Here is a 1,061,918-nt window from a genome sequence, read left to right on the forward strand (position 1 = left end):
TAGTGCAATGCAAACTGCCATTCAGTTTTTTTGATTTATGTTCTTTCTGCATTAATTTAACTTTCACATATAAAAGTTGCCAGCGCTTTGAAAAACAATACAAGGCAGCAGTAACATTTAGCTCTGAAAATAAATGGGCCACATTTTCTCAGAAGAATATGCTATACATTTCAAAGAAATGCATAACTATGTTTATAACTGGGGACACTTAAAAAAAATAAAAGAAAAAATAGCAAATATACAATTATTTAATTCCACATAGAAAAACAACTATCATGAGCTAGATATGCTGGTCCGATTTAGTTTTAAATGTCGGAAAAACTTTATATATCACTCTTTTATGCATGTCATAGAACACAAGAAATGGAGCCCTCGCTCTACTTGTGATCGTTAAATGACAAAATAATTACCTGGTAGACATGCATCTCAACAAAGATAAATACGCAAAACGCAAAGATCACAACTTGTACAGGCCAGATACCGTTTACCATTCAGCTTCCCCAATAGCTTTGGAGAAGACATAATCCTTTCCTCCAAAGCTCATTACACCATCTTTCAAGTAAAACTTCCATTTGTTTTTACTTCGATGAATCTAAAACAAACGAAAACATATTACATAATACTACCAGCCACAGGACTGATGAAACACAGAGAAATTACCATTCATCTATTGCAAAATTGTGGAAAGTGTTTCCATATACCCTGGTAAATCAATCTATTTGGGTGGTAGCTAGAGCACCTAACTGCAATCTACTGGGGGCGTCAGAGCTTTGGTCATACACAGTTTGAGTATGCATGTATAATATTTAACCCCTTAGCTGCTGCCGTCTTGCCACCCCTAGTGTTAAGCTCTTTTTTGATGTACTTTGCACGTAAGCCTTTATATTTTTTCCCCCCACAAAGGGCATACGCGTCAAATTTGCATCCCTTTTTCGCCTCATACTCATACTGGTGGTTTTAAAAGTACCAAGGGATTGTGGGTTTACCTGGAGGGAAGAGAGGACAAAAGCACAAATATAGCTAAATTATGAGTTGGGGGGGTGGGGAGGGGGGGGGGGGGGGGGTGACAGAGTGGTGCAAGAAGGTTTTTGACTTTTCTTGTCCTAAAAACTGAATATATTAAAGTTTGCAGTGCTAGGATCACTACTCAGCTTTCAGAAACAAGCAGGTCTATGAAACTACATAACAGTTGCAACAGTTCTTGCAAGTGATAGTCCAATTTTTTTTTTATATTTGCATTTTGTGGTAAAAAAAAACAGGTGTGAAGCCCAAAGGTGAACCAAGAAAGCTATGCATTTCTGAAAATTAAAGACTATCCTGAATTCAGCAAGGGGTGACCTTTGTACCTAGGTCATAGCTTCCCCAAATAAACTATTTGTTGAACTGAAAAAATAACAGAAAAAATAGAAAGAAATGGCTGGCAATATTTTTCATCTACAATGTTTTGCTCTGATGGCCAGTTTACAAAAGAAATATATGGTACGTTCGTCAGATTCTTTTGGTTGCAATGAAGCATGTTTTTTCGTACATATATACACAACTACCCAGAGCCAATAACTGAGCTGCAGCTTATAATGATATTTAATTTTATACTGACGCACATCAATTTATAAGGTAAAAGGAAATGTTCTGGCGAGAGGAGTAGCAGCAGTATTTCGGTCCGGGCTCGTCTAACACACAGAGAAACATACCTAACCCAGACATTTAATAAAATCCAGACACCGAGGGGAGTCCAGGGTGGTTTGAATTGTGTGGCTCCCACAATGCCCTGCAAACATCATACTTCACTAATTTATATGAGGAAAACTTTCAGAATCTATCAGGATACATACAATTCCTACTACCCAGCATTTCCACGCTTTTCCGGATAAAAATGATGCCCCCTCTTGATACCCCATATGTAAAATAAAATTAAAAAAATAGGGGTGAGTACAAAGCACCATTTTGTCTAGGGGAAATACCAAAAACTGTGGGTAGAAACAATAGAGGCTGAAACACCAAGATGCAATTGGCGAAACAGATTGCCATTAGAAAGGCAATTTTGAGAGTCAAAATATCAAGGCAACAACTGTAAATACAGACACGCCATATGGAAGGTCAGAACCAAATTTAAGCACTCCAGAAAACATTTATAGCAAACCTTTCAAGGACTGAGCCAATGGGGGTGGTCTGCACATGAAGGCAAATATTGCAATCAAGTACGCTTTCAATGATGAGCGCTACAATCTTACTAGTACTACATCTTACAAGCAAGGCTCAAATCTATCTAAACCAACATCAAAAGACAAACTCCCCATGTGCTCAGCATAAACAGAAGTGGTGGCCAGTTTCGGAGCTCTAAGAATGACATCCATCACCTCCAAAGGAAGATTGGAAAAGCTGCAATTGGCACCGTTCAATCAAAATAAATGGAAGACTGGGGTGGAGGACCCAATCATCATGTTGTGAAAGCAGATATGCCCTCATTGGGAGAGGAAGAGAAGTCTGAGGCAATGAGCATCAGTCATGTGCAATCCTTGCACACTTTCTGCAGCAAACTCGAGAAGACCAAACAGAATGGAAAAGTAGCCCTTTAACCAACTCAAGTGAAAGGCTTTACCTAGACCACAAAGTGGTAAGAAGGGTATGGCACAGAAGAGAAGGCTTTATTTTGAGAATTGTGGCAAACAGGCCAATGCTGGGCTAGAGTTACTATCCATAAACCCGTCACACAAGGCATGTGCCCTCACACACAATGTACCTACCAAGTAAACTTCCACTTGAAAAATGTATTTCAAAGCTGACTGTCACAAGCACAAGGAATCCCAGCATATAGACAAGTTGTCTGAAATGAACTGGGAGTAACTTGCCTTCACCAGCCAGCCATTTAAATATTGGAATTCATGGACTCCCAATCTTCTGATTAAGGATGTCATCACCCCCCACACTTCGGGGCAAACTGATTCTGCTTGAACCCCACTAAGAAGTTGAGGTAAAGCTTGAGAGCCTGGAGGACAGGGATGTGATAGGCGCCCTTGAGATCAAAGAATAACATAATGTGTGGCATATTCAATCCAAGCAGATGAGATTCAGATACAGCATTGTGACCTTATGTTGGCAAACAAAGAGATCCAGGAACCATAAATCCAGAATGGGCCTGGACTTTGTTCTTCTTAGGTAAAAGGATGTAGAGGGAGTAATATCCTGTACACATCTCCTCCAGGGGCACCACTTCACTAACTACATTCAGCAACAAGACCAGGACTTCCACCTCAAAGATCATGGGACCATCTGAAGAATACTTCCTGGCATGTTCAGCAGGAGTGACTACAAAGAGGAGGGCATAGCACTAGGAGATTTGGCTGAAGCAGTCTGTGGGAATGGACTCTTAGAGCACCAGAATCTGAGCGACATTTCTCCAGGGGGAAGCGGATAGTGGATGGAGGGTAAATCAGAAGAGCTCTGCGCTAGCATGGCCAGCAGAACAGTAAGTGGGAGCTGGTGCTGCTGCCAACCCCTTTGATCCACTCATCTCACAAACGGACAGGAAGAACTGCTGCAGATTCTGCATCTGTTGGGAAGGTTTGTCTGTCCCGATATGTTTGGTCTCCTGAAAGCAGTAGAAGTGCTAAAGAAACAGACCAACTCTAGGTAGCGCAAAGATGTGTGGTTCCTCCAAAAGTACTCGAAAAAGAGGTATCTGTGTTATCAACAAACAGGTTCTCGCAATCAAAGGGACTATCCATCAACGTAGTCTGGATATCTACACAAAATCCTGTCAAACACATTCAGGAGAACCTGCGCTGTCAGTATTGTTGCAAAACAGAGCACCCAAGTGTCAACCAAGTCTAGTCCACATTTCATCCTTTGTAACTAACAAATTCAAAGAATGGACCCTTCAAATGTTCTGGGAGGCAAATAAAAAGCCAGTTTCACCATCCCCTGCAAGGTGTGGCCATAGGTGGCACTGTCAATACGTAAGGCTATTCTGTCCCAGGCAAATACTTTCCGGCCCATGGAGTCAAGACGTTTAGACTATCAGTTTGGAGTGGTGGTAAGGAAGATTTTCAGGTTGAATTTTGTCAGGGATGCTTGAGTCACCCAGTTTTACAGAGAAGAGTGAGACAACTAGAACATCAGTTTGGACAGTGCAGATTTGTGGTGCGGGGCAACATACCTATGAACAACAAAGACTGCAAAATCCAGATGCTACTATGAGTTTCTAAGCCGGAAAAATACTTTTTCCATGCAAGAACCAGCTCTAGCTAGGCATGGTTGAAGGGCAAAAGAGGTTGCGGGCCTCCCCAGACAGATTTCCTTGAGCATTCTGGGTTTGGGCTCAGGGGTTGTAGGGAACAATTTTAGCACCCCATGCACTATAAACACCAAGAATGCAAATGATAAAATGTTCTCTGACAACTTAAAGGATAGGAAATATCCCGTTCAGGGTGCCTGTCTGAAATCAACTAACATGTAAAGAAGGGAAACTCAAAATTCTGAATATGAAGTACATCTGAATGAAATAATTAGAGTTCTTCTATGAATGCAAATTCTGGGTTATCGGCATAGGATCAGCAAGAAGCTGGCCATTGAAGGTTGCTTTGAACTTTTCCCTAGCCCCTGGAAATGCCTCCTCTACTTTTGAGGTTTGGGCTGTCGTGCCAAGAGCATCAATGGAGACAACACTGAGAAAGACAAAATGCCGCGCAAGCCAATGTCTTAGACAGAGGTGGCTTCCGTAGACGTGGTTCTGAGGCTATGATTGATGAAGGCACAGAATCAGGTGGCACTATGGTAAGAGTCACCAGAATAACCGTGCCCGAAGGTTACTGCACAGCCTTAAGATATGGAAGGGGATTATTGGGAGGAGGGGCATTATTGAAGAGGTCCAAGATGGCCTAATAAAAACCTGCATATGGAGCCAGAAATATCGGGCAAAGCATCTACAAATGCGGAAACTGCACAGAGGAAGATTTCAGCAACAGGGAAATACGCGGATGACTCTCTGAACAATCTTGTGAGTGGGACCCTTTCTTTGATGAGGTAGAAAAAAAAATATTTTTCCTATGTTGTTTCATCTTTTTATGATAAGAGAACTCTTTAGAGAGCTACTCTGTACCAGGTGATTTAAATGAGGGAGAGAAAGACGACCATTTTTGGGTCTTCTTAGGGTACCAGGCCAGGAACAATTTGAATTTCAAGAGAGTGCGATCATGCCATAGGCACCATATGCACGTCGTCTAAGGTGGACATGGAAATCTGACTGCAACATTAAAAGGGCTTGGACCCAAACACATTAGTGGGTGACATTTGATTTAGGTAGCTGAACAAGCAAAACTGGAAAATGTATTAGCTGGGTAAATACCGCAAAAAACCTTCAGACCTACACTAGTAAAGCATGGAAAAACAGAAACTGAAGCCACTGCACCTGTGTAATCACTTCCAGGGCTGCAATCTACGTGTTGTGGCACAATCTAGTGGTGCTGGAGAACTACCACGAGTTTGGCACCTTGGGATATATAGAAAGTAAAGACTCTGTGATAAGAAGTATCCATCAAAAAAATTTCCAATGTTTCTGAAAGTTGTGAAACAGGCTGTCTTAGCAGATCAAACCTTTTGTTGATGTTTTTGAAAAAACACGTACACACACTTTCTCGCACAACACTTTTTTAGGAAAACAATGTTCACAGAATTTCCTGACTATCTGGGGTCCCTCTATGGTAAATCACAAGCCACTGGTACCCCAATAATCTCGAACACTTGGGGGAGGGTACACAAATATGGCCTGGATATTTTTTGTGGAAAACATTGCAAGTTTTAACTACAACCTGCCCCAAATGTTCATTAAAAAACGTTTCTGCAATGGGGTTGGAGGAATCAATAAGCCTCAGCACTGAAGGGGTTAATTACATTGTAAACCTACCTTGCGGTCATTGTAATGTGGCCAGTGATGGCATTGTAGGCTTTTGCTTAGTTGAAATGTTAGTATAAATAGTTTTGATATAGTTCATTCTGGATAGAATCAAAGATCTCAAAGATGATCTTTCATGTGCATTATCAAGAAATAGCAGTCTATTTTGCTACAGATTTAGAATACAATTATGAGTCTATGTCATGTTTATCTATGAGCAAAGTAAACCTAGAGATTTACGTTGATCCTTTTTCACTTGTCTTCATCAGGTATTTTCACATTTTAACAACGAAGTGGTCTCACTGTACTCAGAAGTATTGTACTATTATTATTATTTTCTGACATGACACACGCATAAGCTTACAGATTCCAAATTGTTATGGTTTGTTGCCTTAATTGAGTTTTTCTTATTTAACTGAAGAAATAAGTATAAACAAGGTTGCACCCATACACCACTGACAAGAACTCAATGTTTTACAAATTAATATCCAACATGATCTCATCTGGCAGACGATGCTTTGGAGACAATTATGAGCCAACATTGAGTCACCCCTCCCAAAAAGCAGTATTAGCCGAGTGTCAGCTGCATATGTCTGAAATCTAGTAAGTATGCCAAGAATTAAAATAACGGGAGAGTATAATTCAACAGCAAGAGAGGATAATCTACGGTGGAACCTTCACAACCACATCATTCAATTTCTGGCCAGTCTTATAGGCACATCTGCACTACCAACAACATCTCCTGATGAATCTGTGTTTTTATAAAGGCAGAACCTACATAATGGCCCATTTCCAAACCTGAGCTACTTATAAATGGACATAGAAATAATTTTACCTGATGTTACCAGTATTTACTTACAGTCATACCTAAAAATGTTGACTAACCTTTTTGTTTGGACTCTTTGAAGTGCTCACTCGTTGGGTCAAGGAGAAGACAATTCTGATCTGATCAACTGTCACAAACTCATTGGTTCTTTTTTTTTAAACACAATAATTTTTCATTTTATTCATCAGGTATTTACACAACTAAGCAGTTTAACTGGACTCAGAGCTATTGTACTATTATGACTATGTCATACGCATTGTTGCTCGTCGCTTAATAAAAATTGACCTTTTGCAAACTCAAACTTAACGGTCTGATTACAATTACTATTTGTTGATAACAAAATTAGTAATGGAGTAAATATAGCATTTTCTTCCATACCCCTCCGGCACCCCCGTGATGCAGGAAACCATAATTTATGATTTCCTGTAATTAACCAAACGTTTTTCAAATGAATCCATAGGAAACCGTGTTTATCTCAACACATCTTCAACTTTTAGATTGGGAATTAGCCATTTGACCATAGCAGACTTCTGTTTAAGTGCAGCAGTTCATGCAGGCTTCTGTTGCTTGGATATCAGAATTTCATGTTCTATACGTATCCCAGCTTTTGGCTGCTATTTTTAAGTGTAGATGAACTTTAACATTTGTAAAGTATAGACTCATCCTAAGCAACCAAAATGGGCATTTGTCTAGTCATTGCAGATATAAAACAATGTTTTTATTAAATTCAAGGAAGCAGATATTATATGCCCTTTCTATTCTGAGTTCCCATCAGCAATCCTCAAAACAGGAGTCTATGATGTACAAAGAATAAAGACCTGCGATCCCAATATACTGGGATACAATCCTGACAGAAACACACTCAATTTTAGGCAATGTAATACCTAGAAAAGCTAGAATGAATACTAATGGAATGGTCACATAAGCAAGACATACCAGTCACGCTCACTTGGAGAAGGTCAGAAAGCACATATTACTGACAGTGAAACAATTGGGGTTGGCATGATGAGGCTAAATGCAGGCCCCATGAAAAGCAGAATGGTATTGAAATTCCATTATATCGGGACTAATAAGAAGGCAACTATTTGAATATTGATACACAAGATGTGACTTTTGCAAATTGGGCACCCTTAATTAACTACATGGCAAGTTAAATAATAGAAGCTATGCGTTCAAGTTGAAGGATTTGAGAATGACTGAAGGGGAGCCACGCATGCAAATAGTCGAGGTTTGAAAAGCCTGGAAACTACGGCTTACAAGAATTGTGGTGGCACAGAAAACGTACTCTCCTAAAAATATATTAAATGAACAAATAGGTATGAGTAGTTACCCTGCTTCACTCTTTTGAAAAATCGATACCAAGAAATACAAAGAATGTGCAGCTCTATCCAATCCTTCACCCAAAAGCTTGATTCTCTCTCCCGCACTTTGAGCACTTACGTGGAACCCCTTATTTATTTTCTCATACGCTCTAACATTTTGTAGCAGTGTGTTTTGAAGACACACTGCCCTATCTCCGGGTTTCTTAACCTGACAACAACCCACTAATTTCTCAAACTCTCAGACATTTGTCATGGATGTCCTATCGCGATCACAATTCACTGAAAATGGATTTCTTGCTGAATTCTCTTCTGCTGAGTTCCTTTCTAGCTCAACATTGGCTAATTGGTTCAACTTGCTGGATTTTAAACAAACTATTACTGAATGTAGAAAATTCATGTTTAACAAACATCTTAATCTTCAATGACAAATGACTAAAAAAATCACAATTTGAACTAAAACTCCTTTAAGAGGTTCAATCTTTTTCACTCTTTTTTTAGTTTAAAACAGTTGTTCAATATCTAGTCTAGGCTGTGGCAGTTCTCTACTTATTGGTATTCTGAAAACATACACTCTACACTCAAAGTGACCCTGAACACGCCAGCTAGGCTGCTTTCAGATATCAAATGCTCGATTATGTCTTCCCAACTATTATCACCCTTCAATGACTACCCAATGAAGTTAGGTTTAAAAATGTCACGCTCTAAAAATAGAACTTTTTACACTGAGGCTCAAGCTACCTCAGGCAAAATAGGATTATTTCAGAATGTTTTTGTTCCCTTCCTAGCTCACAAATTCATTTACTGGAATGACCACTCTTTTAGTTAACTGTTGAATTATTTTATTTGCTTTTCTGAACTGCATATAAATCACAAATGGTGTTTCGGTAAATTAATTTCAAAGGTTTATGTATTGTTTTGGAAAGATTATTATTAATCCTCCTCTAAAGAATGTTACTTGATAAAGTTACTTTATAAAGTACTCAACATTCCACGCTACATAAAAATAAATAAATATGGAATGTCAAAATCAGTTGATAGCCAGTCTGATTACTGCTTTCATGTACATCTTGCATAACGCTAATAATGTTCCTAATTAAAAAGCATTCACAAAATTCTTCATAAATTGGCCACATGTTAACTACATATGTAGCTAAAACTGGCGACATGGTACCAAAACAGATTAATTTTTTTTTAACATCTATTAGTCCTACATAACGATTCACACCGACTGGAATGATGTAGTAATTTGGGAACAAAAGCCTCAGGCTTACATTCCAGCCTATCTCTCTCCTACTCGAGGCTCATATAACCTGCCATCTATGCTTATTCATCGAAGAGTCAGGCTTCTTGGACCTAGCTCAAGCGGGGTTTCGACTAGTACACTCTAAAGAAGCAGTGATCATGTTTTTCGTCGATGACATGCGGAAAGAAGTAGACAATGGCAATACTCAAGCCTTGGTACTATTGAACCTGTCTGAGGCCTTTGACACGGTCGACCATATTAACTTGGCTGAAAGGGTTAGGGTCGCAGGTCTTTAGGACTCTCCACTGAACTGGCTTATCTCCTTTCTGAGAGATAGATCTCAATAAGTCAGGCTACCCCCTTTCTCTTCTACAGAGATGCAACTGAATTGTGGGGTTCCTCAAGGTTCCTCGCTGTCTCCCACTCTTCAACATACTATATTCGCCCCTTTATTAATGCCCTCAAAAAAAAGGAAATCAATTTTTTTGACATGCGACTGCTTTTCACGATTTACAATAGCCCCACGTCTTGACAGCAATTTCAGGACACTATGCTGCTCATCCAGGATTGGATGAACAGAAGCCACCTGAAGTTGAGCTCCGATAAAATTGAGACAATCATCACAAAAAGTAAGATGGATCATTGAACCCCTCGTTCTGGCCTAGCGAGATGGGTTTCCCCAGCACCCAAAAACTTTGTAAAAAGCTTGAGCGTTATTATCGATGAGGAACTATCCTTAAAGTAGCTTCTGCCAGCTCCGACCCATAAAAAAAGATTTAAAAAATCCTCACTAGGGAGGCTTTGACCCAAGTAATTATAGCTTTAGTCATGCCCAGAATTGGCTATGCCAACTCGCTCTACCTGGGTCTTCCCAAAGTCCTCTTACACAAGCTCCAGCTAATCCAAAATCAGGCCACCCGGCTGATATACAATCTGCCCAAACACGGCCACATCTCCCAGGTGACTATGGACCTTCATTGGTAGCCAGTCGCATAGAGAACTAGGTTTAAAGCTTGTTGTATGGTCTTTAAGGCCCTTTACTTGAATCACCCGGCATTTGTGAAATCTCGGATCATAAAATACTGCCCCACAAGAGCACTAAGATCTAGCCACCTTCACTTTCTGGTGATCCCCTCTTGTAAAAAACAAAGGATCGGAGGGCATAGGTTCGCCGTTATCGCATCTAAAATATGGAATAGCCTAACCCTGGACCTCAGTTCCATTTCTGATCTTGGTAGATTTAGGAAACTCTTGAAGACATGGCTTTTCAGACTGGCTTACCAATACGTGGGGATGAATGCCAATCAGTTACCTAACGCCAAGAGACTGCCTGGTGAATGTGCCCTTTAGAAATGGACAGTAACATAACATAACATGTATTAGGTCTCCCCGGATCGGAAGTGAGCAAAATAACTCCTTTTCATGTCATCTGATAATAACCTTGCTGGCAGTTTGCCACATAGAGTTCCCTTGTAAAGAAAAGATGTGCATAATTCAGCATCTTTAATCAATGAAGAATACTTAGATAAGAAAAAGAGAGGAGGCAGGCAGTGGAAAATGACTTGGATTAACTGCAAGTCTCACCCTGAACTATCTGTCTCATCAGCAATATACATCATCATCCCTGGCAGACATCATGGCCCCTAAACTTTTTAAGAGCAATACATTGCCTAGCAACAATGATTGTTGTTTATTGTGCAGTTAATTAAAACCTTTACAATCATTCAATACATTTTTTTTAAACATTAGTGACTTAAAATTGATCGTTGCTAAAACACAATAAAACTTTGATAAAATGTAACTCAAGGGTAGTTTTGAGCAGCAAAGAACGGAATATCGGGTAGGCTAGGAATATAGATTAAAGTGCGGTATGCAAGGAAGCAGTTGTTATTTCTACAGGATTCTTGTAAAAAGTCATTAGTGTTCTACTTGTCTTGCGACAGATAGAGATACTGATTACAGACTCTGCTTGCTCAGGTTTAACTATGTAGTAAAGCGGTATATGCATAAATCCTTGGGGAGCTAGAGAGAGCAGAGAGCTGGGCAGCTGTGACTGTAAACTTGCTATGGAGTAAAACAAAGGAGCAGTGCGTACCTTGAGAGGCAGCGTATGGTGCACAGCTGCGTTAGTCTGGTGCCTAACAGCGATTTTGAATAGAGGGGCAGAGCTGGAAAGGATGCCAGGTGTTAAACAGCGAATGTTGCTTCTACAAGATATTAGTGAGGGGCATCCATGTTCCACCTAACTTGCTACAGGGGAAAGTGCTATGTGCTAAAAGTGCTGTTTCATGAGAATCTTACTGTAGGGTAGGAAACAGTGCCTTCGTTGGAGATTGTTGGATGCTGAGGGCAAGTATATATGTAGAGACTTGCAATAGAGGTATGCATTATGGGGCTTTGGGTATTTAGAAAGCATTGTTTGGTCAGTGTGAAAAGGGGGGTTAGCGAGGGCGTCCTGCCCTGTGCAAGACCTTAATAGTACATGATGTACCAATCTTAACATTACTGAAGTTCCCATTTACGGCAGCAGCACAGGCAGCGTCTTATGAGAATTGGAACAAGGTACCATGGTGCGTTCAGCTGTGGTGCGGACTGCAGACTGTGTGGCCTGCCTTTTTATCATCGTTTCTGTGGCGAATAAGTATTTTACCAGACAACAGCTTAGTTGGGTGTCCTCGCCAGAGAAGGATGCTAACACTGCTTGTCTGCAAGTTCGAATGGATTTCTTATTGAAGAGAGGTCTTAGCAAGATCCGTGGTTCCTGTGTTAGGGCCTTGCATATAGCCAATAGGTGCACTATATCCTCCTCCCCCTCCCCGCAGAGTCGGCAGATTGCTGGCTTCGGGGGACGTAGCCAGGGCGGCATGTGGTGTGCTGATGGTAGTATGCCTAGGCAGTGTTTCAGGAATTTCTCTTTTGTTGCTGAGAAGCTGTTGAGAAGATAGGCTTGTGGTGATGCCTTGCTGTAGGCCTGCAAGGTAAACCATCCGTGAGTGCGCTCTGTCAGGCAGGCGTTGTCCTGTATGAGTGATTCCTTTTTGATGATGTTATTTACAATTTTTTTAAAGCTGGCGATGATCGCTGGTGCCTCCCAGAGTTCCTGCAGTCTCAGTTGGTTAAGTGAGCTGTCCAAATAACGTCGGGCCGGGTATGCCCCCTTAGTTCTTTCCACAGATGCATGTTTAGTGAGTCAGATAGACCCCTTTTGATTTTAAACCAGCTTTTAATAAATGCCCCTTTGCGGGCGAGCTCTTGCCTTTGTAGCCCAAACTCCAGCCTTAGTTGTGCGGGAGATGTATATCCTGGTAGCCCAAAAATCATTCAAATTGCTCTTGTAATTGTACAATCCAGAGTTTCTGCATCTCTTCCTCTCATAGCTTCACTTCCGTAGCTGATTGATGGTATAATTTTCGCCTGGATCACCCTGATTAAAGGAAGAAAATTTGGGCCAGAGATGTTATTATTGAGGTTTCTTAGTGCCACAGCGGTTGATAATCCCCCTTTTTTATAGCCTCAAGTTGAGCTGTATACTTTCCTTTGTCATGAATAATGATTCCCAGGTACTTGTATTTTTGTGCAGCTTCCAGTTTACATAACGCCAAGTGCCAGTGAGGTTGTATTTTTTTTTGCTCCAGTTCACACAGAGTTTTAGGTTTTTCTTTTTTGATGCTGAGTTTATTCTCCTCCGAATACCGAGATGTAGTATCAAGCAGACGCTGTAAACACACTGGTGTTTGGCATATGAGCACCAAGTTGTCCACATAAAATAGGTTGGACAGTTGAAAGCCGCCTATTTTGGGAGTGTGCGAGTTGTTACCATTGAGGGAAGTTGAAAGCTCTGCCATGAAAAGATTAAAAAGCAGCGGGGCGAGCATGCAGCCTTGCTTTAATCCAGTGGTGGTAGGGATCTTTTTTGTTAGGTGGTCTCCAGTGCCCAGTTTTACTTGCACCTAGGTGTTACTGTGCAAGAGGACTAGCGGTTTTAGTAGTAGCGATATAATAGTCAGCTTTTTAAGTTTTTGCCACAATAAGTTCCTATTTATATGATTGAACGCTGAGCTGTAGTTGAGGAAACCGATATAATTGCTGTTTTGGGGGTCTTCACCGCTTGTGTTTGTTTTGGGGGAGTTGCTTCTTTTTGCTTATATCACCTCTTCCTGGGGCAAGTGTTCTGAAGGTTCCTGTTCGCAATCTGTCCCGTCGCCCACCTGGGTTGTAGTGTCAAGGGGATCCCCATTAAGGTTTTTCCCCCTTCCTGGCACATGACCCTGCAAGGAGATGGTACTTGAGTTAGCTTTTGGGATTGCCCCTTTCTCATCAGCTTCCTTTGTTGTTTAGATGTAAGCGAGCTGTTTGGTGAAAGGTTCGTTCCGAGGAGTCTGCTGTTGGGAGGCGTGTTACGCCTTCAGGACATTGGCGAGGTTTTCGGTAATCCTTGCCTTGATTGGTTTTCTTCCTCTGATCTTGTTGGGACCAAGTCCTCATCGGGCACGCTGGTCTCTGGTTTCTGCTCCGTGATGTCCTGGGGTACATCCTCAGTTATCAGTTATGGTTGTTGCTCGGCCATTCTCATTGTGCCTAGTTCTTTTGGTGTTGATTTCTGTGACACAGCGTCTCTTATATCGATAGGAGGTTGTCCATTACCGTTGGGAGAGTTGCCAGCTTATCTACTATGGTTACGCAGGTGCAGCTAGCCTCTACCATTTGTGTCTTTGCTTGTGCTCTTCTGATCAGATTACTGAGATCTGCAAGTTTGTCGTCGATATTTGCGACAAAGATTGAGAGAGAATTGAGAACTGACAATTGGATGTCCATCTTGTCAGACTGGTATTGCATGGCGTTTACTGACATTTGCATTGTGTGTAGCAAAGTGGTCCAAATGTCTTCTTTTTCTTGCGATTTGGAGTGGTTTGTGTTAATCCTTGGTGAGCGGTTTCTTCGTTGGGGTTCAACTTGGGGCGCGCGAGAGTATGAGGCAACCAATTCCTTCCATTCCTCTGGTGTGAGGTAGGATGATTCAGGTTCTGTTTCCTGCATTGTTGAGGTGTGTTGCCATTGTGTTTTGTGCATTAGTTCAGCTTGCGCAATGCCTGCATGCAATTGGCTGTGGCTGCCACGTGGCTGTTCCTGAGTTGGTAGGCTCTGCCTTCCCAGTGATATCTGAGCGGTGGGCTCAGTTTCTCCCGCCACCGTTTGGGTTCACGTGTGCCTGGGGTCATTGTTCCCCGTTGTTGTCATCGTTGGCTTTGGCCCTGATGGAAGTAAGGGGGAGATTTGCTTTGCCTTATTAAGGTCATTTCTTCGGTTTTCCATTTTCGTTGCCTTTTCCTTTTGTTGTTAGTAGAGTTCGGGAGTGCCTGGTTCTTCCCTTAGAGTAGTGTTTTTATTGTTGTTGGTGTTATTTTTAGCAAGGTTTCCATTTTCTTGTTCTTGATGTTCATGGTGTTTCGGCCCCTCTTTTCCCGAGTTGCGTGGTGCCCAATTGGTCGAGGTTCCTTCCTTGTTGCCACTGAGGGGGTTGTGTCTGTTAGTGTTTTGGTTCGCTTCCTATTCCATGGCCTCTATGATGCTGTTGGTCTGGACTTGGCCATCTATCTCCCTTGCGTTGATTTTTTTGATGTTTTTGTGGGTGGCGTTTTTGTTGGTGTTGTTGTCTTTCAATATCAGCTCCGTTTGGGCCTGTTTGACCTTGTTTGTTCCTTCATGTGCCTTGTCCCCCTGCTCCTTGGCCCCTTTGTGCTTCTTATCTTCTGTGCTTGCTTCGCGTGATCCTGTTACAAGTAGCATATCCCTGCCGTTCGGAAGCCCCTTGGCATTTGGCTGTTGTCATGCAGTATGAAGTATTTTGATAGGCTGAAGAGGAGTGGAGTATATTTTCGGTTGGTAACCTTTGGTCTTGATGGCCCTGATGGTTGCGTTACTTGTATTGACAATCGGCTGTGCAAACAGGCTGCTGAGAAGTGGGGAGATCAGAGGGGCTCTCCTCTTCCATTGTCGCCTGTTCTTCTGTGCTTTCTAGGCTTTGGCTGCTGTCTTGCCTTCCCTGATCTCATTGTAGCGGTGTAAGTGTTGTAGGTGCCCCAGACCAGTTTCCTCCCCTCTTTTTCCTTGGCTTGGTCCTTGCTCCTTAGCAAAAATTACGATGGCCTGGTGATTAGTGCCTTGCCGTTCCTCCTTCCCCCTTTCTCCTTTGAGAAGCTCAGTATTCTAGGTTGCAAGGTTGAGCTGGAACTGGAACTGGACTGGAACTGAGCTGGAGCTGAAGTTGGGGGGGATGGAATGGTGGGTGGATGGAGGGTAGACGAGTTTGCTGCAGCGCGGATTGTCATGCTGTGCGTGCTGCACGTCCGGTGCCTTGAGGTGCGTCTTGAGGTGCCTTGAGATGCTGTGGTTGTTGCACTAGGCTGGAGCTCTGCTGCCCCCTCTGCACTAGGGCTCACACCACTGCGCTAAGCCCCGTGTGCTGTCTCTTCCCCCCGCATGCCCCCCCTGTGATTCTGCTCCTTCACGTTCCCCAAGCTCTTCTGATCTCCGCCGTTGCACCACTAGAGGTTTCAGGGCAGTACCACAGCAAGGTGCAGAGGCCAGGTAAGCTGACTGGGGAAAGCACAGAAGAGCAGTTGCAGGAGTACGGGTTGGGCTGAGAGGCCAGGGGAGACCAAAATGAGCGGCGCGGGCAAGTGAAGACGAGGAAAGTACATTGAGGAGGGGGCAAGCCTGTTTACTACACCCGCTTTTGCCTGCTTGAACTCCTCTGCCCTCCGCTGCAGGCGACTAACCACCACCAAACCAAGCCACAGGCAGCAAGTCACAGCAACCACAACCCGCAAACGGCCCCCGGAGCGTGTTTACTTGGCTTACCGGGCCGTTTCTTGCCGTCCTCGCGTTGTGGGCATTGATGGAAAAGAAGCAGCGGTGGTGGCAACAGCGGAGGGGTCGTGGTGGCAGCAGGCAAGCTGCGGAGCTGTGCGGTGACGCGGTGTGAGGCCGGTTTGCTAGGACACTGGGACCGGGACGCCGGAGTTCAGCGTGGTCGGAGCTCCGTGCGGCTGCAGGCTCCCAACCGCAGCTGACCGGAAGCGTCGGAAGTCTCCAGCAGTAGCAACAATGAGACATTCGATGACTCTCTGATCTTATCTAAAGTATAGTCACAGTTTAATCTGTTTCATTAGAGGGTACATTATATTTATCCAGCTACCATTCCCTGCAAAAATCTGGGTGTAAACTCATTGTGACAGGTTCAAACGCCAGCACGTCCACTCAGCATTTCATGCTGCTGAGGCCAATAAAATGAGTACCATGGAGTTAAAGATCTGTTATTGCAGTTCAAGGCTGAATGTGTACTTCCAAATACATGTTATGTTATCATGGGTGGCCTATGAAAAAAGATAAATACCTGCATTTGTATGTACAAAATAAACTCAAAGAAACATGTTATCCATTGGTTGATTAAGATCACTGACTAAAAGCTAAAAGAAAACTGCACTGAGTGCAAGGATGGATTGAGTGCTGGGGTCCTAACTACTGTAAGCAAAGGTGGGCTGGGTCAGTTTTGAAAAACTACAAACCAAAGGACCTAAATATTTTGAAACTACTGATCTACTAAAAAAACGGGGAGACCAGCGTTTGTGTCCAAAAGAATAAAAGTGTAGTTGAAACATTCACAAGCTACACAATTTCATTGCTTCATCTAACCTGGAGAAACTTATCTTGAGTTTTGGGAAAGTTCCCCAGGTATGATCCCAGACAAAGGAGGATCGACGGCCATCATCCTCTTGGACTTCAGTGCCGCATTCGACACTTAACTACGACATCCTGATCCACAGATTGAGGAATGTTGGTCTATCGGGTAGTGTCATCACCTGGCTACAGTCCTTCCTCAAGGACAGGAGCTTTCAAGTACTTGAAGGGGATAACTCGTCGGATCAAATCCCACTTTGCTGCAGCGTCCCTCAGGGCTCATTCCTGAGCGAGACGTTGTTTAATGTCTACATGAGCCCACTGGCACAGATTGTCCTCCCCTTTTGGATAGACATTGTTACATACGCCGATGATACCCAATTAGTGTTGCCCTAAACCACCCAGGATCCACCTCGTCCAGTCGAGGCCTCTGCCTGGAGAGAGTCGCCAAATGGATGGAGCTCTCCTTCCTCAAACTAAATGGAGATAAAACAGAGCTTATGATGCTGGGCAACTCACCCATCTCTGGCATCGGCCTAGCTTGGCCAAGCTCTCTCGGCTCGCCACACACACACAAAAATCAGATCAAAAGTCTAGGCATATGGCTAGATCAGTCACTCAACTTTTGATCATCAGGAAGCTAAACTGGTACTTCGAACTAATGATCGTACGAATGGGCCTAATATAGCCGTGGGAACTTTTCCCCTCTTAAGACTCCAGAATATTATCTGGAGACCTTACTACACTCAATGGCTCTACTTTTTTAATCTCAGATATCTGAAATCTTGACAATATACAAACAAAAAAACACAGATTGCCGTAGCTTCTCAAGTGGGGAGCAGAACAATAACAACCGAATCTCTATACAGATTTCGATTTGGTGCAGGGATTTACCTAGGATCCATGTTCATCCACCTCTGAGCTTATAGCACTTACTCTTGGCCTTCTTTAAAAGTGAGAACTACTAGCCGGAATCTAGGTCGCATGTGAGGTCGGGATTTATCCAGACACTTTTACTGGGACAGATTTTGGGCAGAGCTCAGGAATCCTTATAGATCTGAGAATCTTATACATTACCAGGCCTTGCACTGGTCGCCAAAATTCCATAGGAGCCCTGATGAAGTTCTCCTTCGGAGAACGAAACGTGTTGGCTGGAACCTAAAGCTTTTTTGATACTGATTGAAAAATAAAGAAACTTAAGTAAACACTTATCTCTATAATCTGGACTTTGTTATTACACGCACGCCCATCAAATCGTAGTCTAAGGACCTGGAGCACAGAGGCATCAATAGACGGCTGATGCCAGGGCTTGTTGCGCGGGATTTGTATACATATCAGAACTGGCATGAGGTGCAAAAATTCAACCGTATTTTCTCTTGTTCTTGAGCCAAACTGATAGTGTCCTGCTATGGCATCCTGTGGAAGCTCCGTAAAGTCCTTCCGCTCCTCCCTTTTTCAGCAAGAAGACTCATGATCCAGGCTTTAATCCTCTTTCACCTCGACTATGGAAATGCTCAGTATTTAGGAGCTCCTAGGGCTACCACAATTAAACTGCAAGTCATCTAGAATTGTGCAGCACGGATGCTTTTTATGACTCCCAGCAGCCACTCCGAAATGCCTGCTCTGAAAACCTTGCACTTTGTCAGCAGCATTTTAAATAGCCTCACACTGAATCCTGTTAAATGGGCTGCAACAGATATGCATTTGTGAGCATGTACTGATATAGGTCAAATCTTTTCTAAAACCTACAAAACAGACAGTTCAATTGCCACCCTTCCACAGCAAGTTTAGAGACCAAGGATGTGGAGTTCTTAAAGCTCCACTCTTAGCTTCACAGTTTTCAATGTGTATGAGGCACCACTGGTAAATTTGATTGCACCTTATCGATATTAATTTTATGCCTATGCAGATGACACCCAGATTGTCCTAAATCTGGATGGCAAGCAGGATTCGTTGCAGGAGCAATTCATAACATACCTACTTGTGGTGGTAAGCTGGATGAACACCAACTTAGACAAAATTGAGGTTTATGGGTTTGGAAGTCCCTCTTACCCTTCTTGGTAGTCTGAATCTCTGAGCACATGTCCTAATCTAGCTGGCAATGCTTGAAATCTGGGATTCATTTTTGACCCTATGATGTCCTGTTCCTAATGCTATTAGCACTTGATTTATTATATCTTATTTTTCTATCCCCCATGCCTGATTTACATCGTAAATTATGCTCCGCTTGGCGCCATGCTCTATTTTTGCTCCTTTTTTAGCTGTAACTAATTGCACCCTGGTTCCCCTTACTCTTAGGCCTCATCAGTTCTCAATCTCGCATCCTTAACCCCAGCCACCCACAGTGTCCCTCTTTTTCCATGTTTTCGTTTTTAGAAACACGAAGATTACTTCTACATACAACCAAGCTTCGGTAAGCAACCATCCTATCTCATAGACTTCCTACATTCTCTCTGCTTTTTGCTTTTCCCTTTTTCATTTCCATGTTTGATGTTTCAAATGTTTAAACTATAATTACTACATTCGACAATGTTTATATGTTTATATCTTTCTATAAGAATGCTTCTAAGCTGACGTACCTGCACATATATACATATGCATATAATGATGAATCCACTTTCATATATAGAATTTGTATATATATTCCTATTACGCGGACGCCTTTGCAACTGTACCCATTTACCTCTGTTGGCTCTACGCACATGGTCTCATTGTGATTACCACAGTTTTCCTTTCACTCAAAATGTCTATATTGCTTTGGAATTGTAACAGCTTACTTCTGTTTGCCTTATACTCGTGATTATCACAGATTATCCTCTGTTACTATATATTCATCTAACACATCTATGTTAACTTCTCCCTCCCCATCCCCTCACTATCCCTTTTCATATTTTGTTTCTATTTCTCTCGTCCTTCACTTTTCCATTTCTCTCCCACCATGCCCCGCCCCCTTCCGTCTTCACCCGGTCATCTATACTTGGCTTCCATCACGTAACTCTCTGACTTTTTAACGACCAATCGTCCACTAATAACTATCCTATGACCTCTTATTCTATGACCTCCACACTTTCTATATCTCCTTTGATACTGTCATCACCCTTAATCGCCCTCCATTCTAACTTTCAACTGATTAGCCTTGAAAAAGCCCACGGTCAATGGACCACTAGGGCGAAACACGTGTTGGCTATCTTTCAATAGTCTGTTTCTCATCTTCACGAAAAAAGTCTAATAAAAACAAAGCACGAATAACATAAGAAGACGCTTGACTATTTATCCGGACGCATTTTGACATATTAAGAGGGCACAATCCTCCATCCCTCTATATAACTGCTTTAGTAATTAAACTGTAGCAGTGATCCCTGCACGAGCTAAACCCAGGCCCTCGTGTGCAGCTAGAATCAATCCCAATCTGCGATCAGTGTTTGGTATTACTCTATTCCCCATTCCTGGAACCTTAGCCTATGGAATGTTTTGTGCCTCTAACTGGGAGAAGTACTTGAACAGAAAGCCTTTTGGTAGTGATGAACTGTTGCGTGTGGCATTGACAGCTATCATGGATGTTCCGTCTATTCTTGTACTAGAGCGAGTTATTGCAGCCAAGGCAGCAGTGCGTACTGTTGAATTGGTGGCTTCGTCCACGAATGAATTCCCATCAACGTAAACACCAACATGCTGATGACTCAATGTGTGGATAACATGAGCCCGTGGCGGGCCTTCTTTCAGCTTTGCATCTGTTCCCAAAGCATCTTGTGCTTGAGTGTGCAACCTTTGGAATCCCTAACTCCATTCTGGCCCCAATAATGTATGTAATTGTTGAAGCACTTGACACAGTAAAATGAATCACACACAAGTGTGGGGAATTCATGATCTGTAATTTCTAATGGCTGTATCAGAGCTTTTGTTCCGCCAGCTGTGCCATACTGGCCCCTAGGGACTGAGTGTGTGTTTTCCCAGGAAGGAACATTCAATCCTGCATGCGCTCTTTTACAATTGCGCATACCGCCGAATATTGGTGTTTAGTTCGTACATCCGTCTGGGCAGAACGATCGGTATAAATAATACATTCATATCGATCTAGAGCCATTATTTAATTCGGTAGAGGATATTCTTGTTCGCACTGCAAGAATGCTTGTGTTTGCAATGTAGAGTCAAATCTGTAATCTACATCTGTTGCAGAGAGAGTTAGCAAGTTACTTACCTTCAATAACTCTTTATATGGTAAAAACTCTACCTAGACACAGATTCCTTACCTTGGAATTATCCCCAGGCATCAGACTGAATGCTAATTGTTTTGGTGAGCAGTAGCCCTGCCCACCTGGTAGGTGCCATCGTAAGGAATCTGCGGCTAGATAGAATCTGGACCAGATACGGCATTACCGAAGATAAATAACTTGTTCATCTGATAGAGACTTCTAGGCGCAGATTCCTTACCTTAGAATAGACACCCAAGCAATACCTCTCCAGAGATGATTTTGAAAAATGTTTTACACTAGAAAAACCTTCAGGACTGAATGAGCAAAGTGCCCGTACTGGCAGACCTGACTGTCCAGGCAGTAATGCTTTGTGAACGTGGGTAGAGAAGCCCATAGTTACTGCCTGGCAGATATAGAGGTCCAGGTACTACACGTGCGAATGCAGTGGTCGCAGCCTTCGTTCTGGTGGAATGAGCATGCAAACCCCCAGGGGTTGCTTCTTCGCCTATGAGTAGCAGATCCAAATACAGAGTAGACCCATCGGGATATTGTCCGTTTCTGCACGGCCTTTTCCTTTTTCGCTCCGACATAGCCCACAAAGAGTTGGTCGTTCACCCAAAACTCTTTCATGCAGTTAATGTAGAACAACAATGCCCTTTTTGGGTCCAGTTAATGAAGGCAAGTAAGCTCTACTGCGAAGATTCGGCTTGTCTGTGTAAATGTTCAGTTACCGAGGCTGGGATGACAAAGCCTGAAGCTCACGGACCCTCCAGGCAGATGTTATTGCCAACAAAGAAGGCCATATTAATGGTAAGGAGCCGGAGAGGACAGTTGTGCAATGCTTCAAAGGGAGTGCACATGGGAAACGTTAGGACTAGATACAGGTCCCACTGAGGCATGATGAAGGGCAAAGAACCTATTTACAACCTGAAAAATAGGAGCAGAAAGAGGGTCAACCAGTTTACCGGCCCACCGAGCCAAAAACTTGCCCCAATGGCAGGCTTATACAATCTGGGTGGAGGTACAACTGGCTGCCAAGATAATACTGTAGACTTCAGGCGGAAGGTCAAAAGCTGTTAAATGCTGCCACTTACTCTCCAAGCATGAAGGTGGAGTGTTCACATATTTGGGTGGAGAACCCTCCCCTGCTGCTGTGACAGACGATCCTCCCAAAGGGGCAGCCTGATCAGAGGACCAAAGACCATGCTCATCAGCTCGGGATACCAAACTCTCCAAGCCAAGTCAGGAGCCACAAGGATGACCTGGGCCCGGTCATTCCTGATTTTCTTAAGAACTCTGGGCTAGAGAGGTATGGGCAGAAAGGTGTACAGGAGGCCTGTACTCAACTTGAGATGAAAAGCTTATCCGAGTGAGAAGCGCCTAGTAAACTCCAGCATGCAGAACTGCTGACATTGCGCTTTCTCTATGGTGGCGTACAGATCTAACCAAGGCTCTCCTAATGCAGAAAGAGACCTTGCACCACCTCCTGATGCATTTGTGATCCACTAAGCATCTTTAGCTGAGTTTGTCTGCCGTGGTGGAGCTCCAGAAGGTTGGTGTGGAGTTCAGATATTGTCGGAGACCTGAGGCCTCTGAACTCTACCTCTCCCAGATGGCCGCCCCATCCCAGGAGTGACACATCTGTCACCACAGTTAGATCTGGTTGGGGAAGGGAGAGGGGACTACAGCTGACCCTATTGCGGTTTGTTAACCACTACTGCATATCTTTTGCAGTTCCCTCTGAGATCTGGACCATGTCGGCGAGAGGCCCACTGGCGCTTCAGGTCCCACTGCACAGCCCACATATTACAGCGGGCATGTAACACAAGTAGGATGTAGGGGGGCCATGAGTCCCAGCAGCCTCAGAGTCAGTCTCACCAAAATCCAAAAGGAGCATCAGAGGGGGTGTCAGGTGTGATCTCAGCACATTGATCATGAACCCTAGCAAGTGCAGGAAGTCCGCAGTAGTCTGGAGGTGGGAGATGACAGCCTGGGGCGAGCCTGCCTTTTCCAGACAGTCATCGAGATAGGGGGAAGACTGGCACCCCTCATCTCCGTTGAAGAGCTACAATAACCCCCAATACCAGAGGGGTATTAGTAAGGCCAAAAGGGAGTAGGGTGAACTGAAGGTGCTCATGGCCTACCGTGAACCACAGGTAACGTCAGTGGTCAGGCAGGACAGGAGTGTGGAAGTATGTGTCCTGCAGGTCCAGCGCTACCATTCAGTCTCCCGGTTTCAGGGCAGAGAGGACTTGAGTGAGCGTGAACATTTTGAACGTCTTCTTGAGAAAGAAATTGAAAGGGAGCTGGTCTAGGATAGGACGAAGGACTTCGTCCTTGTTGGGCACCAGAAAGTAGCGTGAATAACAACCATGACCTACTTCAGGCGCCAGCACCCTATCTATGGCTCCCTTGGCCAAGAAAGCCAATGGGTGGCATAGGTGGAGGGGAGGTCACAAAAGGGAGGGAGTAGCCCCTTCAGAAAAACCGGCAGAACCCGGTTATTGACCTTCAGTAGGCAGGTGATGGCTTTTCCTGCCTCCCACTGGGTGCCCATGATGGTAAAAGGACAAACTAAAGGGGTTTGGAGGCCACAGCTGCCAGGGGATGGGGGGTGGGTGGGGTGCCCCGACCTCTGTCTGCCCGACCCACAGGGTTTGTAGGTACTGTATTCTCAGCCTCACAGAGGCTGGGAAGCTTGCGCATCATGGTGGCTGGGCAGGGAAATAGGCGTCAGGAAGCCTCTTTCGTGGCAACAAAAAGGGAGAAAGGCAGACTGGGGTTGGCGAGGGACCATGGAAAAACTCAAGGACCTGAACTGAGCCCTGCTGTCCTTAAAGCGCTCCAGCGTTGAGTCTGCCTTTTCTTCAAAGAGTTCGGAGTCATCAAAGGGCCTGTCCATATGCAACGCTTCGATATTCCTGGAAAAGCCAGTTGTTCTCAGCCAGGCATGACACTGTTATGTTTCATACAGGTGCCCGATATAGGCTCAGGTAGTAATCAGGCCTTTCACCTATATTTACCCAGACATTACACTGCATAACAGTTCTTAGTACTGACCATTTACCTAGTTTCGGTACCGCTTAAATGACATGGGATTTTACCTGAAAACTAGCCTCATTTATTATGCATGAGGATTCTTGGAATCTCAGCAAGATTACCATCTCCTGCATAATAAGTTTGTACATGGGTCATTCCTTCCGTCATCCTAAATCCAACATGACACAAGATAGATCCCATTAGAGTACCACTTCGGGTATATAAATACCATATCTTTAATGAGACGGGTGAGGAGAAAAGGGGCTTCCATGCTGGCACACAGACGCTAGACGCTAAGGTTCCTGCACGCAGACACTCCAGCCCACAGTGGTCTGACATCCCTCGCGGGTTGTCCATCTCAAGACCAAGACAGCGTTACACAGTCTCTCACTTCAGGTAATGGGGTTGACTTTATCCTAGAGGGATTCTTGGCGCCACACCTACATATATGCTAGGTACACTTGGGTACAGCTAGTTAGGGCCTCATCGTAAGAGTGCGCACTATTACTGTCATGTATCTTTTTATCTGTCTATATTCATTGGTTTAGCACTATGATAAAAATCTACCATCCTTTTACTCTGTTGGTGCTTATAATCATTTATATCGGTTTCTGTCTTTTGGTTGTTTCAGCACACCTCTTTTACACTAGAATGACACTGGTTCAATAAATGCTTATTGAAACCGTCCCCACCGTTTGTTCTGTGTATCTCTGAGACAAAGTGAGCACGAGTGACTGAGCGAAAAGTACTGTACAGTTTCCAAGATCCCTGATGGGACAGAGTTGTCATGTTCGATAGTTGACAAGAACTGTTATCTCCTTGGTAAGAAGGAGATTACAGTGGCACTGTGAGCTAGCTGGTACACAGGCAAACATTCCCAGTGGGGGTGTCTAGAATCAGTCTGGACACCAATCCCACAGTCTATGTTACCTAAACATGCAGATCCTATATAGGTTTATAGGAACTTCACAACAACTGTAAGGCCAACGACAATGAAACCACTCTGCCCAGCAAGTCAGTCCTGTCCAGCCCACTTAGGATCATGAACTTTGCTGCATCTTTTCCGTCTGCAACAGCTTGGAAAAGTGTGGCCCGGGTCTCATCCGGGACCATGTGAAGCATCTGCACCACTGAATTCCACATTGCGTGGGAGTAACAGCCCAAAAGGCACACAGTGTTCACAGGCCACAGTGCCAAGCTGGTGGAAGAAAACATTTTCTTTCCTAAGGTGTCCAGCCTCTTGGATTCTCTATCTGGGGAAGTGGTAGGGAATGCGCCAGGATTTACACGGGAGATGGAAGCTTAGACCACCAAGCTCTCCAGGGTGGGGTGTTGCATGTCCTGTTCACAGGAGCCCACGTGCAGGGTTTGGCTCAAGTCCCGAGCAGGACCTACGTGAGGGCTTCATTAAATGGAAGAGCAGTTCCACTGGAGTCACCCCCAGCTGAAGGACCTCTGTCAAAACATTAGTCAAGACTGCCACTATGGGTAAGCTAAGGTACTGGACCTCCGCCACTCTTCTCAACACCATAGCAAAAGAGGCTCCCTTCTCTGTAGTCACGGTAGGAGGAGAGACCATGACTGTATCTGGAGAGGTGTTCAGTCCGCTGGCATCTTCCAAATCCTCAAACCAGCACATTAGAGTCTAGGGGATGGTATTCTGCAGGATCCAATGCCCCCTCCCATTCCTCCCCGAGTCCCAGCCTATAGGAATAGGGGTAGGGATCCAGCCTGGAAGGCATGACTCCAGTCTGCGTAGGACGACGACCCTCCGCCTCCTTGTGAGAGTTGGGGATGAGAACGGAGACATGCCAATGGAGGGTGCCAGGAGTGTCAGCATTAAGACAGGCACAGGGAAAGTCGAAGTAGTACGACCAGCACCGGTCTCGATCCATCTGTGGATCCAAGGTGCCTGACTGGTTCTGGGGGATGGTACTGCCGGGGGAGAACAAGTAGGGGCCCTTCCCAAACCGATGGGGCAGAATGGGCACCCCAATATGAGGTGAGGTGCAAGGCAGCATAGAACTCAAGGAGCTGGGCTGGGGTCTCCCCAGCTGAAGAAAACTCAGGGAGGAACAGTAGAGAGCAGGCTCAACCGCAAAGCCAAGCCTTGAATGACGACGCTCCTTCGTCTCATAGAATGACTTAAACAGACGGGGCAAAGGCAAAGATTTATTCGACTTCCTGCTTTACTTCTTTGATGGCGATGAGGATCTTGAGCTCCGCAACCATCCTCTTGGCTGGGATAGAGACTGCCACAGCAAGGCACATTGAGTGGTAAGGAGCTTGAGGAAGCGCTCTTTCAAGGCCTTGGGATGCATGGCATGGCATTTGACAAGTCTTTGCATGGTGGTGGCACTTAAGGCACCAGAGGCAAACACGGTGTGGGTGTTCCACTGACATCTGCCTGTGACAGGTGCCACAGGACTTGAACCCGGCCTTCCTAGCTGGCATCCTAGGTACACCAGGAGGAGATCCTCAAACAAAAAGTCGAAAAAGGTCAGTCAAAAAATGACGGAGTAGCTCTCTCTGAATCTGTGCAGAAAGAATAAAACTGATGTCAGTGTGCTGGAATGACACGTATACAGGCACTGAGCACCTCACTTCCGGCACAGACGACTGTGGCACGCGGAGCCGAATTAAAAGATTTTCCAATCCAGTCTGATGCCTGGGGATAATTCTAACGTAAGTAATCTGCAGCTAGAAGTCTCTTTCAGATTAACAAGGCACATAATAAGTCAGCTCCATCTACATTTTGACATTAAGACGCATATGTATCAAAAACGTTTATCAAATTTTGCGATTCCCTATTGTGCGAGGGCCTTTTAGGATGATACATCCCAAAAGGCTTTTTCCCATTCGCAAACGGGCCGATTCTCGAACGAGAAAAAGGCTCTATACATATGCCCCTAAGTCTCCATCTCTGAAAAAAATAAGCTTACACTGAAAGGGGACAAATTGTAATGGCTGCGCTCATTAAATAAACAAAAAACACGTGAGCCCACAGAGAGGTCAGCCATAATAATATCAATATATCTGCGTGTGCTCTGGGAACTGCATACTTTCAAATAGAGATAAAGAAAAGCTAACAGAAGGCTGGCATAACACGACAGTGTTAACACTACTTCCTTAACAAAATGGCGCCTGTAGCACAGATGCTTAGCCGATATGTTTAAGGCACGCCTAAGGAAAGCCCGTCTGCAGCCAGACTGTGCCATGCGTCAGGACATGGGCTCCATGAGGAGAATTTAATAAGGTATTAGCCTCTTAGTTGTCTTTCCTTCTCCACATCTTTAATTTGCCTGCTGCCCCGGATACTGCAAGGTCCCCCCACCTTTACTGAAGGTTCCTTTAGATGCAGAGAGTTCCACTTTTCCTGCTTACCACACATGCTCCCCTGGTAACACTACTTCTACATCTGCTTACCCTACTAAGTGTCATCTTTACTAAAGCAAAATAACTGTTATACCTCTCTATCAAGACAAAATCCCATCTTTAAACTTTTTCCATCTCCAAATACAAAATGTAAGTTTGGGACCTATTCCACTCCAAGTCTCCAGACCTTCGTTTGATTTCTGTAACCTGGCCAAACGTAGCCTTCAACCCTGACATAGCTAAAGGCACCACCGCTGGCTATGAAACACTTAGATTGTATCCAACATCTAAAATTGGCAGGGAAGAACAAGTTACTTACCTTCGGTAACGCTTTTTCTGGTGGATACAGTATCTGCCTGTGGATTCCTCACCTTGTGAATATCCCCTGCGCCAGCAACATTCGGAAACTTTTGTAGCAGTCCACGCCGATGGGGTCGAAGATGACGTCACAGAGGCCCGGCTCCGCTCGCGACTCCACTGACGTCACCGGCTCCATAAGAAGACCTCGTCGGCGTGATGACGTCAGTTCCGCCCCTTTTTTCCGTGCCTTCGAGGCACACGGACGGACTGACAGCAATATGTACATAAACAGTATACACAGTACACAATATGCATATCAACACACACAGTGTGGAAAAGAAACATCAAAGCACTAGAAATAACCCAATGTCCCTGACAGTCATAAATACATTTGAAAACATCAATAGAATTACCGTCAGAGTCACTGGAATAGAAGGATGGACAACGGGGAGGCGGGTGGGTCAGTGAGGAATCCACAGGCAGATACTGTATCCACCAGAAAAAGCGTTACCGAGGGTAAGTAACTTGTTCTTCTGATGGATACATCTGCCAGTGGATTCCTCACCTTGTGAATAGATTCCACAGCAGTCCCCACTCCCGGAGGAGGGTGTCCATCCCCCTATACCAGAAAATCCTGAAGGACGGAACGGGCAAAATGTCCGTCCCTCCTCACCTCAGAATCTAAACAATAATGTTTTGCAAAGGTGTGAAGGGAGGCCCAAGTTGCCGCCCTACAAATGTCCTCCACAGGAACACCCCTAGACAAAGCAGAGGTAGAAGACTTTGCTCTAGTGGAATGAGCTCTTAAACCCTCCGGAGGCTCCTTACCAGCTAGGGAGTAGCAGATCTTGATGCATAGCACAATCCATCTTGAAAGGGTGCGCTTGTGCACCGCACGACCCTTTCTGCAGCCAGCAAAGCCCACAAAGAGCTGGTCATCAATCCTGTAGTCCTTAGTCCTGTCCAGGTAAAAGCTCACCGCCCTCTTAGGGTCCAAGCGGTGAAGTCTCTCCTCCTCCTTGGAAGGGTGAGGGGGAGGATAAAAGGTAGGAAGGGTAATGGACTGCCCCAGATGGAAGGGAGTTACCACCTTAGGCAAAAACGCAGCCCTGGTCCGGAGAACCATTCGTTCAGCGTGCACAGTCAAGAATGGGGGTTTTGAACTAAGAGCTTGAAGCTCACTTACTCTCCTTGCCGAAGTGATAGCAACGAGGAAAACCGTCTTAAAAGACAACAGCCTCAAGGGACACTTATGTAAGGGCTCGAAAGGAGAACCCATAAGATAAGTCAGTACAAGGTTTAAGTCCCACTGAGGTACAATAAAGGGAGTAGGAGGAAATTTATTCGTAAGGCCCTTGAGAAACCTAAGCACAATAGGTGATTTAAATAAGGACGGCTGATCCGGCAGGCATAGGAAAGCCGACAAAGCAGATAAATATCCCTTTACAGTAGCCACAGCAAAGCCTTGCTGAGCAAGAGAAAGAGCAAACTGCAGAATGTTAGACAAACGAGCCTTCAAGGGATCAATCGACCTCTCTCCACACCAGAGAACGAACTTAGACCACCTATAGGAGTATATGGATTTGGTGGAGTGTCGCCTGGCCGATAAAATAACATCCACCACATCAGGCGGGAGAGAGAAAGAATTCAGGTTGCCCCGTTCAATCTCCAGGCATGAAGGTGTAAGCTCTGGAGGTGGGGGTGTAGAACCTGCCCCTCCGACTGCGAGAGGAGGTCTGCCCTCAGAGGGAGACGGAGCGGAGGGCACGAGGAGAGGTGGAGAAGATCTGTGTACCACACCCTTCTTGGCCAATCCGGGGCGATCAATATAACTTGGGCCCGGTCTTGGCGAATCTTCCTCAGAACCCGAGGAATCAAGGGTATGGGAGGAAACGCGTAAAGGAGTCGTGAGCCCCAACTCAACTGAAACGCGTCCCCCAACGCCCCCTGCATCGGATACTGGAGACTGCAGAATGACAGGCAGTGCGCGTTCTCGAAAGTGGCAAACAGATCCACCCGAGGAGTTCCCCACGTCCGAAAGACGTGACGAACTACCTCCGGATGGAGCCTCCACTCGTGGTCGGCGGAGAACTGCCGACTGAGACTGTCCGCACGCACGTTCAGCACCCCGGCCAGATGATTTGCCATCAGACAAATCTGATGGTCCTGAGCCCAGGACCAAAGACGCAGGGCCTCTCTGCATAGACAAAGAGACCCCACTCCTCCCTGCTTGTTTATATACCACATCGCGGTAGTGTTGTCCGTCAGGACCTGAACAGACTGACCGCGAAGGGAAGGGAGGAAGGCCTTGAGCGCCAAGCGTATCGCCCGTAACTCCAGAAGGTTGATGTGAAGCAACCTTTCCTCTGGAGACCAAAGACCCTTGATCTCCAGATCCCCCAGATGCGCACCCCACCCTAAGGTGGATGCATCCGTTACCACTGTGGTCACCGATGGAGGTAGATGAAAGGGCCTTCCTTGAGACAGATTGCCCTCCACGCTCCACCAAGATAGATCCGCTGCAGCTTCTCTGGAGATCCTCACAGACTCCCTGAGATCCCCTTTGTGCTGATACCACTGCTTGCGGAGGCACCACTGGAGCGCCCTCATGTGCCAGCGTGCATGGTTGACCAACAGTATGCAGGAAGCGAACAGACCGAGCAGGCGAAGGACCTTCAGAACTGGAACAACCGCTCCGCTGAAAAACAAAGGAACCATTTCCTGTATGTCGAGAATCCTTTGAGGAGGAGGGAATGCTCGACACACAGTAGTGTCCAGTACCGCCCCTATGAACAGGTTGCGCTGAGAGGGCACCAGGTGAGATTTGGGCACGTTGATCGAAAAACCCAATCTGTACAACAGCCGAGTTGTATCCTGCAGATGACACAGCACCTTCTCCGACGACTCCGCCTTGATCAGCCAGTCGTCCAAATAAGGGAAAACCGAAATTCCCGATCTTCTGAGATGGGCTGCCACCACTGCCATCACCTTTGTGAAGACTCGAGGTGCCGAAGTAAGACCAAACGGGAGGACCGCAAACTGATAATGTTGCGACCCTACCGTGAAACGGAGATACTTCCTGTGCGACTTCAGAATGGGGATGTGAAAATACGCATCCTGCAAGTCGAGCGACACCATCCAGTCCTCCTGATTCAGCGCCTGAAGAACCTGCGCAAGGGTGAGCATCTTGAACTTTTCCTGTTTCAGGTAAAAGTTCAGGATTCTGAGGTCTAGTATCGGACGCAATCTGCCGTCCTTCTTCGGGATCAGAAAATACCGGGAGTAGCATCCCTGACCCCTCTCCTGCTCCGGAACCACCTCTATCGCACCTTTCTGAAACAACTTCAGGACTTCTTCCTGCAAGAGAAGACGGTGGTCCTCCGAGCAAGCACCCTGGCAAGGGGGGTAAATTGGAGGGAATTCCCGAAAGGGAAGGGCGTACCCATTTTCTACAAGATCCAGAACCCAGAGATCTGTAGTTACAGACTCCCAATCTTGCAGAAAATGGGTAAGCCGGCCCCCCACAGGACCAGCATGATCCGGAATGTCGAATCTAGGGCTGTTTTGCGGTGGTGGGAGGGGCTGAGGAAGAGGAAGAGGAGGAGGAGAGTTGACGGCCACGTGAGCGACCTCTAAGTCTTCCTCTATATCCCTTGGAGCTTTGCTGCTGCTGCTGCTGCTGCTGCTGGGCTGGTCTATAAGAACGAAAACTCGCCCTTCCAAAACCTCTGTACCTCTTGAAAGTACCTCTCGGCTGGGATTGAAGGCCCAACGACCTAGCCGTAGCCTTACTCTCTTTGAAGCGCTCGAGAGCAGCATCAGCCTTCTTCCCGAACAGACCAGACCCATCAAAAGGTAAGTCCAACAAGGTCGACTGGACATCCGAAGAAAATTCGGAGGACTTAAGCCATGCACCCCTCCTGGTGGCAACTGAAGACCCCATGACCCTGGCAACTGAGTCTGCTGTATCCAAGCCACTCTGTATAACCTGGCGAGCAGCCGCCTGGGCATCCGACAGTACTTCACTGAAGCCTGCCCTATCCTCCTCCGACAGCTTCGGTGCCAACTTTTTAGCTGAATCCATAAGCGCATGGATATAGCGCCCCAATAAACAAGTCGCATTAGAAGACTTTAATGCCATACTGGCTGAAGAAAAGACTTTCTTGGCTGATTGGTCTACCTTCTTGGCCTCTCTGTCCCCTGGGACCTGAGGAAACGCACCTTTTGAACGTCCAGAACAAGCAGCCTGAACGACCAGACTTTCAGGTGAAGGGTGTGATGACAAAAACTCAGGATCCCCCGGAGCCACCCTATATCTCCTTGCAACCACCTTGGACACCGCAGGAGCCGAAAAAGGCTTGCGCCACACATCCAACACAGGCTCCAATATTGCTTCATTAAAAGGCAACAGCGGCTCTGACACCGCAGTTGGAGAGTGCAACACCTCAGTCAAGATATTGGACTTGAACTCAACAGATGGCAATTGAAGGTCCAACAACTCTGCAGCCTTTCTGATTACAGCATGATAAGGTGCCGCGTCTTTAGAAGGTTCATCTGAAGGAGGAGTGATCTCCCACTCCGGAGACAAATCCAACCCACTTGCCTCCTTCAACTCGTCAAACACCTCATCGGATTCGACCAATTCTCCCTCTTCAGCCTCATCCATAAGATAGCGCCTCTCCTCCAGCACTCTCTGCGCCTCCCTCCTGGAACGGATCCGCACCTGCGGCGTCGGCGGCGCCGTGATCGAATCCGACGGCGCCGGCAGAGGCGTCGAACGCGGATCAGCTGGAGCAGCCGGCGTCGAACGAGGTCGAGTCGGCGCCGGTGAAGAGGGAAGCGGCGTCGATGTCTTCGGCGCCGGCATCTGCCAAGACGGCGTCGCTGGGAAGAAAGGCATAAACGGTGCTTGAGGATAAACCTGCGGCACTCCCAGATTAAAAGCCATCGGACCCATCGGACCCATAGGTGCACCAGAGGAATACATGGCCCGTGAGAACACCCCATACATCGCATTGAGATAATGCGAGGGGTCCTGACCTGGATTAGGGAATGCCGGATACTGGTCAGGTAACACCGGACTCGGGCCTGCCGGCGCCGACGGTGGAACTTGCGGCGTCACAGACTCACCCGGAGCCTGATCATCCTCATCCTGGGCCGGAGTCGGAGACGGAGCCGAAGGACCTGCAGGACCTGGAGAAGCCATCGGCGCCGGAGAGGACGCCGGCACCGGCGAATCAGCCGGAGCCGGAGAAAACACAGGAGAAGGAGCAAGAGGTGAAGCCGGGACAGGAGAAGGAGACACTGACTCCCTTCGACGCCGAGCAGGTGATTTAGACTTCGACGTCGAGGCCTTATGATGAGACGAATGCCTCCTTTTCTTCTTATGTTTCTTGCTCTTTGAAGCATGTCCCGAAGTCGACTTGGAAGCCGACCTCGACCTGGATCTTCTTCTACCTCTTTTCTCCTTTCTCTTCATCCGGGCGATAAAGAGCTTTGCCTCTCTTTCCTTAAGAGCCTTCGAGCTCATCTTCCTGCAACACGAACATCCTTCAACATCGTGGTCCGATGACAAACACCAAACGCAGTCGTCATGCGGGTCAGTGATGGACATGTGTTTGCCACATTCATGGCAAGGCTTGAAACCAGACTTCCTTGCCGACATTCTCGAAGAAAGACAGAGAAACTTCGGAATAAACACAAAGTAACAGGTAAAGCTACCAGTAACGATTCCCGAAATCCGTTGGCGTCGTCGGCGCGGAAAAAAGGGAACTGACGTCATCACGCCGACGAGGTCTTCTTATGGAGCCGGTGACGTCAGTGGAGTCGCGAGCAGAGCCGTGCCTCTGTGACGTCATCTTCGACCCCATCGGCGTGGACTGCTACAAAAGTTTCCGAATGTTGCTGGCGCAGGGGATATTGACAAGGTGAGGAATCCACTGGCAGATGTATCCATCAGAAATCACATTATTCTTTCGTTCCAAGATAAGGGGGAAACATCCTTATGTCTCACTGTTCTGATCAGCTTGAGCTCTTGAAATTTTGTCTCAAAGTGACCCTCGTTTCAGTTTGTATGGCACCCGGATATATAGGCCATCTTGACCTCTAAAAGACTTCAGCCACAAGTTTTTGGATACTACTGCCCCTCTAATAATTAAATATTAAAATGTCCTATTACTAGGCGATTATAAATACCACCTAGAAGATACCTTTAATAATAATTATAATGATACAATACTACTACTTGATAACCTTAATAACAGTCAGCCTCTCCCAAATGGTCTCCTCTCCACTCACCAAGTTGACCAGATATTCAAATCTATTTTTACAAATGATATGAAGCTTTAGGCTGATATCTCACTACAGATAGTGTGGACTGATCACTTTCTTATTTCTTTTTCTACACCTCTCCGTCATGCCTCATAGCACCCCTCCTAGTCACCCAAGATCAAACACAGATCCTGGAAACTGATATCTAAAGAAAGACTTGAAGTTGTACTCAAGAACTTTCTCCCAAACCACTAACTTAACTTCTACAGCTGCCACTGGTTTTAGACATTGCATTACTAATGCCCTTAACTCCACTACCCCTCTATAAGGGTTTTCCTCTGCACACTAAACTATTTCCACAAAATGGTGCCTTAAGAGAAATTCAAGTGCCACTGCAAATACTTGGAAAGAGTTTGTAGACACTTATGCCAGATCAGACTACATACACACCTGCTCTTAATAATTACCACAGGCAAATTTGACGAGCTCGCCAGGATTTCCTGGTCAATTTTATCGACTGCAGCCCTAATTCAGCCCATGAAACATGCAGCATTATCAAGAATTTCATCCAACTGACTACGTGATCTCAATTGATTCCTGCCCCTTAGGATATCTGTAATGCTCTATCCAGATTTTGTTACGAGAAAATAAGCTCTATCTATTCCAATTTTTCTATTTTTTTTTTTGATAAGCAAATTTTTATTTCTTTATAGAAAGCAAAGTCAAGGATGACCTACAACAATTCGTTGAACTTGGCATCAAGAAAACCAGTCATAAAAGCATTGACAAGCCATTGCAAAAGATGCGGGATATACCCCCCTTCCCCAGACACCCCAACATCACCTGAGCCTCGGGCGGGCTATGGGCTGGCAACCTGGAGTCCAGAGGGACATGGGCCTGGATCGCATGACGCAGCTGAAGGTACTTATAAAATTGCGAAGAGTGCAAAGAGAAGCGGGTCTGAAGCTCCTGGAAGGAACACATATGGCTCCCCCGCCAGACATCCCCCAAGCTGGAGATCCAGAGTAGGTCCCACCGTCGAAATCCTTCAAGCCCCGCCACCTCCCGCAACCAAGTCCCGTGCCAAAGTGGTGTGAGCAACGTCATCCTTCCCAACCAGCGGGTATGCCGCAAGGCGGCGCGCCACGCCAGAAAGGGGGCCCGCACAACATCCGGAAGCGACCGGGAAACCGTCGCCCCATAGAGCATGTTTTGGATAGAGGAGAACCCGGTAAGCTACACCTCGAGCCTGTAGGCCGGATCCTCCCACCCAGCCGAAAACCAGTCGTGAATCACCAGCAGCTGGGTGGCCAAATAATACAGGTGAAGATTGGTCATGCTCAGGCCTCCGTCGTACGAGGGGACCCGGCAGCGATCTAAGGCCAACCGGGGCCTGCCACCGCCCCCAAAGGAATTTAGTAGCCATCTTATCCAGGTCCCGGAACCACGGGCGTGGAAAGGGGCACGGAGTGTTTTGTAACATGTATAAGAACTTGGGGAGGATCATCATCTTATAGAGGGCGACCCTCCCCAACGGGTTCAACGGGAGCGACTGCCATCGAATCAGATCTGATCTGGTCTTGTTGACCACAGGGGCCACATTGAGGGCCCAACAGAGTTCCGGAAGGAGGGTGACCCAGATCCCCAGGTATTTAAATGAGAGCCGCCGGAGGGGAATGTCAGATTGCCAGTCGAAACACTCCCTCGACGGGTGCAGCGGGACCAGCACGGATTTCTTGGGGTTCAGATGAAGACCAGACGCGTGACCAAACCGACGGAGAACCCCACGGACCCGGGGCCCTGAGATCGCCGGATCAGAAAGATAGAGAAGGACATCGTCTGCGTAGAGGGCAATTTTGTCAGGGATCATACCGGGCCACTCCCACCCACGGATAATGGGATCTGACCGGATCAGCACAGCCAGTGGCTCCATGGCCAGAGCGAAAAGGAGCGGCGAGAGCGGGCAGCCCTGTCGCGTCCCCCGACCAATGGGAAACGGGCGGGATAGAGCCCCATTGACCAACACACGGGCACGCGGACTCGCATACAGGACACCGACCATCGCGGGGAACCGGGGGCCGAAGCCCATTCACTCCAAGATATCACCCAAGTAGGCCCACCCCACCGAATTAAAGGCTTTTTCAAAGTCGACCAGCAGAAGGGCCAGATAGGGGGAAAGGCGCCCTCGGTGTGCCAGGGCAAGGTGCAAGCGCCGCAGGCAGTGTCTAGTCCCCCGGTCGGGCATAAATCCACATGGTCCGGGTGGACCAGGGAGGCAAGAGACGGGCGTAACCGCTGCGCAAGAATCGTGGCATAGATCTTGAGTTCGGTATTAATGAGGGATATCGGACGGTAGTCCGAGCAGGACTGGGACGGGGGCTGCATCTTGGGAAGGACAACTATGGTAGCTGTGTCCGTTTCAGGCAGGAACAGGCCCTTCTCCACCACCTCTGCAAACAGGTCCCGAAGCCTCGGGGCCAGGGTCTCACGATAGTGAGCATAGTATTCCTGTGGGAATCCATCCGGTCCCGGGGTCTTCCCGGGCGCCAGGCGGCTAATCGCCTCCTCAATTTCCTGCAGCGTAATGGGCAATTCAAGGGACTCACAACTCTCCTGTCCCAGCCGCCCGAGCATCGTCCCGTCCGCCCCCAGCAACTCCGCAAGGGAGATCTCAGACGCCCGGGGTCGGTATAACTGGGAGTAGTAGTCAGCAAAAGTTTGGGCCATTGCCACCGAGACCGTGTGGGTCTCGCCCGCAGGATCTGTATTGGCAGGAATGATCCTGCCCGCCCGGGGGTAGGTGGCCCGCCGGTGGAGGAGTGTACCATTCTTATCTCCTCATCCATAGACCCGGGCCACTGAGGATCGCCACAGAGTCTTTGCCGCCTCCAGAGAGTGTAGGCGATCTCTTCCCGTAGAAAAGCCAGGCGGCGCGCCCGGGTGGCATCCTCCAACACCCCCTGATTTCGCTCGAGCTCCAAAGCTTGGGCTTCGCAAGCCGCGAGTCGTTGGGTTTGTATACGTTGCTGCAATTGCACATGCCCCTTAGAAGCCCCCCTAATAGTCGCCTTGCCTGCCTCCTAAAGGATGGCAGAGGAGGAGACGGAACCCGCATTATGAGAATAATACTCGGCGATCTCGCCACCGACCACTTTCTGAAAGGCTTTGTCATGAAGGAACCAAGCGTTCAGACGCCACAACAGGCGGGCAGAAACGGGAGGCGGGCCAAGAGCAAGCAGCACCGGTGAATGGTCCGAGAGGCCTCTCGGGAGGATGCGTGCATCCTGCACCCCCGCGCATTCGGTGGACGGAACGAAAAGGAGATCGATCCGGGCATGGGAGTGGTGTGACGCCGACGTGTGGGTGTATTGACAGGTCTGTGGGTGCCAAACCCTCCAGACATCACACAGGCCTTGAGATTCCGCCCAGTTCGACAGCTGCTTCGCGCAAGCGGCGGGGGTGATGGAGATCGGTCCCGTCGAGTCCAGGTGGGGCGCGTAAACGGCATTGAAGTCTCCTCCTAGGACGAGTGAGCCCGCCGGGAGCATCGGGAGGAAGCCCGCGGCGTAAGAGAGGACCGACGGTAAGAGGGTTGGTGCCGCATAAAGGGACAGCAAGGTCGCCCCTCGAGAGTACCACAAACCGCCACCACCATGCCCTGGGGGTCCAAGTGCACCTGGGCCAAGACGAAGGGAAAGGACCTGCGGAGCAAGATTGCCACCCCCCGGGATCCCCTCGCAAAACCGGAGTGCCACACTCTATCATAGCCATAACGGGTGAGAAAGGGACATTTATTGCCGAGAAGATGGGTCTCCTGGAGAAGGAGCACATCAATCTCCGCACGTTGTGCATATTTAAGGACCGCCATGCGTTTGAAGCGATCTAACAGACCGTTGACATTCCAGGACAGTACGCGCATGGCGGCCTTAGGAACGGGCGGATCAGCCATGGTCTTGAACAGGAGAAAGGGTCAATGAAGGCGCGGCTGCGCGAGCTCCCGGAGAGGAGGGACAGCGGGACAGCAGGACATTGAGCAGGAGAGCAGGTCAAAGGTTACATGATGCCTTGGAACAACAACAAAGAGGGAGTCACCCCCCACCAACAAAACCCTCCCTAGGAGGAAGAAACACCCCCAAACCAACCCCAACCCCCCACCCCCCACCCTATACTTCGAGAACAGAAGCATCTGTCGTCCTAATGAAATGGAACAACCACCAAGCTAAAACGCTCGGGCTTGAGCACTAGTGGACCCCTGAGACAGCAGAAAACAAGCCTGATTCATCCGCCCTGGCCGAGAGCAACGAGCACACCAGCCCAATCCCGATTACCAGCAACCCGGAGGGGACACTCCCCCCCCCCAACCAAACACAGACAGCAGAAGAATGTCAAATGGTCGGGCTGCGAGAAAGGTCCGAGGTGTCCATAAGCACGGCAGGCCGGGCCGCGAAATCCGTCAGCTGGGGCGACCCGGCCCGCCAGCCGCGGAACTGGCGGGTGCAGCCGAAGAGACAGAAGAGGCCCTCGACCCCCGGCACGGCCGCCCCCTGGAGCGCGTGATGACCATCTCTCCTGCTGTGCGCTCCCGGGGCAGCGTGCGGCGCCGCCGGCGGGTCCTCGATGACCGGGGCATTCCCCTCCCCCCCCGCCCGCCCACAGGTGATCCGCGACCAGAGCGGTGCAAGGAGTGCTCCTCTGTTAGCCAGGACCAGGCCGCTCGTGGCGTGTCGAAAAATAGTGTCTTGTTTTGGAAGACGACCCAGGGGCAGGCCGGGAACTGCAGCTGGTACTGAAGGCCCAGGGAGCGCAACTTCTGTTTCACCTCCGTATAGGATCTTCGCAGTTCCTGGACTTCACGAGTGTAGTCCGGGAAGACCATGATCGTATGATTTTGGTATTTGAGGGTGTCCGTGAGCCGGGCCTCGCGAAGAATGGCATCTCTGTCCCGGAAATTGAGGATGAAGGGCCGGGGGGGGGGGGGGGGGGGGGCCCGGGGGGCCTGGGGCCAGGGAGCGGTGGGCCCTCTCCACCACGAACGAGGCAGACAGGCTGTCCACCGGCATCCAGGATCGGAACCATCGTTCCATAAAGTCGTCTGCACGGCCCGATTCGACCCCCCTCCGGGAATCCCACCAGGCGCAGGTTGCTGCGCCGGGCGCGGTTTTCTGCATCTTTGACCCGACGGTGTAGTTCCTTGGAGTGAGTGGTCAGTTCTCGGACTTGGTCTTGCAGTTGACGGATATCATCCTCCGCAGTGGATATTCTGGATTCAGCCTCCGAGATGCGGGCGGTAGCATTCCGCAAGTCTTGCCGGAGGAGAGCGACATCTACCTTGACTTCTCCCACCATGCCCTCCAGAGAGGCGCGGGACGAATGTATGGCCTGCAGGATGGCCGCAAGGTCGGCAGCGGGGGCCGGGGCCGGCTCGCCGGTAGGGCCTGACCCCCTCTCGGAGGTTGTGAATTGGTCCATCTTGGTTTGGGTAGCTACGGGCGTCTGTTTGGCTGTCTTGTCTTTACTCATGGCGAGGACACCCTGGGCGCGGAGGTCGGTGGGGCCGGACAGCGGGCAGGGAATGCACCTCTAGGACGTCCACGGGTGCTGGCGAGGCGAAGTGTGGGCAGAAGGAGGCACAGTCAGGGCACCCCGTGTAGGGAGAAGGCCTGGCCCCTCCAGACCCCCAGCACGATCCTCCGCGGGCCCCCCAACAGGGCAGCCAGTTTCCTCCCGGAGCTCAGCGCCACAGCAGCGCCCACGGCCTTCCCCGGGCAAGGCGAGGCTCCACAACTCAGTTCAGGGCCCCGGGCCGATACAACACCCGCCGACTCCCTCGCAGGCGACAGAACTCCAAGGCCCCGATGAATGTTCGTCCGCGCGCCAGTGACCCCTCTCCGGGAGCCTCCCGCCAGCCCGGTCGGTATCCAACTTCACAGGGGGCGGCAACACAATTCGGACCCCTTCCCCAAGGGTCTCGATCACTGCATCTCCAGCAAGGCCAACCGCGGAGCACTGGGGGGAGGGGGGGGGGATGGGGGGGAAAGGCCACATACCTCCCCCAACCGCCGGTCCGCGGCCCGAACCCAGAAGGGGACCCCACGCCACCGGATCACCCAGGCAGCCTCAGCCAGATGGGTCCAGCGCCAGCACCGCAGACAGGAGGAGGAGGGGGGGGCCCGATCCCCGGCCGCCGACACCCGGCCCGATGGGGGGGGGGGGGGGTCTCCCCACTGCACCCGGCCCCACAGCAGCCCCGACAGGCTCCAGCGATATCTCCCCCGCAGCCACACTCACCGCCTGCTCCACCGCATAGTCTCTCCTCCGGGGGTCAGCCTCACGCGTCCTGGGCCCCCACGAGCCGCCACTAGACCGGAGTCCCGTCTCTCCGCCCACTTCAGGGCCCGCAGCGGCCGTGTGCCCGTCTTCTCCCCGCCGCCAGCAGGATCTGGCCTACGCCCCTCGTGGGCGCCGCGGGCTCAATTTGGAGTCTGCCCGCGCCACAACTTCACTCCCGCTGCCCTCCGCCTCCACTCTAGCTCCGGGGCATCTACTGCAGCCCCTCGGGGACAACGGCCCCCCAGGTCCGGGCCCGGGACAGCAGGACAGCTCCGCCAGTCGCAGCGCCCGGATCGGGTCGGCCAGGGCGGTTCAGCGCGGATCCAGAGGGATTAGTGGGGTACGGCGCTGAGAGCACCACGGAAAGGCGGCCATGCCGGTCAGGCGCCACCTAGCGCTCTCCAATTTTTCTATTTAACTATTGATTGGCAATCTACCCTTCACAGACACACCCTCTGGCATCTCACAGGGTAACACTTTAGCCAAAATGGCCCTTGTAATGACGAATATGTTTGTGCTAATATGCCCTCTATCATATCTGGATAATCTCTGGATAATGCATGCCCTTACTTTATTTTTTCTTTCTGCCAGAGTACTTTGCACTCCTCTAAATTCACTCACCACTTCTAATTTACCAGATGTATGGAAACACACCAATTTTCGCCCTTCTGTCAAAAAATTCCTCTGCTGATCCTCTGACACTTGCAAACTATAGACCGATATCCCTGCTGCCTTTTTCTGGGTAAGCTGCTGGAAAACATATCAACACACAGCTTACTACCTATTTAGACTTGCATCATTTTCTTGATTACTCTCAATCCAGTTTTAGAGCCTCCCATATTACCAAGGCGGCACTATTAACTTCTATGGTTGATATCCACAGAATCTTGGAACACATCCTATTCTCACATGATATCTTACTTAAACACATGAACACGCTTAAAATCTGGCTAGATGCCTTGAAATGATTCAAGTCTTTACTGCCTAATAGATCTTCAAGTTTTGTACTCTCCCCTTACCACTTGGTACTTGTCGGACTCCTTGAGAAATGCCTCAGGGTTCCTGAGTCCACCTTTTCTCAACATCTACATGACACTCCCCCAAAACTCTCCCCTTCCCCCGGCCTGCTGCAAGTAATTACATTACAGGGAAGTATGTCAGGAGTCAATACATTGCAGGAAGTACATCAGTTCTCCTTCGGCTTCAACATAGTTTCCTATATAGACAGCACACAGTAAATAGTCTCCATTATAGAGAGAAAATCTTTGAAAATCTTAAAACCTGGTTGCTTTTATCTTACTAAATTCACTTCTGCCCCATCCATGCTCCATTTTAAGTTAGGTAATTTTCTGTTGAGCCAGTATACCCTAGTGGAGGTAAGTGGAAAAAATAGCATAGCATCAATCATTAGTTCCTTGTAATCAGTCAAAGCCATGGTAATTGTACAAAGGGCAAACGAATTTCAGTGCAAGAGATCAATCGGAGCCTTGAGATCAGAGCTCAAGTTTCATTTCATTCGTTCCCATAAACTCATACCTGAATCTATAAGGACACATCCTTTTCAGCTGTTCCAGCTCCAAAGTGGAGTTCTCTTCATCTGGGCCTCCACAGTCAAGCCATGCTGCTTCAATCCAGAAAATGGTAAAAATTCATTTTATGAAACAATAACCGTCATCAGCTAGGCTAAATGAGAAGGGTATGAGGCGGGGTGTCCCGTGCTCACTAGGCCACTGCATTCAAGCAAGCCTGACTGATGTGGGGTGACACCCTGAAACCAGGTCCAGGATGCTTGTTTTCCAGTCCAGGAAGAACATGGGCTGGCAGTTCGGGCTGAAATGTTACTGTGGGGAGAAGGGTCAAGACTCATTTGCATATTACTGGGTCCAAACTGGGGTGGCATGATAAGAAAGAAAACTATGGATTAAACCCAGATCTGAGACTGGGGGTTAATGACAATGATCAGCATCCATCCATCATCTTTTTGTATGTCAGTCGCTCTAAGTGGGAAGGTTATGACAGGACGCGAGTCCCGTGCTCACTATGGCACTGGATTCAAGCTAGCTTGGCTGATGAGGGGGTGATACCCTGAAACTGGTCCCATGATGCTTGTTTTCCGGTCCAGGAAGGACCTGACCTGGCAGTTCAGGCTGGATTGGTCCCATGGGGAGCAGGGTCAAGACTGATTTGTTTATGGCTGGGTCCAAATTGGGGTGGCATGATGAGCAAAAAAACGATGGATTTAACTGTGACTTGGGGTGAATGTTTGACAATGATCAGCATTCCGTCCATCCTTTTGTATAGTAACAGCCGCTCTAAGTGAGAAGGGTATGCTAGGACGTGGGTTCCATGCTCACTATGCCACTGGATTCAAGCTAGCCTGGCTGATGAGGGGGTGATAACCGAAACTGGTCCCATGATGCCTGTTTTCCGAGCCAGGGAGGACACGGCCTAGCAGTTTTGGCTGGACTGTTCACTGGGTCAAGGCTGATTTGCATGTGGCTGGGTCCAAACTGGGGTGGCATGGTGAGCAAAAAAACGATGGATTTAACTCCGATCTGTGATGGGTGGTGAACGTTTGACAATGTTCAGGATTCCATCCATCATCTTTTTGTGTTGCAATATTCACCCTAAGTGGGAAGGGTATGCCCAGATATGTGTCCTGTGCTCACTATGCCACTGGATTCAAGCTAGCCGGTATGATACCCCGAAACGAGGCCCAGGATTCTTGTTTTCCGGTCCAGGGAGGACCTGGCCTGGCAGTTCGAGCTTGACTGTTCCCATGGGGAGCAGGTCAAGAATGATTTGCAAATCGCTGGGTACAAACTGGGGTAGCATGGTGAGCAGACAAAAAAACATGGAATTAACCCAGATCTGTGACTGGCGGTGAAGGTTTGACAATATTTAACATTCAGCCCATCATCTTTTTGTGTTGTAATATACATAAATCTAGTTAGACATTCATACAATAAATGAAAATGTATAAAAAATTCATCAAATGCTAATCATCCAAAACTTATATTCATATATGTTTTAAATATTATATATGTATACACCCACGCAGTGAGTAAGAGATCGTGTCCATTTATATCTTTAGAGTGTAATCTTCTCCACAACCTCTAATGTGTAGTTTGTGGCACTAAAATAATATGCTTTGGTTTGTAATGTTAAAATCTGCTACTTCTGAGCATAATTTCAGATGGGTTGTAAAGAACGTGAACGGTTATGGTGCAGGAAAATACAACCAGACAATATATAATCACAATGCTTCTTGTGCTACATAGCAACTCTTTCTAAAGGACAACAAAAAAGAATATTATATTTCATTGTGATATGCTGACTTTTCTGACCAGTAACAGTACAACGTCTTGCTTAAAAATTTAAAATAACCGTAATATACCTTGTCATACTGACATACAATAACATTGTCTGTATCGAACATGTCAGGTACTTCTTGCTCACTAACATCATCTCCAGAGTTTAAAGGATCCTAAAATATAAAATCCATATAGAAACAGTAACTAAAAAGCAGACACAATCTTATACAATAGTGAAACTCAAAATAATAACATTATAGGCAATTATCATACAGTCAGAGTATGCATTTATACCTTAAAGCAATCCAAGAATAGTCTTAGGAACACTAAATTGAACAACAAATCCCAATCAGAAAAATTACTTCACTCTTATAACAGACATTCCAATGTTGCTAATTATGTACTTTACATATTCAACTAGGATACATAATGACTTTCCCCAGTAAAAGTTAAGTTAGCATATTTGAACTTCTCCCATTTACAATGTGATCATCAGTTGGATGTACCTCCCTCATTGTCCAAGTGAAGTGTTTACCAAGCACTCTCAATATTCAACTAAGGGTCATTACAAGAGATTCAATTGATTTTGGTATCCAGATTATACTGTTAAACTGAGTGGATTACTGAGGTACTGACCTCATTAGCCCTGAAAGCTGCGCTCCTGACACGTTGTGAGTAACCCACCAAGTTGTGTGGGATTTGTTTTAACCAAAAGTGCTTAGGCCAACAATGAATGAACAATTTCGTCAAAACTGCTGTATGTTGTGTTGCGGGTCATTACATTGCAAGTAAGTACATCAGGAGTCAAACCATTGCAGTCGTAAATCAGGAGTCACTACATCAGGAGTGTCTTTACATCACAGCTTTTGCAGGTAAGTTCATACTCATTACTTTAGACATTACACACACAGGTGGCAATACTGCCAGTGTAGTTATGGGTACGTCAGAGTTTCCAAAGCAAAGTATTTTTTTATTTTCCTAATAACTTTGATGTTGTTGGACAATTCTGCACGGACGTCTTCAATAAAAAAGCTCAACCATTTGGAGTTTGGTATGGAAAGTTTAACAAAGAACAGTCAATGTGGAGCCAAAAAAGGGTTGTGAAATTTCCCATTTTAACTCCCACAGGATTATTTGCTCCTCAATACAGAAAATAATGGCTCAACAGAATTACACCAACCTTAGTATGAAAGTGAGGGAAATGCCTTTGCTTGGTTGGTGTAAATAAATTCAGCAGTTCGAGGTAGTAGCTTTCAAAGATTATTTCGGTCTCGACATACAAAAGGTTAAATTAGAGCGATATATTGACCGGTAATCCAGAGAGGTCTGAAACCAGGTTTAGGAGACCTCCTGAGAAACCAAAATAAAAAATATATTCAAACTTGATTGAACAAGGAAGATTTTGCTACTGACATTCATTTCGGGTCAGGAAATCCAAAGCCGGGTTTGTGGAATCCAGGTTTTCTGAATGGCTGGCCGCAACAGAGATAAATCTGAAAAATACATTGCAAAGAGCTAGAAGGGGGCAGGAGAATCATTGCCTGACACTGGATCAGATTAGGATTCCCAAAGAGAATCCCTCGTGCTTCCCCCCCCCCCCCCCCCAGCAAAACATTTAATAAAAGTATATCTTGTCACTGGTTCACTGACCAAGAGCAAGATTCAGGGGTTCCAATGCGGGCCCTGAGTTCCACAAAATCTAGCCACAGATTCTTCCTTGAACCTGTGGTAAAAGATCCTTTTCCCTTGTTGGACCTCCAATGGGGTTTGTGGACCCTGATATAGGACGCAAACCCCAATTTCACAGGGAGGCCCATTAAAGGATCATTACCCTGCTACGGTTCGTAGGAGAAAATACAATTATAAATAATATGAAAAAGGAGGCCAAAGGCTGTGCGTAGCAGTGATCTGGCTATAGGGCTTGGCCTTGGGGCCAACCTTCACTGGGCCCAACCAAAGGTGCAGCGCAGTGGAGATTGAATACCTGCAGAATCTTGAGAGCAAGATTACAAGGACCAATTCTTCTGGCTAGCACAGGATAGTGCACAGCAGAGGCTGACAGTCCGCTCACAGAAAGTTGGGCGCAGGGACCAGGATTTAGCCCAGGCTCTGTGATTAGACTTGAAGGGAGTGTTCAATCTGATGAGAATAATGAGAGGGAACAAATGAATATTCATCAGGAAGGACAGGCCTTCCAAATCAAATTAACTGCCAGAATAAAGCATCTGGTTGGTCATGAATGTATTTTCATTAAGGGTGCTGAATGAAGATCTACTGTAGAAAACGCATTGGATCCTCCACCTCTAAATGAAGTTAGGAAAGGTGGAAGAATAGAACATTCACCAATTTTCGTCAAATATATTGTTACCACCCAACTCTGATCCCCTTAGTCTTTTAGAAGTGCAGCACAAGTGAGACATTTTAAAGGTGTCAGAGGGCAAAATGATAAACATGTCTACACAACAAGGTTTGAGGCTCCACAGTTACAGTACATGTTTTGTGGTATAAAATTACAACCAACTAATCCCCTAAGCAGTGTCCAATACAAGAGACAAGCAGTTACAAAGATCCTTAGCAAATACATCATACAAGGGCACTCAGCAAAAGCCAAACAGGGGAACTCTGTAAATTCATTAGCAGTAACCCACATAGTAGGATTGCAAACTCAACAATCGAAAGGGTGTTTCTAACATAGATGAATATTGATACCTCCTAGATACCAGCAAGCTATCCAAACATTTACTCAGAGGTATGAAATAACTGCATACATTTCCGATGAACCTCTAGACTGTTCAAACAATTCCACATCGTTCAGCTGCTGTCACCTTTGTGATGAAATACAACACCAACAGAAGTTTAAAAAGCAGGAAAGAAGTGTTAAGTGTGACACTGTGAAGTTGACTAGCTAATTCACACAAAAGCAAATACAACTTTTTAAGTTATTTTCAATGGGTTCAAATGATACGGTCACCTTAATGGTTTACTATTGTTTTGTTCATAATATCTCTAGCTTAAATCTGAAAAACAGTTTCCACGAATCTTTCGGCTAAACAGCACATTCCAGGTGAAAGTCTTAAGATCATATTGTCTGCAGACTAATTGCATGAAAGCACATGTAGCCCCTCCTTTACAGGCACTTAACTGGAGAAAGTATCCAAAAGTGCCTTAGTTCAGGTGGAGTATGCTTATACGCCGGATAAATGGTCTGCTGCATGCAGTTTAGGAATGGAAACTGCAAAATGGTATCAGTCAGTGGTGGTCATAGATGCCAGTTGGTCAACATCACTCCAGACAAAAGTGGTCTGTAGACTACAAACCTTTGCTGTTTGAAAAGACTAACACAAGATGTAACTGGTATCCAAGTTGCTCAAGTCTGTTCAGATGAGGAGCTGTGAGGGAGGAAATCTTGTTTTTTCTCAAATGAAGTTAAATTATCAACTTGAGAACAAAGGTAGGGTTTAATATGACTGGTCATGAGTAACCCTACCTATGGTACTGAATGACAGGGATGCAGCCTCACTATTGCCACAGACTTAAGTTATACTTGCCAGGAGAGGAGTTTCATATCCCTGGTGGTGTTAAACTGGAGCATCAAACTTGCTAGAACCAAGCTGAGGTCTCAGGAATAGTGGTGCATCCGACAAAATGAAACAGCTACATTTGCCCACTCAGAGGAGGTCATTAGCAATGGGAAATGCTTCATCGGACTGGAGTTAGGCCTTGTGGTTGTTAACTTGCACATCCTTCAGGAAAAAACTTAAGACACACTTATTCAGAAAGTCAACACTCCCAGCCTAAATTGGAGTTGGCAGATGGTATTGAGGTGACAGTGTGTTGGTATGTTTGTGGTTTTTCTGTTGAGCGCTTACAGACCGGCGGTGATAGGCGCTATATAACAACCTTATAACATAACATCTCATTTAACCAGCTCCCTGTAAAACTTTATGACATTGTCCAATGAGCAAATAAGAGGGTTAATCTCATTAACCAAACACCTCAATTAGTCTTAGGTTGTCCTCTGGTAGAAGTCTACCTGCCTGTTGCCAGAAGATCTAGGTTGTGTGAGGAGAGGCCAAAATGGTGGACGGCTAGCTCTTCAGGAAAGAGGAACAAGTTTGAAATGTTTGCTGCTTTCAATGACTGGACACCACTCCTATGAAGGGGGCTCCTGTGTTTATTTGAAGTAGATGGAGAAACAATAAGAAACAAACCTGGTGGTGAAAAGGTAGGGCTGTTTCCCATTTTTAAACAGCGGATTCAAATAAAATCCATATAGTTCACTTTTCACTCCTTAGGATTTCAAAACTAGATGGAAAGCCCCTTGCATGAAAAACAATTTGATTTAGCTCTAGCAGGTTTATGTGGATGGACACTTCTTATCTGTCCCACAAAGCACTGATTAGGAGCTCTGTGCAGGGAACTCCCCACAGATAGTGTAGAAAACTTTGAACTGAAACAGTACCAATTGAGAGCCAATTATCCCAAAATCAATACTTTGAAGAGTCAGTAAGTAATGACTGAAAGAAAAAAAACAGCTGTAGGCATCGTATTGAAGGAAAAGAGCAAGAGTCCACCATCCAACAGCTGACAGCAAAGATGGATGAACTGTAACTTGACTGAACTAGCTGTCCAGGAACTAATCATAGTGCTCTGCCAGGAAGAGATGCATGAAATGCATGTACAGCTTGGCATGGGGAACTTCCCCATTACTGGACACTTGTCTCAAAACACCGTGATGATAGTGGTTCAAACTAAGGCTGATGGCCATAATAAGAATACTCTTAGAGAGGGTAACAAAGAATTTAGTTTAGAGCAAACACAAGATGCAACAGGATCTTGATGGCCATCATTTGACTGGGGATTACGGTCTCCCTTAACCTAGATTACAAGAGCCAGTCATCCATGAGTGGTAGGAAGATACCTTATGTAGATCATCATCCAACAGAGTAAGGATACTAGTAAAAATCAGGAGTTTACACAGTTAGCTCCTTGGTTTCCCAGCATGAACTGGGGGTACTTTGTGTTTTAATAGTCACGATCTGTGGTCCGCACCCACCTCTAGGCAAGCCCTTGTGCACGATAGTCTGAACTGCTGCGGCAGCCAGGACCTTGTTGTTACAGAGTTTCCGGAGACCAACTATTTTGATGTTTCAGAACTATCATTTGATTTTCTTCCACATCTTGTTAAACCACACAAGGAACAGAAAGACTCCTCATCACATGAAAGACTTACATATTTTCGCCTAATGCAAGTAGTGTATAAGGTAGCAATAAAGACTGGGAAAGTGACAGCTTACGGACAAGGTGAACTTTGTAATTCAAAATAATTTTTGTTATATTGCAATTTTATGACCAAAGTATCTCAAATGTACATTTAAATTAGGGAATATGTTCTCATAAAACAGAAAATAGGTATCTATGGTGGAAGAAAAATGAACGTTGTGAATGTTTTTTTCATTTGTTTCATGGATAATATTTGTGTTTCTGTTATTATGATATTCATGGCACTATCAAAATATAAAGAGTCCTAAACACAGATATATTGTGATGGCATTCCATGTGCAATAGAAAGTATCAGACGCTGTAGCAAAGATTGATAGGAGATTAAAGATTTGTGCTTGTCTTTAGATGTGAGAGCTTTACAAGTGCCCACTAGCTCCGAGACAGTGATATTCAGTCTCTGTTTTCTCACTTATCCCATTTCCTTGGGCCTACTGCTGACAAACATATTATCGTGGGTATAGTTTACTGCAGATATAAAGAGGTGTGGAATAATGTATCGCTACTGCTACATATGGTCAACAAGGTTTGTGCTTTTTGACAGAGGGATTGTCAGACTTTCTATCCAGGGCCCACAAACATTCAAAACACATTAGCAGGTGTTCCTACTAATGGGGTCCTAAGGACAGGGACTGTGATGGAATGCTGGTCTCACAAAGCCTTCATAACTCTCCATGCAGGCTTGTTGGATGAGCCGTGAAGGCATAGCTCAAGGGATGAGGTGAGCACTGCATCTACATATAGTGCAACACTATGATCAGTTGCAATGTCTACCTAGAGGTGCATGGCCACAACACTTTAACCACTACTCAATAATATATAAATATATTTACTGCACAAATGAAAATTTACTTGAAAGAAAGTACACAACAAAAGAAAAAAAACAATACATGCAAAAAATATAGTAATAAAACTGTGGTCTCTGAACTGTACATGGTCAATAAATGATCATGAAAAGCACAATGATGCAGTTACTGCACCTTTAATGCGGGTTAAGTTAACTCTGCAAAAGATAAAGGAATCACGAGCCACAGACTGATCGAAACACTGGTAGGTGAGTACTTTGCAATTTAAAATTTAGTTATTTTGTTATGAGTTGGTAATATCTACACTCTTAAACACTAATGTTTGTGAAAACCATAAATAATACATCATCAAAGCAAAAGCAATCTCAAATAACAAATACTGTGCCTGGTAACACCATAAAGAAGAGACAGTGGGCTTGACTTAGGGTTTGGCGGATGGGTACTCTGTCACAATTATCACTCATATGCAGCCCACCTTATTCAAGTTTGTTAGGATATAATGCACTTGTAATAAGACCTAATGCATTTGCATATGGTAGACAAGACATGCATCACATTTGTGACCGAGTACCTGTCAACCAAATTCTAAATGTGGCCTACTGTAAGTTCAAAGCATGCCTTTACGGACTCCAAGAATTGCTGCCTAAATGCACATTTCAGTAGTATTGGTGTCAGTCATCGAAATGGGGATATCTTACTTCCTACGGGCTCCAAAAGCTGCAAGTAAGTGGTTCCTCACTTAGGAGGCAAGGACACAAATTTCAGTGATAACTAGGAGCACATCACTCTCTGAGCCACAGAAAAAGTTGCAAGCCCAAAAGCACAGAGCTTCCTTCACGTCACTTTAGATCTGACTAGGTAAGCACTTGGCCTCTCAGAAAAGCAGCAGAGTCCAACAAAGAACGAAACAACAAAAGCTTAAACAGTGAGAGAGTTTGCTCACCAGGCAGGCCCTCCATTCAGCTCACCTGCATTTGTAACAGTTTATTTATTGGGCAGTCTGTCACGTAGTTTCCACCCTAGGGTAGGATCTGCGCATTTGTGGACATCATAACTGTTGGGATGGTAGAATACTGATTCCTTGCACCCCCTCAGGATATCCAATGAAATGTACTGAAGAACACATAGGTAGTGCATTTCATGTAGTATGGTGCAAAATTGTGTAAGACTATAAGGGAATTGTATACGTTTGGCTGTGAACAGGTTATGTTAATAGTCAATAACCCAAAACACAGGGTTTAGATCTGGAAGTGTTTTGGAATATTCTTCTAATAGGCTTTCCCTTTTATCATCATAGGTTGCCGCAGTAACGACAGATCACGGATAGTCTAAATCAACAAAAATAATTCCCAAAAAGAAGCAATAGAGTGCAGTTGGGCATATACTTATAAACAAACAAAAGTGGTGGCTATACGTTAGTTGTTGCTCAGCTATAATTTTAAACAGTCTGTAATGCAGTTTTTATATACAAGGGTTATTCAGTAAAAAGAAGGTGATTTCATGGTAGTATGCAGTCTGCCATCTAGAGTTTCTAAGCTAGCCTAAGACCACATCCTAGCTTGGCCAAATGGAGTGCTGGAGTGGACTGGTGCGCGGCGCAAGAACGGGCTCTCTACCAGGCGAGGGGCTGTCTTAAGAAGTATCGTAGGGTCTGGGGGAAATGGCTGGGCAATGTATTATGATCATGCTGTTCGGGGGGGAGGCGGGGGGAGTGCTCGGGGGGTGGGGGAGGAGAAGGAGTAGACTTGGGCTGTGTGGTTGTACGCTGGTGGTTCGACAGGCTCACTGTGGTTTTTTCTGTTGTATCAATCAAAACAATAAAACTTGTTTATCAAAATTTTTTTTTACAGAAACACACTCACTGGATGATGTCATCAGTGAGGTCATCAGTGATGTCACTGACCAGGTCATGAGTGATGTAATATGTGACGTCATCAGCAGTGCATTGCGGGGGCGCGAGTTATAGTTAGCTGAACTAACTATAACAGGGGAATTTCTAGGGTTTTGTACGAGGGAAATGTCCAGCTAACTATAGCGCCCCTGAAACCTATGTTTTTTTCAGTGAATATATATATATATATACAAGGCTTGGATGCCTGGCTCAAAATGCCGCTGCTCCAGAACGAAGGGCGCGTCATCCGTGCGGATCAACCAGGCAAAATCCGTTATAAATCAGTATACAATAAAGTTTGCCACCATTTTGAACAAAAGAGAGCCATGTCACGTGATTAGAACTACCAACATAGTGTATTAGACAACAGACTAGTAGTTTTACATTTATAAGCAATCAAATGGACTGTTAGACCGCATATAAAACTGCAAATGTAATAAAATACATTACCCCTGCTTCACATATAGTTAAATCTCACATATTATGAGTAACTAATGAAATGAAAGCAGACGATATTATTACCCAATGCACAATCCTCGATCATGGTTATGGACCATGTCCTGCATATCGGGTAAAAGCTACCATTCACAATTAGTATATAGCCCCAGTGGGCTTAACAGTAGAAGCGGACAACTAACAGACAATCTGCATATTTGGTTCTATGTGACACCTCTAGTGAGCTCCACCCAATGTGAAAAATAATGATCATACCATACCAAAAACATTTTGATATGAAAAATGGTTAAAAACATTCAGAAAGGGAAGAAGCTAGCATTCATTAAAACATTTATAAAGGTGTATGGAGATCCTCCTCAACGTTCAAACCAGCAGGTGTTTTACAGTTTAATTTAATTATGTATGAGGATTCCAATCCCCTCAGCTGTTTCTCCCGGTTACCTCCTCTCTTATTGAGCCTCACTGCATCAATTACATAATAAGACAGCCCGGTTATATTTTTCTGATGATGTCGTTCAAAGTGTCGTGCGACAGGATAGGATTTGTCCCCATTTTTGATGGCTCTTAAATGTTGTAACACACGCTTGTGCACAGGTAAAATCATGCTGCCCTTAAGCCACAAGGGCACTGTAACACGTAGACAGCATGATCTGTTTTACATGTATAATGCCCTCTGATCTTAAATTCTTTATTGGACAAACCAATTGTGTACATCGCAGTGTTAATGCCATGCACACAAGCTTTACACTTCGTGCATTTCACAAAACCTTCCTTTTTTACTAACCACATTGTTGCTGCTGTCTTAGTAGGAGGAGTTTTCAATACATTGCTAACCAGCATTTGTTTAAAGCTTTTGGCTCGTCTAAATGTTAGTTGCAGTCTTCTTTGGACAATTTTGCTTAATGTTGAGTCACTGCGCACTAAATGCCAATGTTTGGCCAGGATTGCATCTTGACCTCACAGACACCTGAGCAGGACTCCATCTTGCTCCTACAGACACCTGCACAAAACTGCATCTTACCCTCACAGACACCAGTACAGAACTGCATCTTGCTCACAAACATTTGCATACATTCTGAATCTTGCCCAGAGACACGCGGTGAACTCCACGCTTTTCACGGGCACCCTATTCTAAAAAACCAGCCCCTCTCCTCACGATCACATAATTCACATAGGTCGTACCCTGGCACACCACTGGATCTGGATATCGAAACTTTTATTTTCTGAACGGATTTACACCATTTAAAAAAAGGGCCCTTTCTGAACCAGGCACTAACTTTTTGCCAAATTTGGTGTAGTTACGTTCAGCAGTTCAAGCTGTAGCCGAGTCTAAAGTTTCCTATGGGAAATTCATTTTTCGACCTCTTTTTTATGTCTCGCCTACACAGCGCATGAGCTCCATAGGAAAGAGACCCAGCTTTCCCATAGTAATCGGCACAGCTTTCCCTGCAAAAATGTGCAAGCGTTGCATTGCTTCCAATGGCAACGCGTGCACATCTGGCGATTCACTTGCAGGAGCGAGCAGCTGGTGCCATATGTTAACAATTTTCGCGCCTTGCCGCTCGCTGCCGCAAGGGAATCGCGCAGGCCCCCTCCTCTCTCCCCTCCCCTCCCCTCTCCCCCTGCTGCCGCACAAGTCGCGCGCGCTTGTCTTGTTTTGCTTGTGCCATTGTAATGGCAACCAGCGCGTGTGAAGTCTGCAGTCTGCAGCTCTGACTAATACGCGAGCCCTAAAAAACATGGCTAAATAGGTTGGTGATTGTCGAACAGCTCCGAGGTGTTTGTTTTTCACCGACCGTCACCTGCTGCTCTTGAGTTTTGTTTTCACTTGTAGCGCCTCCGAGGTTGTTAGTTAACGTTGCAGAGTCGTCGTTTCACAATCTGAAGCGTCGATCGGGTTCAGCGCTCTCTGTTCAGTGACTCGTACGTCCTCCACATCCCGTGCAAGGCAACTGCATTTATCTGGCTCTGCTCTGCTCCGCTCAGGGCTGGTTGCACGATGGCCCCCGTCTGCCAGTAAGCATTCGTGCACACTACGCCCGTTAGTCGCAGGTCTTTGGCCCCCCCCCCCAGCGCCTCAATGGCACTGCAGTGCCTGCCTCATGCTTGAGAATTTACTGTCCGACTCCTCTCATTTTCACACCTCAGTTCTGCCAACATTCCAGCTCAGATCTCTCCTTCTCACGCCTCTCTCCGATCTACTTTTCTGCCTCCCTTCCCTCTCCATCCTTTCTATATCCTGAAGACAATAACTTCAGCAGAGGGGCCTCCCAACTACATTCGCATGTGTGCGGCTTTCCTGGATAATCACTTAGTGCAGATACCCGTCGTCCCCTCAAACATGCCGACAAAGCTCTGACAACTCCAGCCCGTCGGTCCCCACTGACCTCGGGCCTGTCACGAGCTCCCTGCCGCTGCCCACAACCCATGCCTGTAAAGAGACCGGCACCTATCCAGTCCTTTGTGAAAGCATCTGCCATCACTATCATTCTACTCCACACCACCCCGAGCGGCGGCGGCAGCAGCAGCAGGTACTCCCATCCTGTGCAAGATGATAGAATTTACAGCCAAGGTATAGATGACACTGTGTCCCTTGGGTAGTTTACAGGGTCTCAACCAGTCCCACTGGAGATGGAAGGATCCCTCCGCCCTACACTTTACATAAAAATTAAGACTGTTAACTTTGTGGAAACGCGTATACCGTGTGCACACCAGAATGGAAACAACAGGGATAAAATAAAGATTATTAAAGCACAACGCTTCGATGGGGCGGCCTGTTCAAGCCTCGCTTATTGTGACCCATTTGCAAACTGTCCTTGTTTCAAGATATTTAAGTGGTGATAATAGCGCCATTCTTGGACCGCAACTCCTAATGGGACCGGTCTGTCGCACGCGATGGAAACTGATGGAGATGTCTATTATTGGTATTCTTGTTGTTAAAATTTCCCTGGATATGTACATCATGTAATGAATAATGAATAGATGGCCGGGCGCAGCCTCTCTTGTGGTACACGAGTGCACACCGACTGACTTGCGAGCGGATCAACAGTGAGCACTTTAAACATGATTGTGTTTACCCGGCATTCTTAGAGAATTTTTTAGTGAATTTTCTGGATTCAAAGAACTCACAGCTATACCTGGCGCACGGCACCACTGGTAATGCTTTTCCCAGCTGTGGGGAGAGGGGGTTGCAAGGGAAAAATGCAAAAAAAAGGGATATTGTGAGATGCTAGGACACCCTTAAATGTGGCGAATTAGAGTAAAGGCACGGCGGAAGAGACGTACAAAAATGAAGAAACTATGCTAATAAAACAAGCATTTGCAATGCAATAGGTCTCGCATTTACGCGAGTTTGAGCTATTGGCATTGTAAATAACAATCACTTATTTAGGTTTTGGTTTTTAAAACATAAATAAAAGGGATTGTCATTTACAATGCCAATAGCTTAAACTCGCGTAAATGCGAGACCTTTTGCATTGCAAATGCTTGTTTTTAATTTCTCAGGAACTACTGAACGGATTTACACCATTTAACCAAAAGGGCTCTTTCTGAACCAAGGGGTACCTTTTTGCCAAATATGGTGTAATTCTGTTCAGCAGTTCGGGCTGTAGCCGTGTCTAAAGTTTCCTATGGAAAATAACATGGAGAAAACACGTTTTGGGACCCCCCTTTTTTCTTGGCCCCCGCTTGGCGAATCACCCCAATAGGATAGGAGCTGACTGGAGCCGGCCACAAGTTTTGAAAATTTCGTGAAAATTTGTCAACCAGCGCCAAAGTTATTGGGAAAACAAAAAACGCTTTTCCTATGGAAACTAGGTCCTAACTATAACTATCTACTGGCGACCGCCATTAGATAATGTGTTCGTATATATATATTCACTGAAAAAACCATAGGTTTCACACACGTTATAGTTAGGAATTAGCATTTAAAAAACCTTGCAAATTCACTTAAAAAACCATAGGTTTCACACATGTTATAGTTAGGTGGACATTTCACTCGTAAAAAACCAATGAAATTCCTCCGTTATAGTTAGTTGAGATAACTAACTCGAGCGCCCGCAATCCTCTGCTCATGACGTCACATATTACATCACTCATGATGTGGTCAGTGGCATCACTCATGACATCACTGATGACATCATCCTTGTGATAGAGTGGCGGTCGCGCGAGTTATAGTTATCTCAACTAACTATAACGGGGGAATTTCATTGGTTTTTTACGAGTGAAATGTCCTCCTAACTATAACATGTGTGAAACCTATGTTTTTTTCAGTGAATTTGTACGTTTTTTTAAATGCTAAGTTATGTATTTATTATTATATTTTTTATATATTTATTTTACAATAAACTACGTCTTAAAAAAAAAAAAAAAAAAATTATGGTTTTTCACCGTGCGCGCATCCAGCGTTTTTTTAAAAAAAAAATTAAAATGTTTTTTTCTGCCTTCGGGGTCCTTCAGGGACCCCCTGACAAAGGCTAGGGGGTCAGGAACTCTCTACCCTGCCCCCTTTTCACGTTCGCCACCTTCCTTTTTCACTGTCGCACTCAAAACAAACAAAATGGCGGCCGACACTTCCTGATTTCGACCGATTCGAACGTTGACTGACATGTAACCACCAATCAGAATTACGCTCGCGCACGTTAGAGTGCGCGCATATAGATATTTATGTACTTTAACTGCAATTTTCTCAGGAACTACTCAACAGATTGACTCCATATATGCAAAAGGCACATCCCTGACCTGAGGACTACTCTCTTTGCCAAATTTCAAGTAATTCTGTTCAGCCATTCGGGCTGTACCTTCGACTAAAGGTCCTATGGGAAAATGCATGGGGAAAACGCGTTTTGGGACCCCCCCCTTTTTTCTCGGCCCCCGCTTGACAAATCCCCCCCGAGACTTTCAGGGTAGGAGCTGAGCGGAGCGCCCCATTAGTTTTGAAAATTTTGCGAGGATTCGTCAACCGGCGCCAAAGTTATTCAAAATAGAATTTTGAGATTTCACGGAGGAAACACGGTCCTAACTATAACTATCTACTGGCGACCGCCAGTAGATAATATACAACAACAGAGACAGTGATGCATACATTCACATAGTTTAGTAACTAATCCATGCATTAAGTGAGACACTTTATTACTTTTAATTACTCACTTAAACAATCAGACAGCTACTAAATCCTCCATCCAGACAGTTATTTATCCACTCAATCTTCAATACAGATCGGTATATATATAATACATATTTAAATTATAAAGTAAACCACATTCACTAGATGATGTCATCAGTGATGTCATCGGTGATGTCATTTAAGATGTCATCAGGGATGTCCTCAGTGATGAATGATGTAATATGTGACATCATCAGCAGTGCATTGCGGGCGCGCGAGTTATAGTTAGCAGAACTAACTATAACGGAGGAATTTCTATGGTTTTGTACGAGTGAAATGTCCAGCTAACTATAACACCCCTGAAACCTATGTTTTTTCTCAGTGAATTTCAAAGCTTTTTAAAATGCTAATTTCTAACTTTAACGTCTCTGAAACCTATGGTTTTTTCAGTGAATTTCAAAGGTTTTTTAAATGCTAATTTTTAAGTGTATTAGTAGTTATACCTATTTTTTTGTACTGATTTTCTAGAGTTTTTAAACGGTTTATTTATAAATATTTTATTAATTAAATAACATTATATATTTTTCTGAAAATTGCAACAAAAAAACTGAAATATTGTTTAATTTTTTTGTTTTATTTTATTATATTTATATTATTTTCTTTAAAAAAAAAATTGCAATTTTTTTTCGGAGTCGCGCACCCAAAGCGTACACATTACGATGGGTGCGTGGATTCTAGCCGCCATTTTAGAAACGTCGTGAAGGACCCGCGTACCGTGTGCGACGGCTGCGTGTTTTTTAATTACATCATATACATTTAATGTTACGTGAAGTGCACGATTGGTATTTCGACCAGTCCGTGACTCCTGCTTCCGCGCATTCGCGACACATGTGCATTACGGTACGAGACGCTTGCGCGGTGGCAGGTCCCGTGTGACGTCATGTACGTGCTGGGGCGCGCTGAGTGCGTGACTCCCGCAAAATTTTTAATGTTCTAAAATGATATGTATGTGTGTTTAATATACATATTAGGGCAAGAGACTATCTAAGATATTCAAAAAAATAATATATTTGTAATTATAATAAACTTATATTATTTTTAAATATATTTTCGCGAAGTCTCGTCGGGTGCGTGCTTCGTGAGCGCAGAGTGCGCGGATCCCATGTGACCTAAAAAAAAAAAGATTTCATTGGGTCATTTCCCACTGTAACTATTGAAGGACCCCACCCATTTTAATCATTCTTGTTGGAGCATCTTTAGAGAGACATCTCTTTTCCTACAAGAACCCTTTTTGCTTGTTTTTTTTGGTGTTTTTCAAAAAATATCAAACAAAATGGCATCCGGACAGCAGCAGGAGGAAGTATCTTCTAAAGAAGAATTCTTGCAGGAGGCACCACGTCCACAGAGGCCGGAATCTGTTGTGTGGAAATTCTTCACTTTTCCACCTGGAGAGAAGAAAGTAAATGCGAGAAAGGTGACGTGGAAAATTTGTGACCGAGTCCTGTCAAGAGGCAGTGAAAAAAAATCCTCTTGTGGCACTGCTTCTATGTACAAGCATCTCCGGACCACACATCCTCTCAATCTTGCTCGGGAGGAAATAAGGCAAGCTGCTTTGAACCCCTCACCTGCTGTGGCAAGTACATCTGGAGCATCCTCAGGAACACCTGCAATGGATATTAGGCCAGAATTCGCCTTTCTCGAGCAACACTGCGTGAAGTGTAAGAAACTTATATGTTTCGGTGAGCAGTCGGTGGATGCAGTTTGTGCTGCGCAACTCAACCATCGTTGTTATTTTTTTTGTTTTTGGAATGATAAGTAATTCCAAATGTTTCCTGTTTTATTCGTTCTTTTTTTTTGTTCCTTTTTGATAAAAAAAAAATACAAAATTGTTCAGAAATATAAAAGAAAAAAGAAGAAAAAAACCTTATCTGGTTAAAGAAAGAACTATAATTGCAAGGTAATGTGTGAAAGTTTGGTTGAATACATGTATACAGCATGATTGCCTGAAAGAATGCATTAGTAGTGTATGGTGAATTTATCGGTGAAGATTTATGAGGAAGTACTGCAGCGTGACACTGCAAGCTCTTTAGCTGCACTGCACTGTGGCACTTCCGAAGCACAGGGTTGTGACATATGTACATGAATATGTTGCAACTCTGACGATGTCATTAGTGGTGTAATATGTGACGTCATCAGCAGTGCAGTCCAAAAAGCTGGCGGCCATATTGGCCTGGTCACAATGTGAAAATTCAGGAATTGATACAATAAAGAAAAGAAAATAAGTGTTAATATGCACACAATGTCATTTCAGCATATCTTGCCCCGTGACCGCCATACCTGTATGTTCGTCAACGTGACTTATTCATAATAAACATACTTAGAATTTCAAACATCAAAATAAACAATGGACTACACATTACTTTAAAGTGAAAGGCTATCGGCCATCTTATTCTGGGCATGTTGCGCATTATAATGGTTCTTTCACAAAAGAAAAGGAAAAAGGGGTGTTAATATACACACACTATCCCTAAATTAAGTTCTAGCGATTATAGTTCCATTCCATTCACAGCTCATTAGAGATGCCGCCAGTGATGTAACTGACTATGTCTTGAATGATGTAATGTCTGAGGTCATTAGCAGTACATTGCGGGGGCATAAGATATAGTTAGCTCAGGTAACTAGAACTGCTGAATTTCACTGGTTGTGTATGAGTGAAATCTGAGTCTAACTATACCATCCCCGTAATCTTTGTTTTTTTCAGCAAATGTCTAGTTTTTTTTTTTTAACGTTAAGTAAGATGCATATCACAATGGATGGTGGGGGGTTGGAAGCAGAGCCTGGTATTGTGCTGCCCCCACCCAAGCTTGCTGCTCCTGCCTTCCATCCTCCTGGCCATCCATTGTCAAGTCCATGTCCCTGCTACCTTATTACAGCCCTGTGTGGCCGTTGTTCTGCCACTGGCCTTCCCGCCTTCTCTGAACAGTTAGCTTGCTGCCCCATCCACCTCCTCCCTATCCTCTTTTGTCTGAATCCATGGACTAGCCTCCACAATCCATGGATGCATGGTCTGATGTGCTGCCACTGCCCTCCATTTAGCATGATGTACCAGTCCACTCCTCCTGCCCTCCATTGCCCAAATTCCATGCCCCATCATTGACCACCTTAGTAGCCTCTGTGCTTAGCTTGCTGCCCCTATTCTCCTTCCCCCTGCCCTCTGATGTCTTTCTGCATGCCCCTGCTCCATCCTTTTCGCCCACCATGTTCCATGGACCTGCCACTCCTATCTTCACTGAGTGTTCTGTTGAGCTGCCACTCCCCTCCCACCTGCCTAGCATTGTCAGATGACTGTAACCTGTCCCTGCCACCTCCACCCTACCTGTCCACATTCCATGCCCCATCCCCTTCTTCCTCCTGTCCTCTCCATTGTCCATTTTACTGCCACACCCTTCAGCCCTCCCTGGTCTGTTGTGCTGTAACTGCTCCTCCTGCCTGCCCCGTGTGGTCTGTTGTGATGCCCCTTCCCCTGAACTCTCTTGTCTGTGCCCAGGCCCTGACCCTCCCTTCTATCCTCCATGGTCCTTTGTGCATGCCCCTGCACCCTCCTTCTTGCCCATCATAGCCATTGTGCTGCCACTAACCCTCTGGCTTGCAATGAATGGTCTTCTGTGCTGCCACGGCCCCTCCCACCTTCCCTGTGTAGTCAGATGGCTGCCCTGACCCCCTCCCACCTTCCCTCAATGGTCTGGGTGTATGCCATCTTAGTCTCACTGTTGCTCTCCATGGTGTCTTGCTTCTAGTGCCCATCCTGCCTGACCTCCATGGTCATCTTGCTGCTCCTGCCCTGCCCCCTTGCCCCCAGCCCTCTATTTCCATGTGCAGACCTCTATTCCCTCCCTCCTGACTTGTCTATTCCATTGTAATGCCCCTGATCCGTCCCTCCTGCCCTTTATGGTCTGTTATGCTGCAGATTTCTCTCCTGTCTGTCCATTATGGTCAGCTAGCTACCATTGCCTCTTTCCCCTCTGTTCTCTGTTGTCCATGTGCATGGTCCTGTCCCCTCCCTATTGCTTTCTATGGGTTGTTGTGCTGCACTCCCATCCCGCATGCCCTGTGTGGTGTATTGTGCTGCTGCAAACCCTTATGCCTGCCCTGTAGGGTCAGTTTGGTGCACCTCTCCATGTCCCTCCTGTCCTCTGTTATCCGAGTCCATGTCCCTACCCCAATTCCTCCTACCTTCCATGATCCAATGTACCATACTTGCTAACATTTTGAACTTGGTAAGAGGGAGATTTTGAAAAAAAACTGGGGTATTAATTTTCCCCTTTGAGTTACATTGATAAAGAGGAGACTGTAGACAGGAGACAGACCAAATAAAGCCCATTTGAGCTTTAAAACATTGGACGTTTCCTGGCTGAATCGGGTCTGTTGGCATGTATGGTTGTACTACCACTGCCTCTTCCTTCTGCCCACAATGGTCTATTATATTGCCACAGCCTCTCTTGCCAGTCCTGTATTTTTGGTTTGTTGCCCCTGTCCCCCTTTCCAGTGCCCTCCATAGTCTATTGTGCTGCCACTGCCCTTCCTGCCTGCCCAGTGTGGTCAAATTGTTGCCTCTGCACCCTCCTACCTGCCTTCAATTTCCAGAGTCCGTGTCCCTGGCCTCTGCCTCTCAACAGTATCTTAAAGAACAACTAGATTGCTAACATTCTATATTTATTACAAAAGTGTGGAACGCCTGACGTCAACTTGATGCAATCAAAGCTGAAATACCTAGAAATTACATCTATGAGAGGGTCTTATTTGCATCAAAATTATGCTTAGTGCTCTAAAAAACTAAAATGAGGACATATTTTCTGAGTTTTCAAATAGCGACAAAGCACTTTTAAATTATTTGTTATCTTTATGTTTTTTTATCCAGTTGACCACTTGATTAAATGTTGCACTTAGGGGAGAGGATGTGGTGTTAATTCCAGAGCTGCAGACTTTGCAACTGGGGAACCAGGTTGGAGTTTCTGCTGCAGCTCGACATTCTGTGATTCTGGTCAAATCACTTAATCTCCCCATGTCTACAACCAAAATGAATTTGTTCTTGTGTGATGTAACCAATGCTCATGTAAAGCACTCCAATACCTGACAAGTCTGCACTATATAAAACTGCAAAAACACAAAAAATAAAAAGTGTTTTGCACACTTCTGTCATTGGGCTACATGTGGGCTACATCTGGGTGATATTGGTGCTGCATTTGGGCTCTTTTGTCTCTGGTGGCCATCTTGGGAGATTTATTTGTTATGAAGTGTCCTAATTTCCTCATTTACTGCAGTCTCCTCAGTAGGAAATGCTTTCAGTTTTTTACTTTGATTCCATCAAGACTGTATTCAGATATGTCACACATTTCGCATAAATTCTGAACGTTAGCACTCTAGTTGCTCATTAGATCACTGTAGTAAAGCTACTGCTCACCAGGGAAGTCTGCTGCTGGTATTGAAAGTGCATGTTTCAGTTTGCATGAATTTTTTAATGAAAAAGAAGAGGATTTGAGAAGTCACTCAAAATGTGCCCTAAATTTTCTTTCTGCAGCACTAATCATACTTTCTATGGCAAAATGAACCCACTCATTGTGTTCCTTTTTAAATTAAATGTTTTAAGTGTTACCACTTTATTTCAATCAAAATGGCGTCAGATATGCAATACGTTTGTCATAAGTAGGACTGTTAGCGCTGTAGTTGTTCTTTAGAACACTCTGGGAAGCTGCAGTAGAACACAAAGGAATCAACTGACAGTCTCTGCCCTTGTTGGATGTACATGTTTTACTGAGAATGTCAGACTTCATTCTCACATGACTGAGAAAGATAATGTGAATTTACAGAAAATATGCTCTCAGTTTAGCTTATAGATCAACTTCCAAACCTCTGTGGAAAAAGCATGAGAAAATAGTTTTCGCTCAAACATGATTCATGATATCCCAGCAGAAGGCTTTTTCACATGGTAAAATCACCTTAGAACACACCACAATTCCTAAAATGAGTATGGTACCATCAACAAATGATTTATAATGTAAGTAAAGTCTTAAAACCTTCTATTATCTGCAATGCTTTTTAATGAGGTGCTATCATGTATATTGGTCCCAAGATGGCTGCCAACACTTTTTGGATGAAGTGCTGACAGCCAATCAGATCTCACGATGAGATGTGTGCGTAGGCTCCGCCCAGATATATATGTGATTTTACTTTTGATTTTCTCAGGAACTACTGAACGGATTTACACCATTTAACTATAAGGCATGACTGTGAACCAAGGGCTACCTTTTTGCCAAATTTGGTGTAATTCCGTTCAGCAGTTCGGGCTGTAGCTGCGACTAAAGGTTCCTATGGAAAACTGCATGGAAAAAACACGTTTTGGGACCCCACTTTTTTCTCGGTCCCCGCTTGACGAATCACCCCAAGACTTTCAGGATAGGAGCGGACCGGAGCTGGCCAAAAGTTTTGAAAATTTCGCAAAGATTCGTCAACCGGCGCCAAAGTTATTGGGAATAGAATGTTGCAGATTTCCTATGGAAAATAGGTCCTAACTATAAATACCTACTGGCGACCCCAGTAGGTAATTATATATATATACATACACACACACACATATACACATATAAAAGCACACACACACACACATATATATATACATGCACACATACAGACATATATATACACACACACACACACATACATATATATATACACACACATATATACACACACACACATGCACAAGTTACTACTTGTGTAACGATATATCTGTAAGAGACATTAGTTAGTGATAGATTCTTTACCTTAGAATATCCCCAGGCGTCAGATTGGATCCGGAAAGTTTTGCTAGCAGTAGTCCTGCGTGTCAGTAGGTGGCGTCATGCGGCTCCGTGTCCGTCGCTGGCGTCATAAGCGCCGAGATGACTTCACGGAGACTACTTAAGCGCCACCCATGCGCGCGGACGTCAGTTCTGTACACGACTATCCGCGCCAGGAACGCAGAGCCATGCAAGAAACTGACCACTGGTGCCAAGAAACTAGGGCCCTGAAGGGGATGACCTTAACCCTAGAAATCAGTTTGCAGAACGGGGAGGATGGGTGGGACGGTAAGGAATCTATCACTAACTAATGTCTCTTACAGATGTATTGTTACACAGGTAGTAACTTGTGCATCTGAAAGAGACACGTTAGTGATAGTTTCCTTACCTTAGAATAGATACCCCAGCAATACCAACCCCGGTGGTGGGTCTGCGAAAAGATTACAGCCGAAAGTCACGGAGAACAGAATGGCCAAAGAAGCTGTCTCTCCGGAACGGACTGCCAAGGCAGTAATGCTTGGTGAACGTGTACAGCGAAGTCCACGTAGCTGCCTGACAAATGTCCTGCAAGGGGACACCATGTCCCAAGGCAGTAGTGGCTGCCGTTGCCCTGGTAGAATGGGCATGCAGCCCCACAACAGGCTCCTTTTTAGCCAACGAGTAACAGGCCTTGATGCAGAGAACAACCCAACGAGAGATGGTCCGCTTGTGCACAGCCCTACCTCTTTTGACGCCCACATAGCCAACAAAGAGCTGGTCATCCACCAGGAACTGTTGTGTGCGCTGCAGGTAGAACGACAGCGCACGTTTTGGGTCCAGACAGTGTAGCCTCTCTTCCTCTTTTGAAGGAGGCGGAAAGAAGGTGGGCAAAGTGATGGTCTGTTTGATGTGGAAGGGCGTAAAAACCTTTGGCAAGAACGAAGGACGGGTCCTTAAAACCACCTTGTCCGGATGAACAGAAAGGAAAGGAGGTTTGGAAGAAAGAGCTTGGAGCTCACTCACTGTTCTGGCAGAGGTGATAGCTACCAGGAAGGCTGTCTTGAAAGTGAGAAGACGCAAAGGACAGGTATGAAGGGGCTCGAAGGGAGCGCACATCAGATATGTCAAAACAAGGTTTAGAGCGTGCAGAAGTCGTTATCGCTACGAGACAGTGCCATAGGACGCTATGTGTCTTATCAAAGGACGAAGCCAGATCCTAGGAACCTTAATACCCGCAAACTACTCATTAAAAAAACGACAACGGAGACTGATATATAGGAGAAATTATCAATGAGTTAACATCTATGGCACGTCGGTAAGAGCACTAGAAGTAACATACCACAAGGTGGCGCCATGAACAAAAAGGACTGCGCCGCCTGAGCCAAAATGAGCATACTTGTAGAGACCAATCTACATCGTATGTTACTACGAAATTAAGGAACTACAATCCATTGGGAGGAGTTCACAACTATTAGGACCCTCGAGCATATTGGCAGACTGGCAACAAAGCCAACCAAGAAACCACTTTTTTGAGAAAGATGTTCAATTGTATGCCAGTATAGCGGACTAGTGTGCCTTAGAAAATTTCCCCACTGAGGACTTACAGACCTTTTTTCCCCACTCCTACCCGTTATAAATTGTAAAATAACAGGTCCAGAAGAAGATGGTGTAGAAATGTATCGATGCCATTGAAACGTGCGTTGACTAGCAAGAGTAAGACACCCCAGCTATCAGCACAGCAAACGAGGGTTGATGTTATCACCCAGATTCTTTTTCATCTGTGCATGTAGTGTTGTTCAGGGGAGTTGAGTGTGAGAGTCATGTATGCAAGGTTGTGGTTGTGAATTAGCAAGAGGTGAGATATGTGTGGGGGTATGTTGATTGATTTTTGTACATAGTTTGGATTTCTAAGATGTTGTTATAGTGATGACAATAGCTGAACAATGAAGATAAAATATTGTGATATCAAGTGTAATAAGTTATATATTTTTTATAACGTGAAATATTAGATAAAGTAAAATCAAAAAAGTAATAAATGAAATAAAAAGGATTATCTGGTCTGTGTGGAAAATTATGTTTGGATGCCCAAATTTTAGAGGTTTGAGGAGCCATTAGCTAAAGAAATATAAGTCTAGAGGGTTTATCTTGCATACAGTTTTGAAACAAGGTTTAAGTCCCATTGAGGCATTATGAACGGTACGGGAGGAAACGTGTGCGTAATGCCTTTTAGGAAACTGTTAACAACCGGGGACTTTAAAATAGAAGGCTGATCTGGAAGCCTTAAAAAGGCGTAGATGGCCAAAAGATAACCTTTGATAGTGCCCAGAGCAGAGCCCTGCTGGGCCAAAGAAGGAACAGAAGAACTTCAGAAAGAGGGGCAGAAAGGGGATCCACGGTCTTAGCTGTGCACCATGCCACAAACTTGTTCCACCTGCAGGCATATACCGTCTCAGTGAAGGGATGCCTGGCTGCTAGAATCACATCACAGACGGGAGGAAGATCGTAAGCTGTAAACTGTCGCCGCTCAATCTCCACGCATGGAGGTGGAGGCTGGGCAGGTTCGGGTGGAGGACCGTTCCCTGCCGCTGCGACAGAAGATCCTCCCGAAGAGGAAGTCGGATAGGGGGATCGATAGCCATGCTGAGTAGTTTGGGATACCAGTACCTTCGTGCCCAATCCGGAGCCACAAGGATGACTTGGGCCCGATCCCGCCGAATCTTCTTCAACACTCTGGGCAGAAGTGGTATAGGCGGAAAGGCGTACAATAGACCGTAACTCCACTCGCAACGAAAAAACGTCGCAGAGCGAGTGCCACCTTGGAAGTTTCCAACACGCAGAACTGAAGACATTGCGCTTTCTCTTCGGTGGCGAATAGATCGAGCCAAGGCTCTCCCCACTGCTGAAAGAGACCTTGCAACACATCCGAGCTCAGACGCCATTAGTGATCCATCAAGCACCGGCGGCTGAGTTTGTCCGCCCTGGCGTTCAGAGAACCTGTCAGGTGTTGAACCATCAAGGTGATGCCTTGATGTTCCAGCCATGTCCAGAGGTGCAGAGCCTTATGACATAGGGTCCAGGACCCCTCCCCGCCCTGTTTGTTGCAATACCACATGGCAGTGGTGTTGTCCGTGAACACCTGCACCACACTTCCCCGGACAGAGGGAATGAATGCCTTCAGTGCAAGTCGGATCGGCCGAAGCATCAACAGATTGATATGGCCTCTGATCTCCGCCTCTCCCAAATGGCCTCCCCATCCCAGGAGGGATGCATCCATCACCACTGTGTGCTCCGGTTGGGGAAGGGAGAGGGATCTGCCATGGACCCAATCGCGATTCGTGAGCCAGCACTGAAATTGCCGTGCAGTGCCCTCTGAGATCTGGACATGATCGGACAGGTTGCCCTGATGCTGCGCCCACTGGAACTTCAGGTCCCACTGCAGAGCCCGCATATGCCATCGGACATGTGTCACCAGCAGGATGCAGGAGGCCATCAGGCCCAGAAGCCGGAGGGTCATCCTGACTGAAACCCGGGACAGAGGCTGAAAGATCGGAATCATAGCCTGAATATCCCAGACTCGCTGATCGGGAGGATAAACCCGAAACAGCGTCGAATCCAGAACCGCTCCGATGAAGGGGAGCTTCTGAGAGGGACTCAGTTGCGACTTCGGCGCGTTGATGGAGGACCCCAGTAAATGCAGGAGGACAGCCGTAGTCTGAAGGTGGTTTACTACTGCCTGGGCGAGCCCGCCTTCAATAACCAGTCATCGAGGTAAGGGAAGACTGACCCCCCTGACCTGCACAGATGAGCTGCGACCACTGCCATCACTTTAGTGAACACCCGAGGGGCACTGGTAAGGCCGAAGGGGAGCACAGCTAACTGAAAATGCTCCTGACCTACCGTGAACCGCAGGTAACGCCGGTAGGCCTGCAGGACGGGGATATGAAAATATGCATCCTGCAAGTCCAATGCTACCATCCAGTCTCCAATGTCGAGGGCAGTCAGGACCTGAGTCAGCATCTTGAACTTTTCCTTCCGGAGGAAGCAATTGATGTTCCAGAGGTCCAGGATGGGGCGCAGGCCCCCTTTGTCCTTCTTGGGGACCAGAAAGTAGTGGGAAAAACAACCACTCCCTACTTCCGGCCCAGGAAAGCACTCGATGGCCCCCTTGGCCAAGAGGGCCGTTACTTCCTGCTGGAGAAGTACCAAGTGATCCCCCGACATGCGGTGACACCGAGGTGGCATGGCTGGAGGGGAGGACTGAAAGGGAAGGGAGGAAACCCTGTGGATGATCTGCAACACCCACTTGTCTGATGTAATATCGCGCCAGTGGAGGAGGTGGTGGCGGATCCTGCCACCCACCGGCGTGGGTTGAGCCACAAAGCTCAGATTAGGAAGGTTTGGAGGTAGAAGCAGTGGGGACGGAGGCAGACCGACCCCCATGCTGATTCCCAGACCCGCCCCTGCGGAAGCCACGTCCGGGCTACGGCTGGTTCCGCATAGGCTTGCTGAAGGAACGTGCCTGGGCGTCTCTGCCGTGGCCACGAAAGGAACGAAAACCAGGAGTGGCCATGGCTCGCGAGTCCTTAAAATGCTCCAGTGCACTGTTGGCCTTATCGCCAAACAGGGCAGTGCCATCAAAGGGCATGTCCATGAGCGAGCTCTGGACATCGGGCGAGAACCCGGTAGATCGCAACCAGGCGTGGTGCCACAGCACCACAGTCGTAGAAATAGCTCTACCCAGTGAGTCTGCGGTGTCCAAACCACACCAAATGGCCAACTTAGCCGCATCTTACCCTCAGCAACAGCTTGGGACAGCACAGCGTGGATGTCCTCAGGACACTGAGGTAACACCTGCGCAACTGTATCCCACACCGTGTGGGAATAGCGGCCTAATAAGCAGGCGGTGTTCACTGACCGCAGCCCTAAGCTGGCCGAAAAGAACAACCTCTTACCAAACTGCTACATCTTCTTAGACTCCTTATCCGGCGGGGCCATAGGAAAGGCACTCTGGGACGTCGAGGCTTGGATGACCAGGCTCTCAGGCGTAGGATGTGTGGTCAGAAAGGCGGGGTCGCCATGCACAGGGCGATGATGCCTGGCGACATTCTTATCAACAGGGGCTGGCCGCGACCAAGTGCCCAACAAGACGTCAGTGAGGGCGTCATTAAAGGGGAGCAGAGGCTCCGACCAAGTGGACGCAGTCTAGAGCACCTCAGTGAGGAGATTAGTTTTGAGGGCCACCGTAGGAAGATCGAGGTTGAGGACCTCAGCTGCCCGACAGAGCACCATCGTGTAGGAGGTACCCTCCTTCATGGTAGGCGGGGGAGAGGCAAACCTCGGGTCAGAAGAGACGTCGAGGTCGCCGGCGTCCTCCAAGCAGTCCACCCAGTCCTGCTCGGAGTCACACTGACGGGCAAGAGGGTCCTCGGACCCCTTCCAGTCGTCCTCCACCTCTGTTGCATGGGGAACAGACCGCGGCGGCAGAGCTGGAGCTGGAGAAGGAACATACGCGTCGGAATCGGCGCCGGCCGGGTCCGAGCCGGCGCCACATCCCAATTTGGATCCCAGGCAGGAACAAAACGGTCCTGGAACCGGGGCAAGGGCGGGACAAACGACACCCACTACGGCACCGAATGTAGAGCCGAGGGTGGCGCCAGGGCCAGAGACGGCAGCGCTGGACCTTGTAGCGCCAGGGTCGGAGGCAACGGCGCAGGATCCTGTGGCACCGAAGCTGGATCCGCCGGCGGCACCGCCGGCCTCACAGGATCCGGACACGGGACCGTGTGGCCGAAGGCGCGCCGGCAAGAGCCCGAAGCCTAAAAAGGTGGTCCATAATGGCAAGAAATTCTTGCACCTGTTCGGGAGTCGCCGACGGACCCTGGTAAGGGACTCCCAGGCTCCAAAGGTGCCGCAGGGGTAGAACCCCTGTCCCCCTCGTCCGCATCCGAGGACCAACGGGGGATGTCGGAGAGCGAACTCGCTTCTTCAACTTCTTTTTATGTCGTTGCTTACCTGAATCTGAAGACTTGGAGCCCGAGGAGCGATGATTGCGGCCCCGCGAACGTTCTTGGGAACGGTCCCTGGAACGGCGCTGGGACGAGCACCGGACCTCCAGCAGCTTCCGGCGCCGCTCCCTCAAGGCCTTCGGGCCATGGCCCGGCAGGACCGGGAGTCGTGGTCGATCTCCAGGCAGTAGAGGCAAACATCGTGGGGGTCCGCCACCGACATATTGCACTGGCAGGCCCCACAAGACTTAAATCCAGGCATCCCTACGTGCACCAAGGAGAAAAGGAGACAAAAAGTCTCAAAAAGGGTAGCCAAAAAGTGGCTAAGGTACGTGCTCTAACTGGATCTGCGCTTGCTGGTGCGGAAAAAGAAAGAACTGATGTCAGCATGCATGGGTGGCGCCTAAGTAGTCTCCGTGACATCATCTCCGCGCTTACGACGTCAGCGACGGACGCGGAGTTGCACGACACCAACTACTGACGCGCAGGGGTACTGCTAGCAAAACTTTCCAGATCCAGTCTGACGCCTGGGGATATTCTAAGGTAAGGAATCTATCACTAACATGTCTCTTTCAGATATATACACACACACACATATATATATATATATCTCCACAATCTTGTTTTGCCCGAGTTCCCCCAACAGACAGGTCCACAACATGTTTTTTTCTAGCTTCAGTGCGGTTTATTGCATAGATGTCAGCAGTTTCTTCGACAGCAAGTGCCCAGCTAAATATACATATAAATATACACGATCTGCAATTCACAATTTCTGCTTTCTCAACATCGAAAATGCCACTGTTTGTTTTATTGAAAAACCAAATACAGCTGGTTAAAGAAATTGAGCCAGCACTGGAGTGCAGTCAAATAGATTTTCACATATCTAAAGACCACTGAAATAGGACTAAACTTTCCTACCTCCTCATGAATATACACACATACAAAGACTAGTTTTTTGTGTTGAAATGTATAAACTTAGGTTTGTGCTTAAATAAGCAGGTGAACAAACAACGGATTTTTAATTTAGATTGTTACTGTTGGATCTGCAGCTTCTCAGCCTTGGGGCCATCCTTTGCGAATTCCCGCAGTTCCCAGGGCCCATAAGATGCTGTATGAAGTCCAAAGCTGTGGGTTAGAAATCTTGTTCACATGGGTATTCTACCTCTTGTAGGCCTGAAGAGCAAGTTGCTGCTCCTTCTTTCTTCAAACAGCAATCACATGCCCAAGGGTTTCTAGCTGCCATTTAAATTGACTCTGCAGCTAGTCCACTCAAAGGATTTTGTTCTCTTTTCTTCTCTTTCCAGCATGACCTTTCCTCGCTTGGTTTTATCCTGACTTTCCCAATCCATTATGTATTCCATGATGTGGTGTTTGATGTCATTTACATTTCTGTAGTCTAGCTGGAGGGTGCATCGCAACAAAGGAGCCTTCTTCCACTTGTTTCCATGCGATCACCACTTGCTGATCCAAACTCTTTGCTCTTGAGATTTCCTTGTCTGGATTCCTGACTCCTGGTCATTAGTAAGTAGGTTTCTTACGTGTTTGGCTTTCTCATCCTGAGAAGGTGGCTGCTCTTCAAGGGCACTTGCCTACCACATATTCCAGTGTGCGGTGACATTGTGGCATCTGTAAACAGGCACCCTTACCTCGGACAGCGGAAGACCCAGACCTGGATGCTATCCACTCCAGGTTTTGTGATCTGCCTGCCATCAGCCACTCAACATCAAAGTATTCTAGAGATAAAGCCGGTTTGAAGGAGCTTTTGGATGGCCTGGTGGTTTATTATGCCTTCCGATCTGGACAATTTTCCTCGGACTGATCCAAATTGAGATAATTGATTTGTTCCTTGACAGGTGCAGCTCCAGCCTGGGCAACTCCTCGTGTTGTCACTGAAGATCGTTGCCATAATAATTATGCCACTGTTTTGTCAAAGTTCAAGAAGATATTTGCAAGATCAGATTGTGAGGTCTATGTCAAGGACACCTGGTGTGAAATCTCTCATTTAGTTAGAGCATGCTTCTGAAACCACATAGGTGGAACACACTTAGAGGACTTAATTCCAGAGATGGTTAAAGACAGAGTTAAAGGATAAGCTAACCAAGGATCTCGGGGCATCTTCTTTTTCTGAACCTCTGGAAAGAGTTCTCCTGATTGAACACAGACTTGAGGAGAAGGAAAAACAAATAAGCGGTGGACGTTTACTTCTACTACTCCTTCCAAAATCTTTAGTCATACTGAGCCAGTCACTGAACCAGATGTTCCTTTTTCAGAGGTGCCTGATGGGTCGATGAAGATCAGATCTGCTAGAAGTCCTTTGTCTAACACCGGAAGTGAATCAAGGTAAGGGTGAAGATACAAGGGTAGCCTGAGTCACCATTGCGTGAGTCCTAGAAATATGCTGCAGAATTGTACTGTTTAACCCTCCAAGCCACAAGGAAAGCAACTTCCACCCTTTGAGATGGAGAAAGGGGCAGGAGATTCCAATCTCCGTAAAGTTTCCAGTACCTCCAGTAGATCTTATTCATGCTTGTTTGTAGAATTGATCCTTCAAGTCCATTCGGATCTAGCGGTCTCTGTTACTGCCCTATTGGATTCTGAAGCCTCCAGCATGTATATGGATTTGAGTTGTGCCCAGAGACTTCCAATTTTCAATCAGCACAAATTCAAATCTGGATCAGTCGGAAACTATAGACGGGTCGCATTTAATTTCATGTCTTGCAATGTATAACTGTTACTCTCTTAGTGCCTTTGGGCAATCATATGAAGATGGTTAATTTTGATACAATCAAGTCTTTTAACTATGCCATATTGCTTAGGCCTTGGGTGGAATAACACAATCCCTATAGAAATTGGGAGACCAGAGGCCTATCACTATCATCACAGTTCTGAAGAGATAACTGTTCTTTGAATGGGAGTTATTGGGCTCCCGTGGTACAAAAACGTTCTGAAGATCAGTATCAAGCTACAATTGGTCAGATTTTGTCACATTTTTGCTACTCTGATGAAGGGGAATATAACTAAAGGATTTTAAGGGATTCCAAAGGGCGAAGAGTCACCCAAAACTCTTTTCGTAGGCACCCAGATCCGTCCAAGAAATTTACTGTGGTAACTAATCCCTCTAATTTTGCTGTGGCAGCAGTTCGGCTGCAGCTCCAGGAAGAGGACAATCTGGAGTATCCCATCTTTTATCTCTCCCATGTCTTGAACTTCTATGAACAAAGGTGTTCCATTTGGAAACATGACCTCTTGGCCTTTAATCATGCCGGTATGGACTGGCACCATCTTTTAATGAGAGCAGTTGAACGTTTTGAGGTCCAAGTGCTCCCATTAAAAGATGCCATTACACATATTCCTGGCAATTCAGAACATTCTTAATGATGCCTTGTCTAGACAGGACATTATGGTTGAGGGTTCTGAGACACCTGTCCTTTTACTCCCTGACAAAGTTGTCTGTCTGGCAAGGTCCTTCTTACAGCATTTGAGGGATGCTCATGCTGAGATCTCTCTGGCAGAACTTGATGCTCTGCAGAGTCAAGAGCCCTTGGACTACCACCAGAATGTATGTTTTTTCCAGCATGTCTTGTTGATCCCAGCTAAGACTCTTTAAATGATGTTCTGCAACTGTGTTATGACTCTCCAGTAGGCTACAGTGGAGTTAAATCAACGTTAGAACTTGTCGTGCTGGCCAAAAATCAGAACCTCTGATCCCCAGCTCACCAATTAAAAATAGATTGGACACAGAGACAAATATAGATCTAATACTAGAGTAACTAAACTCTCTCCACAACCTGACCATATCGACAAAGACCAATATTCTACAATAAGAAATGAAATGGCTCAGGAAAGAGCTTCAGAGCATAACCTCTGGAGAAGATGAGGTAGAATTCAGAGTTAGCAAAGTAGAAGACCAAACTTCTTCACTCTAAAAGAAATCCACTACCACTGAGAAATAAATCACACTCCTTGAAAAAGAGATCACAAACCACGAAGACAGGAACTGAAGGGAAAATCTCAGAATCTTTGGCCTTCCCAAAAATGCTGAGAAAAATTACAATGCTTGTGTGTCCTTTCCAGAAACCTAGATACCTCAAGCTTGAAAAATAGATTTCAAGGTCTTTGAAATCGAAAGGGCTTATAGAGTACCAACCAGAGTATTGCACCACTTAAAAACACCTCAACAAATGATTATCAGACCACTACGCCATGGACATGCAGAAAAGGTCTTGGCCAAAATAAGGGCAGTGAAATTTGCCATATTGAAAGGTCACAGAATTGGGATATCGCAAGAATACGAGAAAGAAACAGTAAACTGCAGGAAGAGATTCCTAGAACAAAGGAACAAGATGAAAGCAATTAATATTTCCTTCTCCTTTGAATTCCCATCAAAAATGAAAATCACAAGTGATGGGAAAACGTCATACTTCGGCAAACCAGCCGATCTGGAAGCCTTTTTGGACAATATAACCAAAACAGATATAGTCATATAAGGATCCCTTAATCTACCCTTTGCATGCCTTTTTCTTAAAGTCTTGTACTGTCATACTAACAGGCAGAAATATTTTAAAATCACCTACTAATTGGCAACAACACCCAACTAACCACCATAGCCAATAAGCCATATTGATTCCTAATAGTCTTATCAGCCCTAATAGACATCGTACCCTTCATGGTTCCCGATACTAATAACCTACTACACCCCAATATAAGTAACCAATTCAACCATAACGAACATGCCTTATTAACTAACATGCATTGTCAATATAACTTTAACAAACTCTAACGAATCATGCCATCGTACTGTTTCGGACACATATTTCGAGATCAATCGACATCACAAATTAATTTGTAATACTCTCCTCTCAGGAAAACCATTAGGAACCACTCACCTAAACACTAACTATACACAGTCGGACTAATATCTTTGTCACCGCTACCGAATTAATGTACAATGTATGATGAATGATATGCTAGACTGAAGATACATCTCTAGTACTGTACTATTACACAGAGATACAATGGAAGTAATACATTGGAAGTTACTACAATATTATGCTCAGCTTTATCTCATTATAGCGTTAGACTGATATACCGATAGACTAATAGACTGTTATACTGAGATACTGACGTGTTTTTTCATTGGCATACACCGCTGGGATCTGTTGAATAAACTATTACACAATGTTATATCACATCATCATAAACTTGCCTGCTTGCTGTTCTGCATGACAAGTCATACTAATCATACAAGTCATACTTTATACCATGGTATGGTATATAGAGCCATAACATGTCGCACTAATACCATAGTATGGAATAAGCCATTAGGCATGCTTTGCTACTGTTTCTATACAATGTTATTGATATGTTAATGCCATATCACTGACAAGCCTACATCGCATTAAAAAGTTTTATTCCAGCGATATATCACCAATCAGCCTGTTAAGCAACTGAAATGCAATGAAATTCCACTGGGATTTATAATTCAGCTAATGTTGATGATTAATGATAATGTCAAGGTTATCAATTCTTCCTCCATCCATTATAGTTCAACTTCCATCACCTGCAAGAAGTTACACTCTATACACAGTGCCGTCTGCTTTCTCCTCACGGCATCGCCACCCTACTTTTCTCATGAGCTACATGTGTCCTGGCCTCCAGGAGCCTCCACTGCCCCATCTATTCACAGAAGGCAAAGGTCCGAGTAGGATGAGGGATCTATGGTTGTTCTTTTTCTTTTCTTCTCACTCTACCACCCTGGACTCCCCTGCCAAGTCTACCATTATAAATCCCTTAACACTGAGCAGCTCCATTTCATACAGACACTTCCACATCTCACCACATCTCTCTTGTGATCACACCACTATCAGCACGATGACAAGTGACACTGTAGGCTCTCATAACAGAACTTGCATGAAATTTCACTCACTTCCCCTACCAATACGGTCCCCATACACAAATATCGAGTAATAAAGCTAGATGTCAAAAATATCAACATCCTATATTTATAATGGCAAGTATAAAAATATAGATGTAAAAAATATTGATGTACAAAATATCGATTTTTTTATGCATGTAAAAAAAAAAATGTTAAATATATTAAATAATAAAATTCACTTAGACATTTTTTGGATTTAATATGCATTTTAACAAATATAAGAACATTTTAATTTAAAAAAATGTAAACATACATATCATACAACCTGTCAGTGGGGGGGTGGAGGAGCAGATGTTTGCAGTGGTGGAGGTTGTGCTCCTTGGGGCGATAAGGGGGCCCGGCTGGTGAACGAGTGGTCCCCGACCCTGTTTATCACAGACTGGATCCTTGAAGATACAGCACGGTTTCTCTGGCACAGAGCCTCTGTGGCTTGGAGTGTACTGGCTTGCCCCGCCAGCCGCTCAATCGCAGTTGGGGCAGAAGACTTCCTAGGGACACCGAGGCTGCCTGGATGAGAGGATAGACTGCTAGTGGCCCCACTTGGTAATGACAAGATGGCCAACGGGTAAGAGCTCCGGCCGGGAGCTCCCGGCTAGGGATCGCCTTTTGGTGTAAATCCCCTGAAATCTTCCCCTACATCTACCCTTTCTACATACCTGGGGTCTTGTCTTTGTTCAGCGGTTCTTGCCTCTCTGGTCTCCCTCATTTGAACGGAGGACTCCCATGTAACTATGACCGATGTTACTGGTAGCGGATTCTGACCAACATGGCCAACTATAGAGGAGATTGGCTCTGGTTCACTACCTCGGCCGTCAACTACCCAGCCGGACATCGGGCACAGTGCTCATCCTCTCTCCGCTGGTTCTCCTTTCTTCCTTTGCCTCCCGGTGACCTCCTGTGGGTCTGCCAATTGCTTGTTCACTGTATTGTTGACCATGGCCCCGCCGATTGACTCTTCCTTTCTGGACCTTGGCTTTGCTGTGATTCACGGACTGCCTGCGGCGCCTCACTGGGACTGCTGCTAGGATGCGTGGCCGCCCGCCTTCCTTTTGGGTACCGAGACGCAGTTGCCTCCCATCCCGCAGCTCAGCAGCAAAGAATTAGGCGAGAATGCGATGAGGAGATCTGGCTTTCGCCTGCGGGCCAGTCCGTTGCTGTTGCTGCCTGGCTTCCCGCTGGCACCTAGTCCGGGGGCTTCAACAGAGTTGTGTGGTTCGTGTCTTTCGCTGTCAGAGCCACCCCAAGAGTGCCGCGAAGCGACTGTTCGGATCTCTGAGTTGGTTTCCCTCGGCCGCATTGAAGCGCCCGCCTGAGCTCCATGGCCGCCTTTCCCCTTCCCTCGTCTTCCTTGTTATGACTGGACTGCCGATGCGTTGTGGGTGTTCAACGGCCTTCTGACTTCCTTCACTATAGATCTGGGAGCTGCCCCCACTCAACCCAACTCGTGGGGTAGGTTTTTTTCCTTTATGTTTTTTTTGGTGTTTTTAACCCGATTTTACCTGCAATTGTCGCCATTTTTGTTTGCGAGGTACCTGGGGTCTTTGAAGCTGAAACCTACATCTTACGGTCTCATCATTCCCCCTCATGCATGTGATCAGCGCCTTGTTTCACCTTACTGACTATTGCCTGTGATCGGATCTTCCCCTACCCCTCTCTCTCTTCACCATCTACGCTCTCATATTCTCGTTTTTCTATTCCTTCTAACGTCCTAGTAACTGATGTAAATTGTTTCTGATGTAACCTTGTAAAAATATGTAACTCATGTAAAGCGCTCTGATACCTCAGGATCTAGCCAGCGCTACATAAAACTTATCAAACAAATAAAATAAAAAAGAACATTTTAATTTAAAAAAATGTAACCATACATATATAAAACATAATATATATTTACTTTAAAACAAATTAACTATTAATTGTAATTAATTTTTAAATTTTATAAATATATAAAAATTTACACACACACACATATATATATATATGTGGCTGCCCCCCATTGCTGAGAGATATGCTGGGCTACGAGACTGGGACTTGGTCCGCAGCTGGGCTGGTGACCACGATCACAACTAAAGTCTTGCGGTGTCTCACACACTCTATGCTGCTTGGACCCAGGGGCTGCGGACATCGCTGTGGGCTAGCCCCTTGAACGATAGTACAGAATTCGCCTGCCACTGCATATGACCATCTGTATCTTCTCTGAGTGATTTCTGGTATAGAGACAGAGCTTGACAGTCTACTCCTCAGCACAGGACTTCGTTAGGAGTGCTGCACTGCAGTTAGTCCCCTAATTGCAGAAGCAGTCAGGCCAGGCCCTAGTGCACCTTGCTGTCAGGGACTGACTTGGGCTGGTGTGTCTGCTGTGGGGGAGCTCTCATTCCAGGGTCCCTGGCTGCCCCTCCTAGCTACGAGCGGTGCCAGAGCAGAACTTCTTGTGCCGCCCCTGGGAGAAACATAAGGGAGCCTGGCGGGTCATGCCCACTGAAGACTTAAGCATAGTCTCCTGGATATAGGTTGGAAGGGTGATCTAGTCATGTCTAAAAATAACGATTTTGGTGCAGCAGCCAAACAGGCACTATGGATCAGTTAAACAATATTGGTGCAGGGGTTACAGATTTGACAGAGGCTCCTGGGCCAGGTTCTGATGACGCAGAACTGTTAGCGGCCATCACACAATCCCGCGAGATACTAGATGCCAAAATAGGAGTGGTTGGAACTGATGTTGCCCTGCTGCACCAGGACCTCCGAAAGGCAGTGGGTCATATCACAGAGGTGGAGACCAGGGTATTGGGTGTTGTGGATTTGGTGACAACCCTTCAGAAGAAAGTCACCCGTCGTAACAACTTGCTTTTTGTAGGCTTCAGTGTGGGTTGTGAAGGCTCCTCTAAGGATAAGTCTTTAACACAATGGCTTGGATCAGTGTTGCCTGCCGACAGCCTTTCATACTGCTTTGTGGTGGAGAGAGCCCACAGAGCCTTGGTGAAAAAACTCCCTCGAGGTGCAAGTCCAAGACGGGTAGCAAAAATCTTGGACTATTTAGAAAGAGATGCAATACTCAAGCACGCTCGGAGCCAAGAAAAGATCATGTTTGAATCACGCCACAGCATGATATTTCCGGACAACACAGATGGTTCAACAACAACTGTAATGATTCATCATAGCGAAACAAAAACGAAGGGACCGCAAGATTCAATATATGTTGTTATATACCCTGTTGGCCTGCGGATGATCTTCAATTACCACACCCTTTTCTTTGACGGATGAGACTGTTTCGCTTTAACCCCACACTCCTCCACGGATAGACTCAGACTCATCCCTGAGTGACAAATGCAATCGTCCTGCAAAGTCCACCGTTAGGCGTCGTAATAGGTCCTGCTCATCCTGGAGAAATCCACGCCGTGATGATTAACACTGAAAGTTGATTGTTTGATAGCCTCCATGTATGCCTTGTTGAATTTCAACTGAATAGCTACTTTCCGCTGCACATGAGTGGCCGATCTCTTACATACTCCTGTAATGTTGCCAATAGTTTTTAGACTACACCTCTAGAGGAACACGGTTTAAGTTTCTTTGGAGAAAATGTTTTCTTGTGAAAGGGACATGGGGATCCATCGGCGGCACCTCCCCCCAGATCTCTGTGGGGGTTCAGGATGGCATCTTCTGCTACAGATACTTCTTGTTCATTGAAGTTTAGGCGTGGAGGGTAGAAGGTTTTCTTTTGTGTCATGTTTCTGTACAGCCCTATCACTCACACCTTACAAGATTCATTTGCAGGGCCCCCGGGTATACGATACTGATACCAATGACAGAAAAGTCCCTGAAGGCCCTACAAAGCATATCCGGGTCCTTACTTGGACCATCAGAGGAGTTCTCAACAAAATTAAGTGCAGTGCTGTTTTGAAGCAGGCCAAAAGGCTAGGAGCAGACATGTTCCTTCTACAGGAAACACACCTCTTGGGGCCAAGGTTCCATGCCTGGCTCAATATGGGTATACACAAATATTTCACCCAGGAGTCACAAGGGGATCACGTGGAACAGGTATCCTAATTTATCGTAGGGTCCCCTTCAAGTCCAATAGTGTGGGTTGATACCTAAGGCAGATATACAATACTGACTGGTACATTGTACGGGGAACAACTAACACTAGGCAGTATATAAGCCCCCACTCCCATCCATTGGGGAAAAACGTTGAAGATCTGGTCATTAGCCTGTGGATAGAATTGCTGGGAGGTTTCTCTGGTATGGGTGAGGTCTGAAATGATGTCCTCCACTTAGAGATTGATAGATGGCGTACCAGAGAAGGTGGGGTGGAGGCACAGGGGTCCAAGTTGCTTTCCCTGGTGTCCGCACTAGGTTGGACTGATGCATGAAGGGCATATAATCCTTCTGAACCGGACTACACATAATAGTCAACGGTCCATGGATCCTTTTCTAGGTTGGACTATCTGTTGGTCCCTACTGGATATATGAACAGAGTCTCAGGCTTAGACATCCTGCTGCGGTCTGATCACTCGCCAGTGTCCCTTGAGCTCCATGTGGGCCTGAGATGCCCTCCATTTTGTTGGTGTATGTTGCCCAAGCACTTGCAGAACCCATCATATAAGGCGCTCCTTCACTCTTCCATCATGGAATACTTTTCCATCAATGCAGACACAGCGCCCTCCAAGATAATATTATGTGAAGTACTTAAACTGACACTTCGGGGAATTAACATTAGACTCTGCGCTGGCAAACATAAGCATAGAACGCGTGAGCTTGTGCAACTTGAGGCTCAGATGCATAAGTTGGAAGAGGACAGCCAAGGTCGGGAGTGTGATGTAGTGCGACGCCAACTGAGCTTAATCCAACAGCTGTACTAACAGAGGTTCCTTGAGGAGGCTAAACAAGTTTGGCAGACTGCACAGAGCCGCATATATCAGTGGGGTGATAAATCTAGTAAAATGCTGCACAGACTGCCAGGCAGCTAATGCGGTCTGTCCGGTGCCGGTGTTGCTTGACGCTCAGAGTGAGCTACTGTCGGGACCCTGGGAGGTTGCTCAGAATTGTGCTGCATAATGTGGGTAGTTATACGTTTGTAGGGACATGGTTGACACTGACCAAATCCTTCAATTTGGTAACATCCTGCCCCGAGGTCTCTCTCAGATGCCATTCGTGCGCAGCTCTACAAAAAGATTACCTTGGAGGAGTTAGCCATGGCCCTGGAGGAGCGGTGGCCTGGTAGGCCCCCGGGCCTCACAGCTTTTCTAGTGAATTTCTCAAAGCCTATATGCCAGAACTGGGGAATCATTTTTTGGGAGTGATTCACACAGCATTAAAGGACACATAGCTCCCACCAGACTGACGGCAAACGGAGATAGTTCTCTTTCTCAAACCTGGGTACCCACTTGAAGATCACTCCTCCTACCAGCCGATTTCTCTACTCAATTTTGACGTGAAACTTTTCGCTAAAACCCTGGCCAACAGATTAATGAAGTATATGTCTGATTTGGTTCATCCTGATCAGGCAGGATTTATGCCCCATATGGCCATACACTATTTTATTCGACAAGTTTATAATGCACTTGCCATGGGGGACCGTTTGAAGAACCCTGCTGCTGTGCTGCTTGCTGACATAGATAAAATGTTTGATTCGGTTGGCTGGGAGTACCTGTTTGCTTTTCTTCGGAGCATCAATCTTGGCCCGCGGTCTCTTTCTTATGTCCGACTTCTTTACAAAGACTTAACAGCCTCAGTTTGTTTCACTGGTGTGGTTTCGGGCCCTAAGATCCTTAGGGGCACTCGTCAGGGATGCCCACTGTCCCCCCTGCTCTTTGCTCATGGCGTGGAACCGCTAGCAGTCTGGGTGATGGTTGATACCTAGGTGCAAGGCTTTGAGTGGTCCATGGAGATGTCGTACAAGATAGCTTTGTATGCAGACGATGTTCTGTTCTTTATTACAGACGCAAAGACTTCTGGTCCTCACATCCTGCAGATTATGCAGATCTTTGATGAGACCTCTGGACCTAGTGGGCGGGTCCGCTAGCGGTGTGGTGTGGTATTGGGGTTAACATTGGCTACAACTGGGTTTAAGCAGAGGGGTGTTTAGCTCTCCAGACCCTGACATGTACTGGATCCAAAATCTGACCCCAATGTTATCACGCATTAAATCAAAGTGGTGGTGAAGGCCTGTCCCCGCTGCTCAGCTTCCTCTTTAACCGCATCGCTGCTCATGACGGAACCACTCCGTCATGAGCCACGGGCGCCGTGTGCTCATGACAGAGTGGTTCCGTCATGCTGCGGCCGTTGGCGGCCGCTCTGCCCACGCGGCGCTGATTCCTCGCCTGTGCGGGCGATTAGCGCGAGTGGGCGGAGTCGTGACGGAACCACTCCGTCATGAACACAGCTCGCCCGTGACTCATGACGGCGTGGTTCCGTCATGAGCATGGCGGCATCTCGCTGCCCCCAAACCCCCCCAGCGCCGCGGCGGAATTCGTGCCGCGGCGAAGGGGTTAATGGGAGGGAACTGGGTTCCCTTCCCCTGCCGACTCAAGTTATCATACTTACAGGGAGGAGGTCCCTCCAGCAGATGGGGTGGCGGGGGAGACTGACTCAGAGTACACCTCTGTGAGAGGTTAGCTTTCTTTGCCAGGTGGCCTTGCTGAGTGGGTTCTAAAAGTGGGCTGACATAGGGATTTCCACACTGGGAGACATTATGGGGGGGGCATGGTATTAACATTGTTTCAGGAGCTGCAGAATGACTATCAATTACACTGTAGCCAGTTTTATAGATACCTGCAGATGCGCCATGCCATAGCACACTACCTACAAGACCTTCAAGACCTGCCAGAGATCAACCAGTCAGAGGACAAACTGTTAATAGGTGATTTGGGCACTCATAAGACAACACAAATTCACCAACCATTGATCACATATAGTACCACCACACTGCCTGCCTTTCGGGAGGCATTGCAGGGAGACATAGCTACTATTGATGAGGATGACTGGACAGACGCCCCGCATGGAGCGGCAATCTCATCCCGTCTTAGCCTAATTCAGTTAAAATATCTCCACAGAGCATATTACACTAGATATCGATTATGGCGCATGGGTGTCATCGAATCCGCCTTGAACCTTCGCTACGGGGTTGAGGAGGGCACGTTCCTTCATACTGTATGGAGTTGTGTGGTTTCGACATGCTTCTGGCAAGTGGGTGACATCTTGTCTTGGAGAAGTTTTTTCCTGGGAAGTCCCATTAGACCTGAAACTACTCTTGGTTCATAGCACTGAGGGAATAGGAGGTAACCGAAGTCCTCACATTAGCGAAAAGGGATATCGCCAGACTGTGGAAGGCCACCACATTGCTCTGGGTGGGGGCCTTGAAGAGAAGGATGGATCACTGCATGGGGTTGATGATGGCAGTGTTTTAGGCAAGAGGATGACGGCAAAAATATCCAAACTTCAGTGGGAAATTTGCTGGAAAGAAGTATCTGTGCCAGTTCCTTTACCCTGTTGGGAGATTGTAATTTTTATTTAGAGGCCCCGGCTGACCCTGATACAGCGACTCTTTTGAAATTTATGGAAAGTGCTGATCTTGATCAACGGGTTGTTGACCCTACCCACATTGCAGGGCATACCCTAGATGGGATGTTTTCTAATAACCCGCAACTTTCGTTTACTGGCCTGCTTCCCCTGGTCTGACCATGTTGCAGTATGCTTTGAGTTGGCATTTCCTAGTCAACATGAGATGAGGAAATTAGCAAAGAAGCATGTGACATTTAGAGCATGGAATAAAATTGAGGCTAAAGAGCTAGAAAATCTATTGAACGCTACCTCTCCTCACTTATCAATAGATATAGAAGAGGCAACCACCCAATACTCTAACTGGCTTGAGGCAGCCGGTAACAAGCTAGCGCCTGAAAAAGTTCTATACTCTAATAGAGTACGGCCCTCTGCTCCTTGGTATGGACAGGAATTAAAAGATCTTAAACTGAAGTGTAAACTATTAGAGAGGAAGTGGAAAAAGGGATACAAAGCCTTAGAGAAAGAGGCATATAGACTAAACCTAGTAGCCTATAAACACCTTCTCTGAGCAGCTAAGAAAACTTTTTTTTGCCAATCGAATAAACTCCGCTATAAATTCAGCTAAAGAACTTTTTAAAATAGTAATCAGCCTGGCATACCCTGGCACTCCCAGTATCCCCTCGAGCCAGGAGCTCTGCAACAAAATAGCTAGATTCTCCTATAGTAAGGTGGAGGCTATTTTCGCCACATTTAATGGCCCTACAACAGATGGGAAATTAGATGCCGGAGAGAGGTACAAATTACGATCAGGCTCCCATTTTAGTTTTGATAATTTCGCACTTTACTTATCAGTGAGACTTATAAGTTATTGATGTCTACTAAATCAGGCTCTCCTTACGATCCATGACCAGTGTTAGCTTTAAAACTAGCCTCAGAACCGATTACGATATCGTTGACCACGATCATAAATGCCATGTTCAAGGAAGGACATTTCCCCATAGCCTGTAAATCCGCATCAATTTTGCCTCTACTTAAGAAACCCAACCTGGACCCGAAGGATCCTAATAACTTTCGACCTATCTCGCGCATCCCTCTGCCAGCTAAACTGGCCGAGAAAAGTATGAACACACAACTTACTACATACTTACGGGAAGCTCAAGTACTAGATTCAACCCAATACGGGTTCAGAGCAAGTCCGCTCTGTTAAAATCCACAGAGGAAATTAGGACCGCACTAGATCAGGGAGGCAAGGCCGCAATGACCATGCTGGACTTGTCCGCGGCCTTCGACACGGTCCATCATGATTTGTTGATGGACCGGTTGTGGGAATGTGGAGTACAAGGCAAAGCATGGGAACTCCTGAAGTCCTTCCTTTCGGACAGAAAGCAGACAGTGTCTCTTGGCACATTTTGTTCTAAACCGTTTTCTCTGCCATGCGGGGTGCCGCAAGGCTCCTCTCTTAGTCCAACACTATTTAATGTATACGTGTCCTCACTTGCCCCTCTTATCAGGTCATTTGGATTCGATTTGACATCCTACGCAGATGACTCTCAGATTGTGGTGTCTCTGCTACCAGGGCAAGAGAGGGGGACAGAACTACAATTTCACGATTGTATGGATGCAGTGGGTATATGGATGTCCCAGAACTGCTTAAAACTCAACTCAAGCAAGATGGAGGTCATTTTGTTTGGCAATGATCCCAAGTTCTGGACTCCAAGTTGGTGGCCAGCTTCGCTGGGCTTACTTCCTATCCCCTCCAGGAAAGTAAAGAACCTGGGAGTTTTGATTGACGATAGGCTTCAGTTTGAAGACCAAGTCAACTCAGTTGTCTCGGCTACCACATTTGCCCTAAGAACCTGTAAGAAAATTCTACAGTACCTTCCCAAGGAAAATCAACGCACAGTAGTGACCACATTGACTATGACAAGGCTGGACTATTGTAACAGCCTTTACCTTAATATCCAAGAGCGTCTGCTGCATAGACTACAACTTCTACAGAACTCGGCCGCCAGACTGCTTACAGGGACACCTAAGTTTGCCTTTGTTTCTGGCAACATTAGAAGACTCCACTGGCTGCCTATTAAGAAACGGGTGCAGTTTAAGTCACTTTGCACCGTTTTTAAAGCTCTTCACAAGACTGGCCCAGAACAACTGAAGCAGCAGTTTCAGTGGTATGTTCCAAATAGACCATTGCGATCCCTAGGAGCTAAATTGGTAGCAGTTCCAACCTTCAGAAAAACCGGCTGGGGAGGCAGGAGTATTCGGGTGGGGGCAGCCAAAGCTTGGAATGCCCTCCCGTTTCAGCTTCGAAATAGTATGGATCTCATGGCTTATAGGAAAGCCTTAAAAGCCTGGATGTTTATTGTGTAACATGCGGCTTTTTTGGTGAGCTCTTTGGGAGGTTCTTTGTAGACAGCGCCAGGACACCTTCGGGTAAAAGTTTGCGCTTTAGAAATATTATAACATAACAAAGATTTAGCAATGGTGGGCCAATTACTGAGGTACATCCCTGGCCTTGGTTCCCACCAACTTGAAGCTGAAATACAACATTTTGGTGCCAGGACTAGAGAATTTGCCGGGGGGTCCTGTGCTTTATTTGAATGATGATTTTATTGCCAACTGTAGGGTGTGTGTGTGTGTGTGGGGCGGGGGGACCAAATTTGCAAGTTGTAGTGTTTCCATTTTTTATGGGAATTTGCATTATAATTTCTCATTTCTGTATTAAGGCCGAACCAGCCTCGATATTTTGCTAAAACCCAATAAAATTAGATGTGGAAAAAGAAAAAGCAGGACTACGTCACAGATCATCACCATGACACTGATAGCAGATGGCTTAGTTCGAAAGTTAATAATAACATTTCAACCTTCTATATAGTCAATATATATGCCCCCACAGCTGACTCGCAATTCCGGCCCATTACGAAATGCTAAATAGCCTTTTCATATGTACAAAGGCCCGAAATCAGTTGCAATTTGCGATTTCTACCTGATAGAAATCGCAAATTGTGACCGCAATTTAGGAATCGGAAATAGGGATTACCTATGTGCGATTCCGAAAGCACATGTACAAAGCACTTCCTAAATGCGAATTGGGTATTAAGGAAATTACATTACCATCGACTCAAAACCAATTGTAACCATGTGCGAAATAAAAAAAAATTGCATTTAAAAATCAATTTTTTAATGTGACATGAAGCGCACATATGCCCCAAGGGGATGTGTGCACTTACATTACAATTTGCAGTTTGTAGAGTGCATATTGTGGTAGATAAACACTCAAACAAAAACACAAAGCCTGGTTGTGTAGTGGTGAAGAGTACCCCCTACATCAATCCATATGCTTCGTATATAGAGCTTATAAAGCACGGGGGGATTCATACATCAAAACAAGAAGATGATGTAATCATAGGTCTAATATGTCACAACTGGCAGACAAGGCCTAATACATAGACAGCTACTTTCCTCAATGACATATGGAGAAAAGGCTAAAACGAGATAATTAAGTATACGCTCTCCCATAGGGACTGGGACCCCTGTGTTGGGATACCTAACTACAGATATAGACCAATATAGACCACAACGTTGCCCCCTAGCTCTGAGAATTGGACATGACCATCTCATGAGAACAAGCAGTTGGATATCATCGGGTATCCACCCATAAACTAGGCAAAGAATCATAATAATCAAGCCAGAAATGTTTAAGAATCTGAAGAAAGTGCTTCCAGTGACCCGAAATTACACTCACCTATCCGTCGGTACTGCTGGCCACAGAGAGCCTGCTGCCGGAGGTGAGTTGTAGACCCAGGACCACGCTTATAAATACCCTCTCGATATTCTGTAAATCAGTAAATCCGTTCCCGGTGATGTCGAAATCAGCGCATGCGCCCTGGTCATGGCTGTTAAAGCGCATGCGCTAGGCTCAAGACGCTACATTGCGTCGCGCGCTGAATTGCAGCCCGCCCTCGGACACTACCAAGGTCGCGCATGTCCAGCACCCAAGGTCAATGGTGCACATGCGCGAGCCTGGAGATGCTATACGGCGCAAGTGCGCTGGGTATTAGCACGCCCTCGGACACCGCCACGAAGTGCTAGATGGAAAAAATGAGATGCGTGCTCGCCCCTCCGACCAATCCCGGTTTAGTCACTCCATGGTGAAAGAGTGTGATCATGTGTGAAATCAAAAAAGGAGAGGGAGGAGGTATCAGACCATATTGCAATTGCAAAAAAGCGGGGCAAAGGAGGAAAAAGCGTTTTAACAATTTCTATCACCAACGTGGACATCAAGATAAAACACATAAGCCCTCCAATGGTGAACACTTCAACCACTCAACCCGGAGACTGTGCACACATCCATAGGGCCTAACCTCTATAGGGCGTATATACACAACTAATCTAAAAGGGAACTGTCAGGAAAGGCTCTGAGAGTATAAATGATTTCTAACACTTTAGTAAAGAAACGCGCAGCCAACCCATGCTAAAAAACTTGCAACAGGAAACTACTAGGTAGTCTCGTATATACAGATATCTATTGTGGGTAAGAGTAGAACCCTGCGCTTAGTGTCAAGATGTTAGAAAAACACCAAAGTGGACATATTTGCGCACTGGGTTAAGACCACTCATAGAGAAGCCCAAGGAATATCGTCATTAAGACCAGACTGATGGGTATCAAGTTTGTAGACCCAACGCTGTTCCTTCTTGAATAAAAAGGCTGAAATGTCTGTCATGTGTGCAGGAATGAATGGATGTTCTAACACAGTCCACTTAAGATCCTGTGTAGTGTGACCGGCCGTCACGAAATGTTGGGTCAGTTTGGTGGAGATCTTCTTACAACGGATAGTACTGTTGTGTTCCAGAATCCGTGTCTTGACTTTTCGTGTCGTCATTCCAACGTACCGGAGTAAGCAGGGACAGGTGATTAAGTAGATTAAGTTGCTACTATTGCAGTTTGTGTGGTCAGTCAGGATCCATGGTCTTGATGTGCCAATGTCAATTTCAGTAGTGTATGCAGTCTGTGCACATGCAATGCAGCTACCATAGGGAAAATGACCGCGTACAGCTGGTAAACCCCACTGTGTGTCCTGATGGTGCCTACTGTTCTCACGTGGACGAGTGTGTATGAGTCTATCCCTGATGTTGGTGCTTCTCTTAAAGGCAAAGAGAGGACGCGGTAGAGGTGTCGTCCCAATATTAAGTATCTTCCAGTTGTTCAATATACATTTTTTGATCTGGTTCGAAAAACAACAAAACGTGTTAACACACGCGAGTCTGTTCGTTGCCTCTTTAGGGCTGTTTGGTTCAAGCAATGCCGCCCTGTTGTTATTCGCCGCACGCTTCAAAGATTGTTTAACCAATCTCTTGGGATAGTGTCTGGTGACAAGCTGATTAGACAGTACCTTGGCATGTTCATGATATTTGTCCATTGTCGAACAGTTCCTCCTAATGCGTAAAAATTGTCCGAAAGGCAAATTCTGACGCAAAGCTTTGGGATGAAAACTGTTGAATAACAAGAGAGAATTTCTCGCCATGGGTTTCTTGTAAAGCTCGGTACCAAGGACTCCAGCAACTGGAAAGATCAAAACATCCAAGAAGGGTAAACCTACTTTACTGAACTCACAAGTAAACCTCAGATAGGCATTGCGGGTGTTTAACCAACCCTGAAACTCGTTAATGGAAGACTCTGACCCCGTCCATATGACGAACACATCGTCAATATACCGTCTCCAACAACGTATGTGGTGTCTGTATGGATTGAGATTACCCAGAACATACTCTTGTTCAAAACCATGAACATAGAGGTTCGCTAGACTAGGGGCGAACACACTGCCCATTGAAGTACCGGACACCTGCACGAACAACTGTTCCTCGAATCTGAAAAAGTTCTCCTTCATGGCAATCCGGGCACAGTTCATGATGAAGGATACTGGGGTAATGGAGTCAGGAGCCTTCTCAAGAAGTAAGGCCTCAATCTTAGATAGGGTCTCATCCTGGGGGATGCAGGTATATAGCGATTCCACGTCAAACGAGACAAGGAACTCGCTGCTGACATCAAATTCGGCAGTCTCGATCAAATTGAGGATGTCTTTGGTTCTTTAAGATAGGTGGGCATATCTAAGACAAAAGGGTGTAAAAAATGATCCACAAAGGTGGACAGGGGTTCAAGCAGAGATCCCAAACCAGAAATGATGGGACGTCCCGGAGGGGGTCTCTGAGCCTTATGTACCTTTGGTAGTGTATAAAAATAGGGTACAACTGGGTGGATTTTAATGAGAAAACCAGCTTCAAGTCCCATGATCCAGCCATTAGATAGTCCTTCCTCCACCATGGTTTTGATCTCTAATTCTAATCTTTTGGTGGGATCTTCCCGTAGGGGTTTGTAGAAATTGGTGTTACCCAACTGCTTGAGGCATTCAGAGCGATATGCTGAGGAGTCCATTATTACAATGGCTCCGCCCTTATCGGCTGGTTTGATTGTGATCATATCGTCTCTCGTCAAAGACTGCATAGCACATCGTTCTCTCTTGTTCAGATTCTGATACTGTCTGGTATTGCTGGTACAAAGTGTAGAAAACTGGCTTAATACAGCCTTCTCAAAGGTGAGAACCTGAGATGGAACTTGGTTGGGAAGAGGGTTAAACGTAGATTTGTTCCTCAAGCCCGTATTAGTTTCAATATCGTCACTGTAATCAGAGGGCTTGTCCCTGAAGAAGAAATCAAGGCGAATCTTACGAAAGAACTGCGCCAGTTCCTGTCTAATCTGGAAGGTGTCACCATGGAAAGTAGGAACAAATCCCAAGCCTTTGTTAAGGAGAGCGTGTTCATCATCGCTAAGGGAACGACTACTGAGATTGATCACTATGTCGTTTGATAACTCGGGCCGGCTTGCGCTTCCGTCACACTCCTGGTGGAGTGTGCGGTGGGTTGTCGTCCCAGTGTACGTGAGATCTCCAATTTCGACGTTTTCCCCTTGACCTGTTTCGGCCAATTTCTTGAATCAATCTCTCCACAGGCTAACATCAACACAGGTTAAATGGAGACATTCTTTTATTGTACGGTTCACCCTTTCCAACAACCCATTCGTTTTGGGACAGTATACAGATATTTTATAGTGACAGACATGTCTGGCAAAAACTGCTTTAAATCTTCTGAAGTAAACTGTACCACATTGTCTGTTCCTAAGGTACCAGGGAACATTTTACACATAAAAGTTGCTCTGCAAAAAGTTGATCAACACGCTGGTGTAAATGTGGGTTAATAACTGGGTTACTACTTAGAGGGAATTCAAGTCAACTGTTACAAGTATATTACAAGTATATATTGTTCAAACCAGTCTGATTAATTGACCCTATAATGTCAAGAGCCAACTTATCCTACAGTCTCACCGGAACATCCACAGGGGAAGGAGGAGCATTTAATGAAGTCATTACAAAATCCATTCCAGGAAACCAATATAGTGCTCTAGGTTTACCCTTTTTTTTTTTTCCAAAGTTTTATATAGCGCGAACTTGACCCGAATCGGGTATCAGTGCGCTTTACATAGCACCAGTTACGTTACATGAGGACACATTCATTTTTGTTAGGCACGGGGAGATTGAGTGATTTGCCCAGAATCACAGGATGTTCTGTGTCATTGCCGAGACTCGAACCCAGTTCCCCAGATTTGAGGTCCACCGCCCTAGCCGTTAGGCCAACTCCTTAAGTTAGGATCCTACCTACGAGACTGTCATCTACTAAATTCACAATCATGCTCCAGTTCCCTTTATGGTACTATCTTGCATCCTCTAAACACATAACCATCAACCATACTGAACTCATTGTGTTCTTCCCAAAAAAACACACTAGCTCTTAAGTTACTTCCCACATTGGAGTGGCCACTAGTGCACAATTTCACTTTTATTTGTGCCATGATATCACCCTTCTTCATACAAACTTCCTATTTATCTTTTACAATGGCTGGTATGCTGATAATGAAGGCTGGAGCCTCCAAACCACTACCTTGATCTACTTTGTTGTTTTAAGGGCTTGCAAGACAAGCAATCAACTGCTAAATTGCAATTGCCTAGCACATATTCCACTTTGAATTCATAATCTTACAAACCTGGCATCCATCTTACAACATGGGGTGTGGTGCGTTCAGCTCCTTTACTGGTGAATATGAACATAAGTGGATGATGAGACAGTCTCAAATGCAGACCCCGGCCAGAGCTTCTCTTTTTTAACAGAGTAGTTCTATTCAGATTCCTGTAGGGAGCGGAATGCAAATGTCACAACCAAGCTATATTCAACTGATGAGCCCTAATAAGGGCAAAACCAGTCTTGGGTTGCTTGTGTTCCGGTTCAAGCAGGACATGGCCTGGCAGTTCAGGATGGTCTGTAGCTATTGGAGCAGCGTCAAGACTAATTTAAATATGGTTACTAAACTGAAATGGCATGGTGTGCAAAATAACAATGGTCTGGGATGCGGCCTGAGTAATTACCAATGGCTGAGATTAAGCAAAGCATTCCATTTAACACTTTTTATATACATCACTGCAATGCCCTAAGGGGGTCCAGCACACATCATGCCACTGGAACCAAGCTGAACCTGACTGATGAGCATTAATAAAGGTGAAATCGGTCTTGGGCTGCTTGTGTTCCGAGGCAAGACCTGGTCTGGCAGTTCAGGATGGACATTTCCTATTGGAGCAGGGTCAAGACTGATTTGCATATGGCTGGATCCAAACTGAGGTGGCAAGGAGAGCAAAATAATGATGGCCTGGGACGCGGCCTGACTTATTACCAGTGGTTGAGATCGATTCAAGCATTCCATCCATAACATTTTTGTATATTTTAGTTTTAAATAAAGATACAAATCAAGAAAAGTAAAAAATCCTGAAGTTTTGGGCTCTTCTTGTGGGTGTCCAAGGAGCACGACTGAGAGATGATCTTTTTTGTCAGTAGGATCTGCCATATCCATGCCAATGGATTCTGCTGGATGTATATCCTTGGTCACATCCACACCCTCCCAGGGGTTAATATTGTCAGCTTTGACCTGCATATTGGTTGAAACCTCCCCTGTACACCTGGGATCTTCCAGAGCCACGAAAAGTGGCTAGTCCGAGATGTCAACACTGCAGAGTCCTAAGGGCTTTTGCAGTGTCTGTTTTAATATTTTCCAAGTCAAAATCCACAGAGTGAGTCCATCAAATGGCTTGTCAAAGATCTTTCCTTGCATATAGACCAACTGCTTCTGCCAGCATCCGGAAACCTGCACTGGATTCATCCACTTCCGCATTGCCAATAAATGCAGATCTTTGTGCTCCATCTTTGACAGTTTCCTTGGCAAGTTCTTTCTTGTCTTCAGGGATCAGATTGATACAGACACCAAGCTCCTAATTCTTCAGCCCAAATTATCTATCCGTCAGGAGGCACAGATGATGGCATGAATGGGTTCTTAGATCTGTGTTGGGATGCTCATATATATTAACAGAATACGTCCTAGGATAGCAAGTATGGCAGTTTTGGGCAAATGTGGGCCCTTGTACTTCTTTCCAAATGGGCACCACTGCAGAAACCATAGGCAGCGTTATCAATTTTAGGCCTACTGGTCAAAAAATGTCAAGTATGGGTTTTGATCTTGTAGCTTTGAGTGGCTGTTCCTTGATGTCTTAAAGGAATCATTGCTCTGCCAAAAATATTGGGAGAGTAATTCTTTTACCACCTTTTCCATCAAAATAATAAAGCAGGCTATGGAGTCCAGAGGGACTTCTGCATAAACAGGTGTACTGTCACCCTCCTTAGGTTACATATAGTCATGCATTTCTTCCCCTCTTTTGTGGTCTCCCATCGGGGGTTCAACCTCTTCTTCCAAATTCAAACACTGTTTGAAATCAAATGGGTCTACGTTCCTTATGCCCATGGGTTTTGGAGAAACCAGTGGGTGGGCACCAGCTTTTGAGATGTGTCCAGTAGCAGAGGAGGTGGAGGAGGTGGAGGAGGCAGAGGTGGCAGTTGCAGAGGAGGCATGGATGAAGCCAACAATGAGGCAGAAATTTGTTGCCCGACACAGTGTTGAGGAAGAACCTTTAAAAGGGGTCCATGGACTGGTGCAATGATTTTATAAACATACCGGGCACATGCAGGACTTCTGGTTCCTTATACTACCAATGCAGTCCATAACACTGAGGATAGTTGAGGGTGTGGCTTGACCGCCAAACATGGCAGACGAGGGATAAGTGAGCTTCTAGACCCCACGATCATCCGGCTAAATCATAGGGGTTTGAAGGTCTCCAATCGCTTGCAACATACACAATCATCCTTGGCAGACCCCGGTGGGTCATCCTCCTGAAGAATTGGATAGGAGGGTGCTGCCTAGCACCAGGGAGCTATCGCTACAGGGAATACCACGTGACCTGAAAACTCACACCCTGTGGTGGTTGCGCAGGGGGGTCCACCCTTTAGGATTACTTCGCCAGCATCAAAGGCAAGGGGTGCCCATCTTTGCTTGGATACGAATGAGTGTTGAGAAGGGACACTGCTGTACCGGCCTGGACAGTGGCTTCGGCATCAGAGGATGTGGTGCCTACGACCCAGCCCTCTCCTCTTTTCTCCACCAGCTGGTAGCAGACACACAGGATGGGCCTTCCTCGGGCTCCCACCCTGGGTGCTGCTGTGCAGGGGGAAATCCCGCGGATACTAATGAGACAGTGTTCCAGATGCGACCCCCTCCCCATTAATGAGTGCTGGGAGCCCTCATATCTACTGCCTGGTCTGGCCCACCCCCCTCTATTGAACACCTGTGGAGGCCTTGATTTCTGATGCCCTGACTCAGTGGTGCAGACTCTTGGAGAGTGTCTGGCAGAGAGATATACAAGCTAGCTGCCCGGCATAATCAGCAATTGGGAGGCCTGAGCTGCGGCCACAGGAAGCATGGGTGAGGTTGCCTCTCCAGGTCCACAGAGGAGCTGGGTCAAAGTACACTGAGCAACTCTTGATACCTTCTAAAACTGTACTGCTTAGAGCATCAGGCAATCTCCAGTGGTCCTTACAAAGAACCTCGGGAATACCGGTGCTCCAGCTCTAGCTCTCAAAAACGTTGTCACACCGGAATAATGGATTGACTCATATGACTCTGGCTCCGCCGGTTGGGTTCTGAAAATCTGACATTTATCGTGTCATCTGACTAGCATTGAGCAGCATATACTACCCACGCTAGCCCGAGCTGTTTGGTGCACACCGCGTGTGCGGAAAAACAAGGGAGAGCGATATTTTGAGAAGGAGACGTCGTGCCATGCAGCACGGCTGGGCCGGGAACTCGAGGCCGTGCGCATTTTCTGATCACCGCAGTGAAAGTGCTCCGTGACCCCCTTGCCCATCAGAACACGTGGCGACAGCTGCGGGCCGGGGTGAGAAGGTGTGGCTCGCAGCATAACAAATACTATCGGCGATTTGGCGGCCAAATGTGGAAGCGAGTCCCTGCGGGCTGCGCCAGCTACGTGATACCGCAGATAAGGCATGTTGCCGAGCAGAGATAGAGGAACTGGGAGGCCGAACCGCGGTGTGACGTAGGAACACGACGATGGTGAGGCGAGTCTGGCTGCCTACACGCTGCTGCGCTAGTGCCGAGAACAGCAGCCAAACTAACTGACGACTGACTGCCCGGGGCACTGCAAAGCAAAGGCGATAACTAAGTGGCGAGGCATGGCGGTGTGGCCCTGGGGGTGGAGAGTGTGGTGAAGGCCGTGCCGCTGGGCAGCTGGGACTCTACGCAGCTATAAAGGTAGGCCTGGCAAGAAAGAGGAGTGGACTTCGACGAGGATACACGCAACAAGGTAATCCGGGGCAGTTGAAAGCAGAGTGCATATAGTTGCTGTGGTGTGCATAATGTCAGGAATCAACTTAGACAGCACCCACACTGGGAGTGGGATCCTCAGGATAAGTCACTATGAAGTAGGACTTTGCTCATTGTGTGGAACTGGGGATCAAAGGACAGTGGCATTAACGACAATTGCTGGCGAGGTACATAAGCGCACATGCTGCTGGTAAACTATGCTTGCTAAGGTGGTGTGGGGGCCACAGTGCAGCCACAAATACAGTTGCCTGATAAACCCCAGTGACTAGTGACGCCTGCCCTCCCATCCAGTACTGTCAATGTGATAGAATGAGATTAAAAGGTGCCGGACAACTGGGCTTGCAGCGCCCGTTATCCTTGGCGCATATTAAGAGAAATTGCAGCACCCGGACAGCTGTTCTGCCCTCTCTGGCCCTGTGAGTCGCCATAATGGCCAAGGATAAGCACCCTGGCCTATCCTCCAAGCAATGTACTATGGACAAGTTTGAACGGGCTGCGGCCTTGGGACCATCGTTGGGAGGTTCAGGGACCCAAATGCCAGATAACACGACTCTTCTGGCGGCGATCACACAGTCGCGGGAAACATTCCAAGATAGATCCGGTGGGCGCAGATGTCGTGTTGCTTCGACAGGATCTCTGCAATACGGTGCAGCGGATTATGGCGGCAGAATTCCGCATATCAGATGTGGAAGACACTATGGGCATGCTGACTTAGAAGGTGTCTACCCTTGAATCTCTTACACGGGGTCTGGAAACGCGGGTTGAGGATGCAGAGGGGCGTGCCCGTCGCAATAATCTTTGCTTTATTGGATTCCCGGAAGGCTGTGAAGGAAAGGATGCAGTGGATTTCCTCACCATGTGGCTCAGGAGCTGGCTCACACCTGAATCACTTTCTCCAGGTTTCGTCCTGAAGCGCATTCACTGTGTGTTGCTGCAGAAAACGCCCCCGGGCACCCGCCCCATCGTCACCTGTCTTCTTAACTACAGGGACATGGATGTCATTCTTCAACAGGTGAGGGCGCGGGACACCCTTCTTTATGACTCACAGCGCATCATATTCCCCGATTATACCAGACTCGTTCAGCAGCGCAGGCCGTCCTTTCTGGAGGCGAAGGCCCGCCTTCGGGGCCTTAAACTCCTGTACTCCCTGCTCTACCCGGCCCGACTACGATTGATATATGAAGCGCGCACCCATTTCTTTGAGTCCCCGGAGGATGTATTTCAGTGGCTTGAGGAGAGGGTCCGGCTTAAGCCCCACACTCCACCACGGATTGACTCAGACTCATCATCTAGTGGTCCAGAGCGTGGCCCTCTAGGAGAGGGTGGTGGACGACGATGTTGATCTAAGAAGAGATCCAAGACTCGCAGTAAGTCCACTAAGAGACTCCCTGACGATCAACCAGAACTGTCAGTGTCCTGAATAATATAGCTCCGAGAACTGTGATAATGTATGCTCTATGTCATTTACGAGATATTTCTATTGCAGGCTTCCCTTCTCTTACGAGTCTCTGACCATTTGTTTTTTTTTCTCTATGGGCAGGAGACTTGTGCAGGGGATCCAATGGCTGCTCCTGGCTGTTAGCCCCTGTTGGGTTTCTGGCCTGGACCATGCCGCGACAGATACTTCTATCTTTAGGGGTTGGGAATTTTATGCGGGTTTGTTATTGCTTTTTATTAATTTCACTATGCTCTCTACCATGTGTGACCTTGGAGTTGTCATTGCCATTCACTTCGCTCTTCCTGTGCCTCTGCGTTATTGCCAGCCATGCCACCGAAGTTAGATAGGGGTGGAAGTAGGGAGCTCAGAGTCCTTAGTTGGAACATAAATGGCCTGCTTGATAAGATCAAGAGAGGAGTGGTGGTGCGCCAAGCTAAGCGCCATAGGGCAGGCATTCTCCTTCTCCAAGAGACTCATTTAGCGGGAACCAAGACATCTTGCTTGGGGATGTTTGGCTTCACACATAATCATTACACGGGATTTACTAGGGGTTCCTGGGGGGTTGTGATTCTTATTCACCACTGTGTCCCCTTTGTTCATCATAAGATGTGGTCGGACCCCCAGGGTAGATTTGCCGTGATGAATGGGAGTCTTTATGGGGAACCAATTGTTCTGGGCATTATCCATGCCCCCCCAATCGTGGTCCTTTGTCGAAAAACTGACAACACTCTGGACTGACCTCCCGTCGGGGTTGACCCTGGTTGGTGGAGATTGCACCTATGTTCTCTCTCCGTCGCAAGATAGGTGGCGTGTCACGGCTCGTATGACAGGGACCCAGGATTCCAAACTATTACCACTGGTGCAGGGATTGGGATGGATTGCCTCCTGGAAAACCTCGAGCCCCACTACTTTTGCATACACATTTTTATCCGGCGCACACAAGTCCTTCTCACGGATAGACTACCTTTTTCTCTCACGGGCACATACCCATAGATTGCTCTCAGTTGATATTCCCCTTCGGGGTTTATCGGATCACTCACTGATTTCCCTTCTCCTGTCTCTAGATCCCAGGCACTCCCAGTTTCTGTGGCAATTGTCACCGTGGCTGCTACGAGACGCTGAATATAGAGCATATATCCATAAATCTCTTGCAGACTACCTCTCCTTAAATACGGCCTTGGTAGCCTCTCCTAATATTATATGGGAGGCGTTGAAACCTACTCTCAGGGGGGGATATATTGCCTTCTGTACGGCATGGCGCCGACAGCGGCGCGACAAATTAATGAGACTTGAGGCCCAGTTAATCGACTTGGAACGTGCGAGTAGGGGCTCAGAGGGAAGCGTTGCGCGGAGACACCTGGTGACTATACAGCAGACATACGGAACTCCTCGACGAAGCCCGTTTGTACTGGCTCGCCGCTCGTAGCCGGGTGTACCAGTGGGGAGAGGAGTGCCTTGATGCATCATCTATGTCAGCAGACACTGCACCCTCAGACGCTTCCATGTATATGTGGCTCTGATAAGACTGCTCTTACAGACCCATCTGCTATTGCGGATTGTTTCGCCACTTATTTTGCAGATTTATATGCCCCCCCACGAGGTTATGCCGACGGAACTTGTCCAGAAATGTATAGATGACTTCCCTCCTCGGGCCCTATCCGATGAGGTGCGAGACACACAAGATGCTCCTGTGTCATTAGAGGAACTGCTGACTGTACTGCTCAGCATGCGAGCAGGTAAGGCTTCCCCTGCGAATTGTTTCAGAAACACCATCCGCTATGCCTAAAACCGTACTTAGCAGCTCTTGAGGCTTCTGTAGAGAGCGGTAGTCTTCCTCCTGACTGGCAACATGCCGAAATTGTTGTCTTCTTGAAGACTTGACGGCCCCTGGAACAATTCTCATCCTACCGCCCGATCGCTTTACTCAATGTAGAGGCAAAGCTTTTGGCCAAGGTGATTGCCAATCGCTTAATCCTACACATCACAGACCTGCTTCATCCAGTCGAGGCAGGCTGTAAGCCGGGTCGTGCCACACTCGGGTGCCCGCCGCGCTCCTTCTGGCGGACATGAATAAAGCCTTTGACTCCCTTAGCTGGACTTCTCTTTTTGCCCAGCTTAGCCGTCTAAATATTGGGCCCAGGCTACTGAAGCTTATTTGCCTACTGTATACAGATATAACGGCTTCGGTTATGGTGGCTGACTCTGCTTCTAGACACTTTCCTAATAGACGGGGGACACGCCAGGGCTATCCACTCTACCCATATCTTCTCGCGATCGCCATGGAGCCACTGGCAGCCTGGATTCGAGTGGACGCCCAGATACGCGCTTATGAATGGGCACCGGGAATTTCCGATCGCATAGCACTGTATGCAGATGATGTTTTATTTTTTCTCAAAAATCTTGACTGGACTGGCCCACGTCTCCTTCTCATTATGCAAATATTTGGCGAGACCATGGGCTTTTATATGAATCTAGGGGAAAACATTTCTGTGGCCGCTGCGGGCGGGGATCGGCTTGGCGGCTGGTCGGAGGAAGTGTTTGTGGTTCCAGATGGCTTCAAATACTTGGGGGTCTTCCTCTCGGCATCCCAGACTGTGGCATGGTACAAAAACCTCTCCCCCCTGTGGGTACAGGTAAGCGACCAGATGCATGTATGGTCCCATATGCCCTTGTCTCTTTTTGGCAGATCAACTAGATTTGAAATGGTTTCCCTACCTCACCTTCTTTATCAATTACAGAATCACCCTTACTCGAGCAAGCAGACATGTTTCCGTCAATTGAACGCTATTCTTGCCTGTTTTCTTTGGGGGTGGGCGGGGGGGTGCATTGCAAGTTGCACTGAGGACCTGCTTCCAATCTACCTATTCCAGTGGTGTGGCTACTCCGGACGTTCATGCATACTACTTGGCCTCGCACCTCCTAGTCCTTAACGAATGGTGGTATGGTGATCGTGGGGACCCGGCGTAGGCTGCAGAACGTTGGCTGCTGGGAGATACTGCCTTACACATGGCGCTTTATTCGGCGGCGCTGTTGAAAGAGCTACCACCGTCGTCATCTTCAAGATCTGGAAGTCTGCGCTCCGCCAGATGGGTTGGTGGGGGGAGATTCACCAGGGAAACTCCGTAATGGGATGATGGGCAACTACCAGAGCTGGCACGACTGCCTGGCTTTCGGGGCTGGGGGGGCCATTGGAATAAACACAGTGGGGGCGGTTATGCGTGGCTGTACCCTCAAGTCCTTCCTTGATATGCAAACAGAATATGATATGCCCCACACAGAATTCTGCCGCAACTTACAATTCAGACATGCCTTTACCCCTTTTATATCCCACCTTATGGAGTTACCTGAATTTAACTCTGTTGAGGCTAAAGTTTTTTATGGGGAGTCGGGGGCCCATAAGATCACCAAAATATACCGTACGATCATCAACAATACACCTACCACCCTGAATAGACCCAGTGAGGTAATGCAGCAAGATTTGGGCCACTTAGAGGAAGATGACTGGGTGGAGGCTCTGGAGTCCCCGCATAGTGCGGTTATCGCTGCCCGCCTGCGCCTTATCCAATTTAAATATCTCCATAGAGCTTACTACACAAAACACAGGTTGTGGCGTGCTGGGCTTATTGCATTTCCTTATTGTCTACACTGTGGGTCAACGGAGGGTACCTTCCTACATACTGTGTAGTCCTACCCTACCCTGTCGAGGTTCTGGAGGTGAGTGTCTACATGCCTGTCCGAAGTATTGGGGTGGGATGTTTCCTTCTACCCGAAGCTGGTCATGCTCCATATTACAGAGGACCTGGGTGACAACAGGTACAAACTTCACCTTTTATTTTTAGGCCTTACGTTGGCAAAAAGGGACATTGCCAGAGCCTGGAAGGATGAATTCCCGCCTTAGCTTGGGGTAAGGAAAAAGGGATTGGACTTCTGTATGGGCCTGGAAATCCCTGTCTTTGAAGGGAGGGGATGCCCTAGGAAACATTATGAGATCTGGAAGAGGTGGGCCGACTATAGAGGTCTATATCTAGAGCCTCCCCCCGCCTGATATCGCAGACTTATTGCTGTAAATCCAGCGCACTGGATTAAGTGTTATATACATGCTAGATGTGATTCTAGGTAGCACTGACTCGCCAGATATATGCGACAATTCTCTCTGTTTGGCCGACGCAACGTAGCACAGTTCATTTTTCTTTTGTCGTTATTATTTTTCTTTGTGAATAATTCTCTGTGTGACCATTCTCATTCTCATGCTGAAAATGTTGATATCCCTCTTTGTTATCACCTACGTGTATTATGGGTGCCATGTGAGGCATTCCTTTTGCCTTGGCTGTCAACAATAAAATGTTGTTGTGGGAAAAAAAAGTGCCAGACAATAGATCTAATATACAGCTAACACCTGCTGCGGAGGAGAGTACATTGTGGGTAGATATTGCAGTACATAAAATAGAACTGTACTGGGAGCCAACTGCCTACGCACATAATAGGAAAGGTGGATAACACCCATCAAAGCTCACCTTCGAAACAAGAGGCTCAGCTAAACAACCCCCAGAACCAGGTGCGGATGGGGGGGCAGCGTATTGGGACAATGGAGGCGAGTGTCATAGAAGCAACTCTCCTAGCCATGCAGAATAGCCTGCAATCTATAGATGTAAGATAGATACGCTAAATATACGTATTGATAACATGGCAGCAAAACTTGACAAACAGGCTACAATATTGTAGAGATGCAGCAGAGGATATCGAAAGTTGAGGATGAGTAGCAAACTGTAAGTTCGAAAAGCTTGAACATGGAGTGCGTCTTAGCAGTCATCCAGGCTCAGAAGCGTGCTCCCACCATAACAACTTTTGAGTAATTAGGGTGCCAGAATCCAAAAATACGGGAAAAATGGAAACCTACATTGAAACTATGTTACCGACGGTATTTGGTCCCAAGAATTTATCACAGATACTGGTGGTGGAGCAGGTGCACCATGCACTCGTGGTGCAGCCTCTGCCGGGAGCACCATCACGCCCGTTAATAGCAAAAGTATTGAATTATAGAGATAGGGATGTAGTACTCCGAATGGCCAGAGAAAAAGGAGAAATACAATACCAGGGGAACCAGATCGCCTTTTACCCTGACTTCACAGTTGCGGTACAATCAGCAAGGAGAGAGTTCTTGGCAGGCAAATGACAGTTACAAAAAGCAAACATATCATATACCATGCTATACCCGGCACGCCTGTGGGTTGAGTATAAAGGCCAACAAAAGATCTTCATGATGCCTAAAGCGGCCAAGGAATACCTAAAGACACTCTCGCCTAGCAGAAAAGTTCGAAACACTGCGGACACAGACTAAGAAGAAATATGATAGCCATGACTGTACATGCTGCCTCATTTGGAGCAGCGCGAGACATCTGGAGGATATCTGGAGAGGGGATCTTAACACATACTTCGACCCAGGGATGGATCGATCGGCGGATACAGAGAGGCGTGGGAAACAGGCAGCCAAGGTGATCAGGGGCGTGATGGAGGAATATGGCCTGGTGGATGCCTGGAAATTAAGACACCTTACACAGAAGGAAGGCACATTTGTGTCTTCTGTTCACAGCACGTGGTTCATATTGAACTACTTGCTCACGTCTACGGAGGTGTGCCAGTGGATAAAGGAGGTTCGGCACTTACCCAAAATGCTATTGGACCATGCACTGGTACTTTTGAGACTGAAGATGCAGAGTGTGACCCCTGCGTCTTTCACTTAGTGCTTTCGCCCGGCAGCATTATTAGATGCAGCCTTTAAAGAAGAGCTACGTAGTGCGATAATTGAATACTTTGTTTTAAATACAGGCTCTGTTTATAGCAAGTGCATTCTGTGGGAAGCTTTTAGAGTCACAATACGTGGTAAATGTATTAGCACACAGACAGGTACTAAAAACCATACGGACACAGCTAAAAACACTGAGGATAAACTAAATGCCCTGGAGAGAGAGTACGAACGGCAACCGACAGCGGGGACCCTGGCTTCTATTAGGGAACAGCTGACAGAATTTGAGATGCTAGCAGAACAAGAGGCACAATTTCTGACTAAGAGACACATTGCACAGGCATATGGTGAAGGTGGGAGACCGGGACATAGCCTCCCAAAAAAACTGCAATCCCACAGGGGCATAGATTCTGTGGTCCAATTAGTGGATCCTGCAACAATATGGCCAATAGGTGAGGAGCTACGGCCGGGAGCTCTCGGCCAGGGATTGCCGTTATGGCTCAAATCCCCAATTTTCCACCCCTCCTGGTCTATTTTACTCAACAGGTGGTCGCTCTTATACAGCGGTCTCCGTCTCTCCTTTTTCTCCCGTTTCAGGACTCTTGAACGTCGGATGAAATCAGGATCACTACTTGAACCGGCGGAGTCGAGCAACATCGCTGATGCCCAGTGGAGCTGAATTGACAGCTATAGGGGAGATTGGATCCGGCACACCGCCATGGCCGTCACCTACCCAGCCGGACACCAGACATAGGTCTCGTCGTTTCTCTGCTGGTTGTCTCCTTCCTCCCTGTCCTCCGACAAATCGTTGATGGTCGGCTGTCGAAGGAACCAGTCACGGCTGTGTTTATCCGTCGTGGAGTTCCCTGGACGGCTGGTTAGGAGCTGGGACGAGGTTCACCCCTCTAGATCCTCCCCCGGCCTTTCCGGGCGCGACTGCAGCTTCTTGCCCTACTGCCTGCACTCCAGCTTTGCCTCCTGTTGGACATCTGGGACCCGCAAGTCCTTTCCAGGTACGGGGGTGCAGTGGTGGTGAGCTTTCACGGCACTGCGGTTCGACACCCCCCCCCCCCCCCCCCAGGAGTACGCTGCTGCCTCCCTTTCTTCAAGACTGCTCCCAACTCCCAGCAGACTTCCCCGGACCTTCGACGTGCGGATCGTCAACACCGATGCCCCCGCGGTCCAGAGGCTGTGTATGCATACGGTCGACATTCTACAGCCTTCCGCCATCCTTTCGCTATGTGGCTGCATCCCCCCAACAACTCTACTCAATTGAAGTCAGCTCTCTTGTTTTTTGGGTTTTTTTTTACTTTTGTGCATCCCGCCATTTTGGTGATGGTTTCCGTCGATACCCACGACTGGATACGCCATCTTGCTGTCCTTTGTCCGTTCCTTCTTCCTGCTGGATTCCTCCTGGTGACCCTCGAACATTTTCCTTTTTTTTGCTGGACTGCCTTTACTCCATCTGACCCTCAGGTTTCCCTTCTCTCCTCTCACCCATCTCAGACTCCTATTCTTGTCCACCTTTACCTTCTCTGCCCCTTATGTTTTGCCATTTACTTTGTAATCACTGTATAACTAATGTTTCAATTATTGTACCTTGCAATTCGCTGTTCCATATGTAAACCGCTCTGAAACCTCAGGGTCTAGCCAGTGCTATATAAAACTCACCAAATAAATAAATAAAGTGGATGACGAGGACACCGCACACTACTCTAATGCAGACATATTAGAGACGTTCCAAAAATTCTATGCAAAACTATATGAGGCAAAGCCCTCGGCATCGCAGAACGAGTTGGAGCAATACTTGGGAGAGGTGGCATTGGCATAGCTTTCACCAGGCCAGAGAGAATACTTAGCACAACCAGTGACAGTAGACAAAGTTAAAGATGCTATTCGCGCTCTACCGAATAGTAAGGCCACCGGCATAGATGGTATTACTGGGGAATTCTATAAGGAACATATTGATTTGAAAGCCCCACAGCTCCATGCAGCATTTGAGGAGACATATCTCAGGTGCATACTACCTCCATCATTGTGGGAGGCAATGACAGTGGCATTGCTAATACCAGATAAGGCCCCAGAAAGGTGCGAGTCCTACAGGCCATTGCCTTTACTTATTACAGATACCAAGATTTTGGGCAAAGTAATTGCGATGCGCCTACAACCCCTAGTACTCCAATTGGTGCTGCTTGACCAGTCAGGCTTCGTACCTGCTAGATCAACTACATATACACTCTGTTGATCACGCTAGCATGGGCGGGAAAGAACCTGAGAATTAGCTGGGAGGTTCTCACCCTACCGTACAGAGATGAAGGGTTTTTCACCCCAGAGTTTAAACTGTACTATCTGTGTGCAGAGGCACAACGCATGAGTTCATACCACATGTGGCGATCAAACATGATGATGCTGCCCCGGTACCACTCAAGGCTATTTTACCGCATAAACGTAGTGAGATTCATTGCACTGAAATAAACACCCTACATACAACGTCTCTGGCATGGCATGGATTAGCTAGGCGAGCAGAGAAGGGATTGATCTTTAACCAGGCGATGCCTCTCTTACAGCACCCAGACATAACAGTGACACAGGAAAATAGATTGCTCCGGTGGCTGCGGAAGGCAGGCCTGCATACTATGGGGGATTTGTATAAGAATGGTAGCTTTCTGACATTGACAAATGCAAAGGCATCGCGGGATAACACCCCAATATCGGCCTTTCTCTATTACTGCCTCCGAGCAGCTGTAAGAGCGCATAATCCATATTTTCCCGGAGAAGCTCCTACCCTCATAGCACTACAGGTGCTGATCACTAGAACGCCACATCAGAACCTCATCACCATAATATATGCTGCTGCACAGAAAGACGCAACACCGGCTGGCGGGAAGGCAAGAGTGAAATGGAACACAGGATTGGTACTGTCTATAGGGGTAGAAGATTGGAAATATTGCTGTGAACAATTAGCTACATTGACATCAAATTGTAATTTATGAATAATATAGTTTACATTTCAAATGTACTATATCCCTAGGCAACTGTATAAATATGGGCTAAGGGGTTAATCTAACTGTTCAGATGTGGAGCCCTGGAGGCAGATTTTATGCATCTGGCATGGGGCTGCCCGCGGGTAAAGCAATTCTGGGTGCGAGTCACAAAAACTTTTTCTGAAATGGTTAAAATGCGAGTGATGTGTGAACCGACTATTTGCCTGCTGGAATTACTAAAAGACTTCAGGGCACTGAAGAACAAGTTACTTACCTTCGGTAACGCTTTTTCTGGTGGATACAGTATCTGCCTGTGGATTCCTCACCTTGTGAATATCCCCTGCGCCAGCAACATTCGGAAACTTTTGTAGCTCTCCACGCCGACGAGGACGAGGTCACAGAAGCACAGCTCCGCACACGGCTCCACTGACGTCACTGGATCCATAAGAGGACCTCGTCGGCGTGATGTCAGTTCCGCCCTTTTTTCTGTGCCTTCGAGGCACACAGACGGACCGACAACAATATATATACAGTATACACAGTACATAATATACAAACCAACACACACAGTGTGAAGACAATGCAGAAAAGCAAAAGAAATAACACACTTCCTTTGTCAGTAAAAAATAGATTTGACACATCACTATTGTAGGTATACAAGGGTGGACAACGGAGAGGCGGGTGGGTCAGTGAGGAATCCACAGGCAGATACTGTATCCACCAGAAAAAGCGTTACCGAAGGTAAGTAACTTGTTCTTCTGATGGATACATCTGCCAGTTGATTCCTCACCTTGTGAAAAGATTCCCACAGCAGTCCCACTCCCGGAGGAGGGTGTCCACCCTTCTATACCAGAAAGTCCTGAAGGACGGAACGAGCAAAGTGACCGTCCCTCCTCACCTCGGAATCCAAGCAGTAATGCTTCGCGAAAGTGTGGAGGGAGGCCCAAGTTGCTGCCCTACAAATGTCCTCCACAGAAACACCTCTAGATAAGGCAGATGTAGAAGACTTTGCCCTGGTAGAATGAGCCCTTATACCCTCTGGAGGTTCCTTAACGGCCAAAGAGTAACATATCTTGATGCACAAGACAATCCATCTGGAAAGGGTGCACTTGTGCACCGCTATGCTTTCCTGCAGCCAACAAAGCCCACAAAGAGCTGGTCGTCCACTCGAAAGTCCTAAGTCCTATCGAAGTAAAAGCTCACCGCCCTCTTAGGGTCCAAGCGGTGAAGCCGCTTCTCCTCCTTGGAAGGGTGAGGGGGAGGATAGAAGGTAGGAAGGGTAATGGACTGCCCCAGATGGAAAGGAGTTACCACCTTAGGCAGAAAAGCAGCCCTGGTCCTGAGTACCATTCTTTCAGCATGAATGGTCAAAAACGGGGGTTTTGAACTCAGAGCTTGAAGCTCACTTACCCTCCTTGCCGAGGTAATGGCAATGAGAAAAACTGTTTTGAAAGACAATAGCCTTAAGGGACACTTGAGCAAGGGCTCAAAGGGAGAAACCATCAAGTAAGTTAAGACAAGATTTAAGTCCCATTGAGGCACAATAAATGGAGAGGGTGGAAATTTGTTGGTCAAGTCCTTAATGAACCGTAATACAATAGGTGACTTAAACAAGGACGGCTGATCCGGCAACCTCAGGAATGTCGCCAAAGCCGATAAATAACCCTTCACAGTAGCTACAGCAAAGCCCTGCTGAGCAAGAGAGAGAGCAAACTGAAGGATGTTGGATAAACGAGCCCTCAAAGGGTCAATAGACTTCTCTCCGCACCAAAGGACAAATTTAGACCACCTATAGGAATAGATAAGACTTGGTGGGATGACGTCTGGTAGACAAAATTACATCTTCCACGTCAGGCGGGTGAGGAAAAGAATTCAGGTTGCCCCGTTCAATCTCCAGGCATGAAGGTGTAAGCTTTGGAGGTGGGGGTGTACAACCTGCTCTTCCGACTGCGAGAGGAGGTCTGCCCTGAGAGGGAGACAGAGCGGAGGGCACGAGGAGAGGTGGAGAAGATCTGTATACCACACCCTTCTTGGCCACTTCGGAGCGATCAATATGACTTGGGCCCGGTCTTGGCAAACTTTCCTCAGAACCAGAGGAATCAAGGGTATGGGAGGAAACGCGTAAAGGAGATGCGAGTCCCATCTCAACTGAAACGCATCCCCCAAAGCTCCCTGCATCGGATACTGGAGACTGCAGAATGACGGGCAGTGAGCATTCTCGTGAGTGGCAAATAGGTCCACCCGAGGAATTCCCCACGTCCTAAAGACGTGACGAACCACCTCCGGATGGAACCTCCACTCATGGTCGGCAGAGAACTGCCGACTAGGACTGTCTGCAAGCACGTTCAGAACTCCGGCCAGATGATTTACCATCAGAAATCTGATGATCCTGAACCCAGGACCAGAAACGCAGAGCCTCTCTGCTGAGACAATGCGAAAATGCGACCCCGCTCCTCCATGCTTGTTGACATACCACATCGTGGAAGTGTTGTCCGTCAGGACTTGAACCGACTGACCGCGTAGGGAAGGGAGGAAAGCCTTGAGTGCCCAACGTATTGCTCGCAACTCCAAAAGGTTGATGTGAAGCAACCTTTCCTCTGGAGACCAAAGACCTTTGATCTCCAGATCCCCCAGATGCGCACCCAACCCTAAAGTGGATGCATCCGTTATTACTGTGGCCACAGATGGAGGTAGATGGAAGGGCTTTCCTTGAGACAGATTGCCCTCCACACTCCACCAAGACAGATCCGCTGCAGCTTCTCTGGAGATCCTCACAGACTCCCTGAAATCTCCTTTGTGCTGATACCACTGCCTGCGGAGGCACCACTGGAGCGCCCTCATGTGCCAGCGTGCATGGTTGACGAACAAAATGCAGGAGGCAAACAGACCGAGCAGACGAAGGACCTTCAGGACTGGAATGACCGCGCCATTGTAAAACAAAGGCATAATTTCCTGTATGTCGAGAATCCTTTGTTGAGGTGGGAATGCTCGACACACAGTAGTGTCCAGTACCGCCCCTATGAACAGGTTGCGCTGAGAGGGCACCAGGTGAGATTTGGGCACGTTTATCGAGAAACCCAATTGGTACAACAGCTGAGTTGTAACCTGCAGATGATGACACCTTCTCTGGCGACTCCGCTTTGATCAGCCAGTCGTCCAGATAGGGGAAGACTGTAATCCCCGACCATCTAAAATGGGCTGCCACCATTGCCATCACCTTGGTGAAGACTCGAGGTGCAGTAGTAAGACCAAACGGGAGGACAGCAAACTGATAATGTTGCGACCCTACCATAAAACGGAGATACTTCCTGTGCGACTTCAGGATGGGGATGTGGAAACACGCATCCTGCAAGTCGATCGACACCATCCAGTCCTCTTTTTGCAGCGCTTGAAGAACCTGCTCAAGGGTGAGCATCTTGAACTTCTCCTGCTACAGAATTAAGGTTCAAGATCCTGAGGTCCAGGATTGGACGCAGCCTGCCATCCTTCTTCGGAATCAGGAAATACCGGGAGTAGCATCTCTGACAGGTTTCTTGCTCTGGAACCACCTCTATCGCACCTTTTTTTAGCAATGAAAGGACTTCCTCCTGCAGGAGAAGAAGGTGGTCCTCCGATCAAGCACCTTGGCAAGGAGGGTAATTCGGAGGGAATTCCCGAAAGGGAAGAGCATACCCATTCTCTACAAGATCTAGAACCCAACGGTCTGTAGTGACCGATTCCCAATCTTGTAGAAAATGGGTAAGCCGACCCACCACAGGACCAGCATGATCCAGAATGGTGGATGTAGGGCTGCTTTGCAGTGGTAGGAGGGAGGGAAGAAGAGGAGGAGGAGGAGGAGAGCTGACTACCTCGAGCACGACCTCTGTTCCTGCCCCTGTAGCTCTTATACAGGGTATTTTGCTGCTGCTGAGGCTGCCTGTAGGTCCGAAAGGACGACCTCCCAAAACCTCTGTACCTCCTATAAGAGGAACCTCTAGGCTGTGCCTGCAGGCCCAGAGACTTGGCCGTGGCTTTGCTGTCCTTGAACCTTTCCAAGGCTGCATCCGCCTTTTTCCCGAACAATCCAGAACCATCAAAAGGCAGGTCCAGAAGCGTTGCCTGCACATCAGGGGAGAACGCTGAAGATTTAAGCCAAGCACTCCTTGTGGCGACCGTGGAGCCCATGATCCGGGCAACAGAGTCCGCAGTGTCCAAGCCGTTCTGGATAACCTGACGTACAGCCGCCTGAGTGTCCGACAGGACTTCATTAAAATTCTGCCTGTCCTCCTCAGATAACTTAGGAGCCAGCTGTTTAGTAGAATCCATGAGAGCGTGGATATAACAGCCCAAGAGACAGATGAATTTGTTGACTTTAAGGCCATACTAGCCAAGGAGAACACCTTCTTGGCCGAGCTTATTCGAGTCCCTATCACTAGGAACCTGTGGAAAGGCTCCAGAAGACTTCTTTGAGCAGGCAGCCTGAACCACCAGACTTTCAGGAGAAGGATGGGAAGTAAGAAAGTCAGGGTCTCCTGGAGACGCCCTGTACCTTCTAGCAACAGACTTAGATACTGCCGGAGCCAAAAAGGGCTTACGCCAAACCTCCATGACTGGCTCAGTGATGGCATCATTAAATGGCAGTAAAGGCTCTACCATGGTGGAGGGAGAATGCAGAACCTCAGTCAGGATGTTGGGTTTAAACTCAGCAGTAGGGAGCTGTAAGTCCAAAAGCTCTGCTGCTTTCCTTATGACCGTGTGGTAAGGAGCCACATCTTTAGAGGGAGCATCAGTAGGAGGAGTAAGCTCCCATTCCGGTGACAAATCAAGGCCACTTGCTTCTTTAAGTTCCTCAAACAAGTCATCTGACTCCATGAGCTCACCCTCTTCCATTTCTTCCACCAGGTACCTTTGCTCCTCTAAAATTCTCTGTGCTTCTCGCCTGGATCTAACCCTCAGAACCGGCGTCGGCGGCGCTGCACACGACTCAGACGGAGCCGGAGCCAAACACGGATCCAGGTCGAGCTGGAGCCGGAGAAGATGGGAGTGGCGTCGACGTCCTCGGCGCCGGGAAATGCCAAGACGGCGTCGCTGGAAAGAATGGTATAAATGGAGCCTGAGGGACCCCCAGATTAAAGGCCATGGGAGCCATGGGACCCGAAGGCGCTCCAGAGGGGTACATCGCTCTCGAAAAGATGCCATACATAGCATTTAAATAATGCGATGGGTCTTGCCCCGGGACAGGAAAGGGGGGGGGGGGGAGGCTCAGATTGAGGCATTACTGGACTCGGGCCAATTGGCACCGACGGTGGAGCCAATGGAGCCGAAGACTCATCAGGAGCCGGAGCCTCTTCCACCGGAGCCGGAGAATGTGTCGGCGTTGGTGATGGAGCCGGAGCCGGACAGCGCTCCGGAGAAGCCGCAGGCGAAGTCGGGCAAACAGGAGAAGCCGGATTTGACACAGAAGGAGAGGGAGACACATAGTCCTTACGACGTCGAGGAGCAGGTTAAGTCATCTCGGAGCCGTCTCCTTATCCGAACAGCACCGAGAGCCGTGCCTCCTCTTCTTTTTATGTTTCTTCGACTTCAAAGCATGACCCGACGTCGACTTCGAGCCTGACCTCAACCTGGACCTCGATCTTGAGTGCCTTCGACCTCTCTTCTCCTTCCTCATTTTCGCTATAAATAGCTTAGCTTCTCTTTCTTTTAAGGCCTTTGGATTCATCTTGCGGCAGATGGAGCATCCCTCAACATCATGATCCGACGACAGGCACCAGACACAATCCTCGTGTGGATCCGTAATGGACATGTGTTTACCACACTCTCTGCACGGCTTGAATCCTGACTTCTTCGTTGACATCTTGAAAAATAAACAAGAAGAAAGCAGAAACACCAACAGAAACACAAAGTAACCAGTAAAGCTACGGAGAGTCCCAGAAAACGGTTAGCGTCGACGGCGCGGAAAAAAGGGAACTGACGGCATCACGCCAACGAGGTCCTCTTATGGATCCAGTGACGTCAACGGAGCTGCGTGCGGTGCCGTGCTTCTATGACGTCGTCCTCGTCGGCGTGGAGAGCTACAAAAGTTTCCGAATGTTGCTGGCGCAGGGGATATTCACAAGGTGAGGAACCCACTGGCAGATGTATCCATCAGAATAAGAAATGACTGTCTGTGAGCTCATTACTTGCAAAACGTAGAGCGGCACTGCATTGGGGATGTAAATCCAAGCCAACAAAGGTGGCATGGTTGGCCGATATGGCACATTGCAAGAAACAACTTGAACTATATGCTGAGGAACAGCCACTTACCGCTAGACCAAAGGAGTATGGGACCACTGATGGCTTATTTGCAATCAAGCAGTGGAAATGGCGGGTAATGAAGAAGGTAGTAAAGTGACAGCAGACAAAATATGTAAGCTGTCTAACAACATTAACTGCACTAAATGTGTGTGCTATCTAACGTGAGGCATATATATATTCCCACTGATTTCTGTTTTGCTATCTGGAGAAAGAGGAGGAAAACTAAGAAGTGAATGTGGACACACTTTGTAATAGCAAGGATATTGTGTGGGTATTGTTGGTATATGTTATATGTTAATTGTATGTATATTTTGTACATTAAGCTATATTAAAAAAGTAAATACAAAAATATATTTATGCACCTCATACCGATAATTCGCTTTCTGGTCCCAATAAACGACTATTCTTACAGGCTGGTTCAACGCCTGTGGGTAATTGGAGAACACTTTTGCTTATTCCCAAGTGGAGTTTGAAGGTTTCAATGCTAGATGTAGCAGCATTCCACAAGACACTGCTCGATCACATTGACACATTCTTCCAGAAAAATTCGGGAACTTCCTCCTCTTCCTCTCTGACAGAATGGGAAACTTTTAAAGTCATTACGAGGGCGTTATGCATAAAAACCACAGAGGGCTTTTGTAGAGTTTTCACTTGGGACATTCTAAAAGCCAAAGCATTCCTATTGGGGCTCAAACAGGTTGTGATTCAGTCACCTGATAAAATAAATGATCTGCGGGAGGCGCGCACAACCTACTCTGACACAGTAGAATTGCTTCATTGACATAACTATGCCATTTTCTGGCCTGGAGCCCATAACGAAGAAGACGCATCTAGTCACCTACTGGCAAGACTTGTTAACCCCTGCCCGACCGATTTCACTAGCTTACCATCACTTTCCGAGCTGGAGGCACGGCTCACACCCAGCCGACCGTTAATACTGGCTTTTGTCTATATAGTACAATGACTTATATGTCACCCCATCACCACTATCCAACAATTTATTTGGTCATTTTTTTTTGCTCATCTCCTCCTTCCCAGTTTATAGCAGGTGGCCTGACCGTACAATTTGCCCCCATCCTGGCACCCAAAGGAGCAACATGATACAATGCCATTTAGTCCATAGGTGTGTTTCCCCGACTCTTGTTGCTGCAGTCAATCTCTACTATACTGAAGCCACATAAAGAACCAAAAGACCTGGTGTTGTACTGCCCAGTATCAATCTTAAACACGGACTATAAGATCTTAACTAAATTACTTGCATGTCTCCTATTATTGGAACTGCCAGGTATAATTCATGAAGACCAGGCAGGTTTGTACTGGGACACAACACCTCTAAACTTACAAAGACACTGGCATATTAAGAATGAGTCAGCAACTCAATTCTCCAATGCAGTCTGTATTGAATTGGATCTAGAGAAAGCCTCTGACTCCCTACACTGGGTCTATATGTATAAAGTTCTACTTTTTTCGGTATAGACCCCTACTGGAGGAAATGGATTCAAATGTTATACACATCCCCTATGGCTCAGGTAAAGACCCGGAAATGCATCTCAGATTTGTGGCTCACGTGCAGAGGCACCCGAAAGGGTTGCCCCCTTTCACAGTTGCTGTTTGCCATGGAATCCTTGGCAGCCTGTCTATGCCTACTTGGGGAATGCCAATCCAGGGCATTACTCATGCAGTTTTCTTATACAAAGATGACCTCCTTTTATATGCCTGTGATACAGACATTGACTTATCCGAGTTCCCAGATGTCTTCTCTGAATTTCCGTCCCTATCAGGCTTCTGGGTGAACTGGACTAAATCCAGGATTTTTCCTCTACAGCAAATAGGAAGACCTCCTCTCCATTCACTGTTGGACCCTAGGGTGAATACGGTTAAAACCGGTTATGTTACGGTATTTAGGTATCAACACTTTCCATACCCACATAGAGTGGGGCGACTGAAACCTAGGCAAAGCGATACAAATGCTCCGGAATCAAATCGCTTTCTGGTCATCTTACTCCAATTCTTTTATTACTTCATTAACCTTCCTCTTCTTATCCCAAGGTTCTCCTTTAAAAAAAATTGGATTCATCTTTGATAACATTGCTACGTGACAAGGCTCTAGAAGGTGAACTTTAGGGACTGTCTCTTGAACTATCTCCTATTCTCCTCCACTCGTCTGGATTCTCAGGCTACCGGTCTACTTCACATAGCAGTTGCCTGCCTGCCCAGGACTAACAGACTGACTGGTACAGCATCAATCTTTGCTCCTGCCAACCCCCTGCTAAGCCTACCTACTACGGTAGGACTCTTGAAACTGGGGCGCCTCTGACTCTAGCATGGTGCTGGACTCTACCTCCGGAGACCTATTAAATTATGGGAAGATAATGGCCTTTCAAAAGTAAGCAGTGTGTTGCAAACTCACAGCCAGACAATTTCTCACATATGAACATATTATACACTCCTTTTCCACTCTTTTTCATACCCAACAACAAATATCCTCAACACACGAAGTATACCAAACACTTCATATAGCAGGTACTTGGTAAAAATTGGTAAGGGGTATTTCTGCAACAGACTGACAGATCTCGGGTACTTCTCAGAACCAAATAGGAGACTGAACTGGCTAGACCATTTCATTAAACAAAAAATGGGTAAAGGTATTGGAATACCCTGAAAGTATCCAGAGGGGCCATGTGAGAAGCTGGCCTGGTATATCCTGTCCACTACTTATAGTGGGGCACCTTGTACCAGTCCAAACAACCCCTTATTGATGGTAGGTTAAAGACAACCTGTATTGAAAGCTATCCTAGTGGTAGCTATGGAGAGTAGCCCTTCAGGTTAAGTCTTGAAGGAATGTAAAGCAACTTGTTTTACCAGTCTATAATCTCTTGAATGACCAAATGAAAGGAAACCACACCAGGTATATATATAAAATATATGTATTTATTTCTAAACACACCCCACTAAGTCTCTTTATGAGGCTAGAGGTCTAAACACATAAGTTACACCTCAAATAGTACAGTAAAATAGCACAAATACACGTTAGGCCCTAGGGGCGAGCCAAACCATATACTAAAATAGTGGTATAAGAACCACAACTTGACTAGACACAAGGCCTAGAGCCTGCAGAATCGCTGGAACCCCAAGAAACGACCCAAGGTAGTGACACAGGGAACCCACGGGGGCCGTGTTCAGTGTGAGAACACAACGGCGAGCTCCCGTAAGCTTCTATGGGGAAAGTCGCAGTTAGATTTTTTAAAGATTAGGGACACTTAGAAATGAGTCAGGACCAAACCCTTTTGGACTTAGGAAGTTCTAGGGTCAACACCCATGGGAGCACCGGAGTATTCGAGTTACCTCACCCAGGGAAGCCGGGTGCATAGGTGTCAAATGGTGTCGGGTCGCGTCGTCGTTTTCAATGGGAGCTGTCAAAGGAATGCTGCTGCCGGGAAGATGCGTAGTCTGGATCGAAGTCAAGAAGAACCTGAAAGCAGATGGGACAGAGTCTGGGTCACTAGCCAGTGACCAGGAGCACGATAGGCGAATGCCCACCGATGTCGGGTGATTTCAGGTGAAAAAGGTGAAGCTTGACTCTTCAGCCACGAGGACCAGGAGGCGTAGAGGACGACCAGGAGCTGGATTCGAGCTGTCCCACGAAGGATGTCGAGTGCTGCAGCGTCGGTGCCCGGATTGGACACAACAAGCCTTGGCAACAGCAACCCACGCAGAAAGGAGAAAGATGCTTCGGTGCAGACCAGCCAGGTCTGAGAGACTCACCACTTGGTAGGGAGTCAGGGCACGTCTGGAGCAACCAGGGAAGCCCAAGGAAAATCAAAGTTACCTTCACAGGGACCCACCAGTTGACGGACCAGGGATTGCAAAGGGACCTCGAGAGGAATCCCAAAATGGAGGCCCACGGGTCACTCGGGGTGACTAGGCCGACAATCTTCGGTGGATTCTCTCCTCGAGGTGGGGGCTACAAGTAACAAGTAAAGGACTTCCAGGGACGTCGAGAAGTCAATGCACTTGCAAAAGTGCACTGTGACCAGGAGTTCCGGTTCCACGTTACTCACGAGTGCTGCGGTTCTCAGCTTTGCTGGGGACTCAGGAGGGCCTCTGAGGAGTCTGGAAATCCTCTTCCTGTGTTGCAAAGTCTTCGACGTCCGGTGGGAGCTTCGGGGATGCAGACAGGCAATTGTTTCATTGGTGCCTGCCAAGCAGGGGAGTCACTCCTTGACCCCAAGGGAGATTTGTTCAGTCCTCTAGTCTTTAGTAGAGTGTCAAAGTTTCAGGATTCAGCTTCAGAGTTTCATCCAGGGATATCTAAAGTCCTGTTGCCAGAGGTTCCTTACTTATACCCAAGGAAGGAGTTGGACTAACTCTAGGGACCCACCTATGGGAGGGTTTGGAAAGAGGGGTGGCTACACCAATTTCCTTTGTCCAGTTTCGCACCAGAGCAGGGGCTGGAAGCCCCTGAACCGGTTTGAGCTGAACTATGCACAGGGACACCAAATGTGCCCCCAGTGCATGACTCAAAGCACTCAGAGTGCTCCCACCCAGCCCCAATACACATAAGCCTGTCTGGGAGTTGGTTACACCACCCTGTGACAGGAAACCTATTGTCCAGGCCTCCCTTGCCAGAGTTTCGGTCAGCAGCAGGAGGCCAGACCCGTGTCTGTGGCTGCAGCATCCATTTTGTGATGCCAGGGTACCGGGTATACCGATGCTGTCATGTCTCTCCCTCTAGAAGGGTGGGATCATATTCTCACATCAGGAATTGATGTGGGGGTATGATTCCAAGGTGTATGACACCAAACCCAACATGTTTCCATGCAGCCAGTCCTAAGTTAGCAATAGCCATATAATGCACTTAAGAGTATATGGTTAGGCTGCACTACTGACAACCCCGGAGAAGAGATTTCGAAGGTTGCAGAGGGGCTCAGCTCATGCCTGGACACCCTCTCACATATAACCAAGCACCCTGCCTTCTGGATTGATAAGACCTGGCGTAGGGGTGACTGATAGGTTTCTATGTGCAGTGATAGGTGAGATATAGTGAACCTATATCTCAGTAAGGGGTGCATGCACCACCTTATCCAGGCTGTAGTAGCAGACCTGTGGTGTCATTTTGGAGAGTTTTCCAGGGGTGGCATAATACATGCTTCAGCCCCTGGTAGGCCCCTGGGGTACCTATACCCTAGGTACATAGTATACCATATACTAGGGACTTATAAGGGCTCCTCAGAATCCAATCTGTGATGTACCTAGTGTACATGGAATCAATTTAGAGCAGAAGCAGCTAGGCTGGGGTCCTGAATAGCAGGGCCCCAGCCAGACTAAAATCGAAAAACAGTGAAACACCAGCAAAAAGTGGGGGTAACCATGTGAAGCAGACCCTACTCTCCTACAGGCCCGATTTAAATTAATTCAATTTAATATTCTAAACCAAGTCTAGCTCACCCCGACCCAGATCAATAAAATATTCCCTGGCTCAGGCGCAGAGTTCCCCCCCCATGTTCTCTCCTGGATGCAGGTCTTCTCCATATGGTAAGGTCAAGCCCTTTTTTATTGACCTATTGGTCTTGAATATTACAATTATTGTCCAACACAACTTACTTTCCCATGCTTAATTCTCCTAATAGGGTGTTTTGGAACTGTTTCCTCGCCCCCACATGGAGAGGCCTGCACTAAGGATTCTAGCTCTAGCCCTACTTTTGGCAATACTCTGGAATCATCCATCTGCCCCCTCCTAGGCATCCTGGGCATGACCTGTGGCCTCATGGAGCCAAGCGGAGAGCAACTTACTTCATAAACAAGAGCGAGCGGGTCCTGAGAAAATATGTTATTGCCCAGACATGGAAAAGTTCAAATGAGACAAAATATCTACCCACCATGATACACCCCCTGACTAACATGTACATATTTGCGCACACACAAAGTAGATTGGTCTAGACCTCCATTGGACGAGTTGGGGCCAAGACGCTGTGTGGGTCCCTGCTAAATATTGTAAAGATTATGCACCTTATATTGATGTATCCTTGGACTGAGCGTGAACACAGACAGAAAGGAAGGGAGTGGGTGGGGAGGGTTTGCTATCAAGTTTAAATGTGTATTTAATCTGTTAGCGTTTAGGAAGAAAATTGTACATGGAGACCATTATGATGTTATTTTTCACGCCTTCTACCGATGCAAAGATCCATACAACTATGCATAAGAGCACACAGAAGGCCAACGTAGAATGGAATAGAATCCATTTAAAGAAGGCTGACTGCTACTACTACATCTGGCAGAAGTGACAGCATGAGCAGATTGAGGGCAAGTGGAGGTTAATACATTTTACGGAGAGCAGTGCACTCAAAGCAGAGTGAAGGAGCAGAGAGATGCAGACTGATGGAGACATAATAATCCTGCACACTGTGTATTGCAAAGTTGGGACGTTAGCACCTATGTGCATGTATGACATTTCTTTAGCATGAACCCAGAAGAGTCAAGTCTGCAACTCATTCCTAAACTGGGGCAAGTATTGTGGCAGTCCTGATAGCTACAGGATGTTATTCCGGAGTCCCGGGGGCATTAGCAGTCACAGGATACAATTCTTCCTTTTAACACGGTGAGATAGAAATGCTCCTTTTGTGGAACATACACAAGAAAAGGGAGTAAAGCAGTCGAAGGGAGCTGAAACAGACAAGCAAGCCACTGACGAGTAAGTGACAGACCCAAAACCAACTGTGGGTATGTATTGGATATAAATGAAGGCTTAATTTACTCATATGATGTTATACTGTTATCTACCCAATACAATAATTAAACAAAATAGAAAATGAACGAGTTAGAGAAAAGAGAAGGCCTCAATGGCAAAAAGGAGCAAAAAACAATCTAAAAGGTTACAAAATGCGATAATATTGGAAGATGGTTGATCAAAGAAAGAAAACTGGAAGCTAGGAGAAAATAAATGTTGAAATAACACAAACATAGGTTGCATAAAACTCTGGTACCAAAAATCAAGTTTAAAGGCAACCACTTAACCTAATAAAATAAAAAAAAAAGAAGCAAACCAAGATGCATTATAGAAAAATATCAGTAACTATTTGAAACATCACATCAGCACACCAGCTTCTCCAAATCGAAAATGTCCACTTATTTTACCCTTAACTGTTATTCATAGCAAAAGGCAACAGACATATTTATATTTTTCTTTCCTATGGAAGTTCCACTAGGACATACCCTTTTCAAAGAGGTGCCAAAAACAAGAATGTAGTAAATAGGTCACAAGGGTAAATCAAAATGATTTGAAATGGTTGCCCTTTACCTCTTCAATTGCATCTATCTGGTCATCTTCATCATCGCTGCTGTTACTTGTGGAATCGTCATTTGAAACGCTGTCTCCCTCAAGAGCTTTTAAATCCTCTGTATCAATGATGCCGAGAAACTCATTCTCTTCCATGTCCCTTACTGTTCCAATTTCCTCATCAGAAGACGTATCTCCTGCCCCATCTATTTGGATAATGTCAAATGTATTCTGACCATGCATCTTTCCTCCAACAGAAGGAACCTAAGTAGACACAACAGAATATTCGGAGAGTCGTGATTACTTTTACAAAATCAATCGAGTACCTGTGACATTTCACCATCTATGTGAACACAAATATACATGTATTCCCTGACACAAAGATATCAAATTAAAGCCTGAGTTATGGTTTTAGCCGATACCCATAAAATCAATAAAATTCAGCAGTTTGGTTCTTGGCTAAAACCAAAACTTGCTTCGCTCAATTGCATTTTGAATGACACCATACAACATCATTGAGGAAATCATAACTGACCAGTTGATTGCAATATTTCTGGAACAGCACTTACATGTGTGTTTGAATCATATCTTGAGCCACCAGTCAAATGTCATCAAAAGTGACATAGATGGCATAACGTATGCCCTCAATCATATCACTGCTGATATCAATGCTCGTTGCTAGACTGTTTAAAAAATTTTTTTTTCAAAGAATTGTAATTATTAATCATTAGATCGAGGTTCTGCTCTGCTTTTTTGAGGTGACAAATACATTTTGAGAGCCAGTATGTTACAACTGGGGTTTACTTGATTTATCTGTCTTAACTGCATATTAAGGTTGAAATTCTATGTCAGGACCGGAGGCGAGGATTATGCTTTACTTTCTCCACTTTAACAAGCAGCCATTTTAAAGAACTGGTAAAACTAACATTCCCATGAACCATAGGGAACGGAATAGAGTTTTGAACAGTAGAGTTATAAGTCCATGTACCGAGTGTCCACGGGAATCCACCAATCACAGGGTCTCCGACACCTCATAGTCCTCGGTCAGCCTCTACTCCCCTCTTTCTTCGCTGCTTGCAGCCAGATAAGTGCCTTCCTTTTCTCTTAGAGCATGTTTTATATTTTTCTTGGGTTTGAATCTGTTATTGAAACTGTTTATGGTACTGTTATCTATCACAGATAGTTGGATGGTAATTTCGTTCTCCTGACTGTATATTGGCATAATTATCCTGTGGTATTGCCTTCACTGTTGTGTCACTGAGATTTTCACTGACACAGGCGTTCGCACGAACGCTCTAGCGGTTCTTCCCTTTCACCGCTGCGCGTTTGTCTGAAGGTCTTTTCTTCGGTTTGTTCCTGACTGACTTTGTTTTTCCAAGGGCACCCACTACTGGAGCAGCTTGTTTACGGCCGTGGGAGCTTCATCTCCCTAATGGCCGCTACTGGTGCTGGCTTGCGGTCCGCTCCTCCGGCCGCTAGGGGGAGCCTGTGTGCCCTCGTCCCGCAGCACGCGCTCTAACGGCATTTTGCGCATTCCATAGCCGACGAGCATCGCCGCAGTGGAGCCTTGATCTGCCTCTTACGCCCACTTGGTCTGTACTCTGCCATTAGGCAGGAATTTCTGTTTTGTGCACGCCCCTTCTCACGCCCGTATTACTGGGTCAGTAGTCTGCCATTAGGCAGCTGGGATTGCTTTCAAGGGGTCAGTATTACACCTTTTTCTCTACGCTCCTAGGGAGTCTGTTACGTGGAATTTTAGGATTCCAGAGGCCCATTTCTGAGGGGGACTACCCGTTAATACTCTCCTTGCACCTGGGCTGTTGGGTCCTGGGCTATTGCCCTAGTTAAACGCAAGCTCTGCTTGCCCAAAGTGTAGGCTGACACCCAGCCCCCATATCTAGCCTACCGGTCTCTTGAATTGCCCACTTACCAGGTGACGGGTTTATTCTGCCTGGTGTCATGGATTCCTATCTGGAAGCTTACCAGGATGATCAGTGGGAGGAGGAGCCCCTTAATGCCCTACCTTGGGATGATTCCTTCTACGACGCAGCGGACAATTCCATCCACACTGCGGTCGCGAAGGAAATGGCGCCGTTAGAGGATCGCCTGACTCGTAAAATTGATAAGGCTTGTGAGCTTTTGGCCAAAGCTGCACAGTTTGCGCCAAACCCTACACCAGGGGATGCCATGACTGATGCTCAGCCACCACCTTCTAAGCGGCCCAAGACTCGGGTGTTGACGATGATGCTTTCATTTGCCTTAAGAAGGCATTCCTGGCCAGTTCTCAGCCTCCTACAACCCCTGCTGTAGCAATACCGGCAGATGATCAGGACGGTGTGGATGGTCAAGGGGATGCAGATGATGACGCCGGCGCTTCTCGCCCATGGCGCCCTGCTCGCCCGACCCCGTCTCTGGTGACCAAAGCCTATATGCCAATATGTTAGACCCTGATTACATCCTACACCCTCGGTCATCGGACTGGGCCCCTTCAGAAAAGGTAGCCCAATATGTGGCCAGCCGTAATCGGTGACCTTTGGAGCAGAGGGCTCTTAACTGCCTCCGGGCGGAGTGCCCTCGCCCATCACTGGAGGGGAAAGTAGCGGCCACCCCAGATATAGATCCCCGCATGGCCACCTTCTAACAGAAGTTTGTGAAAGATCCTTAAAAGGGTATAGACCGGTCTTGGCGGATGCATTGGGCCCTGCCACTAAACTGTTGGACAAGGCAGAGGAGGCAAAATCCTCAGGTTCCCTTATTTCCCCTGATCACCTCTACTCTTGGGCGCATAGGGTTGTGGTTTTCCTCGGAAATGCTAACTGCGCCCTGTCTACTGAGCGGCGGAGGTCCCTCCTCATTAAGAATGACCCCAAGCTTGGGCAACTCGCCGACTCTGAAGCGGGCCCGGTCGCCCAGAGCGGCCTGTCTGGGGAACCTTTCATCAGGGAGTTGGGGCGGTTTGTCAACACGTTTACGTCGTTAGACAAAGCCCAGTCTTTGATTAAGAGAGTGTTTCACCCTCGGGTTTTCCACGGGGCCCGGACGAGGTAGGGACGCTCGTCCGGCCACCCTTATAACAACAGGGGACAAAGCTCCAACCAAGGCCGTTACCAAGACCAAGCGAGATTTGAGAACTTCTACCCAACAAGAGGCCGACCTGGCAAAGGTCGAGGCGGCAGAGGCAGTGGAGCCTCCAACTCTTCCGGTGAGTGTTCTCCCTTCTTTCTGTCTAAGAGTGGGGGGCGTCTGGTTAGTTTTTTCCCGGCTTGGACTTCCATCACAGGGGATGCCTGGGTGTTGCAGACGGTACAGGTGTTCCACATCGAGTTCCAAGGGAATCCGTTGCAGACAGTCCGCCCGAGGCCCCTCTGTTTTTCGACGGCAGACGCCACTTTGGTAGATCTCGAGGTGAGCTCCCTCTTAGAAAAAAGGGGCTATCGCGGAAACCTGCCCACATCCCAGAGGGTTTATCAGCAACCTCTTCCTGGTGGACAAGTCAGATGGGGGCCAACGGCCTGTAATCAATCTTCGGGAATTCAACGAGTGGCTTTTGTATCGCCACTTCAAGATGGAAGGGATCCATCTTCTCCGCGATATTTTTCGTCCCAACGAATGGATGGCACGTCTTGACCTCAAAGACGCCTACTTGGCAATTCCCATTTTTCCGCCTCACAGGCGTTTCCTTCAGTTTTTTGGAAGGGACAAGGCCTTCGAGTTCACCACTCTTCCGTTCGGCCTGTCGTCCGGCCGGTCATGGAGCGCCTTCGGGTATCGGGAGTTCGCCTCATCGTCTACCTCGACGATATCCTGATGGCACAGTGCCCCAGAACCTTGGCGGCTCAGCTCCAGTCAGCGGTAAACCTTCTGCAAGGTTTGGGATTCGTGATCAACTAAACAAAATCTACCTTGGTGCCTGCGCAGGTCATCTTTTTGGGTTTCCTGATCGACTCGGCAGCATCCTCCCTTAGCTTTCCCTCCTGCAAACTGACGAAGATTCGTCACGAGATTCGGAGGACTCTGACTCAATCACAAACCTCCCTCAGACAATTGGCGTGCATGGTCGGCCTGCTCTCTGCATCCATCAAAGCCATCTTCCCGGGCCCCTTGCACTACCGGGCCCTCCAGCACCTCAAGGCAATGCATCTTCGCCATGGCCTTTCTTACTCGCAAAAAGTTCCGCTGTCCGAGGATGCTAGGGAAGAACTTCGGTGCTGACTTGCCAACATGGAGGCTTGGAACGGGAGAGCGATCTTTGGATCCACGCCGGACATTGTTATCGAATCCGACGCCAGCAGATCCGGCTGGGGCGTGAGGTGTGGAGAGTTCACCACGGGCAGTGTGTGGTCTTCTCGAGAACAACAGCATCATATCAACTGTCTGGAGCTCTTAGCGGGCTCTTTTGCGATCCTGTGCTGGACCAGAGACTCGATTCGATCCTGTGTCCTCCTCAAGATGGACAACGTATCGGCGGTCCGCTACATAAACCATCTGGGCGGCACGAGATCGAAGGCCCTCTCGGACTTAGCGGCGCACCTTTGGCAATACTGCCTGGACCACCAGGTCTCTGTCACAGCGGAGTACCTTCCCGGACAGGAAAATCAGGTGGCAGACTTCCACTCTTGCCATCTTCACGATGGGAGTCTTTGGAAGCTGCACCCAGGGGTGTTCTCGGATCTTCAGAGCGTCTGGGGCCCCTTCTCGGCGGATCTGTTCGCCTCCCGCCTCGATCACCAGCTTCCCCGCTTCCTCAGCTGGAAACCGGATCCCTTGGCAGAAAAGACGGATGCATTTCTGCAGGACTGGCGGAACGAAGCAGGCTACATCTTTCCCCCGTTCGCCATGATAACAAGAGTCTCAGCCCAAGTTTGCCGACAAGGAGCGACCTTGGTGCTGGGCACCCCAGTTTGGAGGTCGCATGTGTGGTTTCCAGTTCTGCTGGAACTTTCTTGGGATTCTCCAATCCCACTCCACGGCTTTCCAGCCCTCCTGCTCAATCCGGACAAGGATCCTCACCCGCTCATTCTGCAGGGCTTCCTGGCCTTGATGGCATGGAGGATTATCGGGGACGTTGAGCGGTCCCAGGCCTTTCGGGAGCAGCTGAGAAATTCATGTCCAAGGCCTGGGCCATCAGTACAACTAAGCGGTATCGGTCCACTTGGAGAAGGTGGTACCGTTGGTGTTTGCGACGGGGTTTCAATCCTGTGGCAACGGATGTGACTGTCGTTCTAAATTTTCTGGCTGGCCTGGCGGAAGAAGGTTTCGCTTATCGCACGGTCAATACCTTTTGTATGGCGATCTCGGCAGGACATGCCATGGTGGACGTCTCCCCAGTGGGGAAGCATCCTCTGGTTTGTAGGTTGTTACGAGGCATTCGCCTTTCCTTACCACCGGAACCGAGGTACGCTGCCCTTTGTGATGTAAATCAAGTCCTGAACTTGTTCCTGTCCTGGCAGCGAATAGATTCCTTTCCCACAAGGAGCTTTCGGCGAAGTAAGCCATGCACCTTTGCCTGGTCTCCTGCAGGCGAGTGTCGGGCGCTGGACATGTCTGGGAGAATTTTTTCCCCTTTGGGGGTTACGTTCACAATCCATAGGCTGACTATATCAGGCACGAGGACTATTTCCTACCCTGCCTTCCCAGATTCTCCTAAGCTGTGTGTGGTAGCTTGCCTGAAGGCGTATGAGGAAATGTCGGAGGAATTCCACCCTCCGGGTGAGCGGCAGCTGCTTATTGCCTGTAAGAAGCCTCACAAAGCTGTTTCTTCCCCAACAATAGCCCACTGGTGATGCAAGAAGCGGGCATCGACCTCCAGGTTTCTGGCACCTACTCGGCTAGAGGGGCAATGGCCTCGAAAGCGTTTACCCTGGGAGCTCGTCTGGAAGACATTCTGAATGCTGCAGATTGGTCTTCAGACTCTACTTTCAAGCGGTTTTATTTCAAACTGGTGATTGATATGACTCACTTGGTGGTGAGTAAACTTTAAACAAGCATAATCCTCGCCCCCGGTCCTGACATATAATGAAAAAATTTCTAGCTAGCGTTAACGGAAAGTTACAATTCTATTAAGGACTCGGAGGCGAGGATTATTCCACCCAGGGTACACCTATGTGTAACTGCCCACCCTTGTATCAGGGTAAGTAAAGTGAATCATACTTGGTTTTGTACCAGTTGTAGTTTGTGCTGTAATTTACCTTTGTCATTCCCCCTATAGGGCTAATCCTTAGCCACGGCGGTTGCATAATTATATTTCTTACTTCCTGCAGGGGACTCCAACAAACAGGATTCCTGAGGGGTTCAGGCTCGCTGTTCAAGAGCATCAAAAGAGGGGGAGTAGAGGCTGACAGAGGACTATGAGATGTCGGAGGCCCTGTGATTGGTGGATTCCCGTGGACACTCTACTGTACATGGACTTCTTACTCTACTGTTCAAAACTGTATTCCATTCCCTATGGTTCATGGGAAGGTTAGTTTTACCAGTTCTTTAAAATGGCTCCTTGTTAATACAGTGGAGAAAGTAAAGCACAATCCTCGCCTCCGAGTTCTTAATAGAATTGAAACTTTCCGTTACGCTAGCTAGGGCATTTTTCATTCTACTTTGGTTTTTGAAGATTTTTTTTGGTTTTGTTTTTAAAGGCAGCATAATCATTTTGATTAAATATGAAGAATCATTTAGAATAATGTTTGTTTTAGCTTTTAGATGGCTATGCTATTGTGAAATAGAGCGGGATTCCCTCTTTCTAAATCTCAGTGGTTGCAGATTTTGGTTGTTTTTTACCTTTCAAATTGTAATTTATATGTCCTTTGTATACTAATGACATCTTTTTTATAATAGGCTATTCATCCCATTTAGGGTTTTTTTTAGGGTCTCTTAGAAGTCTGTTAATATTGTATTGATGAGTTTTTTTTTAATGTTTCTTTTATTTTTGGGGGGCACACAGTGAAACAGGATATAAGATACTTAAGGTACCTTTACACTGTTAAAATTATATAGATTCTGAGACAGGAGCATTTTAAAATTAGTGGAGTAACGAGTGAGGGAAACACTTTGCTGAGATATAGAGACACAGAAAAAAACAATTATTTAGATTATGTCCTTCACTTATTGGCTAGTTTTTCTACACTTAGACTTGATTAACAGCTTACGTTATTATCTCACTATTAAACTCCAATGCTCCCTCTAAAAAGCATATGTACGAACAAATACACATATAATCTACATATATATATCGATAAACATACACACATGATTTATAGGCTATCCATGGCAAATTTAGTTACATTTAGGTGAAAAGTAGATAGGTTTAGTTATTTGTAAACATGGTAGAGAGATGATATAGGTACGAGGGTAGGTTTGCTAAGTATGGCAGGCATGACAGGCTAGGTATGGGAGGAAATTTAGACATGATAGGTTATGTATAGTAGGACAGAATGGTAGGCACGTAAGTTATCCAAGGCTGGTTAAAGAGGGTATTTTTGGTAGGTGGGATAAGAATATATGGTAGATGGTAAGATATGGTAGCTATGAAAGGTGTGGCAGGTTGGTGTGTTAACTGATCTAGAATAGCTCGATATGGTAGTTTATGTATGGTAGGTTAGGTAAGTAAGCATGATATGACAGGAATGTGACTTATATTTAAATGCTTACATGATTAAAGCATTTTCTAGACTTCTTATTTAAAAATGATAGGATTCTTAATGAGAAGCAGTTTTTCTTGCGTACAGATAAGTGGTTTGTTATATTTGATGTTTTTTTATTTTTTATTACAATGCACAACATAAAATGTAAAAAAAATGTTACTGTCAAAGAAACAAACATGGCTTATTAATACAGGATACAGGCAGGATGCTTTACCTTACAACTAATATGGCTCATAAAAATGCCCCCTTTACTACACAGACGGCTTGGGCAGAGTTAAGCTGTTCCCTCAGTGAAAAGGAGAATGAAGACTAAAGTTACATTACAAGAATAAGTTACTGGCTTGAAACTACAGTGCTGATATATTTCATAGATTAACATGCTTGAATTATTCCCCAACATGGAGATAAAGAGGCATGGGAAATTTACAACAAGAGGGTCAACTTTCCATAGACATACATGGAAAAACATATGCTTTAGTATCCATCACCTCACTAGAAATAGTCCACAATTCAACAACTGATCTTCACTAACCCAGACGACATCATACATTAGATTGTTATTAGCACATATGTGAAAGGATAAATACTGAAAGCCTTTGACATGGGAGGAGGGAAGGTCATATTTGAACCCATGTAAATTTAGAAAAAGGCTGGACAACTGTAGTTACATTTAAGCAACGTTTTTCTTCACCAGCTCTGTTCTCATAGGAAAAGCTTTGACATGAGAGAAAGCAATAACAGATGCTTTCCCCTTTGCAATGACCTATTTGGAAAAATGCTGACCCTTCGTGGAGTTTCTTAGGCAGTTAACCTAGATGACTATGTTAATGAAGATAAAACGTTAAACACTGTTGAATATCCAATGAATTAATAATTCTCTCTCTGTTGAAGGATATTGAAAATATTATCTAAGAATTACAAGTCTGCTCATATGAACATTTGCTGGCTCTTTGTGATGGTTTCTGGATTAGTTCCCAGATTAACGCCATCCTTTTGGAAAGTGAAACATGGTATTGGTTAGGGAATGCCTGGCTCTCACTTACTCTCTTATCCGAAAATAGGACGAGTAATAGTGCTTTTTTCCATGTAACACATTTGTCAGTCCAATTGCTGGATTAGAAGGATAGTTTATCAAATGCGCAAAGACCTTGTTAATTTCCCTTGCTGGTAGTGGTAGCCACAGAGGTAGAAAAGTTATGCAAAATTATCCAACAAAGTGGTTTGGTTAATCTAGAGTACAGCAGATTACTGTAGAGGCCAGCAGTGGAATCGGAGGAACACCTGATTTTAGACATGACCACCAAATGGGCATGTTTCAGTTTAGATTTTTCTAACATCAAAAGGTAAGGAAGTACCTCATTCGGGGTGCAGACCTTTGACGAGATACCAGGTGCAAATAGACATTCAACCAGATAGGTTTTAATTTTGAAGGTTGTTCTGGGGAAATGCAGGACACAACATTCAGTAGGACTATCCAGACGGGAGGTTTCAGGAGACTTAATGTCAACTGGAGACATCCAGATTTGAAAAATCTGTCCATTCTTTTTAGACAGAAGATTTTTATGACTGCCCATGTGAATACAGGGAGCTTCTAGCAGATGAAGAACATTGATGAATCAATACAAGAGAGGCAGCCGCCATGGGCACAAGGATCACTTCGAACAATTCCCTCTTGATCTTCCTGATCACTCATGAGATAAGGTGAAGTACCAGATACGTATGTATAGATCTTTGACCAGGACTTCAAAAGTGACTACCCCATCACTCCTGGGGTAGATTGCTCCTCTGATGGAAGTTCATGTCCACCAGTTTTTGATTCTGCTCCCATCGGTGTTCTGACATTCTGCTGGACTGATGTGTCCATTAATGGTCTGCTCCTGGAAAAGGCTATGCTTTTAGAGAAAAACATTGATTGGTGGCACAGTTCTAACGTTACCAATATTCCTCTTAGAGAGAACTGGTGACTTAATACTTCCTGCTTGTTTATGTTAACAAAAGCTGTTGTATTGTCTCTCAGTACAAGCACCACAGAATATTTTCATAATGGGAGTAAAGATTGAACAGCTGAGAGTTCCAGGGTGAATATGTGAAAAAAAATTCTCTCATTGACAAATATACTCTGGCTTCCAGGCCTTGCAGAGGAGTCTCTTCCATCAAAGATGTCATAAAATGAGTTAGTTAAAAGGCAGAGTTGGACATGGCCCTTCTAAGGGTAACTACCCTAAAACTGTTCCAACACCCCCCTCCACCCCTGGGAAATCTTTAAAGATGCAGGGGGAGGGGGGTGGTAGGCTGAAGGCTGGGGGGTACATATGGATGTTCCCTGCCCAGGAAGTGAGAAACGCCCCACGTGGGGCTTCCTCTGCCTTGGAGTTCGACTCTTTCCATGGGATATACCCAGGGTGTTGCTGATCCTCTTGTGTGGCCTCCGGGTACTGTCCTGCGAGCGCCCTTCCTACCTGTGTTGGGAAGTGGCCCTGACTCAATGTTCTGAAACACAGGCTCGACCTTCGCATACCGGTGTGTGCTCTTTGGCAGCTTTCATGATTAAACTTATGAGCCACCAGCCAGGGCAGGCTGCCGTATGTGCGCACTCACACCTTAGGTGGGCGTCATTGTGTGTGCTACCTGCCATCGCAGGCTAGTGCATGGACACTGGCACACGTATTAGTTAAACCTGTGTCCAGTCTGCCACTGCAGACATGGTCGGGCGCACTTGTAACCCTGATGCTGGGGACTGTGTGTCCAACCTGCCACTGAAGGTCAGTGTGCGCATTAGCACATATGCACCCACATAGTGAGGAATACCGGTGTGTGTTTTTACTACCTATGAGGCTGACTCTTCCCATAAATTAACACGGGGAAGTGGTTTACATTACTTCAAGCTGCAATAGTGGATTGCAGTGGAGCAGCCTCATGATGTTTCCTATCAATGGATTCGCCATGCCAACCCTTTTCCAATGGGAAAGGGGGTTTTGACGTAACTCACTTAGAAATGCTAGTTATAGAATATGGGCATTTCTATGCTCTACGAGTCTTGTGTGCTGTGATGCCTGGCTCCAGTGGAAACCAGGGGTCGGTAAGCACATCTGTGCATTCTCTAAGTGACAGGCATAAACCATGGGAATGCCATGAGAACTGCAAACCTCTGCCATTTGAGAGCCGAATGGGATGGATTGGAGAGAGAGGTTCCGACACTTAGCCTCTAGGTGCCGGATCACAGCCCCACTAAAGATTAAGATCTGCAGTCCATGGCCCCATGGCAGACTGGTCTACAATTTAGGGAAGACATCTGCGGTTCACAGGGAAACCTCTTGAACCACCCTTACTTCAAAGATATCACAGTATAACTACAGCTGCCATACTTCAGCAAGAGGTGAGATATGCTAGCAGGGATGCGGGCCCAGAAAACCAAGACTGCATGGTGCACATTGCCAGACGACTCTGTTATGCAAATGGAGTGTAACTGCTCTTGAAAGAAACTGCGTGCCAATTCTGAACAGTGGCTGGCCTGGGCCAAAGACCTGTGAAGCGTGGTGCCCTGAAGTGTGCTCTCCAAGGGCCCCTCTGCGGGCTTCCTAATCTCCCGGAGATCTCAGGGACATCAAAGATCTCCCAAAAGGGAGCTACACTACCTGTGACATCTGGAGAGTAGTGTCCTCTCAAGTGCTCACATTAGCTATGGAATCCCATCGGGTAGGACGGGGTGAGCGTGGAATTAAGACTTGTGTCTGGAGACCTTGTTGTCTAGTGCGGAGCCCCAGAAATCTTTCCCTCATCTAAGGCGTGTTTTTCCTGCACCGCAGGAACCCAGACACTCATAAGTGTCTAGTTGGTGGTGAGAGGATTCACCAGTTGTGGGATCCCACGTGCACCTTTCCTCGATTGAGCCACAGTTCTCTCCTGCGACACGCCGACTGTATGCCCACTGCAAGCAGTGTCCGATTCACAGGGTGCGACCCTCAGAGGTGGGGTGTACCTGTGGTAGTGCCTCATTCTATCTCATGTCGTTCTACTGAACTTGCGTCTGTGTGTGTGATCGGATTGGTCGGGTGCACCTGTATCCTCGTACACCGGATATGGTGCCTTATTTCCAGGTAAGTACTGAATTTGCAACTCTTCATTGTGTGCGACCGGAATTGCCTAGTGCAACCCATCTCAACATGCACCAGTCATTGTGCATCCAGAGAGGTACGGAAATTTGTAATTATGAAATTTGTGTTGGATACTGAAGTATCTGGTGCAACTCCTACCAACGCACACCAGACGCTGTGCCCGGATTGACTGGGCACACCACTAATTATCCAATCGAGAGGCTCCCCTGTGTTACTCCCCATTCATCGGTTGTTCCATTTTTCACCCTCATCGTGGCAGACCAACTTCCCTCTCTACACCTGACCCCTCCCGAAGACATCTTGGCTCCAGGTAGTAGCTAGAGAGATTCACTGGGTTGAAGGAACGCTTTTGAGACAGTTTGGAAGCGGGTCAAGAGACTGCATGACTACTGTGTTTTGAGGCCTGTGGATGAACTTCCAAGTGGCTGCCAAACTCCACTTGTTAACGTCTACCTTCTGATTAAACCTTGCTGCATATCACCACCTGCTTCCCGAGGACCCAGACTAAGTGTGACTTTGGTCGCGTGAATTGGTGGTCCATGTATTAAATTACTTTAAAGGTAAGCAACCTAGTCGAAATCCCACATAGAGACTTTTTGCCACAGGTGGTGTTATAAGATCATAAAAGGGATGAAACTTAGGAAAAGACTTGAAACCTCAGTGATTAGACGCCCCACAGCTCTGTTTATGACATACCATTCCTCCACAAAAGCCCAGTACTTAACTTTCACAATGACTATCTTTTTTGTTGATCTACACCAAAATTGAACATGGAGTAACCAAGTAATCCGCTTGGCACCACTTAAATTTAGAACTTCTTTCAATGATAAACAGTATTCTTACAACTATGGGGTGGTCCATAATCGCAGCCAGTAGATCAATGGTTTTATTACGGCCACATCTTCAATTCTCCGTTAAACTTTCAGAGCGTGGGTAATAGACCGGGACAAAGACTGTTTATCAAATCGGAGTAAGGATTTGGATTTATGACAAAGATAGGTAACTTTTTTCAAGTTGGAGATCCCAGCCCAGGGTTTCTGTTAGCCTTACTCCGAGGTAGTCAAACTTGGTCACCCTCTGAACAGATTTTCCCGCTATCTTCACTGGTCTTGTTTTACCCTTGTTCTCAAAATGCCATGTACTTGGTTTTTATCCACATTTAATTACAGGCCCCTGATCTCACAAAATGCCAAGATTTTGTCAATTATTTTCTGGTGTCTCATTGCGGTCCTGGAAATAAGTAGAGTCGTCAGCGAACAGCAGAATTGGTGTCTTCTTACCATTTAGCAAAGGAGAATCATTTTCACAATCCTGAAGAAGTTTGTTGACTACCTCATTTAAATAGAGGGAGAACAATGTAGGTGCGAGCATGCAACCTTGGAGTACCCTGGGCTGAATAGGAATCTTGATCTTGATAGTTAATTTGCCGGATCTCCCCCACCTAACCTGCGCATAGTTACCCTTGTGCAACCTCGCAAGCAAATTTACAAGAGAAGCTTGGGCTTCCATCCCTAATAAAAACTTGCCATAGCGTTTTCCGGGGCACGAGATCTAATGCAGCTCGAAGGTCGACAAAAGATACGGACAATTTTTGCTTATTTAATGGTATGCATTTCCCAATGAGTAAAATAAACCTAAATACCTAATCGCATGTGCTAGTTCTAGTGCGAAATTCTGCTTGGTAGGATGACAGGATCTCGTTGTCATCGATCCAAGTTAGCAATTTGTGAAAGACTTGTCTGACAAATATTTTGTGCATGTTATCTATTAGACTACTCGGTCTATAGTTTGATGACACCTTTCTTGCATATAGTTATTATTTCCACCACTCTCCAGGTTTCTGGTATTTCTCCCCCAACAGCATTAGACAAGAGATTTATATAGGGAGCCCAAACTAAGTGGTCTGACTTGTACAAGTCACCCGGTATCTTATCAGGCCCAGGGGCTTTCACGGTTTTCATTCTGTCAATGGTTCTAAGAGTATCGTCAAGGCTAAAGAGGGGTCCTCCATTGCCATTACCACTCCATGCCTCAACAGATTCACAATTGGACATACTATTAGTCCCACCCGCAGGGATGATAACTTTCTTCTTAACATAGAGCGTGTTGAAAAGGTCAACCACTTCTTGGGTTAAATAAAATAATCGGGTGTTGTGACACAGTCCAGGCTCCTATGTGCTATAATTTACCAGAAAGTGCGGTTGTCCTTACATTTGGCAGCAACCAGTAGATCCTGCCAGGTCTTATCGACCCAGTCACGCTTGGCCTTTGCTAGGGCTATTTTATACCTGTAACGTGCTTTAACCCTCCTGAATAGCCAGTCTTAAAATAAGTTTTTCCTGTTTACACTCCTGATTATACCAGGAACATTTCGTCCCCTCAATGGGTTTCTTCTTGGAGAATTGTGATAAAAATACATCTTTCAACTCCTCGAAAAAACCTCCATGGGCTGTTAATATTAGATCAGGTGAGGAAGTAGCTGTATTAATATCGGAAAAGTAACGCACACACACTTCATAGATCTTGGCTTGACGTTTAATATCTTTCTGGATCTTAGGCCAGGAAACTCTTCTGATATTGCTAGCCACTAGTGGTTCTTGGTAGTTGAGCGGCTACCAGACAAACCCCTGTTAAGGGGGGTACCTTCCAAGGAAAGAAGGAGGGGATTGTGGTCACTGTCTAACTGAACTGTGATCATCATATCAATCACCAGTGGCAACAATCTGACATCCAGCAGGATATAGGCGATGACACTAATACTAGGGACTCTCTTGAAGGTGGTCTGCCTGTCAAGGTCTGAACGTGTCCTGCCATTTCCTTCCCCTTAGATTCCTCCCCACAACCAGGGAAATAAGCTGGAAGGCTGCATTGGTGTTAAGTGAGCCTCCTGCTTTGCTCGTTAGGTTAGGAACGTCCCAAAACTCGTCTTCATCCTCAATTAGAGGGTTGAATAACAGGGAAGGTTCAAGCGTGGTATTAAAGTCCCTAGCGTCCAGCAACCTAGTCTGTGTCTGGTACGTACCTTCCAGATCATTCAGCATAGATAATGTGGGCGAGTCGTTCCCTGAGGAAACAGACCTAACAGACATTAAAGATAGTTAAAACTAGCCCCGACAAGAAAAAAGTCTGAATCCCCATTAGGTCCCGTGAAATGTTTTGCAGCTGTTTATGGGCGCATGTGATAGAATTTTTCACAAAAATTGGTAGACCACCACTTGCCCTCCATGTGATCCTTGGGGCTAATGCCTTGATGCTGTATGTGGTATAACCACTGATGAATACCCTATCAGTAGCCCAGGTCTTCTGGAAGATACAGATATCATTATCGTTAATAAATGTAAGCAACCCGGGGTCAGAGAGTTAATGGTAAATCCCAGCCAACTTCCAAGATATGATAGACAAACTTGAATTCAAAGAAAGATTTTCTACTTTGGTACTAGAAAGGCCTCTACCTCATGTTTGTCCACAACAGCACAAATAAATTCAGTAGTGCTTGATCCCCACTTAGGGTTGTTTGGAACAGAGTCAATAGTAGCTTCAGTAGCAAAGGCACAGACCCCTTAATAGATAGATTGTGCGTATTGAGGATCCCATATTGAGCGAGTGTCCATAGCTACAAATGTTATCTTGGATATTAGCGTTCTCCATGACTGGAGGAGTAACTGCAACCACTCGATTAGCATTAAGGCAGGTTGTTCCCAAACAGTTACCAAATTTGTATTCAACAGCTGGGGTATTCACATCATTATATGGAATTAAAACACTTGTGGAACTAAGCCTGGCTGGATCCTCAAATATTGTATGAATCGAAAGGGATGCAGCTCTGGAAGGTACCTAAAGTTAGTCCACATCCCTCAGGGGTGATGTCTGCCTTCCTCCTCGTGGGACGCCAATGGGCCAATTTGCTTCCCGAGCTGCAGTATTTAAACTGTATACTTGAATTATTGGGTGGGCAGCACCTAGCATCAAGGGCAACCAGATTATCCCCCATCCTCGCATCTCTCAGTGTCAGCTCGATCACATCATGGAGTGAATTTGTGGTTGGACACCTCCGTGCACTAAGAATGTCTTCTCCGATCACAGAGCGACAACCCCTGATATACCTAATCCAGTGAGTTACCTTGTTGATGAGGGAATCCTCCGACTCATGCCTATCAAATAAGGAATGGAGTTCTGGGACATTGACCACTGAGATTCTATTCACAGCAGAATTATATCTTCCATTTTACCTCCTGTTTTGATATATGGTAGACATGTCACATCGTCCCCCCTTCGCCCCCCTCAGGACTCCAGGTCACACTGTCGGATAAATAATGTAATGGCCTGACAAAGTTTTGAAGTGCAAGATTATATTTGGACAAAGAACCACACTGGTCAGAGAGATAAATCTATTTGCAGGCATTTTACGGGCAGAATAGAAATTATTAGGATGGAGTTGGTGTTTTTTGGACCACGGACATACCAACCGGAGATGGTAGTGGAGGCGGTGGGGGTAACTGGCCAACAACCTGCACAGAAGGTTCCCTTGTATTTGCACTTTTAGTCCACTGGAGTTGCTTTACTATTGTTAACAACTGACAGATAGATACATTATCACTGGAGCCCTATAGTTCTTCATCCATTTTATCAGAGTACTAATAGACAGAGACAAGGGTAACAGAATTTTGACCAATAGTTACGCAATGCATCAACCTAAATTGGAACCTTATTAACATGATATTTATAACCATTACTCAGAATAAGATTTCAGTGGGATTGATTAATAATCTGGAGGTAGGTGGAGCATCTACCAAGAAGTTCATTACGGAATAAAAACCACAGCGATGTCCATTCTAGCTGGTGGTCTGAGGGAATGGTTGCACTAGAAGATCCTACAGCACAGCATATACAAGATGGCTTTTCCTTCAGACTTATGATTCAAAGCAGTAATGCCCAACGAATGTGTGACCAGAAGTCCACATTCCTGCTAAGGATACGTTTGAAATAGGCACAGCTCTGGATAAGGCTGAAGAAACTGCTTGTACCCTGATGGAATAGGCTCCTTCTGGTGGTTCCTTTTTTGCCTGGGCATTGCAGATCTTAATGCACAGTACAATCCATATGGTCAAATTTCTCTTCTGAACAGCCTTGACGTTTTTTGGTACACAATAGCTAGGACGAGCTGGACATCTAAACAATCCAGCCTCTCCTCTTCCTCGGTAGAAAGAGACATAAGTTAAAATGTAGGGAAGGCAATGAAGACTGGACAATGTGGAATGGGTCACCACCTTGGAGAGATTTTCTTGAAGAAGGATGTGAATAGAGCTCGGACAAAGCCAGCAGCTTGCTCAGGCACAGAGTAAATGTGACTGCAAACAAGAAAAAAAAATTCATACTCAGACACAACTGGCAGGTATGCATGGGCTCACACCGAGCTTACATTAGAAACAAAGGTCTAGCTGAGGCATAATGAATTATTATTGAATTATGATGAATTGTTATTGAATTATTAATTATGTTCTCCACATAAGAAAACTAGAGACATCTGGGGACATATACAGTGAAGGGTGTCCAGTAGGCATATAAAGATTGAAAAAGCCTAAACACAACCTTTAATTGTGCCAAGTGCATAACATTTTTTGCATTCTGTCAATCAATTGTTCTTTTTGCATTTGTCACCCCGAGTGGGATGGGTATGCCCAGACGTTGGTCCTGTGCTCTCTATGCCACTGGAGTCAAGCTATCCTGACTGATGAGGGGTTAAACCCCGAAACCGGTCCTAGGATGCTGGTTTACATTCCAGGGAGGACCTGGCCTGGCAATTCGGGCTGGACTGTTCGCATTGGGCGCAGGGTCAAGACTGATTTGCATATGGCTGGGTCCAAACTGGAATGGCATGGTGAGCAAAAAAAATATTGCTTTAAGCCCAGATCGCTGTACTGGGCCAAATGTATGACAGTTCTGCATTCTGTCCATCAATTGTTCTTTTTGCAAGTGCATAGCACTGTGGCGCTAACGAAAGTAAGACATCCGACAGATAAAATACCAGGGGACTGACTGATCGCCACATGCACCAAGAAACAAAGTGGATCCACTTTCGAGCACAGACAGGTTTTATAGGGGGGCACCACCTACTAAGTTAGATGGAAATAACTCACATGGCCCAGCTTTATCTCCAGGCATGAAGGTGCAGGTTGGAGAGCAGGATATGCCCACCTCGACTGTGAGAGAAGGTCCACGCTGAGAGGGAGGAGAAGAGGAGGACACAAAGAGAGGTATAACTAGTCTGCATAGTTATCAGCTTGTTAGAATCGGAATCAGAAGAGTCATGGTGAAGCTTCCTCATCACCGAGGAATCAGAGGTGCAGAAGGGAATGCATAGTGAAGAAAAAAATCATAGGTGAAATGGACCACATCTCCCAGGACTCCTTGCAGCAGAAACTGGAAAATGGTTAACAGCAAGCAATGTATTATTTTCTGGTGGCAAAGAGGTAACCTCCAGTTGCAGATGTCAGCAGTGGTAGGCAAGATAACGCTGACTCAGGATGTTGGCACCCATATTCAAGCAGCCTTCTTAATGGTTTCCCACTAACTAGACTCCGTGAACCTCAGCCCAAACACAGTTTCAGTACTTCATACCACTGATGATGAGCTTCTTTGTCCTGTTGTTAACATATCACATCACTGTTCAGTTGTACAGATCGACTGCAGATGATGGTTAAGTGTCTTTAGTTCCAATCGTGGTTCGAGCAGGTTGATGATAGCCCCACCTTCTTCACTGATAAGAGGCTTCTGATTTCCACATCCTAAAGGTGTGCCCCCCACCCCTAAGTGGAGGAATCCGTCACCACCACTGTGGCTGATGCTGGTGGAAGGTAGAAGGGCATCCCACAATTGTGATGCTCCCCTATGACTACCACTAAAGATTTGTTGCTGCTTCCAGAGCGATTCTAATGCAGTCTGTCAAAGAGTCATCCCAATGATGGAACCTCAAACGAGGACAGCACCACTAGAGGGCAGGAATGTGCCAATGTGTGTGAGAAACCATAAGGATGCAAGAAATCCAATAGATATAATAGGTGAAGAACTGACAGGAATAGAATGAGAGCCCCCTCACGAAACATAGGAATCAGACATGAACGGCATGAGTCCTCTGAAAAGTTGGGAAGGATCTGAGAGATGTGTTGTTTAAATCTGCATGCAGGCACAGAGGATGCTGCGAGAGCTCCCAGTGAAATTTGGGCAAGTTGATGGATTATTCCAAGCTGAACAGTAGGGTCACTGTAACAACAGATAGTCCAACGTTAGCTGTGGCTAATCAGTCTTTAGCACCCAATCATGAAGGTACAGAAATACTGACATTGCTGTCCTGAATGGATGTGCAGTGATGGCGGCATCACTTTGCTGAAGATATGAGCTGCCCATGACAAGCCGAACAGAAGCAATGCATTTTTGGAGTGGGTGGAACCTTCTAAAAGCACAGATATCTCCTGTGCAACTGTAGGATAAGAACATGAAAGTATGCGTTCTGCAAGTTGAAGGATACCATTCAGTCTAATAGTTGCAGAGAAAGAACAAGCTCCACAGCACCTTTTTAGATTGTACTCGTCAATCTGGAAGGACAAGACAGGAGAAATGGATGTGGAAGCTGTTGCAAAGGGAGGGCAAACCCTATTTCTACGATCTGCAGGATCTTTTGGTCTTCAAATGTGAGACACCCTCCCTTCAAGAGGAAATGTGCTCCCTTGATCGGAAAGTGAATTATCTCACAGAGTGGGTCAGGAGAGGAGGATTAGTTTGTGCTGATCCTGTCTGCTCCTGGAACCACCTCAACCAGTTTAGTTGCTAAGTTGGCTGGTAGTGTGTTGGGGAAAGGGCAGACCTCTGGTATAGCCACAAAATCTACAATACTCTATAAAACTGACAGGCAGGGAAGTGAATTTCAGGGAACACTTCAGCAAAGTTGTTCCAAATTCAGTAACGATAGGTAGGCACAAGAGTCTGTTATTTTCCACAAGGCATGGGTGTATCTGGAAAAATGACAGGTAGTATTTGTGGACCTGAGAGCCAGACTCCCAAAGGGAAAACTTTTCTTCTCCTTTGTTTCTATTGCCTGCAGAATCTGTGTTTAAATAAAGTTTACTGCCTCAATGATATCGTCATCCTGGTCGAGGAGGTGCAGCATCTCTATGTGATTGGAGTCCATGACAAAGATGTAGCCCATGAGATGGAAGTTGAGACTTCTCTCTGCAATGGGTCTCCTCTACTAATCTCTGTGCCTGTCTCCTTGAGCAAATGAGAATGACTTTTGTTTTTAGGGTGGGCTCCAAAGCCAGTGTAGGTGGAGGAGCAACTGTCACAGCCTACGACACAGGCACAGCGCTGGCTGGGGCTGGTCGTGTGCCCCGAGGAGGTCATCTGTGGTCAACTGTCACCAGGGAAGAGCCCACCAGCAGTAATCAAGTTGGGGGGAACCAAACTGTAAATCAAGGGAGAGGATGTAGCCTGACGGCTAGAGTGGACGACCGTGAAGCTGGGGAACCAGGTTCACGTCTCAGCAAGGGACGCTCAGCATCCTGCAATTCTGGGAAAATAACTTAATCTCCCCGTGCCTAACAAAATGAATGTGTCCTTGTATAACGCAAATGGTGCTGGTGTAAAGCACTCTGAAACCTTCGGTCAAGTTTGCGCTATATTTAACTCAGAGACAAAAAAGGAACTATGGAAAGGTCCCAATATGGCTTGGGTGAATGCAATGAACTGTACGGGCTGCGGTTTGGCACCAAAAACTCTGGATAAACTGAAGAAAAGGTGTGACTGGGGTTGCCTGCACCAACATCTGCACTGAAGACAATTCAGTCATTCAAAGTGGGAGCAGTGCAGAGACCTAACGAAGGAATGGGATTGGTGCAAGAGTATAGATGTTTCACTTCTACCCACTTCTTTTACTATCTCTTCTTCTTCAATAACTTTGAGGAAGGGAAAACTTGGGAGTTCAAGCAGGTTCTGGAGCATAACAGATGCTGAGCCTGACATTCAACCTTCCACTCGTTTATGGCTTTTACATGCATGAGGCCACATTGGTCCCCAAGCACTACAGATAGACTTCGTGAGGGTCCAAAATGGGCATCTGTTAACAGCAAGAGCAACAGGATTCGAAGCATAACTTTTAGTTTGCAATATCCTGTCTAACATTGCTAAAAATATGAGTTTTTGTAGAAAATGTACTACATGGATTCGATTTAGATCTTCGTCGATGGGCATGGAATAAAAGGAACTGAGGTCAGGGCGTGGCAACGGCATCTGTTGCCCAGATGGAGTCACGTGCCACCTTCTGGCTCAGGAAAGCCAATGCAAATTTCTAGATCCAGCCACGCACCTGGGAACATTCGAAAGGTGAGGACTTAGCAGTCAGAAGTATGCATCATAAATGTTTCTATATTAACCGCTGTCAGATAAGGGACCCTTATAATCTTCATAAGAATACTGCCAACAGAGGATTGCAGTTGGATATTTCGCTTGTTTGCAATTCTGATCCTTTGTTAACAGAAATCTTGGACGATAAAGAGAGGTAATCCTGTCAATGTGATACACAGCTATACTTGGTACGGACTAGGGACATACGAAAGAAGAAATCAGGGGAATAGGTAGCAGTAACAAAAGACAAAAAAATTGCTTGCCAAGACCCACTGATGCATCTACTACCCTTGCATAAGTAAAAGGTAATTAAAAGAGATGTATAAAGCAGAAACATATCAGTATAAAAAACTAATTTTGCTTCAGCTTCTTAAACAGATTGCATTTAAAGGACTATGCAATTGGGGTACTGGGTGTAACACCTGTTCAAGCAGCAACGACAATCCTAGTCCGAGTAGGTCACCAGAAAACCCCAAATTTAACCTGTGCTCACCCTATAGTAGCTTGGCACAGAGCAGTCAGATTTACCCTACAGGCAATGTGTAAAGTATTTTAACAACACTTCAAACAGTAAAAACCCCACACAAAAAAGATCCCACGCCAGGTTAGAAACATTTATCTGAACTGAATAAATTAAACAAGTCCAAAACGACAAAAATCCAAGTAGTAGAAATGTAGATATTGGCTTTTAAAGTTTTTCAGTAAAATACTGCCAAAAAGTGTAAACCGCCAACTGTGAATATCTGTCGTGCTGGGCCGGGATAAAGTCACAAGTTCAGGTCTACCTCAATGGAGCCTGGGCCGACTACTGGGACCCCGTTAGGCCTGCTGGACAAAAGAACAGCTATACTGTATGTTAAAGAAGTCCCAGAAGAAGGAGGGCTGACCTAACTGGAATGGAATTATTCAGTTACAATCAACATTCTGAAGGGAATCGCCCAAAATCAGACTAGGCAAATACGATGAGGTCATTATCGAGAGAGCGAGCAAATACGATGAGGTCATTTATCGAGAGAGCGAGCAAATACGATGAGGTCATTATCGAGAGAGCGAGCAAATACAATGAAGGAGCGAGAGAGAGAGAGAGAGAGAAAGAGCGCGAGAGAGAGAGATGTCATTCATGATGTGAGTCATGGAAATGTATTGCTTTTGTCTGGAAAACGTCTTCTAAAGAATACTTATGGATATAGATTTCCAATCTATTGTGAAAAAACCTCTATTTCATAGGTGATGGGAGCATGGTCAATTTAGGCAATCACAAATGCTTGGGTAAACTAGACAAACTAGACCATTTCCCTCTTCAAATTTTAAGCTTACCGCGAGGGTTTCAAGAAAAGCAGCGCTAGCTTTATAAGAGTGACAAATATCTGTAAAGATTGAAATTGCTGAACACACACTTAACATTTATATAAAAAATGAATATTTTTCAAAAGCACAGCACAAATTATCTAATTCACCACACACTGTAATAATTTCTGGATGTCACAAAAATTAATTGTTTAAACTGAACTAACTCACGTCTGTAGCACGTGTAATATAACAATTGCAACATCATTTCATCTGTTTAACTCTCAAACAGCCACTTCGCTCAGTCGCCCATTGCCTTCTGTCAGCTGCTGGTTCTCGCTTCTGCTGCTTTTCCGCTCCTTTCACCTAATGCCTTGTTCTTTCAGTCCTCTACTCTCCATCCTCTGCGTGCCTCTTTAGTTTATCTGTTTGCCTCTTTGGTTGGTCTCTTTGCCTTTTTGAATGTCTGTATGGCTGTCTATTCTATCTGTTTGCCTCGTTACATTTTTAGGTCTCGCCTGACCCAGCGCATGCGCTGGTCGGCCATACCTTTTTGCGAGGGCTCAAAAAATGCTACCATGGCCGGCCTAGAGCTACAGCGCATGTGCGCGGGCGCACACTTAGGAGCAGAGGCAGGCAAACTTCGTCATGCTCATTAAGCGCCCGCGATCACTTTCACTTTCGCCAGTGATCACTTTTGCGGCGCCCCTACGATGTTCTCGTTCAAAGAACAACAAACATCAAAGAACATGTTGTTGTGTTAATGCTTTGCTGCGCCCGTTTGACTTACAATGTGCTTTCTCTTTCCACAAACTCGATGTTTGTGTTCCCTTATTTTGAGATGCTTTTAGTATTACTGTTTTGTGACTTAAAGAACATTAAGGAAATGTTACTGTGAAACTGGACAACGTTCACAGTGTTTATTTCTGATTGCAGCGGGTACTTCATGTCCGTTGCACCATTCAGGGAGTCCTTTCGTTGGCGCTTTCATGAGGACATGATGAGGAAGCTGGAAACTTTTGGCACATTCTCTTTAAAAGCATAGCATGTTGGCGACTGGTTAATCGATTAGACCTATGAAGCGCTTTAGATCTCAAAGCGCTATGGTGGGTGCAGCAGTTACAACTCATGAAATATGGAGTGCAACTCACAAGGAGGGGGCAGGTTTGAGTGCACATTGGCTGCAATTGAACTCTTAAGATGATGGGCTGTGTGTATCCATTATCAGCACCCAGTCTTCCCTAAGTGATCTTGTTTGTTTTGTTGTTGTGTTAATGCTTTGCTGCGCCCGTTTGACTTACAACGTGCTTTCTCATTCCACAAACTCGATGTTTGTGTTCCTTTATTTTGAGATGCTTTTAGTATTACTGTCACACATACAACTACAACCACACCCACAAACACACCCACACCCAACCACACACACAACCACACAGACAACCACACAGACAACCACACAGACAACCACACAGAACCACACAGTCACATACACACACACCGCACATACACACACACCGCACATACACACACACCGCACATACACACAACCGCACCCACACACAACCGCACCCACACACACACAACACCCACAACCACACACCCAACCACAACCACACACACAACCACCCCACACACAACCACACACACAACCACAACACACACACAACCACACACCCAACCACACAACCACACACACACATCACACAAACAACCACACACACACCCACACACCCACCCACACACACCCACACCCACACATCCACAACCACACAACCGCACCCACACACAACCATACACACAACGACACCCAACCGCACACACACACACAACCACACCCAAACCCACACACACACACACACACACACACACACACACACAACCACACCAACCATTGGCATAGCCAATAGGTCTCGCCTTTGGGACCTTATACGTGTTTAGCCACGCAACAGTTGATGTGGTTGCACCAAGGATATTGTGCTGCATAACTAAATACTTAGAACGTCCCAAAAGCGAGACCTATTGGCTATGCCAATGCTTGTTACCTTTTTGCCTCTTGACTATCTGTTTGCCTGCTTGCCTCTTTGGTTGTCTGCATGGCTCTTAATTTGGTCTGCTAGCCCGTTAATGCGGTCCATTTGCCTCTTTTAGTATATCGTTTGTCTTCCATTTTCTGCAACTGGTTCATGTTGCTTTTCCTGCTCTTCCCCACCCTCGCGCTCCCCAGCTGCCGATCCCGACTTACTTCCCACCTCCCACTAGCCCTGCCCACCACCACCCAATGCCCGTCCCAACTCCCAGGATCTACTTAACAGAAGCCGCAAAGCTGCCAGCACACCACAGGCAAGCCTGTTTAAACCTGTCTGCATCTAGAACTCGCCCAGCACCAGGACCACTTGCTTCCGGCCCACCCACAGGTACGATGCTGCAGTTCTCCATGCCCTGAACACCGGACGCTCCAGCAAAAACTGCTGCCATGCCGCTACACACTCTTTGATACAAATGTTGTCCTGCGCCAAATGCACACCTGCATGACCACCATCACAAAGCAAAGCACCCTGTATACCATTCACCACACCAGAAGCAACCCACTGACTCCACTGCATACTCAACACGCGCTCTATTCCACAGAGTTGTGGGACCTCATCGCCACCCTTGCATCCGATTTAGTCTTCCTCACCGAGACCAGGCTCAACCCTACATCCAACCATAACATTGCCACAGTGATTCCTGATTGAGAATAAATCATTCACCAGCACCGCACCAACAAGCCGGGAGGAGGAGCAGCCATCATCCACAAAGAGACCATACAGTGCATTACTACCACCGACAATACCAGCACCTAAACTTCAAGCTTCACACACATGGCAAAACAACCATCAGAGGCACCCTGGTATACTGACTCCTGGGCCCGCGCTCCAGCTTCCGGAAGCACCATTGCATACTTCATTGAGCCCCTTGCCCTGGATTCCAAGTACTAAATCTTCCTCAGGTACCTTAACTTCCACCTTGAAGAACCCACCTCCTTGACAGTAGGAGCAGCCTTGAACTGACCCAAATCATCCACTACCCCATGCACATCTCAGGACACACCCTGGACCCCATCTTTACTGCCATCAACTGCATCATACAGCCTCGTCACAGAACTCACATTGACCGACCACTCCATTGTCCACTTCAGCTTTTCCAGTGCCACCCCAAGATGGCAAGTGCCCCCCATTGCAGCTGGAGCAAAATTTCAGAGATAGCTGGACGGATGCCCTCAACATCTTTAATCCAGCTGCCGCAACCAACCTGGAATAGGAAATTAAGTACTTCAACGCCTAGATCACCAACTGCGGCAACAGCTTCGCCTCCATCAAGAGCAACAATCACAGAAGATCCTCAATGGCCAGCTGGTGCACCCATGAACTCAGAATAGCGAAACACGACAACAACCAGCTAGAAAGGAAACGGCACGCATGCAATGACACGCCCAACAGGGCAGCCTTCAAGACCTCCCTCAAGCTCGACCACCACCCGCTCAGGGAAAGAAAGCTTTAATCCCTAGCCGCCAGCATTGAAATAAGCACCTACAACAGCAAGGGACTTTTCAACATTGTTAAGGAGTTCTCTAACCTGGCTGCAAGCGAAAACAACATTACACCCTCACAAGAGCTGTGCAACAACCTCAACGACTTCTTTCACAACAAAATTGCAACCATATATAGAAACTTCGAACCCCAACCTATACCCACGGGCTTCCTTGAGCGATACGCCCTCACCACAACTGACACAATCCACTGATTGACCACCTGGAACCAGCATTCCACCCAGGACACCATCTCCTTCATGAAATCCATACACTGTGGAGCTCCCAAAGACACAGGCCTGCACCATATCTTCAATCCCAGAAACCAAAGGATCGGCCAGAGACTCACCACCCTGCTCAACACCTCAACCACTGCAACATCTCCTGATGCCTGGAAACACAAGCTGAAGTGAGACCACAGCTCAAAAAACCCTTCACAGACTCCAGCAAACTAAAAAACTATCGGCCTATCTCCTTGCTCCCAATTCCCTGCCAATGTACAGGAAAGGACTATCAATAGGCAACTCGCAACACACCTTGAGCAGTAACAGCTACGCTACCCCTCCCAATCAGGATTCTACAGCAATCACAGCACCAAGACCTCCCTGATTGCAGCCGACATCCAAACCCTTCACGATTGAGGAGAATCAGCAGCTATGATCCTCCTTGACCGTTCTTCAACCTTCAACACCATATCCTAGCACAAGCTAATCGAATGCTCCACTACATCAGCATACAAGGAGATGCACTCAGGTGGATCACCCCCTTCCTCACCGGAAGAACACAGAGGGTGTATCACCTTTCACACCACCAAAACAAGGATATCGTCTGCGGTGTCCCCCAAAGCTCATCTCTCAGCCCTACCCTCTTCAACTTATAAATGACCTGACTGCCCAACATCATCCGATCCCACAGTCTCAACATAATATCCTATGCAGACAATACACAAATAATACTCTCCCTCACCGATGACCCTACCACCACCAAGACGAACTTCCACAAGCGTCGCCAACTGGATGAAGAACAACTGCCTGAATCTAAACAGACAAGACGGATCTACTGATCTACTTCCACAACAACAGCAACCCCTGGGATGACTCCGGGTGGCCCTCAGACCTGGGACCCGCATCCACCAACCCAACCAGGAACCTCAGAATCATCATTGGTAACAAACTCACCATGAATCAGAGATCAATGTTGTTTCCTCTACCTGCTTTATTTCTCTATGCATTTCAATCAATCAATCAATCAGTGACACTTATAAAGCGCGCTACATACCCGTAGGGTCTCAAGGCGCGGGGGGGGGGGGTGCAGCTACTGCTCGAACAGCCAGGTCTTCAGCTTCTTCCTGAAGGAGAGGTGGTCTTGGGTCAGGCGCAGGTCGGTCGGGAGGGAGTTCCAGGTCTTGGCGGCCAGGTAGGAGAAGGACCTTCCTCCTGTAGTCGCTCTTCGGATGCGGGGGACGGCGGCGAGGGCGTGGTTGGCTGATCGGAGGTGGCGTTTGGGAGCGTAGAAGTTGACTCGGCTGTTGAGGTAGCTCGGGCCTTGGTCGTGTAGGGCTTTGTGTGCGTGGGTGAGGAGGCGGAAGGTGATTCTTTTGTTGACGGGGAGCCAGTGAAGGTCTCTCAGATGTCCGGAGATGTGGCTGGTTCGTGGGATGTCGAGGATGAGTCTGGCTGAGGCGTTCTGGATCCGCTGGAGTCTCTTCTGGAGCTTGGCGGTGGTACCGGCGTAGAGGGCGTTGCCGTAGTCCAGTCGGCTGGTGACGAGGGCCTGGGTGACGGTCTTCCTGGTCTCGGTGGGGATCCACCAGAAGATCTTCCGTAGCATGCGTAGGATGTTGAAGCACGCCGAGGAGACGTTGTTGACTTGCCTGGTCATGGAGAGGGAGGGGTCCAGGATGAAGCCCAGGTTGCGTGCATGGTCTGTCGGTTTGGGTGCGGTGCCCAGGGCGGGAGGCCACCAGGAGTCGTCCCAGGCGGAGGGTGAGGAGCCCAGGATGAGGACCTCCGTCTTGTCCGAGTTCAGTTTCAGGCGGCTGGTCGTCATCCACTCGGCTACCTCTTTCATCCCTTCGTGCAGGTTGGCTCTGGCGGCGGCGGGGTCGTTGGTCAGGGAGAGGATCAGCTGGGTGTCGTCGGCGTAGGAGATTATGCTGAGGTTGTGTTTGCGTACGATGGCCGCGAGGGGGCTCATGTAGACGTTGAAGAGGGTGGGGCTCAGAGATGATCCTTGGGGGACGCCGCAGATGACTTCGGAGGCCTCTGACTTGTACGGTGGTAGGCGGACTCTCTGTGTTCTTCCGTCGAGGAAGGAGACGATCCATTCCAGCGCCTTGTCCTGGATTCCGATGTTGCTGAGGCGCCGTACTAGGGTGCGGTGGCAGACCGTGTCGAATGCCGCGGAGAGGTCTAGGAGGATTTCTGCACACAAGACGCCCCGTGACACAGGCCCTTGTCACCAGCTGACTGCACTATGGCAACACTCCCTTCATAGGAAGCGATGCACATCTCTTACAGAGACTTCAAACCATACAGAACGCCACAGCCAGAAACATCCTTGACCTCCCCAGGTGAATCCAAATTCACACTCCACCTCAGGATCCACTGGCTCCCCATACAGAAGAGATGCCACTTAAAGCTGCTGATCCACACACACAAGGCTCTATGCAATCAAGGACCCACCATCATCAACCACCACCTGAACTTCAACCGTCAAGAAGATTACGTTCCACCTCATTAACACTTGCCCACACTACCCGCATCCACCGAAGTAGAAATGCAGGACAGTTCTTCTCCCACATCACTGCACAGACCTGGAACAGGCTCCTCATAAAGCTTGGGATAATCACCTCACTTACGGAATTCAGAAGGCAAGTGTCTAGATACACTATCAGGTGATTAGCAGCGCTTTATAAATCCTGATTGATTTATTTTGAAATAACTGTTAAAAAAAAAAAAAGAAAGAAAAAAAACTTTTAATCGAATGAGACTGAATGAAGACTAAAACATATTTAAAATAATGACATGAAGTTAACAGGTACATTCACCAACCCTGGACTGGATGAAGACATTGCTAACCTTAAAGGAAAAGTTACTTACCTTCAGTAACGCTATATCTGGTAGAGACACAGTCTAGCTGCAGATTCCTTAAGTTAGAATTTCCCCAGGCACCAGTCTGAATCCGGAGATTTTTCAGCAGTACCTCTGTGCGCCGGGGGACAGCATTGTACGGCTCCGTAGTGACGTCTATGGATATGACGTCAGTGGAGCCATACAAGTCCCCTCCGTCACGCGGACGTCAGTGTTCTACTGTGAATCTTTTCTGCACCAGAACGAGGAGCCACTACTAAAACTGGATGTGGAAACAGTGGACCAAAAAAGCTCAAAAAATCTTTGAAACAATAATAATAAACAAATGGTATGAAAATACCAGACTTGGATTTTAGACAGAAAAAAACAATAAAGCAAAACTGAACACAGGGACAGAAGAAAGTTTGCCCCCTAGTGAATAACCCATATTAGGGAAGAGACCATATCCTCAATGAATCAATCATTAATGGTAATGAATGGTACGGTAATATGTCAACATAACCTGCAACAACATTAAACTGTTTGTTAACCTCTTCCATGCGCAGGACGGCCGGGAGCGGTCACGTGTCACGGTGGACGTGTGCGCACGACGGCTCCCGGCCGTCCGAAACCCCACCCACTAATAAAATCGCCCGCATGGCGCGGGAATTCCCCGCCCATGGAAGGGGTTAATTCACACCATTACATGATCTATTGACAGTACCAATGTCAAGGTGAAATACTACCAAGAAAGTTTTCGTAGAAAGAACAAGGAGATTAGACTGCTCACACTGATTGAAATAGTGATCACTGGCATTAAAAGCCAGCATTGAAAGGGTATAACCCCTACCTCAAAAGACCTTTGCAGAGTGGGGTGGTTGAGCGAGGCGGATGAGCGGGGCATTAAGGAATCTGCAGCTAAATGGTGTCTCTACCAGACATGGCGTTACCAAAGGTAAGTAACTTTTCCATCTGGTAGAGACATCTAGCCGCAGATTCCTTAACTCAGAATTAAATACCATAGCTATACCCCACTGGAGGAGAGTCTGCAAACTAATCCCACAAAAGTTCTCAAAGAGAACTAGCCCGTCAACTAATGACTGACCAAGCGTAGGTGGGAATAGTAAAGCAAGAGATTGGCTCTTAAGAGAATCAATGACCTCTGTCTTAGAGCAGTATATAAATAAAAGTAACAAAGAATTTCCTGTCAGAAGACAGACATGTATCCTTTAAAAAGGGGAAAGAAGACTGAATGACCTAAAGGGGTCAAATGCATGAAGAAGTCATAAAATCTATATTGTTTCTGGCAATAAAGAATCAAAAGTAGAACTGTCGTGCTGGAATCCTAATAGGAGCTGCAGAACCCATCTCCAGAAGGGAAGGGAAGATGGACAAAATCCCCTTGTCATGATTAATGTAGTGTGTACAATGTGTAGCATCCACAGTCAATGCCACAAAAGATGTGTGTATATATACATAAATATACATACATACACACATATACACACATATATACACATATATACACACATACATACATAAACACACATATATACATACATACATACATATATATATATATATATATATATATATATACACTCCTTTGAAGAAAACCAACTTGAAAATCTCCTGTGAGATGAAATACCAGCATTTGTAAAGCGCACAGTTACCTCCGGATACGTGTCCCAGTGCTGTGGGCCGTCAGGAAGGTTTAGCGAGCTATTGCCCAGAGTCACTTAGTCACATGGTGCGGGGCTAACCTGCCGCCGGCACCGGGGATCAAACCGTGATCCCAAGTCAGGCACCCTGGCCGCTGTGCCACCCAAGACTAAATGGTAGGAGTATGCAAAGTATGTGCATCAACAGCACACATGCCTAAAACATATATGGAAATGTATCGCCAGATACTCCTATGGGCCCATCCACTCACAGAATTCTACTGGCCAAAGATTAACTGCTAAAACGCAAGGCCTATAAAACTTGCTCACTTCCAGCATTAAAGTCAGAGAGAGGAACACATCTTTGAGTCCAATGAGATTCTCTCTTTTTTTTATATTAAAACATGTAAATATGTGAAACACATGGATGATATAGAACAAAGGAGCACATAAAAGTGCAGTTCAAAATATAGTTACAGCCCTGTCAACAACAGGCGCACATGACATCTGTGATACAAAACAATATAAAAAAAAGACAGCATCACATATTCACATGTATATATCCGTATATCAACATATATATCCATCTCTGAAATAAGACATGTGGTAAAAATTACACCGCCCCAAGAAAAAAAGGGGGAAAGGAACTAACCACCCCCACAACAGTATAAGTGATTTAGAATAAGAAAATTGCCGTCTGGCAATAGGAATAATTAAAAACAAGAAGTATCAGTCATGAATCCTCCATAAGTGAGAAATGCTGAAAGACAGAAGTACATCCCTTCTAGAAGATAGAGAATGTAGATCAGACAGAACTACATAAATGAAGAACATTCAAAAAATAGATTGCAAAACTGGATGGATGAATGCACCGCACTTGTGATAACTTTGGGACAAGTTGGACCAATCGCAATCCTTTGGCCGCCAATAAACCACACCACAACGTGAAGCATGGATAGGTATTGCCTGTCTTTGAGGATAATAAACATGTCTTTATTAGACACTATTCTTTACCCTAAAAGAAGAACTCCCAAACAAATAGCATCCAACAAATGCAAAATGTAAACTCTGAACTAGAGCAACTTTCCAACTTGCTTAACTTCTTCATAGTTCTGATGCACCTAAAATAAACACTTAGTATACTAAAGAACTGAAAACATATCACACGAACGCCACCAGTTTGGAAAAACTGTGGAAGTGTGAAAATGCAACAGAACCCTGTGAAAGGTTATCACAAGAATAAAATAGAGCTCGTAGCTCACTACAATGGTACTTAAAAAAACAACACCAAGCCCAAGGATGACACAGCTTTATAACAGAGAGATCATATAGGAGAGAAATGCGCTACAAAGGTAGTACTCCTAAAGAGCTATACAATAGCAAACCAATACTCCACATCGAGTAATTCACATACCGGTAAAAGGGCTATGATCTCCTCAAACTTTATCAGAGTTAATGGAAAATAAAAGTAAACCAGCTACCCAGCTGCAAAAACATCCTGGAATTAATCACTCAAACCCGGAGACTAATACTCTCATTATAAGTCAAAAGTAGTGCTTACACTCCAACGCTACTAATTCAATGAAGGCTATAACAAAGGGACCACGGCAGAGGACACTATCGAATAAATTAAACGACCTGATGAGGTCCAATCAAAAGGCAAGTTCTTTAGACTCTCCCGAACATTCTCGGGGACACTGGAATCACGCAACCAAGCGTGCCTCCTCAGAGCTATATATCTAGCCTTAGGTCTACCTACGGAATCCGTTGTGCCCATCGCCGACCTGATGGTGAATTTGGCCATTTCACGACCATCCTGAATTAGCTAAAAGAGTTCAACTCTAGGTCATTCAGGAAGAGAAGAAAGTAGTCAGTCGACAGAATCCCATAGGGCAAAAGAAGCCCTTCCAAACACACAGGATGAGTTTATAGATCTTAAGGCCAAACTAGTGTACGCAAACAAATGTCGGCCACACATCGCCAACCATCGAGTAACAGAGGAGCTTCCAAATTGAGCGAAGTTGAAGCCGCCTGCACAACAAGCCCTCTAGCCTTAGGGTGTTGAAAAAGAAAATAGGGTCATCTGCAGCAGGCCGATGACGGTGGGCAATGGCACGCTCAACAGAGACTCCTGATGTTGGCCTTGCCCATGCCAAAAAGAATGTCAAATAGCAACTCTACGAAAGGAAGCAAAGGCTCAACCCCAGTGCCTCCTTGATGGAAGCCGGGTCTAGTGGCTTAGTGGACTAATGCATCCACTCTAGGGGCCCGTGTTCGACTTCATGGTCACAGGTTTAAATCCCGGCGGGTCCACTCAGCCTTTCATCAATCTGAGGTCGATAAAAAGAGTACAATTGAGTTGGGTAACAATAAACATATGTGATATGTGAGCTATAACAAATACACATGTTATGTTATGGAGCAAATCCAACAAGGGGTCAGAGGGCAGAGTCGCCACAGGAAGCTGCAACTTTAACATTTCAGCAGCCCTATTAATGACCCCAGCAAATGCCGCACGAGCCTCTGTCGCTATTCTAGGAGGTGAAAGTAAATTGTAGGTAGGGAACGATTGAAGACTAACATCCCCCAAAAAGCCAAAAAACCTCCTGTCTGAGACTGGCCAAGAGCTCAACCCCACCAGTATCCTCAGACTCTTCCTGCAACACTGGGGAAATGGCAACCACAGCGGACCCATCCTCAATTTGTAGAGAAGATGGCGCAGAAGCCTCAGTGGCAATAAACGTCGTCTCCGGCGTGGACCGTCGTTGAGACGGCATTGTATCGACTTCCATCACTAAGGGTGTCTCCACAGAACAGCGACGAGACATCGACATAGCGACGTCAACCACTAAGGGTGTCTTCGGCGTCACACAGCTTTGAGGTGGTGACAAGTCCCCCTCTGAGGACGCCACCAACATCAGAACAGGAAGCCGCACCAGGCTGATTCCCAACATCGTAGCAACTCCTGGTGGCAAACAAGCCAGCGAACTTCCAATCAGAGTCCCTTCCACCTCTGTGAGGCCCGAAGGTGCACCAGGGAGAGGTGTTGACCCAAAAAAGGCATGTAAAGCTTAGAAATATACTTCCATTTGGGCCGTAGTCATTCCCTCACCAGGATATGGCAGAAAACTGGGAGTCGACTCCTGCACAACTGCCTCCGGTAAGGACCAGGAGGAACTGGCACCAGCGTCCCAGCTTCGCGAGGCCGAAAACCTTGTGACTTTGATCCCTTCCGATGGGATTTACCTGATTTCGACAAGCGACGACCACGAGAACGGGTCTGCGACCTGCCCTGAGCAAGAGCCTCAGAAACGGATGGATTTCGGCGCTGCTTAGACTCCAAATGGGACAGCCAAGACGACAGTAACTTCATCCAACATTCCCCTAATGACTTGGGTTCAACCACTTACAGGCGGCGTCCAAGCATCACATACAAATAGTATGCGGATCCATTACTGACATATGCCGCGTACAGGTCTCTCACGTTTTAAAGCCCGAAGGCATCAGCACACTGTTCCAGACGCGAAAGGCGCCAAGAAGGCCCAAAAACCAAAGGGGTCTGAGGAACTGCTTTTCCTGGATCCACGTATCACCGCGGAAAAGAAGAAAACTGACGTTGGTGTGCCGGACGGGACTTATATGGCTCCACTGACGTCATATCCATAGACGCGGTCACTACAGAGCCGTACAATGTCGTCCCCGGGCCTGCAGAGATACTGCTGAAAAATCTCTGGATCCAGACTGGCGCCTGGGGAAATTCTAAGTTAAGGAATCTGCGGCTAGATGTCTCTATTAGATAGGCACAAAGTAAAATCTGCTTGTACAGCAAACAGAGTTTTAAGTGTTAGCTCCTGGCAAAGTGGAAATATGCAAACCTTAACATAGTGTTCCCTCATCCTCCAGGTCAATGATACACAGAACTACTTACACGAGGTATTCTCACGCATTATCGACTTTCTGTGAGTGTGCACCTCAGTCTCTAGAGATGTGTTACTGAATGAAGTGTTTGTCCCCTCTCTAAAAGATGCGTTTTTTGCTGACCTTCCCAGGGCCAGTTGCAGGACTTTTTTCCCATCAGAGAGCAATTGAGCTCTCAAGATTCAACTCAGTTTGCATACTTCATAACTAGCCTGGCTATTGAATGATTTAATGTTCCCTCTGGAGACTTGCTAGTACATCATGTTTCATCAATTGATCTTACTTAAATCGATATTACTGTAGTGTCTCATCAAAGCATGTCCATATTCACCTATGCCTTCTACAACATCGGAATTCTTTCACATAGGTGAATACAAGAAAATGGCATCTTTTGATTGTTTTTTATTTTAACCATACACCTACACAAGTGCATCACAGTCATTTAGAATACTCTTTCAGTACAAGATTACAGTGTTTCACAGAGTGCCTCACTAAGTGTGCTTCAACCTGCTTATTGTTTGAGCTACTTATTCATTCCTGTAAACATTTTTCTTTCTGTAATGTGTATTGTTCTTCTCTTCATTGTCTTATATATATAGGTGGTCTTCCTTTTTCAGTCTTGAAAAAGCCCTAGGTTCACTCATTTTTATAGGGTGAAACACATGTTGGTGAAAACCTCAAACTAGTTTATTTTAAAGGACTGTCTGCACATCTTGGCACAATAAGCATTGATTGACTTGTATATATTATAGACACCAAACAATACATTTGCATATTTAAAATTGGATACAAAACAATGCATCTTTGCATTATGATTTAGATTTGAACTTCTTGAGGAATTAAATTCAGTATCAACTTGTAATATTTACATCTTGCCTGTCCCTCAAAATATGCATATACACCCTCAATTGGTGACCGGTTAGTATCTATGCCCAGTCGGGCCAGAATTGAACAATTAACCTTGAAGATCCAATCCTTGTACCAACCTCTGACGTCATCTGGAAATCATTTATGGATCTATATTCTTAAGACTTATACCGCCTCTGTTATTCTAGGCAGTGTTGATTTAATAGTCCTAAAGAGGGTGGAGGTTTCACCTTATTTTCCTCCAAATGGGCCTTGAATATCAGTACCATAAGAAACTAATAATCAAATGTTGTAATGAGGTTACTGTTGACCTATTTCCTTCCTTTCTTCATATTGCATTTTGTCTGTCTTATATTTTAAAAATCAATAATTTTCAAACAGTTTTTGTAAAAATATTCTGCACTAAAAGAAATTAAGAATGTGGAGAGAAAATGTAACATATTAGGTGGAAAATAGAGAGATGCAACAGAGGAGATCCTGTTAACAAAAAACAGGTAATAAGGAGTCTTATGTTGGGGACTAGTGGTAGGGGTGGGGCTAGCTGCATTGCGATATACCTATACACTTGGACCTTTCTTTTTATGCATCTTTTTCAAAATGGTAATTCCTCTTTTGATGTGGAGGGGTACCCAACCAGTCAGGCTAGAGGGCGACCTATGTGAAACAGAACAAAGTAAATATTATGAGGTTGGGTGTTGAAAAACATAGATGCACAGGTAGAAGGATGCAACATAATACCAATAAACTAAAATACTTCATGCCAGATCAATATATTCAAGAATAGGCATAAGATAACAAAAATGCACTTCAATAAATATAGGTATCTTGTTCAGGCACATACCAATTACATTTGATGAGCATCACGTTTCACAAAGCCTGTTAGCACCATATTCACGTATTAGCCATACCTCTTCTGCTGGCAGAGATGAGATGGTTTGCCTGATCAGAGATCCACTTTCACCTACTACTATCAACTGAACAGTGTTATCAGGCACTTCATTTAAGTGCTCTTGGAGGGATTCACGTGGATTACTTATACCATTAATTTCCGGTTCAGTTTCACCACCCAAAGATAATTCAGGTAGTTTAGACAGTGCTGGGTGGGCATTCAAAAGACTTGGTTCTTTCAAAGCACAATTCTCTTTGCCAAGATTCACATTCATTGGATTATGTTGCTTAAAACCAGGATATTGGTGTTTGAGTTGATCAACTGCTGAATTTTCCAAAATACGGTCATTTGCTATGTCTTTCTGCGGCTGAAACTGTAGGTCATTAGCTAAGCGGTGGAAAGGTTCCTGTTGCTGTGGCTTTTTTGGCCCAAGTTCAGAAGTAGAATTTGGCTGTGTAACAGTAGTCTGAAAAGATGATGCTCCCAGATGTTGAAATAATTGCTGGTGCTGGAGAATTCTTGGACCTCCTGCAGTTTGGGTCACCATTACTGGCACATTTACTTTATACATGTGTCCTAAAACGAAAACAATTACAGCTGAAAACATAAAACAACTCATTTCAAACAAAGGCAATTAAATCAAACGTAATTGATAAAGACAATTTTGTAAAGGTATTTGAGAAGCTGCACTGCAAAAGATTACTTTCCAGAGTCTTTCAAATAGGGCCTAACAATGTGATCATGAGAGGCTCTAACTCGAATCCTGACAATGCATAAGCAATGCCAGTAGTTACAAAAATAATAGAATGACTATGTCGGATAAATGATTAAGCTGAAAAAGTGATCACTGATCGCACTTTGCAGATGTAAAATAGTGCCTATGCATTGCAATCAATGAATTCACAAGGAGAGAGACTGATAGACAAAACAATAAACATCAAGTGTTTGGAAACAGCTAGAACCGGCTCCAACTAGACAATCTACTCATCTGGAGGAGTAGGCAGAGGAGTAGGTAGGAAAGTGATGCAAACAGGTAACAACCTGCAGGCTACAAGAGTCACCATCAAGGTAAATTGCTCATTCTCCAAAATATGAGCTCATAACTTCTGGGTAGATTTCACAGCAAATGTAAATTGTAAATGTAAATTTGATACTTGTATAGCGCACTACTCACCCGCAAGGGTCTCAAGGTGCTTGTACGAATACCGTTGTGGAACCCATCCTGGCTTTCCCTGTGAGGTGTCCACTCCTGGGCACCGCCAAGGTGGAGGCCAGGCATCCTTAGCGTTGTGGGGGCCGTTGTGGAGATTAAGCAAGCTATTGCCCAGAGTTGCAGAGTGGGACTCCATGATTGGAATAGGCACCGAGGCGAGAATTATCAGGTCCGTGGAATTTTTTTAGCCCAAGACCCGCCGAGGTGGGGAATTGAACCCTGGTCCCGGGCTAGACCTCTGCATCAGGGTCTGCCGCTCTAATCATTGAGCCAAACTTCTCGCAACAGAGCAGAACAAATGGTGTAAAAGAAAGGGAGTATCAGGCTGATGTACCACCACCTAAAAAGTTCAAGACTGTAGACTTATCTTCTTCTTTCTTCTGAAAATAGATATAAAAAGCACTGGTACTTTGAAAAAGAGGTGTCCTAGAGCAAATGGAAATTAGGACTGTTGAAAAAACCAGGTTTTCAAGTATTTAGTTAATGCAGAGTTTAAGAAGAGAGGTAGAGAATGCCACAGCTTGGCAGTGCAATACTGGAAGGAGTGGCCCTCGATTCAGCTTCTCCCAAGCTTCAGTACCTGTAGATATATAGAGCCAGAGGAGTTCATAGCACATGCTGGCCTATAAAGGCAAGACTTTACTGGATAGATAATTCGGACCAATGCCCTTCATGGCTTTGTAGACCAGGCACAGAGCTTTGAAAGAGCATGTCTGATCGGTGTGCGAGGCCTGGAAACACGACCGAAGCGACCAGCAAGGCAAGAACACCCACGAATCAGGCCCACGATCAGCTCACACTGGCGGACACACCTTGCTGCACTGCACATAGGCTAAGACGGGAACCACTTGGCCAGGTGTGAGCGCGGTGAGCAACCCGCACCGGTTTAGGTACCAACACCGCCAGGTAGAGATACTTGAACAGACCGGGACAATTCCAACATGCACTGCACAACTGGACGGTAAGCGTGCAGAGCAGTAACGGGCTCCCAGGCACGATAGCCGCAGTCGCAGCTTGGCCCTGAGCATCTCAGGAGCGCGCCGAGCTGCAGCACAGAACGCAATCAGGAAACACCCGGGACGAGCTGCGCTGTGCTGATAGCGAAACGGACATAAATGGTAGGAGGCTGTGACCGCCACTGTGGAGAAGGGCCCTGCTCATGCCCGTTGAAGTAAGGCACAATCAAAAGGAGCACATTCCCAGTGAAAGATCCTAAATCTCCACTGCGCAAACTGCCCAACAGCGCCGACCATACGAAGCCCAGTGTACCCCACGCTTTGGGAGACCATATGAACACATAAGCGCCAATACAGGCTACATATACTGCTCGATAAGTCCTGCAGCTCACTAAATGCGTAGGGCGTCTGCACAGAGAGCGGGTTGAAGCGTACTGGACGGACCCAAAGTGCCCACTGCGACTCAAAATCGACATCACGTGGGCTCTATCCTCAACACCTGAAAATTTGGGAGAAGCCTTGGGTAATTTACATTGCAGAGACATGGGAAAAACAGACAGAACCCAATCTAAACTAAACTTCGAGCAGATGAAGAAGACAGCGGAAAACAGCACGGATGACCTGCACGCTACCCAAACAACCATGCCAGCAACAAGCGCTGAAAACACTGCAGATGTTCAATCCATTTTCTCGACAATTCAAGCCACCTTATCTAACATTGACGGCAAAATAGACTCTTTGACCTACTGAGTAGACCGCATGTCCAAGCGCCTAAACAGACACACAGAAAGGATAGTCATGGCGGAGCGCCGTATCTCAGATGCGGAGGATGTACAACACCAAATGGAAACTAAACAAGAGAAAATAGACAAAACTTTAACAGCATTAATGGCGAAGTCAGAGGATTTGGAAGCGAGATCTCGCCGTAATAATCTCCGATTCATGGGAATAGTGGAGACAATGAACACAGGAAACATGGAACGCTACATTGAGATCACACTCTTGGATAAAGAAACTTTATCCAAAGTTTTCATCATTGAAAGGGAGGACAGATCCCTCGCTCCACCACCAACACCGGGCGCTAGGCCATGACCGGTCATTGCGAAACTCCTGAATTATAGGGACCGAGATGCGGCACTTCGCAAGGCCCGTTAATTAGGCAGCCTGAAACACAAAAGGATGTAAATTTCTATCTACCCGGATTTCACGCCGCAAGTCCAAGAGGCGAGAAAGAAATTCATGGCAGTAAAAAAGAAATTACGCGAAGCGAACAAAACATCCCATATGCAATGATCTACCCAGCCTGACTGCGGGTGACGGATGGTGGCAAGAGTGTAGTCTACAATGAGCCTAAGGAGGTGCTCAAATACTTGCAACAGAAAGTATCCCAGTGTGTGCGCGCAGGAGATCACCAAGAGGCGATCCAGAAGACTAGGCGGGCACCTCGGACGTTGAATGACATTGCATGCCCTATCTGAACTATTTGAAGATGTTGAGACAGCGAACAATGGCCTCTTCAGTCGAATAACAAATGGTCACAGATAAGTGCTAATTGCGTCACCATGATTCATTGGTTTGAATAGAACTGTAAGGTGTAGTAGACATATGGCTAGTAAAGGCGCCTGGACACTAAAGTTGTCCTTGATATAGAAAACGGGCCGATTGCACTTTGAAAATAGCAGGATAAGATGATTGTGTTATTATTTATACTTAGACAGGTGACCCACCAGTTGTCGACAACACCGGAGATACCGACTGGCAGCTCCCGCCAACCTGTGTGCACCACAAAGTATTAAAGTGTTGTTAATGGATGTGTGGGGGGGACTGGAACAAGTTTTTGGGGATTGTGTTCGCTGTAATTGGGATGGCGAAGTGGAACGGAGAAGGGAGGGATGAAAGTTCAAGAAAAATGGTCGGAGACGAGATGACAGAAAACACACACACAATACAGAAAATACACCGTTCAGCCACCATCTTGCGCATCTAATACCTAATAGAAATGAATAACAGACCACAACCCACCAGAACCTTGACACTCATGACAGGGAATGTACGAGGCCTGAAAAACCCGCAGAAAATCCATAGTCTTTGCATACTTTGATCGTCAAAGTGGACGTAGTCTGCATTCAGGAGACACACCTCACTGAAACCACAGTGTAGAATAGGCACGCGGTGGGCAACGTATAGAATAGCGCCCTCCTACTCTACATACGCTAGAGGAGTAATACTTCTTATTAAGCGCGGCACACCATTTACTCTTATACACTCAATAAGGGATGACCAAGGCAGCTATGTTATAATTCAGGGAAACTTCGGTGGAACAGCCCTAACCATTGTTACCACATATGGCCCAAACACGGACGACCTCTCCTTTTTTGTCCAAATATGGGCTAAATTACATACTTTTATCACCGATGGCGCTACTCTGGGGGGGGAGACTTTAACACATGTCTAGACCCATCCATGGACAGGTCCACATGCACCAACAGGTACGGGAAACAGTCCACAGGGCGCTAAGGGAAGGTATTGAGGAATGCGCAATGTCAGACATAAGGCGAATGCGTCATCCAGGACAGAGAGAGGGTACTTGCATATCTACTACCCACAACACATGGTCCAGAATTGATTTCTGAATAGCCACAAATTATGTACGCACATGGACAACATCAATAGCACACATGCCCAAAACCTTATCGGACCATGCACCGGTTCGACTAGAACTAGCAATCCCCACGCACACTCCGAGACAGTACACGTGGCGTCTACAGCAAGGTGCAATGCTAGAACAGGTGTTTAGAGTTGAACTGCGGCAAGCCACTACAGACTTTTTTGACAGAAATGTAGGCTCAGTGGACAGTGCCAGGATGCTTTGGGAAGCTTTCAAAGTAACTATCCTGGGATTTTGCATAGGCAAACATGCAGGTATACTGAAAGACATCCATAGACAGCTGTCTATGGTTGAACAGGATATCAAACAATTAGAAACAGAATACTCGAACACTCTAGACTCCAAGATAGTGGCGGAAATCAGACAAAAAATAGACACATATCATGAGTTTGCAGAGGACGAGACCAAATAGCTCATGAAGGCACACGGCACAAATATGGGGAAGGGGGCTGCCCGGAAAAATCGCGTTCCAGTAGGATACGCCCCGCACAAATAGGGCCCTACATTACGCTGATATAAGATGCGCAGGCTGCACCTAAATATGACACCCCTTCCATTATAGGTCGCTTCTTGGAATATTATGCACATTTGTACTCCGCTGAGTCAAATACGTCCACAACTGAGATTAATAAATATTTAGAAAATATTGCCTTAGAATGGCTATCCGACAAACATCATGAATACTTTAGTCATCACATTACTGAGAATGAAATAAAAGAAGCAATAAACTCTCTCCCAAATACTAAAGCCCCTGGTATGGATGGGTCACCCAGGGAATTTTATAAAGAATACAAAGACTTACTAATCCCACACTTTGCTGCAATGTATGAAGAGGCATATGAAGAAGGCAGGTTGATGGCTTCATTACAAGAGGCACTGCTGATTACCCTTCTTAAACCGGACAAAGATCCTGTAAAATGCGAATCATACCGCCCACTATCGTTAATAAATATAGATGCCAAAATACTGGCAAAAAGTATTGCACTGAGGCTGCAACCCTTGATGAGGAACCTGGTACTACTGGATCAAGCGGGATTTATACCGACAAGATCCGCAACGCAAAACCTGAGAACCATATTCGCCATGTTTCATCAGGTAAATCCCGAGTTGCCGGCTGCTGCGGCCCTACTGAACGCAGCAAAGGCTTTTGACGCTGTAGAATGGCCATATATGTTTGCACTGCTTAAGATAGGGCTTCCTGGGCCATTCTTGAGCTGGATAACGTTATTATACACAGAGCCATGTGCAAGATTAAGAGCGAACAGCACCACATCTGAACCTATTAATCTACACCGTGGGACGAGACAAGGGTGTCCACTGTCACCACGTTTATTTACGCTTGCACTGGAACCACTAGCATGTAAGATAAGGCAAAAACATGGAGACACCGCAATACAGTTCCAGCTCCGACCAGTCAGTATATCGATGTATGCTGATTACATGGTCCTTTCCACAAGATACCCAGACGCTAATTTAAACAAACTTATCAGAGAATATATCAAATTCGAACACTATTCAGGACTCTGTATAATCTGGGACAAATCTGTGGTAATACCGCTCACCCCAGGCACAACGATACCAACATTAGACTACCCACTGCAATGGCAGGAGGACCCGGTGAAGTATTTGGGCATCTGGATACACCGCGATCTTGAACTTGTGATCCGTGAAAATTATGGTAGAGCCATGTCGAAGCTAGAAGAACAGATAGATAGGTGTATTAAACTACCGCTGTCACTAGCCGACAGGATCGCAATACATAAAATGGTGGTATTGCCTAGATTCCTTTACCTATTCATGAATATACTGATATGGATTACACACTCACTGTTAGCTAAACTGCACAGCGCCATGCTTAAGCTAACGTGGGCAGGTACACAGGCAAGAGTAGGATGGAAGGAACTGACCAGACCATACATTCAGGGGGGCTTCGGAGCACCAGATTTGCAGCTATACTATCACTGCACGCAGGCGCAGCACGCCCACTACTGGTTGAACCCACATGGTCATGTACCGCACATAGCAGTAGAACACGAGCGAGTACATCCGACCCCTTTAGTCACCTTTATATCGGAACCGAGACAGAGTACCCCGAGAGCTGAAATACACTCAGTTAACTGCACCTCGAAAGCGTGGCACACGCTGGCGACATGGGCGCATAAACTTCCGACATACGCACCGGCGCTGCCCATGCATCACCATCCACGAAGAACAGTGATGCAGGAACGGAAGATGTCATAGTTGCTGGGGGAGATGCGCCTCGGTAACATGGGAGATGTTTTCCCAATTGGTCAATTTGTCTCACAAACTGACGCATCCCTTAGTGCACAGCTCACACCTTTAAAGATATTCGTGTACTTACGCCTGCAGTCGGCAGTGAAGGACCACTACCCCACATTCCCAGATGAACCACCGACACACAATGCGCTTCAGATCCTACTAACAGCACTGACGCGCCAGCGTTTAGTTACACGACTATACAAGGCAGCTCAATATGAGCAATTTAGAGAACAAGATAAACCTCTAAAGAGATGGGAGGAGACACTTGGCAGCACCATTGACAAAAAGGACTGGGAGTACAGCTGCGCACAGATGCAAATGCTCACACCCAATTGCAACCTGCGCATTATACATTTCAAATTTCTATATCGAGTATATTCTACACCGGTGCAGTTGCATAAATATGGTTTACGCACAGATGACAGGTGCCACAGATGCAGCGCGTCGGGTGCAGATTTTTTACACATGGCATGGGCATGCCCTAGGCTCCAACCATATTGGCAAGAAGTGACTAATACACTTACTCTCCTGCTGGCGGAACAGGTACCCAACGCGCCTCTGGTATGTCTGTTATGCATTTTAAGGACCCAACTAGCTCGCAGACGTAAACTGCTGGAGGTGGCATTACTTCTGGCCAAGAGACGCATAGCTATGCACTGGGGGAGCAGACTCACACCAAAGTGTAAAGACTGGGTTACAGACATGACATACTGCAAGGAGACGCTGGAAACATATGCAGAGGAACTACCACAAGCCTCCCGGCCCAGGGACTTCTGGGACCCACGTGTGGAATATCTCAGCTTCACACAAACGGATGATTGAATATACACTATAATAGGGACAAGTAATATACAATGTATGAGATACTATACTCTAATAAGTTAAGGAAGTTAGAGTTGAATGGACCGAATGCAGCAGAATGTAAATACTGTGGCCTAGATCTGCCAATGATGTAACAAGGACAAAGTATTAAGATGTAACGTGTACAAATGAACACTCAAAAATTTAAAGAATGCTGTTAAACGTGTCATTATGGTTTTGAAAAGCACGGATACTGTAGAGACTTGTGTGCGTAATGTGGGAATCTGTGTTCCTTAACTGACCAAATAAATACATTTTTAAAAAAAAGAAAAACTTTTTACTACAGAGCTTAAGAGTGGGAAGGGGTCCCAGATCCTTAGGACACCAATGTGAGCACCAATTGGGACAGTTTTCCCAATTCAGATGAACAAGTGGGTATTCATCCGTTTCACTACTGCCCTCATGCATGCAGAAAACAGCTTTGAGTTTCTCCCAGATGTAAACAACAATCACTGTGGCTAAACAGACATTAAACAATGTTGGACTAAGTGATGAACCCTGAGGTACGCCGCAGGAGAAAATAAAATTGCCAGTTTTAAATGGCATTAAAAAGACACAATTGGATCTTTCTTATAATAAAGGTTTAATCTAGTCCAGAGATGGGTCAAATACTCCAATAGTCATTAGCTGCTGAATAAGTACTGAATGTGAAACCATGTCAAAAGTTGCAAGGCAGAACAACCAACCCAGTAAAAGATGCCTCAAAAGTCCTCAACTATAGCGAGAAAAACTTTCTCCTGACATATGGGCTTACCACATGTTGGTCCCACATTTGGGGGGGGGGGGGGGGGGGTGAATTTCCCATTGGAGGCGATTGCAGCCCCCCCCAGGAGAAAACACGCATGTCCCAAAACATATAAAAGAGCTGGAAGGCCCTGAAGGAATGGGTTGACCCCCTTTGACCCCCACCCTCTTTTTGTGTGTTTATTTAATAGATATGTTTTGCACTTGTGGGGCGATGGCGCCCCATGGGAAAAAAAATTTATAAAAAAAACAAAAGCCACATTACACACATGGCAACAATTATACTGCATAATTTGCCTTTTCTTGCTGCATAATGTAGTCAACCTTGTTGCATAACTGGATGCTCTCCCGCAGCATAATTACAGTGACCATGTTGATAGCACTGTGTATTTTACCATGTAGGACGCCTGCTCACAAAGTTGCACATGTTAGTAAGTTAATGTTCGTAGGTAGATTTTTGGCATTGGGATATTAGTTTTATACTGGCAAAGGCCCAGCAGCTCCAACAACTATAACGTTTTTCTCACTCTCGATAACTTTATTTTGGCCTCCAGGGCCATAAAAGTACAGATAAAAAGAGCTAAAACATACATAAATGAATAAAAATTAACCAAATTCATATTTTCGTACAATTCAAATATATATACAACCCATATATTTACAATAGTGAAACTAACATTTTAAGACTAGAATTAAATCAAGGAATGTTATCGACAAGAAACCTTTGGATATGTGGAGTTCATAAAAGAAGTAACTATTTCCATAAAAAGTTTCTTCGTTTTAACCACATACCATTTAAAAAGCGGGAGACTGCAAAGACAATCGGAGGGTATGTGTCATATGTTAGAACTCTAATAGCATTTGCACAATCTCTAAAACCCAAGTTCCTACAAATTGGTTTCACCCAACAATTTCGTAGTTGCTGGTAAGCTGGACAAAAGAAAGACATGTTTTTCATTTTCCATCAGACGGCAACAAGCCGGACAAACTGTGTTCTTACTCGGGTCCCATTTACAGGTAAATGACCTAAGTGGGAGACATCCCATTCTAAACTGCATATACAGTTTTCTAGCTAGAGCAGGAAATATCACATCAAGGAATTCCTCCTTCCTGTACTCTCCTTTTATTTGAAGAAACTGAGAAGACAATCTACCCACTGCTGGATTAGCATGTAATGCCGTAAGATTATAAAGCCTATAATAACGAACCATATTTGCCCTGGACAGAGCCAAGCAGGCAACCTCTGGCGTTTTCCATAGTTCCGGAAGACCGATCTTATGACAAAGATCCTTAATGTGGGTTAACCAGAATATTTTCTTATTTTTGATTACTGCCAATACCTCCTTAAATTCCTCTCGGTAGGTAACCAACTCTGGAACCGACCACAGTCTTCTCCAGTAGGTCAGTGGCCGTAAAGCCACCTCTTCTTCCACTGGCAGCAAGCCAAGGTCAAGCCTAAGGGGAACCAGAGGAGTACTAACTGGCAAGCCAATCAAATTTCTTATGAAGGTGTTCAACTCTACTTAAGCTTGTCAACTTACAATGTCCCCATAGTTCCGCACCATATAAAGATGCTGCTCTAACTTGTGTTTTGTAAATTTCTACCACCGTGGCAGCAGGTTTATAGACAGAGGCTCTATGTAATTTTGTTATTCCCCCAGCAGTCTGCGTTAATTTTAGTGCCGACTCGGCAACCTGAGAATCCCACCCCAGTTGTTCTTCCAATATAATGCCCAGGTATTCAAACTTCTTCACTCTCTCCAGAGGAATACCGTTTAGTATAGGGTTAGGGCATCTCTGTCTAGGGGGTTAAGGATCATAAACTTGGTCTTTACAAGATTAATCTCTAAGCCACTCTTCTCGCAAAAGTCTGCAAAGCCATCTAGGATCCGTTGGATACCCGCCGGTGTTCGGGACAAAAGAAGAGTGTCGTCCGCGTACGTCAGTGCGGGTACCTTACCTGTGACCAATTTGAGCGTCAATATCTTTTATACCCAGTAAAAACTTAATTAGCCCATTTATGTATAAACAAAAGTGTGGGAGCTAGCACACATCCCTGGCGTACTCCTCTTAATACAGGGAATCGTACCGACAGTTCTCCCTGCATCCCACATCTCACCTGGGCAAAATTTCCTGTGTGAAGTCTTCGCAACACTACCAACAGGTAAAGGGGCATACCAAGTTCCTCAAGAACTCTCCATAATGTCTCTCTGGGAACCAGGTCGAAAGCCGACCTCGATCCACAAAAATGAGGTAGAGGCTGCCACCCTCCACACTCACGGTTTTCCAATAAAGTACCTGTAGTCGAAAGATCTGGTCAATAGTTGACGTGCCGGATCTAAAACCAGCTTGTAAATTGCTCAAAATCTTGTTTTCCTCCTCCCAGGCTTGAATTCTTTCCAGGACTATACGACCCAATACTTTTTGGGCTATGTCTATTAGGCTAATTGGCCTGTAATTCATGGGTTGCAAAGGGCAACCTTTTTTGAAAATGGCACTATTTCCGCCCCCCGCCAAGTCTCTGGCGGGTCCGTCCCCATTAAAATAGAATTGTACAGGACACACAAATATGGTGCCCATATTTTTGGTTCAGAACGAAACAGGTCGCCTGGGATCTTATCGAGCCCGGGTGCTTTATTTGATTTTAATTTGATAATGGCAGATTCCACTTCTTCTATCGTTATCTCTAGGGACTCTCTCCAGCAATACTCTTGGGGGAGGTGCAGAGACATGGAATCGACATCACCATTCCCCGGTTGTTCATATAGCTTACAATAGTGATCTTCCCATACTGCTGGAGCTATACTAGGGGTTATTACAATCTCATTCTCCCTTCTGCCATTGCTAAAAATAGCCCAAAAGGATTTGAAGTCTTTGTATTGTAGGGCTCTTCTAAGTTCTTCCCACTTTTCGAGCTCCCAAGACTTTCTTTCCCTCTCTATCGTGTTCTTATACTGACCCCGGAGTATCTTAATCCTAACGTTGTCCCTCACCTTGACTGCTTGGATCAGTTCACTTTTCTTATTGCGACAGATTACACTATACCAGGGGTGACTCTGTACTATTTTATCCCTATACCTCCTTTTTGGATACAACACCTCAAGCAAATTTGCAACTAGCTGATTATGGATTTCCACCGGCCTTTGATTTGGCTCAGTTATACAACCCTTGGATCCCTCCTCGGCCATATCGCTAAGATACGGCAGGACTTCTTCATAAATATGCGTCATCTTGCTAGGAGAACCAAGTATATGTGGCCATTTTACTCTCCGTCTGTTGTTGTGGAGAGTAAGTAATTGTGAATTAGGGTTTGGTTCTGCTACATAGTTAGACAAACCCCAACTCCCTGGTTTTAGTGCCATAACCAAAGCGTTATGGTCACTATCGGTCCGCTCTACAACCCTGAAATCCAGTATCTTTTCCCAGGATCTAGTCTCAATCATGATATAATCAATGATTGAAGTATGACCTTCTCTATTGAAGGTTGCAGAGCCGGGTCTATCCGAGTCTGTTCTCCCATTGCAGGACCTCATGGCTGACGCAAGGGTAAAGGAAAGTATTTGTAGAACCAGCGGGCTCCATGCTTTTACCGGTGCAATCATAGGTTCCGAATGTTCCAGTGTTGATTCTCCCCATCTGGAGCATCAAGACTTAGATTGTTTAAGCGTTCATATTGGCAATTGAAGTCACCCCCTATTATTATAGCAAACTCAGGGTCAAGCGTCAATAGGTATTCACCTAACTGGGTAATAACCTTAGACTCTTGGCCACTCTGTGTAGATCTTGAGTAAATATTTATGAGGGCTAGATGTTTTCCCCTAGGCAAATTTAGTAAAACACATTGAATGTCACATGAGTTTGTAGATAACTGCTTTGCCGTAATTCCCAGGTGCATAGTGACCCAAATACTTAGTCCACCGGATGGTCTTCCTCTACCCCTGGTTACTGCAGCAATGTTATATGTAGCGAAACCTACCCTATAACTATTATCCATGGCCCAGGTCTCCTGTAGAAAGCATATATCGTGTTTATCCATAAACAGACCCCAGTCTTCACATATCAATTTGTTTTTTATGCCTGCCACATTCCAGGATAGAATATTGATCCTCCCACATTTCTCCCGAACACCGACTCCTGTACTTCTCCCGCCATCTCCTGGTCCTAATGGGCGATCAGCCTCTTGTTGGTTCTCCTCCCTACCACTCTCACTACTAGCTCCATCACACGTTTGATGTCTTTCGCCAACCCCACCTATTTCATCCTTCTCAATAACACCTTTTGCTGTTAATTTCAGTGGCACTACACCCCTGATATAAGGACATCCCCCCTCCTTGCCTACTTTATCAAAAAACCCATGAATGGGCATTTTACGTTTCAACGCATCATCATCCGCCTTAGCATTTGAAACACCCCCACTAGCCTCTACCACAAGTGGGGGCCTTATAATCTCAGGCCGTCAATCAACTAAGTCTAAAGCACTAAATCTATTCCTATGATGAAACATCTCGAGCGTAGGGAAACAATGTTGGGGTCCATTTCGGTCAGTACCTCCCTCAAAATAATTACCTCTAACATATTCATTCCCTACCCAGGTTAGTCTGTCCCTTAGCGGTGCAAGATAAGCTTTATTTGCAACATCAGGGTAAAAGTAGGTAAGTGGAAGGGACTTTATTACCGTGTCTAAATTACCTGTGTTCATTGAACAAATATACTTAACCACTCTAATGTCCCCAAAATTTATCACAACACAATCACCCTGTATATCTTTTGCCCTACACCCCACCCAGTCTACTCGTCTAGCAAATAGAATTTTACTTGAATCCTGGTAGGGGAGGGGTGTATTGTGATTTGGCCAGTGGATACACTTGTTTTTGAGTTCCCTGTAACTCTCTAAGAGCCCTAGCTTCAAGGTGGGTACCCCAGTTAGGACCACCACATAGGGGATAGACTCAAGGGGCAAGTCCAAACAAGGCAAAACAGGCTTATTTGTATCTACATCCCTTGTCCTATTTACCTGAGTGGGCACTGAATTGGAACCACCCACCCTGTAATCCCCCCCCCCCCCCCACCCTCCTCTGTTATTTGTATAGCAGGGGCGCTTTGCCGAGCTGTATCAACCGTAGCTATAGAATTATTCACAAGAGCTGGTTGTGCCGGCGTAAGTATGGCTGTGTTCCTAACTGTGGAGATCGTACACTGTGCATCTCCATTTGTTTGGGCTGATGGTCCCTGCCCCTTGCACTTTCCATCTACCACCCTAGTAACATTCCCACCCTCTGACATTGAGCATAACTGTTCCAGCTTGGTAAGTCTATGCTCAATGCAATCCAGTCTAGCATAGATGGGGAGGCAAGTTGCTGTAAAAAGATGTTCCATTTTATCCCAGAAATCACCCCTATACTCTAAGGGTATCGAATCATCGGGGGTTTGTTTATCAGGCAAGTCTTCAGATGTTAGGTGCATACCACCCATACCGTACGTGCAGTTCTTCTTTGAATTAGCACGTTTTGGAGCTTTTGTTTTACTATTTAGCAAAATAGTACCTCCTCGTTTTCTTTTAACTGCCGGGTTCCCTGCCCGGACATCCCCTAAATTAGGACCTTCAATTGACCGAATTGATAGCCCCGATCTTGTAGTGCCGGGACTCTGTAGAAGTGGAAGAGGCAAAGGGTCTAGTGCAGTGGTTACCATAATGTCCAGTGAACCGTTCAGCAATCCGGTAGCCACCGGCAAGTGATATCCAGCTGCTGCTAGGTCCACTTGAGTACTGTCCTTCATAGTTTGATCTACAAGGGGTTCTGCCAGATCAATAGTCCGGGAGACAGGTGTTTTGGCCATATCCAGCCTACCCAGCGACAACCGTTTGTCAAAAGTCGGCTCCAAAGACAACCTTTTTTCTGTTATTTCAATCTCTCTTTGGAGCAATGATGATGCCCTTATTATGAAGTTGTCTAGAGTCCCCACCACACCACCTCCAGCTGATAATTTCTTCCCCCTCTCACAACCTGTAGCAGCCATTGCCATTCTATCAGTGATCCTACCGTCCTTTTATCGAGGGAGGCCCCGTCTCGTCCTCAGTCGTTCTCGGACGGGCTCAGACGGGCCCGCCCTTGGCCCAGGCTTCGCCCGGCACGACCCGCACGCGATCCCTCGACTCGGGGGCTAAGCGCAATTTGAAGCGCCTCCTTGTGCGTGATTGGCGTGGGCGGCTTTTTGCCGCTAGGGAGCCTGGGAGGTGTAGTCCTCCTCTCTGCGACCGCAGGCGTTTGAAGTGTGGCGGCGGGAGGGCAGCAGAGCAAGCTAGACGACCAGCGTCTGGAACAGACCAGCAGGTAAGATGAGAAGTTCCCCAAACAAGTCTTCCAACGACACCAAGTTTTTCATAAGCCATGCCAAAAGTATGTTGGGGTATTGAGTATGTGGCATGGTGAAGTAATTCTGGGTCTTTTTTTGCAATTTCTATTGTTGTCTTTGGAGAACCTACAGCTTCAGAGAACCAGATAAGTAATTGTGTTTATATAATATTGCACACATCTCACACGCACACACCCACTGACTAAATTAAACCAATACTTCTGCCTTCTATGTAGGACAGTGTTTAAGATGGAAGGCTTGTAAGTCAGCAGAGATGAAGCCTCAGTGGATGACTGCGACCCAGGCCCTAACTCGGTTCATGATGATGGCAGTCGTGCTGTCCCTTCACAAGCACACTATGTGCAGCAGAGTGTCCATACCAAGGTAGACCAACCCAAAGAGCGGGCATGTGTGGGGGCAAGCACAGACTGAGTGCTCTCTTGGCAGCCCTCCAATTTAGTTCAGCCCCAAATTCTGCCGCTCACTGGGGATGCAGGATGTAAAGTGGATACAACCGATTTTTTGCCAATTGACTAGGTCCATCTCTTTTCAGACGTGGACTTCTTTGAGCAATTGGTGCAGCAAATACATTTGCTTGCCTAACAAGTTCTGAGGGAGCATGAAGGCACACTAGGGCTTCATTCTAGGGCACCCTAGTGGACTCCCACTTGAGGAGTTGAAGATATTTTTGGGCCTTTTGCTCAAAATGGGGTTTGTGCACTAACCAAGCTTGTAGTCCTACTGGTCTGCTCGCACAGCTTGGGTAACACCCATCTTTGCACTATACATGAGCAGAGATGGTTTTTTGCTATTGCAGTGTATGCTGCATTTCAATGACAACTCTGCAGCAATGCCCTGGGACCATCCATACCATGACAGGTTTTTCAAATGTTGGCCTGTTGTGGAGCATTTATCTGCCAGGTTTCCAGAGATATATACTCCTGGACAGAATACAGTGATTGAGGAGTCCTTGGTGGCTGCTGTTCCCAGAGCTCTGCGTCACATTACAACAAACTGATAACAGTCAAGTTCTCTAACAGGCGTGAGGTGCATGTGTTCATGATAAGATCACTTCCTCCCTCACGGTTTGGGTTCAGATTGCCAAAGTTCAGAAGCCCATGTTTATACTTGATTACAACAAGTACATGGAGGTGTCCAGTGTGGTGTAACTTGCATTGATTTTGTTCACTTTCCCATAATGGCGTACAAAAGTTGAAAGTGCGTACATGGCTAACATTACTCATTTATTTGGAAATTTCTGTAATCTGTTGAAATTCACAAAGAACCAAGTATTCCCAGGTCTACACATAAAAACTGAACCCAATTTTTGTGGATGGCACTCGCACGCACAATCGGAAAATGCTAAAAACACACAGACACATCTATATTCATGCAGTGAAAACTGAACCTTTTTTTGCAATGTGGGTAGCTATGGATACTTGGCCCTAGCTCAGCCAGAACCTAGGCAAACCTACACATTTTTTAAAACTAGACAGTCAAGGGAGTCCAGGGGAGCATAACTTGTGTGGCTCTCATCAGATAATTTTACCCAGAAACCCTTGCAAATGTCAAACTTTAATAAGAAACATATTTCACTCCCATTTCTGTGACGGAAAGATGTGGAATCTGCGGGGAACCACAGGTTTCTTACTACCCCAAGTTCCCACATGTCTCCCAATAATACCGGTACCTCACTTGTGTGGATGGGCCAAAAAGCAACACCACAAATGGCATTAAATCACTACATTGAGAAATAAGGAATCAGGTAGCTGCTGTATTTGGGGCCTTGCTGTGGCGCCTCCCATGCAAACCTACAAAACACAGACATTTTTTAAAACTAGACAACCAGAGGAGTCTAGGGTGGTGTGCCTTACGTGGCTCCCACAAGCTTTTCTGACCCACAATCCTCTGCAATCCTTAAACTCTGCCTGATTCATGCATTTCCCCTCCATTTCTGTAATGGAAACTTCCAGAATTGGCAGGAACCTACAATATTCTTACCACTCCGCATTACCCCATTTGTGCAGATATAAACGCACTCCACGTGTTGTGGCTAGGCCTAGTGCCTGCTCAAAGCAAGGTCAATAGGAGCCCTCACCAGAGGGATCCCATTGACCTTGGATTATCACTGTCCGAGTGGCCCATGAGGTGATGTGGCAATGCTTAACCAGACTCCTCAGTGTGCTGCAGCAGCGACTGCTGGACTTTCTTCTCCACAGGACTGAGGTTCAGTGATGGGCCACACTATGGCCGTAAAAACCCCAAAGCACTCCTTCCTCCACTTCTTCATCTACCGCTGCAGCCATAGGGAGCATGGTCTAACCCCTGGACCCATCTGCCTCTAGGACAAACTAGCTGTAGAAACCTCCTGTGTCTCAGTAGAGGCAAACCAACTCTGTGGCAGTGGATCTAGGTCTCCTCCAACACTACCAAAAGAAACGCAGAGGTACTGCTAAGAAACATCTTCCACCTGGGGGTTCAAATGTAAGGAGTCTGCAGCTAGATGTCTTGATCGAATTTATTATTCAGGTGGAAAGCCGACACCGTCATCGTTCTTCTCTCTGGGACGTGCCTGCCCGGCGGCTCCCAATGGCTGGTGGTGGCTAGGCTGCTTCACTATAAGGATAGGGCTGCTGTCCTATGGGCAGCCTGGCAAGTGACCCCCCCTCCCCCCAATAGAAGTGGATCAAACAGTACTGGTGTTCCTGAACCATACCCTCGCAATCCAGTTGCAGCACTCCTTCTTCCTGAGGGTCAAAGGTATACTCTGTGAACTGGACCTTCAATACTCATTGCTCATTCCTGCAAAACGTACAATTATCCACAACCTAAAGACTTACTTCTTCAGCCTGGGATTGGACTGATCATCACTATGGCCTAAGCTGCATCATATGCCCTGAATTGATGCCCCAGAGTTCTGGTCAGTGCCAGCCCACTACACAGCTCAGGTGCGGCACAGAGGGAAAGCTGGGCACATTCTGAACACAGTGTTGCCCTGGCCGTTGCAGCATACTTCCGAGCCCCGACTCCTCCTACTGATGCAGATCGTCACAGTAAGTCAAGCATGGAAGAGATGCTCCATCTTTTTCGCTTGTCACCATACCTTGGGGGTCACTTAACAACCCAGGAGCCCTTTAAATGGGAACAATCTACTGGCCAACACTCCTAAGATGCGCTTCATGTCCGGGAATGTATGAAGGATGTACACAGTACATAAATGTTATTCTATCTACTCCTACATAAAGCAACAGAGTGTGCTGATACAATAGTAGCAGAAACTGCTACATATCAGAAACACTGGTGCGTTTCCTTCTTCTCCACTGACTTCTCAGCTTATGCCAGGAGTGTCCTGGTCTGGGTGAGGGCGGGAGTGGTCTTTCAAGCACTGCACACAGCCACTGGACAGGGTTGACACATTCGCTTTAGTGGAGAGGCGCCTAGATGGAACCCTGGTACTCTTCTAACAACAAGTTATCTCATTTTGCAGGCAATCCGTCTTTGGAGGTGACTAACTGCATCCTCCCCTCTACCACAGGCCCGAGCATCTTTTGCTCGTTGACTATCATGCTAGTCACTCAATGTCCGGAGGCAACTAAATCCAAATGCTCTGGTTTATTCCCATTACTCCACACAACTTATACGTCCGGCTGAACAGCATTGTATGCTCCAACAGCACTGTGTCCCTTGCTGCCAATATAGCTTGCCTTGGCAGTATGATCTCGGGCCATAATGTCAAAATTGCAGACCTCAGATGGGGCAGACCTCATTCACTGATCCAAACATGGTAATTCCAATGCGAGACATTTGATGATCCGTTTTTTTGTGCCACCCTTTCTGAACATATTTCCCAGTGCCAGGACACGGCTTCATCCCGAGCCACTGAAAAATCCCTTGTAAAGCAACAATAAGATTTGCTACCATGCATGGAGGGACTGGTCAAAATGACTGCTACCTGCAACAAACACACCAACCTAATGGAGTGGCTGAGATGCCTGAACCATGCTGCATTCACTGTGAGGTCTCACACGGAGGGAGGAAAAGTGCGCAGACTTCTTGCCTGGCTCATGAAACAGGATGCTCAAATGGCTCCAGTTCACCCTAGACAATCATGAGGCCACACTAGATGCCTTCTAGACTCACTACTCTAATCCATATTAATCTTTCCACAAATAATCCGCAGGCACGATTGAATATTTCCTGACCCCCTCACACTACCGCACATATTTGTCTACCAACGGGTCAACCTGAAGAGCACAATTACTGAGCAAGAAATTAAAGCTGCCATCCAAGATGTGACCATGGGTAAGCCCCATGGCACAGATGGGATCCCCCCCTAGAATATTATAAAAACCTTTGATGAGCAATTGGTCCCCTGGCTGACGGCACTCTACAGATGTTGTCCTATATGTTGCTACACAGGCATACTTCCACTGTCCCTTTGAGAAGCCCTCTGGTCTCGATCTCGAAGCCTTATTGCGTTCCCACAAGCTGTTGTCCTATAGGCCGCTAGCTTATAAAATACTAAGGTAAATACTTGCGGACATATTTTGTGAATACTCCCTGGCCTTATACACCCTGACCAGAATGGTATAATTCTGAAATGCAGCACCTTCTGCAATATCTGTCATCTACTGTACATCATGGACCAGGCATTACCTCAATTCCCACACTCTGCCTGTCCGGTGCTGGACCTGGAGAAAGCTTTTGACACATTAGATTGGGACTATCTATTTCAGGTCCTTGCTGGTATGGGAGTGGGCAGGTGCTTATAAGCCCTAACCTGGCTAATATGTATGAGTCCACATTGGCAAACTGATGTCTGCTCCGTTTTCTGTCCACTGGGGCACATGGCAGGGCTGCCCTTAATCTCCATTACTCTTCACTGTTGAAAAGTTGCCCCTTGCTATACGACTTAGAATGGAAGCTGCAACATGCGATTTCCCTCTGGCCGGTACTGTTCATGCCGCCTCCTATTATGCAGAAGACATGCTCCTCTACCCCAGAGATATCTGCACCTGATAACGCTCTATTGGCTTAGCACTGCAAAATTTCGAAGATGTGGCAGGATTTCTCCTTAGTTGGGGAAAGTCATGTATCAATCCCTTCAGATGCGGTACAGAACCTCCTCTTGCAATCAATAAATCTTGTCAAACAAGTAGAGGAAAAAGGGGGGCTTAACAATAATAAACTATCTTATTATTATTGCAGGTCCAGCATACATGCCCATCAATCAGTGAAAACAAAGAGGTATGCAGTTCCTAAAGTTAACGCAATGTGTGTTAGAATCTCTAAAGGTACCAGGGTGATACTGTGAAATTGATGAAATGGGCAGGAGTGGAGGTTACTCCTTCTGGAAAAGAAGACCCTCACACACCCAACAAGCGGGTGTCTTGCTTCATCATCGGGTCTTTGCTCCTTATCGGGCCGGCGGTGCAATGCCCGATCAGGCACCCAATGGGGCCTTCCTATCGGAGATCTTTATTTCCAACGCCGATGAGTGAGGTGTGTGGGGGGGGGGGGGAAAGTTAGTTATAAGAATTGGTGTAGGTGCATGTGAGGTGGAAGATAAGTGTACTAAAACAGGGGTAGGTGATCCACTTCAAACAATTTTAATAAAGCATGGTCACCATCCTGATTAAAATCAAAATAATCCGCACATCTCTCACCTTTAGGTGTGTGAGTAAACGTGCTAAAAGGATCAAAGGGTCGACATGTTTCTTGCCTTGTATTATATTAAATGGCAATTCTTCAGGACCAATAAACAAAAATATACGGCTACCTGCACCTTTTTGGTGGTGGCCACAACCTCTAAGAGGTATTAATGGTGGACACACGTACAGCACCCTAAAAATGTGTGGTACCGTGAGTAAAGAGAACACACAACCTGCGGAAGAAAAAGAAAGTTACAAATAAAAGCATTATCATAAAAACCAATCCGAGGCATCAGGTTAACTAAAGACAATAGGTGATGTCAAAATTTAAACCGTGACATGCGTCGATTGTGAGCAATTGTTTGTTGGACTTACTCATGGCTATCAGCAGTAAATTAATTATAGACCAACTCAAAGACCAACCCAAGAAAGGCTGCGTCAAATTATCAAGAGTAGTATCGCATGAACTCACCCTCATAGGCTGTGTAGAATATGAGGCCAGGGTAGGAGAGCACTAAATTTTAGTGTCCTAGAATGAGGAGGGTAGATAAACATCAGACAAATGAGAAAAATAAAGAACAACCATTGTAAGTTATTGAAACCTATGTAGCATTAGGCCTCATGATATATTTGGGCACAGAGGAAAACAATCTGTAACTGAGCCCCACGAGGGCAAAAAGTAACTCGAGTGGTAGAAAACGCAACATCACAGGGAGTCAGTATGCATATGTCTGTGACGATACAGTAAATGACGCATTGCCAGCATAAAACCAGTCATACTGGACGTCAGCACATTCATATGGCAGAGAAAAATATATGCGATCAGGTCTTTGAGGCATTAAGTTAACATACAGACCTAACGCATACGAATCACGTGTACGAGCAGCCTCTGTTGGTCAGAGCTCCGTAGATTATAGATCGGTTATGCGGGTACATCCTGATGGTAGGAGAGATATAAAAGGCTCAATACTCACAATTCCGTATTGGAGGAACTACCGTGTACCTAGAACCTCGCCAGCCACTGCAGTCTGGTGTTTGTACGCCCGACTCGCTCCTGGTAATGAGAGCAGGTCGGCGTGCAGCGCGAGTGCGTGGGAGGCGGGGACATCCGGTGGAGGGAGGCGTGTCCCCGCAGCAACCACTAGGCCGCTAACCTCAATGGATGTGAGTCGGGAGGGACGCGTGCGTGGTAGTTATGGTAACTCGTGCGCGGGGAGATCAACCCTGTTGCTCGAGTGATGATAAAAGTACCGGCAATCTGTTAGTATTGAGGCAAACGACTCGCAGAGGGCTCCCATGGTAAAATGAATATAATCAGTATTTCCATGAACTGACAATCAATGTGAGGCGCACTAGAACAAATTCAGCGACTCTGCTTATTAATGTGGGGTGCAAGTTTACTTAATACAGCTAGAGTTATAGGAGGCAGTAAACTTAATCAAGTAAGCATGCTCCACGGAATATCCTCGTTGAGGCCAGTTGCGTCAGCAGCCAATCTTAGGACCCAACGTTGTTCAAGTCTAAAGAGGGCTTTTTTCGACATGTGGGGGTGGGATTCTAAGACCACCCATTGGAATGAGGTGGGAGCATGTCGTTCCAGGTGATAATGGGACGTCATTTTGGTGTTTGTTTTGGCGTATCTGAAGCTACTTTTATGTTCCAGCATGCGTATTTGACTGCACGAGTGGTCATGCCTATATATGGTAAACCACATGGACATGTCATCATATAGATGCAGTTAGATGAGTTACAATTGGTGTGTTTGCAGATACTCCAAGTCAAGCCATTAGGAAATACCAATTCTTTACTGATGCGTGTCTGGGGACACATGGAACATGCCCCACAGGGGTAATGACCCTTAACTGGAGGCAAGTCCCACAACATTCTTTGAGACCTAATGGTTGGTTTCTTAGGTCTGGTATGTATTAGTAAATCCTTCAGATTACTAGTGCGTTTGAATGCGAACCTGGGAATTTCTAAATCCAAGTCTCCAGTATTCAGAATCCCCCAGTGTTTTTTGATGATGGCCTTGATCCTATTGGAATCAGGGGTAAAAGTGGTGACACATGTTATGGATCGATCAGGTTCCTTGATGTTAATATCTAACAGACTCTCTCTGTTATTGTTTCTTGCTCGTTTTCGAGCTCGTGACACTAATTGTGTGGGATAGTCTCGCTTGATCAGATCATTCATAAGAGTCGCGGACTCTTTCTGGTAGTCTGTCACAGAACTGCAATTCCTTCTGATACGCAAAAATTGTCCAAAGGGGAAATTTTCCCTCAACGACTTTGGATGATAACTGCTGAATAAGAGGAGGCTATTCCTATCTGTAGGTTTACGGTACAGACTCGTAGAGATCTTGTCTCCTTCAAGTCGGATAAGTAAATCCAGGAAGGGAACTTCTGTGTCAGAGATAGTATGGGTAAATCTCAAATAGGGATTTAAGGTGTTGATCCAAGTACAAAATTCTGTACATTTCGTGTAGTCTCCTCTCCACAGGATCAGGATGTCATCAATAAATCTTTTCCAGAGCAGTACATTCGCCGAGTAGGGGTTGGTGGAATGGTGGATTGCCCTAGTTTCGAAAGCTGACATGTACATACATGCTAGGCGCGAATGTACTGCCCATAGAAGTACCTTGGGTTTGATGGTACAATTGTGTGTTATACTCAAAGACGTTTTGAGTCAGGGCAAGGCTAGCGCATTCCATTATGAATGGTACAGGTGTAGTGGAAATACGCTCACTGCTACTCAGCGCAGCCTCGATGACCTGGAGGGTGGCTTGTTGGGGTATGTTGGTATATAACGCCTCAACATCCAATGTCAGCAAAAGGTTTATCTCCTGTGGGTGTTGAATACCCTCCAGAAGACGGAGAACGTCAGTGGTGTCTCGAATGTACGAAGGAGTAGTTCTGACCAGGGGCTGGATGAAGTGGTCAACAAACTGCGATAAAGGTTCCAGAATGGATCCTATGCCTGACACGATAGGTCGTCCAGGTACTGGGGATGTCCCTTTATGAATTTTATGAAGGCAATAGAAGAAGGGGATCACTGGTTCCTTAGCTATGAGGAAGTTTGCTTCTTTCTTAGAGATCCAACCTTCTAACTCAGCCGTGGAGACCATAGAGCCTATAGTCCATACTCCTTGTGGGCGTGAAGGTTGATGGTCTATGGAGCCCTGAGTCATCGCCACTAGGCGGCGGATGATCTTGAAAGAGCACCTTTAGCCTAATCTTGCGGAATAAATTCTGGACCTCACAAGTGTCACGAAATCTGTCTGTCTTGGGTGTAGGGACGTAACCCAGGCCTTTCTGGAGCACTCTTTCTTCCACAGGAGTGAGAACTCTAGTGGATAGATTGATCATCAATCTCTTGTCCCTGGTTTGGCTCCTGGTTTCCACTGTTCTGGGAGGTTGTTCCTGCCATTGCACTCTTTTTTGTTGTCGCCCTCTTCTGCGCCCTCTTCCTCTGCCCCAGCCTCTGTCTAAAAAAGGTTGTTCAGCCCTAGGTGGGAAGAAGGGCGGGGGAGGGCCTTGATGATACATAGGATATTGCCAGAAGGGGGGTCCCTGAAAAGGAGGCATGTTGAATGCCGGATAGCCTGGTGGCTGGAAAGGTCTCGTTTTCCTATTGTTGTTGTTCCAACTCCCTGTGCTAGATTCACTGTTAGTAGAGGAGCTTCGTCTGGAAGGCCCTGAACTCTCATCTGACGAGTAACTAGTTACTGTAGAGGTATAGTCTGCTTTAAGATAGGGATATACCTTTTCTGTCGAAAACTTCTTAATGTCTTTTTGAAGTTTAGATATTTTTTGCTTCATAAGGTCTTCCCTATTCTCGGCAAGCTCAGCATTGATTTCTGCTAGTTTAGTCTTGTATACAGTTGTTTGGATGATGACTTTGATAGCACCCTCCGCTGTTTGGATCTTGATTAACAAGGCATCCGCTATAAATCTTGGCCAGGTCTCTTGGGAGGAACATGCATTCTCATATTTGGGCATCCGATTTTTTGCAACTATACTTGGCTTTTATGAAAGTAACCTGGCTCTAGCGCACACTGCTCTATGCACCCAGATTCAGTTTTGCAAAACTGCTCTGCTTGCAACATCTGTAAAGATAGCACTGTCCAAAATGGTAATGCTTCCAAGTTTACTCTATTACTTTGCAAATGTCTCTGTTGTTCCCCCACGATAGTTCTTTTGTGAGCTTGGCAGCATGCTTGGAGACCTGATTCAGGGAACTGGCTGTTGCCGTGTCGCACTTCATAAACCTAGGCTACCGATAGGTCATGGTGGGCTAGGGGCTCCACCCTTTGAACAATATTATCTAGCATCTCAACTCCAATGGCTTGCTGGCTCCTCCTTAGAGGACACAGGTTGGGACAAAGGAGTGATTAACCGTGGAGAAATCCTACAATTTCTCCTGCCCTGCACTAGTTTGGGCCCTGAGCCTCCCAGGCCGGTTGAAATGATCAAACATTGCATTAACCAAGTTTTCCAACTCACACGTACCACACGCCACACAAATATCACTCTGGGGTCTGCCCAGTGGCAATGGTTTCTCAACACACATGGCACTGGCATATACACAGTGTGTCTAGTCTAGAAGACCTATTCATGGATGGTCAATTTCTCACCTTTGACCAGCACATTACAGAACATGGTATTCCACCAGGTCAATGTTTATTATAAACATCTCCAGCGGGCATGCAACACCATGTGGGCTTTCAGCCGAGATGGACCACCAACACATGCAGTGATACAGAGACTGCATGTGATGGAACTTGGAGTAAATTTACTTGTACAAAGCCCGGAGGGAGCACACCCTCACCCGGCTTCCAATAACCTGGAAAAACGAACTTGGGAGGGGACTAGAGTGGTGTTGGAATATCCTCACTTGGTGTCAAGATATGACAGTTTACAAAATATAAGATTCTCTGTCATTCATAGGGATCATCTGACTCAAGTTAGACTGAACCGTATATACCCGAAAGCACAGCTCTCTAGCCCTACCTCTCACTCAGAAGATGCTGACCTGCATCACATTCTATGGGAGTGTTCCTCATTGAATGGCTACTGGTAAGCGGTCCTATAAATGATATCATCCAACATGAAAGGCTTGACTTGGGAAACTGCAGCTCTTAGAATTTACAGGCACTCTAAAAGAAATCGAGTGAGGGCCCGATTTGTGGATCATGCACTGCTCTTGGCCAAGAGGGCAACCACTTTACAGTATCGGGCGCAATTACCATGATGGCTATGTCCCAGTGTTGTGTATTAGTTCGCTATGCAGAGGCTGAAAGTACAGCAATCCAGAGAGGAATCAAGAGGTCAACTCTAGCACCCCATTTCAATAGAACGGGATGCTATGTTGATATAGCTTTAAGTCCTCATACAAGATGACAACCTCTTACCCTAGGCTACAGAGGTAAGTCCCAAGCCCCCCCCCCCTCCACCTTAGTCATTCCGCACTCTCAACATAGTGAAGCCACACTCCCACATTAGGGGTCCTGGATCTATTGCCATATCGCCACAGACTACTCACCCCCATAAATGTCTCATTATATCACGTATTGCAACAAATAGACTGACCCGGCCCTCTTCGATCCACGTAAACACTATCCAACCTTTAAACCTTACGCTCGTACAGCCCCCGTTCATGTTTTACCAGTTTACACTACGAGATAATACTTAAAATTGGGCAGGACATTAACCCCCTGTTGAAAAGCGAAAGTATTATGTGGCATAGCAGGGATGCCTTACCATGTAATACTAGCAGAAAACACAAAGATGGACACCAGGTACTCTCTCAGTACACCTTCACTCCTGGTAGATTGGCAAAGAGCAGACAGTACTTAGAGGAGCATGTGTTAAGCATTTCCCATCACCAACATGGACAATAAGTAATTGACATAACTCAAGAGAAATCTGACACCAATTTATAAAAATAGCACTGATTTATATATACTTTTAGACACCAAAATGAAATAAATACATACAGTATAACCTGTGTAATCAATTTTAAATCATTAAATAAATCAGTACTTTGCAATGTGAAAATATTAACGTTGCGGTTAACAGGAAAAACACATAAATGCAATCACTTACTTAGAGAGTGAGTTCAACAGAACCCACTTAGAGTTAAGGTCTTGTGAGTCCCCAGACCAGTTCACAACAGCTAGCACAATTTTACCTGGCTCTGGAGAGAGGGATGGAGAGTTGCACTTTAGCTGTCAAACAGAGCTGTCAATTAGGCTTGCGGTATTTGAAAGGTTACCTTGGCAAAAAGGTACTTGTGGGGCAAGTGGAGCACAGCCCTATGGAAACAAAGCAAGGAGCTCGCCCTGGACCAGGAGTCTCCAGGCAGATTCGATCTACACTCATGGGACTCAGGTGCAGAGGTGCTCTTGGCTATTCATAGAGCTGAACCGGATCCGCGGCCAGAAGAGCAGGCAGGCACGCCAAGAGAGGGCAAAAGCAAATGCAAGATCTTTATGATGGAGCCACAGGGTTGGCTTGTCGTTTGTGCAGGTGAATCTCTTCTATTGAAATGTCGAGTAAAGCAGGTTGTAGTCAGACTGACCACCAACAAGCCTTGGTTCCTGCAAGCACTCTGGTCGAGGAAATCTTTATCCAAAGGACCAAGGGAACGCTATAGAAAGCTGAGCCTTGCTGAGGGTCAGGACTACAGTTCCTAAAAGCCACTTGCCCAAAGACTTTGAACAGCCACGATGGGTGGCTCGGGGAACAGGACTTCAAATTCATGGACTTTGCGGTTTGTGCCTGTCGACTGCAGGGGACTAGTACCTCTAGCCCAAGGGAGTTCTTGTGAAGATTTTAGATGGCGGAGGGGTTTACCTTCCTTTCGGAACTGATCTCAGGTCCTAGGTGAGTCATAGTCCAGGGCATGCAGGGTGACTGTCACAGGTGCAGTAATTCACCCCTTCCCTTTTGTCCTTTCGCTCTTGTGCAGACACGGGTCTCTTCTTGCTTCACGTTAAATCTAGGGCTCTGGTGTATGGGATGCACCTGTACAACTCAGCGGAAGCACCCTAGCGGTGTGGTCACCCTTGTGGCGGTGGACACCACCTGCATAGCAAATTTCCTGCCTGCGAAAACAGTGTCTGGGGCAGAGGGAGGCTGTGTTTTCAAGTGGGGGATAAATTCCTTTCTCCAGTGGCAGTCTAATAACTAGCCATCCTGTGTGGGAGGAGGTGTCACCTCCTGTTCACACAGGTCTCTGTCTCCGGCCTCTGAGAGTTGCACACACTCCTCAGCATGAGGTCAGACTTCTGTCTTGGCGACAAAGCTTTGAAACGCCTGTAAAGGCACAAGAACACTGGGTTAACGTGATGAACACCATCTACAGTGCCACCTAGGTACAGGCTGGTTAAACCTCAACACCACCATCGTATGGAGGGTTAAAAAGTGCAGTGTTAGACACCAAACACGAAAGAAACGGTCAGGCCCACATGCCAGTCAATGTTTAGAATGATACCAGAGGACAATATATGCTTGCAAATATATTCCCCCACATATAGTATAAAGCACCCTGCCTCCTGGGCTATAGGAGGCCTGCCGAAGGGATGACTGACATATTAAATGTAGCGAGGTGACCCTGTCACACATGGTGTGTGCAGGGTCAAACTCAAGCAGGCATGCTGCTCATACAGGGCTGACACGGCAGACCTGAGACTTCGGATTTACCCCGGTCACTCAGGATGGCACAATAAGTCCTGCAGCCCTGGTACCCCTTTTACATCCCTGCCTTGGGTAGCACTGGTACCATATACTGGGGCCTTACAGGGGTGTAAAAGTACTTGCCATTTGGGTGTACCATTTCACATTTACAATTTAAGGGAAAGAGCACTGGCTCTGGGCCTGGTTAGCAGGGCCCAGCACACTTTCTGATCAATTACTATAGCATCTAGCAGTTAAAATGAAGGCAAAAAAAAAAAAATGGGGGGGAGGGGGGGGGGGGGGGGGAAAGCATCTGCAAGCAGGCCAGTTTACTACACCACGTCACATGTTTTTCAATCCTACACAATAATATTATGATTCAGGACAACTTGTACTACAACAATGTTTTGCTACTCCAAGCATAACCCGATCCTTTACTGTTTATGTACACAACTAAACTGTTGAAAAATGCTCAATAAAAAAAATAAAAAAAGCCATAGCTCTGGTCTCTCATAAAAAGTCCAGTGGGGCTAGCACTGGTCACCTTCTGGGTGCAGATGGGTTTTTGCCTTTTGACATGCCATCGTCTTGCCTGCTGTGTGCGCTCATATCAGACTGCTTTACGCGGCTGCACATGCTCTGATGGAACAAAAATTAGCCCACAGTGATACAACACTGTGCGGGAAGCAGATACCATGATAGGAGGAGCCTCCCTCTCAGCACAACTGTTACATAATACCCAAACTAGTAAAAACTGTAAAGTGCGGAGTGCTCACGTAATGCTTGCAGAATACATTTTGGATGGCCCACGATACTGCCCTGAATTCTTCCCTGATATTCACATGCATGGAGAATATCAAAGATGCTTGGGTCAAACGGACAGCACAACATTTGATGGAAAGAGTCTTCTTTGCAAAGAGCAGACATGTGAAATCTAGCACTTAGAAATGAAGGCAGCTTTTTCTGTGCATATGGCCACTGTATTTAATGCAAACCTGCTCAGAAAAAAAACATAGCAAAATACATATGAGCACACCTATTAAGCTGTTTTATGTAAACAAGAAATTACCTCCTTCCCAAGGATTGTGAATTTATGCAAAAGACAAGACAAGGGGGATTTACCTCCTCCAAGACCAATTCAGTCAATACCTTTGTAATGAAGGGGGAAAGAGCCCTAAGCAAATTTATCAGAAGTTCCTGTAGAACTCAAAAGATACTTAAATGACCCACTGCTGTCATATTTTTCCACACACTCCCAGTGATATGCTGTCTACCAACCGCATCCCCATTCAAATGGTGCAGGTTACAAATGATGCACTGGCTTAGTAAGTGAGCTATAAGAGCTAAAGTTGGTAGGTGAAAAAAACGCTGTCAATAATACTATTAACTCAGGGAAGAACACACTGACTAACAATATACGCAGTACCAGAAAACAATTATGCCTGATAGCTTGTGAGAAGTGACTAGAGGTTGAAATACTAGAAGAGAAATGAACCACTATATTGTAAAGAGTAGCAAAATCATTCAATTGCCTTAAACGCAATGGAAACTCTTTGTTTGTGATATTTTATCCCTGCAAGGCTCAAGGCCATGTTTAGGGTGCTCAGAACTTTGCTGTAGTGTGTGTGTGTGTGTGAAGCAAATGGATCATACATACATTGGTGGTGGTTAAGCTCCCACATACAAAACTACTGAGAAGAAATACTGTCCTAGAAAAAGTAGATAATAGGTGTCAACTTCCAAAGGATCCTCGGGGTGTATTCATGAGACAATATCATTTATTCCCCATCTACAGTGTTAAGTATATTAAAAAAGCACATCCCATTAGCTGAATGGCTAAGTATATTCCATATGTAGATTTCACAGCCGGCCCTCAATGAATGAGCTAAATTTTATATGGCGCACAAACACCCCGTTTGGGTGTCCAGGCACTGGCAGAGTCACCAGTTCAAACTGAATAGCACCTTCAAGAGTTTGTGAAATTTCAACAGGTTCGGTTTGCAGTGGATGGGCAGAGACAGACTACTCCAGCATTCTGCAGTAATAAACGCAAAGACTCAACTGTTTGAGAACTATATATTTATTCTGGGAAGGATGACAGATTGGGGAATTACTAGAACAACGGGGTCTAAAGGGCGTGTGTCTCATCAAAAGAGAAGTAAGGTAGGTATTGCAGGAGGGGTCCTGAAGCACTCTGTGATAGAAACAGGAGGGCCTTGAAAATGGCCCGCTTGCAAATGCGAAACCAATCCAGAGCTTAGAGCAGAGGGGTACTTTGGGAGGAGCTACTGAAACAGAAGATGTTTGTGTAAAACAACATCCGGAAGGCTGATGAACAGCGAATTGCAGAAATTAAGCCTGTTGATAGCTAGTGGCTGGATCAGAGTTTATTTGGAAGACGTGGAACGGTAGGGAATTAATTTCCTGATAACATATAACAAGGAAAAAACTGGTGGACAACATTTTGTTCAAAAGAGCTTTGAAAGTTAGCCTCAGGTCAAATATGATGGGTATGTTGCAAACAGAAGGAGATGGGGAAGGGTCAAGTACCCAAAGAGGACAGTCACCTGTTGGAGGAGCAGGCTGAAAAGTTTCAAAAGACAAGAAACTCAGTATATAAAAGACAAGAACCTCAGTCTTATCAAAATATAAAAAGCAAATTGAGCTACATCTGATTTGCCAGTGCCCAATGGCAGTTTTTGAACCGAACTTGGAGAGAAATGGATGCTCCTTGCAATTTCAGTTTAATTTGCGTCATCCATGTATGCAAAAAACGTAAAGTCCAAATGAAGCCATGAGCTTGGCCAGGGGAGCCATGTAAAAGCTGAAGAGTGCTGGGCTCAGAGAGTAGAGCAGAGGGGTGCCAAAGTGTATGGTTATTGTAATCAGAACGATACTGAACCAGAGAATCTACTGGAGTGCGACCGGAAAGAAATGCAGTGAACCAGTTGACAACTGTTCCTGCAATGTTGAGTTCCAACAATCTTTGCAGCAGGTAGCCAGAGACAGTATTGAATGCTGCTAACAAATCAAGGGATTAAGCACTGCTGATCCTCCTTTATCAAGGGTCATTATAATGTCTTTTGAGGGGGTTCTAAATACTGTCTCAGTGCTGAAGTTCGAAAGGAAGACAGATTGGTGGGAATATAAAAGAGAATTATCTTCAATGAAAGTGGACATTTGGAGGTGAAAACATCTTTCGGTGACTTTAGCATTGAGCAGGACAAGAGATAAAACGGTAGTTGGCTAAGACTGCCGGATCAAGTGAAGTTTTTGTTGAAAAGGACAATTACAGCAGTTATCCATGTAGCCGGGACAGAGCCGGAGAATGAAAAAAGGTCAACATTGGAGGTCATAAGGGAAGCCGTACTAGAAGCGAGGCGAACCTGAAGAAAACACCTGAGGATGTGCTAATAGGACCTCCTGTGACACCGTTGCAAAAGATCAGAAAGTGGAGAGATTAGTGGGAAAGGGCCGTAAACCCACAAGCTGCGGTAGATGGGGCTGGCTCCACCGAGGGAATGAGGACGCAAGTTTCAGTATTTTGTCTTGAAAGGAGTCTGAGAGAACTTCTGCGAGGATGGTGTGAAGATATTCAAACAAGAAGGTGGTTGAAGATATCCAACACTTATTTATTAAGGACGGTAGAAGAAAGAATGTGATTGTGATAGTACTGAGCAAGAGTAGTTTGAATAAGATTTTTCTAAAAATACAATAACTTTGTAGGCAGTACGGTCTTCCAAAGTTTGAGTGACACCACTAGCACTCCAGTTCCTTGCAGCGTTTGGCAAAGATCACATTTTCCAGACACTATGGTGCCAAAAGAAGGCAAGGACAGATGACAAGACCAGGTTTTGAGCTGAAGTTAAGTACCCAAGCAGCAGTAGCCCAAGCCTCGTAAGCCTTCGAAAAGTAATCAATACTGTATAATAGAGGCAGATTTATCCTTTCGAGAATCATCAAGAAATTGGGGACATTGAGATTAGGTCATGGTCAACAGTAAAGTGTTGGTTAGAACAGTGAATGTCTTTTAGGTTGGAATAAATGAAAGAGAATGAAAAAGATGACTTTGTTGTCAGACCACAGTAACACCAGTGTGTAGATTGTCTTGATCAGCGTGACATGAGTATAAATACTGTCGAGCATGTGCTTCACATTATGAGTGGGGCCTTGAACAAGTTGGGACAAATTTACCAAGAGCAGATGATGCGGGATTCAGAAGTCATGTTGTCCTTTGGGGCATCTGCATGGATGGTAAAATTGCCAAGGTTAAAATAACTGGCAGATAGGCAGGCAGTAAAAATACATTCGCGAATAGACAAGAAAAAAAAGCCTTTCTCAATGCAGACGGCCTACATATCAAAGGAGGTTCACTGGAAAAGTGGGAATTGAGTGAAATGTTTAAAGAAAAACTCTGCTTCAGCTATTGGAAAGGTGGCCCAAAAGGTGTACTTTTAAGGTCAACTGGGACCCCCACCTCCAATGTGACCAGGGCAATTAATAAACAATATGTTATAGCCCAGGGGAATAACAAGAACGAAGTCAGGGAAGAGAACTATCCGAGCCAGTTGTCGGTGATAAACGCTTGGTCCAGGTTCTGGTCTGATATAACGTTCCTCATTTCTACAGAGACCTAGTGTTAATGTGAACACAGAAGAGGCTGAGGTCTATCGATTCAGGATAGGGGCAGAAATATATGAAGAGTGAGACCAAATGGGAAGTAAAGCAGTAGCGCCTGGAACTGGGGCAAGAGAAGCTGAACACAAGAGTAGATGTGATAAGGAAGGCTAGGGCACAGACAAAGACCCTGGAAGATGCTTGTAGTTGAGTAACTTTACAGGAATAGAAAGACTGTCAAGGTGAGCCTCTCTAACCAAGGAGGCTAGAGAGTTATGTAAAGAAAGGATAAGATTGCAACTTACTTACTGCCAGAAACTAGCATTATGGCAACACCTGTGACCAGACAAGGCGCACACAGGCTTTGCTTTTGGCACGCCCGCAGCACATTTGGGCTGCAGTCATCATTAAATTACCCAGGGACTTACCTGCATATCGCGGAAGCACCAAAAGCAAGATCACGCCTTTCCAAAATGGAAAAACAACAGTTGATGGACAGAATGCATAACAATGTCATACATTCACCCCAGTACAGAGATCTGGGCCTAAATCCATCGTTTTTTTGCTCACCATGCCGTTCCAGTTTGAACCCAGCCATACGCAAATCAGTCTTGACCCTGTGCCTCATGGGAACAGTCCAGCCCGAACTGCCAAGCCTGGTCCTCCCTGGACTGGAAACAAGCATCCTAGGACCGGTTTCGGGGTTTCACCCCTCTTCAGCCAGGTTAGCTTGATTCCAGTGGCATGGAGAGCACGGGACTCACGTCTGAGCATACCCGTCCCACTCGGGGTGACAAATGCAAAAACAACAGTTGATGGACAGAATGCAGAACAATGTCATACATTCACCCCAGTACAGAGATCTGGGCCTAAATCCATCATTTTTTGCTCACCATGCCGTTCCAGTTTGAACCCAGCCATATGCAAATCAGTCTTGACCCTGTGCCTCATGGGAACGGTCCAGCCGGAACTGCCAAACCAGTCCTCCATGGACTGGAAACAAAATGGAGGTCTGGCGAGGGACCACACAGTCCAGGAAAGATGGTGTCAGTGGAGTAAAGCTCTCTCTGCAAGATACAGACTGGATGGTGTAAAGTGCAGGTGTATGCAAGCTAAGGAACAATTTAAAGCAGTTGCTAGTGGAGTTTGAAACACCTTAGTTACCACAGTTAAATCACTCTAAAATACACAGAGTCCTCAATGAGATGGACAAAAGTATGGCTCATATATGCTATGAAGCGACTCTCAGCACTGATCTGCGGCAGAATGATTATTTTTGATAAAATGTGGCTCGCCTTTAAAACATATGTGAAAATGAGTGATTGAGAGCAGGTGGGTCCCCTTCTAATTTCAAACATTTATTAAGAAAAGCAGACTCGGAGGCATTGCCCTCCTCAAAAGAGAGTGATAATGGTAATACCTACCCCCCCCCATTATGCCTATAATTAATGAGGCTTTTAAATGTACATATATTAGTAGTCAACACTGTGTTCCTTTCCATTTGAAAACCTAATTTAATTTGAAAATTCTGTTGTATTAATGCACAATTAATTGAAGTTAGACACAAGCAACTGAGCTTAAAAAGAAGGTGGGTATGCTGTCACTAAGTTTTCTGGGTACTTCCCTATTCCATCATAAACAGAAGTGCAAATGTTAGTAAGTTAATATTCATGCGTCAGAATGAGAGAGGATCTAAAAATCTGTGATCCAGTTCTAAGATCCAGGTAGGATACAAATTAATTCAGTATAAACACCCATGGTAGAGTTTAACAATTAACTTTAGTTCTCCATTTTAGGAATAACTCTCTCTTGGACATTCATAAACAGAACAGAGCAAAAATCGTAACTCAACCTTGGAAGAAATGGCCTAGGGGTAAAGAAGGAAGCATAAAACAAAAAGGCTGTGCAGGGATGCCTACGCCACTAGGGTATCTGTATCTGAGTCACACATTCTATAAAGTAATTCTTAGCAAAAGTATGCACGGAACATCAAGTGAAATCCTGTGTGGTATAGTGGCTGCCTTCCCTCTAGTAGCGAGATGCCTGGGTTCACCTGGCAAAGATCTTTTATCATCTGATAGTAGGTTATGGTGCAAGTGACCATCCATAAATCTATGGATTGCCTAAGGAAACAATTTCTCTCATAATGCTTTCTAGTAGTGAAGTTCTGGCACAAGCCAAGAACTCTAAGCTTTCTGCGGAGAGGACTATGTGGAAAATCCAACTCCTCAGAAATCATGCACTCAATTTTTACAAGGCGAGGAAGGCGTACTGCCCTCCCCCTCTCTCTAGTGATAGGTGATCTTGGGGGTGGCAAATGTGTTGGGACTGAATTGGAGCAGCTCTGAGAATCAGACTAAATGAGGCCACGCTACATCCATCAAGATAAATGAGCATAAAAGGCTATCTTGAATCTCTGGAAACCTCTCAGTATCAGAGTAATCGGGAGGACACATGTAGAAACAACCTAATTCCATACAGAATATGACAAAACCCAAAAGAGAAGGCCATATCCAGGAAGCAAACATATCACACCTTCTGGTTACATCATTTTCAGGGATGTTGACGCAAGAGGACTAAGGTTAAGAACTTCCCCGAGAATATTTAACTAATGAAATGACTGGTAATTCCTGTGTAATGCAATGCAAGTTGGAGACCAGCAGGAACATACAATGCTGCAATGCCCATTCCCCAAGATCATTTTTTTAAAAAAAACATAGATGGGAATGTTTTTGGACACTGACAAGGGCAACTGTATTCTTTGTGTTGATCATCAGCACCATTGATCTCAAAGTCAGCAGCCCACCACTCAAAGCTCAGATCCAGTGATGACTTCGAAAGATCATCCAGGAAGTAAACCCAGTGGTGAACCAGACAGAGTTGCAGGGAAACATGTTGAGGTTGGTATAGTGTACAACCTCTATGCAGACTTTGTTGTCCCTGAAGCCTCTGGAACCAACAGCTGCGCCAGTCCCAGTGGATGACAACCGATTCACTGCTTGGGAGACTTTTGTCACCCTATCTAGAGGAGTTAAGAACTCTGCAAGACTGGAGTGAAGAATCATCCTTATGAACTAAATCAATCAAAGAGGCTTTTGGGTTATTCGCAGAGAGCCCAAGTATTAATAAAGGCACTCGTATCATAGCCCTTACTCTATATTATCTTTTAAAGCTGTCTGATGACACCTGTACAGACCTACATGTCTTCTGCTATTGCAGAATGTGCATCACTAGGGCCATGGTCTGTGAGAAAAGTTCAAGGGGCAGTATTGAGACTGAAAAGCAGTTTGTATGCCTTGGTAAAGCTAGTTTGTCAAGGTGAACCAGAATAACTTTCTGTTATCCTCTCCCAGATAAGTAAATAGAAAACAGATTATAAAGAACCACTGAGTATAGCTATTTATTGGTTTTTACTGATGCCATTACTGAGCTTATGTAAGCATCTTTGTCATAGTAGACTTGATTAAGGCAATACACTTTATGCCGGAATCTTCAAACAGCTCCGGCACAGACTCCAGACCCATACTCACCTGCCCACTTAGCACATGCATCTCACCACACCTCAGAGAGCTTCACTGGCGCCCCATAGGCAGGTAAGCGAAGCACCTAGCATGTGCATAAAAAGTACCACACAGCAGTGCACTAGTCTATCTAAAGAACTGCATACACTTTCAGCAGCCAACAAGATACCTATGACCAACCACACTCTCACTCGCACACACACCACAAAACCATAACTCGAGGTTCCTAATTTTCTTACATCGCACCTAAAATCCGGAAGAACCTCCCTCAACACATCAGAGCCTCCTCCTTTATTCTTGAATTATGCAACAAGCGGAACACCTGGCTCCTAACTCTGCAGGACCTAGTCCCTACACACCTGCTCAAGTACCTGGATACCCTCATGGGTAATTGCAAGGCGGCACACATCCACATAACATAAAATCTTGATCTCTTTGTCCATACAGGGAACTAGTGGGAATAATATCCTGGCTCCATTGTGGAGCAATTACTGCCTTTAAAAGGGAAAGTCTGTCTGTCCAGTGCCCAAGGTCTTGAGTTAATCAATGATGCAATGGCAGAAAGAGGCCACAATTCTCTTTCATCACTGTTAGCACTCATGAAGCTGTGGTTATGAGTCCAGCAGTAAATGTGAAGTCTTGCCACTATGGAGCAGAGTGGGCCTCATCAGGTAGTGCAGAAGAGGACCAGTGATCCGAAGGAACAAATTTGAATTCTTTTGAGCCTGGGACAGAAGTCATATTCTTAAAATATGCCTCCTATTTCACGGTCTGTTCCCTGATGAAGGTAAAGCCCCAGCTGGATTAGTAGAGTGATAGAATTGGGGGTCTCTAGTTGGCAGTAGCCTGCACGTTGTCCAAGTAGGGACCCTTTCTTCTAGTCAGGCTAAACGAGTTACATCCTCTAGATAATCCATGCTCACCACCTTGGTAGCTTCGCACGAGCAGACAGGCTTATCCCAATGTGAAAAGTATTTGTACCCAAACACACAGTAACACAGTGAAAACACAACAAATGACACCACACCAGTTTAGAAAAATAAAGTACTTATCTAAACCAAGCAAGACCAAAACAAAAAAAAATCAAACGTACATGTATATCAGAATATCACTTTTAAAAGGTTTCAAGCAATTCTGTCCACAGAAATCTATTGATCCTTGATTTTACACAATGTACCTTTAGATGAGGAGTCAAAATTCACAAGGCCAAACAGCCGCAGAGAAGGGAAGAGTCTAAACACACAGCTATGCGTCGGTTCAAGAGTCGTCTGGGAGGCCATGTAGATCTGCTGCATGCAGGAGAAGTGTTGCATCGAATCCGGACTGTAAGGGGAAGTGATGCGTCGATTCTAAGACAATTACGGTCTACGGGTGATGCCTTGGTAAATTTGCCACACAGGTGAGCTGGAGGTTGACGCAGTGGCAGCAAAACAGACACTGCGTTGATTTCCTTCAGCCACGGTGCCACAATGCGTTAATTCTTTCATTCACACAGTAGGGCTGGTGTCGGTTCAGTAATCCCAGAATTTGAAGGTCGGTGCACTGGACTCGGCGTGCAGCGGATTTTTCAGCTGCTGACAGGTGCTGCATTGATTCTTTGATAGCACAGCGGCGGTGCATGGAAATTCTTTCCGCACAGTGGCGCTGTGTCGGAAAACCAGGAGCTGGAAGAGAGATACGTTCATTTTCAGGTTTCTTTAGTTCTTTGCAGCAGAAACAACCTCCAAGGGACCAGAACTTGAGTTGGCACCACCTGGCAGGTCAGAACTCCCAGCAATGAAGTTCAAGGACGCTTCAGGTGACGTCTTTGCGTCTCTGAGACTTCAGAACAGGAGGCAATCTCTACATCAAGCTCTTGGAGATCTTTTTCAAGCAGGATACCACAGCAGGGAAAGCGTTCAGTCCTTCCCTCTGCCCACAGACAGAAGCAGCAACTGCAGGCCAATCCAACAAAGCAACACACAGCATAGGGGCAGTACTCCTCTTGGCAGCTCTTCTTGGCACGGTAGTCTTAGTTCCAGAAGTGATCTAAAGTTCTGGGGTTTAGGTCCAATACTTATACCCCATTTTCTCTTTGTAGTCTTTGCTTCCAAAATCTCTGAGCTCAGTAAAAACAGTTCTGTCCTCCCTGGTCCAGCTGCACTACAGGAGGTGGGGACAGCATTGTGCAGGGCAGACACAGACTATTCAGGTGCTACAGTTCTTCTAAGTACCTCGCATCAGGCGTTAGACTAACGCCTTTAAGTGTGGTGCTCTGCATCACAGCACTGAAATGCATTGTCACGCATATGCATAGTATCTCAGCAGCCTCACTGAAGCAATGCCTAACTATATCATGGAGAGAGTGGCAGCTGGCGGCGTGCCGCCCAAGACTGCACGTGCTGTTCCCGGTGAAGGCATAGTCTTTCAGCTGAGTTAAGGTTGCTGGCAGGCTCACTGCACTGGGCAACAATGTTTAATTGGGAACATTTTCCGTGGCGCGGCTCTCACTGCCGGACGTCACGGTAGTGCCCAGTGTGATCATACATCCATTAGTCTGGCGTCGTCAGGGACATCATGTCCTGCTACCGAAGGCAGGGAGGTTGTTTTGGGAGGAAGGGTTCAGACTGGCTACTGGTTTGTACGCACAGTCGCAATCATGGTACTCGCAGCACTGCCTGTTCCACGCACCTGGCAGGGCCGGCGTCGTGTGCTGTCAAAAATCTTGTGAGCCCACGGTGAATTCAACTATTCATTACCAAGCTCACGTCATGGAGTCGGTGACCTGCGGTTGCCGCGGCAGCTCAAGACAGTCTGCCACCAGACAGCAACAGACTCAGAGAACAAACCTGGACTAAGGAGGCGTGCGGCAAACAGCTCGTAAGTACCAGCCACCCGAGTTTTGATTAACACCATGTGGCTGCAGTGCTGATAAAACTTTAAAACAGTTTCAGTTACAGTTCTTCCCAGTATAGGAGCTCTAGTTTCCATGTTTTGGCAACACTTGCCTCTGATATTCTTTGTTATCTGTTTTTGCACTTTTATACAGTGCGAACCTGAACCGAAGAAGCGCTTTAAAGTAGCACCAGTCACAGGGCATGAGCCACAGTTTTTAGGTCTAGCCAGATTGGGTGATTTAGCCAGAATAAGGGAATGTTTTGCAAGTCCATCCTCATGGCCGTGCGTGCATTCAACCACAGACTGGGTCATTGCAAGGCCTGAAGATTCGGAAAGCTTAAGGGGCTTTGCTCTGGGCTTAGTAGAGTTGCGACGCTGCTCAGCTATAGGTAAACAAAAAGATGAAATATATAAATAAGATGGTTTTGGAGGAGCAGAACTGAAGTGTTTTTACCAATGTGTTTGTTATTTTGTTACAAACAACGTCTAAAGTCGGTTATTTGCATGCTCTATGAGGCTTCAATCAGCCATAGTTTATGTTGCACATCCCTTGCCACGCATTTGAGGTGAGTAAAATATGCACAGATGATAACAGACCCTACTCAGGCCAGAGACCCACGATTTTGGAAGCAAAAAATGGCTTTATTGTAGCTGTGTCCCGCCTAAAATGCCTCTGCTTCAATATCGGAATGCTGGCTCACAGGTATGTGTGTACACATTTAGAGATAATCCTGTGTGTGTAATGTGGTAACCTGGGATGTCATTTGTGCAGGCCCCATTCACAAGGTTCAGGTTTCGTGGTAATCTCACATGTGCAGTGAAGGCAAGAGTAGGAGTGCACATTCATCGATAAACTCAGGTGTGTAGAGGTCGATGCACAGATTTTTGTCTGTGAGTATATATAAATTAGAGAATGTAAATTCAGTGGGTTGCAGGTGAATGAGCACAGATTATGAGTGCAGACATTCAGTCCGCTGCTGCAAGTACCATATGAGTAGCGTTGACCGGCAGTGACTCCTCTACGAGTACACTTTAGTTTCTACCTTATAATACTTCGCCCCCTCGCCAGCCAACAGTGAAATGCCACTCCCTGTGTGCCGCCAGTTTGCTTCCTGTCCTCATGATGACCATTGAGAGAGCAGACAAGATATTACAACCATCTCTGCTGAGGCAGGATCTCAAAATATCGGACTTCCTCCGGTGCCGTGCTGAAAGAAAGCAATCTTTTCAGTGTTTAAAAAAAATAGTCACTCATGAACTCCAAAGGAGAAGGGAGGGGTGTAATTTCTGATATTTATGTTTCCCTCATCTTCTTTGCTTGATTTTGCTCGCAAGAAAGTGCCACTCAGTCGCTGAAATGTCACTCATAAATACAGTGAAATTATGAAAATGTCACACAAAGCAATCTGAAACCTCTGCAGCTATGGTGTTAGTGACACCTCCTTCCACCATTCTAAATGCAATAATAAGGTCTGTTTTCTTCCCCCCACTCTCTTCCCCACCTTTACTGTTCGGAACAACAATTATAGGTTCAAATGAACAGTTACTCTTGGGACTAACTAATCCATCTCTCCTCACCGCAAGACCCTGTGAATACTAGGGTCTTCCTCACTTCTTAGGTCCTGAAGAAAGCCCGTTTGACCCTCCGGGGCATAAGAAGGGCTGAAACATTTCGACCTTTTTTATGGACACTTTTTTAGAATGCACAGGGTCCTAATTCACCCTTGTGTGCACATCGAAGACTTACTAACTCCTCCTACATCCAGTGCAATTAAAGATTTTTTACTGGCTCCGTGGGATTTTTAAATATATCTTTTTCACCATATATCACATCACTAGAATTCACTCTCTTTTTTATCTACGATCACTACCAATACAACCAGTGGTACGTTCTCCAGGTGGAGAAAGCATTACAGCAAACCCGATTATGATGCTGTCACGTTACAAATAAACGAAGCGGAGAATGAAAATATACCGCTAACATCGATCTCTGTATAACGTGATTGATGGTTTTTTAACAGTACCTTATACTGCCTTTGCACACTGATCAGCAGTGGCAAAGTGCCCAAAGCATACAAGCAGTTTTAAAGAACGGTCCCTAACAAAACACATTTGTGAAAATTCATATATAATGAGATGCAATGATGTCTACATTTTTGGCTGTCAACAGGACACCATCTTTTATTTGGCTGGTCTAGTTTGTCGAAACGAACCATAGAATTCCACAATTCACGCAGGACATTCCAGTGGCTGTAATAATTTGCGGTTCGCTGAACTCCCTCTTCTCCACAGGACTAAGCGGTTTGTAATTATTCACAATTCACCTTTACGCCAATCACACTTACTCTTCCCAATTCTAAAGGAATTATTTTCACCTCCACAGCGCTCCCAATTCAATTCTCAGGTCAACCTGGACCTAGCATTCCTCCCCGATTTGAGCCCGAGGTAATTCCTCATCACTGCAAACGTCTTTACCACCGCTATTTCGCATTAATGCATGGATTCCAGTTGAATTCCTAGTATAGATCACCCCCTCGAACTGCTGCATGCTCAGATGGTTGAAACTTTAATAAACACAGTCCTTATCAAATAACTGAAGCATGCCTCACTATTCACGTGTAATAACTTCGTTGAGGAGTTTCTATTCTCCCAATTTTAATCCCCCACTTTTTCCTTTCTTTTCTCCTTTTCGTCTCTCTTTTCCTCCCTCCTTTCAGAATCTCGTTCAACAGGCAATTGCCTCAGGCACCTATTTGTTTTGTCCTGAAGATGATCCCAGCATTAAGTTAAAGGGATCAAAACGTTGTCAACTTTTTGCACTCGGACATAACTGTATATTTTGTAGTAACATGTGCTAAGGTGCTCTATTATATTCTCTGTTCACCTAGTAACTAGTTTTTGTCGGCTACGCCTTCCTGTATTGCCTGAGCTTTTTCCAATCTAAAGATATATATGTCCCCACTTGTATGTTTTCTTTTACTTTTCATTAAAAGATGTCGTCGAGTTGGACAGCCAAAAATATAGACATCATTGTATCACCTTGTCCTGCCCAGCACTATCCTATCTGGACGTAATTACTAACACACTCCTCATGCAACATCGGTCCCGGCAAGGTGATTTCTGGGAGTTGCAGTGTTTACAACACTGCTACTGATGGGCAGACATGTGATCATAGACTGTATGCGCTCCCGGCAATGGGGTGTGCAGGACTCTACAAAAGCGCAGGTGAGTCAGCACCGTGAATAAACAGAGGCATCCGAAGAAGGCTGTTGTAAGCCGAAATGCATTATGCCAGTATGCTGTTTAAATAAAGCGCTTCAGAGGCAATTCCCCGTGTGGCCTCTTCCTTTCGGTATTGGAGGGGTTGTTTGGATGTTTTCGCGCCGGCCAGAGGCGTGTCAAGAGGCCCCGTCCCGCAAGTTGGCTGAGGGATTACTGGTGTCTGCTGTTGCAGTTTCTTTTGTTCCCGAGGTATTGGATTCAACTCAGCCCGCCTCTACGAGTGAGATATGCAGGTGCTGCTGTGAAATGCAGCTCGTAACTTTGCGAGCAACAGGTCACATTGCTTTCCTGTTCACAGCCTGGCGGATACTCATCTCAACAAGGCTGGAACGTATACGGGGGCCGAAGGAAGCTCTTTTTGATATTTCATCATTCAGGACTTTCCAAACCGGCCACTTTGCGCTTTGTCCTGCCCAGCACTATCCTATCTGGACGTAATTACCAACACACTCCTCATGCAACATCGGTCCCGGCAAGGTGATTTCTGGGAGTTGCAGTGTTTACAACACTGCTACTGATGGGCAGACATGTGATCATAGACTGTATGCGCTCCCGGCAATGGGGTGTGCAGGACTCTACAAAAGCGCAGGTGAGTCAGCACCGTGAATAAACAGAGGCATCCGAAGAAGGCTGTTGTAAGCCGAAATGCATTATGCCAGTATGCTGTTTAAATAAAGCGCTTCAGAGGCAATTCCCCGTGTGGCCTCTTCCTTTCGGTATTGGAGGGGTTGTTTGGATGTTTTCGCGCCGGCCAGAGGCGTGTCAAGAGGCCCCGTCCCGCAAGTTGGCTGAGGGATTACTGGTGTCTGCTGTTGCAGTTTCTTTTGTTCCCGAGGTATTGGATTCAACTCAGCCCGCCTCTACGAGTGAGATATGCAGGTGCTGCTGTGAAATGCAGCTCGTAACTTTGCGAGCAACAGGTCACATTGCTTTCCTGTTCACAGCCTGGCGGATACTCATCTCAACAAGGCTGGAACGTATACGGGGGCCGAAGGAAGCTCTTTTTGATATTTCATCATTCAGGACTTTCCAAACCGGCCACTTTGCGCTTTGTCCTGCCCAGCACTATCCTATCTGGACGTAATTACCAACACACTCCTCATGCAACATCGGTCCCGGCAAGGTGATTTCTGGGAGTTGCAGTGTTTACAACACTGCTACTGATGGGCAGACATGTGATCATGGACTGTATGCGCTCCCGGCAATGGGGGGATGCAGGACTCTACAAAAGCGCAGGTGAGTCAGCACCGTGAATAAACAGAGGCATCCGAAGAAGGCTGTTGTAAGCCGAAATGCATTATGCCAGTATGCTGTTTAAATAAAGCGCTTCCGAGGCAATTCCCCGTGTGGCCTCTTCCTTTCGGTATCGGAGGGGTTGTTTGGATCATTGTATCTCTATACATATGAATTTTTTGCAAATTCTTTGTTAGGGACCGTTGTTCCTTAAAACAGTTTGTACCCAAGGTCCCTGGCCATTAATTGGGTTCCCTGGTTTCTGTAAAACAAGCCAGCAAAAACGAAATCCAGCACAGTTAAAAAATGCAGGAGGTAAAGGCAAAATGGCAGGGGAAACCACACCAAGGATGCCAAGTCTAACAGGGCTCCCCTTCAGCTGAAAAGTAGGGTGAACTACCCACCCTCCTGGGAGTTCTCTTCACTAAGGCAGAAGAATCTGGACAGACCATCAGCATTGGCATGCTCTTTACCAGGGGGGTGTTCCACCATAAAGCCTATCCCCTGTAGGGAACTGGCCCATCTCAACAGTTTTGGGCTTTCACCCCTCATTTGTATAAACCATCTGAGGGGCCTGTGGTCATCATAACCTGGAAGTGAGTCTCAAATAAGAAGGGTCTTGGCTTCTTCAGTGCCCAGACCACAGCAAAAGCATCTTGCTTAATTGCATTCTACCTCTGTTCCCTGGGAAGTAGCCTCCTACTAATGAAAACTACAGGTTGGGCCAGGCCCTCATTGTTCAGTTGGGAGAGAACTGCACCCACACCATGCTCTGAAGCATCCGTCTGCACAACAAATTCTTGGGAGAAAATGGGTGCCTTGAGCATGGGTGTCATGCACATTGCAGATATAAGGGCACCAAAAACGGTCTGACAGGCATCAGTCCATATTACTTTCCTTGGGTACTTCCTGGAAGTAACCTCAGTCAAGGGGGCAACAATAGTGCCATATCCTTTGATATACTTCCTGTAATAGCCGTTGAGACCTAAGAAGGCTCTCACCTCAGTCTGGCTCTTTGGGGGCACCCACGCCAGATAGGTGTCTATCTTAAGGTGTAGGGGCGCCATCAGGCCGCTTAGTCCCTGGTGCCCTAAGTACACTACAGACCCCTGCCCTATCCGGCAACTACTGGCCTTGATAGTGAGGCCCGCCTTCAACACTTCACGGATGTAATGCAAGTGCTCCTCCCAGCTTGAGCTGAACACTGCAATATCCTCCAGGTAGGTGGTGCTGAATTCCTCCAGCTCAGACAACACCTGGTTGACCAGTCTCCGAAAGGTGGCAGGAATGTTCTTCAACCCAAAGGGCATGACCAGGAACTGGTGGTGCTCCTCTGGCATTGAGAATGCAGACCTCTCTTTGGCCCCATAAGTTAAAACAATCTGCCAGTACCCAGACGTTAAAACAAACGTACTGAGGAACTTGGCTGCTCTCAAACGATCTAGGAGCTCATCTGCTCTGGGGATGGGGTGCGCTTCAGTCCCGGTGATGGCCGTGAGCCTATGGTAGTCCACATAGAACCGAAGTTCATGTGAGGCAGCAGCAGCTTTTGGAACCAAGACCAATGGGCTGGCCCAAGGACTGCGGGATGACTTGATCACTACTAATGCCAACATCTTAGAAACTTCTTTATGCTGGCTTTGACACGGTCAGTCAACCTGTAAATGTTGTGTTTCAGAGGAAGGCTGCCCCCTGTCCACGTCATGGACGAACCAATGGGTGACGCTGGGGTCAGGGAGGACAGTATGGCAAACTGTCCCATCACCTGGCGACAGTTCCTCTGCTGCTCTGGGGCCAGGGTTGTGGAAGAGATTCACTCCATCCACTGACCCATCTTTCTCCTTGATAGTCAGGAGGTCAAGAAGAGGCTCACTCTCCTCTTCCATCATCTGTCGCCAAGAGCACGTTCACTTCAGACCTCTCAAAGTGAGGCTGGAGGCACTCCGCATGCAGGACCTGCAAAGGGTTCTTTGTAGTCTGCAAGTTTACCAGGTAGGTGACTTTACTCTTGCGCCCCACCACCTCAAAAGGCCCAGACCACTTGTCTTGGAGAGCACAAGTGTCTACTGTGGCCATGACCCACACTTTTTAGCCAGGTTGACACTCTACCAGAGTGGCATTCTGGTCATAACAGCATTTCATCTCCTCCTGGCTGGCTTCTAGGTTCTCTTGAGTGAGCTTCATGAAGCGCGCAGTCTGGTCTTGAAGGCCAGCATGCAGCTAAATACATCCTGGGGAGGTTTTCCTGGGAGCTTTCTCCCAGCCTTATTTCACCAGACTGAGAGGACATGTTACAGGATGCCCATACAGCAATTCAAAGGGACTGAGCCCTAAGGATTTCTGCTCTTCCTCTTTGTAAGCAAACATTAGGAATGGCAAGAGCACATCTCACTTATCCCTCAAGGGGTCTCCAAGACCCTTGATCATGCCTTTCAGGATTCGGCTGCATCGCTTGACCAACCCATTCCCTTGGGGATGGTAAGGAGTGGTGAACTTTTGGTTACACAACACTCCTCCAATAGAGACATCAGATACTTATATATCAAGTGTGTGCCCAGTCAGATACCACTTCTCTGGGGAAACCCATCAGTGAAAGATCCCCCATCAATGCACGATTCCCCACAGGGGCTGTGATTGTCCTGAGAGGAACATCCTCTGGGTACCGCGTGGCATGGTTCACCAAGACCAGGATGTACCTGTTGCCTAAGGCTGTCTTGGGGTCCAGGGGCACCACATTATTAATTCCGACCCGCTCAAAAGGGGTGCTCACCACTGGAAAAGGTTGGAGAGGAGCCTTCACCTTCCACCCACCTTTACCACTTGCCTGGCAAGTTTGCAATACCTACAGTGTGCATCAGATTGCCTTTGCATTGGGGGCCAAAAGAAGTGGGTGACAATATTGTAAAAGGTCTTGTCGTGCCCCAAATGTCCTGCCAAAGGCACATCATGAGCCAAACCCAGTGGGAAGGCTCTATAGTGCTGGGGTACCACCAGCACACGAGCTGGCCCAGGCTCAGCAACCTAAGGCTCACTATGCAGGAGACCATTCTCCCAGTAGATCCAATGTGATCCAGACTGATCACCAGAACCTAGTTTGCAGCCTACTTCCACAAACCAAATAGAGTAGGGCACTCCATCTGCTTGTGGCAGAATTCCTCCCAGATAGAACCACCCTCCTGCTGCCAAGGGGTCAGCTCAGGTAGGTCTCCCAGTTCGGCCACTTGTTCCCCTGTGGGTTCCGGGGCCTACCCCTCAAGGTCTGCCTCCTCCCAGACCGTGGGATCTTTTGGGGTGGGTTTCCCACGCCCCACCCCTCCTCTTTCTGGCAGACACCTGGGCTACTCTTTCAGGCTCCAGGTCCTCTTGCTCACCCCTACTGTCTGCCATTGACCACCACCCTGATGTGTACTGGGGACAGGCTGTGAGGCATACAGAGAAGAGCAGAGAGATGTCCACTTTATAAAAAGTGGCATTTCTAAAACAGAAATATTAAATCCAACTTTACCAGTAATTCCCATTCCAAATATATAAAACATGATGCAACTATTCTTTTCTGATCAGGAATTACAGCTTTAAAGTGTTTAAAGGAATTCCCAATGCTAGTCTAAGAATGGAGTACACCTCACAGTACTGGGAAACGAATTGGGAAATGCAAATCTTAACAGTACATGTCCTACTTTTTAGTTACACAGCATCCTGCCCTTAGGGCTATCTAGGGCCTACCTTAGAGGTGACCTTATGTGTAATAAAAAGACACTTTCAGTCTTGGCACGCGTTTTTAAATGTCAAGTTGAAGTGGCATTAAACTGCACACAGAGGCCTTGTAATGGCAGTCCTGCGACAGGTTTGAAGGGCTACACAACCAGTGCTGCAGGCCCACTTATAGCATTTAGATTACAGTCCTCGGTATATGGTATATCATTTTACAAGTGACTTGCAAGTTAACTAACTACATCATTTGTGTATAGACCAATGTCACCACATTTACGGGAGAAGCACATGCACTTTAGCACTGGTCAACAGTGGTAAAGTGCTCAGAGTCCTAAGGCCAATAGAAAAAATGTCAGAAAAAGAGGAGGAGGAAGGCAATAGGTTTGGGGTGACCTTTCAGAGAGGGCCATTTTGCAACAGGAAGATGGTCCAAAAATCGAATTTAGCTCTTCAGTCACTGAAGCCTGCACCTAGACCCTGTGATACCGAAATCACTCCTTCTTCCACTACAGACACAAACTGAATATCTAACACTGGGGATTCAATTTGTGACATCTGAAACTAACCCATCCAGTAGGAATAATCTGCACTTCTCCTGGTTGATCTGCAGTCCCAATATCATCTCAAACTATTCCAATTCGAATAAAAGCATTGGTTCAGACACCTCTGGGTGCTTAAGAAAAATCAGTGCACCTTTTGCATAAAACAAAATGATGTGGTTTGTAGCACCTGTCATTATTCCCCCAGTCTTGCAAAAAACTCTAATGCAATGCAAATAACAAAAGTAGGAGAGTGCGACCTTGCCTCGTTCACCTCACGCATTCTCAGCTAATCAATTCACCTATGTTGTTTCCACTTTCAAAGTCAGTCAAAAGTAAAATACTTTTACCCATTCCAGAAACTTGACACAAATCTGGCTAGACATTCTTGAAATATTCTCTTGTGGTCTTAGCAGATGCACTACCTACTTGGGTTGACTCACCATCAAGAATAGCTATGACCAAAGCATGGTTTTTAGACTTCATTCTTACCTGTGGGATGAAAAATGGGCGGATCTCACATTGGACTCTTACATTCCTCTGTCTCTGAAAAAACACTTGCTTTTCCTTTTAAGGATGATGATTACAAACTGCGCGAAGTAGTGTTTTTCAGACAAAAACAGAATTTTTATTAGGAAGCTTACTGGAGTTTGTGATGATTTGACAGCTTTCGTAGGTTAAAAGTAGATTAAATGACGTAATTGTACTCTGTAAAGGTGTGTGTGGAGCTCTGGCCAAGCAATCTTGGTACACTGCATAAGCCCCCGCCTAGAATTTTCACTTTTTGGCTACTCATTAGTTTGTACATTCATGTTCTACTATTTGTTATAGCACAAGCCTAAATGGAATCTCATTAACTGCGTTTATGTTACGTACCACAAGACCGATACCACTCCAACCTGTTCAATTCTGTTTTGTGCAGCCTGTTTTATTATTGCAAATGTTTTTATTAACTACCAATGCAATATCTTATGTGCTTACTGATTGGCTTTTTTCAACTATTTGTTCCAGAAGGGTAAAACGTAACAGTCAAAATAAACCTTCATAAATGCATTCTTACCAGATGCTGTTTGCAGCGTGACTCCAGCTGGTACATGGATGGGATAACTGATTCCAGGAGGAAGAGTAAAAGCTGTACTCGACCTTGAAGGTCTCTACAAACAGTTGGAAAAGAAAAGAATGTGTTTTTATTTTCAGCACATAATTTTGCCTCGGCTACTTAGAGCAGTAACACACATTCAATCAACTCTTAAGTGCTGACTGCTAAATTACTCTAGAATAAACCTGCAAGCTACAGCTGGACAATGTAACAAAAAATGACTACAGTGCTTTTTCATGGTTTGAATTTGGCACTCATTTTTGATTCAGAGAAATCATGTTGGGAAACCTGTAAGTACCAAACAATAGCATTAATATTCACCCGAGTTATATAAGCTACGATTTTGACGTAGTTCTACAAGGTTTGCTTTCCCACCCACAGGTGACCTAGGTAAACTTAGTTCAATGCGCCAGCGCTGAATGTGAAAGATAGGTAATTGTAGTCTTGCAGATCTCAACTAAATACACAGGAAGTTAAATCATTGCTTTTGGGTTATGAACAATCCCCGAAAAGGGACCAGGGGCCTTGTGGCAACAATAAGCCTATTTCACTTTTCACAGTATCACACACATAGCACTAAGAAGAGCAGACGCTTTTAACTAAAAGTCTTTATTAGAACAGAGTGAACCTGTTACTTAGTACATCTACAATCACACAGGAAATCAGAAAAACACCAAGGAAGCACATTTCAAACAAGAAGAATAAAAGGAACTTTTCTAAAATGATTAAACTGTCATCTAAAAGCCTAACACTCTAACCCTACTTCTATGCGCTACCCTAGGAAAGTATTTAGGTTGTATGACGTTACAATGCATGCCATTACAACGCATGCCGTTACAACACATACCTTTACCCCAACTTGCTGTCGGGGGCGCGCTGGAAGTTGAAATAGTATAATTTACTATTCCGACTCCAGTGAGTGTAACAGTAGGGAACGTGTTGGAGTTAACTCCAACACCTTCAACCCCCTGCAACAAGCCTTTCGCGTTGTAACAACATGTGTTGTAATGGCATGCGTTGTAACGCTTCCATTGTAAAGGCTGTTTCCTGCATGTAGAAGAGCTACATGAGGACTAAAGTTTCATGAGAAGAAGTTGCATACTGCATACCTTATTGACAGCTGAGGCTGTTATCAAAAGAGCCATGGAGGAAGTGAACTCTGCGAAAGACAAACATACGCTGAGGTAGCAGCTCTCCTCAGATACACTGTTTCTTATCAGCTTCTCTAAATGCCGGCAATAACCAAGATAGTCTTTGAACCGTACCTTGCAGGCTAATCTGTGATGAAGGACCTCTCTCCCAAGGGGTCAAATTGTGGTCCTTAAATATTAAAACGTTATCAGGGATGAAGACCTTTAACAGTTTTAGGAATGTGGTCTATAAATTACAAGCACCAAAGAAGGGGTCCTACACGTATCTCTAAGAAAATTAGGAGAAGAGTAGACGTCAATTTGAACTACACCTCTTTGATGAATTATCTATGGATATTTCTTGATGGCCTTAACATATTGATCTGGGTCATTATCAGAACGCCTTGACACTTTCTGTACCTTTCTAAGTTAAACGAATAAGGACAGAAGACGACATTTGTGGTATTATTATTTATCACAGATATGACAGAATTTGGAAGGAGTACGATAGAAGATGGATTTGAGAGTCTGACCGGAATGGAGCCAGACTTTAGGGACATTACGTGATCCCCAGCTTGTACGTTCAAATATGGTGTCCCTGTGGCGTAACAAATCAAATGGGGAGATGATTAATGTGTTAATATGTTAACGCATACCGATATTTATGCTCTCCATTAGGAATGCACATCCAACTGTGGGTAACCCTCTGCTTCTACAGAATGAAGATAAAATACAATTCAACAACATTACAACTGCTTTTATTTGAACCGAAGAATGATTACTTTAAGCCCTGCATAGTTTCAAGCAACTAGTGCATATTATCTTATGGAGAAATGTGTATTTGGCGACCAAATTTACCAGCAATGGCATGGAATGGGCCCGATTAGACATTAGCGACAACAACAAAAAACAGTGAAAAAGAAGAGACTTCTTCCCAGTCGATCCAGAATCAGCGTGATGATAATTATTTTTTTAGAGAAAATAATAGTTTATTCTTCTGCTCCTCAGAGGGCATGTCGATCTCCTCTGGTACATAGACAGAAAAGGTGTGGTCATTGTAGAGGGCAGGTAAGGAATACCTATGCTCATAAATCTGCACATTTGATGGTTCAGCACTCATGGGTTCAATGGAGGCAAAAGATGATTATGGAAGCTCAACTTTGGGGGGCTCAAATTCCAACAGTGCATCAAGCCACTCTTCGCGAGGTATCAAAAAATGTCATGGGTGCACTTGCTCTGTCATACATCACTTCATGTTGGGGAGTCAGAAATAGTGTTTGGCATCATTTATGGAGATCATGTAGTAGCTGAATCATGGCCTCTGCAGCGAAATCAATCCATTTGTAATCAATCAATCAATCCATTTGTAAAGCGCACTACTCACCCGTGAGTGTCTAAAGGCACTGGGGGGGGGGAGGGTGGGTGCTACTGCTCGAACAGCCAGGTCTTGAGAAGTCTCCTGAAGGTCAGCAGATCCTGGGTCTGTCGTAGGCAGAGGGGGAGGGTGTTCCAAGTCTTGGCGGCGAGGTGGGAAACAAGCAATAGGTAGTTCCAGTAGTTGTTCTAGTGTTAAAGCCAGGATAATCTTAGTAGGACAATGTATGCACCAGAACCCAGGTCTTACTCGTAAAGTGTCCATTTTCCGTAAGGTTAGCATTCATTTTTCAGTTAGTTCAGATCACCAAGCATGTGCGATGTAACAAGCAAGAATTTCTCAGCATCTTTGTTCAACTGGATACACATGTGCCATGAAGTTGGTTTCCTTGATGGAATAGAAAGAAGACGATGATGATTCCACGGCCGATTAGCAGTAGAATGGACGTGACTCCTTCAGAAATACTGGCGTACAAGGAGTGTTAAAATGATGGAATTATTTAAAACTCTGCTTTGAAACCAGTCACCAAACTAGATCTGATGTTCTTAAAAAGATGCACAGCACCAGTTGTTACAAATAAATATAATATTGTTTGCACAATATCAGCAATGTGTGTGGGGTACTGCATATACAACAGCCACTGTACTTCTGAAGCATTTCTGGCTGTCCGCAGATTATATACCTCGGCCGCAGAAGTCAAAGGGACTTCTTTTTGTAATAAATCCTACAATAGTTTATTTAGGTCATCAAAACACTTGTACTTCATACTAATATGGGGCCAAGAAACACTACTGATTAGATGTTTATGAGGGGAATACAAGGTTCGTCCACAAGACTGTATTGTTTTTGAAACTAGTATCAGGAAAGGTTGGCTGGGTAACAGGTGACACCAAGTAAAATGAGTTAAAAATAAATAACAACCGCTGTTCAGAAATTCATGATGTGTAGGGATTGACATAGTGGGGTTTACATACAAGATACAATCCAACCCCGACATAGAAGCACTGCACATATTGTACAAGGTTAAACAGTTGCACAGAAGGAAGTGTCTCAAAGGATGTTTTCAATTAGCTATACTGAAACATAGGGTTATCCTCCTCTTCATTTAAAGAAATGTGGAAAAAAGGAAGCTTCCATAAATGGAACAACTGTGCATTTTGCATCGCTTCATACCAGCCTACGGGTTTGTACTTCTGACAATTTTGAGAATGAAATTTAATAAAATGTGTGGAAATGACACCATGTATTAAACTAGGTAATAGGTGAAAGGGCCTCATTCATTTGTTCTATGTTTATTAGGGTGTATGTGGAATCCATTCTTGCTAAACTATAAGGTTCATAAATGGCTGTTTTGTTTGGAAGCTGCAAAGGTACAAAAACTGATTGTAGATGTTTATAATGCCCAGATTAAATGTATAATAATTCATAACTGAGCTTGCCCATGTGTAGCATACCCAGGTCTCCTCTCATTAGATCGAAGGCAGAGGACAATAATGATTCAAAGAGTACACTCTCTTGGAAAGTGTATGCATTCCTTTGTCAATAACTTTTAAAAATGCAGATTTTCTGTCTATCTGCCTAATGCATTCTGTACCTTCTTTTTCTGAGTATTTGTTTACATCATTATACATTGCATATATTCCTGTTGCCGGGAAATCGTTTAGTTTGGCTGGGATGTGGCCTCAGGAGTAAATCAGAAAAGTCCATACTTTCTTTAATTAGAGAAAAATGGTCTTTCCCAACCGAAAGACTGGAATGTTCCAGCCATCTTTGGCATTATTTAACTATACTATATGTGATAACTATCACAGGTGTTTGTGCTATAACGTGGGCCAAGCAATTCATTCTCGGTCGAGGAGTATTAGAAAGAAAACAACACACACAAGTATCCGAATCATAGGGCAAACCCTTCCGTAGCAAATTGAGTTAACAGATTAAATTTTGTATCATATCGTTTGTGTTTGATTCATACCTATTCACTTGAGATTGCAAATTATTGAAAATAGTCAAATATACTTTTGTTATAAAGCATTACTTTTACCCCATTCCCTCCTCCCCAGTGCAGAGGGTATTTTCTGGGGTAGCTTGTGCTTAGGGCTCCACAACGTTTTTCACACATGCTATCCACCCCAAATTTGCGTCCTTTTTTTCAAACATCCTGTGGATTCTACAGGTACTCATGGTTTGTGTATTCCCCTTAAGGGAAATGGAAAAATAGGCAAAATTTAGCTACAGTTCGAGGTTTTTGGGATAAAGAGCAAAAAAGTACTCTGGATATTAATGTCTTTTTTTCTCTTAAAAAGGCATTAACAAACGTTGTGCTATGCTAAAGTCACCATCCTGCCAGCTTTCAGGAACATGCAGAGCTAAATTAAAAAAAAAAAAATCTAATGTTTTGAACACAGCTTTTTCAAAGATATAGCCCATTTATTCCTATGTTGTGTGCTCTCAACCTACTTCCAGTTTGTGGTTGAAAGTAGTATGAAACCCATGGGCGATGCAGGAAAGCTTTAGATTTCTGCAATGTAGACAAATGAATATGCTACTTACCAGTATGCATCTGTTCTTGGCATGTAGGGCTGCTGACATTCATATCTGTGCATAGATCGCCGCCTATTGTTGGGTCCGGATGATTGCACATTGTTGTCCTGGAAGAGTCTTTGAAGTATCACGAGATAGGTGGCTCCTCCCCTGGACTACAGTGCGCATGGGCATCCTCTCCATCCTCAGATTGTTTTTCGCCATTGTGGCAGTGATGGAGTAGATACCGTAAGTGATGACCATGCAATACAGTAATTCTGAGTGCTGCAGCCGCTACAGGCGCCGGGGAGGAGGGTGGGCGATATGAATGTCAGCAGCACTACATGCCAAGAACAGATGCATACTGGTAAGTAGCATATTCAGTTCGAGGCATGTGGGCTGCTGAATTCATATCTGTGCATAGATTATATAGCAGTCCCTCCATTAGTGGCGGCTGCCCGTGCCAGCTGCAGCAGTCTGAAAAAGGGTCTTGAGAACAGCCTGTCCTACAGCTGCCTGCTGTTTTGAATGTACATCTACACAGTAGTGTTTTATAAATGTATGTAGAGTGGACCATGTGGCTGCTCTACATATTTCCTCTAAAGGAATATTCCCTAGGAAAGCCATGGACGCCCCTAACTTTCGTGTTGAGTGGGCTTTGGGAGGAATCGTTAATGTGCGTTTAGCTTTTTCATAGCAAATTTGAATACATTTAACGATCCATCTGGCTATCCCTGCTTTGGAAATGGCGTTGCCCTTGTGTTGTGGAGAAAAGGCAACGAACAGTTGTTTTGTTTTCCTAAAATCTTGGGTTCTGTCTATATAGTACACGAGGGCCCTCTTTAAATCTAATGTATGGAGCATTCTCTCCGCGACATTTTCTGGATTTGGAAAGAAAAAAGGCAGTTCAATAGTTTGATTCATGTGGAACTGCGATATCACTTTAGGCATGAAAGTGGGGTTAGTGCGTAGTACAACTCTGTTTGCGTGAACCTGTATGAATGGCTCTTGAATGGTTAGTGCCTGGAGTTCACTAACTCTTCTCAACGAAGTGATTGCCACTAAGAAGGCTACTTTCCAGGTGAGGAATTGAATCTCACATGAATGTAGAGGTTCAAAAGGTGGACCCATCAATCTGGTGAGGACCACATTCAGGTTCCACACCGGTGCCGGTGGGTGAGTTGGAGGAATCACTCTTTTGAGTCCCTCTAAGAAGACTTTGATGGCAGGCACCTTGAATAAAGAGAGGTGCTGCCTGTTCTGAAGATAGGTGTATACGGATGGAGTTGTATGCCAGATTGCATCGGTATAAGTGTAACAGGTAACAGATGATGTTCTGAATGGATGCATCCAGCGGATTAATGTTATTGTTTTTACAGTAAATGACAAACCTTTTCCATTTAGCCGCATAGCAAGCGCTGGTCGTGGGTCTCCTGGCCTCCTTGATGATATTCATACATTCTGGAGGCAGGTTCAGGTAGCCAAACTACAAGACTTCAGGAGCCAGATTGCCAGGTTCAGCTGTTGCGGATCTGGGTGCTGAATTTCGCCATGGTTCTGTGTTAAAAGTTTGGGTGTTAGCCGCAGTCTTTGAGGCGGCACCACAGACAGTTCTAGTAACGTGGTGTACCATGGCTGGCGTGCTCACATTGGAGCAACCAGGATAAGTGTCATTGAGTGTTGCCGTAGTTTGCGTGCCACTAGCGGTATGAATGGCGCTGGGGGAAAAGCGTACGCAAATCTGCCTGACCAGTTCATCCATATCGCTTTGCCCTGCGACTGTGGATGAGGAAACCTGGCAGCAAAGCTTTGGCATTTTGCGTTTTCCCTTGTGGTGAATAGGTCTATCTCTGGATGACCCCACTGCTGGAAGTACGGTTGGAGTACTGATGGATGTAGCTCCCATTCGTGCATTTGGTGGCTGTGTCTGCTGAGCAGATCCGCCATCTGGTTGTCCTTGCCCAGGAGGTGTTCCGCCATGAGGAACATGTTCCTCTGAATGGCCCACTTCCACATGCTCTGAGCCAGATGAGACAACTGTGGAGAGTGTGTTCCTCCCTGCTTCTGTATGTAGTACATGGCAGTCATGTTGTCCGTTCGGATCAACACGACTTTGTTGCACAAGTGTACTTTGAATGCCTTCATTGCCAGGAAGATAGCCATCAGTTCCAGAAGGTTGATGTGCATCTTCCGTTGCTGTGTCGTCCATAGTCCCTGCACAGTGTAATTGAGTACATGAGCTCCCCATCCCTGGAGAGACGCGTCCGCCATCAGTATTATTTGTGGAACAGGCTCTTGGAACGGTCGGCCCTTGCAAAGGTTGTGTGGATTCCACCAATGCAGAGTTGTATGCCCGACCGCTCACCAACACTAGGTCTTTCAACTGTCCTTGAGTCTGATTCCATTGACGTGCCAAGCACTCCTGAAGCGGGCGCATATGTAGTCTCGCGTGCGGGACTATGAAGATGCAGGAGGCCATCATGCCTATCAACTGCATGAACACTCGCGCTGGAAGAGAGTGTTGTGGTCTGAATTTTTTTTTATCAGCAGTTGCATGCTGTTGATTCTCGCTAAATTTGGCTGAGCTTTGGCAGCCAGAGTGTCTATAGTCGCGCCCAGGTACTGCCGTACGTGGGCGGGTTGGAGATGTGACTTTGGATAATTCAGTGAGAATCCCAGACTGTGAAGAAGGTGAATGGTGTGGGATATGTGACTGGCACACTGCTGGGCTGACTTTGCCTGAACAAGCCAGTCATCCAGGTAAGGGACGACGTGAATGTGCTGTCTCCTTAAGTGTGCGGCCACTGTCGCTAGGCACTTGGTAAAGACTCTGGGCGCTGTTGTTACTCCGAAAGGGAGTACTTTGAACTGATAATGCTGATCCTGAAGAGTGAACCTGAGATATTTTTTGTGTGATGGGTGTATGGGTAGGTGGAAATACGCATCCTTTAAATCTCGTGTTGCTAGGAAGTCTCCCTGACTGAGTAACGGCAGAACCTGCTGGAGGGTGAGCATATGAAAATGCTCTGACAGAATGTATTGGTTGAGGGGGCGGAGGTCTAGTATAGGTCGTAAAGACCCGTCCTTTTTTGGGATTAAGAAGTGCAGAGAGTACACCCCTGACCCCCGCTGTTCCATAGGCACGAGCTCTATGGCTCCTTTTTGCAGCATACTTAGTACTTCTTGCTGCAATAATGTCAAGTGCTCTGCGGACATAGGACGGTGTCTTGGTGGTATGTTGGGTGGATTGGATGTTAATTCCAGACAATAACCGTACTGGACAATTTCTCTGACCCACCTGTCTGTGGTGATGGATCTCCAGACTGGCAGGAACTGTTGGAGTCTCCCCCCGACCGGTGTTATGTGGGCGGGGGGCAGCGACAAGACGTCACTGTTTGTTATTGGCGGATGACCTGGTGTTGTTGTGTCCTCGTCCTCTGCCTTTGGTGCTGGATCCACGATATCCACCCCTATTGTTTTTATTATAGGTACTCTGGGTACCTCCTTTACTGTACTGCTGCTGGGACCCCTGACCTCTAGCTGCTCCTCTATTCCCGGGGCGACGAAAGGAGCCACTCCGAAACTGCTGCAACTGTAGAGCCCCCATAGATTTAGCAGTTTCAGTGTCCTTTTTAATCTTTTCCAGTGTAGTGTCAACCTCGGGGCCAAATAAAAAGTCTGGGTTGACTGGTTGATTCAAGATATTATTTTGAATCTCAGGTTTGAAACCTGATATTCTCAGCCATGCGTGCCTCCTCAACATCACACTAGTGTTGATTGCCCTTGCTGCAGTGTCAGCTGCATCCAGTGCGCATTTGATGAACGCATTTGTAATTAGTTGTCCCTCTCTGATGAGAAGCTCCGCTCCATCTTTGTATTCATCTGGTAGGTGTTCTAGCAGTGTTTCTAGTGTATCGTAGTGTGACCTGTCGTATCGGGCCAGGAGTGCCTGAGTGTTGGCAATGCGCCAGATGTTTGCTGCTTGTGCTGCTACCCTTTTGCCCGATGTTTCTAGCACTTTGGACTCCTTGTCTGGAGGAGGAGCATCACCTGTAGTCTGCGAGTTAGCTCTCTTGCGAGCATTAGAAACTACCATGGAGTCCAACGGCAATTGACCTTTAATGTATATGGGGTCTCCGGGTGCAGGTTTGTATTTCTTCTCTATTCTGGGGTTCAATACCCGTGCCCTGGTGGTGTCCTTAAAGATGTCCTTGGCATGTTTAAGAACCCCTTTCAGCATTGGTAGAGTCTTGACCGTTCTTTCTGATGTGGAGAACGTGTCCACTAAAAAATCCTCCTCCACAGAGTCAGAAAGGAGTTCCACTCTGTGATTGGCAGCTGCCCTTTCAATGAGGGCGTTAAAAGCAGCAGTATCTTCAGTGGGAGATGGTTTGATATTGTAAAGATGAGTGTCAGGAGCATCTTGTGGGTCACCTTGGTCAGTAGGGTCTCCCCATGCTTGATCTTGGTCTTGCTGTTGGTCATCAGGGTCATTATCCACAGGATAAGTGGCATCCTCCCCAATATAGCCCTCTCCTGCATCCTGTTCTGAGTGTGTAGGAGAAAAGGATGGTGGTTCCTGATGATAGGTGTGGAATGTTTCTACAAGCACTGGCGTCGAACATGATGCCAGTTTCCTTTTTAGTGGAATCTTGTAGGAGTCCAAAGCCTTCTCTGGAACAATTCTCCGCTTGTGGAACAACAGCCTACCAGTGTCGGCATCGATAAACTGGTCCTGCGAGTCCTCGACATTGGTTCTTTCCGTGGACACTGGCCGTGGTTGTTCGACACTCCTCCTAAGTTCGAACATCTTCGGCGTCCCCTGTGGCGGCAATCCAAACTTGATCGGTGCCGGCGCCAAGTGAGCTTTGGCGACTGTGTGGTTCGGGACCCGTTTTTGGTTCGAGGGTTGCCCGTTCCCTGATGCGCTGTAGGGACTCCGACACCTGTTGCAACGTGAATGCAGACGGTGCTTTGGAACCGATAGGCTCTTTGGAGACCGGCCTCGACGCCATCTCCGGTTTCTTCCCTGCCTTCGGGTTTTCGATCCGAAGTTTGGGATCGACGCCTGGTTGATTTGAAAGTTTGGCGGTCGCCGCACTCTTCGGTGTTGATGTAGTTGGATCGGCCACCGTGACCTTGGTGGTCGGCGCCCCAACCTTCGGTGCCATAGGCCGTTGCGTCTTCTCGGGACCGAGGGCCTTCTTCTGTGTCTCGGTGCCGAAGCCCTTTATTGTCTTCTCGGTACCGAAGTCCTCCTTTCTTTGGTCGGTTCCGATGTCCCTTTTCTGTGTCGACGGATTGGAGGGCTTCGATGCCTTTGATCCGACTTGAACCAGTTGCACTTTCGGTTTCGATTTGACCGGTGCTGGTTTTGGTTTCGCTTTCACTGAACCGAATCCAGTCTTTTTTGATAGCGTTGGCTCCTTTGAAATGTTCGAAGCCGGGCCTTCAGGCGGGGCTGTAGAACGATCAGACTGATCCTGGGTAAGGCCCGCAGGCGATCCCTCGACCTGAGCCTTAGCAAGACTGTGTCCTTCGGCCTCCGCATCGACGGATTGGCCTAGCTCCTCTCCCGAGCTATCTTCCTCAGCCCCAAGGGCCTCATCGTCATCTCCTACCTCGTCGACGACGTCTTCGTCCTCGAAGATCACCTCATCATCGTCGTCCGAATGGGATTCAGGCTCCGAAGCATGGCTCGAGTCTATCTCTTCGACGCTCTCGACTTCCTCATCCTCGGTGCTGAATATGTTAACCGGGTTAGGCGCAGATTGTTTGGCCTCCAATCTAGCCGCCCGTCGATTCCGAAGTGTCTTCTTTGACCGGAACCGGGCGCAGGCCATACACCTTGACTCATCATGATCCGGTGATAAACATTTGTTACACACCGGATGGACGTCGATGTGTGGATATTTCGCATGACATAAAGGACATCTCTTGAAGGGAGTCCTCGATTCCATCCTCGAACGTCGATCGATGGTCGGACCGAAACTAGGTCCGAGAAGTGTGAATAAATCCGAGAACAGGTCTAAATATTTGTTGATACCGAACGCAAACAATACCGACGATACCTAAAGGCTTTTGGCCTTAAATAAAGTTTTCCTAACTCGAGCTAAGATGAGCACATCCGAACCCAATGGCGGAAAAAAACAATCTGAGGATGGAGAGGATGCCCATGCGCACTGTAGTCCAGGGGAGGAGCCACCTATCTCGTGATACTTCGAAGACTCTTCCAGGACAACAATGTGCAATCATCCGGACCCAACACTAGGCGGCGATCTATGCACAGATATGAATTCAGCAGCCCACATGCCTCGAACATTCGAAATTCAGCAAGGGGTCCTTTGTGAAGATCCTTCAAGGTTTTGCAAATAAATTGTTAAAATATAGAAATACTGAATGAGTAGGAAAAAACAGCCATTTGTGACAACGTTCATCTATAACTTTTTTTGATGATGACCAATTTGCAAAAGCAATATACCATTACGTCTGCTAGGCCCTTCTGGTTGTGGGGTTATGTATGGTTTGCAAGTTCTCAAGAACCCAAGGTACTCCGAACCAATAAATGAGTTGAACTCTACAATGGCTTTTCACTGTGTGCTGAGTATAGACCAATTCACATGAAAAATGGTAAACCTATATAATTCTGATATGGGAACTAGATATGAAGTTTAGAAGAAGCGGTTATTTGTACATTTCTGAATTTGTAGGTACCCGTACTAGCATATGATGACACATGGGGGAATCTAGGGTGGGGTGACTTGAATGGCTCTCACCATTGTTTTTTTTTCTACTCAGAATCCCTTGCAAACCTCAAACTTTGACAAATAAAATTGTGCTTTACATTTCCCTCATTTCTGTGATGAGACACTCTGGAATCTGCTTGGAGCGAGACACTTCCTTCCACCCAGCATTCCGACAAGTCTCCCGATAAAAATGGTACCTCACTTGTGTGGGTAGGCCTAGATTCCAAGACAGGAAAGGGCTGAAAACGCAAAATGGATACATCACATTTTTTCAATTCAAAAGTGACCATTTGTTTTGCAAAGTAGGCAGCTGTGGATTTTGGGCCCTAGTTCAGGCGGCACCTATGTAAACTATCAAATCTGCAATTTGTTTTAAAACTAGACGTTTTCTTAAACACAGTGCCTGGCAAACCTCAAACTTGCACGAAAAGACACATTTTCTTTATATTTTGGTAAAGGAAACTTATGAAATCCGTAGAAATCAACAAAATTCCTAACACCCAGCGTTACTCCCACTTGTGGCGATAAAAAAGCTGCACAACTTGTGTGGCTGGGCCTAGTGTCCATGACAGGAAAGGATCGAACCAAGGTCAATGGGAGTCATTGAGAAGGGACTCTTTGCAAGGGTTGGGGAGTGGCACAGCCATGGGCAGCCTGCAACCCTATAGTTAAAAAAGGAAGAAAAAAAAAGTTCCTGGTGCCTAGTGGAATTTCTGCCCCCCCCCCCCCCCCCAACCTGGGGAAGGGCAGATCAGGTATAATTACCCCCATCTGCCCCCCCCCCCCAGCAGGGGGCCGAAAGACTGTTGCCCTATTTACCTGGGGAGGGTGCATGCCCATGCTCATGCTAAACAGCCTGCACCCTTATATTTTTATAGGAAAAAAATCCTCGGTATCAGTGGGCCTCCTGACACCCCCTACCCTCCTTTCCCCCCCAGGAGTCAGATTACGGTAACTGTTCCCATGTGCCCACCACGGAGGAGGGGGGGCAGAAACAATGAAAAATAAATCCACCCCAGGGGTGAGCACAAGCCCATGCCCAGGGGGCTAGTGGGAGGATCCTGGCTTGTGGAGTGCTCTTCTGTGGTGATCTCCCAGCACGGATCCACTGGGCTGAGGTACCAATGGAATGGGCATATTCTCCCCTTTCCAATGATACCTCTCTCAAAAGAAGCAGAGCTCAGGTGGTTGAGATATGCCCCAAGCCCCGGATTTAGTGAAAGTAAAATGAGCTGATGGGCATGTTTTACTTTCACTTTTACTACAATGAGACCAGCACGCACTGGGGAAGAGTGCGGCCATTGGCGATTAGCCAACAGCCGCACCAAAGGGGTTGTCTTTTTCATTGTTGCAAATTCCAGAAAAGTAGCCTGTTGGATGGTTTTATTCAGGAGAATCTTTTCCTTCGGAATTATGCATGCATGAAACTTTGGGTCCCAAATACCTTTCGCATCATTATTGTTTTTCTAATACTCCCTGGGTAGCCAAATTATTTTTTTTTTTTAACTTTATTTATGACGTTTTGCTTATAAACAGTCAGAGTACACAATACATAATTGCATGAAGTCAGAACAGCACATCTGGAAGTGATACACAACATGTCAATACCTACTAACGAAGCACACAGCGAAGTACATGTAGTTCTTACTCGCCCTCTCTTATCCCACAGTCCATATCCCAGGCCAGGGGCCCGCAGTCCAGGCCGCCGTCATGAGGCATACGACGACGTACAAAATCTCAGACAGTAATTGGATTCAGGAGAGAGGTTACATCCGGCTATCCCCATCCCCAGCATCTCTCATGTCTGGGTAGCCAAATTCTGATTGAACTCAGTTGAATAAATTAGTTTGTTCGTGGTAATTCCTTTTTTTTCTAACTCTTGTGGCTCTTGTGAGAGCTACAAAGTCGACGGTGTGCCCTTTCCTTACTTTGAAAGTAGGGGAATTTCTTTAAAAAGTTAGGGTGCCTACCAGGGGGCAGTTCCTCACAATGCTCAGATTGTGAGTCATTTTAAATCTCTTTATGACTACTAGTCCTATGTATGTATGCATAATGATAAGAATACATTTATGGGTAATTAGCTGAATTTAAATAAGGATATTCCTCATTCAAAGTAGAATAAGCCTGCAAATCAGACATAATTTCTTTACCAGTCTGTGTCACAGTAATTTGAAACAGCGCCAAGAATCACAATATCATTAATTGAAACCTTAATTACATACTGTAACTGCAATTTCTCAGTGAGCCCCATAATCTGATATGGGAGGTTTTCCCAAGCTATGCTCTCGGGCAAAGGGATAAGCTGTGTTATTGACAGCGTAGAGGTCTCTGCGAGGTCTGTGGGAGAAAGAATGCAGCTGCAATCCACAAACAGGAAAGGAGTAGTTTCTTACCTGTAACTCCAGTTCTGTAGTAGGGGTATCTCTGTTATAGTCCTAATCTATGAATAGTCCCGTCCATGTGCGGGGACCCCGGAGCAATCAAAATATCTCTTAAGCTGTCCTGCATTTGCAAACCTGCAAAGACACTTAAGAGACAGACAAAATAATACAGCCTAATAACAACATGGCTGCACTGGCCAGCACTTCAGCTGAAGTGAACACAAAAGCCAAAATAAAGTTTAAATGTCATTTTTATTCACATCTGACATGTTCCTTTATTGTATCACACTCCCTTCACCAAAATCCCTTTAAACAATAGAGAGGAAGGGGTGGACAGACAAGCCCTATAGGCTTTCATTATGTGTCTGCTAAAAGGATACCGTGCCTTTAAGGAACTCTCCAGAGACCCCCGGTATCCCAGGATGCACAGCCAAAGCAAGTTACTTTCAGTTCTTTTTGAAGGTGTATAACAACAGGCCTGATACTGTCAGGTTACTCCACCGGGGAGGAGGGAGGGTCGCTTATGACTATAACAGATACCCCTACTACAGAACTGGAGTTACAGGTAAGAAACTACTCCTTCTGCAGTAGGGGATCTCTGTGTATAGTCATAATCTATGAATAGAATGGCAAGCCCATCCCAACCAACAAACAGCGGTAGAGTAAAAACCGAACACCAACAAATTACTGTGCAAACAAATTCCTCAGCGAAGCCTGTCCAACCTGCGCATCTGCCCTAGCATCAGAGTCCAGGCAGTAATGCTTTGTAAACGTATGGACAGACTTCCAGGTGGCAGCCTTACAAATGTCAGCAATTGGAACATTCCTAAGCAAAGCTGTAGTCGCTGCTTTGCCCCTAGTCGAATGCGCTGTAGGCTTACCCCCTAACGTCTTATTAGCTTTCTGATAACAGAGCTGAATACAAGACACAATCCATCTGGAGATGGACTGTTTCGAGGTAGCTAGACCAGTTCTTACTGAACCATAATTCACAAACAGTTGATCCGACCTGCGGATGTCTTTTGTCTTATTTAGATAGAATTTCAACACTCTACGCACATCTAGCGAATGCAGAGACCTCTCCGCCGGAGAGGAGGGATGCTGAAAAAATGTAGGCAAAGTTATCATTTGATTTACGTGGAAATCAGATATCACTTTAGGCAAAAACTTAGGATGAGTACGCATTACCACTTTAGAAGCATGGAATACAGTATACGGCTCTTGACAACACAGAGCCTGAATCTCACTTACTCTCCTGGCCGATGTAATGGCCACAAGGAAGGCGGCCTTCCAGGACAAATGCTGCAGAGAAGCCTTATGAATAGGCTCAAAAGGCCCCCTCATTAATCTGGACAACACCACGTTCAATTCCCATGGTGGAGAAGGTCGTCTAACAGGGGGAAACACCTTACGCAAACCCTCCAGAAAATCTTTTATCACAGGGATTTGAAAAAATTAGGTTTGGGAAGGGCCCTTTCTATACGCAGTCAAAGCTGCGAGATGAACTTTAATAGACTGAAAATTAAGCCCAGATTGAGCTAACTGCAGCAGATAAGGCAAAATAACATCATCTTTACAGGATGTAGGGTCAATGTCCTTTGCCGTGCACCATAAGCAGAATCTCTTCCACTTATAGGCGTAAGAAGTCCTCGTAGACGGTCTCTTCGCCTCTTTCAAGATCTCCATACAGTCCTGAGGTAGGTTCAAGTGTCCATACTGCACTAGCTCAGGTGCCATGCTGCCAAACTCAAGGACAAGAGATTGGGGTGAACCATCTGTCCTCCGAATTTCGTGAGAAGGTCCGGCCGACACGGCAGGCGCCGGTGTGGCAGAACAGACCGGTGAAGAAGGTCGGTGAACCACCAGTGCCTCGGCCACTCCGGAGCAATCAGGATCATCCTGGCTCTGGATTGCGACAGCTTGATCAGCACCGCCGGAATCAGGGGAATGGGTGGAAAGGCGTAGAGAAAGCAGTTGGACCAGCTGATCCATAGGGCATTCCCAAGTGTCCCTGGTTGGTAGTACCTGGACTCGAAGTCGCGGCATTTGCTGTTTTCTGCCGTAGCGAACAGATCGATATCCGGAGTGCCCCACTCTGCGAAGACGTCTCTTAGCACGTCGTCGTTTAGCACCCACTCGTGATTTTCTTGAACAAGCCTGCTGAGCGCATCGGCTTGGGCATTCTGCACTCCCGGCAGATGGGTTGCCGTGATCGTTAGGTTCCTGGCCACCAGCCAAGTCCAGATCGTCTGTGCCTCCCGAGACAGCGTGCGTGAACGGGAGCCCCCCTGCTTGTTGAGGTAATGCATGGTAGTAGTATTGTCCGTCTGAACTAGCAGGGAGTTCGTCTTGAAGGAGGGATGGAATGCCTTCAGGGCCAAGTGTACTGCTCTGAGTTCCAAAAAGTTGATGTGGTAAGTCATCTCCGTCGGTGACCATATCCCCTGAATCTGAAGAGAGCCCGAATGCGCTCCCCAGCCCTGGAGAGACGCATCGGTCACTATGGTCTGGACCGGAATATCCTTGTGAAAGGGAGTCCCCTTGCAGACATTCTCTGAGGAGCACCACCATTTCAGAGACTGTAGAGCGTGTTGGGACAGATGAATCTTGTCCTCCCAACGCCCCCGCCTCTGGTCCCATTGATCCTCCAGACATTCCTGCAGAGGCCTCATATGCAGACGTGCATTGGGGGTGAGAAAGATGCAGGAAGTCATCGACCCCAGTAAAGAGGACACCGTCCTCAATGTAGCAGAGTGGGCTGAGAGGAGGTGCAGGGCCTTCCAACGGATAGATAAGCGTCTCTCCTCCGAAGGACACACGCTTGCGTTCAAAGTATTGACTGAGGCCCCCAAGTACTGGAGACACTGCACAGGGATCGGCACTGACTTCGACATGTTGATGTGCAGTCCCAGGTCGATGAAGCAAGGCAGCTGTCCTGTTGAAATGACACTGGGCTTCCTGGTACGTGGAAGCTTTGATCAGCCAATCTTCCAGGTATGGATACACAAACACTTTGTTCCGCCGCAAGTGTGCTGCCACCACTGCCATGCACTTGGAGAACGTCCTTGGTGCAGACTTCAGACCAAACGGGAGTACTGTATACTGGTAATGGTTGTTGCCGACCAGAAACCTCAGGAACTTGCGATGCTTTTGTGCGATCGGCACATGAAAGTAAGCGTCCTGCAGATCTATGGCGCACAGCCAGTCTCCTCGATGCAACTGAGGGTAAATCTGATGCAGTGACAACATACGGAACTTTTCTCTGCGGATCCACTTGTTTGCTTGACGCAGATCTAGAATAGGCCTGAACTCGTTCTTGTCCTTTTTTCTGACGAGAAAGAACCTTGAGTAAAGACCTTTGCCTTTTTGCCTCAAAGGAACAGTTTCTATCGCCTTCTTCTTTAACAGAATGTCCGCCTCCCACTGGAGCTCTCGCACCATGAAGGGAGAGCGCACTGGTGGGATCTGTGGAGGCGGGCTGGTGAAACTAAGACTGTACCCATTGCAAACAATATTCAGCACCCACTTGTCCTGAGTTATTGTTCTCCACTCTGCCAGGTAGTATTGAATACTTCCCCCCCACCGGAGCGGGTAACGGATGAGGGGGAAGTGACTTTTCAGGGCTTCGACCCGGCCAGGCCTTTGTTCCCCGTCGAGGATTGATGCTGGCCTCTGCCCCTCTGGCGCTTTTGAAAGGACTGCCTCGGGAACTGTTGTTGTTGCTGGTGTGGTTGTTGTTGACCAGACTGACGCCCTTGGCCGCGTTGTTTAGAATAACGCCTGCCATAGGAACGGAATGATCTCTTCTGTTCCTTGGGTTTTTCCAACCCCACGGCCTTCAGGGTTTCTGCTTCGGCCTTCGTGCGGGCCATTTCGTCATCCGCATGAGACCCGAACAACGTCGTGCCAGAGAAAGGCAAGTTAGCAATCTTTTGCTGCGCTTCAGGCTTTAGAGAGATAAGTCTCAGCCAGGAATGTCTCCTCATGTGTACTCCATGACAGTACCCATGGGCCGCCAGCAATGACACATCCCCCGCTGCACTGATGATCTGGTTGGAGACCATCATGCCCTCATTCAACACCTCCTGGCAGTCTTCCCGTTTATCCCTAGGCAGGGAGTCAGCAAACTGTTGCAGGGAGTCCCATAACGATCGGTCATAGCGACCCAGCAGAGCGGAGGCGCTCGCAGCCTTCATAGTCGAGGCCGACGTAGAGCACATCCTCCTCCCCAAGGAGTCCATCTTGCGACTCTCCTTATCCGGAGGAGCTGTGGAAGAGGGCGACGTGGCATGTTGCTTCCTAGCCGCAACCACAATGACAGAGTCCGGGGGAGGGTCCACCCTGAGGAACGCCGGGTCCGAATCAGGGGCCCTGTATTTCTTTTGCAACCTTGAGGGGGCAGACTTCACCACGGCCGGAGTCAAGAAGACCTCCATGGCTGGTTCCTCCAGAACTGGAACCAAAGGGAGGAGGGGGCGTGATAGATGCGCCTTGTGTAAAGTCTCGAATATCACAGAGGTAGGGGGAACTGGTACTGTCACTGAGATTCCCAATTTTGCCGCCCCTCTCATCAGAACATCTTGGAAAGTGGCAATATCATCCACTGGCGAGATTCTAGTAGGCGGCGTTTCCGATAACGTGGGGGAAAGCCGTCCAGTGCCAGAAGAGTCCGAATACCTCGTGCCTCTGGATCGAGATCTATACCTCCGTCGTCCATGCGTTGTGTGAGTGGACGATCTGTGTCTGCTCCATGACCTCCGGCGCGATCTAGAGTGTGATCTCAGTCTCTTAGGAGCCACTGGTCGCCGAGGAGAAGGCGGGAGCTGTGGCACCGGAGGCGGTGGTGGCGGAGGTCGCTTAGGAGGCGCCACTGGGAGCCGGGGGTCAGGTGGAGGAGGAGGAGGAGGAGGAGGCGGAGGAGGCGTGGGAGGCTTAGGCTGCGGTCGCGGTAGAGGCAGCGGCAGGGGGTCCATTGGAGACTCTCTCCCATCACTCCTTGCAGGAGAACCCGGACTAGCCCTCTCCGGACTTCCGTCCACCCTTCTCTTCTTTGCGGGCCTACTCCGTGAAGAGGCCGAAGTGAACGAGGGGGAGCGTCCCGCTCTCCTAGATCCACGACTGGAGATCGTAATCACTGAAGACGTGTTACCAGGTGATCTCGTCCTCAACGTCGAGCCGTGCGTGGACCTCGTACGGCTTCTCCTCGCCGTTCGGCGTCTTCTCGACGTCGAGTGCCTTCGTCTCGACGGCGAGCCTCTCGACGTCGACGGTGATCTCCTTCGGCTCGACGGCGATCTCCGTCGGCTCGACGGCGATCTCCTTCGCCTCGACGGCGATCTCCCACGACTCGACGTCCGTCGCCGGTGGCTTCGCGTCGATGTCGTCGACGACGATCCATGAGTCAACGGCGAAGGAGGCGAGCGGGCTCGCCTCGACGGCGAGCGGCGCTGGCTGCGGGGCTCAGTACGACGTCGACTGTGAAGCCTTCGACGGTGACCTAGTCCGAGGTCTCGCCGGCCCCTCTCTCGACAGCGAAGACGCCGAGATCCAGAGCCCTGGATCGACGGCGAACACACCGGTGCTGTACCTTTCGCCGTCGACGTCGTAGCCCTCGACGTCGAACGGGATCTTCCGGCCGGTAGGCGTCGTTTCTGCTCCTTTTTCTGCCCGGAGGTCCCTCCAGTGGCTGAAGCATGGGCAGAGGATGGGGAAGGAGATCCTCCATGCCCAGAAGTCCCACCTGTTCTCTGCTTCTCCTGTCCCTGAAGGCAAATCTTCTCCCTGTCCCTCAGGGTCCTCCTGGAGAAGGTCTTGCAGATGTCACATGTAGCAGGGACATGTGAAGATGATAAGCAGAGAATACAGACATCATGTGGGTCCGTCTTGGCCATTTTCCTCCCACACTCAGGGCATTTATCAAATAAAGCCATGCTAAGAGTGGGTCAAACTGCACCAAATTGCAGGATGCAGCAGAGAAAGGCTCTAGACGTCGAATTAACAAACTTTATAAAAAAAAAAACAATTTTTATCCAAAATATCCACCCAAAAGGGTAGAGCTCAATGCTCCAGGGTCCTGCTAGCAGGAGCCGGAAAAAAGAACTGAAAGTAACTTGCTTTGGCTGTGCATCCTGGGATACCGGGGTCTCTGGAGAGTTCCTTAAAGGCACGGTATCCTTTTAGCAGACACATAATGACAGCCTATAGGGCTTGTCTGTCCACCCCTTCCTCTCTATTGTTTAAAGGGATTTTGGTGAAGGGAGTGTGATACAATAAACGAACATGTCAGATGTGAATAAAAATGACATTTAAACTTTATTTTGGCTTTTGTGTTCACTTCAGATGAAGTGCTGGCCAGTGCAGCCATGTTGTTATTAGGCTGTATTATTTTGTCTGTCTCTTAAGTGTCTTTGCAGGTTTGCAAATGCAGGACAGCTTAAGAGATATTTTGATTGCTCCGGGGTCCCCGCACATGGGCGGGACTATTCATAGATTAGGACTATACACAGAGATCCCCTACTACAGAACAGATTAATTCTTCCAGGGACGAAAGGTCCATTTACAAGCAGTAGAACGATGATCATTGTGGTTAGCCAAAGGATGAAAAGAAAAGGTCCCAGGCTGATCCAAACATAGGACCATGGTACAATCAGGGACCTGTCACACAGTCACTAGTAAGCGAGAAGCAGACTATGGAGGGGCGTGGCTATAGACTGAATGGTGAAACCTTCTGCAGCATTTCCAGAATCATCCTCAAAGTTAGTGGGTGCTCCAGATGTTGAAAAGGGCACCATCTCAAATGACATTGCGCCATGTAGGAGTTGATAATACACCATGGAGTCACGTTGAATATTAGCAACAACTGCAGAATCAGGTTCCGCTGACGAACTTAGGGCCTCTTTACGATGTCGATCGGAAAGCATTCCGACCGACTCCTTGTTGCAATAATTTCTGGCGGACTTGGGTTCGGTGAGTCCGACCGACCAATCACGAAAAACGTTCGGTCGGACTCCCATTGACTTCAATGGGAGCCTGTGTTCTGACCGACAACACAGGCTCCCATTGAAAAAAGGGGTGGTTGCGGAAAACCTTGCACCTTGTGGCAGGCACCCCAGGGTGCCTGCCAAACTGGTTTTAAAGAGGGGTCCGTTAGTAATCCCCATGGGCCTCAATCGGAGGCCTTCAGGTGAAGGAGGCCTGCTACTGGCCCCCAAAGTCGGTTTCCGACATCCGTGTCATGTCGGACTGATTCGGAAAGAATGGCTGAATGAGACCTCGTAATGCGTTGGTCAGAAACACGGTCCAAAGACCTGTATGATTCGGCTCCGACTGACTCGGAGTCTCCAAAAGCTTGTCGGAATCGAGTCGGAAAGACCGAACCGTTATCTTCTTTCATAATCGGTCGGTCAGAAATGTTTGAGTCGGTTGGAAACATGGGTTCTGACACAGGTTAGGAAAATCCGAATACCGTTCGGAGCCTCTCCGACCAACATCATAATCAGCCCCTTAATGTTTTCTGTTTCTTATTGTGCTCAGCAATACCCAGCTGGGAACTCCATGAGGTAGTGGTACGCTGTTCGAAGGGTGTTGTATTCAGTGTAGGGAGAGGTTAAGAGGTGCTACTCTGAATCCTTTTTGGTGTCAGGGCTCGTGGCTGTAGAGGACAGGGCTATTGTGTTTTTTCACATGATCAAAGGATACCTGCCTGTTTCTCCTTGAGCTAAGCAGACGAGGCAGAATGGCAGTTCTATTGCCTTACACGCTAAGTAACAGGTGGTCAGTAGGATGGCTCAAAAGCTTTGGGAACCCACCCATCAGCAGCAACTATAATCTTCTCTTCACAGGTGTCAGCGTCGGCATGGTTCACATTGAACAGCTTGTATCTGACTTCTTGAACATTCTGTAAAACATTCAAATGTTTCTCCAAGTCAAATATTTCTTCTGTATCCACCTTCCCAGAATTATCTAAAACGGGCACATACATAGGAACTCAGATGAGAAGAACCCCGTATAGAACGCACTCTCCAAAAACTCATCTAGGTAAGTTATTCAATGCTCTCTGGACTACATATGGGGTAACAACTAAGACCTGACCGTAGCACCCTAGCAGTCAAGGCTTGGTTTATCATGCTTAAGCAGGTTCAACAATGCAGTTCGGGTTGCTGAATTGCAGACAAACTACCAGGGCAGAATTTGAATCCCTGTGAGCCCTGGAGGCAAAACCTGTCTGACAGATTACTAAGAATTATCATTCATTCAAGAAATCAGTAGCCCGAATCGGGACATTTAGTGGGTATTGTAAATTTCAGAGTACATATGTATGGCACAATATGAAAGGGCTTTAGATAGCTGCAAAAGGACTGTATTTTCTCATATACAAACACTAGAAGACCAATGTATATCAGAGTTGCGAAAAACTATACCTCCCATAAAAATAATGAAATTCATGGTCAGTATTGTGTACCATCTTCACAGCTCTTATTTTGTACACCAATTTTTCTACTTAGATGTACAAGGTAAGGTTTTCTTCTACTTTCAAAAAAAGTGGTGAATAACCGACATTTCTTTTCACACCGTATTTACGGTTCTCTCCTGTTATACCCCGTTACAGTATGCTCCAGTGAACATAATTACTTCATTGTCCACCAATGGAAGTATTACTAGATGATTATTTTTGTGACCTTATAATAGCAAAAAAAATATCTAATTTCAGTGATTATGGTAATTGACAACATACAACTATTAGAAACGTTTTTTGTGAATATAACTGATTTTATTTTCTGCCTTTAACTTACAATTAATATAAATATCATTTATGTAACTGATATAGATTTTGCTACAAAGCATAGGCCTACAGCAAGGTCACTGTTATTTGGAACACTATGTGATAAGGAATATACATATTGTATGTTTGATTTGTTCACTTTAAAGAGGTTTCCCAACATTTATGTTTTTTTCCTCCATATTTGTTTGATATACAGTTATGGTTTGGATTCTGGAATTATAGATTTATAACAAGCATCTTTACTTTTGTGAAGTGCCTTTAGTTTCAACCTGTTTTTGATTTCCTATAGCCCTCCACATCAGCATCTCCTTTACACCAACGAAGATTTCTATTATACATATATTGCAATTGCCTTTTTTGCACAATTAAGAAACTGTGGCAGATTTCTTATGACTGTGTACCTATTCTTTCGTACTTGGTGCGAGGAGGAGCTTATAATTATCGGCTTGGCCCTGCCGGGGAAAACGCACCACCCATATGATGAGCGCTTGTTCCGTCTCAAGGGACCACAACGGTGAGAGAGGGAGTGAGAGAGTGAGTGTGTATATATATATACTATACTAAAGCAATTAAGCAAGGCACACCGGAGGCCTATAAAATGTGAAAATGCAGGGAACTATGGGAGCCAAAACACTGTGTGCAGTTGAATTTGCCTCTGAAGAAAGATCGTGAATGCTCTGAAACGCGTCAGGCAGGAGGATGTATAGAAGCAGAATGAAAATGCCTGTTCCTGAAATAAATGAATTGTGAAAATTCGCTGGCTGGAGGAGTGCGTCTCTAATGCAGGGCATTTTTGTGAGATATATATATTATTATCTACTGGCGGTCACCAGTAGATAGTTATAGTTAGGACCGTGTTTCCATAGGAAATCCGCAACATTCTATTTGGAATAACTTTGGCGCCGGTTGACGAATCCTCGCAAAAATTTCAAAATCGGTGGGGCGCTCCGCTCCGCTCCTACCCTGAAAGTCTCGGGGGGATTCGTCAAGCGGGGGCTGAGAAAAAAGGGGGGGGGCCCAAAACGCGTTTTCCCCATGCATTTTTCCATAGGACCTTTAGTCCAAGCTACAGCCCGAACGGCTGAACAGAATTGCTTGAAATTTGGCAGAGAGGTAGTCCTCAGGTCAGGGATGTGCCTTTTGCAGGTCTAGTGTAAATCTGTTCAGTATTTCCTGAGAAATTAGCATTTAAATCAATATATATATATATATCTATAAGCACGCTCCGAGCGCGTACGGTAAGCTTACCGTAAGCGCACGCTGCCGTTCGCGAGCTTAATTCTGATTGGTGGTTACATGACTGTAAACATTCGAATCGGTCGAAATCAGGAAGTGTCGGCCGCCATTTTGTGTGTCTCACACTCATAAACAAAGGTGGAGAACGTGAAAAGGGGGCAACGAAGAGAGTTGCAGACCCCCTAGCGTTTGTCAGGGGGTCCAAGAAGGTCCCAAAAGTATGAAAAATACATTTTAAATTTTATTAAAAAAATCGCGGGGCGCGCGTACGGTAAGCTTACTGTACGCGCACGGCAGAAAAAAATAAATTAAAAAAAATAGAAGTAAAAATCAAATTTAAGAGTTTAGATATTAGGGGGCTCTAAAAAGAGCCGTTGTGTTTATGAAGTGTTTTTTTGCGGTACCTACAAGTAAGTACCGATGCAGAGTCTAAAGTTCAAGAGGAAGACTCTGTTGCCTTCATCAGTGAAATGTACACCGTCTCCTCTATAAATGCCTTGCATGTTGTAACGCAAGTTGTTGTGGTATATAGAACCCATACCATAGTCTCTGAGGAAAGCAGAAATAGATTTGTTGACGTGCTTTCTTGCTTTGTCAATCTGTGGACAAAATTGGTTGGACCAGTTCCACTTTTGCCTTTGGCATATATTAGAATATACAAAGGCAGATTGAGGAAAAAGCAACATTAATTGCACAAAGGTGTCCTTAACAAGCATTTCCAGACCTACCCCAGTTAAAGTGCCTAGGTCATTTCCACCACAGTGCACAATAATAAGGTTAGGCTGCTGGAGGTGTAGAAAAGATTTCACCAAAGGCATTAATTGGTGACACTTTAACCCTCTGACCAATCCATTTAATGTCTACATTTGGCAAAGCAAGGTCTCTCACCATACCTCTTTTTTCTGCATACTTTTCACTCCAGAAGACATAGCTGTGACCTACAATCCACACTGTGAACATCTTTCAAGGAGATCTGGATGCACTCAGGAGGTGTCTTTCAGTAGAATGGCAATATGAAATGAAAGACAGTTGTAAAATGGAGGCATACATTTTTTTTTAATAAAAAGAATTCATTGGCTGATTCAAACCATTTTACAGTTAAAACTAGGCTGTATGTGTACATTTTTAGAAGCATGTTTTGTATTGGTTCAGAAAATTGTGTTCCCACAGAAGATTAATTTGGATTTGCTGTTAGGTTTGACAGGTGAAGCACTCTTGCTCTTTGGAATAGAAACATTGTGTGCTGAACTTCTGACCTCTCTGCTCACACCAGTGTTCCATGAGCTGTTGCTATGGTAGCAGGCAGAAGTCAAGTTGGGGGAAGGGTTCATTTGGAAAAGGGTTGAAGTTTTCAAGCAATAGAAATGTGTGATTTCATTTGAAAAAATGTTGGAAGCACTGAGATTTGTAATTTACATGTATATGTGTGAAAAAAGAGAGGGAAACATGGCCATTTACTGGTTCTGGTGAGAGGAAAGAGGTGTACAGCTCTGAGATTCTGACTCTGATAATCTGCTGTGTTCTCCTCTCTCTGCTTTTCTCATTTCCGTTGTACTCCCTCAAGGACCTTGTAGGGTGAAAAAAGAAAAAAAAAAATTTAACAAAAAATACGCGTAAAAAAAAAAAATAATTAAAAAAATCAGTGATGTCATGAGTGATGTCACTGACCATGTCATGAGTGATGTAATATGTGACGTCATCAGCAGTGGATTGCGGGTGCGCGAGTTATAGTTAGCTGAACTAACTATAACGGGGGAATTTCAATGGTTTTTTACGAGAGAAATGTCCAGCTAACTATAACGTGTGTGAAACCTATGGTTTTTTCAGTGAATATATATATTTCCTATATTTCCCCTACTGGCGGTTGCCAGTAGGTAGTTCTAGTTAGGACCAAGTTTCCATAGGAAGAGCATTTTTTGTTTTGCTTATAACTTTTGCGTCGTTTGATGAATGTTCATGAAATTTTCCAATCTAATTCTTTGTTCATAATAGCTCCTATGTTGAACGTTTGGTGGTGATTCGTCGGGGGGGGGGGGGGGGGGGGGGCGAGAAAAAAAGGAGGTCCCTGAACGTGTTTTCTCTATGTTAATTTCCATAGGAAACTTTAGACAAGGCTACAGGGTGAACGGAATTACCCCATATTTGGCAGGGAGAAGGGTCTTGGTCTAGAAAGCACGCTTTTGTTTATTTGGTGTAAATCCGTTAAGTAGTTTTGGAGAAACACCGAAATTTACAGATATCGATATTTGGGAATTCTGCCATCTGATTGGCTGAGGCGTTACGAGCACGAGCTTGCTGCTTATTGTCTGCGAGCGGTTGCAACTAGGAAGTGTTGGCAGCCATTTTGTGATTCCGTTGAAACGAATAAGGGGGAAAAAGGGGGAAAAGAATAGGAAACAGGAGGATAGGAGCACTGTAACCTCTGTGGGGGAGTGCGAAGCAAAGTAGTCACTCCTACCGGTCTAAAAGTGCGGTGTTGCTCAAAGTGACATGGTGCTGAGATGAGATGCTGCTACACCCGGGTATGAAACCGAGAGCCTAAACCGTGAGGTCATTGCTGTAAAGTGATGTGCTCTGGTGTTTGTAGCATACCTGTGGAAGTAGGGTTAGTAGGCGTTTATACCATACAGGAAGTGGGAAGCGAACTACTGACCTCTACCGTGCATTTATACTATACCGGAAGTGGGAAGCAAAGTACTCACACCTACCGGTGTGAAGACTCGGGGATCAAACCGAGCTGATTGTTGTAAAGTGATGGGCTGTGGGTGCTGTAGCATACTGGCCGCTGTAGTAGAACTGTGTAAGTAGTGTTAGTATGTGTTTATACTATACAGGGAGTGGGAAGCGAACTACTCACCCCACCGGTCTCAAGACTCGTGGATGAAACTATGAGCTCATTGCTGTAAAGTCATGTGCTCTGTGTAGAATTCCAATGCAAGTCATAGTAGACAGTTAGTATGTAATGCTACTATAATGTAAGTATGTAATGTTAGAATGTAGGGCTGTCATGAGGGGAATCTTGGGGAGTTTGTACATGGTGCTGGAGAAGACTGTTGCCATGCTGTCTGGTCCTGTTGGTGGCTGTTTAAGCGGTCTTTTTTTCCTGCAATAAATCTACTTATCGGATCCACTGCTGTCTTCCTCTTCACTACATAAATTTGGCGACGAGCGGGAGAAGGTAAAAAGAAGGGAGCACTCACCAAGATTTTGAGCTTGCTTGCGTTCTGATGAAGACCCATTTTTTTGGTGAAGCGGTTTCTACTCATCCCAGGGTCGTCAGCTGATTGAACTATGTGATCCTACCTCTGGTAGGATTTATATTTTTTGATTTTGGGCTTCCTCTGCCTCTTCACTACACTCGGATTGCTGTACTACACGTCTGCAAGTAGTGTTAGTATGTGTTTATACTAATTCTCTAGTTATGCATTAACCAATGCATCATGGCCCTAAGGAGCGCAACCTCCCAGGCGCAGGTCATAATAATGTCCCGGGGTGTGCATCCGCGGGACATTTATGTTTGCTATTACAGGGCGGGAGCATTGCTTCCACCCTGTGATAGAAAAGAATTCTTGTTTGCCTCGTTGAAGCAAGAGGAGGAAAACCTTGTATCGCTTCAATAAAGCGGATCCGGATGGTAAAAATGGAGAGAAAAAGAAAATGAAGCAGGGTCTCACCCGTTCATTTAAATAAGCCCACTGGTGGGTAATGTTCCAGGGCCAATCCTATTATTATATTGCGGGGTCTCTGCAACACTGGGGACCTTAATCTCATATGTAAATTAGGCGCGGGAGGGCACAGAGACCTTTCGCAGACTAGGAGATCGACACCTACCCGGGTATTGTTTACGAATTGTTTGGGGGGCTTCGAGGCCAACTCAAGACCGGGGATCGGCAACCTCTGGGGTTTACTTAAATATGCAGGGTGGGCATCGCCAGTCCTTGAAGCCTCGTCGGCCCTAGGCAGTGCCTTATTGGTTATGAAATCAAACGGGCAGTACTCATGGTATTATAAAGTGATATACTCATAGAACCCTTGCCGTTGTAGAATTACCCAAGCTTCATTTATGAAATAGTCTGTTGGTTTATATTTGGTAGGTGCACCGCAAAATAAAAAATGTTCTACCTCATAACCTACTATCAACCGCCGATTTTCACAATAAACTACAGACAAGTGTTGTCAGAAAAAGAAGACCCATACACTCACTCATTTATTGGTAAAAAAAAAAAAAATTATAAAAACAACACAAATCAATGGAAATGTAACTTTATTCGAACAACGGTAAAACATGAAAGAAGTGGGTGGGACTCATCCGGAAGCAGCGTACAAAACCTGCAAGAGAAAAAAGAAACATAAGTATGTGTGCCATGTCCAAGAGAACAAGCATTTGCAATGCAATAGGTCTCGCATTAACGCGAGTTTAAGCTATTGGCATTGTAAATGACAATGCCTTTAACCTCTTGAGTGCCCATGACGAGATGGTCTCGTCATGGGCCGCGGTTGCGCTGTGCCCATGACGAGACTATCTCGTCATGAACCCCGCCCGCTAATGAAAGGGCCGGCACAGGGCGGGGAAAGGGCGGGGCACTCAAGGGGTTAATTGATGTTTTAAAAACAAAAACAAAAATAAAAGGCATTGTTATTTGCATTGTCAATAGCTCAAACGCGCGTAAATGCGAGACCTATTGCATTTCATATGCTTGATAATTGCTGGCAGGTCTACAACCAGGAGGGACCCGGCACACTTTAAGCCCCGGCACTGTACATTTCAAGCAAGCGCCCTCTGCACGAGACTAAAGGCTACTTGCCCTTTGACCCAAGGCACCCTGCCCAGTGACACTGGCTCCTGCTCACAGTTTGAGGTTCCTATCCCTAAAATTCACGACCATTGGCTCACCGCATGAGACCAGAGGCAGCATTAAATCGCGCTCATGAGCTGGCATCAGAAAAGAGGCAATACCAGCACGCGCCCTGAAGTTCTCGTAAGGTGCCACTTAGGCGCTCTAAAAACGTCAAAATAAATACAATGAAATAAGTCCGGGAGTTGTGTGTGCGCGCGCGCTAAAAGAAAATTTTAAAAAGCACGCGAGTGGTGCTGAGAGGCGCTTGAGTGAGTGCGCTGGCGATGAGCGGGTGCCTGATCGCGCATCCTGCTCTTTTTCAAAGCACATACTCGTGCTTGTGGCGCGTGGCTGCGCACTCCCGCAAGCCGTATGCCGCCACAAACATGAGTATGTGCTTTGTAAAAAGAGCTGCACGACGACTAAAGGTCTCCTATGCAGTGCATGCGCACCGAGGGTTCACTGCTCCCCTGCCACAACCAAGGTGTCCAACTATGTGCCGGTGCGAGCTCCAACTCCGGGGTGCTGCTCTCAGGGTGGCACAACAAGTCTCCGATCGGGAACGGTGTCTTGATATCACGATGGAAGGCGTCAGACAGGCCAGAGCATCAGCACCTGTTGAGCACTTGCTGCGTGCTTTTTCGTGCAACTAACTCAGTGTCTGAAAAGGGGGAAATAATATTATGGTGGAAACGTCTTAAGGTAAATGAAGGTTTATTTCAAGCTTAAGAGAACACCAGTTGAGTGCATCCTTCCTTCTTGAAGTACGATCTACCAACTGTTAGTGGTAATCATGGTTCAAAGAGGAGTTAGAGTGCACGAAAATACACAAGGGTTAATAATATAATTGTTGTGGAGTTTAAATTGTTTTGACCTACGACCATAGGGTGGGATAAGGGGACACACCTCACAATAAGAAATAAGAAATGTGTGAAAATTGGCATGCCCTATAGGTTTATTGAAATATGTGACCATGGAACCACCAGCCGAGTAGAGGAGTAACAGTGGAGCACAGAATGAGGCAGTTAATGAGCATTGCATCCTAGTACTTCTGTGCACAAAGAGAACTATGGCATAATACCAAGATGCCAGTTGCAAATCAATTAAACAGTATCTTGTGTAATTAGAGAGACTAATACTCAAAATCTGTGAAATATAGGGCTGGGGACCAATTCAGTGACCGTGTAGTTCCTTAACAATGCAGCATAGCGAACTGCAAAAATGGCGTGAATTTAATGTGAACTTGTAACCAGCAAGGTAGAAATATTAACCTGGATAAATTCGAAAAATCAACAACCAGGGGGACCGGGGATCGAACCCGTGGTTCTGTAGTTCGCAAACTAGACTAAAAAACTACAAAAATGACGGCTGAAAATGATCGAAATTCGGTCTGAACAAACCGGTGTGCCCAGGAGGAAGTTTACAATATCAAAATAAGATGGGATATTGTTACAAATAAATTAGAAATAATACAAGTCACCAGCTGAAAATTCGGCAAATATGGATAAATTCGAAAATCAGTAACCAGGGGGACCGGGGATCGAACCCGTGGTTCTGTAGTTCGCAAATAAGACTTAAAAACTACGAAAATGGCGGCCGAAAACGATCGAAACTCGGTCTGAACAAACCGGTGTGCCCAGGAGGAAGTTTACAATATTAAAAGAAAAGGGGACAGTGTTATAAATAAATCAGAAATAATAACAGTCACCAGCTTAAAATTCGGTAAACAGGAGGACCCGGGATTGAACCCATGGACCTGTAGTCCTTAAAGGATTGATGCAAAAAACTACTAAAATGGCGCCGATAGACGGCTACCTTAATTGAATGTTAAATACCAATGTGGCAGGTAATGGGCATCCAATTAAGTATGCCTAGGGGTATTTAAAGCCTGCACAAACGACTGCATACACCAGTTGAGGTGGAAGCAGGACGTTGTGACAAGCAGGCTCGCCGATTTTTAAAGGTAAGGACCGCTTTGGTGCAAACTAGATGGATAGAAGACTTGAGTAAGCAGTGGGCACTCGAATGTATGTAGAGTGAGGGAGAGAATCTTTTCTCCTATGCAGGATTCCAAGAATGAAATCCTAGGAAAGGGGGAAAGTTGTGGTACTCCTTTTCTGAAGACCATAGTCTATCAGCTTGCATTACGTGACAATGAGAGTAGAGGTCATACTTGTAATTAGCAAATTTGGCAAAATCTGGGGAATGCGATAAGAAGATTCTTCTATGCGAGGATCTAAATAAAACCTCCTCCAATATGACTTTTAATACACAGGTTGGGAGTAAAAGTAAAAACACCCCCAAGAAAACCTACAGTGTGGCTGACAGCGCTTAAAGAAAAGAAGACAGCGTTGTCAAGATTCAGGCTGCCACAAGATATTGCAGGCTCTAACTGGTATGTACTGAACCCCTTTCTAATTTAGAAGGAGTAGGAGATAGGTAGATGTCTAAAGCCATGATCTATGGATAACTGTACACTTAAATTGAACGTCATGTTATTCCGGTACAGGTATCAGGACACCACTTGAAAAGGTGCAGGGAAGGACAGCCTGAACTTAAACATTAGGCGAAAAACCTATTGGTAGGTATATGGATGTATTTGTTGAGAATAAACACCAGTGCCATGACATCATTATTTGAAGTATATAGCATTATCTATGTACCTTACAGGCACAGCTAAAAAACTGAATACAGGCGGTGCATATCGAAAGACGTACCTGCTTTAAGACACCATTGAACATGTGTCAACGTGACTTTTTAAAAGTAAGTGTTTTGCTTAAGAGCATGAGAATAGGCTAATAGGCTCAAAAAGTATGGTGAAATAACTCCATGCTCTTTTGGTAGAATTCTATGACTCCACTGACTATGATGCAAGTGGTCTAAAATCACAAAAGTTGAGAGGTGATAAAGTCGTCCTGAACACCCACAGAAGGACTTCAACCCCTACACTTAAAGTAAGGGCAGACAACATGTAATAGTGACATTAACAGCATAGCCCAGAACTAGAATCAACTCTCCATAGGGAAATGGTATTAATTATATGCATTCTCTTTTTTAGAAAGAAGAACAAAACTTTGGTTTTAAATTCTCGTCCGTCCTGAGGAAGGTGCTACTATTGTAACCTATGCACCGAAACGCGTCAACAGTGGGACTTTTTAAAGCATATGAAATGTATTTGTGTAGTATTTAATTTGCAATTTTGAAAGTACATGATTTGAACTGTGTGTGACTCTGAGATAGATACCGTAATACGGAATTGTTAGATAGCATATATAAGATTGTACCAGAGCACCCAATCAGAGTATATATTGAATGCAATTTTAAAATATGATTTTATTGAATATAAGTGTTTTCCTATGAAAAATAAATTTTGAGAGTAACAAAAAGTATATTCTAGTCTGGAGTAATAATATTTGTCCAGTGTCACAGTCAAAAATCAAAGGTTATTGATCTAAATGTGTAGGCCTCATGGTCACCAACTAAAAGAGTAATACACGAGCGCTAGGTGGCGCCTGACCAGCATGGCCGTTTAGCGGTGAAGCTCCGGGCGCCGGACCCCGCAAATCCTCCCCAATCCGTCCTCAGCTGCCCTGGCCGATGCTTTCACGGGCGCGCTGAAGCCCGGAACCGTCCTGCTCTCCGTGGCGCGGATCTGGCGCCCATCTGCCCCCTCGGCGCTCGACCCGGCGTCTCTGCAGCTGACCGCCGAGAGGAAGCTGCGGTCCCGGTCCTGGGGCGCGGGCGAGCTGCTACTCCAGCCCGCGGCGCCCACGAGGTGTCTGGGCCCTGATGTGCCGGCGGCCTACAGGAGGCGTCTTTGCTGCGGTTGCGGCCCCCCCCGGGAGAGAAACGGAGGCCCCTAGCCGAGGCCACCCTGTGGAGTCCGCGGAGGTGCGGGACTGATCCGGAGGATCAGATTTGCGCCGCAGAACGGGCGGTGAGTGCGGCAGCAGGGAAGCGCACCAGCGGGGCTACTTGAGTTGTCGGGGGACTGGAGGTGGTGGGGACGCCCCCCCATCGGGCCGGGTGTCGTCGGTCGGGGGCCGGCTCCCCCCCTTCCCCCCCCTCGCCCACATTGCGGACCCCGGGCCTGGTTTCTACGGCCTGCGGGGGTCGCCTTGGTGGGTGTGGAGCCGCATTTGGGGATAGGGCCGCAGGCCGGCGGTCGGGGAGTGTACGGCTTCCCTCCCCCCCCCCCTTTCGGCTAAGGCGCACCAGGTGTTGGGCCTGCGGTTGCCCGAACCCCCAGGGGGGGATTGAACTGATCTGACCTTGGAGCCCGCGGTCCCGGGCTGCGTAAAGGCAGTGGTGGCGGCGGACCCACAGGGAGGAGGTCTGATGCTTGGCTGAGTGCCCCGAGATTTCGGCTGGAGCGGGGAGACCTAGCCTTGGCTGCGGTGTGCGGCGGAGGGTGACGCACCTCCCTGCAGGGCCGGGGCTAGGGGTTGGTGACGTCCCCCTGAGATTACCGGCTGCCACATCGGGCAGTGCGCCGAAAGTACCCTCGGAGAGGCGGGCTGCACGCAGGAGTTGCGGCCTTGGCTACTATCAACTGAGGCACTCTCGGAAGATTCTCCAGGGACCTGGGACCGTGACCCACGCTGCTGGACCTCGCAGTGTCGGCGGGAGGCTGCGGGCGCGACTGCGGCCGGGGCCTGGACTGGATTTCCTGCTGAGTGGCCCGCCGGAGCTTGACCGCTGGGGCTGGTGGCGCCCGACCATTTCCAGCCGTGGGACCCCCCTGGCCATACCTCCTGCGGAGTCCACGTCAGCCCGAGCACCCGTCGACATCCTGCAGGAGTGTCTCACACCCTGTCGCCCTGCTTAGCTGACTGCCACCCCAGACATGGGTAAGGACAGGGCCACTAAGCCGGCGTCCGGGGCCACCCAAACCAGGATGGACAAATTCACGACCTCTGAGAAGGGGTCCGGACCCACGGGCGAACTGGCCCCGGCCCCCGCTACGGACCTTGCTGCCATCCTGCAGGCCATCAACTCATCCCGCGCCTCCCTCGAGGGCATGGTGGGAGAGGTCAAGGTGGATGTTGCGCTTCTCCGGCAGGATCTGCGGAATGCCACCGCCCGCATCTCGGAAGCCGAATCCCGGATATCCACTGCTGAAGATGACATCCGCCATTTACAGGACCAGGTTCGGGAGCTGACCACCCACTCTAAGGAGCTACACCGCCGGGTCGAAGATGCAGAAAACCGCGCCCGGCGCAGCAACCTGCGCCTCGTGGGATTCCCGGAGGGAGTCGAATCGGGCCGGGTGGATGACTTTATGGAGCGCTGGTTCCGATCTTGGATGCCGGCGGACAGCTTATCGGCTTCGTTCGTGGTGGAGAGAGCCCATCGCTCCCTGGCCCCCAGGCCCCCCGGTGCGCCCCCCCGGCCGTTCATCCTCAAACTCTTGAATTTCAGAGACAGGGACGCTATTCTCCGCGAGGCAGGGCGCACGGAATCCCTCCACTACCAGAACCACAAAATCATGGTTTTCCCGGACTACACTCGCGAGGTCCAGGAGCTGCGCCGCTCCTACACTGAAGTGAAACAAAAGCTGCGTTCCCTGGGCCTCCAATACCAGCTCCAGTTCCCGGCCCGCCTCCGGGTCATCTTCCAGCATAAGACACTGTTTTTCGATACGCCACGTGCGGCCTGGTCCTGGTTGACAGAGGAGCACCCCCTGCACCGCTCTGGGCGCGGATCGGCCCCGGACATCGAAGACCCGCCGGCGGCATCGCACGTTACCCCGGGAGCGCACGGCGGAGGAGGCGGTCACCACGCGCTCTGGGGGACGGCCGCGCCGGGGATCGAGAGCATCTTCGGCCTCCTCGGCCACACATGCCAGTCCCGTGGCTGACGGGCGGCGGGCCATGTCCCCTCGGCTCACAGGCCCTGCAACCCAGCCGGCCGAGTTGGTGGACACTTCGGACCTCTCTCGCAGCCCTAACATTTGACTCTCTATGTTTCTTTGGAGGGGGGGGGTGGGGGATGCCCGGGCTGGGGGTTGGAATGCCCCGCTGTCAGTGTCGCTCTTGGCCAGGGCAGATGAATCAGGCGTGACTTCAGTTGTGCCAGGGGTCCACTAGCACTCAAGCCCGAGCGTTTTAGCTTGGTGGTTCTTCCATTTGGTTCGGGCTACAGATGCTTCTGTTTTCGAAGTATAGGGTGGGGGGTGGGGGTTTGGGGTTGGTTTGGGGTTGTTTCTTCCTCGTTGGGGAGGCTTTGTTGGTGGGGGGTGACTCCCCCTTATTTGTTGTGCCAAAGCATCTTGTACTCTTTGACCTGCTCTCCTGCCCGATGTCCCGCTGTCCTTCCTCTTTAGGGGCCTGCTCAGCCGCGCCTCCACTGGCCCCCTCTTCTGTCCTGGGCTATGGCTGACCCTCCTGTCCCTAGGGCCGCCATGCGCATATTATCCTGGAACGTCAATGGTCTTCTGGACCGTTTCAAACGCATGGCGGTCCTCAAATACGCGCAACGTGCGGAGATTGATGTTCTCCTCCTCCAGGAGACTCACCTCTTGGGCAATAACTGTCCCTTTCTTGGCCGCTATGGTTATGACAGGGTGTGGCACTCAGGTTTTACACGGGGATCCCGAGGGGTAGCTATTCTGCTCCGCAAGTCCTTTCCCTTTGTCCTGACTCAGGTGCACTTGGACCCCCAAGGCATGGTAGTGGTGGTATGTGGTACTCTTGAGGGGCGACCCCTCACCCTGACGTCCCTTTACGCGGCTCCATCCCTCCTGCCGTCGGCCCTCTCCTACACTGCGGGCCTCCTCCCGACGCTCCCGGCGGGTTCCCTCATTCTCGGCGGGGATTTTAACGCTGTCTACACGCCCCACCTGGACTCGACAGGTCCGATATCCCTGGCCCGCGCCGCTCGCGCGAAGCAGCTCTCGTCTTGGGCTGACTCTCAGGGCCTCTGCGATGTATGGAGGATCTGGCACCCGCAGGCTCGCCAATACACCCTCACTTCGGCGGCCCATCACTCCCATGCCCGGATCGACCTCATCTTTGTACCGTCTACCGACTGCGCTGGGGTGCAGGATGCGCGCATTCTCCCGAGGGGCCTCTCGGACCACTCGCCAGTGCTCCTTGCTCTTGGCCCCCCCCCCCTCTCCGCCCGTCCGATGTGGCGTTTGAATGCCTGGTTCCTCCACGACAAGGCTTTCCGGAAGGTGGTCGGGGGCGAGATAGCCGATTATTACTCTCACAACGAGGGCTCTGTCCCCTCCCCTGCCGTCCTATGGGAGGCCGGCAAGGCGACTATTCGGGGCCCCGCTAAGGGGCATCTGCAACGGCGGGCCCAATCTCAGAAGCTCGCAGACTGCGAGGCTCAAGCCTTGGACCTGGAGCGCAACCTGGGGGGGCTGGACGACAACACACGGTCTCGTCGCCTGGCTTTCCTGCGGGAAGAGATTCGCCTACACTCCTTGGAGGCAGCGAAGACTCTGTGGCGCTCCTCGGTGGCCCGGGTCTACGGCTGGGGAGACAAAAACGGCACTCTTCTCCACCGGCTGGCTACTTACCCCCGGGCAGGTAGGATCATTCCAGCCATCGCAGACTCGGCGGGTGGCCTCCACACAGCCTCGGTGGCGATGGCCCAGGCGTTCGCCGACTACTATTCCCGGCTGTACCGACTCCGGCCGTCCACGCTCTCCCTAGAGGAGTTGCTGGGGCCGAATGGGGCGATGCTTGAGCGGCTGCAGCCTGAGGTCTCTGAAAGCCTCGATTCGCCTATAGAGCTGCAGGAGATTGAGGAGGCGATCGGCCGCCTGGCGCCCGGGAAGACCCCGGGACCCGACGGGTTCCCTCAGGAATACTACGCTCACTATCGTGAGACTCTGGCCCCGAGGCTTCGGGACCTGTTCGTGGACGTGGTGGAGACGGGCTCGTTCCGGCCCGAAACGGACACAGCAACCATAGTTGTCCTCCCCAAGACGCAGCCCCCCTCGCGGTCCTGCTCGGACTACCGGCCAATTTCCCTTATCAACACCGAAATCAAAATCTATGCCACGGTCCTCGCACAGCGGTTGCGCCCATCTCTTGCCTCTCTGGTCCACCCGGATCAATGCGGATTTATGCCGGACCGGGGGACCAGACACTGCCTGCGGCGCCTGCACCTCGCGATGGCGCACCGCGGCCGCCTTTCCCCCTATCTGGCCCTCCTGCTGGTCGACTTTGAAAAGGCCTTCGACTCCGTGGGGTGGGCGTACTTGGGTAAGGTCCTAGAACACATGGGTTTCGGTCCCCGGTTCCGTGCCATGGTTGCGGTCCTGTACGCGAGCCCGCGGGCCCGTGTTTTGGTCAATGGGGCTCTGTCTCGCCCGTTTCCCATAGGTCGAGGTACGCGCCAGGGATGTCCGCTCTCGCCCCTCCTTTTCGCTCTGGCCATGGAACCCCTGGCGGTAATGATTCGCTCGGATCCCGCTCTTCGCGGATGGGATTGGCCAGGTCTGGCCCCTGATAAGATCGCCCTCTACGCGGACGACGTCCTCCTCTATCTCTCTGATCTAGTGACCTCGGGACCCCAGGTCCGCCGGATTCTCCGCCGGTTTGGTCAAACGTCGGGTCTCCATCTAAACCCTAAAAAATCCGTTCTAGTCCCGTTGCACCCGTCCCGGGACTGCTTCGACTGGCAATCGGATATTCCCCTCCGGAGACTCTCCTTTAAATACCTGGGGATCTGGGTCACCCTTCTTCCGGAACTCTGCTGGGCCCTTAATGTGGCTCCTGTAGTCAACAAGACCAGATCAGATATGCTCCGGTGGCAATCGCTACCATTGAATCCGCTGGGGAGAGTCGCCCTCTATAAAATGATGGTCCTCCCCAAGTTTCTATACATGCTACAAAACACTCCGTGCCCCTTTCCGCGCCCGTGGTTCCGGGACCTGGATAGGATGGCGATCAAATTTCTCTGGGGCGGCGGCAGGCCCCGGCTGGCTTTAGATCGCTGCAGAGTCCCCTCCTATGACGGCGGCTTGAGCATGACAAACCTATATCTCTATTATCTGGCCACCCAGCTACTGGTGATCCACGACTGGTTCTCGGGTGGATGGGGCGATCCGGCTTATCGACTCGAGGTGCATTGCCTCGGGTTCTCCTCTATCCAAAACATGCTCTATGGAGCAGCGGTTCCCCTGTCGCACCCCGGCGTCGTGCGGGCCCCTTTTCTCGCGTCCCGCGCAGCTTTGAGGCACACCCGGTGGTCGGGGACGAACACGCAACTCACACCGCTTTGGCACGGGACATGGCTGCGGGAGGTGGTGGGACTAGTGGGCTTTCGGCAGTGGGATCTTCTCGGGATCTCCACTCTGGGCGATATATGGCGTGGGAGCCACATGTGTTCCTTCCAGGAGCTTCAGGCCCGCTTCTCGCTACAGCCTTCTCAGTTTTATCGCTACCTTCAATTGCGCCATGCGGTCCGGACCCACGTCCCTCTAGACTCCAGATTGCCTTTCCATAGCCCGCCTGAAGCTCAGGTGATGTTAGGGTGCCTGGGGAAGGGGGGCATATCCCGCATTTACAAATCCCTGATTAACAATACCCCGGTAGACTGGAGCGGACTAAAACAGCGATGGGAGGCCTGGGTGGGACCCCTAGATGATGCGGACTGGAGGGACGCCCTTATGGCCCCACGGTCGCTTACCACCTCCGCTAGGTTGCGGCTCATTCAACTCTACTACCTCCACACCGCTTATCTGACTCCGGACCGCCTATACCGTGCGGGCCTCCGCGTGGATGCCTCCTGTGCCCGCTGTGGGACGGCTCCGGCGGACTTTTTCCATATGGTGTGGTCTTGTCCCCGCCTGGCAGACTACTGGGCAGCGATTGAAGCCGACCTAGCGGAGGTTCTGGGATGGGAGGTCCCCCATGAGCCTAGAATGGCCCTGCTGGGCATCACGGACGGGATGGATGGGTCCCGTAACGACAAGTACTTCCTCACTACTGCCCTAATGGTGGCTAAGAGGGATATAGCAGCCGCATGGTCACAGCCAGACCCGCCCAGAAGGGCTACCTGGAGTAGAGGGGTGGACTGGTGTGCGGCCCAAGAGCGGTCGTTATACGCTGCCCGGGGCTGCCCCAAAAAATTCCGCAAAATATGGGGGAAATGGCTGGGGGGACTGCTTTGAGGGGTGGGGGCGCAGAGGGTGGGGACGGGGGATGGGGGAGGAAGGGGGGGTTTTTACATTCGTTTGTCGATACTTCCCTGATTGCAGGTACCGATGCCATGTTCAATGCACTGTTGTATATCATTCTTGATATTGTCCTTTATGCTGCAAAACACAATAAATCTGTTGATCAAAAAAAAAAAAAAGAGTAATACACAGAAAGGAATCTTTTTTGATAAATAATAATATAATATGCCAACGTTCACATACAAAGGAACAGAGAGTATGCTAGAAGTATAATGTGCGCGTGCAATGCAGTTGGGCAAGCCTGTGTGCATGTACACTTAGTAACCAGCTCACTACAGTGGCCCAAAAGCCAACGCCACGTTTCTGTAGGACAGCGCTGCCCGCTAGCTCTGGCCTACTGTACAGTCCAGCAGGTCCTTAAAATGAGACAGAGATGTGATTGAATGAGGTCAGAGATCATATCATTACGCACAGCAACATCGCTTGTTTTCACCTATGCAACCAGGCTGATGCACCCCATCCCTTCCACCGCACCGCACTCAATTGCAGCCCCTGTGCACCCAGGCCCCACTGCTCACCTGCTGTCATTGGTTTGTGTCTAAACACGACGGCCAGCAGGGTTCACAATTCAGATGTAGTTTTGATTGCCAGGATGACGTACACCTCATGGATCCCTTTTTTTATTGCACATTGTGATATGCGAGGTGGATGCGGCCATATCACCTGAAGCAGTGTGGAAGAACTGGGACATGTGGCGTCGTCGTTATCCTATTTATACGTACGCAAAGTGGGCTGAGCTTGCGTACGTCAGGCTGGCGTAGGGGTGCGAATAATTATTCCGGGGGCCTGGGCGTTATTCAGTTCCTGCCTGGGCAGGAAGTGTACTTGTGTGCGTCCCTGTTGCATTTTTGACGTCGCATAATCCGCAATTTACATTATTGTAGCATGTACCGGGAGGGCGGTAACTATCGCTAATGAGATGCTGTCCGAAAACATTGAATGGACAACATCACATGTCGTTGTCAAGCTTGTGGATATGCGCAGACACCCATGTCAATGGTGTGCGGTATTATTGAAAGTGTTGCTATCGCGAAGCGCACACATGTGAATGTGCTCGGATGGAGGGAGGATCAGCAGTGAGGCTACGTCATACACAGTGATAACGCTCATTACAGTCAAGCAATGCATGTCAAATGTGAATCTGAAAGTCTCACATATGACACACTACTATACTGGTAAAGCCTGACAACAGACAAACTGCAACACAAATCTACACATTACTCTTTACAGTTTGTCACATGTGATCTAGGATGTGCACTCTGCCCGTGGCTGATGATACCCCTTCGAGCCACCAATATCCAGGCCGAAAGGCAGCACAATAATGTGCGCACTCACACACACCAGGGGCATCGTGTAACACACGTGTTTTTTGATGTAACGTTTCAGATGCATGGCTATCACACGTGGAACTACTGTACAGAGCATGATTATTGATCAAGATGATGGTTGCATGTTGTGTGTACTACAAGATATGTGTACAGAGCAAAAAAGTTTTCAAAAAAGCTCCAAGCAGAAGAGGTGTCTCTCATCAAACGGTGTAGAGAGAATGACTAAAATGGGTGGGGTCCTACAACTGTTACAATGGGAAATGTTATGAACCAATCAAAAGCTTTTTTTTTATTTTAAGGTCACATGGCAAGCGCGCACCGAGCGCGCAAGGAGGCCACACCCGACGCTTTTTTGAGAAAATATACTTACCATAATATAGGTTTATTACAGTTAGAAATGTATAAATGCGGAAAATATTTTAGATTATCGCTTGCTATCATATACACTTTAAATTTATTTAGATATAGTTTTGAGACATAAAAAAATACATGAGGAAATGGCGTACCCGGCGCGATACCATACATCTATTATGTAACACAGGGCCTGGCAGCGTGCACTCGTCGCATACGGAACGCGCAGCTGGTGCGACCCTATACATAGATGACGTAACGTGTGTATTGTTACCGCGTAGCCGTCGCATACCAAACTAGGAGCTGGCGCGACCTTATACGTATGTGATGTTAGGCAGGACACGGTGCTACGAAGCCATCGGATACGAAATGCGCATCTTTAACGAGTTTCGCAATATCGCGGATAGGATTCGCGTGGTGATGGAGCTTGGTACACTACCGTTACAGGAGTCTAGTTTTCTAAAAAATATATATATACATACTTTTTTGGGAAAATATAAAAAATTACATAATTTTTCCAAAAAAAAAAAAAATTAAAAAAAAAGGATAATAGTGTTGCAAAATATTACGAAAAAATATACGTTTTATAAATATTAAAATATGAAATTAACATTTAAAAAACCTTTGAAATTCACTGAAAAAAACATAGGTTTTTTAGGGATGCTATAGTTAGTTGGACATTTGACTCATAAAACCAGAGAAATTCGCCTGTTATAGATAGTTGAGCTAACTATAACTCGCACGCTCGCAATGCACTAGTGATGACGTCACATATTACATCACTCATGACATTGTCAGTGACATCACTGATGACATCTCAAATGACATCATCCAAGTGATAATCTGATGCACATACCGATGGCCTAATATAAACTTTGATACACGCACTCTAAAATAGACTATTTTTGAAACCATACACACAACAATGCCAGATACTACATACCACCCACTATTTCCTAGGTCTACACTCACATCCACTCACTTATACATGCAGTTACTCATCAATACAGTACTATAATATGCACTCAAACACCTATACATACAGTCACAGTCAGCCACTCATCCATAGAGTTACTCACACACCTAATCAGTCATGCAAAGAATTAATCAGGTATTTACTCATGTATACAGTTATACACACCAACTGTGTTATTTATACACACACCACATCACTTATTTATGCAGATACTAACACATACTTACTGTCTTATACAATCACTGATACAAGCAGACACTTTTTCATACACCCACTCTTCAAATAACTTACTCTCATGTATAGTCATTTATATACTCCAACATTCACATATACTGCCTTAAAACATATGTAGTTACTCACACAAATACCAGTGAGACATTCATTCACTCATTAACACACCCATACACACACTAACTCACCCATACAGCCCTTCCCAGTGCATTGCGGGCGCGCGAGTTATAGTTAGCTGAACTAACTATAACGGGGGAATTTCTATGGTTTTGTATGAGTGAAAAGTCCAGCTAACTATATCGCCCCTGAAACCTATGTTTTTTTCAGTGAATTTCTAAGGTTTTTTTAAATGCTAATTCCTAGCTATAACGTGCCTGAAACCTATGGTTTTTTCAGTGAATTTCGAAGGTTTTTTAAATGCTAATTTCTAACTATGCCTACAGAGATAGGACATGTGAAGAAAGAAGGAAAAACGCACAGAAAGAAAAAAAACAAATGCAGAAAGAAGCAACAGAAGTCCTCAAAGACGAAGAAAAGTGCAGGAAGAAATATAACATGCAGAAAGAACAAACAGAAGAGCAGAAAGAAGCCTTGTTGCAAAATCATCCTGTACCCTCAACTTTTTCAGACGGATACTGGTGGTAACTGAGTCTGACTAACCAGTCCTAGAGCCAGTGCTATGTTAAAAGACACTCAGAATACAGTGAAAACACCTACATACACTAGGGCACACTATGCGTTGGGGTCCCCCTGTGATTAGCATGACCTCCTCTGTAAGCCCCTAGTGTATAATAGGGCAGGGGATTAAAACTACCTCTTAAAACGCACCACAGGGCGTGTTTGAACACGTCACCTCATGCCCCGTCCACTCCCTTCCCCACTGTGTAAACATACCCTGTAGCCATTTTAAGTTGGGAGATTAAGTCCCCTTGAATCCTGAGGGTCCCTAGGGTCCAACTAGTCCACTAGGTACCTCCAGTAAGCACCACAGGTGTAAAAAGTGGCACGGCCTGCACCACCTCTCTGCAACGCAGAGCAGTGGTGCTTACTGGAAGCACCTGGTGGGCTAGTTGGACCCCAGGGTCCCTCAGGATTGAAAGGGAATTATTTCCCCAACTTAAAAACGCGCCACAGGGAGTGTTTGCACACGTCACCTCAGGCCCCGTCCCCTCCCTTCACCACTGTGTAAACGCGCCCTGTGGCCGTTCTGAGTTGAGAGATTAAGTCCCCTTGAATCCTAAGGGTCCCTAGGGTCAAACTAGCCCACTAGGTACCTCCAGTAAGCGCCACAGTTCTGCGTTGCATGGAGGTGTAAAAAGTGGCGTGGCCTCAGAACACCTGTCTGCAACGCAGCTCCCTGGCGCATACTGGAGATCCCTGTTGGGCTAGTTGGCCCTCAGGGACCCTCAGTATTGAAGGGGAATTAATTCCTCAACTTACAACTGGCTAGGGGACGCGTTTGCAGAGTACTGCAAGGAGGGGGCATGGCCTCCGGCGCGATGCCGGTCTTTTATTTATTTATTTTTAAGAAGGAGGGCTGTGTGGCCCCCTTTCTTTTTCTAAATTATTAGCCCTGGGGACCCCATCCCCCGGGGCCTGCACCCTAATTTTTTTTTGTTGAAAAAAATTAATTTGGCCCTCCCAAGGCCTTAATCGGCCCCGGGGACCCCAACCCCCGGGTCATGGCCTTTTTTTTATTTTATTTTTTTTATTCTTTAGGAGGGGGGCTGTGTTGCTGGACAAACCGTATGTACCCATCACCATGACGATTTGCGTGATATTCATTAAAAGGCGACTATGCATACAATGAATCCACGTAGAATGTTTTCACACCGCTAGTGAAGCTCTGACATGTCTGACACCCTACCGTGCCTAATCCCGGCACCCCCGCTGGTGGGTACTCTCCAAGTAGACACCCTTGTCATTTATTTATACAAACATGGGTAGCTATTGACGGGCACATTTAATACACATGCACACCAAACCATTCAAAGGGGATTCGACCAAACTATGCAAGAAACCCCCTCACGGTTAATAAAACACACATCCACCGCCGGATGTGTAATACTTTTTATTTTACTCTCTGGAAAGGAGACAAACCTCACTTGAGAGTCACAGCGTGCTCCTGGCTGGGCCCAATGCTGTGTTACACCCACCATTGCCTGCCGAGTGCCACACACCTCTGTGTTGTATTCCACCATCTAGTGCTTATGCTATGACACTCTCTAGCCCATGTGCACTGTAACACCACCCCGTGAATATGTTATGCCACACTTGCCTTCGCACGGGTTATATTGCCCCATCTAACGTGCCTTCCTCGATGCCTATGTTATAAAGCACAGCGCTATGCCATACTTATTACAATCTGGGATCCATATCTTTGTCACAGTGCATATGCAATGTTACACTACCCAGCACATATTTTAGATTACAACTTTAGAGACTACTTAGGTTACACAACACTGCCCTGTGCATATTACACTCCAAGGCGCATATCACATAGCAAGCGCTAGTGCCTGTGCTATCTCGCGCTCTCCAATGAATCTGTCATTGCGCACAATGTATTGCATATTATATTTCACGCCCCGGTTCATCTTATAGTGCTGCTTGTTATGTTTCTCACATACGGTAAACCCTGAATAAAGCCCTTGTGGGCATACGCAATGATTCTTACTGTTGTCTAACTAAGGGCTTTATTCAGGGTTTACCGTATGTGAGAAACATAACAAGCAGCACTGTTCTTTTGTGCGTATTTACGCTGAAATATCTGTGATATTTGTTAAATTTGAATTGAGATTAATTCCGCAAATGTCTGCTTTTGTTTTCACATTAACCTAAATGAACTACGAGTCTGTCTTTCAATGCACTTTATTTGTAGTTCATCATGTGATTGATCATGTGCACGGCTTTAAAATGGTGTTTTTTTGACAAAACTTTGTTGGTGAACAAGCCTGCTGGTTCAGGCGAAACGCGTCCGACATTGCCGTTGATTAAAATCTGAGCGATATTGTCAAGACATGGCGTCGTCATTCCTGGTGTGAGAGGAGTATTCATTCATATTTTGGACTTGGTTTGCGAGGTCTACTCGACGACGCACCTGCTGATTAGGAGCGCGGTGGCTGTTCGCAAACAGTGTGGAAGTATTGTTTGCCACCGCCCCCCCTTCACGTGCAGAAATTGGAGAAAATAACCTGAGGAAACCAGCCTGTGTGGCACGGTGGTCCGGTCGAGTCGGAGGGCCCGCGGAAACACCGTAACCCCAGGTGAGTGATCCTCTTGGTGTATAAGAAAACGTGAAGGGAAGCAGGGAAGCCAGCGAAGATACAGTGTATCCGCATTCAGAAAGTTTTGCGGACGCCGGCGGTTCTTGACGGTGTTAAATTTGGGATTTAATCATGTCGGCCACAGAGATGCAAGAAAGAGAAGCAGCAGCATTATCGATTTTTGACGATAGTCAACAAGTCAGAAAGAAAGGCAAACATATAGGAGGCCTGACTAACAGTGACAAAGTTTCGGATGTAATGGCTAGACTGAAACGCCTAGAAAAATTAAAACGTGGGGAATTGTCGAAATGGTGGGAATCGAAATCCCTTCAAAGATACCTGGAAGTTAAAAGAATTCCGAGAGGATTGAGAATCCTGGTGGCTCCAACCTACGAGGACCCTAATCCCAACATGCTGGTCGAGTGGGCGGAAAACAATCAGGAATCATCGCGCAGAATGCTTGCGATATTAATTAAATATGCTGACATAGACCGCACCAAGATTGTGGAAGAAATTGGTCAAATAACTGAAATGTTGGATAAGGAAGCTGACCAAGAAACTATTTTGAAATACAAGAAGGATATGATGGAACGGTTGCGGAAACTAGAAATCTCCATCAGAGAGCGTAAAGCAGAAAAGTTTTTGCGAGACAAAGGCGACTACGAGAGAGGTCAAATTTACACGTTCGCCAAAAAATTTGAGAATGTCCGCAGACAAAAACTGAATCCGGAACCTGGGTTTGCAAACTAAATACAATCAAGCGTGAGCAGCCTTTTAAGTTCAGAGGTGGAGACATCAGCAGACGAAGGTGCAAGCAGCGTTCTCGGTAACAAAATACCCTCGGTTATAGAAGAGTTTGGTTTTTTACAAGACGAACGGAGGTTCAACCTCCGACCAAGAACCACAACGAACTACGGAGGGCAAAGAAGGGGAAAAGGCAGAGGAAACAGAGGCGGAAAGGGGCCAAACAACGCCAATTCAGATGGGAAGAGAAAGTAATGAATGATTCACAGAATATGAACCAAGCAGCTGTGATTAATCTAACAACTATTCCGCTCTCCGAAAAAGAACAGAAGATCCTACAATTGGGTCTTTCCTTTTGCCCACCACAAGAATTTGATTATGTGTCAACGAGAATCGACACATTTAAATACACACGTATGCTAAAATTGAAAAAACATTTTGCGTTAGACTTTGGCAAATACAAAACAACGGGTATTCAGAGTGGTTACACAAAGTGATCTGTGTAATTTACAAGTTCATGATATGGATTTAATGTGTGATTTGGAACATATGGGATCTGTGAATATCAATGATGAAGTTCTGCCATTGAATGAAAGACATTCCAACATAGAAGAAATTGCCAACGAACAGGGTATTGATATTGGCGCAAGTGAAACCACGCCCTTTCGGCCACGATCCAAATTCGTTCCGATATCTGCTAGAGACTCGATAGATGTTTTCAATGAACTGGTAGTAAATGACTTAAAAAATCTGGAAAAATGTACTGGCGCAAAATACAAAAAATGGTCACAGCAGCAAAAAGATTGTATGGATTTGATTAAAAAATTGTCCATGAATAGCAACTGTGTTGTACAAAATGCTGATAAAGGGGGCAATATAGTCCTGTGGGGTAGACAACAATACCTGGACGAAGCATATAAGCAATTAAACAACAAAGCTAATTATGTGAGAGTTCCCTCTAATGTTATGCTAACACAACATCAGCTGTATAATACGCAATTACAACAATGGTTTGAACAAAATTTGCTGACACGGGAAGAATTTTTATATTTAAAGATTAGTAATCCAGTTGTACCGGTTTTCTATTTAATACCTAAGGTACACAAAAGTCTTACTAACCCGCCAGGAAGGCCCATTATTTCAGCTATCAGGAGTGCCTTTGAGAACACCTCCAAGTTCATTGATTCTTTTCTATGCCCAATGGTAAAATTGTTGCCCTCCTATATACAAGATACGGGTGACTTCTTGAAAAGCATTTACGATATACCATGGGAGGAGGACATGCTTTTAATAACTATCGATGTCGCTACATTATACACTAGCATTAGACATGCAGATGGCCTGAATGCCGTGAAACACTTTCTAGGCACACGGCATATTTCATTATGGGCCCATACACAAATGTTGATCTCCATGACAGAAACTTGTTTAAAAAATAATTTTTTTCTTTTTAATGGTGAATTATTTCACCAGCAATGCGAGACTGCTATGGGCACCTGCTTCGCCCCCAGCTATGCGAATTTGCATATGGGCTGGTGGGAGGAGCAGGTGCTACTGCTAGAACATCAGGAGATTTGGCATAACCACATATTGCAATGGAGTAGGTATATAGACGACTTGTTTGTCGTCTGGAAAGGTCCCGAGACACTAGCCAGGCAATTTGTGAATCAACTGCAAACCAATAATCTAAATTTGAAATTCACTAGTAACATCAGTGATTCTGAAGTCAATTTCCTTGATCTTACAGTTTATGTAAAAAATGCCAAGCTACAAACTAAAATGTATCGAAAACCGACGGCAGGCAACACGTTGCTTCATGCAACTAGTTTCCATCCGTACAGCTTGATTAGAAGCATTCCCTATGGGGAATGCTTGAGAACTAAACGTAACTGTAGTGATCCTGAAGTCAGGGAGATTGAATTAATAAACTTACAATCTCGCTTCAAATCCCGAGGCTATGGAGATGATTGTATTGATGCAGCGATTCACAAGATCAAGAACAAAACGAGGGAAGATATTTTGTTTAAAAACACAAGGCCCAACAAGAAAGTAAAGAATAGGGAAATTATATCGAACGATTGCAGAATGATAACAACATATAATAAACAGCATGGACAAGTAAGGAATATATTGTCGAGACATTGGCATTTAATTCGTAATGACCCTATTCTGAACAAAATAGTATCGGCCAGACCCTTAATAACTTTCCGTAGGGCCAGATCATTCAAGCAAATGTTAGTGAGTAACATGGCACCCAAACCCATTGTTGTATCTTCCAAAGCTGCTTGGCTGCAACGTAAAAATGGTTTCATCAAATGCACTAAGTGCAAAGCGTGTCATCATGGCAAGAACACCTCCAAATATGTAACGGGCTGCTCGAAAAAAGAAAAGCACATCAAAGGACAATATGACTGCAAAACTGATTTTGCCGTCTATGTACTTAATTGTCCATGCAATCTATCTTACGTGGGCAGTACTATTTTACCTGTCCACAAAAGAATTTTGCAGCATCTTCGAGCTATTAAGAATGGGGACAAGACATACCCTGTGGCTCGTCATTTTGCAAAATACCATGAAAATGATGCAGGCCTCACGTACTTTGTCATTGACGCGATTGCGCCCAATATTAGAGGGGGCAATAGGGAAAAAGATCTTAGAAAATTGGAGTCCCGCTATATCCTAGAGCTTAATAGCAGAGCCCCGACAGGCCTCAACATGTGTGGTAAATTTAAATTACCTAGACTTAATTTATGCGGTAAAGTTCAATAAGAATAACTCAGTAAAAATAAGAGGCAGAATCCGTGGTATTTGAGGTTTTAAAAGGGGATTTATTCCTTACAAAGGAATTGGTTCGAACCAGGCAATCGGATTCCGTCACCACGAAGGTTCGGGAAGGGATAGAGCAATACTTTATTGACAGGTTGTCATATATATAGTCAATGCATTACAGTGAAGACAAATGCAGGAGGCGTAACAGCTGTGAAGAGAGATAAGAACACACATACGTAATGAAAAAAGGCGTTACATAGGCGTGCATAAGGGCGTGTACTAGAAACGTCATTCTGAGGATGTCACAGGTGGGTGGATCCATAAGAGAATCCTGCAAAGTCAGCAGAAATACATGGCAGAGGTGCGCGCACGGCAGCATGACGTGTGATTGACGTGTAACTGGAGGGTGAAGGGGACTTGACATTTAGCCCTACATGAGGAGACAGAAGTCTGGGATGTCAGAACAACCTAATCCCAAATCGTATCTAATATCTTGTGTTTAAGGAACTGTATTATCTGGAAGGAAAGGTCTCTCAGGCAGAGGCTATCCTATACTGACTTCTAGTGCGTGTATAAGTGTCTACGTGTCTACATGAGATGCGAGGGGGCATGGGCCTACCATGGCAACAGGAGCTATGAATTACTTGCACGGAGACAGTAAGGCCGGGCCCTTTGCTCTGTAACTGGGAGGATGTTTACCTAAACTACTAGACAGGAATGTATTTCTCGAGGAGCGGAGCAGATAACTTGAAGGCTGAATACAGTCTTGGCAGGCAACAGGCCGGGCCAGGCACCGTTAGCCGCGCAGGAAGTAAGACAAAGGTCATGGATACAGATGCAGGTCCAGGCTGGAGCATTCAGAGGCAGAAAGCAGGAAAAGCTCGATGGCAGAATTCAGGGCCTAACTTGCCAGAGCTGAAAAACGTGAAAGGTACTCTATATAAAGACGGTGGCAAGGCATACTTAGGAACGGAATATTCGACCCATTCAGGGTGGATCTGAAAGAGGACATGTTAACGTTGGACACATATGTATTTGCGTCTTCATAGCTGGAAGTGGAGGGAACATACATGTACTTGTAGCATGTACATGGAGCCGTTGGGGTCTAAGATAGGGGACACAATTGATCATAAAATTCATATTTCCTCATTCCCTCCTTGTCCCCTACGGACCCTTCATGAGATATCGATCCTCAGGAATCCATCAATCTGTTCATGTAACATCATTTGTTCTTCTTTCTTCTTCCGGGATTTTGAATGAGAACTTGAGTGTGGAATACATGATGTGGCACACAGGCCGCAAATCGCTGGTCCACATTGTAGACACAGGCAGCAACTGAATACTATGAGAAGGGCAATACCTAGGAAGGATAGGACTTTCCATCCCCAGGCTGACAACACGCTCCAGAACCAACCGGACCACGTCCAGGTGCCTGGATTCTGGTGTATCTGACTTGCAATCTTATGAAGACGAGTTATGGCTTCATATACTGATAGCGCGTTTTCTGGAATGAAAACACAGCAACTCGATCCGATGACTCTACAGGCTCCGCCCCTATCGGCCAGAATGACGTCAAGGACAAGACGATTTTGGAGAACAACAATCCGCATCGCAGACTGCTCCTCTGTTAAGTTGCCTAGGGCAGAGGTAGTTTCATTCACTACTGCTTCAAGGGTTCTGGTTAATCTGCGTATCAGTTTACTATTAGAGACAACACCTATGTAGGGGAAGAGACCTTTATTGAAGTCTGTATATTGTTCCCATGCCGTTTCAGTGTAGTCGACAATCGGGAGATCTCTCTGGGGTCTATTGTGTACTAGATGGGTGTTTCTATGATAATCAGGAGGTGCTAGGAAAACAGGTGGCAGAAGGAATGCAATGTAACAGGTACCATCCCAATCTAGAGGTAAACGTATATATGCGGTATGACCACAAATGAAGTAGGAATGACGGGAAGCTCTAAATGTAGACTTGCCTTGATCACTGAATTCGATCACAGTAGTACATTTACTATGACCCAGGTGTACTGAACCATTCTTTCTTACACATAATTCACCTTTGACTGGTAATACTGACATAGCAGGCAAGACTGGTGCGGCTTCGGATTCAACATTCAGAATCATGAGGTTAAGTGTAAAATTACCTAATCCATATACTTCATTTTCTAGATCAGTTCCTGTCCTTTTGGGAAGTCCCTCCTTGTTAGGGTAGCAGGCTTTAAGCAAAGCTAAGTTCAGGTTTCCCCATACCCAGTTGCTCTGGTAAACTACGGTATTTGAATCTAAAGAATTAATCAAACTAAACCATGCACCACAGGAACCATTGTGTGTGAATGGATATGGAAAGAGGGGCAGAACTCCCTTGTATTTCTGGTAGGGAGGGAGTCGGCCACATATCCAACAATTTGTAGCGTTGTTGGCCTGATGGGAGTGATGTAACATACTAATGAATGTGTTATTGCGCAGCGCAAGTCTGTAGGGCAACTCATGTGGAGGTAATTCACTAAAAGAGTGTTCGGCAGTAACATCGGAAGCAGAATGTGCACGCTTGAAAATAGGGTAGTATATGTGCAACAGTATACTTGCAGCAATAATCAGAAGATTTAGAAAAAACATAATCAATAATGTCACTATACAGTGACTACGAAGTAATTTACAATATGCACGTTTCTTGAGCTGTTTCTGTCTATCTTTCTCTCTGTTTCGGTCTAGAGGATACATGTCAGAGACTAATTTAACCGATTCACCTAGGAGAGGACTTAAACAATCAAATTGTCTGACTTGCTAGACCTTAGTTTCAGTTTATATTCTTGGACAGCAGTTTTCTCGACCAGGGGGAGTTTTGAGTCAGTCTGTGGAGGAGGGTAGGGCTGAGAGTTCAAATCAGAAGGCAGTCCATGAAATTTCTTGATATGGCTCGAATGTAGCCAACCCTTGCGACCCTCAATCTTCACTGCTGTCCTCGTGGTCAGGAGTACTAATTTCGGCGTTTGCCAGCGAGGCTCCAGCGGGCTCCTCCTGTCGAAATTTCTTATGAAAACAAAATCTCCGGGAACCACTTCATGGGGCTTCACCTCGGTGTTGTCGGGAAAGGCTGCAGCTACCTGTGAACGGCAAGATTGTAGTGCAGACATCAAGGAAGCAAGGTAATCTGTCAGCATATTACAATCAACATCAGTGATTTTACGAGGTATAGGCGTCCCCCACATATTTGGTGGCCTACCGAAGACCACCTCGTACGGGGATAGCCCTGTTCGAGAATGTGCTATCATTCTCATGTAAAAGAGTGCAACTGGTAAAGCTACTATCCAGTCGACGCCTTTCTCTCTGCAGATTTTAGAAAGTCGTATTTTCAGAGTCTGATTATGACGCTCCACGAGACCTGCTGCCTCGGGATGCCGGACACAGTGGAATTTCCATTGATAGCCTAACAGGAGTGAAATGTGTTTCATTAGCTCGGATGAGAATGGTTGACCATTATCTGAGTACACGATACGGGGCAAACCATACCGTGGGAAGAATTCACGAACCAGCTGCTTGGCAGTGGTCGGGGCAGTGTAATCTGAGACTGGATATGCTTCTGTCCAACGGGAAAGTGCGCATACAACTACGAGGACATATTTGAATCCTCGACAACGTTCCATCTGGATATAATCCATCTGGAGGACTTCAAAAGGGTGATCGGGAGGTTGAAATCCACCTTGCTCTACAGGAACGCCTTTACCTGGGTTGAACTGACAACAAATCATGCAAGTACGCACTTTCTGTTTGGCTGCAGCTCGTAAGTGTTTATTAAACCAAATGTTTTGAATACTGTCTAACACAGCTTTCTCTCCTAGATGTGCTGGACTATGTATTGTGTTAATGATAACTTGAACCATGGAGTCGGGGAGAAACCATGTAGATTTTCCCTTCGTCATCCATCCCTGATCTGTTTGGATCCCTCCTAGTTCAGTCCATTTCTTGATTTCCTCTGGTGTAGCATGTGTCTGTATGTCAATTACATCAAGGGCGGGATCCCTAACTGTCATGCAGTGTGTCGATGTCGGAACTATTGTCTTTGTCAAGTCAGTTGCATGAGTTCGATTCTGTGCTGTTTGCTTAGCTGTTCGGTCTGCTAGGTCGTTACCCTGGGAAATGATATCGGTAACTTTTGTATGGGCCTTGCACTTCATGATAGATATTGAAGTAGGCAGATGTATTGCATCTAACAGAGCTTGAATGAGGGGACCGTGTTGAATGTTGGCACCGTGAGAAGTTAAATAGCCTCTCTCTCGCCAGAGGACTCCGAAGTCGTGTACAACTCCGAATGCATAACGTGAATCTGTGTATATGTTGACTCTTTTATTTTTGGCTTGAATACAGGCTTGTGTCAGAGCGATGAGCTCTGCTGCTTGAGCTGACAATGTGTCAATACAATTCGTTTCAATAATTTCGGTGTCTGTCGTGACTGCGTAAGCGGCCACTAACTCTCCTGTACTTGTTCTCATGCATGAACCATCCACATAAAGTGTCAGGTCTGGATCTGGTAATGGAATGTCTGTCAAGTCTTGTCTGGGTTTCGTCGTAATAGTAATGACTTCAATACAATCATGTGCCAATGGGTCTGTTCCACTTAATGGCAAAAGTGTGGCAGGATTTAATGTACTACAGCGTCTGATTTCTACGTGTGGCTGGAACAATGTTAATTCATAACCTGTCAGTCGTGCTATAGTCAAGTGCTGAGTCTGAGTTCGGTTTAAAAGAACTTCCACGGAATGTGGAACTTGCACGGTCAATTGATGTCCTAATACTATGGAATCGCTTTGTCTGATCGCTAAAGCTGTCGCTGCGACTGATTTCAGGCACGTAGGCAGAGCCTGGGCTACTGGATCTAATGTGCTAGAAAAGTAAGCACACGGCTTGTGTGAACCTGCTTGTTCCTGAGTGAGTACAGACAAGGCAGTACCTTCGCGTTCTGTAACAAAAAGTGTAAAAGGCTTACTGTAACATGGTGTCGCTAAAACAGGTGCTTGACATAAGGCTTTCTTTAAGTCTTCAAAAGCTTGTGCATGTTCCTGAGTCCAAGGGAGGACAGTCGAAGTCGCTGCCTCCTGGGTTGTCAACTGAATGAGTGGCTTTACTAGAAATGCATATTGGGGAATCCATTGTCTACAGTACGAAGTGAGACCTATGAAGGCCCGCACCTCCTTTTGTGTCTTGGGTGGTGGCATGTTTACAATTAACTGGATGCGGTCAGGTGTGAGCTGTCTCCCCCCCTTGGACAGCAAGTGCCCAAGGTACACAACTTGCTGAACACAGAATTGCAGCTTCGAAGGGGACACCTTGTGCCCCTTGTCGGCCAGAAAATGTAAAACCGTCAGTGATGCTTTTTCACATTCGGGCTCGCTTCGGGCGGTGATCAGCAGATCATCGACATATTGAAGCAGGGTAGTGTTAACAGGCATGTGGATACTGTCAAGTTGTCTTTTCAGTGCTTGGCTGTAGATGCTGGGGCTTTCTGTGAATCCTTGAGGTGCGCGTGCAAATTTGAAGCTTCGTCCATTTAAACAGAATCCGAACAAATATTGGCTTTCCGGATCGATTGGGACGCTAAAGAAGGCGTTCTTGAGGTCAATCACAGTAAAGAACGTTGCTTCTGAATCAATAGCTGTTAATAATGAAGAGATATCTGGAACCACGGGATACTGTGGTACAATGCATTTATTCAATTCGCGCAGATCAATAATTAATCGATAAACGGGGGGTGCATTTGGATCAGTTCGTTTAAGAATTGGAATAATAGGAGAATTACATACATTGGAGTCGGTTTCCACAACCACTCCTTGTGCAATGAGCTCGTCAATGATTTGCAGCAAAGCCACTACAGCATCTGGAGGTAACTTGTATTGTCGAATTCGTGGTAATACCACTCCTGCTTTGAGTGTAACTCGATATGGTGTAATGTGCATACAACCTACATCAGTGGGGCCTTGTGCCCATAAATGTGCAGGGACATTCTGTAACCGGTGATCCATGTCTCTAAATACATAGTGACCTTTAAAGTCACGCAAAAATAGTCGTACCCCCTCCGGGGAACAACATATTACAGCTCCTAGAGCTTTCAATGTCTTTATACCTAACAAGTTTTCTGGGCATGATTTAGTAAGCAATAAATCTGTAGTCCGTGTCAATGGACCAACTGCAAGAGGAAGAGGTTGCGATACTTCATTAACAATAGGTTTTCCTGAAAATCCAAGGGAAACATTCTGTGAGCCTGAGAGGGGTGCCCCTGGAACCTCGTCGTGACTTATAGTTGTTCTGCTTGCCCCTGTATCAATTAAAAACTTTCTGTCCTTCCCTAATACTTGACTATGTACATAAGGACCCTCTTGATCTACAGGAACCTCAATAAGGGGTAAGCCAACCTCCCTCTCTAGGCTGTTTCATGTGTATCGCTGATAATCGGGATAGTCATTTTGTGCATACTGGTACATCTGTTGTGTCGTGTTTTGTGTTGCGACACTAGGCTGTGGTTGTGGTACCGCTACGGTCTGTTGTGAAGCTGGCATAGGCTGTACATTCTGAGGTACTTGTGGTTGGATCTGATCCTGTCTAGGTGGACGCGGTCTCTCCTTGGTTTTACCCGTAGAGATATTATGTTTCAGAACTGCACAATCGTTTATATAATGACCTGGCTGTTTACAATAGTTGCATGTCCCTTTAACAGGAACCGCTGAATTACTGGACTGTGTCGCACCCTTTTTATGACTGTCAGCTGGAACTGACTGGGCGACGAGCATTTTCATTTTCGTGTCTTTCATACGTCTTTGTTCGTGTTTGTGTTCTTCTCTAATTCTATTCTGATGGTACTGTAACATTTGTAACATTTGTGACGGGGTGTTAGCTTGCCAAGAGCTCTCTACTTTCAATACTCTGTTCTTAACCTGGGGTAGGGAATTCTCGACTAATTTTGTTACAAAAAGATGTGGATATGAATCGCTACTTGCTTTCAGGCCGCTATTAATACCAAAACATTTTTCAAATCGGGAATAAAAATCACTAGTGTCTTCATCGGGTTTCTGTTTGCAAGCTGAGATTGCTCCCCAGTCTTCCTTTTTCGTAGTTAATAAACGTGGCAATACTTGTACTAATAATCCTGGTAATGCTTTAGTTTTGTCCCCAAGCCCTAGGCCTGCAGTTCGGGCATTTTCTTCGTTTTCTAATGCTGCCCAATCAATCTTTTGTTCTCCCACCTCCCATTCTTTTTCTTTGAGTTTCTCGTAAATACCGGCAGGCAATAATACTTTCAATATTTTCATAATGTCAGGATAGGTATAATCACCCATGAGTAACATGTCTTTTATTTCACGGTGGAAACCTGCTGGATCCCTGTCATGGCTGGGCACTAATTTTTTCATTTCCAATAGTTCTATTTTAGTTATAGGCGTGTACACAAACACGCGTCTAAAAGTATTATCATCATTTCTAACGGGGTGCACTTCGCGTAAGGGATTCTGTCGGTCTATGTAATACATTTTTCTTTCCATGGAGGGAGCTGGATCAAGCTCTGGACACAAAAAGGCACTATATCTGTGTCGATATTCTAGAATTACTTTAATTAGATCGGTACCTAGACCTCTCCATTTATTCATGAGTAGTTCTATCAGTATATCAGGTAGGGGACCAGGATCGGAATGTTGGCCTTTATATAATATAAGGAGGTGTTGTATCATGTATATACCAGCTAAACACTGTTCGTCTGGTGAAAGATTCAAAAACGTATGTACTAGCGCATCATCACTATATTTATCAGAACTGTCAGCCCATTGTACTGCTGACCTGGCTAATTCTTGTTCATCCATAGAATCGAGTACATGGTACCCCATTCGTTCTTGAAGTATTTTATCAGTAGCCTGAAATAAGTGTTCAGGGGTCTTTGGATTTGACATGGCTGCTTGAAAAATTCTCTTGCTTTCTGGACGTATCGGACGTAATGAATTATTAAAGGATCTTCCCTTACCTACATAAGCTATCATTTCTCTAGCTGGTAATTGAAATTGTCCTGTTGTCATTTCTAGTTGTTCCTCCTCCCCCGAGGACTCAGTCTTATCTGCATCTGTTTCTCTTTCAGGTTGTTCTCTTTCACATATTTGTTCTATTGTTTTTCGGATCCTTCGGTACATACTTTCTATACTATTCTGTTTATCATGTTTTCCGTCTGCTATATTCTGACCCCATTTGTTAAGTGCTTTCATTTCTTCCGGGTCTACACCTGGCCTATCTCTGTGTCTTATCAGGCAGTTTATGAAGAAGCGTAACAACAGTTTTTGCGTGTCCACTTTCTGGTATGCCATGGCCTCGCCAATACTTTCAGGGCCTTGCCCTGTTTGGACAAAGTGATATATTTTGTCTAGATGATCAATCATTCCTGGTAGTATCATTAAATAGTTCGCAACTCGTCGTAGACGTACTGATGATAGCATCATTCTGTCGTCTTTACCGGGTACTGGATCATATCTACAGTCTGTAAGAGGCTCTTTATATATGTCATAATTCGCTGTTTGAGGTGTACGTTGGTGTGCTAAATCCCTATAAGTCAATCGACGCACTGATGGCGGCGTATGAAAACTTCCTGTCGCACCTCCTGAGGTGCTAGGTCCAAAAGGATTCGTTGGGTGTAAGGTAGGAAGAATAGATGCAGGAAGGAGTGAAGGAACGGGCGGAAGGTTTGGAACGGAAGGAGGAGTATGTTGCTGCGGAAGTGGGGGCAGATTATCTCGGGGTCGAGCGCCGTTAGCAGGTGGTGTGTGTGGCGGCGGGGCATTAACATATTCGGGGGCTACATCGTCTAAATAGGATGAAAGGAAAATGTCCTTTGCGGTCTTGGGGAGCAATTTAGTCGGAAGCAATGGAGGTGGCAGATCTTTCGGTACTTCCAGAGTGGCCTTAGGTAAACCCTCGGCCAGAAGAGGATACATACCATTCATAAGATTGTTTCGTTGTCTGTCTACTTGTTCTGCTTTTACTCGGATACCTTCCTCAATTAATACGTTTTCTCGGGCTTTGTCTGAATCCTCCCTACTTTTCTCTTCTTTTCTGAGCGCTTTCTCTGTGCGTCTATGCGATTCTTTACGCCATAATTCAATGGCATCTTTCTGTGACTGTCTGGCTTTCTTTTTCCATAATGCTTCTTCTACTCTCATGATGCAATCTGCATCCCATGTCCCAGCGGCGGGCCATCTCTGATTCTCTGCTAAATCCTTGGTGTAGTTTACCCATAAATCGAGATATAATACGGCATCCAGGCCATGTTTATGGTACATAAAGTACCCTGGAGTGTCCCTTGGTGGAATGGGAACGGCTTCCTCGAGTATCCCTTTTCTAGTTCTAATCTGTCTTAATTTTGAGAATAACGGCATCTTAAACCTTGCTACTTGATTCTTTCTCGGACTTGAACACAATTAATACAATAAACACAGTAATGAAGATCGAACAATCACTCATACCACGACATTTAAAACATATTAAAACATTTTAAAACGAACAATAATAATTAGAATAAAACTAGCTAACTGCATAATACTAGATGTACTGCTAAACAGTACAGATACACTGCTAAAACAGTGCAGACCAGGTCTGTGTACCCAAACCCGTCTTGACCGGCACAAACCAATGCGCACGTCTAGATGCGTCCCCAGCAACGGTACTCACCGGGAAGCACGGAACGGAACAGAAGGCCTCGGAAAGTCTGGACTGGACTAGACCAAACTGGACTGGACTGGACTCGTGACTTAGTTACTTCGGAACTTCGGAATCTGGTGGGCCTCTATATACCTCGGATCTTGCTCTCTCAGCTAGGCTCTGGTCGGGATCCTCCGCACTCCTCACCGCCTCGTCTGGGTGTTGATCGCAGCCTCAGTCACCCCCGTTGGCCTGAGGGAGATACAGGAAATCCTGCAGGTACGCGTAGTTGTCCGTCCGGCTGTGGCAGGAGACCGGGTCTGCAATGCACCTCCGGCGCGTGGGGTGGGGGAGGTGTCCCTATTCGGGCGCCAATTATGTGGTAAATTTAAATTACCTAGACTTAATTTATGCGGTAAAGTTCAATAAGAATAACTCAGTAAAAATAAGAGGCAGAATCCGTGGTATTTGAGGTTTTAAAAGGGGATTTATTCCTTACAAAGGAATTGGTTCGAACCAGGCAATCGGATTCCGTCACCACGAAGGTTCGGGAAGGGATAGAGCAATACTTTGACAGGTTGTCATATATATAGTCAATGCATTACAGTGAAGACAAATGCAGGAGGCGTAACAGCTGAGAAGAGAGATAAGAACACACATACGTAATGAAAAAAGGCGTTACAATAGGCGTGCATAAGGGCGTGTACTAGAAACGTCATTCTGAGGATGTCACAGGTGGGTGGATCCATAAGAGAATCCTGCAAAGTCAGCAGAAATACATGGCAGAGGTGCGCGCACGGCAGCATGACGTGTGATTGACGTGTAACTGGAGGGTGAAGGGGACTTGACATTTAGCCCTACATGAGGAGACAGAAGTCTGGGATGTCAGAACAACCTAATCCCAAATCGTATCTAATATCTTGTGTTTAAGGAACTGTATTATCTGGAAGGAAAGGTCTCTCAGGCAGAGGCTATCCTATACTGACTTCTAGTGCGTGTATAAGTGTCTACGTGTCTACATGAGATGCGAGGGGGCATGGGCCTACCATGGCAACAGGAGCTATGAATTACTTGCACGGAGACAGTAAGGCCGGGCCCTTTGCTCTGTAACTGGGAGGATGTTTACCTAAACTACTAGACAGGAATGTATTTCTCGAGGAGCGGAGCAGATAACTTGAAGGCTGAATACAGTCTTGGCAGGCAACAGGCCGGGCAACGTTAGCCGCGCAGGAAGTAAGACAAAGGTCATGGATGCAAATGCAGGTCCAGGCTGGAGCATTCAGAGGCAGAAAGCAGGAAAAGCTCGATGGCAGAATTCAGGGCCTAACTTGCCAGAGCTGAAAAACGTGAAAGGTACTCTATATAAAGACGGTGGCAAGGCATACTTAGGAACGGAATATTCAACCCATTCAGGGTGGATCTGAAAGAGGACATGTTAACGTTGGACACATATGTATTTGCGTCTTCATAGCTGGAAGTGGAGGGAACATACATGTACTTGTAGCATGTACATGGAGCCGTTGGGGTCTAAGATAGGGGACACAATTGATCATAAAATTCATATTTCCTCACATGGAGGAGGACCTGTTTACACACCTATGAAGGCTTGAAACCCAAGTCATTAGGATTATGTTGTTGCTGCTCTCTTTCTGCATTCTCTTTTTATGTTAATTTTAAATGTAGGTATTGTATAAATTGTATGTTTTGTGAGGTTACACGGGGCAGCACTTTACTCTATATAATAAGAAAAGTCATGATGTGCTTTTAAGAGGTTGGAAAATCATGTAGTGTATGCCCACTGGGGCTTAATTAGTTAGACAACAGTAAGAATCATTGCGTATGCCCACAAGGGCTTTATTCAGGGTTTACCGTATGTGAGAAACATAACAAGCAGCACTGTTCTTTTGTGCGTATTTACGCTGAAATATCTGTGATATTTGTTAAATTTGAATTGAGATTAATTCCGCAAATGTCTGCTTTTGTTTTCACATTAACCTAAATGAACTAAGAGTCTGTCTTTCAATGCACTTTATTTGTAGTTCATCATGTGATTGATCATGTGCACGGCTTTAAAATGGTGTTTTTTTGACAAAACTTTGTTGGTGAACAAGCCTGCTGGTTCAGGCGAAACGCGTCCGACATTGCCGTTGATTAAAATCTGAGCGATATTGTCAAGACATGGCGTCGTCATTCCTGGTGTGAGATATATATATATATATATATATATATATATAGATATAGATATGGTCACTGAAAAAACCAAAGGTCACAGGGACGTTATATATTTAGGAATTAGCATTTTAAAAAAAGCTTAGAAATTCACTAGGATAAAAAAAGGCTACAGTGACGTTCTAGTTAGGCTGGCATTTCACTCGTACAAAACCAGAGAAATTCAGCAGTTCTAGTCAGCTTAACTAACTATAACTCGCACCCTACAATGCACTGCTTATGACCTCACACATTACATCACTCATGAAATGGTCAGTGATCTCACTGATGACATCTCAAATGACATCACTGATGACATCATCCAGTGACTGTTTTTAAAAAGTTTGTGTGATATATATATATATTTGTATATCAAAGTGTATTAATGAATCACAAGTATGATTTTATGTTTATGTATGAGTTTGAGTGCCTATATGGATGATTCAGTGGGTGTGTTACTGACTGTATAACTCTGTGATTAGGTGTCTAGAAACCCTGACGATTGCGCCTATTTTAGGAGGTGCAAAACATATATGCACAAATTTTACAGTATTTTAGACACTAGGGGCTTACTACTGCACTGTTTAAAGTAATATTTTTGTAGGGAGTTTGCATAAAAACAACCATTTGAACCAATTTTTCGTGGTGATGCCCAGCGTCGCAATCAAATCGGTAGCCGCAATCACCAAGAATACGCAGCGGAATGACAAAGCAAATGCAACATTCAATAGCTACCCACAACACATAAAAGAGGTAGGTTAAGTCAACTGTCGTTCCCATTTGTTAGACGTTATACGCCAGGGGAACACATTATACTTGTAAAAACTGCCCTCACCCACAATAAATTGTGGCATGCTTCATCATAGGGCTGCTACTGACGTCTCGGCGCAGACCAACTCTAGAGACGGAGCAATAGGGAGGGGTAGACAATACAACAATGATAAAGACATACAAGAATAAGAAAGGATCCTGAAAAAGCAGTGGTTCATGATGTTGAGGCACTGGGTAAAAAACAGAAGCACTCCTTTAAAAATATGACAAGAGAAGAAAGGGAAGCCTTACAAGAACTTAAGAATAATCAAAATCTGGTCATAAAGCCCGCTGATAAGGGAGGTGCAATTGTTGTCCTCACTAGAGACGTATATGACCACGAATGTCAAAGACTGTTGAATGATGAAAGGAATTATAAAATCCTTCCTATTGATCCAACCCCAGAATTGAGTAGGGTGATTGGAATGGTGGTAGAGGAAGCTCTTGTCAATGATTGGATCACAGAACATGAAGCTAACTTTCTACTTAAAAAAGACCCTATCACACCGGCATTTTACATTCTACCTAAAGTGCATAAAGTTACTAGACCCCCTCCAGGAAGACCTATAGTGGCGGCTATCGGCTCTATATTTGAGCCAGTGGCTCAATTTTGTGATTTCTTCCTGAAACCATTGGTTCAGAGTAGGAGGACATACCTAAAAGACACTACTGAGGTCCTCAATCTCCTCATGAACATGGATTTTGATCCGAAGGAGGAATATTTGATGGGGTTAGATATAGAATCCTTGTACACCAATATTCCCCAATTGGAAACTTTGAGGGTAATTGAGGAACTTTTATTTCAACAGGATTGGCAATTTCAAACCCCTAGACCATTCATTTTACATCTGGCCGAATTCGCACTCACAAAAAATTTCTTTGAATATAAAGGCATTTTTTATTTACAAACCCATGGAACTTCTATGGGTAGTGCATTCGCGCCGAGTCTGGCGGGGTTATATGTTTCTTTTGTTGAGGAGAAATATGTTTTTAATATTGACAATCCGTAGATACAGAACATCCGTGTCTGGAAACGGTTCATAGATGACGTCCTCCTGATTTGGAGGGGCAATGAATCATCTATAAAGGAGTATCTGATTGGTTGAACACACAGAACCCGTTCCTCCATTTCACTATGACCATCACTAGGGAAGAGCTTCCATTCTTGGATTTAGTCATTTATCCTTCTGAAGGAAAATTGTCTACGAGAGTTCACCACAAAGCTACGGATAAAAATGGATTGCTTCATTTTGGGAGTTTTCATCCCAAATCACATAGAGACAACCTTCCGGTTGGACAGTTTCTGCGACTTCGCAGAAATTGTTCTGAGATTGAGAAATTCAGGCAAGAGGCTTATGGCCTGACTGAAAAACTCAGAGATAGAGGTTATCCTAGGAGAGTGGTGAGTAGGGCACAAAAAAGAGCTTATAATTGCCCGAGAGAGGTACTTTTGGAAAAGTCAGAAAGATCAGCCAATAAGAATACAATATGTGTCACTACATTTAATACATCGTCTACGGCGATCAAACGCATTATTTTGAAGCATTGGCGCATTTTGAATTCAAGTGGCTTAAGGCTTGAAAAACCCTTATTCTCCTTCAGATGAGGTCAGAATATTAGAGATCAACTAGTTCACTCCCGAACTCACAAGATTACTCGAGGGGCTCCTCAAGCGAGTGGTACTCTTGTACCAGTTACGGGCCACACACGGTGTGGATCATGTGATGTCTGTAAACTAACAAGAAACACCAAAGAAGTGGAGGTTGGATTGCATTACCCGTGGCAACAGAGAGTACATACAAATTGTAATTCCTCTAATGTTATTTACTTCATTAAATGCCAGTGCAATCTAATCTACGTAGGGATGACGTGTAGAAAAGTTAAAGTGAGGATTATGGAACATAGGAGCAATATCCGATGTGCCAGAACAAATACACGACTTACGACACACTATGCGGAATGTAAACATACAGTGGATGAGATATATTGGACGGTGTTGGACAAACCAGTTTTTCCAGCTTCAGTGAGAGAGGTAGCGCATGCACTCTTTGTACGTGAACAAAAATGGGTATATCGCATTGGTAGTCATATTGTAGGGCTGAATGATGATATACCCTGGTTGGCTCTGGGCAAGAAGTAATATGTGAGGACTCAGATCCAATCTGCCTCGGAGATGGGGGTAGAGTGAACAAGCACATAGCTATCAGTAGAATGAATATCCTTCTACACCACTGGTGAGTTTAATTAGACATCATCACGTATTGGTCGGTGGGCAGTCCTACTAAGCGCTGAAGATTGCTACTGACAGGGATTTATATTAAAGGATTTTTTCTTTCTTGATATATCTTTTAATATAGATTAGAAAGTGCTTTTGAAAACATTTTTGGGGGAGCACTTGTACATGTTGCCGCTAGAAGTAGGAATCGCTAATATGGCCTATCGAATGGTTGAGCTTATCATGGGCGGAGGAAGGCTCCGTGATATGGATTAGAACTCTGGCAGTCCCAATGCGGGCGAGCGCTCTAGTGTTTTTTGAGCTACACCACGCAGCGCAGTTACGCAATGATCATCTGACCGGTAGTAACAGATGTAAGCAGCTGAGGAGAGACACTCGGTGCTTCTACGCGGCACCGAGAGAGACTGATTTTTTCGAGCAGCGCACCACCCTTGACGAAGTAAGGGACAAGGGGAATACCAATGGGGGTTGAGGGCAACCCATATAAAGATACGATGCTCTTTATTAATGTTGGATGAAGTAAGGGTTAAAATACCCATTGGTTGCTAATTTACTTTTCACAGGTTACGTGAGTGACGGATGGTAGTGATTTTTACACTATGGAATGAATTTTGGAAATACGATTGTGTGGAAGTTTGGTCCTTGATTCCATATGTCTTAAAATTGGGCATACGATTGCGACTTTCGAAGTAGGGGTACAGATAGACGGAGGCATAGCTGTGTTCTTTTAAGAGAATATGGACATAGAATAACGCTCGACTAGGTATGTGTGGCATTGCTCCGGTTATACTGGAGCTTTATGTTTGATAGGATGAATAGCAAGTTTACTACTATGTTTTAATATTTGTCCCTACAGTGTGTGACTACAGGGGGTCGCCCTCTTCTCCTCTGCCTGTTCAAGCGTTTTATCTAATAAACTCGGTAAGAGGATGTGGGTAATGGATTAATTAAAAAAGATCAGAATTTGGCCCGGTGTTGGATGGTGTTTTGCACGTTTCGTTCACACGTGTTTGTTTGGCTAGCACATTATGCAAATGGCATCTGGTGTGAGGTTCACATGAATTATGTGAGACACATCAGGATGAGAGCTAGTAATTCTCTGTTCCGCTGGGGTGAGTGATGATACCCCTCAGTATTTGGAACATTTGAAGTCGTACCTATTGGGTTGTGTGTAGATGTATGCGTTCTGGGGAGAGCACATTGATAAACTTGTGAATTTATGTGGTGTTGGTAAAATGTGACTGTGGAGTGGAGTTTATTTTTTTTATTTCTTCTTTTTCTTCTTTTTTTCGCAGTTGAAGAGTAAGGTTACCAACTAAAACAATTCTCCAGTGGAGTCAGAACCCCAACTGGGGAGTGTATAAGGGGTAATTAGGATAAGAGCATAGGGATCCGTATAGTCCTGATGAAAGCTGGATAAAGACGCTATAACCAGCTGAAACATGTTGACCTCTATGCAGACTGGGGGGTGGTGAGTACATAATTAACTCATACCACCATCACCCGTATACCTTTTAGTCCTGACGAGGGAATCTAGGAATAAAATTGTTATACAGATATCCCTCAGTTAGTTTTAATATTATTCGTTTCTGCACATTTTTCAGGATCCTTTCTTATTCTTGTATGTCTTTATCATTGTTGTATTGTCTACCCCTCCCTATTGCTCCGTCTCTAGCGTTGGTCTGCGCAGAGACGTTAGTAGCAGCCCTATGATGAAGCATGCCACAATTTATTGTGGGTGTGGGCAGTTTTTACAAGTATAATATGCTCCCCTGGCGTATAACGTCTAACAAACAGGAATGACAGTTGACTTACCCTACCTCTTTTATGTGTTGTGACTTGATAAATGAGGAGGATGAGGTAGGGTGTATCCTTCTCCCCCTCCGTTGTTAGTTTGTGTGGTACATTCAATAGCTACCACCACATTCACAACTTATAACTACAAAATGAATTATTACCAACACACTAAACACATTACTATCTAAACAAATGTATAATTGCATGTACATCTCCCTTAATATCTCTAAAACACAGTACATAACTTTTTAAGTGTAATCTATGACTGCATGCATCACTGTATCACTAAATCTCTTTCAGTATTCGAGGGGATCTGTGTGACGATGTATCAGTCTATCAATACTTCTGTAACAAAATGCGCGACTACCTCAGTACATCTATGAGTGGGTGTAACAGTGTCACAATGGGTCTGTGATTGGTTGTGTAAGTCTCTCACTCAATCTGTAAGTAGGTGCATGAGTGCATTTGTTAGTAAATGACTGTCTGACTGGATCCTTGAGTGGATACAGGAGTGGATAAGTAGGTGTCTGAATGGGTGGGAGCATGAGTGTCTGAGTGGATCTGTGATTGAGTGCATGAGTCTCTCAGTGGGTCAATGGCAGCGTGAGTGTCTGAGTGGTTCTTTCACTGGGTGCGTGGGTCTGTGAGTGCAACTATGCGTGGGTACATGAGTCTCTGAGTGAATAACTAACTGGGTGCATAAGTCTCTGAGTGGGTTTATGAGAAACTATGTCGGTGTGTGTCTGAGTGGCTCCGTGAGAACATGGATGAGTGGATCTGTGATTGGGTGTATAAGTGGGTTTATGAGAACATATGTGAGTGGGGTCGTACAAGGGTGCGTCACTCTGTAAGTAAGTCTGGAAGTGGGTGTGTAAGAACCTGAATGGGTATGTGAGTGAGTGCATGAGTATCTGAGTGGGTATGTGACTGGATGTGTAAGTGCATACATGAGTGTGCAACAGTGACCGGCGAGAGTGTACAAATATATATATATATATATATATATATATATATATATATATATATATATTCTATATTTTCACGAATGTTCGCTTAGACTTTGTGACATTCACAATGTCCCCACGACAATACACGGGGGCCACGCAGGTCATCACGGAATATCGAGCGCAATGAAAAATATCCATTTTGGAAACGTAGCTTGTGCCACTAACACACCCTGACCCATTATGTTGGCTTTCAAACAAATTTTCAACCCCAGGAACAGTTCCTGGACAATAAAATGGTGGGCGCAACTTTCTGTTCTGGTTGCGTCCAGACAATCAGAACATTCGCGTTGGCGCGTGCAATCGCGATTAATCGCAAAACCACTGCAAGATTTCCGCGGTCAGAGATATTTATACATTTTGGCTTAATTTTCTCAAAAACTACTGGACGGATTTGCCCATTAAAAAAAAAAGCATAATCTGCGTGGCAACATCTACCTTTCTGCCAAATTTGGTGTAATTACGTCCAGCGTTTAGGCCTGTAGGTTCAACAGCGTGTTCCTACGGGAATTAACATTACAAACGCATCTTTTTTAATAAAAATTAAAAAAAAAAAAAAAAGTTTTTCTTGCATGGCTGATTGCAACTTCCGGGTTTTGTTCTCTGTAATTGATTCGCTAGTAGAAAAAGAGGCTTTGGGAGAATGCCCTTTCAACCTGTTGGTGGCGGTTGGTTAGCCCCAAATTAGAGCACCTGCCCCCCATATCACCAACTATTTTTGTACCATTTGCCCGAGAAGCTGATCACAACGTTTTCTCTATTGGCCGAGCGGGGTCCAGCTAATAAGGTCCCCAATTCTGCTTGCTTAGAAACTCCAAATGGGAGCACTATAGATTCTGTCTTTACCCAACGGGAGTATTTCATCAACCATTATTAGTGGCGAGGTACTCGTACGGATCTACAGCGACCATAATCCCATTGCAGTGCAAGTAACGGCCCGCAAATGCGACATAATCTTAAGCCTATGCCTCCCCAAGTTTTAACTGTGAAGGATGTAGAGCGCAGAGTAGTTTGGCAAACTGCGAATCTGAAGCATATTATGTCCCAGGTTGCCTGCAATAGTAAGATATTGGTGAACTGTTAAAATTCTGAAATGTGTCATCCGGCTCTTATATTAAATCACTTCCCTGACCTGTTAACATGGATTAAAGAGATTAAAGAGATGTTATCTAGACCTACTGTCCACCACGTCTGCAAGTTGAATCCTGGTTTTACAAAGAGTGTAGAGCAGCAAAAGAATCCTTGAGTTGGGCTTTAATACAATCCCCTGGAGACCAGCGTGCTATCATAGCCAGCAAAAAGATTTATAAGCAGGCATTAAAGAAAAGGAAATTGGCCATGAAGGAGGAGAATTAGACTATAGAGCTTGCCAACTCAAAGATCCTCAGGCCTTCTGGAAGGCAGTGCAGTCAGTTATATCCCCTCCAACATCCCAAGTCAAAGTAACGGCTCATATTACAGCAGAGGTCTGGCTGACACACTTCTCTGATGTATGCCACTGACAACAGGGTCATTGAAGATGTGCAGATGGTGATTTCCTTTTGTCCAAACCATGATTTTAGAGAGGAAGAGGTGTTTAACATGATTGTAGAAAGCCGGTGTAAGAATGCCCTGGGACCAGACGGTGTTCCCCTTGATTTATTCAGGAAGGACCTGGGGTTTTGGTCCCCTGTGCTCACCTGTGTATTCAAGTCTGTTGTCCGGGTGTGCCCATGTTGTGGAGCACCTCAACAATAGTTCCTATTTAAAAAAAAGAAACGTGCACTACGTAAAGGGTTATATCCCAATATCTCTTTTAGACTCCACAGCCAAAATCATTGAGAGAGTAGTTTTGGACAGTCTCCTTGTCTGGATAAATAAAAAGAACATACTCGCCCCAAGTCAGAAATTATCTAGAAATCTCCAGCCAGCAGGCCTTCAATCAAAACAGTGGCGGAGCCTCCTGAATTTGAAGAGGCACCGTCATGGTGAAATCATTCTTTCCAAGATTAAAGCAGCTGGCGGGTCTCATTTACAATAATTCCAAATGCAAAATAGATAAAGGGAAGCCCATTCAAGCAGGTCGGGGCTTGTTGGCGACGTCACCACCATAAATCAATACAATATTCAAGCAACATCCCAAGCGCGGAATCTTGGAAAGAATGATTTCACCATGATGGTGCCACTTCAAATATGGGAGGCCCACTGTTTAGATTATGAGTAAACCTCATAATCTAAACAGTGGCTATTCTCTGCATACCCACAGGGGTGAGATTGAATATTTGCAGTTACGGCGGCACCCACTTGGGTTTAGATTATGAGTAAACCACAAGTACCAGCATTCCACCACGCAGACGCCCATTTGGGCGGGACATTGAAATTTGCGCAGGTTGCTTACTCTCGCTGCTGTTACCTGTGCCAGTGACCAAGGAAAACTCATTGACCCATACATGCAGTCACTTATCAATACAGCACTATCATTTGCACACATACACCTATACAGACACTCACACATCGTCACTCATCCATAGAGTTACTCACACACCTAGTCAGTCTTGCAAAGAATCAATCATACTCCCATTTACTTACCTATACGGTTATACACACACCACCTCACTTATTCATACAGATACTAACACATACCTACTCTCTTATACAATCACTGATACAAGCACATACTCGTCCATACAGCCACTCTCTCAATCACTCACTCTCAAATAAAGACATTTATATACTCCAACACTCACATATACTGCCTTTCACATATGTAGTTACTCAGACATATACCACTGAGACGGATTATCCATTCTCTCACCAACACAGCCATATGCACACTTACTCACCCATATAACCCTTCACAGACACACTCTTGAACCCAAACATCCAGTGAGTCACACATCTATGCACAGTCACATACCCATCCCCCGCCCACCCACCCACACAGACACTCAGGCACCCATACAAATACTCAGGCAACCAATCAATAACCCATATAGACACTCATGTAGCTACTCACCAACCCATGCAGCAGCTTACACAACAACAGACTGATACAGACATTCACACAGTTTAGTCACTAACCCATGCATTCAGTAAGACACATTTAATCATTAACTTGTACAGTCAGTCACGCACCTACTAAATCCTCCATCCAGACACTTCTACACCCACTCATTCTTCAATACACCTTGGCAAATATATAAAACATATTTAAACTTTATAGAAACACACAGTCACTGGATGATGTAATCAGTGATGTCATTTGAGATGTCATCAGTTATGTCACTGACCATGTCATGAATGATGTAATATGTGACGTCATCAGCAGTGCATTGTGGGGGAGCGAGTTATAGTTACCTGAACTAACTATAACGGCAGAATTTCTCTGGTTTTGTACGAGTGAAATGTCGAACTAACTATAACTACCCTGTAACCTATGGTTTTATCAGTGAATTTCCAAGGTTTTTTAAATGCCAACTTCTAACTATAACGACCCTGGAACCTATGTTTTTATTTTTTTGCTTTGATCAAAGAAAAAAAACATAGCCTAAACCTTATTTAAAGTTAGGAATTTATGCTTTTAATACAAACCAAACAAACTAAATATAAATACAAAATGGTAAACTCATGCCTTTACTTAATTTACGAAACACCTTCAAACCATTACAACTAGTGCACCTCCATGCACAGTGTATTCTAACCGGTAGCCACACTACATTAATTATAACTCGCCACTCTACCATGCACTGTATTCTCACAAAAGATAGATTTGTGATGTCATAACTATTATTGTAAATACTAATATTTTCAGTGGTATAAGTGAAATAAGCAGTGCATGGAGAAGGTGTGAGTTACAGCTAACCTAGTGTAGCTACTGTGTTTAATACTGCATTGACTGCAGGGGCGTAGAGTGAAGTTGGTACCACCAAATTGCATAAAGTGAAGTTCTGTGGAGTGGGTACAGTGGAGCGGCGTACAGTGGGGTGAGGTACAGTGTAGCGGGATACATTGAAACAGCATAACGTTGTGTGGCATACAGGAAGAGGTGTGGAGTGGGATAGAGTGGAGCGGTGTACAGTGGAATATCGTACAGGGGAGTGGTGTACAGTGAAGTGGTATACAATGGAATAGGGAATAGCAGACTAGTAATGACTGAAATAGCGCAGAGTGGAGTTGAGTGGCGTAAACTGGAGTGCCATAGATTGGAACATTGTACAGTGGAGCGGTACAGAGTGCAGTGGCATACAGTGGAGGGGCGTGGAGTGGGTTACAGTCGAGTAATGTACAGTGAAATAGCAGCGTTGCATACAGTGGAATAGCGTATAGTGAGTGGCATAGACTGGGATGCGGTACAGTGGAGTGGTGTACAGTGGATACAAAAGAAGTCAGAGAGAAAAGGGAATAATCCAAAAAATGGAGAGAGATACTCCTAATCCCCTTGAAATACTTTAGAAAAACACAAGGAGTATATCCAGGAGACTGGTCAGGGTCTCCGAAATACTGGGAAGAACGTGCAAGGTGCGAAAAACGTTATTTTCTTTAAAAGACCCCTCACTCATCAACCTAGTTGGTGACATGCTTCATCATCAGGGTCCCACCCGAACAGCCGAATGCCATCCGGGTGTGCTACAACACCTGATTACAGTGGAGCTGGTAGTTTTTTGTGGTGCAAGTGAATGAATTATGCTAAACAATGCACGCCCACACGATTATGTTTGAGAGCAATACACCCACTTTGAATGATGGATGAGAGTGGGTTTGTTTGAGTTTTTCACAGGCACTATTTATTCCCTGTGGATTAACTTAATGCATTTGCATTTCAATGGTGTATTAACGCTCATTGAATCCTACGATTATGAATGTGTCATAATCTACTTTCAGTAGCTGAATCGGCTATTGGATCTTCCATGTAGTTTTACTGCTGCAATTTAGGGGTAATCCTTTTGATGTGTATGTTCTTGTTGCATACTACTGGGAACTCAAGGAGTTTTTTCCACATTTAAACACTGTATTACACACGTAGCATTGCGTTTGCTTGTAATTTTGAGTTTTTCTTTTACAGATTTCTTCCGGTCTTCAAATGGGATGACAGGACACTTGACCGTGAGTAAATGGTTAGGTTTCTGTGATCAAGGGTAGGGTACATCTTAGAGTGTGTACACCGCCCGGGTCACATCATTCGGTCCTGACGAAAACCTAAGTAATATCATCACATAGGTTGAAACATGTAGACCTTCTTTTGCACTTATCAGCACTTTATTTCACTTTTAGATACCAGTGGTCAATTTAACAAATTAAGGTATCTCAGCAACGTTTTTAACATTGGCCAGTTGCTCCAGAATAAATCTTTAGTGAGTACATCTGGCCCATTTTTAATTCACAATTCATTCACTTGAACCACGAAAAACTACCAGCTCCACTGTAATCAGGTGTTGTAGCACACCTGGATGGCATTCGGCTGTTCGGGTGGGACCCCGATGATAGAGCATGTCACCAACTAGGTTGGTGAGTGAGGGATCTTTTAAAGAAAAGAACATTTTTCGCACCTTGCGCGTTCTTCCCAGTATTTCGGAGACCCTGACCAGTCTCCTGGATATACTCCTTCTAGTGTTTTTCGAAAGTTTTTCTGTGGTGTACAGTGGACCAGCATACAGTGGAGTGCTGGAGAGTGTGGTGGCAGAGTTGAGTGGTGTGCAGTAGAACAGCGTACAGTAGAGTGGTGTAGGCTGGAGTGTGGTAGCGTGTCATAGCATGCAGTGGAGTACAATGGAGTGGGATGCAGTAGAGTGGTGTGATTGGAATAGCTTATAGTAGATTGGAATAGCTTATAGTAGAGTGGAATAGCAAATTGTGGAGTGGCAAACAGTGGCGCAGCGTGGAGTGAGAGTAGAAAAGCAGAGTGGAGTAGCGAGAGTGCAGTTGTGTACTGTGGAATAGCGTAGAGTGAAGTAGCACAAAGTGAAGTGGGGCAAACTGTAGTGGTGTGGAGGGCCATACAGACTGACGCGACATGGATTGGAATAGCCTAGAGGGTAGTCGAGTAGAGTGCAGTGGCAGAGTGGAGCGGCGCAGAGTGGCGAACGGTGGAGTGGCATAGTGACTGGAGTGGCATAGATTGGAATAGCGTACAAAAGAGTGTACTTCAGTGGAGTGGCATGGAGCGGAGTGAACTACAAAGGGATAGCGTATAGTAGAGCAGTGTACAGTGGAGTGGCGTAGCCTTGAGCGAAATAGTGTAAAGCATCGCACAGCAGAGTAGTGTAGAGTGGAATGCCATATAGTGTAGTGGTATAGACTGAAAAGTCGTACAGTAAAGTGCCATACAATGGAATAGCATACAGTGGAGTGGAGTACAGGGTAGTGGTGTCGAATGGAGTGACATACAATGGACCAAGTTAGAGTGGAGTAGTGTAGAGTGGAATAGCGCACAGACAAGTGTTGCAGAGTCTAGTGGCATAGTGGAGTGACGTACAGTAGAATAGCATACAGTGGAGTGGCGTGGAGTGTGGTAGAGTGTAATAGCATACAGTAGAGTAGTGTAGTGCATAGAGCAGTGGCGTAAAGTGGCTCAGTTTACTGTGGAGTGAGGTACAGTGGAGTGGCATACAGTAGAATAGCATACAATGTAGGCGTAGAGTGCAGTTGTGTAGATTAGCATAGAGTGCAGTGGCGTAGAGTAGAGTGAGGTACATTGTATTGGCATACAGTGGAACAGTAAAGACTGGAGTGGGATAGAGTGGAGTATTGTCGAGTATAATATCATAGATTGGAGGGTTGTAGAGTGGAGATGGGTAGAATGTAGTGTTGCGGGGATTCTGCTCATGCACAGAACTATGCGCAGGAAACCAGGACCTCAGTGAATTGTGGTGTACCAAAAAACTCACCTCAGTACCCAGACCCCTATCTGACTAGCATCACGGTCTCATTCGTTCTCCATATCATCTCGAAGCTACCAATGATTAGACAACCCAGAACAAGCGACTTAGAGTACTCTCAGGAATGGTGTTATTCTCATATCAGTCCACAACGTGAGTAATCAGAGACACAGAAAAGTTTAAAATGTTTATTTTTAACTACGTGCTCTAAGCTGCTGTAATTTGGCTAACATAAGCAGACTAATGATGAAAAATAAAACCATCAGCATTGTTACAATACCATAAAAAAGAAAGGGAGAAATCATATTACAATGATAGTGGGAAAAGGTCCTATAATACCTTGTGTACCACCCGCACCTGGCTAGTAAGCTAGTTTTTTATAATAAAAGAAGGTCTCTAGCTTTGAATGGGGAACCCCATACCTCAAAGATCAGCTTCGGTAAATCACATCACAGGATCAGCTCTGCTCTCTGTGTCTGGAGAGGTTTTCTCCAAGTGCCTGAATCATGCGTGCAAATGCAATAATAAAGGCACCCGAGTTTCAGATATTTGCAGCTGTGTGCTTGTTGTGTCTAGAGCATGGGCCGATCAACCTGAATGCAACAGCATACATTGTTATTTGACCTTGACGGTTTCTGCACACAGTGTTCAGACTAAGGTCGCGGTGCACGTCTAGCGATGTGAAAAACAGACCGTTCTCATGTGAAAAAGCAAGCAGTTTTATTATAATAACAGCTACCTGTAGTGTCGTGTGCAAAAGCAGCAAAGTTGCAAGATGGCGCTAACATCTAAAACGCTTATGCTAACATAGCAATGTATGCAGACACAACCCTGTCTCGACTACATCCTCCCTTGATCGGACCACGAACAAAATAGGGAAGCAATGTAGGAATGCAGAGTTCAAGTTCGAGTGAGACAGAACCAAGTTCATATATTGCCAATCTGTATAATTGGTAGTGAAAGTTCAAAAAGTTTGTTGGAAAAAAGTAAAAAATAAAAAACAATCAGGGACTCTATATAGCTCATTCTGGAGCAAAAATAAAAATTCAAGGCAATGGAAAACAGGTTGCACGCAAGTAAAGTATAATCCATAGGCTACGCTCAAAGTGGCCAGTGGTAGTGTTCCATAGTATTCAAGCATCCGGTTACGCAGCTGAAGCAGCCGGGGCAGGCTGTCGTGTGACACAGATCGTGCAGCCATTGCGGAGCAAACAAATCAACAGCAGCACACCAGCAGTCAAGGCGAGAATTAATGGAAGCCCGCCGAAGATGCTGCAAAAAATAGAATGAAAAAATGCCGGTATCACACCAAATATTGTTTGGAACGAGGTCACAAGGCCGGAGCCCCCAACTTTGAAAAAATTTACCAAGCCAGTTGTTGACGAGGCATTGAATAAAGTGTGAATCAGAGCACCGAAATGAAGTGGGAGATCAGTATTTAAAAGCGCATGCACCTCGGTGCGAGTGTTTGCTAAGTGAAGGACAAATGTTTCACGAGAGGAAGTTAGGGCGACTTCTTTTTGAGACAATAGATCCCTTATTCTCCTCATCTTGTTGAACTCTGCTTTCAAGGTTGGTATGGTAGGCCAGATGGATACATCCAGTCTCCCATACGGGGTGGGAAAAGCACATTCTTACAACAGACCACTCGTTGTGAGATAGTTACAATGTACGGAATCCCTACTAGCATTCCACAGCATTCCTCATTATTTAAAAGCAAATAACTACCGTTAGCTAATAACGTGAAAGTGGGTGTAATCGCTGGCACAGGATTTCCCTTCAGAATGCAAGCTAAATTCGGGGCGTGAACGTTGCATGCGCCATGCAATTGGATGTTATAGCTAAATTATAGGATGCTATAGCTAAATTACTAAATATCAAAGAAGCAAGAAACACCCCTTACGGAACCAAGCTGCTTATAACACCTTCGAGAAACTTAAGGGCCACACTTAATATAACTTATTACAAAAGCAGCACGGTACTCATCCAAGTAGCCAACAAAGACCTTGAGCTGTTTGACGGCTACTTCCCCACTCTAAAAGAACAGGTTCATAACCCCCCCCTCCCCTAGCTCACCGACCAGGCAGCAACGCAGACAACATAACACATACACCACTGAGGATAACTACTATGAACGACAATGGGACAGTTCAGAAGAGGCAGCACCCCAATACCTCACCTACAAGACACAACACCAAGACCCACTCTACAGCCAACAATCCATGTCTGGATGTACACATAGGAATCACTCACAAAATCACAGAAGCAAACCAACTATACACTAACAGACCGTCTAATCTGCACATGTCTGGAGCTAATAGCCCCACTTCTTTACAAGCATTTGATCTTCCGCCTACAGCACCCATCAATCAATCCCCTATGAAGTTTAAGCTCAAGACTGACAATAATACAGAACAGACCCCTAAGTCTACCAAAGTAACGCCAGAAGACACTAAAGACAGCCACAAGCCTTCTGAAGCGGAACCATCCAACATACCGTTACACAGTACTACAAGCGCGTTGCAAGAAAAACATCTCTCCCCTCCTTCCAGAAGGGAATTAGAAATTCTTAATATCCAGACAGGTAGGATTGCTACGGACATAATATTCTACTTCGCTCAGAAAACTATCTCTGCAAAATCATCCATAGACAAAAATCAATACACGCTCTCCACAATAAACTTACCACTACACCACTGCCGCTGTCTAATAGGATTTACCGTCCACGTATTTTCCTTAGATACCTGACGGACACCGAAACTCAAATCCTACTACAATCCTACGAGACAACACCCAGATTACCGGCTAAGTTAAATGAACAGAAGATACAAAGAAGATACAAGTGTTTCCAATAAAAAGAAACAGAATCACACAAGCTAAGCACAGAGCGCAAAACCCCAACAACCTGAAGGAAATAACGACAATTCCCTTAGGACAGGGCTCTATCTCAGATAACCATACCAAGAAGATCACATGTCTACTTATCAACTGCCGCTCAGCAATAAAACATGCTACTGACATTGCCGACCTAATCCTGAATCAAGACATTGACATTTCTATCTTAACAGAATCATGGCTATCCGAATCATCCTCCCCATGCCTAGACCTACTTGTTCCACCAAACTATAACATCATAAGGCTAGATAGGTTAAACAAAACTGGGGGAGGTGTAGCCTGTATCTACAAAACAGACTTCACCATCTCCACAATTATCGCAGATCCCATGGAATCATGTGAATACTTAGGGCTCTCTGTACGATTTACAGACAACCAAATTTACAGATTTCACGCATTCTACCACCCCCAGGTTAAAACTTGATGTTTAAAAACCAACTAATGGTAATTATTACAGCAAACTCAGAACCTCATGCCAACAATATTTTCCTAGGAGACCTCAACCTCCGCTGGAACGACAGCAATGATATTCAAATCAATATTCTTAAAGAATTCCTCACTGACCACACACTAGTGCAAGCCTGTACCCTGCCAACCCACTCCAAAGGGGCTACTTTGGACTGGATCATATCCAAAGAACACATGGTCCACTCTGTCTCAATCGACCCTTGTGACTGGTCTGATCACCACATCATCACATTCCAAGTTCCATTCACTAAAAATACATCAAACACACAAACAGTTAAACCCAAGCATTGGGTTAGAGACACAAAAGATCTAAACCCTGACAGTTTAGCTTTACAATGCAAGAATGAACTTCAACCACCATCTGAACTGACAGAAGTCAGCCAGCTGACAAATCACTATAATCATACAATTTCAAAAATATTGGACAATATAGCCCCTCTTAAATTGAAAAGAATTCAAGTCAAGGATAATAGCCCATGTTTCAATTGTGCTCTGAATGAGGAAAGACGAAAACTCAGACTTACGGAACGGATTTGGAGAAAATATCCATCATCCCTCCACCTAAAACAATTACGAAAGTCCCGAAAAAACTACAATAAAAGCGTACTTAAATCAAAAAAAGAATTTCTTAGAAATGAGCTTGATAACGCAAAAAACAGTCCGAGAAAACTCTTCGATCTACTAAAAGATCAATCGAACAAATTAGCCAAATCCTCACTACTAACGGCTAAATCGGATTTGAACTGTGAAGACTTCTCAACTTTCTTTACCAACAAAGCCAGATCAATGGAGATAGAACTCAAGAATACCGCTGAAAAAGCCTGGAGTATAAGGAATATTAAAAACAATGCTCACTGGTCAGATTTTAAACTATACGACCAACATGACATTACCAAAACCTTACTATCCCTGAAACCCAATAACCACTACAATGACCCTCTTCCTGCTAAATGTTGGTCCTCATTCAACCACATGGCCATCCCCTACTGGACCACGATAATTAAGGAATCACTAGCCCAAGGATCTTTCCCGAATTGTCTAAAAACAGGGCAGGTCATCCCTCTTTTAAAAAAACCTACAGAGGACCCTTCGGATCCAAATAACTATAGACCGGTGACAACCATCCCCTTACTAGCCAAAGTTCTAGAAAAATGTGCTCAGCAACAACTGAATCAACACATTACCGAATTTAAGCCACTGAATGACTACCAACCAGGGTGCAGATCAGACCACAGTACGGAAACAGCAATCCTACAAATAGTAGATGACGCTCCGCTTGCTCTAGACCGTAATGAAACCTGTCTCTTGGTCCTTCTTGACTTATCATCCGCATTTGACACGGTAAACCATCCCAAACTATTAGACCGTCTCGAAAATAGAATGGGCTTATCAGGAACAGTCTTGAAATGGTTCTATTCCTTCCTAGAGAACAGATCGCAAAGATTCCTAGTGAACAAGAAGCTTTCCCTTCCATCCCCAATTCAGATTGGGGTCCCACAAGGTTCATCTATATCCCCTTCACCATTCAACCTGTACATTGACCCACTAACAGATGTACTACAGCAGGCCAACATCTCCTTCCACATGTATGCAGACGACACCCAACTGTATATGAAGCTCATATCGCCAGAAGAGATCGTCATAATGAACCAAGCACTAATTAGAACTGTTGAATGGCTAGGTGACAACCATTTGAAGCTCAACGCAAAGAAAACAGAATTCCTCTTGATCTCCCCGCCTAAAAACGCAACCAGGACTAAGGAATGGACCAAGATGGTCAATGCGCTTAATGGATCCCCAATTCTAGTAGACTCTACCAAATCTCTTGGAATCACTCTGGATAAAGAACTAAACACGCAAACCCACATAAACGCTATGGCCAAATCTGCTCGTTTCCATTTGAGCTACCGGAAAAAATTGAAGCCGTTCATCGATTCAGATGATCTCAAAATGGCAGTCCAGGCACTGGTCATATCAAGAATGGAGTATGGATGCACAACCCTCTCAGGGCTCCCTAAGATCTCTACAGCCCCCTAAAAGCATGTCTCAATACAGCAGCCATACTTATAACAGGATCAAAAAAATTTGACCACATATCTCCACACCTAAAAGCGCTCAATTGGCTACCATACGAGGCAAGAATACAATTTAAGATTGCCTGTATCACTCACAAGGCAATACACCACAAAACACGTTACCTGGCCCAGAAAATCACGCTATTGGGAGGCAGTAGAACCTCCAGAGAATCTAAAGATTTCTTGTTAAAACCAGCATTCTTCCGTAAGAAGAGATCATACAACAGAGCGTTCACGGGAGCTGCACCCAGGATCTGGAATTCGCTACCACCGAATATTATTAGAATCACATATGGTCCTCGATTAAAAAAAGAGACCAAGGCCTTTCTGATGGGCAAATTTCTCCCATAACTAATTTTAGGCTACAATAAGACTATACTGAACAATATACTTCGAACAATATACATCTGTTTTATAGTAGCAATATTATAAACATCGTAGACAGTTAGGATTTCAGGAAAGAACCTATTTTTGTTCAGAAGAATGTGTTTCTTATGTTTTACTTTTACCAAATTATTTCCTTATTCTTCAATACGTGACAGATTGGGGGAGTAGCCAAGCGTCGGACCAAGATGGCCGCCTGAGACCTCAGCTCCGTTGAGACCATCTCCCTGACCCGAACATCCCGTCAGTAATCCTGCCTCATCAGGTCCCTAAACGGTAACTGAAGGCGAGCGGAACCGTTTCATGCAACTCTGTCCCCCGAGCGGCGCCCTGGACCGGAGATACGAGGCCCGTCTATTTGGGCCTTGACAACTACTACACGCCGGGGGCTGGAGTGCTGGTGGCTGCCAGCGAGGCGTGAGGTGGAGCCAGTCACTCGGAGCGGAAGTCGCCGGTCGGCGTGGAATCTGCGGTACTGATTGCATCGCTATACCCTGTGGCGGCGCCATCAACAGCGATAACAGCGGCATAGCGGGGCTACCCCCCCCCAAGATTGTGCGTTGGGGTGATTGCACCCGCCGCAGTATACCGGAGACCAGAGCGGTGGCCTGATAGAGCCGGCGATTCACTAACCTGCCTGTCATAGAAGTGTGGACTGCCCCTCGCATTACTCTGACGGTCCTGTGGTGTCTGTTGACGGGGTGTGCTCAGAGGCTGGGATGTGATCGCCTCATTGCCTGCCAACACATGCGAGCCCACGGCTGCTGGATCCATAGCTGCTGACTTCACTGTGCCTTTCCGGGGTGCTAGTGCGCAGAATTAACGGAAGAACCCCCCGTGACCTGGGATCCGTCGAAGCTGTTAACCTGGACGCGCGGACGCTGATGTTGCACAATCAGGGTGGGTTGCGGCACCGTGAGGGAGAACATGTGCGGTTGCCCTCGCTTCCCTGCTGATGAACACCTCCTGCTTAATAAGGCTACCTTCCTGTACTCGCATGACACCCACCCTGGTCTGAGCGACTGCCACAGAGGGACATTGACTTCCAGAGGTGAGGTATACAGACGCTAGCTCACCAGCCGGATATTGGCACACAGTGCGGGTATACCTCTTGCGCCAACTACATCCGACCCAGATACCCGCTGCAAACAGACCGCTTAAGCACAGTGGTCCTTCCATCTTTGCCGTTCCTCCCCACGCCCACGACGGAGGACTTGGTCCAGACGCAGCCGGGGTGTCTGGGGGCTCGGGAGAACGATGGCAGGTGGACAAGAAGCAGATAAGGGCCCTGCCAGGGGTCCCAGGGGCACGAGACAGGTCCAATCAAACAAACTGGACTGATACACACTTCCCAAGGGCTCGTCGACAGACCTGCGCCCTATTCCTAGGGTGATGGCAGTCTCCGAGAGTGCCGCCTCAGACCTGACACTGCAGGACGTCCTAGCAGCCATCAACGGAGTTAAATCATCTTTAGAACACAAAATGGACACTATTTCCATTGATGTGAATCTCATCCGGGCCGACCTTACGAAAATGAACGAGAAAGTCAAATCTCTGGATATAAAAACAGTCAGTTTGACAGACGATGTATCTCTGCTGCAACAAGAAGTGAGAGATCGTAAATCCTTCTGTGAGACGGCCGAACGTAAACTGGATGATTACGAAGGACGTCTCGACCTAACAATGTTCGCACCTTGGGAGTGCCTGAAAAATCGGAAGGACCAGCGCCAGACCTGTTCGTAGAAATCCTCATCTTAAACCACCTCAAACCTAAGGGAGTGGGTACATTTTTCACCACAGAGCGCGCACACAGAGTCCCGGGTTGACGACCTAAGCCTGGTGCACCTCCGCGTCCCATAATAGCTCGTGTCCTGAATTTCAGAGACAGGGACGCAATTCTGCAGTATGCGCGGTCTGCGCCCCCTTGGTGCTACGAGAAAGCCATCCTCTCCTTTTTCCCGGACTTTACACAATTGGTGCAAAGACAACGTCGAACGTTCATGGCCATCAAAAAGAAACTCAGAGAAAAGGGACTTAAATACACCATGATGTTCCCAGCTCGTCTCCGTGTGGAATCTGGTGGAAGGGCATGGTTTTTTGACAATCCAGAAGTGGCTTTGGATTGGCTGGACAGTCGAATCATCGGCGGCCCCGGAGAGAGGAGCGGGGGCGAAGATCAAGAGTTGCAGGATCGAGCATGAGAGTTGCTGGGTGCCCCTATCGTCCCCATGATCTTCCTCAGGTAACGGGGTCCATGTGGCCCCACAGTTGGACATGATTTCACCATGCTCCGTATCGCACCAGTGAAGCTCAATGTGGACCTATTGGGGACACTTGACTTAAAAGTAGGGGTTGGGGGGATGGGGAGATGGAATGTTGGCTTACCTTTAGTTATTTTCTAGTATTGGAAATTGGGTGACAGGCACTCTGATAGTTTGGTATGGGCAGTTCTAAGTCCAGAGGGCAGGGAAGTGGGGAGGGAGGGTTGTTGGTGGGGGGGTTTGTTGGCATTTTTCATTGTTAGTTCTTCTCATCGACGCATAACTACAGGCACAGCGAAGGTACAACAGACACACTACGCAACGAATGCACACGCACTGGGATAAAAGCATTAAAATACTGAGTTGGAATGTCAATGGGCTGGGGGATAAAATTAAGCGGAGTATAGTCCTGCAATATATCAAGAAGCATGGCCCGGATGTCGTGCTTCTTCAAGAGACACACCTCATGGGTCACTCTTGTAGGGCGATGCACCAGTACAGATACAAACTAGTGGTGCATGCAGGATTCACGACTGGCTCCAGAGGGGTGGGCATTATGGTTAGGAACGCGTTCCCTCTTAGCGTAGCCTCCACTTGGACCGATGACGGGGGTCGTTATGTAGGCATATCTGGCACCTGGGAGGGACGAATCCTCACACTTATCTATGTATATCTCACCTGGCCTCCAATCGACTACGTTCCAGGACCTCCGTACTACCCTTCTCCCACTACCGGAGGGACTGTAGGTGTTGGGGGGGCGACTAATTCAGTATGCTCGGGCGAACTGGACCGGCATCCCCCTCGTGAGTTGGGGCCCTCTTCAGCGGACTACCAAACTTCCTTGAGGCCATGGGGCTAATAGATACCTGGCGCACGTTCAACCCAGAGACAAAGCAATACACATTCCATTCCGGAGCCCACCACAGTTTTTCCCGCCTTGATTACATCCTGGTTCCCAGCTCTCAAACCTCACACATCCGGGAGGTTCGACACCTAGCTAGGGGCATCTCCGATCACTCACCGCTATGGGCACACTTTCTCCTAGATCACATGTGTGTCGTATCACCCCCATCAACCCTTGGCACCTTTGTAACTCGAAAACACGCAAAGATCTCCTAGTCGCAACAGACAGCTACTTCACAGAAAATGTGGGACTGTGACCTCAAGCCAAACGCTCTGGGAGGCCTTTAAAACGGTGATCAGGGGGGAGGCCCTGTCCTTAATATCAGGTCACAAACGAGAGGAGCAGAAAGCGGTGTCTGACATAGAAACCAACATCCTCCGACTTGAGGGAGAACTGGAGGAGCAAGACTCTCCCGAGACGCTCCACCTATTGCGGCTTAAGCAGGAGGAATATAAAGCTCTTGTTACGGATGCAGCTCGGGCTCTGGGACAAGAAAAGCTTGGACAAATCTATGAGGTGGGAGACAAGGCAGGAAAACTGATAGCCTGGCTAGATAAGTGAGAAAGGGCAAGTTGACTGGTCCCGGTCCTCCACGATGCCTTTAACACCAAAATAGTAGAACCCCAGGACATAGCTTCTCAATTCACCGCACATTTCGAGGCGGTTTATAGGGCGGGGACGCCCTATGCCGAGGTAGATTCCGCTGAACTGTTATGAGACAGTACCCTGCCCACCCTCGGTTCAGCTAATGAGCAACTAATGGATAGTTCTCTGACCATGGACTAAATTGCCCAGGCCATTAGATCGCTTCAATCTGGTAAGGCCTCCGACCCCAATATACCCATAGAACTTTATAAACTCTACCCGGACAAAATATCAACTTACCTTAAAGCCATGTTCGAGGAAAGTGGGGAGTTAGAAGAACTTCCGCTTGATCAACGCATAGCTAACATCGTCGTAATCCATAAAGACGGCAAACCAAAAACAGACTGTGCACCATATTGGCCTATTTCTCTTCTCAATGCCGAGCCAAAAATCCTCGCAAAGGTTCTTGCTAATCGCCTAGTTAAGGTCATATCAACTCTCATCCACCCAGATCAATCTGGCTTTATCCCACGTCGGAATACGGCATTAAACCTTCGCCGTGTTCAAGGGGTGCTTGGCAGAGCGGATACAATACGCAAACCAGCGGTCTTCGTTTTCCTAGACGCTACTATGGCGTTTGACATGGTCGAATGGCCTTATCTCTTCGCCGTACTCCAGAAGCTGGGGCTTGGTCCGGAATTCATCAGATGGGTCCGCCTCTTATATGCGTCACCATTGACGAAGGTTGTAGTCAATAATAAGCAGTCGGACACCTTCACTCTGAGCCGGGGCACCCGTCAGGGCTGCCCGCTCTCCCCCCTTCTATCTGCCTTGGCGCTAGAGCAGCTTGCGGCCTGGATCCGGCAGGATCTAGTGATCCGAGGATTCCGCTGGTCAGTAGATTGGAAAGATCGGATATCACTTTACGCCGATGACGTATTCCTCTACCTTACCGACCCTCGCAAATCTTTAGTGGCCTTTTTGGCAGTGTTTGGGAGATACTCCGGATTCAAAATTAACTGGGCTAAATCTAATTTGTAGCTCCTTCATGGGGGCATACCTGCCTTGCCCCCCCAACTGCCCGATCCAAATTAGTACATCGGGGTTCAAATATTTAGGGATATTTGTATCCTTGAATCCTATACTCCGATATAACAACAATCTCCTTACCCCTCTCCGTCGTCTGCAGTGAGACATAGCCAGTTGGAGAACTCTCCCATTGTCCCTCCTAGGGAGGGCCGCCCTTTTTAAAATGATGTCCCTCCCCCGCTTCCTTTATGCCCTACAAAACTTGCTAGAAGCAGCGCCCCCTGCTTACTTTAAAGAAATTGAACGGCTCCAGAGGGAATTACTATGGAATGGACCACCGCTTGTAGCTCTCAGTAAATTGAGTCTGAAATGATATGACGGAAGTATCGCCCTTCCTAACATCAAAAAATAAGATTGGGCCGCCCACTTGGCCGCCATCAACCATGGCACCAATGGGGCCCCTGATGACCCTGGCTACCTAATGGACAGATGGCTTCTCCCGGGTGGGAACTATAATAGAGCACTATATTCCAAATTAGCTCGACCTGCACCAACAGGACCCACTGGGCACTCGATAACCGTCTGGCACACTGCCAATAGATCTCTGGGATGGGAGGGTAAACTGACATTGGCCACCCCCTTATGGGAGTCTGCGAAACTGGGACACCTATGGCAGACAAAGGGATTTGATAAGTGGGATATGATAAGCATCTCCTGCGTTCAAGACATGTGTGAAAAGGGAGACATTAAAACGTTCGCTTCCCTGCAGGAGCAGCATGAGCTGGCCGACTCAGATCATTTTTGCTACAGACAAATACGACATGCCCTGCGCTCAGCCTTCCCCACGTGTTCCTCCCCCCCCCGGAGTCCTCTCCACTGGAAAGTAGGATATTGGATGTGACACCTCCCTGAGAAGTCTCTCTCTCTCTCTTATTTACAATAAATTAATACATAACATGGAGGACCCTCTCACACAGCACCAACAAAAATGGGTGGTGGACGGTATTGAACTGGACGACGAAGACTGGCAGGAGGCTGTGTCATCTCCCAGAGTGGTAGCTATCCCTGCAAGACTGCGCCTGGTGCAACTTAAAATCCTACACAGAATATACATGACGGGACCTAGACTAGTTCTGATGGGAAGGGCACCCACGGGGGACTGTCGTAGGTTATGTGGCTGACTGGGCACGTTCCTACATATCATCTGGGAATGCTCACTAATACAGTCCTACTGGAGGGAGATTCACAGAGTGGTGGGGACGGTTCTGGGATCCCCCTGCTCCCAGAGGCGCGTAGGTGTTTGCTCAACATATGGGAGCTCACTGACCTAAACACACACCAAACACAATGGACCACCCTTGGTTTTATGGTGGCCAAAAGGAACATATCCCAGGCTTGGGGGGCAGCCGCCCCTCCAACGCTGAAAGACTGGAAGGCTATCATGGACTGGTGCATCTTCCGAGAAAAGACTGTTTATGTGGCTTGAGGTTGCCCCAGGAAGTGGTCCCGGATATGGGGGCCATGGAATCACTACAGAGGTAATATTTGTACCCCACCATTACAACTAGCCCTTGATAAAATGCATTCTCCTTGATTTGTCCCAAAGTGTACAATGTGCTATGTCGTGGTTAACTTTGAACGTGCCTGATCGGATTGCCTGCATTATTGTAATGTGCCATATTTACTATTTAAGTCGATGACCGTTAATAAAAAGAATTTAAAAAAATATATATGTGACAGATTGGACATTGGTTAACATCTGACATATTAATGAAAACGTTTTGTACGCTTATATCTAAAGAAATGAATATCCTCTTATCGTAAAGGGGTGTTGATGTAAAGCGCTCGGACACTCAATTTCTTGGGTCTTGTTCGCGCTATAGAAAACACTGAATAAATACAAAATAAAAAAATAAAGATATTACTACAAACTACTGAGTGATAAGGTGTGGAAGTGCAATCCTCTACTTTTAAATATACCACTTTACCCCCTCTCATGCACCTGTATGTAAATGGGAGTGGCCAAACTTCATTTAGGAAAGCAGTACCTAGTGGTTCATATCTGCCTAAGGCATAGTGTTCAATGGAAAAGGTAAAGTGATTAACCCATGGATAAGCCACACAGCTGAGTTCGATTCGGCCACGGAGAAAGGTAAAGGTTCCAACTTTTCAATATGCAATAGTGAGAATGTTGCATGCTTCATGGACATGAATTGTTGCTTATCTGTCAGATTAAACAGCAGGAATAAAGATGACGTATTCATGTAGTCCCAAGGAACTTTCCCAGCCTTTAATGTTTGTAAAGTCCACACAAACTGCATTATAGAACGCAATTGATTTTGACCAAGGTATAAAACAGACATGTCATCTTGCACAATATCCACAACAGAAGAAACAATATTATCTAATGTGTAAATTCTTGAAGAAAGAGTGTTAATGCTATTGTCAATGACAGCAAGCACTTTTTCCAAATGTGCTTGATCAATAGCTCTTAATCTAGAAGCAGCTTCAATTTGAGATAACTTCCAAACTTCGTTGTAAACAGCATACACCCATCTTTTGGACCTGCCACCCACAGGGCCCTTAACAAAATCATTCAAATCTACATCGTCAGTTAATTTGGATAAATGAAGTTTAACTGACGTCAAGGTGGAGTGTTGAAGCCAATTTTGACATAATTTTCCTACAGAATAGGTAGTAACAGAATGGGAAGATTCAAATCTGGGGTCTACTTTAACCTGCGTATAGGCAGGGAGCAGACCCAGAAAACGATGTTGACCGGTATCTGAACTTTTCTGCCATATCAACCATCCTTCTGGATCTAAGTTGGAAATATTGAAGGATGTATTAGTAATGCAGGACTGAAATTCATCAAGGGACATATCTGTGTGATTATCTCAGGTAGGATAAAGCGCCCAGATCAGAATAGTAGGGGAATTCATCTTTTTAGAAGTAGCCAATCCAAAGCAGGTGGTCTTAAAAATTGTATAATTCAAAAACATGTGTTTCAGGATAAGGCATGCACGATGTAAAGCCTCAGAACCTTGTACCTGACAGGCTTTAGAACCCTAAACAGATTTAAGATCAATAGCATCTTCCCACAGCCCATAGCTCCCTATAGCTAATTCATCCATAAAGGACTTTGAATACAGTAATTTTGTATGTGTCAGTCTAACTTTGGAAGCTGACTTGGCAGGCATTTTAAAATAAAAGGCTTCAGGATTAGATACACTGAAATCTGCAAAATATGTTACATTTCTTTCACCACAGGTTTGGAGCGGCATTCAATGGGAGCTGGACAATGTTTCCATTGGGTAAAATTAACGATATTCCTAAATGTATTCGCTTTATGCAGGAAATGATTGCCATAGTGTTGGTAGCAAAACAACTCTCCATAATTTGCGGAGTCTAATTACAAATCTTCAGCATCAAAAGCAGCATAATATTTCAAATCCGAAAAAAGAGCCTCTACGGCTTGGACATCCCAATCATCAGAGCATATGTTTTGTTTCACAACATCCCCCATAGAAACATGAAGTACATTGGGGACATTAATCACCTCTGTGGGGCCATGAATTTGAAATTTTACAGCATCCCATCTAACACAGGCGAGGCGGTAATATTAACAAAAGTCTGGTCCCTCTTCATGATGTGTGATGAGGAGTGGGGTGCCAAAGTTCCATCAATTAACCTAATTGCAGATCTTTCTGTTAGATAATGTCCATTCACTAGACGAAAAAAGACAACCACAAATCCAATGGACAGGAACAAAAAAATAGATATGAGCACCAGCCAAATGTAAGTCCAAGGGGGAATTAAAAAATGTCTTTTAAACTAAACAGCAAAAGATGACATTTTTTATGGGGCAATCGATGTCGTAGAGTTAGTGTCAAATGAAAAATGTGACTGGTCAACTGCACTTGATTGCACACCAGGCAATGACACATCTGTGGGATAGGCATATTCAGTATCTTCTTGGGGACCACCAGCCGGTGGAGTCAATAAAGGATTAGTAACTGTATGCATCTCAATGGCAATGTCAGGCCTGTTGGTATTTGCCGGAGCCAAAACAGAATTTCTCAGCATTGCTGGACAAGAGACCGCTGGAGTCATACTAAGAAGAATCGGCCACTCGTAGTTTGACATTGTCAATGGAGATGTACCGGTTATCCTTGCGACCAGGAAGTGGAGGTAAAATGACTGCTCTTGTACCCTGCACACCAAGCACTGGAACCGGTGCACGATAAGAGGGGCCAAACTCCTTATTGTTCTCCACCTTCTCGCAGACCAGGTCACCAACTTGAGGTAGCCAGCCAACAACCAGAATCTGAAGTGCAGCATCAGTTGTGGAGGGCAAGTGGTCCTTTGCAAGACTGTCTCGGGTCTCTTGTAGATTCTGTAACACAGCAGAATGATCATCTACGTCAAAGGGTGCGGCCGACGCCGCCATGTCCAGACCGTTAAGGTCTAGGACAAATTTTTTTTTGCCAAAGACCATTTCGTATGGGGTCCGCCCACCCAGAGACCTTCTAGGGAGATTATTAAGTGCACGTTGAACGCTATACAAATGGGCCAGCCAGTTCCTGCCAGTACCTAAAACTCTAGCTGTCAAGGATTGCTTTAGGTCACGGTTCATTAGCTCCACAACACTATTGCCCTCAGGCCGGTATGGAGACGAAAATTTGACTTGGACCCCCAAAGATCTCATGGCATCCTTGTACGCCTTAGAGGCGAACGCTGGACCCTGGTCCGAATGGAGGGTACCACAAGCAAAAATTTCCACAAAGACACGAAATCCCTGATGACAGTTCGAGCATCAGCACTCCTTTGTGGCCAGACCCATAGAAAACGTGTGCACGGATCCACTGCAACTAAGATGTACTTATACGCTGTATCAGAGGAGAAAGGACCGCAGTGATGCAAATAAACACACCAGAGTGGTTTATTTGATATGTACAACTGTGTTTGAGGTGGACACGCAGCAGTCGAAGGTTTAATCTGCTGGCAAATGTCACAAGTAAGGACATAATCACGAGTTTGTTTATACAATCCGCGCCACCAGTAACGTTGTTGTAAGATAGTGACAGTCGCTGAAACGCCGGCATGGGAAAAGGCCATACCTTCATGAGCGGCTGTTATCAAAGCAAGTCTGCGGTCCGCGTTGGGAATCAATCTGTCACCAACGTCGTTAATTCTCACATAGGGAACTTTATCAGGACTTAAATGATAAGAGTATTAAGAAGGGAAACCCCCAGGGTAATTATCACCCTTCTCTGTTGCAGCAATGGCTGTCAAGATGTCATCATCAACGGACTGGTGACCAAGAGTGTGAATTACATTCACGTGCGGCAGATGTTGTTTAAGTTCTGAGACTCGAACCCAAAGCATTTTATGTTTGATTGTGCTAGCTTTGGAATCACAATACTCATTTTGAGACCAAAAGAATAAATTGTCATTGAAAGACTGAACACAGTAAAAAGAGTCTTTTTTTAGTAGGCGGTTCTCTCGTTTTCCCTTTAAGAGCCATTCGCCCTCTCGTGGTAACCCTAAATGAACTCGGTGAACTAACATTGAGCTGGGACGTATCAAGAAAGCCCGTTGTAGGTGAGATAAGCAGGGGAACAGGGAGGATGCTGTCATCATTACAGGGATTGCTGGTTGTAGATAAAACAACCGGGGGCTGGGCACAGGGCAATGAAAAGGCAGGATCTAGAGAAAGTCTACGTTCGACAGCTTGAATCTCTTGATTCAATGCCGACTCTGCCCTGATTAAATAATCATCTAAAGTCCCCCCCCACCCAGTCACCAGCCTTCCTCTTATTCATGTTAAGATAAATAACAATAAGACACCCACCATACACATAAACAACCCACTTCCGTTTGGCACGTACTTAACTACCTACAACGGGGAAACGGGAAAACACTAAATTAAACAGATCCCAGTACGATCTCTAATAATACAGCAGAAATAGGCCTAACTAGTGTGCATATACCACTGTAACCAGATCCTGTCACAAAATATCAGTCCGTGCCCATTACCAACAGCTTAGGGGGGTGGCCCAGCCCAGCCCCTTCCTGCCACTGACGGCCTAAGATGGCCTGCCCTTTGCCTGGGCTCCGCCCGCGCGCGTCCCGCGACGCGGGCCTCTGTTCTAAATTTAACGCCTCCTGGCGCGTATGTGTCGCGGGCGGCTTCCGGCCGCAAAGGCTCCCGGGATTCGTAGTCCCCCCACACTGCGGCTGCGATGACCCAGCTGCGGCGGCAGGAGGGACCAGGGGCAGGAGATGGCTGCAGGCGATAGACAAAGCCTGTGAACACTGGAAAGGGTAATCAGACAGTCAAATACCCAAGTAAGTTAGGAGAAACCCGCTCCGTCGGGCCTCTGTTCTTTCCTGGCGCGGATGTCGCGCGGGCGGATTCCGGCCGCAAAGGCTCCCGGGATTCGTAGTCCCCGCACACTGCGGCCGCGATGACCCAACTGCGGCGGCAGGAGGGACCAGGGGCAGGAGATGGCTGCAGGCGATAGACAAAGCCTGTGAACACTGGGAAGGGTAATCAGACAGTCAAATACCAAAGTAAGTTAAAAGAGTCAATCACAATAAGAGTAGTCACTCGAGGATCAGCAAACTCCAGTGCAAGCACCAGAGCACGAAGCTCTGCCAACTGGGCGGTACAATCACCCAATGTCTGCGTATGCATGACATCAGACTTGAATTCCCCCTTCACAAAAGTACCCGCCACTATTGCGCAGGCCGCTGAATATGCATGCTTCGAACCAGTCGCCGGTTGCGCCGAACTGTCAGTGTAAATGATACAATGGTAATCCTCAAGTGGGTGCAAGGACAGAGGAGCTGGATGAACAAATTCATACTGTAAATATTCCTGAGTCTGCAATGAGGCATCAAAGATCAAAGTGACATCCGGAGACGTCAAAGAAGTGGCCCATTGTACCCAACGCGGATGCAAAGCTTTTGAATTTGGTACACTGGCTTTCGTCACTGCCTCTAGGGCAGGATACGGTGTGACAACCAACATGCGTTTCCCCTGCGACAGCGCTCTCTCTTTTAGAATCGCCATCTGCACTGCTGTCAAAACTTTTTCGATAGTTGAAAAGCGCATTTCAGCCAAAGTGTACAAGTGTGACTTGTAAGCAATAGGGCCTGTGTCTCCCTCATTAAACGTGAAGTACGTAAAACCCACTGCGCCAGGCACAATTCTTATCACAAGGTTTGTGTGGTTATTATGGGTCAATAAGTATTGAGAAGCAAGAAGATCAGCCTGCAAAGATTGCAGGATAGCTGAATGTTCTTGCAGCCAGCTCGATTTGGAAAATGTTGGTTGTACCAAGGCATATAGCGGATTGATACGCTGGGCATAATCGGGAATATAAGTATGCCCGAAATTCAAAAAACCCAGTAAAGATTGTAGTTTTTTCAGAGTTGTTGGAGCGCGCAAACATGCGTATTTCTCCAGGAAGTGAGGTGCCAAACCTCGTCCTTCGTTGTTGAGTTCATAGCCCAAAAACAACACTGTGTACTCTGCAATGTGTGATTTTGCAGAGTTAAATTTGTAACCGAAGTCCGCAAACATGACGATGCGGTCAACGCGACACAGATGCTGCCATAATTCGTCATCTGTGAGATAAATATCATCAACATACGAGTACGCATCAGGGTCAATGCTCTCCAACAGAGAGACTACACGGGCGGCAAAGACACCAGGACCGTTTTTGTAGCCCATGGCTAATCTTTTAAACTGTTTTTGTTTGCCACCTGAAGTAAAGGCTGTCCATTTACTACTAATAGAGGACAGGTTATGGCTATAAAAGCCATTGGAGATGTCAAGTGTGGTCTTAAACCTTTTTCCCATGAGACTATCAACGAAGGCAGAACTGTGGGTATTTTGTACCGCGCACGTCTGACAATGAGAGTTCAAATGTCGATAATCCAAAACTAGGCGGTACGACCCATTAGGTTTGGTTACAGTGACAAGAGGATTATTGACGGGTGACACACGTTTTAATTACACCTTGATATTCCAATTGTTAAAGGATCTCTGCGACGTGAGATCTAGCTTCTCGACGCATGGGATATTGGGGCTGTGGCATAGACCATAACGGAATCTCATGGCTTGGTGAGAATTAATCCCATCCAACTTGTGTACGGTACAACGCCGGAGCAAGCACTTGTGCCCACTCTACTGCAAAGTTCTGAGCTTTCTCCTTCGGCACAGTGTGTGCGAAAGATGGGAGGATTACCTCCTCCCCTCTGGGAGCGGCCAAAACGAAAGCTGGTGGCCAGTCCGCCTCTGCTAACAGAATGTCAAATGTAGAGGTCAGATTTTCCCAAAACATCCCTTTTATCGTACATTGTATGTCACCTTCAATTAAAAGGACTATGTCGTATAGTCTGTCAGGGGGAGCCGCTCTAGTGTCAGCAGTTTCTACAGTAATAAAGGTGTCAGTTGGGATGTGTAAACATGTTAGTCACAAGGGCAGAACAATACTGTTAAGAGTGTTGTAAGATGATAATTTGGATAACGAACTGTGTCGTGAGGATGAAGCCTATATTGACAAAAGGTGTACATTTGTTTCAATAAAAATTGTTTCCAAAAAAAAAATTTGTCAGTTGCTGTCGCCTTCAGATATGGACTCAGTGCTTGCCGCACTATTGTAACCTCCGCTGCGCTGTCTAGCAGCGTTAGTGTCCATGTCAGGTTCCGTAGCTGTGTTCTCACTATCTGTGGCATACCCCGCTGTTTGTGCAGCAACTTTCTTTTTCTGAAACTGAGGTCGTTGACGTGTATATTCGTCCTGCTTGCCTTTACTATCAGCTGGGCGGGGATGCTCACGTCCGTGTGGGGCACCCCGACCTCTGCCACGTTCACCTCCTGTGACTGTGAGACTGATGTTTCCTGTGAAGAACGAGGAGAACGTTGTTCAGGGACCTGAAATCTATCAGGAGACCTAATTCTAGTGCGATCGCGCAATTGATATGTGCATTCAGTAGTCACTGGTATTGGCGACGCGGGACGAGACCCCTGTTTCTGTTGCTGCTTCCCCTGTTTCTTAGTTTTCCAATTTTGTTTTGGAAAAGCTGGACAGTCGTCTTTAGTAGACTTAACTGTCTGAGTATGCGGTTGCGCTGTTGTTTTAGCAAAAGGCTTAACACCCTAACTATTGCGACCAATGGTCTTATAAGCCTCCGCAATAATTCTTGGTAACTGCCGGGGTTAATCGAGTCGGCGAAGAGGCACAGCTCATTCGACACTTGAAAATTAACCGTATCTCCCTTGACATTAGCAAGGATGAGATCAGCAACTACATCGAACACACCGACAAGCCTCATTCCAAACTCGACCGCCGCCTCTGGACCGTGCTTATCCTGAACATGCTTCATCACGGAGGGCAGTACAGTCATAGACGGTGTACTGAAGCACTTTGCGTAGACTGCTGCAAACACTTTACCCCAGTTCTCACAATCTGTTACCTCTGGGACCAAGACTTTCTGCAAACTAATGGTAAGGATCCTGTGTTTTTCCACAGGAGTAGAGTTAGGAAACACTGCTTCCAGCTGGTCAAATTTCTCAGCAAGCCAATAAGGCATATCATCCTTATTCTGGGGGCGCTTGCCCATTACGGAATTAACCATGACGGGACTAATATTAATCCAGGCCGGGCCAGCTGGTTGCGTCGCAACCCCAGGTGCCCCCACCTGGACATTGCAAGAGACGTATTGCACTAAAGCCCTATATACCGCAATCAAGGCGGTATGGAGTTGACGCAAGTCATCCACCGGGGCTTGCAAATATCGTGGATGAGGTGTGAACCTGGCCAAGACTGGCCAAGTGCCTCCAGGAATGGACAAGGGTCCTAACCAAACCGGAGTTACGGTGTGGGGGAGGGCGCCATTGAACCAAATACGATGCTGCCAAGCGGAAATTGGAATTTCCTGTGTCCTATACGGCGTATATTTGCTGGAACTGCCGTAGGAGTGTATGCGTGAAAATTCTTATCAGCCGCATTCACCTCCGGAAAAGTAACCCAAGAGTAAAACAGCTCATAGGGAAATGATGCATCAGCGCTCACTACAAAGATAATCGACATTCCATTATCTGGCACCCCGAACTGCGTCAAGTGACACCAGAGAGGTGCGCGACTATGCGCTGCAATAGCTACCTCAGCCATGAGGACGCAGAGAAGAAAAACAATCTATATTAATCTGTAGCACAAAATGGGTCAGTAAATGAAAAAGAAACCTTTTTAATTGTCAAGCTTGAATGAACCTATAAGTCCACTATATAGGTAGGTTTAAACAGTCACTCCCGTCAACCGGAAACAAGAGTGAGGGTGTTGTGGACGAATATAAGCACTACTATTGGGCGTGTGAGGTTCCTTCCCAGTTGGTTTGACCCTGATGGAGAGGGGGGGGGGAGGGGGGGGGGGAGAGACTGGAATGATACCATGGGGCCCTTGGACCGCCAGCACATCCTCGATTCCCCGCAACCATTGGGTCCGACCAAATTGTTTACTTTAGCTTCGACGATGGACTGGGCTAACATATGACGGGAATTTCACCCTACTGAACGTGCATACACATATCTATCAACAGTCCATGGGTCACAGTCCCGACTAGATTATTTTCTTGTCCCCCGGTTTTTCCTACATAGGTTCCCGACAATACAACATCGAACCCGCGGGCTCTCTGAACTGTCCCCGGTTACAATGCAATTCCACACGTGCTCTCACAGGCCCCCTTTCCGCTGGCGAATGTCCCCTTGGCATCTCCGCAGTCCGGCCTATCAGGATATGCTCAACACTGTGATTACTACTTATTTAGCCGACAATGGCCCGTCTGCCTCTTCGAACATTGTCCTACGGGAAGCCCTCAAGCCGACTGTCCGTGGTTGTAAAATAAGCTAACGCACACAAGAGAAACGCACGCGCCGCGAACAGCTTGACGCCCTAGAAACGCACCAGGCGTCCCTCTCTTCCCAACTCCATGCCAATCCCTGCCCCATCATTTGACGTAATTTAGTTCTTGCACTGTTGCACAAAGTCCTGCATGCTGGAAATGTTCGTGGACTCCGGAACTCCAGTGATGTGGAGGTTACTAAGACAGGAGAGCGCCTCCAAGTCCTCATTCTTATTGCGAATAATTTCTAGGAGTTTGTCCATCTGCGCCAGTTTGTGATGGTCTCGAGAGGCGGCATCCTCGGTATTGGAGATCCGGGACTCGGCCTGGAGGAGGCGAAAATCATGGGAGTCAACGCGAGCCTTCACCGAGTCCAGGCGGGTGGAGAGCCGGTCCAATTGTGAGGCTATGCCCGTGACCGTCGAACGGACATCCAGCATGATGGCCCTCAGGTAGTCGTCACGGGCCGGAGGCGCATCGATGGAGGGTTGCCCATCGCCGCCATCCAAACCAGCGCCGTCCTGGCGGGTCGACCTCTGCTGGTCGAAGGTGAGCTTCGGTTGCCGCGGATCCGTCCTCCCCATGGTGAACTGACAAGGCCGCCGGGGCAGAAGGAAGAGTGGGCGACCAATGCAGCAGCGGGCATAAGTGTAGGAGAGGGCCAACGGCCAGAAGGTCCAAAGCCGGAGGGGAGGCGCCCCAGGGGCAGATGCAGTCGGTCACCCACGACCCGGAGCCCCAGGGGCCGCAGCAGCCGAGCAGGGTCGCAGAAATGGACGCTGGGGCTGCGACATCGCTAGGGGTGGAACTGCGTGGCATCTGGTGGGGCGAGGAAGCGTGAGCAGGAGGCCCCCCAGGATGACCAGGCGAGCAACAGACAGTCCGCCCAGCCGAGGCAGCGGGGGAGAGCCGGAGAGGTGGAGGCCCGCACCCGGAAGCAAGGCCACAACAGTACGCACCCGGGCCCCCCAGATGCTGAGGATCCAGGGAAGCAGGCGACAATGAGGAGGCCAGCAGGAGGGGGTGCCCGAGATGGCGGCACCAGGATCTCGCCGCGAATGGCAGCCCAAAGTGGAGAGACTGGCCCCGCGCCAAGCCCAAGACCAGGAAACAGGCCCTCCGGGCCTGAATGGCGCCCAACGGCAGGCCCGGGGCACTGAAAACTGGGCAGGAGCGTGAAGGGCTGCGGATGACCGGAGCAGCAGGTCAGAAGGCGCAGGAGCTTAAGTCAGGGCCCAGCGAGGAGGGAAGCGCCAGACAACAGGAGATGCACCGGCCGCTGCTGGGAGCGCCCGCCCGACCGGGAACCCACTAGCGAGGAGACGCGGGGCGCGCAGCTAGCACCACCAGGACCCGGGCGCCCCTAACGCGAAGGCCCAGGCCAAGCAGAGTAGACTGCGGGCCCCCAACCACGCCAGGAAAGGCCGTGGCCGCAAAGCGACTCACCGGGGCAGGCGGGAGGCGGTGCACCGGTGTCCAGCAGGTGAAGGAGTGCCTTGGACACAGCACCGCTGACGGGAAGAAGACGCCAGTCCGGGGCGGCCACGAGGCGCGGGCCCCGCGCGGCAGCCTGGCGGCAGATCTCGGCTCTCAGACGTCGCCGGGGATCAGAAGCAATCTGTAGCCCAGGCGATGCTGGTTCCGAAAATGCAGGCTGGTAACAGGTAAGGCGAGGTGGTCTGTAGAATGATGGTGGATTATTCGCTTGGCCAGCAGAGCCCACTTAGAGTGCGGCCATCTTGCAGCCGGCTAAGCCATGCCCCCCATCCAGGAAGTGATCTTAGTTAGACAATGCCTGATGCTGTCAAACTGTCAGGTTCTTGCCTCGCAGGATCCGGATGTAGCGAGCAATGGTCCACCTCCTGATATCACCAACACCCCGGATTATACCTATAGGCACGGGGTGTTCGAGGGATCAGGAGAGGGAAGGGTAAAAGCGAAGGAACAGCGTGGGATTTGCAAGGACCTGTAACAACAAAGAACACGGTATAAACAAGGCACATTAAAAAGGTCTACTCTCATTAATTCTCGCAAGGTGGATTATATACCTTTACGGGCTGATGAGAATCCCTCAAGCACTTCAAGGCCTTTTGCACTTCATGGCCGCCATCTAGAATACAGAACTCATAAAGATAGTGCTCAACCTCAAATGCCATATAGTTGTCACTCATCTCCCGCAACATACATACCCGAGGTTCTAACCACCTCAAACGCTGGCGGGCATGAAGCAGGTGACAACCAGTAGACCCTCAATAGCGCTCCTCCCTAATACCTTTTAAAGAATAATGACCAAGTCCAAAGCAAACAAAAAGAAGGACGACACAGTTCCCAGCCGGGTTCAGTACCGTAGGGTGTTCTAGTTCACAAACACCCGCTGTTCTATCATCCACAATCGTTTTTTCCACAATTGATGTTTCCCCTGTGATTGTTATTCCAGGGTGCCAAAGCGTGGTTGGATTCACCACTTCACTCTAGCAGCAGTAAGTCGACACTACGGACCATACACGGCAACGCGTGGTATATCCCCACGACGTTCCGCTATGTGCAACACAACATCCAAAGCTCGTTTCACTCACGAGCGGTCACAGATAGTAGCCCTACTCCGGAAACGGTAAGGCTCTAACACTTACACCGCTGCCTTCCGCTCGGGGAGTTAGAACTCGGACTGACTCCAGTCCGCTTTCCTACCTTCAGGTAGCTAAGTCCAGCGACGAGGCCAGCGCACTCACGGTAGCTGGAATCCAGGACCAGAACAACGAAGCGGCTCCAGATACGCCGTATGAACTCTCCTCACTCAGTCGAGCGAGAACGAAACGTCAGAACGGAATTACGCATGTCGAGGACCGCGCGGTGGCGTCTGAAATACTGCCCACCGCCCGCGGCCGTCTGGGAAGTGCAGTCCGGGGCAATGTAGGCGCCGTTACGCTGGGATCCTGACACAAACGCAGCCTTAGCAGTGTCTTTAAAGGAAAACACAAGCTGCGTATCATCAGCGTAAGATATTACTCACTCCACAGTGTTCCACAACCGATGCCAAAGGAGCAAGAAAGACATTAAACAGGGTGGGGCTAATTGCCGAGCCCTGCGGAACTCCGCATACCATGGAGCAAGAGGAGGAGACATGAGGGCGCAGAAAAACCTGCTGAGACCGCTCCTCTAGAAAAGAGTGGAACCAGTTTAAGATGGTCCCCGAGATACCCAACTGTGCCGGTCAGTCTAGAAGAATCGAATGCGAGACCATATCAAAGGCTGCAGACAAGTCCAGCAGCACAAGAATGGCACAGCTACCCAGGTCTAGGGATTCTCAGATGGTTTCCACCACCTCCAGCAGCGCAGTCTCGGTACTATAGCCAGCCCTAAAACCCGACTGGGAATCATGAAGGAGGTTATTAGATTCCAGATAATTGGAGAGCTGTCTCTGAACTTCCTTATCCAGTATTTTCGCAGGAGCGGCCAGAAGGGAAATGGGGCTACAGTTCTCGAGTATTCCAGGATCAGCGTCTTCCTTTTTCAGAATAGGCAGAACAAAAGCTTTTTTCCAAACAGAGGGATATCTACCTGACATCAGAGATGCATTCCAGATAGCATTTAGATGTGGATTAAAAAAAGAGGGCCAGCTGGTTAAAAAATCTGGCAGGGTAAGGATCAAGAGACGAACCTGACTTAGTTCTAACTAGGTCTAGCAGGGACAAGGTAGAACAAAAAGGTCGGAATTCAGACCAATGACACGGAAAATCCGGAGCCAGTGAGGAGGTTGTACAATCCTCTGAAACCGGTAAGGAAGAATATATCGCGTGAACCTTCTCCTGGAAGAAGTTCGACAGATCTCTACATAAATCAACTGATGGCGCAATCGTGCTCACGGTGGCTTGAGGTTTCATAAAATCTTGCACGATCTTAAATACTTCCTCAGACGAATTATCCGACTCTTTAATTTGCTTGGCTAGGAAATTCCTACTAGCCAGACATTTAAGGGGATGACATTTTTTTAGTGCACTTTTATATAAGTTTTTCGCCAGTTGCGCTATAACTTTTTACAGGCGCTTTTCTCTAAGCGAAGCTCTGAGGAAAACCATGGAGCGGAAGGCTTTTTCCTAGACAGTTTTACCATTTTCAAGGGAGCAATAACATCTGGGGAGGATGCAACCAACTCATTGAAGGTGGTAGCATCCATGCTGGGATCACCTGTCAGCAGAAGTGGGGTATTAAGCAGGATGAGACCCAAGGACTCGGGGGAAACCCTCTTCCAATTTCTCTTCTTCACCATCTCCGGTCTCGAGCTTTGTTTCCCACCACTTCTTAGCAGGCTGAACAGAACCAGCACGTTAATGGCAGAGGAGCCTCAACCTTGACTGTGGGATCGTTTGAGAAAATAAGGTTCAACAAGTGACCCGCCCGATGTGTAGGGGCTGTGACCATCTGAATCAAATTTAGTCCCCCCAGCATCTCGGTCACTTGGATTGCTAAGGCACAGTCCACTTCATCGATATGGACATTAAAATCGCCCAAAACCGTGAGGTTGGCATGTCTTAACGAGAGATCGGCATGTCTTAACGAGAGATCTGCTATGATGTCACCCAGTTTTAAGAGGTGGGCGACTGCAGAGTCCGGGGGTCAATAGACCAATGTGCCTGCAAAAGTGTACCCTGGTAGGATTCGAATAGAAAAAGACATGGCCTTAATTGATCCCACATTCTCAATTTTGTTTACATGAGATTGCCCATCCGTCTTTCAAGATAATCGGTATGCCTCCTCCCCACCTATTATCCGCACGGTTAACCATAGAGATCTTAAAGCCTGCGGGTATCGCAAGCAAGAAGTCCGGGTAAGGAGACTCTATTAACCAGGTTTCTGTTAGAAACATAAGGTCCCTGTGATTGGACTTAAGGGACAGCCAAATGTCCTCCGAATGTTTTGGGAGTGATCTGCAATTTACCAGGCAGGCTTTGATAGGAGGCTTCCCATCACCCATACCGGGAATAGGTGAATTGGTATCCAATACCTCTGTCCCCTGTGACATCTCCCGACCTCCAAACACATAGGAGCATGACTTACATAGGTAGATCTGATCCTCGTTTGCCAAACGAAAGTCAGGACAAGTGGGATTACTACAGCGCAGCACATTCAGATCCCTTAGCTGATTGCTAGTACAGTGGTTATTACACCTGGGGCGTTAGAAGCAGCGTGGCTGACGCTGGCCACGTTCCGGGCGCGAAAGGGCGCAGACGAGTTTACCTTTGGTGTGCGCGTCCGCAAAGCTTTGTCCATAAATAGGGAAGAGACCCAGGTCAGTTACGCAACTAGAGTGCTCACAAAAATGGCGCTCGAGAGAGGCACTGCCCTAAGAGGAGAAATGGCCGCCAGTAAAGCCGAAAAAGAAGAGTAGAAAGGTTACAGCATCCTGCTCAGCAGCGATACCGCAACAAAAGGCATAAAAGAGAAATACAATTTGTATTTGGCAGCAACGGTAAGTTTTAAAAATACAAATTATCCTCAAGTCTTCAGCACAGTTAAAAGTTCAAAGCAATTAATAGCACGTCCGCGCTGCTAGGCATACAACAAAGAAAAGAATTGCAGAGCCGTCAGCACTAGCGTTAGTTTCCCGACCCTACTGAACACCACTGCGTGTCTGCAAAGCTTTGTCCGTAAATAGGGGAGAGACCCAGGTCAGTTGTGCAACCAGAGCGCTCACAAAAATGGAGCCTTCAAAGGATCAATTGAACTCTCTCTACACCACTTAACAAATCTGGCCCATCTACAGGATCAGATAGGTTTGGTGGAGTGTCTTCTGGCCGATAATATAACGTCCATCACATCTGGTGGGAGAGAGAAAGAACTCAGGCTGCCCCGTTCAATCTCCAGCCATTAAGGTGTTGGCTCTGGACGTGGGGTTGTAGAACCTGCCCATGCGATTGCAAGAGGAGGTCAGCCCTGAGAGATAGATGTAGCGGAGGGTGCAATGAGAGGTGAAGAAGATATGTGTACCACACCCTTCTTGGCTAATCCTGAGCGATCAATATGACTTGGGCCCGGTCTTGGCAAATCTTCCTCAGAAGCCGAGGAATCAAGGGTATGGGAGGAAATGCATAAAGAAGCCGACAACTCTAATCTAGTTGTAACGCCCCACGCATCGGATACTGGAGATATGCATTCTCGTGAGTGGTAAACAGGTCCACCTGACGAGACCCCCACATCTTGAAAATGTGGTGACTCACCTTCGAGTGAACACAGCACTCATGATTGGCCAAATATTGCAGTCTGAGACTGACCGCACACACATTCAGCACCTCGGCCCGATGATTTGTAATTACGCAAACCTGGTGGTTCTGAACCCGGACCAGAGCTGCAAACCCTCTCTGCAGAGACGATACTACCCTACACCTCCCTGTTTGTTGATGTAACATCGCAGTAGTGTTGTCCGTCAGGACCAAAACTGACTGACCACGAAGGGATGAAAGAAAAGCCTTGAGAGCCAAGGGTAGTGCCCACAATTCCAGAAAATTGATGTGACTCAATCTCTCGTCTGGAGACCCAAGACCCTTGATCTCCAGGTCCCCCAGATGAGCACGCCACACCAGAGTGGAGGCATCCGTTATTACTGTGGCCACTGGTGAGGGAGGTTTAAACGGCTCCCCTTGAGACAGGTTGCCTGAAACACTCCACCATAACAGATCTGCTGCAGTGTCTCTGGAGATTCTGACTACCTCCCTGAGGTCTCCGTTGTGTTCAAACTACTACCTGCGGAGGCACCACTGAAGTGCCCTTATTTGCCAGCATGCATGGTTGACCAACAGTACGCCTAAATCGAACAGACCGAGCAGGAGCAAGACTTTCAGGACTGGAACAGCCGCTCCATCTTGAAACATTGGGATCATATCCTGGTTGTCTAAAATCCTATCTTCTCCTTCTTCGCCCGGGCCATAAACAACTTGCTTGCCTTTCCTTAAGTGGCTTTGGGTTCATCCGACGGAACGAAGAACATTCTGCGACGTCGTAGTACGGCGACAAGCACCAAAGACAGTCTTCCTGGGGGTCAGTAACCGACATATGGCCCGACATTCCTTACAGGATTTAAAAACAGGCCTTTCTGAGTAGCCATCATGCAGAAACAGTTAAAGAACTGCAACAACTGCAACAAAGTAAACCACCAAGAAACGGAGAAACTAGAAAAAAATGTTACGCGCAAGGGGTAATTCAAAAGGTGAGGAATCCACAGGCAGATGTATCCATCAGAAATCGTGCCGCAGTATACCACCATGTAGAAAAATGTTTACGCGCAAGGGGTAATTCAAAAGGTGAGGAATCCACAGGCAGATGTATCCATCAGAAATCGTGCCGCAGTATACCACGGAAAGTATTCAGTATACAGTGCTGAATGCGGATGAGAAGGCAGTATCTGATTGGCTAATAACTGCGGTTACCAAACGTGAAAGACAGCCATGTAGTTTTTAGCACAGTTTGACTGTGTTCTGTGATACGCAGCTCTCTGGGTAAGGGTTTTGGGTATAGGTAAGTATTAGATCTTATTGTTATTCCCTACCTATTAACTTATTAAAGTGACATTAGGTAGGGAAATGTATTTTATAATTTTCTTTATATTTTTACTGCAGTTGAAGAAGGGTGAGTTAAAAAATAAAAAAGTATTTGGGTAGGTAATTTGTAGCTATTGCCGCAGTACTACGTAGACTTTTTGTACAGTATTAAATATGTGAAAAACTAGAAAATATATTGTAGAACAATACATTTGTAAAATATAGTGTAGTACAGTAGGTTTTTAATTATTTACCTTTTTTAAAAAAATGTATTTCAATAAGCGCAGGACTCCCGAGGCAGTACAGCGATACTCTATACATGTTTTAGAAAAATATATAGTAACTTATAAATATTTTTGCTTACCTATTCCCACTTTAATAAAGTGGTAATATATAGCGAGAAAATACCAAAATTAATACTTCCCTATGTCTAAAGGAGTAACGTAGAACACAGCGAAAGTGAACATATAAACAACATGGCTGCCTTTAACTTTTGTAAAGGCATTCATTACCCAATCGCATAATAATATACCATCATTATGTAGTGCTATACTTGCGCAAAATAACACAACTCTTCACGAAAGTACCACAACAACAGATATCACGAAGTTAAAATGCCTTAGAACTTAAAAAATACTAACTCTATTTATCTGTTGCACCAAAAAGGATCATCTGTGCTACATAATGTGTAGACCTGCCGAATTTCATGGACATTCTGTTTTGGCACTACGCAAGATAAGTCTATGGAAAATGCAATAGTGGAAAAACAGATTTTGGGAAACCCCCCTCTGTTTATCTTTGCATCCCCTTGACCAATCCCCGAAAACCTTTTCATCCTCCACCAATGTAGAAAAGGCTATAGGTCTGAAACATTTTGTGGAGATTCGTCAAACAAAAGCACGGGAGCAAAGTTAGTAGCGACAAAAGTCCTCAAGAGTTCTTATACTACCTGGGAATCCACCACTCCTTAATGCAAAATATATATATATATATATATTACCTACTGGCGGTCGCCAGTAGGTAGTTATAGTTAGGACCACGTTTCCATAGGAAATCCGCAACATTCTATTTTGAATAACTTTGGCGCCGGTTGACGAATCCTCGCGAATTTTTCAAAATAGGTGGGGCGCTACGCTCCGCTCCTACCCTGAAAGTCTCGGGGGGATTCGTCAAGCGGGGGCTGAGATAAAAGGGGGGTCCCAAAACGCGTTTTTCCCATGCATTTTTCCATAGGACCTTTAGACACAGCTACAGCCCGAACGGCTGAACAGAATTACTTGAAATTTGGCAGAGAGGTAGTCCTCAGGTCAAGGAAGTGCCTTTTGTAGGTTTGGTGTAAATCTGTTCATTAGATTCTGAGAAAATAGCCTTTAAATCAATATATATATCTGTGGCAGCTTACGGTGCGCTTACGGTGCGCTTACCGTACGCGTACGGTGGCGTGCGCGAGCGCGATTCTGATTGGCCCTTAGATCTTAGTAAACATTCGAATCGGTCGAAACCAGGAAGCGGCGGCCGCCATTTTCTCTCTCGCACTCTGACAGGGGGTTGAAAAACAAAGTGCAAACCATGTAAACGGGCTGTTTACACAGCTCCCAAGCACCTAGCCATGTCGAGGGAGTCCCCAACGATCCCCCAAGTGAAAAAAGGCAATTTTAATTTTTTCGAAAATTTCGCCGATTACGCTTACCGTACGCGTAAGGTAAGAAATAATAAAAAAAAAAAATCCACATTCTCCCCCACCCCGTGTGAAAAAGGTGCCCGAAGGGCACCTTTTGTGCATGGCTCATCAGAGATAAAAAAAACATATATTTTACCTGTCACAACGATGCTCATCATATGACCTCCATGTGCGCACGGTGCGCGAAGCGCATCGTGCGTTCATGGCCCATCTAGCGTAACGTGCTCACTGTGCGCGCACGGTGCGCGAAGCGCACCGTGCGTGCACGGAACGAACTGCGTTAAGTGGGCGCGCACGCCACAAATGGCGTAAAGTAACTTAGCATTTAAAAAACCGTACAAATTCACTGAAAAAAACATAGGTTTCACACATGTTATAGTTAGCTGGACATTTTACTGATAAAAAACCAATGAAATTCCCCCGTTATAGTTGCTGTAGGCAACTATAACTCACGCGACCGTAATCCTCTGCTGATGACATATGTGTCTTTATGAAAAAAAAATATTTGTAATATATGTATAGCTAAAATTTAATGGAAGAAGACATGGGCAAATAAGTGTCTAAATACAGTATTAGCATCAGCAGAGGATTACGGTCGCGTGAGTTATAGTTGCCTACAGTAACTATAACGGGGGAATTTCATTGGTTTTTTTATCAGTAAAATGTCCAGCTAACTATAACATGTGTGAAACCTATGGTTTTTTCAGTGAATTATATATATATAGTTATATTTTCGGCAAAGTATGACTCCAAAACAACCTCCAGCTGTCAAAAGCTGGCGAAGGAGGAGACGGACCACAAAGATTCGGCGAGATGAAATTTATTCAGCCCAGTTACAGCAGTGACGCGTTTCGAGCCCAGGAGCCCTTGATCACACAGCGGTCACAGTGAACATGATTCTTTTTAAATGCTTAAAGGTGCATCACCATGGTTTGCTCGTGTTTTATCATGTGACCATAAACAGAGAAAACACTATCCGTTTTATATCCTGAGCTTGGTGCTCGCAATGAATTTATAAAAATATCAAGTTCAATCTCAAAATATGTTATACCGGTATTAATACCTACATTTGTAACATATAAAAATATATACATATGCAAACTAATTAAAGTGACTGGACTTATACACATATATATTGAGATTTTTTGCTATGTCTGTATGCATACATAAATAAGTGATATTTAGATTATTTTATGTTGAATTATTTCTTTTACAAAAATTCTATTTTCTTTCTACACATTCTATCTGATCCAAACAGAACCAATTTGTTGTCATTAACTAATATCCAAGTAAGGTATCTAGCCCAGTCACATATAAACCAATTTAGTGCATCCATCTAAATTGCATATTTGATTAAAATTCATTGAATGATAGATAGTAAATAAAGTGCAAATAACAAAGCAGCTATCAATCCACTGTGCAAAACTGTGCAAATTAGTGCAAATATTCTTGAAAGTGCATACCGAATGATTGAATAAATATATATAAATATTGATAACAGTAAAACTACTATTTCTGGATAATATTGTTAAAATCATATAAACAATATTCAAACAACTTCTCATATCAGTAGAAAATAGTAAAGAAAGGAGGAGGTAAAAAATGTGTGTTGTTTTTATAAAGCAAGCTTTTAGAGTTATACGAGTTGTTTCAGGCAAAAAGGTCAATTTTCATTTTATGCTGTTTTATACTTAATATTAGGGAACCTATAGATTAAGATCGCAATACAACTAGAATTACATTTGTTGTATTGCATCAGCAAGGTAGAGAGGAAACACAAATACCATTTTTTAATTTATTTGATATAGAAAATAAAGATTCCAATAAGAATAGCTATGCCAGTACACAGAACAATGGGGAACTGAATACATTAAATGAAATTGTGCATGTCCTCAGTATTATTCAACCAATTAGGCCACTTGCTATCAAACTCTAAAATTATTTTTGTTTCAAGTTGTCTCAGCTGTAGCTTGCGGTTTCCCCCTCTGCGTAATTTCGGAACTGAACCTACCACAAAATATTTATGAGTATTTTTAAAATGGCGTGCCACTGGGTAACTAGGGTCACTATGTAAGATAGCACGGAGATGTTGCAAGATCCTGACATGCACCTGCAGCCTGGTGCTGCCAATGTAGTTCAATCCACAGGTGCACGTCAGGACATACACCGCAAATTCGGTCTTGCAGTTAAAACTTCCAGTCTAGCCACCTCCTGTGTATTAAATGGAGTTTGATAGTGAGTTGTATTAGTTACGAATTTGCAGGCTCTACAGCTAGAGCACTTACGGAATCCAGGTGCAGGTTGAAGCCACATTACATTTTGTCTAGTTTCAGGGCTATTTTTGTCCAGAACAGCACCCATATTTTTGGCTCTCCTAAATGTGATAGTAGGGGTGCTTGGCAATCTGGAATTAAGTACTCCATCTGTTAGTAGTATGGGCCCATTTTTCTTCACAATAGCCCTGATTTTTCTTTCTTCATTACTAAATGTAGTTATTAGTCTAGGACTTTCATTTGAAATGATTTCTTCCCTTGTGGCCACCTTTACTTCTGCATCTGAATCCGTAAACTCACTGAAAAAAATCATAGGTTTCAGGGCTGCTCTAGTTAGCTGGACATTTCTCTCGTACAAAACCACTGAAATTCCTCCATTATAGTTAGTTCTGCTAACTATAACTCGCGCGCCTGCAATCCACTGCTGATGATGTCACATATTACATCATTCATTACATGGTTAGTGACAGCCCTGAAACCTATGGTTTTCTTAAGTGATTTTCAAAGGTTTTCTAAATGCTAATTCCTAACTATAACATGTCTGAAACCTATGGTTTTTTCAGTGAATTTCGAAGGTTTTTTAAATGATAATTTTTAAATGTAATAATAGTTATATGTATTTCTTATACTGATTTTCTACAGTTTAACGGTTTATTTTTACATATTTTATTTTTTTAATTACATTATATATTTTTTATATAAATGGAAATAAAAATGTTTTTTAAAATATTGAAACTGAAATATTGTTTTTTTTTTTTTGTTGAATGTATAAGTGTAGAACTAAAAGTATGTTGGTTAGTTAAGGACTGCATGCATAGTGGATAGGGGTTTGAAGCAGTCCATGTGCTAAGGCCTGGCTTACTGCATGAATACTTGGGTACTGACTGAATGATTAGAGTACTGCAAGGAGAGTACCTGGGTGAATTTATAAGTGTTTGGGTTTTGGCACAGTGAATGGATTAGTACAGGATGCTGAATGGATCACTAGAGGAGTGCATGGGGAGTGACAGGGTGTTTGCTCTAGTGTATGAATACTGACTGGGGAATTGAAGGTGTGAAAGACAAGTGTGTAGGTGGTTGGAGGACTGCATGTATAGTGGATAGGCGTTTGAGGCAGTCCATGTGCTAAGGCCTGGCTCACTGCATAAATACCTACACAGTGGTGAATGGGGGGAATTGGGCCTGAGGTGACGTGTGAAAAAACGTCCTGTGGCGCGTTTTAAGTTGGGGAAATCATTCCCCTTCAATCCTGAGAGCCCCAGGGGGCCAAGTAGCCCACCAGGTGCTTCCAGTAAGCGCCACTGCGCTGTGTTTCAGAGAGGTGGCACAGGCCGCGCCCCTTTTTACACCTCTGCAACGCAGCTCTGTGGCGCTTACTGGAGGTACCTAGTGGACTACTTGAACCCTAGGGACACTCAGGATTCAAGGGGACTTAATCTCCCAAATTTAAACGGACACAGGGCGCGTTAACACAGTGGTGAAGGGAGGGGATGGTGTAGGAAAGTGGCTCTATATATACTGGACCAAAGAAAAATCAGCCGAACTACGAATTCCGATTTACTCACCAGTTATTAGGAGAGACCTCAGTGCTGCATCTTTGAGCCCAGTACTGATCCTGAAAAGTAATTCTACCCGTACTTACCAGTAACTTGAATTTCCTTCGTAGGCTAACATTGACTGGTTTCACTTGGAAATTCTTCTAAATGTGGAGTTTTGGAACTTACAAATAGTCCTCTAAAATCAGCTGAACTACGAATTCCGATTTACTAACTTGTTATCAGGAGATAACTAATAGCCCCGGGGACCCAATCCCCCGGGGCTGGCCCTCTCCGTTGGGGGCCGTGGGGGGGTCCCCCATCCCCCACGGTCCCGCCAGCTTCCTGCCTCCTGCGGGAGCCGGCATTGCTTTTCCACATGGGAAGCTGTGAAGATGCAGCTCCACATGTGGAAAAGCAATCTTCTTTGGTATTTGAAGAGAGAGCAGGTTTCCTGCTCCCTCTTCCAAATACCAAAGCAGTTTGCTATGGCAGAGCAGGAGCCGCGAGGCTCCCACCCTGCCATAGCAAACAGCAGTGTCCCCGGGGTGGGCACCCCGGGACACTGCAGGAGCCGGCCCTGGGGAGGGGGTGGCGGTCCCCAGGGCCACGACAAGGATCCAGGAGGGGGTCCATCACCCCCCAATTTGAATATTTAGAGCCCCAGGGGTGGCGGTCCTTGGGGCGTGTGGGGGGGCTTGAGCCCCCTGCATATATTGACAAAAAGCCATGTGGGTGGCGGTCCCCAGGGCTTGGGGGCCTTTGAGCCCCCAACCCATGTTTTTAAAAGCCCCGGGAGCGGCGGTGCCCAGGGCTAAGGGGGGGCTGAGAGCCCCCCCCACAATTTTATAAAGCCCCAGGGGGTGGCGTCCCATTACATTATGCAAATTGCCCCTGGAACTTGGCCCCCCCGGGGGCTAATCAACAACGAAGCGCGGGAGGCCGCGCTTCGTTTTTTAAAATTTCGGCTGAAATTTGCGTTGGGTGCGCAAATCTCGCCGTTTTCACACAAAAAAATGCTTTTTTTGGCCCTGGGGGTCCTTGTGAGACCCCCTGAGCAGGCCTAGGGGGTCAGGGTCTTTCTACCCTGCCCCCATTTTGCGCATTTGTTTAAATGTTTTCTTGTGCCTCGGTTCTACCGAGGCACAAGATGGCTGCCAACACTTCCTGGTTTGGAGTGTTGACAACCAATTAACATACAGCTCGTGCTCAGCAGGGTGCGCTTAGGGTGCGCGGATGCACCGCGGCCATAGATATATATGTGATTTTGATTTTCTCAGGAACTACTGAACGGATTTACACCATTTAACCAAAAGGTCTCCCTTTCTGCCAAATTTGGTGTAATTCCGTTCAGCAGTTCGGGCTGTAGCTGGGATTAAAGGTTCCTATGGGAAATTGCATGGGGGAAACACGTTTTGGGACCCCCCCTTTTTTCTCGGCCCCCGCTTGATGAATCACCCCGAGACTTTCAGGATCGGAGCGGACCGGAGCGCCCCACCAGTTTTGAAAATTTCACTAAGATTCGTCAACCTGCGCCAACGTTATTCCAAATAGAATGTTGCGGATTTCCTATGGATAATAGGTCCTAACTATAACTACCTACTGGCGACCGCCAGTAGGATATATATATATATCTATATATAAACATTATCTACTGCCGGTTGCCAGTAGATAGTTATAGTTAGGACCGAGTTCCCATAGGAAATCTGAAAATTCTATTTTGAATAACTTTGGCGCCGGTTGACTTATCTTCGTGAAATTTTCAAAACTAATGGGGAGCTCCACTCAGCTCCTACCCTGAAAGTCTCGGGGTGATTCGTCAAGCAGGGGCTAAGAAAAAAGGGGGGTCCCAAAACGCGTTTCCCCCATGCATTTTCCTATAGGACCTTTAGTCGAAGGTACAGCCCGAACGGCTGAACAGAATTACTTGAAATTTGGCAAAGAGGTAGTCCTCAAGTCAGGCATCTGCCTTTTGCATATATGGTGTAAATCTGTTCAGTAGTTCCTGAGAAAATTGCAGTTAAAAGTACATAAATATCTATATGTGCGCGAGCGTAATTCTGATTGGTGGTTAGATGTCAGTCAACATTCGAATCGGTCGAAATCAGGAAGTGTTGGACGCCTTTTTGTGTGTGACAGTGAAAAAGAAAGGTGGAGAACGTGAAAAGGGGGCAGGATAGAGAGTTCCTGACCCCCTAGCCTTTGTCAGGGGGTCGCGCACGGTGAAAAATCCTTAAATAAAAAAAAAACATTTTAAACTGTTTATAAGTTTATACAAGATATTAACTATGCTGTTCAAGTTTATCCAAATTAAAAAAAAAAAGAGCTGAGCCATTCCATATTACAGGATACAGTCAATCTATAACTATATACATAGGTAGTTTATTGCAAAATAAATATATAAAAAATATAATACATACATAAATTAGCATTTAAAAAACCTTACAAATTCACTTAAAAAAACCATAGGTTTCACACACGTTATAGTTAGGAATTAGCATTTAAAAAACCTTGCAAATTCACTGAAAAAACCATAGGTTTCACACATGTTATAGTTAGCTGGACATTTCACTCGAAAAAACCATTGAAATTCCCCCGTTATAGTTAGTTCAGCTAACTATAACTCGCGCGACCGCAATCCACTGCTGATGACGTCACATATTACATCACTCATGACATCACTGATGACATCATCCAGTGAATATGTGTCTTTCTGAAAAATAAATATTTTTTATATATGTATATCTAAAGGTTAATGGAAGAATAAATGGGTAAATAAGTGTCTAAATGGATGTTTTTTTTTGTAAAATTAATTGTATAACTGACTTATTAACAGTATCCTAGTGAATACAGTGATGTAATATGGGACGTCATTTTCAGTATATATATATATATATATATATACTGCTGGTCAGGATTTGTTGATTAGTCTTTACCCACTTGGGTTGCATTATGAGACTGTCATTGTGTTAGGCGATGTTGCTATGCATGTTACTAAACATCAGTCATAGAGACCCACGTTAAATCCCTTAGAATACTCGTTTTAGTATTTGAACCCTGTTTGTTCTCACCCACTAGGGTATGAAAGTCCAGGTTATTTTGTTCCCGTATACGAGTTATTTATGGGAATGTTCACATCATTGTGTGATGCATTCATTTTTCAAATATGGGATATTTGTTTAACATTGGGTCTTTTATTATTTGTATTACGACAGCACTTTTCTGAGAAAAGATTACTTTTCAGGCATGTGACCATATACTTTTACCACTCCAAGATGGCGACTTTGCAAAATCGAGTGAGTTAATCTTTAACACGCATAGTCTGTTTTCTATGTTGATGGATGGATTGGATTCAATGTACTTTATTTAAACAATGTTGTGAGAGGACTGCCACACTCGTGATCAAGGGATTCATCCCGAAACGCGTCGAGTGGCTATTTTCTGCATTATTAAATAGCGCATTTTGATCGTAAGAGTCCATGGTTGCTGTCTCTGTTTTTTCATGAAGAAAAACTCAGCTTGAGTCGAATTACTAGAGGTTTGCTTCCTCTCCACGGACCGCCATTGCAAGAGGCGGGGATAGGCGATTGTTAGGCTGCAATTTGGGCCGACACCGAGGATTGGATATATATATATATATATATTCACTGAAAAAACCATAGGTTTCACACACGTTATAGTTAGGAATTAGCATTTAAAAAACCTGGCAAATTCACTGAAAAAACCATAGGTTTCACACATGTTATAGTTAGCGGAAATTTTACTGATAAAAAACCAATGAAATTCCCCCGTTATAGTTAGTGCAGGCAACTATAACTCACGCGACCGCAATCCTCTGCTGATGCTAATACTGTATTTAGACACTTATTTACCCATGTCTTCTTCCATACATTTTTAGCTATACATATATTACAAATATTTTCTTTTCATAAAGACACACATGTCATCAGCAGAAGATTGCGGTCGCGTGAGTTATAGTTGCCTGCACTAACTATAACGGGGGAATTTCATTGGTTTTTTATCAGTAAAATTTCCGCTAACTATAACATGTGTGAAACCTATGGTTTTTTCAGTGAATTTGCCAGGTTTTTTAAATGCTAATTCCTAACTATAACGTGTGTGAAAACTATGGTTTTTTCAGTGAATTTGTACGTTTTTTAAAATGCTAAGTTACTTTACGCCATTCGTGGCGTGCGCGCCCACTTAACGCAGTTTGTTCCGTGCGCGCACGGTGCGCTTCGCGCACCGTGCGCGCACAGTGAGCACGCGGTGCGCTTCGCGCACCGCGCGCCCACTTTACGCAGTTAGTGCCGTGCACGCACGGTGGGCACGCGGTGCGCTACGCTCACCGCGTGCCCACGTTACGCTAGATGGGCCATGTACGCACGATGCGCTTCGCGCACCGGGCGCACATGGAGGACATATGATGCACTTCGTTTTTAAAGGTAATATTTTAATTTTTCGCAGTAGTTATAAGCCATGCACAAATGGTGCCCTTCGGGCACACGGGGTGGGGTTAGTGTGGATATTTTATTTTTTTATATATTTTTTTACCGTACGCGTACGGTAAGCGTAATCGGCGAAATTAGCGAAAAAATAAAAATTCCGTTTTTGGCCTTGGGGGATCTTTGGGGACTCCCTGTACATGGCTATGTGTGTGGGAGCTGTCAAAACAGCCCCTTTAAATGTTTTTGTGCTTTGTTTGTTAATCATCTCTCTCAGTGCGAGAGAGAAAATGGCGGCCGCCGCTTCCTGGTTTCGGCCGATTCGAATGTTTACTAAGATCTAAGAGCCAATCATAATCGCGCTCGCGCACGCCACCGTACGCGTACGGTAAGCGTACCGTAAGCGCACCGTAAGCTGGCTCAGATATATATATTGATTTAAAGGCTATTTTCTCAGAATCTACTGAACAGATTTACACCAAACCTACAAAAGGCACTTCCTTGACCTGAGGACTACCTCTCTGCCAAATTTCTAATAATTCTGTTCAGCCGTTCGGGCTGTAGCCCTGTCTAAAGGTCCTATGGAAAAATGCATGGGAAAAACGCGTTTTGGGACCCCCCTTTTATCTCAGCCCCCGCTTGACGAATCCCCCCGAGACTGTCAGGGTAGGAGCGGAGCGTAGCGCCCCAGCTATTATGAAAAATTCGCGAGGATTTGTCGACCGGCGCCAAAGTTATTCAAAATAGAATGTTGCGGATTTCCTATGGAAACGTGGTCCTAACTATAACTACCTACTGGCGACCGCCAGTAGGTAATATATATATTTATTTTTTTCACTAAAAAAAACACAGGTTTCCGGGACGTTATAGTTGAGAATTAGTATTTTAAAAAAACTTTAAAATTCACTGATAAAAAACCCCACAGATTTCAGGGACGTTATGGTTAGGTTGACATTTCACTCGTACAAAACATTCAGCTGTTATAGTTAGCAGAGCTAACTATAACTCGCGCCCCCGCAATGCACTGCTGATGATGTGACATATTACATAACTCATGACATGGTCAGTGACATCACTGATGACATCATCCAGTGACTATCAGTGTTTGTAAAAAGATTAGGAATGATATAGATAGATATATATATATATATATATATTTAGTTATAGTTAGGACCTATTTTCCATAGGAAATCCGCAACATTCTATTGGGAATTTCCTTGGTGCCGATTGACGAATCTTCGCGAAATTCTCCAAACTTTTGGCCAGCTCCGCTCCTACCCTGAAAGTATCGTGCTGATTCGTCAAGCGGGGGCCGAGAAAAAAGGGGGGTCCCAAAATGCGTTTTCCCCATAGGATCTGTTGTCGCAGCTACAGCCCGAACCGCTGAACGGAATGACACCAAATTTGGCAAAGAGGTAGTCCTCAGTTCAGACTCGTGCCTTTTGCATATTTGGTGTGAATCTGTTCAGTAGTTCCTGAGAAAATTAGGGTAATAAAGTTAGTGATTGTTATGGCCGCGGAGGATCCGCGGACCGTACCCGCACCGTACGCGAACCCTCCCCGAACCGAGCGCGCACACTCCCGATCGCGCGCTAAATGCTAATTGGCTGTCGAGCGTCTCTCTACATTCGAAACCAGGAACTGTTGGCGGCCATTTTCTGCCTCGGTAGAAGCGAGGCTGAAGAAGCAAGGGGAATAAGTGCATAAAACATATAAAGGGGGCAGAGTGGGAATACTCTGACCCTCTAGGGGTGCTTAGGGGGTCCCAGAAAGACCCCCTGGGGGCCCCCCTTTTTAAAAAAAGAAAAAGCGGCGAAATGCGCGCACGGTGCATGCATCCTATCGCGTTAGATGCACGGATTCTCTCGCGGTGGGTGCGCGGATCCACGCAACGTTTTTTGAAAAACGACAAGAAATCATTGGTTGTATAACAACTTTCTACACTGAAAGGTAGGGTGTATATTTTTGTTTTTTAAAGGTATGATTGTTATTGGTTAACAAAAACAGATTGTAAGGAATATTATATATGATAAGCTGATATGTTGAAAAGTCAAGCACACTTCCGGTCTTGTGTAGGAACATTGTGTGCTGAACTTGTGACCTGTGAGCTCAGTTCAGTGTTCCATGACCTGTTTCTATGGTAACAGGCAGAAGGCAGATTGGGGGAAGGGTTGAAATGTATTTCAGTTGGAAAGGGTTGAAATGTTTAACCAATAGAAATGTGTGTTTGCCTTTGAGTTTATGTGCAAAGGATTGTGATTTGATGTCTACATGTATATGTGTGGAAAATGAAAGGGAAACTTTTCCATTCTATGCTTTTGCTGAGAGGTGCACAGTGCAGAGATTCTGTAAAAGAAAATATGGTGAGTGATTGATATACTCCTTAATCTACAAAAGAACTTGAGAGATGTTATTTAATTGTGAGGGGATGTATGTGGACTATTTTGATTTTAATCAGACTAATGTATTTTTCCTGCTAAAGTGTAGGGAGTACTTTTTTTCTCTACTATGTGTGTGCATGTAGAAACCATTCTGTGATTGGCATTTGTGTTTTTCATGCGTTTGTAGAGAGATAACTGTGCAGTTTTTATATTTTAGTAGAATTAGAAACCAGTCATTGTTTATGAATTTGTGAAATGAGTTATGTTATGTTTCTATACTAAAATGTAGTACTACTTCTAGATGAAGAAATGTGTTTTCATATAGTGCAAGGGATAGTGTTGTTTGTCTAGAATCACACAGTGAATCTGTGTGCATTTCGGAACCACTGTGAGAGAAGCATTTGGTAATATCGTGTATTTGCTGACAGATAAGTGTTTTAAAACCAGTCAGATTGTCAAGTTTTAGTAGCATTAGAAGCCAGTCTTTGCTTATGTGTTGATTAAATGAGTCGGGCATTGACACTAAAGAGCAGTCGTGAAATACGTAGATTGTGTGCAGTTCCCTTATCACTTCCAGTGTTGTGAATGAGTTTTGGTAAACTCCTAGGGATACTGGTGCTTGTCTAGAATCACACTGAGTCTTTGTGCATTTGGGAACCACTGTGAAAGAAGAGTTTGGTAACATTGTGTATTTGCTGACAGAATAGTGTTTTAAAACTTGTCATGTTGTCAAGTTTTAGTAGCATTAGAAGCCAGTCATTGCTTATGCGTTGATTAAATGAGTCAGGCATTGGCACTAAAGTGCAGTCATGAAATATGTAGATTGTGTGCAGTTCCCTTACCACTTCCACTGTAGTGAATGAGTTTTGGTAAGCTGCTAGGGATAGTGTTTGTCTAGAATCACACGGTGAGTCTGTGTGTATTTGGGAACCACTGTGAGAGAAGTGTTTGGTAACATCGTGTATTTGCAGACAGATAACTAATTTAAAACCTCTCATGTTGTCAAGTTTAATTAGCATTAGAAACTAGGCTTTGCATATGCATTGATAAAATGAGTCAGGGTTTGAGACTAAGGTGCAGTACCATGTACTATTCTGTTCACTGTGGCAGAACTGAAAATGTAAAAGTTTTACCTAAGCACTGTCCTAGAAGTAGTCTGATTATTTAGTCAGTTTCTAAGTACCAAATAGATTGCTTCAAACAAAAGTGTTCTGACATACTATACACTTGTCTTTTACACCTTCAATTCCCTAGTCAGTATCCATACACTTCCAGGAAACATCCTGTCACTTCCTTTGCAGTCCTCTAGAGACCCATTCAACAGCATGTACTAATCCATTGACTGTGCCAAAACTCAAACACTTATAAATTCACCTAGACACTCTCTTTCCAGTACTCTAATGATTCAGTCACTGCCTAAGTATTCATGCACTGAGCCAGTTCTTAGCACATGGACTACGTCAAACCCATATCCACTATGCATGCAGTCCTCTAACCACCTACACACTTGTCTTTCACACCTTCAATTCCCCAGTCAGTATCCGTTCACTTACAGCAAACACCCTGTCACTGCTGTTGCACTTCTCTAGTGACCCATTCAGCATCATGTACTAATCCATTCACAGCGCCAAATCCTAATAAATTCACCCAGGCACTCTCCTTGCAGTACTCATTCAGTCAGTACCCAAGTACTCATCCAGTGACCCAGGCCTTAGTATATGGACTGCTTCAAACCCTTATCCTCTATGTATGCAGTCCTCTAACCACGTACACAATTTTCTTTCACACCTTCAATTCCCTAGTCAGTATCCATACACTTCCAGGAAATACCCTGTGACTCTCTTTGCAGTCCTCTAGTGACCCATTCAGCACCATGTATTAATCCATTCACTGTGCTAAAACCCAAACACTTATAAATTCACCAAGATACTATCTTTGCAGTACTCTAATCATTCAGTCAGTGCCTAAGTATTCATACACTGAGCCAGGCCTTAGCACATGGACTGTTTCAAACCCCTATGCACTATGCATGCAGTCTTCTAACCACCTACACACTTGTCTTTCACACTTTCCATTTCCTAGTCAGTATCCATACAGTCCAGCACTTGTCACTGCCTTGCACTCCTCTAGTGACCCATTCAGTACCAAGTACTAATCTATTCTCTGTGCGAAAAGCCTAGCACTTATAAATTCACCTAGGCACTCTCCTTTCTGTACTATAATCATTCAGTCAGTACCCAAGTAGTCATGCAGTGAGCCAGGCCTTAGTACATGGACTGCTTTAAATGCCTATGCAGTATGGATGCAGTCCTCTAATCACCTACACAGTTGTGTTTCACACCTTCTATTCCCTAGTTAGTATTCATACTCTTCTAGCAAACACCCTGTGAGTCACCAAGTGTGTCTCCTTATACTACTGTAATCATTTAGTCAGTTAGCATGTAGTGTTTTAGTGAGGTAGGCTTTAGGGCATGAACTGCTTCAAAGTAGTATGCACTATGCATGTAGTGTTTTAATGATCGTCACACTTGTGGTTCAGGGCTATAGTTTCATAGTCAGTTTTTATATAAAATGTGTTTGTACAGTAATGGAATAGTATAAATTTGAAGGTTATTAATATACATTTATTTGTGATTCTTTTTTACAGATACAGGAGTGTTTCTCATCTGTTTGCACTCTTCTCGTGCAAGATTGTTTGGATGAAGGTTCCTTAGGTGTTTCAACATACTTGCTGTGCCGCACGAGTATTTTTTGTTAGGATCTCCTCGTAACAGAACTCTTTGGCAATCTTGCGAGTAACGAAGGTGGCATTGGTCTTTGTTTGCTCCTTGGAAAAAGTAAAACATTTCCTCACCACTGAAGAAAAACGTTGTTTGTGGTGCCTTCTGCAAATCCTTTTCTTCAGATTCTGTAAATATTTTAAAGCGGCAACATTTACAGTTTTTGTAAGTTAAACTTATAAAATTGTTAGCTGTATGCATTTTATATATCTGTGATTTGTTTCTTGTGGTATTTTGTTGAGAATACCATGTTTTTTTTTTTTTTTTAACAATCTTTCTTATTTTCCAGGTCTGTCGTCGACATCCATTGTCCCCACAGTAGTGTTCCGCCTTGTTGATTTTTATTATTGTTGTTACATTTTGTTTATTAGTTTATTGTTCATATATATGTTAATAAAAAATAAAGTTTGAAAATAGTTTTTCGTTTATATATTTATTATTATAAAAAATAAAGTTTGGAAAAAAAATTAATAACGTTTTTGGTTGTTCTCTTAACTGCTGTGTGACTTTCTTGTTCTTTTTACTGTTATTTGATGGAGTCCACCATGGTGTTAAATTTTGGGGGACTTATCGCTGGAATACTGGTGATATCTGCAGTTTGCACTAACTTCTGAATAGTGTGTTAGATTTATCTCAACTTTACTTCCGTTAAAGTGCTGATAATGAAATGGAGAGTAGCCGTTCCCGTGCAAAAAGACACGAGGTGCACCTTTCCGATTTATTCTAAATACTAAAATCCTGTATTGAATTGCACTGAGGTATTGGCTGCAGTTACAGTGTACACACAAAATCTATTAAGAAATCTCATAGTATTTATATTGATTGGGAATAGTGCGTCAGGTGCTGGATCTTGATGAGATACACTGCTCAGTACGTATATTGTTCTGCACACGAAAAAAATCCCATCACAACTTTCACACCAATTGCAATGCGAAAAAAATTCGTGCGATAAGACACGTTAGCACCAGGGATTTTACACCTGCTTTCTGCTGGTGTTAAGCAGGACAACTACCTGCACCATGAAAGAGAACACAGTCAAGAGCCACACCAGAACACCCACAGGTACCATAGAGTCAATGAGCATGATACAGGGATACCCATGAGGGACAGAAGACTCATCTCAACAACTCAAGGAACGCCAATGCCCCCCAAACCCACATCTTAGTAAGTGTATCCCTGTGGTCATTGTCTTAGCATGATAGGCACGAGCCCTGCAACATCACAGTGTGCTGTCACCTCAGCGTTGGCAGTGAGCCTGGATGTGTAGCTACGTACGCATCCTCCTGCATGCACAACCGGCGTGTGCTGGTCCGGGGTACACAGGTCAGTGCAGGGGTGTGCCTATCCGGCAAGGGGAACGGGGTGTCTCGGACATGTCCGTGTACAGGAAGTGCGGTACAAGAGCTGCAGCAGTTGATGTTGTAAACTGGCATGCACCACCTCCAAACGGCACTGTGATGTTGTAGTTGGAATGTAGCAGGACATGCGCAAATAGGCATTACAATGTTGTGCTGTACGAGTGCACAAGATACAACAGCGCACCGTACAAAAGTGTGGGGGCTCGTGGGAGGGAGGTGCAGCCGTTTGGCAACATAACACAAAGGGAACTCGACCATGTGCCACATGCTGGGCATCTCATCCATGATGACCACGGTCGCAGACATCCCACAACACCAACGACTGGCCTTTGTACACATCCTGTATGAATGCAGCGTGGTTTTCACTTCTATGTTCGTTCAGTGGTGTGATGTTGGCGGGTTGTGTGACTTGTGCTGCTTGCTGGTGTGTTTCATTTTGGCCATTGTTAGTCTATATGTGTGTTGTACTTAATTGTGCATGTGTGCCATTCTGCCCATCTCCCCCCCACTCCCTGCTTCTTCCTCTTCCTACTGCTGTTGTGTCTATAATTTTGTTGCTGCACACAAATACATGTAAAGAATAAATTTGAATAGTTCCTTGATTCTTTTAGGTTTCAAAACTTCTCTATTGGTTTCTTTTTAATTTTCCATATGAACCGTTTTTTTAATATTGAACAACACATAGAAGTCAGAAGTGCAACGTATTCTATCAACACACTTTCTAGAACATTCTACAACACGTGCAGGTTAAAAGTTCATCAATTTTTTAAAACTTAACGATATTTTTTTGTAACATTTTCTTGAATATTTAACGACCTGTGCAGGTTAAAAGTGGACGATTGTTTTCAGGTCGAACAGTGCCTTTCAAATGCAAGTAGCAGGTGTTGTTGATCTGAGCAAATTTTATCCTTTGATATGTACTCCACGTTGAAACTGCTTTTTCTTAACAAATCACAAAGATGCTTTTCCACAAAACTCATGTGCACCCTACTTTTAAAAAAGAATGCTTTTCATTATATCTTCAGAGATAAGTTATAGATAGGAATTAGCATTTAAAAAACCTTAGAAACTCACTGAAAAAACCATAGGTTTCAGGGGCGATATAGTTAGCTGGACTTTTCACTCGTACAAAACCACAGAAATTCCCCCATTATAGTTAGTTCAGCTAACTATAACTCGCGCGCCCGCAATGCACTGCTGATGACGTCACATATTACATTACTCATGACATGGTCAGTGACATCACTGATAACATCTCAAATGACATCCCTCATGACATCACTGATGACATCATCCATGTGATAAATTAGTGCATCTTCTCATACCCTAATATAACCTTTGATACACCGACTCAAAATTTCAGATGGCCATTTTGTAAATCATAGATACTCCAATAACTACATACCCACTCATTAACTCTTAGGTCTACATACACCTCCACTCACTCACCTGTACAGTCACTCATACTTACACAGTCACTCCGTACAAGACTATGATATGCATTTATACACCTATATAGACACTCACACACCGCCAATCATCCATTGATGTACTGACACACCTAGTCAGTCGTGCAAGTAATTAAACACAGTCCAATTTACTCACCTATGCAGTTAAACACACTCAAGTTCACTTACTCATAAAAATAGTACCACATTCTTACGCTCTAATAGAATCATTGATACAAGCACACACTCATCCATACAGCCACTCTCACAATCACACACTCTCACATACACCCACTTATATACTCTTACACACATATATACTGCCTTTCACATATGTAGTTAGTCACACATGTACCACTGAGATATACATTCAATCCCTAACACACCCATACATACACTCACCCAACCATACAGTCCATCACAGATGCACTCTTAAAACCATGCACCCATAGAATCACCCACTCACACATCTATGCATAGAGTCACACACACCCTACCCACACAAACACTCAGGCACCCATACAGATACTCAGACAACCAATCAATAACCCATATAGACACTCATATAGCTATTGACAAAACCATGCAGCCACTTATACACCTACACACAGACACATACAGACATTCACACAGTTTTGTCACTAGTCTGCAGTAAGATACATTTAATGACTCACTTAAAGAGTCAGTTACGCACCTACAAAATCATCCATTCACACACTTGTACACCCACTCATTCTTCAACAGACCTTTCCCTATATATATTAAACATATAAAAACTGTACAGAAACACATACCTACTGGATGATGTCATCAGTGATGTCATCAGTGATGTCATTTGAGATGTCATCAGTGATGTCATCAGTGATGTCACTGACCATGTCATGAGTGATGTAATAAGTGACGTCATCAGCAGTGCATTGCGGGGGCGCGAGTTATAGTTAGCTGAACTAACTATAACAGGGGAATTTCTAGGGTTTTGTACGAGGGAAATGTCCAGCTAGCTATAACGCCCCTGAAACCTTTGGTTTTTTCAGTGAACTTCTAAGGTTTTTTAAATGCCAATTCCTAACTATAACGCCCCTGAAACCTATAGTTTTTTTCAGTGAATATTTATATATATATATATTTATATATATATATATATATATATATATATATATATATACCAAGCTGTATTGAAGAATGAATGGGAGTACGAGTGTCTGTATCGATGATTCAGTTGGTGCATGACTCTGCATGCCTCTGTGAGTGACTATAGTCACATAGTGAATGTACTGGTGAAGGACTAATCTGTATGAATGTGTGTATCAATCTTTCAGTTGGTGTAGGTGGCTGCACGGGTTGGTGAGTAGCTTTTTATGAGTGTCTAAATGGGTAATTCATTGGTTGTCTGAGGACCTGTATGTATGCCCGAGTGCCTGTGTGGGTGGATGACGGGATGCGTGTCTCCCTGCAAGGATGTGCGAGTCGGTGAATCACTGGCTATATGGGTTCATAAGTTTGAGTGTGAGGGGTTGTAGGGGTGAGTGAAGGTGTATTTGGCTGTGTTGGTGAGTGTATGGATGTCTCAGTGGTATATGTGTTAGTAACTATATATGTAAAAGGCATTATATGTGAGTGTTGGAATATATAAGTGACTGTATGTGAGAGTGAATGATTGCGATAGTGGCTGTATGGATGAGTGTCTGCTTGTGTCAGTGATTGTATGAGATAATTATGTGTCTGTACCTGTATGAATAAGCGAGGTGGTGTGTGTATAACTGTGTAGGTGTGTAAATGGCAGTGTGATTGATTCTTTGGGTTACTGACTAGGTGTACAAATAATTCTACGGGTGAGTGGTGGTGTGTGAGTGCTTGTATGGGTATATGAGTGCATATATTAGTCGCTGTATTGATGAGTGACTGTCAATGTGTTACTGTACCGGTAAGTGAGTGGATGTATAAAGAACTATGAATCAGTGAATGGGTATGTACTTACTGGTATTGGTTGTCTTTATCCTTTCAAGAATGGTACTATTAAAGGTTATAATAGGGTGTGAGGAGGAGCATCAGATATCAAGTGGATGATGTCTTCAGTGATGTCACACACCATGTCATGAGTGATGTAATATGTGCGGTCATCAGCAGTGCATTGCAAGGAAGCGAGTTATAGTTAGCTCAGCTAAATATAACGGCTGAATTTCTCTGGTTTTCTACGAGTGAAATTTCAATCTAACTAGAATGTCCCTGAAACCTGTGGTTTTTTTCTGTGAATTTCCAACGTTTTTTAAATGCTAATTTCTAACAATAACTTCCATGACACCTGTGGTTTTTTTCAGTGAATTTCAAGGGTTTTAACCCCTTCTGTGCTCACGACAGCCGGGAGCCGTCATGAGTCACAGTGGGGCTGTGCTCATAACGGCTCCCGGCCACCGTGACACCCACCCACGGGGGAAGCGCTGGTGCTTCCCCCGTGGCACACCGATCTCCCCGTCTGTACTGGGAAAGGCTGGGGAAGGGCTTCCCCTGCCTCCCCCACCCTCCCTGCCACGTCATCAATGACGTCAGCACGCGAGGCGCACTGACGTCATTGAGGGTTTCCCTTTGTTTACCCGACGCGCTAGAAGCCATTTGCTTCCAGCGCGTTGGGAAAGAAAGGTGAGTTTTTCATCATGGAGGGTGGGGGGGTGGTTATTTTTTAAAAAGGCAATCGAAGAAAGGAAAGGGTTTTCCTTTCCTCCGATGTCTTTTTAAAAAGCATTCCTGCTGCATGATCGCGCTGGGGTGCGATCGTGCACCAGGAATGCTTTTTTTTTTTATTTGGCAAATTGCGTCAAGGGTCGCTCTCCTTGGGGGTGATTTGCATGTCGGTGGGTCTGCCCCCCCTTTGGGGGCAGATCCATTAATTAGTTATATAATTTTAAGGTGTGTGTGCCCCCACTGGGCCACCAGGGATTTTTTTTTATTTAAAGCCCAAACTGTGTCGGGGAGTGGCCCCTTGGGCAAGGGTCGCTCCCCTTGGAGGTCATTTGTAGGTGTTTGTGTGACAGATCCATTATTTATTTTTTATAATTTAAAGGGGTGTGAACCCCCACTGGGCCACCAGGGATTTTTTAAAGCCCAAATTGTGTCGGGGAGCGGCGCCCTGGGCAAGGGTCGCTCACCTTGGGGGTGATGTTTATGTAGTTGGGTCTCCCCCCCCCCTTTGGGGGGCAGATCTTTATTATTTTATATTTTAAAAAAATGTGTGTGTGCCCCCACTTGGCAGATCTATTAAAAAAAAAATAAGTAGGTGTGCGCCCACTAGGCCACCAGGGATGTTTTTTTGTGTGTGTCCCTTGGGCAAGGGGGGGGAGGGGGTCTTCACCCTGTGTCCACTAGGCCACCATGGATTTTTTTTTTAAATTAGATTATGTTTTTGGGGAGCGGCCCCATAGGCAATGGTCGCTCCCCTTTGGGGATCATTTATTTTGGCCCTTTCTGCCCCCTTTGGAGGCAGATCGGCCTTGTGAGTCTAGGCCCATCCGCCCCCACGGGGGGCAGAAGCCATTAGACACCAGGGATTCTTTTGGGGAGCATTTATTTGGGCCGTTTCTGACCCCTTGGAAGGGCAGATCGACTCAAACAGTTTTATGGTATGCCCACTAGGCCACCAGGGATTGTGTTTGTGTTATTGGAAGCGGCCCCTTGGCCAAGGGTCGCTCCCCTTTATCGGGTAATTATTGTGGTCGTTTCTGCCCCTTTGGGGGCAGATCGGCCATATATTTTCATGCCCATCTGTCCCCTAGGGGTGCAGAAGCCAGTAGACACCAGGGCTTTTTAAATGTTGGTGTTGGGGAGTGACCCCTTGGGCAAGGGTCGCGCCACCTTTATGAGGGTGAATTTTTGGCCTGTTTCTGCTCCCTGTGGGGGCAGATCGGCCTTATTCTTTTAGGCCCACCTACCACCTTTGCTTGGCTGGTGGATAGTATGTGGACTAGTGCATTATTTACATATGTGATTGTAATGGGTTTTTTTTCTTTTTATTCTAGTGTAAAGCTTTTGATTCCTGTTCGCGGTTTCGGCAGTGGTTGTTCTGCAGTTTTGCGTAGTTGCATTTTTTTGGTAAGAAAAACTTTTTTGCTGTATTTACTCCAAATGAGTATTATTGTCATGCATGAATGAATTTTTTTGCAAGTGGTGTCATAATGGCGGCATATATAGGTAGCGTTTGGAGTATGAAATTCTTTGCAATGTGTTTTGCATTCTCTTATATGTAATTTTCTTTTCTTTTTCTTTTTTAGTGGGATATTGTTGATCCTTACTGTGTCTGTGCAGAGTAGGTGGTGGTGAGTCTAGCTGCTTCTGGCAAGTGAGTGGTATCGTTTTGGAGTATATAGGTCTTTCTGATTGAAAAATAAGTAATAGACAAAATGTGTCTAAGTGTTTGTTGTTGTTGACTTGTTTGACAAGTTACCTTTATTAGTAAGGATTATGGCTAGCCGTAGAATGACTGCTCAGCAGGTTGTTGGTATGCTGCTTGAATCTTAATCGGAGCAGGATTATGAGACTGACAGTGCGTCTGAGGGAGAGGAGGGAGGGGAAGATTCAGGCAGTGAGTTTTCTCTCCACATGGAATCATCGGAAGATAAAGATACTCTCAGTGCGGATGAAGGTACTCTCAGTGCGGATGAAGCGCCTGTTTTAGAGGGGGACACTGATGTGCCAATGGTGCAGCAAGAGACATCGGTATTGCAGCCTGAGGCTGCAAGGCTTCCTACTGGAAGTGCTGGACTCTGGGCTGATCCTAACATAACTAACCTAGCCACGCTTCAAAGTTTATTATATGATCCTAACATGGTGCAGCCGGCGTTGCCTGCCTTTAGTGTGGATGCAGGGTGTAGAGTGGATTGTGATTTTTTTTGCCTATACAGTTCTTTCAGTTGTTTATGGATGATGTATTTTTGGCTGAGATTGTTGAGCAGACTAATTTGTATGCTGAACAGTTTTTGAGGGACCACACTGCCACACTTAAGCCCCACTCCAGAGCTACCCGGTGGACTCCCTCAAATCTGGATGAGATGAAGAAGTTTTTGGGTTTGACTTTTTTGATGGGCTTGATAAGGAAGCCGTCCATGGCTTCATATTGGTCTATCAGTCCCTTGATGGCAACGGCCATATTTCCTGCGATTATGACCCGTGATCGGTATTTACTTTTGCTTCGGATGCTGCATTTTGTTGGTAATACTTTGGCGTTGGCACGAGATCACCCTGACTGTGACCGTCTTTTTAAGATTCGGCCTGTTCTTGATCACTTTGTAGATCGCTTTTCAGAGATCTATACTCCAGGGAAAGAAATATCTATTGATGAGTCTTTAGTCCTGTTCAAGGGCCGTTTGGTTTTTAGGCAGTACATCCCTAGCAAGAGGGCACGGTATGGAATTAAGCTGTATATGTTGTCTGAGAGTAGGACAGGATATGTTTTTAATTTCCGTGTGTACACTGGTAGGGATTCCACCATTGACACCCTCTGGTTGTCCGTCCTGGAGTTTCAGAGAAAATTGTGTGGGATCTTGCTAGAGGACTGTTTAACAGAGGCCACCATTTGTACCTTGATAACTTCTACACTGCTGTGCAATTGTTTAAGGAATTGTTCAAAGTGGACACTTTTGCTTGTGGCACAATCCGCTCTAACCGTAAAGGTTATCCAAAAGAGCTTGTTTCCAAAAAACTTCAGGGGGGGCAGTGCAGTTCCTTGCGTAGTGATGAACTACTTGCTGTGAAATTTGTGGACAGGAGGGATGTGTACATGCTGACTACCATCCATGATGAGAGTACTTCACCTGTGGCTGTTTGGGGTCAGTTTGCCGAAGTACGCAAACCGGTGTGCATTTTAGACCACAATAAGCACATGGGTGGTGGTGTTATAGTAGATCAGAGGTTGGGCCCTTACACTGCTATTCGTAAGGCGTACATTTGGTACAAAAAGTTGGCCATCCATCTCTTCAATTTAGCAACTTTCAATGCTTTTGTTGTGTACAAGGAGTGATCTCCTGAGTCAAAATTGACTTTTGTTCAATTTCAGCAGTCTGTGCTAGGAAGCCTTGTTGTTGTGGAACAGGCAAGTGTTCCTAGAGTTGCAGTGGTGGAGGATGTGGCTAGATTGGAAGATCACCACTTTCCTGATATAATTCCTCCCACGCCCCAAAAAAACAATCCCTGTAAGAGATTTAGAGTCTGCTTGCGAAGAGGTGTGCGGAAGGAGAGTCGTATGCACTGTGCCGATTGTCCTTCTAATCTTGGGCTGTGTGTGCCCTCATGTTTCAGATTGTATCACACTAAAAAGAGTTTTTGGGAGCAACCATGAGTCTAATAGTGTACTCCCTGGTCTGCATGGTTTGCATGGTTTGATATAGTTGTTCAGTTTCATGCTTGGCAATACAATGATGTCTTTAGTTTCGGCTGTTGTTTTTGTAGTTATAGTTTAGTATCAAGTTGCACTTGGTTTGTGTTCTCTTTCTTGTTTAAAAAAAATTTATGATGGTGTACGTGGACTGGCGGATGGCTGGCGGTGTGTGTGGACTGGAGCTTGGCTGGCGGTGTGTGTGGACTGGAGCTTGGCTGGCGGTGAGTGGACTGGCGCTTGGTTGGCAGAGTGCGTGGACTGGCGCTTGGCTGGCAGTGTGCGTGGACTGGCGCTTGGCTGGCGGTGTGCGTGGACTGGCGCTTGGCTGGCGGTGTGCGTGGACGGGCGCTTGGCTGGCGGTGTGCATGGACGGGCGCTTGGCTGGCGGTGTGCATGGACGGGCGCTTGGCTGGCGGTGTGCATGGACGGGCGCTTGGCTGGCGGTGTGCGTGGACTGGTGCTTGGCTGGCGGTGTGCGTGGACTGGTGCTTGGCTGGCGGTGTGTGTGGACTGGAGCCTGGCTGGCGGTGAGTGGACTGGCGCTTGGTTGGCAGAGTGCGTGGACTGGCGCTTGGCTGGCGGTGTGCGTGGACTGGCGCTTGGCTGGCGGTGTGCGTGGACTGGCGCTTGGCTGGCGGTGTGCGTGGACTGGCGCTTGGCTGGCGGTGTGCGTGGACTGGCGCTTGGCTGGCGGTGTGCGTGGACGGGCGCTTGGCTGGCGGTGTGCGTGGACAGGCGCTTGGCTGGCGGTGTGCGTGGACAGGCGCTTGGCTGGCGGTGTGCGTGGACAGGCGCTTGGCTGGCGGTGTGCGTGGACAGGCGCTTGGCTGGAGGTGTGCATGGACGGGCGCTTGGCTGGCGGTGTGCATGGACGGGCGCTTGGCTGGCGGTGTGCGTGGACTGGTGCTTGGCTGGCGGTGTGCGTGGACTGGTGCTTGGCTGGCGGTGTGCGTGGACTGGTGCTTGGCTGGCGGTGTGCGTGGACTGGTGCTTGGCTGGCAGTGAGTGGGCTGGCACTTGGCTGGCGGTGTGGGAGTAGTGACTAGCTGCTGGTCACTACACACACTGCTAGCCAAACGCCACTCCACGCAATCCGTGAGCTGGTGTGGTTGCTGTGGCAAGAATGTGAGCGTGTGAAAGTGATGAGCCCTTGAATGGCGCTGTCTGCTGGTGTGAGTGTTGTAATGTGCTGGGCCCGCGGCTGGCGGTGTAAATGGTTTTGTATGTGTCACATGTATGAAAGGTGTATGAATGGCCTTAAAGATGTTGGTGACTTGTCGTGGCTTTACAGCTCACGAGCTGTAAGTCAATGGTTCAGTTTCTCGTACTTTCAATTATTAACAGTGCATTTCTTTTTTGTGAAATCTCTGGTGAATACAACTATATATACTGAACCATCGCTCACCCTTGTGCCAAATCCAACCAGTATGTATGTGTGCTTGAGGAATAGATGGTTGTGTTGAAAAAAAATTCTATTCTCTTTTAGTCAAGCAGGGTGTACCTTGTCCCTTTTTCTTGTTTTTGTGCCTGGTGGTGTGAACGGTCTTGTGTGCATCATGTATGAAAGGTGTGTGAATGGCCTGTAAAGCGGTTGGTGCCTTGACAAGGCTTTACAGCCCACGAGCTGCGAGTCATTGGTTCCGTTTTTTGTCCTTTCAATTATTGACACTGCATTTCATTTTTGTGAAATCTCTTGTTAATAAAACTTTATATACTGAACCATCACTCGCCCTCGTGCCAAATAAAATATGAATGTGTGTGTGCTTGAGGAACAGATGCCTGTACAGTAATGTTTGTCTGTTTTGTCTCTCTGCCAAGCTGTACATTTCATTTAAGAATAACCTAACAACTGTAGTTTTTGTCGTGAACTAAACACCCATGGGAGTGGATGGTGATGTCTCTCTTGTGGATTCCAACAAGTTATCTTACCCACAATGTCCTGCAAACCTCAAAATGTGACTGACATTTTCCTTGCATTATTGTGCCCAAATTTTCACACGGCGTAAAGTAACAACAAATTTCCAACCCCCCTGCATTTCTCCAAGTATCCCAATAGAAATGGTACCACACTTGTATGGGTGGGCCAAGTACCCGCGGCAGGCAAGGGCCTAAAACCTATAGATGTGACATCAAAATTACCTATCACAAACCAACCTGGTTTTGCAAGGGGGGTCCCATGGATTTTTGGCCCCGTGCTCGGTGGCCATCTAGGGAAACCTACCAAACCCACACGTTTCTGAAAAGTAGACACCAGGGGGCTTCCAGGGAGGTATGGCTTGCATGGATACCCCAACGTTTCCTTACCCAGAATCCCCTGCAAACCTCAATTTTAGCTGAAAAAAATCACTTTTTTCACATATTTTTGTGTGGGAAAGTTGTGCATCACCGGGCTCACACAAATTTCCCACCACCCAGCGTTCCCCCAGGTCTCCCGGTAAAAATGGTGCCTCACTTGTGTTGGAGGCCCAAGTACCCGCGACAGGCAAGGGCCCAAAACGTAGTGAGGCGACATCAAAATTGCCTCTTTCAAAACCACCTGGTTTTGCAACGGGGGTCACCTGGGATTTTGGCCCAGTGCTCGGCGGCCATCTAGGGAAACCTACCAACCCCATACATTTCTGAAAACTAGACACCCGGGGGCTTCCAGGGAGGTATGGCTTGCGTGGATCGCCCAACGTTTCCTTACCCAGAATCCCCTGCAAACCTCAATTTTAGCTGAAAAAAAATCACTTTTTTCACACATTTTTGTGTGGGAAAGTTGTGGCATTACAGGGCTCACACAAATGTCCCACCACCCAGCATTCCCCCAGGTCTCCCGGTAAAAATGGTGCCTCACTGGTGTGGGAGGCCCAAGTACCCGCAACAGGCAAGGGCCCAAAACATTTTTTGATAGACAATGTTGATGTCGCCTCACTACGTTTTGGGCCCTTGCCTGTTGCGGGTACTTGGGTCTCCCACACAAGTGAGGCACCATTTTTACCGGGAGACCTGGGGGAACGCTGGGTGGGTGGAAAATTGTGGATCCACGCAGATTCCAGAACTTTCCACCACAGAAATGTGGGGGAAATGTGTTTTTTTGACAGTTGTTTAGGTTTGCAAGGGATTCTGGGTAACAGAACCTGGTGGGAGGCAGCTAAGTCACCCCATCCTGGATTCCCCTGGGTGTATAGGTTTCAAAAATGTATAGGTTTGCTAGGTTTCCCTAAGTCCCGGCAGACCTATGGTTCAATAACGACAGCTAGGCACTTTGCCAAAAAAGGGTCATTTTTCTCTGCGAAATTGAGGTGTGTCCAAGTTGCGTTTTGCGCCGTTTCCTGTCGCGGGGACTAGCCCGACCCACACAAGTGATGTACCATTTTTCTCGGGAGACTTTGGGGAAGTCAGGGTGGATGGAAATTTGTGGATCCACGCAGATTCCAGAACTTCCACCACAGAAATGTGGGGGAAATGTGTTTTTTTTTACAATTTGTTAGGTTTGCAAGGGATTCTGGGTAACAGAACCTCGTGGTAGGCAGTCAAGTCACCCCATCCTGGATTCCCCTGGGTGTCTAGTTTTCAAAAATGTATAGGTTTGCTATGTTTCCTTAGGTGCCGGCAGACCTAGTTTTAAAAAACTACAGCTAGACACTGCGCAAAAAAAGGGTAAATTTTCATTGTGAAAATGTGGTGTGTTCACGTTGGAATTTGAGCCATTTCCTGTCGTGGGCACTATACCTACTCACACAAGTGAGGTACCATTTTTATCTGGAGACTTAGGGTAATTCAGATTTGTAAAGCAACTGTTATTACCTATTGATTTTTGATTCATTTCTGCCTTCCAAATGAAAGACATTGTGTAAAAAAGAAGTCATTTTGAAAAATGACCGATAATTCTCATGCTAGTATAAGTATTCCCAAATTCGAAAATGTGCAAATATGTACTTTTTCAAAACTCTATAATTTGTTCCCATTTCAGAAATACATAGGTGTCGATCATACCGATTTTTCCATGTATACATTTTCCCACAATAATTGCTATATACCCGTAACATAATAAAAAACCATACAAATTGCTGCTCTGTTTTTGACTCTAGGTTCGTCGGGTTCTTTGTGAACCTACAAGTCCTATATATCCCCACAACCAGGAAGGTCCAGCAGATGTAACGGTATATTGCTTTCAAAGAGCTGTCATAATTAGAAGAAGTTACAGGTAAAAACGTTGACACAAAAGGCTGTTTTTTTTAAACTAATTTTCAATTTTTGCTATATTTAACTGTTAGTTTCTATAAAGAAACCTTGATGGATCTACACAAATGACCCCTTGCTGAATTCAGAAATGTATCTACTTTTCTAAAATGTATAGCTTTCCAGGATCCATTATTGCTTTCACACCCATTTCTACCATTAACTGGAAGGAGGTTGAAAGCACAAAAAATAGCAAAAAAAGGCTATGTCTCAGAAAAATGCCAAAACTGTGTGAAAAATGTTGGTTTTCTGACAAATGTCTGTCATTCCCTAAAAGCTGGGAAAACTGTGATTTCAGCCCCACAAACCCTTTTTTGATATCATTTGCAGAGAAAAACCCAGACGCTTTCATTTGCCGCCTGTTTTTTCCATTTTCCCCCCCCCCCCAGAAAAAGAAAATTGCTGTATTTTGGCTAATTTCTTGGACCCCAACAGGGGAATCCACAAACCCTGGGTACCTTTAGAATCCCTATAACGTTAGAAGAAAAGGATGCAAATTTGGCGTGGATACCTTATGTGGTCAAAAAGGTACAGGGGCCTAAGCGCGCACTACCCCAAATAGCCCAAAAAAGGCTTAGCACAGGGGAGGAAAAGGCCTAGCAGCGAAGGGGTTAAAATGCTAATTTCTAACTGGAACATCCCTGAAACCTGTGCTTTTTTCAGTGAATTTTTAAAAGTTTTTTAAATGCTAATCCCCAACTAGAACGTCCCTGAAACCTGTGGTTTTTTTCAGTGAATTTCTAAGATGTTTTAAATGTTCATTTCAAACTATAACATCCCTCAAATGTGTGGTTTTGTAAGTGAAAATCTAAAGTTTTGTAACTAGTAGTGAAATTTATAGAGTGGAACAAAAATGCTGTTGCATGTTCAACCATTTCTAAGGAATTGCAGTCTATAAAAGTTACAATACATGTTAAGAAAGTTTCTTCAAAATATTTCATAAAGGTAATGTAATTTTTTAATATATATTTACAAATGTATATACTTTTTTTTAAACTGTGAGAATCGCGTACCGATTGCTTACCAGTCGTGGTGGGTAAGCAAATCCAAGCATCGTGCCGCCATATTTGTTTGTTCACGTAGCATGCACGTAGGGTGCGCAATGGGTACGCGGTTCCCAAATTTTCCATCTTTTAAAAATGTAATTACATGTTATATACTATATATTTTTTAAATCAGCCATATATGCTTGATTGAAAGAGTTATAAAAGTGATATTAACATGAATATTTTAGTTCTTATAATGAAGTTACGAGAGCTGCAACGGTCCCGCATACCCTCACGCACGTATTTCCGCATACACGATAGGTTCACAAATCCAGAGCAAATTATTTAGTTCTAAAAAACATATATGTATAACTTTATGATATATATTATACCAAGAGATTTACATTCAAATTTGTGAAAGTACTATATTCGTAACTGGAATAAATATATATTACTGTTAAACATATTTTTTGGAACCACGTCTGGTGCTGGGTGAATACACGTCTGGTACGTGAATCTCATGTGACTTCAAAAGAAAGCATTTCATTGGTTAAGAAGCTTTCTATTCTACTACTTGGAGGACCCCCACCTATTTTTTTCATTCTTCCAGGAGCATCTTTAGAAGGAACACCTCGGTTATTTTATGTACCTCTTCATTTATTTTTGTGGGTGTTTTTTAACTGAACAAATAGCATCTTAAAATCCACCACAAGATATTCTTGAAGATGAAGAGGAGCTGGAAGAACCAACAAAGAAACTGAAAGAAAGTGTTGTGTGGGCTTTCTTCTCTATACCACCCTGTGAGAAAAAAGGGAATGTGGGCAAGGTCACTTGCACTGTGTGCGACTAAGTTTTATCTCAGGGCTCCGAGAAGAAATACTCTTGTGGAACATCATCCATGATGAAGCATCTACAAACGATGCATCCAAACTGTCTTGCGCTTGAACAGCATCGCCTACAAGGGCAAGAAACACAACAGGATCATTAAGTCGCAAGAACTAGTACTTCTGCGGGATCCACTCCAACAACGCAAACATCTTTAATTGTACCAGAGTTTGCAGGACTGGAACAGCACTGCATAAAGTGCAAAAAACATATTTGTGCAGGCGAACAATCTATTGCATCAGATGCTGTTGCAAAAAATCATAAATGTTACTTTTTTTATTGCAAAATGTTTTGAAAAGTTTACTACAATTCATTGTCTTGTTTTCTCAATTTTCTTTCTTTTAAAACACCCAAAAAATAAGTAAAAAAGAGTTCGGAAAACACAGAAAAATTTTAAAACAAAAAAGAAGAAAAAAAGGATTTTTAGAACCGCCTATTTGGTTAAAGATAGACAGACTTGTATGTGTTGTATAAATTACTGCAAGGGTAATGTCGGAGTCATTGTATGAGTGCATGTATACAGCTTGAGTGAATAAATGAATGCAATGGTATTGCCTAGGATATTGAATGAGTTCATGGGTAGCGCCCGAGAGAATGGATGAGTGCATAGGTAGTGCCTGAGAGAATGGCTGTGTGAAACAGTAGTGCCTAAGAATGCATGGCTAGCGCCTGGGGGATTGCAGGAGTATAGGGGTACTGCCTGGGTGATTGGAGGAGTGCATGGGTAGTGCCTCAGTAAATTGATGAGTGCAAGACAAGTACATGGGTAATAAGATGAGTGGATACCTACTGCCTGAGTGAAAGGATGAGAACAAGGGTGATGCCTAGGTCATTGGATGAGTGCATAGGTAGTGCCTGAGAGAATGGATGAGTACATGGGTAGCGCCTGAATGACCGATTTTGTGCAAGAGTAGTGCCTGAATGACTGCATGGGTGCCTGAGTAATTGCATGAGTGCAAAAATACTGCCTGGGTGATTGCAGGAGTGCCTGGGTAATTGTGTGAGTGCACAAATACTGCATGGGTGATTGCATGAGTGCAGGGGTACTGCCTGGGTGATTGCATGAGTGCATAATAGTGCCTCACTGAAAGAATGAGTGCATGAGTAGTGCCTGAGTGAAAGGAAGAGTGCATGGTTAGTACCTGGGTCATTGGATGAGTGCATGCTTAGTGCCTGAGAGAATGGATGAGTGCATAGGTAGTTTCTGAGTCAATGGTTGAATTCAAGAATAGTCCTTGAGTGATTGCATAAGTGCAACGGTGGTGTCTGGTGATTGCATGAGTGCAGGGGTAGTGCCTGGGTGATTGAATGAGTATCGGAAGTGCCTGAGTGTAAGGTGAGTGCAAGGGTAATGTCTGGGTCATTGGACGAGTGCATGGGTACAGCCTGATAGAATGGATGAGCCTATAGTTAGTGCCTGAGTGAATGGTTGAGTGCAATTACATGACTGCACAGGTACTGCCTGAGTGATTAGATCAGTGCATGGGTAGTGCGTGAGTGTAAGGGTAATCCCTAGGTCATTGGCAGAGTGCACAGGTACTGCCTGGAAGAATAGATGAATGTATGGGTAGTGTCTGAATGAATGGTTGAGTGCAAGAATAGTGCCTTTGCATGAGTGTTTGGGTAGTGATTTAGTGAATGGATGACTCCATGGGAACTGTGTGACTGAATGGATTCATCCAACTCTAGTGCCTGGGTCAGTGGATGAGTGCATGGACAGTGCCTTGGAGAATGGATGGGTGCATGGGTAGTGTCTGAGTGAATAGTTGAGTACAAGAGTAGTGCCAGAGTGATTATATGAGAGCATAGGAAGTCCCTAGGGGATTGTGTAAGTGCAGGGGTACTGTCTGAGTGATTTCATGAGTGCAAGAGTAACGTTTGAGGGATTAGATCAGTGCATGGGTACTGCGTTAGTAAAAGGATGACAGCAAGAGCAATCCCTGGGTCATTTGAAGAGTGCATGGGTAGTGCCTGAGGGAATGGATGGGTGCATGGGTAGTGCCTGACTTAATGGTTGAGTGCAAGTTTAGTGGCTGAGTGATTACATAACTATATTGTTAGTGTTTAAGTGAATGCATGAGTGTCTGGGTGATTGCGGTAGTGTAGGGGTACTATGTGAGCAAATGGATGAGTGCATGAGTCCTGTGAATGGTTGAATGCAAAATAGTGCCTGGGTCATTGGATGACTGCGTGGATAGTGCCAAAGTGATTACATGATTGAAGGGGTACTGCCTGGATCATTGGATGTGTGCATGAGTAGTGCCTGAGTGAAAGGACGACTGCAAGGATAATGTCTGGGTCACTGGATGAGTGCATGGGTAGTTCATTGGAGAATGCAGGAGTGCATGAGTAGTGCCTCAGTGAAAGGTTGAGTGCAGGAGTACTGCATGAGTGATTGCATGAGTGCAGGGGTACTGCCTGGGTGATTGGATCAGTGCATGAGTAGTGCCTGAGTAAAACAATCACTGCAAGAGTAAACCCTGGGTCATTGCATGACTGCATAGTTAGTGTCTGAGTGAATAGGTGGGTGCTTGTGCAGTGCCCGAGTGAATCAATGAGTGCATAGGTAGTGTTTGAGGGAATGGTTCAGTGCAAGAGTAGTGCCTGAGTGATTACATGAGTGTATCAGTAGTGCCTGGGTGACTGCATGCGTGCAGGGGTAGTAGCTGGGTGATTTGATGAGTGTATCTAAAGTATCTGAGTGAATGAATGAGTGCACGGGTAGTGCCTGAGTGAATGGCTGAGTGGAAGAGCAGTGCTTAAATGATAGCATGAGTGCATCAGTAGTACCTAGGTGATAGCATAAGTGCAGCGGTACTGCCTGGGTAATTGAATGAGTGCATGGGTAGTGCCTCTGTAAAAGAAAGAATGCAAGGGTAATGACTGTGTTTTGCTATTAGTGCAAAACTTGGCTTCAGAGAATGCATAAGTGCATGGGTAGTGTCTACATGTAAGGATGATTGCCTGCTTGATTACACGAGCAACTTAAATACAATTTTCAAGTAAGTCTAAAGGATCAACATTATTTATATTAGAAACAAATAACATATAATTAAACTTTAAACATTTTTTCATATTATCATGCATATATTATGTATTCTTACCTTTTAAATAATTTAGATACATTATTCAGTAGAAAATATTAGAGTACTATTGTTGTAAACAGCATTAAAACACTTCTCATACTTCAACAGTACCTACTATAAAATAGAAGAAAAATGTATTTAATGATAATAAATTACGGAAATTGTAAGATTATATTTTTAGCAACTCATTGAACAGCAGGGAAAAAAACAATCTGATTGTAGAAGAAAAATCATCATAAAGCATCATTTTCAATGTGTAGCTATGTGCTTTTCTATCTACACTTTAATTACTTTCTTCATCTACATCAACTCTTATTATTTAACTCAAATACATTTGCCAAAATATAGACTCTTATTTACATCTGGTACTATATAGACAACAAATATATAAACTATTTCCTTTTAAACAGAATTTTCCAAATGCAATATCAATTACTGCAAATAATAATCCAAATGAATTAATGTTTTTTTTCCATTACATCTCTTTATTTCCTTGTGCTTTGTTTTAAAATTTTCATTGTTGCTTTCATTTTATTGTCTTTCTTTAATCTCTCTACAAGTATTTTAATGAATTGTTTAGTACCCTTACCAGAACAGACTTTATCCTCAGTAACATGTTGGTCTCTTTCAAGTGTAGTCTTTTTATTTTTATTTAAAGTACTTCTGTTTTCTTTATTCTCTTCTCATGTTTTCTTGCCATCTTCAATTTATAATCCGAACAAAATAATTTTCTAAAAAACAAAAAATAGTTTGAATTGCTTGTTACATCAATTAATTTTAAATTAATTAAATATCAATATTGATTACAACTAGTAAGCATTTAATTAAAATTACATTCCTTTTCCATTTATAACAAATAGAAAAAGAAAGGTGTAGAAACAAGCAAGAAGACTGCAGAAAGAGAAGAAAAGGTGCTCACAGAGATAGAAAGGTACAGAAACAGTGAAAAGAAATAGTACCATCATATATAAAAGAAATATACACATAGATGTATACCCGAGTACTCCCTGAGTTAGTTTATGACTCCAAGGGTAATTTACGAGTGATTATATCAGTGCATGGGTAGTACATGAGTAAAAGGATCTCTGTAACAGTAACGCCTGGGTCACTGGATGAGTGCATGGGTACTGCCTAAGAGAATGATTTATTGCAAGAGTAGTGCTTGAGTGATTGTAGGACTATATGGGTAGTATGTTGAGGATTGCATGAGCACAGGAGTAGTGCCTGGGTGATTGCATGTAAGCAGGGGTACTGCCTGACTGATTGGATAAGTGCATTGAGTGAAGTCATGAGTGCAAGAGTAATATCTGCCTCCTTAGATAAGTGCATAGCTAGTGCTTGATTGCAAGGATGACTGTAAGAGTAATCCATGGGTCATTGTATGAGTGCATCAGTAGTACCTGAGGGAATAGATGGGTATTATCTGAGAGAATCATTGAGTGCAAAAGTAGCACACTGGTGATTGAAAAATTGGGTAGGTAATGCCTAACTGATTGGATGTGTGTATAGGTAGTTCCTCCTTAACTGTATGAGTGCATGGGTACTGCGTGAATAAAAGGATGACTGCAAGAGTAATGGGATGAGTGCATGGGTAGTGCTTCAGAGAATAGTTCAATGTAAGAGTAGTGCCCGAGTGATTACATGAGTGTAGGGGAAGTGCCTGGGTGATTGTATGACTGTATAGGAAATACCGGAGAAAATTTATGAATGCAAGGCCAATGCATAAGCCATTGCATGAGTGTATAGTTAGTGCTTGTGAGATTGGATAAAAGCATGGGTAGTGCTTGAAAGAATGGATCAGTGCATCAGTAATGCCTGGGTGACTGGTTGAGTGCAAGAGTAGTTTTCTTTGTGATCCCATGAGTGCATGAGTACTGCCTGGGTGATTCTATGAGTGCAGGGGTAGTGCCTGAGTGATTGGATGAGTGTATGAGAAATACCTGAGTGAAAGAGTAATGTCTGGGTCATTGCATGAGTGCAAGAGTAGTGCCCGAGTGAATAGATGAGTACATGGGTAGTGCCCGAGTGAATGTTTCAGTGGAATAGTAGTGCCTGAGTGGTTGCATGAATGTGTGGTTAGTGCCTAAGTGATTAGATGTGAGTTTAGGTAGTGCCTCCTTGATGGCATAACTGAATGGGAACGCATGAGTGCATTCATGAGTGCAAGAGTAATATCTACCTCCTTAGATCAGTGCATGGCTTGTGCTCGAGAACAGATATAACTGTCACTATATTTCAGAAAACAAACATGCATGTGTGTGTACCTTTTCGTAGTGGCATTATATATGAAAGAAACATACAAATAGATCTATACCTATGTGGCGTATTTGAAGTGTACATTTCTATACATTGACATTTCTATACACTGACATGATAATCACTAATCCCTCTGCCAACATATCTTAAACCTCACTTTTGTGTTGCAGCATCACTATTCAGCAACTACAGAGAGTGTTGGGCCTAGCCAAATATAAAGCAGCAACCCTTTCCATGTGTGTATTGTAACTCTCACTGCATTTCAGAAAGCAAGCATGCATGTGTCTGTACCTTTTCCTAGTGGTATCATATATAAAAGAAACATACAAATAGATCTATACCTATTTTTTTTTTATACCTCTGCCATCTTCATAGGCATAACACATGTCAGAATGCATGTGGAAATAGGGACATACCTCAGTCACAAGACCATAAAGGACTTTAAACTTGTCAGACTCCATTTCCCATTTGAAAGAGACACCTAAATTTAAGCAGCGTTTTTCAAGTGTCCTTTTCACAGACTCAAACATTCTCTAATCACTATTCCCTCACCCGACATATCTTAAACCTCACTTTTATGCTGCAGCATCAGTATTCAGCGACTACTGAGTGTTGGGCCTAGCCATATTCCTAAAAGCATGCATGCATATGTCTGTACCTTTTGCTAGTGTCATTTTCAGATGCATGACACGTGAGAATACACATGTAAGTACAGACATACCTCAGTCAGAAAATCAAGCAGACCTTAAAACTTAACATACTGCAGTTCTCATTTCAAGAAGACAGCTACAATGATGTGGCATACTTCAACTGTACCATTCACCAGACTCAAACAAACTACCATAATAAATAATACCTCTGCCAGCATGTCTAAAACCTCATTTTACTCTTGCAGCTACACTATGCTGTTGGGCCTAGCCAAAAATAAACAAGCAACCCTTCATTTTGTTTTTTTAATCAGATTTTATTGGCATTTGGTTCACATAATATTAAAATGTGCGTACTTTAAAACATTTACATATCCATATGGCTGTGTTACAATACTCTTCCTTTTTTCTGTTTTATTGTCGTTACGGAAGAGAGAAGAAACAGTTTAACAGGTTCAACCGATTATAACTCCCAATCCCCCCCACTCCCCACCATGAACAAGTCGCTTTAGTCTCAGTTTATATTTTCCAGCGGCATGTGTTCGCTTCTTTATCTAGCTGCTCTGTCTTTGTCTGGGGTTTGCGTGTGGCGAGGGGGTTCCTCAACTCTCATCCTAGCTTAAGCCCTCTGTGTCCACATATCATTGTTCCTTTCCTGTGGCGGCAAATTTGGTAGGTCTTCTGCTGTCTCATCTAGATCCGGAGTTCTCAGGTCATCCACCAGTTTCCCACAGGCTCTTGTGGTTTCCAGGTTCCCTATGCCTCGGTTCGCTGCTCTCAGCAAAATACTATTTTCTGCGTCTGCCCACTTCTCCAGTTCCCTTTTCCAACTCTCTATTCTTGGTCCTTTCGTGGCCTTCCAACTCTTCGTGATTTCTCTTTTCACTAATACATATGCTAGGTCTTAAAACCTCCCAGTGACCTTTGTCTTGGCAATGTCTGGAAACCAGTTTAGTATACAGTAGCTTGGCGTGTGTGGTACCTCCTTATCTACTGTGTTCTCGACCACCATCGGTTCCTTCTCCCAAAATCCACTCAGACCCGTGCAGTCCCACATCATGTGAAGAACATGCGCCTCCATCCCCGCATCTTGGGTAAGCCACTTCTTCCACTTGGAAGTAGAGCCTGATTCTGCCTGGTGTAAGGTATTCCCTATGCAGTACGCAGTAGTTTATGAGTTTAAACCTAGCGTTTCTAGATACCTTCAAGGTGTGATCAACAATGGTGTTGCAGTCTTTTTCTATGGTCAGCACCCCCAAGTCCTCTTCCCATTGTGTTCTTAGTCGCTCCATGGGATTCTGAACGTCTCGTCTGATGGCTCCATAGATACAGGAGAACGTCTTTATCCAACCTGCAGAAAGGACCACATATCTGCAACAGTCCAGTGCTCTGGGTTCTGTCGCTCCCGTAGCCCAATGCTTCCTGAACGCCGCCATAATGGCTCTATGTAGTAGGAAATGTCCCTGGATATAAAATGGATTGCACAGATTGCTCTTCTCATTTCAAAGAGACACCTAAAATCATGCAGCGTACTTCATCTACACCTTTCCACAGACACATACAAACTACCATAATCACTAATCCATGTAACAATGTACACGTTACTGTGCACAAACTATGCAATCGTCATTTCATGACAATAAAACAAACTACAATACACATCTACACATTTCATAACATATGTCAAACATCACACTTCTGTAATATTTTCCAAACTTTAAAAGAAAAATGTTTTGACATCTAAAACTATTACTACAAACAGTGAAGCACTACTACATAATACATAACAAACATTACAAATGTGTAACTCACCTTTGAAATAGTATTGCAGAATATCAAATATCAGAAATTCATTAAAGATTTTCTTTTGCACACAACAAATGTAATGCAGCACTCTAAACAAGGTAAAATCAGTAATGGCAAACCTTTCCTCTCTTTCTGCACACAAATAAATGTAAGTAACAAATCACATTGCTTCCTACATTATTTCAAATTATGAAACACATTTCTATTGGTAAGATATTAAACCTTTCTGTCTTCTAAAAATGCCCAAACTGGTTCTGTAATTTTCTAGAGTCACGACCACCACGGTGCCTCAGTAAAGCATCGCGATGGAACCGTGGACCCTTACGGGAGTTCAAAAACCTATTTCTAATAATACTAGTATTTTTTGGGGCCATCACACTACATCTACGCATACTACTGACTTAGAAAAACTTAATTTACTAACAAAACACTTATATATGTTACTATTTCACATTTTCAATCCACAGTTGACTTTCAACCCTTCCCCCATTCGGTTTAATCCCAGTTTCCATAGTAACAGTTTCTGCAACATTCAACTGTACTGGCAGGTCATAAGTTCATCACATTTTCAAGTTCAGCACACTAGCTAACAAATGCAAATAGCAGATGTGGTTGACTTTTGCAAAATATTACCTTATCCTATCTATTGTACCTTTCAAACATTTGTTAATAACCAATCAGAAACATGTTTCCTCAACAAACATGCATCCTATTTTTGAGTGCACAATGTTGATGAACAGCCAATCACTTATCGGCTTTTTAAAAAAATAGCATCTTCTCCACCATTTTAGATACCAGTCATTCTATCAACTGACTACCTCAGCTACATACATCTTTTTATTCCTTCAAGACATCCTTTCAAGATGCTTACAGTGTGGATTGTAGGGCACAGCTATGTTTTCTGGTGCATAAATTATGCTGAACACAGAGGTATTGACAAAGACCTAGGTTTGCAAAATGTGGATATAAAATGGATTGCACAAAGAGGATTAAAGAGGAACCAATTGCTGCCTTTATTTAAAACCTTTTTGCATCTCCAACCCCCTGACCTCATGATTGTGCACTGTGATGGCAATGACCAAGGCACATTGACTGGGGTAGGTCTGGAAAGGCTAATGAAGGATACCTTTGCACAATTGATGTTGCTTTTCCCTCAAACTGTCTTTGTATACTCTAAAATATGCCAAAGACAGAAATGGAAGTCGTCAAATCAATTCTGTCCACAGTTTGAGAAAGCTAATAAGAATGTCAATTAAGTTGTTTCTGCTTACCTCAGAGACCATAGGATGGGCTCCATCTGGGGAGAGGAGTTGGCCTAATGGCTAGGGCGCTCGACCTCGGACCTGGGTTCGAGTCTCGGTAATGACGCTGAACATCCTGATTCTGGGCTAATCACTTAATCTCCCCGTGCCTAACAGAAAAAAGAATGTGTGTCCTCATGTAACGTAACTGGTGCTATGTAAAGCGCTCTGATACCCGATTCGATTTGGGTCAAGTTCGCGCTATATAAAAAACTCAGCAAAAAAAAAATCTGTAACAACAATCTACGTTTTGATATGCATGACATCTACAGAAGTGATGGAGTTCATTTCACACATGAAGGAAACAAGAGTATTTTTCAACTACCTTAAGTAGTTGAGAAAGTTGCTGTGCATGTAGCTCCAACAAAGTCATAATGAAAACAAGGGCTCTTTTCAGAGCCACCCTATAACCCAACAATGTATCTTTAAAAAAAAAAAAAAATAAACATACATGCTCTTTTTATTTTTGGGGGGGGACTTGCGAACCAGTCGCGAATCCGCAAAATCAAAAGCACAAATTCAATGTACTACAACACAATACGCTCTACAAGTTTAAGTTTTAAGTTTTATTAGAATATTAAAAATTATCAAATGTAGTGTGAATAACTTTAATCTCACTAACGTTATAAAACAAGCATTTGCAATGCAATAGGTCTCGCATAAACAAGAGTATAAGCTACTGGTAATGCAATAGCTTAAACTCTCGCAAAAGCGAGACCTATTACATTGCAAATATTTAGTTTGTTTTTTTACTAGCATCCATGCAGCGCTTTCACATTCATGAAGAGCGTGTCCTACATTAGAGTGAAACCGCAGCATGGGGGCTTTCACAAAAAACGCATGTTGTGAAGTTGACAAACATGGTTTAATTTTTGTAAAAGCGCCTATGCCGCGCTTTCACTTTAATGTCGGCCGTGAACCTTTCTTTAGACGCAGTTTGTGTAAGGAAAGGGGGGCAGCCTTTATGAATATGAGAGCGCTGCAGGGGCGCTAGTAAAAAACAACAATAGTATGCGCGGCCGCTATATGCAGACCGCGCTGCAAAGAACGAAACAAAAACAAATAGATAAGTACGCGCGGCTGCTAAATGCGGACTGCACTGATAAAATAAATAAATTAAAAACGCAGTTGCTATAACTAAAGTGGACCGCCATTAGTAAACATTAAAAAAAATAAAAGTGTGCGGCCTGCTGCAAGGTACTGGTTGGAATAGGGGGAAGAGCATTAAATAAAATAGTGCTCACCAACTTATGAAGCAGACCATGTAACACCACCAGTAAAAGCTCCAGTCGTTATGGGAGGTAACAAATGCAGACAAGGCGTACCAAGGAGGGACTAACAAGCGTAAACAAGCAGGGTTGTCAGATTGTTACATAAACAACCGGATTACTTTCATTTAATAAATCAGTGCATGCTGGGAGTTGTAGTCCGATCCGGTCTAATTGACCCTCCATTGTACTCTTAACCTGAAAGGTGCACATGTACCCCATCATAACGACTGACAGCACATGAAAAAGCCAGAACGTTTACAAAACATTTTCCTCAACCCTAAAACCCTCGACCTCCTGTGACATCGACCTGGCTCTGACCCTCCAAGTTGGTAGGACTGGGAAAGATAGGGAAGTCTGCCATGTCGAGGCCATTGAATATCAGGTTAAAAGCAGGTCATGGTGGCAGCTAGGGGTGAAGGCTGAGGTCATGGTGGCAGGTAGGGGTCAAGCCAGATGTGAATCGCTGCAGATCAGGGCAGTCAGAACTCCAAGGTGTCCCCGGGTCATGCATACGTAGCTCACCGACGCCAGGTTTTTGCTTTTAATTCTGGCACATGTAGTCCTGATTTTGTAAAGAGAAACTGAACTACAAATCCCATAATTGAAAGCAGAAAGCTGGACAAGATGTGTTTACTTGGGACTGCAAGGGAAATTGTAAGCTCAGGGCAAGTCAAGTGCGAGGTCAAAGCAGGTCAAGGACAGGTCATTACCTTGTCCAGATCAAGCTGATGTTGATGTACTGATGGTTATGAGAATAGCACATGCCCAAAAATCGCAATCTGTGTGTAATAAAGCACATGGGGTAAAAGTCTAATCTCAGACAGGTGTGGAGCGATCCATGCACAGGTGGTGGCGTTACCTACGTACATAATGCACCAACTGCAGTGCAGATCTTAGACAGATGAAGGGCTGAGTCCGCCCCTCCAAGAGTCCATTCACATCTAGATCCCCGCAGCGCGCACTTGACTCGACAAGCTATCTTAGGAACGTCAGTTCAGTGGCTGTTGTAAACAATTGCCCAAAAACATGTGAGCAACGTCACCCGAGTGCTGCGGAAAACTCCTGTGTCAAGGGTTCAAGTCAAGGTCCCCAATAATGGGCTGGTTGAGCCTTCCAATGACAGCACAATGAGGAATAACAGGAGAATACAGACACTTTGTATAAAAGTGCATACCCTGTGTAGAGTGATTTGTAAAGAGTTCATTAATTAAACTTAAAATAAAATCATTTTAGAACCCAGAAAAAAATTAATTAAAAGGGTGTCCGATGAACAATTTGCTGAGATCCAAAGGATTGGAAAGGGTGGATGATGTTATTTAGTTTTACATGTCACAGTGATTATTGTGAAGCGCTCTGATACCCGCAAGGGTCATGTTTGCGCTATATAACACATTAAAAAAAATGCTTGGTGCCCACCCATCAGTGTCAGAGAAAGCGGGCGGTGGCATAGTCTCTTCCCTGTCAGATGAAGGTGATGGTCCGCTTACAAGAGAGCATTCCACCCAAGCCAGGTACACCCATGTGTTCAGCACCTGAGGGGCGCGAATAGCTCCTCGGCACTCTGTGTTCTTCTAGGCGGTAGGTAGCCCGATTTCTTTTGCGTTTGCGGTGCCCGTAGACCAGTACTGGTTTACAATGCGAAACTATCACAGTTCAACAATTTAATAAAATGGGGGGGGGGGGGGGGGGCGTTGTTTTATCTTTCCTCACGGGGGTGAGAATACTAAAGGAGCCTCTCGAATATTTTGCGGAGCTCTGCACTTTTCCCAAGCGCCCTTCATTCAAGAGGCACCATGAGTAGACCAGCACAGGCGGCACGCGCTTCTGGGGCCACATGCGGACTTTCTTCGGATGTAAAGAAATAAGCACGATACAATACCGCAGCCTGTGTCCAGCACTAATACCATGTACCGGCGCATGTACACAAACGTTCACGCGCGTGTGCACCCCAAACACAAACTGCCTCTGTCTTCGTTTCCAACTCTCTCTACATCTCCCCTACACTGCTCTGCTTGTTTCCTCTCTCCTATGTGCCTCCATCTCTCGCTGTCTCTCTGTCTGCCTTCGGCCTCACACTCTCTCTCTTCATTGGTCTTTCTCCCTCCTTTTCGACATCCCACTCAATCGCTCCTCTCCCCGTAACTCTAGGACGTGAAATGGAAGAATGGGCAGTCTGACCTCAGTAAGGTGTGCGCCATCCTCAGTGATCATCTCTCCCGGAGTCCAGGGTCACACAGAGCATGCAGCTGAGGCGGATCCCTGAATTATGCTCATTATGAAAGTAAAAAGAAAAAAAAGAAATTAACAGAGCGTGGTGTCCCAGAAGTGGACGCCGCGCTCAACTTCGATGTTCAATATAAATAAATAAAGTGAGCGTGGTGTCCCTAAAGCGGACGCAGTGCTCATTAAAGTTAAAAGCATACAATTTGGAACGCAAAGCGCTGCAGCCGCCATTGTCCCCATCAGTGTCCATTATCAAAATAGTGCTCACCCACCAGATAAAGCCCACGGTGTAACAAGCCAAGTAAAAGGTCCAATCCTTATGGGCATTAACAAATGGAGACAAGGCGGTATTAAGGTGGGACTAACAAGTCTCATAATCAATCAAAAGCCAGAATTTTCAAAGGACAATGATACCAAGCCATTCACAAATATGGGCAGAGACTGAGAGTGGACAAAGTTTCCACAGCATACCCTACTACAGCATATATCGCAGCCTAAAAAAGTACATTACGTCAACGCAAGTCGTACAAGGTACATCAGCAAAGTACTGACATCGTCCCATTTAAAAGCACTGCAGATTGAAAGTGCAAGGACTTTTCCATTTAAATGGAGATGCCCTCCCTACACTGTCCACATAAACTAAAGTGATCCTGATAGTACTGTTAAAAAAAGGAAAAAATATAAAAGTACCTGCACAACCCCATTAAACATACTGCAGCCCTCTTCAGTCGTGAATACTAGAGCTGCATCCAGAAAGGTATTTCTAACGGCAAGAGCCTGAGCACCTAGTCTTTCAAAAATCATTGAAGTGCAGTACTTAGGGTCTGTCAGTGCCTCTGTTTAAAGCGTTGTCGCCTTGGAGTGCAGGGCGGCCCGTCGACCTCTGCTGGCGACTTTACTGGGCTACCTTCTGGGATGAATAAAAGGGTTACGCCCTCCTCCTTCAACTTCAGGATTGCTCAAGCAGCCGGGCCAAGGTCACTCCTCGGACACATAGGAAGCGTCATTGTTGTAACGGCCCATTCGAGCCCACGGGACAGGAACCGCTTCACAGGTGTGGCGATTCGTGCAGAAATGGTACTCGCACTGTACACACGGTGCGCGTCAAACACGGGGGTGGGGGGGGGGTCTGATATGGAACACGCTGTACATAAAGCACACTATGCATCAGGCGCATGTCCCAAGGCAAGCAGTTCCTCATACCGGCTGGTACCGCCAGGCCCCATCCATGAAACGATGCGCCTTGATTTTACGCAGGACGCGGCAGAGCGACACCACTGTGCGGGGCAGCTGTACTTTTAATCGTGCAACACTATCTATGCCACCGTGCCCGTAAGGGCATAGCATTCGCAATGCTTGACAGGGCTGCAGGACTCAATGAAACCCCAGTGCCGCAAAACACGGCGGACGGGACAGCACCAGCACTTCACTGTGGGACTGCTGCTATACCTCTAAAGAGGTGTTGTGCAAGCACTTCTCAGCCATCATAATACTTGCTATACATTCGCTTAGGTAGTCTCAGCACTTGTCAGCGGGGCTACTGCTGTATGTTTAAAGGCTAGTGCAAACACTTCTCAACAGTTATGCTATACATCTGCTAAGATAGTATCAGCACTTCTCATTGGAACGGCTGTTGTACACTTACGGTGGTAATACAGGAACTTCACAACTGTCATGCTACACCTCAAATCCAAGCGCTTCTCATCGGACTCCTGCATTATATTTAAAGTGGTAGCTCAAGCACTTCTCAGAAGCTATCCTATGCATCTGGCAAGACAGTCTCAGCACTGCACTGCAATGCAGGACTGCTGATGTACCCTTAAAGTGATATACAAGCACTACTCACCTATACACCTACATCTGAGGTTCTTTGATAAGGCAGCATGAGCACTCATCAGAGGGCCTGCCACTGCTGGTTTAAAGTGGTAGTGCTAGCACTTCTAAGCTGTCCTGCTACACTTCAGGTACTTTCATAAGGCAGTCCCACTACTTCTCATCGGGACTGCTGCTGTATGTTTAAAGTATTAATAAAGGCTCTTCTAACCTGTTGTGTTATTCCGCAGGTCCTTTGATAAGGCACCTCTAGCTGTGGTATGTTTAAAGTGGTAGTACAAACACTTCTGGCGTGCCCTGCTATACATCTGATAAGGGAGCCGTAGCACTTCTCAGGGGGGTCTACTGATGTATATTCAAAGAAGTAAATTAAGCACTTCTTAGCTGCCCTGCTATACATCTAATAAAGTAGACCCAACACTTCTAAAGAAGACTGCCATGTGCTTGGTTGGGGCAGTTCAAGTAAGCCTCGCCTGAGCTGCCATATGTTTGGTGGGACAGAAGTAAATTGACACTTCTCAGCAGCGGTAATGTATGTACTTCTCAGAATGGCTGCTATACACTAGTCGAGAGCACCAACATGTCTAATCAGGGTTTTTAATGCATAGGACAGAGCTAGCAGTGTTACTGTGCTTTCAGGTGCCTTGACCCAGGGCTTTTCGGCAGACAGCTGTGCTGTTCGTTTGATGGGGCAATATAAACTCAGTGTTGCTATAGGTGCAGGCTGACAGTAGTTGCACTTTATGTTTAGTATGAAACAGAAACACGCTTTGCCAGGACTGCTCTTTATCTAATGGGTCACCGAAAGCCCTGCCCAGTTGTCTTATTCTGCTTTTCGTTCGATAGGAAGCACATCTCACTAAGATTAGAGAATGTTAAGCACAACAAAGCCCTCAGCAGGGAAGCTCCAATAGCATTTTTTTAATGTAACAGTAGGGGGTTCATCCCAGAAGATTTGCTTAAGCCAATGACTTGAAAACATTAAAAACAAGCATTTGCAATGCAATAGGACCCGCATTTACACGAGACATATTGCACTGCAAACTGCAGTGAGGGCGGGGGCTGGAGGGCGAGAAGGCACGAACAACGGGAGTGCGGGTGGGTGGAGGGGCGGGAAGGCAAGGGTAGAAAATAGTGCTCACAATCTAAACAACACATACCATGCAACACTCGAAGTAAAGGGGCCAGTAGCTATGGAAGGATACAAATGATGACATGGCCGTCATAAGGAAGGACTAACAGCCTATAAACCAATCGGAAGGCAGCATTTAGAAAGGACAAAGACACAGGCCAATTAAAAAGATGGGCGGAGGAGTGGGCGGAGCTTCCACTCCATATTCCATGCCTCGCAGCACATGCGCCCTGCCGCTATAGGCTCGACCTAAAAAGGTCACAAATCCAACACTACGTTCTAGATTATATATTATTACATTATTTATTTGAGGTGGGTCTGCGAATCCATCCCAACGCTACAAGGGGGGGCCGCACTGAGAGCCGCGATGGGGTTGTGACTCCAAACACTAAAGAAAAAAATGCCCCCAGTCCTATTACTCGAGGTCCGCCCAGGGGACCCCATCCCCGGGGCATGCCCTCAAGTTGGGGACCACGGAGGGATCCCCAATACCCCTACGGTCCCTGCCGGCTCCCAGCCTCCTACGGGAGCTAGCATTGCTTTTGGACAAAAGGAGCTGCAAACATTCAGCTCCCTTTGCCCAAAAGCAAATCTGCTTCGCTTCATGGAAGCAAGATCAGTTTTCCTGCTCTCGCTTCCATGAAGCGAAGCAGAAGTTTGCTATGAAAGGGTGGCAGCAGTGCTCCTGCCCTGCCATAGCAAACTGCAATATCTCGGGGGTGGGCACCCTAGGACATTGCTGGAGCCGGCCCTGGGGGGTGGCGGTCCCCAGGGCGAAGGAGGGCTCCTGAAAGGGGGCCACCTGGCCCCCCCCTCCCAACTGCTTTAAAGCTCTGGGGAGGTGGTAGGCCCCGGGGCCGCAACAGACCCCAGCACTTAATTGATGTATGCACCAGGGAGGTGGTGGTCCCCGGGGCAGTGTTGGGGGGATGCTTGAGCCCCCCACACTTCATTTATTAATAGTAGCCACGGGGAGGTGGCGGTCCCCGGGGCTTGGGGAGGCCGCCCATTATTTGAAAAGCCCCTGGGAGGTGGCGGTCCAAGGGCAGCGTGGGAGGTCATGGACCCCCACCCATGCTATTTTTTTCTAAAAAAGCCCCGGGGAGCTTGTGGTCCCAGGGACTTGCCTCCGGGACCTGGCCCACCCGGGGGCTTAAAACAAACAAAGCGCGGGAGAGCAGGTTTAATTTTTTTCCAAAAATTTCAGTGGATTCGCGGACCTTACGCGACCCACGACAAATTTTGTTTTAAAAAAAATATATACTTTTTGGGGCCCTCGGGGGACCTCTTGAACAGGCCTAGAGGCTCAGGGTGTTTCTACCCTGCCTCCATTTTGTCTTTTTCCACCTTTTTCTTGTGACTCGGTTAAACCGAGTCACAAGATGGCTGCCAACAATTCCTGGTTTGAAGTGTGGGCAGCCAATCAGAAGTCAGCTCGTGCTCCGGAGGGTTCACGGATCCACTGCGGTCACCAGATACTGTGTTTTTTAAGTAAGAATTTCTCAGAAACTACTGACCGGATTTACACCATTTAAAGCATATAGTGCACAATTGACCAGGACCTACCTCTTTGCCAAATTGGTGTCAATCCGTTCAGTAGTTCAGGTTGTAGCTGCGACAAAAGTTTCCCATGGAATTTAACATGGAGAATTCATGTTTTGGGACCCACCCCCCCCTCTCTTTTCTCTGCCCCCGCTTGACGAATCACCCGAAACTTTCAAGATAGGAGCTGACCTGAGCGGGCCATGAGTGTTGTTACTGACCATGTCATGAGTGATGTAATATGAGACTTCATCAGCAGTGCATTGTGGGGGCACAAGTTATAGGTTGCTCAGCTAACAATAACGGCCGAATTTCTCTGGTTTGTACGAGTGAACTGTAATCCTAACTATAAAGTCACTGAAACCTGTGACTTTTTCAGTGAATATCTAAGGTTTTTTAAATGCTAATTCCTGACTATATCTTCCGTGAAACCTTTGGATTTTTCAGTGAATTTCTAAGGTTTTTAAAAAAATGCTTATCCCTAACTATGCCTATGTAGGTAGGACATGAACAGAAAGAGGAAGAAAGGTGCAGAACGAAGCAAGAGAAGTGCAGATGGAAGCAACAGAGGTGCAGAAAGACGCCTACTTTAACTGTAACTTTCCGCAGACTCATACAAAGTAGCCTAATCACTAATCCCTCTCCCAAAATGTCTTAAACCTCACATTTCTTTTGAAGGTTCACTATTCATTCACTGCTCAGAATGTTAGGCCTACCAAATGTAAAACAGCAATGACATCACTATATTACTCTTGTAAGTCTGACCAAGTTGTTGAAGGTATGAATGCATGTCTCTGCTTTTACCTAGTGACATGTTACATAAAAATAAACATATAAATACTGGTATTTCTTTCTGCTCATAATACAGGGCACATGGGTATTCAATAGTATTTTTGAGGGGCTCTATAACACCTATATACATAAGACATGTCTGCCTGTGCAACTGAATGACAGAGCAGAACTGAGAAGATTCGACCACCTGTAGGAGAAGCTACCCGTGTTTTAAGCTACCATCTTCAGATACATAACACGTGAGAATAAATGTACAAGTAGACATATACCTCGGTCACAAGAGCACCCAGACCTTTAAACTTGACAGCTTGCACTTCCCAATTGAATAAAGAAAGAGGCAAGAGAAGTACAGAAATAAGCAACAGGGGTGCAGAAAGAAGCAAGAAGTGCAGAAAGAGGCAAGAGAGGGGCAGAAAGAGGCAAGAGAGGGGCAGAAAGAGGCAAGAGAGGGGCAGAAAGAGGCAAGAGGGGTGAAGAAAGAAGCAAGAGGGGTGAAGAAAGAAGCAAGAGGGTTCCAGAAAGAAGAGCGGTGCAGAAAAAAGCAAGTGAAGTACAGAAAGAAGCAAGAGAAGTGCAGAAAGAGGCAAGAAGGATACAGAAAGAAGCAAGAGAGGCACAGAAAGAAGAGGTGCAGCATTAAGCAAGAGAAGTGCAGAAAACCAACAGAGGTGCAGAACGGTGCAGAAAGAGACAAGAGAGGTGCAGAAAAGGGGAAGAAGGATACAGAAAGAAGCAAGAGAGGTGCAAAAAGAAGCAAGAGAAGTGCAGAAAGAAGCAATAGGGGTGCAGAAAGAGGCAAGAGAAATGCAGAAAGAGGCAAGAGAAGTGCACAAAGAAGCAACAGAGGTGCAGAAGGCAGTAAGAGAATTGCAGAAAGTGGCAAGAGAAGAGCAGAAAGAGGCAACAGAGGTGCAGAAAGCGGCAACATAGGTGCAGAAAGCGGCATCAGTGGTGCAGGAAGAGGGGTGCAGAAAGAAGGAAGTGAGGTGCAGAAAGAGTACAGAAAGAAGCAATAGAGGTGCAGAACGTGGCTAGAGAGGTGTCGAAGAAAGAAGCAAGCGAGGTGCAGAAAGAAGCAAGAGAAATGCAGAAAGAGGCAAGAGAGGCAAAGGAAGAAGCAAGAGTTGATTGCGCACCATTAGTACCAATTTAACACCCACATTTAGCAATAAGTAACAGGTGACCATTCCAGGTTTGCAAAGGGCCTTCCACCACGCTGTAACACTTGTCGCTGCATTTTTGATAATGTTTGAGCCGTTTAAGATGGAATCACGCTTTTTTGTTCAAATCTGCAGATTATGCAGCAGATGATGGATTATGTGGCAAATGCGGAAAATGTATAATTGTGCGAAAATTAGTGCAGCCGAACATTCGCATAATTCCAGTAGCCCTGCTTATACCCCTGACTGGGTCCAGAAGTGCTCCTCAGTGGGTCCTTCTTTTTTTTGTCTCATTGAGTTTATACTTTAGCTTCTATGGAAATGAGAAGACTAAACCTGGGGTTACCCCTCCACAACACAGACTACCATACCACATAATTACTCTCCCTAACATAATCCCACTCTACATAATTCCTATACACTAAATACCACATACTTTCTATCCACATAATTTCACTGAACAGACCACATAATTTCACTACACACAACGTACTTCCACTCCACTATAAAAAACATTAGTAAAAAACTTTTACATTTACAATAGCTCTACCTCTCGCAAATGCATTTGCAGGATGGGCTTCTTGGCCCCCAAAGTCCCTCAGGAGTAAAATGTACTTCATTTCCCAACCAGTAGTGTGCCAGGAGGCGTGTTTGCAGAGTGGTGTAGAAAGGGGGCGTGGCATCCGAAGACCTCTTGGCAATCCAACTGTGTGAGATTTACTGGAAGTAACAGGAGGGGGAGTGGGACCCAAAGGACATCCTTGGGGGCCAACTAACCCCCCTATTAACTCCAGTAAGCCCCACACAGCAGGATTGCTAAGTTCTCATAGCAGTATACGACCCCGTTGCTCACCACTCTGCAAACGCACTCCCTGGCGCGCTCTTGGATGGGGATTGAAGTCCTCTTCACTGCTGGTGGTGATAAGGGGCCAACTAGCCTACCTGTTATCTCCAGTATGCCCGACACTGTGAGATTGCTGAGAGGTGGACATGCCATGCCCCCTTTCTCCACCACTCTGCAAACGCACCTCCTGGTGCGCTCTTGGTTGGGGATGCCCTACCTTTTTTTTTTTTTTGGGGAGGGTTGGCCGCATGGCCCTAGTCCCGAGGCCTTTTTTGGCCCCGAGGACCACATCCCCCAAGGCATAGCCATAATGTTAGGGATCGCAGGGGTGCCCCAATGCCCCACGGTCCCTGTCTGCTCCCCGCCTCCTGTGGGAGCCGGCACTGCTTTTGGGCAAAGGGAGCTCCTGACATGCAGCTCTCTTTGCCCAAAAGCAATACTGCTTCGCTTCATGGCAGCAAAAGCAATTTTCCTGCTCTCGCTCCATGAAGCCAAGCCATAGCAAATTGCAATGTCCCGGGGGTGGGCACGCTGAGACATTGCTGGAGCCGGCTCTGGGGTGTGGCTGCCCCCAGGGCCAATGAGGGATCCTGGAGGGGGGCTGCACGGCCCCCCACCAGTCTGCAGTGCAGCCCCGGGAAGGTGGTGGTCCCCGGGGCAGTGTGGGGAGGAGGCAGGAGCCCCCCCACACTTCATTTAAGAAATTGAAGCCCCGGGGAGGTAGCAGTCCCCGGGGCTTGGGAGGCTCACGAGGCCCCCCAACCATAATTATTGATTGCCCCAGGGAGGTGGTGGTCCCCTGGGCAGCGTGGGGGGCAGGAGCTCCCCCACGCTTTGTCCTTTATAAAAAGCCCTGGGGAGGTTGTGGTCCCGCAGGGCCACCGCATCACATTTTGGCATTGCCCCGGGACCTGGCCGACCCGGGGCTTAAACGAAGTTTGGAAGACCACGCTTTGTTTTCTTAAATTAAGATTTTTAAAAAATGCTTTCTTGGCCCTGGGGGGGGGGGGGTCCCTGTGAGACCCTCTGAGCAGGCCGAAGGGGTCAGGGTGTTCTTACCCTGCCCCCTTTTCTTGTTTTTTTACCGTTCTTCTTGTGACTTGGTTCAATGGAGTCACAAGATGGCCGCCAACACTTGCTGTTGGAACTGTTGGCAGCCACTCAAAGTCAAGCTTGAGAGGGTTTGCGGATCCACCACGGTCAACACATACTAATATTTATAAGTATATGAATTTCTCTGGAACTACTGAACGGATTTACACCATTGAATAAAAAGAGTGCACTCCGAACCAAGAGCTACCTTTCTGCCAAATTGTGTAATTCCGTTCAGCAGTTCGGGCTGTAGCTGCGACAAAAGATTCCTATGGAAATTAATATGGAGAAAACGTGTTTTGGGACCCCCCTTTTTTCTCGGCCCCCGCTTGATGAATCACCCTGAAACTTTCGAGACAGGAGCTGACCTGAGCGGGCCATTAGTTTTGAAAATTTCATGAAGATTCGCCAAAGATATTCGCAAGTCAAAAAACGCTTTTCCTATAGAAACTAGGCCCTAACTATAAATACCTTCTGGTGGCCGCCCGTAGGTAATACATATGTATATATATGTGCAGAAAAGGTAAGGAGCCCTCACAGGGATTATAATCCATTTATTAGCCTCAGCAGACGCGTTTCGGCATCATTGGCTTTTTCAATACTTTCACCTGCTAAAAATGTAGTACAGAGCATTGCTGTTAAAAATGGATTATATTTAATATATATATTTAATTTTTTTAACCTTGTGGTGGTCGCCTCTAGGCAGTTATAGTTAGGTCTGCTTTTCCATAGATGGAGCGTTTTTTGGTTTGCTTTTAACTTTTGGACCCGTATGACCAATCTAGACAAAACATCCCCCCCCCCAAAAAAAGTTCATCCATCTCAGCTACTTTCTTTAAAGTTTCTCAGTGATCAGTCCAGTGAGAGCCGCGAAAAAAAGGGGGTTGGGGGGGATCTCAAAACGCAAAATAGTCATGCATTTTCTATGGACTTGTTTAAGACGGGCTACAGTTTAGTTTAAGACGGGCTACAGGAAAAACTGCTGAATGGAATTACGCAAAATGCGACAGGAATTAAATCTTGGTCCGCAGAATGTGCTTTTGATGATGTAGTGTAAATCTGTTCAGCAGTTTAAGATATTAAGGGTAAAAAATTATAGCTATTTGGACTTTTGGGCTTACGTAAGTAAGTCCTGCGGGAGTGGAATGCAGAAAATAAATCCTGTGTTTGGGAGAGAGGCCCATTTTACCTGTGAGCCTTCATGTTCTCATGGAAGAGAAAGGATCCAGCGAGAGTGAGTGCTCTGATTTGCTTGTAGTGAAAATATATTTTTGTTCTTTGATGACTGCATCTGTTTGAGTCACTACGTGCGAGTGTGTGTGTGTGTGTGTGCGCACGTGTGTGTGTACGTATACACAACGTAGAACGTTACGTTGTTACTGAACATTTTAATTAACTATCATGTCAAATACACTAGATAATATATTACTGTGCTTTGACCCACATGTTGATGCAGGGGAAATGGTGCTGGCTTTCTGTGACATTTTATTAAAGGTAAAAATGGCCCTTACCTGCACAAAAAAGTCAAAGAATGGAAAGGATAGGGGGTGGTTTGACTCACCATGTTCTAAAGAAAGGAAGTCCCCGACCGTAGCACTGAAAACTAGGCCTAGAATCCCAGATGAGATAAAAACATTACGGGCCAGATACAAAATGGCACGGAAAAACAGAGAAAGGGCCATTAAGGAGGACCTATGGGCAGATCTTAACAAGGCGGCCAGCACAGGAAATAGCAAGGATTTTTGGAAGCTTGTGAATGCACCTCATTTCAAAAGCAATAGTGACCCCACAACAGACATAAATGTGGATGAAGAATCATGTGTCTCTCATTTTGAAAACATCTTTGCTTCCAAACCTAAACCTCCAATCCCTTCTTTGATAGTTGAGTAAAGGTCTTATGCCCCTCTTGCATTCTCACACAATGAAGTCAAGGTAGGACTTGAATCTTGTAGTAAGGGAAGAGCTCCAGGACCAGACGGAGTTCCAATTGATTTGTTTCAAGGAAATCAAGACCTATGGGTACCACTTTTGACAAACGTAATGAATAGCATAGTTCTGGAGCCCCCGCCCCCCCCTTCATGGTCGACAGGTGTGATTGTACCAATCCATAAAAAAAGGAATAGGGATAATCCAAAGAACCATAGACTGATTTCCCTATTGGCTACAACATCTAAATTAATGGGCCGCCTACTCCTCTCTAGGTTAGAGGGGTGGGATAAGAAACATGACAAATTGATTCTAGCCCATTACGGATTTCAGCAGAGAAAAAGTACTGTGGATCAGTGCTTAAATTTAGCACTGACCATAGAAAAATATACTAGAATGAAGGGAGAAAGGATTTACATGGCTTTCATGGACCTGACGGCCGCAATCGACTGTGTGGTCCATGTTAAGCTATGGAACATAATGGAGGAGAGGGGGGGGGGGGGGGGGGAGGGGGTCGATCAACCCATTCTAGACTTCATTAGACAATCTTATTTAAATGCTGAGGCAACTGTCCGTTATACTAAGGACGGAGACTGTACACGCCCTTTTAAAATTGCTAGGGGAGTAAGGCAGGGCTGCGTCCTCGCCCCATTCGTCTTTTGCCTATATACCAATGGAGTCGAGAAAGCGCTCACCACGGCTTCCCAAGATGTCCCGTCTTTTGACTCTCAATCTTTACCAATACTGGCTTACGCGGATGACGCAGTGTTAATAGCCAGAACAGGTCTAGGCTTACAACGTCAAATAAACGCATAAGTCTCCTTCATGGATTCACTCCAATTGAAGGTGAATCAAACCAAGTTCTTTGTAATATTAGCGGGGGCGAAAAAAGAGACAAAAACACCGCACCTGCAAGCGGAGGGCCAAAGAATTGAGGTGGTGGATTCCTTCCCTTACCTGGGGGTCCTGTTTGACAAAGACCTTTCATGGACAAAGTTGATAGAAGGAAGGAAGCTGGTTATGGACAGAGGTATTGCTGTTGTCAAATCCTTTGCCCGGAAACTAGGTGCTAAACCCTTTTTACCAATGAAAAACATCTATCAGGCCAAGGTAAACGCAGCAGTGACCTATGGGGCGGGTGTGTGGGGTATGGCATCATCCACAGTCCTCCAGTCCACTGAAAACAGTTTCTTCAAATCCTTAGTGGGACTTCCTCCCTCAATCTGAAACTACATCTTACACTTGGAATTGGCCTTATCACACATTTCTGATTCCATACAGGTAGCCCAGATTCTACTTTGGCACTCAATCTGGCGAGAGGGACAGTGACACTCACCCAAACGATAGTGAAGAGTTGCTTGGGCATGGACAAGTGGAAGATGTCTAGATGACTTACTTATGTGGAATGCACTTTAAAGGAGATCGGCCTCCCCGAATTGTTTTATAACCCACTGGCCTGCCAAAAGGTCTCCAAACAAAAGGTCACAAACATGATTTTATTGTTGTCGGAGTTCAAGCGAAAGGAACACCATAAAGAGAAACGATCAGTCTGTTTATGCCATCAAAATACCACACTATCAGAGGAGGGGTTTTTATATTTAGTAAAGGTCTCCTGGCCGCAACACAGATTTATATTGTTGAGGTTCCACTTGAACAGGATTCCCCCTGATGTTAGGGTACCCGGAAAAAACATTTAATCACTCAGACTTAAGTACATGTCCTTGTGACAATCATTCATCACAGACAGAGTTGCACTTAGTCCTTTTTTGCAGGCTCTACAAAAAAGAAAGGAACAATTACCTCACCCCAATCTTAAAACAAAGGAATTTTAAACAGTGTAGGGTGGCACTATATTTCCTGAAATCATCATCTGATCCGTTGATTTGCTACTTGGTAGCGACTTTCCAATGGGCTTGCATGTGAAAGAGGAAGGGTGATGTGCCAAGCACCGTGAGTTGATTTCAATCCAACTGTATAGTATTCCCATCGATAAAATAATTTTAACTTCGAATTTATTATGAATTAGAGAGGGGGGGGGGGGGGGAGGGGAATGTTTTTACCTGCTTTTTTGTTGTTGAAATTGTGTTGTTTTTTTTGTTGTGTTTTTTGTTGTCCTTATTACACCATGGTTACTGCACGCTGGGCCAATTCGGGAAACCGAGGCACCCTTAATCCTACTATGGTCCAGGCAGTTACAACCAGTACCTTCCACGGCAACACATTGTCCTACTTAGTAGGACACGGGGGGAAACGAGATACTCCACTTACCTACCACCCCCCCCCCCCCGCCAATCCATGGGTTGATGTAATCATTGGACTAAGTTCCAAATTAGATTATCATTTCAGTTCAACCAGTTCAGAAAAAGGGCCCAGACTTCAGCCGGAATCTTTTTTCCACTTTTGATATGCAATCTACATGTCCATTTAACTACATTCATCCAGGCTATTACGTTAGGGGATTGGGAATCTAACCATAATTTACAAATTTCCCTTCTAGCCAGAAGGATTAAGAAAAACAATAGCCCGCTTTTTTTAGATCTTAACGCCTGTTGAGTTGCATAATCCACTCCTAGGAGCATTTCTGTTAAGATTATATTTTCTCCCAGAATATTACTTATATCTTTTTCCACTGAGCTCTAATAGCCCTTTAGCCCAGGGCATGTAAAAAAAGACATGAATATCATTTGCCTTCAGATGCTTATACCTTTTACATCTTGGCACCGGCTGTTGCACACATTTTGACAATCTATGTGGTGTCCAGTATAACTGATGTATGACAAAGAAATGGTGTCCTAAGATTTGCTGGGGTTATCATGTCATATAAGAGTTTAACTGAATCAGCCTACATATCCTTTATACTTCACTCCTGCAACACCTCAATCCAGACCTCTGATGGATCTTGAGCTTTTTCCTCCTCCGCATCCAACAAAGTTCTATACCACATTGCTACTTCTTTTGGTTTCTGTACAGGGTCCGGATTTAACGTCTCAAATTACCAGTTACCGACGATTTCGTGCCCTGCCATCATAGCCCATGAGGTAAGCTGTAAATACTTGAATCTCGAGAGCCTACTACCGGTCCTAATATTTAGGATTTCCCATGGAACCATTGTGCCTTCTGATGTTAGATCGCCCCATTTTTCAACTCCTGCATGTTGTAGAGGTAAACTCAGAGCATCCCTGAGACATTCTGGTGTCCCCGGGGAGTTCCATATTGGGGCGAATTCTGAGAAGTACCCAATTTTGAGAATTCGTTTTATTGCCACCCATAGGCTTAAAGCAGTTCTCAACACTCTGTCTTACTTTTTGAAAAGATTGCTGAGCTCCAAATTTATATACAAAAACTCCATCAGTCTCTTTAGTCATTTCGCTCAAGATTAAGCCCCACGTGGTAGTCTCGGGTTCTCCGGCCAACATCCGAAGGTTCTTCCATTGAAAGGCCATACAATATAACCTAATATCTGGTAATGCCAGTCCCCCTTTTTTTAAAGATCTTCTAAGTTTTTTCCAGGAGAGCCGTACTCCCCGTGAAGCCCAAATAAATCTAGCGATCTTCCCTTGGATTTTTATGACTTCTTCTTTTGGGAAACTTAGTGGAATACCGTTAAAAAGGTAGGTTAATATTGGCAGAACTAACATTTTAATCAGATTAAGCCTACCATATATAGAGAGTGGTAGGTTTTTCCATCTGGCCAAACTCCTGTCTATTTCCTTCATCACTCACTTCAAATTCACCCAGGGGATCTCTTCAATCTTCTCTACAATTAATATCCCTAAGTATTTTATCTCCGAGGAAACTCTGCCACCCCATCCATCCATATTCCAACACATTACTTCAGTTTTTTCTAAGTTTACAAGGTACCCTGAAAGTGAGCCAAATTCAGCAGTCAGTTGTTCTAATCTTGCCAATGTTCGTATTGGATCTGAGGTATATACTACCAGGTCATCCGCATATAATGCTATTTTACTGTGGGTCGGAAGTTGGTGTATGGGAATGATCTTGTCATCCAACCTTAATTTATGTGCAAAAGGGTGTATATATATATATATATATATATATATATATATATTTATTATCTACTGGCGGTTGCCAGTAGATAGTTATAGTTAGGACCGAGTTCCCATAGGAAATCTGAAAATTCTATTTTGGATAACTTTGGCGCCGGTTTACTTCTGTTCGTGACATTTTCAAAACTAATGGGGCGCTCCGCTCAGCTCCTACCCTGAAAGTCTCGGGGTGATTCGTCAAGCGGGGGCTGAGAAAAATGGGGGGTCACAAAACACGTTTTCCCCATGCATTTTCCCATAGGACCTTTAGTCGAAGGTACAGCCCGAACGGATGAACAGAATTACTTGAAATTTGGCAAAGAGGTAGTCCTCAGGTCAGGCATGTGCCTTTTGCATATATGGTGTAAATCCGTTCAGTAGTTCCTGAGAAGATCAAAAGTAAAATCATATACATATCTGGGCGGAGCCTAACCACACATCTCATTGTGAGATCTGATTGGCTGTCAGCACTTCATCCAAGAAGTGTTGGCAGCCATCTTGGGACCAATATACATGATAGCACCTCATTAAAAAGCATTGCAGTTAATAGAAGGTTTTAAGACTTTAGTTACATTATAAATCATTTGTTGATGGTACCATACTCATTTTAGGAATTGTGGTATGTTCTAAGGTGATTTTAACATGTGAAAAAGCCTTCTGCTGGGATATCATGAATCATCTTTGAGAGAAAACTATTTTCACATGCTTTTCCCACAGAGGTTTGGAAGGTGATCTATAAGCTAAACTGAGAGCATATTTTCTGTAAATTCACATTATCTTTCTCAGTCATGTGAGAATGAAGTCTGACATTCTCAGTAAAACATGTACATCCAACAAGGGCAGAGACTGTCAGTTGATTCCTTTGTGTTCTACTGCAGCTTCCCAGAGTGTTCCAAAGAACAGCTAGAGCGCTAACAGTCTTACTTATGACAAAGGTATGGCACACCTGACGCCATCTTGATTGGAATAAAGTGGTAACATTTAAAACATTTAATTTAAAAAGGAACAAAATGAGAGGGTTCATTTTGCCATAGAATGTATGATTAGTGCTGCAGAAATAAAAATTAGGGCACATTTTGAGTGACTTCTCAAATCCTCTTCTATTTCATTAAAGAATTCTGACATGCAGACTGAAACATGCACTTTCAATACCAGCAGCAGACTTCCCTGGTGAGCAGTAGCTTTACTACAGTGATCTAATGAGCAACTAGAATGCTACCATTCAGAATTTATGGAAAATGTGTGACACATCTGAATGCCTTCTTGATGGAATCAAAGTAAACAAGCATTGAAAATGCAATAGGTCTCGCCCTCGTTTAAGTTAAAGCAATTCTGTTTGTAATTAGGTGGCTTTTTAGCTTTGCTTTTATTCGTATTTTTCAAAATTTCATGTACATAACATGCATGTATGTATATGTATGCATGCATTTATATTTATATAGATATGCAGATTATATATATGTTTATATATGTATGTATATATATATATATATATATATATATACACATACATATATATAAATGCATATGCATATATGTGCATATGTGTGCGTGTAGAGAGGTAGAGAGGTAGAGGTGTAGAGGTAGAGACGTAGCGGTAGAGAGGTAGAGGTAGAGAGAGAGGTAGAGAAAGGTAGAGAGTAGAGGATGAGTAATAGAGAGTAGAGAGTGAGTAGGAGAGAGTAGTAGAGTGAGTAGTAGAGAGTGAGAAGTAGAGAGTAGTAGAGAGTAGTAGGGAGTAGTAGAGTGAGTAGTAGAGGGAGTAGTAGAGAGTAGTAGAGAGTGAGTAGTAGAGAGTAGTAGAGAGTGAGTAGTAGAGAGTAGTAGAGAGTGAGTAGTAGAGAGTAGTAGAGAGTGAGTAGTGGAGAATGAGTAGTAGAGAGTAGTAGGGAGAGTAGTAGAGAGTGAGTAATAGAGAGTAGTAGAGAATGAGTAGTAGAGAATGAGTAGTAGAGAATGAGTAGTAGAGAATGAGTAGTAGAGAGTAGTAGGGAGAGTAGTAGGGAGAGTAGTAGAGAGTGAGTAATAGAGAGTAGTAGAGAATGAGTAGTATAGAGTAGTAGAGAGCAAGTAGTAGAGAGTGTGTAGTAGAGAGAGAGTAGTAGAGAGTGAGTAGTAGAGAGTGAGTAGTAGAGAGTGAGTAGTAGAGAGTGAGTAGTAGAGAGTGAGTAGTAGAGAGTGAGTAGTAGAGAGTGAGTAGCAGAGAGTGAGTAGCAGAGAGTGAGTAGTAGAGAGTAGTAGAGAGTGAGTAGCAGAGAGAGTAGTAGAGAGTAGTAGAGAGTAGTAGAGTGAGTAGTAGAGAGTGAGTAGTAGAGAGAGAGCAGTAGAGAGTGAGTAGTAGAGAGTAGTAGAGTGAGTAGTGGAGAGTAGTAGAGTGAGTAGTAGAGAGTAGTAGAGAGTAGTAGAGAGTAGTAGAGAGTAGTAGAGAGTAGTAGAGAGTAGTAGAGAGTAGTAGAGAGTAGTAGAGAGTAGTAGAGAGTGAGTGGTAGAGAGTAGTAGAGAATGAGTAGTAGAGAGTGAGTAGTAGAGAGTAGTAGAGTACTAGAGAGTAGTAGAAAGTGAGTAGTAGCGAGTGAGTAGTAGAAAGTAGTAGCGAGTGAGTAGTAGAGAGTGAGTAGTTTAATTTAAAAGGAACACAATGAGGAGGTTCATTTTGCCATAGAAATTATGATTAGTGAGGAAAAAAGAAAAATTAGGGCACATTTTGAGTGACTTCTCAAATCCTCTTCTATTTCGTTAAAAAATTCTGCCATGCAGACTGAAACATGCACTTTCAATACCAGCAGCAGGCTTCCCTGGTGAGCAGTAGCTTTACTACAGTGATCTAATGAGCAACTAGAATGCTACCATTCAGAATTTATGGAAAATGTGTGACACATCTGAATGCCTTCTTGATGGAATCAAAGTAAACAAGCATTGAAAATGCAATAGGTCTCGCCCTCGTTTAAGTTAAAGCAATTCTGTTTGTAATTAGGTGGCTTTTTAGCTTTGCTTGTATTAGAGTTTTTCAAACTTTCATATACATACCATGCATATGTATGCATATATGTATATGTTTGCATGAATTTATATTTATATAGATATGCAGATTATATGTATATATATATATATATATTCACTGAAAAAACCATAGGTTTCACACATGTTATAGTTAGCTGGACATTTTACTGATAAAAAACCAATGAAATTCCCCCGTTATAGTTAATGCAGGCAACTATAACTCACGAGAGTGAGTAGTAGAGAGAGTAGTAGTAGAGAGAGTAGTAGTAGAGAGAGTAGTAGTAGAGAGAGTAGTAGTAGAGAGAGTAGTAGAGAGAGTAGTAGAGAGAGTAGTAGAGAGAGTAGTAGAGAGAGTAGTAGAGAGAGTAGAGAGTGAGTAGTAGAGTGAGTAGTAGAGAGTAGTTGAGAGCGAGTAGTAGAGAATCAGTAGTGGAGAGTGAGCAGTAGAGAGTAGTAGAGAGTGAGTAGTAGAGAGTGAGTAGTACAGAGTGAGTAGTACAGAGTGAGTAGTACAGAGTGAGTAGTACAGAGTAGTACAGAGTGAGTAGTATAGAGTAGTAGAGTGAGTAGTAGAGAGTGAGTAGTAGAGAGAGAGTAGTAGAGTAGTAGAGAGAGAGTGGTAGAGAGTAGGAGACAGTAGTAGAGTGAGTAGTAGAGAATAGTAGAGAGTGAGTAGCAGAGAGAGTAGCAGAGAGAGTAGTAGAGAGCGAGTAGTAGAGAGTGAGTAGTAGAGAGCGAGTAGAAGAGAGCGAGTAGAAGAGAGCGAGTAGAAGAGAGCGAGTAGAAGAGAGCGAGTAGAAGAGAGCGAGTAGAAGAGAGCGAGTAGAAGAGAGTAGTAGAGAGTAGTAGAGAGTGAGTAGTAGAGAGTGAGTAGCAGAGAGAGTAGTAGAGAGTGAGTAGAGAGTGAGTAATAGAGAGTGAGTAGTAGAGAGTAGTAGAGAGCGAGTAGTGGAGATCAAGTAGTGGAGAGTGAGTAGTAGAGAGTGAGTAGAAGAGAGCGAGTAGTAGAGAGTGAGTAGTAGAGAGTAGTAGAGAGTAGTAGTGAATAGTAGAGAGTGAGTAGTAGAGAGAGAGTAGTAGAGAGAGAGTAGTAGAGAGAGAGTAGTAGAGAGAGAGTAGTAGAGAGAGAGTAGTAGAGAGAGAGTAGTAGAGAGAGAGTAGTAGAGAGTAGTAGCGAGTGAGTAGTAGAGAGTAGTAGAGTAGTAGAGAGTGAGTGGTAGAGAGTAGTAGAAAGTAGTAGAGTGAGTAGTAGAGAGTGAGTAGTAGAGAGTAGTAGAGAGTGAGTAGTAGAGAGTAGTAGAGAGTGAGTAGTAGAGAGTAGTAGAGAGTGAGTAGTAGAGAGTGAGTAGTAGAGAGTAGTAGAGCGTGAGTAGTAGAGAGTGAGTAGTAGAGAGTGAGTAGTAGAGAGTGAGTAGTAGAGAGTGAGTAGTAGAGAGTGAGTAGTAGAGAGTGAGTAGTAGAGAGTAGTAGAGAGTGAGTAGTAGAGAGTCAGTAGTAGAGTAGTAGAGAGTAGTCAGTCAGTGTCAGTCAATGTCAGTCAGTCAATGTCAGTCAGTCAGTGTCAGTCAGTCAGTGTCAGTCAGTCAGTGTCAGTCAGTCAGTGTCAGTCAGTCAGTGTCAGTCAGTCAGTCAGTGTCAGTCAGTCAGTCAGTGTCAGTCAGTCAGTGTCAGTCAGTCAGTGTCAGTCAGTCAGTGTCAGCTAGAGCAGCTCTGCTGACCTGGTTCTCTGGCTCTAAAGCAGCTCTGCTGACCTGGTTCTCTCTCTCTAAAGCAGCTCTGCTGACCTGGTTTCTCTGGCTCTACAGCAGGTCTGCTGACCTGGTTCTCTGGCTCTAGAGCAGCTCTGCTGACCTAGTTCATATGCTACAGAGCAGCTCTGCTGATCTAGTTCTCTGGCTCTACAACAGCTCTGCAGACCTGGTTCTCTGGCTCTAAAGCAGCTCCGTTGACCCAGTTCTATGGCTCTGAAGCAGTTCTGCTGACATGGTTCACTGGCTCTATAGAAGCTCTGCTGACCTGGTTCTCTCCCTCTAAAGCAGCTCTACTGACCTGGTTTCTCTGGCTCTGCAGCAGCTCTGCTGACCTGGTTCTCTGGCTCTAGAGCAGCTCTGTTGACCTGGTTCTCTGGCTCTAGGCCAGCTCTACTGACCTGGTTCTCTGGCTCTAAAGCAGCTCTGCTGACCTGGTTCTATGGCTCTAAAGCAGCTCTTGTGATTTGGTTCTCTGGCTCTAGAGTAGCTCTGCTGACCTGGTTCTCTGGCTCTAAAGCAGCTCTGCTAACCTGATTCTCTGGCTCTAAAGCAGCTCTGCTGGCCTGGTTCTCTGGCTCTAAAACAGCTCTGCTGACCTGGTTCTCTCCCTCTAAAGCAGCTCTGCTGACCTAGTTTCTCTGGCTCTACAGCAGCTTTGCTGACCTGGTTCTTTGACTCTAGAGCAGCTCTGCTGACCTAGTTCTTAGGCTCTAGAGCAGCTCTGCTGACCTGGTTCTCTGGCTCTACAGCAGCTCTGCTGACCTGGTTTTCTGCACTCACGACGCACGCACCCGACTTCGCGAAAATATATTAAAAAATAATACAAGTTTCTTATAAGTACAAATATATTATTTTGATGAATATCTTACATAATGTCTTGCCTTAATATGTATATTAAAGACACATACATATCATTTTGGAACATACATTTTTTTTGCGGGAGTCGCGCACCCAAGCACGTATATGATGTCACGCGGGACCCGCAAGCGTGCAAACATCTTGTACCGTAATGCGCATGTGTCGCAAATGCGCGGGTGCAGGAGTCGCAGACTGGTCGCATACCAATCGCGCATATCACGTGATATTAAATGTATATGATGTAACTGAAAAACACGCAGCCGTCGCACACCATACACGGATCCTTCATGACTTTTCTAAAATGGCGGCTAGAATGCGCGCACCCACCGTGATGTGTACACTTTGAGTGCGCGACTGCGAAAATAATTGGATTTTTTAAGAAAATGATATAAATATATTAAAATAAAAAATGAAAACAAGAAAATTAATCAATATTTCAGTTAATAAAAAAATGTTTTTTTGCAATTTTCAGAATATATAATGTTATTTAATGAATAAAATATTTATAAATAAACAGTTAAAAAACTGTAGAAAATCAGTACAAAGAATAATATAACTACTATCACACTTAAAAGTTAGCATTTAAAAAACCTTTGAAATTCACTGAAAAAACCATAGGTTTCAGGGGTGTTATAGTTAGCTGCCCATTTCACTCGTACAAAACCATAGAAATTCCTCCGTTATAGTTAGTTCTGCTAACTATAACTCACGCGCCCACAATGCACTGCTGATGATGTCACATATTGCATCATTCATGACATGGTCAGTAACATCACTGATGACATCACTGATGACATCTCAAATGACATCACTGATGACATCATCCACTTGACAATCCGATACACCACATCATACACTAGTATAACCTTTCATCACTCACTGTAAAATACAGAGTATCATATTTGAAACCATTGACACACCAATACCAGTTACTACATACCCACTCACTGATTCCTAAGTCTACACACACAACTACCCATTCAACAACAGAATCATCTATACATGCAGTCATTAATTAAATAGAACACTATCAAATGCACTTATACACATATATAGACACACATCAGCAGTCATCTTAGTCGGTTATGCAGTCACCCTACTCACTCATGAAAAAAATGTATCGCACTTAAATTTACTCACTTACACAATTATCCAACGACACCTCATTTATTCAAACACATAGTAACTCATCGTTAATATGTTAAAAAAGCACCATTACAATTATACACTCATTCATATATTTACTCTCACAATCACTGACTCTTACACAAACTTATTTATATACACCAACTCTCACATACAATGCCTTTTATTTTTTTACTTTGTTGAATATGTACAACTAAAACATATATTCGCTCACCAACACACAAATAAATACACTCAGTCACCCAAACAACTGTTTCCACATGAACTCTTAAACCCATACACCTAGTCAATCAACCATTCACACATCTATGCATAGAGTTACACACACCCCATCCAACCACACACAAACTCAGTGTCCCATACAAATACTCACCCAACTAATCAATAACTAATATACACACTCATGTAGTTAGTGACCAACTGAGGCACCATGTTATACAACAACAGAGACAGTGCTGCACACATTCACATAGTTTAGTTACTAATCCATGTATTAAGTGAGACACTTTTAATTACTCACTTAAAAAGACAGTCAGAGAGCTACTAAATCCTCCATCCAGACAGTTATATATCCACTCAATCTTCAATACAGATTGGTATATATATAATACATATTTAAATTTCAAACTAAACCACATTCAGTGGATGATGTCATCAGTGATGTCATTTGAGATGTCATCAGTGATGTCATCAGTGATGTCACTGACCATGTCATGAATGATGCAATATGTGACATCATCAGCAGTGCATTGCGGGCGCGTGAGTTATAGTTAGCAGAACTAACTATAACGGAGTAATTTCTATGGTTTTGTACGAGTGAAATGGGCAGCTAACTATAACACCCCTGAAACCTATGGTTTTTTCTGTGAATTTCTAAGGTTTTTTAAATGCTAATTTCTAACTATAACGTCTCTGAAACCTATGTTTTTTTTCAGTGAATATATATATATATATATATATATATATATATATATATATATATATATATATATATATATATATATAAATAAAAGAAGGGGGGACAGGGGGCACCCCTGTTGCGTCCCCCTCCTAATTTCGAATCCTCTTGTTAGTACCCCATTCAGCAGGATTTTCACCGTGGGCTGTTCGTATAGTTTTTGTGCTGCACCAATAAATTTGTAACTAAGTCCCATTATGTCTAACGCGGCCCACAGAAATGACCAGTTAACCCAATCAAAAGCTTTGGCGGCATCTATTGTGATCACCGCCGAAGGAATTGATCTTTTGACTGCTAAATCTATTGTTCCAATTAATGAAAGTGTCAGATCTTGTATCTGTCGCTTGGGGACAAAGCCATTCTGGTCAGGATGTATCAGTTGTGCTGCCACCTTTGCTAATCGCCTCGCCAGTATTCCAGTATATATTTTTAAATCCACATTTAATAAAGATATCGGGCGATATGAGTCAGGGTTTTTTGAGTCCTTAGCAGGTTTTAAAATTAACAGAATAGCCTTGTTCCAATAATTTGGATTTTTTTCCCCTCCTTATATATAGCATTGAAAAGAAGCATCATTTCTGGGACTATCTCTTCTGTTAGTAACTTATAAACCTCAGCCGGAATTGAATCCAGGCCTGCCGCTTTTCCATTCTTCATATGTTTTATTTGATCCCTTATTTCTACCTCGGAGAACGGGGAGTCAAGCCTGTCCCTCCCTTCTGCTGTTAAGACTGGCAAACCGATGTTACTCAACCAGCTCTTTAAAACCTCTGCATCTGGTCTTACTGGCTCAGAACAGAGTTCTGTAAACAGTGTTATCATTCTTTCCTGCATTAACTCCTCATTATTAGATACATTCCCCTCAGGAGTTATAACCAACTCTCTAATGTAATTTCTTTCCCTTTCTGCCCTTGCCTTCCAGCCCCCGCTTTTTCCCCATATTCAAAATGTTGCTTACAGCTTGCCTCCCACCTTTCCCTACTCTTAGTCTCCAATTTCAGCCTATTACATATTCTAGCTTCATCTAGTTTTTTTACCGTCTCATCATCTGAAACTATATCTTGCTGCACTATCCTTTCCAGGGTCTCTATCTCCTTCTCCAATTCTTGTAATTCCGCTCGTTCCTCTTTGTTTTTATATGCAGCCTGATTTTGCAATACCCCCCCAAGATATGCCTTGTAGGTGTCCCATATAATACTTATTGGAGCGGAGTTGGAATTAATTATAAAGAATTCCACCGTTTTTTCCTTCATCGTGGCGGCAACTCTTGGATCTAACAAAATTGATCTCTTCAAGGTCCATCTGCCCCATTTCCTTACCGAAATCCCTTCCAGTGTGATACGGACCATACTATGGTCCGATATGTGTCCAGGAGATATATATATACATCTTTTATTTTCCCTGCCCATTCTCTATCCACCAGTATGTGATCTAACCGAGAGAAGGAGCGGTACTTCTTACTATGGAAGGTGTAGGCTCTTTTACCCTTCCTTAAATGTCTCCATGCATCAACCATTCCTAGCTCTATGAGCATATGTTTTAGAGCCTGTCTTGTTTTCGAAGTTTATACCTGTCCCCCTTCTACTCTTCGAACTGTCTACTAATGGATCTAACAATGTATTAAAATCTCCTCCTATCACTATAGGGAATGATTTCTCAACTAACCTCATATGTAGATCCACTGGATATTGGGGGTCATCCATATTTGGGCCGTAAAAACCAAAACAAATAAACACTATACCTGAGCAGTCTAGCGTTGCCATTACCCATCTCCCGGAGTCGTCCATACTTGACGCTTTTAACTCCACCCCTGATCCTTTCCTTACTAATATAGCAACTCCTTTTGTATAGTCAAGTTGATTGGATGTTGTGTAGCTTCCTATCCAATTATATTTAGAAAACACCCCTCTACTCTCATCTGCGGTTATATGTGTTTCCTGTATAATACATATTTGAGCTTTTGATGCTTCTAAGTGACCCATTACCATCCGTTGTCTTCTTTTTGATCTTAGTCCGTTTACGTTTCATGTTATAATTTTGATTTCATTATCACCTACTACCATTATTCCTTGTGACGGTGCCCCTTGTACCAAAGGGATTTTTGAGGACTTATTTTTTATTTTATCCCACTGCACCCCACCCCGTGCAACCTTGCTCCCCCCCTGGGAGCCCTCCCCATACTTCTAGGCATAAAGCTCTACATTCGAACCGTCGGAGGGAGATGCTCAGTCAAAAGAAAAAATACATTGTGCCTACCCCCTACCCTCCAACCCCCAAAACTTAAGTGACACTTATATTCTCTCATATTGAGTATGTTTTATGTGCGTAAACTACTACGAATGTTTTGAATATGTTTTATGTGCGTAAATACTGTGAAAGTAACGTTTAAATCTGACCTCATCCCTACTTAAACTTTTTTATTCCCTATTGTGATATTTTATGCATATTTTATGCACATCTGAATTTCGTCCAATGAGCCTCACAAGATTAACAAGCTTATTATTTTGATGTCTCTCCTCCCCTAATGTTGTTTATTGGTCTATCTGCTTCCTCTACTGATCTTATATTGCTCATTTGATTATTCCACATTACCCTCAATGTGGCCGGAAATTTTAACTGAGCTATGGCACCCAATTTGTTCAGTTCCCCCATTTTATTCTCCAGCTCCCACTGTCTCTGGGCGAAAGTATGGCATTTATCTGATCTGATGGTGAACTGAGTATCTCAAAATGCATAGGGGCCATTTTTTAATGCAGATGTCAGGATAGCCTCTTTAACCGAGTAGGAGAGGAAGTTTATGAGGTTCTTCCTTGGCTTCAGGCGCAGAGGATTTCTCTTGAAAGGGTCTCTATGGACCCTTTGTATTTCTGTATTTAGGTCTATATCCGATCTGCCCTTCAAGACTGTCTCAGATAACAATTTTATCATATATTCTTTAAGATTTGAGCCTTCATCTGCCTCCGGTATATTCAGGATCCTCAGATTGTTCTTCTGAGAATGATTTTCTAACCTCTCCAGGTCATCCTTGAGACTCACATTCTCTTTTGTCAGAGCTTCTACTCCCTTGGTATTCTTTAGAACCTCACTATTCAGGACGGCAATTTCTTCTTCCAAGTTACCTGTTCGAATTGCCACCTCATCCAATTTTTGGGCAAGTGCTGAACATGATGCCTGTATGTCGGCCTGATGAGCCTCAGACACCTCAAACCGCCCTCTCAGCTCCTTTTTCATTTCCATTAACAATGTAGCTAATATTGCCCCTGAGTTTTCTGGCGATGATACCCCCATCTTGAGATTCATTATTTCCTTGTGTCTCTCCACCCTTCAGGGATTTATCAGAGCTACCCATGTCCACTGCATCCTCCCCACTCCCATTCTGCCCATTCTGTCCAACATCCCCAGACGCCATATCTTGTGATAATACCCTGTAATATGCTTTTAAGGAGGGGGTTATCTTCGTTAAGGGGGGTGAGATCTTTTTACTTCCCCCCCCCTCAGGCTCTTTCCTTGGTTCTTTGTAGATTTTGTGAGGGGTTTACTGACAGAGAGATGCCCTTCTGTACTGATAGGAGTAGAGGTAAAGCTTAAATTTGCCCCTTTGAGGCTGTTCACAGCTCCTGGGGCGTGAGTGCGGAGGGTATACCTCGTAATTGAGTCAGGACGCGCCACCGGATGCCCCCCCCCCCAGTGCTTACCTTCATGTGGGAGCCAAAATTCCTGCTCCATGAAGGGCGGGACTCCACTTACCCTTCCCCCTTCCTGCGCTGTCCACAATACTCAGTGAAATCCCTTCTCCTTGTCCTTAAGGAACCTATCCTACGATAGAAACAATAGGAATCGAACGCCGCATTGAAGCTTGTGTTTCCTCTACCGCACTGTGTTCGCGCTCCTCTCAGCCGCCATACTGCCGCTCCAGCCTCACCACGTCGTCTCCAGCGCGCCCCGTCCAGCCTGTCTCGCATAGTCCAGAAGCTCCACCATACCTTTCAATCCTCGGCTTCTCTCCCCCTTGAAGGGGCGTCAAGACATGGACTCACCATCTCAAGTGCAGCTCAAGCACAGGTACTTACTTTGGTTGAGGGTGAGGGGTGATGCGGGGGGGGGGAGGGGGAGACGGCACAGAGTCAATCTACAGCAGCATCTCCTCTCTGGCGGTCCGCGACCATTTACCTCGCGGCTGCCATGTTCCCTTTTTTTTACTTATTTTTTAATGTCAATCTAAAGTATAGTACTCCCAGCTGATGAAATAAGCTTATTGCACTGTGCTTTTCCATTTTAGAGCTTACAATGAATTTGGGGGGGGGGGATTTTAGTGCTTCTTTTAAGAAATTGGGTTTTTAACCTGTGCTTTTAAGATCAAATTTACTTGATCAAACAAAGATTTGTAATGAAAAAACTATCACGTCACTTGAACGTTTGGTTTTTTTCCAGTGAATTTATGACTCTGTAGAGCACCACACTGATATTATAAGATTAATAGTTGTATACTGTGGACTGTGTGCCTAAATCCCTTATTCTCCCCACTTTTAGCACATGAAACTTCAATAGTCTGTGTGACTGAGGAGTGCCTATCCAGTTCTCGGTTTCATGTCTGATATGTTATTTTTTGTGGTCAATCCATCAAATAAAATTTGTGAAATGGAAGAAGTGAAGGACTACAGAGCGCCTCTGAAGGCAGTGTGTCCACTCTGGAAATCAGAAAGCCAGCTGTGGTCTACAGTGGAGTGGGTGAGGCCAGGCATTGAGCATGTATAGTGCTTCCTTGTAGGCCATGGCCCTTCTTAGGGGGATTTCCCTAAAACGTTTTGCTTGTTGCCCTCCTGGGTTTTGCTAACTCTCTTTTCCTGACCTTAAGATTCTGAGCACTTCCCCACTGTACTGCAGAGGGAAAGTTCACAAGCCCTTCCCGCACATGTCTGGATAGGGTGCTTACTTGATTGGGTTAGGTGCTGTACCTGTGATTACCCTGTAAAAAGGTACACCAAATACACAGGGCGGGTGCGAAACGGCCTAATAGGGGGATGTTGCACTGAGTGTGTCACCCACCATGCCTCATACTCAGGGTAGCCAACCCTGACAGGGCCATTCACTGCAACCAAAGCGGGGTAGGTGAGGGGCCAAATAGATACATTTGTGTGTGCACTGCCGAGGTAGGGATGAACCCTCATGTGGGTTTTCCCTACCTAGGGGGTCTGCTCTCCTGATGGGACACTTTCTGGATGCGCCGGATTCTCTTGTTAGTGCCGCTGGGCCTGGGGCACTTTCCCACAGTAGTTGCACTTGAAACGTGTGTGTGTGCACCCTTCCTACACACATTTAGAAAGTTGTGCTCACCTGAGGTTTCTAAAATGCCGGCCAGGTCTGACGTGGTTAGCCAGTGGGTGAACACTCGCACCTATTACGTTTTAAGAACTGGGTCCAGCCTGCCAGTGCAGACTGGTGTGCACACTGGCACTGATGGTACCTCTGAATGCGAGTCAGGCTGGCATGCGCTCGGCACTGAGGGTGTGCTAAGCATGGGTCCAGCCTGCCATTTCAGGCTGGAGTGCGCACTTGCACCAATGGTGCTCCTAAAATATGTGTCCAACCTGCCATTGTAGGATGGTATGCACGTTGCACAAATGGTGCTCCTAAATACGTGTCCAGCCTGCCACTGCAGGCTGGTATGCACTTTGCACCAATGGTGCTGCTAAATACGTGTTCAGCCTGCCATTGCAAACTGGTGAGCGCACTTGCACCAATAAAGAAGTGTCCAGCCTGTCAGTGCAGGTTGGCTTTCGCTTTGCACCAGTGGTGCTCCTAAATACGTGTACAGCATTCCATTGCAGGCTGGTGTGTGCTTTGCACCAATGGTGTTCTTAAAGATGTGTCCAGCCTGTCACTGCAGGCTGATGCACGCAATTGTGCGTTTACTGAGACTGCCTGTTTAAGTCACTAACCATCCTTAGACGACGTTCCATTTCCACCTGAGTCCTCCGTGGGTATGTATTAAGGGATGAAGCCAGTGGAAGGTGAAAGGCAGGTACACGTGTCCCCTGCCCAGGTAGTGAGGAATACCCGTGTATGTTTTCACTGCCTATGAAGTTTGGTCTTCCCAAAGGCTAACACGTGGAAATGGTTGAAATCACTTCAGACTGCAATAGTGGATTGCAGTGGAGCAGCCTCATGATCTTTCCTATCATTGGATTCGAAGTGACAAACCCTTGCCAGTGGTAAAGGTGGCTTTGTCATAATTTGCACAGAAATGGCAGTATTAGAAAGTGGGCATTTCTGTGCTCTAAACTCTTTGTGTGCCTTGGTGCTTCGCTCTAGTCCACACTGGAGGTTGGGGGGAGCACATTTGGACATTCCCCAGCGAGCTATAAAACACTGGGCATGCAACTGAAATGACAGACCTCTTCCATTTGCAGGCCGGTTGGAGAGATTGGAAGAAGAGATTTTGGCACTTGGCCTCTGAAGCCAGATCATGGGCCCACTAAAGATAAAGATCTACATTCAATGGCCTCATAGCAGCCAGGACTGAAATTTAGGGGAGACATCGGTGGTTCAAAGGGAGACCCTTTAAATCACCCCCAATTTCAAAAGCACACTCCAGTATAACCACTGGTGCCATACTTCAGCATGGCGGAGATTTGCTTGTGGGTCTGGAGAACCTGGACTACGTGGTGCACATTGCCAGAGGAATCTGTGGGGCACAAGGAGAATTACTGACCTTGAAAGGGATCATGTGCCCTTTCTTACTAGTAACTGGACTTGGCCGTCTACCTGCTGCTGTGTGGCACCATGAAGGGTGCTCTTCTAGGGATTGTTGAGATTACCCCCTATCCTTTCAGAGTTCTAAGGGACATCAAAGATCTCTTAAGAGGAGACGCTAGCTGAGTGCGCTCTGTGCAGTTAGGTTGTACAATCTGTAATCATCCTGCTCTGGGGGACTTTGGACGAGCATCCAGACACAGAAAGCAACCAGGAACAAGTTTGGCCCAGTAGTGCAGCGTGCCGGGACCGGCGTTTGGTGGAAGATTGCCCTGGGCTGCGTGGTCCATTGTGGCACCGGTCGGCGGCCAGCCGCTAGCCTGGGCAGAAGAGGTTATGGTGCTGAGTCGTGGCTACTGCCTGATCACCGTGCCGGTCTGCCGCTCTTGCCGTGGGACCCGCCGCCCGGGCGAAGAGACACCCCCTAGAGAAGGAGGAAGATGGGCAACCCCGCGACCTTGGACTGTCCCAGAGCGGTGCCCTACTGTGACGTATGGACAGAGGCTGCCAGAGGAGGCCCAGGTACAGACTGCGGATGGGTCAGAGACCAGAGTCACGGGGGCCATGGGCCCGGCTAAAATCGCTGCCATCGGAGGTCACGAGGCAGGGCGTGGAGCCGGCCCAGAGTAGAAGAGGACCGGCATAAGTAGCTTGGGGCACGGAAAGGTAGGCCTGCTCGGTGGGACTTGGGGGATGCTTGCGGGCCCTTCTCAGCACAGGACATTGAGGGCTGTTGCAGTCCCGTGGTTACATAGGGGAGGCCCACTGCCCTGAGAACAAGAGTTTGGGGCTGCTGGGCCCGCAATGCACTTGGTTGCACAGAAGCCTGGAGGAGATCCATGTGGTGAATGGAGCCTGGGTCCTGCCAGGTCAGCGCGTCTCGTTGCGCCGCAAGGCGCTTTCGTCAGGACGCAGGGGAGCGACGAAGCGGCAGGGGGGTCTTGCCTGCAGGTCCAGGGGGCCCCATTAGGGGGTCCACGTTGAGACAGACCCTAGTGCTGCAGAAGTGGACAGGCTAGGCTTGCAGTCTGGGGTAGGTCTAGACCGTGAGGCCAGCCCAAGGTTCTCTGTCCCGGGAGGGAGGTTGAACCTGGGACCGTCCCGAGAGGAGACGCTGCAGAGGTTGTGGGCTAGCTGTACGGATTCAGCAATCATAACACATTAAGCCAGAAGGTGCCTCTCTTCTGTCACAATGACCAAAGATAAACCTACCACCTCGCTGACAAAGCAGAGCTCTATGGATCACTACACAACCACCCATACAGAAGCAACTGGCGTCCCCGAGGTGGTGGGGTCAGTCCCAGACAACGCAACACCCCTAGCAGCCATTCCGCAATCCAGAGGCTAGGATTGAGGCAGTGGGCTCAGAGATCTCCCTGCTTTGACAAGATCTCCGCAAGGCAGTAAACCATATAACGGAGGCAGAGAACAGGGTTTCCACAGTGGAAGTTTCTGTGGCTTCGCTGCAGCAGAAAGTCAATAAATTGACCGTGGTTACACAGGAGTTGGCTCCACGTGTAGAAGATGCAGAAGGCTGTGCCCAGGGGAATAACCTGCCTTTTGTGGAGTTCCCAGAGGAGTGCAAAGGTCCGTCAATGGAGGAATTCACAATGGCTGCGCTCTGTCATGCCTAAAGAATCCTTGTCTACCTGCTTTGTGGTGGAGCGAACCGATTGAGCTTTTGTGAAGAAGCCTCCTCCTGGCGCCAGACCCCGGCCGGTGATTGCTGAATTACCTGGATCGGGATGCTATCCCTAAAACATGCTAGAGGCCAAGAGAAGCGGACATATAATTCACATTCACTGCAAAAAGGTTTCAGCACTATGTGCATTTATATTAATACGATGTTTTAATGTTCATCAACAACTGCTCAATAACGAAGACATCCAATTCAAGGTGTATGTTTCATAGAGAAATGTTCTTCTTTATTTTTCACAGGTGGAAGTTCTTTACATTTCACATCCTCATAGCCAACGCGTTTCGTCTCCCACGAGACTTCTTCAGGGCTTGCATATGTGATGTACAGAATTTTTCTTGTAAATTTATATAGTTCAAATTCAATGATCAACGTTTTCTATAGGTCACCCAGTCTTCAGCAGCGGTTTGATAGCCGGCCACATACGTCGTTAGTATTCAATTTTAGCAAAAAATTCACATCCGATCATGATCTTCCCAGACTACACTAGACTGGTATGAAACAACACCAATTCTTCGTTGTGGCAAAGACGAGGTTGCGCGAACTGAACATTCAATACATCTTATTATACCCAGCGCGAATGAGGGACATATATTCAAATTAGAGTCCTTATTCTTTGATACCACCAAAGCGTTTTTCAGTGGTTGAATGAAACAGTGCGCCCAAGGCCGCACACAACGCCTCCGTTGGATTCTGCCTCTTCCCAGGAAAATCAACAGTCGTACACAGAAATCAACATCGAAACGCCTGCATTTCTCTCGGTCCAACTGATGGGCACAACCACAAAGAGACAGTGCACAATCTGACTGAGATCGTAGTGGATTAAGTGGACTGGGGGTGACTGTGGTCTAGATATCAGGCCCATGACTGGGCCAGGACTTTGGTTCGCTTTATCCCCGTGAGGATCTTCTGACCTGACTGCCCTCCACTGGAAGAGTACCTGAAGTTTCCAGAGACTTATGTTTAGGGGAGTTCTAAGTTTGGAGTACCATTGCAGAGTGGCTCCTTCGGACCCCCGTTGTGGTCCCATGGGACCCCCTGCCTCGACAGATACTTCCTGATGGATGAGGTATTGGGGAGGGGGGAGAAAGGGAGGGGGTTTGTTATTTTTTTAGGTTTATCTTTTTTCCCGGGCACAGACATGGACACATCACAACCCATAGATACCCTGGCACTACATGGTTCCCACCCTAAATATGAATACAAAATGGGCTGCTCCTAGTCAAGTGATCTACAGGTGCCTAGAGATGCGCGATTGGTGGGGTCATCTTTCAAAAAGTGAAGGACTGGCCTCACACACCACCTGGTGTCATGCTTCATCATAGGCCGTCCTCTTAAAACTCTGTTTGATAGAGGGCGGGCATACACCTGGCGACAGGGATGCACTTCTAAACTAAGTGGGGGCCCGTGGGTAGAGAAAGTGATCTAAAAACCATTACAGTTGTCATAAAGATTAGGTTTAATTAATTGAGCAGCTGTATGGTATTAAAAGAAGTGTGCGGTGACTCGGGAAATAATTATCCCTTCACCGTAGTGTTTGTGGCCACCCTACATACACATGGCCACACACACACATGGTGAGGTAGGTCTGGGACATGACCTGGAACATACAGGGTCTCCTCGACAAAGTTAAGAGGGTGCGGTCTTCCGACAGGCCCAAATGTTAGACACAGATATATTGCTGCTCCAAAAGACCCAAATGATGAGCTTAAAGGTGCCATGCTTGGGACGTTTCGGGTTTGCCTATGGATTCATTCAAGGCTCCCGGGGCACAGCCATACTCATTCACCATAGGGTGCCATACAGACTCACAAAGGTGTGGATTTCCCAGTTGGGCGATACACCATAGTGATGGGGTTACTACACAGGAAGCCACTTACAATAGGCAGCGTATATGCCTTTGCTTGGCATTTGGGGGGAATTGGAATGACGCGCTCACACCAGATGAGGACAGATGGCATGTGACTGGCCCTGTCCAGCCCGGTGAGCCCAAGTTATGCCTTCTGGCAACTTCCTTGGGCTGGACAGACTCATGGAGGGCTAACCACCTAGGAAAGACGGGCTTATACCTTCTTTTTGACAGGCCATAGGTCTTTCTCCAGATTAGACTACCCTTAATCCCCAGCTCTTACATTCATCAGGTCTCGGAGGCCATGATCACTCCCCCGGGGGTCCTCAAATTGCTAACGATTTGATGGCGCATGTCACCTTGGCACCTCAAAAACCCTAGGTATAGTTTAATGCAACACCAGTCTCTTATGGAGTACCTTTCCTTTAATGTGGAATCTGCTTTCTCAGGAGGGGTTCTATGGGAAGCTATGAAACCCACTTTGCGCGGAGCAGACATCAGTTTCTGTGCGGGTGAGCAGCGCCGCAAACTGGCAGAAGTGGTTGAATTGGAGGCCCAGCTCCAGGCTCTGGAGGGGAAAATCAAGGGAGGAGGTTGGGCGCAGGCTACATTTCACTCAGACGCAGCAACAGCAGTTGCTTCTAGATGAGGGTTGGATGACCTGGCAAGCCGCTCAAAATTGAACATACTAGTGGGGCTACAAATCTAGCTAAATTCTCCACCATCTCTGCCAGATCGCCCAGAAATCAAAGACAGTACCAGTGCTCCAGGACTCGACGGGGCAGTTACGCTCTGGACCTCGAGAGGTGGCACTAACATTTGCGAGATACTATGAGATCCTCTACGCCCGACGGGAGGTCATGACCTATGACCAAGTTGCTGATTTCATATGCACCATGCCCCCCAAGCCAGTGTCCGACTCGGTACGCAAGTAACTAGGGGAGCAGATTATGGTGGCAGAGCAGAAGAGGGTGCTGGAAAGCCTCAGCCCAGGTCGTGCTCCTGGATCAAATAGGTTCCCCTGTGAATTCCTGAAAGCACATATGCCCCAATTAGGGCCGCACATGCTGAATGTACTTCAAGAGGCAGCAGACCAATTGATTCTTCCACTAGATAGGAGGCATGCAGAAATAGTGTCTTTCACAAGCCTGGTTGCCTACCTGAGGACCTGGCCTCGTACAGACCGATATTGCTGATGCTGAAGTGAAATTACTAGGCAGAGTTCTGGCTGACTGCCTCCTAAAACACATAACGGACTTAATACATCCGGATCAAGCTGGCTTCATGCCGCGGCGATCTACCCCTCACATTATCAGGGGCATACACAATGCATTGGCTAAGGCACCCGACCTGGGGACCTGGCGGCTCTACTGCGCGCCAACATGGACAAAGCCTTCGACTCGATTAGCTGGGACTACCTATTCACCCTCTTTCACACCTTTACCTTCGGACCACACTTCCTTGCTTATATCCGTCTCTCATATTCAGACTTGTCAGGGTCCGTCCAAGTAGCAGGCGCAGTATGCTATCCCATTTCCAGTGTGCAGGGGCACCAGGCAAGGTTGCCCGCTGCCCCCCTTATTATTTGCACTAGCAATTGAGCCACTAGCCGCATGGGTGAGAAGGGATCCCCTGGTGTGCGGGTTGGACTGGACAGCTGAGCTAATGGACAAAATCGCCCTTTACGCAGACAACGTCCTGTTTTTCCTTACAGAGCCAGCATTTTCCGGTCCACGGATATTACAGAACTTACGGGTCTTCGGGGAGACGTCAAGGATGCACATGAATCCGATGAACTCTGTAATATTCCCGGTTTGCAGGATCCAGGGGAGGATGGCATGGGCAGAGCAATTGACCAGGGTCGCTGAGGGCTTTCAATATCTAAGGGTCTATGTCTCTCCAGACCATCTCATTGCCGCCTCGTGTCCATAATGAGATGAACACCTGGTCCCCCTGCCTCTATCCCTGCTGGGTCGCTCCGCCATTTTGAAAATGGTGTCCATGCTGGAGCGGTTGTATAGGTTACAAAACAACCTATATAGCATACCAGACTCATGGTTCCGACAGATAAACGCTGTTCTCAACCACTTCCTGTGGGGGGGGAGGTGGGGGGGGGGGGGGAGGGGGCGCAATCCGGGTGGCTCTTAGCACATGCATTCAGTCCACCTATTGCAGGAGGATGGCAGCAGCTGATGTGCAGCCCTATTTTAGCGCCTCTCACCTCCTTCTTGTCAATGACTGGTGGTACAGTGATCAGTCTGCTCCTGCATATGCCATTGAGAGGAAGGGAATGGGGGCCCGGTCAGTCCTGGACTATCTATACAGTCAGGTGGGGGTGGAGCACCTGCTTCTGGCCACCAGAGCAGTTATTCCATTATGGAGGCTGATGACACTTCGAATGGGCTTGTGGAGTTGACTCACAGGGGAGACCCCGCTGTGGCATGGGACGGTACTGCGTCAGGTTGTAAGATTACGGGGATTTAGCGAATGGGACCTCATAGGCTTGTCCACATTGGGAGACGTGATGCAGGGCACAGCCTTAAAGTCTTTCCAACAGTTGCAGGAGGATTATCACCTACACCAGAATCAGTTCTACAAGTACCTACAGTTCCGACATGCCCTTTCCCCCATATCCTAGGCTTAGCAGGGCTGCCCGACTACACCCCATTGGAGTGTAGGTCGCTACTGGGAGACATGGGGCTGCATAAGATTCAGCAGGTATATCAGACCTTGGTTATACACAGTCCTACAACCGTACCGACATTGTGGGTGGCGTGGGAGGGCGACATAGAAAAGCTCAATGAAGATGACTGGACAGAGGCCTTAGCAGCCCCCAGGGGCGCTGCAATTTCATCACACCATCGCCTAATCTAATTCAAATACTTGCACAGACCCTACTACACCAGACACTGTTTATGGCGGATGGGAGAGATATCCTTCCCCGTATGCCTCCACTGCAGAGCTGAGGAGGGTACATTTTTCTTTTTTTACCCACGGTGAGGAGCTGCTCGGCACTACAGCGTTTCTGGCGTGGTGTGACCTCCAACTTGACCTGGGTATTAGACTGGGAAATCCCTTTAGGGCCCAAGCTGGTCCTTCTTTATAGTACAGAGGCGATCAGTTGGAACAGATCTAAGCAGCATCTCTTCTTTCTGGGAGTGGTGCTGGCCAAGCGAAACATCGTCCACCAGTGGAGGGGGGAGGCCCCGCCATCAGTGAATGGATGGAGAGTAGCCATGGACACTTGCATGGGGATGGAGGTGGAGATCTTTAAAGCAAGGGGCTGTCCACAGAAACATGGGAACATTTGGAAGAGATGGGCAGATTTCCGTGGTATCCCGCTGGCAAGGTATGATACTATGAGTGTCGTTGTCGTCCAGGGTTCAGGGGGGGTTTGTCCTTGTTATATTTGTTTAACGGGGCATATTTCTTTGGGTTCATCGAAGCCTACTGTTTTGTAAATTATATCTCAATGTATAGGCCTTTCAGGCCTGAATGTACTTGAAAATCTTCAATAAAATGTGTTTATAAAAAAAAAAAAAACTCTCCTAAGAGGGACCCAACACCAACTACCTGTGACACCTGAAGCACACTGCCCTCTCAAGAGCCCACATGGTCTGCTGGATTCCAACTGGTGGTGCGGCATGGGTGTGGAACTAACAGCTGTATCTGGAGACCAGATTGCCTTGTGCAGAACCCGAAGTCTGGCCCGCCTCTAAGGCATGTGGGCCCCCTCATCGGGGGGACCTTGGCAAGCATAAGTGTCTTGTTGGTGGTGAGTGGACTCACCAGTTGCAGGACCCACATGACCTGCTTTGTTAATCGTGTTGCATATCTCTCATACAACATGCTGACTGCATGCTCAGTGGGTGCAGTGCGATTCACAAGCTGAGACCCATGGAGATGGGGCGTAACCATAGTAGTGCCTCACTCTACATTGTGAAGCACTGCTGAACTTGTGTCTGTGTATGCGACCGGAGGTTGACTGGTTCAACCAATATTGACATGCACTGGACGTTGTGCCTCATTTAAAGGGAGGTACAGATTTTGCAACTCTTCGTTGTGTGTGACAGGAACGGTCTGGGGCGACCCCTGTTATCATGCACCTGACAATGTGCCCGGATTGCCTTGGTGCGACTCTGATCAACATGTAGCTGTCGGGGTTGCCTCTTCCTTCTCCATTCATCTACTGTTCCCTTACTTGGCCCTCAGCACAGCTTTCCATCTGCCCTTTCCTCATCAGGCCTTTCCAGACGACAACGTGTTGCCAGGTAGTATTGTCCGGCTCAGGCCTGGGTGATGGGAGAGACTAGGCTGGAGGAATGCTTGAGAGAATGATTGGAAATGGTTCAAGTGACTGTGTGACCCCCCCCCCCCCTTTGCTTCGCAGAATTGGGCTGGTGCCAGAAGGCCTTTGGGGACCCCTTTGGAGTGACCATCTATTGCCCTTCGCCTGTGTTGGAGCCACATCCTGTGGGTGAACTTCGAGTGGTTGCCAAACCCCTTTGCCAACTGCCTCCTAATTGACCTTGCTGTCTACCGCCACCTACTTCCTGGGTCTGTGACTAGGAGTGACTTCAGCTGCTTGCAGCCTAATGCCTGAGAAGGAGGGAGGGTAGGGGAGGGGAAGGGGGGGGTATCAGACGTACTTGTCTGAATTCCATTGCACCGCATAGCTGTGCGGAGTGTGTGTGGGAGTGACAGTGGGGAGCCGCCCGTGATTCACGACACTGGACGGCAGATTGCCTGATACGTTGATTTCTTGCCTGAATGACACTGCGTTTTACACGCGCAGCCTCAGCCCACAGAGCGGCTAAAAAGTGTTATAATTTGTGGTATTTACATACTTCTAATATTGTTGTGACCCAGGGATCACCCTATAACTGTAAGGTATTGAATTATAAGAATTGCTATGGTGGACAATGTATTGCAATGCATACTGCTGCGGGGGTTGGGGGGTTGTAGATTAGGATCTTTCCCAAGTGTGCACATTACTGATGTCATTTTGAACACGGGTGGGCCTAGATGCTAGTAATAATTCACCAATGTAATTTATGACCAAAATAACATGATGTTTATGTTGTGTTGATTATGTGTGTTCAATAAAAACGCCTTTTACACACATCACATTTGAAATCTCTTTTGTGACGCTCAAGGTATTCATCATGCATGAGTGCTGTGTCAATGCTTTGCACATTACCTCTGTGGTAAGCCTGACTGCTCAGTGCCAAGCTACCAAAGGGTGAGCAATCACCGACCCCTGTCGGGAGTGGTAGTTTCTACCTGGCTGGGGTTCTGCCTCAGTCAACCAGAGAGTGCCAGTTCCAACAATCCGTGATTGCACATTTTCAGAATGTCTTTTGTGGGAGGTTCCATGAATCTCGAAGAAGACTACGAGCAAAAAGCTGTGCATAGCTCTGATAACTTGAGTGACTCTCCAGTTATGGGACAGCAGAGGTGTGAAAAAGGGGCTGATTAAACTGTCCTTCATCCTAACTCTGTTACTTGGGAACAGGGAGTTTGAGCAGAGGACGATAAAGGTGGGGCAAAAGAGGTGGGCAATCCCAAGTAGAGTAACTGCTTAAAGAGGGGGAGGATATTCAGTCAAATCCTTCCACAATATTATTCAGAATTTCTCTGCTTCCACAGTCCCAGTGATAGAGACATGCTCAAGTGTGCGACAGGGTTTTAAATAGATAAGTGAGGTTGCCAGACCAATGTTCTCTTATGAAAATTGCTTACAAGTTTATGAGGAAATCTGTCATACTGACCAGAAGTAAAGGATAGGGAACTGAGTAGGCAGGGAACAGAGGGACAATGTGAACACAACCCTACGTGAGATGACCATAACTGCAATTCATGCAGAGGGAAAAGAACAGCTCTCCAAAATAAACTACAGGTAGCATTACAGCCTGACAAGATTACATGCTATGAACATCTGACGACATGTTTCTTGCAGGTAGATCTGTAACTTTAAAAGAATGATTACCCGCTGGTGGACAGTCCCAAAGTTTAGTACTTCATATAGGCTGCTCCTTCTAACTATATTTAAATTATTACTGCTAATGAAGAAGTCCATTTAGCAGTCTGGAGACCTCTGCAGTTTCACATGGAAATCAACTGATTACAGAGTATACATTTATGCAGGGTATGGAAAACAAAACTTGTGAGGTGCTCCATCAGCATTTAAGGAAAAAATGAAAACCCATAAATGACAAACATACTGGAAAAACACCAAACCCTATCTGAAACAGAAATGTACTGAGTTACTTGGTGGTTGGCGACATCTACTTTTTCTTAACAGTGATGGGGAAAAAAGGAAGATATATGTTCCCTTCCCTTAAGATCATTAAGGGAAGGGAACGGGTGATGGGTGTATTTGCTCTTAATACCTTGGTAATATCTGCCTTGATGCTGTCTCTATGACCATCGCCACTTAAACTGAAAACCATTCCAAAGAGTTGCTTATATTCATTATCTACCAAAGCAAGACTAAGATGCAAAACTTTAGTAAAACAGCTCATTTCAGAGGAGGAGATTATGAACGCAATGAAATAAATGTCTATCAAGAAGTCATCAAATCAAGGTTGTTTATCACCAGATTTCTACAAAATATGATTTGTAGACCACCTCACACACATCACACCCAACACTCCATGCTAGGCTACGGAAGAGTTGTCGGAGCATTCCAGCTTGACCAGTCCGATGACCTGATCAATCCACCTATGAAGAGGAATGATCTGGTGGCGTGCTTTGTCATGTACCAATTATATACATGCTCAACTTAATTTTCAACCAAATATACCTAATCCCAAATTTGATTAATCTATAAACCACAAACGGAGAAAAGGGTATCCGCATTTACAAAAGTAACAGTGATGAGTGGCTCTTATAAAGAATGCTATAGTCTGAATTTAATTTTGAATCTTCAGTCTATAGAAAGGGTTGGAATGTTGAAATTAGGTAGGCTCGAGGTTAAAAAAAAAAAAAACTCATTAGGACATGCTTTGACAGTGGGAAGAACCATATTCTCATTTTCGCATTTTTTTCAGGAAAGCTTGTACTTCCGTTTCCTCGAAAATTCAAAACTTGACCTTCCACAAAATGCAAAGTTGGACTGCAGCACCATCTGACCAGAAGCACCTGCCTTCTTTATTTATTTATAAAGTTTTATATAGCGTGAACTAGATCCCGAAGGATATCAGAGCACTTTACAACAGGATGGAAGGAGGGATACAAATGCAATGACGACATCAGATAAGACTACAAAACAGGATTAGTCACAAAATTACAAGACAGATGAATCAAAGAGAGTAATACAATAAACCAGTAGATAGCGGTTTATGCAGGGGGGCACACTATGCAGTAAAAAAGAGACAAATTAGATGATGGTACAATAGTTGTAGGATCAGTGACTTCGAGCAGGTGAACCTAGCCAAATTAAGGTAAGAATTTGTTCATTAGGAATCTTTTAGCTTCCAGTTTAAAAGCAGTCGTTGAGGAGATTCTAAGAACTTCCGGTGGAAGAGAGTTCCATATCTTTGGGGCAGCGCCGTAGAAGGCTCGGTAAAAGGTTCTCTTTTTGCTAAGGATGAGTGGTTTCAAGAGGAAAGTGTTAGCTCTTCTTGAAGCTCTGCCACCACAGAATAGTTCAAGCTTTTGCGCTAGGTACCTGGGAGTTTTGAAATGCAGGACTTTGTGCGCCAGAACGGCAATCTTTAACTGAATTCGAGCTTCGTAGGGCAACCATTTAAGAAAGAAGAGAAAGTACCCAGAAATGCAAAGAGCAAGGAGAAATCACAAGAGGAGAGTGGTAAAAGAAAACCTCAAAACCGGTGTCCTCTAAGAGGAGAAATACACCCAATATAAGAAATTAGAAGCAGTTTGCAGTGAATAGAATACACCTTCAATTTAAAGGGAGCAAGGGGGTATCCCATTGCAGGGCAGAAATGCAACAAAAACAAGACACAGAAAAGGTCAAGGAGAGAACCCTTGAGAAAAAGGTTTAACAATGGAGAGCAGGCACAAAACGAGGTCTCCGAGTGGGCAAGCAATGTAGGCCCACCCATGAAACCAATGTTAAAACACTCAAGGAAGGAAAACTTCCAATCAAAGGAGGGAAGTTGGCCACACCTAAGAATACACCATAGTGCAATGCAATAAGAATGCGACTGCAACGTGTACCGAAAGGCAAAACCATGAAGAAGAGTATTCAATGTATCAATCAATCGGGGAATTGTAAGCACGCTACTCACCTGTGAGGGTCTGAAGGCGCTGGGGGAGAGGGGTACGCAGCTCCGTTCAGCCAAATAGCCAGGTCTTGAGATTCTTCCTGAAGGTATTCAGGGAGGGGGCGCGCCTGATGTCTGCTGGTAGCTCATTCCAGGTCTTGGCTGCAATGTGAGAGAAGGATCTTACGCCTGCTCTGGCTCTGCAGATGCGTGGGGTTTCAGCCAGTGCAATGTTGGTAGATCGGAGGTTTCTTTTGAGAACGTAGAAGTTTATTCTGTCGTTGAGGTATTTAGATCCGTTGTTGTGTAGGCATTTGTGAGTGAGGATTTTGAAGGTGACGCTTTTCTCCCCGGGGAGCCAGTGGAGTCTTCGCTGGTGTTGGCTGATGTGTTCATGCCGGGTAAGCCGAGGACGAATCTGGCCACGGTGTTCTGTATTGTCTGGAGTTTGGAGAGTAGGGACTTATTGATGCCGGCGTAAAGTGTGCTTTCGTAGTCCAGTCTACTGGTGATGAGTGAGTGAGTGACTATCTTCCTTGACTCCGGGTGATCCATTTGAAGGTCTTTCGGAGGATCCGGAGGGTGTTGAAGCAGCTGGAGTTGACGGTGTTGACCTATCAGTTCATGGTGAGTGATGAGTCGAGTACGATGCCGAGGTTTTTGGCGTGGTCTGTGGGAGAAGGTGGGCTTCCGAGGTCGGTGGGCCACCAGGTGTTGTCCCATGCTGAGGGGGTGGTTCCAAGGACGAGGACTTCTGTCTTCTCGGCATTGAGTTTTAGCCAGCTGTTTGTCATCCAGACTGCGACTTCTTGCATTCCCTTCTGGAAGTTGAGTTTTGCACTGGTGGGGTCTCTGGTGAGGGAGAGGATGAGCTGGGTGTCTTCGGCGTAGGATACGATGTTGAGGTCATGTTATTGGACGATGGCTGTGAGGGGGGCCATATACATGTTGAAGAAGGTCGGGCTTAGAGATGACCCCTGTGGGACTCTGCAGGTGATTTCCGTGGGGGCAGAGAGGAAGGGCAGTAGTCTGATCCTTTGGCTTCTTCCGGTGAGGAATGATCGGATCCAGTCCAGGGCAGTTCCTAGTATGCTGGCTTGGTGTAGTCTGGCGACTAGTGTGCGATGAGAGACAGTGTCGAAAGCTGCAGACAGGTCAAGGAAGATGAGGGCTACGGAGTTGCCTTTGTCCAGCAGGGTGCGGATGTCGTCTGTGGCGGTGAGTGAGGCGGTCTCTGTGCTGTGGTTGCTTCGGAATCCGGATTGGGACGGGTTGAGGACGGCGTTTACATCCATGAATCGTGTCAGTTCCCTGTTGACTGCTTTCTCTGCTACTTTGGCTGCGAAAGGAAGGAGCAAGATGTGCCGCTAGTTCTTGAGTTCGGCCGAGGGCTTCTTGAGCAGGAGCCTGACTTCTGCGCGTTTCCAGTTGTCGGGGAAGGTGCCTGTTGTGAAGGTGGCGTTGATGGTCCGTTGCAGTTCAGGTGTCAGTATTCCTGACAAGAATTCACTGAAATTAATAGAAAATGATCAGTGAATAAGGCATCTGCACAGACAGACAGACAGAGCTTCAATCTCACAGGGGGAAACAAGGCACCTGAGAAAAAAAAAAGGGGGGGGGGGGCTCAAAGCTGTATAGGAGAAAACCAAGAAGGAGAAAAAAACATCCCAAAGAAACCTTTGCGGAAGAAAACCCTCCAGGGAATGAATATTCCCAGAACACAAGGTGGGGAATAGAACTCATACCAGCACATGGACGGAAGCATTAGCAGTAAATAGTGAAAACAAAAGAGGGACCAAATAAACCTAAGCCCCAAGCAATTAAAAGGCCAGCCTGCTGTAAGGAAGAACCACGAGGGTACCACTAGTAAGTGGAAGACCGTCTGGAAAAACACTGAAGGACAGGTAACCTGAACCCAAGCTGGAGAACATAGGGTTGCAAGAAGGTCTCCAAGAAGAACACCACACAAAATCCCCAAGAACGACAGCCAGGAAAAGAAGGCAAAAAGCCTAGCACAAACACCTCCACGATGAGGGGGAAACCATCTCATACGAGAAGGAAACCCCAAGATAATGATTAAGGAAAAAATACCTCAACAGAAGGTCCACCCAACAGAAAGATAACCCACGAGGGAGGGAAAAAAGAAAAATGAAAGACCTGCAACCGCAAGACCACCCCAACTGGGCGACAAAGAACAGGACCCAACGAAAACAGTCGCGAATCGAAGCGTTAATAGGTGGACAGGCAGACTATAAACAAGCCCTGCCCCATTAAATCAGGAACCGGATTTCAATGCCTTTCCTCTCTGAGAACTCCAAAGTGAAGGCTGAGAAGAGACGATACATGCATCTTTTTTTTTTTAGCAAATAATGAGCTGTTTTTCCCTGCCTTACCCAGCACTTGCTCCTTAAGTGATGACGGTCTGGGAGGGAAGTCTATTTTTGGTTTTGGAAAAGCAATATGGCTCACTCTCACAATCATCAAGTTGTGAAGTGTCCTGGAAAATCTGGCAGAATGGACAACTTATATATTGTTTAAAGAAAGATTTCCATAGATTCATCCCTTCTGCACCTTTAGATATAACTATGAATCGAATAGAAGATGTTTGGGCTAGTTTTCTAGATCCTCAATTTCTATGAAATTTTATTTAAAACTAAGACTATAGCCTGCCCCTTTTTAGGTTAAAATACATTTAGAGATGTATTCATTTCCATTAAATTACAGGACTGATCATCAAAGTACTATACTTTCTTATCCACAGCCATTAGTTGGTCTCTGGTTTTTACAATCTTCTTTCTGGTTGCATCCCGGCAACTGTAAGAAATGTGGTTGTTAGTTAAGACGGTGATTACCCACCTTAAGCAACAAACACAAACCTTGTTAGGATGAACCACTAAAGTCACAAAATTAACCTTAGCTCAATCCCTTGGCAGCTTTGGCACAGAGCAGACAGGATGAACGTAGGGGCGCAATAAAAATCCCATATAACATCAGAAAAATAGATAAATGTTTAATAAAATCACATCAAACTGACAAATCTGATAAGGGGGAACTGGAGTTATGAATTTTAAAGGTTGAAGTAAAAATAGCACCAAAAAAGTGTTAAGTGCACAGGCACTTTCATACTGGTTTGCAGGGGAACAATTCACACAGTTCTACAGTCAGCAAAATTAGATACCGCAAAAATACGGGGCTTCCTCATGCAGAAGAAGAGCATTTCAAACAGCAACTGACTGCTTAATGGCCCCAGGAACTTCCTGTCACAGCCCATATTGAACTGTGAACTTGTCTAGCGGAGGCCTTTTTAAAGTGGTTGTTCACCAAAATTGCTGGGCGCTGATGTCTACTCAGTGTCCTTGCCCCCTTCCTTTTCCTCCACAAAGGGATTTATTTCTCTTCTACTCAACTCTTGCCCTATACAGTTTTTTAAGCTCTTCATTCCCCTCCTTTTCAATGTATTTGTCATATAGATTGTATTTTGTGTGTGGACCTGCTTTTCATACCAGTCATGCTTTTCATGGCGCAGGCTGAATTCTTCTAGCTGGTCGGGTTTCTTGCAACATACATAGGTAATTACTCTTTTGACTTCTCACTGTATGTGAGGGTGGTGTGTCTCTTCCCTATGGTCTTGCTTGTCCTGTCACAGAGTTGAACAACAGAAGACAATTTTTCTGGTTCTTGATAAACCCCAAAAGAGTTTGCACTAGTGTCCCTGTGCTGGTGCTGGCTTTCCAGTGCTCTCTTCCTCTCTTTACCAATTAGGGCCGCTTCACCATGTTTGGCGCAGGCTGGAAATATATACGCTATATATATGCAGTCTGTACTGCTTTCCTGACCATCTACCTTGTCAAGAAACATCATCATGCAACAGACCTCACTCCTAGGATCACTCCAGCCTTAGATACTTGATCATTAAACAAAACATGGAAATAGAGAATCTTATGTTGGCACCTTAAAACCTTTTTAGGAAGCAGACCGAATTTTACTGTATCAAGGGGAATAGATTAGCCTAATGATATGACACAGATGTTAAAATATTCATATATTCATCACTAAACAAAACATGGAAATAGAGAATCTTATGTGGGCAATTCAAACCTTTTTTAGGAAGTAGACCAACTTATACTGCATCAAGGGGAATAGATTAGACCTAATGATATGACACAGATGTTAAAATATTAAACTCGTTTTTACTCCTAAATCTAATTCCAAAATTAGCATTTTTGCACTAAAACAGATAATTTGCCGTGGTGCTGTATTCTAAAAGGTAAAAATATAATTTGTGTGAGACAATCAACATCCCATTTTAGGGCAGTTGAAATTATATCTACGCTCTGAATCAGGGAGAAAAAGACTACCATATAGAGTCAAATATTTTACAGAAGTTTCTTGATTTACCACGTGATTTCTAATATGTTTCTTTAAAACCATATGGATACAAATAGAACATAATCTAATGGGTGACTTTAACGATGTTCCAATGATAAATGCCCCCTCAAGGGGTGCTAAGATTAACCCTATTTTGACCACCAATAATGAATGCCATCATGTGGCTGGTGCACCAGCACAAACATACATATACAAGTACGCACTCTTACAAGTGTGCACAAGCACACACACATATACCCTTTTATAAATTTGAATTGGGATTAGGAAAATAGAAGATATTGTAAAAGACAGAATGATGCAATTTTATTTGAAGATCTACTAAAGGTCTAGTAAAGAAATATAATTTATCACAATATGTATATTTGCTATATTTAGAAAGCAGTAGGTCTACAAATGAAAAATGCTTGGACAAAGTAATATCTGTTAAATCCGGGAAAACTACTCCTCCATCATGCTGGATTGTTGGGAGAGCTGGTATTGATTGTTTTCTACTTCATATTCATTCATAATACAAGAAGCCCATTCTCAAGAGTTCATGTCTATGATTAAGACTTGACAAGAATCTAACTTTAGTTATAAAATAATGAACCATTAGTCAGACACATTTTCTGTCATAATTAAGGTTCTTTAGACTTCTAGGCACCTGTGAAGATACAATAGTGAGAAGATAATATGCATGTAACTGTGATTTGGACACAAGGTTGCTGAGCTGGGGAAAGGCTGCATATTTGGAAAGACTATAACTACCATTCTGTCCAGGGATTAGAAGGTGGTCCCTGGAATCACCCGCACCGGTCTCCTGTAAGCGCTACATAGTGTACTCTTACACACTGCAGCGTGGGGAATGCACTAGGCCGAGAGAGGGCCCGTCTGCACCAGTCATCGCCCCCCCCCCCCCTTAACATCAGGCCCTAGGAAATCTTTGTTACAAGTATGGAAAAATGCTAAGTTAGCCCCAGTAAAGATACCCCTTTGGCTAAGGAAGGTTTTGTTCCTAGCACAATGTGGGGTAAGTCGTCCATCTTAATGTACTTGTCCTCTGCAGTGGGTGTGCTCACGGAGGAGATTGTGACTGTAGAAGAATTGGTTTCCCATGCTAATGCACGAGGCAGTATTTGTCCAGCAGGCCACAATGATTCTATCACCCCTATCCCTGGATCAAATACCAAGGTTTCACCTGTGGTTCAGGATGTACCCTCAGGGACCTGTAATGGCAATCCCAGTCTAACTGCAACAATTTATCAGGGTAACACATCCAGTAGGGTTTGTGGTCAGCAACGGAATGAACCGTCCCAAGCCAAAGAAACCTGCAGGTTGTAAAGCGTATTGAATGTGTTCTACCATAAAATTGAAAGTCTAATAACAAAACTCCAAGAGCCTGCCCTTCTGCTTTTGGAGCCGATTGAGCAGCTGATCAGTAACAAAGCTATAGCTGCCCTGCCAAAACCACTAATCACGCTGGCTCAACCTTGTGGGGAGTTTCATTTGAGGACCGGCAGCTGTGATACGCCTAGGGACTTTTACTCTCCCTCAAGCGCCTGTAAGAACTGAAGATGTTATAGTGCTTGGACAGCAACAGGATCTTGGTAATAAAGGGAAACGCCCCCCACCCCCTCAAATAAGGCAAATGCTAGAGGTCTTCCACCTCAGGCAACACCTACCCCTGCCATACCGCAGGATATATTAAGTAAACCATGTAAGGGGTATGAGCTGCAAAATGTGACTTTTAATCTTCCCCCAGAGGCGACTCCCTACGTTGTGGTACTGAAGAACGTCCCACCCCTTAACCATGATTCAGGAGAAAAGTTTGTGCAATTGATAAAAAAGTGATGCATTGGTTGGAGGCACACACCTCCCTGGGGACTCTTCCTGGCACTTGGATTAATATGGTCGGGCAGGTGAAGTGGATTAGAAGTGGACCGAAACCTTTACTGGAGGACAGTGTGATCATTAAGCTTTCTAGGGCAGACATGGCTGCACACATTTTTGAGTTTGTTAATCTGTTTGCCAAATCATCTATCTGCACCATATCATCGGGGTATTTCTATGGCCCAAATATGGCTCCACTTAATCGGTGTGCAACACCAGGGAATGTGTTGAATTTTAAATCCAACACATTCCCTGCTGTTGCGCTAACTGGAGTAGGAATAGCAATTTATACTATTCCTAAGTCCAGCGTGCCATCTAGAGCAAGTCGTAGAAACAACTTGCGATGTAAAGCCACACGTGGTAACAACACGGTCATTGTACCGACAACGTTGTAACCTACAGCGTGGTATTTGCTCACGTAGTAATGTCATACATTCGCCTACATCACGCCATGAAATTTGGAGAAAGTGGATCCCTTCACGTTGGAAACTCTGAATAGATTTGCGCCACCTGGGTCTATGGACTCCTGTGATTGACTGATCCTGTCTAACCAAAGCCCGGATTTCCCAGCTGGATTGAACATTTCTTCTGGGGCGAAAACTCTTTGCGGTCCTTAAATAAGTTTAATTTTATCAGCACATTCCTAAAGGGGACTGAGAGTCGGCCATACCTATCATCATATAGCACTTTACCCGGACGATCTGCTGTTGTTCATAGAAGGGAGAGACAGGGACTTGAGGGGAGCCCGAGGTCTGTTGGAGAGACTCGGCTCCATATAAGGGCTTAATGTGAGCTTGCGAAAGTCTCAACTCTTCCCGGTGATGCAGACGGGACATCCTCCGAGAGACCTCGAGCGCCTGCAGTTGGAGCGTGGCTGCCTGCCGTATCTGGGAGTCCAAATCTACCATACTGGGTCAGATCTATATGGGGGGCAATATAGAGAGGGCCTTACGGGGACTGAAAGTCAATGGACTTTTGGGGGACCCTGCCGCTCTTGCTGGCAGGATTGCACTCCTCAAGATGGTGGCACTCCCCTGCCTGCTGTACTTTTTTAATGCTCTGCCGCTGTGGATCCCTGCAGCCTTTTTCAGGGACCTGAACTCCCACATCCGAACCTTTATTGGGGGCTTGGGCGCCCTAATGTTGCCCTTACAAGGAATGCAGTGTACTGCAGCTGCGGGCGGTCTGGGGACCCCGGACTGCAAATTCTACTACATAGCAGCACAGCTGCAGTGGCTCATACGAAGCATAGCTCTGAGGAGAGAGCAGGTGGAGGGCCGGCGGGAGGATAGGCCGCCGCTGCATAATCATTGCAAATATGCCTCAGGGATACCAGATCAGCGGGGGAAGGACCCCCATGCGCTTTGGGTGCAAGCCAGATGCTGGCATCGGGGAATCAGAGGATGGGAGTTAGAGTTCTGTTTTCTCTGGACATTCCACTAGAGATGCTACAGGCACTTCCACACAGGGGCAGCTGGTGAGGCTTAGAAGCCTGGACGGAAGCAGGGTGAAAGAGATGGGTGACCTCTATAGGAACTCTGAGCTATTGCTGTTCAGGGAACTCCGAACTGAGTTTGGGCTACCCCAAGGACATTTCTGCATAGAGCAATTACACCTTCAATGAATAAGCACTGGAAGATGGGATCGGTAGAGCCCCCACCACAGCAAAGTTGTTATTATATGGCCCTGTTGGCGAGCACTATTAAGGCGGTATCATATCTGTACAGGGCACTCCACACAGACGACTGCACCCACTGGAAGAGTTACGTCTTCAGTGGGAAGAGGACTTAAAACACCCAGATTCTAGAGAAGGATTGGGATAGTATATTAGCAGGAATGCCAAGAGTGTCTAGAAACGCACGCTTCAAGTTAATACATTACTATGTCCTCCATAGAGCCTACCTGACCTCTGAGTGCATAAGCAGATATTTTCATGGGGACGAGGCAGCCTGCCCACGATGTGGCTAAGCGCGACCGCATATCCTGCACATGTTCTGGGCCTGCCCCATAGTGCATGAATACTGGGAGAGAATAATACATATAGTGAGTGAGGTGATTGGCAGTGAGATCCCTTACTCACCAGCCCATTGCCTGTTAGGGTGGTGCCCCCACACAACAAAAACCAAAGTCACTGGTAAATTTTAGGATCTAGCCTTCGTACTAGCGCAGCACGAAATAATCAGGAATTGGAAATCACTGGAGGGGGGCCCCCCCAGAGTGACCACCTGGAGAAAAATAACTCCTGAAATGGGCAGGCTGTGAGGGACGAATACTGATGAGAGAAGCCAAAAGAGGGCTGAGCACCATAGAGATAGCCACATCATGGAAGACTCTCTTGCATGATCTAGCACACGAGAATTGGAGGCCCCACAGGAGGAGGGAGAAGTTCTATAACAAACATCCCTCCAACACAGACACAGTAACTGTAACTGAGATACCCCTAGAGCTCCTACATGATCGGGACCCCACAGATTACACACTGCTTTTGCATTGCATTGCTCTTCAACATAGCTCTTAGATGATTGCTACATAAATAGTTTCGCACCATTCATCTGAGATATATTGCAGGTGACTCCCCGGGTAGGGAGGGAGGGATGTTTACTGCTATAGTTCTGAATCTAGTTGACTTTCTGGAATAATCTGGCAAGTAACAACAGTGAAATTTGCTACAGAACTTATAACAGATGTTTTAACCTGTACTACTGAACGGTCATGATATTGAGGGAAAATATCAATAAAATGTGTTTAAAAAAGAAGTTTAATTTTATCTTGTGAAATGTTGCAAGTTTAATGATTCTGACTGGTTGGAGTACGTGAAGCACTACGTGGTGATATGTCTCCAGGAGACTTCGACTTTAGACAGTTGCCAATTGGAGATATTTAAATCCCATTTTGTTCTTGCTAGAGAATACCGTAAGGTCAGGCAATGTGCGGTCCGAATGTCTTTATCTCTCTAGAAACCAAGGGCACTGTGGAGATCCTTGACACTGGGTCCCCTAACCTGCAAGTCTTTTCTCTTTCTTTTGCAAGAACTCGCCACTTTGTTGTTTACAATGCCAAGACCTCCCTGCAGGATACTTGCAGTATACATCTCTGGGATTCTTTTTTCGGGTCCCTGGAGGGCATTACATGGAGGGCATGGGCCTCATTAGCAGGAGATTCCAATTGTCACCTATGGGAGGACTCCTGTATTTTGCCTTTAAAACCTCTCCACTGCTTTTTGCCAAAGCACTTCGAACACAGTCCACAGGGGGATCTATTGAAATTGTTTCTTAGAAAGTATGACTTGGGTTTTACTCTGGATAAAACAGTGTATTCTATGGGGTGAGCTGGTCCCAACCTTTACAGGTAGAGGGTAAGCACCTTTAATCAATTTTATTTTTATCTCGAACCTCGTTTTTACTCACATTTTGAAGGTCACCATAGATTGTAGCCCTCATAGTGACCACAATCCTGATTGTATCTCGCTTAACTGGCAAATGGTGATAAAGCAGATGAGTGGAGCGCCTAGTGGATCCCTTAAGTCCATTAGTCAGGGTAGGCGGATATGTTGGTCTCAGGTCCCCCTGATGATCTCCACAATGCCCTTCCTACTATATTCCCGCAAGAGCTTGTTATATGTTCTCGTGAGTCAGCCAGTCCTAGAAAGTTTTTTGCTACATTTCCACAAATTCAATGCATAGTCACTGAATCCCTTACTCGCTCTGGGGGCTCTCGTGTTAATACAGGTGTAAACTGGTTTGATATGGGTTGCTCATTTGCAATTAGAGAACTTAAAAGCACCCTTAAGAAAACCTACTTTGGTATTTCTCTGCCGCTGTCACTATAAAGGGGAGGGAAAATTAGATTAGGTATGCTATATGGGAGAATGTGCTCGACACAGGATATCTTAAGAATAGTGCCAAGTTCTGGGGTATTATTATTCTTCCTTTTTTGCACAAGGGAGGTCTATAGTGGGGGCCGAGAAACAATGAGTAGCAAGACAAGCCTGCCATTTGCAACGTTTTCCAGTTTTGCCCAGGAAGAAGTCAAGAAGAGTATTATGGGTCTGTTCAGAAGTAAAGCACCAGGCCCGATGGAATCCGCCTGATTTATATCAGAGTGATGTGGCTACCTGGGTGCCGTTTTTGAATAATGTTTATTGAACGGAGCTGTAAAAAGGTAGCTCTTCTTCCTCACGGTCCGCTGCTGTCAGTATTCCAGTCTTCAGAAATAGGGATAGGGATAGCCCCTCATACTATAGACCAATCTCCCTTCTCAATTCTATCGTCAAGATTTTAGGGAGAGCCCTACTGGATAGAGCTATGCATTGGTCTGAGGAGCTTAGTATACTGTCGGAACTCCAATATGGTTTTAGAACAGGGACAGCAACAGTCGATCAATACATAAATCTTTATATAATTTTGAATAACAATTTTGTGGCCCGCAATGTCACTATCCAGTTAGCTTTTAATGGATTTAACCTAAGACTTTGACCAGGTTAACTGTGATGAATTGTGGAGAATTATTCTTAACATGGGGGTTAACCCGAAGATAAAATCTTCCTAAGGGATCTCCATGCATACACACGGAGGCTGTAATCAGATACTCCACTGGTTCCTGTAGGGCAGATGGTTTCACACTTTGCTGGGTGTCCGTCAAGAATGCATCTTGGCCCACTTTTCATTTACTTTATATATAAATCGACTAGACTAGGTTTTAGTGGATGAGCGAACAGACTTCCAATAGGTTAATGGCCAGCCCATGCCTGTTTTGCTGTATGCAGACAATGCCGTTTTAATGGCAAAAACAGTCCTAAACAAGGAATATTTCTTAAATTGAGGTAATCCTGTAGGTACAGCCAGCTAATAATATAAACTATATGGTGTCACTGGCTTTATATAACTCAATATTTCATAGATTAAATAATTAAGATGTTGTTTTAAATGTCATAAGGAATCAATGTTTTAATTCCTTGTACCCAAAGAATACAAGTTAAAGTATAGATAACTACTTAATTGAAACATACACTTTTACCTATACTGTAGGACTAAATGTTTTTTTGGGGGGGGGGGGGGGGGGGGGGGACTATATAAAATATATAGTCAAACTCCAAGTGTGTCCCAGGGATGATGCGCTGATTATTGTATAACTGTGTCTGCTTTGTTTTGCGATTTATAGGTTACGTTGCTATTTTAATTGTATTCATGTTTTATTGATTCTACTATGAGCACAATAAAAATAGATTTTTAAAACAAGTGATAAGGTATGAACATGTTTTAGTTTGTGGCAGTTATTTCATCATATATAGCCAGTCAGTCAACAGCTTTATTTCGATTGTTACATCATAAAAGCAACAGATAAAAAAAGCACAATCGTTTAAAATTTTGTATCTAAAAACAAGGAAAACAAATACAGGTTTTCATGCAAAAAAGGGAAAGCGAGTTATCAAACAAATAAACAATTAAAAGTCATCAATTAAACAGTGATTAACAGCCGTTTTGCCCTGATTGACCAAGCCCATGACAGAAATTTCGAGAGGCTAAAAACATACAAGGGCCGGGTATCTGATATTAAAATTCGAAGTGCCACAGATAAATGCCTAGTGCCCAAGGCCCTACACACGGGCTTAAGCAACGTTTGCCTTGGGCTAACATAGGCTGGGCACGCAAAAAGAAAATGTTCAATTGTCTCTTTGGGAGTGCTACAGGAGGGACAAGATGCAACTGTCTGGTAGGGCGGTTTCCAGCAAGATGTTAGGGCACGCACAGGGAGGGACCCCACTCTAAATCTAAAATAAAGGGCCCGATCATATGGCTTCCAGACCAAATCCAGGTAGAGATCCAAACAGGGTGAGTTCTTATGCACTAAAAATTCTTCTGTGAGCCTACCATGAGAAGGATCCGTGGAAATTCTGCTTCTAACCCAATTCCAATATAAGGTTTTCAAGGCTGCTTTCGGAGGGGAAGACCTGTTTTCCCAAGCTTCACTAAGGCCTAGTTTGCCAAGCATAGACTTGACATCAGTAAGCCATCTGATCCTACACCAGCCTACCATCGACATCACCTCTGCTAGGCCTTTAGCATACTTGGCAAGTTCGGGGACGCGCCATAGCCTAGCCCATAAAAGCAGTGGACGCAGTTTTGCTACGTCACTAATTTGCTGGCAACCAAGGTCCAAAAAGAGGGGTAGCGTGGGTGTACTCTGCGGGAGAGACATAATACATTTTAAAAACTTATTCTCAGACCTAGTTAGGACGCTGATGTTAGAGGTACCCCAAAGTTCAGCGCCATACAAAGCGGAACTAACACCCTTTGCCCTGTAGATATCCAGAACAGGGGCAATGGGCTTGGTTGAAGAGGATCTCTGCTCTCTAACAAGTGCCCCTATAACCCTTTTATGGTTAAGAGACATTTTTAATAAATGAGGGGTCCACTGCATGGAATCTGTAATACGGATCCCTAGATAGTCAAAAACAGTGACCCTTTCCAGAGGGGTTTCACTAAGAACAGGGGGTCGGCCTAATTTTTTTGGGGGGTTTAATACCAGGTACTTAGTTTTATTTGCATTTATTACTAGGCCCCGTTGGTCACAGAAGGTCTGAAAGTTGTTTAAGAGTCTCTGTAGACCCGCCGAGCTTTTTGAGATTAGAAGCGTATCGTCGGCAAAGAGAAGGGTGGGAATTCTCTCCCCTGCCAATGGTGGTGCGTCCGAAGGTTGTTTGTGTAGATGGTCCACAACCCCATTCACATAAAGTGAAAAAAGGGTTGGAGCCAGGACACAGCCCTGACGCACCCCTTTTGCCACTGGGATCCTGCTAGTTTTCTGGCCATCTGTACCCCAACGTACCTGTGCATAATTGCCATCATGCAGGCGCACTAAGATGGAGAGGATGTTTAGTGGAATCCCCATTTCAGCTAACACGCCCCATAACTGTTCTCTGGGCACAAGGTCGAAGGCAGTCTTCAGGTCGATGAATGCCAAATAAAGACTGCCTCCGCCTATCACTACCACCTTCCAATATAGTAGTAAGAGCCTGAAGGCCTGCTCTATCGTGCCCGTTCCAGCCCTGAAACCATCCTGATAGTCCGACAGAATCTCTTCGTCCTTAATCCATTGGAGGATTCTTTCTAGGAGCACCTTTCCCACAACCTTCTGGGTTGAATCCAATAGACTTATTGGTCGGTAGTTGGCAGGGTCGTCCCTCCGGCCTTTCTTAAAGATAGGGACAACCTCTGCCCCCTTCCAAGAGTCGGGAATGGCTGCTCCTTTGTCGATTGCGCTAATCAGAAGGTGAATAAGCTTCCCCCACCTCTGCAGGTTTGAACGCAGCAGATCCACCGGAACTCCGTCGGGTCCCGCTGCTTTCTGTGGCACAATACACCTAATTGCATGTTCTACTTCTTTAATTGTAAATGGGGAAACCATTTCATTTCTCGTGGGTACTAAGGGTCCGTAGGATGCGGGGGGGGCAAATGCCTCTTGAAGATTCGAATACAAGTTAGTGAAATGTTCGAACCAGGCCTGACCAGTTATGTTGCACGTTATAAGGTTACTATCGGGTCTGTTCCTTTCCCTAATAGTATTCCAAAAACGGGCTGCATCCCGCCCAGTGCTTGCTTCTCTTAGAGTTTGCCAGTATTCGTCTTCCCATTCCTTTTTTGCAATCCCAATCACTCGTTTGTATTCTGCTCTAGCCTGCAGCACAAGGGGCTACGATTTTGTCCTGACAGCTTGAATAAGGCACGCCTTCAATTCTCTGCATTTTGACGTATACCACCCCTGCTTATCTTTTGACCTGGGGTGGCCATCCGGCCTACCTACACGTACTTGCGCCTTGAAAAGATTACCAATCGAAATTGATGGTCTCCTGGAACATCAGCGTAATCCTGGGTAAAGCAGAATGATCTAAGGAGATTGTTGCCATCTCACTTAGTGTAGCTTCCAAAAATTGATCTATGGCCTGTAATTTTGGTGCGTCAGAGGCTACTTTCCGCCATTTGAGATGCCTACCGCGATTAGACAGAGTGACATCCGATGTTGACCTTTTGGCTGGTGATAAGGTTGGGGTACTATGATTTAACCATAGGTGCCTTAGGGAAAGCGAAAGGAAATTATGATCGCTATCTATGGTAGGTACTACAGCCATATCCACAACAGACAGCCAAAGGTCAAAATCAAGCAAGATGTAGTCGATCCGGGAAGAATGGTTAGCCCTGTTGTATGTATGACTGCCCAATGGGTCAGAGGTGGTTCTTCCATTAACGGCTCGCAGACCGTGCTCCAGGGTCATAGAATTTAACTGGATCGCCCTCTCTGTCCATCTCTTTATCGGCTCAACAGATAATGCTGGGATACCCCTCCTCACATCATCCTCTACCACACCCAGAATATCTTCTGCGGCAAGTGGTTCGAACGTGCAATTCAAGTCTCCTGCAATCATAACTTGGGCATCCTCACCACACTCATCTAAGACTTTCTCCAGTAATACTATAGTGGGGGAAAAAGAGCTACCTCTAGTACCTCTGGCATACATATTCAGAATCTCTAGGTGTCCCCTAAATCCTGGGCCTTTCAGTGAGATTCTAAGGATGTCCATTGAGCCACTATACTTCTGAGTAATACTACACCCCAAAGAGATATCCACCCAGATGAGGAGTCCCCCCGAAGGCCGGCCCCTCCCAGATGGTGACTGAAGGGCAGGCAGATAATATGTGGAATATCCAACTTTGTAAACAGGTTCAAGGCTCCAAGTTTCCTGGAAGATGCAGATACAGTGCTGTTCTACCGGTGAGTGCCATTCGGCGAGGTCCAGATTCCTACAAATGCCCGCTATATTCCAACACATAACCCCCATCATCGGTCCATTGCCATCGGACCCTCCCTGTACATGTGCAGAATTCTTTATACAAGAAGCACTAATGTCGTCTGAATTCGCAACCTCCGCTACCACTATTGGATTGCTTAGTGTGGATCGATTAGGAGAATGGATGGCCACTGGAGAGTACAATCCATGGTCGGGTATCGGCGTCTTAGGGATGTTACCACAGTCAGCCAATCCCTCCACTTCCATGGAGGCAGGTATAGAATACCCAAAGGGCCCTGACTGTCAATCACAATCGCTCATACCCGAGAGGGCATTAAATCTATTTGACACATCCAAGGGGGTCAGTGGGCCTGTTATACCTCTCCATCTAGGACCACAATGACTCTGTGGAATATTATGCCACCCAACAGATCTATTAGGAGCCAAGGGGTACAGTACATGGGGCACAGGCCAGTTGCTTCGGGGTGCGGGATGATGACTAGGTCTATCACAAGCTAAGATCCCAGGATTTGCTGGGGGACCTACCAGGGGTCTTGGATAGAAATACGTTAGGTCGTAGGGAGTGATAAGATTACTTCCACTCCCCGGGAACCAGTTTAATATATGCCTAACAACTCCCTGCTCTCTGAAGTTGACAATAATAATATCCCCCTGTAGGTCCTTAACCCTGCGACCTAGCCACGGGAGGCGCCGAACATGCAAGATCTCGCCATCGATATTACAGGGGAGAGGTCTATTCAGGGCCAACCAATGCATAACTTTGTGCTTTAGCTGGAAGAAACCCTCTCTTGTACCTTCTGCTAACGCGGGAACTCCAGTAAGGACTACCACATATGGTACTGATTCAGGGGGTAGCTCAACTGTACGCCCATTATACTCTGTGGTCACTGCTTGCGCATTACATACCCCTCTATTGCTATCAGGTTTTGGGTGGAGAATACTGTGCCCCCCCACAGCTACTCTATCGTCATTCTGTGCAGGCTGCTCAATAGTTTTAGGCGGAGCCTTCTGCTTAACACTAATGGTGGATTTAGTGGTTTTATTTGCCTCTTTGCTGCGAGTAGTACTAATAGCAGCAAGTACTGCGGGAGCTGGAGAGGGCAGTACCGATTTCTCAAAAGTTTTTAACAACCCAGTATTAGCAGCAATGGTTTGCTCTAGGGTCCCTAACCTTTGTTCCAACCTGTCTAGTGTTTGTTTGATAGGGAACATGAGGGATTTGATTAGCTGTTCTATGCCACCTAGGAGAGCAGGAGATACTACCTCATTCCCCGTAGGTTGTGCCTGTAGGGATGTGGTTGCTGGCTTATCTAAGGACAATACAAGAGATTTAGACGATTTACCAAAGTCTGAGTGACTAATTTTGGCTTTAGGTTGCTCACCCCCCCTCTTTCTCCTTTTACTAGGAGGGGGCCTGTTAGACCTGTCAGCCCTTTGGGTGGTCCCTCCTCATCATTATTTATTTTGTCCCACTTTTGCCTCAAACCCTGTTAGTATTTTTCCTTTTTGGGAACCACCAGACTTTTTAGTATTGATGCAGATTCAGGGAGCCATTTTATCTACCCCTGGAACTTCTGTCTGAGGGCCTGGAGCACAAAATGGTGGCCACCTGTGACATCATCAGAACCCACTGGAACCTACTAGAACCTTCTGCAACATTCTGGAACCCTGTGACAGTTGGAGGCGGTTTGGAATGTTGGGAAGCTAAGCCAGAGTTGACAGTTGGAGCTGGCAGTTGGCACCTGACTGGTGAAGAGAGAGCAGCAGAAACCTGAAGGAGGAAGGAGTGAGGCAGCAAGGGTGGAAACTTGTGCCTGGAGTGGGGTCCATAAACCCACCCTTGATACTAGTCCCTACTGACTGAGCCCAGCCTGGAGCCCTGTGTGGGAGAAAGCAAGAAAAACCATCTTAAGGACCTGGACAGCAGGAACAGGCCTTAAAAGTAAAGAACAGCAAGTACCTGACCTGGTTACTGGTAACTACCTGAAGTCCGACGTCGAGAAGCCTAGAGACCTGGAGCCCGAGGTGGAGAAGCGGCGCTGACTGGAAAGCAGACGTCGTACCCGGAGCCGCCAGAGGTCGAGAGAGGGCGCCGACGGAGGTCGTGGAGAGTACCAGAGGTCGTGGAGGAAGTCACCCGAGGTCGAGTGAGCGGCGTCGACGGGGGAGTGAAGTCCGCCCTCCGGAGTCGCCGGAGACCGAGGTGAAGCGTGCCGGAGGTCGGGAGTGGAGATCGCACTCCGGAGTCGCCGGAACCTGAAGAGAATCGTGCCGGAGGTCGGGAGTGGAGGTCGCACTCCGGAGTCGCCGGAACCTGAAGAAAGGAGCACCGGAGGTCGGGAGTGGAGATCGCACTCCGGAGCCGCCGGAAGTCGACATCGAGCCAAGGCCGCCCGACGTCATTGATCCGGAGCCGACATCGAGCCGAGGCCGCCGACATCGAACCGGAACCGCCTATCGACGTCGTCAAGAACTGACATAGCGCCGAGGCCGCCGACATCGAACCGGAACCGCCTCACGGCGTCGACACGACTCCAGCGGCGTCGGAGCTTCATAAAAAGGGCAGTAAGTGGAATAGAGGGCGCCTAAGGCCCTGTGGAGCCCTGAGAGACTATCCTAGGGGCTAGAGAGGTGCTGGAACCAGCTTGATTGTGCCAGGGGTGAGCTGAGACTAATACAGAGGGGTTGTGTAGTGTGGGAGAGCCAGATCTCTAGATTCCCCCTTGATCTACCTCAGTTTAGGCCTCAGCCTTGTCCAAGCCAAGGAGTATACCCCTCAGGCCATCCACCTAACCACAAGCTGTGACTGGGCCAAATCAGCCCATAGTATTTTAAATGTGATCTGATTTTACAAATGTCATTGTTGGCTGATATTATTTATTGAGGGTACTGTATTTATTGTATTTATCTAAGTTATTCCTGTGATGTATTTATTGTCCTGAGCTAACTTATTCCTGCACAGTATTTATTGCCTCACAGTATTTATTTGACCGGATCCTATTTATTGCACCTGTAAAGTGTTACTATTTATTTAACCTGCACTTTTTAAGAAAAAGCTTTGTGTACTGTGATTGTATTATTATTTATTTAATCAGCAACTAAGAGAAAAGAAGATAAAGAGATATATTTTCAGTATAATTTTTAAGGGGAACGGATGCACGCATGGTTATTGTGTGGGTATGACGTATGCTCAACACGGTGCCTGACCCCTGACCACTCGAGCCAAGCTACCACAGTGTATGTCTGGAAAGACCCCATTACCACCACCCTTCCGGTGTGGGAGTGGGGTTTTTCTAACAGGGCCCCAGCACCTTAGAAGTCGCTTTTTTCCTAGCTCTATTCACATGTGCGGTCCCTACAACTATAGGACGTGGCTCATGATGAATCTCCACCACTGTAGTTGGGCCTCTAACAGGGAGTACAGGAATAAGAGACAAAGGAGCAGTTATGTCAGGTACAGGAGATTTTTCGCGAAAGAGTACGGGAGTGCTGTCTAATTGAGACGCATCAGGGCCTTCGGATAAGCGAAGGATACTCAGAGGAGGTGAAACAATCAATTGTAGGGGTCTAAAGATGGGCGTCTACCCTTCATGGATTCAATCGAGCGACGACGCTCGATTCGTCGCCCAACCAGTGCTTGCTCCCTATCAGCTTCTAGTAAAGTCCTAGTAAAATAACCATCTAGGGTCCCTTGGTTCAGTCCCCCTGCTAACAGTGATATACCAACAGTGGGACTTGAAGCCATGATACTCCCTGACAGCTGTAATAACCACCAACAAATATAGCACAGTCTTTGTATTATATATTGGATTTACATACACTTAAATGTAGTTAATTTTACATTAGTTCTACTGTATGCACATTAAAAACAATTCCATATCAAAATAGTTAGTTATGAACTTAAATGTATATATTTTATTTGTGACATGAGACACGTTTTATGTTAAAGTGTTTCTGACAAGAAAACATTTTTTTATGTTTATTCATTTTTGTAACTTTGTTATATGAATAGTTTCATACAATGTGACTCACAACACAGCACACATTAAAGATAAATTTAAGGTAATGCAAACTTCAAGGCAAACAAAAACGGTTAGCAGACCCTTATGTCTTGCTCTACAAGTTCAATTGTTTTTAATTAAAGCTACATACCAGTTCGGCTGAAGAAAAGCTATGAACATTTCTACCAGTAGGAATAACCAAAGATGCTGAAAAAAAGTTGACAAAAAAAGGTTAAAATAGTGAATTATGTATATGAGATTTATGAATAACATCAACATTCCATCTGGAAATCATTTTTCTTTCCAATTCCACCTTCTTTATCTCCCCCATGTCTAGGCACTCAAATCTAATAAACACAATTGTATAGCCTTCATTGAAAGCACTAGATTAGACAAAGTAGAGATTATGGGTCAGATGGACGACCATTTTGGCATGCGCAAACGGGTTTGCGAAGCAGTTTGCGCATGCAAAAACAGCATGGGGAATGTACAAATCCTATTCTGCATTTCTCAATTTTTTCCAACTCGCAAAATAGGGTTTTGCGACTCGCTATTAGGAAGCAGCGTTCCCTTCCTAATAGCGAGCGCAACCCTATGTAAGAATATTTTGCGGGCGCCAATCACTTGCAAATTACCACCCTCTTCAAGAGGGTGGTAATGCACTCGCAGTAGGGAAGGGGACCCCAGGGGACCCCTTCCCCTTTTGCAAATGCAGGGGTAAATATTTTTTAAGGGCAGGCAGCGGTTCCAGGGACCACTGCCTGCCCTTAAAAAAGAAACAAAAAAGTTTAATTTTTTTTTAAAAAAATGCATCCCGTTTACCTTTAAGGAAAATGGGCTGCATTAAAAAAAAAAATGCTGATTTAAAAGCAGTCCCAGACATGGTGGTCTGCTGAGACTAGCAGGCCACCATAACTGGGAGGTCCTGCCATTCCCAATGGGGTAGCAAATTGTGAGAGGCTCATTAATATTCATAAGCCTCTCAATTTGCGAACCCATTGGGAATGGATAACAGTGTGAAATACACTGTTGTACATTGGAAATAGCGCCTCGCAAATTGCGAGTCGCAAAAAACTCACAATTTGCAAGGCGCTATTTCCACAGTCGTACATCTGGCCCCATGAGATCAAAGGTCTTTAATGTAGAGTACCTTTGAACAAAATACAGCATATCTACAAAACCTAGTGTTCTCATTGTGGATGAGTGCAGACTGCCATGCATTTGGTAAGCAAGATTGTAGTGGTTTGGCTTTAGGTAACTTAGTAGGCCTGTTCATGGCTTTCGCTCTTAAACAGTAAAACTCTCTCTCAACCAGGACCGGAAAGGCCATGTCTAATTGATCAGAAACCAAAATGATTCCTCTGCATACCTAGCAGCCAGTCACGAAGTTAGAACCAGATTAAGGTACCACAGAGGCAGGGTGAAGGGGGAAATGTGTTGCAAACCTTTCAAGAACCTCTCTACAGCAGAGGAGTAGCAAAGAGATACCTAATCAGGCAACCACAGAAAGTGAGAGACGGCTAAAAGAGAGCCATTTAAGGTGCCCAAAGCAGAGCCCTGCTGTGCAAAGGAAAGGCAATAGAGAGGGCCTGTGAGAGGGGAGCAGAAATAGGGTCAACCTGTTTCACCATGCCATAAACTTGCCCCAAAAGCAGGTGTATACCTGGCTGCCAAGATACATATGTAGACTTCGGGCAGAAGATCAAAAGCTTTTAACTGTCGCCACTCAATCTCCAAGCATTGAGAGTTGACAAGTGCAGGTGGAGAATCCTTCCCTGCTGCTGAGAAAGAAGATCCTCCCGAAAGGCCAGCCTGATCGGAGGCCCGAGCGCAATACGCAACAGCTCAGGATACCAAACTCTGAGCAAAGTCCGGAGCCACAAGAATGACTTGAGCCTGTCATTCCTGATTTTCTTGCGAGATCTGGGCAGAAATAGTATGGGCAGAAAGGCGCACAGGAGGCCCGTGCTCCACTTGAGATGAAAAGGGTCTCAGAACATGAGCCAACTTGGAAACTCCAGCGCACAGAACTGCTGGCATTGCATGTTCTCAGTGGTGGCAAACTGATCTAACCAAGGCTCTCACCACTGCTGAAAGTGACCATGCACCACTTCCGAATGAAGACGCCCCTCGTGATTCGCTAGGAATCTTAGGCTGACACTGCAGTGGTGTTGTCTGTGAACACTTGTACTATCCTTCCCTTGATGGAGGGTAGAAAGGCTTTCATGCCAGCCAGATTGTCCGGACCTCCAGAAGGTTGATTGTTAGAAATCGGGTTGCTGATTGACTGTGTTATAAGCTCAGGTCAAACAATAACCACAGTCCTAGTCAGGGTAAGAGACAGGCAACTCAAAATGTTTCCACACCAGGTTAATTTAATAAATAAACAAGGAAAAAATGACAAAAATTCAATAAGTAGAACTTGAGGTATAAAATGTTAAAGTTTATACTGAAAAATAGTGTCAGGAAGCAAAAAGCAATACCGGGGATATCTGATCACGCCGGATCAGGACAAAGTCAAAGTGCATGCCCAACACAATGGAGCAAAGGCAGGCTACAGGGACCAAGTTATTCACACTGAACTAAAGTACCTTAAATCCTGGTTGTGGAGCATTTGTATGGATCTGTGTCAAAGATGCATCGTGCACCAGAAGCAATGCAACAGTTCCCAGATGCAACGAGGCCGCGGTGTGAGGTCTTGATGCGTCGAGGATACTGTAAAATGGCTTGCAATGCGAATGCCAGAGTTGAGTTTGCAAGGTGCAGTGGAGACATTGCGTCGGTTACGACGAGTGGTGAAGCTGCGATGCAGAGGTTCGTGTCCTCGTCGAGGCTGCTACTGACATGGGATGCGAGGAGCTTACGCCAGGAAAAACTTTGTGTAGTGGGAGTTTCCGAAAGCAATGCGTCACTCCCAGGATGTGGGATGAAGTGGCGGGGCAACTCTTGTGCAACATGTCTAATCCACACAACAGCGGCAATGCATCACTCAGCAGAGGTTGCATTGGTTCTGCTGCAGAAACACCTGGGTGGCACAATTAGTACCGCAGGAACATTGGTAGCATTTAATTTATAGGCCCTGGACACAAGTAGTGCCACTTTACAACTCACTTATAAGCAGGGCCAGTGGAATTATGCAATTGTTCGGCTGCATCTTTTGTCACATGTTTATACATTTGCCACATAATCCATCTAGTGCTGAATAATCTGCAGATTTTAACAAAAAACTAATTTTGTTTCTAGCTCAAACGATTCAAGTTACTAAAAACACAGCAACACATGTCGCAGCTTAGTGGAAGGCCCTTTGTAAAGCTTGACTGGTCACCATTCTGTAGCTTACAGCTATATTTTTGTATTAGACTGGTTCTAATGATGTGCAAGCAATGCCCAGGAAGTGGTAACAAGTGCAAAAATGACAGGGCGTGGCTTGCACTGCCAAGATTGTGAACGTGCTATAGCGATGTTCTGCCATGCAGCTCCGATTATCTGTCAGTTATCTGCTAATGGGCATATCCTCTGACACCGATACGTAGCGGAATGCACTCCTCTAGCTCTGAAGAGCTGTGTCGTGGCCCCTTGATTGTCAAGCTGCCTGAATGAACTGGTAACAGAGGGAAATGCACTGCCGGCGATTGTGGCCTACACCTGGTGTGGTGTGCTACTGGAAGGAGGCACGGCAGACGCGGTGGGTCACCGGACCCGTGAGGCACACTGACCTGACCATCCGCTGTGCCGCCGGACAATTGCAGGGCCCTAGTGCAGGTCGCTCTCAGTGACCCTAATGGCTAGGGCCAGGTGGACTCACACCGTAGGGGGGTGGGGCCTGGGCCTGTCTGAAGGAGTTGCTGGAGCACAGCTGAACAGAGAATGCCCCTGGGCACCGGTGCTGGGAATTACGCTCAACCGGCTGCCCTTCCTGCATAACTGATGTTGCTGTGGCCTCGCGGCGCTTGACTTGGCGGCACTACTGGGTGCGTGTCGTATTATGAGGCCATTCGCTGACCCCACTGACTGCTGTGTGCAGCCAGGTAAAACTGCTGTACAGGCGGGCCTGGGTGGGTGGTGAGTGTCTGCGTGCCTGCCAACACACCCGGCCTGCTATTTCCATGGAACTTGCATGGACCTTTAGCCCCCCCACCCAGGCAGAACTGGGGCCCTCCAATATTTCCATACCTTCTGCACTGGGGCTAGACTAGCCTGCGTCCGGAGGTCCATGCTGGAACAGTCACACAGCCAAGAACAGTGTACTGCCTTCCCCCGCTGACTTCCTCGCACCGCTCCATGCTCGTCACTCTGTAGTGGTGATGGTCCAGGGCCATGCTCTTGGCTCGCGCCTTGCTCCATAACCAGATTGACCCCTGGAGGAGCAGACCTACCCAATGTCCCACACAGCAGTGGGAAGTCCTGTTATGGATATTACCTCAACCGCTGCGGGGGTTGGGGTCATAGCCGATTGACTGGTGGGTTGTGGACTGCTCTGGGGCCCGCTCTACTCCCTGTCCTGTGCTAAGATCACTCCTACTTTCTTCTGCTCCTGCCCTGCCTCCTGGAAGCACCTGTCTGTCCTCGTTGAGGTTAAACGAGTATACGGCGCTGGGCTGCTTGTGCTGCTGCACTCTCCTGGGATATGTGGAAATATGGATTTTCCTGGTCAGTTATGTCCCCTATCTTGGACCCCAACGGTTCTATGTGCATGTCGCAAGTACATGTATGTTCCCTCCAGTTCCAGTATTGATGACGCAAACACATGCGTGTCCACCGTCAACATGTCCTCTGCCAGATCCGCCATGAATAGGCCGGATATTCCACTCTTAAATATGAAAGGCCACTGGCTTTATATGGTTCACTTATGCCACTTTTCAGTCCAGGCAAGTAGGCCCTGATTCTGTCATCAAACTCTTCTTGCCTTCTGCCTCTAAAAACTCCAGCCCGAGCCTGCATCTGTGACCATGAACTTTGTCTCATTCTCTGCGCTGCTCACGAAGCCTGACATCAGCTTACTCTCTGCCAAGAACTGTATTTCACCTTCGAATTATCTGCTTCCCCCTCAGCCGATGCATTCCTGCCTAGTAGTTTAAGTAAACATTCTTCCAGTTACCAAGCAAAAAGACCCATCTTCTCTGTCCTCATGCAAGTAATTCATAGCCTTGCTACCATGGAATATTCCTACCCCCTCGCATTCAGTGTAGACACTTAGACGCTTGTACACGCACAGTCAGTATAGAATAGATTCTGTCCGAGAGTCCTCCTTTTTGGATAACATAGTTCTTTAAACATAGGATGTTAGATATGATTTGGGATTAGGTTGACTTGACCTCCCAGACTTCTCGTCTCCACATATAGAGCTAAATGTCAAGTCCCCGTCACCCCCTAGTTACACGTCAATTACACGTCATACTGCTGCGCGCGCATCCATGCCAAGTATTATCTTATAGATCCACCTATACATGACATCACAACCAATCATGTTCCTTTTTACTCATTATTACACCCATTTTCGGTTACGCAAACCAAACGTCAATGTCCTTATCAATTGTTACGCCTACTGTATTCACTTCATTATAATGTATGTATTATAAAAGTTACTGTTTGTCAATAAAGTATGTACTTCACTTCCTGAACCCCCGTGGTGATGGAACTTGAGGCATCCGATTATAATCGCTTATTGGAATAAAGCCCATTCCGAAACTCTAATATCACGGATTCTGCCTCTCATTTTACTGAGCTATTTTATAATGTTTCTGTACCAAATTCAGTCCCGGTAAAGGAGAAATATTTACCACATGATGGCGCCCGAACAGGGACACTTTCTCATCTCACGCGCCGGCGGTGTGTTGCAGGCCCGGTCTCCTGCCACAGCTGGACGGACAATAACGCGTACCAGCAGGATTTCCTGTATCTCCCTCCGGTCAAGCGGGGGCGACTGAGACTGCAATCAACACCCAGACGAGGCGGTGAGAAGTGCGAAGTATCCCGACCAGAGCCTAGCTGAGAGAGCAAGATCCGAGGTATACAGAGACCCACCAGTCCGAAGTCAAGCCCAGTGTCCGACGAGTCGAGTCGAGTCGAGTCCGGTCCGGTTCAAGTTCAAGTTACTGAGGCCTTCCGTTTCCGAAGCTACCCGGTGAGTACCATTGCTGGGGAGGCATTTCTGACGTGCACATAGGTTGTGCCGGTCAAGACGGGTTTGGGTACACAAATCCGGTCTGCACTGTTTTAGCAGTGTATCTGTACTGTTTAGCAGTATATCAAGTATTCCGAAGTATTCCGAAGTGTCTAGTTATTGTCTAGTTATTGTCGAGAATTAGGCTTGGTGATTAGTTATGCAGACGATCATCATTGTTGTTTCAGTTAACGGTTTAATGTTAAATGTTTAAAGTGTTTAAGTATGTTCTGAATATCGTGGTATGAATGACTGTTCATTATCGTGTTTATTGTATTAAGTCTGTTCAAATTCAAGTATCAGGTCAAAATCAAGTATAAGGTCAGTTCTCAATATGCCGCTCTTTTCGAAATTAAGACAGATCACTACCAGAAAAGGGGTTCTCGAAGAAGCCGTCCCTATTCCTCCTAGGGACACTCCAGGGCACTTTATGTATCACAAACATGGCTTAGACGCTATATTATTTCTTGATTTATGGGTAGACTATACCAAGGGATTACCAGAAAGTCAAAGGTGGCCCACAGCGGGGACCTGGGATGCAGAGTGCATCATGAAAGTCGAGGAAGAGTTATGGAAAAGAAAAGTCAGACAGTCACAGAAAGACGCCGTTGAATTATGGCGTAAAGAATCACATAGACGAACAGAAAAAGCACGTAGACAGGAGGAGAAGAGTAAAGAGAATTCCAATAAAGTTCGAGAGAATCTATTAATTGAGGAAGGTATCCGAGTAAAATCAGAACAAGTAGACAGACAAAGAAATGCCCTTATGAATGGTATGTATCCTCTCCTGGCCAAAGGATTACCTAAGGCTACTCCAGAGACACCAAAAGACTTGCCAACCCCATTGTTCCCAATAAAGGTACATCCTAAGGGGCATCCTAGAACCGCAGAAGATGTTTTTCTTTCCTCATATTTAGATGACGCAGCTCCCGAGTATGCTAACTCTGCCCTACATAGACCGCATACCAGGGAGGTTCAACGCCAAGATCCAGTACCCGTATCCCTGCAGCAACAAATCGAGTCACAAGTTCCGGCAAGCACATCTGTTTCTGTACCCGCTCCTACAGCTACTTCTATGGCTGTGTCCACACCTGTAGTTGCTGTGTCACGTTCGACGAATCCTTTTACACCCGACGCCCCAGATGGGGCCGCGGGAGGAGCTACCAATGTCTTTTCTACGCCACCCAGAATAAATAAACTTACTTTTCAAGAGTCAGCGCATTCACGTACACCCAAACTCCTTAGTACCCGTACGCTTAAGGAACTTCTGATAGACTGTAGATATGACCCGGTGCCTGGAAAGGAGGACGAAATGACCCTAGCATCATTGCGTATCAGACGAGCCGCAGTGTATTTAGCAAAGTTACCAGGAATGACTGCGCATCTAGATAATATATATCATTTTGTCCAAACAGGGCGAGATCCAGAATGTATTTACAGAGCTATGGAATACCAGAAAGTAGAGATACAGGGGGAACTGTTACGTTTCCTCATAAACTGTGTGATCAGAAATCAAGACCGACCGGGGGTAGACCCGGAAGCCATGAAAATTCTTACAAGATGGAGCCAGAATATATCGGAAGGGAGACATGATAAACAAAACTGTATAATAGCCATGTGCCGAAAGATCCGTAAAGAAATAGGACGCCTACACGAAGAGCGATTAGAGGTAGACGAGTTCGAACAAAACGAGGAAGAAGGGTCAGGACTGCCCACAGGACAGTCGGACACCATAGCCTATGTAGGTAGAGGAAGATCTTGTAATAGGAGTAAGACTAGATATCACACTGACTCAATACATCCGATATGTCCAGATAATAACAGAAATTTTCAAATACCTATAATTAACATAAGGTCTAACGAGCATTCGTTCCAAACCGCCGACAAACTACTACAAGAACGAAGGGGTTATCATTTCCTCGATTCTATGGATGAACAAGATTTAGCCAGGGCAGCTGTCCATTGGGTGGACAGTCCCGGAAAATATAGTGATGATACAGTAGTACGCACATTTTTGAATCTTACCCCAGATGAACAAAGGTTAGCTGGGATTTATATGATTCAACAACTCATTATACTATATCGGAGTCAGCATTCGGACCCTGGTCCCTTGCCTGACATACTGACTGAATTACTTATGAATAAATGGAGAGGTCCAGGTACTGAATTAATTAAAGAAATTCTAGAATCAAGAAAGCAGTATATTCTTTTTGTATGTTCAGAACATGTTCCATTGTCTGTCAAGGAAAGAACTACGTATCACATAGATAGACAGAATCCCTTACGAGAAGTGCACCCAATAAAGGGTGAGGACAACGAGTTTAAACGCGTATTTGTATATACGCCTATATCGAAAATAGAATTGTTAGAAATGAAGAAAGTAGTACCCAGTCATGACAAGGACCCAGCGGGGTTTCACCGAGAAATTAAAGACATGTTACTCATGGGAGAATATACCTACCCCGACATTATGACAATATTAAAGGTGTTGATGCCTGCTGGCATTTATGAGAAACTCAAGGAAAAAGAGTGGGAGGTAGGTGATCAAAAGATAGAATGGTCAGCATTAGAAGCAGAAGAAAGGGCCCGAGGTCCAGGTTCGGGGCTTGGGGACAAAACTAAGGCATTACCAGGACTACTAGTACAGGTACTGCCACGTTTATTAACTACGAAAAAGGAAGATTGGGGTACAATTTCAGCCTGTAAACAGAAGCAAGACGAAGACACTAGTGATTACTATGCCCGTTTTGAAAAATGTTTTGGTATAAATAGTGGCATAAAAGCAAGTAGCGAATCATACCCACATCTGTTTGTAACAAAATTAGTAGAAAATGCTCTACCCCCAGTAAAGAATAGAGTATTAAAATTCGAGAGTACCTGGCAAGGTAACACTCCAACACAAATGTTACAAATGTTACAGTACCACCACAATAGAATTAAAGAGGAACAAGAACATGAACACAGACGCATGAAAGACACAAAAATGAAAATGCTAGTTTCCCAGACAGTTCCAGCTGAAGGACATAAAAAGGGTATGACACATTCCGATTCAGCAGGACCTGTAAAGGGGACATGCAATTATTGTAAAAAGCCAGGCCATTACGTACACGATTGTCCAGTTTTAAAACATAATATCGCCATAGGTAAAACACAAGAAAGATCACGGCCACTAAGACAAGATCAGAATGAACAAGGAGCTATGCAGCATGCCCAGGCCATGCCAGCCTCACAACAGCCAATACAGTTTGTGCCAGCTGCACCACCGTTGCCTGCTGCTGCCACACAGACGACAACACGACAAATGTATCAGACCGCACAGTATGAATATCCCGAGTATCAGCGTTACGCATGAACAAGCCTAGAGAGGGAAGTTGACTTACCCCTTATCGAGATTCCTGTAGATCAAGAAGGACCTTATGTACATAGTAAATTATTAGGTCAAGATAGAAAATTTTTACTCGATACAGGGGCAAGTCGAACAACTATAAAACGTAGTGAAGTTCCAGGGGCACCCCTCTCAGGCTCACAGAATATTTCCCTTGGTTTTTCAGGAAAACCTATTGTTAATGAAGTGTCACAGCCTTTGCCACTTACGATAGGACCTCTGACCCGAACTACAGATTTACTGCTTACTAAATCATGTCCAGAAAACTTGTTAGGAATAAAAACGTTGAAAGCCCTAGGAGCCATAATATGTTGTTCTCCGGAAGGAGTAAGGTTGTTTTTACGTGATTTTAAAGGTCACTATGTATCTAGAGACATGGATCCCCGACTGCAGACTTTACCTACACACCTATGGGCACAAGGCCCTACTGATGTTGGTTGCATGAATATTACACCATATCGAGTCACACTAAAGGCAGGAGTGGTGCTACCACGAATGCGACAATACAAGTTACCACCAGATGCTGTAGTGGCTTTACTACAAATCATTGACGAGCTCATTGCCCAAGGAGTAGTTGTGGAAACAGACTCCAATATATGTAATTCACCGATAATACCGATTCTTAAACGAACAGATCCTACAGCGCCGCCAGTATATCGATTGGTTATTGATCTGCGCGAATTAAACAAATGCATTGTGCCACAATTCCCTGTGGTCCCAGATATCTCGTCATTACTGACAGCCATTGATTCCGAAGCGACATTCTTTACTGTAATTGATCTCAAAAACGCCTTTTTCAGCGTCCCAATAGATCAGGAAAGCCAATATTTGTTCGGATTTAGTTTAAATGGGCGCAGCTTTAAATTCACACGCGCACCTCAAGGATTTACAGAAAGCCCCAGCATCTATAGCCAAGCACTGAAACGAGAACTTGACAGTATCCACATGCCAGTCAACACTGCTTTGCTTCAATATGTCGATGATCTGCTGATTACCGCAAGAAGCGAACCTGAATGTGAGAAAGCATCACTGACAGTTTTACAATTTCTGGCCGAAAAAGGGCACAAGGTGTCCCCTTCTAAGCTGCAATTCTGTGTCCAGCAAGTTGTTTATCTTGGACACTCGCTGGACAAGGAGGGAAGGCAGCTTACACCCGACCGTATTCAGTTAATAGCTAACATGCCAATACCCAAGACACAAAAGGAGGTACGGGCTTTCATAGGCCTCACTTCATATTGTAGGCAGTGGATCCCTCAGTATGCATTTCTAGCAAAACCACTCATTCAATTGACAACACAGGAGGCAGCCACATCGACTGTTCTCCCTTGGACTCAGGAACACACACAAGCTTTTGAAAGCCTAAAGAAAGCTTTATGTCAAGCACCCGTTTTAGCAACGCCATGTTACAAAAAACAGTTTACACTCTTTGTTACAGAACGCGAAGGTACTGCTTTGTCAGTACTCACACAGGATCAAGCAGGAGCACACAAACCATGTGCCTATTTCTCTAGTACATTAGATCCCGTAGCTCAGGCTCTGCCTGCGTGCCTGAAATCAGTAGCAGCGACAGCTTTAGCAATCAGACAAAGCGATGCCATAGTGTTAGGACATCCATTGACAGTTCAAGTACCCCACGCAGTAGAGGTTCTTGTAAATAGAACGCAAACACAACACTTGACTATAGCGCGACTTACAGGATATGAACTTACATTGTTTCAGCCACATATAGAAATAAGACGCTGTAACACATTGAATCCTGCCACACTTTTGCCAGTAACCGGAACAGACCCACTAGCCCATGACTGTATTGAAGTTATTACTGTAACGACAAAACCCAGACAAGACTTGACCGATGTTCCATTGTCAGATCCAGACTTGACATTTTATGTCGATGGTTCATGCATGAGAACAAGTACAGGAGAGTTAGTAGCCGCTTATGCAGTCACAACAGATACTGAAGTCATTGAAACTAATCGTATAAATACTTTGTCAGCTCAAGCCGCAGAGCTCATCGCTCTGACGCAAGCCTGTATTCAAGCCACGAATAAAAAAGTCAACATATACACTGATTCACGTTATGCATTCGGAGTTGTACATGACTTCGGCGTGCTGTGGCGAGAGAGAGGTTATTTAACTTCCCACGGTGCCCACATTCAGCACGGACCCCTCATTCACGCATTATTAAATGCAATACATCTACCCACTGAAATATCAATTATGAAATGTAAGGCCCATACGAAGGTTACTGATATCATTTCCCAAGGCAATGATCTAGCCGACAGAACAGCTAAACTGACTGCTCAAGCTCAGACCCCCGACATGACAAAGACAATAGTCCCGACACCGACACATTGTATGACCGTTAAAGATCCTACTCTTGACGTAATTGACATACAGACACATGCTACACCAGACGAAATAAAGAAATGGACCGAGTTAGGAGGGATCCAAACGGACCAAGGATGGATGATGAAGGAAAGGTCTGTATGGTTCCTTCCTGATTCAATGGTCCAAGTCGTAACTAACACTATACATAGTCCGGCACATCTAGGAGAAAAAGCTATGCTAGACAGCATTCAACACATTTGGTTCAATAAACATTTACGAGCAGCAGCAAAACAAAAGGTCCGTACCTGTATGATCTGTTGCCAGTTCAACCCAGGAAAAAGTGTTCCCGTAGAACAGGGTGGATTTCATCCTCCTGATCACCCTTTTGAAGTCCTACAGATGGATTATATCCAGATGGAACGATGTCGAGGATTCAAATATGTTCTCGTAGTTGTCTGCGCTCTGTCCCGTTGGACAGAGGCGTACCCGGTTTCAGATTACACTGCCCCGACTACTGCCAAACAGTTGGTTCGAGAATTCTTCCCACGATACGGTTTACCACGTGTTGTCTACTCAGATAACGGCCAGCCGTTCTCATCCGAATTAATGAAACACGTTTCACTTCTGCTAGGATATCAGTGGAAATTCCACTGTGTCCGACATCCCGAGGCAGCAGGTCTCGTAGAAAGACATAATCAGACACTGAAAATCAGACTGTCCAAAATATGCAGAGAGAAAGGGGTCGACTGGATAGTAGCATTACCAGTTGCACTTTTTTACATGAGAATGGTAGCACACTCTAGAACAGGGCTATCCCCGTATGAGGTGATCTTCGGTAGACCACCGAATATGTGGGGGACGCCTATACCACGCAAAATAACTGATATTGACTGTAATATGCTGACAGATTACTTGGCTTCCTTGATGTCTGCACTACAATCTTCTCGTTCACAGGTAGCTGCAGCCTTTCCCCACAACACTGAGGTGAAACCCCATGACGTGGTTCCGGGGGATCTTGTCTTTGTGAGAAATTTCGACCGAAAGACTCAACTGGAGCCCAGGTGGAAAGCACCCAAGTTGGTCCTGTTGACCACAAGAACAGCCGTGAAGATCGAGGGCCGCAAGGGCTGGATTCATTCAAGCCACATCAAGAAATTTCATGGACTATCTTCGGATATAGACATTGTGCCCTGCACTCCCTCACAGACTGATACAAAGCTTCCTTTTGTTGAACCGAACAAATCTGAAAATTACAAACTAAAGCTTAGGCCCACCAAGTCGAGCAATTTGATTGTTTAAGTCCTCTCCAAGGTGAAGCGGTTGAATTGTCTCTGACATGTATCCCTTGGACCTGAGTAGAGAAAATACCCGAAAAATGTTGAAACGACAGGCGTATTGTAAATCACTGCGTAGCCACTGCATAGTGACATTATTAATTTTGTTTTTATTGAGTCTTTTAATAATTATTACAAGTATGTTGTTGCACATATATTACCCTATTTCTAGACATGTTTATAATGTTGCTGCTGAACATTCTTTTAGTGACTTACCTCCGCATGAATTGTCTTATAGACTTGCGCTGCGCAATAACACTTTCATTAGTATGTTACATCATTCCCATCAGACTAGTAACGCCACCAATTGTTGGGTGTGTGGCCGACTCCCTCCCTACCAGAATTATGAAGGAGTCCTGCCTTTCTTTCCACATCCATTTACACATAATGGCTCCTGTGGAGCATGGTTTAGTTTAATTAATTCCATAGACTCTGACACAGCAGTTTACCAAGACCATTGGATATGGGGAAACCTGAACCTAGTTTTATTCAAAGTCCGTTACCCTGACAAGGAGGGTCGCCCCAAAAGAACAGGAACTGACCTAGAAAATGAAGTATATGGATTAGGTAATTTTACACCTAATCTCATGATTCTAAATGTCGTATCCGAAGTTGAGCTAGTCTTACCCACCATGTCAGTATTCCCAGCAAAAGGTGAATTATGTGTAAGAAAGGTTGGTTCCATACATATGGGCCACAGTCAATGCACTACTACCGTAGAATTCAGTGACCAAGGCAAATCTTCATTCAGAGCTTCTCGCCACTCCTACTTCATATGTGGTCAGACTGCATATATGCGTCTACCCCTAGATTGGGATGGTACCTGCTACATTGCATTCCTTTTGCCACCTGTTTTCCTAGCTCCTCCTGATTATTACAGAAATATTCATTTAGTACACAACAGAAAACGGAGAGATCTCCCCATTGTCGATTACACTGAGACGGCATGGGACAAGTATGTAGATTTTAATAAAGGCATCTTTCCCTATATAGGTACTGTTACTAATAGTAAGCTGATACGTAGATTAACTAGAACCCTTGAAGCAGTAGTGAATGAGACTATTTCCGCCTTAGGCAATTTAACGGAAGAGCAGTCTGCTATGCGGATTGTTGTGCTTCAAAATCGTCTTGTCCTTGACGTCATCCTGGCTGATAGGGGCGGAGCTTGTAGGGTCATCGGATCAAGCTGTTGCGTATTCATACCAGAAAATTCGCCATCTGTATATAAAGCCATCACTCGCCTTCATAAGATTGTAAGCCAGATACACCAGAACCCAGGCACTTGGACTTGGTCCAGTTGGTTTTGGAATGCGGTATCAGCCTGGGGATGGAGAGTTCTATCCTTCCTAGGTATTGGCCTTCTCATACTATTCAGTTGCTGTCTATGTCTACAATGTGGACCAGCGATTTGTGGTCTGTGTGCCACATCGTGTATCCCACATCAAGATTTTCATTCAAGATCCCGGAAGAAGAAAGAAGAACAAATGATGCTATATGAACAGATCAATGGATTGATGAAGATTGATATCTCTTGAAGGGCAAGTAGGGGACAAGGAGGGAATGTGGAAATATGGATTTTCCTGGTCAGTTATGTCCCCTATCTTGGACCCCAACGGTTCTATGTGCATGTCGCAAGTACATGTATGTTCCCTCCAGTTCCAGTATTGATGACGCAAACACATGCGTGTCCACCGTCAACATGTCCTCTGCCAGATCCGCCATGAATAGGCCGGATATTCCACTCTTAAATATGAAAGGCCACTGGCTTTATATGGTTCACTTATGCCACTTTTCAGTCCAGGCAAGTAGGCCCTGATTCTGTCATCAAACTCTTCTTGCCTTCTGCCTCTAAAAACTCCAGCCCGAGCCTGCATCTGTGACCATGAACTTTGTCTCATTCTCTGCGCTGCTCACGAAGCCTGACATCAGCTTACTCTCTGCCAAGAACTGTATTTCACCTTCGAATTATCTGCTTCCCCCTCAGCCGATGCATTCCTGCCTAGTAGTTTAAGTAAACATTCTTCCAGTTACCAAGCAAAAAGACCCATCTTCTCTGTCCTCATGCAAGTAATTCATAGCCTTGTTACCATGGAATATTCCTACCCCCTCGCATTCAGTGTAGACACTTAGACGCTTGTACACGCACAGTCAGTATAGAATAGATTCTGTCCGAGAGTCCTCCTTTTTGGATAACATAGTTCTTTAAACATAGGATGTTAGATATGATTTGGGATTAGGTTGACTTGACCTCCCAGACTTCTCGTCTCCACATATAGAGCTAAATGTCAAGTCCCCGTCACCCCCTAGTTACACGTCAATTACACGTCATACTGCTGCGCGCGCATCCATGCCAAGTATTATCTTATAGATCCACCTATACATGACATCACAACCAATCATGTTCCTTTTTACTCATTATTACACCCATTTTCGGTTACGCAAACCAAACGTCAATGTCCTTATCAATTGTTACGCCTACTGTATTCACTTCATTATAATGTATGTATTATAAAAGTTACTGTTTGTCAATAAAGTATGTACTTCACTTCCTGAACCCCCGTGGTGATGGAACTTGAGGCATCCGATTATAATCGCTTATTGGAATAAAGCCCATTCCGAAACTCTAATATCACGGATTCTGCCTCTCATTTTACTGAGCTATTTTATAATGTTTCTGTACCAAATTCAGTCCCGGTAAAGGAGAAATATTTACCACAGATACACTAGCATACACAAGCTGGCCCTTCAATTCAGGTCTTGCAAAGGCATGTAGAAATCCCCTGATGACGCACTGCCTCAAGGAACTCTCTGACTGTACTTACCAGAAGGATTTATGATACCTTGCAACCCACCTGTATTAGGTACCGTCCTTAGGTCCTCGCTGTTGCTACTGATGCAGGTACTCGCTTGACTGATGCTCACTTCAATCAATCCTAGGTAGTAAATGTACTAATACTCTGCACTAAGTACAGTGTTGCAGTGGCTGGGGGTTCAAATGGCGCTGGCAAGCGGGCCCTGTAGCTAAACTGTCTGTGCTATTTCAAGAGACACACCCTTCATGCCTTGTGCCATGGGTCGCCTGAAATCTGGAACTGGTGGCACATCCTCAAACGCACCCACCCTGAATGACCGGCCAGATGTGCCAGAAAATTCTAATTCTTCTGCGTCCATGGGGAGCAAGCTAGACGCAGTCCTCGAGGTAGTGGAATGACTTGGAAACTCCCTGGATCAGATGAGAAAGTCCCTTTAAAATAAGTTTGACAATGTGGTGGCTGACCTCACATTACTGCATGCACATCACCAGATGCTTGCAGACAAAGCCCGCACCCTAGCTGAACTCGCTCCTAAAACCCATGAGATGGAGAACTCCATGCAGGCGTTGGCTGAAAGCGTGCACGTTCGGGAACGCAGAGCGGATATGCAGAGGGACGTTTCGGAAGAAACAACATCTGCATGGTTGGATTGCCAGAGGGAGTGGAGGGGAGAGATGCTGTTGCATACACAGAGCGCTGGATATGGCACATGATCCCACCAGAGACGTTATCACAGTTCTTCTCCACAGAGTGTGCTCACCGGATTCTGGGGTGGCATTTCCTTCCTGGATCAAATCTGCGGCCTCTACTATTCCATTGGCTACACCACGGTGATAGAGACTTCATATTATTTTAAGCAAGGGCACTCTCGGACATCACAGTGGAGAATGCCCATATAATAATATTTAAGGACTATACTATAACGGTGCAGAGACAGAGAAACTTCTTCCTGGACGTGAAACGCTAGTTGCGCACACTCAACTTAAAGTAGTCCCTCCTTTTCCCTGCACACCTGCGAGTTTTTGCAAAGGGAAAATCACAGCCCTTTGATACCCATGAGGCCACCCGGGAGAGGTGGTTTTCATCAAAGGACTTACCTTGCCGGTTCCTAACCCTGCAGGCTCCGAGTGGTTCTCAGGAGATGTCGTCGAGCCACTGCCGCCGCAATGTCGGGAGGCGCAGGAACCACCCTGCGCAACCCGAACAAGTCTCTGATATGGAACAGGTTGTACAAGATCAATGCAGGGCCTTACAAACGGTAGCAGGCATCAGAGAAACTACGCAGACATCCGACCTAGACATTGGACCTACCAGATCTGGCAGTGAAGATGGTTCTTCAAGTAACTGGCCTTCTGAGGCTGATTTTGCTACACCTTCCAATGTAACATACAAACAGTGGATAGCATAATTTAAACTGAACTCTGTGCCGCATTTACGAACCCTTGCTGATACTGATAATATTCACTATCTTATAGTCGATCCTGCATTACATTGCTGCATGTCCGGAGCTGGGAAAAGACAAGTACCGCAATCTATTCCCCCTTTTTTTAAGGCATAAAATGTTGCGCTGAACGCCTATTCACTCTAAATGTTGGGGACACCTACTACTGGGCTCCTTGTGCCCTGCCTCCCCCCGCAGGTATACTTTCTTCCCTTTCACTAGCTGAACCAAAGTACACAGTTCGTTAGGATACACGTTGTCCCTCTGCTCTGATTGTATTTACTGCTTATGTTTTTTAGTTTTAATTGTTCAAATGTGTTCTTTTTTTGTTGTTCAGAGGAGTCCAACTCCAGACCCATACCCACGCACTTTGGCCACTGTTTATGTGGTGTGCTCCTGGCCACTGTGTGACAGTCAACGGTGCTGCTCCCTTTCACTACACTAATGGCTCTCACTAATAGTCTAACATGGAACGTGAGGGGCATCCATACGCCTACACTAATACTCCATCTGCTCATACCGGAGGGGACGCTCCACCCACATTGCACTCCTACAGGAGACACATTTAACACTTCCGTAGGCAACTAGGCTCCAGAGTCGCAGGTGTAGTCAGCTGTTTGCCACTAATTTTTCCACCTACACTAAAAGGGCCTTAATATGGATTAGGTAGGGGACCCCCTATGTAGCAAAAAAGACTGATATTGACACGGAGAGAAGATACGTTTTTGTGCAAGGTCGCCTAGATGGCCGACAGATACTAACAAGCTCGGTTTATCCACCGAACTCGGAACAAACCATTTTCCTCAATAAGATGTCTGGCACGCTTTTCCGCTAGAGCAGGCTTCCGTGGCTCATAGAAGGGCACTTTAACAGGGTCAGCGAGCCAGGACTTGACCGCTTGTCCCCCCCCTCCCCCCAATTCCCCAGTGGGGCCCGAGGTCTCAACTGCGCAAGCACTGCACAACTGGCTCCAACACTGGCAGTTAATTGACATCTGGCGCCAGCATAAGGATACAGTTAGGGTGTACTCATTCTTCTCTGACCCACATCAAATCAATGTCCTACTTGACAGGATACTCGGTACAACTAATCTGCTGCCGTCAGTACTACAAACCGACTATTTGGATCAGACCCACTCTGACCACAACTTGCAATACTTACAGTTGGCATGGGATACCACTACCCCGGCCATTCCCACTTCGTAACTGCAGCCGGGGGAGCTGGAGGACCCTCCTTTCTGGGCATCCCCAGGTACCACCATAAACCAATACTTTGACCATAATGATTGCACTGCATCCACACGACTTCGAGTGGGATGTGTTCAAGCTCACTATGTGCGGACATTGCATGGTTAAGTAGTAGAATATGCGTAGGCACCTTAAAGGCGACCTTACTCGCATCCAATGCACACTTCTCCATATCGAAACCAGAGCCAGACACAAACAGAATGAGGCACACCAATTAGCAAACAAGCGCCAAGAGCATGTATCCCTGCTTGAGAGACTGCTTTGCTCAATTACATGGCCCACTCAGCCCATAAGCATGCTGCTGCAGATCAATCCGGATGATTGCTGCTTGGCTCATTTGCCAGAACCAATCCTGTTCCCCTATCTTGACGTTGCTCTCTACCACCGGCGCTTTACTTTATACCAAGAACAAAATACATGACGAGCTTACGCGACATTATAAATACTTTATCAGTCAATCAGTGAGGCAGAGCCTGACAAACTTAATGCATTCTTTTCCACAATCTCTCGAATCAAGCTTGCACAGCAAACAGAGCAGGATGATCCTACCACACAGTTCAAAATACAGGAAAGTATTTGTGCGAATGCCACGGGCAGGACCCCGGGTCCCAATGGCTTACCTGCGAGTTCTATAAAGCCTATGCTCCACTCGTTGCTCCCCAGCTGAAACTCCTGTATGAGAAAGACCTCTCTGCTTCTATCTTAATTGCTTCCCAGTGAGAGGCTCTGCTTGTCTCCCTCCCCAAACCTGACAAGGATCCCACTGTACTGGGGCTGTACAGGCCACTGGCATTGCTAAATACAGACTGTACTGTCCTGGTTAAAATCCTCGCAACTCAATTAGCGCCCCTGGTTCCAACGCTGGTCCACCCAGACCAAAACTGGTTTCTACCAGCACGTAGCACCTCCTTGAATCTTAGGCGTATCTTCCACTTTATGAAATTTTCACCACAGCATGGGCCTCAAGCAGGATTCCTTGAACTCGACCTCGAAAAGGCCATCAACTCTTTAGAGTGACCCTTTTTGCTTAAGGCATTGCAATGGCATGGACTTGGATCCAATTTTTTGCGCTTAGTGCAAATATTGTACACACTGTGGATCAGTGGTCGAAGTGGGCGGGATCGGCAGGGCACGGCGTACCCCTACTTCTTTAATTTCATAGAGTCCGTTCCCCTACTTTCTTATTTTAAACATGCCTCTCCGATGGCAGAATTCGCCAAGGCCGATAGTTAAGGCTCGGCTTTTGGGGACGGGCGGAAAGGGCAGAGAAGGAAAAGGACTCCGTCTTTTCCTTTGTGCGCTCCTCCTCATTTTGTGAAACCGAAACTTCAAGAAACAGGTATTACCTTCTCTTTCCTCCTTTCGATTATTTGCTCCCCTGTGAAATGGATCCAAAACGAAAAACATTTTTGCTGGAAACTTCATCTTTTTCTGACATTTTTCAATTTCGAAGTGCAGCCTCAGGGTGGAGAGAAATAAAACATTAAAAATATGAAAATTAACTAACTAACTAAAGCAAGACAGAGTGGTTGCAAGGTGGCCAGACTGATTTATTCACACTTAAACACATTAGCGCCACTTTACAGTGTTTGCCAGTGAAGCGCTACTTTTGTTTTCTCATCTCTCTTTGTTTTCCCTGGGCTGGAAAGTGCACTATTCCTGGAGATGCTGAAATACCTGTTTGATGTGTGAATTGGAAAACAAAGGGCCAGATGTGCGACCATTTGAAATTGCGAGTCGCAAATTGCTCGTCGCAATTTACGAGTCACAATTTTGAATGTACAACAGTGTCTGAGACACTGATTGTGATTCCCAATGGGGTCACAAAATGCGAGCCTCATGAATATTATTGAGGCACTCGCAATTTGCGTCCCCACTGGGAATTGCTGGCCCTCACAGGGATGGTGGTCTGCTGGGCTAAGCAGACCTCCATGTCTGGGGCTGCTTTTAAATAAAGCAGTATTTTTAACGCAGCCCGTTTTCCTTAAAGGAAAACGTCCTGCATTAAACAAAAAAAAAAAAAGAAAAGAAACGTTTTTGTTTCATTGTCTAAGGGCAGGTAGTGGTCCCTGGGACCTCTGCCTGCCCCTAATAAATATTTTCCCCTACATTTGCAAAGGGGAAGAGGTCCCCTAGGGACCCCTTCGCTTCTGGGATTGCATTACCACCTTCTTGAAGAGGGCGGTAAATTGCAAGTGTTTTGCAACCACAATTGCTGTCGCAAAACATTCGTACATGGCTTGTGAGTTGCTACTAAGAAGGGAACGCCCATTCCTAATAGCAAGTCGCAAAAAGGTTACCAAGTTGTTCCTGCTTACATTTCACATGCTTTACTTAATCTTGCATTCCCTACGAGTGTTTGCTTTTTAAAGGATGTTGTAAAAAAAAAAATGTAGGTAGCATATTGCTCTTGTCTAGTGCGTAATTTGAATGGAGTCAAATCCAGGTGTTTATAGCGGGTCAGTGCAGTGCAAGTTTCTCTCAGTCAAGCAGTATGGTGTTCAATGGGGAGAGGATGTGACACTATGGTCAGAGCTGCTGAATTTGGAACTGGAGAACCAAGTTCAGCCTTCATGACCAGGCCACCAGACCACTTCCCCTGAGGGAGCACATTTCCATGCTAGACCTTAGAAGGCCCGCAAGATCTTAAAAGCCCTGGTGTCTTAGCACCAGCAGGTGGACCTTAGCAGTGGCAAGTGTGGGTTAACCTTGAAGGCCTGTCCGCCATAATTAGTTCAGACGTTCACCTCCAGTCTTGCAGGCAGGCCTATGAAGCAGCACACCATAGAGTGACTGTGAGCAGGGTGGCTCTAGGGCAATACGACCGAAACAGTCGCTGACCAGCCGTGGTCCGTGCAGGTAATAGCAGTGGGGCAGAGGGGCCGGGTAAGGGGAGATTTGGAGGGACGATGTCGAGGGAAAATTAAATAAATAGTTAATTTTCCCTCGGCATCGACCCTCGAAATCCCCCCTTACGGTGACTTCAGGTGGGGGTATCGTGTTTGCAAGTATAATATGGTTTTAAAAGTACTTGGTGTCTCCTTTCTGGCCTCCAACAACTTTTGGCAACAATAAAAATGTCTTGATAACTCCAGTGATTAATGTTCTTAGTAGAGAGAGATGGTGTTTTGTCTAGTGGACGTTTTGACTCATGGAAAGGAAGCGCAGAGGGTTAATGTGCCTGCTGCTAAGAACTTGTACCATGCAGATCACAAAGTGCACATAATGTAAATAGGTGAGTGGGTTACTGCTTTTGTCAGAGACCCTATTGTTACTTTCAGTTAATAAGTTAAAATCTAAACATAGAACAGTGAGTTATTAACGGTCATGTAAGAGCTGCATATTTAAAGAGAAACCCCAACTATGGTATTACGTTTTAAATGCTGAGTTTGTGTTTCTCCAGACACATCACTATTGAATTTTGATGCCTGCTAGTATGGTTGTCATGTGACTCCTACACCTTGTAGTCCATTGTCTTATGTAACATTTCCTATACAGTGATTTACACACATACAATTCATTGTCTCTGTGTAATATGTGTGTTGTAAAGTGCTCTGACACCATACACTGGTATTAGTGGTGCTGTAAATTTTTGATACTTTATTATTTTGACATTTGTACACATGCTAACAGTCTCTGCAAAGCTTTTTCCTTATTAGTACCAGTGGAACATACAAATGAAGCAGTGAGACAAGTGACCAGTCAACTTTTACGAAGGGCCCCTCACTTCACAGCAGCACAAGTCACATTTTTTAGTAACTTTTGATCCATTTGTGCTATAAACAATTTATTAGTTAAAATCGTCAGATTATGCAGCAGATTATGTATTATGTGGCAAATATGGCAGAGCCATAATTATGTGGAAAACATTTGCAAACTAGGATATTTTGCCATTCATGTTTGAACTGCTCTTGTGGAAAAAGGGAGGAAAAGGGCTGATGACAGAAACTCCAAGGCTGGGAGACAAATGTTTTGCGATTCAACGTTTAAGGATATTTGGGACATTCTGTGATTGGAAACGTATCCCACTTTATGAATGTATTTTAATGTCAATAACTCATTAAACCTTAAATAAACATGTGTATCCATTTGTTAAACAAAATAATGTAATAAGCTGTAACCGGTTAGTGAAATGGGAAACGCATATTAAAAATTGGGATATTTTGCTCTTTCTGCCACACCTCTGAATCCGCCCACTGACCCAATCCACAGGTTATTCTCGCCCTACGATTCGCCGCCCACAGTTACCTTAATTTTTTCCCCCCACTTCGACCGTTGTACACACACCATTTGATTAGAGTCAAAACTGACTCCTCCATCTCCAGACCAATATCAATTGGCAAGGGACCCACAGGGTTGCCAACTCTCCCCCTTACTCTTAACTGATGATAGAACTGCTAGCTGCAGACCTCTGGTGACAAAGGGAGACCTGGGGAATACCATTGGGTGATGGTCAACACGTCATATCTCTTTGTGCAGATGATCTGCTACTGTACCTTAGAGACGGCCATCACATCCCTGACATGATTGTTGCAGCGATGAATTGCTTTGCGGCGCGGTCTGGCCTCCGAGACATCTTGGCAAAATCATGCTTATTTCCCTTTATACAGGGCTTATCGCACGCATGCTTTGCCTTTGCTAGTGCACCAATACCCTGGCAGCCCAGAACATTCCGATACTTAGAAAGTTGCATTTATCATTCGCCGGAGGATCTGTTTGATGGCAACCTCACGCATGCAGCCACGTCTATCAGTTCCCAGGTGGCTATTTAGCAGACATTACCGTTATCGGTGATGGGCCGAATTGCCTTAATGAAGATGGTGGTCCTCCCTTGTTTTTTCCCACTGGTAGGGCGACCTCACCCTTCACTGCAGGGACAGGGAGTGGACTGCAATCCTAGAGAGACCCACTAAAACTGTACAATCAGAGGCTCCGCCTAAAACTGTTTTATATTGTACACAGGGCCCGCCTTACTCTTGCCAACATCAACCGCTATTTCCACCTTGCAGATATTTTCTGCCCCCAATGTGCCCTGGGAGATGCAGACCTGCTCCATAGGCTATGGTCTTGCCCCGCACTTCATAGTTATTGGCAAAGTGTCACGACCCAGCTATCTGCTTGCGTAAAACGCCCGAATTACATATGTGGGAAGCATGCATGCTGGGCCTGTTCCCCAGGGCCAAGAAGACTAGGGCAACCCCTAGATTCCTCGATTTGGGCTTACGGACGGCAATCTCCCATAAGGTGGAAGTTGCCAGACCTCGAGGCTTGGATGCAGAAGAACAAGTTACTTACCTTCGGTAACGCTTTTTCTGGTGGATACAGTATCTGCCTGTGGATTCCTCACCTTCTGAATATCCCCTGCGCCAGCAACATTCGGAAACTTTTGTAGCTCTCCACGCCGATGAGGACGAAGTCACAGAAGCGCGGCTCCGCTGACGTCACTGGATCCATAAGAGGATCTCATCGGCGTGATTACGTCAGTTCCGCCATTTTTTCCGTGCCTTCGAGGCACACAGACGGACCGACAACAATATATATACAGTATACACAGTACATAATATACAAACCAACACACACAGTGTGAAGACAATGCAGGAAAGCAAAATAAATAACAGTTCCTAAAAAATAAATTTGACACATCATCACTATTGTAGGTATACAAGGGTGGACAACAGGGAGGAGGGTGGGTCAGTGAGGAATCCACAGGCAGATACTGTATCCACCAGAAAAAGCATTACCGAAGGCAAGTAACTTGTTTTTCTGATGGATACATCTGCCAGTGGACTCCTCACCTTGTGAAAAGATTCCCACAGCAGTCCCACTCCCGGAGGAGGGTGTCCACCCTTCTATACCAGAAAGTCCTGAAGGACGGAACGAGCAAAGTGACCGTCCTTCCTCACCTCGGAATCCAAGCAGTAATGCCGACTACATCCTCCTCGGGGACCTCAACTTCCACCTGGAGAACAACAATGACCACAACACCACCGCCCTGCTGGATAACCTCGCCAACCTCGGACTTCAGCAACTGGTCAACACCCCCACCCACTTCGCCGGCCACACGCTCGACCCACTCTTCTCGTCCAGCAAGCACGTCACCTTTAGCCACTCCACCGGACTTCACTGGACCGACCACAGCTGCGTCCATTTCAGCTTCAGAAAGAACACGGTCCACAATCACCCGAAGCAGGCTCCCCACAGAAACTGGAGCAAGATCACCGCCGACCAGCTCGCCACCTCCCTCAGCCAGAGCCCACCTGCCAGGACCACGGACCCTAACACAGCTGCCCTCGACCTCACGCAGTGGCTGACCTCCTGTGCCGACGACCTCGCCCCACTGAAGAACCCCCCCTCCAGACCCAGAAGCAAGAAGGCCCCCTGGTTCACCGACGAACTCAAGGACTCCAAGAAGGCCTGCCGCACCCTCGAGAAGGCCTGGCTCCTCAACAAGACCGCCGACAACAGAACAGCACTCAAACTCGCCACTCGCAGACATCACCAGCTCATCCGCACCACCAAGAAGAAATCTCTGCGGGAACGACTGGACAAGAACGCCCATGACAGCAAGGAGCTCTTCAACATCGTCAAGGAGTTCTCCAACCCCAGCACCGGCAACAACGACATCACTCCCTCACAGGACCTCTGCGACTCCCTCGCCTCGTACTTCCACCGCAAGATCGCCGACATCCACAACAGCTTCGACATTTCACCCCCGCACCCATCGGTTGTACCTTCGCGCCCCGCCGCCACCCTCCAGACATGGACCGAGGTGACCCCCGAAGACACGTCACGCATGATGAACACCATCCACTCCGGATCTCCGACCGACCCGTGCCCCCATCATGTCTTCAACAAGGCAGCCTCTACCATCGCACCCCACCTCCGAGACATCATCAACACCTCCTTCAACACAGCAACCTTCCCGGAGAGCTGGAAGCACGCCGAACTCAGCGCTCTGCTGAAGAAACCAACAGCGGACCCGACCGACCTCAAGAACTACCGCCCCATCTCGCTCCTTCCTTTCCCGGCCAAAGTCATCGAGAAGGTCGTCAACAAGCAACTGGCAGCCTTCCTCGAGACGAACGGATCCCTCGACCCATCACAGTCCGGATTCAGAGCCAACCACAGCACCGAGACAGCCCTCATCGCAGCCACCGACGACATCCGAGCCCTGCTCGACAACGGCGAAACAGCGGCACTCATCCTCCTAGACCTCTCCGCAGCATTTGACACTGTCTGCCACCGCACACTAGTCCAACGCCTCAACGACACCGGCATCCAAGGGAAGGCTCTGGAATGGATCATCTCATACCTCTCCGGCAGAACACAGAGAGTACGCCTCCCTCCGTTCCGCTCCGAGGCCACCGAAGTCATCTGCGGCGTCCCGCAAGGATCGTCGCTCAGCCCTACTCTCTTCAACATCTACATGAAACCCCTCGCTGCCATCGCACGCCAACACAACCTCAACATCATTTCCTACGCCGATGACACCCAGCTGATTCTCTCCCTCTCCAGAGACCCCGACACCGCCAAAGCCAGCCTGCACGAAGGGATGACAGACGTCGCTGAATGGATGAACATCAGCCGCCTGAAACTGAACACGGACAAGACAGAAGTCCTCATTCTGGGACCATCACCCTCCGCATGGGACGACTCCTGGTGGCCCCCGGCACTAGGCACCGCACCTGAACCGACGGACCACGCACGCAACTTGGGCGTCATACTGGATTCCTCCCTATCGATGACCAGACAAGTCAACGCCGTCTCCTCAGCTTGCTTCCACAACCTCCGCTTGCTCCGAAAGATCTTCCGATGGATCCCGACCGAGACCAGGAAGACGGTCACCCACGCTCTCGTCACCAGCAGACTAGACTACGGAAACACCCTCTACGCCGGTACTACAGCCAAGCTTCAGAAAAGACTTCAGCGTATCCAGAACGCCTCCGCCCGACTCATCCTGGACGTCCCCCGACGCAGCCACATCTCGTGCCACCTGAGAGACCTGCACTGGCTCCCTGTCAACAAGAGGATCACGTTCAGACTCCTCACCCACGCACACAAGTCCCTCCACGACCTAGGCCCAGGGTACCTCAACAGCCGCCTCACCTTCTACACGCCCACCCGCCGGCTACGTTCCGCTAACCTCGCCCTCGCCGTCGTCCCTCGCATCCAGAGAGCCACCGCTGGAGGAAGGTCATTCTCCTACCTGGCAGCTAAGACTTGGAACTCCCTACCCGTCCACCTGCGGATGACCCAGGACCACCTGGCCTTCAGGAAACAGCTCAAGACCTGGCTGTTCGAGCAGTAGCAGACCCCCTTCCCCAAGCGCCTTGAGACCCTTACGGGTGAGTAGTGCGCGATATAAGTTCCATGATTGATTGATTGATTGCTTTGCGAAAGTGTGGAGGGAGGCCCAAGTTACCGCCCTACCAATGTCCTCCACAGGAACACCTCTAGACAAGGCAGATGTAGAAGACTTTGCCCTGGTAGAATGAGCCCTTATACCCTCTGGATGTTCCTTACCGGCCAAAGAGTAACATATCTTGATGCAGAAGATAATTCATCTGGAAAGGGTGCACTTGTGCATCGCTCTGCCTTTCCTGCAGCCAACAAAGCCCACGAAGAGCTGGTCATCCACTCGAAAGTCCTTGGTCCTATTGAGGTAAAAGCTCACCGCCCTCTTAGGGTCCAAGCGGTGAAGCCGCTCCTCCTCCTTGGAAGGATGAGGGGGAGGATAGAAGGTAGAAAGGCTAATGGACTGCCCCAGATGGAAAGGAGTTACCACCTTACGCGGAAAAGCAGCCGTGGTCCTGAGTACCATTCTTTCAGCATGAATGGTCAAAAACGGGGGTTTTGAACTCAGAGCTTGAAGCTCACTTACCCTCTTTGCCGAGGTAATGGCAATGAGAAAAACTGTTTTGAAAGACGATAGCCTTAAGGGACACTTGTGCAAGGGCTCAAAGGGAGAACCCATCAAGTAAGTTAAGACAAGATTTAAGTCCCATTGAGGCACAATAAATGGAGTGGGCGGAAATTTGTTGGTCAAGCCCTCAATGAACCGTAATACAATAGGTGACAAACAAGGACGGCTGATCCGGCAAGCAAAGGAATGCCGACAAAGCCGATAAATAAGCCTTCACAGTAGCTACAGCAAAGCCTTGATGAGCAAGAGAGAGAGCAAACTGAAGAATGTTGGATAAACAAGCCTTCAAAGGGTCAATAGACTTCTCTCCGCACCAAAGGGCAAATTTAGACCACCTATAGGAATAGACTTACTTCGTGGAATGACGTCTGGCAGACAAAATTACGTCTACCACGTCAGGCGGGGGAGAAAAAGAATTCAGGTTGCCCCGTTCAATCTCCAGGCATGAAGGTGTAAGCTCTGGAGGTGGGGGTGTAGAACCTGCCCCTCCGACTGCGAGAGGAGGCCTTCCCTGAGAGGGAGACGGAGCGGAGGGCATGAGGAGAGGTGGAGAAGATCTGTATACCACACCCTTCTTGGCCAATCCGGGGCGATCAATATGACTTGGGCCCGGTCTTGGCAAATCTTTCTCAGAACCCGAGAAATCAAGGGTATGGGAGGAAACGCGTAAAGGAGATGCGAGTCCCCTCTCAACTGAAACGAGTCCCCCAAAGCTCCCTGCATTGGATACTGGAGACTGCAGAATGACGGGCAGTGAGCGTTCTCGTGAGTGGCAAATAGGTCCACCCTATGGTGCTCTACTGGTGGGGAAACCATACCTGCGTGCTGCCGCCTCAGCGTCTTCCCTCCCGCCGCCGCAGCTGGACTCCTAGCGGCCGCAGAGAGGAGGGGGACTTCACCTCCCAGCCTGCCCTGCTTCCCGTATTGATGGTGACGCGCCCGGAGGCGCTACAAAACAACGAAAGGCTCTGTGGAGCGGGTGCTCTACTGGTGGAGAAACCATACCTGCGTGCTGCCGCCTCAGCGTCTTCCCTCCCGCCGCCGCTGGACTCCTAGCGGCCGCAGAGAGGAGGGGGACTTCACCTCCCAGCCTGCCCTGCTTCCCGTATTGATGGTGACGCGCCCGGAGGCGCTATAAAACAACGAAAGGCTCTGTGGAGCGGGTGCTCTACTGGTGGGGAAACCATACCTGCGTGCTGCCGCCTCAGCGTCTTCCCTCCCGCCGCCGCTGGACTCCTAGCGGCCGCAGAGAGGAGGGAGACTTCACCTCCCAGCCTGCCCTGCTTCCCGTATTGATGGTGACGCGCCCGGAGGCGCTATAAAACAATGAAAGGATCCGCGTCGCGGGATCGTGCGCGGGTCGCGCCGGCCAGAGGCCGAAGGAGACCGGGCTGGGCCACCCCTCTAACAAGTGGGAAACGTGAGAGGCATAACCGCTTATATATTCTGTTGACTGTGTACATGAGTTTGCTGTGACAATCCTGAACTAAAAGGTAGGGGGAGGCTGTTATATCTAAAGATCTGGTTATGGCAAGGCATCGAGCCAAAGTGCTAGCTGACACAGCATGCAATACTATTGATACATACTTAGTAAAAGCGGTTAGTGCCCTTACTCAAAAAATAGACCGAACAGAAAGGCGACTATCAATGGGATCAAGCATACCGCAACCAATAGATCAAGGAAATCTTAGTAGAGCAACTAGACACACCAGTGAAGCGGGCATAGGTACGAGTATCTCAGATGAATTTGTTATTAATGATAGTATTCAGTCTAAAATCACGAATACTCCTAGCTTGTCCGACACAGATGATAGTCCTGCCCCTTTATTATCCCCATCAGCTAACCCGAAATGTGCTCGGAAAAAAATCATAGGACAGGGCAACATGATGAGGAAAAGGGGAAAAAAATTAACTACTACGGAGAGTATGGTCACTACACGTACAAGGGCTAAGCAAAATTCTGTGGGCATATGTAACATGGAAGAAATTTTTTACAAATTGACTGAACTGATTAGGCCCTTACATGAAAAAGTAGATAATTTGGCAAGGGAAGTTCATAAATTAAGAGGTTCTATTGACAGAGATAGGTTGTATGAACCACAAAGAACTGGTGCAGAAGTAAATCACTATACCAGAGGGCGGTAACGTAGGAAGTACAAGCAAATCAAACATGACTAAGAATAAACCCTCCATGGTTCCTACCACAATTACTGGCAGTATTCCTGTCAGTGTACAACATGTTATACATCAGCCATGCGGAGGTTCAGCCATAAGTCCTCAAATATCCATGGGAGGAAACTTAACAGCGAGTATAAATCAGGGTACACAACTTAATGTAAATACCACACCCATAGACCAAATATGTAGGGACAAGGAAGCACAAGTGACAGCAATAACTACCAGACAGCCCCCACCTTGTATCAATTTGCCCCCGGAATGCAGTGCTTATGTGGCAGTACTCGCAAACGTACCTAAGCTAAGAAATGGGCAAGCAGAGAACCATCATACACTAAAAAACAAAACCATCCACTGGCTGGCCAAAAATTGTAATTTCCCTATCGAGGGGGCTTGCCAGATCATACTAACACAAAGGGTGGGCTGGGTAGGCCCGTTGAGGAAAAACTTTGAGGGAGACTGTGTTATAATTAATTTCAAATCTTGTTTCTGGGCTAAAAGTACCCTAAAGAATGCTCCACTACCTTTGGCGAGGGAATTCAATACTACTCTACTACCATTAGGTTACTTTTATAGGCACCTACTGGAACCCAGCCATTTAACCAACATTAATGTTGTGAACCACCCGAGACACTATTCTAATTTTCCATCCCAATATATAATAGATTCAAGGCCCTAGAAACCTTGGAGGATATTGATTGACTTAATCCACCAAAAGGCATAGAACAGGTTAGTTATCAAACAAGTTCCGTACCAACTGTAACATCCGCAGAATGTGAGGAAGTAAAGAGTTACTGTAGTCAGGATACCTGCCATACATTTAGCGCAGTAATAACTACACAAATACCTACTGCACTTAAATTTAATATAGTTGAAGCTGCTAACACAATAAAGGGATTGGAATCTACCAGTATACCAGGGAAGTTACATACGGAAGATACCGCCCTATCTACAGATATCCCTGTAGTAGCAAATAACGGATGTGTAGCTGTTAACTTAGATTTGGATTCAGGATATAGAATCGTCACCTGGAATATAGCAGGTATAAATAGGAAACTGGATACACCATTCTGGAAGGATTTCATAACAATTGGCTATGATATAATATGTCTCCAAGAAACCTGGTGCAAGGAACCTATTTTCATCGAGGGTTATACCTCATATTGCCTGAATGCAGTTAGCTCAGGGCTAAAGGCGGTCTACTAATCCTTATATCAACTAAACTCAACATTCGTAAAACTAGCAGCTACACCTCTGTGGATATATTCTCACAGGTGTTACGGTTAGAATTTAATAAAGGAAGAGATTTACTACTGATTAATTTTTATAATAATATTTTTAGCAACGATAGAGGTAAAATCCTAGCCCCGTTGGAAAATGAAATCGAAAGGACTTTGGCGTTATCACGCAACCAGCCCACTATTTTATGGGCTGGAGATTTTAATATTAGTCCATGCCCATTTGCAACGAGTGACCTGTGTGGGTTTAGAAGGGAAAGTGGAAATGTGGAAGATGTCGATTATTTGCACTTCCCACATTGTACTAATGGTTCACTGCTGAATAATATGATAGCAAAGTTTGATCTGGAAATGTTAAGCTGCACGAAAAACAGGGAAAACTTTGACTGTCCAACTTTTTCAGGGAGAAATGCTAATACTTATATTTACCATATTCTGCTCTCCAACAACACTGCTTACTCTAACCTATGGGTCAACGAGCAAGCATTAAGTGACCATAACAGCATATCCATAATATTACAATGCTGGGGTAATAAACAACCTAAGGGAAATAATTGTAATAATAACGTCGAAGCCGTGAGACCAAATGGGACAAGGATTAGATGGACAAGGATTGTCCCACAAAAAAATACATGAGGAGGTGATCAGAAAATGTAGCAAGGAGATAGATTACGGTCTTGGTGAGTAAGTTAATTCCAACAGTATACTTACTAGCTTTCTGAGGATTAATGAAACAATAGAAAGCTTGCTCACTAAGAAAAATAATGGGAAAAAAGAAATTAACTTAGGGTGGTTTGATAAAAGCTGCACTCATGCTCTACACAATTTAAAACAAGCTTTGAGTACTAAACCGCGTAATTCTACTAGTATTAAATACTCTCGCAGTATTTACAAAACAACTGTTGCTAATAGGAAAAGAGACCTTCAAGAAGAGGCCTGGAACAACCTTAACCTAGCGGCAAGCACAAACAACAGTAAACTCTATTGGGAGACTATAAACAGTGCCTTTTAAAAAAATGACAGAGTGCCTGAAATAACTTCACATGTAGATTGCAATTCATGGACCGAACATTTTTTAAATATTTTTAACCCTGGTAGAATAGTTTTAGATCCTTTATTATATAGCGATTGTACTTGGCCAATGTTACCCCTAGATATAAGTCTAGATGAGGTATAGGAGGGCCTAACCAATAGTAAAGGAGGTAAAGCTCCTGGACCTGATGGGGTCCCGTTGGATTTATATAAAATTGAATTACACCTGTGGGCCCCTATTTTGACCAGGCTTTTTAACGCAACGGTGGAGGGACAGATACCTATATCATGGGGCCAATCCTTAATTATTCCCCTTTTTAAAAAAGGTTCCAAATCTGAGGCAAGTAATTATCGCCCCATCTCTCTTTTGGACTCCTCAATTAAAATAATGAGTAGAATTATGCTAAAGAGATTAGAAACTTGGGCCATGGATAACACAATTTTATCAAAAGCACAATATGGTTTTAGAAAAGGTTTGGGGACACTGGAACAGTGTGTAAATTTGGACCAATAAATACACCATTGCTAAGGAGGGTAACATGTTCCTCTGTTTCGCAGACCTGAGCAGTGCTTTTGATCTTGTAGATCATAAAATCCTATGGGAAATCCTATTAGAATTAGGTGCCCCAAAAGAATGTGTATACTTTTTGGCACGGCTCTACTCTAGACTGTCTTGTAAAGTCCCGTTATGGACCATTAGGGGAATGTACTCCGTTTTTTAAAGTTGCTAGAGGAATCAGACAGGGTTGTGTTTTATTTATTTTCACTTTTTATTAATCAGATTGACTCTATTTTAAGTCAGTTACCCTCGGATGCCTCTACTATAGATGGGAGTCCTATCCCGATTTTACTATATGCGGATGACGCTGTCCTCCTATCGCGAACACAGGTTGGACTACAACGCCTTATTGACAAGTTTGTATTATTCATTGAAAATAGAAAACTGATAGTCAATAAATCCAAGACTATCGCGATGATTTGTGGCAAGAAAGTAAAGTCGGCCAGTACTTTCTATATTGATAAAGTCAAAATGCAAACGGTCAATAGTTTCTGCTACTTAGGAATAACATTCTCTAGAGATGGGAAATGGATAAAAGAGGATGAGAATGTGAGAATGAAGATGAGCAGAAACACTAATAGTATATTTAGATTTTCTGCAAAGTTGGGGCAAAGAAGAATAAAATAAATGATGGCTATCTACAATGCCAGGTGTGTCTCATCAGCACTGTACGGGGCGGGCGTGTGGGGCCACCATTGTGTGAACGCTTTACAGAGTGATGAAAATAGGTTTAAAAAAAAATTATTATGTGTCCCCCCCTCAGCATCAACTGTGTTAATTCACGAGGAAGTTGGAATAGAATATGTCATGGATTTAGCTGCATTACGCCCTTTATTGCTCTGGCGTTCTATCTGGTCTAAACCTGAAACATTATTTACGCAAACAGTTATTAAAGATTGCCTGAGGCTTGACCACTCATTTCGTATACCTTGGCTGAGCTACATCTACTATTGGTTTAATCTTTTATATAATTGCAATATCTATTTGAAACCAGAAGATGCAGCATTGATATCAAAGAAAGATTTCAAACTGAGGTTTTTGTCATATAAGAGATCGGCCAGAGAGAAGCAGATAAGAAATCACCAAACTGCAGTATTCTATTATGATTTAAACTTAAATAAAGGTTTTCAGACATATCTTACCACAGTAACACGCAATTCACCGATTTGTTTTAACCCGGTTAAGGTTAGGGATTGTCCACCACTTAGTGTCATTCCCGCACATGAGAATTAGATCTAATTCTAAATGTCCTTGTGACAATATCTCAAAACAAAGTTGCTGTCATTTTCTATTGTTCTGCAAGTTTTATCACTATTTTAGGAAATGTTCTCTTAAACCTATTTTTATTAAATATAATGTTCGGTCCACCAAAATAGCAATGAAGTTAATATCATCCCTAGGAAGTCCAGATATCTGCTTTTTTACTGCATCTTATGTCTTAAAATGTATATCCATTAGGAAGTCAATAATTTGCACTGTGTCATTTTTAATTATCTGCGTTTTTGCACATTATGTACTGATATCAACTTCTCCATTTTTCTAATTTCAAGGAGATTATGTATGGTTGGATATTACACTCTAAAAATGTTTTTATTGCACATTGCACTTTTGTATTGCTATTATATAAATGTTATTGCGTATTTTGCACTTTGCTGATTTGCACAGTCACTATATATCTGTCTCCATTTGTGGAAATTGTATACTGTCAATTAATACTCAACTGAATACTTTATCGGTATTGAAAATGGTTGAACCTTTACATTGTAACATATTCTGCTTGCTCCATATGGTATCCTCCTGTTAGATAATCCAAACCTCTTCGTGATCAAATTTTATTGTTTTATTTTAATACAATCTTTTAAATTGTTTATTATGCTTATATGGTTGTATTTTTACAAACCAAATAAAGCTTTTGAAACTGAAACTGAAGGTCCACCCGAGGAGTTCCCCACGTCCGAAAGACGTGACAAACCACCTCCGGATGGGGGCTCCACTCGTGGTCAGCAAAGAAATGCCGACTGAGACTGTCTGCACGCATGTTCAGAACTCCGGCCAGATGATTTGCCATCAGACAAATCTGATGATCCTGAACCCAGGACCAGAGATGCAGAGCCTCTCTGCAGAGACAATACGACCCCACTCCTCCCTGCTTGTTGACATACCACATCGCGGTAGTGTTGTCCGTCAGGACTTGAACTGACTGACCGCGTAGGGAAGGGAGGAAGGCTTTGAGTGCCAAATGTATCGCCCGCAACTCCAATAGGTTGATGTGAAGCAACCTTTCCTCTGGAGACCAAAGACCTCTGATCTCCAGATCCCCCAGATGCGCACACCACCCTAAAGTGGATGCATCCGTTATCACTGTGGCCACCGATGGAAGTAGATGGAAGGGCTTTCCTTGAGACAGATTGCCCTCCAAGCTCCACCAAGACAGATCCGCTGCAGCTTCTCTGGAGATCCTCACAGACTCCGTGAGATCTCCCTTGTGCTGATACCACTGCCTGCGGAGGCACCACTGGAGAGCCCTCATGTGCCAGCGTGCATGGTTGACCAACAGAATGCAGGAAGAAAACAGCCCGAGCAGACGAAGGACCTTCAGGACTGGAACGACCGCTCCATTGTAAAACAAAGGAATAATTTCCTGTATGCCAAGAATCCTTTGTGGAGGTGGGAATGCTCGACACACAGTAGTGCCCAGTACTGCCCCTATGAACAGGTTGCGCTAAGAGGGCACAAGGTGAGATTTGGGCACGTTTATCGACAAACCTAATTTGTACAACAGCTGAGTTGTAACCTGCAGATGATGAAGCACCTTCTCTGGCGACTCCGCTTTGATCAGCCAGTCGTCCAGATAGGGGAAGACTGGAATCCCCGACCTTCTGAGATGTGCTGCCACCACTGCCATCACCTTGGTGAAGACTCCAGGTGCAGTAGTAAGACCAAACGGGAGGACTGCAAACTGATAATGTTGAGACCCTACCGTAAAACGAAGAAACTTCCCGTGCAACTTCAGGATGGGAATGTGGAAATACGCATCCTGCAAGTCGATCAACACCATCCAGTCCTCCTTTTGCAGCGCTTGAAGACCCTGCGCAAGGGTGAGCATCTTGAACTTCTCCTTCTTCAGAAAAAGGTTCAAGATCCTGAGGTCCAGGATTGGACTCAGCCTGCCATCCTTCTTCGGAATCAGGAAATACCGGGAGTAGCATCCCTGACCTCTTTCTTGCTCTGGAACCAACTCTATCGCACCTTTTTAGCAATGAAAGGACGTCCTCTTGCAGGAGAAGAAGATGGTCCTCCGAGCAAGCACCTTAGCAAGGAGGATAATTCGGAGGGAATTCCTGAAAGGGAAGAGCATACCCATTCTCTACAAGATCTAGAACCCAAAGGTCTGTAGTGACCGATTCCCAATCTTGTAGAAAATGGGTAAGCCGACCCCCCACAGGACCAACATGATCCAGAATGGTGGATCCAGGGCTGCTTTGCAGTGGTAGGAGGGAGGGAAGAAGAGGAGGAGGAGGAGGAGAGCTGGCAACCTCGAGCACGACCTCTGTTCCTGCCCCTGTAGCTCTTATACAGGGTATTTTGCTGCTGCTGTTGCTGAGGCTGAATGTAGGTCCGAAAGGACGACCTCCCAAAACCTCTGTAGCTCCTATAAGAGGAACTTCTAGGCTGTGCCTGCAGGCCCAGAGACTTTGCCGTGGCTTTGCTGTCATTTAACCTTTCCAAGGCTGCATCCGCCTTTTTCCCCGAACAGCCCAGAACCATCAAAAGGCAGGTCCAGAAACGTTGCCTGCACATCAGGGGAGAACTCTGAAGATTTAAGCCAAGCACTCCTCCTTGTGGCGACTGAGGAGCCCATGATCCTGGCAACAGTGTCCGCAGTGTCCAAGCCACTCTGGATAACCTGACGTGCAGCCGCCTGAGTGTCCGACAGGACTTCATCAAAATTCTGCCTTTCCTCCTCAGTTAACTTAGGAGCCAGCTGTTTAGCAGAATCCATGAGAGCGTGGATATAACGGCCCAAGAGACAAGTGGCATTTGTTGACTTTAAGGCCATACTCGCCGAGGAGAACACCTTCTTGGCCGATTGGTCGAGTTTTTCGAGTCCCTATCACTAGGAACCTGTGGAAAGGCTCCAGAAGACTTATTTGAGCAGGCAGCCTGAACCACCAGACTTTCAGAAGGATGAGAAGTAAGAAAGTCCGGGTCTCCTGGAGACTCCCTGTACCTTCTAGCAACAGACTTGGATACTGCCGGAGCCGAAAAGGGCTAACGCCAACCCTCCATGACTGGCTCAGTGATGGCATCATTAAATGGCAGTAAAGGCTCAACCACGGCGGAGGCAGAATGCAGAACCTCAGTCAGGATGTTGGGTTTAAACTCAGCAGTAGGGAGCTGTAAGTTCAAAAGCTCTGCTGCTTTCCTTATGACCGTGTGGTAAGGAGCCACATCTTTAGAGGGAGCATCAGTAGGAGGAGTAAGCTCCCATTTCGGTGACAAATCAAGGCCACTTGCTTCTTTAAGTTCCTCAAACTAGTCATCTGACTCCATGAGCTCACCCTCTTCCATTTCTTCCACCTGGTACCTTTGCTCCTCCAAAATTCTCTGTGCTTCTCACCTGGATCTAATCCTCAGAACCGGCATCGGCGGCACCGCACACGATTCCGACGGAGCCGGCGTCGAACACGGATCCAGAGGAGCAGCCGGAGTCGAACGAGGTCGAGCTGGAGCCGGAGAAGAAGGGAGCGACGTCCTCGGTGCCGGGAAATGCCAAGACTGCGTCGCTGGAAAGAATGGCATAAATGGAGCCTGAGCGTAGGCCTGAGGGACCCGAAGGTGCTCCAGAGGGGTACATCGCTTTCGAAAAGACGCCATACATAGCATTTAAATAATGCGATGGGTCTTGCCCCGGGCCAGGAAAGGGGGGGTAAGGCTCATTACCGGACTCGGGCCAATCGGTGCTGACGGTGGAGCCGGAGACTCTTCCACCAGAGCCAGAGAATGCGTCAGCCTCTGTGATGGAGCCGGAGAGCGCTCCGGAGAAGCCGCAGGCGAAGTCGGGCAAACAGGAGAAGCCGGATTTGACACAGAAGGAGAGGGAGACCCATAGACCTTACGACCTCGAGGAGCAATTGAAGTCGATCTCGGAGCAGTCTCCTTATCCGGACGGTGCCGAGTGCCGTGCCTCGTCTTCTTTTTATGTATCTTTGATTAGACTTCGAGCCCGACCTAGACATGGACCACGATCTTGAGCGCCTTCGACCTCTCTTCTCCCTTCTCATTTTCGCTATAAATAGCTTAGCTTCTCTTTCTTTTAAGGCCTTTGGATTCATCTTGCGGCAGCAAGAGCATCCCTCGACGTCGTGATACGGCGACAGGCACCAGACACAATCCTCGTGTGGATCCGTAATGGACATGTGTTTACCACACTCTACACGGCTTGCATCCAGACTTCTTTGTTGACATCTTGAAAAAGAAACAAGAAGAAAGCAGAAACACCAGCAGAAACACAAAGTAACCAGTAAAGCTACGGAGAGTCCCAGAAAACCATTAGCGTCGACGGCGCGGAAAAAAGGGAACTGACGTCATCACGCCGACGAGGTCCTCTTATGGATCCAGTGACGTCAGCGGAGCCGCGTACGGAGCCGTGCTTCTGTGACGTTGTCCTCGTTGGCGTGGAGAGCTACAAAAGTTTCTGAATGTTGCTGGCGCAGGGGATATTCACAAGGTGAGGAATCGACTGGCAGATTTATCTATCAGAATTTCCTTGTGTGGATGCAGACAGAGTGTGTTGTTGCACAGGGAGGATGCTCTGGGGTTGCGCAAATACCCAGTGGCCTCCAACTGGTACACCATACTGACAGATCTCCTTACTCTCACACAGGAGAATGATGGGAGCGATCCCCACCCTTAAGAAAATGGGGGCAGTGCAATCGTTGGTTGTTGCGCACGACTAGTGGTTCACCACGCTGATCGATCTTTCCTCCTGCATGGCCCACTTAGGTTGTATTTCAACTTCCATATTTACTGGCATAGTTAGATACTTCATTGGACAGTATGGGTTGGGGCGGGGGAGGTGCTGGGATTTGCAGCTGCAGGCTTAAATTGTTTCTACTGTTTTGTTCCCATATAATGGAATTGTTTCTCCTCTAATGCAAAGATATGGGTAGCTGAACCTCTTATGGGATTCATGTGGACCGCTCCATGCTTTAACTTACTAATTATTCTGCTGAACTTTATTAGGCACGTCACCTGCCGTTTATGTGATCAATTGACTGCTTTACCCTCTGTATTCGCTGAAAGCTGTATTGGTCAATTCTGTGATACCACTGAAAAGATCTACTTTGACCAAAATAGGACTACAATCCTGCTTTTCTTCGTTGAAAACGTTGTATAGCAAATGCATAAAAACGTAATACTATCATAAAATGAGCTGCATTAAGCCGCCTAATTTGCCTTTTTTTGCTGCATACTTTACTCAATCCTGCTGCATAATTTGACCCTTTCTTGGCGCATAATTTCAGTGGCCCTGCTTCTAAGTAAATTAAATATGCCAATTGGGTATTAGCCAATGTTACTATGTTTAGAAGAAAGAGCACATGCACTTTAGCGCTGATTAACAATAGTGAAATGCTCAGCGTTCTAAGGCCAACAAAAACGAGGTCGAAAAAAAGTCGAGGAGGAAGGCAAAAAGGTTGGGGGTGACCGTGCATAAATGCCCATTTTCTAACACAACCCTACCCAGCCTAAAGCCAGGGTAGACTAATCAACACCTTGATGGACTTTCCTGTTTAGGCAACAGAACGTGGACAATGGGCGTCTACGGAAGGGGCACTTGTCAGTTCTATGGGCCTGATTTAGTTCTTGGTGGACAGGTTACTCTGTCACAAGAGTGACGGATATACCGTCCGTTGAAATATAAATTCCATAGGATATAATGGGATTTATATTTTGGAGGATGGGATATCTGTCACTGTTGTGACAGGGTAACCCGTCCGCCAAGATTTAAATCAGTTCCTTTGTCTCTATGAACTCAGACTCTCGGTCTATACCCTCCAGAGCCACTGAACTGACACATGGGGAACCCTCCTCCTCATCTGTGGACTTTATCTGTGCATCATCTAACCTTTACTTGCTCACAGATGAATCCCAATACGCAGTGAGTACCCCCTTGACCATTAAAGTGATGTGGCCCATTCTGCCCTTTGGGTCTGAGTTCTGTCCCCAATCCAAATGGAAAATTTGGTCAATAAGGACAGTAACCAACAGAGGCCATTGACATCTGCCAGTGTTAGGAGTCAGACCATCCACTGCTAGGTGGAGGATCTAAGTGGGGATATTGGGTATGCCTCTTTTAGCCTTGGGGCTGGCAAGGAGTTCTCTATGGGCTTCTGAGGTTGCTTTGGCCTCAGAGGTGCCACAGAGTAGGAGACAGTAGCCCTGGGTGTCTTGCAACCTACTTCTATTTTACCTCCCACCAGTTCAGGGGTGGTTACTCCCTCACCCTGCCCTCTATCTGGGCTCCAGTACGCTCCACGAGATTCTGCGTAGTCATGGAGGCTGCGGTCGACAAGGGATTCAATGAGCTTGTGCCAGGAAAAGCATGGCACAGTGGAATCCGATGGCAATGCGTCATCCCAAGATGCAGGATGCAGCAGCGAGGCAACTTTTTTGCAACAGGTCCAATCCGCACAACAGCCGCAATGCATTGGTTGTGCTAGAAGATGTGCCTTCCGGCTGAGGAGAGTTGGTTCTGCTCCAGGATGCGTAGCTCAGCAGAGGATGTGTTGATTCTGCTGGAGTAACACCTTAGGACCACTACAAAGGATCCAGGATTGGGGAGGCACCACTTGGCAGGATATACCCACAGCTGGCAGAGTCTAGGTGCAGAAGCAGGTTGGTGGAAGTATTTTATGGCCCTGAGGCTTCAGATCAAGAGGCCAGCCAACTAGCCCTTGGAGTAACTCTAGGTTCAAGCGATGCAGGTCCAGTTACCTCACCCACGCAAGAGGGTAGCAGGTCAGCACAGCAAGGCAGGAATTCAGCAAAACAGGAGTTCAGCAGAGTGGCCGTCCTTTCAGCAGTACAGCAGTCCTTCTTCCTGGCAAAGTCTTCAGAGGTCCAGAAGCGTACTGAAGTGGTGGTGTCTGAGGTCCAGTACTTCTATCCAGTGGTGCCTCTGAAGTGGGGGAAACTTCAAAGACATGCCTTTGAACTGCAGAGATGTCCTCCCTTCCAACCCTGGTTCCAGAATCGCTACAGGGGGATATTCAGCACTTTCGTGTGTGGACAGACACAGCATATTCAGGTGTAAGTGAGCTATACCCAGCTCCTACCTTCCATCCTACCAGGGTAGCATATCAATTCACACCTAAGTTCCTATTGTGTGTGGCTGTCAAGGGGAAATCAACAAAGCCCAGCTGTCACCCACCCAAGACGTGATCAGAGACAGACAGGCACCAAATGGCTAAAATATGTAAATGCCAACTTGAATTTTCAGAATTGCAATTTCAAATCCGACTTCACCATAAATTAGGATTCTAAATTAGGATTCTAGAGACACTAAACTTGATCCAGTTATATTTTCCAATTTGAAAATAGTACTTTTAATTTGTAATACATTGTAATACAGTAATCCCAATGTCATCCTATGGGAGATATAGGCCTGGCAGTAGTAACAAAAAAAAGAAAAAAAAAAGAAGAAAAAGACAACATTTTTCACTACCATACAGTGCACCCTTCCCCTCTGGGTTGTCCAGGGCCTACGTTGGGAGTGACGTATATGTAAAAAAAGGGAAGCTTTAGGCCTGGCAGAAGGTTTATTTTGCCAGGTAGACATGGCACTTTGAACTGCACACAAAGGCTCTTAAATGGCAGGCCTGAGACATGGTTAGATGGCTACTTAAGTGGGTGGCACAATCAGTGCTGCAGGCCCACTAGTAGCATTTAATTTACAGGCCCAGACACATGCAGCGCCACTTTACAAAGGACTTGTAAGTAAAAATAAATATGTCAATTAGGTATGAGTCAATGTTACAATCTTTAGAGGAGAGAGCTCATGCATTTTAGCACAGGTTAGCAGTGGTACAGTGCTCAGAGTCCTAAGGTAAAAAAAACCGAGGTCAGAAAAAGTTGAGAAGAAGGCAAAAGGTTTAGAGGTGGCCCAGCAGAAAGGGCCATTTTCCAACAATGGTGTGGAGTCCAGATTCCGACGGAGACCAGAGTCCTCTGATCTCCACTTCTCCCAGATCGGCACCCCAGCCCAGGAGTGACACATCTGTCACTACAGTCAGCTCCGGTTGGTGAAGGGAGAGGAGTCTGCCACTGACCCAACTGCGGATTGTCAGCTACTACCGCAGGTCTTTTGCATTTCCCTCTGAGATCTGGACCAGGTCGGAGAGATTCCCCTGATGCTGTGCCCACAGGAACTTCAGGTACCTGCCGAGCCCTCATATGCCGAAAGTCACTTTCACCGAAATCCAGGATAGAAGCTGAAACATCAGTATCATAGCTTGACTATCCTGTACTTGTCGTTTGGAGGTTAGGCCCAAAACTGTACTGTGTCTATAACGGCCCGACGAAAGAGAGTCTGAGAGGGATTCATTTGTTTGGCACGTTGATAATGAACCCCAGTGAATGAAGGTGGTGTCCTGTAATCTGGAGGTGGGAGAAGACTGCCTGGGGCAAGCCCACCTTTAACAGACAATTGTCAAGGTAGAGGAAGAATGGAAAACCTGCCCTCCGAAGATGCATTGCAACCACCTCTATCACTTTGGAAAACACCCGAGGGGCGCTGGTGAGGCTAAAGGCGAGCAAGGCAAACTGAAAGTGCAGGTAGCGCCTGTGGGCAGGCAGGACGGGGATGGAGAAAAATGCATCGTGCAAGCACAAAGCTACCATCCAGTCTCCAGAGTCTAGGGCAGAAAGAACCTGTGCTAAGGTGAGCATCTTGAACTTTTCCTTTTTTTCGGGAAGAAATTGAGAATTCTCAGTTTTAGGATAGGACAGAGGCGTCCATCCTTTTTGGGCATCAGAAAACAGCTGGAATAGCAACTGTGTCTTACGCCCGAGTCTGGCGCCTACCCGATGGCCCCTTTGCGCAAAAGGGTCAACACTTCCTGACGGAGCAAGGAGAGATGGTCTTCTATCAACCGGTCATAAGTGGGTGGAATGGGTGGGGTGATTTCCAGATATGGGATGAGAAGCCCCTTTGCAAAACCTACTTGTCTGATATTATGGCCTGCCAGTGAGGCATGTGATGGTGGATTCCGCCTCACACTAGGTGCCTGTGCTGGTATTAGGATAAACGAAAGGGGTTTGGAGGATGCAGCTACCAGGGGGTGGTTGACTGACCTGACCTCTGGCAGGTGGTCCCATGTGGTCTGTGGGAACCGCATCCGCGACCAGGAAAAGGCTGCGAAGTCTGTTGGCCTTCGTGGTTAGGCGGCAAGGGATGCAGTTGGTATGCCCCACTGTCGCCACAGAAGGTGTAAAAGGCGGGCTGGGGTTGGCGAGTGGCCATAGATAGGACCAAGGACTTGGCTGTAGCTCTACTGTCCTTAAAGCCCTGACTCTCCATTCCCACCGAAGAGGCAAGAGCCATCAAAGGGCATGTCAATGAGCAAAGGTTTGACCGACACTGAAAAGCCAGTGGTTTTCAGTCAGGCCTGAAATCTTGGCGCCACTGACTATGCAATCGCTATGCCCAGCAAGGCAATCATGTCAAGACCACATGTGTGGGTGAAATTTGCTGGATCTCGCCAGTCAGCGATAGCATGGCCTCCTCCGAGACCATGGGCAGTACTTGTGCAAACGAATTCCACGCAGTGTGGATCTATCAGCCTAAAAGGCAGGTGGTGTTCACCCACCGCAGTATTAAGACGGAAGAGAAAATCCTCTCAACAAAGCTATCCAGTGGTAGGGAATGCAAAGGGATTGATCCTGGAAGTGGAGGCTTTGACCACCAAGCTCTTTGAGGTAGGATGCTGGGTGAGGAACCTGGGTTCTGCACAAATTAAACATTTTAATGCTTGAAAGTAGAGTTCATACAAAACAATATATTATCATCTGGCAAAATACAATTCCTTTGTGATACATCCTCAGCGATGCTTCTATTTCTTAAATGTTTACTAATTAGTTTCATTACACATGCACGCCAGAACCTTTACGGGGTTCCACTTTGTTAACCCTGATGAAAGTTCTTGTTGACACGAAATGCATTGGGCTGAGTGTTCGGAATACATTTAAGAAACAGACGCATCGCAGAGGATGTATGACAAAGGAATTATATTTTGCCAGATGCTAATATATTGTTTGGAATAAACTCTACTTTCAACCATTTAAAATTTTTAATTTGTGCAGAACTCGGTCTTCAGACAGTTTATTAAGCATCAAATGGATTGAGCCCACAGGCGCATTTGTGACAGTTGCATTTTAGCAGTCTTGCTGTCAGTAATCTCATAACGCTTACTGCAGAGCTGCCTTCTTGGCTCACGGCTCGCAAGCAACCTAATGGTGGGCTTTAGAGCATCTGGAGAGATCCCTCATTGTTGCAATGCACTGATAATCTCGGAGATGTCGGCAAAGGTGGCGATGCCCTGTTTGATGAGGGAAAGAGGGAGAAGATCAGAGCCTTAGCATGGAGTTTGAATATTAGAGAAATGAAGAGTTGTGTGTGTGATTACATTGTATGTTGTAACATGATATTTTTGAACCATAAATTGCTTTAATGTACACAAATTGTTGAGCCGTGCACAGCACTGTCTAGCCTCAGTACAGTTGTATTTCTGCAATCTGCATCTTTCTTTTCAGTGAGGATGCCTGCCAGTAGTTAGCAGAGAATCCAGCAAACCCAAATGCTCCTTGTGAAATGATGCAATCCTAGAGATCTGCCTTTCATTTTTCTGGTCTCTCTCTCTCTCTCTGAAGGCACTGCCATGACAGCCGAAGGTACATTGCCGATCAGCAGAACCCCTGTTAATGCGTGTCTCACAAAGGACCTCAATAAAAGGTGGCCAGAGCCTAGGGCCCAAGATCTGATGACCTGCCACTAAAGATCTGCAGTTAGATAAACCCCAGGACTTCATCTAAAGGCCATGTGAGAGTGAGTGCCCTTGGAGAGTCAAAAAGCCTGTAGTCCGTGAGTTAGGACATCTGTAGGCGAGACACAATAACACAAACGCTCAACTGCTAGACCAAGAAGGAAAGGAGTAAGAGCAATGATTACCCTGATCAGTCATTCCAAGGCATAGTGACCAGAGACACACATTACACTTTAGGTTCACAAAGACTGGTATCAGGATTTGATGCCTGAAGAAACACCAAATGGTAGTGCTGAGGTTAAAAAAAAAGGTGGTGGAGATTCTAACCTGAAAGTGGGTTACCAAAGTAGAGTGGGATCAACCTCACAGTATACAGAACCTGACATCCTAAATGCACATCAAAGAACCGGAGTACACAATAGCCTAGAATCCTCGAAGCAGACTTGGATTTGGAGGCTTTAAGACGTAACTAAACAGGGAGGATGAGAGTCCTTCCCAAGTAGTAAGTTCACAATTGCCTTTGTACTTGGATTCAGGTATCCCATTGTAGCATGTGACTCTCCCAGTAGCGAAGCAGAGCGGTCCAAGGTCCACTCAGGGAAGTTAGTGTGGGCTAGTAACCCCAGCTCACAGATACACAACAACAACACTCAATAAATCATTGTTCAGTCAGTGCTTTTTCTTATAAAAAGGAAAAGTACTGTGTGACGCACACACTACTGAATACTACGCAATAATTAAAAAATATATACAACAGATAGATGGAAATATATTTAGTGGCACGCTCATAAATATGTTACACCACTAGTGGATCCTGAACTCAACCACAATACTCCAGACTATAACAGATGCAATATAAAAATCTAAGATGGTGTCCTTACTGCCTATTGGCTTAATCAGGGTTTTACAACATTAGTAAAAGCAGAGAACAGGTTATATTTCACCATAGTGACACCACTGAAATCACTGGGCTGGGGACAGTACCAATAAGCAATATAGATTATAGTCCACCATCAAAGTCAATGGGGGAAGTACCAACATTATAAACCGCATTCATTATACTGTGAAAACTTGCATCGTTAGCCACAGACATTTTCAATAAAGAATGAAAAGGAAATGAAAGGCATGTCCCAAAGTCTTTCTTTTAGTAGGCTGCTACTGCGACTTGAGGACCAGCCAACAGTACTGTTGGTGGTGCCCCTGTCCTTCTTGGGGTACCATATAAACAAATATGCTAATATAAGGCTCATGTGGGGGCTTATGGGTGTTCCTTCACCCAATGTGTGCATTTTTTATGAGAGGTCTCGACCGCAATCCTTTTCGTTTTCCTTGATGCTGCGACACTGACAATTTTTTATGGAGGCCCTGTTACCACATGGGGCACCCATAGCTTAATTTTTCAATGGGGGGCTAAAGAGGGCACGTCTGCTGCCTCAGACTACTCACACACAGCACCCTTCCTTACTGTGCCACACAGGAGCTGGCACACATGTGCTCCTGCTACGGAAGGAGACACAAACCTCTTGGTTCCCACCCGCAGGTGGAAACGATGCAATCTCTCCTGCCCACAGACAGGGTGGGAGAAAGCTGGCACGGCTGAACCCTCAGACACGACCGAAGGCAACATTCCCCTCTGTCCCAGGTGACGGGCTCCTCAGGCCAGTGTACTATTGCAATGGGCTTGAACTGTATGGAGCAGCTCGTGGAGGGGGCCCGACGTATGCCCCCCCCCCCCTATCCATCAAAACTTTTATAATGCAGGCTGCACCAACCCTTGGGGACTTACCAGTCCCTGGGGAGATTTGTTACTGCTGCAGTGAAGAGCTACATGCTCATTTCGGGTTCGGTCCCCCAGGGAACAAGCTTCAAATGCTGTAACTTCAGCTGCATCTGGGCTTTTTTTTTAAGTTAATGGGCTCGCTCTGCTCTTGGTGGCAAGCTCTAGCCATCTTTTCTTTAAGAGTCTTGGTCCCTAAAAGGGAGCTTTGCATAAGAAGCTTGATTTCAGTGTTCGCTGCTCCAGACCTGTCCTCTGCCTGCACTCCTGGTACTGGGTAAGCACTGCTAATGGCTTTATTGTATGGGAATACGTATGATCCTCCTGCTGGGCAGCAGAGTAATTAATTTGGCCCAGCAGCTGGAAACAGATTATAGGCTAAGCCAAGGAAATAGGACAATTTTATAGTGTCACAAAGAATGTAGATATGATATAAAAGACACTGCATCTACACTCAGCGTACATGTTTACATGATTGATATCCTCATTGGACCCTATAGGCCTAAGTGGGGCAAAACTGCAGTTCTGTGCAGATTTTGGATGGAACTTGTAAAACATTACAAGCACCACACAGACCGTCAGAAAGCACAACAGACATGCACTATGAATGCCAACTCACATTATAAGGCCTACCCCAAGTAAGTACCAATCCTTGAAGAGTCCCTTCTGCAACAGGCTACCTGTGTACAGATATAAAGCTGTGCAAGACAGTAGTCTCACTCGTGCAGCCTGCACACGTGCATGCACACATATTTACATATAGCCATCCTAGAGCGGCTTACCCTATCTGCACAAAAGCAAAGGCAGATACTGGCAGCTAGCATTAGGATCTTTAAACCTGAGCTCACCAATGTACATACTCAGGAACTTCATCACTGTATTCTGATGAGGTACTAAAGGCCTGTGTGAGGAACTAATGTCTGTCAGTAATGTTGTCCAGCCCTCTGGGTCGGTCTTATACAATAATTCCATAAATGGCTGTGGTAACTTATCAGCTGGGCCCTTTCCGTCTCTGGCTAATAAGTCCTTCACCATTATTTTTTCTTTCACTCTGAGGGGGTTTCAGTAATTTCCCTTTCTATGGCTTCTGGTCCCCTTCCACAGGTCTAATCACTCTTTTGTGCACTGATGCGACAAGTTACTTGCCTTCGGTAACGCCTTATCTGGTAGAGACATGATCTAGCCGCAGATTCCTTACCTTTGAACTTCCCGGCATCAGGCTGGATCTGGAAAAATATTCTTAGCAGTACCCCTGCGCACCGGTCGACTCGACGCAACGTCGTCGGCGTCGTGTCGTCATCGTGATGACGGCATCGCCAATATAACCGACACTTTGGCGTGCTGACGTCAGTACTTTTCACAACTTTAAGCCATAAGAGCCATTAAGTGACTGCCCATGGTGTGATAAAAAAAAGACAACTAGGGCCCTGAAGGGGAACATCCCTGACACTAAAACCAATTCCGCAGTGCGGGGAGGATGGGTGGATTGGTAAGGAATCTGCGGATAGACTATGTTTCTACCAGATAAGGCGTTACTGAAGTTAAGTAACTTGTCCATCTAAGAGTGACATCTAGCTACGGATTCCGTACTTTTGAACAGACACCCAAGCAATAGCTTCACCGGAGGTGGGACTGCAGAAAAGCTTCAGACCAGAAAGTCCTGCAAGACAGAGCAGTCGAACAGGCCCTCCCTTTGAACCTGAAAATCCAAGCTATAGTGTCTGGCGAACCTGTGCAGAGACACCCATGTGGACGCTTGGCAGATATCAGCAATTGGAACACCACACTGGAAGGCTGTGGTGGCTGCCTTCTCCCTCGTGGATTGGGCCATAAGGCCTTAAAGAGGCTGCTTCTTCGCCAAGGCGCAACAAAGATGGTCCTCTTTTGAACAGTACTTCCCTTCGTTGCTCCCATGTACCCTATAAAGAGTTGGTCACCCTCCCAGAACTCTTTGGTGCGATCAAGGTAAAACGATAAAGCTCTTTTTAGATCAAAGACAGTGGAGATACTTCTCTTCTTTAAAAGGGTGCAAAGGTGCATATAAATTGGGCAGAGTAACAGACTGTTCCAGATAGAAGGGTGTTACAACCTTGGGCAGAAAAGATGCCCTAGTTCGGAGTACCACTTTGTCCAGAAAGATGGTCAGGAAGCTGTGATGACAGTGCCTGCAGTTCGCTCACCCTCTTGGCAGAGGTAATTGCCACCAAAAGGCTGTTTTGATAGTGAACATCCGTGGAGGGCAGCTGTGCAGCAGCTCAAACGGTGTGCACATCAAGAAAGTAAGGCCCAAATTAAGATCTCACTGTGGCATAATAAAAGTAGAAGGGGGAAAAGTGGGTTAACCCCTTCAAACAGCTCTGCACCAGAGGGGATTTAAAAAGTGAAGGCTGATCTGTCAGCCAAAGAAAAGCTGAGAGGGCTGAAAGGTAGGCCTCCAGAGGGCCCAGAGCATAGCCCTGCTGGGCCAAGGAAAGGATGAACAGGAGAACATCTGACAGAGAGGCAGATAAGGGGTCAATAGACCTTTCTGTACAATATTTACAAAATCTGTTCTATCAGCAGGCATATACCGATTTTGTGGAGAGATAGCTGGAGGGCAGAATAACTTTTCTAACTTCGGGAAGGTCATAAGCTATCAGCTGTCGCTGCTCAATCACTACGCAAGGAGGCCGAGTGGACAGGTTCGGCTGGAGAAGCCTCCCCTGCTGCTGCGACAGAAGAACCTCCCGAAGGGGCAGCATGATCGGAAGATCAATGCTCATTGCCGGAAACGGGATACCAGACTCTCCGTGCCCAGTCCGGAGACACAAGAACAACTTGTGCCCAGTAGCTCCTGATCTTCTAGAGCACTCTGGGCAGGAGTGGTATGGGCGGAAAGGTATACAGGAGGCCTGCGCTCCACTTGTGCCGAAAAGTGCCACTGAGCGAGAGTCGCCTTGCAAACTCCAATGTAAAAAACGGACATTTCGGGGGCGAACAGATCTAACCAAGGCTGTCCCCACCGCTAAAAGAGACCTTGTACCACCTACAGATGGAGATGCCACTCGTGATCCGCAAGGCACCATAGCCTGAGTTTGTCCGCTCTGGCGTTCAGAGAACCGGCCGGATGTTAAACCACAAGGGAAATGCCCTGATGTTCCAGCCAAGTCCAGAGGCGCAGGGCCTTTTGACAGAGTCCACGACCCCACACCACCCTGCTTGTTGCAGTACCACATGGCGGTAGTGTTGTCCATGAACACCTGAACCAACCTTCCCTTGATGGACGGTAAAAAGTCTTTCTGTGCCAATCGGATCGCCCAAAGCCCACTAGGTTGATATGGAGCCTGCCTTCTGCTGAAGACCAAAGTCCTCTGATCTCCATCTCCCCCAGATGGCTGCCCCATCCCGGAAGAGACGCATCCGTCACTACTAGGAGATCTGAGTGGGGAAGGGAGAAGGGTAAGAACCATGTCAGTGAGATTTTCCTGATGATGTGCCCATTTGAACTTCAGATCCCACTACAGACCCCACATGTGCCATCTGGCATGGTCCACTAGCAGGATACTTGAGGTCATGAGGCCCAACAGCTTCAGAGTCATTCTCACTGAAATCCAGGATAGAGGCTGAAACATCTGTATCATAGCCTGAATATCCCGAACTTGCCGTTCAGGACGATAGGCCCGTACCTGCACCGTGCCCAGAACCTCTCCGATGAAAGGGAGCGTCTGAGAGGGAATCAGGTCTGACTTCAGCACATGGATAGTGAACCCTAGCGAATGCAGGAGGTTTGCCGTAGTATAGATTTAGGAGAGGACTGCTTGGGACGAGCCAGCCTTCAACAACCTGTTGTAGAGATAGGGGGGAAGACTGGAACCCCTGATCTCCACAGATGGGCTGCGACCACTTTAATCACCTTGGTGAACACCTGAGGGGCACTGGTGAGGCCGAAGGGGAGCATGACAAAGTGCTCGTGGCCCACCATGAACCGCAGGTAGCGACGATGGGCAGGCAGGACAGGGATAACAACATAGGCCTCCTGCAAGTCCAGCGTTACCATCCAGTCTTCCGGGTCCAGGGCAGACAGGCCATGAGCAAGGGTGAGCATCTTGAACTCCTCTTTTTTGAGGAAGTTGTTAAGGGTTCCCAGGTAGAGAATTGGACGAAGGCCTCTGTACTTCTTTGGAACCAGAAAATAGCGGGAATAACCACCGCATTCTATTTCTGGGCCATGTACTTCTCTTTGCCAAGAGAGTTTTAACTTCCTCGCAGAGTATGCCAAAGCAATCCTACATCAGCCGATCGTAAACTGGAGACATGGATGGAGGGGTAGTCTCGGAGGGGTGGGAGAAGCCCCTTTGGACTATTTGCAACACCCACGTGTCCAAGGTGATGTTCTGCCAAGAGTGGAGATGATGGCGTATTCTGCCACCAATTGGGTGTGAATGATCCTGGGGGATCAGACTAGGAGGGTTTTGCAGTGGAGGAGGGGCTTGGCTCAACTTCTGGCCTCCCAACCCTCGGGGCTGGGGTGAGCCGAGTCTATGGCCCCCGCAAAGGTTGCTGAACTTGAAGGGCCCTCTGGCTGGAATAAGGTTGGTGCTGTTGGTAGCCCCGTTCCATAGTCACGAAAGGAGCAAAAAGCGGACACAGGTCGGGATGTTATGGTGAGGTCCAAGGACTTGGCAGTAGCCCGAGAGTCCTTTAAACGCTTAAGTGCTGCATTTGCTTTGTCTCCGAAGAGACAAGAGCCATCAAAGGGTATGTCCATAAGATTAGAATGGACATCCCCTGAAATGCCAGACGTCCTCAGGCAGGCGTGGCGACGTACGGCCACTGTAGTCGCAATCGCTCTACCCAGCGAGTATGTCATGTCCAAGCCACATCAGACGGCGAACTTCGCTGCATCTCTCCGTCTTGGCTTGGGAGCACAGAATCCAGTCCTTTTCCGAGACTTTGGACAGCACCTGCGGAATAACGTCCCAAAAAGGCATCAACCGCAATGTTATACTGGTGGAAGAGAAAATGTTCTTCCCAAAGCTTTCCAGTCTTTTGGATTCCCTGTCTGGGGGTGCGGAAGAGAAAGCACCATGGGAAGTGCAAGCTAGAACCACCAAGGTTTGTGCAGTGGGGTGGGCGGTGAGGAAAGCTGGGTCGCCCGGTGCAGTACGATGACGGCGGGCAATCGTTCTGTTCACAGGAGCACCTGTACTGGGATTGGACCAGGTGCCCAGATGAACGTCTGACAAGGCCTCATTGAAAGGCAGCAAGGGTTCCGAGGTGGAGACATCTGGCTACAGGACCTCTGTAAAGATGTTAGTCTTGACTGCCACCAAAGGGAGCTACAGGTCCAAGACCTCCGCAGCCCTGCACACCACCATAGCAAATGATGCCCCCTCCTCTGTAGCCAGGTTAGGGGAAGACATCATGCCAGAATCTGTGGCGGTGTCCAGGCCACTGGTGTTGGAAGGGGCGTTCTCCGGGGGGCTTCGGAATACGTTCCTGACCACCCGTTGACCCACCTCTCCCAGAGTTAGGCCGAGCACTGGCGGGGAGGCCCTTCCGGGAAGGGACTCGTTCCTAGGGTACACGCTGAACTTACTCTCGCTGACAGAGGAACACCACACAGTAGTTTTTAGTAAGACAGTATACTTTATCAGAAGGTCAGGGGATCTTTATGATCCGTGATACAGCCGTAGATCAATGCCGCAAGCGGCGGCGGTCTCGGGATTGGGGTATTGGGGTAGCGGGACAGTCTTCAGTTCAGTGTCTCTGCGGAGTATCCTTCGCACAGCTGTCAATCCTCGAGCTGGGGGATTTGGGTTCACTCGGCAAACTCCGCCGATCTTTCTGGATAGGAGCGCCGCGAGTCTCTCAGCAGGCACAGGTGGTTTCGGGTTCTCGGGAGCCGCGACAGCGTCAGCAGGGCTCAGATGGTTCAGAGTTCGGGGAGCCGCAACAGCGTCAGCAGGGCTCAGATGGTTCAGAGTTCGGGGAGCCGCGACAGCGTCAGCAGGGCTCAGATGGTTCAGAGGTCGGGGAGCCGCGACAGCGTCAGCAGGGCTCAGATGGTTCAGAGTTCGAGGAGCCGCAACAGCGTCAGCAGGGCTCATGTATGTCCAGGTCTTCTCTGCCTCCCGTCCCTTCAGCACCCCTTGTTATACTCCCCCTCCTCTTTGAAGTCCGGAGTCCTCGCGGAGAGGGGTCTTGGTGCATGGGGGCGGTGTGTCGGGATTTCCGGCTGCTCGGCCCTTTGATCTATTCAGGTTAGTCTGGGAGGGACTCCAGACGCCCAGCATGCGAGGCACCCGCTCACCGGGGGCCTGGTGGCCGATCGAAACCCTCCTTGGGGAGGAGATCAGAGGTGTGATCGAGACGGCGTCTCCTGGTCTTGCTTGGGGGTTTCCCGCTCCCTCGCCCGGGCATGCGTGGTAGTGTTGTGGGTTCGGCTGGGGCCCGGCCGGCCATCGGGTTTGTTGGGTCATGGTGGCCGGAAGTCTGGGACATTGGGGATCAGGTGCGGTTGCAGGGCTGCTTGCTGGTCGGGAGGGCCCACGCCACGAGGCCGGTCTCACAACTGGCATCACCAGTTCTTCATAGCAGTCTATGTCTTGAGGTTGCAGGATTTCCAAGGGAGCCTGATACCCCTCCCAATTCTCCTCATCCATTCCTAACCCTTCAGAATAGGGCAGGTGGAAAGGCATGGAGCCGTACAGCTCCGCCGGCGCCGATCTTGGCATCGGTAGATGCCCGACCAGCTCTGTGTCATCCAGAATGAGGATTGGGAGAGGTCCCACCGGTGGGCACCGGTGACGCAGAGGACCTCAGCTGCAGAAGCGGCACTGGTGAAGGACGCTGTGAAGGCGGCACCAGCACCGGTCCAGACCCAGGAATGGGTCCAATATGAGGCGTGATGCCAGGGCCAGAGCTGAAGGACAGACTGCCCAAATAAGGCGACATAAAACTCTTTAAGTTGGGTGGGGGTCACTCCCAGCCCCGGAAAGGGAGGGAACCATGGAGCTGACCCAGGAACCCACTCCGTATAGCGGAGCCTTGAACGCGAAGTTTCTCCATCCTGTTGTGAGACAGACGGGCACGCTTCAACTTCTTGTGATGCCAGTCAGTCAGTCAGTCAAAATACACTTTATTCGATTTGTTAAAATCATAAAAGACATAGAATTTACATACATACATGAAAACACCCAATTATATGTCTAAAAATCAGATGGATCAAATTAAACCTAAATTTGGTCAACAAAAACCTATGTAAGGGTTTAGTAACAACTTTAAGATAAGGCTCTAGAGAAGGAGAAAAGGTTAGCATAAAATGCGACCTAACAGCTGGTTTCTCAAGTTCCTGCTCTTCTCGAACCAATCTGGCCCTATCTAAAAATTGTATCTTGTGATGCCTTTTACCAGACTGCGACGACTCGCAAGAATAAGACTTCAATCCTCTGGAGCAGTCATGAGACCTTCCTCTCGACCAAGATCAACAGGGTGACCTCCAAGGTGTCGGACCATGAGCAGCTTTAGAGTCCGCTCCCTCAAAGCTTTTGGCACCATGGCCCGCAATCGGAGCACAAGTTTGTGTCGTGGTCGTGCTCCAGGCACCAGAGACATACCAAGTGGAGGTCCGTGACTGATATGGGAGGGTGATAGGCGACGCACAGCTTGAACCCCGAGCTCTTCTTACTAGACATCCCTAGCACACCAAAAGAAGTTGGCAAAATATTGAAAAAGTCTGTCAAAAAATGACAGGGGGAAAGCTCTCGTCGATGGATCTGTGATGGCTGGGTACGGAAAGAAAAGAACTGATGTCAGCGTGTCAGAGTGCCGGTTATATTGATGACGCGGATGTCATGACGACGTACCGTCACGTGGAGTCGACGGATGTCACCAACCGTCACGCAGGGGTACTGCTAAGAAAAATCTTCCAGATCCAGCCTGACGTCTGGATGTTCCAAGGTAAGGAATCTGTAGCTAGATGTCTCTATCAGATATTCCACTCCAACTAGATGCTCTTGATCCATCTTGTTTTAATTTTGTTCTGTGGATGGAGGAGGGGTCTTGTTTCACAGCAAATTTATTTACCGGTTTTGGATAACTCCATCTCACTATACTCAGGTGCCACTGTGGTACCCCCTTTTGCAGGTTTATTTCTTTTGGCACGGATATTCCATACATTCCCTGAAGATATGCCCTTGGATATAAAGTAAGTAGCAGGTTTCGGAAGAGTATTTTAGAGACTGGGCCCATTTGCTTAGCACAGTAGAAGTCCAGACAGTGGGAGAGCTGAGTGGAGCAGTCTGCCAATAACTCTTATTATACCTTCACCCGTGGGGCAACAGTGCTAACAACATTTCCATCATGTTACCAATACAGTGAACTGGCTGTTTGCAGTGCAGGTACAGCATTGAGCCAGTAGGAATGTGGGAAAGACCAAGTTATATTTATCGATTCGGCATGCAGAATCTGTCAGCATATATTAAATTACATTAGCAACAGTATCTAACCTGTTGAAGTTTGCAGCGTTTGATGTAAATTCTGTGGAAGTTGGAGAACAAACTGAGTTGAACTGTGGTTCTCTCTGAAGAAACCCTCTGTTGCTTTGGATTGCATAACCTTGGATTCCCACAGCTGATAAAGCAAGCACACAAGCAAGTTAGTCATGTCAATTACTTTCAAAAGATCAACAACATAATTGCATCCAAGTAAATTCTGCAGTAAACTATGAAAAAAATTGCCAATAGAATTAAAAAAAACTATTTTATCACTGACAAAAAGTTGCTAGTCTTCAGGTAACATCAGCCTATGAAATTTAAATCTCTAAGATTAGCTGTTTCTGGCTCCTTACTTTTCGTAAAAACACAAAACAGAAGTTACCTATATACAGCAATGGTTTTCCAGCATAGATAAGCATAACTTAAATGGAAAATTTAGGACCTGGTGTGAGAAGTTCGCCTGGTATATGCTGGTCACTAGTTAAAGTGGCCACGTTGCACCAGTACAATTCAACTCTTATGGTAGATAGGTTTAAGACAACCTTTTTAAAGAAAGCTATCCTAGTGGTAGCTGTGGAGAGCAGCCTTCAGGCTAAGTCTTTAGAGGAATGTAAAGCAGCTTGTTTTGCCTTATAATCTCTTGAATCACTAAATGAAAGGACACCACACAGGTATATATATAAAATATATATGTATTTATTACTAGACACACTCTACAAATCTCTTTATGAGATTAGAAGTTAAGGACATATGCACAAATCAACATTTCACAACAAGTTAAGAACAAATATGGCTGGGGCCCTAGGGGCATACCAGACCATATACTAAAAAAGAGACCTAAGAATATCGACTTGCGAGGGGACAAGGCCTAGGGCTTTCAGAAGCGCTGGGGCCTCACTATTCCACCCCAGGCAGGTAGGTAAAGGACCCACGGGAGACGCATGCAGTGTGAGAACAAAGCCGCGGATCCCAACTGTCTTCAATGGAGCAAGTCGCGGCTGGAATTTTAAAGTTTTAGGATACTTTGGAAGAGTCTACAAGCAAGTCACTTACAAGGTAAGTAGTTCGAGAGTCAACACACACAGGAGCACCGTAGTGCTGGAGTTACCTCACCCAGGGAAGCCGGGTGCATAGCTGTCTTTTGGTGTCGGGTCGCAGCGTCGTTTTCAATGGGAGCCAAAGAAGACTTGCTGCTTGTGAAGACAGGAGAAGTGTCCGATGGATTCCAAGCCTGGATTCCAAGCCTGGATTCAGAAGAAAGAAGACCTGAAAGCAAAGGGACAGTGTTCAAAGTCACTTGGCAGTGACCCGGGGCAAGGAAGATGGATGCCCACAGTCGTCAGGTGATTTCAGGTGATCACGGGTGTCTTGACTCTTCAGCCACGAGGTCCAGGAGGCGTCGACGACAACCAGGAGCTGGATTCGGCGTGTCCCACGAAGTCTGCAGCTTACTGAGGTGTCGGCGACCGGATTGGAGCCAACAAGCCTTGGCAACAGCAAGTCTTGTGGAAAGTGTAAAAAATCAGCGGTGCAGACCAGCAAGGTCTGAGGGACTCACCCAGCGAGGGTAAGTCAGGGCAGGCCTGGAGCAACCAGGGGTGCCCTTTGGTTTTGTAGAAAAGTCTTCTGGGGACCCACAAGCCAACCGGCAAGGGATCGCGAAAACGCCTCGGGAGGATTCACTCAACAGGGGCCCACGGTCACTCGGGACGGGGTAGGCCTCTGATCTTCGGTGGAAATCCTGCTGGAGGCTTGGACAACACGCGGTCCAATGCACAGGTTCGTAGAACGTCGTGAAGGGGTTGCACTCGAAAATAGTGTACGGTACCCAGGGATTGCGGTTCCTCGTCACTCGTGGGGTCCACTTGCCTCAGCGTCGCTGGGGACTCACGATGGCCTGGAAGAAGTCAGGAAATCCTCTTCCTAGGATGCAGGGACTTCGAACTCCGGCGGGAGCGGGAAAGATTGCGACAGTTGATTGCAAGATTGGGTGCCTGCCAAGCAGGGGAGTCACTCCTTGCCTCCAAGGGAGATTCTTCAGTCTTCCAGAGGTAGTGGAACGTCAAAGGCCCAGGATTCTTCTTCAGAGCGTCATCCAGGGATATCTAGTTTGCCATGGCAAGGGTTCCCTAACTTATACTAGAAGGAAGGGAGGGACTAGCTCTATGACCCCACCTATGGGAGGGTCAGGGGAGTGGGTGGCTACACCCACTTCCCTTTGTCCAGTTTCACATCCGAGCAGGGGCTGGTAGCCCCTGAGCCGGTTTGAGCTGGCATATGCACAGAGGAGCCTACTGCTCCCCCAGTGCAGGACTTCAAAGCACTCTAGGAGTGCACCCACCCAGCCCCAATACACTAAATCCTGTCTGGGAGGTGACCACACCTCCCTGTGACAGGATGCCTATTGTTGGGCCTCCTCCATTGCGAGTGTCGGTCAGCAGCAGGAGGGCAGCCCAGTGTCTGTGACTGGTGGCATCCATTTTGTGATGTCAGGGCTCTTCAGGATTCTACTGTGTTTCCACAGTAGGTACATGTCTATCCCTCTAGAAGGGTGGGATCATAGTCCCACATCAGTTACTGGTGTGGGGGTATGATTCCAAAGCGTTTCACACCAAACACAACATGTTTTGATGCAGCCATTCCAAAGTTAGTATTTAACGCTAGGTTATAATGCACTTAAGAGTATATGGTTTAACCGCATCCACAAACAGCCAGAGAGAATGGACTCAGAGCTGCAGAGGGGCCCTGCTCAGAGAGAGGCACCCCCTCACATGCAAACTAAGCACTCTGCCCTCAGGATTGATAGTGCCTGCCTTAGGGGTGACTGATAGGTTTATATGTGTGTGCAGGTAGAGATATAGTGTACCTATATCTCAGTGAGGAGTGCTAACACTACCTCACCCAGGCTGCAGTAGTAGGCCTGTGGTGTCAGATTTAGTCTGCTTCCCAGGGGTGGCATAATACATGCTTCAGCCCCTGGTAGGCCTGTGAAGTACCTATGCCCTTGGTACCTAAGGTACCATATACTAGGGGCTCATAAGGTACCACAGTATCCAATCACTAGTGCATCTAATATGCACTCCAAGTTGTTTAGAGAGAACAGAAAGGCTGGGGCCCTGATTAGCAGAGTCCAAGCCAGACTATAGCCAGAAACCAGTGTTAACATCAGAAAAAAAGGTGGGGGCAACATAAGGTGCAGATCCTACTCTCCTACACCTGGTATTGCTAATTAGAATGTTTTCAGAACTAGAGCAACATACAGTTTATTTTAATCCCAGTTCTTATCTCTTAACTTGGTCCTGATCATATGAGATCTTATAGTCTACTAAATGGTTCTGTCGGGTAGCACCTAATTCCTTTATCCGTACAATCGTTATACAATAATTTAACAATAAACATTACTTTTAGGACAAATCACAATTTTGTAGAAAAGCAAGTGTATTTTTCTTTTTTATATTTCATTTTTAGGAAACAACTGTCATACAATATGTAAATAAGTGATTAATTAGTGACTGTTTTGACAGGAAGTGATTAAAGTGAGGAAACAAAAATAAATAAATAACACAAAATGAAGAGTATTATATTTAAGTCTCTGCCCCAGTGTATTCTTCCAGTAGTAACCTGAAACTTCAACTTTTTATGGTTACACTGCTTAAGAACATGAGAAAGCAATACGTCGACGTTTCAACCCAAATGTCTGTATTATAAGGACATCACATAGGTTCTTCTTCACGATAAAAGGAATAGTGACAGCCGAGTCGAAGTGAAATGGACTCCTCCAATCCTGGATGGAGTGCAACTTATTAAACTTAAGGCATCAACAGCTGGCTGGATTGGATTCCTCCCATGAAGGGGGGGGGGGGGGGGGCTTAGGATGATCACTTCCCAAGGGGGTAATACATTGATCTCCCAACGGTTGTTCAATGGAGTGGCCTCCATAAGGTGAGGGGATCCGGTAAAAATGATGTACAAACTGAGTGAAGTGGTTCCAGATAGCAGGTCACTGTTTGACTAGGCGAATGGCACTGCCGTACTCCTGGTTACAGGGAATGTAACCGAGTGAAGTTGCAATTAATGCAACACGAACTTTCAGCCAGCGTTGGTGATCTGATTTACTACCTGCACTGACCCCAATATAACCTCTCATACATAATTGCATGTTTTTTCCATCAATTAATTAATTACCCCCTTTGGAAGTGATCATACTCAGCTCCCCCTGCACATCTCTATGACCGTCTTCCTCAAATGAGTAGGTGCATCAGAGATTATGTGGATGATGTCATGAGTGATGTCATTTGAGATGTCATCAGTGATGTCACTGACCATGTCAGGAGTGTGGTAATATGTGACGTCATCAGTAGTGCATCACGTGGCGGGAGTTATAGTTAGCTCAGCTAACTCTAACAGCAGAATTTCTCTGGTTTTGTACGAGTGAAATATCAGCCTAACAATAACATCCCTGAAACCTGTGTTTTTTTCTGTGAAATTCTAAGGTTCTTTAAATACAATTTCCTAACTATAACGTCCCTGTAAAGAGGCAAGAGAGGTGCAGAAAGAGTAGGAAAGGTGCAGAAAGAAGCAAGAGGAGTGAAGAAAGAGTATGAAATGTGCAGAAAGTAGCAAGTGAGGTGTATCAAGGGGAAGAAGTAAAGAAAGAAAAAAAGGTGAAGAAAGAAGCTAGAGATTTGCAGACCGAGGCAAGAGAAGTACAGAAAGGAGCAAGAGGAGTGCAGAAAGAGCCAAGAGAAGTGCAGAAACAGCCAAGAGAAGTGCAGAAAGAAGCAAGAAATGTGATGAAAGCGGCAACTGAGGTACAGAAAGGCAAGATAGCTGCAGAAAAAAGCAAGGAAGGTGTAGAAAGAAGCAAGGGAGATGTAGAAAGAAGCAAGAAAGGTACAGAAAGAGGACTAAAGGTGCAAAAAGAAGCAAAAGAGGTGCAGAAAGAGGCAAGAGAAGTGCAGAAAGAAGAGAGGTGGATAAAGAAGTTAAAGTGGTTCAGAAAGAAGCAAGAGAGGTGCAGAAAGAAGCAAGAGAGGTACAGAAAGAGGAAGAAAGGTAAAGAAAGAGGCAAGACAAGTGCAGAAACGGGAAGAGAGGTGCAGAAAGAAGCAAAAGAAGTGCAGAAAGAGGCAAGAGAAGTGCAGAAAGAAGCAAAAGAAGCGCAAAAAGAGGCAAGAGAAGCGCAGAAAGAGGCAAGAGGTACAGAAAGAGGCAAGAGAGGTACAGAAAGAGGCAAGAGGTATAGAAAGAGGCAAGACACTGCAGAAACGGGAAGAGAGGTGCAGAGAGAAGAAAGAGAGGTGCAGAGAGAAGAGAAGTGATAAAAGAGGCAAGAGAGGTGCAGAAAGAAGCAAGAGAAGTGCAGAAAGAGGCAAGAGAAGTGCAGAAAGAAGCAAAAGAAGTGCAGAAAGAGGCAAGAGAGGCGCAGAAAAAGGTAAGAGATGAGCAAAAAAGACAAGAGAGTTGCATAAAGAGGCCAGAGAGGTGCAGAAAGAGACAGAGGTACAGAGAGGGAAGAGAAGTACAGAAAGTGCAAGTGAGGTGCAGAAACAGGCAAGAGACGTGCAGAAAAAGTGAAAAGGGGTGCAGAAAGAGGGAACAGGGGTGCAGAAAGAGGGAAGGGTGGATTAGAAAGAGACAAGAGGGGTACAGAAAGACGCAACAGAGGTGCAGAAAGATGCAAGAGAACTGTAGAAAGAGGCAAGAGACGTGCAGAAAGAAACAAGAGACGTGCAGAAAGAAACAAGAGACGTGCAGAAAGACGCATCAGAGGTGTAGAAAGAGGCAAGAGAAGTGCAGAAAGCCAAGAGAAGTGCACAAGAAGCCAAGAGAAGTGATGAAAGAGGCAAGTGAGGTACAGAAAGGCAAGTGAGGTACAGAAAGGCAAGAGAGCTGCAGAAAAAAGCAAGGGAGGTGTAGAAAGAAGCAAGAAAGGTACAGAAAGAGGAAGAAAGGTGCAGAAAGAAGCAAAAGTGGTGCAGAAAGAGGTAAGAAGTGCAGAAAGAAGCAAGAGGTACAAAAAGAAGAGATGTGGAGAAAGAAGTAAGTGGTTCAGAAAGAAACAAGAGGTACAAAAAGTGGAAGAAAGGTAAAGAAAGAGGCAAGCGAGGTGCAAAGAGAAGCAAGCGAGGTGCACAGAGAAGAGAAGTGCAGAAAGAGGCAAGAGAGGTGCAGAAAGAAGAGAAGTGCAGAAAGAGGCAAGAGAAGTGCAGAAAGAGGCAAGAGAAGTACAGAAAGAGGGAAGAAAAGTGCAGAAAGAAGCAAAAGAAGTGCAATAAGAAGCAAAAGAAGCGAAAAAAGAAGGAAAAGAAGTGCAAAGAGAGGCACAGAAAAAGGCAAGAGATGGGGAAAAAAGGCAAGTGAGGTGCATAAAAAAGCAAGAGAGGAGCAGAAAGAAGAGAGTGAGGTGCAAAAAGAGGCAAGAAAGGTGCAGAAAGACAAGGTACAGAGAGGGAAGAGGAGCGCAGAAAGTGCAAGTGAGGTACAGAAACGAGCAAGAAAGGTACAGAAAGAGGAAAAGGGGTGCAGAAAGAGGGAACGGGGTACAGAAAGAGGGAAGGGTGGAGTAGAAAGAGGCAAAAGGGGTACAGAAAGACGCAGAAGTACAGAAAGAAGCAACAGAAGTGAAGAAACAAGAAAAGTACAGAATGACAAAACAGAGGTGCAGAAAGAGGCAAGAGAAGTGCAGAAAGAGGCAAGAGAGGTGCAGAAAGAGGCAAGAGGTGCAGAAAGAGGCAAAGGGGTGCAGAAGGAAGCAACAAAGGTGCAGAAAGAAGCACGAGATGTGCAGAAAGAATCAACGGAGGTGCAGAAAGAGGCAAGAGAAGTGCAGAAAAAGCAAATAAAAATATAGAAAGAGGCAAGAGAAGCCCAGATAGAAGCAATATAGGTGCAGAAAGCGGCAAGAGAAGTGCAGAAACTGGCAAGAGTAGTGCAGTAAGAGATCCAGAAACAGGCAAGAGAGGTGCAGAAGGAGGGAACAGGAGTGCAGAAAGAGGAAATATGGGTGTAGAAAAAGGCAGGAGGGGTGGAGAAAGAACAGAGGTGCAGAAAGAAAGCAAGCGTAGTGCAGAAAGCAGCAACAGAGGTGTAGAAAGAAGCAAGAACTGCACAAAGCAGCAAGAGAGGTGCAGAAAGAGGGAACCGGGGTGCAGAAAGAGGCAAGAGAGGTACAGAAAGAGGTAAGAGAGGTACAGAAAGAGGTAAGAGAAGCACAGAAAGACGCAACAGAGGTGTAGAATGAGGCAAGCGAATGGCAGAAAGAGGCAATAGATTTGCAGAAACAGATAGAAGAAATGCAAAAAGTAGAAACAGAGGTGCACCAAGAGGCAATAGAGGTGCAGTGAGAGGCAAAATAAGTATAGAAAGAAGCAACAGAGGTGTGGAAAGAAGAGGAGTGCTGAAAAAGGCCACCGAGGTGCAGAAAGAGGCAAGGGGGTGCAGAAAGAGGCAAGAAAAGTGCAGAAAGAGGCAAGAGAAGCACAGCAAGGGGCAAGAGAAGCACAGCAAGGGGCAAGAGAAGCACAGCAAGGGGCAAGAGAAGCACAGCAAGGGGCAAGAGAGGTGTAGAAAGAAGCAAGAGATGTACAGAAAGAAGCAAAAGAGCAAAAGTGCAGAAAAGAGCAAAAGTCGTCAAGAAAGAGGCAAGAGGAGCACAGATAAAGGCATAAGATGCGCAGAAAAAGGCAAGTGAGGTACAGAAAGAGGGAAGAAAAAGGCAGAAAGTGCAAGTGAGGTGCAGAAACAAGCAAAAGAGGTGCAGAAAGTGACAAGGGGTGCAGAAAGAGGGAACAGGGGTGCAGAAAGAATCAAAAGACGTGCAGAAAGAGGCAAGAAGTCCAGAAAGAAGTACAAGATATGTAGAAAGAGGCAAGAGAAGTGCAGAAAGAGGCAAGGGATGTGCAGAAAGAGGCAAGAGAAGTGCAGAAAGAGGCAAGGGATGTGCAGAAAGAGGCAAGAGAGGTGCAGAAAGAGGGAACTAGGGTACAGAAGGAGTGAACAGGGGTGCAGAAAGAGGCATGAGGATTACAGAATGAAGAATGAGAGGTACAGAAAGAACAACAGAAGTGCAGAACGAGGCAAGAGGGGTGCAGGCAAGAGAAGTACAGAAAAAAGCAACAGAGCAGCGGAAAGAGGGACGAGAGCTGCAGAAAGAGGGACGAGAGCTGCAGAAAGAGGGACGAGAGCTGCAGAAAGAGGGACGAGAGCTGCAGAAAGAGGGACGAGAGCTGCAGAAAGAGGGACGAGAGCTGCAGAAAGAGGGACGAGAGCTGCAGAAAGAGGGACGAGAGCTGCAGAAAGAGGGACGAGAGCTGCAGAAAGAGGGACGAGAGCTGCAGAAAGAGGGACGAGAGCTGCAGAAAGAGGGACGAGGGACGAGAGCTGCAGAAAGAGGGACGAGGGACGAGAGCTGCAGAAAGGCGGACGAGAGCTGCAGAAAGGCGGACGAGAGGTGCAGAAAGGCGGACGAGAGGTGCAGAAAGGCGGACGAGAGGTGCAGAAAGGCGGACGAGAGGTGCAGAAAGGCGGACGAGAGGTGCAGAAAGAGGCAAGAAAACTGCAGAAATAGGCAGGCCAGGTGCAGAAACAAGCAACAGACGTACAGAAACTAGAGAAGTAAGGAAAGATGCATCAGAGGTGCAGGAAGAGGGATGCAAAAAGAGGGAAGAGACGTGCAGAAAGAGGGAAGACAGGCACAGAATGAGGGGAGAGACATGCAAAACAAGGCAAAGGGGTGCAGAAAGAAGCAAAAGAGGTGCAGAAAGTATCAGCAGAGGTGCAGAACGAGGCAAGAGGGGTGCAGAAAGAGGCAAGATAATTAAAGAAAGAGGCAAAACAGGTACAGAAACAGGCAAGAGAGGTGCAGAAGGAGGGAACAGGAGTGCAGAAAGAGGTAAGAGAAGCACAGATAGACGCAACAGAGGTGTAGGAGGCGGCAAGCGAACGGTAGAAAGAGGCAAGAGATTTGCAGAAACAGGTAGGAGAAATGCAAAAAGTAGAAACAGAGGTGCACAAAGATGCAATATGGGTGCAGTGAGAGGCAAGAGAAGTATAGAAAGAAGCAACTGAGGTGTGGAAAGCAGAGGAGTGCTGAAAAAGGCAACCGAGAAGCAGAAAGAGGCAGGGGGTGCAGAAAGAGGCAAGTAAAGTGCAGAAACAGGCAAGAAAGGTGCAGAAAGAGGCAAGAGAAGCGCAGCAAGGGGCAAGAGAAGCGCAGCAAGGGGAAAAAAAACAAAAGTGCAGAAAAGAGCAAAAGAAGTCAAGAAAGAGGCAAGAGGTGCGCAGAAATAGGCATAAGATGCGCACAAAAAGGCAAGTGAGGTACAGAAAGAGGCATGAGAAGTGCAAAAAGTGACAAGGGGTGCAGAAAGAGTGAAAAGGGGTGCAGAAAGAGTCAAAAGAGGTGCAGAAAGAGGCGAGAAGTCCAGAAAGAAGCACAATAAATGTAGAAAGAGGCAAGAGAAGTCCAGAAAGAAGCAATAGAGTTGCAGGAAAGAGGCAAGAGAAGTGCAGAAAGAGGCAAGGGAGGTGCATAAAGAGGAAGGAGGTGCAGAATGAGGGAACTAGGGTACAGAAGGAGAGGGACGAGAGGTGTAGAAAGAGCGATGAGAGGAGGTGCAGAAAGACAGACGAGAGGAGGTGCAGAAAGACAGACGAGAGGAGGTGCAGAAAGACAGACGAGAGGAGGTGCAGAAAGACAGACGAGAGGAGGTGCAGAAAGACAGACGAGAGGAGGTGCAGAAAGACAGACGAGAGGAGGTGCAGAAAGACAGACGAGAGGAGGTGCAGAAAGACAGACGAGAGGAGGTGCAGAAAGACAGACGAGAGGAGGTGCAGAAAGACAGACGAGAGGAGGTGCAGAAAGACAGACGAGAGGAGGTGCAGAAAGACAGACGAGAGGTGCAGAAAGAGGGAAGAGAGGTGCAGAAGGAGGCAAGAAAACGGCAGAAATAGGCAGGCCAGGTGCAGAAAGAAGCAACAGACGTGCAGAAACCAGAGAAGTACAGAAAGACGAATCAGAGGTGCAGAACGAGGCAAGAGGGGTGCAGTAAGAGGCAAGAGGTACAGAAAGAGGGAAAAGGGGAGCAGGAAGATGCAAGAGAGGTTCAGAAAGAAGCAACAGAAGTGCAGAAAGAAGCAATACAGGTGTAGAAAGAGGCAAGAGAAGTGCAGATAGTGGTAAGCGGTGCTGAAAGAGGCAAGAGGTGCGGAAAGAGGGAGGAGAGTGCAGAACGAGGCAACAGGGGTGCAGTAAGAAGCAAGAGAAGTGCAGAAAGAAGAAAGAAGTGCAGAAAGAAGCAATAGAGGTGCAGGAAGAAGTAAGAGGGATGCAGAAAGAGACAAGAAGGGTGCAGAAAGAGGTAAGAAGGGTGCAGAAAGAGACAAGAAGGGTGCAGAAAGAGACCAGAAGGGTGCAGAAACAAGCAAGAGAACTGTAGAAAGAAGTGAGGTGCAGAAAGAGGCAAATGAAGTGCAGAAAGAGGCAAGAGAGGTATAGGAAAGATGCAATAGAGTTGCAGGAAAGAGGCAAGAGAAGTGCAGAAAAGAGCAAGAGGAGTACAGAAAGAGGCGAGAAGTGCAGAAAGAGGCAAGAGAAGTGCAGAAAGACGCAAGAGAAGTGCAGAAAGAGCCAAGAGAAGTGCACAAAGAGCCAAGAGAGGTGCAGAAAGAGCCAAGAGAAGTGCAGGAAGAGCCAGGAGAAGTGCACAAGAAGCAAGAGAAGTGATGAAAGAGGCAAGTGAGGTACAGAAAGGCAAGAGCTGCAGAAAAAAGCAAGAGAGGTGTAGAAAAAAAGCAAGAAAGGTACACAAAGAGGAAGAAAGGTGCAGAAAGAAGCAAAAGAGGTGCAGAAAGGGGTAAGAGAAGTGCAGAAAGAAGCAAAAGGTACAGAAAGAAGAGATGTGGAGAAAGAAGTAAGAATGGTTCACAAAGAAACGAGAGGTACAGAAAGAAGCAAGAGATACAAAAAGAGGAAGAAAGGTAAAGAAAGAGGCACGAGAAGTGCAGAAAGAGCAAGAGAGGTGAAGAGAGAAGCAAGCGGAGTGCACAGAGAAGAGAAGTGATCAAAGAGGCAAGAGAGGTGCAGAAAGAAGCAAGAGAGGTGCACAGAGAAGAGAAGTGATCAAAGAGGCAAGAGAGGTGCAGAAACAAGCAAGAGAAGTGCCGAAAGAGACAAGAGAAGTGCAGAAAGAGACAAGAGAAGTGTAGAAAGAGGGAAGAAAAGTGCAGAAAGAAGCAAAAGAAGTGCAAAAAGAAGGAAAAGAAGTGCAAAAAGAGGCAAGAGAGACACATAAAAAGGCCAGAGATGGGCAAAAAAGGCAAGTGAGGTGCATAAAGAAGCAAGAGAGGAGCAGAAAGAAGAGAGTGAGGTGCAAAACGAGGTAAGAAAGGTGCAGAAAGAGACGAGATACAGAGGGAAGATGTGAGACCGGCCTCACGGCGTTGCCCTCCCCATCACCCAGCCAACCTGCCACCACCCTCAAGACACGACATCTCCGACTCCGGCCGCTCCAGCCACCCAGATCCGAGGGCCGGCCACAGCCCTGACAGACTCGACACCCTACCACGCATGTCCGCCCGAGGGAGCGGGAACCCTCGAACCAGACCCAGAGGCGCCAGCCCAGTCACACCTCGGATCGCCTTCCCCGGGAGGACTCGATCGGCCACCAGGCCCCTGGGGAGCAGGCGCCTCCCCTGCCGAGCGTCTGGGGTCCCTCCCCGACCCACCTGAAAAGACCAAAGAAGTGAGCGGCAGGAAATCCCGCCGAACCCCCTCCGTCACCCCAGTCCCCCCTCTGCGAGGACTCCGGACTTCAAAGAGCCAGCGGAGTATAACAAGGGGTGCCGGAGAAACGAATGGAGAGAAGACCTGGAACCATCCGAGCCTGCTGACGCTGTCGCGGCTCCTGAACGCTGAAGTCACCTGGGCCTGCTGAGTGACTCGCGGCCTCTCGCTATTGAACCATCTGAGCCCTGCTGACGAGGTTGCGGCTCCCGAACCCTGAACCACCTAGGCCTGCTGAGTGACTCGCGGCCCCCAGCTATTGAACCATCTGAGACTTGCTGACGGAATCGCGGCTCCCGAACTCCGACCACCTGTGCCTACTGAGAGACTCGCGGCGCTCCCCTTGAGGACGACTCGGTAAGAGATCGCCCAGAGACACGACACCCTCCAGCTCGAGGATTGTGAGCTTTCCGCAGGGTATTTCGCAGAGACACTATCTTGAAAGACTGTCCCGCTACCCCCATTCCCCACGACCGATTTGTGGTACTACGGGCCACTGCTGTACTGCTTGCATCTTGGATCATAAAGATCCCTTGAAAACATCGATAAAAGAACCTATCGTCCTACAAAGAATACATGTGGTGTCACTCTGTTCGTAGTGTATCTCAGGGTGTGCGCGCCTGGTTCGGCCTACTTGGGAGAGGTGGGTCAAAGGGGTGGGCAAGACGGGTATCGAACCCCCCTCCGGCGAACGCCTTTCCAACAGAAGAGAAGTGCAGAAAGTGGAAGTGAGGTGCAGAAACAAGCAAGAGGGGTGCAGAAAGAGGGAACAGGGTACAGAAAGAGGGAAGGGTGGAGTAGAAAGAGCCAAGAGGGGTACAGAATGACGAAAGAAGCAACAGAAGTGCAGAAAGATGCAACAGAGGTGCTGAAAGGTGAATCAGAGGTGCAGAAAGAGGCAAGAGGGGTGCAGTAAGAGGCAAGAGGTACAGAAAGAGGGAAAAGGGGTGCAGGAAGAGGCACGAGAGGTGCAGAAAGAAGACACAGAAGAGCAGAAAGAAGCAAAACAAATATAGAAAGAGGCAAGAGAAGCCCAGATAGAAGCAATATAGGTATAGAAAGCGGCAATAGAAGTGCAGAAAGAGGCACGAGAGATCCAGAAACAGGCAAGAGAGGTGCACAAAGAGGAAGAAAGGTGCAGAAAGAAGCAAAAGAGGTGCAGAAAGGGGTAAGAGAAGTGCAGAAAGAAGCAAAAGGTACAGAAAGAAGAGATGTGGAGAAAGAAGTAAGAATGGTTCACAAAGAAACAAGAGAGGTACAGAAAGAAGCAAGAGATACAAAAAGAGGAAGAAAGGTAAAGAAAGAGGCACGAGAAGTGCAGAAAGAGCAAGAGAGGTGAAGAGAGAAGCAAGCGGGGTGCACAGAGAAGAGAAGTGATCAAAGAGGCAAGAGAGGTGCAGAAAGAAGCAAGAGAAGTGCACAGAGAAGAGAAGTGATCAAAGAGGCAAGAGAGGTGCAGAAAGAAGCAAGAGAAGTGCAGAAAGAGACAAGAGAAATGCAGAAAGAGACAAGAGAAGTGCAGAAAAAGGGAAGAAAAGTGCAGAAAAAAGCAAAAGAAGTGCAAAAAGAAGGAAAAGAAGTGCAAAAAGAGGCAAGAGAGACAGAAAAAGGCAAGAGATGGGCAAAAAAGGCAAGTGAGGTGCATAAAGAAGCAAGAGAGGAGCAGAAAGAAGAGAGTGAGGTGCAAAACGAGGTAAGAAAGGTGCAGAAAGAGACGAGATACAGAGGGAAGAGAAGTGCAGAAAGTGGAAGTGAGGTGCAGAAAGTGGAAGTGAGGTGCAGAAACAAGCAAGAGGGGTGCAGAAAGAGGGAAGGGTGGAGTAGAAAGAGGCAAGAGGGGTACAGAATGACGAAAGAAGCAACAGAAGTGCAGAAAGATGCAACAGAGGTGCTGAAAGGTGAATCAGAGGTGCAGAAAGAGGCAAGAGGGGTGCAGTAAGAGGCAAGAGGTACAGAAAGAGGGAAAAGGGATGCAGGAAGAGGCACGAGAGGTGCAGAAAGAAGACACAGAAGAGCAGAAAGAAGCAAAACAAATATAGAAAGAGGCAAGAGAAGCCCAGATAGAAGCAATATAGGTATAGAAAGCGGCAAGAGAAGTGCAGAAAGAGGCACGAGAGATCCAGAAACAGGCAAGAGAGGTGCAGAAGGAAGGAACAGGAGTGCAGAAAGGTAAAAAATGGGTGTAGAAAAAGGCAGGAGGGGTGGAGAAAGAAGCAACAGAGGTGCAGTAAAAAGCAAGCGTAGTGCAGAAAGAAGCAACAGAGGTGCAGAAAGAGGCAAGAGAACTGCACAAAGCAGCAAGATGGGTGCAGAAACAGGCAAGAGGTGCAGAAAGATGGAACCGGGGTGCAGAAAGAGGGAACCGGGGTGCAGAAAGAGGGAACCGGGGTGCAGAAAGAGGGAACCAGGGTGCAGAAAGAGGGAACCAGGGTGCAGAAAGAGGGAACCAGGGTGCAGAAAGAGGCAAGAGAGGTACAGAAAGAGGCAAGAGAGGTACAGAAAGAGGTAAGAGAAGCACAGAAAGACACAACAGAGGTGTAGAAGGAGGCAAGCGAATGGCAGAAAAAAGCAAGAGATTTGCAGAAACAGATAGGAGAAATGCAAAAAGTAGAAACAGGTACACCAAGAGGCAATAGGTGTGCAGTGAGAGACAAGAGAAGTATAGAAAGAAGCAACAGAGGTGTGGAAAGAAGAGGAGTGCTGAAAAAGGCAACCGAGGTGCAGAAAGAGGCAAAGGGGGTGCAGAAAGAGGCAAGAAAAGTGCAGAAAGAGGCAAGAAAGGTGCAGAAAGGGGCAAGAGAAGCGCAGCAAGGGGCAAGAGAAGCACGGCAAGGGGCAAGAGAAGCGCTGCAAGAAGCAAGAGAGGTGCAGAAAGAAGCAAGAGATGTGCAGAAAGAGGGAACTAGGGTACAGAAGGAGGGAACAGGTGTGCAGAAAGAGGCATGAGGGTTACAGAATGAAGAATGAGAGGTACAGAATGAAGCAACATATACAGAAAGAACAGAAGTGCAGAAAGAGGCAAGAGAAGTACAGAAAAAAGCAACAGAGCAGCGGAAATAGGCAAAAGGGCTGCAGAAAGAGGGACGAGAGGTGCAGAAAGTGGGACGAGAGGTGCAGAAAGAGGGACGAGAGGTGCAGAAAGAGGGACGAGGGGTGCAGAAAGAGGGACGAGGGGTGCAGAAAGAGGGAACCGGGGTACAGAAAGAGGGAACCGGGGTACAGAAAGAGGGAACCGGGGTACAGAAAGAGGGAACCGGGGTACAGAAAGAGGGAGCCAGGGTGCAGAAAGAGGCAAGAAAGGTACAGCAACAGGTAAGAGAAGCACAGAAAGACGCAACAGAGGTGTAGAAGGAGGTAAGCGAACGGCAGAAAGAGGCAAGAGATTTGCAGAAACAGGTAGGAGAAATGCAAAAGGTAGAAACAGAGGTGCACAAAGCGGCAATAGGGGTGCAGTGAGAGGCAAGAGAAGTATAGAAAGAAGCAACAGAGGTGTGGAAAGAAGAGGAGTGCTGAAAAAGGCAACCGAGGTGCAGAAAGAGGCAAGGGGGGTGCAGAAAGAGGCAAGAAAGATGCAGAAAGAGGCAAGAGAAGCGCAGCAAGGGGCATGAGAAGCGCAGCAAGGGGCATGAGAAGCGCAGCAAGAAGCAAGAGATGTGCAGAAAGAAGCAAAAGAGCAGAAAAGAGCAAAAGAAGTCAAGAAAGAGGCAAGAGGTGCGCAGAAAAAGGCATAGGATGCGCAGAAAAAGGCAAGTGAGGTACAGAAAAGTGCAAAAAGTGACAAGGGGTGCAGAAAGAGGGAAAAGGGGTGCAGAAAGAATCAAAAGAGGTCCAGAAAGAGGCGAGAAGTCCAGGCAGAAGTACAAGAATTATAGAAAGAGGCAAGAAAGGTCCAGAAAGAAGCAATAGAGTTGCAGGAAAGAGGCAAGAGAAGTGCAGAAAGTGCAGAAAGAGGCAAGGGAGGTGCATAAAGAGGCAAGAGACGTGCAGAAAGAGGGAACTATGGTACAGAAGGAGTGAACAGGGGTGCAGAAAGAGGCATGAGGGTTACAGAATGAAGAATGAGGTACAGAATGAAGCAACAGAGGTACAGAAAGAACAACAGAAGTGCAGAAAGAGGCAAGAGGGGTGCAGGCAAGAGAAGTACAGAAAAAAACAACAGAGCAGCGGAAAGAGGCAAAAGAGCTGCAGAAAGAGGGAGAGCTGCAGAAAGAGGGAGAGCTGCAGAAAGAGGGAGAGGTGCAGAAAGAGGGAGAGGTGCAGAAAGAGGGAGAGGTGCAGAAAGAGGGACGAGAGGTGCAGAAAGAGGGACGAGAGGTGCAGAAAGAGGGACGAGAGGTGCAGAAAGAGGGACGAGAGGTGCAGAAAGAGGGACGAGAGGTGCAGAAAGAGGGACGAGAGGTGCAGAAAGAGGGACGAGAGGTGCAGAAAGAGGGACGAGAGGTGCAGAAAGAGGGACGAGAGGTGCAGAAAGAGGGACGAGAGGTGCAGAAAGAGGGACGAGAGGTGCAGAAAGAGGGACGAGAGGTGCAGAAAGAGGGACGAGAGGTGCAGAAAGAGGGAAGAAGACTGCAGAAATAGGCAGGCCAGGTGCAGAAAGCAACAGATGTGCAGAAACAAGAGAAGTACAGAAAGATGCATCAGAGGTGCAGAAAGAGGCAAGAGGGATGCAGAAAGAGGGGAGAGACATGCAGAAAGCGGGAAGAGACATGCAGAAAGAGGGAAGAAAGGTACAGAAAGAGGGAAGAGATGTGCAAAAAGAGGGAAGACAGGCACAGAAAGAGGGGAGAGACGTGCAGAACAAGGCAAAGGGGTGCAGAAAGAAGCAAAAGAGGTGCAGAAAGTATCAGCAGAGGTGCAGAACGAGGCAAGAGGGATACCAGAAAAGGCAACAAAAATGTAGAAAGAGGCAAGATAATTCAAGAAAGAGGCACAACAGGTACAGAAACAGGCAAGAGGTGCAGAAGGAGGGAATATGGGTGTAGAAAAAGGCAACGGGGTGGAGAAAAAAGCAACAGAGGTGCAGAAAAAGCAAGCAAAGTGCAGAAAGAAGCTACAGAGGTGCAGAAACAGGCAAGGTAACTGCACAAAGCTGCAAGAGAGGTGCAAAAACAGGCAAGAGGTGCGGAAAGAGGGAACCGGGGTGCAGAAAGAGGCAAGAGAAATACAGAAATAAGCAACAGAAATGCAAAAAGAAGAAACAGGGGTGCACAAAGGCAATAGGGATGCAGAAAGAGGGCATAGGGGTGCAAAAAGAGGGTAGAGAGGTGCAGAAAGAGGGTAGAGAGGTGCAGAAAGAGGGCAGAGGGGTGCAGAAAGAGGCAAGAAAGGGGCAATAGAAGTGCAGAAAGGCAAGAGCTGCAGAAAAAAGCAAGAACGGTACAGAAAGAGGAGGAAAGGTGCAGAAAGAAGCAAGAGGTACAAAAAGAGAAAGAAAGGTAAATAAAGAGGCAAGAGAAGTGCAGAAAGGTGCAGAAAGAAGCAAGAGAAGTACAGAAAGAGGCAAGAGAAGAACATAAAGTGGCAAGAGAAGCACAGAAAGAGGCAAGCGAAGTACAGAAAGAGGCAAGCGAAGTACAGAAAGAGGCAAGCGAAGTACAGAAAGAGGCAAGCGAAGTACAGAAAAAGGCAAGAGATGGGTGAAATAGTTAAGTGAGGCACAAAGAGGCAAGAGAGGTGCAGAAAGAGGAGAGTGAGCTGCACAAAGAGGCAAGTAGGAGTGAAAAGGGGCGCAGAAAGAGGGAAGGGTGGAGTAGAAAGAGGCAAAAGGGGTATAGAAAGACGCAAGAGGTACAGAAAGAAGCAACAGAGGTGCACAAAGACGCAAGAGGGATGCAGAAAGAGGCGAGGGGTGCAGAAAGAGGCAAGAGGTACAGAAAGAGGGAAAAGGGGTGCAGGAAGATGCAAGAGAGGTGCAGAAAGAAGCAACAGAAGTACAGAAAGAAGCAACACAGGTGTAGAAAGAGGCAAGAGAAGAGCAGAAAGAGGCATGAGGTGCTGAAAGAGGCACAAAGTGCATCAAGAGGGATGAGAGTGCAGAACGAGGCAACAGGGGTGCAGTAAGAAGCAAGAAAAGTGCAGAAAGAAGCAAGAGGTATAGAAAGAAGCAAGAGGTGCAGAAAGAGTGAAAAGGGGTGCAGAAAGAGTGAAAAGGGGTGCAGAAAGAGGGAACAGGGGTGCAGAAAGAGGGAACAGGGGTGCAGAAAGAGGGAACAGGGGTGCAGAAAGAGGGAAGGGTGGAGGAGAAAGAAGCAAGAGGGGTACAGAAAGACGTAAGAGGGGTACAGAAAGACGCAAGACGGGTAGAGAAAGACGCAAGACGGGTAGAGAAAGACACAAGACGGGTAGAGAAAGACGCAACAGAGGTGCAGAAAGATGCAAGAGAACTGCAGAAAGAAACAAGAGACATGCAGAAAGATACATCAGAGGTGCAGAAAGAGGCAAGAGGGGTGCAGAAAGAGGCAAGAGGTACAGAAAGAGGGAAAAGGGGTGCAGGAAGATGCAAGAGAGGTGCAGAAAGAAGCATCAGAAGTACAGAAAGAAGCAACGCAGGTGCAGAAATAGGAAAGTGAAGTGTAGAAAGAGGTAAGAGGTGCCAAAAGAGGCACGTGGTGCAGAAAGAGGGATGAGTGCGCAGACCGAGGCAACGGGTACAGTAAGCAGTAAGTAGTGCAGAAAGAAGCAATAGAGGTGCAGGAAGAAGTAAGAGGGATGCAGAAAGAGGTAAGAGGGGTACAGAAAGAGGCCAGAGAAGTGCAGAAAGAAGCAAGGGAACTGTAGAAAGAAGCGAGAGGTGCAGAAAGAGGCAAATGAAGTGCAGAAAGAGGCAAGAGAGGTGAAGAAAGAGGCAAGAGAGGTGCATAAGGAGGGAACAGGAGTGCATAAAGCAGTAACTGAAGCACAGAAAGAAGCAACAGAGGTGCAGTAGGCAAGAGAACTGCAGAAAGAGGCAAGAGATTTTCAGAAACAGGCAGGAGAAATGTAAAAAGAAGAAACAGAGGTGCACAAAGAGGCAATAGGGGTGCAGTGAGAGGCAAGAGAAGTATAGAAAGAAGCAACAGAGGTGTGGAAAGAAGAAAGAGTAGTGCAGAAAGGGGCAATAGAAGTGCAGAAAGGGGCAAGAGAAGCGCAGAAAGAGGCAAAAGCGGTGTAGAAAGAGAAGAGAAGTGCAGAAAGAGACAAAAGAAGTGCAGAAAGAAGCAAGAGAAGTGCAGAAAGAAGCAAGAGAAGTGCAGAAAGAAGCAAAAGTACAGAAAAAAGCAAATGAGGTGCAGAAAGAGGCAAGGGAAGTGCAAAAAGAGGCAACTGAGGTGCAGAAAGAAGTAAGAGGTACAGAAAGAGGGAGGAGAACTGCAGAAAGTGCAAGTGAGGTGCAAAAACAGGCAAGAGGGGTGCAGAAAGTGAAAAGGGGTGCAGAAAGAGGGAACAGGGGTGCAGAAATAATCAAAGGTGCCGAAAGAGGCAATAGAAGTCCAAAAACAAGGAACAGCAATGTAGAAAGAGGCAACAGAAGTCCAAAAACAAGGAACAGCAATGTAGAAAGAGGCAACAGAAGTCCAGAAAGAAGCAAGAGGAATGTAGAAAGAGGCAAGAGAAGTCAAGAAAGAGGGAACAGGGGTTCAGAAGGGGAGAACAGGGGTGCAGAAGGGGAGAACGGGTGCAGAAAGAAGCAAGAGGGTAGCAGGTGAGAGAAGTTCAGAAAGAAGCAACAGAGCTGCGGAAAGAGGCAAAGAGGTGCAGAAAGAGTGAGGAGAGGTGCAGAAAGAGGCAAGCGAGTTGCAGTAAGAGGGAAAAGGGGTGCGGGAAGATGGATGCAGAAAGAGGGGAGAGAGGTGCTGTTGGACAGGCCACACGAAGGGCTCGCTCCCTCCCCGCATGACAGGGCCCCAGCCCCCACCGGCTCCCCCGGCCGGGTCAAGCCGCCATCTTGGGCCCTGCACCACGAGGCCGCGTGGCCTCCACCCGACCCTAACCCTGGGCCTGGCCGGCCCCGACATCCCGGCACCACCATCCACCCAGGAGGTGAGCGGACCACTTGGCAGGTCAATGGGAGAACGAAGCGTCAAGGGCTCTTCCCCCGCCAGGTGCCGATCGCCTCCAGCTCCCCCAGGCGCTGGCTCCACCCCCTGCTGGGTGTCTGGACACCTTCATGCCGGGCCCTCCGACCTCCAAGCGCGAGGGTCCGGACATCAAAGGGCGCCTGCCCTATAACTGGGGCAGCTCCGGAGCAGGAAGGCAGTTGTATCCTGGAGTCGAGAGACACCGAGAGAACTCAGCCTTGACGGACTACTGGCGCTGCCGTAGCCCTATCTTGCGAACTATCGTCCTGCCTGCTGGCGCTGCCGCGGCCTTCTGCAACATCCATCCTCGTCGGGACCTGCTGGCGCTGCCGCGGCCCGTTGTATCGACCATCCTCACCGGGACCTGCTGGCGCTGCCGCGGCCGTTGTAACGACCATCCTCACCGGGACCTGCTGGCGCTGCCGCGGACCGTGTACCGACCATCTCTACCGGGACCTGCTGGCGCTGCCGCGGCCCGTACCAGCTAAACCACCAAGCTCGAGGATTGTGAGCTAATCATCATTTCATCCGAACTACCAGACTGGTAAACAGACTGTCCCGCTACCCTTTCCCTATCCTGAGAGACCTAAGTCGAGGGGACCCCTGAGTCCAGACCTCCTTGTACTATTTCATCGTACCTTAAGAAGTGCATATAAAGAACGCTAAATCTTCTCCCTGTGTGGTGTCTGTCTGTGGGGGGGAAGTTATTCATCTGTACGATCGCTGGAGACGGCTCTCCCCGGAGACCTCTCCCCTTGTCCTCGGCCGACCCTCCCGGTCCGTCTAACATTGGTGGCCAGCGGCGCGATCCGAATCAACGCATAATCGTACAGAGAGTAGCTCACCCCACGACAAAACCACGATGTCAGCCAAAGATAGCGGTTCCACTGAAAGATTCCAAATGGATAAGTTGGAAGAATACAGCCACCGCGAACTAAAAGAATTCTGCATGGAACTAGGCATTGCTACCACCGGCCTGAGTACAAAAGATGATTTGAAGCGCGCCCTTGAGTCGTGGACAGAAACTGGGATCGCCGGGCCCTCCGACCGAAACAGTGTCACACCGGAGGGGAACGCCACGGCTCCCGAGGAGCGGGGAACGGGCCTCTCGCAGGAGGAGATCCAGGAAAGAGAAAGAACCAGATTACACGAGTTGGAAATGGCACGACTCAAGATGGACGGTGAACTCAAGTTAGCCGAGCAGAAACTAAATCTAGAGCATATGCGGCTCCGAGAAGAACGAGAAGAAAAGCAGAGACAGAGAGAGCTTGAGGAAAAGAGAATAACACTCGAACACGAGCGCAAACTGGCGGAAATAGAACTTCGGAAACAGAATAAAGAACCGGGGGTGCCTGAGCGACCGCACACCCCGGGGCCAACCGAGAAAAAAGTCCACATCCCCAAGGATGTTGTCCGAGAGTATGTCCGAGAAGACGACATACAACAGTGGTTCAAAGCCTACGAGATCGCCATGACCTCCCACCGGATCGACCGGAGTGATTGGGGAGGCGGACTATGGGGGAGGTTCGTCAACTAAGGTCGCGATGCCCTGCTGCAGCTCCCAGATCACCAAATGTCGTCCTACGACCACATGAAGGCTGCCCTCCTCACCCGCTACGGCCTCACACCCGAGATGTACCGCCAGAGGTTCAGAGATTGCACCCGGATCCCGGGTACAACTTGGGTGGAGTACGTTAACTATTTCAGCCGAGCCTTCGAGGGTTGGATCAAGGGGAGCCATGTCACGACCTACGAACAACTCTTTAACCTTATGGTATGGGAGCACCTGTCGAACAACTGTTTCGTCGAGCTCAGGCAGCACCTCCTCGACAGTAAATTGACTGACCCCCGGCAGCTCGCCGCCGAAGCTGACCGATGGGAAAGCACCCGAGTGGGCCGGAGAGGGCCACACGAGCAGAACCGAAGCAACCAAGGCCAGCACCGTCCTCGAGGAGGAGGAGGCCAGGGCCGAGGGAGAGACACCATCCCGGCAACGCCCGTGGCCAGCACCCCGCCCCCGGCCGGCCGGGGCAACCCCCCGATGCGTCCTGGGTTCCGAGCCAACGTCACGTGCCACCGATGCCAGCGAGTCGGCCACTACGCCAATGACCCGAGCTGCCCGCAGAACCAAACACCAAGGCCCCGCCAGGTAGCTGCCGCCGCCCTGGGGGAAGAACGACTATCAGAGGAACAGGAAGAATATGAGCCGGCCCGGCCAGAGTGGGAACCGGCCGCCATGGTTCTAGCGTGCCTCGGGGGAAAAGACATGGTCCCGCGGGCTCCCCTACCCGCCAATACCCGGAAATACGGTCAGTGGGTGACCATTAATGGGCGTCGGGCCGAGGCCTTACGTGACACGGGCGCCAGTGTGACGGCCGTCCGCTGTCACCTGGTGAAGCCCGAGCAGATCCTGCCGAACATTCTCTGCCCCGTCCGCTCAGCCGACAATTCCGAAAGTCTGTGTCAAATGGCCTGCGTCCCATTCGAATGGGGAGGGGTCTCCGGCCTGTTGAAGGTGGCGGTCCGGGATGATGCCCCCGTGGACTGCCTCCTGGGGAATGACCTCGAGAGTTCCCCGTGGGCCACCGTCGAGAGAAGAGAGCACCTGGGGATGCTGGGCCTCCCGGACTGGGCCTGCATAACCACCCGGTCCATGGCCGCCCGTGCTGTCCCCCGATCAGAAGAACCGGAATGGCCAGCACCTCCACCCCCGGTCGCCCCAGTAGAGGACAACGACGAAGCCAACCCCCCAGAACCAACGGCCGAAGGAGTCGCGCAACCCCAGGACCTTCCCGGCCTGGCTCAGTGGCGTCAAGAAGGGGGGCCCACCCAAGAACAGTTCCGCCAGGAGCAAAAGACCTGCCCCGCCCTCGAGGGACTCCGACAGCAAGCCAGCGCCCAGAGCGCAGGGGACGCCACCGGAACTCATTGGGTCTATTGGGATAACGACCTGCTATACAGCGAACAGAGAATCGCGGAGCTAGGGGCCGGTCGGGTGCTGGTGGTACCTCTCCGCTTCAGAGACTTCCTACTCAACCTGGCCCACGATGTCCCCCTGGCTGGACACCTGGGCCAGGACAAGACTTAGTCGCCTAGTGACCCACTTTTTCTGGCCGAAAATGAGGAACGACGTCCTGAACCACTCCCGGTCCTGCCCCACGTGCCAAGCCAGCGGGAAGAGTGGCCGTAAGCTGAAAGCCCCTCTGCAACCCTTCCCTGTGGTCACCACCCCGTTCGAGAGGGTAGGAATAGACATTGTGGGACCCCTGGACCCCCGCACGGCACAAGGACACAGGTTCATCCTGGTACTGGTGGACCACGCCACCCGCTACCCCGAGGCGGTGCCCCTACGAACCGTGACAGCTCCGGTGGTTGGCCGGGCCCTAATGGGGATCTTCTCCCGGGTGGGCTTCCCCCGGGAAGTCGTCAGCGACCGAGGCACGAACTTCATCTCCAAATACATGAAGTCCCTCTGGCAACAATGCGGGGTCACCTACAGATTCACGACCCCCTATCACCCCCAAGGGAACGGACTAGTGGAGCGTTTCAACCGCACTCTCAAGGGGATGATTGGGGGATTGGAAGAGCCCCTCCGTCGCCAGTGGGATGTACTACTCCCGTGCCTCCTCTTCGCCTACCGAGAAGTTCCCCAGAAGTCCCTCGGCTTTAGCCCTTTCGAACTCCTGTACGGGCACCCTGTGCGAGGGCCCCTCAGCCTAGTCAGGGAAGGTTGGGAGTTGGCCCCCCTAAAGACCCCTCCAGACGTCTTCAAATACCTCCTGGCCCTACGCAATCAGACCCGGCGCTTCAGGGAGATGGCCAAGGCGAACCTCGAGGCCAGCCAGGAAGACATGAAGAGATGGTATGATCACAATGCCTCCTCCGTCGAGTTCGAGCCTGGTCAACAAGTGTGGGTGATGTCCCCCACCGAACCATGTGCCTTGCAAGATAAGTGGACGGGGCCCTTCAAGGTGGTCGAGCGCAAAAGCCCCGTCACTTACCTCATCGACATGGGGACCTCCCGGAACCCCCTTCGGGTCCTCCACACCAACAGACTCAAACCACACTTTGTGCGCTCAGAACTCAGCCTCCTGATGGCTACGGACAGTGGGGCAGAGGAAGACTCCGAACCCCTCCCGGATCTCCTGAAGACTCAGGAGAATGACGGTTCCGTGGACGGGGTCCGGCTCTCCGATGCCCTCACCCCGGAGCAACGCCAGGGCTGCCGGAACCTCCTGCTGCGGTTCGCTACCCTGTTCTCCCTCACCCCCGGGGTCACCCCTTGGTGTTTGCACGACGTGGACACCGGGGACAGTCCCCCTATCCGACACCGGGCCTACCGCGTACCAGATCGGGTACGGGCCTGCATACAAGAGGAAGTGGCCAAAATGCTCACGATCGGGGTCATCGAGCCCTCGGACAGTCCCTGGGCCAGTCCGGTTGTATTAGTCCCCAAGGCCGCTGCCCCCGGCACCACACCTGAACTGAGATTCTGCGTCGACTACCGGGGCTTGAACGCTGTCACCCGGACCGACGCTCATCCTATCCCCCGAGCGGACGAATTGATCGACCGGCTGGGGGCCGCCCGCTACCTCAGTATCTTCGACCTAACAGCGGGCTACTGGCAGATCGGTCTCACACCCCGGGCTCAGGAACGGTCAGCCTTCTCTACCCCCGATGGCCACTACCAATTCAGGGTCATGCCCTTCGGCATGAAGAACGCCCCCGCCACGTTTCAACGCCTTGTGAACCAGGTCCTGGCGGGGCTCGAAGAGTTCAGCGCTGCCTACCTGGACGATATCGCTGTATACAGCCGCCACTGGTCCGACCACCTCCTCCACCTCCAAGAAGTCCTACAGGCCCTCCAGCGGGCCGGACTCACAATTAAGGCCGGCAAATGCCAAATTGGCCAAGGGTCCGTGACCTACCTTGGGCACCAAGTGGGAAGCGGGCTGGTGGCCCCGCTGCAACTTAAGATTGCTGCCATCCAGTCCTGGCAGCCCCCCGTCACCCCGACCGAGGTCCGAGCCTTCCTAGGGCTCACCGGCTACTACCGGCGGTTCGTGAAGGACTACGGCAGCATCGTGGGGCCCCTCACGGGTCTCACGTCCAAAAACCAACCAAAGCGGATTAACTGGACCCCCGATTGTCAGGCGGCCTTCGAGAAGCTGAAGGCCGCCCTGTGCACCGCCCCTGTGCTCCAGGCCCCCGATTACGGTCGGGAATTCGTGGTGCAGACAGACGCCTCCGACCACGGCATCGGAGCGGTTCTTTCCCAATTGAACCCCGAAGGTCATGACCAGCCGGTGGCCTTCATCAGTCGACGTCTCCTGGCCCGAGAACAGCGCTGGAGCACCATCGAGAGGGAGGCCTTCGCAGTGGTGTGGGCCCTCAAAAAGCTCCGGCCCTATCTCTTCGGTACCCACTTCCGGGTACAAACCGACCATCGACCCCTGCAGTGGCTGATGCAGATGCGGGGGGAGAACCCAAAACTATTGCGCTGGTCCATTTCCCTGCAGGGAATGGACTTCACCGTGGAGCACCGACCGGGCCAAGACCACGCCAACGCAGATGGCCTGTCACGCTTTTTCCGCCTCGACGAGGAGAGTCCCCAAGAAGATGGGTGACTCTCCCCGCCTTCAGCTGGGGGGGACGCATGTTGGACAGGCCACACGAAGGGCTCGCTCCCTCCCCGCATGACAGGGCCCCAGCCCCCACCGGCTCCCCCGGCCGGGTCAAGCCGCCATCTTGGGCCCTGCACCACGAGGCCACGTGGCCTCCACCCGACCCTAACCCTGGGCCTGGCCGGCCCCGACATCCCGGCACCACCATCCACCCAGGAGGTGAGCGGACCACTTGGCAGGTCAATGGGAGAACGAAGCGTCAAGGGCTCTTCCCCCGCCAGGTGCCGATCGCCTCCAGCTCCCCCAGGCGCTGGCTCCACCCCCTGCTGGGTGTCTGGACACCTTCATCCCGGGCCCTCCGACCTCCAAGCACGAGGGTCCGGACATCAAAGGGCGCCTGCCCTATAACTGGGGCAGCTCCGGAGCAGGAAGGCAGTTGTATCCTGGAGTCGAGAGACACCGAGAGAACTCAGCCTTGACGGACTACTGGCGCTGCCGTAGCCCTATCTTGCGAACTATCGTCCTGCCTGCTGGCGCTGCCGCGGCCTTCTGCAACATCCATCCTCGTCGGGACCTGCTGGCGCTGCCGCGGCCCGTTGTATCGACCATCCTCACCGGGACCTGCTGGCGCTGCCGCGGCCGTTGTAACGACCATCCTCACCGGGACCTGCTGGCGCTGCCGCGGACCGTGTACCGACCATCTCTACCGGGACCTGCTGGCGCTGCCGCGGCCCGTACCAGCTGAACCACCAAGCTCGAGGATTGTGAGCTAATCATCATTTCATCCGAACTACCAGACTGGTAAACAGACTGTCCCGCTACCCTTTCCCTATCCTGAGAGACCTAAGTCGAGGGGACCCCTGAGTCCAGACCTCCTTGTACTATTTCATCGTACCTTAAGAAGTGCATATAAAGAACGCTAAATCTTCTCCCTGTGTGGTGTCTGTCTGTGGGGGGGAAGTTATTCATCTGTACGATCGCTGGAGACGGCTCTCCCCGGAGACCTCTCCCCTTGTCCTCGGCCGACCCTCCCGGTCCGTCTAACAGGTGCAGAAAGAGGGGAGAGAGGTGCTGAAAGAGGGGAGAGAGGTGCTGAAAGATGGGAGAGAGGTGCTGAAAGATGGGAGAGAGGTGCTGAAAAACAGGCAAGAGGGGTGCAGAAAGAGTAGTGCAGAAAGAGGCATGAGGGGTGCAGAAAGAGGCAAGAGGGGTGCAGAAAGAGGCAAGAGGGGTGCAGAAAGAGGCAAGAGGGGTGCAGAAAGAGGCAAGAGGGGTGCAGAAAGAGGCAAGAGGGGTGCAGAAAGAGGCAAGAGGGGTGCAGAAAGAGGCAAGAGGGGTGCAGAAAGAGGCAAGAGGGGTGCAGAAAGAGGCAAGAGGGGTGCAGAAAGAGGCAAGAGGGGTGCAGAAAGAGGCAAGAGAGGTGCAGAAAGAGGAAACCGGGGTGCAAAGAGGCAAGAGAGGTGCAGAAAGAGGTGAGAGGTGCAGAAAGAGGAAACTGGGGTGCAGAAAGAGGAAACCAGGGTGGAAAAAGAGGCAACAGAGGTACAGAATGAGGCAAGAGAACTACATAAACAGGCAAGCAATTTGCAGAAACGGGCAAGAGAGGTTCAGGAAGAAGAAAGAGAAACGTAGAAAGAAGCAAGAGGTGCAGAAAGAAGCAAGACACGTGCAGACAGAAGCAACAGAGGTGCAAAAAGAAGCAAGAGAGATCAAGAAGAAAAGCGAGAGGTGTAGAAAGAGGCAAGAGAAGTCGAGAAAGAAGCAATAGAGTTGCAGAAACAGGCGTGGGGGGTCAGAAGCAGGGAACAGGGGTTCAGAAAGAAGCAAGAGGGGTGCAGAAAGAACCAAAAGAGGTACTGAATGAAGCATGAGAAGTGCAGAAAGAAGCAACAGGACTGCAGAAAGAGGCAAGAGAACTGCAGAAAGAGGCAAGAGAGGTGCAGAAAGAGGTGCAGAAGGGGAGAACGGGAGCAGAAAGAAGCAAGACGGGAGCAGAAAGAAGCAAGAGGGTTGCAGGTGAGAGAAGTTCAGAAAGAAGCAACAGAGCTGCGGAAAGAGGCAGAGGTGCAGAAAGAGGGAAGAGAGGTGCAGAAAGAGGCAAGCGAGTTGCAGTAAGAGGGAAAAGGGGTGCAGAAAGAGGGAAAAGGGGTGCAGAAAGAGGGGAGAGAGGTGCAGAAAGAGGGGTGCAGAAAGGGGGAGAGGGGTGCAGAAAGAGGGTAGACAGGTGCTGAGAAACAGGCAAGAGGGGTGCAGAAAGAGGAGTGCAGAAAGAGGCATGAGGGGTGCAGAAAGAGGCAAAGGGGTGCAGCAAGAGGCAAGAGGGGTGCAGCAAGAGGGGTGCAGAAAGAGGCAAGAGGGGTGCAGAAAGAGGCAAGAGGGGTGCAGAAAGAAGCGAGTAGGTGCAGAAAGAGGCAGGAGAGGTGCAAAAAGAAGCAAGAGGGGTACAGAAAGAGGCAAAAAGGGTACAGAAAGAGGCCAGAGAGGTACAGAAAGAGGCCAGAGAGGTGCAGAAAGAGGCCAGAGAGGTGCAGAAAGAGGGAACAGGGGTTCAGAAGGGGAGAACAGGGGTGCAGAAGGGGAGAACAGGGGTGCAGAAGGGGAGAACGGGTGCAGAAAGAAGCAAGACGGGTGGAGAAAGAAGCAAGAGGGTTGCAGGTGAGAGAAGTTCAGAAAGAAGCAACAGAGCTGCAGAAAGAGGCAAAGAGGTGCAGAAAGAGGGAAAAGGGGTGCAGAGAGGGAAAAGGGGTGCAGAGAGGGAAAAGGGGTGCAGAAAGAGGGAAAAGGGGTGCAGAAAGAGGGAAAAGGGGTGCAGAAAGAGGGGAGAGAGGTGCAGAAAGAGGGGAGAGAGGTGCAGAAAGAGGGGAGAGAGGTGCAGAAAGAGGGGAGAGAGGTGCAGAAAGAGGGGAGAGAGGTGCAGAAAGAGGGGTTCAGAAAAGGGGGAGAGGGGTGCAGAAAGAGGGGTTCAGAAAAGGGGGAGAGGGGTGCAGAAAGAGGAGTGCAGAAAGAAGCATGAGGGGTGCAGAAAGAGGCAAGAGGGGTGCAGAAAGAGGCAAGAGGGGTGCAGAAAGAAGCGAGATAGGTGCAGAAAGAAGCGAGATAGGTGCAGAAAGAAGCGAGATAGGTGCAGAAAGAAGCGAGATAGGTGCAGAAAGAAGCGAGATAGGTGCAGAAAGAGGCAGGAGAGGTGCAAAAAGAAGCAAGAGGGGTACAGAAAGAGGCAAAAAGGGGTACAGAAAGAGGCCAGAGAGCTGCAGAAAGAGGCCAGAGAGGTGCAGAAAGAGGCAAGAGATGTGCAGAAAGAAGCAACAGAGCTGCGGAAAGAGGCAGAGGTGCAGAAAGAGGGAAGAGAGGTGCAGAAAGAGGCAAGCGAGTTGCAGTAAGAGGGAAAAGGGGTGCAGAAAGAGGGAAAAGGGGTGCAGAAAGAGGGGAGAGAGGTGCAGAAAGAGGGGTGCAGAAAGGGGGAGAGGGGTGCAGAAAGAGGGTAGACAGGTGCTGAGAAACAGGCAAGAGGGGTGCAGAAAGAGGAGTGCAGAAAGAGGCATGAGGGGTGCAGAAAGAGGCAAAGGGGTGCAGCAAGAGGCAAGAGGGGTGCAGCAAGAGGGGTGCAGAAAGAGGCAAGAGGGGTGCAGAAAGAGGCAAGAGGGGTGCAGAAAGAAGCGAGTAGGTGCAGAAAGAGGCAGGAGAGGTGCAAAAAGAAGCAAGAGGGGTACAGAAAGAGGCAAAAAGGGTACAGAAAGAGGCCAGAGAGGTGCAGAAAGAGGCCAGAGAGGTGCAGAAAGAGGCCAGAGAGGTGCAGAAAGAGGGAACAGGGGTTCAGAAGGGGAGAACAGGGGTGCAGAAGGGGAGAACGGGTGCAGAAAGAAGCAAGACGGGTGGAGAAAGAAGCAAGAGGGTTGCAGGTGAGAGAAGTTCAGAAAGAAGCAACAGAGCTGCAGAAAGAGGCAAAGAGGTGCAGAAAGAGGGAGGAGAGGTGCAGAAAGAGGCAAGCGAGTTGCAGTAAGAGGGAAAAGGGGTGCAGAGAGGGAAAAGGGGTGCAGAGAGGGAAAAGGGGTGCAGAAAGAGGGAAAAGGGGTGCAGAAAGAGGGAAAAGGGGTGCAGCAAGAGGGGAGAGAGGTGCAGAAAGAGGGGAGAGAGGTGCAGAAAGAGGGGAGAGAGGTGCAGAAAGAGGGGAGAGAGGTGCAGAAAGAGGGGAGAGAGGTGCAGAAAGAGGGGAGAGAGGTGCAGAAAGAGGGGTTCAGAAAAGGGGGAGAGGGGTGCAGAAAGAGGGGTTCAGAAAAGGGGGAGAGGGGTGCAGAAAGAGGAGTGCAGAAAGAAGCATGAGGGGTGCAGAAAGAGGCAAGAGGGGTGCAGAAAGAGGCAAGAGGGGTGCAGAAAGAGGCAAGAGGGGTGCAGAAAGAAGCGAGATAGGTGCAGAAAGAAGCGAGATAGGTGCAGAAAGAAGCGAGATAGGTGCAGAAAGAAGCGAGATAGGTGCAGAAAGAAGCGAGATAGGTGCAGAAAGAAGCGAGATAGGTGCAGAAAGAAGCGAGATAGGTGCAGAAAGAAGCGAGATAGGTGCAGAAAGAGGCAGGAGAGGTGCAAAAAGAAGCAAGAGGGGTACAGAAAGAGGCAAAAAGGGGTACAGAAAGAGGCCAGAGAGCTGCAGAAAGAGGCCAGAGAGGTGCAGAAAGAGGCAAGAGATGTGCAGAAAGAGGCAAGCGAGGTGCAGAAAGAGGCAAGAGAGGTGCAGAAAGAGGCAAGAGGTGCAGAAAGAGGCAACTAGGGTGCAGAAAGAGGCAACTAGGGCGCAGAAAGAGGAAACCAGGGTGCAAAAAGAGGCAAGAGAGGTGCAGAAAGAGGCAAGAGAGGTGAAGAAAGAGGCAAGAGAGGTGCATAAGGAGGGAACAGGAGTGCATAAAGCAGTAAGTGAAGCACAGAAAGAAGCAACAGAGGTGCAGGAGGCAAGAGAACTGCAGAAAGAGGCAAGAGATTTTCAGAAACAGGCAGGAGAAATGCAAAAAGAAGAAACAGAGGTGCACAAAGAGGCAATAGGGGTGCAGTGAGAGGCAAGAGAAGTATAGAAAGAAGCAACAGAGGTGTGGAAAGAAGAAAGAGTAGCGCAGAAAGGGGCAATAGAAGTGCAGAAAGGGGCAAGAGAAGAGCAGAAAGAGGCAAAAGCGGTGTAGAAAGAGAAGAGAAGTGCATAAAGAGACAAAAGAAGTGCAGAAAGAGACAAGAGAAGCGCAAAAAGAAGCAAGAAGTGCAGAAAGAAGCAAGAGAAGTGCAGAAAGAAGCAAAAGTACAGAAAAAAAGCAAATGAGGTGCAGAAAGAGGCAAGGGAAGTGCAAAAAGAGGCAACCGAGGTACAGAAAGAGGGAGGAGAACTGCAGAAAGTGCAAGTGAGGTGCAAAAACAGGCAAGAGGGGTGCAGAAAGTGAAAAGGGGTGCAGAAAGAGGGAACAGGGGTGCAGAAATAATCAACAAAGGTGCCGAAAGAGGCAATAGAAGTCCAAAAACAAGGAACAGCAATGTAGAAAGAGGCAACAGAAGTCCAGAAAGAAGCAACAGGAATGTAGAAAGAGGCAAGAGAAGTCAAGAAAGAGGGAACAGGGGTTCAGAAGGGGAGAACAGGGGTTCAGAAGGGGAGAACAGGGGTTCAGAAGGGGAGAACAGGGGTGCAGAAGGGGAGAACGGGTGCAGAAAGAAGCAAGAGGGTTGCAGGTGAGAGAAGTTCAGAAAGAAGCAACAGAGCTGCGGAAAGAGGCAAAGATGTGCAGAAAGAGGCATGAGAGGTGCAGAAAGAGGCAAGCGAGTTGCAGTAAGAGGGAAAAGGGGTGCGGGAAGATGGATGCAGAAAGAGGGGAGAGAGGTGCAGAAAGAGGGGAGAGAGGTGCAGAAGGAGGGGAGAGAGGTGCTGAAAAACAGGCAAGAGGGGTGCAGAAAGAGTAGTGCAGAACGAGGCATGAGGCGTGCAGAAAGAGGCAAGAGGAGTGCAGAAAGAGGCAAGAGGGGTGCAGAAAGAGGCGAGAGGGGTGCAGAAAGAGGCGAGAGGTGCAGAAAGAAGCAAGAGGTGCAGAAAGAAGCAAGAGGTGCAGAAAGAAGTGAGATAGGTGCAGAAAGAGGCAGGAGAGGTGCAAAAATAAACAAGAGGGGTACAGAAAGAGGCAAAAAGGGTGCAGAAAGAGGCAAGAGGGGTGCAGAAAGAGGCGAGAGGTGCAGGAAGAGGCAAGAGAAGTGCAGAAAGAAGCAACAGAGGTACAGAATGAGGCAAGAGAACTACATAAACAGGCAAGCAATTTGCAGAAATAGGCAAGAGAGGTTCAGAAAGAAGAAAGAGAAACGTAGAAAGAAGCAAGAGAGGTGCAGAAAGAAGCAAATGAAGTGCAGAAAGAAGGAAAGGGGTACAGAAAGAGGCAAGACAAGTGCAGAAAGAAGCAAGAGAGGTGCATAAAGAGGCAAGAGAGATCAAGAAGAAAGAAGTGAGAGGTGTAGAAAGAGGCAAGAGAAGTCGAAAAAGAAGCAATAGAGTTGCAGAAACAGGTGTGGGGTGCAGAAGGAGGGAACAGGGGTTCAGAAAGAAGCAAGAGGGGTGCAGAAAGAAGCAAGAGAGGTGCAGAATGAAGCAACAGAACTTCAGAAAGAAGCAACAGAACTGCAGAAAGAAGCAACAGAACTGCAGAAAGAGGCAAGAGAACTGCAGAAAGAGGCAAGAGAACTGCAGAAAGAGGCAAGAGAACTGCAGAAAGAAGGAAGGGGGTGCAGAAAGAGGCAAGAAGGGTAGAGAAAGAAGCAAGAGGGTTGCAGGTGAGAGAAATTCAGAAAGAAGCAACAGAGCTGCGGAAAGAGCCAAAAAGGGGTGGAAAGAGGCAAGCAAGTTGCAGAAAGAGGCGAGAGAGGTGCAGAAAGAGGCAAGAGAGGTGCTGAAAAACAGGCAAAAGGGGTGCAGAAAGGAGTGCAGAAAGAGGCATGAGGGGTGAAGAAAGAGGCATTAGGGGTGTAGAAAGAGGCAAGAGGGGTACAGAAAGAAGCAACAGAAATGCAGAAAGAGGCAAGTACAGAAAGAGGCAAGAGGGGTGCAGAAAGATGCAAGAGGGGTGCAGATAGAGGCCAGAGCGTGCAGAAAGAGGCAACAGAGGTCCAGTAAGAGGCAACAGAGGTCCAGTAAGAGGCAACAGAGGTCCAGTAAGAGGCAACAGAGGTCCAGTAAGAGGCAACAGAGGTCCAGTAAGAGGCAACAGAGGTCCAGTAAGAGGCAACAGAGGTCCAGTAAGAGGCAACAGAGGTCCAGTAAGAGGCAACAGAGGTCCAGTAAGAGGCAACAGAGGTCCAGTAAGAGGCAACAGAGGTCCAGTAAGAGGCAACAGAGGTCCAGTAAGAGGCAACAGAGGTCCAGTAAGAGGCAACAGAGGTCCAGTAAGAGGCAACAGAGGTCCAGTAAGAGGCAACAGAGGTCCAGTAAGAGGCAACAGAGGTCCAGTAAGAGGCAACAGAGGTCCAGTAAGAGGCAACAGAGGTCCAGTAAGAGGCAACAGAGGTCCAGTAAGAGGCAACAGAGGTCCAGTAAGAGGCAACAGAGGTCCAGAAAGAGGCAACAGAGGTCCAGAAAGAGGCAACAGAGGTCCAGAAAGAGGCAACAGAGGTCCAGAAAGAGGGGAGAGGGGTGAAGGAGGGAAGAGGGGTGCAGAAGGAGGGAAGAGGGGTGCAGAAGGAGGGAAGAGGAGTACAGAAGGAGGGAAGAGGAGTACAGAAGGAGGGAAGAGGGTATAGAAAGAAGCAAGAATGGTGCAGACAGAAGCAGAGGAAGTACATAAAGAAGCAAGTGAGGTGCAGAAAGAGGCAAGAGAGGTGCAGAAAGAGGTGCAGAAAGAGGCAAGAATGGTGCAGAAAGAAGCAAGAAAGGTGCAGAAAGAGGAAAGAAAGGTGCAGAAAGAGGGAAGGGGGTGCAGAAAGAGGCAAGACAATTGTAGAAAGAAGCAACAGAGGTGCATAAAGAGGCAAGAGAGGTGCAAAAGAAAGAAGCAAGAGGTCCAGAAAGAAGCAAGAGGTGCAGAAAGTGAAAAAGATGTGCAGAAAGGCAAGAGGAGTGCAGAAAAAGGAAGAAAGGTGCAGAAAGAAGCAATAGAAATGCTAAAAAAGACGAAAGGTGCAGAAAGAAGCAAGAGTGGTGCAGAAAGAAGCAAATGAAGTGCAGAAAGAAGCAACAGAGGTGCAGAAAGAGGCAAGTGCAGAAAAAGGCAAGAGGTGCAGACAGAAGCAAGAGAGGTGCAGAAACAGGCGAGAGGTGCAGAAACAGGCGAGAGCTGCAGAAACAGGCGAGAGCTGCAGAAACAGGCGAGAGCTGCAGAAACAGGCGAGAGGTGCAGAAACAGGCGAGAGGTGCAGAAACAGGCGAGAGGTGCAGAAGGAGGGAACAGGGGTGCAGAAAGAAGCCAGAGGGGTACAGAAAGAAGCAAGAGAAGTGCAAAAAGAGGCAAGAGAACTGCAGAAAGAGGGAACCGGGGTGCAGTAAGAGGCAAGACAAGAGAGGTGCAGAAAGAGGCAAGAGGGGTTCAGAAAGAGGCAAGAGGGGTGCAGAAAGAAGCAAGAGGGGTGCAGAAAGAAGCAACAGAAATGCAGAAAGAGGCAAGAGATGTGCAGGAAGAGGTAAGAAGTACAGAAAGGCAAGAGAGGTGCAGAAACAGGCAACAGAGGTGTAGAAAGAGGGAAGATGGGTGCAGAAGGAGGGAAGAGGGGTGCAGAAGAGGAAATAGGGGTGCAGAAAGAAGCAAGAGAGGTGCAGACAGAAGCAATGGAAGTACAGGAAGAAGCAAGCGAGGTGCAGAAAGAAGCAAGCTAGGTGCAGATAGAAGCAAGCTAGGTGCAGAAAGAGGCAAGAGAAGTGCAGAAAGAGGGAAGGGGTGCATAAAGAGGCAAGACAAGTGTAGAAAGAAGCAAAAGAGGTGCAGAAGAAAGATAGTAGAAAAGATGTGCAAAAAGAGGCACGAGAAGTGCAGGAAAAGGAAGAAAGGTGCAGAAAGAAGCAAGAGAAATGCTGAAAGGGACAAGAGGCGTAGAAAGAAGCAAGAGTGGTGCAGAAAGAAACAAGAGTGGTTTGGGCACTATTAGTACCAATTTAACACCCAAATTTAGCAAAAAGTAACAGGTGACCAGTGATGTGTGCAGGTGTGTGGTTGCGTAAATCATCTGTGGCAGCCAAGATATATGAGAGTATGAATGAGGTTATGTGCACTCAGTGGCGACTACTAATCTCAAGTTCATCACATGGAAAGTCTGTGGCATTGCGGCCTTTGAGAAACAGAGGCGAGTTATTGCATACCTGAAGAGGTACAAGGTGGCGGTAGCCTGCTTGCAGGAAACACATACCTGGGGGGGACACTATTCCGTGCTCATGTAAACGCTGGAGGGGGAAACTGTTTGCCACGTCTTACTCCGGGTTTGCCAGGGTGGCCCGCACATGGGTGGCGCCAGGGTCACTTTTCAACACTTACATCATGTGGTGGACATGGAGGGGAGGTACGTTAACCTACATGGGAGATTGGACGGTATGGAGCTGTGAATGATTAATGTGTATGCCCCAAATGAGGACAGCGCCACCTTCTTCCCTGCTCTCATGGAGGCAGGTTCACCGTACCTGGGGGCACCGATGATACTGACTGGGTATGTTAATTGTGTACTAGACTGCTTCCTCGATCGTGAACCCCTGGTCACCTAGAATGTCCACCATGCTACAGGATATGCTGGAAGTCATGCGACTTCAAGATGTATGAGGCATATGCAATCCTGGCACCAGGCAATTCTCTTGTTATACCCCTGCCCCAGGGACCTCTAGTAGGTTGGATTATTGGTTCCTCTCCACTGACTTGGGCTGGAATGTTGGCGGGATAACATACCTACCTGGGTATATATCGGATCACTCCCCGGTCTGGATGGAGCTGAGGGGGGGAGAGATTACATCTGAAATTCCCCTGTGGTGACTCAATACTGAGGCTCTGATGGACCTCCTATTTGTAGCCGCCATCTCGGATGAAATAAAACGATACTTCGAGGAAAACGGGGAGTCGGCCTCCTGTCATGCAACCGAGTGGGAAGCCATAAAAGTGGTCATGAGGGGAATTTACATAAAAACAACCTTAAGGGGTACAACGGAAACTGGGGCAAGACGTGGCAGCACATGAGGCAGAACTGGGCAGACTGGAGGCCGAGATCGCAATGGCCCCTCAGAAGTTAGGGGAGTGGGAAACGGCCAGGGAGGCACTGTTGATGGATCTTTGTAGAATGGGAAAACATATCCATGCGGCCTACCATCAAAGACTATACAGGGAGGGAGATAGAACAGAAGTATTGTTGGTGCGATTAGTGCAACAGGAAACGTCTGTGGTTCCAATAACACAGATGTGGGATGCTGGAGGAACATTAGTGTACACACAATGAGCAATTGTTGAAACCCTGGAGACCCACATGCAAGCGGTGTACACGGTTCAACCTGCCTCAGGGGTAGAGGTGGTCCACGCCGTTCAGAATGCAGTTGAACTTTCCCACTTGAGTCTGAGGAAACTGAGGCACTGGGCGTCCCAATCACCAAGGAGAAATTGACTCGGGCTATATTTCGGCTCAGGCCTGCAAAGAGCCTGGGATCCGATGGTCTCCGGCAGAGTTTTAGAGACAATTTGCCCCAATGATAGATAGACTCCTTGAAGTCTACAACGAAGTGCTGGAACAGGGAGTTCTGCCGCCCACTATGGGGGAAGTATTGGTGATCATGATCCTTAAAAGTGATAAGAATCCAGACCTGCCCAGCTCCTATAGGCCAATTTCGCAGCTAAACATTGATGTAAATCTACTCGGTGGGATTCTAGCGGACCGTCTCCTCTCGGGAATACCCCGACTGGTGCATGGAGATCAGGCAAGGTTTATAATGCGATGAAGTACCGCGTTAAATTGGAGACATTTGGCGCATGTGTGGCACGCTCCAGACATGTTAGACACTGACCGTGCTATTGCATTGTTGGATATCGAACAGGCGTTCGACTCGGTGGAGTGGCCACACATGTGGAGTGGCCACACATGTGGCAGGTCCTTCAGCAATTCAGGGTGGGTGAGAGATTTCTCAAGAGGGTGCAGTTGATCTACACGGCCCCACGTGCCAGAGTCTGTGTGGGGAGGACAGTTATGTTATGTTATTTTAATTTATTCAGCTCGCAGTTACTCGCAAGTGTCCCGGCGCTAGCATCAGAAAGGCGGCCGAACCTCGTAGGTCCATCAAAACAGCAATGTCTTCAAGGACTTTCTAAGCAGGCGCGGATCACAGATAGCCCTCAGAGTCAAGGGAAGAGTTCCAGGCAAGGCAGGCTCTGCGGGCAAACGAGTTGCCCCCCCAACCGTTGACGCTTGAATTTGGGGCTCTGCATAAGCAGCAGAGAGGATGACCTCAGCTGTCTCCTAGGGATATAAAAGGAGAATCTATCCAGCAAATACTTGGGGCCGCGACCATACAGGGCCTGATGTACGATAGACAACATTTTGAATTTAAGGCGTGATTCCATGGGAAGCCAGTGAAGTGACCGAAGTTGAGCCCGAGCACTGTGCCAAGGGGACAGGCCGCCTAGAAGTCTGGCTGCTGAATTTTGGACCACCTGCAGTTTCTTTACAAGGTAGCCCGGGCATCCCACCAGGAGGGCATTAGCGTAATCTAGGCGGGAGAGAAGCAGAGCTCGCACCACCGTCTCTCTGTCCCTGTCTGGCAGCAGAGGAAGAAACTTCTTCAGACTCCTCAGTAGCCCAAAGCATGTGCCAGCAAGTTTTTTTTCATGCGAAGCAAAGTCCAGGTTTTCATCGAACCAAACGCCGAGATTTTTAACAGCCCCATTGATCGCTGGGGGACATGGAAAGCCTGAGGGCCAAAGTCTTGCTCTGAACTCAGAGGAAAAAGAGCCGAAGAACAGGACTTCCGACTTTGCCTCATTGCATTTCAGCTGTGCATTGGCCAGCCACTGAAAGACAGAGGACAAGCACTGATGTGGTCTGAACACCGAGTCGTCTTCTTTGTTCCAAGTGAACAGCAGTTGGGTGTCATCCACGTAAGCCATCACTTTAGCCCCCAGAGACTCCACCAAAAAAATCAGCGGAGTCACATAGATGTTAAAAAGCAGAGGGCTAAGTGACGACCCTTGTGGGACACCCGTAGTAACCCTCAAGGGGACCGAGGCACAAGGAGGGAGCCAAACCTGCTGCATCCTTCCCTCCAGAAAGGAGCTGATCCAAAGCAGAGCTTTCCCAGATACTCCAATATCCGAGAGGCGGTCAAGGAGCATGGCGTGAGGCACCGTGTCGAATGCCGCCGAGAGATCAAGCATAATCAATGCCGCTCTCCCGCCGGCATTCAAACACTCCCGAATCGACTCCGAAACCTCCAACAGAGCGGATTCGGTACTGTGGGAGGCACGGAAACCAGATTGCGCCAGATGGAGCACGCCCGCTCCCTCGACAAAATTAGTCAGTTGGAACGTGACCGCCTTCTCGCAAACTTTGGCCAGGCTAGGCAAAAGTGAGATGGGTCGATAGTTTTCTGGGAGCAAAGGATCAAGGGATGGCTTTTTGAGGAGTGGCAGAATTAAGGCATGTTTCCATGCCATGGGCACATGTGCTTCCCTTAGTGATTGATTAACCAAGTGATTAACCTCAACATTGATGGTATCTGCCACATCCGCAAGTAATCTAGCAGCGCACGAATCGAACGACGAGCCAGACTTGAGGGCTTTAAGAATTCTCAGGGAGCCAGACAAGTCGATCGGACAAAACTCAGGGAAGCTGGAGATGGGTAGAACCCTAGGCAGGGAGGGAACCTGCTCAGGACTGCCTGACTTCGTCGAAGGCCGAAATGTCTCCTGGATGCTAATAATTTTATCCTTAAAGAAAGATGCCAAAGTGTTACACCAGGTGTCCGAGACAGGGGCAATTGCCACCTGAGCACTAGGTGCAAGGAAACTCTGCACTATGGCGAAGATCTCTTTGGCGTTGTTATTAGCACGTTCAATACGGGCTGCATAGTACAGGCCCTTGGCCTCCCCAATCGCTCTATAGTAGAGTTTTTGTTTAGATCTAAGAATCACTGTCATGGTGCTGGTATCCACCGGATCGCCGATATGCTTAAGACTCCGCAGCGTGGGAGTAAACCATGGCTTAGAAGGGGCGTCTCTTCTCAGCCTGGGCAGCCCTGAAGCAGACACCGCAGCCACTGATCCATTCAGCGAATTGGGTGATATTAACCTCCAGGTCTATGCCAAAGGTGGGCCGAGAGACATCAAGCACGATGGTGAGCTGAGAGGGGACCACCTTCCTGGAGAGGGGCGGGCATTTACAGTAGGACGGTCTCCAAGGTTTTTGTAAAGCCCAAGAAAAAAAGATAGGAAAATGATCCGACCAAGCCACTGGACGCGGCTTCATGACTGAAATGGGAAAATTAGTACAAATCATATCAAGAGTATGACCACCCTTATGAGTTGGAAACAAGACCATTTGGGAAAGATTTACAAGATGTAAGGAATCTAAAAAGGCAACCGAAACTGCCTCCTTACTGCAATCCAGGTGGATGTTAACATCCCCAAGGAGAACAAACTTCGAAAACCTCAAAGCCCGCTCTGCTAAAGCCTCGCCACAGGAGGATAAAAAGTTCACAGCTGAACCAGGGGGGCGATAAATCAGAGAGCCGCCAAGAGTGAATTGGGCCGACAGTTGGAAACTAAAATGCAAGGCTTCACAGTCGCCCCAGAGAGTAGAAATTTCACTCCGAAAGGTCCAATTGTCCCTGTACCAGATGGCCAGGCCACCACCTCTGCCAGAGCAGCGATCAACCCGGTGAACTTTAAATCCCATGGGTGTGGCCATGGTCACTAAAGGATTGGAAGAGGCATCTAGCCAAGTCTCGGTCACAAACAAGATGTCCAATTTATTATCTGTGACCAAATCAAACACATCCACACAGTGCTTTTTCACGGATCTCGCATTGATGAGGCAGGCGCTGATGGTGACAGAACTTAAAGGGACATCAGCTGAACCAATTGGTGTAAGCTCCGGCGAAAAGCGAAAAGCACAGTCAACACAAGCAAAGTCAAAAGGGGGGACGTTGGGGCAGGCTTTATCATTTGGACATGCCCTGTGCCCTGACAGTGCGCTGACGGGCGCAGACGGGCTTGCCTTAGGCGCGCCATTGGCGCGCCTTTGGCGCGCTGGCGGCGCCCCCGCTGCGCTCGTCCGCTGCGCTTCCTGTCAGGGATCCTACTTAAAGGGCGTGGCTGGGCCCGGGGTTCAGAGTGCAACATCTAGAGCGCTGACCACGAAAAACGCGCGTCGCGCTCAAGATGGCCGCTGAATTACAAAACGTCTCCCAGACCAGAAGCCCAATATACGAGGCTCGTTTCGAAAATTCACACAATAAAATTCAGCCCCCCCACAATTTCCCTCAATTGACAGACAATCAAAAAGAAAGCAATTTAAAATGGATAACAGGCTGAACGCAGCCTTTCTGAAGCACCGCGCCGCCGGACTGACCAGCTTAAAAAGGATTTGCCTGGGCCCGGGGAGCAGAGTGCAACATCTAGAGCGCTGACCGCGAAAAACGCGCGTCGCGCTCAAGATGGCCGCTGAATTACAAAACGTCTCCCAGACCAGAAGCCCAATATACGAGGCTTGTTTCGAAAATTCACACAATAAAATTCAGCCCCCCCCACAATTTCCCTCAATTGACAGACAGTGTTCGGTGGGCTCACACTGGGTCAGGGCACCAGACAGGGATGCCCTCTCTCCCCTCTCCTATTCGCGATGGTGATGGAGCCCTTGGCCATGCACTTGAGGAATGTGATGGACCCCTGGGGTATTACGCTTGGGGAGACCAATCATATAGTCTAGCTATACGCGGATGAAACCCTATTGTATCTGACATGTCCAGAGCACTCGATACCTGTGCTTCTTCGGGTTTTTGCGGGGCTTTGGGGCTCTGCATCAATTTCGGGAAGTCCCGAGTGGTTCCAATGGGCAGATTAGCAGTAGTCCCTGAGCTGGAGCGACCGCACATTCAGCTACCGTGGCTGGGAGAGGGCACGCAGTATCTAGACAGCCGTCTGACCAGCACAGACTCTTGCTATCTTTAACAGAACATAGGTCGGATTAGAACGGGGCTACAGGACTCGATCTGCTTCTGGACGGAATTACCGTTGTCGCTCATGGGGCGTATCGCAGTCATCAAGAGGATTATACTGCCTGCTGCCTGTATGCAATGCAACATTCACGCTATACCATTCCGCTGGATTATTTCCAGACACTGGAGAGTCTGGTGGTAGACCTCCAATTGAGAAGAAGTGCAGGAGAGTACACTTAACAACGCTACAGAGGAAGAGGGGGGACTAGAGGTGCCTCGTTTGGAGTTCTACTGTATGGCCTCTCAGTTGCAGCATGTGGTCCACTGGCTGGATGGCGAGGACAACTTTGAGAAACAGCTGCTAGCTGGAACCTACGGTGCCAGTTCACTGCCAGAACTAGTGATGCTGGGAGGCTGGATCCCACAGGATTGCCTGTACATTGAGCGTCATGTGACTACAGTATGGGGAAATGTAGTGAGGGGAGTGGTCGAAAGGCTCCGTTCGCTCCAGATATGCCCCTCTGGGCACTGTGCCCGTTTGCCATTACTGTAGACTCCATGACTGTGCGTCGGTGGCGGGAGGGGGGAGCTGCAAGACGTTAGGAGACCTTTACGTTGACGAAAAACTTATGACACGAGACGAAGCACAAAAAACTTTCAGTTTAGGGCTGGGCCAATTTCTACAGTATGGGAAAATATCCAGTGTGGTTCAAGAGCTATTGCCAGGGTTCCCGGAGGAGCCTCCCAAAACTAAGAACCTGGAAGTAATGTTATACATGGCGTGGGGTAGGCGCTTCATTTCACATCATTACAGAGCACAGAGGGAGGACCTTATGGAACAGACTCTAAGCATTCAATCCAAATGGGACACATTCATGACGCAGGCTCTGACAGAGAGTGAATGGAGGACGCTGCACAGGGGAGTGAATAAGTGAGTGCAAATCCGCAGTTTAAACTCTTTCAATACAATTTAATACACCAGGTGTCCCTCACGTTGCGCACATTGCACGCAATTTATCCGGCCCAGAGCGATTAGTGTCCCAGATGCCATGGGCAGGGAGCGGACTTTTTACACATGGTCTGGTCCTGTCCTCTGCTGCTTCCCTACTGGGAGGACATACTCGAGAGCTTACAGGAGGCTATGGGCTGGACCATACCTAGGGAAATTCGGCAAGTATTATTAGGTCTGCTACCCACGCCTAAAAATAAAAAACTAAGCAGGCAATTTGTCAATTTGGGGCTGGTTCTGGCTAGGAGGCGGATACTGATAGCACGGATGTCTGCCCGGATCCCACATGTTGTGGATTGGCTCAGGGATGTGAGCGAGTGGGCGATAGCGGAGGGGGTACGAATGAAGTCGGTACGGAAGGGCGAGAAGGTTGAAAATCATTGGCTGGCTTGGGCTGCTATGTTGGTGGACTTAAAAATGAGGCTACATCCACATCTCAGGGGGCCTCTGGAGGGGGACAGTCACCACCAAGGGGGTAGCAGTGCAACAAAGTCCAGGCCATGTTTATGATAATAGTTGATGGAAATAATGTGGTAAAAAGTAGCAACCAGACCACCTGACACAGAATGCTGAGGGAGATGGGGGGGGTAGCAGGGGTGTTTGAAATCAGAAAAGAAAACTTTGTTCCATATATTTATTAAGACGGACTGTGTAAGACAATAAATGTTATGGTGTAGTAATTCGAAATACGGAATGCCTACGCATTCGGTTGTAATGTCAAGTTGTATAAATGCCAATCAAACTTTATTGAAAAAAAAAGTAACAGGTGACCATTCCAACTTTTTAAAGAGTCTTTCACCATGCTGTAACACTTGTCTCAGCATTTTTGGTAATGTTCTTGCCGTTTGAGCTAGAAACAAGGTTTTTTTTTGTTCAAATCTGCAAATTATGCAGCAGATGATGGATTATGTGGCAAATGCGGAAAATGTATAATTATGCGAAAAACAGTTGCATAATTCCGGTGGCCCTGCTGATACCTCTGACTAGGTCCAGAAGTGCTATTCGGTGGTTCCTTCTATTTTGGTCTCATTGAGTTTGTAATTTACCTTCTATGGAAATGAGAAGGACTAAATCTGAGGTTACCACTGCACAACACAGACTACCATACCACATAATTACACTCCATAACACATAATCCCACTCTACATAATTCCTAAACACTAAATACCACATACTTTCTATCCACATAATTTCACTGCACAAAATACCACATAATTTCACTACACGCACTACACTCCAAAGAAAATTAGTAAATAACTTGTACACTTACAATGCCAATAGCTCTAACTCTCGCAAATGCCAGACCTATTGCATTGCAAATGCTTCTTTAACTACTTGTCGGGATTGAGAGTGTTGGAAAAATGGGGCTGGGCCTCCGACCCGCGCTTAAGAATCCGCTGTGTAGGGCTTACAGGAGGTACCAGGAGGGCTTATTGGCCCTCAAAGTCTCTCAGGAGTAAAGTGGACTTCATCCCCCCAACGAGTAGTGGCACGCTCTTGGATGGGGATTGAAGTCACCTTCACTGCTGGGGGTCCTTGGGGGCCAACCAGCCTACCTGTTACCTTCAGTAAGCCCCACACAGTGAGATTGCTGAGAGGTGGACACAGGTCACGCCCCCTTTCTCCACCACTCTGCAAACGCGCTTCCTGGTGCGCTCTTGGTTGGGGGATGAAGTCCCCTTGCCTCCCGAGGATCCCTGGGATCCAACTAGCCCTCCTGTTACCTACAGTAAGCCCCACACAGCTGGATTGCTGAGAGTGGTCCGAGGCCACGCCCCCTTTTTACACCACTCTGCAAATGCACCTCCTGGCACACTGCTGCTTGGGGGATGAAGTCCACTTTAGTGCTGAAGTCATCAGGAGACAAGGGGACCTCAATGCTCCACCAGCAGTGTGCCAAGAGGCACATTTGCAGAGTGGTGTGCAAAGGGGCATGGCCTCGGACCACCTCTCAGCAATCCCACTGTGTGGCGCTTACTGGATGCACCTAATGGGCTAGTTGGCCCCTAAAGACCCTTAGGATTCAAGGGGACTTAATCCCCCAACCCAGAATGCGCCAGGAGGAGGGTTTGCAGAGTGGTGCAGGGAAGAAAGTTTTTAGCAAAGGGGGCTGTTTACCCCCCCCCTTCCCTCAACCCTTTTGAGCTCTGGGGACCCCATCTCCTGGCAAAAAGTGTTTTTCTATCGGAGGGCGGCCACGTGCCCCCCCTTCCCTGGCCCACTTTTGGCCCCAGTGGACCCAATCCCCCCCCTCCCCCCCGAGGCCTGCTCAGCCTTTTTCTTTTTTAATTAAAGAATTTGAGGGTGGGTGCATGGACCCCCTCTTTCCGGCCATTTTTGGCCCTGTGAAACTCATCCCCCAGGGCTTGGCCTCACTTTGGGGACCGCCTCCACGGTCCCAGCTGGCTCCCCGCCTACTGTGGGAGCCGGCATTGCTTTTGGGCAAAGAGAGCTGCTGACATGCAGCTCCCTTTGCCGAAAAGCAGTACTGCTTTCCTTCATGGAAGCGAGAGCAGTTTTCCTGCCCTCGCTTCCATGAAGCGAAACAGATGTGCTCCAGCCCTGTCATGGCAAACTGCAATGTTCCAGGGATGGGCACCACAGGACATTGCTGGAGCCGGCCCTGGGGTGTGGCGGTCCCCAGGGCCTAGGAGGCTCTGGCCTCCACAATTTTGTAATGCCCCTGTGTCCTAGCCCACCCAGGGGCTCCAAGAAAACTAAGTACGGGAAATTTAGGAAAAAAATGCTTTTTGTGACCCCCTGAGCAGCCCTAGAGGGTCAGGGTGTTCCTACCCTGCACCTTTTCTTCTTTTTCCAAATTGTTTCAAGATGGCTGCGATCAATTCTTGGTTTGAAGTGTTGGCAGCCAATCGGAATTAAGCTCGTGCTCGGGAGGGTTCACGGATCCACCGCAGTCACCATATACTAATATTTTTTTATGTATGAATTTCTCAGGAACGACTGAACGGGTTAACACCATTTAAAAGAAAGGTCACTTTCTGAACCAATACCTACCTTTTTGCCAAATTTGGTGTAATTCCGTTCAGCAGTAGGGGCTCTAGCCTTGTCTAAAGTCTCCTATGTTTATTAACATGGAGAAAATGCGTTTGGGACCCGCCTTTTTTCCTCGGCCCCCCGCTTGACGAAGCACCCCGAAAGATCCGTCAATCGGCGACAAAGATATTGCCAAAAGAAAAAACACTTTTTGAATATAAACTAGGTCCTCACTATAACTACCTACTGGAGACCACCAGTTATATATATATATATATATATATATATATATATATATATATATATATATATATATATATATATATATATATATATATATATTACCTACTGGCGGTCGCCAGTAGGTAGTTATAGTTAGGACCCCTTTTCCATAGGAAATCCGCAACATTCTATTTTGAATAACTTTGGCGCCGGTCGATGAATCCTCGCGAATTTCTCAAAATAGGTGGGGCGCTACGCTCCGCTCCTACCCTGAAAGTCTCGGGGGGATACGTCAAGCGGGGGCTGAGATAAAAGGGGGGTCCCAAAACGCGTTTTTCCCATGCATTTTTCCATAGGACCTTTAGAACGAGCTACAGCCCGAACGGCTGAACAGAATTACTAGAAATTTGGCAGAGAGGTAGTCCCTATGTCAAGGAAGTGCCTTTTGTAGGTCTGGTGTAAATCTGTTCAGTAGTTCCTGAGAAAATAACATTTAAATCAATATATATATGTGGGCGGAGCCTAACCACACATCTCATCCTGAGATCTGATTGGCTGTCAGCACTTCATCCAAGAAGTGTTGGCAGCCATCTTGGGACCAATATACATGATAGCACCTCATTAAAAAGCATTGCAGTTAATAGAAGATTTTAAGACTTTAGTTACATTATAAATCATTTGTTGATGGTACCATACTCATTTTAGGAATTGTGGTATGTTCTAAGGTGATTTCACCATGTGAAAAAGCCTTCTGCTGCGATATCATGATTGAGAGAAAAATATTTTCTCATGCTTTTACCACAGAGGTTTGGAAGGTGATCTATAAGCTAAACTGAGAGCTTATTTTCTGTAAATTCACATTATCTTTCTCAGTCATGTGAGAATGAAGTCTGACATTCTCAGTAAAACATGTACATCCAACAAGGGCAGAGACTGTCAGTTGATTCCTTTGTGTTCTACTGCAGCTTTCCAGAGTGTTCCAAAGAACTACTAGAGCGCTAACCGTCCTACTTATGATAAATGTATGGCACACCTGAAGCCATCTTGCTTGGATTAAAGTGGTAACTCTTAAAACATTTAATTTAAAAAGGAACAAAATGAGGGGGTTCATTTTTCCATAAAAAGTATGATTAGTGCTGCAGAAAGAAAAATTAGGGCACATTTTGAGTGACTTCTCAAATCCTGGCATGCAGACTGAAACATGCACTTTCAATACCAGCAGCAGTTTTCCCTGGTGAGCAGTAGCTTTACTACAGTGATCTAATGAGCAAAAAGAGTGCTAACATTCTGATTTTATGGCAAATGTGTGACACATTTGAATGCCTTCTTGATGGAATCAAAGTAAAAAACTGAAAGTATTTCCTACTGAGGAGACTGCAGTAAATGAGGAAATTAGGAAACTTCATAACAAATAAGTCTCCCAAGATGGCCACCAGAGACAAAAGAGCCCAAATGTAGCCCAAATATCACCCAGATGTAGCCCAAGTATAGCCCAATGACAGAATGTCCAAGAATGTTCTTAAAAACAACTAGAGCACTTACTGTCTTCATTATGACAAAAGTATGGCACACCTGAAGCCATCTTGATTGGAATAAACTGGTAACACTTAAAACATTTAATTTAAAAAGGAACACAATGAGGGGGTTCATTTTGCCATAGAAATTATGATTAATGCTGAAGAAAGAAAATGAGGGCACATTTTGAGTGACTTCTCAAATCCTCTTCTATTTCATTAAAAAATTCTGACATGCAGACTGAAACATGCACTTTTAATACCAGGAGCAGACTTCCATGGTGAACAGTAGTTTTACTACAGTGATCTAATGAGCAACTAGAGTGCTAACATTCAGAATTCATGGCAAATGTGTGACATATCTGAATACCTTCATGATGGAATCAAAGTAAAAAACTGAAAGCATTTCCGACTGAGGAGACTGCAGTACATGAGGAAATTAGGAAACTTCATAACAAATAAATCTCCCAAGATGGCCACCGGAGACAAAAGAGCCCAAATGTAGCCCAAAATCACCCAGATATAGCCCAAATATAGCCCAATGACAGAAGTGTGCAAAACACTTATTATTTTGTGTTTTTGCAGTGTTATATAGTGCAGACTTGTCAGGTATTGGAGTGCTTTACATGAGCATTGGTTACATCACACAAGAACAAATTAATTTTGGTTGTAGACATGGGGAGACTAAGTGATTTGACCAGAATCACAGAATGTCGAGCTGAAGCAGAAACTTCAACCTGGTTCCCCAGTTGCAAAGTCTGCAGTTCTGGAAGTAACACCACATCCTCTCCCCTAAGTGCAACATTTAATCAAGTTGTCAACTAGATAAAAAAACATAAAGATAACAAATAATTTAAAAGTGCTTTGTCGCTATTTGAAAACTCAGAAAATATGTCCTTATTTTAGTCTTTTAGAGCACTAACCATAATTTTGATGCCAATAAGACCCTCTCATATATGTAATTTCTAAAGGAATGCTCTAGGTATTACAGTTTTGATTACATCAAGATGATGTCAGGCGTTCCACACTTTTGTAATAAATATAGAATGTTAGCAATCTAGTTGTTCATTAGGATACTGTTGAGAGGCAGAGGCCAGGGGCACGGACTCTGAAAATTGAAGGCAGGTAGGAGGGTGCAAAGGCAACAATTTAACCACACTGAGCAGGCAGGAAGGGCCGTGGAAGCACAACAGACTATGGAGGGCAGTGGAAAGGGGGGCAGGGGCAACAAACCAACAATACAGGACTTGCAAGAGAGGCTGTTGGAGGGAAGATCTATTACGGGTCAAGGAAGCTAGGGGCGGTCCCCAGAGCCCCGGGAGCCACCACAGAACTGAGCAGGAGAGTGAGTCAGGGACAAAAGGGGCACCTTAATTTGAGCCGGGGTGCCTAGGAACGCTTGCTCCAAAAATGAAGAAAACAGACATATGAGACATGGAATTGGAGGCAGAATACAATGGCAGTTTAATGAGAAGATGCAACTTCAAAGAAACCGCAGAATAGAGACATAAAGTACAAAATACAGAATCCAGATAATCATACAGCTGTCATGATATTCTCTGTATCTCAATTAATGGACTGACAGAGAGAGAGAGAAAACACATCTATAAATGCATCATGAGAAACAAGTTACACCAAGGAAAATGTTACCTAGGGACACTCACATTTACTCTTAGAGCAAGCATTCCTGCAATTACAATACAACATCTTTTAAATGCAAAAGTAAAGAGAACAATGGTTAAACATAACATGACATTTCATATAGGTAAAATAGAATAAGATACTTCAAGCAAAGCAGAGCAAGACATTTTAAGCAAAGGAAGACAAGAGCTCCCAGTTCTTGGGGAAAACCTGCACAGCCTGTTAACCTACATACAGACGGCGAGGTTGTCCGTCGATATCTGTGGGTGCTCCCTTTTTATATCATTTTATGGGCTCCTTTGCACGCTACATCTACCTACGTATGCTACCCAAAAGCTTCGTCTGCAGATTTTACCAGACATTTCGTCATTTACCCACTTAATGCTGACAATGGACTGGGTGAAAAGGTCAGTCTCTCAGGCCAATCGCTTATCGTAAGTTCCATAGAGCAAGCAGAAAATAATGGGTATTGTACAGGAATTCAATATATTCATGTATAAAATCTCCTCAGTTCTCCTAACTTGACGCTCTGCGGTTGCCACTTCCTTAAAAGCGGGAAACCTGCCCAGGAAGCAAGTACCAGTCCAGGATGCAGCCTACTGTATGTCGACAGCTTCAGGGGGATGTTGAACTTTGATACCGAGCACGGAGCACTCGGGTAGGGTGGGGGCTACTAGTTTGGAGCAGAAGGCCTCGCAGACCTGCCTTCAGACTGCTATACACTAAAATTGCAGAGCTATGGTCAATTTAACAAAGAGGCCTACAATTTGAATAGAAGGGCCTACACAGGGGTTTTATGCTGGCTGAGTGGTAAGGATGTCTCAGGATAATTATATAGCAACACAGGACCCGCTGGTCAATTTAATACGGCCTACAAATGCGGCTGGCAGGGCAAGGACAAGGGTCTCATACTTCAGGTGTGGACAGAACGGGCCAGGGGCCCCCTGTGATACAAAATCTACCCTCCTTCAAGGCTGTGGCAATGTAATAGACCATTGTGGGCAGAAGGAAGAGGCAATGGTAGTACAACCATACATGCCAACAGACCCGATTCAGCCAGGAAACGTCCAATGTTTTTAAGCTCAAATGGGCTTTATTTGATCTGTCTCCTGTCTACAATATCCTCTTTTTCAATGTAACTCAAAGGGGAAAATCAATACCCCAGTTTTTTTTCAAAATCTCCCTCTTACCAAGTTCAAAATGTTCGCAAGTATGGTACATTGGATCATGGAAGGAAATGGGATAGGGACATGGACTTGGATAACAGAGGACAGGAGAGACATGGAGAGGTGCACCAAACTGACCCTGCAGGGCAGGCATCAGGGTTTGCAGCAGCACAATACACCACACAGGGCATGCAGGACGGGAGTGCAGCACAACAATCCATAGAAAGCAAGAGGGAGGGGACAGGACCATGCACATGGACAACAGAGAACAGAGGGGCAAGAGGCAATGGTAGCTAGCTGACCATAATGGACAGACAGGAGAGAAGGCTGCAGCATAACAGACCATAAAGGGCAGGAGGGACGGATCAGGGGCATTACAATGGAACAGACAAGCCAGGAGGGAGGGAGTAGGGGTCTGCACATGTAAACAGAGGGCTGGGGGCAAGGGGGCAGGGCAGGAGCAGCAAGATGGCCATGGAGGTCAGGCAGGATGGGCACTAGAAGCAAGACACAACATGAAGAGCAACAGTGAGACTGTGATGGCATACACACAGACCATGGAGGGAAGGTGGGAGGGGGTCAGGGGCAGCTAACTGACCACACAGGGAAGGTGGGAGGGGCCATGGCAGCACAGAAGACCATGCATGGCAAGTGGGAGGGTTAGTGGCAGCACAATGGCTATGATGGGCAAGAAGGAGGGTGCAGGGGCATGCACAAAGGACGATGGAGGATAGAAGGGAGGGTCAGGACCTGTGCACAGACAAGAAAGTTCAGGGGAAGGGGCCGCACAACAGACCACACGGGGCAGGCAGGAGGAGCAGTTGCAGCACAACAGACCAGGGAGGGCAGAAGGGTGTGGCAGTACAATGGACCATGTAGGACAGGAGGAAGAGGATAGAGGCATGGCATGTGGACAGGCAGGGTGGAGGTGGCAGGGACAGGTTACAGTCATCTGACAATGCTAGGCAGGTGGGAGGGGAGTGGCAGCTCAACAGAACACTCAGAGTAGATAGGAGTGGCAGGTCCATGGGACATGGTGGGCAAAAAGGATGGAGCAGGGGCATGCACAAAGACATCGGAGGGCAGGGGGAAGGAGAATAGGGGCAGCAAGCTAAGCACAGAGTTTAAGCAGGAGGTCAATGATGGGGCATAGAATTGGGCAATGGAGGGCAGGAGGAGTGGACTGGTACATCATACTAAATTGAGGGCAGTGGCAGCACATCAGACCATGCATGGCAGGAGGGAGGAGGCTAGTCCATGGATTCACACAACAGAGGATAGGGAGGAGGGGGACGGGGCAGCAAGCTAACTGTTCAGAGAAGGCGGGTATTAGAAACTTTATTGTTTTTAAAACATTTTGTCTGTGCAAACTACTTAAAATATGAACAAGTATGCAGCATAATCTCACTTTTATTCAGGAAGAAGAAGACGTTAGTGACTGTGACTCCGGGCTCACTTGGCAAAAACACCCCCTGACCCTCCACCCCCTATCGCAAAATGTAATGCCCGTGAAAAGGGTAGGTGAACACAGTGTTATATAAAACATAGTCCTGAGAGCACGATTGAAAATGAAAACTAGATATAGTGTATGGTATAAACTATGCACCAAAAAGTGTGATATAAGATGAACCAGGCGTGAAATATAATATGCAATACATTGTGCGCAATGACAGATTCATTGGAGAGCGCGAGATAGCACAGGCACTAGCGCGTGCTATGCGATATGCGCCTTGGAGTGTAATATGCACAGGGCAGTGTTGTGTGACCTAACTAGTCTCTAAAGTTGTAATATAAAATATGTGCTGGGGAGTGTAACTTTGCATATGCACTGTGACAAAGATATGGATCCCAAATTGTAATATGTATGGCATAGCACTGTGCGTTATAACATAGGCATCGAGGAAGGCACGTTAGATGGGGCAATATAATCCGTGCGAAGACAAGTGTGGCATGACATTTTCACGGGGTGGTGTTACAGTGCACATGGGCTAGAGAGTGTCATAGCATATGCACTAGCTAGTGGAATACAATACAGAGGTGTGTGGCACTCGGCAGGCAATGGTGGGTGTAACACAGCATTGGGCTCTGTCAGGAGCGCGCTGTGACTCGCAAGTGATGTTCGTCCCCTTTCCAGAGAGTAAAATAAAAAGTATTACACATCCGGCAGTGGATGTGTGTTTTATTAACTGTGAGGGGGGTTTCTTGCATAGTTTTGGTCGAATTTTTGTCGAATCCCCTTTGAATGGCTTGGTGTGCATGTGTATTAAATGTGCCCGTCAATAGCTACCCATGTTTGTATAAATAAACGACAAGGGTGTCTACCGGGATTAGGCACGGTAGAGCATCAGACATGTCAGAGCTTCACTAGTGGTGTAAATACATTCCACGTGGATTAATTGCATGCATAGTCGCCTTTTAATGAATATCACGCAAATCGTCATGGTGATAGGTACGTACGGTTTGTCCAGCATGTCCTAGGCGTGCCTATAAATATATATTTTTTAAAAATAATAAAAAACAGTGGCCGGCCCTGGGGATTGGGGTCAAAAAAATATAATTAGGAGACAGGCCCTGGGGGATGGGGTCATCAGGGCCAATAAATTAGAATAAGAAGGGGAACCACACAGCCCCCCTTCTTAAAAAAATAAAATAAATAAAAGACTGGCATCGTGCCGGAGGCCATGCCCCCTCCATGCAGCACTCTGCAAACGCGCCCCCAACAGGCATCTCCAGTATGCGCCAGGGAGCTGCGCTGCAGACAGGTGTTCTGAGGCCAAGCCCCTTTTTACACCTCTCTGCAACGCAGCTCTGTGGCGCTTACTGGAGGTACCTAGTGGTCTAGTGTGACCCTAGGGACCCTTAGGATTCAAGGGGACTTAATCTCTCAACTTAGAACAGCCACAGGGCGCGTTTACACAGTGGTGAAGGGAGGGGACGGGGCCTGAGGTGACGTGTGCAAACACGCACCATGGCACGTTTTAAATTGGGGATATAATTTCCCTTCAATACTGAGGGCCCCTGGGGGCTAACTAGCCCACCAAGTGCTTCCAGTAAGCGCCACTGAGCTGCATTGCAGAGAGGTGGTCCAGGCCGTGCCACTTTTTACACCTCTCTGCAACGCAGCTCTGTGGCACTTACTGGAGGTACCTAGTGGGCTAGTTGGACCCTAGGGACCCTCAGGACTCAAATGAACTTAATCTCCCAACTAAAAACGGACACAGGGCGTGTTTACACAATGGTGAAAGGAGGGGACGGGGCCTGAGTTAACGTGTGCAAAAACGCCCTGTGGCCTGTTTTAAGAGGTAGTTTTAATCCCCATGCCCTATTATATACTAGGGGCTTATAGAGGAGGTAAGGCTAATCACAGGGGGACCCCAACGCATAATGTTCCCTAGTGTATGTAGGTGTTTTCACTGTATTCTAAGTGTCTTTTAACATAGCACTGGCTCTAGGACTGGTTAGTCAGACTCAGTTACCACCAGTATCCGTCTGAAAAAGTTGAGGGTACAGGATGATTTTGCAACAAGGCTTCTTTCTGCTCTTCTTTTTGTTCTTTCTGCACGTTATCCTTCTTCCTGCACTTATCTTCGTATTTGAGGACTTCTGTTGCTTCTTTCTGCACTTCTTTTGTTTCTTTCTGTGCATTTTTTCTTCTTTCTTCACATGTCCTATCTCTGTAGGTATAGTTAGAAATTAGCATTTAAAAAACCTTTGAAATTAACAGAAAAAACCATAGGTTTCAGGCACGTTATAGTTAGGAATTAGCATTTAAAAAACCTCAGAAATTCACTGAAAAAACCATAGGTTTCAGGGGTGTTATAGTTAGCTGGACTTTTCACTTGTACAAAACCATTGAAATTCCCCCATTATAGTTAGTTCAGCTAACTATAACTCGCGCGCCCGCAATGCACTGCTGATGACGTCACATATTACATCACTCATGACATGGTCAGTGACATCACTCATGACATCACTGATGACATCTCAAATGACATCACTGATGACATCACTGATGACATCATCCTTGTGATAGAGTGGCAGACCTCCTCTCACCCTAATATAACCTTTGATACACACATTCAAAAATAGAGACTAAAATTTTCAAAACAATGGACATACCAATACCAGTTACAACAACCTATTCAGTAATTCTAAGATCCACATACACATCCACTCATTCACCAACTGTCCAATACAGTCACTCATACATGTACTCACTCATCATAGGTACTCATACACCTATACATCCTGTTACACAATGCCACTCATCCATAGAGTTACTCACACACATAGTCACTCATGCTAATAAAGAATCAAACATACATTTACTTGCATATACAGTTATACACACACCACCACACTTACTTCTACTGAAACTTACACATACTTAGTCTTTTAAACAATCACTTATAGAAACACATACTTATTCATACAGGAACTCTTTCAATCTCTCACTCTCACATATACTCACATATATACACCAATAGTCACATATACTAGTTTAAAACATATGTAGTTACTCATAAAGACACTATTGAGACAGTCATTCACTCACTAACACACCCATATCCACCCATACAGTCCTGCACACATACTGTGTTCAACACATACCAACAGTGAGTCACTCATTCATGCACCTATGCACTACGTAATACCCCCACCGAACCATGCAGACACTCAGACTGATACTCAAAAAACCAACTAATAACCTATATAGACACCCATGTAGCTACTCACCAACCCATGCAGCCACTTATACACAAAGTGAGAGACTGATACAGATATTTACATATTTAAACATTACTCACTAAGCCATGTATTCACTATGATACACTTAATCAGTCAGTTACACAATCAATTTTTCAAAAACAAATCATCCATTTAGACACTTATATACCCATTTATTCTTCCATCGACCTTGAGATATACATATATAAAACATATTTAATTTTCAGAATAACACACATTCACTGGATGATGTCATCAGTGATGTCATCAGTGATGTCATTTGAGATGTCATCAGTGATGTCATGAGTGATGTCACTGACCATGTCATGAGTGATGTAATATGTGACGTCATCAGCAGTGCATTGCGGGCGCGCGAGTTATAGTTAGCTGAACTAACTATAATGGGGGAATTTCAATGGTTTTGTACAAGTGAAAAGTCCAGCTAACTATAACACCCCTGAAACCTATGGTTTTTTCAGTGAATATATATATATTCAGGCTACAAAATATATATTCACTGAAAAAAACCAAAGGTTTCAGGGGCGTTATAGTTAGCTGGACATTTCCCTCGTACAAAACCCTAGAAATTCCCCTGTTATAGTTAGTTCAGCTAACAATAACTCGTGCCTCCGCAATGCACTGCTGATGACGTCACATATTACATCACTCATGACATGGTCAGTGACATCACTGATGACATCACTGATGACATCTCAAATGACATCACTGATGACATCACTGATGACATCATCCAGTAGGTATGCGTTTCTGTACAGTTTTAATATGTTTAATATATATAGGGAAAGGTCTGTTGAAGAATGAGTGGAGTGTGTGAATGGATGATTTTGTAGGTGCGTAACTGAGTCTATAAGGGAGTCATTACATGTATCTTACTGCAGACTGGTGACTAAACTGTGTGAATGTCTGTATGTGTCTGTGTGTAGGTGTATAAGTGGCTGCATGGTTTTGTCAATAGCCATATGAGTGTCTATATGGGTTATTGATTGGTTGTCTGAGTATCTGTATGGGTGCCTGAGTGTTTGTGTGGGTAGGGTGTGTGTGGACTGTATGGTTGGGTGAGTGTATGTATGGGTGTGTTAGGGATTGAATGTATATCTCAGTGGTACATGTGTGACTAACTACATATGTGAAAGGCAGTATATATGTGTGTAAAAGTATTTAAGTGGGTATATGTGAGAGTGTGTGATTGTGATAGTGGCTGTATGGATGAGTGTGTGCTTGTATCAATGATTCTATTAGAGCGTAAGAATGTGGTACTATTTTCATGAGTAAGTGAACTTGAGTGTGTTTAACTGCATAGGTGAGTAAATTGGACTGTGTTTAATTACTTGCACGACTGACTAGGTGTGTCAGTACCTCAATGGATGATTGGCGGTGTGTGAGTGTCTACATAGGTGTATAAATGCATATGATAGTCTTGTACGGAGTGACTGCAAGTATGAGTGACTGTACAGGTGAGTGAGTGGAGGTGTATGTAGACCTAAGAGTTAATGAGTGGGTATGTAGTTATTGGTATTGGAGTATCTATGATTTTCAAAATGGCCATCTGAAATTTTGAGTCGGTGTATCAAAGGTTATATTCGGGTGTGAGAAGATGCACTAATTTATCACATGGATGATGTCATGAGTGATGTCACTGACCATGCCATGAGTGATGTAATATGTGACGTCATCAGCAGTGCATTGCGGGGACGCGAGTTATAGTTAGCTGAACTAACTATAACAGGGGAATTTCTAGGGTTTTGTACGAGGGAAATGTCCAGTTAACTATAACGCCCCTGAAACCTTTGGTTTTTTCAGTGAATTTCTAAGGTTTTTTAAATGCTAATTCGTAACTATAACGCCCCTGAAACCTATGGTTTTTTCAGTGAATTTCAAAGGTTTTTTAAATGCTAATTCCTATCTATAACTTATCTCTGAAGATATCATGAAAAGCATTCTTTTTTAAAAGTAGGGTGCACATTAGTTTTGTGGAAAAGCATCTTTGTGATTGGTTAAGAAAAAGCAGTTTCAACGTGGAGTACATATCAAAGGATAAAATTTGCTCAGATCAACCACACCTGCTACTTGCATTTGAAAGGCACTGTTCGAACTTAAAACAACCGTCAACTTTTAACCTGCACGGGTCATTAAATATTCAAGAAAATGTTACAAAAATATCGTTAAGTTTTAAAAAATTGATGAACTTTTAACCTGCACGTGTTGTAGAATGTTCTAAAAAGTGTGTTGATAGAATACGTTGCACTTCTGACTTCTATATGTTGTTCAATATTAAAAAAACGGTTCATATGGAAAATTAAAAAGAAACCAATAGAGAAGTTTTGAAACCTAAAAGAATCAAGGAACTATTCTAATTTATTCTTTACATGTATTTATGTGTGCAGTAACAAAATTATAAACACAACAGCAGTAGGAAGAGGAAGAAGCAGGGAGTGGGGGGAGGGGATGAGATGGGCAGAATGGCACACATGCACAATTAAGTACAACTCACATATAGACTAACAATGGCCAAAATGAAACACACCAACAAACAGCACAAGTCACACAACCCGCCAACATCACACCACTGAACGAGCATAGAAGTGAAAACCACGCTGCATTCATACAGGATGTGTACAAAGGCCAGTCGTTGGTGTTGTGGGATGTCTGCGACCATGGCCATCATGGATGAGATGCCCAGCATGTGGCACATGGTCGAGTTCCCTGTGTGTTATGTTGCCAAACGGCTGCACCTCCCTCCCACGAGCCCCCACACTTTTGTACGGTGCGCTGTTGTATCTCGTGCACTCGTACAGCACACCATTGTAATGCCTATTTGCGCATGTCCTGCTACATTCCAACTACAACATCACAGTGCCGTTTGGAGGTGGTGCATGCCAGTTTACAACATCAACTGCTGCAGCTCTTGTACCGCACTTCCTGTACACGGACATGTCCGAGACACCCCGTTCCCCTTGCCGGATAGGCACACCCCTGCACTGACCTGTGTACCCCGGACCAGCACACGCCGGTTGTGCATGTAGGAGGATGCGTACGTAGCTACACATCCAGGCTCACTGCCAACGCTGAGGTGACAGCACGCTGTGATGTTGCAGGGCTCGTGCCTATCATGCTAAGACAATTACCACAGGGACACACTTACTAAGATGTGGGTTTGGGGGGCATTGGCGGTCTTGGAGTTGTTGAGATGAGTCTTCTGTCCCTCATGGGTATCCCTGTATCTTGCTCATTGACTCTACGGTACCTGTGGGTGTTCTGGTGTGGCTCTTGACTGTGTTCCCTTTCATGGTGCAGGTAGTTGTCCTGCTTAACACCAGCAGAAAGCAGGTGTAAAATTCCTGGTGCTAACGTGTCTTATCGCCGGAATTTGTTTCGCATTGCAATTGGTGTGAAAGTTGTGATGGGATTTTTTTCGTGTGCAGAACAATATACGAACTGAGCAGTGTATCTCATCAAGATCCAGCACCTGACGCACTATTCCCAATCAATATAAATACAATGAGATTTCTTAATAGATTTTGTGTGTACACTGTAACTGCAGCCGATACCTCAGTGCAATTCAATACAGGATTTTAGTTTTTAGAATAAATCGGAAAGGTGCACCTCGTGTCTTTTTGCACGGGAACGGCTACTCTCCATTTCATTATCAGCACTTTAACGGAAGTAAAGTTGAGATAAATCTAACACACTATTCAGAAGTTAGTGCAAACTGCAGATATCACCAGTATTCCAGCGATAAGTCCCCCAAAATTTAACACCATGGTGGACTCCATCAAATAACAGTAAAAAGAACAAGAAAGTCACACAGCAGTTAAGAGAACAACCAAAAACGTTATTAATTTTTTTTCAAACTTTATTTTTTATAATAATTAATATATAAACGAAAAACTATTTTCAAACTTTATTTTTTTATTAACATATATATGAACAATAAACAAAATGTAACAACAATAAAAAAACAACAAGGCGGAACACTACTGTGGGGACAATGGATGTCGACGACAGACCTGGAAAATAAGAAAGATTGTTAAAAAAAAACAACAACAACATGGTATTCTCAACAAAATACCACAAGAAACAAATCACAGATATATAAAATGCATACAGCTAACAAAACTTTATAAGTTTAACTTACAAAAACTGTAAATGTTGCCGCTTTAAAATATTTACCGAATCTGAAGAAAATGTTTTGCAGAAGGAACCACACAAACAACGTTTTTCTTCAGAGGTGAAGACATTTTTTACTTTTTCCAAGGAGCAAACAAAGACCAATGCCACCTTCGTCACTCGCAAGATTTGCCAAAGAGTTTTGTTACGAGGAGATCCTAACAAAAAATACTCGTGCGGCACCGCAAGTATGATGAAACACCTAACGAGCCTTCATCCAAACAATCTTGCACGAGAAGAGTGCAAACAGATGAGAAACACTCCTGTTCTGTATCTGTAAAAAATAATCACAAATAAATGTATATTAATAACTTTCAAATTTATACTATTCCATTACTGTACAAACACATTTTATATAAAAACTGACTATGAAACTATAGCCCTGAACCACAAGTGTGACGATCATTAAAACACTACATGCACAGTGCATACTACTTTGAAGCAGTTCATGCCCTAAAGCCTACCTCACTAAAACACTACATGCTAACTGACTAAATGATTACAGTAGTATAAGGAGACACACTTGGTGACTCACAGGGTGTTTGCTAGAAGAGTATGAATACTGATTAGGGAATAGAAGGTGTGAAACAACTGTGTAGGTGATTAGAGGACTGCATCCATACTGCATAGGCATTTAAAGCAGTCCATGTGCTAAGGCCTGGCTCACTGCATGACTACTTGGGTACTGACTGAATGATTATCGTACAGCAAGGAGAGTGCCTAGGTGAATTTATAAGTGCTAGGCTTTTCGCACGGAGAATAGATTAGTACTTGGTACTGAATGGGTCACTAGAGGAGTGCAAAGGCAGTGACAAGTGCTGGACTGTATGGATACTGACTAGGAAATGGAAAGTGTGAAAGACAAGTGTGTAGGTGGTTAGAGGACTGCATGCATAGTTCATAGGGGTTTGAAGCAGTCCCTGTGCTAAGGCCTGGCTCAGTGTATGAATACTTAGGCACTGACTGAAAGATTAGAGTACTGCAAAGATAGTATCTTGGTGAATTTATAAGTGTTTGGGTTTTAGCACAGTGAACGGATTAGTACATGGTGCTGAATGGGTAAACTAGAGGACTGCAAAGAGAGTCAAAGGGTATTTCCTGGAAGTGTATGGATACGGACTAGGGAATTGAAGGTGTTAAAGACAATTGTGTAGGTGGTTAGAGGACTGCATACATAGAGGATAAGGGTTTGAAGCAGTCCATATACTAAGGCCTGGGTCACTGGATGAGTACTTGGGTACTGACAGAATGATTAGAGTACTGCAAGGAGAGTGCCTGGGTGAATTTATTAGGATTTGGCACTGTGAATGGATTAGTACATGATGCTGAATGGGTCACTAGAGGAGTGCAACGGCAGTGACAGGGTGTTTGCTGGAAGTGAACGGATACTGACTGGGGAATTGAAGGTGTGAAAGACAAGTGTGTAGGTGGTTAGAGGACTGCATGCATAGTGGATATGGGTTTGACGTAGTCCATGTGCTAAGAACTGGCTCAGTGCATGAATACTTAGGCAGTGACTGAATCATTAGAGTACTGGAAAGAGAGTGTCTAGGTGAATTTATAAGTGTTTGAGTTTTGGCACAGTCAATGGATTAGTACATGCTGTTGAATGGGTCTCTAGAGGACTGCAAAGGAAGTGACAGGATGTTTCCTGGAAGTGTATGGATACTGACTAGGGAATTGAAGGTGTAAAAGACAAGTGTATAGTATGTCAGAACACTTTTGTTTGAAGCAATCTATTTGGTACTTAGAAACTGACTAAATAATCAGACTACTTCTAGGACAGTGCTTAGGTAAAACTTTTACATTTTCAGTTCTGCCACAGTGAACAGAATAGTACATGGTACTGCACCTTAGTGTCAAACCAGGATTCATTTTATCAATGCATAAGCAAAGACTAGCTTCTAATGCTACTAAAACTTGACAACATGAGAGGTTTTAAAAGAGTTATCTGCTAAAAAATACACAATGTTACCAAATGCTTCTCTCACAGTGCTTCCCAAATGCACACAGACTCACTGTGTAATTCTAGACAACAACCACTATACCTAGGAGTTTAACAAAAATCATTCACTACTGTGGAAGTGGTAAGCGAACTGCACACAATCTTCATATTTCAGGACTGCACTTTTGTGTCAATGCTTGACTCGTATAATGAAAGCATAAGCCATAACTGTCTTCTAATGCTACTAAAACTTGACAACATGACATGTTTTACAACACTTATCTGTCAGCAAATACACGATGTTACCAAACGCTTCTCTTACAGTGGTTCCCAAATGCACAAAGACTCACTGTGTGATTCTAGACAAGCACCAGTATTCCTAGGAGTTTACCAAAACTCATTCACTACACTGGAAGTGATAAGGGAACTGCACATAATCTACATATTTCACGACTGCACTTTAGTGTCAATGCCTGACTCATTTAATCAACACATAAGCAAAGACTGTCTTCTAATGCTACTAAAACTTGACAACCTGACTGGTTTTAAAACACTTATCTGTCAGCAAATACACAATATTACCAAATGCTTCTCTCACAGTGGTTCCCAAATGCACACAGACTCACTGTGTGATTATAGACAAACAACACTATCCCTTGCACTATATGAAAACACATTTCTTAATCTAGAAGTAGTACTACATTTTAGTATAGAAACATAACATAACTCATTTCACAAATTCATAAACAATGACTGGTTTCTAATTCTACCAAAATATAAAAACTGCACAGTTAACTCTCAACAAACACATGAAAAACACAAATGCCAATCACAGAATGGTTTCTACATGCACACACATTGTAGAGAAAAAAAGTACTCCCTAAACTTTAGCAGGAAAAATACATTAGTCTGATTAAAATCAAAATAGTCCACATACATCCCCTCACAATTAAATAACTCATCTTTCAAGTTCTTTTGTAGATTAAGGAGTATATCAATCACTCACCATATTTTCTTTTACAGAATCTCTGCACTGTGCACCTCTTAGCAAAAGCAAAGAATGGAAAAGTTTCCCTTTCATTTTCCACACATATACATGTAGACATCAAATCACAATCCTTTGCACAAACTCAAAAGCAAACACACATTTCTATTGGTTAAACATTTCAACCCTTTCAAACTGAAATACATTTCAACCCTTCCCCCAATCTGCCTTCTGCCTGTTACCATAGAAACAGGTCATGGAACACTGCACTGAGCTCACAGGTCACAAGTTCAGCCCACAATGTTCCTACACAAGACAGGAAGTGTGCTTGACTTTTCAACATATCAGCTCATCATATACAATGTTCCTTACAATCTGTTTTTGTTAACCAATAACAATCACCCTACCTTTTAGTGTAGAAAGTTGTTATACAACCAATGATTTCTTGTCGTTTTTCAAAAAACGTTGCCGTGGATCCGCGCACCCACCGCGAGAGAATCCGTGCATCCAACGCGATAGGATGCGCACACCGTGCGCGCTTTTCGCCGCTTTTTTTTTTTTTAAATGGGGGCCCCAGGGGGTCTTTCTGGGACCCCCTAAGCACCTCTAGAGGGTCAGAGTATTCCCACTCTGCCCCCTTTATATGTTTTACGCACTTATTCCCCTTGCTTCTTCAGCCTCGCTTCTACCGATGCAGAAAATGGCCGCCAACAGTTCCTGGTTTCGAATGTAGAGAGACGCTCGACAGCCAATTAGCATTCAGCGCGCGATCGGGAGGGTGTGCAGTCGGTTCGGGGAGGGTTCGCGTATGGTCCGCGGATCCTCCACGGCCATAAAAATCACTAACTTTATTACACTAATTTTCTCAGGAACTACTGAACAGATTCACACCAAATATGCAAAAGGCACGAGTCCGAACTGAGGACTACCTCTTTGCCAAATTTGGTGTTATTCCGTTCAGCGGTTCGGGCTGTAGCTGCAACAACAGATCCTATGGGAAATTGCATGGGGAAAACGCGTTTTGGGACCCCCATTTTTTCCTCGCCCCCCACTTGACGAATCACCACGAAACTTTCAGGGTCGGAGCGCAGCGGGCCAAATGTTTGGAGAATTTCGCGAAGATTCTTCAATCGGCGCCAAAGAAATTCCAAATAGAATGTTGCGGATTTCCTATGGAAAATAGGTCCTAACTATAACTATCTACTGGCGACCGCCAGTAGATAATATATATATATATATATATATATATATCATTCCTAATCTTTTTACAAACACTGATAGTCACTGGATGTCATCAGTGATGTCACTGACCATGTCATGAGTTATGTAATATGTCACATCATCAGCAGTGCATTGCGGGGGCGCGAGTTATAGCTATAACAGCTGAATGTTTTGTACGAGTGAAATTTCAACCTAACCATAACGTCCCTTAAATCTGTGGTTTTTTAATCAGTGAATTTTAAAGTTTTTTTTAAATGCTAATTCCCAACTATAACATCCCGGAAACCTGTGTTTTTTTAAGTGAGAATATATATATATATATATATATATATATATATATATATGTTTTACACAGGATAAGATCCGAGTATTTCTCCGAAATAAATCCAGCGGCACACCAAGGACAACACAATACACCTTTATTGTGTCACAAAAACAGAACTACGCGTTTCGGCGAAGCCTTTGTCAAGTTGCTGACCTGTGCCCAACTTCCCCTAGAAATACAGGTCAAGGTTCATCGACATAAAAGAAAAACTTTACGGGCGCTCCGTTCGAAACAAGAAATAAATAACAATTACATTCTTCAATGATAATATTTCATCCAAATATGTGCAATTAGAATTCACAATTAAATAATTTGCAATTTCTTTTCAGTTTGACATAATAAACTCAAAATTGTTATAGTATTTAGGGCAAGTGCCTATGTCATCCATTGTTGCACATTTTTTCAAACAGAACGGTTTCATAATCCAATTGATTAATTACAAGGAATAGCTCGAGTTGAACCTTGATATATGGCACCCTAGGATTCATGTAAGGTACGGAAATACTAACGAATAAAATAATTATAATTATATAGGCAATGGTAATGTACCCGCAATGTTAACTTCTGATAGACAAGTGCCTATGTCATATAACAGCCCATATTATGCATATTGCATCAAAATTGCTGTGGGTAATGTACCCATTCAATTTACGGACAATCAAAACAATCATAATGCGCCGGGCTATTTCAAAAGTTCGGATATTGTGCCAAACTCCAAATAATTAGACGTTAGGACACGTACGTATGATTTTGGTGCCAATCAAGCTCATATAACCTTCCACGTCATACAGGGGGAATATATAAGTGGGCATATAGGTCAATCACTGTTAGTGAAATGTGAGGGGCGACCCTAGTGAACCAAAATTATACAAATAACCAAAGAAAAAACACTAAGTGAAAAATAATAATAATAAGGATAAAATAAAATAAAGATAGGTACAGATGGTCTCTGTTACTATGCTAAACCTAGCTAATAGTCTAGAGATAATGAAAATATTCAATTGATCAAGACACTTTTCCCATGCAATCATAAATCTGTTTACTCTATAATGTCATGTTAAAAATAGTGTGATGTTTAAAAAGAACACTCAGTATGGTAGTGCAGAGAGAAACAGAATAGCACCATGCTAAATCAATTAACCTATATGGGTTGCGAGTTCTTCCCCATAATTCATCCCATTGGGAATTTTTGTATTAAGTTCGATGATGTACTTTGACTCGGTGATTCTCAAGAGTTTCTCCCGGTCCCCTCCTCTAGGAAGGGGTAGGATTCTATCAATGCCGAAGAATTTAATCAAGTCGGCGTTGCTCTGATGTTTATCCTGATAATGCCTCGCTACGGGATAATTGAGATCCTTATTTGTTACTGCCCTCATATGCTGTAGTATTCGGGTTTTTAACTGCAGTTTGGTACTGCCCACGTAGTTTAACCCACAAGGGCATTCCAGGACATAAATCGTATAGTCACTGGTGCAGGTGATGAATTTCCTGATAGGCTTTCTCAATATCGTATTCTGGCCCGCAATGTAGCTATCACGATTATTGCTGTGTTTACATGCCTTGCAGGAACCACATTTTTTGAAACCCTTTGCTGTTCCCAACCAACTTGTGCTGTTAGATACATTTTGATAGCTATGTACCAGTTGGTCTCTCAATGATTTGGATTTTTTATATGTTATCGCAGGTGTTGTGCCTATGTCTGAGCCTATTATGGGGTCCGATTCCAGCAATCCCCAATGTTTTTTCATCAAGTACCTTAGGGTATTAGATCTACGATTGTATGTAGTAATTAATCTAGGTGTCCCTTTGTTTTTCTCTTCTTTTTTATGTGATGAAAAAAGTGCTTCAGCTCTTGGGATGTTTTCCACTTTCTGACTTGCAGTGGCAATCACCTTGGGTGCATAGCCTCTCTGTTCAAATCTCCTCTCCATGACACGTTTTTCATTCAAGAAACCTCCTTTAGTGTTGCAGTTCCTACGAGCTCGTAGGAATTCCCCATAGGGAATGCTATTTAGTAAGGGTGTAGGGTGATTACTAGTTGCGTGTAGCAACGTATTCCCCGAGGTCTCCTTACGAAAGAGGGTGGTCACTATTTGGTTGTTTTCTATGTTAATGGAGATATCCAGGAATTCACAGTGAGAGCTGCTAATAGAATGTGTGAATGTGAGGTTGAGATCATTTTTCTCCAGAATGTCAATGAATTCTTGTGCTAAATCTAGGAGTCCATCCCAAATCAGGAACAGGTCATCAATATACCTGATCCAGATTGGGATGTGTTGTATGAATCTTTCGTTCTCCTCCACCCACACTACACATTCGTCCCACCATCCTAGGAACAGGTTGGCTAGGCTAGGTGCAAAGGATGTTCCCATTGCTGTACCGGACTTTTGGCGATACAGTGTTTTGTCAAAAATAAAAATGTTTTCCTCTAGGCAATAAAGCATCATCTTCTTTAACATCTGGGTATGTTCCCATAATGACACGTGTCTTTCTTTCAGGAAATACATACAAGCCTCCATACCTTTTAGTTGTTCTATACAGGTGTAGAGGGAACAGACGTCTAGTGCTATCATGAGATAGTTACTTTCCCATGTGATGTCATGGATTCTACGCAAGAAGTCGGTACTATCCTTGCAGAATGATCTTAGTTTGGAGACAAAAGGTGCCAGAAACAGATCTAAAAATATCGATGTATTTTCTAGAAGTCCTCCGTTGGAAGACACAATAGGTCTCCCCGGTGGTCTAGTGGGATGTTTGTGCACCTTGGGGAGCAGATAAAAACAGGGGACCCGTGGATTTTCATTCTTGAGCCAGGAGAATTCATCTTTAGATAATAAACCATCCACCCTCCAGCTTTCCAACAGTGTATGATACTTAGTAATTGAGGCTCTGTAGCTTTCCCAACTTATCTCCTCATAACACGAAGTATCCTGTAGTTGTCTTAGAGCCTCCCGGTTATACTGGGAAACATCCATGACAACTACATTCCCCCCTTTATCAGAGGGTTTGATGATTATGCTGGTATCATTACTTAATGCTCTTAGTGCTTCCCTTTGTGTCTTAGTTAGATTATCCTTGTATTTTCTAGTTTTCTGTTTCTTTAGTTTGTTAATTTCCCAAATCATAGTCTGATTAAAAGTCTCGATGTTATCATGCGGAACATTAGGATTAAATTTGGACTTAGGTCTTAGTCCTGTACAACAAGTTGCATCAGTCCGGAATCCCAAGTCCATCAATGTTTCACTTTTTTCTTTTATTGACATTTCCGTCACATCTTGCTCCATGTAATGTAAATTCATGATCAGATTTGCATCTTCAATATTCAAGTTGTAGTCGTCTTCTCCCAGTACGCCATCTATTCTTGGTTTTTTTGATTTAGTGTTCATTTTAAAGATCTTCATCAGTTTCAGCTTACGAATGTACAAGAATAAATCGATACGTGTGTTAACAAAATCCATATCCATCGAGGGACAAAAGGAGAGTCCTAATTGCAATAGTGATATTTCCTCCGATGTTAAGACCCTGGAGGATAGGTTAATTACTGACTTGTTGTTCTGTTCTTCCGTTATGGATATATGCAATCTTGAATTAGTTCTGCCACCACGTCTGTTCCTTAATCTGATTCTTTTCTTGTTCCTGCTCCTCTCCCTCTTTTTGCTCCTCTCCCTCTTTTTGCGCCCCTTCCTCTTCCCCTTCCTCTCTTGGATTGTGGTCTTTCCTCCTGGTCCTTTCTCTGTTTCAAAATCTGAAACTCGTGTAGGAAGGTTAATGGTCGTACTCCTAAAGGGACACTTTGAGCCTCTGTGTCGGAGCTTAGTTCAGAGCTAGAACCAGTTGATATTAGTTCTTGTTGTCTCTGTCTGGTATGTAGATTTCTCTGAGCCCAGTCAAAACGTTTAGCATATGTTAGGATGCGGCCTTCAGCATAATCCTTCTTATCCCGTAAGAATTTCCTCTGTTTTTTGGCCTTGATAGTATCTTCGTAAGTTTTTAAATTGTTTTCCAGCTGTTTCAGAAAATCGATAATTTTTTCAGTTTTGGATTTATCCAGTTCTTGTCTTAATTCTGATAGTTCCTTCCTGGTTGTTTCTAGATCGATTTTGGCATATTTGACTAACATTTCTAACATGCCTTTGCAGGTTTTAGCCATAAATAAGGACCATTCTTTCAGTAATTCGGGGTTTGGGTTTTCGTAGGTCGGAATGATGGCAATCCTGAGTCCTCTGGGTACTCTATTTACCTCTATGTAGTTGGTTAACGATGTTATCTCCCACCATTTATTTATCTCTCGTTTTGATAGCTTTTCAAGTTGGAACAACTTCTGTTTCAATGATGATTCCACTGTGTTTCCACTGACACTTGTCGTTGTTGGGACACTTATATTATCCAAGCCTTCATCGAATAAGGATAGTGCTTCGTTCCTTCTCTGGGTTTCCCATTCATTCATGTTATGTACTTATATCCAAAGTCTATTCAAAGTCAAAGTGTGGGTGGAGGAGAACGAAAGATTCATAAAACACATCCCAATCTGGATCAGGTATATTGATGACCTGTTCCTGATTTGGGATGGACCCCTAGATTTAGCACAAGAATTCATTAACATTCTGGGGAAAAATGATCTCAACCTCACATTCACACATTCTATTAGCAGCTCTCACTGTGAATTCCTGGATATCTCCATTAACATAGAAAACAACCAAATAGTGACCACCCTCTTTCGTAAGGAGACCTCGGGGAATACGTTGCTACACGCAACTAGTAATCACCCTACACCCTTACTAAATAGCATTCCCTATGGGGAATTCCTACGAGCTCGTAGGAACTGCAACACTAAAGGAGGTTTCTTGAATGAAAAACGTGTCATGGAGAGGAGATTTGAACAGAGAGGCTATGCACCCAAGGTGATTGCCACTGCAAGTCAGAAAGTGGAAAACATCCCAAGAGCTGAAGCACTTTTTTCATCACATAAAAAAGAAGAGAAAAACAAAGGGACACCTAGATTAATTACTACATACAATCGTAGATCTAATACCCTAAGGTACTTGATGAAAAAACATTGGGGATTGCTGGAATCGGACCCCATAATAGGCTCAGACATAGGCACAACACCTGCGATAACATATAAAAAATCCAAATCATTGAGAGACCAACTGGTACATAGCTATCAAAATGTATCTAACAGCACAAGTTGGTTGGGAACAGCAAAGGGTTTCAAAAAATGTGGTTCCTGCAAGGCATGTAAACACAGCAATAATCGTGATAGCTACATTGCGGGCCAGAATACGATATTGAGAAAGCCTATCAGGAAATTCATCACCTGCACCAGTGACTATACGATTTATGTCCTGGAATGCCCTTGTGGGTTAAACTACGTGGGCAGTACCAAACTGCAGTTAAAAACCCGAATACTACAGCATATGAGGGCAGTAACAAATAAGGATCTCAATTATCCCGTAGCGAGGCATTATCAGGATAAACATCAGAGCAACGCCGACTTGATTAAATTCTTCGGCATTGATAGAATCCTACCCCTTCCTAGAGGAGGGGACCGGGAGAAACTCTTGAGAATCACCGAGTCAAAGTACATCATCGAACTTAATACAAAAATTCCCAATGGGATGAATTATGGGGAAGAACTCGCAACCCATATAGGTTAATTGATTTAGCATGGTGCTATTCTGTTTCTCTCTGCACTACCATACTGAGTGTTCTTTTTAAACATCACACTATTTTTAACATGACATTATAGAGTAAACAGATTTATGATTGCATGGGAAAAGTGTCTTGATCAATTGAATATTTTCATTATCTCTAGACTATTAGCTAGGTTTAGCATAGTAACAGAGACCATCTGTACCTATCTTTATTTTATTTTATCCTATTTATTATTATTTTTCACTTCGTGTTTTTTCTTTGGTTATTTGTATAATTTTGGTTCACTAGGGTCGCCCCTCACATTTCACTAACAGTGATTGACCTATATGCCCACTTATATATTCCCCCTGTATGACGTGGAAGGTTATATGAGCTTGATTGGCACCAAAATCATACGTACGTGTCCTAACGTCTAATTATTTGGAGTTTGGCACAATATCCGAACTTTTGAAATAGCCCGGCGCATTATGATTGTTTTGATTGTCCGTAAATTGAATGGGTACATTACCCACAGCAATTTTGATGCAATATGCATAATATGGGCTGTTATATGACATAGGCACTTGTCTATCAGAAGTTAACATTGTGGGTACATTACCATTGCCTATATAATTATAATTATTTTATTCGTTAGTATTTCCGTACCTTACATGAATCCTAGGGTGCCATATATCAAGGTTCAACTCGAGCTATTCCTTGTAATTAATCAATTGGATTATGAAACCGTTCTGTTTGAAAAAATGTGCAACAATGGATGACATAGGCACTTGCCCTAAATACTATAACAATTTTGAGTTTATTATGTCAAACTGAAAAGAAATTGCAAATTATTTAATTGTGAATTCTAATTGCACATATTTGGATGAAATATTATCATTGAAGAATGTAATTGTTATTTATTTCTTGTTTCGAACGGAGCGCCCGTAAAGTTTTTCTTTTATGTCGATGAACCTTGACCTGTATTTCTAGGGGAAGTTGGGCACAGGTCAGCAACTTGACAAAGGCTTCGCCGAAACGCGTAGTTCTGTTTTTGTGACACAATAAAGGTGTATTGTGTTGTCCTTGGTGTGCCGCTGGATTTATTTCGGAGAAATACTCGGATCTTATCCTGTGTAAAACATTTGAGGCGGAGTTGTGACCGTTGCTGGCACCGGCGTCGTGAGGGAGGAGAGCGGTGAATTCACAACGAACTTTTGGAAACATATATATATATATATATTATATATATATATATCTCGCTCCAAGGTTTTTCCTCTCTCCCGTCCGGGAAGAAGATAGCTGCACTCGCGGGTTAGGTTGGTAACCAGTTTTTTATTTAGCGCTTCACAAACGCGTTTCGGGTCTTCCCTTCGTCAGTGTGTTGTATGACAGACACAGCGCGGCGCCATTTTATATACAAAAAATACATCACAATCACCATTGCGGTCACTTGAAAGTAAGGAAGGACTTCTGCCACATAGTTTATATGGGCGCCATCTTTCAATGTACATATATCGTATTTACACTTGTTTGTCAGTAAAGTTTTGTACAATATTTACAAAAGTGTTTTCAACATAATTCATTCTGTGTCAAGTGTAATTCATGATAGGTTAAATCCTAATGAACTTCATATCGCGCCGTGGATCGGCCTTAGTGGTTCCATTGAACCACCCTCTACCTCCTCACTTTCTGTTATCTCGCCGTGTATCGGCTAAAACCCTAGAGTGTGTGTATTTTATTAAGAGGTGTATACAGTGTTATTCATTCTCATTTGTCACCTAGATCCCCAGGTGCACCGTTAACTCTTCTTTGCTATTCAGACCTTTCGGGCTTTTTGTTTGTAGGTCAATTATAAATCTCGACTCTAATCTCCTCAATTTAAGTACCCTGTCCCCTCCTCTGATATGGGGAGGAACATGATCCAGCCCAAAAAATTGAAGTAAGTTTCTGTTACTTTGGTGTTTGATAGCAAAGTGTCTCGCCACTGGATAGCTCATGTCCCTGTTTGTTATGGCACGCATGTGCTCTAAAATCCTGATTTTAACACTGTGTATCGTGCTCCCAATGTATCTTAACTTACAGGGACATATCAGACAATACACTACATGCGTAGTTTGACATGAGATGAATTTTTTGATGGTTTGTCTTTCCCTCATACCCTTGATTTCATAATTGAGGGTTCTTTTGCTAAATGTACAGGCTTTGCATTTCCCACACGGGAAAAATCCCCTTAGTTCACCAAACGCCCCTTGTTTAGCTGTTGGGTTTTCCAGATGGCTATGAACCAACTTATCTTTTAATGATCTTGCCTTTCTAAAAGTCATTAACGGGACAGGTGGAATATCTTTCCCAATGATCTGATCGGTTTTCAAAATATGCCAATTTTTTCTAAAAATGCGTCTTAAGGAGTCCGCATCCTCAGAAAAGGTCGTGATCATACGAAATTTGCCCTCTTCTTTCTTTCCTTCCTTTTTGTTGACCTCTAGCAGTTTCTCTCTTGGTATCTTGTTGACCTTTTCTAAGGTGTTTTCTAGCAATTTTAAGTCATAGCCTCTGGCAGCAAATCTGTCAATGCTTTCTTTGGCTGCATTAGAGAAATCGCATTCCCTGGAGCAATTGCGTTTCAGACGCAATAGTTCTCCGTATGGGATGCTTCTCTTCAATTTTTCTGGATGGCCACTGGTTGCGTGTAGTGTACTGTTGCCTGCGGTCGGCTTTCGATAGAGAGCCGTAGTGATCCTGTTCTCTTGAATCCTCACTTCCAGGTCGAGATAGTTCACTGCCACTGAACTAATCTCGCCCGTGAAATGTAGATTAAGGTCATTGTTGTTAAGATGGACTATATAGTATTTGGCACTATTGACAGACCCTCTCCAGACTATAAAAAGGTCGTCAATGTACCTATGCCAGGTCACTATATTTGCTGTCCATACAGCATTTAAGGGGGACCGGACTACCTGCTCCTCCCACCAGCCCACGAACAAGTTCGCGTAGCTGGGGGCGAAGCAGGTACCCATGGCGGTCCCCGATACCTGCCTGTAGAGGTCACCTTGGAAGAGAAATATGTTATATAGGCAGAACCGTATGAGCTCAATTAGCATCTTACTATGTTCCAGTAATTTGATTGCCCTTTTGTTCAGAAAATATTCCACCGCCTCAAGTCCCTGTTGGTGGTCTATGCATGTATACAATCCTGTGATATCCAATGTTATAAGAACAAATGATGACTCCCATCTTACATTTTCAATGCGTGCAATGAAATCTTTAGTGTCTCTTATGTAAGAGGATAACTGTAGGACAAATTGAAATAAAAAATGGTCCACAAAGATAGACAGTTTTTCTGTAAGGCTGCCCAATGATGAAACTATGGGTCTGCCCGGTGGATTTACTTTATCCTTGTGAACCTTGGGCAGATAGTAAAACGTTGGAATTATGGGATTGATCGCTCTCAGAAAGAGAAATTCTTCCATAGTTAACATCAGTTTATCCTGCCATTTTTTAATCATTTGATGGTATTCATTAATGCTCTCTTCATATCTCTTCTTGGTTGTTATCTCATAATTTAGTTGGTCAGTCAATTGGCGTAGGGCTTCTCTCACATATTGTTCCCTCGGTATTAGGACAATATTACCCCCTTTGTCTGAGGGTTTGTATATTACCACCGGATCCTTTTGTAGATCTATTAATGCTTTTTCCTGGGCATGGAGATCTTTTATCACCGATTCAGAAAAAACATCAATTGCGTCTTGAGGCATTTGAGGTAAAAATTGTGAATTCGGTTTGAAATTACTACGTGGTGCCTCCTGATCGATCCCTAGGTTCCTGGATCGATCAGGAGGCACCACGTAGTAATTTCAAACCGACTTCACAATTTTTACCTCAAATGCCTCAAGACGCAATTGATGTTTTTTCTGAATCGGTGATAAAAGATCTCGTCCAACTACGAGAGAAAGAAAATCATGGAACAACAAAACGCAATCTGACCAAAGCCCAGGAAAAAGCATTAATAGATCTACAAAAGGATCCGGCGGTAATATACAAACCCTCAGACAAAGGGGGTAATATTGTCCTAATACCGAGGGAACAATATGTGAGAGAAGCCCTACGCCAATTGACTGACCAACTAAATTATGAGATAACAACCAAGAAGAGATATGAAGAGAGCATTAATGAATACCATCAAATGATTAAAAAATGGCAGGATAAACTGATGTTAACTATGGAGGAATTTCTCTTTCTGAGAGCGATCAATCCCATAATTCCAACGTTTTACTATCTGCCCAAGGTTCACAAGGATAAAGTAAATCCACCGGGCAGACCCATAGTTTCATCATTGGGCAGCCTTACAGAAAAACTGTCTATCTTTGTGGACCATTTTTTATTTCAATTTGTCCTACAGTTATCCTCTTACATAAGAGACACTAAAGATTTCATTGCACGCATTGAAAATGTAAGATGGGAGTCATCATTTGTTCTTATAACATTGGATATCACAGGATTGTATACATGCATAGACCACCAACAGGGACTTGAGGCGGTGGAATATTTTCTGAACAAAAGGGCAATCAAATTACTGGAACATAGTAAGATGCTAATTGAGCTCATACGGTTCTGCCTATATAACAACATATTTCTCTTCCAAGGTGACCTCTACAGGCAGGTATCGGGGACTGCCATGGGTACCTGCTTCGCCCCCAGCTACGCGAACTTGTTCGTGGGCTGGTGGGAGGAGCAGGTAGTCCGGTCCCCCTTAAATGCTGTATGGACAGCAAATATAGTGACCTGGCATAGGTACATTGACTACCTTTTTATAGTCCGGAGAGGGTCTGTCAATAGTGCCAAAGACTATATAGTCCATCTTAACAACAATAACCTTAATCTACATTTCACGGGCGAGATTAGTTCAGTGGCAGTGAACTATCTCGACCTGGAAGTGAGGATTCAAGAGAACAGGATCACTACAGCTCTCTATCAAAAGCCGACCGCAGGCAACAGTACACTACACGCAACCAGTGGCCATCCAGAAAAATTGAAGAGAAGCATCCCATACGGAGAACTATTGCGTCTGAAACGCAATTGCTCAAGGGAATGCGATTTCTCTAATGCAGCCAAAGAAAGCATTGACAGATTTGCTGCCAGAGGCTATGACTTAAAATTGCTAGAAAACACCTTAGAAAAGGTCAACAAGATACCAAGAGAGAAACTGCTAGAGGTCAACAAAAAGGAAGGAAAGAAAGAAGAGGGCAAATTTCGTATGATCACGACCTTTTCGGAGGATGCGGACTCCTTAAGACGCATTTTTAGAAAAAATTGGCATATTTTGAAAACCGATCAGATCATTGGGAAAGATATTCCACCTGTCCCGTTAATGACTTTTAGAAAGGCAAGATCATTAAAAGATAAGTTGGTTCATAGCCATCTGAAAAACCCAACAGCTAAACAAGGGGCGTTTGGTGAACTAAGGGGATTTTTCCCGTGTGGGAAATGCAAAGCCTGTACATTTAGCAAAAGAACCCTCAATTATGAAATCAAGGGTATGAGGGAAAGACAAACCATCAAAAAATTCATCTCATGTCAAACTACGCATGTAGTGTATTGTCTGATATGTCCCTGTAAGTTAAGATACATTGGGAGCACGATACACAGTGTTAAAATCAGGATTTTAGAGCATATGCGTACCATAACAAACAGGGACATGAGCTATCCAGTGGCGAGACACTTTGCTTTCAAACACCAAAGTAACAGAAACTTACTTCAATTTTTTGGGCTGGATCATGTGCCTCCCCATATCAGAGGAGGGGACAGCGTACTTAAATTGAGGAGATTAGAGTCGAGATTTATAATTGACCTACAAACAAAAAGCCCGAAAGGTCTGAATAGCAAAGAAGAGTTAACGGTGCACCTGGGGATCTAGGTGACAAATGAGAATGAATAACACTGTATACACCTCTTAATAAAATACACACACTCTAGGGTTTTAGCCGATACACGGCGAGATAACAGAAAGTGAGGAGGTAGAGGGTGGTTCAATGGAACCACTAAGGCCGATCCACGGCGAGATATGAAGTTCATTAGGATTTAACCTATGATGAATTACACTTGACACAGAATGAATTATGTTGAAAACACTTTTGTAAATATTGTACAAAACTTTACTGACAAACAAGTGTAAATACGATATATGTACATTGAAAGATGGCGCCCATATAAACTATGTGGCAGAAGTCCTTCCTTACTTTCAAGTGACCGCAATGGTGATTGTGATGTATTTTTTGTATATAAAATGGTGCCGCGCTGTGTCTGTCATACAACACACTGACGAAGGGAAGACCCGAAACGCGTTTGTGAAGCGCTAAATAAAAAACTGGTTACCAACCTAACCCGCGAGTGCAGCTATCTTCTTCCCGGACGGGAGAGAGGAAAAACCTTGGAGCGGGATATTAGACACGGAGCACCACCGTGTGAGCAGCACCCGCCAGCGAGTGAATCCGTTTTCAAAGGTGCGTTGGAGCAGTTATATATATATATATATATTTTCACTGAAAAAACCATAGGTTTCACACATGTTATAGTTAGCTGGACATTTCACTCGTAAAAAACCATTGAAATTCCCCCGTTATAGATAGTTCAGCTAACTATAACTCGCGCGACCGCCGCAATCCACTGCTGATGACGTCACATATTACATCACTGTATTCACTAAGATACTGTTAATAAGTCAGTTATACAATTAATTTTACCAAAAACATCCATTTAGACACTTATTTACCCATTTATTCTTCCATTAACCTTTATACATATATAAAAAATATTTATTTTTCAGAAAGACACATTCACTGGATGATGTCATCAGTGATGTCATCAGTGATGTCATTTGAGATGTCATCAGTGATGTAATGAGTGATGTCACTGACCAGGTCATGAGTGATGTAATATGTGACGTCATCAGCAGTGGATTGCGGTCGCGCGAGTTATAGTTAGCTGAAATAACTATAACGGCGGAATTTCAATGGTTTTTTACGAGTGAAATGTCCAGCTAACTATAACGTGTGAAACCTATGGTTTTTTCAGTGAATTTGCAAGGTTTTTAAATGCTTATTCCTAACTATAACGTGTGTGAAACCTATGGTTTTTTAAGTGAATTTGCAAGGTTTTTTAAATGCTAATTTCTAACTATAACGTGTGTGAAACCTATTGTTTTTTTAGTGAATTTGTAAGGTTTTTTAAATGCTAATTTCTGTATGCATTATATTTTTTATATATTTATTTTACAATAAACTACCTATGTATATAGTTATAGATTGACTGTATCCTGTAATATGGAATGGCTCAGCTCTTTTTTTTTATTTGGATAAACTTTAACAGCATAGTTAATATCTTCTATAAACTTATAAACAGTTTAAAATGTTTTTTTTTTTTTAAAGGGTTTTTCACCGTGCGCGCACCTCACGATTTTTTGACCAAAAATAAAATGTTTTTTTCACCCTTCGGGGTCCTTCAGGGACCCCTGCCAAAGGCTGGGGGGTCAGGAACTCTCTACCCTGCCCACTTTTCACGTTCTCCACCTTTCTTTTTCACTGTCACACACAAAAAGGCGTCCAACACTTCCTGATTTCGACCGATTCGAATGTTGACTGACATCTAACCACCAATCAGAATTACGCTTGCGCACATTTGGTGCGCGCACCGTGCGCGCACGGTGCGCGCATATAGATATTTATGTACTTTTAACTGCAATTTTCTCAGGAACTACTGAACAGATTGACACCATATATGCAAAAGGCACATGCCTGACCTGAGGACTACCTCTTTGCCAAATTTAAAGTAATTCTGTTCAGCCGTTCGGGCTGTACCTTCGACTAAAGGTCCCATGGGAAAATGCATGGGGAAACGTGTTTTGGGACCCCCCTTTTTTCTCAGTCCCCGCTTGACGAATCACCCCGAGACTTTCAGGGTAGGAGCTTAGCGGAGCGCCCCATTAGTTTTGAAAATTTCACGAAGATAAATCAACCGGCGCCAAAGTTATTCAAAATAGAATTTTCAGATTTCCTATGGGAACTCGGTCCTAACTACCGGTAGTAGATTATATAAACACATATACAATATATATATATATATATATATATATATATATATATATATATAAATAAACACACACACACACCGTGTATTGGTGAATCAGTGGGTGTATGAGTGCCTGTATGGATGATTCAGTGGGTGCGTGACCGAGTGTATAAGTGGGTGATTAGGTGCTTCAGTGAATGCATGGGTGAGTGACTGGTTGTGTGAATGTTTGTATCAGTCTGTCAGTTGGTGTCTAAGTGGCTGTATAGGTGTGTGAGTGGGTATGTGAGTGGCTGTATCGGTGAATGATTGGTTGTTTCAGTGCCTACTTGGGTGTCTGTGGGGGTGGGTGTGTGGGTGTGTGTGACTGCCTGTACCGATGAGTGAGTGGGTGAGTGGATGGGTGGGCGAGTCACCAGCTGTATGGGTTAAGGAGTGTGTGTATGCTCTGTGGATGAGTGAGCAGAGGTGCCAGTGGTATATGGGTGAGTAACTAGGTATGTGAAAGGCAGTATAGATGAGTAATGGGGTATATGAGTGGCTGTATGGGTGAGTGAATGAATGTGAGTAGCTGTATGGGTAAGTGTGAGATTGTGTCAATGGCCGTATAGGTGTGTGAGAACGTGTTAGTATATATGAGTAAGTAAGTGGATGTGTCTAACTGTATGGGTGAGTACATGGCTGTGTGACTATGGTTGAGTTAGTAGGTGTTTGAGGAGCTCTATGGGTGACTGACTCAGTGAATGGCTGTATGGGTGCATGAGTGGATATGTCAGTGGCTGTATTAGTGAGTGAGTGGGTGTATGAGTGACATGTTTGCAGAATGATGGAGAAAGAGGGGTTAGCCTCCAAAGACCTCTCAGCAATCCAGCTGTGTGTGACTAACTGGAGGTAACAGGAGGGGGAAATACGTTTATTGTGTGGTTAATTAAACCTTAACAATATAGCACAGTGTGTGGGAGCCAACCGACTATTCGGTGCCGCAGACGTGGTGGGTGACTCTGGGATACATGGTGGCCAAACGTGACATTGCTCAACTGTGGGGTTCCCAGAGGTCGCCGACTGTCTCGGCGTGGAAGGATAACTTGGATTGGTGCATGTTTCGGGAAAAGGTGGTGTATGTTGCGAGAGGTAAGCCTGGTACGTGGGTGAAAGTGTGGGGCCCCTGGAACGCCTACCGTGGGGGAATCTGTATCCCGCCGGTGTTGCCTGACCAGTCACCGGCCCCGTCTCCCTAGCCAGTTTGTCCTCCCGGTTTTGGGCAATGAGTCTAATTAGTCCCCGTCCTGGTCTTTTCCCCCCCTCGATACTCCTATGGATTGGTGGGGTCCCCCTCTTAGGGGAGCACATGCTGCTGTTTCCGATTGTGGGTTGCCTTGTGGATTTGTTTTGTGTTGTTATTTTTATTTAAAAAAGAAACCGTTATGTGGGGTCCGGATGGTGTGGCTGCCAACGCTCCTTCCAACTCCTGTGAATTTCCCTCTGCCGCAGCATGCGTGCTATTGTTTGTATCATATGCTCCTTCTGCTTGCTAGCGGCCGGCCTGAAGGTTGTAGGCCCATCTTTGTATATTTTTTGGATTATGTAATAAACGGTTTAAAAAAAAAAAAAAAAACAATATAGCACAGTGAACCAGCATAAAAGAGAAAAATAATTAATTTGGGGGGGGGGACGAAGGATTAAAAGAGATTATGGATATCTTATTGTTAATACGTTTAAAATCAATTACTATTTAGTCAAAGTCCACAGTGCATTAAAATTGATGGGTCTTGAGTACCATATGTTCCTCACGATCTTGTGGTATCAAAAAGAAAGCGTATTTTACCATCAACAGTCATTACATGCAGGTTCATATGTTTGGGATCTGTAGGAAAAAATAGAACCAGAAGTCATGTGTGTTTTAATGATCAGTGATCTTCGCTGCACTTAAGTGGTAGTTTTAAGCAGATCCTGCACCACCTTGAAGCATTTGCCTATTCAGGTCTGTTCTGAGGGGACAGTTGTGGTCCAGGTCGTAGCATTGCTGCAGGTCCTGAAGCCATGGATTAGAAAGAGTGGCTTTAGCTACAATCGCCTGGAGTGGAGTAACAAGGGGCAGCAGCATAGTAAGTGGGAGAAACATTCAAGTTTGTAACCACACAGCCTGCACCAAATTAAAGTCTTTAATTTGTTGTGTTATCGTCCTCGCAGTCAACATTTGAGTGACGCAGGCTTTCCGTATTGAACAGCTAAGGTATGGCTGTGGCTTTAGGCCGACCTGATGTTCGTTGTCACACGAGGCTACAAATGCTTGTGAGAATGAAATAGTCTTGATAGTTTCCGCATCAGCAAGTTTTGAAAGGGATCTGTTTCATCCTTGTGTTTCTCACTGCTGCGTGAGGAAGCGTTGGCGATTACAATACGCTTAAGTCAATTTGAAGGGTGTCCGCTGATGCCATTAATTTTGTTCTCCAGGGGCTATTTTTGGTTTTGGATATATTTTGGGGGGCTTGTTGGCCCCCAAGGACCCTCTGGAGCCAAAGGGACTTTATCCCCCAACCGTCAGTGAGCCAGGAGGTGTGTTTGCAGAGTGTTGGAGAAGGGGCCATGGCCTCTGGCAACTTGCCAGAGGTTTTTTCTTTAAAATTGGGGTGCCCTGTTTAACCCAGGGCACCCAGTTTCTCACGTTGGGGACTGTGGGGGGAGCCTGAAGGCCTCCTCGGTCCCTGCTGGCACCGCTTTTGTACAGAGGAAGCTGCTGAACATCCAGCACCCTCTGTCCAAAGCAATACTGCCTAGCTTCATACACGTGAGTATTTTACATGCGCTCATTATTACGAAGCAGAGCAGAGTTTGCTAAGGCCTGACAAGCCCTAGCAAACTGCAGTGTCCAAGGATTGGCACCCTGGAACATTGCAGGAGCCAGCTCTGGAGGGTGGCGGTCCCCAGGGCCATTGTTGGCTCCAGGAGCCCCCCCTCCATTACAGGATACAGCATCAGGGAGGTGGTGGTGCCCAAGGCAACGCAATGGGGTGTGTGCCCCACACTCAATGTTAAAAAGCTACAGTTAGGTGGCAGTCGCTGGGGCTGCAGGGGGTCCGTGCAGGCCCCCGCATTTTTTCAAATTAATGCCCCTGGAAGATGGCAGCCCCCGGAGCTGCGGGGGGGTCCATACAGCCCCCCCATCAGTGATTTACAATAAAGCATTGGGGAGGTGGTGATCCCCGGAGCAGGGAGGGAGGCCATATAGGCCTCCACCCGCATTAATATTTGAATAAGCCTAGGGTAGGTGGAGGTCTCCGGGGCATAATAAGCACCAGGAGAGGGGGGCATGCACCCCCCTCCTTTTTTACATAATGCACCTGGGACCTGGCCTACCCGAGAGCTGATAATGAACAAAGCAAGCCCGAGCTTCATTTACAAAATTACAAAATCCAGCCGAATTTTTTTTAATGATTATTTGGGCCCTGTGGGGTACCAGTGGGACCCCTCTCCCTGACCCCCAAGAGGCCTAGAGGGTCAGGGCGTTTCTACCCTGCCACCTTTTTATTTTTTTTACATTTTTAGTGAGACTCGGTTCAACCAAGTCCCAAGATGGCTGCCAACACTTGCCGGTTACAGTTTCAGCAGCCAATCAAATTTCAATAGGGTTTTAGTAGGATTTTGGGCTCCCAGATATCTATTATTATTTTTAACTTAAATATCTCTGAAACTACTGAACGGACTTATACCAAGTCACAAAAAAAGCGCGCTTTCTGGACCATCATCTACCTTTCTGCCAAATTTGGTGTAATTGCGTTCAGGCTTTTTCTCAGTCCGCGCTTGACAGATCACACTGAAATTTTCAACACAGCAGCTGAACCACAAAGGGGACCTTTTTGTTACATTTTGTGAAGATTCATCAAACGGCGTCAAAATTATTGGCAAAATAAAAATAGCTTTTCCCATGGAAACTTTGGTCCTAACTACAACTACCCACTGGCGATATTTATGTTTGGTCTAAATGGGTGGACATTAATATGTTCTATTGTTTTTCTTCCTCTCCGGTCTTTCTGTTCAAGCGGGTTGCTAGGATCCCGGGCTTGTTTGGTTGATGGGTTTTGGATCAGGGAATTGTTATGAATTTTTGCGGCTATATGTGAGATTGGGGTAGTGGCAGGGTTGGCCAGGGGGTGGTCGGGGGAAGATCCTTATTTCCTTCGGGAAACTAGGATAGACATGGGTCCTTGGAAGGGTTTGGGGGGAGTTTCGGAAGGGGTGGGGGAGGCGGAACGGTTCAAGGTCTTGGCTGGTGGTTTAGAATAATCTCATAAGGCCAAAAGGACTCACCAGGGAGTAGCAAAGTATCATACATTGTTGCTATATAGCTCTCCATATGTAGCGATCTAACTTTTTGAAGCCTGAGAATGGTGGCTGGGGTAGCCAGGTAATCCATATCCTCAGCTGGAACATGAATGTTTCAGAGCAGCTGCTAAACTCCAATGTGTTAGAAAAATGAGAGCTCATTACGCTAAAACCACATAGCTTATGCTCACAGGAGACCCATCAAAGCTTACAGGAGGTTAAGAAAGTGGAGAATTTGGGCTATAGGATACTCGCAGCTTCGAGCAGCGAAGGATCACAGAAGGAGGGTTGACCTACTCGCTAGCAATAAAGAGTGGTCTGTTCCTAAAGTAATTACTGACAAAAGGGGCCGCTGGCTTATTGCTCAAGTAATGAAAGCCAATTTTCATGGACAATCCCTTTATCTTTAATTTCCTTCTTTTGGAACAGAGTCAGTAGGAAGCGGCGGCAGTTTCTGATAAAGGGCGTTGGGGCTCCGCCCCCTTTATTTTCATCCCCCCAGCATCGGCATTGCTAAAGTTAAAAAAAAAAAAACTCTTTAAAACACATTTGTTAGGGGCAGGGTTGTTGATGTGCTGGCACACTGCCAGCGAGTCCGATACATTGCTAAACTTTCTGCCTCTGGGCAGGCCCTGGCGCCTGATTCTAATGTATTTGGTGGGCGGATGAGCTCACATCCTTGAGGCCTGTGAGGTCATCAGCTCTGCAAAGACAGACTCGAGCTCCAGTCTCCACACCCTGATGACATGTGAGTAAAGTTTGCCCCGGGTGCTTCAGGTTGAAGCCCTGTAGCACCGGGGATCCATGTCAGTCAGGGAGTGGAGATGGTCACCCCACACTTTCCCAATTCGTCACAGGGGGCGGTACCTGCACTATGACGAGTTGTGAAGGGGTGGGGGTAGAGGCTGCAGACAGGCAGGAAGCTCAAAAGTCTATTGTGCGCAGTTTGCCATATAGACTTCTGAAGCGGCGCTTAGCAGACTCGAGGAGGTGTCTTTCCTGCGCGGCTAACTGCAGGATTGTGTGGAGGCCGCCATTTGATATCCAGCGCTTCAACTTCGGAGACAGGTCTACCGTCTGAATGGTATTTCGGGCCAGTAGTCAGAGAGTAGACAGAAGCCCTGTTGACGGGACAACACCCCTGGAACCTGGCAGGCGTCACTCGCACTGGCAATCTAGAACAATCCCTCAGGAAGGTAAGCGCCATGGGAAAGCTTGGCAGTGCGTACATTTGATTTCCTTTGACATAAAAGTATTTTTCTGTTTTGTTAATTTAGTGCGGGTCGTGATTGTTTTGCAGAACACTTATGTTGAGATGTTTTTAAGGGAATGGCATGCTACTGGTACACAGCATCCTAATTTAGTATTGCAGGATTTGTAAAAGAGGTCAACTTTACAGTTAAAAACGGGAGATATGCTTTTTATGACCGAGGGAATGAAAGAATGCCTAAATGGTCTATTTAAACAAGCATTGGCAAAGCCAATAGGTCTCGCCTTTGGGACCTTACAAGTGTTTAGCAATGCAGCACATTATCTCCACTCTCATGCCCACCCACTCCAACGTGCTGGTGACGTCTTAGGCAGGAGTGTGTGGAATAGTTATGCACATGGACAGTTGTCAAAAAGCTTCCCAAGTGTGTATTCTTTAAATGTTGAATTCATGAGCAGCAATGACATATGGGTGCAAATTCTATGGGTGCAAATTCTATCCACATGGGAGCGTGTTGTATGCATTGGGTTCTAGGTGGTGTAGGCATTTGTATTTGTTTGCCGTTTGTTGGAGTAAGGTGTTGAGGTGTAGTGCCTGCAAGCCAAGTGGATGTGTGTATGAGCTAGTTGCCACAATATGCTATGCATTGCTTTCTATACGGATTTAAAGTGTGCCAGTGTATGAATGACTTGCAGAAGTATATTAAGTATGCAGGAGTAGGATTCATTGCGGGGTGCAGTGAGTGTGTGTGTGTCAGTGTGCTATGGACAGTGCTTCAGATGTGTCAGTCTGATGGTTCAAGAGAACGAACAGTGGGGCTCTTGGTGTGTTGGTTTCACAACGGTAGTTTCTTAGAAATCTGATTTGGGTGCTACACAAATGTGTATCTGTTTATTTTGTTAATAAATAACAGAAATTAGTGCTACTCTGGAGCACTAATTTGTAGAGCTTCCTTGCGGCCATTTCAGACATCTTAACACATGGATACATTTTCAAAAGTAACGGGGAGAGCACGCATATAATGTGCTTATCCACAAGCAGTGAAGGCTACAGAATGCGCACAGGCCTCCTTTATTTCCATAATCACTCTTCCTTATCAGCCCTATCAGTGCCCACATGCAACAGTCAGATGTTTAGGCTCACGTTTCAGGGAAATTCTTGCAGCTGAAAACAGAGTACACATCTAGCATTTGATTGAAATGGCTCCCGTGAAACATCCATGGAGAGGGCTACAACAATAAAACCTGGTAGAGATCTTTATCTAATGACCAGACTGGACTTGCATTTATTTTATTTTTAGCTATGAGCCATGTCTGTGGCCTGTTTTTCTTTTTTTATTATCTTGGTGCCAAGTCCGATTCCGGGGCGAAGTGCACAGAATTTCTGTGGAAAAGCGGCGCCCCCTTTAAATCGGCTGCTCTGTGCTGTGGACTGAGGGAAGAGTAGGATGTGATGAGCAGGGAATGAGGAGAGAGTGTTTCCAAGCGGCCAGAGATCGTGTCTGGCCAGAAACAGACCCGTTCTTGCAATTTGAAGTGCACCCGAGTTTTTATTTATAAAGCTTTATATAGTGCTGGCGAGACCCGTGGGTTTCGCCGCGCTTTGCAAACAAATAAAAGAGGGTGCGAAATGAAAGCACAAGGACAGACGAAAACTCAAGCAAATGTTACAATTTAAATGTACTCGTGCTGCCTTTCACCATCACATTTCCCTAACTACGAAAGAGAAGAAAACGAAACAAGTGTATAACAAGCAATGGCCGAATGTGAAAGTAATTAGGCCAGCAATGCGGAGGAAGAGATAAGAAAGGCAGATGGCGGCATGCACGCGAGCGTGCACGCAAGCTTTATGCCAAGGAAAGCTTGTGGGTAGCACTTTCAAAAGCCCGTTCCTAAAAGTCGAGCAGCAGCGCATGCGCTGCTCTAAGCTCGACCTAAAAACAAAAAGCATGCTTCATTGCCAAGTTTAATGGTATTCGTTTACCCTCATCAGGACGATGGAAATTCAAGACCTCTTGCTGGTATTCGAACTTGTGACCAGCCGATCACCTCATGCTTAAACAGGAGCGTTCAGCACAGGGTCATCTGGTTGGAATGCATATGGTAACATTGCTCACTGCAGGGAAGTGTTGCATAGTGTAAAACCCCGCCAGTCACTCAATAACGTGTGCTGGGGTTGTTGGCGCGTGCCAGGATTGATGCGGACGCAGCCGGTTATGGTTGTTGCTAGCAGTGACCATACATTCCAATGCAGACGCCTAGACAGTGATTGGCATTACACATCTATTGTATGCATCAACCCTTCCTAGTACCAGTATCTACACAACATGAGGTAACATGAGGCGACGTTATGGAATTAACATTACCTTTACGTAATCGTACATTTCTAATGGATGGTTAAAACATTAAGCGACAGTTGGATTAATTTGGATTAATTTACTTGTCTACACCTTTCATATGGATCCATGTGGTCCATGAACAGACCTATTTATCAAATTGCACGTAGCAGACATAATTTAATACCTTCTCTGAATATTTACAGTCTAGGTACATGCACAGCTTTTCAATAAGAAAGGCCGGTGTGTTTTACACCATGTTTGTTACAATAGAAATGAATCACAGACTCGCCAATCGCGGTTACATTTTCTGTAGCATAGCAAAGGCGGCCCATTGAGTGAAACTCGAATGGGTATAATCTTATTGGCATGCGAGTCTCTGCTGACAGTAAGCAGCACCCTCCTTCATATTACTCAAACACACCTCAGAGATGAGCACAATGACAACTCTCCGTTATGGAGAAGTGCAAGAAAACAGGTCTGGTTACTAAACAAATAATCAGCATAACATGTCTTCAAGTGACACCACCATTCATGTACTTAACTGTTTTGTATTGCGCTAGCTTGTGAGTGACATGAAGCAAGTTTGATGTTCTGGCTTGTGTCCTTGGTTTATTCGTGTAAGCTCCTCCCAGTATGTTGGTGGGTACAGCGAGACAGAGCATGAGAGAAGTAAATCAGTGGCGTAGCAAGGGTGTCTTGAGGCTCAGTGCAAGTAGTGAAAATGAATATGCTTCCTCAAGTAAAGTCACCGAAACAAACAGCACGACAAGCTTTGCTCTGGACATAATTTTTTATAAATCTAAAATCATTTAAGACACGGTCCATAATTACGCAGTTCATTTTTTTTTTTTTTTTTTTAAATAAAACTGGCTTTACCCGATATATCACTGGCTAAGATGGCCCACATAACCCTGGTTTAAAGGTGCAATGCTGTTCGTCAGCATGTACATTTAGGCACCACTTTTTTTCTGGGCACAATTTGTTTTATTTTTGAGTTGTAAACATTCCACCCTGAAAGTATGATAAATGCACGAAATGGACCTAGAATTGCTTTATTAACCTTCCTGCTTTCTCAAATTTGCTTGAAAATGTATCATTTGCCCGCTCTTTTTTCAAAATTTTCTCGGGGGGAAAAGCCCCCCGTAGATGGTTCAGGCTCGCTCGCTAGCCACAGTGCAGTACGGCAATTGTTTTACGCCTCACTACCTTCAAATGTCACAAGCCGCCACTGGTAGGAAGATCACATTATAATCTATGTGGATTTTTAATCGGTACTAGAGCCTGGTTTGGATTAAACTACTTGGAGCGAGGCAGCTTCTAGACAGATGAAGATATCATGGCCGGCTCTTAATCAGGTTAAGGATTCACATGCCCTTCAGGATGTGTGGTGGGACTGGCGTGGGCTAGAGTAGGGCTTTACATTTTATTCAGACCCACATGATATAATGTCACAGATTGACATGATTTTAAATAGTCATAAGTACCACCTCGTCTCTCTGGAAACAGGCTCAAATCTTTTGGGATCATCGTGCTCTATTGCAGCTTTTCAGTCATTATTCTGCCACGTAGGTGACCGGCCCTCATGTTGGTCACTTGACCATTAAGATGTATTGCCTATATTAACCATTTTGCTGCTAGGCTAGAATGCTAAGCTCTTTTTTGGCTATTTGGGGTAGTTCGTGCTTAGGCCTCCATAATTTATTTTCTATGCTAAATTTGCATTTATTTTTTCCAACATCCTGGGGACTCCAAAGGTACTCAGGGTTTGTGGATTCCCCTGGAGGGGACTATAAAAATAGCCAAACTATAGCAAAATATGTTATTTTGGGGGAAAATAGGAAAAAGTGGTTCGCAAAAAAAAGCTTGTTTATTTTCTTAAAAAAGTATCAATGAAAGGTTTGCTTTGCGAAAGTCATTATTTTCCTGCCTATCAAGAACATGCACAGCTGAATCAAAAAAAATGTGGGCATTTTTCTAAGAGGTAGCCCATTTTTCCAACTTTGCATGCTTTCAACCTACTTCGGGCTTGTGATGGAAACCAGCGTGAAACCTATGGGTGATCCGCGAAAGCTATACATTTCTGAAAAGAAGACGACATTCTAAATTCAGAAAGGGGTCATTTGTGTAGATCCCTCAAGGTTTTCCCAAAGAACCTAACTGATGAAATAGAAATATATTGAAAAGGAGTAGGAAAAAACAGCTTTTTGGGACAACATTTGGAACTTCTTGCCACAATGACTGATTTACACAAGCAATTTACAATATGTCCACTACCCTTCTGGTTGTGGGGATAGATAGGGTTTGTAGGTTTTCCTAGTGGTTACGTGTACACCTCTGAATTTGTGGGTACCCATATTACCATGTGATTCAGAGGGCATTTATCAAAATGTCTTCTTTCTCACACACTGCCTCACATTTCGAAGTCACAAATGTATTGAACTACAGTTGGTAATAACAAATGTTCTATTTTTCTGTATTCCCACATGTCTCCAGACACAAATGGTATCTCACTTGTGTGGCTAGGCCTAGTGCCTGGGAAAGCAAAAGGCCCTAAACACAATATGGATACATCAAAATATTTTCCCACTAATAACCGGCCCTTTTTCCAATGTGGGTAGCTGTGAATCTTGGTCACTAGTTCAGAAGGTACTTAGGGAAACCTTGCATACCTGTACATTTGTGAAAACTAGACACACAGGGGAATACAGGGTAGGAGACTTGTGTGGCTCTCACCAGGTATTCTTACCCAGAACCCTTTGCAAACTTCAAACTTTGTCTAAAAAACACACTTTCTCCACATTTCTGAGAGGAACACTTCCGGAATCTGCAGGTAGCCACTAAATTCCTACCACCTATCATTACGCCACATCTCCCAATGAAAATGGTACCTCACTTGTGTGGATGGGGCAAATGCCTGCAACAGGAAAGGCCCCAAAACGCAATATGGACGCTTCACATTCTTCCACTGGAAAATGACCTTTTTTTTGCAGTGTGGCTAGCTGTGGATGTTAGGTCCTAGCTTATCCTGCGCCTAGGGAAACCTAGCAAACCTGTACATTTCTGAAAACTAGACACCCAGGGAAATTGAGGGTGGGGTGACTTGTGTGGCTCCCATCAGGCTTTCCTACTCAGAAGCCCTTGTAAACCTCAAAGGTTGACTAAAAACACACTATTTCCTCACGTTCCTGTGAGGAAAACTTCTGGAATGTGTGGAGAACCACAGATTTCCTACCACCCAGTATTTCCTCAACTGTCCCGATAAAAATGATACCTCACTTGTGAGAGTAGGAATAGTGCCCACAACAGGAAAGGCCTCAAAACACAAAATGAACACATCACATTTTTCAACTGAAAAATGATCCTTTATTTGCAATGTGGCTAGCTGTGGAATGTCGGCCCTAGCTCAGTCGGCACCTAGGCAAACCTAGCAAACCTGTAAATGTTTTAAAACTAGGCACCCAGGGGAATCCAGGGTGGGGTGACTTATGCAGCTCTCAAAAGTGTTTTTTTTACCCAGAAGCCCTAGCAAACTGCAAACTTTGACTAGAAAAAAAACACATTTTCCTCAAATTTCTGTGATTGAAAGTTCTGGAATCTGCTGAGTAGAATTTTCTACCACTTACAATTCCCCCAAGTCTTCCTATAAAAATGGTGCCTCACTTGTGAGAGTAGGCCTAGTGCCAGTCACAGGAAAGGACCCAAAATACAAAGTAAAGACACAAACATTTCCCATCACAAAAATGATCCTTGGTTGACCCTATGCAGCATGGGTTGATCCCTGCTTAATCAGTCTACCTCTATTCTGGAGGTTGCGGAAGATCTGCAGGAGCCTGCTGTGATGATCCTATTGGATGCAGAAAAATCATTCAATAGGGTCTTCTGGAGCAGTTATCAATCAGGTGGGTCTGAGCAAAAAGTGTATCTGATGTTAAATCTCTTTATTGCTCATTGCCAGCTTGAATTGTCTGTATGGGGTGGATCTCAGATCGGGGGCGGAGACATTCAAAGACTTCTGAATAGGTGTGAATGCCGTTGGATTGCTCGCTTCAACACCATTGGACAGGGCCTGAATTCTCTTGACAAATGGAATTCTACCCTTGCATAATTATGTCTTCTTGCTGCATATTGCTCCTTCTGTCTAACTGATACGTCTCTCTCTTTCCCTGCGGTTTCTAGTTGCGATAAGCCCCCCCCTTTTTTCTCTTCCTTCCCTTCCTCCCTGCCCTGCCTGCCCTCGTCTCTCTTCCCCCTTCCTCCCCATCCCCGTCGTGCCACCATTGTGTTGCCTTGATATCGCAATTTAATATGCACCCTTATTGACTCGTGCCCCAGTCTGTGTGTATGAACAATTTGTTTGTCTCCTACTGTTAAATTGGATACGGTTGTCTATTGCTGCCATTTGTTGACTTCCCCCTCTCTCTCTTTCCTCACCCCTCCCCCTCTCCCTTTTTCCCCTTCTCTCCCCCCCTCCTTTCCCTATCCCCACCCCATTTCTCTCTTCCCTCTGGTTGCTACGAGTGTTTTTGCTAATGAATTGTAATTCAATATGCACTGTCTATTACTTCTTGTTGTACCATGCTACTTTTTTTCGTATCTCATTGTTGCGCCATTCTTGCCCTTTACTTTCAATTTGTATTATGACCTTTTGTATCATTGACCTTTTGTAACTCCCGGTCCCCTCTTTCTCCCTTTCTTATGTATCACATGCGTTTCACCGCTGCCGTCATTCACAGTCGGCCCGCTGCATATACACTGGTTACCATGACAACCTGTCCGCGACCTTTTCTCCCTTAATCCGCTTCCGGTTATACCATGGGACGCGCTCCAGTGTTTTTCATCCCTCCCGTAATTCGTCCACCCCTCATCACATGACTCGGACGCGTCGTGTTTATTCCTACGCGCACCTCGCATCTCAGTCACTGCCCGACTCACGCCGGCAGCCTACACACCTCGGACCCCCCTGTGGTGATTTACTCGCCTTCCATTGTAAGTACCCTTTCCACTCTTGGCCCCTCTCCCCTTTCTGTTTCACCGACACCAGGCCCGTAACCCTACTTTCCCTTTTTCAACAGCACTCCGATTGACCGAGTACCTCGTCCTTTACTAAGTAAGTACCGCCCATTCTCCTAACCTCTTCCCCTGTCCGGACCTGGCTTTCTCATTTCTCTCTCCCTTCCAACTTTAGTTTCCACGGACCTTCCACTTATCCGCAAGGCCGTGTCCCTCCTGGTGAACCTTCTCCCGGTTGCCTGTAAGTTAACCCACCTTTCTCCCGCTCGATCACGACGCTTCGGGGCACCCCGTCCATTTTACTCGCGTTCCCTAAACCGCACCCAGTTCACTGTCTACTCGTCTCACTCCTCCCTTCTCTTTTCACCTACTCCGTTTTAGCTACGCTATATTGATTGACCGATTCACTCGGATCCTTCATCTTTTCCTTGCACCAATGCCTATTCCTAGGACACTCGACCAAACTGTCTATTCGGTTCACTCGTCTCCCTATTGACTGCCTTGTTTGACAGATTCTCTCGAATCCTTCATCTCCACTTTGCACTCTTAGTACACTTCACGAACCGTCCATCCTTTTGACGCGTTAATTGTCCTCACGTGGCATTGTCACTGTTGCTGCGCACAGAGGCCATTCATCTGGCACCCCAGAAGTTGCACTCTCACCTCTCTCTCCTGCTTGCTGTCCCTTCACCCCGTCACATTGCAGGTTGTCTTATTCTAGTTCGTCTACCGCCGTCCCTAATCACTTTCCACCACTGCGTTGCACGTTATTCAATTTTTCCTCGTCTGGTCCATCCCAACTGAGTTCTTCCCTGAGACAATTTTCTCTGATTTCTCTAGCACTGCCCCAAGTATGTGTAACCTGTCCTGATGATGGCCTAGAGTATTACAGGCCGAAACGCCGTCGACTTCAACAGCGTTATTTTTGGCGCCTTTGTCCATGGGCATTTGCTGTACTGCTACTTGAAAAACTCTTACATTAATTGTACAAATGCCCTAACTTTGCCAGATTTATGTACCATTATTGTTTCTGTTGCGCCGTCTTCACCGCTGTATATACCACTTTATGTGTCACTTGCGCCGTCACAAACTCCACGAGCACTTGTGCACAGTATTTTGTTGGTTACATTGCCACTAATTGTCACGCAGTGCTTCCCTTCCATATGATATGTACGTATGACGTAATATGTCCATCATGTGTTGAACATCCTTAAAAATATACATTTGTCTATATTCTTGGTCTCCCTGTGTCTTCCCTATGTGGATTCATTCCTCCAATAAGTACTTTATTACACGGCTCGTTTTGATATTACTTGCCCTTTCAATGAATTCCACATTGAGACATTGTTGTTAGATATAATATACACACTATGCTGGAGTTTATTTTCTTAATTTGTTCCAACAGAGTGTGACTACAAGGAGAGCTTCCTTCTCCCAGATTAACCCTCGGATTCCTTATTGAATAAATTGGCCAAGTAGGTGTAGATTATGTACACTTTTGAAATTACATGCATGGTGTGCAATAGCACTTTATTTCATTATAAATGCTGGATACTTGTTTTAACCTAGAATGTAGACTATAAGAGGTTTGTAACATGAGTGCATGACAAGACGCACAACTGCATGGGAGAAAATACGTACAATGCATAAAAATAGATATTTCATTACTGCATAATGCTATTGGTTATCTTTCCCTTAGCTCCGACCACAGCAAAACGTCCAAAAAACTGGTCTGTATGATTTGCATGCATGCCTTTTCTAAAAACATTTTTAAAAACACATATATACACAGCGATAAAGGCCAGTTACATCTTTAGGATTAGCGTACAAAACGATCGTGAAGAAAGCCGACCGACCCATACGGGCGATTCTAATGGGCTGAAACATGCGACATCAGATGTATAGGGTCACTTCGCCCCTATGACATAGCACGGTTTATAACCTTGCCAATGGACCAACCATTAAAAAAATAGTAGCATCCGGCAGGTAATTTTAATTTCTTCTCACAGTCCCTAAAACCACACAGCCAAAGAACTCCACTTACAAACGTGTTGAGCCCATCTCCCCCCACTAGGTGAGCAGGACGAGGGTCCGATGATGAAGCAAGCCATAGGTGGTACCTGTGATTTTCACCGATTTACCTGGATGAACAATCCTACACCCGAGTGAGATATTGGCAAAGCAACATTCTGTCTTGTGGATAGTAATAGGATTCAACAAAATAAGTATTGCTGTTCCCATGGGGAGCAGGATCAAGACTGATTTGCTTATGGCTGGGTCCAAACTTAGGTGATGTGGCGAGTAAAATAATGATAGATTAAACCCAGATCTGTGACTGGGAAGGGGGGGGGCTGCTGGGTTATTTTTTATTTTGTGATGTTGCATGTCCACTAGTAGCAATTAACTTACGGGCCCCAGGTACAGGTATTACCATTTACTAGGGACTAAGATGACAATCAAGGCAGTGCCAGTTGTACCATGTTTAGGGAGAGACCACAAGCACTTTAGCAGTGGTTAGTAATGCCAACAAAAATGAATTCAGCAAAACAGGAGAAGTGAAAGCAAACAAATACCACACCAAGGTTGTCAAGTTTAACAGTGGACTGTGAAAAACCTTAGTGAAAGGACAAAATATAAGCAAGGGAATTCAGAAGAGGATGCCACTAGCAGAGAAGACTACGTGGGGGCGCTCTTTAAAAGTTCCTTAAATCCAGCCTTCACGAGACCTCAATACGGATACAATGTCAGCTAGATGATCTTTATCTTACCCATGAGTTTACATGCCAAAAACTGGTACAATTTTGAGGAGACATCCTAGAATGAATGAGCCAAATATTTAGGTGTGGAAGTGTAACTACTGTAGGACAAAGATGGGCATTTTTAACAAGCAGAACCATTTATTATTACTATAGAAGTTGCCCGATTAATAGTTTCTAGGAATTTGATCAACCCATCTTTGTGCTATAATGGTGAGGCAAACATCTATCAGAGAAAGAAATGATCACTGACGTTTAACCACATTAGTTTGGCATGCATTCATTTTTATGTTACTTATGAATTAGACATATTTTCTTTCTTGTATATTATGTTGACGGTCTTACGGGTTTCAAGTTTCCACACATCGATCCCTGTTTTATGTGAAAATAAATGTCAGTAGTAAAAATGTAAAATAAAATGCCTAGGAAAAACCATCTGGGAGCTGGCATATACAAGCATGACCATGGAACAAACTGCTCCTCATCACGTCCATGGTTGCCAGCACCTCCCGTCGAACAATGGGTATTTCAGGCAGTGGTGAACAGATACAGGTGAAAAAGATGACGCATTAGGTTGGTGAATTTTAGCTGGTTGGGGGTCTTAGTAAAAATACATATTGGAATCCAACGCAGCAACTTTTAATTAAGCTTAATTACTGTGAAAGGCGTCTTCCTGGCGCCCCAAGTAGTGCCATTTTTTACTTTTCATTGTGTTGCTGTTTTAGATGTGAAGGCAAATATATTGACAATTTATTTGAATCAACAGGAAGTACAGATTCGTTTTATATCTGAATATAATAGAAATCCCGTTAAGTCCTGAAGAAGGTGGTTTCAAAGCATTATAATCCAACGAAGAGTCTGCAAATACAAAGGCTAATTTCTTGCGCAACGTGTGGTTTGAGAAAGCAAAAAAACAATGTATTCATTACCATATGTTCTGTGATGAGAAGAAGCCTGATATTTATGTGATTATAATAATTGTTATGGAATCCTTATGTTTATTTATGTATTGGTATTTCTGCTGAGATTATTTTTTATATATCGATGTCAAATTTTAATAAATATTTAAGTCTTGCACGTTGTTGTAATTTTTTTTTTTTTTGTTGCAGTTAGGATATGGTCCATATAGTTACTTATAGCTGCACCTAGTGGAATAGTTTGTTTTTGCCTGTCTTTTAGATCCTGTCCCCTTGGTTCTGAGGGGTTCTGCAGTCGAAGATCGAAGGGGCCATTCACTGCAATTAAAACCTAGGCCTTACACTCTACTCTCTCTGATCAGGACTGGGAGCTAAGTCCTGATAGTCTCCATGATGGGTGACGGGACATTACCCAGGGAATCCAAGACCAACTGTCTTCGAGTGCCAACATCTAGCTTCTTGCCAAGACGACTGCCCTGGAAGGAAGAGAAGAGCATTGGAGAGAGCATGGCCCAGTGGGGAGGTGTGTAGAGTGGGCTGCCAGTGAGTTGTGGGGAAACCGCTCCTTCACCGATCGGGTCGTTGCCCATGTGAATGACAGGTTCGAGAAAGTTAATGTATGGTCTCATAATGCTGGTCTATGGACGAAGGATGTCTTTTTCTAGGTTCGCTATATAGATGTTTTTATGATCTGGATAGGCACTGAAACCAACTGCTTCAATATTTTGAATATCTAAATGAGAAACCATTTTTGGGTCTGGAATTGTATGTTGAGGATCTCAAATTACAGAGTACGATGTACAGAAAAGAGACGGCCGTCAATAGTACTTTCGACTTTAACAGTGCTCATTCTTCTAGTACTAAATGTGCCATACCTTTATGTGAATTGATTCGGGTTCGAAGAAATTGTACGGATGATATCCAGTTTGAAAAACAAGCCGAGGGCTCTCTGCAGCGTCTCAAAAAGAGGATACAGGGATTATGACCTTAAACAAGCACTTAGACGGGTCAGATGTGTTAAAAGAACTGACACACTCAAAGCTAAAACTAATAAAAAAATCCCTGACAGAGAACGTTTGGCATTCATCATACACTCTCTGTATTAAACCAGGATCTATTCAAAATTCGACACAGACATTGAAAAATCCTGAAGGGAGCACCAGGAGTGGGTCCTCTTTACGTGATAAACCTGTGATTACCTATAAAAGATCGCAAACCTTGAGGGAAATACTATATCCAAGCTATATGGCGACCAGACCGACTGTTGTCGGTACCTAGCTTAAACACCCTAGAGGTTTCTTTACGTGTGGAAATTGCAATGTCTGTCATATGGGCATGAATAGAACTCTATGCTTTTCGTACAACAAATATGTACACAATGTTAAACACTTTATGAATTGCCAGTCGAATTTTGTAGTTTATGTGATGGTCTGCAACTGTTCCAAGATCTATGTTGGGAGCACAGTGAGGCAACTACTAGTGCGTACCCAAGAACATCGGAGAGCGTGCCTGAGCAATGATAGCACCAATGCGCTGGACTACCATGTTTGTGATTCTGGTGTCCTCAAAGTCAATTACAGGTTCCATGCAATCGACTGTGTCCCCCAAGATAGAAGGGGGGGGGGGGGGGAAACAGAGAGCTACGCCTCAGACAGTTGGAGGCGCTTTGGATTTGTAAATTAAGGGCAGTGGTGTCTGGATTCAATTCTGATAATGAAATGCATTTTTTGTTACAATCGTAATTCTATATCCTTTGATCATGATAACGGGATATTGTCTGTCACCCTCTGGTATCTGAGGTGATCGGTCATGTTTTTGGTTTTTTTCAATTACTGTTAGTCGTGGACATAGATTTGTTTTTAATGTAACCCAGATATGCTTTGAGAACCTATTTACTGGGAAATGTGAATCGTGTATTTGTCACTTTTGATTTGTTTGGGGGTCATTATTCCATTTTGGGGGCCCCACGCATTTTTTTTTCTTTTTTCTTCTTTTTATTTAATTTCTTCATCTCTCTTCTTCCCTCCATGTATATATTTTGCTGTAAAGCTGTGGGGCTGAATTGTGCAATTGTATCATATGAAGCACACCTAGAAAATACTTATGAGCTACATATTGTTGGTTTAGGACCTCAGTGTGATTTACTGTAAATATTAAGGTGGCTATTCTGACCTTGTTTCTTGGCACTGGTATTCTTTTGTGGCTCTTCCTTGGATTTTTGTCAGGTGGTTGGTGGTTCTTTTTCTTTTCGTATTCCTTTGCTTTTGGACACTGTTTTATAATGAAATTTTACTTCATGAAAACATTGTATGTAAGGAATATATAAATTCCTAAGACCAAGATCTGACAATAGAGATGATATCACCTCATTCATGAGTGGATAAGAATCTTGGCAGGTTTAGTGAATTTTGTGTTTATTTCATGATTTATTTGGCTTGTCATTGTGTTGATGTTTGATTGTATTTATGTTATGTTTGCAGCCCTGATGAAGCCCTATTCAGGGTGGATTTGGTTGGCTGCATCTGCTTTGTATTCCACATCTGTGGTTGAGGAACTATTAAAAGAAGCATTAACTTCATTGAAGAGTCCGGAAAGATTTGTTTTGCTAGGATTTGTGCCATTGATGTTCATGTTGCCTCTCTGTGCTTCCTTTCTGCATGACAAGGTCGGTGACCCTCGTATGCCAAGATAAAGCAATGTGAATTGAGCTGTGTGCTGCTCTGTGCAGATTGGGCCAGAGCCCATGTGTAGTGTGTTGTCAAAATGGTCGTTTACCACAACTCTTATGTCATTTCTTAGTCCTACCAATCCAGCTTCAAAAATGATTCTTCCATGAAGCAAACACTTTGCGAATATAATTCCTCTGGGGTATGTAGCTTCATAGGATTGCTCTGCCCAAACTGTTTACCAACTGACAAAGGTGGACTGGCGGCCCCAGACCCTAAACTTAAACGAAAATAGGCAGCCTACTGGAGGTCTCATCATTGGGGCGATGTGGCTATGACCACACAATTAGTTCCAACTCGCCCTACCTCACTATCCCTCGTGCTCACACAGTTAGCCAAAAGTTGAGATCACCTAAGCAGATTACTACTTACTGCCCTAGTTTGCATGGACTCGCGCCTTACAATGCACAAAGATAAAATGGTGCTATGACAGGAACCTACCCATGACAGCTCAGCTGCACCTCCCCATTAAAGGGGACAGGTCAGGGTTACACAATTTGGGCCATCGTGGCCTTTCCACACTCTGGGATTTGCATGCCAAAGGTCACTTATGAAGTTTTCACAATTTAACTGCAACTCAAGCTCCCTCCCTCAACCACGTCTTACTATATTGGGCAAAGACTTCAGCTAAATGCTGAGCTTGAGAAAATGGTGAACCAGATACCCCCGGGGCATAAGTGCTTAAAATGAATCTGTACTATTGACGGTAACACACACAGGATCACTGTTCTTTATAGGACACTACTGGGCAGCCAACATGGGTCAGGAGCACACGGACAAAGACTGGACAAATATGTTTACATTAACTTCCCAGGTCTCATGCAATGCCCACTTCAGGGTGATCCAGAACTATTATTTACAAAGAGTCTAATCGAGCATTAATCTAATTTGATCTGGTTCTCATACAACCTGTCAATGATGTCAGTCGGTTGGGGCGGACTTTTACCACATGGTGTGTGACACCCTGGCCTTTATGCTCTACTGGTGCATAGTGCTGCGCCTCAATGTGGCTACGGACAGACACTTGAGCTGTTCCCGGTGGTATGTCTGTGAGGCTTATTCCCCAGGCCCAACACAAAGCTCTTCACTACCAAGTCTGCTGATCGGGCACTCGTTCTCGCACAGTGACAACTATCCTCAGCTTCGAAATCACTCTCAGCTTCCTCCCTGCAGGGGTGGAGGCAGGAGTTGCTTAAATGACTGAGGGGTTCTATTGAAGTTGGAGGCACAGAAGGGGCAGCGTAGTCTCGAACAAGTGACAGGCATAGACATTGATTCTTCAGGACTGCTCAGGCACTGACAACCACGGTCAGTTGTTGCCCTTCCCCACTCGGGTTGATGACCCTGAAAGTGAGCAACATACCCCCAAGGTCTAACCTTACGAACTAATAGTGATTGGAATGGAGTGATGGGGTGGATTTGGGTGACCCTTTCCTCACCTTGGTACTCATTAGGCAATTCTCCTGTTTTATTTATAATAAAAAATAAAAAAAAAAAAAGGACAGACAAGATTAGAACTTGGACTGAGAGACCAAAAAGAATTCCAGAAATCAGCATTCTTAAAATATATGCACTCACTGAAAAACGGCACATAGCGCATTCTATCTGGGAGGAAACAAAATCAGAACTGTTGACAAAGAAGAATACATAGTGTCTTTCTTTTAGTATACTAAAGCTTCATTGCGAGCAGACATCCTGTGGCTCTTGCTAATGCTGCTTTTAAGAAATCTTTGAATAATCATGCAAAGTTACAATCCTAAGCAGCTAACAAAGCAAAATTTTGCAAAAGAGGGCACACTGGGCTAGTCATTAATACTTGCAAAGCTCTAGGATCACAGAATTTCGTAGCCAAGACATTCAGTATTCTACAAAATCAACTTCTGCAACTGTGTTTTGTGATCCTTCCTTCCCAGGACTTCACTCTGAAAGGGGTTGACAAACCCCTCACACAGTACTGCTGGCTTTGTAACAAGCATCAACAAGCATTGGCATAGCCATTGGTCTCGCTTTTGGGACCTTCTAAGTATTTAGTTATACAGCACAATATCCTTGGTGCAACCACATCAACTGTTGCGTGGCTAAACACTTATAAGGTCCCAAAGGTGAGACCTATTGGCGATGCCAATGCTTGGTGTGTGTGTGGTTGGGGGTGTGCGGTTGGGGGTGTGCGGTTGGGGGTGTGTGGGGTTGTGAGCGTGTGGGGTTGTGAGCGCGTGGGGTTGTGAGCGTGTGGGGTTGTGAGCGTGTGGGGTTGTGAGCGTGTGGGGTTGTGAGCGTGTGGGGTTGTGAGCGTGTGGGGTTGTGAGCGTGTGGGGTTGTGAGCGTGTGGGGTTGTGAGCGTGTGGGGTTGTGAGCGTGTGGGGTTGTGAGCGTGTGGGGTCGTGAGCGTGTGGGGTCGTGAGCGCGCGGGGTCGTGTGCGCGCGGGGTCGTGTGCGCGCGGGGTCGTGTGCGCGCGGGGTCGTGTGCGCGCGGGGTCGTGTGCGCGCGGGGTCGTGTGCGCGCGGGGTCGTGTGCGCGCGGCGTCGTGTGCGCGCGGCGTCGTGTGCGCGCGGCGTCGTGTGCGCGCGGGGTCGTGTGCGCGCGGCGTCGTGTGCGCGCGGCGTCGTGTGCGCGCGGCGTCGTGTGCGCGGCGTCGTGTGCGCGGCGTCGTGTGCGCGGCGTCGTGTGTGCGTGGTTGTGTGTGCGTGGTTGTGTGTGCGTGGTTGTGTGTGCGTGGTTGTGTGTGCGTGGTTGTGTGTGCGTGGTTGTGTGTGCGTGGTTGTGTGTGCGTGGTTGTGTGTGCGTGGTTGTGTGGTTGTGTGTGTTGTGTGTGGTTGTGTGTGATTGTGTGTGTGCTTGTGTGGGTGTGGTGTGTGTGGTTGTGTGTGTGGTGGTTGTGGTTGGTTGCGTGTGTGCTTGTGGGTCTGGTTGTGGTTGTGTGTGTGTGGTTGTGTGTGGGGTTGTGTGTGGGGTTGTGTGTGGTTGTGTGTGGTTGTGTGTAGGTGGGTGTAGGTGGGTGTAGGTGGGTGTGGTTGTGGTTCTGTGGTTGCGTGTGTGTGGGGAGTGTGGTTGTGTGTGTGGTTGTGGGTGTGTGGTTGTGGGTGTGTGGTTGTGGGTGTGTGGTTGTGGGTGTGTGGTTGTGGGTGTGTGGTTGTGGGTGTGTGGTTGTGGGTGTGTGGTTGTGTGATTGTGTGTGATTGTGGGTGTGTGATTGTGGGTGTGTGATTGTGTGTGTGGTTGTGTGTGTGTGGTTGTGTGTGTGTGGTTGTGTGTGTGTGGTTGTGTGTGTGTGGTTGTGTGTGTGTGGTTGTGTGTGTGTGTGGTTGTGTGTGTGTGGTTGTGTGTGTGTGGTTGTGTGTATGTGGTTGTGTGTGCGTGGTTGTGTGGTTGTGTGTGTTGTGTGTGGTTGTGTGTGATTGTGTGTGTGCTTGTGTGGGTGTGGTGTGTGTGGTTGTGTGTGTGGTGGTTGTGGTTGGTTGCGTGTGTGCTTGTGGGTCTGGTTGTGGTTGTGTGTGTGGGGTTGTGTGTGGGGTTGTGTGGGGTTGTGTGTGGTTGTGTGTAGGTGGGTGTAGGTGGGTGTAGGTGGGTGTGGTTGTGGTTCTGTGGTTGCGTGTGTGTGGGGAGTGTGGTTGTGGGTGTGTGGTTGTGGGTGTGTGGTTGTGGGTGTGTGGGTGTGTGGTTGTGGGTGTGTGGTTGTGTGATTGTGTGTGATTGTGGGTGTGTGATTGTGTGTGTGTGATTGTGTGTGTGTGGTTGTGTGTGTGTGGTTGTGTGTGTGTGGTTGTGTGTGTGTGGTTGTGTGTGTGTGTGGTTGTGTGTGTGTGTGGTTGTGTGTGTGTGTGTGGTTGTGTGTGTGTGGTTGTGTGCGTGTGGTTGTGTGCGTGTGGTTGTGCGTGTGGTTGTGCGTGTGGTTGTGCGTGTGGTTGTGCGTGTGGTTGTGCGTGTGGTTGTGCGTGTGGTTGTGCGTGTGGTTGTGCGTGTGGTTGTGCGTGTGGTTGTGCGTGTGGTTGTGCGTGTGGTTGTGCGTGTGGTTGTGCGTGTGGTTGTGCGTGTGGTTGTGCGTGTGGTTGTGCGTGTGGTTGTGCGTGTGGTTGTGCGTGTGGTTGTGCGTGTGGTTGTGCGTGTGGTTGTGCGTGTGGTTGTGCGTGTGGTTGTGCGTGTGGTTGTGCGTGTGGTTGTGCGTGTGGTTGTGCGTGTGGTTGTGCGTGTGGTTGTGCGTGTGGTTGTGTGTGCGTGGTTGTGTGGTTGTGTGTGTTGTGTGTGATTGTGTGTGTGCTTGTGTGGGTGTGGTGTGTGTGGTTGTGTGTGTGGTGGTTGTGGTTGGTTGCGTGTGTGCTTGTGGGTCTGGTTGTGGTTGTGTGTGTGGGGTTGTGTGTGGGGTTGTGTGTGGTTGTGTGTGGTTGTGTGTAGGTGGGTGTAGGTGGGTGTAGGTGGGTGTAGGTGGGTGTGGTTGTGGTTCTGTGGTTGCGTGTGTGTGGGGAGTGTGGTTGTGTGTGTGGTTGTGGGTGTGTGGTTGTGGGTGTGTGGTTGTGGGTGTGTGGTTGTGGGTGTGTGGTTGTGTGATTGTGTGTGATTGTGGGTGTGTGATTGTGGGTGTGTGATTGTGGGTGTGTGATTGTGGGTGTGTGGTTGTGTGTGTGTGGTTGTGTGTGTGTGTGGTTGTGTGTGTGTGTGGTTGTGTGTGTGTGTGGTTGTGTGTGTGTGGTTGTGTGTGTGTGTGGTTGTGTGTGTGTGTGGTTGTGTGTGTGTGTGGTTGTGCGTGTGGTTGTGCGTGTGGTTGTGCGTGTGGTTGTGCGTGTGGTTGTGCGTGTGGTTGTGCGTGTGGTTGTGCGTGTGGTTGTGCGTGTGGTTGTGCGTGTGGTTGTGCGTGTGGTTGTGCGTGTGGTTGTGCGTGTGGTTGTGCGTGTGGTTGTGCGTGTGGTTGTGCGTGTGGTTGTGCGTGTGGTTGTGCGTGTGGTTGTGCGTGTGGTTGTGCGTGTGGTTGTGCGTGTGGTTGTGCGTGTGGTTGTGGTTGTGCGTGTGGTTGTGCGTGTGGTTGTGTGCGTGTGGTTGTGTGCGTGTGGTTGTGTGCGTGTGGTTGTGTGCGTGTGGTTGTGTGCGTGTGGTTGTGTGCGTGTGGTTGTGTGCGTGTGGTTGTGTGCGTGTGGTTGTGTGCGTGTGGTTGTGTGCGTGTGGTTGTGTGCGTGTGGTTGTGTGCGTGTGGTTGTGTGAGTGTGGTTGTGTGAGTGTGGTTGTGTGAGTGTGGTTGTGTGAGTGTGGTTGTGTGAGTGTGGTTGTGTGAGTGTGGTTGTGCGTGTGGTTGTGCGTGTGGTTGTGTGTGTGGTTGTGTGTGTGGTTGTGTGTGTGGTTGTGTGTGTGTGGTTGTGTGTGTGTGGTTGTGTGTGTGTGTGTGTGGTTGTGTGTGTGTGGTTGTGTGTGTGTGGTTGTGTGTATGGTTGTGTGTATGGTTATGGTTGTGTGTATGGTTGTGGTTGTGTGTGGTTGTGTGTGTGCTTGTGTGTAGTTGTGTGTGTGGTTGTGTGTGGCTGTGGTTGTGTGTGTGCTTGTGTGGTTGTGTGTGGTTGGGTGTGGTTGTGGTTATGTGTGGTTGGATGTGGTTGTGTGTGGGTGTGTGTGGTGGTGTGTGTGGTGGTGTGTGTGGTGGTGTGTGTGGTGGTGTGTGTGGTGGTGTGTGTGGTGGTGTGTGTGGTGGTGTGTGGGTATGGTTGTGTGTAGTTGTGTATGGTTGTGTGGTTGTGTGGTTGTGTGTGGTTGTGGGTGTGGTTGTGTGTGGTTCTGTGTGTGTGTGGTTGGGGGTGTGTGTGGTTGGGGGTGTGGTTGTGTGTGGTTCTGTGTGTGTGTGGTTGGGTGTGGTTATGTGTGGTTGTGTGTGTGGGTGTGGGTGTGGGTGTGGTTGTGGGTGTGGGTGTGGGTGTGGTTGTGGTTGGTTGTGGTTGTGTGTATGGTTGTGTGTAGTTGTGTATGGTTGTGGTTGTGTGTGGGTGTGGTTGGGTGTGGTAGTGGTTGTGTGTGTAGTTGTGGGTGTGGTTGGGTGTGGTAGTGGTTGTGTGTGGTTGTGTGTGGGTGGGGTTGTGTGTGGTTCTATGTGTGTGGTTGTGGGTGTGGTTCTGTGTGTGTGGTGTGTGTGGTGGTGGTGTGTGGTTGTGTGTGTGGTTGTGTGTGTGTGGTTGTGTGTGTGTGGTGTGTGTGTGTGGTTGTGTGTGTGTGGTGTGTGTGTGTGGGGTTGCGCGTGGGGTTGTGTGTGGGGTTGTGGGAGTGAGTGGGTGTGGGTGAGTGGGTGTGGGTGAGTGGGTGTGGGTGAGTGGGTGTGGGTGTGGGTGAGTGGGTGTGGGTGTGGGTGAGTGGTTGTGGATGTGTGTGTGTGGTTGTGTGTGTGTGGTTGTGTGTGGTTGTGTGTGTGGTTGTGCGTGTGACAATAATACTAAAAGCATCTCAAAATAAAGGAACACAAACATCGAGTTTGTGGAAAGAGAAAGCACATTGTAAGTCAAACGGGCGCAGCAAAGCATTAACACAATAACAAAACAAACAAGATCACTTAGCGAAGACTGAGTGCTGATAATGGATACACACAGACCATCATCTTAAGAGTTGGATTGCAGCCAATGTGCACTCAAACCTGTCCCCTCCTTGTGAGTTGCACCCACCATAGCGCTTTGAGATCTAAAGCGCTACATAGGTCTAATCGATTAACCAGTCGCCAACATGCTGTGCTTTTAAAGAGAATGTGCCAAAAGATTCCAGCTTAATCATGTCCTCATGAAAGCGCCAACGAAAGGACTCCCTGAATGGTGCAACGGACATGAAGCAGCCGCTGCGATCAGAAATAAACACTGTGAACGTTGTCCAGTTTCACAGTAACATTTCCTTAATGTTCTTTAAGTCACAAAACAGTAATACTAAAAGCATCTCAAAATAAAGCATTGAGTTTGTGAAAAGAGAAAGCACATTGTAAGTTAAACGGGCGCAGCAAAGCATTAACACAACAACATGTTCTTTGATGTTGATGTTCTTTGAACGAGAACATCAAAGGGGCGCCGCGAAAGTGATCGCCGAAGCTTAATGAGCATGACAAGGTTTGCCAGCCTCTGCTCCCAAGCACGCGCCGCGCACATGCACTGTAGCTCTAGGCTGGCCACGGTAGCATTTTTTGAGCCCTCACAAAAAGTCTTGCCAGACCAGCACATGCGCTGGGTCAGGCGAGACCTAAAAAACACTTTGGCCCATTTGCACTAGCCTGCTTAATGAACGTAGCACTTGGTTAGGAAATGTTTTTACCAGTTCGGCATATGCACTTGTTGTCATACTATTATCTTCTGGTTGTAGGTTGTCAACTAGCAAGTAGTGGTGAGATTCATTAAATACATTTATCATGTGGGCAAGCTGATAGCAAAGACATTAAACCTTTTGTCCCTTTGACTTTTGGAATGGTAACTGAACAACCAAACACCCTACGCAGCATTGATGAGTGGTTGCTAGATAAGAACAAATCATATAGACTAGAAATGCACACTAAACATAGGATTTTGTTGTTGTCACAATGTGATTAACATGTATCGCCACATATATGTATGACATGTAAGCTGACTGAAAAATGCTAACTTTAAAAAGAAAAAAAAGAAACAAAAGAAGCTGTTAAGCACAGTGCTACCTGAAAAGATCAAACACTATGTAGCATTTCAGACAACATCTGAGTGCAGCACTCCAAACACTTTGACTAAGTGATTCAGATGCTTCAGAAAGCAAATCTGCCCCTCAATATAGGGGAAACAAACATAAAAACAACATCTATTCATATATTTCTACATACAATTACATTTGGTGAACTCTCTAGGCATATATTCACTTACAGAGCTATGTATTATACTCTTCTCTTGTTATTCTGCAGGGGTGTTGAATTTAATAAAATATCTACTTGTACATGGGGCAGGTTGCTTTATAAATCTACTTGTCCTGTAACAAAATCCACTTGTCCCTTTGATGCCATGTAGTGTGGCGACAACTTCTAGCAGCAATCTCGTTATGCAAGATCTGATATAGCCTCTATGATTATGCCATGGCTCATACCATAGCAGTGTTTGAATATTTGCAATCCCCTTATGTTGCCACGTTTCCGCAGATCTACATACTGAGGCTGAAGGCAGTGGTAGGCAATAGTTCCAGGGTTAGAATGCCCCTTTGAGTCTGCGCAAACCTACTAACTTGCATGTTTTAAGGGTTTTCAACAACTCTTCTCCAATCTTTCCCCATACTGAGAAATGTTGGAAATCTACTCCTGACAATGGCAGACGTAAACCTTCTTCCAGAGTTGGAAAATAAGTGGTTGGAGGGAAAGTGAACTTGCAAACACTCAGATTTTCGCATGAGCAAATCTTCACATGTATATTTGCTCATGCTAAAATGCAGTTCACAAATATTTCCTAGGAGTACTATTTCTTGTGCTACTTCTGTAAATTCTTGGGCATTCTTGAAAGCCGTACAGCTGCACTTAATGCAAGGGCACATACCATTGGTGCATTTTTGAGACTTTCTTTAATAATTGGGCCCTAAATTTAGTCTTGCATTGACCATGACCTTTTGCGTTTATTACAATTCTCTCTCTCTCTCTGTGTATCGGCTGGCTTCACTGTGAGTGATAGCATTCTGCTCTTTCACAAGGAGCATATCGGCACACAAAGTAGTTTTGTTCAGTGCCAGTGACTACTGCAGCAGTGTGTGCTATTGAGACCAAAAACAATTTTTGCTTTTGCCAATGTTTGTTATAGCGGTGAGGGCTTGGCATCTACCACACCAATAAGGGTTTTAAAAAACGATGCCAAAACAATTCACACATTAACAAAACTAAAAAGCGGACCACCAATTTCAGACCTATTGGCTTTGCCAGTGCTTGTTTATTTTTATTGAAACTGATTACACTGATTTTCCATTATGAATATTTTTGGGAAATACTACTATGCATCAACACATGTTACTAAATGATACTGCAAAGAAATGGTACCTGGAAATTTAGTAGTTTAGCAAAATGTAATTTTTCCTGCTTTTATTTTGAAAGCAGAGAATCATCAACTTTACTTTCAAGCTTCTGCAAATATTTGCATCAAATCAGAGTGCATTTTGGGAGAATTATACATAGCCTCATATTGCTAAACTTTGAAAACGTGTGTACACACTTTTATACTGGAACCACTGTCAGTACAGTCAGAGCTTAGAACATTTACTTAAGAGCGCTCACCTTAATACTAAAGGCTTTCAATTAATGAACCATAAATACAAGTTTGAACAGCATTTACATATGGACAAAAATATTACCTTAACTGCAGACAGTGCCCTTCTCTGACCCATAATGTTTACTGCAAACTGGCAGCCAAAGGGTCTGTGCTGCAGGGGGTTGGGCCTACTTGTTCCAAGGACAAAATACACTTGAAAACTTGTTGCCCTTGACCCCAAACAATATGTCCTGGGCGTCGGGCTATAGAAATTCCACATCCCTGATTCTGTCACAATCTGTTATATGAATGCAAAGCACCTATGAATGTTATACAAGTATAATAAATAAAAAAGCACAAACGTTTGAATTAGGTTTATTTGCTTCTCAAGTTTGAAAGTTTAACACACGCACACAAATGAAAAACACCTCAATAACCCACAAGCCTTAAATGTGCACAGTTTCAAAATACGACAAACTACAAATGAAAGAAAACCAGGTTACTCATTGTTTATGGAAATTTCATAATTACATACATTTGTGGCAAATATATCAATTATTACAAACAGTGTTAATCATATAGAGAATCCATAACCATACAGTGTTCTAACTAAGAAGCAATGTAACAACCGTGAAACCTCCTAACTGTGCACTCACACCCACATCCACACTTCTAAAAGCAGCCCCTGATTACTCCTAAATGCTAACCAGTAAAGATTTTAGTTTAAGGCATACATCTTGACTTCTAGTGGTCATAGCCAATGGGCCCATTGATTTAATTGTTGATGTGAGTTTCAGTGGTGAAAACGCTTCATCACTACTTTCTTCAAACAACAAGACTAAAGCAAAAAATAACCAGGAAGGTCTCATCATTCAAAGGGACAAAATGACTAAGTAGCTGTCCTCCATTCAAATGTCCTCTAAACATTGGCTAAAAGGGCCTGGTCTACTGGCTTTGAAACTTGTCAGATTTAACAATGCGTCCTTATCTTGAAGTCTGCACTGTTCGATTCGCAGAGACGTTATGGACCAACTTCCTAGTACCCTACCTTATAACCGGTACGTGAATTAGAACACTAGGATGATGCAGTAGGGTTCAAGTAGGTAGGCCTAGGAATTCGATGCTTTAATGTTCTTAGTTGTCGAGCTGCGAGGCAACAAGAAGTCACTATTACATCTTTTGCCTAATAACCTACTCACTTCGTTATTTACTCTATGTAATGGTATCATATATAGTATATTGGGTGTACATGTCCTACCTGCGATCAACTGTTCTTTTTCTAGTGTTCGTTGGTGGGGGATCAGCTACTGTTAGTTCTGTCAATAGTCTTCTAGGAAGATATTGAACAGTGGTGTTTAGATTGTGTAACTACAACAAAACAAGAGAAGGAACAATCTTTGACAAGTGTTACAAAGAGTTTGATTTCTGTCCTTCTCACAAGTGTATTATTTATAAACCCTACTTTTACAGGTTTATTATTTATACTCACAGAGATGCCTAGTCCCCACAAGGCAGATTTGTTGATGAAAGCTTCAGTAGTTCTCTATAAATAAACTATATAAACAAGTTATTGAAATTCTCATCCAAACTAATGAGAATATTAACTGCGGTCAAATTCAAGAAACACTTCTATTATCATGGTCTTTGTTGCACCACAAAGTTCTGTGAAAGATTCCAAAAATTGTTTGTGCACAAATAAAGAGTAACTCTTACTTGCATTGAGTACCACGAAGTTTTTACATGTTGTTATTCTTTCTTTTCAGATCATACCATGAATGAATAGCCAGAAGAGCACATTGCTGTTGTCTTGGAGACGGAGGCCGGAGCATCTTGGAAACAGGTAAGAGTCCTTTTTTTCACGTGTGAAAGGTGAAGCAACTTCCAGAACTCTGGTGTGCCATTATATATTTATGCCACACCCAAGATGGCTGCCACCACGTCACAACGTCATACCATGACATCGAGCATGCGCAATAACGTGCTCTGTGCAGGACGGGAGTCAGCAGGAATCTGGAAAGCACAGACTTCTACAAGTGAGCGCTTTACAGAATTCTCAAATAAACCAAGCATTTGTTCTAGGAACAATATTGATTGAACATAGCTCTCTTAGTCATATGAAATGCTACTTGTAGATGACGGTTTGTCTTATCCCACATGTGTACTTGGGCATATTGACATCAAGCCTTAAAAGTAATTAGTGAAAACAAACATCCGATCCTATATATTAAAGATCACTCCAATTATGCATTAAGCAGAACATGCACAGGGATATAGGGCATCATAGGGGAATCATGACATTTGTGACTCAATGGTCTCAAGTATGGTATGGTCTCAAGTAAATAGGTTTGACTTTCATGGTATTGACTCATCAAATTACTTGTCTTCTTTCTATGGACCCAGTTTCACATTGTAAGGGCTAAAATCACATTGTACACAGCATAGTTCAACACAGACAACATTGTAAGTATTTAGTCGACAGAACTCCACATCAATAAATCAGAGAAAGGTCAAATATTTTTTCAGTAGTCAATTATATGCTATAAGGGTTTGGGTTAGTGACATTACTGGCTCCATGATAGTGCTCATCTATGTGAAATACGTTGCTTAAATAGATACATCTAGGTAGGAATTCTGTTATTATGGCGTTTCCTACGATAGTGAGAAAACATCTGTGGATTATAGTCCTCAAAATATTTGTCGTTGTAAGGAACAGCTTTATGCATAATAGGAACGGTTTGAGAATTGTCCCTGCAATGATGGCGGCCATGTATCTTGGATGCCGCCGTAATTTACGTTAGCACACTGGCAAGAAGTTGGCTTATAATGTTTATCATCGAATAGTATGAATTTTTGGAATGCTATGCGGATCATTTCATTTTCAAAAAAAGAGAACAAAATTGGTGTTAGCAATACCATGGCTTCACTATTGTCAACATGTATTTATCAAACAGTGAGCTTATGATCAGTAACGTCATCAGTTTTGAGATGACGAATACTAGAAATGGATTTTACCAGGCCTCCATAATTCATCGCTAATAAAATTCGCAGGTATGTTTAGAACATGGTATCCCGCTTGGACAAGAAATAATTCACTTTGCAAAAATAAATTGATTGATATAGTCCCTTAGAACTACGGAGAGAGAGCTTTGCATACAAGTTGCACATTAAAAGATGGCAGTCGTTTACTAGGTATGCCGCTTTCTGTCTCCATTCACTGCACAGATGTTTTCAATTAGAGAGACTATATATATTGCTGCAGTATATAGCTTGAACTCTTTGGTCATAACGTGCTCTAATTTCTGTTCACCAGGACCTTATGTAAGAACATAGGACAGCATGACTTTTTCACATGCTATATTGATTGTTGCATCACAATTTGAATGATCTAAACAAACAGAAGTATGGTTCTGATAAACCATCTGATAAAAATCATGTGGGCAATAGCAGTTTGTTCACGAGACAAACAGATAACTTAAGAGGCACGGTATGGAAAGAAAAGAGTCTTTGAAACACTCTGTAGTGTGAATAAACATAATGGCTTTTGTGAAAGTTGCACAATGTAAGTTGGAGGCCACTTACTAGGACTCGTGCTGATACTTGTATTCACATTTTGTGTAACTGTTACAAACTAGAACGATTCAAAATAGTGCAATCAGTGTGTCTGTGAGGTAAACTAATACATTTAAGAAGAATGGGGTGGATGGTGAAAAACATTTCCGCAAATTCTGAGCAGTGTGACTTTTTGCTGCAATTTACACAAAGACTGTATAGAGGAAAGTGTTTAGAACCCTGGGCACTAAGATTTAATCATATGCATCATATTGAATTTGCACATTACAAGATGGCCACTAATTAAGAACTGCGATGGAATCTGTATGCATATTTTGGGTAACATGTACAAATTAAAATAATCTATATCAATGTAGACAGTATGCTTGGGGGGTATGTGACTGTGCTGTGATCTGTATGAAAATTGCACAGAAAAAGTTTTTTTGAACCCATGGCAATGTGTACTATTTTCTGTGAACAGCGTCGGCAAAAAAACGTCTTTCTTCATATTTATTGCAACTGTTACGAATTAGAATAACTCAAAATAATGCAGACAGAATGTTTGTGAAATTGACACATTTTTACAAGAGTTGCACATTACAAGATGGCGGTTTTTTTTTAGTTTTTCCTTTTAAAATCGGGAACGCCATCGGTATATCCAGGCATACATTGTGCAACTGTATTAATTCGAATAACCCAATATAATACAGCTTCTTTTCCAACAAAATAACTTAGGAGTCAATACATTTTCATACCTTTATTGATTAGAATAATCCAATATAAGATGGCAACTATTTTTATGGTATGATTTTGCACACTGCAAGATGGTGGATTTTTTAAATCAGGAACTCGATCGCTATTTTCAGGTAGATATTGTGCAACCTTAGTAATTAGAACAATCCAATATAATACAGCTCACAATCGCACACAAAAAAAGTTTAGTCGATCTTTTTAAAACAGATCATAAAAGCATAAATTAATCCAAAGTATTAAACAGCAAACTTATAAAGCCATGTATACATTCATGAATTTTGGAAGCTTAAAACAGGTTCATTAAATTACCATACACATAATAAAGATAGAATCATAAAACCATTTAAAAACACTTTAAAAAAAACTGTCATGGTCACTTAGTGGGTCCTCGGGCCATATTTCCTAAGTGTGCCTATTTTTATCCTAATTATCTTAATTTAAGACAACAGCCTTCCACTTTTCCTTTTTCTCATGCAGGCTTAGAAAAATGAGGCGAAGGAGAAGCAAATAAAGTGATCGGGGAGGGCCTTATGGAAATACAGCGCCACCCTGCATTGTTTGTGGGACCTCAAGATTGGAAGGATGAATACTTTTCTTTCATTATGGTAAAACTTGCAGAATAAAATTAAGTGTAGATCCGACGGAGGATAATGATTATTGCATGGGCAGGGGAACAAGTATGAATGTTTATATCTCTTCACTGGGTACCCTAGCATCAGTGGAATAAAATGAAGTCGGAAACGCAATAGTATAAATCTATGCTGAGCAATTGGGATGCTAGAAAGGTACGAAAAACCCTCCCCTGATCTTGATTGAAAAAGATCATATCCAAGGGAGGATTTTTGGAGGCGATTTCTTGCCCTCCTAGCATAGTTGGCACGCTGCATGAATGATTCTGTTATTTTCTTTTCCAAAACCCTCCTACAAGAGTCAGGATCACAGAATAATTTGCCCTGCCCTAATGCAATCAATTCTGCCTCTACATAACTAAGCCAACCAATCCTCTTATGATGATCCGTTTTCCGACAATCCTCAATAATGCGTTGCGTTAAGTTGACACTGGACCTACACCAGGAAGACTTCCCTGTAGAGGTTTAGACATGACAAAGGTATATACATTTAATCTAAATAAAACTAGTTTAAATATTCCGTGGGTAACCAGAAAGTTTTGCAGGTGTGGCTTTCTGTCGTACACACGACACCCCTGAGATAAGGTATCCACATACATTTTCCCTAACTACCAAACAGATGGCAATGAAGAACCAAGTAGCTTACACTGTACAGCACCATCCCTCGCCTCCCTCACTGCTGTAGTGGAGATGAATGCATCGCACATGGTGTCCCTCACTGCACTGCACTTTGCCTCCCTTTCTGCTGCAGTGAGGCTACTGCACTGCACACTGGTACCTGCACTGTACTGCACCCATCCCTGGTCTCCCTCACTGCTGCAGTGAATGCTCATCACTGTACAGGGGGCTTCCTCATATGGCAGCAGAGGGGGTGTCACTGCACTCGCAGACTACAAAACTGACAGAGCAGTGGGGCGCCCATGTGCGTTTTATTTGAAACTGCCTAGGCCCTCACAGTGCAGCAGTGACAAGCGGTGACTGAACCATACCTTGCCCCCACAACACCACACCAGAGACAAGGTGCCACTGAACATATACCTGCATTGCTCACACTACAACAGCAGCAATCAAAGTGAAGTGAGGGGAGGGGAGGGGCGGGCGGGGTGGAAGAGTCACTGCTCACCTAACCGAGCAGCGCTCACCAAAAAGCAGTGATGTTGTGTCTATATTCCTATTGAGCCTCCCTCACGCTGCAGCAAGGGCCAGAAGTTACTGCATTCATACCTCGACTCTGATACTAGCAGTGGCAGGCTGCCCTCGTACGTTGAGCTCTCGCACTGCAGCAGTGATCAGATGTTACAGCATTCACTGCTCGGCTCTGACTCTGCAGCACTGATTAGCTGCCCTCGCACACGCGGATAACTTGAGTCATAGGGCAGCAGTGGGCAGTTGTTACTGCATTCATACTTCGGCTCTGTAGCATAGACTGACCCACCCGGTACGTACCTTAGGCTCTTGGGCTGTACCAGTGACCGGTGGTACTGCACTCACTGCATCAGCTCCCCGTTACCGTAGTACCGAGGCTTTCCCCGTATGCTTTAAGTGATTTGCCCAGAATCACAGGATGTTGAGCCGACGCTTCGGTTGCTCTGGTTGTTACGTCACATCTCCACTTTTTTTTTTACCTCAAACCAACATTTGCGTTAAGTAAACCTCAATATAAAGCTTAATTAAAATAAATACAGCAGAGAAAACACATCAACAACTTGGTAGTCGTGATAAACATTTGCGCTTCATGGAAAAGTGTTGAACAGAGGAGATTACTGGATCAATCCATTCACTCCTTCTCAACAATGCATGCGTGTGGGTTAATAAGAATCGTTCTAAGCTCCCTTTATGTCGGGCTGAAGCAAGCACAAGGCACTACAAAACTAAAGTGATAATGTTTTGGAGAGCGCACTGCAGAAGCGGAGGGGCTCTGGGCCAGGGCCGGTTCTAGAACGGTTCAGTGGCCCAGCGCCGACATTACCCGATGAATGTGCTGTATAGAAAATATACCTGCAGGTCTGTGGACTGTGAGGGTCGGTGAGAAGTAGGGGGAGGAGCAGCGCACTGAGTACAGGGGTCACCAGTAGCACCTGGCCTGTGACAGGGGGAAGGTATCATCGCAGCACACCCCGACTCCCGTTCAGCGCAGGCTTTCATCTCAGGGCTTTATAGTTTAAATCAGTATAGCGCTGTCCGAGGCCCACGACCCCAAAGCGCTTGTAAATGCCGCAATCCTGAGAGAGGGCCCTTGTTGTGCTGCAGAGCCGAGCGACCTCTGCCGCGCTCACTGAAGCCCGCAACGCTGTCCGCGCTCATTTCACAGAGGGGAGAGTCTTTCCTCTGCAGCCCGAGTCCCGCACCAGGACTCTGACACCGCGTTTAGCTCGAGTTTGGCAAGGGTCTTCCTGAAACGGCTCGGAAGTGTGCTTTTAAGGGACGCTGGCACCTATGTGCCCGTCCTTGCCACTTCTGATTACGTGAACGGTTCAGCGCCGATATTACCCGATGAGCGAATGCGCCAAAAATGTTTTTTATTCAGTAAGCATTTTAATTTCCAAGAAAGGGCTCTTCTTAAATTATTTGTAAATGCTTCCACCGTCCCTCTAAAATCATTTTGTTAAGCATTCTTCTGTCGGAGCAGCTGCGACTTGCGGGAGGTGGTGGGGGATGCCCCGGGGAAATTAGGCAATTTATGGCAAACAAAGCGCGGCCGCCCGGCACAATTCTATCATCCAATGCTGCCACTGTAGTTACAGAGGCTGATCCCAGTTACAGACGCAGGGGGTGATCTCCAAAATAAATAAACAACGCTGCACGCAATTGCGGATGAGAACTATAGTTAGGCGCCGCTGCTTCGGGACTACACGGAGGTCAGCATAGGATCAAGAGCAAACCGAAAGCTAGATAACAACAGCAATGATACAGGTAAACCAATCACAAGAGGAAAAACAAATTACATGGAGTTTGAGCCAACATACAGATTACTTTAGGTCTCGCTGAGACAGCGCATGTGCTGCCAAGGCGAGACCTAAAAATGGTTGTAAATTGATATTGATTTAACAGATATATTGTTTATCTATTATTCAATAGATCAAGATACAAACATAGGCCTGTGATGTGTGCCATGGTTAACTGAACTTTGTCGACCTGTAGAAGATACTGTTGTGAGGATTGAAAATAATAAATCCCAATGGGATCGCACATATCTGTGCGAGGATTCGAATTGTGGCTAACAGGACCCATTTATGAGATTGGGCAACTAAATAAGGTAAATTGTCCTATGTATAATGTCCAAAATAACATAAAAATGTCTATAAAATGGAGTTGACCGAATTTAATAAAAATTGAAATGCATGTTTAAGGCAGGATCGATTTGGTTTGGAAATTGAAATAAGGCCTTTTATTTCATGAATTGGATAGGTCTCTGAAAATGAAAGTCTATGAAATCAAGTTGAACCCAGTGTGTATATGGAGACATGAAAAAAGTATAGATCCCCATGGATAACTTTGAATTATGATCATTCATTGAAGTATATAAAAAAAGTTTATTACATTGCTAAGTTAAATCTGGCCTCTTTAGTGAATCCACATATTTTATAAGTGAATTACATATAAGGAAATACATGACTTGATAGATGGGTTGCATATAGGAAGTGGAAATTCATGCACAAATTGAGAGGTAAACTGCTACTACCTATTTATTACGATGAAATGGAATGGGCCATGTAATGTTATGTACATAGATTTTAGGCTGTATAAAAAACATTTTTGAAAATGGCTTTAATTATGTGTAAATTCTTTATTATTTGTAGCCCTGAAGCAGTCTCTTTATAGAGATGAAAAGTGTTGGCTGCTGAGAATCCCTTTTTTATCTTGTGAAGAATTGAATAAAGAAGTTTTTTAAAGAAACAAGGACTCTTGTGGATGAATTGCTGTGTAACCTACGTTGTAAAAAGCCAACAACCACTCAAATACTGATAATTAAGTGTGTGTGCTGGTCAAGTTTGTTTAATCCAATCATATGCTATTCAGATTATTGTTAGATGAAAAAGATCAGGTATCCAAAAATGTAAATTGTTGGTTGTGCAGGTCATTAAAACATGTATTTTGCAAGTGTTATCAGTAAATTAATACTTGGTTAGTGTTCACAGAATAGCTGCAAAGGGTTTATGAAGGTCAGGTTTTCAAAGCTTCCCCAAAAGGGGCTGCTCGGTCAGGATTACACTTCTGTAATCGCAGTATTACACTTATGTAATGCGCCTCCTACAAGACAAAATAAATGTTTAAGATATATATGCGTCTTTGCCCAGTGGTTCAAGCATCAACAACATGAAGCTTTGTGCCTTACTGAAATATTTTGCTTTTGTAATGTGATGTGAGGAGAAAGGAGTTCATTGTGAAACTAAGTGCATTTTACGGAGACACTTTTATTCAGGTCCACAATGAATAAAATGAAATTTCACAAACGGTGACTTTGCTAATTAACAATTAGAGGTATGAAACCTTAGCATTACTCTAACATGTTATGGTAGTTTCACTCACCTGCCTGAGGTCTTTCAGTACTTGCTCATCCATGCCTTCCTCTGCGAAAATCTCACGAACATTTTCTATCACATCCTCAATAATGGATCTGTATAGTTTAGGCTACAGAAAAATAAATTTTCATTATTTATTCACAACCACGTTTATAACCATAAATAATGTAGTCACAAATAAAGACTTTACAATTGTTTATTATTTACTTTATCAAGTTTGCAAAGGCTATTCTAAAGCTATTGTAGCCATAGATAAGATGTTATTAACTTGACTAGGGTGAGTGAGATTCCATCAACCTTGAGAAAGACAAAGCTCAAGTTGCCTATCTTAGCTGCCTGGCCCAAGTTTCGAACCATTTAGAAAATACAGAGGTGAAATTCGGTATTCCAACAGCCGGTTTCAGATTCTACAGTTCCAACCTTAGAAAAACTGGTACTGAAAGTGTGAAAGTGTTTCCCATTTTACACATTAACATTTGGTTAAATGTAGGGGGCGTGGCCAAGATGGCGGTGTGATCGAGATGGTGTGGTGCGGATCACTGCCCAACTCCTCCACACCGGAGCTTTTGCCTCGCCTGTTCTGGCGCTTTCGGCCACTGGAGATGGAGGCCGTCGGCACCTGAAGCGAAGTGCTCGCGACCTCCGGCCTGCAGTGATTGCGCAGCCGGGGACGTTGCGTAGCAGAGAACGACCGCCGGCAGCCAGCCCTGGAGCAGAGGGATTGTCGGGGACAGTGGAGGTCGGCTGCGCCACTGTGGACCCTCCACTGCGAGGCGGTGAGTGTGCGCATGGGCCCTTGATCCTTCACAGATGTGGGTGGTGGCACCGTGAGCCTGAGCTGAACCCCTGAGCCTGCGCCCCTTGGCTCTTGGGCTGCCATTTTGTGTTGAGTGCAGATCAGCTTGCAGCTGAGCCAGATGCCTGCGGTGGCCTACCCTGAGCCCGAGGGGAGCCGGTGAGACACAGATTACACTCTGGGGAACTTCTCCTGTGCGAGGTGGGGGCGCATCTGGCCCCCCTCCCTCCAAGTGACTTTTGGGAGTGAGCAGGGAGACCGGGACCCCTCCTTGTGGGAGCATATCCAAGCAGTGTGCCCCTTCTGGTGTACCATCGATCGTCCGCAACACGCCGGGACGGACACCCGAGGCGATACACGGCTGCTGTAGGAGAGGCCTGCGGGCGCAATCGGGCCCCACACTGAACACGGAATGGAGCGGCTGCAAACACAACCACCGGAGGTGGCACCAGCATCCTCGGAAACTAGGAGTGCAAACTCCTCATGGCCTCCTGCTCAGGGGGATCGTAGCGATCACTCCCATCGCTTTGATGAATTGCTAGCGGCAATAATAGACATTAAGACCACCCTAGGTACAAAGATTGACTCCCTCAGTATCGACATGGGGTACTTAACGGAGGACCACAAGAAACCGAAAGGCCGGATGGACAATACGGAGTCTGCCCTAGCATTGCTAAGACCCACTGTAAAGGAGACGACCACTCAACTGCAAACCCTTCAACAAGAGGTTAACCTCCTCAAGGCGCGAGAGGAGGACCAGGAGGGGCTCTCGCGCCGCAATAATGTGCGCATTGTGGGACTTTCTGAACGGGCGGAAGGCTCCAACATTGGGCTCTTCCTGGAGGAGTGGTTCACACGAGAAATCCTGCAGGGTAAGATGGCAAAGTTTTTCTCTATTGAGCGGGTGCACAGAGTACCAGGGTCCCCCGCACCCGGATGCTTTCCCTAGACCGATATTGGCTCCGTTCTTCAACTACCGTGACAGGGACCACGTGTTGCAGGTCACCCGTGCCCGGGGTCCCTAGCAAGTCGACAACGCCACAGTTCATATCTACCCGGATTACACGCTGGCTGAACAACGTTGTCGCTCCTCATACCTGGAGGTCAAGAAATATCTGAGGGATCATGAGGTTCAATATTCCCTCCAATTCCCGGCACGTCTTCGTATCTGCCATAAGGAGGGCACGGTTTTCTGCAATACTCCCGATGAGGCGTGGACTTGGATCGATCAACAGGGCCTGGCTCATGAACCTCCCACACTATTGAAGGGTCCCCCTCAACCATGGTCAACTGTTGAATCGCGCAGGGGCCGGGGCGGTGGTAGGCCGCGCCGTCCGACCAAGGCACAGGTGGCCCAGGAACGAGCTCAGGCCATTAAGTCGGTGGAACACTTGGGATCTCCCGATTCTTCCCCTCGACAGGACTCTGACTCCGACATTACCATGGACCTACTGCTAACTATCACGGCCTCGCAACTTGAGGCGTTGTCTGGGGACAGCCCTGCCCTTACCCCGCAGACAGTAGATGTACTGGGTTGATACCTCCGGACTCTACGATGTTTTCCATTAGAGTGACAAGACGATCGGCAACTACTCACTGAGTGCCAGACTGAACCACGGGAAGCGACCTGGCTGATATGTGCAGATTATGCAACACCCTCCCCCAACAAGCGATAAGTAGCTGATATAGCACATCATTTGTATTTGCTTGTTTTATGTTATAATTGTTGTATAGATTGATTTGCAATATAGTGCAAGTGGCCCATTGCCCGTTGGCAAACAGGCCTGGGGTGGGGAGGTGGGAATCTCAGATTTTTATGTTTATCTCTTTGTGTGTCTGCAGACGATGGGGACTGGAGCTAGGTCCCTTTTCATAGGGGTAGAGGGACGCATGAAGGGGTGCGTGCTATATGCCGTATTTACATCCTACGACCATGGCGATGGCACTAGGGGATTATTCTTTACTAACCTGGAACGTGAGGGGGCTGGCGGGGTGCACTAAGAGGCACAAAGTATACCAATACATGCGCAGTGACAGGATTACATTTGCGCTGTTACAAGAGATGCATCTCACGGCACTGACACTTGCATAATTTCGCAAGCGATGGAGGGGCACGGTTTTGGGCACAGCATATTCTGGATATGCCCCGGGAGCACTCATATGGGTTGCACAGTGGACTCTTCTGCAGATTCCAGGTTCCAGGGTGGACACGCAGGGCCACTTCATCACAACGGAGGGCCTTCTAAATGGGTCTCCCCTGGCACTGTTCTCCCTATACGCCCCAAACACAGAGCAGTCCAACTTTTTACAAACACTCACACCTTCCTTGCTGGCAGATCCAACAGCCCCCGCATATTGGAGTGGCGATTTCAATGGAGTGCAGGACCTGGACTGCTACCGCCCTCCTCTCCTATGGGCGCTATCTATTAAGCTAGCACAACACATGTCAGAATGGGTGTCCAATATGCAGGTGCACGATGTATGGTGCAGGCTACATCCCCAGATGCGAATCTACTCACATCAGCATTACATGACTTTACATGACTTATATATTCTGATACACTGTATTTTTTTTGTGATAATGCCCTCCGTAGTGTGGTACACGCTGATTATTTAGCGTGTGCGCTTTCTGATCATGCTCAGTTACAATTGACCTTGGTTTGGGGCGAGCGGCACCCTGAGATTTTGACCTGGCGCCTCATCGACACTACAGTGGGATGCCTTTAAATCTATCCTCTGAGGACGGATGGGTGGCCGGCGGAATTCTATTCCACTTTCTTCACGCAGTTGGCGCCTAGGCTGGCCAAGGTGTACACCGAAGCATATGAGAAGGGCGTATTACCGCCCACTTTAAGGGAAGCAACGCTAGTGATCCTACCCAAGTCGGGCCGAGATCCTCATTAACTGGACTCATATCGCCCTTTGTCGATGTTGAATGTCGACAATAAAGTGCTTGGGAAATTATTGGCAAACAGGCTGATCACTGACGTTCCCCTGTTAGTCCACGAGGATCAAAATGGCTTTATACCTGGGCGAAAAACAGGTCTGAACTTGCGGCGGCTGTTTACATTGTTGGATTGGGCGCAGAGTCAGGCGGATGCACCCTGGGTCGCCTCCTTAGATATAGAGAAGGCATTCGATACTTTAAGTTGGGCATATCTTGAGGCAACACTAGCGAGATTCGGTATTGGTCCCAATTTCTTACGGTGGATACGACTGCTGTACTTCAAGCCGCAGGGTAGGGTAAAGACAGGCCACACTTTCTCGCCGCTCTTCTCAATAGTGAGGGGCACGCACCAGGACTGCCACTTATCACTGATTGTTTTTGCCTTGGCCATGGAGCCACTGGCGGGTAAACTGTGACAACGAGTTATGAACTGGGGCCTGCAGGTAGATCGTAGATGGCACATTGTGTCATTATACGCGGATGACGCGTTAATATATCTGCGTGGCAGGACAGTGATACTGCAATCCATGGACCTTTTAAATCAGCACGCGAGTGTCTTCGGACTCCAGGTTAACTGGACCAAGTCAGTAGTGTTCCCATAAAAACGGATGACACCGGCAAAAAGGCCAACGGCGCCAAACACACCGTTGACGTGGGCGTTTGATACTTTTAAATACCTGGGGGTCGAGATTTATCATCTGGGGACGGACACGGTGGATGGAAACCTCGGCCGGGCGATAGCACGTGCCTGATCGACTCTCCCGTTCTGGCTGAACCTGCCTTAGTCACCTATGGGCTGAGTGGCCATTTCAAAAATGTTAGTCCTGCCCTGCCTACTGCATTTCTTTTCTCACTCCCCTACCGTCTACCTTGGAGAATTTTGCAGGAGCTCATTACTGATCTCCCTGATTTGGGGAGCCTTGAGGGCTAGAGTGGCTCTACATAAATTATATCTTCCATTGTCGGAGGGCGGCGTGGGCGCCCCAAATTATGAGCGATATTATGCTGCAGCTCAATTACAATGGCCAATGCGGTGGCCTGCCAAAAGCAACCTCACTGAAGTGTCCACGGGAGCCATGACTTGGGATGTCCCGACGTTGCTGGAATGGATGTCGGGAACGACTACTCCGACCCAGAGACAGCGGGGCAACATATTAATGACAGCAGCTAGATGGCACTGGTCCAGATATGTGCTGCCCAAGACTCGCCCGGCGCCTTACGCTTCCAGCTTGCCTCTGGAGCTCCTTCCTGGCCCATACTCCTGCCATGGTCGACCGGAATTGGGGATGTGGAGAGAGAGTGGGTTGGATACATGGGGCGACATGTATGCAGAATCGCAACTGCTAACATTTGAAGACTTGGTAGACACTTACGGAGTGCCGCAGGGTTCCTTTATACTGCATGCATTGTTGACGCACCGATCCCGTTAAGTGTGGGGTAATGAACGGACAGAACCTACACATCGCATTTATTACAAACACTGCTCACACATGGCCGCGGTCGTCATGCCGCAACAGCCATATACACTTCAATCAGATTGGACAACCCGCCCGAATTGACGGCGCTGCGGGAGCATTGGAAAGGCGAACTGTCCACCACCCTTTCAGAGAAACAGTGGCTACAGTGCCTTAATCACCCGAAGATTATTTCGGCCAACCCTAGACTAAAATACCCCCAGTTCAATTATCTGCACCACACATACCTCTCCCACCACAGATTGGCACACATAGTTTCCTGCCGCCATGGACCTATGGCCTAGATGTCATGATCAAGGAGCTGCATTCACACAGATGCTATGGAATTGTAATGTTATTCAAACATTCTGGTCTGAGGTAGCCGCTGTACTCACAGAGGTAACAGGCACGCGGGTGGCGGTGGAACCTCTTCACTTTTTATTGGGAGTCATGAGACGTAGCTCGTCTCGCAAGGGCCTGAACAAATTCCTGGACCTTGCTCTAGGCCTGGCGAAACGTAAGATTGCAATGGCCTGGAAAGCACCAACAGGCCTCAATGTCCACGCATAGATGCATGATCTTCGTAGGGTGTTACTTTCCGAGGACACCAATCAGCTGCAGACTATGGCATGTGCGTCAGCACCTCCATGACAGACCTCTATACAATGGCAGGAATATTTGACCGTGAGTCAGACTAAATTAGCTGTACATCCCCATCCCGAATAAGCTCGTTCCAACTATACATCCCTCCTCCCGTCACTTCCCTTCTTCTCCTGACCCCCGCACCAGCACCTCCTTATACTTGTCATATACATTAGTGCATGACATAAAACCCAGCTCTGCAACCACATAAATGTTACTCATTTCTCCACTTATTTGCCAGACACACCGGCAACTGCAACTCCACGAAGAGTTCAGTTTTAGTTTCCTTTTTTTTCCCCCCCCCACTTCTTTTATATCCCCCCCCCCCCCCCTTTCTCTCTTTTTTCTGTGTTCCTTCCTGTTCAAGTTTGTACTTCTTGCAGTTGCATGTACCTCACAGGGGAAGGAGTTTTGGGGAACAATAGCCAATACATTATTTGGTAATCCTGATCTCATTGGCTGTTTTTTCAATTAAGCGGCACCGCGGAGTGAAGCGGCATGCCAGCCAGTACTGTGGACTTCTATGTCTCCAAAAAGAGTGGTTCCTTATGTCCTCACCACTGCCATTTCAATTTATTGCTATTACATAATGACAATGCCCAATTGTATCGTCATACAAAAGTTCTTGATGTTATTTTATTGAAATCAATAAAAATCATTTATTAAAAAAAAATCATTTGGTTAAATGTAGACAAAGTTAAAGATAGATCCACACTTCAACCTCACCCATCACAGCTCAGGAAACTTCCAACAACCTTCAGTCTTGTAACCTTCATCAAGAGTGGCCCATTCCTCCATCAAATAAAAGAAGTCAGTCTTGAGATTATAAAAATGTGTATATTTCAAGAAAAGCCACAAGCATATGTTCAAAATGGAGAGTGTTATTTTTGTTGCCATAAATCAAACAAATAGTTCTTTATTAAAATGAAAATATTTTGTTCCAAAGGAGCACTAAAAAGAATTTTGTAAAAGTTGAGAATGATGTGGGACTTGCAATGTACAGAATGTGAGGGTCTGACAGGAAAGCCACCATAGCATGAAGTGTACAGTTCTGAACAATTTGCAATGTAGTTTCAGTGAAGATAATGTCTATTCTGTAGACCGTCACGGGGGCGCCCTGATGACGAAGTGGAATGCATTAGTTTTGTTAGCTCATGCCGGCTCCCATTTGAATTCTGCCAACACCTACTTGAAAAACAAACAATGGTCTAGAGACACTAATTCATGTGTTTTCACCGACAAGACATTTATATCAGTACTTCCCTGTACTTAGCCTGCTAAAGACAAAATTACCTCATGCACAGAGGAGAAATACTATTCATCAGCCTATGCTTAACACAAGTGACTCAGGCAACCTCGACTGGGCCAAAATAGTGGTAATTAACCACCATGCTTGGAAAGTAGTCTTTTGCTGATGATAGGGGGCCCTGCCCCCTCTACTATGGAAAGTAAAGGTCGGTAGGGTAGTTATCAATCAATAGGCTACATTAAATTTCATATCAAATTGGGGATTATCCCTAGTTCCTACATGCTGCAGACACTGAGAAAAATAGAGCATTTTCTCCTACGATCACAGCACAGTTCAGAGGTTGCATCATGTGTTCCATCTAAACTCCACCAGTAACTTTACTTGGGAATACATACACATCTTTTGATGCGGCTGCCAAAAAGTGAGAGCACTAGCATTTGCAGCGAGAGCAGAACATTCAACCATTTTTCAGAGGCCCAGAGAGCTTTGCACTGGCTGGTGGTTCAAAAGACAGTACAAGATAACTGCACAAATTACTTACCAGTAAGCTACATTATTCCGAGTCCCTGCCTTCCTCCACACAGTATGAGCGCTAGACTCCTGTCCACCCCTCGTTCGTGTTTCTTGCCCTCAACTACACCTTCAGGATAGCAGTGTGCGTGGCAGGCACTGAAAGGTTACATTTACTATTCTAATTCAGGTCCTAGAATATTTGGGGGAAAAAGCAAGTTTCCCCTAAATATTCCAGAAGGCCTACTTACTATTCCAGGTTCAGTCTAGGAATATTTTGTGGCAATGTATAAATTACCCAAATATTTTAGGAAGAGCTGAAAAGTAGTCATTTTGAATTTGACATAGTGCTGTCCTGAGGTTGCAGCGGAGGGCAAAATAGTAGGAATATCCCAGTCCACAAGACGTCCCCAATAAATAGAAAAAACACTTCACCCCTTCTATTATGGCCGACATGAACACTTTTTGTGTCAGGCTACTTAGACGGGACAAAGGAGACACACTTCCTGCAATACGAAAGCAAGATAATCCCTTCTTGGGCTGGCAATTTTATCCCTCATTCCTTTCCCTTAATAAAGGCTGCGAGGAGGAAGACAAGGACTCATAGTAATAAAGCTTACTAGTAAGTACTCCGAGCATTGCCTCCTTCTCAGTCTTCCTCCTCACAATGAGCAAGTTCCCAAGCTAGATAAAATTACATCAGGTAGGAATAAAACTATGGACCACTTAAAAAATTACTGCACCCTATGCCTTTGTCATCCAGACAATCAAGTAATAGTAGATAGCACTGCATTCCCAAAACAAAGAGAACAAATTTCGTCGATTCAAAGTCTGTAATGGAAAATGTACTGGGTGTGGCCCACATAGCTGATGCACAAAAGTCCTTTACAAATGTCCCTTTAAAAGCAGCCCATGTTGAGCAAAGGCTCCTAGTGGATCTTCCCTGAATCAAAGAAGGGAGAGGGATACCTGCCTAGAAACAGGAAAGTGAAATAGCTGGCTTTACTCATCTACTAAAAGAAGAGGTAGTGGGTTTATGACTAGCCAGCGAGAAGGTAATTAAAAGGGCATTCAATGTCTGAATGCAAATGTTCCGTCTAAATAAATGGACAAGGATCTAAGTAAGCCCATGGTGTTCCACAATCTTCCTGGTCCAAAGACACACTAAGGAAAAGCAAAGAAATAAATAAATCCGAGGATCAATGTAAGCAAATGATACATTGGGCAGAAAAGTGGGATCTGGCCTGAAAACTACCTAATCCTCAAAGAATCCTATAAATATGTCAATCTCCTCCCCGAACCGAAGGCTGCAAGTAAAAATACCTTGTACATGAGGAAATTGGGAGCGGCAGAATTCTGTGCCCCAAAAGGACTTGCTCTCATGAAATTGAATGCTAAAGGAAGATCTCAAGCTGATACCAGTGCGTGACAAACTGGTCTCCTCAAAGCAAAATTTCTCAAAAACATTTAGCCAGGAAGTCAACTGAAAACAGGTTAGGACCAATGCTGACTATGAAGATTAACCACCAACTCCGGAGAGTGGAGATGGCCAAACCCCCCAAAATATATATATACCTCAGAAATTCCAGGACCAAATTCGTCTCACCAAAAGAGGCAACCAAATTCCTTGGAAGACTTCAGGAAATAAAATTCTTCCAATGTTGTTTGTAGACTCAGAGGGTGCGCAGTTTCGTGGAAGTCTGGATGGAAAGAGCGATGTCGCAAGAAGTTGAGAGCCATCAGAGTTCTCCCTTTCAACTTAAAAGCCACCAAAGCTAGGCAGTTGCTGTCCCTCTCTGACAGAAAACTGTGAAAGTGAGATGAGATGTAGAGGTTGGAAAAATCGGAGGCAGGAGGATCGACAACTAGAGAAGGAACTCCAAAGGATCGCTTAAAGAGATCAATAAGACTGAAGAGACAGAGGAATTTCCATTGAGGACAAAAAGTCACCAATAAGGCAGTCAGCAGGCCCATTATATGTTCCTGAAAGATAGACTGCAGAGATAGACTGAAGACTGAGCTCTGCCCACATACCCAACTCCTCCTCCAACTGATTCACAGAATGGACTCAAACTCCCCAGGTGTTGATGTAGGCTCTGGTCACCTGACTGCCCGTTCAAACTTGGAATGCCTGATTTTGGACAGGAGGGGCAAGAGCTAGAAGGGCTTTGAAAACTGCTGCCAGCTTTTTCTGGTTGAAAGATGTCAGAAGCTTTGATTCTAACTAAACCCCCTGGAAAGGGAGACTGGCCAGAGCGGCTCTCCCCACGAGCCACTGGTTGTTCAGAATCAGCTACCACTGCAGCTTCTAGACAATGTTCGGAGTCATCGGAATGTCTGCTTCATAGTACCCAGAAGACAGGTCTCATGGGGACAGAGATGGAGACGAGCCAAAGGAACCAGTACCCCCTGTGCAGTCAGCTGAGCCAGGCCCTTGCAGATGCCAACTGCTCTGCAGTAAGGATTAGAGATGGGAGATCAGTTTCTGTTTTCTCAGAGGAAAAATAACAACTGTCATAGATCCAAACGGTACAACACCAATGTACAAAAGGTGGGATTTCTCCATATTAACTAGGAATTTGTGATCTATTAACATCTTGCTCAACTGAGAAACTGATTCTAATGTCTTGGAGAAAGAAGAACCACACCTTAACCAATCATTAAAGTATGGAAAAACCAAAATGTCTAAAGCATTAAGATTATCCACCAGCACAGCTAAGGTCTTTGTAAATATTCTTGGGGCTGAAGAAACACTGAAATGCAGGACGCAGAACTGAAAATTGTCTACAGCGACCGTAAACCTCAGGAATCCGGATGCACTGGAATATGCAGGTAATCATCAAATAGATCCAAAGAGGCCAGACACATCCCTGGGAGGACAAGATGGCGGATCGTCTAGCTGGTTACCAACTTGATCCTTCGATACAGATACATGGAATCACCTTCTTTAAATCTAGAACCGGATAAATGTCTCCTGATGCTTTCTGTACCAAGAACATCAACCCTATCCTCTCTATTCCCTGGAACGGGTCTTAATACTTCCTTTGTCAAACAGTACAAGATTCCCTGAAAAAGAGCCTCCCAGAAGACAGGACACTTCAAAACCGGAGTTGGCCAGAAACTAATCTTCTGATGTATTCGGACACAATTTGCAGAATGAAAAAGTCCTTAATTGTTTTTCTTAATACGTGGTAGTAGAGTGGGAGCCTTCCTCCTACTTTCCTGGATTAGTCATGATTTTCTGATAGAAAGGTTGATTATAGTTGGATCCGGGAAATGTCAGTTGATGAGCCGCCCCAGCCAAGACGCCTGCCATGAAAGGACTTGTTCATGCCTCTTGAGGAACAGAATGCACACTGTTAAACAAATCCTTTTTCCTCTATAGGAAGAACACTAGGGAGCGCTCAACTTCCTGTTTTCACCCGACTTCCTAACTAGACCTTCCAGTTGTGGGCCAAACATCTTGCCACCAGTAAAATTAATGTGTGGCACCAGCAATTTCTGGGAGTGGTAAGCCTTCCAGTTCTGACACCAGAAATGTCTTCTTGCAGAAACAGCCAAGCCGGAGGCAGATGCTGCAGCACACAAGCTGACAAAGGAGATATCAGACAAGATTCTCACCTTTTTAAAATTTTTTCCATCATCAACAGCCTTGCTGTATTTGCCTGGAAATCATGTAGCAGGGGTTGGACTGCATACATTACATAAGCGCCAGTTGTTATGGCAAAGTTCGAGACTGCATAGGGTCGTCCAACTACCCCATCCACTTTTTGTCTGATGCATCTGAAGGAGAGGCATCCTAAAAGACAATATTATTTCCTGACAACAAACCAGCTTCCAGAGCGTCCACCTTCACCTAAGTTGGAGAATTCTTTGTGGAACCCATTCAGGGTGTTACGTTTCGCAAAGAGCCTTGTAAAGATGGATTTCTCTACATCTTACCATTCTCTGGATAATACATTTCTATGTGCTTCTTGAATAGGCAATGAATCGGCATCTGACTCTGTACTGAGAAGAACAAATGGTCTTCTTCAGCAACTGATTATGGTTCAAGCATAGATAAAATAGACCTGATATGTCTAATTGACTAGGTCACGTTGATCCTTGGACATATTGACATCTCTGTTCCACTTTGTCAGAAACATCATTATCCATCCACATCTACATCCTGAGGCTAGGTTGAGGGCTTTTTTCTTTGGAGCCAAAGGGCCCGCTCAGGTCCTAAATGCTGCCTCTAGGCTTTTTTGTATTGTATCCTGCAACGTGTCCAACTGCAGCGGATTAGACTTCTGCAGAGGCTTGATGAGGAGATACCCCATCAGAATAATTCTCCACATGCCTCCTTTTTTCAATTGTCTTGCTTCCCTCCTTATCACCACACACCTAAAGCTTCAGCTCTCCGGAAGCTTAAATGAGGAACATCCCACTTTATATGGTTGCCCAGCACTGAAGTCAGGGTGTAGCGCTATGCCATCATCTTCAGGATCAGGGGGAGCACATAAACAGGATTAACAAGAGAAAAAGCAACAAACACAATGAGGCAAATAAAGGGGCTAACTCTCTATGGAAAGTAATGCATGTAAAAACAATTGTGCTTGTATATCGTTGCGCTCAAAAGTGAAATTCACCCTTGAGTGATTCCAGAGGAAGGGCACTAGAGCAGGCCTATCTGCTTGCTACAAACACAATCAACAGAAATATTTTAAAAAAACAAAAGATTTGAAGGAAAACCTTACCCAGTATAGCAGGACCCCATCGGGTGGAGAAAAAAGAAACAGGAAGGGTTTCTTCTGTGGCCCTACTAATTAGCCTGACTCAAAAAGTAACCGTGTCAGCCATATTAGGAGGGGGTGATGTATAAGGAGACAGCTTGTGGGCAGGAGACTAACACTCATACTGTGAGGAGGAAGATTGAGAGGGTGGTATCAGTAATCAGGAATCCACTGTCCACATTTGTGTTGGCTGTCACATTGAGAGCACGCATCCTAGCCTCTGGCATTTTCTCAAGTGGGAGTTCAGAGCTCCAGGAAATTACTTACCATTTTGTATGAAGCTAAGATCAGGTCTTTGATGTAACAATTTCTCTAGAGTAGGATGCTTGTGGTCTGACCGTTATTTGTCATGTTAGTAAATGTTTTGTGCTTTTTGGATGGTCTTGTGTTTACGTTTTTTCTGTTGAGTAACTTGAAGCCTTGGGGTAAGACTGCAATTTACAAAACTAAATAATACTATAAATGATATTAACTAAAGACTCAGAAGTTAAAAACTAATTGACAGTGCATGCCGATAGAAGACTACCCTATAGACATGAGCAGCGATTTCAATCTGCCTTGTCGGCATGCTGGGATAAGTGTTGGTTTCATGTTCATACTCGTCACTTCAGACATAAGTTGGCAATGAAAGCACTCAAAAGGTGTACTCAAGATATGAATCAAAGTTTTTGCTGATGCTCCATGTCTACTGCAGTTGCTCTTTATCCTGCTGTAATAGACTGGCTTTTGGTTTAGAAGGGTGTAAACCTTTTTCAAGCAACAACCACAATCCTTGCCAAGATGAACCACTAAAGTCACTAAATTAACCTGTACTTAACCCCCTGGTAGCCTGGCACCAAAGCAGTCAGGCTTAACTTAGAGGCACTGTGTTAAGTATTTATGCACCACACGACCAGTAATAAAGTGAAAATACAGCATAAAAAGATCCCACACCAATTTAGAAAAAGAGAGAAAATGATACCAAAACTATTCAATCCAATTAGTAGAACCGGCCAACCGCGGGCATCTAGTCGCGCGTGACCAGGACAAAGTATTAAGTTAGGGCAGACTGCGATGGAGCACTATTTGGATACACAAGGTGGATTGGGCCCGGTCACTGCTTACCTTTAGACGTAGAAAACATTTCCAGTAAAGGTTCCTGAGAAGGTAGTTCAGCAGGGCAAGAGGTCAGGGAGCCGCTGGACAAGGTCGCAGTTAAGATTTCTTCCTTCGGACTCTGTTACTTCTTTTGAAGTCTAAAATCTCCAGTGGGACGAAGCTGCAGGCTGTAGCCAATGAGGGCTGCATGAGGTTGGATACCCATTACTAGAGAAGTCGCTAAACACAATTTGCTGATGCAGAGACAAACAAAGCAGGAATTGCTGCAAAGTTAGGATGACTGGCGATGCACCCTGGACAGAGCAAGTTCCTAAGATGCAAGGGTTAGGCTGGTAAAGAACCTTGAGCACCACTCCCCTAGGGCCCAGGACTGGTTGGCACCAATGGGGGCTTTGGTCAGGACTAACTTCAGGATGGGTCCAGGTTCAAGGTTGTTGGAGTAGGTTGTGTCTCTGTATCTGGGAAAAGGAAGTCAGTTGACTAGCCCTTGTAGTCACTCTGGTAGTCATGGGTTCAAGCAGCAAGGCAGCCTCAAGCAGCAGGCCAATCCTCTGAGGGTACAAGATAGGATTCAAGCAGCAGAACAGTCCTCTGGTAGAAGCAAGGCAGTCCTCTGAGGTACAAAGGATGCATCAAGCAGCAGGGCAGTCCTCAGGAATATAAGTCAGGAGTGAATGGAAGAGTTGGTGTTGGGTCCAATATTTATACTGGTGCCAGTCTTTGAAGTAGGAGAAACTTCAAGATTTTCCTACATCTAGTTCTGTAAATTCTGGAGGTCGAGGGAAACAAAAGGCTGGTGTCAAGTTCTTTAAAAGTGTGCTTGAGACAGCTCTTTTTGAATTAAGTGGACAGAGAACAGCTCTGTCCCTCCCACCCTGGGAGGACAGCATATCCTGCCAACACCTACTCCCCCTTTGTCTCACTGTCTGAGAAGAATACACAAAGGTCAACTGCCATTCTATTCACAGTCAAGTAGCCCAGGACACAGTTTGCAGGTGCCAAACAGTAAGGACATGAAAATGCCAACTTTCAAAGAATAAGTCTTGACCCTGCTCCAATGGGAATAGTTCAGCCTGAACTGCCAGGCCAAGTCATCACTGAACCAGAATACAAGCAACACAGGACCGGTTTCCCCCCCAATTAGGGCTCATCAGCCAGGTATAGCTTGATTCCAATGACAGCTTGCACAAGACTCGTGCCAAAATGTTTTAAATACAATGCATTCTCCCCTATGAGCTGTTTTGGCCTACATTAAGGGTGACTTGTATGTATTCAATGACGGTTTCAGCCTGGCAAAAGGTATTTCTGCCAGGTCGAATTGGCAGTTTAAAACTGCATACAGTCTGCAATGGTAGCACGGAGACATATCTTAAGGGCTACTTAAATGGGAGGCACAAAACATTCTGCAGGCCCACTAGTAGCATGTAATTTATAGGCCCTAGGTACAAGTACCACTTTACTAGGGACTTTAGTAAATTAAACGTGCCAACTGGGTAGAAGGGAATTTCTTCCATGTTTTAAGGAGCAAGCACAACACTTTAGTACCGGTTAAGCAGTGGTTAAGACTCTTGAAGCCCACAAAAAAGAATTTTAGCAAACAGGCGGAGAGAAGGCAAAAAGGTTGGGGGGGAGGGTGCGGGGGGGACCACACCAAGGCTGTTAAGTGTTACACCTGCTCTGCTAGAAACAGAGATAAACCAACAAAACATATGCAGTAGAAAAGGCTCATTACCAGATGTGTAGAAAACAGATACTGAACATCAGATGTGGATGGAACAGTCATTGGGCAACAAACAGCACTGAATGAATTAAACGGATATTGCACTAATAACTAATAACACAGAAAAACCAAAAGTAGTGGTATTTGGCCCAAAGGTTAATAAAAGAGGGTATATGCATCTAGAGGACATTAAAATTGAAATTGCCTATGGTTATAAATACTTAGACCTATGGTTGGCGGAACAAGGAAGCGCTAAACAGCAGAATGCTGCAAAGAGATCAACAGCATTAGGCCTCAAAGCCTCTTTTTTGCAATTAAGTAATACATTATCTGGGCCATCTGACTGAAATTCTAAGCATCATTTCAAGATATGATGGTGACTCAATTAACTGGACATTTTTTCACATTTATGCAGAGATTTTTTTAAGATTCATAATATTAAGATCAAGTTGTATGTGGATATGTATTTTAAGTACTATTGATCATTACATTTGTTTCTGCTAGTAATGTATTACAATTTGTTTTATGTAATTGCAATGGTTTTATTTAATAATGCAATCTACAGGTTCTACCTCATACTATGCTCAAAATATACTACCCAAGCAACTCTGAAAAGGCCAAAATATTAGCTGACCTAATGATCAAAGGATACATAGTAGCAGAAACGTGTTATATATGGCTTCCATTGGAAGCCTCTCTCATTAATAGCCTGTTCAATAGTCATCATTCACTGCTGTTCCATAACAACAGTGGGTAACAAAACTGACTACCCACCGTTACATGTTTCAAAGGAAAGCACTTTGTTCCACCACCTCATACCGGTCTGAGGACACCAGAGCACAGTGGCGGAATGGCAGTAATGGTCTCTAATTTATAAAAATAGAGAATAATTAAAATCACAAAATGACCACAAAACGGCAAAAATACAATAAGTAGAACCAGAGAGATTAATTTTTAAAGTTTTAAATCAAATGGCACCAAAAAGCACTAATCGCCACTGTGGGTCAACTGGTCACGGTAGATTTCAGGCCAACCGTGATGGAGTGAAGGTCAGCTACGCAAAACAGTTTCAATCAGTTGGAGGTTTTACCTTGGGACTTAGTCCTTAAAGGAAAGTACGATCTCCTTCTTATGGTTACCCCCACTTTTTGATAAATGTAATACTGTTTTTGACTAGTCTGACTGTGATCCTGATAATCAGGACCCCAGTCTCTCTGCTTTCTCCCTAAACTTTTATTTTATGAACTCAGGTACACTCCAGATTGGAAACTGGGGTAACCTGGTCAGTCCCTAGTATATGTCACCCCTCCAGCAGGCCTTTACAATCCTTAGGGTAGTGTGCTTGGTACTATGTGAGAGGGTGCCACTACATGGGCAGAACACCACTGCAGCCTACAGAGACCATTCTCCAGGGTTGTCACTGAGGCAGCCATTTATGACAAATAGAGTGACATTATGCGACCGCCTGATGACCAACTTTAAAACGGCTGAAACTAACCCTATTGTGTCAAACATGTTTGAATCATACCCCCACACTGTTAACCGGTGTGGGAGATATGATTCCACCCCTCAGAAGCGAGCTTCATGGGGTCCCTGGTGTTCCAGTACCAGCCATTTAGTCCTGGGCAGCCCAAAATGGTTGCTGCCGACCAGAGACACATTTCTGCCCTCCTGTTGCTGAGCCAAGCTCGAGCAGGGGAAGGCAGGACAATAGGCATCCTGTCACAGGGACGTGTGACCATCTCCCTGACAGGATTTAGTGTATTAAGGCTGCGTGGGTGCACTTGCAAGTGACTGAAAGTGTGCATGAGGGGCACATTTGGTGTCCCTGTGCATAGTCCAGTTCAAACCAGGCCTAGGAGCCATTGGCTCCAGCTCGGGCACAAAACTGGACAGAGGACATGGGAGTAACCTCCCCACTGCCCAGACCCTCCCCTGGGAGGGTCCCCTGAATCTGTCCAACCCTCTCCTGTGGGTACAAAAGGGCTTACCTGGCTATAGGACCTTAGCTTTGACGTGGACAAGATTCTAAACACGAAACCACTGAACTTCAACCGTCTGGACACTAGACTGCGCTGGACTTTGTTTGGGCCCGACTACCAATCCAAAGCTGTAATACTGTGCCTAGAGTGGTAAATGGCTTTTGTTATTTTACAGCTTGGCATGGATATTTTTTTTATTTTTTATAAACATGGTAACAAAAGGATTGGCACGTAGTTAAAGCGGTCTGTAGCCAGACCTAAATGAGTATAACGTGAATACTGATAAATGAAAGACCTGGAGACACTACATGAAACACAAGCACATGGACACTGATAATCTATGAAGAATCCGACTGTAATTTGGCCTGCATCTAGCCTAACACAGAGGTTTCTCTGAGGGTATTACTAAACCTACAAGGTAATGGAATGAACGCCTGAAGTAATCTCAACCACTGGAAATCATTCAGGCCTGCAGTCAAGACCATTTTTTGCCCTCTATGCTACTCCATAGTCCTACAATATGCAAGTGGTGGTTAGTTCCCATCTGCGATCGCATGGTGGGTCAAAAACTATGGACTGGATTGTGGCACTTACCCCTGGCTGGGATTAATTTAAACACACTCATCACTTTTTTCCTCAGGGCAACGCATATGCCCAGAAGTGGATCCCATGCTCATTGTGGCACAGGACTTAAACTGCATACTACCGACAAGGCCCACACAGGCCAAAACTGGTCTGGGGTTGCTTGCAATCCCATTCAGAGGGAACTTAGCCAGGCAGTTCAGGCTGGACTGTTCCTATTAAAGCAGAACCAAGGCTGATTTCCATATAGCTGGGTCCAGTCTCAGGCAGCATGGTGGACAAAACAAAAAGGATAGACTAGATGGTGGCCAAGAGTAACTACCAGCGGCGGGGATTAATTCAAGCAATCCACCTATCAATTTTTTGTTTTAAGAAAGGTTCCCTTATCCACAAAACACAAGTGGTGCCGACAGAAGGCAATTGTCATGAATGAGAGGTGGCACCCAGCCCAACACAGAACTGTGGATAAATACAGAAGATTTGACACCATGTGGCTCTGACAGGTATGTCAGTTAGAGAGAAGCTGCTTTATCCTGTGGCTATGGTAGCCAGAGGCATTTGGCACAAAGAGAAGAGTTACTGAGAAAACTGGGGATAGGTTGCTGTGATAGAATGATCACATAACAGGATGCAGATACAGTACAAGGTTTTGAAAAGCAGTTTCACTTTCTTAGTTGAGAGAGCTGGTTGCAGGCCATCTTTGTTTACTTTGTGATGTGATACTTAGGTTGCTGTCCAGAGTGAAGACAAGTGCTTTGGCACTTAGTGAATGTTGGTGTTCAAATCCATCAAGGTTAAATTATTGGGCCAGGTTAGCACGGTTTCTTAATTGCTGTTCTTGGCAAATACCAAGAATTCTGGATGAGGTGAAGGACTTTTTTGAGATGTTGGATGCCTGGATCAGAGGACATTTTTAAACAGTTGTGTATTGTGGGCATCATGGTGAATTTACCTACCGTTATTGGGGAGTACATCCTCAAGATGGTCCTTGCAGAGATTGACAACGAAGTGGGACATTATGGAAGCCAGTGTTGCCAGAGTACGAAATACCTTGAAAAAAAACAAGTTACAGGAGCCGTTTGGCAAAACAGGAATAGTTTGTTTAATTAAACAGAGGCCACGAGAACAGGCACAGGGTCGGAGGACTGTCTCAATTTACATTCAGTTGGACTTCGCCTACAACCAAGACCGCTTAAAGGAAGACTCCTGCTGCTCCTGGTCTCGTCGTCCTGCCGGTCTTCTGCGTCGCCTGTGCTTCATCCAGGTTCTTCTCCTGCATTTGGCGAGTCCCTTGGACCTTGCTGGTCCCAACACTGCTACTTCTTTGTTTTCCTCGTCTGTTGCTGCTGCCAAGGCTTTTTGGTGCTCCCGCCGTGTAACGACCATCTGGTTCTCGACTTCTGACGTGGGATAGCTCGTGAATGGCTCCTGGTCTTCCACAGCGTCACCTGGTCCTCACAGCGGCAGCGACAAGGTCACTGTCAATTCTCCTGCATCTTTTGTCATCGGTGGTCATTGGTCTTCCATGCCTCCTCACTCCTGAGTGGCATAAACTCTGTCCCCTCTGCTTGAGGGTACTCCGCTTCGAGAATCCATCCTTCAATGCCACAGACTCTTTCATCTTCTTAGTCAGCGACAGCTTCACTGAAGTCCTTCATTGTGGTCTACAGCGGTTTCCGACATCACTTCGCACCTATGCACCTGGCTTCCCTGGTGTAGGTATCCAGGTTTCTGGGATATACACGGGTGGGGTGACTCTACAACCTTCCATCTTCCATGGGGTTTCTTCAGGGTCCACTGAGAAGGGCCCTTCTTCAAAACTGCAACCGAGCATATCCCCACTGACTTGCATTGAGTAGGTGGCTGTGTTTCCACTCTGCACACAGCCTCTGTGGTGTTCCTGGTTACTTACCTTGGGTGGTTCCTTCTGAGTCTTCTGGGTCAAGTCTTGACTTTGTCGCAGTTTGAATTCCAATTTCTTAGTATATGGTTTGGTCTCCCCATGGAGACCACTGTGTATGTGTTCTACTTTTGAAATATTGTGTGTATTTGTGCTGACATGATAAATTCTGGTAAAACAAGCTGCTTTACACTCCTTCTGGACTACGCCTGAAGGCTGCTCTCCACAGCTTATTTGTATCCAAACAGGATGAGCTCCTGAATGCAGTGCGCACTGTACCTATAGTAGAACAAACTGTTCTGAATTTTATAATGAATTTAACCACTGTATATAAACATTCCCTTTGTAGGCAAAAAATAATAACCAATTTTCTCCTTTTATGAGTAATTATTTATTATTTAGTGTATCGCATAACATGAAACATATAAATGTTTTTACAAAGAACATAATTTCATAATGCAAAAATCAAATCAATGAATTTTTATTTGCTAAATGCACAAACAAATTGTATCCTGAAACAGTTTGAGAACCATGACATTTAACATTCAATGGAATTATTGATGAAAAGGCCCAATGCATTTTGGGACTCCTAGGTCCCTTCTTCAGGGGAAGGATATGAAAATAAAGGATAGTATTTACCTTCATGTAAATGGATATGATGCCGAGTTGTTAGTAATGGAGAGACCCTTAATCCAACAACCGAAAAGGTGCCAGATTTATTAAATGTTGTGAAAACTAAAGAGGCCACTTTTACTGATGGGAGTCGAAAGAGACGATGAATCTGTCATAGACCCATTGTTAACCGGGTGTTACAGATATATGTTTAGAAAACAAAATGTGTAGAATAGACATGCAAGATGATAGTGTCCCACAATGTAAGAAAAGATCAAGAATGTGTCTAGCTTAAGAATACTATAGGAAGCCGGTAAGTGCTCCTACTTGTCATGTTCTGCTGTACTCCTAGTATATGCAAGTGATCATAATGTGTTGATTAAAAATCATGGTATGGTATGACCTGGCAACGGTACACGAAAGAAACAAATATCAAAAGTCATATACAGCCTCTTCTTTATATCTATATTGCTCTGGTGTTCAGGTAAAAGCAGGTGTAGCTGTGAACAAAAAACGGGAATGATGTGGTAAAGAGACTGTATTGTAAGCAGGATGCAATAACACACTAGGTACCGTGATGCTTACCGGCACTGGCAGCGACATGATATCTTGCCAATATTCTATTGCGAACAGCCCGAAACAGAGAGATAAATGAACGTGAGCGGGATACTCGCGTGTGTGAAAAATATTGGTATAAAACAATACTGAAGAAACAGACATAATGCTGAGCTTATTCTTACCGAAGTCTGCGAGACCAGGGACGCTCAGAATCTTGCGTGAGGCGGATGCAGTCACTAAGCTGTCTGGCGCGCTACTTGAAATTACGGAAAAGCGCGTTGGATACGTATCGTGAATAATAGAAATCGAAAGAGGACTAAAAGCTAAATACTGCAAAACGACGGACTCTCGTATGAAATGGAGAAAAGACATGTAGAAATGTAAAAGAAATAGAGGGGTGTGTATCTGAACTTCAACCAGAAATCCAGATGAAAAATCGATAATTATATGGACTAAATGTACTCTATGAAAAAAATGTTGTCAAATAACTCAAAAATCTGCATTTTCCGTAAAGGCATATGTATAATATGGTAAACTGAACGTTCACCATATTCACCGTCTATTCGAAAAATAGGAATAGAAGCCAGAATATGGTTTGTGGACTAGACGACATAATATCATTGAGATACGAAAGTGGCATCTGATGCGATAATGTGGGTGAGAAGAAAAAACATGCTAGGGGTAATGATGTCAAAAATAAAAGGATCTTGTGGAAAACTGAAGTATTACTATTATGGATATGAAGATGAATGATATATGTAAGTTAAGTTAATACCTTCAATGTTGAGTGCCCCAGTGTGGCAAAAGAGAGGTGTAAAGACTCAATGACAGTTAAAAAGAGGAAGTATATGGCCTGTTATTTTCACAACAAAAACATACAGTTTGAATATGTAATAAAATGAGAATCCACTTTAAAAAAAAAAAACTGCTCTCTATTTTATCATTCAAAACAGGTTTTTTAAATAAACTACCAACAATTCAACCATTTACGCAACCACATTGGATATTGTGTACAATTGACGTTACCGCTTTGTACACATCTATAGCACACTCTGAAGGATTACAAGCGACAGAATGGGCACTTCTGAAAATGGAACAAACTGATCAAGAAAATGTGTTCTTAATGAAGTTGCTATTTTTTTGTTTGCACAACAGTTATTTCAAATGGAGGATGATTTTTATGGTCAATTAACTGGCACTTCCATGGGCTTTTCTGGAGCACCGGAATACGCCAATATTTTCATGTCAAAATTTTAAAGGTTTCCATCTTGACCCATGAAACTTGGTCCAGAGGTTTAGTACAATACTGTAGATATATTGATGATATATTTCTAATTTGGTCCCAACCACAAACCATTTTGGAACAACTTATATGGGAATTGAACACAAGGAATCCAAGAATCCAGTTCACTTACACTATTAGCACACAGCAAGTTAATTTTCTTGATATTAAAGAGCCAATGGGATCGGGATTACACACACAAATTTACACGAAACCCACGGACAGAAACAACATATTACATTATTCCAGCTTTCACCCAAGTGGATTAATTTCTAACCTGCCTTTTTCAAATTTATCCAAATTAAACAGATCTGTTCAGAACCAGACACAGCACAGAAGAAGATAAGCGAATTCCAACAGAAATTTACTCAAAGAGGTTATCCTGAAAACATCATACAAAAAAGTACCTTTAGATTACTAGAGAAGGATATAACATCATTACTTAAAAAGACTTCACGTAACGAGGAAAATGCACCCACTTTCGTGTCAAAATACTCTAGTTCGAATCAAATAAAAAGAATTATCAATAAAAGATGGGATCTTCTTCAAAATGAGCTAGACTTCAGAGGCGTATTTAACAAAAAACGATATTCGCATATACAAGAGGGAAAAATCTACAAGAACTCATGAAAACTCCAGAAATATTGATGCCAACTATGATTCACAAGGGTACTTTGAGATGCCATAATTGTATTCACTGTAACAACATAATAGGTGATATATTAACACATCCAGCTTCCGGTAAAAATATAAAACTTAAACATACTTCGGATTGCAATACCATGAACATTATCTATTGCTTGAAATGCCCCTGCGGAATGGCATACGTGGGCAAAACGCAAAGCAAATTAAAACTCCGGCTGACAGAGCATAAGAGTACAATACAGACTGGTAATAAAGCCTCCAGTGTAGCAGTACACTGTCATGAAGCTAAACACACTATCACCCAAATAAGAGATCAGATTATTGAGGTAGTGAGTAATGCATTGATAACAACAAAAAATTGTTACAACGTGAGGTATTCTGGATAAACTACTTGAAAACTTTATTTCCCAAAGGTTTGAATGATAAAATAGAGAGCAGTTGTTTTTTATAAAGTGGATTCTCATTTTATCACATATTCAAACTGTATGTTTTTGTTGTGAAAATAACAGGCCATATACTTCCACTTTTTAACTGTCATTGAGTATTTTCACCTCTCTTTTTCCACACTGGGGCACTCAACATTGAAGGGATTAGCTGAACTTACATATATCATTCATCTTCATATCCATAATAGTAATACTTCGGTTTTCCAAAAGATCCTTTTATTTTTCACAATATTACCCGTAACATGTTTTTTCTTCTCACCCACAACGTTATCGCATCAGATGCCACTTTTGTATCTCAATTATATCATGTCTTCTAGTTCACAAACCATATTCTGGCTTCTATTCAGATTCAGATTTTTCGAATAGACAGTGAATATGATGAACGTTCAGTTTACCATAATATACATATGCCTTTTAGGAAAAAGCAGCTTTTTGAGTTATTTTACAACACTTTTTTCATAGAGTACATTTAGTCCATATAATTATCGATTTTTCATCTGGATTTCTGGTTGAAGTTCAGATACAAACCTCTCTATTTCGTTTATATTTCTACACAACAGTCTTTTATCCATTTCATACGAGAGTCTGTCTTTTTTGCAGCTTTTAGTCCTCTTTCGATTTCTATTATTCACGATGCGTATCCAACGCGTACTTCCTTATTTCAAGTCCCGTGCCAGACAGCTTAGTGAATGCATCCACCTCACGCAAGATTCTGAGCGTCCCTGGTCTCGCAGACTTCGGTAAGAATAAGCACAGCATTATGTCCGTTTCTTCAGTATTGTTTTTTACCATTATTTTTCACACACACGAGTATCCCACTCACGTTCATTTATCTCTTTGTTTCGGGCAGTTCGCAATAGAATATTGGCAAGATATCACGTCGCTTCCAGCGCCGGTAAGCATCACGGTACCTAGTGTGTTATTACATCCTGCTCACAATACGGTCTCTTTACCACATCATGCCCGTTCTTTGTTGTTCACGGCTACACACGCTTTTACCTGAACACCGGAGCAATATAGATATAAAGAAGAGGCCGTATATGACTTTTGACTTTGGTAAGCGATATTTGTTCCTTTCGTGTACCGTTGCCAGCTCATACCATACCCATGATTATTAATCAACACATTATGATCACCTGCATATACTAGGTATTACTTGGAGTACAGAAGAATATGACAGGTAGGAGCACTTACCGGCTTCCTATAGTATTCTTACGCCAGACACAGTCTTGATCTTTTCTCACATTGTGGGACACTATCATCTTGCACGTCTATTCTACACATTCCATTTTCTAAACATATATCTGTAACACCCGGTTGACAATTGGATCTATGACCGATTCATCGTCTCTTTCGACTCCATAAGTTAAAATGGCCTCTTTAGTTTTCACAACATTTAGTAAATGTGGCACCTTTTCGGTTGTTGGATTAAGGGTCTCTCCATTACTAACAACTCAGCATCATATCCATTTACATGAATGTAAATACTATCCTTTATTTTCAGATCCTGCCCCTGAAGAATGGACCTAGGAGTCCCAAAATGCATTGGGCCTTTTCATCAATAATTACATTGAATGTTAAATGTCATGGTTCTCAAACTGTTTCAGGATACAATTTGTTTGTGCATTTAACAAATGAAAATTTATTGATTTGATTTTTGCACTATGGAATTATGTTAATTGCAAAAAAATGTATATGGTACATGATACACTATATAATAATGAATAATAATTCATAAAAGGAGAAAACTTGATATTATTTTTTGCCTACAGAGGGAATGTTTATATACAGTGGTTAAATTCATTATAAAATTCAGAACAGTTTGTTCTACGATAGGTACAGTGCGCGCACTGCATTCAGGATCTCATCCTGTTTGGATACAAAATAATTGGTGCATGTGTAGTCAACACATCGCAGCAGTGCAGCACCCTTAGTTTATTTTGTGGAAACTGCAAGGTTAAAAATTTAGTTATTAATAGTGATGCTCCTCTAAACCCCAAGTTTTCAATGCTCGCCACAGCTACCACTTACAGAGCTTTCTATGGTTGTCTAAGACCACTAAAATCACTATAAAGTTTGTCTGGATTAGTGCAGGGTGCTTACCTTAAATAAGTGGGCACCAAATATTATGCCAGGCTCCTACAAAGTGGTTTTCAGGGAGTTCAGTATGTTGGGGAGGTTTGTGAGAGACAGGATTTTGTAGGATGACCATTGCGGGATGTTATAAGAGGAAGGTCCAAGTGGAGAAGCAGTATTTGAGCTGTAAATGTGCTGCCGGATCTTCGGTATTTTTTCATCAAAGAAGAGGATAACGGTGTTGCTTTTGTCTGTAGAGTGTGAGATAGGGGAGTGAGGCAGGGGGTTGATGCCATACATGAATGTCAAAGTTTTTTCTGCTTCTGTTGACAGCATCATCAATGGTGTTGGTAAAATACTTTGCTTTGGCTGCTGTTACTTCAGTAATGTGAGATCATCGGGCTTCTGTTTCTAGTCCACGTTTATTTCCCTCTGCAGATGGAGCTTTTGTGTGTTGATGAGGTCTTTGGAGTACCACAGTGTTGAAGTTTTGGCCTGAACTTGTGTGCATTGGTTGGAATGGGGGTGTTCACATGGTTATCTAGAAAGGTTCTTCAGTTGTTTACAAGGGTGTTGGGTATGGGAGAGTAGGGCCAGGTCATCTGCAAAGTCCAAGTAGGAGAACTGCATCCAAGGTGTCGATTGGATCCTATTTCTTCTCCTTACAGTGGATGTATTCATGATCCAGTCTATGGCCAACAGGAAGAGAAAACAACCCTGGCCGACTCCGGTCCTCACTTGGAAGGCTTTGTGAGCTGTCCTCCATGGACTATCTTGCATGTCATTCCCTCGTATGAATTCTTGATGACTCTTACAAAATTATCTGGCACACAATAGTGGCGGAAGTGCTGACAGAGGGTCTTTCTGTCCACGCTATTGAATGCCTTCTCAGTCAAACTTAAGATGGAGGGGGGAGTTCCATTGAATCGACTGCTCAAATGATGATGTTGCAACCTGGTTTGTGCAGGATCCATCTTTGCAGAAGCAGTCTTGTTCCTTCAATCTGTCTAGTATGACTCTCTTTGCCTGGGGTTGACAGAAGAGTTATCCCTCTGCAGTTTGTGCAGCTACTCAGGCCACCATTCTTGGGATCTTGATGATACATCTCCTTCCAGTCTGATGACATATTTTCCTCTACCCAGATCCTTCCAAACTTGGGGTAGAGCAGGTCTACTGATGTTTCTATGTCTGTATTCGGTGCCTCTGCAGGAATGTTGTCAGGTCCTGCAGCCATCCCATTTCTCAGATGTTTGACGGCTTGCCATACTTCTTCATTGGTTGGTCTGTTGCAGTCGACTGGCAAGACCTTGTCTGCTGACTGTTTGTTTGGTGGCGACTGCGGCACGCGTTGGTTCAGCAGTTCTTAACAGTGATCCACCAATTCATTGTTGGCCTTCCTTACTCAGGATTGTCTTCTCAGCTTTGACTTTAATGAGTCTTTCTGGATTGCTGTATATGCCGGAGAGTGTCCTTGTTATGTTGTAAAGTTCCTTCAAGTTTCCATGGTTTCCTGCTTCCTGGGCTTCTGTAGCAAGACCATCGAGGAATCTTCGCTTGTCTGCTCTTAAGAATCCTTGTTGGTTTTGGTGTATTCATCTGAGCTTTAGCCTTTTCTGCTCTTGTTCAGCTGGTGCTGATGGCAGCTTTCTTTTTCTTTCTCTCTTGGAACTTGTGGATAGTCTCATTGGAGATCCATTATTTATGCTGATGCTTCTTGGGACAAGTACCTGGCAGGTGATGTCACTGTGTCTTTGATTTTCTTCCACTGACTTTCTACTGGGTCTCTGTCATCTTCTAGTTCATGTAGGACTTGAAACTTGTTATCGAGAATAACAGAGTATTCACTCAGTTTCTGTACATCTTTGAGGAGGGTTGCGTTAGATCGCTGGTGTTGTTTTTTTGGTTCCATCCATGCTTTCTTCAGCTTGGCCAAGTCTAGGTGATGCTCTGATGCTACGTTTGCTCCTCTCCTCAATCTAACATCCAGTAGGGACCTCCAGAACGTCTTGGCAATGCAGACATGGTTGATCTGATTCTCTGTTGAATGGTCTGGTGACACCCCACGTTGCCCTGAGTATTCGTTTGTGTGGGAATACACTACCACCCATCACCAAACTGATCAGGGTACAGAGATCTGCATGCCTTTCACCATTCCCATTCATGTTGCCAAGACCATGTTTGCCCATGACTTCTTTGTACTGAGTATTGTCGCTTCCTAGCTTGGCATTGATGTCCCCCATCAGTATGGTGATGTCTCGCTCAACCCATTGCTCCAGGATGGACAGACGTCTGTTGAAAACTGTCCTTTTTCCACTTCTTTGCTGTCATTTGTAGGTGTATTGCCCTGGATAAGATTCACTTTGATCCTCTTTTTCTTTGAGTAGAAAGTCAATGTGATGATTCTGGGACCATGGGTTTCCCATCTAATCAGAGCTCTGTTGACTGCCGACGTTAGAATCAGTGCTGCCTCCTGAGACTGCGGGGCACTCTTCTTCATGTCTAGAATACTGCAGCTATTCTCCTGGAGCCAGTCTAATCTGCTCAGACTGTGTCCATCTTGTCTCGCTGATGCCAAGCAGGGCAAGGTTTTATTTTTTCATCTTTCACTTGGGCTGTCTTGTCTGTCTAGTACAGGGTCCTCACATTCCATGTCTCAATGGCGATTGTCTTGGTCGAAAGCAGGAGGATCAGCTTTGTGGCTTCCAGGGATTTCTGGCTTTCAACACAAAACCACCACAGCTTTCTGTGAAGGAGATTCCCATCTCTCCAAGGCCCGGGATGTCTTTTGGTTGTCGTTTCTGCTGATAGGATTTTTTTGTATGGTGGGGTGGCTAGACCCACGCATAACTCTCTCCTCCTTTCAGAGCTGGGATTGGGACTGGCCTTACCCATCTGCAGATGCAAAAGAAGACTGAATATGTGGCAGCCACATCAGCACAACTTGGCCTCAACATATACAGGGGAAAACCCAAGATTCTTTTTTTTATTTTTATTCTTTTTATTGGCAGTATGCAAATTAGGATCATTGTACATACATTGTTTCAAAAACATCGATAGCTGTGTGATCACCCTATCAGGGGACCTTTGGTACTGTTCTCATAACACAGATCAGCAATTTGCAGTATTTTACATAAGCAAATCTTTTTGTACTAACCCAGCCCTCATCTCAGGTACAACATTTCTGATAATCACAGGGGGCGGGCTTCACGCCACATTGCCCAGCCTGTAACCTCTTCTGATTGACCGAAGGAGCGACCCGTGTTTAGTTGCTACCCTTCCATCATCTTATCCCTTTTATTTATTTACCACAAAAAACATTTAAACGTATTGGTGCTAATGACAGCATCTGGCGTAACCGCATTCTCCCTCTCATTATACTTTTGTGTCTTTGGTTGAGTGTGGACAGAGTTTTCACGTATTGCTGCGTCCCTCGATCCCTGTCCCCAGCCGAGGTGCGTCTGGGTGGATGGAGAATGGTGCAATGGGTGCATAAGTGAGGAGTAGAGCTGAGAAAAAGGCATAGTTAATCTATAGGGTCTCTGAGGGACGTGAGCTAGTTGGCGGCTGACACCCGGATGCATGTTGTCGGCCAGGAAATGTTTCCTCAGTGAGGGAGGGGCCTGTAGTTACGGTCTATATGGAGCAATGGGAGAGCGGGGTTGGAGTCCCTCCATGTGGGCGTCAGGGTCCCGTTCCATGAACGTTCAGTGTCGCTTCCTAAAGTGTGGTCTATCCCCTGAGTACGCTCTAGCAAAAATCCCCAAGTCTCTAGATCTCCGTCATCGTTCTAGTCTGTACAGACAGCATGTCGACGGCAAAAACCAAGATTCTGAAGGCGAACACGGCCAGCACAACTGCAGTCACTCTTGCTGTAGATATACTGGAAGAGGTTGAGGCTTTAACCTACCAGGGCAGTGTCAAAGACAAACAGGGTGGCACAGACTCCGACATCAAGGCAAGAATCAGCAAAGCACAGGATACTTTCATTTAGCTAAGGAAGATATAGAGCTGCAAGGACCTCACACTGCAAACAAAGATCAGACTTTTTAACACCAATGTAATAACAGTCCTTCTATATGGAGCAGAAACTTGGAGGACAACCGTGATTACCACCAACAAAGTCCAGACCTTCACCAACTGTCTGAGGAAATCCTCCAAATCAGCTGGCCAAACACCATCAGCAACGACTACTTATGGTAGCAGACCCTGCACATGAAGAAATCCTGAAAAAAATCTGGGACTTTATATAGTCACCCCCTCCACAATCCAGAGTCAAACACCAACAGGCAAGCCCTGACCTGGAACTTTCAAAGGAAAAGCAGAAAAGAAATTCTAAGAAACACCTCGCCCGGAGACTTTGAGGTTTCCTACAAAGAGATGGGTTACACCTGGAGTTAGATTGAAAGAAAAGTCACGGACAAAGATGGCTGGAGAGTCAGGGTTGATTGCCTATATACCCCTAGGAAGGGTAGTAGGCACAAGTAGGCTACAAGAGTGTTGAGGTCGGACATACAGTTGGTAGAAGAGGGCACTAAGCTCCAAGTTAATAGTCCAAGAAAGATCTGATGGTTTGGTGTTCTCTTCTGGGTTGAACTTTGGTTTTTTGGCTGGACCCAGAGTAAGGAGATGGAATGGGCAAATTAATCTGTCCAGTTCAGGGGTATGGGTTGGCTGCATTAGACTGCTGGTGATGTTGAGAAAGTGAGATTGAGTAGGACTCCTTTGAAGTGGGTTAGTTGGCTTACGTGCTGCACCACATTGTGTGTGTGTCAACGAGGCTGAGGAGGGCGTTCTTATTTCCTTGCTTTGAAGTCACCCAGGAAGCATATGTGGCATGCTACATGGATAAGTTGGTGAACAGATCAAGGAATTTGGCAAATAAATTCTTGTTCTGTGCCTGGATTAGATTGAGTGAGGCAGATTTAGTTGCACAGAAGGAATGTGGCATGTGAGGAGCACCATGGAGTTGAGGCACACCTGCCTAGAGTGCAGGACCAGGAGGACCTTTGGAGGACAGCAAAGGCCTCCTCCAATCTTATGTTCTGGAGAGCAAATTATGCATCCTTTAACTTGTGGGAGCAAGTCTAAGATATGTGAGGACGTGGGAGTGAGACATGTTTCGGTCATGAAGAGCATGTAAAGCTTGCAACAGATGAGGTATGTGATGTCTTGTCTGGAGCGTAGTGTGCTACAAATCGTGAGTTGGAAAAGGTGTTCAGTAGTTTGAGGATTTAAGGTGGCTAGTGGGATGGATACGAGGTTGGATCTGTGTGTTGAGACAGTAGTTCCAGTGGGCTAGCAAACAGAGCATTCATTGCGGAGGAGCAAAAATAGAACCAAAATGAAGAAATGAGGAACAACAGCAGCAGGAATCCGCCAAACACACTGGAAAAAAGGGAATAAATAAAAGCCAGTATTACTCCAAAGATGTGACAGTAAAGCTTTTGTTGGGCTCCTTGCTGTGTTGGCGTTGTACCGGCATCCTTTTTAATTATTCCTATGCACTTTGCACTTTAGCCTTTACTGAAATATTTGTAAAAACTGTATGACTTGTGATCCTTTTAATCATCGGGGGTAACTTGCACGGGGGAAAGTGAATCAAATAGGAATCGAAGGGGAGTGAGAATTGTATTTTTAAATTACCTGTGATTGTGTTGCTTTAAAAAAAAAAAAAATCGGGGGAATTCGCGCTGGGGGAAACTGAATTACGAGATCCTTAATTTACCAATGAGGCGCATGGTCGCGGTATCCGCATGTTAGAGCGGTCCCGCTTTTCCTGGTTAGCGCTCTAGCTTTTTGGGCGCCAGGTCTACAAAAAAACGGATGTAGTGTCTGCGCAGCCGGCGCGGGCAGCTGGCACGCCGGCGGCACGCCGAACGCGTGCCAAAGGCAAGCCCGTCTGCGCCCGTCAGCGTCCCGGAGTTGCAGGAGACTCTGCCGGTTGCATAGGCCATGCTGTGAAAAGAGAGATATGATAGAGACGCGCTTCTGTTGCTGAGAACCCCCACAAGTTGTAGGTATGTCTTTCCATCATCTAATGATGACGGGATTCTGGGGTGTAAGCAATATAATTGGGGGATCCCTGACAACGAGGAGCTCTGCCAGACTTGTAGCCCTAATGCTGGTATAATCAAACAAGAAAATATTAGAGCATTGTTATTAAATTGCCGCTCCATGAACAAACATGACCTTCACATCTACGACCTATTAATAGAGAAAAATCCGGACCTATTGTTGTTGACTGAAACTTGGCTTAATGAAAGCTCAAATCCAACCATAGCAATAGCGATTCCTCCAGGGTACTCTATATTGAGGAAAGACCGTGTAGGCAGTAAAGGGGGAGGGATTGCTATTATTAGTAAAATAGAATATTCGATCTCTCATGTTGATATGGAGGACATAGAAGGGGCGGAATGCCTTAGTTTTCAATGCATCCTTTCCCCCCCCCCCATCAATGCTTAGCAGGGATATTAATCTATAGACCCCCAGGTAATGCCGGTGGTTTCTTGAGAACTCTCGATGCATCTTTGGCCTCGCTGGCCCCCAGATTCAAACACTTCTTGGTCCTCGGTGATTTTAATATTCACCTAGACAACCAGGAGAGGGTCGATGCTTCTTTTTTTCAGAAGTCAATGAAATCTTTAAATCTCGACCCGCATGTGACATCTCAGACTCACATTAAGGGACATATCTTAGATCCAATTTTCACAAATTTTGATATTCAAACCGATGTTCCCCTACCCCTGCCTTGGTCGGACCACTTCTTGATTAGTTTTGAGATTCAGAAAGTCCTCAAACCTCGACAGCCCCAGGCAAGGCAGGCATTGTTTTCCACTAGAACACTGCATAAAATTACGCCAGAAGCTTTCAAATAGGAATTAGCCAGGCACCCCATGTGGGGATATAGAACGGGATGTGGAGTCCCTAGAAAGTTGGGTCACTTTCGGCACTAGGTCTTTAGCCCCACTGACTGTTTGTCCAGTAAGATCGGTAAGAAGGTCTGCACCCTGGTTTAATGCTACTCTGTTGCAGACAAAGAAAGACTGTAAACGTTTGGACAGAGCGTGGAGGAGAGATTTTAGTAAGGAAAAGAATGAAAAATATAGGCAAACAATAAGAACCTATCCTAGAATGATACAGGAGGAAAAGAAATCTTTTTGTTCACTCGAAAAATTGAATGTGCCAGGAATATAAGTCGAGAACTCTTCAATATAGTCAAAAGTTTTCTCGTCACCCAAAGCGGGAGTCAACCATCCCTCTTTTACCGCAGACTGGATTACTCAGTTAGCCAGCTTTTTTTATTCTAAAATCATAGAGATCCAATCCTCTTTTGGTCTGTCAGACGGCCCAGCGAATAAAGTTCCCACCTTGGTAAATTGTCAAACTACGACAGGAATGGCTTCTCTCTCCCTCATTTTCCCCCGATCTCTCTAGAATCTTCTTTAATAATAATTAAGGGCCTGAAGTCCGGCTCCCCGTCTGACCCTTGCCCGGCCAATTTTTATGGCAGAGATACTGAATTCAACCATTCTGAATCTGTCTTTGAGCTCAGGCCAGGTACCAGAGCTATGGAAAAGCGCAAAAGTAATTCCGTTGCTGAAGAAACCCGCTGCAGATCAGACTATACTCTCCAACTATAGACCGATCTCCCTTCTTTCATTCTTTGCTAAAACATTGGAAAAATATTTACATTCGGTAGTTTCCAACTTTGCTGAAACCAATGACCTCCTGTATTCAAGTCAATCAGGATTCCGTTCTAATTTCAGTACGGAAACGGCCTTACTTGAGGTCTCGGAGACCATTAAAGAAATACTTGATAAGGGTGGAAAAGCTGCCCTGATTCTTTTAGATCTTTCGGCAGCTTTCGACACCGTGCCCCATGATCGCCTGCTGCAGAGATTAGAGCAGCGTGGTTTTGGTGGCACGGTGCTGAAATGGTTTGCCTCCTTCTTAAAGGACAGAAAGCAAGAGGTTTGTTCTCCTCCCTTTACCGCTAGGATCCCGCCTCTTAATGTGGGGGTCCCTCAGGGCTCTATTTTGAGCCCGGTATTATTCAATCTGTACATGTCACCCCTTGCAAAATTGGCGGAGGCAGGAGTTGCGAAGATTATATCCTATGCGGACGACACGCAGTTGTTGTTCACTTGCGGGAAGGGTGAGAACTTTCAAGGTCAGATGATTAGAGCTTGCTTGACCGAAGTGTTGCTCTGGTTCCAATCCCACCAACTCAAATGTAATCCGGAGAAATCTGAGATCATTTTCTACGGTTCCCCCCCTTCGGACATTTGGAAACAGTGGTGGCCTGAAGAAATGTTGCCTCCCCAGACGGCCGTTAACCTGGTTAAAAATCTGGGGGTAAAAATGGACTATATGTTATCAATGAAAACACAAGTCCAAACTGTGACTGGTACTTGTTTTGGCTTACTAAAAATGATTAAGAAATTTCTCCATCTCCTGCCAATGACACATAGAAAGATGGTTGTGCAGGCCCTTATCACCTCTAGATTAGATTATGTTAATGTTCTTTTTTTTGGCATACCGGAGGGATTATTGAGCAGACTTCATGTCGTGCAGAATTCTGCGGCCAGAGCAGTTCTGAAACTGGGAGTCAGAGAACGGATTTCGCTCCACTTGAAGAAATTACACTGGCTCCCGGTTCGCTGCAGGATTCTTTTCAAAGCACTAACCCTTGCTTTTAAAGCTCTGCACGGGTTAGGGGCTCATTACTAGCGAAAAAGAGACTTTACTACACCCGTGGAGATCCCTTAGATCAGCACAACAATATTTGATCTCAGTGCCAAGGTTTTACAGAGCACGCTGTGGAGGACAGTCTTTCCAGGTACAAGTGGCTCGTGCCTGGAATACTCTGCCATTCCCCCCAAGACTGACTACCTCCCTTTTGGAGTTTAGAAAAAAATTAAAAACTTGGATGTTCCAACAGCTAATCTAATCCACTTCCCCACTTCTTCAATAGTTTTGGGTGCATAGCTTTTACTTGTCTTTATGGCCATAGCGCCAGGACACTCTGTTGAGTAGCTGTGCGCTCTTTAAATCCCTGTTCAACAAGTTACTTACCTTCGGTAACGATGTATCTGTAAGAAACATTAGTTAGTTAGATTCCTCACCTTAGAATATCCCCAGGCGTCAGACTGGATCCGGAAGATTTTTCGTCAGCAATACCCCTTGCGCGTCGCTAGGCGTCGTCTGCGGCTCCGCGTCCGTCGTCGGCGTCGTGCGCCGGAATGACGTCGGAGTACTTAGACGCCACCCTCGCGCGCTGACGTCAGTTCTTGTACATAGCTTTCCGCGCCAGGAACGCAGAGCCATGCAAAGACCGACACTGGTGCCAAAAATAAAATCTAGGGGCCTGAAAAGGATAACCTTAACCCTAGATGTCAGTTCACAGAACGGGGAGGATGGGTGGGTCGGTGAGGAATCTAACTAACTAATGTTTCTTACAGATACATCGTTACCGAAGGTAAGTAACTTGTTCATCTGAAAGAAACACGTTAGTTAGATTCCTCACCTTAGAATAGATACCCAAGCAATACCATCCCCGGTGGTTGGTCTGCGAACCACGATCACACCAGAAAGTCCTGGAGGACAGAACGGCCAAAGAAGCCATCCCTCCGGACTTGGCTGTCAAGGCAATAATGTCTGGCAAACGAGTGTAGCGAAGCCCACGTCGCCGCCTGACAGATGTCCTGCAAAGGGACACCCCGTCCCAAAGCAGTAGTAGCCGCTGTGGCCCGAGTAGAATGGGCGCGCAGCCCAACAGGAGGGTCCTTTTTTGCCAAGGAGTAACAAATTTTGATGCACAAAACGACCCACCGAGAGATGGTCCGTTTGTGCACAGCTTTCCCCTTCTTAGCACCCACGTATCCAACGAAAAGTTGGTCGTCCACCCGGAACTGCTTTGTGCGGTCCAAATAAAAGGAGAGCGCACGTTTTGCGTCCAGACGGTGGAGCCTCTCTTCCTCTTTGGAAGGATGCGGAAAGAAGGTGGGCAAGGTGACAGACTGCCCAAGATGAAATGGAGTCACCACTTTCGGAAGAAAGGAGGGACGAGGCCGAAGGACAACCTTGTCCGGATGAACAGAGAGAAAAAGGAGGCTTTGAAGATAAAGCCTGGAGCTCACTCACCCGTCTAGCCGAGGTGATGGCTACCAGAAAAGCAGTCTTAAGCGTCAGCAGACGAAGAGGACAATTATGAAGAGGCTCAAAGGGAGCACACATTAGAAATGTGAGAACAAGATTCAAGTCCCACTGAGGCATTACAAAAGGGACAGGAGGGAACGTGTGAGTAATGCCTTTTAGAAAGCGTGTAACGACAGGGGACTTGAAAAGAGAAGGCTGATCAGGAAGCCGCAAGAAGGCAGAGATGGCAGCAAGATAACCTTTCAGGGTGCCCAGGGCAGAGCCCTGCCGGGCCAAAGAAAGAAGAAACAGTAGAACCTCAGAAAGAGGGGCGGAAAGGGGATCCACAGCCTTTGCTGTGCAACATGCCACAAATTTGTTCCACCGGCAGGCGTATACAGTCTTTGTGGAGGGACGCCTGGCTGCCAGAATGATATCACAGACTTCAGGAGGCAAGTCAAATGGCATCAACTGCCGCCGCTCAATCTCCACGCATGGAGGTGGAGGTTGGACAGGTTCGGGTGGAGGACCGTCCCCTGCTGCTGCGACAGAAGATCCTCCCGAAGGGGCAGACGTATCGGAGGATCGGTCAACATACTGAGTAGCTCGGGATACCAGTACCTTCGTGCCCAATCCGGAGCCACCAAGATGACTTGGGCCCGGTCGTGCCTGATCTTCTTCAGCACTCTGGGCAGAAGTGGTATAGGCGGAAAGGCGTACAACAGACCGCAACTCCACTCGTGACGAAAAGCGTCGCCGAGCGAGTGCCGCCTTGGAAATTCCAACGCGCAGAACTGCTGACATTGCGCGTTCTCTTCGGTGGCGAATAGATCTAACCAAGGCTTTCCCCACTGATGAAAGAGACCTTGCGCCACTTCGGAGTTCAGACGCCATTTGTGATCCATCATGCACCGGCGGCTGAGTTCGTCTGCTCTGGCGTTCAGAGAGCCCGCCAGATGTTGAACCACTAGGGTGACGCCCTGGTGTTCCAGCCACGTCCAGAGGCGCAGAGCCTCCTGACAAAGGGTCCACGACCCCACCCCGCCCTGTTTGTTGCAATACCACATGGTGGTGGTGTTGTCCGTGAACACCTGCACGACACTTCCCCTGACAGAGGGAAGGAAGGCTTTCAGTGCAAGTCGGATCGCTCTCAACTCCAACAGGTTGATGTGAAGACGAGACTCCGCCGGAGACCAGAGGCCTCTGATCTCCGCCTCTCCCATATGGCCACCCCATCCCAGGAGGGACGCATCCGTCACTACGACATGCTCCGGTTGGGGAAGGGAGAGGCTCTTGCCCTTGACCCAATCGCGGTCCGTGAGCCACCACTGCTACTGCTGTGCAGTGCCCTCCGAGATCAAGACATGGTCGGACAGGTTGCCGTGATGCTGGGCCCACTGAAACTTCAGGTCCCACTGCAGAGCCCGCATGCGCCGCCTGGCGTGATGCACTAGTAGGATGCAGGAGGCCATCAGCCCCAGAAGCTGCAACACTAGCCTGACCGAAACACAGGATAGAGGCCGAAAGATGGGAATCAGGGCCTGTATATCCCGGACCCGCTGTTCCGGCGGATAGACCCGGAACTGCGCCGAATCGAGAACCGCTCCGATGAAGAGGAGCTTCTGAGAGGGACTCAAGTCTGACTTCGGCACGTTGATGGAAAATCCCAGCAAATGCAGGAGATCCGCCGTAGTCTGGAGGTGGGAGACGACTGTCTGGGGCGAGCCCGCCTTCAACAACCAGCCGTCGAGATAGGGGAAGACTGGAACCCCTGATCTGCGCAGATGAGCTGCGACCACCGCCATCACTTTTGTGAACACCCGAGGAGCACTGGTGAGGCCGAAGGGGAGCACGGTAAACTGAAAGTGCTCTTGGCCCACCGTGAACCGCAGGTAAAGCCGGTGGGCCGGCAGGACGGGGATGTGGAAATATGCGTCCTGCAAGTCCAACGCTACCATCCAGTCTCCAGGGTCTAGGGCAGCTAGAACCTGAGCCAAAGTTAACATCTTGAACCTTTCCTTCCGGAGGAAGGCATTGACGTTCCGGAGGTCCAAGATAGGGCGTAGGCCTCCTTTGCCCTTCTTGGGAACCAGGAAGTAGTGGGAATAACAACCACGACCTACTTCTGGGCTCGGAACGCGCTCGACGACCCCCTTGGCCAAGAGGGCCGAAACTTCCTCGTGGAGAAGATTCAAATGATCCCCCGAGATACGGTGGTGCTGCGGTGGCATGGCTGGAGAGGTCGTCTCGAAGGGGAGGGAGTAGCCCCTTCGGACGATTTGCAGCACCCACCTGTCCGATGTGATGGACCGCCAGTGGAGCAGGTGATGGCGAACTCTGCCGCCCACTGGCGTGAAATGGGCCTGAAAGCTCGGACTAGGAAGGCTTTGAGGCGGATGCTGCCGGGGTGGATGTGGGCTGACCTAGTCGTCCTCCAGAACCGCCTCGGCGGAAACCACGTCCGCGCGCAGGTTGGTTCTGCGGCTGGTGGCTAGGCGTACGTGAGAAGGCACCCCTTCCTTGGCCACGAAAGGGGCGAAAAGCGGAAGTTTGCGACCGCGGGGCCGAGAGGCCCAAGGACTTGGCCGTAGCCCGGGAGTCCTTAAAGTGATTCAGCGCACTGTCCGCTTTCTCACCAAAAAGGCGAGTGCCATCAAAGGGCATGTCCATGAGAGTGCTCTGGACATCACCCGAAAAGGACGTGGACCGCAGCCAGGCGTGACGTCTAAGCGCCACCGTGGTAGAAATCACCCTACCCAGCGAGTCCGTAGTGTCAAGCCCACATCTGATAGCATGCCGTGCTGCATCCCTCCCATCGGCCAGAGCCTGGGTAAGTCGTGTCTGGACCTCCTCCGGACACAGGGGCAGCACGTCCTCCACCGTATCCCACAGAGAGTGGGAATAACGGTCCAAGAGACAGGCGGTGTTCAAAGACCACAGGCCCAAACTAAGGGAGGAGAACAGCTTTTTGCCAAACTGTTCCAGTCTCTTGGAATCCCGGTCCGGCGGAGCGGTCGGGAAGGAGGATTGGGAGGTAGAGGCCTGGATAACCAGGCTCTCGGGGGTAGGGTGTTGGGACAGAAAACTGGGGTCGCCCGGAGCAGGGCGGTGGCGCCTGGCGACATTCCTGTCCACAGGAGGAACTGAACTGTGGAGGGCTTGGACCAGGTGCCCTGCAGAACGTCAGTGAGGGCCTCATTGAATTGCAGCAGAGGCTCAGTGGAGCTTGCTGCAGACTGAAGCACCTCAGTGAGGACGTTAGTCCTCACAGCCACGGCAGGTAGCTCGAGCCCAAGGGCTGCGGCCGCCTTGCGCAGCACCACAGAGAAAGCAGCACCCTCCTCCGAAGCCACAGTCGGAGGAGAGATGAATCCAGTGTCCGGAGAGGTATCCAGGCCACTGGCCTCCCCCAGTTCATCTGCCCAGTCCTGTGACAGTTGAGCCTGAGCGGCCATAGGATCCTCGGATCCCTCCCAGTTGTCCCCATCATCCGATTCCTGGTATGCAGGAGGAAGGATCGGATTCGGGCGATAGACAAAATGTGCCTCCAGCGGCGCCGAACGCGGCGTCCATAGATGCCGTATCGGCGCCGGGCCCAGAGTGGGGCTGAACCGGGGCTCGACGCCGAGCGGAGTCGCCGTCGGCGGTGGTACCGGTGTCGACGCCGGCGGAGGAGGCGTGACGAGGTCGACCGGCGTCGGCGGGGACTCGGGAACGGGTCCCTCGGGCGCTTGCGGCGTCGAGGCCGGAGCAGTCAACGGCGCCGGGGCCGGAGCCGCCGGCAGGCAAGGCTACCCAGTCGGGTCCGCAGGGCCCGAAGGCGCGCCAGCGGGCGTCGACGGCGGAGCCAGGTTCCTCATGGCCGAGAGGAAGGCACTGACTTCCGCCGGCGTCGCGTCAGTCCCAGGGACCGGTGGGTATGGGGACTGGCGCGGCGCCTGCGGCTCCGCTGGAGCCGCGGGGGTGGAACCACCCTGACCCTCGGCCGAGTCGCGCGACCGGCGAGGGGAGTCCGAAGAGCGGTGTCGCCTCTTGGACTTCTTGGAGTGCTTCGACTTACCCGAAGACTTGGATCCCGACGACCGATGATGACGTCGGCTGCGGCTCCGCGACCGATCCTTGGACCTCCTCCTGGACCGGGATCGAGAGAGGCGCCGAGCCGAGTGGCGAATCTCGAGAAGCTTACGGGACCGCTCCCGTCTAGCCTTCGAGGTCAGGGCCTTGCAGTCCGAACACGACTCCGCATCGTGGTCGAGGCCCAAGCAGTAAAGACACCGGCGGTGATGGTCCGTAACCGACATCAAGCGGCTACAGTCAGCACAGGCTTTAAAACCAGGCATCCTACCGGCACCGGAGTCGAGACAAGATCAAAAAGGATCGAAAAAGTTAGTCAAAAAGTGACTAAAGGGGTAGCTCTCCCGGATCTGCGCTTACTGGCGCGGAAAAAAGAAGAACTGACGTCAGCGCGCGAGGGCGGCGTCTAAGTACTCCGACGACGTCATTCCGGCGCACGACGCCGACGACGGACACGGAGCCGCAGACGACGCCTAGCGACGCGCAATGGCTATTGCTGACGAAAAATCTTCCGGATCCAGTCTGACGCCTGGGGATATTCTAAGGTGAGGAATCTAACTAACGTGTTTCTTTCAGATCAACATAACATAACATTGTTTGGAATGAAAAGACTAAGCCAGAGCCCACAATCTTAAAAAAGTGTGCAAGGCCAGCAGTATGAGCTGCATTAAATATAAGATGAACTAATTCGGCAAAATGTAATGACAGATTTAGGTTTACCAAGGACTGTCTCTAACTGAATGTCCTTGCCACCACCAATACAAAAGTGTCGAGCAGACGCGAGAGCTACTTCTTTTTGAAACAATAGTGATTTGAGTCTGCTTAGCTTGTTAAAAACTGCCATCAAAGTTGGAATGGAAAGCCATAACGGACTATCCATAGCCACTTACGTGAAGTGGGTGGGGGGGAAGTTATTGCAGCAGGTGACAAGCTGGGATATTGACAAAATGTAGGGGATCCCAGCTAGCAATCCACAGCAATCTTGGTCACTAAGCATTAAATAACTTCCATTTCAAAGGACAGTGATAAGTGGGAGTATTGCAGGAGCTGGTACTCCTTTTAGATAGCAGGTCAAATTTCCTACTGAAGCATTACAAACGCCCTGAATAGTCATGTGTTTGCAAATGAGTGAATGTCTCACAATCTTCTCCAGTAAGGAAGACTTCCTTGTTGGCATGTTCACAACAATAGGAAAATGGGAGTGGCAATAATTCATGAATGATGCTGCCACCTAGGGGTTCATCTCTACCGGCTGGAAAGTGTTTCATGCAAGATGTGAATTGAAATGTTGAAATCGATAGAGGTATTGCACAGTGTATTAACAAGACAGCTAAAGGTGTTTCGGCTATGGTAAATATTCAAACTTCTCTAAGTGCAACATTGTATAGGTGGCATCTTTCTTACCCATGAGTGGTTGTTTACGTGTCAGATTAAAGGGCAAAAAGAGGTACTGTCGTTTAAATAGCACCAGGGTACGCACCTATTCTTAAGGGCCTGCAGTGTACAACTAAATTGCATGATAGATCTAAGCTGAATTTGCCCATGATATAATGTCAACATGTCACTTTGCATAATATCAATAACAGATGACACTATGTTATTCAGATTGTTAATACAAGAAGACAGTGTATTAATAACATCAAAAACGGCAAGCACTTTATCCAAAGTATCTTGATCAATTTGTCTTCAGATTCCATTTGTGACAATTTTAAAATGTTATTATATGTAAAATAAATACATCTTTTAGAACATTGAGATTTAGGGCATGATATAAAAATAGGATACATCCAGAGAGCAAGAGGTTGTTTCACTGCAGACAGTGTGGAATGTTCCAACCATTGCTAATACAACGTCCCCACTAAATAAGTGGTAACAATAACTGAATGTTGAGAGTGTGAATATTGGGCATTGGGTCTGCTTGCCTTGAACCCTGGAGCGGAATTAAAAAACAAGCATGGCAACTATTTGTGCCCACTGGCCACAACAACCACCCATGAGGACCTGAAAGTGTGGAATTAAATGTACCATTCCACAAAATACTATGGAGTTATTCTTCAGTGTAGTTCGTCGAATTTTGCCAATTTTCAAAGCGGTCAATTGATGGGATGATTGGGCCATTCATTTCTTTGATTTTAACCAGTCCCAAACATGTAGTCTGCTGGATAGTATCATTCAGGAAGATCATATGTTTGGGATTAAACAAGCTCAAAACTAAGTTTCTTTCCCCTGAACTTGTCAAGGATTGGTACCCCAAATCAATTTTATTTCAATTGTGACCTTCCAAAAGTCTTAGCCTTTAACAGCCAATTCAGTAACAAAGGAAGATGTATATATTAGCTTAGTTTGTCGAAGCATGTATTTCTTTGGTGGTGTAGGGACTAATTTGAAATAATATGATGCTGGGTCAGATGTATCATATCCTGAAAAATACATGAATTTTACTTGATGAGTTTTAGAACTTCCTTGTGGGGGAGTCGGGCAATGTTCCCATTGTGAATAATTAAAAATGGTGCTTTGGGTAGTGGCTCAATATGGGAAATGATCATAGAAATGAGCAGAATTCATGAACAGGTCCTCTGACTCAAAAACAGTATAATGTTCCAACTCCAAAAGCATGGCATTTACAGTTTCAATATCCCAATCATCCATAGAAACCCGAAACACATGGTATCTGCAGGATCTCAGTAAGACTGAATATATCGAAAGGAACTTTATCTTAAACAATTCCATCAGTTACTGGAACAGCAGGAATTTTCACGAGGGACAAGCCTCTTTTTAAGTTATAGAAAGAAGAGTGGGAGGCCAACACCCCTTTGACCAGTCTGTAGAGAGCGTTCACAAATCCAATCCACAGGAAGAAAAAAAACTAGGAAAGTGTAATCCAAACATATATCCAAGATAGGACCAGATAAGTGTGTTTCAGCCATTACATGAAAACAAGGATCCTTAATGGAGGAATGTCAAAAGCAGAAGAACTGTGAGAGGAAAAATCATCTTGATCCGTATAATACCCAGGAGCAGTTAGTTGAAAAACCGGTGGCTCCCCGGTTCTGCATTAGGACTCGAAAAATCCAAACGAGATGGATCCTCTGATGGTGGATCTGCATAAACTACACAAGTTGCACACGACGCAGTAGTAACAGAAGTACTCACTTGAATCGTGTTGCTGAGTGCAGATGCACGGATTAGTTGTAGTGCATTCATCACACCCCACAGCTGGGAAGAAACAGATTAGGTGGTGCTCACCAGCTACAGAGGAATTTCCTGAATGGTAGCGAGAGAACTTAGGGAACTACCAAGGACTCGTGGCTTACTGTTTAGAATCGGACATATGGTGCAATTTGACATGATCAATTGAGGCAAAACGATTGTCTTTAGAACCAGGGAGTGGTGGCAAGTAAACTGTTCTTCTGCTTTGAATGCCAAAAACTGACACTGGTGCTCAGTATGATGGGCCAAACTCCTTTTTCACCACCACTTTTTCACATACGAGATTCCCAATCTTTGGAATCCAGCCAGAATGTTCTGGTTGCTCCTAAATTCTGGCCGAGTCCTTCAAATGTTCATTGGACTGGGTGTCACCGAACTTTTGTAGATCCTTTGAGACATCACAATGATTAGCTATGTCTAAGGGCGTAGCAGCCGCCACAATGTCTGAACCGTCAAGTTCTGGAACATACATTTTTATGTAAAAAAGTACATCGTATGGGGGTCGCCTACCCAGAGATCTTTTATGGAGGTTATTAAGAGCTCTCTGAACCTCGTAGAGGAGATGGATCCAACTACACCCAGGGTGTAATACTCTTGCTTCTAAAAGACTGCTTTGAGTCACAGTTCATTCTTTCCACAACAGAATTGCCCTTGGGCCGGTATGGAGAAGAATAATGCACCTGTATATCCAGAGATGCCATAGTATCCTGGTACACTTTTGAAGCGAAAGCCGGACCCTGGTTCAAGTGGATTGTACTGCATGCATGTATCACGATGAAGACTCGCAGGTCTTTAATAACAGTTCGAGCGTTAGCAGAGCGCTGTGTCCAAACCCAGGTGAACCTGGAGCAAGAATATCCTGGAGAAATAATCACCTGGAACTAGGATAAATTTAAACGCAGTTCTAGTAAAGAGGACCACAATGGTCTAAATAAACAAACGCAGCCGTAAGCTTTATTAGAAATTAACAGGTGTGTCTGTGCTGGATGGGCCACAGTAGAAGCTGTAAATTGTTGACAAGTGTCCCGACAAAGGACATATTTTTGGGCCTGTCGATATACGCCTGGACACCAATAACTTTGTTGTAGCTGGGAAATTGTGGCCACCACACCTGCATGTGAAGAAACAACACCTTCATGCGCAGCTAAAACTAAAGCTATTCTGCGGTCTTGATTGGGAATCAATCAATTACCCACTCTTGGAATAGGTACATAAGGAATATTTTGTTAATTTAAGTGGTAGATATATTTGGATGGAAATCACTTAGGGAACGGGGTGGCGTCTTTATTTGCACCAACTGCAGCCAAAATATCAGAGTCTATTCTCGTTTTAGAACAAGTAATTGCAGTAACATTAGCAGTCGCAACTGCAGATTTGGCTGCTTCATCAGCCAAAGAATTCCCTACAAAGTGCGTTCACACACGCTGATGACTCAAAGTATGAGTAACATGATCCCGTGGTAACCTATCTTTGAGGTCTGCCATCTTAACCCAAAGCGTATTATGCTAGATTGTGTTGCATTTGGAATCTTTGAATCCATTCTGTCTCCAATAATGTAAATTATCATTAAAGGATTGTACGCAGTAATACAAATCACACACTATAAGTGTGGGGATTTCAGGATCTATATGTTCAAGTGCAAGAAATAAAGCCTTCAGTTCAGCCAACTGCGCAGTACAGACTGAGTGTATTTTGTGGTTGGAATTTTCCATCTAACATCACACCAATAACAGTGGCACATGCAGCTGAATAATGTTGTTTAGAACCTATAGCAGGTTCGGCTGGACCATCAGTGTTAACAATATATTTATACTGATCAAGAGGTACGACAGAAGTCAGCGTGAAAAAATATGCACATATTGCAAGAATTCTTGTGTCTGTAAAGATGGGTCAAAGATGAAGTCTACATCAATACCCGATAAGAATATTGCTTATTGTATCCATTTAGGATTAAGGGATTTAGAGTTAGGAACGCCAGCCTTTGTGACAGCCTCTATGGCCGGTAAGGGAGTGACGAGAATGATGCGTTTCCCTTGTGCAAGTTGCCTTTCTTTAAGGACAGCCATCTGCACTGCAGTCATTTTTTCAGTGGAAGCAAAACGCATTTCCGCATTGGAATATAAATGCGATTTATATGCAATCTACACAGTTTCACTTTCATTAAAAGTGATATGGAGAAGTGTGGCTCAATGATTAGAGCGGCAGACCCTGATGCAGAGGTCTAGCCCGGGACCAGGGTTCAATTCCCCGCCTCGGCGGGTCTTGGGCTCAAAAATTCTACGGACCTGATAATTCTCGCCTCGGTGCCTATTCCAATCATGGAGTCCCACTCTGCAACTCTGGGCAATAGCTTGCTTAACCTCCACAACGGCCCCCACAACGCTAAGGATGCCTGGCCTCCACCTTGGGGGTGCCCAGGAGTGGACGCCTCACAGGGAAAGCCAGGATGGGTTCCACAGCGGTATTCGTACAAGCGCCTTGAGACCCTTGCGGGTGAGTAGTGCGCTATACAAGTATCAATTTACATTTTACATTTATATAGGTAAATTCAATTGCACCTGGTAGAACCCGGAGGATAAGGTTTGTGGTAGTCGCACGTATGTAGATATCGTGTATCAAGCAAATCACATTGCAACAATCTGATTGAATTTGTGTGTTCTGATGTTCAGTGTGTAGCAGAAAAATCAGAATGTGTTCATTCATTCAGAGGTTTAATGCGTTGTGCACAATCTGATATGTATGTTCTGCCAAAATTAAGAAAACCCAGCAGGGATTGTAGTTTCTTAAGTGTAAGTTCATAGCCTAAGAACTGGGAACTCAGAAAAGCTACATTAGAATTCTTGAAGTTGAACTTGTAGCCAAGTTCAGCAAATCCCAATATAATGCGATCTACTCTGGCTAAGTGTGGGTTTAGTTTATCATCCGTAAGGTAGATACGATCTATATAGGACAATGCGTCTGGGTCAACAGCGTGTAGAATTGACATAATGCGTGATGCAAATAGCCCTGGGCTATTTTTATAGTCCATTGGAAGCCCCATGATGAAAAATGCATGTTCAAAACAGCAGCTAATTTTTATAATATGCCAAGGTGGTAGTGTCCGACCACAGAGAAAACAGAGCAGTGTTGCCTTGTATGAAATGTTCTGTTTAAATCCCAGCAGAAGAACTAAATAACAAAACATGTGCAGACTATTTGCAAAATAAATGTGCAGCACAAAATCGAGCGTGTTCTTTAATAACGTGTACAAAGCAAATGCTGGATATTACATGCAGTTAGGCTAACATAACGAAAAACACAACCACTTTTAATTGTCTTGTTTGAATTCTTGTTGTTAAAAACACACAGGCAAATTATAAAATGCAATAACCGGAGATAAATAAAGCGATATCTTCTGTAATGCAAAAATCAGGAATCTTCAGGTTTTGATGAGGATTCAAGAATTGTCATCACATGACAATCATGATGTTGAAGCCATGAGTCTCTCAAATTATGAAGACGTTGAAATCACAGGTTAATATTGTGTAAATGGCATCAATGGCAAGAGTCAGTGTCCCGTTTTCTAGGTTGTTTCCGGGGATAAAAGTACAACAGGAAGCACCGATTTTGGCACACACCCCACCCTCCATTGCAAATCAGCCAACACAGCACAATGAGGTGGATGGCTCTTAGTTCTTCTTTGATAGCATTTAGGGCAAGCTCAGTATTGTTGATCATTATAAGTAGCTCTTACCTGGTTATTTGTAACTAGCAGGCATTTGCTTTCATTTGCATGGTGAAGAAGGGCATGAAAACTGTGTTTAGTGGTCAGAAAACAGTTAGACTACTTCTGGGATGTCCTTGTACTGACCCTAGCCAAAACAATCAGCAGTTCTTTTTTATCAAGCCGGATGCAATAGCGTGATTTTCTAATGTAGCGGATGTTGGTACAACTCAGATTGATCTTCTCCAGTGATGACCAGGGTCGGGTGTGTATGTTTACGAGGGTGCAGAGGCCCCGCCATCCGGGGACAAGTTGGGTGTAGGCAAACTGCCCACATTGCCGATAGGTATCCGTCAACACCGAGGTGTCCATTGCATATCTTGTATATGCAGTATTGCTTCACAATGTTCGCTGGTGCCAAGCGGTATCGTTCCTTTGCCTCCGAAACACAAGGACTACATTGTACGTTCCCTTCTACCCATGTGTACCCATCTATCTCAGTGTCCCAGTATTTTGGACACGAGGTATCTATGCTAGTATTCAACCCTTATCTTCTAGACTCATTTCCCATGGTATCATCGAGGTGAATGACCCTGCACTGAATCTCCATGTCAGGGTCCATTTGTTATTATAGTATACTGACTCAGATAAGCTAAGTGCCACCCTGGGACCACAGACAGAGGCGGGAGCTGATATGTTTATGCACTGGTGCACTGGTCTTGCTACCTCTAAAAACTTCTTTTCTGGAAAATCTCTCGACCAAACAGTGTCCTCCCCTACGGTGCCCCAGCTGCAAATCCTGCCTAGCTCAGTTTGAATATCGCAAGGCTCATTGAAAAGGTGTAACGCTGTGGGGTTGGTTTCATACCGGGTAATGTATTCTACTACTCTAAGGGGTTTTGATCAACTGGGTTGTATCTTGGCCCTAATCCTACGTAGGTACAGGTGGATGAGACATTTTGCTTTCTCTGGGGCTATTTCTTGGGATAAGTAAAGTATGACTGCACCCACGGCGGGGGGTATCCGCGAGCAGACCGCATAACTTAGCCGACGTCTCAACGTCCATGGCGGTCATGTGCTGGTACCATGTGTTCTGGAGTAGTGCACTGTGTAGTGGGTGTGGAGTACTAGCATTTGGTTCAGTGTAAATGAAGTGAGAGAGATCCCTACGCAAGTGTTGTAGAAATGTCAAGGTAGACTATGTGACTAGGCAGATTTCATGCTACGGACAGATGTGACCACACCCATGCTAAGCAGATGATGTACAAAGATGCAATATTACGTAATTTTGGGAACTTTGCAGGTTTAGGGATGGAGTCTGGAGGGGTCATCTGCAGCTTTCTGGCATACGGGCTGTCTTTGCTTGGCACAGTGCAAAGCCCATCTGCAACAAAAACTCTGTAAAAAAACAGTCCATGGTCTTTATTGGCTTGTATCCTCAGGCCGTAAAAAAAAATAGTCCAGGGTCTTTACTGGCTTGAATCCTCAGGCATTGTTGGGACTTTGGCGGTTATTAGTGAATAGGTTGCGGTTCCCAGTAAAGGTGGTTCACTTGTGGCTTTATTGAAGAGCTGTTGGTTGTAAGTTAGCTTGTTCGAGAGAGACCCAAATCTTTACCCGGTTTTGGAAATTTATGTGCCGTCCCTTTTTGGGGCTTTACTTTGCATCCATTTTGTGCAATCTTAGGCAGGGTACTGAAGGGGGGGCCCCGGTTTTAGTTTTGGACATTGGTCATTTGGTCCTCCTCCTTTGCCATTGCGTAGGGCGGGTGGCCAGGCCCCCGCTTGCTCTGGACTCTCCCCATGCGACCAGTGGGGCACTTCCTTGAGGGGGGGTGTATCATCTGCTGGGTGTGCAGAGTTCCCTCCAATGGTCACCCGCTTGGGCTCCGCTTTCAGCATCAGGTAAGTGGTGTCGGGTAAGGGGGACACATCACATAATGCCGGGGAACCTTGTCTGCGCCCCTTACTCACTTGGAGATGTGCCAGAGTGGCGACAGAGGCTGAGCTCGGTAATCCCGGGGGCATGCGCTATTTGTCACTGCAACTGCCCTTATGTGCCTTGGACCTGCTACACACCTGGCCTCAGGGGATTCGGCAGGCATTTACAAGTTGAGGTCTTGGACCTCTAGCTCCTTGTGCACGTTACTGACTAACAACGTTTGTTGTCCTTCTTGCGGTTTCCACTAAGAGGTGGAGTGTGCTGCATGGCCGCCCCCCGGGCAACTTCATATAGCTCGAGGAGGTTTTCCATATACTCCAGGACTGCCGTCATGAAGGGGGTCTGCCTGACCGGGGATGGAATATATGTGGCATGGGAGTGCATTGCTGGTTGATGCCCTGTGGGGGGGAAGCAGGCTATAGCCTCATTCTCAGCAAATTGGATTGACATTTCAGTTTGGTCATTAGGTTCCGACCCAAGATACTAGTCGAGTAAGAGGGAAAGTATAACAATTGTTCCCTCGCTCTCCCCCCGCCCCTCCCCCCCCCACCATCTCCAGCAGTTCTGAGAAGGGGATCCCTGTGACTGGTTGCAGTGCTCTTTCATAGGGGATTGCCCCCTTCGGTAGGTACGGCCTAATTGCCCCCATGTCTAGTAGGAAGTGGTGAGGTGTCCTGTTTATCAGCATCATGACCAGTGTCCTCCTCAGTGCAGCCTAGGGCAGACAGTAGTGGGTGGGTGTCTTTGGGTATCCTGTCCGTTTCAGGCGTGACTATTCCTGCATCCCCGTCCACGCTGCCGGACCCCAGGGGACTGGTGTTCCCTCCCACACAATCGCTACTCGTGTCACTGTTTAGAACAGCACTGAAGTTCCAAGTCACTCGTGGAGGGTGGTCGAGTTTTGGGGAATTCTAGCACCAAGGCTCGAATTGTCTGCGTTTGCCAATCTGGTAAACTCCCTGCCCTAGTTCTAGTGGCTCGCTGCCTGGTGTGGGGCCCTTCGTCCCCCACGACCAGCAGACTGCAAACCGAGTGCAGGAACGGCAGGGATGGCCAGCATTAGAGAGAGCACATCTGTGCCTGTGTATGATTGGGGAGGGGAGGACACCTTGCTTGAGAGGTCTGGGGCAGAATTGTAGGTCAGGCCACTTTGAAGAAGGCCCAAGTGCCTCTCTTCTAGACTTCTTCTGCCCTACGTACTTGGTCCTAATGTGTGTTCTATCATGTTGGTGTTGAAGGTTCCCACCCCATCTGGCCAGGGGAACGCATGCATCTTAGTGTGTGCGTGCTATTCATGGCAGAATTTATCTAGTTTCTTAGGCTGCGTGGGGAACTAAGTTTGCATGTGTTTTTTTATTTTATTTTTATTTATAGCCACAAACAAAGATAAATTAAATGGACAGAAGATTTTTTAAACCATTTTCCATTATACCAATAATGATCATTAACAAAAAAAAAAACTGAGAAAGAGCCAGAAAAAATATATAGGAGCATGTACGGAAAACAGAGACCTAGCCACATTATAATTTATAAAAAAAATAGAGATTATACTCTCAATCCCATTGAAGACAAAACCATGTCCTTTCAAAATTTACACCAAGATCGAGGGCCTCTAGCCTTAGCTAATGCTATCTCCATTTCGTTGATTTCTCTTAATAAACTGCAGAATTCATTAACACTTGGACCCTTGCTCTGGATCCAGGAATGAGCTATACATAAACAAGCACAAGCTGATACGATAGAAGCGAAGGATTTAGTAAGACAACCTAACTCTGAGAAAATTCCCAGGGCCAGCTCTTTCTCAGTGACCACATTATCGTACCCAGCTCAAACTGCGAGAGCGAGGGTGATACCAGCACAAAATTCCTTCAGTTAAGGACACAAAAAGAACATATGGCATAAATCTGCACCATTTTCCTGGCATTTCGGACAGTATGATTTAGTGTTGTTTGAGCCAATAGCCCATTTAGATATTCGTTCGAGTATAATAAAGCATAAAAATTAGTCTGATTTGCTGGAGTTTCAGGTTGACTGAAGTTACTGCCGAATCTATTGTTTCAAGATATTCATTAATCTCCTCAGTGATATTGCAGTTAAAAATCCGACTTAATTTAGCCGCTATCTGTGTGCCATCATCACTAACCCCCCCGCCCATTGGTTTCCGGTACGTTTCGCCGATGGCACCTCGTCTAGATGCCCCAAAAAATTCAGACAAAACCTCGTTCCCCTAGATAGCTCTAGCAAACCTCTGCCTCGAATTGCAAGTACTTGTAAAAGTATTTTTGGGACAGGCTGAATTCCTCTTTCAAAGACTGAAAAGATCGGAGACCCTGTCTGTCGTAGAGATTACTCAGCCGAGTCACGCCCTTACGTTGCCATTCTTTTCCAACGTGGTCCAGAAATATACTTGGCAGTAGAGGATTCCCCCATAGTACAGTATAAACGTGCAGATCAGGGAATTTGTATGCCTTAGAAATTTCGCACCATATATTAGTTATGTCCCTTACTATCTTGAATCGCACCCTCTTAACCCCTTCTCCGCTCATGACGGAACCGTTCCGTCATGAGCCACGGTTGGCGTGTGCTCATGACGGAACGGTTCCGTCATGACAATCCTGTTGGCAGCCGCTCCGCCTGCGCGGCGCTGTTTCCCCGCCTGTGCGGGGCGACAACGCAAATGGGCGGAGTCATGACGGAACCGTTCCGTCATGAGCACAGCTCAACTGTGGCTCATGACGGAGCGGCTCCGTCATGAGCACAGGCCCACCGCGCTGCCCCCCTGCCCCCCCCAGCGCTGCAGCGGAATGTCCGCAGCAGCGAAGGGGTTAAAGTAATTAGGATCGGATGTTTTATATAGCAAGTACCCAGAGTCAGATCCACAAGCTAGCTGGTATGAAAGCCAGCTGGAACAAGCTTCAGGTCCTTTGAATAAACTCTGTATTCGTCCAATGAACGAAGCCCAAAAGTATAACTTAAAATCTGGAAGTATATAACCACCCTGCTTGAATGATAATTTTATATATTGTAAATCTCTCCTGGCACGCCGATATCCCCAAATAAAACTACTGACAGCGCTATCCAGGCACTTAAAAAAAGTTTGGGGCACCCTCAGTGGGATGGTACGAAAAAAAGACAAAAATTTTGGGAGGACATTCATTTTCACAATGTTATATCTCCCATATATACTTAAGGGGAGCAGGTGCCAGCACCGTAAATTCGCAACTACTTTCCTCAACAGAGGTTCGTAGTTCAATGCGATAATATCCCTGACTTGACTACTAAGAGAAACTCCCAAATATACTGCATCTTTTGTAACGCCTAAGGCCGTTGGGAGATTATCAGGTCAAAAATTCAATAGTGTCTGTGTTTTGTTTAAGTTGAGTTTATAGCCGGAAAAAATGCCAAATCGCTGTGCCTCGATAGTGATAGCAGTCAGAGCATTTACCGGCTGACTTGAGAACACCGCGATATAGTCTGCATATGCGGTTAGTTTGAGGTCTATCCCATTTAAAGTTGCCGGGATGATATCGGTACTAGATAATAGATGTTTATTAAATGGCTACAAACAGATGTCTGACCATTAAGTTCGATTGCTGCTGTTGGGCTCCTATACAGTTTTTGTACTGCCGAGATGAACCTTTGACCGAGGCCCATGGAAGACATTGTTGTCCATTAAGCTCCCCAACTTACTCGGTCAAAGGCCTTCTCGGCATCTAACATCAGCATCCCCAGCTGATGACCTAATTGCCCCGAGATATCGAATGCCGCAATTGCAGTATTAATATGCTCCGCTGTGTCTCTTCCTGGAACAAAGCTGTGTTGTTGATCTGAGACCAACAAATGGATAATGGGGGCCAATCATGTGGCAAGAATTTTAGAAAAAAGTTTTGCGTCAGCATTTATCAGTGCTATCGGCCGGTTAGAACTCATTTCGTCTATAGGCTTCCCCTTCTACGAAAGACAACAATATTCGGTCCGTTCCAAGAGAGGGGAACTTCACCGCCTTTCATAATTGAATTACAAAGTTGTAGGTATATTGGGGCTAGTGTACTTTTAAAGACTTTATAAAATTCCAGCAGAATCTTATCCTCCCCGACTGCCTTGCCAGCGGGCAGAGCCGTGATTGCTTCCTCAACCTCCCCAACCCCGACATCTTTTTGCAGAAGCTCAGAGTGTAGAGAATCCAAGACCAGCATTGCACAAACCTGTATATAAGCTGAGGCAGTTTGTTGATCAAAGTAACCAGAAACACCATATAGGTCAGCATAAAATAACCTAAATTATTCTAAAATATCCGTAAATCTTGTACAAGTCAAACCGTCTACCCATTTAATTGTTTTGACACATGATTTGGCCCTCCGATCAGCTATTTGATTAGCCAACAAACGACCCACTTTTTCGCCATATTCGTACTGATTTGTTCGAAACTTATGATAGCTATGTGCAACTTTTTCCCTTAGCCTTCTCTTAATCTTAGTTCTAGCCTCGATAACATGCTGGTAAATAAGTTGTTCTGCGACATCCTTAGAAGCAATAGCTGTTGCATGTAAACACTCAAGATATAAACAACACTTTTGTTTTTGCTCCAGCTGGAAGAAACCCTGTTGATTTTGTTTAATGACATATTGCAGCGTAGCGCCTCTTCTCTTACACATGCTTTTAGACAGTCCCAAACTATTGCAATAGTAGCCGTGCCCCTATTATGATCTATATACTCCTCTAATATAGTTTTTATAAAATCAAGATATTCCAAGTTATTGTGGAGATGCCTAGGAAAAGTAAATTCCCTAGTAGGTTCCTGGACATTAGACTGCAGCTGCATTGTTAACATGACCGGATTGTGATTGGATGTAATTTTGGGACATACCGTGACAAACACGTTCTCTAAAATAGCCCTACCAGCAAATATCATGTCTATCTTTGAATAGTGTTTGTGCGGTGCAAAATAGAAAGTAAAGCCTGATACTTTGGAAATAGCCTTCTCCACGAATCCTCCAACTGGTGCAAATGGAGGAGTTCTAAGACTGCGGCCCTGGTTCTGCACATTCTAAAACGTGCAGTAGTATTAGTAGTATTGATCTTTCTATCCAAAATACAATTGAAATCTCCCATCACGATCTTTTCACCAGACCACTCTAGGAGCTCAGAGATTAACTGAAAATGACATCCAGGCAATCGATATTCGGGCCATATACCATGAATATTGTAAACGTACGCCCAGAAATTAACATCTGTGAGATAACCCATCTCCCCTTAGAGTCGGCCACTGATCGGAGGACAACAGCCCCACATCTCTTAGATTTCAATAAAGACACCCCCCCGAATAGAGGTAGTTTGTGATGTGCACACGATAACATCATACCCCAGCTGCTTTAATAAGGCTCGATCCTTATATGCGATGTGAGTTTCCGCCAGTCCAAATATGTGGGGCTTAAATACACGTAACTCTTCTGCTACTAACCGTCGCTTACTAACTTGATTGAGTCCGGCTACGTTTCAACACGTACATTTAATTTCTGACATCGGATAATAAATGTAAACTCGGTCCCGTCATCCTCACCCCAGATACATACCCTTCACCCCAGTGCTCTGGCCATGTGAAGTCCAATAAACTGTGGCTTTTTGAATCGCCTCTCCCAAAATCCCCCTCCCCTTCCTCTTCCCCCCTCCCCCCACCCTAGTACCTACGAAAAGGAAATGGCCCCCTTCTTTGCTGTCCCATGTTGACAGCTGCTGAAGACACCCTCTCGGGTCCCCCCTCCGCCTCCCCCCGTGATCACATCAACCCATGCAACCCAGTACAACCCAGCCTACCAGTATTATTTAGTGTCCCGTATCTGATAAGACAGCAACCAGTTTCAGAGTCATTTAAAGTCGTGAGTTTTAGGTATTGTATCAAAGAAAAAAAGAAAGAGGAGAAAGACCTCTCTTATCTCACTGTAAACCTTCAGTCAAAAAAAAAAAAAAAACCTTAGAATCATTCTTTGCCGGTTGCTTGACATCTTGAAAGAGCTTGTTTTGCGTTTTTGAATTGTGAGGACCCTAAAACACCGTTTTTCTACACTATACCTAAAATTCACAAGGGCAAGAATCCACCTCCAGGGAGACCCATCGTATCCGGAATTGGGTCCTTATTGGAACCCCTATCAAAATACACTGACGGGTTCCTTCGCCTTCTGGTCACACGTATCGGGTCCTATATACAGGATACAAAACATCTTCTCAATACCCTTCAAAATGTGGCCTACAATCCAGAATGCAACAGACTAGTATGTCTAGATGTAGAAGCTCTTTATACGAGTATCCCACAGGAAGAGAGTATTCAGACAATAGAAGCTCTGTTGAATCAAGAGAACTGGACCTGGGACGCCCCAGTGAGTTGATTATCACCCTGATGCGCCTGGCACTGAAAGAACATTTCATTAGATTCGATGACCAGCTATACCTAAAAGTCCACGGTACATCGATGGGCAGCACGTTCGCGCCTAGCATAGCGTGTTTATACTTGCGACAACTCGAAGAACACCACATCTGGGCCCCCAACCCCTTCTCAAACAACACAAAGAAGTGGTGGCGCTATATAGACGACATCCTGGTTGTGTGGGAGGGAGATATAACCACACTGGGACAGTTTCATATGTGGTTGAACCATCGAAATCCACATTTTAAATTCACGATGTCCCATAATCAGTATCAAGTGTATTTTCTAGATGTCACCATTAGTGCTAAAAATGGGGGAATTGCCAGCTCCCTATATACAAAACCGACAGATAAGAATAGCTTACTACATTTCAACAGCGCCCATCCCCGAGCACTTAGAGAACTTACCTGTGGGGCAATTGCTGCATATACGCAGAAATTGCGCTGATCTCAGTGAATACAAAGCTAAAGCAGAGATCTTGACCAGGAAATTGGAAGAACGATCCTACCCAAAAAGAATTATAGAAGAGGAAAAAAAACGATCCCGAAATACACCTAGGGAGGTTCTGCTTGAAACACACCAGAAAGAGGAACCAGGCACACTCATATGTGTAATGACGTTCAATGCATCATCTAATGATATTAAAAAAATCATAAATAAAAAATGGCCAGTGTTAACATCTAATAAACTGGAATTTGAGAAACCCATGTTCTCTTTCAGAAAGAATAGAAGCTTAACAGATGCCCTCATACACACAGACCTACAAAAAACAAAAACACTTCATCAAAGTACATTGTGGAATCAACCACAAGTCATGGGCCATTACCCTTGTGGATCCTTTGTGGCTTGTGCATTCACGGAGCACACGAAGGAACTAGATGTGGGTATGCACCATACGTGGGAGCAAAGATCACATACAATTGTAACTCATATAGTGATGTATGTGATAAAATGCCCGTGCCAATTGATGTACATATGGATGACAGAGAGAAAAGTAAAAGTACGCATAAACGAAAACAGGAGCACAATTAGAAAGTCCATTACCACGACAAAATTGACTGCACACTATATAGAGAAAAAACATTCAGACAATGACTTCTGGTGGTCAGTCATTGAGAGGGTCTGAGGAGAGGGCAATACAACTAGGACCCTTTCAGAATGAGAACAACAATGGGTTTACAGATTAAAAACTCATATCTCCGACTGCATTCCGTGGAACCAACTGAATAAGAATAAATAAGACCATTCTGTCTTGAAGTGCGGATTTGTAAATCAGTAGACAAGGTCCATATGAGCAGTGAGATATGGTTGTTTGTGAGAGATCTGTAGTTCAGTTCTTGCAGATGACAATGATAAAATACTAGATATATCTTGGGTGGCAGTTAAAATTCCATAATTATAACTGCTTTATTAATTAATCACGACTCCAATCATAATAATAAAGAATAAACTCTAGATTAGACATGAGTTTGCACCAAGATCGCTGGTAAAAATCCTATTGACAATATAACTTTATTAGTCGACCTATAGAGCAGACAAGGGACAGGAGTTCACATGACATTGAAATGGGAGGACTGGGTCCATGCGAGGATTGGCCAACTAATTAATCGTATGTACGCACAAAGCCCAAAGATAACATGTAGAATTTTAAATAGGATCATTCTTTATATATAAAGAACTCGCAAATAAGATTGTTTTTTTTTTTTTAATTGAACTCCGTGCAGTTGAAACGCCCGGGACTACAATCCCCAGGTTTTCAAGTACGGAACACGCACGGAACACTCTCCCGTCAGAGGGCGTGGCTACGCATCCCCGGGAGTAGGCAGGTCTAGGTCCCCATCGAGGTTCCGCACATCAGTGAAAAGCCATGATCGGGGATACAACGGCTACTCCAAGCGGTTGAGGTTCCCACCGAACAGGTTTACATACGGGGCAGGACCCTTGATGGCATAAGTAGTTTCTACATGTGCATTGCACAGAAAGGTACGTTTTGGGGCAAGTTCAAGGCGCTGACCAATAATTATTGTGTTCCCGCCTTGATGGGCGTTTTTCCCTTTCCTCCACTACCCTCCGGTTTCGGTTCCATTGATTTGGCTCTTCCAAACGAAAAACAGTACCCATGTCCTCGGTTTTGCTTGTCTTGGACTCCTTGAATTTTTCTGGCCTGCTGAGTTTGACTACAGGGCTACCCCATTTATTGAGGACCCACGTGGGGTTGATCGTCTCCTAAACTGGGGTAAGCGGAAATGTACAACTTGATGATTGAATATGAGAATGTGTGGAAAACAATCACCACAGGAATGAGAGGTGGGCACTTTTGTGTTGTTTTCATTTGTTCATGTTAGTATGTCTGATTAATATGACTGATTTTAGCGAATCACGCACCAATGAGTGTATGATATTGGGATGCGGTAAACGACCGACACCCTTGAATTCACGCGCTACAAAGTATGTGGTATGTGTATGAAAGAATATGCTATAATCATGTGCATATTCTCTTTGGTTTCACTTACAATGATGTTTGGAATACGGTGATATAAGCACAAACATATATTAATTTTATGCAACTATACATCAGGATACAACGAGGTTGTATTTTGTTTATCTTGTTTCTTTTTCCTAACAGATGGAGTGATTTGTGACGACAAGTGTCTCGTTCATATCCCGGGTGGAGGGGCGGGCACTCCACAGGCGCTCGCGGGGTCAGTTGTTTTACACCACCTATTCCAAATTTGCAAGGGGCACCCTTATCTGGGTTAGAGCGGGTCTTCCTTTTCAGCCCCTCGCCTCGCAGGTGGACCCGGAGGGACGGTTTGTGGCAGTGCAGGGCCGGCTGGATGGGAGAGACGTGACGTTATGCAGCCTTTATGCCCCAAATATAGAGCAGGCGGCCTTCTTTACGCGTGTTTCGGGCGCCTTAGCGGAGTATTTAAAGGGCCGACCATACTTGGGGGTGACTTTAACTCCATCACTGATGTCCACTTAGATCGTTCTCACCCGCCCCTGACTCAATCTGCAATACATCGGATGGCCAGAAGTAGGCGGGACTGGCAGACTGCGTGGGGGTTGGTGGACACAAGGAGGGAGCACCACCCACTGGAGAGGGACTATTCTTTCTATTCTGCCCCGCATGAGCTGCATGTGCGTCTGGATGGCATATTATGCTCTCCGGGCATACAGGCTCTGACTCGCCATAGCGAATACTTGGCGAGAACCATATCGGACCACAACCCATGTCTGGTTATAGTGCACTGGAGTAGGCAGCGCCAGACTATACCCACCTGGCGCCTGAACCCGCGGATGCTGGAGGACTCGGTCTTCCATGCGGAGGTCCGGGATGGCATCACAAATTATTTTACAGAGAACTCGGGGACAGCGTCCAAGAGGGCGCGGGAATGGGACTCGTTCAAGGCGGTCATCAGAGGGATATGGATCTCCTCCACGGCCGGGGTCCGGAAAACGTTATTAGGAGACAGAGAAGGCGGAGGCTGCGCTGCGCGCCACGGAGAGAGCACAGCACTTGGGGGAGCAATCCCAAGATGAGGTGGTTGCGGCCCGAGAACAGGTGGCAGTGCAGGTAGAGCGGCTCCGCTGTTTTGACTATAAGGCATACCTCGCCAGGGCGCATGCAGAGAGGGACAAAGTCGGGTCGCTTTTGGCCTGGTTGGCGAATCCGAATGCGCGCGGCTCTCCCATACTTTCGCTGACCACCGGGGAGGGGGTGACAGTGCACTCTCAGAGGGAGATTAATGGTCAGTTCTTGGCGTATTATGCCGCCCTTTATACTAATACCTTACAAGACGCTCCTGGGGAACTGGAGGACTTTCTGACGACGGCCCACTTACCAAAACTGGACCCCACTCTCAAGGAGGCGCTGGGGGGGGGGGATCTCTCGCTAGGCGAGATTCGTATGGCGATCAAACACATGGCGCACAAGAAAACCCCGGGCACAGATGGGCTCCCTGTGGAGTTTTATGCGGCCTATACGGACATACTTGCCCCACAGTTACAGTCGGTCTACCGGGAGGCCTGGAAGGAAGGTCAGTTGCCTGCCTCAACACGTGAGGCGCTGATTATACCGCTCCTGAAGAAGGGAGGGGACCCGAGTGCCAGGACAGCGTATCGCCCACTCTCCATGCTCACCGTGGACTATAAGATCCTGAGCAAAATCTTGGCCACGCGATTGTTGGCGCATATGCCCTCCTTGATACACCCTGATCAGGCTGGGTTCATCCCCCGACGGAACACGTCGACGTGTATCCGGAGACTATTGCGGGTTATGGAAGTGGATGGTCTAGATTACCCGGCCGCTCTGACGCTGTCAGTTGACATGGAGAAAGCCTTCGATAGCGTGGAGTGGCCTTACCTGTTTAGGGTCTTGCAGGAGTTCGGCTTGGGGGATGGGTTTGTGCGCTGGACGAGGTTGCTTTACGCTAACTCGGTGGCCAGGGTGCGAACGGGGACCACGATATCGGCCTCCTACCCAGTGAGAAGGGGAACGAGGCAGGGTTGCTCGTTATCACCTTTGCTGTTCGCCCTGGCGGTTGAGCCCCTGGCGGCCCATGCCCGACTGGGACGCGCATACGCTGGGCTGTTACTGCGGGGGGAAACCCATTATATTTCCCTCTATGCCGATGATCTACTGCTTTTCCTGGCTGACGCGGAGGGGGCCTTACAGGGTGCCAAGGCGTTACTGAGGGACTTCGGACACTTGTCGGGCTTGAAGGTCAACTGGGGCAAGACTTGTGTATACCCTGTTACACAGTGGGAGGAGACCCCCCCCCCCCCGCCCTCAGGGCTATCCGCTGTGAAGCTAGCTGTCTGCCGTACCTGGGAGTGCATATCTACCGCACCCAGCAAGATCTGTTGGAGGGGAATGTAGGGAGGGCGATTAGAGGTCTAGCGGGCAGTATTAGATTCTGGAGCACCCTGCCTCTTTCGGTAACTGGGAGGGTAGCGCTACTGAAGATGGTGGCGCTCCCGCGACTGTTGTAGTTTTTTCCGTACGCTCCCTATTTGGGTGCCGGTGTCGTTCTTCCGCAGGCTCACAGCCATGATCACGGGCTTTATCTGGGGATCTGGCAGACGACGGGTGGCGCTGGCCACACTGCGACGGCCCAGGGCAGAGGGAGGGCTTGCTGTGCCAGACTTCGAGTGGTATTATTTGGCGGCCCAGCTGCAATGGCTAACGCAGGCGGTGGCAAGGGAGTTTAGAGGTCCCGAAGACCCGCAGGGCAGGGTGATCCCGCGGCATGTCCTTTCTTTTATTGTCTTCCAGCAGCGACTCGAGCTGTCGCAACTGACGCTTGAGGAGCGAACGCTCCGGTTGTGTTGGAACCACAGCTTGCGGAGGGTCGGCACTGTTCACCCCTACGCCCCGGAGATCCCATTGGGTATGTGCACGGCCCTCCCCCACAGCGGGGACTGGTCGGGGCTGGCTCAGTGGGAAGACCTAGGGATACAGATGGTGGGGGACCTGTACCTCAATGGAGCGCTCCAGCCATTCCAGGGACTGCAGGATTCCTTTGGGATCCCGAGGAGAGACGATCTACTCCACGCGGCCCTGGTGGCAGCCCTACAAAAGCACTGGAATACGGGACTCTCTGAACCGCAGACGGCTGCCAGTATGTGGTCATGGCGGCGGGCACAGTCAAGGCCATTACATGCCTCTATCAGAGAATGGCGATGGAACACCTAGCCCCTTTGAGTGCGCTGAAGGATAAATGGGAATTAGACATCGGGAAGCCCATCCCGGACTTGACGTGGCCCAGGTTACAGAGACGGGCCTGGAAGAGCACACGTAATGCCAGGTTTCAATTGGTTCAGTACTTTATCTTGCATAGGGCTTATTTGACGCCAGCTAAATTATTTCAATATTTTGGGGGTCCCGCTCCGCAGTGCCCTCGCTGTGGGGAGGAGGGGGCCGACTTTAAGCACATGTTTTGGTCCTGTGGCGTCCTCAGCGGTTATTGGGGGGAGGTCATTGATTGCTTGACCCAAGTAACGGGGCGGGAATTGGAGGTGGAAATGGGAGTTTGCCTGCTGCTGTGGTTTCCCCACACACCACGCACGAAAGTCACGAGCAAGTTTTGCGACCTAGGGCTGGTGGTGGCTAAAAGAGAAATTACCCTGCACTGGAAATCGAGAACTGGCCCCAGCTTTGAGAGGTGGAGAACTACCTTCACAAAATGGGCGGGTAGCGAGAGTACACTTAGGCTGCAGCTAGCGCTGCGGGGAAATGATGAAAAGGCATTAGCCATGGCACATGCATGGGAAGCGCTAGTGGTAGACCTCCGGGGGTGGGGCGCAGAAGCGGAGGAAGGTTTTGAAGCACAGGAGCAGCATGCAGCAGAGTAGCGGTGGAGAGGCAGCTGACGGGTCACACGTGAGGGCTTCTCTTCTCCTTGCTGCTTGGCGCCTGATCATGGGGGTGGAGAGTGGCCCGCGGCCGTTCCCACGGCCAATCACGAGACAGACTTATCACGGTACCTGCGACTATGGCACACTGACATGCGGGTGGGGGGAGGGAGTATTTGTATTTGGGGAGTGTTGGGGGGGCAGTGCGTTGGTAGTTGGAAGTGGTCTGCACTGTACTATGCAATGGAGTATATTACTAGAAGACCAATGATATGCTGGTCATTGCAGATGGCTATTGTAATTGAATTATGCAATAAAAATTGTTTTTGCAAAAAAAAAAAAAAAAAAAAAAGTGTCTCGTTCATATAAGGAGCAGCTATCCGCCCTTATCGCGAAGTAGTATAGGGAAATTCTCTTACTATTCCAATTTTCCAGGGGGCCGACGCCCTGAAGAAAGTCCAAGCACCCTTTATGGGGCAGCAAGGGACAAACATGTTGGCAATAGGGTCCTAGGACCATAATATCCCTAGAAACCCCTAACTCTTTGTTTTTATTATCATTGTCAGATCCAAGAATAAAGGGAAACTGGGGTCTGATAGGGATTCTTAATCTTTATCCCCCTGGCCAAAAAGCTATCTCAGTAAGTGCTCCCTGAAAAACGGTCGAGCCCACCCTGACTTCTAGACGTCGGGGTGTCCCTATGATCAAGCATGACACCACTAGGGTGTGTGAGGAATAAAATAACAAAAGGACGTGCTACCTTCCCCACGCATCGGTGGTGTTAATAACTTCAAATAGGGCATACCATCTATCCCCCATCGGTAAGCTGTTCTAGTTAGCCAGAATCTTCTAATGGCAGACTAGTAAACCCAGGGAGTACTTATAGTGATACCATATCGAACCATCCCATATCTGGAGCCGTTGCGGCGCTGCATGGGCCAACCGCCCCAGCATCAGAGACGGTGGCAGCATATGAATCGGCAAGATTATGGACACGTTGCCCTGTTTGCTCAGATTGCTCTGATTGTGGTTCACCGTCAATACGGATGACTCCGGAGCTGCTGCAGATATCACTGCTGTTCCCCTGCAGGGGTTTTTCCCCCACTATTATCTGATCTGTGGTCTCCGCTGGGTCTTTGCGTTCCTGCATAATTAAATAACCATGTCCAATAATTGTTGCAATAATTGCTGCAGGGCTATTCGTTATTTTACCCAGCAGACTGTCTGTCTCCAACACAGAGTCGCAAGCCCAGCTAGTTGCTGAATTGATTAGATGCATGTGGTTTAATGGCGACTCCATGATGGGTTGGTAACTTTTTAAAGGCTTGTACACTTCTAACGTAACAAGTCTTTAAAACAAACTTAATACTACTCTGATCATGGAAACAATACGTACAAAAGGATTATGCCAGCAATAACTACTTTTACTATGAGCTCAGCTTAGGACAAGGATGCATAAAACAAACTTTCACAATACATAAAACAACACATATGGAAAATAACAATCTGTAAGAAAAGTACATTGGTTAACTCAAAAACTTTCTGAAGTATACTTTTAGCAGCGGAATAGCAAGATATAAACTAGTGACGACTTGTTCCATATGCACATGTAATCGTTAACTGGAAATCACAACATAAAACACAGTTTGCAATAATTTATCAGCACAACAATATCAAGAAAAATGCATCAATTGAAAACAACAATGAAAATAGAAGAAAAGAATTAGAGAGGAAAACATGATGACTTTGTCCAAAAAACCTTAGCCAGCTCCATGAGGAGGGGAAGCTCTGCGCAGTGCCTGGAAGTAAGTGAGCCAGATATTCTGTCAATATAGTCTCAGGACAAAGACAACAACAATTTACGTGGAGAAGGGGGAGCGACTTGACAACTATAGGCCCTCCTTGGCGATGTACAAGCTGCACCTTACTCTCCAAGGTCCATTTGTTCCCCCCAATGTCTGAATTACACCCTATGTCTCACCCAGGGGTAATGCATACTGGCAGTGTCATGCCCAATGGTCCAAGCGAATAACACCTCTCACTTCTTTCAGATGCTGCGAGTGTTAAGAAACCGATAGCACTAAGAAAACTCCTATAAACAAAAAAAATTAAGAGCGAGATGCTGGCTCTAGATCACACCCAGAGCCTGTGTGTACCCTTTATGTAACGTTCAGTGGTCCAAGCGGCCTGTAGCAGACCCAGAGACAAGCGTACCATCTGTGTCTTGCCCAGCGGTCCCTGTGTCACACCCAGAGGCAAGCGTACCCTCTAAATCATAGCCAGTGGTCCAAGCGACTAGTGTAACTTGCACCTTTGCTAGCGAGTTGACTATCAAAGAATGGTGATCGCTATCCTAGTTGCCATACGCCAAGTGCGGGGACTAAATTTATTTGAAAAGTTTTATAAAGTGCGAACAAGACCCATGCGGGTATCAGAGCACTTTACACTATGAGTAGAGCAATGATCAATAAAACATTTAAACATGGTAAATGTACATATGGTGTAGCAGAAAAATAACTAACAATACGAAGGAGAGAGATTGAGGATCTAAACCAGGAATCTGTTCATTAATAAGAGTTTGCCTTTTTTCTTGAAGGAGACACTGTAGGGAGTCAGTCTTATCTCATGGGGAAGAGCATTGCAAATTCTGGGAGCAAGACCCGAGAATGATCTGTTATAGGTTTTTTTTTTTTCTTGTTGGAATGTTGTGGTTTAAGCACGAGGGTAGAAGTACTTCTGGTGGAACTAGCACCACCTGATAGCTCAAGTTTGCTGGTGAGATAGGTTGGGGTGTTAAAATGTAGAGATGTGTGTGTCATGCATGCAATTTTTTGTTGGATTCTTGCTTCGTAGGTGAGCCAGTTGAGTGAATTAAGGTCAGGGGAGATATGATTGAACCTTTTGACCCCGTGATGAGCCTTGCTGCTGAGTGAAGCCCTTAAGGGGCTGTTGTGGCCCTAGGTAGGCCAATGAGAGTAGCATTTCTATAATATAATCTGGGGATTACGAGTGCTTGCACTACCAGTTCGGAGTCTGTTTCCGGGAGGAAAGGTTTTACTTTACGTAGTATACTCCGGTGTAAGTTTACTCCTTTGGTGGTGGCACCGATGTGTTCCCACATATTAACATTTTTGTCCTGGGCTATACCTAGTGACTTTGCTGATCAATTATTTGTGGTGTGCAATTGAAAGCTGTTAAATGCTTTATCCAATCCTTTCTTGAGTATCTGGTTAGGTGGGGCGATTAGGGGGAATTCCCGTTTTTTGCGTGTTGAGTTTGAGATGGTTGCATTCTAACAAATTTTGAGTGCTTTGAAGGATGTTATTGATGTCTTCAGGAGATGAAATTTTCTAGTACAATTGGATGTCATCTGCATAAAGAGGATAGTGAATGCTGGCAGACATTAGCATTTCAGTTAGTGGTTCCATGAATAGGTTGAAGATAGTGGGGGGGAAAAGAGGAGCCTTGTGGGACCCAGTGTGACCAGCGTGGTGTTGGAAACGGATTGATTTACCTTCACTTTTTGTGTTGCAGTAACAAGGTGAACCAATTTAAGACAGACCCAGATAATCCCATACTATGCTCTAGTAAGTCAAGAAGGTATTTGTGCTTTATCGAGTCAAAGGCAGAGGAGAGGTCCAAGAGGATTAGTAGGCAAGACAGGCAAGGCAGATTATGATCCAAGGTCTCATTCTGTCGCGTCTGGATTTCGGGAATGCCCTTTACCTGGGGGCCCCTCAGGTCACTCTACGCAAGCTCCAGGTCATCCAAAATTGCGCGGCACGAACCCTCCTACAGATCCCTCGTCGACTCTCTATCAAAACTAGACTTAAGAATCTACATTGGCTTCCAGTGAGGGAAAGAATTGAATTAAGAGCCTGTGCATCGTTCACAGAGCCTTCTGGAAAACGGGCGCCATCATTAACCAATCACCGATAACCCCCTACCTACCGAACAGACAGCTCAGATCAACTTCCTCCTTTCTTATCACTGTCCCCAGGATTAAAAGAGTCAGATGTGTGGGCCGCTCATTCTCCTATAACTCGGCCAAGCTCTGGAACGCCCTCCCCCTCCATCTTCGATCAGAGCCCAACCTACTCTCCTTCCGCAGACAGCTAAAAACCCTGCTTTTTAATAAATCAGACTAGTGTCTAAATTCTCATCCACACGCCTGTCCATTAGCGCTAGGACGCCTCAGGGTAGCTATCGCGCTCAATTATTCCTCTTTTCATTTCATTAGTTAAGGTCCAACATTTTTAGGGCATCATCCACTATATGAGTCAGTGCCGATTCAGTGCTGTGGCCCGAGCGGAAGCCTGCCTGGTGCCGGTCAAAGAGGCTAAAATGGTCAATGTGATTGCACAGTTGGACATGGGCACAATTTTCAAGAACTTTGGTCAGTGTTGGGATTTTGGAAATCAGGAGAAAATTGTCAAGGTTGGTTGGATCAGCCAGTGGTTTAAAGATCAGATAACGTCTCTTACCCACTGATGGCAGCTTCAGGACATACTACCGCCCGGAGGATTCAGCAAAACTTCAAATCAATTGTGGTGTCTGCTCACCGTTCTGGCTGCGCAGATGTGAATCCGTATGGGCGTGGTCCTGTTCCTTCGGCTACAGTTGGGCTCAAAGAACCTATCGCACCTATCTGGCTCTGAAAACTGTTGATCAAATAAGAATTTACCTTGAAAAAATTAAAGACAAGAGGCGTTTGAAAGACAGGAACAGCTGGTTTAAATAAACCAAGCAGCCGGGAGAGCAGGCAACAGAGTCTGGGTCTGAAGACTGTCTCAAAGTACATAGGTTTTGGCCGTCTTTTTATACATTTCATGAAGAGTAATAAAGCGATTTATGCATTCTTTTTAGGACAGGAATCTGGGCCTAGTCACAGAGTCATAAATCTGGTCACTTGATACGAAATGCAGGTGGGTATTGACTCTGCGTGGTGAAAACAATGTGGAGCTAGTTGGCTCGTGCCCAGATGTCTGACATGGGGTGCGCGTGATCACTGTGTGTAGTGTGTATGCTGTGTTCTGATTGGCTAAGTGTTTCTAACTTAGTGTGGCATTTGACATTATTGCGATTTGGAAACACGCGCCAATCCGGCCAAACATTTTTTATTGAGGGCCAAACTCCTGAGACCATTTTGGTGTTGCTGCCCATCTGTGAGATCCAGCTGGATTTTCCTGTTTTCACATTTGTCTAGGGTTAAGTGTCATCCCACCTGTGATCTAACAATCAGTTGTTTCGGGCCTAGGTAGCAGGGCCTGCCTGACCACATATTTCTGGCTCAGGGTTGAGCGGGAGGACATATCGGGTGAATTCAACAACAGAGATGAGAGTTCACTATTATATGTACATATGTCATGCTGTATATAATCATTGTATTTATCAAGATCAACATATTCATTAAAAAATAGTCTTATAACCAGTAAAAATACCAGAACTAACAGTTTTAAAAACCATGGCTGTTGTGTTAGGGCATGAAATATGGTTGGCAATAAATTATTCAAATGTGTCAAACGGCAGGAGAGGTTCGATTTTAGATGCAGATCAGACAAGCTTATTTAGTTTATCATGTCTACCTTTGGCCAACAGATACTTTGAAATAGTTACTTCGGAGGGAGGATATGTTATACTAGAGCATTTCACTGCCTTTTGAGCAGTTAATACAAAGACGAAAAGGGGGTCATCGCACAAGAATAATGTTTTTGTTATAATCCCTTGTTTTCCAGGTTTTACAACGAGACCCTTTAGGAACCCTGCCTTGGTTTCTGCTTTGTCTCCTACCCCCCCTCCCTGTCTCCACCCCTTAGAACATTCCTGCCGTTAAGCCAGAGGCTGCCTTGGAATGTTGACAAGAGCAGCCTGACGGGCAGAGTTCGTTGGTTGCTGTGCCCTGCACTCGATGTATTAGAGGTTTTAGAGTGGAGACCGTAATAAAGAGTATCTGATTCTTCACCAACCTGCTCCAGGCGTCTTTATAACACTGGCGATGACTGGTCTGCGTAAGGGAGCAGAACGGCGCTCCTTCCCTTCTGTCTACATCCTCCATGTCAAGTGTAATTATTACCTTGTGGCCCACAAGGTTAAGGTACTGTTTTTAAATGATTCAATCCAGTGACCAGCTCATCACACGCCGATTCTGGTGCTGCAGAGGCTTTCTCTCGCCCTTATCTGCTGTTCGCTCCACAAGCTCTTAAGTGAATGACTTTTCTCCTCACTTCACTTTCACTGATGGAGTCTTCGTTTCCTTTGACCCCAGTCTGGACTTCCTTCCGGGATCCTTCCCCTGGTGTATTTCTACGCCTTGTAGGCGTTGCTGCCACGCCTGCTTTTACTCCCCCCTGAGGTGATGCCGAGGGAATTTTCAACACGCCGAGGTAGGCGTTTCCTCACGGCCACTATCACCTCGTTGGGGGCGTATTGCAATCTTTCCACCACGCCTTCAAGCGTTTTGGCATGCCCGCCTCTCAAGACTCCCTGCTCTAATTGCTGGAGGCGGTGATTCTTCAGGGGTGCAGTATTCTCTGCTCCATTCTGCCCTCGGCTCTACGGTCTTGTGTCTAAGCTACACGCCTTGTTGTGTTGCAACCACGCCTGCTCACACCCACCTCTGAGGTATTCTGATAAGATTTCAACACGCCCTGGGAGGAGTTTCCACCACGCTTACCTTCATTTCCCAGGGGAGGTTTCATTTGTGCTTTTCCCCCGCCTCTCAGGCGTTGCTGTCGCCCGCTTCTAAACCTCCAGACTCATTATCCTTCATGTCAAAACCTCCTCTCACAGGGAGCCGCGAAGGACCTAGTGGACGCCGGTGACACGCTCACTTTTGCTCTAACTAATACTTTGGATCAACTGCGCATTCCCCGCATCTATCTTCACAGGTGCACTTCTTTATAGCACCGGTGACACGCACACTGTTTTGCGTGTCTATACAGAACTTCAGTGACATGCTCACTACAAGTTTCATAAGTGCACTTTTACCTCGCACCGGTGACACGCACACCACTTTGCGTGTCTCCAATGTACTTCAGTGACACGCTCATTCATTACCATATTGCAGCATGTGCTATCTGTTATTTGAAATTACTTCAGTGACACGCTCACTACTATTTTCATAAGTGCACTGACAAAATGCTTTCTATTCTGGAATATTCACCCTTAATTGCGCTACCCAGGGACCCAGAAGAAAATGAGCTTTTGCTGCCAAAATGTCCAATGTATTAGTATTAAGTGCCGGAATGAAAGAATGGAGCCTTCATCTAATCTCTTACTTTTTAATATATATTTCCCACCAGGAACCACAAAAGATCATATCTGGACCAAAGCATTAAAGAAAACCGAATCAATCCTAGAAGTAAGGGGATATCCTATGATGATAATGGCTGGGGACTTCAATGGAATGATTTCTAATACACTAATCAATAATAGGGGGATACCTCCACATAAAGTAGCCTGCTCAATACCAACTCCCGTCTTTCCCGATATAATAAAAGCAGATAAAAGACGGAAAATGCTTTTGTCATCTATTGAACCAATTAATGGAGATATAATAAATGGCAGAATAGATGGTGATATTACGGCAGCATACACCAGACTGGGTCCAACTAAGTCCTCAATCATAGAATATTTTATCTGTAGTTTAGGCCTATTTCCGAAGGTTCAATCGCTTTCTACTCAATATACCCATGAAAGTGATCACGCAACACTTTCCGTAGAGATTGACGTCTATACTCAGCATACTTCTCCGTGGTCACTCCGTTCTTATGAAGGGCAGGCAGTCGTAGATCACAAAACTGGAAAGATTCATTGGAATTCCAAAACAATAAGTAAAATAAATCATACAATCTCCCAAGATCTGTTAACATCTGTGAGTAAAGTAGGCAATCCTACAAACAGATTTGAAGCTACCATACAGTCGATAGTTGTCTCTCTCCAAGGAAACACTGCAAGACGCGAAAACGTTAAAACACGCAAAATGGGAAAACATGTGGATAATAATTCCTGAGAGCTAAATAAATTGACTAGAATTCAATTTCGCTCTGTGCGATAAGACAAGGAGAAATAAGGAAACTGAAAAACTGCACTAACGGAAAAAGAAGAAAGAAAGACAAGCTCTAAGAGATTGTGTCTGGGTCGACTCGACATCCAATTAGCAGCAAAACACAAAAATAATAAATCTTTCTGGAACATAATCTCTGCGCAGATGGGGATACGAAAAACTGCTCAAGCGACTCCAATTTCATCATCTGATTGGGAAAAGTATATTCTAAAGCTTTATAAATCTAATCATCAGCATCCCATCTTCCCCAGACTGGATCAAGCATTGAAGAACCAATCTGAACAGGAACCAAGGAAAATTTCTGCTGCACAAATTTCTATTCGGATATCCTCTGCCAGGTCATCAGCAGCGATGGGACCAGATAAGATCCGATTAAAGTTCTACAAAAAAAAACGCTGACAGGGATAAATTCTTAGCCCCACTCTTCCAACCTTGCCTGAAAAGTGGGAAAATACCAGAATCTTGGCAGGGGAGTGTGGTGGTTCCTCTCCTAAAAAAAGGCGCAAGAACGAATCCTGTAAACTATAGACAAATAGCCCTCCTCGACGCCACCGGTAAGATCTTCGCTGCTTTCGTTTTGGAACACTTAAAAGACCAGGCTTTTTCGAGAAAAGTGATCCCTATGTATCAGGCTGGGTTTCGCCCAAAGCATTCTACATTGGACAATATTGCTGTGCTCTAAACAGTGCTTGATAAGTTTGTTACGTTAAATGCTCAAATTCTATATTGTGCTTTTAATGACTTTGACTGCCTTCGATAGCGTAGATAGACTGACTCTATGGAGAAAATTGGCGAATATGGGGATCCCTAAAGAGCTCTTAACAATAATAATCTCCCTTCACACATCAACATGGTGCAGAGTCCAAATGGGAGGAGAAAAAGGTTTAACCAAACCTAGCCCTTCGCGGAACGGGCTGAAACAGGGATGCTTATTAGCTCTCCTATTATTCTCCAGCGATCTTTCTCAAATTACCCTCCTAAATTAGCACAAGTTGACATACTGTGTTTAATGTATACCGATTATATCATTATACTTGACCATACCCTGATAGGCTTGCAAAGAACCCTGAATGAATTAAATCATTACGCAAACGAAAATTTTCTGGTGCCAAATATCACTAAAACTAAAGCACTCCCTTTCAGTGGCAGAAGGAAGTCTTTACCTTATACATGGTCGTTAGGAGGCGAACCGATTGAGACAGTAAAAGAGTATGTTTATCTGGGCCGCATTTTTCCTTCTAACTTACAAGATACAGCCTTAAGTCGGAAGGCAGAATCCCACGTTGGGGCTTTACAGAGACTGTATCTCTCTACGGGAAATAGACATTTCACACCAATGCTGGAGGTTTATGGTATGAAAATCCCTCTGATTCTATCATATGCCAAGGAATTTACATAAATATAAACATAGCAATCTATAAAAGTAAAGGAAGGAACCATACTCCAAAAATTGTTAAAAGTGGCACATTCGGTACCAGTCCAAGCACTACGTCTTGAGCTATCGGTAACAGGACTCTCTGTTAGAGCAATTGCAAATATTATCAGGTGGGAGTACAACCTATTACACGCAGCGCCAGACACCTTAAGGCATCTGTTAAAACTGAAACTTTTAGGGAGGAAGTGTCTGGGTATACTTTTAATAGGAATTTGGAAAAAGCCTTTGAGGTTTCTCAATGCACTGTCGCACTTTTACAGGAGTGGTCTCCGGCACACTTGAAATTGTTTTTAAAACATTTGGCCCCTAGAATCAGTTATAAATTGGATAAAGAGCATTGCATTCAATTGAAGCATTATAAAGTGTTCGCAGAAAACAGAATTTAAAACCTATGCTCCCTATTTACGTTTTCAACTAGAGCACGGGGTAAGGCGATGTATCCTACTCTTACGTTTGGATATACCCCCTTTAGCCTCATTCTTAGCTAGCTGGGAAGGTACAAATAATCCCAGAGGCATATGTGAGTTATGCAAAGGTGGCCGACAAGATTTGCTTCACGTTTTACTAATCTGTCCTAATGCGAGTATAGTAGCGGCACGACGTCGTTACAGAACTCCAATTCAATTAAAGTATAATGCACTCTCAGCCCAAGATTTGATTATGCTGTGTAACTCTCCAGTCAATGAATTTGTATGCCATAACCTGTTTAAGTTTTTAAAACGCAAAATCAGAAGTTTTTATCTTATCTTTAAAGAATGTTGTATGGGAAGACGATAGAACACTGTAACTGCTCGATTTTATAGTGTGTTTTAAAAGCAAAATGTCGTACCTTCTAATCATTTTAAATACAATATTAATTTTATCTTTGTATTTGTTGATCTCAGTTGAGGTCTGAATCAAATAAAAATGTATTGATATTGAAGTGCATTTCTACCTTACACCGGTGACACGCACACCACTTTGCGTGTCTTAAACGTACTTCAGTGACACGCTCACTTCCATTACCGTACTGTAGCGTGTGCTACCCGTTATTTATTTTTATGCTCTATGGTGACGCGCACACCATGCTGAGTGTCTGAAGGTATATCAGTGACACGCCCACTCTATTTTGGTAACCAACATTCCTTTAGCAGCATCTTTTTAGTGGGTTTATCTTCTCCTCTGCTACCTTTTCCAACATCAGTTCTCTTCGGTGACACACATAATTTCCGGTGTGCCACTTCTTTTACAGTGATCCGCACACTTCCTAAGGTATTTTTTGCGTGTCATCCTTCTGGGCATCTTCATCTCCTCGGCTAGTCATTCTTGTGGTGGCACGCACACCTATTCTTGTGTGCCATTTCTTCAACTAGTGACCTTATTGGCCGCTTTGGAACCCTTCCAAGTATCAAGAGTCAGATTTTCCTTTCTTCATCACGGTGGCACACACACCATACGAAGCTTCTCCTTGTGTTCCATACTTATCATTTGTATCCAAACATGGCTGCTGCAAGAATGACCCAACCGCCGCCATTCCTGAATGAATGTGGGGAAGCCAATCTTCCTTGGAAAGAATGGATTAAAATCTTTGAGTCAAACTTTGTCAGTGGGGGAAGAGAATTCAGTGCCTTAAGGAAACAACTCATCCTTCACCACAACCTGGGGACCCATGGAAGGAAAGTTTTTGATACCCTACCAGAACCAGACTTCGAGGATGAGGGAGATGCTTATGAAACCTTGTTGATAAAATTGGAAATTCACTTTGGAGATAAAGTTAATATTGTCCTGGAACGCCACAAGTTCTTTTGTAGAGTTCAAGGAAAACATGAAAGTATTTCAAGCTATGTAGCAGTACGGAGAGGTTTAAGTGAGCTAGCCAGTTCGGAGATCTCAACGATTCCCTAATAAGGGACCAAATGGTGAGGTGCACCAATAATAGTAAAATACAAGAACAATTACTGAAAAAACAACCTAATCTTCAAGAGACGATCGAATTGACCAAATCGATTGAACACACCACTCTCTGTATGAAAGAAATTAGGCCTAATTCTGTTCAACCCGACCACTCCCATACTGACCAGAGTCAGGTGTCAGAGATTGTGGACCCTCACACGGAAAATACTGTATGCAAAGTTAATACTAAAGCCTTTAACACTGCACTGGACAACAACTAAAACTTAAATGCTACTGTTGTGGTAGTAGTAACCACCTGGCCAACAATCTGAATTGCCAAGCCATATCAGATATATGCAAAAAGTGCAATAAGAAAGGCCACTTAGCTAGGGTATGTCACAGTAAACAAAACAGTGCTGAGGGAACACCCGAGTCAAAAATCCAGTCAGTAGAGAAAATCATCCTTCAAGTCTGGGACCAGAATACTGTCAACCAAATAACCTACCCACAATGTGAAATTGGGTTGGATGGCAAGAAAATCAATATGTATGCAGATTCACTTTTGTGAACATTTCAGACTTTAAAAACATGAACATTTACAAAGAAAGTGAATTAATAAAAGCTGACATTTCCCCTAGCAGCTACACAAGAGAATCTATCCCTTTGAAGGGGATGGTTAAAACTCACAATACATTCACAGACCGTGTTACCCTAGGGAAAGATTACATAGTAGGAGAGGGGTCCAATCTTCTTGGTTGGCAACACCAAAAAGAATTGGGCATAAAGCTTGACCATAACAACCAGGAACAAGTACTTACTATTCACTTGTCCATCTCGGGTAAATCCTTTGTCAAAAGAGTTTCCTGAGGTTTTCACTTCCGAACTAGGGCTCCTTAAGAATTTTCAACACAAGATAAAATTTAAACCGAATGCTAAACAGATTGCTCACAAAACTAGGCCCATACATCACCTTATGTGGGAACCCTTAAAACTTGAACTAGCCAGATTACAGACTCTAGGTGTCATACAACCTGTAGATTGTAGCGCATGGGTTGCCCCAGTAGTCATCGCCAAGGAAGCCCAGAGTAATGACATTAGATTGTGTATCGACCAAAGGGACCTTAACGATAACATCATCATAGAAAGACACCCACTTCCACGCATTCACGGGGTGTTAAGTTCCATGGGGGATGCAACATGCTTTAGCGTACTGGATCTGTCTAATGCCTACCATCAGGGAGATTTACACCCAGACTCCAGAGAATTAACCACCTTCACCACTCCGCTGGGCTTGTTCATGTTCCTCAGAATGCCGTTTGGACTCGCTTCAGCGTCAGCAGTATTTCAAAACATAATGCAACACATACTAGAAGGGGTACCCAAAACCATGTGCTTCCAAGACGGTGTCTTAATTTACGGAACACCACCTGATGAACACAACTCGTCTCTTAGAACAGTTCGAGAGATTCATTAAAAGAAGAAAAATGCCAAATCTGGGTGGGAACTGTTGACTACCTTGGGCACACCATATCAAGGGATGGATTTAAACCCAAATTAAGCCTCCTTGATGCCGTTGAAAAAGCCAATGACCCCACCACCAAACAAGAACTATAATCTTTCCTTGGCCTTGCTGAATACATGGCCAAATACGTCAAGAACATTGCCAATATTACTAATGATCTCAGGGAACTCACTAAAAACCATACGCCTTACAAATGGCTAGATAAGCACCAGGTAGCCTTTAACAACATTAAAAAAACAATATTAAGTGCCCCCCATTTATGCAATTTCGACCTTACCAGGAAGACCATCCTAACCACCGATCCTCAGTAACAAAGGCCTAGGCGCAACCCTCTCTCAGGTCATCTATGGGAGAGAACGCATTGTTACTTTCGCATCCCGCACTCTCAACAACTCAAGAAAGAAACTACTCTGTAGTAGAGAGGGAAGACCTGGCCTGTTTCTGGGCAATAAAACATTTCAAGTTCTACTTATTGGGGATAAAGTTCACAGTTCGCACCGATCACAAGCTCCTCATTTACATGTTCAGTTCTAAAGGTACAGCTAACAGTACACCCAGGGTAGCTAGATGGGTGTTAGGCCTGGAAAGTTTCGTTTTTAAATTTGAATATGTCGCGAGCGACCTCAACACAACAGCTGACTTCCTTTCGAGGGCACCATTAGACCTGGTGAAAAACTTTGAAACATCTGAATTTCCCATTTTACAGGTTCACTCTTCTACAATAAATAAAGATGAATGGATCTAGAGCATGACCCAAGATGCTACACTCACTTGTCTAAAAGAAAACACACTACAAGGATGGCCAGCTTCTCGTAAAAGTGTTAGCCAAGAACTAGACACATTTTGGGAAATCAGACACGAAATCAACTTAAACAATGATTACATCTGGAGAAATAACAAAATCATACCCCTGGAAGGATTGAAGGACAAGATAATAGACTTGGTTCACGAGGGCCACCTAGGGAGAAGCCGAAGTCGAAACCAAAGTCAAGAACTGCACTATTTGCACCAATAGTGACAACACTAAACACACCCAGAAGGCACCTCTTTCCCCAGTTTCCATTCTGGACAAACCAGGGGAAAAGCTGGCACTGGACATCATCGGCCCGATCAATAAGAGAGGTGTCACAAACAAATTTGCATTTGTTCTGACTGATTTTCACTCACACTGGGTAGTCATCAAAATGGTGAACCAAATTACTACAGAATCCCTAATCAATTTCCTGCGAGACACTTTTGTTACTGAAGGCATTCCGTCCACCCTGGTCACAGACAATGGAGTTCAATTCACCTTGTCAGCCATGTCCAACTTCCTAACTGGTTTAGCAATAACCCACCTCAAAACTGCTCTGTACTGTCCTCGAGCTAATGGCTTAGTCAAAAGAGTAAACAGAATGGTAAAAGAAAACATACAGCTAGCTTGTATCAACCATCTACCTGTTGAACGCTCTATTCAAGAAATGCTCTGGGCATTACACACCACTCCCAACCTGATCACAGGCATATCTCCCTTCTCATCACTCAGAAGAAGAAAACCCAGTACTAAGTTCTTTCCCAACAGGATCGGGGAGGAGAAGTAACAGCACACTCTTATGACAACGCCAAATCCAGAATAGCTTCCCATCAAGCCAAGTACAAAGACCAGTATGATCACAAGCATGGAACCAAACACCGGGAATGGACTGCAGGCGACTGGGTAGCTGTGAAAAAACCCACTCTTGCAGGGACCATGAATTCAAGTTCTATGATCCCCAAAAAATAGTAGAGATCAAAAACAATACAGTGGTTCTTGAAAACGGACAGAACTGGAGCATGGACCATTTAACAAAAAGCCCGAGCCCAGAGAACACCACTCACGATAGCTCCAGACCCCGGTTGGCCCCAGAAACAGGACAACTCATCAAAGGAGCTGCGTCAGAAGACAAGTTGTTTCACCCAAATGGCATAAAGACTTTATTATGCAATAATGTTAACCTTTATTCTTTCCCATGTTTTTAGGGGGGGGGGGGGTGGGGGGGTGGGAGATGTGTTATAATCCCTTGCTTTCCAGGTTTTACAATGAGATCCTTCCCTCCCTCTCTCCACCTCTTAGATCATTCCTGCAGTTAAGCCATAGGCTGCTTTGGAATGTTGACAAGAGCAGCCTGACTGGTAGAGTTTGTTGGTTGCTGTGCCCTGCGCTCAACGTGTTAGAGGTTTTAGAGTGGAGGCCGTAATAAAGAGTATCTGATTCTTCACCTACCTGCTCCAGGCTTCTTTATAACAGTGTTCTAATCCGATATCAACCATTTCGCACTAGTTTGTGATAAGAAAGAATGGATGAAGCAGGTGCTTTAAGTAATTTACAAACAAGACCATGCTTCAAATGATTACAAGCGCTATGCAAAGTGGTAAAATCACAAAGGCGCGAGTGTCCAAGTGGGCTAGTGCATGCAGATGTGCTAAAAATGAGGTTTGTAAAAAAGTATAAATGTTTTCTATACCAACCTAAGGGTGTGTTTTCTGACGATCTTAGAAATGAAAAGCAGTGATTGGCAAATTAGTACAGTAGCCACATAAGGTATGGCTCTTCTGCCAAATGTTCTATTGATGAAAGATTTTACGATAGTCCAGTCTTGGGAATCAGTATCAGTGTGGAGGTCAAATTGTAGGAGAGAAACATGGGCGAGTCATTTATGAGCTGCCATAACACTTTATCATTTTTTAGAGCTTGCAATGCCCAATTTAGAAATGTTATTGCCCTCATCTGGACCGGTCCTGTTCGCAGGAGATTCAAAGCTTCTTTAAAGGGTGGAGATAAAAAGGAATAATTGTTGAGATTGTGTGTAATAGTTTTCAAAATATCTGAAAGCCAGCGTCAATAATTCCAATAGTGCTTTACATAATTTATCAGTTTCTCTAATTCTATGTCAGGACTGGAGGCGAGGATTATGCCTTCTCTCTTCACTTTATTCAATAGCAGCCAATTAACAAAATAACTACTTTTCCCATGAAGCCTTGGGAAAAACTGTAGTACAAGAAAAAATGTCCAATCAGGGACCAGTCCTGCATGGTCCAATCAGTGACAACCTAGTTCGTCCTCACTGGCCCTCTTTCTTCACTGCTGCGCAGCCGAGATAAGTGCTTTTACATGATTCTGCTATAATTTGACTGTAATGCTCGAGTTACTGCTGTGACGCGTTAGCTTTAATTGCAGCGCAACCGCGTTGTACTGATTATTATCGGTTGTGTATTAGCGCTTGTGAATCACCTTGTATTTTTGTGCGCAATTAATTGCGGTGCGAGGTTGCGGCTTGACCGCATTGTGTTTTCTCTTGGTTCCCCCTTTTCACAGGGACCGTGGGAGCGTTTTTTTTCGGGTTGTTGCGTGCCTGGTGCGACTCGGCTCTGACCTCCCAACACCAGAGGGCGCCGGAGACAGCGCGAGATTCAGCACAAGCGTTTGAATCCCTGAGGTGATCGCGTGCTGTAGTCTCGAGTTGGTTGGCCTGAGGGAGACACTTGCTGAGGTGTAACCCGAGCGTGCCACATCAGCAGAAATAACGGCCGATAGTGGTATATTACGCTCTGCTGCCTTGCATCAGTAAAACAGGCAGCAGAGTCTGCACTGCACTGTTAAACGCCCGGTGGGTCTGTAAAGGAAATTCAGGCTCTTTCTGCCTGTTGCGAACATTATCCAGGCCAGGAATACTACCATCCTTATTTTAGATTGCACCAGGTTCGTGTCCCAGGGGCTTAGACCCATACTACTGCGAAATCCTTGCACAAACTTCTAGGCTGCCACCCAGCCATATTAAAGTAGCACCTTCTGATAAGGCTTCCCGGTCTGTCATCCAGACCCGAGACTGACCTCCCTTGGGACGACGAGTTCATGAGGCAGTGGACGCATCCATATATAAAGCGGTAGGGGAGGCCATGACTCCCCTTGAGGAAAGTTTATCCAAGAAAATTGATCAGGCCTTGGCAAAATTGGCTAACATTCCCATGGCGCCGGCCCCCCTGCCTGGGGTCCCTGGGATTCCCCCAAACCCCCCCCCGCCCCCCCAATCAGACCTTGTCTCTCCCCTGGCCAAACGGGCACGTGATTCGGGCTTGGATTTGAATGCCTTTGATAGGCTCAAGCAGGCTTTTCTTGCTACCCCATCAGTCTTACCACCTACAGATGGGTTTTCCCGGTCCCAGACAACACTGACACTGGGGATGCTGACACAGAGTCCGGAGTCCGGCCCTTCCAGAACCTGGCTACCCTCCCGACACTCTCAGGACCTCTCGGACATGCTTGATCCCGATGAGATCATCCACCCTCGCTCCTCTGAATGGGCTCCGGCTGACAAATTTGCCAGTTATGTGGCAATGCATATTTGCAAGCCTTTGGAGAAAGAAGCACGTAATTGCCTGAGGACAGTGTTCCCGGCCTTCCCTGGAGGCCAAGGTGGCCCTCACCGCAGAAATTGATACACGGATGGCCACTTTTCGGCAAACATTTATGAAGGACCCAAAAAAAGTATTGATAGGTTCTGGACAAACTCCTGGACATATTGGGCCCCCTTACAAAAATCCTTGACATGGCCAAGAAGGCCAAGCTAACAGCCTCCTTGATTTCACCAGACTCCCTATCGGGGTGGGCTCAAAGAGCCATTGTATTATTGGGCAACGCCAACTGTGCCCTCTCTACGGAGCGTCGCCGCTCCCTCTAAAGGTAGACCCCAAGCTAGGGGACCTCGCTGGCTCAGAGGCAGGGGCCGTGGCACAAAGAGGGCTCTTTGGGGAGCCCTACGTCAAGGAGTTAGGTAAATATGTCAACACCTTTACCTCTCTTGATAGAGCTCAGTCGTCCATTAAGATCAAAATCATGAACCCCATCCACTTCGGCTCACCATCCGACCCCTGCCTCCATCACATCTTCAACAAAGCGAGCTCCATCATCGCACCCCAACTCCGGAAGACCATCAACAGCTCCTTCAAGACCGCCATTTTCCCGGAAAGCTGGAAGCACGCCGAGATCAACATCCTACTCAAGAAACCCAAGGCGGACCCAAAGGACCTCAGGAACTTCCAGCCCATCTCCCAGCTCCCGTTCCCGGCGAAAGTAATTGAGAAGACCGTAAACAAGCAACTGACTTCCTCGAGGAGAACACCACCATGGACCCGTCCCAATCCGGGTTCCGCAGCAACCACAGCACCAAACCGCCCTCATCTCTGCCACCGACAACATCAGGACCATGCTGGATAACGGCTAAACTGCTGCCCTCATCCTCCTGGACCTCTCAGCTGCCTTCGACACAGTCTGCCTCCACAACGCAGGGATCCACGACAAAGCCCTGGACTAGACCGCCTCTTTCCTCACTGACAGAACCCAGAGGGTCCTTCTCCCTCCATTCCGATCTGAAGCCACCAAGATACCCCAAGGTTCATCACTCAGCCCATCCCTTTTCAACGTCTACATGGCACCTCTCGCTAACATCGTCCGATCACACAACCTCAACATCATCTTACGCCGACGACACCCAGCTGATCCTCTCCCTCACCAGGGACCCCACCACCGCCAAAACTAACCTCCACGAAGGAATGAATGGATGAAGAACAGCCGTCTGAAACTGAACTCTGGCAAGACAGAGGTCCTTATCCTCAGCTCCACCCCCTCCGCCTGGGACGACTCTTGGTGGTTGACTGCACTAGGAACCGCACCGCACCGACACCCACCGACCACGCACGCAACCTGGGGTTCATCGCTCTCAATGACCCAGCAAGTCAGCACCGTCTCCTCCTGCTTCCACACCCTCCGCATGCTCCGCAAGATCTAAAGTTGGATTCTCACTGGAACCAAAAGGACAGTCACCCAGACCATCGTCAGCAGCTGACTGGACCACGGCAAAGCCCTCTACGCAGGAACCACAGGCAAACTCCAAAAAAGACTACAACGCATACAAAACGCCTCCGCATGCCTCATCCTCGACATCCCCCGCCGCACCCACATCACAGCTCATCTGAGAGACCTGCACTGGCTCCCAGTCAACAAGAGGATCACCTTCAAGCTCATCAACGCTCACAATGCACTCCACAACACCGGACCAGTATACCTCAAACGACTCACCTACACCCCAAACCACCAGCTTCGCATTGACAGGAATAGCACCGGCGGCAGATCATTCCCCTACCTTGCCGCCAAGACATGGAACACCCTCCCCACCAACCTACGACAGACCCAGGACCTGCTGACCTTCAGGAGACGTCTCAAGACCTGGCTGTTCGAGCAGTAGCTGCACCCCCTCCTCCCCTCAGCGCCTTGAGACCCTCACAGGTGATTAGTGCGCTCTACAAATGCTTAATTGATTGAAGAAAGTCTTTCCCCAGGTTTCCTGTAGGGCTGGTCGAGGTAGGGGCCACTCGACCGGCCGCCCTTACAACCAACTCCCCCAAGGGGACAGGGCCCCGGACAGGGTCATTACCAGGACCAATCCCGATTCGGGAACTTCTACCCCACGAGAGGCTGGCATGGCAAGGGCAGAGGATATCAAGGTACAGGTTCCTCCACCAGTCACGGTGAGTGTTCTCACTTCGTCCCGCTTAAGGGTAGGGGTGAGGCTGGGTAATTTTTTCCAGGCCTGGACTTCCATCACGGGGGACTCATGGATGCTTCAGATGGTTCAGGGGTTCCACACAGATTATGTAGGCGAACCCTTTCAAGAGCGCAGACCCCGTCCAATTCAGTTCTCGCAACAAGAGGCTTCCCTGGCGGACGTGGAAGTCACATCCCTTCTGGCCAAAAGGTGCTATTGTCCCCGCAACCCTTCACCCTCAAGGGTTCCTCAGCAACATATTTTGGTAGACAAAACGGACGGGGGCAAACAGCTGGTAATCAATCTCAGCTAATTCAACGAGTGGTCAGTCTAAAGCCACTTCAAAATGGAAGGGATCCACCTCACCAGGGATGTTTTGCATCCTTTGGACTGGATTATGCGGCTGGATCTATATTATGCCTATCTAATTATTCGGGTTTTCCCTCCCCACCGGCGGTTCCTCCAGTTCATGTGGTGGTATCAAACGTATGAATTTTTCGCTCTTCCTTCCGGTTTATTTTTGGCTCCTTGGTGCTTCACCAAGGTCCTCAGACCGGCAGTAGAGTTTGAGGGCTCAAGGTATACAAATGATTGTATACCTGGACAATATACTCCTGATGGACGCAGCCCTCACCAGCTTCTTTGCCACCTTTGAGCGGCGGTGGATCTTCTCCAGAGCTTGGGGGTTGTAGCGAATGAGAGCAAAATCAATTCTAATGCCTTCCCAGCCCCTTACGTTTATGGTGTTCGCAATAGACTCCACTTCTTCTACTTTCAGCCTTCCGGTCAGAAAGGTCTCAAAAACCCAACACAAATTGAGGCGTTCCCTTGTACAACATCAGGTGTTGCTCAGACAAGTGGCCCGAATAGCCAGTCTCCTCTCCGCCTCGATCCAGGCCATTTTCCCATGCCCTCTCCATTATTGAGCACTACGACGTCTCAAAGCTGCACATTTAAGCAGAGGTTGTCCTTACTCTCACAAAATAGTTGGGTCCGAGGAGGCCCGAGAGGAGATCAGGTGGTGGTTGGAGCACATGCAAGCCTGGATTGTTGTCTCTAGAAGAACAAAGATTACATATCAATTGTTTAGAACTCCTGGCAGGCTCTTTCACCGTCCGTTGGACAAGAGACACCATTCAGTCCTTTGTCCTCCTAAAGATGGACAATATTTCGGCGGTCCGTTATATCAACCATTTGAGGGGTACGAGATCCAAGGCCATCTCGGACTTGGCCGCCAGCTTTTGGCAATACTGTCTGGACCACCAAGTGCCAGTCACAGCCGACTACCTACCCGGTCGGGAGAATCAAGTGGCAGATTTCCAATCCCACAACTTCAGTCCAGTCTTTGGAAGCCCGACCCAGAGGTCATTGCACAACCATTAGGGTCCCTTTTCGGTGGACCTGGTTGCCTTGAGATTGGACCACTAGCTCCCATTTTTTTTTCAGTTGGAGAACGGACCCATTGGCGGTAGCTACGGATGCCTTCCTCCATGACTGGAGTCAGGAGAAGGCGTACACTTTTCCACTCTTTGCGATGGTCACAAAAACGATGGCACAGGTCAGAAGACAATGTGTGGAGGTGGTTATGGTCACCCCTCATTGGAGGTCGCAAGTTTGGTTTCCAGTTCTACTAGAACTTTCCTGGGATTCTCCAATCCTACTCCCCCACTTTCCAACTCTTCTCCGGAGTCCCGATCAAACTTCTCATCCACGGATTATGGGAAACTCGTTGTGGCTCATGGCATGGCAGATTACAGGATTACAGGGGACGATGGGAGGTTCCAAGCCTTTCGGAAAAGGCTAAAGCGTTCATGTCCAAGGCTTGGGCGGACAGCACGGTTAAACAGTATAGTTCCGTTTGGAGCAGATGGTCCGATTGGTGTATGCGACTGGGTTTTAATTCCCTGGACGCAGATGTAGTTCACATACTGAACTTCCTGGCTCATCTGGCCTCTAGCGGCCTGGCCTACAGGTCAATAAACACCTTTCGGTCAGCCATTTCAGTGGGCCATGTGCTGCTTAACAACGTGGCAATTTGGGAGCACAAACAAAGGAGGGAGGTGGTGTCGGGCATAGGGAAGGCGCAAAAGAAATATTCACTGTAATCATATAGAACAACACTGTATTAGGACGGTGCTACAAGGAGGAGAAAACCACCCACTACTCCTGATCTGCAGCCTAGGCTGCGACACAGAATATTAGAAACAATCCTTAGCACACGTAGATAATCACAATTCGGTAAAATGAGTAATAATTGAAGCAAAATGAGAGACAGATAAAGAATCCACAATTCACCGCAGGTTTTCTTGGTGTTCTTCACTCTTAATTCATATGACAAATTTCTTTTTGTATGTCATTCATGTGACTGGTCAAGAATTCAAAGCCAAAGCCAACACGCGTTTCGTCGCTTTCTGTTTTATGTACATGCAACTTCTTCAAGGCTAGGTTTAAAACAGATATAGACCAAGGTCACCACAAGCACTTAACTTTTTTTTTATTTTAAATATCTTTATTGAACAGAACAAGAAAGAAAATACATGTGCATCCTATATCAATGCGTCATCTGTGCATTTTTCGGAATTTAGTCCAAGATCTGGTATCCAACTTACAAAGATCCGCCTCTCCATCTATGCATTACAACATTTCCAACTTCGTCAAGGATTATAAGCGAACAAGACAATCAATCAGTACCTCTAGTGGCAGGCACTGTCCTTACAGTGAGCAGATTAATATGATACACAATTCAACCCAACCCCATCCAGCCTCCCCCCACCCACAAACTAACTAAGAACATTGGTGTTGCTTTGCGGGTGGACCACTCCCGCCGATGTAGCTGCGGCAGGTGCTCACCAACCTCCGATGCCCCCCAACTGGGGGGGGGGGGGTCGTACCAAGGAGGAGGAGGAAGGGGGAAAGGAAGGGGGAGAGGCAGGGGCGGGGGAGGGGGAGGGGGAGGGGGGAGAGAAAGGGAGAGAGGAGAAAGGACTCAGAAAGGGAAGACAGAAGAGGGGACAGGGAGGCAAATCCCCCGGGAGGGGGGAGGGGAGGGGGGAGGGGGGGGGGGGGGGGCAGGACGAGCCAGCTCATGAAGGGGGCCCGGAGGGAACCCCGTGCACAGGGGATAGCCAAGATCTCAGATAAAAAGCGGGGCTTACAGTTGCAACACCTACCCAGCTCCGCCATCGCCACGCCACGCGCCCCTCTGCATTTACGCCTCCACCCCACCTACTCGCATAGCATTTTGTGACATTGCGGGATCTAGGGCTTCTATTGCCTTAAACTTTTCCATCAGTTGAGCCCAGTCCAGTGATATTGTTCGTTTTCTCAGGCCTCTGTATTCCTCCTGGTATAAAGCCTCCCGCTCCGCCACTGCCCACCTGCTCGCGCCAGGCTTCAATACTCGGTGCCCGAGCTGCCTTCCAGCGCTTCGTAATCATGCGCTTCGCCAAAATCAGAACCAGCCCTGCGAATCTGCGCAGTAGCTTTGCCGTTCTGGGGAGGGGAAATAACCCCAGAAGACAGGCTTCAGGGGTGTCCCAAGGGGTGCGTCCCGTTGCTGCCGCAAGCTCCCGCGTCACCTCCACCCAGAACTCCCGCAGCTTGGAACAATTCCACATCATGTGCAGAAAGTCAGCGTCTGGCGCATGGCACCGCGGGCATGCCGCCGATGCCGAGGGGTACATCCTACGTATCGTTGCAGGGGCAAGGTATGCTGCATGTAATATAAACAACTGGATTGTCTTTAAGCGACAGTTCCGTGAGACTTTTCGGGGATGGTCTAGTATTCGAGTCCACTCCCCATCGTCCAGATTCCGTCCCAAGACCAGGTCCCATCTCTGCCTAGTTTGCCTCAACGAGACCGATAAATGCTCTCTCAGGCCACGGTAGAGCCAGCGCACCAGATATCGCCCATGACCCAAAATGTGTAAGGAACTCAGTAAATGAAAGGTTGGGGGCTCCGCGCGGTCAGCAAACCAATATGTGCGAATGTAACGTACTATGGTCCAATGGGTAAGGAACAAGGCGTCAGTCACCGAATGAGCGTGCACGAACTCCTCATGCTGCATCAACTGGCCATCAAGAAAGAAATCCCCAACCGATTCCACTCCCTCGTTAGTCCAGCCCCGCAGCTGGCCCCGGGTCAACACCCCCCTCCCAGTCGGTAACCCGCAGAGGGGGACATTTGGGGCATATGGGGACTGAAGCCCCGCTATCCTCCCCGCCCGCTTCCAATACTGGAATGCTACCCTCCACAAATACGGAGGATCCCGCAATTTCTGGGCACCAGGGCATAACTGTGACTGTAGTGTCCCACTGCGTAGCTGCTCCGGGGTATCGCCGATTTCAAATAGGTTTTTACCCGCCAGCCAGTACGCCATCCATTGCAGCTGCCACGCAATACAGTACGACCTAAAGTCTGGTGCCCCCATGCCACCGAGCGTGGTAGATAGCTGCATCTTAGCCAGCGCCAAACGACGCCTTCCCGCCCCCCATATCAGTGATATTAACAAGGTATCAAGCAATTTAAAAATCCAAGCTGGCAGGACAACTGGTATGTTCACAAAATAATAGAGGAGACGGGGCAGCATTACTATTTTCGATACAGCCACTCGGCCCGCTATCGTCAATGGCAATGAGGTCCAGAAGGCTATCTGGGTGCGCAACGAGGAGATGGTACGAACTACTTACCCTCTATTGTATCTGCATCCGATCTATAAATATGAATCCCTAGATATTTGAAAATATCCGGCTCAACGTTAAACTGCATGTCCCCGAATTGCATGGTAGGGGCCATTAGAGCATTGTAAAAGGCAAAGGCCACAGACTTTGCAGGGTTAAGAAACAGACCCAATATCTCCCCAAACCTGGCAAAAGCAGCAGCTATTGGGTCTTTATCGGCCCCAGGTCTCGGAAATATAACAGCATATCGTCGATATAAAGCGATATCGAATGTATCTCGCCACGCCGCAGATGCTGTGCTAGCGGTTCCAGGGCTAAAACATAACATTGGGGATAAGGGGCACCCCTGTCGAGTACCCCGAGATATCAAATACATAGGAGAGATGGCCCGACCCGTCTTGGCACGCGCCGTAGGCTCGTTATACAGTAGTTTAATCCATGCACAGTAGGACTGGGGCAGGCCCAACACAGCTAACACCGCCAGCATATTTTCCCAACTGAGGGTATCAAACGCCTGGCGCACATCCAAGGACAAACAGCCAGCCCGCGGGAAAGAGGTCGACACCGCACGCATCAGGGCATGCAACCGGCGTATATTTAATGAGGTGCTGCGATGGGGTATGAATCCACATTGATCTGTGCGGATCAGGAGGGGGAAGACATGGCAATAGTCGCGCCGCTAGTACCTTACTGAGTACCTTATAATCAGTATTTAGAATAGAGAGGGGTCTATACGACAGAAGGTCCGTCGCTACCTTGTCCGGCTTCAATAAGGATGTAATGATCGCCTCTTTAGTAGTGTGCGGGAGAAGGCCCTTTTCCAGCCACAAGCACATAACTGATCTTAAAACAACTACTATGATATGACACCCATGCACCATCACCATGACAATAAAGACAAAATTGAAGTCATACCAATCCTAATTCAAATAATGTTCTAAAGTAATAGAACAATACAAATTCAACAAACATGCAATGGTTGTGGATGCGTAGCTGGTCAACCTCGTTAAGTCAACCCGCATCCAGATATCATCACATAATGAGGACACCCTAGGATGTGTTATGAGTCTGGTTAAATCTAATATGCGACTATTCACCAATGCTGATATCTCCCAAAACCAAAGTGTAGACCAGCAAATATCATCAAACGCCAAACATGAGTGCCCTGCCACCCACAAGCGATGTGTCATTTCATAGGTCTTACCAACCTGGATATGCAAAAGTTCAATGTCGCTATAAATAGGAGAAGAGAAAAGAAAGGGAATAATAATCATACAGTGCCCAAACTCTAAGGACACGTCACAGACAAGTAGCTACAAGTCCGGTATATGATCAATAATATACCTACTTGACGTGTGGTGTTAATTCCAACCCACAACGAAACTCCGGCGTGGGGTAATGCAAATTTCTATTCAGTAGGTGCAGCGATATCCGTGCTAGGATCAGGAGTAATATGTTCTCAACAGTAACAAACATGAAAGAGGCCACTATTACCAGTAGAGATAATCAAGCACCAGTGCACCAGATATGATGGGTCTACCCGGAGGGAACGGGAGCGGTTTGTGGACTTTTGGAAGGGTATGTATACAAGGGTATCTAGGCCTATCTACCCTCAGGTAACTCATCTCCTCCTCATCTAGTAATCCCATGCCAAGCCATGGTTTGAGGTGCCTGTTAATATGTTCAGTTAGTTTCCAGATAGGATTCCCCGACAGTAATTGGTAACAGGTGGTGTCATTTAATTGTGACAGGATCTTGGTCATAATCAGTACTTGTCATTACCACAATGTTACCCCCCTTGTCAGTCTTTTCTCCTCATTTATTTATAGCGGCATTAAACTTTTACGTATCCAGGTTGGTAGGACCTATGCCATGACATATCGCTTGTTGGTGGCAGGGCTCTCACGTTTGGCGTTTGATGCCATTTGCTGGTCTACACTTTGGTTTTGGGAGATAATCAGCATTGGTGAATAGTCACATATTAGATTTAACCAGACACATAACACATCCTAGGGTGTCCTCATTATGTGATGATATCTGGATGCGGGTTGACTTAACAAGGTTGACCAGCTACGCATCCACAACCATTGCATGTTTGTTGAATTTGTATTGTTCTATTACTTTAGAACATTCTTTGAATTAGGATTGGCATGACTTTTCTTTGTCACGGTGATGGTGCGTGGGTGTCATATCATAGTAGTTGTTAGATCAGTTATGTGCTTGTGGTGACCTTGGTCTATATCGGTTTTAAACCTAGCCTTGAAAAAGTCACATGTACATAAAACAGAAAGCGTCGAAACACGTGTTGGCTTTGGCTTTGAATTCTCGACCAGTCACATGAATGACTTACAAAAAGAAATTCATCATATGAATTAAAATAGTGAAGAACACCAAGAAAACGTGCTGTGAATTGTGGATGCTTTATCTGTCTCTCATTTTGCTTAAATTATAATTAATTTTACCGAATTGTGATTATCGACGTGTGCTAAGGATTGTTTCTAACAATTTGGGAGCACCCTCTCCTAAGCAGACTGTTACTGGGTATCAGATTTTCACTACCCCCTGAGCCCTGTTATTCGGCCTTGTGGGATGTGAATTAAGTTCTTAATCTGTTTCTATCCTGGCAACCCAATTGTTTCCTTTTACAAAAGGAACTGTCAGCTAAACTGGCTATGCTACTCAGTCTCATTTCTTGCTGCCGCGTCTGACGCGAGGGCCCTAGACATCACGGGCACAATATTCACCCCTAACGGTGCGACATTTACGGTACAAAGAAGGACAAAGTGTCACACAAGAGTAATCTTCTACCCAGAGTTCCCGGACTCCCCTAAACTATGTGTTGTCCATTGCTTGAAAGCATATGTGGAAATTACGGAGCAATTCCTTCCCCCAGGAGAGCGACAACTCCTTATTGCGTTACGCAAGACCTTTAGGGCGGCTTCTTCCCCCACCATAGGTAAATGGGTGAGGTGTGTTATGCAAGAGACCGGTATTAGCCTTAAGTACTTTGGAGCCCACTCAGTACGAGGCGCAATGTCTTCTAAAGCATTCGGCTTGTGTGCCTGTTTGGAGGACTCCACCTTTAAAAGATTCTGCTTCAAGCCAGTGCTGGACATGGCTCACCTCATGGTGAGCAAGCTTTGATCTAGCATAATCCTCGCCTCCAGTCCTGACATACAATGAAAAATTTCCTAGCCAACGTAACGGAAAGTTTCAATTCTATTAAGGACTCGGAGGCGAGGATTATCCCACCCTAGGGATTTCATTTGAGGACGGCCCTACCTATATCGGAGTAAGTAATACAGTTTAACTTTGGATTTGTTCGGACAATGAAGCATTGTGACTGCTTAATGTCTGCCCTCACAGTTATTTGTCCACAGGCTTTGGCAAATACTTATTCAATAAGTGACAATGTCCCTTTGTCCTTGTAGGATCTGATTCAAATAAACAAGATTCATGATAATGTTCCAACGGCTGACTTCGCGTGAGGAAAGAGGATGAAGGGCCAGTTGGGACAGACTACGTTGAGCTGGATTGTCACTGATTGGACCACGCAGGACTGTTCCCTGATTGGACATTTTTTCTTGCACTACAGTTTTTCCCAAGGCTTCATGGGAAAAGTAGTTGTTATTTTGTTAATTGGCTGCTGTTGAATAAAGTGAAGAGAGAAGGCATAATCCTCGCCTCAGAGTCCTTAAAAAAATTGAAACTTTTTGTTACGTTAGCTAGGAAATTTTTCATTCTTTCTGAAGCTTTTCTTTCAGAGAATGCCGGCTACTCTTTTATACCAACATATATAAGGGTATGCATAAATCTTTGATTTTTTACACAGGGCAGCCTCAGAAAGAAATTATTCACATCCATATATTCGTTAAGTTTTGAAAGTTGGTCTTTCTCAGTATTCAAACTAGAATGGTACAGCCATCTCCGGCATCATTTTCCCCACACTATATGTAGTCACAGTCATGGGAGAATATATGTTACATCTTGTCTGTTTGCCAATGGACCACCAGCCTTTGACAGAAAACTGTGCATAAATACATCATTGCCTGTTGGCCACAATGCTATTCCATCTGAAGGGATGTTAAACGGTCTGTTTCACTTTGTACCACTTCAGTTAAAACATTGCCAGTAACAGATGCCTTCCATTTAAACAATGTGTCAAATTGATTTTTGCAAATAGCGATGTCTTTAAATATTTAAAAGATACAAAGATCATGCATATACTTTGTTGCACAGTCTTATTTACAAACATAATTTCTATGGTCATGCATACTGCAAACAGGGTATTGGTATCTTTAAATTGCAAACAAGCATTCCTCAAAACTCTTTTTTCATCATTTCCTTTCTTTTTTTTTTTTTTTTAAGTTTCCAAAACCTTTATTCAGCATATAATGGCCATACACAGCATAAAGCCTACAACCATACCTGGCCGGCAGCGTGCCATAGAAATAAAAGAGTATAGGTTTACACAGCGTATCGCCAACAACCCAAGAGGGCCGGCCGCGTCAAGAAGTATATGCAGGTTTTGCTGTTTAATGAAACAAGGGGTCCCAACCCCTCCTAATGTTAAAGAACAAAATACTAAGATCCCAAACAACTAGCCTCACGGTGGGAGTGGTAAAGAAATTAAAATAGCACATCAGCTCAAAGAGCGCCCGGAGCATCAGAGCACAGGTTGAAGTGCATAAGCCCAACAGTGAAGGTCTCCACATCATGACCAACCTCACATGCCTCAGCGTCGCGCACACCAGCACACCCAGTAGGCAATGCAGCCCCCCCCCCCCGTGTCCCACAGTTTTCAGCTAGCCCCCACAGGCGTCCGAACACCGCGAGGCGTCGGAAGCTGCAGCTTGCATACCCATTACAAGTCCACTCCCCAGGTCCCTCCCACCGTCGCCACGCGTAGCCTAGTCGTGTAGCTGGATGGGGAGGAAGGGGGGTCCGTGTCAGGTTCCAGTGGGGTGAGCAATAGGCAACTCTTCAGAGGACCCCATATGTCTCGGGGTCGGGACGCCGAAGGAAGGAGGTCAGAATAAAGGCCAAGCTGATCCTGCCAAAATATCATCGTTCCTAGCCAGTCCTTGAACTTAGGTGCCCTCCCTCTGCTCCACCTACAGGCCACCCTCCATTTAGAAGGAAGCAAACAGAGGCAAACTTCCTGTGTATCACCGGGAGCCGCTCCGTATAGCCCAGTATGCCCATCAGCGGAGACGGTGGTAGTGGGGTATCCAGCATTTTCCCGACTGCTTCAATTATCTGTTCCCAGTATTCCTGAAGGGCCGGACAGCCCCAGGCCAAGTGCAGCACATCAGTGCCATCAGCTCGACATCTATCGCATCTGGCGTCCCCTCGCAGTCCAAACCGGTGCAGACGAGCAGGTGTATAATAGTATCGCTGCAGGTATTTGAAGTGCGTGATACGCAACCTGTTGCTAGCAGACACTTTCTCTGTCTGCATGCAGCAATAGAGCCACTCTCGATCCGAGATTTCCTGTCCCAGTTCCTGCGACCATTTAACTCGGACAGCGCTCTGCGATGTGCTCAGTCCTACGTAGATGGACCTGTATAGGATGGACACCAAGTGAGCCGCAGTTTTCGCCCCCAGCAGTGCGTGCAACTGGGGGAGTGCCGGCGGTTCCTGCGGATATTCCGGGGTACAGGCCCGTATTCCCTCCCACAGACGAGCATAAAGGAATGTTTCCATACCATTTGGTGGAGGATCGTCACATAACTGCTGTAGTGTAGCAAACTTCCCGCTTGGATATATATATCCCCAAGTATGGATTCCCCGTTGTCGTTTGAATTTTTTGAAGATACCTTCCTGCAGGAGGGTCAGTTGGGGATGAAACGCAAGCGGCAAACGGGGGGGGGAGTATATCATTGGGGCTTGCATTTTGTGTGCAATCCACCGCCATGCACGCACCGTGCAGTCTACAGTTGTAGGGACCCGCTCGCGCTGCGATGTCTGTCGCAAGAGTGCTCCCTCTATTGGGACGGGGTCAGCCAGCCAATGCTCCGTGGCCAAATGGGCGGTATATTTTGGGCCATTAAACCAGTAATACGCAGAGTGCGCCTGCGCGCACATATAGTATAATTCGAAGTTGGGTAACTCAAGCCCTCCCGCCGCATATGGACTGGCCAGCGTCTCCCACTTAATCCGTGGCTGCTTACCGCCCCATACTAGTCGCAGAAGTTCTGTCCTCAAGGTAGTGAAGAAGGGGCGTCCAGGGTGGTAGGGGATATTCAGAAAGAAGTACAGGAACTTAGGTAGCACTATCATCTTGACCAGAGAAATCCGGTCGCGATGGATAGTGGCATGGCTATCCATCTTGTTATTGTGTCGCGCAGCTTGTCGATAGCACGCCCATAATTGTCGCGAATCACTTCCTCCCGATCTAGGGTGACATTAACACCCAACTATCGACCGGAAGTATCGCACCACTCCAACGGGAAGTCGACCGCAAAGGGGGTGACAGCCGGCGTGAGAGGGAGGATCTAAGATTTCGCCCAATTAATCTGTATTCTAGAGAGTCCCCCAAATCGCACAAACTCTCTCAAGAGCGGATTAAGGTTGTGCATTGGGTCCTTGACATAAAGGGTGACATCGTCCGCATACAACAAAATCAGGATGGGGCGCAGCAGACATCTTAGTGCCTTCTCCTGGTGATATTGGTGCACCTTAGCCGCTAATGGCTCCATCGCCAGGGCAAATAGCAGCGGCGACAGCGGGCTCCCTTGCCTAGTACCCCGAGACAGTGGTATAGCCTTAGACGTGTGGCATTGCACATGAGCCACCGGAGCAGCAGAAAATCCTACCGGGAACCCCATGCAACGGAGTACTGCGTGTAAATATTCCCACTCTATCGAGTCGAACGCTTTGGTGGCGTCCAAAAAGACAACCGCCAGTGGCAATTGCGGGACCACCTGTTGGATAATCGAAAAGAGGGTGCGAAGATTATGGGAAGTGGATCTCTCGGGAATAAAGCCCGCCTGATCTGGTAAGACTAACTTATCCATCAGTAGATTCAGTCGATTAACTAACAGTTTTGTGAGGATTTTACTATCAACGTTGATGAGGGATAAGGGTCGATATGAGTCGCATTTGTTAGCCGGCTTCCCTGGCTTCAGGATGGACATAATAAGGGCCTCTCTCATTGTGGGCGGTAGTGCCTGCGTCTACAGTGCTTCTGCATATACCTCCTGCAGAACAGGGGCAAGCTGATCCAGGTAAAGTTTATAGAAGTCGCTCAGCAGCCCGTCCGGCCCCTGCGCCTTCCCAGACCGCAATTGAAAGGACCACCTCTCTCATTACATCATTCGAAAATGGCGCACATAGAAACTCTCTCTGATTGTCCTCTAGATACCCCAGCGTGATATCCCCAAAAAATCTTGGGAAGTCCGCTGCGTTGGTCCCTTTAGAGCTGTATAGCTCCGCGTAGAAGTCAGTAAAGGTCTGCAATATCCGGGCACTGTCCTGATGGCAATTACCCTCCCCATCCTCCACCTCAAGGATATAGTTAGCATGCCGGGGCAGTCTGATGTCCTGAGCTAAGGCTTTCCCAGGTCTGCCGCCTTCCTCATACCTTCGTGCCTGCGCATATTTCCCTCTGAACCTCGCCTCTCTCTCTGCCGTTTCCGTGTACTCAGTCAGTAGGTCCCGCATCTTAGCCTGTACTTCCCAGGTACCGGACCGCCAGACGCTCGCCTCCAGATCTTTGAGTTCCCCCTCCAGCCGGTGAAGCCGACGTCGGATGTCCCTCAGTACCCCAAAACTTTTGGACTTACAAATCCCTCGCATGGTCACTTTAAACGCCTCCCACAGTGTCCCTACCCACTCGACCGATCCCCTATTCCGCTCGAAGAAGTCAGCTATAGCCTCTCCCAGCTCTGTCTTGAATACCTCATCGAGCAGCGCCTCAGGGGCAAGTCTCCAGCACCTAGGGCTGGCGTTCAAGTTGAGGATGTCCTGAGTGAGGCACACCGGGGCATTATCGGACAGCATGCGGGCCAAGTGGCCAACATCACGCACCCAAGGGCAAATTCCCTGGGACCCAAGCCAGTAATCCAGCCTCGACCAGGACGCGTGTATGGACGAGTGAAAGGTTCCCTCCCGTTTTTCTGAATGTCTATATCTCCACAAATCAACTAATCCACTGTCTCCCAGTAATCCCTTTAATGTTCCCTGGCCACGCATGTAGTGATGAGGCAAGTGTGCAGACCGGTCTTTTACAAGGTCGCAGATCGTATTAAAGTACCCGCCCAGAGCACATGAGTGGCCCCAATGTCCAGTATCTGTCCCCACAGCACATTCAAAATGTCAGGGCTATCGGTGTTGGGGCCATAATAGCTAATGATGACCACCGAGTGCTCTCCGAGGGTGCCCCACATCATGCAGAATCTGCCTCCTCAATCGCTTCGCATCCCTCCACATCTAAAAGGGGTCCCTCTCTTCATCAGAATGGCCGTGCCTCGTGCATACGTGGAGTAAGCTGAAAAAACCCTACGGGAAGCCCACCTGCTGCCAAAGGTCGAGGGACATCTTGGGTCAGTGTTCCTGTAGTGCCGCTATGCTAATGTCATGTCGGTCAAGGTAAGAGGATTTGCCTCCTCTTCCTGGGGTCACGTAGCCCCCGCACATTCCATGACAGGAATTTCACTGTGTCTCGTCGCGTCCCTTCCATGTTTGTGACCCAGTGTCATGGGTGATGCTCGCACAAGCGCGGCATATGATACAATCTCCCACTGTGGTGCGTAGTGTAATGCAGTTCCCGCTGTCGTCGTGCAGCGCTGCAAAGTTCCAAAAGCGCATCGGAGTTCAATCTTACAGTGCCCTGCTCCTATTCTTCCGTGAGGCTCTCCCAAACCTAACCCTCTCGATTTGCCCTCCCACATCAGCACCCCAAATGCGCCGGCATCCCCGATCCCTCCCCTCAACAATAACATGTATACGTAACTAAACAATAACATCAAGCAAGAAAAAGAAAAAAAAAGGGAAAACAGTCGAACTTCAGAGTCTTTCAAATCTACCTATCTGAGGGTATTGGGGACCGCCCGTAGTGGGGCACTGGTGTGCCTCTTAAACCCTCATGTCCCACCGGTCAGCGGGATTCCCTGTACTCTCCCCATTGGATCTGGGATGGAGGAGGGCCAGGGTGGAGGGTGCCCGCCCCTTATCCGATAGACCCCTTCAAGCCCAATCTATTTGACATGTCAGTCAGGCCCACGTAAAGTGGATCACACCCAGCCTCTCTTTGTGGGATACTCCCCAAGTCAGTAGTGTCCCAAAACATTTCAGCCCCAGGTACTCATCTGTCAGTGGTTTTGCAGACTCAGGACATCTTAATTGCTGGCGATTCCTGCGTGGCTAGGTATATTCGGCAGCAGTCCTCAAGGCCGCCAAGTGTCCTCTCTGTCTCAGGATCGTTCCAAAATTTCTCTTCTCTCCATGCCCCCAAAGCGCGCAACCTCTTCAGAGCAAGTCTTGCCTAGCCAACCATGATTACGATGCTTCATTCTCAGTCATCCTCCACGGGCGATCAGGATCTCAAGCGCCTGGCTCTGCCGTCGGGCGCCGGGGAAGATCGTCGTAAGGACTTAAGGAACTCCTCCGCCTGCTGCGGGGTGTTGCAAATGATCGTGCGGTCTCGATGGCATATCCGCAGTTTGGCTGGGTACAGCAGGGCGTACTCGACGTTTGCCGTGCACAGTTTCTGTTTCACCTGGACGTACTTCCGCCTCGCCTCCTGAACAGCCAGCGTGAAATACGGATAGATGGAGAACAGGTTCGCCTCATACTGGAGCTTCGGAATGTCCCGTGCTCGTCGCAGGGCGACATCGCGGTCACGATAGTTAAGCAGTCTTGCCACTATGGGTCTCGGTGGTACTCCAGCCGGAGGCCGCGGGCCCGGCGATCTATGCGCTCGCTCAACTATCAAATGAGCAGAGAAGGAGTCCGCTCCAAGAGTTGAGGTAAGTAGCCGTTCCACGTAGTCCTCCATTCGCCCCGTGGCTGTGGTCTCCGGAATCCCTATAAGGCGGATGTTATTTCTTCGACTACGTGCTTCAAGGTCCTCATTTTTGGCCGCTATCACCTTCAGTAGCTTGTCCATCTGCGACATTTGCTTGGCCATGTTGGTGGCGTGGTCCTCTGTGTCAGAGATCCTCCGCTCCACTTCCTTAAGCTGTTCTTCATGCTTGTCGACCTTCAGCACCAAGAAATCGAGGCGGGTGTTCACGGTGTCCATTTTACCTGAGAGGGCATTCAGACTTTGCGGCATTGCTATTAGCATGGCCTTCAACTCCTCAGAAGGGGAGGCCTCAGGAGGATTCGGCGGCGCCGCGGCAGGTCCATCCGCATCATCAGTAGTGGAGCGCGTAGTACCCTTTTTTTGCTAGATAGGCAACCTGGACTGGCGCGCCTCCGCTTTCCCCATGAGGCCAGTCTTGCAAGATCCCTCGCACTGGGGCACTCCCACAGCCCGCACAGCAGTGACGAGTCTCTCCAGGCGCAGCGGCGCTCCGGCCCCAGAACAAACCGCACTCGCCTCCGTTCAGTTAATATGCTTTTTACTGTACCAGGGGTCTTCCCTCTTATGGTTATTGCCCGCCTCTGCTTCATGCAGTGTCCCTTCTGTGCACAGGCTAGTCAGCGCACCGCGCCTGTCGCCTATATCTTCTCGCAGCTGCCGAAGCGTGGCCCAGTCAGTGTGCCGCTTTTCACTGACCCCGTATTAAGGCGGTGAGACAAGCCTCCGCTACGCGGCCAGCCAGTCCAGGTGCAGTCCCTTGTTCGCCGTTGCCCGCAGCTCCGCTCCGGCTGCAGAGGTGATGCGCTCCGCGGGCCTCCAGCGAGGACTCAGTGCTCCGGCTCAGTTACTCAGCGGGATCCCTTCCGACCACTCCTACGCGGGGCCGCTGGCTTCAGGACTCAGCACCAGGCCGCTTCCCCCCGACCGGAGGATTGCAGCAGCACTCGCACCAAAGGGGGCCGCCCGCTTCCCAGCACAGGTCGCAGTCCGCCTGCGCTGCTCTCCGCCGACGAGCGGGTCGCTCAGTGGTGCCGCGGCGTACTCACTGCGGTCTCAGGCCCAGCACCGCATGGCCGCACCGGCGCTCACGTAGCACCCGCGTCCGTTGTTCGCTTCCAGCAGCAACAGTCGTCTCCTCCCCAGGCCGCCTCAAAGCCAGATAACTTCGGGGCAAGAATGCGCATCGTCGTCAAACTAGCAGCGAGTCGTCCACCTCACATTAGGCTCGTTTTCACGGGTTTTGCAGCTTTGGGCTAGGGGTCCTTCAGTGGATAATTAAAGTATTTTTGGGTCGGGCAGCCAGAGCCTCACATAAGCGCGGCCATCTTGGTCCGGCGCCACCTAGCGCCCCATCATATCCTTTCTAATATGCATTACCTTGTTCTGCAAATTAGTCAAACTGTGTTAAATAAATAAACCTGGGAACCACGATCAACATCTTTGAGCTTTTCTGGTTCTTGGGACTTATAGAATGCAGATTAATCATATTTCTCTAGGACTTTTAGATCAATTAATGTAATGCTCTCCACAATAATGAAACAATCCTTAATGATTTTCTGCATTGAAATCTGGATCTTCACTGTACAATGAAGCATATGAACACGGAACATGTTTAACCACATGTCCCATGAATTTACAAACGGGCCATTAACTATAATGTCATCCAGGGAGAATTTTTTAATTTAGGCAATTTGAATCATTTCTGTTGGACCATAATTTGATAAGCAATCTTTTGCCAAACAGCACTAATCCAGCAGAGAATATGGAGTGGCGTTCACAGAACAATTATGCCTCCTTGCTTGGTGAGAAGAATGTGGTTGCAATTGTCCACAGGAGACAACTCTGTTTTATCAGGAATGTAGTTCCTGTATACCTACAGCAAAACTTATAAGTATTTTAATACACATTAAAATGCACAGATTTCCAGTAGCATTCAATTTATAGGACCATAGTGGACAAAGATATTGGTTACGGAATCCAAAGCAAGCAACAAGTAATTTGTAGCGCCAATGCTCTGGATGGATGACTATTTATTTTGCTTCAAAACTTGAATCAGTGTGATTTTCATGTTGCACAATTTCTTCCAATGTTATTTCAATTGATTTGGGTTCTGTTTGTGGCTTATAATAAACCATAGTTGCAGAGGTTCACCTGTTGAAGCCTCATTTGAGTCTTCAGTTGGTGTAGTTGCCACTTTGTGTAAAGTGGGAGACACAGCAGTTTCATCAATCCATGAAATGGGGTTTAAGATGCCTGCCCACGTGGCCATACCCTTCTTGGGGCAGTTCCTCCAAAGATGAGGGAGAGATGCCGTTAATCTAGTCCGGAGAGACCTTGATGGAGGTCTGAATAGAATCGGCCACATAAACCTTTTTTGATGTGATCGACCAAAACTTACCTGTTCTTCCTTGCACCAGGAAATGGTGGTAAGATTAGTGTGCAAGAGTCTTCGACCCTAAGAACAGGAAAAGGTGGTCTGTACGATGTTCCAAACACTTGCTTGTCAGGGATCTTTTGCTGAACTAGCTCTAACCCTTTGGGGAGCAACCCATCAGCAGCTTTAATGGTCTGGCAGAGTCAGAGCTCTTCACGTTGAATAATTTGGATCTACTTTCTTAAACAGTCTGCAGTAGAATTAACCGTGAAATAGGGTGTGAGAGGGATTGACGAAAAACGAAGCTAGGAGGCCGGATGTCTCTCTCAATTTCTGCATTTATTCTGAGGAAAGACTGGAAGAACAAAATGCAAAAATAATATATCAGAGGGAAAACCAAAAATAATTGTGGTTGCTGATATGGTCTTTGGGTTCTTCTCCTTTCAGTGGTAATCTCCTTCTTCTCTTGGTTTTAGGTCCGGGCATCCGTGGTGATTTGTCCCCGGGTCGCATAAAAGAAGACAGGTAAGTTAATAGGTCTATAGGGATTTTGTTTGTGAGGGACAGGGACCATCACCACACCCAGGGGTATTAGGGAAACATTTTCCTTGTGCAGACTGTAAATCAATTACCACCTTCTTTATTAGGTAGTTTATTTGCTAGAGCTCTTAATTATGACTGGGTTTTGGGACTAGATGTGCCTCCTTCACAGCTTTCAGCAAAATAATGTGTTTACAGCTACCGAACAACGCTTAGTATAGAATCCCTGACCACCACTGTAGGATTTTTTGTATCTCCCAACCTCTCCTATCTCTTAACTGACTAAGCCAAACTTTGCACTGAAAATGGGCCTATTTGAGTTTCATAGAGGGTTCACATCTGCACACCTTTTTGAACAATAGAAGCAGTATTCAATAGAGTACAGCATGAGCTACTCCTGTGTTGATGTTTCAGTAACTATGTCCTCAAGATCAGCAGATAAGTTGATCTGTACAGAGGGTTAGATGTGCCTTCTTCACAGCCTTCAGCAAAACAATGTGTTTATAGCTACCGAATAACCCTTAGTATTGAATCCCTGACCACCACTTTCAGATGGGTTATTACAGAAGTTATCTTTCCTAATGCGGACTATGTAACCAAAAATATGGAAGCGAGTAACCTGGGACCAAAACCTAGCTTTCGGCATTGAACAAATGATACAATCTTAAGTAATTCATTTTACTTCAAAGTATATTATTTTCCGTGAGCGACCAAACTGAAAACAACCTGAAGTAATACAGTTCCGGATGCGAGCTGTACAAAGATGTCACTGCTCCATGGTTTAATAGGCAATAACACTGATTCAATACATCTTAACTGGTTGTATCTAGAGTGTATATTACAAACTGATAGCTTCCTTGGGTGTCTTCGAGTGTCTTCGGACAACGGCGACAGGGCACAGAGGTTTTTTTGCATCTTTATAAGTTTTTGTTTAGAAACATGCCCAATCATGATGGCGCAACTTGTGCTTTGGTTCTTAGGACCCACAAGCTGGGTAGCTACGTGAATAATATTCTACCGGTCTAGCTGCTATTTTTGTGCCAAACAGGTAAAAAGAAGAACTGCAAAGCCTTTAGGTCAGTTGTTGTTTGCCAGCCTTTTTGCTTTGTCCTTGCTTGTTTTGTCACAGTTTATGCAAAATTGTGTTTTTGGGGAAGCTGTTGAGCAATCGAAAAAAAGAAGAAAAAAAAAAACACATTCGCTAAAAGCAAAAATATTTGTTGCTCTCAAAACTCACACATTGTCTTAGTAGTCCCTGGCACTGAAAGGAACTACTTTGTGAGTGGATGTGCTTTTTGTAAAATGCTGCCACTCACAGCAAAGTTAGCCAATGGATGAAGTGGGCTGGACCTTTGTTCCATGCTGTAGTGAGCGGGTGGAAAATGTGAATGACGTACTAACAGACCAGTAGATGAAGAGGGCTGGTTGAACGCCCATATTTTATACATATAATTTTAATGCCAGACATACAAATGAGTAAAATCATCAACATAAGGTACATGTTCACCTTCAGAAATGTAAATTTTAAGCAACTAATAAAAGCTGAAAAAGCATTAAATGTATTTGGCTGTTGTCTTAACTGATTTCTAATAACTTTAAATTAAACAGATGCACAACTAGGGTGTCCATATGACATGGAAACAAGTTCTGGTCAGTAACTGTAAAAAGTCAGGATAAAGGGTCAAAGTTCAGGGCAAACAGTCAATTCTAAAGGCACACCTGAGGACGTCAAGCAATAACATATAAGTAAATCAAATTGAACAGCTGACATAAGTACAAATCAAAATAGCCTTATGTTCTTTTGTATGTGTAATACATAGCCGTAGTGAGCAAACATTCACTGGTTAGGTAGGTATACCGTTTTGTGTTGTTAAAGCCACTAGACGTACAACGTGGCCGGAAACATTATCTATCCACCTTCCAATAGTTCCTTAAAAGTAAAGGAATGTAAACTCATCTCCACCTGAAATTGTGTCGCAATCCTTCTCGGGGCACGAAGAGGTCACCACCAAAATGAAAAATAAAATTCAGGCTCTGTTGCCACTTACTGATTATCTGTTTGTACTAGGGCACAAGTTCTAAAAAAAAAAAAAGAAGTGGGGGGGGACTAACCTAGTGAGGCAGTATGCAAGTGACATCACAGCACATGACATCACGGCCCATGACATTATATGTGGCATCACAGGAATTGGCATCATGGGAAGTGGCATCACAAGCCACGACTTTAATATGTACGTGTGATGTAAATCGCTCTGACACTATGCTTTGGGATGAGTAGCGCTACACAAGAAAAAATAGTGGTACTAAAATTATTTCAACGCCTCCTCAGGGGTAGAAAGCGCTATATAAATTACATTTAGTATTATGTAAATACTGAGAGAGGCCAACACATCTGACATTCTTACAGTGCATGTATATCTAGTAGATAGAGCCTGAACAGAGTGAAAAGCTGCCTCTCAAGTATGCATGAAGTGCTAACAAGGTGTGAGCCTTTGTTTCCCCTCTGCTGAATTTGCTTCTACATGTGAGGCTCCTAATTGCTCCAAGCCAGCGGACTCGAACAAAAGAAGGCCGTATAACCCCTCAAATTCGGCCTTTGTTATGGGCCCAGCAGGAGTCTAAAATAAGAAAGCCCCGTCCCTGCCTGCACGTTGTTGCTTTTTGCAGATGGAAAGCAGACAATGTGAAAGCGCTGCTGAAAGTGTCCCTGTGTTTGGAAATTACACTGGGACGAGTTCAGCACATTATTTAGTGGGGCCCAATTTTTGGCACCGTTGACGGCGTTCACCCTGTGAAAATAGTGGGTGGACGCCATCCACCCGCGTGTACCCCCGACTCGTGCCCTGGTCTGTACAGTGGGACAGGGGAGATGAAATTACCTTCTATGTAGTGCTGCAGTGAGTTGCTTTTCAGTCCTGTAAAAGCTGCTCCAAATCAATGTGGAACTCTGTGTATTGTTCCAGGTGCAGTGTTGCACAGCGAGTTTCACTCTTTGCAGCACTATAATGAGGGCATGCATTACTTTTTGTACCACTGAAAAGTTTTGAAGAAAAATGAAACTACAAATGCTGGAATGCAAGTATACATTGTTGGCTAAAATAAACTGTAATAGCATAAGGTATCACCCATGATGTGAGTTTCCCGACTTCTTTCTTAAGGCATGTTTGGTCACTGTGATGCCTCTTCAGCACAAGAGCACATTGTTGCTCATCTGGGATTGAAGTATAGAATGTCAGTGCACAGTAAAAAAGGAAAAGCACGCTGTGTAGTTTACTACATGTGAGGAATGAAAGACTGTACGGCCACCACTGTTGCTGCAGTACACAATGTATGCCTTTACTTTCCCTGCCTAATCAAGGGTACAAATTTGAATGTACCATACGTGCCAACAGTCCTAATTCGGGCGAAATTGCTTCTGCAACTCAATGAAGAAAATACGATTCCGTAATTGGTTTTTTTAAATCTCCCATTTTCCTAGCCTAAAATGTTAGCATGTACTGTTGTGACGTAGTATACATACATACAAATATATTTTAGTAGAGAGCATGAGTTCAGTTATATACTATGGTGTTAATTTACTTATGCTTAGATAATATAAGTTTGTCACTGGTATACCTGCATCGCTACCTGGGATGAGAATGTTATGAGGTAAATTGGAATGTAGTGAGAGTTCTGTACTGGGGGAATGGACAGAGGTAGCAGCTTCTGTTTGTGTGCCCCCTGCTGTGCTGTGGCATTTAATTGGAAATAAACTACTCAGGTACTTAATCTGAGTAGTGTTGTTACTATAAATGTGGTCACAAGCAGCCCTGGCACACAGATCAACACATTAGCTGTTTTGAAAACATTTCTGCTTTTACCTGCCCAAGCCTGCATGAACGTTAGTGTTAGACTTGGGGGTCTCTAGTTGGCACAGGTATGCACTTGTGACAAATAGGGACCCTCTCCTCTAGTCAGGGTAGGGGGTACACTCCTAAAATAACCCCTGCTCACTCCCTTGGTAGCTTGGCACGAGCAGACAGGCTTATCTCAGAGGCAGTGTGTAAAGCATTTGTGAACACATACAGTAATCAAGTGACAACACTACAGATGGACACCACACAGGTTTTATATCAAAAATAAGTATTCTTTATATGGATTTACCACAAGACCATTAAACGACAAAAACACACAATACTGTTACTTTAGATGGTAGGATTTTGCTTAGTTCTCTTAAGTTCTTAAATGTGACACTTTAAGTCAATATACCCTTTAGATGCGACACGCAGGGCAACGAAAGTGTTGCAACGATGTTGATGCGATGAAGTTTTTGGTGCAAAGAAATAAAGACATGAAGATCTTCCAGATGCGGCACGCTTCTCCGATGTTGCGAGAAGACTCGATTCGATGCTTCAGCGGCGACACACTTTACGAGATGCGATGACAAAAGCTCCGACGGCGGCACGCTTCTCCTTCTTGAGTCACGCTTCCAGCTCCTTGCGACATGCAGTCCCTCAGAAGGCCCAACAGCAGCAGCAGGCACTTCCAAAGAACTCTGGGGATCTGGGGGTGAAGTCTGTGTTTCCTGAGACTTCAGCAGGAGGCAAGCTCTTTTCCAAGCCCTTGGAGATCCTTCACAAGTTGAGCAAAAGTTGACACCAAGTTCCTTTCTCCTCTCTTTGGCAGTAAGGCAACCATTGCAGGCCAATCCCCCAGTTTCAGGAATAGTTTCCTCCTCAGCTTCTTCTGGTTCCTCCGTCAGCAGAGGTTCTTCTTGTTTTCCCAAAGTGATCTAAATTCTTGGGATCAGGGTCCCAATACTTATACCCAAAAATCCTTTGTCCTCTAAAGGCAGAGGGGCCTTTGCCTTGCTCAAACCAGTTCTGGTCAGTCCTGAAGCACTTTGTTTACCTGACCCTTTCTTTCCTTTCAGAGTGCAGGGCAGAGACATCAGACGCACCACAGGAGGTGGAGCCAGCATTGTGGAGGGAAAGCACAGCCCTGGAGCACTTTGTTGACATGATTCCTTCTCTCCTTTCACAGTGCAGGGCAGAGACATCAGACGCACCACAGGGGGTGGAGCCAGCACTGTGGGGGGCAGGCACTGTCCTATTCAGGTCCCAGGTGCAACTCCTCCCTCCCATCTAGATGCAGATCTCTCTATTCACCACTGGGCGGACTCACCCTGTCTCCTGGAATCCCCCAGCCCTGTCACTCAAACTCCAGACAAGGAATACACAACCTAGCAGAGGCAGGTTTGAATGGTTAGACACAAAAAAATACCTACTTTCTAAAAGTGATATTTTCAAACACAGAATGTTAAAACCAACTTCACTAAAAGATGTATTTTATCATTCTGAGTTCAGGCACACTAAATTCGAATTTCTACCATGTTCCATGAGTCAGTTAGGATTATCAGATGTAATAAACAAACTGCCCATTCTGGCCTATGGAAAACAGGTAGCCTTGCAATAGTGAAAAACGAAAATGGCTGTAATTCACTATTAGGACATGCCACACACACCAGGGCATGTCCTACCTTATACTTACAATGCACCCTGCCCTTGGGCCTACCATAGGGGTGTCTGATATGAAGAAAAGGGAAGGTTTAGGGACTGGCAAGTGGGTGCACTTGCCCAGTCAGCATGACAGTACCAGACTGCACGCAGGCTCTGCAATGGCAGGCCTTAGACACACTTTTACAGGCTGCTTCTGTGGGTGGCACAACCCGTGCTGCAAGCCCACCAGCAGCATTTGGATTTACAAGCCCTGGGCACTCCTGGTACACTGTACTAGGGTCTGACAGGTAAACCAAACCAACCAATCATGGAATCACTAATTCGTACAATAATTTACAATAGGGAGAGCATATGCACTTTAGCACTGATCAGCAGTGGTAAAGTGCCCGGAGTCATAAAACAGCCAACAATAGGTCAAAAAAAAATATAGGAGGAAGGCAAAAAGTTCAGGGATAACCCTGCAAAAGGGCCAAGTCCAACAGTTAGGAATCAAGGATCGTTATTCTTCTAATTCTTTATTTCTGCTAATGGTGAAAATAAAACAAACTGTGCGAGACAACTATTTAAAAAACAATAGCCATAGGAATCTTATACAGTTAAGATTATCGCAAACTTGATTGCGACTTAATTCTCACCATTCCATCTGGGCGCTTCCCAAAAGATTTCCACAAGCGGGAACGAGTCATAGCACAAGCAGCACAGGTAACATCAACGAGGTCATGTGTATACACTGCTTTTGTGCCTCCATATTGGAAAATAACTATTTTCCATATATGTACTTCATTTCCAGTGTTTCTACAACAGTACCTCACGTGAAGCCTTTTTGATCACTAAACGTGTATCATGGGACAAGCATGCTGTGTCACTACATTGAAGACAATCACTATTGACTACAACAGCTACTGGGGTACTATTTTTGTTTTCTTCTTTTCATTTGTGGTTTCATTTAATGTTGTCATTGGCATGGAGTGTATGTCATGACTTATGGCAATGCATTACATGTAACTCATCCTTTCTCATCAATCTCTGGTGATTCATCTTATAAATTCCAGGAACGGCACAAATATTTTTTCCATTATATTTCAACTTTCGATGAGGATGAAGATTTTACCACTCAAAAGTAAAAAAGGATTGTTACACTGCCCGGGTCCTCTAGGTTTAAAAATATATAATCGCATGGAAAAATGGAAAAAAAGAAGGCAGAGACAGCCGGGTCAAGGTGATGTTTTTAGCAATGAGTTTGAAGATTTGGATATGAATTATGCACCCACAGTTTGTGTTGGAATCAACAGGTACAAGTTACACCATAGAACACAATCTAAAGAGGAATCTATTGAAGACTATGTGTCTACTTTAAAGTATCTTGCACTAACATGTCGGGTTGGCATGCTGCACGATTAATTAGAGACCAAATTGCTATGCATGCAGTGAATCCATCTATACAGGTTGGTTTAAAGAAAAGCCTCGCTGCAGGAAGTAACGGATATCGTGAAACAGGCAGAGCTCAAGGCAGGTGTGCCAAGGCAGTACTATCGGAGAACAGGAATGATCTATTGGGAGACAACAGACAAGAACCCAAAGATGTGGTTAATAAGATCAAAGCTCTATATGCGGATGATGTTCTCTTTTACCTCGCCTCCCCCAAGAGGTCCCTGATTGTCCTATTCGACATTTTAGACGTTTTTGGGAGATATTCTGGATTCCGAGTCAATTGGCAGAAATCACTTATATATGTTTTACATGGGAGCTCCCCCCAACTTCCCCGAAATTGCCCAATCTCAATCGTCACTGAGGGTTTTAAATACCTAGGCATATTTGTCTCTCTTGACCCCACACTCAGATATGAACGCAACCTGTGCCCACCCCTGCAACGGCTTAAAAGCGACATCCTACACTAGAAGACACTTCCGATCTCTCTATTAGGCAAGGCTGCCTTACTTAAAAGATGTCCTTGCCCAGTTTCCTTTATGCATTACAAAATGCTGCAGACCCCGTCCCCAACTCTTACTTCAGGGAAATAGAAGGACTCCAGAAGGACCTCCTTTGGGGTGGAAGACCACGCATCGCCTTGCCAAAACTCACGCTTAGTTGGTATGACGGTGGAATCGGGCTGCCAGACATCAGAAAGTACTACTGGGCTGCTCACCTCACAGCCATCAATCACGGCACCTACAGCCCCCCTGACGCCCCAGGGTTCCGTATGGACCGCTGGATCCTCCCTAACGCACCTACAGCCCCCCTGACGCCCCAGGGTTCCACATGGACCGCTGGATCCTCCCTAACGGGGCCTACACTCGAGCACTATATTCCAAACCTGACAAATACCCACTGACAGGGCCTACCAAACACACAGTCAAGATCTGGCACGCTGCAACACAATCGCTAGGCTGGAATAATAGACTAACGCTCGCCACCCCACTCTGGGACTCACAAAAAGCTAGAATATCTGGGCAACTCCAAAGGTTTTAACAAATGGGACCTTATCGGCATTTCCAATATTGGAGATCTGTGGGGTGCAGAGGGAGTAAATCCGTTCAGCGTTCTTAAGAGTCAGTACTCATTGGCGGACTCTGAGTTGTTTAGATATCTTCAGGTCAGACATGCACTGCAGTCCGCACTACCTGGGGACATCTCCTTACCGCACAGCTCCCCGTTAGAGGACAGCCTTCTAGACGGGCACATGCCTGAACGGGCTATATCCCTGACATATAGGAAACTTATCAACAATATGAGTGGTCCCTTGACCGTGTTGTGGGAGAAATGGACAGGAGACGGTATTGAATTAGACGACGAAGGGTGGCAGGAGGCGACTTCATCCCCTAAAACAGTCGCAATATCAGCGTGGCTCCGGCTGGTACAACTCAAAATCTTGCATAGAATATATATGACGGGGCCCCAACTGGTGCACATGGGGGGCCAGACGGATGGGTCTTGCAGACGGGGATGCGCACAACCAGGCATTTTCATGCACACTTTATGGCACTGTAGGCTAATCCAGGAGTACTGGTGTAAAATACACGAAGTTATGAGTGACACTTTAGAGATTGAGATCCAACCAGAAGCCCCCAGATGCCTCCTTAATATCTGGGAACCGACAGACCTCAACGCTTACGCCATACAATGGGTCACACTCGGTTGCATGATAGCCAAAAGAAATTTCGCACAGCTATGGGGGGGGGCCTCACACACACCTACACTTGCGGACTGGAAAAAGGACCTTGATTGGTGCATGCAACGGGAGAAATCTGTATACACTGCTCGGGGCTGCCCCTGTAAATGGGCCAAGATATGGACCCCTTGGAACATATATCGTGATAACATCTGTACCCCCCCTCGACTACAAGAGGAAGATGTCTCTTCCAGCCTGTAATTCCTACTGCATAAGCTTACTGTATCCTGAAGAACCTTTGTTTTGCTGCTACCTTTGCTATGATTCTGTGATACTATGCCCTGTTGTCGAACTAGTTTTAATAAAAAGAATTAAAAAAAAAAAAAAAAAAAAATAATAATAATAATCGGTACACCCAGGGGACTTGGGGAAATCCACAAAATACAAGGAAAGAATTACTATATATTCATTGTCTTGTTCGGGAGGGTTGCGACCAACAATTGGACCGGACAACTCATAAATTGTGGAATAGATAGTGTATCTGCTGGGCATGCAACACTGCTGTTTTATTTGTTCTATGTTCGCCTGTTCATATATGAAATCAAAAGCAAAAAATAAATATAAAAAAAAAAAAATAAGGTCAAAGCTGGAAAGAAAGTGGTAGGAAATACGGAAGAGTTTCCCAAGAAAGCTAATAATTTCCTGAAACAAATGCAAGAACAAACTGGCTGATTATGACACTACCATGAACTGTTACGGTTGTGTTTTCACAGGTCACCATGCCAATAGAAAATATCCTGCCCTTTATCAGGTATGCTCAGGATGTGGCACCATGGAACATTTTCAAAATGCTTATAGAAGAAGGAAGATAGTGCAATAAAAGTATTGGATGGTGACTTTGATTCAGAACCACAAGACTCCGACAATGAAGATACCTAAATGTGCTTTGAGTGTGGAAACTTCTCTAGAGATGGAGAATTCTGCAGATTCTGTATCTACCTATAATATAATAAATGATAATGTGTGGTTGAAGAAATGTAAATGTAAGCTAGGCTAGGTTATAAATTAGAACCTCCTGATATTTCTCCTAAAAGCTTCACAGGGAAACGTATTAATTTGTTGGGCTACAGGGAATTGCGTTTAAGAACAGGGAAGCGGATTGTAAATTGTAAGTCTCAAAATCTGGCCCCTTGGTGTTCGGATGGTGGGATCAGAGAGATCTAGGTGTAAATCTTGATGACAATAGTTCAGAACCTGTTTTTGTTATTTTGATTGATTTAATGGAGGAAGAAACAAGGGTACAGTTATACCCAGAGGTGTTTTCTGGTGCAACTGGTGAGGTTAAAGGGTTCCAGTATAAGAATATTTTAAAAGATAATGCCGTGCCCTGCATTTATAATAATAATAAATAATAATAATAATAAATCCGTATTTGTAAAGCGCGATCTACTCATCCTTACGGGTCTCAAAGGCGCTGGGGGCCGTAGTGGAAATTAAGTGAGCTATTGCCCAGAGTCACATGGTGCTGAGCTGAGCTGCCGCCGGGGATCGAACCGTGAACCCTGTGCTCCAAAGTCAGCTGCCCTGGCCGCTGCACCACACCACTCCACTCCACTTTATAAAGCTAGGAATATTCTAATGGGTATCAGAAAAGAGGTGTCCAGAGAACTGGGGGAACTACAAAGGGTAGGAGTTATAGAACCTAATGAATCCTCAATTTGGGTTGCATCATTAGTTGTGGCACGTGTGCCAATGGTAAGCTTAGATTACGCATTAATCTTAGAGACCTGAATAAAAATATCCTGGTTGACCAATTTCCCCTTCCTAAAATCAACTAAATGTTGTTGTAACTAAAAGCTGTGAAATGGTTCTCCACCATAGATTTAACTTCAGCTTACCATCAGGTATCTCTTCACCCTTACAGCCGCAGACTCACTGCTTTCATTATGCCCTTTGGGCGTTTCCAATTTGTGAGGGTTCCCTTTGGCCTAGCATTAGCCATAAATCAGAAACTTGTGTTTAAATTATTTAATGGCGTCAATGATACGATTTTTTTTCAAGAAGAGATTCTGCTCATGGGAAGGTCAAAGGAGGAGCATGACTAAGATGAGGAAAGTATTGAAAATTTTTAAGGATAATAGGACTAACCGCAAAACATAGCAAATGTAAAAGTTCTTAATAAAATGTACCTATCTAGGATATAAGATACATGGCAAGGGAATTGAACCCAAGGCAACTTTAGTGGAAACAATAAGGAGTGCACCTACTCCCACTAATAGGGATTAAGTAACAACATTCTTGGGTCTGGCAGAATTTTATTCCAAGTAGGTGAATAATTTTTTTAGCATGAAGTATCATTTTAAACAACTTTTTAAAACTAAGGGCCTGATTACAAGTCTGGCGGTGGTCCGTCCATCGCATTTCGATTTCAAAAGTCGTTGCGGCAGAGGACCACGGGCTGCACCAGGGAACATATGTTTTGTGGCAGAGCTTTGCCACAATGTAATATGCTACGTGGGACTGACGCTGTCCCGCTCAGCAAATTACGAGTTTCCCCACTGCCAGCCATATCATGGCGGGACACCAGCCATGAAAGGTTTAGCGGTGGAGGAAAAAAAGGAGGCCGTACAGGGTTCCCATGCCTGCCCCACCATTGGGATACATTCAAGGGGACACAACATGCGCCCTCCTGTCTGTATTCCCCAAAAGTTTCAGCAAGGCATGGATGTCACAGTTCATGCCGTGCTGGAACTTTTTTGCTGTCCCCAAGGGAAAGGCGAAGGACCATCCACCTTACATGATTCAACTCGTAATAAGGCGGGCGGTCCTTGCGCAGCTTTGGCAAAGCTGTGTCGGCCGAGAAACGGGACAACTACACCAAAATCGTAATCAGACCTTAAGTAAAAGTTTGAATGGTCTAAGGATTGTCAGGAAGAGTACCAGTTGATAAAAGACAGCATTTCTTGCGCAACTACGTTGCAGGGGTTCGAACCTAGTTTCAAAAATGTGGTTACCACAAATGCGAGTTGCAAAGGTACAGAGGTAAGTGCTCTGGTTGACACCGATACCACACATAATACTCCTGCTTGGAGTGGTTTATAGTGGTGGGAAGGTCGGATATCCAGATGATGACACCTACCAATCACTGGTTATTGATGGAAATCCTCTACAACCAATTAGCACTCTAAGGTTTTTCTCTCTCATGCTTTACATCTACATCTACATCTATCTCTTTGTTGACCTTGTTCAACACATAGACCGACAGACCCTTTTTTGTATTATTGACAGATGCAGTTCTAACATAAATGGACTCACAAGGTAAAGAGTGTAAAGTTGTATTACCTCTCGTTCCTTAACTCCCCAACAGAAAAATAAAGCTTTTAATAATAGAACGAGAAACTTTGGCAGGTGTAATGGGGACAGAAACCTTTAGACTAGTCATATAAGGTTCACGCATAACATTACGCAGTGATCAAATTGCTCACTAAGGTTCTAAGAATAGGAGGGTTGCTGAACGCATCTCCTTCTCAAGGTCGCATGTTCATTAAGTTATCAGGCTATAATTTTGCAGTGCATTATGTACTGTGAGTTAAGTACAAGATAGCGTATTTTTATGCCAATTACTGCTTCCAGTGAAGTCTGCACGTGACCACCTACGAGTTGGCGTCTGGACGGGGCAGGTTTCATGTGCTGACACCCGAGCAAAACCCCCAAGAAGGTGTGGGCATCCTACGCCTTAAGCTCATGGAGCAATGCTAGCTCCCTTTTTAGGTCTTGATCAAGGGGGCATAACTAACTCACTAGTCTTAGCCGCTACCCACAAATAGTTTAGGAGGCGGATTCTCTCATACCCCATTTTGATCTGCGAGAGGGCCAATGGTACCCCGCTCACACTAATACGTACGTGCACTCACTTCATACCACCTTCACTCTTGGTCCTGATGAAACGCCAAGGATCTTTTAGACCAATAGAGGCGTGAAACATGTCGACCTCAGCATAGTTACCCAGGCACATTGCGCCTCCGCTGGTAACTCCCAACCTACGGGTTTTTTATTCTGCCAAGTGTACCTCATCATTAAAACTCCATTTTTGGCAACCCTTAGGCAGTTTTAACACGCACTGCACGCACAACCTTCACCCCTCACAGAGGACTTTTACCCACAAAACCACATGCACCCATTGGCAATTCTCTAAAAAGATCTCCGCCAAAGAGACCCTTCAGGGGACCCGTAGGGCATTGCACCGCCGGCCCGACGAGCAGCAACCGCCCGATGATGAAGCATGACATCCCCGGGATGTGTGAGGGCAACAAGAGACAATTTGTGTCTCTCCCCACCTCTATCACAAAGTTCCTGACCTAGTACCTCTCTCTTTCCCCTCCTCCATTTTCTTCCTCTAACCTTTGTAGTGTGGGTTGACTCTTCGCAACACACACTCCGGAACAGTGCCCCCCCCCCCCCTTTTATGATTAACAGATGCAGTTCTAACATAAATGGACTCACAAGGTAAAGAGTGTAAAGTTGTATTACCTCTCGTTCCTTAGCTCCCCAACAGAAAAAAAAAAGCTTTTAATAATAGAACGAGAAACTTTGGAAGGTGTGATGGGGACAGAAACCTTTAGACTAGTCATATGGGGTTCACGCATAACATTACGCAGTGATCAAACTGCTCACTAAGGTTCTAAGAATAGAGAGTTGCTTAATGCATCTCCTTCTCAAGGTCGCATGTCCATTAAGTTATCGGGCTATAATTATGCAGAGCATTATGTACTGTGAGTTAAGTACAAGACAGCGTATTTTTATGCCAATTACTGCTTCCTGTTACGTCTGCACATGATGAGTTTGAAAAATGTTGTGTGATGGATGTTGCTGAAAGGATTTATGGAGTTCAGGATGGATGGAGGGAAGCCTTAGAGAGATGGTGTGTTGCGGAAGGTATGGCTAAGAATGTGTAAAGGTTGGCCAAATAAAAATGATCTTGAAGAAAATGTATGTCTGTTGGGAATTGAAAGGTGAATTCTCTACACAGAATGGTATGGTGTTACATGATGGCACAGTAATTCCTAATGACGGGCTTAGAGACAAATTACTATAAATACGACATGGATGGGTGTGGCAAGTGAAAGAAATGTAAGGGTGTGTAATGTAATGATTAAAAAAATGTTTAGCAACTTAAACCTTCTCCCTGTCCTATTTAGAGCCCAGAAATAATGTGGGTAAAAACTGGCCTAGACATTATGGGTTCTAATTACAAGTGTGATGTGCCCAAGTATATTATTGTGAGTATAGATCATTTTGCTAAGTGGGGGGGGATTGATATCGTATCGAGAGCGGATTCTCAAGTGGTACTGAATTTGATTTGCTGGACAAATCCTTCTTAAGGGAAGTGTTACCTAAAATTATGTTGACAGGTAATGGTCCCCAAATCATTTACATCTTTGTCGGAAATAGAACAGGCAGGTCACACCTCCAGTGACTCTTAAGACTTCCCACACTTTTTGCACACTCATGAGGAAGATTATATGAATTTCTTTCTAGCTGAGTATAATCTGATTTCTCCTTTCGCCCCCGATTTGGTACTTCCCCTGAAGGGACTATGCCCACCTTTACTGGCCGTGGTGCCAACAACATCGTTGATTACTTTTTTTATTTCACCTTCCTTGTCTGGATTTCTTATTAAAGTTGGAGGTCACCTGGAGCATATTGAGGGATCATAATCCACGATCATTGTTTTTTTAATGGGATTCCAGATAGAAGTGCTCAGTACATCTGTATAAGCTAAACGGGAATCACTTTTCCCAAGGACGCAGACTTAAGTGGAACAGTGTGCTCCCAGGAGCCTTTTTTAACAAAGCGCTCAGGAAGTGTCCCACTGGAAACGATTTTTGTTTGAATGCTGCTACTGTTATAACAGTGAATGTGAATTGCTTTAATGTGATATCCGTTGTTTACACTCTATGTTAACTGACAAGTGTATTAGTAACACAAATTCTATACCGTTTAAATGGATTGACTTTAAGTGTTCTAGACCTCATCAAGTTTTACTCCAGGCTGTCAAGGCGGTCCCCAGAGACCGTAAGTGTGTTTCCGGTTGTCATGCTAGCTATAATAGTACCTTGGAGGCGCGGAAGAAACACTGTGAGAAGAAGCTTGGGAACACCTGCTGGCCGCTAGTCATCTCAAGGACAGCTCAAAGTCTTGGGAAATTTTCAATTGACCTTTGTTCAGCTTTAGAACCTGCCATGCATTCTACTAATCCTCTTGGGGTATGGGTTGAACATTTTGAATCCACATATGATAAGCCGAATTCTATAACCTCCGCTGTTCCTTTTGATGATGCACTAGCCTCCATTAATTGTACATTGGATGAAGTCCATAATGCTATTCAGGTGCTCCCGCCAATAAAGCTCCTGGCCCTGTACTAACCTTATACTTGAACTCAACTGCAATACTGAGTATTCTGGAAGCGTGGTCCTGTTCCATTACAGTCCCTATTTTTAATAAAGGCAAATCGCCAAGACCTTAAGTGCTACAGGCCCATTTCCCTATTCAGCTACACAGTTATGATTGTGCGCCATGTCTTAAACCACAGATTACTGGATTGGGTCGCGGATCGGAATGTTTGATCTAATACTCAGTACGGTTTCCACCAGTGTCAAGGTACAATCGATCAGGATTTTAATTTGTATCTGCTTATTGCCAAATACACCATTGCCAAAAAAGGGGACCAGCATGATGCATTCATGGACTTTAGCAGAGCCTTCGACAGTGTCAAAAGGGATACCATCTGGTCTATCATGATGTATATGGGGCTCACCCACAGGCTCAATTTAAGCACCAATTTTTTTAAGTCCATACTATGGTGTTAGGCCCACAGAACACCAGGATTTAAGAGATAATTTAAGCTTCTGTGAAGGTAGTGGTGACAGCGGAGGTGACAATGACCACAGTAGTTGTGGAAGGGAGGGATGTTGCTCTAATAGTAGATTACCCTTTTCCTGCAAAAATGGTAAAGTAGGAAGAAAAATCGCCAAACTCATAACATTTTAAAACTATTTAGTGAATACGTTTTACTTTGTTTTCCAAAGGGGTAGGATGTGATGTGCTGTAGGTGGTCTGGGCAAGACCATCTCCCAGCATGGGTTAGAAACACTGCATATGTAGATCAGAGGCTATTTTAGTTTGCCACACTGCACAAAAAGGATACCTTCTCCTTGTTTGGGCATTTAATCATATTAAAGTGCAAAGTAGAATACAACTGAGATATTAAAAAATGAAAGTAATTCAGAGGATTTAACACACATTGTTTGGCCTCTCAAGAACCTATGTATAAACGACTGGTATGTTTCTGGAAACCCCACGCCCAACCAGGATGCCTGGCTCGCTGTCAATATGCCGCCTTGCCTTCCCCTAGAAAGCAAATATTCTAATCCACAAGAGACCAGACAGACGCGGTGAAACAGGTGAGAGGGGCGCATGGTTGGCAAAAAACACATTCAACCCTTATGTCACACACTTGACTCTACGGCGATACAATCTACCACTGCATCAAGTCATACTCGCACAGGTACCGCCGCGACATGATCTTGTATCACTCCTCCCATTCCCCCTTCCTTTAACCACAACTTACCACCGGGTTGCCGTTGACACCGTGAGCCATTGCAGCTTCCGCACCGCCCGGTCAGGCCGAGGTGCTTACTTTCAGAGCTCAGCCACTGTGGCTCCGCCCCCTCGTTGCCGCTCTAACGGGCTCCGCGTGAACGCACGCCGCCTGGCCCCGCCCGCGTCTGGGGTAGAGAGTTACGAATCTGACGTGGCCTTGTTTTGGTAAGAGGGAACGGCCAGTAGAAAACTTTAAATAAGCGCACAGGAATTAAAGTTGTTTAATTTTATGCTCATGTTCCAAGAACTTCCTCGAAATGCGCTATTTTGATATGTTGCTGAGAAATTCACGGGACGGCGTAAGGCTGTTCTAATGCGGGTACACCAAACCTAGTTTGAGTTTTCCATAAATATTGATTGTTCGCAGTCCAAAGTAAACTCAAAATCGGAGAGGAAGTAGAATCCATTGGTGTTACATACATTTAAAGTGCCGGGCCCCGGGGGAAGCAGAGTCGCAGACTAGTCTTCCCCCGGGGTCATTCGCGCGAGGGTAGGACCAGGTAGGGTCAAGGGGTGGAGTTAGGGGGTGGGTATATGAGCGCAGGGGAGGAAGGCGACTTCCTCTTCCTGCGCTCGGCACCATCGGGAGGGTTTAGAAAAGGGGAGTGTGTGTAGAGTAGTGTAGGGCTAGGCCTGGGAAGAGTTTTTCGTGGTGTCAGCGGTTTCTGGGTGCGGCGGACATCGCGGTTATGGAGCGTGACGGAGGCGACGGTGCGGCGACCTCTGAGGAGGTGAGGCGGGCGTTGTTGGTTCTGGGGCGGGCCGGGAGGGAGGATCTTCTGCGGCCCGGGGTGCTGGGAGAGGCGTGGGTGGGCTATGAGAGGGTTCCGCGGGCGGCCTCGGCGGGGGTGGCGGCGGCGGTACTGGCGTGTCAGGAGGAGCCGCCGCCACCTCTGTGTCTCTCGGGTCTGCGGGGGAGGGGGCGGGGTGCGGGCCGAGCTAGCCAGGCGCGCGGAGGACGGCGCAGGAGCCTGCCTCCGCGTCTTCGTTTCCCTCAATTGTCGTTCCGGGCCCACGAGGCGGACGGGGGCGTGGCGTCGACGTTTGCCGCGGAGGTGCGGCCCCCGGTGATTGCGGCTGCGGCCGGGCGGGCCGGCGATGTGGAGGGTGGGGCGGGTGGGGGGGCCGGGGGACGAGCTCGTGGCGGCTGGGGGGGGCGAGGTGGCGGAGGTTGTGGTGGGGGTGGGGGCTGGGGGGCTGGGGCCCGCGGGCGAGGCGGTGGACGTTCTGGCTGGTGTAGAGGGAGTGGGGGGGGCTTTGGAAGCTGAGGGGCCCCTGGATTTGTCTCGGGGGGGGGTCTCGGGCCTAGACCCCTGGTGTGTCGGCTGGCGGCGCGGGGCGGCCGGGAGGGGGGGTCCCCGAGGTTCCGCCCGGAGGGGTCGTGCCATCGGTGGGGCTTGGTCAGCCTGCTTCGGGGTTTTTGGAGGGGGGGGTCTTTGGGTACCCGCCCCCCCCCACGGCTTCCGGGTTGGTGCGCGTGGACTTGGGAGGACAGGCTGCGGGAACAGCGCCTTTGGGCGCAAGCTGAGGAGGCACGGCGGGCAGAGCAGGAGAGGTGGGTGGGGGCGGTGTGGGAGGCCGAGGCGGAGGGGCCCCCGTCGCCCACGTCGGAGGAGGAGCGGTGGGCGGAGCAGGAGGAGCGGGGGAGGGCGGAGAGGGCGAGGGGGCGGGTGGGGGGGCTGTCAGGGGTCCGCGGACGCAGGCAGGGACGGCCAGGACGGCTTTGAGGCCCGATGGTGCCGGGGCCCGCCCAGGTTTGAGCGACCTGGGGGGCGGGGGGGGATCCAAGCCGGCGGCTGTCGGCAGAGTTAAGGGGAGTACGGTGGGGCGCAAGACGGCCCCTTACCGCCGTCAAGAAGCAGTAGGGCGGTCCGCGGCGGCCATCCCTCCAGCGCGGGAACGGGCAGTGGCAGCGGGGGGGAAGGGGTCACGCATGTCTGGTGAACTGAATGGCAAGGGTGTGAAGAGAGCGGCGAGAGAGGTGTTGTGGGTGCCTGGCGGTGTGGAGGCAGATGTGGAGTTGGATTATGAGGCAGAAAGTGATGAGCTGGAGGACGGGGAGGTGCGGGATGACTGTGACGAGACGGGCGCTGGCAAGGACAACAGAGAGGTTGGTGTGTTACAGGTCCCCCGGAGATCGGCGGACAAGGAGACGGTAGAGACGCGGCGGGCGACCCCCTCCGGAGGACGGCTCAGCGAGCGACAGCCGACTTTGACAGGTGAGCGGGTTTGGTGGTCGGTGTGGGACGGGGGTCCCAATGGGGGAAGAAAGAAGGCTTGTAGGTCGGTTGGGGTGGGAGACGGCTCTGTGCGGGAGGTGGTGGAGGCTCCCAAGGGTGGGCTCCCGAGTGAGGACAAAGCGGTTGGGGGCAAGGCGGTGGCGTCGGCGGGGGTGCAGACAGAGAAGGATGGGGGTAAGGAGGAGGCGTCGGGGAGTAAGCTCCCCAAAAAACTGCCCTACATGGGCCTGGCTATGCCGTTGGGGTCGCACTTGTCCGACAAAATAAAGGGGAAGATCTGGAAGCATGAGTACGTGGACGTATTTAAATTACTGCATAGGGAGGTGCAGGCCAAAGAGGGCTCCAAGGAGGAAGAGTGGGAGCTGACTAGGCGGCCGCGGGTGCCGGTGAATATGGAGAATTGGACCTCTGCCTTTCTCATTTACGCGAGTATCTATTGCGAGAAACATCCCGATAGGGCAATCGCATTGCTGAAATACATGGATATCATCAGGAAGGCTCAGATGCAGTTTGGGGGTTTCGCGTGGTTGAGTTACGATGAGGAGTTCAGGGCGCGGGTCAGTGCGAACCCCGAGAAGCATTGGGGTGAGGTGGACCAGGAATTGTGGATGCAATGGATGGCGTCTACGCATTCATCCGCATCAACTCACACGGCGAGTGGTTTGCCGGTCTCGTATCGGTCTTTTCAGTCGCGTCCCGCCCATACTGGGGCGGGGGGGACCACAGCACCCACAGGTGGGGCCGGACAGTCTAGCAAGCCCGGCACTTACAATACCGGGGCCTGTTGGAGTTACAATAGGGGGTATTGTTCCAGGTACCCGTGCAAGTTCAAGCACGAGTGCTCTAAGTGCGGGGGGAAGCACCCCCTTACGCAATGCCTTACACTCACCACTCCTTCCGAACAATGGCGGAATGCCAAGGGGAAGGGGCAGACTGGACAGAAGGGCCCCTACACCGGTTAGGGTGGAGGAGATGGCCCCGTGGCTCTCCCTCTACCCGGACAGGGAGGCCGCCTTAAAGATTCAGTGGGGCTTTACGGATGGTTTTCGGGTCGGGTATCAAGGTCCCAGATCACGGAGATGGGCCGACAACCTCAAGTCAGCGAAGGAATTGCCGGGGGTGGTGGCGGCTAAACTCTTGAAGGAGGTGGAGGAAGGGAGGATTGCGGGCCCCTTTTATGACTGGCCGATGGAGGATTTGATCGTTTCTCCACTGGGGGTGGTGCCCAAAAAGGAGGAGGGTGAGTTTCGGATGATTCATCACCTGTCGTGGCCAGAGGGGCAGTCAGTGAACGACTTCATCGCGGAGGAGGATTCCCGGGTGCTGTATGCGTCGGTGGACGATGCGATCCGCCTTGTGCGGGTGTGTGGGCCGGGGGCGGAATTGGCAAAATGTGACGTGAAGTCGGCTTTCCGCTTGCTGCCTATACACCCGGCGGATTTTGCGCTCCTCGGGATGCAGTTCGGGGGGGCCATCTTCGTGGACAAAGTCTTGCCCATGGGGTGTGCGATTTCTTGCGCCTTGTTCGAGATGTTTAGCACCTTCCTGCAGTGGGCCTTCACGCAGCGAACGGGGCACCGGGATGTCACGCACTATCTGGATGATTTCCTCTTTCTGGGGAAGGCAGGTTCGGGGGACTGTGGCAGGGCTCTGTCAGGGTTCCAGGAGTTGGCGGAGGGATTTGGGGTTCCGTTGGCGCCCGAAAAGACGAGTGGGCCGGCTTGCATGTTGACATTCTTGGGCATTGAGCTGGATTCCATACAATGGACAGCGAGGCTCCCGGCCGCGAAGGTAGAGGAAATTCAGGAGTGCCTCCAGTGGGCGATTGGTGAGAAACGGATTGCGCTGCGGGCGGTCCAGAGGCTGCTGGGGTTCTTGAACTTTGCGTGCCGGGTAGTCAGGGCGGGGCGGACGTTCTGCCGACGGCTCGGCATGGCCATGTCGGGGGCAGTGCTTCCACACCACAGGGTCAGGATCTCCATGGGAGTGAGGGCAGATCTGCGGACGTGGTTGCTGTTCTTGATGGATTTCAATGGGGTCTCATTGGACTTTGTGGAGGAAAACACGGTTTGGCAAATCCAAATTTACTCGGATGCAGCTGGGGCGGATGGCTTTGGCATTTTCTGGGACGGGAGGTGGTGTGCAGAGACCTGGCCGGAACACTGGAGGAAGCAGGGGAGGAGCATTGCCTTTTTGGAATTCTTTCCTTTGTTGGTGGCACTGGAAGTGTGGGGTTCTGAGTTTCAAAACAGGGCGGTGTTGTTCCATGTGGACAACATGACGGTGGTCGAGTTGGTCAACCGGCAGAGGGCAAGGGACCTGAGGGTGTTGCGCTTGTTGAGGAGTTTCATGCTGAAGTGTTTGCGGCTGAATGTGACTTTTCGAGCCAAGCATGTGCCAGGGGCGAATAATGACATTGCGGATGCTTTGTCTCGTTCGCAGTGGCAGCGATTCCGGCGACTGGCACCTGGAGCGGATCTGTGCAAGACGGGGCTGCCGGATGGCATTTGGGCCCTAGGGGAGTGAGGGTGGTTGACCTAGTGGAAAATTCTGTTGCTGTTACCACCAGGCGGACCTACAGGCGGGCGTGGGCAGAGTTTGTCGCCTTTATGGGTTGGAGCGGGGTTTCTGAGGCTGGGGGACAGGTGGGGGTGGAGCGTGGAGTGTTACAGTTTGTGCTGCACTGTATGGATAAGGGGTTGTCGGCGGCAACCATTTCAGGAAAGCTGGCAGGGGTGTCCTTTTATTGCTGCCTGTTTTGTGGTTTTGACCCTACGAAAGGTGTGATTGTGAGTAGGGTGTTGCGGGGTTGGGGTAGGGAGCGGGTTGGGGGCTCTGTGCCGCGGGAGGCCATAACGTTTGAGGTGTTGGTTCGGTTGGTTGCGGCGCTGCCGCTCTGTTGCTATGATGAGTTTGAGGTTCGGGTTTTTCGCTTGTGCATGGTCTGGATGTTTTTTGGGGCATTCCGGGTGTCTGAGTTGCTGGGCACGCGGGCTGGGGAGGGGCGGAGGTATGAGGACGTCAGATTGGATGCGGGGCGCCTGGGGATTTGGCTCGGTCGGTCGAAGACAGACCAGTTGGGCCGGGGTAAGTGGGTTTGGCTGAATGAGAATCAGGGAGGGGGTGTGTGCCCGGTGGCTGAGTGGTAGGCTTTTGTGAGGGTGCGGCAGCTGGGGGTAGGGGAAATATTTTGTCACATGTCTGGGGCACGAGTGACGGCTGGCCAGTTGTTGGCGGTGTTGCGCATGGCGTTGGTGCGTGTGGGTTTGGAGCCGGCGGGTTTTGGAACTCACTCCTTCCGGATTGGGGCGGCGACAGCGGCTGCTCGGCTGGGGTGGTCCTGGGATAGGATCCGACAGATTGGGAGGTGGAGGTCAAGGTGTTGTGAGCGTTACGTGCGAAAGTGACAGGGCGGGGTGCTGGGTGTGGGGGGTTGGATGGAGCGGGGTTTGGCATTCTTGGTGCGTCTCTAACCTCTGTTTCTCTCTTAGGTTGCGTGGGAGGCCCTGGGGCCAAGACGGTCACATGGATCGTGGGGCATTCTTTTGTGCACTGGGCGTCGAAATATGCGGAGCAACAGGTGTACGGCCGTAACCTGGGACTCAGAGGACAACTTCACGAAGTGCACTGGTGAGGTAAAGGGGGATTGCGATGGGGGGGCACTACTGCCCTGGCTCGCGAAGATGGTCCCACAGAAGGGTTGCCCGGATCTGTTGATTATACATTTGGGGGAAAATGACTTGGTTCGGCTGTCGGGTTTGGCGCTCTTACAGCTGATGCAGAGAGACTTGGAAGTACTTAAGCACAGACTGGCGGGGGCTTGCATTGCATGGACAGAGTTTGTTCCGAGGAGGATCTGGAGGGGAGCTGTTAAGCATGGGGCAATTGAGAAAGCGCGTCGAAAATTGAACAGAGCAATGCGCGTTTTTTGTGGGGAGAAGGACATCAAGGTGATCAGTCACCCGGGACTACGACTGGAGGAACCACTGCTATTTAGGGATGACGGGGTGCATCTGTCTCGATTGGGGAACGCCTATTATATGATGGAAATGAGGGATGTGGTCAGCAAGCTCTGGAATGAGGCAATCTGGTGTCGCAGGGATGTGTGAGGGGTCCTGGCCTAGGGGGTGGGGCAGGTACCCGCCCTACAGGGGGCTACCTGGTTGGCGGTACTTTGGAGGGGTGGGGGGAGTCATTAGCGGGCACACCCATCCCTCGGGGGTGGAAGAGTGAACGAGGTGGGGGTATTGGAGGCGTGAGTGAAAGGGCCGAGGAGAGCCGGGAGGATGCAAGGAGGTTTGTGGAATGGTGAGGAACGGAAGGGGCATGGAGTGGTACAAAAGGGGAGTGTGGAGTGGGTGAAAGGAGTGAAGGATGGTAGAGTGTTGGGGGAAAGTTTATTCATATAATGTTTTGGTATTGTTAATGTTGTGCAGCCTGGTCCTAATAAATGGCCTTTTACGCTAAAGACACGGTGTGGTCTGTTTATTGCGCGATGCCGGGCCCCGGGGGAAGCAGAGTCGCAGACTAGTCTTCCCCCGGGGTCATTCGCGCGAGGGTAGGACCAGGTAGGGTCAAGGGGTGGAGTTAGGGGGTGGGTATATGAGCGCAGGGGAGGAAGGCGACTTCCTCTTCCTGCGCTCGGCACCATCGGGAGGGTTTAGAAAAGGCCACCCACCCGCCCTGCAGTTGAGGGTTGGGTTTACAGGGTTGGCTACAGCGTGCCAGTTTAGGACAGGCTGCGGGGTGGCGGTACTTTGGAGGGGTGGGGGGAGTCATTAGCGGGCACACCCATCCCTCGGGGGGGGAAGAGTGAACGAGGTGGGGGTATTGGAGGCGTGAGTGAAAGGGCCGAGGAGAGCCGGGAGGATGCAAGGAGGTTTGTGGAATGGTGAGGAACGGAAGGGGCATGGAGTGGTACAAAAGGGGAGTGTGGAGTGGGTGAAAGGAGTGAAGGATGGTAGAGTGTTGGGGGAAAGTTTATTCATATAATGTTTTGGTATTGTTAATGTTGTGCAGCCTGGTCCTAATAAATGGCCTTTTACGCTAAAGACACGGTGTGGTCTGTTTATTGCGCGATACTACATTTTAGGTCACAAATATAATTTTTTTTACTAATAAAGACTAGATTAGATTGCCAACGCCTCGTCAGGGGTACGAAGCGCTTTATAAATAAAATTATAATACAGATGATGTTAATTATCTCGAACATAGGGTGACATGTTCTCAGTTTAATCCTATCAATATAGAACGAAGCATTACACATTCTGCTGGGGTGTATTCACTGTAGAAAATAGCCATTCACATAAGTGTGTGTTCTATTACCTTCATTATGTTACTAATTGTAGTTCTTGTTTGACATTAACATTTGTGCATTTCGAGTTATACTACATTTACTGAACTTTCATTCTTATGTACTGATGTACTCATTTGTTAATGTTTGCCTTTATTCTATAATCATAGGTGCCTTTATAATCATGTGTTTACCGTTTACACTGAGTGCTGATTTTGATGTGTGTGTTAATGTGGAGTAAAATACATTTTTGGAGGCTGATGTATTTGCTCCAGGATAGGTATTTGCATGCATTTTTTTTCCGTAGAAAAGTGCCTTTAACCTGTGCCCTAAAAATATTGCAGGTAAGTACATTTCCTCCACTGACAGTTTATCTCCAAAAATCTGGAGATCCTTCCATGGTTACCACTACTGTTGGATTTTACCCCAAATGAGTTACTATGCAGCTAATTTTGATTCCATGTACCTACAGTTGTCTAGTATTATTTTTGGAGGTATTTTCGTCCAGGGAGAAGCTGGAGTTAGCAACTTCATTGTACTTCACTGACAAGATTTTTATTTATTTATTTTTTATTTTGTTTTTAGCGTTTTGGTTAACATAAAACAAATACGATTATAACATAGTCAAGTTAAGAGAACAGTACGAGATACATCGAGTTAGTTGCATAATACACAGGGATGTAGAAGGCAGGACCATGGACAGTTATGATGCCGAAGGGCCTCCTGCTGACATGCTTTCTTGTACGGTTCTAGTGAAGCAATGACGTAATACTCATCTCTCAATCAATTATGTCCATATGTCCTTCCCTCATACATGGACCTGCATGCCTGATGCCTGACTCAGTGTCACCCACCCCCTCATGTTCCCCTGTCTCTTTGCCAATCAAATATTGTTGGAATAGGCTCCAAAAGCCTTTGAGTTGGTTTCTGCGGGGGTAATAATTTGCTGTATACGTCTGTCTGAGTGTAACAGTATATCATATCTTTTGTCCAGTCCTCTATTGTTGGAGAAGGGCCTTTAGCCCACCACATAGCTACCCACCTTTTGGCTAGTAGCAGACCAATTGCCACCAGTCGCCATGCACTCTTAACTATTAATTTGTCGTACCGCAACAATGCTAGGAACTGGTCGGGATCGAGTGAGACAGCGGTGAGGTCATTAAGGGTATGGAATACTTTATTCCAGAACTCTAAGAATTTGGGACAGTACCAGGCAACTTAAAGAAAATAAGGATTATATTTCCGTACATCCCGGCGGATACTAGGAAAATAGTAGTCACATCTCTTATTCAATCCAAATTAGACTACTGCAATGGGCTATACCTGAATGCCCAGAAGCAGTGCCTAAAGAAGCTTCTGATGATTCAAAATTCTGCGGCACGTCTACTGCTCGATATTCCCAGGCATAAAACTGTATCCAATGAAATCCGCAATTTGCACTGGCTCCCTGTACTTCAGCGCATCAAATTCAAGGCATTGTGTCTTGTCTACAAAGCCTTGAATCATACAGGCCCATCTTTTCTTCAGAATCTCTTTGTATGGTTCCAACCGACCAGACATCTTCGGTCGATGGGGTCAAGACTTCTGTTGGTGCCTAGAATTCGCACTGCACATTGGGGTGGCCGCAGCTTCCATTACGGTACATTTAAACTCTGGAATTCTCTTCCATTGGAACTTAGGAACGCCAGCTCCTTAATGGGCTTTAGGAAAAAATTAAAAACTTGGCTGTTCCAGGATTAGGCGCAGAGCATGCTGATTGGAGTCCCCAGCGCCAAGACACTCTTGGGTATTCGTGTGCTTTTATAAATTACATTAACATTAACCATATTTAAAGTGGATGAGGTGGTGTCTGTCATCCTGCAGCAGTAGCACCAATTATCGTCGTCTATTGTGCGATCTAAATCTTTTTGCCAGTCTTGCCGCACTTTTAATAGTGACGACCATCTGTGGTCTTGTGTATGGCTGTAGACGCTAGAGACCAAATTAGTTGGGGTGGGAGATCGGATGATGTGAGAAAGTGCTAAAACCTCTTCCGGTCTTCGCCCAGTAAATCTAGTAGTGTGAAGTTCTGATATTGGTCTAGTGTTGAATGTGCATGCCCTTCCGCATGGATATCCTCCCAGCTGGGGAGGACCCCATCCTGGAACAAATCCCCAACCACTGTAAAGCTTATCTTCTGTAAAGCAGAGGAGACTTCCCTTTCTCTACCCGTCGGTAGCCAGGCACACCACTCCAAGGGGGTCAAGGGCAAGTACAATAGGGCGCCCGCTTGCCTATCTAGTAGATTCCGCCAGGCATGAACAGTGGCGTTGAGGGAGTCCAAAGTGCTATGTTTTCTTAACAGAGTTTTAAATATTACCTGAGGGAGTGTGTTCGGGTCTGCTGCAACTTTCTCTATATATAAAATGTGGGAGGGACTGTGGGCCATGTATCCATGCGTAAGCATGTGAGCATTAGCTATCCTGTAATATAATTATAGATCTGGGGCATTGAGGCCCTTCTTGGTGTATGGCAGCGTGAGTGTTTCCCACTTGACCCTGGGTTGTTTACCAGCCCAAACCAACTAAATTAAAAGCGACCTTATGGTGGCAAAAATATGTGTCGTAAGAAGCATGGAGATATTTTGAAATAGGAATAGGAATCTTGGAAGGACTATCATTTTCATTAATGAAATTCTACCCATCAATGAAAGCGGGAGCCTAATCCATCTGGCTATGTCGTCTTCCAGTCTACTCAATGCCTTACCATAATTATCTGTGAATACTATTGTGGGGTCTGTAATAACTTGAATTCCTAAATATCAGACCAAATCCGTGGTCCACTGTAGAGGGAATTCCATGGTCACTGGGACTGTAACTGGCGTTAATGGAAAAATTAAAGATTTGGCCCAGTTGATCTTAAGGCCAGACAACTGTCCAAAGTGGACCACTTCCTCTAGTACAAGGGTAAGGTGTCTCTCAGGGTCCCGGACATATAGGAGCATGTCGTCAGCGTATGCCGATGCTATAAATTGATAGCCTGGGAATCTCACTCCCCTATGTCCGTGATATTCCCTCAAGGCGCACAAGAGAGGCTCTGCTACTAAGGCATACAGCAGTGGGGACAATGGGCAACCCTGATGGGTGCCTAGACAGATGGAGATTGTCGATGTAACTTTATTCCCCAAACTAATTCTAGCTACCAGTTCCCTATACAACACCCAAACTAATTGGATGCAAATCTCTCCCACATCTATGCGTCGTAATACTGCCTCGATAAATGACCATTCTACAAAATCAAACGCCTTTTCAGCATCTAAAAAGCCTGCAGCAGTTTTGATTTATATTTTGAATAGTGCCAAAGACGGTTCTAAGGTTGTAAGTTAGATTGCAGCGGGGGACGAAACTTGCCTGTTCCACCCCAACCACTAACCGGACCAATGGTGCTAATCAATTGGCAAGTATTTTAGCAAATAGTTTTGTGCCCACTTTCAAGAGGGATAGGGGTCAGTAGGATGAGCAATCATTTGGAGGTTTCCCCGGCTTGAGTAGAGTGACAATCATGACCTCCCGCATCAATGTGGGCATTATTTTATTTGCCGCCATCTCCTCAAACAGGGTGACTAAGTGGGGAATAAGTAGCTCTTGATAGGCTTTGTAGAAAGCAACTGTTAAGCCATCAATGCCAGGTGCGGACTCCGCCTGTAGGAGAGTAGGGTCTGCTTTCTATGTTCACCCCCACTTTTTGCTTTTGCTTTACTGGTTTTCGACTTAGATGTGGCTGTGGGCCTGCTAATCAGACCCACAGCCCTGCTGTTCTCTCTCTAAATTAATACTGTGTACTTTAGGTGCATAACCCATTTGGATAGGATCACCTTATTGGCCCCTGTACAGTGTACCCTAGGTACCCAGGGCATAGGTGTACCCTAGGCCTACCAGGGGCTGCAGCATGCATTATGCCACCCCTGGCCTGGCCTTCCATTTTGACACAACTGGCTGATCACTCAGCTGGGGCAAGGTCGTGTAATCACCCCTTGCTTAGGTGTAGTATTCCTATACCTAACTTACATATAGACACATGTGTACCTATCAGTCACTCCTATGGCAGGCCTTAACAATCCTGGAGGCAGAGTGCTTGGTAACATGTGAGATGGTGCTCTAGCATGAGCTGAGCCTGTCTGCAGCTTTCGGAACCATGTCCTTATAGCTGTTCTATGATATAGCCTACCATATACTCTTAAAGTGCCTTATAATCTTAAACGGTTATGGTAACTATGGTTTGGCTTTATCGAAACATGTCGTGTAAGGTGTCTAACACTGTGGAATAATACCCCCATACCATTTCTGGACATGAGGATATTATTCCCCCCTTCTAGAGGGAAAGACATGTTAAAATCATACTTCACTGTTAGCCTCTGACCAAAGCCTCAGCATCACAAAATGGATGCTGCTGCCACGACACAAGTCTGACCTCCTGCTGCTGGGAGTGATCCCAGCCAGGGAGGCCTGGACAATAGGTTTCCTGCTTGGGGAGGTGCTAGCACCTCCCCAGACAGCCTTTAGTGTATTGGGGCAGGATGGGCTGAAAGGAATGAGACATGCCTGGGGCACACAAGGTGTTCCTTGCATAGTCCAGTTCAAACCGGCGCTGGGGCACTCCAGCCCCAGCTCTGGCGCGAAACTGGACAAAGGGAAGTGGGTGTAACCACCCCCTCCCAGGTCCCACCCCTAAGGCGTGACCTAGCAGGTATCCCAGCCCCCCAGATTAGTATAAGAGTGGGAGTTGGGCCTCAAGACTTTAGATTATCCTGAACCTGCAAACTTGAACAGAAACTCTGGACCTTCGACATTCGACGAAAGAAGAAGACTGAAGAATCTCCCTTGTGGCCAAGGAGTGGCTACCCTGTGCAAACAGGCACCATCAAGAGACTACCCTTTGCTTTGCCCAAGTTCTACGAGGGACCGACTGCAGAGCCCGACCAGAGCCTTGACTTCCAGACTTCTCCGACCCTGATCCACATCCACAGCCGTGCTGAGATCCGTGGAGGCGACGAGAGACGTGGGACCGGCTACCTGGGAAAAGTGGCTAGTATCTTCAAGCGCAGCTTCTGAGGCACCCTCGAAGTTGTGCACCGGGGATTGAGAAGCCCCAACCCCAAGCACCATCTGCACCGAAGATCAGCCCCCCACAATCCACGAGTCCTGCGTGGGGCCCTTCTGCATTTTCCTGCTTGCCGCGTCTGTCCGGTTGCTTGCCCGCTGGCTAGTGGCCTTTGAGACGACGCACCCTGAAATCTTCAGCGCTGGTTTGGCTCCTCCAGACTGGCTCCCGCTTCTCTGCAAAGAAGAAGCACCCCAGACCTTCCTGGTCTGCACCAGAAGCAAGTCCTCCGTTCTTCGTGGGTTCCGCTTGCCAAGGCTTGGTGAGTCCTAGTCCAACTTCGACGCCGCCCACAGCAAGAGCCTTCGTGGGACAGCTCGCCTCCTGGTCCTGGTCGTCCTCGACGCTTCCTGGTCCTCGTGGCTGCAGCGACAAGCTTCACCTTCACCTGCAATCTTCACGACATCACCTGGTTCCTTCCTGGTTCCACGTGGTCACTGGCTAGTGACCTTGACTCTGTCCCTTCTGCTTGCAGGTCTCCTCTCTTCTTGATCCCAGCCTTGGGATCCACCGGACACTCTTCATCTGACTGCCTGTCAGCATCTTTCTTCAGGCATCCATAGGAGTCGACGACGAAACCCGACGCAACTTCATCCCTATGCACCCGCAGCCTGTGGGCTAGGTAACTTGGGTACTCCGGTGCTCATCAGGATACTGACTATCCTAGTGTCTAGTTTTCCAGTCTCGACTTCCTAGCTACTCCGGAAGTGTCCTAAATCTATCTATTTCTAAACTGTACTATTGCTAGTGACTTTTACGCATTACGCGTGAGTGTTTCCACTCTGCACCTGAATTCCGTGGGCCTCCCACTTCCTAACCTTTGGTAGTATAGTGTAGCCCCAGCGATTCCCTAGGCCTAGGCCTATCCTATTTCCGTGACAGTGGTCCTTATACCATTTACTTAGTATATGGTTTGCGTGGCCCCTAGGGCCTAACTGTATTACTTACCTGTATGACTTAATGTATGCTTAAATAAGACTGTGTTGTACTTACCTCTAATCTCATAAAGAGTGCTGAGGGTTTGACTAGAATAAATACACTTTATTTTATATATATATCTGTTGTGGTGTCCTTTCATTTGGTATTAAAGGGATTATATATGGTATCACAGCTGGCTTCACATGCCATTCAGAGTTTAGCCTAAGACTGCTCTTGTCCATGCTACCACTAGGATAGCTGGTCTATAAGGTTGACTTTACAACCAATCACCATAAGGGTATTTGGACTGATATAAGGTGTACACTAGAACTAGTGACATCATACATCAGGCCAACTTCTCACATTGGTGAGCAGCGGTTGGGATCTGAGCTTGCTGTTGTAATACCATTGTAATCTTGAGATACTAAATTGAAAGATCACACAGATATTGTCTAGGTACATATAACATAGATTATAATACTTAAGTCCTACTGGACTTAGTAGTTGTAGGTTGAAGGGAATAACCCACCCTGACTACTACTACCAGAGAGGTTTAGTAGAAACAACTAGTGTAGGCAGGTGCACACACCACACCCTCACTAGATCATGTCTCTGGGAGGAGATCAAGTAGATGCTCTCTCAGGAGGGTCAGGTCTGCAGAAGACCCCCTCTAGATATGATACCCTAACATTCCAGGAGATGAGACAATTGTGTACCTCCAGAGGAATAAAACAGGGTGCAAACCCTACCCTCCTTCAGTTAAGACAGCTCCTAGAGGAGTATGATGCTCTTAAAGCCTCACAGGCAGGTACCCTAGGTACAAAGGAGGGTCTACCCACCACAGATGAGTCAGATGGGACTTCAGATGAAGAGGTAGACAGCCAGGGCCAAGTAGGAAGACTTAGCCAGGCTAACCTAAGCTTACATGGGAGCTTGCATGGGGTCCCCCCCTACAGGCCCCCAAGTGGGCTTACACAGAGAAGCAGGAGGGACAGATCCCCTTCAAGGGAATCCATCCACTCCCATGTCTCTAGCATCTCTAGTGTTTCCTCTCACAGGGGAATGACTTCCCCTGAGAGAAAGGAACATGAAGCCAGAATGAGGGAAGCTAATCTGAGGATTCAGAGGGAAGAACTTGCCCTTGCCAAGGAGAAGCTTGCTCTGGCTAGAGAGCGAAAGTTAAGTGGGTCAGAACCCACTGGTGGCAGCAATATCCCTAAGGATAGAGACAGGCACTATGATAATAGAAACCTGAGCAAGATTGTCCCTCCCTACAAGTGTGGGGATGACATCCACAAATGGATAACTGCTTTGGAGAGAGCTTGCAAAGTACAGCAGGTACCCCAAAGTCAGTGGGCAGCTATCTTGTGGCTCTCCTTCTCTGAGAAAGGTAGAGACAAGCTCCTCACAGTTAGTGATGAGGATGCAGATAATTACACTGTCCTGAAGAGTGCTCTGATTGATGGGTTTGGCCTAACCACTGAACAATACAGGTTGTTGTTCAGGGATACCCAGAAGACACAGACTCAGGACTGGACTGACTTTGTAGATTGTGCCACTAAGGCTCTGGAAGGCTGGCTAATGGGAAGTAAGGTTAAGGACTATACAGGATTGTATAATTTGATCATGAGAGAACAAATACTTAACAACTGTCAAAACCAGCTATTGCATCAACACCTGATTGATTCTGATCTGACTTCTCCCCAAGAATTGGGAAAGAAGGCAGATAGATGGGTCAGGACTAGAGTTAAGCAGAAAAACCAGAACCAGGGCGGTGATCAGAAAAAGGCAGACCAGAAGGGTAATGATCAGAAACAAAAAGACCAGAAGTCTTCACCAGGCCCCCAAAAGGCTCAGGGGGAGGGTGGTCCCAAAAAGGATAAAAAGAAAGAAGGCCAAAAGAAACCATGGTGCAACTATTGTAAGTCCAACTCACATTGGTTTAGTGAGTGCACCAAAAAGGATAAGCCCCCAGCCACCATTGCCCCTAAGGCAACTGTACCCCCTAGTTCAGCTGTAAGTGGTGGTTCCCAGCAAAAGGGTGTAGTAGGGTTAACCCTGGGAACTTAGGAGAATTCTGGCCTAGTCAGAATACCTACTCAGGCTGTTCTGATCTGTGATGGGGACTTGGCTTTGTCCTCTACTGTAGGCCCCAGTAACCTGGGCAAGTACAGACAGACTCATTTGATCAACCAAAGAATGGCTAAGGCCTACAGGGACACTGGGGCTAGTGTCACAATGGTGACACCTGCTTTTGTGGACCCTGGACAGATCATGCTAGGTGAGAATTACCTAGTGACCAATGCTAGCAATGCCACTACCTCCCATAGTGTGGCTATTGTTAACTTCTCCTGGGGAGGGGTAACTGGCCTCAAGAAAGTTGTTGTTAGTTCAGACCTTCCTGTAGAGTGTTTACTGGGCAATGATCTTGAAACTTCAGCTTGGTCTGAAGTGGAGTATAGGACCCATGCAGAAATGCTGGGGATAGATGCACATGTCCTTGCTGTGACCAGGTCACAGGCCACAAAGTGCACCACTGAACAAGTGCTGGATCCTGAAACTATGGACCAGTCACAACCCAAGAGAAAGAGCAGTAGGGTTAAGGCTGTGCCTTCCCCCCTGCCTCAGGTGGTGGATCAGCCCTCCCAGGAGGATGATTCTGAGAGCCCCGAAGGAACTGTCCTAGAAGAACTTGAACCTGATCAGGTTGAGTTTCTTGGGACAGGGTGACCTTCAAGGGCAGATCTGAGGCAGGCTCAATTAGACTGCCCCTCTCTTGAACCCCTCAGACAGCTGGCTGCTGCTGAGGCTGCAGGGAATGCTCAAGGTACCCATAGAGTGTATTGGGATGAAGGGCTACTGTACTCAGAGGCTAGAGACCCCAAGCCTGGTGCATCCAGGAGGTTGGTCATACCACTGAAGTTCAGAGGCTTCCTTCTTACCTTGGCCCATGATATTCCCCTTGCAGGACATTTAGGCCAGAACAAGACTTGGGACAGGCTTGTCCCTCACTTTCACTGGCCCCATATGTCAGAAGATACCAAGGAGTTTTGTCGCTCCTGTGTCACCTGCCAAGCCAGTGGCAAATCAGGTGGCACCACAAAGGCCCCCCTCATACCACTACCTGTGGTGGGGGTCCCCTTTGAAAGAGTGGGCATAGACATTGTAGGACCAGTGGACCCACAAACAGCATCTGGGCACAGATTCATACTGGTGATAGTGGACCATGCCACCAGGTACCCAGAAGCAATTCCCCTGAGGACCACAACAGCTCCTGTTGTGGCAAGGGCCCTGCTTGGAGTATTCTCCAGAGTGGGCTTTCCAAAGGAGGTCATTTCTGACAGAGGTGCCAACTTCATGTCAGGATACTTGACTGCAATGTGGAAGGAGTGTGGTGTGAACTACAAGTTCACTACACCCTATCACCCACAGTGCAATGGGCTTGTTGAGAGATTCAACAAGACCCTAAAGGGAATGATAAAAGGTTTACCAGACAAGCTTAGGCGAAGATGGGACATCCTTTTACCCTGCCTTCTGTTTGCTTACAGAGAGGTCCCACAAAAGGGGGTTGGCTACAGCCCTTTTGAGCTTTTGTTTGGGCATCCTGTAAGAGGACCCCTATGTTTGGTGAAGGAAGGATGGGAGAGACCTCTCAGACAACCCAAACTTGACATAGTGGATTATGTACTTGGTCTCCGCTCCAGGATGGCAGAGTATATGAAGAAGGCTTCTAAAAACCTTGAGGCAAGCCAAGAACTCCGAAAAGCTTGGCATGACCAAAAGGCTGTACTGACTGTTTACCAGCCAGGACAGAAAGTGTGGGTGTTGGAGCCAGTGGCCCCAGCAGCACTCCAAGACAAATGTTCTGGACCCCACACTATTGTTGAGAAAAAGGGAGAAGTCACCTACTTGGTGGACCTTGGGACTCCCAGAAGCCCCCACAGGGTGCTTCATGTCAACAGATTGAAGGCATATGTTGACAGGGCAGACATGGGGCTACTCATGGCTACAGATGAGGGGCAGGAGGAAGAGAGTGACCCTCTCCCAGACCTGTTGACTCAGAACCCTGATGATGGCTCAGTTGATGGTGTGGTCTTTTCTGACAGCCTCACTGTCCATCAGCAACAGGACTGCAGGCAAGTTCTGCAGTCCTACAGACATATGTTCTCTCTGACCCCAAGTCAGACAAACTGGTGCACCCATGAGGTGGACACTGGTGACAGTCTGCCTGTGAAGAGTAAAATCTACAGGCAACCTGACCATGTCAGGGACTGCATAAAAGTTGAGGTACAAAAGATGTTGGAGCTGGGAGTCATTGAACCTTCAGAGAGCCCTTGGGCTAGTCCTGTAGTTCTTGTGCCAAAACCTCACACCCAAGATGGTTAGAGAGAGATGAGGTTTTGCGTAGACTACAGAGGTCTCAATGCTGTCACTAGGACAGATGCCCACCCAATACCTAGGGCAGATGAGCTCATTGACAGACTGGCAGCTGCTAAGTTTTTGAGCACATTTGACCTGACAGCAGGCTACTGGCAAATCAGACTAGCTGAGAGTGCAAAGGCCAAAACTGCTTTCTCGACCCCAGGAGGACATTATCAATTTGTGGTAATGCCCTTTGGTTTGAAGAATGCACCTGCCACTTTCCAAAGGTTGGTGAATCAAGTCCTTACTGGGTTGGATGATTATTGTGCAGCTTATCTTGATGATATTGCTGTCTTTAGCTCCACCTGAGAGGATCACCTGGTCCACCTGAGGAATGTTTTAGAGGCCCTGCAAAAGGCAGGCCTCACTATCAAGGCCACTAAGTGCCAGATAGGGCAGAGCAAGGTTGTATACCTGGGCCACCTAGTTGGTGGGGGTCAGGTTCAACCACTGGAGAGCAAGATCCAGACCATAAAGGACTGGACTCCTCCAACTACCCAGACTCAGGTCAGAGCTTTCTTGGGCCTGACTGGGTACTACAGAAAGTTTGTTAAGAACTATGGGTCCATTGTGACACCACTTAATGACTTGACCTCCAAGAAGATGCCAAAGAAAGCTCAGTGGACAGTAAGCTGTCAAAAAGCATTTGATGACCTGAAGCAGGCCATGTGCAGTGCACCTATTCTGAAAAGTCCAGACTACTCCAAAGAGTTCATTGTCCAGACAGATGCTTCTGAGTTAGGTGTGGGAGCTGTTCTTTCACAACTGAATGTAGATGGTCAAGACCAGCCCATTGCTTTTATAAGTAGAAGGCTGACCCCTAGAGAGAAACGTTGGTCAGCTATTGAGAGGGAGGCCTTTGCTGTGGTTTGGGCCCTGAAGAAGCTGAGGCCATACTTGTTTGGCACTCACTTCAAGATTCAGACAGACCATAAGCCCCTCTTGTGGCTAAATCAGATGAAGGGTGAAAATCCCAAACTTCTTAGGTGGTCCATTTCCCTACAGGGGATGGACTTCACAGTGGAACATAGACCTGGGACTGACCATGCCAATGCAGATGGACTCTCCAGATATTTCCACTTAGAACATGAAGACTCAACTGGTCAAGGTTAGTTTAATGTCCCTAAGTTGGGGGGGGGGTTGTGTAGGAGAATAGGGTCTGCTTTCTATGTTCACCCCCACTTTTTGCTTTTGCTTTACTGGTTTTCGACTTAGATGTGGCTGTGGGCCTGCTAATCAGACCCACAGCCCTGCTGTTCTCTCTCTAAATTAATACTATGTACTTTAGGTGCATAACCCATTTGGATAGGATCACCTTATTGGCCCCTGTACAGTGTACCCTAGGTACCCAGGGCATAGGTGTACCCTAGGCCTACCAGGGGCTGCAGCATGCATTATGCCACCCCTGGCCTGGCCTTCCATTTTGACACAACTGGCTGATCACTCAGCTGGGGCAAGGTCGTGTAATCACCCCTTGGATAGGTGTAGTATTCCTATACCTAGCTTACATATAGACACATGTGTACCTATCAGTCACTCCTATGGCAGGCCTTAACAATCCTGGAGGCAGAGTGCTTGGTAACATGTGAGATGGTGCTCTAGCATGAGCTGAGCCTGTCTGCAGCTTTCGGAACCATGTCCTTATAGCTGTTCTATGATATAGCCTACCATATACTCTTAAAGTGCCTTATAATCTTAAACGGTTATGGTAACTATGGTTTGGCTTTATCGAAACATGTCGTGTAAGGTGTCTAACACTGTGGAATAATACCCCCATACCATTTCTGGACATGAGGATATTATTCCCCCCTTCTAGAGGGAAAGACATGTTAAAATCATACTTCACTGTTAGCCTCTGACCAAAGCCTCAGCATCACAAAATGGATGCTGCTGCCACGACACAAGTCTGACCTCCTGCTGTTGGGAGTGATCCCAGCCAGGGAGGCCTGGACAATAGGTTTCCTGCTTGGGGAGGTGGTAGCACCTCCCCAGACAGCCTTTAGTGTATTGGGGCAGGATGGGCTGAAAGGAATGAGACATGCCTGGGGCACACAAGGTGTTCCTTGCATAGTCCAGTTCAAACCGGCGCTGGGGCACTCCAGCCACAGCTCTGGCGTGAAACTGGACAAAGGGAAGTGGGTGTAACCACCCCCTCCCAGGTCCCACCCCTAAGGCGTGACCTAGCAGGTATCCCAGCCCCCCAGATTAGTATAAGAGTGGGAGTTGGGCTTCAAGACTTTAGATTATCCTGAACCTGCAAACTTGAACAGAAACTCTGGACCTTCGACATTCGACGAAAGAAGAAGACTGAAGAATCTCCCTTGTGGCCAAGGAGTGGCTACCCTGTGCAAACAGGCACCATCAAGAGACTACCCTTTGCTTTGCCCAAGTTCTACGAGGGACCGACTGCAGAGCCTGACCAGAGCCTTGACTTCCAGACTTCTCCGACCCTGATCCACATCCACAGCCGTGCTGAGATCCGTGGAGGCGACGAGAGACGTGGGACCGGCTACCTGGGAAAAGTGGCTAGTATCTTCAAGCGCAGCTTCTGAGGCACCCTCGAAGTTGTGCACCGGGGATTGAGAAGCTCCAACCCCAAGCACCATCTGTACCGAAGATCAGCCCCCCACACTCCACGAGTCCTGCGTGGGGCCCTTCTGCATTTTCCTGCTTGCCGCGTCTGTCCGGTTGCTTGCCCGCTGGCTAGTGGCCTTTGAGACGACGCACCCTGAAATCTTCAGCGCTGGTTTGGCTCCTCCAGACTGGCTCCCGCTTCTCTGCAAAGAAGAAGCACCCCAGACCTTCCTGGTCTGCACCAGAAGCAAGTCCTCCGTCCTTCGTGGGTTCCGCTTGCCAAGGCTTGGTGAGTCCTAGTCCAACTTCGACGCCGCCGACAGCAAGAGCCTTCGTGGGACAGCTCGCCTCCTGGTCCTGGTCGTCCTCGACGCTTCCTGGTCCTCGTGGCTGCAGCGACAAGCTTCACCTTCACCTGCAATCTTCACGACATCGCCTGGTTCCTTCCTGGTTCCACGTGGTCACTGGCTAGTGACCTTGACTCTGTCCCTTCTGCTTGCAGGTCTCCTCTCTTCTTGATCCCAGCCTTGGGATCCACCGGACACTCTTCATCTGACTGCCTGTCAGCATCTTTCTTCAGGCATCCATAGGAGTCGACGACGAAACCCGACGCAACTTCATCCCTATGCACCCGCAGCCTGTGGGCTAGGTAACTTGGGTACTCCGGTGCTCATCAGGATAGTGACTATCCTAGTGTCTAGTTTTCCAGTCTCGACTTCCTAGCTACTCCGGAAGTGTCCTAAATCTATCTATTTCTAAACTGTACTATTGCTAGTGACTTTTACGCATTACGCGTGAGTATTTCCACTCTGCACCTGAATTCCGTGGGCCTCCCACTTCCTAACCTTTGGTAGTATAGTGTAGCCCCAGCGATTCCCTAGGCCTAGGCCTATCCTATTTCCGTGACAGTGGTCCTTATACCACTTACTTAGTATATGGTTTGCGTGGCCCCTAGGGCCTAACTGTATTACTTACCTGTGTGACTTAATGTATGCTTAAATAAGACTGTGTTGTACTTACCTCTAATCTCATAAAGAGTGCTGAGGGTTTGACTAGAATAAATACACTTTATTTTATATATATATCTGTTGTGGTGTCCTTTCATTTGGTATTCAAGGGATTATATATGGTATCACAGCTGGCTTCACATGCCATTCAGAGTTTAGCCTAAGACTGCTCTTGTCCATGCTACCACTAGGATAGCTGGTCTATAAGGTTGACTTTACAACCAATCACCATAAGGGTATTTGGACTGATATAAGGTGTACACTAGAACTAGTGACATCATACATCAGGCCAACTTCTCACACCGCCCTCATAGTTTTTAATGCTACTCTGACTTCTCTAGGGTCAAGGGGGGCCATGAGATGTGCGAGTCAGTTAGCCATGTCATCTGAATATGTGCTAGGTAATCTTCTGTTGCTTTGTCATCTGGTATTATCTGAGATTTATATAGGACCCTGTGCCTCATGGGAACAGTCCAGCCCGAACTGCCAAGCTCAGACGTGAGTCCCTTGCTCACTTTGCCACTGGATTCAAGCAAGCCTGGCTGAAGACGGCTGAAATGCCAGAAACCGGTCCTAGGAAGCTTGTTTCCGGTCCAGGGAAGACATGGCTTGGCAGTTCGGGCTGGACTGTTCCCATGAGGCACAGGGTCAGACTGATTTGCAAATGGCCATGTCTGAACTGGGGTGGCAGAGTGGGCTAAAGAACGGTGATGGATTAAACCCAGATCAGTTGACTGGGGGTGAGTGCTTGCAATGTTCAACACTCCGTCCATCATTTCCTTTGGTTTTTGCTTGGAACCATAAACATTCACTAGTCTCTTATTAAACCCTTCTTTATAACATTTAGTGATAGTACCCAAGTGAGGACACCTATAGCGTGAGAAGTGAATCCTGCAAAACTACATTGCCGGTGTAGCTATCTCGGGGTTAACATGGGATTGTTAGGGGCCGAGTGAGTTTCCTGAATCAATGCCACATCAACCTGATGTCTTTTTAAGTATGCCACCGATTTACGGAGTTTTCTATGGTCATTGATTTCCCGTCAATAGCCTAACCCTACTATTTATTTTAGTGAAGTTCCGGCTATGGTCTTACTATTTGCAAAATTGTGACACTTGCCCTGTATATATAACGTACTCCCATTTTGATCTCGTGAACACGTACTTTACAGAATCCAATAATAAAATTTCCCTCGAACGACCCCCCACCCACGCTATGCCCTCCTCAACTAAGCATAGTCGACCGAATGGTTTCCCCCCCCCCCTGCACAACGAACACGCTCGAAGGGCGGCAAAAACAACAAACATCAAAACATAGTGTGAGAAACACGTCGGGGGCAGATGTTGTGGGCATTACGCCTTGCTTATGGCCAACGAAGCCCATATCTTAAAGCATTAGGGGTGCTTCCCTCTTCAAATATACTGTACCTTGCGAGCCTCCTCCGTCCTAGATCTTGCCTCTTCCCCGCAAACCCCAAGCATTCTATATACTTCTGTTTCAATAACAGGGTGGGTAGGGATATATCCATCCTAATTCGTTTCCCAAATATCTACACATTACTGAGATTAATTTGTCACTGTCTCCAGAGGTGCCAGATCAAGGGACCACAATAACCCACCTCCGAGCAGCCCAGCTAATAAGAGTAGTGAAGCATAATAAAACAAAGAGACATCTTATTTTCTTTCACACTCCCCAATTACCTTAGAGCATATAGGCTATACGATCCCACCTTATATCATAAAACAGTTTCTCTGAGGCTCAATCCGTAAGACAGTTATGGGGCTATTCCCCCTATGTCTCTGGAAATATCAATGGTGACATTGTTCACTGTTCTTCTGATTCTGGGGGCATCATCGTCCTGCATAAGCGGGGACTTCAGGGAACCTTCTGACTCTTGTCGCTTTCTCTCTTTTTTAAGAATTGTAGTGTTTGCTTGGGTTCAACAAAAATATGCGCTTTTCCGTCGGCGTGTGTCTTCAGCTTTACAGGATACATTATAATATATTGTAGATTAAGGTCACAAAGCTTACGTTTCAACGGCAGGAATTAGCGTCTTGCTTCCTGTACCTGCTGTGTGAAATCTAGATAGAGAGAAATGGCCATGCTCTCATACCTGAGGGACTGCAGTTCCCTAGCCTTCCGGAGGGCCGCTTCTCTCTCCCTGTAGTTGAGCACCCTCACAATGATGGGGCGCAGAGGGCCTAAGGAGCAATGTGCTCGCTCTACGATGAAGATATTAGAGAAAGTGAACCGGCCCAGCAAAGTCACCAGCAATTGTTCGACATAGAGTTCCATATTCAGAATGTTTGTGGACTCTGCAATACCAACTATGCAGATGTTGTTTCTTCTTAAGCGCGCTTCCAAATCTTCTGCTTTAGCCTGCACATTGTGCAGAATTTTGCCCATTTTCGTGGTCGCATGCAAATTGGTATTGAGCGCGTCTTCCATGTCTGAGACCCTTTTCTCGACTGTGTCCAGGCGCTCCATGTGCTTATCCAGTCATTTGTACATTCTGTCCATACGAAATGTGAGGACATCAATTTTCCCATCAATCTTGGTTAGACTGTGTTGCATTGCCAACAGAATCTGTTACTAGTCCGAATCTGTGGTTGTGTCCCCCATCTCTGATCCTGATTCCGAGGTGTTTTTATCTATGTCCAATTGCCTGGGGGTCCTGCATGGTTCAAACTGAAGCTTGGATTGGGACTTGTCAGTTCTCCCCATTGCGGAGTTTGTACTGGGCCTCAGATCCCACCAGCGCTATCAGGTGTGCAGTGGTGGGTGGGGCACCCGCGCAGCCGAAAAGTGGTCTGCGCCGATCTCCATGGGTCCTTCTAGCTGCGACACTGTAATAATGAAAGATGTCTCATAAACAGGTCACGTAGAACAAGTTGTAGGTTTATTTATTAAGATACAAAGTCCATGTAAAGCTCATGTAAAGCCCATGTAGATCTCCTGTAAAGCCTCTGCTAAGCCCCACCAGGAGCAGCCTCCCTGCTGCTCAGCCCATCTCTTCCAACTGCCAACTCCTTCAGTCCCCCACACTCAACATTCCAAGTGACATCACTCATGGCTGAGCAGCAAGGGACAGAACAATAATAAGGAAGATGCACCAACAACAATAGGTTATAACACATCTCCCTTCCTTATTAAAACTAAGCATAAAGATATAAATGCATCAATTCAAGATAGCACAAAATACCTTTGCTTACATAAACAGGAATTAATAAGAAAATACACTATACAAATAAAAATATACATCAAATCAGCAAATACTCACAAGAAAATATCTATAGCAAAAGAATAATGAACCCCATCCCCCCCCCCCCCCTAGGGAAACTAATAAGATGGGTACACACCACCAACAAATTAGCAAATAATAGGGTAAACACACCACCCCATAGAGGAATGCACCTCCCTTAGACACACATAACATTGTAATAGGGGAACGCACCTCCCTATGAAACTGAACACCGTAATAGGGGAAAAACACCTCCCTATAGGGGAAAACACCTCCCAAAGACTCACTGAACATTGTAATAGGGAAAATACACCTCTCTATGACACTCCAAAACTCTGTAATAGGGGAAAAACACCTCCCTATAGGGGAAAACACCTCCCAAAGACTCACCGAACCTGTAATAGGGAAAATACACCTCCCTATGATACTCCAAAACTCTGTAATAGGGAAAACAGCTCCCTATAGGGGAAAACACCTCCCAAAGACTCACCAAACCTGTAATAGGGAAAATACACCTCCCTATGATACTTCAAAACTCTGTAATAGGGAAAACAGCTCCCTATAGGGGAAAACACCTCCCAATACACACTGAACACACTGTAATAGGGAAAAACATTTCCCTATAGGGGAATACACCTCCCTATGAAACTAACACACAGTAATAGGGAACACAACTCCCTGTGAACTGAACTGGAGCACATAGCTCCAAAAAACGTCTCAAAATTGAACTGGGCACTCAGCTACAAAACTTCTCAAAATTGAACTAGAAGACACACAGCTCCACAACCTCACCGTAACAGGGTACACACATCCCTATGAAACAAAATTGAAGTACTCACCACCCCACAACCTCAACATAATAAGGGACACACACCTCCCTATGAAACTAAATTGGAACACACACACAGGATAGAGGCACTCACTCACACCCCCACAAAACAGTATTGTAGCAATGAAAATAACAAATAGGAAATCTCTTACTCCGGTGTGCGATCTCTCACCCGAAGTCCTCACCCAAAGTGAAGTCCTTATCCATGAGATCCATGTAGCTGTAATACAATACAGTGCCTTCCTCCTCCCAGTTGACGTCACACTTATAGAGTGAGGAATAATTAAAGATGTGCTCTGCCCTTCAAAACCACACAAACTGTAGGCCAGATCCAGTGTCCTCCGTGTGCTTCATAACTCATGACGAGGGAGTTCCGATTAACTTAAAAACGTGGTTGGCAGTCACGAACTCCACCGCAGGATACCAAATAACACTACACCAATCATGTGCTATTTCCAAACACAAGATGGCGGCACGCAGTGCCACGCCGTGCTGGATGGCTCATGGCAATAATATGCACCAAAACGTCTAAAAGCGGCGTTGTAACAGAGGTGAAAAGTACGTCACAAATAAAGATTCCATAAGTGATGCGGGGCACAGGCAGCAGACGTCAGGAAAATCAAATGAAGATATGCCAGAAGAACAGGTAAGACTGCGCGCGCTGAGTGAATGCCACGAGGACGGCTCGTGGCATGTTTGAAAGATTGATAACGTTTCAACTGCCATAGTACTCAATGTTAATGAACAAACACCGCCACCCTTGCACAGTGAATCCCAGTGAATGGCAGCTGCCTAAATAACCTCCATTTCCTATTTTGCTGATATTGCCTTCAATATCGTAGGTCACACTCCGCTTGTAGATCACACTCCGCTTGCCACAATGACTTCAATTGCCAAAAGAGCACAGCCTGAGGTTACACTTCGTCGCTAGTCCTCGCACACCTCACATGCACAGTTCTTTTCCTTACAGCGCATACAGTGCAGTGGGCACAATTCACAACCTCACCAGCCAGTTAAGAGGTAATCAGTGCTCGATTACTTGCATTGCTCCACGGTAAATCGTCTCAGAAGTGCTGCTCCTTGACAGCGGTTTTCTTTTAACAGTTAATCACCAGTTAACGCTGAGGCCCAATCTCTGCCATAACCACAACAAACATTACGCCGGGGCTCGACACTTGCCCCCGATCACTGAATCTGACGGTCCGGTCACCACACATTGGGATAGTTTAACTAAAGAAGAACCGTTAACACCGGGGCTCGACATATGCCCCCGAATACTGAATGTCCCCAAACCCAGACGCTGTTAAGCAACACTGCAGTGAAAGTTCTCAATATTAATGCGTGGCTGGGTGCACAACACACGCTGCCAAATCACGGCACATGTAGGCAGCAGGCAGTCAAACAGAAACTGGCACACTTGAGTTGTGGGCACACCAATGGAGTGGTCACTGGTGGGGCTTGAGTGTCAGCTTCCTCAAAATACGCAGCTTTAATTTCTCTTTTTCTTGAAAATCCTTTTTCCTTGTAATTCCTTTAAGCATCAGAAACCATAATCCATTGAAGTAGCACACACGTAGGTTGTTCCAACTCGTCGCCAGTGTAACAATGAAAGATGTCTCGTAAACAGGTCACGTAGAACTAGTTGTAGGTTTATTTATTAAGATACAAAGTCCATGTAAAGCTCATGTAAAGCCCATGTAGATCTCCTGTAAAGCCTCTGCTAAGCCCCACCAGGAGCAGCCTCCCTGCTGCTCAGCCCATCTCTTCCAACTGCCAACTCCTCCAGTCCCCCACACTCAACATTCCAAGTGACATCACTCATGGCTGAGCAGCAAGGGACAGAACAATAATAAGGAAGATGCACCAACAACAATAGGTTATAACAGACACCTTCTCGCCGCCACTACCGGTTCCATTCCGGCTAGACTATGTAGTACTCAATAGGCGGAGCAGATCAAGTTATGCAATAGCTGCGCTGTAATTTTGCAACTATCCGCCACACAGTTTCTTCCAGCTGACCACCTCCAATGTTTTGTTCAGTACTCTGTAAGGACAACCACTGCAGGAGCGCCCTCCACCACACAGCCGGTCAGGTGAGCATGATCCTAGTCACATGCAGCGATGGAGCTAGGGCTTCAGGGGGGGCCCCAGGGGACACCTCCGCTAGTCTGTGACCATGCCTGCACGCACCAGGAACTCAATCCACGCACCTCTGAGGGCCTCAATGTGTAAGCCACAATATCAATTTAGGCCTCTCAGCACGTCAACACCGATGGGCACCCTCTCGCTCCAAGGAGACACGGGTGAGCGTGATGTACTACAGATTGTCCCTCAGTGGGCGGGTGGTCTCACGCTGCAGGGACCGTTTTTCACAGTGCCACGGGGGTGAGAACCGAAGTCCTGTGAAGGCTCGAGGCCGCCCAGGCCACGCGTCAGCCCAGGGGTTCACGTTGCGAACCAGCAGCAGGGTTAATCAATCCGTCCCTCCGGAGGGTGGGGCACACAAGGCACCCAGCCGCCTTTGTACAAATGTCTCCCACCTAGCTGCTCCTCACCTCAGATGCCCGGAACGATCAAGGCCTTTCTAGTGCGCCGTCCGGACTATCCTAGGGCACCGAGGCATCTCACGACCTGCCGGGCGGTATCTCCGCTGTCCCAGTAGCCGCTCCAACAGGGCAGAAATCGTACTCCTCTCTCCAACCGTGGCATGATTGGGAGTTGACGCTCCGCTCCTCGGCTCCTGCACGGCTACCTCCGGGATGGCGAGTGCACATCACAGGCACACCCAGCCACAGGCCGCAACCCGTCATGTCAGCAAGCCTCACTCCGACGGCCTCCACCTCGTCGTTTCAGCTCCGGATTCGAGCATCTGTCAATGCCCGGGCCGTTCTTGCACCTCAAGAAGGGGTAGGAAGCAGGAAGCAGGAATTAGCAGCTAGGGTAACAGAATGTGGAGGATAAGTTAATGGGCTCGTGGAGCTGCTCTAGTACGCAGACATCGTTGGGCCAGGCAAGCTCCGCCCCCCACTGCACAGACAAGATTTGTGGTCATTTCATCTCTCGAAACTAGTTATATCTTTGCCATTTGTGTATGTTAGCACAGAATACACGTTTATCAAAATGGCAGCAATAGGAGCAGCTTTGTGAAACAAAGGTATACATCTTGTGCAGAGACAAGTGCCTTCTCAGTCTGCTGTTGGCCCTCAGCAGGATGATGCATATCATGATGCACTACAAAGTAGAAGAAGGTACAAACAGCACATCTACAGATAATAGAGTTGATCTTAATGCAATGTAAGATTAACTAATTTTAAAGAATTACAGACTTGATTCTCACACAATATTATTCATCCTTGACCTTATAAAGTGTGATTTAGAGCCCAGTACTAATATTAGAACTGCTGTCCCACCACTGATTAAATTGCTGTCAGTGTTGCACTTCTGTGAAACTGATTCTTTTCAAGGAATTGTTGCCATGGCTTCTGGACTCTGTCAGTCTACCTTCAGTAAAATATTGCAGCAAGTACTCAGTGCTATATTGAAACATATGCAGTGTTTCATTATCTTCCCTAAAACTGCATGTGCCTTAAAAAAAGTGAAAAATGCTTTCTATGGTATGGATGGGTTCCAAACGTTGTTGGAGCCAATGATTATACACATCTTATGTGTACAATCAATGGATTGTTCCACCTCGTGCTCCAGAATAGATGTTTAGGAATAGAAAGCTTTACTACTCCATCAATGTTTAAATGACTTGAACTGCTGACCTCATCATCACACACTGCAATGCAAAGTTTCCAGGGTCTGCACGACTCCTTTATCCTACACAGTAGCAGTTTATGTATATTTCTTATTGTCAATCACATTTTGTTATTGCCATTATTTTATCATTATCAGACTGTCATAGGAATGAGAAGTAAGGCACATAATATTCAATTCCCTTGTTTATTAAGGTGGTAAAATAGTTTTTATTAGAAGCTGCCATTTTCTTCACTCTGCCAGTAAATAGAATTTCTATTTGAAAAACCATATAAGATGGTCATAGTTGAGAGACCATAGTGTTTGTCTGATAGAGTACCAAAGAGATTGCTGTATATTAGCAATCAGATTGGCTTCCTTATTGAACAGTTAGAATAGAATCCACAGTTATACTGCTTCTGAATGGCTATTGCCAGACAACCAGGGGCTTATTTACAAGCCCATTGTGACGGAGCAATGGGCTTGCCCATATTAACAAGTCCATGTAATGTCAACCTGCGTGACTTTTCATGGGCTTGAAAATATGGACCCCTTTCACGCATTACTCTGCGTGAAGGGGGCATTCCGTGAGAGTTGCTGTGTGTGTTCCCATGCAACATCCGTGGAACTTGATGCATTCCCAGATTCACAACATTTTGTAAGCCTGGGAATGCGTCAGAATCCTGTGCCTCCCTAGGGGAGGCATAGAAGTGGCGCAGTGAGGAGAAATACTTTCATTTCTCCTTGTTTTTTCCACTTTCTATTCATTCTGAATTATGCAGCACACATAGAAAGAGGAAAATGACATTAATGATTGTTTTTTTTGTGCAGAAAAGTGTCCCTTCCTGCACAAAAGCAATCATCCCAGCTGCGCAGGTACCCTTAGAAAATGACACAACGGTGTCTGCACTGGCGAACGGCTGCTGATTGTGCACCGGAGCTGGGGAGAAGGACAGGATTGTGCCATATCTTGTAGATAAGGCTCATTCCTGTCCTTTTATTCTGACGCACAGCAGCGCAGCAGGAAGGCTTGCTGCACTGCAGTGCATCAAAATATAGTAAATAAGGCCCTCAGTTTGCCAAACAATCCAGGTTTCTGGTTCAGACTGGTAGTTTCAGAGTCGTCTACAAACTGCTGAGGGATAATACCTGCTGTTTGCAGGCAATATTTCCAGCCCATGCTAGGTGATAGAAGATCTCCCCAGAAAGTGGATTTCCCTTTGTATTCACTTCCTCTAACTGTGGATTGTCTTTACAATGTCCCTAACCCTATTTGTTTGCGACAATTGTTAATAGCTTTTGACAGTTTTATGGATTCATCTGCAGTAATGGCATTAGATCAAGGCCAGGCAATTGTGTTCTCTAAGTCAGAGAGTGATCACAAAATATGTCTTCAACCAACTTGCCAGGTATAAACTGTGTTTATATAATTAGATCATTGATTACCTTTTTTGTAACACGTCTTTCGATATGTTTTGTACTCTATGTGACAGTGCATATCCATTGAAGGCATGGTTGATGACTCCAATTTTATATGCACGCAATGCAGCAGAATCCAGGTACAATGCCTCCCACATATGAACCAGGAACACAATAGAGAGAACATTTGCCCTATTAAAAAGTAGAGTTCACTATCTTCATGGATCAGGAGGTGATCTTCTCTGTTCACCAGAGAAAGTGTGCCACATCATTGTGTTATGCTGCATGTTGCATAACATAGCAACCAGGCATAACATTCCTCCCCCCGAGGATTGTGACATAAACATGGAAGATATAGGTATGCACAATCATAATATGGTTTATGAAGGAGGTGAAGCTGCTCGAGTCCATCAAGAAATAGTTCAGACTTTTTTCACATAAGTGGGTCACATCTCACATAGATCAAAGTGCTGTTTGGCCAGCTGGTAATGTTCTCTTTCTTGGCCTTCACCAATCCTTTACTGGTGTGTGCACAAAACATTTGTTTATCTACTTGCAATTTTGGTATGGGCACAATAACTAACTAAATTGTTGTGTTGGTCAATGGAAGGTGGTCATTCTACGTTTCTTAAACATTAAATGCATATAAGAGAAAATAAAGAACTTACAAGAAGGTATCTCTTTTATTATTTATCAGAAGTGATAATCGAACATATTCAATCAAACCAAAGTCAGCTGCAAGTGACCTGTTAAACAATGTACAATCAATAGGCAGTTGCACAGTGCCTTAACAACATAGCTGTTGAAACCTGCAACTATTGTAAGTGACAAAAAACCTGCACCTTGCAAAGTAAACAACTATAAGCACATACATTGAATTGTACATGAGAGTCAACTTAAACTCTGCAACATTCATGCAACCTTTATGAGGCCTCAGTAACATTTAGCAGGAGGCATTCATTACAATAACAAAACAGTCATTATGTTACATTTAAATCTTTGATTTCTTTGGAGCAGATGAAACATATCTACACTGATTACGCAGCACACGTGAAGTTGGCAGGGGGACATTAGAGACCAAAGCAGAGTTATCCCCATTAGACTGAACCTGTGCAAATTGCACAGAAGGGAATCATTCTTCAAATTTCGGGTTAGTATTTTTTCGACTAATAAGCTCTATTCTTCTTGAGACACTTTCACTGTTTGTGCAAGTATGTATTTTATGGCTTCCGTACATTTGGTGTTACTGTCAATGCAGTCTTTCAAATTGGCCTGTATTGTAATTAACTGTTTCTGGATGTTTACGTTACTGTCTACATATTTTGTGACTGACTTTGTCAAATTATCAATAGTTTTACCTATTTGCATCAATTCATGCAATGTGGACAAGCTGTCCACATGAGAGGTCATGTGGTCTTTTTTCATATTTATTGTGTAAAAACCTTTACAAAAAGCAGATATTTAAAATACTGAGTACTATTAAGAACCTTTTGAAATAAAAGCAGAGTTAAAGTGCTAAGAGCTGCTAAATTATGTTAACTTAGTCCAAAGTAAGGCTGGATAAAACCAACCTTCTTCGCATTGCTTGGAGTCCTAGAGCATAGCAGCCATGTACAGATTTGCACACTTCGGTCCGACCATCAGTTGAGTGGTTTCTAGCAATCCAGATCCAGAGAGTAAGTTGTGAGGGTGGATGACTGTACCGTTGCTCTGGCCTTCTGTTGAGTGGTTTTGAGCAGTAAAGATACAGAGAGTAAGTTGTGAGGCTGGATGACTGGTACCGTTGGTCCAGCCTTCTCCTGGACATTCAGTTGGTACATTATGAGTAAGCTGTGAGGCTGGATGACTGGTACCATTGCTCCGGCCTCACCCGGACGTTCAGTTAATACATTATGAGGTTTCAGGTCCGATGTGCATCAGCTTTAAAGTGCAAACAGTGCTTAGAGTCTGAGTGAAGTAGTCCATGGGTGGTTATACTCCCCCCACCCCCGCCTAATTATATTCTGTCAGCTTTAGATCCAGGTGCGTGTTTCACGTACTGCTTGTTGTACTTGTTGTGCCTAGTTTAGTGGCTACTACTATAAGAAATGTGTTGGTTTTAATGTTGAGTTGAGAATTTATCGGATTCAGGCTCGCGATTACTGCCTGCCAGCATGTGCGTACACCTAGGCTTATACAGTCGGTATGAAATACCAATTTACTTCGGTAGGAGCTGAGGACAGATACATAGAACATGGATTAGGTTTGTTTTCCGAGCCCACATAGGCGGCAGCTTGTGTTGTGGTTGGCAGAACGGCGCCAGGCCGGAAGGTGGTCCCAAAAATTCCACTCCGCCATTCTTAGTGCCACCAGCCTAGATTTATTCCATAATGGATAGCTGTTAGTTATGTAGCTCTGTTGCTGTATTGAGGAGTACGAATCCATCACTGATCATGCCCACACACATTAACACAAAGCTGCCTTGTCCTCTAGTGTCCAATTTTTTTGGGCCATGGCAGACCTCAGTTTCTTGAATACTTGCTGCTAGAGGTGTTTTGCTCCAGGCTTCTGATTGTGGTAAGTCCCTCATTATGGTGTCTAGTTGGATCTTATATGACGATCGTCATCCTGAGTGCTCCAGTTCAAACCAGATTAGCGCGTACATAGAGTCGGACTGCCCCAATCTGAGCTGGTGGCAGAAAATAAGAAAGCAACTACCAGTTGCCATCGCTGCTTGGAGATGTTGTATTCTAATCTCACTTGGGCAGGAGATGCTCTTTTTGGCAAGCGCAGGATAGATTCATAGATGCTTATAAATAGTTTGTCCACAGTCCCAGCTTCCTTCCCTTGAGTTAATTCACTGCCCCAAGTTAGGGCCAATGTTTGCCTTCATTATCTTGAGCAGTGGGTCGAGGCTTGGACCTTGTAGCTTCTGTGCAATGGACGTAAAAGCAAACAGTAGGCTAGAGCCCTTAGTGTTGGTGAACATGGCGGGTGAAAGACGACTTTCTGTCAAGGAAAATTCCCAGATACCAGTATTCTTTACTGTGCTCTAGGGTTTCACCGTTAAGATACCACCTATTGGACAAGCCAGATTTTAGACTGAAGGCTACTGTTTTGGTTTTGGATCAGTTGATGTCAAGCATATTTACTGTTGTATAGTCTTGAAGTGTTATAACCATTGTAGACCTATCCTTGTCTGACTGAGGAGCACTAAGTCATCTGTGTATAGCAGATGAGTCATTCTTTGCTCTCCAAGCTTGGGGGGGGGGGGTGAGTTTACTTCATCGAGTTGTTTGGACATGTCTGTCTGCTATAAAAGGTTGAAGATGCAGGGAGCCAGCACACAGCCTGCTTCAGGCGAGAATTTGTTCTTATCCTTCTTGAAACGCAACAACCGTCCCCCAATTTAATCTGCACCCAGGGGTTCGAGTGTAGTTCTATTATTGCCCTTAGCAGGGTGTCCGGCAGGCCCCAGTCCTGTAGCTTGCACCATAGCCGACTTCTAGAGATTCTATCAAATGTGGCTTTAAAGTCCACAAAGCAGGGGTAGAGAATTCCTTTCTGTCTAATAGCTTTGTTGCACATTACAGCAAGATCCATCGGATTCATAGTAGTGCCGCAATTGTTTCTGAAGCTGCATTGATTCAAGGGGACGATCCCCTGTTCTTTCGTCCATGTTCTGATGTCATCGCGGAGTAGACTTGCATGTATCTTGGTGTCATTATCGAGTAGTGCGATCAACCGATAGTGAAGGGGATCTGATTTGGAGCCTCCTTTAAAGATTGGTTGAATAATGGTGCATCTCCAGGAGTCTGTAATGGTGTTAGCAGTTAGGCAGTATTTGAACAGCGGAGTTAGTATCTTAGACCATAGTACAGGGTCGGAGGTAAACAGAGCAGTAGGAAGCCATAGTTGTCTTAGTTTGATGGTACAACGTTCTTCCATTTTGCTGGTGGTTGTATCAGAAGTTGGAGCGCCAGGTGTGTGGCTTGAGTTCTGAGAAGAGGGTGGTTTGCTTGGCAGTGCGCTCGGAGGCACATAGACATGACGGGTGTGCAGAGAAGTGAACTGTAAGGAATGAGGCCCACACAGGTTCGGAGACGTTTGTGTTGACGCTTCTTCTGGGACCTAATGTGGCTAGGTTAATTAATGACCAGAATTTTTGGGCGTTTTTTCCCTTGCTGGCTGTTAGCAATTGCATCAAGAAGTCCTTTTTTTTTTTCCCTTCTGGCGCTCCAGATAGCTTGCAATTTACGATTAGCGTTTCTTTTCAATTTACGATTAGCGTTTCTTTTCAACGACTTTAGGTTATCTATCAGTCTAAGTTTAGTTGAGGATTGGTCATGTGGCTTGAAGCGCGATGGTGGTTTGCCTTGGAAGTCCCACAGTATTTGTTCTATGAGGCCGGTCCACTGTGAAATGGGTGTAGTGCCTTCTTGTGGTGCCTTCTTTAGTAGGTCTTTTATCCGTGATGATATTTCCTGGCCAATTTCATTATGCTATTTCAGCCGTTTTAGATTTTCTGTCACCGCCCTGACAGTGGTGAGTGGAGCTGCTTCCAGTTTTAGGTGAGTTGTATTGAGTTTGAGGTGCTGTGGCCAATGGTCACTGTCCAAGAGCTCACCTTGGAAGAAGTCTCCAATGTATTTAAATAGACTGGATGAGCACAGACTGAAGTCTATGTTGGAGTTGGAATTGCCTTTAGTTCTCGTCCAACGGGGCATGGAGTCGCCATGAAAGTGGCCAATAATAAGCCTCAGGCCCACAGCATAGCATTAGTTTAGGAAGCTTTCTGCAGTGATGTTCTGCCTTGAGTTTGGGGGAAGGTTTTGCATTGGTTAGTCGTACTCAGTGTCCAGGATGCTGACCTAACGGCCAATTGCACCCCCCCTCCCGGAACATTTGTGTTGAATTCGCCAGACAGTATTATGTTTGCGGATAGATGTTCTAGTTTGAGATCAGTTAACATTAGTCTGAGGTCTTTCAGTGTCCCCCTCTTCCTTAATATACAGGGGTTGATGTAGACATTGATGATCAGGAGCGGTTTTTGGAACTCTTCAAATCCTGTTAGAGGAACTGTTCATTGGGCCTAAGTTTCTTGTAGTAGTAACAGATCCAGGTAATTTCAAAGTGTAAAGGGTTCATTATTGTAAATTTTTTGTTGAAGCCCCTGGATGTTCCAGGAGTTTAGGGAGAAATCTGCCTTGCCTGGTCATTGTTGATCTACAGTTGTAGCAGTTTGTCAGATGCCTGTCCTAGTTTGTAGGGTGGTTGAAAGCCAACCCCGAGTGGCATGGGGTGATATTGTCCTGCTGTGGTCATGTTCACTAGACTGGGTTTCACTTCTAGGTGGCCACGTCCCTTAGAGAGCAGTGTGGGTGTAAGCAATGGAGATTTTGGGGCTTTGAGAGCCCTGGGCACTTTTTAAGATAGAGTAGGTTGGCTGGGGGAGCTGGTGCAGGAAAGCTGTTGGGTAACCCTTGATCCCTGCTCGTTCAATTTTTATGCCCCAGCTTTCAAAGACTAGTTGGCTAGACATGATTTTTCCAACCCATGAGGGCGAGAGGAAGGAAACCTGGGTAGCTTCTGTCTCTTGTGTTCATCGCAGTTCTAGAAATTTGATTGACAAGATGTCTGCTGATATTATATCCTTTAGATTCAGAATTGACTGAAACAGAAGGATCAGGTTGCCCCTTGCCAGGAGGTCATGGGCCTCCCGTGATTGATATTCCAGGTTGAAGACCAGCTTAGTCAGCCTGGGGGGTCTGTCATGGGGGTGATTGTGTCTTGGGCCCCCTGCTTCGTGTCGGTGAGTCTTGTGGTTGATTTGGGTCCCCGTGTTTCTCTCTATCATGGGATTGCATGGGTTGTTCATATGGTTGACTAGGGAACCCGCGTTTCCTGCTGTCGAAGTGTCCACTCTTGCCATACTTTGGTATCTGTGAGTGCAGAGATTCAGATGAGACCTATTTTAGTGAGTATACAGTGTTAATCCTGCCTGCTGATTACAATAGCCTGACTCCTGCATCAGTCTTCTTTGCTGGCTCCTGATTGGTTGGTGCTCCCTATACATCACTTCCGTTGTATCGCAGACAGCAGCGACCAACTACAGTTTTGTTACATTGTAAGTTGTCTTTTGTACTGTTTAGGGACTACTTCTTTTATTTTGTACTGTGCCACCAGGCGCCTGGCACGGTGGCAGTTTTTTTTGTTTTTTGTTTTGTTATCCCCATGTCTCCCGCTTCACGGAACGTCATATACATAACTTAAGTATGCACATGCGCCGCGCTTTAACGCTTTAGATTTTTGAAAAATTATTTTTACCTTTCCAAAGCCCATTTTGTCACAAGCATCTCTGCAAATGCTGTAAATATAGCGTCTGTCAATACACTTGTCAAGTGTCTGATGAAGCTTTATTCCTGCGCCTTGAACCCCCACTGGATATCTCATGGGCACCAAGATGGCATCTCTTCGAGTCCCACTTGACACGTCGTCACTTTCCGCTGGACATGACCAACCTCACTGTTCATCTCTTCACGCCCCTCTAGGAAGCCACCTCATCCTTCCCAGTTAGAAAGAAATAGCATTTCACACATTTTTGGGAGGGGGCGGAGAAAGGAGGCGATCCTCGATGCCGAGACATTTTTTACTTAAGAGCTCGGAGTGCAACGTTTGGATGACGGATTAAACATGTGATCCTAAACCCTTCCTAACTCTGACCCAGCTCTGCTGACTACCAGAAACAATTTGACACATTAAGGACTCTCCTCCAGCGCTGGCGAACATTTCTTCCAGACAGACTCCCAGCATTAATCCTGATTATCTGATCCACGTCTCTTGTGGGACTTCTAAAAGCACATCTTGACCCCCCACCCAACCCCCAAAGCTCCCCCCTAGGGCATAAGTCCTCAAAAAGAAGTGGGGGGACTAACCTAGTTAGGCAGTATGCAAGTGACATCATGGCGTGCGACATCACGGCGCGCGACATCATGGCACACGACATCATGGCGCACAACATCACGATGCACAACATCACGGCACATGACTTCACACATGGTATCACATGAATTGCAACATAGTAAGAGGCATCGCAAGCCACAACTTTACAGGAAGTGGCATCACAAGAAGTGACATGAGATCTAAAACCCTCACATATATGTTTAGCAGGTCTATCATGTGTACGTTTGAGCGCATTGCGAGGATAATAGCACAGTGAGCTATGGAAGACGATATGTGACTTCTACACCTTGCAATCCCCCAGTTTTATGTAACGCACCCCGTATATTCATTACAAACTTATATAATTTATTGTACATGTAATATGCATGTGTTGATGTAAAGCACTCTGACACCCTGCATTGGGATGAGTAGGGCTATACAAGAAAAAATAGTAGTACTTAAATTATTTCAACTCCTCCTCAGGTGTAGTAAGCTATAAATGCAGTTTGCATTGTGTAAATACTGGGAAAGAGCAACACATCTGACATTCTTACAGTGCATGCAAATCCCCTAAACAGGGACTGAACAAAGTGAAAAGCTTCCTTTCTTAAGTATGTGTGAAGTGCTAACAAGGAGTGAGCCTTTGTTTTCCTTCCACGTCATTTGCGTCAGGTGTGAGGCTCCTGACCGCTTGCTCCCAGCCAGGAGACTGAACAAAAGGAAGCTAGATGACCCCTCAAATTCAGCCTGTTATGGGCCCAGCAGGAGTCTTAAATAAGAAAGCCCCGTCTCCACCTGCATGTTGTCGCTTGTTGCAGAGGGAAAGCAGATAACGTGCAGACACTGCTGAAAGTGTCCCTGTGTTTGGAAATTACACCGTGATGAGTTCAGAACATTATTCAGTAGGGGCCAAATTCTTGGCAGGGTGGACGGTGTTCACCCTGTGAAAATAGTGGGTGAACGCCGTCCACCCGCGTGTATCACTGACTCATGCCCTGCTCCTCCCCCCTTTTCTTTTCCTTGCAGTCAAGAGGTCAGAACTCCTCTTGCCACATCGTCCTGCTCACAAGACCCACCCAGTGAAGCTTCAGAGCGGGGCATCGGGTCATAGGAGTTTGCAGGGATTGCAAAGTTCACAGGGTATAGGAACCACATGGGCACGGTCACCGGGTCACAGGGTGCGCTGTGGTCTCAGGGGTGCTGGGGATTCCCTTTCTTGCTCCACGGCTCGTGTTACTTCAGTAGCTCTCCCTAACCCTTCACTATCTTCCTGCCTAGGCTCACTCTCCAGTGTTGGACTGGAAGCCAGCGAGCCACTTAACCTATAATTGCATTTTAATTAAAGACATCTTGAAGAAGTTGTGCTTCTCTGTGGCACAAATCTTGGAAACTCATGTGTCTGGGCCAAACCCCCACCAGGGCTATGGCAGTGTGTGGACCAATAAGATAGCTGAGTTGGTTAATGCACTTGCTGCACGTTTCAAGTGGTCGATAAAGGAGGCAGACGGCTGCTTTGGTGTTTTCTAGTCCATGTTGTGCATGTTCACTGATGGCGCCACAGGTCTAACAGGCAGCAGAAAAGCGGTCCTTGAAAACGTCATATACTTGCATTTTTGTTGTTGAGGAAATCATGCATGTAGCAAATTTTTCCCCAAATCCGATGCTCGTCTGGGCTTTCAGTGTGGTAGAAATGTGTCTTTCAAAGCTTTATTGGATTATGGTAGAAAGGAAGATCGCGCAAGAACCACACTCCACGCTGTTACTTGAAGCGTAAAAGGCCATTTTATTAGGACAAGGTTGCAATCATTTAGACTTTATTAGACAGTACATAACTGCAATAAATATACTTTCCTCATCCCATACCGACTCATTCTCCTTTCATCCATTCTCAAAAACATCTCACCTGTTTGACTATTCCCCCATTCACTCGGCAACCTCCTTCCTCTCCCCATTCTCACCTTCACTTGCCCTCCAAGCATCCTCTGTTGAATTTCCTTCATTGGTCATTGCCTCCAGCGCCCCGCTATCAGTTACCTGTATACCGTTCTCCCCTCGAGTGGTGGATCCACCCGTATGTGACTCACCACCCCTCCAAAGTACCGTAATGACTCTGCTCTGCAACCTGCCGAAAACTGGCACGCTCAGCCCAAAAAATACCCCAACCCTTCGCTTAACACCTGTAGGGTGGGTGGGTGGACAAACTTTTCCATCTTCCCCCCGATGGTGCTCAGGTGTCAGGAAGAGGCTGGATCTTCCTCTCCTGACACCTTATATACCCTTCCAACTCCCGCCCCTTCATTCACTCCTATGATCCCACCCCCACCTTGTCCTTCCGGCAAATGCGCGAATACCCCGGGGGAAGACTGGTCTGCGAAACTTCACTTCCCCCGGGGGGCGTCATCGCGCAAGAACCACACTCCACGCTGTTACTTGAAGCGTAAAAGTCCATTTTATTAGGACAAGGTTGCAATCATTTAGACTTTATTAGACAGTACATAAATGCAATAAATATACTTTTCCCATCCCATACCGACTCATTCTCCTTTCATCCAGTCTCAAAACCATCTCACCTGTTTGACTCTTCCCCCATTTACTCGGTGACCTCCTTCCTCTCCCCATTCTCACCTTCACTTGCCCTCCAAGCATCCTCTGTTGAATTTCCTTCATTGGTCATTGCCCCTCGCGCCCCGCTATCAGTCACCTGTGTACCGTTCTCCACCCCCGAGGGGTGGATCTACCCATATGTGACTCACCGCCCTCCAAAGTACCGCCAACCAGGGAAACCCCTGTAGGGTGGTTCCCTGCCCCCCTCCAGTTCTTGTGCACCTTTCGCCTCCCGTCAGCCTACCTTGCGGCACCCTGTGGACGACCATCCACCCCCTAGACCTGCGTCCTGTAAAAAGTTTACTATTGCCGGGACAGTCCTGACTGCGAAAGGTGCACCCATTCTAAGCAGGACTACTTGTTCCTCCAGTTCCCGTGCACCTAACGCCTCCCCCCCCCCCCCCCCGCGACACCAGGTGGATGACTCATCCTCCCGTGAAACCTGTGTCCCGTGTCAAAAAGTAACATTTCCCGGACAAACCCCATCCGTGAAAAATGCCCCATCGCTAAACAAGACCACCTGTTTCCCTTCCAACCGCTTCATTACCTGCGGGCCATTCCCTTGTAAGCATGTTCAACAGCCCCCAAAAATCCATCCTCTGCAAGGCACTATCGGTGGACGACCATCCACCCGTAAAGCCTGTGTCCCTTGTAAACAAGTAACATTTCCAGGACAATCCCCATCCATGAAGAGTGCCCCATCCCTAAACAAGACCACCTGTGTCCCTTCAAACAGTCTCATCACCTGCGGGCCATTCCCTTGTAAGCATGTTCAACAGCCCCCAAAGTCCATCCTCTGCAAGACACCATCGGTGGACGACCATCCACCCGTAAAGTCTGTGTCCCTTGTAAACAAGTAACATTTCCGGGACCATCCCCATCCCGGAAAAGTGCCCCATCCCCAAACAAGACCACCTGTTTCACCTTAAACAGTCTCATTACCTGCAGGCCATTTCCCTGTAAGCATGTTCGACATCCCCCAGAGACCATCCATTGCAAGGCACAATGCTTTCACATAACCAACGTTTTCAAGTCCCTTGTCATTGAACCATATCCCCTGCCATGCTTCTTTGTGTAAAGCCAGACCTGCCATATTCCTGAGTACTTTTTCTCCCACACGTTTCCTCGTATCGGGGCAGTTTCCCATTTCATATGACACAATGTCACCCTCACTGGCAGCAACGCTCCCCCTGTTTCCATTCCACGGTTTCCCCCATCATAACACATCCCAAGGACTGCGTTCCCCGCCCGGTGACGTCTGTACACCTGCTATTTCACCTCCTTTGCTGCCCAGTGTTCGGGAGAATGTCCGCCTGTCCAGGCGACTGCCCTGGATCCCAGGCAACTCCCACTTCCTGCAGTAGAAAAAGAATGATTAGTCCTGTAAGAATCATGTCCCCTTCCCCTCTATCACCAGTCTCTTTAAACCCCAGCCTAAAACCCCTTTTTGCATACCTACATCGTCACAGCACACCCTACTGTACTCCCATTTTCCCCGCCTTCGACCCCCCCCCCGGGGCCCTCCTGACGTCGCCTCTGTGACAGCCCCAATGCGTAGGAATCGTACGTCTCCTTAAGGTAGCCCCACCCCATCAACCCAGCCCTCGTACGAGACCTAAATGGCCTGCAGAACTGTCAGACTACCTTCCGCATTTGGCAAACAAAATTCCCCCCCAGCCATAGGTCTTCCCTCTCTTGCCACCAATCACCGCTGCCTCATGCCCCCTCCTCGCTTTCCCCAACTCCGTTGACGCACGCTCCACTTCCCCCGAACGCCTTAGCCAAACAAACTACTCAAACCTCTCACTCGCCCTTGCCCGGGCACACCACCCCATTCTCAACTACGCCTCAAGCGCCGACGCTGCCCCGTTCGAAAACGTTGTGCCCCGTTTTCCCACCCCAACATGCCAGGCACTAACAGCCTGTCACAACAGCCAATGCTCCCTTGTCAGCTTCCCCACAGGGACCATATCATCACGTCTCCTGTATCCTGCACTACCATACTCCCAGATGCCCTAGAAAAAATTGCCATATTGTCAGTGGCGTTACGACACGACCACCGTGTGCTGGCTCCCTGTTCCAGACGTGCAACAACGTCCCCCTCCAAACCTCGAGAGGTACCCTTGCACTCTGCCTCACGACTTCCACACCCAACTGTACACCCCGCCTAAACCACCCTCTGCGGTACCGCAAACTTGCCCGGCGCACCAACCCTTTGTTTGTTGCCATATAGCTTCCCGTCTATCCTGCCCGCGGCTCGAGTGTCCTCACGCCCCTATCAAGAAACTGCATCACGCAACCAAAACCCCCTTTTCTAAAATAATGCCTTCTACGACCCAAGAGACCACCTCATACCTAAACGCATCTTGCGGCGCCCCAAAGCCCCCACCCCTGTCTGGCTCCCCCTAACAGTGACCCATCCCTTCCCCGGACTGTCAGCTCCCTGTCTGGCGCACCCTCTCGGCCTCCTTTACTGCGACGCCTCCCAAAGGCCCCTACTGTGCAGTCTGACCAAACCCCCCCGCCGAGTATCTTATCCAGTGGCCAACAAATTACCTGTACCAGTCCCGCCCCCAGGCAAGTCCTCGCCTATATAACGCTGCCCCCGTCACACTGCGTTTGCGCCTCAGGTACTGTGACACCCGGAGCCCCACAGTTCTTCGTGACCCCAGCCCCCATCAAGTGTGCACCGTTCATCAGTCAATCCCGCCCCGTGCATTGGTAAGCCATGATGTAATGCCCTCTGGTAGTACCACCATATTCCCTTCCTCTGCACATTAGCCCCTTCTGACAGTTGTCCTTGTACCCCGAGACATCCTCCCGCTGGGGACCTCCACTACTCCCAGTCCTTAAATGCCCCCTGTGCAGATGGACTTTGACCAAGGTCTCCCTTACAAAGGGGGGGTTGTCCATGATGGCCAGCAACGTCTCACTCAGTGACCCCTTCCCCATACTCTGCCAGCCCTTGCCGTAGTCAGCCTAATTCGAATCGCATACCACACTAGGCCCTCGTAGACTCGTTGTCAATCCCGACCCACTTCAGATCTCGCCCTCCTGCTTGCCGCAGCACCAGCTTCCTCTTGTGAATCATCAAGCGCCATGGACCCATGGCCTCCGACTAATCGAGAACTACCTCCTGGCCTTTGACTACCCTCCCAAGGGCTTCCCCCCTTTCTTCTGGGTTGGCCCAGCTTGACCTCGTGAGTTGACGACGCTCCGTCCCGTGTACTGTCCCAAAACGTCGTTGGCTAACCGACACGGGAGCCCTCACCAGTCTCCCCTGCTCCCGATGTGACCTGTCGGTTAGAAGATGTTTCCAAGAAACCCGCTCCCCCTCCCTCCAGGTCAACCCCTCTGCTCCTGGTTAAGTGATCCTTAAGGTAAGGGCCGGTAAAATCTTCAGCCCGTCCCCAGCTGTGGGTAGCGGCTGAATATTGCGTTTAAACCCCCCCCCCCCCCAGTTGAGCCAAGTTCGGACTGACCTTATCCCTTCTCCCACCGTTCCTAGCTCAGCAAACACCCCCCCCCCATCTTGTAACACCCCAAGCTGCTATCCCCGGCTTTCTGCAGTGCAACACCCCCGCCCCGGGCCCCACACCTTAATATGCTGTCCCATGTGTTCGAAACCGATGTCCTCATTTTGAGTCAATTGGCACCCTTTCAAACATGGCAAATAGTGATGAGTTACCCTTTGCTTGCCAGCCTTCCTTCCGCTTGGTACCACAATCGTCCGTTCGGACCCAAACCCTACTCATCGCTTGGCCCCAAGGTGCTCATATTCTGAAACATGCCGCATCCGCGATTGTATCTCCACCAGAGCCCCCCACAGCCCCCCGCCGACCAGCTGGATGTCATTTGCGCCCTGGGCTCCCCAGGCCCCTGGCATTGGCCTTATTCTTTTACCTGAGTGTTGGTCTGGGACCTCCTCATCTGGACCGAAGCCGCTATTCCACTTTGGGCTCCTTGCCCCCCGCCCCGTCTTAGGCCGCACTTGCCTGAAACAAACAACAAAATGGTCTGGTTATGTGAACTTCCCCCACCCCCCTTGGCAACCCCCCACTCCGCATCATCCACATTTCGCACTTCATCTTGCATGCCACATTCTCATCTGTCGCACACTGTCACATTGTCACATTCCCCGTCTTTACCCCCTCAACGTCCATGCCATCCGTCACAAAAACATACTCATAACTTGGTAGGATTCACAAGGTTGTATTGTTCGATGCACGAATCCCTTGTCGGAGGGCAGGCCGCCGCGGACCCCCCTACCGCTTCTGGCCAGCGTCCCGTGCACCCTGCCGGCGTCACTCCCTATCTGCTGGCCTTATTCGCCGGTCCTGGATCCCCCCCACCACTCAATCGCTCCAACCAAGTGGGTCCCAAGCTCCACCGGGCCTCTCCTACACTGCCACCTCCCTCTGGCCCTCCCCCAGCACCCTCACCACCAAAAAACCCGGCGCCGGTCGCTGAGCCTATTCGTAGATAACGACGCTGGGGGTGGGCCCGCTACTCGCCTCCCTGAGAAGGCTCCACCTGCCTTCCCCCCACCTCATTCCCGCCCTGGGCCGCCTTCCACGAAGTCGTGCCGCCGTGCATGCTGTCCCCTTGCCCAACCCCCTCCCTCACGAATGATTGCGGCATGCTAGCGTCAACAGGTAGACGCGCCAGCAGTCTATGCCCCCTGCCCCCGCGCCTCCCGGATACCCATGGTTGGCAGCCCCCGCCCCCTACCTGAAACGGCCGGTCGAGTCCCGGTGGTGGCTCTTCCTTCAAGCCACCACTGCAGCATAGGATCCCGCATCTGCCATCCTGGGCACACGGGCCATCCCGGCCCACGCCTGCTATCACGCCCCAGGTCATAGGAGGTCCACCTGGCCGGGCCAGCCAAGACCTCAGCGTGGCGCGAACGGCCGCTGCGTCAGATGACGCCGTGGATTTGAGGAAATCTCCTTACCCTGCACTAAATACCAGTGACAGTCCCCCACCGATCGATCACTCCGCTGATTGCCTACCACGTGTGCTAACTATCTAACTACAAACTTTTCCATTTTCCCCCCGGTGGTGCTCAGGTGTCAGGAAGAGTCCGGATCTTCCTCTCCTGACACCTTATATACCCTCCGAACTTCCGCCCCTTCCTTCACTCTTATGATCCCACCCCCACCTTGTCCTTCCGGCCATTGCGCAAATATCCCGGGGGAAGACTGGTCTGCAACCTTCACTTTCCCCGGGGGCCGTCATTAAACAGTGGTCATCTAAGGCTAGGATTGTATAGCAACATACTGTCTTGGAGTTAACAGTGAGTGCCCTAACACCCATCACTTTGTTTCAGTGTGCTCTTGCATTGACTCCACTGCCGCATTTGCTGCAGCGTGGGTCCTTGGAAGCCAGGGGGGATGCACCCCAGAGCTTTAACTGCACCATGCATCATTTGCCACTGATCTGTAGTGTTGGACCTGTCAGCCCTAGGGTGGTCTCCCCTTCTATTTTTGTATCGTGCCTCATTTTTTTCCACCCTCATTTTTATGTTGGACTAGGTCTCCGGGCGCCTTTTCATTGCCAGGCAGTGTTAAGGTGCAGGTGCTCCCTTCTCCCAAGATGGCTGCCACAGACCCCTGCTACTGCAGGGTGGTCGTTTTTCATAGTAGCACCCTAGCTGCCAGGAGCTGGCTGGGACCCACAACAATGTTGCGATACCAGCCCGCCTTTTTGTCCTATAGTTAGAGTGGGGAAGCTCCTGGAAGAAGCTGGAACCTTCTAGAAGGGAGGTGGGGTTTTACTTTTGCTGCCTTGGCTAGAGGTCACCTGACCTAGGGCTACTTAAGAGTGGGAGGGAAACTTTTGTGGTGAGTTGGCCATTGGGGTGAAGCAGAGCTGGAAGAATCCAGCAGGAGTGTAGGCGGTAGGGCCTAGCCAGGGACTTATGCCTCTGAGAGTGACAGGATTTAGGTACTGCCTCTTAAGTGAGTGAGGTGCCCTGTGAATCCCACTGATCTTGCCCAGTAGTAGGAGGACCCAGAGACTCTCTGCCAGCCTGACTAGGAAGGACCTAGTCGCCCTCTCCATCCCTACCCCCTGTAACAGAACCCCTTAAGGGCGCCAGATACATCTGCGCCAAAAGACTTCATCTGTCAACTGAGAACTGAAACCTAACTTTAAGAACTGAGACTGCATGACAAGAGCGAGCTGCAAGCCTTGAATGCCAGAGCTGAGACTGCGTGTCCAAGCTGACCTATCAAACTAAATGCTAAGCCGATTGCCAAGTCACCGGGGATCGACCAGGTACTAGCGCTGTGACCCCCGCGCTCCCTGCCCTGGTCTGGGACCCCCGGCAGCGTGCTCCGCTGAGCACCATATCCCCATCCTTAATTTGAGCCCCCCCCCCCCTGTGACGACGAAGCCAGCGCACTCACCGCCGCGGCCTGGAGGCCTTGAGAAGTGCCCTGCTGTGTCGTGAGGCCCTGGAGGAGTGCCCTGCTGTGTCGCGAGGCCCAGGAGAAGCCCGGGGCCCCGCCGCTGCCGTCGCAGCCGTGTGAGGAGGTGCGCAAGGTCGGGGCCGAGTTCCCCCAACGTCGTGAGGACGGACGCCTGCTGACGCCGAGACGGAGGTAAGCCCGGAGGCCGAGATCTCCCCTGGTGCGCCCCCTGCTGGTCTGGAAACCACACCGCACTTGGCCCGGGTTGTACCCTCCGTGGGAGTCCCCTCCCCTGCCTGCGCGACGGAGAGACCCCGCCGAGGGATCCTGTCCGTGTCCCCCCTTCTGTAATACTGAGCGCGGTGCTCTGTGAACTGCACCGGAGCATAGGGACCCGCTCCGCAAGTCCGGTCATCCTCCCCGCTGGAAGCCGCCCAAAGAACTGACTGACATTACCCTCGTGTGGCGCTTCACGCCACCGACCCTGCTTCCCCAGCCGGAGAGACAAGGAATGCGAGTAGCGCACTGTATTATATGCTCTGCTCGAAGTAGATTACATGACAAGGAATGCGAGTAGCGCACTGTGTTACATGCTCTGCTCGAAGTAGATTACATGACAAGGAATGCGAGTAGCGCACTGTGTTATATGCTCTGCTCGAAAGTAATTACCTGCCAAGGAATGCGAGTAGCGCACTGTGTTATATGCTCTGCTCGAACGTAATTACATGCCCAGGAATGCGAGTAGCGCATTGTGTTATATGCTCTGCTCGACCGTAGTTACATGCCCAGGAATGCGAGTAGCGCATTGTGTTATATGCTCTGCTCGAAGGTAATGATATGCAACTGATTATGAGTAACGCGTTGTGATAACTGTTCTACGCCAACGTTTCCACATGCAACTGATTGCGCGTAGCGCTGCGTTTTATATGCCTTGCTTCACAGTACTAGGGGCCAGTGGTCACGAGGAGCGCTCAGTTCGACAGGCGCCATGTTAGTGAACCCAATGTTTCCCCTTACAAGTATTACGCTGTGTTAGACGGCCGGTTCAGGGAAAGACTTTACGTAAGCGCGCACAGCGCTAGAATCGAGGTTAGGCACTGCATAGATATCACCAAGAGTGTCGCATGTACTGAACGATGGTATTGTGATTCATGTATTGTCTTGTTATTTCCTGAACTGCAACTGACCAGCTATACTTGGATAAACTTGAAGTATTTGCATAATTTAAACGGTGTGGCGTCCCTTATTGTGTGTGACTCTAGTCCATGAGAAGCGTGTGGTGTATGGTTGCTTAACACATAGCCCTCTGGTTGCCCGACCGGCTCGCGCCACGCTACCGCCTATAGGGCCTGGTGACCCCAGGTTCCTACATTGTTGGCCAGCGGTGGGATCCTTGGGACTTGTGACCATACAGCACCCTTCCGTGAGGTGAAGGGCGCCACAATTAAACGCCTATCCTACATTTTTTTGTTCCACAGCTCAGAAACCATTGTTGCTGAATTATTGGTTCCACTGTCCAGGTAGAGAGTGCAAGAAACCTGGTTAGCCACTAACTGTTGCCTACACCCTAGGAATTTTCTCCTTAGAGTCTAGGTCCCCACCTGCCAGAATGGAATCCCGGTTAGCTGACCTCGAGGGGTACACAGTGAAGCAACTAAGGGAGTTCGCGCAGGAGTTGGGGGTGCCTGGGATGCGGAGGGCCAAAGCGCCGGAACTCCGTACCGCCATTAGGGCATGGGTAGAAGCCCATCCAGAAGGGAGAGGGGATGAGGGACAGGGGGCGCCAGATGCACCTCAGGAGGAGAGCGCCCAAGAAGTCCTAGACATTGTAAACATAGAGGAGTCTGAAAATGTGCCCCCAGGGAGACGTTCTGGGGCCAGTAGTAGGACAGGGTCTAGTAGGAGCGCGTCTCCAAAGGAGTATGAGGACAGAAGGGAAGAGAGGCAGTTAAAATGGGAGCTAGCCAAACTGGAACAGGAAAGAGAAAGGGAAAGGGAGAATAAGAAATGGGCAATGGAGGAGAAGAAGCTGGCGCACGAGCTTCAGTTAAAAGAGCTGGAGCTACGCGCCCTCCAATTGAACGCGTCTAACAAAGACAATGGTGGCAGCATACCCAGGGAACCTCAAGAACCAAAATTCTACCTACCCAAAGAAGTCATAGCCAATTATACATTAGGGGATGACATCATGAAGTGGTTGGAGGCATACGAGGTAGCCTTAACGGCCCATGGGGTACCCGAAAGTAACTGGGGAGGTGGTCTCTACCGGTATATACCTCCCACTGTTAGGGACACCCTGTTATATTTGGCCAAGGCGGATCAGGTTAAGTACGCCCCCATGAAAGAGGCCTTGTTAAAGAAGTTTGGCCTGAACCCCGAGAAGTATAGGCTGAAGTTTCGTGGCAGCCATAAGCTGTCCACCCAGACATGGGTAGATTTTTTTGATTATGCGAGGAAGGCACTAGATGGTTGGGTGCGTGGCAGCGAGGTACAGGACTACCAAGGGTTGTACGATCTTTTTTTAAGGGAGCACCTCTTGGATAAGAGCTTTCCGGAGCTGCGCCATCATCTGGTGGACCGCAAGCTGAAGGATCCTCGAGAGCTTGCAGAGGAGGCAGATATTTGGGGGAGCACCCGGGTGTCTCACAAGGGCCCCGGGGGAGATGGCTCGAAAGGCGGACAGGATTTCCCCCAGAAGAAAGAGGGGGGAGATAAAAAGGTGGAGTTCTCGAAAGGTCCCCAAAATAAGTTTGGGAAGGGAGTAGGAACCCCACCCCCGTCCAATTCCACAAGACCCACTTACCCTGACAGGAGTCAGCAGCCAAGGATTGTGCGGTGCTACGAGTGTGGGGAGATTGGACACTACAGAGGAGATCCCAAGTGTCGCAAGCGACCACCAGCCCCATCGGGCGTGAAGAGTCCCGGGGTGAGTAGTATAGCGCTTGGGGTGGAGCTGCCCTTAGATAGGGAAGGGGAGTGGACAGGCCTGACACTGGTTTCACTCGGGGATAGAGAGGTGGTCCCCGTAGTGTCCCTGCCCCCGAACACTGCTAAATATCAGCAGAGGGTGAGAATTAATGGGGAGGAGGTGGAAGCTCTGAGGGACACAGGGGCCAGCATTACCACTGTCGTGCGGCGGCTGGTGTCCCCAGACCAAGTAGTCCCCGAGGAGTTCCATCCGGCCGTATTGGCTGACGGCAGTTTGAGTCACTATCCAGTGGCTCGTGTTCCATTCGAGTGGGGAGGAGTCAAAGGCCTACTGCGAGTTGCTGTGAGCCCTGCCTTGCCTGTGGGGTGTTTGCTAGGGAACGACCTGGAGCACACCAAATGGAAGGACGTCGAGTTTCACGCTCACACTGAGATGCTGGGATTACCAAGGTGGACTTGCGTGAGCACGCGGTCCATGGCTGCCCGGCATGGAACTCACCCGGAGTTGGAGCCTGGAATCATGGCCCAACCCAAACCCAAACGTGGGAAGAAGAAGGTGGTAGAGGACATGCCCCGTGAGTCGGATGGGGAGGCCGCAGAGGTGCCCCCGGAGTCCGCGGAGGTAGATGTCGTTCCTGTTGAGGACTTGCCGACCCTTGCTGACTGGCAAGTGGAAGGAGGGCCTACCCGGGAGGAGTTTTGTCAAGCACAAAGGGCGTGCCCCACTCTTGAGGGTATGCGGCGGCAGGCCGAAGCTCAAGTGGCTAGTCAGGAACTGGGAGGTTATCATGTGTATTGGGAGGATGGTCTCCTATACAGTGAGCCCAGGGTGCCGGTACATGGATCTTCGAGGGCCATAGTGGTCCCCCAGTGTGTACCGGGCCTTCCTGCTGGAGTTAGCGCACGAGATCCCCTTAGCTGGACACCTGGGCCAGGACAAAACCTTTGCACGGTTAGTCCCCCATTTTTATTGGCCCAGGATGAGGATTGCCTCAGACGCCTTTTGCAAGACCTGCAAGTCTTGTCAGGCTAGTGGCAAGACTGGGACAAAGTTGAAAGTCCCGTTGGAACCGCTCCCCGTGGTCGGGACCCCTTTTGAGAGGGTCGGTATCGATATTGTTGGGCCATTGGACCCTCCGACCGCAGCGGGACACCGATTCATCTTGGTTTTGGTGGACCACGCCACAAGGTACCCAGAGGCTATTCCTCTGAGGACCATCACTGCACCGGTGGTGGTGTGGGCACTGTTGGGAATTTTTACCCGAGTGGGATTCCCAAAGGTCGTGGTGTCGGACAGGGGCATCAATTTCATGTCGGCCTACATGCAGGCCATGTGGAAGGAGTGTGGAGTGACCTACCGGTTCTCCACCCCTTACCACCCCCAGACTAACGGACTTGTAGAGCGCTTCAATAAGACATTGAAGGGGATGATCCGAAGCCTTCCCGAAGGCTTGAGGCGTAAGTGGGACGTCCTCCTCCCCTGCTTGTTATTCTCCTATCGGGAGGTACCGCAGAAGGGAGTCGGGTTCAGCCCGTTTGAATTGCTCTATGGCCATCCCGTTAGGGGTCCCCTCAGTTTAGTGAAAGAGGGGTGGGAGAAGACTTCACAGAAGCTTCCCCGTGACATTGTCAGCTACATGCTGGCGTTCCGCAGCCAGATGGCCAAGCTGTGGAAGGCAGCCACAGAGAACCTGGAGGCTAGCCAGACCGTAATGAAGGAGTGGTATGACCGCAACGCTCGGACGGTCGAGTTGGACGTTGGACAGAAGGTGTGGGTTATGGAACCTGGAGAGCTTTGTGCCCTCCAGGACCGGTGGACTGGCCCGTTCGACATTGTGGAGCGGCGAGGCCAGACCACATACGTTGTGGATGTAAAAACCCCCCGTCAGCCCCTCAGGGTGCTCCACGTCAACCGCCTGAAGCCGCACCATGAGCGATCGGAGCTTGCTCTCCTTATGGTGACGGATGGGAGCGAAGAGGAAGAGAGTGAAGCTCTTCCTGACCTTCTTGCGGCACAAGAGAAGGATGGTTCGGTGGAAGGTGTAGTCCTCTCCCCATCCTTGACCCCAGAGCAGCAGAGGGACTGTCGCCATGTCCTGGGACAGTTCGCCTCGTTGTTCTCCCTCACGCCTGGAATCACTCATTGGTGTACCCATGATGTGGACACAGGGGATAGCCCCCCGGTGAAGAACAAGTCTTACCGGCTCTCTGACCGAGTGAAGGATAGCATCCAGCGTGAGGTGGCAAAGATGCTGGAGCTGGGGGTGATAGAACCTTCCAGCAGCCCGTGGGCTAGTCCAGTGGTGTTGGTGCCGAAAGCAGCCCCACCGGGTACGACGCCAGAACTTCGGTTCTGTGTGGACTACCGGGGGTTGAACTCTGTCACGAAGACAGATGCTCACCCCATCCCACGTGCAGATGAGCTGGTGGACCGGCTGGGAGCAGCCCGGTACCTCAGCACCATTGACCTGACATCCGGATATTGGCAGATTGCCATGGCCGACGGAGCACGGGAGAAGACAGCGTTCTCCACCCCAGAGGGCCACTACCAATTTCGAGTGATGCCCTTTGGGCTCAAAAATGCTCCGGCCACATTCCAGCGGTTAGTGAATCAGGTACTATCTGGCCTGGAGTCCTTCTCAGCAGCCTACTTGGATGACATAGCTGTCTTCAGTAGCAACTGGGAGGACCATCTGCGACACCTCCAGGAGGTATTGCAGGCGCTGCAACGCGCTGGCTTAACCATTAAAGCCAGCAAGTGCCAGATTGGACAGAGATCTGTCGTGTACCTGGGACACCTGGTGGGCGGAGGTAAGGTGCAACCCCTCCAGGCCAAAATTGAAACCATCTTGGCATGGGAGCCCCCCAAGACCCAAACAGAGGTCCGAGCTTTCCTCGGCCTCACTGGGTATTACCGCCGGTTCGTCAAGGGATATGGTACCATTGTGACCCCCTTGACGGAGTTGACCTCAAAGAAACAACCTCGCAAGGTCATATGGACAGCTGCATGCCAAGAAGCCTTTGATACGCTGAAAAATGCGATGTGTACAGCTCCAGTACTAGCAACACCCGATTTCAGCAAGGAATTTATTGTACAGACCGACGCCTCAGAGCACGGCATAGGTGCGGTGCTCTCGCAACTCAACACCGAGGGCCAAGACCAACCTGTGGCCTTCATATCTCGAAGACTCCTCCCTCGAGAACGGCGATGGAGCACCATTGAGAGAGAAGCCTTCGCGGTGGTATGGGCTCTGAAGAAGTTGAGGCCATACCTCTTTGGCACTCACCTCCTTATCCAGACCGACCACCGCCCCCTTCGCTGGCTCATGCAGATGAGAGGCGAAAACCCCAAGTTGTTGAGGTGGTCCATTTCCCTACAGGGGATGGACTTTCGGGTGGAACATCGGCCCGGAGTTGACCACGCCAATGCTGACGGTCTCTCCAGGTTTTTCCGCCTTAGTGAAGAGAACTCCCTAGAGGTTGGGTAGCTCTCCCCTCTTTCGGCTGGGGGGGACGCATGTTGGACCTGTCAGCCCAAGGGTGGTCTCCCCTTCTATTTTTGTATCGTGCCTCATTTTTTTCCACCCTCATTTTTATGTTGGACTAGGTCTCCGGGCGCCTTTTCATTGCCAGGCAGTGTTAAGGTGCAGGTGCTCCCTTCTCCCAAGATGGCTGCCACAGACCCCTGCTACTGCAGGGTGGTCGTTTTTCATAGTAGCACCCTAGCTGCCAGGAGCTGGCTGGGACCCACAACAATGTTGCAATACCAGCCCGCCTTTTTGTCCCATAGTTAGAGTGGGGAAGCTCCTGGAAGAAGCTGGAACCTTCTAGAAGGGAGGTGGGGTTTTACTTTTGCTGCCTTGGCTAGAGGTCACCTGACCTAGGGCTACTTAAGAGTGGGAGGGAAACTTTTGTGGTGAGTTGGCCATTGGGGTGAAGCAGAGCTGGAAGAATCCAGCAGGAGTGTAGGCGGTAGGGCCTAGCCAGGGACTTATGCCTCTGAGAGTGACAGGATTTAGGTACTGCCTCTTAAGTGAGTGAGGTGCCCTGTGAATCCCACTGATCTTGCCCAGTAGTAGGAGGACCCAGAGACTCTCTGCCAGCCTGACTAGGAAGGACCTAGTCGCCCTCTCCATCCCTACCCCCTGTAACAGAACCCCTTAAGGGCGCCAGATACATCTGCGCCAAAAGACTTCATCTGTCAACTGAGAACTGAAACCTAACTTTAAGAACTGAGACTGCATGACAAGAGCGAGCTGCAAGCCTTGAATGCCAGAGCTGAGACTGCGTGTCCAAGCTGACCTATCAAACTAAATGCTAAGCCGATTGCCAAGTCACCGGGGATCGACCAGGTACTAGCGCTGTGACCCCCGCGCTCCCTGCCCTGGTCTGGGACCCCCGGCAGCGTGCTCCGCTGAGCACCATATCCCCATCCTTAATTTGAGCCCCCCCCTGCGACGACGAAGCCAGCGCACTCACCGCCGCGGCCTGGAGGCCTCGAAGTGCCCTGCTGTGTCGTAAGGCCCTGGAGGAGTGCCCTGCTGTGTCGCGAGGCCCAGGAGAAGCCCGGGGCCCCGTCGCTGCCGTCGCAGCCGTGTGAGGAGGTGCGCAAGGTCGGGGCCGAGTTCCCCCAACGTCGTGAGGACGGACGCCTGCTGACGCCGAGACGGAGGTAAGCCCGGAGGCCGAGATCTCCCCTGGTGCGCCCCCTGCTGGTCTGGAAACCACACCGCACTTGGCCCGGGTTGTCCCCTCCGTGGGAGTCCCCTCCCCTGCCTGCGCGACGGAGAGACCCCGCCGAGGGATCCTGTCCGTGTCCCCCCTTCTGTAATACTGAGCGCGGTGCTCTGTGAACTGCACCGGAGCATAGGGACCCGCTCCGCAAGTCCGGTCATCCTCCCCGCTGGAAGCCGCCCAAAGAACTGACTGACATTACCCACGTGTGGCGCTTCACGCCACCGACCCTGCTTCCCCAGCCGGAGAGACAAGGAATGCGAGTAGCGCACTGTGTTATATGCTGTGCTCGAAGTAGATTACATGACAAGGAATGCGAGTAGCGCACTGTGTTACATGCTCTGCTCGAAGTAGATTACATGACAAGGAATGCGAGTAGCGCACTGTGTTATATGCTCTGCTCGAAAGTAATTACCTGCCAAGGAATGCGAGTAGCGCACTGTGTTATATGCTCTGCTCGAACGTAATTACATGCCCAGGAATGCGAGTAGCGCATTGTGTTATATGCTCTGCTCGACCGTAGTTACATGCCCAGGAATGCGAGTAGCGCATTGTGTTATATGCTCTGCTCGAAGGTAATGATATGCAACTGATTATGAGTAACGCGTTGTGATAACTGTTCTACGCCAACGTTTCCACATGCAACTGATTGCGCGTAGCGCTGCGTTTTATATGCCTTGCTTCACAGTACTAGGGGCCAGTGGTCACGCGGAGCGCTCAGTTCGACAGGCGCCATGTTAGTGAACCCAATGTTTCCCCTTACAAGTATTACGCTGTGTTAGACGGCCGGTTCAGGGAAAGACTTTACGTAAGCGCGCACAGCGCTAGAATCGAGGTTAGGCACTGCATAGATATCACCAAGAGTGTCGCATGTACTGAACGATGGTATTGTGATTCATGTATTGTCTTGTTATTTCCTGAACTGCAACTGACCAGCTATACTTGGATAAACTTGAAGTATTTGCATAATTTAAACGGTGTGGCGTCCCTTATTGTGTGTGACTCTAGTCCATGAGAAGCGTGTGGTGTATGGTTGCTTAACACATAGCCCTCTGGTTGCCCGACCGGCTCGCGCCACGCTACCGCCTATAGGGCCTGGTGACCCCAGGTTCCTACATGTAGGTTCCTGCAGAAGCCTGTATCCGAGTCTAGAAATTCACCCTCTCCTCCAGGTAAATAAAACTAACCCACAGCCTGCTTCCTTACTTCATTGTTTTTACACAGCACTCTGATCATGTTTCAGCTGATTCAGTGAGCCTTCCCGTGGCCTGGATGAGGAGCAGAATTGTTATTTTAATTATATAGCTCCTACACTACACTGGTGAGGTCCCAAAGCGTTGTCGTGTCTGTGGTGCCTGGTATGCACGGTTGTGTGAGTGGATGTTCACAGTGTGGCCTGTGTGGAAGTGTTGGTGGAACGATTCAAGTGTGGCTGTTCCCATAAGCTTGACGGTGACTCTGAAGAGCGTAGAGTTGACGAGGTCACACTTGTTGGCACGTTCCATGTCCAGCCGAAGTATGCAGATCGGCGCACCAGTTGTTGGGTTTTAATAGGCCATGATGAGGGATCCTGAATGGCTCACAGGGGAGTGGCAGTCAGAAGGGAGCAGCCAGGTCTTCAATGCTCTTTGGTGTTAGTGGGATCAGTTGTGATTAGTGAGATGTGTGACTCGACTTCTGAACTTGGGGGAGATCAGGGGTGAAGCCAGCCTCGATCCGAGAGCGCCCTACTTGGTTGCTACGTACAGACTTTATGTTGCAGAAGTTTGGTCTGTTGTCAGTAATGGCTCAATGTGCGAATTTGAGGTCCTTGAAGCAGCAAAGCATGGACACAGGAGCTAATGAAGAGCTTGAGGGGCAGAGGTGATGTGGTCACAGCTTTAAAGGTGTAACAGATGCCTGGCATGGGTATTCTGAATAACCAAAAATCAACAAACAATGAAAATTGGAGCATCCAGGTGTAGTGAAGTGACATACTCTATAAGGAAACAAACCGAGACAATGGCTGCCTGAATCCTGTGGGTGAAACCTAGGTAAGTGGAGATAGTTGTGAGGACCTCTGGCTGTATTGGAAGGCTTTTGGAGCTTGCTTTACCTGAGCTTAACGCTCTTTGCCCTGCTCGTGCAGCCAGGCGCAAGCCTACTAGTCGAGTCATAACTTTAACTTTTGCTCTGCCACTATTTCAACAGAAGCGTACCTTCTTTAAACACGCCCTCATAGAAACGTTACTACAATTGGCACTCATAAACATTGCTCTCTGCGCTCTACCGAGAGGCTAAGGACTGGCTGAGCATGACTTCTGAACGCCTTTATCACAAACTGAAGGGTACTGTTAGTGACATAGCTCTCAATCGTGGTACTTTATAGACGGCCACCCCCAAGCCATATCAACACATACACCTACAGGCGAATCTTTCACAGCACACACTATACTGAGTAATAAGTTGTATGAAAATATTATAGAAATGCAACATCCTGTCAACAACAAATACTGTTAAGGAATGCAAGACTAAGTAAAACGTGAAATGTAAACAGGAACAACGTTGTTGTTCTGAGCCTGAGCAAGTAGTGCCTGTTTTATCCTGCTGCAGCTGTTGCCTGGTGGTGAGGTACGGAGGGCTGGGCCAGATAGGGGGCGGCAAGCCCGTAAATTCCATCGAGGAACTGATTGTGAGATCAAGCCTTGGCAGCACATGCGCTACTCTACGAGGCATACTGTAGAGCTCCGCCCATCTTTTCAATTGGCTCCTGTTACTGTCCTTGCGAAATCGTTGCTTTTCATTTGTGAATAGGCTTAGTAGTCTCTCCTTGGTACCACCTGTCTTCATTTGTAACCTCCCATAATGACTGGACTTTTTACTTGTTGTTACAGGGTCTGCTTTATAAGTTGGTGAGCACTATTTTCTTTAATGATCTTCCACTATTGCACCCACGACATCGAAGCAGGTGCCCTGTTTTTATAGTATTTGTATTTAAATTATAGCACTATCCGCTTTAACTATAGCGGCCACGCTTATTTAATTATTTAATTAACTGCGCGGACGCTTTCACTTTAGCGGCTGCGCTTATTTATTTGATTAACAGCGCAGGCCGCTTTCACTTTAGCGGCCGCGTTACAGAACCTTTTAAATTAATTATTTTATTTCCACTTTGGGTGAAAGCGCACCATACACGCTTTCAGTTTAATGTTCGTCGTGCCCCTTTCTTTAGACGCTGCTCGCTGTAACCTGAATACGACGAGCGGCATCCCAAGAAAGGGAAGCAACCACCATTAGAGTGACCTCGCATTTGCGAGAGTTTGAGCTATTGGCATTAAAAATGACAATGCCTTTTATACATGTTTTGCTTTCAAAAACACATAAATAAAAGGCATTGTCATTTACAATGCCAATAGCTTAAACACTTGCAAATGCGAGACCTATTGCATTGAAAATGCTTCTTTATTTTGATGTCGCGTGCCCCATTGAAAGATTCAAGGTTCGTACTTGGGTGGATTCCAGTTTTGCAGCCAGTTACGTTATATCCGGGCAGCTGTTTTGAGTCAAGATTAGAGTTGGTTGGTTGGCCTAAATAGGTCAACGTAGGCATGAACAGTGGAGATGGCTTTCCATGAGTCGTCAATTGGGTTTGGTCCTTGGGCTGCTTGTTATCTAGTTTTGGAAACTGGTTGTTGCCATGGCCCGCCTCCTCTGATTGGTGTGGTAGTTCGGATTGTTGGTTCTGCGCAGAGTGGTCCAGTAGTTGGGAGTATGCAGACGAGTCTGTTGTGACTGTCTTTTCATCCAGACATTGAGGTCCTTGGACTGGTTTTGTTTTGGTAAAGATGGAGTATAGCCTTTCCTGCTTTGCTACTGGAGGCGCTTTTTGGATTTTGTTCCTTTGCTTCCTTAATCGTTTACGGGAGCGCTTTGCTTAGTCTGGTCAGCTGTGAGGGATTTGATGATAGAGGGAGGTCAGTAGAATGAGAGTGCAGCATTCCTTACAGGGTGTGTGCCTTGCACTCCAGTTCTTCATTATCACCACAATCTAGCAGGATTATTTCTTTCTTAAAGTCTACAACGTCTTGTATTCCCCAGAACTGTGGCACTTGACAAAAAATGTCCCTCTCTGTCTCTAACTTCCAACATCATAACTTCATTTTCATTTAACAAAACTTCAGATTCATTGCTTTGTTGAGGGCCCGCTTCCAAAAATGCTTATGAGGCCTGACTTCCTCCCCGATGCCTATCTGGTCTCTGGGTTGTGCACAGGATGCAAAAAATATGTAGAAGTCAGTTTGTAAGAAAGTTCATAAAGTGAAAGCTTTTGAAGAGTGTTTAAATGTATGTAGGTGTGTGAAATGTGTGTAATATGTTTTTGCATAATTATGAGAAATATCTGAAAAGTATATGAAATTATGCATGATTACATGAAATGGAAGACCGACATTTAGCGCTTTATATAGCCAGAGCCACTGGAATTATGTGGCAGGTGAGGGCCAAATTATGTGGCATGGCAAGTAAATTATGCGACCAGAATAGGTTGATTATGCACACATAATGAGGCACATTTTATAATAGTATTGCTTCCTTATTTGGTCATTTTTAAACTTGGTAACACTCTCTGGGTATTGATTGCACCTCATTAATACCATTTTAACATCTATAGGTGACAGAAAGGTGACCAGTTTGATGTTTAACCTTCAGCGTGAAAGTTGTGGTTGTGCTGCAATGTACTTTCATTGGCAGGTGCGTTCACATGATTTCGTAGTCAGTGAAAGCATACATGCCCACATTTTAGAAGAGGACAGTGGGAGATTTAAAAGAAATTATCGGGAGAATGTATTTCTTCCATTGACTTCTATTGAGGTACGAATTGAATCTATTTCCATGGGTTTTTCCTAACCGGTCAGGAGCATGGAGAAAGTGCTATGGCAATAGGAGAGAACATGACAAAAATGATGTGCACTGGCCTGCAGGAGCATATTACTGGGAGTGCATACTCACACAAGACCCGTCCCTGTCGGATGAAGCCTGCCGATGAACCGGGGTTTTTACATGTAGGAATCAGGAGGTGGGAGACTAGCCTTGAGATCGGTAGTCTCCCGCCTGAATCGGGAGGGTTGGCATTTATGGTGAAAGGAATATTTCCGGCCTCGAAAAATCTGAAAAATGCTACTAGACCTGCAGGTCTAGTGACTTTAATAATCTACCCAACCTAACAGTGATGTACTTGACAAGTATGAATGTTTCTCAGTTCATGTTTCAAAACTAACTTTTAATAAATGTATTACTAAAGCGTACTGTGGTAGGGCACTGTCATTTACAAACAGCACATTTTCCATTGAAATGGCCATAAATGTTTCAATTAACATGCAGTTTTACTGATAAAACTATATAATGTATAAGCAATAATCTGTGCAAATTGGGTTTCAACAAAAATGTTTATCATTTGCACATCACCAAGTAAAGTGTTCAGATTTGTCTTCATACTATTAAAAACTTTTTTCCATCACACAGATGTACAAAAACTGTGCTTTCGTAATTACCAAAATACATTTTGAAATGTTTCTACAGTTCATTTATAAGCTATTTAAATGCTGTTTATTTTTTCCTGGAGGTTGTGTTTAGTTTTCTTTTTCTGACTACAGATTTTAAGACATAAGCTGACATTTGGCCTCTTCCGCTGAATGCAGGCAAACGTGACAAGATAAAAACAAGATTTAAAGGCATGTTATTGCTGATTTACTTTCTGAGAGAACAGTACACCTGTTCTTTATCAGCTCTACAGGCGGGTAGGCCCTAAAAATAGTTCACCCTGATAAAATCTGACTCGCTATAGCGAGTGGGCGCGTAGATTTCTCAAGGCCTGTATTGTGTACTAGAGATAGTGAGGTATGTGAAGAGAACGTTTGACAAGAATGAGCAGCACTAACAAACTAAGAAAAGTCTCTTATCACGTAATATCAGGAGCAGGGAGACATCAATGATCGTTTTGATGTTCAAACCATAGGATGGGAAAACCAAGGGAAGTTGCCAATTTCTCCTGTGAGAAGGTGGACATCAACTGGAGTTGATGAAGTGAAAGTCTCAAATGTTCCATGGGTTTAATTGGTGTTCACACTTTTTGTCTTTGGGCAGATACCCTTTGGACTCTGAGAGGCTTAGACCTCTCTCTTATATTTCCATTGTGTAGCTTTATGCTATACTTTGCCTAGAGTGGGGAACCTCTACTGAAGTATCCACTTTGCTGACACCTTTCTGCTTTTCTTGATTTAACTAGGTTTCCTTAGTTTTCAACTTTAGTTTAAAACTAGTTTAGGCGACTTTAGATTTACTCATATACAGTGGTGGCTGGTAAAATTTGAAAGTGGTGAAACATAAAAATTGATGAAGCAATAACCTCACAAAATTAACTTACTTTCCTGCAGTTTGACCACTGTAATTCAAGAGAGAGTTTGGAAACGCTGATCTGCCTTTTGTCTGCGTCCTCCGTCCTCCTGGGTAGCGCAGTTAGTTTCTTTTGTGTGGAGGCGGCAAAGAGCTATGGCAGGTTACGTTAGAAACATAGCCAATCACTTTGCAGCTTTAAAATAAATATTAGTCACGGACCTTGGGGGCTTGCTTTTGTCATAAAGCCCGCCTCAGCCAATCACAACGCTGCTTTTATGCTCTGTGTTTCAACACAAAGCTTAAAAGCAGCATCAGATTGGGGGGAGGGCCAACCCAGCATTCCCTCAGAGTACAGGGGGACTGGGTCTCTGTCATACAGCGCAGATTCAGAGGACAAATGTACGCATGTCAGGATGGCCACACTGAAGCTAACAGTCAGTCGGACACGCGCACTTCACAGCAGCAGGCAACCATCAGGATGGATGATGTCAAACATGCCTCCTCCCCCTACAATACTGCATGCCCAGTACTGCGGTCTGTCCCGCCCATCACTGAACGCGTCATGGATCATATAATACCTACAGTATATGATGCCTCACATTAGGGGAGGGGCTCGGCCCTAACACTCCTAAAGAGGAACCACTCCTGGGAGGAATGTAATGTTGGGGTGGATTTGCAATATGCAAATGGTCTGACCCTCGGAATGGGGAAGGCTAAGACACGCCCCCTGTCTGCTAGCCCATTTGGTATTAAACAGCATTATGTCAGGAAATCAATAAATGAACCTGGGAGCTAAATGGCGGGAGGCAGTTATACTGACTGATTTCTGTGGTGTATGTAATTGTAGCCAAATACTGAGTGTGCCGCACCAGAGGCCCAAGCAACACCACAATACCTTCTCGTTGTGATGGTCTTAATGGAATATTAATGAACCCGGCAGGTGCACAGCCAGTAAAAAAAAAAATCCCAATATTTGTCTTTGTACTTTTTTTTTCCTCTCATATTTACCTAGTGCACTTCTCTCTAATCTGGAGAGGTTGCTGTGTTACACTATGTCTACACTTAAAGGTAGGGCACTGTATAATGTCTGTGATGGAGCACTGGGCCTGTCTTACCATTTATCCTGCGATGAACCTTTGATAGTTGCTTGAGAGGTAAAGGGGAGATAATATCAATCAAGCAATTCAATTTACAGTGTAACCTATTTGGTTACACATTAAGGTCCCGGAATCTATAAGTAAAGTTAAAGGAGTTTATTACAAATTAAGGGCCAAACTAACATATATAAATCTCAAAAACATATTGTAGAGATACAAAATCACCAAAGGTATGCCAAAGCGTCAAATGAAATTAAGTCTTAGTGACAAAAAGCATAAAAGAAATTTAGTTTCAGCAATACAGGAGAAAAGAAATAGAATTTGATGGTCAGTGTGCAGGCTTTGATCCTCCTGGCTATATATGAACAGTGGCGGCTCCTCCATAGGGGTGTGGGGGCGTTGCCTCACTGCTTTCTCGCAGTGCGAGAAGCAGAAACATAAAATGGTAAAACTGCCATTTTATGTTTCTGCTTCTCGCTCTGCGAGAAAGCAGAAGTGTCTGGAGTGCCTGGTTGTGTATGGTACTGCTTGAGGGCAGGGGGACAGTGGCTTGTCCACTGTTGTGGGTACTGACTGTTTTGTCAGCCCCAGGGCCGACCAACCCAGTCATGCGCACTCTCCCTTTTTTTCAGTATTTGTAGGCTGCGTGCAGCCTACATAGAGAAAATGGCCCGGGTGGGGTGCTCTCCGCTGCGCCTCACCAATCACAACTCTGCCATTGCAGCGATGTGTTTGGCTTGGGTAGGAGAGGGAGGCTGCCTGTTCCTGCAGCATGAACGCGGGACCAGCTGCAACATTACACTGTGACCTTGCAGGAGCGGAGGCGGCGCAGTACCCGGTAGTAAGGTATGTTTTATTTTTATTATTTTATTCCCCCCCCCACTCCCCACACATCCCTATACCGTGAGCATGCCGGCGACGGCTGGTTTCATGGTTTAAAAAAAGCATGAGACACACTGGGCTTGCCAATCGTTGTTTGACAATTTTGTGAAATTGAGATTTCAGAAAATAGGGAGAACGGGCTGGTAATACTGATTCTCTCCAACATTAAAGTGGCCTGGCTCATCCTGCGCTGCGACTTACAATAGCCTCAAGTTTGTGCTGTGTCAGATAGCGTCACCTCACCCTACTACCAAAAACACAGTGTTGAGCTACACCAGTGGTAAGAAGCGCAATAGAAGTGGTGCTGCTGAGTTAAGAAACAGAACAGAAGCAATTATGGAGGGAGACATTGTGATTTATTAAAAGCAGGCTAAGAAAAATATATCTCCCAAAGAATCACTTTAAATAATTTAATAGTAATTAACGTTTGTGGATTTAGACCCATGTGTGGAAAAAAAGATTTAAATGTATTTCTGTTTCAAAGTTGTGTCACCAGCAAAACAGATTGCTAATGCTGTTAGGCCTGCGCATGGCGAACACTGATGAATTGAACTTTACACGTCAGCAAAATATTTCTGTAATGCACAAGTTACTTACTTGTGTAACGATATATCTGTAAGAGACATTAGTAAGTGATAGATTCCTTACCTTAGAATATCCCCAGGCGTCAGACTGGATCCGGAAAGTTTTCGTCAGCAGTACCCCTGCGCGTCGGTAGACATTGTAGCCGCTGAGATGACGTCGTCGGGCGCTACTTAGACGCGCCCACGCACGCTGACGTCAGTTCTGAACACAACTTTTCCGCGACAGGAGCGCAGAGCTATGCCAGAGACCGACTACTGGTGCAATAGAACTAAGGCCCTAAAAGGGATGACCTGAACCCTAGACAACAGTTCGCAGAATGGGGAGGCTGGGCGGGCGGTAAGGAATCTATCACTAACTAATGTCTCTTACAGATATATCGTTACACAAGTAAGTAACTTGTGCATCTGAAAGAGACACGTTAGTGATAGATACCTTACCTTAGAATACATACCCAAGATACCCAAGCAATACCAACCCCGGTGGTGGGTCTGCGAAGTGAGATTACACCAGAAAGTCACGGAGAACCGAACGGCCAAAGAAGCTGTCTCTCCGAACCTGACTGTCCAGGAAATAGTGCTTAGTGAAAGTATGCAACGAGGCCCAAGTGGCTGCCTGACATATGTCTTGCTGGGGGACACCGCGTCCCAATGCGGTGGTAGCAGCTGTCGCCCTGGTAGATTGGGCACGCAGCCCAACCGGAGGTTCCTTTTTAGCCAGAGAGTAACAGGCTTTAATGCACAAGACAACCCATCGGGAGATAGTTCGCTTGTGCACAGCCCGGCCTTTCTTGGCGCCCACATAGCCAACAAAGAGCTGGTCATCCACCCGGAACTGTTGTGTGCAGTTGAGATAGAACGAAAGCGCACGTTTTGGGTCCAGACGGGGGAGCCTCTCCTCTTCTCTTGAAGGGTGCAGAGGCGGAAAGAAAGTGGGCAGAGTGACAGTTTGCCCGAGATGAAAGGCAGAGACTACTTTTGGTAGAAAGGAGGGACGTGGTCGAAGCACACCCTTGTCCGGATGAATCGCCAGGAAAGGAGGTTTACAGGAAAGAGCCTGGAGCTCACTCACTCGCCGAGCGGAAGTGATGGCCACCAGGAAGACAGTTTTCAAAGTTAATAACCGCAAAGGACAGTTATGAAGAGCTTCAAAGGGAGCGCACATCAGGTATGTGAGAACCAGGTTCAAGTCCCATTGAGGCATCACAAAAGGAATAGGAAGGAAAAGGTGAGTAAAGCCTTTGAGAAATCTATTGACAACTGGGGACTTGAAAAGAGAGGGCTGATCAGGCAGCCTAAGAAAGGCTGAAAGAGCAGAAAGGTAGCCGTTGATAGTGCCCAGAGCAGAGCCCTGCTGGGCCAAAGAGAGAAGGAACAATAGGACCTCAGAAAAAGGGGCAGAAAGAGGATCTACAGCTTTCACTGTGCACCATGCCACACATTTTTTCCACCGACAGGCGTATACCGTTTTAGTGGAGGGACGCCTGGCTGCCAGAATCACATTACAGACTTCAGTAGGCAAGTCAAATGGAATCAGCTGTCTCCCCTCAATCTCCACGCAAGGAGGTGGATGCTGGACAGGTTCGGGTGGAGGACCGTCCCCTGTTGCTGTGACAGGAGATCCACCCAAAGAGGCAATCGGATTGGGTGATCCACGCTCATACTGAGTAGCTCGGGATACCAAACTCTTCGAGCCCAGTCCGGTGCCACAAGAATGACTTGGGCCCGGTCGCGTCTGATCTTCTTCAGCACTCTGGACAGAAGTGGTATAGGCGGAAAGGCATACAATAGACCGCAATTCCACTTGCAACGAAAAGTGTCTCCGAGCGAGTGCCGCCTTGGAAACTCCAACGCGCAGAACTGCTGACATTGCGCGTTCTCTTCGGTGGCGAATAGATCTAACCAAGGTTCTCCCCACTGCTGAAAGAGACCTTGTGCCACCTCTGAGTGAAGACGCCATGCGTGATCCAACATGCACCTGCGGCTGAGTTCGTCCGCCCTGGCGTTCAGGGTACCTGCCAGGTGTGGAACCACCAAGGAATTGCCTTGACATTCCAGCCACGTCCAGAGACATAGAGCCTCCTGACATAGGGTCCACAATCCCATCCCGCCCTGCTGTTGCAGTACCACATGGCGGTGGTGTTGCTTGTGAACACCTGCACTACTCTCCCCTTTACAGAGGGAAGGAATGCTATCAGTGCAAGTAGAATCGCCCTGAGCTCCAAAAGGTTGATATGGAGCTTGGTCTCCGCCGGAGACCAGAGGTCTCTGATCTCCGCCTCTCCCATGTGGCCGCCCCATCCCAGGAGAGACGCGTCTGTCACTACTGTGTGCTCCGGTTGGGGAAGGGAGAGGGATCTGCCGCTGACCCAGCGCTGGTCCATGAGCCACCACTGCAAGTCCTGTGCAGTGCCCTCTGAGATCTGGACGTAGTCGACAGGTTTCCCCGATGCTGCGTCCACTGGAACTTCAGGTCCCACTGCAGAGCCCGCATATGCCATCTGGCATGATAGATCAGCAGGATGCAGGAGGCCATTAGACTGTTCGGGAGGCTAAACCCAAAACTGCGCCGTATCCAGAAACGCTCCGATGAAGAGGAGCTTCTGAGAGGGAATCAGGTGCAACTTCGGCACGTTGATGGAAAACCCCAGCCAGTGCAGGAGGTCGGCCGTAGTCTGGAGGTGGGAGACGACTGCCTGGGGCGAGCCCGCCTTCAAAGCCAGTCATCAAGATAGGGGAAGACTGAAACCCCTGATTTGCGCAGATGAGCTGCGACCACCGCCATCACTTTCGTGACCACCCGAGGGGCGCTGGTAAGGCCGAAAGGGAGCACGGTAAACTGAAAGTGCTCGTGGCCCACCGTGAACTGTAGGTAACGCCGGTGGGCTGGCAGGATGGGGATATGAAAATAAGCATACTGCAAGTCCAACGCTACCAGCCAGTCTTGCGGGTCTAGGGCAGACAAGACCTGAGCAAGCGTGAGCATCTTGAACTTCTCCTTACGGAGGAAGCAATTGACGTTCCGAAGGTCTAAGATAGGGCGCAGACCTTTGTCCTTCCAAGAAGTAGTGGGAGTAACAACCACGACCTACTTCTGGTGTTGGAACGCGCTCGATGGCCCCCTTGGCCAAGAGGGCTGCAACTTCCTGCTGGAGAAGTGCCAAGTGATCCCTCGACATGCGGTGGTACTTAGGTGGCATGGCTGGAGGGGTAGACTCGAAGGGGAGGGAGTAGCCCCTTCGGACTATCTGCAGAACCCACCTGTCCGAAGTGATGGTGCACCAGTGGGGGAGGTGATGGCGAATCCTGCCGCCCACTGGCATCTGGTTGCCCTTAAACATCGGACTAGGAAGGTTTTTAAGGCGGCGGTGGCATGGGCGTGGTGGATTGACCTGCCCTTTGTCCTCTGGACCCACCACGTCGGGTCCCACATCCGCGGCTGCGCTGAGACTGCGGCTGCGTAGGCCTGCGGGTCTGAAACAAACGCAATTGGGCGCTTCGACCCTGACCTCGAAAGGAGCGAAAAGCGGACCCGAGGGAGTGCGCGTGGGGTCGAGACCCAAGGACTGGGCCGTAGCCCGAGAGTCCTTAAAACGTTCCAGGGTGCTATCTGCCTGGTCACCAAAGAGACGTGTGCCATCAAAGGGCATGTCCAACAAATTGTTCTGAACATCCACGGAGAAGCCAGTTGTTCTGAGATAAGCGTAACGGCGGAGCGCCACCATTGAGGAATCAGCCGTGTCAAGTCCACATCGGATAGTGAATTTAGCAGCATCTCTCCCCTCAGTAATGGCCTGGGAGAGCACCGCCCGAGCTTCCACAGGGCACTGAGGCACCACCGTGTTCCACACAGAATGTGAATAGCGGCCCAACAGGCATGCAGTATTCACCACCTGCAACCCAGAACTGGCCAAACTGCTCCAGTTTCTTAGATTCCTTGTCCGGAAGGGCAGAAGGGAATGCGCTCGGCGAGGCAGAGGCCTGGACAACCAGACTTTGAGGCGTCGGGTGTTGTGTGAGAAAGCTGGGGTCGCCCTGCACCGGGCGATGGCGGCGCACCACACCCTTATCCACAGGAGCCCCTGTGTTGGGTTTGTTCCAGGTGCTCAACAGGACGTCAGTAAGTACGTCGTTGAAGGGCAGCAGCGGCTCCGCAGAGGCGGACTCTGGCTGCAGTACCTCAGTCAGGAGATTGGTCTTGATAGACACAGAAGGGAGCTCGAGGTTAAAAGCCTCAACCGCCCTACGCAACACCTCAGAAAAAGTCCCAACCTCCTCCATAGCCACGGAAGAGGACAGTGTACCAGGATGTGGAGTGAAATACAGATCCACTGGACCTTCCATATCACCTTCCCATTCTGGCTCATCCTCGCATTGAGCTGTGAGAGGGTCTTCAGGCCCCTCCCAGTACTCCCCTTTGTCCACCGGTTGTTGAAGAGGCTGGTAAGGACGAGGTGCCCGGGGGAATGGGATGAACTCTCTACCAAGAAACGGAACCGGGGGGTAATAGACCAATCCCGGTTCGGCGGGTATCGGGCCGACGGAGCCGGAGCCAAAGGCGGCAGCATGGGGCAGAACCACCCAACGGGTCCACGGGGCCCGAAGGCGCTCCGAAGGGACCTGTTGGGCCAAACAAACGGCTCATGGGCGACAGGAAAGCCTGTCTTTCGTCCGGAGTCGCGTGCGGGCCTGGAAAGGGCGGGTAGGCCGCAGGCAACAACGGAGGCTCCATCGGAGCTGCGGGGGAGGGACCGCCCGCCCCTTCACCATGTCCCGTGACTGGTTGAGGGGTAGACGAAGAGCGATGTCTCTTCTTCGACTTTTTATAGCGCCGTGACTTACCTGTCCCCGAGTCTGACGAGCGATGGTGACGGCTCCGCGACCGGGCCCTCGACCCCCCACAGGAGCGGGACCTCGACCGATGTGGAACTGATTGCCGGACCTCCAACAACTTTTGGGAACGCTCTCGCAAAGCTTTCGGCGCCATGGCCCGACAATCAGGGAGATTCTCCCGTTTGCAGCCGCAAAAAAGGGTAATAGCATGTACAAATGCTATTTTGCGAGTCACCGACTTGCAAAATAGCATTTGCGACTCTCGCTATTAGGAAGGGGCGTCCCTTCCTAATAGCGAGTCCACATCCTATGTACTAATGTTTTGCGACCGCATTTGCGGCCGCAAAACACTCGCAGTTTACCACCTACTTCAAGTAGGTGGTAAACCACTCGCAAAGGGGAAGAGGTCCCCTGGGGACCCCTTCCCCTTTGTGAGTATGTGGGAAAATATTTTTTAAGAGCAGGCAGTGGTCCCAGAGACCACTGCCTGCCTTTAAAAATATTATACTGAAAAGTTTCATCTTTCTTTTTTTAAATGCATCCCGTTTTCCTTTAAGCAAAACGGGCTGCATTTAAAAAAAAGAAAAAACTGCTTTATTAAAAAAGCAGTCACAGACATGGTGGTCTGCTGACCCCAGCAGGTCACCATCCCTGGTAGTGCTAGCCATTCCTAAAGGGGTCGCAAATTGCGCCTGCCTCATTGATATTAATGAGGCATGCAATTTGCGACCCCATTAGTAATCGCAAACAGTGTCTGAGACACTGTTGTGCATTCCAATTAGCGAGTCGCAAATGCGACGAAATTTGCGACTCACTAATTGGTGGGTCAGACATCTGGCCCCTAATCTCTGCGATGGCCCCCAGTGCCATGAAACCCTAACGGGTGATATGTTTGTGCTTTACAAATATGGATTACATATGGATTCCTCTAAAATGTTTTGTGTTGATTATCTGGTTTAGCTGAAGAGCACCATCTTTACTCACTCTACTCACAGAGTATGTGTGATGTGACAAAGCCATAGCTGCCATTGTATGTAATACTCATATCTAACCTATTTACCCAACCATGTGAATCTGTAATGCCTCCAATATAGGAAAAGAAAAAGTCATTTACCTGAAACAATGATTTTCCAGCATCGGATATTCCATATAGTTTTATGTAATCAACATGATCTGTGAGATCCCTGTGTTAGTCATGCAAAATAAGGTTATAAATATTTGAGTGTTGTAGTGTCTGCATTGACATTACAATGGGTTGATAGCCTGGTCCCGGAGGTCCAGAAAGATTATAAAGGGATCCCCTTTACAAATTTATACTGGAGTACTCACTAACATCAGAGGGAAGTTCAACGAAACATATGAATATTATCACAATACCAACACTGTAGAAGTCATGGTTAGCCACTTTTTCTTTCTAGTATTACATCAGAGTGTCACACTCCACTCTTATAGTGCCCTCTAACGCTGTGTAAGACACTTGCCTTTTATACTATATTTATCTTTGAAAATGTTTGATCACTTATGTCAAAACTGGTCTCCAGTCTTTCTTCAGTGTTTGTGTGTTTAGGTACTTGAGCTTCTCCTGATCTGACATGTAATTTAAAACATGCATCATTTATTTTGCAACCCTGCCCGATGTCCCTCATCAGGGGTCACACTAATTATGGGCACATACCTGCTCCACCACACAAAAAGTAAGTCATACAAATTCGAAGCGCCCCTGAGGTCAGCCGGCAGTCTGTCACGATTTGCTAGTACCAGTAAATTGACAGAACCCTGTACAACAAGAAAGGGCACAGATACAGGCAGCGCGGCATGCTCTTCATATGTGCGCACAGTGTGTCCAAATGTCGCTAGGAGCTACTACTTTAGTATTAGTAGCCATCAAAGGTGAGGTATTGATAGTTCTGGAGGCTTACGTCATTTCTATCTGTGTAAGTTCCTCACCCTGCCCACCTTCTAGGACTGTGAATCTGCAAATTCCGAAGTTACACACAAACCTCAGCAACAGGCAATACACCCACAGGCATATTTTACCTCCTAATATTTCAACATTCTAAAAAAAAAAAGATAGACAAAGTGTATTTCGGATGTGAAGCAGGCTCTTGGCACTGGTTTAAGGTCTTGTCCAGACCATAATATTGCACTTGAGGTGGTAATTTTGGAAATGAGTGCTTTGTTTTACCTGCGAGAAACTTTCACTCAAAGTGTCACACAAAAGGAACTGAAATGCCACACATAAGCATATTGAAATCATGGAACTATCATGCATACCCAAAGTTTAAATAGCAATCTGTTTGCTTCGGTAGATGATTCATCTGGAAATGCACACACGTCTACAGTGGGAACATGACCATTCAGTTTCCTGTAAATATTTGCCAGTTAATTGCTTTGAAGCAAAAAACATGTGATGTAGCGCCTAAAGGTTTTAAATTGTAGGGGTGCATCATATTCACTGTTAGTTGGCACCCGCATATAATGAATGTATCTTTAGCTATGCTGTGTGAAACGTATTAAGAAATGTGTCAGCTATGTCGCAATGTAGAAGCGTTAGGAGATGTGAAAATATTGTGAATGTATTTAGCAAAATGCATAACGATTAGTTCCTGTTTGATGCAATGTATTAGGCTAAACGCGTAACTTCAGCTGAATTAACTCATGTATGTCGTTTATCCACGTATATGAAAGTAAAAGCACTAATGTTAGAATGTAATTTAATAGTGTGTTTAACCTAGTAGAGGCCCGAATTCACATATATCGTTGAAGAGAAAGGCCTGGTATTTCTTATGTTAGCTGAATGCAGTAGGCCGCAAGTGATTTATTCTAGTAGAGGTTTTGGGCTGCAGTAAATCATAGCGTTAAAAGATGCGAAGTATTTCTCCCTCCCATGATCTCACCGCAGGTGCAAGGACAGTTGGTTCTTTAGTAAAAAGGTCTTTGTCTAAGAGTTGAATTATGGAGGAAGCCAGACATGGGAGTGCATTGGAATGTGCCAATCGCAACTCCTCGTGCCAACGGTGTCTGGGACTCAAGGCCAAGCTGATGGACGATGGAAGATGGATGGAGCTGGATGGAAAATTACTGGAAGAAGACCTGGTTGAGGAGGTGTGCCGGAGGGCGTGTTCTGTGATTTGGGGTTTCGTATTAGGGACAGCGCCCCGAGGGTTGAGCAGAGAAGAGGTAGGCGAGGAGCTAGAAGGAGCGTTTAGATCAAGCTCTCTAAGTGAAGACTTCTTAGGAAGTTCACTTCTGACACCTTTTCACGAGTTCTTGGGTCTTAAGGGAATGGTAAGCAGGGATGTCATCTAGCATAGAGTAGGGACAGAAATGCTTTGGTTTAATGATTCCTAATATCGACATTAGCTTGGTAGTTATCTACCTCATGCTTTTAGAAGCTGTACTTTTGTTTATATTCAGTCGTATGCGGATTCTTCGTAGAGTGGCATTTGTATTAGTACCCATTTACCTGTTGAGCCTTGTGCTAAGGTGCTTATATCTGCAGATGTTTTTCTTGATAATAAAATCCCGAGAGAAATAGAAATTTAGTTCCGAGTCTTCAATTATGTCAAATTGCGGAAGGTATTCTTTGATAATTGTGTTTGCTCCCTCCACGCTATTAGGCAAGTAAAAAGGTCCAGTCGCCCAGAGTGGGTTCTTGAGATAAATGGAAACAAGAAAATTGGGCCCCAGCACATGTATCTTGGTTCATCTTTCCAGGAAGCATTTTAAACCGTCTTCAAATCCAGGAAATATGTTGTTGTTGCGACCAAATCAAATTGAAGATTTAAGAGCATCTAGTTTGGTTCAATTGTACCTCTGATATGCATAGGGTAATGTGGGGTAATTTCTCTTAGAACTGGTTAAGCACATTTCTAATTCACCCACTATGTAGAGCAAGAGTATTTCTTAGTGCAGTCATTACAATCTGGCAGTTTCTTTTCGAGTCATCGATCTGTGCTAGTGCACTGAATATATTAATTGATACAGTGAAAAACATGGCTTCATTTTCAACCTTTTTTTGCAGGTAATTTGGAATAAAAAGCTAAACCTTCTCCTCCCTGCTACAATTCACTAGACCAAAAGTCTTGAGGTTGTTTTCTTCTATAGTGTGCTGCCTGTTCACTGAATTCGCGATTGTATGCAGAAAATCAACAGGGCATTACGAATTTGCATAAAACAGTTGTATTAGAATAGTGCCATTACGGTTTATTGTTAAACAGCAGGATTGCACCTGTTAGTCGTTTGCTGATTGCCTACATTACCAGTTACTAATGACCCTGGAGAGATTGTAAATGAAAGCTAACAACAGACACTCACAACTCAAGCTCTGAATGATAAAAGCATCATTACATCACTTGTTTTCAAACTGCTCTGCCCATATTAACTTCTGAATTTGTCGCTTCTGCACAGTTAATGACAGAAGAACGAATAAGAACATTAGTTTGGCAATTTCATTCTTGTGTTTAAGTAGTATATACCCTTTCCATATCACCACGAAAGCTTGTGAAAATTAACAAACTGTGACATTTCTTGTACAGAGTAGCAGGAACGAGTTCAGCCAGCGGTCATCAAATGTAATGAACTTGATTTCTGTTAAAAGCTTCAAGTTGTGAAAAAACATTAGTTCATTAAGAGGCGACACATCCTAAAGTCTGTCTGTATCTTCTATTGAGTAATGCATTCGCCAGCTTTCCCTGGATCTTCTCCATCAATTTGAATCCATTTTTTTTCAATTTCAACCTAAAGATGAAAGAAGAACAATACATATGGCATTAAATATTTTAGGCTGAATATATTTGCCTTAGCCTTATAAGGGTAAACAATGTCCGGCGCAAATTTTATTGTGCATTAAATCTAACATTTGTTGAAACATTTTTGTCATCCTATAGAATTGTTTCCACTGTACGTCTGTGATACTTCAAAGGAAAACTATCCTAAACTTGTCGGCGAATGACATAATAAATACTATTTTGTCCAAATTAGGTAGTCTTGGACACTTATTCTTTCGTGAATAACAGCTCCGAGATGAACGTGATAAAAGGCGTGCTTTCATGTGAACTGAGACATTTGCTTTAGAATATAACAGACTTAATTTCTAATTTAAAACACTTGTAGAGCGCGGCGTACACCTTGCGGTTTCTTGGCGCTGGAGGTTCAGTAACTGAGGAAAAAGGACCATGGAAGGGTGGAGTAAGTATTAGGCGGGGAAAGCCTGGCTGAAAAGGAAAGTTTTCAGGTCTCTACGGAAGGAGAGATACTGAGTTGCAGAACGGAGATTGTCTGGAAGTGAGTTCCAGAAAGTAGGGGCCAGAGTTGAGAAGTTAGAACCGCCCCACTTTTTGCGTGAGAAGCGGGGGGTCTGGAGAAGGGACTTGGAGGAAGACCGGAGATTTCTAGCGGGGACATAGGGTTTAATTAATGAGGCGATGAAAGCGGGGGCAGTGCCCTGGCGGGCCTGAAAAACCATGCATCCGATCTTGAAAAGGGAGCGTTGTTTCACGGGGAGCCAGTGAAGCTTTTTTAGAAGGGGGGCGGAGTGGTGGTAGCGTGGAAGGCTGTATATCAGCCTGGCCGCCTGGTTCTGGATGGTTTGGAGTCTACGCAGGCTGTACGCTGGAATGCCATGATAGAGGGCGTTGGCGTAGTCCAATCGTGAGATTACCAGGGCGGCTATGATGATCTTAAGTGCCTGGGGAGAGAAGAAGCGGGAGACAGAGCGGATAGTTCGGAGAGTGAGGAAACAGGAGGAAACCACGGAACTGATTTGTGAGTGAAGAGTGAGCTGATTATTCATTTTAACACCCAGTGTTTTGACCACGGTGGAGGGGGATGGTGCCGGGCCAAGAGAGGGGGGCCAGAAAAGAGAGTTCCAGGGGCTGGATGAACCACCAGTGAGAACCAGCTCGGTCTTGTCAGGGTTCAGTTTAAGATGGTTGTGGTTCATCCAGTCCCTGATGAATGTCATAGTTGACTGGAAATTAGAGACCGAGAGAGGAGAGAGGGACAGATCAAAGATGAGCTGGAGGTCATCCGCGTAGTTGTAAACAGTGACCTCCAGCTGCTGGAGTGCATAGATAAGAGGAAAGATATAGAGATTAAAGAGTAAGGGAGAGAGAGAGGAGCCCTGGGGAACACCGCAGGTGACAGAGAGAGGGGTGGAGGTGAAATCGCCTAGTCGGACCGCCTGAGTGCGGTCCCTCAGAAAGGAGGAGAGCCAGACCAGAGCTGATCCCCCGATGCCGGCCGCCTTGACACGGGCAAGTAAGATGGTATGGTCCACCGTGTCAAAGGCGGCGGAGAGATCAAGGAGGACCAGTGCCTGGTGGTTGTTGTCATCCATACCCTTTCTGAGGTTGTCTAGGACTGAGACTACGACCGATTCGGTCGAATGCCTGGGGCGGAATCCTGCCTGGCGAGAGGCCAGCCCCCCATTCGCCTCGATGTGAGCGCTCAGTACCGCGGTGACATGGCGTTCCATCACCTTGCCCAGGAAGGGCAGCAGGGAGATGGGGCGAAAGTTAGCCGAGATGGAAGGGTCCGCGCCGGGTTTCTTCAGCAGAGGCACTATGGTGGCGGCCTTTAGTGCAGGGGTCACAACACCCTGAGCCAAGGAGCTGTTAAGAAAGGCGATAGGGGGATCAGGGCAGCTAGAGTAGATTTGCTGTAAGATGCGTGCGGGGCAGACGTCCGCCGGAGACCCCGACTTTACTTTGGGAAGTATTGCCAGAAAAGATTCCTGAGTGAGGGGAGGGATGAGGGTGAGAGGGTTCTGGACGGTGGGGGGGGAGGGATCAACAAAAGCAGACAAGGGTAATGGGATATTAGCCTTGATAGTTGTGATTTTGTCCGAGAAGTAGTGATTGAGTTGATCACAGAGGGGCTGGGAGGGAGGGATTTGGGACGAAGTTCGGTCAGAGAATGCCAGGTCATTCACAATGCCAAAGATTACCCTGGGTTTGTTGTCGGCAGACGTTATTTTCGTGGAGAAGTAGTCGGTTTTTGCAGCCAGGATTGCTGATTTATATTTAGCCAGTGATGCCAGGAAGTGGGTTTTAGATGAAAGGCTATAAGCTTTCCTCCACTGCCTCTCCGCCCGTCGGGCGCTCAGTTTGAGTTCTTTTAGGTGGTCGTTAAACCATCTATTGGAGTCCTTGAGTCGGCGAATGGAAATGCGACGTAGGGGAGCCACTAAGTCGCAACCTCCAGCCAGCCAGGTGTTAATGGCCTTGGCTTGAGAGGCAGATGATAGGCCAGAGAAGGAGGGAATGGAATTGCGGAGCAGGGAGGTCAAGGAGGGGAGATCCAGCCTGTTCCAGTTCCGCGCCCAGGTGTTTTTGGCACGCGGGGTTTTAGAAAGTGGGTTGTGGAGGATGGAGAAGGAGATGAGGGCATGATCAGACCAGGGGCATGGAGAGACAGCCACCGAGGCCAATGGAAGGTTGAGAGACCAGACCTGGTCGAGTGTGTGCCCGTGAGAGTGAGTGGGGACAGTTATATGTGACACGAAGTTGAAAGATAGTAAGGATTCTGTAAATTCCTTTGAGGCAGGGCACTCGTGTGGGTCTGAGGGCCAGTAATTAAAATCCCCCAGCACCAGAACCGAGGCATAATTGACCACCAGATTGGCCAGTAGGTCTTGAAAAGCAGGTAAAAATGAAGGTGAGGGCTGAGGAGGGCGGTACACGAGAAGGCAAGTGATGGGAGGGGAGGATAAGAGGGAGCGGACTACTAAGAAGTCAGCAGGGAGCATAGGGGGAAAAGGAAGTGATAGAAAATGCAAATCTGACCTGGCGATTAAGGCGACCCCTCCTCCAGCCCTGCCCGCCGAACGATCGGCACGTAGGGCCACGTAGGAAGGCGGAAGGGTAGCCAGGAGGGCGGGGAGGGAGGAGTCACAGTACCAGGTTTCGGTCAGGAGCAGTAAGTCCGGTTTCTCGGTGTCGAGTAGGGCGTACAACTCGTGGTGGTGCTTGACCGCTGACCTGGTATTAAGTAGGATGACAGACAGTGCTGGGGTCGTGGGACAGGGATCGGCGAGGGGGGGGCAGGGTGACAGGGGGGTGCATAGCGGGGGTAGCGGAGGTGTGGGGAGGGTAGGGGCAAGGCCTAGTGAAGAGACGAGTCTATGGACGGAATCCGGGAGTGGCCAAGGGCCTTGAAGGGCGATGAGGTCCTTGGGCGAATAGGACAGGATTTTGGCATGGTGTCGTGCCCCTGGCCCCGATCGGCCGCGGACGGGCGCAGACGGGCTTGACTTATGCGCGACTTCGGCGCGAAGTCGGCGCTCCCGCTGCGCTCGTCCGCTGCGCGTTCTAAAATGGCACATTGTTATAGGTGGCCGTAAGGGCGGGAAGGGGGCGTGGCCTGAAGGTGGGCGTGGCCAGCCGGCAGGAGGGCGTCACGTGAGCGCTTGATCCGCTACACGGAGCCCTCGAGGTGCAATCAAGCAAATAGCAGCAGGTAAAGTTTAAAATACACAATCTAAAAAGAGCGTCTCCCGGCTTTCCGCCTCAGGAGATGTGAACCCAGTGAGCGCTCGAGAACTGGCGCTTAAGAAGGGCGGGAAGGGGGCGTGGCCTGAAGGTGGGCGTGGCCAGCCGGCAGGAGGGCGTCACGTGAGCGCTTGATCCGCTACACGGAGCCCTCGAGGTGCAATCAAGCAAATAGCAGCAGGTAAAGTTTAAAATACACAAAATACACAATCTAAAAAGAGCGTCTCCCGGCTTTCCGCCTCAGGAGATGTGAACCCAGTGAGCGCTCGAGAACTGGCGCTTAAGAAGGGCGGGAAGGGGGCGTGGCCTGAAGGTGGGCGTGGCCAGCCGGCAGGAGGGCGTCACGTGAGCGCTTGATCCGCTACACGGAGCCCTCGAGGTGCAATCAAGCAAATAGCAGCAGGTAAAGTTTAAAATACACAAAATACACAATCTAAAAAGAGCGTCTCCCGGCTTTCCGCCTCAGGAGATGTGAACCCAGTGAGCGCTCGAGAACTGGCGCTTAAGAAGGGCGGGAAGGGGGCGTGGCCTGAAGGTGGGCGTGGCCAGCCGGCAGGAGGGCGTCACGTGAGCGCTTGATCCGCTACACGGAGCCCTCGAGGTGCAATCAAGCAAATAGCAGCAGGTAAAGTTTAAAATACACTTCTAAGCAAAGAACAACTCAGTAGATCTGGGGTAATGCAAAGGTGAGCCAGATGTCTGTGTCTGTCTTTTCTAGATTGTAGCAAAGCACACAGCTCTATTTTTGAAAAGGGATAGACATGTCTCACAACCGCAGGGCCTTATCCATTAACATTTTACCTGGAGGGGGGTGAGTGTATCAAACAGTTTTTATAGGTTGGATTGAGCTTGAAATCAAGTTCTTTTTAAGCATGGGCAAAGCACTACGCTCCGCTCGCGTAGTTTGCGAAGTTCGCGCTACTTCGCACTACGCAAATTGCACGTAGCACAGTGCGAACACGCGTAGCGTAGTGTTGCGTAGTGCTGCGGTCATTTTTTGCTTGCTCGCGGTCCTCAACGTCAAGTTGGCGACCGCGAGCAAGCAAAATGACATCCCGGCGAGACTTTTTCCTTGTTCGCGATCAGCAACATCAAGTTGGTGATCACGAGCATGGAAAATAAACCTCCCGGCGAGATTCCCAACACGAGGAGGTCAGGTTTCTCATTGCGAGTGGTCGCGTATGCTCGCGACCGCTCGCAATGAGAAACTACCAGTTCGCATTGAGAAAGCTGCCGCTCGAGTAAAAATCTACTCGAGCAGCAGAAAACTACAGCTCGCACTGTGCAAGATGCCATTTTCAATGATTGCACAGTGCCGGTTGCTTGTCCGCACTGTGCAATCATTGAAAACGAATCTGGCACTGTGCGAACAAGGTACTACGCAGTTCGCGAAGTGCTACGCGTAGCTCGCATAGTGCGAAGTGCACTTTGCGCAGCTTCGCAAAGTGCTACTACGCCCAGGGTAACTTCTTTTGTTGACTCTTATCCGATAGTAACATGTTGCATTGTGGAGGCTGTTTGTAACTTGTCATTAAAAATAAAACAAGTTGTAGGAAATTACCCCTTTTTGACATGGTCACCCCCACATTTTGCACTGGGTTCCTGCTAACCAGGTCCCCAGTGCCAGATTTCTTTCCCCAAACTGTACAATTGTTTCCCCAATTGGCAATACCTTTGGTACTCCCTGTAAGTCCCTAGTAAAAGGTACCCCTGGTAACCAGGGCAAGGAGGCTAAAGAGGGTCCTTAAGGGCTGCAGCATGAATTCTGCCACGCTAAAGGAACCCTCACAAACACATACAGACTGCCACTCCAGCCTGCATGTCTTGGTGCAGACAAAAGTGAAAACATGACATTGTCCACATCCCTGTGTGCCATGCCCATAAACCCTGCATGCAAAATAGGTAAGTCACCCCTACAGCAGGCCTTTCAGCCCTAAGGCAACATCCACTATACTACATGTGAGGACATATCTGCAGGAACATGTATGCCCCTGTGCTGGTCAGCTCTATTTCTGCTAGTACAAGTGAACAGGGAAGTCATTTTTAGTACATGTGCTGGACACTGTTGAAAATGAGGTCTCCAGCTACATGATGGTGTCACTGAACATAGGGATGTTTGGTATCAAACATCTCATATAATAAACCCACACTGATGCCAGTGGTGGATTTATTAATACATACACACAGAGGGCACCTTAGAGGTGCCCTCTGAAAATCTACCAGGTACTGGTGTGCTGACTGATTGTTTATGGCCAGCCTGCCACCAGAGACCAGTTTCTGACCCCCAAGGGTGAGGTCCTTTGTTCTCAGGATGCCAGAAATTAAGCCTGCTCGGGCAAAGGGTGCTTACACCCCCTACCACAGGATGACCTGCAGATTAGCGTTCCAAGGCAGGGGAGCTTCAAAGAGCACATTGACTTTGGTATGCAAATCTGGCTTCTCTCACAGGAGAGGAAGCTGACCCCCTTTGTCCAGAGTCTTTTCCTACCCGGGCAGGTGGGAACATTAGCTAGTCAAATAGGCGTGTCCACTGTCAGGCCAGTCCCACCCCTAAGGTGGGCTACCTGAAATGGAGGCAACTTTTCAGAGTTAGCCATTTTGGTGATGGCAAACTTTGGAACTCTGGGACAGGGTTATGCCCACTTCCCAGAAGAAGTAGTAATATAGAGGGCATAGTGACCCCAGGGATAGGTAGTCAATTGGCTACTACACTGCAAGCCCCTAATGCCCCTAAAATTCAGAATTTAGGGGAGTCACTGGCACTCGCAGATCAGATCCTGAAGACCTACGAAGAAGAAGTACACTGAAGAGCTGCAAAAGCAGAAGACTGAAGAAGAGCAACTGATTTGGACTCAATAAATCTTTGTTGAGCACTGAAATTGCTCCCCTGCATCCTGCAGGCATCCCAAGAAGAGCCGCGAGGACTTTGGAACTGCCAAATCCCGATGCTGCTTAGCACCATTGCACCCTAGCCCCCCAACGCCGAGTCAACGTGTCAGCGTGGTCCCTAAGCCCTAGAGACAGAGACCACCTTAGGTTCACCCCTCGTGAACTCCCAGATGTCACTCACCTGCAGCCTCTGTTTGCAGCCCTCCTCATCCGCGAGTAATCCCGGATGAAGAAACCTGACACCACAAAGACCCTCTGTACCTGGCCGCCCCAGCCCACGGAGAAGAGGACTACTGGTGTCCCCACTTCCCCTAGCATCTCAAGACTTGAGCCCTTTGCTTGGTTCAAACTGACTGACATCCCAGTCAAAACCTGCAGCCTCTTTTCACAAAGACCGATCCCCATAGACTACCATTGGGCACCTGACTCTGGATTGTACCACTGCACCCTGCAAGGAGGTGGCCTGCTGGTGCTGTCTTGGACCTTTTTCCCATACTCACCATAAGTCCTGAAGATTGGCCTCGTAAGTTTCTGTACTGTACCTGAATACTGTACTTGTTTTTCCTCCCATAGGATAACGTTGCAGCTTTTGAAAAATGCATTGTGGTGACTTTTTAAAACGTTAAGTATTTCTCTTGCAAAACGTACTTACCTGATCATATTGATTCTGGTGTGTAAACTTTTATAAAGTTGCATGTTATTTTTTTTTTTTTTCTTTTTTTTTTTTGTTGAAACCGTTTATTACAAAACACATAAAAATATACAAAGATGGGCCTACAACCTTCCGGCCGGCCACTAGGAAACAAAAGGAGCATATGATACACATTGTAGAGCGTGCATTGCGGCTGAGGAAGAAGCACAGGAGTTAACAGCGTTGATAGCAACACCATCCGGACCACACTATACGGTTTCATTTTAAACTGAAAGAACAACCAAAAGAACAAACCCACAAGGCAATCCACAGTCAGAAATAGCAGCATGTGCTCCCCTAGAAGGGGGACCCTACCAGTCCATGGGAGTATCAATAAGGGGAAGAAATCAGGACTAGGGCTGGGTAAACTCCACGCCCGGAGCGACGGAAGAGGGATCGGCTAGGGGGATGGGGCCGGCGACAGATCGGGCAATAACGGCGGAGCACAAATCCCCCCGCGGTAGGCGTTCCAGGGGCCCCATACTTTCACCCATGGCATGTTATTTTTATACATTGGTTTGGATCTCCTTATTGAGTCATGTGCATATTTGCAGATGTCTAACACTACTCTCTGATAAGCCTATGGCCACACTACCCCCTATAAGAACAACTTAGGATTGCTAGAAGCCCTTGTCCACTCATAAGAGAACCCCTAGATGCTTTGCACGATACACTTCATTTTGGTGTATCATATAAAGAGCCAGCTTCCTACACAAGCTGACTACTGCTTATGTACTTCAATATCATTGGTAAATAAGCGCTGGCAGACTCAACAGGTCTGGCCTTAGAGGTCTAGTGCAATTATTGTTTTTAATTTTATTGGAAGCATTGTCATATAAATAAAACGGGAAAAAATATGTTCTGTCGCCAAAATATGACTGCCAAAATGCTCAGTGATGTGGCTTTTTTAATAGTGATTTTTTTTAACTCACAAACCTTACATCTTCCATGCATTTTTTCACATTATTGTTTGTGGCAGAGACGAGTAAATCACAACCTAACCAAGCACTCAAATTTCAGGTAGCTACAAGTGTAAAATATCACTTAAACACTTTTTAACAGCAAAATAAAAAAACTGAGAGAAAATAAATCCTACATTTAAGTAGGCAGTCAAAGTACAAGCAAAATAAATAGCCAATATTTAGGTGCCGATTCCGATCCGTTAAAAAAAATTCCCGTACGACTCGTATCCGTATTTTTTTACGTACGAATCGTACAAGTCCCGTACAAACGGCGAAGTACGATTCGTACGTGAAAAATACATACGAATTGCGTCGGGAAAAGTCTACGAGACGTCCCCGGACAGTTTTACATACAAATTGTAAAACTGAAGTCCGAGCGCGCAAGTACGATCCGTACCGCCTGTCCGAGAACACAAGCGCATGGAAAAGGCCCCGCTTTGGAGCGAACTTTGTGCGACCCCTACCCCGAGTACACTTGTGCCCGGGGTACGAGTCTCTCCCCCTCCCGCGTACGTCCACACCGTACGCCCCACCCCCCGTATGTACGGACCATACCCCCCACCCGCGTATGTCCGCACCGTACCCCAGGCATACCCCAATCCTCGCGTATGTACGGACCGTACCCCCCACCCACGTATGTCCGCACCGTACCCCAGGCGTACCCCAATCCTCGCGTATGTAAGGACCGTACCCCCCCACCCGCGTATGTCAGCACCGTACCCCAGGTGTACCCCAATCCTCGCGTATGTACGGACCGTACCCCCCCACCCGCGTATATGTCCGCACCGTACCCCAGGCGTACCCCAATCCTCGTGTATGTACGGAACGTACCCCCCCACCCGCGTATGTCCGCACCGTACCCCAGGCATACCCCAATCCTCGCGTATGTACGGACCGTACCCCCCACCCGCGTATGTCCGCACCGTACCCCATGCGTACCCCAATCCTCGCGTATGTAAGGACCGTACCCCCCCCACCCGCGTATGTCAGCACCGTACCCCAGGTGTACCCCAATCCTCGCGTATGTACGGACCGTACCCCCCCACCCGCGTATATGTCCGCACCGTACCCCAGGCGTACCCCAATCCTCGCGTATGTACGGACCGTATCCCCCCACCCGCGTATGTCCGCACCGTACCCCTGGCGTACCCCAATCCTCGCGTATGTACGGACCGTACATACGCGAGGATTGGGGTATGCCTGGGGTACGGTGCGGACATATGCGGGTGGGGGTACGGTGCGGACATACGCACCGTACATATGCACTGTTGGCCTATGTACGGTGCGTACCCCAACAGCGCGTATGTATGCAATGTTGGGGTACGCACTGTACATGATGACACGTACGATGTGGGTGATGGCGTGTACGTCACGTACCGGGCCCCCTTTTCGTCATGCATCGCAGCGTACTTAGCTTTTCCGGCACTTTTTGGCTCCCGTAAAAATATAGCCGTACGGAGTGCTGTAGGTACGAATCGTACTTGCTGGTCCGTAAAACGCTGCCTGACTGCGTGCGGACGTCGCGTACGCGCTGTCCAGGATCAGAATTGTATGTATTTTTTACCCGTACGGTGTTTTTTACGATTGGTACGGAAATGGTATTTCTGTACGAATCGTACTTGCTGGTTTGTAAGGTGGAATTCCCGGGTACGAGTCGTACGGAGAAAACGCTCCGTACGACCATTTGTCCCCAGGTTTTACAGGATAGGAATCAGCACCAAAATGTTAGAACAAAAGATACATTTAAAAAATCACACCTTGCACCAGCCTGGCACTGAAGTGCAAGGAGCTCTTTTTAGGCAGTTGTGAACAATATGTACACATTTTGTAGAATCACTCAAATTGAAAGGAGCCAATAGATAAAGTGGGCTGACCTGTTGCCACATACAGCATATTGTGGTGGGCAGAGGCAAAATATGAACAACAACTAAACAGACCAATAGGTGACGCCAAAAGCCTCTCTATGTAATTATATAATATATTCATTTGGGGGAAAAACAATAGTTTAGCGGGACAGCTAAAGATGTCTCTAAGACCAGACCTAAAACAATAGTTCAAATGTATGCAGGGTGTGCAGCACAGTGATTTTGTTTCTGTATTCTACTTACAGTAGATTCTAGCCAAAAAGAAATGTTGGCACAAGGAAATATTCACTGACCTAATACATCCATGCTTTAGCTACCTAAAATACCGTAATTACTGTCACCATCAGGCAGAGAAATAAAAATGTATTTATAAGCTGTTAAATAAACCGAGTACTATGCATGCACCTCATTTGTGTACCCTTTGATGTGATTCATACATCACAAATACACCTTGAAAGTAGCCTCGTGCAAGTTTGAGCTACTTGAATCTCTCCAGCTTTCTGTCACCGCAGTTTCTTTATTCCACCAGAAAATGTGGACTGAATTCTTTATTCGTGTTTATACTTTTGATTGTATTTTCTACATTTTCTGCGCACAGGATTTTTTTCCATGCTCCTTTTTCCATGTTCTATTTCATCCTCATCTTAGTTGGCATATGACACACCAGTTAGACTACAATTCATATTTTCCCTGTGCCTGTTGTTTCAAGAAACCTCAATCATTTGTTCAGTCATTCATCATCTCAGGAGTTCCTTTAAATCCGATTAAGGCTCTTGGAAACAGATGTGAAACAAGGCAGTAGGAACCAAGACCACAGTAGACTGTGGACCTTAAGGTTGAAAACTAGGAAAAGGGATTGGCCGCTGGATGTACTACAACAGTCAGCTGGACTATTCAAGAGTTATCAGTAGTTTTTACTCGATCTTGATTGGCTTTCTTGTGATATTATAGAGGGTACCTCTAGAGTGGTATCTTACACCCCGGGTATCAAAACATTTTCCCCCCAGTATTGCAGGACCTGCTTTTTTACTGGACCTAGGTTGTTAGTGCGAAGAACGTGTGCTGCTTCTTAGAAACAGGCTTTTGTGAGTCATAGGAACAGGGCAAAACCCCAAGAAAGTCAGTCAGACTTTGGCTAAACTCTCTCTATTGTTTCCGTGTCAATGCTCAGGTGAAGAGTCATACGTAGTTAAAGTCATGATGTTAGTAATATTTTGGTCTCAGTTGCTCTTGAGCTTAAATTGTAGCCAAACCAAACATGAAGGGGATAATAAGAAGCATGTCTTAACACTTTCAATCCCAATTGGTTCTCATAAAACATCTCATAGACATAGCATTAGATGAGTTTGTAGGATATAGGGTATGCTGATCTATTCAAAACCTTTCTGGCCGCAGGACATAAAACGTATCAGCTTGATGCATTAATCCTGGATTGCCTTTCAAAATGTGCCACTGCTTTATTACAAAATGTTATATTATCAGGCTATTTGGCGAGTTATTTATCCTATGTCAACACGACTTTGTACATAAATGTCACAAAGTAATGATTTCTTATGATAACTCTTCGGTCCTGCGTGTGTGACCCAGAGATTCATTCTGTTAGGATTACGGAACCAGATAAGTTGGTAAGACTGTGCATTCTCTTACTTAGATCCAGACAGGCTCTGTATTTCTTAAAGAGATCTAGATCTCAGAATCTGCAGTCATAAACCAGTTGCGGCCCGCATGACTCACGGGTGGGGGGGTATGCAGGGGGGCGGTTTAATTTAATAAAAATGTATATATATTTAAACGTACCTTTCCGCCGGCCAGGTCCTCGTCTTCCCTGCTCTCCTGCTCTCCTGGAACAAGAAGCAGAAGCAGGCAGCCAGGCCCCCTCCCTCTCCTAAGCCAATCACAACGCTGCAAGCAGCATTGTGATTGGTTGCAACGCCGCCCAGCCAGGGGCTTATGGAGAGGCCATTTTTTCCATGTAGGCTGCATTGTAGCCTGTATGGAGAAGGGTAGAGTGTGCATGGCTGGTTTGGGCGGTCCCAGGGGGCCGACCAAACAGTCTTTGCATACTCGGGAGTGGGCAGGCACACCACTCCCACCCTTCCCTGCTCTCAGGGCAGCCACGCCCAGCCACCTGCCCGCAACCAAACATAAAATGGTAATAACAGAAAGTGATTACCATTTTATGTTTCTGCTTCTTGCACTGCGAGAAGCAGTGGGGAAACGCTCCTCCGCCCTAGTGGAGGAGCTGCCCCGTCATAAACCATAACCAGCAACTACATGAACCACTATTATCTACATCTTTTTTACATGGTGTTTTACCTTTAGTGGGTTTATTATCTGATATATAATATCAACATCTGTCTTGGCTTCTAAACATGAAATCACCACATGGCTTCCAGGGAAGCCTTCTGAAGCGGGGCACAGCTAGTCGAGCATCTGCACATTGTCAGACAGACCCCCTCTTCATCACACATCGGCCACAACGCAGACTTGTTGTCTGTTTTCGTGTTTCCTGGCTGTATTTAGTGATAAGCTCAAGGCTCATTTAGACTGTGAGAGATCCTATTTGTCTGTCATAATTTTAACAGTCCTGGTCTAACCTGAGTTAGGGGTCTCTCCAGCTCCTCATTGCCTCTGGGACCTGGTGATTGACGGACAAAAATATATATCTTCTTGGACTCAGGGTTTTCGTTCTCCGAATCAAAAGAGGAACAAATACACCCAGATAGATGGTACTTATTCTTTGGAAAACAACCGTGCCCCACACACTGTGCTTTCATGAATGTAAGATCCAAGACAACGTCATTATTTCTAGGGAGTTGGCTAAGGCAGCTAACCACATGATATCCATAAAAGGCCAGATGTTTGAGCTTGTGCTGCAGATTTGGGAGACAGTCCAGCCTGAGCCATACATGATAACATTGAAAGGACTGCAAAGCAAGTTCAGCTCCAAAAACCTTTTTAGCATGGATGTTGCCAGTTGTTGGGAGCGAATTTAGCCCTCATTCATAGAAAGCACCAGCCTGCTTCCATGCCCTTCAGAAGCTTGCCAAGAGCCAGATGAACCTGGTTTAAAAATATCTTGCCTGCCACTAGACAAGAGTAATTGTGATTATTGCCAGGTACAACCACTATTTCTTAGTAACAGATATGCAAATATTCAGATCTTTAGCTCCTACAGGCCCATGCAAGATATGTGATAAAATGAGGTATTAGATCGAAAGATCAGTTTGTCCAAAGATATTCTTAAAACCCTAGCTAAAACCATGTTCACTTAGATCTGCATGCACAAGCAGGCCTTAACGCATGTTTTTCATTGCATCAAATAATACAAGTAAAAAAGGTTACATAAAAAGCAAAATATTCCTAATTTCTAAAGATCATTTTTTTAATCAATTAAGAAATTAGGGGTAGGGCAAATAAATATTTGAGTATTTTACCCTCCCACTTTGGCTTCTCTTAGTTTTTCTTACAAAAAGATGTTGTTCCCTGTCGTGCCTAAACCTACTTTTGACTTAACTACTAAGACAAAACCAATTTGCTTACCTTACTTCAAGTAAAGTATTTCCATTTTCCTTCTTCTTGAACAATTAGAATCTTACAAATAAGTGCTGCTTCCTCTCACCACTCTGGTTGATGAAACCAAAGAACTTTATCTCCTCTCTCTAGCCACATCCAAATTGTTTAATGCAAATGTTACAGTGACTGCTCTCCCCAGCTCGCAACATGTTTACTCGAGCCTCTCTCACAGCCAACAGCTTTCATATTATTTCTACTCAGTAATCCACACAAAAACCACATTTATGACTTTCCCGCCTCAACTTTCACCTCGCTGTTTTATCCCATTCACTTCAACCGCTTGAGTCACTTATGTCACATCCCTCTCCTTAACCTTCCCCTAAAGAGCCCTTTTCTGTACTGAAATCAACAGTTCCTTCTAGCAGGCATCCCACTCTTTCCCTTCTGCTTTCACTTTTGAACTCTCTGTGTCTCTTCTTTAACACCGTCACCTACGCATCTTTCTTATTCACACTTTTACTTCTATTTCACTTCAACAGTGGTGAACCTCAATTGTTTAAATTCACTGTAAAAAAAATCACACACTTATCCTCTTTTCCACTAATTTCCACTTGTCTCTCAGTTGCCTTTCAAATCCAGGGACCTCAAATATCTTGAGTTCAACAAGCTAACCCATTAACCGTCATTCTAATAATGTACGTCACCCTCTATCAGTCAGGCCTCTCTTCTGCCCATTTAATTGAGCCAGCCCTCACCCATGTTTCCAGTCTCATCAAATCAACCAACTGTCTTTTATTCTCATGCTCCTTGACCCCATATATGTTACTGGTGGTAAATCCTCCAGATCATACCCGGAGGACATTGTCCCAAGTAATAAGTCCACAATTACGGTTTTACATGCAGGAACTGGTGTAAGAATACTAATTCCTGGGACGTATGCAGCAGGGCTTTCCTGATAATGCATTTAAGTTAAATAAAAATTAGGCCTAATTGTATGTTAAGCATGACCGGCGCTAACTCTTTATAGCATGTATGAGCGAGGCCTAGGCCTAGGCCTGAGTGGTGATGCTAACTGAGGGTAGCGAGCTTGCCATATTATTTTAGCAGCAGGTTGACAGTTGTGTTAGCAAAAACAACAGAAGCACAATGGAAAGGAATTTCAATTCTACTGCAGTGGCGGCTGGTGTTAGAGCAGAGTGGCGAGGGGACAACGAGAAAATACAACAAAAAAAACAATCAAAAAGAACGTACCTGTCACCTGCCGCGTCGCCACTCTTCTGCTCCTCTCTGGCTCCACTGCAGCACAGGCTCCCAGACTCCTATGCGGCCAATCAATATGCTGAGAGCAACACCAGGACTGGCCTAATTGCCCTGTATTTGAGCTCTCACAGAGACTGGGAGCCTGTGTCTGCTGTCTCCAATCCATCTCATTGCGCATGTGGGTTTGGCCGTCCTAAGATGGTTGGCCAAACCCACATGTGCACTGACAGCAGTGTCCACCACTCTCGCTCTGTGACTGTCCCTGCGATGGCCTTGCCCCCAAGACTCGGTCCTTAGGACTTGGAAATAATAAACACCTGTTTTATTATCATTTTAGGGGCATATCAGTAACAAGAAGCGAGAAGCATCGCTAAGCGCGCTTAGCGCGTTTCAACTTAACGCCGGCTATCGCTGGATTCTATCGCAGAGATAGCGCGCTATCAGCAACGCCTATCTCCAATGCGATAGGAAATCCAGCGATAGCGGCGAAAATGTGCAATTATCGCTGGAAACCCAGCGATAACATGACGGCGATAACCAGAACCTTGTTGATAGTGCAGGGCGGACTCATCCCTACAATCCACCTCCCATTGGATGTAATGGGTAAGTCAGTTCTGAAGCAGGCGTAAACAAAGCTGCGATAAGCGCGGTTAGCAATATTATTATCCGCGCTACGTGGGTTTGCACCCTGCTTGCTGATAGGAGTAGCTCGTGTTAGCGACATTTCTCAGGTTATTTTACTGCGGAACGTCTACTATGCATCTCATTAGCGGTGAGATGCTGGGCGTTAAGGAAACAGGCGCTGAGGCATGGATTCACACGATAGCGTGACCTTGCTGATCATGCGATAAAATTATCGCCGCTTTTGCCCGAAAACGGACGCTAAAGCGGCGATAATTTATCGCGGCGCCTTGGTGATATGCCCCTTATTTTTCAAGTTTTGAGGCTGGTGGCGGGGGGCTACGCTCCTCTGCCGTAGTGGAGGAGCCGCCGCTGTTCTACTGTCTGGAGAGTGATGAGTATTGCAAGGCGATCCGGCTTTGCATGGAACAAACTTGGAAGAGAGCAGAATGGTTGGGTCTATTTGCCTTTTGAACTTCTCTGACAGGGACATTTTATGTTACAGTGCAGATACAAGAGCTTATACAGGCACCCCTCTGTCCCTAATCCTCAAAATAATAATTGGAAAGACGGACATAAAGAGATCCTGGAAAATGGGAGGGCAGACGTGAAAACTGATTGCTCGAGGGGAAATGACACAGTACCCTTATCTGACTGCACGTAAAGCTGCTGTTTGATGTATGCAGGGATAGTAAAATGACTCGCATTAAATAGTTAGAGAGATTAAAAGTCAAAAATTCAGCCCAAAGATCACGAGACTGATAACATGTCTCTATAAGCATTATGAAGGGAATTCGACTCATTTATGACAGGTAGTAATATTCATTTTATTTTAAATAATGACTGCCATGATCTTTTCCATCATTCTGATACATAAGATTTAGGTGCAGATTGTATACAATAAGTACCAACAATATTGTGTGTCTGCTGTTTACAGGGACCGTGCTGAAGGTTCACACACGTACAAATAACCCCCTGCGGATGAGAGGTTCTCTGGCAGGGTTGTCTGACTTGCAGCACTGAATATGCATGAGCCTGACTCGTCATGGAGAAGAGTCAGACACACTGCTATGTTCTTCTTTTCTCTGAGTGGGGGAAATATCCTTTACCCCTCTGGGGCAAAGAGGATCTAACCCTGTCTGCCCTCCTTCTAAACTGGGAGGTTCACAACACCTGCATGTTTTTACCTGGGCTATAGGGAATCAGCTGGTTATCCCTAGTGATAGCATGACACAGTGCTACCGATAACCCAGTACCAGTAACAACGGGGGCAATATTGTTAACCCTTAAATCCTTTCCAAAATAACGGGGGTTCATGGAGAAAGTGTTTTCTAGGACTGTGAGAGACGATATTATCACAAATAAACAAAATCCTATGAAATTCCATCTTTTTTTCCTAAAAGGAAAGCCAACAATTCATTAAATATTATAAATTAATAAACTTTTAAAACATTTCCAGAAAGTAATTACATTGGGGTGGGCGGGCCGGAGAGCAAGATAGCTCAACTGCCCACCAGCTCCCTAATTAACCTCTTTCAAATCGTAGACACCAGTTATAGGGAGCAGGGGTAGCAGCTGTGAGTAATGGTTTCCCCTTTGTTATCCCTAGCACTGCCCTTGATAAACTTCTTTCAATCTCCCCTCTTTCAGCTCTCGATATAAAAATGGTATTTAATTGTTATTGTGCTACCTCAAGTAAATAGACCCTCACCGTTTATTACACACTTTTATTCAGTTGTCGGGGTCTCGTCTCCACCCTGGCCTGGCACCAACCTTTTAAGTAAATTTTCTCAGCTAATGTTAGATTTGATTTCAAGAGCCATTGATCAAATGTAATCAATGTGCGTTTAACATTCATTATCCTCTTCGCGTTTTGGGTCTAATGTTCCCTTCATCAGGAGTAAGTATTTCTTTACACTTCCTCTTGTTAGACCTTCCACTTGTCCCCCGCCCACATCTTCTCAAACATGAGCCTCAAAGCAGTTTCCAGGGCCGAGAAGGGAGTGGCACAAACATTATATATCAGAAACGGTGCAAGGATTTTCAGAACTCGAGTCGAAGTGTATAGGCTCCACGAACACTCATTATACAAACAGAAAGGCATTTTTGTGGATTTTGCAATAATTTGATGTCACCCGTAGGCTAACAGTCACGAGAAAACGCCTGGAAATTAAATACAGCTTCAAGAGACCCATTTATATCTCACACTTTCCCCGCCTTACCCTTTGCCCATCCCTTCAGCAGTAAACAGGATGCAGTTGAGGGGCAAAAAGTGGTCTGTGGTGAATCCTGTCGTGTCATTGTGGACACACGGGTTCTTGTGTCTTTTCTGTTATCCCTGGCTGCTGGGTAAATTGGCACCTATGCTCCAAATGTGCTCATTATTTGAGACTGTAATGGCAATGCTGTGGGAATAGAAATAGGAAGATTTGAGGAGCCCTGTGGGCAATGTCATGCCCACCTGGTGACCTTTGGTTCCATGTACTATCTATATTCAGTTAGATATATTCAGTTAAAGATTACTTTAAAAAATCACTAATTACAAAAGGCTTCATTCCTAGATCCAAGTGTGGCTGCTCCTGCCCTGAGGTAACCCACTGATCGGTGGTTTTGCCTTGTTCCTTGAATAATACGTATATTTCCCTTGCACAGTATTTATCTTTCTGTCAGATGTTTCTTCTATTGTCCCAATGGCATGCTTGAATACATCAAGATCTTCTACATCATCTGGATCCTGCAAATGTTGTGACATCTCATATCAATAGCAGTGTAAGACGTCTTCCTGTGATATGTCTGTACTCTATGCCAAAATGGGCACTATCCATGTGCAATGCTATAGAACTGGATCTAATATCATTAAGGCCAAGTCTGCCTTAAGATATCAGTCCGACTCATTCATTACATGCTATTATCCGTCAAGGCATAACTTCTGCTGCGAAATCAATTAGTTAACAGGCTGTTCATCCCAGTTCAAGATAGGTGCTACATTGTGTGATGACATTATGCGTAAGCCTATTCCCTTAAAAATGGCCGCCTGCTCACTATAACATCAGCACGCTCGCAATTGCTCCCACACAAAGAATGTTGCAACAGTTAGATTGCCTTGCAGGCCAGCTTGTTGGTGACGTTACAGCTGACTGCTTCTTAGGTGCTTTTGCAAGAATGACTCAAGCACCTGACTCCTCTTCTGCTACGTATGCCAGCTTACCAGGCTGCCATGGCTTGGACTACACTCTTGAATCGAGGATGAAGATATCTCAAACCCTCCCCTTAGCACACATGTCCCCCACACAACAAGATAACTGGGTATTGAAGAGCTTGCCGGGCAGCACTGAAGGTACACATGAAGAGAGTCTTGAGGTCTTGAATGGACAGGTGGCTTGTGCCCTCACTCAATCAGAGGTCATGGAAGCAGAGCTTGGAACAGAGGAGAGGGAAGCAGTAGTTGTAAAGATAAGGGAAAAATAGGGAGGAAGAAATGTCCCACAGGCTGTTCTTGCTCCGCCCTCGCAATCCCAAAGGAGCTGGCACTGACCTGTAGAAAAATGAATTGGACTTCAGAAAATAACTGGCCGGTCAGTATAGGTCAAAATATCTTAAATGAAATCAATAAACTATTGTTACTGAGGAAAGCATTTGCCACCCTTTTCTGTGTGATCCACAACAGCATGTATAACATTGTTTTGACATCTTCCTCAGTGGCTCTTTTATCTCCCATGTTGTAAGCGCTGTTGTTTTCACATGCACACATGTATTGGGGGCTGATGAGGGGTACATATCAAGCATCTAGTGCCTGGGAGTCAGACTTGAGTGATCCTGCTGAGAGCTGAAGGATGCCAGGGGCTTGGTTGCCCCTTTAGTGCTGCTATAACGACTGCCCCTGGCGTCGCTTTCTGTTGGCAAAATACCACAATGCACAGTGCAGGACTGGCACAACCATTAGGCATACTAGGTCCCCTGGTGTGCCAAAACTGGGGGTGTTGGCAGAAGTATTCCGAAGGTGCAGCTGCATCAAGAACTACTGTACTTGGTGTGAGCCAAGGACTTAGGTTGCAGCTGAGAGATTTGTCTCAATGCTGCTAAGGTGTACCTACTAGCTGTGTGGAGCAGAGACAATGGAAAAGGCCCCTTTAACCTCTCCCTCATGTCTGATGAGAAGAAGGGCCAATAATGAGATGGGCAGTCAGTCCTCTCAAAGACTCACCAAGTTATCTGTGAGCTACATTCAACATACCCTAGGATAGCTCACACACAGCAACAGTTTGTAGAACAAAGGATTTTTTTATGCATCAAAATAGTACAGAATATAGGTACCAAAACGATAACTAAAATCAAGCATATATTATTTCATTATATCAGCGGAGTGAGGCTAGCTTGCCCGTGGCAGGGCCACTGCTTCACGGACTGGTACACACAAAGAAAGAAAAAAAAGGAGGTCGTTCAGGCCAGCATCCCACAACAGAGAGATGAGAGTGGTGTCAGCACCCACCACAATACTACCAAGATAAAGAGTGAAGAGAGATGCTTCCACCGTGTTTGAGAGGAAAGTAAGGCAGTAACAAGGAGGGATCCGCTAAGGAGGTGAGCAGGGGCACACTGAAGGATGCCCTGGGAGTGAGCCACAGTGTAGAGACACCTGATTGAGCAACTGCAGGCCAGAAGAGGGGAAGACATTCTTTAAAACTGAAAAGAAATAAGGGGTTCTGCTGCAGACAGTCACCAGACTAAGAGCAGCTGGTGGAAGTACATAGACTTCAGTCTGAGGCCTAGAAAGCTATCGGTAGGCAGCTGTAAGCTAGGGAAGATGCCCTCCACCTGAGAATCAATACCCCAAGAGACAATTTAGAAATCTCTTACAACATCAAGCCACCATAGAGCAGATATCGGGTAGGGCCTCACAAAGAAAAGAGATAAATTCTTCCTCTTAAGGCAGGAGAAAGATAGGGTCACACATAAACTGAGTACTGAGAAGCTAATACTTCTGAATTTATGAGGAGTTGACACAGTCTGCAACACAGCACTGAGAAGGTAAACAGGGACTCCATTTTTGGCACAAAGGAATACACAAACAGCCAGATTAGGCTCCAGAAAGTCAAGCAGATCCACATCTCATAACTGGATAGAAAAATAAGCATTCCTAAGAGAGCTTCCACGTAAGAGGCAGGAGCCAACCCCAGACAATCAGGAGGGCAACCTGATCCATCCCTGAAAACAGTTCTAATAGCGTTATGACAAACAAGGTCTATCTTGGAATATAAGATAGACATGAGCTCAATAAATATTAACCTACTCTGAAAATACCTGTGAAAATTACTAGAGAAGGCAGCAACAGTAGAAGAGGCTTCATGGTTACAATTAGGGCATTAGAACCATGAAATAGGACATCAGGCATCTAAAATGTATTAACATGAATGCCTGGCTGGCTGAAGATACTGAATGCCGCTCCCCTAGGAACAACTATCACATTGTGGGAGTGCCAGTTCGAGCAGAGAGGCCATTCATGGAACTATTTCTAGACATGCTTATTCCTAACCTACTGCAAACCTACTCTCAAACCCTTTCTCAGTTGAAAGACTGCTTCTGTCGCCAGTCCCCTCACCGAAGACCAAGTGTGATAATAGCTTACAAACTGAACTTTAGACACTGAAACTCTATTATGCAAGTAACAAGGTCAAAATGCTCCCTTAGGTATGAAAATCCAATGATCATTTTCCCAGACTTCATGCAGATAGTACAAAAACAACACAAAACCTTTGATACTGTGGAAAGCAAACTAAGAAAAAGGGACCTAAAGTATATGATGATGGTCCTGGCCCATAGGTTCTGTGCTGCCACTGAGGAACCCTGAATTGTACACGGTATACCCCACCATTCACCCACAGAAATACAGAGTGCTGACTAAGGCCCAAAAACAGTTTCCTACATTTACAAGACTGGTTTAATACACGAGCTAGGCTATCCAAACTAAGATCCAGATGAGAACGAGATGTGGGGGATTCAGATGACATGGAGTGGGAGAAGACCATAAAACACCATATAGAGATAAAGCAGGATTCACAATAGTGAAAATTAAAATACTCCATAAATTATAAAGTACTTGGAAGATGCAACAAAGAATAAGAACAACAGCTGTGGCATTAGCAGTGACCCATTCCCTACAGACTGGGGTGCAAAGAATAGAAGAAAAAGGTGCTGATCACCCATGGCCAACTACAGGGGGCTGGGAGTGGAGGTGGTAGCCTAAAGAACTGTAGGCGCGTCAGGGACTTCCTTCATACGATTTCCCTTTGCACTTATCTGACGGGGTTCCTGGACAGGGTCAGTGCATGCCTGAACCCAGTACTGGAAAACACACAAACCAAAAGAATACAATTAATGGTAGTGGGGTATGAAGTGTTATTCAAGCTACAAGATATACATGAATGCTTTTTAAATATGGAATTAATGATGGCCAAAGAGACATTTCTAGGCTACGGTGGAACCCTGCAGTTCCAAAGTTAATCAGCTGGTGCTCAAACACAGACTGGTGTATGTTGGATGGAAAATACGTCTACAAAAGCAGATGTACTAAGAGATTTTAAAACATATGTGGCCCATAATTAAAAATAGAGGTCTGGGGTAGAAATCTAACAAAATAGGGACCAGTAACACCTGGGCAGGAGAGTTGGGTACACTGGTAAAAGTGGAGGACCTCGAAGAGATGTATGCAGCCCGCGAACTCTATGGTGAGATGTAAGGGCACCCATTGTCTGAACCATTGCAACCAAAAAGATGTATTATCGATATTCCAGATACAGATTCCATTGAAAACCGTCAAAAAATGTCTTCTTAAGCATTAAAGAGGCCATCACGTGTAGCCAAAAAAACTGTTACTTTTAGCCAGTCTTGCATCGCTAACGATCATGAACATTAGGCATTCCGGAATGTTGTTCTGTTTGATGAGGTCTGCTTGGGGTTCGGGAAGTATTGTGAAATCATTCTCCAGATGGCTACTTTAGTGTTCATTGTTGATAAACATGAATACAAAAAAGTTATTGAAAATATTGAAAATAAAGTATACAGAATGAAGAAACTAATTATTTAGGAATAAATCTCGTACATGACATAGCCCTAATATCTAGTAGATAGTAATTTGCTATTAGGAGAGATGAGCTACAAAAGACTGAATAAAGCTTAGCTGACAAAGCCATTGATTCATACCTGGCTATGTCTGAGGAAGATGACAAATGTCCTTGAATATCTTTAACCTAGAGGAATTAGAGGAATCAGCCGTTTCTGTCCTTAAATAGAAAATTTGCCCAATTGTTATCACTTCTCACAAGAATGCAAGAGAAGGTATTCTTGTGATCATGGAGTTGTGAAGACGATAGTGTAATAATTGTGGTATGAATACACTCATATATGAGGCTCATTGGTCTATTACTTTTGACTTGTACAGTTTACAGCAATGGTGGACATCACTGAGATAAGTATACACAGCATATACATAGAACATAGGCACACCACTGTAAAAATATATTATAATGATAAAACTAGCATAACTTTGTGATAACATATAAATGCATTATGCAAAACAAATAAGTTTGAACATGAGAAGTATGGGGCCATAATTCATAGGTCAGAAGAAATACAGACCCTACACGATCGGAAATAAAGGGGTGTGCACAGCATAAAGCATTTCACAGAGAGAGATTCAGATCATTAACCTGTTGCAGCTGCCTCTACTAGCCCTGCTACTCATACTCTATAAAATTAGGAGATAGCATAAAGGCAGCACATGGGAGTCTGTCTCAGATTAAAAAAACACAACAGACAGGTCCAATCATTTTAAGTAGAGAATGGTGGCGTTCAATAAGAACGAGAGTACATGCTGCTCTAGCGGGGACTGTTTACCGTCATCAGGGTTACTCCCCACAATTGTAAGCCAATGGATCTTTGCCATTGTTTTAGAGAAGGTCAAGAAGGGGACATCACATTAAATTATCATACTTCCTATCTATATCAGGCAATAAAGAGAGTTTGATCAAAGTAAAAGGGTTCTTCAAATCTTTAGTAAGTCATCTTTATTAAAGTCTAAAGTTAAATTCATCAATCTTAGTCACTAGAATCTCATTAGAAGTCAATAATCAATCAATAACTTGAAGTAACATGCATTAAGCGTGTTCCATAAAGGAAAGAAAATCCGTTCTCTAAGCGTGAGAAATAAAAGGTGTCACTCTCGGAGACCCATAAAAAGTTCTGATATCGAGACAAATCATTAGGCATTCAGCTTTAACATTAAAAGTCAGCTCAATCAATCAATAATTGATCAAAGCAGACTTTCTCATAAAGAGAGGTTCAGGAAACTCAGTAGAGTATCAGAGCAGTGTATACAAAGTATGACGGGCAATGGAAAAAAGGAGGTATTTCTCGTAATGATGGGTGGGATGGGTTGTCCTACTTTAAGAACACAAACTATTATAGATAGACACAATATTGTTTCAATCTTCATGTTGCTCCTTCTCCCTTCTGTCCACCAGTCAGCTTCTGATGCCCTCATGAGAGCGTGTTCACTCCCCAGAACACAATATTCTTCAGAAAGCAATTTCAAAGACTGGAACGACGTTTTATCAATCCTAAGTTTCCCATGAGTCATTCTCCCATTAAAGTCTGCATTCCCGTGTGTAACCTTCTAAATAACACGTTTATATATTAGTTAACAATGGTCTTTTTAGAAGCTGAAACATCTGTATAAATGAGAAGAAAAACATTTGCACAGCAACTTTTCATTGGAAAAAATCAGTTAAAAAGGCCAAGATCAAGTTTAAATGCTGAATCTACAATTTCTTAGCTCTGTTAGCTTTATTATGGCAGTGTCTCAGCGTATTAGGCTCCGCACATTTAAGTATGATTGTCTATTGAAAGTTTGCATTAAATTCATGTTATGTCTCATTAGCTTTGCACATTATATAACATTATTTCCCTATATTTTTATGGTTTAAATCTTTTATTAGCATTTTGAAAAGAGGGCAAGCAGATACAGCAGCAAATTGAACATTTCGGGGAGACAGCGCCCCGGTAGCTTATCACACATAGTTTACTGCAAGTGGTGCGTTACAAGCCCAAGGAAAGAAGGAAAGGAAAACTCCGCCCTAAGAAACCCTCCCCCTGAAGCCCCCCCAAACTCCCCCCTCCCCGTCCACACTCACCCAATGACATAAATTGCACTAGCATATATAGTTGGCTGTTGTCCTTATGCTGTGTGTTGGTCCGGCTTGGGGGCCTCAGTGAGGCACAGGAGCCTGAGATATTTTGGGCAGGTCATCTTGTTGAACTCCTGTGAGAGTAAAGACACATATCGTTCCCATACCTCCTGAAATTCCGCCCCCTTCCCTGCAAGAGACATAGAAATCCTTTCCATGCCTAATATGTACCAAATCTTATGCAACCAGTTTGTGTGGGTGGGGGTATTTGTTGTTCCCCAGTGGGCGAGGATGGCTTGGGCCGCCGCACCCACCGCCATGCCAATCTGTCTGCCGCGGATTATCTTTAAGGGGTAAGTCAAAGGGTTTGGAAGACCCAGCAGTACATAGGTTGGAAAACCCCGAAGCTGCTTGTCTAGGTGCTTATCTATATCATCGAGGACTTGTGTCCAGTAATGCTGGATGTGTGGGCACTCCCACAGGATGTGTGTTAAGGTCCCTTTGTCCCCACAGCCCCGCCAGCACCTATTGCTGTGTGAGGGTTTGATTTTGTGTATTCTAACTGGTATGTAGTACTAATGTGAGGTAATCTTAGTCAGTGTCTCTGTGAGGGCGAGTTGCGAGCTGTGTGGGGAGCTTGATAGGCTATGTTCTCCCATTCTTTTGCGCTTAGGGACCGTCCCAGTTCCTCTTCCCATCTTGCATGCCCTGCGTGGAATGTGTGAGCCTGGGTCTGGAGAAGGAGCGCATATAGTTCTGAGATCATGCCTTTTTCTGATGATTTAGCTAGGAGCCAGCTTTCAAACTGCGTCAGGTGGAGCTGCACCTTGGTGCGATTGGAGGAGTGCATGATCCAATGCCTCAGTTGAAGGTAATGGAAGCGTTCCGCTTCCGGGATCCCAAAGATTTCCCGCATCTGGGAGAAAGAAAGAAGACCCTCCACATCAAAGAAATGGCCCATGGAGCAGCATCCTGACTCTCTCCAAGCTGCGAAATGCGTGGCCGTCAGTCCAGGCGTGAAATCCTGGTTCTCACAGAAAGGGGATAGTGGAGACGGGTAAGTGGTCAGACCTAGTTTAGTACTGGTGTTATGCCTGGCAGTTAGTGTTGCCCGGGTTACCGGGGACACATACAGACTCCTGGGTCTGTAAGCTTTGGGAAGGAACGGGATCTTCCAGAGATCGGTGCCCGCCACCGCCTTATCCTGGAAGAGCCAGGGCTTTGCCGATTCCGGGCGTCTCCACTCTACTAAATATCTCAGTTGTGTCGCTTTGAAATAGAGTAGTAGGTCTGGGATTCCCAGCCCACCGGCCTCTGGAGGGAGGTAAGTCAAAGACCGCTTCATACAGAGCTTTCGGCCCTGCCAGATGAACTGCTCTAATTCTGACTGAAGTTTAGCAAGCATACCCCGTGGAGGGGTGAGAGGCATGGTTTGAAAAAGGTATAGGATTTTGGGAAGTGCCGTCATTTTACAAGCCGCTATCCGACCCAGCCAGGAGATGATAAGGTGTTTCCACCTCCCCAGGTCACTCCGTATCTGCCGGAGGAGTGCCCTGTAGTTACTATCCAACGTCACCAATATTGAATTGGCTAAGGTGATCCCTAAGTACGAGATAGACCTCGAGGCCCACTCCAGTGGGTATTGGGACGCAAGGAGGTCCACGGTGCCCTGAGGGTCTGAGAGGTTGAGCGCTTGAGATTTAGTGATGTTGATTTTGAACCCTGAAGCTGCACCAAAGGTCTGCAGTTCCTCCAGGAAGGCCAGGAGGGAGACGGTTAGGCACGCTAGAGATGCCAGGACATCATTGGCATACAGGCTGATAACGTGTCTATCACCGCCGAAGGGAATGCCGGCAATGTCCGGGTGATCCCTGACCCTCTGCGCCATGGGCTCCATATACAGATCAAATAATAGGGGCGATGGTGGGCAGCCCTGATGGGCACCTCTATGGATAGAAAAGGGGGAAGAGGTGAAGCCGTTGACCTGGACTGTCGCCGTGGGAGCGCGGTAACAATTAAGAATGCGAGCCCTGCATCTGTCCCCTATCCCGAAATGCTCCAGCACTTGGTAGAAGTATGGCCAGTGGACCCGGTCGAACGCCTTCTCGGCGTCGACCGCCAGGAGCATGTATTCCCACTGGAGCCTGTTCGCCTTATCAATATTGTGCAGCGCTCTCTTGGTGTTATCACTTGCTTGCTGATGGGGGACAAAGCCCTCTTGGTCCTGGTCCACTAGGAAGGGCATTTAATCATTGAGTCTGTGGGCAATGATGCTCGTAAATAATTTAAAGTCAATGTCTAAAAGGGAGCTGGGCCAGTAAGAGCTGCAGAGTTGCCTGTCTTTCCCAGGTTTGGGTAGAACAATTATCGAGGCTTTTAACATTTCAGGGGGGATGGACCCAGGGTCGGAGAAGGAATTGAATAATTTCGTAAGGATAGGGGCTATTGTGGTGCAGAAAGATTTATAAAAGATCGCTGAAAGACCGTCGTGAGTTACCCAGCTTAAGGAGTGCTATCGCCGATATTACCTCCTCTTTACGGATGTCTTCATCCAGGATTTTGGCCTGATCTGTGTGAGAGCCGAGGTCTTAGCTCCTTTCAGGTAGCAAAAAACGGCTTCTGGATCAAGCTGATGGCTATCATACAGGCGCTCATAAAACTTTTGGAAAGCATTCACTATGTCTGGGGCCTCTGTAACCAGAGTCCCTGTGGGTGAGAGGATCTCAGTGATGCCTTGCTCGTTGCGTTTGGCACGAAGAGTAGAGGCTAAACGCCTGCCGCATTTGTCTCCTCCGACACAGTAGGAATGACGCGGGCGGAGTATTCCGCTCTGTACAGGTCCAGTGCCGCAAGTTGAGCACGGGCGCTGGATAATTGGCCCCATACTCTCGGGGCACCCGTCCGCTGATGTATGCGTTCCATATATTTTTTAACGCTTCTACAATGCTATATGCTAATAATAATGATATCAGGCGTGTGCATCTTGAAGGACCGGCATATGCTTTCCATATTTTAATGCATTTCACTATCCATCCTCAGGTATAGATAAGTTTGTATCAAGATTATGTTGAACCATAGCATTCATGACATATTCTGTTGTATTGACTACCTACCAATATGCTTCACATGACAGTACATGGCATGTTATATAAGCAGTCCTGTTTTTTCAACTATCCAGACATAAGTTTACACCCGTGTCATAATGTTTGGCGGTGCCATTTGGGTACTGGTTAAAAAACACTTGATAACACTGCCCATGACTCAAGCATTTATTTCCCTAGGTTGCACAACTTAATAAGCTGTTTTGGCTATGTTCCTATACATGCATACTGATAATGTACAGTTGATCATATTTTCATCTTTGTCCCCTCCTGTCTGACACACAACAGCGTAGGCAGCTCCATAACGTTTGTCGGGGTAAGAGTAACCCAGATGATAATAACTAAATTTTTATATTTAAGGGTGTATCCCTTGCAAGCTCATGCAAGCAGACACTTTGCACAAATTGTGTGCAATATGTGTGGTCATGTTAAATAATGGCAAATATAAAAGCATTTTCTAAGATGCTGTCTCTGGATTTTGTGTACATTATGCACACTATCTATACAAGATGGCAAACAACTGAGGGGCATATTAACAAGCGGCAGCGATAATTATCGCTGGCTGCTCTTAGCGAGAAAAATGTTATCGCTGGCTATTGCAGGAAATTATCGCCATGCTAGCGTTGTATTAACAACGCATAGCGCAATGGCGATAATTTCCCAGCGATAGTGATGTTTTCCATGGAACTTCGCTGGTTTTCCAGTGATGTTCCATGGAAAACAGCGATAACCTAGCTGATACGACCCTGTGGTCGTTTCAGCATAATCCACCCCCCAATGGTAAGTATAGCTAAGTCTGCATTTTAGCTGTTTTCTCCAAAAACTAACATCTGCTGAAATGCGTGGGCAGCCTTGTAAATATCGTGATGTGTACATCAGCGATATTTACAAGGTTGTACTGCCCAGTGACGCCCATTTTGCATCTCATTAGGGTGCTAACATGCGCTAATGCATGTTATCACCCTCTTGTAAATAGGACGATATTTTTATCTCCGCTTTTTTGGCTTTAAAAGGCAAAAAAGCGGAAATATGGCCTTGGTAAATATGCCCCTTAGTCTTTGTGCTGGTACCCCATTACATAATTTATTCCACCAAATTGAATGCTGCATTCAAAGCAGATTGGTCCTGAATAAAGCCCCTGGCATATTATTTAGGGCAGTTAGACGGGCAGAAAGAAATATGCCGACCTCCCCCTTTAATTTTAACTCTACTCAACGGAAACCCCAATAAAATGTGTTTATCTACCTGTCTGTAATTTTAGCAGTTCTAACCTCTGCAACGCTCATTTAGTTTACAACCACACCAGTCATCCAGGCCCCCACAACGACATAGTGGCTGATCTGCATCTTTGGCGCTCCCCAGTCCTGCAGGGTTGTAGCTCAATTTGATGGAGTCTACCTACCAGTGTGAAGAGGAGTCCGATAATAAAGCATATGTTATCATGCCACCTCTGGGAGGGTGAGGGCTTTAGTCCTTAGAATCAAGATTCCATCACACTATTTGCCATTGTGTGTGACTCCTTCATTTAATATCCCCGGCGCTCAGCATTTGCGCAAATAATTTGAGGGTTTTCATGTATCCTTCTATTCATGTATCCTTCTATTTCCCCCTGGTGATATATTTATGTCTTTGGTCACATTTAAATATCACAAGACGTTGAACCCAGTGTAAAACAACCCTTTACCATTAACTCTCAGAAAAAGGTTGTTGTTCTCGTCACTGTATGTTTCCTAATATACCTCAAAATAAAACAATACACGTGAAGAATGCTTGAGGGAAGCACGTTTGAACCACCCTTCCTTTACCCACAACGTCATCCTGTGTATATTTGGGGCTGGACGCCAGCTGACGTACGGCATCCACTATTTTCAAAGTGTGCACCATATCCCTAGCCTGGGGCCAAGGAGGGGAGTGTATGTCCCCTTCATTGTGAACGAGTCGTGGTGTCATCTTATGCAACACCACCAAAGCTCAAATTATTACATGCCGTGAAATACTCTTCCAATGTGGCGTACAGCATGTTTGTTACACCCCGCCCACCCTACAACATCTTCGTTTGTTACCCAGGAGTTGGATCGTCATGGGAGTTTTACTTGCTTAACAAGTTGAAAACATCAGAATATCTCCCAAGGACTGAGGGTTGGTTTTGTACTTTAATTCTGGTTAAAAAAACACCAGCAGAAGCAAAAGTAATACCACCAGACTATTAGCGTGATAAAAAACACACCAAGCACTTTTTTGATTATTCGATGAAAACAAGTGTGTAAAAGCAGCTACAAAGTACCTTTCGTTTATTTAGGAAAGTACATTTTTTAAGCACAATTACTCCCGTGTTTTTGGAATCGTACATGCCATTTAACAAAACCTAAAAATTAAAATATTGTCTTATACAGAGCAAACTCGCCAGAATACTGAAACTAAAATGCTGTTTTCACCTATTGATGTTTTATTATCTGTTATATGTTTTGTTTGATCACAAAGATTATGCGCCATGTTACGTTGCCATCATGGATAACAACGTTATGAGTGATTTGGTCATTGTTTCATAAGATTGAACATATTTATTATGCGTATATGGCAGAATTATTTGTGTAATGTAGCTTCATGAATAGCAAAGGTTTCATAGTTTTGAGTCACTTTCTGTGATATTACTTCAGGTGACGTCACTTAATGCGGCATCACTGCGCACTATCTACGCTAATTAGTCCTACAATGTTTGTGTTTTTTTCAGGACTTGTGCCATTGACATTTAAAAGAATACATTGTTACAATATTATAATACTGGTGGATGTCTTGTTCGTTTATAACCACAAGGTGGCAGTGAAGTACCCTCCTGTTTCAATGATGAGAGACGCCAGCTATAAAAGCCTGGCTCTGACACTGATTACAAAGGCTAAATCTCAGAGTTGGGCTTTTTCTCCTCTAACAGTCCTACAGTTTTTTTTACTAAACCCCAACAGCCTCTCAGTTCACATTTTCTATTATAAATTGTTTGTACTGTAGCAAAGGCCTGTGGGCTATGAGGCGGGTTAGGTGGTTTACGTGACATAATATTTTTAAAAACAGAAGTGGACCTTACCTGTCCCTTGCCCTCCAACCTATATCCAATAAAGAGTGATCTTGAAACATTACTGGGAGGTATCAACATTTCCCCCTCGGGCTTTCTAGTTTTGGCAGCTGCTTGCCAATTAATATAGCTAATGGTTTTGAATGTTTTGTCAAAATAGTATTCGTTGAACTGCTTCTGTGTTGATATGTGTACTTAATAAGATGTTTATGGAAAAAAATCTCTTCTTGGTTGCAGGGTACTGAAAAAACGATTTATTAGTAATCTTCATCACTCTGAATCATAGTCCTCCTCGTCCCAGTCCTTAATATGTTGAGGAGTCTCATCTCCTATATAGGTCATTTTAAAGTGGATAGCAAACAGCTGCTAGTCCTCTTTTTAGTACTACTAAATTACTTAGTATAAGACTTTCCTCCCCCTGTTTATAACAAGTAGGAAAATCAAAAAACTCCTGGAGGAGCAAATACTGGGAGGGGCAGTGGCAGGGGTGGGGGGGGGGGGGGGAGGAGGAGGGGGTAGCAGGACTGGAACAAGGAAGACTATGATTCAGGGTAATGAAGATTACTGGGAAGTAATGTTTTCATTATCCAATATCTGTCCTCATCCCAGTCCTTAATACTGTGAGAGTTTACCATGTATAAAGTATTTGCATCGGCTTCAAATTGATAGTAACAGAAATAAAGGTTAATTGTTAAAGACGTAGTAGTAGACCTTTTTAACCTTATTTGCTACACCAAAAGAAACAAAGAGTTTGACTTTCCAAATTATGTTGTACGCTTTAAATAAACTGAAAGAAACACCAGAGGCACAATCTCTTGGGAGAGATGGAATTTGCAATTTATTTTTGGTACAAATCTGGGGTCTGGTTTAACCCCTTGCATGCCCGCCCCTTTCCCCGCCCAGTGCCGCGCCTTCCATTAGCGGGCGGAGTTCATGACGAGCTGGACTCGTCATGGGCACAGCGCCACCGCAGCCCATGACGAGTCCAGCTCGTCATGGGCACTGAAGGGGTTAAAATATCATGAAACAGCTTAATTCCCCCCGTCTCTTGGCCAAAGTGATGTTGATTAGGAACGCAACCATGTGAGTTTAGCTGATTTCAAAGATTAAAATGGAGCATCGTGAAGACCCTTCAAAACATTTGAAAAAACTGGGGAAAGGACCACGGACCTCCTAAGCCTAAAACTTTTGAGGAGGCAACTAACCAAAGAAGCTACCTTAATTAAAACATTGGAATGGGACCAGTAAGCTTTGATTGCAGATCCTTGGACTGATAATAGTGATGGTGTTAGACCTTTTATAAAACCATCTCTGAAGATGAAGATGGGGGAGGAAGGATATGTACGTGTAGGCATTTGAATTTTTTGATAAGTGTTGTGCTTATAGGCTCTGTTTTCTACTTAAATTGCCTAATCAGCAAAATGTGTTTTTTTTTTTTTTTAAAAAAGAAATCCCTGAAGAAGTCAAGTATTTTAAAGGGAGCAACAGATTCAGTCTTGAGCCATTATCTGAACATTATCTTTGGAAACAGCCTCCACGTTTATTATAATATGTTAACATAGAAGAATTTCTTGAAGTCTGTATGTCAAAAGCTACTTTGCTTTGAACATCCTAGTTGCTCTAATCCTACCCTTTCAGTTTCCAAACCACTAAGTTTGGGTGTCGAAAGAGAGAGAGATATAGAGAGAGAGAGATGAGGAGGACCTTCAATTGCCATTTGCAGGATCTATGAGAACCATGTTTTCCTCGGCCGAAAAGGGGTCACCAGTATCACTGTCTGCCTCACCTGTAGAAGCTTCAGGAGGATGGGAATTGGAGGAAAGAGATACAGTGTTGTCCTGGTCATGGAATTCAGAAGGCATTTACTGCTAGGGCTTGAGGACATGGAATCTTTGTACAAACTTGAGGGAGCATCGCATTGTTCAGGGATGCAAACAGATCTGTCTCGGGCATCCTGAATCAAACACAAATCTGAGTGATGTAAAACTGTGAGATGTGAGAAGTTACTGAGAAGGGTAGATTCTGATTCAGGGAATCTGCTTGAAAATTCACATAGCCCTGGATATACACTGCCCTTAGAGAAAGTAGAAGTTATCCGCCCAAGAATAGATCTCTGATGACAGTTTGTTAAGCTTGAACTCTTTATACTTCCTTGTCAGTTGAGGTAACAGCTGGCTACCAACCTGTTGCTTCTCACTAAAAGATTAATTATTTCTTACTGGACTTTGAAAGCCTGAAGTGCTTTCCAAATTACCACTAGTTCTCTCCAATTGGAAGGCTGAATCCTGTCCAAGCAAGACCACTCGCTCTTCCTTCATATCTTCATGCTAGTGAGTCACCCAAAACCTCAAAGGCTTGCATCCATTGTTATCAATAATGGGGTAGGAAGGGGAAAGGGAATTCTCTTCATTAAGTTGTCTTTCACAAACCACCATTGTAGACCCTGGATGATTTGAGGGATGACTGGGACTAATGCCTTGAAATCTTGGGACATCTGATCCCAATGGTCAAGAGGTTTTAAAAGAAATCGGACCCATGGGACTACTGCAGTGCAAGCAGCCATGAACCCCTAAAACCTCAACTAAGTCCTTGTAGGACTGTTGTGACACAGGTGCAGCTATCAGAAATTCTCCTGTAGAGTGATCATTCTATTCTGTGGAAGAATACTCGACCCAATTGAGTATCGACAATGGCTCCTATGATAGTCACCCATTGAGCCGTAGATAGATTGGATTACATTTAGTTGATGATCAGTGTTTGAAGCAGATTGCACACTGTCTCCATGTCCTGTTGAGCCTTAAAATAAGAGGAAGCACACAAAAGCCAATCATCAAGATACTGAAAAACGTATATCTTTCAAATGCAATTTTGCCGTCATTGGTGCCAATTAATTTGTGAATACCAGTGGGGATGTGGCAAGGCTGAACGGAGGGCTTGAAACTGGTAATAATCACTGTCAAAGGCAAATCTCAGATACTTCTGACTTGACATGAATTGGGATGTGAAAATCAGCCTTCTTCAAATCCAATGTTACAATGACATTGTTTGCTGACATCAAAGTTCTGATAGAATGGAGAGTTATCATCCTTTTTTTTTTTTTTTTTTTTTTTTTTTTATTAAAACCTTTATTTAGCACTGTGTACAAGACAAATACGGGCCTACAACCATCCGGCCGGCCTCGACACTTCTGATGCTTGATAGCAAAGTACACGTCCACTCGGTGGCACGGCAGCACCTAAAAGCATACGACCTATGTTGCAAAATCCACGTGCACTGAGTGGCAGGAGACAGTAAGGTTAATTTTAAAAAGTTTTAAAGGTAAGGAGATACAGAACTAGGACGGATCAGTGCACAGAACAGACGAACATACAATAAATGGGTAACTTCCAACAGGAGAGTCAACTAACAGTGAACATATCTAAAATGGCGGCACGAAACTATAATACCAGGATATAGATACGCAGCGAAATGTGCCTCCCAGCCGCTACCCTTCTAACACCATTCCCCCCCACTGACCCTAGAAAAAGACGTAGGAAAAGGACAGAAGAAAGAAAAAGAAGGCCCATAGTAACAAAAAAAAACGTATCGAAGAAGACCCCCCACCCTACACGCATGCCGAGGCTATGGCCTACCCCCCCCCTAGCTACGTGTCTGTCGCCCCATAGGAACCCGAAATATAGAATTAAGGAAAGAAGAAAGGAAAAAAGACCATAAAGCGGGGAGGAGCCCACCACACTGCCGAACTCCCGGACTCCCGCGCCGCTCATACATCCTGCGCCGTGTACAGTACAGTATCAAAAGACCCACGTAAACCCGGTGGTCCCGATTCAATAACACCCAGCACTTCAGCACTTCACAAGTCCTCCCCCCGGCAGAAGAAGGAAACAGGAGGCGAAATCGCAGCGACATGTAACAAAAACTGGTCATTAAAGACTACTCATCCAAAATTACAAAACGTGTATCAGTCCAGGGCCCCGTATGCCGATCCAACCAAAGCGACAACCGGCATGCCATCACCCCTGTCCGGACCGGCAGATATGATTCAGGCCCGTCCATTGCTGCGAGTCACCTTCAGCCAGGACAAAGAGACAAGATGGCCGCTCTCGAGGAAAGGGGACAATGAAGACGTATCGTACCGCAGGGTCCCAAACGCAGCAGTAACATGCCACAGAGGCTCGAGCGATAGGTGCTTTCAGGGTAACATCTGGCAAGGGAAGCGAAAGGCTAGGTCTCAGCAGGTAGTTCGTAGGCAGAGTCACAACGTTCAAAGTGAAGGGTGTCCCTGCAACTGTATCCGTGTCGATGGGTTGACGCGTTACATTGTAGCCAGGAGGACTCCGCACTACCGGCCCCCCACTCTGCGACATTATTTCACCTCCAGGATAAAACAGGGGCGGCGGGGGATCCTCCAGCCGGGAACGTCCCGTTGCAACCAGTGCCTCATCGATTCTCCGGGTCAGCGCCCGGCAAGTACTCTGCATTGCCACTTTTAACGCCACAAGGGCGGCCAATACATCCCCACAGGTCGGGTCCCTCTGTACCAAGCATCGGTCCGCACTATCCCGCTGTTCCTCCGATGCGGCAATCAGCTCCGGGGCACATGGGCGCGCAGACACTGCGAGTCCAGGGTCAGCCAGCGTCTCAGCAAGAAGAGCAGACGCCATTGTCATCTCCACTGTGGGCAATTAGTGACGGGACAAAATTGACTATGATCCGAGGATGTAGACACCGGAAAAGCGTCGTGCTCCACTCGGGAGCTGCACCGGGCGAGAGCGCCCCACGGCCACCGCGAGAACCGGCCGTTCGCCGCAGGAAGACGCTACAAAATGGAGTCCGCTCGCTTGTCTTCAGGGTGGCGGAGGAGAGCTAGCATTAGGGGGCTCCGACGTCGTCCACACCACTGCCGGCGCTCGGGGGAGTCCGACCCGGACGTAAGGGTCTGACTCCAGTCGCACGGCCAGCATTTCCTCCCCCGCGATCACCCGCAGTATTCCAGCTCAGCACCCCGTCCACATCCCTCGGCGTCCAGCGGCGGCCATCTACGCAGGGACCCGTGGGAGCGCCGGAGGTCGTAGTAGACACCGAGTCAGCCACCAAACCCGCCGATAAAGGTGTCAGGAGAACGCCAGTCACTTCAATGCCGGTAATCCGCGGCGGCTGGGCGGCGCAGGTCAGGAGGATTAATCAGGATTAACAAAAAAAAAAAGTTGTTATCATCCTTAAAGTCTCCATTTTAACTTCCATTTCCTCATCCAAAGAAGTGTTCTGCATTGAATTGCTTGACCCACTGAAGTTGCCGCTAACCACCGAGAATCAAACGAAATATCAGATAGAAACGTTGTTAAAAGCTCCATGTTAGCTAAGGAGGAAACATGATTCAAACCTTCCTGCAATCAGTGAGAAAGTGTGTGAAAGTCTTTAAGCAGTACTTGTGTTGCATATGCTACACAAGTACTGGCTCGCAAAGACAAATTGGGCGTAGCATATAGTCTCTCTTTCCTATTCACAGTCTCTGGTAAGGTAGCCAGAGATGAGGAAGATGTAATTGAAGTAAGTATAGTATTTACTTTTGGGAATTGGGAAAAGTCTTGATCAAACTTTTCAATCGTATTTCTTCTTGCCAGAAAATGTGGGAAAGCAACTTTATTGATATCCTTCCATTCTTTAGGGAATAATAATTATTTAATAACCACATAAAAAGATAATGCATCAGAGGGAGCACCACTATATTGTGCATAGAATTCATCCTCCTTTTGTGATGGTTGCTCAAACCCCAACATGTCCCTTATATAGCCAAGGCGTCCTGAAGGTGGGAATCAAGACTTTTTGGTGGAGAATCTGACTCGTCATCTGGGTCCGATCTTGCCCTTTTAGCCTGGGGTTCTCTGATGGCAGAGCCCACTGCTTGCTTTATAGGATCTTCTAAGTTAATTCTCGAAATTTGAAGAACTTCCTCATCCTCTGTGTGTTCAAAATTATTTTGCTTAGAAAGCACCTTGCGGAGGTTCATTGCTCTAGGCAAGCAGAGAAGACTACCACGCTCTAGCAGCGATTTGCCATCCGTTAAATACTTCGTTAGAGGACCAATCTCTTCATTCGAGAATCTGGAACGCTACAAAGGTAGCCACTGTACCCTGCTGTACGCACACTAAAGTGCACCCGACCGTGACGTTAGGACCAACACAGGAGTCTGCCATGGCCCCCTCTCACTGCAGAGGACGCTCCCTACCCAAGTTTTGCACATGAGCAGAGAGCACACTGAAGTGCAGTGCCGTAATCTTGAAATGCCTGCCCTAGATGACGGCAAACTTTTAAGGTAAACACATGCTATATTATTGAGAAATACACGTACCTTAAAGACAATCCTACTTCCTACAGGAAACAAAACAGGAGGGGGGAGGACCGCCAGACTTGTGGGAGTGCGGCGGTGGAGGTTCAGCCACACCACACCGGCAGCTGGACCGCCCTATTACATCTTTGGCAGTCGGACCACCATTGCACCGCCACAACTGCCAGGGAACTGTGTTTCCTCGCAGCCCGAGGCAGTCTAAGGACTAATAGGCTTGGTGGTGCCCAGAGGCACCGCCAAGAATATTACAACTATCTTCACCGCTAGCACTCACATGGAGGTTCTTCCTCCATGTAACTGCTGGCGGTGAAGAAAGGAAAGGGGGCCCCTTCTTGCCCATGTGCTCGGGGGCATGGAGGGTGCCCATGTTGTGCCTCCCTGTAGTTTTGCCCCTCCCCATGTTCCTGCACAGGAAGGAATGCACAACATGGTGCACTCCTTCCTTTGCAGGAATGTGCACGGGTGGTCCCGTGCCAATGCTATTTAAGGCTCACAATGAGTCTTTGCACAGCACTGCTGCGGGACCACCACGCCACCCGCCAGATCACAAAATATCAAGGTAGTTTTAATTATATTTTCTTCTGGAGAGCAGATCCCTCTATATGTGTATGCATTGTCTCCCCCATTTCCCTTTGCTCCATCCCCGGCATTGATCTGTGCAGGGAGGCTATGGCAACCCCAATGATAAAGCATGCCACTATGAGTGGGTGAGGGCATTTTTAAAGAACTTTGCGTTTTTCGATTGAGAGATATTTGATCTGAGATTGTAATTCATTTGCTCCTTTTCTTTTTTGTGTGTATGTGTATTGGGCTACAATATCTAATAATATTCCACAATAACTGTGAGACTAAAAATAAGGAACTGCTTTCTGGATTTTTTTCTTTAGTTGCCTCTTTCACAATTAGAGCTAGAGCAGTTGCTATCACTTTAGAGAGCACAGAGCGCTAAACTTTAGCTCAATGTTACCCTCTTTCAGAGATATATATATGAGTCTTGTGTGAGGGATTCCCAAGTGCCTATTCAATATCCTCCAAATCGTATCTCCAGGCCAAAAAGATGCTCAAAAGTCACTGCAGGGTTGTACTTTCATGCATTTATTTCAGTGAGAATAGAGAAACAAGATGCGTTTCAACCAAAAGTCTTGATCACATATTGCGGCCAACCTTACGCTATGCACAGCCTTTGGCTGGCCTGGCTGGAGGCAAACCCAGCCGCAGGTGGCAAACCTCCCCAATGCACACGGCTAAAGGCTGTGTGCCGGTGTACTCATGCAGTACCTCCGTGCAAGCTTCAAAACTATTGTAAGGCATATATATATATATTACCCAGTGGTGGTCGCCACTAGGTTGTTATAGTTAGAATTGGATTTCCATGAGAAATGCATTTTTTGGTTTGCTTATAATATTGGCGCCATTTGACAAATCTTCACAAAACTTTGCCCCCAAAAACTTTTTTCACCTCAGCTCCTCACTTAAAAGTTTCAGTGTGATCCATCAAGCGGGGCCAAGAAAAAGGTGTGGGGGCCCAAAACTCGTTTTCCCCATTCATTTTTCCAACGGAAGTTTAGACACAGCTACAACCTGAACAGCTGAACTGATTTACACCAAATTTGGCAGAAAGATAGAACTTGGTCCAGCAACAGTGCTTTGTGTGAGTTTGTGTAAACCCATTTAGTATTTTTTGAGGAATTGAAGCTCAAAAACTTTGTATATATCACGCCAATGTTGAACCATAGGCCATTAGACCCCATGGTGAGATCTGATTGGCTGCCACCAGGATGTAGTGGCAGCCATCTTATGGCTCGGGATTCAGTACAGAGTCCTAGAAAAATAGAAAAAAAATAAAAAACAAAACATAAAGCCAACTTAGGCTTGGGAGGAAAAACGTTTAAAACATTTGTTTTCCTGTGAATCCACGAAGGATCCGCGAATCCACAGTAAAATTCAAATAAATGCGGACTGTGATTTAAAAAACACCCCTGTGGTCACCAGTGACCCGGGCAGTGCACATATTATTTTGGGGGAGGGAGACATGTTGCCTTTGAAAGGTCCTGGGGACCACATCTCCTGGGGCCATCCTTTTAATTAAGGAAGGAGGGCATGCAACCCGCTTCCCAAAGCCTAAAACTGCCCCAGGGACCTCACCCACTGAGCGGACACTGACCGAATGAGGAGGGCCCCTCCCTCACAGAGCTGTGGAATGGCCCCGGGGAACCTATTCCCTGAGGCCAGCTCAGGGACAGTGTCCCGGAGCGCCCACCTCCAGGATGCTGTCTATTTCCCCTTCGGAGAGCATGTACACGAAAACTGTAATGTGCTCCCACCTGGCAGGAGCACAAAGGTGCTCCTGCCAGGTGAGAGCACAAAACCTATCCATGCCTGTGCTCTCAAGAAGGGAAATACACTGAATACACAGTTGCCTGGTGGGAGCAAAATAAGACAGATCTTGTGAGGCGGAAATAAGGCCAGCTCCCGCTGCACCCAGGATAGGTGCAAGCAAGTGAGTAAATAAGGGTGCAGGAGCCCTGGGACTCACCCCACAACACCTAATAAGGGCCCTAACAAGGGCCCAGCTGCTGTGGGGTGCACAGGTGGGAACCGGGGTACCCCATTTAAAAAGAAAACACCATAATGATGCCGGCTCTTGCAGGAGCCAGCGGGGCCCCTGGCCCTCCTCCTGTGGCCCGCATTAAAATTAATCCTCTGTGGTGCTCTAGGTGGGCACCGGGGAACATCTTAAATAAAAAACTCCCACACGGCCTAAGAAATGGGGGGAAACAGTGGGTGTCCCAGCTGGGACTGGAACACCCAGAAAAAGTTGTTTGAGTACAAAACATGAATAATAAATGAGCAGCCACAGCCGCTCATTGTTATTCACTGCTCCTTTAGGAATCACCCCATAATGCCCTGCGAGGGCTATAGACATATTTCTTGTTTTTTGTGATGTTTTGCGAATTGGCAGGGGCACCACCTGATTTTTTTGTTTGTTGTGAGGGCCTGGAGGGAACTCTGTAGCCCCCCCAGCAACAGTAAGGCCCTCGGGCTATTGAATCCATGATTCCAGGTGAAGTTACTATATATTTTAAAGCACTTCCCAAGCAGAAGCTTTTGCTCTGCAGCTGCGAGAGCAGGGTCCTCTAGGAGCTGGTTCTATGGCCTGAAAATGTATTAAAAAGGTAAAGTTCTCTTGTTGTTGTTTTTATGATTGCATTTTTTGGGCTGAAATATGTTAAAAGAAAGACTCAGTGACATATTTTGTTTTATTTTTTATCTAAAAATCCCCAATATAAAAGGGACATTACCCAGATGTGGAAGGCGGTGACCCCGACGAGCATCGGAAATTGGAGAAAAGCCATGGATAAATGTATCAGCGCCGAAATCGCAGTCTTCCAGGAACGGGGTTGACCACAAAAACACAGAAAGATTTGGTCCGGATGGGCGACATACCGAGGAATAGAACTATCCCCGATATTACACCCCGAACCCCCATAGATCCCCCAACATAATATACGATTCATTAGTAAATTACAGATTGACAGTTGCAAGTCTTGCCTCACGAGCATCAAACTACATGCGGTGGTGGGTACTCAGTGGGATCAGGTGTTATTGTTTAGTTTGCAGGCCAGTTGTTCGACTGGCTGAATTGTTATTGTTATTTCAAAAGTGGTACTTTCTGCATCGATTGTCATATGTGTGGCCTACACTCGGCCCTGATCTATCTGTTCTATTAACATTGAATAAAATGTGTTGTGAAAAAGAAAATCCCCAATATGGTCCTGATTATTAACTTTCACGTTTTTTCCCCACAAAATCTAATAATAAAACTATGTAAAAAAAGAGTCATCCGTTTTTGATTAAATCTTTTTTAAACTCTTTTTTAGTAATCAATATTAATAAACATTGCATTGTGTGACTTATTGAAGTACACATTTGATCAAAATTATTGGTGATTTTTGGAGAAAGATGATAGATTTGTATTATATATATTGACATGCTCAAAAGGCTCACTTTTTGGTGTTGCAGAAGGCTGTGCATGGTGTAGGGTTGGCTGCTCAGAGGCCAGGCCCTGCAGCCAACCCCATGCCACACACAGGGGTGGGGGTCTGCAGGGGTTTGGCTACAGAGCCTGGCTGCACGCCAGGCCCTTAAGCTAGATCTCAGCAGTGCATGGTCAAAGATCATGCTCGTTGGTGGGTGCTGGCTGCCCGCAGGGGGGGTTGGCAGCTTTACTTATGGTAATAAAACATTACTTTACATTTTTTTAAAATCTTAGAAATTTACTGAAAGAACCAAAGGTTAAAGTGTTGTTATAGTTAAATGAATATGTCAGTTGAAACATGCTCTTATAAATGTAGAAAACCACTGAAATTCACGAGTTAAAGTTATCTCAAGTAAGTATAACACGTGCCCTAAAGTAACTATAACTCGCACCTTCGCCATGCACTGCTAAGTACCCCACATATTACATCACTCATGACATGCTCTATGACCTCATTGTCAATATCACTGCAACGTTTGCAATTATATCAATGACAACAAAACTGAGCATAGCGGTGGTGTGAGTTTTAGTTACCTTATGGCATGAGTTATAGTTACTTGAGATAACTAGAGCTAATGAATTTCAGTGGTTTTGTTTGTTTAAAATGGCATCTTTTTGCTGACATCTTCAACTAACTATAACATCACTTTAACCTTTGTTTTTTCAGTGAAAATATATATAAATATAAAAATGTATATATATATCTATATATAGATACATATTATAGATATATAAACACACACGTACACACACATACATCAATATATAGAGACACACACCATAATCTATCTATCTATCTATCTATCTATCTATCTATCTATCTATCTATCTATCTATCTATCTATCTATCTATCTATTTGCGTTTAACTTTAATACAACCGGGAGATCAGGGAAAATGCCATTACTTACATTATAAGAGAGCCAGTGGCTGAAGAGGGCTGATCCATTGCCTTACGGTTTAGAGTGGTGTCAGGGAGGCAAAATGTGAATGACACCTGAACAGGTCAATGGATAAAGAGGGGTTGCGTAAAGCCTCTCGGTATAGGCATATATGCATTTATTTTTTAGTTACGTTTTTCTGGGGGGGTTACATGTGGATGGAGATATAGCTAAAGCTGTCTCTAGGCCACAGCTGAAAACTACAGGGTTACCAGCTGCCAGATAATGTAATTGTACCACGGCCAAGAGCAAAGCTCTATGTTCACGAAGATTACAGACATTTAAATAATAAAAACATGAAACTGATGCTGTTAAATATAAGAAAACACACCTGTAAGTTGTAGCTTGTTTTTTGAATGACTTGCTTTTGGGGTTGAATGTCACTCTCAGTGCCCAGTGATTTCACTTCAGTCCCAGATGCAGAGGTGTCTGGCATAACAAACTGAATTGTTGCAAATGGATACCAGTTTGATGGTATCTCCTGGTCGGATCCAAGTTCTAATTTACAAGATAAGCTGTGAGGTTGATCTGGACCTGTGAAGTCAAATAAATATTAGTTAAGTACAATATATTGAAATTCAAATTGCAGATGTTAGATGTGAACCTTATCATCCCACTGTCCAACATGAATATGAAATACCTACAAAAAAGGACATTTACTTTTTTGAAAACAAATTTTATTTGTCAAGATGAACATGTATTGCAGGGCTCTGCACACCAGAGACATCTGCACAATCAAACCATACAAAAATAATGGCTTTGACTTTTTTTTTTCAATTAAATCTAAAAAATACATAAACAACAAAAAAGAAAGTGCCCCAACTCCCTCCCACCCTCGTCCCTCCCCCCTGATCGCACAAAGTCCGCATATTCCTGTCTACAGCTTGTAGATATTGCAGGTAGGGTGTACCCCTCCGGCCCCCCCCACATAGCACCGCCACAGTCCGAATATGCACATATGAGTTATCCCAGAGGGTGAGCCTCTGCTGCTGATGGCGGTTCCAACAACAGGCCCCGGTAGTCCGCCAACCGTTTTCAAATCTTGTAGTGTTTGGGTGGGCACCCCCTAGCGACAAATATAGGTTGTTCCAGCCCCATACAAAAGTCCAGCCCGTTCTTCCATGCGGCCACCGAGGGGACTCTCTGCGCCTTCCATGCCTTGGCGATGTTCCTTTTCGCCAGAGTAAAACCCGATTGCATAAGGTGCCGCTTGTAAATATTGCCTCCTATTCCCTCCATAACATGGAGCAGGGCCAGCTGCGGTGCGCGGGGGAGTTCCCACCCCAGGACCTCCGAGAGACAGGTAAACACCCCCCTCCAGAAGCGGTCGAGGGAAAGACAATGCCAGACTTTGTGAATAAACGTACCCAAAAAAGGACATTTTAAAATACTTTGAAGCTTCTTTTCCCACACCAGATAAACTTGTTTATTATCTGGGAGTCCAGTGGTCTGTCTTGGTCACCAAGTGGGAGTAGAACAGGTGAAACCTTTAAAAGTCAACATCCAGGCTGTCATAGATTTGGAGACCCCAATCCCCAGATGCACATACCGTAAGGATTGTTGGATATCACAACAAACCCTTAGTGGAGAACTGTGGTTCCATATTTTTGGCCATGACTGCAATGATGCTCAAGCAACAGTCCAAGAACGTGAACTTGAATTCAGAATGTTAGCAGGGCTTTGACTAGCTGAAGAAGACTCTGTACAAGGATTCTATAAGCACTTCATTGTGCAGCTGATCCCTCAATCCATGTGGTTGGTGATATCCTGTCCCAGCTCACTGAGATCAGATGGCAACAGCTGACAGCCAGCAGCTTCTTGCAGATGCTTTACTTTACTGTCAAGTATATAGCCAGAATCTTCCACAGGAAAGTGGATAAACATTTGCTAAAGCTCAACAATCAGATGAACTGGACTCTCTGGATAGCATGTAGATACCATGCCTGTACACCATGTCAAGAGTGTGCTGTAAGTTCCCCGTAGCTGGGCTGCAGGAGTCCTCACAATTTTTCCCCCAAGAACCCCAGTGATGACTTTTGTTTTTGGCAACCGTTTGAGGGGGTTTTAGTTCCTGGGGACCTCTCAAACTGAACATTAGGTGCCACAGATCCCGCTAGGGTATGTCTGTTGGGGAAGGGTGCATTCATTGGTCATAAACATTTTCCCATAAGAAGGAAGAACACTTTAGTCTCATTATACAAATCCAGGCTGGTGGTATTGGAAATTTGCGCTTTTCACAGGGTCATCCCCGATTTTTGCAGTTTGTTGCCAAACCCGTTTTTTGTTGGTCATAGAACTCTGTAGTAGGACATGTATATTGAATTTTTTACATGTCCTGGCAGCGAAACATCTCCAGAGTTGTTTTTCACTATGGTAAGGCTGACCTCCCATAGGATAACACTAGTTTACCATATTAAATTTAATAAAGGACAAATTCAGTTTCGGAGCAGCTAGAGAAATAGTTCAAAGGTTCATATAAATAATAGTTTACAATCCAATGTACTGGTAAAGTAATATTTAGTATTATTATTTTGGAAATTACACTTTTAGAAAGTTGTCATTTTCCACCCAAACCTTTGTTTCGCTGCCAGCGTCCAGTGTCACCTGATCCCTAATGGCTCCCCTGCAATGTATATGTATTGCTCTCAAACAATGGACAAAGGGTCTTGGGTGTGGAGTGGTGTTTACCTTCCTTTGGGAGGATGATTTGGGGACAGTGACTATGATGTGACTAACTTTAAAAGAGACCTCTTCCGTCACAGGCAGCTGTGGCTAACACCCAGACATCCCCATCTTTTATCTAGCCAGCAGGCTCCAAACAGAGTGGGCCAGTTGTTGACATTATAGTGACAGGTCTGCTGCAGATTTACATATAACACTTAGGGCGCAATCCAAAGAAGGGGGGGAGGTTGTAGGATACCAAAATAACTTTTGTATATTCACTATCTGGCTGCTGAAAGTGCAGTTTTTGCTCTACCAGACTTCTCTTTCTCTGAGTTTCTTGGGGATACAAGCACTGCCTCAAACTAAATGTTGGTGTTTGATATTGGAGGACATTAGAAGTACCATAGTACACTCCCCACACACCCCTAGCTCTCAGAGTCAAAGATTAGTGTGGCTGAAGACTTATGCTATTTTGAAAATCTCTAAAGTGGGTAGTCTTAGTCCCGGGAACCTTTACCCTATTGGTTAGGGCATCCCCAGGAGTCATTCCTACTCACTAGCTTATGCCAGGCATAAATGTGGCACCTCCAGGCACTCACTTCAAAACACTCTGTGGACCTGCGAAGAACAGAAGAAGGACTGTCCTGTTGTCTGTGACCTAAGAAGAGCCCTGAAGATTAGACCTGCTCTCCCTCTTCTACCCAAGACAATGAAGTGAACTCCAAGGATTGTAAGGATGACCTCCTGTTAAAGCTACGGAGACGTAACACGCTACAAGAGGCCTTTACCTGCCACCCTGTTAGTCTCTAAGTGCTTTCCTGAGGTCCTGGAGGCTTTAGAAGTGTACTCCTGAGGTAAATTGGAACTTCAAGTACTAAAGTCAGTCAGTCAGTCAAATTTCTTTGTTCGGGCATCAAGTGACCATAAAAGATACAATAAAATACAATCATACATATTATTGTAATTTTAGCATCTACAAACATAGCTAAAAGAATAAAAATGAGAAAAAATAAAAATAAACACTTTATCATCACAAATTTCAAATGAAGAAAGAATTCATGATACATTGTCTGATCTCAAGCGTATGGCACGTTGTATAAAAGTGGCAACTGAAACACATAAACTAGGTGTTGACAGTGATTGCAAAAACACCATAGCAGTCCATATTGCCTAAAAGTAGCTTTTATTAAAGAAGGTAAAATGAACATCTTACTCAGTATAAAATAAAACTCACAGAATAGCATAAAATACAACGTGCTTTGTGCAGAATGGCAATGCTAAGGACAAACAGGTAAATATTTTAAGTATGTGCCTTGCACAGGGGAGGCCACAAGGAAATGTACAATATTCAACCTCAAACTGATCAGCAGAAATCTATGATCCAAATTAGAGACCCAAAATAAATAGGGCTCAATACCAGAACTAGTGTAAATCAAAACATGGGTTGAAACAGTGAACTTCTCAGAGTCTATAGACAGTCTTTCATTTGTGCATTTAGTCAAAAACATTTCCCTTAATGGTTTGGAAAAGCTAACAGAATAAGTAGTCAGGTTTTCAATGAGACCAGGTAAACTGAGACTATTACAGGCAGTATGAATATACCTTACAGTGTTTAATTTGAGCCGGTGGTGTCTGGTTTTCAGCAGCCGCACCTAATTGTCAACACCAGCGCTTAAAACAGTCTGCTCCATGGTTGCGCGGTTTGCCTAATTCAGGGATGAGCACAACAACAATAGTTTCTTAATTCAATAAACATTGAAATTAACTAATACCTTGGAACCATTAGCGGTCTGGATACAGGGGGGCCCACTGGTAAGAGGCATTGATCTCGGAGGAGGCTGGGAAGGGCGTAAATCTTTATATGCAGACGATATTCTGTTGTATGCCCACAGACCACAACAAGTGTTCCACCGGATTATTCATATAATACAGTCGTTTGGCACGTATTCGGGATACTGTGTCAATTGGGATAAATCCCTAGTGTTTTCATTGACAGGAGAGCTCCCACCCCTGACGTTGGTATGCTCGGAGCTGGTGCGAAAAGAGACGTTTAAATATCTGGGCATATGGATAACAAAATCGGAGGAGGAGTTCCTGCGGCTAAATGTGCAGTCACAATTAGATCGCCTGAGAGATGACATTACTCACTGCAGACGGCTACCTGTCTCCCTTGCTGGCAGAGCGGTTCTTTTGAAGCTGATGGCCCTCCCACGTTTACTGTATATGGTTCAGAATACCCTGTATTGGTTACAGGAGACATTCTTCCGTTCTGTTGAGTCCGAACAGCGTCCATGTTGTGGGGGGTGGCAGCCTCAGGATTGCGCTTAGGAAACTCCAGAGAGGAGTAGATGACGGGGGACTGGCCATTCCTGATCTTAGAATATATTATTGGGCCTCCCAACTCGTCAATATTAACAGGTTTTCTCACCGCTCGAGGGGCCGGCGTATAGAGTGGACCAACTAGTAGTGAGCAACGGAAACTACTTGACAGAGCTGTATCGGAGAGGGAGAGGCAGTTCACTCCTCCCGGCACATACTTCAACAGTCATTGAAGTGTGGCATAAGGCAAACAAAATGACAGGATGGGAGGCTAAATTCACGGAGAAGACCCCTCTATGGGAGGGAGATTATCTGGGAGAACTGAAACGATTAAAGGGCTTACGGAAATGGAGCCTGATTGGGATTGACCTATTGGGGGATGTCTGGAAGGGAGGAAAAATGATAGACTTTAACATCTTGCGGGAGGGGCTCCAAATGGGGAGGGGGGAATACCTTTGATACCGTCAGCTGCACCATGAGCTTCATTGTCACCTGAAGGATGGGACTCCGATACTGGAGTATTCACCACTTGAGGACCTTCTCCTCCTTGACCCTATGATTGACAAAGCAATATATCTCTCACATATAAAAAACGTGTGAACAACTCCCCAAACTGTATGGGCCCTCTGCGAGAGGCCTGGGAATCGGATGTGGGCCTACTCGAGGACGATGACAGGGCCGAAGCCTTATAGAGCCCCAGAGAAATAGCTATTAGGGCATGCTTTAGGCTTGTCCAGCTCCGTATTCTCCATAGATCCTAAGCATCAGGAATGGTTCAAGTCCGAATGGGTAATTGTATGACTGATGAGTGCGTTAGGGGATGTGGTGAGAAAGGGTCCTTCTTTCACATATTGTGGTCTTGCCCCATAATTCAAAAGTACTGGGAAGGTATCGCCCAAGTAATGACGGCGGTGGTGGAAGAGAGTGTTCCGCTAGAGCCGAGATGGCATATTCTGGGAGTAACGGGAAAGACAACGTGGCCATAAGGGGCCAAGACCTGGCTGGCCTTAGCAGGGGGGGTGGCCAAGAGGAACATTGCCCAGGCATGGGGGCAGTGACGGCCCCCACATTGAAAGCCTGTCTATTGGTGCCAGGGGGCAGAGCAAGTGATATATCAGAGTTGGGGCTGCCCACGTAAAGGAGAAAAGATATGGGGGGCATGGGCAAAGTATAGAGGCCAACGGGCAGTGCCATAAGGAGTGTTCCAGAAACTGCCAGGAGGATGGGATGTTTCTATACCCCTCGAGTGTACGGATGGTAACAACTATTAATTTATATAGATATGTGCCATGTTTTGGGTTACCTGTAACAAATGTTTATCCTGTACTGTAAACACATATATGATAATTATCTGAAGCTTGTTTTCATGTTTAATAAAAAGAATTTAAAAATAAATAACAAATACCTGCTGCCCAAGCCATTCTTATAGCTTTGAGTGCCTGGAATAGTTTGAATGGTCACATTTGTAGGACTGTGATGGGTATGTGCTGTGTCAATACTGTCAATGGCAGCACTGGAAGGGGCAAGCTGCGGTGACCTCCTGACTTGTGTCCTGGCACTTATTTGACTACAAATGAAACACTGACGATATCGAAGGGATTGAAAGAAGTTTGATTCTTGGTCCATAACTTCAGTCATAAAAAAAGTGATTGTAACTTAACAAGATTGTTTACATAGCCCAACCCTACTTCTGAATGGCAGATAAAAGTACTAGTAGTTTTCGGTACAACCAGCAGTCTTTTAATGAAGCCGTTCTCAACCCTTAGTAAACCAGGATGATCAATAACTTCCCATATGCCTGCTCTGTGCATAGCAGTAAAGCAATATTTTGCCTTATAAATTGTCAGAAGTTCTTTGATAGGTTTACTACCTAATCTGGATGGAAAACTGAAGACCGCCTCCGTGCTTCTTGCAAGGGCTGCAGCTCTACTTGTGTTCCGAGTACCCCAAGTAAGTTTATAATTAAACAAGATTCTAAATTACAGATATGGTGGAACTGTACTACTTTTCATTTTGTTAACAATGAAAGCAGTAGCTTTCTTTTTCCGGAAACCATAGACCATTATATGTGTTTTTGCGTGATTAATCCTGAGGTCTAAGTTAGCCATGAAAATGCAGATGAGATCTAGCATCCTCTGTAAACCGATTGCAGTTCTAGCTAACATAACTGTGTCATCAGCATGAATCAATGCTGGAACACTGCAGTCTCCTATCTGTGGGCAGTCAACACTAAGATGTAAAAAGTGTTTCTCAAGACCATTAACATATGTGGATAAGGGGCCTGATGTACACCTCTGACTAGCTTAAAGGCTTCTGTTGTCTGCTGTCCATTGGCTTCTGTTGTCTCCCCACCAGGCAGTGGCGTAACGAAACTTGTGTGGTTCCCCCTGCAAAGTGCATGGAGGGGACCCTCTGCGGGGGCTGCAGTGGCTATTGTTACTATGCTGACCACCAGGGCCGTACCTCACACTAGCCATCACTTCTGACTGGAATTCCCTCAGAAAATTGACAATACTTGTCCCAACCCCAACTTCGGTCATTATGGCCCAAAGTTTGGATTCATTAACCGAATTGAACTCTGAACTCAGGTCCATGAAAGCTAAGCTTATCTTGCTTCCTTAGCCACTGTATTTTATTATCAAGAGATATAAGTTGAGACATTGCTCAATTGTCCTGAGACCAGTGCGGAGGCCAAACTGCAACTCATAGGGGATGTTTTTCTCATTAGCTCAAGTTTGCAATTGCTCTAACAAAATCCTACCCATTATTTTAGCGGTAGAATTAATTAACGATATCGGGCGATAGCATTGTGGGTTCCTGCTAAATCCTTACTTGAAAATGGGTACAATTGTCACGTGTGGCTAAACTTTAGGGGGGGGGGGCACTACTTAACACAGCCTTCAAAACATTTACACAGCCTTCAAAACATTTAACAGAAGAGGGTACTACAAAGAGGTTTGCAGCTATCCCATCCGGCCCCAGGGCTTTCCCTCCTGGGCATCTGTTAATAGCATCTATGAAACCATTAAGCTCTATCTAAGAAGGGGGTTGTAGGCACTGTGGAAGAGTTAGCCTCTGTCTTCATGGAGAAGGAACCCTCAGTGAGGGCAGAGTAAATCTGAGTTAAATGTCTGACCCAATATTCTAATGAAATCACAATATCAAGGCCAGTATCGTGAGAGTTTTGAAAATAATTCTCTTCAAGAGTGCTGGCCATTATTAGAGTGTTATAAGCTTCCACTCTTACTTCTAATTTTAGGGGTCTCCCGCCTGAAATTGCCTCTGGTTCAACCGAAGTCAATGGAGGAAACCTTCCACTGATTTGCTTTCAACATTTTTCCACTTTCCTGTTCTAAAATGCCGGCATGTATGCTGTAGTATTCCTACAATACAATGACTCTCAGCTTGATGTTTGCGTATACACACTCATAAGAGGTCAGGAGAGCTGCGTGCACACTGAGGAAACAGTGCAGTAGTGTTTGCCTTTTGTCTCTAAAAACATAAGCAACTCATATAGAAGTCATCTTAATTCAACCCATTTGTGAAGAGGTGATACACAAAAAGAAAAGAGATTCAACTTAAATGGATTTTTAAGGAGTAAAAAGTGTACGTAAAAGGAGTCTGGATCTGTTACCTCAGGCTTGGAGGGTTACGTCTGATTCTATTCTAATTTTATGAATGATCTTTTAACATTGACAATTTTGGCTAAGAGCAACTGTTTTACAAAGTTATTTGTTTAAATTGGAGTAAAATAAAAACGTTTTTCACTTTTTAAGTTTAAACGAGGTAAGAAATTTACAATAAAAAAGCACAAACTCTTGAGAGAAGTTTTTCTAAAGAAAAGATTAGATAATGTGTTGAGTAGGATAAGTAAGTCGGTGATAGCATTAAAAGAATATGATTTTGAGATTGGGTATGTACCTGGAAGGTGCAGTGTAGTGGCAGATCGCTGTTTAAGGTTGGTGAATGAGAAGAAGGATAAAGAGAAGCATGTGGATGGCTGTGGCAAAGAAGATCTGAGGGCATGTTTTATTGGGTTAGGAGCCATGGATATGTAAACATGGAAAAGGGAAAGAAAGCACTGTATACTTCGACTAGTTGTGAAATATATAAATGATGGTTGGTTGTACAGGAGATTGTGTAGTTAAGGATCACTTCTATATGGAATGTAAGAAGAGAGCTATCTGAAAAGCAAGGATTGATTTCTAAGATAACTAGATTAATAACTCCAGAGACTTTTAGAAAAAATGGATTGATATGGCACATAAAAGACACAAAGAAATATGTAGGACAAAGGAAAGACTTCTAATGGATTATTGGTGGCCTGAGACAGACAAACAAATTGAAAGGAAAGTAAGGGAGTGCATGGAATGCTGTCAAAGTGATAATGTGAATAAAAACCTACGGCAAATCGAAGATTACCTTAAAAGCCAAGGGTAGAAGTAGCTATGGACATAGTGTGACCATTACAAAATGTGAGTCAGAGAAAGAATCTTTTGGTTTTAATAGACATAGTCCAAATAATCTGAGTTAACAATCATGAATGAATTAGACATCAAGAGAGTAACTAAGCTTTTCAATGAGATGTCTATTTGGGAAGGGCTTCCTAATTCAATTCTGACCGACTATGGGGTCCAATGCATGTGTAAAGAAATGAAACATTTTTTAAGTGATAGAGGTACTACACACAAAGTATGTTCTCTCTATCATGGGATGATGGGAGGTTCCATAAAATGTTTAGGAATCTACACATATGGCTACGTACGATGCGGAGCTGGCACCCCCTACCAGCGATGTGAGAGCTGTGGGGTTGTCTGATCCAGTCTGACACCTGGGATTAGTTTACGGATGAGAAGTCTGCATGTAGAGAGAATATGCACCAGAAAAATTGTTTCTATAATACAATATAACTATAACCTACATTAACACTTTTAACATAACACTCAGCAGTTGGGCAGTCAATTGTAGTACATACATGCTGTATAATAGTTGTATTTCACTGCTTGACAATGTTTACACTAACGTAAGGCAAAACTATTACGGGCCATGTCCATCACCCATTACTATACCAGGCTATACAAATAAACCAACCATTACGAACTGAACAGGTGTGAATTAACTGAAGAAATCATTCCACATGCCACTGGCCAACAGAGGACTTTAATTTAGTCCACCACTAAGTCCACAACTACAGCGGCAGGCCATGATCCTCAACACTGGAGGGGTGTCGGGGGGACAGACAGAGAGAGATACTTAAAAAAATGTACTTACCCGCATTTCGCTCTGCATTTTCTTCTAGAGTAGGCTCAAAGGCACCTCATGGAGCAAATTCTGCAGATCCTGATGCTGCTCTCATGCTGCAGATGAGTAGCATGACAGCAGCGCCAGGATTGGCTGGAGTGGACTGCCTTGACGCTCCAGCAGGTACAGGAGGCCTGTGCTAGTTTTCCACTAAGCTGTTCGAGACAGCTAGGTGGAGAGATACACACTGTGCAAGTCAGGCTGGCCGTCACAAGACGGCCGGCCAAAGTGACTTGCGCAGTGTGAACTGGTGGCGGTAGCACAACTCGTCTGCTGCCAGTCAGCAGCAGCCCTGCCCCCGAACACTCCTCAGGCTGGGAGCAATGAAAAATAAAAGGGTAATTAATTTTATTACCGTTTTATTTTTCAGTTTTGCTGAACTGGCAGCAAGTGGGGCAACGCTCCTCTGCCTGAATGGGGGGCCACCACTGCACAACTAGCTACATAGTAAGACTGCTTCTTGACATCTCACAATGACAATCAGATATGGATGATATTAACAAAGTCCATCCCCGCAGATCTGCCCACCATTTCTCTCTTTAACTTATGTCTGCTCAGTACTAGGAGTTTAGGGCTCCTAGGTGAGCATCCTAGCTGGTGTATCCTAGTTGTACATTTCATGTAGTACTATTTCAGCTGTAAACCAGTTACAAACATGTCGATCTCAATGCTACCCCTCAAACCTCTCAACACTGCTCTGGTCAGATATGGTCCTACATTGTCTATCGATTACCCTTCTAATAGCTCAAAAAATGCAAAAAAGAACCTCAAACACAAATTTCTGAAACAACACCCAGAAACTCTAATTGCTGATACCTACCACAATCTGTCCAACGGCACCACAAAAACGAACTTTGTCTTTTGTTCCAAACGACCGGCAAAATGGAAAAACACCTTCCTGCTCCTACTACAAGTGTCAAAGACTATCAAGATACCCTATGGAACTAAACTGACATTGTCCCCCTCCTCATCTTTTAGAGGTAAGTTTGATATCTCCTTTTTTAAGACAGGAATCATTCTTATACAAGCGACCGACCTTCACCTCTCCCTATTTGATCAACACTTTCGGTCATTTTCAAACCTCTCACTCCTCAGCGTGGTCTGGTTCTTTTGCCTTCATCCCCCCCGACCTCTGACAAGCTCACCCAAACCGACCTGCCTTCTTCTCTCTTCAAATCCACCATACAGCCCAAAGCCACCCTCGGATCCAAGTACCTTACTTTCTCCATAAACTCACTCATCACAAAAACGGCTCACCTTTGTCCACCCAAACCACCAATCTCCTGGTAGCAAATCGCAACGTTAGACTCAGCAAACCTAGCTGTTCGGGCCTCATCGCTAGACCAACCTCTCCTGAACCCTCTGCAGATGCAACCCCCGACTCTACTTTTGTCCCCGTGCACCTCACTCTAGCTATCCTCAAGCCTAGTCCCCATAATAAGGACCCCTCCCATATCCAAACATGCTCTGCCCCTAGTCCCCGAGGTCTTGTCGCGAAGCCTCCTGCACACATTGCTGGAAGTGTCAATAACACACTCTCACAGATCTTGTCCCGTATGGAACAGAAACTTGACTCACTGGCTAATGACATAACTCACCTTAGACGTGACATCTCCAGACAGGCGAATCTATCCATAAACTACACCCAGAGTGTTATAAACTACCTCCTCACACCGGCTCCCCTACCATAGCCTCCAAACACTCCCCCTGGCTCTTCACTCCTCTAATCCGTCTGTCCCACAGACCCCACCGTGCTCTCTGCACCCTATCTGATCTTGAAGCCGCTGCTCTGGGAACTCTTTAACATCGTGAAAAGACAAACCACGGCTGACCCCCCTTACTTTAAACGCCCCAAATAAACAATGTGAAGAAATTGCTTGCTTTTTCTCTGACAAAGTTGCCAAAATTGAGCAATCCTTCTTGCAAGTCTCCTCTCTGTCCTCTGTCCTTACCTCCCTCTCTGACTCACCACCCGTCACGACAGCCCCTCTGTCTGTTCCCATCGCGGACCAATTGACCCCTAAAGGTACTAACAGATACATAAATCACTCTAAACTGAAAAACAACGCCAACTGGTCTGACTTCAATCCCCTGTCCGAAAAGGAAGTTTCAATATAATCAGGAATCTAAAGCCTTCGACCCACATAAATGACCCCCTCCCATTCACAATAGTGAAAAACCTCAACCACATCATCGCCCCTTTTTGGACCCAAATCATCAACACATCTCCCACCACGGGCTGTGTTCCGATATCTCTCCAATGAGGACAAATCACACCCATTCCCAAAAATCCCAGGGCTGACCCTAACGATCTCAACAAACTCAGACCTACCTCAAACCTCCCGTTCCTAGCCAAGGCAGTGGCGTAGCTAGAGCTTGTGGCGCCCGGGGCTATCCCTCAGATTGCCGCCCCTGGGGAGGGGGGGGGGGGCGGTGCTGGGGAAAGAGGACGGCGAGCACTTGAAAGAGGTCCAAGAGACACGTAGTATAGCCGCTAATAGTTACCTCAATCATGCAAGTTACATGCACATACATGACACGGTCCAAGGCTACACAGTTGAATACACCGTTGACCAGCAGTACAAAGGAGAACACAAAGACTGCATTATCTAGCTGGGGGCTGAGAAAAACCGCATGTGACATCCATCAGAGAGCTGCGTGAATGATTACCTGGTAATCACCTCAGCACAATGCAAACATGCACATACATGATGACACTGTTCGGGGATCCGTCATCTACAGCTGACATTAAATGACCAAACATCATGGTCCCCCCATTAAACCAGTGGGGACGTGCACAAACGTGATGTGCTCTGGGGACCCAAAACCAACTTAACAGTGTCGAAGCCTGTGATTCTTTATCTTTCAAAAACAGCAAATTAATTATTCACAGGGCATGACTACCTGTGTGCCCTTAGAACTAAACTCAGCACAAAGGGGTCAGTCAGCTCCACAACCTTGCCAACACAGACCAGATACAAAGCCCGCTCTTGTGGCCCAAAGACAACAACCAGGGGTCGCGCCCTGCCATTACTTCTAAGCAGCAGCAACCAACTCCCTGGGAATCAAAAGACGTGTGCTCTTGGGACCCAAAGCCAGCTTGTAATAGTGCATTTCTCCTTCAGAGCAGCCTCAGCACACACATGGTGCACAGCCTGCCCAGGGGGCCCAAAGCTAAAATACAGGGAGGGGCGACACATTATCATCACAATCCTTAAACACAGCTTTAGGGGCCATGGGAACATGTTCAACCCTATCCAAGGCCCGGGACCAACCGATCCGGCGCTGCGGCACTCCGTGAATAATCAGAAGAAACAAGAAACATTACATTTTTCTGCGATTTTGTTTTCAGATTACTTTCATGGTAACCAACAGTGTTAAAAGTCCGCAAAAACAGTAAAATCATAATAATGTGTCTAGTATGGAACGGCAAGGCTTTGTAACACACAACACTGTAACACATCTTCAGCTGCCTCCCAGACCCGAATGTAGGCATGGCAGAACCAAGGTCTGGAGAAAAATAGCCACTTAAAAGAAGTTTGGATACGAAGTAAGTTATGTGTGCATTTACGCATGTGTGTTTCAGTATGTCCACGGCTCAATCATTGGAGACTAGTAGCTAGCTACTACTGGTATCGATCTACTCACAGACATCCGGGAATAAAGCCCTTCATCAGATCCCTTACGCATTTCAAAAGGTTCAGAACCTTAGTAGTACACAGACCTGGATGCGCCTAGACAACTGCTGACTGACTGGAGCAATCACACTGGCAACCTGTGATCACAACTGGAGCTCTCGCAACCTAGGCACTGGTGCCCTGGTGCCCTGGGATCAGAGAATACCAGGTTCTTCTCTTGTATCTTGTATCTCAATCTTTTGTGTTCCTTTCCTCTCACAAGCCAAAACTCTTAAGATAAATAGCTCACACACCATTCAACTCTCTCTAGAACTTTAGGCTCTACAGATGAATGCATTATTTAGGAAGAGAGAGTAGAAAGGCTTGCCTGTGCATGCAGGTAAATGTATCAATGAGAGAATGGAATCAGAGAGGTCAGTTTATCCCTGCTGTTTCCTGAGCAGAATTACAAGAACACATCAACATAAGGGCAGGGTACAGACTGACATTTACCCAGAGACAGGTGCAATAGCCCACATGTCTAACTGGTGCCAACAGCACAGCCACCACTTGCTCAGATGAAGACTTATTCCACACTCAGTGCTTATAGTACAAGTATCACTCATATGTCACAGATAGCAAAAGTACTACTTACGTGCCACAGTGACCACAGCTATCATCACATGTCAAAGGCAGCTGATTAGTACCATTCATCTGATCAATCCCTTGCTCTTCTCCGCAGACAGCTATGTCAGCCCTCTTGGACTCAAAGTGAAGTTTGGCTGGTGGGGCATCTGACTTCCCCATTGTAGATGCCAATGCATATGTGGCGGCGTGACAGTGGTGTCCCCAGTCGAGGCCTTCACATCTGGCTGTCCTGACTGAATGCATCACGAGTGCAGATCATACATATAGGAGGGGGGAGAGGGGGTAGCCCCCAACTAGTTCGCAGAATGTCAGGCAGCATGCTGGGTGGCTGGACGCAGATTCAGGAGGCTGAGTTCCACAGTTAAGCGCCCCGTTGAGCGTAATTGTGAGTGAATGCAGGGCTCGCCGTGAAGTGCATTCTGGAACTATCTGAGGTGATTTAACACCGTCATCTGCCAGGCAAAGCCTGGATCTTACAAGGTAAGCTGTGCTTGCTGTGCCTTCTGGAAAGTCTCCGCCTCATGTAGGCGACGCAGGAAAAGCCAGAGGGTGTCGCAACGATGAATATCTCATGGGCATTTGATGTCCCATAAGGTGTCTGTGCGGGCCAGCTATCCCTACAGTCGCTACCTCAATAGGGCCCTGTGATGTTCAAGAACCTCGGGGCTGTCTCCCGATGGTTATGTGTAGGGAGTTCCCTCTCTGTCACCGGGCAGCACTAACAATGAAGTGGAGCCGATGGGACCCCGTCCAATTGGAGAGGGGGGGTGCAGTTCTGCCAAGAATCACGCATCATTTATTTATTTAGAAATCTGTTTATTAGAGTTTTCGTTGCAGGTAAAACCACACAATACATCATACTTCATCAAATAGCATTGTTACATAAATCTTGTAGTCAGGCATCAATGTATAACTGATACAAACATGGTGCGTTACATTAGGTGTGCCGTAACCGGCTGTGTCCCAAGGTATAACCTGTCGGGTCATAAGTAAATCGCTATTCTCAGTGCATCCCCGAATAATTATACAAACAGTGCTAAACTCCCCATTCTGTAGCTGGGCAGCCGCCCTTCCAACAATCTAACAACTAAAACAATGTACAACAGCAGCTTGTGTCTTCTAGTCTAGCCGGCCCCCACTTCGCTAACCCCTCTCCCGTCAGGCTCCACCCTCCCTGGCCCCCACCACTCAAAAAGGGGGGGGTTAGGCACTGATATCCTATCCGCGGCTTGCACTATCTTCGCCAGCCAGCCAGTCGCACCCACCAGCGCGGAGTCCCAGTCAAGGAACAATGCTCCATCGCCTAACGCGGCTCCTACAGCGCAGCAGTGTCCTCCCCCGGGGCCACCCCCTCCGGTTGTGACAGGAGCTGCCTAAGAATCACGCATCATGGGTTAGACTAACGCATTTCAGTGTGGTACTCCGCATTACCGTACTGAAATGCTGTGTCACGCATATCTGTGTTGTGGTTTAGCTGTCACTGATAGCGCCAAGGCAACTGGTAGCGTGCCGTGGCATGCTCCGATCACGCTGTGTTCCCGCAGGCTTCGGCTCTCGCGCTGTAAGCTAAGGCAGTGCTGTCAGGGGCACACTATAATGCGCTGATGGTAGTCCGGGAAAAGTACTTTTCGTTTCTGCTAGCCGAGCCTGAACTTGCTGCTTTCGATCGCAGGAGGGGGCGTAATTTAAACTGAAAAGACAGAAGAAAAACTGTAATCAATCTAACAATCTTTCTTCTGCTTTATATATATTAACGGCTTCTTTCTTTTCTAAATTAGAGTCCATGTTTACATCTTTTCTCTGGGTTAAGCAAGTCCCCCGAAGTGCACTCAGCACTTTATATGAGGAACTGGAAAATGTCGGATTAGCTATCCATAACCTTAGGGATTATTACTTTGCATATTTTGCCCAATATATGTGAAGGCTTAAGCCGGAACCACAAACTGGTCTATTTATTAACTATTTCATGAAGTTAATCTGTAAAGAGAATCAGATACGCTGCCCACTAAAAATCGTAAAATCTCCTAAACTAGTACGTTATAAGTGTAGGCAGTGTTTTTTTTATAAACGTCAGGCTTTTTATAGAAGATATTCAATCCAAGTAATCAACTCCTCAACTCCGTTATCCAATCTCATTTCACTATCTGGGATTAGAGATTCGATTGTAATTACACAAAAATGGACCAAGGCTGGCTTTGGAAACATCTCTGATTTCTTAAGGAATGATAGATGGCTGAATATAGCTAAAATGTATGAATTAATTCCGAATTACTTCTTTCTCCTTGGGTCACATAATATTGTTAGTACATTTTTGAGTAACCTCGATTTGGTACAGATTATTGAAAGTAAAAATTTAGTACATGAATTACTAGATGAAACTATAGTTAAGAAACCCGGGGAATGGAAACAGCGTTTAGCCTCTATCAAGGGTATATATCTTGCAGAGAAAGCAATAACTAAATGGGGAAAACATGAGGAGTTGGAAATCACAGCGAGTATGTGGTCAGTATTAAATAAACTTAACTTTAGTACACTAAGGGGGGCTAACTGACATAGGATACTATTCTTTAGCAAATGGCTGCTTTATAGAACCCCACTTTTTCTATCTAAGGTTTATCCCAATCAATCTAGGCAGAGCTTTCATTGTTTTAACTATCCTTCAGCCAATTGGACACACATCATATCACAGTGCCCCTCGATTCAGGGGTCTGGAACGATATTTTTTGCTATTTGGAAACTGAATGCTCAATCACAATATATTCAAATATTCGGCTGAAAGTGTTAGGTTATGACCCTGCTTAACATTTTTCTGACAAGGTGATCAAATTATTATATATAGCAATGGAAGTTGCTAGATCACTCCTGCTTCAGAGATAGCGATTGGATATTATACCAACCAAAGGTGAATGGGTTCGGAAAATGAAGCAGGTAAAAAAAAGTGAACGAGTGTATGCACTGCGAATTGGGGGGTTTAAGAAGTTTGAGAATGTTTGGGCAGCTTATTTTGATTAAAATCGAGCCTATATTTCAGGAGGTATTTTCAGTATGTTTGAATCCTATCCTATTTTTGATATAATTGCATATACTCTGGGATTTGATTGCACTATAGACACTTATTTCTTAGCACTTTAGTGCACTATAAGACACTTTAGTTTTTAATGCAATGTATCCGTATTGGCTGTTATAGGATGAAATATTATTCATGGCACATTTGTCGATTTTTATGCATACTTTAATGTACCTAAGGTCCAATCAATTGCTTAGTTTGTGTTAATACTGGCAGTTGACGTTGTACCAAAATATCAGGCGTTGCATTCTCTAAAGTCATATTTATAAGATTCATCTTCTCGCACCTTTTAACGTATTATTTGAATGTTGGCTTAAATTCATATATTGTCTCTTTCTTAATGATTTTACGATTTACTGTTTTTGAACTTGTTAGTGGTGTTTAACGATTGTGTATTACCCAACATGCTAAATGAATTGTATAGATGTATGTATTGCTAAACTTTTCTTTATGGATTTCAATAAAAAAAAAACAGAAACGTCAAGTTACAAATTAATACAGATGACTTTATATGAAGTTCTATTTAAGTATCACATCCGGACCTTTTCAGACTCTTAAAACATGAACAAACTGTGGGGACTTTTCTTTTGGAAAGGAGGCAAGCCTGCCTACAAGCTGAATGTCTGCATCCCTAAGTGCACTTAACGAATGTAAAATTCCAGCAGTGCTCAAGATTGGGATTTTAGGTTCACTCATTTTGCACTTTTAATTTCAATTTACTTGAGACAAATATTCATCTAGGTTAAATAGCCATGCCAGCTCACTAAAAATGCTTAGAGTGCTGAGTCACATGTCACATGTCTGGTTTAGTTCAACAGCTTACGGTTAGTGAAGGCACGCTTTACAGTGTCCAGCAGGGATGACTGATCTAATCACCAGATATCAAACTTTATTACAAAACCTATGTTTAAGTAGGTTATTACACAGTCAATAGCCGTTGTCAAATTGCCCAAACATCTATTAATTCTGAAGGAATTCCCTTTTGATTACAGAGAACATAATACGATGTAGGTATTCTGTGCAATACATGCTTGGCACCAGCAGGTGCAGTGGCATAAAGGCCACCAATTATGACTGGTTTTAACTACTTATCCAGAGTGTGTGTGTGGGCGTTTTTCCTCTTGGGGTGATGCCATCCTTGCCATGCCACCATGAACCTATATGTAGCTAAAATAGGTAATTATCAAACTATTAGGAAATTAAATTGAAGTAACTTGTAATAAATCATTGAATGGGCCTTTTGAATAGGTTTAATGCTTAGATTACTTACCAGGGATCTTCGTTAGTCCTGGTCCTACTCCTCCTCTTCACAATTCTTATTTATAAGGTGAGCGTAACTCTGAGAAAGGCATCCTTTGGGGAAAGAGGATCATCAGTAAGTTAATCTAGGCAATACCTCCAATTCTAGCTTCATTGTCTCAGCCCTCATTATGGAGATACTCCAAAGCCAACCAGGACTGACTGCCATATGCAGATAAGCAGAAAGATAGAAGAGCGCTAGGTGGCGCTAGCCAAGATGGCCGCAATGGAGTGAGGCTCCTGGATGCTAGACCCCTCGCATCCGCACCACATCCGCGGTGGCTGTCCTAGGTCTGAACTGATGACCGGCGAGTGTTGAGGAGCCGCTGCCCTGCCCCCGGAGCGACTTTGAGCCATTTCGGTGCCGCTGGAGCCGAGCTAGACGACCCGTGGGCCGCGCCGGTGGCCGGGACGCGCCCAACCGGTTCCCTGGATGGCAGTGTCTGCTACGAGTGCCCCCGCGCACCACGAGGGGCGAGGGCCGCAAGACCGCCAACGGCTGCCCCGGGACTGGAGGACTTGCGGACCAGACCCGCGCTGGTACTGGACCTTAGGTGAGCTGGGGGGGGCGACGGATGGCGAGCGCCCCCCGGTGGTGGAGAGGCCCTACTCGGCGGGCAGATCGGCCCGAGCTGAACGTGTCTGACTGAGGGGCCGGACCCGACCTTACCGCTGCCTGCGCCCGCTCTTTCCCGGCGCCTGGTCCGGTGCTGCCTGAGAGGGGCGGCTCCTCCTGGCCCCCCTGCCGACTTATCCTGGTGGACTCCTGTGTGGGTGATCCCGGAGGTGGTGCAGGCGAGGGCCGCAAGACCGCCAGCGGCTGCCCCGGGACCGGAGGAATTGCGGAACGGACCCGCGCTGGTTCTGGACCTTAGGTGAGCTGGGGGGGGCGACGGATGGCGAGCGCCCCCCGGGGGTGGAGAGGCCCTACTCGGCGGGCAGATCGGCCTGAGCTGAACGGGTCTGACTGAGGGGCCGGACCCGACCTTACCGCTGCCTGCGCCCGCTCTTTCCCGGCGCCTGGGCCGGCGCTGCCTGAGAGGGACGGCTCCTCCTGGCCCCCCTGCCGATTTATCCTAGCGGACTCCTGTCGGGGTGACCCCGGAGGCGGTGCGGCCCCGCCGGACCCTGCGGACAGCCGCTGCACTTGGGGCGGGGACGTACCCTTGGCGCCCGCGGCGCAGACCTGTGTGAGCAGCTGTGCTGGATATCCCCTGCCCTGCACCATTACCCGAGAGCCATTGCCGGCGGGGAGGGCCCCCCCTACCGCGCCTTGATTGTCTTCCCCGGCGCTGTCCCTGGCCCCCAGAGCTGGGGGGGGGGTTCGGCTGTCGGCTCCGGAACGAGGTGGAAGCGGAGTTCCCTGGTGACTTGGTCGAGCCGGTGAGCTGGGGTGATAGACGGCGCCTCATTGGCCTGCACGCTGTACATCGACGGAGGGCCATCGCGGGCGCGGACTGTAGCGCGAAGCTCAAGACGTGGTGAAGGCGGCTCGGCCCAGATCCAGCGTTGGGGACAAGAAGCGCCTTTGCCCTTCCCCTTCTCCTCGATCTCCCCCTTCTTTGGCCAGGTGCAGGGGGCTGATTCGTTTGGCGAGTGGGAGCCGCCTGCTGGTCCACTGCGCCCACTCTCGTGCCCGGCACGTGCTCCCTGGGTCCACCATGGGCAAGGAAAAAGGCTCCAGACCACCGACTGCGTCCCACCAGACGAGGATTGACCAGTTCGCGAACTCGGACCCGCCAGTCGCGTGCGGAGGGGGGGCTCCGGCCCCGAACAAAAACTTGGCCGTCATCCTTCAAGCCATTGATGCCTCCCGCACATCCCTGGAGGGGATGGTTGGGGAGGTGAAGGTCGATGTTGCACTCCTGCGGCAGGATCTCCGCAACGCCACGGCTCGCATTACGGAAGCGGAATCCCGGATCTCCACGGCAGAGGACGACATTCACCTACTACAGGACCAGGTCCGGGAGCTCACAACCCACTCCAAAGAACTGCACAGGCGGGCAGAAGATGCCGAAAATCGCGCCCGTCGCAATAACCTTCGCCTGGTGGGCTTTCCGGAGGGGGTCGAGTCTGGCCGAGCTGATGACTTCCTCGAGACATGGTTTAAGTCCTGGATGCCAGCGACCGGTCTGTCGACCTGGTTCGTGGTGGAGAGGGCGCACCGGTCATTGGCGGCCAAACCTCCCGTGGGAGCCCCCCCGCGCCCCTTTATCCTTAGGATCCTCAACTTTAGGGACAGAGACGCTATCCTGCGGGAGGCGCGGGTGAGTGGTCCTTTGACTTTCAATAACCACACCATTATGATCTTCCCGGACTACACCCGGGAGGTCCAAGAGCAACGCCGCTCCTACACGGAGGTGAAGCAAAAGCTGCGCTCCCTGGGCCTTCAATACCAGCTCCAATTCCCGGCCCGCCTTCGTGTCGTTTTCCAGAACAAGACGCTGTTCTTTGATACCCCCAGGGCAGCCTGGACCTGGCTCACTGAGGAAAGGCCTCTGCGCCAGCCCGCTGGGGTGTCGTCCACTGCTGTGCCCCGGGGCCGCGATGCAGCTGGATCCCAACGACCACGGCGCAGGAAGCGCACACAATCCCGACTGCGCCGAGGCGCGGCGATGGCTCTGACCCGGTCTGCGAGCACCTCTGAGAGACAAGTGAGGGACTCCTCGGCCTCCTCTGGCACATCATCTCATGCGGCTGGGGGGCCCCGGCGCCGCTTGTCACCCCGACCAGGCGGGTCTCAAACTCCCCTCAACGTACAGATTGACCTGTCCGACCTCTCCCGCAGTCCTGCTATGTAACTTACTGTCTGCTTCATGCATCCACAAGGGGAGGCGGCGGCCCTGTCCGGGGGCGGGGATGGGGGGGCTTTGCAATCTTAAGCTTTCCCGCAACAACCTAGGGCACGACACTGGAATCCGTGCTTCAGGAGGGGTCCACCACGCTCTTTACACCCGAGCATTTAGGCTTGGGGTCTTGTAATTGTTGGGTCAGTTAGGGTGACAGATGCTTCCGTTCTTGAAGTGTAGGGTGGGGGGTGGGGGGTTGGGGTTGGATAATTGTTGGTTGTTCCTCCTCGGGGGACTGTTTTGTTTGGGTTGGGTCTGTTTTCCTTAGAGCCTCTTATGCTGCACCACACTCCGCGCGTCGCCACGCCTCTCCATGCAGTCGCCCGCACGGGCTCCGCCGCCGCTCGCTCTCCCGCGCTGCCCACTGGCCTCCCCTAGCGTGGGATCCGTAGTCCTAGCATCCCCTGGCCACTTCATTCCTAGCGCGCTCTGTTCCCATCACTCCCATGGATGACCTAACCTCCAAGGCTCAAGTGCGCGTCCTGTCCTGGAACGTGAACGGCTTATTGGATAGACTCAAGCGCACTGCAGTCCTTAAGTATGCCCAGCGCGCGGAGGCCGACGTGCTCCTGCTTCAAGAAACCCACCTGCTAGGCGAGAACTGTCCCTTTTTGGCGCGATATGGGTACGACCGGGTATGGCACTCGGGATTCTCTCGCGGATCACGGGGGGTCGCCGTCCTGTTGCGCCGCTCCCTCCCTTTTGTCTTTACCCGGGTGATTCATGACCCCCACGGGATGGGGATCGCCGTCTGCGGCACGCTGGAGGGTCGGCCGCTCAGTCTCCTGTCACTCTACGCGCCGCCCACCGGGTTGTCCCAGGCCTTATCCCACGTCGCATCTTTGTTGGCAACTCTCTCGCCGGGCGCTATTGTTTTGGGAGGGGACTTCAACGCTGTCTCTGCTCCACAGCTCGACTCCTCAGGTCAGGTTTCGGCGCCCCTCGCCGCGCGGGCAAAGCAGCTGGTGAGTTGGGCAGAGGCTCAGGGCTTATGCGATGCGTGGCGTATCTGGCACCCACACGCGCGGCAATACACTCACACCTCGGCCGCCCATCACACTCATGCACAAATTGATGCGATCTTTGTCCCCTCCACCGACTGTGTAGGCATCCAGGATGTCCGCATCCTTCCCAGGGGGATATCCGATCATTCTCCGGTCCTACTGGGTCTGGGCCCCCCGCCCCGTGGGGCCCGCCAGGTGTGGCGCTTCAACGCCTGGTTTCTCCAGGATAAGAAGCTCTGTAGGGAGGTGGGGTCCGCACTGACGCAGTATTTTGGCGATAACGACGGGTCGGTCTCCTCGGCGGGTACCCTTTGGGAGGCTTGTAAGGCCACCATCAGGGGGGCTGCCAAAGCACTGGTGGTGCGGCACCGCCAGACGCAACTCCAGCGACTCACTGCCTGCGAGGCCCGGGCACTACGACTGGAACAATCTCTCTCTGAGGCCGGTGATCCGGCCGAGACCTGGCAACTGCGGCTTTTGAGGGAGGAGATTTGTCAACGATCGCTCGATGCGGCTAAACTCCTCTGGCAATCCTCGCTGGCGAGGGTATACGGGTGGGGTGATAAGAATGGTGCGCTGCTGCATCGGCTGGCTACTTACCCCAAGGCATCGCGAATCATCCCGGCGGTGGCTGACTCTGATGGCCTGCTCCAGTCCTCCTCCGTGGCAATGGCAGACGCCTTTGCTCAGTATTACTCGCAGCTGTACCGGGCCCGGGCGTCAGACTTCTCCTTGGCCTCACTGCTTGCCGCTAGTAATCTACGGCTTCCTTGTCTTCGGTCAAGTGACTGGGAGAGTCTGGAGGTGCCTATTTCTCCTGAGGAGATTGGGGATGCGATAGGGCGCACGTCCGCGGGGAAGACCCCGGGACCGGACGGCTTCCCCTAGGAGTTTTATGCCACCTATAAGGACCTTCTGGTCCCACGGTTGGGTGCCCTCTATGCTGAGGCGGTCAAAAACGGCTCCTTCCCCCCGGAAGCCGACATGGCCACGATTGTGGTCCTGCCCAAGTCTACGCCACCTTCTTGTGATAGGTCGGCATACCGGCCGATCTCTCTTATTAATACTGATATCAAACTTTACGCGGCGGTCCTGGCCCAGAGGCTTCAGCCCTTTCTGTCATGCTTGGTGCATCCGGACCAATGCGGCTTCATGCCGGACCGAGGCACTCACCACTGTCTTCGTCGCCTTCACGTGGCCCTGGCTCATCGCCATCGCATATCCCCATATCTCACTCTCCTACTTGCCGATTTCGAGAAAGCCTTCGACTCGTTTGGGTGGCCCTACCTATTTGAGGTCCTGACCCACATGGGTTTTGGCCCCAAGTTTGTTGGAATGGTGCGGGTCCTTTACGCGTGCCTCCGCGCCAGAGTGTTGGTTAACGGGGCGCTGTCGAGGCCATTTCGGATCGGCCGGGGAACACGGCAGGGGTGCCCACTGTCACCCCTCCTCTTTGCTTTTGCAATGGAGCCCCTTGCTGCCCTGATCCGAGCGGATCCTCTCCTTCGGGGCTGGGAGTGGCCGGGTCTTGAGCCAGACAGAATAGCCCTCTACGCGGACGACGTTTTGTTGTACCTTAGCGATCCGGCGCGCTCGGGTCCCCGTGCACTCCATATCTTGGGCCGCTTTGGCCGCGCATCTGGCCTCTCTTTAAACCCGCAAAAATCGGTCCTTTTGCCTCTACACCCCTCCCGGGAATGCTTTGATTGGCAGGACAATATTCCCCTCCGTCGGTTGTCCTTCAAATACCTGGGTATTTGGGTCTCCCTTCTCCCGGACCTGAGCTGGGCTCTTAATGTGACCCCCCTGGTCAAGAAAGCCAAGGTAGACCTAGCACGATGGCAATCGCTCCCGCTCAACCCGCTGGGGAGGGTGGCACTCTACAAAATGATGATTCTCCCCCGGTTCCTTTATGTATTACAGAATACTCCCGTGTCTTTCCCGAGGCCTTGGTTCCGCGAGCTGGATGGGTTGGCGACTAGATTTCTCTGGGGTGGTGGGAGACCGCGGTTGGCCCTGTCGACATGTCGCCTGCCCACCTTTGATGGAGGGCTCGGTATGACCAATCTTTACCTCTACTATTTGGCCACTCGCCTCCTAGTCATTCACGATTGGTTTGGAGGGGGATGGTCCGACCCGGCCTACAGGGTGGAATTAGAAGACTTGGGTTTCTCCTGCATTCTGGACCGCCTGTATGGCACTCCCATCCCCGCCTCCTGCCCAGACATCACCAAAGCGATCTTCCTGGCCTGGCGAGCGGCGCTTCGCCATACCCGGTGGACCGGGAGGCTGACTCGTGCCACTCCCCTCTGGCATGGGACATGGCTGCGGGACGTTGCGGACCTGGAAGGTTTTAGATCATGGGACCTGCTCGGCATCTCCCAGCTGGGGGATGTCTGGCGGGGGGGACGCATGTGCTCATACTCGGAACTGCAGGCGCGCTTCTCCCTTCACTCATCTCAATTTTATAAGTACCTCCAACTGCGACACGCCATACGTACCTACACCCCTCTGGACGTTCGGCTGACGGACCACTGCCCCCGGAGGCTCAGGTCCTGCTGGGTTAACTAGGGAGGGGGGGTATATCCCGAATACATCGTTCTCTTATTAACAATACCCCCATGGCCCAGGAAGGCTTGAACGGAAGGTGGGAGGAGTGGGTGGGCCCCCTGGACGAGGTCAACTGGCGGGATGCCCTTATGGCCCCCAGGCTGGTGACGGCCTCCGCCAAACTGAGGCTTATTCAAATTTACTATCTTCATACTGCCTACCTCACACCGGCGCGTCTGCACCGTGCGGGCCTCTCCGTTGACGCAGCTTGCCCCCGCTGGGGTTTTGACCCGGCCGACTTCATCCATATGGTGTGGTCGTGTCCGGAATTAGGGGGCTACTGGAGGGGCATAGAAGCCGATCTCACGGAGGTCTTGGGCTGGGTGGTGCCACACAACCCTAGACACACCCTTCTGGGCATCACTGACGGTCTAGATGGCACACGTGCTGAGAAGCTATTCCTTATGACAGCATTAATGGTGGCGAAAAGAGATATTGCAGCGGCATGGAAGCACCCACAGCCGCCTAGCCTGGCCAAATGGAGTGCTGGTGTGGACTGGTGTGCGGCGCAGGAACGGACTCTCAGTCAGGCGAGGGGCTGCCCTAAGAAATATCGTAGGGTATGGGGGAAATGGTTGGGCAATGTATTATGAATATGCGATTCGGGGGGGAGAGGGCGGAGGGGGGGCTTCGGGTGGGGGCGGGGGGGTGGTGTGGTCTCATGCCGTGCGATTGTACATTGGTGGCTCGACAGGCTCAATGTTTCTTTTGTTGTGCCTTTTAAAACCAATAAAAACTTGTTTATCAAAAAAAGCAGAAAGATAGAAAAATTACCAACTAGAGACATGACTGATTAAAAACCTAGAGCATCATTTGCCACATGACATGAAGGTAAGACAAAATTGTCATAGCACACCAACGCCAACATGTGCTCCAGATACCTCTCTCACCCAGAGAAGGCAGTGTTTCAGAAATTATTGGCAGAAGTCCAAGTAGCTGTGCCAAAATCTCTGCCAATTAGAAATTCCAAACCTCATTCCCGTCAGCTGCCTTCGCCCTTATACCTAAACCATGAAGACCAGATGGTGCTCAGAGATTAGTCGATGACTAATCTAAAGCAGTGCTTGCTGTAGTCCATCATGTAATGGAGAAAGAGGAGATTCAGTCTCCTTCGTGCAAAAGAATAAAAGTGGCAAACAAACTGTCAGATGAGGAGACTTTGGCAGCCTTGGATTTTGAATTTTCCTGCTCTAAGGTGTTCCTGCCAAAACCAGTTCGTCAGCGGGACTTCATCCAGTGCATATTGAGAGGGCTTTTGCAGATACAGCCTTTAACCTTGCCATGCTGGACGCATCCAACATCCATACAAATGACTAAGTCAATGTAAAAATGTTGACCATTACGACCTGCTTGGTGTATCTGATCTCCGCACCATTCTGGTCAGCCTGAAATTGCACCTGGAACCTGGTCAACTGTGAACAGTGATTCTTGATTGTCACATTCCTTCTTCTTGGTGCTGCTTGCCATAAACATTAAACGTTCATAATGCTGATACCCTTTTTTGGATGTTAGTTGTTTTGGTATAATTTTTCTTATTAATTTGTTTTTTTACAAATTGCATGTGGGATTTTTACTGTGTTGTGCTTTGACTGTTTTAGTGTGGCTACATACTTAGCACATTTTCCTAAAGTTAAGTTCCCTGATCTGTGCCTTAGCTGCCAGGGTTTGAGCCCAGGTTTAAATTACTGAAACTGCATGTTTGATCTGACAGGATTATGGAACTCATTACTTGGGTAGAACTTACATCCTCCACAACTAATAGCTCATTTTCTTACACTAATAAGTTACTACAACTATTTCAAATGCACATGAAATATAAAGAAGTAAAGACACATCAAAACTTTCAAACAGGAGGGCAAATTAATGTTGGTGTCAAGTCACATACATTTGTGATTCTGGAACCTCCCCATAAAAATCAACTATTAAGGTCTGTTTTGTCTGGCATTCAAAAGAATTTTGGTGGTATGAGGTGAGTCAGGTCAGTCTTGTTTTAGCAGGGAAGAAGCTGCCCCACGCTGTCTGACCCTGCAATGCACACGTCATGAACCTGTCTTTAGCTTTAGGGATGATCCTACTAGGGCTCATCCAAATGGAGATCATCCTACTTTGGGAACCTTAGTCACCATGAGTGAGCCTGTTGGATGAACCTCTGCTCATAATTAACACCTCTCAGCACAGGAGGAGTGAGTGAAACCTGAACCCTTAAAATGTGTTATAAGTTCCGCTTATATCACCCGCTGTGATTGCTGTTCCAGTATTTGTTATGCTCATTTGATGTAAATGGACAGCAGTAGGGCATACTTCTGCCTTCGAAACGATGCAGAGGTTTCTTCTCATATCACCATTTGAATCAGTGGACAACACCTACCTACTATGATTACTCTCAAATTGTGTAAACAAGTGTAAATGCACACTGTGCTCCAGTACTATGAAGATAAATCCAATAGTAAAAGTCAAAACATGCCCAAAATTAAATCACAAAAACACACAACCAGAAGTATACATTGAACAGAACACCACAGATACCACCAACATAGCACAAGCTGGTCTTATAAAGGGCTGTCATGTTGCTCTCAATCGCACCTGCTCCCAAGACAGAATATGCACACACATTCACAAAGCCAGAAACACCTGATGCATGGAAATGAGTATGCCATCAACACAAAAGATGCATTAAGTAATTTCGAACTGCAAAAAAACTGGATTAATATTTGGAGGAGAGACTACCTACCCCAAGGAATAATCACAACCTTTATACAGGTGGACTTTCGAAGTCAGTAAATTAACCTGAGCTCAATCACTTGGTAGCTATGGCACAGAGCAGAAAGACTTAACTTGGGGCAAGGTATAAAGTATAAATATTGTAAAATAGAATAGAGTTTAATAAACATAATGACACCAAAATGACAAAAATCCAATAAGGGGAACCAGATTTATGAATTTTTTAAGTTTTAAGTAGGAACAGCACCAAGAAACATAAAGTGCCAATGATAATCAATGTTTGTGGTAGAACGGAGCCTAGGTGCAAGTTGACACTGACCGTGATAGAGCACTGGTTGGATACACCAACCAGGATCATCCTAGTGAAAGGTTTAACTTCTAACTTTAGTCCTTTGAATTGCAATCAACCACAGGAGTAGATTTCTAAAGCTTCCCGCTATCTTGGGGAGGTAGCTAGAGATTCACAGGGTGTTAGACAAAAGCAACAGCAGGGTTTAGTCCAGGTCCATTTGCCACTAATCAGCTGGGCAATAGCAGGAACATCTCTTAAAGCTTGTTCTATCCCTGTAGCTTGAACAGGAGGTCAGCCTTGTAACCCTTTGAGTTCACTCCTTTATTCTTGGTGCAAGAGAGAGCAGTTTCAAATGTTCAGGACTCTTCTCAGATCGAAAACAGGTTCACTCCTCTTCTAATCCTCCTGAGGTCCAGAAGTCTTCTTAAGTGGGTACCTGGAGATGTCACATTTTATTCCTGGCATGAGATAGTGGGTGGGAATGATTCTGGGCTTAGAGACAGACTTCTGGTGGGACAAAGCAGGTCCCTCGGCAACCTGACAGTGGATACACAAGAATTATCCTAGTATCCTGTTCTCCACCTTCCAATTGCAGCCTAAGTGTAATATTTAAACCCAGCAGATCTGTCAAGCAGGCTCTGACACTTAACCAGGACTTTATACTGTAATGTTAACAAGCATTGGCTAAGTCAGTAGGTCTCGCCTATGCAAGAACTATTGGCTTGGCCAAAGTCTTTTAGCCATGTTGTAGAGAAACATGGCTGCTCTGAAGCATGGCTAAAAGTTAATTTAAAAAGCCCTATAGCGAATGGGGGTGGGCAACACGGACAACCGGAAGGAGGATGAACTAAGGAAGGGCAAAAGTGACAACGAGAGGGAAAAACAGGGCAACAGGACAAATAAAATGTGCTTTGACGCGGCCATTGCTGGTTGCGTCATAGCTCTTATTTTCTTATGGCGGGTGGGGTTGGTTAGCACGGACAACTGGAGAGTAAGAAGTGAACGGGGAAGGAGCAACACAGATGGGGTGGGAGGGGAAAGAAGCAATATGAACAACTGGGGGTTGGGAGGGGAAGAAGCAACAAGAACAGCTGGAGTGAGGTAGGAAGGGAAGAAGCAGCGGTAACAACAGGGGGAAGCGAAGAAACAACATAGGCAACAGGGGAGGGAAGAAGCAGCATGGACAATTGGGGCTAGGAGGGGAAGAAGCAACACGCATAAAAAATAAAAATAGTACCTCACTCACAACACAATCAGCAGAAGTACACCAATCAAGTTAAAGCAATGAGTACTTTATCCATGCTCCAGCCGAAAGAATATGAAGTAAAGCTGGAATGCACTGGCCAATCAAAAGGCAGCGAATAAGAGTGACAATGAAGCCAACGAATGGTAAGCAATGGCCCGGCTGCAGGTCTCTTGTTGTATACAATATCTCTAGTAAGCAAGAGTGCATGCACTATTACACGTAGACCTAAAAGGATGCTCACAGCCCCCCACCATACTTATTCTAGGAGGTTAAGCTGAGTCATCTTTGCCCATTCATGTTAGGTTGTTTGCTGCTGGGAGGCAGTTCACGCCTTTTTCACACCTGTTCAAATGTTAATTACTAGCTGATGGAAGTGGGGGAGTAAATGTAAATGTAGCCTCTGGGAACTTCTTGCAGGAAAAGGTAGCTTTCTAAAATTAACTTTTTCTTAATACTTATTAAAAATCCAATGTAACCGTTGAATTTTAATAACTATTAACATTTTGTGTAATTATTTTTATAGCTAGTCCTTTTCCCAAGATACAATATTAGGATTTCAGTATCTACTTTGACTTTCTACATAGTACAGCTAGGGCTGCCACAGGGAAAAATAGCTTTTGGTTGCTGGTCATTGTAAGGACATGTTAACATTAAATTTCTACATGTGCTGCAAAGTGCACAGACTATAGCCAACAAAAACAGTCAAGGCAAAAATCTAGGGGTGCACCATGCAAAAGATGGTAACTACTACAGTAGCCAACATGTAAATGCACTCTGACTGAACTAACAGATACTAAAGTCACACAGCCACAGTTCATCTTACCAACCTACACCACCTTCCAACTAGATACGGTCAAAAACACAAGCCACAGAAAATTTCATATCATGATAGCTTAACCTCTAGTCTGTGATGGAGGCCCCAGAATGACATGCTGAGTCATTACCAGAAAGTCATCACTGATAATGTACCAAAATCCTGTGGACTATTTAAATACAAACAACAGAACATAAAGGAAGGGTATGGGTTTAAAGGAGAAAGCGTTACTGCAAGACCATGGTTTATGGATCAGTTACGGGTAGTTATTATGCTGAATCTTAAGAACTTCACAAACATATTTAAGTAAAGGAGCCACTAGAAGGGAAACCTAATTTAACTGGCATGGTATAGTTTCAAAAATACAGTGAAGGATGTAACAACTACACTGCAGTCATTGCATTCCATTTTAAAGCAAGAATCATATCATAATTTTGATCAAAAGACAGTGTTATGATGTAGTAACTTGTGTGCAAATGATCACAAGCAGGAATGAGTTACATTTTCTTCCCATAGAGAAAAGGTAAGTGTGCTTGATGTGCAATTGTGGCGCCATTGCCAAGAGACCACAAAGATGTATATAAACCTGAGGTCCATCGAACATTTCCTTTTTGTACTGTGTTGGGCCTCGTTACAAGTGCCCGGGTATCAGGCCTTCCCTTTTGCCCCAGAGTTGTACGTACCAGGGGCATCAGTATTTCCACTGGGTGAAATTATTGGGGTATTAGGAGGAAACGGTTTTCCCCGAATTTCAGAAATATTATGGGAATTGGAAATACCTTGCTAATTTCCCCGGTAATTCCTCATTTTTCACTAGAGTTCCCGCTGGACATTCTAACTACTTTCATCAGCTGAAGTGCCTGGTCAAAATGCACAGAATGTTTTACCACATATCACGTAATTCCACTGGTGCTAGCAGGGGCAAAGCTATCAATATTTCAGCAGGTGCAGGGGCCTCGTGGACCAAGAATATGAGGGGGACGTCCGTAGCCCAATTATGACTGTATTTTGCTACCAAACTGCGGCTATAGGGCCCATTTCCCTTGCTTACATGAGGTCACGTAGCAATCATGATGTACCACTGTTTGCCAATAACTAGTGTTATCAGCCTCCTCTGAATGTCTAACCCAGGTTGCCGACCTCTGGAACATGCTCTGGTCCTGCCCCAGCATAGCAAGTTTTTGGCATGCAGTACATGTTTCATTGACATGGTCACAGAACTCACCCCTTTAAATTCATGGGAGGCTACTGCCTTAGGGATTTTCCATAGACAAAAAGATCACAAAGAACAGGTGCACTTCGCCAATCTCACCCTCCTGTTGGCCAAGCGTCTACTAACCATGACCAGGAGGTCCCAAAATCCCCCCGTCTCTCTCTCAATGGCGTATAGCATTACTTAGATGAGGCGAGGCAGAAATCTCTGCACTGCAGTGGGAGGAGGCCCGTCGTATACGCCAGCGCCCTATATCCACTGCCTGGGACACTATGCTTATACAAGGGACTGGCTGAAGAGGACCTCCCTCCCTCTTACCACGTAAAATTTAAAGGCCTCAGGTCATCGGCTACCCTCCCCTTCCAACACATTACAACAGAGTTCACACCCGCACCCCGAACCCCCCTAATTCTGTTTCACAGCATTACACTTTTATCACTCGTGCTCCCTGGTTTCTTTTTCCAAGTTCTGCAGCCCATGTATAATATACATTGGGTGCACCTTTCCCTTTTAGGATATATAGGGAACAATTTTAAACTGCAGCGCGTAGTTGAAGGATTCTGACATGTTGCTGAAGCCAGTGCAGATCACTCCTAGCCTATTGTTTGTGTAGATACTGAACCTTAGTTTCTTTCATGCACTAACATTGAAATGTATCTGAAGATAGTTACCTGTTTTTGTTGTTCTTATCTTATTCTGCTATAATTGCTAATGTCTAAATAAGAATGCCATCCATTCTTGTTCTCATCCTGCTACAACTGCTAATGTCTACAGTTAGTAAAACCCAATTATATGTTTTTAATCGTCAACCTCCTCGGAATTACAGGGTCACTAGTAGAATGCGCCTTTCAAAAGAAGTCAGCAGTTAGGAAATTCAATTGAAAAAAATGTTTGCATATGCAACTCATCTTAGCTTAAAGTAAATCACGTATATTTACTTGAACTCTTATCTGGCAGGCGGTCTATCTTCCATAGGACGGCTCTGTAGGCGTTCTCGTACTTTGCAGTTCCGACTGTGACTTGAATCACAGGCTCAGATTCGGCCTCGTAAGCCGAGCCCAGGCACGTCTTCCGGTTCATTTTAGCCTTTAGAGACTTCTGTCTTTGAATGTTTGATGTCCAGAGCGCTTTGATCCATTCTGTAGGGACTGGAATGCGAACTGTGACGTTTTCACACGCGTTCACGGCGTTCAGGTGTGCTGGTCGGGCAGCAGGGTGGGACATGTTTAGAAAGGCCTGAAGTTCCATGTAGGCGCCCTGGACCACCACCGCGGCCTTCACTGTGAACGGGAGCTCGGCAGCATGGTGCAAAGTCTTGAAGCGCATCAGCTCCAGCCGGCAAGCATCGGGAGGGCTAAATTTAATAACCCTCGAATGCTGAAATTCTTCTTTTCTGACACAAGCATGGAAATGGTAGTCTAGAATATCAATAAAGGTCTTGTCTGTCTCTTTTTCGAAGTAACTTCCATTTATTTGCTGAAGCTCCAGATCGTTTAAAGTGAGGAAGCATTCAGTATTACTGGGCACAAAACAAAGGCAGTATACTTGGGACACCATGGCACTTTCTACCAGTTTTCCGTCTTTTGTGAACCTTCCCCAAAAGTTGTCCACTATTTCTAGCACCATTTCCTGCTCCTCGTAGTATTTCTTCTGTTTCGGAATAACCGGAAGCATCATTAACTCTTCTTCAACTGTTGCAATGAAATCACTAAAGTCATTGAAATCTGTGGTTCCCAGCTTCAACATCTGCTCGGTTTCTGCTTCATGGACAATTTCCACTTTGGGGTTATACTTTCTTTTTTCCGTATAGGACACGTGCTCAATCTTAACCGTATGGATCTTCCCGGCACCGTTAAAGGGTTCTAGCTTTGGCTCTGACAGTCTGCAGTGAGCATGCAGCTGGAATTCCTTGAATGGTTTTTCCAGCCCCTTCTCATAGTACAGCTGCAGAATACCCCCGGGGATCACCTTTAGATAAATGGGACCCCACTGTCGGGAAGACATCCTGTTCTTTTTTTCAGGAATGCGCAGCATCAACGCCCATCCATCTTTCCCCTGGCTTCGGAAGAGGTTGGGAGGAACGAATGGGGGAGTGTCGGTAACGGGGTCTGTGCACTGGACGGCTACATTGGGCACTGTGTCCAAGTTACTGGTTTGCAAACATTCCAGTCTTTCACAAACATAGTTAAAAGAACATTGATTAAGACTTTTCTGGTAAGCGCACATGTCTTTTTCCTTTGAGATGCCTGGTCGTTTAGTTTGTTTCTTGTCTTTTCCATGTGCATTTATCTCTTCAAGATTATCAGATGTCAGGCAATCTGAGGCATTCCCTTTATTCCAAAATGGACTTTCAAAAGCACAGCCATCTTGGAAATATTTGAAAGGTTGTGGCAGTGCGGACGGGAGCTCTGGCAAATCTGGGTGCATGTGGTTTGTTTGGCTTCCATCATGTTTGCTACCTGGTATTGAGTGGAGGGGCTTACATGAGGTATCAACACCAACAATATTTGATGAAGCAGAACGGTTTTCAGGCCCTGAACAACCTTTCCCAGGTGGAACAGTGGGGTTAGTGCTTGGATGTACCCCAGGAACAGGATAAAGGTTAGAAACATTGAACTTGGGAATAAAGGGGCTCTCTGGATAGTCTCGGACAGGGGTAGAGAGAGGAGTATTGCTAGGCGGTGTAGGACTCAAGAAGAACTCATAGAGAGGAGAAGAAAGAGGAGTGCTTCCGGCAGATGATGACACATTCGATGGTTCTTGTGCTGTTGGAAGGCAAAGCCGAAGTCCATTCGGTCGGGAAATGTCTGGATTTTTTGTCCGAAATACAAATGACTTCTGCGGAGACTGAAATGAAGGTTCATCCTCGAACGTGACCCAGTGGTCTGGATTCGTTGAACACATCTTTTCAGGAGACGGTTGAGGATATGGAAAGATGTCACAGGTGCATGTGTGCCTATCAGAAGAAAAGAAAAGAAAAATCAGCAAATGCTACAAATCAGCTGGAGTGAAGATTAACTGTCTAGTTTTCAAAACAACTGCATATACTACAATGCTCACCCACATGTAGTAGTTAAAATGTATTGTATTGATTTTTTAGAAACTATTTACAATATAAAAGGGTAGTTCCTGTATACACAGAGGATTTGTATTCCTAATTAAGAATAGCTCCTCCCATCAACCATTATTAGTTGATATTGATTTGGTTCTCCAAATTTTGTTTATTTGGTTTTCTGTCATTTTATACGCAATACCATTGAACAATAAATGCGGGCGCAAACATGCACCCGGGAACAAATACAAAACAGTAGAGGAGATACGACCACACCCGTCAATCTAGGTAGGACATTAAACAACAAGGTATAACACTGGCATTTTAGAGTATGATTGTAAGTTAAAACTACTAAATCATTTTTACAACCTAGTCACTACTCTACCTCTTTTTAACAGGATCAAGAATGTGAATTAATCACAGCATTGGCATGTCTTTTCTAAATACATTTCATCAAACATAACTACAATCTCAAAGAGCAAACAATATATTTAATCATAGAACCTAAATACACAGAAATATGTAGTAATAGACTTGCCTACTACAATGTAAGTACCTGTCACACTATGCTATGTGTAAAATAAATAAAACCAGATACAGTAGAATAGATAATGGGGGACTCATGTTACATCTAAAAGCACCATGAACATGGTCATCAAGCCTCTAAAGAAAATAGCTCCCCACTCTTAAGAATTATTAGCTAATCATACACAACATATCAAATCAAATCTCATAATTCTATTTCAGTCTGCAGTTGTTACATCACACTCCCAAAACAACCTCATCACCCCCCCCCCCCCCCCCACCTCCATATACTGGCTCTCATTATTCAGAAATAACAATATAGCTCAAAACGGGCAATGCTTGTATGAAATGTGCTTTATTTCCCCTGCAAATATCATCTGTATTTCCAAATTTATATAATATGACCTTCAGTGACTCAACAACTGTTTTGAGCAACATTTAAAATGTAACTGTTATGCTGCAATATAAGTTACAATCTCCTTCGAAATATATATAACTCAGTCTTATTTATTAGATTTCCTTTACCTGCCATGTTGGGATTGGTTTGGCAGATTTTTCTTTCTTCTGATAGAACTTAAAACATATGTGTTCTTCTGATTTTAGTTACCTGTTTGTATAGTACTTCGTTTTTGCTTTTTTTTCCCGACTGGTCACTTATATGGAAGGTTTAGATTCTATGTGGAGTATTCAATGGGAGAGATGTCGCAATTTAACTATGTATGCTTCTAATGTAGATGATATATGTTTTTTGTTCACATTAGTCAGTCCTCAGCTTTGTCCTTGGGTGCACCAATGTTGAGGCTGCGTGACCATAAAGGTGTACGAGAAGGTGTAGGAAAAGAAAACCTCCAAATATAAGAACATCTCCCTGTGATGTGGCTATGCACGTGTTTAGTTGTTTACTGGAAAGCTGTAGTAAATAGGTATCAGGCACATGTTCATGTCACCCTGGCCCTGGAACCCAATATATGTTCATTGGGTGTTCTACGTACTAACTTTGGCAGCTCGTTCATTTACTTTACAGATATTGCTGGATAAACGTCACGGCACACAGTGATATACTGGATGACAGACAGAACCCTTAGATTCGAGGTTGAATTAAAGATATTACTAGAACAAAAGGTTATGGTATACAATTGCCGGAAACTGTTATTGTTCAGAGTATTGAACAATGCTCACTCTTCGGGTCAACCGTTTTAAAAACCAGGAACAGATAAAGTTGAAAAACAAGAGTAGAGGACAGAGGCGCAACTAGAGCCAAATTTCGGGGGGGGGCTGAGCAAAAATTTCGGGGGGGGCTGAGCAAAAATTTCGGGGGGGGCTGAACTTTAAGCAATAGGCAGAGTGGAGCTGCAGGGGCTCTTAGAAGGGGTGAAACAACAGCGAGGCCTCATTAACATGCAAATGGTCTTTTAAAGACCCGTGAAGTGCTCGGGTGCGGCTGCTTTTTTGCCCGGGAAGGTGTCTCATCCCGGGCTGCCACACACGACGGGGGGGGCTGAAGCCCTTTGAGTCCAATGGGTGTTGCGCGCCTGGTAGAGGAGCACAGTTGCTATATATGAATATGATTTGATAGAAAACTATTAACTTATAAATCACAAAGCACATTTGAGAAAAAGCAAGCAAACACTTCTTGAATAGAAAAAGACAACACAGCTATTTTTTTCTTATGGTAAGTCTGTATCCTCTTTCTTTTCTTTATTCGTAAATCTTCATTACAACACACATGTATAAAAAGGTACAGCTCACGTATTTCGTCCCAGAACCAAAGGACTTCTTCAGGGCAAAATCTAAATGTTGGTTATTCTAATTCATTGAGAAGAAAAACATCAATCCCTCTGGAGTCCATCGTATCCATAATTATTTAGCTCATAATAGAAGCCTGATCTAAAGAAAGTGTATAATCCCATGATATTTCGATCCAGTCCACAAGCTTATATGTTCGATGGAACCTAAGCTCTGATTAGAGTAATCCCAAATACTCTACAACCCTTCTAGTAGGAGCTGTCAGAGAGTAACCTTCAGTCCGTCTTTAATAATCTTCCTGTGCACCTATTGTGTGGCTCAAGATAAAGGAATTGGTACCCATTACAGTGTTAAACCTTATCTGAGTAAACGAGAAGGCGCGTCCGGCACGAAGAGCTTTCATGCAAGTTTTTGGGATGAAAGATATGGCAGACAGGGCAGTGGCTGAGGAAATACAGATGCCCATGTACAGAACAGACAATGAACTGAAGCAGAATCTGGCATGTTGGGAAGAATGAACTAAGGATCTGATGTATCCCCGGGACACTAGACCACCATAGAGTGTAAGTGAAAATTGTACTTCAAAAAGTGTAGAGCAGGATAGGCTGTTCGGGTTGTAGACAAGTCTGTATTAAATAAATACATAAGTAGCGTGTACGAGTATATTGAAACGATTCAAGTCTGTGAGGAGATGTAAATGGGATATCGATGCGTGCATTTTTTGGCAACTAGAGTCCTTTTGGAATGCCTGTGTTATTGTGTTTTTTTAAATAAAATGAATAAAAAGAATCAATTTTCAGATCAGTATACAATGATAAAAGAAATACGCCATTATAAAACAAAAATATCCGAAAGATGTCAAGGACTTGGACTGAATTTTACAATCTTTTAGCATGACCCATTCCTACTTTCACACCTCTCATATTCTATAATTCTGGGCACTAGGCTGTTTCTACACTGTCAGTCCCCCTTCTGCCCACCTTGATCTGATCTGTAGCATACATCTTGTCAGCCACAATTTCATATCTAACTTCTAACCCGGAAGACACAATTCCCTGCACCAGAAGATATAATCATACAGCCATCAGCAGTGCCCGTGCCTCTATGTATGAAAAACTTCACGAAAGGGCAGTGGGGTATGGAATGCGCACGGTTATGTGACAACGTAATCAGAATTATAGGTTCATATGTTAGTGCATCAAAGGAAATTGAGACAACGACTACCCTACATTGTCCGTTAGTGTATGCAAGCCTACACACACACTTATAATTAGACATAAATTCAATTTCCTGAGCAAATTATATCAAGTCCAAAACATAAGTCAATGCAGTAGTCTTTTTCAAGTGTTCGTCCTTGATCTTTATTCTGTAATTTGTATCTTGGGAAGACTTTTTGATCTCAAATTACACTTCAGTTCTTCAAAGATACAACCAACAGCCACAATTCTTGCCAACACGTGTTTCGTCTAATGGTAATAGCCAAAGACTTCATCAGGGCGTGACCTGCTATATCTATTCAACACAACGAGTTATGACTGCCTCTGTCATGGACAGCCTTCATCTGATTTGAAGGTCAATATGAATCCAAGTCAAGTACTTTCAGTCACTAAAATTGGTGTGAGATCATCAATCAGTATTCGTTCTCAATAAGACCTGCTGGTATCATCAAAGTTAACTTCAAAATGCAGAGGCGAGTAATGCCGATATGATCCATGGCGTGAATGCCATAAAATAATTCATCCCCAAACCCCTTCTGCAGTATAATGCCACTGTCTGCAGTCTCTCCTCCCTGCCAAACCTCCGCATTGAGGACAGCTATTCTTCGACCTTCCCTCACCTTCTCCCAGACTTGCAAAATTTAGAAATACTTTTGCTGTGTGAGCCTAGGTGGGGCCTTGAATGGTCGTGGTCTGGAGTGAAGAGTGGGACTTTGAGCCCATTACAACATGGCCACCAATGAAGGAGGAGAGGCATAGAGCCCACCATCTCACAAAAACAAAAAAAAAAGGCTTCTGAGACTGTTTCAAATGTTCTGGGGACATTGTAGAAGCTCTGATGGACGTTGGCTGCCCAGTGCCTACAAACATGAGCTCTCTGCATGGAGTTCCAGCTCACTTTGTACCACCATATGATATTAGCTCTTCACTGGGGAACCTTGTGCAGAGAGACAATATTGTGTGACTCATGGCGGCAACGTGGTAATTGGTACATCTGTTCCCTCACACCTTTTCTGCCTTCGTAGCTTCACTTGGTCCTCCTTAATTTATAACTACACTACGCATTGCTGTAGTTCGGTCCACACTCTCCCTTTCTGCCCTACATCTGCACTGGTATTTTTTTCTACATTGACAAGCTATATGAAAAGTCTAGCCTTGTTTCTCTTCTGAAACATGGTGTAGCTGGCCTGCTTTTACCTCAATCAATTGAAAGAAGTCTTGTCTCCTCTTACCACATTTTCATGGAGATCGTTTACATCAGGGAGGTTTGGGTTTTGCAGTTTTAAAAAAAGTGAAGCAAGTTGATATGGTTGAGACAAACCTCTGTGTGTTGGCACCACATGTTACTTTTCTGGCCATGCAGTCTGCGTCTCTCTAGGCCTACTCTTCCAGCCATCCACCCAAGCCCGTTCCCTAATCTGAGGGAAACGGTGCCATTTCGTCCAAGATACTCACTGAATCCTATATCATACCTCTCTGGTAACCTAATATGTTAATGTTCATGAAACAGTACAAAAGGGGGTGGTGATGGACGGAGCATCAGAACCAATCAAACACTCACACCCAGTCAACAGATCTGGGTTTAATCCATCACCGTTCTTTAGCCCACTCTGCCACCCCAGTTCAGACATGGCCATATGCAAATCAGTCTGACCCTGTGCCTCATGGGAACAGTCCAGCCCGAACTGCCAAGCCATGCCTTCCCTGGACCGGAAACAAGTATCCTAGGACCGGTTTCTGGCATTGTTCATGAAAGACCAGTGGTGAAACACTTATTGCCATTGAATGGGAAATCTGTATGCTAATGGTCATAGTACTGTGGCACTAAAAGATGAGCAACCACCCGTGCAGGAAAGGACACCGCCCTAGGTTCTCTTCAATTGAATGGCCAACCTTCCTTAGTAGCTTATCTTAAAGAGATTACTTACATTGACAATGCCCAGGCTCGACCTAAAAAGGTGAGGTTTATTTCCTGGAATGGGTGTGTGGAAGAGGTATCATGTGACTCTCTAAGAAAGATTAGTGTTGAAATGTGGCACTGACTAATGTCACAGATGAATGTTAGATCCCTTGTGCATAAGTCAACAACATATTTGAGCCAAGCATGAAAGAAAGAGAGTGGGAGGGCTAGAGGGGAGGGGGGACCTATATGCTAGCAAAATATGACTAATAAAGTGAGAGAAGGAGAAGAAATTAAATTACATTTGAGTGAAATAACAGAGACGGATACTTGCAGTTAGCTAATAATAGCTAGAATACGAATGTCCATTGCAGTACAGGTGCATTTAGGGATGTTGGAAAAAACACACAGAAAGCATGGACGGTAACGGAGTTAGCAAGAGGAAACCATGGTTCAGGTAAACATTTTCAAGTTGAGAGACAGAAGATAGCATAAAGGTTTGCAATTCATCTGTTGGAAGTTGTGTCATGAAGTAGGATTAGTGGTGGTAAATCACCAAACATGAGGAGAAAGAGGTGTGATGCTCTTCAGTAGAACAGATGGTTTAAAAGGCAAGGAGGAGATTCGGTTGTAGGGCAGCCTCACTGACAGGTAAAGGCTACAGTGAGTGCTGCTTTCTTTCACGATGTGTTCTTCGTAAATGAATGCTGGTAGTTAGTTGGGTCTGGGTGTTTAAGAATGGGTACAATCACACCTCCTCTGACAGATTAACCTGCTGAACGGAGAGCAGGCCTTGCTGTGAGGCGGGTCATATAGAGCGTTGAATTTGTGAGGGGCCCGTATTCATACCCAGGAATTGGGGTTAGGGCTGTGCAGCCTGGCTCGAGGGTGATGAATTCCACAGGTGCATATGAGGGCTCTACCCTTCTCATATGGATGAGGCGTTGATTACATGCAAGATGGCTGGAACTCAATTAAGAATGTATCTGAAATAGATGTGAGGGGGTGGACGTTCCAAATGTTAAAATAAGTGGTGACACAAGGTTTGGAGTTATGATAACATCTGTTTTCTCCCTGATTTTATTCTGTTTTTTGCAATGTTTTTGTTTTTTGCAGGTGTAAAATTGTGTTACTTGTGTTTAATATACACGTTTTCTGTATTGTTTTTGTTTGTCTCCTGTATTCTAGGATCCAAACACCAAACTCTTAACACTCACTTTAGGGTTAAAACCTACCAATTAGGTTCCACTTCTCAGACATCCACACCCTGTCTTTTGATTTCCATCCCTATGCATTTCACCCCTTACATGCCATTCTGTCATTTCAGCCTATTCTGTGTCAGTCATTATAATTGCCTCCTGGGTTTGTAATTAGTCATAATGCCTCCTGACAGAGCTGGCAGCCAAGGTGAAAGACAGGTCACAGAGCGGAAACTGAGCTGCAGTTTGAATAACAAAAATAAAGACAGTTTTTTCTTCTTATGATCTAATTTTGTAAAAGGAATCGTATTAAGAAACAAGCATCTGCAATGCAATCGGTCTCGCCTTTATATGTATGTATGTATTTAGCTATGCAGCACATTAGCCTGGGTGCTGAAACATCTACTGTTCTTTAACATGGAGGGAAAGTAAGCACCAGACTGCGTGACATGCCAGTATGGGAACACATGGAGAGAAATATTGCCTTTTAGTGGGAAATGGTATAGTCCAAAGCTCTAAATATTGTCCACGGGTGCTCATGGAAGACAATTTCTATGGACTGGAATCTAGAGAATGCTAAAGTGATTCTGGTATTTTACTGACCTCTGCTGGTCGTTTTCTGTCAAGACAGTTAAATAGACGCAGTTGAACAGGAAAAAAAGTCCCTAAGCGGAGGCAGACAAGTTATAGGGCTGGTCTCCAGAGGCCACATAGTGCATACACATATAAGTATATACTAAAGTATATACAAGAGGTCTCAAATGCTCGACCTAAAAATGAGATGTCTATGGCAACATGTTTATTTTTTGTAGGCTTAAGGTCATTACAGGAAGGAGAATCTATTTGCTACAGCAATTATTTAATCTGTATTACATTAGATTGATACTAATGTCTTTTTTGCAACAAATTACAAAAATGCGTTTTGGTGTGTTTATATTTGCAATTCAGAATCTGCTTTTAGTCTTCATATTTGAAACCATGTTATTTATTTCATATGAAAGAGTAGGATTTTTGTGATTTGTGGGTAGGGTGATGGTTTGATAATATATTATAAGGAATAAAATACCCTCAGCAGTACATTAAAAAGATATTGCAAATCATCTCAGAGTTCAGTGACCCTATAAAGGAATTTAATTCCTCTCTATGGTCATGGAACCCCTCAGTGACTTGTAATATCATTACAATCTAAGGCCGGGGGTACTTTATTTCATATATTATGGAATGTTCTTAATTATTAGCATAGATATTCCTCAAACAGTCCACAAACAAGGCTGAATTTTACCACTTGACTGAAATAATGTCGGATTTGGGAAGGAGTTTGCTATTTCTTTATATATAATGCATATGCTAGTTAGTCTCTGAACAGAAATGGTAAATCAGGTGAACTGCCATCAAGTCCTGTATATGGGATTCTCACCAATGTTTGTCCACCTCAGTACCCAAGAGAAATTTTTGTGCAGCTATGAAAGAAGACAAAGTGGGATAGAATTGCATTTCGTATTAAGTGGACGGTGCACATATGCCCGCGAACAATTAATCTCAAGTAATTCTCAAATTCTCTAACCTGTGCCAGCAAAGCTGAGTCGGGGGTTCCAAAGTTCATTGGATGCTAATTGTATGTGGAAATGTATAAGTGGGTGACCCCAGGGTTGGGCGATTTCAATTGTAATATTCCTCTTTCCCTACACTCTAAAAATATCTAAATCCACATTTTCCTAACTTTGTGTTAATTAAAGCATCGATGGTAAACTCGATTCTATAAATAAAATTTGCCTAATTTGTGTTATCGCTGTGAATTAATGTTTCCTTTAACTGCAAACATAACATGTAAAGATATTCACTGTACAGCTTGTTTTCCAGGAATTGGTCAATAATTATTGATACAGACACAGTAATAGCTAATCAGGGTTGGGAAAGGCAAATCTAATTAGGCGCCAAGGGACATACAGAATATATTGTTCATCCCCTAAGAAAGAGTATTCCAATTATGTCAAAATTCATTCTTAGCTGCATGAGCGCCCAGGGGTGCATTCCTGCCAGCACGTACATTAATATGTCTCCAGTGTTCAGAAAGCCATTTAAAAGTAATTTTCATGATCACATAATATCCTTTCCATAGTATAATTTATTGAATATTGGGAGTTTGAAAGAACAGGGAGTACACCCCCCTGTCGTATTTGGTGCGGAGGAATCAGGGTAGGGCCGTCGAATCTCCCCGTGCACTGGCGCGCGTGAGTCACGGAGACGGCGACAGCCCCCTCCCAGTGAGAAAGATCCGCGCTTAAGGCGATAAACGCGCACATGGCGATTGCGAGGGCAGGGAATTGACTTTGAGGCCAAATATTGGTCGAACCATGAGGGGAGGTCTCCTACGCCTCCTCAGCAGTGCGCATGCGCACTAAGGGTTCACGAGGCGCAAGGGATGAGTTAAAAAAGGGGGGGTGAGGAGTGGCCTAACGAATGAAGCGTTGACAACTTGCGGGTCTCCGGGCAGAGCATGTAGTTTCCACGGGACTTAATAGACGGGCCAGGGTTCGGGCATGCGGAGGTGCCTTTAACCGTTGAACCCACTTGAGCCCACTTGAAGCTGTGTGATGACAAGGATTGATTCGTCTGACGGGAGCGGGTTTTTGGTAGATAGGGGACAAACATCCCCTGGCAGATGCAAGTTTAGAGGCGCCAGGAATGCGATCGTAAACTAAGACCTGTGTCTGGCTTGCGACAGGCGGGCTCCCAGAATCAAGAGTGTTTAGGTCGGCACTAGGCCGCGAGGGGCCCGCTCTGCTGTGCTCCAGCAGAGGCGCGAGGCCAAACCAATCCATCCACCTCCAGTAGACAAATAGCAGGGTTCAAAGGGTGGCCGGCTTATCAAGGCCAGCCTCAAGCACCTGAGATGGGAAGCTTGACAGCAAATCCCATGCTGGTTTAGCACAGCCACGACAAATGGCCCGACCACCCCACAGGTCCCAGTACCTTACAGATTACAGTGCAGAAAAGACTCAACCGGTACCACCAGATTAAGTTGCTCAACTAGCAGAGATAAACGCAATTACACGAAGTACACAGGGAGAGTTGGCTCCTGGGAGACCTTCCTTAGCTAGAACAAACCAGATGTATAGTGGCCAGCGGAGGTGCTAGCACTTTCCAGACTAAACAAAGATCTGTGAGTTGCAAATCCTTGCAGGTACAAGGCGAGTTGGTAAGAAAAGACAGAGCAGAATAAATAAATAAATAAAAGAAATAAATAAATATACGCATAGCGGCGGTAGCAGCAACAGTGGGGGCATACACAAAATGATAGTGATGTGTCCCGGAGGTGCGCAGGCCAACCCAATTGTTGCGGTCATATTAAATATCATAAGTTTCGAAAAGAGCAAAACCCGGACAGGGCAGTGCAAAAGCTACCCGCGGTCAGGGCGATGGTCAAGTTAAGACCCTGGGGAAGCCGCGTTTAGGCTAGGGGAGGGCCCCCCCCCAATCTCCCCAATGGCAATTACGATCAGTTAGCCCAGCATACCTGCGCCACGCAGCAAGCATAGTTAGAGGAGGCGAAGCCAGAGGGCATAGGTAAAAAGCCTGACGAGAGCTGAACACCATCAGGGACAAAGCGGGGATGTCAGGCAGCACGGGTGCATAAAACTGGCAGTAGCCAGGGCAACGTCTCAACGAGGGGGTTATACCACACGGAGACAGGAAGAGACAAGTTCACGCGATACATCGTGGGCAGATTCGAGCTAGGAGGTGGCGAGTAGGTAGCGAGGTTAGGCCGAGCTAAGGGGGGAGCTCCCTCCGATCGAAAAACCGTAGGGAGCGTGGCGGAGCTGACACGAGGAACCTAGTAGAGAACGAAAGTACTAGGAGATAGATGAAAGGCTCACACAGTGTCCTTGGATGCCTCACGCCAGGGGCACTGGGGGAGCCATTGGGCGGCGTGCCGCCAGAGAAAGAACAGAGATGACACTCCCGCAGGACCCCGGGGATGCCTCACGGCAGGGGTACAGACGGAGAAGATGACAAGGACCCAGCCGCAAGAAAATAGAGTAGATGCTCAAGTAAGGTCCTTGGGATGCCAAACGGCAGAGACCCCTGGGAGAAGGGAGGGCCCCGAAAGGATACAGGACGAGCGGGACGGCACTTGCAGCCCGGGCATGCCCAGAAAGGGACACCCTACAAATCGGTAGCAAGTTGAAGCCTAGACCCGTGAATCGAAACCCAGGGATTGGGGCCCCTCCCTCCCCTCCCGGGCTATTGGGGCGGCTGGGGTCCAGAATGTGAATAGAGAAAATAATGAACAATAGATAGAAGTGAAACATGGTCGTTGAAGGACTATGGTAAGACCATGAATGTTGAAATTGGAAATATGAAGATTTCCTGTTACAAAATGCTTGTTGTAAAAAATAAAACTGCGACCTTTTCAGGCACCAAGAAGTGGTCAAGTGCTGATTAAGGGAAAAGCGCGCAGCGATGGCAACAACCAGGGGGGAGCGGGGAGGGAGTGCTCGCCGCCTGGACGGGGTTAGGACCCAGGCCGGGGAAGGCAAAGCCGGACCCAATAGAGGCCTAGGGTAAAACGCCGGCCGGCGGCGGGACCCCTCCATGCCACGCCCCCGCAATCAGGAAAACCCGGCTAAGCCGGAGAGGGCAGGATAGGCCCACAAACAAAGGAAGCTCCCCCCACCAATCGGGGGGTGAGAAAGGTAGGCAAGGGGGAGATTAAAGGGGGCCAACGGCCCGGGAAAGTCAATCACAAGGCTCCCCCTCGCCAAGAAGAAGAAGAAAAAGCCCACCCACCCACACCTATGGATACGGGCGTCGCAGCCGTAGGGGGGGAAGGGTAGCGGAGCTGACACGAGGAACCTAGTAGAGAACGAAAGTACTAGGAGATAGATGAAAGGCTCACACAGTGTCCTTGGATGCCTCACGCCAGGGGCACTGGGGGAGCCATTGGGCGGCGTGCCGCCAGAGAAAGAACAGAGATGACACTCCCGCAGGACCCCGGGGATGCCTCACGGCAGGGGTACAGACGGAGAAGATGACAAGGACCCAGCCGCAAGAAAATAGAGTAGATGCTCAAGTAAGGTCCTTGGGATGCCAAACGGCAGAGACCCCTGGGAGAAGGGAGGGCCCCGAAAGGATACAGGACGAGCGGGACGGCACTTGCAGCCCGGGCATGCCCAGAAAGGGACACCCTACAAATCGGTAGCAAGTTGAAGCCTAGACCCGTGAATCGAAACCCAGGGATTGGGGCCCCTCCCTCCCCTCCCGGGCTATTGGGGCGGCTGGGGTCCAGAATGTGAATAGAGAAAATAATGAACAATAGATAGAAGTGAAACATGGTCGTTGAAGGACTATGGTAAGACCATGAATGTTGAAATTGGAAATATGAAGATTTCCTGTTACAAAATGCTTGTTGTAAAAAATAAATCTGCTAGCAGTGAGTATTAGAAGGTAGGTGCAGTTTGTTCCAGATTTACTTTTATATAGAGCCAATAATTCTTTGTATTTACACGAGCAGGGGGCTAGGCTAATCCATTTACCTTGACCTCATGTCATGCATAACCATGAAACAGGAGTACAACTTTTTCCTGTCGTGGCATTCATTGCAAATCGTTTTTGGAGTTGTCGTTGTGCAGAGGTAGGTAGTGTAACAAGACCACAGGATCTGTATAATGGTTGCCGTCCCTTTAACTTAAAGTATGGGAGAACATATTTTAAAAGACAAGCCTGTGCTTACTAAATTAATAAATATAGTATTTTTTTTGCAGCGAGATCAACAGAAATGCACAAGCACATTGAACAATATATATTCCACAGCTGTGTAACTGCATCATGCGTGTGTGATGCCAGGTGCCCGGACCCCCACACTGCTGTGGAGGCCCTATCTAACTAATTCAATGCCCCTGCGAGCGTGTGGTTATGGTGGCTTGGTCGCCGTTAAGGGTGCTAGTACGCGAGAGCGTGGTGGAGTAGGGGCGTGGGCGGCAACATTGAAAGTTTCCGAAGCTCTTTGCAGCATCTGCCGCGGCGTTTTGTCCCGCCGGCCATTACCAGGCCGCACATGATTGTCAAGAAAACTCGTTTGATTAATTCTCCTCATGGAGCGAGCTCACCGCTTTCTAACGTTGAGGTTTCGACTCAGGTGAAGTTAGTGCAGGGGTTTACTATGCCTGCTGCAAAGACGTGTCCCGCGTATATTACAGACTGCATATGCTTGGGTTTTATAATTTAACGCGCAATTGTCTCTAACACTCGTGTGCCTTAGGCGAAGTGAGTGCCTGCCGCCAAAAACGTGTACCCAGTAGATTACCGCCTGCCTATGCCGTAAAATGACCAGAGACATCAACCAACAGAGACATCATCTGCTCCTTGGAATTTATAACTTAACGTTCCACTATCGACTAGTGAGCCCTTAACTTTCCTTCCGTAACTGCATGTAACCCGCCAAATATACATTACTAGACCCTTCCCTACTGTTACTTTGGTTAGCCCTAGCTTGGCGTAGCCCCGCTTCTTACCTCTTTCGCTTACTTTTGCTTCTGGGCTCGCCATGGGGGCACCGCCGCCCGCACCAGTCTTCCGCCTTTCGGGGGCACCGTCGCCCGCACCGACCCTCGCGTGCTTCGTGTCCTGCCGTGATGTTTTGCCAGTTGCTCGCCAGAAGTCGCCAGTCGTTGCTCCTGTTGCTCCGGGCCCCGCCGTATTGGCTCCAAGTGCCCGTGAGTCCTGCATCTGTGGTGGACCCTGCCCGTCCCTCGACGACAGATGGGGCGGGGGGTGATCGCCGCGTTCTTTCCCTTCTGACAAAAAGGCGCGAAATGTTCCCCGGTCGGGTTGGCTTCCCCGGCCTTAATTTCTGCCTTCCGTGCGATGGCGCGTCCTTCGTCTCCGTCTTCCCTGCAATGGCGCCAAACCCACGATGCCGCTGATCCCATCCTTCTTCCCGACCTTAAGCAGGGGTCGTGGGGACCTGCTGCAGTGCATCCAAAGGTTCGAATTCCCAACGGAGCCGTGGAGCTGTGCTACTGGCTTCGCGATTCCCTGCGAGGCTCTCTGGACACCTCACTTTGTTTCAGCCGCTGCCGGTGAGGGCAGCCCGATGTCCCTGCCTCCTTCGCTCGCTCGGAACGTGCCGGCCGGTGCGGAGGCTCTCTGCAGTCCCCCTCGCGTGGGGGCACGGCCCGTCGGCCGGAAAGGCGCCTGGAGCCTGCCGGGGTCCTTTGTCCTGCTGGTGTTGGGCGCGAAAGCCCGATGCTCTCCGCAGGTACTCCAGCCGATTTTCTTCTTCTTCTTGGCGAGGGGGAGCCTTGTGATTGACTTTCCCGGGCCGTTGGCCCCCTTTAATCTCCCCCTTGCCTACCTTTCTCACCCCCCGATTGGTGGGGGGAGCTTCCTTTGTTTGTGGGCCTATCCTGCCCTCTCCGGCTTAGCCGGGTTTTCCTGATTGCGGGGGCGTGGCATGGAGGGGTCCCGCCGCCGGCCGGCGTTTTACCCTAGGCCTCTATTGGGTCCGGCTTTGCCTTCCCCGGCCTGGGTCCTAATTTATTGAATAGGTATAGCTAGGCACAAGCATGTTTTTAAGAAGCGAGTTATGCTAATTTTATGTTCACTTGAACAAGTATATGAATCACCGCAATTTAATTTCTCTGCTCTGAGTTGAGAAGACACTGAATATTTGTTTGTTTGTGATATTAAGGTGTTGAGTTTCAAGGATAACAGCACAAAATTACCATGAACAAATAATGAACAAGTACCGTCAATCATGTTTTCCTTAGATGCAGTGCAGGGAAAAGCCTAATGAGCTTGGGCCAAGCAGTAGGGGGGTGCCATGACAATTTGGTATATGGATGAAAATGGTAAATGCCTCAAGCATAATCACTATCTAGGTCAATGATAATGAAACCGTGTTAGAAGACAGTAAAAAGGCCATAGCATGTTGAAACTCCACTAGTGTCACTGTAGTTAGAGTTAGGTCAGACATTCCAAAGGAAAGACATTTAAGGGTATATTTACAAGCCTCTATCGCCACAGGAACGTCACTTTTTGCGATGTTCCTGTGGCGATAATCGCTTTGCCTTATTTACAGGGCGGCGTTAATCCACTTAACGTGGCTTGACGCGGCCTTATAAATAAGGCCCCCTTTCGAGCTACACTTAGTGTGAAATGGGTGGGCAATGGTTGTCGCGGTGGGCGTTCTGCTGCAACACCCATTGATTTTTACGCTGCCCCCTATTTACAAGGGTGGTGTAAATAGGAGGAAGCACCAAAATTTAGACCAGGGAAAACCAGGTCTTAAACATGCAAAACGAGGAGAAATGCTTAATTTCCCTTCATTGTTTGCTGTTTCTATGTGTGTTGCATTGTGCAGCACACATAGAAACAGCAAAGCATCATGAATGATTGTGTATGTGCAGGGAGGTGTCCCTTCCTGACAATAAATAATCATTAAACAAATGGTGATTTGCAACGTCTATGTGTGCTGCACAATGCAGTACACTTAGGAGTTTCAAATCTGCATTCTGGATTGTTTATGTGCTGGAAGGGATAGGAAAGATTACTATCCAATACAGAAAAAAACACCTGAACAGAATTAAATCAAATTTAGAACAAAGTTGGAACTTTACTCAGAAAGCATGATTTATGTGATTTGGTGTAAATAGGTTAAGCGATTTTTGAGAAACTAAGGCCTGAATTTGGTGGATGGAGTATGTACAGTTGCCATGGCGGAGTACTTTACTGTTAATGCATTGAAAGTTTGACGAATGGCTCTGTCAACATGATGGAGCCGTAAGTCCAACTTTAAAAAAAATGTATTTTCAAAAACAAAATCCCAAAGTGGGATTTTTTTAAAATAGAAAAAGCAACGATTCCCTCGCCTTGGGAGTTTTCTTTTCACTGCCTCTTATTACCTGGTTTTACCAGGCTGTAACGAACAGCAAAGGCTTCCATTTGTTTGCCCAGTCTAAATAGGGTGGGTAGACAAATGGCATAACCTCTTACGGTCCTTATTTCATCTGAGGTGTATGTTGGAGGCGGAGAAGGAGTAGTTCTCTACCTTTGACATACTGAAGGTCCTTCCGCCTAAATGAGGCAGACAGACTTTGAGTTTGGCAGAGAGACTACTCTGTTGCAATGCCAAACTCCAAAACGGGCCCTTGGTGTTTAAAAAGGGTTTGGGTTGGGCATTAAGGGGTTAACCATCAGTAAAAGTTAGAGCTATCTGGACCATTAATTCGCCCGAAGTTGCAGAGCAATGCGGGATCCGCTGTCCACCCAGAATGCATAAATGACCACTCTCTGAATCACGAATAGAGCGCTCTCACTCCAAAAGTGTTATGCATCCAAGATGTTTTATTCCACCATGCAGTCAACATCTTTTGCCCATAACAGCCTGGCTCAAAACAAGTTGCCATCATGTTACCATAATAAGATGTATAATATACTTCACTGTAGAACACTACAACTCAATTTATTGCCAATGTAATAGTGTTTGAAATGTTACTTAATTTCCTTAAACTTTTGTGGCAAGTGACTCAAGTAACTGTTTTAAGATGCAAAGTGACTGCATTTTATGTAATATCTTTTCCACATTAATGATGGTCACATGACTTGGTGATGATTTTCAATTTAAAAACGGATTAGTGTGATCACGAAATGTACAGTCTGGTGTCTGTGTCCATGCACTTGAGCACTACATCACTATAGGAGGTACAGCAACTTATTGTTTACAATTACTTGAAGAGGTCAGGGGATCCAGAGGAGAGAGGGCGTTTGTGGACCTGGGTGCCCTCATGGCCAAAAGAGACATTCTCTGTGCCTGGATTGCACCGGATCCTTTGTTGATACAAGTGTGGTGCAAAGCAATGGACTGGTGCGTGAAGCTTGAAGAGTTGTTGTATGTGGCTAGAGGCTGCCCTCACAAGCATTACAGAATATGGAGACAATGGTGGATGCACTATGGCCTAGAATGAGTGCAATTGTTGCTTGGATTTGTACGGCTCTTGACGGTAACTGTACTAACTGTTTGACATGGTTGGCTTGTTGGATCCTATGTATTTCCAATAAAAATAAAAATAAATGTTAGGAAAAGGCTCAAGGCTGAAATGCGTCAACAGGTCTGAATAAAATTGATTCATTGAAGTTTGGAGTGTCAATTTTCTTTTCATAGGGAACTCATGTGTGACAGGTTCTGCACCTGCCGCTGAGCACCAACGCTTGCTAAATGGAGGAAGTTCACAGAGTTTTCCAGAAACATTTTGGTATATATGCACTGAAAAAAAAACATACTTTAGCTTTTGGAGCACTAACCATAATTTCTATGACGGTAGGAACCCCCGTATGTTCTTGTATTCCAAAAGAAATGCTTTAGGATTTGCAGTTTTGAATTCTTCAAGATGACTTCAGGTGTGCCACACATTTCTCTTGAATACGGGACTTTAGTCCACTAGTTAGAACACTGTGGGAAGCTGCAATAGAACAATGATGTCCTGACAGACTGCTACTGGTTTACATGTTTCAGTCTGCATGCCAGAATGTTTTTACTGAAACGGATGAGAAAGATGTGTGAGAAATCATAGAAAATGTGTCCTCGTTTTAGCTTTGTAGAACACTACCCATAATTTCTATAACAAAAAAACACCGTCATGTTGTTCATTTCTAAAGGAAATGCTTTAGTTCCATCAAGATGGCTTCAGGTGTGCCACAGGTTTGTCATAAATACAGATTGCTAGTGTTGTAGTTGTTTATTAGAACACTGTGGGAATCTACAGTAGAACACTGGGTAATCAACTGCTAGGCTGCTGCTGCTATTGGATGTTCATGTTTTCCTTAGAATATTAGAACGTATTCTCATATGGCTGCTGCACATAGCACAAACGTATAGAAAATGTGCATTTATTTTAGCTGTGAAGCACCTTCTGTAACCTCTATGAGAACATCATGAGAGAAAACCATTTCTCTCAAACATGGTTAATCGAATCCCAGCAAGGGAGTGGGGCAGCATACTCCCCAAAATTCTTACAATGAGGATAACACAAACAATAAATGATTTATATTGAGACTAAAATCTGTTATCACCCTTTATAAAGGCTCATTTATGTGACCCCCGAAACCTAGCATTCACTACAATACATTTCAGGGAGGATTATGACCCTGAGTCCTATACTGGCTGCCACAACATATTGTCCAAGTTGTGGCAGCTATTCTGCACGCCCCTGGGGGTCAGGGTGTGCTCACCATGCCCCGTTATATGTTTTTCAATCATTTTCAGGATGCAAGGACCTCGTAATCTGTGTAAGGATTCCTTTAGCCAGTGTGCCATTGATGCTTTTATCTTTTTGGCTGGTGACCACCATTAAGAACCAAGTCAGTGACTTCACAGCAAGGATGCAGCATGGTTGGAAGCAAGCTGGGAGTTAATATCTCTGGCCCCCATCGTCTTGCCACCTATCTCCGTTGGTCTTTGCGCAGAAGCCTGATACTCCGAACTGCCTGAATGTACACTCCTTCAGAGGCAGCAGAGGCTGGTGGTATGCACCAAGTGTGGGTCCTTACCTGGAAAGAGGCTTTGCATCTCTAACGACCCACAATGCAACAGACGTGAGTAAAGCCAAAGAAGATGACATGTCTCATGAAGCCAAAGGACTCTCACGAGATGCAAAAGATAGAAGTCACACAACACAGCTCAGCAACCAAAGTTTCTGCCTGTTGTCTGAGAAAAGGAGAGAGCAGAACTGAGCAATATCTACTAAAGTATGGCATTATCACTATCTCCCTTAGTGCCGTGCACTTTTGCCTGGCTTGCGCCAGACACGCACCCTTGCACAACATTGCAAGGGTGTCTGTGTGAGGTCTAGCATAGCTGTACTGGAATGGTATGCTTCAAGATTAAAAAGCAAGGTTTAGACATAGTTTAAAACTTTCCCAATTTTGCATGTGTGCTGTACAGTACAGTGCATATGCAAAGATTGAAATGTTTGCAGTAAAGATTTTTTTTCCGCCAGGCTTGGGCAGGTGTACATTTTTGGCGCACAGCCCTGTGTACGATTGATAGCAGATGTTAGTAGATAGGGCTTTGTGACAAAATCCAATGGTAGTTGCACGGGAACGCCTGCATGCCATCCATGGGACACCCCTTGAAGCAAAGTAGTGCACAGCAGCCCACAGGGCTACTTTGCAACGCAAAACAGGTTTTGTGCTGGATGGTAAATCTCAAATCAACACTTTGGCCTGGTTTGTGTCAGTTTTGGTGGCATTGCACCGGCACAAAGTTTTGCTAAATCTGACCCTTGGAGTAGAAGTTCCTCATGGTCCAGAGCGCCTTTGATGGAAATCAAGTTACATACTTGCTACAGCCGGTATCTTCTTGTCAGAGTTTTGAAAATGTGCAGATTGTGGTTACATGGAGGACGACAAAAGGCTCACCTAGTTACAGAGTAGTATTCTAGGACAATACTTGGGATTAAGATACAGAATTTAAGGCTTTCAACTGAGTACTAATTTCTGGAGTAATTCCTTGAGGATTCTGGACTCTGATATTTGCACCTTGTTCCCACAGTAGGAGAGAAAAAGTTTGCACAGACTTTGGTAACCTTTCTTTTGATACATGTATGTTATTAAGTTATCGGCTTAAATGGGAAATTAATTGTTTGTTATTAGGTGAGCTCTGTAATACTTATGTGCATTTATTATGTTGCAGTTGAATATAATTGGAAGCATAGAGCGCATTCATATAACACAGAAGGGGGATGTCTATGTAGTAGGAAACACATAATAGCTCTGAATACTCAATAATACGCATGAATTATATCAATTATAATTCGGTTTTATCTTTGGGAAGGCAGAGTCAGACCATGCCATAAAGAGTCGTAAAATGCAAAAATTGTTAAAATGTATCTCGTATATAATATTAGGAATTAGGTGCTGGAAACCGGAACAACATAATAATTAAGATCTTTCTCTGGTCTTTAGATTGGGGTGTGTGCACTTTACGTACTTTGCTTTTGCGTTATTATATGAAATTACAGCAGAATTATGCGTACTTACACAAAATACAAATATGTCATTCCGTGTCTATATTTTAGTGTGAATTGTGCCCTCGCGTCAGTTTTTAACAGAAGTACCACAAGCCACAGCTCCACAGGTTCTCTAGTACGCTGGCATTTGTGGTAAATTACACAAAGTGGCATAATTGCATAATTTCCAGAAATTCAAAAAAGAAGTGTAACACGAAATTTCTAAAGTTACGCAAATTACTTTTTATGTTTAGATAATTTAGTGCCATGCACAAGAGTTTGAGTTTCATTCACAAACACACTCATTATTAGTGCCCATTTACCTTTATAATCTCCCAAGACACTTACAAGAGAGCCAAAGACATTTGCAATATTCCTTAATCAGTGTCAGATACCTTTTTTGTGTAAGTCAATGTAATTTCCAAATGATCAAACTAAAGTGCCTTTGGTTTGTCTTATCTTAGTGAAAATGCTGCCAATTGGAGTATTTTACTAGTGGAAAGAACCAGTCGTGGCTGGCCTGATGAGTGGGTGGGGTGGGGTCGGTTGAGATGGTCTCACGGGTTCGCGTGGGGTGTTTAATTATAATTTTTTTTAAACATACCTTCCAGGGTCCCGCGACATCTCGGCTCCTGTCCGGGTCCCGTTTTCCTGCTCTCCTGCTGAACAGGAAGCAGGCAGCCTCCCTCCCTCCCCTAAGCCAATCAGAACATTGCAAAGGCAGCGTTGTGATTGGTGGAGATGAGGCCCAGCTGTGCGCCTATGGGGAGTCCATTTTCTCTATGTAGGCTGCATGCAGCCTACATAGAGAAAAGTCACGAGTACGCATGACTGGTTTGGTCGACCAAACAGTCAGGGCTCACAGCATTGGGCAAGCCAATCCTACCCGACCCGAAACCCGCCCGCCCCCAACCAGGGATACCCTTATGCTTTCTCGCAGTGCGAGAAGCAGAAACATAAAATGGTATTTAAAATACCGTTTTATGTTTCTGTTTCTTGCACTGCGAGAAAGCAGTGGGGTGACGCTCCTCCACCCTAATGGAGGAGCCGCTACTGGAAAGAACATTTTTGTTAAATTTTTCTGTTTTCTGTCGTCAACACTCCTACTGAGTATGATGAACTCATAGATTTGGTAGTACAGTTAGATCATCACTTAAATGAATACTCCTCAACAATGAAGGGAGCTGCCCTGTTGAATTTAGGGTTTAAATCAGTCTAAAATTGGGCATAGAACTTCATGCAGTCATCGTTCGACTTTGAATGTGACAAGGTCAATGACTTTGCCAGATGGCCAAGAAAAGATTTATGTAAGGCCTTTATATTCATAAGCCTCAGAGAATTATCTGGACATTACATTTTCACAATCTTTGCAGATGCTTCTGATTAACATTCCTGAAAAGGTTAGTTCAGTAGATGGCTCTACTTTGTATGCTGTACCTGTTTAATGAGAGGTGTCATGAAAAGATTAAGTGCCTGATTTAGAGTTTGGCGGACCAGTTATTCGGTCAAATAATTCAACAAATATCAGTTCCACCCGATTCCAAGCGAATTATAGCCTAAGCACTTATGATAAGGGGAAAGGAATATCTGTTGTGTTTGTGATTAGTAACTGGCCCGTCAAACTCTAAGCAAGGCTCTATTTGGATTAAAATGATGCACCTCTCTTTAAAGTGATTTTGGGCATGCCATGATTAATTCTACATAATCCCAGGATTGATTGGGTAACAAGAAATCCACAAAAAATTGTCATTATTGTTTGAACAGATGTTTCATAACTGATCATCCACATCAAAAGCATTAGCAGGGATAATGACACCTCATGTTATTGGCTGTTCCATCACTCCACATTTCTTATGAATGTTTTCATGATGTTTCTAGGGGCTAAACAGTCTGACCAAGCACTTTTTGTTTGATAAACAATGTTCTTGCACGCCCATTTTTCAGCACCCAAGCATCCATTTATTGTTGAAAGAGATGCTGTATATAATACTATGGTGTTAGTCCCAGAGGAATCCAGCCGCTGGCCGATTTTTCTCAAGGGTTTTCCAGAGTAGAATTAAGAGATCAAGGAAAGGCTCTGTAGTTACCTTCAACTCAGTTAAGACAAAAGGTTATGAGTTGGTTTCATGGTTCAAAACCTCCTGGCATGCTGTAACAGCTAAAACAATAGCAGGAGTTACAAGGTTGTTTTGTGGTCAATTCTGTTTGCAGATGCAATGCTGTACATTCAGACATGTTCTATTGGTGCTCAGATTTGGTGTTCACACACTAAATCTTTTAAACCCATGGCCTTTTCCACCTAAGCCATCAAAAGTAAAGGCCTAGGGCATAAAAGCGTGAATCAGATGCAGGGACCAGGTTTGTCCCAGTGAAAGTTTTATCGTCTAACTTAGTTGCTTTTCTGGAGAAAGGCCCTTGTCGGTGACGTCATTCATGGGTCAGGGTGCCAGCTGGATCCGAAGAGGAACCCATCAGCGGTGGATGGCTGAAGTGCAGGACCTTGGTAGGAGCCTCAGCTCGGGTGAGACATTGAAGGCTCTCAACCTCGATGATGGAAATACTCCGAGCGGGCGAAGCGATGAGGTCAAGCCCAGGAAGGTGTTGTCATCGGGTTGCTGCTCACCATTGGTACCAGTGAAGTCCTCTACATTTGGACTTAAAAACATTTCTGGAAGTCAGTTTCTTTCAACGGGGCAAACTGGAATTTGAGTCTGACCGGCAGTTCCATGTCAGCAACGGTGGCTTGGTAGTACTCCAGTGGTAGCCTCTAGTTCGTTTGCTAAAAGTTTGGAAAAAGTTTTTAAATGTAGAGTCTTGTAGGATTTGAGGGAAAAGGGGTACACTCTAATAACAGTGAAGGGTCCAGGACCTTTTGGCCACCCCTTGGGGTTCCCTGAAGCTACTAACAGAGTAAAGAGCAAATTCAGTTGGTACAGTTCAGCTGGCCCCAGCAGATAATTGGTCTTCTTGCAGTGTTTGTGTTTGTGAAACTAAACAGGAGGCTGGCAAACTAGCCCTTGGAGTTCACTTTTCTGTCCTGTGTATATTTGTGAAGTGGTCTGCTGTTGAGGTTTTCTCCACAAGTTCTACATCAGGTGCAGTCCTTTTTATGTCTTCCAGAGGTGTTCTGAAGAAGGTACTCAGGGGTGCCACCTTTATGGTCAATAGGGAAAAAGATACCAGTGTCAACCCTCCCCTTTGACCTCATTTCCTGTGGGCTTGACCCAAAACAATCCCACAGTGCCCTGCTCTGCCAAAATCCAACATGGCAGAATCTTTCTTCCACTAGTCAGTGCTCTCGACACACCCCTAAGGTGTGTCTAGGGAATTGAGGGACCTTCCCTCTGTAAACCAGTGTTAGAACAGGTTTTCCCCCACTAGGATTGGTACCACTCTGGCTACTTGTACAAAGCAATGGCAGGCCAATGTGTGAGTTGCATCTGCCTGTGATGGAAAATGCTCACATTGAGGCTTGTGCAGTTGGTGGGCACATCCCCTTGGCCATCCTGTCAGGAGGAGGTCAAATTTCCTCCCAGACAAGGAACTTTTGGAGCTATTCACAACCTCCTTGCAGGAGACAAGCTGACTGCCAGGCGACAGTTGAAAAGGCTAATAGAGGCATTAGACGGAAAAATGCCAGGTTTCTAAAGGGGCATTTTAAAATAGTGATTTAAAATCTGACTTCACTATTAACTTGGATTTTAAATTACTATTAATTTTAGCCGCTGAATCATTATTCCAGATATACGTAAATGTAAACTATGCAGTATAAGGTGTTATACTGTAGCATACATTTCTATGAGAGAGCCAGCCTTACCACAATAAAAACATTTACTTCTGAGTTTTTAACTGCCAGGGGATATAAAACTTGAGTACACATGTCCTACTTTTTAAATACCATGCACCCTGTCTTGTAGGTATTTAGGGACTGTATTAGGGGCTAGTCATAAATCCTAAAAAGGAAAGTTTAGGCATGGCAAATTGGTTATTTTGCTAGGTTGAATTTACAATTTTAAAACTGTACCGCCAGGCTCAGTGGGAAAGTCTGATTACTTACAAAAAAGCTTCATTTGAAAACTTTTCTAAATTGCAAACCAAGTTTATTGGTCTATTTACCACTAACCAAATTTGGAATCCTGTAACTGCACAATTAAAATTCAAGTTTGCTTGTTGAAGCCATGTTCTGCAAGGACATGTTTTGCTCCAAATCCTGCCCCAGATCATGTGGACACTGATCATGAATATGAAGTATATAGGATTCTAGATGCACAAATTGTTAGAAGAAAATTGCAATATTTATTGGATTGGAAGGGGTTCAGTCTGAGGAACGGTCAAGTGAACCAGCCTCCAATCTTCATGCCCTTCACTTACTGGGTGAGTTCTACAACAGTAACTTGCATAATCCAGGAGCTCCACAGCTAGGATGGCAGCTGTTATGGGGGAGACACTGTCAGGATCTATGATGTACACTTACCTCCTCGTCCTGGTCTTGCGTGGTGATGTGATACCCTGAACTGCCTGAATGTACATGTCTTAAGAAACAGGTTAGGGTGGCAAAATCCGGATGCCTCCTTGAAAGAGGCTTCACGTCTCCAATGGATACAGTACGTGAGAGATATAATGAAGCCATGGATGACTATGTCCCATGAAGCCACAGGACCCTCACAAGTCTGGCAAATGGTGGTAGCAATCTTGAACTGTTTAAGTTCCTCGTAGTCTAAGATATTGTTGCTAGGCAATCAAGATAGTTAGTTGCTGTAGCCAGGACCTCTTTATCAGAATTGTGAAACTTTGTAGATTGCTACTCCATGGAAGCCAAGAAAAGACTGAACTGGAAACAGACAAATATTCTAGGACAGTACTTGTGTTTAAGGGTTTAGAGTTGATGTGAAATTGATTTTGTCACACCAAAGAGAGATAAACAGTATGTTTTCCAATTAGAATGGAGAACAAGGGTGAAACATTCTTAGTTAGTAATTGCATAGTAAGGCTAACTTGTGAATGTTACTTATGTTGCCAAAACTCAGGAAACATGGCTTGTGTGACCAACATACAGAAGACATTATTGTGCACAAATATATATTTTGACACACATGAATTTCACTCTGCATTATCAAAGTGTGGAAGTCTTTACAGTGAGAAACAGTATGAGTAAATATGTTATTGTTATTTTTATGATTAATGAGATGTGGTTAATTTAGTTAGATGAACAGGATACTAATTAGTTTTTGTAACTGTTGTTACAGCCTTGAGTGTAAACTACTAAACACGTGTTGTCTGTCAACTGTGAATAAATTATGATGCTGGTTTTTCATTTATGAAGTAAACATTGAATTGAATATTAAGTGTAGTACAAATATTTGATTATATCTGTTAAGGAAGTGCTAATAATTTGAATCGTTTGATATTTTTAAAGTGAACATGGACTATGATTTGTACACATAAGATTGCATATGATATTTGTAACAGCAACCCATTGCTTATAGAAATTGATACAAAAACTCCAATGGGCTAGCTGGCATTGGAGTATCTGGCACTGACAATCTACTCTTATACCTAAATTGTCCTTAGAATATAATTATGTTCACCAGATCAAAGAGATATGTAAATTGAGACCTAAGTGTGAAGAGATTTTGGATTGTATGTCAAAAGCTTTTTATCTGATACTATTTTATGTCCTTTATGATAAGATAATGCAGTGCTTGCTCTAACCACCTTTTACCACTGTATCATGAAAGCAGGATTCTGCAGGTGGCAACAGCTGACAAGAACGTTTATTTACATTTGCTGTGTGGTATTTTGTTGTGGTTCTGTTGTTTTGTGTACTGCTGTGTTTTTGTGCGCCATTCTTACAGTGTGATATTGTTTTTTATTGTGATTGCTGTGTTGTGTTGTGCTTTGACTGTTTTGCTGTGTTGTGCCCTGTCATATTTTAACTGATGTGCTATGTTATTTCTTTATGTATGTTATTGTGTAATGTTCTATTGTTTACTTAAGGTTGACAACAAATGCCCCTATATTTCCAGTAAAAAAGCAGCACATACTTTGAATATTCCTGTGACGAGCAACCATTTACCACTCCATAAAATCTTGATTCCGAATTGGTTGGAGAAGCAGCTATTTATCGCACCTCATAAAATCGAGGGGTTCTGAATTTATCAGGCGTGATAAATAGCACACATTCTGAGTTTTTGGGAAATAACATGCTCATGTTGGTGCTCTCCACACCAAGATCCATGTTACTACAAATACTGTACTGTTTCCTCTTTTAAATTCTGTCAGGTTTCATCTCTCGGAATGTAACAAAGGAAAGGTATTTATTGTACCTAGCAATTACCAGGTTTAATAAATACCACCAAAGTGACCCCTGCTCAGGGGCTGGAAAACACTGAACAACTTGGATTAATGCGCTAAGGTGGTAAAATAATTATATTCCAGCTCCCCAACTAGTTAAGAATAGACACCTGTCACCCCATAAATGTGGTAGAGACTTGTCTTAATTGAGCACTCCCTGTTCTCACTTTGAGACCTTGGTGTGAAGAGCTTATATCATGTTCGCCACATTCAGTGCTGTAGCATTCTTTGAAATCAGGATTGCGTTTTGGCATTTGATGCTTTTAGCTATTTCAAGATAAACAAACTCTTCTTAATTATGTTTTTCAGCTGACTCCGCACCAAAATTATTTCCCTGAAGACTCCCCGTGGTGTAATTAAAATGGTTAACAACTACAAAAGCTACATAAACTATGAACCTTTAGCCCAGTATGTGCTTTCTCCGCATCTTTTGTGTGTTGTGCATCTTGATTTAAAAGTAAAATATGCAAAGAACTGCTTCCGAGTATTTGTAAGCCTTGAAAAGAATTTCCAGATGATATATTTCAAATATATTTCACTTAGATCTCAAACTCTTTCTAACGGATCCAGGAAGACAGAGACGCGGTATGGGTCTTGTGGTAGCACACTAGGTACGATTCTGTTATAGTATGACATTTTAAGTAAGCTATTGTGAATAGGATCATGGAAAATCCATACAAAATACAGTCAACTCATTTCCATGCATTGCAAGAGATTTGGGGCCAGAGGTACGACCATTTCGTTTTGAGGGTCAAAACTGCGATTTTTTATAACTCGCAATTTGCGACTCGCAAAACAGAATGTACTAAAGTGTCTCAGACACATTTAGCGATTCCCAAAGGGGTGGCAAATGACCTGCCTCATCAATATTCATGAGGCAGGTCGCAATTTGTTACCCATTGGGAATGGGCTACAATTACAGGGATGGAGGCCTACTGGGGACGGTAGACCACCATGTCTGTGTTTGCTTTTTAAATAAAGCAACGTTTTTTTTCCAAATGCAGCCCTTTTTCCAATAACGGGATGCGTTGAAAAGAAAAAAATCAAAGTCTTATTTTCATTTCTTAAGGTCAGGCAGTGGCCCTGCGTGTTTCAACTGTCATTAATGACATTGGAAGCATTTAATTGCTAATAAAGTTGGATAAGGGTTGTTTTTATTTCTTAATGTTACCTTCCTGTCTCTTAAAAGGTGCATGGGGTGCTCGACTCCGACCAGTGTTTGGTGTGCTGGAGCGTGTCCTTGCCACACCCCTGCTGCTTTTGCAGAGGCAGGAGTATAGTAGGGTTTGTCACGGCAACATTTGAAAGGGATCTTAACAGCCTGCATTGATGCCCCATTAAGGCACAGCTATCTAATCTGAGGCTCACATACGCGCCAGTAGACCCAATTCAGGTGGGAGACTCCAGATTTTTGAAGTAAACAATGGCTTTATTTAAGTTGTCTCTCACCTAAAATGACCTCTGCTTCAATATAAGTCAATAAGGAAATTACATTCCCCCAATTGTTTTTCAAAATCTCCTACTTTCCTACTCTAAAATGTTGGCATGTATGGGCTCAGGCTCTAATGAGAGGTGATAGCTGAGACATGAGTAGGAGACATAAGCTATCAACCAAACCTTCAGAGCTGCAGGTTTCTTAAGAACAACAGGGGCACTTGTGGCAGATCATTTTTAGTGTGCTTAAAAAAGACATACGTTCATGTTCCACTTAACCTGGTAAAACAGATTTAAGTGGATTGCAACCTTTCACAGATGTGTCCAGATTCAGTTAGGTCTACAGACTTTTTAAGAGCAAACTTTTAAGAAGTTAATTTCTGAAACTGTGGTTCTCAATTCGTTAATTACGGACAAATTAACACAACTAAAGAAAAATACATGAATTGATAGGGAGTAAGGAAGAGGATTTAGAGGATGAGGAAGAAGGTATCAATGCTGTTTCTTTGTTCGCAAAACAAACTAGAATTTCATTTATCATAAATGAACATTTTCTATTCGCATGTGTATTTAGATGCCAATTTTACTACTTGAATACCCGGGTGTCTGCACAATCCTGTCTCAAACATTTTCCCCTATGTTTCATGGAACTTGTAGAAACATAGGACATCTATGTTGGACCTCTGTGTCCCATACCCATGATGTATGTATTGGTCATAAGGGCATTTTGGGTACATCTTTTATGACATAAATATATGTAAGAAGGACAGTTAAGGGGTTAATTCCCCTCATTGTGCAGAGCAGCATCAGTAAAGCTGTGTAACTGTCAGCAACCCCATACCATTATGGCACCTTCGGCTATTTCTGCTTTTTTAACCAACAGTACTTCGTATGATGGTAGCTCTGAGCCCACAGTTATAATGAAACTATCAAAATACAAGGGTCTCTTGACTAATAATCCAGCCTAGCTAAAAGTGTTACTTTTGAGCCCACATAGTATTGCTTGTGTTGGCAGAAAGGTATGGGGATGAGATGGAAACACAGGGAGCAGATTTTTTGTCACCCTATATGCCTTGTGCAGAGGAGATTCAGGCCAGGCTTGCAAGAGAAGGATGGGAAGTATTTGACAGAACCTTTAAACGTGGTGCATACAATTGTGACGTCGCTGCCTGAGTGAGGCTTTGGCTCACAGCAACCATACTGCTGCTCTTTTTGGGGGTGGGAAGCACATAGGTTTCACTGTACAATTCTCTGCAGTGTCCTTGCATAATACTAGGTCAAATATAAAAGTGGTAGTTCTTGGCATACAGTGGACCACGACATGATTGTAACCACTGCTGACATAATGCTGGACCTCCCATTCAGGAGAAAAGTCTTGGTATAATGGTGGTAATTTGGCAACATGTGAGCATCCTGGGCATGAGGTGCCCACTTCCAGCACAGTGCTGGCTCTAGCATAATGGTGGTAATTAGTGGCATAGTCATTGCATGATGTCAGCCTCTTCTGACATAATGCTGGGCCTGGCATAACAGTGGCAACTCTTTGGATATTATGGACAGCAAAATGCATGGTGGTTCAGGTTCATGGCAAAATGCTGGTGCTAGTATAATGGTGTTTGTTTTTGGCATAATACAGACATCCATGGCTTCATGAAATCCAATTCTAGCTAATGCTCACCCTAGCATAACAGTGGTAATTCTTGGCATACTGTGGCCATTCTTGCATGGTGATGGCAATTGCAGCATAATGCTAGCCCTGGCATGATGGTTCTGGCTTCTTGCACAGAACTTGTACTGGCATCATAGTGGCATTTCTGGCAAATGCAACCACTCAGCCAAGCACACAAATTAACACACCATCTAGCAAATCAGTGAAGAAGCATTATAGGTTATACACCAGATCTATTTAATTTGTTGGTTCTTGTTTTTGAAAATGATGTTGGCGATGGAGGGGCATTAAGAAGCAATTAAAGCCTAATTGTAAGTAGGACTCAAGGCATGTTAGGGAATGGAGATGGACACTTAACAAATGAGTAATTAGGGTGGACAAATATTGCAGTTTGTCTTTTGAACATGATAGTGAGTAATGGCACCAGTCCTCATGTGCTTACAAGCAACTAAAAGCATATTGTACCAGCAGAATAATTGCAAGCAGTTTGGAAATGCTGTGATTAATTGACCTATATCATTATTATCACATTGAAAGTGCTGGTTATAAAATGTTGTCATACGTAAACCCGCTAAAACTTCTCTTGCATGAAGTGCAAGTTTATAGCTTACACTCACTCAATCAGGACACCTTATTGAACAATGTATTATAAGTGACTTGCCGTTAAGGGGTAGATCCACTCCATGGTCAGAAATTCACTAAAGTGGATCGCAACATAGAGCTTGGCAAGATGGCCCAGTGAGTTGAACTTTTGCTGCTGAAGCATGTACATCAGAACTTGAATCCTGGGTAGTCTCAACCATCTATTCCTCAAAGTTGGGTAAATTAAAGACCCAAAGCCCGTTCTGTGGATCCAAAGCCATTTGATTGGCTGGGGGAAACTTGAAGAAAAATGTTGTGACCACCAGCATTAATAGTAAATGGTGATAACCATTTTGAAAAGGGTATTATGTAAATAGGGCAGCCATTTTGGAGCAAATTGTTTTACATGTACTTAATTGATAGAAGGGAGGAACAGCACTATGCCTATGTATAGATCAAGGTGAGACTGTGTAAGATATACATATATTTGCAATTTATGAGGTCAATATGAGCGTTTGAATTCACTTTAAGTATTTTTGTAGGGTATCACTAAGGTTCTGGGATTTCAAATCCCTATTATGGAATAGTAATGAGGAAGAGGCACTATGCCAATGTATGGATCTACTGTGCTTTAAGAGATACATTAAAATTTTTGATTAGCTAATTATCATTTTGATGGATATTTACATTCAGTGCAGGTCATTTTAGACAGGGCAAAGGCAGAGTGTTGTAAAAGCACTTGTGCAGCATGTTCCATAAGTAGGTGAAATATATCTCAAAGCTTGGCATGAGAACATGTGTTGAGAGTTTGTGATATATCAAAGAAACATGTACCATAGAGTGGGTTGGTACACTATGAAGTCTGAGAATAGCAGGTTAATACCTGTGATTATAGCCATTTTGTTAAGAACTATAGTAAAATATGATAGTTACTGTGGAGTAAATACGTTCGCGTGACACGACATAGAAGCGATTTTAACCCAGAATCAACAATATTGCTGAATATGATTTTGTGAATGTAGAAAGACTATGTATGATAAGAATGACTTCGAACTGGGAAGTGATTCATGAATAGGGTAGAATGAGGAACTCGAGTAGGACAAGTGAAAATAAAAGAAATAATCCAAATGTGTTATGGAATGTGGATTAATCAATAGTAATCAATATTAATGGCACCTAATAGTTCTGGATCAATAATAGTGAGGGCTAGAAGATAGTAAAGCAATAAACACAGACAGTACATTTTATATATGAAAAATTTAGACATACATATTTTCAGCAATCACTTAAAATTGTCGACTCTGGGGAAAGGAAATAAACCCTTGGGAAAGGAAATGTTCTAGATATATAGTTGATAACTATAATAGAGACAAATAAAGCAATGAGTGTTATTAGAGATAAACCATTTACACTAGGATGAATCTATAAGTGTTCTATATATAAGACCTTGAAAAGTATAAGCATAAACAAATAGAGTATTTTGATTGTTGTGCATAAACGAATAGAATATGTTCATAAAACCACAGATCAACTGTGACAAATTAGAAGCAGTGCACTTTATAAATGTATTGTATTAGAGATATGGTTTTAGTTTGATACTTATGCATGTTTATTTTATTTTGTAGATTGATGCTGTTGTGCAATTAATTTATAGGCCCTAAGAAGTGATTCTAAATTCCAAAACATGTTTTAGCCATTCATTTTTTAAGAGGAATATAAATAAAGGAGTTATTTGAGAAACTATATCACTCTCCCTCTCATCTTTTCAGAGGTATAACAAAATTTGGAGAAACCTAAGGGATGACTTAGCAGAAGTGGAGGGAGCAACACGCCAGCCATTTGTTTGTATGAGCCCACTTCTCTATTATTATCAGGAATTAAATATATTATTTAATCTTATCAACTCCCTACGAGTCCCAGTTCACATACTGGACCTGTTGGCTACCTTTATACTTTCCAAGTTAATTTTGGTCATGTTCTTCTATTCACAGAGTGCTATAAACAGATATATACCAATGAATCTTCAAGAAAATATTTTGTAATTTTTCCGAAGAGCTTTTTAATGTTTATCTTTATGCATTGCATGTCATGTGCTTCACTGCTGAAAGTGCTGATAATTTAAATTGAATCTTCTAGATTTATTTTCCATTTTCTCTCTGTTTTGAAGACCAATGTAACAATGTCTTTTTCCTTTTGGCATAATGCCTCGATACCACGACTGTGCTTTGCATGCAATAATCTTTCACACTGAATGCTCCACTTAGGTTGACTTGGATGCTGACAATTATAATGAAATAAGCTTTATCCGCATTATATTTTTTTAAAGAGAGGTTTGTAAAGTGTTATTGATGACTGGCAGTCTCACTATGTAATCTCTAATTGAATTCGTGGGTGAAATGTGAATTCAACTGATTGTTGCCCAGATGTAGGATAAATGAGCTGGCTCACTTTTATGATCTATTTCGAAAAAGAACAATTGTCAATATGCCATAGCTATATACCCACATGGTGTGTGTATTTTTCATTTTCCATTGTATATAGATAATGTTCCTCCCAGATAATATTCAATAATACTGTTTCATAACCTGGGGCAAAACATGTGCACACAGTCATTCTTCGTGACTGGTGTTAAAGAGTTTCCTGGATCACAACAAAACCTAGCTGTGTGCTACATAATATCTTAGCATCCATATAACCACCTCCATGGCCATCTCTTATGTTGTTGCACATACAATCTTTTAGTTTGCATGATATATCTACAGCATGTATACCATCTTTGTAGGATGTGCTTTTGTAAAATGAACACACATCCATTGTTTATCAAAACTTCAGAATGTCATTGAATTTTTTTTTTATATTAGCCTCAAATCAGTGATATCATGCACATGCATTAACAAAGATATGACAAATTGTGCTAGAGAATGATTCATGCAAATGAAGGTCTTTGCTAGTAAACTTTCATTAGATGAAACCATCGGCCTCCCTTGTATCTTAGTGCACTTTTTGAATAAAGTAAATAGTTGGTAACTTTGGATCATAAAGGCTTTGGGCCTCATTTATGAGAAGTGACGCATCGCTGCGTGAAAGCAGCAATGCGTCACTTCTCAGTGCGCCCTCCTTGCGGCACCAATGATGCGTCATATTTATAATATGACGCATCATGTCGCAAGGAAGGACAGATACATCAGTATAACTGACGTATCTGTCGGCACAAAAAGTGGGGCATTGCTGGAGTTGTGTCGGAAGCCTGACGCAACTCCAGCAATGTTCCTTTCTCATGGGGCAAACCCCATGTGAAAGGGCCTGCGTCACCCTTACGCCTGCCATGAGGCAGGCGTAAGGTTTTGACGCATTGGCGTTCTAGTAGTGGCGCAGCGAAATCTCATAGATTTCGCTGCGCCACTCCTACGACCCTTTCTTGCGGGGGTATGCCCACCCTGCATACATTATACCTGGCACAGGTATAATGTAGCGCAGGGGTTTACGAAGTGACGCATCTACCTAGATGCGTCACTTCGTAAATATGGCGTGCCATGGCGCATGTTTTACGCCACTGGTGAGTCACAAAAAGTGACACACCGGTGGCGCAAAAGTGACGCAGGGGCTCATAAATGAGCCCTTTGTTTATAGGGCACATCACCCTAAAAAAATAAGCAAAGTGGTATTTTTTCTCCCATAAAGTATCCAAAATATGAGCAGTCAATTAGTGCACAATGTATAACTTGTGAACATCAGAATCTCATTACATGAATTTGCCGCAAGAGGATAGCTTACATAATTGCAGGGTATTAAAGAGGGTCACTTTCTGGAGTGGGAGGCGGTGGGAGGTTGGACATGGTGGGCACGTTGTACGCTGATGCAGTGACGGCTCCTCTGCTAAGGCGGAGGAGCGTCCCCCCCACTACTCAAAAGGAAAAATAAAATGATAATAACGCATCATTATTATCATTTTATTTTTCCTACTGCAGTCAGGGGCGGGGCTGGCCAGAGCAAGGGAAGGAGTGGTGTGCACTCCCTAAGTGCGCATGAACTGTTTGGCGGGCCCTCTTGGGCCGGCAGAACAGTTCTTGAGCACTTTGCATGTTCCCATCAGGCTGCATTACACAGCTTGGTGAGGAACGTACACAGGCTCCCTGTTTCCGTCTGAGCCCCGAACCACAGCACTCAAACAATCACAGCACTGCATTGCAGCATTGTGATTGGCTCACGGGAGCCTGTGTGCCCAGGTGCTTCCTGCTGCCGGCCAAGACAGGAAGAATGACCATGCTACACCGGTGGGACAATTTCTCTTAGTCAGTACCTTGATGGCAGCTATACATACAGTTTGGGGCCTGCGTGGGGTAGAACCCAAACCTCTCCCTAGTTGTTGCTTTCATTGTGACACTTCCAATGTCTGACGCTTGATTTTAGACCTCCATGTGGCTCTGTATGAGGAAGCATACTCTCCCATTGCGATACTAGAGGACCGTTGAGAAGAAGACCTAGGAGCACCCATCTCAGATGGAGATTGGGCCAATATGTGGGAGGTAGCACCCAAGATTTCCTACAATGCTCGCTTTAAATTGATCCACTTCTATATTCTCCACTGAGCATATCTCACGCCTTTGAAACTTAGGCCCATATGAAAAAAAGGATTTTTCATTTCTGAATAAATATTACGGGCCTTTAAGAAATGCAAAATAGCCTTTCTCTATGTGTGAGAGGCATATACGGCGTCGCAAAATATGATTTCTACCCAGTGGGAATTGCATTTTGCAATTCGCAAAATAGGAAATCGCAAATAGAGATTTTCTATTTGCGAATCGGTAACCACATGTACATAGCATTTCCTAATTTTGACTAGTCGCAAAAAGACTATTTAGGAACTGCAATTACCACTGAATCAGATCAGGTGGTAACCAGATGCAAACTGCAAAAAGGCACTCAAAATGCATCAGGCTCTTTTACAATGGCGGCCTTGTATGTTTTGGCGAGGAGGTTGTGGATTTTGAGGGTGAGGAAGAGAAGGAGGTCACCCTGTTTGAAGAGACAGCGGAGGAGATCACTAATAGGTACAGATTGAGTAGCTCGGTAATACTTGATTTAATATCAGAGATACTGCATTAGCTACAGGCCCCAACACTCAGAAGCAATGCAATACCACCACATGTGCAGGTGTTGTGTTGCCTACACCCCTTAGCGTTGGGCAGTTACCAGGGGGTCATAGCAGTGGCATGGCGGGTGTTACAAAGTGCCTTCTCCAAGTTCTTTCACCAGTTCCTTGACATCATGGTGATCAATATCAACCATTTTATCTGGTTCCCCAAAACCCCCCAGGCATTGCTGCAAACAAAACTCATGCTCTACAGGGTAGCACAGTTACCCAGTGTCACTGGCTGTGTAGATGGCACACATATTTCCATATGACCGCCCTCTGCAATTGAATACATCTACAAGAACAGGAAAAGCTCACATTCACTCAATGTACAGGTAGTGAGTGACGCCTTCTGTATCATAACAGACCTTGTGCCCAGATTCCCAGGCAGCATCCACGTCTCATTCATGTTCCTCCGAGGGATCCACAACCGACTAACAGAGGGTGAATTTGGTGATGGTTTCCTACTTGGTAAGAGAATCACACACTCAATGAATACAGTGGCCAGCACTGTGTATGTAATGTGATCTAATGGTTTTACTTCTCATGCTCTTAAGGTGACAGTGCATTTGCCTTATGGCCCTGGCTACTCACACCGTACCTGACTCCGAGGACAAGAAGTGAGAGGCAATATAACCGGGCACACAGGACAACGCGCTCCATCATTGAGCGGACCTTTGGGATCCTGAAGTTCTGCTTCCGCTGCTGCCTCCACAAAACCAGTGGGGTACTGTTATACAGACTAGATACATGCTGCAAAATCATCGCAATTTGTGCCATACTGCACAATATTGCAATGAGGAAGGGTCTGCACGACATCCCCATAGAGCCAGATACCGACTCGGATGATGAGTTACCCCATTAGAGGTTCAGCAGGAGGACACACATGCAGCAGAGGGATGTGCACGATGCACAGAGATCACCAACAACTATTTATGAAGTAAGAGAAGGAATATGTTCCTTACCCTGTAAGCATCTGTTTGTAGCATGTAGTGCTATAGATCCACATGCTCTGCATACTTACACCATCTAGTTTTGGGTCCAGATGAGTGCACTTTATTTTCTTGAAAGAAGTCTTTCGAGTCACGAGACAAAATGACTCCTCCTCTTGGTGATAATGCTCATGGTCATCAACTTCATTGTTAGATTGTTTTCCCGCAGGCGGGTGAGAATGGAGTGAGAGTAAGTGTCAGTAAAGAGATATCCATGCAAGTGAAATAGTGTAAAGGACTGCAGCGGCCACAGATGTCCGGGAAGGAGGGCGGATGCATGTGAATCTAAAGCACTACATGCCATGAACAGATGCTTACAAGGTAAGTAGCATTCCGTTCGAGGCATGTGTGGCTGTAGATACACATACTCTTCATAGACTGTAAAGCACTCCCTCTCAAAAAGCGGTGGCTAGCCTGTCGGTGTTACAGTTGTTGGAAAGAGAGTACGTAGCACTGTTTGCCCTACATTGGCTTGCTGGTGTGCTAAAACATCCACACAATAATATTTGGTGAAAGTGTGTGATGTAGACCATGTAACTGCCTTACCAATGTCAGCTATTGGGATATTGCCCAGGAAAGTCATGGAAGCACCTATTTTACGCATAGAGTGTGCCCTAGGGGGTGTAGGCAAAGTCCATTTAGCTTTGGCATAACATGTCTGAAGGCATTTAGTTATCCATCTAGTAATGCCTGTCTTAGATATTGGCTTTATTATTATTATTATTATTTATAAAACTTATAATGCGCAACAGCTACCCGCAGTGGGTTTCCCGGCGCCAGGGATAGACTAGAGAAGAAAAGGAGAACACAGTAACCATGACAACACCAAATTAAATAACAGGAAGAAATTAAAAAATTAAAAAAGCAGAGTCTTTAATTTTTTGCGGAAGTTCAATAAGTTGGCTTCCAACTTAAGGGCAGTAGGCAAAGTGTTCCAGAATTTGGGGCCTAAATAAGAAAAGGACCGTCCACCCATTCTGACAAGTTTAAATCTTGGAACAACAAAGTCGCCGTTTGCCGAAGATCTTAACAAGCGAGAGGGTTTGTATGCTTGAACAAGGCATTTTAGGTATTTTGGGGCCACACCATTCTTAATCTTAAAAAGATAACACAGGGCTTTGAATTTTATGCGACTAGCAATTCTCAGCCAATGCAGGTCGCGGAGGGCCTGTGTTGCCGAGGATCTCCGTGGTAGATTACATAAAAGTCGAGCGGCTGAGTTTTGTACTACCTGGAGTTTATTTAAGGTAAAAACATCAGCGCCAAGATAGAGAACATTGCCGTAATCAAGACGAGATGTAACTAACGCTTGTACGACAGTTCTCCGAGTAGAGTGGGGAAGCATCCACAGAATTTTCTGCAGCCACCTTAAGATGGCAAAGCAGGTGGAGGCAACCTTGGTAACTTGCTGTCTCATTGATAGCTTGTCATCAATAAGAAAACCAAGATTGCGGACCACAGAAACCGGTTGTGGAAGGGGTCCCATATTACTTGGCCAGTGCTGAGGGCCCCATAACTCTTTGTTTTTACCTAAAATAACGACCTCCGTCTTGTCGCCATTCAACTTTAAAAGATGTATTTGCATCCATTCGGCGACACGGGAAAGTCCATCTCTTAGAACAGAGTCACGGTTGCCTTCACTACTGGAAAGGGAGAAGACAATCTGTGTGTCATCGGCATATGAAAAGATGGTCAGCCCAGCGTCCTCAGCGATGGCAGCCAGGGGTCTAACATAAATGTTGAATAATAAGGGGCTGAGTATAGACCCCTGGGGGACGCCATATGCCGATGAACAAATAGCTGAGGAAGCCTTCGTCGAAAAGACCTGAAAGGTGCGCTCACACAAAAAGGAGGCAATCCAGGCGAGTGCGGGGCCATCCACTCCAAGGGACCGGAGGGAATTTAAAAGAATGGTATGGGACACGGTATCAAAGGCCGCACTCAAATCCAATAGGATGAGTGCAGATGTTTCCCCTCGATCAATACCGTGTCGCAACTTCTCCGTAACCCCTAGGAGAGCAGTCTCAGTAGAATAGTGTGCTCGAAAGCCAGATTGAGAAGGGTGTAAAAATTCAGAGCTTTCCACTATTTGATTTAACTGAGAGTTAATATGTCTTTCCAGTACCTTTGAAAGAAAAGGCAACAAAGATATGGGTCTAAAGTTGGACAAGTTCACAATGTCCGCACCAGCTTTCTTTAGGAGGGGGACAACCATTGCGTGCTTCCATTCTGGTAGCACATAGGACTCCGACAAGGACGCATTGAGAAGACTCATTAGAACCCGACGGGGTTTGAGATCCAATAACTTTAAAACTCTTGCTGGGATCAAATCGCGAGGGGATCCAGATCTGACACTGTTCAAACAGGAAAGAAAAGAGGTATCATCAAACAGCTGCCAGTTAGTGACCTTCAGCAAAGGGGAGGATAGTTCAGGCGCATTCAGTTGCGTCTGGTGAGAGTCCGTTGCGGTCAAGGGAGAACTCATAGAGTCGTATATACGCTCAACCTTGGCCACGAAAAACTCAGCAATAGCTATACATTGATCCTCCTCCAAAGCGGGAGGGGTCGGAGCAGCGTCAGCTCCTGCTAGCTTTTTTACAACGGAGAAAAGAGTGCGTGGGCAGTTCTGGGCTTGCATCACTGTACTCACAGTGTAAGAGGCCCTAGCTTTTTTACATTGGAGGTGATACCCTTTAAGGGCTTCTTTATATTCCGCTTTAGAAGACGCAGAGTAGAAATGCCTCCATTTCCTTTCAAGCACCTTGCACTTGGCTTTTAGGATTTTTAATTCTTCCGAGAACCAAGGTGCAGGGGGGTGATGTAATCTAGAGCGCTTAGATGTTAGAGGCAATAAAACAGTTATAGCACTTGTGAGCCAGTGTGATATTGCCTTATTAAGCTCTGAGGCTGAAACATCCGTGTCAGGACAAGTTTTAGAGAGGTGCTCATTGAACTCTACAATGTCCAGCCTTCCCCACTGATGAGTCAGTTCATTCCCACCACAGCTGCCCACGACTGGACTTCTGAAAAAGGACAGGGAGAAATGAACCGCTGAGTGGTCAGACCACTCTAACGGACGGGCACCTCGTGAACAATCAAGATGTAAATTTGAAATAATCGGATCCAACAGATGTCCGGCAGAATGAGTGGGTCCAGAGTTCCGAAGTAGTAAATTCAAAACTTCAAGATCATTTAAAAAGTGTGTACTAAGAGTACAATGGGGATCCTCGAGATGCAGATTAAGATCACCTAAAATAGTAAAATTTGCTGCTTTAAGAAGCAGCGGGGCTATGGATTCGGCAAAGGACGATATCCAAGTACTCGCGTTGCCAGGGGGGCGATAAACCAAAAGACCTGAGAAGGTAAATTGGGAATTAATTGCCAATTGAAATGGGGCGGCTTCGCAACCAGGTAATGAAAAGGTATCAAATTTACACACATAACGAGATTTACAGATTATCGCGATACCTCCTCCCTTTCCGGAGGATCGGTCTTGTCTTACTATAGTATAATTATTCGGAATAGCAATGGCAACATCCGGACCGGAACTATCCTGGAGCCATGTTTCCGTGCAAAATATTGCATCTGGCCTCTCATCCGTAATAAAATCATACATATGATATTTGTGTTTGGGCAGAGACCTACAATTAATGCTCCAGAAATGGAGCGGAGGACCAGCAGATAAAATTTTGGTAGCACGTCGATTACCGCGAGTGCGTGTGCGACTCAACGCTTTACAGCGCTTTCCTGTATGAGGGGGTGAAAAAGCAACAAAGTGTTTTTTTTACAGAACTCTTTAGTTCTGTCAGTATAATACATTCTAGCTCTTTTGAAATCTAGGGTATGAAGAGCTCTGTCTGCAAATGAATCCTGTTGCGGAAAGAAAACTGGCAATCAAACTGAGTGAGGTGGAAAGATGAAACCCCTTTTGGAAGGAATTTTGGGTTGTTACTAAGGACCACCCTATCTCTGTGTAGCTAGAAGAAAGGTTCTTCCAAGGTTATTGCCTGGAGCTCACTGACATGCCTAAGTGAGGTAATGGCCACCAAAAAAGCAACCTTTCAAGACAAGAATTGTAGGGGACAGTTATGCAATGGATCAAATGGTGGACCCATAAGTCTGGTAAGTACATTATTAAGATTCCATGCGGTTACAGGTGGAACTCTAAGAGGAATAATTCTTTTAAGGCCTTCCATGAATGCCTTAATAAATGGTCCCTTGAACAAAGATAAGTGTTGCCTATTTTGTAGCTAGGCAGCAATTGCAGCTAAATGTAGATGTATTGGAGAGTAAGCAAGTCCAGAGGTCTGTAAATGAAGAAGGTAGCAAACAGTGTTTTGCACAGTTGCATCAAATGGATTAATTTGTTTACTGTGACAGTAGAAAACAAACCAATCGCAAGGCTGAGCTCCTTTGGATTTGGGTGCCTGATTTTTCCATGGTTCACAGTGAGAAGGTCTGGGTCGAGGGGAAGCTACTCATGGGGAACTGCATTGAGTTTGAGCAGTGTAGTGAACCATGGTTGGCGAGCCTAAGTGGGAGCTACTAGAATGAGGGTGAGATATGTTTGCGTTAGCCTCTAGACCACTAACGGAAGACAAGGTAGACGCAAGGAAGCGTAGGCAAATATCCCCGACAGGTTCATCCATAGAGCATCGCCTTTGGACAGTGACTATGGGAACCTGGAGGCAAATTCTGGGCTTTTTGTGTTGTCTGCACTTGCAAACAGGTCTATATGTGGAAACCCCCATTTGTGAAAATACGGGAGAAGGATTTGTGGGTGGAATTCCCACTCATGGGTTTGTTGGCACATCCTGCTGAGGAGGTCGGCAAAGTGGTTGTCCATTCCCGGGAGGTGTTTGGTGTATTGCCCAACGCCAAATCATCTGAGATAGGCGTGATAACTGTAGAGAGTGCACCCCCACCCCCGTTTTTGTAAATAGTACATGGTTGTCATACTGTCTGTCTGGACCAAGACAACCTTGCCTGCCAGGTGAGTTAGAAATGTTTTCAATGCTAGGTGAACAGTTTGAAGCTCAAGTTAGTTGATGTGGAGACCCTGGTGATTGATATCAAAGCGACCCTGGACTCTGAGATCCTGTAGGTGAGCACCTCATCCTGTAAGGGATGCATCCACCGTGAGAATATCCGTGGAACAGGGCCGAGAAATGGCAGCCCCTTTGACAGGTTTTGCGTGTTTCACCACTGCAGAGAGCGTTGAGTGGGCTTTCCACCAACACTAGATCTTGTAGCTGGACCTGTGATTGTGCCATTATCATGCCAGACATTCTTGCAGCGGGCGCATATGTAGTTGGGCATGTGGTACTATTACGATGCAAGATGCCAAGAGTCACATAACTATTTTTACTGGTATGTGTTGGATGGGTTGAAACTGCTGTGATAGCGTTTAGATATTTTGAATCCTGGCCACATTTGGGTATGCCAAATTTAACTGTATTTTGAGCATCGCCCCTAAATATGGCTGAATCTATAAAGGTTGAAGGGGTGACATATGTATGTTTATATTAAATCCCAGTTGAAGGAGAAGATGGAGAGTGGTCTGTGCATATTGTTGACACATGAGATGTGTACTGGCTTTGATGAGCCAATCGCCAAGATATGGAAAGACCTGAATGTTCTGTCTGCGCAGATGTGCAGCTACTACTGCTAGACATTTGGTGAACCCATGGGGTGAGGTGGTGACTCTGAATGGGACCACTTTGAACTGGCCAGGCTTTCCAGCCATAATAAATCTGAGGTATTTACGATGAGCTGGGTGGATTGGGATGTGGATTTAAGCATCCTTTAAGTCTAGTGCTGACATAAAGTGGCCTTGTTGACCTCATACCTGGCCATTTTCACTGTGCACATAATGGGAAAGCAAAAACGGATCTATTTTTACCCATAACACTTTTCTCTGGGTAAAATTCTTTTTGCACTCCCTAAAAGTCCCTCAAAAGACCAAAATCCTCTAAGAGAGGAAGCTCATCATTGTAACCTTGCCTTGTCTCAAGGCTGAAATGTCAGTCTCTGTTCAAAACAATACAATCACCAGGAAAATTAAAATCCAAGCCTCAGATCCCAATCGGAAATTTGATGATTTATCTTTGCAAATTCTTCTGAACATTGAACAACAAATTTAAATAGGAGACTATAAGAAATAACACAATTTGGTTGTGGTCTTCACATTTTCTCCTGTTCAGGTTTGCTAGCTGTAGGATTCTGTATGCTGTGCAACTTCAAAACAGCAGCACAGTGAGTGTACATCCCCAGGGACATAACACAGGCCCCCGCATCCCCCGCGATGCGGTGGGCCCCCGAGCTGCAGGGGGCCCCCTCAGCCAAGTACTAAGGCCTTAGAGCTCTGGATTAAATCCGGAGTGGGGGCCCCTCCATGTACCTTGAAGGGGGGCCCCCTGAGCTTTCGTTACGCCACTGTACATCCCCCTTAAAGCTTGTACTGTGCACTGACTCATTTAACTTTCCTGTAAGGCCATAGGACATGGTGCAAGAAATGCCCCAGTGTCATGAAAGTTAAATATCATATGTGGGCTGCATTAAATATTTGCAGCATCAAAATATATGACAAAAATATGTAGCTTCAGCATTGTTGTGCTTTGATTCAGTTGCGTTTTAAAGGATGTGCAGCGACACATGGCAAGTAAAGTGCCCTTGCCATGTAGAAAGCTCTATTTTTACATATTAGCGAACTCACCCTTAAGGTGTACTTGGTATGTCCAGAGGGTCAGGCGCTATATATATTACACAGTGGCATACTAGACATTAGGGAAAGTGTGCCCTCAAAGTGAACAACTGAGAATGCTGCTTTCACTGTGTTAATAAAGCTGCATTTTCCAAACAATAATCTGAGGTATGAATACATTCAGTTTTTCATATCTAAGCATGGGAAAAATACTAGAGAGATGAATAAATATTTTTTCACTTAGTTTCAAAAATCCAATTTAATGGTGAAAATTGATTTTGTTAACTGTAGTGGAAAAGTAACTTTAGGAATGTGTACTTTCTGCTGGCTAAGACTAAATGGTTTTAGAAGTAGTTTACCTCTGAGGCATGCCTCATGGTCTGAAGACACATCCTTTGCTGACTTGCTTTGACCCTCGACCTGGAAGACAATTTTTTGACCTCTACCAGCATAACAGAAGGGGTCTTATCAACATATAGTCTCTGTAGTATGGATTAATCATCTGGTAGAACAAAGGGCAGCTTTCGTATGTCTTCCTTTGGCTTGGAAATGTCAAACATGACTTTCAGGAACTGCAACCATTGATTCCCTGAGCGACTCTATGATTTAAACCCATCCCGATCAGGAGGGAAAACTAAAATTAGCACTGACACAGGACAGGATACATTGTTTCTTGTGGGAGTTAATAGTGGAAGGGCCGGACCCTCGGCTGTTCAATGGGTGCTGAGTGCTACAGGAATGGCCAAAAGCACCTTTTCCAACAGTTTGAGAAAAGTGCGACAAGGTTCTGAATTGTTCCAGGAAGGGTATGCTCTCAGTGGATAAGAAAACCAGGTTTGGACAGCTCAGGCCTTTTTTTAGCACTTAGAATTGATTCAGCAGGACCATGCAGTAAAGGTATCCACATTTTGGAGCCCTACCCAACTACAGCTTCCAGCCTAGCCCTAAAGGTGGATTTTGAGAACTGAAAGAGGGAACAAGTACAGGAGTTAGTTCTCAACACCCGCTCAGGGTCTCCTCCGGTTACCCTGCAATCAGTTTCAGGTACTCTAGTGGATGCTTTAACGCCAATTATTAATAAAATGTTTAGGCAGGGTTCCTTTCCATCTAATATGAAAGCCATTTAGTTCTCCCACTGCTAAAGAAACCTCAGTTGGACCCCTCCTTGGCAAATAACTATGGTCCCTTTTTTCGGCTCCCTTTTACTGCCAAAATTGCAGAAAAGGCAATCAATAAAGAACTTACCCTTTTCCTGGAATCAAATGATCTACTGGATCATTTACAGTTCAGGTTTCACTGCCAACACAGTACTGAACTGACTCTTATTACTGCCACAGGGGAATTAAGGGTATCACTCGATAGTGGGCACTCTGTGAAGCTCATCCTTCTTGATCTTTCGGTGGCATTCGACATGGTCAATCAAAAGATTTTGATTGACTGTGTCAGATTTCTGGGTATTAGTAGTCTGGCCTTATCATTATTAGCCTCCTTTCTCACAGCTAGAGTGAAATCAGTGTCCCTGGCTGGCTACTGCTCAGATTCTTTTTTTCGCCCTTGTGGGGTTCCGCAGGGATCATCTCTAAGCCCGACTCTGTTTAATCTTTACGTGGCTCCATTAGCCACATTATTCAGAAATCTGGGTTCTTCAGTTGTCTGCTATGAGAACACTCAAATTGTCATCTGAGTTGCCGGCAACAGCAATTGCATGCAACAAGTTAATAACGGGATGACGTGCAATTGTCTGAAGTTGAACTCCGATAAAACCGAGGTGTGATTGATGGGTAATAAAACCTTGTTCTGGTTGCCGGACTGGTGGCCCAAAGAGCTTGGCTCCATTCCAACCCTGGTCACTAAGGTGAAAAATTTGGGAGTGATTGTTGATAATTATCTGTCATTTGACAAACAGGTGAATGCCATTTCCTTCAGCAATTGCATGCAACAAGTTAATAACGGGATGACGTGCAATTGTCTGAAGTTGAACTCCGATAAAACCGAGGTGTGATTGATGGGTAATAAAACCTTGTTCTGGTTGCCGGACTGGTGGCCCAAAGAGCTTGGCTCCATTCCAACCCTGGTCACTAAGGTGAAAAATTTGGGAGTGATTGTTGATAATTATCTGTCATTTGACAAACAGGTGAATGCCATTTCCTCAAGTGCCTTTTTTCCGTTAAAAATCCCGAGGAAGACCTTACTTTTTATTCCTTTGGAGTTGAAGAAACTAGTGGTAAGTGCAATCACCATATCCAAAATAGACTACTGTAATGGTCTGTATATCAAATTACAGAAACAGATCCTCAACAATCTACAAATTCTGCTGAACTCAGTAGCTCATCTTTGCTGGGCTTACGGAGACAGAGTTCAGTGGCTAAGACTATAGTAGAGCTAAATTGGCTGCCAGTTGAGAAGAGGATAGACTTTAAGGCGCTTTGTTATCGCCCTTATGGCCTTAAATGGAGAAGGTCCAGACTATTTTAAAAATAAGCTGTTCAGATACACTCCCACTAGGCCACTTCATCATCTTAGGCAGACAACCTTAAAGTGCCCAAATTTACAAGAACTTGGGGGGGGGGGGGGCAGGAGTTTCATGTATGGTATGTCCAAATGGTTGAATGTGTTACACCTCCACTTAAAGACCAGTTCCTCCCTGTTGGTTTTTTAGAAAGAATCTTAAGACCTGGCTTTTTAGCTCATAGCTCCAAAACCAGGTGTTATAAGAATCCCTCTGTTGTGCTACCACCACCAAGACACCCTTGGGCATTCAAGCTCTTTACAGAACTTAATTTCATTTAATTTCAAAAGTGTGACTAAATCTGATGATGAAAACTTGGATTCGTTCAAGGCAGCAAATCAGCTCCACCAGTAAAGCCAGCACAATGACTATAGAATCCAGCTTTATCTCGCTCAGAGCTTTTGGGACCAAAACCAACCACTTCAACAGGATCTCGATGATAGCCTATGTGACTTCAAGAGACGCTTTACAGCTTCATCTTCTTGCCTTGCTGGAGGACTTGGAGCTCCAGAATAAGTCTAAGTACTCATTTGAAAACTTTGATGCTACCCACTTGGCCTATGCTTCCTCAATTACATTATAGTCAGCTTGAAAGCATGCTTAGGTCCCAGTCTTACAAAAATAATAACCAATTAACCGTTTAGAGGCAAAAATAGTTCTGAGTTTACAAGAACATAAACGAGAATTCTCCACTAGTCTTAAATAGCTCGCGTTAAATGCACATGCAGAAGAATTCAAGAAGGGTCTCAGATAATTAATGAAATTGTTTCTGAGGAATCAAGACATTAGTACAAGAAAGATCTAAACAAATACAAGAAATCCTTCAGATCCATCAAACACATTTGGCAACAAAAACCCTGCCTGGAGAACACTCTGGGGTACACATAAACAATAAAAGAGGATATCTTGGGCTAAGTCAACTTACAAAGTTGGCAGGCATAACAAAACATAGCTAAAAATCACCAAAATAAATTATTTAAAAATGTGAAGTAGAACTTGAAGCATGTCAATCCTCCTATCTTGAACAACTCAAACAAAAAGTGTTGGCTTCATTCAAAATTCTTTGAGGAGAAAGAAAAATACTTCAAACTCTTCCTCATACAACCTAAAACTGACCCACATCTGACTATGTCAAACGTGAATCCCTCTAGCATCTGGCCATCCTTCAAAGAAATTGCTTGCTTGGAAATGATTGCCACTTTTATGAGGATCAAACCTCCCACCCTCTTCCTCAACCTTATTCCTGCAAACCTCATGAAAACTACCTGCAAGGCTCTTGCCCACTGAACCAACTATACAATTAATAACATGGTCCCACACCCAAGACCCTGCCAGTAAATAGGTTCATGGTAGGATATTGGATGGGCTTCACTTGATACATAGGCAAATGCACCAAAAAATACCCGCCTTCACATAGCAAAGAACTCTCAAACAAGCATGCTCAAAGAGAAAAACCCATAGTTTGGAATTCCATCTACCTGCTACCAGAACAAATCCCAACTTTAAGGTATTTAAGTGAAGGACCTCTTGTTTCAACAACGCCACTTTCTTTAGCTCCCTTGGAGAGCCAGCCAGCCCTAATTTTTCTGCCAGCCTAGGTTGCCCTGCACATATAACTTCAAGAACCTTGCTAGTACTTGTCATGTACTTCATCTCATACTCCTATTGTAAGTATGCACATAATCGTTTTTTGTAACTAATCCAAATATCTTACAATTTGTGTCTCCTTCTATTGTTTTTATCTTGCCCCCTGGGCCGATTTCACTTACATACTCTATTGAAACAGATGCAAATGTTCCTCTATGTCGTCAATATAAAGTACTATGCTGCCCAGCCCGTCTAGTCTGTGCTAATAAAAAACACCAAATAAAAATTACTTTTGATAAGGAAGTCAACATATCCTAACGTCAACCAGACCATGCTGTGTTGTTTCTAGATGTTGGTCTTTTTTCTCTTAGGACTCCTCAACTGGAATTCACCTCCACTGCCAACAAGGACTGGCTCTTCACTACGGGAGCTAAAAAAAACTCTCATTAAAATCACCTCTCGCCAATTTAAGGGAACGAATAAGGAAGGTCGTTCAGCGCCAACCAAACAAAGTGTACAAATATATTAATATGTAAAAAAGTAAAATATGGGGAACAACTCTTCCATGTGCCACATCATATGTGTGTTGCATAATTTACTTTGTGTGGAACTTGTTCTGTTTATCTTGGTTGTTTGTTTTCTTTCATATAACGGTGTTCCTAGCTCACCCTATATTCAAAAACCGGCCATAAGTAATTCATCCAATCTGTCCACGTCTTGTGTACCATTTTTATTGTCTTGTACAACATTTTCGATAAAAATATTTTATGCTGCCCATGTAAATATATAAGTAAATAAATACATTTAGTCTAAGGCGTGGATACTTCCTCATCAAACAGGAAAACCTTGCATAGTCATTGTACAATGAGTGCACATTCTTATTAAACCCCGCGAGGGAAGCTTTCGTCAATGATAATATATTTGTGAGTGAATACGATAAGAACATATATATGCGTGATCTTCCAGCTGGGACAGAGTCCTGAAGCCCATTCCATCTTGCACATTGAGTCATTGTACTATCTCGTATTACTAGAGGCTAAAGAATATGAACTTCCATAGACTAAAATTGACGTTAAAAAAAGGCTAAACCCCACTCTGAGCCTGGCTTGATATGAGCAGTAAAAGGGTACAACAGCTTAATAAAACTGTTTTTACACAATCTAGTGTCAGAATCCATGTATTGCACTGGTGACTAGGCAATTTTATACCAGCACTTGCACTGACTGATCAGTACATATGGATGTTTGAACTCACTGATCAGTGCTCGAACAACATATGACCAGACCATACATTGCCTTTTGCACTGGTTGTTAAGTGCAAATGCAGATACAAAATTGCCCAGTCACTAGGGCAGTGGTTTTTAACCTTTTAACTTCTGTGGACCCCCACTTAATCATTACTGGAACCCAGGGACCCCCACTGAATCATTATTGGAATCTGGGGACCCTCACTGAGTCATTCCTGGATGCCCAGGCCCCCAGCTTAAGCATTTTCGATGATTTGAAATGAAAAACAATAGACGGAGGCCGCTCATTATTCATACTGTATGTATTCTGTATGGTGAAATCGCACTGCTCCCCTGAATAAAGGAGTTGGCCTAACGGCTAGGGCGCTCGGCCTCGGACCTGGGCAACTGGGTTCGAGTCTCGGTAATGACGCTAAACATCCTGTGATTCTGGGCAAATCACTTAATCTCTCTGTGCCTAACAAAAAATGAATGTGTGTCCTCATGTAACGCAACTGATGCTATGTACAGCGCTCTGATACCTGATTGGATTTGGGTCAAGTTCGCGCTATATAAAACTCTGCAAAAAAAAAAAAAATCAAGGATACTAACTTACTTTTAGCCTCCAATTTCAAATTCCTCTCATTTACTGAATGTCTGTCAAATTTCCAATTGTACATTTTGCTTCTTTATTTTTATACCATTTATCAATCTGTTAATATTATTTAATTCCTAAGCAGTCGCAGACCCCTGAGTAGGCTTCACGGAACCCCAGGGGTCCCCAGACAACAAGTTAAAAACCACTGCACTAGGGCAATGCCTGCAATCCAGCCCCAGGCTGCCATTCAAGTTCTTGTACGTGTTATTGTTCCACGCTGTGTTAATGTGCACTCACAATGAACTGAACCTGGAAATGGATTCCTCTCTGGGCGTCCTGCTGTGAACCCCCTCCAGTCAGGAGGCACTATACAGCCGCCAACCGCATAATTGAAGAAATACATTTTGAATGTAGGACAGCTAAGTGGATGAAATTCATTTTGGGTTACTAAAAGCGGATTGAGGTGTAGCGGAGCTTGTGTACGCTCCATAGTGGCAAAGCGCTCCGTGACATCACTGTTGTGTGCAATTGATGAACAAATTCAATTATCCATTATTTAGATGTAATTAAAAAAAGAAACTCATTCCTATTCTTTCAGCCTATACTCATTCCAGAATTGGGTCATGAATTTATGGCGCTGATGTATAATAAACCGGCCTCGGTGCAAGAAAGCAGTGGGAGTTAATGCGGCACCGAGCTGTTACTCATAAATTGCTCATAAAATACTCCATTAGGAATCAACTGCGCACAGCCTCTGTCTAGCGTACACAGGACATACTGTTAAGAACCCTCGCTCCCCTGCCTGCCTGCCTGCCGCTGGTTACTCCTAAACTTGTCTTATCGACCAAGGGCATCCCACAGGTTCACTTCACCCTGTCTGATGCTTCTGTTAGATAGCAGCGCTCCTCACAGTGCACGTTTTTTAATATTCAAGATCGCATTGCCAAAAGAAAATTGTTTAACGACATTAAGGCAATGAAAAGAAGTCTATTTCTTCTATCACAGACCTGCAAATCTAGCTAGAGCTTCCATTTTTTAAGTTTTTTTCTCCAAAAATACTATTCAGAACACATTGGGGCAGATTTATGTTGCACTTGCGCCACTTTTGCGCCGCCGTTGCGTCACTTTTGTGACGCAGCAGCGGCGCAAATCCTGCGCCATGATGCGGGGTATTTACAACGTGACGCATCTGGGAGATGCGTCACGTTGTAAAGCCCTGCACCACATGTAGGCGTTCCAGGGCAGGTGGGGGCGTTCCGGCGCAGGAACGCCTCCTAAAAGTGGCTGAGTGAAATCTACAAGATTTCACTCAGTCACTTTTGAGCCCATGCTGCGTCAAAACCCTGCGCCTGCTTGAAGCAGGCGTAAGGATTGACGCAGCATTGTGCAGATAGGGCCCCCCAGAGCATTGCTGGATCTGCGTCGTGCTTGCGGCGCAACTCCAGCAATGCGCCACTTTTACGGCACAGATGCGTGACGCATCTGTGCCGTTTTTGCCCCATGGTGCGCCGCGTTATAAATGCGGCGCATTCATGATGGCGGAGCTGGGGCGCAAAATAACTGGCGCATCCCTGCTGATATGCAGGGATGCGCCAGTTATTATAAATCTGCCCCATTGTATTTTAGGGATCAATTCCGAGCCTGAATCCGAGTAGTTAGGAACACTCCCAAAACTCTACACTAAATTTCTCCTTGAATTTTGGCCGGATATGTTCAAAGTCCACAGAGGTGCACCATATCCTTGTCTGTTTATGTTGGTGTCATTCGATTATGACATCAAGAACATAGTTTCAAGAAAACAAAAAAGAGACACATTGACAGCAGATGTCTCTGATGGCTGCAAACTCCTAATTCACAGCTTTGGGGTAGGCCACCCGTGTGGCTCAATCTTTAGTGCTGAGCTGTAGAGTCTAAGAGACCCCAGCTTGAATATTGAGGAGGTCCCAGGAGCTATTCCATTCTTAAAGTCTTTGTGAGCTGAGGCCAATATGCTTGGACTTCAAAAGATTAGGGAATAGAAACCAGAGCAAGAAATCCTTACGAGGTGTATTTTAGGGGTAGGGGAGACAGGGGCAGATCCTATGAAGGCAATCCATGCCTCTTGGTCACTACTGACACTTGCTTCGGCAGACCTGCACCAAAAAAATGCCTTACCGAGAGAGTGCGCTTCTCTGATCCTTTTCTCTTCTTGCCTTGCTTTCTTCTCACCTTTCCTCACGTTAAAGCCCACTCAGACCATGCAGTGATTCCCCTGACAGGGTTACAGACTGCCGGCTGCTTGAAGGAGCAACTGATTGACCCATGCTAAGGTGGAGAGCGAATAGCCTGGTAAGAAAGACCGCTTTCAGTGGTGTGCATGTCCAGACCGACTGCTGGGCAGAGAAATAGAAGGTAGGTGTGAAGCAAAGAGATCAATGTGTAGAGGGAACCAGAAAAGCAGCCAGCAGGGTTCCTGCCAGCTCTCAGTTAGGACTCCATCATGGTTAGTCCATACCTGTGACCACTTCAAGTACTGTCGCCGGCCCCTTCCTTTCCCGCTCCTCCCCCATTCTCCAGTGCATGCAGCATTAGCGACTTGAACAGCCTCACACAGGTTTGTTCCTGCTGCACAACCCTCTGACTGTCTTCTGCTGGCCTATTAGAAAAGGGCTCTTTGCTCAGACATCTGCCTGTGTTATCTTGTTACATTTCTGCTGGGGGCTTCCTGTAGTAGGATACATTTCCTGATCAACGTGCACATCCGTATGCTGTGGGAGGCTATTATTGGAAACATGAATCACTCTTGAAAACTCCTCTCAAGCAGTTTATTTTGTATCCACTCAATTATCCAGTACACGAATGTTATTTAGAATAGATCGCCCTGTACCACCATTTTACTCCCTGTTCCTCAATTAAGTGCCTTAGTATACAATAAACAGAACTCCTTCTATGCACACTCTCCCCCTCAACTATTCCTCTCAATTATGTCTGTCTGCATTCTTGCTAATCACTGCAATTTATCGATAGATGCCGCCACGCTTTCTTCTCACTGCAAACGAGTTGAATCTAGCCATCGAATAGATTTAAATGGGCCTACCCTTAGCAGGGGCTGCAGAGTCTTACCGCAGTGGCCATCTTTGTGGAATGCCCTCCCTACATTTGCCTGCTTGGACACTCGCCATTTAGCCTCCTTTGAAAAACTGTAGGCCTACTACTTTGAGTGATGTCTCAGAGCTCCCTCAGGCAGGTGTGGTGCTATGTGACGGCAATGCTAGGTAAGCACCTAGGGTGCCAGCTACAAGGATGCATCTGATTGCCTCTTGTACCATCTAGTAAGGCCCATTGCCAGAGGATACAGGTGACAAAATAGCACTTGCCCTGGATATCAAAATATTTGCACTGGTCCTACCTTGTTTGTTTTGCAGTGGACCAATTATACCAAATAATGTAACATTTTAATTGACTTATTATTACACATGACATCAGAAATGAAATTGTATCTAAATATGACCAACCAATGAGAAGTGTCTGTCAAACAAATTTGACACGGGCAGAGTATAAGATCAACAAGGATTTGAAAAGAGCTTGTGCGAAATGTTAGAGGGACCTAGGTTCCTGATTACATTCCCAATAATTTTTGTTGTGGTCCTAAAGGTGGCTTCCCATGTCCCTTGGTGCCCAGTTGGTTGACACATTATAAAAGAGGTTTAATAGGCAGATCAAAAGTATTTTGTTATATTGATCTTTCCACTTCATTCTACAGTTGAATTACAATTCTTCTCCATTTGGAGCTTGCCAACGCATATTTTGACTCATTGCAGGTAGTGCTTGGTCTTTGTCAAGGCAAGATGGAAGCATTTGTGAGCCAGAAGCAGACTCTTGGATGGGATGCTGAGGATCTCATGGCCCAGGGCCATGTCCATCCTAGGTCAAGCGCTCTGTCAGTTATCCTAAGGCCAGATATGAAACAGATTACGGCACACCAGGCATGCTGTATCACGTTTACTTGGAGACATGCAAACAGAGCATCTCCACAGTCTACCATGGAGTCCATTTGCAAACAAACAGCTGATTGGTGTAGTCCTGGCGCAATATGGTCATCAGAGTTTACTGCTTACAAGGCACAGCTGTCAAAGAGTGAAATACGAACCTTGAACCACATAATCTGTTTGCGTCTCTGTGCTCACGTCTGGTACACACTAGAGCCTACCATATTCTTCTATCCTAGAAAATGGAGGGTACTGGCTGTAGAACAGAATCTTAAGCAAACAACGCAGTTCGTTTCAACAGACTGAGTTTTAGGTACTCAGAGTTTTTCACCGATCTGCCTTAGCCAACTACCTACCTTTGATGAGGTCTGAGACATTGCAGGGAAAACTCCTTTAAAACCACCCGCCATCGGGATAATCCAGCTTGGAAGGCTTTGTTGTAGAGAGTTTTGGTGACTATTTCCCCACATTAAAATAAAATGGCAAAACGCCAACATTCATTGGCTGGTGGCTGTGCGATATTTGGCTTCTACTGATGCTGACTTTTAAACACGTGATGCCAGACCAATCAGCCGGTGGATTCAGGCATGTGGTGACAAAATGGGTCCATACAAAGGGGCGGACATAGACACGTAAGGAGTAGTGTCTGAAAGAGCGATGGCCTAATGTACAAGATACAAATAGAACAAGTTATCAAAATTCTGAATTACAAATACGAGTGCAATAATAAATTCAATTTCTGAAGTATTTTCTTTAAACATATTAAAGCAGAATAAAAGAGCGTCAGGAAGAGCAGCCAAAGGCACTCTTCACTGTCTTGCCTTCAACTGCCCACATATGCTTTTCTCATACCATGGGGAAGAATCCTCATCATATAGCACATGGTCTCACATCTGCCGTACAACTCTTCCAGATTTCTTGCCAATTCCAGGGGCATAGCTACTATTGGTGCAGCAGGTGCAGTGGTACCGGGGCACATACAACTCTGATAATTGTTGCATTTTACGACCCCAACTTCACCTAAAGGGCCATTTCCATTGCTTGCACCAGCACCCATGGTATCCTTGCTATGCTACTGGTCAACGCCATGTTTCTATTTAACTTTCCGCATTTTCCAGCTTCTGATATCATCATGCGTTAAATACCTCACTTATCTGAGGTGCATAATTGACATGCATCTATGCCTTCTCTAGTTAATACTCTTGTGTGACAGGTATCAAAATTGAGGCTGATCTGCTTCTCTTAGATCAGCATTTTAACCTAAATCATACTGGCTGCCAGTTATATAGGAAACTGGGTACCCTCATAATTTATGTTTCATGGAGTTCCAATTCATTTTGCCTTGAAAATTGCTAGACCTGACATCCCGATGCGGTTTCCCCCCAAACTTTCACTCCTGTTTTGATGAATTTAGTTTTGTTGGCCTTAGGACTCTGCCCACTTTACCACTGCTAACCAGTGTTAAAAGGCTTGTGATCTTTCCTTAAAACATGGTAAAACTGGCTTGCATCCAATTGGTACATTTAATTTACTTATATGTACCTAGTGAAGTGGTATAACATGTACCCAGGGCCTGTAAATTAAATGGCCCTGCTCCCGTGCTCACTACGCCACTGGAGTCAAGCTATCCTGGCTGAAGAGGGGTGAAACCCCGAAACCGGTCCTAGGATGCTTGATTCCGGTCCAGGGAAGACATGGCTTGGCAGTTCGGACTGGACTGTTCCCATGAGGCACAGGGTCAAGACTGATTTGCATATGGCCATATCTGAACTGGGGTGGCATGGTGAGCAAAATAACGATGGATTAAACCCAGATCTGTGACTGGGGGTGAATGTTTTGCCAATGTGCAACATTCCATCCATCATCTTGTTTGTTTTGCTGTAAATTAAATGCTACAGGTGGGCCGGCAGCACTTATTGTGCCACCTACTTTAGAAGACTTTTTAAACGTGTTAGGTCTGCCATTGCAGCCTGGGAGCAGTTTTAAACCTTTCAACAGGCCTAAACCTTCATTTTTAATACATTTTTGTCACCCAAAGGGTGGGCCATAAACAGCACATGGTACAGGGTGTACTGTATTTAAAAAGTTCGACATGTACTTCTAAGCTTTATGGGTCCTCCTAAATTCAGTTTTCACTTTTGCCGGGCCTACCTCTCCTACAGGATAACATTGGGTTACTTTATTGCATTTAATAAATGATAACTTCTGTTGATGAAAGTCTGAAATTAAGCCACTATTCTGAAAATGCCACTTTAAAGTTGGCATTTTCTTGTCCTAATCCTTTGGTGACCTCAGCCTGTTCCTTGGTCACATGACTAGGTATAGTTAGCAGTTGTCCTTTTTGTTTTTCTTCTAGACACTGTCACAAAAGGGAGAGTGGGAGTTAACAGGATTGGCCATCCTGACTTGATGGAAGAGGCAGAGCTGCACCTGTCACACATGCACACTGCCTCAGCTCCTAAACAAAGAAATTCACACTAGCCTTATGTGAGTCCAGACGACCCAGGACCAGGGCAGGGAGGCAGGAATTCCAAACACTTCTGTGGGGGAGGAAACTCCAGAAGCTCCTTCCACTTTAAGGCTGGCACCAGGTACAAAATTAGGATCCTCTGACCCACTCTTCACTACACTCCTGGACCTGTGGATACTATAGAACAAGCATTTACAATGCAATAGGTGTCGCACTGACATTATTTTGAGCTATTGACATTGTAAATTACATTTTTTTTTGTTTTTCTTTTGTAAAACATAAATAAAAGGCATTGTAATTTAAAATGCCAATAGCTAAAAGTTTTGTAAATGCGAAACCTATTGCATTTCATTGTGTGAGCTATTATAAATGGTAATGGCTTTTATTAATGTGATGGATATCAGTACAGCAAAGAGAAAGGGGGGGCATACACTACTCACAGAAAAAAAATGCTTGTTACTACAGTGAAACTGTGTATTTAAAACCCCTTTATATATTAGTATTTACCCAGTAACTGCATGTGTATAAACCCCTTTAAATGCCAGTTTTACTCCAGTGACTAGCTGACTCGCGTTGTGGTGTAGGCAGCCATTTTATTTGTATTTTGGGATGGATACATTAAGCATGATTTGCAGAGGAGAGAGTAGCATTAAATATGGGGTATATACTGTTTGAAATCAGGGAGTAGGTGCAGAAACCTAAGATCAGGAAGGTGTCAAGGTGCTGCAGGAGAGATGCGCATCAGGACAATCTAAAACTCGCAGGGAAGTTGGGTGCTTGCATTCGCCATGTGTGATCTGCCCCTGGGCTCGGGCGGCGAGAGACGGGCTATGGCATTTTGACCCATTCTGATTGAGACCCTCCACGGTTCAGCCTCCAGGTGTAGTAGGGGGCATCGCAGCCACAGCAGCGCGGGGGGATGGAGGAAGTAGGCACCGTGATTTAATGATGTGCTGGGATTTTGAAGGCCAGTTGTTTAATCTGCAGATCGGCCCCCAGGAGTGTAAGTCCCGGTGTCAGCGTTCCCTCTATCTCTCCTCAAATCTGGAAGTTTGAACTTTGTGAACCCTCTATATGCGAACAGCTGTGTCTGAGGGAAGTGCACCCCCTACAGCTGTAGGGGTGGGTAGGAAGGCATGTGGGCAGTTATGCAGCACTACCGTTTAAGGTAAGCACTGTTTAGTGTGAAGCCCCCTCCCCCGTCTTTAGAGGAAAACACATATTTCTGTCCCAAGCGCCCCTCAGCACATGTATCCCTTTCCGCCCCTCCCTCTCCCTCCAACACAGAATGGCCACCTCTTCAGCACGACCCTCCCAGGACGGGCAGCCCTAGCTCCTGAAAACTGTGCACGCCACAGGGAGCATGGAAAGCCCGAGGCATTCCCCCTCTGAGAGCGAGGGGCCAGATTACAGACGCAGCGGCTCAGCCATAGGTTCAGCAGTTTGAGTGAAAAATCCCTGACTGGATTAATGCACACACGTGTACGGGCAAAGCAGCTAAACATTGGCATTGTTGTAAAATAAGGGGTTTACCCATAAAAAACACTTCCACAAAGTGAGGTGCCCTGCAGTCAGCACTGTGATATAGCTTGCCCTCAAGCTGCACAGAGCACTTCCGCAACCGCATAGTGGGCAGAACTGCACAACGGGGACAGCGGACACCAGCAATGACGTGTCCGAGCATTTCACTGTGGCGGCAAAGTCCAACAGGCAGGCGCTTCCAAGTAAACAAAAAAATAAAATAAACACAGCATGGTGTCCCTGAAGTGGACGAAAAGTGCAATGTAGAACATGCTATAAATACGAAACCAAAATCGGGCGTGGTGCTGATAGAGCTGAGCTTTGTGAACTCTGCCTGGACCTTGATGCAAGTTAAACGAAGCGGAAACATGATCTGTTACTACATGCCTCCTTCAGATAAGAAATACCTTCACGACAGCCGTGAAGCAAGCGACCCAGTCAGTATGGGCCGGGCGAAAAGAAGAAAGGGCGGTAACCAAGAAGCATCCTTTTCAATGGGAAGCCAGCGTTTAGTATAAAAGCTGACGCGACCCAATGAAAATGTTGGCCGGGGCTTTAAGTCCCCTTCTGAAATCTCCTCGATCACAATAGCCCTCGCAGAGTGAGCAGCGCATGCGCGCTGTAACGCTAGGCTAAACCTAAAAAAGGACTGCGCTGCTGCTAGAGGACTGCCCTGCTGCTTGAGGCCTGTCCCGTTGTCTGAGTAGGAAGAATGGACCTGCGCCCTTCCTACCAGGCTACCTGAGTGACTCCAAGGGCTAGTTATCTGGACTCCTGTTCTGAGCTACAGGGACACAGAAGCTCCAGATGCCTCCCTGCAACCAACCAGCTGACTTGCTGCACTGAACCTGCCTGGACCTGAAAGAAAGGGAGAAATGCTGAAGTTCTGAGCATGTTTGCGCCAGGATCTTGCTGTGCCGCGGTCACCGCTGGCTGTCGATGCTGTAGCGCAAAGTGCAGGTCTCGCATTGATGGTCGCAGTAGTGTGGAGAGTCAGTTTCACCAGAGCCATGCGTTGGCGATTAGCATGGGTTTCGAGCTACAGCGACAACCTTCCACGATGCCTGGCCTACTCTTCGTACTACAATGACAACCATCCAAAATGCTCTCCCTGCTCCTTGTGGCCTCCTCCACCCCAAACTGGACTCTTCACACTGGACTTTGAGAAGGTAACTCTTTCAGTGGGGCTAACCGGATCCATGTATCTGGCATAAATCCATCATGGTCGGCCTGCACCTTGTGTCTTTCACCTGGTCTTGCACGACCTGCAAACCATGAGCAACGCTTTGTGCTTTTAGTCGCTATACTTACTTTAAATCTTTGAAACTATACATCTCTGGTTCTATTGGTTTTTTTTTCGTTTTGGTGTCAAATAATTTATTACATTTTACTCTATTTTTCTAAATTGGTGTGAGGTTTTTCTTGTGCTGTGTTTTCACTTTATTACTATGTGTGTGCAGCATAAATATTTTATACACTGCCTCCAAGTTAAGTGTCATTGCTTTTGTGCCAGACTTCCAGAGGGTTAAGCACAGGTTAAGTTTTTGACATTTTGTGGTTGACCATGACAAGTATTGTGGCTGTTGCTTTGAGTAGGATTTCACCCCCTTCAAGAAAACAAACCAATTTCTCACTCAAATATATTCTAATGGAAATAGGTTTTTTATGTTTCTGCTCAGACCTGTGTTCGGCTCCATAAAAGGGTTCACATTTGTGGAATAAGCTGTAAACCTTTCTCATGAGACTGTTAACGTGTATTTAGTTCACTTTTGAGGTGCATAATCAAAGCTCATGCATATTTGAGTGAGTGATTGATTGATTGTGAGTTTCTAAAGCACAAATGTGTACCCAGGAACCGGGTTCTAAGATGTTTCCGAAATAGAAGATGTGAATTGGTAGTAAGGATTGAAAGGGGCAAAGCTTTTCACCCTAAGCTGTGAGGACATAGGAAGACTTGTCACCAGATCTGGCACAAAAGATTTTAGGAATTTGCAGTGATGGAAATTGACCGACCTCAATGCATGTGAAGAAGAATGGTGAGTGAAGAGTGACTGGATATAAGAGAAGAGAAGAATTAAGACACTGGCAAGATGACGTTAAGTAATGCGGCATTATGATATACACAGTGAAGCCAAGGTGAATAGAATGCTATTAAAAGGAAAGGGATGGATTTTCAGTTTTTTCTGAAAGTGAAGGAGGCGAGCATTTCAGAGTAAAAGACAGAGAAGATCCAAAAAACGAGTGGACTAAGGTGGGAGGGATTAGGGAGGAGTGTAGTTGTTGGTACATCGAACAGACTTTGGAAAGAGCAAGAGAGAGGCTGTCGCAAAACTATACAGATGTTTGAAAGTGGAACTGACATATTAGAAACACATTTGGAGATACAAAGATGTCTAGTATAGTTGGCAGAAGTGATAGGAAATGTGTGCAAAGCAAGGTTGGCTGTTGATGAAGTAAGATTTGAGGCCAAAAAGGAGATATATGTAATAGGTGATGCATGAAAGTCTTAGGGCCGGATTACGAGTTTTGTGGTCCATATGACTGCCAAACTCGCTGTGGAGGTGGGGTAGCAGTTGTGCACCGCGGCACCAGTGGTCCGACTGCCGTATTATGAGTACGGCAGTCGGACAACAATAGGACTACAACAACCACCAGGGATCTACGATCCCTGGTGGTGGCGCAGCAGTCTGAGGGCCGCAGTATGCCGGCGGTGCTGCTGCGGCACCGCCAAGCATTTTACAAGTTTCCTCACATCCACCCTTTCCATGGCGGTGAGTAAACTTAGGGGGCCATACAGGCCTCTTTGTTTCCTCAGGGCCATGGAATACATGCAAGGGGGCACATTGTGTAGCCCCGTCTGCATGCACCCTGTTTCCTGCATGGCATTGCGGTGCCTTTTTAATAGGCACTGCTGTGGGAATGCCAAAGGACCGTCCGCCAGACCACGAGATAACTCGTAATCTGGCGGGCGGCCGGCAGTGAGGTTTGGCAGTGCGGGAACGAGGCGGGGCACGGTGGCCAGCTCCCACGCTGTCAAACTCATAATCAGGCCCTTAATGTTTGTGATTGAAGACATGTAAAGTAACTGGAAAAGGAACAGTTAAATCATAGATTTAAGAACACGAGAGAGACGGATGAAGATTTGAGAAGAAAGGTTAAGAGAACAATCACACATAATACCAAGATTACAGGTGCAGGAGGCAAAAGGCAAGGAGAGGGGCAGCAGAGGACATAGGACAGGAAGTGAACATAAGGAGGACCTGAATTCATGTCTCGGAGAGGTTGACAGAGAAGATGTAGGAGTGCATGCAGGCTAGAAGCAATGAAAGGCAGAGAGGGGAAAGCGGAGTGAGAGTGTCGTCCAGACAAGGGAGAGAGTAGGTTATTTTGTGAGTTGCTTGAGAAGAGATAATAGTAAATTCACAGTGAGAAATACGCAATCACAACCAGGAAAATAGGAGAAAGGAACCAAGCACAGAACCTTAGGAACAACCAACAAAAGAAATGAAGGGGGGGGGGTGTCGGGAGTCTGTTAGAGCAAGGTGTCTGGTTCTACCAGACCAAACACTCTAAGGAGATGCTGTTCAGAAGACAGAAGCAGCACCGTGTGTTAAAAGGAGCAGACAGGTCAATGAGTACAATGGTAGAGTTGTGATACGTGTGCTGTGCAAAAATAAGAAATTTGGGAGGTGAAGTCATTCGTTTTTCACTGCATATAGTATTCAGTGTATAAAACCACGTCCTAAGTTGAGTGCATGATTTTTTAGGTCTCGCCTGACCCAGCGCATGCGCTGATCTGGTGAGACTTATTGAGAGGGCTCCAAAAAGTGCTCCCAGGCCAGTCTAGAGCTACAGTGCATGTGCGCGGGCGCGTGCGTCGCGCTTTACCGCGATTACTTTCACTTTCGCGGCCGCTTTGATGTTTGATCGTGATCGCGATCACTTTCACTTTCGCTGCCGCACGGCCGCTTTGCATAGCCAATAGGTCTCGCTTTTGGGACCTTATAAGTAATTAGTTATGCAACTGTTGCATGGCTAAACACTTATAAGGTCCCAAAGGCGAGACCTATTGGCTATGCCAATGCTTGTGTTTCATTGGTCACAATTCAGGCTGTAAATGTGCAAGAAATGGATAGGTGCTTAAGTTCGGTCTCCCAAACAAACAGTGCCTACAACCAGCACAGTAGAAACATTTTGGGGCAAGAATGCTGCATATACAAGACTACATTATCTATGTCGCCCTCAGCAACAAACTGCATCCTCAGGATCATGTTTCACAGCAAACATGTGCAAGTAATAAAACTACTGGAAGTTCAGATGAGGCTTAAATACCCACTCCACCTGTGTCTTGCAACCTCATTTCACATTACCCAAAGTCACACACTCAAGCAACGGTAGGGAAAACTTAAGCTGCCTCACCCATGAATGGATTTAATCTACTAAAATCTGGATAGCTACTCTGACCTTCCCCTACGGTTCTTCGTTTTCTCCTCGATGGGAAGACAGGTCAAGCCAGGTGGGAACTACCCCAACTGATTTTGATTCAAAGCCTTCACATTAGATTGCCGTGCTGATAAAGCAAAATTATGACCTTTGAACAATTCTGCAAGTTAGAAACCGGATGTTGGCTCAATCACACATCAACTAAAATCTATGTTTTCAGGCACATACACATTTAAAGCCCAAATTCAGCTCTGTAATACAGAGGTGGTAGCCAATGTTTGTGTAACTGATGCAAGAGAAGTACACTGAGAGTCAAGTTTATTAGCCTTCGTTTTATTTTTCAATGACTACAACTGAAGCTCTCATTTGTTTTTAAGAAAAAGATGAAACAGGGTGGGACTCTTTCATTGGGTGCTACCTTGCCCTCTGTGTGAAATTAAAAACACTCAAGCACTGAATCATATTTTTGGGGGTAACAGGGTATCTACTATTCCCGTAATCTGGGTGGGTGAGACCGAGTCTAGACAGGGAAAGATCCTCTTTTTGCGGTAGCATAAGTACATAAAGCAGGTCCTAGTTAACACAGTTACCTAATTTACCATGAAGAAGTCCTTGTGCAAAGTGATCAATTTGTTTTACAATGCATCCACAATGGGGCAGACATCCATGTTAAATGCCAAAAACAGAGGCCCAAAAAGCTGAGTCAAAAGCAGTATTTAGAATATTTGACTTTGATGCTTTGAGTTTTCAGATCTCCACGGTTGTCTCTGGTAGCACAGCAAATATGGAAGTTTGCTCTACAACACAATATTCAGTTGTGCACAAAGTACATTCCAGGAGTAGACAACAAATTGGCTGATCTAACATCCAGGCTTTTATAAAGTGATTCCCCCATCCTTTAGAAACAACCAGGGGACTGACCCCCTTGTCTAGACAATCTACATGCACAAGCAACTTCATTATCAAGACATTTCACTTACCTCTAGAATAAGGTCACTACTAAAGTTCTGTCATCTAGAAATCAGAGCCGGTACCAGACAGTTTATTGTGGCACACACAAGAACCAATCTCTAAATTCCCTGACTGCCATTGTGGTCTGAACACAGAAAGAATAACATGGCATTGAGGAATAGATACATCTCCACATAATTGATCATAATGGATTGGGTTAAACAAACTCTAGTACTGTATCCCAGTTGAGATAAGGACACAGTACGGATAGCCTGCTACCAGATCGCGTTAGAATGACCTATACTGGGGAACATGATACCATTCCCACACTCGCCCTCTGATTCCTGATTGTTCACAGGCACCGCATTAGAGCGCCTGATTAGTGTTCTTCCTGTGACCATGGTAAAGCTCTGAAACGTAGACTTCCTTGCCATAAAGTCTTCAAATACCTCCTACGAAGACATGTTTGACTTGAGAAAGCACTAGACCTGTCCACCAAAAGGGGTGAAACATGTGTTGGCTGCAACTCATATTACCCTTCATAAGCCACAAAGCAAGAAAAAAGAAATAACTTACAAAACCAACTGCCTTTCTCCTCGACTTTATTTTAATTTGTTTAACTCAATCACACATGTAACTCATTATTAGATCAATAATGTCAAGGTGAATTCATTCCTAAATGCCATGTTATTCATTTGTTTTGTGGGATAGGATCATTAGAAATGTGAGGATACACCAACCAATGTTTTCTCACACATTAAGTCGGGAATTAGTGCAGAACCTTTAGGTTTTAAGAGCCCTCTTTCCTATTGTTTTGAGAAGGCTTCTTCCCTTGACCTGCATCTGCTGCCTCCTATCCAATCGATGCACACAAGGCTGATCCTGACAGCAGCTGTCTGGGGTCCTCAGCCATTAGTGTTTAAGTGAGGTAGACCAAAATCCCTGAGGCTGGTCCCCAAATCTGGTTAGACCCTCATTCCCTGGCAGCACTTCTCAGCTTGCATCCACAGACCATCAACCTGCAGGCTACTTATCTCTGACTCTCAGAGTAAATCCACCATAGATAGGCACCACGCCCTCCTGTAGTCCAGCCCAACACCAATGCAGACACAGACTAGGTGCTGTGCTGACCTGCTGCATGCTGCCCTCCTGCCTGGGTGAGAAGTACTGGACCTGCATCTGTTGAACGCAGGACCCCCGAGTGACTCCGAGGACTAGTTGGTTGACCTCCTGACTTGATCCTCAGGGACAGAACGCTCCTACAACCTTGACCACAGCACCTGGGCTCTGCCATCTCTGAGTCTACCCTGCCAAGTGGTTTCACCCCAGTCCTATACCCCTGGAAATGGGCCTACGGTGTTCTGCCAGCCTCTGTGGATCCAGCGGAACCAAAGCACCCACTACGCTGTGCGGTGCAGCCCTAAGCAGAAATGGCACATCATTACCGCTGCGTGCGTCTTCTCCTTCGCAAAGAACTGCATTGCATCGCAGTCCACTGCCTCATTGGAACCGCCACTACACAACGCATCCTAGGCACAGGGCCTCGCATCCCTCATCAACAGCAGTCTCGACAACAATGCTTGACTCTGCAACGCAGCTCCTTGAGACTGCGCAAAGTAGCCTTGATGCTGGACTTTGCATCTCAAGCCCCCATCAACAGGATCATCGACAGTGATACAGGACCTCACATCGCAGCCTCGCTGCATCTCAGAACCGACACATTGCTACGACTGCACAACGCATCTACGATGAGGACCCTCCCAAAGCTCCGCAAAAAAGGTTCTAGAGTACTTTATTCAGCGGACCTAACTGTGTCCCTGTAGTAATCCCATGCTACATTGCGATTGGCCTGAACTTGCGACTTTGAATATCCGCAGTTGGAGCTTTGTGCTTTTTGGCTCTATTTTCACCTAAACCTTTAAAATTGCATATCTCTGGTTCTATTGATTGGATTTTTGTTGTTTTGGTCTTGTTTTATTTATTAAAAATAGCTATATTGTCTGAACTTGGTGGGATCCTTTTTGTGTGGTGTTTTTCACTTTATTACTGTTTGAAGTGTTGCAAAATACTTTACACATTGCCTCAAAAACTTTACACATTGCCTCGTCAGTTAAGCCTGACTCTGCACCAAGCTACCAGAGGGTTGAGCACAGGTTAATTTAGGGTTGGGTTGTGCCTCATCCTGACAAGGATTGTGGTCGCTGCTTGAAAGGGGTCACACCCCAGTCAACCAACAACCCAATTTCTTACACTGAGCACAGATAATCAAGGTTAGAGAAACATGACCACATCACCCTACCCTGATGGAATTCCACTGGCCCTACTTGCAGACCCGTACAATCTTCAAAACCAGCTGCATCAGGTAGTATGCCATCAAAACTTGCATCCCTATCTATCCGGATGGCAAGCTCACCACCTCTGGATTCTCTGGGCACATCCGCAGCCAAGAAAACATCAAGCCGGAGATGAAGAAGTGCTAAAAAAAGACAAGGTAACATGCCTTCTTAGCCCATGCGCCTGGGATCTGGAACAACATCCCTATATCTGTCAGAACGGCCCCAGCCATTCTCCAATTTAGGAAACAGCTGGCAACACACCTCTTATAGATCGCTACTTCAAGGCGCAATAATAGTCCATTTTCACTCTTTGAAACAAACTATTCTCCCAATCACACACTTGAATGTGTCTTTGCCTTGATCCAGTACAGCTCTCCTCTGCCTTTTGGCCAGGTTTGCTGTATATTGATACCACATGCATACATACAAAACTATCTCTAACAGTTGTCAGGTTACGAACATTTCTAGCATCGAGTAAGCCAATCCTCACACACTTCTCTTTTCAGATACCTTTGAATAAGACTTAGTAATAATGTTGCTGAATCTTTCAGCACTAAGGTTTCCACAAAGAGGCAACGCTAAATTGACTGCTAATCCTAATATTGTCTCTGATGTGCCACACCTGCCAATTTATAATGGCTCGATGGGCTCTGGTGGAAGCAACTTAAATGACCCCTGATCCTTCTGTTGAGTAGCAAAAGAGAGCCACAATTGTGGTGCAGCCAGTATGTCCCTCAAAATCCTACGTCCTGGTGTCACATCAACTGCCGGGCCATATATTGCTACATCTCTGCAACCAATGAACCCATGGAAGTGTGGTTCCTCTTATATCAGGAACAGTGATACAGGATTTCTCCTCAGCTCTGCTTTTCGTATTTTGTATTGTCATAGGAAAACACACAATGGTGCCTATTACTAGCTTTAGGGAGTATTGGGACGTGGCTAAGAGACCTCTCCTTGAACCCATGATCCCGTCTACTTTTCAAAAACGTACTGCCTTTTCTGGCATTATTATTTTTGCAACTTTTCATCCTATGCCAAGTGAAGAATGACGATAAGACAATGAAAGTCAAATGAGTTGTCTGGCGCTGTTCGTAGGATCTGATTAACACCCATGACTCACACAAAATTGGAAACTTATGTCTTCATTATCGAAAGATTCAAGGGAATTTGTGCAGACATTATATACCAACTTTTGTACATGCATTTTAAATATCTTGGCTTTACATAAAACAATAGCAATTGTGAGATGCAGAGGACTGATACTTTAAAAAGAAATGGAATTATTGTCAGCTTTTAGAACTACATTGTGCTTTTCACTCTATCCTCCAAGTATATACAAATTAAAAAAAATCGAAAATGCTAAATTAATCACAAATAAAATTACATATTTATTAAAGAAAAATTGTTTATTTCACTCCACCTTAGGTGGAAAGCTAAGAAGATATCAATTTTACACGTTTACCCCTTGCATTATTTCCATTTACTGAATAAACGCGAATCTTGTTATCAGATTCCAAAAAAACAACATGTTCGGCATATTTTGAATAGTCCTTCAAACTAGTCAGGAGGCGATTACAAAACTATGGAACAATTATGATCCCCACCGTCAAACAAAAAAATTACAGTTTGCCTGGGAATGTTTTGCTAAAATAAATTAAACGCAAATATAAAAAAATATAAAAATAGATTAAGAATCTCATGATGAACCTCTCTCCATTTATGGAACTTAGGGAGACAAATCTATTTTCGGGAAAAGTCCAATTAAATGTCTCACAATTGGGAAATCAACACATAATATAGGTAGTTTGGCGGTTCGATGTTATTATATTCACAAAACGTTGCCATAGTCTGGAAGTCTGTTCAGGCACAACTTAATAGGGTAATGCTTGTAAAATTTGGTAAATAGTTTTTTGTGTGTAAGTGTTTATATTTGTACAGTGATCATATTGTACACAGGGTACAAATGCACAGCGACTTTGTTATTTGCACATTTTGTTATTTAGTTTTTCTTTCTAAAGGTGGAAAATATATTTCCCTTCTCCCTACATTACCACGAAGTTTGGGGGTATGCCATTCCCCTTACCACCCTAGAAAGGAATTTGCTCCTGCTCTTGGAATGTGCAAAACTCCATACACAAATGACCTGTTTACACAGAACACTACAATTCTTTGCAATTTATATTACGCAGGTCTAATGTACTCCTAGGTAGGCCTATGCCCATTAGTCCAGTCATGCCCAGTTTTCTCATCATTTAAAAAATAAAAATTAGATATCAATCATCCCCAATTGGTCTCACACCCACCAAAAATAAAGTGTGAGAGAAGCCACAAAAGTGCCTCATGTAAGCACCATCCATGGAGCTACTGGTTGGTACTCACCAGTCTGCCCGTTCTGTCATCATTGGCAACTTTCTTAACAGAAAAAGAAGAAAAGAAGTGGAAGTGTTACCCAACTCTTAGGCTCATGTGAAATGGTGAAGAAAGAATAACGTGTAGATGATAATCTCATCCATCAACCATCTAGACCCCATAATGTGAAGACAATAAAATACATTTCCTAGTTAAAAATGAGTTGTGGACAACTATTCCATGTATTCTTTATTTTTGATAGTGTCCACACTCGGTTTAAAAGAAACAGCATGTTTAGACCATTTTAACTTGAACGGCCAAAATGTTTCATTGCCTTACAAAGTTTATGGCAATTTCATCAGGGCACATGGATGCATCTCCACCTCACTGATGCTTTTTAGATCAAGTGGTTGCCAGGTGGGCTCCTACCAGCAACTCACCAAGCGGGCTAGACTTTATGCCTCCCTCATAGAACAACATACAGCCAGCAGCAGCGTACCGTTACGCCAGAGGTTCGTGCTCACGAAATCTCCAACAATTTCCAGAGACTGAAGGAGGGGGTTGTGAATGGCTAAAAACGCAAAACATGGTGGCTGTTCACAAACTTTGGAGGCCAATCATATGTACATATACATGCATACTTACTAAAGTAAGAGCTGAGGACACACCTCTTTATAGTACATTTTGGGCGGTTTATTCTGTGGCCTATTACGCAAAAGTGAGGCAATATTCTGCAGGAGTAAAACCATTTATGAGTGCAAGATCAACTTTTGTGAATACCTTGCACTCATTAATCTAGCCATTATTGCTCGCCAAGAGCATAGAGCTTTCTGAATCAAGGACTAGCCTATTTGTGACTGATACAGGACTCAGGACTGTATGGGGAAGGGGGGAACTATTTAGTTCCTTTATGAAGCCCTCACCCACCAACCTAGTTGGTGGCATGCTTCATCATCGGGCCCACCCAGTGACACCGAATGTGTCCCGGGTGTGCTTCAACGCCTGTAATACAGCGGAGCTGGTATTTTGCTGAGTATGCAGTGTTGGTGACGTGAAAGTGAAAATTTAAAAGCTATAAAATGGTCCCAGTGCCCGAGGCTTCGGAGATCTGCGACAGCGCAACAGGTTTCTAAAGGGTCCTGATTCACAAAGTCGGTCAGAACCTCTGCCGGATATCTCTACAGGGGCATTTGCTGCAAAACGCAAGCTAATGCTTGGAGAGGGAATCTCCCTCCCACACGTAGGGCACCTTAGCGCGTGCAACACATTTTAGACCACACACTCACTATAAGTGTAGAACACACCTTCACATAACTTTCGGTCCTGAGGAAAGACAGTTTTAAAGAAAGGCCTGGCTGAAACATGTAGACCACACACCGGATGTAGAAGTTCTTAATATTCACTCCACCAACATCCATTGCCTTGTTTCTAATGCTAACAGAGGCCCAGATATTAAAAGTTAACTCCCTCGGGCACTGAGACCACTGTATAGCTTTTAAATTTTCACTTTCACGTCACCAACACTGCACACTCAGCAAAATACCATACAGTCCTGTATCAGTCACAAATAGGCTAGTCCTTTTTGATTACATGTAATAAACCTGGGGATACGGACTAGCTACCTAGTCCTCTCTCTCTCCTTGATAATTGAATACTTTCTGAATCAAGCCCATAATACCAAAGGGAGATGACTGAATATATTTAAAAACATAATTTCATAACACGTCCTATTCTCCCATTTTTGTGATAGAAAATGCAAACAAACACATAAGACCTAGATTATTGCCACACACCCTCTTCAAACTTTACCAGTTTAATCACAAACATGCGTGGAATGTACTTCAGAACTGTGACAGGAAATGCCATTCAAATGAGAGAAAATGCAGTGAACAGCTCTTGCCTTTAAAAGCACTGGGAGCTTATACAGTAAAGTGAAATGAGAATGTCTGAGCACTTAGGGCCTGATAACAAGCGGCCTCTGTCAGATGCCATAATCATTGCATTCGATAACATCTGCCACCCAGGTGTTTGAATTGTGTTGCCTCCGAGGTGTGTGCACTTGATCGGATGCAATAAATATTGCCTTATCTGACTTTTTGGGGAATAACTTGGATGTTGGTGCTTACCACACCAACATCTGCATGTGACTGTAAACACCAGGCCCTCTCACCTTGTTAGACTCCGGCACTCTTTATTCTAACTGAGAACCCCCAGAAGTGATCAACATTGCATCACTTTATAATTGTGCCCCCAGTGCAAACAAGTGTTTGCTTAGGGATCGCAATTTAATGGGCCAGTTGGAATCAGTCCTTATAGTCACAATTTCTTGGATGAGTATTAACTAAGAACTCTACAAATTGGCCAGCACCTACAGTTATTATTACGTTACGAATTTTATATGAATCTTTTTTTTTTTTCTTTTCTTTCAAAGCTCCCAATTTCGGTTTACATTTCTTAACCAATAAACATGAAACCCATTTAAAACCGATATGAATCTATATTCCCGTGTCGGCAAAAGCAACTAACTCCTTGGTCATGGTTCGAGCAGAGTGCTTTTGGATCCCTTCTAAGTGAGGTAATATAGATGAGACCCCTGGGGAAGCAAAGTAAACCCCAGAAGTCTGGAACAGTGGCTGTTAGGGACTATGATCTATACCTAGTATCTGCAGGGTATTTCTGAAGGCCAGATCCTGCAGTCACGCCCACAATCAATACCCACAAGGTAAGGCCAAAGGACATACTTGTTGGTTACTTCAGCAGCAGAGACTGGGTCACGGGTATGAGCAAAGGCGGAAGGCCACATCCTGCGGTTTGAAGGCACAAGGCACAGCTGCCAGTCATGCGCTGCATACTACTACTGTCATGTACAGTGCATGGCTGAAAGGCATTCCTGAGGACCAGTATCTGATGGGTCATGCTCTGAGGGAGCTGTGGGCATGGGTATTACATGTGGTGCATGGATGGACACCATAACCTATTCTATTCTATTCACTGATTTTATATAGAGCATGGCTACCCAACGGGCTTCCCCGTGCTGCCAGTACAGAGAGTGGGCATCAAATTGCAGATAGCTTAGGGAAAGAGATAGATTTTCAGATTTGTCCTAAACTCGGGTAGTTAGCGTCCCTTTTCAGACCAATAGGTAAAGCATTCCTGAGTTTGGGGCCAAGGTATGTGAAGGAACGACCACCACTTCTGGTTCTCTTGACTCTGGGGACAACTCGAAGATCAAGATTATTGGACATAAGGTCCCTGTTGGTCCGGTGAGGAGTGATCAGCTGGCGAAGAATGGGTGAGCCCGCATTGTGTTTTGCCTGATGTATAATACAGAGAGCGTTGAATTGTATTCTGCTCTTTATGGGTAGCCAATGCAGACCTTTGAGCACTGGAGCTGCTGATTGTGATTTTGTAATACCCAGCAGGGTTTGTGCAGCACCATTCTGGATGATTTGCAGTCTCGTAATAACTGCCACTGGACTGCCCAAGTACAGTGAGGTGCCATAATTGAGGCGAGAAAGAATAAGGCCTTAAATCACTGTTCTTCGAGCTTTCATTGGCAGCCATTTCAGAGTATTCCTTAAGGCTCTCAAGAGGCCAAAACAACTGCCAGCCATCTTCTTAATTTATACAGCATAATCCCTAGTCTCTTAACTTCCAGGGAAGGGGTTCAGCTAATTTGGTTCCAAAGTGATGAATTGTTGCCAACTATCAAAACCTCTGTTTTTTCACCATTCAGTTTCAAGCAGCAGACTGCCATCCAGCTGGCGACCTTCTCTAGACAGCTGTTAAACCTTATAGAAGTGGAACCTACATCAGAGGATAGCGAGACAATCAGCTGAATGCGTCGCCGCGTACAATACCATCTTAAATCTAAAAGAACATATGATGTCGGCAAAGGGGCGCACATATAGATTGGAGACTGGAGGGCTCAGGGACGAACCCTAAGGTACCCCACATATCAGCTGATGTCTGGCAGAGAAAAAAGGCCCCTCACTGACTTGGAAGCTACGCTTCTCCAAGAATGATGTGAGCCATCTTCGGGCACTCCCTGTAATACCCACGTTTTTCAGATGATGGAGAAGGTTGGGATAGGAGACCGTATCAAATGCAGCACATAGGTCTAGAAGGATCAGCACTGCCGAGCCGCCCTGGTCCAAGACCAGTTTAAGATCTTCCCTGGCTGTTAGCAGAGCTGTTTTGGAACTGCAACCCGGACGGAATCCTATTTGAGTGGGGTGGGGGATATTATTGGCTTCCAAATAGTCTACAAACCATATATTTATCGTCTTCTCTAGGATTTTTTTAACTCCCAGTAGATGCAATATAGGTCTATAATTTCCTGCCACCTCTGGGTCTAGAGCAGGTTTCTTAAGTGGTGGCAGGATAATCGCATGTTTCCATTTTCCTGGAACACTAGTTATTCTGAGACATTATATATGTCTGTCAATGCGGTAAGCACCATATCTCCTCCTTTCAGCAGGATGTCTATTGGGGCAGAGTCAAATGGCGAACCTGATTTAACTGAACTTGCCGCAGCAATACCATCCTATATGACCAGTAGGGGAATGCTCAGCTTTAATGTGACTTGTTGAAAGTCCTACTACTGACTTCCCATTACGAGCTGGTGATCCTGCTAGCCTGCTAGAATATCATAAATGCTCCTTACTTTGTCCAGAAAATAGTGAGCCAATACTTCAGAGCGTTCTTCCAATGGAAGAGGGACAGCTTTTGGCTGATCAGGTTTCAGGAAAGAGTGAACAATGGTGTACATTTCTCTAGCAGAATTGGACGATTGCTCTATGCTTTTTGCTAAATTGTTTATTGCGCGGGATCTACGTATTCCATATTGGTATTTTTTCAATTATGCTTTATAGACCTGCTTAAGAGTATCATCATAATTGGATCTCCATTTTCTTTTGCACTTTTTGCATTCCTTTTTCAGTAGTCTTAGTTCCTGTGAGAACCACATACGTTTTTCCCGAGGTTAACGTTTTTTACTAGTTGTTAGAGGAATTAATTAATTAATAATCCAATTTTTAAAATCCAAGTAGGATGTAGAGGCCTCTTGTCCTTGAGTAAAATTAGGGATTGACTCACGTAAGGTCGACTTCCAGCAGGCTGTATCCAATTTGGACCATTGCAGAACCATTTTGGGACACATGATTTTAGAATCTGGTTCCCCTTGTATTGGAATTGAGAATGGAATAGGATAATGGTCAGTCCACACAAATGGTAGAGGAAGGTCGACTGTCATGTTACATACATTTGTAAAAAAATTGTCCCTATATGTAAGTGTCTGCAGCTGCCATGCCTTGAAAATACTGTGGGCAGGCATCTGTGCTCCATCAGTTGCCTTGTACACAATGACCCTTGCCTTATCCTGTAGCTAGCAGGAACTGCAGGTAGATTATTATGGACATGGGTTCCATGGGCAGGTTACGGGCAAAGGATGTACCCTGTGCAGTACCTTCAATGCATGTCCACAAATAATGCCCTGCATCTACAGAGGACAATGGTACTGAACTCAAGGCACGGCCAAAGGTTATGTCCTGTGGAGACTACATGTGCCCTCATCACTTTCCACTAGTACCTCTAAGCTACGTTGTGAGTGCAGTGGGGGCAGCAGTACTCTATAATATATAATATGGGTGATAACTCAATAGAGTTCTAGACTGAGGCTTCTGATTTTCTTCTGGGTTCTTTACTGTCATTGCACAGTATTTGCGTGATGGGTTAGAAACATATTTGCTTTACCAATTAAATATGTGTAATGGCCTGTTTCAAAAGCTATCAATAGATCTGGCAACAATAATGTTATTGGCCATAGCGTATTTAATGTCACCAGTGATGTTACCATGATGCAATTTATATCATTTTTGAGGTCAGGTTTTCTATACCATACATTAGTTTAGTAGCCAATGCTGATATCCCTTTTACACAAACTTTTCTAAGGAAATTTCTTTGGTTCAGATGGACACTGGGTATGGCACTTATTATGCCTAAACCAGTACTCTATCGTTTTGGCACTTGGTATTGAGTTTTTCTTTAAAGTACACCTTGTCACCATTCCTCTTACAGCCATGCTTGCTGGCTACTTAACATACTTTGGCCAAGCTCTTTTCTTAGTGCCTCTGTAGCAGTGACTTCTGGGCATGGCCTGTGAGCAATGGGAACATTCACAGATCTTTATTTTCCTGCTTTTCTCAGTCTCCCTACACCATGACCCACTAGGCATGGTCTAGAGCTGTGCCCAGCCGGACCTTTGTCACGTTATGGTCTTTGGCAATACCGTATGCCAAGACCCCAGTGTGACACTTTCTCCAATGAAGAACATTCCCTGACCACATTCCTTCCCCCCACATGTGATCATTTATACACTGAAGGGGCTTTTTGAGAAAGTGCCTCTTTTTCTGTTGTCATCCTCATTTTTTGTGGACTTGTGTTGTTGATTTTTTGACTCTGTCACTGCTAACCAGGCCCTGGTGCATCTGCGCTGACCCCCTAACACAAGCCGAAATTGGTTTACTCCTAATTAGCCTATTTAACTTTCCTATAAAGCCATAGAATATGATGTCCCAAACATGACAAAGTTAACTGTCACCTATGAACTACAGCACTACTGACCCACCCACTAGGGTGAGAAGAGAGGCATGACTCCAGGCCTACCACGGTAGCCTTACTATTGCAGTTTTAATACTGAAGTCCCCTCTGTCTAAATGACCTGTTTGAATATTAATAATATTCACGTCCAGCCTACATGGTAGGGTGCATGGTATTGAAATGTAGGACATGTGGAATTCGAAAGTTACATGTCCTTTCAGTGGCTACCATCCAAAAGCTGTTTTCCCTGTATGAAGGCTGGCCCATAGAGAAACACTAGGAAACAATATTAAATATTAATTCTGCTATCTAAGGCTAGGGATAAGCTAGAAAATCGATGAAACTACTATTTTTAATATTTTTTAAAAGCCCAACTTAATGGTGAGGTTGTATTTTTTATTAATCTTAAGGAAAAGGGACTTGTTGAAAGTTACTTTTTCCCTATCTGAACCGGTTTGGAGTGACCACAGAGGAGGGGCTGTTCATTACTCTAGCCATACGTCTGAGTCGGCACACATGCTTGGCACAATGGGAGAAGGTTTTTTCCATCATGGATTTAGTGAAAGAGGGGCGTTGTGGCTTCTGCTGGAGTGAGTCTTGACCTCCCACCACACTGCTTTTCATGAGGCCCCGGGACCTTAAGCTGTGTCTTACTGGAATTCTCCTACCACTCCTGAAAACCTGGGACTTTAAAAAATTTGGAAATTCAGGACCTTCAGAAGACTGGAACAAACCTGCTAAGCTCCTTCGCCCAAGCTGTAAGTTCGTTGGGCGGAAGAAACAGATTTCCTCCATTCAGGGATTCTTTGCAGCAGTATATCAGATTCTATAGGAACTCAGCAAGAAGGTATTTGGCCTTATAGAGGCCTCATTTGACACAGCCTGCAGCGCTGCCCCACAGGAGGACTCCAAGCTCCAAAAAAAGAGACTTAGTCCAAAGGTAAAAAAATCCTGACCAGGTGAAGGTGCCAAAAGTATCCGACTAGCGAGAGGACTACCCTGCACATGAAATTCAAATTTTCCCTCTCTGAGCTTTTTGCACAAAAAACAATGGCTTCATTGAGACCTCATCCAACACCTATCTGACATCATGGAACCGTCCTCATATACAGGCTGCTTTCTTTCCTTACTAATGGGTTTGGACTTCCAGAAAAAAAATACAGATTTCCAAGGTAAAACCTCTGACCGCGTTAAATTTAGTTGGTGTATCCAAACCGCACTCCCTCACAGGCAGCCTGTAATCTTGCCTAGGTCCGGGTCTACTGCAACCATTAACTACCATTGGCACTTTGCGCTTTTTAGCGCAATTTTTACTTAAATATATTTCTGTTCCCTTTGCAGATGATTGTTGTGTTTGTGTCATTTTGCTCATGAAATATTCTCTGGTTTTATAAATTAGAGTGGGATGTTTATTGTGTTGTTTTTTTCGACTTTTTAACTGTTTTGGCATTACTAAATATTTTACACATTTTCTTTAAGTTAAGCCTATCTGCTCTGCGCCATAGTTACCAGTGTTGTTGAGTTCAAGTTTATATTACTGAAAGCTCTCACTGGACCTAACAAGATAAAGACTTTATTAGTTATGGTGGACCTCAATCCAATCTAACTAATAAACCGTTTACTCACAATAGTGGCAACCGGCATATTGGACTCCATAAGGGGAGTCCCAGAGGTACTCAGATGAAATGGTCTGTAATCAGCATGTTGGCTAGAACTCTCTATAGGTGATGATGAAGTTGGCGTTTCCCTGCAGCACGTGACCATCATAACTAGTGCAATTAAAAACCTGTAACTAATAAGGGGCTGGTACTATTCTTTATTTGTAAAATTAAGTTGCAGTCAGGTAGTAGATAATTTAGACTGTTTTATTCTCCAGCAAGCAGTTTTTTATCACTGAAGATATGAGTTCAAAATGTTTCAGCCAACATGTGAGTCATTCTGATGGTTTGTTCCTTAGACTTTTTCAAGGCAATATGAGCGTTGAAAGTGGCAGGGTGCAAATCAATCATGGCCACCAAATTCCACCGACCCTCCTGGACAGATGAGGGGGAACATATTTTAGGAAAATGGCAACGCAGTGAATATTTCAGCATAATGTCACAATGAAATGGGCCAATTTCTGGTTTTCCCATCCGAGTCTGACCCTCTTCAGTGATGTGTGGTCACTGGGCCGTGAGACATGGCAAACAAAGTGCAAAACGTAATATGAGGTAAGCACAGCAAAGGAAGGTCAGAAAGTAATAATGGAAAAGGAGTGAAGAAAGACAGGGGAAACAGCAGAGAATTCGGCATTCATAGTTGAAGGGGTGCCACAGTGAGGAGAGTTCAGACAAAGCCATAAGGATAAAAGGCATTGGAGACCTGGAGAGTGACACAGAGAAGAAACAACATTGACATAAGTGTACAAAGCAGAGAAAGGCAACCATTTGCTGGTGAGGGATGTCATTTTCTGAGCAGCAAGAATGTCTACTTCCTGGTAACAATAGAGAACAGCAACATTTTTATTAAATGTTTACCACCCTTCTCTGAAGAAGCTCTGTTGATTTTGCTAAAGCATCTTCTAAGGAACCGCATCTACCCATCATTTCTCTATTACAGTCATGAAAACCAACCATCCTGACTGGACTAATGTGGCAGCTAAATTCGGAATTTACTCCCCATTGTCACTGTCAAGGGTTAAAAACCTGACTATAATATATAATATTTGTCTGCGGATGTCATTGATGTCACATATCTCACTATTTTTATTATATTTTTGTTAAATACTTTGCAGGTGCCATAATAACACTTCACTTTATTTATTTACCAAATATTTGTGTAATCAATTATTATAAATTAATTGAAGATAAAATTAAATGAGCATTTCAACAAACTTTGAGAACATACTAAAAGTGCACACAAGTCTCACCCACATGAGCTAATTGTACATTATAACAGTCTTTGGTGGAGGGTAGATTGTTGTTCACATACTGTACCTCTAGGGGCATATTCACAAGGTTCAATCGCCGAGTTAGTGGCACTTTATTGCAGCCAAAGTGGTGACCATTCACAAGCTGTTGCCAACAGCTGATATCACCAATTTACCTGCGATAGCAGCCGCAAAAAACAACACCACGGATGACACCAGCAATTAACGCTAATGAGATGCAGAGTAGGCGTTCCCCTGCAAAAGCACGCGAAAAAACCACAACACCACTTTCACAACATACTTCCAGATCCGGGATGCGAGTCAAACCCACGTGATAAGCCGTGGTAGCAGCAGGTATTTAACACCTGCCTCAAGCAGTTGTAAAGACGGACACAGTAGGCAGTAGGCAGTAGGCAACGCACACAGCCACACCAGAAGCACAAACAACGCAATGGAGCTACTCATCATGCAGCTCGGAGCCCCAACAGGGCCACAACACCCACCGCCTGCCCCCCAGGACCTCCACCACCCCCTGGACCCGGATCCGCCCCTCCCCCCCAGACCACCACAGAGGCAGCGCAGAGTAAGACAGCGGACCTACCAAAACGCACCACTCTCACAGACCTAACGCCCGCAGAAGTCATTGCCCACTACAGGCTCAAAAGGGCAACTATCCTCCGCATTCTGACGCACATTGCCCACAGGCTGACGGTACCAACACAGCGGACAGCCAACATCCCTCCGCAGACAAAGCTGCTGGCTGTGCTGCACCTGTTGGCCTCTGGTACCTTCCAACCAACAACTGCCAGAGTCGGAGGGCTCTCACAGCCAGCCCTATCAAAGTTCATCACACTTGTCCTGGATGCCATCCTCAGCTTCATACCCCAGCACCTTCACTTCCCCAACACTGCGCAGGAACAGCTGGAGACAAAGCAAGGCTGTCACGCCATAGCCGGAGTCCCGGCCGTGTTGGGGGCAATTGACTGCACACATGTCCCACTCGTGCCTCCTGCGGATACTGCACACCACTACCGCAACAGAAAGCATCAGCATTCCATCAATGTGCAGGCAATAGTGGACCACCGGGGACTCTTCACCAATGTCGTCGCCAACTACCCAGGCAGTGTGCATGATTCCTTCCTCTTCCGACAATCCATCATCAACCAGCGCGTCCAGGATGGCACATATGGATCGGGACTGCTCGTTGGTAAGTGTCAAATCAACACATCACACACCCCAAAGCCACCAACACACAACGCACAACTGTGGGAATGCACACGTGACCAATCCACATACAACATGTCAAACTACACGACCACCTACCAGACACAACAACACTACTCCATGGTCATCCTGGGCTACTCCTGCACCCAATACAGACATTACATGGCACCACAGCCACACAACAGCTGAATGTGTGGAGATGCGGAATGCAGCCATGTGTGAGGATGCATGTGACCCATGAATGGGAATGTACACAACGAGAAGTGTGGCGTTGATGCGCAGGACAGACATGGCTATGCAAACCACAGACATGTCCATGCAGACCACAACTGCTGGTGACTGGAGAGTAGTGAGCAGTGGAAGCAACATTGTCACCCCAGGCCGTGGAACAGATAGAGGAAGTGTTGCACGCTGCGTCCCCCCGTGTGCGTGAGCGTAGTGGGTTGGCACTGAGTATCTCAGGGCTGCTCAGGGGTGTGGTGACAAACACCGTTGCTCAGGGCGTGGTCCACTCCCGGGAAGGCCAACGTCACTGACAGTGCGGCGCCGCACGGCCTGCAATGAGGCCGACGTCGTGAGCAGCAGGACCTGCGACCCTGTGCGCCTGCTCCACCCCAGGACGCTGATGCACAGACCAGGCCTGCCCGCCCCAGCGCCCCAAGGCCGCACAGCTCAGCTGCCAACACCGTTGTGTGTCGAAGAGGGCCCAACATGTGCCGGTGCAAGCTCCAGGCCCCAGTCACGTGTGTTCAGCAGCCTCCGCAGACCCTCGCTGGCCCCCCCGACCCTGGCCCACATCACTCCTTAATTATTGACATGCTCCACCGGCGTCCTCTTCGGACCAGTAGTTCCCACGTGTGGAACAGTGTCCTGAGTCCTGAATGGCAGTGACCCCAAGACCGTGGCAGCGGCCACAGCACAAGACTCCCTTCGATCAGTGCAGCATATTTGCATTAAGCAAGCCTGCGACACATGATGCCACTAACCCCGTGCGCCATGAGTGACCGTCATCGGCCGGCAGAACATTGTTGGTGTCTGAGCCTGTGGCATGGGGGTTTTCATGAGCAACGGGCAGGTACGTACCAGGTGTTGGGCCTGGGTCTGTGGCATTTGTATGTGCCATGTTGGTGGACACAGCTGGCTTGCGCACTCTGCATCATGCCCTGGGGGTAGGCCCCCCATTCTCCTTCGTGACACTCAGTGGAAGGCACATATGACACATACGAGACCCTGCTATGCCCTCATGACCCTAGCCCAGTCTCCTGCAGTTCCCGTCCCGTGTCGGTGGGCCCGTGTCGGCCACTGTGCATCTGGAGCCACTAGCCCTGTGCGACTCCAGTCATTCCCCTTGTTGTACTGACAATGCATTTCTGAGTGCCTGATGACTGTTTTAGTTGTTGCCAGCACCAGCTACTCCCTGAGGGCTGGCTTACACTCACCTCACACACAGCCAGCACAGGCGTCACTGTATTGGTGGGCCTGCCATCACATCCTGCCGAACCAAGTATTGACTCTTTTCTCCCTGCACTGTCACAGGTGATCAAGGATATGCACTCTGCCCTTGGATGATGACACCCATCCTAGACCAGAACACATCCGCCCAGAGGCAGTACAATGCGGCCCACATACGCACCAGGGGCATCATTGAACGCACATTTGGCGTGTTGAAGTCACGTTTCAGGTGCCTGGACGGCACAGGTGGAAAGCTCCTGTACAGCCCGGACATCGTGTGCAAGATGATCGTTGCATGTTATGTGCTGCACAACGTCTGTGTTTGCACCAATGCCCCATGGATCCCAGTTCCTGAGATACCGGACGATGATGGTGACGATGGGGCAGGTGGCCCACATCCCACTGCAGCTGCGGCAGGAATGGCCCATAGGAACTCCATCATTGACACTCACTTCTCATGAGCATGTCACATTGTGGCCGTCCATGGCAATCGTGGGATAATTGAGGATGTCCAATAGCGATGCATGTGTCATTAAAACATATTTGCCAGTAACAGGTTGTACTTGTACATTGTCATTTTTTTTTGTGAAACCGTTTTTATTGCAGAACAGTATTATCAGCAGCGTACATTCTTACTTTTCCTACATCGCTTTTACCAGCGCCATATGTCTCGTGGTCATTTAGACAGCCGTACACAGCTCATGAGCCCACATCCCGGAGGCCGGGCAGCGACGTTCAGGGTACCATTTTACCGAACTATATTTTGAACTGTACTTTTGCCGCTAACATGGTAGGGTGTCTACGTTCCGCTTTAGAGTTTTTCTCCCCCCCCCGTCCCCCGCCCCAACACTGCCCCTCCCCCATCCCTATCCCCTACCCCCTTCCCTCCCTCCCCGCCGCCCGGGCCCACTTAGCATAGTATTGCAGCAAAGTGAAATTATACTGGGAACAGGTGATCCGCCTCCTAAACGAAATCCTGACTTGTAAATTAGAATGTACACCACAATAATGTCTATTGGGGCATTTGACACAGTTGAAATCTGCAAGAAAAAAGTTAGCTGCCATAATGTTACTATTAGCGAAATGGAGAGTAGCCATACACTGGGACAGCTCGAAAACACCGACTGTAGACCACTGGATATTGGACTCTATATATTGTAAGGACAATTTTTTGATATATGCAGAAGAACTGCCCACAACCGCTAAACCTTCTAATTTCTGGGAACCTCCCACCGCCTAGCTATGTGCACATCCTGACCTCTTCAAATCTAATGCATGATTAATGTCTATGTTCTCATTTTGTACTAACGCTGTGATGGATAACTACTATGCTAATTATCACACCGTACTGTGCTGACTACAATTATTAATTGCATATTGTATCAAATAAGATCGACTTGATAATGTATGTAAACATGGCTGGTTACAATTGATGAAAAATGTATAAATAAAAACAAAAAAAACAACAAAACCAAAACAAAAATATTTCCGAAGAGGCATTTTTAGGTCTCAAACGTAAATTAACAAAGTATTTACATTATCTAATAATTCCTCTTTGGTAGCTCCTGTCTACAGCTCCTTGATTAGAATTCTGAGCAATCAATTCGGCAATGTATTCTGGAGCACATGACGTCCAACTTTGGCCTATGCATGTATCAGTAATGAGACTTTTTTTTTTAAATTGCATCAACACAATTTCAAAGTGGTCCTTCCAACCTTTAATGAGATGTGCTCTTAATTAGTAGAAGAAATGAGAGGGTCAAGCAGATGACCTGCTGTATGTGTGGGATATCTGCTAAATAGGTTTAAGTTAAACGTTTCCATAGAATTTTTAAATGACAAAGAAGGGCCAGTGGATGCATCCAGCCAAACGTTAAGCTACTCAAGAGAACATCATTATTTCTGGAAAGAACTCTTTGAAAATCTCTAAAATGAGAGGGTTTAAAACATCATATTTGGTGGGCACTATATTAGCATAAAATAGAAACTATAGTAATCTGATAGAACATCAATAGTCCTATCAGTTTTAAAACGTTCTGCCTTAATAATAATGTATGAGTGGGCTAAGATGCAAAGTGCTGCAAAGTGTATTTGGCACCCTGAAAATGTCCTCTCTCCAGCATAAAACACCATTTGAGCTCACAGTTGCTGCTGCGTGTCACTCTGCATCACAGTGGCACAGGCACTAATTCTTAGTAAATCTGGCCAAAGGTTAATTTAGTGTGTCAATGTAACTTTAATTGCAAAAGTATGTGGTAAAACAATTACCACACATTGTCTCATTTCCATGCAGTTACAGGTTTGCAGGAACTCTCCGGTGGGAGATACAGTTTTACTGCATCGGTGACGCAATAAAACAACACCATGAGCACAAAAAACATTTGCTGTAACACCATCTAAGGCCTGACGTAAATTGTGTTGGAAAATGTTAAACAATCTGTAACAATGTGCATTAATATGCATGTTACTGTACACTTCCCCTTAATCAAAAGGTCATACCCAGCTGTAAAATAAGTTTTACTACATGGTATTGCCTGAGTGCAGCCTCCTAAAAGGCCCAGTTAGTGCCGTGGCCACTCTCCTCATTGACAGTTTCAGTGCATGTAGAATTGGCTGGTACTGGGAGATGAAGGGCAGGGCCACAGGCATTCGAGTGCCCTCCGGTGTATTTGTTACCAAGGGCCTGGGAGCCTGTCAGCCTGGGTGTGCTGATGTAACTAATTGGCCTCTAGCTCCATTCTTAGTTTATTTCCAGGAAGTTAAGGCCCTCATTGTGGCAGAGAAGCCATGGGGAGTGAACAAAGGAGCCCTAATTGCTGCTGGGCCCTATTGTCGATTGGAAGCGGGATTTGGCAGATCTTTGGGAGAAAAGAACCCGCTGAGCTCACGGCCTGCAAGTCTGAAGAGACTACATTGGGTTGTGCTTCCCCTCAGCGTGTGGAGATAGCGGTCCGCCCTGGGCTGTGTGTTCATGTTTTCACCCTGTCTAGCAATGCTATTAGTACCCTGCTCCACCGGCAGAGGCACAACACTCCCTGAGACCACAGTAGATCTCAGTATAATCACAAACGATGACGCTAAGAGGCATCTTTACAAGCCCCTAGCGCCAATGGAACGTCCCTTATTTTGACGCTCCGGTGGCCCTGTCTGCTGGCCCATATTTACAAGGCCACGCAAAGCCACCCTGCGTGGCTTCTCATATCCTTGCAAATACGGCCCCTTTTCACGCATCACTTTGCATGCAGTGGGTGTTTTGCTGTGGACTTTCGATCGCAAGACTTATTGCTTTTTGATGCTGCCCCAGATTTACAAGCATCTGTAAATTTGGGGCAATGCCAAAAACTAGCACCATTCAAAAGCAGGCGTTAGAGTGGCGCAATGAGGAGAAATACTTTTATTTCTCTTTGTTTTTTGCTCTTTCTATGTCTGCTGCATTCTGCAGCACACATAGAAGGAGCAAATCACCTATGATTGTTTATGTGCAGGAAGGTGTCCCTTCCTGCACATTAACAATGTTCCCTGCAACGCAGGCACCCTTGCGCCATGGCACAAGGGTGTTTGCGTTGGCACTAGGCAGCTTTTTTAGCACCAGCGCAAGGGAAAACACAGGGGTGTGCCGTATTTTTGTGAATAGGGTGCATCCCTGTGTTTTTTTAAATGGTGCAGCGCTGTTAAATTGCTTGCAGCGCCTTGCTGTGTCATTTCTTTGAAAACATTCCCCTAAGTGTTTTAACGTCCCGTTCAACAGCTGTTTTGCTCCACCGTCTTATTGTGGTAGACCCTGTATGTCTGTATAGTTGGATGGTGATTATCATCTTGGGTATACACATTCTTATTTGCCCGCCATTTTGGACTCTGTAGAAGTGCCCTCCGCATCCCCAGGGTAGTGTACTGCAGTGCTTGTTGTTGCAGTGGATGTCATCACTCATGCTTCCTCTCTAAATCTTCATGCAGAAGGCAAAGCTGCTCTACTTGGACACACAGCACATCTGTATTACCGCACATAGTACTCGTATTACACGCTAGGGATTTCCTTGTTACTGTTGTGGGTCTGGGGTCTTGCCAGATGATTAGTGCATCAGGTCTCGGATTTTGTGGCAGTTCAGGTCATGCCACATTTCTCTGCTGATTGTGGCTGATGCTGCACTGCCCTTCTGTGCTCCTCCGGACGTTGTTGAAGGTTTTTGCCATAAGCTCCAAAGATGCTGTTGGGCCATTTCCTCCAGGGGCCCTAATCCAACCCATCATGTCCTCCTTGTGGGCTGCGTCTTTCTGTCAAGGGTTCTGTGGCGCAAAGCCCCTTCAGAGCTTGCTGCATCTCAAGCTCTCCAGCGTTTCACTCCTACGTTCCAGTGTTTCCTTTCCACGTGGCCTGTGCTTCTTGCCGCATACTTGGCAGCTCCTGGCCTGATAGTTCCTGCTTTGCCACGTCAGTTCAGCACTTTGTCATGCCTTCACTCGGGTGTCTTCAGTCTGGCAGTGTCAAGCATGGGGATCCAGATTCTAACCTCCATATCCATTTCAGGGTTTTGACACCACATGGTCCGTTCAAATTGATGATCACCGGCCCCTTTTTTACACCTTTGTGGCTCTTTCCTGCTGGTCCATTGTGGCACTACTCCACCTCAAACATCTGGAACCCATCTCAGTGTCAGAATGGGGAGTTTGTTGTCTGGAAGGGTTACGCATTCTTCAGCAGGGTGAAGGATCTGTTTTGTCTTGAACTAATCGACTCCGAATATCTACTGTACAACAGCAGAGCACTTTGATTCGTTTCTTGCAGAATGAAAACGTTGGAGTTAGACAACTGTAAGAAATTGGATTATTTCTTGATGGGGGTGAGAACACACTTCAAAGAATAATCACAATCCTTGTCAGGGTGAGCCACAAAAGTCACAAAATAAACCTGTTCTTAACACTCTGGTAGCTTGGCACACAAGCAGTCAAATCTGACTTACAGACAATTAGTTTTTCAAGTTTTAGGTAAAAATAGCACCTGCTGGGGGTATCTGGTCAAGCTGGGACAAAGTAAGTCACAAGTTCAGACTGGCCACAATAGGGTGCAGGCTAGGTACAGGAGCTGGTTTGCCCTGCAGGGTGTTGTATCTTCTGTTTTTGTTGCAGGAGCTGCACAGTGCGGTGCTGCCAGGCTTTGCATCAGGCCCAGTGAAGAACCAATCAGCAGTAGTACTGTAATACGAGACTACACCACACTGCATCGGATCCAGTGAAGCTGCTGATCAGATGCTGCACAGTGCTGCGATGCAAGGCTCTGCGTCGCTCTGTGTCAGGTCCGATGAAGCCTCTGATCAGGAGCTGTGCAGTGCTGCGATGCGAGGTCCTGCGTCGCTCTGCACCACCCTGAGTTGGGTCCAATGAAGCTGCCTACCTGGAGATGTGCAGCGCTGCAGTGCAAGGTCTTGCGTCACTCTGTGCTGTTCTGCATCGAGAAGTACACTCTCACTCCAGCCAAGCTTCCAGCCCCCTGAGGAGATCACTTGGAGGCAAGGACTAACTCCCACAGAGACCAACAGAGGAGACCAGGTCAGGTCCGGTTGGATCTGGTTGGCTAGAAAGAAGAAAAGGTCTATGGAAGCGTGCTATGTTCCTGTAGCTCAAACAGGAGGCAGGCAACTGACCCTTGGAGTCACTTTTGGGGTCGTGGGTTCAAGGTACACAAGTCCAATCTTCCTACTTCAGACAGCAGGGAAGTCCTCCTTCTGAATCTTCTCAGGTCCAGGAGTGTTATCATGAGAGGTTCTGGGGTTGCCACTTTTATGCCCATTGCCAGCCTGAGGGTGGGGTGGATCCACTTTGTCTACCAGGCAGGCCCTGATATGAGCCGCATCTGTCAGTGAGAGGGTAGGCTTCTTTTGAGGTCAGGAATGGCTTGGTACATCCCCAGGATACTCTTTGAACTGTAATCAAGGCAGGGGGAAAGGTCCTCCCCAGTCAGCCAGTCAGGAAAATCTTCACCCCTTCCCACATAGGCCCTTTTTCCACTGTCTGGTGGGAATACACATGACCCCACAACAGGGCTATTAACAGCCAGGTGACTCTGGAAGCTATCATATAGGCACATTTGGCTTAAGCAGTAAAATGCCACCGTCCTAAAAGCGACATTTACAAAATTGTAATTTAAAATCCAACTTTACCAGTTAAGGGGATTTTGAATAACAATTAAATTGAGTGGAAGATGTAACTCTCTATCTGTTCCCAAACTGAAATTAACACATATCAAATGTAAAAGGGTAAACCAGTGTTAATATATGGGAGGCAATCATTGCCACAGAGAAAAACTACTTTGGAGGTTTTTCACTGACAGGACATGTAAAACATTAAATATATGTGTCCTACTTTTTAAATACCACGAACCCTGCCCTATATTCATGTAGGGCCTATCTTAGGGGTGACTTATACATATCAAAAACAATGGTTTGGGCTTAGCAAAGGGATTATTTTGCCAAGTTGAATGGCAGTTTAACACAGCACCCACAGGTTGCAAGGGCAAGCCCATCGACTTTTTATGTAGTGCTACTCTAATGGGTAGAACAGTGAATGCTCCAGCCCACAAATAGCATTTAATTTACAAGCCCTGGTTACATGTAGTAGCATATACTAGGGACTTCCAAATAAAATAACAGCACCAATCAGGTGTAAACCTATTTCGCTCTGTTTAACGGAAAAGCACACGCACTTTCCTCCTGATTAGCAGGAGTAAAGTCTGCAGAGGCAAATTTGATTATTATAAAAACGGGAACGTAAGTAATGTGTAGCTAATAAATACCGTTACGTAAAAAATTAAAAAAATACAACTAATTGTTACCGTTATAATTTGCACACATTTTGATAAAAAAATTGGTTTTTAAACTTCTGGATAAACAAAAATGAGTCTATTGCCTGTGGGCCAAAAGCAGCCAATGTGCAAATGTAAACAAACCTCTGTTCTTTTTTGTTTGAAAGTGCTTTGTTTTCTGGACGCGGGTACAAGGATGCTTTTTTTGCTCATTGATCTTTTCCGGCATGCTATATAAGGTGCTTGTGCATTGTGCAGATACATATCTTCTTTTTCATTTGGTTGCACTTTAGTCTCTGCCTAGCTGCTTTACCTGAGTGATGTATGTTGGAAGCCATCAAATCCTTAATGAGCACGATTTCGCATGCAGGGAAGCAAGGTGTTGCTTAAAGGTCAGATGACATTTCATATGTATGTCTAGGTACTTATATGGGGTACCACCTCAACTCGCGTACTCTTTATGAACCAAGTGTGTGACTTGTACTTTGGGTCTACAGGGCGGACTACTTTTGTCTTGTCCAATTTCAATTCTAGGCCGTGTAGCTAAAACATCAATTGCCCTTTTTAGTCCTATCGGAGTTTGACTCAGAATGACGATGTCGTCAGCGAATTGTAAAGACACAATTTTCCCTGTTGCCAATTTGGGTGGAAGCCTCTCCGGTTGTGTAAGGTAGCTATCCAAGTTGGCTAGGTATAGGTTGAAAAACATGGGACTAAAACACACCCTTGTTTCAAACCATTTTTTGTTTGGATTTGAAATGGAACTCTGTTATCACTTCCAACTTTGACCTGTGCTCATGTCTCCCTGTACAGTGCAATGATTGCATTCTATAGTTTTCCTGGAATGCCCCAAGCTGTGAGTTTTGCTCAGAGGCGCCACGTGGGACTCTGTCAAATGCAGATTTTAGATGAATGTATTGTGTGAATGTTGCCTTTTCTGGAAGGATAGTAAGTACCGACAAATTTGTAATGGTCCCCATACCTGACCTAAAGCCTGTTTGTGGATTTGTTATTAGGTATTTTGTTTTTTTCTTCAACCCATGCTTGTAGATCTTGTAAGATGCAGGAAGCATATAGTTTGGCTTCTAAATTTGTTTGCGCGATAAGCCTACAATTATGTGAAGATGAGTAACTACCACTCTTACAGATGATGTGGAAGATGCTCCCTTTCCGTGAAGGTGGAATAACATTAGTGTTGTAGATTTGATTGAACAGGGGCGTTACGTAGCTGTCCCAAAAGCTGAGGTCGTACTTAAATAGTGCATTCGATAGTCCGTTGAGGTCCGGTGCCTCCTCCGCCTTCAATTTCTTGATTCTTTTTTCTAGGTGAGCAACATCCGTTAGGGGCTCCTCTTAGTCTAATTCCTGAACAATTAAGCTTTGTCTTTCTATGTTGCCGGCTCCGTTGCTATGGATAACTATGCGCTCTTTTACTTCCTGAGTCCCTTCAGCTGCCTTCAGCTGTGATCTTTCCAGCCCTGGATTGTTTTCACTCTTCTCACTCGTGGGTCTACTAGTTGGTGTGTAATTCATTTCACAGATGTATACTTCCTGTGTCCCTTCAGCTGGTTTCAGCTCTGGTGTTGCAGGACTTAGGATATTTTGACTCTTCTCACTCATCAGTCTGCTAGTTGGTGTGGAGTACATTTCATGGATGTGGGCCTCCCATTTTGCATTATATTGATGATGTGCCTGTCCCAGGACCTGCCTGTTTATTACACACCAAAACTCTTTGCTGTTTGGTGACTCACTGATCTGTAGGCGCTTAGTCCATATTTTTTTTTTTGCCTTTTCTTTGCCCAACAACATTCTTTGTGATAGCTTGTATCAATTGTAAGGTGAGATTGTATCAATGCCTTTTCCTACTTTTGCATCTATTGCTGTTCTTCGTACTTCTCTTGTTATTTGTTTTTTAAGTTCCAGCAGTTCCCTGGAGTACCAACTTTGCTTTTCTATTCCACTATTTACTTGACCCTTTTCATTTTCTGAGTGGCCAACTGGGTTGGTTGGGAAATTTAAGAGTAATGTCCTTATTAGCCCTGCCCAAGACTTTTTATGGTGCCCCACTTCCGTGCATGCCATTTTGGATTTTTCTACATGGGCAACAAGCACCGCCATTATTTGTTCCTTCTCCGACGCACACAAATTAGGTCTTTTTATATTACAGCTGGTGGGCAATGTGAGTAAGCCCTCTGTTGGATTTAGTTTGGGGGGGCCTATATGTTAATCTGATGACTTGTGGAAAGTTGTGCAATGGATTATTTGGAAGGAATTTTCCCAGAAGGATGCTTCCCTGTTTTATTATCGTCCAGTCGATCGATTCCTCCCACTGACTAAGGTTATTGCCACCGGCGTATCTTCCTTTGAGGTGCCATTCAATATTGTTAGGCTTAGAGCTTTCAGTTTTTTATGTGAGATTACGGCAATGTCTTCTTTGTCCACGTTTTCGTGCTTTTGAACCAGTGATGTACTCGTGGAGCATTGGTTTTGAATGAGTATTGCATTAAAACCCCCTGAAACTATTAAATGTGAATTTCGATGTAATTTTTGCGATGATTTTCTTAGTTTTACAAGCGTTGCAATTTTTCTGCCTTCTTAGCTTTCCCTGGGTGAATATATACGTTTAGGAGGAGTAGTGCTTTAACAGATTTAGCTGGCCTCTCATAGTGATTTTAGTTGCCTGTAGCAACTAGATTCCTAAGTCAGTCTTTTTTTGGGACCACTTATGTTTTGTTGAGGTGTATGTTGAAAGGTCCCCCTTTGGGTGCCCATACCTGGAAGTCCTAACGGCAGGGTATAGTGTTTCATATATATCACTACAGGAGTGGGATTAAGGCTCCATGTTTCTTGTATAAGTATTATATAGACATTTTGGAGAAAGACCATTGTTTTCTTTATTATTGGACATTTTTTCAAAGCTGTGAATGTTCCAAGACAAATGTTGATGAGGTTTTGCTGTTGCCGAGCTTTATGGGCATCAGGACCAACTTGGGTCTACGGCTTGTGGGAGCCAAGACCATTCTTGTCTTTTTTTCTATCATTGAAATCAGTTGGGGGTTTCTGAGGAGTCCGTTGGCTGTTGATTTCACTATTGTTAGATTTTGCAACTTTGTCAGAGAATGTTCGGCCCCCAAGGCTCCCCTTAAAGGCCATATGCCAACATTTTGAGTTTGTTGACCAGGGCCTGGTTTGGCTTGATTTTATGGTGTGCTTATTAGGGGGAGGTAATGGGCCCGGGTAACGTGGTAGTTCTGACTTTCTTTGTTCTATCCCCAGTATACAAAAAGATCCTGTTGGTCAAACACTTTTGTTATTCCTTCTGTAGGCCATGTTGTTAGGGTTGCTTCTCTATTATTATGCTTGGGGTGTGCTTGAAATTCTATTGATGTCAGATGTGATGAATTGATGTGAGTCAGCACGCTTATTTACGTAATAAGTTTCATAACTGCCTCTCTATTTAGGGTTTCAGATGAACCTTTAGAAGTATAATTGGGGATCACCATGAGTTTTGTGCATTGATTTTTCTAAGGTGATACCCCCTGTAAGTTGAGTCGAGCCAGGAATTGTTCCTGGTGGGGAACTGCCTGTATTTTATTTTGTGGTTGTGACTTACCCTGTTGCAATATCTGGCTCACCTCAATGTTCGTGACTTGATACCAACTCAATGACTGGGACTGGGGGTAGTGTGGCTGGAGCTGGAGTGTCAGTTCTCTATTTGGGTGCACTTATTCTTGATCCCCTGTTTATCAGTAGTAGTTATACATATGCTCGTTGGGGCTGAATCTGTTTTTGGTTTGTCTTCTGCCCGTGCCTATGATTCAGCTTTCCCCTGTGTGCTATTGTGATATTGAATTGGACTGCTTCGAGTGTTCACCTCAAAGGGAGGGCTTTGGATTTGTTTTGACGGGGGCTATTTTTCCAGGAATTTGTTAGGGGTTAATCTAGATATTGCTTTCTTCTCTGGTATTGCCTCCACTGGTTGTTTATCCATTTCTGATTTTTTTGTAGGAAAGTGATGACTTATTCTTCGTTGTTGTGTCCCCTTGTATTTATTCTGTGTTTTCCTTTGTCTTTTCCTTTCTCTTTTGGTTGAAATTGGTCCTTCGCTCTTAATTTCTTCCTGAATGCTTGAAGGGATGAGTTTGTCTTGGTGAGTGGTTATTTGGGCAATGTTTTCTGCCTTGTGTTTTCCGTTTTTTCTATTTTGAGTCAGGGCTCTTGGTTTGCTTTTATTGTCAGTTGATTGTGTTTCAAGTGTTTGTTAAGAGTTTGAAAGACTTAAAGTTTGGGTGGCTTGGCTTGATTGAGTAGCACAACTGAATGGTTTACTGATGGTTCGCTTTCTGTCTACCAGAATTTCCCTTGGGATCTTTTTGGTTGTGTGTTGATTTCAGTAGGAATGTCCTTCAAAATAGATGGCAAAGATTGTAATATATACAATATATGGCAGCACTGACAAGGGACCAGTTGAATATAATTGTGATTTTGGGCCTTCAAGATCAAGTCATTCAATGATGTTAGCTTTTATCAATGCCAAGCCAGTGTGTTAAGAAGGTCAACCTGTATCTCCTGTTTATCTGATTGAAAGCGATTTGCTGATGATATTGCTTCCATTGTGTTTAGAAGAGTGATCCAGGTGAAACCAGCTGTCTCGTTATTTTTTGCCAAACACGGTTGAGGCCTCCAAGTCGAAAGAGGTTACTTCTAACACCTGGCCACCTTCCACTTTCATTGCAAAGGGTGGGCCCTTTTTGCCCTTCTTCAGGGTTTGTAGCTTGATTTCTTCTGTGGTAAGACCTGAGCTGCAGCTCCCATCACAATGTGTCATGGATTTATTTTCCGCTTGAAAAGTTGGTACCTTAATTGGGCTTAATAGAGGATTGGGCTCCTAGGTCTTTTTTTCCCATTTGGTGATAAGCTGTGACCTTGCCTGAAAAAAGGGCTAAGGCTAACTATGGTAGCTTCCCGGTGGATGCTTTTCCCTATTGATGTAGAAGACAGTTGTTGTTTGACTGAATTTATTTCTTCACTTTGAAACGCATCAGAAGTCTCCAGGAGCTCTATCTATGGTTGCTCCTGTGTTTCTGGGAATTCAGCTTGGTGTTGTTTGCTGTGATCTACATTGTGACTTGGACTCAATGAATATCAATAACGGAAGGGCGGAGAGGTTCAGTATAGAAAGTGATAGTGATGTGAGAGCTTTGTGCACCAACTCTTGGACTGTTAGTATGTTGGGACTTACTGGCTCCAGTGGAGGTCCAACTTGGCTGACTAACTTGTCTGTAGGAAGTCCATTTTCTTATGTCCTACACCTTTTGTTGCGGCTGCTTTCTTTTCTTTTTTGAATTGGGGCTTTTTTTGTTATATCCTCCTCGGTGTGTGCCTCTGTAACGGTATCTGGAGTTTTAGATTTCTCATTGACTTTTTGCTTTGGCCTGGTTCGCCCCTTAGTTTCCCAGAACTCATGTTTTGGCCAGTTAGTTCTCCTTTTTTTCCCAACAACAACCCTTAGCCCCATGCCCACCTTTATAACCAGCTTTAAAGAGTCACGAAGTTCAAAATTCAAATGTGATCCCTTAGAGGAGAAATAATTTTTGGATGCATTACTTACCTGTTGACTAGTGAACTTTCATATTGAGAGCACAAAGGTTGCATTGTCCTGGATTGCACTGTTGAATCAAAGAGCAATCAAGTACAGATGGAGCATCATTCACAAGACAAAAGCTCTGAAATGGAGCAGGCCCCCTTGTCTAACGCAATTAAACTAAGGTATCAGTGCTAGTCGCTGACTGGAAGGACACAGAGCTCTGGAAGGACAATATGGCTTTACAAGATGCCTCAGGTAGCAAGGTCCCATCTGGGTCAGAGCTTTATTGGTGAAACATGAGGCATTAAATTTTTTTGTGTTTCTCTACTAGCAGAAAATGGAGGTCTTGCAGCTGAGATGAGACAGCATGCTTGGGGAAGTGGCCCAACAGGTGAGCAGTAGCGTTCTGAATGGTTTGAAGTCTTCTCAATGAGGCTTTACTCAATCCTAGATACATCACACTGTATAATCCAGGGGCAAAAGTATAAGTGTCTGAACTATGAACCTTTGGGTGGAGAGCAGACGGGACCACAAGATTTTCCTTAAACCACTGAGAACACCAAAGTAATATGCAGTCACTGTTTATCTGCTGGTCAACATTTGGCTTACTGTCAAGTCAGATGCCAAGATTTTTTACTGACTGATCATTATTGAGGTCCTCATAGATTTGGGTGATTTCCGACCATCAGAACCTCAGCTTTACAGCCATTACGTTTTAAGCGGTTAACACCCATCCACTTAGAGGCATGCACTACACAGGATCTGAGTTGTGGATGGTTGTTAGCAGAGTCTGGAGTTAAGGAAATGATTATATGAGTATCAGCAGCATATGAAAGTATGGTGAAACTGAATGCTTCAACAATGTCATCAAGAGGTGGACATAGATATTTAAAAAAGTTGGGCTAAAACAGGACCCTTGTGGTACCCCAAAAGTTATGGAGCATGAAGCTGAGGCATAAGGTTTTGAGGATACCTGAAAGGAATGCCTTCCCAAAAAAAGAGGTAAACTGCAGGAGGGCCTTTTCATGAATGTTACATTAGCTGACTCTTCTCAGGAGCAGGGGATAAGATACGGCATTGAAAGCAGCACTTAAGTCAAGTGGAAGACGTGCCCAATCCAGTTCCCCCCAGTGCAGAGTCTCTCTAAGTTCATCGGTAAGCCCTAGGAACGCAGATGCTGTGCTATGACAAAGGCAGAAGAGAGACTGAGAGGAATGGAAAAGATTGTGGTATTCAAGAGATTTGTCAATTGACAGTTTTTTCCACAATTTCAGACAATAGTTCTCCAGCTTAGTCACATCTAAGTTAATTTTATTAACAGTGATATAACCGTCACATTTTTCCATGTCTGCTGGAGAGCGTCAGGCATGATATATAGATTAGGGAGGGCAAATAGAACTGGACTTCCCATTTTTAATACTCTAGGAGGAGCCGGGTCCAGTGGGGTGCCTGACTAGATGGAATTGAAAAACTTGTTGAAGTTCTCAGCATGAATGAATGAATTAATGAATTAATTAATGAGGGTATTTTGTAAAGCGCAATGTTCACTCCAAGGAGCATCTTGGCGCTAGGGAAATGGCATCTGATAGTCTATAGTAGGGGAGAAACCAAGTTAAGATATTAAAATCAGGAAGATTAGATGAGAGATAAAACAGTATGGTCTGGTGTAGTAAAATTCCAGGTCTTTAGGAGCTTCTTAAAAGTGGGTTCCATGTGTGTATGTCTAAGCTGGGTGGGCAGGGAACTCCATGCTTTAGTTCCTAACACTGCCATTATGAGATCATAAGCAGACAATGGTGGCTCCTTATTGGGAATCTTGACATATAGCTTTTGCAAATATATTGGGCCAATTCACAAAGGGCCTCTGTACTAGTGGCAGTGGTCCGCATTTGTGGCGGGATTTCCGTACTGCAATGACCCATTGAGGAGGTCCTGTCGTGAGTGTGGAGCCCCCGCCACGACTGCCGGGTCTCTTCCACAAGTGCGAAGGCCCTTTGTGAATTGGCTTCATCATGTGTGGACTCCATAGGAAATGCAGCATAAATATGTGCAATTCTCTTAATGAAGAAATTGGCCAGCTTATTACGCCTTGCTACAGAAATAGGAAGAATGAGAGCCTTTTACAACAACAAAAAGCATCTTTGGTAAAGAAAGTCAAACAGGATTTCCCAATGGCTTTGTGGTAGCTTTTAATAGCAGCTTTATGTTTGGCTTGGCACCAAGAGCATTAGTTTTACACCTTTTCTTTGGCTTTTACACCTTTTCTTTGGCTCTACCAACTGCTGATTGAACCATGGAGCAGGGGGATTAATCTTATCCTTGGGAGCTAAGGTCCCTGGAATTAGCTTGTCCAGAGCTTTCTTGATCCAGGGATTGACTTGTCTTTCTAGTCCCTCCACCTGCAAATTCTGGCAAATATTTTTAAGACTGTGCCATATTAGAAAATGGAATCAAACAACAAGAGAGAGAGGGTCAAAAACACACTCTTCGTCCCCCTAGGGTAATTATAATAAACAACAAAAGAGTATGAGGGAAAAAAACTACAATGAGAAGGGAAAGAAAGCCAATACTACAAAATCAATCAGATTTGTAAAAAGAGCCCTCACTCACCAACCTGGTTGGTGACATGCTTCATCATTGGACTCCCACCAGGGGGGTCTAATACCTCCCCGGTGTGCTACAATGCCTGTTTACAGCGGAGCTGGCGATTGAATGTGATGTGTGTTAGTGCAAAATGGTGTGCAAAGTGAATATAAAAAATGTCTAGGTTTCAACCAAAATCCTGTATTATGGTAAACCCGGCATTGAATTAAAAAGGGTTGTAATAACTAAGTACCAAATTTGGTTAGTTAACCCTAGTAGTGAAAAGAATAAAATTTGGTCAACATGTTTCTGCCTTATTGGGTGGGTACATGTCCTTCCCTAAACAGTTTTCAGCCCTGCCTAAAGCCCCCAGTACTCCTTCCTAAACCCTACCAATTTAGTAATAAGTGTTCCCCATTTTCCATCCATTCCGCCATGTCTCTCTCATATTTACTACAAAAATGTATACATACACTGCAGGACATCTCTGCAGACAAGGCGGAGATCTCTGCACATAAAAAAAAGGAGATGCAGAAGCAAATATCTTCATATGTAGGTTTGTGAATAACATTTTGTAGTATATGATTAGTACCACTGAAGTACTAATAAATGAGCTACATAATGAAATTTGTGACAAAATTCATTAATTTTCTTTAGTTCCTGAAATCAGTGTCTCCCTTTTTGTGCTCTTTCTTCTTCCTCTATATGTTTCTGGAAGTAATGGCTGCCTCTCTACACACTTAATTTTATATGCACTTTACACATTGTTTACCTTCCGGCTACTGTGCCTACCGTCTATAATTCCTTGTAAAGCCATTTGTCAACCTCCAGCATCAACTCAGATATTACACCTGGCTCTTAAATGGTGCTTTCTTTAGTCTTATGCTCTGTATTGGTCAATGTTGTTGGTGCTTTGACGATAAGTATAGTTTTCACTGGAAATACCCTCTTATAGCTTAGCAGCCTATAAGGCACTCCTGAATCCCTCTGTATGTAACAGTCTTAGGTGCTAGTCAGACCTTCTGCTAAGCATATCTGTTGCATATATTTTACTTACTGATAATCTTTGTTGCTGAAAGTTCATTAGTTGCCAGCATTTATTTATTGTTTTGGTTTCTTATAGATGAAATGTCTTCCCACACTTAGAAGACAGAGATCTTGGAAGGGAGAGATGTGAAAGAAGAGGGATTTTTGTACTATGTTGGCCTAACAGAGACATACTAAAAAGTTGTGTCCCCCCCCCCCCGGATTCCCATCATGGTCTAGCTCAAGAACAAAGAATAAGACACACACATACACATACATAGGTGACATAGGCACACACACACCTCATCAGATTACCCCTATGATGAGACCCTACAGTGAAACTGAAAATATACCCCTCGTACAAGGACCGTACCCACTGCCCACTGTTCCACACATCTTGATCAAGCACCTCCATCCTGAGATTACTGCCCTCTACACAGTGCATCCTGCAACAACAGACAAGACTCCCCCCTTTCTGAGACTCTCACCCTGAGACCACACACCTCACGCAGAAACCACATCAATACACTTTGAGACCAAGCTTACAAAACTGTGACTACATACCCAACCCAGACTACACAAGTGCATAAAATCAGACTTCCCATGCCCTGAAAACAGACTTGCCAGGGTGAGGCCTAATAAGTGCCCCAGCCAACGCAGGTGGACAATAAATTAAGAAATCCTTCAGCAAATGTTTAGGAGAAATAGTGATATGGAAAAGTGAGAGTTCAGCAGAACAGACCTGAGAAGAGGGTGCAAGAATAACCTGGAGGGAGGAATGAATGCTAATTGTCAAGACATTGCCTAAGTGCGGATGTTTTTCAGCTATATCCCCATGTACTTCTACTACCTTTTCTGTGTTCCTCCCTCAGTCTTTCCCATCCACTCGCCCTCTGTTGTCTCTGTGCTTGCCCCCAGCGTCCTGCGCACCCTCCATTCTCCATGTGCTTGCTTCTGTGACTGTCCCCTCCCGACCATGCTCTGTTGTCCGTCTGCTTGTCCCCTGTTCTTCCCATCCACTCTCCATTGTCCATGTGCTTACACAATCCCCTCCTACTCACAGTCCATTGTCGTCTGCTTGCCCTATCCCCTCCCACCCCACCCATTGTGGTCCATCTGCTTGCCCCGTTCCTCCCCTCACTCTTCTTTGCCCACTATGTTGCCCCAGTCCTTACCGCCAACCCTTCGCTGTCCAAATTTGCTCCCAGCTCCTCCCCCAATCCTTTGTTGTCCATCTGCTTGCCTCAACCCCACCCGTCAACTCTCATTGTATATCAGCTTGCCCCCAGCCCCTCACACCCACCATTGTTGTCCGCCTGTTTGCCCGTAGCCCATTCCGTCCACCCTCCGTTGTCTATGTACTTCCCATCTTGTCTTGCCCGTCCTCTTCTCCCAACCCATGTCCTTCTCTCCCATCCTTCCTTCTTCTGTTCCCTTGGAGGAGGACATGGCTACATCAAAAAGCCCTGTGGCAGGCAATGCACCTTCCTTAAAAAAATAAAATAAAATAAAAGCATTTTCTCTTGCCACGTTATAGCGCTTTTTCAAAATTAGTTTAGCCATGCTACACCGTAGCTGTTCTGCTGTACAATATGGCTACAAAACATTGCCAAAGCCAATAGCAATTGTAGGCTAGACCTATTACTTTGCCAAAGCTTGTTTTAAAGGTCCCTATGGCCTGAGACGAAACCAGAATGAGGTGAAATGAAAAAAGATAGTGACAATGACAGCTTGGCTTTTGTACAGTGACAATATCCAAGTAACGTACAGAGAATATGTAGAGCAACACACATACCGAGAACAGGTACAGCAGCACACACACAGAACAGGTACAGCAACACACATACACAGAACAGATACAGCAACACACACACAGAGAACAGGTACAGCAACACACATACACAGAACAGGTACAGCATAGAGAAAAACAGTACAATAGTCACACACTCACAAATACACACACCCAAAGGCTTGATGTCAAGCTGGAATATTGAGTCCATTCTGGAGACTCTGGCTCCAACTTGCGGAAGGAGGGCTGGGGTTTAAGCATGTGAAACATGAGCACTACAAATGCGATGTAGTATGTATAGAAGGAACAGATAGGCTTAGTGTTTTATTACATTTAAACAGCAAAATGTCTTCCAATTTACAACTGGGTTAAGCCGTCTTCTTGTGGCTTATTCTTGGTACTCACAGGGAAATGGCGGATCTTAGACCAGCTGCTAATGGTGTGTCACAGACTGTGCAGGTGACTCTGCCCCTGCTAGTTCTAAAGTTCTGCTTATCTCCGATTATGTCATACGTCAAAAAGAGAAGTATGGGGTAAGGCAACAGTGAAGTCAAAAAGAGAAGTATGGGGTAAGGCAACAGTGAAGTCAAAAAGATAAGTATGGGGTAAGGCAACTGTGAAGAAGTCTTTAGGTAGCAGACATGGAAGAGGGGCAGCAAAACAGATATTATGGGAAACTATGCCAAACGTGACAAACTGAACTGGCAAGTAAGCAATCCTGGATATAAGTGTCGCATGTAAGGTGTTGGATGTGTGAGTAGTTGGATGTATGAATGGCTGGATGTGTAGACGGATGGTTGAGAATATGGCTTGGTGTATGGATGAATAGGTTGATCAATACATGGAGTGATGGACAGGTGCATGGATAAGTAGGTGGATGAATGCTTTGGTAGGTGGAAAGATGATATAGTATGTGCTTTGTGAGGTGGACGGATGAATGGCTAGGTGTTTGGCTGAGTGACTAACCAAATGGGTGAAGGATGGGTAAGTCGATGGAAGATTGAGTAGCAGGGTGCCCAGGTACATAGACGAGTTTGTAGGCTGTATGAATATGTGGTTAGATGGCCTGATGGGCGAGTAGTTGGATGGAATAGTGAGCAAGTAGATCGACGTATTGCAGGTTATGAATGAGTGAGCGGGAAGATGGTAGATAGCTAGGTGAGTGGTGGATAGGTTGGTGGATAAATATATGTGCAGGTAGCTGGTAAGTGATTAGGTGGATAAAATGAGTGCATGGTAAGATGAATGTTGTTAGGGGAGCTGGATAGGAAGAGGTGATAGGCTGTGAATAGGTAGGTGTTTGATTGTAGGCATAGGGAGATGATAGTGTGATTTGGTGGATGCCAAAGGACTGTGTGGGTGGGTGGATGGAGGATCAACTTAACGAGTATGTAGATGGTGGATGAGCAGGTCAACTGTGGGAAAGTAGGTGATTGGTGTGCAAGTAGGTGATTGTTGAATGATTAGGTGAGTGAGTACGTATGTGGATTAGTTGGTAGATGGCAGGTGACTAGACAGATAAGTACATTGATGGTGGATTATAAGATACATCATGAATGAGTCGGTGTTTGGATTGATGAATGAATAGGTGGACAGATTATGTGAGTGGGTGTATGAAAGAATTGATGAGCAGATAAATAGATCGTTGGATAAATGGTAAGTAGGCGAATACATGCTGAGGGAGCCAGTGGGTGAGTGAGTGGCTCGGTTATATGGATGAGAGTGAGTGAGTGGATAAATAGAGGTCCGAATGGTGGATGATAGAAAGAATGGGTAATTGATAAGCGGTTGGATGGACAAAGAGTGAGTAATTGAATCAATGGTGAGAAGGTGGATACATGCTGAGCGGGTCAGTGAGAGGATACGCGGGTGGATGGATCATAACAGTAGGCAAAGCAGATGTAAACTGAGCGCTGTCAGGTGATACTTTCCGGCTGTGAACAAAAATACAAGAAAGACAAACACACTGACGCTGCCTCGTGAGAGACCAAGAGCAGCATTTAGAGAAGCTGCCTGTAGGATAAACAATACACAATAGAGTGTTTGATATTTCCACAGGATATGCTCTTGGCTGTGAAGCTATGTTTCAATTAGGAAACTGTACAAGGATGACTGTATTGAATTTCCGACAAATGCTACTGAAACAATAAAGAGCTGAATCAGACGGAAGTGATGCCCCTGAAAATAGCAGTCACGCTCTGGAGAGTTGCCTTATGCAGCCGGCCTGGGAGTGAAGGGTCAGGCCTTGTGAGTGAAGTCACTGGCTGCTGTCTCCATTCATAACATGCTTTGCTGCCATGGTGCATCACAGGAAATGGCCAGCCCTCCCAGGGTGTAGATATCAATAGTGCAGCAGGTGCAGTGGCACTGGGGTCTAGGCGTATGAAGGGCCCCTGCACCACAATTACGGTCGTAGATCACTATCTGAGGACTAGCTTCTGTGTGTGAATCAAGTCCCATGCCACTCTTGATACGCAACCGCCCTAGTCCTATCTGCATATGGGCAGCACCTCAGTTTGGATCCAGTCGTATGCAAATCAGTCTTGTACCAGCCTTAACTGCCAGGCCATTTCCTCCTAGAACAGTAACACAAGCAAACCATGACCGGTTTCACCATCTATATGACTCTTTATTCAGGTGTAACTTGGTTCCAGTGGCACAGTGAGCAAAGGACCCATGATTTCATCGCCAAAAAAAGCTTATCACCATGCTACAACAATGGACCCTTCGAGGTCAAACTGATGTATGGGACAGCTTTCCAGCAACTCAACTATTACATTGAGACCTACAGTCCTCGGCCCAATGTCTAAGTTGGTTTCTTCCCACGCTGTGAGACAGAGTCTTCAACCATTCATTTCTACATGCGGTGCGCTCAAGACCCAAGTTGATGGAAAATTCAAGTTTCACAAAATCCATCACCCATCACTCCTTCTCCATCTTCATGATATTGTCTTCAAAATAAAGCTCTGAACTGGATTACCTTTTGTCTTTGAAATTGTCGCCACATCATCTCCACTTCTTTTTCACTTCTTCACCCTGTACACTCATATCTGGGATTCTGCACGGTTCCACCACAGCACCTATCATGCTGGAGCCACAGCCTGAATTGATTCTGTAGTGCTTGGACCCTGCTTGATCACGATCAGTGAGTTGATGACTGAAAACTACCTAAAAGTCAATGCCAGCGAAACTGATATCCTGACATGCAGAATTTTGCCACATGTGGTATCCCCATCTGGTGGCTCCAGAGCGTGGTGCATCATCTATGTCTTGAATGTTAGTGAAGATTCTTAGTGTCACCTTACAAGTCACAGTGACACTGGTGCTCTCATGATTGGTAAACGGCAACAGACTTTATCTCAATCATGCACGATACCTTCTGTGTAGATTTCAATAGGTCAAGAATGTAAAGGCTTCACTTCATCTACCACCTTGAGACCATTCATCTTCAGCATACATGCTCTTCCCTTGCTTACTGTAGCCAGGAGAATTTCCTCCAAGGCCTTCAGCATCACACACCCTTCCTTTCATGGTACAACAGCTACATTCCTCCGAGAAAAACTAACCATTTACCACCCCAAATCCACCTTCATTTGAAAATCAAACTTTATATATATATATATATATATATATATATATATATATATATATATATAATATATATATATAATATATATATATATATATATACTGGGAAACAACCTGAACAATGTGAGCAGAGTCGTGTGTGCTGTTCCAACGCAAGCACAACAACGCTTGGCTTAACCAGGCATATGCCTTAACCACGCATATGCGTAGTTAAGGCACTGCGTGGTCTAGACGCTGAGATGGGCAGGCCCAGGAACAGGAAGGCTCGGGAGAGCACACGGTGAGGTAAGTGATGCTGGGGCTGGGTTTTGGGGGGTGTGGGGTAGTTTTTAAGGATTGGAGTCGTTTTTAGGCCTGCTTTTAGGGCTCAAGGGGAGTGGGGTAGTTTGAGGGTGGATGTAGTTGTTAAGGCTCAGCGGGGGGCGGGGTAGTTTTAAAGGCTCAGGTGGGGTTGGGCAGCTTTTTTTTTTTTTTTTTTTTTAACTTTTATTGAAGGTTCTGACAATCTACACAACAGTAACTACACAATTACAGCACAGTGATGGGTCAGGCAGTACACGGCATCTAACGTCACATATTAGAAACAGCCAGCGTAATTGAACAATATCCCTCACAACAATTTGGTATATGATTTTTAGTGCTTTGATGTAAGTAAGTCCTGATGCTCGCACAAATATCTTGTCAAAGGTTCCCAAATGTCCGAGGGTTTAGAATTGGTCGGCAGTTCTTCTGCATAGAGGGGTTGGGCAGCTTTAACCCCTTCAGCGCGGCGCGGATTTCCGCGCCACGCTGAAGGTTCCTTGCGCGGGCGGGGCCATGACGGAACGGTTCCGTCATGCGCACAGCGCAACCGACGTGCATGACGGAACCGTTCCGTCATGCGCGTCGAAGGGTTTAAGGGAGTTGGAGTAGTTTTTAGGGCTCAAGGGGGAATCAGAGAAGTTTTTAGGGTTCAGGGGAGGGTCGGTTCGTTTTTAAGCCTCAGGGTGGGTTTAGGGTACTTTTTAGGGCTCAGGGGGTCGGGGTAGTTGTCAGGGCTAAGGGCAGGTGGCATAGGGTGGTATCTTTACCACACATCCCTTTACCAGTCATGTCTTTACAATGAAATTGTGTGGTGAAAACATGCGTGGTAAAGGCAGGCATTGTAAAGGGAATGCGTTGTTCAGATGCATTCGTGGTTTAGGCAGCATAGTAGAGGCATGTGTGCTTTAGCTATGTGTGCCTCTGTCACACAACCATATAAATTGCAAATTTCAACAAGTCTCAACTTTAAGGATTCATGTCCTCTGAGCAGTCTGCTACAGTTGCAACACCTTTCTGGCGCCCCTAGTAATATATTTACAATAATCTTCTTTCAGCAGGACCATCAAGATCTGGGGATTTCTCATGTGAAGAAACTACCAAAATCCCTGTGATACTCCTAAACTTTGGGGCACTAACAACTGTATAATCAACTCTGGTATGAAGAGGGACAAATTTCCTAGAAAAATATACGAGTTTCTGCCTCATGCCTTCATCTCCATTATCAGAGCACATCACTGGACCTCATACACGGCACCAATGCGTAGTTAGCTTTCATCTCCTCGTTCTCATTTTCAAGCTATACCAGACTTCCACACAAACGTCTTTGTTCTACCTCGCTTTGGCTGAGGCGCTCCTCTTAATACATCTTTCAAGTTAGGTACTATGTGTTTTTTTTTTTATTATTAGTTTTCATAATACAATCAAAAGTGAGACTCAGAAAAACTTGAGCATATGGTACAGTCATGAAGCAGACAAATCCAAGTATAAAGCTGACAGCACATAATTTGTACGTTCCCGTTAAAATCGGCTAACCACACATACATATAGTCAGTTACCAGCTTAGGCTAACACAACTCTCCCTCCAACACCACACCAACAGTTACATCTCATCACCCCGGTAAGCTGTGGTGCAAGTTATGGCAAAGGCATCTAGGACTCTAGCTTGGGTAAGTAGCACTGTCCTCTGTTACTAAGTTCAGTCCTGTGTCATGGCCTCATCAGTGGATGATGCCCATGAGTACGTTTTGTACAACTCCCAGAAATTTTTGGGTCTGTTACGCGGAGGAAGTAAATCACTGTAAAGTTTGGTTTGTGTGCAGCAATATGTCATATCACGGGACCATTGCGTGATCGTCGGTTCTGGGCCACGGAACCAGTTAAGGGAAACTCTACGCCTGACCATCAGGAGACCCATGTCCACCAAACGTCTGACCCCTTTCGCAATAGGTTTAGAGTATCCCAGGAGGGCCAACCCCGGATCCGGTTCCAATGGAAGCTTGGTGATTTGCCCTAGCTCTTTAAAGACCTCCCCCCAAAAGGCAGAGATTCCCGGACATGTCCAGGCCAAGTGAAGAAAGCCCGCCGGCTGCGCTTTACAACGTTCGCATCTTGGGTCGTCCCGGAGGCCATACCGATGTAGCCTCTTAGGGGTGTAATATACCCTGTTAAGGTATTTGAAATGGACCAGCCTATGTCACCCATTAAGTGTAACACGTTTGGTGCTGGTGCAGCAGTAGGCCCACATTTCATCCGTTATATCCATGTTAAGATCGCACTGCCAAGCCAGACACGCTTTGGTGTAGTGATTAGCTCTATATGCCTTTGACGTGTTGTAAATCGTGGACACTATGCGTTTTGGGGATTTAGCACGGATAATTTGCATTAAGGGGAACCTTTCCACTGGTTCCAAGTAATCGTCAACTAGAAGCGTCCTCATCGCCCTGCGCACGCTATGAAATTGAAACCTGGTCACTAGAGTGGGTTCCGTCTCAGTGGGGGGGAAGATCTTCCCAAGCTTTTGCTGTTCCATCCAGAAATAAATCGCCCACCGCCTTAAAGCCCAGGTAGTTGAGTGCCAATATAACCCCTTTATCTTTACAGGGCGTGAGCCATAAACACCAATCTAATGGGGTCAGCGGCGAATATAATATTACGCACGCTTGTCATTATAGAAGGTGATGCCAAGCATGCGCCGTGGAGTTAATCGAGTCAAAAATTCCCGTCCGTCTGTCCACATCCTTAAACAGTAATGCAGGTAGCGGAAGTGGTGAAGCCACTTCTCTCTCTATACAGAGGTGGGGAATGTCCGGAGAGCCATGCATCCAATAATATGCATGCGCACTCTGTGCAGCCCAGTAGTATAACTCAAAGTCCAGTGCACCCAGTCCTCCCAGATGGTACAGTAAAACTAATATCTGCCACTTAACCCGCGGCTGATTGCCAGCCCAAGCTAACTTTATCATTAACGTTGTGAGGCGACTAAAGAAAACCCTTGGTAGGACCATTGGGATATTAGTAAACAGAAACAACAAGCGCGGCAGCATCACCATTTTCATTATGGATATCCTTCCCAGTAGGGATAGTGGGAGTTTTATCCACCGTTCAACATCATCGTCAAGCTTACTATAAATCACACCGTAGTTCTCTCTGAATAATATGACAGGATCCGTGTGTACTATAACGCCTAAGTACCTCACCGCCTCCGTAGTCCAATGCAGAGGGTACTCCGAAACTATGCGGGCGTGTTAGTTGTAAGCGGGAAGATAATGGATTTGGGCTAGTTTACCTGGAGACCAGACAAAGCGCCAAAACAGTTAGTGTCCGGGTTTCGAACATACAGAAGGGTGTCGTCGGCGTAAGTAGAAAGTATAATGTTATATTGTGGATAGTTGAGACCCCGGAGCTGATGGTACTCCCTGAGCGCGCGCGCACGCAAGTGGCTCTGCTACCAGCGCATATAGCAACGGGGATAAGGGGCATCCTTGTTGTGTGCCTCTCGTGATACAGATGGGCTCGGTAACTATATTTCCTACCTTAATCCTTGCCATGGGTTTATTATAAAGCGTGCCTAGCAATTGTAAAAAGGTAGGGCCGACACCCATCCTAGTCAAAACCTGTGTCATTAAGGGCCATTCAACAGAGTCGAATGCCTTCTCTATATCAAGAAAGACTGCTACTGCTGACGACTCTGGCCTAGTGTGTTGTAATACCCCGAAAACCGTGCGCAGGTTATATGTCAAGTTCCTGCCCGGGACGAATCCGGCTTGCTCCGGTGCGACCAACAGCGGGACCAGGGGGACCAGTCGATTTGCTAAAATTTTGGCGAAGATTTTCGTGTCAACATTTAGTAATGACAGCGGGCAGTAAGAGGCACATTCCTCCGGAGGTTTGCCAGGTTTAAGTAATGCAACTATAACCGCCTCGGACATTGAGGGTGGCATTGTACCCGTGACACACATATCGTCAAACAGGGTGGTCAGTTGCGGCAGTAGTTGGTCGAGAAAAGCCCTATAGAAAGAGACTGTAAGCCCATCAGATCCAGGGGCACTCCCCGCTCACATACCAGACAGAGCCAGTAGGATTTCGTCATGTTCTCTTGGCCCCATGAGGAACTCCCTGTGCATGTTGGTAAGCCACGGTAGTCGTATGTGTGATAAGTAGTCTAGTATCTCATCATCTGAAGTCGATCTAGCTGTGGAATACAAGTCAGTATAATATTGACACATCTGAGACCTCCGTTAAGAGCTCTCTTTCCGCAGATCTAACCTCAGCCACTATTATTTGATCCTGTTTTTTCCTGATCAATTGGGCCAGGACAGACCCTGGTCTTTCGCTCTCGCCATACCTACGAGCTGTGGCGTATTTGCCCATATGCTTAATTTCGTCATCCGCTGTTGTGTGGTATGACTCCAGCAGTTCCGAAAGTTCCATTTTGACAGAGTCCTCTGGATCTATCAATAGTCGCCTCTCTATAATGCCGATTTTCCCTTCAAGGGCGGACAGCCGTTTACGTATGGAGTACAGTACCCCCGAGTGCTTTGATATTGTGACCCCTCTGATGAAGACCTTAAAGGTCTCCCAGACCACTTGATAATCCTCTACAGAGCCCACATTAGTATCAAAAAACATATCAATCGCTTCCGCCAGTTCCTCCCTGAACACTGCGTCCAACAGGGAATATGGCGGTATGCCTGTGAGGGGTTTCTATGACCAAGAGAATAGGCGAGTGATCCGATAGCGTGCGGGGCAGCACCTGACATGAACGGACACTATCACCCAGAGAGTTGACTGTGAACCAATAATCAATGCGAGTATACACACCATGGTGTGCTGAGAAATGTGTAAATCCCCCCTGGCTAGGATATTTTGTGCACCATACATCCCTTAGACCGAACCTGACCATCAAAGACTCCAACATCTTGGCCGATGCTGTCAAACTTCTATGCGGACCACCCAATCTGTCAAGCTCAGGGTTGAGAACCAAATTAAAATTGCCTCCCCACAACTGTTCGCCCTCACTAAGAGCACCCAGTCTGTCCGACAGCGCACTAAAAAAGGTTGGGTCATCAAAGTTAGGCCCATAAACGTTAACTAAAAGTAAGTCCATGCCTTTCCTGCGGAACCTTGAAATTGCATATCTGCCGGCAGGATCTGTGAACACAGGGGAAAGCGCAAGCGAGGATTTCGGATTGACCCAAGTAAGGACTCCACGTGCATGTGTGGTGAATCCCGCGTCATGTATATTGCCAAGTAACCCTCTGCAACGTAACATAGGTGAGTTGGGTGGGAGATGGGTCTCCTGTAGTAGAGCGATGTCTATCGCGTGTCGCGCCAGAAACTAAAGGACTTTGCGAACCTTTCTGTGGTCGTTTAGGCCCCTAATATTCCATGTTAATGTTCTAGGAGTCTCCGTCCCGGTGGCCCTGTTGCCTACAGGAGAGTGCGCCATGTCGTCAGTGTGTGCTGCCATATCGCAATGTGGAGTGTCACATTCCAAGAACATATCACATGTGAACAACCATGATTGAATATCCCATAGTCTCTGAGTCTCAAAAACGTCCCTTCCCCCACCCACATCAGGTCCCCCCCAACTGCGGCCTGATGGAAAACACCCCCAACACTCCCCAAACAACCCATCCCACCAAACATTTCAGGTACTTTGTGTTGTGGTTGTGTCAAGTCTGCTGCAACTCGACTGGAACTCATTTATGGCCTCATGTAGTTCACTCCCCTTTTTACATCAAGGTCACACTAACCACCAATCTCTCCAACTATACGTGCATGGCCTTGCAAGTAATTCCCTGTGCAAGCTAACAACGCCACAGAGCCAGAACAGCGACAGCAGTCTGCTATATAAACGGCCATTATAATTCTCTGTTTAGACTGCAATCTTTCCTTCTCAAAAATATATGAAATTATTGAGCAAATCTATATTTTCGGTTCACTCTGTAGTTTGCATTTTTCAATGAATGGGTATTTTTAAAAAAACAGATTTGGAATCTAATCACGGTGTTAGTATTTCTACTTTGTGCGGCAGCTAAAATTAAGGAAAGTGGTCAGAACTTTGTTTATGAATGCACTACTTTTGCAAAAGGAAGACTCTGTGAAAGCGCATGCCCAGGAGTTCTACTGGAAGTGTCAAGATGATGTGGCATGAGCCTGTTAGAAATGCAAATTGACAAGTCATTCACACCAGGAACAAGGCCTTCATGTACAAGAACCTGTAGATTCTGGTGCCTCAGTGCACCCACCAGGAACCAATCAATATTCTGCTAACTGATGTTCATGCACCAAAAAGACGGGATTGGTTTGTAAAAGTACAAGAACAACCCTGTTCTCTCAGCTTATCCTTGAAAGGTGTCTCAAACCAGTTGATCTTGAGGAAACTTCTGAAAAACTAACTACTGGAATAAGCCTTTAAAATACAACCTTGAGTCGCCAGAGAAGAGTAACACTACATGATGCTAGACTCTGCCTAGTTTTTATTGACCTTTTCTATACAGATGAGAGGGAGATTTTGGTTAAAATGTGGGGATTTAATTAGCGTACACTTAAGTGACAAACGTTTTAGGTGGGAGGAAGCTCAAACTAACACATTTTCTGCTTAAACCTTAAGTGGACAACCGATAAAACAAATGAAATAGATACAAAAAGCTGTTTCTGGACCTTAAGGAATATCCATCTGGCCCTATTACCTTACTGGTCTTTAGTTTTCTTCCTTTCAGCTGGACGCATTCTTCTGTAAGTGCTAGCTTCTAAGCCTATGTCTGGTAAGGTACCTCTTTCAACACGCATTTGCTAACCCGATGTGTGTCTGTGGAAAGTTAGTTTGAAGTGGGTGCAAGGTGACATGTCTGGCCCTCTACAAGCCAAGTACATTTAACTGCTGTATTTGTCCAGAATTTCCGTCAGCTCCTGGTTCTCCATCACACGCTATCCCATTTTCATTTGAGTCTCAACATGCCACCTGTTCTGTTGCTTTTACAAACACCCAAAGTAAAATATGCTACAGGCCTGACTTAGAGTTGGGTGGGAAATTAGAGGATCCCCAGTGTTTTTTTCTTAAACATATTTGGACTATGGCGTAGGTAACACCACTGGTAGCGAATCTCACGAGTAGTGTAGCAAGAAAGCCAGGGCCCTGGTGCAAGCTATGAAAAAGGCCCCTTGGACAGTTGTTGGGATTTTAAAATACAGCATTATCAAGGTTTAATGGGCCTCAGTGCCACTGCACCTGCTACACCAATAGTAGCTATGCCCCTGAATCCTACAATGGAGTCTTTATTTCCACAAATCGAATGATTCAGGCCTTTTACGTCCTTGTTTAAATATGTGTTTTTACATCAGCCATTTCCTTCTTCTGTTTGTTTCTGTAGTTTATCTTTGGGTTACTCCAAGCCTACCACTTGACTTACTAGTGGTAGATGATGTATATGTTAGCCAGAGCTTCACATGGTGGCACTCATTTCAGGGAACTGGGGACAGAAAGACAGAAAAGGGAAAAAGAGTATGGAAAAACAGGGAGAATGGAAAGATACCCCCCCTGCAAGAATACGATAAAGAGACAGTAAGTGCAGGGTGGTGAAAGAAAGGGACACGGCGAGATGGAATCAAGACAAGGCCGCCTTGGCCCTCAGCATCCCCACATGAGGCCGCAGACCCCTAAAAATCCCCTTTAGCTAAATCACTTATCTTATATTTCTTAACTACACTTATCTTTTATTGTTTTAACAAATTACGGTCCAGTAGCGTCCTAGGCCAACCTTGCATGTGAATCTACTGGTGTCGACCTTTGTAATTCTTTCACATTAAGTACTATAGTTTGTGCATTGACATTCTGAATCATTACCTTGAACGTGTGCCCAGGACTTGGTCTCAACCTTGCATGTGCATCGCACGGTTATGGTTGTTATGAAAACGAGTACATTTAGGACGTCAAAGATTCCTGGTAAACAAACTGAAAGACACTTATTTGAATTTTAGTTCTTTCTTGGAACTTGTTTACAGTGTATTTTGATTTACCGATAAACCCATTTCAGAACACAAAGTAAAAGAACGTGTGAAATGTGCACATTGGGAACGAAAAGGATAACATTGTAAATAAAAGTTGCAAGTGTTTTGACAGACTGAGAGTTTGAAGTGAAAGTTATCCCTATTGGAAAAATAACATTTTTTTTTCGTTCTTCAGACGTTCAGAGAAACTTTGCAAGAGTGGAGCTTGGCACAAGGGGAGCCTGGTGATTACTTTCAGTGTCTGGAAAAATGCTTAGCCCTGTGGGAACGCGCTGTCCAGTTCCAGCTGCGACTGTGAATCAAAGAATACCTCGCGGCTTCTCAAAATGGCAGACGCAATAAACAGTGTTATTATCAGACGGCCTGGTAGAGCAGGCTCTGCCCTCCCGCCAGAGGGAAGGTCACCCCGGTGCTGCGGGAAGGCAGGCGCTCTGTGAACCTCTCCCTCACCCGGCCCTCTTTTCTGCCGATGGAATCTCCCGGCATCCCTCCCTCTTCCGCGAACTCTTGGAAAACTCATCCAGCTGACAAGACGCAGGGCCTCTAGCCGCACTAATCCCACGTCACCGCGCACAGAACATAGCCACGGTTCAGTACGCAGCTCACGTGAACCATATGCAGTGTCGCATACTTAAGTTTACCAATGGCTCGCTGTCAGCAAGGCTGAAGTACTGGTCTTTTCTTTCACTAATTATGGATTCCCGCAGTGTTAATTCGATTACAGCAATTTAAGTGAATCAAGACTACTACTCCCAGAATGCTTTATGCTTACAAGGAAAATCAGGGAATGGGGAGAGCCCCTCCTAGGTGACATTTGGCTATCTGGTAAACCCATGTATACTGTATTGAACAGTGGCAAGTGTTGTCTTTCATAGACAAGCACCTCTCACCCCGATTTTCCAACTCTTTCTCACAATCTTATTATACGACTCGTGTTTTTCTATTCAGGAGGCAACACCCGCTCAATCGTGCTCGCTTTGATAACCCCCTCTGGACCTTGGCGTTCACTTGTAGATAATGTTGAAACAGAAATATTAAGACAGGGGCAAAGAGAGCAAATGCCCAGGCCTCCAAGTTTCCAAGCCCCCCAAGTGAACTTTCCCTCTCGCCCACTTCTGTGTATCCTTGTATATTAACTTTCACATATTTCAATATTGTTAGGCAACACAGGGTTTGAATTAGCATGAAATGGGTTATGACAATCTAAGTTGTTATAAATACGTGGCCCCAAAATATGTATTGCCCGGAGCAGTATCAGAACGCAAAATGACGCCCCCCCATGCATAATGTGTTGGGGGGCAGGGCTGGCTTTAGGGCAGTGCGACCGGTGCGGCCGCACTGGGCGCTGACCTGTGGAGGGGGGCGCCGACCTCAGGAGGGGTGCTGTATTTAGCAATATTTAATTTAGCAATATTTTATGATTAGAGGCTGAGGGGCCTTTTTGCCCGGTTGTAGTGAGAGAATCCGAGGAGACGGTCATGGGGCTTAGGGGGGGCGCCAAAAGTGATTGTCGCACCGGGCACCACCAGCGCTAAAGCCGGCCCTGGTGGGGTGCTCCCACATCTCCCCGCTTTGATTGGCCTTGGTCGGAATGGGTCCCTTGTGAAGGGTTGGGCCCCCCTGCTCCACAGGACCTGCAGGTTGTTTTAAAAACGTGAAAATGCAGTTGCTGAGACCGTCAGCCATATAGAAACATGTGGTACAGGGTCAAGACTGATTTGCATATGGCCAGGCCTATACTGGGGTGGCATGGTGAGCAAAAGAATTATGGATTTAACCCAGATCTCTTGACTGGGGGTGACTGTTTTGATTTGTTCTGCATTCCCTCCATCAATTGTGTGTCTTTTGCTTTCACTGCCTAAGTGCGCCATGTATGCCCAGACATGGGTCCTGGGCTCACGGTGCCACTGAAATCAAGCTATCCTGGCTGAAGAGGGGTGAAACCCCAAAACCGGTCCTAGGATACTTGTTTCTGGTCCAGGGAGGACCTGGCTTGGCAGTTCGGGTTGGACTGTTCCCATGAGGTACAGGGTCAAGACTGATTTGCATATGGCCAGGTCTAAACTGGGGTGGCATGGTGAGCAAAAGAATGATGGATTTAACCCAGATCTTTTGACTGGGGGTGAATGTTTTGATTTGTTCTGCATTCCCTCCATCAATTGTGTGTCTTTTGCTTTCTCTGCCATATAGAAACATGTTGGCAGAGCTGCCAAAGACCCTTTGCATGGCAGTCTTTTTTTCCTTTTTTTTAATCAAACTGTGTGTTGCATCCCAGGGCATGCAGTGTTTCTTTTAACATTGTATGCATAGGATAAACATCCCGGCAGCAAATTCTCTGTTAACTAAAAAGTCAGGACAGGACTATCCATTAGATATAATGGAGGCGCTTGGCAGGTCTGACACCCTTCAGGTGTGTTAGTGAGAAAGCAGTAGCGTAGCCAGTGTGTCACGGGCCCTAGTACAAGGCTAGGCCCACTCACTGCTGTTTGAATTATAAAGTGCGGCAATAATCAGTGGGCCCGGTGCCACTGCACCTCCTGCACCAACGGCAGCTTAACCCCCGTGAGAAACCAAAAGTTTCTAAGGTTGTCAATAGACAAAGGCGTGACAAGTCGTTCCTCGACCATTGTGAGAGGGTGTTATATACTTTAAGGGGCCGCGGTGTGTGTGTAAATAAGCCTACATATTTTCGCATTTCACCAGAAGTTTTTAAGATCTCTGCGGCGGGAGGCTGGCATTGCTGAGCTATGATGTCATGGGGGTGTATTATTTTCGGGCTCTCAGTTTCCACAGAAATGTGCCCAGGCCGTCTCCTTTTCAGGAGGAGTTTTTCTCCCCTGGCTGACTGCATTCATGGCAGCTTTACTCCGCGTGAGCCAATCCCCCCCACTCCTTCCCTTCATCAGCCCTCCGCCCCCACTTCTGCAGACTCAACACTGCAGAGGCAACGAAACAAACAGGTATCGGTTCATGTACCTTCGGCTGGTTTGCCTCCCAATGTTACCCTCAAAGTTCGTACGTGAAGCCTTAAACTTTCACTGCCTGGGCATGTTACGACAACATATAACGGCAAAAAAGTGTCACTTACTTGTTTATACTTTGACGTCTGCAGCGTCAAGCGTGAGAGCGGAGCGTGGAGTTGTGCAGCTCGACTCTCAGCGCCTCGCAGTGTCCCCCAGATGCAGGCACCGCTGTACGCCCCTCGGAGCGTCGGTTGCCCCGGGCTCCAGCCGGCCACTCTCCCCGGCCAGAGCGTGAGGCCCACCGCAGACAGTCATCTGCAGGAGAGACGAGGCCAGAGCATGTCTGTCAGGAGCAAGTCTGAGGGAAACAACGGAAAACGCAGCTTGTGTGATGGGCTGAGTCCCGTCAGGGGGAGGGCGGCAGCCGACTGACAGAGAGCGCTGGAAGAGGCCGGGCGAGACGCCTGTTTGTGGTGAGCGCACACAGTGCAGGAAGTTGGAGCTTTCCAAGGGGGTTTTTAATGCTCAAATACTTTGGGGACTGAAAGCAGACCCATCATGAGAGATGAAAAGCTTGTACTTGCCTGGTCGCTAATCAAATTCCACGAATGCCTTTAGCAGTGTCAAAATGTAATGGCCAGGCAGAGTTATATAAACAAAGAATACGCCGTATTTAGTTGCAGAGTTCTGTTCAGGACTATAGAATAGCAGGAAAACTGTGATTCACTGTGGACTCATTTGAATAAATATTCATAAGTTAACAGAATTATAAATCATCCAAGATGCACTTTATACCGCGCAGCAATACCAGTCCAACACCTATGCACTGGTTACATATACTTGAGTAAATTGCTAAAGCATGTATTCACTACAACAATGCAGTGCTAAGAAAAGTGATCACACGTTGTGACAGATGTGAGGAAGTGAAGTGTGTATATAGGTGAACAAATGACTCTGGACTCAGAAATACATAGGAAAACATGGTCAATGACTCTAAGGGGCATATTTACAAGAGCTTATCGCCATCAGAACGTCACTTTTTGTGACGTTCTGGTGGCGAGAACCCCTTTGCCTTATTAGGTCTCGCCTGACCCAGCGCATGCGCTGGTCTGGCGAGACTTTTTGAGAGGGCTCCAAAAAGTGCTACCAGGTCAGCCTAGAGCTACAGTGCATGTGCGCGGGCGCGCGTGCCCCGATTTTCCACGATTACTTTCACTTTCGCGGCCGCTTTGATGTTTGATCGTGATCACTTTCGCGGCCGCACGGCCGCTTGGCATAGCCAATAGGTCTCGCTTTTTGGACCTTATAAGTATTTAGTTATGCTACTGTTGCATGGCTAAACACTTATAAGGTCCCAAAGGCGAGACCTATTGGCTATGCCAATGCTTGTTAACAAGGTGGCGTTAAGCCACTTAAAGTGGCTTAATGCTGCCTTGTAAATAATGACCCTTTCACACAGTACTTAGGGGTATAGTTGCAAGAACTGCCGCTAACCAGTTTTTGCGTTGGTTAGCGGCAATTTTCTTAACGCTGTCTATCGTGGGAAACAATTGCCCTGTTAGCGACGTATTTATAATACGTTGTTACATGGCGATACTATCAGCTAGCCACGGTGGACACTGCAGCTAACACTAGCGTCAAGGTGATAAACAATTTGACGTTAGTGATGAAAGTGACGAAAGGCCATTTAGTGGCAAAAAAATTCATGTTAGTCAGCCCAACATCACTTTTCAGCCTCTAGAGGCAAACATCGCCTATACATCTACCTCTAATGAAAAAAATAAAATAAAAACAATGGAATGCAGAATGGAATAGCCAGGGCCAAGTTCAGCACAGGTCAACAACCCCCTCAAACCCCCCAACAGCCAGGATGACCAGCCAGAGTCCCAGGGGAAGAGGAAATTCTGAATCAGGGCCTCATTCATGAGAAGAGGCGCATCACTGGGGAAAACCAGTGATGCAGCACTTTTCATAGCGCCATCCTTGCTACACAATGGCAGCCGATGCCTGGAAGCGCAGACAGTCTCCGGAGCCCGGAGGCCTCGATGGGCCTGCGTCTGAGACCCGGAGTGAGAGGTGGCGGTGCTGTGGAGTCAATGCGGCTGGCGGTGGAGGCAGGCCGTGTCGGGCCCAAGCCTGTGGGCTGTGGCGGTAGACATTAAGGCGTTGGCGATCGCTCTTACCTGGTGGTGAAGTCTAGCAGGTCGCATGAAGACACTTTGCCGACCTGTGTGAGAAGACTGACTGGTGCCCCTTGGAGCTGTGATCAGTAGAGGCGCTCCTGCGCACCAAAGTAGGAAGGTCTTCATTGCATAGCACACTCCACCACTGCATCGGGGTGCAAGGAGGAGATTGCCCATGGTGTGCCGCGCCTCTCTGCATCACATGCTGGAGGATGTGGCGCTGCTTGGATGCTGTGGAGGGTGAGGCCCCTAAGCTGCACTGAACCTGTGTGGCAGGGGCGCTGCAACTTCACACCTAAGGGGGCCCTGTTGCCTCACCTGCATCAGGAGGTTCCCCAGCGGACATGGCGGCGACTGCTGTACCCAGACTTGTGAAATCCCACCTGGCTGAGGCTCCTGCTGGCGGAGTCACAGATTCAGAGAGAGCGCAGCAGATTGAGCCTCTGTGTCGCTGTCCAGGTGAGGAGAAGGAAGGGATGCAAAGCGGAGGAGGCCTGGGGGTCAAGTCGGACCCAGGCCTAACGCCTGTGGGTGGCGCACATCGAGCCCTGAGCAATTCCTGAGCAGCGACTTTTGTGCTAGGAGCACTGTGGAGTGAGGATCTACATTATATGTGCATATCCAGAACCCCTAAAGTCTTCCCAAGGTGTCCCAGGGGTGGGGGTCATGTAGCTATAAGGGAAATAGTGAACACCCTGCCAGCTACAGGTTAACAGAGCTCACCTGGACCATCATCACCAAGAATCCCAAGACAGGAGTGCGTCCAGTGCATCTGTAAGGGTTTTGTCCTAGTGGATTGTGGGAACTGAAGTCTCAAACGTTCAAGGACCATCTTCAGGATTCCAGACTCTTGGATTGTGTTTTGGACACTTTGGTACCACCAGAAGAACTTCAAGAAGAAGTTTCATAAGTTTGTTGCAACTTTGGAAAAAAAGCTCCAGATGGGGGCCTACTCAACTGTAAAAGCCATGCTGGTGACTTTCAACCACGAGCTGGCCTGCCTTTCTGGTTCGTCCTGCTGAAAAGCTCCGGTGGTCCGACTTCCAAAGTTTGACCGGGAGCTCCTTGGAGAGCAAGCTGGCGAACACTCACCAAACTCCGACTGGTGAAGAGCATCAAGGGACACCGGCAGAAAAAGCTCTAGAAATGTTCTAAGTCCGAAGGTAAAACTTTGACGAGGCCTACCGCGAGGGGTAGCCATGCAGGGCTCCATCATGGTCGGCCTCAAACTTTGACTTTGTCCTGGTCTAGCGCAACCGGATGCCCCAATAGGCACTATTGGTTTCTATGTGCTATATAGTGCTAAATCCTAAAAAATTCAAATCTCTGGTTCCCTACATTGGATTTGTTTCGGGTTAGCCTAATTTTAAATTTAAAAATATTTCCCTTTTTTATATATTGGCGGGGGATTTTTATTGTGTGTTGTGACTTAATTATTTACTGAATTGGTGTTTTTAAGTCCTTTACTTACCTGTCTCTGAAGTTAAAACTACCTGCTCGCAGCCAAGCTACCAAGAGTTGAGCATGAGAATAATTTTCTGAGACCCATTCTGAGCACTAAACTGTGTTATTGGACTTATTGCCAGTGGTAGATATATATTTACCTCTACTAATAACCCATTTTACAACATTGATGTTGCAGGTTCATGGCTCCATTAGCAGGACTATTCCTCAACCACACAGGCCAGAGATGGCAGAAATACTCCCAAGTTATACAACTCACCGCACCAGAAAACAGAGCTTGATCTGGTGCCCTGATCTAAAAGGGCCTTAGCAAGTCAAGGGGCAGAGAGTAACACTTTACTCTAGGCAGCTGACAAGAGATGGCGATCTGTTGTGTAGCAACTTCCAGGAGAGGTCTTTTTGACATGTGGCCTCATGCACTGGATGCTGCTTTGTTATGTTGCAGCATCCTCATGAACCACTTTGCAACTTTGCAATAACAAGTGATGACAACTTGCTGCGTGGGCAGGTGTTAGAAGTTCATCTGACAAGTTGAGTGGAGACAGTGACCAAAGATTCCTATGGCTAGGGTCAAGATCAGAAAAACAATTAGTGTCTCCTTTGGTTGGCAAATATTAAGAGAACTCTAACTCATTCACACACCTAAATCACACATATTCCATCATGGGGGGATACAGTACCAATTGAAAAAGCAGTGTGCCAATACACAAACGAAGTATTAGAAATGCTATATATAAATTTATTAAAGAATATGAAACAAATGTAGTAAGTTAAAAAACAGTTAATCATACATAGTGTATTTTGTTCAAAGTAAAAAAACATCACACCATAAATAAACAAATGAACAAACTCAGTAACAAAGACAATTCAGACGAGAGCATTAAAAGACAATACACTTTGTCATAAAGGGACCATATCTGCATGTAGTAACGTTGGGGCTGGACCCTGATCCACAGAGGACAATCAATATTTTAGTGTGGCAGCCCACTTCATGGATTATGGTACTAGTGCATCAACACGTTTTGATGGTATTCTCTTGAATTAAACCAGGCAAGACGCAGACTCGGTGTTTATTGACAAACGATAGCGGACAAAAGAGGAGTGGTGCCACCATACCAAAGGACTTGAGGTACTCTTTGAGGCACGAATAGATTAATAGAGTTTTGTTGCCCAGAGTAGTCATGCTATTTGTTCCTAGAGAACTTCTACTCTAAGAAAGAGGTTTTTTGTTATAGCTAGAGTTTTGATAGTATATCCCTCTGCCTCACATGGTGGGCGGATGTCTCTAATGATTTCCTTGTTTAAAAAAAACTTTTTTATGTACCATAAATTGGTCATTTAATAGTAACTGGAACATATATATGATGTTCCCTGTTTAGTTCCTATTTAGGGAAAGGTACTCTTTAACTAACAGTGTATTGTTTTTTTTAGTATTCCATGCAGACCCTATCAAATGAAGGGCATATAGGAACCCTGGAATATACTACTCAGGCTCGAGCAACATACATTATACCAACATTGGATGTATTCCACTAGTGGTTTTAGAGGTATGTTGATATTTACATTTCTCTGCCAAGAGTTGACCTTTTGAGAACTGCCATGTAAACAGTATAATATCCCCTTGTTTTAGATTTTGTGACGGAAGAAGGACAGTGAAACTAGCTGTTGTTCATATCTACATTCCATCTTGATCTTTTTACAAGGTGAGATACGATCATATTTACAAGTGACTAGGGCCTTTAACATGGAATTAGGATATAAGTAGCATTAACAGATGCAACATGCTGGTTCTTAGATACAATATTTGGTTTTATCTAGATTTATTTAGAATTATATTCTGGTGCTGGGAGAAGTATTTGATATTCCCCTACAAGATAGAACTGACTCCTGCACTTTGGTCAAGCTACTTTTTAAGGTGAGATAGTGTCCACTTGCGTATGGATCTTTAGCGTTATGCCAATTGGGTGCAACCAAGTGTAAATTGATGAATGGGTATGGTGATGGGTCATGTGATATGTATGGTGGGAGGTGGATTCAATTGCCAAAGCAGTGATGCCATGAGAATTGTTAGTGACTTGTTGTAGGTTTAGATGTATAATTTTCAACAATGTAACAAATTAATCCTGTGATTGAAATGTTTTGTTTGTATTGTGTACTATTGTCTGTCTTGGTTATTGTCTATGTGTAATAACTGTATGTTTTTAATTGTAGATATCATCAGAGAGTATATTTTTTGTCTTGATAAAGATTTTTTAATTAAAGATAATACCATCGAAACGCGTCAGCGCACTAGTACCATAATACGTAAAGTGGGCTGCCACACTAGATATTGATTGTCCTCTGTGGATCAGGGTCCAGCCCCAACGTTACGGCATGCGGCTATGGTCCCTTTATGACAAAGTGTATTGTCTTTTAATACTCTCGTCTGAACTGTCTTTGTTACTGAGTTTGTTCATTTGTTTATTTATGGTGTGATGTTTTTTACTTTGAACAAAAATCTAAATGATCCCCTAATGAGACCTATTGTGAGTAGTATAGGTGGTTCACTGATAGAACCCCTCGGTAAATATGCTGATTTTTTTCATCAAACCCTTGGTTCAGAAAGAGAGATCCTATCTTAGGGATTCAGCCCATGACATCTCCATTTTTGAGGGAAAGGGCTTCAACAGAGTGATACAATTGTTGGTCACCCTGGATATTGAAGCCCTTTACACTAACATCCCCCAGGACAATCAGAGTAGTAGCCTCTCAGTTTGAGGGAGAAGACCTGGGTGGTTGTAGTAGGGAATTCATCATGTACTGCATCACAATGGTCTTAAAGAATAACCTGTTTTTATTCAAAGAAGATTTGTTCCAGCAGACCAAAGGGACCAGCATGGGGGCCACCTGTGCCCCAAGTCTGGCCTGTCTTTATGTAGGGAATTTTGAATCACACCATATTTTTTATGAATTGGCACCATTCTACGAGAATGTCAGCCATTGTTATCGCTTCATTGATGATATCATTTTTGTTTGGGAAGGTACAAAGGAACGTCTGGATGAATTTATTGAATGGTTGAACTTGGGGTATCCCAACTTGAGATTCACAGCACAAGATAGTAAGGATAGAGTACATTTCCTTGACATTGTATCAAGGACAATGAGGGCAGCTTAGCTGTTGAGCTTTATACCAAGCCAACAGACAAGAATACTCTTCTTCATTATGGGAGTTATCATCCCAGAGCCCAAAGGCATAACATTCCCTTTGGACAATTTCTGCGATTACGCAGGAATTGTTCTTCAATTGATAACTTTAACACACACTCTGATGTTCTCAAAAAGAAACTGAAAGACAGAGGATATCCCAGGAAACTGAGTAACCATTCATACAAACGTGCAAGATATTCTGATCGTGACTACATGCTGGACATGAATAGAAATAGGAAAAAGAATGAAAATCAAGACAAAATAGTTTTTGTCAGCCAATTTTCTTGCATGAGTAACCAGATCAAAAATATCGTGAACAGAAACTGGAAGATTCTGAATGATGGTCAGGATACCCAGTTGCAAAAACCTCTCTTTGCATTTAGATGCAACAAAAATATATGGAATTCCCTGGTTAATACATATAGGAATCCGACAGGTAGTGCCCAGAGTACTATTGAGAACACCAAAGCCATAGGGAACTACAAATGTGGCAATTGCTCCATCTGTGACCATTGCATCGTCACCAAAACCTTTGAGTTCAATGGCATTGTGATAAGAACGAATACTCTCACCAACTGCCATAGTAAGAATCTTGTATATCTCCTCATATGCCCATGCAGACTTGGGTATGTGGGCGAAACTGGTCGGGAGCTTAGATCAAGACTTTTGGAGCATATATCTACACTAAGAACAAAGAAAGAGAATGCTCCGTTCACAGACCATTATGCCCATGCTAATCATGTCTTTAGCAAGTTCAAATGGTTTATCTTGGAAAAAATTAAAGGCAATATTAGAGGTGGTGTTTTAGACAGAAAAAGGAAATTAAGAGAGCAATGGTACATTTGTAAACTTGGTACAGTGCAGAAAGGATTAAACTCTAGGGAAGATTGGATGGCATTGATTAGGTGAATATTTCAGTATATTAGAATCACTAACTGCTTGCTATCAGTTCTCCAGATACCCCCTGTCTGATCTACAATTTGCATGAAAGAAGATAGGTTACTCTAAGGGTGCGCTGGGTATAGCCACATGGAACTCTTAGCAGTAAATCGTCACTTGGAACCCATAGCAATACATTTTTGTTATTAAAGTTAGGGGCGCTGTTGTTTGGGTGTTACTTGTGGTAACAATATGAACATATGTGTTCTTTCAACACGGTCAAATCAGCCTGTAGAATTGTTGCTTGTGTAGGAGTGACTTTAGAACTTCATTAATAAATAAAATAAAAAAAATTAAACTGAAAAGTTCTATTTTTTCTACTCCTGGGTTTGTAAGACTCGAAGTCAGGCTATGGGCTTTTGGGTCTCTTATGTAAGTGCCTAATGTGTGAGCTTTGGTCAGCCTGTTGAGTATTGTTAGTGACTTGTTTTAGGTGTATACTTTTCAACAATGTAACAGATTAATCATGTGATTGAAATGTTTTGTTTGTATTGTATACTATTGTCCGTCTTGGTTATTGTCTATGCATAATAACTGCATGTTTTTAATTGTAGATATTATCAGAGAGTATATTTTTGGTCTTGATAAAGATGGTTTAATTCAAAATAATACCATCGAAACGCAGTGACGCACTAGTACCATAATCCATAAAGTGGGCTGCCACACTAGATAGTGATTGTCCTCTGTGGATCAGGGTCCAGCCCCAACGTAACTGCATGCGGATATGGCCCCTTTATGACAAAGTGTATTGTCTTTTAATACTCTCGTCTGAATTGTCTTTGTTACTGAGTTTGTTCATTTGTTTATTTATGGTGTGATTTTTTTACTTTGAACAAAATACACTATGTATGATTAACTGTTTTTTAACTTACTACATTTCTTTTATATGATTTTAATAAATTGATGTATAACATTTCTAATACTTCGTTTGTGTATTGGCACACTGCTTTTTCAAATGGTACTGTATCCCCCATGATGGAATATGTGTGATTAGGCGTGTGAATGAGTTAGAGTTCTCTTAATATTTGTCGACCAAAGGAGACACTGTTGTTTTTTTCTAGAATGAACCCTAGTCCTTTGGTTCACAAAGGTTCCTCTCTTTTTTTTGTAAGAGATAGGGTCAAGATCACACAACATTCTGGGCAACGGAACGCTACGCAGGCAAATCAAAGATTTCTTAAAATTTCCCGTTTTTGTCTTGGAAGGTGTGGCCATGTCTAAGTCTCAATGAAACCAATCTTTGTGGTCTTCTGGGTGTGGCTGGCTTTCCTGGGCCTGGAGGCACCAGAAATTCAATACTTTTCAAAATGAACCACAGGGTGATATAGGTAAGCCTCTGTGGGCTCGAAAAATGTGAAACTTGTGAATTAAAGGCATTGGCTTATTTAACTTTCAGATTTGTGAAGTAATACCTCACTGATCTTCCTTGGTACTACAGAAGATGGCAGCAGCGCTTGGAGGAGGAGTTTGTCTGTGATGCACTTCTGAACCACATCTGGTCAGATACTTCCCTTAGGTGCCAAAGGAGCTGGGGGTCATATTTTAATGAACTACATGTGTGTGAGTGTGTATGTATATTTGTATAAGTGTGTAAATATATATATATATATATACTCACTTAAAAGGGTGAGGTACCAAACTAAATGCTACCTGGTGCCCTTCCCTGGTGCAGGGCGTCAGACTCTGGTGAAGTGTGAGTGGGATAGTACACCCACGTAAGACTTCAGACTTAAGTGTATGCCAGTGGTAAGTGTTCACTGGCTGACTGGCTAACAGCAGCTGTATTTGGGGCACCTGCTTCCACTTGGGGCCCCAGATTAAGACCCCCTGAGCTGGCACATGTTGAGCCATAATCCCTAAGAAAGACAATTACACCACTGTGGCGTGTTCCGATGGGAGTGACTTTCTTCTGGGGCCTAATAAGATGCTAACCTCCCATGCAACTCTACTGTTATTGTTAGCAGAATTCACTGAACTATGCAAGATAAAGAGGGCTCACGCAGGCTCCTAACTGCAGCTGGGGTTAGCAAGAGCCATGTGGCCCATTATTAGATAAATCTGAAGTAACCTTTGATACCAGTGGCATTCTGCTAATGATGTTGTTTTCCAGGGCTTCCGGTACATATTGCTACATCCGGAATGCTGCTTGTGGAGGTTCCTAGGATGATATGAGGGGGATATAAAAAGTATAATTGAGGATGTCAGTAAAGAGCTCATGATCGCACAGTTCATTGGTACATTTCTGATCCCAACATTATTCACCTGTATCTTTGGCAATATCCATGGACATCCGTAGCTTTAGTGTAAACAATCTTTTGACATCACAGAACATAAACAAAAAAGACTGAGATACTATGAACTGGAAATCCTTTAATCGTTTATGAATATGATCTTATCCACTTTCAATCTGGGCCAGAGACAATTGATAGATACGATGAAAAGGAAAAAGTTGAGCCTGCAGGCTATTGTAGGTCTGATCAACAATGTGATGGCCGTTAAAAGTAATGTCGCAGTTCTAGAGCCCAGAGTTAGGGATCACGATCTGAGTTACCAATCACGAGTACATGAGCGGTGACAACTTTGAGCACAGTGTTAACCTCTAAATAACGGCAATGAAAAGTGGACTACAAAATGGAGGGTGCTGGAAGCTGATCTCTGTACATTAATATGTGCATTTGTGGTGTCCATTCGACCAAAGAAGAATTGGAACAAATTGTAAGTATCCTTTTCAAATATATACTGCATATTAAAAGACAAACAATATTCTGCATATTAAAAGACACTCTGATGTCCCCACCAAGATTTATTTCTCTGGGACGAAAGAACAATTTCTTTTTGGGAAGGCAAAAAAGATATAAAGAGTAAATATTCTGCTACTCCAAGGCAATTCTCCGTTTACCCTCATCCACAGAAAAAAGATGAAGCACATTATTTCTCGATTACAAAATCATTTGTTTTCAGGTGTCTTGGTTCAATTGGATCAATTGTAGTGAACCAGGACCACAACTCTGAGAACTCAAGGGGTTGTTAAACAATAATCCAGGACTACAGCATGGTCTCCTCGGTATCATTTGATTATATCACCTTGTGGACTTTCACTTCAAAATCCTCCAAATTTAGATAATATTGTGCTGTTTCCCTAGTGAGGACATTTGGCTATGTTTCGTCCCGTGGGATATAAATGGAGAGATCTGGGTGGACAAGCACCTGTTGCCTAAGATATGTGAGATGATGACAACTCTCAAAGGTTCACTGATGTATTTCCAGGACGACATACTATTTGTTAGAATAAGAAAGGAAGAACATGATAAAGCACTAAGGGTCGTGTTAAAAATATTAAACAGTGTAGGCCTACACTTATTGCAATATTGGCATTGTAGGGGTGGTGTACCTGCGGCACAAGGTGGATAAGAGTGGTGATTTCCCTAAGTTAAGTCTGTTGAGGGCTACTGAAGAAGCTTCATCACCCACTTTTCGGGGTCTCACAGAACATTATACTTGATTCATATCAATGTTTGTTGATATTACCAAAGAAATAAGGAAATGGACGAAGAAGAAGGAAAGGTTTGAATGGGGTGAACAATAGGAGAAGGAATTTGTAAGTTTAAAGTTGTTGATCGTGCCTCACCACACACTTGAATCTTTTGATACTCTGTATAGGAGTATTTTGAGTACAAGTGCTAGTAACTCTGGTTGGGGATTGTATTGATTCAAGAAAAGGAGGATGTGGAAATGATTGTACTATATGCTTCTAGAGCTTTGAGAAATGCTAAGGGCCTTATTACGAGTTCTGGCTGTCCTGGAGAGGACGGCACCCCACCACTCTGCTCCAGGACTGCCGAAACTCACCACCGCCTGCCCGATTACAAGTAATTTTGTGGTCTGGCAGGCGTGACAGTCCCCTGGTGGTGCTGTTTAAAGGCTCATTGTGAGCCCTAAACAGCACCGCCGCAGGACCGCCAGTGCACGTTCCTGCATGGGAAGGAATGCACCATTTCATACATTCCTTCCCATGCAAGAACTGGGGGTACATAACTACATTGGGGCACAACACGTGCCCCCCTGCATGCACTCTAGTGCACAGAATCACAAGGGGGCACTGTAGGGACCCCTTCGTTGTCTCACGGCCACCCTTTTCATGGCAGTGCAACTGCCATGAAAAGGGTCGTGGTGAGGCAACTCAAAATATGCTCAGTGGTGCCTCTGCGGCACTGCCAGCATATTCTGGCCTTGAACCGCTGCCAGACCACTGCAGGATCTTTGATCCGCGGCGGGAAGCAGCAGTTAAGTGGCGGTCCGACCGCCACTTTTATAAATAGTGCGGGAGGTCCCGCAGTGTGACGGTGGTTAGACCACCACAATGGCCGCCGTAGTCGTAAGTCTAATTACTCTGCCTTGAGAAGATGCGTTTGCCTGCTGGTGGGGGTTACACATTTTAGAATGTTTTAGGGGCAACTGAGAACACGATAAGAATGGACTACAAACCTATAGTTTATGTGTTTCCCACTAAATCTGCTGGATGAGATACACCCAGAAGTGGTTAAAGCATTTGCAAAAATTTTGTTTATAGATCGAATTTATGCCAGAAAAAAGAACTGACTGTTGATTGTCCATCAAAACAATTACTGGAAAAAATGAGGGTAGTGAAGTGTAATATGATGAAGATGGATATTTACTAGTCAGTGTCAATGTTTCGCAGTGTGGTTTTTCTAGAGGGGTGGATACAGTTTGTGAAAGAAGGTCCGTGTTTCAGAAAGCTGTGGAATACGTTACAAAAGAGGATAGGCATCTGGAAGTAGAAGATATGGCGAGCTATGGAAACGTAAGTATGAAAATGTCTATGGTTGATGGGGTTCTCTGTGTTATCTGTGATTGATGAGCATGCAAGAATGAATGCCACATAAAGGATTCGTTTGGATTTCTTGTTGCCTGGTGTAGATGAGTGTGTCGAAACAAAGCTGAGGAATTGCATTTTGTGTGCTTTGGGTCATAAATGTCAGAAGGTGGTGTATTATTCACCTATAGAATCGGCTAAAACCATTGAGCCTTGTAAGAAAATAGACTTGGATATTGGAAGCCTTAAAGTACTTCAGGGTGTGCTCCCACCTCAGGTAGCCACTCGAGATGAATATTTATTTTTCGAAATGGCCCAAATACACGTTTATTAATCAAATCAATTAATCAAATCAACACCAGTGATGTGATTGAGTTTTTAGAGTAGTTATTTGCTAGACCAAGGATTTCCGGATGAATTCTTACTGATAACAGAATGCAGATGGCATAGAGGGAAATGAAAGAATACCTGCAGCACAGGGGAATTGGACACAGCAGGTCATCGGTATATAACCTGCAGAGCCACTGTTTTTGTGAAAGATGGAATAGAGGAGCATTTGTACATGGAAATGGCGCAGTGCGGAGGCAAAGTTTTGCAGCGCAGCACTGTGTCATTTAGAAAATGCAGGGATGTGCCATATTTACAAGAATATGGCACACCCCTAGCGCTGGCAATAAAAATAGCTGCCTAGCGCCAACAGAGACACCTTTGTACCATAGTGCAAGGTACCTGCGCTGCAGGGATGATTGTTTATGTGCAGGAAGGGATACCTTCCTGCACATAAACAATAAATAATGGCGATTCTGCTGCACACATAGAAATAGCAAATCGCCATTATTTAATTAACACGTTCCCTGCTCATGACGGAACCACTCCGTCATGAGCCACGGGTGCCGTGTGCTCATGACGGAGTGGTTCCTTCATGCTGCGGCCGTTGGCGGCCGCTCCGCCCACGAAGCACTGATTCCCCGCCTGTGCGGGCGATCAATGCAAGTGGGCGGAGTCATGACGGAACCACGCCGTCATGAGCACAGCTCGCCCGTGACTCATGACAGCGTGGTTCCGTCATGAGCATGGCGGCGCCGCGCTCACCCCGCACCCCCCCAGCGCGAAGGGGTTAATGTTTTTATGCAGGAAGGAACATCTTCAAACACAAAAACAATCATTAATGGGGTTTTGCTGTTTCTGCAGCACCCATAGAAAAAGCAAAAAGGTGGAGAAATAAAGATATTACTCCTCATTGCGCCATTCTAATGCCTGCTATTGCATGGCGTTAGTTTTTGGCACTGCCTCAGATTTACACATCCTTGTAAATATGGGTCAGCGTAAATAAGCAATGGGTGTTGCGGTGAAACACCCACAGCAACACCCATTGCCCGACCCTTTCACGCAGATGGCGTGAAAGCGTATCATATTTACAGAGCGGCGTTAAGCCATGCAAAGTGGCTTAACAACGCTTTGTAAATATGGTGCAGGGCATTGTGCCATCGGAACATGGAAAAAAGTGACGTTCCAATGGCGCAATCCCCTTGTATGTTTGCCCCACAGTGCCTACAGAAAGATTGGAATTGGTGCCTTATGAAGGTCGGAACTGGAGAGTGGAGAGTTGCAGTGCAGGAGTTGTGGTGGGTTTAAATACCAACACCCTGTGGTGAGGCATGGACAAGCCCTTATGCACTAAAGAGGGAAAGAAAGCCGTGGACGATATTAAGACCTATTTAGATTCGACATGTAGGTAACAATCCTATTAGAGGTGAGAATGAAGCATGGTGAGCATTGACCCGAGTACTTCTACTAAAGATATAAAGAGGAGTGGTAGAAAATTTGTGGTAAGTGATTGGGTGGGATTGAGAAAGTTAGTACTGACTAAAAAGGAATGTCAACATTTCCCCAGGCTTTGGCGGTGATTGGAATTATTTGGATTCAGAGTTAAGTAGGGACATTAAATTAACTTATATACAACGAAGTACAAATGTGGGGGCTGCAATACAGTATACACAGGTGCACATCGAGAAAGGTGGGAACAATCTGGAACCACATAATTCTGAAGTTAGAAGCTATGGGAAAAGCTCAATACACTGGTGCTAAGGTTTAAACAAACCCGGAGTAAAACTAAGACAAAACAAGTTGCAAGACAAATACTGTGGGAGTGCGGATATAGAGGCTTCATCGGTGCTGCTTGGAGTTGGTAACAGGCCACATCGGATGGAGGGGTTAGTAATCCTTTTTTGTACAGAATGCCCACTGTCAATGTAGAGAAAGAGGGAGGCCTACAGATGTTGACAGACCCTGAGCTAATTCTAAATTCAAAGGTCAGGGGTAATTACTTTGTTCACGTGATGCATGGCATCTAGTTTACTGCAGTAAATTACAGAGAATAACAATCATTTGCAAAGCAATCGGTCTCGCCTTTGTGGGTGCACAGACAGAATATCGAGTTCTGAATATCGAAGTGCCAGAATATCGAGTTGTTAATATCGAAGTGGCATAATATCGACTGCAAGAATATCGTTGACAAGAATATCGACTTGAAGGTAAGAAATATCGTTTTCTGTAATATCGAAGTTAGTAATATCATTTGTAAAAATATAGTTGTTAATAATATCGATATTTATATTCGTGTTCTGTCTTTTTGTATGTATGTTAAAAGTATGAGATCTAATTTTTTTGTATAAGTATTGCTGTTTTTTTATGTATGTGTGACATTTTTAGAAGTGATTAATTTTATGTTAATGAAATTTTGCGTATTTTAGTTCTGTAGCGGGTTGTGGGTTTATAGGGGAATAGGGTGGGAAGTAATTTAATTATAATAAAGTAAATAATATTTTTATTTATTAGTATTCATGAATACTTTTTTAAAATAATTAATTAGTTATCAAAAGTAATTAATTAATTAATTGATTGATAATTATGTTAATTGTGTATATTTTTTTAGGAGTGGGTTGTGGGTTTATAGGGGAATAGGGTGGAAAGTAATTTAATTATATTAAAGTAACTATTAATTTTTATTTATTAGTATTTACTAATAATTTACTAATAATTAATTATGAATTGGGTATCAAAATATATTTATTAATTACTTGATAATCCTATTCATCGTTTAGGAGCGGGTTGTGGGTTTATGGGGGAATAGGGTGGGAAGTAATTTAATTATAATAAAGTAATTAATAATTTTTATTTATTAGTATGTATAATTATTTTTTTATTAATTACATATTAAATGGTTATCAAATTGTATTAAAAAATTAAATTATAATTATGTTTATCGTGTTCTTTTTTTAGGAATGGGTTGTGGATTTATTGGGGAATAGGGTGTGAAGTAATTTAATTTGAATAAAGTGATGAATTATTTTTATTTATTCCATATTTCCATATTATAAGTGTTGTTTGTGGTAATTCATTTATTGTTAGTTAATTATTAATTGATTGTTAATTATAATTAACTAATTGGTAAATATGTTAATTGTGTCAATTATGTAGGAGTTGTTTGTGCATTTATAGGGGAATATGGTGGGAAGTAATTTATTTACAAATCATTAATAATTAATTTTTTGATTATAAAATATTTATACTAAATATATTTATTTGTTTGTAAAATGTTTTTTTAAACTTCTATAAATTAATGTTTTTAGTTAATTTTTAGTACTTTTTAACATTAAAATATTTTTCAAGCTTTTGTAATTTTTATGTTTTTTTTATTTTTTATTAGCAATTTTTGTGTTGTAGTTGGTATTTTGTTTCTTTTTTATTTTAATTTTAATTTTGTGGAAATATTAATTTTACCCTTCGCTATCCAACACTTTCCCTACTAGTGCACTCACTGGAGAGGGAATAGTAATTTGTGCACTTACGGTATCCAACACTTTCCCTAACGTTGCACTCACTGGAGTGGGAATAGCAATTTTTACCCCTACGCTATCAAACACTTTCACTTCTGTTGCATTAATTGCAGTGGGAATAGTCAATTTTTACCCTTATGCAATTGAATAATTTTCCTACTGTTGCCCTCAATGAAGTGCAAAATGTAAGTGTAGAAATGTATAAATATTTTAGTATTTTATTTTATAATATAAGGTTTTTATTATGATAGTTAATGTTGCAGGTGTATGTATATATATATTTTATAGTTAATTTTTATATATTTATAATATTTGAAAATAAATTAAAGTTAAATAATGTATTAATTATTTTAAAGTAAATATACATTTTCATATAAAATCTTATAAATGTACATTACATTTTTTTTAAATTACATTTGTTTATTATGTTTTTTGGAAATGTATATTATATTTAAGTAATTTTGTTTTAGTTAATCTATCTACTTTTTTTTATATATAAAAAACTATATTTTGGACATCGATATTTTTTACATCTATATTTTTTTTTTTGATAAACAAATTTTTTATTGTGTTTTGCGGCATAAAGAACAGTATCAAGAATGATATACAGCAGTGCATTGAACAAGGCATCAGTAACTTCAATCGGGGAAGCATCCATAAACAATTGCAAAGACCCTCCCACCCTCCCCATCCTCCGTCCCCACCCTCTGCGCCCCCACCCTTCAAACCAGGCCCCCCAGCCATTTCCCCCATATCTTGCGGAATTTTTTGGGGCAGCCCCGTGCAGCATATAACGGCCGCTCCTGGGCCGCACACCAATCAAACCCTCTACTCCAGGTAGCCACTCTGGGCGGGTCCGGCTGTGACCACACTGCCGCTATATCTCTCTTAGCCACCATGAGGGCAGTGGCGAGGAAGTACTTCTCGTTACGGGACCCGTCCATCCCGTCCATGATGCCCAGCAGGGCCATTCTAGGCTCGTGGGGAACCTCCCATCCCAGGACCTCCGCTAGCTCGGCTTCGATCGCTGCCCAGTAGTCCTCTAGACGGGAACAAGACCACACCATGTGGAAAAAATCCGCCGGAGCCACTCCACAACGAGTGCAGGAGGCGTCCACACGGAGGCCCGCCCGATACAGGCGGTCCGGAGTCAGATAGGCTGTGTGGAGGTAATAGATTTGGATGAGCCGCAGCCTAGCGGAGGTGGTAAGCGACCGAGGGCCCATAAGGGCGTCCCTCCAGTCCGCCTCATCCAGGGGTCCCACCCAGGTCTCCCATCGCTGTTTGAGCCCGCTCCAGTCCACCGGGGTATTGTTAATCAGGGATTTATAAATGCGGGATATACCCCCCTTCCCCAGATACCCCAACATCACCTGAGCCTCAGGTGGGCTATGGGAAGGCAGTCTGGAGTCTAGAGGGACGTGAGCCCGGAGCGCGTGGGGGGGACCGTTGTGCCATAGAGCATGTTTTGGATGGAGGAGAACCCGAGGCAGTGCACCTCGAGTCGATAAGCCGGGTCGCCCCAGCCCCCCGAGAACCAGTCATGGATCACCAGTAACTGGGTGGCCAGATAATAAAGATAGAGGTTAGTCATGCTCAGTCCGCCGTCATAGGAGGGGACCCTGCATCGATCCAAGGCCAGCCGAGGCCTACCGCCGCCCCAGAGGAATTTGGTCACCATTTTATCCAGGTCTCGGAACCACGGGCGCGGAAAAGGGCATGGAGTGTTTTGTAGCATGTAAAGAAACTTGGGGAGGATCATCATCTTATATAGAGCGACTCTCCCTAGCGGATTCAGTGGGAGGGACTGCCATCGGAGCATATCTGATCTGGTTTTGTTGACTACTGGAGCCACATTGAGGGCCCAGCAGAGTTCCGGAAGGAGGGTGACCCAAATCCCCAGGTACTTAAAGGAGAGTCTCCGGAGGGGAATGTCCGATTGCCAGTCGAAACATTCCCGCGACGGGTGTAGCGGGACTAGAACGGATTTTTTGGGGTTCAGATGAAGACCCGACGCTTGGCCGAACCGATGGAGGATCCGGCGGACCCGGGGTCCCGAGGTCGCTGGGTCCGAAAGATAGAGGAGGACATCGTCCGCGTATAGGGCGATCTTGTCGGGGGCCACATCTGGCCATTCCCATCCGCGAAGAACGGGATCCGCGCGAATCAGCACCGCCAGGGGTTCCATCGCCAGAGCGAAAAGGAGGGGCGAGAGCGGACAACCCTGGCGCGTCCCCCGACCTATGGGAAATGGGCGAGATAGTGCCCCATTGACCAACACACGGGCCCGCGGGTGCGCGTATAGGACCATTACCATGGCACGGAACCGGGGACCGAAGCCCATACGCTCCAGGACATCCGCTAAGTACGCCCATCCCACGGAATCGAAGGCCTTTTCAAAGTCGACCAAGAGGAGGGCCAGATAGGGGGAAAGGCGGCCGCGGTGCGCCATTGCGAGGTGGAGGCGCCGCAGGCAGTGTCTGGTCCCCCGCTCCGGCATAAAGCCACATTGATCCGGGTGGACCAGGGAGGCGAGCGATGGGCGCAACCGCTGTGCCAGGACCGTGGCATAGATTTTGAGTTCGGTGTTAATAAGGGATATTGGCCGGTAGTCGGAGCAGGACCGCGAGGGAGGCTGTGTCTTGGGGAGGGCAACTATGGTTGCTGTGTCCGTTTCGGGCCGGAACGAACCCGTCTCCACCACGGCCGCAAAGAGGTCCCGAAGCCTCGGGGCCAGAGTCTCACGATAGTGAGCGTAGTACTCCTGGGGGAACCCGTCGGGTCCCGGGGTCTTCCCAGGAGCCAGGCGGCCGATCGCCTCTTCAATCTCCTGCAGCTCGATCGGCGAATCAAGGGTCTCAGAAACCTCAGGCTGCAGCCGCGCAAGCGTCGCCCCGCTTGTCCCCAGCAACTCCTCTAGGGAGAGCGTGGACGGCCGGAGACGGTACAGCTGGGAATAATAGTCAGCGAACGCCTGGGCTATCGCCACCGAGACCGTTTGGACGCCACCCGCAGGGTCCGCGATGGCTGGAATGATCCTGCCCGCCCGGGGATAGGTCGCCAGGCGGTGGAGAAGAGTGCCGTTTTTGTCTCCCCAACCGTACACCCGGGCCACCGAGGAGCGCCACAGAATCTTCGCCGCCTCCAGGGAGTGTAGGCGAATCTCTTCCCGCAGGAAGGCCAGGCGACGAGACCGTGCGGCATCAGCTAAGTCCCCCAGACTACGCTCCAGTTCCAAGGCTTGGGCCTCGCATTCCGCGAGCTTCTGGGATTGAGCCCGCCGTTGGCGTTGCAGATGCCCTTTAGCGGCGCCCCGAACAGTCGCCTTGCCGGCCTCCCACAGGACGGCGGGGGAGATGACAGAGCCCTCATTATGAGAGTAGTAGTCGGCTATCTCGCCCCCGACCGCCTTCCGAAAAGCCTTGTCGTGGAGGAACCAGGCGTTCAAACGCCACATCGGACGGGCAGAGAGGGGGGCGGGCCAAGAGCGAGGAGCACTGGCGAGTGGTCCGAAAGGCCCCTCGGGAGAATGCGTACGTCCCGCACCCCCGCGCAATCGGTGGAGGGTACGAAGATGAGGTCGATCCGGGCATGGGAGTGGTGGGCCGCCGACGTGTGGGTGTATTGGCGCGTCTGCTGGTGCCAGATCCTCCAGACATCGCAGAGGCCCTGCGATTCCGCCCAAGATGAGAGCTGTTTTGCACGGGCGACGCGGGTCAAGGAGACCGGACCCGTCGAGTCCAGGCGGGGCGAGTAGACAGCGTTGAAGTCCCCGCCGAGAATGAGGGCACCCGCAGGGAGTGTCGGGAGGATACCCGCTGCGTGGGAGAGGGCCGACGGCAGGAGGGACGGCTCCGCGTAGAGGGACATCAGGGTAAGGGGTCGCCCCTCCAAAGTGCCACATACCACCACTACCATACCCTGGGGGTCTAAAAGCACCCGGGTCAGGACAAAGGGGAAGGACTTGCGAAGCAATATGGCCACCCCCCGGGATCCCCGTGCAAAACCTGAATGCCATACCCTATCATAACCGTAACGGCCAAGGAAGGGGCAGTTGTTACCCAACAGGTGAGTCTCCTGGAGGAGGAGCACATCGATCTCTGCACGTTGTGCATATTTGAGGACCGCCATGCGTTTGAAACGGTCCAGAAGACCATTGACGTTCCAGGAAAGTATGCGCATGGCGGCCCTAGGGACAGGTGGGTCATCCATAGTCGAGGACAGAAGAGGGGGCCAGTGGAGGCGTGTCTGAGCAGGCTCCTAGAGAGGAAGGACAGCGGAGCATCGGGTGAGAGAGCAGGACAAACAGTACATGATACCTTAGCACAACAGATAAGAGGGAGTCATCCCCCACCAACAAAATCTCCTCAACGAGGAAGAAACAACCCCAAACCAACCCCAACCCCCCACCCCCCACCCTATACTTCGAAAAAGGAAGCATCTGTCGCCCGAACCAAATGGAAGAACCACCAAACTAAAACGCTTGGGCTTGAGCGCTAGTGGACCCCTGATACATCAAAAGTCAAGCCTGATCTACCTGCCCTGGCCAAGAGCAACACTGACAACGGAGCAGTCCACCCCCCGCCCAGGCACCTCCCACCCCCCTCCCCAAAAAGAGGCAAAGAAAGTCAAATGTTAGGGCTGCGAGAGAGGTCCGAAGTGTCCACCAACTCGACCGGGTGGGTTGCAGGGCCTGTGAGCCGAGGTGACGCGGCCCGCCGCCCATCCGCCACGGGATTGGCGTGTGCGGCCGAGGAGGCAGAGGAGGTTCTCGATCCCTGGCGTGGCCGTCCCCCAGAGCGCGTGGTGATCGCCTCCCCCGTTGTGCGCTCCCGGGGTAATGTGCGATGCCGCTGACGGGTCTTCAATGTCCGGGGTCTCCCCCGTCTCCCTGTGCACCCGGAGGCGATCCGCGCCCAGAGCGCTGCAGGGGATGCTCCTCCGTCAACCAGGTCCAGGCCGCCCGCGGGGTATCGAAGAAGAGAGTCTTTTGCTGGAAGACGACCCGGAGGCGGGCCGGGAACTGGAGCTGGTATTGGAGTCCCAGGGAGCGCAGCTTTTGTTTCACTTCAGTGTAGGAGCGACGCAGCTCTTGGACTTCGCGGGTGTAGTCCGGGAATAACATGATTTTGTAGTTCTGATAGTGGAGGGCGTCCGTGCGCCGGGCTTCGCGGAGAATGGCATCTCGGTCACGGAAATTTAAGAGCTTGAGGATGAACGGCCGGGGTGGTGCCCCGGGGGGCCTGGGGGCCAGGGAGCGGTGGGCTCTCTCCACCACGAACGAGGCCGACAGGCTGTCCGCCGGCATCCAGGACCGGAACCATTGCTCCATGAAGTCGTCCGCCCGGCCCGATTCAACTCCCTCCGGGAATCCCACCAAGCGCAGGTTGCTGCGCCGAGCGCGGTTTTCTGCATCCTCGACCCGGCGGTGCAGCTCCTTAGAGTGGGTGGTCAGCTCCCGAACCTGATCTTGTAGATGGCGGATGTCATCCTCAGCTGTGGATATCCGGGACTCGGCTTCCGAAATGCGGGCGGTGGCATTCCTCAGATCCTGCCGGAGAAGAGCGACGTCCACTTTGACCTCTCCCACCATGCCCTCGAGTGAGGCGCGGGACGAGTTGATAGCCTGCAGGATGGCAGCCAGGTCTGCAGCGGGGGCCGGGACCTGTTCGCCCGTGGGGCCGGGCCTCTTGTCGGAGGTCGTGAATTTGTCCATCCTGGTTTGGGTGGCCCCGGACGCCGGCTTGGTGGCCCTGTCCTTACCCATTTCTGGGGCGGCCGTCAGCGGAGGAGGGCAACGGGCCGGTGACACCCCTGCGGGACTGCAACGGGCGGTCGGGCTGTCACGGGACCAGCAGGAGGCCCGGCCGGGAGGTCCCGCGGCTGGAAACGGCTGGGTAGCACCAGCCTCAACGGTCAAGCCCCGCCGGGCATCTCAATGGGACCGCCCGTCCAACCCCTGGTCGCAGGGGCGCCCGCAGGCTCCCTTCAACAAAGCGAGGTCCAGCAATGTAGTTCCCAGTTCCAGGCCACTGGTCCGCCACTCGGGAGGCCCCCCAGCCAGTAGCCGCAAGGCCGCAACCTCCGTCGCAGCCCACCTCTCCAAGGGGACAGATCGCCAGTTCAGTCTCCCCGCGGTCCCCGGGGGGGGCACGGTGCCACTCGTCGGGGTCCTCAGCCGGTAGCCCAAGCGATGGAGAGGGGGGGGAGAGGGGGGACAGCACACACACCCCCCGGCCGCCGGTATGCGGCCCGAATCAGGGTAGGCCCCCCCGCACCCGGAGTCCACAGTCAGTCTTGGGCCAATGGAGCCGGTTCCGCGCTGCAGCCAGGAGGAGAAGGGAGGGAGAAGGGGGGGGGGCTGGGGGCCCGGGCCCCCCGGCCGCCGACACACGGCCCGATGGGGGGGGGACCCCCCTTCACAGCCAACCCCACAGTTGCCCCGATGAAGCGGTCGCAGCCAGCCGCACTCACCGCCTGATTCGCCGCTCTGTGCCACTTGGGGGGGGGTCCGTCTCAGCAGTCCCGGGGCTCCGGACAGCAGCAGCGGGGCAGGGCAGCACCCGGCCAGCGCCAGCAGCACCCGCGGCAGCCCCGCGGCCGCCGCGTCTTCCGCTTCAGCAGGATCAGGCCTGCGCCCCTCGTGGGCGCCGCGGGCTAAATTTCCCAGCTCGTCCGAGCCGCGGCTCCACAGCCGCCACTTTCCGCCGTCGGTCCGGTTCCGCGACGGCTAGGCAGGCTCCCAATGCCCGCAGCGCCCCAGGATTCGGTGTGGGGCAGCAGGGCAGCTTCACAGGCCCCCGCACTCCGAGCGAGCCGGCCAGTGCAGTTCAGGAGAGGAGTCAGCAGGATTTGCGGGGACCGATGCCGGGAGCCTCAGTGAAAGGCTTCCATGATGGTCAGGCGCCACCTAGCGCTCGCCACATCTATATTTTTTTTATATATTTTTGTCATTTACATTTTAAATATAGCATGTCGATATTTTGACAAGCGATATTTTGACATCAATATTTTTGTTTTCGATTTTTTGGACTTCGATATTCTGTCAGTGATTCCGCCTTTGGGACCTTATAAAGTATTTAGTCATGCATCTCATTATCCTGGGTGCTGACACATCTACTGTTCTTTAACATAGCACTACATTGAGAAGTACCAGCAGTTTTATGGCAGGCTGCCATTTCTGCCAGAACGGGGTATGAAGGCCAAAAATGCAGGCAGGAGTGGGTTGTAATCTCCTGTAATCACAGGAAGCACTTGTCAGTTTGCTGAAATGTTGTAGCCCGTTTAAAGCACTGGATGGGACAGAAATTCATTCACGTGCTGGGCAGCAAACACTGGTGTGCGCGTATGCACTGCAGGGCCGATACTGAGAAGGCATCCCTGTGTGATGAGGAAAGTGTGCCAGGATGGTAAAGACCATCAGCTGTGCTCACCGGGTGCATCATTTGCGAAAATGTACATCAGTGTGCACCACCGTTGCCAAAACAGTGAGGCTGGCAACACCCCTCCATCTGCAACAGAACACCCAGCAAAACTGCGGGAGGGCAGTGTGAGCCTGCAGTGCAGGGGGCAACAAGAGGCACTTCTGGAAAGTCCTTGGGCACTCAGACGAGGCTCCCAGGAACACGTGCAGAACTACCCACGGTCTGAGCATTAAGATGGTTAAAACAACTACTTTTTAATCATCTGTATATTATTCTTCCTATCTGCGCACAGTGTCAGGTTGTTTCTTGCACGAGAGCCAACCTGTAATATCCCGAAAATAACATGCAAACAAACACTTAGGGACAGATACAAATGAACAGCACAGTGTCCTTCTCATGAAACTAATAGGAAGACACGACACAGAACAGTCAAGTCATTAAAGAGATCAGACTGAACGAAATCTGGCAACACAACGCACTACACAAATGTTGACACTATGCACCAGAGTGATGCGAGGGAAAGAAGACACTAACAAAATGGCGCCGGGGGGGGATTGCCAAAAGTACGCAGGGTGCAGCCGAGTCCATAACAGACGAAAGCATAAACAACAATGGAGGTCAGTATGTCACTGTTCCGCCCAATTGGCTTTAAATGCTGATAGTTGTTACATCTGCAAAGTCTGGGCATGCATGGCGTTGTACAGTGGCTGATGCCTACCAGGCTGGCCTCTGCATACACTTAAAGTAGAAGTCAAGTAGATTATCAAAAATAAAAAAATGTTTTTAAGCCTCAGATTTAAGTTATGAACAAAGTATGAAGAATTTGCACAAGCCCTTCAGACGAAGTCTACTTAAACGATTATGATGCACAGTTTCAGGTACACTGTATATTATTGCGTCTTATAAATGCATTCGATTGTTATTTGGAATTCTATAAACCTGTGCATTATTATTGGTTTAGAAAATGGGAATTCGTTCACGCCTTATTTTGATTTTACTTAGCTCTTCCAGTGATATTCAATAATTTTCTGCAAATATGAAACCATCAAAAACACCGGTCAATATTAATTTAGATTTTAGCAGTTCATGCAGCTTTAATGACCAGAATTACGCCTTGCCTTTACCTGCACCGGTTTTGTCTCCATGTGATGTAATCAGTGCATGTTTCTACAGCGGTTACATTTGGGGGGCCGATTTCGATCCTGTAAAAAGGCAGTACGAATTGTCGTAGGGAGCGTTTTCTCCGTACGACTCGTACCAGGTAAACTCATCTTACAACCTAGGAAGTACGATTCGTACAGAAAGTCTTTTTCTGTACGAATCGTACAAAAGACCATAAGGGTAAAAAAAACACCAACAATTCTGATCTGGAACTGCTTGTACGCGACGTTCGCACGTATTTAAGCAGCGTTTTCCGGCCCAGCAAGTACGATTCGTCTCTACGTCACTACGTACGTCTCTTTGATTACGGGAGCGAAAAACTGCCGGGAAAGCAGAATCCTACGCAACGGAGCACCATGAACCACATCGTACGTGTCATACCGGTTCTCTTGGCCTACGACCTGGTGCACCGCACCAGACGCACACGCCGCAGAAGGTGAGAACAACACCCAGGAGCCAGGGTGGGGGTGATGGGCAGGAAACATACCCCATACACAAACACAAACATATAATATGTAGGCCATACATTACCACCAGGGTCTGGTCACTTTGGGGGGGCTTGTCCCGTAACCCCTGCGTACCGCAACAACGGAAGTGGACGTGTGGGTACGGTGCGTACCACACGTACCCCTACGGCACCCTGGCAACTAAGGTACGGACCGTACCCACACATGAATGCGTGGGTACGGTGCGTACCACACGTACCCCTACGGCACCATGACAACTCTGGTACGGACTGTACCCACGCATTAATGCGTGGGTACGGTGCGTACCACACGTACCCCTACGGCACCATGACAACTCTGGTATGGACTGTACCCACGCATGAATGCGTGGGTACGGTGCGTACCACATGTACCCCTACGGCACCATGACAACTCTGGTACGGACCGTACCCACGCATGAATGCGTGGGTACGGTGCGTACCACACGTACCCCGTTACGGCAGCAGTAAATTTGGGATACGAGGTGTACGCCGGGAATGTGGGCCTAGAGGACTGGCCCAGCAGGTTACCTTCATATTGGTGTGTGTGTGTAGGTCCAGTCCAGCAGTGTACAGCCCCAAGGTGGTGCATGGGTGGGTGCATATCACTACCAGCAGTGTCCAGACAAATGAGGGGTGGGTGCAGAGGACTCCCAGCAGTGGACAGACATATGGGGGTGGGTGCATATCACTACCAGCAGTGTCCAGACATATGAGGGGTGGGTGCATATCACTACCAGCAGTGGACAGACATATGAGGGGTGGGTGCATATCACTACCAGCAGTGGACAGACATATGAGGGGTGGGTGCAGAGGAATCCCAGCAGTGGACAGACATATGAGGGGTGGTTGCAGAGGACTCCCAGCAGTGGACAGACATATGGGGTGGGTGCATATCACTACCAGCAGTGTCCAGACATATGAGGGGTGGGTGCATATCACTACCAGCAGTGGACAGACATATGAGGGGTGGGTGCAGAGGACTCCCAGCAGCGTCCAGACATATGAGGGGTGGCTGCATATGACTCCCAGCAGTGTCCAGACATATGAGGGGTGGGTGCATATCACTACCAGCAGTGTCCAGATATATGAGGGGTGGGTGCATATCACTACTAGCAGTGGACAGACATATGAGGGGTGGGTGCATATCACTACCAGCAGTGGACAGACATATGAGGGGTGGGTGCAGAGGACTCCCAGCAGTGGACAGACATATGAGGGGTGGGTGCAGAGGACTCCCAGCAGTGGACATACATATGGGGGTGGGTGCATATCACTACCAGCAGTGTCCAGACATATGAGGGGTGGGTGCATATCACTACCAGCAGTGGACAGACATATGAGGGGTGGGTGCATATCACTACCAGCAGTGGACAGACATATGAGGGGTGGGTGCAGAGGACACCCAGCAGTGGACAGACATATGAGGGGTGGGTGCAGAGGACTCCCAGCAGTGGACAGACATATGGGGGTGGGTGCATATCACTACCAGCAGTGTCCAGACATATGAGGGGTGGGTACATATCACTACCAGCAGTGGACAGACATATGAGGGGTGGGTGCAGAGGACTCCCAGCAGCGTCCAGACATATGATGGGTGGCTGCATATGACTCCCAGCAGTCTCCAGACATATGAGGGGTGGGTGCATATCACTACCAGCAGTGTCCAGACAAATGAGGGGTGGGTGCAGAGGACTCCCAGCAGTGGACAGACATATGGGGGTGGGTGCATATAACTTCCAGCAGTGTCCAGACATATGAGGGGTGGGTGCATATCACTACCAGCAGTGTCCAGACATATGAGGGGTGGGTGCATATCACTACCAGCAGTGGACATACATATGAGGGGTGGGTGCATATCACTACCAGCAGTGGACAGACATATGAGGGGTGGGTGCAGAGGACTCCCAGCAGTGGACAGACATATGAGGGGTGGGTGCAGAGGACTCCCAGCAGTGGACAGACATATGGGGGTGGGTGCATATCGAAGGAGGATGGATGTCTTTCACACACTGCATGACACACCACATGTGGGTGTGAGGACATATAACACATGCATACCCACCCATGGCGGATGCAGCACAATACACACCCTGATTTCATGCCAACAGACTGTATAGTCATGTAACTGCATACAAAACTAAGATAGCCAAAGGGAACACACACTGTCACGCACATCCCAGGAGTGATAGGAATGTCCAGGTGCTGGTCCAGCCACCAAGATGTTGTCTCTCATGGAAGGAATAGGGTTCAATGCCACTAGATACAATGCCCACAATTGTCAGTCAGGTGCCCAAATACCCTGCATAACACGTACCATTTGTGTGGTAGGCCGTGATTACACACATGCATAGTGCTGAAAAGGGGCAATTGGTCCCTGATGCCATTCCTACATACCCAAAACACAAGTACAGTGACTAGCAAGGATGGCACAGACGATTCAGCAGGAGACATCGGTGAGCATGCATGGCCATTGTTGAAGGGATCCGTCTCCAACAAAGTAAATGTTGACACAGGTCACCACAACAATTGTGCAACTGTTTGCAGGGAACATGTCAGGTGCCACAGAGGAAGGAACACTCCTTGGGACAATGTCTCCAAACAAAATGAACACACACTACCAATGATTATTTGCACAGACATTGTGATGGCACACAGATACCATGGTCCACCTCATGACCATCATACAAAAACATTTCTCAGAACCTTAACACATTACCAGAACACCAACTTCATGAGCCTCATCACCAACATCAAGTACCTGAAATGCAATAGTGTCGAAAAGTAAAAGAAAAGGCTTTATTCAGCACACAAAAATAATAAATTAATAAGACACTATGTACAAAGGCCAATGGCCAGTACGTTTATCAAGTCCAAGGGTGGACGTAGGGGACCGCGTCCACCCCTACCTTGCCTGCACAAAGGAACCTCAAGGTTTGTCGACCGGGGGGGGCATCATCTGTGGGAGTACCAGGCACCGCAGGGACAGGAGGGGGTTGGGTAGGTGTGGTGGGTGCAGGGCTGGAAGTCTCCACCACAGGGGGTGGGGCAGCGCCAAAGGTGGAGGTGAGCTCGGCGCTGCACACTGCTGCCAGGGCGTCCAGAGTAACCCCTGCACCTGAAGATACCCCAGGGCCAATGGAGGGTGTGGTGGCCGAGGGATGGGGTGCAGAGCTCTTGGGGGAGGGGGTGGACATGGGGGGGGACTCAACTCCCCTCCCCGGGGACTTCCTCACCCACTTGTGGGGTGGTGTCACAGTGGGGGTGAGGGCCAGCTCACCCATGTAGACCTCCTTGGGTGACAGTTTGGCAGAGGAGCTAAGGGGAGTGGTTTTGGAGGAACTGGGTTGTGAGGACTGCGGACTCTGACTGTGGCTGCGTGTCTGTCGTTTGCCCCAGACCCAGTGGGTGTGCCTACATCCCCCTGAGTGTGCGTGCCAGGATGTGTGCGCTGTGCCTTACTTGGGGGTGTGCTGGATGTGTCTGTTGGTGTGCGTGCCCGTGACTGTCTGTGTGTGCGTTGGGCAGGCATGGGAGAGGGCAGTGTGGATGGGTCCGGGGTAGGGGGGGGACGGAGCGCCGCAGGAGAGAAACTGCTTCCATCAGTGAAGAGTCCATGGACCGCAGAATCCTGTGTTGCTCAGACATCGTTGATGACATGCCCTCCACGAACGACACCAACTGTGTGAACAGTTTAGTGTGTCCATGGAGGACATGCAGCACCGATGCCTGACCAACCTGCAACTGCCGCAGTGTGTCCACAGACTCTTCACTGAGGGCAGCAGGGGTGACAGGGGCAGGGAATGCGGTGCCTGGGCCGAAGGAGACACGGTGGGACCCTGCACGGACAGAAGGGATGGGAGCAACTGGGAGGGCGGAGATGGCAATGGAGGAGGCGGGTACAGATGGTGGGATGCTGCCAGTTGTTGTTGCAGCCTCCGCCTCCTCAAGGAGGTCAGCCTTGGACCCGTCGGCGTCGTAGATGCTCTCGCCTCCAGACAGGTCCTCCGACTGACTCCCCTCGCCCTCCATGCCACTGGCTCCTTCTGCTTCCACAGCACTGGTGGCACTGTCGCTGGGTCCCTCCTCAAGGTCCATGCAGGTGTCTCCCTCGCTTGCGGATGATGATGCTGTGGGCAAGGAGAAGAAACCAAAATGCATCAGTCACCTGTATACATCTGACACATGAGCCCAAGAACAATTGGTCACAGTGCATATCAGGCAATGCATCATGAGTAACAGCTAGATTACTCCGCACATATGTAAGCCCTGTACTGCCCAGTTGGTAGACCCACTATGCCACTTGGACACCAGGAAAATAAATACACAAAAGGCCACAACTTGAATGAGAAATACACTGAGAAGCTAGTGTCTGTGAACCGGTGAGCACAGCAATACAATGAAGTCATGCCACCTCTTGTTTACCCTGAAAGGAACAGTAGTGGTGCACCCAAGGTAAACTAACACACCTCAATACTCAAGGTGTCACCACACTCAGAGACCTGTAAGTCCTTTGGAACACAAAACGAACAAATGTTGGTACCTTGGGACTCACAATACTTTACCCAATCTACATGTTTTGAATGTGCCAATTGACCATTTCCTGAAAAGAACACTCATGTGCCTGCATGCAATATGTCGCACAAGGCAGTGCACACAAAAGTACATTGACACTGTCATTGAAGAAGCTGGCACCTTTTCTGAGAAGCCACTGTTAGAAATAAATGGTGTTGCAGAAAGCACATATACATGGGCCCACGGAGGTCTTGATGTCTTTAGACTCGTTAGTTTGTATCACCAACAACAAAGGAGTCTCACAAAATCAAGACCACTGTGGGAACATGTATATGGAGAATCTGCAACACCATTTAATTAGAACAGTGGCTTCTTTGAAAAGGTGCCAGCGTGTTCCATGAAAGTGGAAATGTCGTTTGGTGGGCGCTTCCTTTCATTTCACGCAGGCACATCAGTGTTCTTAACACAAGTCTTCAAATTACCACATTTAAAACATGAAGAACTGTTGACAAGTGCTGTGCGTGCCAAGGTACAAATGTTTGGTAGTAACAACTTGAATTATGTCAGTTGTCACATGGACATCCGTCACCTGATTACACAGTTGGCTACACATATGACCTACTGCCTGTCATCTGGAGTGGCACACATGTCCACACCCAGGACAATGCATAAGCTAATGGGCCTGCAATTGGTTTTGAAAAAAAGCCTAGCTGTACTGTGGGGACACCCTCATGGCAAGCCACAATGTACACACAGATGTCAGCACACAAAGTCCAAACTGCATTGCATCTCAACCACACACAGGTGCCAAAAATGTATGAGCAGGATTCATGTTTTTAAAAAACTGACACAGGCTGCAAAGCACAAACATCAAGCACTGGCCAGCATCACAGGATCACTGCACGGATTCTCTGTACAGCCAAGTCTCACACACAAGTCAGACCTGGCAATGAAAAATCAGGGTTGCACATGTATGCCTCTCCCGCACACCACCCCCCATACCTGAGTCAATGTGATTGATACAGATCAAGAAGTGACACCTCTTATTCAGGGTTACAATAACTGGGCATGAGAAATTGCTTCATTTACACAACATCACCTCGTGGGGCTGGCCACACATATTTGTGACAAACAACCATCAACAGATTGTTGTGAATAGCCACACAGGCACTGCCCTGTGTGAGAATGCACAAGCAAAATGGTGTATCCCTGTCCAGGGGACACATGTAGCACACATTAGCAAAATACAAACTAGGCCAGGGAACAATGCCACAGAGGCAGACCTATGCAGAACCCACAGAGAATGTGCACAGTGTTGGATGACACACATGATTAGGATGCCAGGGTGTCTCAGGGGACTGTAGTGGGCACACTGCTCCGTGGTCCTGGAATGAGCTGACTGTACCATGTTCAACCGTCATGGCACTATGCATATCTCCCACTCATGCACATCATGTATGAGGCCACAACATTGGTCATGCATGCTGCAAGGGTGTTCAGTTGAAAGCTCACACTCCTATGTTGAGAATCATCATCAATGACAACAAATATGGACCCCCAACATAGTGAACAGGTCATGGCACAGGCAAGGTACCAACACAAGTCACAGACCACCCTCCCACATGATGCAGAAAGCAATGTGCACTTAGATTTAATGGCACCCGATGACCATGTGCAAATGTGATTACACACAGACTAGGGGACACATGTCAAGGAGGGGAAGGGATGAAAAAGAGCAACAGGTGACATTGGGGAACAGAAAATGCACTGCACATATCAACTCTGGGAGTGTATCCAGGCTACAGAGCACTTCCAAAAGCTTGCGACACATAACACGACAAACAGCCATGTATCTACCCCCTCCTTGCTGCAGTCTTTCCTGTAACTGCCTATCGAGGTCAGGGAAGACCACTGCCAGGACACGTTTCATTTGGGGGGTCAGCCGTTGGCGTCCGCCGTGGGGGCGAGGACTGTCGAGCCCAAGCTGGACCCGGGCGATCTGTCGGGTCCAGCACCGGATGTCCTGACACCTCTTGCGGACCTGTGGCAGCTGCCGACTACGCTCTCCCTCAGATCTCACGGCCCTGACGATGTGGTTCCAGATCACACCCTTTTCGTAGGCAGTTACCTGTCAGGATGACAAAGTGACACAACATCAATACACCTGCTCCAAGTCCCAGAGACACACATTTGAACATCTTTGAAATGTTGAACAGGGCATAGGATGCAGACAGGAATTACATCATAAACAATAAGAAATTGGCCTGTGTGCAAGCCCCAATGCACTACATGGCATTGAAAGTCAACAGGTTGGCATGAGGGGTGCGACACACTCACTGATCATGCCACACACTGTGCAGCACACCCTGATGGCCAGCACGTGCCAAGCACTCACATGTCCCACTCCACTGACGCACCCTCAGCATACTAGACAGACACACCCAAGCACAGATCACTCGCCTGTCATTGACAACATGTGCCACTTGCCAGTGGGGTGTCACAGGTGTCATGCTAGCTCTGCAAGTCAGACACACAGCACGGCTTACTTGTCACATCAGATGGGTAGATCTGTTGCCACCTCCATGCAGGTGTGGTGTAACACTTCACAAAGACACTCACCCACATGTAAAGGAACATTCACACACATCTATGTCCATGAGGTCGTACACATCATTTTGACACTCTCACCACAGGTCCACTCAACTCATACACATCTGTGGGTACAGTCACCTGTCACACCGGGGGGACCACTAAATCACCTCAGGACAATAGGAAAAAAAGCCACCAAGGATTTGCCAGGCTGAATGTGTCATGCACTATGCAGTGAAAGTCACAGTAAGCACAATGCAAGTGAGGAGTGCACACAGGAACTACATCATGCTCTGCATGAGAGACATCAGCATGTCCCCCCCCCCCTGGGACCCACTCTAAACAACATTGCATGTCTGTCCCACCTGGAAACAATATTGACAGTCACACAACAGGTGCATAGGCAAAGGTAGTGGACTCAGCACTCACCTGCTCCCCTGGTCTCCCATACAGCTTGGGGTACTGTGGGAGGAAGGCGTCCAGCAAGGCCTCATTCTCCTCCTGGCTGAAAGGCTGGGCCCTCTCCACAGTACGTGACATGGTCCTAAGGAAGCAGAGACGGCAGCAATGTTGTCGACTGGAAAGTTGTGCAGGCAAGTGCCCTCTCATGGGTTCTGGCTGCCTTATATCTGTCTTGCTGAGGGGCATTCATTTAGAGGAGTACATAGTGATTGGTCAGACTCATTAGCATCGTACGTGTACTCCAATCCCTTTAAACATACACCAATGACACCATTCGCATCGTTCAAATTTGGAGCATCATGTCAAGTCACCAACCACTTTGCAACATTGTATTTTGTGGCCAACTGACTGTTCCAGGACACCTGATTGACACTTTCCAACTGAAAACTCTGTCTCCATGACAACCAGCACGCATTTAGGGCCTAATACTTGTCCCTTATGTGTCCCCTATGTAATTTTGAAATCCACACACAGGTACGGTGCGTTTCACATGTACCCCTACGGCACCAGTACAATGGTGAAACGAAGCGTACACATGCAATGATTGCGGGTGTACGCTGCGTTTCACACGTACCCCTACGTCACCAGTTGTACAGTGCGTTTGACACATACGTGTACTACTAGTGCGTACACGTACTATACAAAGTGCCTCATCTCTGTCACTGCAGATCTCTTGCCACTTTGCATGCGTCATCTATGGCATTATTGTCAAAGATTGAGCATCTGTGTGTATGTGTACTTCGGCAACATGCATGCAGTTCTTCATGGGTAATGATATCTATTGTGCATTAAGTACCTGTTTGTGTATGTATCTGTGCAGATTGCTCCCCACAACAGGACGTGAATGCATGCTGATGGTGTGTCTCCTGTGCGCAGGTCCGCATTTTGTTGCCTGATCCTGTGGCCCTCATTTTTGGTGATTACATTTTCCTGGAGTGACCCATGAGTAACCTGACACTCCTTCCGTTACATACACCTGTTGCACTGTGCCTTTCTGACCTCCTTGTCTTTGTGGTCTACTTTTTGCCTAATTTCTCACCCCTTCGACCTGCTGCTGCCTCACCTGTGCCACCGCCCCACCGAGTGCCCTAATTCTGCAACCCACACGCCTCCAAAATGCTCAGCCCTTCCCCCTCCACCCATTCTAAATGCAGCCAGCAGCTTTTCTGTGCCACTGTTGCGCCAACGCCGTGCCAAGGGCAGGACCATCTGTGCCTAACCCGGCAGCGACGAAAACGACAAGCTACGCTAGCTAGGAGATGGTACCCCTGAACATAACGAGCCTGTCAAACTGCGTAAGCCAACAGGACTGACATGCAGTGTACCTTTTTAAGGACTTATGCACCTAAATAACTTGGATGAAATTGATACAAATACCATATACAGTGGGACCAATAGTTTTCGTTGTGCCTTTGAATAAATAGCATGTAGGAATGAGCAATGGCTTTACATACCAGGATATATACATAAACTCATAAAGGAGTTAAACCTCTAGAATACCATCGTGTCCATTACACCAGTGGGAGCACGGAACAGGTGTTTGGATATCAGAGGCCACACCAATAAACACACAGAGAACCCCTACTTTTTCGCCGTTCAGATGTTAAAAGATATCTGTAACAACACACTGGTCCTGAAGAAGGAGACGTGGTATTTATAGTCAGTGTCCGAAACGTACGTCAACCAGGAGCACCAACCATACACTGGGAGATCCTCAGAAGAATTCTATTTAAAACGTCATGACTCTAGAATTTTAGGACATAACAAGAACTGTCTAAAACTTATGTATACACACTAATTTTGCTTGCACTAGAATTGAAGTAGGATCTTTTGCCAGAGATGGTTTGTTGGTTTTTAATGAAAAATCAAAATTTACCTATGGAGAATGTCTGTTAGTATGCAGGAGTGAATGATAGGTGAGAATGTTGATGTGACGGTTTTTTTGATTTTCCTTTGGGGTCTCTAAACATAAGTCTTTTTATATAGTTTTGTTTCTTATGTTCACAAGTATCTATGAAATTTAATTTATGAGGAAACACAGTGTGAAGCAATGTATGTTCTACATATGAATTAGATGCCAACTTAACAATTATGAATGCTCTGCTATGTATATCCTTTTCTTTTTAAAAAAAAGTAAATAATAAATACCTTATATAAAAAAATGAAAATGTTTTTTGAGTAACCTTGCACCTTGGGGGTCTTTATAGTACACAAGTGATTAACTCTACAAGAATAAGACAGGTCAGATAAGAGGTTCTCTTTCTTCATCAGGACCATCTGTGCCTGCAACGAGCACAGTGTACGACCCTCTTGTCTTTGCATGACCCACGTCACACAATTGGCTCATGCTGCAGCCAAACTCCAAGCAATGTCCTCCAGACAATCATCCGCCTGCTATCAGGCAACCCCAAAGCGCACACACGACACCTTCGCATGCTGAATGTGCAACTCCAACTGCCTACACAGCGCTGCCCAGCCTACCAGACCCTGTCAGAACAACCAGGTCATGTGCCTCCTACTCCACACCCGCTCTGTCCACCAGCACGCCATTGGACTCTGTTACCTCCTCAACACAACAGCCCCACACATCACCTTCATGACAGTAACCTGGACAAAAGCATCCTCATCACACAACTTCTTCATTGCCATCTCAGACGGATCCAAGAGCACCAACAATCCCGGAGGATGAATTGCAATTTATTCACAAGTACACCCTCAGAGTCACTAATCCGGTTTTTCCGCAAATCCATGCAAACCCTCAGAGTAACACTCATCTACAGATCTCCAGGCCTACATCCACAATTCCGCTAAGCCATCAACACGTACATCTGCACGCATGCCCTCACCTCCACAGGCTACATGTGGCTGTGGGCCAGTAACTTCTTGCTGGAGGAGAACCACACCACCATCCATCAAAGATGGTTGATGTAAGTCACCACAGACAAGCTGTGTGGGACGCTCGAACCAACACCACCGCCACACCCTGCAACCTCACACACTGGATCAGCAACTGATCCAACAATCTTGCCACATTGACGGACTTTCCTGTGAAGCACAACAACAGTTAAGGCACCTGGGACAAGGCTAACCTACTGGACTCCTACAGACCTAGATAGACTATTGTGCAAAGCTTTCAACACAAAGAGCCATCATTTAACTTACAGCCCTGGAAAACACCACACACAGCCATCACCATATCTTCAGCAAGGACAAGTGGAGATCCTTCAGATAGGGCCGAGACACCTAGACACACGACATCAAGGAGCTCATCAGCATTGTGAGTGAACTGACAGCAGATCTCCATCCAAGACACCCCACCCTTGCAAGGCAGATCACATCCCTTGCAACTTTGTACCACTGCAAGCTCATGGCCATACACGACAGCCTTGGCACACAGAGGCAGACAGCACTATTATCCGCAGGACAAACCCCCCTCAGGTTCTGGACTCCCGACAGCAGCAAGTACACAACCTGGGTCATGTGCACCATCCACTCTGGCTCTCCATCAGGCCCCTTCCCACACAACATCTCAACCACATCATTCCCCATCCTTGGAGGCCACGTCCAGCGCATCATGAATGTCTCCTTTGAGTTTGCCACATTCCATGGGTGCTGGAGGCAAGGAGAGACCCAGGCCCTTCTTAAACAAAGGACGGCAGTACCGCATGATCTCCTGGAACATCACTCTGTTTACCTACCCAGCAAATGTCATCACGAAGACACTCAACAAGCAAATGACAATTTTCCTCCACGCAAACTGCTCCAGGCAACCGGCACCAGACCATCTTCCACAGTAATCACCACTGCAACCGTCATCATTGCCACCACCGACGACAACTTTGCCATGCTCAACAATGGTGAGCCCACCCCCTTGACCTCTCAACGCCATTCTACACCATGTGCTACCACACTGTCAGCTCACACATCTCCAACACTGGTATCCAGAGGAGGGCCCAGGATTAAATCAAAAAGTAGCTCACCAGCAAGGCCCAGGGAGTCTGCCTCCACCCTGCAGCATGTAGTACACTGGGGTCATCTGGCCCATGCCCCAGGGCTCTTCTCTCACCGTGACGATCTTCAATGTCTCCATGACCCCCTCTCCACCATCACATGCGCACACGACCTCATCATCATCTCGTATGCCATTGACACCCAGCTGATACTCTTCCAAATTGGTCTGTCTGAGCAGTATTGCAAGCCCCCCTCAGCAGCTTGAGGCCTTCACGGGTGACTATTGGGCTCCATGTCTGTATTTGGTGATACATTGTGACTCATGTGTGTCCTCGAGCGGACTCGGATCCAAGTGTATGGATGACTAGAGTTAGTTCCACACTGAGGCATACTTTGTCATATCCCCACACGTATGTTGTGGACTCATGCTAACTGACTGCAACATAAAATTTCAAGTCTTAATTTTTTAATTATAGCTCTGGGGCGTGATTTGTGCACAGAAAAAGGTGCAAAGCAGGGACCATGGAATCCAAAGTTCACAGGGGGAGATGGGATCCTTGGCATTTGAAGTCATCAGAGTCCAGACCACAGTGTTTGGCATCATTGATCGGACTGTGACCAGCAGGTCCATGTGGCAGATGATGTCAGTCAATGAGGTGATGCTGTCGCAGATGAAGGTCCGGTGCCAGGCCAGGTGACCTGGGAGATGTGGATGTGCCGCTGCCTCTCACGGTCTTTTCCGTGGACGACCCACCTTCCTCGGGGGACCCTCAGATGCAGGCCTTGACGATGCTTGGGACGCTCCGTCGGACGAATCCTCCTCCTCCTCCCTCCCTGTGGCTGGTGGTGGTTTTCTCCTGGTGGCACAGGGAGGGTTGCCCATGTTGGCGGCGATCTGACGGAGTGAATGGCTTATGTCCCTTTGCACCGCCAGGAGCTCAACCAGTCTTGCCTCCATCTGTCCTTGGTGTTCTTGTTGACTGGCGTGTTGCTCGGCCTGCTGGTTCTTGATCTCTGTGAGGGTCACCACTTGTCGTGGATGCGTCAGAGTGTCAGCAGTATTACAACAACCCACTAACCTGTGCCGGCCAGCAGGAACGATGCGTGTGTTGACTATCCCCCTTCTTCCCCCCTCCGCTAGCGCCCACCAATGGAAGAAAACCAGAGCAGTGCGAGGAAGCGGGTGGGAGAAAAGGGGGGAACAAATGAAAACGGCAGGAGTCGTGGGGCAGGTCAATTTCCGTATGGACTGTAGGTCAGGGACGAGTTCAAGGCGGTTTCTTGTACTGGGCACTATGGACAAGAAAACAGAAAACTAGTAACGAGGCACTGTTTTTACGGGAAATCTTACCCACCCTAACTCCACTTTCGTGAACTCACTGTTTTCAGGGTGTATGTCCCTCCAGCCAGTATGCAGAGGGATTCCGCCGTTGGTGAGGGTCAGGATCCTCCTTCTGTGTCCAGCCCCAAGGTACCTCTCACGTACGGCCACTTCCTAAAGGGTAGAAGTCCAAACAAGATATACCCTGGTATGTACGTAGTTGGGAAGATGAAAGAAGAGAGGACAAGGGAGGACAAGGGAGGGCACTCCGGCCCCCTACAATCCTGCGTCTTGTCCCTCTCTTTGCATCTAGGTTCCCCAGTCTTTTTGAGAGGACGACGATGTGCTTCTCCGCTGTTCCTGCACAGCGGGAGCACCCAATAAATGAGGAGCTATGGCGCTCCCCCTAAAAGCGCTCAACCACTGTTCCTGCACAGCGGGAGCACTCTGGACCACAAGGAGCTAAAAAGCGCTGTTAACACTGGCGCTCCTCCGCTGTTCCAGCACAGCGGGAGCACTCCAGCACCAGAGGAGTATTGCTTGCTGTCCTGCACAAGTACGGGTTTCCTGTCGCTGTCGTGCTGCCTCTGGTGTCCGCTGATTTCCTCACGGCTTCTTCCGTCGGAGGCTGTCTCACGGGAAAAGGTGTCCGGTTTCTCCGCTTCGGGGATGTCGGGGTTGAGCACGCACTCGGTGCTCGCGGCTGCTTTCGTCTCGTAAGCAACCCGGAACTGGGGGCAAGATCGTCAAGCGCCTCCTCTTAGAGGAGGCGGTCCTTTATGGAATCGGTGAACGCGTACTTGGATGACGCGAGTCCTTCCGGCTTGTCCCAGGGTTTTCTGGGTAATATAGTTTTTCGCCGGTGTTCACGTGATGGCAACACCACTACCTGGCTGAACTCCCTGGTGTCACACCGGTATGCATCCATGATGTTGTGTATGTGTGACATACCGGTCCCTTCAGCTGGCTGGTCAGGTTCTCGCCTCCGCCTGCCTCCACTCCCACCACCCCTGCCCACACGAGCCTGGCCTGCCGTTGTGGGAACATCGGGTCTACGGGACCCCTGAGGGATGGCAGTGGCGGTGTTGTCTGCCTCCTCCTGGGTGCCCGCCGCACCTTGTCCCTCCTGGTCAGACTGGCTCTGTTGTTCACTGCGGGCAGGGCTCCTCGGTGTCTCCTGGGATGTGGCAGGAATGGGGGTGGTGGTTGGCACAGATGTTCCTGAACCAGGTGCTGAAGGGGCTTGGACACCAGAGGGTCCAGGTCGGTCGGGGTCATCCGCGGAGTGTTGAGAGGCGTCGCTGCCGGTGGGATCAGGTTCCTCCCGAGCCTGGGACTGTGATTCTTCCCCCCCATTGTTGGGGGTAGATTCATCACGTTGCCCCGTGTGTGAGAGACAGACAATGTTAATGCTGTTTCATGCAACATGCATGTTTCATACACATTCAAGTTGGCACTGTTCCTCCAGATAGTTGTATGTGCCTAGCATTCTCCTCAATGTTCACTTGTGGATGGGTATGTTGCGGGGGACAGATTGATATGTTCTCCTGAGTCTTTGACATGTAGATTTTTGGCTTGGATGCTTCTTCGGCTATGTATTGGTCATGTTGTGTTACATGTCCATTGTGACAGTGGGTAAATCCATTGCCTGTCCCGGGGGTGTCTGCTTGTGTAAAGGGTGTGTGTGACAGGGCCAGCTGGTGTGTGTAGTGTGATTTGGCCCTGGGTCTCCCAGGTGATGTAGCTGTCCCCCCACGGAGCATGCTGCCATGACAGTGAGTGTGAGTTCCTGTCCTAGATATCTGACCTTTTTGTCTTGGTGTTTGTGTTTGCACTGGTCACAGGAGGGCCTTGTGCTGCCTACACCAGGGCTGAGTGTGAGCTATCTTGTCAGTACTTTCCCAATCCCTGTGCATTGCGCATGGTGCATGGGTATGTAGCTGGGCCATCTGGGATGAGGGCAATTGTGTCTGATTTGGAGTTCACCAATGCGTTTTGTGCCACCCACCCTCCCAGCATACCGGACATCCATTCTTGGTTTGGTGCTTCGTGTAGCATGGGACATAGCATGGCGTTGCTTTCTCAATGGGGCATACACATGTTATTGGCATTAGCGTTGTTTTTGACTGTGGTTCTGGCCGGTTGCATGCATTTGGTGTAGTTAGGGTGTGGATGCCATTACCCCCATGTTAGGTAAGTTGTTTGTGTACTCACCAGGCTCTGGAACTCCTTGTAGTCCATGTACTCCCACCGGCGGAAGCAGGGCCATCACCTTCTCCTCCCAGGGATGGAAATGTACTGGTCTGCGGGGCCCACCACCCTCCAGTGATGTTGTTCTGGGCGTAGTCGTCATTCATTTTTCTCTTGACCGCCCTCCACAGATCGTACCACCTGGCTTGGCATTCGGTCCTGGTCCTTCTGATGGGTGCAACAGCATTCACCCTATCGACAATCCTCTGCCACAGGCGTGATTTTTTGGCTATGCTGGTCTGTCTGACCAATGTTCCAAACAGCTGTGGCTCGACTCTGATGACTTCATTGACAAGGATCTCCAGCTCCTCCCTTGTGAACTTTGGATTCTTGTCTGTGGGCATGGTGTGGGGTGAGGGTGTGGATGATTGTGGGTGTGTAGGTCTGAATGTGATGGTGTGGGTCTGAATGTGAAGAGGGGGTATGTGTGAAGGAGGCTGTGTGGAGGTGTATATGTTAAGGTGGGTGGGTGCAGTTGTTGGTGTGTGCTCTCTAGCTGCAGTGAGTCTGTTGCAAAGGCTCATGGCTTTTGTGTGTGGGCCATTTTTATTGGTCCATTTGTGGGTGGGGCTCAGTTTGAATTTTTGGTGGGTGTGTTATATGGGGTGGTTGTGAGTTTGCCCCTCTGTTTGCCTGTTTGGATGTGTCCAGGTCAGTCCTTTCCATTTTTTGTGCAGTGTAGACGTGTTTTGTGGTGTAGTGCGAGTCGAATAGGCCCCCCTTGTGCTGTTTTACAGTGTTCGTGGTTCAGTACGGTACAGGGGTACGAGTCGTACAGGCACACACCCCCATGCGTTGTGGATGTACGGTGCATACACGGACATTGCTATGTACGGTGCGTACACCCCATTGCTTATGTACGGTGCGGGTGTGTACACCCCATTGCTTATGTATGGTGCGGGTGGGTACAACGCCATTGCTTATATACGGTGTGTACACCGCCATTGCTTAGGTACGGTGCGTACCCCCAATATCGCATATGTACGGTGCGTACCCCCAACATCGCGTATGTACGGTGCGTACCCGCAACATTGCATATGTACGGTGCGTACCCGCAACATCACGTATGTACGGTGCGTACCCCCAACATTGCGTATGTATGGTGTGTACCCTCAACATCCGCCATACATACGTGATGTTGGGGGTACGCACGGTACATACGTGATGTTGGGGGTACGCACAGTACATGCGCACTGGGGGTACGCACAGTACATGCGCACTGGGGGTACGCACAGTACATGCGCACTGGGGGTATGCACCGTACACACACAACACACGGGGTGTATGCCTGTACGACTCGTACCCCTGTACGACTCGCACCCCGGGAACAACTTTTCCCGGGATACGAGTCGTACAAAGTTCGCTTCGTAGCGGGTAATGGCATTCCCTGTGTATGGGACATTTTCTGTACAAATCGTAAATCGGAAAGCCGGTCCGGATCGTACTAGTATGGTCGGACTTAATTTTTACGATTTGTACGGAAAAGTGTCCGGGTCTGTCTCGTACAACTTTTCCCGATCCGATTCGTACAGATCGGGCCGATACGTATGTATTTTTCCCGTACGAATCATACTTCACGGGTCGGACGGGACTTGTACGATTTGTATGGGAAAATTTACAGATATGAGTCGTAGGGGAAAAAAAAACCAGGATCGGAATCGACCCCTTGGTGTTCTTATATACCTCCAATAACGATATTTTAAAACGAAATTATTAAGTGACAGCTTTGTTCAGCAGATTCACCAACTCCCTTTCCTCAAAAACAGGCAAACTCATAAGCATAAGTAGTAGAAGCTTGTAACAATATAAACAAGCATTGGCATAGTCAATAGGTCTCGCCTTTGGGACCGTATAAGTGGACAACTGTTAACAAAGTTTGCAAAAAAAAAGCCCCTAGAGCAGTAGAGACCTACCTTTCTAGGTAAAGAAAAGACAACCCAAGCATAAGTAAATACAGACTGAATTGACACGACCTAATCCCTGATGGAAGCGTAGTCCCTGTGGGGCAGCCCATCGCTATGCTGCTAACAAGGACCTGCTGGAAATTGGGACCGCTGCACTATGCAACTCCTCTGTAAAATAACATAAAATATAAAGTTAATTGCATTAATCATACAAACAATATTTTTTTCTAATGGACACAGATTACAGAAAAATCTTTTTAAGCAGAGGTCCTGAAATAATAGGACAGAAGTCATGAAAATGTGTGTGTTTAATGTCTGGTTTGAAATATCAAGAGAAAGTGTATAGGCATCTGGTTCAGATATGAAAAATAACTGAGCATGAAATTGCTAACATTCTGAAGGAAATGACCAGGTGTAGGGTCTATACCGTGCAGTAAGCAATCGTTGAACTGAAGGCACATTCCATACTTCTCCAAAGAAAATAACCCTTTTTTTGTTTTACTGAGAGAAGGGCCAAGTTCATCCCACAATGTTTCTGTCTTCGTTTGTGCTTCACCGTAAACATTACTTTTGCAGAAAAAATAAGCTGTATTGTGTGCGCCCCGATCTGCTGAGTTCGGTCGTGGACCACAGGGGAGCGGCAAGCTCTTTTACTTTTATACTTTCTTTCTCTCTCATCATGGCGGCAATTTGAGGAAGGTGCAAAACGAAGAAATTCCTTTGGATGCGCCTAAACATATTTACTGCGGCATAACAAAATAAATCTGGTAAAACAATTTATTGTGATTTTAAAATCAGTTCGAATTCTGTGGAAAAATGTCTGCCTGTTTCCTGTACATTAATATCAAGTAAAGCGAAAATAACTCGGTGAACTGAATGCGGCCTGGTTTAGGTAATCCTGGGAGCAGCTGGCTTGAAAATGGAAGGGCGTGGCGAGTTGAAATACTCAGGGAGGCTCCGGGTGGCAACAAAAAGAGCAAGAATAAATAACTTAAATGACAGGCTGGATGCATACACAAGCGCGGAGGGCGGGGGGGCCTGTGGGGATGTGTTGATTGTCACTGAGTGCGCATGTTACGGCGCTGTCTCTGTAGGGTCTTTAATGAGAAAGGCTTGAGACGGAAACACGAAGCACGGAAAGCATACAAATAATTAAAGCAACAACAAAGCCATGCAAGAGACTTCATTTCAGGAAAGGGTAATCTGCTAGCCCGCAAGTGGTGCGCACGCGCTGTAAGGAATGTGAGGAATGCAGCTGCCACCCTGCGTGCCCCTGCTCACTCCCACAAGCAAAACACTGTGGTAGTGAACCTTTGCTAAAGAGGTGGGACATGTGCCGCCTTTAGCCATTTGCAGGCTATGAAAAATAGATGACACAGGCAGCAACCAACCTAATGCGTGGGTGGAGTGAGACCCACGCGGAGAAGTTTGGAATGCTCACAAGAAGCCTCCCATAGCGCAGCGCATGCGAGCTGCGCTAGACTTGATCTAAACATGTTTAAATGTAAATGTTATCCTTGTACAGTGAGAATAATACTTATTTGCACTTTATTGAGCAATATCGACTGGCTTTGACCTATGTAAATGGAACTGTGTCCACGATGTCCATGCCGTTTGATATCAGAGGCTGGACAGTTCCTTTCCATTCTCTTTCCCCTGTATGGAGTAGGGCTGACAATACATGAAATACATATATTAGAAAAGATGTTGGAAGATGTTGCTAACTCCACAGCAACCACTGGTATCCGATGAAAAGCTCAGAGAACTGTGATCTTGCTAAATAGAACACTCTAGATTCCACGCCTCCTGCAAAGTGAGGAGTTTGTGCTAATAGAGGTTAAGAATGTTGCACTTGCATGCCAAACATTTCATGAAGTTTACATACACAGATACATCATTTCCACGGTACTGTTCAAGAGTTGCTTAATATAAGCAATGGTTTTGACATGTAAGGTTTCTGTATATGGTAAAAGCCTGGAGGATTTAGCTTCAAAATAACTGAAAATATTTTTGGCAGTGTTTGTACAATTAGTCTTATTACTTATAACTATTAGAATTTGTATGTGCACTATTTATCACCTTACACATAATAAAGGTACATACCAAGCTTTCCCTCTTGCTATACCCAGGAGTGAGGAAAATGCAATTAGGTGAGCAGAAAACACAGCAACAAAGTGTAGTACTGATGACATCAATAATGAAGTCAGCTAGCTGATGTTAACTGACTTGCTTTAAAGTGTTGCACAGGGAGTGCAAAAGGGAGGAAACTGAATGCAAAAATAAATTAAATACTTTTTCTGAATCCTATTATGATGGCATATGCTATTTTAAATAGCAATGCAAATTCCTATTAGTGTACAACACTGTATTACGGGCAAAGTCTTGCACAGCCCCGTCCAGTGTTGGAAGTAGTAACTCTGAAACTACTTATTTAGTACTTTAATGATTTGGTTCCTGTAACATTTTGAGGGCCAATAGACTCTTTCTCAAGTTTGCTTACTTTTTCTTTCCAGAGAGTGGGTAATGTTTATTAAACCTTAACTTAACCCTGGGTAGCTGTGGCTCTGAGCAGTCAGACTTACACAAAGGAACATGTGTAAAGCATTTAAACAGCACCAAAACAATTGAAGACGAAATAAGTGAGGCATACAAGAAATCCGACACAAATCTATAAAAATAGTTTAGATTTGTATATAATTTGTTACCCCAAAATGAAAAAGATCCACATGAGGTTCCGGATATACAGAATTTACAATGTATGGTAAATTAGCATTATTTACTGAACCAGGAACAAGTAGTGGCAACTCCAACAAATACGACACAGAAACATTTTCAGGAAACACTTGGGTAAGTATCAATGCAGTTACTTAGAATTACTTTAGTCAACCAACTCAGGCAGGGAGCCAGTCAAGGGGACTAGCACAGTCTGTGGAAGCATTTACCTCGATAAGAAAAGCAGTCTCTAGTGCAGTATCATTGTCAGTGGCTCTTTGTCTACGACTTCCATGGTTTGGTCCTAATGCAAGGCATACGGGAGGCTGGAGATGTTCAAGAATAACTGAAGATGCTGTGCAGTTAACTGAGGTCTTCCTGGGGCTACTTCTCTGGCTACCGGCTTGGTGAGGGAATCCTGGCCACAGGAGTCGATGGCCCTCGAAGCCCTCTTGCGTCTTGGCAGAAGTCCAGTCGCCACTGGGCTACAAGTCACCCGGTACGGTGGTTTCAGCAGTTCCCTTATTTTGGCAGTAACTTTTGGCGACCAAGCTGTACTCCGATAACTGTCCCGCGCCCAGCAGACTCAGGGCATCTTTTGAGCATTGGGTTCTGGTCCCTGGTGCTGCAAAGTGGCGAGGAGTGGCGATTCGGTGACCTGGACTACCAACTCACCCCAGCAGGCCTCTTTTGCTGTTGTGGCCCTGATCAGCAAACAGGAGGTCATCCAACTGACCCTTGGAGTCGCTTGTTTCGGCTGTGCTCAGGAGTCGGCTTCTCCACAAGCAGGATACAACAGGCACAGTCCTTTCCTTTGCTAGCCACAAGGTGCAGCTGGTGCAGTCCACATCGGTGCAGTCTCTCTTAGCTGGGTCCTTGGTGCAGCAGGGCAGTCCTTCTTCGGTCCTCTTTTCCAGTCCAACAAGGTCTGAGTTGTGGATGCTAGGGCTGCCCTTTTTAAGCCCAGAAAATGCCATCAAGGTAGGTCTCTGTCACTAGCCAATGATCTACTAAGTTCCTCCCTACTGATGACTACTTCATGGGAAGTGTGGCATCTAGCTATTCTAGAAGGCTCTATTCTGCCCACTTTCAACATGGCAGAATGCCTCTCTCAGTATGCAGAGCTCACTTGCCCACCCCATAGGTGTGACTACTAGTAAGGCCACACGCCTGTGAAAAAACGGTTTAACAACTGGCTTCCCATCACTGTCCCTACTGTAAGCCTGTCTGCCTACATAAAAGAACAGCCCCTCTCCAAATGTTTGCCATTAGCCTCTCAAAGGAGGCTTCCTCTTTGAAGCTTATCTTTTGTGGTCTCCTGTCAGAGAGAAGTAACACTTCTCCCCCACACAGGCTCCTATTGTGTTCTTTCATGGGAGTCATATACATGTCTCCCCAGGAGGAGGGCAGAGAGGTGTTTCGGGGACAGACCCAATGTGCAACCGTGAACGGGCACAGGAGACTTTTGACAACAAAGTGACAATTTTTTTAAGTTGCACACTTCAAGTTACATTAATTACAACTTTAGCATCAGGTTGGGCTTAATGTAATGAGTTGTTGGATACCTTACAGTGTCAACTTTACTATTTTAGTAGTTTTAAATGGCAAAGTTGAGTTAGCAGTTGAAAGCTGCCCTTCCAGTCTGCAGTGGCAGACTTGGAGCTATATTTTAGCTTTGCCACACCCAGGGTGGCACAACCAGTGCTGCAGTCCCTGGGGTGACCCTCTAACTCACAGGTCCTGGGTGCTATATACTAGGGAATCACAAGTATGTTAGTGAATTAGCCTGAGCCCCTTTAAACAGCCCTACTGCCTCCTGTTTCTGGATTTGAGGTCATCACTGGGTGGACAGCACTGGCTACCGGCTGGGCATCTGGAATTGAATTATTGATTAACACACTTGATCACAGAGCTACATGGTCCAACACACTGGCTTCTATTCACTGGACTGTGCCCCTTTCGAAGTGGGTTGACGCTGATGTGGGTCCGTGCCCACGGCCATCCCTCAGAGTTAGACATAGCATTGGTCCATCTGCACGTAGACACAAGTTGGAACTTAACCAACTCTGCCTCTCCTATAGGTCAATCCCCGGCAGATTACGCAAATTCTCTATGCCCATAAAAGACCATGGGGCGCACCAAGTTTAAGACTGGGGCAACCCTAGCGAATATCCGCTCCGGGTCCCCGCCCTCAGAGACCTCTTCATCTCACTCCCTGCCAGGGGACTCCGAACAGGTAAACCCCCCTACTGACAAATTGGACATGATCCTGCAAGAGATACGTGACTCCAGGGCGGCCATAGCACAACAACTAGGGGCGATCTCCACAGAGCTCAACCTACTAAAGGACGATCATCGTAAACTGTCAGACCGCGTCAAGACTAACAAAGTGGGGGGGAGGAGCCTAGCGCTTGACCAAGATGGCCGCGTGAGCTTTGAGCTCCCGAGACCCTCGTGCCCTCCGTCGACTATCCTGTCTCTAATCCTGTTTGCATGCATGGCATCGTGCAGATGACTTGTAAGGGAGGCGATTGATGCTACCCGCGGTCGGATCGCCCACTGGGAACCGGAGTTATGCATGGCGGAAGATTGAGGCCTATCTCCGAGGGATGCCAGGGGCTAGAGTTGGCAGGATGCCCGACCTCTAATTGAACAACAGCGGCCAGGCGAGGTGTGAACTACCGGACGGAGGTCCCCATCCTTTCACTTTCACTTTCTCGCCCTTTGTTGGCCCTGCCCAGGGAGTGCTCTCGGCTGCTTTATTATCATTTGGGCGCTCTGCACGCTACTCTGGCGGCCCATCGCAGGACTGCGCACTCCTGCCTTATTTCGCTGGAAGAGGGTCGTCCTGTTTGAACCGACCTGCTTGAGCCAACCATGTCGGGCAAAGCAGAGGTGGATCGGCTGAAGCCTAAGGCCACCAGGCGGGGAGCCTATACTCAGGCCAATAATATGGACCGCTACGCCCAGCAGAAGGGGTCACCGGGTGGACCGATCCAGTCGCCGGATGCACAGAAGACTGCCTCACCCTTGGCCCCGGAGCTCTCGCTCCAGGATGTCATGGGCGCGCTCGAAGGGCTGCAGACTTCGATTGGGAGACAGTTTGATGCCCTGGCGCACAAAGTGGATGCCATCTTGGTGGACGTTAATCTGATCCGCGCGGATTTGGGCAAAACGAACGAACGAGTTAAAACCCTGGACCTCAAGACCACGGGCCTCGCTGATGATGTCTCGGAACTACAGACCGAGGTCCGTAAGTTGCGGACCGAGAGTGATCTCGCCGCCCGTCGGCTGGAGGACTTTGAGAGCCGGGCCAGGCGCAACAACATGCGCGTTATCGGGGTCCCGGAGTCCTCGGACGAGACTTCTGTAGACCTGCTAGTGGAGGACTTGGTGCTTAACCATCTGCAGCCTAAGGGTCTTGGAAAGTTTTTCGCAGTTGAGAGGGCCCATAGAGTGCCGGGTGGTAGGCCCAAGGTGGGAGCCCCACCGAGGCCGATTGTCGCCCGGCTCTTTCATTTTCGAGATCGGGACGCTATCCTGCAAGCATCGAGGGTGACGGTCCCGGTCCCCTTCCAGAACGCTTCGGTGAATTTCTATCCTGACTTCACCCAGCAGGTGCAGAGGCAGAGGCAGGGCTTCCTGGGGGTGAAGAGGCGGCTTCGGGAGAGGGAACTGAAATATGCCATGCTCTTCCCTGCCAGACTACGTGTGGTGTACGAAGACCGAACATTCTTTTTTCAGTCGCCTGTCATGGCCGATGAATGGCTGGACGCTCTGCCCCGACGACGGACGGGAGAGGACACTGCCGCAGACGGGGACAGTGGCCGGGATGAACAAGGTTGATGTCTTCGGAACCGGACTGACTCGATTTGACTCTAGTTAATGACTTGAACAGAATGCAGTAAATACGGAGGGTTGTGGGAGGACGAGGGGAGCTCTTTCCTCCCTTAGGGTACTTTTTGTAGATTTTGGGTTTGGTAGGGCGACAGGCACACTACAAGTTGGGGGGGCTTTGTAAGCTGCAGCAGGGGTGCAGGGTGGGGGGGATAGTTGGGATTTTGGGTTTGTTGTTGGGAGGTTTGTTTCTGCAAGGCGTATTGATTATTTTCAGGACTGTTCCATGGTGGCTCTTCGGGTGTGGGGTGGGCCTCCTTACGTTTGGGGATGGGGGGTAGGGGTTTAAGTGTTATTAGCTGGAATGTTAATGGTTTGGGGGATCGCATTAAGCGCGGGATTGTTTTGCAATTCCTGAAACGGTCATTGCCGGATGTCGCCCTACTGCAGGAGACGCACCTTATAGGTAACACGTGCTATGCTCTTAATAGGAAGGGTTATAAATTCATAGCACATTCGGGATTTTCCTCTGGGTCCAGGGGTGTGGGCATCCTAGTCAGAGCCTCGCTACCATTTGAGGTGGACTCCACCATTGTTGACGATAGGGGGAGGTTTGTGGCGGTGGCGGGGCGGTGGGAAGGAAGAACTTTGGTTTTAGTTTCGGTTTATGTCCCGCCGGCCCTGCAGGCCTCCATGTTTACGGATCTGGGTGGGGCCTTGCTGGATCTCCCGGGGGGTATGCTTGTGGTGGGGGGTGACTTCAATGCTGTAGGCTCTGGGCTGCTGGATAGATACCCGCCCAGAGACACAGGGGGGGCTCAGAAGTGGCTTCCAGACTTTCTTGACACTCTTGGCCTGATAGACTGCTGGAGGCTCCGGCACCCCACACAGAGCCAATACACCTTCCACTCCGGAGCGCATGGTAGCCTCTCCAGGATTGATTACCTGCTCACTCTGGCTGCGCATGCCTCAATGGTGTCCGAGGCCAGGCACATGGCGCGTGGTATATCGGACCATTCGCCAGTGTGGGTCAGGCTGGATGTTGGCCGTGAGGGAGGGGGAAGAGTGGCTCCTATTAACCCTTGGTACTTCCGAGACCCCAAGATGCGCAGCGCACTGGTGAAGACAGTGGATAATTTTTTCAAGGATAATCAGGGATCCGTGGACTCGGCAGTGTCGCTGTGGGAAGCATTTAAGACCATGCTGCGAGGGGAGGCCCTCTCCCTTGTAGTGGCGGCCAAGCGGCGGAGAGATGGCGAGGTTATGCAGGTTGAGGAGGAGATCGTGGCTTTGGAGGGAGCGCTAGAGGAGGAGGTTACAGAGGCCTCACTGCATGAGCTGAGCTTGAAGCAAGCCGAGTATAAGGACCTGGTGACGAATGCTGCTAAGACCCTCAGTAGGGAACAGCAGGGCCGCTTGTATGATGTTGGTGACAAGGCCGGGAAACTCCTAGCCTGGCTGGACAAAAAAGAACGGGTTAATAGAGTAGTGCCGGAGTTGACGGGAGAGGGGGGAGAGGTGATTGTGGAACCTGAGAGGATTGTACAGTGCTTCACGGACTATTTCCGTATGGTTTATGCCTCAGTGTCGGATAGGCCACCCGAGGACTCGCGTGACCTCTTGCGTGATATCGCTTTGCCCTGTCTTTCCGACGTAGATAGGGACGATTTGGATGGAGATATAACGGTCGATGAGGTGGCGGGAGCTATCCGCGCGCTGAACTCGGGCAAGGCCTCGGGCCCGAATGGCTTGCCAATTGACCTGTATAAGCTGTTTCCGGATAGGGTTGCCCCTCACCTGCGCGCCATGTTCGTGGAGGCGCGGGGGAGTGGGACCCTCCCGTTGGATCAGCGACTGGCGACAATTGTTGTTATACACAAAGATGGTAAACCCCGAGATAAGTGTGCCTCATATAGGCCTATCTCACTTCTTAACGCCGAGCCGAAGATTCTGGTTAAAGTCCTTGCGGCCCGATTGATCCGGTTTTATTCCGCATCGTAACACCGCGTTAAACCTTCGGCGCCTTCATGGCGTAATCGCCAGGGCGGGCACGCTGCGTGAACCAGCCGTTGTGGCGTCTCTCGATGCCACGATGGCCTTTGATACGGTGGAATGGGCATATTTGTGGGCTGTGCTGGCCAAGTTCGGCTTTGGCCATGGCTTTGTGAGCTGGGTGAGGTTGCTGTATGAGGGACCCCTTGCGAGTGTGGTGGTAAATGGCCGGGCGTCGACTCCGTTTCAGCTTGGGAGGGGCACTCGGCAAGGTTGCCCCCTGTCGCCATTGTTGTTCGCCCTCGCCCTTGAGCCACTGGCGGCGTGGATACGCTGGAACCCGGATATACGGGGACTTAGATGGTCGCCCGAACACGAGGACCGCATTTCGCTATATGCTGATGACATCCTGTTGTATCTTGCCTCGCCCAAGAAATCACTGATAGTGGTCTGTGACGTTCTTACATCTTTCGGTAGGAATTCGGGTCTCGTCATCAACTGGAGTAAATCGTATTTATATGTTCTGAGTGGCGAGGTTCCACCGATCCCGCGAACTTGTTCGATCCAGATCGCTCAGCAGGGCTTCGTGTATCTGGGGATCTTTATCTCCACGGACTCCGCTTTGCGGTATGAGAGGAACCTGCTCCCCCCCCTGGCGCGCCTGCGGCGGGATGTAGAGGGCTGGCGGAGGCTGCCGCTCTCCCTCGTTGGGCGCGCTGCCTTGTTCAAAATGATGTCTCTTCCCCGGTTCCTCTACGCATTGCAGAATACTCTAGATTGGGTACCGGACAAATACTTTCGGGAGATCGAAAGCCTCCAACGAACGTTGCTGTGGGACGGGCGGCCGCGAATAGCAATTGCTAAGTTGACGCTTCCATGGTATGATGGGGGTATTGCGCTTCCAGACATCCGACGCTACTATTGGGCCACCCAGCTGAGCGCGATTAATCATGGTCTCTATGGCCCTGCCCTCAGCCCTGGTTATGCCATGGATAGGTGGTTGCTGCGTGGTGGTAACTATCACAGGGCGTTGTACTCGCGGTCCCTGGACTCGTCCCTCATGGGGCCCACTGGGGTGGCGGTGCGTGTGTGGAAGATGGCAACTGACTCGCTGGGCTGGAAGGATAGGCTCACCCTCGCTACCCCGCTGTTTGAATCTGAAAGATTGGGTAGGCTTTGGCATACAAAAGGTTTTGATAAATGGGACCTGATCGGCATCTCCAGGGTCGGAGATGTGCTGATTAAGGGGAGGGTGAAGTCCTTTGAAGAGTTGCAGAAGGAGTATGAGTTGGGGACTTCCGAGTTTTTCCGCTATGTTCAGGTGCGTCATGCCCTCCGGTCAGTCCTCGTGGAGGGTGAGAAGGTGCCTGAGTCTTCTCCTTTGGAGGACCGGATCCTTGATGGCCATATGCCTGAGAGCACGATCTCGCTCATCTACAAGAAATTGATAAACGTCCGGGCGGATGCGCTTCTGGGGCTGCGGGACCAGTGGACTAGGGATGGACTCGAGTTGGATGACGAGGATTGGCAGTCTGCTGTTTCCTCTCCCAAGGAGGTTGCGATCCCGTCGCGTCTGAGGCTGGTGCAGCTCAAAATACTGCATCGAGTGTATGTGACGGGGCCAAGGCTGGTTCATATGGGGTTCTCTGAGGAAGGCCTATGTAGGAGGGGATGTGGTATGGTGGGTACTTTCCTGCATATCATCTGGGAATGTGGTGTCATCGCGGAATTCTGGAGGAGAGTCCATGCAGTGATGGGGGAGGTGACGGGCATTGCTATGCAGCCGGAAGCGCGGTGTTGTCTCCTGAATGTCTGGGGGCCCACTGATCACGATGCGGCACAGACCCAATGGGTGACTCTGGGTAACATGGTCGCTAAGAGAGATATCGCGCGATTGTGGGGCTCCGCGGGGCCCCCCACATTGACTGCGTGGAAAGAAAATATGGATTGGAGTATGCTCAGGGAGAAGACAGTATATTGCGCTAGAGGCCGCCCTCGGAAGTGGCACGCCATCTGGGGGCGGTGGAATCAATACAGGGGGGGAATATGTCTTGCCCCTGATTTGGATCCCCCCGAGGAACAGCTTTCTTCTTGACATTCTTTCCAGCTCAGGATATAAGATGTGATGATTAATTGACTTCTTGGGCCTCTGCTGTCCCCCTTCTTCCTCTTATCACAGTACTGTGACTGTTAGATGATTGGGGTCCGGCCTCCCCTGGGGGGCTTTCACCATGGGCATTCAGTGTTTTTGCCTTGCTGGGGTTTGTTGTTTGTTCGTGTTTACTTAAAAATGGAATCTTTTCACTGCTCCTTTAATGCAATGTGGACGCTTCTTTGTCCTTCTCTAACGAAGCTGCCGTACCTCCGGGTTGTCGGCTGAATAGCTGTGTCCAGACTCTTGAAGAAATAAAGGTTTTAAAAAAAAAAAAAAAAAAAAAGAAATAAAGACTAACAAAGTGGCACTAGAAGAGGTGCACCCTAGGGTAAAAGAACACGCTGTCCAACTGTTACAATTGCGACATGAGGTGGAGGTCTTCCTGGCCTGAACAGATGATGCGGAAGGGAGGTCTTGCCAGAACAACCTCTGCATAGTTGGTCTTCCCGAGGGATCAGAAAGCCCACATCCGACGCTCTTCATCGAAGAATGGCTCAAAACAAAAGAGGCCCCAGCTGGACTGTCCGACTTCCTCACAGTGGAACGGGCACACCATGTACCCACTAAGAAACCTAGACCCTAGTGCGAACCCGCACCCAGTAATTGCTAGAATCTTGAATTTTAGATATCGTGATTTCCTACTTCAGTCAGCCAGTGACGGCACTCCCCTCACTGTTCACAACACAAAAGTTTCAATATTTCCTGATTATACTCAGGCAGTACAATGCAATTGGTCTTCTTTTTCGATGATCAAAGCCCGCCTAGAAGCAGATGGTCTTTCCTTTCCACTTTTATTCCCAGCTAAACTGAAGATCCTACACAACCAGTGCTCCCATTTTTTTGAGACGCCCCAAAGTGCTTGAGACTGGATGGAGCAACATGTTCCTGCAGCTGCTGGAGGGGGCCACTACATGCCGTTGTTGCTGAAATTACAGAGACCCCCAAGCAGGTGCAGGAGAGGAATGCTTACAGTATCACCGGGGCGCCGTCCCCTGAGTTGGTATTGGAGGGCAGACAGGAGGCTCTCCGTTCGGCATCAACATTGCTGACTGTTTGTCCATCTATTAGCTCCAGTTTCTCGCAGATGGCGGCATCAGTGGGGAGTGTGCTTTATTCCCCTCGATTTCCCCTCTACTGAGCAATGACCTACTGAACTGAGTGCTAAAGAGATATCCCTTTTACAGTTGCCTATGACACAGATCCGCCTTTGGGGTGATCGGGTGGCAAGATATTGTGTAGTGGTACTGATTAGTAACGATTTATATGGCTTCACATATATTGAACTTACTTATGCACAACACTTGTATTTGTCACCCAGCAGCAGGCCTTTTCCTATACTAATGCGCCGACATGTATTTGTATGTAGGTGTAGGACTTGGCCTTTTTGGCTACAGTTCCCTAAACTTTTTGCTTTCCCCCTAGACCGTTTTCCTGAGATAGAGTTGCCAATTTAGATGCTTTGGGTACTATGCCACTGCTGATCAGTGTCAAAGTACAAGAGTTCCCTATGTAAAGTATAATGGTAATTGGTTGGCCATGATTGGTATGTTTGCCTTACTAGTAAAGTCCCTAGTGATGTGCACTGTGTGTGCCAGGGCGAGTAATGCAAAGGCGCGCGGAGAAGGGAACTCAGGCCTGCAGTGTAGTGCCTGCGTGCAGTCTGCTAAGTTAGCATGTTGTTCTGACAAGTGCAACCACTTGTCAGGCCTTACTTTCCCTTTTGCATACAAATTGGGCCCCCCTGTGGTAGGTCCCGGGTAACCCCTGGGCAGGGTGCAGTGTAAGTAAAAGGCAGGACATATACTGAGGTGTGTGCCATGTCCTGACAGTGATAAACACTCCATTTCGTTTTCACTGGTGAAAGGCCATTCTGCCCATAGGACAGAATGGGGGAGGCTGGGTATTGTGTTTTGTTTCCATAGTTTCCTATAAGTTTATAATGCAGAGGTGAAGTTTAGTATGTATGAACTCACAGTGTCATAACACATCTTTCTATGAAACTGGTTTTGTCACTGTGTGTTCAGAAACCACTCTTTTAGAAAGTGGCTGAGTTTTGTGCTTTGAGCATTTCTGGGGCATATTCTCAAGGATCTATCGCTGAGTTATCGGCACTTTAGTGCAGCCAAAGTCACGCTAAACTTATCGCCCCATTCACAAGCTGGTGCTAACAGCCGATATCACCAGTTTTCCGGTGATAGCATCCTCAAAAAACATCGCCACAGATGACCCAGGCAACTATCGTTTATGAGATGCAGAGTAGGCGTTCCCGAGCAAAAAGCCGCGACAACACCACACCTCAACATTCTCAACAATCAGCCAGATCTGCGATAAGAACACAAAACATGCGATAAGGCGAGTTAGCTGCAGGAAATTAACACCTGCTCTGACCTGGTCCAAAGTCGGACGACAACTGGCACCAGACAAGGGAGCCCCTACCACAGCCACACCTGAAGACCAACAGATGCCATGGAGCCACTGATCATGCAGCTCGGAGCCCCAACAGGGCCACAACACCCACCGGCACCACCCCCAGGACCGCCCCCCCAGTACCCATCCGGACCACCACAGAGGCAGCGCAGACCAAGACAGCGGACCTTCAGAAAATGCACCAACCTCACAGATCCAACACCAGAGAATTTCATTGCCCAGTACAGGCTCAAAAAGACAACCATCCTTCGCATCCTGAACACTATTGCCCACAGGCTAACGTTACAAACACAGCGGACAACCAACATCCCTCCGCAGAAAAAGCTGCTGGCTGTGCTGCTCATGTTGGCCTCTGGGACCTTCCAACCAACAACCGCCAGAGTCGGAGGAGCCTCACAGCCAGCCCAATCCAAGTTCCCCACAACTGTCTTGGATGCCATCATCAGCTTAGTACCCCAGTACCCATTTTCCCCCCACACTGCGAATGAACAGCTGGAGACCAAGCAAGGTGTCTACACCATAGCTGGCTTCCCACACGTGTTAGGGGGCAATTGACTGCACACATGTCCTACTTGTGCCCCCTGTTGACATTGCACACAATTACCCCAACAGAAAGCACACGCATTACATCAATATACAGGCAACAGTGGACCACCTGGAAATCGCCACCAACGTTGTCGCCAACTACCCAGGCAGTGTGCATTACTCCATCCTCAACCAGCACTAACAGGATGACACCCATGGAAATGCACTGCTTGTTGGCAAGTACCAAATAAACACACCACACCCCCCAACTCCACAATCATGCAAATCACAACTCTGGGAATGCACACATCACAGACTCACATTCAACATGCCAAACAACATGCTCACCCACCAGACACGACAGCATAACTTCCTGCAGAAACCTGGGCTAGCCATGTACATGAGCCATCAACGGCATGGCACCTCAGACACACAATGGCGGAATGTGGGGAGAGGCGGGAACCAGGCATGTGTTGACGGAGGCAAGTGACCCAAGAATGAGAAGGTACACAATGCCATGTGTGGCGGAGATGTGCTGGACAGACTGCAGTAAGCAGACCACAGACATGTCCATGTCAGTGGACGCAACCATGTCACCCCAGCCAGTGGGGAAGATCCCAGAAATGTAGCTTGTGACGTCCCCCCTGTAAGCATGTGCAGAGTGGGCTGGCCCAGCGTACGCCAGGCCAGCGTAGGGGTGTGAATAAAAACCACGTATCTCTGGGTGTGGTTCTCTTCTGGAATGCCCAACATGTCTGCCAGGGTGGCACCTCTCAGCCTGCCATGAGGCCTACGTCGTCGCAGTGAGCGGTGTTGCCTGCGAACCTGGGCGACTGCTGCACCCTGGGTTACTGGTCCCCGGCCCGTCATGCCCGCCCCTGCACAGCCAGACCTCACTGCTCACCTGCCGACACTGGCGTGTGTCAAGGAGGGATCACCACATGCCGGCACAAGCCCCAAGCCCGAGGCTCGCGAGCTCTCAGCCTCCTCAGACCATCACGGCCTCCACGACACAGGCCCGCAGCACTCCTTTCTCGTTGACATACTCCACCGGCCTACACAGCTGCCAGTTCGGTCACACATTTGGAACTGAGTCTTGATTTGTATGTGGCAGAGTTCATATCATTGAACGCATGGAGAGGAGTAAGAGGAAGATGTGGTGCAGTCCTGAGGAAAAAAGGATCCTCGTTACGGAGCTGATCGAACATTGTCAACAACTGCTCAGGTGTCACTAACTCTGTGCATCGCAAGCCAACGACACATGACTGCGGGCCCCTGCTGACCGCTGCCTCTGGCCTACACTGCGGTCGAGTAGGTCACACATTGGGAACTCAGTCTTGATTAATTTATGGCAGCTTTTATTTCATTGTACTGGCCTCATCGCAGCTTGCATACCCCTACAGCTCGGGTGCCACTAAGTCTGTTCCCTGACAGCCATGGACACTTTCTGGTTGAACTTTGGTGGCAACTGAGTCTATGGACTGGGGGTTGTCTTCATCATCATGTCGGTGATACTGATTTCCTGGCGAAAATGGGCTGTGGCATTCCACTCCTCAATTTGCCGCTTCCAGATGGCTTCTACCCTCTGCATCATGCCCTGGAGGACACCTTCCACTGTAACCCGCAACCCTCAACCACATTCACCTCGGACATTGATGAGGACCCGCTCAGCTCATGTGGCCCATCTCACTGCACCGCAAGTCACTGTCCCGTGGTGGTGTGCCTGTGCCGGCCGAGGTGCATCCAGGGCCACTAACTCTGTGCAGCTCAAGTCAGGGACCCTGTCCGGTGAGATATTGGATGGCCTCTGAGACGATGGCCTTGGGTTCCTCAACGCCATGTGTCTGTGGCCCTGCGCTGTCGGCTGCCTCCGGATTCAAATGCGGTCCACTGGGGCTCACACATCAAATCGAGTTCTGACCGGCCCGGACGTTGCATCACCACAGAAGGCACATGCCACCACCGCCAGTACCACTTCCAAATGCCAACTGCCAGATTCGAAACAGCCGTACTGGCAGACTATCGGAGTTGCTCACACCTGTCGTGGATGCCATCATCTGCCTGATACCCTGCTCCGCACTCCAGGTGCCACTAACTCAGTGCACCACGACTCCTGGACCATTTCTGAATGAGTTGTGTGCTGTGGTGAGCTCATGCAGCAATATCACCTCAGGCAGTGTGGGAGACCTGGGACCAGGATGAGGAAGATGATGCATGTGTAACACACCCCACTGCAGCTGCATCAGGAACAACCCGAAGGGACACAATCCTAGACATTTTTTTCACATGAGTACGCTCATCTCTAGTGCCCCAACATCAGTGCACTGCAACGCATGACACTTCTGTTTGCAGATTGGGTGACCTCTGTACTTGCTCTGGTTACCACCATGATGCTCCGCAGTTGTCTCTGTAATGCTGGTGTTTTCTGTTTACGTTTTAATGGTGTTCACTGTTCAAGTTGTTGCCAGCACCAACCACTTTGTGCGGGCTGACTTACACTCACCCCACACCCATCCAGCACAGGCATCACTGTACATGGGACCCTGCCAATAAAGGGGCCGGGCACACGTGCCCGTAGCCAGTTCCACATACTATCTGCGTGTGTCCGTGTGGTCATGATGTATGCATAAGGGCACCGGAGCCTAAAACATTGCATTGTGCTGTGTACAGCGGACTCAACCATGTTAACGCTGGCAGCGGGTAAGACCTTGACATGTAGCTTTGTCTTCACCCACTCAATGCGTATGAGGAGTGGACTGGGCCGTTGTACGGAGGTCCAGCGTGGGGGTGTGAATGATGATTCCGGGGCTCTGGGCGTGGTTCATTGTAGGAAATGTGCACATGCATGTGTATCTGTTGCAGTGTGGGTCTCCTTTGTGGGGTGTAGGTGGTCCCTGATGGGAATTGAACACCCACGTATGTGATCTAGTTCGGCTTCCATGAGCTCTGACCCCACCCGCATCTTTTCGGCCACCTCCTTTTGGCATTCTGACACCTGGCATTGGAATGCGATGTATGCCTAGGTGAAGTGTTGGGAGCCAGCTGTGGTGACGGGTGCTTCCTGCTGTGTGGTCTGTGCAGGGGCTGGGGTCTCCTCTGTGTAACTTGGCTGCCTTGCTACTGGGGGTGGGTTGCCTAAGATGCCCATGGGCTGTTGTAGGGCGTCGGTGTCGAAGGTGTGGTGGTCCTCTCCAGCATCACTGATGAGTAGTCTGGTTTGCTCTGCTGGAGGTGTTGTTTGTCACTCTGCAATGTGAAGGGGAGCTGCATGTTGAAATTGTGTTGACATGTATGTTGGTGCATTGTTCTAGTTTACATGCAGACTGTATGACTATGTACATTGTGACTGTTTGGGAGGTGCTGTATATTTTATGCGGGACAGTGGACATTTGGACTACATGACGGATGTGTGGTTGTACACGTGCATTTCCATCTCACAGTTTCCTGCTATGTTAGATGTGATTGGCCTGTTTCTGCGCATGAGCGGACCCAGTTGTGTCCTCTGTTCTGCGGTGTCGGTGTTGCACTTTGTGCCACATTGTCGTGAGATGTGCTGTGATTGCTATGTGTGTGTGCTGCAGTGTGCCACGGGGATCAGGGACATATTCCAGGGTCATTGTGAGTGTGCAGTGTGCTACACATCTTTGTACATGTGGGACATTGTGCCCATCTCCCCCCGTCCCCCGAGGCCCTGGTAGTTACTCACCCTGTTGATGTTGTGTCAGGTCCTATCGAGCTGTGTCCAGACTCCTAACTCCTTGCGCCGTCTCCACCCTGATGACTATGGCCTCCGTTTCCTCCAGCTCCTCCTGTGGCGCAGGACTCCCACCTCCTGTCTCCGTCACTGCCTTCCTGTTGACAGCAGGTTTGTGCTTGGTTTGGCTTTTCACATCCTGCCAGCGCCTTTTGTCCTCCTCCATAGACCTCCTTGACAATCCGACTGCATTCACGTTTGTCATTTTGATGTTCAGTGGGTGGTAGTGTTCTGTCACCTCCGTGACGCTGATCTGGTTTTCCTGCGGACTGCACCCCGTCTGCCTCTTCCTCTTCTCCTTGGCCTTCGCCGACCAGGAGGTTTCTTGCTGCTGGTATGTGGGGCTTGTGGGCTTCGCGTTGGCCTCTTCACATGGTCCGGGTGCATCCATGTTGCTACGCAGTTTATTTTGTTTTTGGTGTGTTTTTCTTGTTCTGCTTTTATAGTGCATTTTCCCGCATGACGCGTGGGATTTGCAGGCCTGTCGCTGGTTTTCAGTGATTTTGGTATCGCGCTTGACCTCATTGCAACTTTTTCGTGTTTCGCAATTTTGCGGCATCGCGTTGGTTTTAACGCGGTCATTTGACACGTTGTCGTGGGACTATTGCATGGTGCCGCCGTGTTGAGAATACCACGTTAACCGGGAGTTATTTTCCCACAATAGACTGTGATGTGAAGAGTTGCGTTAAGCTACTTTTGCGGTAGTTATCACATGTTCTTGAGAATATCCCCCTCTGTGTGTCTCTGCTGAATGTGGATTCTCTGTCTGGATCTGAGAGGTGAGAGGAGCTGGGGGAGGTCTTGACCCAAGGGAGGGGTTGAGATGGCACCAGGCTGACCTGCATCTGGAGAGTAGGCAAGGAGAAGCCCGGGGAGGTGAAGAGGCCTGGGTTGCTGCAATAAAACAATTGACCCGTCTCCTGCTGAGTGATTAAGGATCCAGACCCCCAGTATCAAAGGGAGAAAGGTGACACTGGGAGGGAGACACCCAGAACTGATTTAGGAAGGGGTCATGGACCCCTGAGGCAACACACTTCAAAGACATTAAGGGGTATAACTATGAGAGCTGAAAACCCTGAACGTGGGAATGAAACATAAATGGATTGAGACTGAAAAGGCTTGGACCCATTTTGTGGTCAAGAGGAACCTCTGCTTAGGAAGGAGCAACTGAAGAGACTGCTGGGGAAGACCAATCCTTGCTTCGTGATCTGGGGCTGATCTGCAGTTTGCTGTTCTAACCAAGGAAGAGGCTGTTGGGACTGTGCTTGGAGGCGCTGGGTCCCCCTGCTTGACAGAGACTGTGCTTTGTGCTGTGTCTTGTAACCCCGAGGGCCCGAGGTGAACTGGCTCCCTGTTTGGAAACACAGGAACATAAAAGTTTCTGGAGAAGTTTCAAGCAATGCGGTTGGCGTGTGTTGTGGCTGCTTGAGACCCTCGGAAGGTGTGCCCTGTGATCTTGGACACACGGAGGAGAAGTGAGACTCAGACTCACTTGGTGCGTGTTGTGGTGCACAGGAGGCGTTAGTGAAGACCGCCTAGTCAACGTGTGCACCGAAACTGAAGTGAGTCTCGGACGTGCTTGGTGTGTGTCGGGGTGCACCACAGGTGTTAGTGAAGAGCACCTGGTCAGCGTGTGCATCGAAGCTGGAGGGAGACTCGGACGCTCAGGGTGCATGTCATGGTGCACCGTAGGCGCTGGTGAGGAGCGCCTGGTCAGCGTGTGCATCGGAGGTGGAGTGAGTCTCGGACACACAGGGTGCGTGTCGTGGTGCACAGGAGGCGCTGGTGAGGAGCGCCTGATCAACATGTGCATCGGAAGTGGAGTGAGTCTCTGACGCGCAGGGTGCATGTCGTGATGCATCAAGGGCGTCGGTGAAGAGCGTCTGGTCATCAAGTGCACTGGAGGAGAAGTGAGGCTCGGACATGGTGAGCGTGTCAAGGTGTGGCCGAAGGCGTTGGTGAAGAGCCCCTGGATATCGGGGCACCGGAGTTGGAGTAAGTCTCAGTGAAGCAGCGTGCGTGCTTTGGTGCAACCTGGGACTGTGGAGGTGATCGGCTGATCATCGTGTGCACCGGAAGAAAGTGAGTCTCTGCAATGCGGTGTGCATGTCTTGGTGCCAACTGAGACTGCAGGAAGGAGTACCTGGTGAGCGTGCACTCGGAGTCCATGAGGAGTCCCATCAGCGTTGGGTGTGTGGTTTCGTGCCAGAGGAGACCCGGAGGGTGCGGTGGTGAACGTGCACCCGGAGTAAAAGTAATCTCAGGGGCGTGGGGTACGTGTGCCCTGTGGCAGCCTGAGACCTTGCTAACAGTGGCGGCCCGGACCGGCAGCCCCGTAGCTGAGCTGCCAGGTCAAGCTGCTGAGGCTCGTTGAGAGAGTTCTGCACGGGAGGCCCAGTTCGAGGAAGATGGGGAGGAGAGTGGGGTTGCGCCCCCCAGGTACCGTGCATTAATACCTGGGCGGGGCGCGGGCTCGGAGGGACACTCTCTCGGCCTTTCAGTCCTTCTGGCGATGTGAGCCCTTGCTTCGGCTTAGAGTGGGGTCCGTACTGACGAAAGGAGTGGCAGTATAGGGGTCAGAGTAAGAAGCTGTACTCTGTGTCATTGTTGAACCGTGTGGGGGGGCAACTGTTATCGAAGAGGCTGATTGTCGCAATACACATTGCCAATATTGCTGCTAACGAACTGCCGAACTGTCTTATGACCCCTGACATTATTATTGCATAACGAAGTACACGATTGTAGCGTTACGCATTGCATTATTTCTCCCTTGCCAAGTACAGGATTGTAGCGGCCCGCATTGCATTATTTCTTCATTGCAAAGTACATGATTGTAGTTACGCATTGCATTATTCCTTAAGTGCAAAGTACATGATTGTAGTGGCCCGCATTGCATTATTTCTTCATTGCAAAGTACGTGATTGGGGTGTGATGCATTACATTATTCCTTCATTGCGCAGTACATGAATGTAGCGGTACGCATTGCATTATTTCTCCCATTGCAGGTACCGGGGTGTATCATTACGCATTGTATTATTTATCCTTTGGCCAGCACAGGATTGAATCGTTACGCAGTGCACTATTGTTTGTCCATTGCAACGTTTGTGATTTTAGCATTGCGACCAGCATAACATTTGGAAAGCGGTATTTGGGATTTGAACCTACCAACCAGTATTGTGTGGTCTGATCGTATATGTTTATAGTTGTTTTTATCAAACTCGTGTGGAGTCCATTTGTGGTGTCACCAGGGTGTTGCTGTGGGCGTGGTTGCAAATACTAAGCATTTGTGCCTTGGAGATAGGCCTGGCTGCTCATCCCAAGCTACTAAGGGGGTGAGCAGGGCTATCTCAAATTGTGTCCTTACTTGGCCTAACGTTGAGTGGGGAGCCCCGGGTCTCGCACTTGGGGCCTCATGTAGGTAAATAAATTTTACCGTTTCTTAAATACCGAGCCGTACCGAATCGGTAAATTAGAATCGGTAAGTTATATGTAGGTAAAAATTCGGTAACAGTTACCGATTCGGTAACATTCGGTAATCACGAATCGGAATTCACCGAATCGGTAAATACCGAGGTGGTATTTACCGAATCGGAAAATACCGAGGTGGGATTTACCGAATCGGAAAATACCGAGGTGGTATTTACCGAATCGGAAAATACCGAGGTGGTATTTACCGAATCGGAAAATACCGAATCGGTATGTACGGAATCGGTAAATAAAATCACATGACTTGACGAAACAGCTAATCCCGTGCAACCACAGCCCACCCAACCAGGAAGTGGCCACACCCAGGCAGGTGTACATAATTAGCCGACCCTGGAGAGGCTTGGAGTGCAGAGGAGAGGCAGGGAGCCGGTGCCTGTGCGAGCGGGAAAACGAACATCATGTCCAGCCAGAGAACACAGAGAGACGGAGGGGAAAGGAGGAGGAAGCTGAAATTTAGCCCCAAGGAACTCCAGGTGCTGGTGGAGGAGGTGGTGAAGCAGCACCAGAAGCTGTTTGGAAGGCAATCCCTGCAAGTGCCTGAGGCTGAAAAGCGCAACATATGGCTGGCCATCCAGGCCCATGTGAATGCCGTGGGAGTGACCCACAGGGACATAGAGGTCCTAAAGAAGCGCTGGTATGACCTGAGGATTGTAACCAAGAGGAAGATGGGCGACATCCAGAAGGAGGCCAGCCAGACTGGAGGTGGAACCAACAGGGCACCTGCCCTCACCGAACTGGAGGAGCTGGTGGGGGCCACAATCGAGCAAGAGAGCGTCGTGGGTCTTGGGGACGCCGACAGCTCTGCCAGAGCCGCCACACAACAAGGTAAGACGAAAGCACAGCAATGTAGCACCCCCTATCCCTATCCCACATCCCCCAATGTGAAACGAGAATCACCCTGCAGTCCACACGTGTCAGTGCAGACAGGCAATGCATTCCGGGAGATGTAGTCAGGGAAACACCAACCATGACGTAAATGTTACAGGGCAACAAGGCATGTCACGCACTCGAGGCACAAGGAGACAGAGGACATTTTGGAATGTGGAATTATTTATTGTGACGCTTTCAATGCAGCCCTTCGGGGACACTGAGCCAATGTTGTATTTCTGTCCACAGATGTGACATCATGCAGGACAGGGCATGCTGCAGGAGAGACGGCACACCGGCCACAAATATCACCTCTAGCCAGCACAAGTTCAGACCAGGGAGCAGGCCCACTGGCAGCCGCACCACCAACACAGGCAGCCTCGCCGCAGCCAGAGCCAGCATCACCTCACCCAGAGCCAGCATCACCTCACCCAGAGCCAGCATCACCTCACCCAGAGCCAGCATCGCCACTCATGTTTGATTCACCGGCCACATCTCCGCTTGCAGGTGTGGGAATGAGGAGGCGTCCAGCAGCCAGGCTACGAGCCTTAGACACCAGCACCCATTGACGGCCATGGTGTCTTCTTGGGTCTCGAGGGCCAAATGTTGAAACAACAGCGCCTGCAAACAAAGGCAGTCATGACAGTCCAGAGGCACATGCGGGTGATGAAAACTACATTACTCAACATGGACAATAACATCAGCGGCATGGCTGCGGGCATTCGGGACATGTCCCAGTCAGTCCAGCAGTTGTGCAGCAAATTGGATGCTGACATCGAGGCACGGCGCCGGGAACGGCAGAGAAGGGACACTACCAACAGGGCACTCAACCGTCTGGCAACTGCGACTTCTCTACTGTGCCGGCGCTCTGTGACGATGCAGGAGGGCCTAACACACTGCTGCAGCGACCTGTCTCGGGGGATGGTGCAGGTGACAAGTGCACTAGGGGTGCTATTGACTAGTCAGGCGTCGACAACTGCTGCAGGGGATGCTGCGGAGAGCATCGACACCAGCAGCAGGAGCAGCATCACACCCCCCATCCCAGAAGCACGCAGGAGCAGCAGGCGGCTTGGGGTTGGCTCTAGTGAGGATGCACAGGCCGTGCCATCCACCACTGCAGCGCGTATGCGCAAACATTGATGTGGCCCTGCTTAGCCACTTCCCAATGGGTGACGTAACCCTGGACATACTCCTTGTATAGATGTTATATTGCCAGATTGGCTTGTTCATGTGTTCATGGCGTGGTGCCACATTAAAACCACGTCATGACTAATCACAACTGGCTGTGTCCCCTTACTTACTCAGAAATAGTTGCATGTGATCTCTGCCCGTCTCTCTCTCCCATCGATTGCAGTTGGCACTCTAGCTGCGTTGCCCTGTGGCTGGCCTGACTCATCCTCGTTGTCCTCAAAATATGTTAGTTCCACATCTGTACCTTTTTTCGTGGCAAGGTTGTGCAGCATTGCACAAGTGGCAATAATCTTGCAGCAGGTGATGGGTGTGTACTGGCGTGCGCCTCCGCTCTTGTGGAGGCAGCGGAACCTGCTCTTCAGTAGTCCAAACGTGCGCTCCACCACATTGCGTGTTGTTTTGTGTGCCACGTTGTATCGTCTCTCACTCTGGGTTGCTGGGTGTAGGTAGGGAGTGAGGATGAATGACCGGCATGCATATGCACTGTCGCCTATATGAGTTGAAGGGAAACATCAGTCACATGCCTCTTTCCACTATGATTTGCAGGTTGCAAGGGGCGTCACTGTTACTCACCTAGCAGGTATCCCTCTCCAAATTCTCCGGCACTCAGTCGTGTGTAGATCCCACTATTCTGGAAGATGTACGAGTCGTGGGTGCTCCCAGGAAACTTTGCAACAATATCTGTGATGATGTTCCCTGCATCACAGATCACCTGCACATTGATGGAGTGGGTGGACTTCCTGTTCCTGTAGATGTGCTCTGTGTCAGCTGGTGGACAGATTGGGATGTGTGTACCATCAATACAGCCGATGACATGGGGGAACTGTGCCATGTGATAAAAGTCTGTTTTTGTTTTCTGCAGTGCAGCCTGTGTGTTGGGGAAGCTGATGTAGTGGTGCATTCTCTGCATCATGGCATCCAGGAACTTCCTGAAGAAACGTGACAGGCAACTCTGGGATACACCACCCACCGCAGCTATCACCACCTGATAACTGCCGGATGCCAGCAGATGTAGGCTGCAGAGCACCTGCACATGTGGGGGTATGGCGTGCGCCCTTCTTATTGGCTGGTCCAGGAGTGGGTGAAGGTCCCTGATTTAGTCCATGATGGTTTCGGGGTGTAGCCTGTACCTCTCATGTATCTCTGCATCAGTCAGGTGGAATAGTGTGATGCGCTGTCTGTAGATGCGTTCCTCCCGTCGCCAAACCCTCAGTCCTGCTGCCTGTAGACGTAGGCGCCTTGCAATGACATACATAGCGGCCATGTTGTCCACGCTGTTGCATTTTGGGATTGCTAATATGCACTGTTGATGGTTACCACCTGCTTTCAATCCGTGTTATTTACCGACTCTTATTTACCGATTTTCTTGGATTTCTTAATTACCGAGTGCTCCTACATGTCATTTTAATTTTTACCACTTCATATTTACCACTTCATATTTACCGATTCGTTAAGTATGTATTCGGTAAATCTGATTCGGTATTTTAGAATTCGGTAAATATGATTCGGTATTTACCGCCTCATATTTACCGAAAAGTCGTTTTTGGACTCCTACATCTCACTTGTCTGAATACCGGTCGGTAACGGCATATTTACCGAAAATCGGCCGTTACCGACCGGTATTTGGCTACCTACATGAGGCCCTTGGTGACAGTAGTGTGGCACTGGGACTCTGGCTTCCAACAGTAGGGGTTAGTACACAATGGTGTTTAAGTATCACCCTGTGGTCTGGACAATATGGCACAGTACCGCCATTAAGATGGAACTCACATATATACTTTCTATTTAATAGGAACTCTTTGCCAACCCCAGAAGTGAAGACACTGTTTTACATTACAATGACTGCTTCTGATGAAAGGCATTGATTGAATAAAAATTGTATTAAAAAAGAAACGCAAGACTTCTAAGTGACTATTTTGATTGGGTATTTAAATGAACTGTTGAACAAGCATTACTATTCTTGGAATCTTTGAAAGAATAAATTACAGATTGACTTTTATACGCTCCTTTTCTTCTATGGTTGGACTTTGTATTGACGTGGCCTAGGGGCAGGGGGACCACACAAAGTTGAGCGTTGAGGTGTAACAACAGAATTTTCTGGATAACACACCAGTGCGCCCTTGTATTGAGCCCACACTGCAAGTGTGCCTTTTCTTGGATTGTTTTACATTACAGTTCAGCATCTTTACTGTTTTGGCAAAGTTTGGTCAAACGAAGTTTGCTCGCTTGACTCAGTATTGGGTGTTTGTTTGCTTATTAAGCTTGAGAATGGTCATGTTTTTAGATAATATCGGGGATGAGCTGCTGGCAGGAAGGTGGGGTTACGATGCTTTGACTCGAGTTTCCCAATGTCAACAATAGCTAAATCGTATACATTTATTACCTGGAAGGTGCATGGAATGGGCTCAGTCCAAAAAAGACAGAGTATTGGCACAGTTACATAGACGCTGTGCACACATAGTGTAGCTTCAGGAGACGCACTTAATGCCTACAGAAGCTCACAAGCTACACAAACGATGGAGGGGACAACTACACAGCACTTCATATCCAGCGTTCGCATGGGGCACAGCAGTGTGGATCAGGGCTGGGGTCCCGTTCACAGTGATAGATACTAAGATTGATGATCAAAGCAGGTACGTGTTGTTGAAGGGCCCGTTAGGTCGGAAACCAGTAGTTGTGGGGTCTATATATGCTACCAATACGAATCATGAGGCTTTACTCGTTCGCTTGTCAACCGTACTGGCAGACTGGGCTCAATGCCAGTGGCTGATAGGCGAAGACTTTAATGCAGTCCTCGATACAGACTTGGATCGTTCGCATCCTCCCCTCCCAGGCACGGCAACACAGCAAGTCAGGCTTCTACGTCAATGTGTGGCAAGGTGGAGCTTAGATGATGTCTGGCCAGCTAATAACAAAGACCTGCAGGAGTACTCCTTTTATTTACATCCCATGACCTCCATTCCTGCCATTCCTGTGTCCACACACACCTTGCTCCTGTGTCCACACACACCTTGCTTACCGCCGTAACTCACACTACCTACTTAGGCTAAAACTATATATGATCAAAACCCATTGGAGCTCACGCTAATTTGGGGCTGAATACCTTCCCAGATTCCAACTTGGCGATTGCTTTTAGAAGACTCGGTATTTAGAAATACTCTTGCCACCACAATTACCTCCTTTTTTTCTGAGAATGCATTACAGCTACCACGCGGGTGCTTGAATGGGAGGCCTTTAAAGTGGTGGTTCGCATAGTTTCAATGGGCACTGTGGTGGGGACTAAAGGGGAAGTCACCTGGGACACTTCAGAACTAGAATCAAAACTGCAATCCCTAGAGGTCGCGGTCCAGTCTGACGCATCAAAGGAGGTAGAGCTGAGGGATGCTAGAGTGCGATAAGCAGAATTACTAGAGCACCTGTGACTATTTGACCTAAACGCATATACCCAACGGACACATGCTGAGGCAGACAGATCAGGTACCTTACTTGCCCGTATGATATGATCCCAATTCTCTCCTGCATCCATACTTTTAGGTACTTGGGCATTCAAGTATACAGGGACACACAGGACATCCTGGAAGGTAATTTAGGACGCACTATCAATACTCTGAAGTCACAAATAGCCTTTTGGACCAGATTACCGTTATCTACAGCAGGGCGACTAGCAGTGTCCAAAATGGTAATGTTGCAGAGAGTACTGTATTATTTTGCTAACTTACCAATAGCGATCCCTGTCTGGATCATTAAACTGCTGGACTCTCTACTGATAGGCCTGATCTGTTGAGGAGGGCACCGAAGGATAAGCCTCTCAAAGCTCCAACTATCGACGACTAAAGGAGGCATGGGGGCCCCAGATCTTGAGGCATATTTTATAGCTGGCCAGCTTCAGTGGCTGGTGTATTGGCTGGCTGGCCGCAACTTATTTGAAATTGGCTACACACCCACACCGCTGTGTCATGGGACACTACACACTCTCCTCTGCCCAAACATCACGAAACACCGGATAGACTCACTACTACTCAAGACTGCTATGCATTACTGGAAAATGGCCCTAAAATACACTAACATTCCCTTCCCTTACGCCCCGAACATTCCACTGTGTGGTCTACCAACGTCAATGGGTACACTGACGGCTTGCAAATTAGCCCAATGGGAAAGGGACGGAGTCACGACGGATTGTTTGCAGACGGCTCCCTGATGACGCACACCGAATTTGTGCAAACACACGGGGTACTCGAAACATTGTTTCTAACCCATGCTAGTATTATGCACTATGTCAAGCTACACTGGTTAATAGAGAGCAAGGAGCCCCTCTACTGTGAATTAATCTGTGTGCTCCATACAATGGGTCACAGGAGCCATCTACTATGTTGGTTATACAAGGCCATACGAGAACACCTCGCAATCCCGTGGCTTCCCCTGAAACAGAAATGGGAGACTGACATAGCAAAGCCCCTGTCAAATAAGGACTGGGCCATGATTCTCGAATACCCAAAAAAAGTCTCTCGCAATACCCGATTCAAGTTTATACAGCTCTTAGCCCTGCATAGAGCATATTTAACTCCACTCAAACTGCATGTAATGTACCCCTCAATATCCTCCGGGTGCCCGCGCTGCCATATGCCTGATGCAGATCTTATTCACATGCTTTGGACTTGCCCCGCTATATCTGGTTTTTGGGGCGAGGTTACAGATGGTCTCTCACATTTATCTGGGATAACCATATGGTACTCAGCTGAAGTCTGCATCCTGGGTATGTCTCCACTTCCCCGAAAAGACAAAGTGCTTCGCCGTTTTACCGACCTGTCCCTTATAGTGGGGAAAAGAATCCTGACACAACCCTGGAAATCCCGTAATACCACCCAGGGAAGAGGCCTGGGGAGATGAAGTAGGATGCTGGGCCACTGCAGAAAGCGCAGCTCCAAGACAAAAAGAATCCAGGAGGCTCCGTAAAAAACCTATCTCGATAGATTGGGCACACTTGCTAGAGCAATTCCGGATGTACACAACTGATATTTATTAACTACAGCAAATTGTATGTTCTGCCGTTTATTAAGTCGCATGTTACACTGCTACTGCACTGAAGCCTCTTCGGCTGAGTTTCAGGATGTCTAAAAAGATACCAAGGCACATTCAGTACCTCTTGGTGGATGGTACCCAGACTGTTGAATATTAGGTTATTTTCCTAGGGCTGTAGCTGTCTGGGTTTGATGGGTAGAGATTCTTTTTTTGATCAGTGGTCTGATAAAGGAGGTTTTGACTTCCGATGGAAAGGATCCTATGTCTAGGGAATTGTTCTTGTGGTTAGGAGAATGTCAACTGGTCCAATTGGAAGAGAGCACAATCCTAAGTACAATAAGATGACTCAGATTCAAGTGCCCATGTAAAAGTCCTCCTTCATTTTTTCATCAAATATCAAACAAATCACACATCAACAGCCAATGCGTGTTATTCCTTTAAACACTATGGTAGTTCTTCAGGACAAAAAACGAGTACAATTTGCTGATAAATGTTTCATACAGAGAAGAATTTGAGATGTAATACGCATCATGCCTGAGACATGGTGTCATTGTCATGTGACTGTTTGTCAATATTATTGTGAAGACAGAAACACAGAAAGGATAGCTGATCTCATGTTCCAAAATAACAGAGGACTTTTACTTAGACCCTTGTCACCTCACTGTACTTTGGAGCATGCTCTCTCCCAATTTGATCAATGGATTTTCTCTGCATAAAGTTGCAGCGGTGTCTGAAGCAGCTGAGTACCGGGAGAAGGAGCACCCATGGAGAAATTTACACTAAGGATGAATCAGGTACGCCCTGGGTTTCTGTTCTTCCACAGATGCTTGCCTTGTATATCTGTGGTTAGGAGAATGGTATGAATAATTCTGGCAGGCACAGAATTAGCTGGTGATTGCAAAGGCCTGCTAGACTTATTCAGTTGACGGAATTCAATGTAGGATAGAAGCTTGCAGGAGGTTAGTGAGTGTTGGTCGTTAACAACTTTAGTTCTGTCTTTTCAGTTTTTGTCTGTAGTGTGCTCATTCTTTTATTCCTAAGGAAGTCTTCTAGTTTCTTTGTTTTTGTTGGCTATTGCATCATGGAGGGCTTGTGGATGTGGTATCTTAGTGGTAGTAAATTCTGTGGGGCAGAATTCGAGAATCATATGTAATTATTTTAAGGGGCATTTTGCCTTGGTGATTCATGTAAAAAAAAATATCTCTGCAGTTTTGATTGCTGATTTGTATGCTGTTATGAAGTTAATAACACTGTGGGTCGTGTTCTTGGTTCTTTGTTCTAAGTTCTGTTTAGAGCGCGAAGCTGAGGGAATTCCAAGGTTGGCAGTTTCCCCTGGCACCTTGTGGAGGACTGATGCCAGGTTGTGTTCTCTCAATAAAGAAAAAAATATTAAGGGAAATCCTCTTATGTGCCAAAGGGGAAGGTTAGGGAATGCTCTTGTTATGGCAGTACATTCCACTTGGCAGACTCTAAACGATGTTTTGCCATCAATAAGGAGTGTAGGAAGTGTGGATGCAAAGAGCATTACGCACACATGTGCAAAGGTTACAACGTGAGTAGTTATAACAAGAAGTCAAAGGTGGGAGCACTTGAGGAAATGAGGGATGGTAGGTATGGTGACGGAGGCCACGGGGACAGAATTCTGGTGATAGACAAGAGGATCGTAGAGGAGAGGGTGTGCACTAACTCTGTTGGAGATCGTAGGGTGACATGACCAACTGCAATGTTTTTGGTATGTGGGAAAGAGGTGAAACTCATGGTGGATTCCGGGTCAATGTACACCATCATCCCGCAGAGTTTATTTAAGGAACATTGGGGTATTATGGAATTGAGAGCAAAAAACATCAATCCCTGTGGGTTTCTGGGTGACCCATCGATATCTTGGGGTACATGGAGGGAGAAATTGAATTTAAGACATGAGTTACCAATGGAAAAGTGTATGTTTTCGGAGAGTGGACCAGCAATTTTGGGTTGGATACACCAGTTCGACATTAATATCATTATAAACTCTAGAGCGGCAAAACAGGTGATGGTGGTTAGAGTGGCAAGTTTGGTGGATTTGCTGGAAAGTGTACAGAGCGTGTTTGATAAGACACTAGGATTTCTTAAAGTGTATGTTAACAAGAATTTGATGAAGTAGGGTGCGGTGCCTAAACAACACAGATTAAGGAGGGTGTAGTGAAAGATGGTGTCATGAAATTATTGGATGACATGTTGCGGGAGGGCATAATTGAACCAGTGGAGGTTTCTCAATTGGTTTCTCTGGTAGTGATCACACAGAAATCGGATAACTGTCTGAGATATTGTGTTGACCTCGGGTCACTCAATCAAGAAATCGTTATGAATATGTTTCCTCTTCCCAACATCAGTGAACTTTTGGTATCAGTTAAGGATTGTAAGTACTTCTCAAAGTTGGATTTGAGGAGTGCTTACCATCAGATTAAAGTACACAAGGATTCTAAGGCTTTGACGGCTTTCATAACTACCCATGGTACCTTTCAATTAAAACTCTTGCCATTTAGCTTGGCCTCTGCCACCAGCATGTTTCAACGAGTAATGGCAGAGGTACCAAATGTAATCTATTTTCAAGATGATGTTTTAATTGCTGGGGAGACAGTAGAATGACACAATGTTACTTTGAAGTGGGTGTTGGAGAGATTGGGCGGAGTAGGATTGACACTCAAGAGAAATGTACGTTCCATACAGAACAGGTTGAGTACTTGAGTTATACAATTTCTGGAAATGGAATTAAACCAAAACATTCATTGCTAGATTCAATAAAGTTAGTACCAGCACCCACAGAGAAGGATCAATTGAGATCCTTTCTAGGGCTCATAGTGTATTACGCAAAATTTGTGAAAAAATATGCAGCCAAAACCGAGAGTCTCAGAAAGTTGTTACGTAAGGGTGCGAAATTCGTATGGGAAAAGGAGAAAAGTCTGTGTTTCGACAATATCAAGAGAGAAATTTATGAGGCTAATGTTTTATCTTTGCCAACAAACTAAAATCAATCCTGACAGTGGATGCAAGTGCAATTGGATTGGGGTGGTGTTATCCCAAGTACATGGTGGGGGAAAAAGGACAGTTGCCTTTGCCTCTGGAACACTCATACTATCAGAAAGGAATTACTCAGTCATCAAAAGGGAGGCTTTAGCAGCAGCTTGGGGTGTGGAATACTTTCGCATCTACTTATGGAGCTCTTGTTTTACGTTGCACACAGACCACAAACCACTGCTGAAAATGTTGTCCTCTGGAGGAGCAGGAAAGGGTTGTGGTACTTTAGAATTTGGGACCGCGTAGGAGGCAGGGCCCTACCCCTGCCTATTCCGGTATTAGCGAACCGCGAATGGCCAATGAAGTATGTACAAGTGCTTTGCATAACGTTTTATCGATAAACGCACTTTGTATACGATATTTTACATTGACTTCGTGGGTTCCATCTTGGAGCGGTGGCCATCTTATGGTTGCCCTCACATAGGCTACACATTACGAACAAGCACAGGCCTTCAGATTATATGTGCTTTCTATTTGACTTCCCTGTGACCTGTGCAGCTTGGCTCCGCTGCCCCAGGTCAGTTCGGTCCCACGAGCTCCCCGTCCTACGGCCACCTGTGATTAGCATCAGGGTTTGACACACCATAAAGCCTTTTCATCCCACACAAGCCTCCGGCTAATGTCTTTCACACCTGACTCTTCCTGCTTTATGGCTTGTTTTACAAACAGGAGGTGCCCGTGTTTATTGGGGTCTGTTGATATCTGATGTGGGATCTGAGCCTCGCTGGGTAAACAATTGTGGGCTAGCTTAACTGGAATGTGGGATGGTCATCATGACTCTGCCTTTTCGTTTGTAATGAATACATATGAATGACCATATCGTAAAACGAGGAGTGTGTGCCTGAAGCATGTTATTTTGTATGTCAGGAGAAGGCCGTTTCTGTAAGTTTAAGCAGTCTCCTGAGAACATACATTGTGTTGTACTTCTCGGATACCTGTAATTGGTCTGCAGCCAATAAATCGATCTTTGACTTCACCTAGAAGACTCTGTGTTTCTGTAGGTCTGAAACAGGAAGAACCCGAAGTCTTAGGGTGTGTTCCCCTGCACCGCTGGGTTTTAAAATCCCAGTACTTCAGTTGGCGCCCACGTGGGGCAATTTCAGTGGTACCGGTCCAAGCCAGAGGTTCGTGAGGAGCTTCGTGTGGAAATTCCGGAGGAAGGCCGCCACTTCATCGACCCCTGCATGTCGACGTGGTCCGAAAGTCTTTTCTGCGAGGTTCTCCGCGTCCCGACGGCTACGAAGGACTGCTGCCCTGATTAATCGCCCTGTTTTGGACCCTTGACGATTTGGTAGAGCAAAACAATCGAGAGAGTCTTCTGGTGACGCCATCGATCATCGATATTCAGTTAAGTATAAGTGGAGCGTCTCCCAGTTTGTTTGGTATCCTTCGGGAATTTGGTATCCTTCTGGATCGCTTTGATTTGGAACATGTAAGTGCCAAAGCCAGAGGACTCGTGTATTCACGAGACTATCGTAACCGATAATCCTTTGACGTTTGAAACTAGACTAGTGAGCGAAGATGCCTGGTTCTAGTGTATTTGGAAGATTGTTTTGTTTGGGTTGTAAAAGGGATTCCCAGTTAGAGGATTCGTGTCCGGTTCCTCCAATTGGAACTCCAACTTATGAGCTTTATGTGAAACATGGCGTGGGCCCCATTGCATATAATGAAGTATGGATTCGATACACCAGAAAGGACGGTGTTTTAAAATGGCCCCAAAATGGTAGTTTCGATACCGATATCTTAGATAATTTGGAAGTTAAATTGTTTAAAAAGAAAGCCCGGCCGGCGATGTTTGATTCTTTTCGCCTATGGCGAAAGGAAGCCAAACAGAAGGAAATTAAGCTAGCGAAAAGGAATAAGAGAGAAAAAGGTATGTCAATGATGCAAGCAGCTGTGCAATTTAAAGATAATGAGGAGGAACAAATGAATGAGCAGTTGCATAGACAGCGCAAACTAGGGATCGATAAATGTTACCCAGTTTTGTCACCCCTTGTACAAGATGAGACGAAAGAGAAAGATTCCCTAATGTCCCATCTACTAAGTTCGCCACCCCCGTATGCGCAAAATGCCACAGCGCCTCCACAGCTTGTAAATGTGCAGCCTCCAGTTAATATGCCGCAAGCCTTCCCACAGCCGCCAGCTCCTCCTCAGCTGGCTCCTATCCCCACGGTGCAGCCCTCTCAAGGGCCGCCAGTTGTGTTACATGTTGCCCCCGCGCTTCCTGCAACTTTGCCTAGTACATCAGCTGCCTCCCTTGGAACTCTTCCTAACACTACCCCTGTATCTGTATCTGCACCCGCTTTTCTTCCCTCTGTCTTTCCCCCCGTTTTCGCCTCAACTTCTCCTTCAGCACGACAACGACTAGCTAATGTAGCTACTAGTTTAATGTCGCCTCTCTTTGGGTCATCTAGTATGACCCCTGGTTTACAACGTAAGCAGTTGCGTAGTCAGCTGCCTGATCCTGAAGAGAAAGAGGTATTAGATCATATGGCGCGTAGGTGGATTGTTTTTTCTTCACTCTATGATGTGGAGTCAGTTGTTAACGTTTTTCACCAATGGGACGCCCCAAAACAGAGGTATGTGTTTGACAAAATGTGTGAAATCCTCTGTGAGGAATTGGAAGATCATGGTTCAAAAACAATCCCGCAGGAATTGTGTCGCGAGCGATTTGATTTTGGAACAGGTATAATTGTGGGTCCCGATGTAGATAAAGCAGTTGCGACTTTACTGTCCTTCAGGAATGATGATTGTCAACAATCATTGTTCGAACAAGAATTCCCTGTGGGGAAAAAGGTAATAGCGCTAATATCCGATGCGTGAGGTTCCTCCAGTTTGGAGACCTGCTGATCCAAATGCTAATCCAGCTGTTCCAGCTCATTTTCAGCGTGTTTGGGTACATGTCCCATGGAAGCGTTCTGAGGTGTTAGCGCTTAAGCAGACATTGCCTGACCCCCGTAAAAACCCTGCAGGATATTATAAGGAGTTATCACAAACTGCAGACTCGTGTGTAATGAATCTGGCTGACATAGATATGTTGTTCGGGAATGTGGTTCCACACCCTTTATGGGGATCCATTCGTAATATGGATCACGCTGCAGAACTAGGGGGCACATGGGCTAATATCATTGCTGCAGACACTAGACAAGTTGGTGGTGCAAAACCTGAGCCCCTCGTAGCAGAACTCCCGGGTAGAATTATTACCTACATGAAAACTATAATGCCCGCGATGCGCGTGAATTGGGATAAACTATCCGCATGCAAGCAGAAGAAAGATGAGACAGTGTCCGATTTCTTCACTAGGTTTGAAGAAACGTTTATCGACCACAGTGGTCAAGATATGAGTGCTGAAGGAGGCCAACGGTTATTTGTGGATAAATTTGTGCAGAATCTACTTCCCGAGTTGTGTAAGAAATTAAAAGATTTAGAGAGTTCTTGGGCTGTTTCCTCTTCAGCGCAAATACTGGCTACTGCACAGTATTACGAAAATAGAGATAAAGACGAGAAGGATAGAACAGACAAGAAAACAAAAGAACTGAAAACTAAGGTCCTTTTACAGCAGGCTTATCCGCCACGTGGAGGTCAGAATAATTATAGGCAAACCCAAGGTATCTATCAGCAACCCCAACAGTTTCAGAATAACCAGCAAGTGAATGGGTATTATCAACCACGTATCCCGATAGGTCCCAATCAATGTTCATATTGCAGAGAGGAAGGTCATTTTAAGTATAGTTGTCCTAAATTAATGCAGCGTACTAATAGTGCGTATGGCGCAAGAGGTAGAGGTGGTCAGCAAGCTCCTAGAGGTAGAGGGCGTGGAAATGTTCCCCAGAACGCGCGTCCTCTTCCGCCTCAAAATACGATAAATAGCTTTGATCAGCAAGCCAACGCTACTGGTAATACAGCTCAGTACTATAATAATGATTATTATGCAGAAGACGACAATGTAGAAGGTAATGATTACTAGGACAGCCATAGACAGAGAGAGGGAGTTGTTTCAGTGCCAGTGGATCAGAGTGGACCGTATGTTAAGGTGACCACAGCGGGTGTAACAGAGCCCTTTCTGCTGGACACTGGTGCTGCAAAGAGTTCAATTATGCATTCAAAACTCCCCGGCGCGCCTTTGTCTGGCGAAATGAATGTTTCAGTAGGTTTTTCTGGCGCCCCAGTTAGGAACCCGATTTCTAGTCCTATGCCACTTTCTGTTGGACCTTGCGAGCTAAAAGCACCTCTCATCCTAACGACAGGTTGTGGTGAAAATCTGTTAGGATTGGATTTGTTAAAAAGATTGCATGCAACGCTATATTGTTCCCCTTCAGGAGTACAACTTACATTAGGTAAGGAAGTGATTTCCCCGGTGTATTTGTCAAAGAATGCATTGCCACCTGAGTTGTCATCCCTTCCGGATGTCCTTTGGGCTACTGGTCCCAATGATGTGGGTCTCTTGGAAATACCGCCATATGTGGTCACTTTAAAGGCCAATGTCAGATTGCCACGCATTCCCCAGTACAAGATCTCCAATGAAGGTCAGAAAGCGTTGTTAGCAATTATCGGTGATTTGATTAAAAAGGGTGTAATTGAAGAGACAAGAGGCAACGTTTGCAATAGTCCTGTTTTACCTGTTTTAAAATGTACGGACCCTTCACAGCCACCTGTCTACAGATTTGTGATTGATCTTAGAGAGGTAAATAAGATTGTTGTGCCACAGTTTCCAGTCGTCCCTGATATAACTGCCTTGTTAACTATGATTCCAGCCTCCGCCGCATGGTTTTCAGTGATCGATTTAAAGAATTCTTTCTTTAGCATCCCAATTGCAGAGGAGAGCAGGGACATTTTTGGCTTCAGTTTAGGAGGTCGCAGCTTCCGCTTTAAACGCACTCCACAGGGCTACTGTGAAAGTCCATCAATATACAGTCAGGCTTTAAAAGCGCAGCTTGATGCACTTGTTTTACCTAGTGGTGCTACCCTTATTCAGTATGTTGACGATTTGCTAATCGCCGCGGATACTGAAAAGATTTGTAAAGAAGCTACATTGTCATTGTTGCGTCATTTGTCTGCCTCTCATCATAAAGTGTCTCTCTCCAAACTGCAATATTGTCGACAAGAAGTGACCTACTTAGGTCATCTCTTATCGAAGGAGGGAAGGAAACTGACCCCAGAAAGAATTCAAGCCATTGCACAATTGAGTGTGCCAAGGACACAGACAGAAGTGCGTGCTTTCTTGGGCATTACTTCATACTGTAGGCACTGGATACCAAATTTTTCTTTGCTGGCAAAACCTTTGTTAGCACTAACCTGTAAAAATATACCGAATCCTGTCCCATGGTCTGAAGAGTGTCAGAAAAGATTTTGGGAATTACGTGATGCATTATGTTCAGCTCCTGTGTTGAGTACCCCCGACTACAGTAAGCCTTTTACATTGTATGTTCATGAAAAGGATGGTTGCGCATTATCAGTGTTAACACAGCCTTTTGGCGACAGACCGCGTCCATGCGCATATTTTTCGTCAACCTTGGACCCGGTAGCGAGGGCATTGCCGAGTTGTTTGAGAGCTACGGCCGCAGCAGCTATGTCTATTCAACAGTCTGCTGGACTGGTAATGGATAACACATTGATTGTAATGGTTCCACATGCTGTGGACACATTGTTAAACCGAACCAAGACACAACACTTAACTAGAGCTCGATTGTCAGGATATGAATTGACACTGTTGGCAAACCATATACACATAAAGAGATGCAACACGTTGAATCCAGCTACATTATTGCCGATTCCAGCAGACCTAGATGAGATTGAGCAGCATGATTGTCTGTTCAGAACAGAAGAAGAGACAAAAGGGAGAGTGGATCTTAAAGATACTCCCCTAACTGAGTGTGATGGTACCTTATGGGTGGATGGTTCGTGCTTCAAGCTTCCGAATGGTGATACGACTGCTGCCTATGCTATCACGACTTTGCAAACGATCGTTGAAACTGCACGTGTGCCACATAATTCGGCGCAAGCAGCAGAATTAATTGCCCTCACAAGAGCATGCGTGTTGTCTGAAGGAATGAAAGTGAACATATATACTGACAGCCAGTACGCCTTTGGCGTGGCTCATAGTTTTGGGCGATTGTGGAAAGAACGTGGGTTCCTGACTTCGCATGGAGCTAAAATTCAGAATGGCAAGTTGGTGAATGATCTCCTTGAGTCACTGACCCTACCGTTACAAGTTGCGATTATGAAATGCAGTGCGCACAAGAAAGTCACCGATGATGTTGGTCGTGGTAATGCATTTGCTGACGAAATCGCGAAAGAAACAGCAAAAGATGTGAAGACTCGAATGTATGTTGCAGGCCCCGCAAGATGGGTTGGTGATGTTGGAATGTGTGAAGACACGATAGAGAGTGTGAAGTCCCTTCAAGCTGAAGCCACAGAGAAAGAGTTCAGCAAGTGGAGAGAAAGTACGGGTAAATTGGATGAGAATGGTTGTTGGGTTGATTTGTCAGAACACCGGCGATGGTTGTTACCTGATGCATATGTGCTTCCAGTGGTTACTATGGCACATGGAATGGCACATATCAGCGTGAAAGGAATCTGTAAGTTGTTGGCCCCAGTATGGCAGAACGCTGGAATTCCCAAGTGTGCAGAGAATGTGGTCAAGAATTGTATGGTATGTTTGAAATACAACCCTGGTAGGGGAACCCCAACTCCAGCTGGTCATTTTGCGCCTCCATCATATCCATTTGAGGTTTTGCAGCTAGATTTTATCCACATGGAAAGGTGCAACAACTTGAAATATGTACTGGTTGTTGTTTGTGCTTTTTCAAAATAGATAGAAGCATATCCCCTAAAAGACAACACTGCTTTATCCACAGCCAAAGCCCTTGTGAACGAATTTTTCCCTAGGTTTGGAATGCCAAGAATGGTGTGGAGTGATAATGGGAGTGAATTTGTTGGTCGAGTGATGAAGAATGTGTGTGAGGGATTAGGTATAAAGCAGAAATTTCACGCTGCAAACCACCCCCAATCAGCTGGATTACTAGAGTGCTACAATGGCACTCTGAAGCTCAAACTGGCCAAAATCCAGGCGAGCTCCGGTCTTAAATGGCCTGACGCTCTGCCTTTAGCACTCCTATCCACCAGAATGACTGTGCATTCACGAGTGGGACTTAGCCCATATGAAATCATTTTTGGCCGCCCGGCCAACGTATGGGGTGTGCCAAGACCGACAAAATTCTGCGAAATCGAACATCCAGTACTGCTTGACTACCTGTATGAATTGACCGCTAAATTGCGTGTTTTATACCAACAGGTGCATGATACTCTGCCCCAGGCCTCTGAAGCTCCAGGACACCCTATCGACCCTGGCTCGTGGGTGCTCGTGAAGAACTTTCAGCGAAAGAACAACGATGAGCCCCGTTGGATCGGCCCTCACCTCGTACTTCTATCGACAAGATCAGCGGTTCGAGTGAAAGGGAAAAAGAATTGGATCCACGGCGCCCACTGCAAACAAATCCCTTTGCCTCTACCATATGACCAGTGGGTCCAGGAGGGTATCGCTGACTCTGAAACTGACACTGTCCCACGTTTTGTACCATTTAGTGATGCACGCGTAAGAGGCACAACTTCAGAACAGGAGAGTGACGATATTTTGCAGGAAGCTGTGCCGCCGTCAATTCGATTGGACACCACAGAGCCTGAACTCTTGTTTCAAGACCAGACAGTACCTGGCAGAAACCGCTACAACCTGAGACCAAGGCCTATGGACAAATAAAAATTCCTTTCCCTTACTATTTTTTGATATTATAGCTCTCCCATCTGAAGGACTTTTTTATTTTTTTATTTTTCGAACCACCATCCGGGTTCAGCCGCAGGGTCGCGGTGCCAAGACTTTGGGGTACAGGCCGAAGACGTTAGGTCAACGGTCCTGGTTGGTCTAGGGCGTTCCCTGGACTGACAGGCGTACTCCTTAGCAGAAGATACTCACCCACCGCGAGCGGCAAGATTAGAGGATGGAGTTTTTCAAGATGGAGAGACCCGCTGAGGAAATGAACTTTAAAACGAAAATATGTAGAATAATAAAGAGCAAACGTTTTGTATTATTATGTCTGTTTATATTATTTAGTATGATGGTGTTTACTGTAGGTTATGTATTCTTCTCCTCTCAAGTGCCATTTGCACCCACTGCACAGCCTATACCTCCTCCTACTGTCTCCTTACACTCTTTTCACCCACTGCCTGAACACGAACAAGCTAGACGATCTGAGTTCGTAAACAACTCGTTTATTCAGCTCCTGCACCAGCACCAGCTAGTTATGAATACAACCAATTGCTGGGTGTGTGGTTTAATGCCACATACCATTAATAAGGGTATCCCATATCTAGTGCTGCCGTTTAGCTATAATGGATCATCATGGGCATTCCAGACCATGTTTCGTTTTGCATTAGATGCCTACTCCCCGCGACAACCGCGTTCCATCAGATCTAGCACAAACAATAAGGCTTTAATGAGAGGAGTTGCCGATATGAGCAGAGATATTGACACATACTCATCTATCCCCAAAGATGAATTGCGAGCTTATGTAGGTTGGAACGCGACGGGGTATTTATTTATTTATTTAAACTTCTTGAGCGCACAGCTACCCGCAGTGGGTTTCCCGGCGCTAAGGGACAGACAGGAGAAGAAAAGATGTCAAGCTGATCTTACTAAACCAAAATTCACTGCTGAAAAAGCCAGGTTTTAAGTCCCTTGCGGAATCGTAGAAGATTAGTTTCTGTTTTTAGGGTCACAGGAAGAACATTCCATAATCTGGGACCTAAGTAGGCAAAGGAGCGGCCCCCCATCTTTACTAGCCTGAATCTGGGAACAGAAAAGTCCCCGTGCAAGGATGATCTCAAAGTGCGATTGGGTTTATAGGCTTGAATAAGATCTTGGATATATTTAGGGGCTGAAGCATGTTTAATTTTAAAAATGTAACACAGGGCTTTGAATTTGATTCTGTTGGAGATTTTAAGCCAGTGAAGGTCACGGAGTGCAGTGGAAGCGGAGGTTCTCCTGGGAACATTGCAGAGCAGGCGGGCAGCAGCGTTTTGCACAACTTGAAGTTTTTTTGTAGTTGTTAAATCGGCTCCCAGGTATAGGACGTTGCCATAGTCCAGGCGAGAAACGACCAAAGCCTGGACTACCGTTCTTTGTGTGGGGGAGGGCAACATCCACAAGATCTTCTGGAGCCATCTCAAGGTGGCAAAACAGAGAGAGGCTACCTTTACAGCCTGCTGTCTCATTGTAAGTTTCTCATCAATGATAAACCCAAGGTTGCGAACTGCAGTTACAGGTTGAGGGGTCGGTCCCATATCATCTGGCCAATGATGGGGGCCCCAGAGATCCTTGTTCTTGCCTAGTATCACTACCTCGGTTTTATCGCCGTTGAGCTTCAAGAAATTTCTCTTCATCCATTTAGAGACACAGATCAGACCATCTTTCAGAGTAGAGGTGTTGTTACACTCTTTGTTGGAAAGAGAGAAAATGATCTGAGAGTCATCGGCGTAGGAAAATAGTGTGAGGCCAGCTTCCTCCACAATAGTAGCTAGAGGTCTTACATAGATGTTGAATAGTAAGGGGCTGAGTATCGACCCCTGGGGAACACCATACGCCGAAGGATGGATTGTAGCATTAGTCTGGGTGAAAGGCAGCGAAAAATCTCATCCCCAATCTGGGTCGTACCCCACATAGGTCGGTTCTGTTTACAAGGTAATGGTCAGAATCCGAGAGCTCAACTGGGGAAAAGTGACTGTACTGAAACGTACACTTTTCCATCACAGTTTTCCCCTGCGTTTTTGGCTGCCAAGGGTACATATTTTGTCTGCAATGACCGAGCATATACATGGTTGCCCCCGGATTTCTCGGGCATGTGTTATATTGCAAACTTGCTACCGCCGACATTTACTGCTGCCTCTGATTATCACAAGACCAGAGTTGTGAGAGGCGTGGTTAGTAAGGAGGATACTGCCGGTCAGGAAGCGGGAGACTTCTTTCTGGGTTTTCTGCCGTTTTGGGGACCTATGGTCAATAGTAGGAACCTGAGACAACTGACTCGTGTGGTTGAATCCACTGTTAATGTAACGGCTGGTGCCCTTGGTAATTTGACAGCTGAGCTCCAAGCGGATCGCCTCATGACTTTGCAGAACCGTATGGTTCTAGACGTCATACTTGCAGACCGCGGTGGGGTATGTAAGGACATCCAATCTAGCTGTTGCATTTTCATACCAGATAACGCTCCAACAGTTTATCAAGCCATCTCCAAACTGCATAAAATATCTGAATCTATACACGTGGATAACGGAGATTGGTCACTGGTGGGGTGGTTCTGGTAACTGATATCTGCCTGGGGTTGGAAGATTCTGATGGTCATTGGAATGATCTTAGCCATTCTTTTCCTGTTCTGTCTATGCATACAGTGTGCTCCTGTGATATGTGGCCTCTGTGCTACACTATGTGTAAGGAAACCTGTATCGAGGGACAAGCTAAGTAATAGGATGATGCTACAGCAACATCTCCATGACTTTATGAATATAGACCTGGACTCGGATTAAAATGAGTATAGTTATTGCCTATGTAAGGGCAAAAGGAGGGTCTGTGGTACTTTAGAATTTGGGACCGCGTAGGAGGCAGGGCCCTACCCCTGCCTATTCCGGTATTAGCGAACCGCGAATGGCCAATGAAGTATGTACAAGTGCTTTGCATAACGTTTTATCGATAAACGCACTTTGTATACGATATTTTACATTGACTTCGTGGGTTCCATCTTGGAGCGGTGGCCATCTTATGGTTGCCCTCACATAGGCTACACATTACGAACAAGCACAGGCCTTCAGATTATATTTGCTTTCTATTTGACTTCCCTGTGACCTGTGCAGCTTGGCTCCGCTGCCCCAGGTCAGTTCGGTCCCACCACGGCCACCTGTGATTAGCATCAGGGTTTGACACACCATAAAGCCTTTTCATCCCACACAAGCCTCCGGCTAATGTCTTTCACACCTGACTCTTCCTGCTTTATGGCTTGTTTTACAAACAGGAGGTGCCCGTGTTTATAGGGGTCTGTTGATATCTGATGTGGGATCTGAGCCTCGCTGAGTAAACAATTGTGGGCTGGCTTAACTGGAATGTGGGATGGTCATCATGACTCTGCCTTTTCGTTTGTAATGAATACATATGAATGACCATATCGTAAAACGAGGAATGTGTGCCTGAAGCATGTTATTTTGTATATAAGGAGAAGGCCGTTTCTGTAAGTTTAAGCAGTCTCCTGAGAACATACATTGTGTTGTACTTCTCGGATACCTGTAATTGGTCTGCAGCCAATAAATCGATCTTTGACTTCACCTAGAAGACTCTGTGTTTCTGTAGGTCTGAAACAGGGAGAACCCGAAGTCTTAGGGTGTGTTCCCCTGCACCGCTGGGTTTTAAAAACCCAGTACTTCAGGGTTCTACCAGACTGGCCAGGTTGGCAGCAAGGTTGCAAGAATATTCATATGTTGTTGAATTTGTGCATGGGTGGACGAATGTGCAGGCAGATTGCCTATCAAGACTACCTTTGAAGTGGGAGGAGGTAGACGGGGCAGCTGTGAAAGATCAGGTGGCAGAGAATGCAGTAGCGTTGGTGCAAGATGCTGTTCAGTGTGGGTCAGGAGCTTTCACCTGTAAGGAGTGGTAGGAGGAAAAGAAATTGGATAGTGTCCTTAAGGAAGTGGAGGTTATGGTGAGGTGTGGGACCACGAGAGAAAGCACTTTGCCTCCGGCAGTGTGACAGTTTTTTAAGTTGCTGAATAATTGCCTATGAATGGTATGAGTGTTTTGATGCAAGGTGATCGGTTTGTCCCGCCTGTTGGTTTGCGATGCAGATTGTTTGATTTGACACATGAAGGCCATTTGGGTCAGGGATCAACGAATCAAAGAGTTAAAGAGGAACTTTGGTGGCTAGGAATCGATGATCAAATTAAGACGTGGGTGGAGGCGTGTTGCTTTTGCAAAGAAAGTGAGAAAAGGTTGAACGTTGGTGGCAGAAGTGTTTGTGGACATATTGAGGATCCGGGGAAACCATGGCACACCATCTGTTTGGATTTTATTGGACCCATGGAGGATCTTCCTGGTGGGTTCAGGTTTGCTGTGGAGGTCGTGTATGTATATTCAAGGTGGATTTGTGTCAAGTTCATGAAGGATGTCAACACAAAGAGGACCCTCTCCATTTTAGAGGGGATTTTTGAAGAGGAGGGTGTTCCTGTTGTATTGATAACAGACAATGGGACCCAATTGACATCTCATGATATTTCTTTTTTATTTTTAGAACAGTATGGTGTGAGACACTCGCCCACTTCACTATACAACCCACAAGGTAATAGAATGGTGGAGAGGGTTAATCTTTTAGTCAAAGGTACTATTCCATTGGCTGTGGTCAAACGAAGTGATGTGTTGAAGATGGTGGGTGAGATGGTGTAGGCATACCGCACCACTAGTCATAGTGTCACCCATAAAATCTCTTTTGTTGAAATGCGTGGTAGGATGCCTGGTAGAAAACTAGTACCTTTTTGGTTGAGGGATGGTGTGGAAGACGAAAGACTTAGGAATGATTGTTTTGAGAGTTCAAGTAAAATCTCAATTAGAGCTGGCGATTGGGTTAAGGTGAAATCGGGAAGAGTCATGAAAGGCCTCTCTAAGTGCAAAGGTCCCTTCCGTGTCCTCAGAGTAAGCACATTTTTCATGGTTCTGGACAACGTTGAGAAGTGGAATTTCAGGAATGTGGTCTTATACCAGAGAGGTGGTAATTGTGTCAGAAGGGTGGATGAAGGATGTTCAGGGTGATGCACATGAGGGATGATGAGGTAGGAGGTAGTCGTGAGGGAGGAGTGTGTGTGGAGTCGGAAAGGGTGCAGGATGATGTGAGGATCTCAAGGATTTGTAGAGCACCCACTTATCTCGATGATTACGATAGATCATGATGAGATTACTTTATTTATTTTTTCTTTTATGTTTTGTCATTTAGGAGGGAAGGGGATGTGTTATGAAGTTAATTACACTGTGGGTCTTGTTGTGGTTCTTTGTTCTAAGTACTGATTAGAGTGTGAGGCTGAGGGAATTCCAAGGTTGGTAGTTTCCCCTGGCACCTCGTGGAGGACTGACAAGTTGTGTTCTCTCAATAAAGTTTGGTATTATACACATAATGTTGTGTATAGTATTTATTTCCCTCTCCACATATGCTCTGTTGTGTCACAGTGAGAGGAGCTTGTAGTTTGACATTCTCCATTTGTAATGCAGTGCACTGCATTCTGTTTTTAGTTTCTTCATCTTTCTCCTGATCCAAGAGGTCCAGTTTCTGCTTTTAAGGCTGGTGCGTGTGATAGCTGATACATTTTGACCTATGTCATCCGCAATTCAGTTGTAGAACTATTCCACTCCTGCTATTTGTTTGTTGATTGAGGTCTTAGTGAGATAACTGTCGAGTTCTGAGAGGTTAAGTTTTTTCCAGTGTCTGTTGCTGCAGTTGCTCTAAGTCCTCTCTATTTTTACCAAGATGAAATGTGTTTGGCAGGTAAGTTTCCAAGGCCTTCATTGGCTACTTAATTCTCCCGCGATCACTCATTATATACACATTATACCAGAGTGAAACCAACAAAGTTAATTAAAACGTGTTTTGGATATCAGTGTCCTATCTGTGTTTCACATACCTGAAACCCAACAGGTTTATTCAGCCATCCATCCCTTTCTACCTCAATAAACTTATTGTCGCTGGTGTGGCTAAACGTATTGCCAGTTATTCACAGAGTTACATCATAGCAAGCCTGTGGCAGAACAAGTTCATAAATAAAGTTCTTGTTGTCATTTCGAGGATTTCAAGTCATAGGGACCCTTTCCTAAAGTTTGAATAGAAGCAGCGTAGGCCACCCCACATACATTCTGTAAATGGAACACTTATTGGAATCGCAAGAACAGGGGATATACTTTGCCAATCAATCCTCAATAAACTGTTTGTCTGGTGCCAGGATTAGCCTAAACTGTCTTCATCTGCTCAGCATTCTTTGCTTGGTAATCTGTGCCTAATTGTTGACTAGAACTGAGATAAATATACGAGTAAAGCAAACCTACTCACTCTAATGAACGTGGTCACTGTTTGGCCATAGATTCCTCCAAAACTAAAAGCCATTTCTACCTTCTGATCATTTATGGTCATTACAGCAGGGATGACTTTCTATGTTGAGCCATGAGGGATGAGAAGGATTGCAGATGGAAGAATAGTGTGCGTGCTCGTGTGTAGCCACACGCTGGAGATATGGTGCGTGTCCTGTAGCATTATGCGGTTATGCCACATATACTCTTCTCACACGGTTGGGGAAGGTTCCAAGTACCTGCAATGGCAGGGTGCCTATGGACTAAACGTTACTGCAACCGAGATCATTTTTGGAAGTAATATCCCTCATGCCTCCCCCAATGTATCGCAAGAAAAAAAACCTGTTCCCATGTATTTCCACAGCTGATGACAGCTGTTTTCAGTTAATGTTTCTCTGGAAGGGTGGTGCAAAGTACCAGCTGTGTAAAACCGTGAATTACGGAATACCATAGCGAAATAAAAGCTGTTCATCAGACAATGAAAGCAGGACCATGCCAAGAATGCTCTAACTACAACCTTGACCCTAGTATAAAAATAGGCAGAAAACTTTTCGAAATACAGAGTGATCATTTTCTAAAAATATTGAGGGGTTGGACCTTGCTCATTGGCGCAGGAAGCATAGCAGCACAGCAGAGCGCTCACTCACTCGTCTGTCCTTTGTATGGCGTCGTTTCTTGTTGATTCAGCTGGCTTGAAATGTTCCCGACTTCCCCTACTTGGCCAGCAAGCAGAAAAGTATGTATTCTTTAATTTTGATCGGATAAAAATCAAGCTACTAGTCTCAGGCAGGAAACCGATGGTGAAAGTTGTTTTTTTCACCGGATGTTATTGTTCAAACACACAGATAACATGATTTGTCGTGTGTTTAGAGCGGAAGTATGATGCTTCTGTATTTAAGCTCGAACTTTAATTACAAAATGAACACAGAAACTAACGTGAATTGTTCGCGTATGTTTATACTTTGTAAAACCATTCCAGTCATTGTCGTAATCACATGTATGGACCTAAGCGAGTGTGTCATACAAAGATATTACTGTGACCCCGTGGGTACTGGACTCTTCAAGGGGCACTGGGAGCTCCCACTCTTCTCCCTTCTCTGTGCTGCCAAATTCATTATTGTAAATCCTCCACCCCGCCTCCCCCCGCCCTTCTTTACCTCATATTTGTGCACAATGCTCATCTGTAAAAAAAAAAAACGCGTCTTGTGCAGCGCTCTGCTGCTTTGTAGCAACGATTTACTACTTTGAGAGGATGTGGTCTGAGATTGCCGACATGGAGCTGGGAAACCAAGGTTCGAGCCTCGGGGTCGACTCCACATCCTGTGATTCTGGGCAAATCACTTAATCTCCACGTGCCTACCAAATAAAATGAATGTGTCCTTCATCTACTGGCAGTACGTACTGTTTAAGTCACCTGAACGCTCCATATTTCCCAGGCCGGATACAAGTGCTGCACTTTGGATAACGAGCAGAAGTATGCTCCAGTATATTCTTTTTGTGTGCTGGATTTAAGGAACAACTACCCCACCATCCTTTCTACTTTTTTAATTATAAAGAGACCTTCTTCTGGGACACTTGTGACTCATTTTAGGAGACAATCCCCAATCCTGAACCAAGTAAGTGTGGGATAGTACACAACCAACGTGTATCAGTTCAACTCGTGATTGTGCTGCATATTTCCTAGACTTAGTTTCTTAAATAGTTGTGTTTGTTTTCTTGTCTTTTCAATATATAGACATCCTGCGTCTGGGTGGACTGGACCTTCTTCCTGTTGGTTGCACTTGGGCCTTTCTGATTGTTCTCCTTGGTCTCTTCATTTTCTGAAGATACTCGCATTCCTCTAGTGTGTTCTGTTTTGGCACTGTGGAGTCTGTATCTTTGGGAAAGGGAGGGGCTCCCTCTTCGCTCCTGGGGAACGGGTACTTCTGCCTGGGACATCTGTCTCCGCCCGACACACAGTAATATATAAACAACATAACGTGCTATTCACCAGTACAGACAGTTCTATCATACACGAGAAAATGTGCTAGTGCCTCTGCATGCCATTGCTCACAGTATAACTGTATCACATTTTATAAAGTAGTGTTGTTGTTGTTCACCACTTACGCTGAATACAACCTATCTGAGCAGTCCTGACAGGATTTCACGTATGTGTACTGTATACACACAAAACTGTGACAGTCGGGTCTTATAGTTGGATTTGATTTGTCAACTTGTAGAGCGCGCGAATGCCCGTGGGCGTCTTGGCGCTATGACAGATCCTCATCTCAAAGGAACGGTTTCTAGAATTATGCAGAGTATAGCCAGGTTTTTACTTCCTTTCTGAAGGATTTCAGAGATGGGCAAGTTTTTATGGCAAGAGGCAGCTGATTCCAGGTTCTTGCTGCATGTACAAGGAAGCTTCTTCCACCCCAGTTAGCCCGCCTGAATCTGGGGACACTAATTAGTTTTAATTGGCCGGATCTGAGATGTCTCGTTGGTTCATATATTTTTAAATGAGATCTTAGAAATTGTGATCCTATTCCCTGAAGTGCCTTGTAGGTCAGGCAGAGTGATTTAAATTTCACCCTTTTTTCAATTGTCAGCCAATGCAGGGTTTTTAGTTTGTGACTGATTGGTTCAAACTTAGGTATGCCTAAAACCAATCTGGCTGCTGCGTTTTGTAGGCGTTGTAGTTTAGCTATGATTTTTTTCGTAGCTCCGGCATATAAACAATTTCCGGAAAATAGTCTATTCCCTGCTTAATAGGAGAAAGAACTTGAATGACGATAGAGCACAGATAATGATCACCCATTAACACCAATAAATCTCCTTTTTTTCCAAAACATTAGAAATGAACTAAAACGGGGGGGCGTGGCTTGGCGCCCGCGAGTGATGGCGGCGCCCGAGTAAAGCTCCGGAGCGGCGCTGTGAGACGAGCCGGTTCCTGTTTCCCAATCCTGGAGGCGAACGGCTGAGGGAGCGTCGGAATATGCCCTGATCCCACCAGACATCGATTGAAGTCTCTTCGTGTCTCCGCGACGCTGCAACTGCCGTTTGTGAGTTATGACAGGATTCTCTCGCTGCGGCCTCCATCTTAGCTTTATCGAATGTAACTGCATCATCATCTCAGCGCTATGAGCGCACGACATTATACACTATTCGTGGCTCATAATTTACCTTCCTGACTACTTCTCCTTCTGTGCACCGATTTTGGCACTGCTTGCCTTCTATTTGGAGCGCTTGTTACTTATACAATGCACCAACACGGTTCCTTCACGAAGCGCCCTTCTCTCCTATAACTACCATTGAGCTGTTTTTCAAGCCATGATACTATCAGCGCCCTATTTGGATTGTCTTCTGCCTTCCTCGCGAGTGCACGCCTGGTTGCTTCCCTGCTATCAATGTTACTAGTTATTGCAGGCTTCTGCGAGGTATATGAGAGGACATTCCACTTCATCTCTTGCCAATCTGTTTGAGATTAATTCATATTACGCAGTGCGTTGGTGCCTACATTCTGTGGTATAATGCCATACGACTAACATCCTGGTCATATCACAGACGGCTCTTCTGTTTTTTCCTCACGGGCCTTGGCGACTATTTATATCTGAGTATTATGGAGATGGTTGCATTCCCTGCCTGACGTATTCAATACCCTCGTACTCCTGCTGTGTTCTCTCTTGAGCTGTATTCGGTTTAGCTTTCTGTGACCTCTACTGTGTCAAACACTTCACGGCTTTGTCACATGGGCAGGCTCAAGTCAATGTCGCATCCGTCTCGTCCGCCCAAACCTCAGATTGTGAAGAACTCCAAGGTTTTTTCTGCTCTTTCACAATTGGAAGACTCTCTTAATTCGTCTGGCTCAGATTCACCAATGCATCCTTCCAGGCACTCGCAGGATAATTCTAAATCTAACACGAAGAGGCTTAAGTCGGACTCCCTTTCACCCCCAAAGCATTCTGGTCCAGTATCCATGGAATTATTGTTAGAAGAAATAAGATCCTTGCGTCCTTTCATGGAAGAGACTAATAGTAAGCTCCAGGTTCTTACGGACAATTGGTCGCAAATGGAAACAAGGGTAACATCGATCGAAAAATCTGTTTAGTCGTTCCGAGAGACATCCTCTGTTGTCTCGAACCTGAAGTCTCAAGTCTCGGATCTTCAACAACAAGTGGAGCAGTTGGAAAACAGAAACAGACGCAACAATCTTCGTATTTATGGCCTAGTTGAAGGACTTGAGGGGTCTGACCCAATCGTTTTCTTCAAGTCGTTTCTCCCCAAGCTCCTGCATCTGCCACAGGACAAGGCTCTTAACATTCAGCGTGCTCACAGACTGGGTCGGCCACCTTCTTCTGCTTCTTCCTCACAGAGGCCCAGAGGGGTCATCATCTACTTTTTGGAATATACTGATCTCTTGATGGTATTGACGGCGGCCAAATCCTCTCCGAATCTGACTTGGTCTGGCTCATCCCTGTTCTTTGCACAGGATTATGCTAAGGCCACCGTCAATCGTCGTAAGGTTTTTCTGAGCCTAAGAGAAGATGGGAGCACGATATGGCCTATATCACCCGTGTTTATTTAAAGTTACCTATAATAATAAGACTACAACCTATGAAGATCCAGTGCGCTTACAAAGCTTCATCAATGCGCACAAATCTTCTACCATGGATGTCTCCGGACCATCATCCTCTGCTCCTGGTTGACTAGTGCTTTTATGACTCTCTTATGGCTGTTGTGTTTTTTTTTTTTCTCTCTCTCTATCTTGTTCTTGTTTAGAGACTTTCTCTAGGTTGCAGTTACCCTGAGTTCTTCTGATTTTCTGGTTATCCACTTTGCCGATGTTTTACTGTTTATGCATGATGGTTGTCCCTTGTGCTATTTGTTAGTCATGATTTTTTTTCGTGTTTCATGATGTCTCCCGGTCCCTGCTTCGTTGCTCTTGGATGTGCCGCCTCACCCATGTGGTTCCTTCCCTCCTCCACCCTTTCTCGCACCCTTCCTTTGTAGGTATGTTCTTTCTTTATTCCCTCATTTGTCTTCCCTGTGTATCCGATGATCTTTCCTTCTGTCCCTTCCTATTTCCTTTTCCCTTGTTCTTATGTTTGTCCATTTGTATTTATCTTGTTTTCCTACCCCTGATCGGAACCTTTTGCTCGTGTAAGAGATGTATTCCTTATCTCTTTAGGTACATTTGTCTTTCAACTGTTTCCTCATTTGTGGCTTTCTGTTTAAAGTTTTATATTGCTTCCTTATATTCTTCTTGTTTTGATAACGCGTATGCTCTTATCTGTCCTCTTCTCCTTCAGCATTTTTACACTATTTATTTTCTTTCTTTATGTCTTCTCTTCTTTTCATGGGTTTTTCATTCATTACTCATGTTTCCCACATTTTTTGTGGGAATATTACTGTTATGTCATTAAATATATTGTCATGGAATGTGAAGGGTATTAATTCCCCGATTAAACGTCAAAGGATTTTGTCACATCTAGCCAAATTGAACGTTGACATTGCATTCCTCCAAGAAACGCATTTAACTGATATAGAATCTGTTAAGCTCAAACGAGGATGGGTGGGCGAACTCTTTTATGCGCAGGGTGACGGCAAACGGAATGGTGTGGCAATCCTGTGTCGTAAGTCTCTCCCCTTTCAGGTTCTTACCCAAGAATCTGATGCTTTTGGTAGGTGGGTTTATGCCAAGCTATCACTCAGGGGTGTTCCAATCTCTCTCCTTAGTGTTTATGGCCCAACCACGGGTGAACCTTCTTTTTGGGCCAATTTCTCTCCACTTCTAATAAAATTTATGGACTACAATTTTATTTTGGCAGGAGATTGTAATCAACCTCTGGATCCCTTTATTGATAGGACTTCCAAGACCCCCTATATTCCTAACAAACCTCACAAGCTGTTTAGTCATGCTATTTCGCAGCATAAGTTAGTAGACTCTTGGCGCCTTTGTAATCCAAAACTACGGGAGTACACTTTTTACTCTCCCTGTCACCGCTCCCAGTCACGACTAGATTATGTCTTTGTTTCCCACAATCTTGCTCAATCACTTTTACACTCCGAGATAGGCCCGATACTGCTTTCAGATCATGCTCCTGTTCTCACAAGTGTTGATGTATTCCCTAAGATTGCTGGCCCTAGAAGATGGCGATTTAATAACTCCCTCCTTGCTGATTCCAAGTTTACAGTTACCTTCACCTCTTTTTGATGAATTTTTTTTGATTAATGATAATACCGCCCTTCCGGAACATACTATCTGGGATGCCTTTAAAGCAGCAGCACGTGACTTTATTATTGGTTACGTTGCAAACAAACGCAAAACTGCTCGACGGTTCACCAAAAACCTCCTCTCAGATATTAAGAGATTGGAACATGCATATTTCACCTCCCATTCTGCTGATAGCTTGACAGCCCTTGTTGCAGCAAAAATGAAATTTAATGAGAAATCTACAGAGGATGCCTCCTTGTATTTGTTGAAGTCAACTGCTAAATTTTATGGGGGAAGGAACAAAGCAGGGAAGCTTTTAGCTAACTATTTGAAGATTAAACATAAGTTAAATATTGAATCTATTTATGACTCTGATGATAACTTGAAACATGTGGATGCTGACATTCTTGCTGAGTTTTCACGTTTCTATGAGACTTTGTACACACCTGAGACTCAACCCTCTCCCAACTCCCTTGCTCGCTTTTTCTCTACCATTCATACACCATCCAATTTCCCCCTCGACCTTTCCTCTTTAGAATCTGACGTTACACAAAAGGAATTGCTCACTGCTTTGCAACTTCTCAAACTCAATAAGGCTCCTGGTCCTGACGGGTTTACTGTCGAATTTTACCTTCATTTTTCTAAGTTGTTGATTCCACGATTGCATTCCCTTCTTCATACTTTTATTGCCCAAGGTGCTTCCTCAGGGACGTTCTCAGATGCTCATATTTGTTTAATACCTAAACCTGGGAAGGACGTTAAATATTGCAAAAATTATAGGCCTATATCCTTAGTCAATATTGACTACAAACTTTTCGCTAAAGCATTGGCGGTTCGACTGGATCACCTTCTCCCCGATCTTCTAGGTGAAGAGCAATCCGGATTTGTTAAGGGCCGACATATTACGGACAACACTAGACTTTTATTTAACATACTGTCAAAGTCTTCCCGTTGTCAGCACTCCCTTGCAGCGGTTGCCCTGGACGCCGAAAAGGCGTTTGATCGGGTTGAGTGGCGCTAACTTTTTCACACCCTTACTTGGTTTGGTTTTGACCCTAGATTTATTTCTTTAGTCTCCCTGCTGTACTCACATCCCAGAGCTGCAGTATTTGCGAATGGTCAAATTTCTTCTTATTTTGATTTAGGTAGAGGCGTCCGCCAGGGTTGCCCCCATTCCCCCTTTCTCTTTAACCTTGCTTTAGAACCTTTTTTGTCCAGACTACGTCATAATCCCGCTATCCATGGTTTCCAGGTTGCAGACTCTCAAATTAAGCTCGCTGCTTATGCAGATGACATTTTACTTTTTCTTTCCAACCCCGCAGAATCTATCCCCGCTTTTCTGGACGAAGTCCGAAACTATTCCTCTATCTCTGGGTATAAGCTTAATCATGATAAATGTGAGATCCTACCCCTGACCAAATTCACTTTCAAACAAGAATTTTGTGTCTCCCAGTTCACCTGGTGTCCCTCTCACATTAAATATCTGGGATTATATATCACTTCCTCCATTCCAGACACTGTCTCTTTATGCATGTCCAAGTGCGCACAAAAAATTGCGGACCTCACTGCAAGGTGGCATCCTTTATACCTGTCCTGGTGGGGTCGCCTAGAGACTATTAAAATGATGATCTCCCCCATTATTCTCTATATATTGTCCAATATTCCAGTATCCATCCCAACGAGGTTCTTTAAAAAGATTAACTCAATGTTATCCTCATTTTTATGGAACTCAAAAAAATCCAGAATGTCTCTTGCCAGACTGATCCGTCCTGCTTCTGAGGGTGGTGTCAACTTTCCTGACTTTCCTGCAAATCAGAAGGCCTTTTTGTTACGTCAAGCTTCCCTCTGGCTGCAAGATCCCACCTCCCCCTGTCCTTTGTGGATTAAGGTTGAACGTACTCTCCTCTCTCCGTTTTCTTTTGCAGAATATCTTGCCTTCTCCCGTAAACCCTCTTCGCTTCCTACTCCTATTCACAAGTATACCCTCAAGCTCTTAATATCCGCTGCCCCTGGTCCCCCTCTGACCGTCGACGATTTCCTCTCTTCCACCATTTGGCATAATAAATATCTTTTAATTGGTCGTAAGCCCTTTTACTGGAAATCTTGGAGAGCCCGCGGTTTGATTTGGATCTCGCAGCTTTTTTCTGGCTCCACCTTTTTCTCTTTTCCTGATCTCTGTTCTTCTTTTGGTTTACCCTTATCCTTTTTCCCCAAGTATCTTCTACTCAAAGCTGCTGTCCTGGAGACTTATGAGCGGCTCTCGGGTTCTTCTCCTCCCCTTGTTCCACATGTCCCCATTTCTCAATTTCACTCTCTCCTACGCAACACCCCCAAGGCATCTCTTAACTATAAATACCTCCACACACATGAGTTGCTCAGACCTAAATCCAAGGTTGAACATCAGTGGGAATCTGATCTCGGAATAGACTGGCCGATATCTCTATGGGATAAGTTATGGGCAAATCTCCGTAAAACTTCCAGAGCGGCCTCCTTTACACAATCCTTATTTTTTATTTATAACAGATTACTTCATACACCTTCTACATTAAACAAGCGATTTCCAAATACCCCAGACATATGCTGGTCGTGTGGTACCCCTAATGCTACCTTATTTCACATGATATTTCTTTGTAAACATGTGCATGATTTTTGGTTACAGGTGTGGGCTCAAGTCAATGTTATTTTCCATACCTGTATTCCTTTTTCTCTCACTCACCTTTTCTTGGGTAGCTTATCTTCTAGCTGGGATAATGTAGATATGCATGTTCGCATTGTTGATTTGTTATTGGCTATAGCTTTTCAGCAGATTACTGTTAATTGGAAAAATGCATCCAATATTTCCTTCAAAGCGTGGTGGTATAATGTCTGCCATAATCATCGACTTGATAATGCCTTTGTTTTCCCTGTTCAATTAGCAACTAGAAGTGCAGACTTATGGTTCCCCATTACGCTATATTTAAATAACTGTGTTGCCCGTTCTTTCCGTCCAATGCCTGCTCAACAAGAAGTTCCTAAACCCCCATGATACCCTTTCCACATTCAAGATTTTCTAGCATACTGTTTTGTTTTTATTCTTCTAACGATTAGCTGTTTAACTTATGATTGTTATACCTTTTATGCTTCTTTTCAAATCCCCATGATCACTGCTTTATTGTATTTTTCTTCTCTCTTACATATTGCATTTGTTATCCCCTCCTTTCCCCTCCCCCCCCTCTTCCCTCTTCCCTCCCCTTCCTGCTGATATTGTGTATTGATTCTCCCTTTTTCATTCCCTAATAAAATTTCATTGAACTTAAAGAAATGAACTAAAACTTAGAACGTATAAAGAATATCTGCCATCCATTAAATACAAACAATATTCATGGTGCATCATTGAGTTACAGCGATATTATCGGTACATTTCCGCATAGCCCCATATCCGGCGAATAGTTGAGATAATGCACACAACAGGGCATATTAATTTGCCAGCAACTAGGACCTTTATGCCTAAAGGCGGGTAAGGTGCAAGTGGCTATAACAGGTTAGGGGAAACAACAGTTACCCATTCTACAGTTTTTGAGGCGTGTCAGCTCTCTTTGGCTAAGAGCTGGAGGGCTGGTGGGTTCGTCACTGATTTGCTAATAAGGCGATATCAGCCTCTATCGGGTTGCCAGCCTGCAAGGCAGCAAACAACATATTCCAGCTCTGTGCAATGGGGAATTTACGAAGCCCTGCTGTCTCCTCTTTATGTAATGCCGTACTTTCCGCCTGTGCCCATATTATAAATGAGCACTTCCCAACTAAGTATCTCCAGTGGGGCGGCATTTTTTAGTTATGAGACGCTTTGCAGTAATGAGACCCAGATCTCGGAACCTTGAGATGACTTTAGTTTTTTTGGATCTGGTGTAAAGCCCTAAAAGGCAAACTTTCCATGACAATGGCATAACCGTGTTTGTACATGAAGCTAGTGTTGTGACTACCTCTCGCCAATTATTCTGGAGGGATGTGCAAGTCCAGAACATGTGCAGCAGGTCTGCATCGGGATGCTGACAGCGTGGACATGCAGAAGTGACAATGTGGAAATATCTATTTATCATGTCTGGTGAGAGATATGCCCTTTGTACGATATACATTTGAATAAGCTTGAATCTCGAGTTCCCGGGTATATTCCCAGCGCCCGCTAATATGGCATCTCATTGCTTGTCTGTCCAAGGCTGACCTCTGTCTGCCTCCCACCTGATTCTAAGTCTTTGCATCGGCCTCAGCATGTGTGTGAGAAGTGCCTCCGCCAGCCAATGCACCACATGTGACCCCGCTCCCATTACGTGTAAGTATTGTACTAACAGATGCGTCGGTGGCTCAATTGTCATTTCCCCCCCAAGCAGTTGACAAAGCCTTCAGGAGGGAAGTGTGTAACATATATTGGCCCGCTGACAATTCATTGTCCTCGACTAGCGTCTCGAATGGTATTAATGCACCGTCCCTATATAGGCCGCCCAAGGTGTCAAGCTCTGCTGCATGCCAGGCTGTCAAGGCCGCCTCTGGGGTACCCAACCTGCCCCTTGGTGTCCCCATCAATGGTAAAATCAGGGCATAAGGAGGTGTCTTAAGGGTGAGATATAAACTTCTTTTGTAGTATTTATGGGCTAACCCCAAGATTAACTGTGGTGGCCGAGAAAGTTTGGCGATGAGGTGGAACAGGTGGCAAATCTGGGAATAGGTCCAGGGCTGGTGCATGGTTGCTGTATCTTCCAGGCACCTGTCTTTCAACCACTTCGTTGCCCATTGAAGCTGGGCAGCTAAATAGTACAGTTCCATATTAGGGACCGACAACCCGCCCTGGCTAATGGGAGCATACATTTTCCACAAAGCGATACGCAGCCTTCCTTTGTTCCATATCAAGTCCCGGGATAGTCGCTCTAGATCTCGGAATGTTTTGGGTGGGATATAAAGTGGGAGGTTTGAAAAATAGTACAGCAGTTTGGGGAGTACTATCATTTTCAGCAAGGTGATACGGCTCATTACATTCAACGGAAGTGTCTTCCAGAATTGCGATTGAGCTCGTATGGCTGATATCGCTGTTGTCAAACTGCCTTCCATTAAGTCTTCCGGTGAGCGATATATAAAAACACCAAGATATCTGAATGTGGTGGGGTACCAAGTGAGGGGCGTGCCATTTAGAGAGACTGCTGCCTCCGGTGTGTTAGTACTGAATGAATAGATCACCGATTTAGCCCAATTTACCCAGAGCCCTGACTTCTCCTCAAAGGACTTAAGTTTCTCTGCGACGGACGCTGGGATTGCAGTGACATCCCGAAAATACAACAATAGATCATCCGTGTATAGGGAAACGGCATGTAGCCCATCTCCCAACCGTATCCCCCACTCCTCGCCGTCTATCCGGAGCAACATTGCTAAAGGCTCCATAGCTAAGGAGAACAACAACGGAGGTAGTGGACTTCCTTGACGGGTCCCTCGCCTTACCCTAATACAATCTGATATTAACTTGCCTGTACGGAACCGAACTGTGGGTCGCTGGTACAATAACCAAAGCATATTTAAATAATATTCCCCCAGCTCGTATTTGCCCAGCACAGCCGCCAGATAGGGCCATTCCAAAGAATCAAAGGCCTTCTCCAAATCTAGTACCAGGCAGCCCAACCGAGGCCAGGTATGTGTGGCATACTGTTGCACTCTAACAAATCTCCGTATGTTTAGGGAGGTGCAGCGCGCAGGAACAAAACCATTCTGATCGAGGTGCACCAACGTTTTAACAAGGGGCGAGAGCCGCTTAGCTAATAGCGAGGCAACATTTTTATAATCTGTGTTAAGGAGCGCTAGCGGACGATAGGAGCTTAAGAGGTCGGGACTCTTGTCAGGTTTGAGAAGGGAGACCAACAAAGCCTCATTTTGCTTAGCAGTAAGGGTAGAGTCGTCAAGCGCTGTTTCGTACACCTAACAGTTGTGTTACTAAAATGTGTGTGTATGCTTTCTAAATTCAGTCGGCAGTCCGTCCGGTCCTGGCGACTTCCCATTGGACAGGGAAAAAATACTGTCTCGGAGTTCCTCCGAATGGAGAGGGGCATTTAGTTCTTGGCTTTGTGCGCGTGTCGGCCACGGTAGGTCTAAACCGTCCAGGTATGTCTGTATCTCTAGGGGCGTGACGCGTTATTTATACAGATCCCGGTAATGTGTCACAAACGCGCTGTGTATGTCCCGCTGCGTATATGCGATTTCCCCCGTCGCCTTCTTCACTGTCACTATGGGTGCCGAAGACTCATTATGACGGATGAGCCATGAGAGCAGTTTGCCCGCTTTGTCACCTATATGGTGAGTCCTCGCCGAATATGCGGCATAGTTGAGGCATCTCAGTCGCTCTAGCAAGCACACATGTTCCTCCTAGAGGGGGCACAGCTGCCCCTGGGTGTCGTCTGTGTCCGCCTGCTCTATGGCGGCCAGCCTGCGCTCTAAAGCGGTGAGTTCCTTTTCCAACTGTGTGAGCATTCCTGCTTGTGTCCCCAAACAGTGTCCCCTGACAACCACATTAAGGGAGTTCCATTCAACCAATGTCGACGTGGCTGTACCCACATTTTCTTCAAAATATTGTGGCACAGTGGTGTCTAGCAAATCCCAAAAGGGTGCAACCAGAAGGACATCTGGCTGAAGGCGCCAGATTGGGATTGGTGGCAACTCATTCTCCCACTGTAGCTCCAGAAAGTGCGGATTGGGATCAGAGTGTGTACGCCCCATGTATGTGGAATCTGGAATGCATGGTAGGAGATAGTTTGACACCATGAAACGGTCTAGCCGTACGTGTAGCCTGTGTGCCCCAGCGTAGTAGGAATATACCCTGTCCAGTGGGTTTCTGTAGCGCCATACATCGGAGAAGTGCCACTGTAGTGCCCTAGCGCTTTCGTGGCTGTGTGTGTGGCTGTGCCAGGCAAGGGAGGGAAGGACCGGTCGAAGGAGACGTCCAGTACACAATTATAGTCTCCACCCAGAATCATAGGGAGATCGTGCCATACGGACAGTTTTTGCGATATAAGATCTAAGAAGGCTGCCTGCTCAGTATGGGGTGCATAGAGTGATGCCAATACTACCGGCTTTCCATCAAGCACCCCTTTAACTATAAAATATCTGCCCTCCCCATCTACCAGTGCGTCCACCACTTTAAATGGAATTCCCGGCCTCACCCATACTAGGACTCCCCGTGCATATGCAGAATATTCTGTCGCATATAGTTGCCCCCTCCATAGTCTATGGAGTCGTGGATTTCTGTTTGAACTAAATGCGTCTCTTGAAGAAGCGCTATTTGTACGTGACGACGTTTCAGATAAGAATATATGAGATAGCGGCGTTCCAGGCTGTGGATACCTCGCACGTTCCATGTGCCTATTTTAATGGGTGCCATAACCAGTGAATGTCTAGGGTGCATCTGGGTTTACCCAGCCGAGTGACGGGAGAGGGTGGCAGTGGGTATGTACAGACCATTGTAGTGTGTGCTTCATTGCGGACCCCGATTGTACCACAATCATGTTCTTGTCTAAAAAGGATGGCAGAAAAACCATAAAAACAACATACTTTCAAAAATACCATGAGAGCAATTCTGCAACAGGCAATCGCCCAAACTTGTAACGCAATAGCACACAGCTACCTAGGAGCCAACGAAAACAGAGGAGGAGACCGTCATGTATAGCTGAGCCCCTCCCTGGCCAGGCTCTTGTCTGAACGGGGCCGCTGCCCGCTTACTTAACATAAAATTCCCATACAGTACGATGCTAATGGAAAGAGCATGCCAACAATTCCAGGACCCACCCCGCAATACTGGCCTGTGCATAAATATTAGACACAGTCATTACAGTGCAAATACAACATACTGAGTATTTCTTATACTTGCATTGCCAAAAGGTCCATGCATCGTCCAAGGCATAGAGGAGAGAAAAGATAAGCAATGAATATTTCCACACTCAGGCAATGTTATCGGAGGTCTGTGGGGTGACATGTGGCAGCCCGCAGGAGCCCTGGGAAACAGGGAAAGCGTCCAAGAGTTCCTCATCACTATTCGGCCCACGGTGATCGGAGTCTGAGTCGGATTCCCTCTCCGGGGACCCGCTGATTGTCGCTACTGCCTGCACCGCCTCGAGTTGTCCGCTCAATATCAGCTCTGGCGTCAGGCCAGATGACTGGTGGGTGGAAGACTGCGACCTGCTCCGCCTCCGTCTGCGGCGCCGTAGTGTAGTTTCTGGTGGTTGCTCCCTTCGCCCGGTTTGTGATGAGTTGAAAGAGTCCAGCCATTCGTCTGCGCCTTCCGGAGTATTGAAAAAATGGGTTTTCCCATTTGCCACAACCCTTTGCTTTGCAGGAAACAACGACGAGTATTTAAGATCACATTGCCTCAGACGTCTTCACTGCTAAGTAAGAGTGGTGTTGTTTCTGAACTTGAAAAGTGTAGTCCGGGAAGATGATTACTTTGTGATTGTCCACTTGTATGTCCTGCAACTTTCTAGTTTCTTGAAGAACAGCATCTCTGTCCCTGTAGTTTAATAGGCAGATTAGGAATGGTCTTGGGTTTGAGCCCAGAGGTGGGGGTTTGGCGGGGACTCTATGTGCTCTTTCAACAACAAAGTGCGGCGATAGAGCCTCCCCAGGCAGCAGTGAACGGATCCAATCTTCCGCGTAGGTTACCGTGTTCTTCCCTTCCACTCCCTCCGGAAGGACCACAAAGCACACGTTATTGCGGCGGCCCTTCCTTCGGCATCTTCCGCCCTATCTTCAAGGAATTCAGCTCGGTTGAGCAGATCGCGGATGTTCTTTTCAGCTGTAGATACTCGTGGTGAAACCTCCGCAATGTCCCCTTCAGTGGCAGCGGTACGATCTGCGAGTTTCCGTGTTCTGCATGCAGCAGCATTAGATCAATTGCCACTTTGTCTATTTTACCTTCTAAAGAGGTGCGGATTTGATTCATAGTCTCTCCGAGATTCTCAACTGCCGACCGCACCGCATCTAGCTTACGAGTCATAGGATCTGTCGTCTCCGCCTCCACCATTTTGTCCGCCTGCGCCCGGGTCTGTGGGTGAAGGCCCGTCGCGCCCCCAGTGCCAGTCTTCGTTCGTCCTCCTCGCGACATGTAGCTGCAGGAAACGAGCACTATGCTTAACGTATCACTCCTCAGCTGCCTCTGGAGCAGTGCCAGAGTGCGCCATTCACCATCCACCACTACTAAAGCCCGCAATCAATTCAAAGGGGTGGGCGTGTCTAACCGATGATGCTCGAGGCTATGCTGCCAGTCGTTTACTTGCAGGTAGTTAGGCGAGCCACACCGCCCCCGGGTCCGGTAGTAGAATCTTGGAGAGTGAGGCGTGGCTGATGTGACTAGTCGCGGCTTGCCACCATGTATCAGTCCATAGCTACAGCAGCAGCTTTGTCAATCTAACCCAGTATGGTACCGATGGGCAGGACACTCTTTGCAGCAAGTTTCTCGAAGTGGGCCTATCAGAAGTGAGGCGTGTCCCACTTGGTATCCCCTGGGGCTCTTGTGATGTATCTGCACAATTTAATCAGCTCAAGGGGAGTGTTGACTCAGTCAGCTCCAGCAGGCCGCAGTTACGTCGCCCAAACTGCTCAGGCCACAGGCGTCGATACGGGCAGAAGGCGCACTAGCTCCACGCAGATTTTTAAGGGTGGTGCTCCTCAGGTGTTATGAATGTCCAGGACAAGGGGAGCTCCGATGTATCCACCCGAGCTCAAAAGGTGGGGCAGCCACCAAGCATGAGTATGCTGCAAGTCCTACATTACTGTTGTGCCCCACGCAGCAATCATGGAAGGAGATAGATCAATTACTGTGTGACAGCCTCTCCACCGCCAGTACCCACATCAGCCTCACTAGCGATCACAAGGTCCACACAGCAGGGCACTGCCTCTTCTCCGACACAGCTCCACTTCACCCGATTGGGCCCGACGGGCAGAGCTAGACCCCGGCCTTGCGTTGGGTATCACAGCCGGCAGCAGTGCTCCGCGCTCTGTAGCCCAGAATCAATGGGGTCCAGTCCGGGGCCGAGCAGGATTCTCTCCGCGTCCCCTCTCGGTGTCATGGAGATGAAAACAGGGGTTATCGCGGCAGCGGGAGGTCTGGGAAACAATTCTGGGCCACAGCGCAGATCAGGGCCTAGGAGGCGGGGCCAGTCCCCGGCTCCACATACCTCAGCCAGCCCAACATCCGGGAGCCGCACTCAGCCGTAATGAAGGCAGGGGGGGTACGGTACAGTGTTCTACTACTTCCACCATTTAATACGCTCAGCAGGGCATCGGGATAGTTTCAGGAGAAGCCGTGGGTGGCAGCCGCCCCTTCAGCTTGGTTACAGATGAAGTATTGCGGCCAGGGAAGGGAGCCACAGACGGAGCTCCGAAGCTACATGTCCGACTCCATTGCCTGCCAAGCCACGCCCTCCTATCTCCCATGTTTGCAGATGCTTTTTCTTGTCCAGACAGTAACATGACGGTAGTTAATCGGGCTGGGTTGAGGGTTGGGTCCCCGAGGGGGCAAACACTCACAACACCATGGCTGACTACAAATATTGTGACGTGGAATGTGCGAGGCCTGACGGAATACACCAAGAGATAAAGGGTACACTCTTTCCTGAGGCGCCATAAGGTGCCGGTAGCCTGTCTTCAGGAGACCCACCTCATGGGGGGAAGAAGCTCAAAAGCTGGGTAGAAAGTGGAGGGGATAGTTGTTTTCAGCCCTTACTCCAACTATGCACGAGGAGTGGCTATCTGGATTGCACCTTGGGTCCTATTTAAGCATACATATAGCGAGGCAGATATAGAGGGTTGGTTCCTCCTGCTGCAGAATACACTAGCTGGGAGGCCTATTAAACTCCTCAACACTTACACACCCAACATCGATGATAAGCACTTCTTCAATAGTATTCAGGATTTCCTGGAAGACAGTATGGGGCACCCCGTGATATGGGCGGAAGACTATAACTGTATTTGGGATGGGAACAAGGACCAGCAGTGGCGGCTGGTGACATTTGAAAGTGGTGAGGCGTAAAATTATCGCAGTACTGCACTGAGGCGAGCGAGCGTAGCGAGCGCGCCTAAACAACCTACGGGGGGTTCGGGGGTTCTCCCCTGAGAAAATTTTGAAAAGATTGTGAATAAATGTAGCATTTTCAAGCAAATATGAGGAAGCAGGAAGGTTAATAATGCAATACAGTCTCTTTCTAAATGTTATCACTCTCAAAAAGTGCATTTCTTCCATGTAATGTCCCTTTGATGGGAAGAGGAGGTTTCTAAGGTGGGAGTATCTAGCAAGTTACTCTACTCGGGCTCTCTCTGTGCGAGCCTTCAGGGAGAAACCCTCTTCATTACTACCTCCACCTGACCCCTGACTCTGCAGTGCACTCCCTTACAGGCTTGATTATCCACTTTTCTACCACCCCTCTCCATTACACCTTATCTCACAGCTGACCTTGGGCCCCAGCCCCATATCATTCACTTTCATTATTCCCAGTAAAAAACAATAGTAAAGTCACCTTCAAACTTGAAACATTGAATATAGCAGTAAATGTAATCAGCATGCATGTTAAAGTATGCTCCACAGTTGTCCTAATCACCTGACTATTAATTAAATAAACAGAAACAGAAAGGCCATGACAGGGCCGGCTTTAGTGCTGGTGCAAAAGTCTTTCTGACCTATTTCTCTGTAGATAACTTAACAACCACCCTCCACCAGTGCCCCTCATCTCTCTGTAGTTCCCCCCACCCCGTGTGACCTCCTCCTCTGACTCCCTCGCTGCCACCCGGCACCAGCACCTTTCATTTCTCCGTAGCTCCCCCCCACCCCATGACCTCTTCCTGAGATTCCCTCACTGCCACCCTCCACTAGTGCCCCTCATCTCTCTGTTGCCCCTCTCTCATATCCATTCCATTATTTGTATAGTGCTACTCATATGAGTGTAGGGTGTCACAGTACGTTACATAACAGCACACATTATACAGAGACAAATCGGTTTACGCGGAATGTCACATAAACAAATGAGGATTACAAGGTGTAGAAATCACGTCATACATACTGGTGGTGGGCAATATATTTTACGGGGATTTGGTCTGGAAAAGCACAAACTCAGGATTTAAAGAGTACTCCAGTGGTTGGGGGATGGCTTTACTGATATAAATGTATATTTGCCCGAACAAACTCTTTTTAGTAGAATAATGAAAGAATGGAGAAGTTCTAACTATATCATAACACAAAAAAATGAAGTTTGTAGGCAACTCTTTGATGACAGTTCACTGGTCACTGTCCTATGTTAGGATAGTAACTTCTGAACTACAAGTAACACAAGTATCTCTGAGACAGACGCAGTAAACCACTGAGCTATTCCCATAAAATTCAGTTTATCTGCATTTAAAAATTACCAACAGACAAATGGTTGCCCTCCTCTTATTGAAAGCCTGTGTTTATTAGGATCAAAGACAGTCAGCATCAGCGCTTCTATAAGGCAAGGGCTGGCTGCTGGTGGCGCGTTTTATCACAGAAATAACCCCAGTGAAAGAATCAAAACACAACTCGCACTACACCGTGTAGTGCGAGTTGTGTTTTGATTCTTTCACTGGGGTTATTTCTGTGATAAAACGCGCCACCAGCACACCACAGTGCAAACAAAGTACTTTAAAAATAAAAAGAGGGAATGCAGAGCGCACACACAGTGTGCTCTTCAACACCCACCCAACACCATACACATCGAGCACCACACATTGGCAGCGTCCTTTTCAAGGGATTCCAGATCTCTTGGGCAAAGGCTAGTTTACAGGAGGCATAAAGGAGCTCACATTTTCAAAATGTACTCAATGCTTGCAGAAAGAACTGCTTGCAGGCTTAGACCTACTCCTCTAGGTGACTTTCACTGTTCCACCTGTTACATTGTTCAACGGCGCAGTTTCCGTCCAAGTGCATGGAAAGTGGAAACCCAGAATTACTTCTAATATGCTATTCGTAATTCTCCGACTCTCCTTTAAAAGCATATCTGAACTTCAAGCATTCAGCCATCAAAGTTTGCACTTGTGCCTCGCCAAGTTTATTGCACATAAGAGTTTGTACATCGTTTGATTTTTTATTTCTTATAACAGCACGAAACTCTGTAATCTATAAAAATACATTCAGACTGTTACTTTATTTTACTTGAAGAACACTGAATGCACTGCCTCTGAAAACACGAGTTAACAATTCTAAAAAGGAAGTGAGCGCTTTAAACCAAAGCACGCGGTATATTCAAAGAAAACGTAGATTGCAGGCTCTCTGACAGTTGTATTCAAAAGCATCAGAGTTGGAAAAGGAGTTTACAAATTATTGTAACCATAGCATGTTAATGACAATTAAACGTTTCCTATTTCCAATTACATTGAAGTATGCGTTGCTTGACCATAGCCCGCCGCCTCATACATTGAACATTAATTTAGGTTTTTAAAAAAAAAAAATACAAAAAAGGCTACACTATACCATGCATT

General features: G+C 46.2%; 2 protein-coding genes across 2 annotated transcripts; both read right to left on the minus strand.

Annotated features, from left to right (window-relative positions):
* Positions 1–232: 232 nt before the first annotated feature.
* Positions 233–693,586, minus strand: GTF2A1L (general transcription factor IIA subunit 1 like). The gene is made up of 9 exons (XM_085609369.1): positions 693,410–693,586; positions 578,988–579,089; positions 464,859–464,982; positions 410,062–410,117; positions 204,762–204,855; positions 155,538–156,094; positions 119,134–119,376; positions 43,866–43,955; positions 233–592 (listed from the first exon to the last, which is right to left on the minus strand). The coding sequence occupies exons 1-9, from the start codon at positions 693,437–693,439 to the stop codon at positions 485–487; spliced, it is 1,404 nt and encodes a 467-aa protein (XP_085465495.1). The 5' UTR covers positions 693,440–693,586; the 3' UTR covers positions 233–484.
* A 72,225-nt stretch (positions 693,587–765,811) lies between these two features.
* STON1 (stonin 1) lies at positions 765,812–955,055 on the minus strand. Its single transcript, XM_085612731.1, has 4 exons — positions 954,698–955,055; positions 841,202–843,219; positions 808,931–809,133; positions 765,812–766,366 (listed from the first exon to the last, which is right to left on the minus strand). The coding sequence occupies exons 2-4, from the start codon at positions 843,165–843,167 to the stop codon at positions 766,292–766,294; spliced, it is 2,244 nt and encodes a 747-aa protein (XP_085468857.1). The 5' UTR covers positions 843,168–843,219; positions 954,698–955,055; the 3' UTR covers positions 765,812–766,291.
* Positions 955,056–1,061,918: the final 106,863 nt, after the last annotated feature.

This window comes from Triturus cristatus, chromosome 6 (assembly GCF_964204655.1).
Source record: "Triturus cristatus chromosome 6, aTriCri1.1, whole genome shotgun sequence".
Taxonomy (NCBI): Eukaryota; Metazoa; Chordata; class Amphibia; order Caudata; family Salamandridae; genus Triturus; species Triturus cristatus.

Bases quoted from the DNA above. Each gene is read 5' to 3' on its own strand.
- GTF2A1L (XM_085609369.1), bottom strand. From the start codon at position 693,439: ATGGCTCACGGTGTCAACGGCAACCCGGTG. The intron at 464,983-578,987 runs GTGAGTGAAACT...TTGCTTTATCAG, and splicing joins TACTGAAAGACCTCAGGCAG to CTGTGGGAATCCAAGGTTAT. The intron at 156,095-204,761 runs GTAAGAATGCAT...TTTTCGTTTTAG, and splicing joins CACGCTGCAAACAGCATCTG to GACACATGTATAAAGTAAAT.
- STON1 (XM_085612731.1), bottom strand. From the start codon at position 843,167: ATGTGTTCAACGAATCCAGACCACTGGGTCACGTTCGAGGATGAACCT. The intron at 809,134-841,201 runs GTAAATATACGT...TTGACTTCACAG, and splicing joins CCTGCCAGATAAGAGTTCAA to GTCCAGATCAACCTCACAGC. The intron at 766,367-808,930 runs GTGTGTTTTCTT...TTTCATCTTTAG, and splicing joins AAACAAGCTACAACTTACAG to GTTGAAATTGAAAAAAAATG.